Here is a 1,126,586-nt window from a genome sequence, read left to right as displayed (position 1 = left end):
TTATTGGGAATGTTACAATTTACTACGTTGGTCCAATCATTTACTAATTTATCAGCTTGATTACACGACGACTTGTCAAAACATCTTAGTAAATCATTTAAGACATTTGGATTGTTTACTCAAAAGTTTGTTGAAAGAGCAGGAAGACAAATTAATGATACAACAAATTAAACGGGACTTTTATTAACTAGATAATTGAGATGGCTTATAAAATTAGCGCTTGTGCTCTGTTTCCCTTTAATATGCAAAATTTTTAAGTTACAGTTTTGCAATGATAGTTGCTTTCGTTGAAGTGAAGCATTATTAAAGTGGCAAGTTTTTACAGAGGTTAATGCTTCATGATCCGTACGGATGTAATTCTTTTTAGCTCCTCACAGATACGTCTGTAATTTGTCGAACGACCAAACTAATGCTAATAACTCTTTTTCAGTCGAATACTAATTTATTTCGCTAACACGTAAAGTGCTACTGACGTATGATACAATTACTTATTTTTTTGCTTATTATTGCGAAAATATGGCAGCAATTGCATATTTACGTGCATCGTTTGTTAATATATATGGTTGGCTTATATCAGGAAATTTCATTATAAGATTGTCATTGAACGCATCTTTTATATCGTAAAAGGCTTGCTAATGCTTGATTGTCCATACAAAAGTTTTATTATTTTTCGAAAAATTAGTAAGAGAAACAGTATGATAAGAACAGTTTTTAATGAATTAAGAATAAAAATTGAAAAAACCTAGGAAAAATGTAACATTTGAACATTTTTGGGAATCGAAAAATTTTTTATGGAAACTATCTTTTCTGTCTGTGTTTTTATGCCCTCAGTGAATAACGTATGTCCAAGAAACTCGGTCTCCACCAGTGCAAAATTTGACTTTTTGAAATGCAAGCGAAGGTTGTGTCGTGACAAACGATCAAAAAGCAACGTCAAATGTGTTATGTGTGTTTTAAAATCCGGTGAAAAGACCACCAAATGATTAACGAATTTTAACAAAAATAATTCAAAATAGACTAATACTACATGTGAAGCTCGTATCAAAGTACAACTCAAAGTTTTGATTCCAAATGCTACAACATTGAATTCATATACGTGGTTATCTAATTTAAGCGCTGAATATTTTTCGGAATCTTTCGTCAACGGAACTTGCCAATACGAGCTAGTCAGATCTAAATTCGACATAAAATGTGCATTTTTACACCTTGCAGATAATTCTTTAAAGTTCGGGGGAGATTCTTAGTCATTGACCAGTTGGTCGTTTAATTTACGTGTATCTAAACACAGTATAATAGAATTGTGTTTTTTGATGACGATTCTTATTGGATTAAGGACCATACGATCTTCTAAATATATTTAACTTTAACATTTGAGAAATTCATTGTTGTACCTATGCGCGATAATTCAAGGGTATTTGATATTGACGCGTAAAGAAAAGAGCATCATTTTTGAGACTTAGACGATGCTGCTATGTATTTATGACACCGGGTCACTTCTGAAACTTATGCTTGAAATTATGAATCACAATTTTGAATCGAAGCTTTTGTGTATTTGAAAAATTCGTATATAAATCAATTTTTTAATTTATTTTGTTGAAAGGGAGCTGATAATTGTCATAATCAATAATAACAGCTTTGCTTCCTTTATGACTTTATGATTTAGGAATAATTTATTAAACTTATTTAAAATACGATTTGCTATTAAATCTTTGTTAGCAATTTGAAAAGATTGATCATTTTCACTTGGCTCAATTTTTTTAAACTTTTTTATATCTACCGCTCAATTTTCATACTTTATCGAGATAAATTCTTTGGTAGAATCAATAATTGAATCCAATTTCTTAAAAGCGTGAAATTCAATTACAACTTGTCGTATTTACTTTGGCACTACTAAAAACGGTCAAAAAATTTTTGGATCTGGAAAACTAGTGGAAAGCCAAGCTTGTTTTGTAACTTTAATCGTCTTTTGTCCCCTAAAACATAATATCGGGTATACAGCACAAGAGCGAATGTTGATAATAACTCCGTTTAAAAACCATGTCCCTTGGGGGTTCATTAAAATAAGTCATGCTTAACTAACGCAACGCGTCCTCCCAAGGATTTAACATAACCTTTAGCCGTTTTATGGTAGATCGGCTGGGATTAACATTTTTAGGCTTTCGTGGAATTCTTCGGGCAATAAATTAGTCAAATAAGGTTTAAATTTATTATTTCCCTTGACCACTGGATAACGCGTATCCCTGGAACTTTTTTATGGATTTTCATAATTACACCCTAAAGCGATCTGATTCCTCTAAAACGGACGTGAACCAGTTATTTTATAAGAGACAAAACCCCCGCTCTTCAATTCATGCGGGTTAGTAGGTGGATTTTTAGCAATTGTAAAATTTTTATTTTCGACTTCCGTACTTGAGTTTTGGCGTTGTGAGTTAGTTTTAACACATTTATCGTCTGCTTCGACGTCCTAAAAAACATTCAACAACGTTTCCACATTAGCTTCCCAACCATACATTATTGTTTGGCACGTAGCGCGATCAAAATGACGTCCTATGGACAACAGAAATTGCTTACCATCAGAAAACAGACCAATGTCTTTCGCGAAACCAAGAATCTGCGTAGCAGACTCAACGCGAGTTGATATTTAATTAGTATTATATTAACCAAATTTAATTTTACGTTTTGTAACCCCTTGTGTATTTTTGCGTCCCAATAACGATTTTCAAATTTTTCGAAAAATTGAGCTCTTTAATTCTGATTCGCGCAGATACTATCATTCTTTGGCAGCATCCTTAAAACATCCGTAAATGACACACTGTATACCGTTATCATCAGCATTGATGCAGTGGAGATAATTTTTAAGTTCAGACAGAAATTTTATAGGACACTTTTTATCAGAACCACGGAGCTTTGGCAACGGAAGCGTTATCTTTGGCATCGTGGTTACCACCGCAGAAGATCGTTCAATATTATTACTTTAATCAATTGCAATACTTTAAAACTGATTTATAAATCGGTAATATTCCTCATCTAACTTTTGATAAAGACTATCTCGCAATGTCCTTAAATCATCGCTCTTAATATTCCTTGCTGCAGACACCTAGTACAATTGAGAATGGAATTATAAAAATTTTGAAACCATTTTTTTATTTTTAAACAGAGTATTGAAGTAAAACTCACTAAAGTTTAGCAAAACTCACGTAGGGAACTTCCAGATTTCTGGAAGGATTCTCTTATTCCATCTTCCATGTAAGAATCGACAAAACAAGAATAGTTACGTGTATCAAAAACATCTATATCTTTGACAGGGGTATTGCGTACGTATTTATCATTTAAAATAGAAGATGCAACATTTGTAAATTGTTTTTTAATTTTGTGTTTTGCAGTATAAATTGTTTTGCTAGTCCTTTTAAATAATTTGTAAAGAGTGTTTTTTTGTAAGCAAGCATGTTGCAAGAGAAGCAAATATAATTTAATATCATTTTTGTTCATCAAATTGAGAATTTTTTCAGCTTTCTCATCTCCTTCCTCAGCTAAACTGTTAAAAAACTGCAGTTAAGCTGGCCACTTCTCCAAAACACAATTGATGCATTGTTCTACTGACAACCAACGGGTTATTAATTACTTGAGGAATTTATGCTCAGGAATTTCATCAGTTTGTAGAAGATAGAAGTTATGCAGCTTGTTAGAACTTTCTTTTATCTGGATGATAAATTGTATTTTAGATCATAACTTCCTTTGGTAATTCTTTCAAGGCACATTGTATGAACAAGTGCGTGATATGGGCAAGGCACGAAACGCAAAGGAGTGTAGAAATTTTTTCCAAGCAATTTTACTTTTAGGCCACTTTTTTTTTCTACCATGGTTAAACAGCCATTTGAACAAAATACAACAATATTACGTAACAGGACTCTTTCACTTTTCAAAGATTCAATAATACACTCTAACAGACATTCAGCACTACAAGATGCCTGCTGACCTTTTTCAAACACAGATTTTAAATTCCAAGTACTGCATTTCAAATCTCCATCGGCAACACCTCTTACATCGATTGACAAACATTTATCCTTGGTAATATCCATAGATTTGTCCACACATATGCGAAAATGATTATCTGTTAGATAATTCTTTAGACACTGCTTCGCGTAATCTGCTATTACACTAACTGTCATATTTCTTACTTTGTTTTTATTTATATGGCAGCATCTTTTTACCCCACACTCTTCAGATTGTAGTGTTTTCAGCATTTTAGGCATAATCCTAAATAAGTAATTATTTACAACACATGAACCAATAAATTTAATTCTTAATTTTGTCTTCTGCTGCCAGAAAGCATTCTCTTCCCTAGGTGGTTGTTGAAACTTCTCTTGAGTGTCAGGAGCTTCTCTTCCAGAAGCTCCTCAATGTTTTTCATTCAGGGTGTGATTAACAAGTACACTAAACCAAGCAGCCAGTGACTTCTCACAGGCATTGCACCAAGCCTTCTCCTTGCATTCTGCGTGCCTTTGTTGCCAAGCTTTAAAAGCAACAACTAGAAGCTTTTCATCTTGGAAATATCACTTAGGTTCCTTCATGATCTTCCACACAGCTTTCGTAACTACCATACTGTATAAGATTATTTAAATTAATTTTAATAATAAAAATTGATTTATTATGATAAAAGCACCAGTCACGGTAGCAATGGTAAGAAAAATATTATTTTCTAGGACTCATATAAAACAGTGCCATTTAGTTTAAGTCACACAGACTATGCTGCTCTAAACTAATCACTATAGAGTTGTATACTTGTAAAATTAAACGTCCATAAGACAATGTCTAATGCAATTAAGTAATCCCTGCGTTCTTTAAATTGCTTTCAAACAGTGTTATATTAAACACATTATTAATAACAGATAAGTCACCAGACTTTGCTCGTTATCGTTGTGGAAAAAAAATTATCTTTGTTATCATTGTATATTAAAAAAAAACTAGTTGAATTAAAAAATCTAAAATGTAAAAAGTATAGCCTACTTAATTATCTACATTTGAAAAAATCATTAAAAAAAAAAAAAATTATTATTCAGCACCTTTACATGGAAATGAACTGTGGGCTTAAAGAACGTTGAACTTCTTTAAATTTTATACATCTGTATATTAATACTTATAATAGAAATAAATTCTACGTCAAAAAATAAGTTCATATGTTAAAATTAAGGTTTTTCGAAAACATGTGGCTAAACCATTCACTTAGTAATTTAAAAGCCCAACGTACATGTTTATTAAAAGAACTAAAATTTTTATTAAATTATTTTATTAAATTCAAAAACCGTATCCGTCTCCAACATTGGCACTATTTATTGTTACAATTAAAACTGGAATGAAGCTCAAGCTAGTCAACGGACTAGCCCATAGTAAAAAAAATTTGTATTTATAACAGACGAACAAATCGCCATTTATGTATTTTTTAAGTACTCAATAACATATCTGTACATTTTGAGCAAGAGATAATTGTAAATGAATTGCATACCTCAAAAAACAAACTTTTTGTTTGTATTTTAAATAATGTTTAACTGTTAGTCTGTTTGCAAAAAAATTGAATTAAAAGCTTTAAAAAATCTACAAAATACAATATACACACCCAATTGGCACTAAACCTTACTAAAAAAAAGAAATTGTTGCACTCTAATTGTTTGTGTCAATAAAATCATTTTTGAATTTAACTTATCAAATACTTACAATTTGTACAAACAATGCAAGGCCCGTCTGTCATGTCGAAGTAATAAAGTACTTTACAATTTTTGATCAACAACAATTGTATTTAAGAAACCTTCGATTCTCGTTAAAATTTAATACTATATAAAAAATATTAAACTTCTCTCTATTGTATTACTAAACTTCAGATCGTTCCAGGAACGAAAGTTGATAATTTAAATAACTACCTTTGAAGCAGCCAAATACATGGCAAAAGGCCTAAGAGTAGTGTTGTTAAAAGATAATAATACAAATAAGCAAGAAAAATTGTTCAATATACAAGTCTGAGCCCTCACATAAAATTTTTATATTAACCCCCCCCCTCATACTATATAACACATTAATAATATTTTACCAATAACATTTTCCAAAAAAAAGAGGATGTTATCGACCAATTTTTTATCATATGCATAACTTGGAAGCATCCAAATTTTGACTTCTGGTAATTCTAACTTAAAATCAAGAATAAAGGTCATATTTAAAATGATAGACATTGTTTGTTGCCATAAAATTAAGAATAACGACCTTAGTACGAGATAAAAATAGTAAGGAGGCTGTTATTCCACCGCATTTTTATTACATGTGAAACTAGTTAGAGATAAACTTTACAAAGTTGAAAGCAATCCAGTCTTGTAGAAAGACTTACACCCCATTTTTCATCAGAATTCAGTAGATTTTTTTACCAAATGTATTTTTACTGAATTTGGTTAACTACAACTTTTCTGCCAACGTACAAGTCATTTGGTGTTGTACACCATACAAGAATAAAGTATAGTAAGTTTTAAAACAATTTTACTTTTGCACAGTAAGTTACAACAGATTATTACTTGACAAGTAAGACCTCACAATAGTTAGTTATGTTTATTTATATAACTTTTTTATACGTACAGTTTCATCCAGCTGGTAACTACTTATAGATATATTGGTCGCAACTTAAAAAACAAACGACATGGCAATCCAGTCATATTTTTTAATTGAAATACTGTTTTACTTTGTACGTCACTTAATGTAACATTTATGTCGGATACCTCTTGCTCCATTACTTACACTGCAGGAAACGTTCAGCTACTGGTCTTCATTCTTAGTCACAACCATAAACAAAGATACGGCGTTAACATTCGTAATCAATGATTTTATGTAGGTGTTCAGGTATTTCACACGTCCAATAACTAGTACTTCTTGAAGTAACTGAATCTTGAAGTAATTTTAATGGTTTTCTGTACTAACTCGAGAAAAAGAATGTTTTTGAATTCATTATTATTTATTTTTAATCGTTTGATTTTTTTATGTAGCTGTCCTTTCTTAGGCAGAGATTTTAAAATAGTTCTGGTACAAAGGAATTTTACCTCTAATAGATTTTAATTAAAATATATGATAAAAAATAATTTAATGATCTTACTAAATAATGCATTCGGGCTTATTGAATACCTAATATGGTTCGATGGCAGGTCCTACAGTTATCAATCATGGCCCATAGTGTTTTACTACAAAAGGTTTAAGTATAAATCTTATGTTTATCATACACAAATCTTGTAGCACAGAATGCATGACAGTCTATTATACATGATATTTATAGCAAGTTTGGTTATGCATTCTAGTCATGTCAACCTTAAATTTTGTATGTACGCAATTTTGTATAATACCTACTTTTTTTTAATACATGAAGAAATGTCTAATGATTATTTAATTTTTTCATTATGAATATGTAAAGAACTTAATTTTCGAAGCTCACCTCCCTTCATAGTTTGTGTTCGGGTACATATACTAAATGAAAAAAAATCATGAATACGTGATTTAATTCTTGGCATATTTTTTTTAAGTGCTTAAAATACAATAAAATTAAAAAAAAAAATGGTGTATACTTATGTTCTAGAATAATTAATATGAAAAGATCTGTCCACACAATATCAAATTTATTGTGTCCACCAATTTTAAAGCTGCTACCATCAAACTTTTTACAAAAAATAAGGTAAGATTGAAAAAATTTTAAAACTTTTTCTCGATTTTCTTTATTTCTCTAATGCTGTACATAATTTTCTAGTAGTAACATGTATGGCTACAATTTTTTGGACAGTTTTATGTAGCGAGTTAAGAGTTAGACATTTTGTTTTTAAGTAACATTTGTTAATAATGCAGGGCGTAGAATACATTCAAGAAATAAAAAAAAAAAATTAATTCGTATTTTTTTTTTTTATTTTGCTAAAATGTGGTAAGACCTTATGTCAGCAAAATTTTTATTACATGGTTTAATTTCAATGGACAAGTTATTTTACACATTTTTTGTACTAACATACTTGGGTCATTCTACCGAAAACGTCATATTTCATTTTTTCGTCAATGAGAACGTCGTTTAGGGAGATATCAATCTAGAAACTTTTCTCATTATTTACGAGATATTCTATGCAAGAAATATCTTAACACGTTTTAGCAAAGCAAAAATTATTGTACTGAAGACTTGGGTGTTGAAGTTGTGGGACAAAAATGTTATAAATTTAACATTTTAATGGAAAATAGTCTCACAAATGCACGCAATCAAATTTTGGCGTTGCAATTAGGATGCTTTGTATTCTGCAAAGGTTGACAATGTTGTAGAAATTTTTCTGATTCTTATATACCATTAAGCTAGTACTTAAGGCTTGCTTGTTTTAATACCCACAATTAAAACTAAGAGCCCGTAACGCTAAGGAATGTCATATATCTTAAAGAGATGTTAAATTGTTGACTCAGAAGACGGCGGGTTGAAATTTGGTTATTTTGTATATAAAATAAGTTCAGTACCGAAATTTAATTTGCATTTGATGCGTTACAATATGGATTTGTCGAACGATTAAAAACCCAGTATATTTTTGATTAATGTTGGATTATCGACTCGTATATTGACTTAAGCAAATGTAAACGGTAAGTAGATGTTATTGGTGTAAGAATAAAGTCAAACTTTCATCGAGAGCGCTATTATGTCGATTGTCATGTGATTTTATAAGAGTCTGTAACGCTCCTATTTTTGAAAAATAAAACAAAAAAGTCGTAAACATTTTTTTGGTGCAGATCCAACACGGCATTAAAAAATTTATATGATTATGTTCACAAGTAAAACGAAAAATATTTCAACAATTAAATATCAATTTTAAGTGATTGTCCATTCCAGCACTAAAAATATGCCAGTCTTAGTGGACTGACTCATTGATGTAAATTAATACAAAAAATAAAAATACCTCCAGTGTGAGTGAAAATAAATTTCATTTTACCTGGAATACTGAAAAAATGTTTGGAGATTTTAATTGCGTGTTCTTGTTCCTTTCCTATTATTGAGGATATTAATAATAATAATATTTCACAAGTCATCAGTTACATAAAAGAACGACCTGTGTCAAAAAAAAAACTGAAAAACGTTTTAACTTCAATGATTATTGAAAAACGTCCTGCCTTGGAATAATATTAAGCAACACATTATCTCACAATAAATTTCACATGACGTTCCATCTAAAGTATGCATTTAAAAAACGTCTTATCTCAGAATAGTATTCAAGAACGACCTTTCAAGATAATATCAAAGAACGTCCCATTTCATGATAAGGTCAAATTTTATACTGTATTATTAAAGGTTGTTAAGTGTTAGTATACATAAAAATTTAACTAACATTTTGAAGATGACCAGAACTACTATTTTTTAATTTAATATTATTTTCAAAACAAGGAAAACATTATATTTTTTGTGAATAATTGAAAAATGTACCCTTGAAAGAGCAAGCTTCAGCGAATATAACCCCAACTTTTTTTAGTATTTTTTGTAAGGTGGTTATTTTGTTTGTTTATTAACACTCGTTTGTTTTTGTATTAACTATCAATATTATTCAAACAGTGTAAAGGCGTGTCAACATAGCAGATATTCATGCAGTTATAAGATCGTGTTACGATAAGTCATATAATGGCTGATTAGGGGAACCTAGCTCTTCTCACACGATTACTACAGAATTCGATAAAGGTAGAAAAACCACGTAACAAGAAACTTTGAATCTCTTGCTGGTGATTGGTCAAGACGTACTCTTATTCTTTAAAACAACGATTGTTTTCTAGACAACTAACCTTCAGTTAAACAACAAGAGAGCGTTCATTTGTTGCATTGCTGTCGAAGCCATCATTGAGTCTACACGTAGAACGTTTCGAAAAAATAAATCAATTTTATAAAAAAAATATAAGATCTACGGTTTTTAATTTTTAAAATGAAGCGAATCGGTAATACCATTATTTATTTGAAAATGTGCCCTTAGAAAAGCAATCTGTGGTGGATAGTCATTCTACTTCTTTAAAGTATAGTTAATTAACAACATGTGTCCTCGATCGAGCAAGCATAGGTTATTAGTAACCCAACTATTAGTAAGTATTACTTTCTAATATAATGTGCCTTTAGGCTAGCAAGCATGAGCGATTAGCTAACCAATTTTTTTTTGTATAGTTAGTTAAAAAAATATTACCTCTGGCGAGCAATCATCAGTGATTAGCACCCCAACATTTTATTAGCATAGTTACCCAACAAATTATATCCTCTGGTGGGCAAGCATTGATTATAATCAAACCAACATGTTATTGTTTAAAAACAACAATACTGAGCAAGAGTTAAGTTGTTAATGGATTTCCTGAAAGTGAATTTCCATTCAAATAAACGCATATACTTAAGTTGCTATGTTACTATTTGCCAAAGCTTTCTCACCCGAGTGTACAGTCTGTTAACTTACTATACTAAAAATAGTCAGGTTGCTAATCGCTAATGCTTTTATTCTGAAGGGCATATTTTATTTATAAAGAATACTACAAAACAAATAAGTTGCTAATCACCGATGTGTGCTCACCCAAGGCTACAGTTATTTATTTATTTACACGAAATACAATATTTATTATTATTGGTACTATTGTTATGGTCAGTATCACATTTTTATTATTAATGTATGGTATGGCCAGGTACTTTTTTTTTCTATGACTCTTTTTGGCTTTTGCTATATAAAAGACCTTCTTGCTTTTGAATTTTAGCCCTAACCACGTGGCGTGTACGTCTTTCGTGCGGTCGCTGTATACTGTACCTGGAACTCGCTGATCTGACCTTTTTATAACTATCAGTAACTTTACCCAATGAGCCTGCCAGGTATAGGCTTTCCTTCGAAAATAAAGCCCCTGGAGGTCAAAATATCATCTGAAAATTGACTACCAATTTTTAAAACTAGATAAATGGTTTTTCTGGTATCCTGGATACTGATTTCATCGAAAAAGACTCACAAAAAATCTAGACAATTTTCGACGGGATTCAAACCCTTGACCCCTCAAGTATCTTTGGCTTGGAAGCTAGTACGATAACCACTAAGCCATCGAAGTTCTTGTGATATTTTAATAATAATTTGAGATAGGATGTTTTACACTGTTATTGTGAGACAGAACGTTTTTGTAATTTATCTATGAGAGAGGTATTTCTTTTACTCTGCTGGCAGGATATGCTTTGAAAACTAAGTTTTACACATTTTGTTGACCTCAAAATCAAAAAATATGGGGAGATTTGCTTTTATATGTATGAATTTACCAAGCTTCTAGATATCTTACTTTTGTTAGAAGTAACAGATTTCTTTGAATCCTGAACGTCACACTTTTTTTTTTGTTAGTACCTTCGCTACATTTTAGATTTGATATGGTATCTAAAAGATTAAATGCAAAAAAACAACATTTTGTTTAATCTATAAAAAAAGTTCTAACTCAGCTAGTTTCATAATTTAGGCTTAACTTGCTTGTATACAGACTTTTAGCATATATTTTCTCAACAACAGTTGGTGAATACTGTACAAAAACAATGTAGATTTTGATTGTTCAATACGATAAGTAACTAATACTAGGTTCTTAGAAGGGTAAATGGGGGTAATTTGGCGGTTTTTTTGAGTGGTCAGCTTCAAACGTTTATCTAAGAAATTAAATTTGTCAAATCGTTATAATTGTCTTGTATTAACGTTGGATTCAAAAACTACTGAATTCCGCTTTTACGAATGTATAAGCACATAAATATTATTGTAAAAAGAGGTTTTAAAGTTCAGTTGTCAATGCTGATATTATTGCAGGTCTGTATTCATTATTGTGCAAGTATTATTGTGGTAAATCTCAATGCTAAATCCACGGGGTATCCAAAATAAAACTATAATAGTGAAAAAATTTACGGGTGCATCAGATATTGCGGCCGTTAAACTTCATCATGCAAACGTAAAGTTTTCAACGATATTTTAGAACTAAAGATTGATGAATTACATACTCGATCACTTTATTTAATGATTGCAAGTGTTTACTCACTGTAACTTATTAGTTTTATTAAAATACATAAATTATTTAAAAGTTTCACAATAATTAAAGCAACTGCAATAATATCTCTATGCTGAATCTTTAGCAAAATAATAACGTTTAAAATTAAACAGGCATGGTTGTGTTAATTTCATTTTACGAAAATTTTATATAAAAATATGTAGGAATTCTTTGTAAAAATGATCTATAAAATATTTTGTTATAAATTTTTCGTATTGAATGCTTCTATTTTTTAGTAACATTATACACATTTGTTGTGTAACTTAATCGATATTCTATGAATTTCTGACTTATAATCTGTTTTAAAAGTAAACAATTTAAGTGTTGAAAGTATGCAAATCTTTTTTCAATAATAAAATAAGCTTGAAACATTTCTTTTTCTTGTATTTGTGCAAACTATTTCTTCATATTTAGAAATATTTTTTTTTGAAGTGAATAATTATTTTTTAATTATAAAAAGAGAATTCTTTACAATTAATTAAATATTTATTCATTTCACATCAATATTTTTGAAATATTTCATTATGTTTGTTTTTGAAAAAGAATTATCGCATAAGCGAAAAAATCAGCCATAGTATTGTTTGTTTAATCATTCGTGTAGAAAACAGCTACCTGAATTTTGTAAAGTGAAAGTAACGGAATAGTTGGGACGGTGCGACAGTCGCTATAATTGAAACAGCACCGTAAAATTTATATTTGTTGTCAGCAAAATTATTATTCAAATTTTTACAGTGTTTTAACGGTAACTTTTTCTCTTAATTGGCAGTAAAAAGAAAACGGAGAGGAAGACAAAATGAGCGTGTGAATTTTCAACCTAAAAACTGACGTATTTTATCCAATCGTGGTAAAAAATTAATTTAACTATCGTACGAAACTAAACAATAGTTATACAAGTCATTGTCATTGCCTGATTAACAGAGAAATAATTAATTTATAATACTAAAAACTAGTTGGGTCACTCATCGTCAGTGCTTGCTCACCTTGTAATCAAAATTACTATTATGCAAAACTAAAAAGCTGTTCGTTTCATTATTACTAGCGTTAATTTGCTGAACAATTAATTAACATATCATACGTAATTGAATATTAGTTTGGTTGTCTTCTATACGCACTCACTTACCATAAAATTTTTTTAACTATTATACAAAATAAGAAGCCAGTTGGCTTATGCATTGCTCGTGCCTTCTTTCTAACAACTATAATAAATAATGTTTTGCTATCTTTTCCAATAATCTAACGTTAAAATTGTCTTTGAGAAAGACAGTAGCAGCTATGACATGGTAACTTAGTGACTATTAAATTATCACATTTTTTGTACAATTGTCGTATTACTTAATTGAGCATTAGGCGTACTTTTATAGCAGTGGATAAATAATCAGTGAACTCAATGGTTATACTGCTAACTTCTGCTTATTATTGAACAACGTTTCGGCCCGAACAGAAACAAGTTTCAAGGCCCTCATCAGGTTCAAATAAAATCTATACAAGAATAACAATTAACTATTAGTAGTCATAAAATATACAATAAAATTTCACTTCGGCCCTAAATTAAAACTTTACAATTGACCGCTCAAACGGGTCGCGTCAGTATTACAAAGTATTATCAAGTATGACAAATATTTAATGGGTTTGATAAAGATTAAAAATTTACAGTTAAAATTAAAAAAGACAATGAAATTAATTTTCTCAATTTGAAACTAATAATTGAGAATAACTATTCAATTATTACGAATTGGTATAGAAAACCTACAAATTTTGGACGTTATTTGAATTATCACTCCCACCACCCCTTATCTCAAAAAATTGCAATAGTATACACATTACTTGATTATAGTATAAAACTGTCTGACTCTAGATTCCAGTAACAAAATCTTGAAATCTCAAAAAAGTTCCTCCTAATAAACAATTAACCTATCAATTTTATAATTAAATACTTTAATAAAAGATTGGCTAAAATAAAAAGCTCTACGAATAAAATAGCTTTAAATCGAGAAAATATTAATAACAACAAGTGAATAGCTCTTTCTTTTTACAATAAATTTTCTAAATTCATAAAATTGGGCAAGGACCAAGTTGATGTCAGCGAGAAAAGTAATATTGTATATAAAATAAATGCAAGTAATGGTAAGGCTTGTTATGTGGGGCAGTCTTCCAGACGTCTCAAATTAGGAGTTAATGAACATAGAAGTGATTGCAAATACCTAAGAGACAAATCGGCTTTGGTAGAATATATGAAAGAAACATCGCAATCCTTTGATTTTGATAATGTTAAAATTTTGGACGTTGAAAATAATAGATTCAAAAGATTATTCTCAGAAATGATACACATACAGATTAATAATAATTATGTTAATAGAATGTTCGATACTAATAATTTAGAAAATTGTTTTAAACTTTTCATTGATAATAATTTAAAATTATTGACTCATGCTTGTACTTCTCGCATTTAGTATTTCGATATCTTAGTAGCCACACTTATTGACTTATAGACAGGGACAGCATTTGTAATAATCATCACAATGTATATTTACATTCTAATACATAGACAATTTAAGCTATCTAAGCGCTTGCGAATTTCACATATTTGTATTTGCAATAATAACATCTAGCACATCGCCTGACGCGACCCGTTTGAGCGGTCAATTGTAAGTTTTAATTTAGCGCCTAAGTGAAATTTTATTGTATATTTTAATAATACTAATAGTTAATTGTAATTCTTGTGTAGATTTTATTTGAACCTAATGAGGGCCTTGAAACTTGTTTCTGTACGGGCCGAAATGTCGTTCAATAATAAACAGAAGTTAGCAGTATAACCATTTGAGTTCACTGATTATTTGTTATGTATTACTTAATTATTTATTCGTTTTTTTATTTTATAATGATGTTTCATTCAATGTTTTGCTAAAATAATTCAATCAATATTATTTTGAAGTATATTATGTGAATACATACAATCATCCCAATTTTATTGACTGCAAGCATTGAAGAGAAAATTTGTTTTCTAAATGAATTTTTTTATCTATGGTTAAAGAAATCTTGTTACTTACTTATTTATTATTAAGTTTGCTTTAAGTGTTTCTTACAAGGTTCAACAGTAACTATTTATGCTTCTTAGTTTTTCAATATTTAAATTTAGCGCTTCTAAACTTACATTAAGAAAAAAAGCCCTGGTTGAGAATAACAGATTTTTGTTTAAACTTGTAAGAAAAAATAAAATTTTTGTTATAATGATTACTCAAAAAATAGAGCCCTCATATTCATGTTTGCGAACGTTTAAGAATGGTGAGCTGTAACAAGTGTGGAAAATAAACAAATTTTTTATAAATTAGTTTTATTTTCCTACCTCATACGTTTTTAAGATACTGGTGAGCCCTCATTAGGAAAAATAGGACTCGCCACATAAGCGCCATCGCTTTACAGCTACCTTACGTCTCTCAGGCCCTGTTTCCCAGGTCCGTTTGTGCCGCAAAATAGCCCTGCAGACGACGGCACTTGTCTGATGAAAACTATTATTCCTTACCAAGAGCACAAAATGCAACTGCTGCTTTCCATCCTCTGGCCACACTTTGCACCCTTGTCATCTCTTTGTGCCAATGGGCAGAAAAGTACTTTGGGCCCAGAAGACGCAAAAAACTAGGGCCCAAAGTGATTTTCTGGCTGTAAAGTGAGCCTACCGGCGTTAACTTGCACTTTATGCCCTTGGCAAGGACATAACTATATGTGTCCAGGGTACCAACAGACAACAACTACGCACTTTGGGCGCTTATGTTGTACTTTGTGCCCTAGTGACGTAATGTAGTATACTTGAATTATAATATAAGCTCACTTATTTAAAAGTTCATCTTAGTATTTGTGTAAACAATATTATTTTTAATTATATGTACCAAATTAATTCATTTGTATAATACCTTCTAACAAAAGTGTAAATTTTTGCAAGCGACAATCAGTCAACACCGTAGCACAAAATTAATTCCTTATGAGCTCTTTGAAAAACCTTCTCGTGTACGTTTTGTATAACAACCTCTTATTATTATAATGGATAACAAATGTTAAACAATAATGCTTAATCATATTGAATTATAACATTTAAAAAATCTGTATAATAGTGAAGGAACTATAAATTGTTCGTAAGTATTATGCAAAATAAGATAAAACAAATTCAACTCTATATTAAATAGAACAGGATTGCTTGAATACTTGAAATACCATGTAGCGCAGTCATAGAAAATTATATGAACGAGGCTATGAATAGTAATAACAATGGTCTCATAAGTCACCCCTTTTACCTTAACGATCCATTCTGATAAAATGTAATGGAATCAGGCTTTGTTTCGCCAAGTTGATTTTTGTAGTTAGATACTCACGATTTTATAATAAATAAAAACTGTATACCTATATTGTATCATATAGGGGAGGAAAGGTTAAGCTTAGCATGGCTGCAGAGCGTGGCACCTTAATAAAATTTATATTCATACATTTTAAAAATAAGATTTTTATAGGAATTTAATGAAAAAGGCTCTCACTGTCATCCTCCGAGTTTTTAATGTCATGAAATAAACGTTTTCTATTTATTTTATAACTTTAAAATGTAGTGGACTGAAAATAGGTTTTCTTCATTTTTCAATAGCTTGAAGCAGGTCGAAAGTGCTATATTTTGTAAACGAAAATAGGTCAATTTGATAGCTCAGATCCTTAACTTTCTTGTCCAATGATTTTTTTTATTCTATAGTTTATATAAGTACCGTAATAAACAATATAAAATTGTATTAGAATGGAGCAGGCGTAGCATGGTGAACAGCCATTAATAGCTTGTAAGTCGGCTGCGTGGATCGTCTGCTGATTGTATACCTAACCTCTCCCGTATGTAAACAATACAAGATGCTTTGAGTGCTGACTTGAGATGCTTAATACCTGTTAGTTTATTAAGTGTTACTCATTAAGAAGAATTATTATTAGTCATGGTCCGAAATTATGTAAGAAAACGAGAAAAAGATGTATTGTGGACTGACGGGCAAATGAACTTCGCTGTTCAGAAGGTGCTTGACGGATACTCATGTAAAGGCACTGCAAAAAAATTTGGTGTGCCAAGGTCTACTCTTCAAAAAAAAGTGAATAAAAATAAACACACTCCAACCTCAGAGCTTAACAACGATTAAAGTTAAGGGATCACTCAAGTCTTATTCATCAGTTCTGTATACTTACTACAGAATAGATCATGCAACGGTTATTTTTTTCGTAGGATTCTCCCACAATTTTACTTACGAGCAAGAGGAGGCATTAGCTAGGTACATTTCAGAAATAGAAATAAAGTTGTTTGGATTAACTGGGGTTGAAATAAGAAAATTATCTTTCCAATTCACAGAAAAATTAAGCATTTCTCATACGTTTAATCAAACAAAAAAAGAGGCCGGTAAAGACTGGTTGCGTTGCTGTTTGAGTAGGCATGATTTTTCGTACAGAAAAACCGACCATACATCTTCTGCCATGCAACTGGATTCAATCAAGAAACTGTGCAGAAATTCTTCTCACTACTTGAAGAGATGTTTAATAAGCAAAAGTATACACCTGATAAGATCTACAATGTTGATGAGACAGGTATATCCATTGTGCCCAAATCATCACCAAAGATAATTGCAAAAAGGGGACGTAGACAAGTAGGAGGCCTCACTGCTGCTGAAAGAGATGAAAATGTAACTGCCACAGTTTGTATGTCAGCTGCAGGGACTTCTATTCCACCTCTCTTAATATTTTCTAGAGTAAAGAAAAACTTGGAATTTATCAAGGATGCACCAGCTGGGGCTTGGGCAGAATTGTATAAGACTGGTTATATGCAGACTGATATATTTACAAAATGGTTTGAAAAGTTTGTGAAATTCTCCCAAGTAACACCAGAGAATCTAGTTTTGCTCCTCTTTGATGGGCATGTCACTCATGTAAAGAATTGAATCGTCATAGATTTGGCAAAAGAAAATGGTGTAAAAATACTATGTTTCCCACCACATTGTACTTATAAAATGTAGCCACTAAGCGTGGGTTTTGATTGTCCACTAAATAAAAGTTTTGGTGCTAAAGGAGCTGCTTTTCAGCGTCAGGGCAATTGAGTTACCCTAAAAAATCTTTACTTAATTTTTGGAAAAGCTTATATCCAATCTGCAAAAATGTAAACTACCATTAACTCTTTCAGAAGATGTGAAATATATCCTTTTTATTCTACTGTATTTCCTTAATTTAATGTTTCTGCTTTAGAAGGTCAAGTTTCTTTGGATCCATGCAACTCCAATAAACCAGGTGAATGAACAAACCCATTGAATTACAAATCAGTTTAAAACTTTTTAATTTTTCGACACACTTATTTAACTGATAAAAAAAATTTAATTTTCTTCTTCAATTAAATAACCATCCTCAAAAATATATATGGCTTATTTTTCAGTTTCAGAATCGGAATCAAAGTCATGAGGCGAACAAGCAAAGTTTGTGTGAAGATAAGAATTTATTGTTAAGCATGAAATGTATTAGTCTTTGGCAAATGTAAATGAGTGACTCTTAAATCAGATAATGTAAAGGCATAGTCAACGAGACATGCAGTTAATCGTAAGTTACGGTACAACATAATAATTGTTCTAAGTGAAGTGCACGTGACAATGATACCTTATGTGTGAATACTTGTATTTTCAGATTTATTTCATCCATCTTATAAGTACAGATATTTTAACACCAACCAGGATCTTGTGAAATATTTGGCGGCTTGTGCTCTTTCTTTTTTTTCAATTGCTGTTCTATTGATATTTCAAGGTAATTATATTTTTTCTTTGTACAATATACATTGTATTTAATATAGGTAGTGTCATGCTCTTTAACTTCAAGTATACATTCTTTTTCTGTGACGGATGTCTAAAATGCAAGTATAACATAAGGACAGTAAAATTTGTTTACGATCAAACGACAACATTCTGATGGCCTGGTTACTTATGAGCAATAATTTAGAATAAACAGTACCATGCACTTATTTCTTAAATCTCAAAAGATCTAGGGTATACACGCAGTGTTCATAATATGTTTTTTAAATACTTGTTGCTATAAGAGTTATAATTTTTGTCACAGCAGGTTTGCTTAACCACCAAATTAGAATTTGAAGCAATCGTATGCCTTTGTTATTAACATAATCAAAAAAGTTAACTTACAATAATTAAGAAATTGTAGTGATTTTAATTATCGAGAAGCGCTTTGACTTATGTAAGCTGAAACGTGGAAAACCAACGTAAAGAAAACATTTTAATTATTGTAGGTGAATAAAAAAATGTCAAAAATCTTAAACGAAAATATTAATTCTTCTATTTCCTCCGGATGCTTTAAATTTAACGAAAGGTCTGATGTTGACATTACATGTTCTTAATGATCTTACGGAACTGTATCATAAAAATACAATATTTTAACAAAAAGTATGTACGTGGTGGGAGTATGGGTACATCACTCACATCTTAGTATTGTATCTTTTGGTGTTAATGCAAAGTTTTTCGGTTTTTGGAAGCTGCACCACACCTGAAAAAAAATTTAGACTTTATCGGTATAGTTTGTACTATTAAAATGTTTATAATAGTGTGTGAAATATTGATATTCCTCGCGGTTTTGTAAGAATTGAATTTTTCACATAGTCTGTTGTAAAGAGCTGGAAATGGTTTTACAGACTGGTTTTCCATACACTGCGCATTTACAATGGTAAAGTAATATACACTTGTCTTAAGCAACATCTTTTTAACATCTTTCTTTAAAACATCATTAAAATAAGACCTAACTATTATGAAATTCTATTCTGTATTTTCTATAAAATTTTTGACACAAACTTTAAATATTTTAATAAGGAAGTATCAAGGGCATCTGATCTAGCATCCAATTTTTAAAAATAGTGGCAAACGCTGAGTTTTAAAGAATGGGCTACCATGGGTCAGTATTGTATTAGCTTGCTTCTTTTACCTTCCATTTATAACTATATATATAATCTGTATACACTCAATCATACGTGTATAACGTAACAACTTTATATAGTTATACTTCATCACTAAAAAAGAAGAGAGCAATATTGCCCGCTGGTGGTCATTTTGATACTGATTAACTGATATCACTGATACTCTTATCCCGCTAATTTTTTTTTTTTTGAGTAACGATTGCAACATTCTTTTTTTTTCAAAGAATAACTATTTTTTTCGAAAGGGAAGGCTTTGCCCCCTCCCTAACCCCTATCAAGAGGCTGGCGTGCCTGGATCCCGCACAACCTTTAATGCGAACCTTTGTTTTATAATAACTAATTTTCATATGTATCCGAAAAATTCCGTACCTTTACCGACCCATTTTTTAAAAGTGTATTACTTTTCCAAAAAATCGCACTCAATTTACAATGTTAATTCCAAGCATTTAAATCCAGTGACCCGGGGGACAGTTAGTAAATAATATCAACAGACATTACGTAATTTATGTGCGTAATATATGCATTACGTCATTATGTGCTCGTAATCCAATTTTAGTCGGATTACCCGCACCTTTCTTGCAAACAAATATTTTGGATTTGCAACATCTTTCACATAACCGTATTATTATACATTATGAAATAATTATATTATGCACAATTACATCAAATGAGACGTGGAAGGGAAAACAAAAATTGCACCAATATTGGCCTTAAGAGTAGAGTTGCGACTTTTAAAGCTTAGCCACCGGGCGATTAGAGTTGGAAGCAATTTCATATAGTTCTGTCCTCTTTTGGTTCGATCAATTGTTCTAAAGTTTCTCGATAGGAGTGCAATTTCAGAATATCGCTCAAAACTTATAGTGTTACCTTTCTTATCTTCACTAAACATTTTTTTTTAAGCAATGAGTACATATCTACTATATTCTATCTATAAGCAAATCTAAATTTCGTATTACATATCCATGTGCATATATGTTTTAGACATCTTGATGGAGAAAACGCTAACAAGGTTTGGAAGCCACAGCAAAAGACATAGCTTCTGATTATCTCTGCATTACAGAAAATCCAACCATCTCACTTGTTTAAACCCTCAATTCCTACGTATAACAATTTCCTTTGTCGTATCAACCATGTCGTATTAATGTCAAAATTGCTCTTCAAATTTCACAAACATTTTTTTTTACATTAAACATCAGAAATTGCATAGTGAAGATAGTAACTTAAAAATCCATTGCTTATATGCCAAGTGCTCAATACAGTGTAGCACTTATTTATCATTTAAACAGCATTTATTGCGACACCATACGTTTTCTAAAGAGAGCGTGTTTGTTTACAAACATAAAAATTGCAACTACAGCTGTCACAGTACTTCTGCTTTGAAAGCACATGCTTCGAAATACGTGAAAAAAACTATTAATATTACTTGCAAATTTTTTGATGGTATAAAATTATTTACAACACAAACAGCTCGTTACGTGCACATTTCCAGATATCACAAAAACACATTCATTAGGCATAATGTATGCTGTGACTTGGGTTTGCGAACAGTATTACCAGAATTCCAAAATAAGACAGTACCAGAAAAGGAAATAAATCACGAAGAATCACAGTTGGAAGAATTATCGCAAGTCTCTATCATGTCACCCCAAACTGACATTGCTGTCTCTTACAGTAACTGTTCCACGGATGCTTCGTTCGATAAATCCTTGAAGCAATTTCTTAATACTGTCAGTAGTAATACTATTGATGAAAATTGTACTAATCAGACCAATATTTAACACCAGTTTGTTTAATTAGTAATAGCTTTGTATACGACGTTCTTTGCTACGGACAAGCCTGTGCAACACGTAACTAAAAGCATGCACGAAATCGTTCTTAAATTGTTTGAAAACTTTTAAGGTCTCTTAACTAACTCCCACTTGAGTGACAATGACAAAAATATTTTTAAATGTATGGTGGCCACTTGTTCTCAAGATGTTTCGTCATTGCTACACTCAACGTCTGGATTACTGCGCACTTCATACATAAGAAGAGAGTTTTTTATACGATCTCTTACGTTTGTAGAGCCACAGACAATTCTGTTTCAATATTTAAACCGTTGTAATAGTGAGTGCAATTTTGCATATGTTCTGCTGATGAAAACACTAGACATAATATTATGAGGCCTATACGAATTTAACCAAAAACAAACAAATAACAAGAATGCTTTAAACCTACTTCGTGATATAAACAATAAGACGATTATCAAAACAAATGATTTTTTTTTTCAATTAAATTCGGTTAAAATTGGATTGTACGCTGACGGATTCGAAGTTTGTAATCCTCTGGGATCATCACGCGGGAAATTTAAAGCTGTTGGTGTGTACTTGGTTTTGTTTAGTATGCAACTATATATTCGTTTGAAAGTCAATAATATCAAACTTGTCGCTCTTGGTAAAGAGAAAGACGTTAAAGAGTTTGGATGGCATCAGTTTTTAAGCCCGATCGTATCGGACATTAAACATCTCAAAGATAAAGGAGTTAATGTAAATATTTCTGGGGAGACTGTTACTTTTAAAAGTAGTATAGTTTGCGCCATGAGAGACAATTGAGGATCGCATCAGATTGGAGGGTTTGTCGAAAATTTTGGGAATGCTGAATTTTTTTGTCGTTACTGCGAGAATATGCGTAAAGAATTTAAATTGAATCCCCTCAATAGCAAACAGTTGCGGACAATGGATGCTTACAATGAATGCGTCATAAAATTTTTACGAGTTAATTAAAGTGTCAGAGGAATTAAGAAAAACTCCCCTCTAAATAGTCTGACGCACTACCACGTGTGCAAGCCAGGCTTTCCCCCGTGCATTGCCCACGACATCTTTGAAGGCATTGTGCAGTACGATATGTTTCTTGATATTTACATTGTGGGCAAAAAGTGGATAAAGATAAATTTACTAAATTATAGATTAAACAACATACAATTTGAAGGGAAGGTCTGGCAGTTTATACCAGAAATAAAAGTTTATCGTAAATTATCCAAATTAACTGGCTCAGCAAGTGAAATAAGGAGATTAATGAATATACTGCTAATTGCACTAGAAGATTGCAATAAGAATTTTTTTGATCCCGTGTGGAACATGGTTCTACTGTTATAGAAAATTTGCAGTCAAATTTGCGCTCCAGCAATGTATTACAGTCAAATTAAAGCATTTCGTGAGTCAATTAATAATTATGTCTCCCTCAGAGTCTCTTATTTTCCAGCCATTCCACTGCGATTAAAAGACGAATATTTGTCGCAATATCCTGAATTGATACAAATTTTTGGACCTCTCAAATACTTGTGGACTTTGCGGTTTAAGAGTAAACATAAGTTTTCTAAAGAAGTCATTAGACAATTGAAAAATATCAAACACATAACAAAAACTATGGCTGAAAATCACAAATTACATAAGTCTTCTTTAGACATACCTTACAATTTTTATGCAACCACCGATGAATATTACTTATTGGTACAAGAAGTTATGAACTCGACATGGTAGTCAACCATTGAAACGTCGGTGAAAACATTAGATATTAAATACTTATGCCAAACGGTTTCAATTCATTAAATCAAATACAGTGCTGGATGTTGCATTTGTATCGACTTAACAGAATATGGCAACTTATTAATTTGAAACATTGAACACATTCTTGTGAATTCAACCAAAACCGAAATTTATTTTTTGGAGACAACTTTTGAAATAATAGAAATAGTGGAATTAGGAGTTTACGAAAAATTAGAATACAAGAGGTTTGAATAAAGAGTTGTACGACAAAACCTGTTTCCATATTTCTCCCTTTTATCACCTGATCCACTGTTAGTGTTCAGCGTTATGTCTAAAAAAATATTCGTTACAAAGTACGATCTATACGTATAGTTGTAAGACTTTGTAACTATATAAATCGTTTTCAATTATTTCACGTATAATACTTACATTTAAGTTCCATGCTTGATCTTGTCGAAAGAATAATAAATCTTTATTATTCATTGTCACTCTAATGAGTTTTACAATCTCAGCTGAAATCCCCTCTAGTACACAAGTTAAGTTGAAACTCCACCCCGTCTCATGTACTACATCGTACGAAACAAGTAACTATTACTAACTGTGGCACTCTCTTAAAACTTGTAACATCTTTTGTGGGTGGTCATAAGAGATTCTGGAATACAAATACAATATTTGCACACATTTCCGTGAGCGTTTAACTAACAACAAGTTTGGGTTGAAAATGCTACCACTAGTTAGGTTCCACTTGTGTGAATCAATTGTTCGTAAATACATTCAAAACACTTCTCGGTATCCATAACTATTGAGAAAAAATAGTACCCATACATCTGGATGTATATGGGTCATTCTACTGAGAACAACACATATCGATGGCTGAAATGGACAAACACTTAAAACGAATTTTTAATTTTTCTGAAATTTTTTTTTTATTGTCCGTAACTAAAATAAGCTCAAATTTTTTGGGCCCAACTGGATCTGTACGAGAAAATTTTTTACGACTTTCTTATTGTATTTTTTGAAAAAAGTAGTGCTACGGGTTAAAAGAATTATCATAAGATCATGATTATACCACTCGCAGTGAAAATTCAACTGTATCCTTGCACTTGTACGTGTACTGTGTCCCTACTATTATATACTATACTATTCTATCTGATGAGCTGGCACTCAGTAAAGATACAATGCGTTTTATATCGTTACGGGCTCTTACATTAAATAGGAATCTTACGGGCTCTTATGGAATTGTGGAAAAATCGAGATTATAACGCACCAAACGCAAATTAAGCTTTGACATTGCACTTAAATTATATTCACAACAGCTCAATTGCAACCCGCTATCTTCCAAATCGATTACTGAATGCTATAAAAAGATACATAACATTTCTTAGCATTACGGGCTCTTAGTTTTTATTTTGGAGGGACAGAATCTTCAAATTTGCGAGCCTGTAAACTGGCTTATTGGAATGGAAAAATCGGACTTTGTAAAAAAACGACGTTGTAATCGACTGGGACATAAAATATGCCGTTCTCAGTAGTATGACCCGTATATAAGTACCACAGATTTAACAGTATACAATTTGTAGTAATTAAGTAGACAAAGGTACGTTCCCTACTTCTCCCCAAAGTTTCGTGCTCAGTGGAAAAAAGTGTGCTGATAAGTTATATACGTGAAGACTTCTGTTTAAGGTTGAAAAAAATTTGTAGATAATCTAAGGGTAGAAAGATGAACCGGTTTTTAGTTAGTTGCCAAATTTTTTTAACTCATGAATACACATTTCTAGCCATATTATCTTACAATCCACTAATTTCATAGGCTTTATACATATTTTTCAAAAACTATTTCCCACAATTGCACCGACATACAAGTTAATGCTTTACTTTCTCTTTACTTATTAATTCTGCTTTTATACCAGTACGAAAGAGATAATAAATATATTTCCAAAATATTTCAGCCGTAATTGGAGGTAATGGATTCTTATTACATACTCCTGAAACATAAAAAAAATACCATCTTTATTTTTTAAATTATTTTTCACAGATGTACTTGTTGAAGATTTAGTCAGCTTGCCGTACAAAAAAATGTATCGTTATGATTAATGACGATAAGGACGTTCTTCAACAAGCGATATCTAAAGCCTGCGAAAAACTACATATTGAGGGATCAGTTATCGTGTTGCACTCCGATGGAACAGTGATCAATGTAAATGAAATTTTAATTTATGTGCAGAAAGAAACACTTTTACTTTTACAAAGCAACAAATCATGTTTTTCAGAATGTTCTAGCAAGGCTATGGAATTTAGTGTTTCAGCTCCTCACCAATCTGAATCAAACGACAATATTAAAGGTTGCCAGACTGAAAGGATACGTGAAAACAGACAGATGGAGGTGAGCGACGAGTCTCGGACAAATCCAGTAGATGAGCAAACACGCACATTTTATAACTTTGTTATTCCTTGGCATGCTGTAAGCCCGGAAACAATTTGGCTTCTTGAGGAGAAAAAGCCTTTGCCAGAAAAAGTCGCTGCATCAGTTAGGACAAAGGTTGTTCAAAAAGTTGTCGCTAGGATGAGAGAGATTTCAAAGTACCCGGTCATTGCTAGTGTGCGCGCAATTGCCATCAGTATACGTGACAAGTATCCTGATATTTTTGAAGACAGATTCAGCAATGGATTGAGGAATGAAGATGGTGTGAATTTTTTTGAGAAAAAAATAAAATATCAAAATGACAATCTTAATAGGCCAAATCAGGTACCGTATCTCACAAGCCAAGTACAAACGGAGCCAGTATCATAACATAAGCGAAGGAAATGGAATGCCTTGAAAGGGGGTTGCCCACAGTTTCAGCCTCTATCTTATCCAATCGGAGAAAATGAACAGACGTGTGAAATGAATAAACAATTTTTGTTGACCAGTCCACAGTTTAACACGATGAGCAGTGATACACCAGAACTGATAAAAGCTTTCGAGTCAAGTTTCGTTGCCCAACGTATGATTTTAAATAAAACGACTAAACCACAAAGTATCTTTGAGATAAATGAGTTTTGGCCATGTCTTCTGCAGAAATACTTTCTTTATTCACATTTCCACTCACTAACTGGCATTACAGCAATAGATTTTCAATCTTACTTTATTGCAGACGTAGATGTTCCACTAGAGTACAGAGCAGAACAGCATTAAATCTCTGTAATGTCACAATCTGCAGAAAATTAAGTAAAGTACATGTCGTGCGTAGAAACAATATTTGCGCACTTCAGGAAATCACCTACGGATGTATTTCAGTTACTTAAAGTATTAAAACACTTTTTATATATATTAACGAAAATTAGTTTGAGAAAAGAAGCCTAGTGGAGTGTGCTCACGATTAAACACGTTTATTAATAATTATTAAACTTCTCTCTGCTTTTGCAGAAAAGGGCTGAAGCTTACTCCAAAGGTGTGATTCAACACAACTATCCGATGATTGCAGTCAAGGGTGAGTGATTATACATTTTTGTGAAATTTTGTTCCTATGTTTAGCAATAAGCTAAAACGATTACATATGTTTTCATTGCATATAATTAATATTGGAAGTATCCGTTACATATACGATTCACGTATTGAAATTGATATTAGATCTAATATGTATGTTATTCTTTTAATATAGGTAGTTTCTCTGACATCGACGCAGATATTTGGGATAATCTAAAAATTGATGTCAACAAGGTCCATTAGGTCGTAGTAGAGAAACAAGTCATAAAGAACGAGACGCATAATATCGTTGAAGCACTAACATTCCTTTTGTCTGTATACTTTGTATTCAATCATGTATATCCAATCACACTTGCCCACGTTTTACTGTTTATGCAATACAGACTTTTTCACATTGTGCCAGACAGCAATCACAGAGCACGAACACAAACGGTGAACGGTGTATGATAAAATCATGGCAATCGATAGAAAACTTGATAGAGCCTAAAAATTGCACAAGCCAAAGGGCCAAACGGTTGTAGAAACTATCAGAGTAGCTGAATGTATGGAAAATAAGGATACCAACGACCCTGATTTGGAAACAGAGTACTGAAAGTACATTAACTATATGAAAGGTGATAGTACGTACTGTCAAAAATCAAGCCCCTCTTTCCAATATTGTATTGAATACAATTTTATTGAAAAGGGAATATTAAGTCATATGAAAAATTACTGCTTAAAGTTTTATCACGTATCAACGACAAATATTACATACTTGTAAAAATTATTTATGCGTACCTATCCTAATGATAAAAAAAATAATATCACAGTAGAAACGACATCGACAGTATCTACCGTCATCTTATCGTCAAAAGTTTGGCAGATTTTGAGCGAAATTATCCACTTAATACGAAATGTTGTGTTCATATACTTAGGTATTATTATAAAATAATTGCGTACAAAGTACAAGTATTCTTATACAAATCGAAAAAAAAGTTAATTATAATGTATAATTTCTTATTGAGAATTTGTTACTTTTATGATTGGTAACAATTTTTAAGTATGAGTAAACTCTAGTATGTACATCGTAAACAAAACGTATGAACGTCGTATGAAGAGCTAAGGTAATCCTTAACATTTGTTTGATCGTAAAATAAATAAGAAGAATGATACTCATATGTATACGAGCTGATCGAACACAAAATAAATATTTTCTATTAAAACATCGTGATTGTGCTTATTTTACTTCAAGTGCTAGTATTTTTACTATTAAAATAGGACACCTATTGCAACGGTTGTAAGTCAAGCCATCTAGCTACATTGTACAAAATTACTATTGGCATAGTACATACAGTACCGCTGTAGTAAATGTACTGAAGACTTGGGCCATACGTATTGTTACAAACCGTGTAGTAGACTAACGATTGCTACAGTATTACTACAAATTAGTCGTTAATTTACCATATGCAGCATTGGTTGGATTTTTTTCAATGGCAAGTGTTGTAAATCTACGGTAATATTTTTTACAGTTTAGAGGGGTATGATCGTCTTTGGTCGAGCGGACTACGTCCTTCGCCCACGCATAGAATCTGATAAAAATGTCTTCGATTCTTGATTACTGGAATTTTTTCGACTGCTTTATATATCTAAAGGTCCTTTTTAATGATGATCATATTATTTATAAGCTAATTTTTTAAGAAGTATTACACTTGTTGTTAAAAAATTTTTTTTTATACTATAAATTGGATTTATCATGTAAATAATGTTATGGTCAACATAAAACAGTTTTTTGGTATAATAAGTTTATAATAATATTCTTTACTTGTCATTAAGCTCACTCTTTGAGTTAAAAAATTTTCTGATTGTGCATTTACGAGCTTGTGCAGCACATTATATGATACTATTTTCATACTACAGTGCGGTAAGTATCTCGGTGCGTTTCAAAAAAAAAGTAAATAAAAATTTTTAGAAAACTTTTAAGTAAAAAAAACTAGGTAATGTGACCAGAATTTGATAAAATTTAATAAAAATTGTACTTAACACTGCAATTATCTTTACTGATTTAATTTTTTTTTGGAGTAGTTGTCCATGTAGGCTTATTCCACTTGTAACATGCTGGAGTTAGTCTATATATAATATATATGTTTATAAATAAAAAAGAATAATTGAGAGTTTAATTGTTGAAAAAGTTATGAAAGTTAACTGTAAATAGTAAATACTAGTAAGTTAATAATTTCCAGATCGCCATTGATTCAGACATAATTTCTGTATCACCTTATTGCTAAATTAAAGTATTTAAAAAATTATCAACAAACAAGTGACTAGCTTATGGACATGGATGCAGTATTTGATCTTTATATATAAATATGTGCATAATACTAATTATTCATATGTAAAAAGCAAATAATATCTGCAATTATTTACAAAAACCGTGGCAGTCATGCAAATATTTACATTATTAAATACTCCAAGACTCTACTTTTTAAGTACTTCGGGACTTATGCTTATATATTTTTAAATTATCGAGCTGATTTTTAGATATCTTAAAATTTAAGGCTGTACTGTAACGAGCTAAAAAATAAGACCTCATAAAACAAGGTGCATTTATTTAATAACTCTCCATTTTGTCTCGTTTTTTAGACTTAACGTCTGTAACGTAAGAAAATATTATTTCAGGCTCAGAATTTAAATAAGGCAAAGTTATTACAACTATAACTTAAATCTTTAGATGCTTAAATTGCAAACCACTGGTTATAGTTTGCGTGCTTGTTATTTTATATTTTAATTTTTTGACTTTTAAGTTAAAAAGCTCTTTTATATTATTACTAATTATTACTAAAACGAGGAGGCAATGATTTAATCTTTTCTCTTAATGCATTGTAGTTTTTATTAAGAAGAAACTTTTTATTAAGATGTTGCAAATAAGTAGAATTTATGCTTTAAAATCTTGCACTTAAAGCATTTACAGATTCTAAAAAATCAAACAAATTTAAGATATCATTTAAAAAAAAAAGTTTTTTCTATTTTTTGACACGCTGTAACGTGAGATTCAAGCAATTTTTTCGAATTTCTATTTTACCTGCTTTCAGAAGACCTTGCAAAATGAAGCACATGCATCATCCACAACCACATTTTCTAAATTTTTTGAAATTTTTATTTTCAATTTTATAATTATAATTTTTCGCGATCTCTTTTATGGCATTTTCATTGAGAGATTAAGAGCTAATTTTATAAGAATTTGTTAACATAAGCTGCTGACTTTATGAATAATGTTTTTCTTTGTTTAAAAAGTAACATTAAATTTATCAAAATGATGAAGACTAAAGTGTTAAAAAATGTAAATACACTGTACGTGCACCCTTTTTTTCTTGGGCCTACTGACAACGATAACAGTGGGAGGGAGCGGAGAGATAAGCAAATAGGATGCTAAAGGGAGCTTGCTCTCTGGTTTAAACCAGCAAGGACGAAGGTCTTACACACGTGACGCGATCTTTCTCGTTTAAATAAATAAAGAAATTGATACGTGTTTGTTATTTACTTCGGGAGCACCTCAAGACAACAGAATGCTGCACAACAGTTTTGGTGTGAAAAGTTGGATGGTCGTTTTAATGAAATAAAATAAAAGTCAATTTTTTTTTGGTCTTTGTCTACGGTAAAGTATCGAGTCTCGCAATTTTTGGGAAACACACATAGTGTCGTGCCACAAAGTGAACAAGTAACTTCTACGAAAAGGATCAGCGAAACAAAGAGTTGCTTAAATACGAAGACAAGCAATTCTAAATCAAGGACTAAGGCGGAAGAATACCTAGTTCTACAACAGGAGATCGAGCAAACAAAGATTTTCAGGGTTGTGGTTGCTATTGTCCTAATTGGAAGAATATGGTAAGTATATAAGATTTTAAATGAACGATTGTATTTATACTGTCTCAAGGATTCTGTTAAAACTTTGAGTGTAATACAAATTTGTTTTTGTTGCTACATTTATTTCGCGTTCAATGTCCTCCTCATAATATCGGTGGTGCGTCACGAGAGTAATTTATCGTGTGTCAGAAAGATTTTGGATCGTGAAAAAGATTCATCATGTTGAAAGTGAGAAGACATTAAATTAATTAATAATAATACAATTACACACGCAATAACTAATTAAATAACATGGGTAGGAAATAAAAAATAACGAAAAAAAATAACACAGTACCTACGATGCAAAATTTCGACGAAGCGCTAAGTGACGTAATGAGCGTTTGGGAGGAAAAAATTGCCATGTATCTGGAAAACGGGTCAGAGTCAAAAATGCTGACCATATTTTTGGTACATAGTCTGGAATCTAAAAAAGATTGGAAGAACATCAACAAAGTCAGAGCCTTTTGATGCTTAAATTTCTGAAAAAATGGAACCAAGTATTGCGAAAGAAAAAATCACTCCAACGACTGTGCAAACAGTAGGGCCGAGTTCAGGCAACTTTAATATGGGCAGTACCCTGAGATGTGAGTCACATTCGGAGGACGCTGGATAAGGCGCTGGAAAGATAAAAAGCGTGTATACGAGATACGAGGCAGTACAAGCGGAAAATACACCTGAAAATTGCAATAATCAACGAAAAGCACAACAAACTTCACCGCAGATTCCCGAAGAGTTTTTACCACAAGAGTACGAGAGATTTGCACGTACTCAGCAGTTAGATATTCCGGGACTCATAGACAAACTGACGAAGATATGAAATCAAAGTGTAGGATACCAACAAAAGGAACCATTTTCCCTTGCACAGCAATAATATAAATAGGGAATCTTCTACATGAACAACATTCGGTTCAATCAGGTGTGGCACATACCAGCTTCATAGCACAATAACAAGCTGGATGTATGCATCCTGTAATTTTGACGGCGAGATAAATGAAAATAAAATTGTGAGAGTCAAAAAAAATAAAGCTCGTAGACGTGTCTAGCTTGAACAAAGAAAAAAAAATTACATGTCTGTAAGCTTATAGAACATAGTTGCTTCGTGTTTGGTCGCGATGAAGAGCCGTTAAAAGCCACTTATACGGTAAAGCATCGAATCAAGACTACAACTTATAATCCCGCGACAGCTAAGTGCTAAAGGTATCCACCGCACAGTGGGCAAAAACGGGTTTTTTCGTTCCAAGATGGTAGAACTTGCGAACGGAAATAGATAGATTGATAATTCTTTTTGAATGTTGTAGTTTACTTAATGCAGAATATAGGAAAATTATAGGGGAATATGAAATACATTTTTCTAACCTCAAAAAAAAGTCCGATTCTTGGTTATTTTCCAGAAAAATCAAGAAACAGGCTCAAAAAAAAGTAACAACTGAAAAACATGTAAAAGTAAATACATTGATGTTATTTTACCCGAATGTTAATTTTATTCTGATTTTATTTCTTATACTGACTCAACATAACCTCAATACACGCATGAAATGAAAAAATGCTACTTTGTTTAAAAAATCATTGTAAATTGTCCTAAAAAAATTTACATATGAATTATTTTTCCATATACAAACATAAATCCCAGAACAAACCACTGTAGAATCAAAATTTATATTATTTTTCTGTTTTATAACCTCAAAAATTATTAAAAAACAGATTTTTGATTATCTAATTATCCAGCGTTTTTATTATATACACATTTCATCATCACTCTCATCACACTCGTTAAATGATTCTAATTTATCGACGTCACTTTCACTATTGTTGTAGATATAGTTCTCTTCTTTGCTGCATAGATAGGTATTGTTAAACACAAATTTATTTACAGTAAGGCAATATTTTTAAATATAGAAGAAAATTTCCTTTTTTTCCTAACATAAAATTTAATAATTTTTGAGGTTATAAAACAGGAAAATAATATAAATTCCAATTCTACAGTGGTTTGTTCTGGGATTTATGTTTGTATCTGGAAAAATAATTCATATGTTAATTTTTTTAGGACGATTTGCAATGATTTTTTAAACAAAGTAGCATATTTTCTTTTTATGCGTGTATTGAGGTTATGTTGAGTCAGTATAAGAAATAAAATCAGTATGAAATTAATATTCGCGTATAATTACATCAATATATTTACTTTCACATTTTTTTCAGTTCCTTTTTTTTGAGCTTGTTTCTTGATTTTTCTGGAAAATAACCAAGAATCAGACTTTTTTTGAGGCTAGAACAATGTATGTTATACTTTCCTATAATTTTTCTATATTCTGCATTAAGTGAACTACAAAATCCAAAAAGAATTATTAATCTATCTATTTCTGTTTGCGAGTTCTACGATTTTAGAACGAAAAAACCCGTTTTTGCCCACTGTGCACCGGTACTGAGGGAGCAAATGAAGAAAGAAATAGAAAAATTGCTTAAATTCAAGTTATAGTCGAACCATTACAATTACTATACAATTCTTACATAAGGATTGTACCCAAGCATGCGAAGCCGGGTGGAGAGAAGCGTTGGTGCTTGGTAACTGATTTTGGACAACTCAACGAAATAACGGTAGGAAGCTGCTATCCCTTACCATTCTAGAGCGACATACTCGAGCATGTTGCGTTGGCTTGATATATAACAGTTATCTATCTTAAACAAGGGCTTCCTCAGATCAAAATTCATGAAGAGGATTTACATAAAATGGCAGTTTCTGGGCCAGACGGGAATTATCAGTATAAAAGTATGCTAATGGGATAGACGGACTCACCCAATACATTCCTGGGAACGATGTCACTGGCTTTGGCGGGTCTACAAGGGCACGAAATAGAAGTGTACCTCAAAGTCATAATGGTGTTTGCCAAGAACCTTGAGAAACACTAAAGACGCTTTATCAGACTTGTCAGCCAGTTTGAAGAGTCTAACTTGACCACTGAACCTAAGAAGTGCCAATTTCTAAAACAGTATGTGGGGGCATCTACACGAAAAGTGTTAGAGCAAATTGTTGGGGGTGGGCAAATAAAAACGGATGCAAAGAGGATTGAGGTAGCAAAAAAATACTTGAGACCTATAAATGCCGAAAATATTAAACATTTTCTCGGATTTGTCGACTGTTATAGACGATCTATCCAGAGTTATACAAAAATTTCTCTGCTGCTCTCCAAGCTCTCAAAAAAAGGGAGAGAGTTAAAATGGAAAGAGCAGTAGGAGCAAGCTCTTACGAGACTTGTAGAAGCATTATTTAGTAAGCCAGTACTTAAATCTGGACAAGCCCTTTATAGTTACAAGAGATGCGTCATATTACGCAATAGGGATAATATTAAGCCAAGGTGAATTGGGAAAAGATAGACCGTATGAATATGATTTACCAGGCCTCCGAGGGAGTGAGTTACGCTACCCGACGTATAACAAGGAACTGTTAGCTATAGTGTTTGTATTCACCATGCATTTAAACATAGTACCTGACGCATACTTTCGAAATTACCCAGTTATATGAACGGAAAAAATAAGCACTTAGTGGCCACGCCAAGAACTGTTTCAGCTGGTGGACGAACAGAAGAAAGGAGCACTAGCTGATAGCGATGGGGCTCCAGTGCGCATTTTTAAAATACGAGCAACCCATAAACAGTGTATTCAGAGAAGTTCTAAAAAAGGAAAAATCACTTACTCTTATTCAAAGGATTCAGATAAAAAGGTACAAAAAAATAAAATAAAATTTTGACAGATGAAAAGGAAATTAACGTTACACAAGAGTAGATGGTGAAGCTGATGGTGAAGAAGACTCTGAATTCAAGGAAAAAGTAGAAATAAATAAAAAAATTAAGCAAAAAAATAAGGAAAACAGTAAGAAAACGACGTCAACATGTCACAAACGTCAAAAAGTATAACACCAGAAAACGAAGAGGAGGAAAAACGTTGGTCAGCAAGGCCCTCAGAGAGTACAAAAACAAGCTTAACTCCAACAACAGAGGCGAACAAGAAACCATACATAAACCATTTGTGTGAGGCAAAATCAGATGAACTGTGGGCGTAAGTTATGATCAATGTTAGAAGGCGATATGTAGAGAAAAGGCAGGAAATGAAGATTGACGTGTGGGAGCCCAACGAAAGCATTTCTGGGAAAAAAACATCACAGAAGTAAAGGACAAAGACAGACCCAACGTTGCGTAAAATTGATAAGCGTTTTCAGTTTGAAGAACTGGGGGATCAAACAGTAAAGAAGCTTAACTTAGCATCAGACACAAATGTGCTAGCAGACAAGTAGCTGGTGTGTCTTAACAATAACGCACGAAGAGAAATGGATAAATACATTCAACCTCATAAAATACTTTTACGAGTGCCAGGGCTACCGCACAACCTACCGGAAAACTGTCTATTTTGTGGCATATTATTTTCATTTGGTTTTAAGACGTTGACTAATGTACTGAGAATTATATTAGGAAATTTAGAATACATACAAAAGTGTCAAGAGCTAGAGAAAACAAAAAATATACTAAAGACCGTGTACAGAATATGAAATATGGATAAAGTATATACATATCTTCGCAAGAATTTGACAAAAAATGTGTGTGTGCACCTCAAATCAAAGCGAATAAATTATATTTATACGCACCTTATTGCAACAGACAAAGAAAAAGTCAACCACCTACATCTAGAAGGTAACAACGAGAATGCCTATTACATACCCCTATTACAAAATTCTAACATCGAATTGAAAAGTGATTTACATCACGATGACGGTACATCACATTGATGAAGAGAAGAGCACAGGTATGCATAAAGAAAAAGGGAAAGAAAACAAACAGCCGACTAACAGCGATGACGAGAACTCTGAAATTACAATGGAGGGAGAAGTACAGAAGGTTAATGAGTTGAATAAGGCATTATATAAAACGGAGAGCGAGAATGGCGCTAACAGAGTCATACACTCTCCATCGATGGAAAAAAACACGGTGTGCAGAAGACACCGGTCAAATAAGAGACCACTATAGGCACTAAAAGAGGATGAAGACCCACTTCTGTGCCAAAAGCTAAACAAAATTAAAAACTATACCTTTTCGAGAACCTTGCGTTTGAGACAGTAACGAAAGGGGTACTACATACATAAGCGATAGATACTTTACATGAAAGACGATACATAAACATAACGCGCATTAACAACAAGAAAAAAGTCGTAAGTGAATCTAAAAGTATTAAAGAGAGAAAGGTAACGGTTATACACATGTATGTAAAGGACCATTTTTAAGAAACGGTTCTCAAATTAAAAATTAAGAAATATGTTAAAGCTCTTTAAGACGTAATAATTGCAAACAATATTAGAACAGTTAATTAGCTGCAGTGCTCTACCTTAATACACTAATGATTCCACCAACGAATAAGAGATTGAAGAAAATTTAAGAGTACTAGAAAGCAGCAATAGGTGGGCCCAGAGGCATGAACGACACATACAGTGGGATCGCAAAAAACTACTATTAGAGAAATATGCGCCTAGACATGAGGGAAATCATTTTGAAGTGCCCCTTATGTCAGACAAAGAAACTTGTAATAGCAAAAACAAAACAAGCCATGCTTATTACAGATACACCAAGCAGACTTTTTGAAATAATTTTAATGGACTACTACGGACCAGTCAGTAAGCCATCGATAAATAATTACACACATATTTTATCCATTCAGGACTGGCTAACAAAGCTGATTGTTCTTGCACCAGTAAAAAGACCAACAGCCGAGGAGACCATGATGATAATAACCAACAAATTTATAACATACTTTGGACCCCTGGAATATCTACTATCCGACCGAGAGACCTGTATCATAAATAAAAGCATGGGTGAATTAACAAAATTGTTTATAATAGACAAAATGGATAGTACAGCATTTTGCCCTCAGACAAATGGGGCCGAACAAACGAATAAATCACATGCTCACCAAATGCATAAAAGCCTATGTAGAGAAAGAGGACCAATGAGATGAACATTTACCATTATGCATGCACTCATATAATACACTGGATCATGAAAGTACAGGATACTCACTGCATGAAGTTGTTTTTGGACAGAGAGCAAGAAAAAAAACTAGCCTTAAAAAATCATCCATCAGCAAGACGTCGAACAAACATTTTAATGAACCGGTAATGACACTGACGAGGATAAAAACCATTGCCGCAATGAATTAAGTGCAAGCTAAATACTGCTCAAAGTATTATTACGATCAAAAACGAAATAAGAGATACTACCTCAAGAAAGAAATGGTTAAGGTTTTAAAAGAACCATCGGTAGAAAAATTCACCGCCTAATACGAGAGTCCGTACGAAATAACCAACATTCATTATGCAAAAAAGAATGTCAAGCTTCAAAGTAAGGACAAGGTGAGGATATCCCACATGGATAAAATAAAGAAACCTTGCGTCGTAAAAGCCCCGATAGAAAATTCGAATTTGGAAAGAAATACGAAAGTACAGAGCTAAGCCGTTAACTTTGCTTAAATTTTCGCAGACCCCAGACGCACTGCAAAAATACAATAGAAAATAAGGGAGCAAGAAAATGTCGACAATAGATGTAAATATAGTAAGACATGTAGAAGCATGTTCAGGGTATAATACAAGCAATGGCAGGAAGTTTTATTAAGAAAACAGTAAATAAAGTAAGGTATTAATTATTTTATTGCCTAAGCAAACAAAAGTGGGGCATGTGGCACTATCTCATGTAATAAAAAAAAAAAGAATGCTATCGATGGTTTTGTCTCTATAATACCATTGTTGTCAAAAGATTTATTTTAGGATAAGATAGTAACACTTGAGCGTACAAAAAAAATACAAACAATATTATAGAAAGACGTGGAGGCATGCGAAAAGGCCAAATAAAACTCGCAAGGTTTTGGTTTGTACAATAATTTTTTTTTATTTTGTGCACACTTTTTTTTTCTTTCTCTCTCTCTTTCTCTCTTCTTATCTCTTGTCTCTTGCCACCTCTCTATGTATGTCTCCCCCTGCATTCCCATTCTCGTCCCCGAGGAAGACATTCAGTGGTCAATTCCTGGAACCCATCCACTAGCGAGGATACACTTATGATGGGCTGTATGAACTGATCATTGGAACCATAATGACAGCTGTAGCAAGCCATGAGTTGTGGGTGCCAATGGTGAACAGTCCGTTATTCTCCTGCTATACTTACAAAAGAAAAGAAAAAATTAATTCAAACTATCACAATTTTTCTTACAAGTATACTAATGAATAAAAAAGGCCTCACACGTATAACAAGCTGCTCTTCCAGCGGAAAACCTCCTGGGTCGGAGGCAAATACTTTGATGGCCACAATGACGAACGTACTGTGGCACGTACAACCAACAGCTAGGATGTACGAGGCCCCCAACTCCCAAGACGTCACAGCGAGCTCACAGCACGAAACTTGACAGAAGAAAGGGAGCAGTCCAGCATCAGTCCTGGAATAGGACGTTGAATAATCGCCTGGAGGGGCAATATACGTCGCAGTATGCAACGCTGATATGGTATTTAAACCTTTGCACAAACAAAGGAAATATGCTGGTTGTCCAGTCCAGCTCGTTAAGAAAGAGTGTAAGAGAAAGAAACCCGTAAGGGTTTATGACCAATCTCATCCCCAGCTTAAAAAAAAAAAAAAAAAAATTCACACGAAGATTCAAAAGCAATGTACCAGATGCTTAAAAATTAATATAATATATACCATACCGTGGGATAGACAAATGATCAAGGCTAACACCATTGGGCCTTAAAGCACCAGAACTTAAGAGCTACGAGTACACCCAGGGCACTCTCCGGCAAATAAACAGTAAGACAAACTCTAAGAGACAGAAAGTAAAATAGATGAAATAAACAGAAAAACTAACGGATGTAGAAGAAAAAAAATTAATAACACTCACATGCAAGCCGCTGCAGCACCTCAGGATTTCTTCCATCACAGAGCCCTTAAAGATAGAGCAGACGCTACTGTCGACCGCTACAAACCTGGTAACACGAATATTGTTATATGGTAAGCTTGCAAAATGACGCAGCCAGCGCACACAATCAATCGGATTTAAAGAAGAAAAAGCCATTTTCGTGGGATAACTCAAAAATAATAATGTCACAGAAAAAAGAAGAGAAATAAATAATGAAACAACCAAGATTCACTGATTACACGGGAAAAAAGGCCAGAGTCACTAAAAATCGAGTAGAACAGTTAATACTACCGAGTCGAAGTAAGCACTGAAAAAAAAACAGCTAACCTATCCAATGGTCCTTACCATCTTCTTAATCTCCTCCTCTCAAGAAAATAGAAAAGGGAAAAATTAGCATGGGAATAATAAAACAGGGAAACGTACGGGGAAGCATATAAGAAAATCACCGATCCACAAAACCACACGCGTCGTCCTGTGGTAATTGACTCAAAGTGATGAACGTAATAACACACATAATGCAATAGAATGTATGTAAAACTCGGATTATAATTAACTTACAAGTATCTTAACATGTACAGGTAGAACCCACATTTTTGACTTGACTTGCAAAAAGCCAAACTTACTCTTTCGTAAAAATTGTTGTTTCGGAGACTGCCATTGCCAGTATAAAATATTGCGATTCAGAGAAAGTAACCAGGTGCCACACACGAATCATATTTTAGGAGATTTTTTTTTTTTTTTTCCTCTTTTCTCTTAATTAATCTAGGAATTAATTTTAAAAAAAGGAAATGTAGGTATCATAGAAAAAAATATATATTCTATGTTTTATGGGAAGATGTCACACCAATAAAATAACAACCAGGAGAAATAGAGCTATTTAAGAAGAATCTGGGGATATAAGTGGAAAGTCTGGAGCTGGATTAATCAGTAACGTCTACATGGAAAATCATATGGTATGTGAATTGGGATCAAACAATCCGGGAAACAGATGCATTTATGAAAACAAGCAGGCAGGTATAATGGAATTGTAGAGTGACAAAAAAAAAAGAAGATGACTGCATAAGGCAAACAAGAACGGCTACTCGCAAGATCATGATAGCGCTACAAGGTGTCGAAACAGCGTACAAAACAGTAGTTGAGCAGGAAGTTCACAGCCAAGTAAAAACACCACAAAAACTCCAGAGTTAGATATTGGAATCTAATAAGGACAAGGTACATGAGTTTGTGGAATTAGATTTAACAAGTACGGCCGATACAACGAAATACCTTAAAGAACAAATAAGGGTCACAGCATTCAGTGATCACAAACAAACTCTGAAAATAATAAAGAAATACGAGGTTCAAGTAGGAATAGTGAAAGAAGAAGGGCTTAAAATATTTTCAGAATCTGTTACTAAATATGATAAAATGTCAGGGATAATTAGGTAATTTGAGCCACTGGCCAATGGACGAGCAGCAAAATTAGAAACAGCAATTGATATTTTTTATAAAGCAAGTCAGAAAATAACGAGTCTACCAGAAGCAGACTTAAAAAAAATAAAAAAGGCAAAAGTATTAGTAAGTCACTTCAGATCAGATCTCAGGATCACAGAAGACGAAGGCACAACAACAGAGAAAAGAGTAGGAGAAATAGCAGAAAGAGCAACAGTAGCACTTAATAGAATAATAATATATGATATTGAAATACCGTTTGTAACAAAAGAAGAAGGAGACCTAGAACTGCTCACAATAACATCACTACCCATAGAACAAAAAGGGTTCAACATAACAAATATAAAGGCATACCTACTACCAACATAGTAAGCAAGAATAGAGAATGGTTTACTCCCATATCATGACAAGCAGTTGACCAATGTAAGAAATAAGACCAGATCAATATATGCACACAAATAGGACTAACGCAGAAAGGAGAAAAAGATCACATCTGCAAGATACGGCTCACTCTAGAAAAAGCTGTAGACAACTCAGAAGAGTGTCTAACAGTTCTCAACAAATTTACAGGTACGAAGTCGACTCACTTCCATGCAAAAACTTAGCATGCGCAAAGATTAATAGAGAGATTACTGACTGCAATGCTACGGCGCAAGTTCACTTTTGGCGTTTCGAGCGCCCCGTCACAGCCAAGCAGTTAAACCAGACGCACATATTTTTCTTTTATTTAAAAAGCGTTGAGGGGCTATACCGAGTGTGTGCCTACGGATTAACGCAGAAATGAGCATGTAGGCACACACTTTGGAGATGCGTGGAAGGGGTATACTGAATATGGGCCTACATGGAGAGAGGAGTGGTGCATGGAAATGCCGACTACAGCTATATAACCATATGATCACGTATATTATAGCGAAAGCAAGCAACGAGTCTTTCTTGCTATACTTACTTCTCAAGTAAGATTTAGAAATAAAAAGAAAACAAAGAAAAACTAAATTTTACATCTAATATTTATAAACTAAAAAATCTATTCTTTCATTTTACAATTCTCTGTAACATATAAATGCTTAAGAGCAGAGGATAGCCATATTGTTTTTTTTAAAATAAATGCTTACACATTTGTAAGCTCAAACTTTCAAGGCATTTATTTTTTCGTTGTTTCTGTACTCTGGATTTTTGTATAGTACTGCGTATTAAAGAAAGTACGTTGAAAAAATATTGAGCTTGAAATATTTTTTGAACCTTAAATATGGATTATTATGTCTACTTATCATGATCACTATAAACTGTAGGCCAAGCTCTGACCAAGGGTATCAATAAACACATGTGACTTTAGATAATATTATGTTCGAAGTTTAAATAGCTAAGATGGCTAGGGCTTATGCCTCCAGTGCCGTATTTTGGGAATTTGGGGCTCAATTTAAATTGCCATCAGATTTATTTTCTTTTTTATTCATAATTTAGTATTATGTTTCAATTTTTTATTGTAACTGTCGTTTTAATTTATTAATATTAACAACACTTTTTCTTCGGGCACGTCAAAAAAATTTTATTTTCAATACTGCCTCTATTAAATAATTTATTACGTTAAAAGTTATAGTTTGAGAGGCTATTTCATAATTTCAAAGGTAATAATTTGAGGTTATATAGGGTATATGGGGAGAATCACGTCAACTGTCCCAGCACCACGATGGACGGCCCGCGCGGTCGTCAAACACGACGTTTTTAACTCGTCGCTTCGGTGTCAAAACTTTGATAAAAAAATAATCTAAAAACATTTTCTTACGTATTTTTTCCTCAGCTTTCCAAAGGTGGCATCAGTTTTTCTAAAATTTGCTCCCATAACCTCGAAAAATGCACTTGTTTTGAAAACAAGTTTTATCTCCATGATCTTTAACTTTTGGAATTTTTTTTGATAGTCTAGATCGAAAGATGAAACATTTTTACGTAGATATCGACAATAAAAAAAGAGGGGTTTTTCGTTTTTATAACGTATTTAAACGACGAACGAGACGATGCGAGCCGCAGCGGCCGGGCCACCAGCGGCAGCAGCACGTCCGCCGTGTGTCGTCTGCTACGGTGAGTCTGTTTGGCTATATAATATATAATGTAGTAGTGGCGATGTAAACAACAATTAGTAAACCAGGGCTTACAGTGGATAAATAATAAATGTTTTGATAAAATTTATTCATACAAACAACAATTTTATAATAAAGAAATAAATAATGATTAATATTGATTAAAAATTAGATATTTGCATAAATAAAGCAAGAAATAAAAACAAATTTGTTCTACTTCGTTCTTTTTTTCTTTTTAGGCATGGTAATCAAAGTGACACTTGTTTTACGTTCTTTTAGTTTCGGAAAAATTTCATACTGGTTACTCAAAGAAGTTTTCTTCAACATTAATTTATTATCCTAAATGGGGATAAACGCATGATAATTCAGTGTCCCTGGAATCAGTTTTGCACTGGAAATTTCGTCTTTTAATCTCAAGGAAGTTTCTTCGTAGTCAGATTTGCTACTAAAAAAACCTTTGTTTCTTTGCAGTAAAACCTACGAAAACTTCAACTTACGATAGCACAACCTCAAGTCATAATAATAATAAATACTAATATTAAATTATTCAATCAAAATTTGTTGCGAAGTGCAAACCGTCACGGTAAGGTGTATTTGTTTCCATCCAGTCAAAGAGACGGTAGCAGACGGCGCGCTCCTGCCGCGCATGGCCCGGCCGCCGCGGCTCCTATCGTCTCGTTCGTCGTTTAAATATGTTATAAAAACGAAAAACCCCTCTTTTTTTATTGTCGATATCTACGTAAAAATGTCTCATCTTTTGATCTAGACTATCAAAAAAATTACAAAAGTTTAAGATCATGGAGATAGAACGTGTTTTTTAAACAAGTGCATTTTTTAAGATTATGGGAGCAAATTTTCAAAAAACTGATGCCACCACTGGAAAGCTGAGGAGAAAATACTTAAGAATATGTTTTTAGATTATTTTTTTATCAAAGTTTTGACACCGAAACGACGAGTTAAAAACGTCGTGTTTGACGACCGCGCGGGCCGTCCACCGCGGCGCTAGGACAGTTGACGTGATTCTCCCCATATACGGTTTACTACCATAAGTTATATGTAGTAGTGTATAGTTTTGTCTAATGATGATTTACCGAGTTTTTCTATAAAAATCGGATATTCTTTGAAATCAAGTTGATAGTTTTCACTATGCAAGCTTTTAAATTTTTGTTTTATTTCACTTACAGTGGCTTCAATAAATGCATGCAAACTTTATATATCATTTAAGTGATACAACAATGTCCTTATTCGTAATATCAATTGAATTTTTTAAATAATTTTGTTTCATACAGCACGAATTGCTTAATTTTTTTTTATCCCATAAAGTTCTTGGATTTTTTCTTTTTTTTTTGTTAAACAAGAATTTTATTTTAATTAGATAAACATTATGCTTTTCTTAACGGATCCAACTGGTCCAACGTTTTAATTTAAATGTATTTTAAAGCAATTATTTGAATATTTCTTCGATTTTTTTTACTGCTAAGAAAGCAGAAAAATGTTTCTCGGTAGTGATTTACAGTATAAGATAATTGTATAAATTATTTCAAAATTGTGCACTGTACATTTATTTATTGGTAACAATTCACCTTCGAATACAAGCAATTGTGTAAAAAAATAGGATTAGATTTTTTTTTTTTTTTAATATAGAAACTTTAAAAATTTCGATTAACATGTCAATAAAAGTTTTTTAAAAATAAAAAATTTTTTAAAACAGCGTTATATCCTATTATGGTAAAAAAAAGATCTCATAACCGTTTAGGATGACAATAATTAGAATATTTTCGTGTTCCAGGTCGTTATGAAAGTTCAACTATTCACATCGAATACCAGAAATGTAGTAGTACTTTGAAAAATAATTTTTAGGGTGAGTACAAGAAAATGTCTCTTTTCAAAATAAAAGGGAATAAGTATCCTTTTTAGATTTTTGGAGAAAATTAATTTTTTTAACCTTTGTAAAAAGAAGGAGTATTTTAGACTAATTTTTTTTTCCAATTATGATGTGGCAGTCTAAGCGCAGTTATAATTGTAAGATACTAAATCAATTATTAATAATTTAAACTATAATCACAAGGTAACACAAGGTGCTTACTTCATCATTATTAAACTATTAAAGCAGTAATTGATAACACCAGTGCTAATTAAAGTAACGCGGAATGCTTTCCGGTGCATAATAACATGAATAAAGCAATAATTTGTATTGATAAAGTAAATCGTGAGTACTCCGTATCATTTGGTTATAAGCTTTTCTATTATAAAAAAATGTTTTATGAGTTATTTAACAAAGTGGCCACTAATTGACCTTTATTACATAAAAATTGACCACAGGGCTTATTTAGTAATGCTTGATTAATTTACTAATGAACACACACATACGCATATAAATATATATATATATATATATACACTAGTACGGCTCCGCCCCCCTAAGCGCACCGCGCACCAACCCCCCCTTTTATTGTGTTATAAGTGAAATTTTTTCAAAATAAAGTTTGTATCAATATTTTTTAAAGCCTTAAAAAATAATAAAATTAATTGTTAGTATAAAAATAATATGTTAAAGTACATTTTACAGAATTCAAAAGACTATGGCATTTTCTGAAAATACTCGGGAATAAATTTTCTACGCAAGGTTATTATTACTGGTCTGTTTTTAAGAAAATATGATGAACAAGCTGCTAATTTTAAATAAAAGTGGTAAAGTTTATATGGACAGAGAGATGTGCACTTAAATTTTTGTTGGTGAGCTTTATTATTGCTTCTAGTGGCTTCCTTTTTTAAATGAGCTGTCTATCCTGTATGTGTCAATAGATATTTCTAAGCTCTTATAACTATATATGCCCCCTGCGCGCTTTGCGCACCAACCCCCGTAATTGCAAATAAGAAAAACGAAGTATGGAAAAACACCCGAGTTATATTAATTGTTACTTAAAATTTATATATGTAACAAATGTGTTTTGATCATAATTAATAACATTAATTTTTATCAATTACTTTTTATTTTCCCTGACTAATAACAGCTATTTCTATGGGATTAGTAGAACATGATTTCCGAAACAATATAATTTTTGAAGAAGCATGTAACGTTATGCTGCCTTTTCAACTACGAAAATTTTTCGTATGATTTATTATGTCCGAAAATTTTTTTGGTAATGTTATTTGGAACAAATACAAAAAATTTTTTATTGAAAATTGTAAATATGATCAATATAAAGCCCTTTTACATTCAAACGAAATTTTTAATTCTAAAAATATGTCTTGTAAAGATTTCAGTTTACCAGAACCAACAGAAATAATATTAAAAAATATTAATACTGACAACGATAAAAGAACTTTTGTAAACACAAATTTCATCAAATGTTTTTACAACTCAATTTTGTTCAACGACGAAATTTTCAAGAAATAATAGAATAAAATAAAAAAATTTTTTCCATCGATGGTCCTGGTGGATCTGGGAAAACTTTTTTATACAAAAGATTAATTTATTATTTCATAAAAATTGGAAAAAAAATTCTTACAATGGCTTGGACAGGTATTGCTTCCATTCTGCTTTCAAAGGGAATGACCACTTACAGAACATTTACACTTCCTTTGGAATTAAGCACTATAGAAAGTACATTCTTCCAGTTTAAGCCAGATAAAAAAAAATTACGTAATGTAAAATAATTATTTAAGATAAAGCTTCTACGGTACCGAACAAAGCGTTAGAAACCGTTAATAGGACTTTAAAGGATTTATCTAGTGGTAATAAACCTTTTGGAAAAAAAAGAATAATTTTAGTCGGAGACTTTCGTCGAATTCTCCCCGTAGTAAAAAACAAAAGCAAATTACTATTGTTGAAGAAACCATAGAATTTTCTAATTTTTGGCCTACACTTAATATTTCCTATTTAAAAAAATATACGTTCAATTGATAAAAAATTGTCTTCATTGCTACCGGATATAGAAGAAGGCAAAATTAAAACTTTTATTATTCCTCTGACATCAAAAACAAATAATATATGTTCTTAAATTTTTAATAATGATGATGATTCTTTTATAAGTAAAGCTATATTAACATCTTACAATAAATACACTCACTTTTTTAACAAAAAAATTTAAAATAATATGGCAGGAATATTAGTAACGTACTATAGTTTTGATAAAGCAACTTACAATGAAGTAGATAGATAAGACGATAATATTTATAATGATTCCTCTACTAAATATTTCAACAGTAGTAAAGAAGGTCTTTCTCCACATGAATTAAATTGGAAAATTAACGCTTTTGTTATGTTAATACGAAACTTAAATACATCTTAAGGACTTCGCAATGGTACAAGATTATAAATTACGAATTTATTTAAATACAACATTGAAGCTGGAATGATCTCAGGTAAAAAAAAGGAAATAAGGTCTTTAGTCTAAGTATAACACTTCATACAAACAATTCTTCTTCACTACCATTCATATTGTACAGAAAACGATTTCCATTCATCTTAACTCTTTCTATGGCTATTAATTAATTTAAAGTTTAAAGTTTTGATGCCTCAGGGTTGTACTTTAGAAAACCATTACTTTCTAATGGGCAATTATATGTTGCACTGTCTAGATGTTGAAACAAAAAAAAAAATTTTATCTCAATTGAATCAGAAAACAAATTTAAAATTAAAAATATTGTTTAGAATACAATTTTTGAGTAACAAAAGAACCATTATATAGTTCATTACTATTTATTTACTCTCTTGCAAATTTTATCTTTCATTAAAAAAGCAAATTTCAGTACCGTCTAGTACCCAGATTCATGTAATCATAAACAATCTGTTTTTTGTAATATGTTTTCAGATACACCATCATGGATGCAAAATTTTAGCAGTGTGATAAATGTAACTTAATTTTTAAATCAAAAGTGTCTATCATCGCACAAAAAATTAACAAAAAAAGAATTTTTTGTGTGTGATCTGTGTAGCATTAAAATATTAAACGAGAAAAACTAATTGTGTCACACAAAGGAATGCCAAAACATTGAAAAAATTTTTATGAGTATTAAATGCGAAAAAAGGTTAAAAAGAAATTATCACTTACAGAGACATTTGAAAACTCATGAAAAAAACGTTCAAAAAATTATTTGTCCAAATTGTGGAAAAGATAATGTAGGGGTAAGCGCACCATCTACCGTACACCAATATTTTCATTCTAAAATTATTTTAACAAGCTTTAACACCTCAAAAAAATTTTGGTGCTCCCTTGAGATCCTAAATAACAATTTAAAATTTAATGAGTTATTATTTTGTATTAAACTGTCTTACAATCATGGTAACAAAATGAAGTGAATTTACAGGTGTACGGTAGATGTTTCGTTTATTCCTAAAAGCAGAGCACCTAAAAAGACATTTTATAGTATGTAATCAAAATAAACATCGTCAGTAAGATAATAGTAACAAAATTTGTTGCTATGGTCAAATAAAATTATATGTGAGAATAAGACGACTTGTGACAGTTAATATACAAGGCTTTACTAATATATTTACATTATGTATGGGTAAAATAGGGAGAAAGCTGAGAGGGAGCTGGGATTGAGCTGAGGGGGAGTTGAGGGCAGGTGGGGGGAGCGGGGGGAAGCTATCAAAAAAGTAGGATTATTACAAAAATGCAAGAAAATGGAAGAATAACAACCTTATTTGATGGGTGCTGGAGGGAGCGTGGGGGGGGAAGTTGGAGGGAGCATAACCTTGCTCTTACTCTTACGACTATATAATATAAGGAGATATATACATATATGTACTAGTAGGGCTTCGCCCCCTGGCACACTTCGCGCGCCAACCCATCCTTGTATTTAGTAATAAGTGTAATTTTTTTTTAATAAGATTTGAATTATTATTTTTTAAAGCCTTAAAAAATGATAGAATTAAATGTTAGTATAGAAATAATATGATATAGTGTACTTTACAGAATTCGAAAGACTATGGCATTTTTTGTAAGAACTCTGAAATAAATTTTCTACGCTGGGAAATGATTACTGGTCTGCTTTTAAGAAAATATTAAGAACAAGCTGCTAATTTTAAATAAAATTAGTAAAGTTTATATAGACAGAGAGATGTTCCCTTAACTTTTTGTTAGTTAGCTTTATTATTTCTTGTAGTGACTTTCTTTTTTAAATAAGCTGTCTATCCTGTTTGTGCCAATAGATATTTCTAAGCTATATAACTATGTATGCCCTCTGCGTGCTCTGCACACCAAACCCCGTAGTTGCAAATAAGATTAACAAAGTATAAAAATAACCCGAATTATATTGATTGTTACTTAAAATTTATATATGTAACAAATGTGTATTGATCATAATTAATAATTTAAATTTTTAACAATAATTTTTAATTCTCCCTGACTTATGACAGCTATTTTTATCGAATTAGTAGAACACGATTTTAAAAACGATATAATTTTTAAAGAAGCATGTAACGTTGTGCTGCCCTTTTAACTACAAGAATTTTAAGCACGGTTTATTATGTCTGAAAATTTTTTTGGTAATATTATTTGGATTAAATCCCTGAAATTTCTTATTGCAGATTGTCAAGATGATTAAAGTAAAGCTCTTTAACATTAAAGCACAATTGTTAATTCTGAAAATATTTCTTGTAAAGATTTCAGTTAACTAGAAACAACAGAAACGATAAAAAAAATATTGATACTATCAATGATAAAAGAATATTTTGTAAACATAAATTCCATAGAATGTTTTTACAACTTATTCATGATTAACGTCAAATTTTTGATGAAATATTACAATTTAAAAAAAAAATTTTTTTCATTGATGGTCCTGGTGGATCTGGAAAAACTTTTCTAAACAAAACGTTAATTTATTATTTCATGTTAAATTAAAAAAAAGATTCTTACAATGGCTTGGACAAGTATTGCTCCTATACTGCTTTTAAAGGAAATGACCACTTACAGAACTTTCAGACTTCCTTTAGACTTAAGCACTATAGAAAGTGCAAACTTCCAGTTTGAGCAAGATAAACAAAAATTACGTAATGTAAAGATATTTATTTGGGATAAAGCTTCTGTGGTACCAAAAAAAGCGTTAGAAATCGTTGATAGGGCTTTAAGAAACTCATCTAGTAGATATAAGCCTTTTGAAAATAAAATAATAATTTTAGGTGGAGACTTTCGTCAAATTCTCCCAGTAGTAAAAAACGGAAGAAAAATTGCAAGTGTTTAAGAAACCATAAAATTTTTTAACTTTAAGCCATAATTTAATATTTTTTATTTAAAGAATAATATACGTTTAATTGATAAAGAGTTTTCTTCATTGCTACTGGATATAGAAGAAGGCAAAATTGAAACTTTTATTATTCTCTGACATCAAAAACAAATGATGTATGTTCTAAAATTTTTAATAATGATGATGATTCTTCTATAAATAAAGCTGTACTGAACATCTCACAATAAATACACTTATTTTTTAAACCAAAAAATTTTAAATAATATGGTAGGAACATTAGTAACGTACTATTGTATTGATAAAGCAACTCACAATGAAGTAGACAAATCAGACAATAATATTTATATTAATTTTCTTACAGAATATTTTAATAGAATTAAAGAAGGTCTTTCTCCACATGAATTAAATTGAAAAATTAACGCTCTTGTTATGTTTATACGAAGCTTGAACATATCTGAAGAACTTTGCAACGATACAAGATTACGAATTACAAAATTATTCAAATACAACATCGAAGCTCAAATAATCACAGGTGAAAAAAAAAGAATTAAAGTCTTTATTCCAAGAATAACACTACACACAAACAATTCTTCTTCGCTACCATTTATATCGTACAGAAAACAATTTCCATTTACCTTAGCTTTTTCTATGACTATCAATAAATCTCAAGGTCAAAATTCTGATGCCTTAGAATTATACCTTAGAAAACCATTAATTCGCATGGGCAATTATATGTTGTACTGTTAAGATTTTGAGACAAAACAAAAATTTTCATCCCAATTGAATCAGAAAGCAAATTTGAAAATAAAAATATTGTTTGGAATAAAATTTTAGAGTAACGAAAAAACTATTCTATAGTTTATTACTATTTTAATACTTTCTTGCAATTCTCTCTTTCATCGAAAAAGCAAATTTCAGTACTGTCTAGTACCCAGATTTATGTAATTATAAACAATTCGTTTTTTGTAATGTATTTTCAGATACACTATTATGGATGCAAAATTTTATCAGTGTTACAAATGTAACTCAAAATTTTTAAATCAAGAGTGTCTATCATCGCACGAAAAAATTCACAAAAAAAATTTTTTGTGTGTGATCCGTGTATCATTATTATATAAGTCAAAAAAAACGATTTGCATTACACGAAGAAATTTTAAAACATTAAAAAAAATGTTGAGTGTATTAAATGCGAAAAAAGTTTCAAAAGAAATTATCACTTACAGACACATTCGAAAAGTCATAAAAAAAACGTTCAAAAAAATATTTGTCAAAATTTTGGAAAAGGTTATGTAAGAGCAGAGCACCTAAGAAGACATTTAAGAGTATGTAATCAAAATAAAGATCATAAGTAAGATAATTGTAACAAAATTTTTTGGTATGGTCAAATAAAATAATATGTGAAAATTAGACTACTTGTAACAGTTAATATATAAGGCTTTATGAATATATTTAAATTATATATTGGAAAGATGGGAGGGGGCTGGGGGGGAGTAGGAAGGGGAGCTGGGGGAGTAGGGAGAGGTGGGGGGGAGCTAGCCAAAAAGTAGGATTACTCGAAAAATGCAATAAACTGAAAGAATGACTACCTTATTTGGGCGGAGCTGGGGGGGGTGGGGGGGAGCAAAACCTCGCTTTAACTCCTACGACTATATAATGTAGGAAGATATATATATAAATACACACATACATACTTCTACTGCCAACTTAAAGCTTATGAAAAAAAAATTTACCCAAAGGGACCCTTTTTTTTCCTCTTGATTTTAAAAAGCTCTTTTATGTCTTTTACTCTAAAAAGTCTCTTTTTTGCACTGATCTACCGATATTATTTAGCTATTAAAGAAATTGCTGGACCATAAAAAAAAAAAAAAAACCACATTTTAAATTATTAATCAAAAGCGGGCCTTACTTTAAATAAACAAATTTGTAATGCAAATTCTTTGAAAAATTCACTGAGTTTTCTGACACTCTAAAAAACTATCATTAAATGTTTTACTATTTTTTTCCGTAGTAAAATAATTACTAAACAATATCAAATTATGTTGAGTAACAAATTAAAAGTTTTATTAATTTATTGCAATCTAACGTTTTTTGTAATCAAACAATCGCAAAAGATATTTAAAAACAAACTTAACTACATCCATTTTTTTTAACAACAGTAAGTTTTAAAATGTACACATATAAATTACAACCTTGGATAAGTATAACCTGTCAATAAAATCATAATATTTATCACATAAAGTAAAAGTACTCTATAAGGAAATAACTTCCATAAAATAAGCGAGAATAGAAAATGTGGTTTTTTCTTACTGTATAAAGTGGGATCTTGTTAAGAATTCAATTAAAATCACAAATTAGAGAATTATTCTATTAATCTTATTGAAATACTAAACTTGAATTCATAAATCAAAAAAAAATTGTTTTATTGTAAAAAAATAAAACTTTATAACACATGGAGAGATTCAAGAAAATGTAATTGTTTGATTTTTTGCTAAGTAAAATTAATGTATGTATAATAATGTTTTTTTTTTGCTGAATAATAAGACAATCTGCTGAAAAAATTCTAGAAATTGTCAAAAGGTACAACAACTTTAAAAAGCTTTGACGATTGCTTCTCCTAAGCCATCGTAACAATATAAAAAGTAATCCTTCTGAGTCCTGAATCATTGATGTCGGTCGAAAAGTCTGAGATTACACATATGCGAGCATGTGAATACGCACATTAATATTTAAATGATGTACCAAGTATTTACTTTGTTATCAATGTTACAATCGTTCAAATTATTACTCTTAAAATTATGAAATAGCCTCGCAAACTATAAGAATTAACGTAATAAATTATTTAATAGAGGCAGTATTAAAAATAAAATTTTTTTTACGTGCCCGAAGAAAAAGTGTCGTCAATATTCATAAATTAAAACGAAAGTAACAATAAAAAATTGAAACATTATACTGAATTATGTATAAAAAAGAAAAAAAAATCTGACGGCAATTTGAATTGAGCCTCAAATTCCTAAAATACGTCACTGGAGGCATGAGCCCTAGCCATCTCAGCTATTCAAACTTCGAACATTATAGAATCCAAAGTCACATGTGTTCATTGATACCCTTGGTCAGAGCTTGGCCTACATTTTGTAGTGATTATGATAAGTAGAAATAACAATTTTTATTTAAGGTGCTTATAGTCATACTGTCAACCTCAAAAAATATTTTTAGCTAAATATTTTTTCAACGTACTTTCTTTAATACACAGTACTATACAAAAATCTAAAGAACAGAAGGAACTAAAAAATAAATGCCTTGAAAGTTGGAGCTAACTATTGTATGAGCATTTATTTGGATTATTTTATTTTAAAAAAATAATATTGCTAGCCTCTGCTATAGAGAATTGTAAAATGAAAGAATATGTCTTGTAGTTTATAAATATTAGATGTAAGATCTTGTTTTTTTTTATTTTCCCTTTATTTCTAAGACCTTATTTAAAAAGTAAGTATAGCAAGAAAGAATCGTTGCTTGTTTTCGCTATGATATATGTGGTCATATGGTCATATAGCTGTAGTCGGCTTTTCCATGCACCACTCCTCTCTCCGTATAGGCACATATTCCGTATACCCCTTCCACGCGTCTCCAAAGTATGTGCCTACATGCTCATTTCCACGTTAATCCGTAGGCACACACTCGGTATAGCCCCTCAACGCTTCTCAAATAAAAAAAATATGTGCACCTGGTTCGACCGCTGGTCCGTGACGGGGTGCTCGAAACAGTGACCAAAAGTAAGCCTGTGCTGTCGCATTGCAGTCAGTAATCTCTCTATTATTCTTTGGCACGCATTGAGCACTGGGAAATGAGAAAAAGTACATCTTTGATGCAAGCACACCGAGCATGGGACGATAAAACTTTTTTACGCTGGAGATATAGATTTAGCAAAAAACTGCACAGCCTAAGCATCGAAAACAAAATTTAAACCAGATCAGAAGGATGTTGGTGTCACGTCATTAACCTTGAAGGGCAAACCTCAAACTTAAAAAATATTCTACAAGAGGTGAATGAAGCAGAAAGAAATACGTTGCTGAACCTTACAAAAACGGTACTAGAAAAAGACGCACTATATAAGCTCGGTAGCCCAGAATACAGGCCCAAAGATAGGTTAACGATAGGTACTAAGCTAAGAGTCATAGTTCAAACAGTACGCAAATTAGATCGAACGGAAAAAAAATTTTCTAACGGGAAATATTACGCATGGATGACGGCAGAAATAGCGTTACGTATGACGGCCGGGTCGTTTAAATTTTTAAATAAAGGGGCACCTTAATACTTAATTCAGCCAGAATGCTTACAAGTAGAAGAAGCAGTACCGAAAGTGAAGCGCATACAAGAACCGGTCGCATCGCAAAACCAAGTGCGTGTCGCAATCGAAAACGCATCTTTCGTGGCTTTAAATTATAAAAATACTTACATATGTATAGTTACGTGAATCTAATGCTTGTCGGTAAATTAGAAATTAATTCGAGCAATAGTATACAATCAAATGTTAATACATCCAAACCCTTGTATCAAGACGTGAATATGCATTAATAGTGGCACGTTTAATACAAGCACTCTATATCTTCCATAAATGCCCTTTTTTTAATATCCAATGTACTTAAGACTCATAACACCAAATCACGTATCTTCTTTTTCAAGAAAATTTTTCTTAAGAAATAAATAAGAATGAGAAAAATATTCTCCCTGCGTGTAGATCAAACACACAACCTCCTGTTAACTTCACAGTTGCTCTACTTGAGCTACCGAGGAGCTGTATATTCACTTACCGTAAGTTTCGATAAGTTTCTCATTCCTAATTTTTAGAGCTTTCTCTCACCTGAGTTCGTTAAAATAGTTACAAGGCTCTAATGCTAGTTGATAAATGAGAAATTAATACGATCAGAGGTATACAAGCGAATGTTAAAACATCTAAATCATTGTATCAACAGGTGCATATGCATTGATGGCGGCACTTTCGATACAAGCACTCTATAATCTCCATATATGCCCTTTTCTAAATATCCAATGTACTTAAGACTATGATACACTTAATACTAAATATATACTTTATATTTTTTACCTTATACTAACTAGACAATATACTTAAGTCTAAAATATATTAGATATTAAAAAAAGGGCATGTATAAGGGATATAGAGTGCTTGCATTGAAAGTACCGCCATCTATGCATATGCACTTCTTGATACAATAATTAAAATTTATCAACAATTGCTTGTATGCTATTGGTCGTATTAATTTTTAATTTATCGTCAAGCATTAGAAACACGTAACAACTGTATCAAGCTTAGGTGAAAACAGCTCTATAAATTACGAATGAGAAACTTGTTTACACTTACGGTGCTAGTGAATATACAGCTCCTGGGTAGCTCAAATGGTAGAGCAACAGTCAAGTAAACAGGAGGTTGTGTGTTTAGTCAGCACCCAAGGAGGATATTTTCATCGTTTTTATTTATTTTTTCAGAAGAATTTTCTTGAAACAGAAACTATGTGGTTGGGTGTTATGAGTCTTAATTATATTGGATATTAAAAAAAGGACATGTACGGAGAATATAGAGTGCTTGTATTGAAAGTGCCGTCATCTATGCATATGCATGCTTTGATACACTGATTTAGATGTATCAACATTCGCTAACATACTATTGGTCGTATTAATTTCTTACATATGTATCGTCTGTACTATGGTTGCTTATCATAATTTAGTAACCGTATTAACGATAATCAATCACGATAAATTATAACACACTGTTATATCATATTATACAAAATTGACTGCTAATAATTTAAAGTAGAAGTAAATAGCTGCAATAAGCACTAAGACTTGGTAATAACCCTTAACTGTTAAATTTAAAGGATTTTGTTATATACAACAATATAGGGAGCGAGATCAAAAGAGTGGAATTGAAAATTTATTACGGCTATGCAATTATTATCATTATAATTAAATTATAATTAACAGAGCGTGAACAAAAACAATAAATGCTTACACACAGAAACAGAACAACTTAGAAAATTTTTGTAAAGGAAGAATAAGGACAAGATTTTTTCTCCCTCCACCCTTTTACTTCTATGTCAGAAATCTCATAGACAACACAACCAACATAAAATAATCGCCACACTCTAACACAAACATACTTAATAGTAAAAGGAGTGAAGCGCCATCGAGGACGATAGCAGCGCGGCCTCGGACGTATCACGTACGATCTCATAGCTACGCGTACGTACCCTCCCTTTTTCTTTGATCTACTCACGACGATTGGATTGGGAGAGCTGAGAGATAAGCAGATAGGATGCTGAAGGGAGCTCGCCTTCTCTGGTTGGAACTAGCAACGACAAAGGTCTTACATACGTGACGTGCTCTTCTCTTGGTTGAATAAATAAAGGAGTTGATACTAGTTCCTCAAGTTTTAACTTCGTCTACACTTTAAGACTATAGAACCCTACTTAACAAAACCCTAAATTTCAAATATTTACATTGTTATCTACATAGAAATGTACACAAGTGTAAAGCTTTATATTTTTGTGTGCAAGCTATTGGTTCTGCATACAGTACTAAACTGTAAAGAACAAAACAATCGATATCCCTCTACTTCCTGCGACTGTCTGACTACTAACCGAAGAATGTCACGAGACCTCAAAGTTGCACTATTAGTGGTTAGTCACCAGGGCATAAGATTTTATCGTCAATGGCTTCTAAAAGCTCCCCAACTAATGATAAGATCCCCAAACTGACATCACTGACAGATACTAGGAAGAATACATTGCTTATAAAATAGCGATACTCAAGACATAATTATCACAATGAGATATTATCAATGCTGTGCTCAAAGTAGTACAATGGAATAACTTTCCTCTTGTAACTTTTCTACCATTTTGGTTTCAGTTTGCTGCAGATGATTTAGTTATACCTTGGTTGATCAGCTTCTTTATCTTTACGTTTGTTAGCTCTCTTAAGGCTAGTTGATAACTGTATCTTTTTCTTGTTATGAGTTTTTTCATGATGGGTCTTATTCTATGCTTGAATAAATTTGTTACTTCAAGAAGCTCTACCTCAAGTTCAAGCATATATTAGTCAAATTTTTTAAGTTCTCGTACTTGTTTTTTGTCTTTCTCATTGTTACTCAATACATAAGTTATTTGCATTATCTTCTTTATCTTTGCGCTTATGTTGACCAACATTTCTTGGTTATCATTCTTCTGGTAAATTTGAATGTTTTTTCTGTCGTTTTTATCATTACTTTAGCATCTGTTGTCACTTCCATCTCTCGAATCACTCTTACTTTCACTTACATAATTAACGTTATTTTTATATTAATTAAGTGTCTCTAAATTTTTGTTAAGCTTCCGGCTTCTTCAAACATTTGCATAAGAACGTTACCTGATGTTTGTACATCATCCTCACCGACTTTATCTGTTTTAATAATGTAACAAGTCCCACCTAAAATTAATACTCCTAAAACCGTTATACTTATTGTTGTGTTTAATGTATTTAGATATTCCGCACATACTGTACCGATGTTTCTTAATGTAACTTAGTTGCTGAATAAAATGCCTGCTTTAAGCTTTAGCCATAGCACTAAGCGGTTGTATAATTTTTTTTTGGCTTCTTTAACGAACGCATTTATTACTTGCGTTATTCTTACAAACATCTCAAAGCTCTCTGGCTCTTGTGAAGGAATCTCGATTCCATTCAATGTAATAGTTTTTTTGTGGCATTAGTTTAACAGTCATACAATTTTATAGTGCCTTAACTAATTTAACCTTTTACTATTATCAGGAAGTAACGTGAGATCATGTATAAAGTACACAGAAAATTTTTAAGGGTTATCGTTGAAGATCCTTATCTGGTAAACTGTTCATACTTTTCATATTTACTTTTTCCTGCTATTAGATTTTACCCTGAAATTTAAAAATCTTTTTATATTGTTGAGATTCTTATGCCTGTGTATATCCTTTATTTTACAAATTTACTTTTACCATGCGAGGTACTTGCGGGTCATTCTTTTCTTAAGCATTATAATTTTTTTCACTTCTTATGAGTGTTGGTATTACTATTTTTATATTTGTCTCGAAATAAATGCGTATATCCTTTTTGCATAACGTGTGCACTGATTCATTCACAATTTCATGTACCATTTTTCTTGATTGGTTCTCAAGTAACTTATTAATGCTAGTCATGGTATATATACGCGTCGTAGCATAGATATTTAATATTTTATGCTGCTTATCACCCACTTTAACTTTAAATGTTTATCGTTTATTGCTAACTGTTGGTTTCTATTCAACTATTAAAGAGTGCGAATATCATGCCAGATTGGACACTTTATTTTTGAGTCACCCATTGTTGCATTTTTATGTCATTGTAGTTTTTTTTATAACCACATCTTTAGTTATGATAGTAGAAGTATTGCCTTTTTTACCTGTCACTGTTATATTTTTGTAGTCACATTTATTACATTTAAAACCCCCTTTTATGTTGTTATTATTTTTACTGCTGTAATAGCAATTATCATTTTTGTAATTATAATTCCTTGATTTGTTACAATTATTTTGATTATAAGGTGTTGTGCCACTTTTTTCTTGTTGTCTACCAGAGTTGCAACTACTTTTATACCGATAGTGATGATACTTATATGTGGCTTAACTATTATAACACTCTTTCTTTCTTATTATTCATTTAAGCTGCTCACTAAAACTTAGATTTTGTATTACCTCTTCTTCCTATCCTGCTATAACTTTTGTGCACCTGATAGTAGAATGTGGGCCATGCTATTGGAAATAAGAAATTGATTTTATATTACAAACCACGCTATTCCAATTGTCCGTTACTTACTTTTCGATAGCGCATTGCTGCTGACAACATCCACCAGAAAGTCATGCTATCTTTCAGCATCATTTATTATTTTATGTTATAATTGATTGGCCTTAACTTCATTGAATATTCATTCATTATTTATTCACAGTAATTAAAATCATATGGTTATAGCTGCTACAACAGCCTCTTTCAATCTCTTAAGCTAAAAACATGCTACGTTACAACAATACAAAGCTCTCAATCCATATATGAACTTTGCCACTGCTTTGTCCACTGATGTCTTTCAGCGAAGCTTTTTGAACCAAAATTTTTAATGGAACGTTTGGGATCTCGGCTTGCGGAGTAACTTTTGAGAAACTAACATAATTTTGCGACATGGTCACGAGATCTCTCTCTCCTGAGTCCAACGGCTGTGAATTGTACGTATACATATACAGTGCACTGCTGCTACTGCTGGCTGGTGAGCAGTTCGTTGAGGTGGGCCCTATACTATAAATATGGATACACTTCTAGTCAGAATTCAGCTGACACATGCATACATATATACGTAAGAATTCACCAATAGCTACTGTAGCTATTAATTATTCTTACTGATAACAAGTCTATACTTGCACTGAGAGAAAAGCGTAGCATAAATACTAAAATGTAATATCCTGGTACGTCATCAATACAGTACATACACAATGCGGTACATGTGCATCAGTGCTTCTGAAAGTGGCATTCAAAGGACTAAAAAATTTAAACTTCCTATATGAAACAAAACGCAAAAACCCACATAACGCAACAAAATTTCTGAAACAGTCAATAAATAAACCCTAAGCTATTAAACCCAATAACATAATGCTATTTAATCCAGCAACACAGAACGCCTACTGGCCACTTTACAATTTAATGCTTGAAATAATAACAAAAGCACCAATCACCACACAACCCGATGCGCTTACAAGTTGCTTTGTTAATTAATATAATAAATAAAATAGCACCAGCGCCAATCACCACACAACCTGGAGCGCTTACTGGTCGCTTTGTTATTAAATATAATAAATGAAATAACACAAGCACCAATCACCACACAACCCAGGGCACTTACTGGTTGCTTTGTTAATTAATGTAATAAATAAGCTAACACAAGCGTCCATTACCACACAACCCAGTGCGCTTACTGGTCGCTTTGTTAATTAATATAATAAATAAAATAACACAAGCGCCAATCACCACACAACCCAGGACGCTTACTAGTTGCTTTGTTAATAATTATAATAAATAAAAAACACAAGCTTTAATCACCACACAACCCGGGGCGCTTACTGGGAGCTTTGTTAATTAATATAATAAATGAAATAACATAAGTGCCATTCACCACTAAACCCGGGGCGCATACTAGTCGCTTTGTTCATAATTATAATAAATAAAAAAACACAAGCTCTAATCACCACACAACCTGGGGTGCTTATGGGGCGCTTTGTTAATTAATATGATAAATGAAATAACATAAGCGCCATTCACCACTTAACCCGGGGTGCTTACTGGTCGCTTTGTTAATTAGTACATTGAATGCCAAGTTATTAATCAACAAAGCGACTAGTTAGGGCCCCAGGTTGTCTGGTAATTGGCCTTTGTGTTATTTAATTTATTTTATTAATAAACAAAGCAGCCAGTAAGCGTCCCGGGTTGTGTGGTGATCAGCGCTTGTGTTATTTTATATATCTTATTAATAAGCAAAGCAGCCAGTAAGCAACCTGGGTTGATTGGTGATAAGTGCTTATACTATTTTATTTATTATATTAACTAATAAAGCGACCAATAAGTGCACCAGGTTGTGTGCATTATTTAGAGCATTAAATTTTCAAGTGGCCAGTAGGCGTTTCATGTTACTGGGTTAAATAGCATTGGGTTATTGGGTTTAATAGCTTGGGGTGTATTTAATTATTATGTTAAAAAGTCTGTTGAGTTATGTGGGTTTTTGCCTTTTGCTTTATATATCTAATTTTAATTTCGCGCTACTTTGGATGCCACTTTCGGGATCACTGGTGTGCATGCGTAGATAATCCAATGTAAATGTACCCATAGTACCTGTACAATAGTATTTGTTTATGTACCACATCTGCTTGAGTGCTCGACCACGCGGAAGAAGACAGAGCTTGGCTTGGCTATACTACTATGTATGATATAGCGGTTGCTCTCCACTGCACATATGTAAAAAGAATTTGTACCGTGACAGTTCAGGGATCCAGCTTAAGAGAGTACAAACACACATTAAACGCATGCAGTACAGATGTCTGCTTGCAGCTACTGTACTTTTGTCTCATACAGTTCAAAGCAAAGCTGTACTGTAGAGGTCTAGAAAGGGGGCTGTCTGAGCCAGCGCTTGAAACGTATACGTACCAACCTCTGAGCTTGAGCTGTAACTACCGATGTTAAAGTTATGGTGTATATATAGATATGTATAGTGATTACAGACGTGCCGTCTGGCAGATATATGTATGAGCTATCGTTGAAAAGCTGCTAGTAATGATAAGTAAGTACTGATGATAATAATTTATTAACAAATGACATGAATGGACGATCTTCAGTCAACCGCTATTTGCTTTAAACATCAGTGTATTATGAACGTAGAAATGAGGTTTCAAAAAAAAGATAGGTATAATTTGCAACTATTAACATGCAATAATCCTACAACATTTTATTATTCATTTGGGCTAATCTTGTGAACAAAAAAAAAAATTTGACTGTCAGAATGTGCAAATACCTTTCCGTTAACATTGAAAAGGTTTTAAGGTTTTGTTGAGAGCAATATAACCTCACACGTAACTTATAAATTATTATAGAACCTTAAAACATATCTTTCTATTAACTTTAAGGTCTTTTGTGCACAACTGCAGTTCTTTTTTACGTTAATAATATACTGATCTCTTAAGAAAATAGTGGTTGATTTAGGATAGTCCATTTGTGTATTTTATTAATAAATTATTAATATCATTACTTACTTATAATTACTGGGAGCTTTTTATCGATGGCTTATACAAATTCCTAGTCAGCTCCCACTACATGTACATATGTCTGCCAGACAGCACGTCTGTCATCACTATTTATGTATGCATCGTAACTATAACATTGGTTGTTACAGCTCAAGCTCGGAAGGTTGTACGTATACGTTCCAAGCGCTGGCTCAGACAGCCACCTCTCTAGATCTTTACAGTATAGCGTTGTTTTGAACTGTACGAGTCCAAAGTTAGGATAGCTGCGAGCAGACAGCTGTACTTTATGTGTTTAATGCGTATTTGTACTTTCTTAAGCTGGACCCCTCTACTCTTACGGTACAAATTTTTTTTGCGTACATCAGGTAAGTGTTTCTATTCATGAAATGGGTCCGTATTCATGGAATATGAAAATTTATTTTTTTTTAATGCAACTTACTTGTTAAAAAAAAAAGTGGTAGCAGTGTATTCCATGTATATGAATGAACTTACTAAAAAGTTTCAATATGCTCAATGAATAAACAATTTGAAGGATATTTTCATAAATGGGGACAGGGATCTGTAGATATAAGAATATAGAAATTACGAAAGTAATAAAACTAAAAGAAATTTTGGTCATACATGCCTTTTTTTCTTACAGAAATAAAAAACTTCTAAGCTTCGTTAGCATCGAGCACTTTATTTTTTAAATTTTGTTTATATGTTAAATGGATTTAATTGTTAAATAGCGTTTTGACACGTTAAACTGAAATGAGTTATTGTTTATTAGTATACTTAACTAAAATTTATTGAACTATTTATTTTAATACCTTAAAATTTTTGATTATATTTAAGTCTTATAAAAAAACTAAATAGAATTTGCTGTACACAAAGAAAGTTGTTAATAATTTCAGGAGATGAGAAACTTTTTGTACAGGTATTTTGGTTTTAATGTAAGGTTTCTGCAGTATACTTAATAACATTATTCTACGCATAGATACTTAAGTTAGTTTTTATATATTGTTGATTAAAAGTTATCAGGTTAGAAAGAGATTATCTTATTGCTATAAAAAAAGACTTATAACGTTCTTTCAAAAAGACAAAATCAAGCGTATACGTACCATTGGGAGCTGGCTGTTTGATTGGGGTTTGTTCCTAAAATACAAAAAAATATTGTTACTTTTTACAAAGGATTAAGTTTTAAAGCAACGAAGGATATATTGTGAGATTATTATGTTTTAAGAAGTTGTAGAAACATATGTAATCAATATTATGGAGAATGCTGCTGTCTTTGAATGTTCTTTATTTTAAAACTACTATTTGCTTTAATATGCTCTCCTTGTTGGTGTTTACTTTCATATGAAGTCTGTATATAAAATACGTTACATTTAAAATTTATGAAGCAAAACACTTGAAAGTCATTGGTTAAAACGTTTTGAAATAATGCATGCATGCAGTTGTTACTTTTTAAAATATAGCGTACAGTTTTTTTTAATTTTAATTTTCTAAAAACATATAACCGATTCTGTTTATTTTCGTCTTCTGACAAAAAATTATTTTTTCTTAACTTATTAAAAGAATACTTATGACTCTTAGTTTCTGGGTCTAAAATTAATAGCCCTGTAAAAATGTATTGTAGTCCTAATAAAACGTGTCCTTCGTTTCAAGAAATTCAGAATTAATATAAATATTTGTTAATTCCTCATAACTTTGAAACAATTACAAAAATTTTAATTACGGCATTCGGTTTCTTATTTCATTTCAAATAAATGAAAAAAAAATTTGAGGACTGGCATTATATAACGAAAAACGTTTATTTTTTAACACTTCTCTTTGACTTGAAGAAGTACAATTTTCACGTTACACGTGTTAACGTGCAAGAGCTTTTCCTTTAAGTTAATATTTGTGCTTTGATTGATTTTATTGATAACCAAAAATGCTTTGCCAGTATCTGGCTAATTTGTGTTAAAAAATTATTCAATGAGTAATTTTCTTTTTTTAACATAATTTTCTCCTAGTTTGATTTTCGGACGCTTCTTCAACTTTTCGGGCCTTTAGAATTATATGATTGTGGTAATTTTCTACAGTAAGAATACTCATAATCTGTAATTTTCTCATAATTCGTACATCATCGTCCACTAAGCCATTTTTTAAACTTAAACGTCAGTTAGAGTAAGACATAATGCTCTCTTGCATTATTCTAGAAAAACATTTTTTTTTCTTTAAATAAGTGTAACTTTTTTAAATACATGTGAGGCGTCTTCAACGATTCTGGTTTTCTGTTGGTATGTTGTCTCACTTATCTCCATTACTAAATTATGCTTGCACAGTGATGGATGTGCTATAAGATGAATCCAACTCAGACTATTTGTTTACTTTAATTTGCTGTTAAGCTTCTTAAAGAAAAAATTTATTCACTAACTTTAAGTCTTCCTTTTTAAATTTTTTAACCAAGCAAAAATTATTTCCTCCATCTAGTGTTAAAAAATACACCACCCAAGAAATATGGCTTTAATTGTAATAGATACCTACTAAAGAATGATGCTTACTACAAGAAAAACAGTAATGAAAGCCATCTGTAAGATTTTCTAAGGACTTATGAAACCATTTGAATACCTACTCATTTAGTTAAAGTCAGTATAACAATGAATTATATAGATTATTCGTGTTACCCTTTATGCATCTAATATCACGCCCAAAATTAAGAATAAAAAAATTACTAGAACAGTAAACTTTAGAAAATTGCTATGAACGCAATCAATAACTTACAGTTTTATTAAAAAATTATCTAAGATTATGGAAGTCTGAAGTTTTCTTAAAAAGAGATTGAATTTGATAAATACCTTAAGTAACTCGTTATGTAAATTTCTATTAATAAAAAACATTTAGTTACAAGAAAAAAGTAATAATCCTAATTTCAGGACATCCTTGCACTACAAAAAACATTGTGATGTTAAAGTTGAAAGAATATTTTTAATCAAGTGATTTTAGTCGACAACAGTTTGTTGTTATCTCTTGCAAACGAATATGAACAAATAATTCATCTGTTATGACTCAGTCTCTTACATTACGCTTATTGTTAAGACAATCTAGAAACTCTGTAATAATACTTTAACGCATGTTTTTTACATTACTAAATTCCTAATAAGCTTTCTTACTGCTGCTTTTTCACCCTCTTTAAAAGCAATATACAGGAAGCATGCAGTTTGTTTAAACCATTTTCATAGTCGGTATCTGTATTTTTTTATACGTGTTTATGATTTATGATAACAGGATCTTAATATTCAGACCTTTTTTTACAAGCTTGTACACAATCAAGGCTGCCAAACATGTCTGATGGGAATGCTAGAGGTTTTTTAAATTTGTTTTTGATCCCAACCATAAAAAGTGTTTAAGTACAGGTTCTTGTTAAATCAAAATCTAATAGTGCTAGAAATACTTTGTTTAACATTCATCATTATGTAGCAATACTAATTTATCTTTTTTAAGAAATTATCAAAAAAGCTTTAAATTCCATGTTTTTTCTTTTTATTTTGTTAAGTTTGCTTAAGTACTTTTCTTCCTTCGAAATATTTAATTTCAGATATTTCAAACTACTGGGATAGTATACAAGTAGGATCCCTTTACTTGGGCACTTTACGCGCTTATCTTGATGACTACTTAATTTTTAAAATAAGCATCCAAACAATTTTTATTTTTTGAGTATCTACAAGAATGTTACTTACAATACCTGAAGAGAAGTACTGTAAGCCTACTTAAAGAAAAAATGATAAATACATTGCCCACAAATGAAGCATTACGCGTGCGTCAATAGTAGGATGTCCATTATTGACCAAGTAATATTTTTTCATCAAATATCTTATTTAATATCTGTGTTGTATCCCAAAATACCAATACATTTGAAAAAAATCAAAAAAATTTGAGTAAATACGTGCCCCAGACGCAAAGTAATCTCAGAAATTAAATAACAAAGGTTTTTCTTTTATTTATTTCGTTTAATTTTTTTTTAAATTTTAGTATGTTTTTCTAGATTCTTAAATAATATTATTTTATTTAATGTGACTTGGACCTTATAAATCAGTTTCTCACAGTTCAGAATAAACAAGTTTGAAAAGTATTATTTTCTAGAGTTTTTGGCTTACCAAGGCTTTAAAGGCCAGAATAAAATTCTTTTAACTTGCTTATTTGGAGCTGGTAAAAATGATTTATAAATCCAAAATCATCAAAATTAGGTATTTTTGTTTTAAAATCATTCAAAAAAATTAAGGTTGAAAAAAAATTTAAACAAAGTTTTAACTACAAAATCCTGTATCGTTTAAATGAGAAATCATAATGTGTCTGGGGGCACCTGTTATCTTAAACTTTTTTCATTTTTCAACTATTCGCTGGGTGCACAGCACGCAGCGCTTCCAGTAAAGCATCAAAAAAGTTAAAATTGGGTGCTTCAATGTGCAGATGACAGATCACAGCTGAGGGATGACTCTCAAGTCAGAGCAGTCTTGAGGTTACTTGACAAATATATGTATACACACGTTAATGGCGTCATCTGCATGCTTTGGCACCCAAGTTACACTAAATTTTTACCATGAGCACTTAGATTATTGCAGCTACTCCTTTTAATTACCTGCACCCAGTAACTACAATTTTGTTTACGGGTAAAAAAAAAGTTGTCAAAGGATAGATCATCAAAAAGTTGAATTTGATAAATAAGGAACTATCTAATGTATAACTGTATTAATGAATTGATCAGAGATAAGGATGATCTCTAGAGTAAATTACTTTCAGAATGTACAGTATTTTTTTAATGCATTTTACTACCACATGGTGCAAAGCTAACAAAATCCACAAAATTAAAAATTAAGAATCAGATTCAAAGACCTACAAAATACATGTGTTATTATTGAGGATACAGTGTCAAGAGTACAAAAAAAAGCCTTAAAAAACTTAACTTGCATTAATAAGACACTTCACAACGAATTAATAATGTATAGTGTTAATTTTTGCATGATTTAACTAATCGTAGAACAAAGATAGAAATATAATTGTTTCAGAATCTCTTTGATGTTCAGATATCTTGCCTTTTCTTAAAATTTAGAATAAAGAACCAATGTACCTAATTATAAAAAAAAACTTTTTCATCATTATTATTTAAATAAGGGAAAGGTTAACTAGAATCATAAAACAATTTATGTTTGTTCAAAAATCGTTAAAAATGTTGACAATTTTGTAACAAGTTACATTATTTCAACGTCTCAAAAGAAGTTTGCCTATTTTTTGTTATTAAATTTTAAGGGCCATAACCGGATACAGTAAGACTTATTACAGCCATGGTTATACAGCTTATACAGCAGTAGACAACACTGTTGGCAACATTTGTACGAATGTTTCTATCAAGAATTGAACTTTAATCAGAGAAAGTCTACCACGTTACGAATCAAATCTAGTAATTATTGCCGTCGTTATGTTTATAAGAAATTGATAAAGTTAACAGAAGTCCTGTCATAACACAAGACAAAAAATAACAGAATTACTAAAGTAGAAATGTGGAGTCGAAATTGTTACCACAAATAACTTACTTATAGAATAACATTGAACGCAGGATGTTAATTATTTTGACCTTCTATATTATATAAAAAATAATGTTCATTACAGTTGCCCTTTAATATTACTTAAGGGTGAAATGAGGCTTAAAGGTTGCTAAATTAGATTTATATAGGAAAAAAATTATATTCTCTCCTGGATAATTATACGTTGGTTTATTTAGATGTTGGAATTCTGAGAGCATTTAGATTTAGTAAAAACTAAAAAATTTTTTCGAATTATAAAATTTAGTATGGAATAAAATGTTTGATTACTTAAAAGTAGTGAGCTTAGTATACCCCTCAATTTGTTTTAATTTATGATAGCACTACACTGCAAAATTAAATAAAGTATTATAATTGCCTAATATTTCTGTAATAAGTGCATTAGTTAGATAAACATCTTTTATCTTTTTACTAAGTTTTGTCCCAAACAAAAATTACGTCGATTTTTTATAGAACCACCTTAAACAACTCAGACTCTATGGAATACGTAGCAAATCTACTCCTACGTTCTGCATTCTAAGTAAGCTAAACAACTTGGACTATAACTTAAAAATTATTTGTATCATGTTATTTAGTGCCTTTAAAAATATTTTACGTTTTGGAGTATCTATATTAAAAGTATTTATGTTAATTAATTAAGGGCCTCTAAGATGTTATATTCTAGAAAACGCGCATGGAAGAGCATGTATTGGTCATTTAACGGCCGAAAATAGTCACAACAACATCAATTGTTCTTAAAATGTATAAAATAAGAATGAAGGAAATATAACTAAGGTGGAGTATTAAACAATAAGTCAACCAGTAGGAAGAAGCTTCTGCTTTGTCTCACTCGATTGTCGATATGATACAGAAAAATATTTGAGAAACCTAATGTTTTTTTAAAGTGACACAAAACACACCAATGTTATAAACTTAAATACTATAAGAAAGTATTTTTACTAATGTTTTTAAGGTTGCCTATTTAAGATGTTAAGTTAGTTTTACTTGGAAAGATAAAATCCAGTATTACTCTAATAGGTATACAAGCAATATTAATACTTTTATTATTGTATCAGTTGGCGCATATGTAGATAAGGACACTTGTATGTAAGCACTCTTAAAACCATCCATGCCCTTTTTTGATGGTAAATGCACTTAAGATGGATAACTTAAATTCACAAATTTTTTAAAGAAATTAATGAGAATGAGAAAAAATATTCTCTCCTGGTGTGAATCGAATATACAACCTCCTGGGGGAGGTGGATCCGTGCATTTACTCACACTGTAGGTTTAGATAAGTTCCCACTCTTGTTCATTTTAAGCTGTTTTTTATCTCAAGCTCGATTTTAATAGGATGTGACGTTAAAAATTGTAAATGCATCCCAACATGTTACAGCGTCCTTGTCACTGTCAATAAGTGGCAAGAGTCTCGTAGGTAGCTCTCTCTCTCTCTCCTGCAAGTGGCCTGCTTAAGAGTACAAAATCTCGGTATCAGGCCCAAAAGCCATAGCAGTAAGAGTAACTGTAGAGCTCGGTCTGACTGTCTTTCCATCCATCCTACACCCGTACCTAAGAGATGTGCGTGTGCGATGTTAAGGGAATGGATCTGTGAATGGCAGCTATCGGTGTGTTGGTGTCCCAAGAGCAAAAATGAAGGAATGATGGCCGATCTGTAGTGCTGTGTTGGCTAATGGTGTGGGCTGGGCCGCGTTGTAAACGGTGCACCTGCGTAGCAAGGTAAAAATAGACACTTAAGCTTACTGCAAGGCTGGCACCGAAGCATCAAGGCACAACCTCAGCAGACTTTTGCCTGCATAGTTACTGTGACGTCATGAAGCTGTGACCTCACTGCCATACATACACACACACACACACACACAGACGCGAGCGTGCGAGCCAGCCCTCACAGGGTCACCCAGGTTCTCCGGTGCCATCGACGCTCGCAGCATCACCCAGAGCATCACCAAGCACTACACTGAAGCAGTATCCTGGTATATGAATATATATAGAGTTGGTGCTGTGTATCACGTGCGTGAAGGTGGTCGTCCCTAATTTCCCTTTCTGGATGCCGTATAGAGTTAGCCCGAGCCCCCAACCGCTAGTTACCAGGTAAACGACATTACTAGATATAAATTAGTGGCAACAGCAAGCTACAACTCAGAAGTCATCACCTTTTTGGTGGGCTACGCCGTAAGTGTCACTTCCATAACAGTTATCGATATGAATAAATAAGTAGTTCATAGTCAAGGAAGTCGTGTTGTCGTATCTTGTCTTGAGCGGCGCCGAGAGCAGTTGAGACAAAGTTGTGCCTCTGTTTACGATTAATAAGTACTTCTAAATGAAATAACATGAAAGGTTATCTAAATTGTGATCGCTGTACGGCACTATCTGTTGCTGCAATCAGCACTACACAATACTGGCTGTACTTGGTTCTTTTCCAATCCACGTTAACAAAAAGTTGTATGGCATAGCATAAATGAAAGTATTAAAGGTAAAATTTTAATCACCACACACATTAGTCGCAATCACCGACTAACGTATTACAAATAGTGCTGGATACGGTTCTCTCCGCGTAAAGAGATTTAGCAGAGAGAAGCGGGACGACTACTTCCATTGCACTCTTGCGGCCAGTGTTGGAAAACGCTGCTAGTGAAACACACGTATTTACACATATTTTACATATACACAATATCATCTAAGAAGACAGTAGAGATCTCTACTGCCTTAGGTGCACAACATGAAAGTTGACCATTGGTTATAACTCTATCACCCGTCTTTCTTGTACATATTGTAAATAATGTAGTTTATGGGGTTAATGCAAAATGTCTTGGTCCCATACTTGTAATGGTAGCGTTAGGGAATTTATTTCTACGTACATCGTTGAGTTATGAGACAGGCATAGTTGTATTTTCCAGGACATCTTACATGATAGGAAACGCATGGAAAGGTGGGCTTGCTCGAGCTAAGTAAGCACGCTACTATGTAATAAGCTCAGAGAGGACTGTTAGCAAATGGGTAAAGGAAGTGCACTCGACAGGCCTAGTAATGTGCAGGGTCAGAATATCCTCCATATTTCGAAGCAGGTCTAGGAAAACCAAATGCAAAGAATTTAGACTTACTAGGCAAACGTTAAAGAACGAGTCTTTGGTGGAACAGGGGTTCGCACGGAAGAGCGCTAACAGTATTCCTAACTGTTTTGATTTAGTTAAAGGCATAATAGAGGGAACAATAACATAAAAATAAGCACTAAACTATGTTCAGTGGGTTGCGGAGTATTATTAGTTCTTTACGACCACCATATCGTCTGGACCACGAAATGGTGTTGATCGCTCTGTACTTCGCTATCATGACTGTACGCTAAGATGTAATATTTTGTAAACATCGTAAAAAATTAAAAGTCATCACTATTTCGAGCTTACGTTATGACACACTCAAACAATATTAAAATAAAAATAGAATGAGGACAGCTTCTAGTTATCAAACAACAATTCACTACCAGCCCTACCACCTCCAAAGAAATACTTTTTCTTTTCTGTTTTTTTTCCTCTCTATCATAATCATTACTTTTCTTTTCAAGTTTTTTCCTTTTCTCTACTTTATTATTCACCTTATACACGTTAAGTGTCTAATAAAATTAAATCGAAATTTTTATAGCTAAAACTAGTGTAGCTAAATAAAATAAATCAAACGTTTTTTTACTGAAACTGATGATAGTTACTGGTCACGTTTTTTCACTAACATACAGTCAATACAAATACAACTCTTTTATTTAACAATGGCTGTCAACTGCATAGCGCCAAGCTCTGGCTATGGTCTGGTGAAGTGTGACCGTTTGCTGACATTTAACAGCCAAGGTATTGGCTAAGTTTGGGGACGTGGAGGCTGTATGGCCAGGTGAGGAAGAACAATGTTATACACTACTTCGCTAGGACTCGAGGTTAAAATAAAACGATGGTCACAATAAGATTTATAGAATAAATTTCTTGAATATAGCTTTTTACTCTCACTTTGCAAGTATAATTTTTTTTGTTATTGTTATAATAATTTTTATTACTATAAATATTACAATTTGTTGTTCTAATAATCATAGTAAACAGTTTTTTTTGTATTGCTGTAATGAGACATAAACCTATACAACATTTGTACTTTATGCATGCAGATCAGAAAAATCTTTGAATACAAAAGTTTGAAAATCTCCAAGCAATAAATAACCTATTATTTTTATTGATAAATGTAATTATTTTTTTCGTTAATATTTGATGCACACCACGAGCCAGTAGGGATATTAGTTGTAATAATACCCATAGTAAAGGACACTACAACAGTGTGATATATTTCACACATAAATAAAAGAAGGCTACATAGAGCCGACCGGTAATATCCTGCAAGATTCGTAAAAATAAGACGATACATGACACTACACGAAGAACGACGCGTTACACATTCACACCAGCATAAACTTTCATCTAGTTTTCGTAGTTTCCGGCATTAGGTCCTACCCCTGCAGATAAACTTTAACTATACGAAGGGAACGTAGGGCTTGTGATGGGAGATTCATGACGTGGTACATTGAAAATACATCCAAACACGTCACAGAGCACTAATCACCGGCAATAAGTGACAAAAGTCACGTGGGTAGCTCTCTCTCTCTCCTGCATAAAGCTTGCTGGAGAGTATGAAATCTCGGAATCAGGCCCAGAGGCCATAGCAGTAAGAGTAACTGTAGAGCTCGGTCTGACTCTCTTTCCGTTCATCCTACACCCGTACCTAAGGGACATGCGTGTGCGATGTTAAGGGAATGTATCTGTGAATGGCAGCTATCGGTGTGTCGGTGTCCCAGGAGCAAAAAATATAGGAATTATGGCTGATCTGTAGTGCTGTGTTGGCTAATGGTGTGGGCTGAACCACGTAGTATACGGTAGGCCTGCGCAGCGAGACAGGGACAGACACTTAAGCTCGCTGCGAGGCTGGCACCGGAGCATCATGTCACTGCCTTAGCACACGCTTTCTAGCAGAGTGACTGCGTTGTCATGAAGCTGGAACTCTCATTTCATACACACACACACGCGTGCGCGCGCGAGCCAGCCCTCACATGGTCATCACCAAGCACTCTACCAGAGCAATATGCTGGTATATAAATATATATAGAGTTGGTGCTGTGTATCGCATGCGTGAAAGTGGTCGTCCCTAATTACCCTTTCTAGATGCCATACAGAGTCAGCCTAAGTCTCCTACTGCTAGTTACCAGATAAACGACATTACGAGATATTAATTAGTGGCAACAGCAAGCCACAATTCAGAAATCGTCACCTTTTTGGTGTGCAACGCCATAAGTGTCATTTCCATAACAATTATCGATGTGAATAAATAAGTAGTTCATAGTCGAGTGAGTGTGTTGTGGTATCTTGTCTTGAGCGGTGCCAAGAGCAGCTGAAACAGAGTTGTTCCTCTGTTTATGATTAATAAGTACTTCTCAATGAAATATCATGAAAGGTTATCCAAATTTCGATCGCTGTACAGCACTACTTGTTGCAGCGATCGATGGTACACACTACTGGCTGTACCCGGTTCTTTCCCAATCTACGTTAATTAAAAGTTGCATGGCATATCATAAATAAAAGAATTGAAGGTTACTTTTGAATCACCACACACGTAAGTCACCATCCTCAGCTAACAAGTTACGAGGAATATTAGAAAATGAATTAAATAATTGTTGATAAGTCAGAAATTCAATATGATTCTAAGAAGATTTAAAGTAATATTGGTATATTTATTATTGTATTAGTAGGCGCATACGTAGATGGTGGCACTTCTATGTGAGCACTCTTAAAATTATCCATGTTTTTTTTATGGTAAATTTACTAAAGATCGGTGATAAGAATTCTTAAATTTTCGTAAGAAATGATTAAGAATGAGAAAAATATCCTCCCCGAAAGTGGATCAAATACACAATCTTCTGTTTACTCGACAGTTGCTTTACCACTTGAGCTACTGGACTCAAAATGAATAAGAGTGGAAACTCATCTAAACCTACAACGCAAATAAATGCATAGCTCCTTAGTATCTCAAGTAGTATAGCAACTGTCTAGTAAACAGGAGATTATGTGTTCGATCCCTACTCAGGAAAGATATTTTTTTTTATTCTTATTAATTTTTTAAGAAAACTTCTAAATTTTATTTATTAATTTTTAGTTTATTTACTATCAAAAAGGGCATGACTAGTTTTAAGGGTGCTTACATAGAAGTGCCACTATCTACATATGCGCAAACTAATACAATAATGTATGTAGTAATATTGCTTATATACTTCTTATAGTCATATTAGATTTCTGACTTGTCAAGAAGCGCTTAATTCATTTCTGAATGTACTAAATAAAATATAGCTTGAGGTGAAAAATAGCTCAAAACAAATAAAAGTGGGAACTTACCTAAGCCTACGCTGCGAGTGAAGGCACGGCTTCTCGGTTGCTCAAGTGGTGGAGCAACTGTCTAGTAAGCAGGAGGTTATGTGTTTAATCTGCACCCAGTAAGGATATTTTTCTAATTCTTATTTATTTTTTACGAAAATTCATGAGTTTTCATTATCGATCTTTAGTAGAATAACCATCAAAAAAAGGCATGGATGGTTTTGAGAATGCTTACATACACGGAGAAATATCTGCACTTAATGCGTCCAGTGTAGAATCATCGTTCACCTGTAGGTGGCGTGTCGTTACTTGATCTTTCGGGTGAACGAATTTCGTTCACTGAGAATCCCAGTGAACGCACTCGGCACGCTGTGTGAGTGTTACATGTTCATACAAGTAATCGGATGCATGAATTGCGTTCACTGAGAATCCCAGTGAACGCACTCAGCAGCACTGTGGCAGTTGGCAGCTCGCCTTAACCTGCACTGAATTCACCATTTATTTAATACACAAGCTGGGTACTATATATTTAAGTGTGAGTATTATGACTATTTTAAATATATTTTTCAAAGAGTATCTATGTATTAGTGTGTGTTATGTATATATTAATAATATGTGTGTGTACATGTGCGTATGTAATTATGCATGTAAGCATACATGTATGTCTGTATGTACGTGTGGAAGTATGCATTTATGTTCGTTAAGATTGTTGAGCAACCTGGTTGCGAATATGTTAGTGAGTTTTTTGAATAAATTCTGAAAAATTGTCTATGTATAATTGTATGCACATAACTGTCATTGTCCGTAAAGCTTGGTATTACACACCCTATGTGATAAACTGGTGCCTTAACCTTCTTGAGGTACAAATATGCTGTGTGTGAGAGAGATGGGCGATTATTTTGCTACACACACCGTTACCATGAAAACACATTTTTAAATATTGATTATACTTTGAATTCATTAAACTATGCAAAATAAATTATATTTAAAATTTTTATTACAATATTAATCAATTCACCAAGTTATAAATACTTGATTCATGTAAACTCTTAAGATTGTAATATTTTTTTGGCATTTGCCATGACATTATATTTATTTGGTATGACAGATATCTTTAATTATGTAATTTAAAAATGTTATTTATGCGATATCTGAAACAACTGTATTATGTACAAATTAAAAATAAATATTTGTATACGCGCAATATTTAATTAAATTTTTATTTCAACTACGCAATAAAAAGGTTCATGCATATATCTGTCAAGTCAAAAGCAAGATTGTTCATGTTTTTTTGATGAACCTCATTCTCAATTTAAAGAAAATTTATTGTATCTTCATAAGTTGATTTTTTAAAGTTTCGTTTCATTCTATTAATCTTGATTTTATGCATGAACTACAAGAAAACGTGTGATACACAGAATTTTTTTTTTATTACTTTATTTACGTAAAATTAATAAAAAATTAGTGTTTACGTAGTGTGCCGAGTGCGTCCACATGGGATTTTAAATAAAGTAAATTCGTTCATCCAAAAAATCGTATGAACAAGTAACGTTAACGCTGCGCGCCGAGTGCGTTTACTGGAATTTTCAGTGAACGAAATTCATGCATCCGATTACTCGTATGAACATGTAACACTCACACAGTGCGCCGAGTGCGTTCACTGGGATTCTTAGTGAACGAAATTCGTTCACCCGAAAGATCAAGTGACGACACGCCACCTACAGGTGAACGATGATTTTACACTCGACGCATTAAGTGCAGATATTTCTCCGTGTAGAAGTACCACCATTACATGTACATATGCGGCAACTGATACAATGATAAATGTATTAATATCGCTTGTATACCTCTTAGAGCGATATGAGATTTCTGATTGGTCAACAAGCGCTTAATTTATTTTCTAATATACCTATTGAAAATATAAAAATTGAACTGTTCAGAAGTCAAATCAAGAAAATAGTTAATAAAGAAAAAAAATTATTAAGAGTTTTAGTTTAAAGCTTTTGCTATTTATTATTAAAAAAATTAAGATTGGTTTGACTTGATCAAGTAAAGTTATGTATATCAAAGTAATAAATTGAAAGAAAAAAAAATGAAGACTTTGGAATGAAGCTATATTATCAATTACTCATAACATTTTTTGCTTTCCCTCACTAAACAAATATAACTATCATATGTCTAGTTTTAGTTTCTGCATGTTAAGCTCGCCCACTAGCACCAAAGGTACGGGAGCGCATTCCAGACAACTGAGTATTCATTTAATTATTTTATAGTAACACTATATTTAGATAACCTTGTGTTACACTACACTGTACTTTTCACTTATTTACTCTAGCTTTTTTATGAAGTTTCTTATCCTGCAGTTATTTGTACATTAATAAGGAAGAAAATTTGATAAAATGAACTAAATGAAATCAATCCACTTAGTCAACCCAGACGTGAGTGTATGTAGAAAAACTCCAAAACTTAAGTTTCTTCTGTCTTTGAACCCTATTAGAACTGTACATCAAGTTAAACATAGTCTAAATAAGCCTTTCTAAAAATTGCTTTCTGTGAATAGAATATAAATTATTTAACGCCATGTCTTGTAAGTCAAACATGAGTCTCATGGGGCAGAGGCTTTGACATAATACGAGTAACCTGGACCCAGGACTCAATCCATTTAATTTCAGTTAGATTTCTAGTATTACATTCTTTAACACAATATTCTTTTATGTCTGCTATATGACTCAACTTGTTTATCTTACAAACTTAACTATCAGCTTTAGCAGCTCTATCATTGCACCACAATATTCGGGGTAAAAGTGAGTTAGTCCAAGTAGTGACAGTAGGTTCTGAAAAAATACCATCTGTTGATATGCCTCTACTAATGACATGAGTACATTAACGATACTCAAAATACTTTAAAATTTTAATAATATCCTTCTCTACAGTATGTACTATAGTACAACTGCTTATTTATGGATTCATTTCAAGGAATGTTTTTGGCTTTTATATATCAGTTATAACAAACTTTAACTTAAACCTGTCTTTCATTTTTTTCATCTTTTACATCATTGCAAGCAATCCATATGTCATCCATATGTAATAGGAGAAATAAAAATCCTTTTTTTCCCTTAAGTAAACAGAACTTAAATTTCTGCAAAAACTTCTTACCCACTGGGTCTTCCCATGACAGCCTTCTAATCTATCTTTACATTCTAAAATGCCGGTTTTACATCCAGCTAAAATCCCTCTAAAACTGATGTATAATGGCTAGTGCAGATCTTATAATCTGCATGTGTGAGACTGGCAAGAGTGCTTCACTTAGTTTGTATTCATTTCTATCTTCAAAATCTCTTATGACTTCTCTGGCTTCATGTTTAACGTTTTTATTAATTAAATCTTTTTTTTAATATCCATTGAGAATAAATTATATTATGTCTTTTAGTTTTCCTAGCTCTAGGTACATTTACTATCTCTTACACATTATTCTTTTTTATACAACCTAGCTCAGCTTCCACTTTCTTTTCACATTCTTGTATTTTATCTGGCAGCGTAGTTTTTTTATACGTTTGGTGGTCTGCATGAATTTGTGTTGGAAAAACGATTTTATTTCTTAATTGCAGCAGAATTTCGTCTATTAGGCTTGAACTTTTACTTTTTTGTAAGTTGATATCTTGCTTCTTTGGTTGACCTGTTTTGCGTTTTTTCCCCTTTATTCCTTGAACTGGTTGGTCAGACTTTTTTTTTAACTTTACGATCCACGATTTCTTGTACAATTTATAAAATAAATTCGCTGAATCCTTTTTACTATCTATATTTTGTGTTTGTGTATGTATATATGTATACACACACAAGAAAGTACAATGCATATATATATGTAAGTTTGTTGTATTTAACACTTACAAACTTAGCCGCTGGTGCGACTCATGATTCTCATAAGTCATTATGAAAGCACACAGCTCAACCGTCATCACCACCCTTGCCTCTCGTTGTCCACGTACTCTAGTCAGTTAGCTACAAGCGCTCAATGTGTTCGCACCAAATATAAAACTGTATTGTATAATTGTTGTGTAATGTAAGGTTGTTAATGTAAGCTTGTAACACCTAAAACGACATAATTGTTAATTCAGGTAATCAACATTGTAACATTGTTTTAATTTTAATATTGTGTATTGTTATTTACAATTATTATTGTTATTAAAATTTCAGTTATATTGCTTTCTGCATCAACTTGTGTCTGATTTTGTGCCATTCAACACCACTCCTAACCGTCCGAAGTTTCACGTTTGAAGCAACTTGAAACTTACAAATCAACAATTATGGAAGGCAAAATCAAGGCAACATTTCTCCTATCTGCGGAAGCTCAGGATAGTAAAACCACGATTGTAAAAGTAAAGACTATCCAAATCCTGGGATAAGAAGAGAAATTTTTTTTCCCGCCCGAATTTGAGCCCATCTCTCAACATACAGAATTGATAAAATTGTCAACGATCCAGGGAGCTGTAAAGAGTCTGAATGTGAGAGGAAAATTCAGGAAAATTGGCATCACGTTAACAGAAAAATTAAAAGAAGCTTACACGGATGAGGAAGGTAATGTGGTGTTTGGCGGTTACTATTTAGAGGTAGTTGATAATTTCCCCCCACCCACGGACAGCACATTGCCCACTTCTGTTAATGATAATCCGATGAAATTTGTCACAAGCAACATGATTCTGCAAAAATTTTCGAGTAAGGATCAAAACGCAAAGTCGTGGTTAGATTTATTTATTCTTGAGTGCAAAAGATTGAATATCGCCGAATCCCAGTTTCCAGAGGTTTTAAAAAATTGTTTGGAGGGACCTGCTTTAGATTGGTTTTCGGTTCTTTTCAAGTCTGGTGCTTTGATAAAGCCTTGCAATTATTAGGCACAAACTTTTCTGGATACATTCGGGGAGATTTCTTGGTGAGAGATTGAAAAAGCTTATTTTTTCCGTTGGTTGGGTGGACCTTTCTTGGATTTTGCATTAAAAAAGAGAAATCTTTTAATAAACGTTGATCCTGATCTTAGTATGAATTCTCAAATCAATTTTATTGTGCTGGCTTTACCAAAATCCGTTAGAACACATTTAAATAAGAAAAACATAATAACAATTGAAAACTTAATGTCGGTACTGCGCACACTTAAGCAAACTGTAAACACACACACAAATACGAGGAGATCCGAGGTGGATACATATATACCGAAACAAAAGTACTTACCTTGTCGTATTTGCGAGAAAATTGGATACCCGAACAGATTCCACCCAGAAAATTTATGTAGAAACAAAACAAATTCGATTATAAAATCAGCAGAAACAAAAAACTAAATTCGATCCCGCTTATAAAATTAAGGATATTTGTTAATGATACTGAGGCCAGTGGGCTATATGATACTGGAGCCAATGTGTCACTAATGAACTACAATTTTTATAAGACACTACCATTAACAAGCGGAATAAGCGGGATCACATCGATGAAAACATTAAATGGTTTAATACAAGCTTATGGAACAGTAACGGTAGATTTTAAGATTTTTAATTTAACAAGAAAATTTTCTTTTACAATTGTTAAAAATGATTTATTCGAGGATCACTTATTGATAGGTTTGGATTGTATCAAGGAGTTTTCTCTGTGTCAGAATGAAAATTTGAAAATTTTTCAAAGTTCGAATTCTATTTCTAAAAATATAAATGCCAAAGAATGCCAAAATTTGATGCTTGAAGATAAAAATGATAATAATGATTTAAATAATCTCTTGAAAAAACATAAGGCAATATTTGCTAAGGGTAAATTCGATATTGGTACAGTAAAAAATTTCGAGGCAACGGTCAAGTTAACTGAATGTAAATATATTTCAAAAAAACCATATAAATGCTCAATTCCGGATAAAACAGAAATAGAAACGCAAATAAACAATTTGTTAAAACTGGGACTCGTGGAAAAGTCGTACAGTCCATATGCCGCGCCAGTCACTTTGACTTATATAAAAGATGAAGGGAAAAAATCGCGATTGTGTATTGACTATCGTGAATTAAATAAATTAATTATTCCTGAAGGCCAGCCGTTTCCTAGAATTGATGATCTAGTGGTACGTGTAGGAAAGTGTATTTACTTTTCAAAACAAAATATCAATTCGGCCTTCTGGTCTATTCCCTTGCGAGCTAAGGATAAATACAAAACGGCCTTCGTGACTCATCATGGTCATTGGCAATGGAGATGCTTACCTTTTGGGTTAAAGTCAGCTCCGGCTATATTTCAGCGGATTATTTCTAGTATACTAAGAAATAACGATTTGTATTCCTTTGCTATAAATTATATAGATGACATTCTGATTTTTTCTAAAAACTATTCTGATCATCTTAAACATATTCAAAGAACGTTGCAAGTTTTAGAAGAACACGGTTTTAAATTACATGAAAATAAATGCAGTTTTGCACAGAAAGAAGTAACATACTTAGGAAACATAATATCAAACAATAACATAAGGCCAATTAACGATAATGTAATAGCGATAAAAAATTTTCCCACTCCGAAAACCAGAAAACATATCAGACAATTTCTGGGCAAAGTAAATTTTTATTTAAAATATATCCCCAAATCAGCAATTGTACTGGAGCCTTTACACAATCTCCTGAGGAAAAATGTAAATTTTGTGTGGTCAAACAAATGTGAGGAAAATTTTACAAAAATAAAAAATTATCTGTGTACTTCACCGATATTAGCAATATTTGATCCTAATAAACCTATATACATTTACACAGATGCTAGTTTAGAAGGAGTTGGTGCAATTTTGAAACAATCCCAGGAAGACGGATCTATTAAACCAGTATTTTATTTTCACGAAAGCTCAACTCATCTCAAAAGACAAAAAGGGCAATTTATATCGAATGTTTAGCTATAAAAGAAGCCATTTTATATTGGCAGTATTATTTAATAGGCCTACATTTTAAAGTATTCACTGATCACAAGCCTTTACAAAATTTTAATATAAAAAATTGTACAGATACAGAACTCTTACACATTTTAAATTATATATCGCAATTCGAATTTGATATTCAGCACAATCCAGGAAAAGACAATTCGGAGGCTGATTGTCTTTCAAGAAATCTCGTTTTGTTTGATGACAACAATGTTGAGGAATCAAAAATAAAGATAGTAAATTTTTTAACATTGGAAAATATCTTGAATGATCAAAAAGAGTTAGTTCGTGATAAATATTGTAAAATAAAAGATAATATTATATATAAAAACCTAAATAGGACAGAAAAATTATATTTAACAGAAAAATTTGGTTTAACGGTTCTTAAGAAACTGCACGATTTACAAGGGCATATTGGTGTCAAACAAATGTTATTAACAATTACATTAGTCATATATTTTAAGAATATGCATAAACACATTAAACTTGTTTGCAGAAGTTGTGAAATATGTATAAAAAATAAAACGAGATTTGGCAATTTTAAAGCTCCGTTGTCGCAATTAGGTCCAGCGTCAAAACCGTTAGAAATACTATCATTAGATACAATTGGAGGTTTCAGTGGAAACAGATCCCCAAAAAAATACTTACACTTGATGGTGGACCCATTAACTCAATACGCATTTATTTTGACATCAAAAACACAAATAGCACGGGATTTCATTCATTTAGTAAAAACGGTTGAAAACAAAGGAAATATTGGGATGATTTTAACAGATCAATATCCGTGGATAAATTCCACAGAATTTAAAAATTACTTGAATCAGAAAAATATTCAATTAATTTTTACAGCAGTAGATTGTGCATTTTCAAACGGACAGAATGAGAGGACTAATCAAACTTTAATAAACAGAATCCGTTGTAGAATATATGAAAATAAACATAAACCATGGTCTGTTATTGCAGAACAATGTATTCGCGAATATAATAATACGATACATAGCTTGACGGGGTTTTCACCCAATTATTTATTAACAGGAGAGGATAACTCAAAAATTCCAAGAGAACTAAACACAAATATAAATAATAATTTAGACTTTAACAGATCTCTAGCACAAAAAAATGTCAACAGATCACATATTGTAAACAAACAGTATTATGATAAACATACTAAAAATATAGAATATCAAAAAAATGATTTAGTTTATATTCAGAGTGGTAATAAGATGAATAAGAAGAAGTTAGATCCAGTCCAGATAGGTCCATTTAGAATAACAAAAAAATTATCCGAATCCATTTACGAAATAGATACCGGTGAGAGAAAAAAAAAAAGCTTAAATATTTTTCATAAGAGTAAAATGATCCCTTACGATCCTGTTCCTGCCGAATCCTCTCGGGGACGGGGGATGTAAATTTGTTGTATTTAACACTTACAAACTTAGCCGCTGGTGCGACTCATGATTCTCATGAGTCATTATGAAAGCACACAGCTCAACCGTCATCACCACCCTTGCCTCTCGTTGTCCACGTACTCTAGTCAGTTAGCTACAAGCGCTCAATGTGTTCGCACCAAATATAAAACTGTATTGTATAATTGTTGTGTAATGTAAAGTTGTTAATGTAAGCTTGTAACACCTAAAACGACATAATTGTTAATTCAGGTAATCAACATTGTAACATTGTTTTAATTTTAATATTGTGTATTGTTATTTACAATTATTATTGTTATTAAAATTTGAGTTATATTTCTTTCTGCATCAACTTGTGTCTGATTTTGTGCCATTTAACACCACTCCTAACCGTCCGAAGTTTCACGTTTAAAGCAACTTGAAACTTACATATATATATATATATACATATATATATATATACAATGATCACATACATACACACATTGTATATATATACATACATATGTATATACACATTGTACTTTCTTGCTTTCATAAAATGTTACCTCCTCTTGTTTGTTTAACAGGTATCCAATCCATCTGTATAACACTTATATAACGCGTTTTTTGAAGGATTCAGCCTTAGGTTGGGTTCTCAACAAAATTCTATCAAAGGCTAGATATATTATATCTAATACTTTTTTTTCTAGTCATATACTTATGTCTACCATAAATCAAGTACGTGATATATTTATCCTATACCAAGTGTTTTACTTTTTTGTTTTCTAGTCCTGTTTTTTCTCACTCAACAGCCTAACATAAAGTTCTGCTAATTGGTGTTGATTAAATGCTCGATCAAAGATATCTATTTTTCTTTGGTCTGAGTGCATGTTTAAGCTTTTTTCTACAAAGTTTCACAGTGATCGTATATTTTCAGCGACTAACTAAATGTATAACGCTGTCGTACTATAGTATCTTCTAGTCTAGCATGTACTCTTTTTACCACCTGATTTATTATTTTGCTTTTCACAAGTTGGTTTTCTTTGATCATAATTCTAAGTGTTCTTACAGGAGACTGTGCCTCTACTTTTATCTTTGCCTCTGCCCCTACCGCATCCTAGCTGTAATTGTTAGGAACGAAAGAGCCCCAAGAACTTGAACTTGACTTTTCTATGACTCTCCTATAACTTGCTTTGATATTATTTCTAGACTAGTTAGTGTCAAAAATTTTTTGAATTTTCATTAATTCTAGCGCCAAATCCATATAAGCAGAGAAGACTGCCAGATAGTCCTTGAAGTATTCTTACCTTTTGTACAGAGCTTCTGTTTTAGTACAGTTTTTTCATTTGTTATCTGTGCTGCTATAATTCAAACACGACTAGATTGATCTCTTTATGGTGTGGCTCAAAAAAGTTGTAATATATTTTTTATTTCTTCTTAGTATAGCTTTGTATGTTATTTTGAAGTATGGTTATTTATAAACTAAACTTTGCTTACTCTTTTCTTGTCGTCTGATTAGGAATCTCTATTTTTAAGACATTGTTCAGCAATTTCTCTCAAGCTGGCATTTTATTATTATCAGGTTTATTCTTACTTATTTCATTTTTCATTTCTTTTCTCTTTTTTCTTTACCACAAGTAAATCTGCTGGTCAGTTCTAAGGAACTTAATCTGCATAAAGTTGGTGATTTCAACAAATTTAGTCACAGCTTCGTGTAACTTCTTCCACACTTTATTATCTTCTTTTTAAAATTTCTTGTTTTTATGCATTGTTCTAGCTTCTCTTCTTGCTAACTCAACCTGTTTTTCATCTCTGTAGAACCAGACTTTCAACCAAATAGATAAGGTAATAAGGGTCAGAAATTTTTTGCAGCTTACCACTTTCTGGGGCTTCTTCTGAAATTTGTTTATCTTCTAGCTGCTTTTATTCTGGATTGCTTCTAACTGCCATCTCTCTAAGATCTCAAGATGTTTCCTTACTGCGTGAGTCCAAGTCTCTAAAACATTATTTTATGAGTATTATGTCACCATGGTCTTAGATGAACGACAACCAAAGACGGCAGTGCCTCTAAATGACAAGTAGCTGCTCTGTTTAGCAAACGTCAACTGAGAGAGAAAACATGCTATTGTGTCCCCCTTTATCCCCTTGTCGTTCCTAAAAGTTATTAATTTTGTCTTAATCTTTCCCTCAAAATAAGAAAAAAGAACTAAAAATTAATGCCCTTAAGTAAAGCGAAAGATAAATATCCTACAAAAATAAGAATCTCCTTCGTACCCCTTACATTGTTATGCCCATCATAGTACTTGTTGAAATAAAATTATTTAACATATTTTGTGATTACATGATAAAAATACCAAACAATTTGCTCTTTGCAACCCTTTGAAACAGCACCACCAACGAGAAAAATTATTTACACCCACTTATTAAAGCACATATATTTCTTATGAAAATAGTTCTTTTTTAGCACGAAGCAATGAAAACTTACTGTTAGCTGGAAACTCGTTAACAACACTCAAAAAGCTTAACTTAGTTAAAAGATATACGGTAATATTCAAAAAAAAGTGTACGAGGCACCATGGCTCTTAAGGGGCTATGTTTTTCTTATGAGTAAGTACCACCGTTTTTACCCATGCAGGCAGCGCTGACTCAGATTGCTGCACAGACCGAATACACAGCCATATTATCATTTAGTTCATTATTTTATTACCTTGACACATTTCTGTAAATTCTAGAAATTCGCATCAATAATTATAATTTTTCTACTGTTTTCATAAATAGTCCATACAAAAGTATGATTTATCATGGACACTCTACTATGAACTTTCATGAATGAATTAAGTGACATTTTTACCAAAATATAGTTGTCAATATCTGTGGTAAATGATAATTCATTGTTAGGATGCAACGTCGCAATAATCTTAGCCTGGTAGGCCTCTTTCTTAAAATTTAAGTGTGTAAACGTACAAAATAACTTTTCCAAAAATGTTTTTCTTACTGATATCATCTAATATGGAATAAAGTTTTGTATGACATAATCTAAAAGTAGTGTTCGATATATCAATAAAAGTAATACCTTCAAGAAAATTTCTTAAAACTTTCTTCACTTTTTATATTTAAGGTTATACGTAACAGTAACAAATGAGCCAGGTTTTCTAAATTTTCACGTTATTGCTATTGCATCTCAAGAACGTTATTAAATAAACCTTTTGCTGCCAATGAGTATTAAAGGTAAAATTAAGCGGTTTCTTACTTTATTACTTAAAAAAATTTTTTAATATTCAATGCACTACGCAATGTATGATCGATCAGACGTTAGCAGCGCTTAAACATTAACTTTTTTTTAATTATTATAAGAAAAGTTTATCTTTTTACTTTCTATTATAATATATGGATGCAAAAAAATTGTTGCGTTAATCCCTTAGCATAACGTAAAGGACTAAGAATCTCACTGCTCAGTTAATAAGAACTTCTGTAAAAATAATATTATGACAACGTGAGATTTCTTGCTTCTGCGCGATTTTTCGATCTATAGTAAGTGTTTCATTCTATACCTCCTGAAGTAAAGAGTAAAAAATAAACCATTGGATCGATATCCTGTGATAATTTATTTGAATATGTGTGACTTACTACACTATTTCGTAAATCAATTGAATACACTGATGAGTGATTGTCTCCAATATTTTCTAATTTAAAAACGATTTTAAATCCACATTTTCCTGTTACAGGTTTATTGTACTAAAAATTTTTATTGTTATGTTTTCTAAAAAAGTTAATTTTATAGTCTTAAAAGTATTCTATAATTGAAATTTTATTTTAATGTTTTTATTTTCTTATGTACAGATAATTCATCTCTATTTGTGTAAGTAATTAAAAATACTGCCTCGATAATACTGGATTCGACTTTAAACGTTTTTCTACAGAAATGAAGTCATTATTACATTTATATTTGACTGTTAAAATGATTATCAGAATTATTAACAATAGATTTGGGTATGATGATGTCAACTTAAGTTTAGCTTTTTGAATCATTAATAGCTTTTTGTCACTCACGAGATTCAGACTAAATAATGCAAAAGAGAAGACATTATTGTATCATTAAATAAAATATGTAAAAGTATAATCGTTTAGCAATCACTACATTCATAAATTATTTATAATACATACTTAAAGTAGGTTAAAATGTTTATTCAAATTTACAACAATTAATTTTTTTTTTTTTACTTTAATAAAATTTTTTTAAATACAATAAGAATCTCACATTTATTTTGCCTGAATAGCTTGTATTTGTAAGTTTTAATTTTTTGTGTATAGCATTGTTATTCTTATCTGTATTATTTGTTGACACACTTTTTTCTTTAAGTGCTATTTTTCCATCTTCTTTTACTTTTTGTAAGACAACAAATTTTTGTTTGTTTATTAGAAATTGTAATGTTAACATCACCTTAACAGTTTTTTAACTTATAGAAACTTTTTTCATAATTTTCTTGATTTGAATAATCTTCTTGATTTACATTCTCAAAGTTCAAAAAGAAATTACCCACTTCAGTTGCTACGATACTTTTAATAAGAAAATCGACCATATTCTATTTTCATACCAAATGGTACTTTTAAATCAATAGATTCATTATAAAACTTATAATTATTTACTTTATCATCAGAGCAACCGCTGTCTTATAGCCATTAAATACTATTATCACAAATATCATTGATCTTAACATTAGAATTCTTCTCAAATCTTTTGTGACTTTAATACAGAAACTATTTTTCTGACCATAACCTATATTTTTATTCCGCTAATTCTGGTCTTGACACCACTGCTCCTGCTGCCAACTGCCACCTTGATGATAATCACCATATCCTCTTCTAACTCTTCAACTGCCACCACTGCCGCCAAGGTGCTGCCAATTCTGTTGCTGCTGATGCGTGAATCCTTGCTGATGCACATTGTCTCTTTGTTGTTGCTGTTGGCACTTACCAACCCGCTGCTGTGCAAGAATAGGAAAATTCTTTTCTTTAAAATACTGTAATTTTTACCATCAAAAACTTTTATATCAACCGTCATCTTGGCTTTTTTCCGATTCTCCTACTTTTTTCATAACAAAACCTTTCAATTTCTTTATATTAGTGATCACTCTTTTACACAATTTTCTTGAACTTTCTTCCATTGGGTAAACATTTTATTAAAATTTCTTGATTTTATCCATTCACGTGTCATCTTTAAAGTTCATGGCTTTTGAGGAGAACCATGAAAATCAAAATCAAAATCCAATGACACTGCAGCCATGGACTCTGCTACCATGTTAATCAAACAAATATTCAGTGAAGCAGCAAACACAATGAAAAGAATAGAATAACTAATAAATATGCTTGGTTGACAAAACAAATAAATAATATTGACGATTCTTACAGATACTCTCACGACACTGAGAAAGACACGGCGCAAGCCTGGCAACGGACTTTGTCAGTCTAATACCTCCTTACTATATTACACATACTGTTGCTTCGATCGTGTCCCGTACGAGTCAAATCTACACCGTATAGGAGATGTCACTAACAACAACCAATGTCAATTAACTTATACTCTAAAAACATTGCTAAGAAAAAGGACACTTTTAAATATGGAGATTTGAGCTTATTAATTATTATAAATACTGATAACAGTTAGAAAGCGTAAAGCATGAATTGTCAGTTAGGCTTAACTTAATACATATGTATACTATACAGTCTTTAAAATATTTTTAACTTTTTATTAAAAGTAAAATCTGCAGGTAACTTTTATGCTAGATCCTTTATATATTATCTCGTATAACTTGAATAAGTATACTTTTACCAATGCAATGCAAAATCACTATCCTTCCATGTTTATGTAAGTGATGTTAAACGCATATTTTCTATCGGAACATAAAGTTTCCAATGTCTAGTATTGTTATTAGTTAATTGTGTTTATCATGCAGCTGGTAACATAAGTATGCTGATCATAGGTCCTACTATTATCTATGCTCAGCATAGAAATTTTAATAGCAGACAGCAGTAAATACAGTTTACTGAGAACAATTTTGTCTGGCAGTGGCCGAAAAAGTTCCCAAAAATACTCATCATTGTAAACATCCATCAGCAGCAGCATTCAAACATCTAGGTACCTCACATAAAGTTTAATTTGCTTATGAGAACTAAAATCTCACGGTGTTTCAAGAATAGAGCGATTTTTTGTCTGTATTGCCGATATGAAACTAAATGTTATTCAAAGAATGGGCGTATATAGGATAAAACAGTCAATTCTGAGTAAATGCTTGTAATTTTGTAAAATTTATCCTCAAAAGTACCTTCTTCACTACTTTGTAAACTTACTTTGAATATACTCTAAGCATCCACATCCAGATAAAAAACTTACTTTAGCGAGGTGGTAATGTACGTGAGGGAGGTGCAACCCCACGCGAGCTACTCTTGCGAGACGGTGCAAAGGTACCCATGAGCTGATTAACTCGCTTGCTTCTTTGCACAAAGACGAATAGCCCGAGGGATTTGGGAAGGCTACTCGTTAGGATAGGTACACAGGAAGAAATTAAAAAAGATTCGTTTTGCTTTCTTTTTGACTTACTGTTTTTATTGTCTGCCAATACTAGAGGCAACCTGAATTGACCTCTATTTTGAATAAAGAAATCAAGACCAATTTGGAAAAGTGCTGCTGATTAAGAGCATCAGTATAGGGAACTTGACGAAGGCAAGTCAAACAGAGAACCTCGACTAAAAGAGAGTTGAGGATGGTAAGATCGATTGATCAAGAGTGGCTAGTGTAGAAGGCTTTGGGCCTTATATACAATTTTACATGAGATAATTTGGGGGTGCCATTTTTGTATATACGCAAAGTTAGAGTATTGGGAAGTCCTGCGTGTGAATCAGAAAAGTGATCATTGGATGGAAAAGCTTGATTTCTAGGTAGATGCCCTTGCATGATTTGGGGCTGCCACTCAGGTTCAAGAGCGTGATGATTTGCAAATTTTAGAAAATCCTCTTTCCACTGCAACACACTAGAAAGGGGGAGGATAATACGTCTGTTTTTTCCAGTCTTTATTTACAGCTGGCAATTCTAATAACTACTGTTATTCCTAAAGTGGTGCTGGTTATTAATATAAACTCGAGCACACCTAATTACTAAAGAAAAGAAATAGAAGTAAATTTACTATTAACGATGATAATAACAGTAGTAATGGAAGTAGTACAATTAGTGATGACAATAATACAGATAATAAAAAAAAAAAAAGCAAAAGCAAATATGAGAACTATAGTTCTAGTAGTGGTAGTAGTTGTAATAACAAAATAATAGCGAATATGATAATCATAGTAATGATAACAATAGTTCTAGTAGTGGTAGTAGTTATAATAAAAATAGTGGTAGTAGTAATCATACAAGTAACAACGATAATAACAATTATATAAGTAATAGTAAGAATGATAACAATAATAAAAATAATAACAATAATAATAATAATAATAACAATAATAAACATAACACTTACAGTGAAAATATAAGTATTGATGATAGTTATTTCGTGAGCCATGTTTATTAGCTTAAGTATAAATGTTATCAGTAATTATTCTTATGTTATTTATTCATGTTTATGAATAATCACATTTTTAAAGTACTGTTATAACTATTGAGAGTGAAAAGGAAAGAAGAAAAAAAGCTTTTTGGTTGCTCACGGTGATAGTGGCATTGGGTAGCTTATTTCTGTGCGGGAGTAAGGAGGGCAAAAGTGACTGATAAGGTGAGTGGCTTCGTTTTCTTTTAACTGAAAACAACCTTTGGTGTTTGTCTTATCTTGGAATTTTTCCATTAGTTGGCGTGTTTGCAGCGTCCGGGTTCTCACAGAAATTTTTATCCAGGAAAATAAAAGCGCACTGCATGTAGGTATGATTTCTTTGAAACAGTTTCTTCTCGAAGGCGATAAAAAACGTCGAATGCCTCTTCTTTTTGGTGATGTTCGTGCGGATGGATAGAAGTAGTAGAGAGTAAAGATAGTGCAAAAAAGTGGGTGTGTCAGTCAATTCAAAATTTTTGAACATCCGGATGTCAACGTTACACCACATTTTCCATCTCACAGTAATAATGTTAAAATAATGGTATGAAAAAAAATCATATAAAAATCAACGCGTATCAAGATACAACAAAATTCACGTTGTTAAATTCGATCACGAAAAGCAAAGTGCTACTTAATTTTGCAAATTCTTTGATTAAATGAAATGAATTTTAAATTTATTATAATGAATTTTAAACTTTTTAGTGAAACTAACAGTTTTCTTGAAGATAAGTAAAAGAGATAGCTTTTACCTTACGGTCGTCAATAAAGTACCAGAAGTAATAATTTCAGATTCTAATAAACTGTTTAAAAGCAAAAATGGCTTATCCTATAAATATTTATGTCAAGGGTAAAGAAGGTAAATGTAATAAAGAATTGCTTGGATCTTATACAGGCAGTAGTATGTTTGTTATTGGACCCAAAACTCTGCTTTCTACGCGCACGGAGGGAGCTCTTTAAACGATTATAAAATTAAGAAATTCGAGTTTGTAGCAGACTCAGGTGCTACAGAGCATTTTGCTAAACTAAAATTGTACTTTAAAAATTCCAAAAATTGTAAAAAAAATTAATTGAGTTTGTGAAAAAGAAATTTGTCCATGGACTTGAGAGCAGAGAAATATCGTAATAACAGAACTAAAATTGTCTTAGATAAAGTAATATGCACTAAAGGGCTTGCTAAAAACTTGCTGTCATTTCGTTGGCTTGCTTACAAAAGAATGTGTATCTATTTACACAACACTAAGATTGATATATTTGACCAACGCTTTAACAAAAAGTTAATTTCCAACGCTAATTAAGTCTTTATCAGATAGTGGAACTAGTGCAAGATGGTCAGAGAACGAGCAACGACAAAAAATGTAAGGAAAATATAAATTGCTTAATGATACAAAGTGTCTCTGCAGCAAGGACCAAGAAGGTTCCGCAAAGTCAGCACCAATTGTAGTAAGAGATGCCCTGTTATTCAAAACAATGGATCTGAAAGCGATTGTTTGGGTACTGCTCAGAAAAATGAGTTTGAAAAAACCATTAAAGATGTAAAAACTGATGATAGTAAAGAACGAATACTTAGAGAGATTTCAAAGGCTAACAGTCGCTTTACATAAAGGTATAAAATGTTTAAAAGAAATAACATAGTCATGCTGTGACATGCAGCATTCTGACATTCGTTGGAGGAATATCTTAAGGCATTGCAAAGAAAGTGTCTGGAAAATAAAGATTTGAATAAGTATGTGTTCGAAAGTTTCATTGCAACATGTTAGGTATTCCAAATTGCTAAAATTCAAAGATTGCCTTTTAACACTAGAAGAGAGGGGGCATCAAGACCTGTTAAGATAGGTCATACTGACACAATGGAATCGATTAGTCTGGCAACTCATCCTAAAGAATACAAATTTATAATAGTATCCACAGATGACTACTTAAGATTGACGATGTCATACTCTGTGAGAGGAAAAAGTGAAGCAAGATGTTATTTGGACAAATTTGGCACCAGCACACGAAATCTACTGGGCTTTGATATGCTATTAAAGAACTGATCAAGGTACAGAGGTGACAGGAGGTCAAACAGTGGAAGTTATACAGAGAGTGAAAGCTGAGTCTCAACTGGCCTGTCCAAGCACTTTTCAACACAACGGCGTTTTAGGACAAATCAATCGCACATTGCAGGACAAAGTGCAAATCTACACATATGACTCTGGGTTAAGGAAGACTATGTTGGATCGAATCTTTGGTGATGCAGTACATACATATAATCGTACACCACACCTGTCCAACAAAATAATAGCCCCCTTAGAAAATTTTTTATTTTACCCCTAATCTAAAGATAGATATAAATTAAATAACAAGATTTGCTCATAGGACATTTTATTAGGATATAAAAGAACACTTGAACTAATTTCAGCCTACAAGATATACGAGTAGTACTGGTTGGCTACACTACTGCCAGCTACATTTTTCTAATACCAGAGGATGAAAAATTTTATCAGAGTCAGGATGATAAGGTTTATGAAAGACTTGTATTTAAATATATTCGGGAAAAAGATAATATAACAAACTTAAACAATTTCAAGATAGATATTGAACAAGGTGAGTTATCTATTAAATTAAGTATGGGAAATTAAAGAGATGCCTATTATGAATATAAAAAGGAGCAAGCTAAACATAAGTTATTTCAGATGAGTTCCAGAAAAAAAGATAGACAAAGATGTAAAAAACACGAAGTTAAAGGTAAAATTGGTAATCCATAGATTTAAACATAGGAATTAGTACGACTTGCAAGAGACTTATGCACCTGTATCTAAGTAAGCTCTTCTGAGATCGGTAATATCAATTATTAATAAATTTAATTTGAAAACTTGTTAACTGGATGTCAAGACAGACTTCTTGAATAGTTCAATTAAGGAAGAAATATATATGGTGACTCCTGAAAGTCTTCTTGACGAAGATACACTTAAGAAAAATAAAGTATATAATTTAGAAAAACCCTTCATGGACTCAAGATCAGCTCAAAGAGATGTAACAAGTATTTTAGTGTAGCTGCATTGAAACTAGGACTACAATCACACATCAGTGAACCTTGCCTATAGGCATGGAGAAAAAAAAACTTTTTGATCTTGATTCTATATGTAAATGATATTATGATAGCAAGTAATCGTGTGAGTAAACTGAAGAAAATTAAGATTAGTCTGCATTTGAGTTTGAGATGTCAGATCTTAGTAAGGTTGGCGGTTTCTTGGGTAGAAAGAAATAGAAAGTGTGGAATAACTACACTTACACTTACATTAACACCATGCATCAACAAAATACTAGAAAAAATTTGATTTAACGAGTCAAAATCCCAGAGGACACCAACAGTAACTAATCAAATTTTAGATTGAAGGAAAAAAAATAGTTAACAGTCTGAAAATACTGGAGAGTTGAATATAACAAAAACAAAAAAAATGTGACATGCAGAGTGGCAGTTGGCAGCTTACTGTATTTGGCTAATACAATTGGACCAGACTTTTCATACCCTGTAAAAATGTTGAATAGGCATCAAATCTACCTAACTGAAGATGATTGGAAAATGGTCAAGCAGGTAATTCAATATCTGCAATCTACCAAAATACTAGAATTACCTTACAAAGGCTACAATGATAGATTGGAAGGCTATTCAGATGCAAGTTTGGCAGACTGTAGAGGCTCAATGATAATGTGTAGATATCTCTTAAGGTTCTATGGGGATACAGTAGTTTGGAAGACAAGAAAACAGAATCATTTAGCTACCTCAACCTGTGAAGCTGAATATGTGGCGATGTGAGATGCAAGTCAAGAATTATTCGGACTGGAGCAATCTATAAGTTGTCTCTATATGGTCACTGTATCAGTTATTGAAAATGTCTCTCACTTTGTTGCTTACAGATCTGTGGTGTAATAAAAAGGCCTCCTGAGTAAGTGCTAAGATAGATTGTGGTAAAAGATTTAGGCACATGACTCAAATAATGGCTCATTATGTTATAGTATGTGTAGCATGCGGTATAAATTTCGTGCAGAACTAACAAAAGAAATTTTGATTGTTAATAAGTAATGAATTGCATAATAGTTCAATTTAAGTCCAAGAAAGAAACAGAATTAAACAGAATGGATAGATAATGACAGGAGGCATATGAATAATTGTTTCTCTTTGTATGTTTTCAACCGTCGTAATCAAATAAATAAGTAATCCAGAAGCCGATATGATCTCCATCTTCAGCTATTTATTCACTTAAATTTATTTCAACAAACTAACTTTTTCTTTGTCATTTCATTTTGTATCATTTTATTCAATTTAAATACGAATGGAAGCAATGTGCATTGATATAGTGCGATAGTGGATGAGGTCACACTAATTGGTTGGCCTGACGTATCATTTTTGTATCAGCCCACGTGCAAATCAGAGCTTGGAAGTGTCTCGCATTTTTAAGCAAGGAGAAGAGTAATAGAAGGAGAAAGAGAAAGAAAGGGGGAGAAAGAGAAAAGTCACCCAGTGACCCAGTGACCCAGTGACCCAGTGCGAGCAAACGCTGCCATGCACATATGTTTCTGTACATATATTTATTTTTTATATTATAGTGTTTCACGTCTGGATCCTGCAAAGAGCGCTACTCATGGCACTTAGCACTTGGGAGAAGGAAGGAAAGAGGGATGGATTTCTAGGAGGGGGGTAGAGGAAAATTAAGCAATTTTGCCGTGAAAAGATCGCCCATATTCTTCCTCGAGGAGCATTGCGTGGTGAAAAAGCACATGTAAAAATTCACAGACGTACTTTCCCGAAAAAGTCACATTGGCTGGGAATCGAACCATGATCTCCCCCAGGCTGACCCCCGATCTAGCCGGCTGAGCCACTGCATGCTCTAGTAGGTATACCTACTGTTGCACGGTGGAAATTGCAACGTGGCTGTAATATGGGCTAACCTGGGCCTCAATTTGCAGCTGAGGTACAGTCAGGTAAAAAATGTCAAACACAAAATATCGCTTGTTCTCTTTGAAGTCTTCAGAAAACATAGTAAAAATGTTTTTTTTTCTATTTATCTTTTCGTATGTATATATATATGTAAGAAAACCAACGTAAAATATTATGTATGTAAGATATGTTAACTTAACTTTTGGAAACAAGAAAAAACGCTGTATCATCAGAAAGAAGGGAAACTGGCTGAAAATAATAATGTCTACGGGTTAGAACATGAACAAATATAACCCAAATTTTCTGATTTTTCGACTGTATCTCAAGAAGAGTAAGTCAAAAAAATTTTTCATTTAGTATGGTATGTTTGGAAAATCAATACGGACGGTCACATAATCTTCGAAAAATTTTTGTCACAACATAACTTCCCAATATTAGAAAAACAGTCGTTTCTTAAAAAGGAACCCTGATAGGCCAATAACAATTCCATGTATAGAAAACAATTATTGAGGTGGAAAAATATGTTACACGAATTCATACCAATAATCGTAATAATTCTGAAAATAATTAGTCATATCTTGAAGGTATAGCTACAAATTTTATATCCTACCTATGAATTAATATATTTTCTGTTCTCTACAATGTATTATAAAAAAAATGTCACGTGATCAAAATCTATTTTTTTTATTGATTTTAAGGTCCGTAGAAATTAGTTAACCTTGTGTGAATTTTATCATTTAATTATAAGTTATTAGAGAAAACGAATGAAATGAAAAATTATAATTTAACAATAGAAAAAAGCTACATGTCGATTGGTTGCCTTAATCTTCATAAGATAAAGTGAATAATTTTTCTTTTATGGTAGGCAAAATTAAAAAAAAATACTTTATCTGTGCGGTAAAAAGATTCTAACAAGAAATAATTCTATGCATATGATGTCATATCAAATGCACAAATATTAATTTTAAATAAAACAAGTGTTTGTCCCACGTTATAAAACGAAAGTACCTTCTTTCGGAGTAGTATGGTAAAAATTTTCGTTTTATTTTGCATTATATGGCCAACAATTCATACATGTATTACATATATTATAGCAAACATGGAACTACTTAAAATGCGTGAATCATAGCATAAGTAGCTTGTTGAGGCATATGTATTCTATGCACGCGCGTGCTTTAATATGTAATAGTATTAAAATTTTTATTGTTTTAATGTAGGATTCTTACAGGTCTATCTAAAGAAGGTGTACTCTAATGTTCTCAGTTCTTATGATACCCAGTTGAATAGCATTTGAGTAAGAAGCTTAGTTTCTGCCAGGAGGCCCAAAACCACACCTGGTTTTTTATGTAGATCTCATTGATACGAGTATATACAGTATCAATATTGTCTTTTATTGCCGTAGATGCAGCTTTGGAGCATCTTATAGTTGATTTTGATTGTTTCTTCTTTTTGAAAGGTTCTTTTATGCGTTGTATTTTCAGAGTCTTCGGAGAAGTCTAGTAAAACAAAAAATGAAGTTTTCAAATTTATAAAATTTGCTCCGTTCGTTTCTTGTTTGTGATTTTCTATTATTCCAGTTGTATTCGCTAGTTTTTTAAGGAAGTAATAATTCTAACATGAAAACGAGTCAGAAAAATTTGTATTTTAAAAACTATTAGTTACGAAGTATTCTGTGTTATCATTTTTTATCAGGACTACCTTTGAGTATTTTTTTTTGAGTGCGTTTTAATGCCAATAAACGCTACGCTTTCTTACACACTGATCTGCAGTGGATTAGGATTTTGGATTTAATTTCATTTGAGCAATTATTTTATTGTCTAACGTACTTTATCAATACCTGTTAAACTAAAATCTTACCAATTTTCAAGGTGCAGTTCCAATTTTCTTATTTGTATAAGTCCGGGCAGTTAGTGGTTGTGCTGAATGGTTAAATGTTGGTTCAATGTTTCTTTGAATTCACTGGCTCCAGTAATAGCTTCTTGTTTTTACTTATTATCTGATGTGGTAAAGATTGATGGTAAATCTGGTTTGGTATTCAAGAGGCTAGGAAGTAGAGAGGTTAATCTCTGGTGTATAAGTGCTTGCTGATTTTCTTAACCTTAAGAAGTATCCAAAGTTTCTGTGTCGTCAGAGTCTAAAGAAGCCATGGGTCTATCAGAAGTAGGTAAACTTCGTTTTTCTGGAACTTGGTGCTAAGTAACCTTTGGGCTATTGATGGCCCCACAAGATCTCCTTGTTCTCTTTTCGTTCTTGATGGTAAGATGAGAAAAAAATTTTTAAAGCCCTTTTTTCTTCCTTTCGTTACCGGCTTTGTTGTAGTAGAGAATTCGAACTTAGTAGTGGGTTTCAGCTTACTTGAGCTTTGAAAGTATATATTACTGGCTCTATTAGCACGTGGAATAAATGTTTTTGTGTGTTGGAGAATTTCTAAAATAGGCTTTGAAGGTAGCATACGAGACAGTAATATTTTATAATTACTAGACTCGCTATCAGAGCTTGTCATGTTGTCTAAGCCTGCAGACCATACTAAATTAGTATAGTCACATCCGATGCATTATACTTGTGAAATCTACAGTGTTGTTGGATGCATTCATGCATATTATGCATAATGTGTCTCACACTGTAACAGAGTCAACAGTGCTCATGCTATATTTGCTTAGATTTTTTTAAAGTATAAATTAATATATGGCAGAAAGGCGCATTTACTAACTCTATATGCACTCTAAAGTCAAATGCAATCTTGTGGTAATTATTTTACTTATTCGATCGGTTGTTGAACAGATATGCACAAAAAATTCACGTTATGCTAATAAAATGTGAGTATAAACGTAAACAAAACTATGGTAAACATGCTAGATGTAAGAATGTAGAAGAAAGTACAAAATCTCATGGAATAAAAAAACCTCGGACATAAAAATTAGATGAATATTACTACTAAGAATGTTATACATTTATACTGAAAACTGTGTGTGTATTTTATTACTGTACAAGAGAGAAGCTAGCAGCACTATCTCTAGATAACTGTTAGAATACAGCTTAGTGGATGACTGGCGCTCTGATAAAGCACGCAGGCTTCAGAAACATTGTCTGTCTATTCAAACATGCGGTCATGCCGTGTAGGCAGCCTTTTGTCGTCGGCTGTATTGTGTATTAATAAGTAAAACTATATTTTCTCTTAATTATATCATATTAACTAATACAAAGTGTGTTTATTTATTGTCAACAATGCACGAAGTAATTCTCGTATGCTATCATGGTAGGAGTTTAGCGGTTAAATGCAATAAAATTGTATATCCAACGCTGGAACATTAAGAAAAAGTTGTAGTAAAAGTGTACTGTTTATCAATTACATCCCTTACGTGTTTCGTTCAAGTTTTAAAATTTAAGAAATTATATCCTAGTTATCACAGATCTCAAAAAAGGCCATTCAAAATTCTGAAGCTTAGGAAACGTTTCTGAAAAGGTGGTAAAGATTAGCTGGTGTTCAAGAAGTTTATTAACGAAGGTTCAAGAAATGATACAAGTAATATCAAGATGGCAAAAAGTTTAATTGATGGCAAAGAATATGCGCACTGGAAGAAAAGGATAACAATTTTTTTAAAATTAAAGAAATGCGCAATAGTGATAGAAAGAGAAAGAATCCCGAATGACAGTAAAGCCAATTGAGCTAAAATGGATTTGGAAGCCATTAATTATATATACAGTGCTATTTTAAATAAGATGCTGGATCTTGTTAGTAACTTAGACATGGCGTTTAAGATTACAAAAAAGTTTGATGGAATGTACTTCAAGGAATCGACAACACTGCTGATCATATATCAAAACAAATGTGAAAACAAGTGAATTTGAAAAAGCAGTTATCAAGTTAAATGCTGCAAATTAAGATAATATTTTTGTTTAATCTACTTAACAAAAGAAATCAGGTATTAGTAACGTAGATGATTGTAGAAGTTCGAAAGCTTTAGAAGTAAAAACATTTTCAAGTTATTTCCAATTTTCAACCGATTTGTTAGAATTGATACGTTAAATGTACTTTATGTATTTTAAATCTTAATTTGATATTTTCAATAATGTATTAAATTAGTCTTGCAAAAGCTACGGATAGAAATAAAATTGTTGCGCAAATTAATGCGCTAAGGATTTATAAAAATTAAGGCGCGCTTTGAGATACACCGTATACAATAAATAAACTACGTAAAGTGCAAAGTAAAATTCTAAATTCAGTTAGGATTTAAGGATTACCATTACTTCTATTACTACCGAGAAAAATGATAAAATTAATCTGAAATAAAAATCGTATCATATCTTGGGACATGTCAGTTTTCAATACGTAAATATGTTGTGTGAAAATGAATTGGCTCAGGGATCACCTTAAAAAATCAAAAACAATTGTATTAAAAGTGTTGTGTGTATTCAAAATAAAAAGCATAATTTTTCATTTAGGAATAACAGACGAAGGTCAAAAAATATTTTAAAAATAGTTTACACTAATTTTATCTGCCCCCATAATACAATTAGATTAAATAGGAAAGTATTTTCTTAAATTTATTCATTATTATAGTTAAAATACCAAGGTATATCCAACTTAATCAGAAAATTAAGTTTACAATTGTTTTGTTTTATATATTAAAGCAGTTGAAAACGTAACGGGAAAGAAAATGAAGAAGTTTAGATGTGACAATACATGCTTATATGAAACAAATAGATTTTGATTTGGTGAAAAAAAAAAATAAGTCTAGATGCATGTCTACCATATGTACTGAAATTAATAGGGACTGATGAGAGATATAGTAAAAGTACAATGAAAACTGCTAGATGCTTATAAGTGAAGCTGTGAGAGATAAAAAGTTTTGGCTGAAAGTTAAATGTGTGAAAGCCCATTAAAAGAACAGAACACTTGCAAATTAATAACAGCTGAATTAAAATCATCTTCTAAAATTTACTTCGGTAGCACTTGTACGTGTACCAGAAAAAAAATAAAAGTATGAATGGGATAGGAGAGCAGATTAAGGGATTCTTATTGGTTATGAAAATGTTGGATAGAGAATTTTTATTAATAATAGAGATATTGTAGTAAGACATGTTGATATTAAAGAAAAAGCTGAATAGTGCATTAGTTTAACAGATAATGACGAAACAAAAAATAAGAATAAGATGTGATACATCTGAGTCTAGTAATAAACGTAGAAATGCAGAAAATAAGAATCGTGAGAAATTTATTGTTGAAAGAAAACTGTATTTAAATACTGGTGGATAATCCAAGAGATAAAAAAAATTAGTGTTAAGATAAGTCTGTTCAACAGTAAATTGCCATGAGGTAGGTTAGTTGTTAGAGGGTTTTAACAAAAAAAAAAAATTAAAGATATTTATCTTTTGGTAGCTAAGATGCAAACTTTCAAAAATCTGTTATCGTATTGTTGCCTAGGCAAATTAATTATTAATTAGATGGATGTTAAAGCTGAGTTTTCCACTGGGTAAATTAAATCAGACGTATATATCATACGACCGCAAGGTTATAACGATAGTTCTAATAAAGTATGTGAATTAACAAAAGTATTGCACAGTTGAAGATAAAGCCCTTGAGCTTGGTATGAATGTTTTTGGTATGAAAAAAATAAAGCTTTACTTATTTTATTTGTTAATGATATAATTATTTGTTGTAATAGACAAAGGACTATTTATGCGATTAAGAGTAAAGTATCAAAAAGAATTTGCGTAAAGAATTTAGAAAAAGTAAGCAATTACGTAGAAATAAATATTAATTTTAAAGTAAGAGAAAATGTTATGTTTTTGAGTCTGGAAAGTTATATTAAATCTTTGACAAATGAAGACAAACTAGAAAATGCTTTGTTACAGAATAATTTAATGGTAATACGATTTAAGTTAAAACAAGCAAAAGAAAATATGAACTATTAAAAGTATACAAATCTGATTAATAAACTTTAGTTTATTAGATTACGAACGAGACCTGATGTGAGGTATAGTGTAAATTATTTAAGCAGATATAAAAATTGTGGGTAAAAACACACTTCACATTTACAATGAAAGTTTAAAAGTATGTTTACCTTACTAAAAATCTGAAATTAATGTACAAAAAAAAAACATGGTGTAAATGTTTCGGACTCTTTTAAGGATATAGATTAGGCAGGATATAGCATGGATAGGAACTCTACATTTAGGTACATAATAAAATTTTTAACTAATGTAATTCATTGAAAAACACATACATAGAGAAGAGTAATGAAATCATTATCAGATTTGATAAAAATTTTATACTTTAAGTTAGGGAAACTGATTAAAATTTATGAAATCAGTTCTGGTGATTAAAGCATATCAAAGTTTGGTAATTTCAAGAAAAATTTAAACTATCTAGATGTATAGAATCACTTTTTCGAAGAGAGTTATTTAAATAAAAGAATTCGTCATGTTAAGGCTTATTAAAAAATAATATTGCAGAAATTGTTTCAAAATTTTTTCGAATATTAAAATTTGAAAAGTTCAGAAACAGGTTAATTTTGGAAAATTAAATGAAGAAGACTAATACAAATGTAAAAAGACAAAATAAAAATGTTTTACATTTATACTAAGAACTATGAACATATTTTATTTATAGAGGGAGAATAGACTAGCAGCACCATCTTTAGGTGACTGCAAGCATACAGCTGAGTGAAAGTTGTTTTATTATTCGTAAAATTAACTCTTTTCGGCTTTTCAAAATCATCAGATAAGACATAACTTGATTGTTGATGAAGTTCATTTTTTTTAATTTCAGTATTTTAAGATTCAAAAGCTCTTATTATTAGTAACACAATTGTAACTTTACTAAGTCAATTAGATACTAAGCAAAAACAAGCGGATAAAGTATGACAAAGACCTCTACAAGAACGCCAGATAAAAAGGGGTCTTAAATACCTTACTACTGCATGACATAAGATATAAATTCAAACAGTAAGGTAATGTCAGTATGGCGTATGATACATAAACACCACTTAGTACATACTGCTCAACTAACCTTGATATCACAACGCTGACTCAAACTTAAACAAAGAGTTAACTGTAAGAAAACGTAAACTAGGCCTTTGGGCCGACGGCAGATTTCTGACAAAAAAACCAGTAAACAGTGAGTGCTTGGGTACTTAAGTAGGAAGTTATACTTCTACAAAATTAAATGGCAAATAATATAATTATAAATATAAGTATACCTTGTACAAAAAGATAATATGTAGAAAGGTGGTGCAATTATCGTTGGAATAAGTATACCTACGTTAGTTGGGTGTAGTTTCAATAAATATTTTAATATCTAATAACAGAACAATTATAAACAATATTTTATGGCACAATACAATATAAGCAATATCGCAGCTGGCCAGTACAAGACTGTGCTCCTTTATCGAATCTTCCTATACTTTAAAAAAATCTTCTTAAGAAAATAAAAAATATTCTCATAAAATAGCAAATCGTTCAACTGTACCCTTTTTCACATGTTTCATTGAAAGAATTTCTACTTCAATATGTAACCTTATGAAAAAATCACTTTAAATTGGATTTATAAGATCTACATGAGGCTTTAATTTTTTGTTTATATGAAAGATTACTGTTAGATAGACATGTTTTATTTCCAAATATTTCTATAATTTTTTTTTTTTTCATTTACACAAAAAAAAGGTCAACTATCCGTATAAGCGTGTAAGTAAGTTCATACTTATGGGAAAAATAATTTTCAGCGTTGCAGCACATATTTGTGCTCCTCCCACCTCTCTGAATTTTGTTCTCAAGTAAAAAAAAAAAATGTGAAAGAAGAAAACGCAATTAAAGTTAATTATTGCATTCATACAGTACGAAAATGTTTTTTTTTTTTTTTCATTTATGAAAATTCTGAAAAAATATGGGAAAATTGTATGAACAATAATTTATCCATTTTAGAAGTAATAAATTAATAATGAATATATTAATGATCTAAATTAAAAAAAAAACATGTACCAAAATAATACACTTTGTTAAGTAACTTGTTTATTAACTGTAAAATAAAACGAGATCAATGAATCCACAGTAAATAAAAATTTACATTAAAAATACGTTACGAATTGTAAGACAAAATAAAGTAATCGATTTTTCTATGTCAAGCCTGCTCATAGTAGAGTGGCTTAACGGCTCACCCTGTATGCAAGAGGACGGAGGCCTCAATTTCTTTAAAAACTAGTTTTTTTTTTCTTTTTTTTTAATTAAAAAAAAAAATACGTAACATTAAAAAATGTGTGGTGTGGTGTGGTGGGATAATAATGTGTAGTGTGGTGATATGACGTTGTGTGGTGTAGATCAAATCTCGTACTGGAGATTGAAGAACGTCAACAGGGCCGGGGTAAAGGGAGATAATCGAAGCAAAATTCACTTTTGTTACACTTTTCCTCAAGGTCACCAATCTGAAATCGTTGATTTACTCTGTAGGGCAGAACGCGCCTATAGAAGTATAACTTCAAAATTAAATTGTTTGCTTGTGGAACAAACTGAGAGGAGTTTTGCGCTGTACTTAGGGGCTCAGAGGTAACAAACTTATTGACATACTTATTACGTATAAGCTCTTAACTAAATGGTGCAACTCGTCAGTTTATTTTACAAACAAATAAATATAAAATTTTTTCGTCAGGAACCAGCTATTACACGTCAGTCCAAAGGACTCTTTTTCTCTTACCTACAGTATACTTCACTTTTTAATTGTAAACTTGGTAGTGTAGTATTATATTTTACCAAGTGGTTTGTGAGAGTTATGTTAATTAAACATACACCCAGCTGACGTTGCTCTACTTTTTAAATTTCTTTCTTACATATTGCAGAAGTATAACATTCTAATCGTCTCTTCACCTTGTGTCCTTGTCAGGATTTTGCTGTAAGTTATCTATTGACTTTTGCTTGGTATTTGATTAAATAATGTTAGCTAAGACTATTTTCGTTTAATTAAAATTATAAAGTCTTGAAATATTTGAATAAGGAAAATAAATTTATTCAACAATCTTGTTACGTATTACATGATAATTGTATAAATTTCTTAAACGTGGGAGCATTAACTTTTTGAAATAAGATAAATTATTAGAATTCAAATTCACATTAACAGTGTTTTCGAAACTCATTGTTTTCCTTAACTTAATTTTCTTTTATGATCGTTGGTAAGCTGCTGCTTACGTGCACGCAGTAGCAAGATCTTACAAGGTTGATCTCAATGATAATTGTAATCGTACACGAGTGTACTCGGGGTGATAATAATTATTAGAATGCTGCTTCTAACGTTGAAAGCTAAGATGACGCCTCTTGCCTTCTTGTTCCTCTTTAATTCACTTTTCATGTGGGTCGACAGTCATCTAGTCTCCTTGAACTTATATCATACAGCGTAGTCACCTGTCTAAGTCTTACGTTTGCTTAAGTGATGCAACAGAACTCACTCTTTACATATTATTTTTGTATGTCACTTTAAAACAAATGATGAAAGAAAAAAGGCGAATATTGGTATGTGCAAGGAGTTTTTATACTCTTTAATTGCTGACCTGTCAGACCTTTCGAAGTACAAGCAAAATAACGTATAATAGTTTTCGTGTGTGTACACAGTAATAAATATTAAACTTGTTGGATGTTCATATTCTTAGATAAAGTAGTTCTTTTATCTTGTATAGTAGTAGTATTACAATATACTTCATCAATAAATGGATACTAAAACTCGGTTTGCATATAAATCAATACAATTCTTAATGTTAGAAAGTTTTTAAAAATGAGACTTCTTATGTTGGGTGGTGAACAGCCGCGTGAAAGGAAAGGTGTTGCAAAAAAACGTAGCCACCCACCCTGCCGTCCAAGTCCTTTTCTCAATCTTCTCTCTTACACGCTCTCCCTCTTGTTCCGTCTCTCTCTTTTGCAGCACGCACACTCTACTACTATCTACTGCTCCATCTCTCTTTCTCCCGCATATACTCCACTATTTCTTCCTCCCCCTTACGCGGCTGTTAGAGTTATGTTAGTAAGTTAGTATGTATGTTTCGACGCTACAACTCAGCCTCAACACAAAACCGATGCGTTTGCGTAATCTAAGGTATAGCTATCGAGAAAAGTTAATAGAAGAGAAAAACAACAGCTGTACCTACATACTGGAGGCGAAGAATGTACATTGTGTATGTATTAATGATGATCGATGGTTATATATATATATATAAAAGTTACACGTTTTGGTTATTATTATACACATATTTATATGTATTCATGTGTGTAAAAAAGCATGCATGGAGTAATAAATATGTATTATGTGACAATCTTACTTTTAAAAACAAGAAAAAACTGTATCTTGACAGGAAAGCAAAATTGGCTAAAAATAATAATTTAGACGGGTAAGCTACATGGTCGAGGTGCACAAATATAGAGAAGTTGGAGTGTGCACAAAACATAACCTTATTTATTAATTTTTGTGACTAAAACTTGAAAAAAACGAGTGAAATAAGTTTTATTTTCTATGCCATATTTGGAAAGTTAGTATGGACATTTATTAAATCTTCGAAAAATTTTTGTTACAACATAAGCTTTTAAAATTCGAAAAACAGTTTCATCTAAAAAGAAAATCCAGGTAGGCTAAAAATTAGTCTTCGTTAAGAAAATTATTATTGAGGTGCAAGAATATACGTTACACGGTTTCATACAAATTATCATAATAATTATAAGAATAGTAAGCCATGTCTCAAAGGCAATGCTACATCCTACATATACGTGCTATAAATTGATAAGTTTTTAATTATTTGTGATATACAACTTTACAATGAAAAATAGGTATATGTCTTTTTTTTCCTAATTGAAAAAGTAAATTATCTTACTTTTATGGTAGCCAAAATTAAAACAAACTTGTATTCGTCAGATACAATGATTCTAACAAAAGTTGATAGGACATATACTTATTATGTCATATTAATAGCACAAATTTTATATAAAACTAATTTTTGTCCCGCGTAACTTGACAAAAGTACCTTTTTCGGGGCACTATGGAGAAAATTTTTTGTTTTGTTCTGCATTACATGACCATAAATTCGTAAATATATTAATACGTACATCATAGCAAACATGGAAGTACTTATTATGTTTTAGCTACATGTTACATAAGTATGTGTATTTTATGCTTACACGGGTTCGAAAACGTAATAATAATAAAATTTTCACTATTTTAATTTTGAATTCTAAAGGATCTTTTAATTAGGTGTTATCTAATCTTTTCAGTTTGTGTTATACTAAGTTTAATGATATTTGAGTTGAAAGTCTCATTTCTGCTGAGGGTCCCGAGACCCACACGTGATTGTTCATTTAGATTTTGCTGTTGTAAATCTTTCGTGCTAAATTTATTGCAAATTATGTTGTACTACAGTAGTAATTGTTAAATAACTTCTAACGTGGAAATAACGATTAATGTTTATTTTGGTACGTATAGTATTCAGTCTTCAGTGTATTGTGATTTATGTAGTGAGTCGACTTGAAAATATTAGTTGGGTGGCTTTCCCTATCCTTTTTTTAAGACATTACATGAGAGGGTAATTGCGCCTGTACTGTAAGTGTAGATGATGATATGGTTGTTATATGTCTTTTATCTTAGCAAACTGGCAGCGGATTGGACTGCGCATACTCATTATCTCTAATTTATAGTTATTAGAAAGTTGCTGTTTTCTTTACTTCTTAACTGTAGTTTTAATTGGTAGTGTTATACAGTAGGACTGAATACCTCGCATTTGATGAAGTATCCTAATAGCGTTAAAGTTGTATGTGTCATTACTGTGAGATCCGTAACACTTCCTGCAAAAAATTGTGATTTGACACTAAAAGGGTTATTGTCATTGTGGTTTCATTAGTCTAAAATTTGGTTTGTAACATAAATCATGATAACTTAAGCGCCAACATCATTCCTACTGACTAAGCTTAAATCTGTGACCAATAAGTTACAACTTTCAACTAGTAAACCGTTCTACGCTTACTACTGTAGTACAACATCATTAACAATGAATTAAGCATAAAAAATTAACAGCAGAAAAACCATGAAAACTAAGACTCCATAATGTTATAAATTTTATTAATTGATATGTCAGCATAAGTTTTGTGTCCTAACTTTTACTTTTATTCATTTCATTACTATTCCTGAAATTAAAAAAAAAATAAGTTTCAGACATAGGTTAAACTGTCTTTGTTTTTATAACTGCCAAGTACGGCAATCAGTTCAGGGGGGGTGCGTGACATCCTTTGACATACACATAATATTTATTACTTCGAACGTCAGAGTGCCGTTCTAAAATTATAAAAAGCGAATGCTCAGTGACCTTATAACATCAAACTGTATATCGGCTTTTACAATCACATAACATATAACTTACTTCTTTTAAAACGAATTACAGTTGTCAAACTCGAACTACGCGTGGAACCTACAAAAAATCATATAAAGCACTTATCCCATAACATCGGTTTGCACTATTACATCTAGGAATGTGAAGAATCAACAATTTCGAGATTCGTTACCGGGTATATCGACAACAAATATCATGCACAACTTCGAAAGCAACTTGTACTTGATGTTTAATCTAAGAGATCAGCAGTGTTAACTACTCGTTACTGTATAATTATAATACCAGGATTATAATTTTATCAATTAAAAGTAACTCGGTTAAGCTTTGATTAGTTGTTTCGATTTCCCTCAACCTTTGTCTTCTTTGTTTACTTCTTAAATGCAAGAGTATAAGAACTCCTTGCGCATACAAATTTCTTTTTTTTCATGCAAGTGCTCGAAAGCAACTGTTATGGTTAAAAAATAAGTTCTGCTGTGTCTTTCAAGTGAATTTAAGACCTAATGTGGTGATAAGGCTGCATCAGTGATGCCAGACGGTACTGCGAAGTCGCACATGCGCAGAAGAGCTTAATGCTCATTCGCCAGTACAGCAGCGCGCTGCTTAAAGTAGGCCCCACCTGAGCTCTCTCTTTAGCTTCCCTACTCCAGCCTCCCCCCAGATGGTTAACCCAAGCCTTCCCTAACAACTTATATACTGCTTCAGTATCACGTAGGAGAAAGTTGTCGGTAGCTGAGTGGGCTAGCACACATGGTGATTTTGCTCACTTAATCTTCGAATCTCAGCAGCGCAATTTTTTTTTTTTTTTTTTTTTTTTTTAAACTACGCATTAAATTTAAATACGTACATGATATATAATAATTTTAAAAAATATAACTCTCCTGATTTATATGATAAAGTGATTATTAATCAGGTGAAATTTATATTTTCAGTTTATTCTACGGACTGAAAGTATAAATTTTTTTTTTTTCATTAATTAAGTACGAAATTAAGAAATAGTTATTTTTCATGTTTTATACGCAAGATGTACTTTTATACATTTATTTTAGAAAATACTAACAGCCCCCCGTCTCGGCTTCCCCGAGACTTACTAAATGAAACACCGTAGTGTGTTGACATAAAATGTGAAACGTTTTTCAGTTAAAAAATTTTACATTTATTCCTGACACTTCTCAGAACAAAAATCTTCTTATTAAAAAATATTTGTTTGCAATCCATACAGTTTATTTAGTCAAATAATAAGCTGTAAAAATTAAAAAATTATAATTATGCTGAAAAGTACCATGCGTTCCTTATGCCATAAAATAATCGTTGGCCATAAGAAATGGTTGATTTGCAGTTCCTCCTGTATAATTTACGAAAAGGGCTATTTTTTAAAGCTGTTAAGATTTTAAACTCCTAAAAAATATATATAAAAAAAATTTTTTTTCTCTTATCTCACAACTTTATTACCAGAGCAACAAAGTCCTGAAGCTTAATCTCTACATTTTTTATTGCCACAAAAATACAAATATATTTTCTACTTATTTAAAAATTTTAATTTAGATCTTTAAAGATTTAAGAGATTACTGTGAGGGTAAAATGAAAAGCTGATCCCTCACGTAATGGATTCTTTGTTTGGCGATTTTGGCTGTTCCAATCTTGATAAATTTTCTGCGTCAGTTTCTTGACGCCTCAAATTGTATTCATTAGATATATTTGAAGTTTTCATTACAATATACCCTGTTACGACTATTAGCACCTATATTACCCTCACGACTCTAAGCATTCAACCAGGAATCACCGATCCACTCCAAGGTCTGCGCTGGGTGAACCTAACAGCTATGAAGGAAAAAAGACTTGAGCCAACGGGAGTCTCTAACGGGCAAGCATTACGAACCAATTTCTACTAATCTCTCCATCTTAGATCATCAAAACAACTGAGTCTGCAAAAAAAAGGTGCTTTAGACACCAACGTTTTCGACGTTATATTAGGAGCTGTTAAAAAAGAGCACTACGACTAGCCCCAAAGTTTCGGACTTAGTAATTTTTCTCCCAATCAGTCTGGGGCTTCAACATCAGGCCAGAGAAGATCACCCTGAGGTATCCAGGCAGTCACAATTGTTGTTAACTTCAGTCAAGAAAGAGTTTACTTAAGAAGTTCACCGTTCTTTTTTGGGGCCACCGGACGCTAAACTACCTTGCCAACAAATATATTAGAACTTAACAGAGTTGACAGAAAACAGCCTTTAGGGGTCACAAAAGTCGTGAGTATGCTAATAGTCGCAACAGGGTATATTGTAAAGAAAACTTCAAATGTATCTAATGAATACAATTTGAGGCGTCAAGAAACTGACGCAGAAAATTTATCAAGATTAGAACAGCCAAAATTGCTAAACAAAGAATCCTTTACGTGAGGGATCAGCTTTTCATTTTACCCTCACAGTAATCACTTAAATTTTTAAAGATCTAAATTAAAATTTTTAAATAAGTAGAAAACATATTTGTATTTTTGTGGCAGTAAAAAATGTAGAGATTAAGCTTCAGGACTTTGTTGCTCTGATAATAAAGTTGTGAGATAAGAGAAAAAAAATTTTTTTTTAATATAAATTTTTTGGGGGTTTGAAACCTTAACAGCTTTAAAAAATAGCCTTTTTTGTAAATAATACGGGAGAAACTGCAAATCAACCGTTTCTTATGGCCAACGATTATTTTATGGCATAAGGAACGCATGGTACTTTTCAGCATAATTATAATTTTTTAATTTTTACAGCTTATTATTTGACTAAATAAACTGTATGGATTGCAAACAAATATTTTTTAATAAGAAGACTTTTGTTCAGAGAAGTGTCAGGAATAAATGTAAAATTTTTTAACTGAAAAACGTTTCACATTTTATGTCAACACACTACGGTGTTTCATTTAGTAAGTCTCGGGGAAGCCGAGACGGGGGGCTGTTAGTATTTTCTAAAATGAATATATAAAAGTACATCTTGCGTTTAAAATATGAAAAATAACTATTCCTTAATTTCGTACTTAATTAATGAAAAAAAAAAAATTAATGCTTTCAGTCCGTAGAATAAACTGAAAATATAAAATTCACCTGATTAATAATCACTTTATCCTATAAATCAGGAGAGTTATATTTTTTAAAATTATTATATATCATGTGCGTATTTAAATTTAATGCGTAGTTTAAAAAAAAAAAAAAAAAAAAAAAAAAATTGCGCTGCTGAGATTCGAAGATTAAGTGAGCAAAATCACCATGTGCGCTAGCCTACTCAGCTACCGACAACTTCCTCCTACGTGATACTGAAGCAGTATATAAGTTGTTAGGGAAGGCTTGAATTAACCATCTGGGGGAGGCTGGAGTGGGGAAGCTAAAGAGAGAGCTGAGGTGGGGCCTACTTTAAGCAGCGCGCTGCTGTACTGGCGAATGAGCATTAAGATCTTCTGCGCATGTGCAACTTCGCAGTACCGTCTGGCATCACTGGGCTGCATGTTAGAAGTGAATCAAATAGAAATAAGAAAAAAAAGACCGTTGACTTGGGTACTGACGTTAAACGCAGCATATTATTAATTACTATCTCCAGAAGTACACTTGCGTAAGATTATATCCATTGTTGTAATCAACTTTGTAAGATCAAGCAACTGCGTGCACGAACAACTTACAATCACAGAAGTAAGTAAGGCTAAGGAAAACTATAAATTGTTAAGACATTGTAAATGCTTATTTGAAACTTTTATAATGCGAGTATTTATAAAAATTAACAATTTCCATCTTCACCAAATTTGTTAAATTTTCAGATAAAACGGAACTTCGTTGTTAATTATTATTATTTAACTGATTTAAATATTAAAAAATTAAAAATATCCATGTAATATTTAAATTTGTCTTATCATGTAAAATTTTTCATGTAATACACTAATTTATGTTTTGTTCACTATTCCATGATCATTTTTATATTCACATACATAAGAATCTTAAGCTCTAAATCATACAATGTGAGTATACATATTATTTAATGTTGCAAAGCCTATTTGCAAAATTCAGTATAATAAGTAATACTTCTACCGTTGTAGAATCTCTAAGCTCTTTAAGTACAAATTCAGCAATCGCAGTTAGTTTTTTCATTCACGCAATACCTTCATGTATCTGATTTTCTCAGCAACGTTTGTATTACAGTATCAACGCTTAAGTCTTCAACTTTTGCAGATATTCAGTATTTAGCTAAATACTATTTGTTCTGATAACTTAATTTAACATTATGTATAGTACTATATGTATTAGAATCAGTAGACTGTTTCTACGAAACATTATCTACAACGGTCATCACTTCACAATTTTTGAATTCTTGCTTAAATTGAAGTGTATTATCTTTAGATTTTTAATTTTTTCAAGGATAAATTAAGTGTTGAAAGAAGAATTATTCAATATTTTTTAATTATTATAATTCGACATGTTTCAGAGAATTTTCTGGTGCATTAATAATTTAAAAAGCTGCTTGTAGAATATTACTTGTATTCAAATAAGACGTCAAACGACGATTGGAAAATTATTGAAAACAACGTCCAATGTTAATACTGTCATATTTTTGTATTCATTTAAGAACAAAAATCACGCTTCGACTGTATAGACAACGCTCTGGCCCTCATTAGGCTCCAACTCTCACGAATGGGATTAGGGATGGGACGTCGTCCAAACAGTCAAATCGTTGTTTTTGTTTTTTAAAAACTACAAAAATACGACAATACCACTATTAGACAGTGTTCCTTATAACTTATCCTCATTGGATTAATTGTCGTTCTTGTCAAATATTAGAATTCCTTAAATTTACCAAAATAAGACGTCTTATTTTGTCGTCTTACTCCATCAATCCTATTAGTAGATGTTATCACAGGAATAAAATCAATTAAAACAACAACTTTTTAAAGTATAAGAATACTAGATGCTTTCCGTAGATGTTTTTTACTATTTTAGAATATCTCTTTGCATTAATTGCATTAGTAACAAATATTGCAAAAACTCAACACACAGAAGTGAAAAACTTTTAAGGTATACAATTTATGTATTTCCCATATTTTGTTTCATCAAATGTGATTTTGTAATGAAAAAAGTTGATAACCACTATCAATTAACGTTTTAGGAAATTTACCATAATTTCTTGACTATAATCTTTTTTTTCTGACAAAAAACTATATTTTAACTTAATTTAAGTGACTTTAGGAATTCCATTTTTTTTTAATTTGTAACCAAAGAAACAAATTTTTTAGTTTCAAAAACGATAACTTTTGAAAGTTGGAAGCTTTTGAAAAAAGTGAAAATAACAGACACAAAATTTCTATTATACAGCAAACAATTTAGCGTTGAAACTTAATCCACAATCAGTTGCCTTAAAAAAACTTCTACAATTCTATTTTTAGAATGCTTTTAAAAAGTTGTCTTCACTCTCTAAAAATGCCTCTCCACTGACAAAAAAAAATACATCGCAGTTGTTTAATTTTTTCTACAACATACAACAGTCTTATAAAAATGAGAGGTAGACACACAGCAAGATTTTCTCACATTCTGTACATTCCAAGACTTTTGAATATTATATAGATAAATGAAAACAGTACATTCAATGATTATGAATATTATTAAGCCCTGCCCTTAATTTAACACTAAAGGTTGTGGACTGTACTCTCACACTCATCTACTGGCTGTGGGACCAGCAGAGAATCCAACTGTTCATTTGTTTATAGGAAAAAAAAGGAAGAAAATCCTATAATATTTTCGGGACTCAGTGTTTATCTTTTTTCTAGCAGCTTAAGTTTAATTGATTTAATAGTTTGAGCAGTCTTCATTTTATTTAACTTTTTTCAAAATTATTTTATTCTTAATTACTCGTACAAAAAAACAAAAGAAATGAACAAAAAATAAGTCACTACTAAGTAAGTTATTTGAGTAAATAAGTTCTGCACTTAACGAGTAGCAGTGGGCTACTAACTAAAATACCGAGCGAAGAAGTGCCCCTCTTGCGAGGTTTCAATCAAAACTTCTTTGCCTCACACACTATAAGACTAGCACTTGCTTACTTTATGTGCTTAAGCTTAGTAGCTTGCTTCGGTTGTCACTTGATACTTTCAAGATGCATGAAGTACACAGTCAGCTTTGTTGGGAAACATTTTTTTTAAGGATGGCTTTTTTGAAAGCTTTAATACTTGATCATTAAGGAAGAGAAGATTAATTTTAATCACTTTGATACGACTTTTGAACGAAGAGGGTCACGGTCTTTAATAGTTATATTGTCACTGGTGTTGCTTTTGTTCTCCGTGTTTGTATTGGTATTTAGGTTTTTTATTTTTTTTATCTTTAAATTTTGAGGCTGCTAAGTCATGCAGTAAACTATTGTACTTTTTATGTCTTCGACCCACTCAGCATTTCTATATGTTATATAAACAGGAATAACATCTTCCCGTCTTTGTTGTTTGGTTTAAAAATAGATATCCTTAATTCAATATTTGTATTTTAAGAATTCAACAATATAGTTAGAACTATAAGGTTATTTTACAGTCCTTGCACGATTTACTCTAACAAATCGTAACATCCGAAATGTTTCATCATCCTTGTTAGCTTCAGGTGTTGCTTGCATTACGTTAATTGCAGATCTTGTTAATGTTGCCTAATTACTCACATCTTCTGGTAGTTGAACTTGTAAGTCCATAAGCACTTGTAACGTTAGAACTCATTTCAAGCCACAATCTCTGCCTCCAGTGGTTAACTCATAACCACCTTATAACTAGAATCGTTTACAGTACAAGATTCTTGCTTTATAAAATAGACAACTCTAAAAAATTTTTAAATTTTCTATGGCATTTATCAGCTATAACTTTCCCATGATAATTTGCTCAATCAGCGTCCATTAGCAATTACGATTCTTCGGTCTTGATACTACTTTGGTCTACGATGTATATTATAAGAGGCGGTGAATACTCAATCACTGTTTACACTCACCTAGACTTCGCGAGAAAGAAAGGCTGGAGAGAAAGGGGCGGGAGTCATAATACATGTGAGAGAGAAAAAGAAGAAGGAGAGACAAGCGTTTTGATATGAGTATTAGCAAGAAACGCTCTTGGCCATCAAGTTAGAGGAGACAAGGTACATGTAGCGTACATACGTGCGTCTCTTGACTGCAAAGTATACCTAGTCACCAAGGGACAGCCTCACCATCGCCTTGTCAACTCCTGACACCTTACATTTGCGAACAAGTGACTTGCCAGCAAGATACCAGGCTGAGAATTCTTGTTGAGACACCATCTGCTCGTCCAACAAGATTAAAGACAAGGTTCTGAAAATCCAGGTAAACGCAGTGTGCATGTGAAAAAGTGTGTTAGCTTTGTTAACTTTCTCTATGCGTGACAGAACTATTGAATGCCATCGGCTCTGAGAGGAAAGCCTTCCACCGGCCATACGTGCCTTATAATCAGCATAATCGAGCAAAATACACCCATACACACACGCATACGCACACGCTTGCTTTTGTATCAGTGGAATAAATAGAGATTTAGTGCTTGAGATTATCCAATGATTGCGTTCTGCCTTGCGCAAGCCTTTTTTTACATGAAGCCCTTTTGGCTATTCTTTATTTACAGGCTTCATTTCAAGATCATGACGTAAAAAGAAGAGTTGTAAGCTGAGTACTAGCCTCATCCTGCCACCTCCACGGGGTATTTGTCTGTGAGATCCTCCTTTCTCCAAATTTGTAAAGTTTTAACATATAGTCTCAACAATATTTTTCTGAGTGACTTAAGAAAAAGCTTCCGTAAGACCTTTTTAATTTTTAAAACGACAGGTGTTTTACTTATCACGATGACATTTATAAAGACAGTATATTAAGTCTTTTAGGAGATGACAGTATAGCATGCCCTTCATAAAGTGTTACTAATATTTAGCTTACTTTTAGTTGCTTTAATTTCAAATAATTACAGTCTAGTTTACCAATCAATCTCAACAGTCTTAAGACACATGTGACTTAATGACAACCTTTGCAGATAAAATAAACTATACTCTTTCGTTTGTATGTAAGGCAATATTTCGTTATAATTAGATTGTTGATTAGCTTTACTCTATAAAAGTTCTCATAATTATAAGTTTTACTGCTACTGTTATTAAGACTAACGTACACTTTCCCTATCGATATTTTATCAATTGATTGATTTAAAAGGGTACAAAATCTCATAGTAGCAGAAAATAAAAAGCAGTATTTTAATTTATTAGTTTATTTTTATTGCAGTTTAAATATTTGTTGTTATTTTTATTTCAATTATTTCGGGGTTCTTCTGTTATTTTGCCAAAGTCGGGTGCTTTAGATTGTTGATTTTTTACAATCATGGTAGTACTTGTTTGCGTTAATGTACTGGAAGTTGAGGTTATATTCTTCTGAATACGTGGGGTAATTATAAATTTCTCACTCATTCAGTATTTTCTTAAAATTTTATCTTTATTAAACAGGGTTCCAAATTCGGTTGTATGTATTGATATACTTACAATGTTTATGAAATAATTAAAATTACCATGGTCATAAGTGTCTATTTCGGTTTATATATTTTGAATTCCAAAATCTGCCTTATCTGTATTAAAATTTATAGTTTTCATCAAAATTATGTATCAGCTTGTTCGAGATTAACGTTCTCCTCAGTCTTGATCAAATATTCTTAAAGACTTAAATTTATTTCTTTTGTAAGCTCTTTTTTTCAATAACCAACCATATTAATATTACTTGTAGTTTTAAGTTAGTCTCTAAAAACTTCATCATTTAAATCTTCATTAAGCATGACAGAAGCAACGGAGATCTCAGTATTTTTTGCTACGTACGAGTTAGTATCAGTATTTGAGTCTACATCCATTTTAGTCAGTCCTTGTCATCTTTCACTTCGTCTAGGGTTATACACTGGTGGTTGAGTATCTTCTTCTGGAAATTTTTCAGTATCACTATGGTTATTTCTAGGAAACATACATATATTAGATAATCTACTAAAATTATCTATATCTCTTAATAAAAATTGTGGCATTCCATCATTTTCAGCACAATTTATTTTGTTCCAGTAAATTCTGTATTTGGATCACTAGCGTGTCATGTTAAAGCGAATAATTTTGAAATATTTACCTTTAATTGTCTAGAATATTTGAATAAGTTTATATTGACATTCCTTTATATACTTAATCGAAATGCGAACGATATCTGTAGCTGTGGAATTTTGTTTGTGCAAGTCCTCGAAGTAATCACACTATAGTCTAATTTTTGCCGTTTTTTGTTTGTTTTTAAACTTAGGGATCGTGTCAGGCACTTGGTCAATTTAGGAACTTTTTCTTTTTCTGATTTGGTCAATCTCCTAGGTTTTGTTCTTTCTACTGTCTCCTTCAAGGTTGTTGACAAAATTTTAGGTTTGATGGTTTAATTAGACGTTGTTACTGTTTCTTCTTTTTGACTTTGTAAATCTATTTTTTTTTTCTTCACTATTTCTTTCGACCCTTCATCATCACTCTTAGTAAAGGTAGCCCATTATTTATATTGCTTTTTGCTTACAGAAATGGTCTCACTGAATTTCTAAATAATGCTTAAGCGTTTGTATTGAGTTTTCCTGACTGGTATTCATAGGTATATTCATAATCGATAAATTTAGGCACCTAGCACGTTGTAAGCTGTCCTGGATCTTATTAAAGGGCTCATGGTCACCTACAAAGACTAACATTTTTCCTAGTAAAAAAAAACAGAAATAATGCATTGCTTAAAGTGCAGCTGAGTATTCCTTTTAAATAGTAGAACAATCCATTTTGGTTTTATTCAAAGTTCTTGATATATATGTAACAGAGTGTTTAAATCCTTTTTTTTCTTGACTCAATGCTGCTCCAATAGCGTAGTCAGATAAATCTAATGTTAACTTGAATAATTTACTAAGGCCAGAAAATAGCAATACAAGTTCTTGACATTGATGATATTTTAGTATTGACAAACTTCTTTGTTGCACTCCAGCCAATTAAAATTTTTTCTTTTTTTTTAACAGATATGACAGTGGCTTTGCTATTTCCAAAACATCCTACATAAAATGTCTATAGTATTCTGCTTGTCATAAAAATTGTCTAATATTTCTTATAGATTTTGGTTAGAAAAATTTTCTAATGGCTTGTATCTTTTTAAGATCTGGCTTAATCCTTCAGTGACTAACACGTACAAGGAATACTATTTTTTTCACAAAAATTCAACTTCATCTATGTCAAGTATTATACTCGCAGATAGTAAGTAGTTAAAAAGTAACCTCCCTCCACGGTCCTGATAGATTAAATTTTTTGGGTAAATGATAATACTAATTAAATACACTAACATTTTTACGTTTGATAAACCTCTTCATATAAAATATATCAGTCGTTGGAACGTGGCATATGCGTTTTTCAAGCCTTTGGGAATTTGTCCATACTGATAATGTCCTTGGGGTATTAGAGATGAATTATATGGTAATGATAAAAGCTCAGTTATTCCATTCTCAAATTTTTTTGTTACGTGTTCTTCAAAAACTTTTTTTGTACCAGTGGGTACATAAAGGTAATTGTTGAATTAAATGTTGTACTCTAGTGGGATTTCATATGACATAAGATAAATACAGGGTAAAATAAATATGGCAATAGTTACAAATATTACAGTTACTACGGCATATTTTGGCTAACTCACTTTCTAATAATAATCGAAACATAATAGCAACAGACTGACTGTCTTAAATTTGCTGTATTGATTGCTTACGGACACCTGACAATATTCTCCTTCTAACGATTGGTATCAGTCTGCTAGAAGCAACGCCAAAAAAATGTCCATAACCGTGTACGCAAGTACGTTAGGATATAGTATATTACATAAATGGGCAAAAAAATTATACCAATTGATGCTTGATTGTATGGTTACTATGCAGGTAAGGCCACATGGGTAATAATAGCTTACTTTCTCACCAAGCTCAGAAAATCATTCTGTACTTTTTTCTGTACTAACTCCACACTGTGTGGATTACTGAACTCTATATTTTTCTTACAACTTCAAGGAATTTTGACAATACAGAGTTGTTATGTTGTATGCAATTTTACTTCTTTAAGCTTTAGTTGTACGTTGACTTAGTTGACAAATGTCTCTTCGTTTTTTCTTAAGGCAATTGTTTATTTTCGCGACAATGCCAACTATAAATTTTTAATTAAATAGCCAACGGCGTATCGCGATATCGACTTTTATGCCGCCGGATCAAAATATTGCCTTTACAGCGTCAAAAGCGTTTCTTCGAGGGTTTGACAAAATCTCGCAAGAAACTCGAGAATATAATTAAATCACGCACTCGTTTTGTTTAACTTTTAAAATCAGATTTATTAACAAACAGGTAACAATAAATATAAACTTAATAATATAACAAAAATATGTGTGCTTGCTTGCTTGTTTGAAAAACGGAATAAAGAAACAACTGAAAGTATTAACAAGATTAGATTAGAAGAAAAAGAACAATAAAACAGAACAATCTTTGAGCTAAGCGAGACTCGGTAAGTTCGACGTTAAAAGTCGCAAAAGGTCGTTAACGGCGCAACTATGCTTTGCTGAGCGATTGATCTGCTCGAGAGACAAAGCCTAACTACTCGTGCCTGCGAGCGAGAAAAGCCAGTATAGCCGAAATTTTACTTGCTGGTAAATTTACATGTAAGTGTAAAAGCTAGTTCATGGATGTGACGTTTAAGAATGTGTTTGAGTTCGGCCGTACTCTCTCGCAACCAGCAACAGCAGCTTCAGGGTCTTTGTTTACATTTTAAAAACGCGTTCTCGTGAACATACCGCCCACCTTGCTGTATCACAGCAAATTAATTATTAAAAAATATAAGTTCTTATATGTATGCAACTCAAAAAAAAGAAAAAATTAATATAAAATTCATGAAAAAGAAAAAAATGTAAAACTGAAATTTCTCTCATATGCTAGGGCAAGACAAGCGAATGAGGATCGCTCATCCTCTTAGAATATGTAAATAAGTTTTACAAAAGTAAAAAATACATAACGAATCTTCGATTAGAAAAAAATTGTTTGAAAAAAAAAAAATCGATACTAGTACATTCTTTTAAATTATTAAAATGTCAATTTTTTTTGTTGAATTTGCTGAAATCACTTCACATGGATTGTTAAGAAGTTGTATTTGTTAATTGTAGCTGCTGGTAGGTATCATTAACGTCCGTGTTGACTGGGAGCTTTATTAGCTTAACGATAGGGCGTACAAAGCTACTATCAGCCGTCTTGACAGTGACTGCTCTGACGAGTCCGTCCTTACCAGGATGGAGCGTCGTGACTCTTCCAAGTGGCCACTTCGTTGGCGGAGTAAGATCATCCCTTAACAGTACAATATCATCTATTTGTAGATTGGGTTGAGGATGTAACCACTTGTTACGTTGCTGAAGCTGTTGTAACACCTCGCCTCTCCAACGTTTCCAGAAAGAGTTGCGCATTTGGCATAGCAAATTCCAGCGATTACTAGTGCTTAACTGCAACGTTTTCTCGACTTCTTCTGGATGTGAGAGGCACGATGAACCAATGAGAAAGTGCCCTGGTTTTAAAGCTGTTAGTTCGGTGGGCTCTGTACTCAATGGGGATAGAGGGCGAGAGTTTAGACAAGCTTCGACTTTAGCTGCCAGCGTAGAAAGCTCTTCAAAAGTAAGCTTGGAGTCGCCAATTACTCTTTTGAAGTGATACTTGAAGCTGCGTACTGCAGCCTCCCATAGGCCGCCAAAGTGGGGCGCTCGTGGTGGAATAAACTTCCATGTTGTGCCTCTAGTTGCAAGTTGACCAGCTACCGTTTTGTTGAACTCAGAGGTCTCAGAAAACATGCGGCCGAGCTCCGCCGATGCCCTTTTAAATGTTGTTGCGTTGTCTGAGTAGATCGTGTCGCAGACTCCTCGTCGAGCTGTGAAGCGATCAGACGCAGCCATGAATGCGTCGGTCGTAAGATCAGACACGATCTCGATGTGGACAGCTCTGACTACAAAGCAAACAAAAATTACTAAATAACCTTTCGTGCTTTTTGCACCCCGACCTTTGGAGAAAAACACTGGGATTGGCCCTGCGTAGTCTATCCCAGTTATGGCGAATGGACGTAGTGGAGTAACTCTTTGAGCTGGTAGTGCAGCCATCTGCTGATGTCCACTTTTCTGGTTGTGTCTGATGCACTTGTAGCAATTCCGGTAGACTCGTGTGACGAGCTGATGGGCTCGTGTGATCCACACAGTTCGGTACAACTGTGAGAGCATGAGTTGTACTCCTCCATGCAGTGTCTTAATGTGTGTATCTTGGACAAGTCGCTTTACAATTGTGTCATTGCCAGGCAGGACGATAGGGTGTCGCTCACTGTATGGAAGTGGAGCATTTTCTAAACGGCCGCCAACTCTAATGAGGCCAATCTCGTCTAAGTAAGGTGCCAATCGTACCAAATTGCTTCGCTTAGAAAGTGGTTTGTTGGCCTGTAGCTGCTCCAATTCGATGGAAAAATGTCGACGTTGTAGTGCTCTAAAACAAGAGGCAGAAGCCCAAGAAAGCTCTTGAGCAGATAAGTAAGTGTATTGACGTTTGTCAGTTACCTGACGAGCGTTGAGTATCCATCGCGCGCAATAGGCGAGGATACGGCGTATCTTAGCAAAACTAGAGAAGCGTTGCAGATATATCAGACAGTCGTCGTCGACATGCTTTTGTAAAGCTGCCTCCTGCATTACCAATGCTTGAATGTTCTGTTGATCGGCGTAGTCATCATCTGTTGTTGAAGGCCATGTCGATTGTGGTGATGTCATCCATATGGGTCCTGACCACCACAGGCTATGTTCGGAGAGTTGCTGAGGTGTAAGTCCTCGAGTTGCGCAGTCGGCAGCATTGTACGAGGACATTACATGTCGCCACTAAGCTTGTGGATACAAAGATGTAATTTCGCTTACTCGATTGGCGATGAAGGTTTGCCATCTTGATGGATGACCTTTTAGCCAATTCAGCACGACTTTGGAGTCGGACCAGAAGTGAATGTACTGCGGTTGTCGATGCAGCTTAGGTAGCAGGTGCTTAGTTAGGCGTACAAGCAACAGTGCTCCACAGAGCTCCAACCGAGGAAGAGTCTCCATTTTTGTTGGAGCGACCTTTGTTTTGGCCATAAGAAGAACCGAAGATTGACCAGGAACTACAGCGTAGACTGCTGCAGCGTAGGCTTGCTTTGAAGCGTCAGCAAAACCGTGAAGCTGCCAAGAAAATGTTTCAGAACAACCTATCCATCTGGGCACTTTAATGACGTCTAATTTTGTCAGAGAGTTACGAAACTTCATCCACTGCTGCAAGAGATCTCCTCGAATCGGTACGTCCCAATCGAACTTATTGATCCATAGATCCTGCATCATGATTTTTGCAGTTACGATGACTGGTGCAAGCCAACCTAATGGATCAAATAATTTAGCAGTTTCTGAGAGAATAATTCTCTTTGTTATGATCGATGAAGAGGGTGCTATTGTAGGTTTGAAAATAAAATTATCGGCTTGAGGAAGCCACCTGAGACCTAGCGTTGATACCGCCTCGTCCACGTCAACGGGGACCTCATCAATGTTGCCAGCTACAATTCCATCAAGAAGACTTGGATTATTTGCTGACCATTTACCCAACTCTATCCCTGCTGATGCTATAAGCTGGATCAGCTGATCACGTCGTTCGATAGCTAAGTCGACTTCGTCCGCGCCTCCGAATATGTCGTCCACGTAGATTTGATGGTCCAGAAGCTTGGATGCCTCTGGATGCGTCGTACGGCCGTCCTGAGCCAGCTGTTTGAGTACTCGAAGAGCCAAATAAGGTGCTGGAGCCGTGCCGTAGGTGACGGTAAGCGCTCTATAATCCTGCAAAGGCTGTTCAACTGAGGGTCGCCACACAAGGCGCTGCCAGTCTGCATTATCAGGATGAATCAGAATCTGTCGAAACATTTTGATAATATCAGTAACAAAAACTAATTTTTGGAATCGCCATCGAGTTAAGACGATTGTGATGTCCGCTTGAAGTTTTGGACCTGGAGACAGTGCATCATTAAGCGAACATTTACTTACATCCTTTTGGGAAGCATTGAATACTACCCTGATTTTTTCAGGCTTATCTTGTCTAAAAACTGCATGATGAGGCATGTAGTAAGCTTCACGTGAAATTTGATTTAACGGGACTAATTCCATGTGCTTTAAATCCAAGTACTCCTGCATGAAAGCCTTGTACTTGTCGGCGAGGAGTAGATTTTTGTTTAGACGCTTTTCAGAGCGAAAGAGACAAGCTACGGCTATATCTCGCGAACCAGAAAACGAGACTTGCTTAAAAAATGGCAGTCAAACGACGAAACGACCTTGAGGGTTACGAGCATAAGTAAGAGAGAAGTAATCTTCACAAAATTGCTCTTCTGGGGTGAGGTGTCTTTCTTGAGGGACCTCCTCTATCTCCCAGAATTTCTCCATGAATTTATCGAGAGAGGGTTCAGTGTATGTGTGAAACACCTGAACTGAAGAATGATGACACGATTGACTATTCGCAGGAGCTCCTGTCAGAATCCATCCGAACACAGAGTTCTGAGCTATTGGGGTTCCCGCTGGACCTTTCACTAAGCCGTCAATGATGATTGATGAATAAACATCTGCACCGAGGATGCAATCGATTCGACTTGGCTTAAAGAATAAAGGATCGGCCAGTTTGAGACTTTTCGTATGTGACCATTGGTTTTGATCAACTTCGACTTTTGGCAAGAGATTAGTGAGTTTGTCCAACACCAAAGCCGAAAACTGAATGACAAAATTTTTATCGACGTTAGAGAGCAGTGAGATACTTACTTCCTTTCGAGCGATCGAAGTTACCTCAGCTCCCACGCCAGTTATCAAGCGAGAGATTTTCTGAGCTTTGAGTGAAAGCTGCGAAAGCACATGTTCCGCGACGAATGATCTCTCAGCTCCTGGATCGATGAGAGCACGCACAGTGACCTTGTTGCCATGTGCGTCTGCTAGCGCTACAGATGCAGTAGCCAAAAGAATTGATTTGCCTGCTGAAACACTCTTAACAATTCTCTGACTCGAAAAATGGACTGAAGAAGCGTCTCTAGAGTCAGACGATGACAAAGAGTCGTTTACAACTGCAGGTTTTGATGTCGATCCTTGAGAATCGTTATGTAACCTTGTGTGGTGTTTGCCCTGACAGACAAAGCATCGTTTAGGCGAAGGGCAATGCTTGGCAAAATGAGAAGTTTGAAGACAATTCAAACACAACTTTTTTTTTTGCAAAAATCATATCTTTGAGACAAGCTTAAATTTTTAAAGTTTTGACATGCGAAAAGATAGTGCGTTCCACGACAGCAGAGACACGATGCATTTTTCTTGTTTGAGGTAACTTCTGTTGTGTGCGCAGCTATCGATTTTGATTTGTTCGATGAATTTTGCGAGCTTGACTTCGACTGAGAGTTCGAGCTACTTGAGGTGGTAGGTAAAGCTGCTTCTAACACACGAACGAGCCTTTCGAGAAATTCGGTGAGCGAGTTATATGTCGGATATTCGTTACCCTTATCAGCCTCTCGTTCCCACTCTAAGCGCGTTGATGTATCGAGCTTACTTACTATATGATGCGTTAGCCACAACTCTCCCATTCTTTCAGCGGGAATACGCAAATTTTCAAGAGCTTGTTTGGTCTCGCGCACGACGTCCATAATGCGATTTATTTCAGCGAACGATTTCTTTTGCATAGACGGGCATGAAATAATTTGAGACATGTGTGTTGCGAGAAGAACTTTTTTGTTGTCGTAACGATCTTGAATTGACAACCAAGCACTTTCATAGTTTTCGGCAGTAATCTGAAGATTTTTGAATCGATTAGCCGCTTCACCTTCGAGCGAGAGAATTAGGTATTGCAACTTCAAGATTGGCGGAATGGTAGGAGCGTCATGTACAAGCGCGATAAACATTCCCTTGAATGTTTCCCATTCAAGTTGCTTACCCGAAAATTTTGGCAGCTCGATTTTTGGTAGAGGGGATCTATAGGAGGAGCTTTCCATAGTTATATCGACATAATTATTATCACCCTGTAACGATGACTGATTGCGTCCTGGATTTATTACTCCTAAAATCAAAGTCTTCGTATTTGTATATTGTGCAATCGCTGAGGAATAATAGTCTTCCTCGAAATATTTCTCGTCCTTAAATCTTTCGTTTGATGCTAGAAGTTTCTTGTGCGGCTTATAAAATTCGTTCCACTGTTTTTCTAAATTTTCGAGTTGCGTTTTAAACCAACCAATCGAACGCTTTTCTTTAGGAGTTTTTAACATTGTTTTTTGGAAATCCATAACGAGTTCGAAGTTAACTAATTGCTCTTCAAGTAATTCTTCCATATTATTGATGAAATGCCAAAGAAACGCTGAACTTGTGAAAACAAAATAATGCTCACGAACGAAAAAAAAGGTGCGATATAAACAAAAGGAAGCAAATATTCCGTTACGTACAAGGCTAGATGTATAAGCATTCAAAAATTCGAGACCCTTTGGAATCTAAATAAATAACCGACCTATTTGGCCTTGAAAACGACGAGTGCGAGATGTTTTAAAAACAAAGGAGCGAGATGAAGAGAGCGAAGAGGCACTGTACCTTAGCCGAAGCAACGTATGACAACACCGACCTCTCCCACCAACTCCAGCTCATCAAAATACCGCTGAAGATACGCTGGTCGAGCTGAGTTGTATGAGCCGATGAATAAGGAGGCCTTGAAATGATAAGCACTAATGCCCGAGTGTTGCCTGTTGACGACGATTCTCTCCTCTCAAGTCCAAGGGTATGATTTGTGCAGTCGATGCCGACGGTGTACAAAATCCTTGAAAATAGTTTAAGCTTTTTCCAAATGCTTGAATTCAAGTCACTGTTTGGCACTAGTAAAGGCAACCACGCTCTGCTACCATGTTTATTTTGGCGACAATGCCAACTATAAATTTTTAATTAAATAGCCAACGGCGTATCGCGATATCAACTTTTATGCCGCCGGATCAAAATATTGCCTTTACAGCGTCAAAAGCGTTTCTTCGAGGGTTTGACAAAATCTCGCAAGAAACTCGAGAATATAATTAAATCACGCACTCGTTTCGTTTAACTTTTAAAATCAGATTTATTAACAAACAGGTAACAATAAATATAAACTTAATAATATAACAAAAATATGTGTGCTTGCTTGCTTGTTTGAAAAACGGAATAAAGAAACAACTGAAAGTATAAACAAGATTAGATTAGAAGAAAAAGAACAATAAAACAGAACAATCTTTGAGCTAAGCGAGACTCGGTAAGTTCGACGTTAAAAGTCGCAAAAGGTCGTTAACGACGCAACTATGCTTTGCTGAGCGATTGATCTGCTCGAGAGACAAAGCCTAACTACTCGTGCCTGCGAGCGAGAGAAGCCAGTATAGCCGAAATTTTACTTGCTGGTAAATTTACATGTAAGTGTAAAAGCTAGTTCATGGATGTGACGTTTAAGAATGTGTTTGAGTTCGGCTGTACTCTCTCGCAACCAGCAACAGCAGCTTCAGGGTCTTTGTTTGCATTTTAAAAACGCGTTCTCGTGAACAGCAATGCTATTCCACACTGAAAGTAATTTTACTTTGTTTAATGTCATGGGGTTTGAGTGTATTTTGGTCATCTAATTAATTATGTTTGCAGTGTGTGCCACTTTATTTATTTCTATTATTAGTTAATTTGGACTTATATACATTGGACTTTTTATGTCAGCCTACGATAAGTTTTGTCATAAAATTTTTTATGGGTAATTTCATTTCTCACACACCCTGCTTCTTTGTTTGTATTAAGAATGGTTGGTAAAATTTAATTGTTTTGTGCTTATTTTGCAAGTTTTATTGGTATCTGTTCTTACTTATTTCTTTTCAATTGCTTGACTTTTTAAAGTTAAAGAAAACAAAGAGATTTGTTACGTTATCATTTTATACTATAAAATCATATTAACACAAAACGTGGTTTGTGGGTCTTTACGAGAGTTTTAACCTAAAAGTATACGTAAATATGAGTGCAACTGGTCTTATTTAATAAAGTTGTGGCAGTGCCATTATGGAGCATAAGTGTAATACAGCAATTTTGTCCTGCTGGGATAGACAACCTTATGCTTAGAGGCTCACAGTCTACGCCAAGTTTCTGACATGTACAATGCGTATGATCTCAAATTTATTGCGATGTTTATAACTTCAGCTCAATATCCAGTAAAAAAATTGTATTTGGATTTGGAGGCTCACCTCTGAACAACAATTAAAATGAGCCACTTGTGGGTTAAAATAATGGTGCAAATGGTAATTTCAAGGTTAAAACTGTATTTTAAAATTGTAATTTGTATATAAAGGTTTGAAACTTTATTAGTTATAATTATTATAGTTGTTTTTTTTGGGATATCTATCAAAAGTCTGACCTCTGCCCTGATATTCTCGATTATTTCTAGGATTACAATTATAATTTTTTTGAGTATAAAAGTCATTAGGATTTTTGACATCAAATCGTTCAAAATTATTCTAATAATTATCAGAGTTCCTCTATTAATTCTTAAAATTTTGATCCCTTGTTCTAATCTGATGATTATCACAGTGATTGTGTTCATTGCTAGATTGTTGATTTTGTCTGTTATTTCTATTCTAGTACTTATTTGACTGCTTATTAGCATTGTGTTTCTGGTTATTAACTTAATGTTCAGTAACTTGTCATATTTCATGCCATGAAAATGGCCAATCAGGGTAGCTGATCTGCTGTTGAGATGAATTATTGTAAATAATTTTTATAATCACTATCAGGCAGTTCTTGGTATGCTGGGTGAGCTGTTATACCCGTTCTCACTCACCTGTGATCACAGGGTCTGTGATGTATGGCTACCTTCCTTCAACATTACTGGTTGTTCTACTAACAATTTTTCGTACTTCATTTTTGTGCATTGATTTAAATTCTTTGTCAATTGTTCTAAAGTTTTCTTGAACCAGCTCTTAATTTTTTTTTTGGTTGCCCTTTTTTTATCTTGACTTCTTGTTCCCTCTCTATTTCTGATAATACTTCATAATTATTTTTACGGAACTTAATGAACCATTGATCTCGTTTAATATCTACCTTATGATTATTTCAGCTTAGTATTTTATCTTTTTCCCAGATATCTCTAAACACAAGTCTTACATGACATTTTATATCCCAAATCTCATAAGATTTTTCATTCTCTGATCTTAGAAAAATGTAGCTGGTAGTAGTGCAGTCAACCAGTAGTACTCGTTCATTTTCTTGGCTGAATTCAGTACTACTGTTTCTTTGTATCTTAATAAATGTCACACAATAAAATATTATTTAATTCAAATCTATTATTAGATTAAAAATAAACGTATTCAAGGTAGCTATCATTTTATTTGACCAATGTATTGAAAAGTGTCTGGACAGGCCAGCGGATGCTCAGCTCCCAATCTCTGAAGAACTTAAACTGCTTGCTCACCTAGGTGCAAATGTCTCTTTTTAGGACTACGTCATTTTTTTATTACCAACCAAAACTTACCTTTCTCCCTTCGCTCTCAAGTTTACGGAGGAATTTTTATTCGCGCATTCAATCTATTTTTTCTTTTTCAATTTAGAAAATTTTAAAAGTATAACTTTTATTATGCAAAATGCCTTGTAGCACCTTAGTCTGCTACAATCTTGATTTTATTATTTTTACAATCGTTTACTAAAGTTTCTAACGTGCTCCTAGAGAGCAGAGGTAACATACTACTGCATGCATAAGATCTAAGCAAGTACAAGCAAGTACTAAGCATGTAGCAATTACATATTACTTTTACCTTCTTTATCCTTGACGTTAATACTTAAAGGACGAGCCGTTTTTGCTTTTAAATAGTCTATTGAAATATGCAATTTTAACATGTGATACTTTATTGACAGTCGTATGGTAAAAGCTACCTCTATTCTCATCTTTAAAAAAACTATGAGTTTTACTAACAAGTTTAAGATCTCTTAGTACATCGAACAATTAGCAAAATTTAGTAGCATTTTGCTTTTCGGGATCAAATCTAATATTGTAAATTTTGTAGTGTTTTGATACGCGTTTGTTTAAATATCACTTTATTCATATCATTAGATTTAACCCCATTATCGTAGGATGGGTAATGTGGTGATCTCTATTTTAAAAGCTAGGTATAATCTACTTGGTATTTAAATACCAAGTCTGCTCTTTATCTTTCATCAACTTTTTAATCTCCTTAATATCTTTTTTGTATGCTCCCTTAGTCAATTCTATCTTACGATCGTAATTTAGGCCCACTATCTTCTTATGAGAATTATCGATCTGTTTTTTAAAACTATCTTTTCTATATTTTAGATCCTTTTATATGCTATTTTTAGTTTATGTATTAATCGAATTTCTTTTTTTTTTTTTTTAATCTTTAATTTGCTATATTTAGTTATCGTATCAACCATATCTACCTTTTTAATTTTTAAATCTTTGACTTACTATCTTTAGTTAAGATATAACTAAAACCAAATTTTTTTTTGAAATTTTTAATTTAATATTTTGTTTAAGTGTCAATTAAATCTATCTTTTTATTCTTCATACCTTTAATTTGCTATCTTGTTTAAATATTAATCAAATTTGTGTTTTAATATTTCAAATCTTTAATTTGCTATCTTTTTAAAGGATTATTCGAATTTTTTTTATTTTTCAAATCTTTTATTTACCATCTTGTTAAAGATTTCCGTTGTTTATGTTTATCATTAAACTTTTGTTGGCACGTGTGTTATTGTTTTTGAATCTTCTATCTTGCTATGATAAGAACCTGTAACTGGAATATGATGCTTATGTTTAGGAATGACGTAAAATATACCACCACATTTTTCTATCTACTTAAAGGTATCTCCTCTGTCGTAATTGTCATGTCACTCGTATCTTTGATAATGACTTAGATTAAGTTATGTATATTATTTTTAAGTAACCTGTCAAACGCAAGCTGTATCACCGAGAAGCATGAGCAAACACGCACAGATAAGCGCAATGTATGCACACCACCCATGGGACGAGATACAGCAAATGACTTAAGCATGCAAACGCAATACATCTAAAGTTATCTATAACAGCAGCACAATCCTAACGCAATCGAGCATAATCATATGTATAACAAACGCAGAATAATTATATTTCTTTGATATGGTACTTTAGCGTTAGATAAAAACAATTCTTCGTTTTCACGATGTGTCATTATCACTTCCTTAAATGTTTTTACGTTCTCCTCAATTTTTTTATATACTTCTGACAGCAAATCCAGTAAATTCATATCAAAGACACATTCCACCTGTTATTTTGATGGGCTCACGCGTAGTATACAAAAAATAAAAATTTTGAATTTCTGCATTTTGGTTTGAGTTGGTATCTACCTCTTGTCCAAGCTTGAAAACCTACGTGAGAGGATTGAAGCCTTACCTTATGGAGACTTGAAATGTTAAACAAAACTCTATCTAAGATGGTCGCTCTGTATGCACCATCAGCTACCAAGTCTGCTAAAAAGAATACACATCCTTGGCCTGACCAAACACAAGCCATGATTAAAACGAGAGTCCCTCTTCTCACTGTAAGGCGTCTTCCACGGTGGTAGCTATAGCCGCAGCAGCTAAATGAAATCCTCGTACCCCAAAGTGAACCTGCCTCACACAAGAAAAAATACGAGCTGGTTCTTGAACTTCGAAAATTACAGAGTACTGGTCTTGTATTATTATGAAAGACTTTATAAATTCTATCTTCTGTCATGTTGATAATATCTATAACATTCATCCCTACCACTCTTCCACCGTTTTGGTTTCGAAACAAGGAAAAACAAAATATATTTTAACGATTGATAAAACACTATGAATGTCATTGTCAGTTACTTACTGTCTTTTTTTATTATATCTTTCACAATCTTTTTCAGCCCATCAGTTGTCACCACCTTGATCTGCTCAGTCTCCCTGATGGCTGATGTCAATCTCAACGCCACCTCGTCAATGGCCTGTAAGAAAAAGGGGAAAAAAAACGTGGAGGGTGAACACAATGCGAGTAAACTCGAGATGGGCTCGATCACAGAGAAAAAAATGTCAGGCTAGGGAAGTCTTCAGTTCACAACTAGACTACACTTTTAAGGTTCATGACTTGCTAGCAGTGTGGATGTATGGGTATATAAATAAAATGTTCGACACTATTACTCTTATTGTTAAATACGAATACGTTTATTTTTACTATCATAACTATACCCTATTTTTAATCTTTATAATCAAAAACAGAATAGTAAGCTGAACTGAAATAAAGCAGAATTAAATTAAATAAGAAAATACGAAAGCAGGGAGTGCGTATCGACTGACTGACCACGCAGGAATGAATCAAGCTATACGTTTTCGATACTGCAGTGCAGCGTCACAGTATCTCGACTCCTTGCTACTACGCATGCATTGAAATTTAGTTACGAGCGCTAAATGAATACCTCACATTGACTTTCTCTTATTTCTTGAGGTATTTTTTAAGTAATGCCTTCATATTTTGCTAAATACAACTAAATTTTATCTCGTCCATTACTTTTGAATACGTTTTTTTTCTTCAGTTTTTCTTTACATTTTTAAAGCTAAATTGTTTGTTCTATACTTTTATAAGACACCACTATCTTGTTAAGTATTATTTTTTTACTTGCTTTTTACTTTCGTAAAAAAGAACAACTTCAAGACCTATTTTGCTGTAGAACCAGTGATACGTCCTTCTACATAATAGACATAACTTGTGAACAGCAAACAGTCTTATGTAAAATTATTAGTTTAATTACTCTGACTCTAAATTTCATCCAATGTATCGTAAGTTAACGTTACAACGGAAAGTTGGTTGGTGATGTGTTTTAGCTGTTTATTGTCAACCTTTTCACATTTACTTTCATTGCTACCGATGATATTACTTACATTCTAAGGAAATCTTAAACTGTAATGATAGACAATGTCTTATTAATGAAACTTTCGTTTATAAGTATAAAATGACCACACATTTACGTATGTTATGACATAACATCGCTAGTACAGCTCTCGTTGTTGACTATAATGCATTTTACGACAAATTATTCCTTATAGACATGAAAATTTTTTTTTTACATATAACATTTATGAATACTGATATTACCACGGTGAAACAGCTCAGAATATTGTAGTCTAGTGAATGCTCCGTATACTGCTACAGTATGAAAATTATTATAAGTGCCGACAGCAAGGCAACCAGAGGCTCGATCACGACATCCGATACGTTATAAAGTTAGTTTGCATAAAAAAAGACACTCTTTTTTGTCAAGCCAATATTGGTTAACTAATCACAGTATACATTTTTCTGAGCTAACTAAAATTTTGTATTACATTGAAAATTTTGATCAACATCCTACTAAGTCAACTCTAGTTAACTTATTAATGTATTTTTTACGAGAATCAACTTATTTCTTAAATATCTTAAGAATACAGCTTATTAAAAATACAATTTATTTACCAATTTTTAAATGGTTAAAAAATGCTAATAGGGAATTAATAAAGACATATTATGTCCTATTGACTTTTTTCATTTAAAGTGATTTGAAACAGACTGAAAAGTAATATAATGTATAAAAACTATTTGTGTATTTTTTCTCTTTACCGTAAGTTATTATTATTATATTTCCGTAACAAGTGCGGAAAAGACGATTTCCCGCACAAGTGGTGATTGACTCGCACGAGTTGCGTACAAGTTTTTTCGCAATAGTGTGCGGAAAACACCTATTTTCCGCACTTTTTTGCGAAAACTATGTTATAACCATAAATGTTTTTACTTGATTTGAAACGTTTTTAGTAGAACAAACTTTTGTATAGTAAATACACTGGGACTAAAATTTCTTGTGAAGGAAAATAGTCACGTTGTACTAAAATAGTCATCACATTTTCTAGCTTTTCTGTTAGCCATACTATAATCTTTAGACTACTAACGATCTGTGTATGGGTTGTGAAAGAGAAGCAACGAGTTTTATAGCCATGGGTGCACTCCGTTATTGTTATGCGACTTGTGAAACTAAAACAAAACGCTCCAAAACTCTCGCAAAACTGAAACGGAGCGTTCCAAAGCATATTATTTGCGGCATCACTGACAGTGCTGGCAGTTACCTACGTCATCTACTGAACATAATTTATACCTATATGTACGTGGTCAAAAGTCTGCCCGTCCGCAGCGTCACCACCACTGGTCTCGCACTCATATGTTTCGGAGCACTCTTTCAGTTTCACGAGAGTTTTAGAACGTTCCGTTTTATTTTTGTGAGTCACGTGACAATAACGGAATGCACCCTATGTATGGCTTATATACTTATCCGTTTTATGTGGAAGATGAGCTGCTAGTATTTGTATGCAGTATGTTAGGCACAGGCCGTATAATCAACAACTGCGAGCTACAAAGTGTTTTTTGTTAAGGTACATCTAACCTATTCTTACTATGGATAGAAAAAGAAAGAAAGTAATCTATTTCTTATTTTACTGCACCCTGAATAAAGTGGACATCATGTTTTTCATCATAAGAGAAAAATTAAAATATGTCTGAGATCAGATGCAGCTGGAAGTTATACCAATTATGCCTGCAATTACACGGTTTTATCTATCTTTTCGTGGGTTACATACATCTTTTTGCTATTGTGATAAAAGAAAACTTATTTGCTGAGCAAAGTAGGGGAAAATCAGTCACTATCTTGCTGAAGGTAAGAAACAAATTTTTGGAGTAATTGTGTCACTTTAAGAAAATATAAATGTTGTATTGTGTCAGGTACGTCTTTGCAATCCTAACGTACTTCTTGCACAAAATTTACATTGACAGCGAAATTGTGTAAGTCTGCATCTAGTCTGCTCCCAAGATCTAACGTAATTCTGATGCACCACAGGTGAGCAAGACTCTTACGTAAGAAGTGCACAAATCTAACAATCATTCAAGTGCATTATTTATCTTGATTTGACGCACTTCTGATTGCGGCAGATTTGCGCAAGATTTGGGTGCAGGCGAGTGCGCAAGACTCTTGCGTAAGAAGTGCGCAAATCTGATGGTCAGTCAAGTGCGTTGACATTCTGAATTGAGGCAGTTCCGCTTGCAGCAGATTTGCGCGAAATTAGCGTGCAGGCGAGTGCACAAAATCCTTGCGCAAGAAGTGCACAAATCTGACGATCAGTCAAGTGCGTTTTTTGTCTTGACTCGAAACACTCCTGATTGCCGCAGATTTGCGCAAAATTTTCATGCAGGTGACAACACAAGTAAGTAAGTAAGTAAGTAAGTAAGTAAGTAAGTAAGTAAGTAAGTAAGTAAGTAAGTAAGTAAGTAAGTAAGTAAGTAAGTAAGTAAGTAAGTAAGTAAGTAAGTAAGTAAGTAAGTAAGTAAGTAAGTAAGTAAGTAAGTAAGTAAGTAAGTAAGTAAGTAAGTAAGTAAGTAAGTAAGTAAGTAAGTAAGTAAGTAAGTAAGTAAGTAAGTAAGTAAGTAAGTAAGTAAGTAAGTAAGTAAGTAAGTAAGTAAGTAAGTAAGTAAGTAAGTAAGTAAGTAAGTAAGTAAGTAAGTAAGTAAGTAAGTAAGTAAGTAAGTAAGTAAGTAAGTAAGTAAGTAAGTAAGTAAGTAAGTAAGTAAGTAAGTAAGTAAGTAAGTAAGTAAGTAAGTAAGTAAGTAAGTAAGTAAGTAAGTAAGTAAGTAAGTAAGTAAGTAAGTAAGTAAGTAAGTAAGTAAGTAAGTAAGTAAGTAAGTAAGTAAGTAAGTAAGTAAGTAAGTAAGTAAGTAAGTAAGTAAGTAAGTAAGTAAGTAAGTAAGTAAGTAAGTAAGTAAGTAAGTAAGTAAGTAAGTAAGTAAGTAAGTAAGTAAGTAAGTAAGTAAGTAAGTAAGTAAGTAAGTAAGTAAGTAAGTAAGTAAGTAAGTAAGTAAGTAAGTAAGTAAGTAAGTAAGTAAGTAAGTAAGTAAGTAAGTAAGTAAGTAAGTAAGTAAGTAAGTAAGTAAGTAAGTAAGTAAGTAAATAAGTTAGTACGTAAGTAACGTTTATAAGACCATTTGGTATAACCGCGTTTGGTCTCAAATTTTAATTTTACAGAGTACAATATAAAATGCTCAGTCAAAAATTATTAGCTATTATTTTAACTATAAATTATAGCTGTATTTACAGCTATAATCAGCTACAATAATAGCTATAATTGATTACAAAGTAGCTATAATTATGTACAAATAACAACTACAAGAAGTAGCTGTTTACAGCTGTAAATTTCTAGCGAATTTTAATTAACATAATTTATCAAACAATTTTTTTTTTTTAAGCTATATTAGCCAAAGAAGACGATATTATCCGTACAATAACACTAAAAGTAGGGGGTTCAAGTATTTTTAGACAGTAAACGAAGAAACAAAAAAATGTTACTGTTAAAATTTTTTTCGTTTATTGTTCAAAAATACTTGAACCACCCACTTTTAGTGTTATTATACGGATAATATCACCTTATATGGTTGATATACCTTATAAAAAAAAAATTTTTGAATCAATTCTGTTAATTAAAATTTGCAAGAAATTTATAGCTGTAAACAGCTACTTTTTAAAGTTGTTATGTTTACATGATTATAGCTACTTTGTAGTCAACCATTGCTATTATTGTAGCTAATTATAGCTGTAAATACAGCTATAATTTATAGTAAAAATAATATCTAATAATTTCTGACTAAGTGCGCAAAAGTTACGAATTAGTTGTTGAAAATAGATTTACATTTGAAATTAAGAGAAAATTTCATTAATAAATAAAAATAATGTATAAAAAATAGAAGTTGAGTTAAAAATAAAGGTACAGAACTAAATACAAGTTATATAAAAACAAAAAAAAACAGAAAAACCAAAAGAAAATTAAAGAAAGTGATGGTCAAGTCACATGTAAAGTTTGAAATAATATGAATAAGTTTAAATTTATATGAATTAGTTTAAATTTATGTGAATCCAGTGTAGAGTTTATAGACTGGTGTAATGTGTGATTAGTTAATCAAGAAGAATAAAGAGCGTAAAAACAGTTACAGCCTGGAAGAAAACCTGCATTTAAAACTCCTGTTAAATAACGTTTAATGTCATTTAAGTTTGTTTTCAGCTTCAAATCAAAAACTAAAAACTGTGGACTACAGTCTCACGCTCCTTCACAGGCTGCGGGACAGCAGATAGTCCAACTATTTGTTTGTTTAAGAAAAGATTAAAAGGAAGGAAGAAGTAGAGTGTTGAATATAATATCCAGATTAACTTACCTTTCTATCCGCTAATTATCAGTTCTGACGACCTGCACTTTCTCTTTCCGTCGATTTATGATTATTTATTTTTATATTTATTTATTTGTTTTTTATTATTTTATAATAATTTAAATTCCTTTTCCAATTAGTTTTATATCACTTTATTTGATATTACTAGTATATATATAAAATAAAACAGAAAAGGAAAAAATAGACGGAACGTCTGGTTAATCTTATAAAATTAATTATTACGTCTGCTTTTGATGAGCGGCAGCGGGCTACTGACTAAAACGCCGCGCAAAGAAATGCACCTTGCACGAAGTTTTAGTTAAACTTCTTTGTCTTACTTGCTATGGGGCCGGTACTTGCTGACTTCATGTGTTTAGGCTTCATGGCTCGCTTCGGTTGTCACTTGACACTTCCAAGAGCCACGAAGTTCACAGTCAGCTTTGTTAGGCGACGACTCTCGTTGAGTATGACTCTGTAAAGAGTCTTAAAATTTTATCATTGGGAATGAAATATAACAGAATAAAATAGAATAAAGATAAAAATTTATTAATTTACGCAAGTCGTCACCTAACAGCCTCCCCTTCTTAAAACTATCACCGTCCTCGGTGAATATATTATATTATATTATTTTTTTTTTTTTTTTTTTTTTTTTTTTTAGTTTATATTTATCTTATAAGTAAACATTTATGAGTTACATAACATAAACATTTTACAATAATCCTTATAGTAATGTAATAAAGTATTAATTTACAGAATTATTATATTTGTTTATTCGGGACTGAGAGAAAGGGAAGGAATGGATTCGTGAATATTACATCTTCTACTTCTCCTTGGCCCCTGATTTTGTGTTGTTAATTACTAGTCTATTAAGTGAATCAAGATTTGCTGACACTCCCATCTCAAGGCATAGTTTATAGTGCCAGTCGTATTTTACAAAGTTGATATTTTCCTGGCATGATGGGCAGATCTTTTTTAATTTCATTTGTGTTTTGCACAAAAGACTGTGCACCTCAAGATGGCATTTGGATATTAAATTTCCACACGATGAATGTGTTATTATTTCACGGTTTTTTGGCGAGTCTTTTTGGGAGTAATTCGCCCCATACATTTTGAGTCCTTTGAGGGCCCTTTCCGTCGATTCTTCGTTACAGCATGTAGCGAAGCTTAGGTATAACTGTCTTCCATCGTCGCGTTTGACATCTAATGGGTAGTAGTTTAAATGGCTCAAAGGGCCAAAGGTCATTAACAACCGGGTGTATTCATCCGGATTCATAATGGCCGGTACCTTAGATACTACTTTTCGTGGAAGTGAGTCATTGTCTTTTGGATCGTTATTTATTTTGATCGTGTTTTCTGTTTTCGGGTTTTTTGTGAATACATTTTTTGGCTGCTGAATTATGCAATACACTACTATTTGGCGCATGTTTTCTGCCCACTCAGCGGATCCATACGTTATATGAACGGGAACAATATCTTCCCGTGTTTGTTTTTTGGTTGAAAAATGAATATCTTCTATTGGATATTTGTTTTCGAAAAATTCAATAATACAATTTATGTTAATAGGTTTTTTTTAAATGACGCTTATTTTAGTCCCGGTACGATTTACTCTTACAAATCGTAATATTGGACTAAGCTCTTCTTCATTAATTTTTTTTAAGGTTTTAACTTCCTTCGTTGATTCTACATTCTTAGCTGGTGCTTCGATGTTTCGTAAAGATGATTTGTCTTCTATTTCTATGGTCGTTGTATCATTTAAGGTTGCTGCAGCAACTGCTGCATCAGATAGTTGGTAATATTCGACCTCGTAGCTGGTGTATGGGACCGAACATGGCTGTTCTTCTAATGATAACATCGGACCAAATTTGTTAAGCGATGTTTCCAATTGGCGCTTGTCAATTGGTTCTTCGGTCATTATGTTTAACCAACGTCCATTTTCCGATATATTGTGGACCTTGACTTGTCTTTTATTTGGCAAGGGGACAGGTGCCGTTGACTTTGCCCAATTCCTCTCGTCCGATACATTCGACAATGAGTCGAATAGCTCCTGTAGCGTTGGCGCTGCATTTAGGTTATCAGCCGCTAACGCTGCCTCCCGTGGTGAAAGGAATGTCACTTCGTAACTTGAGTACCCCATAGCACAGGGTTCCTGTTCAATGGACCTCACTATCCCGAAGTTTTCCAGAATTTTTTTTAGCATTAGCCTACTATAATCCCCCTGCAGCAGTATGCTAAGCTGGGATCCATCAGCCATTGCTTCTATGATATTAGCGTTTTGTTTGTCCATTGTGTGTGTAATTCTGCAAACGTAAATATGATGGATGTTGTGAGGATCATCACTTGATACTGTACATGTATGAGTGTTCTTGTAGTGTACTTCGTGTTGTTATTGTTCGTAAGTGATGTATGGAATGCAGATATGAGAATAAAATAAGGTTTATGAAACTATTGGATAATGGGTAGGGAATACATGGATAGATACAATTATTACTTATCATGCTATGCCGAAATATTTGCGTATTTGTAATACAATTGAATTAGTAGTTTTAATACATGCTAAAGCTTAATATTACAAAAGAGGAGAAAAAAAAAAATTTGACAAAAGAGTAACATACAGCTAAAATAGAATACAACATGCGCTTTTAAATTTAAAGCTTAATTATTATTATTTTCATAATTATTATATTTATTTATTTATATTTATATTTATATATATATATTTTTTTTATTTTTTTTTATTTTTTTATTTTTTTTTTTTTTATAACTAATAATAAACGTACTTCATATAAATCCTAAAGATAAAATTAAAAAATAAAGTGAAGTTAAGAAGAAGGAATACGTGAAAGAAAAAAATTGATTTTACAAAGCTTAAAGTTAAAATCTTAGAACTAAGTGATGTGTATTCGACGTAGAAGGTGGCTAGTTGAATGGTAGGGTTCAATTATTGGGTTCATTTTCTGCTACTTTTGATCTTCTCTCGTAAATCAACGGTTTTGGTAAGGATTGACTTCGTTTCTGTAGTTTGTGTACAGCGTTGTCTTCTGCATGTAATCACATGTCTGTGGTAGGTCATTAACTCAACTTGTTGTTGACATAATTGGTGAGTCAATTTTCGGTTCATTTTGTATTTTGTACTCCTTTTAATTGGTTCAGCGTACTTTGTGCGATATTCGGGTTCATCGTTCTGCAATGCTAAAATAGCGCTTTTAGGATCCATGTATTTTACATATCCTTGGGATAATCTTCCCCGCCGATCTCTAACGGCATAACAATATTCTAGGGTGCCAAATTGAGAGAAATGATTAAAGAAATCTCTTTCTCTTTTCTTTTCTTCTATATCCCATGGCAGAAGACACATAAGTCTTTTTGGATCAATGTTTGGTGTATCATTGTCGTTTCTTGATGGTGTTGGTGAAGAGATCTTTTCTGCTTGACAAATAGTGGATTTCATCTTTAAAGGAGAAAGTGTTTGAACTTCTTCTCCTGTATTTAGTGTTTCATCAGTTACTTTAGTAAATGAATCACTATTGTATTTGGCGGTTATAGTTCGATGTTCATAACTATGTAAATCCGTAAGTTTGTGCATTTCCTTAATATTTCCTTTATTTTCTAATTGTTCGATAACTTCATGTAAAGGTTGGTTTATGTTGACTCTAGTCTTTATTGTTATTTAATATTCGGGGTTCATTGTTCTACCTGGAAGGAAAATAGTATCAAATTACTATTGATTTATGAGTCCATTTCCAGTTTTTGGGGTGTATGGCGTGGGAGTATCAAATTCCGTGTCTTCATTATAGGTCTAGCTTTAGATGATTTAGGTATTTTTTGTTTTTCTTCTATTTCAACATACAGTTCAGTTGCTTCGTGTTCATTTGGTTCTTGTTTTATGGTTACTCGGGGTTCTGCGTTCAGGGGGTTGATGGTACGTTTTAAAAATTTTTCCGAGACACTACGTTTCATAATCTTCTTGAAACAGCTTCTTGCTTTGCTGATGAGTATTGCTATTATAATCATAATAATAATAGCTTCAAAGACATTTCGTATTAAAGAAAAAAGAGAAGTTTGTTTTTCCTCCAACTTTCGGGTCCTTATGTTCTCCGTTTGATTTATTATATTTTGTACATTTAATTCTTTATCTGTCCACGCTTGTTCATTTAAGTTTGATTCTTGAATCGATTTAATAGCGTCATGGAAGTCATCAGTGTCTTTTAAGGGTTCATGTAGTACTGTTAAGTTTAAGTTCACTTCTACCTGATAGATATATTGTATTTGAGTGATAATCTTATGTTCACTGGTTAAGGTTAATCTGTGAGTTTTTCCCGTACATCCATCATTCATTCGTAGAAGACCTATACCTTTTACTCTTTCTTGTTGATCCATTTTATTAGGACAGATAATGTTCAATTGTTCTTCATTGGGTGTTGAGAATAACCATGAACTATCAGCTGGTAAATAAATCCATTGGCTTTCGGTTTTCGGCGTAAACATAATTTCACAGTATTTAAATACTTCTGGTCCAGGTCGTAATAACATAAGAATTTCACATTCGTTCATAGAATAAGGTTCCTTCAGCGGTTCCATAGCCGAGCATATATAACCATATACCGTCTTATCGCATTGGTTAAATGTAACTTCGTTTAGTCGTAAATACGAATTATGGTCTGCTGCTACTGCTAGGTAAGGGTACGACGGTTTTATGTAGGCAGATCCATTTTGTCCAGATTGGGGTATCATGACTGGATGTAGTCTATAAAGATTGTAAGGGGTTCGATCTACGAGTGGCAAATGTAATATTACCATGGTTCTATTTTCTTGATGTACAACATCTAATTTGCTTAGGGTACTTATTTCACCAGCATAAAAGTTTTCTATTGGTGCTACAAATTCTAGATTTCCCGCAAGGTTCTTTACATCCCGGGCTACTGTTCTAAATATATTTGGAGAAAATAGCTTTGGATGTGCTTGACCTCTTTGTATATCATGCAAGATGTCAATCAGATCTTCATGGGAACGAATAATGTGATCTAGGGTAGCCTCAGTTCTTCTAAGGTATGCTGACAAATGAATCAGATATCTGTCAAGAGTAAAATCCTGTCCTGAAGTCAATATATCAGCAACTTGTTTTAAAATATGCTCATGGCGTTTCGTGGTATTGTATAGTTCTTTGAATGCGGCTGCAAAAATATGGCTATTTTGTTCGTACAATTTAATATATTCTTTTTGATTGGTATCTAAATTGTTGATGTTAGTGTTTATAACGTTAATATCATCTTCTGTGACTAAGCCGTAAAGTCCTTTAGCAATACTCCCAATAATTCCAAAAGGTATCAGTCTTTTTGCTCGTATGCTGGGGGGTGGAATAATGTTATCTCCTGCATGGATTCCCACAGTATTTATTATGTTTAATAGTGTTGCTTTGAGGTTTGTCAATCGCTTTATTTTTAAATTCAAGAGGTCCATTTCCATATACCGAGTGCAATTAGAATAACCAAACTGTACAATACAATATCGAAAAGTTTCGTTTAATCCTTGAGTAGGTGTTTGTTCCAATATGAATTTATTAACATCCAGCCATATCACAATCTTCCAATCGGCTCTCTTAATTTTTGTTATACCAATTCGTTCGTAGTATATTCCAGGGTTTGTTTCAAGTGGTTCTATGCTATAGTTGCCATGATTAGCATAGTTTAAATCTGCGCGGCCTTCGAACGCTATTGTCATTAAGATGGCCAATATAATCTGCATCGTTGTGTTTTTTTCTCTGGAAGACATGTAGAATATGTTTTTTACAAGATATTATTATCGGGGAACTAGCTTTAATTTATCTGTATGTTTGCGTATGGTTTCACCATTGGTTTTTTCAAGTAACACATTATTTCCCTCTAAAACTGTTCTAACCTTTAGGGGTTCATTATAAAAGCGATCAAATTTATGGGAACGCACTTCTTTCTTTACCCAAACGTAATCTCCTGGTTTAACATTTAGAGGCTTTAATTTTTTATCATATCTTGTTTTTGCTTGTACTTTCATCTTTATTTGTTGATTTCCTGCCGCAATTTGCATTTCTTGAAGTCGCCTTATAAGATCTTGTAAATATAGTGGGTATGTTCGTAATCTTTCATCTTTAGGTATCTTCAAGGGCAACCTCGCTACTCTTCCGAATACTAGTTCATAAGGCGTAAAATTTGTAGCTGCATGTACACTCGTGTTATACGTGAAAGCTGCAAATTTTGCTAAGTTGTCCCAGTCATCATATGTTTCAGAGTAAGTTCGTATAAAGTCAGCTAGGGCAGCATGACTTCGCTCTAGTGATCCGTTTGTTTGAGGGTGGTATGCTGATGTAGTTAGATGATTGGTTTTGATGGTTTTCATGAGTTGTTCCAATAAATTAGACATAAATGTAGCATGTCTATCTGATAGAATTGCTCTAGGCGCACCATAAACTAAAATTAGATTTTGTACGAGTGCATCGGCAAGAGTGCTTGATCTTAGGTCTAGTACAGGGACTAATATGATATATTTAGTCAAATTACACTGTATGGTCAGCAAATGGCAATTACCATTGGGTGTTATTCTTAATTTACCAACGGTATCGATGGAAACCTTATCGAAAGCTTCAATAGGTGTATCTGTAAGTACCAAGGGCTCTCTTGTTTTTAGTCGTTCAATTTTTTTCTCTTGACACTTGCTGCATTTACGTACATAATTGAGAATATCATTTCTCATTCCGGGCCAATAAAACCGTTCTCTTATTTTCCGGTAAGTTTGGTTTGTTCCCTTATGTCCTCCAACAGGGCTGTCATGTAATGTTTGTATTATTTCATTACGTTCTTGGATTTTCAGAAAATCAACCTTACCGTAACAGACAGTAATTTGTATGGGTGTTTTATCAAAAATTGTTAATTACGTTTCTGTTATCAATCCAGGTTCTAATTTGTCTGTAAGATCTCCCCTTCTTGAAATTCGGAAGGTTTTAAGATTTCGTCTCAATAATATTTTTTTGAGCGATTTAAAAGCTTTTGTAAGACTTTCTGAAGATACTAAATCAGTCGACGTTTCATTAATAACGATTGATAGTATATTATGTCCTCCATAAGGTGTTATTAAAATTTGGCCAACTCTTGGTTTCTTCGATTTCAAATAGCTAAAGTCCAGTGCACCTATCGATCTCAACAGCCTTGAGACAGATGTGACTGGTTGACAATCCTTGCTAATAAAATGAACTATATTGTCTCTTTTGTATGTAAGGCAATATCTGGTGGTAATGACATTGTTTACTAGCTTAGCTCCATTTTCATTCTTATAATTATCAGTACTACTGCTACTATCACTAAGACTTACATACACTTTTCCGTGCTGTTGTTTGTATCGATTGATGGGTTGAAAAGAGTATAAGTCCGATAGTAACATGAAATCAGGTGCAATAGTTCGATTCATTGATTTATTTTCATTGCAGTTTATTTGTTTGTTGTTTTCATTTAAGTTATCCGGGGTTTCTTCTGTTATTTGTTGCAAGTCCGGCGCTTTAGATCGTCTGTTTTTTGTAGTAGCAAAAGTACTCGTTTGCGTCGGTGTGCTAGAACTTAAGGGTGTATTTTCCTGAATACGTGGGGTAATTGATAATTTTCCACTTGTCCTATATTTTCTTAAAATTTCTTCTTCATCGAATAAGGGTTCAAGACCTGTTGTACGTCTTGATATATCCGCAATTCTTTCATCTAATACAGAATCATCAAAATTATCAGGATCGTAGGTGTCCATTTCGGTTAATATGTCTTGAATTTCGGGGTCCGGTTTATCTCCATCAGAAAATCTAGTTACTGATAAAAAATCGGCCTGTTCGGGCTCATCATCGTTGTTAGACTTGTCCAAATATTCTTGAAGGCTTTGGTTAAATCTCTTTGTTAACTCTTCTATTTCTTTATAAGTAACTTCATCAGTATTATTTGTCATAGTTTTAGGTTGGTCTTCAAAAACGTCATCATTTGAACTTTCGCTAAGTGAAATTGGTGTAACGGAAATTTCAGTATTTGTCATATCTGAGTCTGAATCAGTATCCGTATTTGAGTCTATTTCTGTTTCAGTCAGTTCTTGCCGTAATCCACTTCGTCTAGGGTCATATACTGGTATTTGAGTATCTTCTCTTGACGATTCTTCAGTATCGCTTGGGTCATTTTCGGAGAACATACTTGTTCTTGACAATGCACCAAGGTCAACTATATCTCTAACTGGTAATTGTGTCATTTCCTCATTTTTTAAACTATTATGTTTTATTTCTGTAGTTTCTAAATTCGTATCGCTAGCGTGTGATGTTGAGGCTACTGATTCTGAAAAATTCACTTTTAATGAGCTAGAGTCTTTTGATGTATTTTTAGTGACATTTCTTAATATATTCGGTTGAGATGTAGATGATTTCTGTGGCTGTGGAAATGTTTTTGTTCGGGTTCTTTGAGCAATCACACTATGATCTAATTTCGGCCGTTCTTTATTTGTTTTTGAACCAAGGGGTCGTCCAGGACCCTTGATCAACTTAGGTTCATCTGGTTCTGATTTGGTCATGCTTCTTGGTTTTGTTACTCCTATTATTTCCTTCGAGGTTGTTGGCAATGCTTTAGGTTTGATCGTCGTTAATTTGGGTGCTCTTACTGTTCCTTTCTTCTGACTTTGTAATTCTGTTTTCTTCTTTTCCTCTATTTTCTTTCGACCCATCATCATAACTCTTAGTAATGGTAATCCATTGTTTATATTATTTTCTGCATAAAGAAATGGTCCTACTGGGTTTCTAGATAATGCATCAGCGTTGGTATTGAGTCTTCCTGGTTTGTATTTAAAAGTGTATTCATAGTCGGTGAATTTAAACATCCAGCGCATCAAACGCTGACCTGGGTCTTTTCTTGTATGCATCCAATTCAATGGCTTATGATCGGCTACGAGAACGAATTTATTACCTAATAAATACGAACGAAAGTGATGCATTGCATATAGTGCGGCTAGACATTCCTTTTCAGTCGTGGAATAATTTATTTCGGCTTTATTTAAAGTTCTTGAAAGGTAAGCGACAGGATGGTCAAACCCATCTTTTTCCTGACTCAATACCGCTCCAATTGCATAGTCAGATGCATCTGTTGTTAACTTGAATGATTTACTAAAGTCGGGGAATTGTAAAATAGGCTCTTGGCATAGGTGATCCTTTAGTACTTGAAAACTCTTTTCCTGCACTTCAGTCCATTCAAATTTTTCTCCCTTTTTTAATAAATCTGATAATGGTTTATCTATTTTTGAAAAATCTTTAATAAAGCGTCTATAGTATCCTGCTAGTCCTAAAAATTGTCTAATATTTTTCATAGTTTTTGGTTGAGGAAATTCTCTAACGGCTTGTATCTTTTTAGGGTCTGGTTCAATCCCTCGTTGACTCACTATATGCCCAAGAAATATTACTTCTTTTCGCAAAAATTCAACTTTATCTGGTTGGAGTACCATGTTCGCTGATCTTAACCGATCGAAAAGTAACCTAACTTTACGCTCGTGATCTACTAGATCTTCTGCGTAAATAATAATATCATCTAAATACACTAGCATTTCAACATTCAATAAGCCTCTCAATATGAGATCCATTAGTCGTTGGAACGTGGCAGGTGCGTTTTTCAGGCCTTCGGGCATTCGTCTATATTGGTAATGTCTATGGGGTGTCGTAAATGCTGTTTTGTACTTATCATGTTCATCCATTGGGATTTGTTGGAATCCACTTGCCAAATCGAAAACTGAAAAATATACGGCTCCTCCCAACTGGTCCATAATATCTGCGATATTAGGCAATGGATATGCATCACCAATGGTCTTTTTATTAAGTTCTCGGAAATCAATTACTACCCTCCATCTTGGGTTTCCCTGGCTATCAGGTTTTTTAGGGACAATCCAAAGAGGTGAATTATACGGTGATGACGAAGGTTCAATTATTCCATCGTTAAGTTTCTTTGCTACGTGTTCCTCTAAAACTTTTCTATGTACTGGTGGGTGACGATATTGTTTAGTGTTGATAGGGATGTTATTTTCCGTCGGGATTTCGTGTGCGACGAGGTTAGTACACGGTAAAATGTCTCCTGGTAACAAGAAGATTTCTGAGAATTCAGAAATCAATTGATATATTTGGTCTCGTTCTTCCAAGTTTAAATGACCGGTGCGCACGAGTCCTTTTAGGTCGTTTATTCTATCTCGTTTATTTTTAACAATTGGTCTTTTATGTTCGCTGCTAGTATCGGGATCAAATTCAGGTGCAATGTATTCGAAAGGTAGGATTTCTCTTGGGTCTATTTCAATCGTAATATCATCCTTATTAGTATTTATTGCCATAATATTACATTGACCGTTCTCATTTTTTACTATTCCTTCTCCTAAATAAATGTTATCACACCCTACATCTATTCGCGGTAAGTATCCTTCAGTTAAATTAGTATTAATTAAATTAATTCTTACTATTTGACGTGTTCGAGCCTTAATCGTATATTTAGTTGCTTTACTGGTATTTTTTTGTTCCTCATTAGGGCAATGTTCTTCACTAAGAGTATTTTTATTCTGATCAATGGCATGGGGTTGGTCGACTAATTCATTATTTTCACTGTATATCCCACTTTTATCGGTTTTATTATCAGTGGCCTTCATAAGATTTTCACCTCTTTCTGATAAGATCAATTTATCAAACTCATCTCGAAAATGAAAATCAGCTTTTATGTCTCCAAATTTCTCGTACTTAGGTATATTTGACCTTTCGGGTGGGCCTACAATGTATTCGTCATAAAATTTCTGTTGGTTAATTTTATCCTTAAGGCATTCCGTCTCTTTGTTAGTATCAAGGGTTGTAGCTAAAATTTGATTTTCCTGTGCTTGTTTTTTGAGTTTTATGGTTTTTTGTTCTTTTTCATCTCTTTCCAATTGCTCTATTTCCTCAAGAGTTTTTAAAAAAGGGATGGGGTTCATTACGTCATCATCTAGTACTATAGCATCATGATAATATGATAATGTGGCTCGTCGTTCCTTACAAAAGTTTCGACCCAATAAACCGCCATCTTTGATCGGAAAATCGTTAGGGATCACATGAAAAATTGTAGGTTTTCCTTGTATGGTCATATACGTTGTTCCTTTAGTTAAAACTGGGTGAGGTGTGATTCCAGTAAGGTTAATAATTTCACTAGTCTCTACTCGTAAATATGGGTGCAACTGATCTAATTTAATCAGATTTGTGGCAGCGCCATTATCGAGCATGAGTGTTATAAAGTGATTTTTCCCTTCTGGGATTGATAACCTTATACTTGTAGGCTCGTCGTCTACGCCAAGTCCCTGGCAGGTACCAATGTGGACGGTTTTAATTCTGTTGCTATTTTCATTACCTGCGCTGAAACATTCGGTGTAGGGGTTGAATTCTGTCTTTGGGGGCTCACCTCCGAACGACGATTGGGGTGAGCTGCCTGAGAGTTTAAATGATGCGGCAAACGATCGCCTCCTGGTTGGTATTGATTTTGAAAGTTCTGATTCTGATAGTTAGGATTAAAACTTTGTTGATTATAACTATTATAATTATTATTTCGGGAATACCTATTGTAATTCTGACCTCTGCCTCGGTATCCTTGATTATTACCAGGATTAAAATTAGCATTCCTTTGAGTGTAATAATTATTAGGATTTTCGTTATTATATCGTCCGAAATTATTCTGATAATAATTAGAATTTCTCGATTGATTTTGAAAATTCCAATTTCTTCCCTGATTCTGATAATTTTTACAGTAATTCTGTCCATTATTTTGTTGTTGATATTGTCTATTATAATTTTGATAATTATTATACTGCCTATCAGCGTGATTATTCTCATTGTCGATTTGTTGTTCATTAACTTGTGCCACTTGATGTGATGAGAATGGCTGATCGGGATACCTATTCTGCTGTTGATATGAGTTGGTTAAATTATTTCTAAAGTCACTACGAGGTAGTTCTTGATATCGCGTATCCGGAATTATACCCGCTCTCATTCGGCTCTCCAATCTCAACGCGTAATCGAAGGCGTCGGCTAGAGAAGCAGGTTCTTTCGCATCTACCTGCTGGCTTATCATAGGTGCTAGTCCTTTTATGAACATGTCTAACGCCATGTCTTTTATAGGGGTCATCATATGTGCGTTGTATGTATTGCCTTTATCTTCCATCAAGGCTTTTTCAGCACCGCTTAGCAGTAGGTTTACATAATCATAATATTCACCAACCGATTGGCCTTGTCGTTGGCGCCCTTTTTGTAGCTGAGTTTGATAGTAAGCAACGGTTTTTCCTGTTGCATATCTTTTTTTTAAATGGGTTATAAATGCTTCAAGATTTTCGAAATCTTGGCCACTTACGCTTATGCGTGCGGCACCTCGTAGATTTTGCAATACTGCTCTTCTATATAAATCTTTTTGATCATCTCTGACCCAGCTTTCTCCATTTCTAACATCTTGTATATAATCCTTCAGTGGAATATTTTTCCCATCGAATATAGGGATGGATTTAATCGCATGCTGAAATGAGAAGTTGGCATTGGGAGACTCCATCAGCGCTTCGGCTACTGTGATATCGGCATCATCGTTTCCATTGACCATTTTTTTAGTTGTATAATACCTTACAAGCGGTTTTTTTCTTCTCTTTTTTTTTTTCTTTATTGTTTGAACCTTTTTTATTTAAAATTTTTTTTTTTATTCTTTATGTGTGTAATACTAACAAAAAAAAAAAAAAAAAAATTATACTACTATTTTGTTTTGTTTCTTTGTTTTGGAAAAATATTCTATCAAATCCTTGACATTTATCGCAGAAGACATAAGAAATAAAGAAAGAATTGTTTATATATATATATATATATATATATATATATATATATATATATATATATATATATATATATATATATATATATATATATATATATATCTGTGTATTTATTCGTGTGTGGATGTGTATGTGTTTAATGTGAGCGTTTGCTTAACGCATGCAAGTGCAATAAGTTTGCTTCAATTTTTATAGGTATACGATAAGTGTACTATGTGTATGCCCAAAAACTAAAGTGAGAGAGTGTAATCAAGCACGCTGATATGATATCATCTGCTTTAAGCCAGGGAGTATACGGCGCAGGGATTTCTAATGTGGCATGTGTAGCTATACATACAAATTGCTACGCGAGCATCAGCTAGTGCGCGGTGTAATATTGAAGGGCTCTTTCTGTATGAGAGTATCTGACTTAACTTAACACTTTTTCCTCTTTAAGCAAGTATGGGCTCGACGGTCACGGTTTAAATACCGTATTAATAATTTTTTTTTTATATATTCGTATGTATATGAGTAATCTCCTGCCTATGCGTTTATATGTTCTTGAGTGCCTTTAAGAAACTCTTTTTTCGCGAAAGCAATTAATTCATCAAATTGTGTATTTAATCGAATTTTAAAATTATCGCATTTCCGCTGAACATTAATTTCTGAATTATAAAAATTATTTTTCTGAAACGTACTTACTACTTGTTTTTCGATTTTTTTGTTTTTTGATAAATTACTGTTTAATGTATCACAGTTATAGTAATTTTGTAACTGATTATTAATAAAATCTAATTTTTTTTCTAGAACGTTTTTTTCTCTTACAAGCTCCTGCATAAACAATTTTCTACCACTTCTCTTACCTTTTTTATTACTCGCAAAATTATTCGTTGGCGGTTTCATGAAATATTATTTTATAAACAATCGTGGGTATATAAGTGAAATCATTAATTATATTAAATCTTTACTCCGTTTTTTAAGAATTATTCTTCTACTAACACTATTACGTGCAAATATGTCTGTGTGTATGTATTTGTTATTTTGATAGACCGCTTTAAGTAGCAGATCTAGGGTAAAGAGTGTCCGCTATTTCAGCAGGATTAATGGGGATGAACCGCTCTGGTTAGCAGATTCAGGGTAGGAAGAGAAAGACCGCTCTGGTTAGCAGATCTTGGGTATAGAATGTCCGCTATTTCAGCAGGACAAGAGGGATGAACCGCTCTGGTTAGCAGATTCAGGGTAGGAACAGTGAATTTATTCTGTCTTGTAAGCGTGTAGTATAAGAGGTCACTATTTTCTTATTTTTCTATTATCATTTAAAACACATTATTATACTATTACTTATTTATTTTTTTGTTATTTTAACGACAGTTAACTCTTATTTATTTTTCCGTTTATTTATTAATGTAGTATTACATTTATTATTTTTTTTTTTTTTTTTTTTTTTTTTTTACTTTATTTATTTATTTATTTTATTTGTTTATCTATTTTTTTTTTTTAGTTATAACGAAATATCGCATATACCATGCTATCTGCAAAAGCACAGCATGTACGTGTCCGCGCACAGTGTACTATATGGGGTATTACGCGTCATTCATTAACATGCTTCATTGAATGGTGTTTGGTGTTTCTTAAGAAAAAATAGTAATAAGAGAATATATAATAAACAAACAAATAATTAGAGACCATAAACCACGCTCTGCTACCAATTTTGTTAAATAACGTTTAATGTCATTTAAGTTTGTTTTCAGCTTCAAATCAAAAACTAAAAACTGTGGACTACAGTCTCACGCTCCTTCACAGGCTGCGGGACAGCAGATAGTCCAACTATTTGTTTGTTTAAGAAAAGATTAAAAGGAAGGAAGAAGTAGAGTGTTGAATATAATATCCAGATTAACTTACCTTTCTATCCGCTAATTATCAGTTCTGACGACCTGCACTTTCTCTTTCCGTCGATTTATGATTATTTATTTTTATATTTATTTATTTGTTATTTATTATTTTATAATAATTTAAATTCCTTTTCCAATTAGTTTTATATCACTTTATTTGATATTACTAGTATACATATAAAATAAAACAGAAAAGGAAAAAATAGACGGAACGTCTGGTTAATCTTATAAAATTAATTATTACGTCTGCACTTGATGAGCGGCAGCGGGCTATTGACTAAAACGCCGCGCAAAGAAATGCACCTTGCACGAAGTTTTAGTTAAACTTCTTCGTCTTACTTGCTATGGGGCCGGTACTTGCTGACTTCATGTGTTTAGGCTTCATGGCTCGCTTCAGTTGTCATTTGACACTTCCAAGAGCCACGAAGTTCACAGTCAGCTTTGTTAGGCGACGACTCTCGTTGAGTATGACTCTGTAAAGAGTCTTAAAATTTTATCATTGGGAATGAAATATAACAGGATAAAATAGAATAAAGATAAAAATTTATTAATTTACGCAAGTCGTCACCTAACAACTCCAGTTATTTTTAGCAAGAATGAGGAGGATGTTAAATAATGACTGCTTGAAACTATAACCCAATTCTTTTTAACCCAAGATCCTTGCGTAAAAAGTGCATAAATCATGGGTTTGTACTTGTTTCCTATAAAAATATATATAACAGTATTTTTTGACTTCCTATTCTTTTTCTGCACTTTGTAGCTCAACACTTATTTGTAATATCATTATAAAAAATAAAATCCACAGGTATAATTTTTATTGATAATAATGATTCTTATGTAAATCAGAAGAAATCGTTAGCGAAAAACATACTGTTAGTGTGTAGTGAAAAATGTACTATTTGTATTAATAAATTAATAAAAATCCTAAGCTCTTAACTGTCACTGTATATACGCATATCTGTGACTCTATTTAATGATACAGTTTTCTTGGCTGGTTATTTCAACCCCCCTCCGACACGATATCTTGACCTTTCCAACCACACTGCCAAATAAGGAACAATTTGCTTGTTTTTTTCAATAAGTTTGTAGGGTGTATTCGTTATGAGAAGCACTTAAACCTCCACCCCAAATATCTATATTTGCACCTTACACACCTGCTATGATACCCGCTAAATATTTTATTTTGCAATAAATTTGAATCAATTTGTTAACTACTGATTTCATTATAGTTTACATATTATTTATGTTTACAATCTAATTTATCAATTTTTTTCGTGCCTTTATTATTTCAACCCTTTTGATCCAAATTTTATCAGAGAAAAGTGTAAATACGTTCATTTTGTTATTTATAGTTCTTTTTCTGACACATTAACAAATCTTGAAATTTAAGTATTTTGTACATTCGAAGTAAAAAAAAACCTTTTAAAAGGATTTAAAATATAAAAAAGTGTTGATTCTATACGCAATAGATAAAAATAATTTTAAAAGCAAAAACAAATGTTTTTAAAAACCGTGTCAATAATCAAAAATGAACAGCATCAACCTCGATACGGTGCAAAACTAAAATTTTTTTTTCGAGCTGGTAGAAGTATGCAAAAACAACAAGTTTGAACCCGAAATTATTAAAATTTGACCACATGGCTCTGAGACACGACCAATCACACACAAATACACATCCATACATAAGCACATATGTACATAAATTTTTGAATTATAAACTATTTTCATTCTTAACACTTTAAAAAACATTGGGAACTGAATTCCAGAAAAATTTTTTTTGCCGATACTATAAAATTTCCTTACTGAGTGAGCAAAACTAGTGTATTCATAGTATTTTCCTAATTTTTTCCTATATAAAGGTAATTTATGATCTTTTGGTGCCAATTGTACATAAAAAAAATGTCAGTGCACAAAAATAAATGTCTTACATAACCCTGTTAAAAAATCTCAAGAAATGTCTGATGTTGAAATCTCACTTCAGAAATTTCTTCACAATTTCTACACCAGCATAAACGTAAGAAATATGTTATTACAAGGAAAATAAGTCAAAACCATAGTTAAATTAGCTTGTGTCAATTATTGTCTCCCAAGAATTCTGCAAAATTTTGCAACAAGGAGGAGTGCATCGAATAAAAATAATAACGCACTCGATTGACCGTTAGATTTGTGCACTTCTTACGCAAGAGTCTTGCGCACTTGCCTGCACGCAAATCTTGCGCAAATTTGCCGTGAGTGGAAGTGCATCAAGTCAGAATGATAACGCACTCGACTATTCGTCAGATTTGTGCACTTTTTACGCAAGAGTTTTGCGCACTTACGTGCACACAAATCTTGCGCAAATCTGCCGCAATCAGGAGTGCGTCAAGTCAAGACAAATAACGCACTCGAATGATCGTCAGATTTGTGCACTTCTTACGCAAGAATCTTACGCACTTGCCTGCACGCAAGTCTTGCGAAAATCTGGTGTAAGTGGAAGTGCATCAAGTCAGAATGATAACGCACGTGACTGATCGTCAGATTTGTGCACTTCTTACGCAAGAGTCTTGCGCACTTACCTGCACGCAAATCTTGCGCAAATCTGCCGCAAAGCGTCTTATGCACTTGTCATGCATCAGAATCACACAAGATCCTGAAAGCAGACCAGGTGCAGACTTACGCACTGCCAGTGCGTAAGATTGTGCTACCAGAGGTATACTATTTTTATGACTATTCGGTTTGCCAGTGAAAAATATAAATCTTGTCCGAACCATTATTTATTCATAAAGTGAGTTTTTACGTACATACTAAATATCTTATCATTTAGTTGAAATAGTTTATATACAATGGCTTAGAAGGAAGAGGCTAAAAGTTTTTGTGGTATTTCTATTTACTACCGTGACTCTTTCATGCAATTGGATAATGAGATTACCAAAAATGTAATATTTATTATTAAAAATTATATTCAGCTTATCTTTCAAATGTTTCATCATAATATGAACCGAATGTCCTAAAAATTTTGCCCTGTACAGAATGAACTTACATTTCTTGAAATAGTAACTATAAAAAACTGTCAGTGTCTGAAAAATTGTTTATTGTTTATTATGCAGTACAGTAGTGTATTTCTTTCTTCTCATGAGCACGTTCGTTTTGAGACAAAAAGTTAAAAACTGTAAAATAAAGAAGTGTAATGTTTCAAACTTTCTTAACCAATACTTTTACAGCCTCGTTTTGGTTCCCTACCTAAGCAAAAGAATCGAAAATCCTCACAGATTAAAGTGACATACAGAATATAGTTCAAAAATACGGGAAATGCATGTATACGGTATACAGCTACCAATAGTTGCTGTTAACCTTCTTCTTTTTCTTCCACCCCACAGTTTTCTTTTTCAGCTCTCTTCTATGTCATCCAGTGCCATTTATTCTTCGTCTTTTCTTTCTTTTTGTCTCACACACGTACGCAAACGTAAGTGTATCAATGTATTTCATTTATTATAGTATTATACGATCAATTCTGTTCTACAATATATAAACATAAATCTATCTTCTATGAAGTTATATTCTGTATGAACGTGGTACAAATTTCATTTGATCAAAATGTGTATGTTTATATGGTTTGGTTTTTATAAATACTTTTACATTCAATAAATAAACAAGTTAATATAATTTAAAAAAAAATGTTACGTAGTCAAGAAGAGAACAAAGTATAGTTATGGCATGACGTGCTACCAGGCAGGGCTGACATCTCTAACATCGTGCTCGCATCTGCCACGTATGCTGACTCACTTATTTCTACCTTGTTTCCCAAAAACCTTTTAAGCCCTTTTTTTAATATAGACACCCACAACATTTATTTTAAAAAAGGCTCAAAAATATTTAAAAAACAATTTTTTTTGAAGAAATGCTTATTCAATTTAAAACTGTACGAAATAAATTATTGACACACTGTCAATGATATATGTTTAAGACGTGATGATAACTTAAACATAGTTATTAATTGATAATTTAATAAATGAGTAACAAGTAACTAAAAATTTGGACTCAAAATTAAAAAATAATGATTCATTATTAGACAAAAAACCTGCTGCTAAGAAATATTGTCTTGAAGCTTAAGAAAATTGTTTATTTATTAAAAAAAAAAAAAAGGGGACGCACCGCAGAAGTAAGAATTTCGAAAACACGTAAGAAGTTATGCTTAATTTATCTATCACTTTGTCCTCAATTTTGCTTTTTTAAAATAATTTATGAAGTTGTTGTTGGCCAAAAAAACGATAAATACTTCCTACATAGTTGTAATAATTTCGCAAATGTACTATAATTTTCCTGAAAATATTCTACCTTGATGTTACAGAGAAATCTTAAAAGTACAGCAATTTAAGGTTATGTCTTTTACATACCTTTACACCTCAGTTTTTGTGTGCCACGATGTTCATTTCCTCTTTTGGATACCCGTAAAACTTGTTATTTTCGCTCTATCTTGATTCCTTCTACAGATATAGCGTATTTTAGAATATTTAGAGGTTATGTACACACATGACCCATGAAAAATTGTTTCTGCAGTTTTGTTACCATGTATTTATCCTAATATCACTTTTCCCATGGTTTTCCCTCTTTATTCCATAAAAGTACATCAAAAACATAAAAACTTAGGTTATGTTTTTTCATAACTCAACGTCTCTCTTTATGTGCATCACAATATCCTTATTCCTTGCAGAAGATTCGTAAAATTTTTTAATTTTGATTCATCTTGCTTCGTTTTAAAGATACCAGTCTCAAAGGGCGTGCGACGCACGCCAAAGGGTAGTTTGACATTTAATCTTACAACTAACTTTAGCACATTTTATAAAATATCAGGTTTAATTAAATATAATTGAACCCACAATCCAATACTAATCGCTATCTTTTTCTTATAATAGGATGGCGTATTTTGTAATATTTGGAGGTTGTACCATATTATAAAAACCAGTTTAATCAATACTGGCTATCGGAACTGGTCTGCCATAGATGCAAAAATTGTTTGTTAATGTACTTTATTAAAATTATAATGTTAACTAGTGCATACAGTATTTTATTGAATACTATATTTTCATATAGATGCACGTGGGTGAACATGTACAATTACACACTTGCGCAGTAAAAGTAGCTTAGCCGGCGGTGGCACTAATGTAGAAGCGCTCTGAAGTTTGCGATTGCCAGCAAACGTTTGACCATCGTGGCCAACTCTAATGAGCACTTTATATCCTCCATACATGCTGTTTCTAAATATCCAATATACTAAAGATCTAAAATACAAAACCACACAATTTCTTCTTCAAGAAATTTTCTTAAGAAATTTATAAGAATGAGAAAAATATCCTTTCCAGGTGGGGATCAAACACTCAACCTTTTGTTAACTAGAGTTGATCTACCATTTTAGCCTTTAAGGAGCCGTACATTTTCGCACAGTAAGTTTAGATACGTTTTTCATTTTTACTCTACTGAAAAAAATCACGTGACTTCTTCATTTCTTGATGGTTCCACGTGATCTCTCACGTGAGATCTAACGTCAAATCCTTACATAATTTAGAGAAAAAATTTATTTTGAGTAATAATTGTCTTCAATATAATTCAACTAAAATTTATTAATCACAATTGATGTTACCATCCATATGACAACACCAAAACTGCAGGATACAGGATATATGTTTTACGTTTAATTTGATACATTGAAAAAAATATTTTTACTTTTTAAATTTCATATAAATCACTTGGGTCCCCCAGTTTCCGTATTGTTATATAAATGGTAACAACCATTGTAATAAAAAAATTCAGATTCAGTTAAGTTTCAGACAATAACTTTTCAAAATAAAATTTTTTCAGTAAATCATATGACAACTAGACGTGAGATCTAACGTGAAGAGTCACGTGATTTTTTCCAGTAGGGTAATTTTGAAAGCAATCTTTCACCTAAGCTTGATACAGCAGGTATGCAACTCTAATGCTTGTAGGTGAGTGATAAATTTAATACGACCAATAGGTAAACAAGCGAATATGGATACATCTTTATCATTGTATTAAAAGGCGCATATGAATAGATGGTAGCACTTTGTACATAAGCTCTCTTTATGCCTTATACATACCCTTTCTCAATATGCAATATACTGAAGATTCTTAATTCTAATACCATACATTTTTTTTTTCAAGAAATTTTTTCAAGACATAAACAAGAAAAATAAAAATATCCTCCCCGGATGCAGATCATTAACACAACCTTCTGTTTACTAGGCAATTGCTCAACCACTTAAGCTACCGAGAAGCCCTATATTCACTCACACTGTTAGTTTAGATAAGTTTCTCATTCTTAATTTTTAAAGCTGTCTTTCATCTAAGCTTGATATACAGGTACACGAGAGTATTAATGCGGTTGCTCCAATTATTGCGGTACTCTTAAATAATGCGTATATTTTAATTGAATTAATAACTTCTGATGAGTAACTACTTGAAATTAATAAACAAAATTATAGACTACCTAATACATTAGAATTTAGTTTTAGAATAGCCTTTGAAACTTTATATTTGCATAGCAAAAAATCACGTCCGCAACAACTGATGCATATATAACCTCCTTCACTATGATGCTATTATTGCGGATACCCAGATGACTTGGCATTGAAATGAACCACAATAATACACACAGGACCGCATTAATACCAGCATTAGCAACTAAACGATGAACCTCCTTTTAAATCGATATTCATAAGTTTATACATTTATAAAAGGGAAATGAAGTGGTTTGTGAATCCAACATTAAAAAAAAACATCATAACAATTTGACAAACCGAATTTCTTAGGCAAACGTTTAAACCTAACCACTAAAAAAAATACCGCAATAATATCTTCGATTACCCCTAGCAGGTGTATGACTCTTATGCTTGTAGGTAAACTAGAAATTTAATACGACCAATACGTATACATGGAATATTGATACATGTTTATCATTGTATCTAGAGGCACATACGTATAGATGGTGGCCCTTTCCATATAAACACTCTGTATCCTCTATATAGGTAAACGAGAAATTTCATACGACCCATCGGTAAATAAGCAAATATTGTAACATTTTTATCATCGTATCAAGAGACGCATATGTTTTAATGGCAGCACTTTTTATAGGAGCACTCTATACACTTCATACATGCCCTTTCTCAATATCCAATATAATAAAGATTTTTAATGCTTAACCACATGATTTCTTTTTCAAGTTATTTTCTTACAAAATAAATAAGAATGAAAAAAATGTTGTCCCCGGGTGTGGACTGAACACATAAGCTTCTGTTAACTACACTGAAAAAAGAAGTGTTAAAAAATGTATTATAACTGTACTAAAAATAACTACACTTTTAGGAAAGCTGAGCTATACTCACCTAATGGCACAAAGTTATTACGTTGAAAATAGTTTTTATTATATTTTAAACAATTTTTATTATGCAGTAGCCCTGCAAAAATTATTTTCCGGCATAATAAAAATTACTATGTCTAAATAGTAAAAATTGTGATAATACAACTTTTGCTTCACACCATAGTAAACTTTGTTGTAATCGTTTTAAAACGTCCTACATTCTAAAGTAGGATTTGCTATGTGACATAGTGAAATTTATCATTCCACTGCATTGCTATTCAGTAAAGTAAAAATTACTATGTTCAAAAGCAATTTCGTACGATGTCTAGTATATACGCCTATTAAGTTTCAAATTTGAGGTTATACGAATGTAAATATTGATAGAAATATATTGTTTGTTTTATCAGGGTTTAAAGTTAATACATGCCGACAATTAATTTTGAATCAACTAACTATCCGTTGTTAATACCGTGGTCCACAGAAAACCCTTTGGTTTTTTGACTTTATTGTGTGTATCATAAACAGTACACGTTTCCACATGTAATTTATCCCGTGATCATATCCCGTGGTCTAGTGGTTGTGGAGCCTGACCGGAAGATCAAGGAGGAAGGTTTAAATCTCAGTCACTGCAGATCATTTTATGTTTCAAATTCTTCAGAATCTGTATTCTATAAGATAAAAAATGAAAATCATTTTTTTGTTCAAAATATGTATTCTCTAGGTAATATATGTATTCTCTTTCTTACTAATATGAAAATTCTTTCTGAGCAAAGTAAAAATTACTATGTCGAATAGCAAATTTCACTATAATCTGGTCTTACAATGTAGCATAGTCATTTTTATAATATGCCGAGTATGTCTTAGTTTTCCTATGAAATAGAGTAATTTTTATTATAGTCGCAAAACTTTTTCTAACACTTTTTAAACGCAACACACAAACGTAACACACAAACTTTTTCTCAGTGTAGACAGTTGCTCTACAACTTGAGCGACCAAGAAGCCGTACATTCACTCGCACCGTAAGCTTAGGAAAGTTTCTCTTTCTTAGTTCTTAAAACTGTCTCACACCTAAGCTCGATATAGCAGGTATATAAAGAATGATAAAAATGTATCAGCATTTGCTTGAATACCTATTGGTCAAATTAAATTTCTAGTTTATCTACAAGCATTAGAGCTCGTATATCTGCTATATTGAGCTTAGGTGAAAGACAGCGTTAAAAATTGAGAAAGGGAAACTTATCTAGACTCACGGTGCGAGTAAATGTATGGCTCCTCAGACTTAAATGGTAGAGAAACTGTCGAGTAAAGAGAAAGTTGTGTATTCGGTTTACACTCGAAAAAAATATTTTTCTCATTTTTTTTTAACTTAAAACAATTTTTTCGAGAAAAAAGTTATGTGGCTTAGTTAGTATTATAAATCATTAGTATATTGAATATTTAAAAAATTCATGTGTACGGGATATAGAGTGCTTATATATAATTAATCCCGCCAGCTTTACATATGAGCCTCTTGATACAATGTTAAAGATATATCAATATTTGCTTGTTGATCTATTGGTCGTATTTAATTTCTAGTTTACCTACAAGCATTAGAGTAATTTACATGCTATATCAAGCTTAGGTGAAAGACAGCTTTCAAAATTAGGAACGAGAAACTCATTTAAATTTATGGTGCGGGTAAATGTACAGCTCTTCGGTAACATAAGTAGAACAGCAACTGTCTTGTAAATAGAAGGTTGTATATTTTATCTGCACCCAGGAAGGATATCTTTCTTATTCTTATTAGCTTCTGAAGAAAATTTCTTTAAAAAGAAGTTATGTAGTTTAGTATTATGAATCTTTAGTATCCTGAATATTGAGAAAAGGTGTGTACAAGTATTGAAATTACATACCTATTCAATTCATAATACTATTTAGAAGTGTTTTTACATTTGAATTCCAGTGTTTCACATGTAATGACAGTTTCCTTGTTTCAAACTTATTAAACATGATTAAATTTGTCAAATAGTGACCCCACGAACACAGGGTTAGAACACAATCGCATGTCAGAATATTGCGTTAAAGAAAGTTTCTCCGCTGCAACCACTTTGTTCGTATTTTACAATAGCGTTGATGGTATCGTTAACACGTAGATAAATAGAGGTGCTATGTAAATGAAACAGCTTAAGAAAGTGATGGAATTTGGTACTTAAAATTAGAGAATGGTTGGATTATTGACAATTTTCAAATAAAAATGGTGTTTTTTTCAAATGTATCTAGTAGCATAGCAAACAACCGATTTAATCATACAAAAAGACGCTGAATGCTTTGATTTGATGTTAAGATCTGTGTTTTAAGGTTAGAAAAACCTAGTAGACAGTGGGTACTTGGGTACCTAAGTAAAAAGTTATAGTTTTATCAAATCATATGGCAGATTATGTAATTATAAATTTAAATATACCTTCTATAAAACAATATTGTGCACAAAGTTGCTGTAATTATCGTTGAAATAAGTTTACTTACGTTAGTTGGGTGTGGTTCCAGAAAATATTTCAATATTTAATAACTGAAATATGATAAACAATTTATCATGGAAAAATGCAATACATACAATATGAAGATTGGCCAGTGAAAGACTGTGCACTTTCATTGAATCTTCCGATGGTCTCAAAACAACTTCCTACGCTGATTATATCTAGAGCGTCACGCTCACATTTATTACATACAATCACACACTTGTTCCTAGTTTATATTTAATATCAAAAACATTACTGTATCTTAAGAATTAAGACAAACTATCCTGTAGTGCCACTTTATTCGATTGTATAGTAGTACATGCTAGTGAATGTTCTTTCAGAAAGCTCATCACCCATACGTTTTTTTGATAGATATTATTCAAGCATCAAAAGTATACTAAAATTATTATAAAAAATACCCTTAAAAAATAGCAGATCGCTTAACTGTTTTCTTTTCCACATTTTTACTTTTAAAAATTTGCATTTTAGCATTTAATCTTATCAAAAAATCCCATAAATTTGCATGGATAAGATCTATGTAAGCCCCCCAATTTTCGTTTGTAAGAAGTATTACTTTTAGGTAAACCTGTTTTATTTTTAAACAGATCGATAACTTTTTTTTTTTAATATTATTTAAAAACACAAAAAAAAAGTTTTCCAGTATGCGTAAAAGCGTTTATGTAAGTTTATCCAAATGAAAAAAATAATTTCCAGCGTTGCTGCGAATCTGTGCGCTCCTCCCACTTCTCTGAGTTTTGTTCTTAATTACAAAAGAAAAATTGTGATAGTAGTAAACGCAATAAAAATTAATTGTTATATTCATATAGTACGGAAACTTCTTTTTTTATGATGAAAATTCTGAAAAAATGTAAAAATGTATAAACAATAATTTATTCATTTAAAAAGTAACAAGTTAATGATAAGTAAATGAATGTTTATTAATTCATATGAAAGCTACTTTACTAATACATATACTTATTTCTAAATTTTTGTAAAAAACATGTACCAAAAAAATGTATTTTATTAAATTACTTATTTATATAATGTAAAATGAATAAATACATAATAAATAAAAATTTACATTGAAAATGAAGTACGAACTGTAAGATACAATTAAGTAATCGGTTTTCCATTATAAGGTCCACTCATAGATGTGTAGGTAAGGGGCTGCCCAGTGTGCAAGAGATCAGGGGGCTCACATCCTTTTAGGAACTGTTTTTTTTTTTTTTTTTTTTTTTTTGAAACTGGTTAAAAGAAAAAAATGATTAAACTTTAAAATATATGGTGTGGTATAGTGCGATGATGTTGTGTGATGCAATGATATTGGATGGTGTAAAAGGACTGGAAGTACGCCAAGAAAGGTGGGATAAAGAAGAAGAATCAAGCAAAATCCACTTTCGTTACACTTTTTCTCAAGGCCACCAATCTGAAATCATTGATTTATTCGGTAGAACAGAACGCGTCTACGGAAGTGTAACTCTAAATAGTTGGCCCACTTTTTCTTAACCAAGTGCGTAATGAAGCCCCTATTTAGCTGCATGTCAACAGTGGATTCTCACTGCTCATGTGCAATACGCTTACTTTGTTTGACGCACTCTTACAAGTCCTATCTTCTTTGCCAGATCCCAGACTTTAGTATTTTTTTGTTCTAAGAAAAATTTTGATGTTATTTCATTTATTTTTTTTTACAAACTAGACCTTGAGACCCCTTTTATTACATCCAAGCAGTTGAATTCAGCATGGCCCAAAAAAAACTCTATAAAAATGATGTTTCATTGATAAACCTTGTAAAAGCCATATGATTTAATTTCCAGAATGGATATCCACATACATATGTAAGTAGGCATGAATTCGTAAAAAAAATAATAACTAAATTATTTACAACTGTTTACTTGGAACATTTTGCATTATTTTATTACAACCACATGTTTGGTTGTCTTTTATAAAACTTTACTTATATTACATTGCACTAAATACATTCAGCACGCTTGGTTCTATAACGGTTTATAAATGTAAGTTTCAACTTTTTCTGTAGGGGTTTTAGTGATTTTTTCTCACACGTTGTTTCAGTTTTATTAGAGCAATATATGGTATGTTAAAATTTCGAATTTAATAATAGTGATTGATAAATCCATTCATGTGTATATAAAAAATTCAAATAAAACTGCTTGAACTGTATAAATGTAAAAGTAACAATATGTGAGTATAAAATAACACTCTAAGTAAGCTTATGATAACGTTTCTCAGGAGGGTGAAGTCTAGATTAAAAAATTGTGTGATACTGAGTAAGAATTTTGAGTATAATGCAAGTCTCACAACTCATGAGAGCTTACGACCAATCAGAAAAAAATTAAGTTCTGCAGACAGATCATTTATACAACAGTATTCTTTGGACTGTTTAATTTAATGAGTATTTCACTTCATGTAAGATATCTCTAAATACGTCTTTGTTATTCAGCAACAGCTTCTACGGTCTTAATTTTTTCTAGTAATTTTGTTATTGTGATGCATTTGTATTATCGTTACCTCTTGCTGTAGAGATAATATTTTATGTAGTCTTCTAGTACAAAAATCCAATATTTGTGATGATACTACTTGTAAGACAAATTTTCAACTTTATTATGTATGGGGGTTGCTTGATCACAATATTTTTCTTTTTTTTTTTTTTTTGGCTCAATTATAAAAATTACTGTAGTAATATTTTAAAAAGATACATTCGTTATATTATGTCTATTAACAGTTAGATAGCTCTTCCGACATAATTGAATATAACAAAACTACTCTATTTGCCTTATTTGTTAAAAGAGGACAGCAAGTCAACAGCTTATCAAGCTGACATTTTTATATTAAAATTATTGCTCATCTATTTTAACTTGAAAAATTTTATTGGTTAACTAAGTTTGAACCGTTTAAAATTAAACTTTTAATAAGGATTATATAAGAAGTTATTCGCAGAGCCAGACAATATCTTTTGGCCTTAATTAACGTTATTAATTTTCTTAGTAGACGTTATTTCAGAGAATAAAAATATTTGTAATCTACGTATTTACAATACTTACAGTCAGTTCAACTAAGGCCCATATTATTTTCTGGTTCTTTAGACATGTGATCAGCTACTATTTAAAAAATAACTTTAAAGAATATTATCAACTGTTAAATTTTCGAATGCAATTTAATTTTCGCTTTGATGATTAGTAATGAGTCGTTTTATGACTAAATGTTTATTGTTAAAATAATGAATAAATAATTTTTGGAAAAGTTTAGCTGTTTAAATTTACTTACAAGTCGAATATCGTTAACTCCGTAAAGGACAGCTGTCAGATTATCTAGTGCCATTGATGATCACGAAAATGTAGTAGTCAATTATATTGATGTAGAAGGATCTTTGAAAAGACGAAGTAATATGCATAAAGTTATATAGGTGACTTCAGTGGGATGTCTTAGGCATGAATGATAAAATTTCTCTATCACCAGTTGCGTAACTTGCTGAGCAGCAACTTTATTAAAGTGTACAAATAAACTCATGCCTTTTGAGACCAATTACATTTTTCTTAATATTAAAAGAAGTTACAGATAATTTTTTTAAACAGTAATATGAAAATTGTAATTGATATTGTGTTCACTAACTGGTATACCATATACTTCTAATATATGTATGATTTCTCTATCTTTTAAGAAAATGCATGAAAAGGCTTAAAAATGGATTTTTGTAAGCTGTTTATATTAATTTGTTTTGTGATTACTTCCAAACTGCAACAAGTCAAATATTTTGCCCTAGAAGCTTTTTTTTCATCTTTACGTTATTATTACAATACAGAAATAAAAGTAACAATCAATTTATTTTAAGGCATAAAAATAACTAAAGCATTCTAAATACTGACTTGTACAATAAAAAAGCACGTAGTTCATACAAATCACAGTATTTTAAAATAATTCAATGTAGCAATCGAGATGTATGTATACTGCTTTAAATTTTGTATTACACCATGCTTTTCAAACCTTTTATACTTAAACTATCTTCTAATAATTAAAAATTCTCTGTCACAATAAAATGTATTACGTGTATAAGATATAAATTCTTATTCTTGACATTATTAATAAATTTAAAAAAAGCTTTTATGGCTGTAACAAAAAATTACAAGTGTTAGTGCTGTTTTTTTAAAACTTCCACAGTTAAAAAAAAGTACTTGTGCAAAATGTTTAAGAATTAAAAATAAGTACGTCACTAGATCTACACGCATGATTTAAGGCGTCTTTTTCTATTGAGAAAGATATCCGTGGTTATTATATTTTACGAAACCATGTAAACAAACTAAAACCAATCGAGAAGCAACCAGTATACATTCAATTACGTACATGAATTTTGACGCCACTAAACTCAAAAACTTCTAATTGATTAATGTAAGGACATTGTAATACTGCTGTAGACCACGCTTAAAATACTAATCACTAACCTTGTAAGCACGGTACTTATTCAAGCAAATAATGGTGATGTAAAATTAATTTTGTGAGCTATCTGTTTTCCTAATCTTCCATACTTATGTAAAAAGTAGACAAATGGCATGATTGGCACTTAAAAAATCATACTGACTTCTAAAATTCTGACAAATTTTTTTTTAATGTTAACTCTAGTTAAAAAGACCATTAACACCAATAGATAACTTTTATCATAACATCGTAGTTTTTTATAATGGTAATGTTAAAATATTTACTAAAAACAATGTCTAAAAAAGTCATACTTTTCAAAACTCTATTTTGTGTACATGAAGAAAATTTTGTTCTACCGACAACGTACTAGTCGAGTAAATAAGCCAGAATAAAACTATTAGTAATAAAAAAGCTGGGAAGTAGCATAATAAATTTTAATAATAATACTGTTTAAACGTATTGGTAGAGACTCGAGGATCATGTCAATAACCTCACCATAACGAGGCATATAGCTGAAGCTGGGGGCATATACATCCCAAAATCCGCCCTTATCTAGGGGGTGACTATCAAATTTTATTTGGTCCAAAACTGGACATATTATAAGTTTTATCTATATTTTTGTTGCTGATACGAATCAAATGTTTGGTTGCATGGATTGTTTTACTTATTCCTAAATCTTATACTAATAAACTTTATGATTGTTTTTGGATTGAGAACATAAACAAGCTTTTAATAAATATAGTTGTTTACAAAATGACTTCTTTTAATTTTTTAGTAAGCTTGTATTCATTAAAATAACCTGGCTCATACAGTTATGAGCTTTCTTTAATTCTGACTTTGGGCACTTAAACACATTATTTTCTCTAAAATATTGTAATTTTGTTACGAAACCATTTTAATTAAAAATAGAATTTTTTAAATCATCGAGTAAAAATCTTTAAATCGCACTGATACTTGAGAACCTTTATAAATGAAAAGTATGAACTAATATCTTTAAACAAAGAGAATTTATATTCATAGAACTGTTTAAAACTAATGTTAAAAGCTTATAGTTTTTTATTTATAAGCTGTATAAAGGTAAAAGAAGTTTGTAAATACTATGTTTAGAAAACAATATTTAACTTTCAGTTACTGGCAAATATGATACCGTTCAAGAATAGATCACGCCATTCGTGGAATCTAACGCTGGACTCGTAATCAGTGACCAAAATCTTTCCCTAGATGTTAGTTACAGTTTACAAGTAGAAAAACTAATTTCTCATTTTTGTGACATATAGTTGAATTATCGATTAATAACGGCATGACTACGTGAATTCATGATACAATCTGTACCACGTGATGTCGGTTTCATTGTCAGGGATCAAATATTTTGCTAGAACACTGTGTCAACGTCAACTGTTCAGATTTTCTGTTTTTGTGCCAAACAAGTGAACTCTTGGCCAGAAATGGTACGATTTTTGGAAGACATGACGTAATTTAGGTTATGTGACATTAAATCTCTCATCAGAACCAAAACCAAGTTCTAAATAACAATTTGGTGCCCGAATAGGCATTTTAACTAAAAAGTTATATAGTTACCTCTTGTGTGGTGGCAGTTTTTAGGGTATGTGTATACCTTTAACTGGGGCTCTATATCGCACCAACAGTTCAGTTATGTTACTGTTATTTTAAGTTCTACGAGAACGTCACATACATTTTTTGTAAACTGCTGCTGTTTTTAATTTTATCCGCATATCCTTGCGTATTAACAGGACTTTATCCGTTACTTATACAACAAAATTTCTGCATAATATCGTGCATAATATGCTACATTAATTCTTATAGAACATCGTACAAGATTTCTTGCTCGATTGCCTACATGACATTATACACGATACCAAGCAAGATTTTCAGCCACTAAGAAATTATGACGTTTTATTTGAGAATGATTGCTGCATAAAAGGTGTACGAATAGCTAATAACGAAAGAACAAAAGTTGAAACAGTAAAAGCATCCTTATTAAGACATGTAATTCTTCAAAAAGCAAAACATATTTTTGGTAAAAAACAATATTCAGTTTGTTTACATGATTCGATTTCAAATCAAAATTGTTTTGTAACAAATCTGTTGGATTTCAAAAAGAAAAAATTTTTTAGTGTTAAATTTTGGAACTAAAGAGAACTTATAGTTTGATAAAAGAGGATTCTCTCTATCAATAAAAGCTTTACCAAAAACTAACAGAGACATTTATAAATTAGTTTGAATATCTTACAAGCTTGTATCCAATGATTAACGAGTAACAGTCGAAAACTTTAAAAGTATAAAAATAGGTATGAAAAATACATGCAGTTAGAAAAACATCACAAAACCCACGTAATCCAACGTGATATTAGTAGTTATGCACAAAAAATATTTCTTGGAGCAAGGTTTTGAAGTTAACTACTGACTTTTTTATTTTTTTGAACTAGTGCTATCCAAGTTTCTGCCAGTGCTATGCTATTGGAAGCTGTTAACAAAAAATTTTACCATGTTTAATACAGTAATAAACTGACAATTTGTACAAAATGGTAGTTTTCATACCTGGTAGAGCATGTCACTAGGACAAGCACCAGGTGTGACGGACCTATAGGTCGTATACGAAGGACTTTTTGTGCTTGCCCTGGTTGGATGCACACCAGGTGCAAGCCCTATTTTTCTGACCAAGGGACACCCAACACTCAGAAACGTTTGAAGTAGGAAAAAGTTATTTCTGATCCTTTAAAATGATAAGTACAAAATTTTATTTCTCTTTATACATTAGTGTAAAGATTTAACCAATACTTAACTTAAAGTATACTAAACAAAGCATTTCTTGACAGAATGTATTTTCTTTTGTATTCAATAGATTAATGATACAATAAGCATGATCTATCTTCCAATTCAAAAATTTGATGCACGTGCAGTTTTCCTTACATACCACAAAATATTAAGTACTCTTTTTTTCTTTCGTATTTAAAGGCCACTTATGTATTCTGAAATCAAAAACCATGTTGCAACAAAGAATTTTTTCAATCAGAAAAAGATCAAAACTTTCTAATTTTTCGAAAATTTTAGTGAATTTAGTATAGTGATTGTATAAACCCGTATCCATCGCGATATTTTTTAATAGATTAACGTGATTCATGGTTTTAGCTTTTGTGTTTTTCAATCAGTTAGTTTTAAATTTTTTTCGTTTTATGTTAACTAAAAAAAATGGCTTTTGTTATTAAAAATCTATTTTTTTTAATTTGCGATGTACTATCTCCGACATTTTTTTATTTTCCTTGAATCTTGAGGGTAATATTAGAAATATAGTTGGCAAAAATGTTTAAAAACTTTAATAGTTGTGCAAAATCAGTGATTTTATTGTAACCCACTTCAATAACGGCCACGGAATTACAATAGCTTAGGCTACATTACATCTAGTTTTGGGTTATGCTTATAAGTTGGAGACTCAGCCTTCACTAACTTGACCCTCATACTTAGAAAAATGGCATTTTATGTTTGTATTGTTAACCATGGCATGATTGTTTGGCAGCCAATGTAGACGAGATGTCCCTTTTGCTGTGTAAGTAACAAGCTCACAATTAATTTACCGTGATTTTTTAAAATGCTGATTACAATGTAACATAACATGCAAAAAAACACAGCCCTGCATAACTGCTGTACGCAGAGTTTACTAAAATGTCCTGAAAGTATAGGAAAAAGAAAAAAAAATTATATTAATGTATTCGCTGGGTCTGCCTTTTTTTAAATTATCCTTCTGCAAGTACATTTATTTTACGATGATTTAATAATAATTTCCTTTTTATGTTTAGCAAACATATCTCTGAAATTGTCAAACGAAAAATTTTTTTTCAGTCTTTTTTCTTTCTTAAATGTTGTTGTTAACATTAAAGGAATAGTTTGCAGAATCATTCACATACTATAATGGATGTAAGGGCTTGTGGACTCGTAACACATGCTTGCGAGTTTAAGATACAGCTTTTACTAAATAAACTCGCATCCACAACAAATCTATTTTTCATGTGTACATATGCAACCGTGATTGTGAACATATTTACTTAATCCTGAAGTAAGTGTTTACCTATTCTTACGACTTACTAAAATATGGAGATCAACTATCAATATTTCATTTACATTATTCCTAACAATAAGTACTTATTAAAATATGGGCATCACACTCACTTCTTTTATAGTACTCACAAAATTCATAATAATAATCAACCATCCTGTCAATAGCTTTGTAGTATTGCCTCGACAACATGATTTTTTTAACTTTTCTTATAGTATAAGACTGTTTTAAAAAACTTGTATCGAAAACTTTTAAAAAAATTTTGATTATACATATCTTTCTTATAGTTAAGCACATAGATAACTAAAAAATGGTATTTAATATAACCTTTTTGATTAGCTACTTTAATAGCCCATATGAATAACTTCATATTTTAGAAAAAAATGATAACGTCTTTGTTTTTTATATTATTTATTAATTACAATGTAGGAATTTAAGGCATGTCTAAAATGTTAATTTTTGATTAAATCTGTTACTTTCAGCAAATATCATATGAATTAATAGTCAATTATACACAACATTTGTTAACAAAAACTTGTTCCAAAAAAAGTAAATTATATTACAGTTTTTTTTCTTTCTTCATTCACTTTCATACAACTTTACAAATTTGTAATTTATCTTTTAACAAACAAGTGTTATTATATTTTAATTAGAAAAGACACTACAAGTTATGTGTAAGGTTTCGTACTTCAATATTTTTCATACTTTTAAGGAGTACATCTTTTATTTACAAGATAACAATGTTCATTGAGTTATAGCTGACTTTATTATAGACTACAAACAATCCTTCTTGTAAAGTTGTATTATTAGTAAGTTGATAACTTTTTAAAACACCCATAAGAATGAAGCAATTCACTCTCTGATAGTAGTTTAATTCATGTCTTAGACCATTATCTTTAATTGGTTAAACATATTTTCATAATCCTTAAATTTCCAGACAACTTGAAGTTAATTAGGCACTTCGAAAGAATAAGAGAAATAATATAATCTGAATTATCAAATCAGTGAAAGTTGTAAAAAGAGAGTTGATTATGTTTGCGTCTTCTAAACAAGCACAAATAAGTACTCAAAAACAATAAAATAAAAAACACGTTAAAAAATCAAAAGACGCTTATTAGAGTATGGCTCATTTGTTTATGGCTTTTTTTTGGACATGTTTCACAACCATTCCAATGAACTGTCCGTATGAGTATGCTACATTTCTGTGTTACCTTGTATAAAACTGCTATGGTCATTATTATTTTAAAAAATCGATTGAGATGAAACATGAATTCATCACTTTCACACAAATGCAAATATTTTATTTTATATGGCTTGTTAGCCATCAGACTATAGTTGGACTAATAAACGTCAGAGATTAGTTACAAGCTAAGTAAGTAGAAGCTTGGTCTTAAACTCATGAGCACGTGTTACCAAGTACTAAAGCTACAAGAACAGCAGCAAGAAACACTGTGCCACTGTGGTCACAAGCTTGTGCTCTTAAACAAAATGAATGATTTGGAAAAACTATTGAACTATGTTGAAGTTCCTAAAAACTCCATTCTTACAAATAGTCTTAACATTTAAGGAAAAATAAAAAAAATTAACATAAAAGAAATTAAACTAACTATCTTTAACATTTAACTAGCTTGTCAAATGAGATAACACTATTAAATAAAAATATTAGTGTGCTAGTAGTTTGTTGTACGTTTGTACGAACAATAACATGTTTTCAACGACGTTGTGTGGCAACTAATTGCTAAGAACGATCGCGCTTTCGTTCACTTGGCTCAATCTGTGCTCCGACGTTTTCGTCAGTCCACACTGTCCGCTCGAGCAAATAAGCTGATCCACAGCACAAGCATATTCTCTAATACATATTCTTGTGACCTTTTAAGTCTCGCATGACTACATTATCTGAGTAAGTGCTTTTCCTTCGTTTAATCTGAAGATCACTGTAGATCATTATTACATCAAGCTTTTTTTTCGTGCATAAGATCTAAGAAGATAAGCAATTGCATTGCTTAAACCAAGCACTGTTAATTTTTATAGTTGTGTATTTTAGTGTGCTAATTGAATATTGTCGCTGAGAAAATAGTCATAGCTCAATAAAGCATAGTCCTTCGAGCCAGATGCTAGAAGAGGAGAGCAGTCTCAGTGGAGGGCTTCATGTCTGAGTTGGCCCTCTGATTTTTTTTTCGTTCTTTTTAAGCGATCTTGGCCTCTTGAGCGACGATGTAGACGCGGTCGATGCGCCAGCGCGTTGTCTGACTCTCTTCCTCATTTTCTTTCTTACATACACACATACTCACACACTCACTCAAACACCCGCACAGAGACACACAAGCACTCACACACACACACACACACAAATAACATAGCGCTCAGCGAGATATAGAGACTTGTGAAGTTGGCGCCCGTAAATATTAAATATTAATATTTTGCACCCATTCAGGGCTTAAACGATTCCTCTTTACTGGCAGATTTATCCTCCACTTGAATTTTAATTTGCAGATCAATAGTTTGCGAGATATTTGCAAAATAAAAAGTCGAAAATGGGTGCGGCACTGAAGTATAAAAAACTTAGTTTCAAGTGCTAAATTGGGTTAAAATCCAATTCTACCTGTACGATTCGATTCCTCCTCATTTGCGGATAACGGAGGTAAATAAATTAATGTAATTAAATGTCACAAAGTTTGTAAATAACGAATTTAATTATTAAGTGAGAGAATCTAGTTACTTTTGTCTCGTGACTTTTGATCCAGTGCTCCGTTCCTGTTGTTCGGTACATGTCGTTTACTCCGTACAGCGGGTTCTACAAAATATTTATCAGAATATAAGACTTTAGTAGGTATTAATCTATTAATTATTAGTTATAAGTTATTCAGCTTTTGGGTCAATACACACACACACATACATTACATACTTAAAACTCAAGGAAAAATTTATTTGTCAATAGGTACAGATTTTTCATCTTAAGAATCTCATATCTGGAATCTATTGTGTCAAACACTGTGGACTGATATTTATTCATTACGCGCGAAATTTTAATATTTGTTGTTATTCAAGAAACAAATAACAACACAACTAAAAAGTATCAGTACAGCTATAATTATTACAAGACAAGCCACAGCTTAGCACACAAGTAATAATTTTGTTTGAACAAGTTTTAGAAAACAGCTCAAGCATTCAAATTTCGCGCGTAAATGATCAATCAGGCAAATTAAAGATCAAGTTACCGAATAGTGGAAACAGATAAAAGTGACACAGTCTGTGTTTGCCTAAGGCTCTGTTTGTTATTAAGTATGTTAAGGTTACGTGATCATTTATCATAAGTGCGAGGGAGACAGCATGATGTCACCGTCTCACTCACACTTATTATAAATTATCACGTGACCTTAACAGACTATAAACGGAGCCTATGCAAACACAGCCCCAGTAATGAATTTACAAGTAATTAATTTTAAGAAATGTTTATTAGATGGGCTTACACTAGATTGCATAGTCATAAAAAAAATGTGTGTGTATGTGTGTGTGCGTGCGTGTGTGTGTATTGACCCAAAGGCTGAATAATTTATAACTAATAATTAATAGATTAATACCTACTAAAGCTTTTTATTCTGATAAATATCTTGTAGAACCCGTTGTACGGAGGAAACGACATGTTTACGGCCTTCCAGTTAAACTTATTCGACAATTCATCGAAATTTAAAATAGAATCTTGTTCCATTTGCTCTACCGTGTACTTTTTTGAAATTTCACACTCATCTATAAGGCGAGCTCATTCGTTTTGCGTAAAAATTGCTGTCTTCTTTTCACAGTGTGTTGCGTCGTTGCACTATTTTTAATTGAAACACAAAGTAAAACTGTGGCATGTACTTTTTAAAACTTGTATTTTATCGTTTTGCGGCACGACCAATGTATTGGAATGAGAGGATAAGAGAATAAATATATTCACTTGTTAGTCGTTTACTTTCGGGGTACCAAAAGTTACGCGAATTTTTCCGTCGATCCCTCCATCCTGAAGCAATCAAATGAGCTCCGACTAAACTCATTCTTTTAGTCTTTATCTTGAATACCCGAATAGATCCATGACACCCAAAAATTCTCACCCTGGGAAAAGCTACAAAAGTTAGAACGCAAGATCACAAAAATCGAATGTTTTTTTAAAATCATGTTTCTACTCTTTTAACTATAACTCGCTTCTAGATAAAGTAACAGTATTTGCTTTAAAAGCAATCAAAAGTGCGTGGAAATTCTTTGAATTTAAACCCCAAGTAAAGCTAAACATGTTGAATACAGGGATAGCTACGGTCGGTTAAAGTAAAAGCTAAAAAGTAGTAGGAGACCGTAGTGACAATTAATTTAAACATTAAAATTTAAATCGCCCATTACTGCTGCCCAGTTTATCATTTTTTACTCAACCATGGCTTGAATTAAAGGTATTTTCAAGCGCATTCGATTGATTATAGAGTTAACACTGTAATTTTTCCCAGATACAAGATACAGTTGGAAGAGTGAAATAACTCAATTTTAAAGCTGTTGCGTTCTTACGGCTGTCGCTCTTAATAGGGTGAGAGTTCAGGGGTGCTGCAGGTTCATTTGGGTGTTCAAGATAAAAACCAGGAAAATAAGCCTAGTTGAAGCTCAAATATTGCTTTTGGACGGTGGACTTGACAAAAATATTGGCGTCACTTTTGGTACCCTGAAAAGTGAAGAATAAAAGGAAAATTCCTCATGTATAAACACTTATACTTTTTACTAATGTACTTATAAAAATAGCCTCACCTATGTACGATCTCCACTTGGAATTCGTTGGCTGCTTTAATGTACATGGAAAACATGTTTTTATTACGATTTTGGCCACCGCAATTATCTGTCTAAAATTTTACGTCCTTTGTTCCCCTTTCTGCCTTTAATTTTATGAATTAATAAGCGAACGATGCAATTTCGTTTGATCGCCTATTGCCAATCGTTTCATTCCAGAGGTGGCTGTGACCAATATTATTACTCAGCTCAAAAATGGTAAAATTCCATACGCTTAGCTTCAACATATAATACATAATGAAGATTTACATCCATCACACTTTTAAAAAGATTCATTATGATTATATTTTTCATACAGAAATTTTTAGATCGTTTCAAGCCCCTAGACAAAGAACATGATGCAAAATATGTGAAACAAAAAATATTACATTCTTAAAATCTGAAACAACATAATCATTTCAATCAGGCAACGAAGAATATTAACTTCTAAGAATTTTTGACTAAAAAAATGCTCGTTGTGGTTCAGAACAAGAATTATTAATGAAGTAAGAAATTATGTAAGAAGCGACGTTTATAATTTTTTAAAGATGAACAATAATTGTTTGAGGTTGATTTATCCCAATATATATGCTTGAGGAAAGTTACATTCTTTATTCAAATAGCATCTTATAATTTTTATATTAATATGTGGTACTGTCAACTATACGAGAAACACGGTTGATTAAAAAAAAAAACTATTTCCTGATAAATGTATAATTTTCTCGTGTGAATAAGAAACAAACATTATTTTCTATGCTAAATTTTTAATTATTGTACGATGACAACAAACAAGAGCTAGATTTCTTTTTTAACATAATACCTAAGAATTCACCCTACTCAATTTGTATAAGAAATCGTATTTGTTGTTGAAAATTAATTTGTTTATAGAATTTGCAAAAAACGTTAGTAGTTAAATAGCTTCGAACAATAAATACAATTTTTTTTTAGCAAATTCGAGATAGTAAATTTGTAGGTATTTAGTTAAAAAAGTAATCTAGCTCTTTTTTATTGTAATCGGATGATAATTGAGAATTTGGTATGGAAAATGGCGTTTGCTTTTTATTTACACGATAAACTAACAAATAAACTAGGGGCTCCACCCCTGCGGGCTTCTTGTGCCAACTCCCTCAACATTGCCTTAATCATTTATTTTTATAACTTAAAAAAAAAAGTCTAATTATCTTAACACATTTGAAATAAATATTTAATTTACAAATCCCAATCATTCTTTAATCATTTTTTCAAAATTTTATTTAAAAATTTTTCTGCTCTCGATAAGTCGTAATACTTTTCACCAATCACAGAACGAAAAAGTCGATAACAATCAAAATTCATTTATGGATCAGAAAAAATTTTGAAAGTTCCTACAGTGTACCTCGCATAGTTCACAATACCACATATAAATATCAGAATGATGGGATGCTGTTTGACTTAAGGATTTAACTTTCTTCAAATATATCTATATATTGAGAGCGCGCGGTGGCTCAGCCGGCTAGGTCGTGGATTGGCATGCGGGAGACCGTGGTTCGATTCCCGGCTAGTGCGACTTTCGGGCAAGTACCTCTGTGATTGTTCACATGTGCTTTTTCACCACGCAATGCTCCTCGAGGAGGGTTCAGGCGACCTCCTCGCAGCATAATTTCCTAATTTCTCCCTACCCCCCTCCCAGTAATGGGAGGCCTCCCATCCCTCTTCCCTTCCTTCTCCAAAGTGCTAAGTGCCCATAGTAGTGCCCTTATTAAGGGGGCTCCTTCACGAAAGTCCCCAAACAGAGAAATATTATTTCTTGTAAATAAAAGTCTACTGAATTTAATGCTGGTCTAAATTATATTTCGAATGGGTCAAAATTTTTAAAAATCTGAACTCAAAGTTGTAACTATTAGCACGTGTTCCTATGGAGCAGCGTGAATAACAATTTGTTTTTGTTTATAATAAACCTAAATTAAATGTCCTAGCAGACTGAATATATACGTTTTGTAGATGAAGTCTTCCTCTGTAATAAGCTGTATTAAAAATTGTGGATAAAGGACCATTTTAGCGAGATGTTTGTGATGGAAATAAATAAATAGTGTCCGGGAGGTCAGGAGGTCACGTGGGTAGCAGACGTACTTGTTCATCTAATCGCGCGAGTTTTCAAAAAGTTGAGATTTGTATAGCCTGAAGTTTGTATGTACCTAGCATTATTTTTATCAAATAAGGAGTATGGAATTAAATAAATATAAACTTTTTGTATATTTTAACGCTTCTAAATATTTTTATGTATTATTTTAACAATCCTGAAAAAAATATATTTGCAATGACTACCTGGTATTACCTCTTGAGTGCCTTTTTTTCTCATATTTTGTTACATACTTTTTTTTCATGAACTTGTCTTTCCTCCATCTTCTTGAGACTCTATGTGCGTGGTATTCTTTTTTTTTAGGTGGATTAGAAGGACCGTCATCCATTGTTTATCTATTAAATGATGTTAATGACATACAGATACTAAACACTATAGAGATAGAGAGTAATAGCAGAAAGGCATGCAAACACGACTTAACATACCATATACCTATATATTACATCGCTATACTACACCAACACAGGTGGTCTGGTCTGGTGGTGTACCCTCGTATGCACAAGACTGGTCAAAACAATAAATAATTTTTTGGACAAAGTTAAACTACACACATAAATATCATTTTTCCCACTTCATACGTTATTAAAAATATCATAATGATTTTTAGACACATTTGTTTATTGAAAAACAAAACTTTATTTTTTGTTTGTCTTTGACCTCAGCAGTAGTCGTAGGAGCCCCCTTAAAGAAGCCGGACGTAAAGCACTATAATATAAAAAAAAAAATCTATATATTGGGATGAAACTACATTAACGATGATAAAAAAAAAAATATTACTAAAGTGGTATAAAGTCTAGGATTTCTTATTTATAAAAATTTATGTATAATACTCTAACATGTTATTATTATTATTATCATTATTATAATTATTATTATTATTATTATTATTTAACGTTAATATCATTTCAAACTATAAATTACTATAGTAATTTATATACTATATATAGAGTATACTCTGCAAATAATTGATTGACGACATATAACCAAATCAACGGTAAAAACTACTGTTTGGTACTCAAAATTTACAAAAACGTTTTTTTACATTACAAGTTAAAAATTACTTTTTTTTTACTCCATTTATTCTACTAAATTAAGAAAATAATCCAAACAAGCAACTGAGATGATGTAACATACTTTTTTCTTTTTAATTTGAACATTGGATTTCAAAAATAATTTTTCCAATTTCTCCATTATTTTCATCATAACTTTGCTTCGAGAGCTCGTGCGGATGTTAAACTTCTCAAAAATACCACTGATCAAACATCCAAACTATTTATTCTCATTCCCTCTCAGTAAAATTTTTCACTGGGATGTCGCAAACATCATAAATATCTGATTTATTCTCTTAAACATTGTTAAAACCAGAATAACTCGTACCTTAAAAAATTACACTACCCTACAAACCAAGAAAGATACCTTAAGCAAGTGACTCCATTGTTGGCACATACTTTTTTCGCATTTTTTAGTACTTGTAAGCACTTAATGGCGAGTTGAATTTCATGGCTGTTTTCACTCATTTTTTAGTTTCTATACTTGAGAAGGCCGTGCGGCGTTTCTTAAAAAAAAAAATGAAGCTTTTGTCCTAAGCTTTGATTTTTTTTTTGAATCATCAAAGAATTTGTTAGCGTTAAAGTTATAAGTAAAAAATTATCTAAAATTAAAAAAATCAAATAAAATTTGAGAAATGTTTACTTCTATCCTAATCTTCGAATGCATATAACTTATTACGACAGCAAAAATTTTTCCCATTCAAAAAAGAGATTGAAGCGTATGTCCAAAGCTGTATTCTCCGTTCTAAAAGTTCTCCATGTACGACTAAGAAAGGGTGAAAAATTCAACGAAATCGGAGAGTAATGCGTCGAAAGTATATCCATTATTACTTAGGCGGTCGTACGTAAGAGTTTTAAAAATACGAATAAAACCGTTGGCAAAAGTTTTCATTCGATTCTTGGGTATTTGAAATATTTTGTAAATAACAGAAGTTATGCACCGAGTAAGCTTAAGCCTTTTTATTTTATTTATGAAATTATGTCTTCATTTTTGAGATTTTAGTGCTCAGAACTTATTATGCTAACAATAATTTCTAAACACATCTGTTTAATTTTTCGAAGCAAAGTTATGATGAAAATAGTTTAAAAATTGGAAAAATTCATTTTGATATTTAATGTTCAAATTAAAAAAAAAGTGAAAAAGTATGCCACCTTATCTCAATTGCTTGCTAGTTGAATTTTTATGACCTTGTAGTTATAGTATTAAGTACAAAAAAACTTTTCATTTTGTAACTGAGAAGGTCATGGTTTGTAGTTCATACTTTAAAAAGATTCTGTTTGTGTTGTAAATAAACTAGTTGCATGTTTTTTACAAGCCAAAAGGACACGTTTTTTATATGGGGCGTCAATATTTTATACTACGACAGAAACTTACAAGCTCTTTTTCGGATGAAAAAATCCATAAAAGAGTTCGTGATTAAATATTTCGTGATACTTGTGAATGTTCACGAGTGTTGGATTGTCACAAGCTTTTTCACTTTTTTCGAAGTACATTCTATGCATTTTAGCAAGTGACAAGCCTTGCTCCAAGTAATTTCTTTTACTACTTTCTCTGCAATAACGGGAATGCATTACAGGAAACCGTTGGATGTGTCCTTTTACTTCATCTACTAATTCTTGCTGATACTTAAAAGGGCAGTTCTGATGCTGTCCTTTCTTATCATCGCTGGTTACACTAGATATAGAAGCAGATGATTTCATTTTTAATTAAGGTAAAACAAGGGACTCTGTACTTTCATTGCTAGGGATAACTTGTCAGATGACAATTGTGAATTCCGATGAAACTTTGGGATACCATTTTGTAGAATCTGTTTAGAGCGTGCTTGTATAGTTTAGAATTTTTTATTGTACATTTATGATGACATATAAAAATGTGTACAAATTTTTTCAAAAATTCATAACTACTTGTATTTCAGCCACTTGAGAAATTTTATTGATTTTTTATCCCACTTATATTATTCAGGGATTAATAATGTTTGAAAGGGTTAATAATAGTAAAAGTTAGAATTTTACTATAACCATCCTGCATGCTTAGTTAAAAATTATATCTGATGAAAATAATTAAAATTACGTTAATTCGATGAATTTATGTACTTCATGGAGCTTAAACTAATCTCATACCACCAAATTTTATTCCCTTTTTATTATAACGTTTCATATACCACAGGCCAAGCGGTATTTTGCAGCTTGGAAAATCCATGGGAATTGTGTTCAGAAATAATAGAAACGTTCATTATTTATTTTCTATATGGCACAAAAACTGGAAAAAAGTTATATATTCTTTTACATTTTTTTCTGGATACGCGTACGTATACGTCAGGTAAAAGTACCCCCTTGGAAGGCTATTCAGCATATACTTTAGATATCATTACATACGAAAAGTATTTTGATTTTTTGCTTTGTAGAAAAAACATCTTATATGTAAATGGGTCCCTAACGTCCGTCTTACGCCCAATAAATACATAAATTTTATCACTAAAAAAAAATGTTGATGAAAAAAAAATTTTTTTAATATGTCCCCCCAGTGGAACACCTTATTTGCGTTTGTCCCCTCAATGAAACACTCGTTGTCCCTGTTTTTGAATACATTAGTATTTATACACTTACATCCAAAAAAATGACTTTCTGGACCAAAAATTGGTAGAAAAGTGTGTTCAAAATAATTGTCAATAATAACACTATTGTCAAATAAAGAAAAACGTAAAATTTAATGATTTACAGTATTTTATTTAACTTTTTAACAAAATTAAATACTATACTTTGAACTATCGACGTGATGAATTTATAAGTGAAAAAAACTATAATGATCATGTACTAACTAAGTAAATGTAAGTGCTCTTCTTTAATTTTTTTTTGAACATTACTAACTTGTTCTTGTTTGATTTTTTTTTTAATTGTATTAATTTGATCTTGTAATTCTTTCCTTTTCTGCGCCAAAACTTTCTTTTCCTCTTGCAATTTTTTTTCGCTGCAAGTTTTTCCTCTTTTTCTTTTTTTATTTTATTTACAGTTAATTGATTTTTATACCATGTATGAAGAGGGCCTGCAGACAATTTTGGGGCTTCTTAATTGCTTGTAATTGGTCCCTTTTCTTTTGGCAAGTACTTAACTGGCATCATAAATGATTCGTTCAAATTATTTTTTTCTTTTAATTCATGGACTTTCTTTATAATATTTTCCTGTTGGCTTGTACATGGCTCGTCGCTCTCAATATTAGTTTGAGTTAATACAGTGTTCGGGTCATCAGTTGATTGCGATGTTAAATTAATATTATTATCAAAATTGCAATCAACGGGATTTGTAACCAATTCAGAAACACTAACAGATTGTCTATTTTAATTAATACATGTTGGTGCATTTTGGTCACAAACATTATCCGAATTGTTATTAACTAGAACAGGAGTTGCAGAATTGTTATGAGAAAGAGCTATTTGATTTTGTGGAAGAGTACTTCTTAACCCCTCATATAAGTCTTGACTTATGTCGACTATCATTTCAGAATTCAAATTACTACAACCAACTTCAAGAAGTTCGTCGACTTCAGGATTCACGTCATTAATTATAAATTCATTTGTAGTAGTCAAACCATTAATCTTATTTGCTATTCCGTCGTTCGTTGATTCGTCGATTGCAAATTCATTATTATTAATCTTATTTACTATTCCGTCGTTCGTCGATTTGTCGATTGCAAGTTTATTATCATTAATCTTATTTTTAGTGCTGTTACCTGTTGATTTCATAATATATGTAAAAAACAATGTATTTGACAATGATAGTAAAAAATAATAATAACGTATAAAATAAAATAAAAAGTAAAAATAAAACTAATTAAAAATAAAAATCACACATAAAATAAAATTAAAATTTAAAGTATAAATAAAATTAAGTAAAAATAAAAAAAAATTAAAGTACAAATCAGTTAAAAAAATCTAGATAATGATAATTGTATTTTCGAGTACAAATAATTTTTAGAATTAAAAAAAATGATTACTTTCTTCTACCAACTTTCTTCTTACTTGGTCTTTTTCTACTTTTCTTTTCATTGGCCGTTAACTTTTCACTTTTCTTTTCGTTCTTTTTTGCCATTTTTCTTTCAACTGTGGACCTATATATAAATAAATAAATCCTTCACTGTTTTTTATAATATGACTTGCATGCATAAAATGTATGTATAGGTTAAGTTTTGTTTTTACACGAAAAACAAACTGATCAACGGATACTTACACTTACTTATTTGTGATAAATAGATGACAAATAATTTACTTGATCCAGTACGTCCTTAGTTATTTGTAAGACTACACATAGGTTGTTAATGCAGTATAATTATTTACGTCTCAATGCATGTGTGGACAGGTGTGTACATAAGAGGGACAAACACTTAATATAGGGCCCTCGGTTTGGAACGATTCATCAGCAGCGTTCAAAGAGGGGGACACTTACAAAATCTTGTGTACCCCTACTTAAACAGCTGTTTAAATAATAAAATTAGCAAATTATCAAATTTAAATGGTACAAACCATTAGTATGACTTATAAACTTAAATTTATATACATGTTTTTACTAGAAAACTAAAAAAAATGTATATACGACAGAAATATCGATTGTGAAAATAGACTTCCCTTTCGTGAAATAATGGTATATTTCAGAATGTTTGCATAGCGATGTATTAAAATCTTTTTTTTTTCAATCGATTAAGTTGTTGAAACAATGATAAAATAAGTTTTTCATCCAACTATGTCTGACAATTGAGTGTGATTTTTTTTTATTTGTCTACGTCAGCAGGATAGTTTGAGAATCTTAATATTTTATAACTGTTCAATATCAGGAACACATTTTGCGTAAGCGTTCCAAGGGGGTACTTTTACCTCATTTACGAAGAAATTCTGCATTCTCCAAGTCTTGCGACATCTGTATCAAAAACGAATATAAATATTTGGGATGTTGAAAATTCAATCACTGATTTACATCGTTTTGAAGCTGGAATAAGCCAAAATACAAAATTTTAAGCCCTGTAGCCCTTGAGGCCTGATTCGTCCCTGATTAAGCTACATTGACGTTGGGCTAGTTTCAGTTTCATTATGAGTCTGTGAGTGTGTATGTGCGTGCGTGTATTTTAATCATTATCGAAAGAAATTTTTCTTTCAAATATGAGAACGATCATTTAACATCCCAAAGTTTCACAATATGTATAGTGTGTATGATCTACCTAATGGGTCATATCTCAGTGATTATACTTTGTTTAATATGATTTAAAAAAGGCTTGTTTTTTTTTGAAGTACGATTATCATCGTTGATGAGAAAAGATTCATGATTACATTGATTTGGTTATATAAACTTAGTTTTAGAATTAACTTAAAATATGTTACATGGTAAAAAGGGTCACATAACTATATTTACATTTACCGAGAGTTCCTACAAACATTGTGTGACATACAGCTATGGAGCCATTAACTGCAGAAAGTGTAAACTCGTACCATTTCTTTTCTGTATTTAGCGAAACATTTTTCTCGTTATCACTTAATCTTGAAGATTTTTTTAGACCAACCCAGTTGTTAATACATTTCTATTGCTTTCTTTTATCAGATAAATTCCAAAACTCTTTAAAAGCGTTTTGCCTATCGAAATTACTAATTTTTTTTAAACATTTAAAATGACATAGTTCTAAGCAACCAGCCTTCATAGATTTTGCAACAATTTCACCAGTTCCTCCAAAACCTGTCGTTTCCTGTGCACGACACTTCTTTGCTACTTTGTCAATTAAATCATTGTCATTCCTCTTACGTTTTCTAGAGACAACCATAGCAATATCTTTTCTGTTCACCTTCCTTTTCAGAAATGTATAAGTATCAAAAGTAACTCGGATGATACCAGAGTCACTGGAAGACTCAGCATCATGTGACAGGCCTTGTAATAAAATAGAAATGAGTAGTGTAATATAAAAAAAGTGTACCTAAAATCATGTTCGTTAAACAAGCTGTAGGCCCATTATCACCATACTATACAGAACAATAATTAACGATGTCAAAATCTTTGATAATAACGACTATGATAAAAACAAATAGCTAAATCTACATAAAATATAATTTTTTGCATTTAGGAGACAACTGGTCTATTGTTTATAAGAATAAAATATATTATTACAACAGATTAGTTAATTTTTGATAAATTAGAAAAATGTATTGTATATGACAATCAAAAATTTATATAAACTGCTTCTAAGTATGTAATAAAAGAAAAAAGAAAAAAAAAACCCAAAAAAGTAGCTCTGTAATATAAAAAAAAACAGTGAACAAAGTGAGTTTTGTTAATCTGTAGAAATTTCTTATCCTATCTCAAAAATACGGGTGATGTAAAACAGGAAATGAAATATTGTATTTGCTGCAAATGGTCACGTGACCATTATTTACATGAAACAAGAAATATACAGTTGATTATTTATTACTTTAATTTAAAACATGCATGGTTCTATATTTTTTCTTAAAAAAATAAAAATGTAATAACAATATAATGAACTTTTGTAGAGCAGTCGTTGCTGATAATTAATTATTAAAATAACTACGAATCTAAGCGAAAAATAAAATATTGAATCATCGATGTTCTGTATAATCTAAAGAAGTTAGCTATAATTCAATTAAATCATGGATGGAATTGGACCACAATGGTACTTAATGTTTAACCAAATAAATTTCAATTGTCAATTAAGACTTAATTTTTAATTGTTAATTAGCCACTACTAAACCAAGCCACTTAAGTTTCCGATCCTTACTTTTAAAATTCTTGATTAGTGCATCTGTACTTCAATAATCTTCAGTAAATTTATTGTTTACAATAAACTCTGAATCAGAAAACGTAGACACGTGATCGTCAGTTGCAGTATCGTTACATATAGTTGACCCATTACCACCGTTATATGCAGCATTTTTATAAGCAGTATTATTAGTATTTTGGTTGAAGTCTAAAATAAAATTTTTTGACCAAAAAGATACGATATTGAAATATAATGAAGCCTATAACCAAAAATCATATTTGTGTAAAATAATTATCACATCTTATTTTTACCTTCAAAATCACAGTTTTGTGTATCCGTATATTGATTTTGTAGAGTCGCTAAACTGTTTTCAACGAACTTTTCTCCAGACAGTTGAAATACTTGACTATCAGTCTCAGTATGGGTTAATAAAGCTAGTGATTCATTATAATTATAATTTACGGGATACTGATAAGAATTATCGAAAGGGTTTGGATTGAAGTCAAATACAAAAGTTAATTATGAATAATGTACAATTGGACAATCATTCTAGGCCCATGACATTAAATATATTTTTATGGAAATGTTTCATTTGATCTGTTTTTTACCATTGGAGTTCCAGTTTTGTATATTGTAGTATTGATTTGCTTCAGTATCACTACTACTTTTGGCAAGCTCTGCTTCAGGTGACTGAGAAACCCAAGTATTGGTATGAGTACCGTCCATTATATTGTTTAATCCATTATTACTATAATTAGCTGGGCGGTAATTGACACTGTAAGTAGTATTAAAGTGAAAGCCTAACAGAAAAGATTTTTTACGAATACCATGCAATTCGAAAATAAAATTAAAAGACTTTATTAATGTATAAATTGATGTTTGAAGTGACATTTTTACCTTCAGGATTCCAGTATTATGCATTCGTAAATTTATTTTTTGTAGTATAGGTACGTCTTTTGACAAGCTCAGATTCAGTTTATTAGAGAACGTAAATATTAGTTCCAGCATCGTAAGCTTCAGCTTGTAACACACTGTTATTAGCAGGAGTGTGATTGACACTGTCAATATTATTCAAGTTGAAGGCTGATGAACAAAATTTTTGATTATTAACATACTATGACAAAATATCGCTAATTCTATATTTATTATTGTATCATAAAAACTAAATATTTTATTTTTCTATCTCAAGACCTTTGGACATTAGGAAAAATCGGATTCGTCACACAAGCGCCATCCAACGAAGGCTACAGTACGAACCCTTGGGCTCTGCATCGCGGCTTTCTCGGGAACGAAATAGTTCCTGCAGTTATGGCGCTTTTATGACGACAACAACTATTTCTTACCATGGTTCCACAGTGCAACTGTGCACTTTACGCCCTTGTTAACAGTTTGCATTCACAAGTTCAATAAATTTTTTCCTACTTTGGGCTTTTTTGAGCTGATGCTGCGCCCTGAGTAGGACAAATAGGTTTCGCCGCATAACGTCAGCCATTCAGGGCTACCCTACGACCCCTTGGGTCTTGCTTCACAAGTTCTTCGGGCCACAAAATATCCGTGGTGGCATAGCACTCATCCAATGCATTCTACTATTTACCCTCAAAGCACGAAGTCATTTACGGGGCGCAAAGTTTGCTCACGGTTGCTAAATTTAACTTTGTGCCCTTGATAAGAAGAACAATTTACGTGACTTAGGCACAAACGTATAAGAACCTCACCCTTTGGGTGCTCATGCGTGTATTTACTACCCTAGTGACGTAAAGTATTATTGATCTGATTTTTACCCTCAGAGTTCCAGTTTCGTGTATCAGTATACTGATTTGTTGTGGTATCTGTACTGAGTCCTGAAAAGTTAACTGCAGATGACTGATAATCATAACTATAAGTTTCATTGTAATTGGAGGAAGTTCTTGATCCGCTAATACCATGAAATGCGGGATTGAAATTAGCACTATTATTTGCGTTGAAATTGATGTCTAAGGAATTATTAGGAAGTTATGTACAAATTATTAATCTTTAAAATTTAGTAAGGAAATACTTTTAGCAAATATCAATAAACATATTCAAGTAAATTTGAATAAAAATATTATTGAATAAGATTCACTGAAGTTAATGAGGTACATTTGCTTTGTTGCACTAGTTGCCTTCGGTAAATTTAACTAATATTCAATTTAAGTAAACTAGGGGCGACGCTCCTGCGCGCTTCGCACTCCAACCCCCCAAACTTTGATCATATCTTAATTTCTCTTTCTTACAACATATCTTTTGTTTCAATGTTTATAACTTAAATATTGTCTTTATTTTGTTTGCACAAAATTTAGAAACTAAGTTGAAAAATAGCACTCTTTAAAATAATGACCAATCACACCTAAACCACATAGACTCAACCAATTCTATTAGAAGCTTCACTTTAAGGCCATCAAAATTTTTCATAGGAATATACTTAACAGGTTGCATGACTTACACTTTAATGTAGTAATATAACTATTTGCTTATCTGAGCCCTGTTGCTCTTGTCCTGAGCATATTACAAACATTTTACATATTCGTATTTCTCAATAATAAAAAATTATCTCTAAGTGTAAGGTAATTGAAAAGAGACAGAGCCGTAATTTCACAAAGTTTAAGTATTCGTATTATACGTAATCATGAAATATTATGACATGTATATTCTTGATTCGAGTGCTGTGACTCAAATTTGTAAATGACGTGTTATGATTTAATTATATATTACTATTTTTAGTCAACGAAACTGATTTAATTTAAAACAAATAGCTTCCTTAATTATTATTTTTCTCCTTTCAATTTTAAGAAAATGTTAAATTTTTTTTATCATTTGATATAAGCAAATATAAGATATAATTGAACATACTATTGCATAATATATGTACAGTATTCATAAGTTACTTATTTTAAAATGTATTTTATTTTACTATTTTTCTAAAAAGGTTTTAGTCTTATACGATGAATCAAACAATTTTTTCTATTAAAAAATTTTAATTGTACTACATGAAAATAATGAATTTAATTATTTTGTCTCGATTGACACCCAAATTACTTTAGTAAAAACTTTACAAAAAAAACTAGTCAAAAATCTGTGGGGTGGAAAACAATGATTTTTTTAATACCCTGTTAAACTATACTTTTTTATAGTTTCATGAAAAATTTTTTATCCTTAAAAAAGCGTTAATCTTATTTTTGAGCATAAAATATCGTTATAACAATCATAATAAGGTATATAAAACGATTTTTTTCTCAACCGCTAAATGGATAAAAAAAAAATCTTAAGCCAATAATTTACAAATATTGTAGATTCGTTGTAAAGTAATACCCATATTTTCGGAAAAACTTTGATAATACTTGTATAAAAACTGAACAAAAACCCCTATGAAGAATCTACCACATAGTAAATAAAGCTATTTATATACCCTATCACCTTATACTACTGCAAAAATTTCATACTAAATTTTTTACCCTTTATAAGACGAAAAACCGAATTTTTATCCTATAAAATTGTTATAACAACCTTAATAAGGTAAAATACTAAAATTATTTTTTTGAGTCCCTATCGAAATTTAAAAAGAAATATTTTAAGCCCCAAATCAGTAAGATCAGTTGTTATTGGGTTCCAGAGAAATGATTGATTACATACATATACACACACACAAACAGACGGACTTTTTCTCAGAATAATGTTTTTTTTTCCTCTAAACACGATATGGAACATTTGTAACATTTTTTCACGAAAACGTAATTTTTTACCGATGCAAAGCTTCTTCTACGATGAAGCAAAATTAAAAATGAAGTGGTTAAACTTCGATTAGTTGTTTTAAAACTTTAAAAATACTGAAGCGATGGCGTTTTAATATGAGGAAGTGATGCAAGACATTTATATTGGCTAAATAGCAGTTAATTTTTCTATTAAATAAAAATTTTTGACACAATTTTAGTTAAAGCCACAGTTTTCATGTTTTTATTATTTGTACAAAAAATAGCACGAAAGTCTTGAGAACTCTTTGTCGATGGAGAAAAAATTTTATCAAGAAATGTAATAAACGTTGTCGTGGATTAAATACGAATAACACTGTTACTATTTGCAAAAAGCTTATGCGTGCGGGCTGAAATTTAATTTACAACTTACTGTTTGCATAACTATTCTTCACTGAACTTAAAAGTATAAAAATATTTTAAACTTTTTAAAGTGCTTCGGAGATATAATTTTCACAGGAAAAAAGTAACCAGTACAGTTCTATTTTTTTTGCAAAAATCTTTACGTAAATAGTCATGTATTTGCTTCACAACTACTAAAAACTTTTTTTTAAGGTCCCTGAGGGATAAATGCTGTAGATTTTGACGGTAAGTAATTTATAAATGTCTGACAACACGTGGTTGTTAAAAATTCTTCCTATCTATATTGAATTAATTAGTCAGATTTTTCTTAATGTTATATGCTATTATATTTGAAGACGTGAATGTAGCATAAATTATATTTTTACGCAATTCTGAAAAGTTTAAATATTCATAACATTTTATAATTAATATAACAAATATTTCAATATTTTTGACTTATTTTACTGAAAAATTAACATTTAGCAGAATAATTATCATCCCTTTTAATAAATTGAACAACAAATTTTTTTTTTACTATAAATGTCATAGAGTACACGTGTCAACGTTTACAAAATAGTTGAAAACTACAAGGCAGCTTTGTTTCTTCTGCGGGTCCCAAGACCCATACGCTGGTTTTTACTGTGTACAGCTCTTTTGCTCAACAGCAAAACTGAGATAGCTTTTACCGATAGAGTCAATCTGCCTTCTTAAGGTTGCAATTATGTGGGTTACCACACTTTCGTGGCCATGCCTTGTCTACCGAAGAACATCTTAACCAAACAAATATTCCTTGATGGTTGTTAACTAACTATTGACTTGGTGCAAGACTGGTGCTACCCTCATTTTGGACTGATTTATCTGATATAATAATATACCATATTAATTTTATGTAATAGAACTTATAGAATTTTTGGTAAAATAGTTTTACAAGAATCTTTAATCATTTTCAGGAGCCCCATTTTTTAAATTTCTTACAAAAGATTTGAGAATGCTGGTACAAGTAAAGTAAAAGTTTGCAGTTGAATAAAAAAAAGAAACGCAGTATAACAGTTACTATGGAACGGTCACACATCTAAGTACTAAGCGCATCAAACGCATGCTTAAGCTTCGGTGATCGACCGAACTGCGACTTTCTACTGCTGCGCCATCGCGTCAGTCGTTATTTACTTGGTTTGTTAAGCGATGATACTTCATTACATGGCTAAACACGAAACGTTTGACATTGTTTCTAATGGAAGAATATTGACTAATTGTATAGTATTGTGCGTATTTCTTACTCCGTCCCTTTTGGATTTTGAAGGATTTACCATAAACCTTGCTTTCAAACTTTTGAGCGTGCAAATCTTTCGTGTGAAGCCCCTAGCGCAAAGTTCTCCTTAGACGACTCAGCCACCGTCCATCCTACTGTACACTATTTGCAGGGTGCAGCGATCGTCTCAAGAACACCCCGGCCGGTATTAGGTTAATGTGGAAAAATTCACTTTTATTAACCATCTAAAATACCGTACTAATAATTTAATTAACACTAATAGTGACTTTACCGTTGAGCTGGCCAGGTGTTGGCTTTCCTCGAAAATAAGCCCATGTATAGGTCCAGATATTGTTATTAAAAATCGTCTAATTGTTTTAGAAAATCGAATATGTAGTTTTTTGACATCTTGGGTACTCCTCATATCGAAAAAGCTCGAGAAAAAAATCTTGATATTTTTTGACGGGATTAGAACCTTAACCTCTCAGATTCTATCAGACTATGTAGTTAGCTGCACGCTAGCTACTGAGCCATCAAAGCTTTTTGACAAAACGTAGTGTTAATAGTCCATAAACACTATCAATCAATAACTATAATAAACATTTCGTGTGCACTGTTACTCAGTCACTGGAAGTCTAGTAACATTAAATTATTAAACAAGGAATTTAAAAAAAATATTCTAGATCCGACCAAATAATGTGTACATATATTTTATCATACCTTAAAAGTTAGTTTGATAATATAAATATACTAACAATTTTCATCGCCTTCGTCCATGGTATATGCAATGATTACGATGCAACTATATTAAAAACTACACTTACGCTGAATAAAATAATCACGATTGTACTATTTTCACATTTCTTACAAAGTTATTATTAAATTAAAGATGTTACTGTAAACAAGCTTATTAATCTTCTGCTGCCCATAAAGATAAAGAAGCCCTTATTATAGTGCAAGGGGGCACTTCCATCAATTAGAATTTATAATATACGCTTTACATTCATATTTGTATTCTTTTATTGATTTTATTTTCTTGTAATAAGAAGTCCGTCCAATAGAAAATTCAACGGTACACATCTTTTTTTATACATACATATATTTCGTTTTGTAAGAAATTCCTATTTGAATCACGAAAATTCAAATTTGAACTCCGCGCGCAGAAAATGTGCGTCTAGTACGTTAAGAAAACGATAGAGCACGTTTACTTAAAGAAGAAAAAACCTGCTAATAAAAAGAAGACAATGCAGGCATAAAAGGCGCTGGCACGCAATGTAATGGAGTCCCTCTTCCAGCGAACCTGGGACGCGGAGATCCCCGGTCACCCAAACCCAGAACTCTCTCGTGCACCGGTACATTACCGCGACGAGTACAAGGTAAGAGAAGAAGATCAGGTACGAAGGCCGATAGCTAAAAAGTAAGCTTGCACACCACCTATAGGTAACCCTTCTACTAACCAGTTCCTACTTGGACTTTCGGTGCTCGACCGCTTTAAGCGTGGAGACGTCGCATCCCCAAGTAGTCAAGGCACTAGGGTTAGCAAACAGGTTCTTAGGTGAAGTTTCTGGGTCAACGACTTGAGCAGTGCTCAAGACACCCAAGGCTCCGGAGTTGACCTAACCCTACGTGACTTGGTAGAATAGGTAGTTACCTAGAATAAATCTTTCGTGGTTGTACTCAAAATTCGTTCTAGTCTAACTCAATGCTTTCAAGTGGAGATATAATAGAGGGAATATTCAAATTTGAATTGTCGCTTATGTAAAAATTTTTGTTTAATGAATGCGGATAAATTTTAAGTAAGTACTAAATTCTTGAGTATATTATATATTGTCTTTTTGCATTATTAACTTAAAGAATCGCGATTACTTAATACATGTAGAAATTGAAGATACAACTTCCTTTGGATTATATGAATAAATGAATATAAGATAATTTAAAATAAATAGAAATTGATTGTACTTATTAAAATAAACCTTTACCTCCACATATGATTGTGAGTTTCCCTTTTAGAGTTTAAGAATATAAACTAGAATAGTAGCTGTTAAGATGTTCATGAAATTGTTTTAAATAAACTGAGGATATTGTCTGTACCCAAAAAAGAGCAGAAATGAATTAAAAAAGATAAAGACATTATCTTAAGGGACTATTCAGGGAACGATAAAAATCAATAATGTAATAATCAAAAACAATTGCTGTATATTGTGCAGGAGTTAATTAATTATTCAACAGATAAATTTTGAAACTTGATAATAATTATTTCAAATATTTTATATAATCGGCAATCTGAGCTACCTCGCTCTTTTACACAGGGCAACGATCGCGGCCTCCGACATATAAACACTAACATTATTTGTGTGTTGGTTCCTAATCTCAGAGCTTGCTCGATACAGATAATATTCTTAGCTGATTGTTACCACCACCAATTAACCGGGGTTATACTCAAAGACAGGAAAGTCTTAAATGTTACCCCTGGTGGGACTCACAATCGTAAGAGGGAGTATTTAAATGGGTGCAAAAAATTTATACCCCTTTATATGTTGTGAATGCAAAAGTCCAAGGCAAATAATAAGCTAACTGGGGTTCATTATCAGGCCATAGTGCGACGGATTGAGGAGCTCGAAAAAGAAAATGCAACACAAAAACAACAACTCCTAGAACTCGAAGCACAAATCACACACATATATTCTCTAGATCCAGTCATAGATGATATTAACAAAAAAATAAATAAATTAAAATCGATCCAAAAAAAAACCTTACCGAAATTACAAATGAACCTAACAAATTTTATTTAACTGTTTGTAATTTTAACAGATACTTTACCTTTCTAAATTCGGAGATTTCACATATCTATGAAAAACTCCTAAATTATCGAGCACTACGAGATTTTCCAAACGAATTTGAATCAGTAGAGAAGTTGAAAAGTAATTATAAATTTAAAGAAAAATTCAGCATTACTTCAGCTTGTATTATATTATAAATAAGCACATCATCAAATTTTATTAAACGTTTCATATTGTTTGTTCCCCTTAAAAACGGTTAAAACATATCGAGGGGGCAATAATGAAGAAACACAACAAGTAACGGCTCAGATTCACGGGGAAAACGAATATAATTTAAGTGGAATTTTTCTATTAGAAGAGTTATCTCAGTCATACACAGTGGGTGAAAATGATGGAAATATTTTCGATGTCATAGGGGTCGAAAAGCAGCTAATGTTTGAAATCCTACCTCTTAACTTCGAGAATAATCCGGAACAAATTTTCGACAGAGTAAATAAAGTCATTACACAAACAAACACACTGAAAGAACAATCGATGCGACTTACACATACGTACGATGCACTGAAGACCCATATAGAACGACTCACACAAACACAAAATCAAATACGTACTAAAAACGCACAACGTCAGGCAGAACTTACTAAACAATCAGAAATACTCAATAACTTAAATAAACAATTCGATCAACTTGCACTAAACATAGGGAAAACAACACAAACATTTTAAAAACTTAATCAGTCACGGCACAAACACAAGCCATAGTAAATTTAGAACAGGAAGATGATCGCACATACGAGGCTATCGCTCAACACAAAAAAGACGTGGAATCGATCATCACCCGAAAATTAAATAACGTACAAGGCAGAGGAGTTTCCCAATTGAAAGTAAATTTACCTACTTTTAGCGCAGCTGCAAGTGATCGACCAATTAAATTCCTTAAAGCCTTAAAAACTTACATTGAAATAACTTCCATAGAAACTGACACGATTAAATTAGTATTATCTGAAGAATTAAAAGGCCCAGCACTTGATTGGTTTGAGTACACCGAAGAAAGAATAAATTCCATTAATGATTTTGAAACTTTGTTTTTGAATAAATATTGGAACACAACGGTACAAGCTAAAGTTCAGCGAGCGCTCAAATGGTATGCATACGAAGCCACAAATATTATGAGCCGTAGCGAATACGTGTTAAATTTGTATAGTTACGTGAAAATGTTTCCAGCACCACCCACTGAAGTGGAGGCCGTTGAGAAATTTGCAAATCATTTTGATAAAGTCATACAACAGTCTATAATTCTTTGGGGAATTATCAAAATTGACGATCTCATAAAACTTTTAGATTCTATGAATGCAGTAGGCGCGTTAAATAGCTCGATTACGATTCGAAAAAATTCATACATAGATTCCGGAAGACAAATAAACTCAAACCCTACGCGGAATTATAGCAACTTCCGAACCTCAAAACCAAACCCACCAAATAGCAATTGATGTGATCGTGGTAACAATACAAGTAACAACACTATAAACCGGAATACCAGCTCAGGCTAACAAACCAACAATAACAATAAAATTTTAAATCGACCATACGTAGAAAGACCACAAAGTAACTCATACAATCGAGGAACTCAGGAAGCTCAGATAAATTTAATTGAAGAAATCACCAATCAGGAAAACGAATAGACGTTGTATCCAAAACCCCAAAAGATTCTGAAGCAGATATCTTACGAGATACAACGACAGGAGGGGGCATTATAAGGACCAATGAATCAAAACATTATCCAACTAAACTAAAAAAAACCACTGTATAAATATCGAAGGGGAATTCCCAGTAAAGGCACTTGAATATATGAGACCAATGGCATTTCCAGTAATATTTACATTTGATACCCCGTTTGAAGGGAAAAGGACAGATGATAAGAAATTGGATACCATTAAAAATGTACACACAAATCAAAGCAAAAATTTTTCTCTAGTAAATCTGAAAATAAATACAGCGTTTGAAGATTTGAAACAAACATTACAAGAGGAACCGCGAAACGGGAATCTTTCAACCAGTAAAACTTTTGTATGCCCGGAAATAAATTTTGAAATTAAAAGGGTTCAGCTGAACGGATTAATAGATACGAGGAGTGAATTACCAAGTACATCTGAATACATTTATGAGAAATATAACGACGCAAAAAAAATTTTCTCTACTCTTTAAGTAATTAAATTCCAAACATGTAGATTTATTGATAAAATTTATCTAGAAGCTAAAAAACAATCCAAGGCTGAAGTAAGAATAAATAATAGTAAAATCGGACTCAGAGCTATCTCAAACGATCTGAATGAAACAGGAATATAAGTTGCAAATAGATCAATATAGGTGGCAAGGAAAAATAATTCTACCACAGAGACCAAGGTATTAGCCATCGTTTCGATATGACACCAATTTCCTTCGTCCATATTGGATTACAGTTTTAAAACATCATCAATCAAGAGGAGCAAGACCAAGGTAGCCATTTTATTAAGCCGATACATCAATAAAAAGGAACGAAAAAGTACCGAGGATTTCAATACATTACAAATATTAGCAAAAAAACCAAACGATAGTATACCTGAACAATCAAAATTGACATCCAACGTACGATGAAACGATGAAAAATGGCACATGACCAAACAAAACATAATAAATGGACAGGAATATAATTGGTTTAAACTAGAAGGGACAATCCTGAATAAATTATGTAACCATAGAAAAAAAATTCATTTGCGAAGATGCCTCGCAAAGAAGCTCATTACCTCTGAAGAAATATTCCTGCTAGTTAAAAAGATGAGACATCTAAAAGAAAATGATGTTAATAATAACTAACAAAACTTATTTCTCAACCTCATTTGTTCGAAGAAAAACATTTTTTTTTATTTTCACAAATTAGAGGGGGCAGATTCTGAAGAAAAAATTCCTGCTGGTTAAAAAGATGGGACATCTAAAAAGAAATGATGTTAATAATAACTAACAAAACTTATTCCTCAACCTTATTTGTTCAAAAAAAAACATTTTTTTTATTTTCACAAATTAGAGATGCAAGGGGGCACTTCTATCACCTAGAAATGATAATATACACTTTACATTCATATTTATATTCTTCTATTTATTATATTTTCTTGTAAGAAAAAATCCATTTAATAGACAATTTAAGGGTAAACATTTAATTTCATATATACATATATTTTATTTTATAAAAAATTCCTATTTAAAAGACGAAAATTCAAACTTGAACGCCACGCGCGAGGAATGTGCATCTAGTACGTTAAGAAAACGATAGAGCGCGTTTACCTAAAGAAGAAAAAACCTGCTACTAAAAAGAAAACAACGCAGGCGTAAAAGGCGCTGACGCGCAATGTAATGGAGTCCCTCTTCCAGCGAACCTGGGACGCGGAGATCCCCGGTCACCCAAACCCAGAACTCTCTCGTGCACTGGTACATTACCGCGACGAGTACAAGAAAAAGAGAAGAAGACCAGGTACGAAGGCCAATAGCTGAAAAGTAAGTTTGCACACCACCTATAGGTAACCCTTCCACTAACCAGTTCCTACTTGGACTTTCGGTGCTCGACCGCTTTAAGCGTGGAGACGTCGCATCCCCAAGAAGTCAAGGCACTAGGGTTAGCAAACAGGTTCTTAGGTGAAGTTTCTGGGTCAACGACTTGAGCAGTGCTCAAGACACCCAAGGCTCCGGAGTCGATCTAACCCTACGTGACTTGGTAGAATAGGTAGTTACCTAGAATTGATCTTCCGTGGTTGTACTCAAAATTCGTTCTAGTCTAACTCAATGTTTTCAAGTGGAGATATTATGGAGGGAATATTCAAATTTGAAATTTTGTTTATGTTGTATATTTTGTTTAATTAATGCGGATTAATTTTAAGTTAATTAAGTTAAATCTAAATTCTCGAGTATATAATATATTATCTTTTTGCATTATTAACTTAAAGAATCGCGATTACTTAATACATGTAGAAATTGAAGATACAATTTTCTTAGAATTATATGATTAAGTAAATATTAAATAATTAAAAATGAAAAGAAATTGATTGTGCTTATTTAAATAAACCTTTCCCTCCACACAAGATTGCGAAATTCCTTTTCAGAGTTTAAGAATAAATACCATAATAGTAGCTGTTGAGATATTTATTAAATTGTTTTTAATAAACTTAGAATATTTTCTGTACCTAAAAAAGAGCAGAAATGAATTAAAACAGATAAAGGCATTAACTTAAGGGAATATTCAGGGAACGATAAAAATCAATAAAGTAATAATCAAAACCAATTGCTGTATATTATGCAGGAATTAAATAATTATTAAACAGATAAATTTTAAGACTTGATAGTAATTATTTTAAATATTCCATATAATCGGCAATCGGAGCAAGCAATGTTCCGCTCTTCACACAGGGCAACGAACCCGCCCTCACTCATATAAACACTAACATTGTTTGCCGATTGTTACCTTATTCTCTTAGCCGATTGTTACCACCACTAATCAACCAGTATTATACTCAAAGAAAGGAAAGTCGTAATGGATAGCTTAGTATAAGTACTTTCACTTTGATTGAAGAGGTATTTTCGCCGTAATGGGGCGCTTGCCACCACATGCGGGTCACCACATGAGGATGTTACTGTTAACAAGCTTATTAATTTTCTGCTGCCTATAAAGATAAAGAAACCTCTATTGTAGATAGGTTAGTATAAGTACTTTCACTGTGACTGAAGAGATATTTTCGCCGTAATGGGGCGCTCACCACCACATGTGGGTTAATAGCGCTAGTTTTTGAACGCCAAAAAGTTTAAAAATTGAAATTTAAATAGCATTATTCAGTTTTTGAAATCGCTTATCAATTCAGAAAAGTTATTATCAATTTAAAGAAACGTTTTGTTTAGTATATTATGCAAAAGTGTAATGTTTACAAAAATTTTATAAAATTAAAAATTATTTTTTAAATATTAAATACATTAAAGATAGTTCAGAAATTTTTTACAGCAATGGATTAGATCATGTAATTCATATCCATGATTTTTTTTTAATAATCACGAATAAATTAATTACAGAGTTCATCGTCTGCATTCATCAAAAAATGATTTAAATATTTTTTCTAATACTCCTACATACTTATCACATTTCATCGCTAAAGGAAATAGTACCAGTCATTCCTACACTTACTCCATTGACCTTCTTTGATTTGTTGTTCGGACAGTTTTTTGTAGAACAAATTTAATTTTGAAAAGCGATAAAATTTTAAAATTATCAAAAAAATTGTATCCTACACGTCGGAGCTCTGTATAAAAAAGTTTTATGATACATCATATTTGAGTATTAAGAAACTATAATTATTTTTATACTGTATGTAAAGTATGTATTAACTTAATAAACTTATTTACAGCATTATTTATTTTATTTACTACTCCGATATTTTTTTACTAAAGAACAAATATGTCGGAGCTCTGTATGAAAAAGTTTTATAGTACATTATATTTGAGTATTTGAAAAGTATGATTATTTTTATACGGTATGTAAAGTATATTTTAATTTAATAAATTTATTTACAGCATTAATTTTTTCATTTACTACTCTGATCTTTTTTTACTAAAGAACAAATATGATTAATTAAATTTATTTTCTGTAAAACCACTTTATAGATATGTTGAATTATAATTAATAAAATAATTTAATAATAAGCATGTATAAAACTTTTTTATTAGAATTAATATTTACAACTAAATAAAAAAACGAATTGAGCTAGTTTGTTGTGATACTCTTCGCCCAAGTGTTGCGAGCAGTGCTGCTTTTCGCCTAAGTTTTGCGAGCTGTGCTAGTCTTCCCTTTAGCAATATAAGGTGTGCTAGTATTAATCTAAAAGTTTTGAGGTGTGCTTATATTCACCCAAACAAAGCGAGTTGTGCGGATTTTCAGACAAAATTGTGAACTGTGCTGGTTTTCAACACAGTTTTTTAGCTGTGCTGGTCTTCCTAGAAGGCGTGGAAAAGAAGTACTTTATTGACAATAAAACAATCTGTCTCAATTGCTTTGGCAATCACAACTAAACTAAGTGGATTTCCAAGTTTACTTAGTCGAAGTGTCACAAGAAGCATCATGCTTTGATGCATAGAAATAAGTTTCGTTCCACTACTAAGGTTGTTAGGAGTAAAGAAAAAAATTTTTATAATCAAAACATGCCTGATCTCAAAAATAGTGCATGTCTCACTGCACTCACGATTGATAACTGTTTCAGCTTTCCTAGAGTAACTGGAGTTCTTCTCACCACTGCCATAGTCAAGATTGTGAATTCCTGTGTTACGAGATCAAAGTGAGAGCAATGGTTGATGAAGATTTACAGTTCTCATTAATTTTGAAATTCCTATGTGACTTATAAAATTTAAAACGACTCCAAGCTAACGCTTTTTGACTGCAATCGATGACCAGGTGGTAAACATCAAGGCATTGGTTCGGTTTACGGTCCAGCTGCCCTTTACATTCAATTTTGACTTGAAGAATAAGCCTGTGAAAATACTTTAGATAACGTCATTCAAACCACCAGTATGCAAAAGTTCAGTTAGTAATTGAAATTTTTCAAGAGGCCTTAAATTGGCTCTCGGTGCATGCAGCGATCATAGCTAATTCCATTAAAGGGGATGAAATTAGTTAGCCGATAGCTTCGTGTTCTAAGCTAGGCTGGCTTTTGTCCAAACTGGTCTTGGTATTCTACTTGTAACTACTAGAAGCTTAGTAAATTTTCATACTATAAGAATTTTTGAATTTGTAAAAAAGTTCTTAGCAGTTGAGGAGCCCTTTTTCGTTACTTACGAGCCAACGGACTAACTAAACATTTTTCCAAAAAATTTTTCTTCGTCGTCGATATCTTTCCATTTTCAAAAGAGTTTATATCTCTTATAAATACTGTTTTAGTTATCAGTTTATAGACACGTTATGCACAGAACTAAATTAACAAATTTAGAATATTTTTTTTCTCCTGAAATATGTGATGGACAAGAATTTTTGCTCCCACCTAGGATCTCGAGACTAAGAGAAAAGTAAAACAATTGAATTTAATTTTAAAATCTAATTTTTTTATAAGGTTCTTTAAAAACGGAAGAAAAAAAACACTCAGTTTTGGCTTTCTAACATTTAATATTAAGAGTAGTTCTCTAGTAAGAGCCTTCCCCTTGATTGAAGTTCATCAGGAAGAATCATTTCATAGATTTAGGCAATAGTGTGAGAGACCTTCCTGGTAGGCAAGTGACTATACATCATATTTCACACCTTTGCTGTCAGGTGGCAGCAGCATACATCAATCAGTGCTCAGCACACAGTAACGGCGTGTGTCGTGACCTAAGATAACTTTCTCTTGCTATCTTGCTCACTCCCACGCAAATACATGGTATCTGACAACAAGAAATTTGAACCACTTAACTGACAGCAGGCTATTTAATCCATTGCCTTTCACTCTTAACTGTCACACCATAGTCTGCCAGCTTTTTCATTGTGAGCACCCAAGCATCCAGGCTGGTCAGTGACAAAGACAAAGAAAACAACTCTCTCAACAATAGCTCTTACAGATTAACTACCCAGATCAAACGCTCTCCCTTATGGTCAATGCCGTATTTGGACGTCTAACCCGTCTGCCTGGTAGTTACTCGTAGAATCCCTATTGAACATGTACAACATCTTAGGTGACAGAGAAACATATGACTTTGTCCTCTCCTCTCTCGATGTCACCACTATCTCCAACTTGATAGACATATTGTTCACCCAGACAAGCTTGTCAAGTTTCACTCCAGCGTATTTTGCCTCACTCAAATAACCAGCCCAATGCTAAGGTCTTTGACCCCAGTGGATTTCAGCTTTGCACCACTGGTAGCTGACACCACCCTGGTACATGAGATCGCTGCTCTATCTCTTTAGGTCAGCCAGTTAAGCTAGGTAGTTTCCAAGAACCGTAATAGCAACAATGGTCAGTAGCCTTGGCAATGTCAATACTCTAGGTCCAGGTCGAAATCCAAGGCCAAAAAATTGCAAGCCACCAGCGGTGCAAGGCTTTGCTGGTACCATTAAAAATTTAGTGCCAAAGCCAGAATATATGAGCAAATCTGCACCTTTATCGCGGTCCAAGGAAAATAAGTAGCCCATCTCTAAAACACATGAAAGGGGTGGTGAAATTTCCCAGCACATTCTTCACAACCCGTCGAGGACACATTTTTCCATCAATCGGGCTCCAAGGCATTTATCATCCCGAAGGGCTTCAAACAGCCCAAAATGCGGCATTAGCTGACGTTGCATGCAGCATACCTATCACATATCGCAACCTATGGCATACAATCAAAGATGGTCCGTCTCAGCATTTACTGGGCCGTCAGCTGTCTTTTCATCGTGGCTGATGTCTTCGCGGCAATCATAGAAGAATACTTTCTTAAAAAGACTAGCCTGCTCGTTAACGTTGAGAGTAAGAAACTCCTTAATCTTCTTACAGGTTTTTCTGCACCATGTCACAAGTGCAACGCCAATCTCCACCGGGTCTCAGCCATAAGAAACGCAGCAGCTCCTGGCCTTCTTAGCAAGGCCTACGACGCGCTCCTGCATAAGTTCAAGGACGTAATGGTGTGTGAAAGCATTACCGTCCTCCTGCCTGAACTATCAGTGGGACGCTGCATCGCCACAATATGCTCACCAGTTTATAAATGACCAAGGTGGCTCGTTGGCCCCCACCACGAGGTAGTAAAATGGAAACTTTGCCCACTTATTGACCAAAGGATAGTAAGAGCTTCCATTAGTTAGTGGGCTAACCCGCTACACGTTGTGGCGAGGCCCAAGGGAGGCTGGTGCATCCCTGGTAACTACCACAAGCTAAACGCCATCATCTTGTCCGTTATTATCTGTCAATTGTATAAGAACTTATTCAAGAAGCCTCCAGACAGGTATTCTCGGTGCTATACCTCAGGAAGGTATTCTACATAATCCTGATCCCAGAGGATGACATCTCAAAAATATCCGTTGTGGCATTCTTTAGTCTGTTTAAATTTACCAGGTCGTCACTGGACCAGCACAACACTGCCCAGTTGTAGCAGTGCATGGTAGATCTTATGCTACGGGACCTTTGGACCCTTCGTCAAAGCCTACTTAGACGACTTCATTGTCCATTTCTTGGACATGATCTTCTTCCTTCTCTGAATAAAGTTTAATCAGTCTAGGATTTCCTGGAGCCTGACCACCTACTGCAGCTATGTCACTTTTTAGGGATGTTTAATTATTCTTGGAAGTACCTCCCTGGTGCTACTAACATTCTCATCTCACTGAATGATCTGCTTAAAAACTTTTTGAAGCAGCAGAAAGAGATTATCTTTCAGTGAAAACCTGTAATCTAAAGCTGCCTTTACTATGGCCATGCTTGCCAATGCAGCAACTACTTGCAGCACAACACAAGATTTATGTACGTGGAAGATGAAAAAAATGTCATCTTGGTACTTTCTTAGCGTTACAAGGGCTTGATCTCCGGTACTTTTGTAGCTTTATTGACTGTCTTCAACAACGTACTTCTCCCTTACTATCACTACGGATCAATGCACTCAACTTGAGTTAGCCATTTTTGAATCCCTCTTGAACTACCCGGACACGTGTTGCATACGCAACAAGCTAGAATATGCCCAAGGGAGTGGCCTGATCGAATGCTTTCACAGGATACTCAACAGGACCTCACTGATGTACTGGACTTAGACATTCTAGCCGTTAGCACTGCCACTGATCCTGCTAAGCCTACAAATGGAATTCAAAGAGGATCCGCAGGCATTTTCGGCCATAATGCTCTATAGCACCATCCTGTGTGTGCCTGATGAGTTTCTTGCCACAACTAGCAACCTCGAAGCACACCCTGTCTTTTTCGTTTTTTACCTTGAAGATCTAACCAAAGCAGTCAATGCCATATCTACGTTCAGATACTTGGCGAACATCAAACCCCCTTTCCACAAGCAGCTGAAGACGTGAAAGCACAGATGCGTTTACACAATGCTTCGCTCCCTGGACCCTCCATATTTAGGCCCTCAACGAGTCATCTCTCACCATGACAATCGCACATACGTCATTGGCATCAGAGGCAGGCAAGTAACCATCTCTATCAAGGATTTCAAGTCAGTAAACATGGATAAACCACTGATAGACCTTCTACAAGGTCCTCACAGCTTCCTCTAGCTAACCCTGCTCCCTTGATCAGCCCAGACACTTCATTTTCCAAGCAACTCTTACTACTTCAACAAGCCTAGGATCACTCTTCCCCACAAAAAAATCTAGTTGACCCAGCTAATTATAAAAGACCTTTAAAGATAGTCTTCTTACATATTTCTAGAACAAATAACACTAGAAGGGGGTAACTGCAGTGACCAGACTCTTGTCATGGCACTTACGCATCCATTGTCTGAAGCAATAGCTAGCCCCACGAGCCAACATTTTCTCTCTCATACATTTCAGCTCTAGCACCTAGCACTTACAGACATTAATTTAATCTTAGCGTTATGCTTTTATAAAAACCGTTCTACAGTTTATACCTTAAAGTGTCGTGTGCATACATCCTTCTGCGACTGCTCGTTTCAATCTCCAAGCTTCTACAGAAATATACTTTATCTTACCAAGTCAGAAGTATCTTTGATGTTAACTGTTTCTCCAAGAGCAAGATAATGTTAGTAAAGCTATGATTTACCGGTGTTTCCTCAACTCCTGAAGCACTTTAAGAAATTTTTTTCGAACCGTTTTTCAACTTTATTTTCTTTTACTAATGGGTTATTCGTACAAGGTTTTTATTGCTACAATTACTTATTTTTATTGAGTTTTACTTTTTCGTTATTATTTTTTTTCGTGACTTAAGTATTTTTTCAGTAAAAGACGTTTGTCACAGTTAGCGAGATTACAGTTTGGAGAGATAAGAAGAGCACAAATTTACAACAACTGGATTATTTGTTTTATTCTTTTATTCTTATGATTGTACCTGCATATACGCTTTCATATATATTCGACCTGTTTTTTTCCATTTTATTGATCGTTTAGTTGTACATTAAAAATAAAACATGTTTATCTAGTCGTTATCCACTGTACAAAAATTTAGAAAGTTTCTACAGATCATTCCCTTGTAAAAGTGATTTTATGTGACGTTTTCGTAAAACTACTTATTCAATTACGATTGGTTTAGAAAGAAACATGTCAAAAACAGGACCATCAATTAATTTTTCTGTTGTTCATCATACCCAAACTGTTATTATATTTGCAACATATTATACCGATAATATGTTTGTTATCCATTTTATATAATTTAACAACCATAAGTCATTAAAAATAGTTTTTGATTAATTTCTGTAACTTCTCTTAAGTCTTTACAGTATTGTTGATATTATTCATGTAACTAAGACTAAGTGTACAAACTAGTGTGAAAGGTAACTAGTGTGAAAAGTACACCATTAAAAATGTTATTAGCCTAGATAGTTGTCTTAAATATGTTGTTTTGTATTATTTTTAAAAGAGAAACTTTTTTTGTAGGGCCCTTACTTAATAAAAAAAAAGTAAAGCGTAACATTTTTGTAGCTCCCTTTCCTGTTTATCTTCTATAACCGCATGCTCTCTCAAAAGCCATAGTATATATATATATATATATATATATATATATATATATATATATATATATTCGATGGTAGCAGGCAAGTGCGCGCTCTCTCTCTCACTCTTTCTCTCGGCATCAGCAAATTGCATGAAAATTTAAAAGTGAAATCAGACAAGAACTTCAAAAACAAAACAGGTAAGGTCGTATAAGATAATATACAAGCCAGTAAGATATCAAGGAATCCCGATTAGAACCTTTCCACGTTATTACCTTAGGTAGCATGCGTTGGTCCTCATGTGGAAAGTGCGTTGAGTGAGATGGTGGCGTAGTTTTTTAGGGAAAGACCTCAGCCTTAACTAGACAAAGTAGTTTGTCTATGCGTGTATATATACTAAAAGGGCTTCACCCTCCACATGATCCAAGCACTAACCCCTCAGTTTTTATATCAGTTAAATCCTACTTTTTTTTAGCTTAGTTTTTAAAGTTAACAAAATCAAAAGATTTTCGTCAAGTAAATGAACAGTCAAAACAGAAGCATTGTAAATTTCATGACGACCTTTTAATTAATTGATAAGACAATTTTTTGCCATCGCTTTTAATCGCAAAAAAAATTAAAGAAGATTACAAGCAAAGAAGTAACATTTAGAAAAATTATAGTTACAAAATAAAGTATCAAAAAAAATTTCAGTTGACAATTCAATGGTTGTGCCATATAACTAATTTTTGTTTATGAAATAAAAATGCAATATTAATGTTAAATATTGTACAGCTATACAAATTATTATGTAGATTAATAACTTGGAGGCTGCCTGAAAATAACAACAATTCCTGATGTGTTTATAAGAACAAAATAAATGATTTCACAAAATCAATAAAATATGTTAACACTTTAAGGAATTGTATTATAAATTACTAAATTAAAATTTAAGTAAAACAAAGAAAAAAACAAAATTTAAAAATTTAATACTACAATAGGGAGATGAAACATAGTATCTTCTAAAGATCATGAAAAATTTTTTTTAACTTGATACGAAATAAATTAAACAAAGCTACATCCTTGAAGGATATAAATAAATTTAATAAAATAATACATCTAACATTTAAAGTTACTCGAATAGTAATTAGTTCAATAGAACACGATAGCCAAATAAATAAAATTATTAAGGAAGCCACTATTGTTATGTTACCATATCAGTTACGACAATTTTATGCCTGTTTGCTAATTTCAGAAAACATCCAAAGAGATTAAGTTTTGAAAACGTACAAAGATTATTTTCTGAAAGATTTTATAGACAATAATTGAAATCGTGCACTTAAACATATAAATGAAGTATTACAATAAAAAGACGAATAATCTGAAAACTTCAACTTACCTACACTTACAAAAGCTGATACAAAAAAAAGCAGTACCACAATAGTAATTTTTTTTGTACTTAATTGTTATATCAATGAATTAAAAAATGAAACAATTACGACATTAAAAATTATATGTAAACAAATAGATGAAATTTCATATATTGATGGCCTAGAAGTTTCAAGAAACTCATTTCTATGTAAGACGTTACTTTATTATTTAATTTCTCGTAGAAAAAAAAACTCTATGGCATGGACTGTTATGGCATTAATATTACTTCCGAAAGGAGGTGACTAGTCATAGAACATTTCGTTTACCATTAGACTTAAATGATGTAGAAAGTTTGCTCCTGAAATTTGAATCTGAAAAAAAAGTTGACAGAAATAAATTTTATTAAATGGGACAAGGCTTCTATGATCTCCAAGAAAGCCATAGAAATAGTTGAAAGAACATTACATAGCTTACAAGATACAGTTATCCATTTTGGTAGTAGATTAATTGTCTATAGAGACGATTTCAGACAGATTCTGCCAGTTCTTAAAAGTAGAAGTAGAATCATAATTATACAAAAAATAATTAGATAATTGAATTTTTCGTCACTGTTTCATATTCTTAGACTTAATATCAACATTTGCTTAACAAACAAAACATTTTTAACAGTATTATTAGATATTTTAAAAGAAAGAATTGAATCGTTTACAGTTTCAAATAAATGAAAAACAACTGATGTTTGTTTAAGTGTTTTTAGCGAAGATATTCACTTTTCAATAAAAAACTTTTTACTTACTGCTTGTAACAAATATACTTACTTTTTGAATAATAAAATTCAAAATCATGTAAACAAAGAAATGAGAACATAATACAGCACAGATCATGCTTCTTACAATTGTGTTAATGAGTCTAATAATAATATTTATATAAATTTTTCAATCGAGTTTCTAAAGAGTATTCGTGGAGGCTTACCACCGTATGACCTCAACTTCAAAATAAGAACAATTGTTATGTTTACACGAAATTTAAGTATAGTTAATGGCTCATTTAATGGTACAAGATTAAAAATTATTAAATTACGTAAATACAACGTTGAAGCCAAAAATTATAACTGGAGAAAAAATTAAAAGAGTTTGTATACCAAAAATAACGTTGAATACAGGAACCTCGTCATTATTAACTTTTATTTTGTACTGAAAACAATTTTCTTTAGTTTTTATGTTCTTAATGACCATAAATAAATCTCAAAGTCCAAAATTTAATAATATTGGATTATTTTTTAAAAAATCACTGTTTTTACATGGTCAATTGTACGTCGCTTTGTCAAGATACAAAAATAAAAATGAAGTTAACTTTAAAATAGTACTCAATAATAATTAAAAAATAAAGAGTATTCTTATGGAAGCAACTTTTGACGTTAACTAATCTAAAGTAAGTAAAAAAAAATTAAAATTTTTACACTAGCAAAAGTATGAAATCATACAAAATTTTTTTGCACAGCTTGTTTTAATTATAAATATGTGTATTAAATTAATGAAAGTATTAGTTTAGTGTTGTTTTATGATGATGCACATTATTTGACATATTCCAATAAATTTGATTTTTATCTTTTTGTGGTGAATAGGGTTACAAGCAAGGTCAACGGTGTCAATTTTTTATATGCTCATTCGTTGTAATCGATTTGGTATGAAAATACAATGTCATGTTTTTGAACATACCTAATAATGCAGTTAATAAGATTTTAGAAAATTCGAGAGAGAAAAACTGCATGCACCATAGTACTACTTTAACGGTGGTGTGGAAGTTTGCTAGTATGCTAACATAATTATTAGAAGAACGGTGGAAAGTGGATAAAAAAGTTAGAATATACACCTGAACGTTGCTGAAATAATGTGCTTAGATATCAGGGGCTTATATAAAACTGTAAAGGAAGCTCAGACAGAAGGTCTAAATAGTCGTATAACTAGAAGTTTTAAAAAACCGATATATGTTTACCTCACTTAGAAATGCAGCTAAAGGGTGACTGAAGGACGTTTTTAAAATTGTGTTAGATTATCTAGTTATTGGGTTATAAGGTTATAAGGAAGGGGTGAAGGGAGGGCTGAGGGACTTTTTTTAAAAGTGCAAGGAGAGCTAAGAGCGGGGATGTAAGAAATCTCTAAACTATAAATGATATAATAACTAACATTAACTTACTTTATTCAATGATGCTGCTGATAAAAGTCTAAAGAGAGTTCTTTCAAACTGTAAGGTAAGCTTTTCGGGTTATCCAGTTATTGTGTTATTAAATTGTGAGAAAAGTTTGGAGAGTGGTTGAGGAGGTTTAACAAAAATTTAACTTAATAAAAATATAGTTTAAACTAGTAAAATTACTTATTATTATTATATTACTCACCTTATTGAAAGGGGTACTAAGAAGGAGCTTAGAAGGACTGAGGAAAGCAAATGAGAATTGAACAGGGGTGCTTAAAAAGAAGTAGTCTTAGGTGCAGTAGTTAGTACGGAGTAGTGCAGAGAGAGGCTATTTTATGTATGTAGATATAGTATGAACTGTGCCACACTATTGTGCTCATGCGAGAGGGAGGGAGAGAAAGAAAGAGAGACAGACAAACAGATCCTCTCCGTGGCAGTTAGTGCTGGCTAGTACATATAGATAATATATATAGATATGTGCACAGCAGCGTTTGTACGCTTGCTCATTCGTTTCACGGGCTTACTCCCCATACAAGGATGGCCTAAAAAAGTTTTACTTCAAAAATTTTTAATCAAATATATGTTGCCCACTAAGTTTTAAATTACTTTTTTTACCCACCTTGCACATTTTTTAAAACTATGTATTAATCAGATATTTTGTTAGCTACACTTTAGGAAAGTTAAAATACATGACAAAGTCACAAGTTTAATATGCATATCCTTATGTCAGTGCTAGACACGATAGAAAGGGATTGAGAAAACGACAAAAATAATGTGAGAACCAATTAATAATCTTTTATTCATACGTAAGGATTGTCAAAAATTGCTTCTTACGGAACAGAGGCCATCTAAAATTTTTTCAGTATTTTAAAAGTCCATGAAAATCACAGAATTGGATAATGACCCGGAATCATTAGGTGACTTAAAGTTGTCACCGTCTTAAATAATGTACTTCTAATGAAAGCTAGGATTTAAAAGCCAGCGAGTCCTGCGGTAAAAACTAAGTTCTCATATATTTGTAGAAATGACATGTATACTGTAAAACACAAGGTTCGGAAACACATGTGCGTTCAACATGTACTTTTTTCGTGGGTGAGGGTGGTGTATTTATATTTTTCCTGTACATTTGTCATGTATGAAAGGCTCGGGAACTTTTAAAAGTAATGTTTCAAGTTATTTGTAGACAAAAAATGAAAGATATATATGTGGCGGATCAAGCCACCAAGCAGCAAGCCGACCCGAATAGACGAAAGCAGCGGATAATCCCGCGCGTCGTCTTCGACTTGCGCCAGACGGCGCCACGTCCCGGCGAAGCAACAGCGACACGTACGCCAGCTTAACTGGCAACTCTGCACTGAGCGTTAGTTACGCCTCAGCACGCACGTTAGCAACACAATGGCCTTATCGTATTTTATTTTAATAAAAGTCTTTTTATACGGACGTTTCACCGCCTCGTCTTCGTCATTTCCTGGCGCTGGCTCCCTCTCCACGAGCAGGCGTGATACCGCAGCATCGATTCCCGAATTGGTGACCCCAACGTGATCTGTTTTATTTGCAAAGGGGGATCTCAGGACAACATCGAGGTGAATTCCGTGAAACAGTGCGTGCCGCAAGAGAAGAGCTGAACGACGCTACACACGTTCACGTCTTCCTTTACGCGTTGTGCAACCTTTTCCTCGAGGCAACAACGTGCGCACGGTGGCTTTCCTCTTGCACCGAGCGTACAGGAGCAAGTTTTCTCCGTTGTGATTTTCCTCTTGGAGGAAAGCAAAAAGCCCTTTCTCGTCGCGAGCCCGCGAAAAATTTTTGGCCGCCATCTTGGTCACGGTTAGCGAGTGCGCGCGAGTGACAAAGACAGTGACATAAAAACAAGACACAAGTGCTTTTTGCCGTGCATTATCGCCGGCGTACCGTTTTTTCTTTTTTTTCGCCCTGGCTCTCAGCGACGAAGAGTACGAGGAGGCGCAGAGTAACCCTGTCACTGAGCAACAGAGCGGCCGGTCCGTCCGCGCACATAGGCGAGACGAGCTGCAGGAGCAACAGCGCCTGCAACGGGAACTGGAACGAGCCCAACAACTGTCTCCAGAAGAGGCACATAACCTCACCGGCCCAGCGAACGACACCGGGCCAGCGAACATGGTCGACCAAGCACAGCAGCAATTAAGCAGGGCACACTACACCCTGCCTCGTTTCTGGGTAAGCAACCCCACAGCATGGTTCGTGACGGTAGAGACCGGACTCAAAGCACATGGTATCACAGATGACAAAGCCAAGTACAGCCTCCTGCTCTCCGCCTTGGAGCCGTCTACAGTCGCAGACCTGATGGCCGTGTTGTCTGATCCACCAAACGTAGATCGGTTTAAAAGCCTTAAGCAAGTGGTCATTGCTCGCTTTACCGACTCTCAAGAGAAGCAGCTCGACCAACTATTTCACAGGCTGGAGCTCGGAGACAAACGTCCTTCGCAGCTGCTACGGTTGATGAAGACCTTGGCAGGCAACAAAATCACAGAGGACGCTTTGAAAGTTAAGTGGCTACACCTACTTCCTCCCCAGGTCTCCCGCACTCTCAAAGTGCTCAAAGCAGCTACGTTGGACGAGCTGAGTCAGTCAGCAGACGACCTGATCGAGACCCCTCCACGGGTTTTCTCCCTCAGTTCTTCAACGACACCTACGTCGTCTTCTCCCAGCCTCGTCGGCTCGGCTTGCTCGTCGGTTTCTACCACCGACAACAGGCTGTCACAACAAGTGGCTGCGCTCACCGCACAAGTGAGCCAGTTGGCAGTCCTGATGGGCAGCAAGCTCAACAACAGCAGCAACAGTGACAACAACAAGGGCAACAAGAGGCGAGGGCGCTCCAGGTCCAGAGGGAGACTAATAGACAACTCAGAGTCCTCAAACAACACCAACAACGACGCCGTGGGCATTTGCTGGTACCATCACAGGTTTGGGGCGAAGGCCAAACGCTGCATTTCACCTTGTAGCTACACACCGCCCCAGGGAAACTAGACGCTCCTCCTCTGAAGCAGACGTCAGAGGTAGGACATCCCGGCAACCAGTCCAAACGTTTGCACATACTCGACGAAGCCTCCAAGATAGAATTCCTAATCGACTCTGGCTCCGAAGTCTCCATACTGCCCAAGTGAAACTCCAAGCTGCCCAGGCAGCTGCAGAAGCTGACATTACATGCCGCAAACCACTCATCGATAGCCACCTACGGCCTGCACACTCAGATAGTGGAGCTAGGTCTCAGGAGAAGGTTCAAGTGGCCTTTCATCGTTGCCGACATCTCCTCTGCTATTATCGGTGCTGATTTTTTGGCACACTCCAGACTCTTGGTCGACGTCAAGGGACAAAGGCTCATCGACCCACTCACGAACCTGGCCAAGGCTGGCTCTCTACGCACACCAGGTGTGCACAGCATCTCGGCAGTCTTAAGCCTGGCTGCGCCTGGACCTTTCTGCAAAACCTACGATACCCTGCTCTCCAGCTTCAAGGACATAACCTCACAGCGGTTAACAGTGGCCTCTCTTCCCAGCCTCCCAGTGCAACACTGCATCCAAACCACCGGACCTTCGGTGCATGAACGTCCACGCAGGCTAGTGGGCCCACGTCTGGAGGCTGCCAAAAAGGAAATTGGGCTCCTTCTGGAACAAGGTATTGTGCGACCCTCCGCCAGCCAGTGGGCCAGTCCCATTCACGTGGTGCCCAAGCCAAACGGAAGCTGGCGCGTCACCGGCGACTACCGCCGCCTCAACGCTGCTACGATTCCAGATCGTTATCCTCTTCCTATAATAGAGGACCTTCTCCAGGAGGCACGCGGCAAAGTCTTCTCAGTGGTAGACCTGCACAAGGCCTTCTACCAAATCGCCATTACAGAGGAAGACATCCCGAAGACAGCTATCACTACACCCTTCGGGTTGTTCGAATTTACAAGGACGTCACTGGGTCAACGCAACTCCGCCCAATCACTCCAACGTACTGTAGACCACCTGCTGCGTGATCTACCATTTGTACGAGCCTACCTCGACGACTTCCTCGTGTTCTCGCTTGACCATGTGACACATCTTCAACACCTGCAGAAGCTGTTCGAGGTTCTGCGAAAAGCCAACCTCCACGTCAACCCAGAGAAGTGCACCCTAGGCCAAGACCAGGTCACATTTCTGGGCTACTCAATCAGCGCAGCCGGTTTCACTCCTCCTCCTGCCAAGGTGAAAGCAGTGCAGGACTTTCCCAAGCCGGAGTTCCCTCCCCAGCTGCGTCGCTACCTGGGGATGGTGAACTATTATCGAAGGTGCATACCCAGGGCAGCTTCTGTCCTGGCTCCACTCAACGACCTGCTCCAGAACCTACCAGTGAATGCTAAGAAGGTCCAGCTTAAGTGGACTCCGGAAGCAGACACAGCCTTCACCCAGTCCAAGGCAGCCATAGCAGCAGCAGCCACATCAACGTTCCTGCGTCCGGAGGCAGCTCTGGCTCTAAGAGCCGACGCATCCGGTATGGCCATCGGAGCATCTCTGGAGTAACGTCTGCTAGCAGGAGAGTGGATGCCTCTTGAGTTTTTCTCTAGGAAGCTGTCCCCGATGGAGCAGCGCTACAGCACTTACGATCGGGCGCTGCTGGCCGTCTACTGTGCAATCAAGCACTTCCAAAGGTTTCTCGAGGGAAGGTCATTCACCACCTACACCGACCAGCGCCCTCTCACCTTCGCAGCTTTGCAGCCATCGGACAAGGCCTCTCCCAGACAGGCTCGCCAGTTGGATTTCATTCTTCAGCACTGCACTCATCTCCAACACATCAAAGGTGAGGAGAACGTTGTGGCTGACGCTCTCTCCAGGGTAGATACGATCACGATGCCTACTCGTCTGGATGCGAGTGTGATCTCCGCAGCACAAGCAGGGGACGAGGAACTACAGAACCTGCTCTCCAATCCGCACTTCACCTTGCAACAAATCACCATCGATGGTCATCAGCTCTACGTGGACGCCTCCCTGGAACACATCAGGCCCTACGTGCCAGTATCTCTCCGTCGTACGGCCTTCGAGGTCATCCATAACCTCTCTCACCCAAGTGTCAGAGCCACGATGAAGGCAGCTGCCTACAAGTTCTACTGGCCCAGCATGAGAAAGGAAGTCTCCCAGTAGGCACGGCAATGCACAGCTTGTCAAAAAGCGAAAGTGCACTTACATAATAGAGCAGCCCGGACTCCTTCGACGCACCCACAGCCCGCTTCGACCATGTCCACCTGGACCTTGTCAAGCTACCAAGCTCACAAGGGTTCCAGTACTGCCTGACCCTCATCGACAGATTCACTAGATGGCCCGTGGCCATCCCTATCGTCGATCAGCAAGCATCTACAGTGGCCAGAGCTTTCATCGAAGGCTGGATCGCGCATTATGGCACTCCCCTGACCATCACCACCGATCAGGGGGCCCAGTTTGAGTCAGCGCTCTTTGCTGCTCTCTCGAAGTATCTCGGGACACACCGGACAAGGACAGCTCCATACCATTCTCAGTCTAACAGCCTCATCGAGCGCTTCCACAGAGCTCTAAAGGCAGCACTCATGTGTTCGCCTGAAACACCTTGGCCGACGATGCTACCTCTGGTACTCCTAGGCCTACGTACAGCATTCAAAGAAGACCTCCAAGCCTCCCCAGCAGAAATGCTTTATGGGACGACACTCAGGATTCCTGGAGAGTTTTCCGTCACCACCAGCCACCCAGGAGCATGCCCGACGACTTTCAACGAGCAGCTCCGAAGCCACACACAGGCCATAAAACCCGTGCCAACTGCTCGACACACAGCTGATCTGAAGCCTTTCTTCCATAAGGACCTCAGAACCAGCTCTCACGTATTCAGGCGCATCGAAACTGTCAGACGCACCCTGGACCTACCGTACTCTGGACGACAAGAATTATGTCATAGACATAAATGGCAAACCAACCACAGTTTCGACAGACGCTCTCAAGCCTGCATACCTGGAATCGGTACCGTCGTCAACAACTCAACAGCAGCAGCAGCAGCAAAAGACCATCCCTGCAAAAACATCTTCACCGCCGCATCAGGGAGCATTACCCTCCACCAACCCTCCAGCGACAGCTCACCAGCCCAGCTCATCAAAGGATCCATCGTTCCACTTGCCTGGAACAAGTGGCACTAGAGGGGGGGGGGTGAATGTGGCGGATCAAGCCACCAAGCAGCAAGCCGACCCTAATAGACGAAAGCAGCGGATAATCCCGCGCGTCGTCTTCGACTTGCGCCAGACGGCGCCACGTCCCGGCGAAGCAACAGCGACACGTACGCCAGCGTAACTGGCAACTCTGCACTGAGCGTCAGTTACGCCTCAGCACGCACGTTAGCAACACAATTGCCTTATTGTATTTTATTTTAATAAAAGTCTTTTTATGCGGACGTTTCACCGCCTCGTCTCCGTCATTTCCTGGCGCCGGCTCCTTCTCCACGAGCAGGCGTGATACCGCAGCATCGATTTCCAAATATATATATTTGTAATAATTTTGCAAACATGCTATAAGTTTCTTCAAAATCTTCTACCTTAATTTCACAGAAAAATGTTAAAAATACTAAAATTTGAGGTTATTGGTTTTTTATGTCTTTACATAGCCTTACACTCCTCTTTTTGTGTGCCACAATATTTCTTTTATCTTGAGGAAACTCGTCAAACTTGTTATTTTTGCTCTATCTTGCTTACTTTTGAAGTTACGACGTATTTTGTACCATTTGGATGGTATACAATATAACAAAAACCCGTTTAACCGATACTGGCTATCTACATCAATCTGCCATACATGCAAAAATTGTTTATTCATGTACTTTATTGAAATAATAACATTAACAAGTGTACATAGTATTTATATTAACTACCATATTTTATACAGCAGCAAGTAGTCAAATATGTACAGAATTGCACAGTAAAACTGTAACAGGAAAAAGTTCAAATACACACTTAAACTACATGCACACTTTGATGGTTGCACCCAAATTTCATATATCTGTAAACAAGTCACACTCATATACATACATGCATGAATACATTGTATACGTGGACACTGTACAAAGTAACACACTAAGACATGGCAATAGGAATATGCATAACACTTAACTTGGCATGCATGTACACGCTTGCTCTTTTAATTTTTAAAATCTCTTTATTTATTTTATTACTAGTTTTAATATGCAAATTCACCACTAAGTTTCTACTGATTATCTCATTCTGGTACCTAAGCTTACAAGGGTGTGGACGTCGTGTGTGTACGTGTAAGCCAAAAAAATGCTCCCATTTACTTAAACAACATTCGTTTGCCAAAATTCTTTTTGTATTTGGTTCGTAATCGAATTTTATTCAATTTAATTTTTTTCTTTTTTGTTTTAAGCCAACGAAAATGGGAGTGTATGCTTTAATTTAAGCTTCCTGGCTGATGGATCCCTGTTCTCGACCATCTTAATACACAGAAAATTCACGGAGAGTATACATCACATCGTAACTCACGATAAAGAACTTCGATCTAAAAATTATAAAGAATATTGTAGATGAAATTCCGTTAGCCTTTCTTCCAAGGATCTGTGTTATGTAGGTATTCTTAAGATGTCTCGTGATTGTGATTCATTCGTAAGACAGCTGAGAGTTTGAAACTTCTATGTTGATGTCAAAAAAGCAAGAAAATGAAAAATAAAAGAAGGTGTCCTAGCTCTGCAAGTATATATAGAGTAGGTAAGCTTCTACCTAATCCTGCAGTAAGTAAAATTTCAGATTTTCATCAAAGTTAAGTAGATAGTAGGATAATGGCTTAAAAGAAAGCTGTTATTTCAGTTGACAGAGATAGTATGAAATAAAAAGATTTTTGCTATCAAAAATGTGTTTTAGCACGAGGCGAGAAGGAGGCATACGTGTCTAAATTTTTTACAAAAGTTCCGAGACCATGATTTAAGCTTCTGATTTAACAAAGCTTACAAGAAACTTGGATGCATACATTGAAAATTACAAGGACTCTATTTTACGCTATAATAAAATTTATAACTGCTTCGTTATTTTATTAAATATGAGTTATGTTTTAATTAAAAAGATTTTAAATAAAAATAATTTCTAATTATTTATGAAAAAGAGATTTTTTAGAAATAATCTTAAGCATTTGTCAGGTAACAGAGATACGTAAATTAAGAAAGGAATGTTGTTTAACAGTAGCTTTTATGAGTTTGTTACCCTACTATTAGAAGCAATGAATGCCATAATTTGATTTTTTAAGTATCGTCTGATAATTTTTCAGAAGCTGTAAGGAAATTAAATAAAAGACTAGGTCTTTCTCAACACAGATTTTTCTAGAACACTACTTTAGTTTTCCTTACAGTGATATGCAAGTGTTTCATTATGATAAGTATCAGTGCACTGTGCAGTACTTTTTACTATAAATCAAGTGAAAAGACAAAGCACAAAAATTTGCTTTCTTTATCAGACTGTACAATAAGTGATACTTCTACTGTTTATGGAATGCAATAGATAATTACAACACCTATTAGACCAATTATCACTAGTAAGAAGAGTTATATACGCAACTATTAGTGCAAAACAGCATTACAAAAATTCATTTTGAATGTGTAACTAAATAAATTTTTATATGAACTTTAGCCCTTAGGCTTAGCACCACTTTCATGTTATTACTAATAAAAAAGTTTCCTGCAATGTAGTAGGAGCTGTTTTTAAAAACAAAAGCAACAAGAGCAAGCTTGCAAACAAAACCAAATAAATCATGACTAGTTGCAGCTGGTCTTTTTACTCGGAGAATAAGAAAAAATAACACAATGAGAATACTATTTAAAAGCAAGTATAAATATGCATAAAATGTTAAATCTTTGACTAAATGTTGTACCAGTACTCTGCATGTCCAAGTTTTCTTGTACATACATTAGCACTGATTAATGCAATTGTCATTAAAATATAAAAAAACTTTTTTGTAGTGAAACGTTAAATATTTTGCAATATGAATCATTCCTTTATCATTTTTTGTAAGAAAGTTTTGACTAGTAAGCACTACACAATCAACTTCTAATGTACATAATAATTTTAATAACCGTACCTTACAGCTTGACAATGTTTGTGATATTAACAACTTCTTGTACCACCCAAAAATGAAACTATGTACACTTGCGTTATATTCTGATTACGTAGCTTAATTTTCAAACAAACGCATGAAATTAAAAAAAATGCAATAAACTACAGATACAATAACTTCGAATCATTGATACCACTCTGCTTAAGAACTAAGAACAATAATTAAATTATATAAATAAGTTCTCAAAAAAAGTAAAAAAATCTTTTTATTTTGCCAAGAAATAAGCAGTATGAGGAGTCCAACATGTTTGAGTTCTTGAAAGTTATAAATATCTCTGAAAATTTAATCATTGAGGTTAACTTTAAAAAGAATATATTTTTTAGTAGTGTTAAAATTAAATATGTTTAATTCATGGTAAAGTCAATATTTGATTTATATACTAAGTCTAAGAAACCAGCTCATGAATTACAGGTTACCATCATCCAAGCACATGAACTGTCATGGTAAAAGTGTATACATCTAGCTGGCTTGTTTTTCTAGGCCAAGATTTGTAATGGGTACTGTTTTGCCTTATGAAATCCCTTGTTTTCTACTAATAAGATATATATCCTTACATCATTTTTAAATGTACCAGAGATTGAGTGTCACACTAGTCTTGTTCCTGGCATTTTTAATGCATGAGCCTCTGATCAACTCTTATGAACTTGTTTACTCAAGCACTTTTGTCTATAACACTGTCAAATAACTTTGCTCAAACAACTACAGATTTTATAGTCCTCCTTCTGGTCTTACCTATTAAATACAAGTTCAGTGTTACGTTTTCATATTTCTGGCTTTTAAATAAATATTCATAAATAAAGTGTTGTGGACACGTTATAGCTTAAAACTGTATAATTAGCTCTTTAATTTGTTTTCTACAGGAATTCTTAGTCTGACTTTGAATGTAGTTGAGAGTTATAAAACGACTTGAATTAAAAAGAACTCATGATTATAGTTTATGTTTTAGTTTAAATGTCCTTGCAAGAATTGAGTTAAGAACATCATTAAAAGTTACTACTTACCTCTTTAATATTTATTATATAAGTTAAAGTGTGTCCAACTCATTGTTTAATGATACTATAATCATACAAGTTTATAAGAAATGAGCATTCATTATTAAATAAGCTGTGGCTATAAAACCACCACTCATTAGAAAACAAAAAAAGTTCTAATAAAAACCTCAATTAACAAAAAATTTTGTAACCGTTAATACTATAAAAATATCTTGAACATCAAACAAGCATAACAATTTAAGCATATTGGTATTTTGTAACCATATTTGGTTTTTGTATTTGCATAAAAAATTTTTTTCAACTACGCTTCTATTTAATTGGAGTCTCTCTATGGTAAGTGAAATTTGTTTAAATAACTTTCAGTATCAATTAAAATACTTTCAAATTTATGTACATTATAAGAAGATGTATGTTGATGGTCTTGACGATAAGCAGCACCATTAAGAGTTCTCAATTTTATTTTAAACTGTAAAAACGTATGGTGTGCTTCTTTTCATTGGGACCGTTAGTATATACAGAATGTAATTGACACATTATGACAGTACATAGTAACTCAACATAATTTATTGTTGAAAATAATTACTTTTAACTAACTCTTTATGAATAATAACATTAAAAAAAATTATGTATCCATTTCATGAATAGCATCATCGTTGCAATACTATTGCACAAAAATTTATTTCAGAGGTAACACAACCATTTTTAATGCAATTTTTTAACAAAAATTGTGAACGTTCTTTACTACTTATAAATGATTGGTCAATGTTTCATAAGCACATTCGTCAATTTTACTGACAAAAAACTTTGCTTAAATTATTAGAGTTTTCTTAGTGTTTCCTTTTGTGTATCAAATTCAAGTTCAGTGTCTATATTTTATGTTTTTGGCCACTGAATACATATTCATAAATACAATATTGAAGAAATTTAAAGTTGAGAATTTTGTAACAAGGTGTTTGTTGATTTGAATGTGCGTTATAATTATTTTTTTTATATTCTTAGTCAACAAATATATTTTCTAGGAATTCTAAAAAACCATGGGTAGACCTATCGATTCTAAAAAGTGGTCTGGTTACAGTCCTATGAGAGATGACTATGACAGAATTACAGCAGCTAGATGTAACGACTGTTCGAAGACATTAGAGAGACGTGATAATAGTGCTTTGATAGCCCATAAGTAAGTTTCTTGTCACTAACTTTTGTATTGTATTATTGCACTATCAAATTTTTTAATGTTATACTTCTACAGGCACAGTCTGTGCTAGAGTAAATCATTGTAAAAATATGTGACGGAAATTAATTTTTCATTCTTCTCCTCCCCTTTCTTTCACCCTGACTCTTTTGTCCCCTCCCCCCACTGTTCAATCCACTCTGTCCCACTCCGTCTCATCAGGTTACGTCAGTCCCCTTCATTTTCACACCACATTACCACAGTAGGAATGGCAAGAAAGAATATTTTAAATATTTTTCATATTTTTTAACTAATTTTCCTAAGAAAAAAAAAAAGGATAATTCACTTGAGTGTTCAACCCGCGATCTTCTGTACATACGCCGAGTACCTTACCTACTTTGCTAGTAGCGTACCCCACGAATGAAAACTTGCTACTTCTTCTCATAATGTGATTGGAAACTTATTTTTTATATATTTAAACACTAGTCATTACATAATTTGCTTTATTTATAAATTTTAACTATCATAAAACTATTTATAATATTGTCTTTTTTTTATATAAACAATTTTTTTTTTTAACTTACTAAAGAATTTTTTTGTAGCAACTTTTTTGATTTTAAAATACATAAATAAATATTCTTTTATACAATTTTTCTCAATTTTATGAAAATCTTTCAAGCAGTTTACTGAACACTTTCTTTATCTTGTTTTCATTAACGGTTTATTCTCACGACATTCTATAAATACATAGTTGATTATCATCGCGTTATATTTGTTAACATTTTTTTCATTCAATCTGAGGTGATTGTTTGAATTAAGGACGTTCATCATACTTAGTAGGGGGAAGCTCGGAGAGGTGAGAAGAGCGCAAATATGCAGCAACGCTGGGAATATTTTAACTCGTATGGATATACTTTACACGTATGCTTTTATGCATACCCGACGTCTCATTTCTTATTTTAGTAAAAAAAAAATCTAAAAAAAAAACAGCTTGTGGATCCATTTCAAAATTAAATAGGTTTATTTAACAGTAATCTACCACTCCAAAAAAGTATGAGTTATTCACAGATCATTTTCTTGTGTATTTCAACGTGATTCTATTATTTTAAGGTAACATCTTACATTAAGATTTTTTACGGTTACACATATTAAAAAAGATACAGTTAAACGGTCTGTCATTTTTTGTGGGTATTTTTATTACTATAACGAATATATGTTGAATTATTTCATAATGTCTATCGAAAAAACCAATCCGTGATGAACGTCCTGAAGCAACATTTACTGGCATGTAATACTGCCCCATTGAAGATCAAACAGTTTTTTACAAAACGTATTTTCTCAGCCTTTTACATACATATTTATTGTGGGTATGAAATACGGGACTACCATTCAATGTGTAAGCGTATTAGACTGATGCAAGCGTGACGTTAAATTTGTAATTAGGATTGGTGGTAGGAAAATGTTTCAAAATCATAGGAAGATTTAATGAAAGCGCACAGTTTTAGACTGGCCAGTCGAGCAGCACGTTATGACATGGCTTTACTTTAAACTTTTCTTATCGAGATTTCACATGGTTTTTTAGAATAACGTTTCATAAAAGGTATTTCCATGTATATATCGTTTGTCATGGAAGTATAACTTCAAACTTAGTTACGCAAGCACCCACTGACCTTTAGTTATGATTAATTTTTCGTTTTTACAGACGAGTATGTAAAGGTGCTTCTAATTATGAAGAGACCACTACAACACCTGCGGCACCATCAATCGTGTGGCAACCTGATTTGCAACAATCTGTTTCACAAACCTCTCCTACGAACGTAGTTCATCAACAATCTGCTCTGAATAGTACAAGTTGTTATAATGAAGTTTTCGTTAGTCATATTAATAAACTGTCACTATAACTCTTTTACTCATCAACATTAATTTCTACAACATAGTTCTTTAAAATTAAGGTAAGTGCCCCTATAACCGAACAGTACCTTTAACTGAACACTCAAAAAATATTAGCCGATTACACTTGAAATAACATTTGATCACAAGACTTGTTATATTAGATGCATTCATGAGAATTCTTTCTAAGAGAAAAAAAGATTTTTGAACTGATAAAATCATAGTTGAAACAATTATTTGCACTTACAATTACTTAAGGCTGTTATGAATTTTTATAATAGTTTCATACAAAATAAGTACTAGTGATAACTAAGTTCATGTTATAAAATCAATGAAGAAGACTAATGTTTAAGTATTATCAACTTTATGATCAATATTGAAGGTGTATATTTATAGATACATATATGATAGAGAGTGCACCTATAGTTAAAAAGGCTGTGTTCAGTTATAAGGCGATTACGTTCAGTTTTGAACTACAACGCTTACTCTTAACATACAACTCCAAACTTTTTTATTTGTTTGTCTGCAATATTTCATGCACATAAGCAACCAATAACAATTATTGAAGTGTTTTCGTTTTCTTTACAAGGAAAAAATGTTTATAGCCGGCCGAAACAAAACAAAAATTATGATTGCATATCAAGTGTCCTGACCAAATGTAACACCAATGTATTGTACATAACAAAATTGTGAATTTATTACACTGATGAAAATTTATTTTTAATAATAAACATTTCCAACTTGTGCCAGCAAGATCTAAGTAACCCAACCTTTTACATACATGCTTTAAGTATAATTTACAATGATCACAATTCATTGCGAATATGAATAAAAAGTTATAAAAAAATTTATGAATAAATTCTACTCGTATTATCTCAATTTTCCGTTAAACACGCTTACAAGCTCAGCTCAGCTCAGTTCGAGGTACGCAGAATAAAACACAAAAAATTTTTAAATATGTGATTATAAAGAAATATTATTGATATTATGAGTTAAAAGTTATCAAAAAATTTCAAACAAAATATGTGAAAAATCTCAATTTTAGTAATAAATCGTTTATAACTTGTCTTAGCATGTACTTAGTATAATTCATATACTCAGAATTTGTGACTGATTTCGTAACAATAATTTTTTAAAGCTTGTTACAAATATATAAAGTTCGTGTGCATGCAACGTTATTTTTTAAAGATGTTTGTATGCCAAATTACGAGCAGTTCATAACTACAATGAAAACCGATTGTACAACGCACACCCAACTATTTTAATAATGTATTAACATATTTAATTTATAAAAAAAAGCGGGCTGTGCATGGTTACTTGGGTCAGTGTAGCATAAACATTTTTAGAAAAATACGACTGCCATGGTGAAACTTTATTTCTAATAATTCTCTGATGGACCAACTATTTTGTTTTCACAAATTTTAGCATATACACGGATGTTTAAAACATGTTATTTAAAAATAGGTAAAGAAAAATTACCAAATAAGATTTGTAGTAGCTGGTCGTACAAAAAGTGGATATATTTCATTAATTCAAAAAAATTGATTTCAGAGTTTTATTCTTTGGCTTCAACTTTCAAGGTGTTAAGCTTTTCATTAGATGTTGTTAATTATGTTAAACTCTCTTACAAGCATATAAAGAAAAAATATGATTGAAGTAACCAAAATCTCTGCAAAGCGTAAATTTTTGCCCCCTGGGGTGGAGCTCACCGTAGTACGAACCGTGTGGCAACGCTATTGATCATACAAAACAAATATAAGTAACAAAAAAGATATATAAAAAATTTTTTAACCTAGGAACAATGGTATTGTTATCATTAAGAACGAAAAGAAATGGTGAATATCTACGCTTAAAACATTTAATGTTTTAAGGACGAAGTCTTCTATCGCGCGTTACATGCACAAAAAAAATTTTAACAAGAGTTTTTCTAAAATTTTTTTGCAGTAGTAATAGAAATGTACGAGTCATATACATTGCCACACGCGTGTGTAGTGGGTAGCTCTCCCACGGGCAAAAAGAATCCACGGCTCTTTTCGTCGGCTCTCTTCAGTCATTATCGGCTACACGGAAGATTGTTGTTACCAGGAAAACAGGTTCTATATGTTAGTACAAGTATTTTCGATACTCTGTACAAGAAAAATGTGTACTGGTACAGGTATATTTAGTACGGTAGTATACTTTAAAGTACCTTAGTGAGTATAGATAAACCTTATTCTTAGTACGTCAAAATCCGATACGTGGTACGGGTTTTTCCTGTACCAGTGCAGAAAGTTAGTTGGCCAGTGGGAGCATTCAGAATGTCAGTATATATATATATATATATATATATATATATATATAGAAATATACATACGTAGCTGTAAAAGTTCAAGAGGTTAGGATTTCAGTATATCCACCACAACACAATATAAAGTTCAATACATTGATACGAATCCAACAAGGTGTAATGATAAGTGCAGTAGGCACTTGTAGTCACTTTCCTGTTGCGTATAATAATTTATTTTCACTCGCAAAGAACAATTTACATATTGAGCCAAAATAACAATGACAATCCCATACATGTATGCAAGTATGCATATATATATATATATATATATATATATATATATATATATATATACACATATATACGTACATATTTCCACTGTATATTATAAGCGCAAGAAATATGCGCGGTAGACGGTACAGTAGAAAGCTATGAGCAGTATACAAATTCAATAGACTATCCATAGAACAGAAAAATCCTCTACCCAAGCTATTGAAAAACTTGTACTAGTATAGTTATAAAACCGACTAGTCACAGGTTTTTCGGTGATCCAGATAAGTATGTCAAAATGTGAGACTGGTTGCAGAAATCTCAAGACCTGTACGTTGTTTTTCTATGCTCATCACTTTTGGTATAGCTTATTCTGGTAACAACAATCTTCCGTGTAGTAGCTACACCTCGCGCCACACACTGTCTACACAATACTCAAGGTCTCTTTCGATAGATGCTAGTTTTTAGCATTTGTCGTAGAGTGTCTTAGTTACATGACATAAGCATCAACAACTATTTTTTACCAATAGAACTTTTTTTTAAACCAGAAAGTACCCCAGAAAGTACTGAAAGTTACTTCTAGCATCTCATTTGAAAAGCTGAACAAGTTCAGTTTCCTCTAAAAAAGGCGAAAATATCTTTCTGAAAACTGTTTTTTGTGACTGATACATGATTTTTACGCTAGGCAATGGAAGCTGCAAAGTAGCATTCATAAAAATAGACCCTTGGAGTGACAACTGTAAGTTATATGTATAGTTTTATTTGACTATGTAAGCTCTCTTCGTATCGTACGACATTTCGTATTTTTATAGTGAATAATTAAATCTTATTTTCAAGATTGAAAAAATGTTATTAACAAATTGAATTTTATAGTTCCTGAATATTTAGTTTCTAGTTTATAATTCTTAAAAAAGTTTAATTAGATTATTTTATCGTTAGTTATTCAATTCATCTCTGTTATATTTTCACTTTACTATAGATATAAACCAGTCCACTGTAGTCAATGAAATGATATAATCCAAATTATAGTGCCTGCATAGCAAACTTATTCTAAAAAGAAAAAGGGACATCCTTTTAATTAGAGGTCCTTAGTATTATTTCGTAGTTGTTCTGACATTATTGTATTGAATAAAACTCATTACAAACAAGAATCTAGTTGGTGTGTCAGTCACATAAGATTGTTTACCATTGAATCAAAATCAGAATAATAGTAATGATTTTGCATGAAAAATCATATTTCGTCCGTCTTGCATAATTTTGAAAAATAATAATCGACACGGATTTTTTCTTCTTTCTTCAAAATAAAAATTGAAAAAGAAATGGAACTTAAAGATTATGGTACTTTAAGAATTACAGAAAATACCATAGATATGTAACATTATAAGGTATACATTACTGTTAGATGTATATTTGGCGCTCGTAACTAAATTCTAACGCATGCGCAATAGCAAGAAGACGAGACGCCGTGACGCTGCACTTCAGCGTCTAATACCTATAGTTTACCTACTCTCGCGCGGTCAGTCAGTCTGTCAATACGCACTCCCTGCTTTTCGTATTTTCCTTTTGATTTTATCTTGCTTTATTTTAGTTCAGCTAACTGTTGTATCCTTGATTGTAAAGCCTAAAGATAGCATACACTAAAGATAAAGAAAAAAAACGTGTCCGTGTTTTATAATAAAATCGACAGTGTTGTACATTTAATTGCCCGATCACATACCCACACATCCATACTGCTAACAGATTATGGGCCTTAAAAAGTGTAGTGTGTTTGTGTATTCAAGACCTCCGCTAGCCACTATTTTTTTCTCTATGATCGAGCCCATCTTGCGTTTACTCGCATTCCTTTTGCCCTCCACGTTTTCTTGCACCCCTTTTCTTACAGGCCATCGACGAGGCAGCGTAGAGATTGACATCAGCAACTAGTAAGACGGAGCAGATAGGAGAGGTGACAGCTGGCGGGGTGAGAAAGATTGTGAAAAATTTACAGAAGAAAGAAAGTAAGTAACTGATAATGATACTTATGATGTCTTTATCGGTCGTTATGTTGACATAATGTGTTTTATTTTTCGAAAAAATTGAAGCCGAAATTGCATAAGAGTGGTAATATTTGTTATAGATATGATAAATACGACAGTAGATAGGATTTGTGAAGTGTTTTATAAAGCTAGTACTCTGTAATTCTTTAAGGTCAAGAGTCGGCACGTATTTTTTCCTCGCGTGAGGCAGGCTTGCATTAGGGTACGAGGATTTTCATTTAGCTGCTACAACTGTAGCTACCGCTGAGGGGGACGCCTCAAAGCGGGGAGAGGGACTTTCGTTTCAGCCATGACTTGCGTTCGGTCAGACCGGGCGTATGTATTCCTTTCAGTAGGCTTGGTAGCTGGCAGCCATCTTAGATAGACTTGTTTACTTTTCCAAGTCCCCATACAGTGCGGCCGATCCTCTCCGTGAATTTTCACGCTCAGACTAGAGGTAAATGTCGACTCAAACCAAAATGCAGAAATTTAAAATTTCCAATTTTAGTGTTCGATAAACTTGTTTACTTTTCCAAGTCCCCGTACAGTGTGGCCTCGATCCTCTTCGTGGATTTTCACGCTCATACTAGAGGTAAATGCCGACTCAAACCAAAATGCAGAAATTCAAAATTTCTAATTTTGGTGTAATGTGCGTCAGCACATCGTAATAACAGGCATACAATTGTGCTCGATCACATTGGAATTGTGCTTCTATTGTGTATGACTATAGACATGTTACGTTTGCATGTTTAAGTCATCTGATGTATCTTGTCCCATGAGTAGTGGGCATGCATTGAGCTCGTGTGTGCGTGCTTACTTATGTTTCCCGGTGATACAAATGGGGTTAAAATGGTCACTAAAAAGTAATATATATAACTTGATCTGATTAACTATAGGATATATAAGTGACGATTACGATACAGGAGATCAGTTTAACTTAATGGAAAAACGTGGAGGTATAATTTACACTATTCCTTAACACAAGCAGCACGTTCCAGTTGAAGGTTCTTTAGATAGATTAAAGATAGAAGATTTGAATACAATACGTCACGTGCAAACAAAATTTAAGATAGACATAAAGAAAGGGAACCTTTAACAAGATAGCAAACTAAAGATTTGAGAGACAGAAAAACAAATTTGATTGATGCCTCATCTAAACACAAGAATAAAGATTTGAGAGACAGAAAAATAAATTTGATTGATGCCTCATCTAAAGACAAGAATAAAGATTTAAGAGATAGAAAAATAAATTTGATTGATACTTTATTTAAAGATAAGAATAACGATTTAAGAGATAGAAAAATAAATTTAATTAATACGTCATCTAAAGATAAGAATAAAGATTTGAGAGATAGAAAAATAATTTTGATTAACACCTCATCTAAAGATAAGAATAAAGATTTGAGAGATAAAAAAATAAATTTGACTGATGCCTCATCTAAAGACAAGAATAAAGATTTGAGTGATAGAAAAATAAATTTGATTGATACGTCATCTAAAGACAAGAATAAAGATTTAAGAGATAGAAAAATAAGTTTTATTCATACCTTATCAAGATAGCAAATTAATAATATGAGAATGGAAAGATAGTTTTGATAATACCTCAACTAAAAATAGCAAAGATTTAAAAATAGAAAGATAGACTTGATTAATACAAGATTATTTTAACGAGAAAGAAACTTAAGGCTTTGAAAAATAGAAAGATAGACTTGATTGATACAAGATTATTTTATCAAAAAAGCAAATCAAAGCTTTAAAAAAAAAAAAAAAAAAATTGAAAGATAGATTAAATTAATACAAAATTATTCTAACAAGATAGCAATGAAATATTTGAAAAAAAAAAAAAAAAAAATTCGATTAATACTTAAATTATAGATAGCATGTTAAAGGATCTAAACGATGAAAAAGATAATTTAAAGAAACAGATAGATAATTTGCATAAGAAAATGGCAGGCAGAAATAATGATCTTAAGATAGAATTGACTAAAGGAGCTAGGAGCTCACAAGAAAGATATTTAAGGGATTCAAAAGTTGATTGAAGACAAAGAGCAGACCTTAAATTTACTACTAGATAGATTATCCTTAGATTATTAAAACAGAGTATTTTTTTTTACTTATCCTGCGGTTATAGTGCAAAAATTAATGATTTTAAAAAAAGTGATACACAGATGAAGGCGTATCAAATATACAACAAAATTCACACTGCTAGATTTGATCCCGCAAAGCAAAGTGATACCAAATTTTGCGAATTCCTTGATGGACTAAGATGGATTTTGAATGGATTTTGATAGATTTCGAACTTGTCAGTAAAACTCAGAGTTTTCTTGAAGATGAGAAAAGAGATGGCTTTTACCATAAGTTTGTCAATAACTACCAGATGTGAAAATTGCAGATTCTAATAGACTGTTTAAAAGCGAGAATGGCTTGTCCTATAAATATTCAAGTCAAGTATAAAGAAGGTTAAAGTACTATAGAATTTCTTAGATCTAATGCATTGAGTAGTGTGTTTGTTGTTGGACCTAAAACTTTGCTCTCTACGCACACGGAGGGAACCAAAAATTTATGGAAAAAAACAAAAACAAAAAAAAAGAAAAAATTGGTTCAATGCGCGAATAAAAGTTCCTCCGTGAACTTGAGAGTGGAGGAAGAAAGGTAAGTTTTTGGTCGTAATAACAAAAACAAAATGGTCCTAGATAGAGTGATATGCGCCAATATGCTCGCTGGAAACTTTATGTTGCTTCGTCAGCTTGTTAATAGATGCATATGTATATATTTAAATAACCTTAAGATAGATATATTTGACCCACGCTCTAACGAGACGTTAATTTCCGATGCTTACAGAGTCTTCATTGGATAGTGGAACTAGTTTAAGATGGTCAGAGTACAAGCAACAACAAGAAGCGTGAAGAAATTATAGATTGCCTAATGATAGAATATGCCTCTGTGGCAATGGCTGAAAAGGTTCAGGAAGTCAGTACCAATTATAGTAAGAGCTGACCTATAATCCCAAACAATGGATCTGAAAACGACTGTTTAGATACCGCTCAACAAAATGAGTTTGAGAAAACCATTAAAGATACGAAAATTAATGATAGTAAAGAACTAATGATCGGTGAAATTTGAGAGGCTTAAAGTCCCTTAATATAAAGGTATAAAATGCTTAAAAGAAATAGCAGAGCCATGCTCTGAAACGCAAGATTCGGGCATTTATCGTTAGAATATTTTAAGGATTGCAAAGAAAATTTTTGGACAATAAAGATTTGAATAAGTCGACAGCACGACAGGGGACAAGTAAGTCAACCAAACTTACGAATTTTCGCGTACCTGCGCCTGATAAGGCTGACGCATATTGTCAGCGAAACGTTGCGCATCAATAAATCAACGCAAGAAAATTTAAATACACTTTACTTGTATTTATTTATTTTCTTACATTTCGCCCCCAACGGATCACTGATCACTTTGAATTTCCAAATTCACCGGAGGGCACTGATATATACTAACAAATTACTCTCTAGTTAATGTTCGGCGTTTGGAGACCACGCCGAACATTCTACGAGCTTAAGGCCGCCGATTCGTCTCTCCTATTATCAGAACCGTATTTGCCGCCTCTTTGCTGCAGTGGGCCCCTACCTTATAGTCTTGTATAAGCCCCAGATCTTATAAAGTTTCTATTATAGCTGTTCCTAGTGTCCTGATTTTTACACTTATTTCCATAACGGTTGGATGTGTCCCTGCTGTAGTTATTGTATGATCTCCCGTTGCCCTGATTGCCGTTATGATTGTCCTTTTTAGGGATTGTAATCATTGTTCTGATTATAGACCTCTATTGCACCATTGTTATAACCCCTGTAATAATTATTGTAATTATTATCATAAAAGTTATTATTTCTGTCATTGTAGTTGTTATTTCTATTATTATAATCATTATTTCTGTTATAATAATCATTATTTCTGATGTAGTTATTATTATTTCTGTTATAAGACTCTATTGGGCCATTGTTGTAGCCCTTGTTATAGTTATTGTAATTATTATTGTGAGAATTATCACTTACGTTTCCGTAGTTATGGGCGTTTTTGTTTGTATTGGTGTTGTCTATGGGTTGGTTATGCCCCCCGTTTTGCTGTCTCTTCTCTTCGTCCCTGTCTTGCTTGCGTGAGTGGCAGTCTCTCACATAATGTCCCGGTCTCTGACAGTAATTGCAATTTCCCTTTGGTTCCCTCCCGTTCACTCTTGAAGTTTTTCTCTCGTTTATCACCACTAGCAGTTTTCAGCATTTCTCAACTGAATGCCCGGTTCGGCCGTTGCAATATATACAGCGTTTCTCGTTTGCCACTGCGGCGCCTTGTGCTCCATTAGTGGTTTCTGCCGTGTTTTCTTCTTTTCTTGCCAGATTTACTAGTGGCCTCTACTGAGTTGTTGTCTTATTGTATATGGGCAGTGCACATACTGGTACTGCGTGCCGTAAACTAAGGTCGCTCTCAATTTTTAGTGCCTCTATGATTGCTCTGTGCCTCTGTCCTTGGGCTTAAACTAGTAATTTTACACCTGAATGTTGGGTGTGGACCATAAGTAAAGTGTTTTACTGTCTCTGCTGCCACGCTTTCTTTTAGCACTTGTTTTTGTATAGGCAATAGGTTTGGGTTCGAATCGTGTAGCATAATCAGTCTATTGTACAAATGTTACACCCTCCTACCATAGTCTTCTATTGACTCATTGTTTTTCTGCTTGATTATTTTTAGCCTTGTATTAAGGGTATCCAAGTTGTTTATGCTTTGGTACCTGTTTGAAAGTTCCTGGAAAAATTCTTGCACCGTGTCAAACAGGGCCAGTCTTGGCATGAAATGCTTGGATGCTTTACCTTTTAGTCTATTGGCGAGGGTGCAAAAAAAAAATTCGTTCCCTGGCCCTATTTGCCGTGCAACCATTTGCACCATTCTCCCGAATAGCGATGGGTTAATTGGATCTTCGTCGAAGAACGGGATGTTATTCGTAATATGGCAGAGTGTCGGCAAAATATTCTGTAGTGGCCTTCGTGTGCCATTTTCGTCACGCCCCATATAGGCTCTCTCCTTACCTGGTTGTGAGTGTAGAAAAATATCATATCCCTGCCTTTGTTTAAGTAATTGCGGGACAGTCTAAGTGGGTTGGTCTGTATACGTGGGGCGAGCCGCCGATTCAAAAGCCGCTTTTTTCATTCATTCTAGTTCTTCGCTGATCTCTCTGACTCTGCTTTCCAGGTGACGTCTTTCATCATTTTCTATTAATGTGCTCTTCATACCCCTCCAGTAATCATGTATGGCCAGCAAGGTAGGCCACCCAAAAATATCTGTACCCCTTGGTGTTCTTCGTGGACCCATTTCTTTTGCCTGGGTCGCAATAATTTGTGTAGCTCCCCAATGTCGATTTGTCCTATCCGTTTCATACTACTTTATTTCTCTGTCTCTATCTGGTCTATCCCCCCTCGTATCATTTAATTCATCCCCTTTGTTTTTGTTTACCATTGACCCGGTTTCATTCATTGTTGTAGTTGCTTTGCCTGTTAAGTAGACTATTTCTTTTCTCTGGTTTTTCTTTACTTTCACCTTCATTGAAGCAAAGATCCTTTTACGATTGCTCTAGTTTCCTCGTCCAACACATCTAATTTCTTGTACCCACTTGGTTCTAACTCTGATTCTAGCATTTGCTGTTCTGTATCTTCTCTTTCTTCTTTTCTATTAAATGTATCACGTATCTCCATCCTATCGTTTTGTACTTCGTCTCTGTTATTTGCAACGTCATAGTTCGTACCCCCTGAAAGAGACATGTTTGCTGTGTCTGTGATTTCGGTTTTCTTAAGTGTATCTGTTTTGCTCATACAACACACCCTGTTTTTATTTGAAAAATTTGGCTCACTTTGAGTCAGTGTAGTAGTCTCCGAGTGAGTGTAGACGCGTGTGATTTCTGTATCTTTGGATATAACGCTTTGGGGCCATTTTATTAGAGTTCGCTGCGCTAGATATTAATTTTCGGGTTTTCGATATATGGTCTTTTCCACCTAGATGCAGCCGCTAAGAGATAACAGAGGGTAGAAGGTTTACCTGTTTCAGGTGACTACCCTGATTTATGATATTTTCTTTATTGAAACCCTGTTCGTTTTTTTCTTGGGTCTCTGCTGCTTCCTGTTTTCGACCAAACCATTCAATGTTTGCGTTATGACTCACTTATTTTTCCCTCAGCTTCAGAGTTCTTTTATCACGTGGATCATTTCTTCAAGAAGAATTCTCCCTAGGCTAACGCTTTTTTGAGTCTACTCTGCCCACGCGATTTTTGTTTGTTGGTAATTGGGGAGAAATATTCTTTTGGCAATATCTGTCGTCTGTTTTTGTTGATAAAAATGATAATAATGAAAATAGTGATATACTTTTTAGCCACCATGGGTGCGAGATATTATTTGCGGAAGTTTTCTGTGTCTAAATAAAACCTATACTAGTAAAATCTCTCTGTTTTACGTCTGTTATGCTAAGTTTTATATAATTTTGTCTTAGGGTTAGAGAAAATGGAAAAAAAAAATAAGAATTGGTACAACTCACTTACCAAGTTAACAGTACCCCCAAGGCTAAAATAATTGTGTTAAATATCATCCTTTCCCGATGATGCTCCCCTTTTCAGTGTTGATAGGCAGGGGTATGGCTCCAACTCTAATGAATTACTACTTTCTTGCTGGTCCTTCTCGAAATTGCTCTGACCTTCTGCTTTGAAGACTTCCCAATCATTGTTGTTGAGACTTGCTCGAGTGAACAGCCACTGGATTATCCTCTCCTCTGTTTAGGTCCATCCTGGCACTCGAGTTCGATTTTCGCAGCACTGAAATGTGTGAACTTCTCTGCGGAATTATATTTTCCCGAGACGAGAAACGAGAAAAAAAAATTCCGACTTTTAGCGTACTCTACACTTAGCACCAAAACTGTTACGTAGGGAAGATATTAGTAAGGAGGTTATTCACAAGAATGATCAACACTTATTATTTGAAGGAGCTTTATTCAAGATACCGTAATCATAGGCAAGGTAGCACGTGTGTTTCCCTAAAAAGCTCGTCGTGTACTCCCCCAATAGACTCTTTTCTTGTTCGCGCTTCCCTTCCCTTGGCCCTAGGGCCTCCCGTTACGAGATTTGAGGAGAGGTAGCGTAGAGTCTCACTTATACTATTGTACGTTACACATGTAAGCACATATGAAAAATAAAAATCTCTTTTCATACTATAAGTTCTAGATAAATAAATTAGTAGGCGAGTAAGTGCCACAGGCAAGAAGTTCAAATCTGTTCAAGTCTCCAATAACTAAATTTTTTATACATCAGAGAGAGAGTTGAGCTTCTAATTTAAGGTGTTTGCTAACCTTAGCAAAAATTATAATTAACGTTGTTTAAATTTTTTACTAAAAGAGAGTAAGGCCTCTTATCTCAGTTAAGTAACTACTTACATCTGAAACCTCATAAAAGGCATGCTTGCTAACTAGAGCATTAATTTGTTGTTAGTTATAAGTAAAAAAAATAGCCTCCTTTTAGTAAAATAAATTAAACTTTTATTTAAAACTAAAAAACATGTAAGTTTCTCATAGCCTGTACTTGTTTTCGAGCAATACATTTTGTATTTACTTATAACTGAAAGAGGGCTCAGGTCCTCATCTACAGTGCCTGCTCAACTCAGCATAAATTGAAATAAACTCTAGTATTGATCATAACTGCAAAACAATAAGACTTTGAGACAACCGCAATCATTTTAGAAAAAAAAGGATTCTGCCATTTTTCATAACTCAGAAAAAATTAAACTTTTTTTATCTACGCCAGTCAAAACACAATTTTTTTAGTTGTTTGTGATAAAACATGTAAAATATTTAAGTTTCCACTTTTAAAAAAATTCATTCAGTATAGTAAATAAAAGAAAAACAGCTTAAGTTTTATAAGCTGACGATAGTTTTTTTTAAAAAAAATCAAGTTCTTATTTATATCCAAGAAATAATTAGCTTAGTTCATTATGGGTCAACATCACAATAACAAGTAACTCAAACTCAGATAAGTTTTGCCAAGCCTGCATTTGTTCACTTTAAGTAAATTTAGTATTTATTCATAACTTGAATTTTTACAAGTTCCAAACAAATGATTGTCTGTAACAAAAACACAATTAAGCTTTTCTTAACCTGTACTGATGTATGAACAAAAAAAAAGTTTATTCTTTACACTAAAAGAGGAGTTGAGATTCTTGTCTATGGCACTTGTTTGCCTAAGCACTGATTTATTTAATAGAGGCAATTTCTAAAAATATTAACTCATTAATGACCAGCTTCTACTTGCCTGAAATTTACGATGGTTATTACTTAAAACATTAAAATAATGGTTGTTTTAATGACAGAAAGTCATATAATCTTTTTGCCTATGAAACTTGCAGACCCAAGTATTCATTTATTTGCGATTAACAAAAAAAAAAGTTTATTCTGTCATTTAAATACTTACTTTCCTAAAAATCAAAATAATTTTTTGTTCTAACTAACAAATAGTTTAACTTGTCCTCTCCTACGCTTTTTCCCTGAAAATGTAATTTAGGTTAATGTTTATAACTTCATAAGAGTAGGGCTCTTAAGCCCTGGTGCTTGCCCGACCAAGTTATTGTTCATGGCAAAATATGCAACAACATTCACGTGCATTGATTTCAGAAAAATTGAATTAGGCCTATCTCACAACGTTGATGCATTGATTTAAAATAATAGTAGATCACAGGCTCCTAATTGTTAATATAGCAAAAATCTTGTGTTAGGTGGTATCTTGCGTTTCGAGGTATTATGCAATCTCTCTCTCGTTCCAATAGAACTGATACGTTGGATTAACCAAATCCAGAAAATTTCTTGTAATTGTAAGGTTATTATTAAAATTGTTTTATTAAACTAATAGAAAAAATAGTAACTCACTAGATTGTATAATAGAGATTATTTAGTCCACAGCTGAGAACAGCTCATCTTTAAGAAAAGGCTCGAAAAGACCTTCGTATGTCTACATCATTCTTATTTTTCCAACTTAAATCTAAAATTCATCAATCTACCTGAACTTTAAATCTATAAACAGTGCATTAAAAAGCTAACATTTCATTGCACATTTTATTAAAAAAAAAAAAAAAAAAAAAAAAAAAACTGTATTTTTCTTGTAGAATTAAAAAAAAAGTTGTAATTTTTTGCATAATTTTTCATGAGATACTTTGCATAGCCAGGAAGTAAGTGATCAGTTCCTGTCAGTCTGATAATGTCAATCATCTGAACAATCGTAATAAACGCTTTTTGTATTTTATGCAACGCTTTATTAAGAAAATATTAAAAGATTTTCCTTGTCTGCCACAATGTCTCAGAAAACTATTACCTAAATGCAAGAATTTAAGATTTTGCTCCTATATATAACGTTCATAAATGATTCCCTTTCAAAAATAAAATACCAAACAATACCTAAAAAGTGCAAGTTACTTTGCTAATTCACTCTGTGAGAGCCGCAACCACTGGCTGGGGTAACTTTCTTTCTAGCTCTTCGTGCACTTTGCCAGCAGACATTTCACTCGTCAGAAGCACTAATCAGTGATTCACGGTTCCAAAACTCAGTAACCTCTTCTTTTTATACACATTTTACAAATATTTTACTACCTGGCAGCGTTGTACATTATAGCGTAACATTAGTCACAAAATTCAATAATGAAAAAAATGAAGATCGTTGTATTGAAAAAAAAAATTAATAAAGGTATTTAAAAATCCTGATAAGCTTAACAAAACATTATTGAAGTAACTTAATAATTCTCAAGCAATTAAACAAACAATATCTGTCAGTTGTTTTTTTTTTAAATAGACATACAGACTTACTCTTTAATATCTACAAGGGCTGTAAAAAAAAAAAATTGGAGAATAATGCGTTGCTACTTTGGACGAGCTAAGCAATAAAAAAAAAAACTCCTGCACATACGCTCAAAAATGGCGAAACATTCATGTTTGAAACAGTAATTTGATCACTGCGTGTTGCCCCCCTTATTTCTCTGAGAAGACATGGAAAAAAAACGGCTTTAAACACAGCACTGTCAACTACCCCAATGCTTTGTACCTGTGACCCAAAAACTCTATGTGTTCCCTAGTTGATGAGAACACATATGCAAAAATAATCATAAAAATAAAAGGGTTAAGTTATACAAACTAGTGTCAGCTTTTAATAATAAAAGTAAAAATAATGAAGGTAGCATACAGTTACTTTTTTTCTCCTTTATAAGCAAATAATTATTATAAATATTCTTTTCTTCCTATTAATGCAGTTTAAAATTTGCAGAGCCAGGAATTTCCAGTATAAGTTTTAGTAAAAATACGCTTCCTCAAATGGTCTCTACGTAATATTGATTATTGATCAATAGAAGCAAAGCACCTACTTTTAAACTACAATCAGCATTCACCTTTTTTTAACGACGTAATAATACTGCTCAGTGTTCTCATAACCAATGATGCCTAACAGCTTCTGCAAAATAGCGGACTATTTTCCACTGATACTTGAACACTTATACTTAAAATAATAATAAGTAAACTGTAAAAAACTAGATGAACAATCAAAAGGAAAGTGATTTGTGGTCAGAACTTCTTCATAGCCAATGAAACATAAAAAAAGATCGTCCTTGCGAACATGCAACAAGGTGATTAGGAGGGAGTCTACTATCTCACATACGATTAAAAGCTGCTGGCGATAGTGTTTGAAAAAAAAATTTTTACCACATTTGTTTGGACAAAACTTTACTGTTAATACAGATAGATTTTGAGCCTCTAAAATATTATTCTACATCAAAAAAACCTGACGAATGATTCAACATGTTAAAAGCGGATCCACAAGGTTACGACTTTAATACGATATATTGACCTGGAATTTTAAATAATGCGCCAGACGTGCTGTCTCAGAATCCAATACTTAAAAAAAGAAAAGCGAACCCTAAATAATCACGCTAAGAGTTGTATCAGCTGGTAAACCAAAAAGAGAAAAGTTGGCTTATCACGATAGACCACTGGCACGTTCATCCAAAATGCGTGCAACTCTTAGACAGGGAATTCAAGGTTAGCCAAAGAAAAAAAACCCTAGTTACTCAGATTTTGAAGACTCAAGTAATAAAGTATAAAAATAAAAAAAATGATACAACAACAAAATTAACATATAAAGACTTAGTATCAGTATAGACATACAATTTGACGGGGAAACTAATTACAAATATAAAATAAGTTTAAGACCACAAAAAAAGGTCACTTAATCATTAAATATAACAAGGGAAAGAGACCGGTCATAAAAAAACACAATAAATGTGTATCCAACGATAATTTTTAAAGTAGACTGTAATGTGGAAGAAAATAATGTTGTATTAGAAGAACCAGCAGATAAAAAATGAGAGTACATGGGCAAAAAAAAAACATCGAAATGAAGGTAAAAAGATTAGTGCACTGTTTATTAACGAGCGTACAGTAAAAAAAAATTTAACAAAAAATCGTTAACGTTTGCTGGATACTCTACGTAAAAAAATTTCAGATTTATTGTAACACCTTCGAGCGATTAAATAATCAAAAGAAAGTTATTCTTTGCACTGCGTAATACTGGCCTGAATGCAGAAGAAAGCCAAATCAGCAATTCATTAGGGACTTAAACTAGCCGAAGCAAGCGTTGCAAAGAAAACAAACAGAAAGGAGATACTAAAAAAAAGTCAAGGTCTACAGATGCACTATAATTAAAACAATTTACCCAATAATTATGATAATTTTATTTACAACAATTATTATTTTAATATGGATAAAATCAAAAGTATTGTATAGGAAGACAGGATACACGTAAATAAGTTAATAAGAAAAAGTTTTATTTTTCTTTTATTCGCTGCCCTGAGACAAGCCAAGAGGGATCATTGAATTATACAGAGTTATGATATAACTAATAACAAGATAATTAACAAACATGTAGGCAATTGACCCTCACCCCTTATGAAAAAAACAATATTTATAAAGTACCAAGAAAAAAATATTTATTGACACTAGCAGGTAAACAAACAATTACGTTTGGACTAAAAAAACATTGGAAGAACATATAGGGGCACTGGTTAAGGTGACAAAATGTAACAATAACTTACGGATGTTATGAGAACAAGACAATAAGGCATACGAGATGCGGGCGTTGCATTTTTTATCACAATATGTAAAGAAAAAAGTTAAAATAATAGAAATAGTTTAAACAATATGGATGATAATAGGAACAATAATAATCGCAATATTTATAAGGTCATAAACAGGTCATAATACCAAATTAAAATTTTGCATTTGGGATCATGTCATATTCGAGTAAACTACCTTCCACGTACATTTATGTGCAAAAACGTAAATATAGGAAAAAAATTATAGATAGAACGTCAACCAAGACGACGCATAGCCATACGACCAACTACTTCCTTTTTTCACCCTTCACTCACTCTACTACTGTTCCCAAACAATTTTAAAAAACTAAAAAATGCCTACAAGAACAGAGTAGGATATACAAAATAAAAAAACATCACGAAGGCTCGTATCACCAAACATACAAATACAATATAGCGCACATAAAAGAACAGCTGAAAGACTTGAAGGATGACGCATAGATAGTAGCAAAAATACTATATACGAACAGCTGCAGAATCGTTCAGGTTTTAAAAAATAGGGGGCCCGGACATTGCTTAAATCATCGAGAATGATTACACGAACACAAAGCAGATACAACTCTACACAGAGCTAGTTAATGACACCTTAACCGATAGTTACTTAAGTGTAAAGCAGTTATCCATAGAAAGGGCATCCGGGTATCAGGAGCAAATAGAAGAATGAAAAAAAAAAATTTTGATTTCTTGCACAACAAGAATAACAACGAAAATAGCTATTGTAATAATCATAATATCAAGGATTAAATTAGCAAAAAGACATAATACTAAGAACATTACTTAAAATAAGTAAATGAAGTACAGCTTTGATCTCAACATCCTTGAATGTACAAAAAAAATCTACAATTATACTTATATGACCACACGACAACAATATTATTTAATCAAAAAAAACGAATTGTCCTTATAACTCATTATACAACGCACGTGCGTGCAAACATATACACACACACGTGCAAGCGCATACATGCACGCTCATACGTGAGTTTTAAGAAACAACAAGAAAATACATTATAAGTAATTGTATTATGCAACGTCACTCAGAGAATTTTAGAAAATTGTATAAGGGAAGTGCGTAAACATAAAAAATTGTGTACATGTGTATATTTATACAGTGTATATATACAGTAAAAACAAATCAATCGGAGGAGCGAGACACAGTGCTTAAAACCATCCTTTTGTGTCTTACTAGAGACACTATATAACACAAACAACATAACACAAACATAACCCCATCACTAAAATACAAGTCAAGAAAATAATCGCTACCAAGGATGTTGGCGTCATGGCCTTGAAAGTGTTATGTATTATAGCATATACGTATATGCACTCCTTCTAGCATGGGCCCTAAAAGGTAGAGGAATAGAAAAGAAAAGTTATAGAAGAAGAGAATTCAAGCAAGGAATAGTGACATAGGATTCACTAGAGATACACGAGCAAGAGGATCATGACTACAGACCAAGAGACACACGCAACTTCCTTCACATATAAAGGGTGTTAGTAAAAAAACCTTACAACAAGCTGCGCCTTTATATACTCACGCATCGAGAAACAGACGTAACACATTCAACTTAAGTTTTTTAACAACACAATTGATATTCTTAAAAGAAATAAGAATCTACTGTGACAGTGCCATTAACTACAATCGCGGCTTGTCATAGGGCTGCGAAGAAAGAAAAACAACACTTTTCCTTATAAACTTATTTACGTGTTTTTCCGTGTGTCCTCTCTTCCTATACGACACTATACTGGTGAGCAATACTATGTACTAACATCATCATTCTTATATTCTATATCACAATTATTTAAATTTTTTTCATTATTCTTAAAATAATTTTTATTATTATTATTAGTATAATTATTCTCAAGATTATTATTATAAGTATTTTAATTTTTATAATTATTACTTTTAGTAACGATATTTTGAATAATGCTATTTTTACTATTATAGTTCTGAACACTTTTTTGGTATCCATATTGAAATAGTTATTGTTATTAGGAAAATGATTTTAATTATTAGGTAAATTATTATTATTATGATGATTATTATTACTATAAGTATTGTCGTTAAATTGTAGTCAGTCAGTGGCTTGGAGTCGTTTTCAGGGTCTGGTGGTGGTAATAATGGTGATTGAGGTGGGGGTGTCATGCGGTGTTCGTTAGCCTTATTTTTTTCTTGCTCTTTCTTAATCTTTTTTTAGCTTTCTATGTCCTAAATAAATTTTTGTATAAATTTTTTCACATTTAATTTAAGTTTAAGTCTGTTGTAAGGTTATTTTTATCCTTTAAGTTGATTTTTTCTTTATAAGTCACTAAACTATCTCTTATACTTTCCAGTAAATCACTCAGTACTCAATCTGTGGTAGTATTGGATTCCCATGTATGTTTTCTAATGCCTGACTTTTCTTCAAAATTTCATCACTTGACGTCTTTACTGACTATTTCTCGGAAATGACCTATTGAATCGTCAAGTATCGTCCCAACTCACTTGTTTATTCCAGCACCGTTTGCTATGCCCTATTTTACTTGCATAGATTGTAGCAAGTCATTTATATACCCAGCATCGTTGACTTCTTTACTTCTGGGTCAGCTCTGTATTTTCTTTTACGATGTTGGTCGGCTTGACTTGACCTTATTCGATATATTTTGCTGTTATTTGTTATTAATGTGGATCAAATGTTACACGTAAGCCTTTTGGTCTTTCTCCTTCTGTTTTTTATCAATTTCACCTAGTATACCTGTACTCTCACTTTTTATCTCTGATATATTTATTGAGTCAGGGATAATTTATTTTTGGCCGCGTATGCTGCTAAGCTTGCCTGTGCTAGTTTGCGTCCCTAGTGCATCTGTAGACCTTGACTTATTTTTAGTATCTCCTTACTGTTTGTTTTCTTTGCAATGCTTGCTTCGGCTAGTTTAAGTCCCTAATGTTTTGCTGACTTGAATTTTTTCTGCGCTTACGCCAGTATTACGCAGTGCGCAATAATAACTTTCATTTAATTATTCAATTGCTCAAAGGTATTACAAAAAATCTGGGATTTCTTTACGTAGAGTATCCAGCAGACGTTAACGGTTTCTTGGATAAATTTTTTTTTACTGTACGCTCGTTAATAAACAGTGCACTATTTTTTTTACCTTTATTTCGATTTTTTTTGTTCTTCCCGGGAACTCTCGTCTGTCATCTGCTCGTCCTTGAAACATCACATTATTTTCTTTTACATTACAGTCTACTGTAAGAATTATCATCAAATACACATCTTTTGTGTTTTTCTATGACTGGTCTCTTTTTCTTGTTATATTTAATGATTGAGTGACCTTCTTTTGTGGCCTTGAACTTATTTTATATTTGTGGTTAGTTTCCCCGTTGAATTGACCGTCTGTACTAATATTGAGGTTTTATATGTTAATTTTGTTGTTGTGTAAATTTTTTTATTTTTATACTTAATTACTTAAGTCTTTCAAATCTGGGTAAATAAAGTTTTTTTTTCCTTGGCTAACCTCGGATTCCCTGTCTAAGAGTTGCACGCATTTCAGATAAACGTGCCAGTGGTCCATCGTGATCGGCCAACCTTTTACTCTCTTGTTGGTTTACCAGCTGATACAGCTCTTAGCGTGATTATTTAGGGTTCGCTTTTTTTTTTTAAGTATTGGATTCTGAGACAGCACGTCTGGCGCATTATTTAAAATTCCAGGTCGATATATCGTATTAAAGTCGTAACCTTGTGGATCCACTTTTAACATGTTGAATCATTTGTCAGGTTTTTTTAATGTCAAATAATATTTTAGAGGCTCAAAATCTATCTGTATTAACAGTAAAGTTTTGTCCAAACAAATGTGGTAAGAATTTTTTTTTCAAACACTATCGCCAGCAGCTTTTAATCGTATGTGAGATAGTAGACTCTCTCCTAATCACCTTGTTGCATGTTCGCAAGGACGATCTTTTCTTATGTCTCGCTGGCTATGAAGAAGTTCTTACCACAAATCACTTTTCTTTTGATTGTTCATTTAGTTCTGTACATTTTACTCCTTAATATTTTAAGTCTAAGTGTCTAAGTATCAGTGGAAAATAGTCCGCTATTTTGCAGAAGCTCTTAGGCATCATTGGTTACGAGAACACTTACCAGTATTATTACGTCGTTAAAAAAAGGTAAATGCTGATTAAAGTTTAAAAGTAGGTGCTTTGCTTTTATTGATTAATTATTAATATGACGTAGAGACCATTTGAGGAAGGGTATTTTTACTTAAACTTATTCTGGAAATGACGACTCTGCAAATTTTAAACTGCATAAATAAGAAGAAAAGAATAATTACAATAGCTACTTGCTTATAAAAGAGAAAAAGTAACTGTATGCTACCCTTATTCTTTTTTTTTTTATTATCAGCTGATAGTAATTTGTATAACTTAATCCTTTTATTTTTATTATTATTTTCGCATATGTGTTCTTATCAACCAAGAAACACATAGGGTCTCTGGGTCACACGTACAAGGCATTGCAAACTCATGGTTCTCATACAATTTTATCGATCTCCTACGACCCTGACCTCTCTCTACATTGAGTTAACCAAATATAAACCTAACCGGTCTCTACGAACTATGATGTTTGTTCATAGTCGTGCATGTCATTATGTATGTTGTGACGGTGCGGCGTCGTTAAATCATTATAGGTAGACTAGGGCAGGTAGGAAAAAAGGAAAAAGAAAGGTAATCTAAAGTGGGAAAGAGCTAGAGAGAAAAAGTAAAGAAAAGCAGATTATCTTAGGATTTTGAGCGCGCAAGAAGAGGTTTTCGTTGTTTACGTGAGAAGCATATTTTTTAGCACACAAAATTTACCTACAGCATACAAAATTTCATAAAACTTTTAGACATTTTAAAAAATCAACAACTACCCGAAAATTTGACTCTGATTTTATTTGATGTAAAAAATCTCTTTCCAAGCGTACTAGAATTAGAAATAAGAAACATTGTTAAAAATCTACTTAATAGATCCACTACTAGCCAATTATTTTCAGAAGAAATTTTACACATTCTCGACGTCTGCTTGAAACAAAACTATTTTTGATTTTAAAACTTAATATTTTTAGCTAGAGATAGCCTTACAATGAGTGATCCCATAAGTCCACTCTTAGCAGAGATTTTTATGAATGACTTAGAAAATAAAATTATGGAACATGGTCTTAGTAAAAATTTGCTCTTTTGGTATCAGTACGTGGATGACGTAATTTGTTGTTGGACTGGTATGAAAAGGCAACTAAATTTATTTTTCAAACATATTAATACATTACATAAAAATATTAGATTCACTATGGAACAAGAAAGCAACAATAAAATTAATTTTTTGGATTAAACAATATATGAAATTCACGATCAATTAGAGTATAGTATTTTTCATAAACCTACCCACACAGATTTCACAGTCCATAAAAATTCTATTTATCCGTTCTCGCATAAAATGTCTGCATTCAATAGTTATATTTGCAGACTCCTTTCCATACCTTTAAACTCTGAGAACTATACTAAGGAATTACAAAAAATTAAACAAATAGCTTACAATAATGGTTATGATTTCAACATTATCGACAAGTTAATTAAAAAATATACAGTATAAAAAAGCTATAAGCAAAGTTTTTCCTAAGTCCGCAAGAGAAACTGCACCGTATCATGTAATTACTTACGTAGGCTATTTGTCAGAAAAGATTAAACAGCACTCAAAAAAGTACAATATGAACATAGTTTTTAAATCAAATAAAAATTTACAAACTATTATCAAAAATAATAAAGATCAGACCGAAAAAGAAAACAAATCAGGCATTTATGAACTTAGTTGTGGTTCTTGTGAAAAGAAATATAGAGGACAGACAGGGAGTGCTTTTAAGTTCAGACTCAAGGAACACGAAAATGCCTACAAAAAACAACTTGATACTTCTAGTTATGCAAATCACATTCTTAAATGTAATCATATTTACAATAACAATTTTAAGATTTTACACACATGTAACAAAGGATTAAAATTAGATGCATTAGAAGCACTAGAAATTAATAAGTTAAAATATTCTAATATCTTATTAAATGATATGTTAAATTTGAATAATTTGCCTCTACTTAATTTAGCTTTGAAATGACCAGTATTATTGACTATATACAAAATGTATGCATTTGTGTGTGTACGTATACATGTATGAATGTATGTATGTATATAGCCCCTGTTATCTGATTGTCGACCACGGTGCAGCGTGTATGTTCTTGATAGAACGCTGTATAATATTATTAAGTCTTGATGTACATTTGTCTGACGAAAGTACTGTGATACCAAAACAGCTGTAACACGTTTTTAACGAATAAAGTGAAGATCGACAGTACGTGATAAGTCTACTTTTTCATTTAATCGTATACATAAAAGATTACAGCTACATCCTTAAAATTTTGATGTAGATACCATTGTTATGTTGATAAGAAACTTTAGTATATGTAATAAATTGTGCAATAGCACTAGACAACGTATGACAAAATTATTAAAATATAATCTTGAAGCAGAAATAAAAACTGATGATAAATCAGGCGATAAAGGTTTCATTTCAAGAATAACAGTAAATACTGATAATAATTTATCTTGAGCGTTCATTACGTACAGAAAACAATGTCCAATAGTTCTAGCTTTTTCCATGACAATCAATTAATTGCAAGGTCAGAATTTTGATGAATTAGGATTTTACTACGAATGACCTTTGTTTTCTCATGGTTCACTATACGTGTTGGTATCATGATGTTAAAGTCCTAAGAATATATTTATACAAAATATTTCGGAGAACCAAGCAAACGTTTGAAAATTACGTATGGCAAGAAGCTTTAGATTGTTAACAATTCGAATATTTATTTGTCAAATTTTATCCCTTATAATAATTTTATTTTTCTTTAAGAAATGAAGTGTTTATATGTATTAAATGCATCTTGAAAATTAGAGTTTTATTGAGCAAAATCTTTTTCAAAAACTGATACAGTAAGTTGTTGTATTTTTGAATTCTTACATTAAAAAAAAAAAAAAAAGACATTACTAAAAATTTTTTTATGCATGTTATAACATTGACGTTTATCTTAAAAACTTAAAATCTTAGTTAAAAATTACTCCTATGAAATTGAAGGATAGAACAGCCTTTAATTTCGTACTAGAATGACAAGAATCATCGTTTATTTTCAATCGCTGATTTTATAGTTATAAAAACTTTATACTTTTCTTTTTTGTGCCAAATAACATGCTGCTGCTATGTTATAATAATAATAAAGATCAGTTAAGAAATATTTTGATGTATATGATGATACAAAATGTATATTTCTCTTTTACAAAAAAGCTTTTCTACTAAAATTTTTAGTTTTAAATACTTTAACTTTAAATATGACTGGTATTTATTATACAATAAAATATTGTGATACCAAACTATATGTTGTTTAAATATTTTAAGTATATGAAAATATAAGAAACATGTCTTAGAAAGGTGAGTAGACTAAATAACAATTAACTATTTATATAACAAGTCGGTTATTTTTGTAGATACTGAATTCAAATTGTATGTTGCTATAAAATTTTTCAGTTTTAAATATTCTTAGAGGGTCTTCACCCGAAGCGTGCAGGAATCAGAGCCCCACCAATTTATATATGTTTCTGCACAAGTGACTTGTAAGGATACTCACATGTATGTAAGGGTAATTATAAGGACAAAAGCGGAATTATGTAGACGTTCGCATAATTCCACCATGTTATACATTTACATTTTAGAAGCACGTAAAGGCTGCATGAGTCACTTTCTATGAACACATTTCGAAGTACACACGTGTATATAGGCGTATGTATTATTTTAACATGTATACTTTTTTTATTTTTATTTCCACGTGTGTGTGTGTTAATTAAAAATAAGAAAAATGCATGCATGTAGAAATTATGTATATTTATATATACTCATACACGTACAAATATACATACATTTATGACAAACCCACGTATAAATACATTCAGGGTCACCACAGATTAACAGAGTCTCCGTCAAGTCCTTTAGGAATAATATGGGGCTATAGGAGCAGTGGGGGGTTGGAACAAAAATCAGGTTTTGTTAATTATAACATAATGTTGACTTAGCTTACTTGTATGTATTACTAGAACGGTATTTAAATTTAATTAATCTAATTATGTCTACAGATAAAAAAATTCGTTGTCTAATTACAGTAAGGTACTAAAGTGGATTGGAAATAAAAAAATCTTTACGTTTATAAAATGTTTACACTGTTGCGGGGTGCGTGTGATGTGGATTTGCGAGGCAGAGTATTTGATCTCGTTTGGGCCTGAGTTGCCCGTATACCCTCGGTTGCACTCCCTGTAAACGTTGAATGCAGGTCTCATTCTCTAAGACTTCACTGGGGTTAAATATCACAGTGAACTTGATTGTCGTCACCTCTCGTGACTATCATAAACGCAGTACAAGGACGAAATGGGCTATTGCTTGAAACATACTTTTTTCTTGAAAAACTTTTTTTCGTTTGTTTTTAATATGTACTGGTAAATTAAATACAGAATGACTACCTACACACAGAGGGAACTCTGGCAGTTGCCATACTGTTACCATGGGGCTAAATCAGTGGCCATCTACATACTCTGATACTTTATCCAAAATTTCTACATCGTTTTTTTTATCACTGGTATTTGTTTTCTTCATTTTACGTAATGCTTTATCTCCTTCTTCATGAACATAATCAAAAATATACTTTATACTTAAAATAGATGCACAGTACAAAACATTCATGTGGCAATTATATTTCATAAATAAAAATGAATGGTATGGTACTACCATTAAATTATCAACTAAAATTTTTAAATTACTATGTTTGATTCTATGTATGTGATTATCACATCTCTTGTATTTTTTTTGTAATTTGAGTATCTATATCTTGTAAAAAAAGTATGATTAGTAAACTTTTTCGAAATTTTTTTTTACAAACTTTTTGATGACTGGTAAGACATGGACTATCTTTATTATGAGGTCCATGAAGCATGTGTTCAATAATTAATTTTTTTATTTGAGAATCGAGAAGAGTTTTCACTGAAATATAATTAGCTATGTCTGTAGTAGTGTATAATTTATTGTTTCGATTTAATGTTACAATAATACGAAAATGTGGTTATTTTTTTTTTTTTAATTTAATAGTAAACGTTAGTAATGACTTTTCCAAAAGTATTGTGTTTGGTTATATCGTCTACAATTAATTTCAATTTTGTATGAAATAATCTAACAGTTACATTCGGTCTATTATTCGGAGTAGTACCATAAGAAGAGTTTTCTTTTAAATTTGCTTTATTTGTTTTTATTTAGAATTAAGTGTTACGGTAACAAAAATATCAGGTCGTCCCAACTTCTGCATTATTGCAATTGCATCTTAATAATGATTTTGCGTTTACCTAGTACCACCAATTTATGTTGCGGATAAAATAAACATGTTTCCAACTCAATGTTTTTAAAAATTTTAGAAAAATTTGAGGCACTACGAATTATTTGATCTATTAAATCATGATAACATTGAATTCTAAGAATTTTTTAGTTATTGCGAGAGAAATGTATCCTATTGCTTTCTATTATACTATATACATGCAAAAGGCATTGTTGCGTTTATCTTCCAGCATAGAGTACGAGACTGAAAATTATACTTTTTGGTTGATAAGCAGTTTGATATAAGTAGTATTAAAGCAACGTAAGCATTTTGGCTCTTATTAAAAATATTTATCTATCGTATGTACTCCATCCTATATCTCCAACTAGAAATAAGAATGGAAATACCATTAAATTGATATGATACATTCGGTAAACAGCATCGATAATGCAACCTATAAAGGTGTTACTAAATAAGATTATATTATTTTTATAAATTTTCCCGTAAAAATGTTAAACAATATTCGTAAAGGCTTGCCATCTCATGAACTTAAATTTAAAGTAGGTGTAATAGTAATGGTTATTCGAAATCTTTGTACATCAGACGATTTATGTAACAGTACACGATTGCAAATTATTAAATTGTTAAAGCATAACGTAGAAAGTAAAATAGTTACGGAAGAAGAAATTGGTAATAAACTTTTAATTTTTAAAATAATATTAAATACCAGAAATACTTTATCATTACCTTTCATTTTATACAGAAAACAATTCCTGTTAGTTGTAGCATTTGCTATGACTATAAACAATTTCTGAGGTCAAAGTTCTAATTTTGTGGGATTATTCTTGAAAAAATCTTTATTTTCTTATGGTTAATTGTACGTGCCTTTATTGAGATGCAAGAATGAAGATGGAATCTTTGTTTAAATCAATAGAGAAAACACTTTAGATATTGTAAATATGTTTGGGAAAAAATTTTTGATTAAAAGTTATAATGTTTCTAATAAAAAGGAGATAATTCAAATATTCTCAATATATGGACAAAATTTAGTTCCGACTAATTCATCCTATGAATGTATATTATGTTGATCTATTGTACTAATTTTAACATTAACTTAAAACAGAAAAGGAATAGACCTACGTCTTTGTGATTTAATAGGGCTTAATAAGTTGACTGACAAAATAAGGTATCTTATTGCGAAACATCCACTATTTGCTTTAATAATAAAATAAATGTTTTTTAAATTTATGTATGTATTGTTGCCATTAATACGTATACAAAATGATATAATACACATACTAAAAAAATAACATTTCACTTATAGTTTATCATAAATGCTAACAAAAAAAACTTAGCGTACCAAGAACTTAATACTTACAAATAAAAAAAATACAATTGATATGAATTGGTTTCTTAGTGTGCTCTTAGTTGTATGAATGAAATGGTAAATAGTTATTTGTATACGTAAGGTTTATCTGTTTGTCTTCTAAGCGATGTGGAAAAATAGATTTAAAAAAAATATATTTAGAAAAAACATATTATAAGTTATCATTCTTTACTAATAAACATTGTAAGAGTACAGAATTATGTATGACATACGATTTTTATAATGTATTAAATTATATTTTTATTAAAAGAAATTGAGTAAGACATAAATAAATAAATAAATAATCTTTTAACTACCAATGTAAATGATTTTATATGGTGTAAAATGGTTTAGAATGCCCCACGCAGTTAAATCTTTAATACAACAGTTAACTTTATAATTGAATATGTTATTATTGTAACGTTTTGTGTAACGACCTCCTATAAATTAATTATAACTTTAAATTTCGTCTTGACGATGAGATAAATCATGTTAATAAGGCAGTTTTGTTTTAAAGTAATTTGATAATGAAGCAGATTCAGAATAATAAAATTATCTATATACGTTACGTACACGTTTGTATACACATCAAGGTCGAAAAAAGACTGTATGATACCTGTTAGGTTCACCAAAAGTAGTGTGGGGGTAGATGGGCGGTGGGTGGTCACGAAAAATGCGTAAGGGATCTGTGGTGGGCCTACGGGAGATGTAAGGGGGAGGGGGGGTTGGAGAAAACTGCGATGTGTTAAAATAAGGGAGAAAATGACGGGTTGTCACCTCATTTTGTGGGGGGCTGTTGAGATGGTAGAGGGTTAATAGGGGTCTATGGAGGTTTTGTGTGGAGTGTCCCAACAAGATAACGGAAGATATATCTTCCTATATTATATAGTCGTAAAAGTAAGAGCAAGATATTCCACCCCTTGCTTTCCCCACCTCCCCTCCGCTCCCCCCCCAATAAGGTAGTTATTCTTTCATTTTCTTGCATTTTTCGAGTAATCCTACTTTTTTGCTAGCTCCCCCCTAAAATGACCAAACTCTCCACCTAAAATTATTATTCTATTTTGAAAAGGTTTATTACTACTAGATAAATCTTTGAAAGTCCTATCAACAATTTCTAACGATTTTTGGTATCATAAAAGCTCCATCTCAAATAATTACTTCTACATTACGAAATTTTTGTTTATCTGGCTCAAACTGGTAATAATACTCTCATGATAATTCGTAAGTGTACGTATGTTTTACATGTAATAAGAGTTTTTGAAACAAGAGCAATTATAATCGTCATATACATAAATGCAATGCGAATGAAAAACTGCAATAAAATGTAATATTATTACAAAATAAATATTATTTACTTTCTAAATTGTTTTTTCGATGTTTTTGAGTTTGGATAAGAATATAAATATTTTTTATGAACTAATAACAGTAGTAGTAAAAAAAAATAAAATTAAAGAAAAAATTAATAATAAAAGCAGGATAGAAGTAGTAGTAGTAATAGTAGTAGTAATAGTCATAGTTATAATGGTAATATCAGTAGCAAGTAGTAGTAGTAGTAATTTATAATTTTCTTATATAGATCTATCTCCAACTTTAAATTCAGACTTCAAGTTCTTGGTAGATGTAAAAGAAAGAATTTTTTTTTCGTTGCAATTGGAGAATCTAATTCACTGTCAAATTTTTGTTCAGACATTTTGTTTCTTCTTAAAACGAACTTACGAAGTAAAAGTAAACGAAAAAAAAAAATACCAATGGGCCAAAATTTCGGTTGTAAGAATTTATCAATGGGCCAAAATTTTGGTTATAAAAAATTAAAAGAAAAAAAAGAATCAACTAACGATACTGTCAAAACAAAATTAATTTGTGATTCTGAAAATATCGTAATTTTGTTATTTTTGACGATATTTGAAATCTCTCAATACGTCATCGTTTTAAATATATAAAAATTATGCATTAGTCAGGGAAAATAAAAAGTTATTGTTAAAAATTCATGTTATCAATAATGATTAACATACATTTATTACATATATAAATTTTAAGTAACAATAATATAATTCGGGTTTTTTCCATACTTCGTAAATCTAATTTGCAATTACGAGGGTTGGTGAGCAGAGCGCGCAGGGGGCATATATAGTCATAAGAGCTTAAAAATATCTATTGTTACATACAAGATGGACAGCTCATTTAAAAAAAGGAGCCACTAGAAGAAATAATAAAGCTCACCAACAAAAAGACAAGGGCACATCTCTCTGTCTATATAAACTTTACTATTTTTATTTGAAATAAGCAGCTTGTTCTTTATATTTTCTTCAAAGCAGACCAGTAATTATCACCCAGCGTAAAAAATTTATTTCCGAGTGTTTTAGAAAAATGCCATAGTCCTCCGAATTCTGTAAAATATACTTTAACATATTATTTTTATACTAACAATTAATTTTATCATTTTTTAAAGCCTTAAAAAAATAATAATACGAACCTTATTTTAAAAAAATTACACTTATTACCCAATAAAAGGGGGGTTTTGCGTGCAGAGCACTTAGAGAGATGGAGCCCCACTAGAATATATATATATAGGTGGTTAGGTGATGGACTCGTGATTTTTTAAGTCTCGCTGTTTTAGCTGTGCTAATTGCTTTGTGGATGGATTAATTGTTTCTCTTTATCTTTGCCATCGTGAGAGAGAGGTGTGCCAATTTTTCTTCTATCGTTTAAGCCTACAGCTTGGGCACCAGGTCAGAAATAAAGCAGATACACTGGGCTGTCCTGGATCAGGTTCTTCCTACTTCTCGGGGTTTTCCTGATCCACATGACAATTGTCATGGGCAAATGCGAGGTAGTTGTTAGGGCCCTTGCCCCTTCTAATCCCATTCCAATTCCTTACCAATTCCAAGTGCAAAGTGCCCTCAGTAGTATCTCTACGAGAGAGCTAAACGTAAAGCACTATCATAGAAAGACTATAAATATAAATTCTTATGTCATGTAGTTGTTTGTGTAAGTTATTCTACACGAACCATCGAGATTAACACAGGTTTATTACGAGATACGTTATGTAGATTAATTTCTGAAAAACTGTAATCTCATGAAAAAGTATATTAAAACTTTGACGAAGATTAAAAAGAAAAACCAAATATCTATAAACTAAAAACATTTACATTAAACTATATACAGTGACAACACTACTTATAGAAAATGTTTTTTCTTACAAAAATTGTCACAATAGTAAGTCCAAGCTTACATTTGTGAAAAGCAGAACTTATAGATTCGTTTCATAAACGAATCAATGGAATTTTCGTTTATCAGGAGCCAGCCATCGGCTCGATGTCCTTCTTTAATCTTCCTTAAAGAATTTTTTTTTAAATCGTTAATTTCGTTAAGGTGTTACGTTTCACCAAATGATATGTAAGCAGTAGTGGTAATTTGTCTTATGTGAGCTAGCGTTGATCTACTGTTTAAATTTATATCTTATGTAATGCAGTAGAAGCGTATCTTTTTCGTCTTTACATCTTACGTCTGTGTAAGAATCCTTGATGAACGTTGTACATTTTAATTTTTCTTTATATTTTATTTATTCGTCAAAGTAAAAATTTTGTTTTAATCAATGAAAATTTTAAATCCTTTAACACTTTATATAATTCAGTGATTAAAAAACTGTATCAAAAAAAACGAATGTAATCCAGAACCAAATTGTGTCTTATAAGATTTTTTAATGCATTTGGTGAAGCCAAAAACAATTAATTTTCAAAATTTTATAAATATTATGGTTTTAGATTTGCATTAACAATAAGTTAGCAATTTATAGTTTTTCTTAACTCAACTTACTTCTATGATCGTTGGTTAGCCATTGCTGTTTACACGTATGCAGTCACAAGATATAACAAGGTTAACTACATTGATGATTCAAGTCCTACACGAAATTAGTCGTTGCAATGATAATAATTAGACTGTTTGATTTTAATCTTAAAACCAAGGTCGATGGTCCTTCCTTTTTTGTTTTGACTTGATTAACTTTTTAGGTGAGTCCAGAGTGTCCTGGTTTGCTCAAACTTTTTTTACACTTCTTAAGCACCGAACTCGGTCTTGCATTTCTCTAAAAGCCACAACAGAGCTCGATTTTTAACCTCTATGATAACTTTAGAATACCTGATCAAAGAGATATTGGTATGTGCAAGGAGCTCTTATCCTCTTGCATTTATGTAGGATACATGAGGTAAGGAATTTAAATGAATAATCAATGCTTAATAATTTTTCAACGAATTTTAGTCCATAATGATATAGGGGAAGGTTGACTGAAATCTTTTCCATAAATTTTTATATCGTAATTAAATACATTTATTTTCATTATTTCAGGTATAGTTTAAGAAGTTTAAAAACTAGACTTTTTCAAAAATTATTTAATGCAATAACTAATAGCATTTTATACTATCAAAAATTTAAACCAAAATAAACAAATGAGAAGTCTTTTTACACTGTTAACAAAATTAATCTGAAGTCCAAATTAGCAGAAGCACTACAAGAATGCAATAGCTATAGTGACAAAATATGGTAAGCCAGAATTATTTATAATAGTAATATGTTATCATTAACAGTGAAGAATAATTTTAAGTTTTATTATAATTCCTAAAAACAGAACGTAAAATAATGTTTCAAACATCATAGTTGAATTATTTTTATTTGTTATAAAAAATTTACAAGTTAGAAAAAAAGAGAGAATGTTATTAAAGTATTTACAATAGGTAGTTTCAACAAAATATTTCTTAAGAATCATCAATAGTTTTCTTAAAATTTATTTCAAGTTAAATAAATAGTATAACAGTCTGTAAAGACATTCAAATAAACAAAAAAATCAAACAATAGACGTTTTAAGATACTGCAACCACAATGGGTTTGATTAATCACGATTCTCACATTGATAATCCTTCCAAAGAAATTACTACTTTTCGGTTTACGTCTTTTTAATCGCTTTGCGTGGCTTATAATTTCAAAAAATATTTAAGGTGGCACAATATAGCGTCAGTATGAAAAAAAAAAAATACTACAGAAGGTTTGTTGATCGTTAAGATGATTAGGCTTTTTTATACATAATTACTAAGTTTAAGAACTAGAAGTCAGGTCACAAAAATGTTTTAATTCAGCTATACTAAAACAAATCCAAGATACACAAACTATTTTCGATAACAAAATATTTTTTAGTCAAGAAATGTTCGACACATGTAACAAAAAATTACGACAAAATATTTTGATTACGAAAAAAAGAGGTTTAACGATTCCAAGAGAGCCTTAGAAACAGTTGACACAAATGTAAAAGACATACATAGTACAAAAATATAATTTAAAAAATAGTTAATGATTTTAATACTCATTTTTGGTTAAACTTTTTTACCTATAAGAAACAGTAATATAATTATTATTTTAAAGTGTATTAAATTATTATTTTTATAGATATTTAAAATTAAAAATTTCCAAACTTTTTTTTTGTTTCTTAAAAATCAATTTAAAATAATGGACGATGTGAAATATTTGTTGATGTAAATAGTTGTTTAAATGATAGTGTTATACTTATATTATGGAATAAGTAGATCAGCTTACTAAATATAAGAATTCTTGAAAATTAAACTGGAAAAACTTAAACCTAGAATAGTGAAGTCAATGCATTGTATGAAGAGGTTAGTAAATGGTAATGACCTGAAGTTTTTATCTCAAAATTAACTTAAAACACTATTATTACATTTTAACTACCTTCTAATTTTTATCATAAATAATTCCTATAGTTGCGGCATTTACTATGACTATATATAAATCTTAAGGTCAAGATTAACAGTGTCTGTTTATCCCTCAGAAAAACTAGTAATGTCAAACGGCCAACTATACATAGCTTTATGAAGTTGCAAAAAAAATAATAATATTCAAAGTAAAAAGATAAATTGTTAGTTGAAAAAGATGTTTTAAAAAAGAAATTCTAAAAAATCATTAACTTAAACTAAGAATTCTTATACATACAAATAGGCATAACTTTTAACATTGGTTTTAGAGTTTACCACTTCATTATTTATTTCATGTTCATTAATGACAAGTTATACGATGTATTCTTGTTTTATAATAAGCCTTTATTTGACAAGAAAAGTTTGTTTTAAGCTATTATATAAAATCTATAACTTCTTCAATGGTTCCAACAATATTCAGTGTTTATATCATAAAATTATAGGGATTTTAGAGAAAAATTATTCATACAAAATTTTTACGCCCCAATCTCATTATGGTATTTTATTGTTTTAAAATTCATAGTACTACCATCAAACAGTAAGGGACTGAACTAAGTTTCACTGTCAATGGTTCGTACATAATTAATTTGAAACATTTGTGCATCGATGGATCAAGTAAGATGTTACACAATCATTTCCGAGTCATAAAAAGAACTATTTCCGTATACGAAAAAAAGTTAATTAAATGAAAATAAATAATACAATAACTTATGTGCTGTAAAATTTACCTATAAATTAATGAACAGTAAATGAATATCATAATTAAAGAAAAGTTATAAACTACCGTAACACAAGGACCAAAAAAATAATCTACAACAGGGATCACTCGTAGCAAAGTAAGTAGGGTACTTAGCTTGTGTGCTAAAAATCACTAGCTTATTCTTAAAAAAATGGTTTCTCTTTTGAAAACCAGGAGTAGAATAAAAAGAAATTAAAAAAAATTGTATTTCTTCACCTATGATCTTCGGTAATAAGGCGTAGCGCTGTAGAGTTGAGGAGATAAAATGAAGATTTTCACTTTGGTAACACATTTTCTTAAGGTCATTATTAAAAAAAATAAATAAATAATTCAATCAATCTTTAATTTTATTTCTGTAAATGTATCTATTTTATGTATTGAAAGGAAATACTTTTCATTCGAGTGAAAGAAGTGGAAAATTAACGTACGCAAGTGGGTGAAACCATATTATATATATATATATATATATATATATATATATATATATTCCTATATTACATAGTCGTAAGAGTTAGAGCGAGGTTTTTCTCCCCCCCCCGCCCCCCCCCCCCAGCTCCCCCCCCAAATAAGGTAGTTATTCTTTTATTTTCTTGCATTTTTCGAGTAAACCTACTTTTTTAATAGCTCCCCCCACCTCCCCCCACTTTCACTCAGCTCCCCCCCAGCTCCTTCCCATTTTCCCCATATATAATGAAAATATATTATTAAGCCTTGTATATTAACCGTTACAAGTGGTCAAATTTTCACATATAATTTTATTTGACCATAACAACAAATTTTGTTACAATTATCTTATTTACGATGTTTATTTGGATTACATACTCTAAAATGTCTTTTTAGGTGCTCTGCTTTTAGGGGTAAACGCACCATCAACCGTACACCCGTAAATTCTCTTTATTTTGTTACTATGATTGTAAGACAGTTTGATACTAAATATTGACTCAGTAAATTCTAAATTGTTGTTTAGGGTCTCAAGAGAGCACCAAAATTTTTTTGAGGTGTTAGAGCTTGTCAAAATTATTTTATAATAGAAATAAAAAATTAAGTTAACCCTACATAACCTTTTTCACAATTTTGACAAATATTTTTTTGAACGTTTTTTTCAAGACTTTTCAAATGTCTCTCTAAGTGATAATTTCTTTTGAAACATATCCTACATTTAATACACTTCAAATTTTTCTCAATGTTTTGGCATTCCGTTGTGTAACGTTAATAGTTTTTCTTCTCTAATGTTATAATGCTACATATGTCACATACAAAAAATTTTTTTTTGTGAATTTTTTCGTGCAATAATAGACACTCTTGATTTGAAAATTTTGAGTGACATTTATCACACTGATAAAATTTTGCATCCATGATGGTGTATCTGAAAACATGAAACAAAAAACGGATTGTTTATGATTATATAAATCTGGGTACTAGACGGTACTGAAATTTGCTTTTTTAATGAAAGATAAAATTTGCAAGAGAGTATAAAAATAGTAATGAACTATAAATAAGTTTTTTTAGTACTCTAAATTTTCATTCCAAACAATATTTTTAATTTTAAATTTGTTTTCTGATTCAATTGGAATAAAAATTCTTTTTTGGTTCCAACATTAAATAGTGCAACATATAATTGCCCACTAGAAAATAATGGTTCTCTAAAGTACAACCCTAAGGGATCAAAACTTTGACCTTAAGATTTATTGATAGCCATACGAAGAGTTAAGATAAATGGAAATCGTTTTCTGTACAATGTAAATGGTAGTAAAGAAGAATTGTTTGTATTGAGTGTTATACTTAGACTGAAGACTTTATTTCCTTTTTTTTTTACCTGAGATTGTTCCAGCTTCGATGTTGTATGTAAATAATTTTGTAATTCATAATCTTGTACCATTGCAAAGTCCTTTAGATATGTTTAAGTTTCATATTAACATAACAATAGCGTTGATTTTTAAATTCAATTCGCGTAAAAAAAGACTTTCTTTACTACTATTTAAATATTTTGTAGAGAAATAAGTATAAATATTATCGTCTACTTTATTTACTCCTTTGTGATTTGCTTTATCAATACTATAGTACGTTACTAATATTCCTACCATATTATTTTAAATATTTTTTGTTTAAAAAGTAAGTGTATTTATCGTGAGATGTTAATATAGTTTTACTTATAAAAGAATCATCAGTATTATTAAAAATTTAAAAACATATATCATTTGTTTCCAATATCTGAGGAATTATACAAGTTTTAATTTTGCCTTCTCCTATATCCAGTAGCAATGAAGATAATTTTTTATCAATTAAACGTATATTATTTTTAAAATTGAAAATATTAAATAAAGGCCAAAAATTGAAAAATTTTATGGTTTCTTAAACAATAGTAATTTTGCTTCGGTTTTTTACTACTGGAAGAATTTGACAAAAGCCTCCACCTAAAATTATTATATTATTTTTAAAAGGTTTATTACCACTAGATAAATCTTTTTAAGTCCTATCAGCAATTTCTAACGATTTTTTCGGTACCATAGAAGCTTTATCCCAATTAATTACTTTTACATTACGTAATTTTTGTTAATCTGGCTCAAACTAAAAGAATGCACTTTCTATAGTGCTTTATTCCAAAGGAAGTCTGAAAGTTCTGTAAGTGGTGATTTCCTTTGGAAGCAGAATAGAAGCAATACCTGTCCCAGCCATTGTAAGAATTTTTTTTCAATAAATATGAAATAATAAATTAATTTTTTGTGTAGAAAAGTTTTTCCAGATCCACCAGGACCATCAATGAAAAAAAATTTTTTTTTAAATTTTATTAATTCTTGAAAAATTCGACATTGATCATGATTAAGTTGTAAAAAGATTTCATGGAATTTATGTTTACAAAAAATTCTTTTATCATTGTCAGTATCAATTTTTTTTTTATCGTTTTTGTTGGTTCTGGTAAACTGAAATCTTTACAAGACATTTTCAGAATTAAAAAATTTCGTTTCAATGGTAAAAAGCTTTATTTTAATCATCTTTTCAATTTTCAATGAAAAATTTTTTGTATTTGTTCCAAATAATATTACCAAAAAAATTTTCAGACATAATAAACCATGCGAAAAATTTTCGTAGTTGAAAAGGCATCATAACGTTACCTGCTTCTTCAAAAACTATATTGTTTTGAAAATCGTGTTCTACTAATCCCATAGAAATAGCTGTTATTAGTGAGGAAAAATAAAAAGTGATGGTAAAAAATTCATGTAATTGATTATGATCAATACACATTTAGTACATTTATAAATTTTAAGTAACAATTAATATAATTCGGATACTTTTCCATACTTTGTGAATCTTATTTGCAATTATGGGGGTTGGTGCGCAGAGCGCTTAGAGGGCATATATAGTTATAAGAGCTTAGAAATATCTATTGGCACATACAGGATAGACAGCTCATCTAAAAAAGAGAGCCACTAGAAGAAATAATAAAGCTGACCAACAAAAATTTAAGGGCACATCTCTCTGTCTACGTAAACTTTACCACTTGTATTCGAAATTAGCAGCTTGTTCTTTATATTTCTTCAAAAACAGACCAGTAATCATACACCAGCGTAGAAAATTTATTCCTGAGTATTTTCGAAAAATGCCATAGTCTTCCGAATTCTGTAAAATATACTTCAACATATTATTTTTATACTAACAATTGATTTTATTATTATTTAAGGTTTAAAAAAATATTAACACAAACCTTATTTCGAAAAAATTTTACTTATAATACAATAAAAAGAAAGGTTAGCGAACGGAGCGCGCAGGGGGGCGGAGCCCCACTTATATATATATATATATAATTCTACTATGTTATTTTTATTTATTCTAAAACATAACGTCCACATAAGTTTCTTTCTATAAGTATACACATACACGTGTACGCGCGCGCGCGTGTGTGTGTGTGTGTGTTTAAAAAAGGTGAATTATGCAGACTTTACATGCTTCAAAGACATATGTTAAGGACACGGTATAATTAAGCAGACGTCCATATAATTCGTGATTTGTCCGCATTCTTACCCCTTTTTTCTGTAATGCATCATTTTTTTATACAAAACATACAGACATATGGTGGAACTAGGTTCTGTTGAATTCTGCCATACATAGGTATGTTTATTAAAAAAATTACAGTTTTTTTGCGTTTTTCTGAAAACTAAATGCCTGGAGGTCTAGACCTTATGAGTAAAGATTTACGCATAGTTATTAACGCATTAGATGTATGTTTTTTAAGTATTCTGCATAGTTCTATGATAAGAGTCCAGGAATGAATGTTAATATTTTTTCAATAGGATAAGAACTTTCTACTTCTAAAGTTTTTCTGACTAGGAAGTTATTGTAATAGCTCCTCAGCTACCCAATGTGAAAAATTAGTAATAATTTGATTTGTTTTTTTGAGGTTGCAAGAACTTAGACATAAGTCTTGTGTATTATAAACAAGCATTACCACGAGTTATGCGTATTTAGTATCAAAAGCATCTGACTGATTTCACGTTTTAAATAAACGTACAAGTAACTTCGTAAGCTTAGTTTGATTTTTTACTTATATTTTACATTTAATGGACAAGTGCCAGTTTAACGTATATAGAAGGTAAACATTGTTAGCGTTATTATGATGTGTATCAGTGCAAGTTTAGATTATTTTCGTCTATGGCTAGAAAAGTAATACGTTACATTAGTAAGTTATATCTAGCAATTAAAAATAATGTGGTTACTATTATTTTTCTTCAACTCTTAAATTTTTTTTTTCATATACTTTGCTCTCTTAAAAAAAACGTTTTAAGTATGAAGTTTGACAGGCATTAAATTCTCTTGGTGTCAAAGAAGTATGAATATATCTATGGATACCCTGTAGTGGCACTCTTAGTCGCATACACACATAATACTGCTTTATTCAGCTTTATGGTTGCAATTAAGTAAATTCAATGTTCTCAACAGGCCACAAAGTTATTAAAAAAGTTGAGATTCATTCATTAGTTGTTTTTAGTGTATGATTTAAAATAGAATCTCGTCTTACGAAATAATATATTTATCTTTCTAGCCTTGTAATAATGCATATCAGTGCAAGAATAAGTCATATTTATTTGTGGCTAAATCGTTAGCACATCACACTGATGGTTCTAGTTATAATTCTAGTGATCGAGGTGGAAATTATTTTCTTCATTTTCTACTTAAATACAATTGGTTTGGCCTAATGTTACGCATTGAAGTTATAATCTGTTATCAGAGCTTATTATCCCAAGCATGATGAAAAAAGTACAAGACCTCGAGATATCTTTTCTTATTTAACTGGTGATCTCTTAAATAAGTGAGAAAAATATAATTATGTATAAAAATAATTGTATAGGATACGATATCTGTTTCATAGTATGTCTCTTAATAAACTTAAATATGTAAAATTTTAGACAAAAGTACTGCAATACAGACATTGACCTTTAGTTTTTCAACATTAAAATCTAGCATTTGAAAAACAATTTCTGCTTTATAGAGCAGACAATGCATTTTCTTTATTTCTTTTTTGAATTAATACTTACAAACTTAAGAAATGAGACCATTTCTTGAATAAAAACAGTAAAGTGTCTATTCGCATGTTTACACAAAATTATGACATTCTGTCTTAGCTGTTCCAGTTCAAGCGTATTTAAACAGATAACTGTAACTTGCATGTATATGAAATATATATAATTTTGAGTATCTATTGTTTTTCTACAAAATTAAAATAATGTCTTACGTTAAAATAAATCCAACGGTTTTTACGTTTTTTTTAAGTGATAAATTTGATTTAATACTTGTTTTCTAAGCTATTACTTCGGTAGTAACAGGAATTTACTTGCTATGTAACGTAAAAAGTTGATTATTAGTTGTATAATGTTATACCCATAACCATCTTATTATTTTTTTTAACTTAACAAATAATATTAAACCTCTTCGAGTAAACTTATAGCTCATCACAGAAAACCCTTTGACATTAAAATATGTAACAAAGTAAGAAAGTACTTTTTGACGACAAAACCTTCTTTACTACGTACAATCTATAATAGTTGGCTTTTGTGTTACAAAACATCATGATTTTTTACGTTTTTCTAGTATAACAGATTAAATTACGGTATCCTACAATTTTATGGTAGAAGCTATGGTATTAAGCATTATTGAGCAGTTAAATAGTAAAAAAGCAAGAAAATAAGTTGTTCCGACTAATGAAGTAAGTTTAGTTAGAGAAGGTGTTACAGTAGTAATTAATAACAGAAAAAAAAAAATAAACTAATATGAATTAAAAAAGAAAAAAATTCTGAGAAATGAATAGACAGATAAAGAAAGAGGAAGAAGAATAATAAACGAGCCAGAGAGAGAGAGAGAGAGAGAGAGAGAGAAAAGATGGCTCTCTTTTAATATGTTATGATCTGCTCTAATTGATTCGTCCCTTATGCGTCATGTAGCTTATACTGTCAGAAAGAAGCTTCTCTCGCGTAACTCGCCGCATTCTGGAACACATTGCTAAAATTGTACCAATCATAATACAGAAAGTTCCACATCCTAAGCCAATTGTAATGCTGACAAAATTTGGTCGTAGACAAATGCGGTCTCCATTCGGGCCCTCTTTTTTACCTTGAAACATAAACAAAATTTAGATTAGTTTTTAATCACTTTAGTCTGTTGCTTGATTAATCATAAAACTGACGTACATCCTAAGTTTTTACATCTTAAATGTCACCTAATAAATCATATAACTTGTACTTTTTCATATTCTCTATAATTACTAAAACTTTTATGCCATTAATAAAAAGGTAATCAAATGTACCGAGCTAATTTGATTTTTAGAGTAGGTAATGAAATTACAAAATGTCGTTAATTATTGATTTATAGTTATATCCAGAAGTAAGCTCATTTTATAGTGAAAAATACTTTAATTTTTCTTATACTATCTTACGTTCTCACGCATTTTCATTAAGACCAACTTTGCAAATTTTAAAAAAAAATTTGAGATTGCAACGATTCGACTTTTTTTGTAAGAATACGTGAAATTTATCTTCTTAAATGAGTAACAAATTTTTACAGTAATTTAACAGTGTATTTTAAGTACATTAGGTACCGATCGTATGGAGTTTCAATAAGATCTCTTTTATAAATTAAGTACTTGGGTACCTCCTCAAGTTATCTTGATTATAACAAAAAGGTTTTTTCTTTCTGAATAAATCTTACTCAGTGAATTTATTCATATAAAAAAAATGTTTTTTAGTTGAACTGTAAACTTAGGATTATTTAAATAACGATAAGCAGTTTACTTACTTGTTCGTAGAAGTGATGTAGTATTCTGGAAGAATTCAGAATCTGCTTCACCTTCTTGTAGAACTCTGAGAGACTGAAAAAGGTTGACGTTTTCTGATAAACTTGCAGCTGGTGTTGATTCGCCTTTCAGAATATCTACTACAGCTCGCTTTACGACGGACTTAGCATTCCTCCAATGACATGGCTGACTCTGTATTAAAAAAAATGTTATTATTAAAACAAATTAAACAAGGTTATAAAAAAGCTACAACTAATTTATTTATCAATTTGATTTTTTACTTTGAGAGTGTGGATCTTTGTTATGCATTTTGCTAGGGAGTAAGCCGGAAAAATTTAGATGCATAACGTAAGTCAAGAGTTTTTCTATATAATTAAATAGAAAGAAAATATTGGTTACATAGTGCATGTAGTTTCTTAAGAAGAGCACGCACATCATAAGAAGACACATGCACGTTTTTATGAATACAGTGCAGACGAGCAATTTTGAAGGCAGTAACGAATCCTGTGCTATAGCAGAATATACAAGTATACTTCAGCACACAGCTGCTCACCGCATTTGAGACTCTTGGTGCAGATCCTGTAGTAGTAATTTGCGTAAAGTAATATTATTAAATATATATGCAAAGGACATACATGCACGGCTGCAAAACTTTTCAAAAGTCAAATCGATTCCATCAACCGTAACGATCGTCTTTGCGAATTACAAGACCTTAGCTATGTGAAATAATATGAAATAACCTTTTTTTTTTCTTTGTAGACAAAATGAGAATAAAACATTAAATCAATCATTTATATCACTTAGTCCATTAAAACAGTAGATTAATGGTACAAATTACGTAGCATTTTTATCTGGTACGAACTTTAATTTTTTTAGACTTCAATACCAACATACACGCAGGCTCAACTGAAACTTTTTTTTTATTGTTAAACATCTAAGACATAAATCCTTCTCCCAAATATTCTGCATTGTCTTTGTAAAGAAAGTCTATTATTTATCATTATTTACAAAGTTATGTTACAAAACATCTCCTTTTTGCAAGTAAATACAGAATAAGATGTCAGAGCTTATTGTTTTGTAGTTTTTATTAAATATAAAAAAATGCTGGAAAACATCTAATATGTTCTTATTCTACATTAGTATCACTTTCATCACGTTATTTTCTATTCTTGCGGCAAAAAATATGGCTTTGTACTGTATTATGACTTGTAGTAAAAATAACAATTTTGTAGTATTAATACATTACCATTCAAAAAAGATGTATTATAAAAAAATATAAGTCCACACAACGTCTGCAGAAAAAAAGGACATGTCTAATTTAAGTATGATTGTGCCATTTGTAAGAAATTAAGTGTGGACCCTAGACTATGAAATACAAGCACTACACAGTGCTTACATGTTTGTGAATCGTGTGGAATAGTAGTGTGTATTAAATTTTATTGTAAAAGACGAGTTACTGATGTACAAGTATGTACATAAATATACTGATGTTATTTACATACATGTAAGTAACTTATTTTTAAATAAGAAGTTTGCTGTATCAGTTGTTTCTGCAAAAGGAATTTTCGATGCTTAAAGCATACGGTGTGCACGTCTTTCAAGTCTTTCAAAAACAAAGTCACTTTAAATATTAGTCAAGTTGGATACATCATATTATGAGATCAACACATAAATACTCAGAATTTATAGTTTCAAAATTTCGTTAATCAAATTTGCATTAATGCTCACAATGTAATTTGATTCAATTTTTCAGGGATTAAAATTGTTGTAAGCTGTATTGACAAGATAATAAGTGGGATTTTTGGTTAAGCAGATGGTTGGTCTTAATTGCATGAATATGGATGCTGTGTCACAAATTAATGACTTCGTGTTGTGTGAAAGCTTTTTTCTGTTTTACTTGCATGTGGACAGTTCTCACTACGTTAAATGATTTCTTTAATAGTTGTCTTAAAGACTATCTGCTTACATATTTTTTTATGTATATTTTTTTAGTTTTTTCATTGATTTGTTAATTAAATTAATAACAAAGCCTGAAGAGGTTAACGCTTGAGTTTACAAAGCGTTGTTTCATTAATCACAAGGCTTGAGATCTGAATCGTGTGTACAACGACTAGTCTAAGTTTCTGGGAATCCCTGTTTACTATTTGCGCTTTACCTAAAAATTGATTAATCGATTTGCCTTGAGTGCTTCTTGGATTATAAAATTAAGTTACTTAAGTGCTCCTTTATGGAAATTCAAAGACTTGTCTTTCGTTAACTTATTTTATACTCTTCAAAAACATACTACAATTCTCCTACTGTTTAAAACAAACAATGCTTGCTATCTTCGGGCTCAAACTCGTTAAAAAGCTTACTACACTGTGGAGTATAAAACTTATTCTTAAGTCTCTGGAGAAGTTGAGACTCAATCCGATCCCTTAAGATCGAATAGTTCTTTAATTAAAGAATGATATGTCTTCATGGATGGACAACTTAGAGTAGATGATGAGCTTGTCAATGTTACAGTCAGAAAGGTGCTAAATTTCCTCTCATTTTGCCACCCAAAAGTCTTCCCATTGATTTAGCAGTCCCTCATTATTATCTCTTGACCTTTCATGGCAGAGTGCAGGCAACACTGTTCTTAATTTGTCAGATGTACTAAATACTACGGTATCGTCAGATCACTAGTGCCCTGCTGCGTAAATGCATTTAATGCAGAAAATAAACTAGTCAGGCTCAGAAGCAGCTTATGAGTGACTGACCCAAATCTCTAAGACTGGTATTAACTAAAACAAACAATGTATTTTTTGATTTGTAAGGGTCAACATTTTATACTTACAAACAACTTTAAATTGACTGGCTTTTTAGGGTCAACACTGTATCCTGCAGGTAATCCCTTAATCTTACACTTTATTATATGAAACACAAATAGTACACGCTCCTACATCTATTTTATCGATGATAATGCAGACATGGCAAACCATGATCTACGGGGTACGAAGCCAGATTTGAAAATTACAGGATAAAGGTTGGATTCCCCGTCACAGCTGATCCTTTTTGAAATAAAAGTGTTTGTAAACAGACCTATATCGATAATTTTTAGAAAAAAAAATTTCTATATCCTAATTTTCTGTGAATAACAGATTCTTTGAGCATGAACAATTTAAATGAAGATTTTATTTTTTCTTTAATGTGAAAGTTTTTTTGAACAAAGTAAGAACTACTATGTTAATTAGAAAAATTCAATATAATATGGTTATACTGAGTAGCATAGTCATTTTTTTATATTGCGAGTATATCTCAATTTTACTAAAATATGTGGTTATTTTTATCATAGAAACAAGTATTTTTTTAATTATTATGTTAATTTTAACTATTAACTTTCTACAGTATTCAATTTTAAATACGATCAACCTAAAAATTTGATAATCTTAACGTGTATTATTGCTAATAAACCTCCAACTTTGAAGATTTTATCTTTAAAAAACCTTTTTATTAGAAAATTTTAATTTTTGTTCTACGTAAGGCAAAATAAGGTAAAAAAGCCCCAACTCAGGGTACAAAATTTGAAATCCATCGTAAGATCTCCGTAAAGATTAAAAATTAAACATGAGTTTCCACCTATTTTTGTTAGCAATATGCTGTAAAATTTTACTCTTTTATTCGTTGAGTCTTACTTTACTATGAATTATAACATGACTGCAATTTTCCACACCTCTAAAATAATAAAACGTCTTAATAGACTAGACAATAAACAATAACAAAATAAGACAAGTACAATTTTCAGTACGTATTTTTTGTGGTCTGCAATATTTCTTTATTGTTTTTTAAACTTGATCAATTGTTTTTATCAGAGCAAGATTGTCAAGTAAAAAAAGTTATAAATTGTAGAACTGAATACTACAAATAAATTTTTTGATTTGTATCACATAATACGTTTCTTTTCTCTGTATATGAAAAATATTCTTCCTATTTTATTGTTTCGTAAACAAAAATTGTATTAGAATACAAGGTGTTATACTAAAGAATTATTTACTGTTAGTATCTAATTGCTTATATATTTTTTGGATATAGTTATAAATCCACTGATAACAATGAATTCTCATTGGTCTAACATAGTTCTCCTTAAGTACAACATTTTTCTATCTTTTTTATTATATAAATAACGTATCACAATGACAAAGAACATTAAAATGGATGAATAGTCACAAAAAAGAGGAGAAAACCTCATTCAATTTCGTTTCAGAAACATTAAAGCTAATGTAAAGACTTATTTTATCGTCACCTGTAGGTTAGCACACGAAGGACCACTAGTGCATATGTATGCCAAATCATATTTACTTGCGCCATCTTATTTTCAGTTTGTTAATGCATATTTCTTGGCAAACTAATGTAAACTGTATTTATGAATCGTTTTTTTTAAGAATTCTTAAGTAGTATTGCAGCAGAGTATCTATCTTCTTTAAGACTAATTGTAAGAAAACATAAAAATAAGTCCTAAAACAGGTACAACGTTAAGGGAATTTTTTTATTTTGTTTGTTAAACATGTCGTTCTGCTCTCAGTTTTTTCGATGATTACTCGAGGGTCAGTGCCTAAGCACACGATCAGTAAGTGCTAGTTTGGGAGTACGAATAAAAACTCCAAAAAAACAGGTGTTAGTTTAAATAGCGCTTCGTTGGTCTTAACGTCAACCTCATCAGGCTCACTTTATTAACAAAGGAAACAAAAACCAGAAACACAACAATTCTCGTAAATAACATCGTAGGGCCACAGTTTATAAATATTAATAATAAATACTTGCGTCTATATTGTTAACACGATCGTTACAGACTCTTGGTCACCTTAAACCAATAACGTAACTGTCGAACATATATGTACTTTTATTTATAAATACAAACAATAAATGTAAGTTTCTTAGCGTATATAAATAAGGTGTATACGTATTTAGAAGAAATGACTAATAAAAACTTTATGTTTGTTATTGAGAAATAAGGTATCCTCTTTTTTATTCATTGTGAATTCCTGTATTAATCTTTCATGTCCATCTAATGAATGGTCTAGAACTTTCATTTAAGAAAAATTAAAGTAATGGTTGAATTCTTTTATGTGTAAGGCGACAACAAACTCATCTTTCTTTGTACTTTTGTGTTCGTTCAGGCTTTTTTTTAATGTTCTCTTTGTCTCCCCTACATATGATGCAGAGCAAAAATCGCAAAAGAAATAATACACAACATTAGTTTGATCAAGCTCATCAATTTTATGCTCTCTAAGAAAAATAACACTATCTAATTTGTTTTAAATAGTAAGGTCAAATTGTAGATTTAATTTTTTTTAGAGTTTTTTAACAAAATTTGACAAGTAACGGGTTGTAAAGGATAAAAAGTTTTATTTAAGCACTAAGATTCTTATTTAGTAAAAAGTTACCATCATTATTAGTATTCTTTATTTTGTAATGTCTTTTCTTGATGTATTTTTGTATTAAAAGTTCAATATAGAGGTTATCGCGTAGAATACTTTTAGCCATAAAAATGTTTTTCCTGTGGAAGGATTTATCACATAAAAGAATAACTTGATCCACTAAACTGTATACAGAATTGAGCTTTAACGGTCGGGGATGCCTGGAATTAAAATCAATTATTCTAGTGGATGAAATTGGCTTAACGTACAAATTCGCGGTTATTTTTAAGTTTTTGTGTGTAATTGTAATGTCTATGAAATTTATAGAGAAGTTTTTCTCTACTTCGTGAGTAAATTTTAAGTGATTGTCTTGTTTATTGAAAATCTGTAAAAATAGTTGTACCTAATCTTTGTGTACACATATGAGAGTGTTATCGATGTATTTTTTATGTATAAGACAAATGAAATTATGACTTTCTTATAAAAAACGTAGGGCTTCCATCTCACGATCTTCTAAAACTAAATCAGCTAGTAATGGAGAAACAGGAGAACCCATCGGGCTGCCAAAAATCTGTTTATACAATTTTTTATTAAAGGTGAAGTAAACATTGTTAAATAAAAATTTTTCACATTTTATCATTCCATGATAGAGAATTTTTTATAATCTGTGGATTTGCATATATCTGGTTTCCAAACTATTTACGACTGATTCTAACAAAATGTTGGTACAGAGAGAAATAACATCCAAAGAAATAAGAAAATAACTTTTCAGTTCTCTAATATTTTTAATTTGTTTTATAAGTTCAACGCTATTATTTGAATGTGAAAAAGGTTTTTCAAATACTATAGAAAGAGAATTAAAGAGGATTTAGGCGAGTGTGTGTGTAGAAGAATAAACTGATGAAATAGTAGGTCTGAATGAAAGAGAAGGTTTTTGTATTTTTTTCAAGCCATAACATCTAGATAAATATTTTTGTTGTCAACCAATACTCGATAACTGCATTTCTTAAGATATATTGTATGTTTTTCCACGCTCACCAACAGAAGTTCACCATCGATAAGTCTCTCTAAGTCTTGGACCTAACCAAGTATTTGATATTTTTTCAAGCGGATGAGAGAAACAGTACGTCTGTGTATGTAATAGTTTGTCAGCTGATTGTACACAACATAATTATGCAAAATTTAATTATTCATTTCTCTACTTAAAAGTTGTGTAATTTATGTATTTATTACAACATAACTGTGATTAATACTTGTCAGTTTAATAAACATCAATTCAAATATACAAATGTAAACAATCTTGTAATTTATAATTAGTTTCATAATAATAGTAATTATTTACCTTATGTGACTCGTTATTATTGGAAAAAAATTCTTGCGCAAGTATTCTGCATACCTCTGTGCGTAATTCAATTTGAATGTGGTGCAGAAAATACATGTTGCCAACTGCGTTTCACCAAATAATTCCGTGACAAAAGTAACCTCTAATTTTTGTTGCTTGCTACTTTAAAACTCAAATTACTAATAGAAGTAAACTTACAAGGTTTCTATTCAATTGACTAAAACATTTCTGGAACCTACAACTATGTGGTGATGGTTTTAAATTAAAGACAAATAATTTATTTTCCGAGTAATCTACAAAACAGAGCAGTGAGGCAACAGCCGTTGCCATAAGACACCGTGTGTTAGACAAAGAGATGCATACAAATTTGTTGAACTTTGAAATGGTTTTACGCAATAACTAAACGTACAATTTTGCTCAAATTTTCAGAAAATGTGTATTAATACGTCATCTAGCAATAAAAAAAGTTTCAAGCAAAAATATAATAGTTCATTTTTCGGGAGAAGCGCTTTAATACTTGTTTCCAATACCTAGTCATTTCTTTTAGATGCTCTTTTTTTAAGTTAATGCATTACTCTTACTAGCAAAAATTGATTAGATACTTCGCTCCAAGTATTGATAGTATCATTTTTCTTTGTCAAGAATTAAGTGAACTTGTTTGAAAAACTACCTTAAAAAAAAAAAAGCAAGCTCCCATACTTAATTTTTTTAAACGCATTTCCAACTTTTTCTTATGTGACTGTATCATCAAACAAAATTTTTTTCTATCCTAGCTACAAGCTTATTTCGAGACGAAAATCTAGGAAGCATAGAAAAAAGGGCTATGAAACATTAGCACTGACAGTTCATCAAGTACCTTGACAAATTATAATTTGTTGTTCGGAGACAGATGGTCAGAATTCACAGCAAAAGTAGTCCAATATCCAAAAAGTAGCAGATCTAACGATATTAAAATTCAATAAATACGTTCTAAAAATTAGTTGAAAACGATCGTAAATAAAATGTTATTAAGATTGCTATATTAAGTGAATTCGTTTCAATTGCCCACGTCTAATATTATTTGGGGTCCAGAGTATTCTGAGAACGAGACAAATTGACCATTTTCTGAAAGAAATAATTCATCTACATTGTATCAAAACGTGACTTTTTATAATATCTACTATTTTACAGGTATGTTCTTGCTTTAAGGCTTTTAAGAATACTCTGAAGCTCAGTTTAGCAAAGTACTGCAAGTAATTTAAATTAAAAATACTGTTTTTCTCCGTTTAAAAGTTTTCGAAGTCTTTAATTTCGATTACAATGTCCACGCTTATGCTGTAAAAAATATAAAAAAGCAGATACTGTTAAAAGTAAATGATTTGCCAGTATGCCCTCCACTTTTGTCAATTAAAAAAAAAAAAAATTTTTCTGTGCTGTACGGATTGTAATAATAATTATATAGGTTCATTAACATACACACGCACACATCCGATTGTGTATACTATATAACATACGATTTTTTATTTTGCTTATTATATATAACATACTGTTCTTATTTTCAAACACTAATAAATTCTATTTGCAACCATCCTCAATACCTAGTTAAATTTTTTACAATTATTCTTATTCCTACGATTCCCACTTACCCCTCCTCATCAGTTTACCCATATCCATCAATGCCCAAGCACCTATTGTCCACAGGTTAAAACTAGTGACTCCATGCACATTTTCATGAAAATGTTCTTCTCTTCACCTTCTCTAATAGAAAAAAAAAAAAAAAAAAAAAAAAATTATATCCTGACTCGTAAACTAAGTAAATTATACACTCACTATTTGTTATAAAAAAAGTGGAGATGCTTGAGTCACTTACCTAGGGCACTTAATAAACAGCAATGAGTGAGTTTACCTCGAAGCATGCCCATCAGCATACAAAATACAAATCTTCAATATTTCAAGCAGTATATCAAATTATGAGAGGAACGTTGACAAAAAATGTCGATGAACTTCACATTTAAAATAAACAGTACATTTGATACTATCACGCTGTTTTTAAAAACGTGTGTATAGAATAGTGGCAATCCAAATTTTTACAATTGCAATCTTCTTAACTAGACTTTTACATTCAATAAAAAATATAAAATTCTTGGTTAGGTCCAAGACTTAGAGTGACTTATCGATGGTCAACTTCTGTTGGTGAGCGTGGAAAAACATACAATTTATCTAAAAAAATGCAGTTTTTGTAGTATTGGTTGACAACAAAAATATTTATCTAGATGTTATGGGTTGCAAAAAATACAAAAACCTTCTCTTTCATTCAGACCTACTATTTCATCGGTTTATTCTTCTACACACACACTCGCCTCAATCCTTTCTAATTCTCTTTCTATAGTATTTGAAAAACCTTTTTCACATTTAAATAATAGCGTTGAACTTATAAAACAAATTAAAAATCTTAGAGAGCCGAAAAGTTATTTTCTTATTTCTTTGGATGTTATTTCTCTATGTACCAACATTTTGTTAGAATCAGTCGTAAATAGTTTGGAAACTAGATATATGCGAATCCACAGATTATGAAAAATTCCCTATCATGGAATGATAAAATGTGAAAAATTTTTATTCAACAATGTTTACTTCACCTTTAATAAAAAATTTTATAAACAGATTTTCGGCAGCATAATGGGTTCTCTTTATTCAGAGAATAATCTAATTAATTATTTAGTTCATACCAATAATTATTAAAAAAAACAACTAAACATTTGTTTGGTTTAAGTAAGTTAAATTCAAATAAATGCATTTATTTTAATTGACAAAACTTTTTTTTTAGTATACTTCCGGTTTTCTCTACACAACATTTCATCACATGACATCACCATGCTACACATTTTAAATTTCATGAATTCAGTTTCTCTTATTTTCTTTTACTTTTGAACAACTTCTAAGGAAAAAAAATAATAATAAATAAATATATATACATAAATGAATTAATTAAAGAAAACAAAGCGAAACAAAACAGTTTCCAGAGAGCTTTATATCCCGAATCTTCTGCACACTAGACGAGGCCCTTATCCACTCTGCTACAAACCGTTCCAATTTAGAGAACTTGGTTCCCACATATCATGGTTTAGTTCGTTTCTTTTTATTTTTGTAAATTTTTGTATAATATATATTTATTCATTTGGTTTCGTTATGAATTAAATTAATAAATAGTTTACTTAATAGAATACTCTTATAAAATTGTATTTTCAGACAACTTGAAAATTAGTAAATTATTTTAACAGAGCACCTTCCTTACGTTTTGAAATATTTATTTCTATGTATTAAATTTGTTTTTTTTATAGTAAACAAAAAATTGTTACAGTGATTTTTAATACTTTTTTAAATTTTTGAAAAATGAAAAAAAAGCTTATTCGTACTGTGCAAATACAATCATGAATTTTTATTGTGTTTTATTCTTTTACAACTTTTTTTTTGTAGTTATAGTAATCTTATGTCTTCAAGGACGTTCTTTACATAGTTAGTGGGGGAAAAGTTCAGAGGAGTAAGTGGAACGCTAATGTGTGCAGTAAAGCTAGCAATTGTTTTTCTCATGTGGATAAACTCACATGCATGATCTTACGCACACTTTATCCCCGTTTTCTAAATTTATTCAAAAAATAACTAGTAAGTCTAGTCGAAAATTTAATGGGTTTATCTAAATGTTATCTAGTGTACCCAAGAAATTGGGAGATTCCTACAAAACATATAAACGCTATTAAACGTGATTTTTTCGTAACGTTACATATTTAATATCGGTTTTCTAAAATTTAACATACATATAATATTGGTAAAGTCGAACGAGCTGCAATTTTTATCGGTATTTTTAATGATATTTCAATATAAATTTGACGTTTGAATAATACCTGTCAAAAAAATCTGTGTGTGATGAACGTCCTGAAGGGACATTTACTGGCATGTAATACTACCCTATTAAAGAAAGCTATACTTCAGGATGGTTTTTCTCAATTTTCCATGTACAATTATAGTTTGGGTATTAAACATGGACTATAAATTAGTGTGGGATCGTATGTGATAGATGTGAGCGTGACGTTACAGACGTAATTAGCGTACAGGTGGTAGGAAGTTGTTTTGAAAAAGCGCAGTCTTGTGTCAGCCAGCCTATAAATCATTTTTATGGTACTGTGCTGTAATAAATTTTTTATAACCATCAGCTCAGTAAATAATAATTAAAATCATACCCAATTGACGTAGGTATTCTTATTTCCACGAAAATTGCACCACTTCCGTACACAATATTGTTTCATACAAGATATTTTTATACTCAAAATTATATTATTTGCTATACAATTTTATGGAAGTATAACTTCGTACTTCATTGAAAGAAGGTCGCGACATCCGTTACCACTATGTGTATCTACTCTATACAAAATGTAGCAACGACAAGAGCCATGTTCCTAGTGGCAGTAGCTGCCGCAACTTTTGATCACGCATTCTGCACATGCTGTGCATGCGTTGCCTGCATAGTAGTTAGCAGCCGTTACCGCACAAAATTATTACACGTAATCCTTACACGTATGTGTTTATGGTATATATAATGATGACGTACGTGATTGTGCATTAGAAAGTGCAACGTATGTCTACGTTATTTCAGAGTTCATGTAATTATGTTTATTGTTGTATAAAAAAATCAGTACATTTATTATTCACGAGCTTATTAACGAGCTTATTATTACATTTATTGAATATATGATATTATCTTCTTTATTCAGCTAATTATACACTTAAACTATTATAATATTTATTCAAATAAAACCAACTAATTATTTGTTTGATTTGAGCAACCTATTTTTAAGAATACAAACAAACAAATTACTAACTTTGATCAAATAAGCGCAAATGGTTAGAGTATTTACATGTATAGTTAATCAAAATAAATACTTTTTTTCTTATCACAAATAAGACAACTTATTTATTGTTTTAAATAAAATTTTTTATAAAGACATTCATATGATGGGCGATATTCTGGACACGCACAACTTGTCATTCAACTAAGTGTTTATTCAAACTAATAAAATATATTATGTAATTAATCTAAATAAACGTTTGTTTTATTTATCAAAATTGTTTATAAGAATACAAACAAATAAATCATAAACTTCGATCGAATAAGCACTGATATTAAAAGTTTATGCATTAAGTAAATCAAAATAAATATTTTTTTCCTCGTTACAAATGTGAGACAACTTATTTGTTATTTCAAATTTTTATTTTTTTAGAAGCAATTCACATGATTGTCGATATTCTAGACATGCAAAATTTGTTATTTAACTAAGTGTTTATTCAAACTAATAATATATATTGTTATTGATTTAAATAAATATTTATTTAATTTATTCTCGGCAATAATTATTTATAAGAGTATGTTCGAAAAAATTTACTTTACTTGCATCTGATAAGTTGTTTGGGTAAGGGCGAACTACTATTTGTTTAAATTAAGTAAATATTCAGGAATTCAAAGATTACCTTAGTTCATAAGACACACTTTAGCAGATTATGATGATCATGTATATTTATTTTATAAGGTGATCTTTGAATTCCTAAATATTTACTTAATTTAAACAAAAGTTAGTTCGCTTTTACCCAAACAACTTATCGGATGCAAGTAAAGTAAGTTTTTTCGAACATACTCTTATAATTAATTAACTGCCAAGAATAAATCAAATAAATATTTATTTTAATTAATTTATTTTTTACATTTGACATCCAGTGGCTTAGAAAAAACTACATCACAAAAGTATTAACCAATATTCACTTATTTTTAGTTGTTTATTTTGTTACAAGTATTATAAGATTACTGTTTAGCTATGTCAGGCATTGAACAAATATCTTCTTTTTGTTTACTTGCAATTTATCTTTTAAAATTTTAATTTTTTTAAAATCATTAGAAATATGACGTAATTGTTAGTTTATTCACAATAATATTTATGGAATTCAAATAATGTCTTACGAATCATTATTGCTCGTTATACGTATAAATTAATGTACTTAGTTATTTGAATTATATACAAATTTATACATATGTATATAAATACGTATATATAAGCTGTTTTGTGATTGAATAATTAATTAAGGAAAACTTATAGTTTTTCTTTTTAAATAAATCGTTCACTGGTCAGTATTGATTTATTTAAATTAAATTCATACTTATCTTGGATACTTTAAAGCTATGGTATCAGTTTTTTTTTTCTTCGGCATAACAGGCTTAAGGTTAGTGGTCTACGAGTCAGCGTATCACCTGGAAGATTTGGGCTTGATCCCATGGAGTGGCAAATGTTTTCATCATTGTTTAAGCTATTTATAAGTTTTACAATTTACTCAAAATAGGCACGTATTACTAATAATAGTTATTATAAAAACATTACAAAATATGACTTACTGTACCACATAAAATAAATATATAATATATACCACTAATTAATGTGCAAATATCAAATATTTTAATAATGTTCAACCAAATTATCTAGATAATCCTGTAAAAAAAATATGTATATGTATGTATAACGTGCCAATAATATTCAAATATTAATAAACCCTAATCAAGTTGCAAAACAATCCTCCTAAACAAGAGTAATTATACAGGTAATTATTCAACAAATCTTCTCATTTTAAGATGTATATAACCATATCTAAAAAATGCTCAATCCAAAATTTTTTTTTCGGTTTTAATTTAAGAAAGAGGCCTTTTTAAGTTAAAGAAATATTTATTATACAATATTAAATATTTATTAATTTACTTACGATATCATGTGGGTTTTAAGTACATATTCATTTGAAACAAAATTTTATTATATCAAACTAAAAATAAAGTTTCTTACTTTAATTAAAACCTTATGCGAAATAAATAAATATTTATTGGAATTCGTTTCAGAATATTCAGAGCTAATTATCATTAATTCAGTCAAATTATTTTTGTTTTTAGAACAAACAAATTATTACTTAATCTTTGAGAAATATTTTATAAATATACTCATTATTAATTCAAACGTTTCTGATTTTAACACACATTTGTTAGTAACAAATGACTTTTTTTTTCATCTCAAAAAATTTACTCGTTAATTTGATAAATATAATTGCGAAGTACATAAGTATTTATAAATTGTTAATAAATCTTTTTTTACAGTAAATAAATATTTATTTTTTATTATTTTACTTAGTTTCGAAAAAAATAAATGTTTTTTTAACCTGAAAGAGCAGTTATTAAAAGATTAATATTAGATAATTAATATTCTTTAATTTTAATAACAAGTATTTCAAATTTCAATGTACATTTATTGCACACAACTAAAGTTTGATTTAAAAAAAACATTTTTTCTTTCAAAATACAAATTATAAGTCCACACATTTTAACCTAGTAAACATCTGTACAAATAAAAGATACAATTTTTTGTTTTTTAACAAATGTAGTTCATCAATAAATATGTTCACTAAATTTTCAAATATATATTGATACTAATAGTAAATAAATATTAAGTTTTTTTAAAAATGCGTGATATTTTCTTAACATAAATATTTATTAGATCCAAATATAATTTTATGAGTTGAAAACAAATTTGTTTATTGTACTGAAATAAGACATTCACTTGTTTGTATTCTTATAAATAATTTATTAGATTTGAATGAAGTTTATTTCTCAGAAGGAATTCTTTTTTCAGTAATAATGCCATGGGGGTCGAGGTGAAGGGGGAGAATCAAGCAAAATCCACTTCCATCACACTTTTTCTCAAGGTCAAAATCTAAAATCGTTGATTCACTCTCATGCACAACGTGTCTACAGAAGTACAACTTTAAAATGCCTAAAAAGGTTGTACTTATTGTATGCTTATACTATAGAGAGGAGTAGAAAAGTTGACCAGAGAGTTAGCTAAGTATATGTAGTGAAAAAAGATATTAGTTACTCTCTGCGACGAATGATTTTTAGCATTTCTTTGTACTGTATGACTACATTTAATATTTTGTTAAACTGACTTACTTTATTTCTGTTTGATTTATCACTTTAAAAATAAAGTGGGTTACTCATAGTGAAAAAATGTTTTAGCGGATGTTTTAAAAGTAACTCTTTATCTTTTAAAATATTGTACATTTGTGTATATATGATTAAAGAAGGCTGACTACACCACTTTTGGCACGTTTTTTATTTACAGTGACGACGCTTACAACTCTTCGGGTATAGTAACCCATGTAAACAGCTGTACTCGATAAGCTGCCGTACGTTCTATCTGTCACACGAGTGAGCCATCCCGTATCAAAAAAAGCTGCAATTTGTTCTACCATCTTATCATCAAAACTTTTTTCCAAAAAACTTGATATGCTTGCATCAGGAAAAAATCAAACGAAAATTGAAGTGATTTGGCCTGAAAGAAGGACGATGACGACCAACGTTGTAATTTGAAATCAATTACAATGATAAGAACTTTTTTATACATTTTTGTATAAAGCATTGGGCCACCTCTCTTTTTCTTGTTTTATACTAATACCATAAAAAAAAATAATAACTTCAGCTCACCCATAATGAATGCATGCATTATCAATCTACTAAGCTTGTTTTAACATTAAGCTTATTAAATTTAATAATACAACAGAAAAAGGTCACTCATGTTATATTAAAATAACCATTGTTTCTTTTTAAATAGTAACTGTAACGTCATTTAATTATTCAATAAAACCTTTGTGGATATTATCTTATTTTATGTTGAAAAATAGACTATGTTGTCATGTTTCTGTTGACACTTGAATGAAAGTAGTAGAAGAAAGTCAGTGCTTTTACTTCAAACTTTGTTTACAACAATTATAATTACAAAGTGTGGAGTTCCGTTGTGCATGCGAGAGAGTGCGGATGTGTCGAGAGAGCACTCCATAGAAAAGAATAATAAAAAGTAATTAAAGTAAAAATAGAAGAAACGAAAAGTACGAAGAAGAGTAAAAAGTGAGGAAGCAGCAGATAAAAAAGTGTAAAAGTGTATAGAGAGTGCTTGTATGAAGAGTACCGCCATCTATACATACGCGCCTATTGAAACAATGATTAAAGTGTATCGCCGTTCGCTTGTATACCTATTGGACGTATTAAATTCTAATTTACCAACAAGCATTAGAGTCACATGCCTACAATATCGAGCTTAGGTGAAAGACAGTTTAAGAATTGAAAACGAGAATTTGTCTAAACTTACGGTGCGAGTGAATGCACAGCTCCTCGGAAGCTTAAGTGTTAGAGCAACTGTCTGGTAAACAGGAGGTTGTGTGTTCGATCTGCACCCAGGGAGGATTTTTTCTCGTTCTTAATTATTTCTCCAAAGGAAAATTTTTTGAAAAAGAAATTTTGTGGATTTGTATTGTCAAGCATTTTCTAAATCTTATTTATTGAGAAAGGGCAAGTATGGATGGTAATAGAGAGTGCTTGTATAAAGAGTACCACTATCCATACATATGCGCCTATTGATACAATGATTAAAGTGTATCGACATTTTCTTGTATACCTATTGGACGTATTGAATTCTAAAAAAGTATAAAGTGAATAATTATAAAAGTTTGAAAGGATGAAGTAAGATTAGTGTGGTAGTGTCAGGGTATAGAGAACAGAACACGTGTAAGGCAAGTAAGAAGTGGGTAGTAGTAATAGGGGATATTAAAGAAAGGTATTAGTGAGAGGAAAAACGAGACACAAGAGGACAGGAAAACAATGTTTAAGTGGTGATAGTAAAAGAAAAAGTGCAGTGAAGTTTGAAAGAAAGTGAGGTTAGAAAAGATATTGTAGGGAGAAAGAAGCGGCAATTGGAGAAAGAGGTCGATAAAAGAGGTAATCTGAGAGGTAGATCAGGAAAGACCCTGATAAAAAGAGCAATATTAAGGTTGGTAAGGAAGATCCCTTCTTTGTCGAGTAAGGCTGGTAAAGAGGATTTCTGGCCAATAGCGGTGGAGAAGTCGGTAAAGTAAAAAACTGAATCATCAGCAAAATTTAAAAATGGCCAAAAAGCCGCCTGCAACAAGCATAAATACAAGAAATAATACAAATGCAAAACTAAAGAAACAGACTCCATTGAATTTTACAAAAGAAAGTCAAGAGAACGAAGAATTAAACGATAAGATAAGCAGGTTAGAAAGGAAGTTGGACAGCATGATTAGTAGTCTAGAAAGAAAAGAAGATGATTGAAAAAAGAAAAAACAGATGTGGATAAAAGAAAGGAAACAGTGGACAGAAGAAAAGAAGGCGTTAAAAGAAAGAATAAGCAAGTTGGAATGGGAAACAGAAAAAGCTGAGAGAGAAAAAAGGAGACAGAACATTGTGATAAAAGGAGCAAATATTAAAAGAGAAAATTTGGAGAAAAAGATCAAAGAATATATTGAACAAAAGATAAAAGTAAAAGTCAAGATAGAAAAGGCTAAAAAGATAAGTGTAAACGCTGGGCAAAATGTGAGGAAGTTGGTGGTAGCAAGGCTGGAAAGTAAAAAAATGAAGAAAGAAGTAATGAGAAATAAAAAACATCTGGAATGAGGAGTTTACATGAAAAGCGATCGAACAGAGAGAAAAAGGGAGATCTAAAGATTTATTTTAAACAAGTTAAAAGAGCAGAGGAACAAAGAAAAAAATACAAAAGTAGGATATATGAAGATTTTGATCGATGGTAAATGGCTTAGATTTGATAAAAGGAAAGGAGATTTCATAGAGGAAACAAGAAGGAGCCAAGAATGAGGAGAACAAGAAGATGTAGAGGAGGAGGGAGTAAGAAGAAGAAATCTTAGTGTTTGTGCGTGGAACATTGCGGGAGTGCTAAATAAGGACAGTGAAGTGTGGAAGTATTTAAGTGAATTTGATGTGATAATATTAGTAGAGACATGGTTGGAACAGGACAAGTGGGCTAATGTAGAAAGTGCGTTGTCAAAAAGTTATAAGTGGAAAAGTATAGCAGTCACTAGAGAGCATAAAAAAAGTAGAGCGAAAGGAGGAGTAATATAAGGAATAAGCGAAAATTGTAAAGTAGAAATCATGAAGTATGGAGCGATAATATACTATTGCAGGTGATTAAACACGGAAATCAGAAGTGAAAAATCATAGGAGTACATTGTCAAAATGTAGCAGAGACCATGGAAATCATAAAGGAAAAAGTAAAAACGAAGGAAAGTGGATGTGTACTTATACTAGGAGATTCGAATGCAAGAACTAGGAGAGAAGGAGGTTAGATTAATGAAAGTGATAGTGAGAGTAATAGTGATGACGAGGATGTAAGGTTAAGAAAGTCAAAAGACGAAAAGATCAACGAGGAACGTAGAAGACTAATAAAATAAATGACAGAAGAAGGATGGTGTATAGTAAATGGGTAAACAGGGAAAAAGGAGAATTCACAGGAGTCGGTAATAGATTACGCAATAGGATGTCAAGAAGCGTAAGACTAGATTAAGGAAATGAAGAATAATGAAAAGGTAGAGAAAAAATAAAATAGAAAGAAGTTATTACATGGATATAAAAGAGAGTATAGGAGCTGGTGTGAGAAAAAAAGGAGAAGGTTTGAAAGATTAGAAAAAGAAAAGATAAAAAATTTAATATTGGAAGGCGAAGTGTGGAAATATATAAACAAGTACAGGAAAAAACGAAGGAGAAAAATATCTAAAAAGTTTACAGTAGAAGAGTGGAGAAGGTGTTTTATGAAAAAATTAGATGAGAAGAATAAAGAAAGAATTGTGAGAGAAGAGACAAGAAAGGAAGAGGCAAGAACAAATGCAGAGGATCAGAAAGAAATGAGCAAGAAAGAGTTCGAGAGGCGGATAGCCAGATTAAAAGTAGTAAAAGCACTAAGAGAAGACAAGCTGGAAAATGAAGTAAGGAAGTACATGCCAGGAGAAGTGGATGCAGCCCTTTGGGAATTGCTGAAAAAAGTACGGGGAAAAGGAGGATTACCAGATCAGTGGAGGCAAGGTACAATTCGTTTGATTTACAAAAAAGGTTATAAAGATATGTTAGAAAATTATAGAGGAGTGACATGTACAGCATATAAGATTCATGCGAGTATGTTAAATGAGATGTTAATAAAGAAAATCGAAGGTTAATTATTAAAAAGCCAGTTTGGTTTTAGAGAAAAGAGAGGAGTCATAGAAGCTATATACACATTAAAACACATTGTTGACGAAAAATTTAGCAAAGAAAGAGAAAAATTATTTACATGTTTTATTGATTTAAAGAAAGCATTTGGATATTTATAAAGAAACGAGAAATCTAGTTAAAATTGCAGGAGAGGAATCCAAGGAATTTTGGACAGAGAAAGGTGTGAGGCAAGGCTGCCCACTGAGCCCGACGCTGTTTAATGTGTACTTAGTAGATCTGGAGCAGGAATTAAAGAAAGGGCAGGTGGGAGGATGCAGAGTTGGTAATGAAAAAGTATGGAGTCTATCTTACGCGGATGGTATAGTATTATTAGCAGATAGAGAAGAAGAATTAAAAGAGATGTTAAAAAGATTCAAAAAGTACCTAGATAAAACCATGATGATTTTATGTGAGAAAAACGAAAATTTAAGTGTTCAAAAAAAGAAAGAGGAATGATAGAAGGTGGAAGTGGGGGAGTAAGGAAGTAGAAGTAGTAAAAGAAATAAGATATTAAGGATATATACTACAGAAAAATGGGAGAAACGATAGGCATATAGAAGAAAGGAAAAGGAAATTAGTGATAGCTATGAAAAATGCATGGAGCATAGGAAGCAGAATATTTCAGAATAGCTATAAAAGAAGAAGAAAATTATTTACAGCCCTAGTAGAAAGTATAGCGCTATTTGGTGATGAAGTAAGGGGCTGGGAAGAAGAAGAAAGACTAGAAAGTGTACAGAGAAAATATAAAAAATGAATGTTAGGATTAGACAGCAATACACCAAATTATATAGTGGAGGAGGAGTGTAGATTAGAAAGGATGAGTATGAAAGCATTGAGGAGAGCGTCAAAGTTTGAAGAGAAAATTAATGAGTCAGACATAAAATTAGTAAAAGAATGCATAAAAAAAGGACAAGGACAAGGAAAGAAAGAAAATAGGAAAGGATTAAAAAAAAAACTGAATTACTACGGAAAGAGGAAGTAAAAGAAACAAGATTTATGAAAGAAGTAGAATTTAGGGAGGAAGTAAGAGAAAAAACATTAATGAACAAGGAAAGAAAAGAAAAAGAGAGGAGAATGGAAAAGATAGAGAATTCACGGTACAACAAAATATATAAAATTATAAGAACAGAAGCTGAACTAGAATACTTGAAAAAGGATATGCCATTAAAGGATAGAAAGTTAGTAGCAAGGTTTAGATGCGAAAATAATTGTAGAAGTAGAGAATACTGGAAAGGTGAGGAGGATAAAAAGTGTAGATTATGCAAGAAGGAAGAAAAAGATCATAAACACTTACTAAAGATTTGCGGAGATACGAGAAATAAAGAAGAAATGGAAAAAATACTAAGCCATGATGCAAAAGAGGTAGAAGTGCTAAGAAAAGTAATCAGAAAAAGGAAGGAGTCAGAAAAGATCTAAAAGATATCAGAAAGTATGCAGAAAATTAAGGTAGTTAAGAGAGAAGAAGGATTAGTCGGACAAGACAGAAGAGAGAAAAAGAAATGCAAGAAAGAATGAAGAATACAAGAAAACATATGGGCAATTTTAAGAAAAGAGTTGTAAATTTTTGAAATTTTGATAGTTTAGTAGTATTAGAAAAGTTGTTTATTGAGTTAAATATGGGAAATTTTGATAATTTTGATAATTAGGTTGGAAATTTTTGAATTTTTGATAGACATGTGTTAAATTCTAAATTTTGAGAATTGAGTTTTGTATGTTTGGAATTGTAGTAATATTAACTTCGTTTTATTTCTATATTATGTTAACAAGAGACAAAAGTAGAATATTAAGAATAGTTGAATTAAAAATAAATATATTATTTAACGTAGTTTGAGTATGTATTAAATGTGCAAAAATATTACGGAACCTCTCCAAACCAGTAAGGAACGGAGTCTGAAATAAATAAATATTAAAAATAAAAATACGAAGTTTGATCCCTCAGTAGAAATTTTTTGTAAGTTTTTTTGTATATGTTACAAAATATACATTAAGTTATAATGTTTCTGTAATATTTTAATATAATCATTTGATATAATTATCTTTCTTTTGATGCAGCCGCTTAACATGTTTTCCATTCCTCAAATCTATCACCTTGCCAACAGCTTTCTCGCACGTTTAGTATGTGTGCCAGTTTATTTCAAAAATATTTAAGGAAGCAAGCGATTTGTTTAGAAAAGTACGATCTAATCTTTGATTTAAGTAAGGAAAAACATGTACTTAAGGCTTTTATGCATGCTCAAAGTAAGAGTTAATAATAGCATCTATGGAAAATTACAAACCAGTAGTAACCTTTGTATTTAAGTCATACTATTATTCTTAGCCTGAAACGTAGTGTACTTTATCTGTGTAGACCCTTTCAACAGCTTATAAGTTATCGTATTTGACGATTTAAATAGATGCTTAGCTAACTTTTTTTTGACGTAAACGTTTGCCAATGATAATGTAGACTTGTATCTAAAATAAACCAGCTGCTTCCTAACAGTTTTCGTACAAACAAGTCATCTTTCCTCAACGTTACAGAAATCATTGTTGGTTTTTTTTTCTTCTATAGTGATAATAACGTTAATTTTGGGGTTAGACGACTTAAACTGACCTTTGTCTCCTTGGATTTTTTTAGCTTGTTCAAATTCTCCAAAGCAAGCATTGTATACCTTTCAATTCACTTGTTATCCTTTCCAATCAAGTTTTTTGCTTCTGCACTCTTTTACTTGCCGTTAACTTGTTGTTTTTACAACAAAAGTAGACAGTGAGATCTTTTTGGAGCCTGAAAGACACAATCTCTCTGTAAGTATAAATATATTTGTCCATAGAGACAATGAAAGGTAATACCAAGTCTAGGTACTACGTAATTAATATGAAATAAGGTGCTCATTTGACTTCGGCAGCATTGAAAGTACTACTTTAATGATTGACTGTAAGACTTATACTAATATTTTGTAAATCCCGACCAAATTATTACGCATAAGCTTAATTTAAGGCATTTATTTATTATCTCTCCCGTTTTTTAGTTTGTTTTAAAATACATTGTAATATTTTTATCACGATGATTTGCATGATTATATTTTACAGAAGTAGTAAGTTAATACTATTTGGAAGTTTAATGCCCTCAAAAAGATCTTTGAGGGCATTAACATCGCCCAGCACCTTTAAGTTTTTGTAATAATGGAAGGTATGATTTATAGAAGCAGAATACATCTTCCTTCGTGTTGACATTACTTTTATTCAACTTTATAAACAGCAGTTCAGAAAAAATTCGTTTATTCAGTTGACTTCTTTATAGATGCTATAGTAAATTTTTTCGGCTTTGTCTGAAAAACTATTTGTTGATACTTTAGTACCAGAAAGTTCAGGAAAAACTGATTGCAGAAGATATACAAAAGTTCTGTTTGTAGGTATTGTAACTTTGACGAAGCCATCCTTAGTAACGTCAAAATCAGTGTTCAATATTTAGATAGGTCAATTTTCTAGAGTATATGTCGGGTCAGTAAAGTTATCATGGCTTGCATTTCTATTCGTACCTTAATCTAGATTGTCAAGGGGGGCTGAGCTGAAAATCTAATAATTAACAAATATGATAAGTCTGGTTACCGAAGTTAGTTACCTGACTTAGAGCTTAAACACTTTCTTAAAATAATTTAATTGCCATTACATTTAATAAACATAATGAATTTATAACGTAATAGATAGCTTCTTTTAATATTTTTAAGCAAATAGTTCTAAAAAAAATTTTTAGTGAATACAATTGCTTAAAAAATAGAATAAAAGGTATCAACCAACAGAGTTTCTTTATCCTCTGCTATCTGTTGATTACGGCATTTTTTCCATAAATAGAAAAAATTTTTGTAGCAAGCATTCCCGTTTTAATCTTTGTCTTGCTCCTCAGGTATTTTCAATTCTTGGAGCAATTTAGCATCCAAAATCTCTTCTAAAAAATCCATGGTTTTTTGACATGTGATAATAGAAAAATCAAGATCTTTGTCAGGTAGTATAGAAGAATTAACTTTCTTTAAATATCCTATCAAAAACTCAAAATCATTAGTATTTGCATCTAATAAAGACAAGCCACAGAATTTAAATCCGTTTGTCATTAACTTACGTATGTCAATTGACAGTAAAGGATCTTTAAGGTCTGGTGCAAACTGATGCTTTTCCATAAATTTTTCTCCATTTTTAATCCCTAATTTGGTAACACATTTTTTGTAAGAACCTTCCAAAAATTAAAATATTAATAAGTCCATGAGTTGTATTATATGGGTTGCGTTTGTTGGTAGTAATATCTGTGGTATCGTGGGCAAGAGGGGCACGTGCTGCCGCCAAGCAGCGGCTGCGAGCGGCATTGTCGTGCGAGCGTCAGAGTGCTCTCTCTATGTTGAGATGTGCGACGAGCACGAGCTGCTTGCTCAGCTACCGTTTATTGTAATTGAATTGGTGCTTAAAAATAATAACACATATTATTAAATACATTTGCTTGTTCAAGGTGTTTTTATTGTTCATTCCACATCCTATGTCAAGACATTACAATACCAACTGAATGTCTTTTTCAACACAAAAATGACGTAATGGCATCGTCGTGTGCAAAGAATGTTCATCAACATATAAAATAATAGTAATAAACTAGACAATAATAATAAACTATGACTGCTGTTACGCACCAAAGGTGAAAAACGTTACTAACTTATTAAAAAAAATCCTCCGCCATCATCAAACCAGAGTCAGATCGATCAATACCCCAATCTCTCAGTTTCAAATCAATAATGTTCATTGGTCATCTTTTGTACAAATAAATAATAAGTTGTGGCAGTAAATCTGTAGCTCCATTATCTAAAATTCAAAAAATATGTAACTTGACAAATAAATATTATTCAAAACAACGTCCAATTATGGTACTCTCATATTTTGTAATTATTAAAAAACAAAACCACGTTTTGGCCGTTTGAACAATGCCCTGGCCCTCATCAGGTACGAAAATCTATGAGTAAAAAAAAAATTCTTTACAATACAAATTTTGATAAATACAATAAACGCAAACTATTAAAGTGTATAATATACCTCTGACTCTTACGAAGGGAATGTAAAATCGTAATGTAGTCAGAGTTTCAAGTTTCGTTCTTATATACCATACACATACACAAATGACACAATATATGCACATAAAACAATCAAATAAGAATCTTAAGCAGTTCCTTGGGATACATACGTAAATAAATCATGTTTTCCTAATACCATAAATGAAAGGGGCCCTCAAATCATATACATCAAGTTAGCCTCCTTTCATAATTGACTTAACGAGAGTCTTATAACAACTTTCTTATTTCTGTGTATGCTGTTGTCTATTGATATTATTAATGAAGCAATATATATTAAATGGATTAAAAAAAACGCTATTTGTTATTTTGTTCTAGGTGAAAGATTTTTAATTTATTAAAACTGAAGTTATGGTATGTGGTTAGCAATATTATTGTTGTCGAGTTTCTCAGTTATATCTTTTTTAAGTGAACAGATCGAATTCAATTTATTGTTTAAATTGTATACAAGACCAATGCGAAGCTTCTTACAATAATATTTAATTGAACTGTGTGAGCAGGGAATATACGGTAATGATGAATCAAATAAATAACTATTATCGTTCCTATTGTGATTGTCAATCATATTTTGTTTTGTAAGATATTTTTTCTTGTATTTAAAAATTCATCAATAAATATTTGAGGATAGTTGTTAGCTAGTAAAAATTTTTTGATTAATTTTAAATTATTATTATAGAATAAAGTATCTGCTTATTTAATTATAAAGTCTACAAGTATGTAAATTATATATATTTTATGTTGTATTGGATAATGGGAGAGGAAATTTAAGTATGAGCCTACGTGCATAAGTTTTTGGTACAAAGTAGTTAGTACTGTGTTACTTTGTTGGATGATAATTTTTTAATCTAAAAATCTAATGCTGTTGTTATTGCATGTCTCAACAATAAATTGTACTTTAGAACAATAGCTGTTAAAAATACTTTTAGTATAATTGATATATATTTAGTAGGCATCCATATAAGAATATCATCTACATACCGTACATACAAACTCCATCAAACAAAAAAAAAAATAAATAAATAAAGCACATACGGTGGAACATCAAAGCATAACTTCTTCAAGCATTAAATTTTAAGCAAACGAATTACGAGATCACACGGCACCAGACTACAGGGACTACCCATTGGATAGCCAAGAATTTGCTTATAAAATTTGTTGTTGAAATGAAAAAATATTGAATTCAAAATTAAAGTTACATCCGTACAAAAGTCATTCAGAAAAACATTAATTTCACCATTCAAGAATTTCCAGAAATGTTTTACTGCATTTATGATTGAGTTTTCAATTGTAATAATAAATAAACTTAGTACATCTAGACTAATAAAAGTGTAATCAGGTAAAATAATAACATTTTTTAATTTATGTTTCAATTCATTACTATTTTATATGTGTGATTAAGACAGTGGAATATTAGTAATCAAAAAATTTATTGACAAATCCTTAAACAAAGAATAAACACTTTAAAAAAGATGAGTATGATTGACAATCGCAATTGAAACAATAATAATTATTAACTAATCTTTTCATTAACGTATATTTACCACTTGCACGGTCCCATTAAAAATTATTGTAAGAAGCTTCACATTTATCTTGTAAACAGTTCAAACAATAAATTCAATTCGATCTTATCACTTGAAAAAGATATAACCGAGCCACTTGATAGAAATAATGTTGTTTACCACATACCATGTGCGAATTACAACTGCCGTTATGTTGGTCAAACATCGAGAACTGTAAAATTAGGAATGGTAGAACACAAGAGACGTAGAGAAAGAAAAGAAGATATTTGCACTATTACAACGTAACGTTGAATGAACTTATAACTTCAGTTTTGATAAAATAAAAATTTTAGACATAGAAAAAAATAACAAAAAGCGTTTTTTCCGACATTTTAAATATACATAACTTCAATAATAATATTTATACACAACAAGATACACAGAAATAAAAAAGATGTTATAAGACTCTCGTTATTTCAATTAAGAAAGGGGACTTACTTGATATACATGATTTGAGGATCCCTTTAATTTATAGTAGTAAGAAAACATATCGTGTTTATGTGGGTCTCGCAAGGAACTGCTTGCGATTCTTATTTGATTGTATTACATGCGTGTACTATGTCATTTGTGTATGTGCAGGGTATAAAACAACTGTACTTTAAACTCTAATCACAGTACGATTTTTAATTTCTTTCATAAAAGTTAAAGGTATGTTATACACCTAAGTTAATTCGCATTTATTGAATTTTACTAAAGTTTGTATTGTAAAGAATTTTTATTACTTATAGATTGTTGTACCTGATGGGACCCAGGGCATTATCGAAACGGCCGAAACGTTACTTTGTTTTTTTAATAAATACAAAATATCTAACTACTGGCATTGGACGTTGTTTTAAATTATCCACCAACTGTATTGGACGTTATAGATAAACAAATTTCATGATCAAACGAATAAAAAATCTTATAAATGACCTAGAATGAATGCAGTCAAGCACTTTTCTCGTTTGATACAGTCATGAGATAAGAGTTTTTATTTTGTTTTGGCCCTAAAAGCTTTTGTTTTGTTGGATTCAGCTTGAATGCTTGTTAATCGTGATCAAAAATCATATTTGCATGCACGTCGAGCAATTTTTTTCCTTTTTAGTATACTGTTATTTCGATAAACCATCTACGAATATATTCTTCAGTAACGTTTGCTTTACGTCAGCTCAAATTTCTAGCTTTTTTTATTGATAAGTGAGGGTGTCGTTTTTTAGAACTTTTAAAATAATTTTACCCAGGTTGACTGTTGATGAAGAGGTTTTTTCTTTTTAACTTTCTTAAAAGAAGATAGACACTATCAAGTAGCATGCTTTCTGTAACTGCATATCCTTTTTCACTTAAAAATGTGATCCAGCCAACAAGACTTTTTTCTTTATCCTGTGACCAAATACTAGAAGGACCTGTCTTAGTTTTAAATTATTACTTTTCTTAAAGTTGTCTCTCATGGTAAAAACCGATGCATTGTATTTAGTGCTAGCTTGCCTAGTTATAGACTGATTTAATCTATCAGCATGAAGTGAATGGCACGAATTTTCTTTTTTGTGCAGCAGCCTCTTCGTCGTTACCACTTTCTTTTCATATTTTAAAGTCTTGGTATTTTGTTTTTGTATTGTGGTATCCTATAGAAATTTATCCATTGAAATGAAATTAATAAGCAAAAAGTTGTTTAAAATAAGTCAATAGTAACCTATGGTCTTACGTACTGATCACAGAAAAATTGATTGCGTGATAAGTAGGACACTAAGGTTACGACTTTACTGACGTTTTTGATCACCGTTGGTTTTTGTGAAATTTCCTTAACTTCGTATTTCAGTACCTGTGCAAATGATAAATATAATATTGATCTATTACGTAGGTTCTAAACAGAAAATATTTAATTTCAACAGAATGATAGAGTTTTGGAAGAACCTAATGTGCGTACTGATGTCACTAAATTCGAGATTCATCAGTTTTATACAGAAGTAAAATACTTGTTGGCTAAAATCCACTCGTTTCAATTTACACGGCAACTTAATTTTTATACACTTGTCATAAAAGTGTTTAATGTGATGGGAAAATAGATTTTTTTATTATTGATGTTAGTAACAGATAATTGTACTCCCTATGTATCCAGTAAAAACAGTTTTTTTTATTGTCTGTAAGACCCTTTTATTTTGACTATAATGTATTTTACATAAAAACTAAAGCAGCTTTTAAGCAAATTGTAATAATCAGTTTGAGGATCGTACTTATTATAATTTCATACTTAAGGCCCTGTCAACGAAGATCTTCTATTTTAATAAAGAATTGCATAAGCTTTGTATCCAGTGCTCTTAAAAATCTATTCAAGTGTTCTTTAAATGTTGCATGTTCTGCAGATAACAATAGTAGTCCTTAGGAGAAATAACCATTTGAAATGCATAACTTATACAGTTTTTTCAAGATGGTACAATTTTTCTGACATAAAATGCTGTGTGGTTAGTGCATCAAATTTAATAATTAATTTTATTATTTATTTCATAAAAATGTATCTGAAAACGTGATATGCTTAGACTCTGTAAGAAATTCGTGAGCTTCGTTCGTATATTGAGTGTGTAAGACTTTTTTCAAGTTTGAAAAAGTATGAATTATTTTTACTTTCTACAAAATGGCTGAGTAAGTTATGTAGAACTGCGGAGTAATATAAAAAAAAATATTTAAGGCTCAAATTAGTCAACAAAATAAGTACTAAAAAAAGTTATGTCACTTATTTTAATCTAAAGCCTTTAAAACGCGTAAGTTTGAGCCATGAATAAAAAAAAAAAGATCAAGTCCAATTATAAATTGTGTTGAAAATAAAAACTTCCTGTCATGAAAAATTGATGTGCTAATATTCAGGTACAGTAAACGGATCAACTATTCTCCGTAGTAAGAGCATTAATCCCGTATACTTCTCTTACGCACTTCTAGAGTGTGAGACATAAGCACACTTTTACTTAAATCCGCTTTTCTTCTTCATCTTCAATAATACAAAAAAAACGTGTGCCTGGTTTGGCCACTTGGCCAGAATATAGGTTTTAAGTCAATGGTAGTAAACAGGCCTAAGGTAAAATGGGGTATAGTGGGACACTTTTTCAAGCAAAAAATATTTATTTCTTATTTTGAAAGTTCCACCAATGATAGTTCACCTAAATTTTTTTTCCAAATTGAAAATATAGGTTTTTACTTAAGAAAACAATATTTATTGACTGTGCGTATTATAATCCGTTTAATTCAACAATTTTTCAAAGAAGTCGTGAAATCTGCAGTAGTGGGATACACTCTTTGAGGAGGCAGAAGTAGGACACTGCATCTGGTAGTAGTGGGACAGTATATGACAACGTTATTTACTTATGTAAGAACACAATTTTTTATTTATGAGAGGTGAATTATTACTTTTGAGAGTATATAAATGATAAAAATAATAGATTAGTAGGAACTTTTCTTTTATATATATTTTTTTCAACGATATCACAAAATCCCCTACTTACTATGTCTGTTAACAATAAAGGAAAAAATATTATCTTATACAACACAAACTAAATAATATAATTATTGAAAATACAAACTACGAAAATAATAATAGTGAACACAAGTTTTAAATAAACATAAGTTTCTAAGGTCTTGAGTTTTTTTTTCTTCTTATTTTGCTCTGCAATAAATGAACTTCACACGCTCTTAATGCTTTTTCATTGTCTTCTAGTTCAGATATACATTATTTATTTCCTAAACTATTGAGTCATTATTCGCATTCCGGTTTTCTTATTTAAATAATTTTTTAAATTTTGAATTTTCAAGTTAATTTTTTTTTGTTTCTAACAGTTTTTTAACTCTCCTAAAACTTCTTGTTAAAATTTTTTTCGTACTCTTTAACGTTATTATTTCTTTTTTTTTCTTGTTTATTAACTCAAACCCACTGCTTTTTTAATGCTATCTCTTTTTTTTCTTTTTTTTTTTTAGTGGTGTATCAAATTAGTAACCAACGCCACGGGTCGGTTTTTCTTAGCTGCTTTCTTCTTGATCTTGAAATTAAAATTGGTTACAGAAAATATATTTTTTAAAGAAGAATTATTTAATTTTTCTGCTGAGATAAAAAGCAAGTTTTAAAGGCTGAAATACCAAATGAAAATATAATGCAAGTAAATTAATACCTGTATTTTTTTGTTGGCAATTTTCAGAGGTGTTGATTTTGTTCAATATTTTTTTCAGTATTAGTATGATAAAAATTAACTATTGAAATTATACATCATTTTCTGCAAAGTTAATTTTTTACATTCAGTAGGATGGATTAATACAGATTGCATTGAGGTTAGGTTTCAGATTATGTCTATTCACCGAGTAACAATACTCTCATTCACTCAACTACTAATCCTACAAATATATTTAAGTTTAATTTTACTATTAATGATAAGACTGATGACACTTGCACGATTACTATAGTAAAAAGCACGAAATCACAGTCGTTAAAAATATAATTTGGTCTTGTCAAGTACTTGTCCCACTACTACTTAGTTTTAAAAAAAAGGATGCAGTAGTGAAACAGCAATGATAAGCCTCGTCCCACTTCTACATAGTGTTTTGCAGAAAATAAGGGTATACTAGGACAGGCTATATTTTATGACGAAGTAATTATTTTTAAGTTCTAATTAATAAAACTTGTTCTTTAGTATCATATTATTACTTATAAATAGTTGGAACGTACGAAAAAAACTTTATTTTCATTATATCATCTTGATAGTCAACTTAAGTGTCACATCTCAAATGGGCAAAATGCCTCGTTTAAGACGTATTTATCAAACTACTGCTTGGACAGCTTGATAAAATGTTTTTTTCATTTTCCTTTGAATGTTAATTACAATTAATTTTGAGAGTTTTATCTAGCTAAGAGATAGAGGAGTATTAGAAAATTTTTTTAAGGATATTTTTTGACAAATGAATTAACCAGTTGTGATTTTCTCCTCCTGTCCCACTATACCCTGCAATTTCTGCGACAACTCAGCTTACCGTCTTCCAGAGACGGGCTTAGACGCTTGCTTTTCTGAGACGTGGGCTCAGCCGCTCGCTTTTCAGAGATGGGTGCCTCAGCTGCCGCTGTTCGAGAGCGCCTCTCAGAGATGGAGAAGCACGACCCACCGCTTTTTGAAGATGCCTTTTAATGAGGGCCTCACAGAGACAAAAAACACGACCCGCTGCTCCTAAAAGACGCCTTTTTATGAGTGCCTCTCAGAAACGAGGAACACGACCCACCGCTTTTTGACGATGCCTTACTAGAGACAGCTCTCAAAGACAGAGAAGCATGACCCATCGCTTTTCAGAGTCAAGATGCCAGTCAACGATAAATTTACAACAGACAATTGGAGGACTGCAACTGGCATAAAAGGAGTAGGTCCAGCTAAATGCAATCAATCTATCCAAGTCTAGTCTGAAGTTCACATTTAGAGCTAGAGCTTGCGACGTTCAATTTAAGCAATCTCCTATTAAATCTAGAGCTAGCTCAATTCTGTACTCCCTTCTGAAATTAGCTAGAGTAGTCTAAAATTTATAACCGTGATCTTAGCTTAGGTTTAAGGACAAAGACATCATCTTAGAAGGATTTTTAAGGAAAGGTCTGAGCCAGGAGGCCGTTTCGTCTTAAGATTACCAGAGACTTAAGGCACCACGCGGAAAAGTCTCTCCAAGACACCAGAGGACTTTCTGATCAAAGCCTGGCCCTTTAGTGCCTCACTTGGTAATCACGTATTTTTTTTTTTTTTCTTTATTACTATAAATACATAGTGTTAGTAAAAACATCTTGGTATAAATGACAATATGTAAGCTTTACCTCTATGTGTGCTTTGCAAACCTACTGCCATAGTTCTAAATGAACGAGAAAGTGATAATTTTCATTCCGAAGAAGCGTCCTAGGAGCATTAAATTACTATAATCATAACGTTTTAGGAGTAAGTTTTTATTGTATGCTTTTTTCAATAAAATAGTTACTTGAAAAGTGTTTTGCAATGTAAATTTGAAGACAACCACTAAAGTTTTATTTAAATGGACCTGGAAAATTACACAGACTTTTTTTGTATAAATCCTGAGATATTGAATTATTTTTTAAAAATTAAAAGGATAGAGTGCAAATCTTAGCTATGAGTTTCATTTTTAACTAAAAAATAATTTAATATCTTAGGATTTATACAAAAAAGGTCTGTGGAATTTTCCAGGTCTATTGAAATAAAACTTAAGTGGTTGTCTTCAAATTTAAATTTCAAAACACTTTTCAAGTAACTATTTTATTGGAAAAAGCATACAATAAAAAATAACTCGTAAAACGTTATGATTTTTGTAATTTAATGCTCCTTAGACGTTTCTTCCGAATAAAAATTATCAGTTTCTTCTTCATTTAGAACTATGGCAGTAGGTTTGCAAAGCACACAGAGAGATGAAGCTTACATATTGATGTTTATATCAAGATGTTTGTACTAACACTATGTATTTATAGTAATAAAGAAAAAATAAATACGTGATTTAGTTGAATTTTAATAACAAATCATACCCAGTTACACCTCTGTATCTTGAGCTTTTTCATGCATATTCCTAGATGAATCAATAGATTAACATGGTTAAATAACTGGCTATTTGATTTTTATGAAATAAATGGAGTTATCGTTATTTACTACGTTTTGGAAAAAAATGTTGTAATTAGCAGAATCGATTTTTGAATGTGTTTGCTAGTATACAAAATTCTTAATAACTGTTTTTGTCATTATATAAAAAACAAATTAATCATCTAAGTTCTTATTAACAGCTGTTGTTTATACTATCAGTTTTCAACACATACATATTAGCATAGAATTGTGTTTCTTAACGCCTCTGTTTGAGGATTCTAAAATACAATTGCAAAATAGTATTAAACTTCTCTAAGACTAATCGTAAGAATGTATAAAAATAGGTTTTAAAAATAGTAAAACCCCAGAAACTTTTTCTAACTTGCACGATGATAACGTAGAAAATTTTCTCCAAGACCTTTTCTTGGTTGTTAAATACTGCAAGAACTGCACTTCTTCGTATACATTGTATGGTATTCTATTCTTATCAATCTCAGTTAGTTAACACCAATAAATTACTCATAGTTTGTCAGTTTATTTACTGTCTGGTATTTTTGACTAAGCTTAAAAGTTTTATAATGGAGATTGCAGTTCTTAAACTAAAGTTGCCACTATTTTAATAATAATTTCAAAAAAATAGCGTAATATAATTAAACGGAACCGAAAATTAAATGTGCAATGAGAATTGATATTGTCACAACAATTTTTTTTTGTAAGAGCTCGTTTAAGGGCCCTATTTAGTTTTTTTTTCTTTTCTTAAACTTTTTTACATTAAAATACTTTGTTGGCCTTGCAAGCAGCAATTTGTATGAACATTACTGACAAGTGTAATGTAACGTGTTATGACCTGGCCACTGACTGTCGATCACCGACTTCAGATGGCTCTGAGATGACACAAGTAATTGACATAAAGATGATTTTTGAAGTAAAGCTTTGTATGGGGCGTTCTGTTGCTATGAGTGAGCTGGCAAAAAGTGACATATTTAAAACGACTGACATGTTTTCTCCATTTTAATATTACCACAACAGCGGGACGTGTGTATACATATATATAGCTGCTGCGACTGCTTCTGCTAATACTGTAATATTCGTAGTTGGTCGGAAGCGGTAGAGTTTTGCCGTCTCGAAGGACTTCTCTGATCTTTCCCTGACTTTGTATTTATATATTACAACGTTGTATTATATACTTTCGGGGCTGCATGTTCCATGTACATTGTTTACATGTGGGTGGGTGTGTACAGTGCAGCTTGCCAGTTTTGGTTAAGTTGTTATACTTAACTAATACTTTACAAGATTCGCAGATTTTCACAACACGATTAAGGATAACTATTGATGCAAGTTGCAAGTTTTTGCAAGACTTCTAGATAACATTACATCAATTGTGTACGCATCATATTTCTGTTATCATCAGCCTATTTTCCAATTTTTTAAACAAGATGATGATACAAATACACGTGAGTGTTTAACTATAGTTAGAATCAGTTAAATTGCGGATTAAGAAAGAGCCAAAGTACTTTAAACATTGCTAAACGTACTCTGCAGTTATTTCTAGAATACTAATAAAAAAATTCTCTTATTTATTAGTTTACGTTAAAATGTATATTCATATAAATTGTGTCCATACTTTGTATGTACTGCTATACTCTGCCCGAATAAATACTATTTTTGTGTCTATTTTTATTGTTTTTATTTTTTTTAACTTAATGAATTTTTTATTTCATTGTTTTTTCTTTCAGCAAACAATGTATAACTATATATTCAACACTTAATTGTTAGATACTTGTACCAGAAATATATGGTCGTAGTAGTTTGTGAGTGGGTATCAAGTTTTATTAACCATCCGTTGCAATTATCTTAAGAATGCCCTGACAAGATTGCATAGTAATTATTTCTTTAAACCTTTACGGTAGATGGTTTGAAATCAACGTTTGCATTAACATTAAAATAAATTTTTATACTTTAATGTTTGATAAAACGTATTTCAAGAAATTTCATATCAGCACAATCTTTAACTTTGAAAAACAAAGATGTCTCAATGGTAGTTACATGAGTAAGAATAGTTACAAAACTTTTAGCGAAATTTATTCAGGTGGCAATCCTAGCTGTAAGTTTGAGCAGCGGTGGTGGCGGTGATACTGGCAAAAAGAGCTCAATTGGCAGTCAAACCCTACAAAACGAGCTGATTCCATCATTATACCGTACAAAATGCCTTACAATAAATTGATTAAGTCATTATAATGCAAAAAGCATCTGTAGACTTACTGCTCCCTTTCATATACCACACCACATGAGAGAAGAGAAAGAAGGAGTAGTAGGCTCAGTCGTGTGCTTGTAACCGTATGGGTAACGTGTGAGTCTATGACCGTTTTGGGGTGTGCTAGTGTACAGAAAAGCGGATCGTGTGGTCGAGAAATTCGTTTTGGTGATACACGCACCACTTACGTAATCGCAAGCACTTTCAAAAATAGCTCGCGCAACGGTATGGTAGCAGGTCGTGAGACCAATAAATATATTTTGGCAATTCATGTTTTTCTCACTTATCCATAAGAGTCTTCAAAGATCTAGGGTAAAGAAAATCTGTGCGAGAGATAAGGTAAATTTGCTTCTAAAGTAAAGAACTGTGGGGCCCAGTTATAGCCATGACTGTCGTATGTATTGAGTCAAGAGGCAAAGATCTTACATGTGGTAGGTGTTACGGGGCCATGGTTTTGTTGGTGCGCTACCACATCATCGCAGCTACAAAGCAATTGCAACACTTTTAGCAATGTGCTGACGTAAGGTAATCTAATATTATACCTGAACCTCCATGGTAGAGTCTCCACACACTGCTCGTTATATCATAATTGTTTAGGCACAGCTAAGCTGTATACAGAGAAGGGGCTTGTCTACTTGATCAATTCGTTTTGACAATCCAAGCACAACTCGCGTAACTGTGAGTGGTTTGAAAATTTACTAGCCCAACAGCGTAATGACGAGTCATACGATTAATCAGTACACTTTGGCACTCCCTGCATAAATTAAAAATTCGTCATTGGCTTCGGAGAGTCAGCACTAAGATGATCCATGCGAAAAGTAAAGTAGATTAGCCACTGCAGCAAAAAACTGTAGCCCATACCAGCAGCCATGACTCTGCTATCTGTGTATGTTAAAAGGTAGTGCTCTGGTTCCTTCAATAATTAAAGTGGTTTTAAGAAAAGTGTTTCTAAAGTGTTCAAAAGTCACTGAATGGCTTCACAGTTTTTGGGGACTTATTGGGAAAATTACAATCCAAGCACTAATGTGTAAATCTGTGTTTTTTTTTCTACCGCTTTCATCAACCATGCAGTCCCTGAAAATAACATTTTTGGTCACACTTCCCTTGTACACATTCTACAATCATCTTACAGTAGCTCTGCTGACGTCTCACACTTTAACTCTTCTGAGTATTAGGTTGTTTACTATAATCTATGTCTTTCCTTTTCTTTCTTAGTATGTCAAATAGTTACTCCTAACAACTTTTCCACTCGTCACACCATCTCTCGTACAACAACATATTTTACTTTCGGTCTTGTCCAAGCAACACACTTTATATCTAATAGGATACCTATGATATAACACCACGTTGCTCTGTCGACTGCATCAATGATAAGGTTTTTCATACTCCCCCTAAGTACCTCACAAATACTTAGATGCAACACTTTGGCTCTGACAAAGCAGGCCACTACCCTAGTGGTAGGGGTTTGTTTTGATGAAACTAAGTGTTGCAACAACCACTGTCGTGCAAACTTAAAGTAAGAAAGATGTTACATCCAAACTTTCATAAGTAAAGGGTGGAGCTCGTAAACTTGTTCTGCAAACAAACAAATTTAATTTTTGATCGTCACGAGCCACCCATTGGCCTAGAAGCCTTATTTGCTTTTACTTATAGTATACTTTTCGTTTAAATCGTTGACTTGGCGTTGTTGTGTTAGGTTTCACCGAGTAATATGTATAGAGTGAAGTACGCTGAGCTGGTGTTGACTTACTGTTACAGTTTATGTCTTATATTATATGGTGTAGCATACTTTATACGTATTTTTATCTCACGTCTTTGTAAAGGTCTTTGTTTTCTATTCTAAATTTTCTCGATGTTTAATTATTATTCATTCATCAACGTAAAAATTATGGGTCAATGAGGAAGAACTATTAAATCTTTAAATGCTAAATATAATTCAGTAGTTGTAATTTTTTTGGAATAAGAAAAATTAATTTGATTCGTAAAAAGTTATATATTATCTGATGATTTAATAAATTTAGTAAAAGTAAAAAATAGTTAATTTTACAAATAGTATGAATAATAAAGTTTTAGATGCGCATTCACAATGTTACACAACTTATAGTTTTCTTAATGTAACTGACTTCTATGATCGTTGGTAAGCCACTGCTTGCGCGCACGCAGTCACAAGATCTTACAAGGTTGACCGCACCGATGTTCCTAATCTTATACAAGAGCACTAATGGCGATGACATCAATTAGGCTTCTGCTTTTAACGTTGAAACCCAAGTTGATGATCCTTCTTTTCTTATTCCTCCTTGATTTACTTTGTGACGAGCTTACAGTGGCCTGGTTCGCTCGAGCTTTTCTCACATACCTTAGTCACTGAACTAAGTCTTACATTCTTTCGAAATTCACGCTTTTAACACGTAGCTTAGTAACCAAACTTAGTTTTACATCTGCTTAGAAGACGTAACAGAACTTTCTCTTCAACCTTTATACTAACTTTGTAGTACTTTATGAAAAAGAAAAGGCGAATACTTTTACGTGCAAGGAGTTTTCATACCCTTGCATTCATAAAGGACACGTCAATGTAGGGATCTGAACGACCAATCAGCTTAACCTAATTACCCTTGACTGACACGAGCACAGTTGTAGTGCAATGATTTCACAGTAATTAATACTTAAAACTGTTGACATGTCAAATTTTACGTTATGTATAATTTGCAGTCAAAATTGTGTATGAAAGTTCTTGTATACATCTACAGTAAAGAATGGTAAAATTAATGATTAATCATATTATTTAATGTACTTGTGTGGATTGATTTTGTTAGATGAGCGTTTTCTAAGATTAACTAGGGATGCACGTGTGGTTCAAGTTTTGTGTTAGTAGCTTGTTTCAAAAAAAGTAAGTTATATGTCATAGGATTGCAGAAGCAGCTCTATCACTCGATGGTTCATAATCGCTGAGTTTTTACTTTTAATATTTTTAAAATGAAATTTTTTGTTTTAATGTAATAAATAATAAGTATATGACATGGGATGTCATACGCCCCCCTCCTCCTAGCTGATGGCTGCCCACATTAATCATAAGAGCGAAAATAGTCGAGCCAATGTTAAGTTCTTAAAATACCAACACAATTATAAAATATATGCATATCTCCAGTAGTATGAAGTATAATATTAAAAGAATAATACAAAAATTATGTTCAACATCTAAATAAATGCAATTTAAAAGATAAATAATGATTTCTTAAGATTTCGTCGTTGCAAGTCTTTTAAGTAAAACTCATTCAAGGTAATGTTATACCACAGTTATGATAATAGAATGGCTTTACTTTTAAAACTGGTAGCCTAATAGTCATAATTTTGGCTGAGTTTGGTACAAATGATCTTCGCACATAGCAAGATTCACCTTTTCTCTTTCATCAAGTGCTCTAAAGTAACTATAAAGGTTAGAGAGTGAGTCCTCTTGCGTCTTTTAAGCGAATGTTGGACTTAGTTTGGGATAAAGCTACGTGTTGAAAGCGTGCATTTCAAGCGATTGTAAGACTAAGTTTGGTGACTAAGCTGTGTAAGAAAAGTTCAAGCAAACCAGGTCACTGTAAGCTTGCCACAAGTAAATTAAGGAGGAACAAAAAAGAAAGGATCGTTGACTTGTGTTCAGAGATTAAAAGCAGAAGCCTAATTATTGTCATCGCCACGAGTACTCTCGTCTAGAATTAGGAACATCGTTGCAGTCAACCTTGTAGGATCTTGCTACTGCGTTCGGGCAAGCAGTGGCCAACCAACGATTATAGAAGTAAGTTGAGTTAAGGAAACTACGAATTCAATAAACATTGTCAATGCGAATCTTAAACTTAATTATTTATACTATTTGTAAAATCAACTATTTCCGGCTTTTTTAAATTAATTTAATAATCGGATAATTCATAACTAGACTGTTTATCAAATTTATTTACTCGATTCCAATAACATTCCAATTACTTAATTATATAAAATATTCAAAGATCTAATAGTTCTTATTGATTGGCACATAATTCTCACGCTCATAATTAAATTAAATATCGAGAAAATTTAGAATAGAAAACAAAGACCTTCACAAGGACGTGAGCTAAAAATACGTATAAAGTATGCTACACTATATAATATAAGACAAAAACTGTAACAGTAAGTCAGCGCCAGTTCAGCGTACACCACTCCATACATTTTGCTCGGTGAAACCTAACACCACAACGCCAAGATAACGATTTAAGAGAAAAGTATACTGTAAGTCAAAGCAAGTAAGGCCTTTAGGCTAACGGCAGGTTTCTGACGAACGAGAATTAAATTTACTTGTTTCTAGAACGAATCTACAAGTTTCACCCTTCACTAAAAGAAGTTCAGAGCTCACACATATCAAATTGGCATCCCGTAGTATTTAAAGCCTTTTTTCCTCCCTGTTGTTAATTGCTTTGGTGTAGTAGTGAGTTCGAGCTCACTTGAGCTTTGATTTTGTATATCATTGGCTCTTTCAGCACATACAATACATATTTTTGTGTGTCAAGGAATTTTCTGATAAGGTTTTAATGGTAACATATCGGACTGTAATGTTTTATAATAAGTAGACTCGCTGTTAGAGCTAGAATTGTCAGAGCGACTTCTACTTATGTTACTGATGGATGTTAAATTTTTTTTAACTCTTTTACACCAGCCAGACGTGTCTAGCCAGAGCACGACCTGATCCAACACTTTGGAGTGTTAAAGTGTTTGGAGTATAAGGAGAAAACTTGAGCCAATGAGACAGTCTCCAACGGGCAAGCATCAAGAACAAATATCCCCATCTTTGATCACCAAAACAACTGAGTCTGAAAAAAAAGTGCTTTGGACACCAACGTCATTGATGTTTTATCAGAAGACGTTGGAAGAGATGTTCACAACTTGCTTCAAAGCTTCGGACTTCGTAATTTTTCTCCTGATCAGTGTGGTGCTACAATAATAGGCCAGAGAACATCACTCTAAGGTATAATGGCAATCACATTTGCTGTAAACTTCAGTCAAGAAAGATTTCACTAAAAAAGCTTACTAAATTTTTTAGGGCCAACGGTTGTTGAACTACCTTGCCAACAAATATATTAGAACTTAACAAAGTTGACATAAAACAGCCTTTAGTGGTCACAAAAGTCTTAAGCATGCAAAAAGTCGCAAGAGGGTAAATTAGATGGAATACTTTCAATGTATCTAATGAATACAATTTTAGGCGTCAAGAAACTGATACAGAGAATGAATCAAGATTGGAACAGCATCGTCTAAATCAACAAATAAAGAATCTAATCCGAGAGAGATCAGCTTTTTATTGCACCCTTACAGTAACCTCTTAAATCTTTTAGATTTTCAAACAAGTAGAAAATATATTTGTATGTTAGTGGTGATAAAAAATGTAGAGATTAAGCTCCATGACTGTCTTGCTCTGGTAATAATGTTGTGAGATAAGGAAAAAACTTTTTTTAAATGCTTATTTTTTAGGAGTTTTAAATCTTAACAGCCTAAAAAAATAGCCCTTTTTGTAAATTATACGGGAGAAACTTCAAATCAACGGCCAAGGGGCTAACAATTATTTCATGGCATAAGGAATGCCCAGTACTTTTCAGCATAAAAATTTATTTTTTTACTTTTACAGCTTATTGTTTGACCAAATAAACTGTATGAATTCCGAATAAATATGTTTTTAATAAGAAGATTCTTGTTCTGAGAAGTGTCAGAAATAGATGTAAGATTTCTAACTAGAAACGTGTTACATTACATATCAACACACTACGGTGTTCCACACTACTCAACCGATTTTGCTGAAATTTTGCATACCGGTTCTCAACACTTCCTAGATGGTTTTAGTATAGTTTTTATCTTGAAAAATTAATTAACAGTAGAAATAAATAAGCTCAAAGTTTTAAAAAAACACCTCAGCTTTCCACTTTAGTTCAGTAGGATCTGCTAGGTGGCGTTGACATAAAATCGAAGCTACCTGCAACATAATTAAATGAGTGTGAATATAATAGGCCGGATCGTCGCGGATATTACTGCAATCGTCTACTGGCAGTTCATCGAGCTGCATCGAAAATGAAGCGAATATCGTGCAGCTGGGTATCTCGATTACCGATCACGCTCTTCTTCAATGGGCAAGTGATGTAGGTCTACTTTCACCCGGAACCTCCAGGATTGATGAGTGCCAACAATAAAAATTTATTCTAACCGATGACGTCTCCGGCGGAATACCAGGAGACGTGTCTAGCCAGAGCACATCCTGCTCCAACACTTCAGAGTTATGTGGCCGTACTAAAATCTGGCCTAATCCCGTCAGAGAATTTTTTTACTACAAATGTAAGCCAGGGAAGACAGCCCTGAAGAGTATGGGCAGCCACAACTGCCAACTTCTTAGTGGTGGTTCTAACGGCATACCTACAGAGAAGGTATTCTCCAGGCCCACTTTCCCGACTAACGATAACGACCACTACTAAACAAAGTCAGTCATTCACTGGCAGACGTCAGGAGTAGAGCTGTTCATCGCAAGGCTGGGAACCCTGGTGACCGACGACCCTATATTACCCTCTCGACTCTTAGCATTCGACCAGGAATCACCGATCCTCTCCAAGGTATGCGCTGGGCGAACCTAACAGCTATGAAGGAAAAAAAATCCTTGAGCCAACGGAAATCTCCAACGGACAAGCATCACGAACCAATCTCTACTAATCTCTCCACCTTAGATCCTCAAAAAAACTGAGTCTGCAAAAAAATGTGCTTTATACATGAACGTCTTCGACGTCATACCAGGAGACGTTGGAAAAGAGCACTACAACTAGCCCCAAAGCTTTGAACTTTGTAATTTTTCTTCTGATCAGTCTGGGTCATCAACAGCAGACCAGAGAAAATCACCCTGAGGTATCCAGACAGCCACAATTGCTGTAATTTTTAGTCAAGAAAGAGTTTACTTAAGAAGCTCACCAGTCTTTTTTAGGGCAATCGGACGTCAAACTACCCTGCCAACAAATATATCTAAGAACTTAACAAAGTTGACAGAAAATAGTCTTTAGAGGTCAAAAAAGTTGCAAGAGGGTGAATTGGAAGGAAAACTTTAAATGTATCTAATAAGTACAATTTTAGGCGTCGAGAAACTGACGCAGAAAATTTATCGAGATTGGAACAGCAGCCTCAAAATTGACAAATTAAGAATTGATTACTTGAGAGATCAGCTTTTTATTTTAGCCTTACAGTAATCTCTTAAATTTTTAAAGATCTAAATTCAGATTTTTCAACAAGTAGAAAATATATTTGTATTTTTTTGGCAATAAAAAATATAGAGATTAGGTTTTTGTTGCTCTGGTAATAAAGTTGTAAGATAAAAGAAAAAATTTTTTTTTTTAATGTATATTTTTGGGAGTTTAAAATCTTAACATCTTTAAAAAACAGCCCCTTTCGTAAATTACACGGGAGAAACTGCAAATCAACCGCTCCTTATGGCCAACGATTATTTAATGGCATGAGAAACGCACGGTACTTTTCAGCATAATTATATTTTTTTTAACTTTTACAACTTAATATTTGACCTAATAAACTGTATGAATTGCTAACAAATATGTTTTTAGTAAGAAAATTTTTGTTCTGAGAGGTGTCAGGAATAAATGTAAAATTTCTAACTGAAAACGTTTCACATTACATGTCAACAGACTACGGTATTTTATTTAGTAAGCCGAGACGGGGGGCCGCTAGTATAAATATAAAGTAGAGTATTGATATTGTGATTTCTAAACAATGTCATTATTTGTACCTATAAATATCAAGCAATGAGGTAAAACAAAACTAGTTTTAAGTACATTACGATGGTACACATCGTTAGATGAATATGGATGATTAACAGGGCTATTTTTTCCGATGAGAATCACATCTCTTACATTTTTTCTGATAAGATATACATAATAAATTCGTCTATTTTTCCTAAATTTGCTTCATCGTATGATTTTGTGTTACTTGCACCTTTTGTTAACAGACTTTATATTAATCAGTAGACGTTAAGGCATTTTCTTAGGAATTTTCTTTTATAGCCTCAGTTTTTCTATCCTCCTGGCGCTCATAGAAAACCAGCTCGAGCATGCATATGTGACTCTTGGTTTTACAAGTTTTTTATATGTGATGACCTGTGCACTAGAATCCAGGAATGATGACTGAAATAATTAAAGAAGGCGTGGAATACAAATCCTGTTTTCTCTAATTGACTATTTATGGGTGATGTAAAAATATTGTAGTCTTATAGTGTTTAAATTATCTGGTTTTCTGTTTATTATAGTAATTGTTGAGGTTCTCTTTTAATTTAATCCCAAAAAGTATAGTTTTGCATTTTAAGATTTTTGTGTCTAGAAACGAGTCATTTTAATCACTTTTTGTTTTTTTGTACATATACTCTAGTTTTGTTTTTATTTTTTTTTCAAATTCTTATTAGCATTGTAGATTTTATGTTATTTACGAGGCTGTGGCATAGTTGATTTCATAATGTCGTATAACAATGAGCCGTTGTGTATCGTTGTTGACAATATTGAATAATATGGGTGAATTAATGGCACATTTTAAAGGTCCCTTGTACATTTTAAAAATTTTAGATAAGCTCGTTTTGTTGACGTTTACTTCGAATTTTCTGTTTTTCATATACTGTAAATTACGTTGTATTGTAAATGAGCTTGGTGATGTGCGATAAAAAATTATGATTTTTGTGAAATTTCGTTGATTAAACCTTCTAGCCACACCGAGTTGAATGCTTTCTTTTGGTCTATCAGGTATGCTACAAACATTTATATTTTTAAGATAAATTGCGTACTTGAAATTTCTTCTATAAGTTATCTTTTGTAGTAAATGGTTCATTGTTTTTATTTATATTTTTCTGATGGTTGGTAGTATACTCATAGGGCTAATGTTGTCAATTGTGAAAATTCAAAAATTTACTTACTTTGCTCTCATAGTGCAAAAGGAAGGATAGAGTTACATTAGGTTATTTCTTCTGCAATTTTTTTTTGAAGTTTGACTTTATAAGCGCTTATTTTTGAAGTATATACGTCCAGTTATATAAAAAACTGTTTAAAAAGTAATTTTAAAATTAAAAATATACACGTGACCATGCATAGCAACTTATTATTTAAGTCAGTTGTATCAAAGTTAATCAAGAAAGTATTAAAAAATTACTGCTGTAGGGCCAGTGTGTACTTAGTGTGCCTTTTGTGGTTATAAACTAAAATATGTAAAATTTATTCTTTATTTTCTTTTGGTATTGTCTTGAGTTTTAATAATACTTGACATACTACAAATCAAAACGCTTAGGTATGGTTTAAAACAGACGCAGTAATATTTAAGAAAGTGAATGATAAGCCGAGGCTTGGATACTAATGTAAAATGTTTTACTTTTACGACAGACAATTTACAAAGAGGATTACATGCTACAATGTTTTAAACATTCCACTGCGATGTACCGAAGGTATTGCAGTTATGTCGGAAAGAGGATATTTGCTAAGTGGGCGTAGTTTTAATAGATATTTTGACATAGTAAGAATAAAAAAAAGTTTACAATAAAGCTGTGGTATGAAATATGGCATGATGTGCTGGCAAGCTGTATAGTATAAGAATTAGTGCTGTTGTAAAGTCTTTCGATCATTTTTATACAGCTTTGTACCTTCTTCGCTGATTACATTCCAAACGTCACGCCTGCATCTGTCAAATGCGTACACAGACTCATTCTTAGTAATATCCACAAGATATGATTATCAAGAAAGCTAAGAAAAAATGCTGTTGTACTACTTTATCTTTACTGAGGTAGTATGACATAATAGTAAATGTCACTTCAGACACTTAATTCGAAATATACTTTTTCAAGCAATTAAATTTAAACAATAAACCATTTTCATAACAGCATTAACAGTATCTACAAAATATTCTAGATTGTTCTAATGTTTTGTATTTCATTTGTGTAATTTGAAATTAATTTAAATTTCATACGTAACCTCATTGAGAAACAACCTGAAATTCTATTTCCAAGGAAATAATTCGTAAAAATTTCCTGATTCTTTTCTTATAATAAATTGCTATTGGATAAACTTTGTAAATTTCTAGATTAATCTACGAGTTTATTAAATAAACTAAGCAAAAAAAGGTCAACTATGGGTAAAAGCATTTGCATAGGTATATCCGTGTAAGCAAAATAATTGCCACCGTTCCTGCATGTTTAAGCTTATTTTAAATCTCTGAACTTCGACCAAACAGTTATAAATGCCCTGAAGCTAAGAAATTCCATTTTTTAGTCACGAATGAAAGAACTATAAGAGAATGAAAAGCAAATGAAAATTAATAAATAACGTTTAATGTCATTTAAGTTTGTTTTCAGCTTCAAATTAAAAACTGAAAACTGTGGACTACAGTCTCACGCTCCTTCACAGGCTGTGGGACAGCAGATAGTCCAACTATTTGTTTGTTTAAGAAAAATTAAAAGGAAGGAAGAAGTAGAGTGTTGAATATAATATGCTGATTAACTTACCTTTCTTTCCGCTAATTATTGATTCTGATGGCCTGCACTTCCTCTTTCCGTCGATTTATAACTATTTATTTTTTTATTTATTTATTTGTTATTTATTATTTTATAATAATTTAAATTCCTTCTATAATAAGTTTTATATCACTTTATTTTATATTACTAGTATACATATAAAATAAAACAGAATAGGAAAAATTAGACGGAACGTCTGGTTAATCTTATAAAATTAATTATTACGTCTGCACTTAATGAGCGGCAGCGGGCTACTAACTAAAACGCCGTGCGAAGAAATGCACGTTGCACGAAGTTTTAGTTTAACTTCTTTGTCTTACTTGCTATGGGGCTGGTACTTGCTGACTTCATGTGTTTAGGCTTCATGGCTCGCTTCGGTTGTCACTTGACACTTCCAAGAGCCACGAAGTTCTCAGTCAGCTTTGTTAGGCGACGACTCTCGTTGAGTATGACTCTGTAAAGAGTCTTAAAATTTTATCATGGGGAATGAAATATAAGAGGATGAAATAGAATAAAAATAAAAAATTTATTAATTTACGCAAGTTGTCACCTAACAGTCTCCCCTTCTTAAAACTAACACCGTCCTCGGTGAATATATTATATTATATTATTTTATTGGTTTTTTTTTTTTTTTTTTTTTTTTTTTTTTTTTTTTTTTATATTTTCATCTTATAAGTAAACATTTATGAGTTACATAACATTGACATTTTACAATAATTTTCATAGTAATGTAATAAAGTATTAATTTACAGAATTAATACATTTAGGCATGTGACTCTAATGCTTGTTGGTAAATTAGAATTCAATACGTCCAATAGGTATACAAGCGAACGTCGATACACTTTAATCATTGCATCAATAGGCGCATATGTATAGATGGCGGTACTCTTCATACAAGCACTCTCTATTACCATCCATACATGCCCTTTCTCAATATATAAGATATAGAAATAACTTGACAATACAAATCCACATAATTTCTTTTTCAAGAAATTTTCCTTTGGAGAAAATAATTCAGAACGAGAAAAAATCCTGGATGGTAATAGAGAGTGCTTGTATGAAGAGTACCGCCATCTATACATATGCGCCTATTGATGCAATGATTAAAGTGTATCGACGTTTGCTTGTATACCTATTGGACGTATTGAATTCTAATTTACCAACAAGCATTAGAGTCACATGCCTACATTATCGAGCTTAGGTGAAAGACAGCTTAAGAATTGAAAACGACAACTCATCTAAACTTACGGTGCGAGTGAATGCACAGCTCCTCGGTAGCTCAAGTGGTAGAGCAACTGTCTAGTAAACAGGAGGTTGTGTGTTCGATCCGCACCCGGGGAGGATTTTTTCTCGTTCTGAATTATTTTCTCCAAAGGAAAATTTCTTGAAAAAGAAATTATGTGGATTTGTATTGTCAAGTTATTTCTATATCTTATATATTGAGAAAGGGCATGTATGGATGGTAATAGAGAGTGCTTGTATGAAGAGTACCGCCATCTATACATATGCGCCTATTGATGCAATGATTAAAGTGTATCGACGTTCGCTTGTATACCTATTGGACGTATTGAATTCTAATTTACCAACAAGCATTAGAGTCACATGCATACATTATCGAGCTTAGGTGAAAGACAGCTTAAGAATTGAAAACGAGAACTTATCTAAACTTACGGTGCGAGTGAATGCACAGCTCCTCGGTAGCTCAAGTGGTAGAGCAACTGTCTAGTAAACAGGAGGTTGTGTGTTCGATCCGCACCCGGGGAGTATTTTTTCTCGTTCTGAATTATTTTCTCCAAAGGAAAATTTCTTGAAAAAGAAATTATGTGGATTTGTATTGTCAAGTTATTTCTATATCTTATATATTGAGAAAGGGCATGTATGGATGGTAATAGAGAGTGCTTGTATGAAGAGTACCGCCATCTATACATATGCGCCTTTTGATGCAATGATTAAAGTGTATCGACGTTCGCTTGTATACCTATTGGACGTATTGAATTCTGATTTACCAACAAGCATTAGAGTCACATGCCTACATTATCGAGCTTAGGTGAAAGACAGCTTAAGAATTGAAAACGAGAACTTATCTAAACTTACGGTGCGAGTGAATGCACAGCTCCTCGGTAGCTCAAGTGGTAGAGCAACTGTCTAGTAAACAGGAGGTTGTGTGTTCGATCCGCACCCGGGGAGGATTTTTTCTTGTTCTGAATTATTTTCTCCAAAGGAAAATTTCTTGAAAAAGAAATTATGTGGATTTGTATTGTCAAGTTATTTCTATATCTTATATATTGAGAAAGGGCATGTATGGATGGTAATAGAGAGTGCTTGTATGAAGAGTACCGCCATCTATACATATGCGCCTATTGATGCAATGATTAAAGTGTATCGACGTTCGCTTGTATACCTATTGGACGTATTGAATTCTAATTAATACATTTGTTTATTCGGGACTGAGAGTAAGGGAAGAAATGGACTCGTGAATATTACGTCTCCTTCTTCTCCTTGGCCCTTGATTTTGTGTTGTTAATTACTAGTCTATTGAGTGCATTAAAATTTGCTGACACTCCCATCTCAAGGCATAGTTTATCGTGCCAGTCGTATTTTATCAAGTTAATATTTTCCTGGCATGATGGGCAGATCTTTTTTAATTTCATATGTGTTTTGCGCAGAAGACTGTGCACCTTAAGATGGCATTTGGATATTATATTTCCACACGATGAATGTGTTATCATTTCACGGTTTTTTGGCGAGTCTTTTTGGACGTAATTCGTCCCATACATTTTGAGTCCTTTGAGAGCCCTTTCTGTCGATTCTTCGTTACAGTATGTAGCGAAGCTTAGGTATAACTGTCTTCCATCGTCGCGTTTGACATCTAATGGGTTGTAGTTTAAATGGCTCAAGGGGCTAAAGGTCATTAACAACCGGGTGTATTGATCCGGATTCATAATGGCCGGTATCTTACATACTACTTTTCGTGGAGGTGAGTCATCGTCTTTTGGATCGTTATTTATTTTGATCGTGTTTTCTGTTTTTAGGTTTTTTATGATTACATTTTTTAACTGCTGAGTTATGCAATACACTACTATCTGGCGCATGTTTTCTGCCCACTCAGCGGATCCATACGTTATATGAACGGGAGCAATATCTTCCCGTGTTTGTTAAGCGATGTTTCCAATTGGCGCTTGTCAATTGGTTCTTCGGTCATTATGTTTAACCAACGTCCATTTTCTGATACATTGTGGACCTTGACTTGTCTTTTATTTGGCAAGGGGACAGGTGCCGTTGACTTTGCCCAATTCCTTTCGTCCGATACATTCGACAATGAGTCGAATAGCTACTGTAGCGTTGGCGCTGCATTTAGGTTATCCGCTGCTAACGCTGCCTCCCGTGGTGAAAGGAAAGCCACTTCGTAGCTTGAGTACCACCTAGCACAGGGTTCCCGTTCGATGGACCTCACTATCCCGAAGTTTTCCAGAATTTTTTTTTAGCATTAGCCTACTATAATCCCCCTGCAGCAGTATGCTAAGCTGGGATCCATCAGCCATTGCCTTTATGATATTAGCGTTTTGTTTGTCCGTTGTGTATGTAATTCTTCAAGCGTAAATATGATGGATGTTGTGAGGATCATCACTTGATACTGTACATGTATGAGTGTTCTTGTAGTGTATTTCGTGTTGTTATTGTTCGTAAGTGATGTATGGAATGCAGATAGGAGAATACAACTAGGTTTATGAAACTATTGGATAATGGGTAGGGAATATATGGATAGATACAATTATTACTTATCATGCTATGCCAAAATATTTGCGTATTTGTAATACAATTGAATAAGTAGTTTTAATACATGCTAAAGCTTAATATCACAAAAGAAGAGAGAAAAAAATTTTGACAATAGAGTAACATGCAGCTCAAACAGGATACAACATGCGCTTTTAAATTTAAAGCCTAATTATGATTATTTTTATAATTATTATATTTATACATTTATGTTTATATATATATGTACATTTTTTTTTTTTTTTTTTTTTTTTAGTTTTACTAATAATAAACGTACTTCATATAAATCCTACAGATAAAATTAAGAAATTAAGGGAAGTTAAGAAGAAAGAATACGTGAAAGAAAAAAATTGATTTTACAAAGCTTAAAGTTAAAATCTTAGAACTAAGTGATGTGTGTTCGACGTAGAAGGTGGCTAGTAAAATGGTAGGGTTCAAGTATTGACTTTATTTTCTGCTACTTGTGATCTTTTCTCGTAGATCAACGGTTTTGGTAAGGATTGACTTCGTTTCTGTAGTTTGTGTACAGCGTTGTCTTTTGCATGTAATCACATGTCTGTGGTAGGTCATTAACTCAACTTGTTGTTGACATAATTGGTGAGTCAATTTTTGGTTCATTTTGTTTTTTGTACTCCTTTTAATTGGTTCAGCATAATTCGTGTGATATTCGGGTTCATCATTCTGCGATGCTGAAATAGCGCTTTTAGGATCCATGTATTTTACATATCCTTGGGATAATCTTCCCCGCCGATTTCTAACGGCATTACAATATTCTAGGGTACCAAATTGAGAGAAATAATTGAAGAAATCTTTCTCCCGTTTCTTTTCTTCTATATCCAATGGCAGAAGACACATAAGTCTTTTTGGATCAATGTTTGGTGTATCATTGTCGTTTCTTGATGGTGTTGGTGAAGAGATCTTTTCTGCTTGACAAATAGTGGATTTCATCTTAAAAGGAGAAAGTGTTTGAACTTCTTCTCCTGTATTTAGTGTTTCATCAGTTACTTTAGTAAATGAATCACTATTGTATTTGGCGGTTATAGTTCGATGTTCATAACTATGTAAATCCGTAAGTTTGTGCATTTCCTTAATATTTTCTTTATTTTCTAATTGTTCGATAACTTCATGTAAAGGTTGGTTTATGTTGACTCTAGTCTTTATTGTTATTTAATATTCGGGGTTCATTGTTCTACCTGGAAGGAAAATAGTATCAAATTACTATTGATTTATGAGTCCATTTCCAGTTTTTGGGGTGTATGGCGTGGGAGTATCAAATTCCGTGTCTTCATTATAGGTCTAGCTTTAGATGATTTAGGTATTTTTTGTTTTTCTTCTATTTCAACATACAGTTCAGTTGCTTCGTGTTCATTTGGTTCTTGTTTTATGGTTACTCGGGGTTCTGCGTTCAGGGGGTTGATGGTACGTTTTAAAAATTTTTCCGAGACACTACGTTTCATAATCTTCTTGAAACAGCTTCTTGCTTTGCTGATGAGTATTGCTATTATAATCATAATAATAATAGCTTCAAAGACATTTCGTATTAAAGAAAAAAGAGAAGTTTGTTTTTCCTCCAACTTTCGGGTCCTTATGTTCTCCGTTTGATTTATTATATTTTGTACATTTAATTCTTTATCTGTCCACGCTTGTTCATTTAAGTTTGATTCTTGAATCGATTTAATAGCGTCATGGAAGTCATCAGTGTCTTTTAAGGGTTCATGTAGTACTGTTAAGTTTAAGTTCACTTCTACCTGATAGATATATTGTATTTGAGTGATAATCTTATGTTCACTGGTTAAGGTTAATCTGTGAGTTTTTCCCGTACATCCATCATTCATTCGTAGAAGACCTATACCTTTTACTCTTTCTTGTTGATCCATTTTATTAGGACAGATAATGTTCAATTGTTTTTCATTGGGTGTTGAAAATAACCATGAACTATCAGCTGGTAAATAAATCCATTGGCTTTCGGTTTTCGGCGTAAACATAATTTCACAGTATTTAAATACTTCTGGTCCAGGTCGTAATAACATAAGAATTTCACATTTGTTCATAGAATAAGGTTCCTTCAGCGGTTCCATAGCCAAGCATATATAACCATACACCGTCTTATCGCATTGGTTAAATGTAACTTCGTTTAGTCGTAAATACGAATTATGGTCTGCTGCTACTGCTAGGTAAGGGTACGACGGTTTTATGTAGGCAGATCCATTTTGTCCAGATTGGGGTATCATGACTGGATGTAGTCTATAAAAATTGTAAGGGGTTCGATCTACGAGTGGCAAATGTAATAGTACCATGGTTTTATTTTCTTGATGTACAACATCTTATTTGCTTAGGGTACTTATTTTGCCAGCATGAAGATTTTCTATTGGTGCTACAAATTCTAGATTTCCTGCAAGGTTCTTTACATCCTAGGCTACTGTTCTTAATATATTTGGAAAAAATAGCTTTGGATGTGCTTGACCACTTTGGTAATCATGCAAGATGTCAATCAGATCTTCATGGGAACGAATAATGTGATCTAGGGTAGCCTCAGTTCTTCTAAGGTATGCTGACAAATGAATCAGATATGTGTCAAGAGTAAAATCCTGTCCTGAAGTCAATATATCAGCAACTTGTTTTAAAATATGCTCATGGCGTTTCGTGGTATTGTATAGTTCTTTGAATGCGGCTGCAAAAATATGGCTATTTTGTTCGTACAATTTAATATATACTTTTTGATTGGTATCCAAATTGTTGATGTTAGTGTTTATAACGTTAATATCATCTTCTGTGACTAAGCCGTAAAGTCCTTTAGCAATACTCCCATTAATTCCAAAAGGTATCAGTCTTTTTGCTCGTATGCTGGGGGGTGGAATAATGTTATCTCCTGCATGGATTCCCACAGTATTTATTATGTTCAATAGTGTTGCTTTGAGGTTTGTCAATCGCTTTATTTTTAAATTCAAGAGGTCCATTTCCATATACCGAGTGCAATTAGAATAACCAAACTGTACAATACAATATCGAAAAGTTTCGTTTAATCCTTGAGTAGGTGTTTGTTCCAATATGAATTTATTAACATCCAGCCATATCACAATCTTCCAATCGGCTCTCTTAATTTTTGTTATACCGATTCGTTCGTAGTATATTCCAGGGTTTGTTTCAAGTGGTTCTATGCTATAGTTGCCATGATTAGCATAGTTTAAATCTGCGTGGCCTTCGAACGCTATTGTCATTAAGATGGCCAATATAATCTGCATCGTTGTGTTTTTTCTCTGTAGAATATATAAGACATATAGAATATGTTTCTTACAAGATATTATTATCGGGGAACTAGCTTTAATTTATCTGTATGTTTGCATATGGTTTCACCATTGGTTTTTTCAAGTAACACATTATTTCCCTCTAAAACTGTTCTAACCTTTAGGGGTTCATTATAAAAGCGATCAAATTTATTGGAACGCACTTCTTTCTTTACCCAAACGTAATCTCCTGGTTTAACATTTAGAGGCTTTAATTTTTTATCATATCTTGTTTTTGCTTGTACTTTCATCTTTATTTGTTGATTTCCTGCCGCAATTTGCATTTCTTGAAGTCGCCTTATAAGATCTTGTAAATATAGTGGGTATGTTCGTAATCTTTCATCTTTAGATATCTTCAAGGGCAACCTCGCTACTCTCCTAAATACTAGTTCATAAGGCGTAAAATTTGTAGCTGCATGTACACTCGTGTTATACGTGAAATCTGCAAATTTTGCTAAGTTGTCCCAGTCATCATATGTTTCAGAGTAAGTTTGTATAAAGTCAGCTAGGGCAGCATGACTTCGCTCTAGTGATCCGTTTGTTTGAGGGTGGTATGCTGATGTAGTTAGATGATTGATTTTGAGGGTTCTCATGAGTTGTTCCAATAAATTAGACATAAATGTAGCATGTCTATCTGATAGAATTGCTCTAGGCGCACCATTAACTAATATTAGATTTTGTACGAGTGCCTTGGCAAGACTGCTTGATCGTAGGTCTGGTACAGGAACTAATATGATATATTGAGTCAAATTACACTGTATAGTCAGCAAATGGCAATTACCATTTGGTGTTATTCTTAATTTACCAACGGTATCGATGGAAACCTTATCGAAAGCTTCAATAGGTGTATCTGTAAGTACCAATGGTTCTCTTGTTTTTAGTCGTTCAATTTTTTTCTCTTTTTACTTGCTGCATTTACGTACATAATTGAGAATATCATTTATCATTCTGGGCCAATAAAACCGTTTTCTTATTTTCCGGTGAGTTTGGTTTATTCCCTTTTGTCCTCCAACAGGGCTGTCATGTAATGTTTGTATTATTTTATTACGTTCTTGAATTTTCAGAAAATCAACTTTACCGTAACAGACAGTAATTTGTATGAGTGTTTTATCAAAAATTGTTAATAACGTTTCTGTTATCAATCCAGGTTCTAATTTGTCTGTAAGACCTCCCCTTCTTGAAATTCGAAAGGTTTTAAGATTCCGGCTCAATAATATTTTTTTAGGCGATTTAAGAGCTTTTATAAGACTTTCTGAAGATACTAAATCAGTCGACGTTTCATTAATAACGATTAATAGTATATTATGTCCTCCATAAGGTGCTATTCAAATTTGGCCAACTCTTGGTTTCTTCGATTTCAAATAGCTAAAGTCCAGTGCACCTATCGATCTCAACAGCCTTGAGACAGATGTGACTGGTTAACAATCCTTGGTAATAAAATAAACTATATTGTATCTTTTGTATGTAAGGCAATATCTGGTGGTAATGACATTGTTTACTAGCTTAGCTCCATTTTCGTTCTTATAATTATCAGTACTACTGCTACTATCACTAAGACTTACATACACTTTTCCATGCTGTTGTTTGTATCGATTGATGGGTTGAAAAGAGTATAAGTCCGATAGTAACATGAAATCAGGTGCAATAGTTCGATTCCTTGATTTATTTTCATTGCAGTTTATTTGTTTGTTGTTTTCATTTAAGTTATCCGGGGTTTCTTCTATTATTTGTTGCAAGTCCAGTGCTTTAGATCGTCTGTTTTTTGCAGTAGCAAAAGTACTCGTTTGTGTCGGTGTGCTAGAACTCAAGGGTATATTTTCCTGAATACGTGGGGTAATTGATAATTTTTCACTTAACCTATATTTTCTTAAAATTTCTTCTTCATCGAATAGAAGTTCAAGACCTGTTGTACGTTTTGATATATCCGCAATTCTTTCATCTAATACAGAATCATCGAAATTATTAGGATCGTAGGTGTCCATTTCGGTTATTATGTCTTGAATTTCAGGATCCGGATTATCTCCATCAGAAAATCTAGTTACTGATAAAAAATCGGCCTGTTCGGGCTCGTCATCGTTGTTAGACTTTTTCAAATATTTTTGTCGGCTTTGGTTAAATCTCTTTATTAACTCTTCTATTTCTTGCTAAATAACTTTATCAGTATTATTTGTCGTAGTTTTAGGTTGGTCTTTAAAAACGTCATCATTTGAACTTTCGCTAAGAGAAATTGGTGTAACGGAAATTTCAGTATTTGTCATGTCTGAGTCTGAATCAGTATCCGTATTTGAGTCTATTTCTGTTTCAGTCAGTTCTTGCCGTAATCCACTTCGTCTAGGGTAATATACTGGTATTTGAGTATCTTCTCTTGACGATTCTTCAGTATCGCTTGGGTCATTTTCGGAGAACATACTTGTTCTTGACGATGCACCAAGGTCAACTATATCTCTAACTGGTAATTGTGTCATTTCCTCATTTTTGAAACTATTATGTTTTATTTCTGTAGTTTCTAAATTCGTATCGCTAGCGTGTGATGTTGAGGCGACTGATTCTGAAAAATTCACTTTTAATGAGCTAGAGTCTTTTGATGTATTTTTAGTGACATTTCTTAATATATTCGGTTGAGATGTAGATGATTTCTGTGGCTGTGGAAATGTTTTTGTTCGGGTTCTTTGAGCAATCACACTATGATCTAATTTCGGCCGTTCTTTATTTGTTTTTGAACCAAAGGGTCGTCCAGGACCCTTGATCAACTTAGGTTCATCTGGTTCTGATTTGGTCATGCTTCTTGGTTTTGTTACTCCTATTATTTCCTTTGTTGGCAATGCTTTAGGTTTGATCGTCGTTAATTTGGGTGCTCTTACTATTCCTTTCTTCTGACTTTGTAATTTTTTTTTTTTTTTTTTCCTCTATTTTCTTTCAAACCATCATCATTACTCTTAGTAATGGTATCCATTGTTTATATTATTTTCTGCATAAAGGAATGGTCCTACTGGCTTTCTAGATAAGGCATTAGCGATGGTATTAAGTCTTCTTGGTTTGTATTTAAAAGTGTATTCATAGTCGGTGAATTTAAACATCCAGCGCATCAAACGCTGACCTGGGTCTTTTCTTGTATGCATCCAAATCAATGGCTCATGATCGGCTACGAGAACGAATTTATTTCCTAATAAATATTAACGAAAGTGATGCATTGCATATAGTGCGGCTAGACATTCCTTTTCAGTCGTGGAATAATTAATTTCGGCTTTATTTAAAGTTCTTGAAAAGTAAGCGACAGGATGGTCAAACCCATTTTTTTCCTTACTCAAAACCGCTCCAATTGCATAGTCAGATGCATCTGTTGTTAACTTGAATGATTTACTAAAGTCGGGAAATTGTAAAATAGGCTCTTGGCATAGGTGATCCTTAAGTATTTGAAAACTCTTTTCTTGCACTTCAGTCTATTCAAATTTTTCTTTCTTTCTTAATAAATCTGATAATGGTTTAGCTATTTTAAAAAAATCTATAATAAAGCGTCTATAGTATCCTGCTAGTCCTAAAAATTGTCTAATATTTTTCATAGTTTTTGGTTGGGGAAATTCTCTAACGGCTTGTATCTTTTTAGGGTCTGGTTCAATCCCTCATTGACTCACTATATGCCCAAGAAATATTACTTCTTTTCGCAAAAATTCAACTTTATCTGGTTGGAGTACCATGTTCGCTGATCTTAACCGATCGAAAAGTAACCTAACTTTACGCTCGTGATCTACTAGATCTTTTGCGTAAATAATAACATCATCTAAAAACACTAGCATTTAAACATTCAATAAGCCTCTTAATATGAGATCCATTAGTCGTTGGAACGTGGCAGGTGCGTTTTTCAGGCCTCCAGGCATTCGTCTATATTGGTAACGGTCATGAGGTGTCGTAAAAGCTGTTTTATACTTATCATGTTTATCCATGGGAATTTGTTGGAATCCACTTGCCAAATCAAAAACTGAAAAATATACGGCTCCTCCCAACTGGTCCATAATATCTGCGATATTAGGCAATGAATATGCATCACCAATGGTCTTTTTGTTAAGTTCTCGGAAATCAATTACTACCCTCCATCTTGGATTTCCCTGGCTATCAGGTTTTTTAGGGACAATCCAAAGAGGTGAATTATACGGCGATGACGAAGGTTCAATTATTCCATCGTTAAGTTTCTTTGCTACGTGTTTCTCTAAAACTTTTCTATGTACTGGTGGGTGACAATATTGTTTAGTGTTGATAGGGATGTTATTTTCCGTCGGGATTTCGTGTGCGACGAGGTGAGTACACGGTAAAATGTCTCCTGGTAACAAGAAAATTTCTGACAATTCAGAAATCAATTGTTGTTTTTTTGTTCCTTATTAGGGCAATGTTCTACGCTAGGAGAATGTTTATTACGTTCAATGGCATGGGGTTGGTTGACTAATTCATTATTTTCACTGTATATCCCCTTTTTATCAGTTTTATTATCAGTGGCCTCCATAAAATTTTACCCCATTTTGATAAGATTGGATTATCAAACTCATCTCAAAAATGAAAATCAGCTTTTATGTCTCCAAATTTTTCGTACTTAGGTAGATTTAACTTTTTGGGTAGGCCTTCAATGTATTTGTCATAAAATTTCTGTTGGTTAATTTTAACCTTAAGGCATTCCGTCTCTTTGTTAGTATCAAGGGTTGTAGCTAAAATTTGATTTTCCTGTGCTTGTTTTTTGAGCTGTATGGTTTTTTGTTCTTTTTCATCTCTTTCCAATTGCTCTATTTCCTCAAGAGTTTTTAAAAAAGGGATGGGGTTCATTACGTCATTATCTAGTACTATAGCATCATAATAATATGATAATGTGGCTCGTCGTTCCTTACAAAAGTTTCGACCCAATAAACCGCCATCTTTGATCAAAAAATCGTTAGGGATCACATAAAAAATTGTAGGTTTTCCTTGTATGGTCATATACGTTATTCCTTTAGTTAAAACTGGGTGAGGTGTGATTCCAGTAAGGTTAATAATTTTACTAGTCTCTACTCGTGAATATGGGTGCAACTGATCTAATTTAATCAGATTTGTGGCGGCGCCATTATCGAGCATGAGTGTTATAAAGTGATTTTTCCCTTCTGGGATTGATAACCGTATGCTTGTAGGCTCGTCGTATACGCCAAGTCCCTGGCAGGTACCAATGTGGACGGTTTCAATTCTGTTGCTCTTTTCATTACCTGCGCTAAAACATTCGGTGTTGGGGTTGAATTCTGTCTTTGGAGGCTCACCTCTGAACGACGATTGGGGTGAGCCGCCTGAGAGTTTAAATGATGCGGCAAACGGTCGCCTCCTGGTTGGTATTGATTTTGAAAGTTCTGATTCTGATAGTTAGGATTAAAACTTTGTTGATTATAACTATTATAATTATTATTTTGGGAATACCTATTGTATTGCTGACCTCTGCCTCAGTATCCTTAATTATTACCAGGATGAAAATTAGCATTCCTTTGAGTGTAATAATCATTAGGATTTTCGTTATTATATCGTCCGAAATTATTCTGATAATAATTAGAGTTTCTCGATTGATTTTAAAAATTCTTATTTCTTCCCTGATTCTGATAATTTTGACAGTAATTCTGTCCATTATTTTGTTGTTTATATTGTCTATTATAATTTTGATAATCATTATACTGCCTATCAGCGTGATTATTCTCATTGTCAAGCTGTTGTTCATTAACTTGTGCCACTTGATGTGATGAGAATGGCTGATCGGAATACCTATTCTGCTGTTGATATGAGTTGTTTAAATTATTTCTAAAGTCACTATGAGGTGGTCCTTGATATCGCGTATCCGGAATTATACCCGCTCTCATTCGGCTCTCCAATCTCAACGCGTAATCGAAGGTGTTGGCTAGAGAAGCAGGTTCTTTCGCATCTACCTGCTGGCTTATTATAGGTGCTAGTCCTTTTATGAACTTGTCTAACGCCATGTCTTTTATAGGGGTCATCATATGTGCGTTGTATGTATTGCCTTTATCTTCCATCAAGGCTTTTTCAGCACCGCTTAGCAGTAGGTTTACATAATCATAATATTCACCAACCGATTGGCCTTGTCGTTGGCGCCCTTTCTGTAGCTGAGTTTGATAGTAAGCAACGGTCTTCCTTGCTGCATATCTTTTATTTAAATGGGTTATAAATGCTTCAAGGTTTCCGAAATCTTGGCCACTTACGCTAATGCGTGCGGCACCTCGTACATTTTGCTATACTACTCTATTATATAAATCTTTTTAATCATCTCTGACCAAGCTTTCTCCATTTCTAACATCTTGTATATATTCCTTCAGTGGAATATTTTTCCCATCGAATATAGGGATGGAATTATTCGCATGCTAAAATGAGAAGTTTGCATTGAGAGACTCCATCAGCGCTTCAACTACTGTGATATCGGCATCATCGTTTTCATTGACCATTTTTTTAGTTGTATAATACCTTACGTGCGGTTTTTTTCTTCTCCTTTTTTTTTTTTTTTTTTTAACCTTTTTTATTTTAATTTTTTTTTTTTACATTCTTTATGTGTGTAATACTAACAAAAAAAAATTATACTACTATTTTGTTTTGTTTCTTTGTTTTGGAAAAATATTCTATCAAATCCTTGACATTTATCGCAGAAGACATAAGAAATAAAGAAATTTTTGTATATATATATATATATATGTATTTATTCGTGTGTGGATGTGTATGTGTTTAATGTGAGCGTTTGCTTAACGCATTCAAGTGCAATAAGTTTGCTTTAATTTTTATAGGTATACGATAAGTGTACTATGAGTATGCCCAAAAACTAAAGTGAGAGAGTGTAATCGAGCACGCTTATATGATATCATCTGCTTTAAGCAAGGGAGTATACGGCGCAGGGATTTCTAATGTGGCATGTGTAGCTATACATACAAATTGCTACGCGAGCATCAGCTAGTACGCGGTGTAATATTGAAGGGCTCTTTCTGTACGAAATTATCTGACTTAACTTAACACTTTTTCCTCTTTAAGCAAGAATGGGCTCAACGGTCACGGTTTAAATACCGTATGAATAATTTTTTTATATATTCGTATGTATATGAATAATCTCCTGCCTATGCGTTTATATGTTCTTTAGTGCCTTTAAGAAACTCTTTTTGTGCGAAAGCAATTAATTCATCAAATTGTGTATATAATCGAATTTTAAAATTATTACATTTCCGCTGAACATTAATTTCTGAATTATAAAAATTATTCGTTGGAGGTTTCATGAAATATTATTTCATAAACAATCGTGGGTATATAAGTGAAATCAATAATTATAATAAATCTTTACTTCGTTTTTTTTCTAAGAATTCTTCTTCTACTAACACTATTACGTGCAAATATGTCTGTGTGTATGTAATTGTTATTTTGATAGACCACTTAAAGTAGCAGATCTAGGGTAAAGAGTGTCCGCTATTTCAGCAGGACTAATGGGGATGAACCGCTCTGGTTAGCAGATTCAGGGTAGGAAGAGAAAGACCGCTCTGGTTAGCAGATCTTAGGTATAGAATGTCCGCTATTTCAGTTGGATGAGAGGGATGAACCGCTCTGGTTAGCAGATTCAGGGTAGGAACAGTGTATTTGTTCTGTCTTGTAAACGTGTAGTATAAGAGGTCACTATTTTCTTATTTTTCTATTATCATTTAAAACACATTATTATATTATTACTTACTTGTTTTTTTGTTATTTTAACGACAGTTAAATCTTATTTATTGTTCGTTTTATTCATTAATGTAGTATTATATTTATTATTTTCTTTTTTTTACTTTATTTATTTTTTTTTTTTTTTTAAGTTATAACAAAATATCGCATATACCATGCTATCTGCAAAAGCACAGCATATACGCGTCCATGCACAGTGTACTATATGGGGTATTACGCATCATTCATTAACATGCTTCATTGAATGGTGTTTGGTGTTTCTTAAGTGAAAGATAGTAATAAGAGAATATATAATAAACAAAAAAATAGCTGGAGACCATAAACCACGCTCTGCTACCAATTTTGTTAAATAACGTTTAATGTCATTCAAGTTTGTTTTCAGCTTCAAATCAAAAACTGAAAACTGTGGACTACAGTCTCACGCTCCTCCACAGGCTGCAGGACAGCAGATAGTCTAACTATTTGTTTGTTTAAGAAAAATTAAGAGGAAGGAAGAAGTAGAGTGTTAAATATTATATCCAGATTAACTAACCTTTATTTCCGCTAATTATTGATTCTGATGGCCTGCACTTTCTCTTTCCGTTGATTTATAACTAATTATTTTTTTATTTTTGTATTTGTTATTTATTATTTTATAATAATTTAAATTCCTTTATCAAATAGTCTTATATCACTTTATTTTATATAACTAGTATACATATAAAATAAAACAGAAAAGGAAAAAATAGACGGAACGTCTGGTTAATCTTATAAAATTAATTATTACGTCTGCACTTGATGAGCGGCAGCGGGCAACTAACTAAAACGCCGCTCAAAAAAATGCACCTTGCACGAAGTTTTAGTTGAACTTCTTTGTCTTACTCGCTATGAGGCCGGTACTTGCTGACTTCATGTGTTTAGGCTTCATGGCTCGCTTCGGTTGTCACTTGACACTTCCAAGAGCCACGAAGTTCACAGTTAGCTTTGTTAGGCGACGACTCTCGTTGAGTATGACTCTGTAAACAGTCTTAAATTTTTATCATGGGGAATGAAATATAACAGGATGAAATAGAATAAAAATGCAAATTTATTAATTTACGCAAGTCGTCACCTAACAAAAATCATTATATCCAGTTATAGAATCTAGAAAAAACTAAACAATAAGTGAAAATTAAAAAAACATCTAATAATACATAAAAAAGTAGCTACTAAAAAATGTTTGTATTTAATTTTGGAATAAATTATTTTTCTGCATAAAAAATTTGTAAATCAATAAATAAATTATCATTTATTATAGTAAATTGAAACCTAATTATTAAACGAACAATAAATACATTTTTAAATTAAAAAAGAAGTTACAAGCCAAACTGTAAAAAAAAGAAATTGATTTGTTTATGTCAAAACTGCTCATACCAAAGTGGATAAGGGGTGTGGATCATGTGTAGATGATCACTCGTGCAAATTTCAAGAAAAGGGATTTTTTTTTTTTTAATAGAAATTAGTCAATAAGTAAGAAACAAAATTAAGAATATAACTTTTCTCACATGATTGCTTTGGTGGTGTAGAGTAGCATGGAGGGGCCCGGTGTGGTGTTTCGTGGCATTGTAGGTGCCCTGAGAAAAGTAGTGTTAGAAACACTGTTGCAACTATAATAAAAATTTTTCTATTTGCTAGGAAAGATTAGATATATTCGCTATATTATAAAACTTACTATGCTACATAGTTAAACTATTCGGCATAGTAATTTTGATTTTGCTTGGAAAGAATTTTTGAATTAATAAGAAAAGAAAAAAATAGATAGGTATACATACATATTACCCAGACAATGTATATATATATATATATATATATATATATACATTAAGCAGAAGATAAATACACATGTATAGTGATTAAAGTAAACATATAGTTTTTTTTTTCTTATGGTGTATGGATACTGATGAATTTGAAACATATTTTGATTTTAATAAAGATCTGTAGCGACTGCGATTTAAGCCTCAATCCTTGAGCTTCTGAGTTCCGCAACCACTAGACTACGAGAGATAATGTTTGCGCGAGTATAGATAAAGGACATGTGGGAACGTGGACTGTTTATCATAGATACAATATAGCTAAAAAATCGAACGGTTTTCTGTAGACCACGGTATTAACAACGGATAATTAGTCAGTTCAAAATTTATTGTCGGCATCTATCAATTCCTAACCCTGATAAATCAAATAGTACGTTTTTCTTAATACTTACATTCTTATAGCATCAAATTTGAAACTCAATAGGCGTATATACCGATATACATCGTACGAAATTACTTTCAAACATAGTAATTTTTACTATACTAAATAGCAATGCAGTGGAATGAGAAACTTTACTATGTTACGTAGCAAATTCTACTTAAAATATGGTACGTTTCAAAATAATTACATTAAAATTCACTATATTGTGTAGCAAAAGTTGTACTATCACAATTTTAATTATATTAGACATAGTAATTTTTATTATGCCGTTAAATAATTTTTGTAGGGCTACTGCATAATATTAATTACTTAAAATGTAAAAAAAAAAATTTTAAATGTAGTAATTTTGCGTCATCAGGTAAGTATAGCTCAGGTTTCCTAAAAATATAGTAATTTTTAGTACAGTTATAATACTTTTTTGAACACTACTTTTCTCAGTGTCATAAGCAATGAGAGCAGGGAAAGATTAAGGGAAATAAAATAAGAAATTTAGTTCTGTTACACATTCTTTATTCTTGATTATAAATATAATGTCGTTGTCATAATAAATAAAATTAATGTATTTAAATCAAAAGTCTGTGCATATATTTATTAGGATAAGGTTTCAGGATTCAATTGAATAAAATTTAATTTAATAACAGTGAAGTAAGAGCAAGAGCAAGTCAGATAAAGAAATTTAAAACATATACTCGGTTTCAGTCAAAAGAGAAAAACTCATGTCATCGCATTCTTTGGCTAAGCCCTCAGATATACAGCTATATAGCCGACATTTTCACTTTTCTCCTTGTAGGTGTACATTCGGTGTACCCCTTCAACTTGTACAAAAAGTATGCACCTACAAGAACATTTCTACGTGAATCAACTCATCTTCTCGTTAACGTACGGCCCTACCATGCTTCTCGAATTAAAGAAAAAAATGTGCACATGGTTCAGCAATTGGCCACAACGAGGCAGTTAAATCATAAAAAAAATTAAGCACACTCCATAGCATTAAAGTCAGCAGTCTTCCTACTAATCTCTGATGGCATTACACATAGTATCACCAATCTTAAAATGCTTAAGTAAAGATATGTAACGTCGAAAGCACACAATATCAATTTTAGCAGTGCACAATATCAATTTTCAAAATAACTAGTTTATTAAATATTAAAGGCAGTCGACACGGGCAAACATCATTAAACATTTACAGCACACGCGCACCGCAGCATTCAAGTACAGCTACAGAAATAACAACTGAACAAAGCAGCAACATATTGTGCAATCCAGTAACCTTACGTTAAAACGGTACACGCTGCTCAATAATACATCATACCCTGGTAACGATGCGCCCAATACATTGACACTAAGGTTTAGCAATAAAATCTTGGATTAAAGCCCGAGCCGTTAAATCCCCTCCGGGAATCTTTCACTAGAAAGGCCGATTTTCACCATTCAAATTGGCACTAGCTTTATTTGCCAAGATAATCATAAGGGCAGTGATAATAAACCAATTGATTAAGCAAAATAGGATAATTAGCCAGCATAACAATTTTTTACCTGTGTAAAGAAAGACGAAAAGAGATAAGTAATACCAAAACTTTTTTCCCTCTTTCTGACACGATAAGAGCTGGACGCGGGAAAGGCAGTCTACGTGTACCGTACAATTGGCTCATAAACACTGAGCCCAATTCTATTTGACTATAAGTCATTAGGAACCTCAAATCTTCTCACGCCGAACTCTCCTTAGCACGTAGAAATTATGTATAAAAGCGGCCCGCACAGGCATGAAGTTTAGTTCCTTATCAGGTTCCTACCTCTAGTGTTTATCCTAGAGAACAAGAGCCCTGCTCCCAGTGCACAAGTTGCACCTAAGTAAAATAAATAAGAAATAAGTCGTCAAATTATATATTTTATTTTTCTTTTACTCTGAATTGTTGCGCATAAGGTTTTAGTGTGTGATTCTGACTCTCGCACGCAGCTGGACAAATCGCCACCGGTCCAGGCGATATCGCTAACATTACGTTAGCTGGCGTGAACGAAATTTTTACGTCTCTTCCAGACGCTCAGAGATCGCGGCCATCGGGACTACAATGAACTTCGTAGCCCCCGTAAGCCACTGACGCGAAGCTAGAGTAACTGCGCATTATTGGACGATCGCATACAATTAAAATTGGGTAGATGAAATCCCCAGATCTCCGTGTGCTGATAGATAAGTCTCAGTTAGGACCGAATGCGAGCCAACGGATTTGGCCTCAGTCGTAAGTGCTTCCCTGTCCCTGCGCTATCGATCCTAGGCTATAAGGCGAAAGCCTTGGCCTAAAACTACGTGTCGTTACGTAACATATATATATAAAATTACACGAACTTTTTTGAAGTCATTACACATGAAACTCTGTCATCCATTTTTCCGGTGGATAGCCTTGTTGAAATTTCTGATCGGAAATATGGGTGAAGGAGACGTTTTTAAACGCCGCAAAAATCTAAAAGTATAAACCTGGTCACTCCAGCTCTGAGTGCCAGCAAAATCAACCTAAATGCCAACTTTGTGATCATCAAGGATATGTTGCTAGCAGCTGCCGACAGAAGCAAACCCAAGGAGACAATCAACCAAACTGCAGTACATGCCGTAAACCTAGGCATACATCGGCTGATTGCAGAACGTGTGCATAGTGCAAAAATCATGGTCATACCATACAAGAGTGCAGGAAGCGCCAGTATAATCAAGGAATGAGACAGGGAAACGGACCAGACCCCATAGCGACGAGCGCGACCTTGGGAGCACGAGAAATCCAAACGTGCTCTACCAATCTCATTGAAATGTTACCTGAATTATTTCAATAGACATCGAGACTCGAATCAGCCATGTGCCCTATTTAGATTCAAATTCAGTAAAAAAAAATCCACAAACTTAATAATCGATTCTGTATCATACAAGAACCTGCTTAAATACGCCAGTGCCCCAGACGCGGCAATGATTAATAAATATGACACTATGAATTTTCAAGGAATCACCGGTAATACTATTTCGTCAATAGGCACAATCACACTTCAGATTTTTGAATTTCCTGTTACATTCAACGTGATTAAAGAACCCATGATGCTATACTAAGATGAAATTTTCGGACTTCAATTTTTAAAAGAAGCGAAGTGCGAAATTAATTATGCATACAATTTATTAAGATTCCCAGGGTGAGTAACTTGATTGAAACAGGGTTTCCTTTTGAATAACAGTGATCCATGTAAAATAAACAATAATAGAACCCAAGGAGACCTATTATATTTTAACATCCAAAAACCTATAAGACAGTTATTGATAGATACTGGCTCAGAAGTGAGCATAATTCAAGATAGAGCAGTTTCAGAAGAAACTATAGAAGATGCCAACACTACACTAATAGGAGGAATTGGTTCTAGCAATGAGCGGACGCTGGGCCGTGTGACTATATATCGTGGCAGTCTAAAAACAGATTTCCAGGTGATCCAAAACAGCACAGAGCTGCCATTCAAAGGAGTTCTTGGCTCAGACTTCCTGACCCAGAATAAAGTTAAAATAATCTTTCATAGCCAAGTATCAACACTCAATGGAGAGTGCATTCCCTTAAAGCAAAGAGACACTAGAGCAACCAAAGTATTTATCAAGAAACAGATAACCAGTGTCATCAAAAAACCTACCGTCACCCTAGATGAAGAGAGTAGTTACAAACCCGACGCAGAGCAAGAAGCTAACAATGTCAATCGCATCACCAGTGATTCGGTAATAACCGACATATTCGCCAGTGCTGGTAAGCAACAAACGTACCTAGGCTCGATCGATGATACGTTTGAGAAATTAGACATACCCCATGCAACCTGCGAGGCAGCAGACGTTCACTTCTTGCTAGGAATCTACGCCATTCATAAATACGACAACTCTCTCGGCGAAGATCGCGCTTTAAGACATCACCACCTACGATATTTAAAAGACTTAAGTAACTTAGCAGAAGATGAATGGCAGCAAGCTGAAAGATTGCTTAGCCACCACCACGAACGATTCTTCCTCAGTAGCGATGAACTCACGTCCACCAATATAGCTATTCATCGTATACCTACAATCGATGATATCCCAGTAGCCACTAAGCAATACAGGCTACCACACGCGTTAAGACTTGAAGTCGAACGGCAAGTACAAGAGTTGCTTGACAATGGCATCATCAAAAGATTAATCTCTGGGTATAATACCGCGTTGTGGATTGTGCCAAAAAAGAGCCCAGACGGTAAGCCCAAATAGAGAGTGGTACTAGACTTTCGATCATTGAACAGAAAAACTATCCTAATGAGTTTTCCACTCCCTAATATAATTAACATCCTGGATCAAGTTGGAAATGCAAAATATTACACAGTCATAGATTGTAAATCGGGATTTCACCAAATCTTAGTGCACCCAGATGATTTCCACAAAACAGTGTTCTCAACGCCTAATGGGTCTTACGAATTTGTAAGAATACCATTTGGGTTGAAAAATGCCGCTGTAGAATACCAGTCAGCCATGTCTCGCACATAAGATGAACTGATCGGCTAAGGTGCGTTCTTATACATGGATGACATTATCATCCACGCAAAAACGCTCGAGGAGCATGAAAAGATTTTTGATCAAGTCATGCAGAAACTAAGAGAAGCCAATTGGAAACTAGAACCCAGCAAGTGTAAGCTGATGCAACGCAAGGTAGTTTACTTGGGTCACGTAATCAGCGAAAAACGATTGCAACCAAACCCAGAGAAAATTGAAGCAGTCAAATTTAACCCCACGCCCAGGAATATTTAAAATGTGCGCCAGTTTCTAGGATTTGAAGGATACTACAGGCGTTTCATCAAGGATTTTTCAAAAAACGCCAAACCACTATGCAAACTTTTGCAAAGCAATGAGTCTTTCAAATGGACGGAACACCAGAAAAAAGCCTTTCAAACCCTGAAAGAGGCACTGCATACTGCCCCTATACTACAATTTCCTGATATGAACCAACTTTTTATTATAATTACAGACGCATCGGGTTTATGCTATCGGTGGAATCCTAATCCAAAAAAAGATTGGTACTGATCCACCCATAGCATACACCTCACGCCTGCTGGAAGGACGAGAACTTCGATACAACACATATAAAAAGGAAGCACTCGCCGTACTGCATCCAATGCTAACTTTCCGTCCCTACGTACACTGTCGCAAATTAACAATTGTAACCGATCCTTAATCACTCGTCTGGATTGAAACAGCAGACTTAAATACCAGAGTTCAAAAATGGCGATTCAAATTATCTGAATATCACTATGACGCCATTCATAGGCGTGGTCGCTTAAACTCGCCTGTGGACGCACTGTCGAGGAATTCTATAACAACAGAGCTAATAAACGTGGTAACAAGGTTTTAAACGGCTAGAGATTTAAAGGACAAAGAAGGGACTATCACCAAACTAACTTGCGACTCCACTGCCACTTTACAGCAGCAAACCTCCCAAAGAACGCACATACAACTACAGGAGACAAAGCGGGGATGTTTCAATAAGATAGCAAGTGAAACAGCACCAACCCAAAAATAACTCCCATAGCAAACTCAAATGCTACAGATCAGAGAAGATTAGAAAGGGGCACGGTCAAAAAGAAAAGAGGGCGCCCTCCTAAAATCAACACCACTGAGACACGGCAATTGATTAGTGGCTCCCCGACCTTGAACCCGATAAACGAAGTTGTGAGGCAAATCAGTGAGACGGACGTAAGCAGTTTGGGAGATGACGCTACTCCAGAAACCTCTGAACAAAATTCATCCTAAGTTAACATCGTTGAAACAAAGGAAATATTCGAACACCGACTAGATAATGTAATATACTTCGTAGATACGACAGGCAACCCTTGTGACGAAGGTGCACGTCAACTATTGAAAGCTAATAAAATACCGAGGACTCAAGAAATTGGTTCAAAAGAGATAACAATTAGGAAGCTAATCAATAAAAAAAATCAATTTGCTCTTTGTATACAAGACGAAAACAATGTATCACAATTAGTCATAAGGGATAGACTACGTGAGTTATTGAATAATCTTAAAGAAATAATAGAAAATAGATAAATACAAGCAATATGCTTAGCCCAGATCACGACGATTTGCAATTTAGATTGGCCTTGTATTTTTGGTACCATTAAGACTACGTTTAGAAACTGTAGAGCCAAGATTGTATGTAAAAGCACACTCAAGTACGTTGAAAAGTAAAGATAGAGACCAAATATTTTATGAAGCACACAATTCTTCTATCGGAGGACACCGTGGTGTTTCCAAAACTTTCAATCGTATTCGACAAGAGTATTATTGGGAAGGACTGAAGGACGATATACAGCGTCGCATACAATAGTGCTTACATTGCCAGTTGAAAAAATTAGTCAGGATGAAAACCAAACAACCTATGCTGATTACAGATACACCCGGAAATGTATTTGACAACGTAGCGCTTGACATCGTAGGACGCCTACCAAAGACCCTAGAAGAAAACGAATACATTTTGCCGATGCAGGATCAACTTTCCAAGTTCTGCGTCGCTGTACCGTTAAAAGACGCAACGTCTGCAACAATAGCAAACGCTTTTATCAAATATTTCGTCTGCCTCTTCAGAGCACCTAAGGTCATACTAACAGACCAGGGGCAAAATTTTCTGAGCAATCTCACCCAGAAAGTTGCTAAGCGCTTTAAAATAAGAAGAGTGAGGACGAACGCGTTTCACCCTCAAGCAAACGGGTTTTTAGAGAGATCGCATCATGCTCTGAGAGAATACCTGAAGCAGTATGCTGACAGCGATGGAGACTGGGACCATTAGATGAAGCTGGCTACGCTCAACTACAACACCAGCGTACAAGAAAGTACCAAGCACACGTCATATGAAGTGGTGTTTGGGAAACTAGTAAGATTACCTTCGTCAGCACCACTGACGGAAAAAGACTAACTACTTACGTATTAAGATTTCCTTAAGAAATTAGTAACTAAGTTAAATAGCATTAGGAAACTAACTTTTAACAATTTAATAAATTCTAAAGAAAAATCTTAACAATATTACCATAATTACTTAAATGAAAAAACTGGGATATATGGCCAAAATTACTGGGGAAGCTATCCGTGTAATCAAATGCATCCCACTAGAGGTAACACTAGCAAAAGAAGAAAACTGTTACGCAGAACTCCCTGTAACAAACAACGAAACAATAATGTCCCCTACATCCAAGACCAGAATCCTAAAAAATGAGGACACGCATCACGTGCGACCCTATTTTTCCCAAACTGTTTAAACTAGAGAGCAGATGGTACCAGATACGAGGAGTGCCAACAGAAGTCAAACAACCAAGAGCCCTAAAACCCATGACAAAGAAAACATGAAATTACACCGAGCCAGCAAATCTAGCAACCAGCGGAATCTACACAGAAAAGGATCTAGAAAAGTTAAGGGATTGAATTATGTTTTCCGTGGAGCAACCATCACTTCTCAACGATACAGCGAGAGGCATGCATGGACAACCCGCCGTAGGTAGAGCAAACTCAATACTTAGGCTCTTCTACGACAAATCCATTGAAGAACTAGCCAATACTACTTGGAATCACATCTGAAACAAACTGACATCATTCGGTACAGCCAGCGCTGGTTTTGTCACAATATACATTATACATTATAGTTAGTGAAATTAAAGTACTGGCTGAAGCTCTAATTAATAGTTACCTTTTTCACCAGACCCATGGCTTGTCAGTGCGTATGCTTGCCGCAGTCTGGACTGCTCTTACCAAACTACTTCTTTTCATCGGAAACCGACCAAACAATCAACACAAAGATAACCCACTACCAAACGACATCGAAATTTAACCACTTCAGAACAGACACGCACCAACACCAATAGAAGCACTGAAAACTACAGGCTACATGCAAAATTACAACGCAAAAAACCCAACTACTCACACCAACGGCAACCCTAATAAAACAGACAACCACTTACACACAATTTTCTAAACAACTTATCTTAAGTGCATGAGCGTGCAACCCGTAAACAATCAAGCTGCCGATCTGCAACACATAACTAATGTAACTACTTTTTCCTTAAGTAAATACTAAGTGAAACTCTTCCTAAAACTTTCATAGAAGCCCTAGTATGAGTTTGAGGAGAAGGGTGGAGCGTCATGACGCATCCCAACAAACAAAAAAATGGAATTTTTTTATTGTTCACCTCGGCTTGCTTGAATTATAAAATACCAATTATATTTAGTTAAAATATAAGTCTTTAATTAACAATAAAGATAGACACATAGATAAATTTTTATACGTTTAAGTAAACCGATGCTTTAACCATAGTTGTAGTTTAGACCCGGTAAAGGTTCTTGGAAGTATTTCCCTTTATCGCAAGGTCCCTAGTGGGATCTTATTATCACCACGAGTCACCAGGGCAAATGCAGGCCACCTAACAACAAAATATGTACATAATTGTAAGAAATTTTTTCTTATTAATAAATCTAGCAAATATCGAATAAGTCAAATACAAATAACAATAATTCAAGCAACTATTTATTTACTCAGCGTATTGTTTCCAGGTGTCCATTGGGACCCCTAGTACCAATTTAAAGAGAGGGGTGTAACGTCAAGTAGCATTGCACGATATCAGTTTTTAAAACAACTAGTTCATTAAATATTAAAGGCAGTCGACCGGGCAAACATCATTCACAGCACACGCGCACCACAGCATTCAAGTACAGCCACAGAAATAACAACTGAACAAAGCAGCAACATATTGTGCAATCCAGTAACCTTACGCAAAAACAGTGCACGCTGCTCAATGATACATCATACCCTAGAAACAATGCGCCCAATACATTGACAATTAGGTTTAGCAATGAAATCTCGGATTAAAGCCCGAGCCGTTAAATCCCCTCCGGGAATCTTTCACTAAAAAGGCCCATTTTCACCATTCAAATTGGCACTAGCTTTATTTGCCAAGATAATTATAAAAGCAGTGATATTCCACCAATTGATTAAGCAAAATAGGATAATTAGCGAGCATAACAATTTTTTACCTGTGTAAAGAAAGACGAAAAGAGATAAATAATACCAAAACTTTTTTTCCTCTTTCTGACACGATAAGAGCTGGCCGCGGGAGAGGCAGTCAACGTGTTCTGTACATGGCTCATAAACACTGAGCCCAATCCTATTTGACCATAAGTCATTAGAAATCTCCAATCTTCTCACGCCAAACCCTCTTTAGCACGTAGAAATTATGTATAAAAGCGGCCCGTACAGGCACGAAGTTCAGTTACCCATCGGGTTCCTACTTCTAGTGTTTATCCTAGAGAACAAGAGCCCTGCTCCTAGTGCACAAATTTCATTGAAGTCAAATAAGTAAGAAATAAGTCGTCAAATTATATATTTTACTCTTCTTTTACCCTGAATTGTTGCACATAAGATTTCAGTGTGTGATCCTGACTCTCGCACGCAGCTGGACAAATCGCCACCGTTCTAAGCGATAGCGCTAACATTACGTTAACTGGCGCGAACGCAATTTTAACGTCTCTTCCAGACGCTCAGAGATTGCGGCCATCGGGACTACGATGAACTCCGTAGCCCCCGTAAGCCACTGACTTGAAGCTAGAGTAACTGCGCATTATCAGACGATCGCACACAGCTTATATCGAGTAGATGAAATCCCCAGATCCCCGTGTGCTGATGGATAAGTCCCAGTTAGAACCAAACGTTAGCCGATGGATTTGGCCTAAGTCATAAGTGCGCCCCTGCCCCTGCGCTATCGATCCTAGGCTATAAGGCGAAAGCATTGGCCTAAAACTACGTGTCTTTACGTAACAGATATATATATATCAAATTACACAAAATTTTTTGAAGTCATTACACATGAAACTCTGTCATCCATTTTTCCGGCGGATAGCCTTGTTGAAATTTCTGATCGGAAATATGTGTAAAGGAGACGTTTTTAAACGGCGCAAAAATCTGAAAGTATAAAACTGAAAGTATAAGAAACAAGATGACTAAAGTACGTACGATTAATTTTTATAAATATAAAAGAATAAATAAGCATTTATAAATTTTGTATTTCTTAAACAAAGTTATGTTAAGTGATCAAACAACCTTATACTTTAATAGAATAGATTCTTCATAAAAATCTTTTGCAAGCTTCGCTTTTTTAATGGGTGACGTCACCTATTGTTTGTATATTTGTTTTCTCGAGATCCATTAATTAAAAAAATTTTTTAATGTGGTAAAAATAAGAAGAGTGTAATAAGCAAAAAAGTTGGTAAATGACTGCTCACTGAGCAGACGACATCTAATAAACTACTTTTAACAACTTTTGACTGTTTCATTATTATTATTTAATACATGCGTTATAGTTGTGACATAGTAAGAAGTCAGTTGAGCTTGGTCAATTGATCAGAGATTGCCAAGAAATTTGTTGCAAGGTTCCAGTAAATTGACTATACATTTTGACAACGAAGTTCTTTATGTTGCGTGCTTGGGGGGCTGGAGTTTTAAAAACGACAAATGTTTATAAAGCTACGAGCGCTCCCAACATGAGAATTTTGGTTTCTTTTACTTATACTGTAGTTCGTAACTGCATTTTGATTTAAATATTTATTTACTTATCATCAATTGATTTAGTTTGATAATAAATTATGATAATTATCAAATTGCTTATTTGATTAACTATTTCTTTTTTTAATTAAATAATTATTTTCTGAAGTTTGTTACAATACTTTCTTTTAGCAGCAGCTTTTTCATTTATTACTAAATATTTATTTAATTTTGAACAATTTTTTAATTCTCAAATAAATCAATTGATAATAATTGTTGCAATTTTTTTTTTTCTTCTAAATTTTCTAACTTTTTTTTAACAGTCTCACATTTTTTTTGTGGTCTTTTCCTGAATAGGTCATTCATACTAGGTTCTATAAATACAGTTATTAATTTTCATTGCGTTTTTCTCTTTTGTGATTTTTATATTTAAGACTAAGGTGATTTTCTTAAGTTAAAAACTTTTATAAACATATTTATGAAAACGTTAGCTGGAGGAAAGTTTAAGGAGACAGGAGCAGCGCAAATATGTAGCAATGCTGGCAATTACTTTTTTTAATATGTGTATACCTATATATGCACTTTTATCAATACTTGACCGTTTTTTTCTAATTTTGTTGAAAATGCAAGTTGTGGATTAACTTCAAAATTTTATAGGGTTATATAATGGTAATCCATCCTACAAAATATTGGGAGCTTTTAACAGATTATTTTGTTATAAATGTAATTTTACATGATTCTTCCATACGGTTAAGTAATAAATTAAGGTTTTTTTCAAAACAAACATATAAAAACGTTACAGTAAAATGATCTGCAATTTTTTGTGGGTATTTTTAATGCTGTAACAAATGCACTTTTCAAAAATATCTATCAAAAAACCAGTATGAAGTGATGAATGAACGTCCTGCAGTAACGTTCACCGCCATGTAATGATGTAATACTACCCTATGAAAGATGAAAGCACACAGTCTTGTACTGGCTACCCTGTCAGCACGTCATGCCATGGCTTTAATCGAAACTATTTTTATTTACATATTATATTGTAAATAATTGTTTATTTATACGATGATACAATATTTATTAAAACCACACCCAATTACCGTATATCATAGCTCAAATATTAACTGTCTCACCTGCGATACATTGTAAAGTTATTTAAAATATCGTTTCATACCAGGTTTTTTTGTCGATATTTAAATTCATATATTGTTTGCCACAGAATACTATAAAAGTAAAATTCCACTCTTGGGTGTCCAAGCACCCACTATCCTCTTATTTAGTTTATCCATTACTTACGGTGATACGGAGGATTAGAGTTTTGGCTGTTTTTTACACCAAAAATTTCGAATTGGCATGCCTTTGTAGTGATCTGTACAGTTATATATGTAGTGGATAGACTAAATGTTTGTTTTAATTGTTAAAACAATTTTATAAAAGTAATTTTTTCAGTTTTCGCTTACTACGCCCCAACTAAGCTTAATAATTTTTTTTTACTAGTAAAATTACTTTAAAAGCAGTCCACTGTATCACTACTGACGACTTTGAGGCCAAAGCATTAATTAAAATTTAAAATATTTAGCAAAAAAAGGAGGCAAAACTTAAAAGTAGAAGTATTAACTAAAAAAAAAAAATTGCAACTAGAGGTTGCCACTAGAAGAAAGAAAAGTTACAACTAAGTTGCAACTTTTCTTTCAGTTCCAATTTTTAGTTTTAAGTTTTAGCTTTTTTTTAGCTAAAAAATTTGAAATTAAATTAATGCTATGGCTTCATAGTCGTTGGTAGTGTTATAGTGGACTATTTATAAGGTTATTTTAGTTGTAAATAAATTTAGTTAAAATGCGTTCAAGTCCTTCGAAATCAAAATCGAAAAAGTCAAAGGAATTAACGAATCAATTAACATGCATCGATTAACAATTAAAAATCGAAATCAAAATAAGAAGAAAGTTATTAGATCAAGTTAAAAAAATTAAATAAAAAAAGCAATAGATCTATCTAAAATGACAAATAAAATGAAATGGCAAATTATATAAAAAAAAATTAAAAAATGAAATCATAAAAAGGGAATAAAATTAAAAAATAAATGAAAAACGAAATAAAATGAAAAAAATGAAAAGAAAATAAAATAGAAATAAATAAAATAAAATTAAAAAAAATAAATTTTAAAAAAAAGATGAAATAAGAAAAAAATAAAAATAAAAAAATTAAAAGAATAAAGAAGTACTTAAACAAAAAAATTCGTAACAAAATTAAAATAAAATCGAAAAAGACATAAAAAATACAACTAAATGAAAAAATAGGATAACTGTGGATATTACTGGTACTGCTATATTTACTGGCAGTCAATAGCAATGAATACATGAAAAATTGTTTTATAATGATAAATATGCAAAAAAAAAATTTTCTCGTACAGTAGATAACTGCAAAAATATTGCTAAATCGCGTGTTAGTATCAAACATAAATTTGATTTTATTAACAATAACATGGACGGGTAAGTTATTTTCTAAAAAAAAATTAAATTTTACAGCAAAAAGCAACTTGCTTTCAATAGTATTTTTATTAATAAATACGGCAAAATCGAACAAAAAATAATTTATTGAATTAGGAAAAACTCTATTATTTGATAAATGCAATAAATTCTTATTTTAAATGTTTTTTTTTTTTAATTTTGATGCCAGTATTTGGTACAATATTTGTTGCTACTGTCGTGTTACTGGCAGTGATTCGGTAAGGTACAGCCATTTAACCTAACAAAGTCATTAACCACTAAAGTCTTTTGCTCAGTATTCTTCTAAGCCTTCTGAAGATATTTTTCACCAAAAAAATAAGCATAACTAAAACTCTATCACAAATATTAGGTTTTCTGTGGTAAAAAAAAGTGGAGAAAAACAGTATAATTGTTGAATTAGAAACAACAGCAGAAGAAAAAATATCACAGAAAAGAAGAATGTTACAAATAAAAAGAGTCAACAACAAATTAATCTAGGAACAAAATTTTATAAAACAGCAAATTAAAATTGAAAAAGAAAAGGCAAAACTTGTTGCACCCAGAATAAATTGATGAAATTAAAAAAAATAAAATATCTCAAGAAAAAATTTGAGTAAAAATAAAGTTAGAAAAAGATTTGAAGAACAAAATAAGTGAATTGCAAACAAAAGAGAAACACGTTGAGAGCTGGATCTTATATTTTTTTCTAATCATCAAAGATTTTATTAGATTAGAAAGATTTTATTGTAATTTTATGTGATAGGCGTCAAAAAATTATATTTGCCAGTATTACATGGCCAGTAGTTTAAATTTAGACAGTATTGAAAGGCTAATAATATGTGCATGGTGTCAGTAATAAAAGCATGTGGCCTATTTGCAAAATTAATTATTATTGATGATATGATCTTATTTATGTCTATTTAAAAAGTTGTTTATTGTTTCATATTCAATGAAATTAATAATAATAAAAAATGTACAATAGTTATAAATTTTTTTTTTTCATACCATACAGTAAAGTAGCCTTAGTTAAAACAGTGTCAGTAATACCAACAGTTACCCTGATTAAATAAAATAAAAAATAAAAAAAGGGATTAAATAGAAAAAAAAAAAAAAAGCAACAAAAAAAAATTAAAAAAGTATAGAACAATGCAATAATATGAAAAATAAAATAAAAAATCAAATGAAATAAAAAAAAGTTACAATGTACCATAAAAATTTAAAAAAAAAAAAAAAAAATAAAATACAACGAAATACAAAAAAAAATTATGATAATAATTATATAATAGAAAATGAAATAAAAAAAAAAATTTTATCAAAACATAAAAATAAGGAGTAAAATAAAGGGAATTTTAAAAAGTTTTAAAAAATTAAAAAAACAAACCAGAACGTATAAATAGATCATAAAACCAATGGTGCAAATAAAAATTATTTAAAATAAGATAAGTGCCAAAAAATAACAAAACACGAAGTGTGTGTTAAAAAACATTATCAAATGAAGAAACATAATTTCTCAGGTAACAAGGGGGTTGAGAGAGAACGAAGCTGAGTAAGAATATTCACTGCAATAACATAGTTAAGAAGAACAAAAAAAAAAACACAAAAAAAGAAAATTAGTTTAGCACTCACGATGGCTTAACTTTCTGAGTACTGAAATAATTTTTTTTTTTTTTTTAATTCGTTCTACAAGTTTTTGTTTCACTGAACTTTACAAATGCAGTACTTGTTCTTATAGAACTTCGTTTTTCTGTAGATCTCGCGAACTTCTTGTCACCTGAGAAACTGTGTTCCTTTAATTTATAATGTTTTTGACACACATTTAATGTTTCATTATTTTTCGGCAATCAACTCATATTTAAAGAACTTCTTTTTTACCGTTGGTCCAACGACCCATTAATACTTCCTGGTTTGTTTCTTTTAGTTTTTTTTGTTTTTTTTCATTCTCTTTCTTTCATTTTTTTCTTATTTGTATGATATATTTTTTTTTAATTCTTCTTTATTTGATATTTCATTTTATGACCGTCTTTATAAATTTTTTTTATTTCGTTTTATTTTTTGACGTTTTTATTGATTTTATTTACTTTTTTTTTGTATTTATTACTTGTTTTTTATTGTATTTGCTTTTACAGATTTAATTTTTTTTTTTCACTTAATTTTACATTTTATTGCGTCGTTTTATCTTTTTTTGTTTATTTTATTGTACTTTTCCATACTTTTTTTTATTATTAGTTTTTTTTTTTTTTTTTCGAATTTATTTATCTTGATTGAATTATTTTTTTTTGCTTCTATTTTAAATTGTTTATCATTGCATGTTGTTTAATTTGTCAATTTCTTTGACTTTTCTGATTTTGATTTTGAAAGACTCAAACCCACTTCAACTTAATACATTTACAACTAAGATTACCTTATAGGCAGTTCATTGTATCACTAAGAATGACTTTAAAGCCATAGCGTTATTCTAATTTTGAAATATAGAGCTAAAAAAGGCCAAAATTCAAAACTGGACATAGAGACTAAAAGAAAAACTGCAACTTGATTTTCTTTCTTTCAGTGGCAATTTTCGAGTTGCAACTCTTCTTTTAGTTGCAACCTTTAGTTTTAAGTTGTGGCTTTTTTCTAAATATTTTGAAATTAAATTAATGCTATGGCTTAACAGTCATTGGTAGTGATACAGTGGACTGCCTATAGGGTCATTTAAGTAGTGAATAAATTCAGTTTGAAATGGCTCTGAGTCCTTCGAAATCAAAACCGGAAAAGTCATAGGAATTGACAATTCAAACAACATGCGATGATAAAAAATAAAAAATAAAAATAAGAAAAAAGTTATAAAATCAAGATAAAAAAATGAAACAAAAAAAAGCAATAGATGTATTAGGAATGATAAGAAATATAAAATGAAAAATAATATAAAAAAATAATTGAAAAATGGAGTTAATAAAAGTAAATAAAAGTTAAAAAGACATTTAATAATAGAATAAAATAAATGATAATAATAAAAAAACAAAACAATAATTAATGAAACATCATGAAGAGAAAAATCTTTAAAAAAGATAAAATAAAAACTCATAATAAAAATTAAGGAATAAGAATAATTCAAATAGAAAATAAATTGAAATTTAAATAAAATTAAAAAAGATATAAATTACTACGATAGAATATGAAAAGATAATTGAACAAATAAAAAATGTAAAATATGAGATAAAATTTACTAAAGTAGAGAAAATGATTAAATAGAAATAAAAATAAAAATAAAATTGAAAAAAATTTATATAACAGTAAAATAAAATTTGAAAAAAATATAATTAAACATAAGATGAAATAAAATAAAAAGTAAAATGTGAAAAAAAAAAAAACAAAAAAATTATTGCAATAAAAAAAAAGTAATAATGTGAAAAAAAAAATAAATAGATCTTAAAAAGACAAAAAAACACAGCAAAATAAATAAAAAAAAATTAATAATATGGGAAATAATCTTGGTTCTTTGTCATGCCCGCTCCTTGGCATCTTTTGTGAATAAAGTCTGTCAATACTGTACATAAACTGTCTAATACTAATTCTCGTGTCATAACTCTGCCCTGTGATTGTTGGGGCGATCGGATCTTGTGCCCTTTGTTGTAGATCTGCATCTTGTTTAAACTGCTCCAATCCTAACCTATTTCGCCTGTTGCCTATAGGCATATTTTGTATTGTACAGTGTTTTCTTCTGTGGCTATGGGCAGTAACAAATGTTCCCATTCTGTCTGTGAGCGAGCGGACGACGTTGACGCCGATGTCAATGTCCTTGACTGTATTAAATGCGGTTTGTGTCTTCATGTTGAGTGTGCTCGCAGCTCCGGTGCTAGTCTTACGGAGAGAAATGGGGAGATCATGTTTGTCGTGTGCTCGGCCTGTAGCTTGGTGGTGGATCTGTCTCTGGAACACTCTGCTTCACTCGTTGGTCTTACACAGTGCCAACAAAGAGCTCATCCGTTTCTGCATGGTGTCATCGAGGCCACGGTGTCGCAGGTAGACAGTTGGTTGTCTGCCTCTTGGGAAGTTAAAACGCAGCAGGCCATTGAGGGGGCCATTGCCCGTTACAGTGCCCAAACGGACGAGGTGGTGGCTGGGTGTGTCCAGAGAGTGATTGAGCCGGTTGAGAGCAAGCTGGCATCCCATGATGAGATTATATCTGATATACGGTCATCACTGCAGGGCCTGAGAGATAATGTTGACGCTCTCTCTTAGGGTAGTGCCGTTTGTTCTGGTCCCGAGCCCGGCCTATCCGCAGACAGCATCTCTGCTGAACTCAATAACAGAATCGTTAGATCTTGTAACTTTCTGTTGTTCAACTTGGTAGAGCCCGACCACAGTCCGGGTCTCCCAGGGCAGGGCGCTGACAGGGACTCTTCTGCTGCCTTGATTGGTAAGGTTCACGATATGGATATGAGGGCTCTCAGAGTCAGACGCATTGGTAGACGTGACCCGGTCGATCCCTCTAGATCTAGGCCCCTGTTGGTAACTTTTCCTTCACAGGCTGATGCCCCGTTAGTTATTCGTAAGAGGAAGCATATACCCAAGCCCTACTATATCAGGGCGGACCTGACCAGTTGGCAGAGAAGAGAGCTTGAGACATTGAGTAGACGGCTAGATGCACTTAATGCCGATGGTGTCGTCAAGACTATTAGATATATTAATAACACTCCAACAATTGTTGACTCTGAACAGTCAATGGGTGGCCGGAGGAACTCTATTGAGTCTGGTTCTTTTGCTTCCTCAACAATGGCTGGGGTTGAGTTGAGGCACTGTGATGCACCGCACTTAGGCAAAAAACGTAAAGCTCAGGCTGTCTTGCCTGGGTGCAGCTCTGAGCCACTACACAAGAAAGGACGGGGACGACCCAGGGGTTCAAAAAACGATCCTTCTTCACAATCTACTACCAAAATGTGAGGAGCATTGGGGGTGCTAGGAAGCTGAGTTTGTTTCGGAGTGGTGTGAGTAGTGTCAGTCCTCCATATGACATCATTGTTCTGACTGAGACTTGGCTCAGACCCTGCATCCTGGATACGGAGCTTGGCCTGCTTGACTATACTGTGTATCGCTCGGATCGTAATGCGCAACATACTGGCCTATCCCGGCGTGGAGGAGTACTGATCACCGTTCACTCGCATCTTCGTTCGACGTTGTGTCACTGTGACGACGTGATTGACCAGATAATACTGAAAATAATTTGTTCGTCTGCTGCAGTGATACTCGGGGCTTCCTACATCCCCCCCGATGCGTCGTGTGTGGTTTAAAGTGATGCTCTCATAAATCTTGATAGAGTAATGGCGTCGAACATGCATGATGAGTTAATCTACGTTGGTGGTTTTAACTTGAGGAACCTGGACTGGGCGTCTGACCCCCTTGGTTTTACTGCTTTGGATTATGTGCCGCCAAGTTAATTGAGTGCTGCATCTGTAATAACTAAAGTATTTTCTTTCCACGGCCTGACCCAGTTTTTTCCTGCGCACCCTCATAAAAACTATACCTTGGACCTTCTCTTCGGCAATTGCGATATTGTCTGCTTGATCGACGACTTCGACGTGCTGTTGTCCAGTGATGCTCATCATGTTGCCGCTGTGTTTGCAGTGAAGCTCGAACTGCCAGTGTCCGGGGGGGCTGGCCCAGCTGTGAAGAACTTCGGTAGAGCGGACTATGCGGCTATATCATCTTATTTGTCAGGGATCGATTGGAAGGCCCGACTTGTGCATGGTGATGTGAACGTTAATGCAAGTGTATTTTATAATGTTTTAAATGAGTGTGTTGATCTTTTTGTGCCCTTCGGTGTCCCACATTCTGGCGTATTTCCGAGGTGGTACAGCTCTGAGCTTAAACAGCTTATATTGGATAAGAAGCTAGCACACACTAGGTATAAGGCCTTGGGTCAATTGAATGACTATATTGAATTTAAAAGACTACATGCAGTGTGTTTGCGCCACTCGAAATCGTGTTATAAAAATTATATTATTAGTGTCAAAAAATCTGCGTTACGTAATGTTAAAGCTTCTTGGTCTTATGTTAATGGACTGCGTAAAGATAGAACTGATTCGGGCACTATGATATTTAATGGTAGCTCTCTCAGTGATCCCCTTTCATTGCTAATGCTTTTGCACAGTATTTTGGTTCGGTGTACAGTGATTCTAGTTGTCTTTGTCATTATAGTTTTGATAATATCGACCGCATGAATGTCATTCATATGGAGGTCGGGGATGTTGAGAGAGCTATCTCTCGTTTGAAGAGCACTGTGCGTCTGGGCCCCGACGGGATCCCCTCAGCCTTTCTAAAAAATTGCCACATGTTTCTATAAGATCCACTTGTTCTGTTATATAATCAATCTGTTAGCACGGGTGTCTTCCCTGACTGTTGGAAGGATTTGTTTGTTCAGCCTATTCACAAGGGAGGCAGCAAGAGAGATATTTTGAATTATCGACCCATATCTGTTATAAGTGCGATCCCTAAGGTCCTTGATGCCATAGTTGCAAGTAAGATCTCTGACTGCTTTAGTACTGTAATCATAGAGCAGCAGCACGGCTTCGTGAGGGCTAGATCGACCACTACGAATCTTTTGTCTTTTGTCGATTATGTCTCCGGGTCACTTAATGATTCTTATCAAATTGACGCTGTGTTTACGGATTTTTCTAAGGACTTTGATAAGATTAACCATCAGCTTTTGCTCTGCAAGCTGTGGAATCTCGGGATCAGGGGCAGGATGCATGCGTGGCTCTCGTCGTACCTTACGGGTCAGGTTCAGTTTGTTCGTTACCGCGATGCTTTGTCCAGACCCATTGAGGCGCTGTCTGGCTTCCCACAGGGCTCATATATTGGCCCAATACTGTTTGTTTTATTCATTAATGACTTACCCCGCTACTTGAGCTTTGCACGGTTTCTGATTTACGCAGACGACGTTAAGATATTTACTACAATTAAGATACCATTTGACTTTTTCAGACTTCAATATGATCAAAACTCTTTCAATACATGGGCTTTAATTAATAATTTGCCGTTGAATATACGCAAGTGCCATATTGTTAGATTTTGTAAACATAGAGACCCATTTATTTACGATTACAACTTCAATGGTAGTGTTATAAATACAGTTAAATCTATCAGCGATCTGAGTGTAACCCTGAATGACAAGCTCTCTTTTGACGAGCACTTGGTTAAGGTCACGTCTAGGGCTCACAATAGTTTGGGTTTCTTGATTAGAAATACGTCCGACTTCAGGGACCCCAGGACGCTGATTTACTTATACAAAACGTTGGTTCTGCCTATTGTAAATTATTGTTCGGTCATATGGACCGCCCATTACCAAAATCGTGTAAAAGTTTTGGGAAGAGTCAATCATCGTTTTTTAAGATTCATGTCTTATAAGTTACGGTGTCCGATGTCATACCTGAGTCATGACTACACTGCTATTGCGTCTATGTTGAATGTGTATTCTGTAAAGTCTGGTCATGATCTCATTGACTGTTGTTTTATTTATAAAATTGCACGCGACCTCGTTAATTGCCCCAATCTGACATGTCTCTTCGCCGCAAGAACAATCCCATATAATTTGAGACACTATGCGCCAGTCGTTGAGCGTACCTATGCTAACGATTTTTCATTTTTCACATCTACTGCAAGACTAAGAAAAGTATGGAGCTATATCGCGTCATAAGGCTGTGACCTCAGTGTGTTCGATAATGTTTACCGGTTCAAACCATTTTTTGCCCCACTTATGCTCAATTTTATGTAGCGGCCCATAGCTGTGATTACTGCGCTGTACTAATTTATAATTTACAATGTATAGTTTTTTTTTTTTTTTTTTTTTAATTTTTTTTTTTTTTATTTATAATTTTTATTTGTCATTTTTCATTTTCTCTATTAAAATTGCATTTTATGTTGCCTGATAACAGTGTGTATAATATGTTGACTGTTTTGTACTATTTCATACTGCGATACCCGAGCACTGTCCATCATAGCACTTATTTTAATATTGATCTCTCGCCTTACATTACTTTATTGTTTAAGTTATGCAATTACATGTAATGGAACTTGGTTCCGTTAATTATAAATAAATAAATAAATAAATAAATAAATAAAATAAAATTTAAAGTAAAAAAGTAAGATGGATGGGAAAAAAATTAATGAAATGAAAGAAAAATAAATAAGTCAATAGATTTTTAAAGACATGGAAAAATTAAGCAAATAAAAAAAAAAAATAATAATATAAAAAATCAAATAAAAAGAAGTTTGATTTTAAAGTATTTATTAAAAATAAAAAATAAAAATAAAACATCAAACAAAAAATCAAATAAAAAAAAATTTGTTCTAAAAATATTAATTAAAAATAAAAATAAAAATAAGATAATGAAGTAACAAAAAATGAGAAAACTACAAGAAATAAAGCAGGAGATATAGTGGGTCGTGGGACCAATGGTAAGAACGAAGTTCATCAAACATAAGATGAGTGCTGAACAATAATTAAACATGAAATATGTGTTAAAAAACTTCATAAAATAAAGAAACACGATTTCTCAGGTAACAAGAAGGTTGCAAAACCCATAGGGAGAATGAAGCTCTATTAGAATCAGTAGTTCATTTGTGTAGTTCAAATAAATAAAAACTTGGAGAACGATTAAAAAAAACAAAAAATTAGTTTAGTACTCTCAAAGTTAAACCATCGTTAGTACTGAGCTTATTTTTTCTTATTTTTTTTATTTGTTCTTTAGGTTTTTGTTTTACTAAACTACATAAATGCCGTACTTATTTTTATAGAGCTTTGTTCTTCCTATGCGTCCAGCGACCCACTTGTTACCTGAGAAATTATGTTTCTTTATTTTATGATGTTTTTTGACACACATTTCATGTTTAATCATTCTTTGGCACTCATCTTAAGTTTAACAAATTTGGTTCTTATCATGGATCTTATGATCTATTTGTACCCTTGATTTTTTTTGTTTAGTTTTTTTTTTATTTTCTTAAAGTTTTCTTTACTGCACTTTTTTTGCTTAATTTTTTTGTCAAAATAAAGATTGTACACTTACTTTTTTTATTTCCTAAACATTTTTACTGTTTATAACTTATTCTTTTATCTGGATTTTATGTACAGCTATTATTTAGTTTTTCTCATATGAAGTTAATACATTCTTAGAATTAAAAAGCTCACTTAAGCTAAAAACATTATTTAAACTACATTTCTTTTATTATTTATGCATTGAAAACTTATAGCTACATGGAAAATAAACAATTAGGATTCTTGTTCCACTTTAAATACCATTTTTTTAACTACAGAATTAAAAAGCCTGTGGTTAGAATCTTTACATTAGAAATTAATTATTTATATTTTTAAGAAGAAGTAAGTATATTATTCACACACACAAACAGTTGTTATCAAATTTTGTTTAACTTTTTAGTGTCCTTTTATTCTTCTCGATTAAATAAATAATAAAGAATGGTTTTACCAAGCTATAAAATATTGAAAGCTTGAATTTTTGTGCAAAAAACTTACCGGGCAGCGTCCATGGCACATGCGGACATCACACTCAATGTAAAGAGCAGGCGAACCAGTGAATCTAAACGTCTTCATATAAGCAAAAACTTGGGTCTCAAAAAGGCCACTTTCTGACCAGGAGCCACGAAATCGGCTAATCAACTTATCGTCTACTGGGCAGCCATACTGATCAATTAGTTGGATACGCTTATTTCCACCATTGTGTGCATAACAATCGTTTACCACAATGTCGAAGCCATCTGCTAAATAAAAAATTCTATCAATACATTCTCCACAACAGCACTTTAACGATACAATTAAATATAGCTCACTGCACTAGAACTGTAAAATTAATTTAATCCGTTCTGTAAGAAAGTTGTTATAAGCATCATTTTATACTCCACTTACTCAACCCAACGGTATATTAATTCAGTTTAGCGAAAACAAGACTGCCTGTTTTGAGCACGTACAATTGTTGGTGTACTTGTGTATGTGTTAGTATGCTTTGTGTAAAACATGTTCCTATAACAATACTATTTCTATTTTGTATTATAAGTATACATGTTTTCTTAGTAATGCAGTAAACAAAGAGTTATATGTGTAAATAAATAAATTCAAAGATTTTTGAATTTATATATTCTGCTTTTAAAGTACGATGTTGTTATTAAAAATGCGTAGTTTTTTGTTTACATTGTTTATCAAAGACTTGACACTAATATAATATTCAAAATTTTAAATAAAAATTACTGGATAGGAACATGAATTTTATTTAACTTTCTCTATAGTTATAAGCTACTCAGCCTTTTTCGTGTACTATTAATTATTTCTTGCTAGGGGTACATATAGTAATTATTACATAATATAGGGATGAAATAAAAATTACAATCTTGTATACGGGACGACATAAGTACAAATTAATTTCAGACTAACATTGCAATTCGGTAGCCCCCTCAAACTTCAAAATAAGTCTCCTAGTTTTCGTACTGTCTCAACTCAGATACGTAATCCACATATTATGTATGTCTCCAGACCTTTAAACTGCGTCGCTGATCGTTGATCACCACACAATGCTAGATCTAGCGTAACACCAGGAAATATCTAGCCACAGAACAATTTACTATAACTATTTTGGATTTCGTGGACATACTTTGAACCAACCTAGTGCTATCAAAGCAGGTTAAGTGACAACACAAAACCAGGAAAAACATTTGTGAGAAGTTCAGGCAGCCACATAGGATAAAGATTTTATTAGCTTTTTCCTCAGCGGTTATAACGGCATACCCACAGAAGAAGTATTCTCTTAGATCCACTTCGCCGACCAATGGTAAACGGTTGGTTATCTGGGGAATGGCCTAAAGACAAAATAGTCTTGAACCAATGGCGTACTTCTCTTTAGCATGATCTCCATACGCAGAGACTCCGAGGGTAAGGGTCAAGCTACCCATAGCCGGCTGTCCATCTTCAAGAATAATATGGAATGGCAGGAAGTATTACCACTGCCCCTTTTCAGTATCATCAATAATATTTACGTTTCCTAACTAACCATTAACTTTGCCAGTTTTTTTTGGTAACAAGTAACGTTAACAAGTCACCTTGCCAACAAATAAATTGTGAAACTGTTTTCAGACACTGTTAAACCAAATCAGTTATTAACTGACAGATGTAACAAGTGGAGTGCGTTACTGCAAGGCTGGATACTCCAACTACCGACAAACCTAAGTTACCTTTTTCACTCTTAGAATTTTACTAGGAATCACCAATCCTCTTTAAAGTCTGCGCAAAACGAGCCATATACTAAAGTTTTTAATAATTTTTCTGTCTGATGCTACAACAACTGGTCAAAGAAGATCACTCTGAGATATCTAGGCAGTCAAGTTTGTTCAAAACTTCAGTCAAGAAAAAGTTTGGCTCATCGGTCCCATTTTAGTCCGTCTAACGTTGAATTACCTTTCCAACATATATTTTACAACTAGACAAAGTTGACAAAAAACAGCTCTTAGGGCTTACAAAAACTTTAACAATATCTCTAGTCACTAGAAGGCGAATTGAAAGGAAAACCTTCAATGCTTAAAATTCATACAATTTTAGGCTACAAAAAACTGATGCAAAACATACATCGAGACTAAAACAGCAGCGACAAAATCAACGAATAAAGAATCTATTAAGTGAGGGATTAGCTTTCCATTCTCACTCTGGCAGTTATCACTTGAAGCTTCTAGATTCTTATACGGGCAAAAAATTTGTATTTTTATTCGTTGTGGCAATGAAAAAAAGAGAATTTAAGCTTTAGGACTCTTTTGCTTGGGTAGGGAAGTCTAGTAATTGAAAAGAACTAGTGGACAGTGGGTGCTTAGAAACCCACGTATAAGGTTTTACTTCTATACAATTAAATGGCCAGCAATAACTCTGACAGTAGTCACTTAAAGCACTTAACTTTTATAAAAGGCAAAATAATGTGTATTTTCATTGATTATGGCGATAAACACAAAGAAATTAGGCTCCAGGATTTTTTTACTTGGGTAGTAAAGTTTTGTGATTGAAAAAAACTATTGGACAGTCGGTGCTTGGGTGTCCTAGTATAAAGTTAAACTTTAATACAATTATATGGCAAACAATACAATTATGAGTAAAAAAATACCTTAAAGGAAACAATAATTTATACGAAAATGGTACAATTGTGGTGGGAATGGGTGTATCTACAATGGTTCAGTATGGTTTCAATCATTGTTTAATACGAAAATGATTATTGACGATCCAGTACGTCACAATACAATTAAAATAATATAGAGACTGGCCACAACAAGACTGTGTGCTTTTATCAAGTCTTGCGATAATTCTTAAAAAATTTTTCTGCTGCCTACACTCATGAAATCTGTAAACTTACGCTGACATCCATCACACAAGCTAACACACTTATTTATAGTCTATACTGAATACCCAAAATGTAGTTGTACATAAAAAATTAGGAAAAACCATCCTATAGTATCGCTTTCCCGAATAGAGTAGTATATTGTTATATATAGTAGTGAATATAACATTTCAGGGAATAACCCTTTAAGACTTTCATCAAACATTGGTTTTCTTTGACAAATAGGATTCAAACGCCAGACATCTGTTTCCAATAGTATGAAAAATGTACACAAAAACTACAGCTCGATTGACTGTACCATTATTTAATATATGTGTGGTTAAAAAAATTGTAATTCTACATGTAACCTTATAAAAAAGTCACGTAAAATGGCATTGATATGATCTGTAGAAAGCTGTCAATTTTTTTGGTATACAAAAATTACTCTGAGATGAACCTACGAAATTTGTAAAAAAATCTCGAAGTTGGTTTTTAAACAAATCAAAAAAAAAAGTAATAATGTACGCCTGAAAGCATGAACGTAAGTCCATCCACATGAGAAAAATAATTGCTAGCTTTACTGCACACATTAGCGTTCCTCTTACTCCTCTGAACTATTCCCCCAGTAACTATGTAAAGAACGTCCTCTAGTCATAAAATTACTTTAATCACAAATGTTAAAGTTGTAAAAGAATAAAATTCATAAAAATCAACTATGGTATTTGTCCAGTACAGAAATTTTTTTTCTAATTCTCGAAAATTTTGAAAAAGTTATAAAAACAGTTGCTTATTTATTGTTAAAGTAACAAATCAACTGTATCAAAAGAAGTATTTATCATAACATATGAAATATATGAGGCTCAAATATACTAATTTGTGAGTTTTTGTAAAGAATCATTAAACTAATAAAGTTAGTTTTATATCTTACTTATATATCAAGCAAAGTCGCTAAAACCATTGTAATCGCTAACCACAATAAATACTGAACCAACTTTCCTGAAATTTTGCATACTGATTCTTGATAATTCCAAGACGGTTTTCGCATGGTTTTTTCTTGAAAAATTTAATAATAATAGCGATGAATAAGCTGAAAGTTTTGCTAAAATACGCTAGCTTTGTGCCTCAGTTTAGTAGAATCCAGTAGGTGGCGTCAAGGTGAAATTGGATTTACTTATAATCAAAGATAGTAAAGAGTAGTTATAAAATGCCTCATCAAGTTGTCCATTATCGTAGTCGTTCCACGGAAGTTCACCAAAAACAGAGTTGTTAATCATGCAGCTTAGCATCCTGGCTACTAAAGGCACACTTCTTCCATGGACAAGCGAAATAAATCCATTTTACCCTGGATTGCTAAGATAACCAAGTCCCATGAAAAAAAAGGGATGGTCAGATTATCAACGTCTCCAGTGCAATACCAGGAGACGTGTCTAGCCTGAGCATAATCTGCTCCAAAATTTCAGAGTTTTGGGGCCGTTCAACTATGTAGCCTGGTGCTGTCAGAGAATTTTCTACTTTAAATACAAGCAAGGGAAGACAGCCCTAAAAGGTACGGGCAGCCACAACGGCTTTCTTAGGGGTCATCCCAACGGCATACCTACACAGAAGGTATTCTCTAGTCCCACTTTCCTGACTAACGATGAGCGGTTGGTTATGCGGAAAATGACCTAAAATTAAGAGTACTAATAAGGAATAACTGGAAATATTATTACTACCCCTTTTCAGGGGCATTATAAGTATTAACGTTCTCTACTTAACCATTAATCTCATCGTTTTTTTTAAGGGCCACTAAAGTTTAAACTACCTTGCCAGCAACACTAACAATACATTCTTACAACCATTTCCGGAAATGATTCATCGACCAAAGGCCTATGTATAGCCAGCCACTATTAAATCAAATCAATCATTCACTGGCAGACGTCACGAGTAGAGTTGTTCGTCCCAAGGCTTGGTGAACGACGACGCTATATTATTCTTTCAACTCTAAGCATTTAACCAAGACTCACTGATTCTCTCCAAGGTTTGCGATAGAAGAACCTAAAAGCTATGACGGAAGTCTCCAAGGGGCAAGCATCACGAACCAATACGTTTATCTAACATTACTAAAACAATTAGGTCTAAGAAAAAAATGCTTAAGATACCAACGTCTTTGGCGTAACACCAAGAAATATTGAAAAGAGCTCTACGACTACCTTCAAAGCTTTAAACGTTGTAGTTTTCTCCCAATCAGTGTGGTGCTACAATAACAGGCTAGAAAAGATCATCCTAAGGGATAAAGGCAATCACATTTGCTGGAAATTTCAGTCAAGAAAGAGTTAACTTAAGAAGCTTACTGATCATTTTTAGGGCCATCGGGCGTCAAACTACCTTGACAAAAAATATATATTAGAACTTAACAAAGTTGACAAAACACAGCCTCCAGGACTCACAGAAGTTTCAACCATGCCAAATGTCACAAGAGGGCAAATTCGAAGGAAAACTTTAAATGCATTAAATAAATACAATTTTTGGCGTTAAAAAACTGACGCAGAATATTTATTAAGATTGAGACAGCAGCATCGAAATCAAAAAATAAAGAATCTATTTCGTAAGAGATCAAATTTTTGTTCCGAAATGGGTCTGGAATACATGTTAAATTTTCAACTTCAAACGTTTCACATTCCATGTTAACACACTAGGGTGTTCCATTTAGTGATTTTCGGGCAAAGCCAAGACCGAAGAGCCACTAGTACTAGTTCATACGTACAAAACTTCCTTGTACTCTAAGCACCAACTTGCTAATATTAGAAAATAACAAAATGTACTAAGAAACTACTGGAATATAATAAAATATATCAAATAACGTTTATAAATATCCTACCCAGCCAGCATCCATGATTCCTGAAGAATTCCTAATAAACTCACTAACGAACTTGTTTTTGTGGTCAGGAAGTATTTCTGAAGTGTTTACAAAGTGTTTTCATAACATTTTACTTATTTCCCCTCTTTTGAGTTTTCTAATAGTTCGCTAAGAGTTTTTTCTTAGTCTTGATCTATAAAGACTTCTAAAAGTGTTAATTACAATTTCGCAGTACTTTAAAATAAATTTCAAATAAAAAACTAATTCGTTAAAAAGTAGATTTTCTTTATAAATACTAATTTCACTTTTTGATACACACATACATCAGAAAAAAATTCTGGAGCTAACTGGAATCGAACTCAAACTAGCTAGAGCCCACATGCGACACAAACATGCTTTACCACTCAACTATTATTGAAACAGTATGTATACGCGTAAAAGAACCTATACATTAGATGCCTGCCTGTAATAGTAATGCGAGTCGGCAATCAGGGAGAGCGTTGGTGGCGCTGTAGTCACGGTATGATCTATGGGGTGGTTGCAAAAAGCGACTAAGAAGTAGTAGGTCTGACTCTCTGGTGACGACCGCATGCGATCTCCTTTTTCGATTTGTTTTATCGACTTATTCTTTGTATACTTGTTATTCCGTCAATTGTATTTGACAATTATCACTAATAAAGAGTTTAACATCATTCACCCGGCATCTGCATATTCTTTTCCTTACCGAATAAGAATAATGCTCTATTGATATTTTTAATAGGTTATGGAACTAGACCACGTGTCACGAGTGTTGTTGTAGAAATTCTTTTGTGTTTAGTGTTGTGTGAATGGCAAGTCACGTCGAGATGGAATCAAATTCCAAAATCGAAAAATTAAGAGATCAGGACAATTGGAATCGGTGGTTCTTTGTGGTACGTACGTATCTCGAAGATGACGACGACCGATTGGCGGTTTGTGGAGGGAGCTTGGTTATGCCTGCAGCTCTTACCGCTGAGGCCACTGCTATACAGCAAACAACATATGAGGCTGCTGTAGCAAGATTCAAGAAAGCCGACAAAGCCGCTCGAAAGTTGATCGTTTCAACCGTTGAAAAGAAGCCGATGGATCTTCTCATGAACTGTACAACTGCTCGTAAAATGTGGGCCAAGCTTACTGCAGTATACGAGATGAAGTTGTATGAGAATTTGTCCTTAGTACAAAAGCAATTTTCTGAGTTTCAATGGGATCAAAGTGAAGGCGTCGTGGCGAATTTGTTGAAATTAGAAAATTTTGTGGTTAAGATTAAAAATTTAGGCAGTGAAATCTCTGAATCAATGGTGCTATCCCAGATTTTGTGTAGTCTTCCAAAAGTATATGATCACTTTCATAGTGCGTGGGACTCCGAAAAGTTAGTGAGAAAAAGACTCTTGAAAATTTAACTGCACGTTTAATGAAAGAAGAGTCGAGGATACGCCGCCATAAGAGTGATTCAGAGAGTCGTGCGATTGCCTTCGTTACCAAGAAATTTGAAAATTTGAATTCAACAAATGAGAATAAGAAAAAGGGAAACGAGAAGTAAAACAAAACTCAGAATTCAAGAAGAGGTAAATGTTATAAATGCCATTCTCCAGATCACTATATACGTGACTGTCCAAAGCGAGTTCTTTGAAGTAACGTAGAGACGACATTGACAACAAACAACAGTGAGCAGAAAGTGGCGCTCGCTGGAATCAAGCTCGTGCAGAAAATGGCGCTTGCTGGTTTCACGTTGGAGCAGAAACAGACGGACGTGTGGATACTTGACTCTAGCTGCACGGACCACATGACTTGGCGTCGAGAGTATTTTCTGGACTACACTGAGTTTGAAGAGCCGGTGTCTGTGATTTTTGGAGATGGGAGCATGAAGCCCGCGTATGGATTCGGTAACTTAGATGTAGAAACTATCGTTGCGAATAAGCGTATTAGTTGCATGCTTTACGATGTTTTGTTTGTGCCCGGACTTCCTGTAAATTTGTTTTTTCTTAAAGCTAGTGTGAAAAAAGGTATCGATATTAGAGTCAAGGATAAAGGAAAATCTTGCACTTTGCTGAAAAATAACATTGTTATTGCGAACTGTTCTGAGGTAGGGAATTTGTATAAAGTAGATTTAGATATTATTGTACCTGGTAAAGCGAGTCTTTCGGCGAATAAAGTAAATAGCATAGAGCTTTGGCATGAGAGAATGTGTCATCAAAACAAACAGCATGTACGTAATGTTTTGAAGTCTGTAGGTACGAATATCAGTTTTGACGACCAGTTTTGCGATGGTTGCGCACTTGGCAAGCAACATAGAAACTCTTTTCATAGTAGAATTGATCGTGTTGAAGAGCTGAGAGAAATTGTACACGCTGATTTATGCAGGCCAATGGAAGAGAAATTAACTTGGTAAAAATCGATACTTTGTCCTTCTAAAAGATGATTTTTCTAGTTTTTGAATAATTTGTTTGTTGCGTCAAAAATCAGAAACCTCAGAATGTTTACAAAAATTTTGTAATGAAGTTGAAAATCAATTTGATAGCAATTTGAAAGAGATTGTAAGTGACGGCGGTGGAGAGTTCGTCAATGAGAAAAACAAGAAGTTTTTCGAAAGTAAAGGTATAAAACATATAACGACGATCCCGTATACACCGCAACAGAACGGTATTGTAGAACGCGAAATTCGAACGATTGTAGAAGCTATTCGATCTATGCTGTATTCGAATACAGAGGTGCCGCGTTTTCTGTGGGCAGAGACCGCTAATACTACCGTTTACGTTTTGAATAAAACGGGTCCGACTTAAGTACAGGGTAGAACTCCGTTTAAGTTGTGGATGGGTGAATCGGCAGATATTAATCATTTAAAAATTTTTGGCACGGAATGCTTTATTTACATTACCAAGGAAAAAAGGAAAAAATTAGATAGTAAATCTTTGAAAGGTATTCTTGTAGGATATGTTGAGAAATACAGGGATTACCACGTGTATGTACCAGAGCTACGCGATGTTATCGTTAGCCGTGATGTTTTATTTAAACCAGAAAAATTAGCTAGTACGAACGTGGAACTCGAAAACGCTAAAGCTCGAGACGACGAACAAGTATCTTCCGAAGCAGACGAAAGTAGCTCCGAGGATCGCGATGATCGGCGTGTTGATACGGATAAAGTCGATTTAGCTGAAGAAGCCGAAGCTCCGCCAGAGAGTAACGTAAACAAAGATATTGTTGATGTTTCGAGTAACGTGCGGGAGAAACGCGTACGGCGACAAACAGATTTTTACGGGTGCGTGTTATCTCACTTTTTCAAAACTGTTCCTAAAAATTACCACGAGGCAGTAAATTCGATCGATAGCGACAAATGGAAACTCGCGATGAAAGACGAAATGCAGTCTGTTCTCGAGCATGGTACTTGGGTTTTAGTAAAAAAACCCGCTAACGCAAAGGTTGTAGGATGTAAATGGGTCTATTTACATAAACAGAACGACAACGGAAGCGTGCGTTTTAAAGCTTGTCTCGTCGGTCAAGGTTATTCGCAGATAGCCGGGGTAGACTATAACGAGATTTTTAGTCCTGTAGCCTGTTTTGACTCGTTTCGAATTTTTATCGCCAATGCTGCCTATGAGAATCTATGACTCGGTCAATTCGATGTGAAAACTACTCACTTACACGGCGAATTAAAAGAAAATATCTATATGAAGCAGCCAGACAGCTTCAGTGATGGTACTAACCATGTGTGTAAGCTGATAAAAAGTATATACGGGTTAAAACAAGCAGCTCGGTGCTGGTCTGATCTTTCCGATCAATTTCTCTTAGATTACAGTTTTAAGAAAAGCGTAGTTGACCCTTGTTTTTATACGTATATTCAAGGAGAGGAAAGGTTATTCTTGTTGTTACATGTTGACGATGGACTCCTCGCTGTTTTACACGAGTAGTCAATACATATATTCTTTGTAAAATTAAACAAAAAATTTAAAGTAAAATTCACTAAAGATCTAAAGAAATTCTCTGGAGTGGATATTTTTAGATTTAATGACGGCTCATTGTTCATAAGCTAGGAGAGTTATGTAAAAAGTATTATAAGCGAATTCAATATGTCGAACGCGAATACTGTAAGTACGCCAATCGAGACTAGTTGGCAGTCGAATGATTTTAGTAAAAAAACTTCGAACATACCATATCGCGAAGCTGTTAGTAAGCTCATATTCTTAAAGGTTAGCAGACCAGATATCTCGTTTGCTACGAGTATTGTATCGCGTTATTTAGAAGACCCTAGCGAAGGTCACTGGCTACTGGTAAAGAGAATAAAACGCTATTTAAAAGGAACAGCTGACTATGGTTTGTATTACAGAAAAGAAGGTAGCTTTATAGCTAACAGTGATGCAGATTTCAGTAGCGACAAAGAAACGCAAAAATCAATTTTGGGTACTGTCTGTTTATATGCCAGAGCTGCTATAGTATGGAAAATCGAACGTCAGTCGTGCGTTTCTCTGTCGACTACATAATCTGAGTATATCAGTGCGGCTAGCGCAGCAAAAAATATCGTATGGATCAGGAGATTCTTGCGTGTGTGTAATGCTACTGTTTTATCAAATGTAACTAATGAAAACGACTCTGAATGTAAAAATTGCAAAACTACATTATTGGTAGATAATCAGAGCGCGATAAGATTGATAAAAAATCCAGAGTTCCACGAGAGAACGAAATACATAGACATTAAGTATCACTTTGTACGGAATCTGTATAGAGATAACATAATCGATGTAAAATATGTAACTACAGATGAACAAATTGCCGATGTTCTTACAAAGGCCTTGGCAAAATCGAAATTCATGTATTTAATTTCTAAGCTTGGTCTTGCATCAAAAGATGTTTTGATAAAACAAAATATAGATTCAACAAAAAGATATATAGTTTCTTTAGGGAGAGTATTGAAACAGTATGTTTACGTGTAAAAGGAACTATACATTAGATGTCTGCCTGTAAAAACTATTAAGGGTTCAGTAGTTTATAAGCATCAAACGCCTACTTTTACTGTGTATAAATACTATGATCTTTGTTTTTTTCATTAGCTGATATGATTAAAAAATTGTATGAAGAATCTCTTGGCTTTTCTCGCTTCTCGACGGTATCATAACTTTTTGTTACATGCTCTCTTATCTGTACATATTTAAGTATCATCATACGATTTGGATGACGTATAACTGCAAATACAAAATCAAACATCGCACATTATGAATTCAAGTCTTGGAAAGTGTACAATGTAGAATTATTATCAACATAAATAAAAACCGAATTAAGATCGAAAAAAAAATGTAATAGTTAAAGCGAGCCTTGATATTTAAGAGAAGCTTTGAAGCTTCACTATAAATATGATTAACTTTTGACCATGAGATACAAAGAGCTTTCATAGCGGAGATGATTTGCACGCATATTCATCACTTCGTTTTGGCATTCTGGGGCTTAAATCTCAGTATGGACAATGACCCTTTTTTGTATTAGTGGTCTTACTTGTAATTCATTATTTTGTTTCCTTCGAACTCCTCTATAATCAATACTTTTTTTAACATTTATAATTAAATAAAATAACAAGCTCCAGCTTCTGTTCTTAAATCTTATATAGATTTCTTTATTGTAACTCTTTTTCAAATGCATTGAAAGAAGTTTTTGCTATTTCGAGAAAATAATAACCAATAAAATGTCGTATGAGAATTTTTCTAATTATTAAATAATACATCTTTAGTACTCATCTACCAATAGCTTATTACGTACCAGTTTAGTTGTAAGAAACTGAAGCACTAGTAAAAAATAAAAAGAAATTCACGCACAAACGTAATAGTTTCGAATTAATTAATCCTAAAGTCTTAGTTATTCTTATTTTGTGTAGCAACGTGCAAAATTCTATTAAAGGTTCCACCATAATAAACGTTTACTACCGTACTTAATAATAGTTTTAAGTTACAAGTTTACCTAATTATTAAAAAGAGAAGGATTTAAGGACCAAAAAGGTATTACGTAACTAATAAGGCCGTCAAATCAATAATAAAAGTACGATTACATCGGTAGAGATTTAAGGCTTGCTTGAATGATTATATGTAATTCACAACTTTTAAGTGGTATGAGCTTATGGTAATGATGATTTTAATAACATGTCCAAAAACTTTATTTAGTAATTCGTATCGTGACAATGATACTATGAAAAATTATATCTCCGTAAATGCAACCTCCATTCAGTATACATTTTAAATCTTTTTTTATTTCAACAAAAATTAAACGACATTATAAGGAAGTACGTACTTCACTATAAGAGAGGATAAGAGAGATTTGATAATTTTACTTGTCATAATCACTTGTAACTATACACCAAGCTCTGAAAGTTATCAATAAACATATGTGACTTTCAAACAATAACACTACATTCATTGCTAGCTAAGATGGTTAAGGCTTGTGTTTAATAAAAAAAGATGCAGCTCATTAGCACTTTTCATCTATGTGGGTGGTAGCACGTATCTTTTAGTCTAGCATGGCTAGTTATCTCTTTCTCGAGGCTCTAGCTAATCTCCTCTGAAATAACTGTTTTTTGCTTCATTTGTCATAGCTTATCTTCTTAATTTTCCTTTTTTTAAAGATTCAGGTCACTGGAAGCGCACGGACGCAAAGTATTACGTCCAAGGCCACGATGCTGACGTGCTTAATGGAAATTGCATTCTTAAGTCGTATGCTTGTGACAAGGTAGTGTTTGTGTTATGTTGTTTATGTTGTGTATTATTTCAAATGGATGAAAGAGGGTGGTCTTACGTGCCACGTCCCTGTTTCTCTACTAATGTATTTTTGCTGTATTGTATGTGTATACTGATTTTTTCATAATCGCACGCTTCCTTCAAGCTTAAGAATTTTCTTTGCCAGTTACAGCATATTTTTCTTGTTATCTTTTTAATTCATACACAAATATGCATGTATATGCATTGTACACTGGATTCTGAAAGTAAGTTTTTTTTTTTTCCTTCCTTTGTTTATATCAAGTACTATTAGTACAGTACGTAGATAGGGGGCCAGGTCCGTCCCATAATATCGAGTATTTCCACGATTTTTGTAAGGCTATTTTGAGGAATTTTTACTCCTGAATCTAGAGTCTAACAAATGGCCCGTTTTTTTTTTTACAAGCATTTTACATTAACAATAACAAAATAAGTTGATTATTGACAAAAAAAATCAAACCCAATTTTTTGGCACATTTTGAACAAAAACTTATTTGGTAAGTGTATACCTAAATCCCATAGATTTTGCGTAAATAATTTCTCAATTTTGAAAGAATGTGATTTTTCACGATTTTCGATCGCGTCTTACTCAACCGCTACTGCATGTAACTTATTTTTAGAGAAATTTACCTATTTCAGTTTCAATGTAGTTTTGTCTCCTGAATCTACAATAGTTGGTACAAAGTTCAAAAATATACAAATTAGTTGTCATTGTTACGTGGGATTCTTAGTGCAAAAATAAATAGAAGCGTGACTTGTTGTTACTTATGCTTTATTAGAATTATTGTATTGGAGGGAAGTTGTGCGTGTCTTCTCATCTCGTGGACTCCGTCCTCACCTTCTCGCGTCTCGAGCTGATCTCCTTGTCCCTTTTCTCTACCTTTACTATTACCTCTCTCCTCTATTTCTCTACCTTTCAGGCCCAAGCCAGCAGAGGCGCACGCACGCATAGCTATATGCTATCGTACGTAACACGTCCGAGGCTGCGATGCCGACGTCCTCGGTGGCGATTTTTTTATTGATGTGTATACTTGTGTTATGTTGTTTGTGTTGTATAGCATTTTCTGGTTAGAGGAAAGAGGGTGGTTAAAAGCGCTTTATCCCTATTTTCTCTACTGGTTTCATTCGCAGTATTTTATGTGTGTACATTATTTGCTTATTGTTTGCACGCTTCCCTTGTTTAAGAAATTAATTTTAGAATTTGCTTAACTACTTATATTATATAATTCCCAATTACCCTTAATTACAGTTTTCTTAATTATTATTCATGTACATATGCACTATACGGGGTTATTAAACAGTTTTTTCTAGCATTGGATAAGAATTAACATAATTGTCAGTTTAATATTTTGTTTGTTTGTTTGTGTCAAGGAGGTCAAGGATTAAGGTCTTACTGCGCTCGTTAATTTTATTATTATTCAATTTTTTTTTTGTTTTGGTTGCTTGGACAATTATTGCCTTTATCTTAGTACGCCACTTAGATTTGTCTTGATACCTTCCTGTTAAATTATTGCTGGTTTCAACGCCAAACTTTTGTCCAGTGACTTTTCGTTGGCTCTCTGACTGGTGTTTTTTCGTTTGCTACCTGAAATTATTCTGTAACAAGTCAGTAGCGGGGCCTCCCGTGAAAATGGCACTTAAATTCGACTATTCCTGTAAGAAAGACAAGGCAAGTTAAGTCAATATGCTGAATCTTTGCACACACAGTAACAGGGTAAAAATGATCTGTTTACTATTTATTATATGCTAATAGATTTTGACATTAGATACTAAATTGTTTTGCACCTGTTTCACACATTATATTTTTCTGGCCTCATGTTAAATTTTTATTTTTCTGTAACAACTCTTTTTTCGTGTACAAAATGCTTATACTTATTTTCTTATTAAATACAACATTTTTTTTTTTTTTTTTTTTTTTTCTTTGCTTACATTAGTGAGCTCTAAAGGATGTGTTGATTGCATATGCGATTCAATCATATATAAAATGTGTTTTTTTTTCTTCTCGTCCAATGTCAATTTAAAATGTTTCTTAGCTATAATACATGTTTGTTTCTTTCTCTGATTGGTGACCATGTACGTTGTTGAAAGGAAAATTTATAAGAAATTCGTTGGTATTTTGGCGGTAATTTGTTGGTTTTTTTTTTCATTTCCATATGATTTGCAAATGTTTGATTTTTTTTCTGGATACATATATCTGGGTCAGGAAATACGAGGATTTCTGACTTCCATTTACGTTGTCATGATCAAGTTGTTTTTTTCTCTGGTGTGTATCTCTTCTGCCCTGGTAGTATTTTATGTTTACTGTGGATTTTGAGGAATTTTCATCACAGGTGTCCACTTAAAATGTTCTAGCTTCGTTCATGAGACTGATGACTCGTTTTATAGGGTTTTTTCCATGTAACACGTATGTATGTACATATAATGTATGTATATGTTTTTTTTTTGTTTTGTTAAAAACTATCCTCTGTAGGCTCTGCTGTATTGTATGACTATGCATGTAGATGCTACTGTTATTGTCATAGTGAAATGCTGTTTCAGATTTAATTGTGATTTTGATCCCTTATACAATGGAGGAAACCTTATCTTATACGGCTTCCAAACTTAATGTTTGTGACTATTTCCCTTGTTCAGTTTTATTTTAGTCTTGTTATGTAACCGAATCTTTAGAATTTTCAGTAGTTGTTGTCATCCTCTGATAACCGTTGATTTTGATAGTAGGTAAGGAATATCAGGATTGGCTATGTACTTGAGTACTTGACCTGAGTACTTGACGGATTATATTTGAGTGCGCAATTAGTAAAAATTTTTAAATTGCAGCTGTATTTCTTGATAATTTAAACCAAAATATTTCGAAAATAAGATTTTTTTTTTTTTTTGTTAAAACTTTGCATGTCTTACATCCTTTCAAATCTACTAATAACACTGTTCTGGAATGCGTCACATTAAATCGTAATTGTACTTGTAATTAATTTGTTATTAAATCCTTTTTTTTTGTATTGTTAACAACGTTTTTCTTTTCATTGTTTTTTTTGTTATGGAAAATAATAATTATTATTATTATTTACCTATTCATTATTATTCTTATTATATTTTCCTCTATGATTTCGAGGACAAACATATAATATTTTTATTATAAACAATTTTTCCTAATGGTTTTTTTTTTTTTTTTTTTTTGACAATGCCTTTGTTGACAATGTTTTTTTTAAGGGTTGCAAAATACAATTACTCTATCTTTCATTCTATTACTCATTTTTCTGTAAGTTGGATGCTGTACAGACAAAAAAAGTTTTACGTTAGTATGCTCTTCTCTTTCTTAATTTTTTTCTCTTCGCCTTTATTTTGAGCGTGCGTCCGAAGGTTATAACGAGAAAAAGTTTTTTTTTTTTTTTTTTTTTTTTGTATTTTATCAATATTGTTCCTTTAGAAAAGGGGGGTGTTAATTGTCTGAATGTCCATCGGTTACGTAGTTATTAGTTATTTTATATTTTCTCTTTGTATAATTTGTTGCTTTCTCTCGCGACTCGTCCGAGGGCCACGAATAAATAAAAAATAATATTTTTCCTATAACTTCTACTCGTTTTTTCCTGCGTATCCCGTCTTCCTACACTATACTATATGTATATGCTCGATTTACTGTTATTAAATTCTACATTACTTTTGTCTTATTTTCATTTTTATTCTTATCACTATCATCATTACTATATCATTGTTAACGTTGTTATTTTTTATGCTTATTCCTACTGTTGTAAGTATGATTTTATTCTTATAGCCTTATCAGACTTTTTTTTTGTAGTGTCTTAAGTTAACCTATTAGTTGTCAGATGATGTCGTTTCCTGTTTGTTGTCTCATTTACCGGCCGTTATCTGTTGCGCTGTGGCTGGAACCTTGGTATAACCCCAAGTGATTTGTATGTTTCGCAAGTTCTGTCACGAGTCTGTACTTATTGTTAATAATATATATATATATATATATATATATATGTATGATTTTTGTATAATTCGTTTTTTTCTTTGCTCTTGTTCTCCCTGATGATCAGTTTTATTTTGATATATTTTTTGTGTGTCACCGTTGTCTGTATTTTGTTGTTATGTCTTAATTCTTAATGAAGAAGTGTTAGTGATTTCTTTATTGGTCTCTATTACTCTGTTGGCTCTTTCGTGTTTGGTTGCCCTGTGTATGTATTGTTATTCGTCTCGCTGCTTCCAAGTTTGTTGTCGTTCTATTCTCTGTAGTGTTGTTCTTGTTTTTTTCATCCATAAGCATTTTTGCCACCTTCAGTGCTACTGGGCCTCCCCACTTCAGAACTTCGAATGATCCTGCGGCCGTTCCCAGCAATATTTTCGCTATCATCCATGCGTACTCTTTCCATTCTGTCAGTTCTCCTTTGACGTGTGTCAGTTGGCGTATGCCTTGTATTAGATCTGTCAATTTCGTGCCCATCTTTATTATGTCCTCGGGTCCGTGTTCCTGACCCCCTAGTTCTCGTAGCCCGTCTCTTTTTATTACTCTCCTCATCAGCTCCGTTATTTTCTCTTTTCCCTCCTCTTTGATTCAATGTAATATTTCTTTTAAATTTAGATTTGAATTTTTAATTTGCATTATTTGATTTTCTCCGTCCTCTTGTCCTGGTTCTAATCTAGTTTCGTACGTTTGGCCCATACAGTCTCTTGCTAGATTTATTACCCCCGTGTCGATTATTTTTATTGTCTTGTGTTCCGTGTGTTCGCATTGTATATGTGCTTTCTCCTTCCTTGTTATGCTGAACGTATGCTGATTTTGCGCATGTAGGCGTGTCCAGTACGTTTCTTTTAGCTTAGCTAGTATAATTGGGCAATCGTCTGGTTTTTTTATGGTTTCCTCAAGTATCAATCGTACCTCGCAGGGGTGATCCTCCTCTACCTCCTGTATTGATCCTACATTCATACATTTGTTTATTTTTCTCAGCTTTTTGCATCGTTTGCCTGTCTTCTTTGGTACTGGTGTAAACCTTTTTTTACTCGTGCTGGCTGCTATATATTGATAGGTTGGTTGCAGGTATGCGACTACATCTGTTATATTTATTCCCTCTTATGCCGCTGGTAGTGGTAATATTCTGAAAAATTCTAATTCCTCCATGGTCACTAGCGGTAATTCAATGTAGTATATATTTTTTTTGTTCAATGCTATTGTCACTATTTTCGAAATTTCTGCTACTTCCTCTGTTGTATTAGTTTCCCCTAAGAACCTGAGATATGGTCTAAATTGTTTTGTTAGTATTTTTACTTTCGATAATGCCTTTGAGGCTGTCTCTGGTAGGTGTGAAGTGCCTTGGCTTGCTAGGTATACTATATCCGTCGCTGTTTCGAATCTCACCACTAGTTCGTTGGACAGTTTCTCGAATTTTTTTATCATTTTTAATGTTTTATAGTACCTATTTATAAGGTCTGTGAACATTTTTAGTCCTTTCTTCGTTATTTTTTTCGCTTTATTCTCTAGTTTTTCTATCACTTGTAGAACTTTGACGTGACTGCCGAATGTTGCGACTCTTATCTGTTCCTTCAGATACTTTGTTGTGTCTATCGTTGGTGTCCGGTTTGACTCCATTAGTTCTCGTATTTTCTTCTTTTTTTTGTCCGTTATTTACCCCTGGAGCATTTGTATTCCAGTTTGGTTATTTCCAACCTTTTGTCCTACCACTGCCGTGTATGCTATTTCCATTTTTTGTAATGCTACCGATACCTTGTTTACTGTGTGTTTTATCCGCCCTTTGCACTCCTCCTGCTTCCTTATGGTAATCCTGCATTTCCATCTCATTTGCCTGCTTGCTTTAAGAAATGTATGTGTCTCTGCCGTTAATTGGGCCCAGTCTACGTACCATATTACCCTCCATGTCGTTGCAACTGGTTTGATTGAGCCTAAGTCTTCTACCAGAATTCCGGGGTTTCTTTGAATTTGTTCCATTTCTCCTGGTCAATCTTTTGCTGGAGCGGCTGTAAAACACAAACGGCCGTTTTTCTTATGTGCGGGGGTATCTTTTTTTTTTTGTTAGTGTTGTTTTCAGTTTAATGCCCTTCGTCCTTACCAACAACAACGGCGCTTGCTTTGGCCAGATTGATTGCTCAGTTATGTTAAATATAAAAGTAAAGTTGTTATTTTATTTGTTTCTATCGATTTTTGCTTCGTCTTTTTTCCTTGGTACTTACTCCTTATTTTTACTCTACTGGTTCGGTTTAGGTAGCCCTTCGTACGCCTGTTTGCTTTATTTTTGTTAATTTTAGATCCTCGTTTTTTCGTGTAATTGTATACGTGTGTGTGCGTCGGCCTTTAGTGTGCTTTCCTTCGTGGTGCGTCCGGGGGCCATGAAAGAGAGAAGGAAAAAAGGGATTATTTTTAGTGACTACTGCCTGTGCCTGTTGATTTTGATTTTGTCGGGGGGTGTGCGATTTTTTGTATGTAATTGTGTTATTTCTCTATGTGTGTGTTTTTTTTCTTTTGCCCATCTAAGGGTTGCCAGCAAGAAAACGCGTGGTTATTCTGTATTATCTTGCTTCTTTTTCCTTCTTGTTTTGCGGTGTATTTGGGGATTTTAATATGCATGATTTTTTAATTTTTTCCACATGTGCTACGCATATTTCGTTGTCCCTTTGTAAATTTACGTTGATGTTTTTGTAATCTTTACCTGTTATCTCATATGGCCCCTCGAATTGGCTGTCATACTTCCTTTTGGACGGTTTTTTAAATACATATACCATTTCCCCTTCCATGAAGAACTTTGTATTGAGTTTCTTGTCGTAGTAGTATTTTGATTTGTACTTTTTTTGTTTCTGTGTCATTGCTGCTAGCGTTCGTGGTTGTATGAGGTTCTTTGTTATTTGTTCTAGCAGTGCCGTATAAGTATGTCCTTTTTCTGGCTATTTAAAGCTTGAGGGAAGTTTTGCACGTTGGCCGTATACTAGTTCGTATGGGGAGTATCCTGTGCTTTCATGCTCTGATGTGTTGTATCCCAGTGCGCACAGTGGTAATATTTCGTCCCATTTTTTAGTCTGACTGACGTATGCTTTCAAATATTTCGTCAAGACGTGGTGCATCTGTTCGATTGCACCATTGTTTTGGGGGTGGTAAGCTGTGCTCCCAATTTTGTTGACTTTAAGTAGTTTCGCGAATTCCTCCATGGTTTTGTTCATGAAGTGTGTCCCCCTATCCAATAATAATTTTTCTGGGGCTCCGAAGTACGCTATGAATTTGTCCGTTAGGGCTCTTACTGTGTACTCTGCTGTTGCTTTCTGTACGGGGGCTAACACTATGTATTTGGTTAGCCAGTCCTGTATTGATAAGATGTGTATTGTTGTGTGCTAATTGTTTGTTTATCGGTCCGTAAAAATCTATCGATATCTTTTTAAATGGTCTACTCGGAGTGTCCATAATTATCATGGCTTGTTTTGTTTTTATTCGCACTAACTTTTTTATTTGGCATGACGGGCAGCCGAGTATGTACTGTCTTACGTCTCGTCTCATATTTCGCCAATAGAAGTCCATTGCTATTTTGGTAGATGATTTGTTAATACCACGATGCCCACCTACAGCCGATTCACCATATTCTTTTGTTAGCTTATACCTTTGATCTACTGGCAGTACCACTAGTGTGCTTGTATATAGAGTAGCGCTCATTCTTATGTCTAAGGATTTCTTCAAATTGTTCGACCATGTATGTCTATTGGTTAAGATTAAGTATCGCTAGATCTCTTACCAGCCCAATTGTTTCTAGTTTGTTTACCATGACTAGCGATCCAAGGGCCATTACACATTTCTTTATGTCGGATTTCAGTGCTATATCTTTAAAGTGAGTTTTTGCGTACATCCGAATAACGCATACTTTTCTTATTTGGGATAGCATAACGTCACCTACTGCTTTTGTCTCGTTATTTATGACTGCTGGGTTTATATAGCCCCACTCGTACAATGCGCCGATGGTCTCTGTGCCCGGGACGTCGTCCGTTATTGTAACGAATGCGAGGTTGTCGATATACCTGAATGAGTGATCTTAGATCTTTTTCATTTTTTGAAACGGGGTGGGTTCTGAGCCGTCGTGCGGGACCCATGGAGGTGTGTTGCGTTGTAATTGTGTTCTACATACCCTATATTTTTCCAATATGCCCATCTTTTCCACGATCTTCTTTTTCTCGCTGCAGCTTTCATCACTTTCCTCTATCAGCGATTTTTTTAGGCCCTGGTCGCTATCTAGCGAGAGAGAGTCTCGTTTAGTATTACTGTTTAGTGGTGGTGAAGGTTTAGGCAAGGGCATGCTGCGTTCTTCATCTGCGTGTGTTTTGTGTTTGTGTTTTTACCCCATTTTCCATGTTTTTTTCTTTGCACATGTAAGCCAGTTTATAGTCCGCTGGTCCTTTTGACAGCATTTTTTCTTTATCGTTTATCGCTGTAAGGGTGTTTTTATCTGCCTTATCTTTTTGTTTTTTCGTCATTTCCCGTTCTGATCCTGTGTCTGTACTACTGCAGTTGTGGGTACTTGAAACCTGTTCGCTTTCTCTAAGTTTTCTGGGCTTCTTTTTAATTGCCTTCTCGTCTGGTTCATCTGAGTCAGATGTTTCAATTTTTACTTTCGTGTTCTTTCGTATTAGATTCCTTTGTCTCCTTGTACGCATTTTATATATTCGTGCTGGTGGTGCATTTGTGTCTTCGTGATTGTTCCTTTTCTGTTTTTCCGCAAGCTCGTATAACTTCCTACGTGGTAGTTCTGGGTTTTCTTCCCCTTCTTTAAGTACTGGATTGCGAGAAAGAGCATCCAGTGCTTTATTTTTCTGTCCTAGTCTATGAACATAATCGAACTCATATCCACGGAGTTCTGCCTTCAATCTTGTGAATTTTAAGTCCAGTTTCATTGATATGTGGAAATGTTTGAGTGGTTCATGGTCAGTTATGACAGTAAATTTACGACCGAACAAATATGGCCTGAACTACTTCGTGGCGTACACTATCGCCATTAATCTCTTGTCGTATGTCGGATATCGTCATTCACTGCTCTTCAAGCATCTGGATGCATATTCACAAGGGTGATCTTTGCCTATCTCTCCCTGGCTTAAAATTGCTCCGTTAGCGTAGTCGGATGCGTTATTTGTTACAATAAAGAGTTCGTTTATATCTGGAGCTCTCAGCACTGGCTCACTGCACAAAGCGTTTTTAAGAGCCTTTTGAATGTTATCTCGTGTTGTTCTAAGTTTTCTGCAAATACCATGATGTCATCCATATATACCTCTATCTCACGTCATTGTAAGCCTGCTAGTGCCAGTGTTATCACTCGCATGAATGTACTTGGCGAGTCTATGCATCCCATCGGCATTTGTTTATAATGGTTATGTCCGTTTGGTCCTGAAAACGCAGTTTTATGAGCGTCCTCCTTGTGAATCTCTACTTGAAAAAACCCGCTCTTCAGATCTACCACGGTTACATATTTTGCAGCTGCTGAATTTTCCTAAATTTCATTCTGGAATGGCAGTGGGTAGCACGTACCAACTGTTATTTTGTTCAATAGCCGAAAATCTGTTACGACCCTCCAGCGTTTTTTCTTGTTTGGTCCCACGTTTTTCGGGACAATCTACATATTTGAGTTATATGGGGATGTCGGTGGCTCAATTATTTGTTGCTGCAGTAGTTTATCTATTTCTACTTGCATCTGTTTCTATAGTTTTATTGGATAGCATACCCTTTTGGCAACTATTGGCTTCTCTGTTGCTGGTATTATTCGATGCTTAAGTAAGTTTTTAGCCTTTAGTGGCTCGCCATCGAGGCCAAACACGAACGGATTGTACTCTATAAGATCCCAAATGTGGTTTAATTCCTCCATGTTGCAGCCAGATGTATTGACGATTTCCATTATTTTGCTTACTCGAGCCACTATATCCTAGTTCCTAATATCTTTGAAATTTTTAATGTTGTTCTTTATATCATCATTATTTTTACTGCTTGCAGCATTTCTTTCTTTTATGATTTCATTATTTTTTACCTTTTGCGTTTGGATTTTTAGTGTTAAAAAGCCTAATAATGGTTTTGTTTAATCCTTCAGCGTCGTCCCCAGCGATGCTAAATGGTTCCACCCCTTGTCTTGTTTCACATTCGAAAACATTTACTTCTGGTACTGGCACGTCAATTTTTTTGTCTGTTATGTTCATAATTTCTGCATATATTTTTGAGTTTTTATTTTCTCCTATGAAATTTCCAAATAAGATTCCCTTCTTTATATTTTGTAGAGGGACCCAACCGACTTGTACGTGGCTGCTCTCATCTTTTATACGCGCAAATATTATTTTCCCCAATTTTGTGGCGATTTTAAAATATTCTGGTTTTAGTAATGGGATTCTAATGCCTTTTAAATCTAAATAATTATCTTTGGCACTTATAAGGCCATTATACAACTTGAAAGCGTCCCAGCCAATAATGCCTTCCATTTATATTGGAAAGGTATCGGGGACTCTGTGCAGATTCATTATTATACCGTTAAGAGGTATTTTAGTCGTCCCTAACGTGCAGCGTGCTTCGTGTGTGACGCCAGTCATTAGGACTTTTTCTCTGCTCTCTATATAGGTGTCTGTAGTGAGACAGCATTCTTTTATGATTGATACTTTGGCACCAAAATCCGCGTAAAATTTTGCGCTATAAGATTGCAGCTGATTGCTGTTTAATATTGCTGATGGTGGTGTGCTTCCAGTACTCGATACATTTACCTTGCAGAGAGGTAGGTTCAAGCTTTCATGGATTTTTTCTTTACCAGTTAAAGAGCTACTGGTAATTAATTATGTTTCAATTTTTTTTTTTTTTGTTAGCATTCTGAGCCGTTTGAGGAGCCTGTTTGGAGTCTGTTTCTACCGACACTTTAATTGTTTCATTTCTCGTATACTTTCCTTTGCGTGATGTCTCACTATCTTTACCTCCGATGCGTATTTTGTTTCACTCTGCTTGTTTGTCTCCTTCAGATAAGTCCGTTTCGTTCTTATGCTCTATCTCCTTCTCTATTCTCGGGGCCCGCTCGGCGCTTGGGGAGCACGATGAGCGTCCTGCGAGTTTAAGTGTTCCGTGCTACGCATAGATATTTTTTTATTAGGTGCATCATTTGTTCCATTCGGAGATCCTCTGTCGTTATAATTTTCATCCCTATTGTAATTTCTGTTATAATTATAATTTCCTCTATAATTATTGTAGTTACCGTACTGGTTGTTGTAGTTGTTATTATTATTTCTTGAGAAATCAGCGTTTTTGCTGTAGTTATTATATCTGTTGTATCCTGTATTGTCATAGAGGCTCCTTCTATAATAGTTGTTATAGTTTTGGCTATACGTGTCAGGGGGGTAATTATAAATTTTCCGGTAATTAAAATTTCCTTCCGTATTTTCCCTGTTATCATTGTTGAGTTGTTCGCGTCTGTCGCTCCGATTTATTCTCTTATTCTCTGCGTCTCTTACTAGTGTGCGGCATTCGCTTGTATAGTGTTCCCTGCGTTTGCATTAAGCGCAATTTTTATCCCTTACGTTTTGTTTATCTTGTGATACCTGGACTGGTGGATCATTTGCTTTTATGTCTGGGTTTTAAACTCTCTTATTCGCTGCGTCTGCTTCTAATTTGATAGATATTTTTGTAGCATGCTCCTCGCATTCATTGCAATATGAGCAAAATTGATAGTCCCCTGTTATTTTATTCTCATCTGTTGTGTCGCGTACTTCTGCCTGCTCATGGCTGCTCGCACGATCGTCCGTATCTCTTGTTTCTGCTCTCGCTCGGTATATTTGGGCCTTGATTCGTGCTGGCATTATTTCTCGTAGGCTTAAGTCGCTTTCCATTTTCAGCGAGGCTACTATAGCTTCGCCTAACGTTGCTTCGGGTTGCTTCGGGTTAAAGCATGTTACCCTCTAGTTGTAAGGTGATTGTATCCCGTACGTATATTGCTTTATAGCTTCTTTTTCAGCGCTCTCCTTTAATGCGTGTCATTGCCCGGGTGATAGTGTCGTGTCCAAATCGTATAGGGTTATTATTTTATCGTATAATTTTCAAACGCGCTTGCTGTATTCCTCTACTAATTCCCCTCTGTATTATTTTACTACTTTTAATTTTGCCAACAACGTGTCAACGCTTCTGATGCTGCTATATCTATTTTTCAATGCTACCAAGAATTCATCTACAGATGAGAACTGCGCCAGGCGCGGTATAAATTCGGCGGCTGCTTCTTTCAGCTTATTTGCTAGTGAGCCTTTAAAAAAATTTTCGTATACGGGGCTTACCATCCACGATACTACTCTTACCATTTGTTCGAAAAGGGGTAGTTTAACGGAATCGCCGTCAAATATTGGTATGTTTGCTGCTAGGTGACTTAGTGATGACAGCGTGTTCTAAGCTGGGCGTTCGTAATTAAAATTGCCTATGTAATGTGGGGGTGCTGTAAATTGGTTTTGGGCGTTTAAGTAATTTCTATTTGCCGAACCTAACTCGTCTTCTCCTGCAGAATAAAGTGGTGCCACTGTGTTCTGTTTATAATAATTATTGTCGTGGTTTGCATTGTGGGTGATGCCGTCGTTCCCGATTTCTTGCTCGCTTTGAGCTACTGGCGTTCGCATTTCTGTTTGACGCCGTGTAACGTCTCCGTACGTCTGTTGTGATGATTGATGTTTTGGTTGTGTAGTAGTAGGTATTCGATTTGTATATTGTTGCACCACTTGTGCCGCTGCTTCTCTTATTAAATAGTGTAGATTAGTGTCGTGTTTGGCTTGTGTTTAATCGCTATATGGATTAGTGACTCGTCAATTCATGTCAGTTGTCGCATTTTCACGTTCGGTACATGGAGTTGATTTTTCAAATACAGGGAGTCTATGTTCTCTGTGTGCGATGGCGCATGAGTTTTATTATCGCTTATGTCTTGTCTATAAGATAACTGTCCACGTTTTATGCTTAGCGTTAATTTTCTTAACATTTTCATCGTAAAAAACTTCCGTTTTTTGCTGGCCTTCTGCCACTCTGTCTATGTTTTCGGATCATCTTCTTGATTAATTTGTATTACTTCGTCATCTGTGTCAATTGGTCCTGTTTCGTGTATATCTGTGCACCTCACGGCTTTCTGTACTCCCCTTCCCAGTGTATCATTTGTCTCTACGTCACTCATAGTGTTGCTCTTTAGTCTCTTTTTTTCTGTAGTTTGTCTTGTGCTTTTCTAGTTCGTATGTATTTCTTTCTAATCGTAAAACGCCGTCGTTTCTGTGTATTTTGTGCTAACCTGATAGATACCCACGCTCTATCAAGTGTTAGTCGATAGTCTTTTTTTTTTCGTTTATGTTTTTGGTTGGCTACTCCTTGTAATTATTAACTAATTTAAAAAATTGTGTATGGGGTGTTTGTCATTTGTATCGGTTACATTCTTGTGCATGCAATGATGGGTTGCCGCTAAGGTCTTAGGATATTGCAATTTTGAAATAATATCGATACACAAGTTTTTCCTTTTAGGTGCGTATTTTCCTCGGGGGTTATGAGCATAGTATATACGAGTAATGAAAATTCACTTACCAAATTGCTGTGACGATGGTCAGTATGACGATACTCCCGTCCATACTTGTGGGTCCCTTTTTTGATCCTCCCTGGAGTTGCTCAGCTCCTGCTTCCGCTCGTTGTTCCCTTTCCCTGTGCCGTGTATCCCGTGTTCCCTCTGTGGCTGTAGTCCAAGCTTGGCGTACTATGCATTTTTCTGTATTTCCCTGGGTTCAGTGAACGGCAGCTGCCTCTAATGTCCTGGTATATTGGTCCAATGGCTTGATATGCAGTTTTTCCTTGTCTGGTATCTTTGCGGTATCGAAGATTTTTCCAATTATATCTTCCTGTTCTCCTCTACTTTTTCAATTTCCCTTATGTTGTGGCATTTGACACGCTGAATTTGGCGTCTGGCACTTATGACACTTTTTTTCTTTGTGACAAGAAATATATTTTTTTTATTCCTTTTATTTATTATGTCAGTTAAGTCGAGAAAAAATAATTTAAAAAAAATTTTTTTTGTTCCGCAAGACTAAGTGATTTCCGGGCACGCAACCGACCGTGAAACATTGTATCTGTACTCCACTTCTGACACCAGCTGTTACGTGGGATTCTCGGTGTGGAAATAAATAGAAGCGTGACTTGTTGTTACTTATGCTTTATTAGAATTACTTATATTTAAGGAAAGTTGTGCGTGTCTTCTCGTCTCGTGGACTCCGTCCTTACCCTCTCGCGTATCTAGCTGATCTCCTCGTCCCTTCTCTTTTCCTTTTCTAACACCTCTCTTCTATATTCCCCTACCTTTCAGGCCCAAGCCAGTAGAGGCACACGCACGCATAGCTATATGATATAGTACATAACATTATGGATGAGTGTGTGTAAGTATGCGTGCAACTTCTTTGAACTTTGCGAATTCTTTTCACTTCACCGTACATTTTTAAAAAAATTACTGGAGAACTTTTTGGCATAAAATAAGCCAAACAATCCTAAAAAAATTCTGGTTTGTCAGAAAATCAATTTTTCTGATATTGCTTATAAGAATTAATGTAACTATTTTCAAACATTGGTCCAACAAATGTAGATTAAGGAGACAAAATTCCATTAAAACTGGAGTGGGAAAATTTCTGTACGAAAAAGTTACGTGCAATAGCGGTTACGCAAAACGCGATCGAAAATCGTGAAAAAACACATTCTTTCAAACTTGAGAAATTTTTTACGCAAAATTTATGGGGCTTGGGTATGCACTGCCTAAATAAATTTTGTTTAAAATGTGCCAAAAAATCGGGTTTGATTTTTTTTTGTCAATAATCAACTTATTTTGTTATTGTTAATGTAAATTGCTTGTCAAGAAAAAAACGGACCATTCGTCGGACTCTAGATTCAGGAGTAGAAATTCCTCAAAATAGCCTTACAAAAGTCATGGACATACTTGGGATTACAGGACAGACTGACCCCCTATCTACGTAAAGTAGTAATAGTACTTGATATAAACAAAGGAAGAAAAAAAAAAGAACTTACTTTCAGAATCCAGTGTACAATGCATATACATGCATATTTGTGTATTAATTAAAAAGATAACAAGAAAAATATGCTGTAACTGGCAAAGAAAATTCTTAAGTTTAAAGGAAGCGTGCCATTATGAAAAAATCAGTATACACATAAAATACAGCAAAAATACATTAGTAGAGAAACAGGGACGTGGCGCGTAAGACCACCCTCTTTCATCCATTTGAAATAATAGACAACATAACACAAACACTACCTTGTCACAAGCATACGACTTAAGAATGCAATTTCCATTAAGCACGTCAGCATCGTGGCCTTGGACGTATTACTTTGCGTCCATGCGCTTCCAGTGACCTGGATCCTTAAAAGAAGAGAAATTAAGAAGATGAGCTATGAGAAATGAAGCAAGAAACAGTTATTTCGAAGGAGATAAGCTAGAGCCTCGAGAAAGAGATAACCAGCCTTGCTAGACTGAAAGATACGTGCTACCACCCACAAAGATGAAAAGTGCTAATGAGCTGCATCTTTTTTTATTAAACATAAGCCTTAATCATCTGAGCTAGCAATGAATGTAGTGTTATTGTTTGAAAGTCACATATGTTCATTGATGACTTTCAGAGCTTGGTGTATAGTTACAAGCAATTATGACAAGTAAAATTATTAAATTTCTCTTATCCTCTCTTATAGTGAAGTACGTACTTCCTTATAAAGTCGTTTAATTCTTGTTGAAATAAAAAAAGATTTAAAATGTGTACTGAATGGAGGTTGCATTTACGGAGATATGAATTTTCATAGTTTCTTTGTCACGATACAAATTACTAAATAAATTTTTTGGACATGTTATTAAAATTATCATTACCATAAGCTCATACCAATTAAAAGTTGTGAATTACATATAATCATTTAAGCAAGCCTATAATCTTCACCGATGTAATCGTACTTTTTTTATCGATTTGACGGCCTAACTAGTTATGTATTACCTTTTTGGTCCTTAAATTTCTCTCTTTCTAATAATTAGGTAAACGTGTAACTAGAAAATTATTATTAAGTACGGTAGCTAACGTTTATTACAGTGGAACCTTTAATAGAATTTTGCACGTTGCTACACAAAATAAAAATAACTAAGACTTTAGGATTAATTAATTCGAAACTATTACGTTTGTGCGTGAATTTCTTTTTATTTTTTACTAGTGCTTCAGTTTCTTACAACTAAACTGGTACGTAATAAGCTATTGGTAGATGAGTACTAAAAATGTTTTATTAGGTAATAAGAAAAATTCTCCAGCGACATTTTATTGGTTATTATTTTCTCGAAATAGCAAAAACTTCTTTCAATGCATTTGAAAAAGAGTTACAATGAAGAAGTCTATATAAGATTAAATAACATAAGCTGGAGTTTGTTTTTTCATTTAATTGTAAATGTTAAGAAAAGTATAAATAATAGGGGAGTTTGAAGAAAAAAAAATAATGAATCACAAGTAAGACCACCAAAACAAAAAAAAAGTCATTGTCCATACTAAAATTTAAGCACCAGAATGCTAAAAAGAAGTGATTTATATGCGTGAAAATTATCTGTGCTACGAAAGCTCTTTGTATCTTATGGTCAAAAGTAAGTCGTAGACATAATCAGGGTTACAAAATGGACCTTGCCCGCCAACTAACGGTCATATTATTATAATTGTTGATTTAAAGTTTTTTTTTTCCCAAGGTTATTTAGGTCATTGACTCACTACTATAACTAATTTATAGTATTGTTATACGTTTTTTTTAAATGGCTAGCCTTGTTACAAATATTATCATTACATTTTAAGCTTTTATTGTCATTCTTCTAAAGATATCTAAATAGGAGACGAATGCTTATGAGCAAAGGAAATTGAGTTTCAACGCCTCGAAGCGGCTGTCGTGCTGTATTGTGATGCACTTACTTACAACGTGCCTAGGGCTGTCAATCCTGCCTAGAGCAGCGTACCGAAAGTGTCCCGTTTTTTGATCTAGATGCTACCAATATCGTCACGAGTAGTGGTAATTGTTTGAGAGCTTACGTCAGCTGCAAATTGTGATTTAGTTTGCGACCGGCTTAGAAGCCACTAATGCTGGCATGAGTAGAGGTTATTGTCCTAGATTTTGTGTATGAACAACTGATTATTAATTTTCGTGGTCTAAAGGGTATTGATGCCGCAACGAGTGACGGTATATGCTCTAGAAATTGCGTCCATGTCGGAACGACGGACGAAAAAGAAGGTTTAAGCAGCTTAATAATTTTTAACTACTTACTTTTATTTAATTTCATTTTTCCTTATGAAAAAAATTGTACACGTGGTGAACCAGTGCGAGATATTTGACACGAAGGTTAAATCGCACTCGTGGAAGATTGTATGATATCAGAGGCAGACAATAGCTATCCAGTCGACCATTCGAAAGTAAAAACAAAACTGTGACCTCACTTCATTAAAGACTGTTAGGTGGCAGAGGGAGGCTCTAACTACATTGTCTACTGTTTGAGAGGTAACTTTAAAGTGTTTGTTCTCAAAACCTCCGAAGATCCTTCTTTTTATGTAGTGGACCTCGACCACGATCTGGCTCCAAAATGATGCAGAAAAGTGGAGAAAATCTTGGAAAGTTACTAGTAGCCAGAAATCGAGTGAGATAGAGCTGCTCTAGTTAAACCACTTAGAAATAAGCACTTCCCACATCTTGCTTGCTCTCCTACATGGGTCAAGAAAAAGAAAGGTGATTTAGTTAGTTCTATCTTTCCATTCTCTTTCACATAAAATCTTACAGAAATTTATTGTTATTAATATTAATATGAAAATAAAATATTATTTATATTTTCTCATGCTAAAACAAAACACTGTTGGTTCATCCGATTGAATTTGTTGCCAGGAAAGCGGTAAAGATTGCTTAACATTTCAGTTAAATGCTCAAGTAAATAAACAGTCGTTATGTGACGGTGTAAGAGTAATTACTTATACTTAAAACGTCGTAATGGTGGAAGTGGCTTTAATCAATTATTATTATAATATAAGTAGCAATAATAACAATAATAATAAAAATAAAAATAAAAGTAATAAAAATAACAGTTGTAATAGTAAGGATCATAACGAAAATAATATTACTGCGTCTTTCAGGAGTTAATATAACTAGGTTAACGGGTAGTTTAAACTGATTATAATGTTGCAAACATCCTTAAGAATTTTTGGTAAAATTTTGGTCAGCATGTTTTTCACTGCTAGCCATTGGAGGAAAAATCAGCAGGCGACCCTCGAGGAATGATGAATTCCATTACCTGTGCTGGAAGCAGGTATGTGGACTTTTTCAGATATATCTGAGTCAGAAAAAGGGAAAAGGGTCAATACTCTGTTTTTCATTACATTTGAAAAAGTAAAAAAATTCAACCACTTTATAAATTGGGCTATGGAAGTTGGCTTATGAGATCATTAGTATGAAAAAAGGGACTACTTAGCAAATCGTCTGTCTTCGACCACAAACAGTAAAATAAGGCTAATTCCTTACTAAATAATAAAGTTGCTCTGCTAGGTTGACCGTAGTTAGCAGTTCTGTACATTATCGAGGGCTATGTAGGATGGTGTGGCATGTATGGGTTGTTTTGTGTCTTAACTATATGTAATACTTCTACAATTGAATACAATTTTTGTTTGATCTTGATCTATATGTATTAACTGTGAGTTGTTATAGCAATATATCTGAGTGCAGAGGTAATTAGTAAACTTTGCGTTTATTGGTTTTGTCAATGAAATAATATTGGTTTCTAATATATGGTAAGTATAGGCCAGCATGCATGTGCATGAACCATAGTTGGCCATCGTGCTGATGATACAAGCAAACTTCCAGGTGATTCCACTCTTTTCAGATGCATGTTGGTCCTTGCTTAACATACGTTTGAATTTACATGAGAAGTTCTGAAGAAATGGAATGGAACAGAATTATAAGTAAATGTATGAAAGATAGCTTACCAACATTCAAATTATTTTGCTTTTTATAAACTGTGTGTAACTTACAATACTTAGGGATTTCAAAATATTTTGGTGATGAGAATGCATGAACTACCATATTTAAGTCATTGTACATTTGTTATTTTTCTGGATTTTCACATATTTATTTGGCTTTGGTAATAATTGTTTTTGTCATTATAACCAATTTGTATTGTATGATTGTTGTCAAGGGTGCACTGATTTAGGTGTAACTGTGTTCAGTTAAACGTTATTATTACTACCACCACTACCACAATAATTGATGTTCTGCTACCTGTCACTTGAAATCATTTTATAACAAATTAGTAGTAGCCCCATTCTTTATTGGAAAAGGTACTTGGATGCAGAATGTTGTAACGAAGAAAGAAAAGGTGCGTAGAGAATATATTTTGAATTATTTTATCCATTGTACAAAGCTAATAATGAACTGGTGATGAATTTCTTATTATTTTAATGGATTTGTTTCATTTAGTTATAAAATTTTGCAACCCCTCACCACATGCTTTGACTTGACAAATATTAAATTCTTATTCATCTATAGCCAACTATTATTTCTATAAAATGGTTGTACTGGTTTTCTTATCACACATAACATTGCTTCTTTTTCTTCATCACTTACGTTAGAGAACTATAAAAGATGTGTAGGTTGCATACGTTATTTAATAATATTTAGGAACTTTTTTTTTGACTGATGTTAGTTAAGATTTTTCTCATAGCTATTATAAATATAAGCTTGTTTTCTGATTTGGGTCTGTGTGTACTCTAAGATGGAAGTTTTATAGACAATTCATTGGTATTTTTAGCTTAAAATTTGTTGGTTTATTTTCTGGTTTCTGGATAAAACACAAATACTTGACTCTTTTTATACCGGACACATACTTTTGTTTAACAATACAAGAGTTCTTAATCTTCCTTTGCATTTCTGTTCATCGAGTTGTGCTTTTTTTTACACTCGTGTGAATCTTTTTTTCCATGGCAGTGCTGACATTTACTGTTAATAACTTGTGGTGCTTTAGTAGCAGGATTGCTAAGTTATTGGGCTAACTTATGTCTTATAACTGTTTGTCGATCATTAGAAAGTGTACCATTAGTGTATCGGCTTAGAATGTTCTGACTTTATTTATGAGACTGATATTTCGTCTTATTCTCGTCAGTAAATTTTTTTTTTCACGAATATATATTCATGTGCTTGTATGTAATTTTATATGTAAGTATTCTTGTTTTTCAGTTTTACTTTAGTCTTACTTTATAAAACAAATTTTTAAAATTTCCAGTACTTATCATTATTCTTTGATCATGGTTCAATCTAATTCTTACGATTAGCAACGCAAATCATAGCTTTCTCTATGATTCCACGGTAGATGATTCCTTTAATTAAACGATCCTCCATTTTTTTGGCTAATGGTTTTTTGGTTGGTGAGGAATAGTAAAGTAATTGTGGGACTACATCTAAGTGTTTAATTGATGGAGATTTTGAATTGCAACTATATTACTTTTTATCTACATCCAAGCTACTTGATAGTATTTTTGTTTTCTTTAAATTTACTAGTTATACTAATCTAAAGTGAACCGCATACGCTTGTTAGTATATTTGTAAATATGTTGTTGTAAATTTTATTTTGTATTGCGATTGCGTTACTTTTTTTTGTTGTTATTTTTCGAATCAGACCTTTTCTTGTTCAAATAAAAACGCAACGGCTTATTTTGTCCAAGTTTCTGAGAATAACCGTGGAATCTTAGTATCATGGATAATATTGCTTATTAATTTTGCCAAATCTTTCTCAAGAGTCACAAAATGTTACCAATTATTTGTACAATGTTCTGTCTCTTTTAACGTTAGGTATACAGTTGTTTGCTATATAAATATTTTTGACTTAAGTATTCTTCTCTTTCTTCATTTTTTTGGACTTGAAAGTGGATCACTACAATAATGGAGTAATAAATGTAAATCATTGTTGTGGGTGTAAAAAAAAAATCTTACTTACATGTCATTCTAGGATTGTTTTTTTTAATTATTAAGGGCATTATATAGTGGAAAATAGATTACATGCATGTTTCGTTAATAAAACAATTTGATTTTATTTACTTGTATTCCAATTATTTATCATCATTTTTGCGCTTTTGCATCCAGGAGTTACAAACCAAAGAGAAATAACATTTTTTTGTACTCATACACGTATGTGATTATGTGTATCCCATCATTTTATATAGTACTATATTGATAAATAGGTTATAATTATCATCTGTAGCATAATTTTTAGTATAACTGTTATTGTTGTCATTGTTATTCTTATTACTGTTATGATTATCATAATTATTATTTTTATTATTATTATTATCACTATTGTTATTTTAATTATAATAAGTATTGTTGTTTGGACTTCCGTAATTTTTCATTAGTTAGCGGCTTGGAGTTGCTTTAGGGATCTAGGTAAAGGTGATTCAGTTGGGAGTCTAATGCGCTTGTTGTTAAAATTACAATTTTCCCTCTATCTCTTTTTTTTACGCCTTCTATGTCCTGTATGCGTTATGGTATGAAACTTTTCTCGTTGAATTTAACTTTTTTGTCCCTCAAAAGGTTCTCTTTATTCTTTAACTGATTTTTTCTGTAAAATGCTGTTTGTACATGACGAAATTATCCCTTACACTTTCTAGCAGATTGTTTAGTACTTAATTCATGGTATTATCAGAGTTCCATAAATCTATTCTGATGCCTGACTTTCCTCTCAAGTCCCGACATTTGACGTCTGGTCTAACTTTTTCTCAGAAGTTGTCTATAAAATCGTCAAGTATAGCCCCAATTTTTTTTTTTGTTCCAGCACCTCTTTTCATGCCCTCTTTTACTTGTTTTACCGTACATACGGTGGTAAGTCATTTATTCGCTTGCCACAGCTTTTTTTTATAACTCCACTGTGAGCCTTTTTCGTCATCATCAGTTGGCTTAACTCGGCTTTACCTAATTTATCTTGCTACTGCTTATTATTTTTGTGGATCACACCTTGCGCGTAAGCCTCTTGTCACCCTCAGTATTATTTTTCTCAGTTCTGCTTTGTATAGCGGCACTTGAGTTTGTCATCTTTAAAGTATTTATCAGATCAAATATTCTCTGTCTCTTTTCATCAGCTTTTTCTACTGAGCTTGCCTGTGCTAGTTGGTATCCCTAGTGTGTTTCTATATTGAGTTCTTTTTCTGTGGTGTCCCTTACTGTTGATGGTGTAACGCAGCGCGCTATGACTAGCTTTTTTGGATTTTCCTGTTTCTCCAATGTATTTGAAAATTTCAGTGGTTTCCCATGCAGTGCATTCAGCTGCTACTTGCAAGTTTTCTGATGTCCTTCTCGCATTTTTTTGGTCTGTACATTGCATGTTTGCAAATATGATGTATTAATGTATATTTTTGCTCTTTCTTATATATAACTGGTTAGCCCTTGTTAGTCTAATGTCTGACTTGGAGGTCGAAATAATTTTGAAATGTCATTTGTAAACGAAAAACATTTATTTTGACAGGTAAAAGCCACATATACAAGTAACTCACTTCAGCAATGTGTTAATATCGGGATTATTGAACTTATATTAGAATTCCTAGTACCTTAACAGCTAGTTATGAAACTTTGCATCAGAACTTGTCACCTTAGCATGTATGAGATAATTTTAATTCATAAAATTATGACAGAGACATAGTGACTTAAAAATAGTATAAGTATAATTAACTTATTTTTACCTGAAAATAAGGTGTTTGGCCTTATACATTAAAAATTCAGCTAATCTATGGTCTGTATAAACATTAAACAAAAAGGTTGTCTAACAAATACAAGAAAATTTTTGAAATGAGGAGAGATAAATAATTTTGCTTTTAATTTAAAAGAGGGGATAATTCACCTTTTAACAGCTAAAGTATGACATAACTAGTTGGTTTTTGTAGAACACCGTTATATTATTGGAATTTGTACTGCAAAAAAAAATTTTAAGCCAAAAATGTTGTCAATTATTTTTTTTCTTTCTATGTGCGCAGCTGTTTTTCTACATACGACAAACCAAGTTGTCTTGTATTTTTTTTAAATTAATAATTTTGGAGTTTTTAAGAGGGGCCAGTTTGCTTTCAACTTTAGTACCAGTAAAACGATTTAATAGGTTCAGAAATATGTTAATAAGCAATAATCAAACACAGTTTTAATGAAAAACGTTTAGGAATAAATTTAGTTGAAACTTTACATTTTACTTACTAAATTTTATACGTCTTCCTACAAAAATATTTTCTTTATTTATTGTACAGAAAAATAAGATTCATCGTCACACTGTATGAAAAATGATGCGACACACACAAAAACCTTAAGTAAAGACGTGCAAGCTCTGGAACAATAAGTATAAAATGAGTTGTTATTTGTAATGCATTAACACTTTTAAAAAAAAGTATGTCCAATACCTTATTAGTGGGCTCTGCATTTCTACTATAATAATTGCTATACGTAATTATTTCTTATGTTAATTGTACTGCTAAGTATTTTTGACAATGGCTAAAAATTTGATAATATTATAAGTATAATCAACGCAACTCAACACACATAGCTTTACATTAACACTTATGATGCTTATGATCTTATTGACTAATAGTTTTAATATACCTTGGACAGTTATTTATTGATAGTTAATTTTTTTTTCAATTATTTCAATTAAGATTTTTTTCTCTAGTTTACTTGCGCTTGTATCTATATTAACATCAGTTTTATCTTAATACTTTTTTTTTAAATATAAATTCATTTTTTTGTTAGTATTTGATTAGTTACTAGTTTTATGAAGCTACATTATGTATTGAAATACATGTTGTAAGAATATAGCATGTATTAGAATCATGTACAGAATAGGCATATGGTAATACATGAAAAACAGTAAGTAATAGCTTATACATTCAAAATCTTCTAATATAAAATTGATAAATATTAGTATTTAATACTTATAAGCCAAGAAAGTTTTTATTTCAAGCTATAATTAATAAGTGATACGTCAAAACAGGCCAGTTTGACTTTAAGTACAAATCCATACTAAATTATTAGCTAGTTTCTAATTTTTACTTGAGAAGTTGCAATATATAACTTCATATACAAAATGTTAATCGTATTTATAAGGATTTTAACAATAACATGGCAAACCAAGGATATTACAAGTATATAACAAGAAATAAAACATGTGCAGCCTAATATAATAAGTAGTTTAACATAGGGATCGCATTAATTTGTAAGTGCAGCGTAGTTAGATTGATTCAAAATTAAATTTTCTCAATTTTCTGTCTATTAAGCTCTTTTAGCCAACTCCTAAATTTTAGATCTTTTACAACTTACTATTTTAAATTTTTATATTTGCATGTAAGAACTACCAGCAATGGAACCGAAAAAGAGTTAACATCTTACAAAACGGTTACAGTTGACTTCTTGGCTTCATAGTCCTTAAATGACTGTTAACTATCAGAAGTATTTAATTTTTATAAGTAAGCGCGGTATACACACATAACAAGTTTGAGCACTAGGCTGGAATCAGACGTGTGTACCTAATATGAAATTGCGTAAGAACAATGCAAAAGTTTGCTATTTCACGGTTTCACAAATTAGGTATTAGAATAATTTATAAAAAGAACGATGATCCAATGGAAAAATAACAATAATAAAACAAATTTAACTTGACCCACTTATATCTACTCTTACTATGTATCTTAAAAAAATGTTATTTTCAACGTCATAAGGAAAGTCTGACAAGCTGGATGTGTTTTCAATTAAAGTTTTTCTTATATTATCTTTACAGCCGAATTTCTTTAAGTAACAAAACTATTCGTTCTTGTTTCAATTTTTTAAATAAAAAATTTTTTTTTCACAATAGTGTGCAGAAAATAGGTGTTTTCCTCACACTTACTGCGAAAAAACTTGTATGCAACTCGTGCGGGACGATTTCCCGCTTTCGTGTGATAGACTAGCACTCGTGGCTGGTGACGGTAACTCGTGCCGTGCGATCACACTCGTGCTATGCGCTCGTGTGCTCAACTGGCACTCGTTCCCATTAACTCCAGCCACTCGTGCGAGTCAATCACGACTCGTGCGGGGAATCGTCTTTTCCGCACTTGTTACATAAATAACTATTTCTTATCTTTCTCTAAAAAAGATTTGAAGGTTTATGGCACAAGCAGATGAAACTTATTGTTAAACTGCATCAAAGAAAAAGAGGTGTACAGAAACATAAGAAAAAGTTAATAACAGGTGCAAAGCTCATAAGTATAAGATGAATTATTTTAAATGATAAAGTAGTATCATTCATGAAATTACTTAAAAATAGCGTTCGTTGAGGCCGTGCCAAAAATTAATATATATTACTCTTATTTATAAATCTTTAAAATCTTGCTGGCTGGTTTTGCAAAATTTGCTTACAGAGTTTTAAAAGCTTAGTATTTTCCATGTTACTCACGTTGATGAGAATTTTCATTATGACGCAGCAATTGTAAAATACCATAAGTATAATTTACAAATGTTATCACACAAACCCTTGGATACTCGCTTGGATAAAAATGTTTGTGATATTTTTGATCCTCTTTAATTTCAGTGCCACTGTACCAAGAGTGTTTGGAAATAGAACTTCAATAACGTATTGTGTTTTTTTCCAGTTTTGTAAGTATCAGTTATGTTAATGAATTTTCTTTTTTTTTTTTTGAACCAACTACTGCTAAAGTACTCTGAAAATTGATATTTTTTCCAAGCAGCTCCAAACACAATAACTTTAAGAAATGAGATTCTGTTATAAAGCAATGCACTCGATTAAAAAGAAAGATTTTAAATTTTATTAAATACACACTTTACGTTGTTTTTACTTATTATTACATATCTTTTTCCAAGTATGTGTTTCTAACTAGTAGCTTCAAAAAGTCACTCTATTTACGAAGGTTGCTAGGAAGAGAAGTGACAAATAAAAAAAAATAGTAAAAGATGGTTTACGTGTTTTAAAGAGATAAGAATATAGATAATAAATAATAACTATCCGTACTTATAAGTCAAAAAAATATATAGACAGCTGGGTTAAGTGACGTCTAAACACTAAACAGTTTCATCTTAAGTATAATCTATAAGATTTATAATTTTAATTATAATGTTAAACAGCTGATTTCTAATTTATTCTGTAAAACTCACAATGACGAATCATTTTTATATAAGTCATATGAATAAATATTTCAACTCTGACATGGCAACTGTAGAATATTTTAAGTATAGTAAATTAAATAGATCTATAAAGTTAAACATTGTTTATATTATGTTTTTGATCTTAATAATTAACAGATGCAGTGTACCTAGCTCGTTTTCAAATGAAACTTCTATTCCTTTGCGGTCTGCAGAGATCACTTTTAGCGAAATGAAACTTAATATTAATGTATTTAATTTTTTTTAAACTTCTCACTCATTATTTCCCAAGGACTTTTATTTTTAACATTTTTTCCCAAGTAGCATCATATAATAGACATTACGCAGTACATCATTCAGAAACATGTAAGTAAGAAAGAGATAATTATAGTTAATTTGATAACAAAAGCTTAAAAATTTATTTAAGAATAGCTTTACTAAAAGAACGCTTCAAATCTTGTTTATAGATGCTTATTAAGGACAATGCCTACTTTTTGTTTTTTTGTTTTTTTAGCAGCTGACTACATTATGAACGTCGAGTCAAAGACTGGCAACCTTGCATATTATTTGCCATATATATATAATCTACATTTAAAGCTGTCCACTTCTGCTGTCAGCTGCGTGTCTCTTGTAGGAGAGACCGGGGCGAGATGGGTATCCGGGGAATATGGGTATTTGCAATATATCAAAAATAATGATATGTGAATTGCTATACTTTTGTTTATTGCATATTAAAAGATAAAGTAGTTTTTATTAATAAAAAATAGTGATCCAATAAATTAAAAAACTAAGATATTTTACGATCAAAATTTAGGCCGTAAAAAAAATAATTTTAAGGATTTTTAACGAACAAAAAAATTATAAAAAATAATATACTAAAGGCTAAAAACTGTTCTTTCTAAATGTTTAATTATCTAACTTCAAATTGATGACCTATTTTAATATTACCCTTTAAGAATAAAATTATTGTAACTGTTTTAAATAAAAATTACCTTTGGGGCGGAATGGGTGTATTTTCATGAGGTAATATGGGTATATCGGCTCGGTTACGGTAGCCAATATGCAGGCGCATATAAATAAAATAAAATAGGATGTATCAAATGCTATAGGTACCTACCTACGTACCTTCTTATAGTTAAGTAATTTAGTTAATTTTAAGTGTAAGTGATAGCAAATATTAATGGTGCGTAACTATAAAAAGGTAACGAGCAGGCAGTCATGGTCTGCTGAAGATTTAAAAAGTGCATTAGACACTTTAGCGAAAGGGAAAACACTAGGATCCATATCCAAAAAATTCAAGATTCCTCGAGAAAAATTGCGAAGAAAATTTATTAAGATATCAAAAACACAAGTTTTAGACGATTTTGTTATAAACCAGGTGAGTACGCTATAAAAACGTCAATCAATATTTTGAGGTTAAATGTATTTTTATATAATAATTTTAGCTTTAGGGTACAAGTCTGTTTTTACTGCAGAGCAGGAAAAGTATATGTGTGACAAAATTTTAGAGAATGAGGCAAGATTGCATGGTTTCACCTAATTGGAAGTTCGAAGGCTAGCGTACACCTTTGCTCAAAATTTAAATCTACCAAATCGTTTGAACAATGATACTCAGTTAGCTGACTGGTTTAAAGGTTTTCTCAAACAAAATCCTTAACTCTCACTCAGAAAACCAGAGCCAACATCTGCAGCTAGAGCAAGTGGCTTTAACAAACGTAGCATTGATGAATTTTATAAAATACTGAAAAGTGCATATGATCAGTATGATTTTTATGCTCAAAATATCTACAATGTAGATAAGACAGGTGTTTCTTGCAACCCTAAGGGCCAAGCAAAAGTGTTAGCATTAAAAGACAAGAGACAGGTTGGTTCAAAAGTTTCTGCAGAAAGAGGCACAACTGTGACTGCCTGTATATGTTTTTCGGCCTCAGGGAAATATATGCCACCGATGCTAATATTTCCTCGCAAGAATGAAAATCCAAGATACTTGGAAGGCAAGCAGCAATATGCATGGGCTGAGTTTAATGGAAGTGGCTGGATGGAAGAGAAAGTATTTACAAAGTGGCTAGAACGGTTTATTCATTTCTCAAATGCAAGTACGAGTAATCCAGTATTGTTGCTATTAGATGGCCATGCAACGCATGTTAAGAACCTTGATGCAATTTAACTGGTTCAATATAATGGTGTTGTGATGATTTGCTTTCCCCCATACTGTACCCACAAAATTCAGCCACTTGATATATCTTACATGAAGCCATTAAGCAATTTTTATACTGCTGAGGTAAATAAATGGATGAGAGATCATCCTCAGTGTACCATAGGATTGAAAGATATTTTTTCAATTTTTACTCCAGCATTTTTAAAAGCTTCTTGTATGGCTACTGCTGTCAATGCATTCAGAAAGACTGGTATTCTTCCTTTTAATCCAGAAGTATTCACTGAAGATGACTTTGTAGCATCAAAATCCATTGGTAGTGTTGCTACCACAAGCTCAGGTGAAAGTAAGTGAGCCTCTTTATTTTGCTTGGTATTTTTATTAATATATGATTTTCAATCTATATTTTTTACTCAGATGCAGTAACAAATACCATTTCTCAAACGTATAATCACACAGCAACTAAACAATCACAATCAAAAGTAGAATGTTTACCTCCAGAAACAAATACAGGTACATTGTTCAGTAATATTGATTCACATTATTCAAGTAAGTTTTTTCATGGTACATAAAATTTACAATCTGTATTTTTTACTTAGATGATGCAGTAATGAACACTATTACTGAAACCTTTAATCATACACTATTGGATCAACCAAACTCTAGAGTAGAGTGTTTAACTTCAGTGAAAAGTTCAAGCACGTTGTCAGCCAAGGATCATGTAACTAGTCAAGCTGTTCGATCTAGTATTATTGAGCACCAAGAAGAACTTCTTTCACTGGACTTATCTGATATTCCCATTGTTATATCTGGTGATACAAGTATCATGACAGCAATGTCATTTCAATCTTCTAATCTAATCACAAGTGAACCATCGATTATTCACTCAGATTGTGACACAACTAATGTATTATTGGACGTATCAACTACTACAGAAAAAGTCAACATAAGTTTATATCTAGAGGCTGTAAGACTTACAAAAGCAATTGTAAAAAGTATTGAGAAATGCATTGATGCAGAAATTTTTAAGTACTTTCAAAGTAAAGTTAATAATGTGCAGCAGAAACCAAAGGTAAATTTTATATTAAATAATACGTTTAAAAATATAATATGCTGATATAATGATAATTAAACGATTCATTTAGGTGCCTCGAAAAAATTATACTAGAGGTAAAGCCGCCATTATAACATCTGTAGAATATGAGAATGAACTGAAGGAAAAGAAGAATAAACGAAAAGCATCTAACATTAAGTCTGAGCCAAAGAAACAGAAAGTTGGTCAAAATATTATGAATACAGTTCCATTGATTCAGACTATGCCAAATTCTGAAATGCGTATTTTAAACTTTCCAAAGCAGTAAGAGGCAATTTTAAAAAATTATTCCATGCCAAGCGAATCCTATAATTCAGACACTCGAGCTTTAGGAAGAGACGGGCAGTATTATTGTGTGCCTTAATTATTGTAGTTAAAAAAAAAATTATAATTTTTTGTTGCTTGTTTACAAGATTTCAAAGCAACTGTGATTGTGTTTTGCCTTATTAATAAGTAAATTATTTTAATACTTAAAAATTAAAATGCACATACAGTAAAACCAAAGAATTATGTGTTACTTACGATCAGAATATATAAGAGTGTAATATATTACTATTTTTCTGAATAAATATTAAAAAAATATATCATTATAACTTTTACTAACTTTATTCTATTATTTTTCGTAAATTAAAGGTCATACTGTGGACATTGAATAACTTATTTGAGAAAAATCTAGCCTCCATTTGAAGTGTATGGACTCATACCGCCTCGATGCTACACCCATACCGCCCCAAGATTGAGGCGGAATGGGTATACTGAGTAACCGTTACGTTTCGTAACTTTAAAAAAAAATAATTTTTAAATTTAAAAAAATGTTTTTTAGATTTCAGTGTCAGTAAACGCAATTTTCAAGACTCCGTAGAATGAATTGTCAGTTAAAGTGTATAATAATTTTTTCAAATTACACAAGTTCTAATAGTTTAAAAAATTTGTTACCCATCTCGCCCCGGTCTCCCCTACCTATACATACATGTGATGTGTTTGTGTTATTACGATGTCTAAATAAAAATATCACTGGAAAGGTAGATATATTTCGAAAAGTAGATGAAACATTTAACAAACTTGATGTTACAGTCTTACTTTGACCAAAGTGATATGTAATGTTCATATAATGCATGTTATAATTTAATTATTTTTTTGCACAACATGTAAAATAAAATTTAATATTAAGTAAATACTATATTTGCCATACATTATGAATCTTGTTCTACAATCTTAATAGTTTTTACTACTATTTATTTAAAATTTGTTAGTCATGTGTGAAATCTGTTTTCCGAATGGAGTGTTATGGCTTTAAGGAATCAGATACACCCTTTAAATTCTTAAAAATACCGCCAAGTGACACTACAGTTTCAAGTTGTAGCTTCTGCTGGCTGTAGATGCAACGTTGCCACATGTTTTTGATTTATATTATTTTTATTATTTTGTCACAAATATTTCCGTATTATCAATCATAGCAGCAGTTGAAAATTAGCACAATTTTTTCTCACGCTTTATTCTTTCTACACCTCAAATTTTGTTGTCCTGTGTGATTTCCATCACACTTTTTGATCAAAACTTTACAGCTGTTCCATAAGAGTACGAGGTAATCCTTGCATTTTTATTACAATATTTCTTAATAATTAGTAGTGTAATGTGTGTTAAGAGAAAACGTGTGTACTCTAGACGCTCTTAATAGTCACATACTTGATTTTTATTGACTCCTGTGATTATTTTTAATAAGTAGGCAACGTCCTTTAATTTCAACACTAAATTGAGACTAATTATCAACCTTTTTCGGAAAAAATAGCATACATAAGAATCAGCAATAAATAGCAATAGACTTAGCATATCATTCATTATTGAAAGAAAATGGTTTTTATAAGTGGGAGCAATTTATACAAATAGATGAATGGAGCGATGTGTCAGAACACCTATCCACCTTACACGTAAATCTATGATAGCCATTTTTGGTCTTTTTTTTGGGAAGTTGCCCTCATTCACTAAAATCCAAGCTATAACATAATGACAATCAGATCTTGACAGTATAGTCGATTTGACTTACTAAATATAGCGTCATATTTTAATCATGACAATATTTTATACTCCATCAGTTGCTTAGTACCCAGAAAAATTTTTTCAATTTTAAATTTTATCAAATACTGAAAGAATCATAAAATCTGGCGAACACAGACATTTTTTTTTAATTATCTTCTAAAAAAAATCGCTTGTATAAGTAATTGCACTAAAATATATAACTTACAGTTAATTTCTACCAGTTCTATTGTAGCAAATGCTGAACTTAGCAGTTATCAGCTTATTGAACGCAAAAATCCTAGTATAACATCGATTATCAAGAACAATTGTTTTCCTTTACATAAAATAGACATATAAGAAGCTATTTTTAGGAATGCGACAAAACTTGGCTCATATTCCTTATGTGAAAATAAATAATAACTATAAGTCCAGCTATCAATTTTGACATCAAAAGTGACCAGCTAACTTTCTATTAGATTAATTATAAAAATGTACTAAAAAAAATGACATTGCGACTTGAGAATAGTATAAGTAAAATCAACGTAGCTAAGCATAATAATGTCTTATCTTATCATACATCTTCCGAATTATGTTTTTGTTCAATCTCATGAACTTATACACTACCTAGAAGTGAGCCATTTACTTACAATAACAAGAACATTATGACAAAAGTGAATATTGATAATTTAGATTAAAACTTAAGAAAAAAAAAAAAAATCACTTCTTAAATGCTCAAAAAAAGTACGTTAAAAAAACATTTAGCTCAAAACATTTTTTGAGGTTCACAGTATTATTATAAAAACCTTAAATATAAGTTATTATTTTTACTTATTATAATCGCTATAAGCTGTAGGGCAAGCTCCAGAGGACAACAATGAACATATGTTTCTTTGAATTGTACTAGGTCCAAAGTTTGAAAAACTGGGATAGCTAGGACTGACGCCTATGATGATATATTTTGGCAAATTAGGGTTCAATTCCAACTGCAGTCAGATTTTCTTGTTTTTTTAATATAATTCATTATTCTGTTTTTATTTCGTACTATAACTTTTGTTTTAATTTATCAATATTGTTAACACTTTCTTTTCGGGCACGTCGAAAAAGTGGTGTTTTTAATACTGACTCTAATAAATAATTTATTACGTTCACAGTTCTAGTTTCCGAGGGTAATTCATATTTTCATAATACTAAACATAAGACTTTAAGATTATGAATGTAATTTAAACGTGTTTAAACTTTAAAGAAATACTAAACATCCAGTTTACGAGAGAAAATAGCCAAAGTCAAAAAAATTAACTTTTGTTTTAATAATATCATTGACAACTATTACCAGTAGTTGTTTACAATAGTATTTTTTTAAATTTAAAAAAATGGGTGCCTTATTTTTTCATGTTGTCAGCACAGAGATATTAAAATTATATCAAACCCTGCAATTTAAAATTCACTTTTAGTTTAAGCAACCTTTTGATTATTAATACTGTAGTAGTTGCATTGTAGTATTACATAAATAGTAGTAAATAAATTTGTTTTGTGATAAATTACCAAATTTTTTTAAAAAAATTGGTTATACTTTTATATTTAACTGATAGATTTAAATACGCAAGTTTTTAAGTTTTTGTTTGATTTCACTTAGAGTGACCTTATGAAATGCAACTTTTGTTTTAATTTATTAATATTAGCAACACTTTCTTTTTGGGCACGTTTTAAAACCGTTATTTTTAATACTGACTCTATTAAACAATTTATTACGTTTATAGTTTTAGTTTTTGAGGGTATTTAATAATTTTAAGGGTTTTGATTAAAATGATAGAAACATTGACAACTAAGATAAGAACTTAGTAGATAGTAGAAATCCTTGTGTGCGTATTTGTACGCTCGCATATGTGTGATCTGAGACTTTTCGACCGATGTCAATGATTTAGGACTCAGAAGGATCACTTTTTCATACTGTTACGATGGCTAAAAAAAAAACAACTGTCATGCCATTTTAGGGTTGTCGAACCTCTTGACGATTTCTTAATTTTTCAAGCAGATTGTTGATTAACTCATGTGAAAAAAATTTTCCTGTACATACAATAATTGTACTTAGTAAAATCTTAAATAATTACAATTTTTGAAATCCCTCCATAAGTTGTATAGTTTCATTTTCAACAATAAAACAATTTTCACTTACGATTCATGGATTCAAGCTTAGTAATTCATTAAGATTAACGAAACAATTTCTTAACTTTAATTTTAATTTAAATTCTAAGCAAAATCTTATTCTATATAGTACGAAAAAAACAAATTCTCTATTTTTTCACATTTCATAAGATTTTTTTTTTTAATAGAATAATTTTACTTCAATGTGATAAATATGATGATGTCATTAAGAGGTTTTACTTATGTGAGGTTGTAATTTATATATGTATATTTTACTACAAACTGCAGCTTTAAACAAGAAATATAGCTTGTTTTGTTCTCAAACAACTAATACGATTGTTTGATTACAAAAAACGTTAGATTGCAATAAATTACTTGAACTTCTAATTTGCTACTGAACATAACCTAATATTGTTAAATGATTCTTTTACTGCAGAGAAAATACTAAAACATTTAACGATAGCTTTTTAAAGTGTCAGAAAACTGAGTGGATTTCTTGAAGATTTTGCACTTCAAACTAATTTCTTTAAAGGAAGGTCCACTTTTAATGAATAATTTAGGATGTAGTTCAATTTTTTTTAAAGTCTTACAATTTCTTGAATCGCTGAATAATATCGGTGGGTCAGTTCAAGAAAGAGTTCTTCAGAGTAGAAGACATAAAAGAGTCTTTTTTAAACCAAGAGGAAAAAAACAGTCTCTGTAAGTAAATTTTTTTTCCTTTAACTTCTAGTTGGTAATAAAAGTATGTATGTATGTATGCGTAAATTAATTAAACGTCACTTAATAGCACTGTAGTCAATCTTTATGTTACATAGTCCCTTTACTGGCCACGTTGTTGAATAATCAATAAAACACTTATTAATAATAGAAAAGCTTATTACTAAATCATGCGGAATATTCAAGATCTACTCTATTAGTAAAAATTATTGCTTTAACTATGTTAGTATGAGCCAAAAGGCACTTTGCGTTACTTTAATTAGTGCTGGTGTTATCAACTACGGCTTTATTAGTTTAATAATAATATAGTAAACGCATTTTTTGACCTGGTGATTAAAGTTTAAATTGTTAATTAATGGCTTAGTATTTCATATTTATAACTACACATAGACTACATCATAATCGGAGAAAAAAAAGTTAGTCAAAAATACTCTTTCTTGTTACGTAGGTTCGAAAAGCTTCATTTTCTCCAAACATCTAAAAAAGCTCTTTGTTTCCTGTTACTCTGAAAAGAGACTTTTTCTTGTACTCACTAAAAAAATTATTTTTAAAAGTACAACTACATTTCTGACATTTAATGTAAATGGTTAAACTTTCATTATAATCTAAAACATCAAAATAGCTTAACTATTACCATTCTAAAAGGTTGTAAGATTTTTTTTTTTAATAAGAAAATATAACGCTATATTAAAAAATTTTTTTTTCCTCAAAAACTTTTAATGACTTGTTAATCAAATTTTCTTTATTTTTCATATAAATTTCTATACGAGGAAAAAAAGTCTGAGCTTATTTTCTTGCATTATTGCTTGTATTAGAAGATAGAATGTTCCTAATAAACAAATTTACAGTGCCAAATTTTTAAAAAATTTACAAAATTATTTAATACTTTTATTAGCTACGTAAAATATTTTACTGCTTGCTCAGTAGTACAAGAAATCATTGAACATCATTAAATTCTGTTAAAATGCAAATAAGAAATTTTAGACACTAATTGGAATCTAACGTTTATCATTAAACAATCGTAAAAGTTCTTTCAAAATAAACCAAACAACATTCATTTATTTTGCTCAGGTAAGCGTTTTGAAGTACATATAAGTTAAAACGTTGGATTAGCTAAATCTGCTAGAAAAAGAATAATACGTTTCTTATTAAAATAAAGTTATTATTTGACAAAAAAATACATCTAAGAACCTTACGGAATTAGGAGAAATAAAAATTAAGCATTTCGTGCTGTATAAAATTATGTTATTTTTTAAATTAGGTAAATATTACAAATTAGGGAATTATTGTATCAATTATACTAATATACAAAATTTGCAAGCATTTCATAAAGTCACTCTGAGTGAAATCAAACAAAAAATTAAAAACTTGCATAACTAAATCTATCAGTTAAATATCAAAGTATAACCAATTTTTATAAAAAAATTTGGTAATTTATCACAAAACAAATTTATATACCACTATTTATGTAATACTACAATGCAACTACTACGGTATTAATAATCAAAAAGTTGCTTAAACTAAAAGTGCATTTTAAATTGCAGGGTTTAATATATCTTTAATATCTATGTGCTGACAGCATAGAAACATAAGGCACCCATTTTTTTAAATTGAAAAAAATACCATGGGAAACAATTACTGGTGATAATTGTCAATGATATTATTGAAATGAAAGTTAATCTTTTTTGGCTTTGGCTATTTTCTTTCGTGACTGGATGTTACTTCTTCGAAGCTTAAAAACGTTTACATTCCATCCATAACTTAAAAATCATTTGTTTAGTATTGTAAAAATATGAGGTACCCTCGGAAACTAGAACTGTGAACGTAATAAATTATTTATAAGAGTCAGTATTAAAAATACCATTTTTTCGACGTCCCCGAAAAGAAAGTGTTAATAATATTAATAAATTAAAACATAAGTTATAGTAAGAAATAGAAACAGAGCGATGAATTATATCGAAAAAACAAAAAAATCTGGAGGCAATTGGAATTGAACCCCAAATTGCCTAAATATATGATCACAGGCAGAAGTCCTAGCTATCTCAGCTATTTAAACATTGGACCTAGTACAATCCAAAGGCACAAATGTTCATTAATATCCTCCAGAGATTTCCCTACAGCTTATAGCGATTATGATAAGTAAAAATTGTAACTCATATTTAAGGTGCTTATAGCCATACTATCAACCTCAAAAAATATTTTAAGCTAAATATTTTTTCAACGTCCTTTTTTTGATACACAGTACTATTAAAAAAATCTAAAGTACAGGAAGAATTAAAATATAAATGCCTTGAAAGTCTGAGCTTACAATTGTTTAAGCATTCATTGATATAATCTTATTTTCGAAAAATACTACAGCTTGCCTCTCTTAAACTTTTATATGTTATTGAGAATAGTAAAATGAAAGAACAGGTATTTTATTATATACATATTAGATGTAAAATCTTTTTTTTCTTTAGTTTCCCTTAATTTGTAAGACCTTATTTTAGAAGTAAGTATTGCGAGAAAGACTAGTTGCTTGCTTTCGCTCTGATATTCGCGGTCATATAGCTATGTAGCTGTTGTCAGCATTTCCATACAGCACTCCCTTGTTCATAGGCCCATCATCAGTATACCACTTCCATGCGTCTTCAAAGTATGTGCATACATGCCTATTTGTGCGCAAATCCGTAGACACACACTCGGTATATCCCCTTAACGCTTCTCAAATAAAAAAAAAAGTATGTGCACCTGGTTCGACCGCTTGATCGGGACGGGTCGCTCAAAACAGTGGCCAACAGCGAAGTCATGCCGTAGCATTGCAGTTAGCAATTTCTCTACTAATCTCTGGGAGTGAGCACCAATTTGAAATATGGCCTGCCTTTTGCAACATAATAGTACAGTAGTCAAAGGTAGCACTATCTCTGCCCAACGTTGCTTACCACTAAGCAGCAGCATACATCGTCATGTTAATCTGTACCTATACATATTGCCAGCAGACGAGGATCGTGTGCACATACTGCAGCTTTTATCCATACACTTTGTATGACTCACTCTTAGAGCATCGGAAAAAAACAACTCTATTGATTTTTATCTCGAAATTTTGTGTTGGTCGAAAGAAAATTATTAGACCCAATTGATTAAAAATTTCCTGTTCTACACGCAAGTGTTTTTATTCTTATTGTATCTTAAACAGTTCGGAAGATATTTACAAAAAAATCTTTGTGGACAACTCTAAGGGTGTACAACAGGACTTTGATATATTTGACAAATTTTTCTATAATCCACGAGTTTAATTAAGTATAATAATAAAATAGTTTCAATGGCTTAGTGATTAGCATGCTAGGCTCCTAGCCACAGATACTTGAGGGGTCGTGGGCTCACATCCTGTCGAAAATCGTTAAGATATTTTTCTCAGGCTTTTCGATGTAATGAGTACCCAGAATGCCGAAAAACCGCTTATCTAATTTTTAAAATAAAAAGTCGATTTTTCTGGTAAAGTCTAGATTTTCAGGTGCTTCCTTTTCAAAGAAAAGCCTACATCTGGCCAGCTAATTAGGTAAAGTCACTGTTAGTTATCAAAAGGTTGATACAGCGGATCATTTGTTTGGTATGTTGTAAATTGTTTTTCCATTAAACTTGATAATAGCTGGAATGTGCTTGAGACAATCGCTGCATCCTGTAAATAGTACCCAGTAAGATGGATGACCAAGTCATCTGAGAGGAACTTTGCGAAGGGCCCACACGAAAGACTTGCACACCGTGTGGTTGGAGAAAAAAGTTGAAACCAAAAATGGTCTTTGATATGGCAAAAGAAAAGAAGGGTCCTAGAAATTTATATACCAAATAACTAAGTATCATACTGAGAAAGTCCCTTTGAAAATAAATTTTCAATTTCAGAGAATTTTCTATCGGTCTAGTATGTTTTCATCCACTATTATTTAGCACACGGCATTTTGGGCAGTGTTCAGGCTAACTTCAGCTGCCAAATTTTTGGTTGCTAATTGTTGGGCCACATTTTATATTTGTACACTAGCAAAATCAGAACTGCATTGGCTACCACACTTGACCCGCAGATTGGTGTGTGGCAACTGAATGCTTGTCAGCCAACTTACTTCTTATCAGGCTGTAAAGCCATTACAAAGACAAAGGCACATACCAAAAAATGGCTGCAACATGTGCAAACATTGAGGACTTGAGTCAGTTTCTTCTCCATGTCACTGTGGGATCACCACACGTTTCTAGACTAAATAAAACCGAGTATTTGCTGATCGATCAAGGTTTTAATATCGATTGTCGTATTTTTTTAGTGACTGTTTACCAGCACCTACGTCGTTACCAATTTTTTTATTTCACTTTAACAGTCCACTGCGCATTTCTTAGTCGTCCTCATAGCTGATGATTTAAACTCTGATCTTCTTGCACAGGACTACTACTTGAAGCATCACTGTAATTTAGTTCTGGGAAATTCTTTGTATTTATGCCTTTAGGGACTACGCATTTTCGTAATACCTCGTACACTTAGCTTCATGAAGTCTTGGCGAACTCTAACGAACTGGTTTGCTGGAGTGATGGGGTAGATCAGGAGATGGGGTCACTGATGCTTTCATTCACAAGTCTAAGAAAGTTTTTTTGTGGAGGGGAGATTCATGAGTCTCCCTTGCATGACCCCTCTGCTGACACTATTTGGGAGTACTTTTCTATCATAGCATATGTTCATCCTCCTTGCAGCGACTTTGCATTTGGAGATATTCTTCATTGGTTGTCGCAGGTTGGTGTGAGTTTTACATTTGTGCCCATGACATGTGATAAAGCCAGCTTGGCAATTACGCACTGTACTGGCAAAACTGATAGTCATAGCTTTGATGGGCTGCTGTTCGCTTACGTTGGTGAGTCTTTTTTATCCGTCTCTGGTGTACTAATTCAAGTTATCATTTCAAACTTTTATCCAACGTCCTAGAAAGAATATGTAATCGTGCCACTTTCTAAAGTGCCAGTTAGAAATAAATATTTTAGATAAATATATACTTAGGAACAGTTAACTTTCTGTTTCCTTATCCCTTACGGGCCTACGTTGCAGACTAATCGAATCAGTAATGTATTATATATCTTTATTTAAGAAAATAGCTCAAAGCTTTTGATACAGTCAGACTTACAGTCTGATGTACGTACGTTTGAAATAAGACTTATTAAAGATATCAATGTATAAGATTTCGTGCTCCTCGTTACCTAGAAGATTAGGGCTATAGTTATGAGTGGAGTCTGTTTAGACCTCCATGCATATTTGAAATAAATCTCGATTTTCTTGGTTTTTAAAATGGCTTTGTAAAGTTAACTTTAGTGCCTTCCATCGTTATTAAAAAAGTTTGATACGTATACAGAAGCCTATATTATAAAATATAGTAATGAAATCAAACAACATTGATTTTTTCTTGAAGATTTCTATGTATAGTAAGATACCAAGAAGTAGGACGAAGCTTACATGGGAATAAATTAAGACTTATCTATAATTAAAACAGATGAATATTTGTGAAAAATTTTGAAAGCAACAAGTGGGCGATGAATCAAAAAAGCTAAAAAAATTTAAAAAATAAATAAATGTTGACCAACAAAAAATTTTAGAAATTTTGTTAACAAAAAGAAATATCTACACAAACAAAAAAAAGTGTACTGAGAAAGTTGAAGAAATTAAATGAACCAATTTATGAAAAAGCACATAAAAGCACATTAACGTTAGTTGTCACAGAATATATTTTATATATTTTAAAATGCAATATCAGTATAAACTATTTACTAAAATATGTTAACGTTTTCAATCATTAAGAGCTTCTTAAGCATAGATATGTGTACACATTATATTCTACAATCGACTTTTTACTATTGACTCATTAAAAAAAGAAGAAAGTCAAGCCAACAAGTTTTGATTCTGTGTATTTTTAAGTAATATCTGAATATAACAATTAGAAAAAGTAACTTATCGTTTGCTTATGAGATATTTTTATTATATTTAGTTTTGAATTGTAAGTCTTTTTTTTGAGAACTCATAACAGCTTATTCATTTTCTTACATTAATTATTTATCTAAGTTTTTTTTCGTCTAATACTGAACTTTTTACATTTTTATGTGCTTTTTCATAAATTGGTTCATTTAATTTCTTTGACTTTCTCAGTACATTTTTTTTTGTTTGTGTGGATATTTCTTTTTGTTAACAAAATTTCACACAACCAAATTCCTGCATCTTTAACTAATATTCTTTGCTCTCTTGTCTTGCTTCTGTAGCTCTTTTTTTTTTTAATGATCGAGCATGTCTTCCACACAAGCTCCAGACATAAGTTTTTTTTCTGTTTCTTACTTTTATAGTAAGAGACGTGAAAACTTAATTAAATCAAGATCTTCTCTCAGAAGTATTAGTAAGGGCAGTAGTTATCGATGTATGAGTATTAAGCATAAGTCTGCATTCTTTTTTTTTGCAAGAAATTAACACTTACCCTTAAGAGCACTAAAAATATTATTTTTATAGTTGTTCAAGCTCTCACTTTGAAAATCATCAGAATTTACAGTAGAAAGTTTTTTTTTTAACTTTTAACTGTTAGGCTTTGGATACCATTACATACAATGTATAAGTATGTATATTAAGACCTATACTGAGAAAAATTTGGTGCTGCTGTTGTCCCTTCCCTTACAGCAGATATACCAAATTACGATTAGTCTGCTGTCTCTGACTACTGGGATAGAAGGTATCCCAATCGGAACAGCGGACGTACGAGTCCAAGCATAGTAGCGCTACCTATAGTGTGGTTTGACGTATGTACCATAAGTAAGGTGGACTACATATACAGGTCTTGTGCAGCTCTCGTCTCAACTAGTATTGCTGACGCACTAAGCTTCCGAACTAGCACTGTTCTACCGGTGGTATTCTGACAGCGTCTAGTCTTTCACAGTGTAGATGAGAAAATTGTTGATCATCTTCTTATAGTATAGAATATGCTTTTCTAGATAAATCTAATGCAAATGTGTTCGCACTTTTATTTTAAACAGTCTAGTGTGTAAGTATAAGTATGTTAAAAAATTCTTACAATAAAGTGTAGATAATACCTTGCTTCGTTAGCATTGAGCTACACACTGTTCTACAAATAACTGGTCTACTTTTTATTTCAACCAATACTGAATGGGAACTCCTAATAAAAGGGCTCTGTTGAACTTTTATAATGTATATTAAATAGTTCAAAATTTACTTCAATTTCTCTAATGAAATTATAAATCTTACAATAGACAATTTTTACGGATACGTTACAGTCATCATATTGACGTTTTATGTAATAATAAACTAGGATAGCATAGCTTGGTATACAAATGAGATACTTAGTTTTTTTCGTATAGATAGTTCTTATAAATTACTTCTGAGCTAAAAAAACATTCTCACATATCGTTATTTTTTTGTTTCACTCGAATTGGTCTTTAAATCGCAGTTGATGTTGAATAGGGTTTTTTAGTTTTAACGTAGTTTTCTTATGACTTCCGAGTCGAAAGTGTGACGGTGAAGTTGATATTTTTTGATACTGTTAAATTTTATGCAATTATTTGTTAATATTGTTTATTGAGTCAAATTAGGTACCAATACAAAATTTTAGATATTACACCGAATTTTTGTTTTTACAAGTATCAAAAGTATTATTGTGAACTAAACTTACCGTATTTGCTGCGCATATAGATTATTAGCGTCAATGGATCACCAACGCGAACTGGTCCAGCTACTCTATTACCCGTTGTTCCGTAACCATACCTAATTTCCATATAGCACTCAGGTGGCTGCAAGGTGAATACAACAGGGTTACCTGTTGCGACTCTAAAAACAGTTTATATTGTTATTTAGTTATGCTCAATTATTTAGCTTTTAATTTTTCAACCACAAAATCATGTGAAGTAAGATCTTGTAAGAAAATTTTAAAAATTTTAGTGCAGGATTTCAATAAAACAAGCATCTGTATTATGACGCTTCTTATTGAAATTATTAATATGTGTTAAATGTATCAATGTATTTTTTCAGAAAGTAGTGCTACGAAAGTAAAGTAGGCAATAAGAATAGCAGCAACATAACTAATGAGCGAACTAAAATAAACAAACAGAGTTTTATTCAAAAAACTATTTTGAGACATAAATGCTGAGCCTGTATGACAACCTTATAATACTAAAAAAAATACCTTGGCCTTTAAACACCTTATACTGATGGTTGAAGCTGACAGTCTGAGAAATTTCATTGCCACTTGTTATAGCATTCTAAATGTGTCACATTATTTATAATAATTTCTTATGATAGTTAAAACAACAATCTGTCATTGTTAAACTAATTATTACATTGATTGTTAAATAGTTAAAAGTATTCTTATCTTGGTTCTATACAGTAACTCTAATTGAAGGCAAATCATGTTGATTCAAAACGTAAACATACTGGTTATGTCAGATGGTATTGTAAAAGGCTTATATAAACAGGGAAGCGTCATACTTAAGGAGGCTTGGGAGATTTTAAATAAAATGCTGGCTAGCTCTGAAATTCTGAGATCACGTAAATAAAGTACGCCAGATTTTTTTGTGAAAAAGAAATAAAAATTTCAACCCATTTATTTTTGAAAAAACCGCTTGTACAAATTCGTCATTTTAACACGTAACCTTATGGAATCTTAAATTTAATTGACTATTGTACTGCAATAAAAAGCTGTGAGCCCATAAGTCAAATTGGTACATATACTTTTAATTATAAAAAATCTATAAAAAAAAAAAAAAAAAATAGGGTCAACACGTTAAATTAAAAAAAAACAGTGAGTTAAACATCAAATGTAAGAGTTATTTTGTTCAGATATTGTAAGTGCGCATACGCTGTACAAACATAAACATACAAGCATGAAGATTTAAGTCCAACACAAGTATAGGTATATAATAGCAGATGATAGCAAGAGAGTACGGTGTTGTCAGTTTTGGTCAGTCGTGGCAGGGCCATCATCTCTACAAAAGGTACTCTGGCAAAACTAATAATTTTTTAAATATCTATTTTCCGGTGACTTTTCTGCGTATTATTGATATTTTGTTGACACACTTATATGATACATATAATTGTAAAAGAGAAAATACAAACAGTCATTTACATGATAAGTACCCCACAGAGGCCCTTCAGTAGATACAACACGAAAAGCCCAAGCCTCCTTAAAGACGCTCCCCACATGTAGCGTTTTCTGCATGATCTTGCTAAAATTTTAACAGGATGCTTGTAATGATATTAGAAAGTCCCATACAAGATTTAAGACTGTAAACTACATCTTGCAAACTGCAAACTGGCACCTACATATCTTATTGCTATAACACAATAAACACTGTCTGAGAATACAGTGAAACTAAGGCCAACACTTCATTTTTCGTTTTTGTGTTATCATCAACAATAAGGTTACATAAGGAATTACGTTTCATCTCATATTATCTGATATCTAATCAGATAACTATTCTTTACATAAAACACAACTACATGAAATTTCCAAAGACCTTTTCTTATGTAAAGATGATATTTGATACAAAGCATGTATATTTTAACTATGAATGTTGTCTCACTTCTATATACGTATATTTTAGTAAAATTATTATTTACCAACTAAAATCCACACCACTAACCAACAACTACTCAAAACAGATGAATTATTTCATTTCAATATTGTTTTAAAGGGCTCCCATATGTGAGGAGGGGGGGGGGCAACCCACATTAAAATAGACAAAAAACTGAAGTAGTTGGTAAGGATACCAACATAAATACATTTTTTATATTTATTCTTGAATGTAACAATTTGTGCAATTACATAAAGCTGACCTTGTTAACTTAAGTATTGTATTTTATTTTTTTAAGCATTAAATATCTTACAAGTGTTTTCATAATATAGCAATATATGGGTGTTAATAAAGTTGAAAATGTAAGCCATCATTTAACTTCCTTTAGTACTAAAATTAGAGTTGTGCCGGCTCCAGCCTCCTTAAAGCACAAATGAAATTGTTACCCCTCTCGTACTTAACTTTTTACTTTTTGAACAAATCAATTTTTTTTCCTTCATTTTAACAAATTCTTACACATATACCTGAAATCGTAGAATCTATTTATTTTTCATTATAATGAAAGAAAATATAAAATTTGAACCTATCCTGTAAATACTTTCAATTCTTACTTTATGCCTTTAATGAAATATTTATGTATAATCGTACAAATAATGCTCCACCCACTGGCAAATTCAACGTACCATCCCTTACAATTAATATTTGTTGATAAAACATAAATGTCATATAAAACCCAAATATATATATATATATATATATATATATATATATATATATTTTGTTTGGTGGAGCGGGGAGAGGAAAATCTTAACAGACACCCCAGCTAATCCAGTGGTAGTGTTGGATTCACCCGGTGTGTCTACTGACTAAAAACTAATCTCCCCGCGTGGGACAGGTCCACGAGGACCACTTTCCTAGAAGACAAAAGGGCATTAGAGGAGAGAGAAAAGAAAAATAATGAAGAATTTTGGAGGCTGACTCGCTCTCGAGGAGATGAAAGGAGGGGCACTTACGCATCTGGGCGAAGCTCGAGTATTGGCATTGCACCAGAATAGAGTTAGAGAAGCTTAAATTTGGTGTCCTTATATGTGTGTGAGTACTCTGTGTATTGTGTAATTAAAAGCGTACTTGTGGTTTGTGTATGTGTTGTATAGGGTTGAGGCCGTAAAGGATATGGCAGACAGTTTGGGTGCTCCTGAAGGGAGCGTACGAATTGAAGTCACGTTAGTTTCAGCGAGATCATGAAGATGCATCCGATGGGAGTAGGGGAGATTAAAGACCTAGAGTATGTTGAAGGTCCTTGGAGTTCTGTGCTAGAGCGCATGGACATCGTATAAGGTCGAAGCGCCTGGGTTAGCGGCTTGCAAGTGCGGCAATCGTAGGGTTTGGGTGGTCCATAATGGAGGTGCGGATTCTAGATGCAAGGACAGAGGCTGCTTGGATTGGAGGGATCATGTTGGACTCCTTGATCATCTGGGCATTCCTGATGTACCAGAGAATATCCAGGACCAACCTTAGTATCTTCATGAAAGGGCCTTGGAGGCCCTTTAGTTGGTTTTCCTTAGTAGCGCCCCACGTAGGTATCGCGTAGGTGCTAATGCTCTTGATCATGGCGTTAACGGTGGGAAGCTTGGTCTTCTGGGAGACTGCTTTGTTGTTGAAGAAGGGCTTAGCTGCCTAAAGGCTCCATATGTCTTGCCACGGGTGCAGTTGATGTGACGAACGTACGTAAGTCGACGGTCTAGCGTGACGCCAATGTATTTGGCAGAGCAGCTCCAGTCGATTTCTACTCCGCTTACCTTTATCTTCTGCAGTTTTTTCCTTGGATTTTTCCAGGAGACGAGCATAACTATAGTCTTTGCCTCATTTACGACCAGTTTCCAAAGACTATACCAGTTATGTAGAGTGATGGTATGCTCGTTGAGAAGAGTGGTGCACCTAGAGTTTTTCTTTGACGTACAGCTGACCACGACGTCACCTGCATAGACGTACATATTGACATCTTTGCGCTGGGGCAGGTCGTGGCAAAATATGTTGAAAATGATGGGTGAGAGTTTGAAACCTTGGGGGACTCCAGATTACTGGTCGAGAGTCAGAGAGAGAGAGAGAGTCACCTACTTTAACGCGGATGAATCTGTCCGAGAGGTAAAATTTGATGACGCCGATGAGGTAATGCGGAAAACCTAACCAAGGATGTTGTTTTCCGTGGTTTACTTGTTTAGGCAGGCGAGGATGACGCTTTCGGTAATTTTACTGGGCGAGGAGAGCAAACTAATGGGTCTGTGAGTCGAGGGGTTGCTGAGGGGTTTTTCCGGCTTCGGGAGGGAGATGACCGTAGCCACCTTCCACGCACTTGGGAAATAACGAAGGCACATCACGGCGTTTGTGATGTTGCAGATCGCCGTGATGAATTTTTGGGGGAGGATTTTAGAGACACTGTTGGAGATGCTGTCACTGCTAGGAGCTTTTCGAGTTTATAAGAAGCAGATGGTACATCTGATTTTGAAGGGTGAGCAGTGTTCAAAATCCGGGTTGTCGAGGAACTGTTGCTGTACCATGTCGGTGATCATCGCGTGTTCCTGCGCTAATTCTTCAGGGCTGAGGTTAGGGGAGCATTAATTTTGCTGTAAATCTGCAAAGATCTCAGCTTTGTCCTAGTCTAACCAGTAGAGTTTGTTACCTTGTTGAAGGGGGGGGGGAAGAAGGCCGTTTGCTACGGAGTTTTTAACGACCTTTCAAGCATTTCTTGTGTGGGAATCTATGAATTTGTTAAATTCCTTGTTTCGGAATTTGAAGACTTGGGATTTGACTTCCCTTTCTAGGGATTTAAGGTGAACTCTTAGTTCAGGGGTTCTCCGTTTTTGCCAGAGTTTCTGAACTCTTTTTTTCCCCTTGATGAGACGCAGGAGATCATGGGGGAGTTTAAGAGTGTGTTGGGGAGCTGTGGTTGTTGTGGTGGCATCTGGTGTGGACCTGTTGAGTTCGTCTATGAATTCGTCAACTGCTTTGTCGAGTTCCATTTTGGACCTGATGGAATGACATTTAAATGGAGAGGATTCAAGGTTATACGCAAGGTGGACCCAGCCTATGCAGCTGGTGGTAACAGGTATGGTAAGGAGGGACCTAGGAATCTCTAGGTAGACTGGATTATAGTTGCAAGAGAGGTCTGGGGAGGTAGGTAGTGTCCGTAGGGATGGTCAAGTTTTTCGTCGGAAGTATGACTAAGATGTCTGGATCTTGGTCTGGTAAGCTGGGATAGTGAGTCAGTTCACTCGGAATCTCATTGTTAATGTGAGGTTACGCAAGTGTTTGAGAAGGGAGTAGCCATTAGGATTTTTGTGTTTGCATCCCCACGATTCGTGCTTGACCTTTAAGTCGCCTGCAACGATCGTAGGGATGTTGGAGTCAAACAGCGGGATTATGCATCGGAGGTTAGAATCGTCCTTTGGAGATGAGTAAAGTGAGATGGTTCTAATGGATGAGGATGAGGTGGTGTGTACTTCGACTCCAATCGCTTCGCAGTTGACAGCGTCTGTAATTATGACTCGATGGCAGATGCCCTCACCAAGAAGGATAGCCACTTTTCCATGGGATTGATTGCGTCTGTCGCATCTGTGTACCGTGTAGTTTTGTATGTGGAGTAATTTTGTGTTGTCCAGGTGCGTTTCAGTGACGCATGCAATGTCGATGTTTTTGGTCTAAAGTATGTGTGTGAGCTTGGTCGTCTTGTGTGTAATGCTGTTCGAGTTTCAGTTGAGTAAAGTGAAGTCTCTATCTAGCGTCCTGCTGTTTTGTTGCCCTCGAGGCCGGATAGCCTTTGGTCGAGGCGTGTCAGCAGAGTCATTATGGAGGGGAGGATGGTCTCTGTTATGGGAGGTGTGTTGATCAGAGGAGTCTTGGGTTGAGCTCGCGTCTGGTGTTGAGAAGATGCCACGTTTGCGTATGATATCCCCGGGTGAATGGTGTTGGAGCCTTGGGCTGTTGTACGGTAGGTGGCATTCACAAAAGGAGAAGCAGGGGCCGTTTCTTTTTTAGAGGTTGCATGTTCCTTTCTGGGGAATTTTTGGGCATCTTTGATAAAAGGGGCGGTGCTTGCCGTTGCAGCTCGCGCAGTGAGGAGTGGCTTGGTTTGTGCCTTTTTTTGAGCAGGTTGCGGTAGCGTGGTTTAAACTGCAGAAACCACAGACGAAGGTGGCATGGAAGTAGGCTGCCGTGTGATTGAGCTTTTGGCATTGGGGAATAGCACTCTATTTGCGCTTCTGTTCCACTTTGACAGAAGTACCCCTGAGTGACCTGAGGTTATAGATGTCGCTGGAGTTGGCATCCAACGCATCCAGGTACACGATAACCAGGGACCAGGTTCGTTGACCCTTGGTTATGCAATAGACCCGATGGGTGGATGATATTTTTTTCTTGATCATCTCCAGGATTTCTGGTTCCGTATACCCGATGTTGACTCCACGGATGACAACTATTATTTTACGATCCTCGTGAAGCTGATGGGTGGTAAACTCGACCTTTTCCTCATCAAGGTCGTGGACGATTCGTCGAAAGCTGTCAATGTTCTCGTGGTACACGCAAGTGCCTTTAGAGGTCGTAATGGCACGGCGGACAGGGATATTCTCCACTATGAGGGCTGTATTAATCCTGGGCCATAATTTTTGGTCCAAGATTGTGATCGGTGGAGGTGCCTTCTTTTTGGGGATGCTGTTTGTTTTCTCCAAGTCATGTTGAGCTTGGTCCTCAAGATGACCGTCGAAAGCGTTTTTCTCTGCCTGGGAAGAGCTGAGTGGTAAAACTCGGGTTGGGGATGTTTCTATCTCCATGTCAGATAAAGTGTCTGCGGAATCATCTGCGTTGAGATCGCGCGTGTGCCATTTTTTTAAGGTTGGCTTCGCATTTGGGGAGTTGGCCAAGGTGTTGGTTACCTTATTTGGTAGCGGGGGGAATTTCTGGGCTTCCAGAGAGGAAGAGTTAAGGAGATTCAAGGGGTCGCGATTTAGAGGTAACGGTACTACAAGACCCAGGCTTTTTGGTAGCAGAGTTTTCGCTGTGCGGGGTGACTTTGCAGAGAGTGCTGCAATGATCGCGTTTTTCTCCTCGTTGAAGAGTTTTAAAGAATTCATCAGCTGAATGGAATTTTCCAGCTGAACTAAGTACTCACTCACTATTTTTTCCAGGTACTCTATCCGTTGTTTTTGCACTTGCACTAGCACTTGCACAATCACTTGCACTATTAAGCGCTAATATCTCGGAAGATGAGTCCAATTCTTGCAACAGCGTATCGAAAGAGTTAGTCACACTGACATTTAATTGTGGATTATCTACAGTGTTCATGGTTTAGTAGTGCCCTAGTGAAGGGCTAGCTAATTGGGCCACCCCTAAGGGTGGCGTGTAAGCGGATGTAAGATTTAGCGGAAACACAGTCGCGTGGCGCGACTAAGTCGCTGTTACGAGAAGAGAAACAGAGGTAGCCCTAAAAACGGCCGTTCAGAGAGAACTCAAGTCTGAGTAAGAGTGATGCGTAACGGGCGTGCGCAGAAAGCGTGCGTTTAATACGAGCGCTCGAGCGAGACTGATATTTATAACTAGAGACATAAAGGTTGTGACAGGGCATTCATGGAAATTCAAAAACTAAAAAGTCAACACATCAAGGGCGAACAAAAGAAATTTAGAAATTGCATTTCATGTACATAATGCTTTATTATACCTAAACCAAAAAAATAGAGAGTAAGAAAATATTCATTATCAAGAAATACGTTTTGGTAGAAAAATGTTTAAATCAATATAGGTGATTCTGCCGTAGGTGGTCAAATTTGTGTCCAGAGCTCATGCTACTACAAAAGACTATAATTGAATGTTTAGGTTGTGTAAAGTTGTAGTAAAAGTTGTCAACTTTCTTAGGAAAAGTTTTCAAGCTTATGCATTGACTCCTTAAAGAGGTAAACAAGAAAATATAGTCAAAATGTCACATCCGTACCCTGTCCCAATCTCGATTTTGCAATCAAATGCTGCTACTAGAAAAAAATAACTTTTCTACCATGTCCTTGTGCATATATTGTCAAGTAACGTCCATGCCATAACGACATTTTTAAGTCACATATTATGACAAGATAAGCGCACAAGCCGAAGCTGTAAAAACTTCTTATCTACTTAAGGTAGCTCCTTTGCAAAAACCTACTAAATGAAATATGTTCTATTTGATATATTTTGATCTACTCAATGTAATGGTCACCTTGTTTATACCTCAAGTGAAGCCAAATCTCGTGATATTTTAGCTCTAAGTTGTACCTTTGACACAAGCTCATATGGCAGAGCATTAAAATGTCAGCTTTATAGGCATTTCCCAACTTACAGTAAAAAATCTGATCAGACAAATGATGATGTACTTGTAGAAAAATCTCTGTTTTTTTTAATCCTGTCATAAAAAATGCTGGTAATGGGGCATTATCTAAAGATATTTGCCAAGAAAGACGTAACAATCAGCTTCATTATTATGAATGACAGATGGTAGCAGAATACCAACACTGATATACGTCTATATGTATACTTGCACAAGTGAAACTCTCCTACTTGACTAGAGCAGTAGACAAGGGAGCTACCTTAATTGACACTCATTTAAATTTTAACATTCTCGTGTACAACAATTTAGGTCCCTTCCGTCCTCCCCTACCTTCAACACTCTGTAACTCATACAGGTGAGGAAAAAAATTTTTCTTGTACTATTTGTTGGGGACAGATGTTTTGAAACTGGAAGACAATTTTCAATTTTGAAATACATCTCTGAATATCGATTTTACTTACGACACTAGAAGTATAGGAGTCTACCATTTTAGGGCATTCAAAATAGGCTCTAATAACGATTTAAACAAAGCTCTATTAATAAAAGAGGTTGTTTAATAAAGGATCAGCAATCATAAATTGTAAGGATTCTTTTCAAATTAAAAATTTCTAGTAAAAACCTACGAAGTCTCATTTTTTTCAATTTTTTTCGCTACTCGTTAAGTAGCTATAACTTGTAAACAAAGCTACTAAAAGCAACAAACTATTTTCAATCGATATGGTTTGATTCTTGCTTTAATTTTACTAAGGTTAAAACATTTTAACTATGTGAATATCTTAGCTTCACGCATCGTATGAGGTAGAACTTTTATGAAAATAAAATGTTTTACTTAATTTTTTTTTAACAATTTTTTAGAACACAAATGCAAATATATTAAAATGATATGTTCATTAAGTTTTTTCATAATATGAAGTTTTTATTGCACATAAATTTTTCTATTGTACGGTGCACATTTTTAAGGTTAAAGATAAAAGGGCGGACTTCACTAAAATATTTGCCATATTTTTATTTAGAGAAGAAAATGATTTATATATTTTCGTGTTAAATAGGGCTACGAGTGGGGTCAACGGTTAAAATATTTTATAAAACTATTCAATTTTTTAAAAATTAAGTATAAAAATATTATTTTATATTCTTATTCATGTTTAATATTGAAATTCCTAAACTAATTAGGAATTTAAGAAAAAAAAGACAGCGCACCATAACACTACATCAAGGTTTGTGTAAAAATGAGCCAACAAAGCGTATAGAAAATATAGCTATTAATAAAGTGGTAGAAAGTAGCTGTAAAAGGCTGGATCAAATAGTGGAGAAAGTTGCTACGATAATATGTTTAAAAATTGTTACAAGGCTGAAAGGCACTTTGAGCAACTTACGGCAGATTCACTTATGCAAGTTTAAGTCATACTAAAATTATTAATATTTTCCATAAATTTGCTACTCAATTTGATAAGAAAAGAAAATTAACGTAAATAGAAATGTGATACTGACAAAGCTTTGTTTTATATGGTAATACAAAACCTACTACGATTTTTTTTTTTACAAGATTATCAGTAAACACACACACTGTGCAGCCTACGGTCCACGTATAATTCAGCTCGTGATCAAGAACGGAACAAATTCGTTTTTACTCCTTTTTCTCTACGATTTCTCCTCTTTTTTGACCTTTTTTTATTGGAGTCAAGTACAAATTTAACGTTTGTATCAAGATTATACTTGTGCCACAGTATAGACAGTGAGCGTGTTTAGTGATAATCACGTAAGAAAAAAAATCTTAGTAAGTTTTGAATCACCACGTAAAACAGAACCTAGTAAATATTACATTTTAATGTATGATTTATGTAGTAAATTATTATCAAGAAATAAACCCAAAAAGTATTATATCGTTCGTCGAACATGTCGTTCTGCTCTCAGTTGTTTTTATGATGACTTGAGGGTCAGTGCCTAAGCACACAATCAGTAAGAGCTAATTTTGGGAGTACAAATGTAAACTCCAAGAAACCAAATGTTAGTTTGAGCAACGCTTCGTTGGTCTTAACGCCAACCTCATTAGGCTCACTTAATTAACAAAGAGACCAAAAACAAAAAACACAACAATTTTTGTAAATTACATTGTAGGGCCACTGTTTATAAATATTTACAAAAGTTTTATATCGTTGAGACGATCGTTACAGACTGTTTGTCACCTTAAACGAATAACGTAAGTGTCGAACATGTATGCATTTCTATACAAACATATAAACAATAAATGTACGTTTCTTGCAAATATAGATAACGTGTATTCATATTTAAAAAAGATTACTTATAAGAACTATATATAAGTTATTGAAAAATAAGGTATCCTCTTTTTTATTCATTATTTGCTTAGTCGAGTGTACATGTAGCATTTCTGATATTTATCATTTTTGTCTATTTGGTTCATGATCTAGTATTTCGTTAAAAACACAAATTTATCAAAGAATAAATTTTTTTAAACAATTAAGAATGTAGAATATAGTTTGCAAAAAATTAGCGATCTTAATAGTGAAATAAAAAATAATATAAGAACAAGAATCACTGTTGGAAATGAGAGCGACCGACAGTAGGCCCGGCTCTTGTGTACACTGTGTACACTTGTAGTCTCTGTCGGCTCAACGGTCTGTGCGTGTGCGCTTAGTCGACTTGGCACGCTACAGGTGTGTGTGTGCTTATTCACGCGGCAAGCTTTGTATACTGTAAGCGCCAGATTATACTCAGCTCTCGTCGAAGAAAGACTCTCTTAAGTTACGTTGCCAAACTCTAGCATTCAAAGGTGCATACATCACCTTAAATGCTGGTGTAAATCTTCTGATTAACTCTCGCTACACAGTGGACAAAACTCAGTTGTGCAGTGCAGTGCACTTAGTTCTTTGTTTAAGTTGCTCACTGCATAATTTGCAGACCAACTCAAATAGTTAATCTCATCGAACTACCAGTGATTATCAACAGCAAGACTCAGTGAAACTCTTGTGTATTTTCACAGACAGTAATTGTGCACTTTTTACAGACAGTGGTTTATAGTTATTCAATATTTCAATCAGTTATACTCTATCAGTGCTTTCAGTTTCACATTTATTCCGAGTAACTTTCAAAATCTCTTGCGAGCTCAAGGCCAGTGCGTGTTTACATATCGTGTTATTCAACTTGACTCTTTTCTTTCTACATTCTTCACCTTTATATATTTCAATAGTTCGTTGCTTTAAGAATATAGACAGTATTTATTTTCTCTGGTATAAATTTGACCTTTACAATTTTTGTGTGCATTAACTGTGTTTTCTTGGCCTGTGAGTGACATTAAAAGTTGTGATTTTTATGCTGTTAATTTTTATTGTGTTTTATTGTGTTTTCCCAATCACTCTTTCCGAGCCAAGTGTGTGCTAACGCATACGACTTGTACATTTTTGGTCCTTCAAGCCGAATCGGGGTGATTGGGGAGTGATCTGGTGGCAGTGCGTGATGGAAGAGACAAGATAACTTATCCACATCTAGTAAGACTTAATCGAAACCGAGCAAAGCTCAGCACGCTCATACAGATCAAACTCAACCGCTCAGCAACACTCAACCGGGCAGCAACGCTCAGCAGAATCGGGTTGGGAGTTCGGCTCGGTCGCAAGATGATAGACCGGCTTCTCCAGTGTTTTCGTGCACGTACTGCAACCAGCAACACTTTATTGCTCGCTGTCCGGCATTCGCGGCTCTCTCCATTGACCAACGATACCGGTTCGTGGATGACAAGCCTTTGTGCTTTAACTGTTTTGGCCGCCATGCTGCTGCTGAGTGTATGAACACGAAGAGGTGCCAAACCTGTGGTAAGGCTCACCATACCATGATTCACGGCGCTTGGTTGTTGCAACTGATCAGCAGGTTGGCGTCTCAGCCGACTTAACATCAAGAATAGGAAATCAGCGCAGTCATCAGACACACTCATCGTCGAAACTCCACATCTAGTAATACTCATCCCAGAGTCAACATGAGTCAACATCAAGTCAAACTCAACAATGATCACATCGTCCAACCAAACATCTAGTCACTCATCTATCTTGTTCCCAACAGCAGTAGCCCAGGTACGTGCTCCAGCTGCACATCATCATCTCAGGCTTCTTATTGACCAAGGTTCAGAACTATCATATATTTCGGAAGATGCTGTGAAGCGTCTGCAGCTGACGTGCACGAAGTTCAACATCTGTATCCTGGGCATTGAAGGCAACGTAGTCAGTAAAGCACTTCGTAAAGTAGAACTCAGATTGTTTTCATTATATTCTGATTCCAGCGTGGATGTGGTGCTCCACGTCTTACCTAGAGTAACAGCTTCACTACCATCTTTTCAATGTAAGAGAAGATCGTGGCTGCATACGGAGTTTCTGGAGTTAGCTGACCCCCATTTCTATCTTCCACGAGACTTAGACGTGCTACTTGGCACTGACTACTATTCAGCTATAATCACCTTAGATCTGCTCAGAGGTTCTTTATCAGAACCTATCGCTTAACGTACACTGTTTGGTTGGATTTTATCGGGTTGCGTTAACCAGCCAGTTACAAAGATTATTCGTCACTTTCACCATATCGTTTAAAAAATTGAAGATAAACTTCAGGAATTAATCATCAATTTCTGGATTCAAGAAGAGGTCCCTTCAAAGTCAAGCTCGCAGCTTACACCAGAGGAACAAGAGTGTGAGGAACACTTCGTGCAAACTCACTCTCGTGATAGCACCGGAAGATACGTGTAGAAGCTTCCTCTGAAGCAATCTCCATCTCTGCTGGGCAACTCAGTCAACCGTGCTCGTAAATGCTTCGATCGCATGGTGGCCAGGCTCAAAACAGACGACAAGTATGACAAGCTCTACACAGATTTTATGAATGAATATTTGAGCCTTGGCCATATGCGACTGGTGCCTGCAGATGAGCTCAACATCAAGCCTCATTTTTATCTGCCTCATCACGGCGTATTGAAGGAAGATGGAGACAACGCCAAAATCAGGGTGGTTTTCAATGGATCAGCCCTTACTTTCTCTGGACATTCACTCAACAGCATAACTCACACGGGACCTAATCTACTGCCCAACATAACAGATATACTCTTCTGGTTACGCACATTCAAATGGACTTTCTCTGCGGACATCTCCAAGAAGTATCGTCAGATCAAGGTTCATCCAGACGATTGGGATTTTCAGCGAATCATCTGGCATAGCCAAACTCACGAAAAAGCTCACTTCCAGCTCACCACAGTGACCAACGGGACGAGGCCTGCTCCATTTCTGGCCACACGCTCACTGCTGCAGCTGGTGAAGGATGAAGGGCACCGTTACCCCTAGGCGGCCCGGATTCTCACTAGCGGCAGATATAAGGACGATATTTTTGGTGGAGCGGAGACTCCAGATGAGTTGAACGAGCAGGCTCTCCAACTTAAGGAGCTGTGCATGGCAGGCGGATTGCCCCTGGCTAAGTGGCACTCAAACTCGCCAGGATTTAGTTACTCAAACTCTAGTGAAAAATCACCACTCTCTCTCGATGACTGTGATGCTAAAGTACTCGGAATGGTTTGGAAACCACTTTCAGACAATCTCACCTTTCAGTGCACACTCAAACCTCTCAGTCAAATTCCAACGAAGAAAACAATTCTTTCAGAAATATCTCAAATCTTCGATCCTCTTGGAATAGTTGCTCCAGTGATTGTTGCAGCCAAACTCATCATTCAGGAATTGTGGCTACTCAAAATTACATGGGATACACCCATACCAGATGCTCTCGTTCAGAGGTGGCTACAAATACGAGATGATCTAGCCAAACTCTCTGGAGTGACGGTTCCTAGATGGCTTGGAGCACATTCTTCTTCTGCAGTGGAACTCCATGGCTTTGCTAATGCGTCTTAGGATGCTATGGGTGCTGTGATTTACCTGGTGATAAAGTCAGACTCAGCCACGTCAAGCTCATTCGTTTGCTCCAAGACGAAAGTATCACCACTGAAGAGGATGGCAATACCAAGGTTGGAGTTGACAGCAGCTCTCATCCTGGCTAAACTCACTAAGTATGTCACCGACCAACTCACACTCAATATCAGCAACATTCACTTATGGACAGATTCGTCAGTCACACTCTATTGGATTTCTTCTCATCCAAATAAGTGGAAGGATTTCGTCAGGAATCGAGTTGCAGCAATTCAGGATATGGTCCCTGCAGCACATTGGAAATATGTCCCTGAAAAGGAGAATCCTGCTGACTGTACCTCTAGAGGGATTCTCACTTCACAATTGATTGAGCATAGGCTCTGGTGGCATGGATCAGAGTGGATGATACAACCCCAGGATGGTTGGCCTTTGCAGCCGAGTGACGTCGAGGTGGAGAATGAGACAGAGGCGCTTCAGGTGTCAGCATTAGTGTCATCAGTCTCAGACTCGGAGTTCCTACTCAGGCTCACTCAGTCCAGCTCCACATTGCACAAACTCTATCGTATCTCAGTCACCCTCTTACTTGCTTGTGCCAAGTTAAAAGCCTTATTCACACACCAGGAATCATCCGTAGCTGTCACTGCAGAACTCATCACTTAAGTTAAGCTCTTACTCATCAGATTAACCCAACAGGAATGTTTCAAGGAGGAAATCAAGATGCTCAAATCAGGTTCTCTCCCAAAGGGCCATGTTTTTCACCGGTTGATGGCATATACTGATGATGCTGGCATACTGCGTGTGGGAGGCAGATTCATGAATGCCAAGCTCAGACCTGATGCAATACATCTTGCCCTACTTTCTCGTCAAGCTCAATTCACCAGTTTGGTTATCGATCTGGCTCATCGGCAAACTCTACACGGAGGAACTCAGCTCACTCTTAGCAAAACTCGTCAAGAGTTTTGGATAATCGGTGGAAGGGCCCCCATCCGATCCAGAATCCTCTACTGTGTCAAATGTGCCAGGTACTAGGCACAAAGAGCACAACAACTCATGGGACAGTTACCCGAGGCCAGGGTGACTCCCTCCAGACCGTTTGCTCACACAGGTATCGACTACGCAGGTCCGATACATCTCAAATCTTGGCGCGGCAGAGGGTCGAAGATATACAAGGGTTGGATACGTGTGTTCGTGTGTTTTTTGACCCCTGCTGTGCATCTCGAAGCAGTGACAGATTACTCTACCGAAGGATTCTTGTCAGCGTGTTGGCGATTTGTCTCACGTCAGGGACGTCCATTTGAGTTGTATTCTGATTGTGGGACGAACTTTGTTGGTGCAGACAGGGCTCTTTAACAGTTATACTCAGAAGCAATCAGTCAAAATTCTCATCTATCAGCCATGCTCGCCAAAGATGAAACGTCATGGCACTTCAACCCTCCAGCTGCTCCTCACATGGGAGAAAAATGGAAGGCAGTAGTGAAGTTGATGAAACACCAACTCCATCGGACTATGGGAGAGACTCTTCACACGCTTGAAGAGATCACGACGTTGCTCACTTAAATCGAAGCAATACTTAACTCTAGACCACTAGAACCACTTACCAATAATCCAGAGGATTTAGACACGCTCACTCCAGAACACTTCTTAGTAGGATCGGCGCTAAACTCACCACCAGAACCGTGCTTGTTGGATTTACCTTCAGCAAGGCTCACTCGCTGGCAGCTTATCCAAGCTCAAAAACTAAGGTTTTGGAAGCAGTGGTCTACACAGCACTTGCTTAGATTAAACTCGATCTCCAAGTGGCACACTCCAGCTCATGACATCAAGATAGGCTCATTGGTGCTTATAACTAGTGAGACTCTACCACCAGGAAAGTGGCCGCTGGCCAGAGTCGTCGACGTCCACCCAGGCAAGGATGGCCTGGTTAAAGTAGTGACTCTCAAGACCTCAGTGGGCGCTCTCAAGAGACCAATTCACTAGTTGGTGCCACTGCTGGTCTACGGCTGTTGTCAGCCGTTGACTGACAGCGGGCGGAATGTTGGAAATGAGAGCGACCGACAGTAGGCCCGGCTTTCGTGTACACTGTGTACACTTGTAGTCTCTGTTGGCTCAACGCTCTGTGCGTGTGCGCTTAGTCGACTTAGCGCGCTGCAGGTGTGTGTGTGCGTATTCACGTGGCAAGCTTTGTATACTGTAAGCGCCAGATTATACTCAGCTCTCGTCGAAGAAAGACTCTCTTAAGTTACGTTGCCAAACTCTAGCATTCATGGGTGCATACATCACCTTAAATGCTAGTGTAAATCTTCTGATTTACTTTCGCTATACAGTGGACAAAACGTTGCAGTTGTGCAGTGCAGTGCACTTAGTGCTTTGTTTAAATTGCTCATTGCATAATTTGCAGACCAGCTCAAATAGTTAATCTCATCGTACTACCAGTCATTATCATCAGCAAGACTCAGTGAAACTTTTGTGTATTTTCACAGACAGTAATTGTGCATTTTTTACAGACAGTGGTTTATAGTTATTCAATATTTCAATCAGTTATACTCTATCAGTGCTTTCAGTTTCACATTAGTTTCGAGTAACTTTCAAAATCTCTTGCGAGCTCAAGGCCAGTGCGTGTTTACATATCGTGTTATTTAACTTGACTTTTTTCTTTCTACATTTTTCACCTTTATATATTCCAATAGTTCGTTGCTTTAAGAAAATAGACAGTATTTATTTTCTCTGGTATAAATTTGACCTTTACAATTTTAGTGTGCATTAACTGTGTTTTCTTGGCCTGTGAGTGACATTTAAAGTTGTGATTTTTATGCTGTTAATTTTTATTGTGTTTTATTGTGTTTTCCCAATCACCCTTTTCGAGCCTAGTGTGTGCTAACGCATACACCTCGTACAATCACGCAAGCCATAAAAATGTGTAATAACTAAAAATGAAGACGAGATAACACTGAACAAACAAATACTCATAATTTAAAATGTACAAGAGCATTTTTCAGAGAGAACTACGATATTATGTTTACTCGTTTAGATAAAGGAAATGTAACGGTTTGCCTTGACAAGAACGAATACGTACAGAACATGGAGGCGATGTTAGACGTTAAAACCACATAGCTAATGGTAAATAAATATCCGATGAATAGTTTACAATCAGAAGTTCATAAAATTTCAACGAATCTGAACGATAGCGAATTTTTAAAATATAAGTAACATAACAATCAACTAACACAAACTTATACAAATTTATCTAGATAATATGGATTGCCAAAAATAAGTAAACCTTCTTTTTCATTTAGACCTATTATTTCATTAATTAATTCTACTACACACAAACTCGCCAGAACCCTCTATAATTCTTTGCCAAAGGTTTTTGAAAAACCTTCTTCACATTTAAATAATAGCGTTAAACTTATAAAACAAATTAGAAATCTTAAAATACCAGAAAAGTATAATTCTATTTCTTTCGACGTTATTTCTCTATTTACCAACATTTCGTTAAAATCAGTCATTAAGAGTTTGGAAAAAAGATATATGCAAATCCACAGATTATCACAAATTCCTTATCAAGAAGTTATAGGATGTACAAACTTTTTATTCAACAATGTTTACTTCACTTTTGATAAAAAATTTTATAAACAGATTTTTGGCAGCCTAATGGGTTCTCCTGTCTCTCCACCATTAACTGATTATGTTTTAGAAGATCTACAAATAAAAGCACTGCGCTTGTTAAAAGAAATTTATAATTGCGTTCCTTTTATATGTAAAAGATACGTCAATGACACTCTCATATGTGTACACAAAGATCAGGCAGAACTATTTTTACAGATTTTTAATAAACTAGACAATCACTTAAAATTTACTTGCGATGTAGAGAAAAACAATTGTATACATTTCTTAGACATTACGATTTCAGATAAAAACTTGAAAATAATTACTAATTGGTATGTTAAGCCAATTTCATCCAACAGAATAATTAATTTCAATTCTAACCATTCCTGATCGTTAAAAGTCAGTGCTGTATAGGAATTGGTTGATCGAGCCATTCTTTTATCTGAAAAATCCTTCCACACAAGGAATATTCTCATGGCTAAATGGATTTTACGCGATAATGACTAGACTGATCTTTTTATAAAAAAAAAACATTAAGAAAAGACTTTACCAATTAATAAATACTAATGATGATAATAACTTTTTACTGAATGACAATCTAAGTGCTAAAATAAAAATTTCTATCCCTTACAACCCGTTATTTTTCGAATTTTGTTCAAAAACTTTGAAAAAATTAAATATGCAATTTTACCCTTATATTTAAAACAAATAAGACAGTGTTATCATTCTTGGAAAGGACGAAATTGATAAGCTCGATCAAACCAATGTCGTGTATCATTTCTCTTGCGATTCTTGCCCTGCATCATACGTAGGTGAGACAGAGAGAGCATTGAAAAAACGGCTAAACGAACAAAAAAGTACGAAGAAAGATGAACTTGTTGTCGCCTCACACATAAAAGAATTCGACCATAACTTTAATTTTTCTCAAACCAAAATACTAGATCATGAACCAAATAGACAAAAAAGATTAATATCAGAAATTCTACATGTACACTCGACTAAGCAAACAATAAATAAAAAAGAGGATACCTTATTTCTCAATAACTTATATCAAGTTCTTATAAGTAATCTCTTTTAAATATGTACACACGTTATCTATATTCGCAAGAAACGTACATTTATTGTTTATATGTATATATAGAAATACATACATGTTCGACACTTACGTTAATCGTTTAAGGTGACCAACAGTCTGTAACGATCGTCTTAACGACATAGATGTGAGTATCCATTGTTAATATTTATAAACAGTGGCCCTACAATGTAATTTAAAAAAATTGTTGTGTTTTTTGTTTTTGTTTTCTTTGTTAATGAAGTGAGCCTGATGAGGTTGGCGTTAAGACCAACGAAACTTTGCTCAAACTAACACCCAGTTTCTTGGAGTTTTCATTCGTACTCCCAAAATTAGCTCTTACTGATCGTGTGCTTAGGCACTGACCCTCAAGTCAACCAAAAAAATAAAAGTTAAAAAAAAAAAATTTTATAAATGTCATAGACTAGAATAACATCAATTCTGCTTTTTAAAGAGATGAATAGTCATAGAAATCTTAGACTTTGTATGGATCGTAATAGTATAAGGATCATTCTTTAACATTTCGAGTAAAAAATAAATTTAAGGAATTTAATTCATTTGTTTTAATTATTCTTTATAAGGACGTCGAGTAAATACAAGATTGGCAGATCAGCGGTAACAGATATTTTAGAGTAGGCAGATCGACGTGGAGGTCCAGTTCGAGAGTCCCCAGCGAAGCAGGAGGTCGAGGCGTGCACACACGTTGGTTCCACTCGTAAGCTCAGTTCGCTTGCGCCGGCAGAGACCAAGTGAGCAGCAGCTCCCTCTTCTTTGAGCAGAAAGAGGGTGAGGGGAGGGCATGGGCGCGCAAGACAAATCTTGCACAACCCGCCCGCCTCATTCCGTGAACGATCTCAGTCTCCGCCCGTCGTACCTGGGTCAGATTCGGCCACAGGGTCTTTGGAGGCGGCGTCGCCGGCACTAGGCGATCGGGCGGGCAGTAGAGAGAGCTTGCTGATGGGACGGGTGTATTTACCAGTCGTGGTCTGGATGGTGGCGGCGCGAACGAGCCCGTCGGGTCCGGGATGAACCGAGATGATGCGACCGAGCGGCCACGTGCCGCTAGACTGAAGGAGCGTGGCGTCCACCATGGCGACGACGTCATCAACCTGGAAATTACGACGTGGGACCTTCCACTTGGGTCGTTGTTGGAGCGTGTTCAAGTACTCGCGGCTCCAGCGGCTCCAGAACTGGTCTCGGATTCCCCGGACCAGCTTCCAGTGACTTAGGCGATCGAGCTTCTCGGGCGGGGTACTGGCCTCAAGCACAGAATTCAGCGGGCCACCGACGAGAAAGTGTCCAGGGGTGAGGATGTCCAGGTCATCTAAGCCTCCGGTGAGTGGTGTGAGAGGGCGGCTATTGAGGACCGCCTCGATGCTGGCCAAAACGGTGGGTGAGGTTGCGCGGTCCAAGGGCATGACGGAGATGATGTTTAATTGCTTTGATACCGGCCTCCCATAGTCCGCCAAAGTGGGGCGCCCGTGGAGGAATGAAGTGCCACGTGACGCCTTGTTCAGCCAGTGAGCCAGCAACACGCTCCTACTTTATTTCGGCATCCTGGAGAGCCTCGCGCATTTCACGGTCTGCGGCATGGAAGCAGGTGGCGTTATCACTCCAGATCTCTAAGAGCCAACCGCGCCTGGCGCAGAATCTTGTGAGCGCTCCAATGAATGACTCGGTGGAGAGATCACCAACGAGCTCAAGGTGTGACGCCTTGGTGGTCATGCAGACGAAGATCGCGACGTAGCCCTTACTTGTGCGGATGCCTCGGCCCTTAGCAGACAAAATGTTGAATGGACCAGCGTAGTCAACTCCAGTGCGAGAGAAAGCTCGAGCAGGAGTAACCCGTGCGGCCGGTAGAGGTGCCATGTGTTGAGTGGTGGGTCGCGACTGCAGTCGGGCGCAGACCATGCATCCCTGAAGAATACTTTTGATTCGCCGCCGCCCGCCAACAATCTAGGCCTTGCAAGCCACATAGGCGCTGGTGACTCTGACTCCTCCGTGAAGAGCACGAGCATGAGCCCACTGGATAATGAGCCGAGCGAGGATTGGCGGATGCTGCTCATCGAAGGTGAGCGCAGAATGTTGGAGACGACTGCCAACTCAAAGGACGTCATCGGAGAAGATCGGGTCTAGAGACAGCAGTGGATTTTTCACAGGGACACGGCCGCCCTTTTGCAAGCTCGCAATCTCTAGCGCGAAGAATTGTCGCTGGCTGAGGCGGACGCAGGTGAGGTAGGCATCGCGCAGCTCAATCGTCGTCAGAAGGGCGAAAGGCGAGGGAGCGGGATCTCGACGTAACCGACGACGGATCCAGTGACGCAGTCGAGCGAGGAAGCGTAGGAGACGGCCAAGGTCTGAGAACTTCTCTAGCAGATTTTGCGTAGTGCATTAAACAGCACAACAATATTGGAGGGCGCCGTCGGTAAATGGGTTGCAGGAGCTAGGCAACTTTGCGTTTTCGGCTGGCCACAAGTCAAGAGGGCCCGCGAGCCAAGAAGGGCCTTTCCACCAAGCACGCATTTACTGAAGCGTGAACAGATCCGTGCCCCAGGACGCCACATCTGCTGGATTAGAGTCCGTTGGAACATATCTCCATACGTGGGAGGGCAGAAGCTCCTGGATGTGAGCCACGTAATTGTCGATCAATGAGTTGTTTGTTGGCTCCGATGATCGGAGCCAGTGAAGCACGATCTAAGAGTCGCTCCAGGCGTGACAGTGCTCAACGCTTACAGCATATTCCTCGGCAACCATGCGTAGCAGCGCATAAAGACAGCGCCTCCGACGCCAGAGATGCTCGTGACGGCTGGCTCGGGACTGGCGCCAAGCTTTCGAGCACATGCAGTGGACGTGATTGAAATCTCCAAACAAGCGTCGACGAGTGCTCTTTCTGTGACTGTCCGCCCCCCGGGGCTCATGAGCTGAAACTTGAGCGTGGGCAAGACGGCTAGTCACAACGGTGAAGCAGCTGCCGCGTCGATCCCGTCCTTGGAGTCTGAGGTGAAGAGACACTGCTTTGCCTCAGCTGGTGCTGGGTCGGGCGCGGCCCTGCGCTTGCAACCGCCATCATGGATGAGGCTGTGATGCCGCGCCTTGCAATATTGGCATACGCCTTGGGAAGGGCAGACAGTTGCCATGTGGCCCGGCTTCAGGCAGTTAAAGCACAGCTTGTGCTGAGCGACGAAGCCCCTTCGCCTAAGCGCGTCCGGTTCCAGGAAACGGCTGCAGTGACCTACGTAGTGCGGCGCGTGGCAAGCAGGGCAGTCATCGTTGACTGCGTGGGGGCTAAAGATCGGTGGTTGCGGCTGAGTGGCGTCGGCATGGGAGGGCGACTGCCGGTCAAGCGTACAGAATCGTTCGTCGATCGGGGAGGGCGCGAGGCATCCATTGAAGTCAGTGAGCGGCCGCGCTTCCGCAGAAAGCTGGACAAAGTGGCGAAGGAGACCGCTTCCCCTTGTGCAGAGCTGGCTGCCTCCAACTTCTCGAGCTCGTCTTCCCAGGCTCTGCGAGTCGAGGGGTCCATGGTGGTCGAGGCAAAAGAGACCATCCACACATCCCAATGTTCCACCGTCTGATTGAGCGCTCGCAGTTGATCACTGAGTGCTTTTCTAAAGCATTGAGCAAGCCCTGCAGACCAGGAGCGAACTCCTCGCACAGAGGCTTGAGCGTTCGAAGTGCCATGACGTGGTCCTGCACAAGGAGGCGGCGATGCTCGAACCACGAGACAAGAAGACTCCAGGCCGTGGAATAATTGAAGCCAACGAGCTGCAAGGTGTCCAGAACTGCTTTTGCCTCACCCTGCATGTTTGCCTTTAGGTAGTAAAGCCTCTCGACGTCGGTGAGCCGAGCATCTTGGTAAATGAGCGCCTGGAACAGGTTGCGGATAGACTGCCAATCCTCGCGACGGCCAGAGAAGAGCGGGATATTAATGCTCGGCAGGCGAGGACCCAAGTGCGGTCCAGGGAGCGGTCCGGGGAGTGGTAACTAGCCACCACCTCCTGGCATGGTCGGAAACAGCCGACTCCTAGCGTCATACAGGCACGCCTTAGCGTCGAGGTAGTATCCCTCTGCGGCCTCGACAGCCTCACTGACTGAGTAATCGCGGTTGCACGCGAGGTCCACGACGCGGACTGCACGGCAGTCACGGTGGAGCGTCTCTTGCCTGTCACATCTTGTTGAGGCTATCATAACCTCAAATCGCTCTACCACGTGGCGCGGCTCTGCACGATTGCATCACTTGCAACAGAGGCCCAATGTCTCGATACGTTCTCGGACGTAGAGAATGTATTTTCGCATGATCGCATCTCACATCGTCCTACTTACATTGCTTCGCGTAGCACAGTGGTTCTGGCTGTCCTGGGCTCGATGAGGTTCTGGCGATTGTCTGTCCCACTCACGCTGTCCGGCTCGAAGGACCAATGTTTGAATTATTCTTTATTAGGACGTCGAGTAAATACAAGATCGGCAGATCAGCGGTAACAGATATTTTAGAGTAGGCAGATCGACGTGGAGGTCCGGTTCGAGAGTCCTCAGCGAAGTAGGAGGTCGAGGCGTGCACACACGTTGGTTCCACTCGTAAGCTCAGTTCGCTCGCACCGGCAGAGACCAAGCGAGCAGCAGCTCCCTCTCCTTTGAGCAGAAAGAGGGTGAGGGGAGGGCATGGGCACGCAAGACAAATCTTGCACATTATTTATTTGGGATAAGGCATAAGTGGTTTGTAACAAATCATTCCAAATAGTAGACAGAGTTACAAAAGATTGATATGATACTAAAAAATATTTAAGAAATAAATATGTTATTTTATTATGTTATTTCGTAACATTTTTAATATTATAAGAATCAGTTAGATGAAAATTTTAATCAAGGAAACTGTGACATGTTCCTTTTTCTATAACTCATTTTAAATTTGAAGTTGGATATCAACATTTGTTTAAACGATTAAGGACTCTTGAAATTATTGTTGGCAATAAGGAAAATATAATTAAAACGTCTAATGTTTTTAAACACTAGACATTCAGAAAAGAGTATTTCCGAATATTTTTTGATATAAGTTATTGTTTAGAGAATAGTGTTCAACTGTTATCAAGTAACTCAGACACCTATTATTTTAACGAAAAAAATTGTCAAAAGTTAACTGGAAAAACTAAAACCTATTATTGTACAGATCCGTAGATAGTAAAATTTACTACCTGTTAAACTCAACTTAAAAATTATACAATAGTTAAACAAAATTAATACAATAGCCCTTTTTAACCTTAAAATTGATTCAATAGTGATGTAACTTGAAAATTAAAGTATACAGATGGACTGTGCAACAAATAACGGTTAGCAATTATACAACTATTAATGTACGATACATAAGAAATTGTAACTGAAAAAAAATAAGAAAGAAAGTCTCTATTACAAGAATAACTTTAAATGTAGAAAACACCTAAACATAACCTTTTATTTTGTATGGTAAGCAGTTTGCTGTCGTTGTGGCATTTGCTATGACAACAAACACATCTTAAGGTCAATGGTGCTATAGTGTAGGTTTATATTCAAAAACACTCTTATCTTTTTATGTTTAGTTTTACGTGGTTTTATTAGAATGTAGATATAAGAAATGCTTATTTATTTAATTAGACTGATAAAAAATGTTAAAACGAAAGATATTGCTTAAAAAAAAACTTTAACATAAAAAGTGACTTTACTGAATAATTCCTATTAATGAGATAGTAAAATTTAAGGCAATACAGTAAAAGTGATTATAATTATAAAAGTTTGATTATCAAGCAATAATTTATAACGTGGTGTATTTTTTCTTTATCAAAATACTTTTTGTTAAAAAAATTTAATCTTAAATTTCTTAATATAAAAAATCTGTCATTTTTTAAACAAAATTTATTGTTATATGATAGCTTGGTGTATGTGTGAGAAGAAAAGAATGTAATTTTTAAGCTTATTTTTATATAAAAGCTTATAAAAAACAAGATAATTGTTATTTCCTTCTATTTTTAAAGAAAAAAAGTCCCTCGCTTCTGTTTGTGTACTATCAAGAATATCTGAGTGACCTTCCGATGGAACCATTTATTTTAATTACAAACTAAGAGAGAAACTAATTGTTGCTCCAAGAAAACTATAAGAAGCTTATAAATCCAATTCAAATTATTCAAATGGCTACTCACGGTATTGTGTGAATTGGTAGTTAAGAATTAATAGTACATATAAGAAGTTTATACATTTTTACTTTATTGTAATTATACACCAATTTAAAATATAGGCACATTTTTCACACGTATTTTTTTTTGTAGATATTTAATCTAAAAGTACCTAGAACGCTGTTTATTTTCACCAATTAGAAATATCTTGAAATTCAATCGCTATAAAAGCACCTTTTCATTTTATATACGATCACTCCCAAGTATGCATACGGGAAGTGGCTGTGGCTTCCAGTGGCATCAATAATTCCAAGGGACGAAGTGGAAAAAAGCCATTTGTTGTAATTGTTTTTTGAGATACTCCAAACTGATAAAAATGAGAAGAATTTTATATAATTCTAGAGTAAATATAGACAAAAAGAAGAATGTTAAAAAAGTAAGCCTATGTTGGCCAACAGCTTTTTCATGGCCATTATTGAAGAGGGCCTTTTAGCTGATGAAGCTGAAATTCTGTGTTAATACTACGGGGTTTAATATTTACCTTGTGTTTAAGTTTCATCTCCTACTATTGTGTAGAACGCAAGTTATAGAGAAAAAATGGCCTGAAGAAGTTGTCTTTTGCAATTTGCAAGAAAATATCCTAATCTATACGAGCCTAACATGGCTCATTTTTTTTGCTTCAAAATTTCACATTTTTTCAAACTGAGACTTGTTCTTATACGATTATTAGTGTTTTTTCTAGGGTCAAAAAACTGGTGTTAACCGTTATTGTTATTTTTTTTTTCGGCTCTAGCTAACATTTTTTTGTCCATTACTAGTAAAAATAAGGGTTATAGGTGAAAACTAGCAATCAAACTTTTTTGGAGCTAATAATAAGTTCCCATGAATTGATAGGATTTTCATCTTATTCCGCCCTACTACCTAGCACTTACGAGTTTGTGTCTACATTTAAAATACCACTTGTCCATGTGAGCACTAAAAAATAACCTAATGCCAACTGTCAGTCCTTAGATAATATGTGCCTGTTACAATTTCTTATTAAAACTCTCCAAAAGATAAAAAATTTAGCTCTGACTTATGAAAGTATTACTTCTAAAAAGTCTTATGATGATAAACCTATAACTAGCTACGGTAAAATACTACAAAAACATATGTTAATGACATTGTCATTTATATAGCAGACTTTTCAAGATCATTTTTATTTCAAAAAATACAAGATGCTACGAGTGTCCACTTTTATGAATTAAAGAAAGCACGGTTTTGATATTCATAGAGCAAAAAATTGAGTTAGACTTATCAAGACATCTGCAAACAATAAAAAAAGTTATATATGTTCGTATATGTATGTATACATACATCAGACTTCGTTGTATGAGTTTCACTTTAAAAAATAAGATGTTACCAGTGTTTACTTTTATGGATATAAAAAAGCACGTTTTCATTATTCTTAAAGCGAAAAAATTAAGTAAGACTTATGTAACCGACTACAGACAACGAAAAAACACATGAAATAGTATAAAAAATTTCAAATGTATCTTGTACATCCCAACAAATAAAATTTTTCAATGTTGGTGTCAATTTTTATAATACTTATTCTAAAAACTTTAAATACATCTTATAATTTAATATTTTTAACAAATTATAACATACTTTGGTGTTCTACTTTTTTCAAGATTTATTATTTACCTTTTAATATTCACGCTTTACATAAGACTGACTGTATCAAAAATACTTTTTCACTGTAATTTTAAGACGGAATATATTAAATAAATTAAATAAAACAAACTATAGTTATCATTAGCCAAATCACGTAAGTATAATTATAATTATATAAAATTTACTTGGAACATTAACTGGTTAATATGTATAGCTCATTTAATGTTGTTATTATAAAAATTAGTTATGTAATAACAATAGTAATAATAATATTAACTTTTGTTTAGCATTTTTTTGTTATTTGATCGATTTATTTTTATAGAATGAGTTTTTTATAATATTTGCAAAAATATATAGGTGATTAAGTTATTGTGAAGAAAAATTGAAAAATTCACCCTTTCTCTCCTAAACGAAACATTACTATGTTAGCAATATCATTACTTATTACTTTAGTATTATAGTACCAGAGAAAAACTTTAAAGCAAGCTTTATAACGTTACCGATGACACTTAACAAGTTCTCATTTTTTCTCATAAAATAGCTATTAAGAAATTACTTACATTTTTTTCAAAGTTATAAATAAGTAAGCAGATATATTTCCATTCATTCTACAATTCAATGTATGTGTTGGTATATTAAAGTGGTTTTCACTTGATGTTTACTGTGGTGTGCGAGTGTGGGTGCAAGTAAGAAAGTTAGTCTGTATGAAGACCTCGACTCACTCTGTGATACTGTGTTCGATTACGCTCTGCACTGTTTATATTAGCTAGCCAGTCAAAATATATACCTGCTTTAATATTTCTGTTACTTAATCGAATCAACACTTTTTCTATAAGTTCTTATCTACTTAATTTGGCTTTCATTACCACAACAATAAAAGTATACTTCGACATCCAACGTGATTAGCAGCCAATCGCAAGAGGGTTAGAAGTATAGGTAAAGAGAGTGGGATACTCCAAAAGTATTGCTTTTATTCTTTTTCCTTGGCTACGCATTCTTTCGTTGTGCGCTTGTTTTATGTGTTTATACTCTAAGCTAAAAATTAATTTGTATTCGAAAAATAAAAGGTAGTAGACCATTATAAGCAGATCTTAATTGAAATAAGGAAAGACGATTTATGGGCCTTTACCGACTTTTTTCAAAATAAAGAAAATCAATTGTTATTTAACTATGCTAATTCTGTACAATACAACAAATTTCATGCAATTAACTATGAAAGTTTTCTACGTTGTATGTGAATATAAAATATTGCAAGATTAATTTTAATATATTATCAAAATAATCAAATAGTTTCAATTTATTTTTCTAAAACTAGACTAGAGTTTTTCGTAAATTTAAATTAATTCAAGGTGTGTATTTTAAAAAACAAAAAACAAGTTTTACAGCTCATCTTACTAATTTCTATAAAAGAGTTTTAAAAAACGTTATAATAACTAACCCCCAAAACTACTTAATTGGCTATTGCTAAAATTTTGAGTACTAATTCTTGACACTTCTTCGATAGTTTTAGTATAATTTTTTTCTCGAAAAAATTAAAAAAAGTAGCGATAAATAATCTTAAAGTTTCACTAAAAAATACTTTGTGGCTCAGTTTACTAGAATTTCCTAGTTGGCGTTAATATAAAATTGATACCACCTGTAGTTGAAGTCAGTAAGTCACAATGTTGGTTACCATAGTCGCTCACGGGCAGTAGTGGCAGTACGTCAAGAACGAAGCTGTTAGTGGTGCAGCTAGGTCTCCCAGCTACCTATGACACTCTGATTATCTGAAATGGACAAGTAAGCTTTAGAAATTTTTACTTAAGATTGTAAAGGTAAGGTAACAGAATGCCATGAAGCAAGTGTGTTCTGAAGGCTAACATTACTAACACACAACCAGGAGATGGCTGGTTAGAGCATAACTAGCTCCAACATTTTAGGATACCAAGACCAATTTTTTAACCAACCTGATGCTACCAACGCATCTCTTGCTACAAAAGTAACCCAGAGAGAGCAGCCTTGAGAAGTTTGGGTAACAACGTCTGCTGAAAATATTATTAGTTTCTGGATGGAAGTATCACCACTGGTATTATCGTGAATTCTTACGTTGAGTAAGCCACCATCAATCTCATGGATTTTTTGTGGGCCATGTGAGGTTTAACTACCTTACTAAAAAATATTTTTTTACAGTTTTTTTGGTAAATGCTTCGAAGCAAATTCCAACGGTAATTAACCGTAAAAGCTGGTTATTTTCAGTCTAAGTCAATCATTCACTCGTGGAAGTCACGAGTGGAACTATTTCTTTAAAAACCGAGAACCCTGACCACCAATGACTCTACATTACGTTTTTGACTCCAAGCATTCAACCATGAATCACTGATTTTCTCTAAAGTTTACACTAGATCAGCCTAGTAGTAAGGCTACAAAGGAGAAACAAGCTTAAGTTAATTGCACAGTTATTAATATTAAAATAACATTAATTAATATCTACTTTGGGTCAACAAAATGACTGAGTTGAGATGTTTGGGTCGAGCACTACCGCAAGCTTTAATGTTTTAGAGCATTATAGTTTTTATTCCAACTAGTCTTTTACTATAACACCAGATTAGAGAAGATCATCCTGAGGTATCTTGATAGTCATGGTGGTTGAAAACTGCAGACAAGAAAGAGTTGAGCTAATTAATCCTAGGGCTATGTAACGTTGATCTATCTTGCTAACAAATGTATCAAGTCAAAAAGTTTTCTAAAAACAGCCCTTACCTTACGAAGTTATTTAACAATTTCTAGAGTTGCGAGAGGGTAAATTAGCTGTAAATGTTTTTAATAAATACAATTTTAGGTTTCAAAAAACTAATGCAGAATATTTATTAAGTGAGGAACTACAGTGTCAAAGTTGACCAACAAATGATCCATTAAATGATGGATCAGCTTTTTATTATGACTGTAATATAAATGACTCAAATCTCCTAGCTCCTTAGAGGTAGAATCAAATGTATGTATTCGTATTTCTTGTGGCACTAAAAAATAAATAGTTAAGACTTTAGGACTTAATTACGATCGCGGTAAAGTTTTGTGATTAAAAAAAAAAATTTTTTATTCATGTTTTCATGAGGTTTGAAACCCTACAGCTTCAACAAATATTTTCTTAAAATATCTTATAAGACAAAACAGAGAAAATAAACGGTCATTTTTAGGGTCAGTAACTATTATATGGCATAAAGAACTCATGCTACTTAAAAGTATCATAAGATAAAGTTTTCAAACTGTTTTTCAGCTTAATAATCAGCAAAAACTACTTTGATTCTAAACTTAAATTTTTCTAATCAGGATTGTTTTTTAAAGTGTCTCGAGTAAATAAAATTTTTTTAGTATTAATAAACTGAGAATATGTTACATGACGTGTGAATACACTAAAAAGCTCCACTCAGTAAATCTCGGGCGAAGCCGAAACGAAGCTCCTAGTCAATTATGTGCAGAAGAAAATGTATCGGGAAGCATGTGACACAATAAAAATTGGTTTATTCACAGTTATAAAACAAAACATAAAAAAGTTACGTTCTATCGATGGTTGAGATCCTAAAACTTTTTAATTACCATTAAATTTGAGAAAACAGGCAGTTTTTACCTTCCAATAAGATAATGTCACGTTACAAGAATACGTTAAGCTTCAGCAACAAGAAACTATGCAATTATTGAGAGACTAGACCTTTTTTCTTAGCACACACGTAATATTAGTACTTTTGCCCATTTTTTTAATAGCTCTTAAAAAAACACCCATGATCGACGCAGATCACGTGATAGCATTATGTATTTATGTTACATGCAATACTACCATGTGTTAAAATTATTTTCGGCTACTGCATAAATGGATATTTTTCTTCATTTCTACGAGGCTTACACTTTTTCTCAGTTTGCAGTAGACCTTGTATGTGTGAATTTCTTGTTTTCGTTTATTTTTTTTTGTAACTCACGTATTGTTTTTTTTGCTCTACATTTCAGTTGTTTGTTATGGTAATTTGTGTTAGGTCTAAATAAATCAATAAATAGCATGTGTCTTATACGGGTTATTATGTCCACTAGTTAGTACTTCATGTGCTAATGCTTTGTTTTTCTACTTCTTAAACCTGCACACAGCATGCATCCAATTGACTAATACACTTATCGCATCACTTGTATAGATAATTTTATCATCGTCAAATTATTTAGTTGTCCATTTTCTTTATAGAATTCTATTGTTAGATTTAGTGTTTGATATTACGTTATTTAATTTTTTTTTCTTTCAAATGTTGTACAAAATAGGCTGTAAACAATAAAGTGATGAGGATGGACATATTTTTGTAGAGAAAAGTCGACACCACGGTGGCCAGATAGTCCTGCGATCTAGAATTAAATAATTCTATTTAAAAACACTTAATATTACCTTAAACTTAACAATGAGTTGCAAACAGAAACTTGCCTCATGATAAATGCAAATGAACTGTTGGGGTAAAAATAAATTACATCCCGACAGGGTAAGTGCAGAAAACTTACATTTTTTATATATAATTAAAATTTAAAAACTTTTTGTACATAAACCAAATTGTGTCAGTAAAGAATAAAATTAAAAATTAATTAAGAAACTTACTGAGTAATAAGAAAACGTAATATAAGTATTAAAAAATAACAATAAATTATAATTAAATTACGATTTCATATTTGCTATATATTTCCTAAGAATATTTGTGAAATGATTTAGTTATTGTTTTAATTTGGTAAATCATGTAAAAATACCAAATAAATACAATTATCGTTTCGATTTTTACTAATTTCTTTGTAAAAAAGGAATATATTAAGATTTTTATACAGTTTAAAAAATGAGTTTTTCATGACTGAGTCAAAACCAAATATTATTTATCAATTCATAGCTTATATTTTTAAATTTTTATTACAGTCTATTATCTGATCTGTACCTTTGCATCTTGATAAAGCTTAATATATTCGATCACGTAACAACAGTTTTTGTTGAATTCAAGCCAACCTTGTCAAAACTTTGACCTTAAGATTTTTTAGCAGTCATAGAGAAGGCTAAGATTCGAGAAAGTCACTTTCTGTAAAAAATGAAAGCGAAAATTTCGTATCAATGAACACTTAGTTGGTATTAGCGATTGATCTGATGCAGGCACAGTGTACTGAAAAAACTATAACAAAGTAAAGAAACAGAATGATATAAAAATCTTATAAAACTTACAGTTATATTATAATGACGTAAAGTTTATTATGAATTTTTATCAAATAAACACCAAAACAGTTGAACATTAAAAATAAAATATGATGAAGATAGTCTCCTTAAATTTAAAATCATTTTTATTACAAAATTTGTCCTCTTATTTGATATTTCGTTATAATTGAAGCCTGTATACTATCTTTTAATCATCTAATAAATTTCAATCTTGTAATCTCACATAAACCCCAAGCAATATATGAATCTTGTATTAGCATAACTTTTGTTCCAAGTTTTAAATTTAACTTACTAGACAATAAGCCTTTCATTTTACTTCTACTTAAATGTTAATGCAGTTACCTAAAATAATTGTAAAAATTTCTTTAAATACAGTTTTAGTGTTATTTGAACTAACAAAGAGGTGTCTTATCTTATTTGTTGTTAAGAAACAAAAATCATAAGAGTTATTTAATGACACGTTTAAATTAATGGTTTGCTTGCGGAATGGACAGGCTTTTAGTATTTAAAAAAAATCGTTTTGTATCAGATAAATAATAAAACGTATAAATCATAAGGGTCTTATGCGGACGTTCTCATGTAAAAGGGTCATAATATAGACAAAATAGTACTTATGGGGATAAACCGTATAACTTTGTAATGTTAGTCGTATACATCATTAAATCACTTAGGGTCATCATAATTCACCTTATAAAAAAATTTATAGATATATGGATAAATTTATTGCGCTGATAACGGTATCAATTATGATAACTTCAAACATCAAACAAAAAAGAAGAGTAAGGCCTCTTTGTAGTTTGATAGAGCTTTGAACAATGACTTTCAAAAATAAGTGAGGAAGAGTCCGATATTGCAATGGTTTTTGTTATTAAATGACTAAGTATTATATACATTTATGCTTACATTTGCATTATTTTATGGAAATACATTCAAAGAAGTAAAGTCATACACAGTTATTACAACTAGTATAGTATGACAATTACATTTATGTAATAATATCTTACTAATATATAAAGCAAAGTCGCTAAAACCGTTGTAATCGCTAACCGCGAAGACTACTGAACCGATTTTGCTAAAATTTTGCACACTGATTCATGATACTTTCTAGACGATCTTAGTATAGTTTTTATCTTGAAAAATTGAATAACAATAGCAATAAATGAGCTCAAAGTGTTGCAAAAATACGCCAGGTTTTTATTTTAGTTCAGTTAAATCTGCTAGGTGGCGACGACATAAGATCGAGGCTACCTGCAACAGAATTAGATAAGTGTGGTTATGATAAGCCGGAGCGTTTCGATGACTAATGCAATCGTGTTTCAGCAGCTCAATAAGCTGCATGGAGAATGTTGTTGATATTCTTGCAGCAGGACATCCCGGTTACGGGCGACACTCTTCCGTAAAAGGGAAGGGACCTAGGTTTCCATTTACCCTGAATCTTGACGAGTACGATCAAAAAAAAATTTATTCCAACCGATGACGTCTCTGGCATAATACCAGGAGAAATATCTAGCCAGAGCACAATCTGCACCAACTCTTCAGAGTTGTGTGGCAGTCCTACCATCCCGCCTGGTGCAGTCAGAGAATTATTAGCTACAAATATAAGCCTGGAAAAACAGCTCTGAGGGGCACGGGCAGCCACAACGGCTACCTTCTTAGTCGTCGCGTCCCCAACGCGCTTACCCACATGTTTCCATCTGACGATGAGCGGTTGGTTATCCGGAAAACGACCTAAAGATCGAAAACGAGATATTCTTTGACCACCGGCATTTCTCCCTCCATCACAGTCTCCATACATCGAGACTCCCAGGGTAAGAATCAAGCTACCCGTAGCCAGCTCTTCATCATCAGGAATAATAATAAAGAATAGCCTGGAAGTTTCACCCCTGGCACTTTTTAAAGCCATTATGAGTATAAACGTTCCCTACTTAACCAACAATTTCATCGGTTCTTTTAAGAGGCCACCTAAGTGTAAACTACCTTGCCAACAAATACATTTTTACTACCATTTCAGGAAGCAATATGTCGACTAAAAGACTATATTGACTTAAGACGGGCACTATTAAACCAAGTCAGCCATTCACTGCCAGACGTCACCTGCGGAGTTGTTTTTCGCAAGGCTGAAAAACCCAGTCCCCGACGACCCTGTATTACCCTCTTGTCTCTCAGCATTCAACCAGGAATCACTGTTCCCCTCAAAGGTCTGCGCTGGGCAAACCTATAACAGCTGTGAAGGAAAAAAAACTTGAGCCAACGGGACAGCCTCCACTGGACAAGAATCACTAACCAATCTCCCCATCTAAGATCACCAAAACAACTGAATCTGCAAATAAAAAAGGTGCTTTAAAAACCAATGTCTTCGACGTTATACCAGGAGACGTTGCAAAAGAGCATTACAACTAGCCCCAAAGCTTCGGACTTCGTAATTTTTCTCCTGATCAGTCTGGGTTTTTAACAGCAGGCCAGAGAAGATTACCCTGAGGTATCTAGGCAATTACAATTGCTGTTAACTACAGTCAAGAAAGAGTTAACTTAAGAAGCTTACCAGTCTTTTTTAGGGCCATCAGACGTCGAACTACCTTGCCAACAAATATATTAGAACTTAACAAAGTTGACAGAAAACAGCTTTTAGGGGTCACAAAAATTTTGAGCATGCCAACAGTCGCAAGGGGGTGAATTGGAAGAAAAACTTTAAATGTATCTAATAAAAACAATTTTATTTAGGCGTCAAGAAACTGACGCAAAAAATTTATCGAGATTGGAACAGCTGTGTCAAAATCGACAAATAAAGAATCCATTACGTGAGAGATCAGCTTTTCATTGTACCCTCACAGCAATCTCTGAAATCTTTAAAGATCCTACTTCAGATTTTTAAACAAGTAGAAAATGTATTTGTGTTTTTGTGGCAATTAAAAATGTGGGATTTATGGTCCAGGACTTTGTTGCTCTGGTAATGAAGTTGTGAGATTTGAGAAAAAAAATTTTTTTTTAATACAAATTTTTTGGGGGTTTAAAACCTTAACAGCTTTAAAAAATAGCCCTTCTTGTAAATTACACAGAAGAAACTGTGAATCAACGGCTTCTTATGGCCACCGATTATTTTATGGCATAAAAAACGCACGGTACTTTTCAGCATAATTATTTTTTTGAATTCTTACACCTCTTTATTTGACTAAATAACCTACATGGATTCCAAAAAAATATGTTTTTAATGAGAATATTTATGTTCTATGTCAGGAATATGTGTAAAATTTCTAATTGAAAATGTTTTACATTACATGTCAACACACTACGGTGTTTTATTGAGTAAGTCTCGGGCGAAGCCAAGACGGGGGGCTGCTCGTCGTGTACATATAACATACATTAATTGATGATTATATTTTGTTAAGTATAGAATACTGTTAGTAGTTCTTTATTCTGAATATGCGTAAAGTTGATTTTTTTTCCTCGATTAGTGTAAAAATTCAATAGAAGTATGTATTTTTTAAGTATGTACGAGATTTTGAGTGGTGTAGAAAAGTGTTAGGGGTTCAAAGAGAGTTAACTGGATGGCGATAAAGTTGAAAACAAAAATATAACAGATCAAAATAATAAAGATGATAACTAAATTTTTAAGATTCCGTAGAACAATAGTAAAGATAATTGAGGGCTGTTGAGGTTCTTGGTCTGCATGACTTATAAAAACAACTGTATAACATAAAGATATATGTATTAAAGAGTTAGAGAAACAATAGTGTAGAATATGTAGCTGTGAGTGAATTTACAAGTTGTGTTCTTAAAAATTTTTTACTTTAAAACAAAAATAAGTCCCTAAGAGTTTCATGGTTTTTATTATTAATCCATTATAATACACACTGGTGATTTGATGAAAGAATATTATTGCACCTTATGTATCTCGTTTTTAACTTTGAACACTGTACATTGTGACTACTGTTGTAGTTAAACTATTTGGTAAAGTTTCTAGGCATCTCAGTATATTTTCATTATTCACTGTCTTCTTGGATAAGAACGAGTAGCTGTTTTAGTTAGAGTGTTACTGTTTACACTTTTTCTGCAAAACAATAAAAAAATAATTTTTTGCGTCATTGATTCAAAAAGTTAACAGCTAGCAGTGGCTATCTACATGTGTGCCTACGTATATTCAGAAATTAATCATTGGCTTATTACATTCCCCAATCAAAAGGGCAATGAAAATTGAGACAATACCTATGCAGAACACTGACAATGAAAGAAGTTACATCATTTTAATCTTGAAAATATTACATACTAGCTTAAAACTACTAAGATTAATAAAATCTAACAGTTTATGAGATATGTTTTTGTTACGTCTGTCAATAAAAAATAATAATATTTAGTAGATAATGAATGAATTATTATAAAACATAGACTTTTTTTTCCGAAATACACGTTAAGTTTAGGTCTTACTAAAAATACTATTTACGTCTCTACACACTTGACATAGTGAATCTTTTGAATTCATGAGACTTATTTGGTTGCAAGTTTAATATTCAATTAACATTTTAATACTGTTATTAGAAGTATCTTATCAAGTACGACTTTTGAGACCTTATCTTTTACTGATTAAAGTGAAATAACAATTCATGTCAAATTCAGATTTTTTCCTTTAACATTCCGTAACGGTATGTTACACATATTAAAGAAACTAAGAAAGTAATCGTTCTTTTACATCAAAAAGGAGTTGAAATTTTTTTCTGTTATTGAAAAGTATAGTGATTCTATTTTCACATTTAAAATAAGTGTATAATACTTTACTTAGGTTTTTTTTGTTGTTAGTTATAAAGAAGACATTAACTACTAGTAGCAGTTTGGTATACAAGTCCACATTACAACATTAAGTCTGCAAACAGAACAGTTGTCGTATCATGATTCCTTTTATAAAATGCTGCCAAAAAATTAATTAAGGCTTTAACGATTATTGTTTTTGCTCATATCGTCGTCGTTAGTTTTTTGCTACAAGGATTTCACCTGGCTAGTTGCAACAACCAGTACTTATAAATATTTATGGTAATTGTTTAATATCTGTGTGATCAATACAACTGGTATGACTTCCTAATGCCCACTGACTTCTTATGGCACGTTGTGAACTTTTTTGAGTGACACGAAATTTCTGAGCCCCCCCACCACTCTAGCTTCTCTCTCTCTCCGCGTCCCCCTTGCCACCACATGCTATACAAGCAGTGCATCCCTACCACTCTAGCCGCTCTCTCTCTCTCTGCCGCGTCCCCCTTGCCACCACATGCTATACTAACAGGCATTCCTACTACTCTAACTCCAGCCGCTGTGCGTGTGTGTGAGTGTAATGAGGTATTATTTGTTTTTAAATTATCTCAAATTCGTATTTTAGTTGTACTTTTTTGACGTATGAGTTATAAATTGCGAAAAAATTATAGTATACCTTGAAAATTAATAAAGATGTCCACAAATTTATTTAAAGTGTTACACATGTAAACACATATAATTGCTTCTCATATAAATTTCTGTATAAAATGAGTTTAATATTTGATACTTAAAGTTTCACTTCTATCGTGGGTCTCACGACCAATTTTTTTTCTTTAATTTTGTTAATTTTTGCCTTTTAAAAAACATCTTAAATCAAATGATGACAAAGCATACAAGATACCTAACACAAATGTATTCTTTTTCTTCAATTATAGCTTAAAATAACCTGCGTGCTACCTAATGTATCAAGGCATAAGATCATTATACATGTCTTTGTAGTTCTTTCTATAAAATTTTCTTGTCTTATTTTGCAAATAACAAAATATTCATCCATATCTAATTGAGATATTAATAAAAATACACATTCCTAATTTCTAGATGCATCTAAGAATCTTCAACAATCATAAGAGAAACAAAAAATGCAGGGTACTAAGTATATTTACTGGACATAGAAATTCCGTTATTTAGCAGGTAAGTATGATCCAGCAACATATAATAATGGTAACCAATTCCCATTTGGCTCTTGTTTAGCCTATACTTAATGCACCCTTAGTGACAAACTCCAATTGAGATAAATAAATATAATTGACACAGTAATACATGTCTACATTTTTCAAGTAATTAGGAACCTTGAAATATAATATTGTGAATATATATAAAATACTGCTTGAAGTTTTCATGCAACTTGGCATAATATCTATTGAAAACTCAGAAAAAATGCATAGTATTATTATCTAGGACCTTACAATATTGTATTTATTTAGAGATTTTTTTTTATAGGTAAAGTGTATGGTAAAAATACCATAGCAATAATAGTTATACATTTCTATAAAATTGGTTCTCAGACTTGAGTTTTATATGTCAAATTATTATACATTGACCTCTTTCCATCTGAATTGCACTATGTATATTTTTTATAAAAACGTCAAGCTTATTTTTAGAGTGAAAATCGCTGGATTGCGAAAAACTTTGTCAATTAAAATTACAAAGCAGTGACAAAAGTTATCCGCTTCTGCCAGGACTCAAACCTGGGCCACCTTCTTGCCGGAAAAATGCGTAAACCAACTTTGCCACCGAAGCCTCGGTGGACACCCTTTTCCACTGCTCTGCTTAGGCGTGTCTTTAGGTCGAATGCCAATATTATAGATATTGATGTTATTAATCCATGGGTAAGTATTATGTCAAATTATTATACATTGACCTCTTTCCATCTCAATTGCGCTATGTATATTTTTTATTGAAACGTCACACTTATTTTTAGAGTGGAAATCGCTGGAGTGCCCACCTCAATGTATAATAATTTGACATAATACTTACCCATCGATTAATAACATCAATTTCTATAATATTGGCGTTCGACCTCAAGACACGCCTCAGCAGAGCAGTGAAGAAGGGTGTCCGCTGAGGCTTCGGTGGTGAAGTTGGTTAACGCACTTTTCTGGCAAGAAGGAGGCCCAGGTTCGACTTCTGGCCAAAGTGGATAAGCTTTTTCACTGCTTTGTAATTTTTAATTGACAAAGTTTTTCGCACTTCAGCGATTTTTACTCTTAAAATAAGCACGATGTTTCTATAAAAAATATACATAGCGCAATTCAGATAAAAAGAGGTCAATGTATAACAATTTGACATAATACTTACCTATCCAGTAATAATATCAATATCTAAAGTTTTGTAGTTTTTATCGATCTTGTATGCATTTTTTACTAATGCTTTGTATAAGTACTGCCTTGTTATTATGATAAGTAGAGTTCTGGGACATCAAGTACTCAAAAAACTTAGCCAAACTTGTACTTATCTTCGTATACTACACAGTTGAATAAGTAAGGCACTCTACGAAATTTAGGCTGCCCTTAAAGTATCCTTCCTGCACCCTGCAGCAAACGTAACTTTTCACAACCATGACTAGACGACGTATGATTTTTTTTTTGGACAATACTCCCACAAATCCTTAAAGAAGAACATTTGGGCTTGTCCACTAAGAGGGGGCCACCATGCACGTGTGGGACTTTTTTTTTTCGTAAAGAAAAATGAGTCAGAAAATCAAGAATCTTCTATAAAATTTGCCATGGTTAAAACAAAATTAATTCTTAGGTATCGAGAGAGCAATGCTGACATATTAACTTCACAAATTTCTTAAATGAAAGAACAAAAATGAGTGATTTACAAGCAAATAAAGACAACGACATGAGCAAGCCACAAGGTAGCGAAACGTGCAGTTGTTGCCTGTGCAACACCGCCATGCGGCGAAAAACCGTAACAAAAAAATTTGTTGTATATTGCTGCCTCACTGCTGTGCCACTTGCTCATACCATCTCCGTCATTTGTAAGTAATTCATGCATTCTGTGCTCTCCCTTCCTAAAAATTTGTGGAGTTAAAGTTTTAACATTGCTCTTTTGACTCCTGCATTTTTTTTTAACCATTGCGAATTTCAGAGAAATGTCCTGAACTTCTGACTCATTCTTCTCCACGAAAAGAGGTTCTGAAAAAAATAGCACTACCGAAAAGAGCATATTAAAATGCGTCAACTTGTACTTTTTTATTATTTTTTAGCAATCTTCCAGCCATTTTTAGTGAGTTGAGCATATCGCGTTTGGGCAAAAAAAGTCCTACGCACGCAAGGTTGCCCACTCTTAGTGGATAAGCAGAAATACACAAATTTAAAAAAATTAAAATATTTAATATTGAACTTTCTTGTTATCGTAATATATATATATATATATATATATATATATATATATATATATATATACACATGGGACATTTCACGTCAACGTAAATGCTACGTAAATAGATTTCAATTAAACAGAGTAGAATTGATGGCACTTCTTTAGAAAAACAATTTATAATTTCTGCAGATTTTTTTAGTGACACCGTGTCCGTCAGTGACGCTAACAAAATCAGAATATTTCCTTCTACACTAAAAATCATCATTTTTGCGATAAAAAATAATAAATACGCGTATAAAACAACGGTAGTTCCGTGAGCATTTAAGTACGTGAGTTAGAAAAAAATATTTTACGAAATTTTAGAGGTAATTTTCAGCCTTAAATAATAATTTTTCTAATTAAAATTGATTTTTTCAAAAAGTATGGAATAGATTTTTTTTAACTGTTTTTCTTAGCAATCTAATTTTATCGTCCACTTTTCAGAGGTAAGAGTCTCGTGATAGGCGTCATCACGTAGCTGGCTTACACTTAAAATTAAGGTAAAAATTTTTAAAAAAATCTGCATATCTAAGAGCAGAAGCCAAAAAAAATTACACTTAAGATAAATTAATACGGTTTTAAGGTCGCTAGTAAAGAATCTGGAATGAAAGTTTAATAATGATCATGATAGTAACAATGAGAATAATAATAATGAATAAAATATAATAAATAATATAATGAGAATTAAAATGAAGATACTTATCGTGATGATGATAATAACTATATTCATGATTATAAGTATGATAATAACAGTGATGGTAATGTTGACTATAATGATGATGATAGTAATTTTCAATTTGATTATAACAATGATGACAATTATAATGCCAATAATATTTAAAGTAATAATAGAAATAATAACGGTGTTACTACTTGTAATATTATTAATGGTATAATGATATTTACGATAATAACCGTGATAATAATAGTACTGATAATAATTTTAGTAATAAGGATGATTCTAATAATAATGCTGGTAACAAAAATTATGATGATGGCGTGAGTTACATAAAAAATAACAAATACAATAATAAAAATAGTACAAAATGATACTGATCATAATAGATAATAAACATGAAATTCATAATAATGGTTATAACTATATGGTTGTGATAGTAAAAATCAGGACAGTTATAATAAGAATGATAGTGATGTATTAATAATAACAAAAATCATAATGATGGTTTTAATAATAAAATAAATAGTAATACTAAAGTTGTTGACCCTAATAATAACAATAATAACAACAATAAGTGTGATACAATGATAATAAAGATAATAATAATAATGATAGTAATGATAATAATATTAAAAATGATGATAATAATAATTCTAATGATGATAATAAGCAACGCAATGCTAATGATACTTAAAATAATAATAACAGTAACGATAATGATAATAAACGTAACAAAGCTAATGATATCAACGCTGCTTATTATAATCATAATAGTCATGATATGAAAGAATGTCAATGACGATGATAACAACCATAATAATAATGATAAAAAAATTGAAATAATGATTATGATGATGCTTATGATGACAATAATTATAGAAATAGTAATGACACTGACAATAATGACAATACCGATATTAAAGGTGAAACTTACAACAATGAGACTAACATTAATAGTGAGATTGATAATAATAATAATATTATTAATAATACAAGAAATTATTATGAAAATAATTATGATAATATATTAAAAATAATGTTAAATTTAATACTTATGATCACAGTACTGATAAAATAATAATAATAATAAATAAAATAAAGATAATAATGATAATGATAGTAATGATGGTAATATTAAAAATAATTATGATAGTAATTCTTATAATGATAATGAACACCGTACTGCTAATGATACTTAAAATAATAATAACAAAAACGATAATAACAATTATCGTAAAAAATCTAATGATAACAATGCTGCTTATAATAATCATAATAGTTATGGTATAAAAGAATGTTAACGACGATAATAACGACAGTAATAATAATAATAAAAAAATCGAAATAATAATCATGATAATACTTATAATAATAATAATTATGGATAATCGTATTCTAGTAATAATGAATATAGAAATAGTAATGACAGTGACAATAATGGCAACAAAGATACTTAAGGTGAAACTCATAACAATGAGACTAATACTAATAATAAGAATAATGATAATAACATATTAATTAATACTAGAAATAACGATTATAATAACGATGATGATATATTAAAAATAGTATTACATTTAATACTGATAATAATAGTTCTAATACAATAATACTAACAATAATAATCACAATAATGATAATAAAAATAATATAACTTCCGATAGTAATAACATTGATGATAGTAAAAATAGTGATATAAGAGAAACCATAGTGCTTATCATTATAATAATAAAAATTAGCAATGATAATAGTGACAATAATAATAACGATAATTACAAATGATAATGATAATAATAATAATGATGATGATATATCAATAATAATAAAAATCATAATGATGGTTTTGATAATAAAATAAATGGTAATAATGAAATTGTTGACCCTCATAATAACAATAATACCAACAATAATTGTTATAACAATGATAATAAAAATAATAATGATAATGATAATAATGATAGTAATATTAAAAATGATGATGATAATAATTCTAATGATAATAATAAACAACGCAATGCTAATGATACTTAAAATAATGATGAAAATAACGATAATGATAATAAACGTAACTAAGTTAATAATATCAACGCTGCTTATAACAATCATAAAAATCATAATAAGAAAAAATATCAACAATGATAATAACGAAAATAATAGTAATGATTAGAAAATCGAAATAATAACCGTGAAGATGCTTATGACGATGGTAATTATAGATAATCGGATTATAATTATAACAATAAATATAAAAATAGTAATAACAGTTATAATAATCACAATAAAGATACAAAAGGTGAAACTTATAACAATGAGACTAATACAAATAATAAGACCAACAATAATTATATTACTAATACTAGAAATAATCATCATAATAATAACGATAATATATAAAAAAATCATGATGAATTTAATACTAATGACAACAGTACTAATACAATAATAATAATAACAATTATAATAATGATGATGAAAATGATATGAATTCCGATAATAAAAACAATGATGATAATTAAAAAAGTGATATAAGAGAAACCATAGTGCTTATCATTATAATAATTAAAGTAACTATGATAATAGTGATAATACTTATAATATCGATTATCGCAAATAATAATAATGATAATGATAATGATGATAATAATAATAATATTAATAGTAATGATAATGATAATGATAGTGATAATGATGATGATGATGATAATGATGTTAATGATAATGATGATGTTAATGACGATGATGATAATAATGATAATGATGATAATGATGATAATAAAAATGATAAGGATAATGATAATGATAATGAAAGTGATGGTCATAATGATATAACAATAATAATAAAAATTAAAATGATGGTTTTAATAATAAAATAAATGGTAATAATAAAATTGTTGACCCTCATTATAACAATAATACCAACAATAATTGTGATAACAATGATAATAAAGATAATAATGATAATGATAGTAATGATAATAATATTGAAATGATAATAATAATAATTCTAATGATGATAATAAGCAACGCAATGCTAATGATACTTGAAATAATAATAACAATAACGATAATGATAATAAACGTAACAAAGCTAATGATATCAACGCTGCTTATAATAATCATAATAGTCATGATATGAAAGAATGTCAATGACGATGATAACGACCATAATAATAATGATAAAAAAATTGAAATAATGATTATGATGATGCTTATGATGACAATAATTATAGAAATAGTAATGACACTGACAATAATGACAATACCGATACTAAAGGTGAATCTTACAACAATGAGACTAACATTAATAGTGAGATTGATAATAATAATAATATTATTAATAATACAAGAAATAATTATGAAAATAATTATGATAATATATTAAAAATAATGTTAAATTTAATACTAATGATCACAGTACTGATAAAATAATAATAATAATAACAATCATAATAATAATGAGGAAAATGATATGAATTCCGAAAATAATAACAATGATGATAATAAAAATAGTGATATAAGAAAGACCAAGGTGCCCATCACCATAATAATAAAAGTATTTACGACAATAGTAATAATAATAATAAGAATAATAATAATAACGATTATTGCAAATGAAATAATGATAATGATAATGATGATGATGATGATAATGATGATGATGATGATAATAATGATAATGATGATGATGATGATAATAATGATAATGATGATAATGATGGTAGTGATGATAATGAGGATAATAATATAAATAATAACGATGATTTTAATAACGATAAACGTCAATATAATGATTAAAATTATGCTAATAAGTATAATAAGTATGATGGTGACGACAGTAATGATACTTATGATAATAATAATAATAACAATGGCTGTAATGTGCTTACCAGTATTATAATGATAATGGCAATGGTGATGATATAAGTAATAATAATTATCATGACAATGCTATAAATCTTAGTTAAAATGTTAATACAGATGAAAATAATGGTGATAATGATAATTGGAATAACAGTAATAATATTAATGATGACGACATAAATTACAATAGTAATGTTAAAATAATAACAGCAGTATTAGAAGTACTAGTAAAAATAAATAATGAGAGTAGCAATGATGGCAAAAATAATAGTGATTATTATATTGATTACAATAATGATAATAATAATAATTATTATAACGATAATAGTAAGAACGATGCTAACAACAAATATCTTTCAAATTACAGTTAAATTGATTATATTTATAATAATTTGATTACAATGTTAATGATAATGATAAAGATAACGACAATAACGATGGTATCAATGACAACAATAACAATGATAATGATAATGATAAGGATGGTGATAATGAGGATGATGACGATGATAGTGATGATAATAATCACTATGACTATTATTATTCATGAAATTATAATAATAATTATAATTATCATCATAAGAATAATGATGACTGCCGAATAACAATAATAATCATTAATATAATGAAAAAGAGTTTAATCGTGAAATTATTTTAATTAAAACGATTATACGGATACTAATAATTATGTAGATAACGGTAAAAATAACAATTATATTTATAATTATAATAAAAAAAGTTACAACAATAATTAAAATATTGGTTATAATGTTTAAAATAAGAATGACATTTTAATCAGTAAATAAATGAAAAAGTTAATCATTTTGGTGAAGAAAAACATGATAACATAACAAGACTACTGTTATGATTATTAAATAAGAATAATAATGATGATAATAATTTAAGTGAAAACATACATAAGTTTGTTAGTACTGACGATGATAATTGGAACAGTTATAAGAATATTGGAATTTATGAATGGAAATTTTTTTCATGATAATAGTATAAATAATGATAATACTACTAATAATAATTATAAGCTGTCATAATAAAAATAATAATAATAATGATAATAGTAATAATAATGATGATGAAAACAATATTGATATTTATAATAACAATTATTATAACGGTGATAAGTATGCATACTAATTAATAATAACAGAAATGATTGTAGTAATATTAATAATTATATCATTGATATTAAACATGATGGTAATGATGATAAGGATAATAATAATTTGAATAATAATTTTCATAATTATAATCATCATAATGATGCTTATGACGACGCATATTGTGATCATAAAGTGATAATTTCAATTATTATGGTAAATAAAGATCATGTTAAAACAATTTATAATGATGTTAATTATAATAAATGTAATGATGATAAGAGTCATAGTAATAATGCAGATAATGATCCTTGGGCAAAGCCAGTCAGCCTATAGCAAGTGCTCTCTGGTTGGCAGATGGAGGCCAGGTTTCCACGGGTGTATGGCTCCGAGATTCTGTGGCAGTTGGAGCTTGTACCTGCGGGTGGTTGGAGCGAAATTAAATAGTTTTCATGGACCAAAATGCCAGGGAGAAAACCTTATAAAAAAATCTAGGGTTGGTTTTCCAATGAAACCAAACATAGGTGACACTAATGAAAACAACGTAGCCCAGCCTGTAACCTCTCAGAGGAAATACGCCGCCAGTTCCGACCTGGTGAAAGCTCGGATGACTGATGTTGGCCTCACGGATTCTGGGAGAGGTCACAAAGGCATCTAGCACGAAAGTGCTATGCTGCTTAACATTCATAAGCAAATGACAACTGGAAGTTGGTTGAACGGTCGGACTAACAAACCATAGGATATAGACCAAAATGTCCAACGTAAGCATCACCTGGCACTGGCTGAATCAACAGGAGTCGCTCACTGACAGAAAACCTTGAGTCACACAAAAGAAGGGGGGAAAAGCACTAGGTAGGATGACAGACGTCCTACAAAGTATGAAAAAAGCAATTAACAGGCAATCAAACGTCAGCAAGACCATCAAGAAATCCAGAGTTAACCTGAAAGAAATCTGTGAAAAATAGAGGTAGAGACGATGGCGCTACCAAGGATCGAAGCGTATCAAAAAAAAGTAAGAATGACGATGACGACGAACTGTAGAGGAAAGTCGTGAACGAAAGATAGTTGGCTCTTGCGAACCACAAGAAAAAAGTGGATGCTAGAAAAAAGCTCGTAGGTAGCACACTGACTCCAAACAAAAGTTAGCCAGAAAAGGAGATGAAGAAGCGGAGAAAGGTAAAGGAAAAAAATGAGGCCATCCTCAATAAATCAGCAGAAGGAAAGTCATACGCAGAAGTACTGAAAGCAGTTTGTAACGCGGTTGACCCAAGAGACCGCAGCGCGGAAGTTACTAGAATACATAGCACAAACGCTGGTTGTACTCTGGTGGAGCTCGCCAAAAGCACTAAAGACGAGGAAAAGTTTACGCAGGCCATCCCACTGGCTATCGGTACCGCAAAAAAGGTACAATCAAGAAAACCTAAAGTAACTTTGGAGGTACTAGACTTAGAAGCAGTTGCCGATAAAGAGGCAGCTATGCAAAAGGCTGCTAAAACCAAAAAAGACCCAGGCAAAATTAAAGTGGCTATACTGCAGCCAAATTGATGGCAGAAAGGAATGGCGATGGCTAAAATGGACAAGGCTGGCGCTTTATCCCTTTTTAAGAAAGGGACGATAGCAGTTGTATAAATCTGGTGCTGACTAAGGCGCAGGATTATCATTCTGCGATGCTTCTGGAGCCTGGTATATGGGGACACAAAATATGACTGTAGAGGCCCAGACCGATCAGTTCTCTGTTAAAAATGCGGGAAAGATAAACACAGAGCCAAGAACTTCAAGGCCAAACCATGATGTGTTCTAAGCAGTCAATTCGCGCATAATGGAGAGAGCATAAATCATGTGCCTGGATTTCAAGACAGTCCTCAATCTCAAGAGCAAGCAGTACAGAAACTTTAAGCCACCTAAGTGGCTTAGCAACGTTACAAATATTTCATCTATTTTAGTTCCTAGACCAGACAAAATCCGCCAAGAAGCAAGTGGATCGGAAACACATTTTTTCTGACTAAAAACTGGTAGCACAACATATGTCAGCTGCGACTTTTTACCAAACACTAGTGTTAAGGAATACAGGAGGAGAATGAATTACCTTAAAGATACCATCAGGGATGGTATGGAAGGCAACCTTATATTTGCTGAAGACTTTAATGCAAGAGCAGAAGAATAAGGAATGCCTACAACAAATTCTAAGGGCAAGGCAGTCCTAGATATCGCGGCAAAGCTAGGACTGATCGTTGTAAATAAAGGAAGGACCACGACTTTCCAAAGGCTGAGATCTGGCAAATCCATACCAAACATTACACTGGCTTCAGAAAGCCTTGCGCCAAGAGTTAAGAAACGGTCGGTAATTGAGGACAAAAATGGAAGCAATCACTAATATGTCGTCTTCGAAATCATCGACACAATAGACAGAAGAGGCATAGCACGCCAAACATTATGGAATATTAAGAAGCTGGGCATAAAACTCCTAGCGAAAGAAGTTCAGAATGGCATCGCTGCTATTCAAAGTGATGAACGAAACCTTAACACAGTAAAAAAAAGACAAAAGCTCACCAAAGCAACCATGCAACTTCTGAAAACCGCATGCGAGGCCTTCATGCCTAGGAATAAAAGATGGAACGGTAAACGCTAAACTTCCTGGTGGAACAAGGAAATATCGGAAATGAGGCACCAATATCTCAAACATAGACGCCTCTAAACAGACAAGAGGCTGGATAAAGGTACTCCGAGTACGAGCTTACAAGAAGGACGATGCGACCTGCTATTAAGAACAGCAAAAATCAGTGCTGGCAGGCTCTGTGCCGGAAAGTAAATAACGACCCCTGGGGCAGAACATACCAGATAATAATGGAAATACTGGGAAGACTGGCACCAACTGCAAAAAAAGACGCGGATACCATGAGGCATATCGTGAATACGCTACTCCCGACGCATCCAGAACTCGAGGATCGAGCAGACTTGGAGCTTATAGAAGATGTACCTCAATTTACCCAAAAGTAACTGGAGTAAGCAGCCGGATTACTTAAAAACGAAAAAGCTACTCTACTAGACGGTATACCAGCAGAAGTTATTAAGACAGTCGTAGCAAAACACTTACAGCTGCTCTTAAACCTAAACAATGCACGTTAGCGGAAGGGGTTCTTCCCAACCCCCTGGAAAAACGCACGGCTGGTACGGATTTATAAAGGCAAGGGGGAGCCTAACTCTCCGTCGTCGTTTCAAGGATTGCTTCTTGCCATTTACGACAAAAAAAGGTCAAACAAAAAAGAAAATAACTGCAGGGGCCTTTCAGGAATCCATACTTGGACCCAATCTTTGGAGTGTGTTATACGACAGACTACTCTGCCAGGAAATGCCAGAGAAAAACAAAACTAAAAATGATAAAAATGATATTAAAGGCAATCAAAATGATAGTTATGATAATGGTTATTATAATACAGATGGTGTATCATAATAAAAATTATAATAAGAATAACAATAATAATGGTGATATTTAAAATAATAATGTTAATGATAATGATGCTAATGATGATGACAATAATGATGATAATCATGATTGTTGGCATAAGCGTGTATATTTATTTTGACTTATTTGCATGTGTGTTATGCTGTGGGAAGAGTCAAAGATATGTTGATTGTATGGCCTTTACTTAATGACTAAATTGTCTGGTTTCTCGGCTACTCGAAATATTTCTAGGGATAGGAAGAATAAGAGATATATCAGGGGACAGTGTTGTGCGATGAAACAGTGACAGTCTGTTTTGGTGTGGGCCAGTAAAGTAAGTAGATGTGCATCTAGGCTACCTTTGAATCTTTGCCCCTACAATACTCATTAGAGCATTTTTTTTGTTTTTGCGAGACAAGCCAACTCTTTACGGTTGGATTGCATTATGTTGAGCTAGACACCAGCCAGGGAACTTCGTTGTTGAGTTACTGCATCTTATCATTGTACGTCATAGATAATTTTTTCAAGAGAAGCTGTCAGTCACATTGAGAAGTACAAGAGCTGCGCATCAACACAAAAGAAAAAATTGACACTCTTGTATGTATGTAGCTCAGAATCAAGAAAGAGAACAAAAAAAATCTAATTTAAAAAAGGTACTTTAAGTTTCTTTATTAGAATAGCAAATTAAAAAAACGAACGACCAAGCACATTGTTTTGTTATTTTTGATCGTTTTATTCTGAAAAAAGTATTTATTGTTTCAGTCAGTGGAAATAAATTGTTACAGCCCGTTTATTATACTTTATGGTAAATTGTTTTATTTATCCTTCCACGCAATCAAATTTGTCCGTTCTTGCTTTTCTTGCTCACTTATAATTCTATTGGTAGAGACGTTAACATAAGTTGGTAGCAGAGTGTGGTTGAGTTGAGGAAAGAGAAAGCTATCGTATTAAGGCTGCGTTAGGTTCTTGTTACTAAAGCCGATTGCAAACGGGTATTTTGATCGCTGGTTGACATTGCATGCTTTTTCTTTCATTTTCTGGTTTGTTGGGAGAGGTCGTCTTGTCAACCCTTGTTTCACACGACATGAACGTCGAGTGCCTTTTTACAACATAGATAAAAGGCAAGACCAAGCCACTATATTAGACATTGCCGTCATCTTTACAGCCTGTTTACATTTCGATGCTGAAGAACTTATAGATGTATGGCTTTCACTTTCCTTAGGGCAACATTTATTGTAAACTTATGGACGTTTGTACACTATATTAAGTACTTGAATATATCTACGTGCTAAACAGAAGTTTATGTGTTTGCTTTCGTTTCTATCATATTTGCGTTATACGTATCATATTCTATTGCGTTCGTTATCACAGCATACGTAAAATTCGAAATGATTGTGTTTCGCAGGTTTTATTTGACGATATATTTTCTGGTGCTGATAACGTAACAGAAGCTGTGAGTCATCGTGATAAGTTTATTAAGTTTTTAGATGATGCAGAAATAAAATAAGGTAAGTGGGCCTTCTTATGCAAAGGAGTTACTTGATGGTTTAGACAGGGTCTATGAAAATGATGTTCCAGGTGAGAGAGATAACGGCCTCAACCCTGGGATTTAAAGGAATTTTTCGTGCAGCTGAATTTTTTTGTGTTAGAGCTTTCCGTATCATCGATACTATTGACTGAGAGGATCGTTTTGTCGGAGATGGCTCGATTATATGATTCTTGTTATTTTTTGCCCCTGTAATTACCGTTCCTAAAATTTTTATGCAGGGCTCATAGTTATACAAGCTAGATTAAGATGATTAGCTCACGGGTGAGGTTAGGTCTTGTTGGTTAAGTTTTCGCTCTTTATTAATGTTCTTGAGGGGGATGAGGACTGCTTGTCCACTGGGTATTGTATTGTCTGAGGACGGGAGTCTCCATGAATTTTTCGATGCGTTGCAAAGAGCATAATGTGCTGTAATCTACTGTGTGTAATCTATTGTGTAAACTCTAACGGTCAATCAAATTTAACGATGGTAAACTTTAGGGTTAATCCAGTCTGGACACAGTCTCTTCCTTGACTTTAGCTTTGTGAAGCTGTTCTTTTCGTTTGATTTATTCAGCGTATGAAAGATAAGCCTTCAGGAGTGATTTTTTAATCTGATTCTCGAGTTGTTCTGGACTGGCTCAAGAAATATACCTAACGTTGTGTGGTTGTTGTAGCAAATGAAGTGAGTAAGATCTTGACTTCTTTTCTATTAGTTGCTTGGAGTTATGCGTCCTCTGCAGAAAATCCTGCTGACCTTGATACGTGGGATAGGAATTCTTCTAAGTTGGCTTCTTCTGAGCTTTGGTCGCATAGTCCTTCATGGCTGCGGATGATTGCTCTTCCTTCTGAAGATTCTGAGTCGTTAGGTGATTTGTTAGATGCTGATGCTGTGACAGTCATGGAGTTGGTTCCTCATACGGTTGAGGGTAAGAAAAATTATTTATAAGATGTTTTAAGACGTCATCTTAAATATTCAAGATGGTGAGAATTGTTGCCTCATTATTTTGTTGGCATAGAAGGATTCGTTTCTGTAGAAAAAATGGTGATTCTGCAAGGACGGCGTTGTCTTGGCAATCAGCTTGAACGGCAATTTTTTGTGTGGCTTAGCGCCATTATTGTGCTCAGAAAGCAGGCTTTCTTTTAAAGAACCGTGCCCTTCCATCTAACTTGTTCTTAATACGTTTATCACCATTTTTAAATACGGATACATTAATAAAAGTAAATCATCGTCTATATGATGCTCCATTGACACATGAGGTAAGACGTCCTGTTATTTTGCTAGGTAGAGAGAATCTTATTCATAAACTGGTTAAAGATTGTCATCTTATTATCATGCACTCTGTTGTTTCTCTTGACAGAAGATATCTCAATTTATTGTGTTTGATAGTTTATAGAACGTTATTATCATCGTAGCGATTTTTGTACTAGTCGTGCAGCTCGTCATGTAGAACAGACAATGGCCCCCTGCCTGCTTTTCAACTGTAGTTGGCTAGACCTTTTGCTTTCACGGGAATTAGGATTGTGGGTTTGTCTCCAGTAAGGTTTTGAAAGAGTAGAGGAGCTAAGTCTGTGAAGGAATATGTTAAAGATTTTCTTTGTTAAGCTTATAAGGCTATGCACATCAAGGTCAGGGATTAGTACAGACATTGCTGACTGCAATGCTATGGCGCGAGTTCACTTTCAGCCACTGTTTCGAGCGCCCTGTCGTGGCCAAGCGGCTAAACCAGGCGCACATATGTTTTATTTTTTATTTGAGAAGCGTGAAGGGGATTAACCGAGTGTGTGCCTGCAGATTCGTGCGGAAATGGGCATGTAGGCACATACTTTGGAGACTCCTGGAAGGGGTATACTGAATATATGCCTATACAGAGAGAGAAGTGGTGTTTAGAAATGCTGACTGCAGCTATATGACTATATGACCGCGTACGTCATAGAGAAAGAAAGTGACGAGTCTTATTCGCTATACTTACTTCTTAAATAAGGTCTTGGAACTTAAGGGGAAATAGAGAATAAAAAAAAAATTTACACCTAATATTTGTAAAATAAAAGACCTATTTTTATTTACAATTCACTATAGCATATAAAAGTTTAAGAGAGTCTAGCCATATTATTTTTAAAAAATTAAATCATACAAATAAATGCTTACACAATTGGAAGCTCAGACTTTTAAGGCATTTATTTTCTAGTTCTTCTTGTACTTTGGATTTTTGTATAGTACTGCGTGTCAATGTACGTTGAAAAAATGTTTAGCTTAAAATATTTTTTGAGGTTGATGGTATGGCTATCAACACCTGAAATATAAATTATTATATTTAGTTATCATAATTGCTATAAACTGTAGGCCAAGCTCTGGAGGGTATCAATAAACATATGTGACTTCGGCTTGTATAAGATCCGAAGTTTAAATAGCTGAGATGGCTAGGGCTTATCTCTTTGGTGACATATTTTGGCAATTTAGGGTTTAATTCTGATTGCCGTCCGATTTTTTTTTTTTTTTCTCAATATAATTCAGTATTTTGTTTCACTTTTTCATTGCAATTTTCGTTTTAATTTATAAATATTGTCAACACTTTTTTTTTCGGCACGTTAAAAAATTTTATTTTCAATACTGTATCACGTACATGGAATCCTACGCAACAACTGACTATTAAATAATTTATTACGTTAATGGTTCTAGCTGGCAAGGCAAATTCATAATTTTAAAGGTAATAATTTGAATGATAGTAACATTGATAACTAAGTTAATACTTGATAGATCATATAAATCCTAATGTGCATATTTTTATGCTTACATGTGTGTGATCTTAGACTTTTAGACTGATGTCAATGATTCAGGACTCAGACAGACTTCTTTTTTATATTGTTACGATAGTTCGGAAAAATCAATCGTCATAGCTTTTTAAGGTTGTCATACCTCTTGACGATTTCTTCATTTTTTTTAGCAGATTGTTGTATTATTCAGGATAACAGAAAATTTTCTTATACATACATTAGTTATTTAAATAATATTGATTTTATTAAAACAAAATTATTATTTGACTAAAAAAAAAAGTATCTGAGAACCTTATAGAGAGAAGAAAAATACGAATTAAGCAATTCGTACTCTATAAAATACAATCATATCGAAAATTAAATTGATATTACAAATAAGAGAATGGTTGTATTAATTTTAATAACTTATAAAGTTTGCATGCATTTTTTAAAAACTCTAATGAAATGTGCGGCAATAGAAAATGAATTTTTTAGTACTGTATAAAATAAGATTTTGTTAAGAATTTAATTTAAATAGGATAATTTTACTTTAATGTGATAAATATTATTATTTTTTAGACGGGTTTTACACATCTGAGCTTGTAATTTATATATGTACACTTAAATACTTACTATAGCTAAGAAATTAGTAAAGTTTGGTTTGTTCGTTAATATCTTACACTATTGTTTATTTACAAAAAACTTTAGATTGCAATAAATGACTAAAACTTCTTATTTGCTATTTAAAATAATTTAATATTGATAAATGAATTTCTACCTGCAGAGACAATACTAAAACATTTGACGATAGCAAGGCTAATTGATAATTTTTTAATACCAAACAAATAATTATTAATGTTGTGAATAAAATTTAAATGTTTTGAAGCTTTCAAACAATTATAAACATCCAGCATACAAAAAAAAATATCCAAAGGCCCAAAAAATTTACTTTTGTTTTAATAATATCATTAACAATTTTTACCAGTAAATTTTGACAATAGTACATTTTTTAATAAAAAAAAATGGGTGCTAAATATTTTTATGCTGGCAGCACACAGATATCAATTTTATATCAAATTCTACAATCTAAATGGCACCAGTGGCTTTGATAAATGCATGCAAACTTCATGTGTTATTAAAATTGATACAACAATTTTCTTATTTGTAATATAAATTTAATTTTTAATATGATTATATCTTATACAGCACGAATTGCTTAATTTTTACTTTTCTTTCCTCCATAAGGTTCTTAGACCTTTTTTTTTTTCGTTAAATAATAATTGTATTTTGATAAAATAAGTATGAAACAAAAAATTACTGTATGTATTAGAATATTTTTTTTACCTGAATAATACAACAATCCGCTTAAAAAAATCAAGAAATCGTCAAGAGGTATGACAACCTTAAAAAGCTATGACGATTCATTTTTCCAAGCCATAGTAACAATATAAAAAAGTAATCTTTCTAAGTCCTGAATCATTGACATTGGTCGAAAAGTCTGAGATCACACACATGTAAGCATAAGAATACGCACATAAAGATTTATATGATCTGCCAAGTATTAACTTAGTTAGCAATGTTACTATCATTCAAATTATTACCTTTTGAATTATAAATTAGCCTTGCCAGCTATAACTATTAACGTAATCAATTATTTAATAGTCAGTTGTTGCGTAGGATTCTATGTACGTGACACAGTATTAAAAATAGTATTTTTTTAACGTATCCAAAAAAAAAAACGTTGACAATATTTATAAATTAAAACGAAAGTAACAATCAGAAATTGAAACAAAATACTGAATTATCTTTAGAAAAAGAAAAAAATCAGACGGCACATATGTTCATTAATACCCTCCGGAGCTTGGCCTACAGTTTATAGCGATAATGATAAGTAAATATAATAATTTTTATTTCAGGTGTTTATAGCCATACTATAAACCTCAAAAAATATTTTAAGCTAAATATTTTTTCAACGTACATTGACACGCAGTACTATACAAAAATCCAAAGTACAAGAAGAACTAAGAAATGAATGCCTTATAAGTCTGAACTTCCAGTTGCGTAAGCATTTATTTGTATGATTTAATTTTTGAAAAATAATATGGCTAGCCTCTCTTAATCTTTCATATGTTATAAAAAATTGTAAATTAAAATAGGTCTTATATTTTACAAATATTAGGTGTAAATTTTTTTTTTTTCTTTATTTTCCCTTAAGTTCTAACAGCTTAACTAAGAAGTAAGTATAGCGAGAAAGACTCCTTACTTTTTCTCTCTATGATTTAGGTGGTCATATAGTCATATAGCTGTAGTCAGCACTTCTATGCACCACTTCTCTCTCTGTATAGGCATATATTCAGTATACTCCTTCCACGCGTCTCCAAAGTATATGACTACATGCTCATTTCCGTGCAAACCGTAGGCATACACTCGGTATATCCCCTTCACGCTTCTCAAATAAAAAAAAAAAATATGTGCGCCCAGTTCAACCGCTTGGCCGTGACAGGGCGCTTGAAACTGTGGCCAAAAGTGAACTCGTGCCGTAGCATTGCAGTCAGCGATTTCTCTACTAATCTCTGTCAACGTTGTATCTGACCTTTGCATTCCTGCCTTTATGGCGGCATTCCATAGATTTTCTTTTCGGAGAGGTGTTTGTTAAAAAGTGTATCCTGATAATGGCACTATCTTTTAGGGTGCTGCCTGGTTGATTGTTGCTCGTTTTTGACAAAGTTGCGATGAAATAAGGAAAATCATATTGCTGTTGTTGGAGCAGAGTAATAAGCAAGAATTTATCCCCCCCAAACACTACACTTTGGAGGGACGGGAGAAGTGGCCGTAAAGAACTTTAAGCTTGATTTTTGGTGTGTCCTTGAGAAGAGTACGTTAACATTAGAGAAATTGTCTATTTTGTCTGCACAGATTAAGGCTTGCCTTTACTCTCGTTTCCTCTGCCCCATGAGTTCCGTTGGTGACGATTGTGTGGCTCTCACACCTGATTATTTTTTAATAGGTTTTGCTCCTCTCCTAATAAAAGAGACTAGTTCAGAGGTTGCCAATAATTTAAATCTGAATTACCGATAGAATGTGATCACTTAGACGCGTAGATCATTTTGCGTACGTTGACGTAAGCAGATACTTTATCACTTTTAGCAGCGTAATAAGTGGCTTAAAGAGATCGACAAGTTAAAGGTGGGTGATGGTCCTCTTCTACTGGTCGAGACGATTTGGTAAGAGTTGTCATAGAGAGAACAGCAACTTCAGAATTCAAGCGTCTATTCGTAAAGCGAGTAAAGCCGCCTATTGAAAATAAAGTCGCCGTTTATTTTGCTAAAATAAGTGTCTAATTGGCTAAGGTGACTTGTACTTTCTCTTTACATTGACTTCTAGCTGGTCGTGTAAGTGACTCAATCTGGGAAAGTAGTCGCTTGCGTTTTAATTGTATTATATAGAGTTGTAAAAGGTAAGCAATAAGTGCATTGCAATGTATAGTTGTAAAAATGAAAATTTTGAATAAACATTGTCATTAAGAATTACGTGTGGTAAACTATTTATAACAGACTTTAATTTTGAACAGTAATCTTCTATAGATACATTTATTTTTTTACTAATTATTTTACATTTATCACAAATAAGAATTTATAGTAGTTGTTGTAATTAAATTCATTTTAAGATCGGCTTATAATCATAAATTTAGTAATTATGAGTTTATCTTAACAGTATAAAATTTTGTTAACTCAGATATATTTTTATAAATTTTATAACTGGCATATTCATTTTGAGTTCGTGAATAATAAATAATGCAAAGCCTTTTATCCAAAACAGAAGATTAAATTTAACTACATAAATGAATTGTTGCCGTGTCGCATTTAGGTGAGCTGTATGTTGAAATATCTGTGTGTGTTTATCTTCATTTGTTTGCGTCCGTGTTGCATTGCGGCAAAAGGTGAGGATGTATGAGTGCGTATGGCTGTCTCTCGAAGTCTCGAGTGTATGATTTCTCGGCTTGCCAAAATACCGTCAGTGGTAAAAAGAATGAGAGAGTTATGAGGAAAAAGCATTGAGTGGCGGTGAGGTCACTGTCTAGTTAGGAATAGGCCAGTGAAGCAAGTAGATGTGCAGTCTGGCTGCTCTTGGTGCTTTGCGTTTACAATGCTCATCTCAGCATCATCTTTGTCTTGGCGTAACAGGCTATTCTTCCAAGGTTGGACTGCATCCCGACAAGCTTAAAACCGGCCAGCAAACTCTTCGTTGTTGAGTTGCTGCATCTTATCATTTCACGCCACTCTGAGTCATTCGAGTCGAGCCGTCGGCCATATCAAAAAGCATGAGAGCCCTGCACCAGAAAATCAAAGCAAATTGATTCTGTCGTATGATCACAGTTTATAGGCAAAAAAAAAAAAACAAGTAAAAAGCCAATTCACAACAGGTATTGTAGGTTGTCTTGTTGTGAGTGCAAATTATAGTAGTAAATGGCCAAGCACATAGTTGGAATATTTCTCGACCAAATCCATTTAAAAAAAGAATCAATTGTTTTAGTTAAAAGTGAATTGTTATATTCAGTTCATGATACCTTTTCATCAATTGTTTTATCCATCCCTCCATGCAAATAAATTTATTAGCTGTTGCTCTGTCTTACTCACTGATAAATCAATGTGTGAAGACTTCAACATAAAAAAAATAACACAAGTAATAATAATAATGAATAAAAGATAGTGATAATGGTAATAGTAGTGATAATAATAATAATGAAAATGATGATAAAATAAGAATGATAATGATAATAACAGTAATATTAATAATAGTGATAATAGTTATAAAAATAATAATAAAATAAAAATAATAATGGTGATAGTAGTAATAATAATAATAATCATAATAATAATAATAATAATAATAATAATAATAATAATAATAGTTATAACGATAATATTAGCGATAATTATGATGAGATGAAAGAAGAGGATAAAGATGATAATAATAACGATGATAATAGTGACAATGGTAATTCTAAACATAATGCTTATCGATATAAATATAATATTTATGACAGTGATAATAATTATTATAATAATGACAAAATTGATTATGAGGATGATAATAACAATAACAATAATAATAATAATCGTGATGATAAATAATAATAATAATAGTAATAATAGTGATAATAATAATAATAATAATAATAATAATAATAATAATGATGATTTTAGTGATAAAAATGATAGCAATAGTAACAATAGTAATAATTATTATAGTACTAATAGTATATAAAGTCAAATGACAGTTGGTTAAGAAATAATAAAAATAACGTTGAATGGTGGTACTGCCAAATTTTGTATTTATTAAAAAACAAAACGACAATGTGGCCGTTTAGACAATGCCCTGGCCCTCATCAGGTGAAAAAATCTATAAGTAATGAAAAAAATTATTTACAATACGAACTTTAATCAATATCATACACGCAAATTAAGTAAAGTATTTAATATATCTCTGACTCTGACGAAGGGGATGTAAAATCGTAATGTAGCCAAAGTTTTATGTTTCGTTGCTTTAATAACCTGCATATATACAAATGATACGATACACGCACACAATACAATCAAACAAATTTCTTGTAAGACGAACGTAAACAGATTATGTTTTCCTAGTACCATAAATGAAAGGGGCCCTTAAATCATTTACATAAAAATAACTTTTTCTTTTAATTGACTTAAAAAGAGACTAATAACAATTTTTTAATTTTTCTGTATCTTGTTGTCTAATAACATTATCTTTGAAATAACGTATAGGGTGATCTTCTCTGGCTTTCTGTTGAAGACACAGACTGATTGGGAGAAAAATTACAAAGTCCGAAGCTTTGGGGCTAGTTGTAGTGCTCTTTCCCAACGTCTCCCAGTATAACGTCAAAGACGTTGGTGTCTAAAGCACCTTTTTTGTTTGCAGATTCAGTTGTTTTGGTGATCTTAGATAGGGAGATTGGTTAGTGATACTTGTCCAGTGGAGGCTGTCCCGTTGGCTCAAGTATTTTTTTCCTTGATAGCTGTTATAGGTTTGCCCAACGCAGACCTTGGAGAGGATCAGTGATTCCTGGTTGAATGCTGAGAGTCAAGAGGGTAGTATAGGGTCGTCGGTCACCGGATTTTCCAGCCTTGCGAAGAACAACTCGGCAGGTGACGTCTGCTAGTGAATGGCTTACTTGGTTTAATAGTGCCCGTCTTTAGTTAATATAGTCTTTTTGTCGACGAATCGCTTCCGGAAATAAAAATAAAAATGTTTTTGTTGGCAAGGTAGTTTACACTTAGGTGGATCCTAAAAAGAACTGATGAAGTTGATGGTTAAGTAGGGAACGTAAATACTTATAATGGCCCTAAAAAGCGCCAGTCGTGAAACTTCCAGGCTATTCTTATTCCTGATGATGAAAAGCTGGCTACGGTTGCTTGATTCTTACCCTGTGAGTCTTGATATACGAAGACTGTGACGGAGGGAGGTACGCTGCTGACCAAAGAATATCTCGTCTTCGATCTTCAGGTCGTCCTCCGGATAACCAACCGCTCATCGTTAGACGGGAACATGTGGGTTAAGCGCATTGAGGACGCGATGACCAAGAAGATAGCCGTTGTGGCTGTCCATGCCCCTCAGAGTTCAGAGCTGTTTTTTTCCCTTGCTTATATTTGTAGCCACAAATTCTCTAACTGTACCAGGTGGAATGGTGGAACTCCGTTACAACTCTGATGAGTTGGAGCAGATTGTGCTCTCGCTAGATATGTCTCCTGGTATAGTGGCAGAGACGGCATAAGTTGGAATTCATTTTTTTATTGGGACTATCATCAGCATTCTTAATACAGCTTGTTGAGCTGCCGCAGCTTGACTATACCTCTATTGATACGCTCTGGCCTATTATAACCACATTTATCTAATTATATTGCAGGTAGCTTTGATTTTATGTCAACGCCACCTAGGGGATTTTACTGAACTAAAGTGGAAAGCTGGCGTATTTTTGCAAAATTTTGAGCTCATTTATTGCTAGTGTTATTAAATTTTATAAGATAAAAACTATACTACAACCATCTAGGGAGTATCATGAACCAGTGTGCAAAATTTTAACAAAATCGGTTCAGTAGTTTTCACTGTTAGCGATTACAACGGTTTTAGCGCTTCGGCTTTGTATATTAGTGAGATATATCAGTGGTAATAACAAAAATATCGTTGTCGATAATGTTTATGGTGATTGGAACAATTTTTAGAGTAATTATAATAATAATCCTGATATTTATGCTTATAAAGAAACTTACGATACAAATGACAAATATGGTCATTATAAAGATGCTGATGATAATAATGACAATGATGGAAATAACAACGACGATTCTGATAATATTAATGATAATTATGATTAAAATAATGACAAAGGTTACAATGATATTTAAAAATGATTGTAATTATTATAATGATAATAATGATAATATTATTAATGATAAAAGGGACAATTATATTAACAATAAAAATATTAATATGAATAAAGATAGGACTATAACAATAACAATTATACTAATAAAATAAGTAATAATAGAAATGACACAGATGATCATAATAAAAATGATAATAACGATAATGGTTATAGTATTATAAATAAAAATGATGCTAATGATAGTGATTATAATAATAATAATACTAATTATAGTAATAATTATAATAAAAATTATAAGAGTAATAAAAAATCTCATCTAAAAATGTTGTAAGAAATAATGATTATAATCATTATGATACCAATCATAATATTAATAATAACCATAATAATAAAAAAAAATTTATAGTAATAGCTGTCATAAAAAGAATAGTAAAAATTATTTTATAAATGTTGATTACTATTATGACAATAATAATAGAATCTTCTAAATTAACTGAATGCAAATAACACCTAAAGATTGGTTAAATAATTTGGCCAACGAATCACAAGATACAAACCAGAGTAGCCAGAATGAACATCAGCTGGCACTGGCTGAATCAACAGTAGTCGCACACTGACAGAAAACCTTGAGTGACACAGAAAAAAAGGAGGAAGAAGCACTAGGTAGGATGACAGACATCCTATTAAGTATTTGTCATAAGACATCCTCTCGTTCTTTTAGTGACCTTAGATATAAAGAATGCTTTCAACTCAGCAAAATGGAAGGACATGCTTCACGCTCTAATATGCGCATTCAGAACACCAGACGATCTTTTCAGAGGAATAAGAGATAATCTCAAGGGATCGCTCCTCGCCCTATACGACGACAAAATGCAAAACAAAGAAGAAAATAGCTGCAGGGGCCTTCAAGGGATCCATACTTAAACTTGATCTCTGGAACGTGTCATTTGATGGACAACTTTGCTAGAAAATTCCAGAGGGGACGTTTTTGGTAGGATACGCGGACAACGCTGCTGTAGTAGTTGTAGAACGCACGATGGAACTTGTCCAGATATGACTTAGACAGGTTGTGCAGAGAGTGGCTTCATGGATGAAGAACCATGGACTCGAAGTTGCAGCAGGAAAAACGGAGATGGTACTATTAACGAAAAAAGAGATAGATGACATCATCCACCTTAAAGTACAAGAAAAAAAGCACTGACAAAGAATGTCGTGAAAAACTTAGGCTTGACGCTGAATTGAAAGCTCACGTTTCAGAGCCACTTTTGGCAAGCAGCAGACAAGGCTATAGCAAGAGTTGCGGCATTAATCTGAATCATGCTGATTATTAGAGGTCTAAAACCTGCAAAATGCAGGCTTCTTATGTCTTCGGTCCAGTCAATTATTTTTTACAAAGCTGAGATATGGGGAGATGAGATAAACATCGAAAAAAGAAGAGTAAATATCAGCTAAGTTCAAAGAATTGGAGCCTTAAAGATAGCCTTCGCCTATTACACAGTCTTAGAGTCTGCGATGATAATGATAGCAGGCGTAATCTCTATCAAGGTCCTTGCGAGGAAAAGAATATCAAAGCACCTTATGAAGCAGGATCTTAATAGAATGGAGGCCAAGAAAAATGCCTGGAAAATCACGTAGGAACGCAAGCTACATAGATGGCAAGAGCAAACTAGAGGTAGATGGACGAAACGACGGAAAGAAGATATCAAGAAATGGACTGAGCGGTACCACGGAGAAGTAGATAACTACCTCACCCAATTTCTCTGAAATCACAAGTATTTCCGGTCGTACCTCAACAAAATGCGGAAAACACAGACGGCTGCTTGCAAGTACTGCCGCTGTAACAAAGATGACGCAGAACATTCGTTCTTTGACTGCATCAAGTGGCAAGTTGAACGAACCGTGAGTAGAGGATCAGAACTTTCAATCCCGACAACTTTATAGATAAATACTACTCAACGAAGAAAGGAAGACAGCAGTAGCCCAACACATACATACAGTTCTCTGGGCCAAAAAGGAGATCAGTTTTCTAGACGACTGAGCACAGGTGGTGCGAGCGTGGATTTAGTGCCATCGTAGGGGTTTGGAGTAGTTTTTGTGCTGCGGTGCTCGGGGGGTTAGGGGGGTTTGTGGCAGATCCATGGTGGTAGGGCCGCCAGGGCGTGGCCGCACTGCAGTCGGTGCGTAAGATGGGGGCCTGCGTTGGTGCTTAAGCGGGTGCAGACTTTTTTAAACCACTTTAATCTATTACCTTCCTATCAATGAGCGGCTGCAGCTTGGTGGCCAATGCTCTTAGGTGCTTTGCTTTCGCTTTTTGTTTTTTTTTGCTGGGCTTCTGGGGTGTGGTTGGGGGGCGATCAGTGTATGGTATGGGGGCTTGCGTAGGAGCTTAAATGCGGGCAAACTTCTGAGAACCACTTTGCTATATCACCGTCCTACCGATGAGTGGCTGTACCTCGGTGGCCCAGGTCTCTGCCTCTCAGACTCTGCGGTGGTAGCGCTCCTTGTGCCTTTGTTTGGGGTAGCTGGGTTTGGCCCCACCCTGGGGAGTATCTGCCTATTATTTTGCTCCTTTTTTCTAAGTTAACAGAGAAGAGCAGTTCCAAAGCATGATGGAAACTAGAAAATACCTTAGAGGACGTAAAAGTTACAAGACGTTTTGGTAAAAAAACGGAAGCCAGAACCAGAGACTTAGCCTCCGTGGCCCTGGCTTTAAGTGTTAGTGCGAGAGCAGATTTTGAGTTAGGTGTCCTAGGAGAAAGGTCTTGCCAGTTGAGTGGGTATGTTTATAACGAGTCCCACTTAAGGGAGCGTCTGCACACCTTTCTATCGTGGATAAAGGCATTCTGGACGACCTTAGGAAAAAAATCAATTTTAATTAAAATAATTGTTATTATGTCAATGATTATAATTATAATTTTCAAAATGATTATTATAATTATAATGATAATGATAACAACAAAGTTCATAAGAATGACCATATTAAAGATGGAAACAATGATAATCAATGTAATAATTATCATAATGGTGATAATTATAATAATAATAAAAATAATGTTAATAGTTATATCGACATGGATAATGTTTATAATAATGACCATGGAAATAATACTCTATGTTCATAATAATGTTGATAATAGTTATGATCGTAAGGATGATGATGGTAATGATAAAGATGATAGTTATAACATTTACAATAATAATAAAATTTATAATAGTGTTAATAATAATTAAAATGTTTATAATCATAAGGATGATGATATTGGTAAAAATGATGATGATGATAATAATAATAATAATAGTAATAATAATGATAATGATGATAACGTTATTAAAAATTTTACTATTACAAATGAGGATTATAATAATAGTATTGTTTATAGAAAAGATGATGATAACAATAATAATGATTATCGTAAGCATGTATCCATTGATAAGCATAGTAATAACTATGTCAATTGTAATAAAAAAATTTTAATAATAATAATAACATAAATGAGAATAATAATAATTATGGAGACGATTACAATGGTAACGACGGTGATGATAGTGATCATAAAAGTGATGATGATATCAATATTGATAATGATAACAAAAATTATAATAAGAATGATGATGATAATGTTAATGACAATTATGATGTTAATAATAATGATGATGACGTTAACGCTAATAATAATAATGTTTTTGATAAGGATAATGATATTTTGTAAATAGTAATTATGACAATGATAACAATGACCATAGTGATTATAATTGCTAAAATAATTAAAAAACTTATGATAATCGATATTATAATGATATCTCAAATAACAATGATTTAAATGATAATTTTTATGAAAAAAGTAGTTATAACGATAATAACTCCACTGATATCGATAGAAAATTTGGTTACGATAATAATAAAAATGATAATGATAAAGACGATAATGGTTATTCAAATAATAATAACAATAACAATGATGGCAGTAACAATAATGATGATAGTAATAATAAAAATTACAGTTGTAATGATGATAATAATATTGATAACAAAAACGATAACGATAATTATGTCAAAGTTAAAAATAGAGAGGTTATTATAATTATGAGAACGATAATGAGGACAGCGAATTAAAAAAGGATTACAGAAATGATGATGACAATGATGATAATAACGATAATAACAATGATATCAATTTTGATGTTTATGGTAATAATAACAACTATAATGATAATAATTCAAACCATAATGTTCTTGATAATACTGATAACAACATCAATACTTATTTATTATGTTACAATATTAACAATAACAATATTAACAACAAGAGAAGTCATAAAAATATTGACAATAATAATAATAACGAAATAACAATGATAATAATAAGGGCCACACTTATTAAATTGTTAATTATTATCATAACAACAATGACGATAATAATGACAGCAATAGTTATATGAATCAAAGAAAGATAATAACAGTTATGATAATGATACTAATACTAAAGATAATAATAAAAATTTTGATAACGACAGCGAAAATAGCAATAATAACAATAATATTAATGTTGATAATTATAAATTCATTGATAATAATAATGATAATGTGGATATTTATAATAGTATTTAAGTAGATGCAGACAATTACAATAACCCTACAGACAATAATTATAACAATGATTATAATACTTACAATGATGATAATAATTATAACGGCAGCACTTATTATAACTATGATTATAAAAATAATGATAAAAATAATGATGGTGATAATGAGAATGATAATAATACTGATCTTAACAATAAACAATTATGGTGATGATGATAATGTTGATAATGTTGATAATCTTGATTATAATAGTAGGAATGGTAATGATGAAGAAGGTGACAACAATGAAAAAAGAGATTATAACAGTTATGATGATATTTATAGTAATAATAAAACGAAGATAATAATAATTATTATGATATTAATAATAATGATAGTGATGATAAAAATATTTGTAACAATCAAAATGATCATAAAGATTATGATAGTAGTGGTACTAATAATGATGTCAATAATAATAACAAAAATAAAGACTAGAATATTGACAATGGTAATAAGAATAATAATGTCCACGATGGTGACAATTACGACGATGGTAGAAGAGATAATAATGATATTTATGATGATGGGGATAATAATGGTGATGATTAAGATAATAATAAGAATTATGATAAGAATGACAGTAACAATAATTATAATACAAATAATAAAAACCAAATAATGCTAACGATATTGATAGTGAAGATACTCATAATAGTCATTACGATATTAACAAATATAATGATAAAACGGACGCTGATCATGTTAATAGTTATAACCATAGAAATTTTAATAATAATAAACATGGTAACTATATTTATAACTATAAAAGGAGAAGTAGTAATTTAAATGATATTTATGATTTTCATGATTAGAATTATATTAATGTTAAGTATATCGGATGATGATCAGTACGTCAATGATAATAACGATAATTCTTAGGTGTATGATAATAATCATGATAATAATAATAATGAAGACGATGATGCTATTGGGGACGATGATTTTAAAAATAATAATAATGATAATGATGATTTTTATGACAATAGATATAATACTAATAATTATAATAATAATAATGTTAAATATATCGAATAATGATTAGTACGTCAATGATAATAACGATAATTCTTAAATTTATGATAATAATCATGGTAATGATAATAATGAAGACGATGATACTATTGGGAACAATAATTTTAACAATAATATTAATGGTAATAATAATATTTATGACAATAAATATAATACCAATGATGGTCATTGTAACGGTAACGTTAGTGAAAATAATTACAACCATATTATGTTAATCACTAGAATGATAATTATACTGTTATTATTATAAGAATGATGATAATGTCAATAATAATGATAATTCTAATGGAAATAATTAAAAGAGTTATTATTCACTAAACACTAGTATCAAGGAATACAGGAAAAAAATAAATTAAATCGAAGATACTATTAGGGATGGCATGGTAAGTGACCTATGGATCGCTGGAGACTTTAATACATGAGCAGTAGAATGGAGAATGCCTGCAACAAACTTTAAAGGCCAGGCAGTCCTAGATATGGTGGCAAGGCTGAGACTGTCGTTGTTAGCAAAGCAAGGACCACGACTTTCTGAAGGTCGGGATGTGGCGAATCAGTACCAGACATTACACTGGCTTTGGAGAGCCTTGTGCCAAGAGTAAAAGAATAGCAGGTAATCAAGGATAAAACTGGCAGCAATCACCAATATGTCGTCTTCAAAATCACTGACACAAAAGACAGAAAAGGCACAGCAAGCAAAACAGCATAGAATATTAAGAAGCTAGACACAGAACGACTAGCAAAAAAAGTTGGGAATGGCATTGCTGCTATCCAAAACGATAAACAAAACCTAAACACAGCGGAAGGAGTACGAAAGCTCACCAAGGCAACCTTGCAATTTCTGAACTTGAAGTTGCAGCAGAAACGACGAAAATGCTACTATTGACGAGATAAAAGATAGATAACATCATACACCTTAAGGTCCAAGATAAAAAAGTACTGACGAAGAATACTGTAAAATACCTCGGGTTGACACTTCATAGAAAGCTCATGTTTTAGAGCCACCTTAGGCAAGCAGCAGACGAGGTGGTTGCAAGAGTAGTGGCATTAGGCCAAATTATGCTAAACATTCAAATGCAAAATACTGGCTTCTTATGTCTACGGCCCAGTCTATTATTTCTTACAGGACTAAAATATGGGGAGATGAGATGACCATTGAAAAAAGAAAGTGAATATCGGCCTAGCTCAAACAATAGGATTCTTGAAGATAACCTGCGCGTATCACATAGTCTTATAGTCTGCGATAATAATGATAGCGGGCGTAATCTCCATCAAGGTCTTTGCAAGGAAGAGACGATCAAAGCACCTTACAAAGCAGGATTCAAATAGAATAAAGGCCAAGAAAAACCCCTGGAAAATCACGTGGAAACACAAGCTACATAGATGGCAAGAGCAAACTAGAGATAGATGGACGAAACGACGGAAAGAAGATATTAAGAAATGGACTGATCGGAACCACGAAGAAGTAGATTACTACCTCACACAATTCCTCTGGAATTACAAGTATTTCCGCTCGTACCTCAACAAAATGCGGAAAACACAGACGGCATCTTGCAAGTACTGCAGCTACGACAAAGATGACGCAGAACATTCGTTCTTCGACTGCATCAAGCCGAACGAACCATGCTGCAGGAGAGGATCGGAACTTTCAATCCCAACAATGTCATAGATAAAATACTACTCAACGAAGAAAGGTGGACTGCAGTAGCCCAACACATACATACAATTCTCTGGGCCAAAAAGAAGGTCAGTTTTCTGGACGACTGAGCAGAGGTGATGCAAGCTTAAATGCGGGCAAACTCCTGTTTGCTTTATCACCGTCCTACCGATGAGCGGCTGTACCTCGGTGGCCCGGGTCTCGACCCCTCAGGATCTGCAGTGGGTGCGCTCCTTGCGCCTTTGTTTATGGTAGCTGGGGAGCATCTGCTTATTATTTTGCTCCTCTTTTCCAAGTTAACAGAGAAGAGCAGCTCGAATGCATGATGGAAACTAGAAAATACCTTAGAGGACGCAAAAGTTACAAGACGCGTTGGTTACCAAACACTTAAGGAAGCCAGAAGCAGGGGCCAAGCCTCTGTGGCCCTGGCTTAAAGTGTAAGTGCGAGAGAAGATTCTGAGCCGCATGTTTCAGGCGAAGGATTTTTCCAGTTTAGTGGTTATGTTTATAACGAGTCAAGCTCAGAGGAGGGTTCTTACACCTTCTAATCGTGCATAAAGACAATCTGGACTACATCGGAAAAAAAAATTAATATAGTAATAAAACGATAAAATTTATAATGATAGTGAGTTCAATGATGTTAATGATGATTATAAGTATGATGATGTTTATAGTATTATTGATGATAGTTATGATGATGGGGATAATGACCATGTCAATAATAGTAATAGCAATAATAATAATAATAATAATAGTAATAATAGTTGTTATATATATGATAATAAAACTGATGATCATGCTAACATTAATGGTAAAAATTGTGTTTAAAATAATTATAAAGACAGTATTGATAATAAAAATGGTTATGATAAATATCTTCGTATTAATGTTAAAAAAAAGGAGATAGTTATGATGATAATCAGATTGTCAATAATGTTAACTATGATAATATAAATTATGATAATGATCATGATGACAAGATAATAAGGGTGATAATGATAATGTTCGTAAAAATAATGTTGATCATGAAGATAAAAATGAAAGTAATAATAATTATGATGATGATAGTTTCCATAATAATTACAATGATAATGATAATGATGATTTTGACTGCGAGAATTATAATAGTAATCATAATAATAATGATAGCGATAGTTTTAATGATAATGATGACAATTATGATTACGATTATATTTACTATTTTGTTTTTTAATAAAATGGTAATTTAAACTGATACGTTAATCGTGATAATGGTTAAAATGATGATGTTCATAGTAATAATAAATATAATAAATACTCTTTCGATATTTAAATTATTGCAGTATGGATGTTAAATACAGTTACAGCAAAACAATAATAATAATTAAAATATAAATAATAATTATTCTAACAATTATTATAAAAATTGTAATAATAATGACTTTGTTTATTACGAAGACAATGTTTAGAAAATAGACATAATGCTACTGATGACAATAGTAGTATTGACGTCAATTATGATAATGTTTATGATAATGATAATGATGATAATCATGTTGGGATATTATTGATGATAATAACAAAAATTATTGTAATAATAATGATTACGTTAGAGATGTTGACAATGATTTTAATATTGATTGAAATAGAAATAATAATAAAGATAAAATTTTTGATAATAATGATAGTTAAAATGATGATAAGGTTAATAAGACTGATAGTGATTTAATCAATAAAAATGAATAATAATTATGCTAAGAACAGTATAAGTTATAATTATGATTATAATAATGCTAATAAAAGTCATGATGATATTGATAACAATGACAATAATTTTAATGATAATGCAAATGTTGTAAATGACGCTAGTGATTGTAATGACGATAATGGTAGTAATTATAAAACAATGCAAATAGTACTGATATTAGTAAAAGTAACAGTTGTAATAATTATCGTAATAATGATGATAGATATAATAATAATTGTTCACGAGATTGCGTTTTTAAAATGTAAGCAAAGACCCTGAAGCTGCTGCTGCTGGTTGCGAGAGAGTACGGCCGAACTCAAACACATTCTTAGACGTCACATCCATGAACAAGCTTTCACACTTACATGGTTATTTACCAGCAAGTATAATTTCGGCTATATTGGCTTTTCTTGCTCACAGGCACGAGCAGTAAGGCTTTGTCTCTTGAGCAGATCAATCGCTCAGCAAAGCATAGTTGCGTCGTTAACGACCTTTTGCGACTTCTAACGTCGAACTTACTGAGTCTCGCTTAGATCACAGATTGTTCTGTTTTATTTTTTTTTTTCTTCTCATTAATTTATATTGTTAATACTTTCAGTTGTTTCTTTTATTGGGTTTTCAAACAAGCAAGCAAGCACACATTTTTTTGTTATATTATTAGGTTTATGTTTATTGTTACCTGTTTCTTAATAAATCTGGTTTTAAAAGTTAAACGAAACAAGTGCGTGATTTATTTATATTTTCAAGTTTCTTGTAAGATTTTGTCAAGCCCTCGAAGAAACGCTTTTGACGCTGTAAAGGCAATACTTTGATCTGGTGGCATAAAAGTCGATATCGTGAAACGCCGTTGGCTATTTAATTAAAAATTTATATTTGGCATTGTCGCGAAAATGAACAGTAATAATAATGATAATGATGAGGATTATGATAATAATTATGATAACGACGTTAATGCTTGGTAAGATAATGATTACAATTACGTTACTTAAAATGAGAATAATAATGACTCTAATGCTGATGATAATAATGTTGACGATGATGATGACGCTGATGATGATGATAATGTCAATGATTATGATAATAATAATGATGATAATGACTATAGTACCCGTAATTATGTTAACAATAATTGTACAAACAAAAATATAAGAAATTGTCGTAATGACAATAAGAACGACTACCATAATGTCGCTTTCCATAATATTGCTGATGACAATAATAATGAAAATAATGATAATGATAATAGTAATGATGCTACTGATGATAATGACGATAACAATATCGACAAGGATAAAGATAATGGTCATTTTAATATCATCAATGATAATGACAACGATCCCAATAATGATGTTTCAGATTATAATACCAAAGCTGATGACATTGATGAGGATAATAATAAGGATAACGATTATAAAGATCGTTATAATAGCCATATTAATGCCTTTAATCACAATAATAATGATCAGAACGACTATTCCAAAAATAATAATGGTAATAATGCTGGTTCTGGCGGTGATAATGATGATAATGCTTATAATAGTTAAAATGATGATGATAATAGTAATGCTAACAATAGTTATAGTAATGATAATAACGATGATAATGACGATTGCAATTTTAATATTCATAGCAATGATAGGTATGAAGCTCTTAAGGATAATTTTAATTAAAATCATAATGATAAAGATAGTAATAATAACAAAGATACAACTGATAACAGAAATTATAATTAAAATGATGATGGGAATAGTGATAATGACAACAATTGAATGAACGATTAGAATAATGATGACGATAGTCATACTTAAAATAATAAAAATGATAAGTATTATCATAGTAACAATAACGATAATGAAGCTAATTAGAGTAATATTTAATAATATCGTAGTGGTTATAGTGTTGATAGTGACAGTGATAATATTAATAAATCAAATAATGATAAAAAAGGTACCAATAATGATAGTAACATCAAGAATAGTAACTATGGAAGCAATTATAATAAATCATAACGATAATAGTAATTACACTTTTAATGGTTATGGAGACAATGATCATGATAACAATTCTAAAGATGATAATAAAAATAATAATGATAATGACGATGATAATAAGAATATTAATTAGAATAAAGATGCTGATAATAATTACACTAACCATGAGTAAAGTAATGATGGTAATGACAATAATGATGACCAGGTTACAAAAAGTTACAATAATGGTGTTAATGATGATAATGATAACTATAATGATTATAACAATATTAAAGATGGCAAAAGTGATATTGAAAATGATATTGATGACGAGAATAATAATTAAAATCATTATGATGATAAAATTGACTGTATTTATGATAAAAATAATAAGGATGATAATGATTATGAAGATGATATTAATTATTATAATAATAGAAATTACCATAATTTTTAATAATGGTAATGTTTTTGATAATTATAAAGATGATAATGATAATAATAATAAGGATGGCAATCATGGTAACGATGATAAGAATAATAACGATAGTAATAATCATAATGGAGATGGTAATAATAATCATAATGCTGATGAAAACCGGGATGAGGATTATTATTACGATAAAGATAATGATCTTGATGGTGATAGTGACAATGACAACGATTATCATGATGTGGATGATAACGCTATCTCTTATAGTGATTAAAATGATGGCGTCAATGCTGATGATGATAATGATTATAAAAATAATTATGATAATGACAATGATTATGTTAATGAAGATCATAATAACAATTAAGATGCTGATAGTTTTATTGTAAATGAGGATAATACGTATACTAGTGATGATTACAAAAATGATGTTAATAAGTAAATTAATGTTTGTGATTATCATTTACATGACAAATACGACGGTAAAAACGATGCTTATAATATCAATTATTATGATAAAGTTAATAATGTTGCTGATATTAAGGATAATAATAATGTTTATAATAATAATGCACAAAATCATAATGTCAATGATAGCAATGTTACTTATGATTAGAATACTAATTATAGTAATGACTAGAAAAATAATAACGATGGTAATAATTTTGAAGGTACAAATAGTGATAATACGAATAAAAACAATAAAAATGATAATGATAATGATAATTATCTGAAAATAATAAATATTATTCTGAAAATAAGATTAATAATCCATATCATGATAATGATAACGGCAGTAACATATGGTGATAATGATGATGATGATATTGATAAAAATGTCAATGATAATGACAAAGATAATAATGCTAATAACAATGTTGACAATGCTGATAATGTTGATATTTATAATTAGAAAATTGATGATGATGATGATAGTGACATTGTTAATAGTATTAGTAATAATGTTGATGATAACTGAGTTATGATTAATGGTTTTAATATCATCAGTGCCAATAATGAAAATAAACATTTATACAAAAAGTATATTAACTATAGTTATAACAAATGTTAAATACTTAATTATAACAATTTAACTTCATTATTCAGCGACAGCTGGATGTTTGTGCACTTTAGTCTCACGCTCCCTGACGGGCCGCAGGACCAGCAGTACGTGCAACTATTCCGTTGTCTTCTTTCCTTAGTGTAATGTGATTCTTGATTTGTTTATGTTGATGTGTGTGTATTAGAATAATAAAAAGTCAAAAACCTGAACTTATTCTTCTTGGTTCTATAAGACTTAGTTGCTATCAGTCCGTTGTCCGGTGTTTTCTTTTCCTCTTATATGTATAGTTACTTCAGGTATGTTGGCTTATTAATTTTAAGTGCTTTAACTTTATTCGATTTGTTGTTAATTAGTTTATTTTTATTTAATTCAGGTACAAACTGACTATGCAAAGTAATTAGGAAAAAAAAAACAGTCAGTTACTGTTGAGCAAGCTACCTGTTTAATGAAGTACTGCACTCTATGATTGGCAGTGGGCTGCTAACTAAAAACGCCGCACAAGAAAATGCACCTTGCACGAAGTTTTAGTTAAAATTTTTTGTCTTACATGCTATGGGGCTGATACTTAATGACTGCATGTGTTTATGCTTTGTGGCTCGCTTCGGTTGTCACTTGACACTTCCAAGAGCCACGAAGTACAGAGTTAGCCTTGTCAGGTGACGACTTTCATCAAGTATGACTTTTTCAAGAGTCTTAAAATTTACCATTTGGGAATGAAATAGAATAAGAATAAAAATTTATTCATGTACGCAAGTCGTCACTCAACAGCCTTCCTTTATTAAAGTTATTGCCAGCCTCCATAGACATGCGTATATTAACATACTCTGATTTGAGGTAAGAAGTGGATCATGATAAACTGAATACTTTGAAGATAAATTTTTGCTTTTCACCTGTTTCCTAAAATTTACTTTAACCTTTAAATAAAAATTTTTTAGCAATAGTTTTAGCATCTTTGTTTGAAAAAAAATAATTTTTTTTTTTTTGAACTTTTATATCGTACTATACTCAAAGGGTTATATATTCTATTATTTTACGGAATTATTGCAGCTTCTGGGAAGCGTGCAATTTGGAAGGATAATAGAATTTAGTATTATAAAACATTAACTGCTCATTAATGGTATTGAATCAAAAGGAAATAGGGTTTAAGGGTGGTAGTAAGTCTCGCACTCAAATTTCATAGTCCGCATCAAGCAATAAATCTGTTTTTGTTTCATCATTAATTTTTATCCTTGAACTATGGTTATTATTAGTTTCTGTTTAAATGCACCTTTGTTAGTGTTTTTCATATTTTGTAATTGGAATGTGATTGCTGTATTCTTTACAAGTGATCAAGGTTTCACTTTGTATGTTACAAAGTGTAATGTGTTTTTGTAAATCACTTTTGTGAATTTTATCGCCGCATTTATCATGTATTACTATATTGCTTTTTATTTGTGTTTGAGTGGCAGATTTATGGGCGTATCTTACACCATATTGTTGTAATCCTTTTAAAGCTCTTTGTGTTGACGGCTCATTATAGTAAGTGTGAAACTTCATTTACATGGTTTTATTATCTGCCCGTTGCATTGGTAAACTCATGTATGTTATGTAATTTAAAGGGGCAAAGTTTATTAGACATTCGTTCCATTTATTTATTGTTATTTTCACTGGCATTTTTGACATCAATCGTGGTTGTTAAGTACGACCGTCATTGTCTTTCGTCGTTACAAGCTTGGATTTAGTACTTTAGATTTTATTATACTGTACTATTATTTGTTACATGTCTTTGGCTTCCTATTCATTTTCATAGTATGTATGTATTGGTGTTATGTTACTATTTTGTTTCTTGTTTGAAAAGTTGATGTCTTTAATTCCGAATCTGCTTTCGAAGAATCTAGTCGCATTAACTGTGTTAAAAGGTTTTTTTAACAACACATATTTTGCCTTACCATTACGGTTTACTCTGACAAACTGTTGTAAAGAGGTGTCTAATTTATTCTCAGCCGTTTTGTTCCTGGGATGGCTGGATTTTTTAGATTTTGGCATTCCTATAATTTCATGCATCGAAATCGACTGGTCTTTCGAAGGTGTATATTCACTTTTAAGTGTTATTTTCACTGATTTGAGGGCCGTCGTCGCTGCTCGGGTTATTGGTATCAGATCGGGGTCCTCAATTATTTTGTTTAGGTTTCTTACATAGATGGTCATGTCGATTTCTAGCCTTGGTAATAATGGTTGGTTACCTTCTCCTGGTTCGATGATTGGGGTTTCATTTAGAGTTGCTGCAGCAACTGCACCATGACACAGTTGGTAATACACGGCCTTGTATCCAGTGTAGGGTGAGATAGCTGGCTGTTCTTTCAATAATTCTAATGGGCCAAACTTATTTAGGATCATCTCTAATTGATGTGTATTTATTGGTCCTCAAATCACTATATCTATTCGTCTTTCATTTTCCGAGATATTATGTACTCGGATTATTTCTATGTTTGTCAGGTAAGCTGTTGCCGTGGCAGCCTCTGAAGATTGATATTACATGGCTTCATAGTTTGTGTATGGAGCAACACAAGGCTGCTCTTGTAAGGCTGGAACCATGCCGCATCATTGTAGCAACTGTTTTAGTTCTAGTTTGTTTATGGGGCCCTTTATCATAAGGTTTAAGCATCGTCCACTGGCGATTATATCTATTACCTTTGCCATTCTACGTAATCTGTAAGTGTAAGTATGATGGGTGTTATAATGATTGTTGATTGATACTGTATATGTATGAATACTGTTATAGTGTATTTCGTGCTGTTATTAATTGTAAGGATTCATAGGTTATGTGTGAAATGTAAAAATAAAAATAAAAATAGTTTTATGGAACTATTGGATAATAGGTAGGGAGTACATGGATTGATACAATCATTACTTATCATGCTATGCCGGAATGTTTGCAGATTTACAATACAATGAAATAAATAGTTTTAATACATGCTAAAGCTTAATATTGAAAAATAGAAGGGGAAGAGAGAAAGATGAAAAAAAAATTTTCAACAGAGTAACATGCAACTGTCATAAGACCAACGTGTGCCTTTCTTTAATTTAAAGCTGAATAATAATTATTCTTATTAGTTATGATTGTTTTTATTTATGTACATTATACACATAGATATATTTTTTTTTTTTGATTATGCAAAATCTTAAACCAAACGTACTTCATATGAATCTTAAAGATAAAATCGAACAATAAAGTGCAATTAAGAAAAAGAAGAAAATGGATTATGTGATATATGTGCTTATTTATGTAGTTTGTATATGAGATGGTAATAATTAACTAAAAATAAATTGCTTGTTGATTTTACAAAGCTTAAAATTAAAATCTTTAAACTAAGTGATGTGTTTTTTGACAAATAACTTGACTAGTTCAATGGTAGAGTTTAAATATTGGGTTCATTTTCTGCTATTTTTGATTTTTTTCTTGTAGATCGATGATTTAGCAAGGGTTGACTTTGTTTCTCAAGTTTGTCTACAGCATTGTCTTCTGCATATCATTCCATGTCTTTGATGAGTCATCAACTTAACTTAATGTTGTCATAATAGGTGAGTCAATTTTTTGATTATTTTGTATTTTGCACTCCCTTTATTTAGTTCAGCGTATTTCACGCGATACTTGGGTTCATATTACTGCAATTCTAAAATAGCGCTTTCAAGAACCATGTCTTTTACATATCTTTGGAATAATCTTCCTCACCGATCTCTGATGGCACAACAATACTCTAGGTTACCAAACTGAGAGAAATAATTCAAGAAATATTTTTACCTTTTCATTTTTTCTGTATCCAATGGTAAAAGACACATAAGTCTTTTTAATAGTGAATTTAATCTTAAAAGTAGAAAATATTTGGGATTTCCCATCTATTTTTAGTGTTTCATCGAGTTTTTTATAAAAAGAATCACTACTGTGAAAGGCGGTTATAGCTCGATGGGTATAACTGTATGAATCCGGAAGTATGAGCATTTCCTTGATCTTTTCTTTATTTTCTAATTGTTAAATGACTTTATGTAAAGAAAGGCTCATGTTAGCTCTAGTCTTTATTGTCATTTCATTATCGGGGTTCTTCGCGCAGCCTAAAAGGAAAACAGTATTACATTACTATCGAATTATAAGTCCATTTTTAACTTTTGGGGTGTATGGCGTGGGAGCATCAAACTCCGTGTTTTTATTATAGGTCTCGTCTAAGATAATTCAGGTGTTCTTTGTTTTCCTTTAATTTTGATATAAAGTTCAGTTGTTCCATGTTCTTTTGGGCCTTATTTTATTGTTACTCGAGGTTCTGTGTTTAGTGAGTTGATGGTGCGCTCTATAAATTTTTTGGAGATACTATGTTTCATAGTCTTCTTAAAACAGCTTCTTGTTTTGCTGATGAGTATTGCTATAATAGTTATAATAATAATAGCTTAAATGATGTAACGTATTAAAATTAAAAAAAAAGTTTGTTTCTCCTCTAACTTTTGGGCTCGTATTTTGGTCATTTGATTAATTAGAATTTGTACGTTTCATTCTTCATCTATCTATGCTTGTTTATTAAGGTTAAGTCCTTGAATCAATTCCATAGCATTATGTAAGTCATTAGTGTTTTTTAAGGTTTCATGTAGCACATTGGAGTTCAAGTTCACTTCTACTCGATAGGTCTATTGAATCTGAGTGATAATCTTATGTTCACTGGTGAAGGTTAGTTTGTGTGTTTTTTCCGTACATCCATCACTTATTCGTAAAAGACCTATTCCTTTTACTCTTTCTTGTCAATCCATTTTATCAGGACAAATAATGGTTAATTATTCCTCTTCAGGTGTCTAAAACGACTATGAACTATCAGCTGGTAAGTAAATCCATGGGCTTTTGATTTTTGGTGTAAACATAACTTCACAGTATTTAAATACTTCTGATCCAGGTCGTAATAAGATACAAATTTTACATTCGTTCATAGAATTGGGTTCTTTCAACGGTTCCATAGCCTAGCATATATAACCGTATACTGTTTTATTAAATCGATTGAATGTTTTATATACGCAGATTCATTATGTCCAGGTTGAGGTATTATGACTGGATGTAATCTAAAAATATTGTAAGGAGTTTGATCTACAAGGGGCAAACGCAGTATTACCATGGTTCTATTTTCTTAATGTACAACATCTAATTTGTTTAGAGTGCTTATTTCACCAGCATAACGATTCTGTATTGGTGCTTTAAATTCTAGATTTTCTGTTAGGTTCTTTTTATCCTGGGCTACAGTTCTAAAAATATTTGGAGAAAATAGCTGTGGATGTGCTTGACGTCTTTGTAGATTATGCAAGATGTCGATCAGATCCTCATGACAACGAATGATGTGATCTCAGGTAGCCTCAGTTCTTCTAAGGTAAGCTGATAAATGTATCTGACATCTGTTGATGGTAAAATCTTATCCTGAAGTCAATATATCAGCAACTTCTTCTAGAATATGCTCATGGCATTTCGTAGTATTATACAGTTCTTTGAACGCAGCCACGGAAAATATGGCTATTTTGTTCATACAATTTAATATATTTTTTTTTGATTGGTATGCAAATTGTTGATGTTAGTGTTCACAACGTTAATGTCGTCTTCTGTGACTAAGCCGAAAAGTCCCTTAGCAATGCTCCCAATAATTTCAAAAGGTATCAGTCTTTTTGTTCGAATGCTGGGTGAAAAAATAATTTTATCTTCCACATAAATTTTCCCGGTGTTAATTACGTTCAATAATGTTATTTTAAGATTTGTCGATCACCTTATTTTTATATTTAAGAGATTCATTTCAATGTTATGAGTGCAATTAGGATAACCAAGCTGTACAATACAATATCTGAAGGTTTTATTTTATCCATAAGACGGTGTGGGTTCGAATAAAAATTTAAGAATATGAAGCCCTATCACTATCTTCTAATCAGTTCTTTTAATTTTTGTAACAACCAATTCGTTCATAGTATATTTCAGAGTTCGTTTTTAGTGGTTCTATGCTATAGAATATAAGATATATAATAAAGCTATATATATAATATAGATTATAATAAATATAGTTGCCATGACTAGCATAGTTTAAATCGGCGCAACCTCCAAGCACTATTGTCCTCAAGGTGGCCAATATAATCCGCATCGTTGTGTTCTTTCCTTTCTGGAAGACGTATATAATATGATTTTTAGAGGGACACTATTATTAGGAAACTAGTTTTAATTTATCTTTATGTTTTGTATGATTTCTCTATTGGTTTTTTTAAGGAACACATTATTTTCCTCTGAAACCGTTTTAACCCTTAGGAGTTCATTATAATAGCGATAAAATTTATGGTAACGTACTTCTTTCTTGACCCAAACGTAATCTCCTGGTTCAACATTTAGAGGCTTTTATTTTTTATTGTATCTTGTCTTTGCTCGTATTTTTATTTTTATTTGTCGGTTTCCTGCCACAATTTGCATTTTCTAAGTCACTTAATAAGATTTTGTAAATACAATGGATAGATTCATGATTTTTAATCTTTAGGTATCTTCAAAGGCAACCTGGCTAGTCTTCCAATGACTTTCATAGAAAGTAAAATTTGTTGCTGCATGGACACTCTTGCTGTACGTAAAAGCTGCAAATTTGGCTAAGTTGTCCCAGTCGTCCTAAGTTTCAGAGTGAGTTCTTATAAAGTCAGCCAAGGCTGCATGACTTTGCTCTAGTGATCCGTTTGTTTCAGGATGATATGCTAATGAAGTAAGATAATTGGTTTTTAGAGTTCTCATGAGATGTCCTAATAAATTAGAAATAAATCTAGCATGTCTATCTGATAGAATTGCTCTAGGCACGCCGTAAACTAATATTAGATTTTGTACAAGTGCATCCGCAAGCGTGCTTGATTTGAGGTCTGGTACAGGGACTAATATGGGGTACTAAGTCAAATTATACCATTTGGTATTATTTTTAATTTACCAAGGGTGTCAATGGAAACTTTATCGAAAGCTTTAACAGGTGTATCTGTAAGCACCAAGGGTTCTCTTATTATTATTCACTCAATTTTTTGCTCTTGACATTTGCTGCATTTGCGAACATAATTGAGAATATCATTTCTCGTTCCAGGCCAATAAAATCGTTCTCTTATATTTCGGTAAATTTGGTTGATTCCCTTATGTTCTCAAACAGGGATGTAATGTAGAGTTTGTATTGTTTTATTACGCTCTTGAATTTTTGGAAAGTCGACCTTATCATAACAAACAGCAATTTGTATAGGTGTCTTATCAAAAATTGTTTATAACATTTCTTTTATCAATCTGGGTTCTTATATGTCTGTAAGATCCTCCCTTCTTTAAAGTTGGAAAGTCTTAAGATTTCATCTCAACAGTATTTTACTGTTTATTTTAACACTATTGATTTCGAAAAATTTACTTTTAATAAGCTATAATCTTCTCCAGTCTTTTTAGTGAAATTTCTTAATATACTTGGTCAAGATGCAAATGATGTCTGTGGTTGTGGAAATGTTTTCGTTTGAGTCCTTTGACCAATCACACTATGATCTAACTCCTAGGTTTTGTTATTTCCACCGTCTCTTTTAAGGTTGTTGGCAGTCTTGTAGGTTTGATCGTCGTTAAAGTTGATGTTCTTACTGTTCCTTTTTTCTGATTTTGTAACTCTGTTTTATACTTTTCTTCTATTTTTTTGCGACCATTCATCATAACTCTTAGTAATAGTAATCCGTTTTTAATGTTGTTTTCTAAATGAAGAAACGGTCCTACTGGATTTTTAGATAATGCATTAGCATTGGTATTAAGTCTTTCTGGCTTGTATTTGCAAGTATATTCATAATCAATGAGTTTAAATATACAGCGCATTCAACGTTGTATTCTTTTATATGCATCCAATTCAATGGCTAATGATCAGCTACAAGAACGAATCTATTTCGTGATTATTATGAACGAAAATGGTGCATATTGTATAGTGCAGCTAAGCATTCCTTTTCACTTGTAGAATAATTTATTTTAGCTTCATTTAGGGTTTTGGAAGATGGGCGACAGGATGGTCAAACCCTTCTTTTTATTGATTCAATACCGCTCCAATAACGTAGTTGGATGCATCTGTTGTTAACTTGAACAATTTACTAAAGTCAGAAAATTGTAAAATAGGCTCTTGACATAGATAGACTTTCAGTAATTGGAAACTCTTTTCTTGCACTTCTGTCTATTCTAATTTTTCTTACTTTTTTAATAAATCTGATAATGGCTTAGCTATTTTAAAAAAATCTTTCATAAAGTGTCTATAGTATCCTGCTAGTCCTAAGAATTGTCTAATATTTTTTATAGTTTTTGGTTGGAAAAATTCTCTATCGGCCTGTATTTTTTTGGGGTCTGGTTCAATTTCTCGTTGACTTACTACATGCCCGAGAAATATAACTTGTTTCTGCAAAAATTCAACCTTATCTGGCTGGAGTACCATATTCACTGATCTCAACTGGTAAAAAAAAAACCTAACTTTTCGGTCATGATCTACTAGATCTTTTGCGTAAATAATAATATTATCTAAATACACTAACATCTCAACATTTAATAAACCTTTCAATATGAGATCCATGAGTCGTTAAAACGTGGCAAATGCATTTTTTAAACCTTCGGGAATCCGTCTGTATTGGTAATGTCCATGGGGTGTCGTGAATGCTGTTTTATACTTATAATGCTTAGCCATGGGAATTTGTTGAAATCCACTTGCTAAATCAAAAACTGAAAAATATACGGATCCTCCTAACTGATCCATAATATCTGTGATGTTAGGCAATGAACATGCATCACCAATGGTCTTTTTATTAGATTCTCGGAAATCGATCACTACCCTCCATCTTGGATTTCCATGGTTTTCAGGTTTTTTAGAAACAATCCAGAGGAGTAAATAATACGGTGATAACAAGGGCTCAATTACTCCATCATTTAATTTTTTTGCTACGTGCTCGTCTAAAACTTTTTTATGTACCGGTGGGTGACGATATTGCTTAGTGTTAATAGGAATGTTATTTTCCGTCAGGATTTCATGCGCAACAAGATAAGTACAGTGTAAGAGGTCTCCTGGTAACAAGAATAAGTCTGGAAATTCGGATATCAGTCGATAAATTCGGTCTTGTTCTTCCAGGTTTAGATGACTGGTACGCAAAAGTTCTTCTAGGTTTCTTATTCTATCTTGTTTGTTTTTAATAAGCGGTCTTTTATATTCGCTTCTAGTTCCAGGATTAAATTTAGGTGCAACATTTTTGAAGGGTGGAATTTCTCTTGGATCCATTTCAATTGTAATATCATTTTTATTAGTATTCATACCCATAATGTAACATGGACTATTTTAATTTTTTTACTATTCCTTTGCCTTAATATACGTCATCAAGCCCTACGCTGACTCGTGGTCAGTATCCCTCAGTCAAATTGGTATTAATTCAATCAATTTTTACTATTTGACGTGTTCGAGCCTTGATCGTATATTTAGTCGGCTTATTAATGTTTTGTTGTTCCTCATTAAGGCGAAGTTTTTCCATACTAGGAGTATTTTTACTAAATTCAATGGGGTATGAGTGTATCTGGGTAGTTTAATTTATTATTTTTACTGTGCGTCTCACTGAAATCAGTATTATCATTAGTGGACTTCATAAAATTATCACCTCTTTCTGATAAAATCAATTTGTCAAATTCATCTCAAAAATGAGAATCAGCTTTGATGTCTCCAAATTCTTCGTATTTAGGTATATGTGATGTCTCGGGCTAGCCTATGATGTATTTATTATAAAATATTAGTTGGTCAGTTTTATTCCTAAGGCACGCTTTCTTTTTGTTCGTTAAGGGTGGTAGCTAAAATTTAACTTTCTTGTGCTTGTTTCTTAAGTTTTAATGTTTTTGTCTTTTTTTATCTCTTTTCAATTGCTCTATTCCTTTAAGAGTTTTTAAAAAAGAAATGTGGTTCATTACATAATCATCTAATACTATGGCATTGTGATAAAACAATAGTGTGGCTCATCGTTTTTTACAAGAGTTTTGATCCAATAAGCCACCATCTTTGATCGAAAAATCGTCGGATCACATGCAAAATTGTAGGTTTTCCTTGTATAGTCATATACGTTGTTCTTTTAGTTGAAACTGGGTGGGTCGTAATTTAAGTAAGATAAATAATTTCACTAGTCTCTACACGTAAATATGGGTGCAACTGATCTAATTTAATCAGATTTGTGGTGGCACCTTTATCAAGCATGAGTATGATAAAAAAATTTTTTCCTCCTAGGATTGACAATCTTATGCTTGTAGGCTCGTCGTCTATGCCAATTCCCTGGCACGTACCGACGTGGATAGTTTCGATTTTGCTGCTATGTTCATTACTTGCGCTGAAACATTTAGTGTAGGAGTTGAATTCTGTCTTTGGGGGCTTACCTCCAAACGATGATGGGGTGAGCTGTGTAAGAGTTTAAATGATGTGGCAAACGGTCATCTCCTGGTTGGTAATGATTTTGAATATTTTAATTCTTATAATAAGGTTTGAAACTTCGTGGGTTATAACCATTATAATTATTGTCTTGAGGGTATCTCTTATAATTCCGACCTCTGCCTCGGTATCGTTGATTATTTCTCGGATTAAAATTAGCATTCCTTTGGGTGTAATAACTGTTAGGACTTTCGTTGCTATACTGTCTTAAATTATTTTAATAATAATAATAGTTTCTCTTCTAATTCTGATAATTTTTACGGTAATTTTGTCCATTTTTTTATTGTTCATAGTGTCTATTATCACTTTGATGATTATTATACTGTCTATTAGCGTGATGGTTCTAATTTTCAATCTGCTGTTCATTAACTTGTCCTATTTGATGTGATAAGAACGGCTGATCAGGGTACCTATTCTGCTGTTGATATGGGTTATTTAAATGATTTCTAAGATCTCTATGAGGTAGTCCTTGGTATCAGATGTTTGGGATTATACCCGCTCTTATTCGGCTCTCTAATCGAAGGTTTCGATAAGGGAAGCAGGTTCTTTCGCTATTACCTGCTGGCTTATCATAGGCGCTAGTCCTTGTACAAACATGTCTAACGCCATGTCTTTTATAGGGGTCATCATATGCACGTTGTAGGTGTTGCCTTTAAATTCCATCAAGGCCTTTTCAGCACCGTTCAACAGTAGATTTACAAAATCATAATATTCACCAACTGATAAACCTTGTGGTTGGCGCACTATCTGAAGCTGAGTTTGATAATAAGCATTAGTTTTTCCTGTTGCATATCTTTTTTTTAAATGTGTTATAAATGCCTCAAGATTTTTTAATTCTTGTCCACTTACGCTTATGTGTGCGGCCCCTTGCAAATTTTGTAATACCACCCTTTTATAAAAATCTTTTTGATTTTCTCTGACCCAGCTTCCTTTGTTTCTAATATCTTGTATATAATATTTTAGTGAAATATTTTGTCCATCAAATATAAAAAGTTATTATACTGTTATTTTATTAAGTTTATTTGTTTCCAAAAAATATTCATTTGAAACCTTGACATTTATCGCAGAGGGCATAAGTAATAAAGAGATAATTTACTATGTATATATACATGTGTGTATGTATATGTCTCTATTATGGAAGTTTGTTTGACACATGCGTGTTCAATGAGTTTGCTTTAATTTTTATAGGTATACGCCTGACGACAAAACGATAAGTGTACTATGTGTATGCCCAGAAACTAAAGTGAGAGAGTGTAATCAAGCGCGCTTGTATGATATCTTTTGCTTCAAGCAAGGAAGTGTACGGCACAGGGACTTTTTATATGGCCTGGACAGCTGTATATTCTAATTACTACGCCACCGTAATGTAGGGCTTGATTTAAAACTCTCTCTTGCTTTGAATGAAAGTATTAAATATGCTATCACGGTATTCATTCTCGGCTACTGACTAGCATATGTATTAGTGACAGTGTTTGAATCTGTGTTTGTATTTCTACGTATTTATGCGAGTATGTGATAATGCAAGTGCTGATGTCATAATGCCAACTATACTGTATGTATTAACACAGTACCTATATGCTTGCTCATATAAGGTGTTGGGTCACTTTTTTTATTTATTTATTATGGCTTTACACTACTAAAATACATGCACTGCGACCTAATACACGATAATATTGAATGTTCTGTATGTGCAACGCGCAATTTATGTACCTATGAATCTTGAATAAGGCAAGGGAAAATTATAACAAGTCTCAAACTATTAGTGAACTTACAGACTTTTTATAATTTTCCCTTTTTTTTATTTTGATAGCTCCCTTTCCATGAAGATTATTAAACTATCAAATTGTTTGTTAATTTCTTCTTCTAAATTATGAATTTTTCTTTCTGATAAGTCAGTATTTATTTCGTGTAAATTATCAAAATTTTGTATTTGATCATTTATTCATTTTAATCTTTTTTCTAAAACACTTTCTCTCACATAAGCTCTTGCAAAAACAATTTTTCACCACTTGTTTTACTTTTCTTATTACTCACTAAATAATGTGGTGGGGATTACATCAAATAGTATTTTATAAATAATTGTGTGTATATAAGTAAAATCACTAGTTTATATCAAATCCTTTCTTCATTTTGGAGAATTTTTCTCCTTCGACTAATAGTATTGAGTGCGAATATGTTTGTGTATATGTATTTGTTATTTTGATAGATCGCTTTAAGTAGCAGATCCAGGGTAAAGAGTGTCCGCTATTTAAGCAAAATTATTGGGGATAAACCGCTCTGGTTAGCAGATTCAGGGGAGGAATAAAAAGACCGCTATGGTTAGCAGATCTTAGGTAAATAATATCCGCTACTCAAGCAAGACAAATGGAATGAACCGCTCTGGTTAGCAGGCTCAGGATAAGGATAGTGTATTTGTTCTGTTTTGTAAGTGTTTAGTATAATAGATCACCTTTTTTTTCTTTTGTTTTTCTACTGCTTCTAAAACACAATATCTTTTTATTTCTTACTTTACCTATTTCTTGTTTATTTGACCATTAATTTAATAATGTATTATTATTATTTCTAATTTTTTTTTTCACTTTGGTTTTTTTTTTTTTTTAATTACAACCAAGTACTGCATATACCGAGCACTCCACACAGGCAAAGCATATACGTGTCCATGCACGCTACACTGTAGGGGGTGTTACGTATCATTTATGAACATGCTTCTTCAAATGGTGTTTATTGTTTCGTTAAAAATATTACTAAGAGAACGTGTAGTTAGCAAAAAAATACCTAGAGACCTGAACTATGCTCTGCTACCTATTTTCGTTAAATACTTAATTGTAATTATTTAACTTTATCATGCAGTGACAGCTGCATGTTTGTTAACTTAAGTCTCACGCTTTCTGACGGGCCACGGGACCAGCAGTACGTCAAACTATTCGGTTGTCTACTTTTCTTAGTGTAATGTGATTTCAGATTTGTTTATGGAGATGTGTGAGTATTAGAATAATAGAAAGTTAAATACTTGGATTTATTCTCTATGTAGATGATAATAGTAGTAGTGATATTTATAAAGATGATGATGATGATCGTGATAATAATAATAATAATAATTAATAATATTGACTATGAAGAGAGATATATTAATAGCTTTCAAGATGATAATCATAAGACTGATAATTTCTATGATTGTAAGGATAATATTGTATAAGATGGCGATAATGTTAATAATAATCATAATGATAATGATAATGATACTTTTGACGACAATAATGATAATGATAACAATAACTATAACACAAAAGATTTGGCTTATGAGAAAATTAGTGGCTTATGGTTAAAATAATTATAACAATCCGAAAAGTAAATATTGGTTACGACTATAATAATGATGATGATAATGATAATAATGATGATGATGATGATGATAATGATAATGATGATGATGATGATAATGATGATGATGATCATGATGATGATGATGATGATGATGATGATGATGATGATGATGATAATGATGATGATGATGATGATCATGATGATGGTGATGATGATGATGATGATGATGATGATGATGATGATGATGATGATGATGATGATGATGATGATGATGATGATGATGATTATGATGATGGTGATAATGATAATGATGATGATAAAAATAACAATGATAACTTTTACAAAAACAATGATAATCGTTGTAATAATGATAATCATGTTAATGATAATAATAGTGATGATTATTCTTATGATAATAGTTATGATTTCGAGTATAGTGATAATAATAATAATTATGTTCTTTATCATCACGATAATGACGATGGTAATGATGATAATGTCAAATTTTATGATGATTCTAATGCTGATATTATTGAGGATGATGAAAATGGTAATAGTGATGATCATAATCATTATTATGGTGTTTATAATAGTGATTATAATAAAAATGATTATAATAGTGACAAATATGCTGATAATAATGATTTTGATAATGTTAGCTTTGTTAATGATCATGGTGATCGTGATGACTATGATGATGATAAATATTATGATAATTGTAAGTTTTAACGTCAGCGATCATTAGCTGATTGCGTTAGTTCAAAATAAAATTTGAATTACTCTTAGTATAAGATCAAAGACCCTCATTAATCTAAGTTTTTTATCATTTAACTTATAATTATCAAAGCAGTATATTTTTTTTTAATTATCTCTTAACTAATTTTGGTTTTTTCTTTTCTTAAAATATTAGATAAAATATTTGTTTTGTATTAAAATTTGATTTTTCCTACTTTTACTTCATTATTTTAGATAATGGTCGTGAATGTCATATTTAATTCCTGGAAATACATACTGTTTCCTGTTAAATAACTTTGCAAGTTAAATTCAATTGCTTAGAATTATTTGAAGTGGGGGCCATTTGCGTTCTATAGGACTTTTTGGTAGGAGTGCGCATTTAAAGAACAAGTGGAGCCAATTATTACTTTTAATGATTGGCACATATCCAAATGTGTGATTAATTATGGCATTAAGTGCGGCAACATATGCTGGCCAATCTAGTACCACGCCGTCTTGTGGCTATCGCCTGTACTTTTGTTATCTACCTTGTATTTTCTTTGTTATGATTCACTTATTAAATATAAAAATATTGATAAATAGCACACCGCATTAACGTAGATATACTAAGTTTTCTTAATAAGTGAACGAATTTTGTATTGGTCCTTGCTTAAAACAAGGTATATTTATGTTGTTTCATTGTTATTTATGAAATATTTTGTCGTATCCTTTTGCCTCTACGTCGTTTGGCCGTTGATCTACTACGGAACAATATAAATATGACTTCAGGGTGAAATCACTGGAAAGGTCATCGTATCTAACAGCAATAGCGATTAAATTTGTTATCAATCGATTAAGTTGTCACTTTTTAAGAGCTTTTAAAAGAGACTCGGGGTCTCTGAGAACTGGCACTTATTATCAAGCGCCTTTTAATAACCTGCATTTTTGCAAGTGCCACAGTATGCTTGATGATTTTATAAGCTGCTATGAAAACGTGCTTAGTGCAGCTCGGGTCTGCTGTTCACTTCACCTTGCCTTAAAACCTTGTTCCCTTAGGAGGCCTACTTGGTTACCCCTGCTAGCGGCATTGTTCTTTAAATTTTAACTAGTAACAAAGTCGTTTTAGTCATATGAAACTTTTTATCCCCATACACTGTATAAAAAATCTCAGAGAGCATGTTTTGGTATAGGTGCCATGTCAAACATGTCAAATAACTACTCACGCTTACGGTGCTATCTCTCGCAACAAAAAAAGGGTTTTCAATAGTAGTAACTGATGCTCGGCAGGAAACACATTTAAAAATTGCTATCAACACCATACGTTGGTACTAGCAATTAAACAGACCATGTTTGAGACTTGGCCTCCGCAAGATTAAGGAGGTGTATTGCTGTATTGGCTTCCTCTTGAAATTATTAAACTTGAATAGCAGATGAAAAAAAATAAGGCAGGAACAGAGAGATTTTCTCTTAAAAAGAGTTTAATCAAAATAATAAAAAAAGCTACAATTGGTTACAAAGTGTATGCTCGCGTGCGAAGCACAACCTGTTCACTCGGAGGTAGTGGCGCAAGAAAGCGAGCTCGAGCCGACGACGCAACGCAGCGCGTTTGAAGCTGCTGGGCTGAAATAGTCTCCCTACTCCTACCTACTCGAAGCGGTCGTTGCCGAGTCCGCACGAGCTACCTGAGTCTCGTCGCTGAGACCATTTTCACTTAGTATAGCAAAAACCTATACAGACCATGCCCAAAGAAGAACTAAGTGAGATAATAATGGAACTCTCTACGTTCTCTTTACACCGATGGTTGCAGTCACATTCACGAATGCTATATTGAGTTGGGCCACCTTAACGTTGCTAAACTTTCGAAGCTCATGATTATGAGGTTTAGCCCACTGCCATCTTAATTAATACCACTCACCCCTTTGGGTTGGTTTTCAGCTTTCTACAAGGAATGACTTTAGATTTGATGTCTCTGGTCAGGACTACATCACTATTATTTCCCAACCCGCAAACATCATCCTCTAGTTTTTCTACCTGCTTTCTCAAGATGCCAATGACAATGTTTATAGATAGATAGCAACCTACGTTAATCTTACGTTTACACCTGTTTCATACGAACACATCTCCACTTTTGGTGTAGAATACGGCAAACTTATTACTACGGACCAGTATGGCTGCAATTTCAGTTATTTCAGTGTACTAACCTCGGTCTGGTAACGTTTATGATGGTTTATTCATAAAGAACAAGTTCACACCACCCTCCCGTACAAGTAACAGTTAATTTTTTTTAAAGTAGTTTTGTCCTGCCTGGCCCTTTGCATTACACCTCTACCACACCCTGGATCTATCAGATATGCCGTACTGCTTTACAATGTGGCTGATTTGTGGATACCTAAAGCAGCGCTTGGCTCTGAATTTAGGCCACATCCTATAGTTTCTCTAGTCAGCCTTCTATCTCCTTTTGTCAGGGATTGTAGCCACCGTCATAAAAGCCAGTATGTCCTGCTTTGTCACTGTAGAATCAGCATCCTTTATTTCTCAGGTCAGGTGCCAAGCGAGAGTCGTAACACCGTTAGCGTCTGCTACCACGTTCTTAAATACCATGGTGAAAGCATCCTGATGCTCAAATCATGTATTTCTCAGCTCAACAAGAACTCTTCTTGTTTTGATCTCTTCAATCGATTCCACATCAATGGTCTTTATCAAGGCCAAGATCGTGGCATTCATTTTACTTTTTGATGGTCAGAACGTAATCGCCTCACACTGGGCCTTTTGCTACCTCTCCTTGGTGACACTTGGAGGCTGCTTTTTTGCTGATAGGCTTATTGTTCTCATCCTTTTCTCTTTTCTCCATTTTCTGGACGTCATCCATTTTTTTTTTTTTAAATTAACGATCCTCTGTATAATTCTCTGTGTGTGGCTGAGGGCTTGGTCTTCTCACCTTTATAGGGCTTTTTCTGAAAAGGCCTTTGGACTAAGGGTCCCCCAACCCCTATCTTTATTTTAGTTAAAGTACATGTACTGAACGTGTTACATACACATTTTGGTTCTCAGAGAATAATGTGACTATTATTTTATAAAATGATCCATCTAACTCATCATCTATCATTCCCTGTTGATCTTTATATTTTTCTTTGGCATTTAAGAACTCATAGAACTTTTCTAAGTAGCGTAGTATGGGAGATATTTGCCACTTATTATGCTTTGAAACATCTGGAGGTTGTAAAAACTGATTGAAGTAAGTAATTTTATAAGGCTGCAATATCCTAAAATCGAACATACACAGAAAAAGAAAACATTGTTTAAGGATAAAGTGCAGTTAAAACTTTTATAGTAGAAATTATCGACAAATATACAATGAGTACAGAGTACTATCTCTTTCGATGTCAACAACAGAGAGTAACATTTTTTTTTATCAATGATGGAATAAAAGCTGTCGATCATAGTAGCATTCCTAAAAGCATTAATAACGAATATTCATAAAAAAGAGACCATAAGTAGAAACGATATTGTAGCAGCAGAAATTACTATCACAAACTACCTTCTGACAGCATTAAAACAGCAGTGATCTCGAGAACACCCATGGCTGCAGTACCTATCTGCTGTTTGCAGTTACTATGCAGTAATGTGCGCAATAAAGTGTGGACGTAGTGGATCTCTGAGTGAAAAGTAGTAGGGGCCAATGAAATCATGTAGGACTTTTAACTTAGTGGGTTTTTTGACTCAGTGAAATAGTATTCCAACCAAGATAAAAGTTCCGTATTTTACCTACTGGGACTAAATTTTTTTTATTTTTTTATTTTTTTGTCAATTTTGAAGAAACAAAAAAATGAATTTAAATTGAGGCACGAATAGCACTTTTTCAATACATTTCTTTATGTTCTTTCTATTGGTTAAGGATAGACTGATATAATGATGAAACCCACATCCTGGCATTAATATCATAGAGAAGAGTGAAATTAAAAGCTTCACAATCTCAGCTGGTGCTTATATTGTACGTATAATATAAAATTACTAATAATGATAAGCATTACAAGGACTTAAGTACAATATTCTAAGAAACAAGCATTTGGAAAAGATGCTTAAATCATATGTTACGGCAAAAGAATATCAGATTTTATATAAATGATTTGACTCCCGTAAAAAAAATTATGGCTAGAGGGTGCTAAGAATGTTAACATTATGAAATCAAATTAAAGAGAAATAAGATATTTCAGATGAACATATAAAAGGAAAAAGTTATGCTATAAAAATTTGTTATACCCTTATGAAAACCACCTTTGACAACAGTAAAAGGTTAGGCAAGTTTGAAACATCACACTTAGTTACATAAGCTATTTTAATTGTAAGTAACTAATAATAAATTCGTTGAGATAATATCATTCAAGTGAAAAAAGAGAGGACTCTCATAAGGTGCAATCTACTGGAATACTTATAAAGTAGTAGGTAAGCAGGAGTAGAGCAAACGATTAAGGAAAATAATGTTTGATGGTAAAGGAAAGTAGAAACTGTAGCTTATCACTTTCGCTGCGAGCTAAGTTCCCTCTCTACTCATTTTCTTCTTCTCATTTTTTTCCAAAACTCTTAACTTTTGTCTTACACTTCCAATTTTCTTTGATCCTCCTAATTACTACTTAATATTCTTCCTTCATTTTTTCCATCACCTCAAATAAGCTATTCCTAGGTTAATTTAAAGTGTTAAATGCATATAATATTTTTCAGAATTTCTTATTACATTATACAAATCACTTGAAATAAAATTTTGCCTTAAAATAGTAATTTTCCTAATGAGTTGAAAAATTGTAAGGACAACTCAATTAATTAGGCAACTGTATCATTTGTACCAAAAAAAAATTTAACTGCTTACATTATGCATTTTCTAGTTATCAAATCATTAATCATAATACAGATAAAATTCCCATACAATTTAAGTTTTTTTTGTGTATAACGCATTGCGTGCGGTGGTGCGCGTATATCTGTGTCTATAACTAGTAATATCATATAAATTATTTGTCTGATTTAAATAATTTAATGACTAAACAGATTTTTTTTTTTTTCTCTTAAAACAGTCCTAGAAGAAATAAAAGGATTATATATTATAAAGGCTGTTATTACTTTTTTTTGTTATACAAACTGATTGTCGTGTAGTATTTTTGAGAAAATATTGTAGGTCCATTTAAAAACTTTTTCTTTGTTTTAAAATTTTAAACCGGACGAGAAACTTTTTGTATTTTGTTTCGTCCTTTTTTATAAAATCAATTTATATCTTAAAATTCTTACAATGGATTTCGATTTTTAATAGCTTTATGACAGCTTTGAAAAAAACAATAATGTTACATGCCTTATTCAGGTGATCATGGTTTTTTTTTTTTTTTTTTTTTTTTTAACATTTTCTTTGAATAATTTCTAAAAAAATTTTGTTCGATTTAAAAAATCACTATGCATCATAAATTATAAAAAACACCTTTTTCTTCTACTTTGGTCAATTTTAAGGGCTAACTGTAGCCTCAGTAAAAAAAGCAGTAATAGGTACACAAGTAGCATGCATCCAGGGCCATCTTGCAGTTCCTGATGCCTACTTTGCAGGATCCTTGGGCCGCATAATAGCCCCACAGGTGGTAGCATTTTTGTGACGAAAACGCTAGTTGGTATTTTATCTTATTCTGATACACTATTGTATAGTTTTTCGATGTGAAACATCTAGAGGCGCGCGTGAGCAGGGTGAGTAAGCGCGAGTGATGCGTGGTAACCGTAACGGAAAAGCGTTACATAAGATATATAAATATACATTGCATACATAGTATGCTGTACAGGAAAAGTGTGTGAGTGAAAAAGTAAAAGGAATCGAATCACATGGCCGGGAGATTCCTCATCCTCTCTTTTACTGTTCGTGCATGCAGCAGGTATAGCTATAGATTATAAAAGTATAATGCCTATACATACACACGTACATGCGTAGTCAGACACACACATAGTCAGAGAAAACAAAGTGCATGTAGCGTGTGTCAAGTGGCTTAAGATATTTTATTATTGCTCCCAAATCTTTGTACCTAAAACAATATTAGTACATCTAAAACGTATTTAGCATTGCTAGTGCAGTGTGTGCGTGTTTTTTTGTATAGTGTATTACCCGTGTGTACATCTTTTTTTTATATTATAGTACTCTACATCCGGCTCTTTTAACAAGGGCACTACCATGGGCACTTAGCACTTGGAAAAGGGATAAGGAAAGTGATGGGAAGCCTTTCACTAAATGAGATTGTAGGGGGAAATTAAGCAATTATTGCTGCGATAAGATTGCCTAAGCCCTCCTTAAGGAGTATTGCATGGTGAAAAAGCACATGTAAAATCTCACAGAGGTACTTGCCCGAAAAGTCGCACTGGCTGGTAGTTGAACCACGGTCTCCCACGTACCGATCCATGACCTAGCTGACTGAGCCACCACGAGCTCAACGTATACATAGCTATACAATGTGTACGTGTACATATGTGATTAAATATCATATATGTATTGTTAATTAAATGTCATATATTTATTGTATGTATAGCATTGTATACATACATGCACACATATTTTATATTATATTTGTGCATATACTATGTATAATATTTGTAAATATATTATATGTAATATATGAGCATGCATTATATACAATGTACGGGTAAATAAGATTTCCGAATGTTACTAACTCTGAGAATCGAACTCACATTCTTCGGATTCGTAGTCAGCAACCTTATCGATTGTGCTACGCAGCACGCCAATCTGTTCTCTGTTCATAGTACTTACAGATACCATCTGAAGAACTTCTGACTCACAAAATTGAATAAGTAGGTGTTTTTTATATAGTAAGTAATTTAGCCCGCTGATTAAAAATAAAATAGTTATAATTATTTTTAAGTCGTCTCATAATAATGAATCGTATTTTAAAGCTTGTTTTGCTTAGATCTTGTAACGGTTTGATATACAGAAAAAAGTAACATACCAGCAAGTAAGGTGAGAAATTTTCTATCAACAAGCACTTTTAATTTTGTTTCAACAAGCGAAAAATGTTAAGAAAAAAAAATAAAAAGGCATGTTGGCAGTATCTGTTAGAGTCAGTAAGAGAGAGAGAGTGCCACTGATAATCTACTGTTACGCTTGCAATCTTTTTATTGTACTCATTCAGGTAAGAACTTTTAATCACTTTTCTTAATACTTTGCGCTTGTAGAAAATAATAAATTAATAATAGAGTTATTATTATTTTCTCATTATTTCTTAGGAATTTCTTCTTTGTGAACATAAATATCTTAAAATATCAATATTTAACCATAATGCAAAGTTTTTCCGGCGTCTTTTAATTGTGTTTGTTCAAACTCCATTTCAACCCATCTTTAATAAAGAGCTAACCCAACAAAATTCATGCACATGCACAACTACGCAGAGGTATCCAAAAAGTGACAGAGAGAAACAGAAAGTAATACACACAAACGTATCGTTAAACATGTGTGTACTTATGTGTAAGTAGGTAGTAAAGATACTGTTCCCCATATATTCAATAACATATTCTCTCATATCTCACATCCGTCGGGGGTCCCAAGATCCACACCTGGTTTTTTTTATTGATGTAACAATGAATATTTTCTATATTTATCTATAAGGTGATGAACCCAATACTCAACAAGGTACCAACACTCGACGAGTCTTAGTTTTGTCATCTGTACATGCGCAGAAATTAAAAATGTACCTAGATAGAACCCGTTTTTTTTGCTGAAAGAAGTACATTTGTGAATTTTTTAAGGTCATTAAATTTTAAAAGACAGTCTTTTTTTACTTTTACTATCATAAAGTTAAGTAGTTTGTTTATGCTGTCTAACAGTTGCAGTATTAAATTTAAATAATTGTTTTATTTCCTTGGTTAAAACAACCTTTAAATTGTATAGAGTGATCGAGTATTGGGTCCTCTACCTTATCGATAAAGTAAATCAATTACTTAGCTCAAACTGTTTAGTAGTTGTATAACAGCTGTAACGTTAAATTGAAGTATATTTTTTAAGTAATCTTACAAGTGCATGTACACCAGTAAGTTGAGACCTAACGTATCAGCAAAATTAGCAACACACTTTGCGTAGGGCTCAGAAAGTCGTAAGAGAATAATTTACATTGCTTACATACACGTTAAAACTACGTCAATTTGTTACCTCTACTTGTCTTTATTTCTAATGGGAAGCTTATTATTTGCGGCATAAATTTAATGAATTATTTTATTTTTGGTCAAGGCAATCACGTTCTCTGCACCCTCATTTGATGCCGCTCAGTTTGCGTTCATTTATATTGTTTTTATCAATGACTTAAGAGGTACATTCTACTAAAAAATCTCTTGAATCCTAGAGAGATGGTTACATCAAACTTTGTCAACAACAAAGAAAAAGACAACAGTCATTTTGTTTCTAATAATCTATAAAACTATTGTTGCCAGTAAAAATTAGGATGACCATGATGTATAGATTATTCTTAAAAAAGGTTTAATAGCATGTACCATTTTATTTAAAAAACAACAAATATTTTCAAAATCGCTTTATATAATCACATATAAACGGACATGAATGTAAAAAAACACACAATGCTCCTTATTTCTTCTACTTTTAATCCAATAAAATACAGTATTTAATTTTGTCGTACACATACCAATGAATTAATTAACAAAAGCTCTTCTTATATGACACAAACGCCTAAATCAAAATAATAATAAACTAACGTCTCAGGGAAAAATTAATTTAGTTTACGTTCTCATGAAAATGGTGTTAGTCTAAAGTTGAGGATGAAAAAAAAGTTGGTTTATAGTTACAGACAGAAACCAGCTCAGTTTACCACTGGATTTAGACAGAATATTCTAGAGCTGTTACCCTACATATTTCCTATACAAGATAGTAATGTACGATTTAAACAATATATTGTTCATTACATTTGTAAATTTTTGAAGGTCATTAATTTTAAAAGATAGTCTTTTTTTACTTTTACTATTATAAAGTTAAGTAATTTGTTGTTAAGTAGTTTTGTTTACAAAACAGCATGAAGTACAATTATTATTATGACTTAATACAATAAGATCCTGCTGACTAATTAAAAGAAATTTACATCTAAAATTTTTCAAATCTTTTCTCACTCTGTAGCTACAAGTAAGTGTATAAGAATTTAGTTTCAAGCTTTGTATCCAAATTTTCTTGTTGTTTAAATAAATTTAAAAAACTTTTAAAGCAGTAAGTCCTTTTTGACATTTGTTATTGCTGACATTAAATTAGAGAAAAGAATTGTGATAAGTAATGAAATTTGATTAAAAATTTGATTTTTAACTAATAATTACATGCAAACACGCATTTCTTCACACACACACAGAGAGACACACACACGCACGCATCTCGCTTACTTTATGCTCATATACTTTCTTGTTTAAATGTTCCTTTCCTTTAAAACTACTTAATAATAGTAAAATTTGTCAGTGCTACAGATAAGTATTTTTACAATAGTATGCCATATATGAAAGTCCAATAATTGCAAGAGTATTTATTTTGTGGTAAAAGTTATTGAGTACTATAAAAAGTGGTTTATTTTAAAAGTTAGCACAAAATTATGTTTGAAGAAAAAAACTGTTAATACAGTTTAGAAACATAAAACACAAATAAAACCTTAGCTGTAACTCAGTAAAATGGATGATTTCAAAACTTGATGAAATTTGGCGATATTCTAGAATATTTATTAGAATTAATTAAAAATTTTAACTGCACAGAAATTAAAAATAAAAGTTTTTAAATAACAGTTTATAGTTCACTCATACCCCAATTATTTATTACATACTTTACCCAACTATTTAATGGTATTGTAAATAAACAGTACATATCTTCAGATGAGCAAGCATCAGCGATTGGTAATTCTAATGTTACTGAGTACAGTAAGTTAAGGATGCTCATGCAACTTAACAATACCTATTCTAAGAATATAAGTCTAATAAATTGCAGTCATCCACGATAACCTACATTTCACTCGAGAATATTTGAAAGATAAGAAATTTTTTGTTAACAATGTTTATTTCAGTTTTATTTAATGTTCTTCTTTTTCTTAAGAGAACATGCTATTATACTTTGATTACAGCCAATATGTAACATCTTGAATCACAGCTTTGTAAGAATAATGTTACGTTGAGCAAACTGAAACATTAAATATCCTGAAGTCACTCATGATAATGAAAAAAAATTTGAACGCTGTTAGATTCATTACACTACATTTACAAATATCACTTTTAAGCTGTGAAAGCCCCATGTAAGAGCCTCCTTAAGAAACTGTCTCTTTAATGTTCAAGCATTAGAAATTAAGAACTCTACAATTTTTTATTATTATAAATATAGTAGTTTTCCTACGAGCTTGAAAAGTCTCTGTTTGTGAGCCGAGAGGTTTGCAGCCCAAGCCGAAGGCGAGGTCCGTAACGAGGTTCGTAATGGAGACTTTTCGAACGAGTTTTGGAAAACTGCTTTTTCACCCGAGGAAGTACCAGCCATCCAAAACCACCCGAGGGCGGAAAAGTATTTTTTGGAAGTCATTTGTTGATAGAAAATTCCCTTAGGTGAGCAAGTATCGATAACTATCAATTGAACTGTTTCTTAGTGTTTTTATGTAAAAAGCTACTATTACGAAAGCCAATATCAATGGTTAGAAGCCCAATTGTTTTTTAGTATTATTTACTGATAAAACTTGCCCTTAGGTAGGCAAGTGATTTACAATTAGAATGCTTAGGAGTACAGTAAATTAAAAGAACATGTTATTGTTTCAACAAACATCGGTGATTAGCAACCCAACTATTTTTCAGTACTATTTGTCAATAGAATATTACCTTACAGGAAAAAAAAAATTTAATAGAAAAAAATGTACCCTCTAGTGAGCAAACATCGGTGATAAGAAACTCAACTGTTTACTGAAAAGGCTGTCAACGTAATGTAAACTGCCGAGGATTTAATGTTACATAATAACATAAAGAATTTTACATATAATAAAAAATCAGTTTTATTTATCAACTAACAAGTTACATTTTCTTACAGTTATAAGAAATTAGTCTCCAACTGATCTTAACTAATAATGTGTGTCTATCTCTTTTGGTGTGTGTGTGTGTGTGTGTGTATGTGTGTAGTGGTCTTTGCTAAAAGGAAGAGTTAGCCGTTCATTTGTCAAGGTCTCCTATCTATGCAGCTGGATATTAAGAGCCTTCTCATAGATCGTTCTTGTACTTACAGACTTACTTGAAATAATTTTAATTACGAATAACTTTAATGTGTAACTTTTATTCATGAGTGTATTCCGCTTGTAGTCTTTTGTCAGGACTTTGTACTCAGGAGCCATGTCAGGGTCATGGGTTTGCTTGAGTACTGTAAACTTAATTTATCTTATTTCTGGCTCCTAACAGCTCCTCACTCTACTAAGGATTTCAAATTCTCTGGAAATCCTTTCTGGAAAGGGGTTTCTTACGGGTTTCCATCATGATGTTATTTAGCGTGAATGCGTAAGCCTTGATTTTTTTCATAACCATCCAAGTTTTGGTCATCGAGTTTTTCGGCATAAAGTCATTAAAGTTCAATATGAAACATCTACCACGCTATGTTTGCTAGATCAAATCTTGCTTTAGCTGACGAAAAATTGTCAATTAATATTAGAGCATTGTCTGTATCAGATCTTAATTTAAGTCGATTAGTTCTTCATGTATTCTGTATGTGCTGTTTCGTGACCCTGTGAATAATTTCGAGACATTACAACGTAATGTCAACCTATGGTTTCCAAATTTCTGATTATAAGGTAATTAGATTACTGGGTTAAAGTAGGTGGTCTGGTATTCAAGTTGTGGATCACAAACTCATGGCTTGTCACGAATCTTTTAAAAGCCTTGCTATACACATTTTTGTTCCTGAGATTTTAAAGCGATGACTCAGCATTGATATCTGTTTCTTTTATCTTATGCTTTTTCTTTAGCTTTCAAAGAATGTTACTATGCTGGACTAAGTATGGCTTGCCATTATTGCTGAACTTAAAGTTACAACTTATAACGTATAATAAGTGTCTGAGAGTTGGAATTCTCGATACTGTACAGTATTTACTGCTTGGCTGGGAAATGCATACGGTATCCACGTTTGCATTTGTACCTTCTGAGGCCTAAGGTTTTTTCAAGCGTGCAGCCATGATTGTGTTGGCTCTGAAGCCGATACATTTCCAAGTGTTGCCTATCTTGCTCTTGGATGGTTCTTAGAGACAAAGTGCGTCAAATCTCTTTTGAAAGATCAGGTTGTAGACTTCTCCTGTGACTTTTCTTTATTGCGATTCGTTAAGTTGGAGAACTGTTATTTTTAGAAAGTAATTGGTTTTGAAACTCTTAATACTTTGCTGCATTCAACACACTGAGTGGATGTGTGGGTCAGATTTGTGGCATCATATCTATTCAGATGTATGCGAATTTTTTAAAAGAACTATGTCTTTACAATTTTTTTGCGTTCAATATCGGTAAGCCACTTGTTGCTTTTTCTTTGATAAGTAGTTAGCTTTTAAGTGTCGTTTGGAGACACAATAGAAATGCTTGAAAGCCCTACTGCGTTTTTAATTTTGCGCCGCTTAGAGTGAACTATATTCCCTTTTAGCATCATATTTTACATACTCCTTTTTTTGCTTCATTAGTACATTTTAACTTTTTAGAATCAATTAACTGTTTTTCATGCCATTGTTTATTTTTTTTAGTTCATAGAGAAAAATTTAACACGAACTTGGGACCCAGGTTTCTAGTGAACCACTCATTATATTGCTTAGCATTCTGCAGAGTTTATAGAGACTTTTCCTCATCTCCAGGCAGTGACGCTAAACCCTGGTTACCATATACCAGCAACATTCCCGTTATGTGTCTTGACAGGTCGTGACTAGTGCTGAAAGGAATGCCAAAACATTGAAAAAAATTTTAAGTGTATTAAATGTGAAAAAACTTTCAAAAGAAATTATCACTTACAGGGACATTTAAAAATTCATAAAAAAAACGTTCAAAAAAATATTTGTCAAAATTGTGGAAAAGGTTATGTAAGAGCAGAGCACCTGAAAAAAGATTTTATAGTATGTAATTAAAATAAATATCGTAAGTAAGATAATTGTAACAAAATTTTTTGTTATGGTCAGATAAAATTATATGTGAAAATTGTAACTTGTAACAGTTAATATATAAGGCTTTACGAATATATTTACATTATATATGGGGCAACTGGGGGGGGTGGGGAGGTAAGCGGGTGAGGGTGGGGCGGGGGGCTGGGGGGGATCGGGGAAGAGCTAGCAAAAAAGTAGGATTAATCGAAAAATGCAAGAAATTGAAAGAATAACTACCTTATTTGGAGGGAGCTGGGGGGAGCGGGGGGGAATAAAACCTGGCTCTAACTTTTATGACTATATAATGAAGTAAGATATATAAATATATATATTTAATTTACGTATGCATACTTTGCCTCTAGTATAGGTACAGCTGTTTTTCTCTTCTATTCCTTTTTTCTCGATAGCTATACCTCAGCTTCAGCAAGCGCATCGGTTTAGTGATTAGTCGTAAAACTCATAATGTAGAAACATACACACAAAGACACCTATAATATATGTACAAATATATAGGTATAATAGTAGCATGAGAGGAAGGGAGCAAGTGATGTACATGCGAGAGAAAGAGAGACAGATCAGTAGACGTAGAGTGGCGCCCGCTGCGAAACAGAGAAACAGAGTGGAATAAAGTGTATGAGAGAGAAGATTAAGGAGAGGGCTTGGGCCTCAGGATAGGTAGCTACATTTTTTCGTAACACATTTCCCTTTACACGGCTGTTTACGGCCCAACATGAGAAGTTTAACTTCAAAAAATAGTTATGGCAAAAAATTTTTTTTGTAAGTGACACGTAATAAACTTAGATAATAATAATAGTTTTTTGTGAATTTATATTGTGTAAAATAATTGTATTATTTTTTAGGCATGTTAGTGCTGGCGATGATAAGCCTAATTTTTATAAGCTTTGTTTATTAGTCAACTAGTCCCCCCCCCCGTCTTGGTTTCACCCAAAGTACTGTAGTGTATTGACATGTCATGTGAAACATTTATAGTTAAAAACTTGACATCTTTTTCTGACACTTTTCAGAACAAAAATCTTTTTATTAAAACCATATTTGTTTGGAATCCATACAGTTTATTTGGTCAAGTGAGAAGCTGTGAAAAGTGAGAAAAATACAAGTATGCTGAAAAGTACCATGCAGTTCTTATGCCATAAAATAATTGTTGGCCCTAGAAAGCCATTGATTGGCAATTTCTCTCATATAATCTATGAACGGGGCTTATTTTAGCTGTAAAGATTTAAAACTCACAAAAAATATGTAATTATAAAGAAATTTTCTTTTTTTTATCTCACAACTTTGTTACCATAGCAACAAAGTCCTCAAACTTAATGTCTACATTTTTTACGGCCTCAAAAATACAAAAAGTGAACTTAAAATACATATTCTACCTATTTAAAAATCTAGAAGATTCAAGAGATTACTATAAGGGTTATGGTGAAAAGCTTATCTCTCATTTAATAAATTCTTGATTCATCGATTTTGATGCTGCTTTAATTTTGATAAATGTTTAGCGTCATTTTCTTGATGCCTAAAATTGTATTCTTTAGATGCGTTTGAAGTCTTCCTCCGAATTTGCCCTCTTGCGACTTTTGGCATGGTTGAAACTTCTGCGAGTCCTGAAGGCTGTGTTTTGTCAACTTTGTTAAGTTCTAATATATTTTTTGGCAATGTAGTTTGACGCCTGATGACCCTAAAAATGATTAGTGACCTTCTTAAGTGAATTTTTTCTTGACTGAAGTTTCCAGCAAACGTGATTGCTTCTATACCTCAGGGTAATCGTCTCTGGCCTGTTATTGTTGCACCACACTGATCGGGAGGAGAACTATAACGTTCGAAGCTTTGGAGCTAGTTGTAGAGCTCTTTTCGGACGTCTTCTGGTGTAATGTCAAAAACATTTGTGTCGAAAGCACTTTCTTTTTTAGCAGACTCAAAGAGATTGATTCGTGACGCTTGCCCATTAGAGACTGTCCCGTTGGCTTAAGATTATTTTCTCTTCATAGCTGTTAGGTTCTCTCAGAACAGACCTTGGAACGGATCGGTAATTTTTGGTTGAATGCTTAGTAGAGAAGGTTATATAGGGTCGTCGGTCACCGGGGTTTTCAGCTTTGCGACGAATAACTCCATTCAGGACGTCTGCCAGATTGACTTGGTTTAATAGTAGCTGGCTCTAAGTAGTGTTTTAGTGGACGAATCGTAGTGGCCACATAACTCTAAAGTTTTGGAAAAAGTTACGCTCTCTTGGTATTCCTTCTGTTCGGGTTTTCTTACCGACCAAGCAGGGACCCGCGCCCTGCCATGCAACGTCGGTCGCTGCGCTCTCTCCCAGCCTCCCACCTCGTGCGTCACCGCGCTCGGCAGGTGGCACTCACTCGAGTACGAGGGCTCAGCAAGGTCAGTCGCACGCCACGCTAGAAAAGGAGAGAAGAAGAAGACGACGATAACACGCCGAAGCAACTATCCTTTGTGCCTTTCTTTTATTTAAAGCGTTGAAAGCATTTTGTAATTCCCTGCGAAATAAATGAAGCAGTGAAAACATTCATTTGGTCCTTCGAGCCGGATTCCGAGGAGAAGAGCAGCCAATGCCGCAGCTAGGGTGGTCACAGTCTGCAATTCGACTTACACAGCGTAATTTAAGTACAGTTTAAAGAAATGTTGTGTAAGGGAGGTCGTTGTGGTCGACACAGTACCCACGATTCGACACAGGTGTTGGCCGCGACGAAGTCGTGCCGCCATTAACGCTTGCCTTGCTGGCACTCGCGTTATCAACAGCATGTACACGGTGGCTGCCACGGTCACCACAGAGCCCGCGGTCCAGCAGCTGTGCTTAGCCACGGCCGAGATAAGGCCGTACGGTTGTCGATGCGACGCTTTCTTCGACGCCATTCGAACGTCGGAAAGCGAGGCTTTCGCGGCCGCCATTGTTAGCCGCGATCAAGCGCTCGCGGTGTCCTCATCGGCCGAGGCTGCCATGTTGGCCTCGTGTCGCGCGCGTCCGCCTCGTGCGGCGGAGCTGTTGCGCTTCGCTGGCGCGGGGGGTCGACGCCGAGGGACAGGCTTCGAAGATTGTGTAGCTTGCGTGCGCGTTGGCACGCGCGTGGTCTACGCACGTCCCTTCTGGCATCCTCGCCCTTTCGTGTTCTCTCTCACACTCTTTCTCTTTCACTCTCCTTCTATCTGTTTTGTCTGCCGTCGATGTGCCGCGCGTCGAGAGCTGTGTCGAGTCTGGCAATGACATGGCCCCACCGCTCGTGGCCCGGAGGCAAGACATGCTTCGTGCAAACGTCAAGCTAGTGATCGTTTTTAGGTCGAAAGACGACTAGACGAGCTTGCTCGGCTCCCAAAGCGCCCTCGCCGGCGTCACCAGCCGGTTCGCACGGGACGTCGAGAAGATCGACCCCCCGAACTGGAGCCTAGGTCTCGTGGAAGTAAGGCTCGAGCTGCTGGACGGCTACTGGAACACTTTCCAGGCCAATCACCTAAGTTTCCTGGAGTCACCGCCGCCCGAGAAACTGGAGTCTCTTGACCAGATGTACTCGACGGCAGAGTCGGACTATATCGCCTCTCGATCACGCCTTTACAACGCAAGAAACACCCTCACGCCTCTCTCTGGCCCGGGCGGCGCCGACCTGGACCGTCATAACTCGAGACACGGAGCCCGCTTGCCCAAGATCAGCATCCCTTCCTTCTCGGGGAAGCGAGAGGATTGAGAAAGTTTCTGGGACCTCTTCCGCGCGCTCGTCCACGACGATAAACAGCTTACCGACGTGGAGAGGCTGTTTTATTTGAAATCTTTGGTGGACGGAGACGCCAAGGCTGCTCTCGACACCGTTCAGACCATCGGTGCCAATTACCCAACGGCTTGGGCCTTACTCGAAGCGCGTTTTGAGCACCGCCGTCTTCTCATCCATGATCATATCACGACGCTCCGTAACATCGAGTCTCTGAAGGAAGAGTCAGCTCGAGGGCTTCAGGGTCTCCTCGACACCCTGGGAAAACATCGAGATCAGCTGGAAGCTCTGGGTCGTCCTGTGTCTCAGTGGGATGACTGGATTGTCTCCTGCGCGATGACTGGCATGGATCCAACGACCCGGCGCGCGTGGGAGGACGAGATCGAGCGACTGGAGAGCGCTGGCACGGACACCACGGCGGAAGTTGCCACTTTTGCTGCCTTGACGACTTTCCTTCGTAGACAGTGCCGCGCGCTCAGCTCCATCGAGTCCTCTCGCCCTGCTCGTTCAGCCAACACGGCTAGCATGCGCTCTCCGGCCCCCCCGTTTCCTGGACGAAACTTTAGAGCCCTTGCCACCAGTAGCTCGCTGCCGCCATGCCCGTCGTGCAGAAAGTCGCACTACCTAGGTCACTGCGCGCAATTTCAAGGCCTTGACGCGCAGGCCCGGCAACGCATGGTCTATCAAGGGCAGTTATGTTTTAACTGCCTGAGACCAGGTCACGCAGTAAAGTTCTGCCCTTCACGGTCCGTCTGCCAGCAGTGCAGGAAGCCCCACCACAGTCTGCTGCACGAGAGCCACCATCGGCGCAAGCCTGAATCGGATCAGCGTCCCTCTTCGCCCAAGAAGCCAAAAGTCGACCCCGCGGGCCCGTCCGCCACCGACTCACACCATCAGGGGCCTCCATCGTCCTGACTAGCCGTTCTTTCGACCGCTCTTGTCCAGCTAACCGGTCCCACCGGCCGACGAGTCGCTGGTCGAGCTCTCCTTGATGCGTGCTCTGAGGTTACACTCATCTCCATCCGGTTGGCCCAGCAGCTCGGCGCAGCGCTAGAAGTCAACGAGGCAAGCATTCATGGGGTTGGGGGAGGGTTGACCATCCCTTCGAGAACCCGAGCGCATCTACGCCTTGAAACTGGAAAGCGTGCACCGCCAATCCACCTGACAGCGCTCTGCTTGCCGCGGCTCGGGCTCACCTTTCCGTCTGCCCCCTTGCACCCAGCCGTGATGAGACAGTGGCTCGATCTTGAGCCTCTGGCCGATCCAGCGTTTGGCACACCTCGCCGTGTAGACATTCTGCTCGGAGTCGACGTTTACCACCGTCTCATCGAACAAGGTTACGTTCAGCGTGACGAGCTCGTCGGACAGCGCACGGCTCTTGGCTGGACTCTCGTCGGCCGGGCCCCTGGCCTGGGTTGGAACGCCCTCATCGCAGGCACAACTCTGCACACGAACATTTAGTCGCGCTGGGATCAAGAGCTGGCTGCGCAGCTCCAGCGATTCTGGGAGATCTAGGAAGTGCTACATGTCAGCCGCCGAGCGCCTGAGGATGTGGAATGCGAGCGAATCTTCGCCGATTATCATCGCACTGACGACGGGCGTTACATTGTGCGACTTCCGCTAAAACATGACGCTGTGCGCTTCCTTGGTGACAGTCTGCAGGGTGCCACCGCGGGCTTGCGCTCGTTGCATCGTCGGCTGCAGCGGACTTCTGAGATGGCTTCTGAGTACGCCCGGTTCATGGCAGAGTACATTGCCCTCGGTCATGTGAACCCTCTTACTGATGACCAACTCGCTGCATCGCACCGTCCAGTGCACTATATCCAACATCACGGCATTTGTCAGCACGGTGACCAAGGTCGCAAACTGCGCGTTGTTTTCAACGCGTCGAGCCCGACTTCCAGTGGCTACAGCCTAAACGACGTGCTCCATGCTGGTCCTCGGCTCCAGACGGCTCTTTCCAGTGTGCTCCTGCGTTGGCGTCGTCACCGGATTGCGTTCTGAACTGACGTTCGCATGATGTTCCGCCAGATCCTGATTGATAAACGCGATGTCGACCTGCAGCGCATTCTGTGAAGCTTCGACCCAAAGCAGCCACCTACGCACTACCAACTGCTCACCGTTACCTACGGTGCCTCGTGCTCTCCGTACCTGTCACTACGGGTCGTACAGCAGCTGTGTGAGGATGACGGCCGCCGCTGACCCGAGGCCGTCCCAGTGGTGATGAACGATCGCTACGTTGATGACATCCTCTCCGGCGCTGATGACATCGGCTCGGCCAAGCGTCTGCGCGACCAGCTGATCGGACTTCTTCAAGCGGGCGGTTTCCCTCAGCGAAAGTGGGTTGCCAGCACGCCCGAGCTTCTTGAAGACCTTCCCGAAGACGTCCGCCTCCGTCCTACTTGGAATCAGCTCAGTGTTGAAGGCCTCGTCAGCGAACTGGGCGTAGGCTGGGACCCGCCCTCGGATTTCTTCCATTTGACGCCGCCCGTTGTCGAATCTCAAACCACAAAGAGATCCATGCTCGCCGCGCTCGCAGGCTTGTTCGATCCGTGCGGCTGGCTTGCCTCGATCGTGTTGAACGCCAAACTTTCACTGCAAGATCTGTGGCGCGCGCGCTTGGACTGGGACGAGAACGTACCGTCCTCCATGACTCGCCACTGGACCGCTTTCACCGCCGAGCTGCAGGCCATTTCCAGGTCTTCTCTGCCTCGTTGGATTGGTATGTCTCCGTCGTCGAATGTCCAGCTGCACGTGTTTTCTGACGCCAGTCACCGTGCTATGGCCGCTGTTGTATATTCGCGGCTGCAGTCCTCAGATGGGCCCGCTCTTTGCTACATACTTCTCGCTCGTACTAAGCTTGCGCCCATCCGCGCGCTCAAGCCGATGACCGAGCCCGCCGCTTGCATGACCATCCCACGTCTAGAATTGCGAGCGGCCCTCATCGCCGCCAAGCTTCTCCGCTCAGCAGCCAGCGAGTTGGGAGTCGTGATCGAGCACTGCTACGCTTTGTTCGACTCTCAAATTGTGCTCCACTGGATACGCTCCAATCAGCCGGCCAACAACGTGCTCGTCGACAACTACGTCGCTCAGATTTAGGAGGTCCTGCCACCCAGTGCCTGGCGATACGTGCCGTTGCAATCGAATCCGGCCGACCTAGTCACCAGAAGTGCCGACATGAGTGGCCTCCGACAGCAGCCCCTGTGGTGGAGAGGCCCCACGTGGCTGGCCCAGGACGACAAGTCTTGGCCCATGGAGACACTGCCTCCACCCACGCCCACGCTCTTACTCTGCTGCGCCTTCCGCGCGCCTGAATCGGACCTGTTGCAGCTCTTCTTGAGCTTGCGCGCTGTATTGGGCCTTCTCGTGCACGTTCGTCGATGGGTGCGACACCACTTGCAGCGCATGCCCACCCGTTCTGTGCTTTCGCCGTTGACGCCGTCTGAGATTCAGGACGTTTTTCTGGCCTGCGTTCGGTTGAGTCAATCGATGACGTTTGGGGATGAGTTGGCACTCTTGCGGAAGCGTGAACGTCTTCCGAAACGGAGCCCTTTGACCTCTCTTGCCGCCTTCCTCAATGCCGATGGAGTTCTGCGTGTTGGCGGGCGGCTCGATCACTCATCGCTGTCTTACGAAGAGAAGCACCCTCCCTTCCTCAGCGGAACATCGCCGCTCGCTCGACTCGTGGTCTCTTGGGCTCACGCACGCGCCCTCCACGGTGGATATCGCGTTACCAGCGCATACGTCTCCAGGCGTGCCTGGATTCTCGGCGGGCCACGCAGAATCAAGGCTCACATTAGAGGGTGCGTCATCTGTGCCCGGTTACAGGCGTGCTCTTCAAGCCAGTTAATGGCTCCGCTGCCCACGTCTCGCGTCACGCCGTCTCGCGCTTTCGGTCGCACCGGAGTCGATTACGCTGGGCCCTTTTCCGTGCTTACATCGAAGGGACGGAGGATCCGGACCACAAAGGGCTATATCGCTGTCTTCGTGTGCATGACCACCAAAGCTGTGCATCTGCAGCTTGTTGGCGACCTTTCCGCGGCCACCTTCTTGGGTGCTCTCACCCGTTTCACCGGTCGTCGAGGCCGACCATCCGAGCTTTGGAGCGACAACGCCACCTGCTTCCGTCGAGCTGATTTGGAGCTCCGCGAGGCGTTGCAGGGTGCAGAATTTAACTGGGACCTAGTCGCCGGGACTCTTGCCTCCCAGGGGGTTTCCTGGCAGTTCATTCCTCCTGGTGCGCCACATTTTGGAGGATTCTGGGAGGCCGCGGTCAAGTCGACCAAGAGCCATCTACGCCGTGTGCTCGGCTCTCGTCATCTAACGTATGAAGAGTTCTCTACGGTTTTCGTTGGAATTGAGGCCGTGTTGAATAGCCGCCCGTTGACGCCCTTGTCTGGCGATCCCTCTGACCTCGAAGTGCTCACGCCTGGACATTTCCTCATCGGGGCTCCCATCGATTCCATCATCGAAGCTACCCCCGCTGCAGAGAATTTGGACCCGCTCACGCACTGGGAGCTCGTCAAGGCCGTTCGCGCCCAATTCTGGACGCGCTGGGGCCGTGAGTATCTAAATACTCTCCAACAGAGGCCGAAATGGAGCGCTGTCCGTTGGAACTTCGCGGTGGGGGACCTGGTGGTTCTTCTTGACCCTACGCTGCTACAGTCCAGCGGACGCTGGCCTCTGGGCCGTATCACCCGCATACACCCTGGATCCGATGGACTTGTCCGTGATGCTGCCGTCAAGACGGACACCGGCGAATACGTGCGGCCCATTGTCAAGCTTGCGCGTCTCCCTGTGGCACCTGCGGACTCTAGCCTCCCTGCGACGGACGATCAAGGGACTCCCCCCACTTCGGCGGGCGGTGACTAGGGTTTCGCTCTTGGATCGAGACGGGCGGGATGTTCGGGTTTTCTTACTGACCAAGCGGGGACCCGCGCCCTGCCATGCAACGTCGGTCGCTGCACTCTCTCCCAGCCTCCCACCTCGTGCGTCACCGCACTCAGCAGGTGGCACTCACTCGTGTACGAGGGCTCAGTGAGGACAGTCGCACGCCACGCTAGAGAAGGAGAGAAGAAGAAGACGACGATTACATGCCGAAGCAACTATCCTTTGTGCCTTTCTTTTATTTAAAGCGTTTAAAGCATTTTGTAATCCCCTGCGAAATAAATAAAGCAGTAAAAACATTCACCTTCGAAAACGTTGACATTCTGAACACCACTTTTTTCGTGTCACCTGGTTATCTTGCCTATCTGGGATGAAAACCGATTTATTTCACTTGCCTAATTAAAAAGAGTGTCATGGGTAGCCAGGATGCCCAGCTGTACGACCTACAACTTTGTTATTGACGGACTGCCGATGAACGACTACGATAATCGACAACCTGATAGGGCATCTTATAACCACTTTTCACTATCTTCGATTGCGGGTGGCTTAAACTTTCCCTCGACGCCACCTAGTGTATCATAATAAGCTAAAGCGCAAAGCTAGCTTATTTTTGCAAAACTTTGAGCTTATTTATCGCTATTATTACTAACTTTTTTAAAAAAAAGACCATGCGAAAACCATCTTGGAATCATAAAGAATCAGCATGCAAAATCTTAGCAAAATCGGTTCAGTAGTTTTTGTGGTTAGCGATAACATCGGTTTTAGCGACTTTTCTTCATATACATTAGTAAGATAATTTCTTAAGCAAGTTAGTGCTATGAATAACTCCAACCATCTATAGAGACTGAATATCATAAAAAGGTTTGGTAATTTCTCAAGAGATTCATTTACTTATTGAAAAAAATATATGTTGCACTTTAACATGCTAAAAGTGCGTACACATTTTTTAAAAATTTCTCATCAGCTCAATTTTTGAAAAAAAATTTCCAAAATTGCATGATTTAACATTGCTCTCATGGACAAAAGCGATTATCCAGCCTTTGTTTCACAAATTTTGAGGTTACAGAGATTCATTTATGATGAGAAAAAAGTTTAAATGGATAGCTTAACTTCTAAGAATGACTTTATCAGGAATCTGGAAGAAATATATGTGCAAACGTAAGCGAAGTCACGAGCAGGTCTTATGCTTAGTGTATAGGAGAAAACCATCGTCTGCTGTCAGCTGGCCTTTTCATGCAAAGCAAGATGACTTACAAATCTGCTTCTAGAATTTGTAACACTGGTAATCATGATCTGAAACTAACTTTTCCCAGCCGTTCTGAACTGACTTTTAACTCTAATGCTGTGAAAAAAATGTTTGTTTTTCAAAAATTTATTACATACTTTTGTTGACAAAAGTTAAGTCTTTTTTTCTTTTTCTTAGGTTATTTTTTATCATGCAAATAACATGTTTTTAAGTTTTTTCATATATGTGCCAGAATTTGCTTATAACATTGAATGGTTTAACTTTCGAACAGTGACAAGTTGAACACAGTTAAACTAACCATGATGCAGTAGGTGAACAGTTTTTTAGATAACTATATCTTTGGTTTGTATAATAATTCATTTATATCGTGGGAATGCAAGTGCCAGTAATAAGTAACCAATTCTTATTAAAAATAGTTTTGCCTAATAAATTAGCTACTTTTTAGGTAGGTTAGTGTAAGATATAAGTAGCCCAAGTTATTTAAAGTTTTGTATAAACGTATGGTACTAGTTTCTATTATATTTTGTATAAACGTTAAAACCATTGCTCACCGAAAAAATGGTGGTGAAAAATAGATAAAATACTTTTTAAGAGTGCATTTAATTAATTTTGTTTTCTGTTCGGAGAAACCATTGTTAAGGTCTTATTTAAGAGCTTTCCTTATAGACTTTTGCCATTACACAATGAAAAACAAAATAGTTTTAAATGATAAAACATCTTTTTTGCAAAGTCATTATTTTGATTCTTGGAATTTGAAATTTTTATTCCATTAAAAGAATTAATGTACAACTTTGGAAAAATTTTTTAAGACTCCAACATACTAATTACGCCTTAAGTATACTGATCCTACTAAAAATTGTTTTCACAATGCGTAATAATTGATGTTACCACAAAAACCTGCTTATGTATTATAAAGTTAATAAGATTAAATCAATTTGATGAGTGAAAATAAGTAAATTAGTAATTCTATTATCAATAATATAGTTACCGCTCTATAAATATTGTCCAAATTTACATATAACCACTGCATTCTTAGTATTTTGAGTCGAAATATAAAAGATAGATGTTTAATGAAGCTGCTTAGTGGATTGTTGTACGACTACTGCCTTGAAATATGACGTATGGTGAGTTAAAGAATAAAAGGTTTCTTTTGTATTTGTAAATTGATGCTACAACTTGCTAGAATTAAATTACTTGTTTTTCGTATGACAAGTTACGAGTACACAAAATTTAATGTATAAAGAGCTATGAAAATCGTTCATCCCTCAAAGCTACGTCGAATAAGCAGTATCGAGGTTATTATTAAAATAATCTCCAGAAAAGTTCTACCAGGCTTATCGTGTATTTATTAAGAAAATGACTTTTACTGTTCATAATTTTAGATCCTTCATTTATATGAATTATCATCCATATATTTTGTATTAGCCAGCTTTCAAATGACTACAAGATGAAAGACTGCATGAAATGTAAAGGGGAAAATTAGATATTTATAATCATTCATATCACTTATCCTGCAAGATTTAAAGATATTATTAAATTCATGTAGCGTTTTCTAACAGGTATTCTTATGGTCAAGCTCACACACGCAATGGAAACAACTTAAAAACTTGAATAAATCAACAGTTCCCGAAATTAGAGCGCACACATTTTGGAGAAAAACATCCTCTTTCAAATGACGCCGAGCAAAGTAAGTATTACCCTGGAAAATTTCGAGATATTTTATTAAAAACTTATCAAGTCATTGTATTTTCATAGGTTAGTCAGTATTCTCTTGCACCAGTGATGCCAACTATACCTGAGTTTGCGAGAATATTCGAGACTTACGACGAAGGATGACATTTCTGCACGAGGAAGCCTCCTTAATAGCTGGGAACTAATTTTAGTATACAACTTAGGGCCATGGAAACTAATTTAACTATGTCTATCTACGACATCTTTATCTGGGAACTTGTAGTACCATAAAAAATTGTTCTTGTATTATAGAGTTCATAATGTTAAACCAATCTGACAAGTGAAAATAAGTTGCTTAATAATTCCATCAATATTATTATTATAGCACATTTTCTGTACACATTGTTGAAATTTTCATACAGCTTCTGCATTATAAGCATCTTGAGTCGAATTATGAAAGACGGATGTCCAATACAGCTGCCTACTGGATTGTTGTATGTACGACGACGGCCAAGAAACATTACAAATGGTGAATTGAAGGATTTAAGGTAACTTTAGTATACATATACAGATGCGACAACTTTCAAGGATTTGATAATTAGTTTTTTGTATTACGAGTTACTAGTACACTGAATTTTGTGTATTAAGTGCTATGAAAATCGTTTATTTCTCAAAGCTACATTAAATAAGCAGTACCGATGTTATTGTACATTTGATTCAGTACTACTCTCGTTTTCAAATCTTTACCTTTTTAATGTTTATCTTAGAAACTATGTAACAGTAAGTAGGAGTCGTAAGTAGAGTAATAGTTTCGTATTTTTAAGGAGTCAGTCATGTTAGCTCAGAATCAAATAAAACCTTTGGCAGTCTTTTTCACATCACATTTATTAATAGTTATAAATGTTATATTAAATTATGAAAATTGGAAAAAGAGTACAGGCAGTGTTATACAAACAGTATTATTTCCTAAAATAACAGTTAAATTAGGACAATTTTACTAAATTAATGGCAAACTTCAATTGAATACAAAAGAACTATCTAGATTCACCAAAAATTCTTCAACGTATGTGGTAGTTGTTCACTGGAATGTCAATATAGTAAAAGTATCATTGACAACTTCTGTGTATGTAAGAGTTATCATATAGTTTTATACAAAATTCAGGAAAAAAATCTGAAAAGTTGTGACATCAGTATATAGTATATAACTAGTGATCCCTTTTCTTGGCTTAACCCCAAGATTTAGTAAATGGAGCTTCTTAGTCCGTTGATATATAATGTAAAACCATTCAAAACTAAAATTTTGAATCTGTTTTTGACACTTTTTAGAATGAAAAACTTCTATTTAAAAAAAGTTTTTGGGTGGAATTCATGCAGTTCTGGTTTAATAATGCTTTCTAGAAAAGTTTAAAAAAATAATTAGTGAAAAGGGCTGTTTCTTAAAGCCACGAGGACTCAAAACTGGTAATAAACGTATAATTTGATTTTTTGGTTGCAGTCAGAAAATTTTACTATTACAGCAACAGTGTTCCAGGCCCTTATCTCTTAGTTTTTAGTTCCACAATGAGTACGAGTATGTATTATATTACCTATTTAAGTGGCTGGGAGGATGACGCAATCAATGTCAGGGTTATAATGTAAAGCTGATGTATTATTTATTGATTTATTTATTAACTAAGTTTAAAGTTGCTGTTCCAATCTTAATGAATGTTCTGAGTAATTCTTTTGACGCTCAAAAGTGTATGCATGCAGAGTATTAAAAGTTCTTCTTTCCATTTGCCCTTACGGAACACTAGACACTATTGAAAGCTCTTGTGACCCTAAGATCTCATTTTTTCCATTTTTGTACATTATGATATATGTTTTGGCAAGGTATTTCTACTTTAAATAAAATTTAAAAAAAAAAACTAATGATCTGAACTCTTTTTTGACTCACGTTTTTAGCAAATCTGCCTGTAACGATACCTCAGGGATATCTTATCTGACCTGCCGTTAAAGCACCAGACTAGTTGCGAGGAAAACCACAACATTCTGAAGTATTGGGCCTAGTTGTAGTGCTCTTTTTCAATGTCTATCAGTGTTATACTAAAGATGTTCGCATCCAAAGCAACTTTTTTTTTGTCGTGCAGCTCAGTCATTTTGGTGATCTTAAGAAAAGATTCGCTTGTGTCACTTGACTGTTCAAGACTATTTCCTTCCCTCAAGTTGGTTTCTCTTTCACAACCCCACTATAAGATTTCTCGAACGCATACCTCCAAAAATAAATGGTGACACCTGTTTAAATGTTTAGAGTTCAGAGAGTAATGCAGAGATGTTGATGGCCAGGGTACCCATCCTTATGGCGAAATACTCTACTTAGTATTCTTTCTGCTGGTGGATACAGCTGATTTCCTCACCATTATACATACGTTGAAAATTTTCCGCACTAAGAATCCACGAGTAAGCAATCTGGCGTGGTACTCATTGCAGAGAGTAGGAAAGTGCAAAATAAAGCGTGTGGCAGCGAAACAAGACCTTGCTCTCTACTTCTCAGGCTCACTTGAAGGAGACATGGCACTCCCATCGAGTGACCAAGCATCGCTGTGGTCGAGAGCCCGAAACGTAGCCCAAAAGATAAGTGATACACTGTTAATCGAATAGAACTGGTCTGTGGAGCACAAACAAATGGCTCTAGAATGCTGTCGTTCACGAGGTAGAATCATGATCGTAGCTCCTCAAGCCAGATCCCATAAAGTGCACTGTCTCAGGGCTGCCCTAGTTGAACACTACAAAATAAAGCTTACTGACAAGAAAGACAAAGGAAAAGTCTTAGCAAACACATCCCGTTTCAGCATCACCAATCACTTCCTTAGAAACGGGAGCTTTATTAGATTCGCTGACTGGCACTTTATTCATAGAGCACGTCTTAACATGCTTCCACTCAACATCTCGAGGAGATGGTTGGTGTGGGCTGACAAACGGTTTCGGAAATGCGGAGCAAGCCATGAAACTCTTCTCAACGTGCTGCAGCACTGTCACCCTAACCTTGTAGCAGTGACCAAGAAGCACAACACGATACTTGACAGGCTGGTTAAGGCGTTAGACAGGGGGCGATTTTAATTTTTTTTTCTTAAAACCTAATATCTTGCGAACATCGATAGATACATAAGAAGTTCTTTTTTTTATCCTCTTTCTTTAATGATAAGAAATGAAGAAAAACTATAAAGAGGTCAGTAAAATTGAAATCTAACCTACAAATTTATGGTAAAAAGCAATTTTTCATGATTTTCCGTCTGTTTTTTTATTTTTAACTCTAATTTGAATGAATTTTCGCTGATTCATGACCTACTTTGATGATTTTATTTTCTATTTAATATTTACTTTATACTGACGTTAAAATTTGTTCGTTTGTATATATATTTGTTTACATATATATATATAGTAGGTATATATATGTATTAATGTATTTATGTATGTTAACTTAGTAAAAATTATCAATGTATACAATTATTATTATACTCACAACGATAAAATGACAATCTTTCTTGTTCCGTACAAGAAATCATCCGGAGCAGAGATAGATAAAAGTATTTTGTTATACTTGTATGTATGTGTATTTAAATATATATATATATATTTATATACACATATATACATATATACTAATAAGGCTTCACTCTCCTGCGCTTTCCGCGCGCCAACCCCCCCTTTTGTTGTGTTATAAATCAACATCAAATTTTTTAAGAAATAATAAAATTTGAAAAAAAAATTTTTTTCATCGATGGTCCTCGTAGATCTAAAAAAAACTTTTCTATACAAAACATTAATTCATAATTTCATATCAATTAAAAAAAAAATTCTTACAATGGCTTGGACAGGTATTGCTTCTATTCTGCTTCCAAAGGGAATGACCACTCACAGAACTTTCAAAATTCCTTTAGACTTAAGCACTATAGAAAGGGCATTTTTCTAGTTTGAGCCAGATCAACAAATATTACGTAATGTAGAAGTAATTATTTGGGATGAAGCTTCTATGATACCGAAAAAAGCGTTAGAAATCGTTGATAGGACATTGAAAGATTTATCTAGTAGTAATAAACCTTTTGAAAATAAAATAATAATTTTAGGTGGAGACTTTCGTCAAATTCTCTTAGTAGTAAAAAACGGAAGCATGATTACGATTGTTCAAGGAACCATAAAATTTTTAAATTTTTGGCCTTTATTTATTATTTTTTATTTAAAAAATTTTATACGTTCAATTAAAAAAAATTTTTTTCATTGCTACTGGATATAGGAGAAGGCAAAATCAAAATTTTTAGAACTCCTCAGACATGTAAAATAAATGATATGTGTTCGAAAATTTTAAATAAAGATGATGATTCTTTTATAAGTAAGGCTATATTAACATCTCACAATGAATACTGTAGGATGACTTCAGAAAAGAACGGTAGGATAATGAGAAAATAATTATTTAATCGTGAACTTCATTACAATATTTTTTTCACAATTCTTACACACTTGTACCGAGCAGCGTCTTGTACGCGACTGCCCATCGGCTCGCCTTTTCGGTAGACGCAACCAAGTGTCGCGCTATCGCTTTACAGTAGTGGGAGAAGAGGTAACCCGTTAAAGGTACTCACAACTCTCTCTCCCCGCTGTAATGATATATATAGATACCGATGTGTACATCAGGACAAAATTTCCGTCCTTTTGTTTCACGCTTACAGTTCGGCCATACCTGGCGTTAGGCCGTCCCGGCCGCAATATGTGGGTAAGAACGTAAATATTTCATATAAGATAACTCAAACTGTAATTTTGTCTAAATTAACATGTTATTAGAATTAACAAATTGGTAAAGCAAGATTATGTTTAATTATTCTCGATCGGCGTAGAATATATATAAGGTGCCATGTGATCTGACGAGAGTACGCTAGTATATGGTATTCGCGTCGCTTGAAAACCCTCAATGTCCCCGATTACGTAACGATCATGATCTAACACTTTCTTTACTTCATACGGCCCTTTACGCTTCGGAATTAATTTTTTCGGCCCTGGGGTCGTGTCTACGTTCTTGATCATTACATAATCGCCGACACTGTACAGGTGGGATTTCTTTCTCCGTAAATTATAACGTTGCTCATTATGGTGTTGATTAATTTCTATTTTCTCTGACGCTTTTTCACGTAGTTCTTCCAGATTACGCTTTGGTTCATATAGCGTTTCTAGGGCTAATCGCATGCAATCATTAGGTTCGCCGCGTTGGTCTACGCCAAACAGTAAGCGACATGGTGTTTCGTTCGTGGAACGGCATATGGTATTATTGATAGCAAATTCTACTTGATTCAAGATAGTGTCCCATTTTCCCGGATTTTCAGTGAGTTTTGCGAGGGCTGGTGTAATAAATCGATTCATGCGTTCAGCTTGGCCATTGGCTCTCGGTGTTCCGACCGCTGTAAGCACGTGTTCAATTTTTTCCCTCGCAAGAAAATCTTTAAATTCATTAGACGTAAAAGCGGTTCCACGATCGCTCACCAGTCGCGTAGGTCTACTGTAATTAACAAAATAATCTTTTAATTTTTTAATAGTTTCTACGGATTTCGTAGTCTTGCATGCGTAGAGTTTCGTGAATTTTGTAAAACCATCGATTACAATCAAAATGTAGACATGCCCTTGGGTTGATTTCCCAAGTGGACCAAGGTGATCGATATGTATCGTACAAAAGGGAATTTTGCCTTTTGGAATACTCATTAAAAATCCTTCTCGTTTCCCGCTCGCAGGTGAAAATTCGATACATTTTAAACAATTCGTGATATGATCTTTTATTCGTTCGCGCATGCGAGGAAACCAATAAAGTTTGCTTAAGTGTCCTAACGCTTTATCGGGGCCTACGTGACCAAGGTCGTCGTGGCAAGTCCGTATTACATTAGTTACCATTGTGCTTGGCACATAAAACAAAAGTTTCTTACTGCGATCTTTTCTATATACAAGGCCATTATACAATTCGAAAAACGGTAGATCGCCCTTTTCAAGTTCACAACGAATTTTTTGTATTTCCGCGTCTCGTTGTTGACAGAGTGCGAGTGTTTGCTCAAGCGTGTTTGCTTCTACTGTTAATACACTGTGGCAACGACTTAGCGCGTCGACGTGGCTCATACGTTTCCCCGGACGATGCTGAATTTCGAAATCAAAATTTTGTAAATACATGGCCCACCTTGAAATTCGCGGATTTATCTCTTGCTTGCTTAATGTTAGTCGAAAATTATCACAGTCGGTAAATATTGTAAATTTTATACCAAGTAAGTATGTCTTATATCGTTTTAACGCGTATACAACCGCCAGGCACTCGAGTTCAAAGCTATGATATCTAGTTTCTGCTTGAGTAGTTCGTTGACTAAAGTAAGAAATCGGCTTGAGTGCTCCGCTTGTTTGTCTTTGTAAAAGTATAGCACCAAACCCTGAGGCGCTCGCGTCACAATGTAGTTCGGTTTCTGCTAGAGGTGAATAAATTGCTAATATTGGGCCGGTTGCCAATCGTTCTTTTAGAGTTTCGAATGCACAAAGTTCCTTTTCCCCGAAATAAAATTTAGAATTTTTTTTTATCAGATCGTACAAAGGCTTCGCTATAATAGAAAAGTTTTGAATGAATTTTCGAAAATAACTCGCGAGCGAAACGAATCGTAAAACGCTCTTTGCGTCGCGCGGTAATGGGTAGTTCAAGACAGCTTGTATATTTTCGTCGCTGGGCCGGATACCGTCCGCACTTACTTGATATCCTAAATAATTGATTTTCTGCATAACAAAATGGCATTTATCGAGACGGAACTCTAGGACGGAAGACGAGCTAATTGACTACTTAATAGACGGCATCCCGGATGAGCCTCTCCGTAATCAAGCAAGGATCATGAATTACGGCGGAAAAGAGAATCTACTCGAAGCTTTTAAGAAAATAACATTAGAAACAAAGAAAGCGGGAGACCGTGCACGTACAAGTACAGTTGGGAATCCCCCGGAGGAAAAGAAAAGCTATCCGAAGCAAGTGAAGTGCTATAATTGCTCAGGACTCGGGCATGTTGCGAATAAGTGTCCAAAGGAGAAGCGGCAAGAAGGGGCGTGCTTCGAATGTTTTGCTACAGACCATCAAGTGAAGAACTGCCCCAAACGAACGAACGGCCGCACAAATACAAAGTCCTCTAACTCGGTAACTCGAGCCTCGACTAATTTCTTGCAGGGAGGGGCGGTACCACACGAACCGTATATGCTTACGCTCGTGTATTCGGCCGCGGGCGACGACGGTCAGGTAAACACTCACAAAATTGACGCTATATTGGATTCCGGTTCGCCTATAAGTCTGATCAAAAGCAGTGTTGTGCCGATTTCTTTACGCCAGCCGAAGCCGAGTGATAACTGCGAGTACACTGGTATTAACAATTCGCGCCTCGAGATACTCGGAGTGATGGACAGGATCGTGAAGGTCGAAGGACACTCGATTAAAATGAAGTTATACATAGTCCCCGATCGAGCTATCGTTTACACGGCTCTACTAGGACGGGATTTCACACGCACACCTAGTATAAGGATCACGCTTGATGAACGCGTTGTTGTGGTTAGTCGCCAGGAGCCACACTCCAAGACCCCGTATCGGGAAGAAGAAAAACAAATCTTAGCTATAGAGTGTGCGAGCGAGACTACCAAGCAACGTGAGACTCTAAACATAGATTCGAATGTTACACACGCGACCCGAGTACACATTAAAAATTTATTTAAAAATTGCTATGAAACGAAGTTAAAAGAGGAAAAGGAGGAGCCAGATTACGAGATGAATATTTCTCTAAAGCACGAGCAACCGATCAGCTTCCGGCCCAGACGTCTTTCATATGCAGAAAAGGAGCAACTACGCGTTCTCCTAGATGACTTGCTAACCAGAGGCGTGATCCGACCCAGTGATTCATCGTATTCCAGTCCGATTTTAATGCGACGGAAGAAAACAGGTGAAATAAGAATGTGCGTTGATTATAGGGAAATTAATAAAATTACTGTTCGCGATAACTTCCCAGTCGACAGGATAGATGACAACATCGACCGTCTAAAAGATAGAATTTATTTCTCAACCTTAGATTTAAAAGATGGGTTTTTACATGTTAAGATTGCAGAGAACTCAATTAAATATACGGGCTTTGTTACCCCCTTGGGACAGTTCGAATATATGCGGTGTCCTTTCGGACTTACTAATGCCCCCCGAGCTTTTAGTCGTTTTCTAAGAAAAGTGTTTGCCAATTTGCTACGACAAGGAAAAATATTATTGTTTTACGATGATATACTTATCGCAACAACCACAATAGAAGAACATTTAGACATTCTGACAGAAGTTTTCGAAACTGCTGGATGGTTCCATCTAGAGTTCCGTCTCGATAAATGCCATTTTGTTATGCAGAAAATCAATTATTTAGGATATCAAGTAAGTGCGGACGGTATCCGGCCCAGCGACGAAAATATACAAGCTGTCTTGAACTACCCATTACCGCGCGACGCAAAGAGCGTTTTACGATTCGTTTCGCTCGCGAGTTATTTTCGAAAATTCATTCAAAACTTTTCTATTATAGCGAAGCCTTTGTACGATCTGATAAAAAAAAATTCTAAATTTTATTTCGGGGAAAAGGAACTTTGTGCATTCGAAACTCTAAAAGAACGATTGGCAACCGGCCCAATATTAGCAATTTATTCACCTCTAGCAGAAACCGAACTACATTGTGACGCGAGCGCCTCAGGGTTTGGTGCTATACTTTTACAAAGACAAACAAGCGGAGCACTCAAGCCGATTTCTTACTTTAGTCAACGAACTACTCAAGCAGAAACTAGATATCATAGCTTTGAACTCGAGTGCCTGGCGGTTGTATACGCGTTAAAACGATATAAGACATACTTACTTGGTATAAAATTTACAATATTTACCGACTGTGATAATTTTCGACTAACATTAAGCAAGCAAGAGATAAATCCGCGAATTTCAAGGTGGGCCATGTATTTACAAAATTTTGATTTCGAAATTCAGCATCGTCCGGGGAAACGTATGAGCCACGTCGACGCGCTAAGTCGTTGCCACAGTGTATTAACAGTAGAAGCAAACACGCTTGAGCAAACACTCGCACTCTGTCAACAACGAGACGCGGAAATACAAAAAATTCGTTGTGAACTTGAAAAGGGCGATCTACCGTTTTTCGAATTGTATAATGGCCTTGTATATAGAAAAGATCGCAGTAAGAAACTTTTGTTTTATGTGCCAAGCACAATGGTAACTAATGTAATACGGACTTGCCACGACGACCTTGGTCACGTAGGCCCCGATAAAGCGTTAGGACACTTAAGCAAACTTTATTGGTTTCCTCGCATGCGCGAACGAATAAAAGATCATATCACGAATTGTTTAAAATGTATCGAATTTTCACCTGCGAGCGGGAAACGAGAAGGATTTTTAATGAGTATTCCAAAAGGCAAAATTCCCTTTTGTACGATACATATCGATCACCTTGGTCCACTTGGGAAATCAACCCAAGGGCATGTCTACATTTTGATTGTAATCGATGGTTTTACAAAATTCACGAAACTCTACGCATGCAAGACTACGAAATCCGTAGAAACTATTAAAAAATTAAAAGATTATTTTGTTAATTACAGTAGACCTACGCGACTGGTGAGCGATCGTGGAACCGCTTTTACGTCTAATGAATTTAAAGATTTTCTTGCGAGGGAAAAAATTGAACACGTGCTTACAGCGGTCGGAACACCGAGAGCCAATGGCCAAGCTGAACGCATGAATCGATTTATTACACCAGCCCTCGCAAAACTCACTGAAAATCCGGGAAAATGGGACACTATCTTGAATCAAGTAGAATTTGCTATCAATAATACCATATGCCGTTCCACGAACGAAACACCATGTCGCTTACTGTTTGGCGTAGACCAACGCGGCGAACCTAATGATTGCATGCGATTAGCCCTAGAAACGCTATATGAACCAAAGCGTAATCTGGAAGAACTACGTGAAAAAGCGTCAGAGAAAATAGAAATTAATCAACACCATAATGAGCAACGTTATAATTTACGGAGAAAGAAATCCCACCTGTACAGTGTCGGCGATTATGTAATGATCAAGAACGAGAAACCTCATAAAATAAGAAAAATCGTCATATCTTGACAGAAAAGCAAATTAGGCCAAAAATACTAATTTTTTACGGGCATCCTAAAGGGAAAATGAAATATCGAGACGCACAAATAGAGGTGTCAATTGTTGTAATAACATAACCTTAAATTCGTATTTTCGCTCTATCTTTATGAAATTGGAGTTATGAATTGCGAATAAATTACAGTATACTTTAAACATTAATGATACAGATGTGCGCAAAGAAATTCAAAGTGTTTTTATGACAATATTACCTCATAAAATAAGAAAAATCGTCATGTTTCCAAGGAGAAGGGAAATGGGGCAAAAATACCGATTTATTACGAGTATTTTAAAGGGGAAATAAAATATTAAGACGCACAAATTAAAGTGTCATTTTATATGATTACATAACCTCAAATTCGTATTTGCGGTCTATCTTTATGAAATTGTAGGTCCATCTTAACTCGTAACAATAACACATATGATTGCTTCTCATATAATTTTCTGTATAAAATGAGTTCAATATTTGATACTTAAACTTTCACTTCTATCGTGGGTCCCACGACCCATTATTTTTTAATCATATTTTTAGTGATTTAACATACTCAAAATGTACATACAACATATAGTTTTGTATTACAATGTTTTATTATATAATAAATATAACTTATACTTGGAATTGAAGTATTCAGAGATAGAAATTTTATTTTCAAGGCTTTGTTATAGAAAAGTAATGTACATATCTGTATAATAGTATGAATAAAAAATTTTTAATAATCAATATTTGATGTTACTATTACACATCAGCGATATGGTATTTATTTCAATAAATTATTAAAAAATTAGATCCTCTAGAGCAAATCATTGCAGAAAGAAGTACGAATTTCTCACTAGCATGCAGTGTGAAAGATTGTAAGACGGAAAGGGATCTCTGAAAACGCTATAGTAAAAGATTTGATACATTTTGATTTACTTTTTTTGCTCGTAGTATAAGTTCTTTAATATTAACTTCATTAAACAGTGTTTTACTTTTTTATTACTTTTTTCAAATGATAAAGTACTATTTAACTTTGTTTAACTTAAAGTAAATATATTATTGAGTACCGAAGTGTATGATTAATAAAAATAAATAAAGTAAACGAGTACAAAAGTACACTGTAAATCTCAAAACTGCAGTTTTACAAATTTTTTTATTATCCTTGCTTTTATCCTCTAACAGTTTAACACTACTTATGTGTTGTACAACGTATGCATGGCTTATACCTATTAAATAAAAGTTTTAAACGAACAAGAGAAATATGACACACTATTTTTACTCGTGGTATAGTAATATGAATTCCAATAAAATCCTGTTTTCTACTTAGTATTTAAAATTACGGAAACGCATGATTCACTAAGATAAATGAAACAATATAAATAAAATAGGTGAGTAAGAGCTTGCAATAAAAGCCTACGAATTTTGAAGCATCGTAGATTTACTGTCAACTTTCTTATTTTATGAGGTTATATTGTCGTAAAAACACTTGAAATTAATTTGTGGACATCTCTATTAATTTTCAAAGTATACTATAATTTTTTTGCAATTTATAACTCATACGTCAGAAAAGTACAACTAAAATACGTGAGGTAATTTAATAACAAATAATACTTCATTACACACACACATACAGCAGCTGGAGTTGGAGTAGTAGGGATGCCTGTTAGTAAAGCATGTGGTGTCAAGGGAGACGCGGCAGAGAGAGAGAGTAGCTGGAGTGGTAGGGATGCACTGCTAGTATAGCATGTGGCGGCAAGAGGGACGCGGAGAGAGAGAAAGCGGCTAGAGTGGTGGGGGGCTTAGAAGTTTCGTGTCACTCGAAAAAATTTACAACGTGCCATCAAAAGTTTTACTTCAAAAAGTTAAACAAACTAAGTAACAATTATTTATCTGACAAGTAAATCATTTTGTAGATACGTAAATATTATATTTCAATGATTTTAATAGTTCTTAGGGGGTTGGCATGCAAAGAGTTTATCGATTTTCACAATAGATTATTTACTCTCATTCCTAATGCACCAATCCCCATATTAATCCATCAATACATTAACGCAGTTTTCTGAATTAATGTTAACACACATACACACACACACCCACACACACATATATATATCTTCCATGTTATATAGTCGTAAGAGTTAGAGCGAGGTTTTGCTCCCCCCGATCCCACAACCACCCCCGCTCCCCCCAGCTCCCCCCTAAATAAGGTAGTTATTCGTTCATACTCTTGCATTTTTCGCGTACATCTACTTTTTTGCTAGCTCCCACCCGCTCCCCCCCTACCAACCACCCCCCGCTCTCCTCTCTACTTCCCCTGAGCTTCCCCATGTATAATGTAAATATATTGGTAAAGCCTTATATATTAACTGTTACAAGTGGTCTCATTTTCACATATAATTTCATTTGACCATAACAAAAAATTTTGTTACAATTATCTTACTTACAATGTTTATTTTGATTACATACTCTAAAATGTCTTTTTAGGTGCTCTGCTCTTACATAACCTTTTCCACAATTTTGAATAATATTTTCCTAAACGTTTTTTTCATGACGTTTCAAATGTCTCTGTAAGTGATAATTTCTTTTGAAACTTTTTTCGCATTTAATACACTTAAAATTTTTTTCAATATTTTTGCATTTCTTTGTGTGACGCAAATAGTTCTTTTTGTTTAATATTATAATGCTACACAGATCACATAAAAAAATTTTTTTTTTGTGAATTTTTTCGTGTGAAGATAGACACTCTACATTTAAAAATTTTGAGATACATTTGTCACACTGATAAAATTTTGCATCAATGATGGTGTATCTGAAAACATATTACAAAAAACGAATTGTTTGTGATTACATAAATCTAGGTACTAGATGGTCCTGAAATTTTCTTTTTTAATGAAAGAAAAAATTTGCAAGAAAGTATAAGAATAGTAATGAACTATGGAATAGTTTTTTTGTTACTCTAAAATTTCATTCCAAACAATATTTTTAATTTTAAATTTGTTTTCTGATTCAATTTGGATAAAAATATTTTTTGGATTTCTACATCTAGACAATGCAACATCTCATCGCCCATGAGAAAATAATGGTTTTCTAAGGTATAATCCTAAGGCATTAAAACTTTGACTTTGAGATGTATTGATAGTCATAGAAAAAGCTGAGGTAAATGGAAATTGTTATTTGTACAATATAAATGGTACCAAAGAAGCATGTGTAGTGTTATTCTTAGAATAAAGACTTTATTTCTTTCTTTTTCACCTGTGATTATTTCAGCTTCGATGTTGTATTTAAATAATTTTGTAATTCGTAATCTTGTACCATTGCAGAGTTCTTAAGATATGTTGAAGTTTCGTATTAACATAACAATAGCGTTAATTCTTAAATTTAGCTCATGTGGAGGAAGACCTTCTTTAATACTATTTAAATATTCTGTAGGAAAATTATCATAAAAATTATTGTCTGATTTATCTTATTCTTTGTGACTTGCTTTATCAATACTATAGTACGTTACTAATGTTTCTACCATATTATTAAAAATTTTTTTAAATAAAAAATGAGTGTATTCATTGTGAGATGTTAATATAGCCTTACTTATAAAAGAATCATCATCTTTATTTAAAATTTTCGAACACATATCATTTATTTTACATGTCTGAGGAGTTCTAAAAATTTTGATTTTGCCTTCTCCTATATCCAGTAGCAATGAAAAAAATTTTTTTTAATTGAACGTATAAAATTTTTTAAATAAAAAATAATAAATAAAGGCCAAAAATTTAAAAATTTCATGGTTCCTTGAACAATCGTAATCATGCTTCCGTTTTTTACTACTAAGAGAATTTGACGAAAGTCTCCACCTAAAATTATTATTTTATTTTCAAAAGGTTTATTACTACTAGATAAATCTTTCAATGTCCTATCAACGATTTCTAACGCTTTTTTCGGTATCATAGAAGCTTCATCCCAAATAATTACTTCTACATTACGTAATATTTGTTGATCTGGCTCAAACTAGAAAAATGCCCTTTCTATAGTGCTTAAGTCTAAAGGAATTTTGAAAGTTCTGTGAGTGGTCATTCCCTGTAAATTCGTATTTTCGCTCTATCTTTATGAAATTGGAGTTATGAATTGCGAATAAATTACAGTATACTTTAAACATTAATGATACAGATGTGCGCAAAGAAATTCAAAGTGTTTTTATGACAATATTACCTCATAAAATAAGAAAAATCGTCATGTTTCCAAGGAGAAGGGAAATGGGGCAAAAATACCGATTTATTACGAGTATTTTAAAGGGGAAATAAAATATTAAGACGCACAAATTAAAGTGTCATTTTATATGACTACATAACCTCAAATTCGTATTTGCGGTCTATCTTTATGAAATTGTAGGTCCATCTTAACTCGTAACAATAACACATATGATTGCTTCTCATATAATTTTCTGTATAAAATGAGTTCAATATTTGATACTTAAACTTTCACTTCTATCGTGGGTCCCACGACCCATTATTTTTTAATCATATTTTTAGTGATTTAATATACTCAAAATGTACATACAACATATAGTTTTGTATTACAATGTTTTATTATATAATAAATATAACTTATACTTGGAATTGAAGTATTCAGAGATAGAAATTTTATTTTCAAGGCTTTGTTATAGAAAAGTAATGTACATATCTGTATAATAGTATGAATAAAAAATTTTTAATAATCAATATTTGATGTTACTATTACATATCAGCGATATGGTATTTATTTCAATAAATTATTAAAAAATTAGATCCTCTAGAGCAAATCATTGCAGAAAGAAGTACGAATTTCTCACTAGCATGCAGTGTGAAAGATTGTAAGACGGAAAGGGATCTCTGAAAACGCTATAGTAAAAGATTTGATACATTTTGATTTACTTTTTTTGCTCGTAGTATAAGTTCTTTAATATTAACTTCATTAAACAGTGTTTTACTTTTTTATTACTTTTTTCAAATGATAAAGTACTATTTAACTTTGTTTAACTTAAAGTAAATATATTATTGAGTACCGAAGTGTATGATTAATAAAAATAAATAAAGTAAACGAGTACAAAAGTACACTGTAAATCTCAAAACTGCAGTTTTACAAATTTTTTTATTATCCTTGCTTTTATCCTCTAACAGTTTAACACTACTTATGTGTTGTACAACGTATGCATGGCTTATACCTATTAAATAAAAGTTTTAAACGAACAAGAGAAATATGACACACTATTTTTACTCGTGGTATAGTAATATGAATTCCAATAAAATCCTGTTTTCTACTTAGTATTTAAAATTACGGAAACGCATGATTCACTAAGATAAATGAAACAATATAAATAAAATAGGTGAGTAAGAGCTTGCAATAAAAGCCTACGAATTTTGAAGCATCGTAGATTTACTGTCAACTTCACTTTTGTCTGGAAACAATGAAATACTACTTACATGTAAAACTACAAAAAACTTGTACTTATTTAGTATATGTTGAGAAAAAAAAAATTACGAATATTTGATGCCACTGCAGCAAGAGTAAAGGAGACCCCAATGCTCGAGACGAAACACCTTACACCCTTCGACAGAATGTAACAGCCGACTTTCGCACACTAAGTTTGACTTACCATTGATAGAACTAAACCGTATTCTCTGCATAATAGGAGTAAATTATGTGTTGTCGTTCTCGCAGACCACGAACATATTCATTGTTGATTACGGGATCGTATATCACTGGTCTCCGATCTTGATTCTCTTGAATTGGCATATCCACTTTAGAAAGCATTACATTTATTGTTACGAAAAGTGTGTTTATCCATGAGAATTTCTCAATACAATTTTTTATACTAATAACCCGTCATACTTTAAAAATATTTTATAAAACAGCAGCTGCTATTATTATTTTGTTAGCAAAGTCTAAATGGTAGTGTAAAATACGCTTTGCGTTCATTCGCCTGCATATCTGCTTCCAGACGCCCACAGTGTTTCCAATGGGTGCTGCATCGACCATAGCAGTGAGTAGAACAGCAGAGGGGGTATAATCATCATCTGCTGCAAATAATACACGTTATACTACTGTAATTTTAACTATTCCAAGAGGCATGTTATAACTTCAAAATTTTTCTCTCACTGATCCCATTGCATTCTATATTACAAACAAATATTTGCACATTAACCTTATAGGGTACACAAAGTGATACAAATCATTGAAAAAATATTTTTCTTTCTCTTGAGTAATACTAAGATTATTTTGGAAACCATACATATGCGTTCGCATATCTGAATACTGCGACACGAACGGATCATTTGTTGAGCCATTGGTCATTTTTATGTTCATAATTTTGTAGTTCATATCTGAGACCTACAATGCAAAAGTATTGAATTAATATCATGAATGATATCACACATTCAAAACCAAAAATGTAAAATTAAATAACTGCATTGGAGTTGCTTACAATTTGCACATTAATAGAATGGTTTTGTTGATGAAGAACGAAAGCCTCCTCGTGATCTGAGGGACTGGATATTTGAGCCAAAGTTTTATCTAATGCCCCGATGATATCTGGGATGTTACTGAGTTGGTAAAAACTAAAAGAGTATTGCATCGTGAATAAACACAATTTTTTTTAGTAAATCTTTGCCGTAGTACCTTGCTTCGATAATTTGTCTTTCCTCTCTGTTTCGTAGGAAAGCCATAAAGTTATCTGCTAGGGTACATATAGCAGGAATAACTATGTGCACGTACATACTAAAAGTACTTTGCAACATTGAATAAAAATATTCTTGAGCAATAGATGGTTGGTGCGAACCACAGGCCAGAGACTTTAACACTGCGAGCACTTGTAAATGAGGTGGAATACCATCTGGGTAAATGTGGCAACAACAAGTTGACAAGATTCATAGCTGCATGCGTTGCCATACGGTATAGTTTACTGAACAGATGATCTCCACAGCTAAGCGGATTACAGACGTCTCGAAGCAAACGATGAGTTATAGAATTTCTTTCTCTTGGATTAATATTATTCTCTACATCTTCCATGTCCTCATAGTTTAACAGACCAATATAACGTAACTCATCCGTAACTTATAGAAAATTTTTGTGATACTTACATTTGTAAGGTGCTTGTCACGATGTTTTACTTGGACTGAGTCAAAAAACACTACCATACCTTGAACGCTGTATATATTAGAAATAGGACCAAATAACCCATCGTAACTCTGCAACAGCACACAAGATATCCTACTGTTCGCCTAGGTTATTTACAGGGCAAAAACTGTGAAGAAAAAATAAAAGAAAGGTTATGTGAGTTTTTTGTTTGCACGGACACTAGTATAACCAGATTTTGCAATAAAATATTGATTATGTGCCCAGATAACTAGTAGTTCTTTATATTTATAACGTTTAAAAATACCTTTAGTACTGGCAGAGCCCAAAGCTAAAAAAGCATGCAATTTAATCACCTGAAATTATTTTCATGCAATCACCGGCTTACAAAAAATTACAATTCATAGTAGGTTTCTTCAATCCCTTCTTGGTTCACGTTTCGGTTTGCTCTAGTTATGTTATATAAATATACTCTTCTGAACAAAAGTATAACATTATAAAACAGAACTGGAGTAATCCAGGGTGCGTTCCGAAAGTCAGATTCACTGTGTAGATGGCAGCGCTGCTGTTACAGATAGTTATATAAAGTAAAGTGACTACTGGAGCTGAGGTCCAAAATGCCAAAACAAATTGCTTTTTTTCCATAACCCCGTCACTAAAAATCACGATTTGTTTTAGCATTTAAGACCTAAGCTCCAATAGTCGCTTTACCTTATACGACGATATGTGACAGTAGCGTTACCATTTACACGGTGAATCTGACTTTTGCAACGCACCCTTGATCCAAAACAAAAATCGGGGGGCTTGAACAAACCCATTGTCTTGACCAGACGCCATCTTGATATAAATGAGGCCACGTGTCACCATACAATTGTTTGGTTGTATAGAACACGTCATCAACTCATTACGTTTTTCATCAATCTTTCATAAACAAAATCTTGTAACATCGCATGCATGTGCTCTTGAAACGCCAAAATAGTTTGAAAAATTGCTGCTAATCCGTTGAATACGATATCAGCTACATAGTAGTTCATCGCCATGGAGAATGTGTGAGTATAATTTCAGTAATCACAATTATCTAATATTTACAATTCGACTGTGATACACCATAGTATGTATCAGTTGTTTATCGCCATGTATATCGTATGCCTTTGCAAATTTTAACTGTCGTCATTATTCTGTACCTCTGCAAATTGTGTGTAATTTGTTGCAAAACGTATTTAAAATTAGTATTTTACGTGTTTTGATTTGAACATAACTTGTTTCTTTGCATTTAGTTACAGTGTGGCCACACGCCACTTTCATATGCAATGACTATTCCAAATATTATTTGAGACTGACTACTTTACAAACATATGATTTACAGCGAAACAAAAAAACTAGGTTTTCGCTGGAATACAGATCAAACAAACGTGTTACTCAGTGCCTTGACAAAGACACCCATGATTGTTTCGGGAAAGTTAGTTGGTCCTAATGGCAAAGTCAATAAAGTATTGGGTTAGGATGACGTACCTAAGGAAGTGTAAAGCAGTAAAGAAGTGTCAGACTGTTAGTATTTTACAGTACAGCTTAATAGGACATAGTTGTGTGGATAATAAGGTATTACTATTATTTTAGCATTGGAAATATCTCAAAGAAAAGGATAAAAAATTACAAGTGGCTTTTAAGAAATCTGTAAAAAGCGAAACTGGTAACATTGAAAAAAGTATTATTGTACCTTCGAATAGCACTTCACAAATGATACAAAACCTTGTCAGTGAGTTACACAAAAATGGCCAAGAAACTCTGCCGGAAATAGGACTAAACAGCGTACAATCAGGTTAAACATATATACATACATAAGATATATGTACATACAACAATTTATTTAAATAACATTTTATACTTCATACATCACTCTTACGTAGCCTAAACACATCATTCAGCCTAAAAAACTCTTCAACCACTCTGGTGATTTGACTGAATCAACACTCCAAATTTAGAGCTGTAGCTAGCAATGGTGAGTATTAACGTACATTGTCTTCAAGATGATATTAAATAATTCGTTATTTAATGAATATAAAATGCTAGCAGCAAACATCCATGAAGCATTGAAGTGCCAATCACTGAATTTTAAGACAAATGATCTTCAGTTTTAAGATGCTTAAAACAAGCCAAGCATTCCTTCTTCAGAACTGTGCGCTATAAAGAATCGATGCTCACCAGTACCAACACTACTAGCAGGTAAGCTCCATGTTATGTGGAAGTGTAGAAATAACGCAGAATATATACGTTGCTTAACGCATTTACTAAAATACATTACAGGCTCTTTCGTGTTCGTACCAAATGCAACAGCTACAATTGAAAGGCAGAACAGTGCTACACCTGCACCTTGAAATTCTTTTTAAACTGCTAGGAATAAAATAAAATAAAAAAATAACAGACAGATGCTTGAGCACAATTCTGTTACTGCGACTCCAAAGAGTAGTCATTACGAAGAGTACACTGAATACAAAAAAAAGTGGAGTAACAAAAGTGGTTGTTAAATCACTATAATAATAAGCATTTTAACTAAAGTTGACATTGTATTTGTGTACTTAAAATTTTTTAGGTTCAACTGCTTGTAAAAAGCCCCGAAAAGCTGCACAGAATTCAACACTTTAACAAATATCGTCCTGCGTGCAAGAAGATTCCAGTTAAAAAAAAATTGTTTACTTGACATAAATTAAGTTATTAGATTTAGTAATAAAAAAATATAAAAAGCAAGACAAGTAATAAACAGTACGCACGTCAAACTTAGTGTGCAAAAGTCAGCTCTTAAATTCCGTTAAAGAGTGTGGAGGTGTTTTGTCTCGAGCACTAGGGGCTTCTTTACTCTTGCTGCAGTGGCATCAAATATTCGTACTTTTTTTTCTTTTTCTCAACATACACTAAATAAGTTTAACTTTTTTGTTGTTTTACATGTAAGTAGTGTTACATTGTTTCCAGACAAAAGCGAAGTTGACAGTAAATCTACGATGCTTCGAAGTTCGTAGGCTTTCATTGCAAGCTCTTACTCACCTACTTTATTTATGCGTTTCCGTAGTTTTTAATACTTACTCTAAACTAAGTTTTTAATGAAATTCATGTAACTATACTACAAGTAAAAATAATGTGTCACATTTTTTTTGTTCGTTTCAAACTTTTATTTAATAAGTATAAGCCATGCATGCGTTGTACAACGCATGCGTAGTGTTAAACTGTTAGAGGATAAAAGCGAGGATAATAAAAAAATTTGTAAAACTGCGATTTTGAGATTTACAGTGTACTTTTGTACTTGTTCACTTTATTTATTTCTATTCATCATGTGCTTGTGTACTCAATAATATATTTACTTCAAGTTAAACAAAGTTAAATAGTACTTTATATTTTGACAAAAGTAATAAAAAGTAAAAGACTATTCATTTAAGTTAATATTAAAGAACTTATACTACGAGCAGAAAAAGTAAATCGAAATGTATCGAATCTTTAACTGTAGCATTTTCAGAGATCTCTTTTCGTCTTGCAATTTTTTACACTGCATGCTTGTAAGAAATTTGTACTTCGTTCGGCAATGATTTGCTCTAGAGGATTCAATTTTTAAATAAATGATTGAGATAAATAAATTAATTTTTTTTTGTCGTACTCACTTTCTTTAATTTCTTTAATGCAGGCATACATGACTCTTCAATTGCCCTATACACAACAATTTTTCCACTTTAGAATAAACAAATCATAGTATGTATTAATTTTTTAACGTATGCAACGCACTTGGCCTAGGACAACTAGATAATCAGCTGTGGGAATGAGATACCCAGGAGAGGGTATGTCCGAGGTTGCAGCCCACAGCTGCCAGGTATGTGGATGGAGGTGAGAGAGGGATACAGCTTGATCTTGAAGCTAGAAGTCTATTTTAGTACCAAGTTAGATGTACAGTTACGTGTGCTCAGTTTGAGCAGCCAGGTTGGACTGACTCATGCACGCAAGCCACGGTACAGGGGCTGAGCCATGATCGTTTGGGCAGAGAGGAGAGTTGCTGACTCTCGCCGTAAGAGAGCTGTTCACCCCCATATACTTTCCTACGAAAAAAAGCATTTGAAGAATTCAGTGTACAATAAAGTGGGTGCCTAACTTATAAGCCGACTGACAAACACAATCTTAAATTGCGGAACTAACTATTTTTCAAAAAAACATAAAAAAAATTACAGCTAAAAACAAGTTGAGAACAGGTATACGTAAGGTACGGTAAGGCACAAGAACAATACAGTATTAAATTAGTGCTCCGAAAAGCTTTAATAGGAAGGATTCAGTCTTAAACGTTTCTAGTTTAATGAGAAAAAGGTTGACAAGCTTCCCACATGCTTCGAGGGTAGCTGTCAAGATTACAATCCTTAATTAGGCAACGTAATGCAAATGTACTTAAAACTAACGCAAGAGCTTAATGCTACTTAGAACTAGGGTCGAAACGAGCTTGGCGAGGAATCTGAAGCTGATCTAAGTGCAAGTAAGTTCTTAATATGAGAACATGAGAACAGGCCTTTTGGGGTCGTCGCACGCAGCAGAGAGATCCAAAATCGGAGTGCCAAGACTTTCTGGAACAAAATAAGTGGGTTTCAGTAACTCCGTCGACACGACCTTAAGCACCCCCTTCAAATTGATCTTGAAGTCGCGATCTGAAACGCGCTTGAGAGTCTTAAAGGGCCCGGATTAGGGCCTCTTGAGACATTTGACTGCTGGAGAGCGCTGAAAAACATGCGTGCACGAAGCGAGGTCCTTAAAGACGAAGGGACGCGTGCCGTGGTGATAGTTTACTGGCACTGGCTTGAGCTGGCGCATGTGCTTATGGTAATCCTCAATAAATATTTAAGGATTAGCCATAAAGTTGTTGGATATGAAAAATTCACCTGGAATGCGGAGGCTGGTTCCATAGAGAAGTTTAGTGGGGGACGCACCCGTGTCGAGACGCACGGCAGTGCGCAAGCCGAGAAGCATGGTCAGAAAAACGATTCGCCAATCAGGATTGTTGTGGCACATGAGGGCTATTTTAAAGCTGCAGTGCGAACGCTTAATAAGGCCGTTGGCAGCATTATAATTCGTGGTGGTCTGCTTGCATTGACAGCCAAGGAAGGCGAGATACGCGTTGAAGATCTTTGCTTCGAATTGTGTACCCTGATCGGTGGTTAGGAAACGAGGAGCACCGAAACGTGCAACCCAATGCTTCTGGAATGCAGGAAGAACGGTAGAAGCTTCAATATTTTTAAGAGGCACCGCCTCAGTCCAACGCGAAAAATGTTTAATCATGGTCAAAAGGTTAATATAGCAATTGCAAGCTTTGAGAGGCCCAACAATATCTATATGGACGTAATGAAAACGGTCTTCAGGAGCAAATTTGAGGGGCTCAGTCTTGACGTTGTATGAGATCTTCGCTAGTTGGCAATCAGGGCAAGCTAGACACCAGGCTATAATGTGTTGATACATTGCAGGCCACACGTACCTCTGCCTTAGCAATTGGATCGAAACTTTGGAGCCAGGATGCGATGGCGAGTGAAAATGGTCAAAAACCCTTTTACGAAGTGTTTTCGGAACGTAGGGTCGAATTATGCTGCTCGTTAAGTCACAAAAGAGAAGATTGTGGTTATGACCAAACTCAATGCTCCTGAGATTGAGCGAATGGTTGGACGATTTGAGGAGCTCTTTCAACTCTGTGTCATGCTGCTGGTGATACATCAGCTCGGGCATTTCAAAGTCAAGGGAAAGACGAATGATCTCTACGAGCGACAAAGCGTCCGCGACTACGTTGGCTGTGCCAGGAAGGTGCTTAAAATGCGTGGTGAACTGCAAGATGAAACAAAGCTGGCGGCGCTGACGTGGAAGGCCTTGTCAAGCTTTTGAGAGAAAGCAAAGGTTAGTGGGTTGTAATCCGTTACAATCTTGAACCCACGGCCCTCGAGAAAGTACTCAACGAGTGCAGCGGAGCTTAAACAGTGCCTGCATGAGGCAGGCTCCTACGATAGAAATTGATGAGACCAAGAAATTTACGAAGCTCGACGATAGTCTTGGGTTGAGAGTAATCGATCATTGCCTGAACTTTTTCACTTGAGGGCTTGGAACCGTGCTGGTCTATGAGTTGGCCAAGAAAGACAACCTCCAACCTACTAAACTCACACTTGGCAAGATCAAGTCACATGCCAAATTTCCTGAGACGCTCGAAGACAATACAAAGGTGCTTCTCGTGCTCTTCAGGCAAAGAAGAAAACACAAGAATATCGTCGAGATAGACGAACACGAAATTAAGGTCCCCCAACGCTCTGTTGATGTAGCGTTGAAAAAATTGCGAAGCGTTACGGAGGCCAAAGGGCATAAAAACGTACTCGAAGAAGCCGAAGGGTGTCATGACCGCCGTCTTCAATACGTCAGTGGAAGCTATTCGAATTTGGTAATAGGCTCTGAAGAGGTCGAGCTAAGTAAACACTCATTTGCCTGCAACAGGATACAGTAGTCGTGCAAGAAGGGCATTGGAAATTTATCCAGCACCGTACAAGCGTTGAGGCGCCTGTAGTCGCCACAAATGCGCCAGGAACCATCCTTTTTCATGACCATGTAAATAGGGCTGGCCCTGGCCCAGGGGCTTTTGGAAAAGCGGCAAATGCCCTGTTTGACGAGATTTTCAAACTTGTTACGAGCTGCCTATTACTTTACTGGGTCTAAACGCCTAGCGCGCTCAGTAACAGGAGGATCAGAATCAAATTTGATGTTGTGGAGAATTTTTTTCGTGGTGAGGGGATTGAAGGGTTCCTCTCCCGTCACCTCGGAAAACTCTGCCAAAAATTTGGAAAAACTAGAGTTGGCATCGAGGACGCTGATTTTGGTTGCTTGAGCTAGCCTGAAGCAACCGATTGACAAGGTCTTAGAGTATGGATCGACGACCCTACGCTGTTGAAGGTCAATCACAAGACCGAAAAAGTGTAAAAAATCAGGTTCAAAAATAGGACTGGTGACATCTGCGCGATAAAATTTCCAAGGGAAGTTGCGCTTTAGTCGAAGATCAAGAACGAGGCTCTGTTTTCTGTTAGTATTGATAATTAAGTTGTTCGCAGAAAATAGCTTAAATCGAGTGAGCGTGTTATCATTAGCCCTTTTCGGAAACAGCCAAATTTCAGCTCCTGTATTGACGAGGAAACTGAGTCCTACGGCTACGCCGTGAATGTGGAAACACTTGTAAGAATGACCAGCTCCACTCAAAGCTTCCGATCGAGGAAGAGGGCTTAGTTTTCCGAAGGGGTGGGGCACCATGAGCAATTGCCTCGGCAACGGTAGGCCTTGCTGCCAAATTTGGCTTGCAAATAGCATAACCCGTTGCCCCCAGCCGCTTGGTCTAAGGACTTTTTATTACGCGATTTAGAGCGGCCATGGTAAAAATTCCTAGCGAGAACGGCATTGGTTTTTCTCGAAGGATTCGAGGCGGTCGGAAATGCGGCTGATTTCTTGTTACAGATCTGAGAGGGATGAGATAATGGGGTCCATGTTCACCGCGTTGACACGAGAAACTTTCGTGCCAATAGAAGCCATAAACTTGTCGGCTGCTTCAGCAAGTTTTGTCAAGTTGACAATTTCCAAAATGGAGAACACAGCACGACAGTCAGAGGGCAGTTGTTCGAGGAAAATTGTTTTGAGCACGTCCTCCCCGCAGCCAGAACCAAGGGAACGCATGCGGCTTAGCACAAGAGAAGGCTTCCCTTTGAGAAAACGTTGAGTGGGCAACAGTTGACACAACCGATCTGCCACTGAGCCACTGAAGATAGCTAGCAAGCAATTTTTGTCTTGTTCGTATAGATCATCGGGGCACGAAACGCGGTCTAACAGATCGATAACTAGGTTCATCGCGTCGGCATCGAGCTTTTCCGCTATGAAATCAGCCTTAGTGTCAGACGCAATTATCCCCTTTATTCCGGAGAGTAATCTCGCACTGTAAAAATAAAACTCTGGGGTCGTTACGGAGAAAACTGGAAGTTTTCGAAGTTTCGTGGGTAGCTACCTGAGGTACAGGATGAGCTGCAGCAATGGCAGTGGTGAGCTACTGGTTCTGTTCAACAGGTTGGTGGAGGGCAGCCTGAAGCTCGTCCACCTGTTGCTGAGTGGCCATGATAAGGCTGGGAGAACGCTATCAGTATTGTCGAAAGACGAGCTAACTAGCACTCGCAGGTACAGTACAACAGAAAAATAAATAAGTCAACACTGATAGGAACGCAGCAACAGGTTACGCACGTATCAGTGTTAACAAAGAACTAATGTTTACACACAGGTACAGCACAAAAAAATGACACGTGACACTGACACAACCTAAAAATTATTAAAAATTCACGCACTGACAAGAATGTGAGTGACACGAAAAAGTAAGGTTATAAGCTCAAAAAAGTTGTGGGCAAAAAAAATCTCGAACTCCAGTCGCGGAAAATATTAGTCAATTCCGACGCACGTGTAAGAGAACAAAACGCACAATAATTTCACGTAACGCTCGCTTGCCCGATGCTACGCACGTGCGAAAACTAACGCACTGATTCCTACGTAGACGCTACAAAGGAAAACGTGATTTTAAGAATTAAGGCAAAAGCCTGAAATACGCACACACGCTAAACAAAACGAACACTTGTGGAGTGTCACTGTTTGTGACCTCTGCACGATCACTCACTAACTTACCTGAAGGTCCAGTGAAGAAGTGACGATTCAGGGGTGCTGATAAAATTCGCTCGAGTGCAGCAGGTATGGGCCCCAGGGTGCCACGACGCTAAGAAGTACGTGTAGATAAGGCACGTGGGCGATGCAGGAAAAGCGTGCTGAGGCACGTGGATTGGACGGCAAGGCGTGCTGGGAAACACAGGTGAAAGCAGAGAGGCGCTCTAGTAAGGGGCGCTGATGGAGCTCTCTGCACAACGACCGCCCTTTTCCCCACGTCGAGGAGTCACCAATATGGGAATGAGGTACCCAGGAGAGGGTATGTCCGAGGATGGCAGCTCACAGCTGCCAGGTATGTGGATGGAGGTGAGAGAGGGATACAACTTGATCTGGAAACAAGAAGTTCGTTTTCGTACCAAGTTAGATGTACAGTTACGTGTGCTCAGTTTCAGAAGCCAGTTTGGACTGACTTGTGTGCACAAGCCATGGCGCAGTCACCGAGCCATGATCAGTCAGGCAGAGAGAAGAGTTGCCGACGCTTGCTGTGAGAGAGCTGTGCACCCCCACACAGCAAATTGTCACGTGACATCTATAGGGAGACATGAAAAACTTAAACTTTAAGCTTTTTCCTTTGTCCACAGTTAATGCTAAGTTTCGTAACTTTTAACAGTCACAATTTTCAACCGTTGTGATGTATCGAGCCGTATTGGACTATCAAAATTGAACCCTAGGATGTCCTGCAATAGCCACAGGATCGCGCCATACAGTGATTGCTGTGGCCAACGCTGCCGTTTCGGCAGTGTTGTACTGACGATACGGCTGTACAAGTTTTTCAGCGCACATACTAAGATAGGTGGTGACTGTTTGTAGAGTCAAAGGTTTTTTACAGATAAATAAAATATTTAATTCTATTATTAATATTTTTTCGTATGATGAAAAACCAATATTAAATAATATCTGTGTTTAAAATATTTGTTAATTGATGCAGTTATTAGGTTGAAACTATTAAGCTTCAAGAACATTATAAGTAAACTTGTTTTTTAAATAAAAATATTGGTTAAAGATTAACTAAAGAAACTAAAACCTGGTACAGAAAAGATCACGCAACATATAAATTAGTTATTGGGTCAGATAATAATATTTCTATTAATTTTTAAACAAAAATGTTAAATAATATGGGAAAAATTTTGCATTCCATGAAATCAGTTGAAAAATACATCAAATTTATATCAATTTATATTTTAATTAAATATGTCAATATTAAAAATATAATTTATCAATATAAACACTATTTTTATCAATTTTAGGTGAGTGTGCATAAAACTTTTTTTTCCAAACATTATTTTCTGTTACCAAATATTGATCACGTTTCATTTAAATACAAACTCCATTTTTATTTTTGCATCTTTATAACTTGACGTATAATTGACTGTGCAAAGTTAATGGTGTCTTCAAACTAAATACAACATCATTAAAACTTCACACTTGAAATTCATTCATAATCATGGAAATTGCTGGGACTAGAGAAAGTTGTTTTTTTAAAATAATAAAAAGTAACGATGATAAATTTTTGGTATTCAGAGTAATTTTTGGTATAAAAACTCTTATTTAAATTTTTTTTCTAGTAATAACTTTTGCTGAATTGTTGTATTTATCTAATTTTATATTTTGTAGTGTTGTACCGTTACATAGGCCATTAACTATACTAAAATTGTGTATCAGCATAACGATCATTCCAGTTTTTGAATCAGGCTTATGTGGAGGTAATCCTTAACAAACTTTTTTTACAAATTTGATTGGAAAATTTAAACGAACATCACTTACAAATTTAATAATATCTTGGTTAGAAGCATTATGTAAGGCATAATACGTTTTTTTTTTTATCACATGATTTAGAACTTTTTTTTTTTTTCAAGTAAGTACATGATGCATAAGAGGTAAAATCCACGTTTTTTTTAAATCAAAAGTTGCTACTTTTACAAAAATTACTGGCAGATACATGAGTTATCTTCTGTTAATTTGACACTTGAATGGTTTTAATTTTTTTTTTTTTTATATCTAATACTGATTTTGAAAATGTTTCGACAATCAAATGAATACTAATATTAGGTCTCATTGTAAAAGACAATGTCAAAAGAAGTGATGATTCATTATTTTATCGTATAACTATGCTTATACAACCATTCCTTATAATGAAAAGTTACTGTCTCAGACCTTCTTCTAAGACATCATGATGGTGCTCTTCTTCAGGACACATGCTGGAAATCAACACCATCTAAGCTCGCCCACACAGAAGAAACTGAACGCCGTCCACGCTTGAACACCCGCTTCGACTCACCGGCATTAGTGCTTCGCACCACGTCGATGCTCCTTTTCAGGACTTTCGCAGCAACTCCACGCATATGACGCACCACCCAAGCTCGCCCGAACAGGGAAGATGGATCGTCGTCCATGCTCGAACACCCGACTCGTCACACCAGCAGCAGTGCTTCGCATCACGCCGATGCTTCTCTTCAAAACTCATGTTTCAACTACACGCCAGACGTCATGTCACTTAAGCTTGCCCACTCGGAGGAGACTGATCGTCGTCCGTGCTCGAACACCCGCTTCGACTCACCGGCATCAATGTCTCGCATCACCCCAATGCTCCTCTTCGGGATTTACGCTCCCATTTCACGTTAGATTATAGTACACTAAAAAAAAAAAAAAAAAAAAAAAAAAATTAGACTAGATAAAACGATTAAGTCCACCATTACGCAATTATCAGAACGCTGCTACCAGGGTATCTCCAGCTCAACTGCTGTTGGGTCACAATACCTCTCAACCTAGGGAATGGAGAAACCATAGCCGGCAACTCAACTCCTACCAAAGGAATACATTCAGGTTCTGGATCATCAAGCACGATGCCAGGAACAAGACCACTCGACTGGTCAACCCAGCCCTACCTACCTACCAACCTCCACGGGCCGAGCTACTACGAAAACTCTACGTTTCTAAACTCGCCCACACGGAGGCCATCGATCGCCGCTGACGTCCAAATGCACACTTCAACCTGCCAGCATCGACAACTCCACAGCACACTGCAGGCCCAGAGCTCTCTACAAGGTCTGATCAGAAGATCGTGACAACAAATGCTAGCGAAATAAGCAGAGCGGATAAGTCCACTAGACCGTTCCAAAACAATTCAGAAGAATCAGGTGACGTCTCAGTACCACCACCCAGAGGTCCTGATGGGCCAAACCAACGTTACAATTTGCATCCACGAAATAATAAGGGAAGTGTAGTGAAAATAGATGTACATAATGAAAAGACACTGAATAAAGTAGTATGAGTGTGAGTGTGCATGAAACTGCGGACCTTTGTCAATCGAGAATAGATGAATGTATGACCGTGAACATTTATATCGAGAGTGATAACTTCTCTGACTCCTGTAGCTCTGCCACTGCTTTCTCAAATTTATTATAAACTCTTTAAAACGGGGGGGTTTGTTGCCGTCTGGGGTGTTATTTTAATAAATATTAAATATTAAAATAACCATTTTTGTTTAAATTCGATCATTTTACATAAATTTGAATTTTGAAATATCACGCGCAGCTCCGACTTCAAACTTTGCACTTAATAGTACCGTCTACCGCTCGCCAGGTGGCAACTACTGGTCTTTAGTGAATATCGCAAGTAAAAAGGCAACGTAAAGTATATATAAAGGACTGCGTGACGACCATCGAGATCGCCTCAGATCATGCATAAACGTGCAATGCATGAATCACTTACTTGGTATAATTAAAATATACGAAGCACTGGTAGTTGAAAAGTACATATTCAATAAAAATTACTGTACACTAAACCACTCTATAACTTTTTTTAAACCTCACCATACGCCCCTCCTATCTCTCTCTCACGCCTCATAAGTTTAGACATATTGCCTTTGGTCCTAGACCCAGAGATCTCTTAACATCGGGACGATCTTCAAGGTAACATCAAAAACTTCAGCAAGGTCAACTAGGTCGTAAAAGATAACGGCTCTGACATTATCCTACTTCAACGCTCTACACTTCGACGAAGCCAGCGTACCCACTGCACCTACAACGTCAGGGCGATACCACCTTCATCGTTCGTCCACGAAGGGAGGACTTGGCTCTCCCGAAGTGACAGCGGTTTTGTTCAACTACACCCCCCTTATTCAAATTCGCTAATCCCTAAAGGCCACTTTTAACAAGACAATTAATTTATTTCAAAAATAGATATTTGTATCTCATGAATGATGTAATGTTTTTTTAATTGTTTTTAAGACTGTTTCAGAAATCATAGAAGCCTTATTTGATGTAATCAAATCTACTTTTCTTAATTTTTTCCCCAGATTCAGATTTCAAGAAAGAGCTTATCGTATCGTTTAAGTCTAATGATAAACGGAATGTTATATGCCTAGTCATCCTTTTTAAAAGTAAAATGAATTCTATAGCAGTCCATTACATGCAATTGCTGTTGTATGAAGGTACAATTTCTTAGATGTCAGTTTTCAAGTTCAAGGTTAATTTTACTATTGGTGCCAATTGCACTTTCTGTTACATTTTTTTATTCTCTTTTTAGTAGGTAGAGTTGCAATTGATATCTTAAATTGATCACACTGCACTATTTGTATACCTTTATATCTATACCAAAGTCAAATAAGTTATGTTAACTCTGGTGGGATTTGCGGCTGGTCTTATTTTTAGACCACAATCATGCATCTGCGATTGGTCTAACAGCAATGATAGATCATGGTGATGCCACACAATCGGGTAGTGCTACTGTCAACGTGTACTAAGTATTACACGTATTTGACAGCAAAAAAAAAAGAATCAAGAAACTTTAACTTTTCCGTAACTTATTTTGAAATTCTCATCTTTACCTCATCTCAGGGCTAATGGAAATCCTACACTAGGAAAATACAACACAGTAGAAAAAAAATTTCAGACTACATTTTAGGGTATACTGTAAGATCGATAAATCGGTTAAAAATGTTTTTTAATTATTATTAGATTCTTACGATTGCTTCAATAATCTCTGAGGTTAGAATCAAGATAACAAATTGTTTTATAAATTTATTCAGAAGTATTTAATAAATTTACAGTACGTGTGCTTAGACTTTTGAACTTTTTTTCAAAGATTTTTGTATTTTATTAATTTTGTAAGGCATACTAAAATAACAAAGTATTTTGACTAATCTATAAAAACTAGGGGGTAAGCGTACGGAGTGCGTAGGGGGAAAAGCCTTGTTACCGTCCAAAGTATCATTGTATTAATTATTTATTATTAAAATAATAATTATTCTTTTAATTCAATTGTTTTGCATTAATTTGATTTTGAAACGTCACGCGCAGCTCTAATTTCAAAACTTTGCGCTTGATAGTACCACCTCATGCCTGCTAGGTGGCAACTACTAGTTTCTAGGAAATATCGCAGGAAAGACAGTTGTTTATAGTACATAAGAAGGGCTGTGCGACTTCTCGAAATAATTCTTTTGGTTCAAACGATCTAAGCCAAAGCTAGGTTCTCGCTCACTTGACGAGACCTACGGTACGGCAGTGGCTAGAGCACCAATTAATTTAAATAAAATACCTATGTTTAATGTCACATTAAACTCGATGTATACACTGTCACTCAACCCACTTTTGCCATCATTATCCACACTACGCAGTACTGTTGTCCAACTACTGAAAGAATCGAACAAACAATCGAGACTCTTTTACACTAGTAATCGCAACTCATGGCTACGGATTCGTCTCAACCACTGTAAGTCACTGCCCAACCATTCACGAGCGACACTAACTTCAGTGGTGGCATCAATATCCAGCAGAAGCACTACCTCTCGACACCTGTAGTCTCCAGCATGGGGTATTTACTGCTACTCGATACTGACGGCCAAACTACCCATCAGCAACACCAACTTTAACGGTGGTATTGGAATCCAACAGAAGCCCTACTTCACTACGCCTAGAGTCTCCAGTCCAGGGTTTTCTCCATGGATTCATCTCTACGGCCAACTTGATTCCCTGGGAGAAGATTCTCGTTCACCCTGACTCCCTTTCATTATTCTAAGCCACCCACCCCAATAGGCCACTTATAATATCCCTACTAGTTTGTATTCATTCTAATATTATATGTTTATTCGTGTAGAAAGCACTACACTAAACTCTCACAGTCCCTACGACCTCCACAAGCACATTTTATAAAGATTTCTTGTAGATGTATTGTTAACTTCTAATTTCCATCTTAAAGACATTTTTGGAAAGGTTTAGAAGTGAAACTCCCTTAAGATATTTGTCAAATGGACAGTATAAGTCTACAAGACATCTAAAAGAAATTTTGAGGAAATGTGTTTGTTAGGTATAGTATTTTTTATCAAAACATCCTATCACCCTTCACTGACCTACTGCATGCTTAAATATTCACTTTTTCATGTTTATTCTTATACATACTTCCACACTTCTTAAAATGCAAAAAAATGCACTTTCTTTATACGAATAATTCATAATAAAGTACTTTTTATATTTAAGAGTAAGAATATAAATACACTTATATTAATTTTTTTTTAAGTTATGTTAGCATAAAGTTTCTGTTGCACTTAGCGGTTTTTAGTAATATTGGTGATGAACTATAAGAAAAATTTTAATTCTTGATTTTTGTATGTATGGCATCGTACTGATACATATATAAATTTGACCATCACTTATTATAAAATAAGACAAGCCATGAAAGTATTGCCTAGTTCAAAAGAGATTTTTTTAAATTAAAAAGTCACTACTTAATATTTTTTTCGATTTCATGACAAATTCGTTAGTTGACTCTATTACTCAACCTTAAGAGCATTCAGTATATCATCTAAAATTTCTACCTTACTGACTTACCTGTAATAAGAACTGATTGTTAATAACTAATTATGTAACTATTTAAACCCAAAATGATGAGAAGAGAGCCCCCAAGCTGGTACTTTGAAGAATCAATCAATCCTAAATTCAGTATAATTTGTTGCGAATTGAGAAAAAAAAGTTACATTTCAAATTGTGTACACTGGCACACTCTTTTATGATCACGAAATGTAACTTTTCTTTCTCAATTTACAACAAATTATATTGAATTTAGGCTTGATTGATTCTTCAAAGTACCAGCTTGGGGGCTCTCTTCTCATCATTTAGGGTTTAAATAGTGACATAATTAGTTATTAAAAAAAATTTCTTGTTATAGGAAAATCGGTAAAGTAGAAATTTCAAACGATGTACTAAATGCCCTTAAAACCGTCAATGTATTAAATATTGAGTTTTTATTGTCAAGCAAGTTAAGCTAAATATTTTCTCACTTAAACAGTATATTTATAAAGTTGTATGCATATTTAGAAAATCGATACGTTTTATTAAAAAAAAATTAATACATATATTGGCTCATTACATCAAAATTAAATCAAAACAATAATTCATTAGAGAAGGGAATCAACTCTTATTCCTAGTTAAAGGCAACAATTTATGGAGAATAATGGAGGTAGTGCACCAGTTATGGACTTAGTGTGATAATAAAAAATTAGGAAAAAAATAAATTTGATTTAAAACCGGCTATCACGTGGTTAAAAGTATTACTATTTTGCCGTTACATTTATGCAATATATATGATTAAGGCAAGAAATTTCTTTTACGATGGTAAAATATATATTTCCTTATGATTTTTAATAAGAGATCACACAAACACTGTTGTTTTAAGATAAAATCCCTCATTTTATGTGTTGATTACATCAAAGTGTCAGCTGTTGAAACTTTAAAAGTCTTGTAGGCTACATGATGTTATAAATTCATTTTAAAAAAACATACATTGCATGAACAGTAACCTCTAATGAATATTTTTGTAGTTATAGCTCAGACCTTTAATAGTTACGACAGGCCAAATAACAGGGTTGTGTACCTTACTCTGAGTGAGAACTGTATCATATCGCACAAATACACTTTCTGTGTTAACACTATACATTCATTATTACCTTTGAGAGCATAAAATAACAGATTATTTTAGAAGTTATATATATATATACATATGTAAGTTTGTTGTATTTAACACTTACAAACTTAGCCACTGGTGCGACTCATGATTCTCATGAGTCAATATGAAAGCACACAGCTCAACCGTCATCACCACCCTCGCCTCTCGTTGTCCACGTACTCTAGTCAGTTAGCTACAAGCGCTCAATGTGTTCGCACCAAATATAAAACTGTATTGTATAATTGTTGTGTAATGTAAAGTTGTTAATGTAAGCTTGTAACACCTAAAGCGACATAATTGTTGATTCAGGTAATCAACATTGTAACATTGTTTTAATTTTATTATTGTGTATTGTTATTTACAATTATTATTGTTATTAAAATTACAGTTATATTTCTTTCTGCATCAACTTGTGTCTGATTTTGTGCCATTCAACACCACTCCAAACCGTCCGAAGTTTCACGTTTAAAGCAACTTGAAACTTACAAATCAACAATTATGGAAGGCAAAATCAAGGCAACATTTCTCCTATCTGCGGAAGCTCAGGATAGTAAAACCACGATTGTAAAAGTAAAGACTATCCAAATCCTGGGACAAGAAGAGAAATTTTTTTTCCCGCCCGAATTTGAGCCCATCTCTCAACATACAGAATTGATAAAATTGTCAACGATCCAGGGAGCTGTAAAGAGTCTGAATGCGAGAGGAAAATTCAGGAAAATTGGCATCACGTTAACAGAAAAATTAAAAGAAGCTTACACGGATGAGGAAGGTAATGTGGTGTTTGGCGGTTACTATTTAGAGGTAGTTGATAATTTCCCCCCACCCACGGACAGCACATTGCCCACTTCTGTTAATGATAATCCGATGAAATTTGTCGCAAGCAACATGATTCTGCAAAAATTTTCGAGTAAGGATCAAAACGCAAAGTCGTGGTTAGATTTATTTATTCTTGAGTGCAAAAGATTGAATATCGCCAAATCCCAGTTTCCAGAGGTTTTAAAAACATGTTTGGAGGGACCTGCTTTAGATTGGTTTTCGGTTCTATTTAAGTCTGGTGCTTTGATAAAGCCTTGGAATTATTGGGCACAGTCTTTTCTGGATACATTCGGGGAGATTTCTTGGTGTGAGATTGAAAAAGCTTATTCTTTCCGTTGGTTGGGTAGACCTTTCTTGGATTTTGCATTAAAAAAGAGAAATCTTTTAATTAACGTTGATCCTGATCTTAGTATAAATTTTTCAAATCAATTTTATTGTGCTGGCTTTACCAAAATCCGTTAGAACACATTTAAATAAGAAAAACATAATAACAATTGAAAACTTAATATCGGTACTGCGCACACTTGAGCAAACTGTAAACACACACACAAATACGAGGAGATCCGAGGTGGATACATATAAACAGAAACAAAAGTACTTACCTTGTCGTATTTGCGAGAAAATTGGATACCCGAACAGATTCTACCCAGAAAATTTATGAAGAAACAAAACAAATTCGATTATAAAATCAGCAGAAACAAAAAACTAAATTCAATCCCGCTTATAAAATTAAGGATATTTGTTAATGAAACTAAGGCCAGTGGGCTATATGATACTGGAGCCAATGTGTCACTGATGAACTACAATTTTTATAAGACACTACCATTAACAAGCGGAATAAGCGGGATCACATCGATAAAAACATTAAATGGTTCAATACAAGCTTATGGAACAGTAACGGTAGATTTAAAGATTTTTAATTTAACAAGGAAATTTTCTTATACAATTGTTACAAATTATTTATTCGAGGATCACTTATTGATAGGTTTGGATTGTATCAAGGAGTTTTCTCTGTGTCAGAATGAAAATTTAAAAATTTTTCAAAGTTCGAATTCTACTTCTAAAAACATAAATGCCAAAGAATGCCAAAATTTGATGCTTGAAGATAAAAATGATAATAATGATTTAAATAATCTCTTGAAAAAACATAAGGCAATATTTGCTAAGGGTAAATTCGATATTGTTACAGTAAAAAATTTCGAGGCAACGGTCAAGTTAACTGAATGTAAATATATTTAAAAAAACCATATAAATGCTCAATTCCAGATAAAACAGAAATAGAAACGCAAATAAACAATTTGTTAAAAGTGGGACTCGTGGAAGAGTCGTACAGTCCATATGCCATGCCAGTCACTTTGACTTATAAAAAAGATGAAGGGAAAAAATCGCGATTGTGTATTGACTATCGTGAATTAAATAAATTAATTATTCCTGAAGGCCAGCCATTTCCTAGAATTGATGATCTAGTGGTACGTGTAGAAAAGTGTATTTACTTTTCAAAACTAGATATCAATTCGGCCTTCTGGTCTATTCCCTTGCGAGCTAAGGATAAATACAAAACGGCCTTCGTGACTCATCATGGTCATTGGCAATGGAGATGCTTACCTTTTGGGTTGAAGTCAGCTCTGGCTATATTTCAGTGGATTCTTTCTAGTATACTAAGAAATAACGATTTGGATTCCTTTGCTATAAATTATATAGATGACATTCTGATTTTTTCTAAGAACTATTCTGATCATCTTAAACATATTCAAAGAACGTTGCAAGTTTTAGAAGAACACGGTTTTAAATTACATGAAAATAAATGCAGTTTTGCACAGAAAGAAGTAACATACTTAGGAAACATAATATCAAACAATAACATAAGGCCAATTAACGATAATGTAATAGCGATGAAAAATTTTCCCACTCCAAAAACCAGAAAACATATCAGACAATTTCTGGGCAAAGTAAATTTTTATTTAAAATATATCCCCAAATCAGCAATTGTACTGGAGCCTTTACACAACCTTCTGAGGAAAAATGTAAATTTTGTGTGGTCAAACAAATGTGAGGAAAATTTTACAAAATTAAAAAATTATCTGTGTACTTCACCGATATTAGCAATATTTGATCCTAATAAACCTATATACATTTACACAGATGCTAGTTTAGAAGGAGTTGGTGCAATTTTGAAACAACCCCAGGAAGACGGATCTATTAAACCAGTATTTCATTTTTCACGAAAGCTCAACTCATCTCAAAAGACAAAAAGGGCAATTTATATCGAATGTTTAGCGATAAAAGAAGCCATTTTATATTGGCAGTATTATTTAATAGGCCTACATTTTAAAGTATTCACTGATCACAAGCCTTTACAAAATTTTAATATAAAAAATTGTAAAGATACAGAACTCTTACATATTTTAAATTATATATCGCAATTCGAATTTGATATTCAGTACAATCCAGGAAAAGACAATTCGGAGGCTGATTGTCTTTCAAGAAATCCCGTTTTGTCTGATGACAACAATGTTGAGGAATCAAAAATAAAGATAGTGAATTTTTTAACATTGGAAAATATCTTGAATGATCAAAAAGAGTTAGTTCGTGATAAATATTGTAAAATAAAAGATAATATAATACATAAAAACCTAAATAGAACAGAAAAAATATATTTAACAGAAAAATTTGGTTTAACGGTTCTTAAGAAACTGCACGATTCACAAGGGCATATTGGTGTCAAACAAATGTTATTAACAATTACACCAGTCATATATTTAAAGAATATGCATAAACATATTAAACTTGTTCGCAGAAGTTGTGAAATATGTATAAAAAATAAAACGAGATTTGGCAATTTTAAAGCTCCGTTGTGGCAATTAGGTCCAGCGTCAAAACCGTTAGAAATACTATCATTAGATACAATTGGAGGTTTCAGTGGAAACAGATCCCCCCAAAAAAATACTTACACTTGATGGTGGACCAATTAACTCGATACGCATTTATTTTGACATCAAAAACACAAATAGCACAGGATTTTATTCATTTAGTAAAAACGGTTGAAAACAAAGGAAATATTGGGATGATTTTAACAGATCAATATCCGGGGATAAATTCCACAGAATTTAAAAATTACTTAAATCAGAAAAATATTCAATTAATTTTCACAGCAGTAGATTGTGCATTTTCAAACGGACAGAATAAGAGGACTAATCAAACTTTGATAAACGGAATCCGTTGTAGAATATACGAAAATAAACATAAACCATGGTCTGTTATTGCAGAACAATGTATTCGCGAATATAATAATACGATACATAGCTCGACGGGGTTTTCACCCAATTATTTATTAACAGGAGAGGATAACTCAATAATTCCAAGAGAACTAAACACAAATATAAATAATAATTTAGACTTTAACAGATCTCTAGCACAAAAAAATGCCAACAGATCACATATTGTAAGCAAACAGTATTATGATAAACATACTAAAAATATAGAATATCAAAAAAATGATTTAGTTTATATTCAGAGTGGTAATAAGATGAATAAGAAGAAGTTAGATCCAGTCCGGATAGGTCCATTTAGAATAACAAAAAAATTATCCGAATCCATTTACGAAATAGATACCGGTGAGAGAAAAAAAAAAAGCTTAAATATTTTTCATAAGAGTAAAATGATCCCTTACGATCCTGTTCCTGCCGAATCCTCTCGGAGACGGGGGATGTAAGTTTGTTGTATTTAATACTTACAAACTTAGCCGCTGGTGCGACTCATGATTCTCATGAGTCATTATGAAAGCACACAGCTCAACCGTCATCACCACCCTCGCCTCTCGTTGTCCACGTACTCTAGTCAGTTAGCTACAAGCGCTCAATGTGTTCGCACCAAATATAAAACTGTATTGTATGATTGTTGTGTAATGTAAAGTTGTTAATGTAAGCTTGTAACACCTAAAGCGACATAATTGTTGATTCAGGTAATCAACATTGTAACATTGTTTTAATTTTAATATTGTGTATTGTTATTTACAATTATTATTGTTATTAAAATTACAGTTATATTTCTTTCTGCATCAACTTGTGTCTGATTTTGTGCCATTCAACACCACTCCAAACCGTCCGAAGTTTCACGTTTAAGGCAACTTGAAACTTACACATTTATATACTAGTAGGATTTTATCTCTCTGGGCACTTTACATGCCAACTTCTAAAATTACTTGCTATTTAATGCTTTTAAAGGTAATAATTCATGTATAGTATTGACACAGAAGTGGTATATTGCTCACCTAAGGAGGAAAAGTAAGGAATGGCTCAAATTGCAGGCAATTGACGCCTGAAGCACAGCCAAAGGCGATAAGCATGTGATCTGAGAGATTCTTTGCTTTCTCCGGTGGGTTGTGTATGATTTTTCATCAATCCTGCGCCAAGAGAAGAGATTTCCGTATCGCGAAGCGGGACAAAAGCTCCTACTTTTAGCGCAGTATGATGAAAACGTATGTGTGTGGCATGATATACATTCATATATATGTTTATAAAAAGGTAATTTATGTGGACAATCACATGTACATAAGGGTAATTATAAGGACAAAAGTGGAATCATGCGGACGTCCGGATAATCCTGCCATGTTATTGACACACATACATATATATATATATATATATATATATATATATATATATATATATATATATATATATATATAAGAAGCACGTATAGTCCACATAAGTCACTACATATAAACATTTATGTGTATATATATATATATATATATATATATATATATCCTATTTTGTCCTTGTAATGATCCTCTTATATGCGCAAGATAGTATACATACTGAAATCCGATATCGACAGTGGTGAAATCGAGAATCTCGAAGTATACACTGCATACATCGAGAATCTTGATGTAGCACCACTGTACTTCTTGATTCTAGATGTAAGAAAATTTTTCATCCCAAATCCTAAATCGTACAGCGCAAATGCGGTCAATTGCGCACCCGATCAGTGCATATCCCAAAAATTTACTTCAGGATTTGGTATGTAAAATTTTCTTACATCTAGAATCAAGAATTACAGTGGTGTTACATCAAGATTCTCGGTATATACTTCGAGATTCTTGATGTCGCCACTGTCGATATTGAATTTCAGTGTGTATACTATCTTGCATGTACATGTAAGTGTCTGCATAAGTAACCTTTCCGTAAACATACATACATATGTATTAAATAAAATTTTGTAACTTCGTTTTATAGAAGTAGAAAAAAAAACATCTTCGTGTACTCGTAAATTTTTTTTATGTTGGTGTGCCATGCCAAAAAAAGGCTCTAAAATCAGTGATATGTCCCGTGAAATATTGTTTTTAATTTTTTTCCTAATTATGGGTATCAAAAAATCTCAAAAAACTCCTATGTATAGTCAGCATCACTATTATGTTTTATAATTTTCTTTGAAATAATAAAAGGTCATATAAACCCTTCAATACATTATTTCAACTTTAATTGACGATTTTTACTATGTACCAAAGCTGTTATATCAAATTTTATTTTATTTTTTTCAAGCGCAGAAAAATAAAACTTTTGTGCATTTTTAAAAACTTTTTTTAATACGTGCATAGCAAGATATATCAAAAAACCATTATTTTAACTTTAAAAAGTACCAAATATGTAAATGTAAGTTTTTATTCTTTTTCAATTGAAAAACACACGATTCGTAGATTTATACCTAAGCAGATTGTAAGGTTCTTACAATTTGTTATTTTACACAGCTTGTTCACTTAAAAATATTCGTGCTGCAGGAGATAAGCCCTAACCAGGCCACAGTAGTTGATTTACCACAATATGCACCGTCGTAAAACATTGATTAAAAAGTTTCTTATACTTTGTTTAAAATTTTGATAGACCAAAAAAAAATAAAAACATAAACCCGACCATTAAATGAATTATCTTAAGTCTCACAAGACTCAAACCCAAATTCAACTTAATCAAACCAAAAAGCTAGTGAGTTTTCAAGCTGTCATCTAACAGACTTATCTAAAAAGGAAGAAATTGAACATATGATTATGCCATTTAAAAGAATGATAAATTTAAAAATATATTGCTTATTATGTGTACAAAAACAAAATACTCACAGTATTATTGATGTAGCCCTTCAAGCTTGTTGTCAAATTTTCACAAATAATGCTTGCACATACCTTATAAAAACCAATGCAGTCCTCAATATGTAAAAAAAATTTAGTTTACGAGAACCTTATAACAATAACGTCTGCTTATTCAGCAGAAACTATAACTGAAGTATCAAAAAGTGAAAAATTCATTCAAGTACTCTCTGACAAAGTTCATGTAAGACTATGTGACATGCCATGTCATATCCTTGGTATTTATTACTCTAAGACAGTATTTATAAGTCTAAAACAGAGTTTTATTATTAAATTATAAAAAGCAAAAGCTTAGTGTTTAGTCGCACGCGACTAAATCGAGTACCGCCACGTGAGCGGAGGAACATCGAAGCTTACAGCACGTCCGTCCTCGTCAATACATTGAACTACACTTAAATCATTTTACTTTTATACATTCATTGCGCGCGTTTATTATTATGCTCTAGTTTCTCGTTCGCTCTCTCCCTTCAAAACCAACTTATTAGCATACATCGTTTATCTTCGGCATTGTTCGCGTCCTGGCTCCCGAATTGACACTCGAGAAGAATAACACCTTCGCTAATTGGCGCGCATCATTAGTAAGGGGAGGGGGGTCGAGGAAGAGAGAAAGGGCGTCTCTTCTGAGAAAATTCGGTAGGCCTCAGCCAGTCCGATACTTGCTTCTGTACAGAGCGGTCTTCAGTTTTTTCTGAGAAATCGTGTACGTAGATTGTCTAGGATAAATTTTGCTCGTTTCAGTTTTTTCGTGAAGTTTTTCGTTGCACCGCGACGCATTAACGTGTTTCTTGCATTACTTCTTCTTGTTCGTCTGAATTTAACTTACATCCGCGTGCTGCGTTAACTTTCACCACGTGCTGTGAGCACCCACGGCGAACATCCGCACTCGCGGAACCGTGGTACGAAGACGAGGAGGAGAACAGTGCGGACGCGCACTTACCTTCACACTCTCACACATTTACACCTACACATCTACACATCAATTCAAACCAGGTTGTAATTCTTGTTGTATTCAATTTTGTATCGGTCGTTTTTTTCCTCTTAGGGGGTTTTCTTGCAAGAGTTTCCTCGTTTGAGCCACAAATTACATCTTCACCAGTGGCTCATAAGTAGTGTTTTTTATTTAGTTAATTCCCACATATCCTATCCTACGTTATTAACGTAAGTGCTTCATAATTAATTCTTTTCATGTATGGTAAAATTAATTTGATAACTTAGCTGTTAAATTGTTGCCCTTAAATTTAGAAACTTGTTCGCATCATAGAGTTGCTTGTCTCGCGTTTTCTTATTTTGTATTTTGTATTTGCTTCGCGGTCTCCCTCTTTTTCAGTTAATTAATAAATTTGATGGCTTCGTCACTTAGACGCAGTCATTAGGGTAGCATAAGACCCCTGTGCTACAATCACTTAGCAATCTCCAAACATCAAGCCGTACATTCGCTTCTGCAATCGCATGACGTGTTACTTCTTTTGAAACGAGCTACCATCGCAAAACTCGAACTACCCATTAAGCCTCCAACAATCTTATAAAACGCTCGCCTTACACCATTAATTTGCAGTGGTACTGTGACGTACAGTATCTAGAACCTTTGTAAGTTCGCGCCCAAGACTCACCTCATACGGCGCATGAGCAGCGGATACAGAGTATGATGATCACCTTTCGGCGGCGGGCCAGAGCGTTATCAGCTCTCCCACTCCCTCTCTCTCCGATCAGCCTCCGAACCTAACGCCACGCACGCGACTGCTCTCGCCTTGAGACTATAATAAACGAACATATACCTTTTTCCACGTGTATTCAATCCCCTTACACCCCAAAACTCCACAATTCCCACGTAACAGGAGGTTGTAGATAACCCGACCCCCAATTTTTGGCGCTCGACGTGTGGCGAGTTGTGTGCGACAAAGTAATAGAAAATTTTTTTTGGTTTTCTTTCATCGTCGGGAAGCACCCACAGTGCAGTGTAAGTGGAAATAAAAAGAATTATCGTGAAAAAAAAGTGATTTAAAAAAAAAAAAAAGAATTAAAAGAAGAAACAGTGAATAATAACAAGAAAAGAAAAAAAATACAGTGTTGAGAAGACACACGCGGCGAGACAAGTGAGAAACGAGCAGGTGTCAAGTACCAGCGTGGGCGCTTAGCAGCTATCCAGGAGGCCGGCACCGTCAGGAAATAAAACAAGGGAGAGCCAAAACACGAAACTACATCACACCACGCACCCTCTGGTAGCAATATTTTTCTTTGGACACTTTGTTTACGGACACGGAAATGCTTTGGATCATACTGCTTACAATACTGTCCAGGTAGATGAAATTTATATAAACGGTAAATAATATTACTGCTGGGCGATAAGTTTTATTAAATTGGCCCATAACAAACAAATACAACCAAACAAACAAAAAAAAAAAAAAAAAAACACAAAAAAAAATAACCAAGCGAATAAAAAAAAATGCAGTCGGGAAAAATTGATAACGTTGTAGGTGGGGCGGTGGACCGCTTAGCAGACGCGGAGGTCGTAACAGACGACAGTTTATGGTTACAATTTTTCCACGATCCCGAGGCGGTCAAAGAGTTAGAAAAGTCGAACAAAAAAACAAAAGACTTAATTGGAAAAATTTTTAAGGGCATGAAGACGGTCGTACTAAAAGATAAAAAAAAAGAGGGCCCTAAGCAAATAATTAGAGGAAACGAAGCCTCAGAATCATATATAGAGCCCCTGCGTAGTGATGATAGTGGAAAGGAAGGGGATGAGTCAGATAGGGGGCCCGCTAGGAATCAGTTTGGCAATTGGAGAAGAAAGACAGAGTTGCCCCAGAGATGGCCAGAAAGGGAGGGGGGAGAAAATGAAAGAGAATTCTACAATAGAGATTGAAGGAAAGCTAGACCGATGCGGGAATTCGAAAATTTTAAAAATAACCAGGAGAGGTGGGAGCAAACAACAGGTGGATCTACACACAGATCGCCGCATCACCAGGAGTATGAAAGGAATATAAATTACTCAATTAAAGAATTGAGCACAATAATCCCAACAATACCAATATTTACAGGGGACCCAATAAATTTGTCGGCGTTCACAAGGGTAGTAAGGGCAATAGGCCGACAGGTGGACGAAAATGACGTCCTATATTTTTTGGCAACGCTATCCAGCAGGCTAAAAGGTCGAGTGGCAGCACATTTAAATGATAGAATCACACAGTTAGAGTCTATTGAAGAATTTCTCGAGGAGGTTACGGAAAGGTACGGGGCTATCAGTAGCACAGAGACAGTTATGGCAAAAATTAGGTCGGAACGACAAAGGGATAGGGAATCTGTAGAAGAATACTCAGATCGCATGCAAAAATTGTTTAACAGGGCTATGGGGCTTTAAGAAGCAAACCTTGAAGTTTCTGAAATGTTAAGGCAGGAATTTAAGAAAAATATTCAAAAAGAAGTAGTGACACAATATATATTAGGCCTTAATCCTCCGTACAACCACGAAGTTTCTATGCATAGGCCCATAACGCTAACAAAGGCCATTACATTGGCATTGAAAGTCAAGGCCATGATGGCTATGAAATCACCTCGAGTAGACAGCAATAAATATGAGAGATGGGAAAAAGAATTTAACAAAAAGGAAGATGAGGTAAACAAGTGTAACTATTGTGGCCGAATTGGGCACAAAGCAGAAGAGTGTCGTTCATTGTGGTAAGACATAGAAAAGGGGCTGCTGGTGAAGAAAGGTCGCGGTGAGGAGACCAGAACACCGTACTATACAAGATACCAGGATAGGGGTAAAGAAAGAAGAGGTAGAAGATCATATAAAGATAGTGGAAGAAGACCCGGAGACTACAGACATAATAATATGGCTCAGGCAGAGAATAAATACAACTACGGCAGATATGGGAGAGATTTTAAAAGAGGGTATGCTTATCGCGAAAACAATAACAACAATAATAATAGTAACAATAGATATTATGAGCCGAATGGCAGAAATTACGGCCAAAGAGAAAGTGGCAGGGATGATAGCCAAAATAATTATGATTGGTAAAGTAACGAGCGTTATGAGCCTAGACACACAAACGGGACACAAGACGCAAGGGAGGCTGAACCTAGACGGGGTGATATCTCTAGTACACAGAAGCCGAATTTTTAGAACGATGCTCGAAGTACTCCCCCAACATCGAGCATCGGGAATAAGTGGCTACGTATTTTAAAGGACCAGAAGTAAACGATGTAAAAATTGGAGAGAAAGAAGAAAAACCCATACAGTCGGAGGTGTGGGGAAAGGAGGTAAACAAAAACAAAATTAATACTCGTCAACAAATCCAACCAAATTTTAAAAAAAATCTAAAAGATGAAAATATATCGATGGGAAAAGAAGACAAGAAAGAAGTCACGACGGTACTAATTAACTATGCAGCAGTAGGACGTAGACGGCTAACAGTAACGCTGGAGAGTGAAGATTTCCGAAATAAAAGATCAGATTTCTATGCTGACACGGGTGCTGAGATCTCGATACTAAAAGAAGATTATATAAAAGAAAATTCGCCATTGGATGAGAATGTAAAAGTAAAAATAATTGGAGCAACTCATGGAGAACGTGAAACAAAAGGCACGGTGGACACAATGATCCATGGTATGAAGTGCACTTTCCATGTAGTCCCGCAGGATTTTCCGATCGAAGTAGACAGAATCCTTGGATGGGATATGTTTAAAAAATACAATGGCGAGGTGAGCGCAAAAACAAATACACTTAGCCTAGGTGGTGTAGAAACCCCACTGAAGACGGCAGAATATTTCGAGATAGCAGCGAGATCCAGGCAGGTTATATATGCAAGAGTCAAAAAAGAATTCGGAAAGATTCAAGTTGGATTTGTGCCACTTTAAGATGTGGGAGAACATGTGCATTTTGGAGACTTTTACGGCACTAATAATAAAGGTAAAATATATGCGGAATGCGTGAATTTTTCAAACAAAAAAAGGAGAATTACAGTACCAGAAGTAGATCTGATAGAGTGCGAAGAAGTGAAGAAAATGGAAATAACTGGCAACGTGGGGGACGGCGCCAGAGAAGAAGAGACTGCATTTGTAGGCTTGCTCGAGGAAGTCAAATTGGAAGAAAAAGAAATAGAAAAAAAATACAGATTGAGATATAAAAGCGTAGATGGAGATAAAGAAATCGACACGTACGCGGAAAAAGACCGTGATATAAAAAGTGTCGAAGAAAGAATTGAAAAAATTATGACACTGATCGACACTGAGGGCTGTAACGAAGAAGAGTTACAGCACGTAAGAAAATTAATATCGATGAACCCGTTTGTGTTTGGGTTGGACGGAGAACCGTTAAAAACAACTCATTAAACTAAACACAAAATAGAGACTACAACAAATAAGCCAGTAGTGGTCAGAAGATATAGATACCCACCCGCGGTGAAGGAAAACATTAGGAGAGACATTAAAAAATTGATGGATTTGGATATAATAGAACCGTCAACGTCTCCATATAACTCAAATATATGGATAGTGCCTAAACCACCAGGACAAAACAGCGAGAAAAGGTGGCGACTGGTCACAGATTTCAAACAGCTGAACGAAATAACTGTTGGAAGCTGTTACCCACTACCTTTTCAAAGCGACATATTGGAGCACTTAGCGGCCGCTAAGTACATCACAGTAGTTGATTTGAAGAGTGGATTCCACCAGATTAAAATTCAAGAAGAGGACGCGCATAAAACTGCATTCTCGGGACCCGACGGACACTATCAATATAAACGTATGCCAATGGGGTGCTCAGAGTCACCAAATACATTCCTGAGGGCGATAACGTTAGCTCTAGCCAATCTACAAGGGCGAGAAATTGAAGTATACATGGATGACATCATGGTGTCCGCAGCAACTCTCGAAGAACATGAAAAACGCTTCAAAAAATTGATAGAAAGACTGGCAAAAGCAAACATGACCATAGAGCCAAAAAAATGTCAATTTTTGAAGAAGAAAGCAAAAGTCTTTGGTCACGTGGTTGGAAATGGTAAGATAAAGATGGACCCGAAGAAGATCGAAGCCGCAAAAGAATATCCAAGACCGTCAAATACAAGGAAAATTAAGCAGTTTCTTGGATTTGCGGGATATTACAGGAAATTCATAAAAGATTATGCAAAGATAGCGCGACCACTCTCTACAATGACAAAGAAGAATACGGAGTTTAAATGGAGCGAAAATGAGGAGGAGGCCTTTAAAAAACTAGTGGATGCGCTATGTTCGGAACCTGTATTAACAGCACCGGACTTAAGTAAACCGTTCATTGTTACAACAGATGGGTCGGATTATGCCATTGGAGCAATCCTTAGTCAGGGAGAGATAGGTAAGGATAGACCATGTGAATATGCGTCACGGTGCCTCAAGGGTAGTGAACTTAGATATCCAACGTATGATAAGAAGTTGCTAGCAGTAGTTTTTGCAAAGGAACAGTTTAGACCTTATCTGTATGGCAGGAAGTTCACGGTAGTTACGGATCACGAGCCGTTGAAACATTTAAACACGTCCAAAAAATCCGACATTCGGTTCGACAGATTAAAGGCAGAGTTGCATGGTTACGATTTCGATATACTTTATCACCCAGGTATCTCAAACAACGCACCAGATGCTCTTTCAAGAAATCCAGTCGTAAAAGAGGGTGAAAAGAACCCAGAACTACCACGAATAGAACTGTATGAAATGGCAGATGAACAAGAGAAGGAAGAGGGTGTAGTAAGTGATGGCCCACCAGCGCGTATGTTCAAAATTAGGGCAAAATCAAAAATACGGATCGACGGTAAGTTCAAGAAGGTAGTAGTGGAATTAGACTCAGATTCATCACATAAAAAACCCAGGAAGAAAAAGACTGAAGTGGAATTGTGTTCGGAAGAAGTTGAGGAAAAACAACAAACTGAAGAGAAAATCTTATCGCAGGGGCCACTAAAGAATAAATTAGAGCACATGAAGAAAGAGAAGGGCTGGATAAAAGGGGTACAAAAAACGAGCACACCTTATGTCGTCATAGACCACCAAACAAGGCAAAAGCAAAGGAAGAAAAGACAAAGGCAGCTCGACACTCTGAACAGAATTAGACAGAATTTTTTTGTCACTCCTGTAAAAAACACACAGACTGAAGAAAATATAATAGTGAATTGGGAAAAAAGACCAGAAATTAAACACAATAATTTGGAGGAAATTAAAATAGGCTTGAACGGATCAGAGCATGGGAAAGAGAGAGACGACAGTAGGGAGAGAAGCTCAAAAAGTCGTAGCACTTCGGAGGATCGAACGTCCGGGGAAGAAAAAAAATCAGAAAATCCACGACGATAAAGGCAAAAAGAGTCTTACTATTTTGCAAAAAAGGATCCAAAAAAACTTAACGACCTTACCAGCATGTTACAAAAAAAGACAGATAGACTCAAAAAAAAAGTTTTTGTCGACATCAGAGAAAGAGAGGTACAGGGAAAACCAGGAGTCAGAATAGATGTATGGGAGGTAGAAGATAGCAGCAGGGATTCAAGTAAAAAAGGTGATCGAAACAAAGAAAAAGAGGGAACCGTAAGTACGGAAGATAAAAGTGAGGAAGAGAAAAGTGAAGGCAAGACCAGCAGCGAAGGAGCAAATCTTTCGTGGGATAATCAGGGAGAAAGGCTATCCTTAAATTATGGTGAGACGTCTGGGGCATTCGATAATTTGAATGATGAAGAATCAAGCAAAAACAACCAATTGATTTCAAACGATGCACTTAATGAGCAAAAACGTGGATCAGACGGAAATTGTGCAGAGCCATGGAAAGAGTGGGATTTATTAGATGTAAAGGGCGATGGTAATTGCTTGTTTTATAGTCTCATTGTACTGTTCGATCTGAACTTAACAGCAAAGCAGCTAAGAAAAATCTTACTGCATTCTGAACATATTAAAAACTGCGTCGACCCGGAAAACACTAAGAGAATTTTGAGGAAGGATTACAAGTTTGGGGATGGAGAGTGCATTTTTGTCTTTTCTTAGGAGTTTAAAAAGAACATATGTGTGCACTACGTAAATGGAGATGGACCTCCAATGTGTCATCACTACACAGGAATAAAAGGAGATGAATATGAGCACATGCGGTATGAGCTGGAGCACTATCAGGCGCTCTGCGAAAAAGGACAAAAACGCTATAAATCAATGGATGAATTATACAAAAATTCAAGTGATGAAGACAGTAAGATAGTACGAGGGGCGAGACGAGCAACATTAAGGAAAAGAAATGAAAACAAGTTCCCATATACGAGACAGAAAATCAAGGGTAGAGTTAATAAGAAAACAAAGGAAGACAACAAAACAGATCACGAGACGAGTGATAAGTCAGATTCTGGATCAAAAGAAAAACGAATACCAAAGAAGCGCGATCCGCCACCACCTCCACCGGAACCACCAGATGAGCGTAGCCCCATAGCGGAACAAGAAACACCAAAAATATCAGATGACGACGTAAACAATGGAAGTCACGAAAAAGAAGTTAGCGATAATAAAAATGGAAAGGAGTTACTTAATGTGAACATGGTGGCAGGTGATAATGCCGAAAGCACAGATGATGGCGAAATCAATATAAGTATACCAGGTTTAGATAGGTACAGAGCTTGCCGGACACGACTACTAGTACAAAAACCACCCTGGAAGCCAGAGGAAGATAAGGATATACCACCATTCCAAAGGCTTAAGAAAATAAATGAACACCCATTTAGATACATTGACAACTTAGCCTTCTGTACAATAACAGAAAATATACCGGACACAGAAGCCATAGACGCGCTTCACGAGAGCGGTTATATAAATCCAACAGCCATGAATAAAGAAAATAGGAGGGTTGGAGAGGTCTTCCAATCTAGAGCAAGAAAAGTATCAGTAATGCAGTTATACGTAAAAGAGCACTTTGACAGTGCGGGATTAAAATCGGATATTAAGAAATACATATCGTCTCTAAAACAGCTCATGTTGTTTAACAAGTTGACGTCAGTAGGTATTATACGAGATCTAGCAATACTAAGCGTATCACAGTGAGACTATTTCGCAGAGCAATTTGAAAACACCTTCGAAAACACAAAAATATCGGCAGTGTTGTACTTGAATAATTTGGTAGTACCACCTGTGGAGCAACGATTTTATGTACTCAAAGAATACCACGAGTCATCGGTAGGAGGCCACAGAGGTATGAACCAGACTTACAACAAAATTGCGAAAGACTATTACTGGCGAAATATGCGACCAGACATACGTCAGTTCGTGTTAGGTTGTAAATCATGCCAATCTAAAAAACTTGTTAGAGTAAGAACAAAACAGGCTCTAGTCGTAACAGATACACCAGCTAGGCCATTTGAAAAAATATCAATTGATTTTTATGGCCCGATAAACAAACCATCGGCTCATGGCAATAGTCACATATTGTCAATTCGGGACTGGCTCACGAAATATATAATTCTTGTACCAGTAAAGAGAGCGACGGCGTTAGAAACAGCAAAAGCACTTTTAAACAGAGTAATTGCATACTTTGGCGCCCCAGAGAAAATGCTGTCAGTCAGAGGGGCACATTTCCAAAAAAAACTGTTGGAAGAGTTCGCAAGGGTATTTAAAATAGACAAAATGGGAACAACAGCCTTCCATCCACAGAGTAACGGCGCAATAGAACGAATGCATCATACATTAACGGAATATTTAAAGGCGTACGTAAATGAAGATGACTTTTGGAACGATCATTTGGGCATGTGCATGTGCGCTTACAATTCGACAAAACACTCAGCAACGGGGATAGCGCCTCAAGAAGTATTGCTGGGCTACCCAGCCAGAATTCCATCTAGCTTCAAGAAAACAATGAATGAACAAACGTATGATGAATATGTAGAAGACATAATAAAAATAATGACGCGGCTATGGACAATAGCAGCCATGAATCAAGTTCAAGCGAAGTACAGGTCCAAATATTATTATGACAAAAAATTGAACACAAGATTTTTCATGGAAGGGGAAATGGTCTATGTTCTTAAAGAGCCGAGAAAGAAATATGAGGATCACTACGAAGGACCATACGAAATCGTAGGAATAAATTACAAAAACCACAATATAAAACTGAAACGTGGCAATGAAACAAGAATTACACACGTGGACAAAATCAAGAAAGCATGCGTTATAAAAACCCAATTATTAGATAATAGGGAAATCGGAAAATAAAGCAGGATAACAAAAACAAATCGCATAAGAGTATGAAGCAAAAAAAAAAAAAAAAAAAAACACGAGATATCAGAAACAACAAGACCAAAATAGTATACTTCTCTCGTAAGCGTGGCCTTCGGACGACTTACGAGATCAGCAATCAAAACGGTATGGACAAAAAAAATACAAATCTTATGTTTCAGGGCTGGAACCATGCCAGTGACACAGCAACCTAGAGAGATAGAGGAAATTGAAAGAAACCCTGGAATTTTGGTGGAGAGCTTGGGCCCAGTCCAAGCAGTCGCATCAACTTGGAAAATGATATGGTATGTAGATTGGAATGACGTTGTCGAGGAAGTAAATTCGTTTTTAGACGCGAAAAAGCAAGCAAAATGGAAATGCAGGGTGACGATAAAAAAGGAACACGAATGTATAAAACAAGTAAAGTACACGGCAGGAAAAGTCCTAACGGCCTTGGATAGGGTAAAAGAGGCATATAGAACAGTAGTAGGCCAAAACATCGATGATCAAAGCAAGACGGTGCAGGCGCTGCAGGGGAGTCTAACTGACGCGGAAAAAGAGAAAATACAAAAGCTAGTAGAGGCGATCCCGACTAACACAATGGAAACAACTTAGTATTTAACGGAACAAATTAGAGTCATAACATATGGAAACCATGAAAGATACCTTCAAGATATAAAATCGTTTAAAGATAAAGCTGGAAGAATAACGAAGGAAGGTTTAAAAATTTTTGCAGAATACTTCGGCAATTATGACAGGGTTACAGAAATGGTGGGCGAATTTGAACACTTAGCTGAGAAACTCTTAACAAAATTTGGAACAACGGTGGACATAATATACTTGGCGAGTCGGGGAACGACACATATACCAGATGCGGCATTGAGAGCGATTTTGGAAGCAAAAATTTTGGCAGAGCAGCTGAGACCAGATCTACAGTTTCCAGTAAGCAAAAATATAACTACAGAAGAAGAAATTGGAGAAATCTCAGAAATAACGACCATGGCATTTAACGGCAGAATAATATATTACATACGGATACCACTGGTTACAAAAGAAAAATTGGACCTTCTTAGGATATCATCATTGCCAGTTGAACAAAAAGGCTTAAATACTACGGATTTAGTGGCATATTTGCAGCCAACATACGAATACATAGCGAGCAGTGTTAGTGAGAAAAGATTTACGCCAATCCTGCAAGAGGTGATAAGACTATGTAAAAGACTAGGAAAAACACGAATATGCACACAAATGGAGCCAACACAAGAAGTCGAAGAGGACCACCCCTGTGAGATACGTATCATATTGGGGATCGCAGTGAAGAAACCAGAAGAATGTCCGATAATATTAGCCAAGTTAAAGGGCACAATTTGGACACGTCTCCATGCTAAAAACCAACATACCTTTACCACCACGAGAAAGGACAAAGTCCACATACAGTGTGAACACACCGAACACAAGACACTGAAGGTGGTGGATTCTGGGGTAGTCAGCTTAGCAAGGGACTGTATAGCTCAAGCATCGGATACAAGATTAGATCCAGGACAAGAGGAAGGTGAAAATCGCATAATGAAGCTTGAAAGTGCAAGTCTTAACTTGAAGGATATACTACAAAAGGTGACAGGGACTAAAGGAGGTTTGTTATTGGAATTAATGAAAGCAGTGATAAAAAGAGACGGACTACAGGAACTCGATAACCAGAAGCACGGACTTGACGATAGGATAAAAACAGATACTAAGCTAGCGGATATACTCCAACGGGCACACGAGTTAGAACAAACAAAGGAGGAATTCTCAAATTGGAAGGAATACGCATTGTTGGCAACGGAAATAGCACTAGGAGTGGCAGCCGGATCTTTTGGATTTTTAAAATGGGGGGGTCCAATAATACTTAAAGGTTTGAGAATGATTACAGGCGGACGGGAGAGGAGCCGCGGAAACACCAACTCAGTACTACAAGACTTGTCAACCCAGAGGGCCATGGTTAATGCACGAGAGGTACAAGTGCTACTGGGCGAGCGGGTAGGATCAGAAGGCAGAAGACTACCAGCTCAGTTAACAACCAATCCGCGATGATCATTGAGACTGACGATGTAATAAAAAAGGTTATACATAAGATGTGTACAGAAAAAAAAAAATAAATAAATAAATAAATAAAAAAATACTAAGGATAATTAAATAAATAATAATGATGCAAAGAATATAATTATACAAAAATTATGTAAAGAGAGCAGCGCAAACAAGAAAAATTATGTATACACAAATAATTCACAGACAACATAACACAAATATTCTCGCACACACAAACCAGTATGGCCATCGAGGACGATGACCGCGTGGCCTCGGACGTGTGATGTACAGTATCTAGAACCTTTGTAAGTTCGCGCCCAAGACTCACCTCTCACGGCGCATGAGCAGCGGATACAGAGTATGATGATCACCTTTCGGCGGCGGGCCAGAGCGTTATCAGCTCTCCCGCTCCCTCTCTCTCCGATCAGCCTCCGAACCTAACGCCACGCACGCGACTGCTCTCGCCTTGAGACTCTAATAAACAAACATATACCTTCTTCCACGTGTATTCAATCCCCTTACACCCCGAAACTCCACAATTCCCACGTAACAGTACATCGAAGAATATAAATAATTAGCAATTTCAACATTATTTACAGCGTATGTCTACAAAAAAAATTGTACACAATTTTGACAGCAACTTGTAGTTAATGTATAGTCTGAGAGATCAGCAGTTTTAACCATCAATTACTGTATAATAATGGCTCTATGACTGTGCTTATGTCATTCAAGAGTAACTAGATTAGGCTCTGATTGGTCGTTCGGATCCTTAACCTGATGTATCATCCTTGAATGCAACAGTATAAACACTCCTTGCACTTAACGATATTCACCTTTTTTCTTTCATCAAGTACTCCAAAGTAACTATAAAAGTTGGAAAGTGAGTTCTGTGGCATCTTCTAAGTGGATGTGAGACTAAGTTCGGTGATCAATCTGTGTATTAGAATAATGCATTTGAGGTAACGTAAGGCTTAGTTCGGTGATTAAGATGTGTGCAAAAGATTGAAGAAACCAAGCCACTGGAAGCTCACCTAAACAGTAAATTAAGAAGAGACAAGACAGAAAGGACTATCGAATTAAGTTCTAAAGTTAAAAGCAGCAGCTTTACTATTGTCATCGCTACGAGTACTCTCGTGTAGGATGAGAACCATCGTTGCAGTCAAATTTGTAAGATCTTGTAACTGAACATATTATAGAAGTAAGTTAAGTTAAAAAAAACTATAAATTGTAAAAATATTGCTAATGTAAATCTGAAACTTTATAATTGATATTATTTGTAAGATCAACTATTTTCGGCTTTTTAAAATTTATTAAATCATCAGATAAGAACTTGGTTGTTAATGAAAATTAATTTTTTAACTAAAAAATATTTAAGTTACTAAATTATATACAATATTCCAAGATTCAAAATTACTATGTGAGACGTAATTCTTACTTTGATAAATAAACTGAATATTAGGAAAAAATTAAATACACAAAACATTAATTATTAATTTAAATAGTAGGTCAAAGACAACTTGCGTATAAAACCCTAACACTACTGCACACACATCATTCAGTGAAACCTAACACCACAACGCCAAGTTAACAATTTAATAAAAAAGTGTATTGTAAGTAAAAGCAAATAAGGCCTTTGGACTGACAGCTGGTTCCTGATGAACAAAAATTAAATTCATTTATTTGTAGCACGAATCTACGAGTTAGACTTTTCACTTAAAGAAGTTCAGACGTAACAACTACATGATAAAATTTGCTTTTGTTTCTTGTCAGAAGAACGCGTAAAAGCATTAACTAGTCATTTATGGGATCAAATTCTAAAACTCGAAGATGTGTTAACCTCAACGAGATATTCTCGTTACAAAAATTTAAGCGTTGGTGATATTCTTATTCAAACTTAAATTAGGAAATTTAAATGCACTGATCGCAGCTATTTTAGAAATATCTGAGAACACCGTCAGAGATTTATTAAGTTCTGTCTTAATGTGCTTTAAAGGAGAAATGCTTCCAAAATGTTTTGGGCTTGCAGCTCATAGCAGAGAGTTTGTCCTTTAAGAATAAGCAGAAGGTGCAGCAGTGTTGTACAATAATTATGATGCTTTGGTCATTATTTGCAGTCATTTAGGACATGAGAAAAGTTCCAACAATTTTAATCTATAAAAACCACGTTTTCGCCAAAAAAAGTTTCCTTAAGTAAGCCATTTACTACCTGCATGACAAATGGTTAAATAGTTGATCTTACAAGACCATTTACAGAAACAGTCAATGATGCGAAGGTACTTGAACTCTTACTTTGATATCCAAATGGACTAATGATTTTAAAAAAAGAGATATTTTTTATTTTTCAATGTCGATTTAGAGATGCTGTAAGTTTTTTTTACAAAAATGAAAGTTTTTAATATTTAATGCCTGTTTTGAAAGAAAAAGGAACCAACTTAGCACTAAAGAATCAAACGAGTCAAGATAAGTTGCAAATCTGCGTTGGGTCCTCTAAGCCATGGTACTATCAGGCAAAAATATAGGCTGTTACACCACTTATTTTAAAATCAATCCCTTTTAAGAACTGGAACGTATTGTAGAGTTGTTTGATTGATTCAAATATAACTGAAAAAATCAATAAGAAATAAAATTGTGAGTAGTAGATTGGAATTTATTTACCCAGAAAATATGTATCCATTCAAACAATATCTTCTCCCGATGTACTTGAGTTCTCAGAGTTAACTTTAGATGAACTGAAAATTTTTTTACGGGATCTTATCAATTCAAACAGGCTATTTTGTAAGTAGAAAAAATACTAGATGATGTCAATAGTTTGAGTGTGAGTTTTCCAAAAGCAAATTCTGGCATAGTGAGATTTCAAGTAAAATCAAAATCCATCAACTTAAAAACCTGTAAATGATTGATTCATTACCATGCTAGCAGTGAAGGTGTACATGCTATTAGAGAACACTACTGTAACTGTGCAAATGGATTAGGAATAGTTGGATGTTGCTGCACTTCTACATCATTAATTACATGGCAGATATTTATCAGACGTTATTCAATCCACTGTAATATTGACAAGTCTTTTTAGCAATAGTAACAAGTGCCCTATTATTAACAAAAACAGAGGCGAAGATAAGGAGTTAACATTAATTACAATATTTGTTATCTTTATCTATTTTGAGCAAAAATAATATTCTAAAACATGACTATACAAGGTTTTTATTTATTTCAGCTTACGTTAAAGGTACTACTTTGATTAGAATACCTACTTCAAAACTAGATGTTATGGCTTTCGCTGGCTTTTTTAAGGTAACTTTTTATTAATTTACAAAAATCTCACAACCTATTAAAAAAAAAATTTTATCAAACATAAATAAATAAACCATAAAATGATAATTGATTATTCTTTAACATCAACAGTGTTATACATCTTAAAGAAAATAGTTACTTTATTTCATCTATCTTGCTCCAGAAATGTAATAGTTAAGGTAACCACTGTGAGCTCGTAGAAGATGTACACATATCTGCTAAACTATAATGATGTATTCATGCAGAATTTGCATTTTTTACGTTTTTGCTTCATTGTATGAAATCATGATTTAATAAAAAGAATAAAGAAAATAAACAAAAGTTGTATTTTTTCTGCTGTAAGAGTTAATATGACAAAATTTTTTGTAACGACTAAGGGAGATTGTCAGAATCTCCACATAGAGTTGAAATAATGTATTTAAAGAGTGCAATAATCTTTATTTGTCTTAAAAAAAAATTTTGAGTCCTAGTGGATACATTAAATAAAGTAAGTTTTTCAAATTTTTTTTTATACTCTCAAGTCAACCTACCCAAGTGTAACCAACCAATTGTGATGAAATTTTTTGCAATGTGGCAGAGAATTAGGAAATAAATAACTCAAGTTTTCTTCATCAGCAGAGAATAGTTCTTCGAGGGTAAAGATTACCTTTAAGTATTTACCCTTAAAACACCCATAGTGTAATTTTTTTTTTTCAACTCACGATTTTTCGAAACAATTATATACAAATTGTTCATATCAAAAATTACTTATAATTTAATAAAAATTTTACAGTCTAGGTTGCATCCTTTATATCTTAGGTTTAAAACTTTGTTTTTTATAGTAGTTTTTTTTCTGAAAATTCTAAAATTTGTTCGAAACTAACTAAAAAAATATCTTTGCATGTAACATAACATATGCAGTTAACCAATGTTTGTTTTTATCTTGAAACAATCCCTTTTAAGAGTCCACTACTCATTTTTAAAGTAAATACTTCAACCGCTTAAGACAAGTTAAAAATAAAAATCGATGTACGGGGATTTTTATGTCACTGATGTCGTATTTGTTGTTACATTTTGGAAATCAAAAATGATAAATCCATTAAAGCAGAACATAGATAAGGATTCAATACATTAAGGACAGCCAGGGATTATAAATAACAACATCTAAATTTTCATTAAGTTACTAGTAAATTTTCATGGTGAATACAAAATGCTTACAAATTGTTTTTTATTAGGAGTGAGCACCTATAGTAAAAAAGATAAATCTAGAGATACACTATTAATAGTACCTTGGAGTATGGGAGGTGGACAGGGTAAATTAAATACACCTACAGTAGCGAAAAGATTAAAAGCGAGATGAAGAAAACAAACACCAAGAGCTCAAATACAAGACTCGTCATCCAAACCTGACACCGCGTCTTCTTCACAAATTAGTGACCAACTATCCGACACGCCAATACTATAACAAGAACGATTATTAATGCCAAGCCTAATAAATACGTTTGGAGAAGAGACCCCTCAGAATACAATGGAAAACTCAAGTGACGAAAATTCGGAAATCAGTAAAATTGAAAAAATAATCGAAAATAATTAACGTTTTTCACCAAGACGAACTAATATTCCAATCAAACCCAGTACATCCTGAGCCAATAACGTTAATCAGAAATCAGTAACATTTTCACAAGATGAAGACTCTACTTCTTCCGATGAAGAAACTTTAAATTTAACTACAATAAAACCAAAATTTTAATCTACTTTTTGACGCTCCGTACAAGACCAAGTAAACAAAACAAATAAAAATAAAGAGCAGTTATCCGATTTTATAAATAACACTTACATTCATAAAAATTGCGATACAGAAAGATTTATTGAAAAATGGAATCAAAACTATTTATGATGGGATGGTTACGATAAGAAAAATAAAATACTAAGTAACAGCATTCTTGGAGAAATTCAATCTTTACCTACATCCCCTATCCAACGTCATGATGGCAGTTACTTAAATCAAGAACAAATGAATTCACTCCCATCGTCACCTCAAAATTCAGATTCTCCTACAATAGTAAATAAATGGATCTATGAAACAATAAACAAATTTTTTTCGAACAGAAATCCCATAAGAGCAAAATCTTCAATTAAATTACCCAGAAATAGAACTACCAAAAATTAATTACAAAACTGTAATGATAAACTAAACAAAAAAAGTTTACTACCTATGGAGCAAAATAGTAACTAAGAAAGACACGACAACCCTTTTTAATCGGCAAACATAGAAAATAAAATTGATTACGATAGCAAGGAAACTTTCAATCAAAATATTTTACTACAAACAAGCCATACAGCAGCATTATAACCTATACAGCAAAATTAGAACTTAGCTCGTAGCGAAAAAGTAACAAGAAATATAAGTCTCGTTGGAAATCCCTCTAATATAACTTATGAAACAAATAAACTAACATTTTTAAGTATTTGAGAAAATTTAACTTACACAAAGGTTAACAACATCCGTTTTATTTCTAAAACTGTAAATTTAAAATCAATAAACAGTAGACTACTATTATATCTAGAAGCTATATCAAAAGAAGAATTATTAGATGCTCAACCAAAATTGGGATACGTTAATACTACGAAAAACTGAAATCGCTACATATTTTCATTAGTTGTGAACAAAAACTTTACTGATGAAATAAAAACTAGCATTTAACGAGCCTACTTTAAGAATCTCATCGATAATCTCCCTAGAGGAGAAATGCCATCAATTTTATACAAAGAGTTACGTCACCTTCCCCTTTTAATAAGAATTTGTTTTGGTGCATGTTCTTATCCAACCCTAAAAGATGGAAAGTAAAAATTATTTAAGTGTCATACTAATTTATTCAGAGGTTAAAGAGGAGTAGTAAAAACTTATAGATGAATGAGAGATAAATATAGTTGGAAAGGAATTCGCAACGACATTGCTGAATACATACAAAAATTTAAAATTTGACAGGAACAAAAATTAGTTGACACAAAAAATTGAGAACCTATGGTCATTACAGACTTACCATCAGAAAAATTTTACAAGGTCACAATAGATACAGTAGGCCCTTCTCCACAAAGAACATCAGGAGATAAGCACATTTTTACAATGCAAAGCTCACTTACAAAATTTCTTATTGCAGTTCCTCTTCCTAATACACAAGTAATAACTATAGTCGATGTGTTATCAAGATATTTTATTTCAACTTTCGACATTCCTACAATTATTCTTAGTGACAGATCAAATATTTTCATTCATTAAGTATTGACAAATGAATCAAAAATGTATGGATTATATTTAGCTCTCACTAGTGCATATCACCCACAATCAAATGGTTTATTAGAGAGAAGCCACGCTATGTTACGCGATTACTTGAGAACTAACGCTAAAACAAAAATGATTAGGATACAATGGTTCCTTTTGCAAAGCATGAGTATAATACTTCAGTTCATTCAGCAACAGGATTTACAACTTTCTAACTTGTCTTTGGTAGAGAGGCACGTTCCCCAAATCCACTTCCAGACGAATTCAAATTAGAAACATACAGCTCATATGCTAATGACCTTGCCCGCTGTTCACATAAAATACAAGAAATAGTTCGTGACAGACTTAAAATATTAAAACAAAGTACAAAAATACATTATAATAATAAGTCAAAGCCACAGAACTTGGAAGTTGGAATGATAGTCTATGTACTCAAACAACCCCGAAAAGAAAAATTAGATAGATTTTATAACAGAATTTTTAAAATTAAAGAAATACATAGTAAAGGCGTCTCTTTTTTTTAAACAGGTTATTACGAGTAGCCAACAACGTACAGAGAATCAACACAAAAGAGAAGGTAATTTTCTAGGTTCTCTAATCCCTACTGCAGTCACAGCTTTTTTCACCAAACAGCTGCCTATAGAAATAACTTCAACGATAGGTAAGTAATGTACTATCCATATTTGCAGAGGCCTAAATGTATCGTATCAGCAGTAAAACAAAATGGCATGATTGGGGATTAATTTGTAAAGTTGTATCTAATGTAGTTTCTGTTATTTATGAAATTATATTTCTGTCTCATGTTTTCCTTCAAAATTTTTTGTTGTATTCCATAAAAAAATGTATGCCCCGAAAAAGATTAAAACGAACACTTATAACCAGGCACTTTGTAATTTTCCATATAAATATTATGGTGTTTACCCGTTCCAATATATATATATATATATATATATATATATATATATATATATATATATATATATATATATCGGACATTCCACGTCAACCGTGACACCTGAATAGCCCAAATTCAACGCAATCTTGAAAATTCGTTAAGGGCCTAAATTGTACGTATTATCATAGGCTTTTAAAAGTTATCTGCTCTTTAAAAAATAAACATTTCGAAATGGCAGATCGAATATGGCGGCCTGATTCCAAAAAATTAGAGGATCTTATTTTTAAAAAATACTATTATATACTAATTATAATTCTTAGTAAGAATTGTCTCTTGCAAATTTCTATTAAATATGCCATTTTCGAGAAAAAAAATTATGAATATTTACAAATATGTCCAACTTGATAAAAACGCATGTTTTGGTTCTATATACAGAAAGAGATAGCCTTACTGGAGAAGCTTACAAAATACGTTGGAGTTTAAAGTCGCCAACTATAAATCCAAGGTCATGTGTACATAAATTTAAAATGGTAGATCCCAAATGGCATTGAAAAGGGTAGGAAACTCCTAATAATTAACTTAGGTTATTAGTTAACATGTTTATTATTTATTGCTCAATAAACTTTAACATTATTAATTACAACGATAACAATGTAACTCAAAGTTTCTGTGACTTTGACTTAAATAGCAGTTTTTTTATTATAAAGAGTTTTTTATTTAAAATCTTATTTAAAATATTATATTGTTTTAACGACTTCTAATATTGCGAAATCCTTATTGGATGCTGAGCTGTTGAAAATCTCATAATTTTTAATTTTCTATTAAGAATCACAATAAATGCATAAGCTGTAGATATTTCAGATACAGCAGGAGCCTTGGAAAATCTTCTAGTTAGATGTTTTAATGTCTTTTCATGATGCTGTGGGCTGAAGTAAAATAACTGTGTGTTCTTAAACTTTTTTGTTGCCCAATCGAGTAGGCTTTTTGGTGTCAACATTACTTCAGCTTAATCAGCTTGGAGACTAGCGTGGGACGCTTCTTGTTTAAAGACAGCTCCTACGCCGTCACACGTGGCCTTACCGTGTGCAGTAGCGTAACAATGCCATTCAGCTATTACATCCAAATCCTCCTCATGGCTGATGAGGTTGCTCATTTGATATTATTTTATTCATTTGTGGGCAAAATTCTTTAATTTTTGAAATTACCAGTTGCTGCATTATGTACACTGCATGAGTACGTGTCATGAGTTAAGCAGTCAGATAATAAAATAAAACTTTTATGCTGGACCACTCCTTTTTCTTTATAATATACAACAGCGGGATGTACAGTGCATTGTGCATTATTGTAATGAAATCCCTGTGCTACATCTTTGACAACATATGCATAATTTTCTGAGAAGTCCATGTGTACTAAGATTTTCTCCTCTTTCAAATTATTTTTTGAGTCTGATATAAATTGAGACTGCACTTTGGAAATAAAATTATGGGGTAAAAGAGTTTTTAGTCTTTTAGATACATCATTAACGAAATCATTGACTGAAAGATATTCTTTCTTGAGAGTACAATGGTCAGTTGTTTGCCAAGTTGAAAAAATAGCCTCCAAGATGCCATTTTTCCTCAAAATATCATAAATAAAATCTGCAAACTTTTAAGTATCTGAGCAGATCTTACAATAACCCAAATAACAAGATGCCGATGTATTGTCACACAGAACAATCTTGAACGAGTCTGTAAAAGATATTATTTTATTCTCATAATTTAGAGTTAATTTAGGTAAATTTGAAGCATCGATCATTGATTTAAGGTTTTGGTGTAGTACACAAACACATACACTATGTGTACTGCTGGCACCAGTCAATACACACCATATCGGTCGGAAATATGCAAATTTACTTAAGCCTATGGAAAATGTAGGGTTTTCTTATTTGAATTGACCATGTAGGCCCTTTATATTACAAAACAATAATCTTTTCTGCATTTTAATCTTATCATTATTGTCTGTTACAGAAACGTAGTCTTTTTCATTGGGCATTATTCGACTGTTCAAATCATTTTCATAAAACTCTACAACTTTTTTTACAGTATTATCAGGTAAAGATTTTCCAGTTTTTATCTGAGGAAGTGCTAGCATACCATCAAGTTTTCTCAGCTCTCGTGCTTTAACAACACTTCTCCAAGAGGTACAAAACTCTTCCGCAGTGTCACGTACACTCCAGCAACTTGGTGCTATAGTCAAAATTGTTATTCACAGAAGACCGTTTGCAGATAAACTTGAAAACTTGTCTTTAAGATTTTGTAACATTTTTTCTAGAGCAGCCTCTCTTGATCCGTATTTTTTTTTTTTTTTTTTTTTGTGAAAGCGTCTTATCCTCTGAATCTTCCAATACTAAACACGGAGAATCGGATACTGGATCAGTTGAACTGACAAGCTCATCAGTCTCATTCATTAAATGTTGACTTACCGAGAACAACTGTCTACAATTTTTACATACTCTAGCTATGGTAGGGATACTTGGGAAAGCTGCTTACATACTTTTGAAAATACATCTTGGCTCTTTGCCTACGTGACCTGGGTTATTATAAGGATTATCACATCTATCATTATACATCTTTTTCTGAAATGTAACATACTGAAAACAATATGTTACATGCTATGAGCACTACGGTAATGAGAATAGAAAAAATATTATTAACTTGACAAGCAGCTCTTGAAAACAGCACAAAAAAATTTTCTACTAGATTTTCACAAAGCTGGAACAAAAGATATTGTCTTATCAATATATAAAATAACATATTACTGTATTTTGCTCTTGAGCTACTTTCAATTTCAATTTACTTATCAATAAATTAATTTAAGTTTATTTCTCGAAATTCATTGTATCTCAATTATGAACAAAACATATTCTTACTGACGTATTCTCTAATGAAATTAAATTTCGTATTCTTCAGTGTATGACTATTTTTTTACGATAGATATTGCATGCATCATAATTAGTGCAGTTTCAATCTAATCGGTCAGCGCGAGATTTTGAGTTACATGATTATACCTATTAGCATGGTGTCAGCTTAGGTATATGGTTGTTTTTTAAAAAAAAATTATTTTATTAAATATTAAAAAGAGTAACTCATGTGAAAAAAAGTTTCTGGTTCCGGTAATCAATTTGAAATAGAAATGTTCTCTTAATACTTTTTTGTAAAATGCCTGGTATTACAATAGACTTACCAGACTTATCATATCCAAGTCTTATAAGTCTATCTGACCTCTGGTACTTTTAAAATCCACGGGACGCACGCGTCAGCACGCTCTTATATGGGAGTGGCCTACTAAAGGAGACTTAGCAAGGTTGTTCAACATATCTTAATAGATTGAATTGGATCGTCTTAAACGTCTTATCTTGCTAAGATATGTTTGCCCTATAGCTTGTGATGTTAAATGACCTGGCCTTTTTATCTGACCTTAAAATTCAACCAACCTTTACGATTAGATATTTTTTTTCGTTGATAAATCTAACTTCTGTACCAGATATGATACAGAGGTTGGACTCTTAAACAGAAAAATACTTCTGACCGTAAAGAAAGGTTAAATATCACGATCAGATACAAAGGTCAGGTCATTTAGAAGAGCTTACAATATTTTTAAAGGGAATAACGTTGAGGGCTTTATCTTTATCGTACGTTGATCCCAGCTATGGGTATATGATAAGAGCAAGGGTATGTTTGTAAATAAAATCATATATCTTACACTACTTCAAATGTAAACCTCGTTAAAAAATCTAACATAAAATAACACAAGTAAAATCTTTGTCGATTTCCTGTATATTCCACTTAGAATCTGAATAGTACATTCACAGTGTGGATATAATGGTACCTATACATGCACTACAATGTAGAATAATGTCAAATTCTGTTACATGATGCTGAAATTTATCACATACGTCCATTGAGGGAAAAAATGGCAGTTTATTGATAACCTTCTTTGAATATTAGCAGTTTCCTATCCTTTTTAACGCCATTTAGGATCTACCATTTTAAATTCATGTACATATGACCTTGGATTCGTAGTTGGTGACCTTAAAAACCAACATATTTTTCAAGCTTCTCCAGTTAGGCTATCTCTTTGTGTATAGGACCAATTTTTATCAAGTTGGACATATTTGTAAATATTCATTATTTTTTATCTCGAAAGTGGTGAATTTAAATAAAAATTTGCAAGAGACAATTCTTACTAAGAATTATAATTAGTATATGATAGTATTTTTTAAAAATAAGATCCTCTTATTTTTCGGAATTAGGCCACCATATTAAATCCACCATTTCAAGTTTCTTAAAAGACCAGATAGCTTTTGAAAGCCTATGATAATACGAACAATTTGAACCCTAAACAAATTGTCAAGATTGCGTTGAATTTGGGCCATTTAGCTGTCCTGGTAGACGTGAAATTTCCGATGTATATATATGTATATTACAACTTAAAGTATTAATTCTAGTTTTAAAACAGAATTAAAAATTATGTTTTGTATACTTTATAAATTTTTTTTACCTGGATCCAAAGGAACAGGTTAAAAATATTTGATTTTTTTGAATTTTTAGTTCTTCATAGGCTTCGAAGGTAAAGTCAAATTTTTTTAATTTATTAGGTCCTAGTGATATTATTCGAAAATATAATCTAAGACTTTAACAAAATATAAAATGTAGTCTTAAAAGTTAGACAAGAATTGTTGCTGTCCAAAAATCATCACAATTTTTTTAGCTTTAAATCAACGCAATGTGGCTTCTGCTGAAGTTTCTTCGACTTATCATCTGCTCATAGGCGCTCAACCAAGTGAGATAGTTGTTTATTGTCATTTGTCATCTCCAGATGAGAGAAACGCTGTCCTAGCCTCCACTGACACGGTTAGTCAATTGCATAGAGATAGTAGACATAACGAGGAATTCCGTTTTATTCAAAGTCTGCTAAATGACCATCCAGCTACTTTCACTATTCTAAATCATTTGCACATTGAACGTTAACGTAATGTCAATAAAGGTACTTATTTTTCAAATTAATATTGACATGTAGCAAAACAATACAAAAACCATAGATTTGCATATGAAAAGTTATTACCAATGCTATCCATTTTTAACTGCAAGGCATATACGTACATATTAAAGTTTTTTAGCTCAAAATCAGCATAGTCAAGCTACTACCGCAGCTTTACCGGACACAGGTCCAAGTCTTGAAACCCTTCAGAATGTGGTTAAAGAATGTATTGAATTTTCTAAACAAAATCGTATTTATTTCGTTGATGCTTCAGCTTCTTCGTGCAATCTTCCCAGTGTTGAAAAATATCCTCGTCTTTTTAGTCGAAATCAAATTGATCTCATTCAAACTGTGGCTTCGTTGGCTAAGCAACTGCGCTCGGATACTCAGAAAAATGCGATTGGACACCATCTTCGCGCGTCTTCTGCAAATAAGAAGAATATTGTTCCAGCCACCACAGATTCGGCTAATCAATTGCGTGCAGATGAGGAAAATGACGGGTTCAGTTAGCATCAAAATCATCCTGATATCTATCTTGATGCTTCTGCTCTTGTCAATCATCGACACGTTGATTGTCAACAGACTTTTATAGAAGGTACTTGTTTTCATGTGAACGTTCTGATTGAGCAGTAATGAAGCAAAATAAATGAACAGCAGTTTTTGAAATCATTATGAGTGTTAAGAATGTTAACTAATTTGCATACTTAACGATCGATATAATGCAGCTGGACACCATCGCAATAAGACTTCTGCCACTGTATTTTTAGCTAGTCGATCACAGGTGCATCGGCAAGACTTTAGAACCTTGAATCATGGTCCACACACAGTCATTACAAGAACTAGAAATCTGACAGAATTTAAAAATAAATTTCGAGATAACCAACATCTTCAGAACTCGAGGCCAGCAATGTTCTTCAATAAGATGCTGCAAGCACGGGAACTCAGAACATAGTCAAACGCAATATCGATGAAAGCAACAATCCACGTTCTCGCAGAAACGTGTTTAATGATAACTTAGTACAGCAGAAAAAAATTAGAACGAAGCATATAAAGACAAAAAATTAAACAACTAAAAAGAGTCTTGTCACATATAGTTTTTTTATAGTTTTATTTATTGTAGTATTGTGCATACAAAACGTCATTATAATGATTGAGACAAACTTGGCTGATATAAAATAAGATCATATTTGAGGAAAATAAGTAATTATAACTCGTACATATTGATATTTTTTTGAGAATGTACCCTTTTTTTCAAGTGTCAAATTATTCAACAGAAAATATATATTCTTAAAAAATAAATAATAAACGAGTTTTTTCTAGTGGCTAAAAATATGTCAATACAATTTGGATCAGCATAAGAAACTTTGTTTCAAGAAAGAGACAGCGATTAAAATACTCAAAGAGCAGTTAAAAGTCGAGGATGACATGGTAAAGTAGACCAAGTATAATAAGAAACGGATTTTGCAAATGAAGAAAATCAATAGTTTAGTAATATCAAGAAATATTCTAGTTATAGGCTCTTTATTACGTCCAAAAGGGTGCTTCAAGTACAAAAGCTTAAAAATATCGTCAAAACAATTACTATGACTGATTCTTATAAAAGTTATTGCAAACTTTATTGAAATATATGGTAACTTATACCGATTACTATCTGTACTCATCTTTTATTTATTTCTAATGTAAAACATTATTAAACCTAATATTGTTGTAGTTGTACACTAAATAAAATTTACGTATTCATTTCGTACACTACAAAAATACAAGTAATGATAAAAAATAATTTTTTTTTTTAAATCTTTTGAATGATTCATAGAGTCAATACAGTACCAATAGATTCTTTAGAATTTTTTATGATTAAAACTTTCATAACCTTTAGATGTAAAAATGTATTATATCTCCATTTTACTATGTGAATAGAAGGACTTAAAAGTGTTATTGATGGTTGTCTAGTTATCCGAAGGTCTTAAAAATACCGAAATCTTTAAAATATCTAATTTGTATAGATAAATCATGATAATAATATATTTCTCAGATGAAAAACGTAGGGTTTGATAATAGTAATAAGAATTTTTTTTTACATTGCAAAAAATACATGTAATCGATAGCCAATGCAGAGTTGTTACTTGCTATCATTATGCGTTGTCATGAATTAATTAAATCACATTCATAATTTACTACTTTTTTATATTATTCTTGTCAATATCTATTGCATGGATAAATATAGATTATGAAATTTCGCAAGATTTTTTACGTATATTAGTGTTAAACGTTAATCATAGGTAAAAGAAAATGTGTTGAGGAAATACATATTTTATTTTAACAAAGAGTAAATAGCTCACAGTTTTTAAGTTATCAAGATCATAGGAAACTTGGTTGTGGCAAGATTAATCGCAATTTAAGGGAGGAAAATAAAAAATCAGATATCGAACACATGAGGTATGATCTGATTTTTTTGGTTTTCTTTTACAAAATGCAACCAATCTTTTTAACATCAGGCTCTGTTTACTCTACTATCAGTTTGAAGCGGGTGACAATATTTGTTACGACGTAGATAGGCCATATCAATGACAATTGCTATAAAAGGTATGTAAGAGATCGTTGTTGGTAATAAAGGTTACAAATTTAAATATGACTGTGTATATGTATATATATATATTTATGTTTTTATATATATATATATATATATATATATATATACATACATAAATAACAGCAGATAATTTTATCATGCTACTGATATGAGGCAATATTAATATCATAGATTTTTTTTAACACTTCTTTTTGGAAAAAAAGTAGAAGACACTTAATTTTGACATTCCAAAGAATACAGAAAACCTAATTTCAGGAAGATTGATCGCAATTTGAGCGAGAAAAACGAAAAATTATATGATATTTTACTACGGAGACATCTCATTTTTTGTTTTTGGCTTTCAATTCTGGATCAATGCAGCCTAACCTGAACTTAATGTATTCGTTAAAGTATCAAGAATGTGCGTCTTCTCTTCTTTTACAATAAAACAGCAAATTCCTTAATAAATAATGTTATAAACCTGAAAAATTATATTGACTCCATCGATAAGGTAGGAAATATCAATTTCATCCAGACTGCTTATCAGGTGCAATATTTTTTTAAGCTTCATTTTTTAGAAAAAAGAAAAAATACATTTCGATATATTTTTAAACTGAACAATACGGAAAATAGAATTTTCCATGCAAAGGCTAATTATTTTAACATAAATATCAGTCAGCTCTCAAAACATTAAGTCACCATTATTTCATGTGCAGCTAAAATTCTCAAAAAAAAATTTTTTTTTAACTTGGCCAATTGTGGACGGGAAACCAATGGATTAAAAAAAAAAGTTGAATAAGATCTTTTGAACTTAAAATAACCCGAGTAATTGGAAAACATTTATATTTTGTTGAAAAAAAAAAAAAAACGTTTTTTATTGTTTACAAAATACGTTAATAACGGTTTTTTTAACACAATACAAATATAAACCCTTATCATCTATTTTTAAGTGGGGATTATACATAGTAACACTTTTAATTTTGGGGAGCTCCTTTGTTTACTAGATTGACTTCGGCTCATCAATTAAAATTCATGTTATTAGCGTGGTATCAGTTTTGGTACATGGTTCGTACAAAAATCAATTTTGTTTCTGAGATTCCACTTATATACTTTTGTTTGATGCCATTAACAGATTAAATAATGGCATCAAATTGAGCCCTGTCAAAACTTACTATATGAGAAAATTTTTTAGTGTTTTAAAAAATTAAATTTTTCCACAACCATGTACCTAAACTGACACCACGATAATAGCATGAATATTTATCGATTTGCCAACGCTATGAGGATGAATTATGAGCAAGCTCAACCGCCAGAGGGCAGCAGGACAAGATTCCTATCGATACAGTTAAATTATTTAAACATGGTTCATCGGTTTTTCTATATTGGCGTCTCACCAATACACTTCCATTGTTACTTGTATGTAAGAGAGTGGGAGATTTTTAGTTTAAAGAATGAATGAGAAAATTTCCAAGGAGAGCTATTATAATGCTTTAAATTTAAGTCAGTTTAAGAAACTGCGAAAAGCAACAATGTTAATAATTTTTATGAATTTTCTTATGAAGCAATGTAAATAAACTGTGTGCAAATAATATGTCTATATATCTCTTGGTAGTATCTTGTTCTGCTGCCCTCTGGCGGTTGAGTTTGCTTATGATTTATCTTAATACTACGAGCTGTCTGTTATGGGAAGTATCGTTAATAAATTATTATATTACCATTCCGTACCTGTTTATTTTGAAGTTAGCAAGACATACTTTTATTCTTTAAAGTACTTGTGAATAAATACGAATTCTTTAGATACTCTGCTTCATATTTCATATTAAGTGTTTTTTTGTCTTAATTCGACTAACCTTTCCTAAAGTTATGTGTGTTCAAAAAAATCAAGAGTAATTTTGATGTCCTTTTACTTTTTTGTGGTTCAATTGATTAAACAATATCAAACTTAATTGAAAATTTTAAGTTCATAGTAACACTTATAATTTTCATGATTGGGAGAAATATTTTAAAAGTACTAAATCAAGAAGATCCTATTTTTAATGTAAAATTCATTTAAACAACAGAAGGAATATCATTTGCTTTCTACCTGGAAGATTTGATAATTGATGTAGTCAATTTTCAAGCATTTGTTGATACATATACTTACGATAGTTTATGCAACAATGACTGTAAAGCAGTACATGAACCTGTTACAGTTAGAGATGGTGAAGACAGTTACTCTGAAGATAATTGTATGACCTACAACGATAAATCTGATAATCTGATTAATCTTGAGTATTAAAAAAAGTAATGCAACTTTAGCGCTCAGCAAAAAAAAGACAAGCAGTTTTGAGTCAGTACAAAAAAAATTTAAGAAAATTTAAATTTAGAGAGCTCTGTATACATAAGAAAAACAATTTAATGAGGGTCATGAAAGAATTGATAAATTGTATCAGAGTACGTTTTGAAAAAGTTCGTACGAAATCGGACAAAATTGTAATCATGAAATGCTGGTGGTGGACTGTATCATTGTGCATATAGCACTTCTTTGTAGTAGAAGTAAATGAAAATCTATTTTATTATTTTTATCAGAATGAGAAATAAAAAAAAATCATTATTGGTAACCAAAGAAATCAAATTTTTCTATTGTTATAAAATACGTACATTTTGTCTTGGCAACCCCTCACTTATCGTTGGTTAAAGTTGAAATTATCACTTGAAAATTCTAATTTCGAGTCCCCCTCTGTCCTTGATGTGTTGAATTCTTATCTTTGCTTTACCATATTGGATTTATCATATTAATTTCCAAAATCTGACAACGAATACGCAATCAGTGACCTTAAAAACCCCCGTCCATACATTTTTATGCTAAACTTGTTGTTTTAAGCGGCTTAAGTAATTTATTTTAAATAGGGATAGTTTACTTCTAAAAAGAATTGTTTCAAGAAAAATACAATTGTTGGTTAACAACACATGTTACGTAACATGTAACAACATATTTTTAGTTAATTTCTGAACAAATGTCAGAGCTTTCAGAAATAAAATTTAATGTTAAAAACATAGTTTTAACTCCTGAAAAATAATGGATGCAACTCGGACTAAAATTTTTCCTAAATTATAATTACTTTTTGATAGGAACTATTTTTATACGTTTTTTTTAAATGTTGAGTTTAAAAGAAAATACTACAGAGTGTGTTTTAAGGGAAAAAACTCAAGGGGAGATTTCACCTTCTAGGAACCATTCTCCACTAATAAAAAAAAATCCGTGTCTTTTATTATTCGATTCCCTGCCACCATGCAGTTTTATCAAAATCGGTGAGTGACACTTGAATAGATTTACTCTCACTCACCTTTAGAAGCTTCCTCTGCTGTAACCGCAAGATCCATTTTGTACTAATCTATTTATCTCTTTACATAAAAATACTTTATTTATTATAGTATCAGGATGTCTTATTATAAGCTGGTTCGCAAGCTTACACCTACCAAGAGTACCAAGCTCTGCATGTGCTGCCGTCCCATAGAATCGGACGGTGGATCTCCCAAGTGCTTGGTGCCACTATTTTTCTACTTTGGGGAGCCTGGCCACCTAAAATAAGAGAGCAACGACACTAACGCATTGGGAGCACTGCACGTGTCAGTTTTAAGAAGCTAGCACTTCCAACTTTTTTCCAGTGTGCTTGTCACGAGGAACTGCTTGCCATTCTGATTTGATTGCATTGCTTGCGTGTACTATGTCATTTGTGTATGTGTAGAGTATACAAGCCACTAAACTTAAGACTCTGATGACATTACGATTTAACATCCTTACAGTAAGAGTCAGAGGTATGTTACACACTGAATTAAATGTGCGTTCATTGTAATTTATTGAAATATCTGTTGTAAAGAGTCTTTATTACTTATAGATTCTTGTACTTGATGAGTGCCGGGACGTTGTCTAAACGGCCGAATTGTTGCTTCTTTCAAACAAACATAAATTATGATAGTACAACCATCGGACGTTGTTCTCAATCACTCAAAATAATTGTATAAGAAAATACAGTAGAATAAGGTATTTAAAATCTCAGAGTCATTACATATGTAAATTATTGGTTAGCATTACAATCATTTTTTATTGTATCAAATACACTTTAACTTGAAATAAAACACAACTCTGCGCAACCACCTGCTCTCTATGGTCAAACAACTGTGCAGTAAACAGGAGGTCACGTGTGCTGTTCTCAATCGTGAAATTTGTTTCCATTTTCACATATATTTTAAAATATCTTCACGAAAAAAATCAAAGAATTTCTATTATTTTTCTTTAGAAAATTTTTCTCTTGTAATACTCAAATATTTTATTTACTTTATGCAAAGCAGCTTCTACATTTAGAAACTATTGGATACAAAATTCTACAACTTCATATAAGAGCTAAGTTGCAATACGTTATCATTATTTATGTTTTTTTAATTTACGGAAACTTGTATAGTTAACATAACATAGTCTGTCACGTACATACTTTATAAAAGCACAGGACTTTAATGTTGGCAGAAAAATGATTGACGTTAAAAAAAATTAATTTGTGTTTCGACACGAAAACAGACATTTTTATATCTCTTTCTAATATTTCAATTAAAATGTATTTAAATAACTGTTCGGGCAACCCAACATAAAGCTATAACGTATCGTTGCTAGCATATTTAGTGCTTTTAAGATTTCTTATCTGACTACAAGTTTTAAACGGGATCTGGAGTAATAACGAATGAATTTAAAAAGATTTTAAATAGCCAGCTTGTAATAAAATAAGCTGAGCTTAGAGATGCTAAAATATCTTAAATATACCAATCGCCAAACTTGTATATCTTTAAGTTTATAAGTTCACGCAGTAAAATTTTTCTGCTAACTCTTTAAGTCAGAAGCTTTATTTTCTGTACAGTGTGCACGTTATTATTATAAAGTCACCAAAGCTTAAACTAAAGAACCTTAGAATTATGAACCTGTAGAGTGTTTGGCCTTTTCAGCTGTGCCTCAGTTGTTATTAATAATTAAAACGAACAACATTGTTAAAAAGTGGGAAACTAAGTCAAACTATTATATTACATTATCAATCAATAGGTCAGTTTTTTTCAAACTTACCATGAGAAAAAAAGTTATTCCATATTTAGAGAAAAAATCTAGCTTCCGTGCCGATCATGTTTTTGATTTTCATCATAACTTTACTTTAAACAAATATTTAAAGTTGCAAAACACCTCCTTTCAAAAATTATGATATAATATAGAGTAATAAGAAATAAAAAGTGATTTAATTACACTTACTTTGTTACTAAATGTCCTCAAATACCAAAAAACTTGCCAAATAAACAAGCAGTAACTCATTTATGAGCTGACACTGCTCTCGTGTATAAGGTAATGAATACTGAAACAATTCTTTTGAATTATCATCATGGCAATTGTCACTAATTAATGTTTTTGTAAGACAAAAAATTTAATTCATAATAAAACTTAATTTAGATATATGCCAGCAACGTTCCACATAACAGAAAATAATTGAAAAAACTTATAAGATATTTTATTCAAAGGGTTTAAAAAAATATTTATTATAATTTATTGCATCATCTTTTACTGCTTGTCAAAAAAGTTGGAATCATTAAGGTGAGTTTCGTAATTAGCCATAATTCTAAAACGTTTTTTGATTTCAAGGAAAAATCTATTTGTAACGTTATTGATCATAGTCTTTATAAAAATATTAGTTAAAAGCCAAGTAAAGATGCGAATAACGAGTACATTTTACAAGGCACGGCGCGCACCTACAGCTATATGCTACATCCTCTGGTTATTTTTGCAATAACTTTTTTTTAAATCTATTATTTTTCATTCTACAAGAACTAAAATATTTTGTAAAGAAAATAGCATAGTATAGGACAATTTCAGTATTTATTATCTTGTAGAAAAAAATGTGTGACATATTTAAAAAAAAAACTAATCGTGTATTTACAAGAACTTTTGGTATGTAAGCGCATTTCAAAACAAAATAAGTATGAACATCATATGACTTTTGACAGGCGAGTATACCGTACTTATTAAAAAAAAAGGTCTTACTACTTAAAATATTCACTTCAAGTGGAAGTATGATGAAAATAAGAAGCACAATTGGCCAAAAATAAAGATTTTGCCTCTAAATTTATAATAACTTTGATTTCAATAAAAATTCCTTAATTTTTTGAAAACTAATGTACTAGTTAAGGATCATAGAATCATTAAGCTTTATTTCTATCCTTCTCACAGGAGTTGTTTATCTTTTGTAATATTTTAAAATATTCCGTTGGCCTATAACAATCAAATAGCATCCGATACAGGTAAATACCTTTCTGATAAAAGTAAAAGAGGTCAAAATATGTCTACAAAACTGTGGTGTTCTAGGAGCCCTTGATCGGTGGCAAAGTTTCTCTGGGCTCTAGACTATTACGAAATCTTTTATTTTTAAACAATTGTAGAAGAAATAGGGTAAATACTTTTAAAAAACTTTTGTATTTAAGTTGCAACAAAATTGTAAAAACATCTGCAAAGGATGAAAAAATGCAACAGTCGATGGAGTAACTATACAAAGAATTTTTTTTTCCGTTCGGTTATGACTAGCATAAAAAAATTAAACAAGTTATTTTAATTACTTACTCAACATCTAAAAAGGGAAAAGTCACTGTTTTCCAGAAGTCATAGCCGTATTCGCAAGTGACTTTAAAGTGTTCATCAAATTCTTCTTCAATCAGGGGGTTGTATTGCACTGTAACGGTATTCCACATAAGATTTTTCTGTGAACATTTAATTAAAGGTGATCAAATCCAATACACCCAGTATAAAAATGCTATTAACTGCAAGTTAACCTATCTTTATTTTTTTTAATATTGTCACATACCGTTGGATTCTTTCGGCTGTCTTGGTGATGTGTGTTTTCACCGAGGGTACCACATCTATTTAGCTGAATAAAAAATTCGTAGTAGTCTCGACCAGTACCATTTACGTACATGCAGTCTGGATCATACGAATAACCTGTAATTGATGTTAAACCGTTATTTAACAAATTACTTGCTTCATAATTTAAAGATACATTGTGCAAGAACTTAACCATTAAATTAATTCTATACATATACCTAAACAGAATCTTATAGACCAAAAACTATATTTATGCGTACAGTGTGGTTCTATGAGCCAGTGTGCTACATGAGAATGTATATAATATGGTCTTTTGCACATCAGTTTCCTCTTGTATACTACAATGAAAATAAATATTGATTAAACACAGGTGCATTATTACTTTTCAGATACTTCTTCATTACTCATGGGCACTTATTATGATATTGTTAATAGTAATCCCAATTTATTGAATAAATGGATTGAAGAGTCCGAAATATTGTAGTTAAATTCTCCACCAAAAAGTCGGAGCAGGGGCTTGAACCCGCCAACTAAGGATGCGTGAAACTTTACGCTGACTGCTCAGCCACGACTGCCGTCAAGCGCCACTGTATCAATTACCCTCTTAGAAGCACTATTGTATCGTCAGTTGTACACCAGTGTGCCAATACACGGACACTGATTTGACTGAACTAAGCCACTTCTGTGACACCTCCCCAGTTTATGGATGATCCTTCCCGATGAAACTCATGCTACGTCACCAGCTGGGTATTGTTTCTCTAAATTCGACAACTGTTAATATGTATTTTCTCTCGTATATCTTGTTGTCCCTTAACAGGCTACATCATATCCTCGTAGCATCGTCGTACTGTTTTTTCACCTCAATATTGCTTCATGATAAAATAGCTGCATTAGTGTACTGACCGACCTGAAGACGTAGTTTTTATCGGCCTCTGGAGGTAATACAGATTTCTTCCGAGTTGGTGATGGATGTATCTAGCGCACATCCAACTTAATTTTGCACGAATTACCAACTTGATCACCTTAAGTGATATCCCGACCCTACATAGCAACCACTTTTCAATTTTTAATGAATTATAATGAACTTTTACTCAATCATTTTTTCCATGGTTTAGCTTTGCAACTTGGAAAACTAGTACCTTAATTTCTCAGTTTTTTAACTTGGATTGTATATAATTGTAGAAAAATGTGAAAAATTTACAAAAATTAACGAATTAAGAAATAAGTCAATATGTTCTTGCTAAAGTTCATTGTATTTTCACTTTAATATAGCTAGCAGCTACCTTAACAGTTGCACCATTGTTAAATACTACTTTTATACTGAACACAAATTAAGCAATACAGAACAAACAAAAAAATTTTAGTTTACAAATATACAGTGATTAATACAGTAGACAGCAAGCAATGAAGCAGAAATATTAAGCAACAAGGATTTATTTAGTGTCAATATTACGAGTAGTGTTATTCAAATCAGTGTCGATATGACTAGGATAGTATTCATTCTAATTGATAACGGATGTTGAATGATCGCAGCTGTTAACATCGAGCTTAGAAGTTTAATCTTCCCTACATGCTGTGCAGTGCCATATTTAAAATGTATTTTTTCGATTTTATACTTACTTTAGCAGTGCCCCCGTCTCTCGAGATTCACTGAATAAAACACGTTAGATTCTTGGTATGTCATTTCAAACGTTTTAAATTAAAAATTTTACGTTAATTTTTGAAATTATTGAGAACAAAAAACATCTCATTAAAAATAGATACGTTCAGAATCCTTACAGTTCATTTGCCATTACCATTATCAATTACCAAAGCAAGTAAGCCCTGGAGCTTAACCTATTTTTTTTTCTTAGCTACAGAATAAGAATACATACTATCCTACCTACTTGAAAATCTAGAAAATGTAAGTAATTACTGTCATCAAGATTATAATGAAAATCTAAACTTTCATACAATCTGTTACTCCTATTTCAGGTAGCTTATTTTGAAAAAACTTTAAGCGTATTTATAGCTATTGTTATTAATTTTTCTGAGACATTACTATACTAAAACTGTTATTAAAATGAATGGATGGTAAAAGCACAATATAATAAAGAGAACGGATGAATTAATAAATATGTTTATTTTACATATTGCATGAAGATTAATAACTTACAGTTACTCTCATGGCACTGGAAAATAACGACGTGAGCGTGCGTATCTAGTAACGGCTATAATCAGTCTAATACCTCCTTTCTATACTATACATACTTTTGCTCTTATCGTGTCCCTTACGAGTTGTATCTATGCTGTACAGTAGATGTCACTAACTAAAACCAATTAAAATTTACTTATATTCTAACGCGCCTCCTTAGATTTACATTATATTTAACATTTCTCTGAATTATTAGACTTGTTTTAGCCTAATGGCTTTGTCAGAATATCTGCAACATTTTTATTTCAATCAACTTTTACTATATTGATTAAATTATGTAAATAACTCTTATTTGCTAATTGTTACAATGTATTTAGAATTTTTGTAAAATTACCGTGCTTCACAAAGCGTATTGCCCTACTATTGTCTTAATGAGTTTCAATAAGTTCTTTAAACCCAATTTTATAATCCTAACTCTTTATTATATGTATTAAAACATGTAGACCATGTTTTTGAACTTTTTCTTAAACCAAACAAAGCCTTATTTAGATTTTAAACTTTCTCGGCTTTTTCTTGATAGTCTCTAGATTGTTTAACATAAATCTCAGATCTTACATTAACATTAAAAAAGGCTGTTTCTACACTTATCTGGTTAATAATTAATGTATTTTGATAACAGTATTTCAATAGTATTTTGAAAGTCTGCATTTTAGCAACTGGTAAGTATACTTATATCTTAAACAATTTTATTCTGTTGAAATCCCCTTACAAGTAACCTTGCTTTATAAACATCATCATCTTTTATTTGTACAAACCTAATTTTAGTCTAAAAGTCACTTAATAATCAATTTTTCAACCAACCTCCTAGTATGTTTTTATTGAAAAAAAACAGTTCTCTGTCCATTGAATTTTTCCAATTTTTAAAATCACACGAATTTATTGCATCATCAAAACTCAATAGACTTTCCGCATTTACGTTATACCCATATATAATACCATTATACACAAAGTTTTAATCTTCATACCTCGCAGTTTTTTTATACTCTTTTTTGAACGTCTGAACTGAACACTTTCATAATTATTTTATTAAATATGTTTATTTTTATATTATTGTTTATTTTTATCGTCATCAATTAGGTTTTGATTTTCAAATCCATCCACGCTTCTAATTTTATCGTCGTTTATTTTAATTGAAACCATATTAATGTCTTTCTCAACTATGTCAACATGTTTAGCCACTATCACCCTACAATTTAATGAAACTCTTTATCCTTCTTTCTTATAACCTATTAAAATTTTCATTTCGGCTTTATTATCCAATTTAGAGTGTCTCTTTTGTTCTAGTATTCTTACAAAAACTTTACTTCTATACATACGTAGATTTTCAATGCAAGGTCTCTCACTAAACGTTGTCTCATAAAGAGTTTGGTTTATTTCTACTGAGTTTGAAGTTATCCTATTTCCCAATGCACAGCCGTTTTAACTATTTCTGGCCAATACGTTCTTGGTTCATTTGCATCAATTAGTAGACATCTTGACATGTTCATATTATCTCTGTTGTATATTTCTGCTATCCTATTTAACTGAAGAACACACGAAGGGTATGGTTCGATTAAGATTCCTTTTTCTCTCGCAAAATTATAAACACTTTTTTTTAAATATCCTTTGAAATCATCGAATCTTAATATTTTAACTCTTTTTCCAGTCATATTTTTGGTTTTATTAATATAACCAATAAAACAATTATAAACATCACTCTTTGACTTAATTTAAAACATTGCAATTATCTTGCTATAGTCGTCAACAAAAGTCAAAAAATATTTTGCTTTATTGTAACTCGTTGTACTATGTGGCACATTTAACTCAGTATGAAGTACTTCCAAAGTTTCTTTTGCCCTTTTTCTATTATACTTAAAAGGCAAATTTTGCATTTCGTTTTCAATACAAATTTTACATTTCAAGTAGTCAGACTCAAATTTTCTGGTCATCCATCTAGTAATGTTTTATGACGCATTTCTCTTAAATAAACGAAACTGTTATGGCCTAATTTTCTATGAAGCTGTCCTTCTTTGGTTATCGATTTTTTAAACACATTTGTCATATTTGATGCTTCTATTTTAACGGAACTATCTTAAAAAAATAAATCTCATTTTTTTAATATGCAACTGCAATGAGATCTTCAAGTGTATTATAAATTTAAGAAGTGTCATCTTTTAAAACAATTTTGTTTTTATTTAAAATCTTACCTTATATTATCAAATTTATACCCATTTGTTTAACGCATGAAACATTATTTGATGTTACTCCTTGATTTACATCATTCAAAGTTACAAAAATATTTCCTACTTTTGTTGCTTTTAAAAACGATTATCTCCTAATTTTACACTAACTGGTACTTATCATTATTTGCTATATGACGAAAGCAACCGCTGTCTAATAGCCATTCAATACACTTATCGCAAATATTTTTGACCTCGACGTTCAAATTTTGTTTCAAATCTTTTATAACTTTAATACAAAAACTATTTTTCTAACCATATCCTGTATTCTTATTAGGCTGATCCCGGCCTGGACACATCTGTTGCTGCTGCTAACTACTACTCTGACGATAATCGCCATATCTTCTTTCAGCTCCTCGACTACCGCCACCACAGTGCTGCTAATACTGTTGATGCTGACGGGCGTATCATTGCTGCTGCATGCTGCCTCTATGTTGTTACTGTTTGTACCCACCTCCTTGCTGCTGTGCACTGCCACGAAGTTTTCTTGAACTTTCACCTTCCCTTATGTTCGTGCTAGTACACTGAGCCTGAAAGTGTCCCATTTCACCGCACTTGAAACATGCTTTGTCCTTTTTTCTCTTTGACTTGAATACACTTGTATGCTTATTACTTCTCTCTAGTCTCTTTCTTTAATTTCAATCATCTTAATTTTACTTTTAACAAATTCTACGGTCTGGTCTGATTCTTTTAAAACGATAAAAAAATCACTAATATAACTTAACGAACCAGGCAAAGTTTTCAACATAGAACTTAATTCTTCTTTTCCGCTGACTTATTTAAAATTAATTATTTAAGATCACACAGTGTATATAATTCATTGCTTTCAAATTTTTATCTAACCATCCTTCTTCAAGCGTTGTCTGTTTTGCTCTATTAACTTCCTTATCACATTTTCTTAACTTCAAAAATATTAAAATTTTTTTTTCCAAAAACCATAGTATTTACCATTAAAGAGTGGTTCTCTTATATCACTTATCATCTTGGTTTACTCTTTTTTTTTAGATTCTCCTATTGCTTTAAAAACAAAAGTTTTACTATCAATATTTCAGTGATCATTTACCATCACTCTTTTACACAACTTTTTTTCGTTGGCTAAGCACATCTTTTAAACTTTTCACTTTTATCCATGCACGTGTTTCTTTAAAGTTCATGGCCTCCGAAGAGAATTATGAACTTCAAAATTAAAATCAAACGACACTGCAACGTTGGATGTGGCTACCTCGTTAATAAAATAAATATATGGTTAGGGAGTAGACACAATAAAAAGAACAAATAAACTAATAAATATTTTTAGTTACCATATCTAATTAAAATTAATAATGATACTTACGGTAATTCTCTTGACACTGGGAGGGACACGACACGAGCCTGTGTACATGGCAACGGCTAAAGTCAGTCCAACACTTCCTTACTATGCTATATACTCTCTCGCTCTATGCCATTCAGAACATGTCACTAACTGCAACCAATATAAATTTAACTATATTCGAAGAAAAATGATCTAGGAAGTATCAAGAATCAGTATGCAAGGTTTCAGCCAAATCGATTGTGTAGTTTTCGTGGTTAACTATTACAATGGTTTTAGTGACTTCTCGCTCTATATATTAGTAAAATCAAAGGTTTTTTTAACGTCATGTAGGCACAGGAACAATCGAAATCTTATGATATAAAATTTTATGAGATGTGTTATTGCTCCACATCGACTATGGGTTGATGTGCGTGTAAATAACCACTTATCCTCTATTGGCCAAAAGTTAAAACTTCCTTTTAAAGCTGTGATACAGTTAGTCTTTTTAAGTGGCGTAAAAAAATTTCTATGGAAGTTATCGTTAATTTTAGTAGCCTATGATACATAAGAAGTTGTAGTTAAACTTTTTATGTGTTAAAGGCTACTAAAAATGTCTGTCAATATGGAATTAATTGGAAAAAGATATACTCGTTATGTTTTATATTAATAACTAGCAGCCCCCCGTCTCGGCTTCGCCCGAGACTTACTAAATAAAACACCGTAGTGTGTTGACATGTAATGTAAAAAATTTTCAGTTAGAAATTTTATACATATTCCTGATACATTTCAGAACAAAAATCTTCTTATTAAAAACATATTTTTTCGGAATCCATATAGTTTATTTGGTTAAATAATGAGGTGTAAAAATTCAAAAAAATTATTATGCTTAAAAGTACCGTGCGTTCTTTATGCCATAAAATAATCGGTGGCCATAAGAAGCCGTTGATTTACAGTTTCTCCCATGTAATTCACGAAAACGGCTTTTTTTTAAAGCTGTTAAGATTTTAAACCCCCAAAAAATTTATATTAAAAAAAAATTTTTTTTCTCATATCTCACAACTTTATTACCAGGGCAACAAAGTCCTGGACCTTGAACCCTACATTTTTATTGCCATAAAAACACAAATACATTTTCTACTCTTTAAAAAATCTGAAGTAGGATCTTTAAAGATTTCAGAGATTGCTGTGAGGGTACAATGAAAAGCTGATCTCTCACGTAATGGACTCTTTAGTTGTCAATTTTGACGCTGCTGTTTCAATCTCGATAAATTTTCTGCGTCAGTGTCTTGACGATTAAGTAAAATTGTATTCATTAGATACACTTGAAATTTTTCTTCCCATTCACCCTCTTGCGACTTTTGGCATGCTTAAAATTTTTGTGACCCCTAAAAGCTGTTTTCTGTCAACTTTGTTAAGTTCTAACATATTTTTTTGCAAGGTAGTTTGACGTCCGATGGCCCTAAAAACGACCGGTGAGCTTCTTAAGTTAACTTTTTCTTCGGGAGAAAAATTACAAAGTCCAAAGCTTTGGGGCTTGTTGTAGTGCTCTTTCCCATCGTCTCCCGGTATAACATCGAAGACGTTGGTGTCTAAAGCACCTTTTTTATTTCCAGATTTAGTTGTTTTAATGATCTTAGATGGGAAGAGTGGTTAGTATTACTTGTCCAGTGGAGGCTGTCCCGTTGGCTCAAGTTTTTTTTCCTACATAGCTGTTGTAGGTTTGCCCAACGCAGACTTTGGAGAGGATCAGTGATTTCTGGTTGAATTCTTAGAGTCGAGAGGGTAATATAGGGTCGTCGGTCACCGGGTTTTCCAGCCTTGCGAAGAACAACTCCGCAGGTGACGTCTGCTAGTGAATGGCTGACTTGGTTTAATAGTGCCCGTCTTAAGGTAATATAGTCTTTTAGTCGACGAATCGCTTCTGGAAATGGTAATAAAAATGTATTTGTTGGAAAGATAGTTTACACTTAGTTGGATGCTAAAAAGAACCGATGAAATTGATGGTTAAGTAGGGAACGTAAATACTCATAATGGCCCTAAAAAGCGCCAGTGGTGAAACTTCCAGGCTATTCTTATTCCTGATGATGAAGAGCTGGCTATACGGTTGCTTGAGTCTTACCGTGGGAGTCTTGATATACGGAGACTGTGATGGAGGGAGGTACGCCACTGACCAAAGAATATCTCGTCTCGGGTCGTTCCCCGGATAACCAACTGCTCATCTTCAGACGGGAACATGTGGGTAAGCGCATTGGGGACGCGACGACCAAGAAGGTAGCCATTGTGGCTGCCCATGCCTCTTAGAGCTCAGAGCTGTTTTCTTCCCTTGCTTATTAGTAGCCACAAATTCTCTAACTGCACCAGGTGGGATGGTGGAACTCCCTCACAACTCAGATGAGTTGGAGCAGATTGTGCCCTGGCTAGATATGTCTCCTGATATTGTGGCAGAGACGGCATCGGTTGGAATTAATTTTTTGTTTTGGTTGCACTCGTCGAGATTCAGGGTGAATGGACACCCAGGTCCCTTCCCCCTTAGAGAAGAGTGTCGTCCGTAACCGGGATACCCAGCTGCAAGACTATTATCAGCTTTCTCTGTACAGCTCGTTGAATTGCCGTAGCTTGACTACAACACTATGGAGACGCTCCAGTGTTTTATAACCACACTTATTTAATTATGTTGCAGGTAGCTTCGATTTTATGTCGACGCCACCTAGCGGATTTTACTGAACTAAAGTGAAAAGCTGGCATATTTTTGCAAAACTTTGAGCTCATTTATTGCTATTGTTATTAAATTTTTTAAGATAAAAACTATACTAAAACCATCTAGGAAGTATCATGAATCAGTGTGCAAAATTTCAACAAAATCGGTTCAGTAGTTTGTTAGCGATTACAACGGTTTTAGCGCTTTTGCTTTATATATTAGTAAGATAGTAATATATAAAATACTCTCATTGTTTACGTTATTAAAAAAAGTACATATTTATTCAGACGTTGAAAAAATTTCATTAACTCAAATAATAATAATAATAATAACTACCACATGCATAAAGGTACGGTTACATGTTAGAGAAAAAATTTTAATCTTGCCGAGTCAAAATGGACATGCTGTCAGTGTTCAAAAATTATCTAGTTGTAAGACACAATGAGCATAAATAATTAAATAATGTAGGTTTTTATATTTTCTGTCAATAATATAAATCTATGTCCAAAATATTTTTTTTCGATTGTGGTAAAATTAGGTCAGAAATTAAAAATATTTACTTTGCACAAAAATTAGGTTGCATCACATGTGATATGCCACGAAACCAGCGTGTGGGACTCTGAGTCCCCCGGTAAGAATAAAGTTCACGCATTTATGTAGGAATCACATGTATACTGTATAATACAAGGTTCGTAAATACATGTGACTTCAATATGTGCTTTTTTTCTGGGTTACGGTAGTACAATTATGTCTTCCCTGTACATTTGTCATGTACAACAGGCTTGGAAGCTTTTAAAAATAATTTTTAAGGTTATTGTTGGTCAAAAAACGAGAAATATATTTTGCATATTTGAAATGATTTTGCAAACATACTATAATTTTTTCAAAAATTTTACAGCTTTTTTTTGTAGAGAAATATTAAAAATACTGAAATTTAAGGTTGTGTCTTAACATAACTCAACATCTTTTTTTTTTGTGCCATAATATTTTTTTAAACCTTAGGAAATCCGTAAAACTTATCATTGTTGCTCTATCTTGCTTCTTTTTAAGAATATGGCGTATTTTGTAATATTTCAAGGTTATACAATATTCTAAGCACCTGTTAAATCAAAACTTGCTATCTGCATTGATCTGCCATGCATGCAAAAATTATTTGTTAACGTTCTTTATTAAAACAAAAATATTAACTAATATACTGTCTGGACGAAAACTACGCCCCTTTGTTTGTTCCAGACGAAAACTATGCCCTTTTAGGATCCCTGGCGAAGACTATGCCCTTTTTCAGAGTTCGGACGAAGACTATGCCCTTTTTTCTAGTTTGCGTTGAGACTATTACATTTTTTCCGAGTCTGGACGAAGATATTGACTTTTTCTAGAGCTCGGATTAAGTACAATTCATTTGAGCTCACCTTACATTTGTGTTTGTCATTAGATATATAGTCAAATATACTTATATAGTGGTTATTGTTTACATTTATATAAATAATTGTAAAATATAATACACCATTATAAAATAATAATACAAACTCAGAAATGTTTTTATGAGCATGGTAATTTGAAATTAATGAATATAAAAGACTCGTTTATGTTTTATTTTAAAATTTATTATTTTTCCTACATTTTTGTTGATTATAATTAATTATAATCTGTAATATAATTAATTATAATATTCGTAAAAAAATTAAGAAAAAAGTAAAATTTTTTTTAATAATTAATGTTTGTAAGACATGCATATTTAGATAACAAAGTATTTTTTAACACATAAATAAATTAGTAAGTTTAAATTAATTACAGTTATTGTTATATACAATTTACGGAATCTTTTTTAAAAAAGCTCACAAACCCCTTTTTTCTAACACTTATCAAAACTCCAAATACTGAAGCCGTTAGACCTGCCAAGAATAATGATTACATGTTAATTTTTTACAAAGTTGTCTGTAAATTTACGTACATGCGAATCTCGATGTGAAGATAAAACTTATATCAATATTAATACACACACAAGTATCGAGAAATCTGAAAATGTTAAATTGTTTTGAGAAGCTTCGTATTCGTGAGCTTCTTGCAGCGTACTAGTAACTAGTAGAGAAGTAAGTATACAATTTTGGGGTGTTTTTTAATTTAGTTTTTGTCTGGACGCGAGAAAAAGACATATTTTTAACCTTAAACTCAGAAAAAATGGCATAGTTCTCGTCCGGACTAGAAAAAAGGGCATAGTCTTCGTCCGGGCACGAAAAAAGGACATAGTTTTCGTCCGGGCTTAAAAAAAAGGCATAGTCTTCGCCCGGGCTCGAAAAAAATGGGCATAGTCTTCGTCGGGGACCAAAAAGGGGCATAGTTTTCGTCTGGACTAGAAAAAAGGGCATAGTTTTCGTTCGGGCTTGAGAAAAGGGCATAGTCTTCGCCCGGACTCGAAAAAACCGGGCATAGTCTTTGTTGGGGATTCAAAAAGGGCATAGTTTTCGTCCGGACTAGAAAAAAAGGCATAGTCTTTGCCCGGGACGTGAAAAGGGCATAGTTTTTGTCCAGGGCCAATTAGGGCATAGTCTTCGCCTGGGGCGTTGATATCCCATTGTAACCCGCGATAAAATACTTCGTTCTCAAAATAATCTTTATATGTATAAATGGATAGAGAGTAGAGTAGAGTAGAGTAGAGTGGATTTATTAGGCTAAGGACCAAAGGTCCATAGTAGCCTTAGCATTAAGTACGTAAGATGAGTTTAGAGGACACGCAGGTCCAAGATACAAGATAGTCGCAGATAATAGTATTGAAAGACATATATGAGAGAGAGAGAGAGTAGAGTAGAGTAGAGTAGAGTAGAGTTTATTAGGCTAAGGACCAACGGTCCAAAGTAGCCTTGCAATGTATGCATAGCTGTTTCAGACAGCTTACAGAGGTTGAATAAGGAGTGAGTCCTATTACATTGTGTACGCAAGTAATGTCACATACAGATGAGTAAATTGTTAGTTAGACAATAAATGATAATAATAATAATAATAATAGTACTTAATAATAAGATAAATATAATGCAAACTATACGTCGTAGATGCTAAATTAATACTGAGTTTTAAAATTTGAGCTAGGCTTATAAATAATTAATGTGGATAAATTAAAACTAAAAGAAAGACAGTTAAGAATTCAAGCGGCTGTCATGTTCTTTAATGACTTTTAAGAGTCAGCTTTTGGTCCAGGTGAGCGGTGGGTGGCGTAGAGAAGGAGGCAGAGCGTTCCATTCTCTAGCAGCTCCAATGGTAAAAGAGTAGTTGTAGATGTCTTAATTGACTGGTGACACTTGCAGCTCCAGTGAATCGGTGTTGCGAAGGGCAATGGCGTCGGATGATCTAGTCTTGAATTCGAAGAGTTTGGCAAGATATGAAGGGGACCCAGTTTTGAGTACATTTTCAAGGAGGCCAAGCATAATATATAGCCTTCTGCTAGAGAAGGAGACGATGCCATATTTTTTATAGACAGGAGTAATGTGTTCAGACTTGCGTAGGTTGTCCACAAAACGGAGTGCTGCATTTATACATCTGGTCATTTTTGTTTCCATCTCGGCAGAGAGCCCATATAGTACAGATGCACAAAAATTCAAGTGTGGGAATATCAGCGAGCGAACGAGAAGTAGCTTAGTGTCATTGGGTAGACTACAGCTTAAACGCTTAAGTCTAGCTAACGTCTCTCTAAGAGAGAGAGAGAGAGAGAGAAAGCAACAGTTTCTTAATGAAATAGTGAGAAAGCAATAGTTATGGATGTTAACAAACAAGCTCATTCATGTGTGTTATAAAAATGAAATAATAATTATGCTGTTATCATCAAAATTTTTATTTTTTTTGTCAATCTATCTACTGTTTCGTTAATGATTCTGAATTTTTTATAATGACTTTTAAGGTTTTCTTAGGGCGCAAAAAAAATATTTTACACATTTATTATCATTTTTAATATATAAGGTATCTTCTCCTAATACTTTTCACTTATATTTTATACAGAAACATCTGAAATATAAAAATTTAATGGTTTGTTGTATATGACTTAACATCTCTCAATTAGTACGTGATGATATTTTTCTCCTCAGGACTTCTAAGAATTCATTACTTTTTGTCTATTTTTACTTTCGGCAAAAGTTTGGCAAATTTTAACAGTCAGTACAATACTTTAGGCCCAAAATGCTTGTAGGGTGCAAAACAGTTCGCAGAAGTGAAGCAAACCTGCACTTGTAAGGCAGCACCACACACCCCTGACAGAAAAAAGTTATATACGACTTGGGCACAGTTGTACATTAACCATGTAGAATATGCACTCTAAAAATACTCAAACGTACAAATACAAATTACTTGATCGCTTTCTAAAAAAGCAATAGTTACAAAATCTTATTATTTGTTATAATATATGTTAAACACTATGTGCAAATAAATTGTATTAGCAGTTAAAAAAAACGATTAAGTACTTTTACATAGAAAAGTATTTAAAAATTATTATAATTTCAGTTGCATTTTTTATAATTCAAAATTTATATGTATATCTAGTCTTTAATGTTAATTTTTTTTAAGTAATGAAAAAGGATGTTCATTAGAAACATTCTTTTCGACACGCCACGTGGAAACTCGATTATGAACTATCTGTTGTGGCTCTAAGTACCTTGATTAACACACGTAACTTACAGCCCATGCTGCATACTCGTGCAAGTGCGTGTGTACGTCAAGGTCCTTGCAAAGCCACATCAGATGGCTCTAAGTCTCGTTCCCTGCACACATTGTGTTAAAAAATTAAGTACAATATACGTGCAAGAGGTTATGTGACTAATTTGCGTGCGTCAATCACGTTTTCCGCCCTCAAGTATCATTGTGTAATATTGCAGTATTTAAGAGCACTAAAGTATTTTATTTGTGTACTAGCAGCCCCCCGTCTCAGCTTCGCCCGAGACTTACTAAATAAAACACCGTAGTGTGTTGACATGTAATGTGAAACGTTTTCAGTTAAAAATTTTAAACATATTCCTGACACATCTCAGAACAAAAATCTTCTTATTAAAAACATATTTTTTTAGAATCCATATAGTTTATTTGGTCAAATAATAAGGTGTGAAAATTCAAAAATTATAATTATGCTAAAAAGTACCGTGCATTTTTTATGCCATAAGATAATCGGTGGCCATAAAAAGCCGTTGATTTACAGTTTTTCCCTTATAATTCACAAAAAGGGCTATTTTTAAAAGCTGTTAAGATTTTAAACCCCTAAAAAATTTATATTAAAAAAAAATTTTTTTTTTCATATCTCACAACTTTATTACCAGAGCAACAAAGTCCTGGACCTTAAACCCTACATTTTTATTGCCACAAAAACACAAAACATTTTCTAATTATTTAAAAATCTGAAGTAGGATCTTTAAAGATTTCAGAGATTGCTGTGAGGGTACAATGAAAAGCTTATCTCTCACGTAATGGACTCTTTATTTGTCGATTTTGACGCTGCTGTTTCAATCTCAATGAATTTTCTGCGTCAGTTTCTTGACGCCTAAGCAAAATTGCATTTATAAGATACATTTAAAGTTTTTCTTCCAATTCACCCTCTTGCGACTTTTGGCATGCTTAAAATTTTTGTGACCCCTAAAAGCTGTTTTCTGTCAACTTTGTTAAGTTCTAACATATTTTTTTGCAAGGTAGTTTAACGTCCAATGGCCCTAAAAAAGACCGGTAAGCTTATTAAGTAAACTCTTTCAGTCTTTAGTTAACAGCAATTGTGACTGCCTGGATACCTCAAGGTGATCTTCTCTGGCCTGATGTTGAAAACTTAGACTACTCGGGAGAAAAATGACAAAGTCCGAAGCTTTGGGGCTAGTTGTAGTGCTCTTTTTCAACGTCTTCCGGTATAAAGTCGAAAACGTTGGTGTCTAAAGCACCTTTTTCATTTTGCAGATTCAGTTTTTTGGTGATCTTAGATGGGGAGATTGGTTAGTGATACTTGTGAACCTTTTTTATTTTGCAGTTTCAGTTGTTTTGGTGATCTTAGATGGGGAGATTGGTTACTGATACTTGTCCAGTGGAGGCTGTCCTGTTGGCTCAAGTTTTTTTTTCTTCATAGCTGTTATAGGTTTGCCCAGCGCAAACCTTGGAGAGGATCAGTGATTTCTGGTTCGATGCTTAGAGTCAAGAGGGTAATATAGGGTCGTCGGTCATCGGGTTTTCCAGCCTTGCGAAAAACAACTCCGCAGGTGACGTCTACCAGTGAATATCTGACTTGGTTTAATAGTGCCCGCCTTTAGTTAATATAGTCTTTTAGTCGACGAATCGCTTCCGGAAATATTAATAAAAATGTATTTGTTGGCAAGGTAGTTTACACTTAGGTGGATCCTAAAAAGATCCGACGAAATTGATGGTTAAGTAGGGAACGCTAATACTTATAATGGCCCTAAAAAGCGCCAGTGGTAAAGCTTCTAGGCTATTATTTATTATTATTCCTGATGATGAAGAGCTGGCTACGGGTTGCTTGATTCTTACCCTGGGAGTCTCGATTTACGGAGACTGTGATGGAAGGAGGTACGCCACTGACCAAAGAATATCTCGTCATTCTCGTCTCGGGTCGTCCCCCGGATAACCAACCGCTCATCGTTAGATGTGAGTAAGCGCGTTGGGGACGCGACGACTAAGAAGGTAGCAGTTGTGGCTGCCCGTGCTCCTCAGAGCTGTTTTTCCTGGCTTACATTTGTAGCCAAAAATTCTCTGTCTGTACCAGGCGGGATGGTGGGACTGCCACACATCTCTGAAAAGTCGGTGCAGATTGTGCTCCCGCTAGATATGTCTCCTGGTATTGTGGCAGAGACGGCATCGGTTGGAATAATTTTTTTTTTTTGATCGCACTCACCGAGATTAAGGGTAAATAGACACCTAGGTCCCTTCCCTCTTGGATAAGAGTGTCGTCCGTAACTGGGATGCCCAGCTGCAAGACTGTCATCACCATTCTATGTACAGCTCGTTGAACTTCCAAAGCTCAACTACATTTTTCTCGAGACGCTCCGGCCTATTACAACCACACTTATTTAATTCTGTTGCAGGTAGCATCGATTTTATGTCGACGCCACCTAGCGGATTTTACTAAACTAAAGTAAAGCTGGCGTATTTTTGCAAAACTTTGAGCTCATTTATTGCTATTGTTATTAATTTTTTTACGACAAAAACTATACTTAAACCATCTAGGAAGTATCATGAATGAGTGTGCAAAATTTTAACAAAATCGGTTCAGTAGTTATCGTGGTAAGCGATCACAACGGTTTTAGCGTTCTTGCTTTATATATTAGTAAGATATATATCTATGTATATATATATTACCATAACAATACATGTATGTATTGTTATGGTAATACAACTGTAGCGTTTTTAATTTAGTTACCAACAAAATTTGAATTTTGCATTTTACAAGTTGTACTAATTTTACAAAAACAAGGACTGCTATCTCTAATTTTCCTAACGGTAATGGCTCTTACTTTAAAGTTTAAGGTATTACCTGTGAGAAATTAAAGCAAGGAATCAGTACCTAACGAGTATAGAAGTTGTAACATAAGGTCTAACGTAAGAAAAGAGCTAATGATACACGAGTTTAACTTGTTAATGTCATAATCATCAGTTTGTATTATGGTTGAAAGTACTGACGTTATGTTTATATGTGCACAAATTAACATATTTATTTACCTGTTTTACATTAGTAATTGATAAGACAGCCAATAACATGCAATGTGTGTTATGAGCAGAGTGCATATAATATGACAGTTTTCCACATAATTCAATATGGGTAGCATTTTTTTAATTTTTATGAAATGTTTCTCATTACATAATCTAGCTACACAAATTTACGTACTGAGATGACAAGAGATATCCCATGATTTATCAAAAAAGTTTATACAATGAAGATTTTTAATTTGCATGTAGTGTTAGATTATCAATTAAGAGTCGTAGATACTTTGTCAGACGAATCATCTTAGAAGCTCTATGTTTAAACCTTATTTTCTTCTAAAATGTATTTGAGGCCAAATCTTATACAAGGTTATAATTTTCTGCTTAAAAAGAAGTTTTTTTTAAGAATTGTACTTTTTTATCTCACTATATAAACGCTCAAACCTTTACGGTGCCTGGCACCTTGAAGGCGTGGAAATACCCGTACACTCAGACGACCTTATCATATTTGGGAGTCAGATTGCTGCTGTTGAAACAAAACAGGATCTTCATTACGGGACAACCAGACATACTTAAGAGATGGACAAATTGATGAGGACATTCAAGGTACGTAAACTTATGTATCTTGCAATTGAGCGTCTTTCTTAATGAGACGTTGGAACACAGCTGTATGTGAGTAATGTGAGCATCAATCAGGCGTTAACAGGTTTTAGCTGCAGAATGTTAGAAAAATAACTCTTTCCCGCTAGATTGGTGAGAGCTCCCATATCAGCTTTATGCCTATACAAAATGGTAACAGTAATGTATTTGTGACTAGTAGACCCAGGCTTACGTTGTCTAAAAGTGACTTTTTATCGCCCAGACCAAGTTGACTAAAAGGACAACAGCGTGGCATCAAGCATTCAACACAGATGGTGATACCTTAACTGGAGCTGCAAATTTGCAAATTGTACTTCATTGGCTACGATTATCTGAGCCTACTAACAACTCACTGATCAATAATTATGTAACTTATATCCAAGAGCTACTTTCCTCCTATTCATGAAGACAATCTCTAATGGACTTGAATTCGACAAATGTAGCGTCATGGGGTACTGATCTGCCCGCACTAGAGCATATCTGAAGCTGGTGGAAGGGTCTACGGTGGCTCGCAGGTCTTCCAGATTTATGGACAGCTGAGGTTACCAAGCCTTTCAGTCCTGTCAATTCGAACTTTAAGGACTACGCGTACTAGCTACTTCATTCAGTGTGACATCCCACGCGTTCCAAAGAATTTCATAGATCTTGACCTTCTTCTGCATATTATGGCTTAGCTATAGCGATGGATCCATGGTCGGTTGCAACAGCATAAGGCTCCCACACCCTATTCCCCCTAACTACTATTGAGCTGCATGACACACACGTTACATGTGTATGCCTCACCTAGCAGCAATTTTTCTCTCCAGAGCTCGAAATTTTTCGAAAGGAAGAGCACCTGTCTGCGAAGCATCTATTACTGTCGCTGGATTTGCTTTTCTCGGACAATATCCTCTAAGTTGGTGGGTGGTTTCAGCGCAACAAGGTGGTGGTTTGGAACGACACTCACTGATCCTCAACGGACAATGTTGTCTGTCTCGATTGTTAATTTACTGAGCCTATGTCAGAGCACTACATGAGGACGCCCGTGTCACCAATATCTACACCATTCGTAAAGCATGGATTTCATTATCAGTGGCTAATCGAGAGAATCTTGAATGGGTGCGCTATTTGCAAACGGCCTTAACATGATACGCATCTTAACATATGGCTCCTCTGCCAACCATATAAATCACCTGCACACGGAATCCGCACTAGCAAACGATACGTTAATGTGGTCGTGTGCGTATATACAAGGACTGTACATATCGATTTGGCTTGTAATTTATCAACCAAGGTGTTTCTAGGAGCAATCACAAGATTCTGTACCAAACGTGGTTAACTGGCAGAAGTTTTGGAGCAACAATGCCACCTGCTTCCACACGCCACTAATTCAGAGCTTTACGAGGCTTCTTGTGAGGCTGAGCTGCCATGGGAGCGTGATGCTGGCTCTCTCACTAACCAAGGGTTTGCATGGCAGCTTATTTCATTACAGACGCCACACTTTGGAGGACCATGGAAGGCTAAGGTAAATTTCGTGAAGCACCATTTGCCCTTGATCATTGGTCCGAGAAAATTCACCTATAAAAAACTTTCTTCAACTCTTGCCAGCACTTGAATAGTCCTTAGTAGTAGCTCTCTTACCCCACTGATCAAAGGCCTAAATTACATTGACATTTTTACTCCTAAATACTTCCTCGTCAGTGGTCTGCTGAGTTTTATCATCGCATTGACCTCTCCACCTGAAGAACTCGACTGGCTCACTCAGTAGGATCTTTTTTCCGGCATCCAAGAGAAAGTCCTGACATGTAACTTTAGAGAACGTAGTGGATGCTGTCAATAGCATCAAGATAAAATTTCCCTAACCTGGAGGTGCATACCATGTTTTGTATCAGTGCTGCTTTATATATTTGACTTTACAATTAGAAGCATCGCTTTTTCACTATGGACTTAAAAATTTGCTTAGGGATTATCTTTTTCTCTGACCTCCACTATCAGTAAATCTTAGCAGGAGCTCGAGTAGGCCATACATACTGCTCAACTGATGTTCCTTGTGTGTTGGTGCTTAGTCTGCTACTTTTTTCCAACAGCATTGGCTACATAACCTGCAAGTTACTATATTATATGGTGCTGCTTGTGGACTCTAGCAACTACTTGGACATTTTGTACTGTGTGCCCTCTGGATGTCTGATGGCCCTGAGTTGCTGTCAACCAGCTAACCCACATATGCTGAGTTTGCTGATAATCTATGCATGGATGTATTGTTTCGGTGTCCACTTGATTTAGAGCCTTATCGATTGTTAACTGGTGGTGTCGTCTGCTGCAGTGTTTTGACAGTACGTTGTACGTTATGATGACAATAATGTGAGTGATAATAGTCCTAACTAAAATTTTACTTCACCTACTTTTGCAGTCTCAGATACTGTCCTGCTAACGACTGGAGACATAGCTCAGCTTGAGCGAAAAATAAATTATTATCACGCAAAGCATCTTTGTACTCATGGTAATAAATAGGTGTCTGCTGACCAGCGAGTGGTTTATAACAATGTGGGCGTATTCTGAAATGCTATTATGCAAAAGTCAGCTGCGTATATGGCACGACTTCCAGTAAACGACGCTTTGATGACATGTAAATCCGCGTTAGAGCACATTTGCCATACGATATTGCAGACAGCCACTCAAGATGCAAAATCTAAATTTAAAAGCATTAAGGATGTGAAAGACTCTATAACAAGGGTAATAAATTTAGTAATGCTTAACCTTAATGCTTCTATGGTTTGACTATTTTATCATTATCATTATCAGTATTGTCATCTTTATAACCACTATAATCCTCATTATTATTTTTATAACCCTTTTTTTATTACCATAATCATCATCTTTACTATCATTCTTAATATTATCAGCATTGTTGCCATTATTAATATCATTGTCATTATCTTTCTCAATATCATTTTCACCCTGTCTTATAGTTATCATCATTATTTGATTTATTTTCACTGTCATCATCACAATTATAACCTTCAGAATTGTTATTACCATAGTTAAGTCATCTACATTATTGTTTGTTCTACCTTTGTTACAATTTGTATTGCAGCATAAGCATCATTAGCATTGACATTATAATTATCATTATTATTACTATTATGATCATTAACATTTTCTTTATTCTCTCTTTTAATGAAGTCACTATCGTTATTACTACAATTATTGATATAATTATCTATAAGACTATCATAGTTGTTATTTTGTATAGTATCATCAGTAATGTCATTATTTTCGTCTTTCTGGCAAGCGCTATATGCTCTAGGATATGCTTTTTGCACACTTATTATTTTTGGTCTATGAACAAAAATAAATACTTTACCCTTGCTCGGCTTCCAGTTTATTAAACCTGAAACAAGTCCAAAATACATTGATACAAGTACAAAATACAATGATAGAGTCGCTTAAGTGCCGAAGAAGGATTTATTACGTACGGTGTACTTATATATTAACACAAAAAGGCAGTACAGAATATTATCTTACACCGTATGTTCATGAGGAGCAGCGATACCCAGTACTTTAATACAAGCACTCAATGTCTTTAAAAAGTTCTGTCAAATTTGTCATGACAATATTATACGCATAAACGAGCGTTGTTATCCATCATGTGTAAAAGCAATTGATTGCGCACATGGCCACTCGTCTCTCTATGTAGTGCATACTAGAATTTGCATGTAGTTGTCAAGTGTAGAAATATTTTTGACAAAGCAGTCCAAAATGCTTTCTAGCCTTGAGTAAATAAGATTCTCTAATGGGCATCACCTGGACGTTTATTGGAGACTTTTTGCGAACTGTCGCATCTTTATACTAATAGGCAAAATTAGTGGGTATCCAAACTGGACGTTTTTTTTTTAAATGCTAGATACCTTATTAAGATAAACAACATTTATAAGAGAACGAGTATATGTATAACGCATGGTCACAAAAATTAGTAAAAACAAGCAAATCTTCGGGGCACGGGAAAACAAAGATATGCTTAATAACGGTGTATACATAAGAGGTGTGGTTTCTTTTACTTTTTAACCTGGGCGCAATTACGCTGTACAAATGTTTCCAGCACGTATCACAACCAGAGAGTGAAATAAATTTCTTTTTATTGATTAGCTTGTAGATAATTTGCTTGTTTTTTTGTTGTCACCGTTACATTGCAGGAAAAAAAGAGAATCTTTATTGGCACCAGACAATCAGCGTTAGAACTGCTGAATCGTGCGTAAAAGTTTGCACACATAAACACGTGACTTCAGTATTGGTCCTTGGTATACCTTGCAAGAAGAGCATTTGCACACACCGGTTTCACAAATCTTTCTCTAGAAGATGAAGGGGCTGAGAAAAAGTTTCTGTCATATAGAGGAAAATGTGCCCCAGAGAGAGTGTGTATGTGTGCATACAAAACTCGTTCCATGGAATATAGATACCCATGTCTGGTACATTAGGTGGTACACCTCACTTCTTCACATACCGCGTTACTATTTATCAATGTAAACACATAGACATCGATTGCTCTCTTCCTTTCTTTGCTTCCCTGTAAGATAAATCCATGTCCTTAGCAAGGGACCAGGCCACTTTTTTTGGTAATATGTGAATGTAATATTTCACATGGTATGAGAACTAACATTTTATTCTTGCCTCGCCTACAAACACACAAGACTATTGACAAACATCCAATTTCTCTAATAGTTCTGGCATCAGTCTTTCCAGCGTTTACTGAGGCTACGGCTAAATTCTTCTTATTGGCTCTTAGCAGCGTCACTTTTTTTATCTGCGGTGAGAAATCAGGGATGTAACTCAATGTAATTTTGTCATTAGCCTTCTTGGTAATCGGATCCAGACTCCTGATTTCAAGCATTACCTTTTTCTCATCATCTTCAACAGATTCTTACCCTTTCACTGTTTTAGTTATACTACTAACAATGACATCTTTGTTGTTAACTTTTCTATCTTTGAGGAAAAGATCTTCTTTTTCAATCGTCATAACTCCTGGACTATGGTCTCAACCTTTTTTGGCTTAGAATCTATCCTCATCTTTTTTAGGACTTTGGCAAAGCTCTGCCCTTTCGCAACCCTAACGAGAATCTTCTCCTTTCCTTACCCGGCATAATTTTGTACAATGCTGCTACTTTTGTTGATTGTTATCTTAGGCTTAAGGTCCTAGTTCTTCCAGGTTTTTTTTTTTTTTTTTTTAAGAAGAAGAATTTTAGGCTCCTTTCAGAGCTTTTGGACTCCTATTCGTCTTGCTTACCAGCGTGCTTTTCATAAATAAAGATTGAATAGAGCGTGTGATTCTTTTTTCTTTTTTTTTAAATGGTACACCTTTCTCGTGAGGTTATTATCAGCTTGTTATAAGAGAGTTTGCATTTTCTTTCATGTCCCTGCACGGTTATATATGAACTTATACAGTAAACTTGACACTTTTTTATGCCTTTTTTTACGAGCATCGCTGTGCTTATGTAGCTTGTCGTTGCTGTTTTTACCGTGTTTTAAATAATTTTTTTAAGTTATATTAACGCAAAGTCTATTATAATGTTAATGCTAAATAAGCTGAGAGTGCTTACGTCTTTCACTGTACTTTCAGTTATTAGTAGCATGTTTCTTTCATCGCAGAGCAAGGATGTGGAGCCCTCCTGTAAGTGTTTTTTTTCATTCAAGGTTCTATCCTCCCTTCTATATTGGATGCCAGTTGTACTTTTTTCTAAAATTTTTGAGGCAAACACCAGTCATACTGTCTTTGACCAGGTCTAAATTGGTGGCAAATTTCCTGTGAGAGTTTACCACCGAGGGTGCTATATTTACATTAGCGTCACTATTTTTGTTTTCATTTAGCCACCATTATTAAAACTTTTAGTATTACTATTAATATACTAATTATTACTCATATTATTGTAAACGTTACTATCTTTTGTATAACTGGCATAATTATCTTTATCATTATCATTATTATTTTTATCGTTATTATTATCATCATCATATAAATTACAATTTTTTTTTTTATTATGACTATTATAATCATGCATATTATTAAGCTTCCACTAATTCTAACCAAGTAGAGGATCTCTTCTAAAAAGTAAGATCTGGGATATTATACTTTGTTTAGCGTCACGTATTTTTGGTTTCATTAGAAAATCCTACCCTCGATTATTAAAGGAGAAGTTTTTCATGAAATTTTAGTCCCCGAAAACTATTCTATTTTATTAAAACTACCCATGGGGACAAGTTCGAACGACCACAGTGTTTTGGAACCATATACCTGCAGATAACTCTTATGAATCTCCCACTCAGAGAGACATGTCCTATAAGCGGACTTTCGCAGCCCAGGGATGTTAATTATTATAAACATTACTATTTTTATTATATTGTATCTGTAATTATTACAATGATTACCATTTTTGTTATAATCCTACAAGTTTTCACTATTACTGTCACGATAATTATGTTTTTCGTCATTATTATTAGTATTGTCAATACTAACATTAATATTATTATATTTGTTAGTATTATCAGTATTACTTTCTTATTACTGCTATGATTATTTTAGATATTATTACTACTGTGTTATTATTTTTGTTATTGTTATTGTCATTATTTTATTAAAACTACTACTATCAACATTACAATCATCATGTGTAAAATCAACATTGTTAACTACATTATTATTTTTATTGTTATTATAATTGTTACCTTTTTAGGATATTCATTAATAGTATTTCTATTATTACCAATATAATAAACATTATTTCTTACATTTCATAATTATTTTGTTAAATTTCAGTACTCTTTTAAGTAATATCAATATTATTATAATTATGTCAACTGTAAACCTAACTATAAATAATAGAATAGATACTTTAGTTTTCCTAACAGTAACCTTTTTTTTTGTTCTTTATCTTTACTTTTGTTTTAAGGAACAGTTATCATCATTATGAATGTTATAATTGTTTCATAATAATTTTTTACAACGATCATCTTTATTAATTTTTTTACACATTATTATTGTTATTAGTATTATCTTTTTTTATCCTTATTATTACCATTCTTATCACTGTCGTAACTTTTAAAATGACTATATCTTTCATCATTTTGTAATTAACGTTATTATTTTCTGCAGCGTAAGAATTATACTCATCATTTCTACAACCATAAGGATTTCCCTTTTTTGTATTATTTTCATCATCATTATTAATATTCTAGTTATTATAATTATTTTTTAACAGTTACAGTCTTGTCATAGCTTTTTTCTTTTTCTTTCTCTTTCTTACATTTATTTATTTTTTTATGTTCATCATCAATATCATCATGTTTATGTCTCGTATTATTGACCTTAACATTTACATAAATAACATCGGTCTCACTATTACTAGAATAATCAACATATTTCTTGTTTTAATTATCACTATTACTATAAGTTTAACCGTAAGTACTCCTATTCGAATAACTCATATCATACAAATAATGATTATAATTGTTATCGACAATATTAAACTCATCATTATAATTCTTATTACCATTCTCATTACCTCTATTAATTTTACTCTCATTAGTCTCATTGCTAATGTCATCTTCAATGATAGTATTATCATTACCATGTTTATTGTTATTTCCATTGTTATCATAGCCACATAAAGTGGGGGCAATGGAGACTTTTTCCTTGGTACAGGCTTCTACTAGGGTATTTTCTGGTTGTTATCATTTATTTGAACAACAATCTTTTATTTTATTGAAGAGAAGAACTAGATCCTTTCCTTCATTTGAAGCAAAAAAAGTGAAATTACTGCAGAGCCCGTTGAGAGAGAGAAAAGGCTACCAAAGCATAGCTCCTGATTGACAAGGAGGCAAGAGAATAAAGCAATATGCAGGAGTCTGGCCAAGCTTAAGCGCTAATGCAGGCCCCCTTCATAGACAATAAGGACCCCAACGTCACGCCCCAGAAGCTCTACCTCACATCTCACCGAATACCATGAGCACCACAGTAGAGATATCTTTATGCACCCCTGATAAAGTCACTAAGGCCCCATGCAGGCACCGTAGAGCATTAACATTTGCTGATTCATCGAAAGAACCGTCTCCTTTCTTAGCTTAAAAAACTATGTGTACATGTGAATCTACTGCAATAAATCTTTTCTTGTTTAGTGGCATTTTGTCTATTTAATTTTAAGGATTGAATATCCTAATCTTTCTTTGCAACGTATTTCGTTCGGCTTGCCACTTAGAATAGGCAACGAACAAATAATCCACGTCATCTATATTGTGTCTGCAATACTTGCACGCAGCCATCTGTGCTTTCTGCATTCTGTTAAGGTACGACTGAAAATACCTGTGATTTGAATTGGTGAAATAGAAACCTACCTCCCCACGATTTTATTCAGTCTATATCTTGAAATATTTTGTCAGGCATGCCATTCACCTACCCATGTTGCCATCTCTGTTGCCAAAGTTCCTAGGTATCAATGTTGCCAAAGTTCTTAGTCCTTTCCTATGCGTTTTTTCTTGACGTCATTATTTTCTAGATCTAAATTCCTGGAATCCGTCTATTGCTGTTTCTTTATAAAACTATTGAAGGGGATCACACCTGCTATTACCATTATCGGAGCCTCTAAGACTACGCAACTTCAGCAGGTGCAGTCTATTTTTAAGGCTCCTGTTCCTTGAACTTAGGTTATTATTGTTTTCTTGTTTTCAAAGTTTATTGTATCTTCTTATATCTCAGCTTTATATAAAATAATAGACTGGGCAGTAGAAATAACAAGCCTACGTTTTGAAGCTCTTGGATCTCTAATGATGGGTATGATTTAGCTTTTGGGTTATAGTTTTGCCACCATTTTATCCACTACTTGCCTCAGATGATTTAAGAACATGAGCTTTCTATTTAGTGTCATCCTTAAACAGTTGACAGCATCCTTCGTCATTATTTTCTCTCTTCATACGTGAAGGGAAACGATGGTATCTATATCTTTTCTCGTCATTAGTACATCTCTGCTTTGCTTGTTATGACTTTTAGCCCGTGGTTCTTTATCTATTGGACAACTCTCTGCATTAACTGCTTGAGTCGTATCCAAACAGATTTTTTTGTACGTTTGACAATTACTACAGCAGCATCGTCCTTATATCTAACCAGAACCGTCCCCTCTGGCATTTCCTGGAAAGGCAGTTTATCGTTTGCCACATTCTGGGGATCGGATCCAAGGATAGATCCCTAGAATGCCCTGCAGTCATTTTCATCTTTGTTTAGCCATTTGTTGTTGTATAAGTCACAAAGAGTTGGAAGAATTCTTTTCATCCAGAGTCACTAAACGTAGTATTAAAAGCCTCTGGTATCGTACAATTCTTCTGTTATTAACTCTATCGCTTTTATAGTAGACCTATTTTTTTAAACTGAGCTACTTTTTGAATAAATCTTTCCCGTTTCATGTGACCTGTAGAAGACAAGCATTAAGCAGCTTTTCGTATAACTTTCCGGGCACATCGTGTATGCATAATGGCCTGAGGAATAACGGGGACTTATTTTTCTCACTGTCTTTGTCTGCTGCTAGCTTTAGTTCTTTTCAAGAGGGACATCTTTTTTGAGCTTAAAACCTTCTAGATCATTAAGTTCTAAATATTTATTTTTAATAGGTGACAGTCCTCTCAGTCTCCCCATTACTATCTGGTATCCTTTTTACCAGGAGTCATTATTTACTTTCTTGCACAGAATCTGCCAGCACTACTTTTTCTGTTTCTACTAGCAGCATGCATTGTCTTTTTTGTAAGCTGGTACTCTGTGTAACTTTGTCTGGCGTCTAATCTATTTCTGGCCTTTTGATGGAGACGTCTATGAGTAACATTTGGACCGCAATCTCTTTAGTTTCCCGCGATCTTAAATACTCTCAGTATTTCCACGTACGTTTTTTCTTCTGCTACTTTTACCAGCATAGTCTTGTTTCTCTTCTTTTTCTTTTTTTGTTTTTTTTGTCGCTTCCTGACTTTTTTTTCTTGCAGTTGGGGTGCTACTTACCAGCTCTACTTTTTTTAATGTCACTTTTTTTTACTGTATTCAAATAGCTAATTTCTTTCGTTTACGACTTTTTTTTATAGTTCATCCTCGTTGTCATCATTGTCATTCTTAGTTTTCTTTATTGCGCTCTGATCTTTAAAAGCACTATTGTTCTAACTTTTTTTTTTAGGAGTCTAACTAGTAAAACAGGCTGACAAAGATGTTTGTATGGCTAAAATATCCTCTGTAGTCTTCTAGCAGGGACATTTCAGGTATTTTTAAAGTCCACTGATTTTTTGGAGGTGAAATCTGCCGTCCTTAATGTCCTAACAAACATGGGGCTGTCTTTATACTGCTTTTTTGAATGCACGATGAAAATAGGTACAAGTCTCTTTCCTGCGTGGGACTCGCAGTAAGACTATAAATGCTTATTTCTCGCAAAGGTGTTCTTCACAATGATGATTAAATACCCACTAAGCAAGCAAGACCTATCTTCTGGGATACTTGCGTGTGTGGCGTTGGCATGTGTATCTGTAGTGGTGTGGACGGGAGACTAGTGCCCCTTGTCTCCACCGATGTGAATGCATGGGCTGGCTCTGCTTATGCTCCTTGTTCTTCGCTTTCTGCTGCCGCCGTAGGTAGCACTCCATTGCTTGATGCGGGCCAACAAAAACTAGCACCCGTCATGAATAGGAGTAAGCAGCGGTTAAAACCTTCTTCTCAGATACATGCACCACACTCTCACTAAACAAACTAAGGGATACTTACGAATTGTTTCAAGTTGCGCATGGTGGGTCCTTTCCTAAACTTGCGTTGGAGGCCTGGCGGTGGGTAAAGCCGGACGATGAGGCCCAGGTAAGTCTGGATAACCACATCTGATAAGGCTGTACGCCCCATAAACAAAAAAGTACTAATCTAGGCTTACTACCACTGAGGAGGCTATATGGCGGCACCTTAGTGCCTTACGCCAGCCCGTTATTGTTGGGTTGTCTGCGCGGTCGTGGGACTGTACACCTGCCGCTTGTCTCGCTGGGATAACCGTTGTGTACCAACATATACATACATTACACACGAACACGATTCTTAGACTTATTACTCAACGCCAGGGCAGTCTCCGTGGGTAAGACTGAGGGAGAGTGGCAACTCCTGGCCAGCTTGAGCAAGTAGCGGTCCTCTCTGGTAACAGATAGGGCCACTGCCCTGGTTTTAACCCTTTCAAAATACTTACGTCTAGAAAAAAGGGTTGTGCTGGCTGTTGCGGGTCAGTACGGCACTCAAAAAGATGCAAAAATAAAAAACGTCAATGCAAAATAGGGACTGCTTAATGTTCCATGGCCCTTTCTAACAGACAAAGGACGAAGAGGAAGCACGTCGAGCATAGGCACTAACGACACCGAGGACAGCAACGTATTAATATTTAGCCACCAGACCCAGGAGAAGCTTGCCTCTTCATAAGAAAGTGGTGCTTAGCACAGAGTAAAGAGACAGCAAGTGGCTGATAAAGTCTAATCAGCAACGAAAGATATTACAGAGACGCTGCAATTAATCAACGATAAGTACGGCAATACAGCAAACGCTGTTAGGTATGGGCTCAAAGCCGCGCTTGAACACCATCAAGAGATATAGGTGCTGAGAAAGGCATTTTTCATGAAGAAAAAATGTACGTAAACAGTTAGAAGTTGTCATTCGAATCCCTGCAGTCGAGGAAACAAAGGTAAGATGATTTCTGACGGCATGTACAGAAAAGAACCCTGAAAACTCTCTTAACATATACATGCATGTATATGTATGTGTATATTATTAATTATAGTTAACTTATTATTATTTAATTAAATAATTAAAGTATAAAAAATATATATGTATAAAATTCAAGAGTCCTATATATTATAAATATTTAATATTTAATATTTTTTTTTTTACGAATAGAAATAACATCATTATTAAGTTTAATTCTTAAAATATCTATGTATAATAATAAATTTGTTTTTAGTAAATAAATATTTTCTTATCAATAGATTTATATTTATAGATATACAGGGTGACCCGTTTTAATCTATGGACCCGAAGTTCTTCTAAACTACGAGGTCTACAAAAAAATAGTTTAGATAAAAGTTGGGCAGAACAGAGGGAACCATTTGATGGTACCATTTGTTTTGACCTTAAAGTCAGTTTTGAAGGTCATTTCAAGGTCAAGATGGTTTTTTCGAATGGTAACCCCTATTTTTTAGTGCGGATTTAAAAAGAGCGGGAAATTCATCATCAACTTTGTCTTAAGTGAAAATTGACCTTGAAAAGTTAAAAATGAAGGTCAAATGTCTAAAAAAACGATTCGACGTAATTTTTCAAAAATGACGTGGTTTTCTGGGTAACACTACAGTTCATAATGCTTGAGAAAGATCAATAAATTGTAAAAGTACAAGTAACTTTAATTATCTTGACCTTGAGATAAATTGTGAAGGTTATTTTAAGGTCGTAAGGCATTTTTGTATTTATAAATCCTGCTTTTGACTGCAATCCTTGTTTTTTGAGATTAGGTCCTAAAGAATGTTATTACTCTTACATGTTCATGATAAACCTAACCTTTAAAAGGTCACATTAAGGTCAATTTACGAAGTCAATCAGCAAGTTTTCAATTGCTGATTCTTAATAATAGGCGGTAGCATTTTTTAATGGGGAAATAGCGAAACAAAAGTACTTTTATCTTACTTTTAGCGTTACCCGGAAACAACGACATGGACGTAGTAAGTTCTGTATCCTTTGAGGTGCTAAATTATCGTGAGTCCCCTTGCCTCTCACGTCGGGGTGCTTAATTATCGTGAGTCCCCTAGCCTCTCACGTGGGGGTACTTGATTATCGTGAGTCCCCTAGCCTCTCACGTCAGGATGCTTGATTATCGTGAGTCCCCTAGCCTCGCACGTCAGGGTGCTTGATTATCGTGAGTCCCCTTGCCACTCACAATAGCTGCATTTAGCCACGGATAAATTGTTCGAAATTTTGTTCGTTGGCTTGAAGACACATGCGCACACGTCTTCCAAAACTGTCCACAGTCCTGAGCAATGTTTCTCGAGGAATGGCTTCGCAAGCTGTATGGATCTGGTCCATCATATCCTCTCGCGTTGTTGGCCGTTGTAAAAGAACAACATTTTTCACGTACTCCAACAAAAAAAAGTCGGGTGACGTGACATCTGGTGAACAAGCAGGCCATTCAATTGAGCCTCCTCGTCCTATCCACCTGCCTTGATAACGGTTGTTTAAAAACTCTCGTACAATCAGTGCAAAATGAGGTGGAGCACCATCTTGTTGAAGCCACATTCTTTGCCGTGTTGCCAAGTCAAAATTTTCCAACAGACCAGGTAAGTGCTCCCTTACCAATGCTTAGTAGCTAAACCTGTTAACATTTTGATCAAAAAAGTAGGGTCCAATCAAATACCCATTTACAATTTCACACCAGAGCATGAGGCTCCACCGATTTTGGTGGTCTACAGCTCTGTACCAGTAAGGATCTTTGTACGACCAATAGTGACAGTTATGTCTGTTCAGTTGCCCGTCGCTGTAAAAATTAGCTTCATCCGAGAAAAGAACATAGCGAAAGAAATGGGGATCATTTTGAATGACTCGCAAAGCCCATTGGCAGAAATTAATTCGAGCTACAACATGACGAGGTTGTGAGGCTTGCGTTAGAGTAATATGGTAAGCATGATAATTTAAAAATCGCAAGATTCTTGAAACGGTACTTTGCGGTATACCCGTTTCTCTTTCAATCTGTCGAGTACTAATGTGCGGATCTAAATGGACAGCTGCAAGAATTGTTAACGTTCGCACATCATTATCTTCATAATCATGATGTCGGTGTTGGCGAACAAGATGCCCTTCGCGAGCTCTTTCTGTTAGGGTTCTTATTGTCATATCAGTAGGGTGTATTCTATCTGGAAATCGTACAGCATAAAGTCTTGATGCAGTGGCGTAATTGTTGCGTCATTCCCCTAAAACTAATATCATATCAACAATTTCTGTTGGTGGATAATCAGCCATATTGAAAAATTTGTTTCGGGTACACGAAATGTGAATAGTAATTTAGATTTACATAAGAAGTCAAATAATACAAAAAAAATCAATGTCTAACATAAAAGCTCGATAGTTTTCATTTATAAAAGCAAAAGTAGTCTAAAGCAATGTAGTCAAGAAATGATAGTACCGATAAATTGCCCAAACAAATTTTTAGGAAGATAATCACAAAGTAAACTGAAATAAGTTCCTCAAGCTCATGCTAAGGAAAATTACATTATCCGTAAAAAACAATTGTATTGATAAGCTACGATTTTGTCTTTGATTGTTTATTTAATGTTACATTAATAATCAACAGCATAAATCTAACTGTGGTGAACTTAGAACGAGCGGCGAACTAGAAATTCAAGCAATTTTCGACTGTATGCGATTTAAAGAAAGTTAAAACAAAAATTAACTAAACCAGCTAATGTTGGCGAAAAATGTTTAAATTATCTATGTAGTTTTTAATGTAATTGTAAGAATATGGGATTACCAATACATAAAAAAAATTAATAATAATTTACTAGTTTTTTTCAATCAGACTATTTCAAACAAAACAAAATTCTAGCAATGAAAACATAATAAAATATGTTTTTAGAAAAAAGACTTCTGACTTTTTAAGATGAAGGTAATAACGACTTGGAGGGTCTGACTCAGGCATTTAAACGTACTTACAATTGTGTTTCAATGTGTCGCTGAGATATAAAATTTCAAGTACGACCAATTTTCATAGGAAGATAAAAATAAATGCAGGCATCAAACTAATTGTTAGTTTAATTGTAAAAATTATTCCATTAATAAATACAAAATCTAATATTAGGACAAAATCGTAGCTTATCGATACAATTGTTTTTTACGGATAATGTAATTTTCCTTAGCATGAGCTTGAGGAACTTATTTCAGTTTACTTTGTGATTATCTTCCTAAAAATTTGTTTGGGCAATTTATCGGTACTATTATTTCTCGACTACTTTGCTTTGGACTATTCTTGCTTTTATAAATGAAAACTATCGAGCTTTTATGTTAGACATTAATTTTTTTTGTATTATTTTACTTCTTATGTAAATCTAAATTACTATTCACATTTCGTGTACCCAAAACAAATTTTTTAATATGGCTGATTATCCACCAACAGAAATTATTGATATGATATTAGTTTTAGGGGAATGTCGCAACAATTACGCCGCTGCATCAAGACTTTATGCTGTACGATTTCCAGATAGAAGAAACCCTACTGATATGACAATAAGAACCCTAACAGAAAGAGCTCGCGAAGGGCATCTTGTTCGCCAACACCGACATCATGATTATAAAGATAATGTGGTGCGAACATTAACAATTCTTGCAGCTGTCCATTTAGATCCGCACATTAGTACTCGACAGATTGAAAGAGAAACGGGTATACCGCAAAGTACCGTTTCAAGAATCTTGCGATTTTTAAATTATCATGCTTACCATATTACTCTAACGCAAGCCTTACAACCTCGTCATGTTGTAGCTCGAATTAATTTCTGCCAATGGGCTTTGCGAGTCATTCAAAATGATCCCCATTTCTTTCGCTATGTTCTTTTCTCGGATGAAGCTAATTTTTACAGCGACGGGCAACTGGACAGACATAACTGTCACTATTGGTCGTACAAAGATCCTTACTGGTACAGAGCTGTAGACCACCAAAATCGGTGGAGCCTCATGCTCTGGTGCGGAATTGTAAATGGGTATTTGATTGAACCCTTCTTTTTTGATCAAAATGTTAACAGGTTTAGCTACTTAGCATTGGTACGAGAGCACTTACCTGGTCTGTTGGAAAATTTTACTTGGCAACACGGCAAAGAATGTGGCTTCAACAAGATGGTGCTCCAGCTCATTTTGCACTGATTGTACGGGAGTTTTTAAACAACCGTTATCAGGGCAGGTGGATAGGATAAGGAGGCCCAATTGAATGGCCTGCTTGTTCACCAGATGTCACGTCACCCGACTTTTTTTTGTTGGAGTACGTGAAAAATGTTGTTTTTTTACAACGGCCAACAACGCGAGAGGATATGATGGACCAGATCCATACAGCTTGCGAAGCCATTCCTCGAGAAACATTGCTCAGGACTGTGGACAGTTTTGGAAGACGTGTGCGCATGTGTCTTCAAGCCAACAAACAAAATTTCGAACAATTTATCCGTGGCTAAATGCAGCTATTGTGAGTGGCAAGGGGACTCACGATAATCAAGCACCCCGACGTGAGAGGCTAGGAAACTCACGATAATCAAGCATCCTGACGTGAGAGGCTAGGGGACTCACGATAATCTAGCACCTCAAAGGATACAGAACTTACTACGTGCATGTCGTTGTTTCCGGGTAACGCTAAAAATAAGATAAAAGTACTTTTATTTTGCTATTTCCGCATTAAAAAATGCCACCGCCTATTATTAAGAATCAGCAATTGAATACTTGCTGATTGACTTCTTAAATTGACCTTAATGTGACATTTTAAAGGTTAGGTTTATCATAAACATGTAAGAGTAATATCATTCTTTAGGACCTAATCTCAAAAAACAAGGATTGCAGTCAAAACCAGGATTTATGAATACAAAAATGCTTTACGACCTTGAAATAACCTTCACAATTTATCTCAAGGTCAAGATAAGTAATATAATTTGTACTTTTACAATTTATTGATCTTTCTCAAGCATTATGAACTGTAGTGTAACCCAGAAAACCACGTCATTTTTTGAAAAATTACGTCGAATCGTTTTTTTAGACATTTGACCTTCATTTTCAACTTTTCAAGGTCAATTTTCACTTAAGACAAAGTTAATGTTAAATTTCCTGCTCTCTCCAAATCCGCACTCAAAAATAGGGGTTATCATTTGAAAAAACCATCTTGACCTAGAAATGACCTTCAAAACTGACTTTAAGGTCAAAACTAATGGTACCATCAAATGGCCCCCTCTGTCCTGCCCAACCTTCATCTGAACTATTTTTTTGTAGACCTCGTAGTTTAGAAGAAATTTGGGTCCATAGATTAAAACGTGGTATCCTGTATATATATATATATATATATATATATATTTATACTATTGAACGTAGAAACATAAAATCAAATTTAAACAACAAATATTTTAATAGTAAATCTATTTAAATTTGTTAAAACAACTTAAATTTACTTTCTAAAATTGAATTTTATTCAATAAATTAATTTTATATCATTATCATAGAAAAAATAATATTTAATGTAATTTATTAATATATAAAATTTATATAAAAAATTTTATTATTTTAATTTACAAATATAATTAAAAATTTATATTATCAACTATTAAATAAACTTAATCAATAAATTATTAATTTAAGTTACAAAGTATGTCGTCAATGTATCCGTATAAAATATTCCCAGGTAGCCAACGCAGGGGCAGGGTCTTATTAGTAAATATTTATTAAACAAAGAAATTGTTGAATGTATACTGAAAAAAATTAATTATCCCTCTTACAAGTTATGTCGTCAATGTATCTGTATAAAATGTTCCCAGGTAGTCAACGCCAGGGCAGGATCTTATCTGGAAATATTTATTTGACGAAGAAGTTGTAAAATTTATACTGCAAAAAATTAATTATTCCTATCACAAGGTATGTCGTCAATGTATACATATAAAATTTTCCCATGTAGTCAACGTCGGGGCAGGGTCTTATCTGAAAATTTCTATTTAACAAAGAAATTGAAAAATGTATATCGCAAAAAATTTATTATTCCTTTTACAAGGTATCTCGTCAAAGTATCTTAATAAAATACTCCCAGGTAGCCAACGTCGGTGCAGGATCTTATTTAGAAATATTTATTTAACGAAAAAACTGTAAAATGTATACTGCAAGAAATTAATTATTCCTCTTACAAGGTATGTCGTCAACGTATCCGTATGAAATATTCCCAGGTAGTCAACATCGGGGCAGGGTTTAATCGGTAAAGATTTATCAAACAAAGAAATTGTATAATGTATACTGCAAAAAATTGATTATTACTCTTACAAGGTATGTCGTCAATGTATCCGTATAAAATATTCCCAGGTCGTCAACGCCGGGACAGGATCTTATTTGAAAATATTTATCTAACGAAGAAATTTCAAAATTTATACTGCAAAAAATCGATGATTTCTCTTACAAAGTATGTTGTCAATAAAAACAAAATTTATTATTTTATAATTATAATGAAAAATATATTTAATTATTTTACTAATATAATTTATAATCTTATTCATAGAATTTACATTTAGAAAATATTTATAAACTGTGGAGGTTTTAAGTCTAGTTGAACTTAAAATTTTTAATAATTTTATAAATAAAAATTTATATTGATATGGATAAAAATGTGAAATTTAAGTTTATAATATTAACAATTTTTAAAATAATTTGTTCAAAGTTTAAATTTATTAAGTACGAATATATTAAGAAAATTAATAGATAATTTGTCTATAAAATAATAAATTAAGTAAAGATGTAATTGTTTTAAATAATAATAAATAAATTAATCGTTCATCAAAATGACTCTTTATAAATAACAATTTCTGTATAAATTTTAAAAAAGGAAAAAAGATTGCTAATAACAAAATTATCAATAATAAAAAAATTAATATGAAATTGGAAAATTTTGTTTTTTCTCATAAAAGTAATGTTTAGATTAAAAACATAGAAATACATGTTTATTCTTTAAGTAACAAAATTAAAATATAAACGAAATTATATAAATTTTGTCGTCTACAAATATTAATATTAAAATTTTAAATACTTGATTTATTGAAGAAAAAAATATAGTAATTTTAGGAAAATATCTTTTAATGCTTATTAGAGGAATTAAAATTGAAGTAATTATAATTTTCGAATAATAATATTTTTAAATATTAATAAATCAAATTATTAAAGGAATTAATTTTTTAAAATAAAGAATTTAAATTAAAAAGAATTTCATTTAAATATTTGTTTATCATAATATATCATATGTCAATAGAAGGAAAGCCCATTTCAATTACTATCCTTATTTTGAAAAGTAACAATACTTCTTTATTATAAAAATTTTAGTTAATTATAAATAATTATAAAAATAGAAAAACAAATAATAAAATAATTAAATTAAAGAATAATTCGTTTAAATTTTAATATTTATTTGTTTAAATATATAAATGTATAAAATGAAACATGATAAATTTAATTCCATTACTATACACGTAAAAAAAAATAATTAAAAATAAAAATTAAAAAATTAGAAAAAAAAAATTATAGAAATGAAAAAATAATCATTTCTAAAAATTTTTGTAAAAAGCCTTAATAAAGAATAATTATGATAGAATAACATATTTAATTATCAAATGATTAATTTTATCCTTGATTAAAACCAAAACAGGGGTGAATTATTGTTAATAATTTTATTGAAATTTAATTATTGAAATTTAACTTCCAATTAATAATCTAGCTATTAAAAGCATATGAATTGTAAATCATAAGAAAAATTTTGTTTCACTATTATTGTATATAAAGTTGTTAACAGATTAGAATTTCAGAAATTTAAGAAAATAATTTGTTTTATTTTATATATTGATAAAGATGTTAAGAAATTTAAATTGATTATATGAATATTCAATTAGATGTATCTTCGAACCTGAATTATTAAAAAAAAAATTCATTTACATTTGCGATTAAATATTTTAAATAAATTATCAGATAATTTTATAATGTATAAGATTTATTAAAATTTTAAGTCGAAATTAAAATCTTATTTATTAGATTAATTTATTCATTAAAATCAAAATAAAGCTTCTTTTATTTATTCTATGTACAATCCTAAAATTAAAATAAAAAAAATAAAATTAACTTTTAAAATTAAATAGTAATAGTTTAAAAAATTTGTAAATAAAAATGGTAAAACAATTGCAATTATAATATTAAAAATTAAAATTAAACAATAGAAATTAGATAAATTTGTAAAGAAAAAAGTAGTCAATTATTAAAAATTAAGTCAAATCCGCACTTAAATTTTGATATGTTTTTACGTTCTTTAAGTATTTTTCTGATGAAACAAAATTTAATCTTATTATTTATATACTTATGAAAATGTTTTAAAGTAAGAATAGAATCATTTATATTATTATATCTATTAATCATTTAAATTTTTTATTGGAAATTAAATATCCCTAATTATACCGTGTTATTTAGTTTGGTGAGATCAAAAATAAACTAAAATATTCAGAAACAATCAAACTACATCAACAAAATGTCAATATCATGCAGCAGCTTTGAATCCAAAGTGACTAATTCTTGAAAAATTTTTTACATTTACCCGAAAAAAATTAATTCATAAAAAAATTTGCCTAACTTATACATAAAATTAATGAAATTCTGTGTATAAAAAAAAATTGATCTATCAACTGAATCATTAACAGTAAAATAAGCAGATATGAATTCTTTTAATTGAAATGAAGAAAAATTATTTCTAATGAAATAGTAAATATTCTTTATATTCTTTGTTTAAAATTTATACTAATTAATGAATGATGACATTATGTAATAGAAATTCTTGAATATAAAGAAATTATTGTATTTAATAAAGAATTTTCGTAAGGACTAAATATTAAAATATATTTAGGGGGTCAATTTTCTTTAATTTCAATTCTTGGAGATAAAAATATATGAAAATAACATCGAAAAATTCTCATAAAAAAGAAAATTTCAAAAAGAATACAGAAAATTATTCCGTATTTTAATCCTCTTAATACTTTAAATGCGTGATACCCTTGATATATTCTTTCTCGAATTACATCTCGTATAATAAATGAAATAATAATAGATAAAATTAAGCTTAAAAAAATTAATTTATATTCTATAAAATAAAATCAATAAACATACCCAATTGATGAATTAAAAATTAAAAATAATATTTAAATAGGTCAAGGCCTTAAGGTCACTAAATAGAAAGGTTAAAATAATATTTTTTTTATAATTTGACTCTCTTTTATACAGAACTCTTAACACTAAAAATACATAAGCTTGAATTATTGAAACACTTACTTCTAGAACAATTAATAATGTTTTTCTTATTAATATAATAATTAATAATATTATTCCTAATGGAGAACCAGTCAAAGAAATCGAAGTTAGTTATATGTGGCCAGCAATTATATTGGCTGATAATGGAACTTTTAATGTTCCAAATCGAATAATATTTCTTAAAGATTCTACAATTACTATAAAAGGTATTAAAATGTTTGGAGTTCCTTGAGGAACTAGGTAAATTAATGTTTGATGAGTATTTTTAATTCATCCAAATAATATGAAAGATAATAATAGTCCTAATAATAATGATATTCTTATCACTATATGTCTTGATCTAGTAAAAAAATAAGAAAATATCGCTAAAAAATCAGTAAATGAAATTGTTATAAATAATTTAATTAAAATTAATAAATTTATAAAATTAAATTCATTTTTCAATAGTATTTTAAATTTAATATTTAAAATTTTTAAAATGTTATTAAAAATTCAATTTATTCGAGACGGAATAAGCCAATAAATTATTAGAATAAGTAAAAGAACATAAATTATGTTTATTTAATTTATCAAATAAATTACAGATAAAAAGGGGTCAAAAATTTAAAATAAATTATCTATCATTTGTTAAGGAAAAAAAAGTTTAAGGTCATCTTTATTATTATGATTAATAGCATTAAAATTACTAATTTAAAAAATAATAATTGTTATAATTATAAATGAAATTGAATAATATAAATTTAATGATAGTCTTATTATTGGTATTATTCAAGGAATTAAAAATTATGTAATTAATTAATTATTTAAATTTGACAAATTTTGACGTTGTAAATAAACCAAATTTTTGTTGATTTGGTATCATAATTTGAAAGAAATGATTTTTTTAATTATAAATGGTAAATATTACTTTAAATAAAATATTAATTCTAATTTATTTAATTTATGGAATTTTAAAATGTATTTAATTTTAACACAATAGGTTCAAACCTATGATTAACACCACTAATTTTTAAACATTGCCTAAAAATAATCCTAGATGATTTAAATCTATTCTAATTTGATTTAATCGTCCTGGAATTGTATCATTTTTTATTCCTTATTTTAGAACAGTAAATTAATAGATAACATCTATTGATTTAATTGTAAATCGTAAATTTAAGTTAATTGGAACACCTCATAATCGAAAATTAAAATTTTTAATGTCAAAAATTATAAAAAAATCAAACATTAAATCTTTAAAATCTGAGTATTTATATGATCAATATCATTGATGTCCCAAAATTTTAATTTATATATATGGATTAAAAATTTGATTTCTTAAGTAAAAAATTTTCTAAGATAGAATGGCCAAAAAAATTAAAAAAAAATTGTAACAACAGTTTGAATAATTTCATTTAAATGACCTTAAAATATATACTTATTCAAAAATTTATTTATCATTATAAAAATTAATATAAACATAAAAAAAATTATAATTATTATAATAATAATTATCTCATGATCATGAAATGTAAATCAATTTTCTATAATTTAAAAATTAGCATCTTGAAATATTATATTTGCTTATGAAGAAATTAATGAAAAAATTAGTAATAATTTTTTTTACTTCTAAAAATAAAATAATATATATTGATGAATCTTAAATTTATTGCACTTTTTTGCCATATTATAAGTTTAGGTTAATAAAATAGAAATTTTCAGATTTCATAAAAAAAGAGATCCAGAAGGATGAGAAAATATTCAATCAATCAACTTATTAGAAATTTTTATAAATAAAACTTAACGTTTTCTTATAAATCTTTCTAAGATACTATAAAAAAATATTAATGTTCGTAGTATTAAAATTATTGATCCAATTGAAGAAATTATATTTCAACATACATAAGAATGTTGGTAATCCCTATTTCGCCGTGGCACCCCTTTTAGCCATAAAAAATGTTGAGGAAAGAAAGTTATATTTACTCCTACAAATATTTAAAAAAACTAAATTGTTAATATTATTTTATTTATTGAAATTCCAAATATTAATGGATATCAATAAAAAAATCTTCCAAAAAAGCAAATACAGCTCCTATTGATAATACATAATGAAAATGAGCCACTACATAATAGGTATCACGTAAAACAATATCAATAGAAGAATTGAAAAGAATAATTTCTGTTTAACCCCCTAAAGTAAATAAAAAAACAGTTTCTAATAATCATAAATTTGTAATATTTAATTAAAGTTTTATTCCATTCAGTGATGCTAATCATCTAAAAAATTTCAATTCCAGTAGGAATAGCAATAATTATCGTAGCAGAAGTAAAGTATGCTTGTGTATCTACATTCATTTCAATTGTGAACATATGGTGGGCTTAAACAATAAATCCTAATAATCCAATGAAAATTATAGCATAAATTATTCCTATAATTCTCAAAACTTTTTTTTTTATTCTTTCATTACAAATTATGTGAGAAATTAAACAAACCCCTGGGAGAATGATTATATAAACTTTTGGGAGGCCAAAAAATCAAAATAAATGTTGATATTATATGGGGTACTCACCTCTTACTGGGTCAAAAAATAAAGTATTGAAATTACGATCAAATAATAATACAGTAATTGCTCCTGCTAAGACAGGAAGAGATTATAAAAGTAAAATTGCTGTTGATAGTATTGCTCAAGCAATTAACGGTAATATCTGTGATTTAAAAATTTTTATACTTAAAATTGTTGTAATAAAGTTAATAGACCCTTTAATTAAAGAAGCCCTTGCAATATGTAGAGAAAAAATTAATAAATCTACTAATGGGCTTATATGAGATAAGTTAGAAAATAAAGAAGGGTAAACAGTCCAAGCTGTTCCTGTTCCAGATCCAATAAATAACCTAGAAATAAGAAAAATAATGATAGGAGGTAATAATCAAAATCTTATGTTATTTATCTAAGACAAAGCCATATTAGGAATTCCTAAAATTATAGAAATTATATAATTTCCAAGCCACCTATTATTACAGGTATAACGAAAAAAAAAAAAAAAATTATATTAAAAGCATGAGCTGTAACTAAATAATTATAAATTTGATTATTCTTGATCAAAGACCCAAGATTTCCTGAATCTTATTAAACAAAAATTCTTAGTCTTAATCCTACAATCCCAGATCATATTATAAATATAAACGATAACATTCCAATTTTTCTATAAGTAGAAAATTATTGTTCTTATTGATACATATAGTTTGAAGTTTTGAAACATTGTATTAAATTTCAAAATTTAATTTATTTTTATAAATATTTTAATGTATAAATATTTTTTTAATATTCTTATTATTATATTTTAAGATAAACTGTTTTAATAAAAATCATCATTGTTAATAAAATAAATAATTTAATTATAATAACATTTATTATTTAACTATTTAAATAAATGTAAAGATTTATTAATTTAAAAATTTTGATAGTTAAATTTTAAAAAATAAAATTAATTATACCTTTATTAATTGAAAAAATAAAATTTTTTATATTATTTTAATAAAAAAAAAAATAAAAACAAATTCAAATAATATATAAAATAAAATTCTCTCAAAAATTTTATAATAAAATTATTTAAAACGTGTCTTTATTAAAATAAATAAAATCTTAAAATGATTTAAATTTAACAAAAATAAAATTCTAATTTTTTCAAATTTTAATGAAAAAATTCTTTTAATATGTAGGAAAGTTATTATGAAAAAATATTTCTCCGAAGTAATTGAATTGATTATTAAAATTACTATCTAAAAATTGACAACTTTTCTATCATTACAATAACAGTAATTTAAGAAATTTATTTTCTTATTTATTAGATAATAAGCTAATTAAATAGAATACATCACTGTCATCATAGTTCTAACAATTAATATGACATATAAAAATGATAATAAATATTCATAAAAACTTTTTCTAAAATTTAATTTTTAGAATAAAACCTAGAAAAGGAATATATCCTACATAAAGATAAATAATAAATTATTAATAGTATTATAGTTATAGGTATCAAATTGATCAAATTTGCCATAAAACGAGTATCCTAATAATAATTTATTAAATGAATAATAATTCACGATCATGAATTTTTATCCCATAAACTACATTAATCCTAATTAAGATAACACGGAATAAGCAATAATTGTTTTCTTATTATACCTATCATTTTCTGATAACTTAGCTATTAGTACAGTTATTATTCCAGTAATAATAATATAAAATAATATTTTATTTTTATATAATAAATTATAAAATCAAATTAAAATATGAATTCCTGCTGTCACTAAAGGTGATAAATAAACTAAAGATGATACCGGAGTAAGGGCTGCTATTGCAGCTGGAAGTCAAGACGAAAAAGGAAAGTGAGCTTTTTTAGTAAAGGCCCTGGTTATTCCTAAAATAAATAATATTTTATTATTAAAATTTAAATTTATGGAATTTCAAGACCTGTAAATTACCATTATTCTAATAGACAACATCACTATAATGTCACCAATTCAATTTATTTAAATTGTTGACATTCCAGAATTATAAAAATAAAAATTTTAATAATAAATCACTAAACAATAAAAAACCAATCCCAATCTATCTCACCCTAAAATTGAAAAAATTAGTTGGTTTAATAATTATACAAAGTATGGAAATAAAAAAAAAATGCTAAATACAAAAATCAAATATTATACAAGTCATGATTTATATATTCACAACAATAAAAGATAATTATTTAAGGAGTTAAAAATACAGTAAGCAAAAAAATAAAGCAATTCACTTCATATTAAAAAATATAATTATTAATAAAGAAATTATAATTATTAAATTTTATTTAATTAACAAATTAAATTTTATGGATTTAAATACATGACCAACAAGAAATATTATTAATCTTATTATTAAAAAATAAATTTTATTTAAATAATGTAAAATAATATATTTAAAACGAATTTTCCAAGTTTAATTCCACAAATCAATATTTTTAAATAAATTATTTAAATAAAAAAAAAAAATAAGTTATTAAAATCAATTTATTTAAAGGTAAAAAAGAAAAATTAATCCTAAATATTTAATTACATTGTTAGAATTAAATTTTATTAATTTATTATTTCATATTCCGTGGAAACAATATGAAAATAAATAAATATTATAACATGCACTTAAAAATATACTTATAATTAAAATTAACGGAATCATTTTTCTTTATCTTAAAATAATTATAACAATTATAATTTCTCTGAATAAATTCAAAGAGATTAGGAAAGCTATATTATTTATACATAGTAAAAACAAAATATAAATTAATTGCTATAAAATAAATTATTTCTTTATTTGATATTATATTTTGTCTTTTAAATCGTAGATAAAAATAATTGACTAAAACAAATATTCTTGATAAACGTAATTCATCAGCAGTTATTATTAGTAGCCCTCCATAGTACTCTTAAATTTTTAAAGAAAACAATCCAAATAATATTATTCTCATGTGCACAACAGATGAGTGAGCAACAATTATTTTTATACCATAATGTCGAAGACATAAGAATCTTAAAAATATTTTTCTCAAAAAACTTACATAAAATTATAATTAAATGATTAAAAATTTAAAAATTTTTATTAATTATTATAATTATTTAATACAACCCACAACTTCCTAATTCAAATATATTTCCTGCTAAAGTTATTGAACCCATTACAGAAGCTTCTTCATAAGCTTTAGGTAATCAATTATAAAATAAAAATATAGGTAGTTAAACTTAAAATGCTTTAAGTACTAAACAACAAAAAATAACTATTTAAGATTAATTTAGTAAAATGATTTCTGAAAATATAAAAATCTCATTAAATTAAATATCAAAAAAAAAAAAAAAATAATGAAATTAATAAGGAGTAAAAAATATTGTACAAAATGATATATATATAGATGCCTTGAATCATTCAGGTTGGTATCCTCATCCTTTAATCAATAAAAAAGTAGAAATAAGACTTACTTTAAATATAAAATGAAATATAAATAAATCAATTATAATAAATTTTATCAATAAAACTGATATTGCAATAATTAATAAAAATAAATGACCTAATAGATAAAATTTTTTTTCTTACTATGATTAGGAATATAAATTAAAATAAAGTTAGTATAATTGTTATAAATCTTATTTTATTAATTATAAAATGAAGATAAATTATTATTAAATAATCACTATAGTCAAATAATAAAATATTAATAAAAAAAGACTTCAGAATTGGAAATCTTAAAAATAAATGTACACCAATATAAAAAAATTATAAGTTAAAATTAACGTAATTAAATAAGTTAAAAATTTTATCATTAATTTATTATTTATAATTTTAATCTATCGTTTCCCTTATTTTAAATTGATAATATTAGTAAAAATAACCCTTAGACTCTTTTGCAAACATCAAAAATTACATGAAATACTATTAAATTTTACAAATTTTTTTGTATAAACCATTGATATTTCAAACATTTATACTTCGTATATTAAAAATTCTTATCTTATTAAATTGAATATAAAATTTTTGTATACACAAGAATATAAAAATAATAAAATAACAAACATAAGAATATATTTATAATAATTCGAAAAAATATTTAAAAAGAAATTCAATTAATCATTAATCTTAAAAATTAAGATTTGAAGATTTAACTATGTTCAAATAATTAATAATTTAAATGAAATATTAATTTTTTAAATCAAATTTATAGATTTCAACTTCATTAAAAAAAATAGTAATAAAATTTTCAATAATTATATTTCTAATAAACTTGTTTTTATTACCTTCAATTACATAAATTATTTATTCTCTGCCTTCTTAATAAAAAATATTCCATCCTATAATATAAGGAACAATTTTTCTATTTAATAACACGAAATGTTTAATAAATTTATCCATCTTTAATGGAAATAATTGATAATTGTATATAAGATTTTTAATTATTGTTGGAGAATTATCAATTTTTCTTTACAATGCACAAGATTTAATTAAAATATTATTACTTCAGTGAAAAAAATTTTCTAACAAAATTTAATTTTTAAATTATTGATTATATTTTAATTGTTTATTTTTATATCAATAATTATCTATGAATTTTCAATTTGACATTATAATTTTAATAAATTTTTCAGGATATTTATATTAAATTAATTAAATTTAATTGATATAAATTCAATACTATATATATATACAATATAAATTGAAACTTATTTATTTCTATTTTTTATATTTTGATTGTTTTAAGAATAATTGTAAAATTAATATTTTTAATAAACTTAGTTTACGAAAAATAAATTAATAAAAAAATTGATTTCAAAATCAAATAAATTACTAAGAGTTATTTATTCAATAATTGCAGTTTTACTTACTCCCTTAAATATTTTTATTATATGAAATTTGAGTTCATCAATAGAAATTTGTTTAGTTATTAAAATAATTACAGGATTATTTTTTTATATTACTGTCCAAACATTGATTTAGCTTTTAATAGAATTATTTAAATAATACAAGATATAAATTATTGGTGATTTTTTTGACGATGCCATATAAATGGGGCCTAAATATTTTTTTTTTGTTCATTTATTTATATTAGACGTAGGATTTTTTCTGATTTATTTTCTTTTTATTGAACTTGAAATTCAGGAATTTTAATTTTTTTAAATACTATAATAACTACTTTTTTAGGTTCTGTTTCACCTTAAGGTCAAACATCTTTTTGAGGGGCAAAAGTAATTACAAACTTACTTTCAGCTGTCCCTTATATTGGTAATTCTTGAGTCTTATGATTATGGGGTGGGTTTTCAACTAATAATGCTACATCAAATTAATCGAATTCACCTATTTCACTTTATTATACCATTTGTAGTTCTAGCTTAAGTAATCTTTTATTTATTATTTTTGCATGAAATTGGTTCTTTTAATCCTTTAGGGTTGAATAGAAATTTTTTTTTAAATTCCTTCTAACCCTTATTTTTCAGTTAAAGATTTTATTTAAGTTAAATACATTAAATTATTATATCGGAATCGAGAAAATGTCCCTCGAATTCAAATTACTCAAAATAAAATTATTAAATATATTAAATAAAACTTTATTCTAAATGAATTTTCTTCTATAAATGAAAATATAAATAAAATTATTACAAATATAATCATCTCATATGCTGCAATAAAAATTAATGCAAATCTTCCTCTTATATATTTAATATTAAATTCTGATACAAATTCTGATTCTCCTTAAGAAAGATCAAAAAGTGTTAGATTTATCTCTGCTTATAATCTAACAAAAAAAATTATTATTAATGGAAAGTTAAAAAAAAAATTAAAAGTATTTTTGTCAATTTATTAAATTTAATACCAAAATTATTTCCCTGAATATTAAAATTAATTAAATTATTGAAATTATTCTTACTTTCTAAAAAACAATTTGAGTAATTCTTCGTAATTCCCGTAAAAACATTATTATTTATTTAATTTAATTAGTCCTTTAATAAGTATGTATTTATCTTATTTAAAGTCTGGTCATGATCTCATTGACTGTTGTTTTATTTATAAAATTGCACGCGACCTCGTTAACTGCCCCAATCTTACAAGTTTCTTTGTTGCAAGATCAATTCCATATAATTTGAGACACTATGCGCTGGTCGTTGAGCGTACCTATGTTAACAATTTTTTGTTTTTCACACCTACTGCAAGACTGAGAAGAGTATGGAACTATATCGCGTCATTAGATTGTGACCTCAATGTGTTTGATAATGTTTACCGGCTTAAGTCTGTGATGTGTCGTGCCTTGCTTGCCTAGCCATCAGCAGCAAGACACGGTACATCTAATATTTATTAACAATTATTCTTAAGGGCCATTAGGAGAGGTGGATAGCTGGCATTCAAACACATACAATTAAGGAAAACACATCTATTTATATATGAAGATAATGTGTTTATTCTGACAATGACTATGCATGACGTACAAAAGAATGTCAACGTCCAGCCATCCGATAAGACCTATCAACTAAAAACTCGGCCCTGTGGATCCAGCAGTTGCTGTTTGGCACAGTGCTTTCGCGGCAGGGACAGGATGAAGGGACACAGGCCTACCGTTAACACTTCTATGGCGAGGTACACCGCAACTTGACCACGGGTACTGGGAGATCCGTCTGGCAGGCGTCAGCACTCGGATGGCACGAGTCCCAGCAGAAGCCGCGTGTATACGCCTGCAATCGGTTGGGTCAGCAACAGGTAGCCATGGCTGCGTCTCCTGTTGTCGCCTGATACGGAGCTAGCCTCACTTGCTTATTCAAAACGCAACCGACGTATATAAAAGTACGACTCTACGGCGAGCAGACAAGAGTGAGAAAGTCTCTCCTCCCGGCCTGCTAATCCGTGCTGCCTTGGCACCTCAGCCACTTACACAGGTGTGTGTTTTTTTGTTACACACACACACATACACCAGGTGTTACCCACAGTCGGGAATCGGTTATGTTGCCCATAGTAGGGATGGATACCTATGTATGGGTTTGGGATAAGGTAGGGGTAGTGCGCACTTTATTGCCTCTCCTCCTGTCTGCTATCACAAAACCGGTATTCTGACTGTGACAGTGACTCGTCACGTCAAAAGTCATGTATTGCCCCACTTTTTCTCAAATTCATGTAGCGGCCCATAGCTGTGATTATTGCGTTGTATTGATTTTTAATTTTTTAATTTTTCATTTTCTCTATTTGAAATTGCGTTTTATGGTGCCTTGTTGACAGTGTGTATATGTTGACTGTTTTGTGCGACCTATTCGTTTGCGATACCTGAGCACTGTCCATCAGTGCACTTATTATAATATTGATCTCTTGCCTTAACTTGACTTTATTATTTAAGATATACAATCACATGTAATGAGACTTTGATTCTGTAAATTTTTAAATAAATGCATAAATACATTTTTATTTTTAAAACGAATTAATTATCAAAAAAATAAAGTCCTTTCGTACAAATATTTTTCAAATTTATAAAGATAAAATCCAATCTGCCTCACACCAATTTAAACTTAAATCATGTAAGATTTTAAAAGTTGAACAGACTTTGTTTCATAATTTCTTCATTATTAATTTATCCTAATTCAACATCAAGGTCGCAATATTTTCTGATAATATAAACTTATAAAAAAAATAACGCTCTTATCCCTAAGGTAATTGATTTTAATTATTATAAATAAATTTTTTAATATAATTTATTTACAATAAATGAATGAAAAATTTATTTCAATTTTTTTGTATCCTTAATATAATATATTCAATTCATAAAAATTTTCAAATAATTACTCATAGATTAATAATATTAATTTTTATGAGGTTTTTTTGTCTTTTATAAATATTTCAAGATTTTTTACTTAAATACAAAATTTAATTGTTTAATTTTATAAAGGTTTTATTTCATTTGATCTTTCATTCCAGACCTCATTGGAAAGACAAACAATTACGCTTCCTTTAAACAAAAATTAAGTTATTTAGAAAATTTTCATAAAGCAGAAATTATTTACTCTTATTAATTTGATAAACCATGGTTTTATTGAACAGATAACTAATAATTATTTCTGAATTCATTAAATTAATTTTTAAAATTTTTAAATTTTACTATTTAATTTTCACTAATTTAATTATTATCAATTTAATTTAATTGTTAAATTAAATAATTTTATGAATAATGAAATATTATTTAAATAGTTTCAATTTTATAGATTGATTATTAAAAATTATGAAAAAATCAGAATTTTTTATGTTTATTAAATAATTAATCTATTTTTTTAATTATTAAAATAATTTCTAAGCTTATCTCTATAATTTTTTTTTAAAAATATATTTAAATTTTTTAATGAATTCAAATATCAATGTCAAACTCAATAAACTTTAACTACAGAATAACAAGATATCAATAATTGTAGATAATATTTAATTTCAGAAAAAATATTTAAAATATTAATTTTCAATAATTTTTATATTTATCTTATTCAATTATTTTTAGTCAAATAAGATTAATTGATTAATGTTATTCAACCCTGAGAGAAAACCTAAAAAATAACAAAGTCACAATTTGTTAAAATAAATATATTTTCTTTCTCAGTACCTAAATTATAAGATTATTTATGAAAAAAAAAATTATTCATATACTTATTATTTGAAAAAAAGTAAATATTATTATCTGACAAATTTATTAAATGTATTATTTTATAACAATATATTATAATGATTTTCATTAGCCAAATAAAACTTATAAATTAAGTTATATTTTTATTCCTAAATTTATATTCTGGTATATTTACATTGATATGACGTATTCTAAATAATTTTTAAAAGTGACCGGCAATTTGTACATATTTTAAACTAAATTTAAAAAAAAAATTTTTTTACTTTAAAATCCAATTTCAAAATAATAATTTCATAAATTTGGATATATTTAATTTATTGTATTTTATTTATACTCTTATATATAATTACATATTGATTTTTAATTTTATCTCATGAATATTTTTATAATGATTTAAAAAAAAAAATTTTTATTACAAACATACATTAATTTAATGATGGAAGTTTGTTAAAATTGTAGAGTATTTAATTTAATAAGAAAATCTTTAAATAATTTAAACTACCGTCATAATTTAAAATTTTTATTGTTTTAAAATTAATGACTTATTAAATTGCTTAAAAAAAATTGTAAAGTATCCAATCCTACTTTTTTAAATATTTTTATGATTATTTTTAATTGATTTTATGAAAATAATTTTTATTTAAAATTTAAAATTTGACTTTAAATTTTTTATTTGAATTATTTATGTTAATCAATGTTCATATATTTATTTATTCAAATTTATTTACTTATATGCTTTGTTTAACAGCAAATGCTGGCACAAAGTTATGTCATATTAATTTGATATCTAATAATTAATTTATTTATGGTTATTAATTTTATATATTGAATTTATAACAACGACTTAAATTATTATATATTATTGAAATTTATATATTTAAATTATATAAACAAATGTTTAACAAAATTAAAATTAAAAAAAATTAATTTTCATAATTTTTTTTTTAAGTAAAAAAAATTTTTAAATCAACTGAAATTTTTTAAGAAAAAAAAATATATTTATCTGTTGAGGTCCTGTCCCAACGTTGACTACCTAGAAAAATTTTATACTGATACATTACGACATACCTTGTAAGAGGAATTATCAATTTTTTGCAGTATACATTTTACAATTTCTTCGTTAAATAACTATTTCCAGATAAGATCCTGCCCCGACGTTGACCACCTGGGAATATTTTATACGGATACATTGACGACATACCTTGTGAGAGAAATAATCAATTTTTTGCAATATACATTTCACAATTTCTTCGTTAAATAAATACTTTCAAATAAGACCCTGCCCCGACGTTAACTACCTGGAAGTATTGTATACGGATTCATTGACAACATACCTTGTAAGAGGTATAATCAATTTTTTGCGGTATACATTTTTCAATTTTTTCGTTAAATAAATATTTCCAGATAAGATCCTGCCCCGACGTGGACTGTCTAGGAATATTTTATACAGATACATTGACGACATACCATGTAACTAAAAAAAATAATTTATTAATTTAGTGAATTTAGTAATTTATATTATTTATTAATAATTCTATTTGTTAATAAAAATACTTAAATTTCTTATTAAAATTTTACATATTAATAAATTAAATTAAATATTATTAATTTTATTATTATTATATAATATTAATTTATTAATTTATAATTAAATTTTGAAAATAAAATTGTAGTATATATATATATATATATATATAGGAAATAGAACGAAGTAAAAAAAACAGGAGACCATTGGACAGCTCTGAGAAACATCAGAAAATCTTGCCTTTAAAGAAAAAGAAAACAGGCAGTGGCAACCAAGAGGAAATTCTTCTGAATAAAAAACGAAGCCAGAAGAAAAAACTGGATGTGACAACAACAGTTGTAGTAAAGATGGCCGAAGGGCAGACCTTCGCAAAGGTGCTGAGGACGATGAAGGCGAATTTTGATCCTGATAAGGCTAATGTGGCATTTCAAAGTGTTTTCACTACAAAAAAAGGAGATATACTTATTAAGGCCAAAGGTGTAGAGAATGCTACTGCATTCTCACAGAAAATTGAAAAGTCGGTAGCCGGACAGGGTACTGTCAAAAGGAGCAACAAAAAAGTGACATTAGAGGTCCCATACCTAAATGCTATTGTAGAGGAAGATGAGGTCAAAGAGGTTTTTGCTAAGACTTTTTGACTTAAGAGCCAGGAGCCAGAAGTAGCTCTCTTAAATCCAAAAAAGCGCTAGAAGAGGCCAGGGGTAAGGCCCAAGTAGGATGAAAATAAGGCAAAAAGGCCTTGAGTTGAAAGGCAGGCTCGTGTGGACCCACGCTGCACTGGGTACTTTTTACCTATCAGCAAGGGAAAGCATCAAGCTTATAGTAGTGCTTGCTAGGCTAGTGGCCTACTTTGAAGCGCTGGGAAGGAGCTGGTCCTCAGGGACCCCGAGTCTTTTTAAGGACTCGAGAGCATCAGCACCTCTAGCAATTAGTGGTGAGTTAGCTCGTTAATTCTGTGAGATATGATGGTCTCCCTGGTGGCTCCACCCTGAAGTAATGCTGGGAGGGTTTTAGTGGGTATGGGTGGTCTAATAAAAAAAATGCACCGAGTCCTATACTACCGCATTCCCTGCGGTGTGCCTCAATGCATTTCCCCTCCCTCCATAAAAAAAAAAAAAAAAATCTTCTTGGATACCTGGCTCAGAAGCACCTTTCGCATTAATACTTTGAGCCAGGGTCATGAAGTATTGAACATTATTATAGCCTTTCATTAGAGTGTTGTTACTATCGTGATGTTGCCTTCTGTTTATTTCGTCCGGTCGTCTGCTGTTTTGTGGACACGTCGATTTTCGGTACTTCTTCTTGCTGATGGCTCGGGTAAGTCAGTGCAGCTTGGGTATGCAATGGTCATTTAGCTTATTCCATGCTCTTAAGCTCTTTTCGAATCTTGTAGGCACCTTAATTTTGGCTCTTATTAGTGCCTTTCTAAATTCTGGGCAGCTACCACTACCTGCTTCGTGTTTGGCATCTTCTGTTCTGCAAGTGAAACATTGAGCCTTCTGCTTGCAATCTCTGTTTCGGTGATTGCAGCTACCACATTAACAGCATAGCTTTGATTAGTTCTCCTTGTAGCAGTTTTGGGCTATGTGTCCATACCCTAAATATGGGTAGCATCTGAGGGCTTCAACCTGTCACCTTACTTAGCAGCTTGTGAAGCCTATTGACATCCTCTTCGTTTCTTCTATACATCTGGCATTAGTCACTTCAGTACTCACCAAATCTTACTTCTACTCTCTTTCATTTATTCCTAGCAATGTTACTGTTTTTATCTGTGGTGAGCAGCCAGGGATTCTACTCCATGTGAGTTCAACGTTAGCTTTCTCGGTAATCGAATCCAGATTCCAGATTTCAAGCGTTCCTCTTTTCTCGTCTGTTTAAACAGATTCTAGCTCTTTTATGGTCTCAGCTTTACTGTTAACCAGAGTTTGTCTGTCCTTTGCTCCTTTAACTTAAAGCAGAAGGTCTTCTTTTTTAGTCATAGCGACTTCTTTGACTGTGATCTCGTCCTCTGTTGAATTAAAATCACTCCTTATATTCTTTCTAATTTCGGCAAATTACTGCCCTTCTGAGATCCGAACAAGAATTCTCTCCTTCTTTTTTCTGGCATTATCGCGATTACCACTGTTACTACTTTACTTATTTGGGGATAACTTCTTAATTTTCCTGGGTCTTTCTCTCTTTTTTAGAAAGGAGGTTATGGGTCGCCTTCGGGGCATCTAAGTTTCAGTTCCGCTGGCCTATAAGCACGCTTTTTACAAATCTTGATTGGATAAAGAGTCTGACTTCCTCTGTTTTTCCTGATTCGTACGTATTTTGCATCAGATTATCATCAGCTTGTTCTAGGTGTTTTTCCATTTTTTTTCTAGTCCCTTCATAGCTATCCTTACACTTATGCAGAAGGTTTAACGCCACTATCGTACCTTCTTATATAATTATTGCTGTTTTTATTTTCGTTGTTATTGCTGCTTTCACCACATTTATAATCATTTTATGAACGTCGTTATTGCTGCTTCCACCATATCTATGATTATTTCCTCAAGCTCTATAAATATGTCGTCCTCCTTTGTCTGCTCCATAGTAAGTTCTGATCACGAGTTCTTGGTGTATTTCAGGTCCATCTTGGTCTTATTGCTAAAAAAGGTGGTAGCACTGTCGTTACTTTCACTGCTTTCAGTGCTAAGCAGCCCGTCTTGTCCATGGCTAGGCTAGAATGTAAAGCTCTTTTGTAAGTGTTTATTATTAGAGGGTGTCTCCTTGCTTTCATTCTAGATGCTATTGTGAACTTTCTCAGAGTCCTTGGGGCCAACACCAGTCATCCGGGCTTTTACCAGATTAGAACTGGTGGTGGATTTTCTCGTAATGGTTACCACCTGGGGTATTGAGTTTTCATTAGCGTGATCCATTGTAGTATTTATTTGGGAGTCTAGCCTTAATTTTTTTATTAGGTGCTCTCCTCGGAGTTTTAGTCCACGAGAACTTTGTTTCTTCGTTCGATCCACCCATGGGTACAAGCTCTGACCACTGCAGTGCCTCAAAACCATACACTTACAGAAAGCTTGCCTCCATTCACCACCTGGAGGGCACGCGCCCCAAGGCTGACTGCCTCAGCCTGGGGATTATTGTTATTATTAGTATAAGTATTATTATAACTCTTATTATATTTATTATAAATATTATCATTATAATTATATTTTTTTTATTATTATTATAGTTCTTATTATTACTATTATTCTAATTATTATTATTATTATTTTTAATATTATTATTCTTATAATTAATATTATTCTTATAGTTATAATAATAATTATTATTATCATGATTTCTATCACGAATTACAATGTAATCGTTACCAATATTGTATTGGGCTTTATTGCCGTTACAGTCAAATGATGTGGTTGAGCCTCGGAACTTGCAAAAGTCTGTCGTGGTTTTTTGTTACATTATTCACGTTTAAGTGAAAATCTTTGATTCAAACCAGTCAGCAGTGTGGTTGGCGACTCTTAGAAAATATGAAAATATACTTAAAGCACTATAGATATTTTATGCATAATCATTAGCTTATATTTTAAACTTGAAGTAAGAGTTGTAGCAATATTAGTAGTACCAGCTTCACAGAGAATCGCTTATAATTATATCAATTATAATTAGATGTTTTAGAGCAAATAATTTTTGACTGTAGTATTGTGATACATTTGTAATCGCTGCTATAGCTGTTATTTTACTCAGTGAATTATCACAATTGTTGTCATTCATACTTAACACAATATTAATAATGTAGCAAATGTAACAAGCACGTGCGCAAATTGAAAGGTTGTACCTATTTGCCTTGGTAGTATCAGCGCTAAAGCCACCTTAGGCTAAAAGGCTGAACATAAGTGCCAGGATAAACGTAATCAAGTATAAGGGAGACATAGTAAAATAATGTTTGTTAGTTAAATTTAATTATGTAATAGAATTAATCGAAACAAATATCTGACTGTATGAATAAGGTAAGTGTTTGTACAAAGTGGAGAACATACTTAAGTGTGGTATTGTGAAACGGAGTTAAGAAGCAACTTAATTCTCTACTCTGTACTTGCAGCCCTCAGCCTTAACCATAGTAAGCCACACGAAGTAAGAGTAGTGATTATAAGGAATAAAAAGTCGTGTGATGTAAAGTGTCGTTGTTCTTTCGTTGCAAGTACTCTTGAAAAATGCAAGCGTTTGCTATTTTTTTTAAGTGTAAGTATTTTAATGAAAATAACTTTATCATTTCTGTTATTTGAATTTTGAACCCCATCTATTGACATGGAAGAAGCATCTTGCACTGATGACAAACAGCAGTGGAGACACTAAAAAAAAAAGTTAACAAAATGTTTAAATTTGTGCCCATTTCTCAATTTTGTCACTTTTAAAAGAAAATTGAAGGTGTGGAGTACTTAAATCTCAACCAAAAACTAGATTTTTAACTGTATTTATGGTACATGTACTAAATACAATTATTGTTACGAAAATAATAACCAGCCTGTTATTTTTCTTTTGAAACACAAATTCACATTTTTTATCAACTGTACTTTTTTTATTGTAATGACTGCTGTTTGACATCAGTACAAGATGCTTCTTAAACATCAATTAATAAGGTTCTTAATTCAAATAAAAGGAATGAGAGAGTTAATAGCATAAAAATATTTATACCAAAAATAACTGCAAATGGTGTGTTATCTTAACCTTGTTCTGTACAATAATATCGCAAAGCAATGAATACACTTTTCAAGAGTACTCGCAATGACAGAGCAGCAGCGCTTCATATCACACGGCTTTTTATTCGTTACAATCACTTCTCTTACTTTGTGTGGCATACTATGACTCAGACTGAGAACTGAAAGTACAGAGCAAAGAATTCAGTTGTTTTTAAACTCTGTCTCACGATACCACACATAAGTATGTGCTTTGCTTTGTACACACACTCGTCTTCTTTATCTAAAACGTTTGTTCTGATTAATTATAATACATTGTTAAATTTTATAAGGAACATTATTTCACTATATTAACCTCATACTTGCTTACGTCACCAAATGCCGTTTTATGTATTTACAGTTTTGTATAGGCTTGTACTAATTCTCCCAGTAATAAAAAGACAATTCGCGGACTATTAGGACTATATATAAATATGTACAGTAGTTTCAGAACTATTTGACACAGTTAGACAAAGTTAACGAAATTTTTTATTGAATTATGATAATGTAACAAGTAGTAACATAAGTTTTTAAAAGCTGCTAGTACACTTTTTTGAACCATCCACAACCTCGCAAGCCCTTGTATATGCAAGCTCTGGCAATCTGTAGGTTCGTACTATGTATGATCCAGAAAAAATACAGCAACTGCTAACTTAGATTATCACTTAAAAAGATGCATTTTTTTGTGTACGCATCAACTCAGCATAAAATATTGAAATGCAAGGAAAAATAAATGCGTTTACTTTTTTGCCATACAAAGTTTCAGATAATTATTTTCATGTAGATGGCCAAAACTGGCCAATACATTAATTTTAGAAGTTTTGGAGGGTGCAAAAAAACGTATAATTAGCTTTCAAAATCGATTATAAATTATTATCCAGATATCTTTATTTGATAAAGCACTTCAATTTACTTTGTCGACTTGTCTGTAAAATAGTACATCCACACTGACTGAAGCTACTGTGATTACTCTAAGTGGTGACCTGAGCTCACTCATTGTAATAGTATACAGGAATTTAAGAAAAGTAATAATATGACAACTAGAATATTAGGCCAGTTTTACAAGTAAAAAGTATCGTACACTGTGCAAATAACTCTTATAATTTGCAAATTGTCCTTCCGTAACTAGGTAAAATAGTGCACATCTATATTTTACTCGAACAATTTTAACAGTAATTAGTGACAATCTAAGATAATGTCATCTTTATCTTGCGCTTATGCGAATATTTAGTAAGTTTTACACTTTCAGACCAAATCAAAATAATAATCATAAAGTTTTACCATTAAATAAGTATTGAAAGAAAAAAAATTAATAATCACTCAGTAAAGTGTAAAAATTTAGAATCTTTTTTTTGACGACGTTAAAATTAAAAGACAACTTTATAAGTATACGCATTGGAAAGTTTTCCAAAAAATATACAACTTCTTACAAGGATACACACGACTTTCTTGTAATTGGTGTTATTAAATTTCTGGAATTTTTTCGATGTTGTGAAAATCTGTTAGAAGTTGTTACCAAAGAGATGTCAGATAAAAGATCTGACTAGTAAGATGGTGTATTACTCTTAAAGTCCTTAAGTATACTTGATAGGGTTGTGAGCTTATATGCAGCTATACATTCGTTGTTTTGAACATTTTAAGTAAGTATTTTCGACTTTCTGATTTGCCACGTATTTGACACTGTTTTTTTGTCAAAATAAACTTACAAAACTGATTTTTTACTATTCAAACACGGGCTGCTGAGTCTGCATGTGAAAATTTTTATGACAACGTCCTCTTTTTATTAAAAAAAATTAGAGCTTTATGGGCGTTTATACAATCTTATTATTATCGAAATACTGCACTTACCATAAAAATTTGACTTTACTTTTATATTTATATTACTTTCTTACCATTAACATTTCTTAACGGCACAATCAGAGTCAACAATCCACTATTAAATAAAGATACAGGACATAATGATATAGCGATACAGTCTCGTAACAAAAAAAAACCAGTCATAGTGTCGCATTCAACCCTAGTAAGATGTGAAAACATGGATATGGAGACATGCTACTATTTTTTATTGCATTCTGAAACGTGCATCACAAAAAAATTTTATTTCTTCAAATTTTGAAAAAGTCTATCTAACAAATTGTAGTTGTGTCCTTCGTAAATAAAAAATGCGAAATTGCACATCATTTTTTTTATTAACAAAAAAATTTTTATTAATGTAGAAAAAGTACAAAAAAAATCAAACTAAAAAATATTTACATGATAATTGAAAGCAAAGTGTGTTGTTTATCGCTCAGTACAATAGTAACAACTGGTTTGGATCAGCTGTAGTAAGAAATAAGTGTTGTAGATGTAATTTTATTTTAAAATTCCGAAAAAATTCCGTCTATAGTTACTACTTATGCAGTAGATTGATGTTGATTATTATTGATATGTAGATGTAAGAAATCGTAAAAAAAGTCTATTAAAGGCTGTAAACTTTTATTATTGAAGTTAACATTAAAATTTTCAGAAACAATTATAGGCAAAAGTTGTAATTTTCTTGCAATGCAGTAGAACCGATATCTGAGGATGGTGGCAAATTAAACTGCAAAAAGTGAGTGATTCCATCAATGTTAGTATTTGATGAAATATAAACAGCAGCGTGCTTAAAAAGTAAGGTTATACTTATACCCGTCAATTGTAACCGACAGATGAAAACTAATACACACGCACGGATAGATGGCTACTGTCATCTCTCTCAGTCTCTCCCTGTGGCTTGTAGACCACTCGCCCTACCTCTGAATTGGACAGACCAACATTCTTGCAGGCTGCAGCGTAAACACGCAGCACTGGCTACTTATTGGCCATCAGCAGTGCACAGCATTAGTGTGTGTGTGCACGTGCGCATGCATACTTAACTGCTTGTAGACGAATATAATATGGAATATCTATATATTTTGGCTGGCAGCAGCGTCATCTCAGCGCTTTTCAGTAAAGAGAGAGAGAGAGAGAGAGAGAGAACGGTATAAGTGAATCTATATAGGCATGACACAAAGAGCGTTACGCTTTGAAAATTTTCACCACCCAAGCGGAAATCCAAACCTCGTATAAAATGTTTTCACATTAAAAAAGCCATAAAAGCTCTTACAAAATTGTTAAGAAACTGACATAGTGAAGCATTAAATAAATAGTTAGCTATTCTGCTACACTTGTATGACATACAAAATGTCTTTATTTTTACTTATCATCTTCTTAGTTAATAGTCCAATATCTTTTAAAGATACATGAGATTTTTTTGGATTACGGGCTCTTAGCTTTTATTTTAGGGGGACTGAATTCACAAACTCAGCAGCCTGAATCACTGGCTTGTCATGATGAAGAAACTGGACATTTTTGCAATTTTTTTGACCTCCTTAGATTACAAAACTCCTAAATTAAAATTCCTACATTCAATTGCATTCGTTTGATAATGCATTTTCCAAAAGAAAATATTAAACTTGTTATATATCGTTTCCGCAACTTAAACGCCATTTTAATCCTAAATACAATTTTTTCAGTTCTTTAAAATGCATGGAAAGTAATAACTTTTAGATAAAATACCATAAAAGAACTTAAAAATTTATATTTTACTTCTTGTCGTCATGAAAACTGTAAATTTTCATGTAAGACACGAGCCCATCATGTGCATGTAGCCCCTGTTTTGTAGCTTAAACTCAAACAATACTTTTTAATAATCTTAATTTTTGTATCCCTTTACCAGAGAATATTCTTTCGATATTTAAATAAGTGGTTAGATTAATATCTCCTATTACGAAGTTGCAACTAATTGGGTCATAAAACAGACCGATTGTGGTAGAATGATTCATATGCCGAAGTATGTATACATATAAATTTACAAAATATACAAAATAAAGTTTTAAGTACAATTAAATGCTAAGACTTTTTTCCATTATTCATCATCGCTGTTAGGCTTTGACATGACTTTTTTCAAACAAGCATAATGTCTTTGAGGCATTGGTGCAAATCTGACTTAGAACAGTATAAGCATATACAAACACTCTAACTTATTTTATCACACTTACGATTACATTGCAAAACGTAAAAGGAACAGTAAATTCACCTTCAAAAATTGATAGCATAAACAAAATGGCAAGACTCAAACGGTCATCCTTGCAAGGTCTAATTAGATCAAATGCAGCTAAACTTCAGAGATCAATGGAGCTTCAACTTAACCACTGAGCCATCGATGGGCCGTTGTGCTCGTTAAGAAAAAAAATTGATGGCATGGCTCAGATGATTGTAAATGTTGTGTATATCACATAGGTTTCTGCAAAAAAATACATCGTATACTCGCACATAATGTTGACCAATTCACATACAGGTTATATTTATATTGTACAGCGACTCATGCAAAAAAAAATCAAAAAATAGGTTTTACAAGCACTTTTTTTAGGTATTAATAAGTTTAAGTTGTTGCATTAGATAAGAAAATCTCTTCGCTAAAGTGACACAAGTGTGCACTAATTGAAATTGATACTTATTTTCCTGTTTTTAAATCATTGCTTCTTGTAAGGTGAGCAGCAGCTTGCTCGGTGTAAGCTTTAAGATGAATTGTCAGTCTACTTCTAGTCATCAAATAGACACAATACATGCTTTATCGTGCTACAACTTAGACCCATGCTAATAAAACCATGTTGTTACAGAGTCAAACTCGTTTGATTTAAAAATTTATGACATTTATTATAGTAATATTTGGTATTAGAAGTTTATTTTAATCTTCAAGCTTATTACTTTATTAAGAGTCTTTGTCACCAATTGAATAAAACTAGTTTTGAGAAATTAAAAAAAATGACAGTTGGATATCCTTGTTACAATTAACACCATTCTTATGATACAGTAAGGATATTATAAAATTGCTTAACTTTTGAATACATGCCAAATAGTAATTTAAGGTAAACAAAAGATGTCAAAAGGATCAGGTTCTGATTAAAGTATTAAATTTCGGTAGTATGTCAAAGCATTATTATACAATTATATTATGTTTACAAAACCAGTGATTTTACGTCGATGATAAAAATTTTTCAAAAAACAACGCTTACATTGTGCTCAAGATTTCTATATTTTACTTTAAGAGTGAATTTTAAGTTGTTTAAAGAGTTTATTAAAAAAAAAAATTTAAATAGAAAGTCTATGTTAGCAAGACGCTTCTTTAAAAAAAACCATTAATTGCGAATTTTCGAAGCCATTTTAATAAATTTTAATTGTAACAGTTTAACTTAATAATTCTCTCAAGAAAAAGTTTAATCTCAACAGAAACATTTGATTAAGTTCAAATGACAGTTTTATGTAAGTTTAATGTACTTTTGATTTATAACAAAATAAGAATCATAACGATAAAACTATTACCCTTAAGTAGTTGTACCTTTAACTGTTAATACTTTAATAGAACAGACTACAATAACTTAATTATTTTTTCTAAACATGTTTTAGTTATATAGAGATTCTGCTAAATATATAGCTTTCTTTTTACTAATATCCTCAATCTCTACTATCCTTGCTAATTTTTTTATACTTATCAGACTTAGTACCCCAAGTATGTGAGTCTTTTGTGTAGACCCCTGGCAAAAAACTGCTCTATTAGATAATGAATAACCAACATTAAATTTACCAACTGAGCTAGACAGGTACTGGCTAGCCCTTAGAGAGGAAGCCCGTGGAGATTTATACATAAACAAAAAAATTGACTTCTCATTTTAAGAATCAAACAAGTAGTTTTTTGAAATTTTGGGTTCTTATTTCATCAAAAACGGTCGAGAACAAGATCTTGGTAATTTTCTGTGAAAATTAAACTAACAAATAGTTGTGTACATATAAATATTAGTAGGGCTCCACCCCCCTGGGCGCTCCGCGCGCCAACCCCCCCTTTTATTGAGTTATAAGTGTAACTTCTTCAAATTAAGATTTGTATTAATGTTTTTTAAAGCCTTAAAAAATGATGGAATTAATTGCAAGTATGAAAAAAATATGTTGAAGTATATTTTATAGAGTTCGGAAGACTCTTGCATTATTTAAAAATACTCGGGAATAAATTTTCTACGCTGGAGAGTGATTACTGGTCTGCTTTTAAGAAAATATGAAGAACAAGCTGCTTATTTCATACAAAAGTGGTAAAGTTTATAGAGACAGAGAGATGTGCCCTTGACTTTTTGTTGGTGAGCTTTATTTTTTCTTCTAGTAGCTCCCTTTTTTAAATGACCTGTCTATCCTGCATGTGTCAATAGATATTTCTAAGCTCTTATATTTATATATGCCCCCTGTGCGCTCTGCGCACCAAACCCCATAATTGCAAATTAGATTCACGAAGTATAGAAAAAAATCCGAATTAAATTACTTGTTACTTAAAATTTATAAATGTAATGAATGTATATTGATCATGATTAATTACATGAATTTTTAACAATCACTTTTTATTTTCCCTCACTTCTGCCTAATTTTTATACATTTAAAATGACAACGTATTAAAAGATTTCAAATACCGTCAACAATTACAAAATTACGATATTGTTAAAATCACAAATTGATTTCATTTTAATAGTATCGTTAGTTAATTGTTTTTTTTTCTTTTAATTTTTTATAACCAAAATTTTAGCCCATTGGTAAATTTTTACAAACAAAATTTTGGCACATTGGTATTTTTTTCTTCGTTTACGTTTACTTCGTAAATTCGTTTTAAAAAGTTACAAAATGTCTAAACAAAAATTTGACAGTGAATTAGACTCTCAGATTGCAACAAAAAAAAATTCTTCCTTTTACCTCTACAAAGAACTTAAAGTAAAAATTTAAAGTTGGAGATAGATCTGTGTAAGGAGATTATAAATTACTACTACTACTACTTTCTACTATTATTACTATTATAACTACTGTAAATACTATGACTACTACTACTACTCCCGGGTGGGGTTTCCGCTAGTTTCTCCATACCAGGCGCTTCCCCAAGTGGCAGATAGGGGCATCCTCTTAAAATAAGAGGTGACAATGGGTAGCTGGGGTGGCTCTCTCTAGTGGTGGTCGGGCGTGTGGATCGGGGGGCGTGTGTGGCGTTAGCGTGTGTATCTGCGGCGATGTGGACGGGGGACTAGTGCCCCATGCCTCCTGCGGTGTGGATGCATGGGCCGGCTCTGCTTGTGCTCCTTGGTCTTCGCTTTTTGCTGCTTCCGTGGGTGGCACTCCATTGCTAGATGCGGGCCAACAAAAACTAGCACCTGTCGTGTATAGAAGTAAGCGGTGGTTAAAACATTTTTCTCAGATACATGCATCACACACTCTTACTAAACAAACACAGGGACACTTACTAATTGTTCTGGGTTGCGTGTGGCGGGTCCTTTTCCGGGCTTGCGTTGGGGGCCCGGCGTTAGGTGAAGCCGGATAATGAGGCCCAGGTAAGTTTGGGTAACCACATCTGATATGCCTCGCAAATACTTTTTTTTCAAAAAAAGGGTAGTACTGGCCTTTGCGAGACAGTACGACACTAAAAAGATGCAACACTAAAAAACGTCGATGCAAAACAAGTACCCCAGGTGGTAACCTCTCTGAGGGAATCCGCCAGCAGTTCCGATCTGGTGAAAGCCCGGGTGACTGACGCAGGCCCTACGGATTCTGGGGGGAGCCATAAAGACGTGTCTCATGGCCAACAAGGACTGCTAAATGTTCCATGGCCTTTTCTTACAGACAAAGAAAGACGAGAAAGCCTGTCCAGTATAGGCACTAACGACACCGATGTTAGCAACGTGTCGGTATTCAGCCACCAGACCCAGAAAAGGCTTGCTTTCTTAAAAGAAAGTGCCACTAGGCTCGGAGTAAAGTGACAGCAAGTTGCTAATAAAGTCTAATCAGCAACGAATGACATTACAGAGACTCTACAACTGATTAATGATAAGTACTGCAACACAGTGAACGCTGTTGAAAATGGGCTCAAAGCAGCGCTAAAGCATCTTCAAAAGGCAGAGGTGCTAAGAAAAGGCTATCTTATTGAAGAAGATTCGTATACCAACGCTTTGAAGTCGTCATTTGAATCCCTGCAGTGGAGGGATAAAAGGCGAGATTATTCCTGACGGCATGTACAGAAACGAACCCTGAAGACTGCCTTAAAGGAAATAGAACGAAGTAAGAGAAACAGGAGCCCATTGGACAGCCCTGAAGAACGCCAGCAGGCTATGTCTTCAAAGAAAAAGAAAACAGGCAGTGGCAAACAAGAAGAAATTCCACTGAATGACAAAAGAAGCCGGAAGAAAAGAGTCGACGCCACAACAACGGTAGTAGTGAAGATGGCTGAAGGACAGACCTTTGCAACGGTGCTGAAGACTATGAAGGCAAACTTTGACCCTGATAAGGCTTAAGTGGCAGTCCAAAGTGTTGTCACTACAAAAAAAATAGACATTCTTATTAAAGCCAAAGGTGTAGAGAATGCTACTGCATTTTTACAGCAAATTGAAAAGTCAGTAGCCGGACAGGGTACTGTCTAAATGAGCGACAGAAAAGTGACATTAGAGGTCCGAGACCTGGATACCATTGTAAAGGAAGATAAGGTCAAAGAGGCCTTCGCTAGGACTTTTGGACATCAGGGCCAGGAGCCAGAAGTTGCTCTCTTAAAGCCAAATGCCAGAGGACAGAGGCTGGCTTTAATGAAGGTGGACGAAGCATCTGCCAGACAAGTAGAAAAGGAAGGCAGGTTATGAGTTGGTTCCGTAAGCTGCCGAATTCAAAGAAAACTCAAAGTAACAAAATGTTGCAAATGCCTGGGATATAGACACGTCTCGGGCAACTGTGAGAACAAAAACAGATCCAAGCTGTACTTCCGGTGTAGAAGCTCAAACCACCGGAAGAAAAAGCGTCCAGGCCCAGCACGGTGCTTTCTCGGCCCAAAAACAGACAACAAGCACAAAGCAGGCAGTGGGAGCTGCCTTTCATTCAGGAGAGCCCTGAAAGAGGCCAGGAATAAGGCAAAAACGCCTTGAGTTGAAAGACAGGCTCATGTAGACCCACGCTGCGCTGGGTACTTTTTACCTATCAGCAAGGGAAAGCATTCAGCTTATAGTGGTGCTGGCTAAGTAGGCAACCTACTATGAAGCGCTAGACAAGGTGGTGGTCCTCAGGGATCCCGAGTCCTTTTTAGGACTCAAGAGAATCAGCACCTCTAGCAAATGGTGGTGAGCTAGCTCGTTAATGCTGTGAGACGCGATGGTCCCCCTGTTGGTTTCACCCTGAAGTAATGCTTACGCGGTTCCGGGGTGGATCAAAAGCCATGAGGCATGGGGGAGGGTTTTAGTAGGTATGTGTGGTCTAATAAAAAAAATTCACCGAGTCCTGCACTACCGCTGTCCCTGCAATGTGCCTTAATGGATTTCTCCTCCCTCCACAAAAAAAAAAAGAAAAAACTACTACTATTACTACTAAGGTAAAAGTACGTTTTATGGATACAAATTTTAATTGTTACGTTTCATCGACCAATATTAAATAAAAAAATAGTCATATGTCCATAATTTTTGGTTTTAATAGAAGCGCTATGCTCTTCTGAACAAATTGACATTTTTGAAATGAAATTTAGGTGTAAAAAAATAATTTTATAAGCAAATATTGACACGATCAAAATGTCCATAACTATGGAATAGCTAAAAAGTTGTGTCCATATTTACAAGACACAAGTCCCAATTATGAAATTTACATGTTAATTAAATGGGCTCGTGCGTTTCATAAATAGGAACATCACATATTGCAGGTTATGTTTCAAACTGTCCGTGTTATGAAAAACGGATTTGTAATAATATATTTTTCAATATAATAATGTTTGGAATTGTCAACTATTTTTGTTAATTTAATATGGTAGTATTATAGAGATTTTTTAGTATATTTTATTTTTATTATTAGAATTTTCATGATTATTCAATCTTGAGTTTTCATAATATGAGCACGTTTTATATTACGTACTTTTACCTTACTACTATCCTGCTTTTATTATTAATATATATTTAAAAAATGTTATTTTTTTTACTGCTTCTGTTATTAGTTCATAAAATATATTTATATTTTTATTTAAATTAAAAAACATCGAAAAAACAACTTAGAAAGTGTATAATATTTATTTTGTAATAATATTACTTTTTATCACAGATTTTTATTCGCATTGCATTTATGTATATGACGATTATAATTGCTCTTGTTTGTAAAACTCTTATGACATGTAAAACATACATACATTTTCGAATTGTCATGAGAGTAGGAATGATTTTTTAATTGATTTTTTTTTTAAAATGATTTTTGACATATATTCCATACAAATTTGAATTCATTAAAAAAAGTTAATTTATGATTGTCTAAATGACTTTCTCTAGTGAAGACTTTGTCACATATTTCACAAACACTGTGCCTCTCCTCTGTATGCACCTTTAAATGAGATTTAAGTTGAGAGTTTGTAATGAATCCTTCCTGACAAACAGTGCAAATATATTCTTTCTCATTTTTATGGATCTTTATATGAACATTAAAGTTACTTCTTTGATTAAATCTTTGGGCACTAAGTTTATACTTAAAATTTTTCACTTTATTGTAAACAAAATAATGTTTGATTAAAAGACTTTTTTTAGAAAAAGTCTTGTCACATGATGCACATTCGTAAACTTTGACTAATTTATCACGGTTTTGATCCATCTTCTTAGATCGAAATGTAAAAAATATACAATATTACGTATTAAGTAGTAGGTTAATTTTCATAATTATCATCATCATAATCATCATCATTATTGTCATCGTCATCATTATCTTTATCACTATCGTATTAGCATCAACCTTATATATTAATTTCTTTTTTAATGGAACAAAAAATTTTACTTACAACAGTCTTGTATATTCAAAGCTTTTAGAAACTCCACCAAATTACGGTGATTTGATATTATTTCCACTCGCACTGTTACTATTGAAATTCTAATATTATTTAAGGATATCAGTTTAACACATTAACTTTAAATAACAAATAAACTATTTTAAAGACTTAAATTAACACATGAGACGTTAATGTTTCATGAGCTTGTATATTATCAAAGAAACTTATACGCTATAGCTAATCAAAAAAATGAGCGATGACCGGGGGAGTTAATCACCTGCCCAAATAAAATGCCCTGTGACAGTAAAAAAATTTTTTCTGGCTAGTTTAAAGTTTTTGTGTATGAATAATGTTTATTAAATATTTTACATCATGTTAACGTTTTTAAATTATTGATTAACGTTTTTTCTTGCAAGATTCCTAATTACTATTGTTATAAATTTGATAAATTCTCTTTTTTAATGGTTTTTTTTTCACGTCATTTAGCAACAATTAATAGTTTTATAATAAATACTTCCTCAACAGACATTGAGCAACAACAAATATAGGGTAAAACAATATATATTTAATATAGTACAAAAATGATAGTATAATTTTAGGAGATAAAAAAAAAATTTCATTTATCAGATTATTTACAGTATGAGAAGAAATTTTTAAAGTGTTTGATAAGTCTCGAGACAAAAGATGTAGAAGTAGATTAAATCACAAAAAATTTGCGTACACTTAGTTTAAATCTAAAACTATTTGGAAAAAAACTGAATTAAGAACAAAAGATTCCATAAAAAAAGTAATTGAAATTTCTGTAAATCAGAATCAAAATTTCAAGTGCAAGGCCAGTTTATTGAATTAATTCATCCAAATATTTAGTAGCTACTACTACTACTACTCCTACTACTACTACTAATACTACTACTACTACTACACCCGGGTGGGGTTTTCGCTAGCTTCTCCATACCGGGCGCTTCCCCAGGTGGCGAATAGGGGCATCCTCTTGAAATAAGAGGTGACGATGGGCAGCTGGGGTGGCTCTCTATGGTGGTGGTCGGGGGCGTGGATCGGGGGGCGTGTGTGGCGCTGGCGTGTGTATCTGCGGCGGTGTGGACGGGGGACTAGTGCCCCATGCCTCCATCGGTGTGGATGTATAGGCCGGCTCTGCTTGTGCTCCTTGTTCTTCGCTTTTTGCTGCTTCCGTGAGTGGCACTCCATTGCTTGATGCGGGCCAACAAAAACTAGCACCTGTCGTGTATAGAAGTAAGCGGCGGTTAAAACATTCTTCTCGGATACATGCATAACACATTCTTACTAAACAAACACAGGGACACTTACGGATTGTTCTGGGTTGCGTGTGGCGGGTCCTTTTCCGGGCTTGCGTTGGGGGCCCGGCCACGGGTGAAGCCGGATGATGAGGCCCGGGTAAGTCTGGGTAACCACATCTGATATGGCTGTATGCCTCATAAACAAAAAAGACGTGGTGGGCCGACTAATCTAGGCTTACTACCACTGAGGAGGCTATTTGGCGGCACCTTAGTGCCTTACGCCAGCCCGTTTTGTCGGGTTGTCTGCGTGGTCTCGGGACTGTACGCCTGCCGCTCGTCTCGCTGGGATGACCGTTGTGTACCAACAAATACATACATTACACACGAACACCCTTCTTACACTTGTTACTCAACGCCAGGGCAGTCTCCGCGGGTGGGACTGAGGGAGAGTGGCGACTCCCGGCCGGCCCGAGCAAGTAGCATCTCTCTCTGGTAACAGAGAGGGCTGCTGCCCTGGTTTTAACCCTTTCCAAATGCTTATTTCTAGAAAAAAAAGGGTAGTGCTGGCCTTCGCGGGTCAGTACGAAACTAAAAAGATGCCAAAATGAAAAACGTCGATGTAAAACAGGTACCCCAGGCGGTAACCTCTCTGAGGGAATCCGCCGTCAGTTCCGATCCGGTGAAAGCCCGGGTGACTGACGCAGGCCCCACGGATTCTGGGGGGGGCCACAAAGACGTGTCTCATGGCCAACAGGGACTGCTAAATGTTCCATGGCCTTTCTTTTCAGACAAAGGACGACGAGGAAGCCTGTCGAGTATAGGCACTAACGACACCGAGGTTAGCAAGGTGTCGGTATTTAGCAACCAGACCCAGGAAGAGCTTGCCTCTTTAGAAGAAAGTGCCACTAGGCTTGGAGTAAAGCGACAGCAAGTTGCTGATAAAGTCCAATCAGCAACAAATGACATTACAGAGACGCTAAAACTAATTAATGATAAGTACGGCAACACAGCGAACGCTGTTAAAAATGGGCTTAAAGCGGCGCTTAAGCATCTTCAAGAGGCAGAGGTGCTAAGAGAACGCTGTCTTACTGAAGAAGATTTGTACATGAACGCTTGGAAGTCGTCATTTGAATCCCTGCAGTGGAGGGAAAAAAGGCGAGATAATTTCCGTCGGCATGTACAGAAACAAACCCTGAACACTGCCTTAAAGGAAATAGAACGAAGTAAGAGAAACAGGAGCCCATCGGACAGCCCTGAAAAACGCCAGCATACTATGTCTTTAAAGAAAAAGAAGACAGGTAGTGGCAAACAAGAGGAAATTACCCTGAATGACAAAACAAGCCAGAAGAAAAAAGTGGACCCCACAACAACAGTAGTAGTAAAAATGGCTGAAGGGCAGACCTTTGCAACGGTGCTGAAGACTATGAAGGCGAACTTTGACCCCGATAAGGCTAAAGTGGCAGTCCAAAGTGTTGTCACTACAAAAAAAGGAGACATACTTATTAAAGCCGAAGGTGTAGAGAATGCTACTGCATTCTCACAGCAAATGGAAAAGTCGGTAGCCGGACAGGGTACCGTGAAAATGAGCGACAGAAAAGTGACATTAGAGGTCTGAGACCTGGATGCCGTTGTAGAGAAAGATGAGGTGAAAGAGGCTTTCACTAGAACTTTTGGACATCAGAGCCAGGAGCCAGAAGTTGCTCTCCTAAAGCCAAATGCCAGAGGACAGAGGCTGGCCTTAATCAAGGTGGACGAAGCATCTGCCAGACAAGTAGAAAAGGAAGGCAGGTTACGAGTTGGCTTTGTAAGCTGCCGAATTCGGAGAAGAATCGAAGTAACAAGATGTTACAAATGCCTGGGATATGGACACGTCTCGGGCAACTGTGAGAATAAAAACAGATCCAAGCTGTGCTTCCGGTGTGGAAGCTCAAACCACCGAAAGAAAGAGTGCCTAGATCCAGCACGGTGCTTCCTTTGCCCAACAACGGACAACAATCACGAAGCAGGCAGCGGAAGCTGCCATTTAGAAGAGCCCTAAAAGAGGCCAGGGATAAGGCCTAAGCAGGATTAAAATAAGGCAGAAAGGCCTTAAGTTGGAAGACAGGCTTATGTGGACCCACGCTGCACTGGGTACTTCTTACCTATCAGCAAGGGAAAGCATTAGGCTTATAGTGGTGCTGGCTGAGTAGGCGGCCTACTATGAAGCGCTAGACAAGGTGCTGGTACTCAGGGACCCCGAGTCCTTTTTAGGACTCGAGAGCATTAGCACCTTTAGCAAGTGGTGGCGAGCTAGCTTGTTAATGCTGTGAGACGCGATGGTCTTCCTGGTGGCTCCACCCTGAAGTAATGCTAACGCGGTTCCGGGGTGGATTAAAAGCCACGCGGCAAGGGGGGAGTTTAGTGGGTATGGGTGGTCTAATAAAAAAAATCTCCCGAGTCCCACACTACCGCTGTCCCTTTCGGTGTGCCTCAATGCATTTCCCCTCCCTCCACAAAAAAAAAAAAAAAAAAAAATAAAAACTACTACTACTACTACTACTTTTTCTACTTCTACAACTACTACTGATTTATTTACAACTTTTTGTGTATTTACAGCATTTAAGTTTTTTTTGTAGAAGGAATGTTTGAGGCTCAAACATTGGTCAATAGAGAAAAGACTAAAGATTTAAGAATTAAAAAAATAATTCTTAACAATAACGAAGGATGCAGAATGCAGTGCAACATGTATAATAAAAATATTGAAGTATTCACAAAAACAATAATACTAAATGGAGTAAGTATGATTATCTCTAGTTGTAAAATGATTTTTATTTCAATTTCAAATAAATGTAAAATATATTATTACTTTCTGACAGAAAGTTCTTATTCACGATGCAACAGTTGTTCAGGCCAAAAAATACACTAAGGGTAATATGCCTTTTGAAATTTATTTACAGGCATATTTGAGAATTTTGAGCCTTGGAGAATTTGATTTGAAAAAAACAAAAATTTCTAGAATTGATTTCGATGAAATTCCAAGTAAGAAAGGACCTATTAGTAAGTTGTTATTAAGAGTTATTATTGCTAAAATGTTATTCTCTACTTAATTTATGTACAAAGAAAAAACTTTTTTTTAGAAATTATTGGATATGTACACAGCGAATTTATTATACGCAACTTGACGAACACCATCAAATATTTCGGATCGATAACTGATACAAAACACAAATTAGAAGTATCATTATCAATAACAATTGATGAAAATGTCAATGTCGGATTTGGATGGAAAGTAGAAATTATAGGCGATTTACAAGTTAATGGTAAGAAAATCTACACATTTTTTTAATTATATGTAGGTACATATTTCATGTGCAAAATGTTAAGATAAAATCAAAATGATGCCTACGATTTTCAGGAAATAGTTATTTATCAAAAGTACGAGGTGTTTATCAAATCAAAGTTTTGGACAAAACTCCTTTAAATATCGATGAAATTTTGTGTGGCTCTGAAATTTTTCTATTACATGTAAAAAACTTTAATTAGGTTATTTATAATTTTTTTTTTTTTAATTTTTAGGAACAAAATTATGACAATAATATTTTATGAGCAAATGCGCTACAATTCTGTACCTATATAAGTTGAATATCGATCTGAGATCGATTTACTGATCCAACATGAATGGTTCTTTGTAACTCAAAAAAAAAAAATAAAAAAAAAACTATACTTATAAATTAATATGATTATTGACAATTTCTCTGAAAGAGATTGCAAGTACTGTTGTGTCACAACTGTTTTTCAAGGCTACTATCTGCGTGTGCATAGCTATAACCAGTATATCGTGAAAAAAATCGTTTAATGGCGATTGGTGTGGTACACGCAAGCAAGATCAGGTACACAACGTTGGCAAACATCAGCCTGAAACAAATTTAAATTTCATTTGTGCCAACAATTATCGTAGTTTTACACTTTACAAATGGAGAGGTTCTGAATTTTTCTATTTTTAAAAAGTAAATAAATCATACATGTCAGTTAGAACTGATTTTTTAGGTTACCCTATGATCAGGGGAATCAATTTTCTGTGTGAATAACATACAACTCTCGATCTCATTTAATTTTTTTTTTTCATGAATTTTGTTAGATAGTTTCAAGTTATTAGACGAATATATAATATTTTTTATTCATGGATTGAGTCACCTACATTTTTTTCAGATCTTTTGATGAGATTTAGGTGTTCAAGCAATTTTAAGTACTCGAGTATGGCACTTGCGTCTACATTTTTTCGATCTATCGTTGATGGTATACAAGGTAAATTTCCAAGGTATGTTAATGTATTGATATTTTAAAATACACATGTACATGCAATACACAAACACAATTTTAATCCGTTTCCATAAATTATTATCTTTCAAATATTATTTTGAGATAAATTAAGCAAATTAACTGATCTCTCAGCAAAAATATTTGTAAGTGAAGCTCTTTATCTAAAAATTATCGTTATTTATGATTTTTAAAATATCTATTTATAATTCGTAAAATACAAACAAATAGATGAAACATCTTAGAAAAAAATATTAAGTCTTTCATTATTTCAAATAATTTTCTTTCATAATTTTTTTTTTTTTATAATTTTCATATAATATACGTTTTAATTATACGCAGAGTTTTCTCATTCGTTGTGGTTCTTCATTGAGGGGATTGTCTGTTGATGAAAACCAAAACATCAAGATAAAATTACTTATTTTTGAAACGTGAATTTACAAGACAAGGAGTTTTATCTCTAAATGTTTAATTCAATTATTCAAATAGAAGGTGATGGAAATTGCTTATTTAGATGTTTCTCTTTTTTTTTACATGGTTCACAAAATTTTCACATGCAACTACGCGATGTTATAGTAAATAATGTAATGGACAAATGGAATACCTATAAATATTTTATAAAGGGAAATGATTATTACCCTAACATTGAAAGTAAAGAAAATTAAGCTAAACATATGTCAAAGTCCAGTGTTTACAGAAGTGACATTGAAATTATGAGTTTTGTTGATTATTGCAAGGTATTTGTTGAAGTCAGGATTGAAAATTCTAATAGAGCTTATTCTTTTGGAGACCCTCTAAATGACTTACGACTAATTTTGATTTTCAATGGGAATTATGATTCTGGACATTTCATGATCTATGAATTCGTTAATAACGGAAACTTTAATAAAAAAGATGAAAACAATGATTCAACTTCAAATAAAAATCAAACAATAATTGAAAATTTAAACACTCAAAATGTATCAGAAAAAAGATTAACAAAAAAATTTAAAATAACAAGAGATGGCAATGGGTTATTTCGATGTTTCTCGTTTTTCTTATATCATTCTAATACTTTTCATCTCAAAGTTTGACATATGATTGTCAAAAACATTATTGATAGATGGGAATATTATAAAAATTTTATTATTGGTCATCAATATTTTTTTTAAATTAAAACCAAAACAGTTCACGAAAAGTACATGAGTCAATTTGGTGTTAAAGGTAGTGAAGTAGAAATACAAAGTTTTGTTCAAATTTATAATATTCGCATCAAAATCTTGTTTAAAAACTCTTATTATTCTTATTTATCGTCATCTGATAATTCAAGTACATTTTATTTAACTTTTTTTTTCAAAAGTAATTTAGACGACGGATTGTTTAATTTTTTTGATTTTAATAATGATAAAATAAGAAAATATGTTAAAAATTTGTATTATCACAATGCACGATCTAAAAAAAGAAAACTTGTTGATAATAATTTAGAAGGCATTTCTCGCAAAAAATCAAAATTACTACCAGTTTTTGACAACAATTTTAACGAATCATCTTCAATAATTGATTTATCTGATTTTTAAAAAACGAAATTCAAGTGTCCTTATTGTTTAGCTGTATTTTGGAAAGAAGAACGAAAAAAATTAAGTTGTTGTAAGAACGGAAAAATTAGTTTATCTCCATTAAGTCATTACGACAAAAAATCAAAAAATCTTCTGGTTAACGAAGACAATTTCAGACACTTGATTCAATATTATAATAATTTGTTTTGTTTTGCTACCTTTAACGCAAACTTTGTTTATGGAAACAAGAAAGCAATTTATAATTTGAAAATCCAGGGTCAAGTTTATAATATTTCTCCCAATTCTCTATTTCCAGCTAAAAAAAAAAAGCTATCGTGTAGTCAATTTTATATTTACGACGATTCGACAGCTATCGAAAAAAGATTAAATACAAATACAAATTTGGTTGAAGAACATGTAAAAAGTTTTACTAATATTATGAATAAAAATCCGTTTTCCAAAAATTACAAACATTTACACCAAATTGCAAACATTCAAAATTTACCAAATTACAAAATGTATCTTATTCGAAAAAATATTAACCAAAAACATCAATATAATGAGCCATTGGTATTAGAATGTTGTGCCATTATTGTTTCTAATTCATGTACAATCGATAAATTTGATTTATGTGTATATCCAAAGTGTTCACCAGAAAACTGTCCGTCATACACATATTTAAACAAACTTTCTCATTTCATAGACCCTATGGTATTTCCCCTTATGTTTCCTTCAGGAGACTTAGGCTGGAGTACTAATTATAGTAAAAATCCAAGAAACGAATCTAAAACGCTTTCAATTTTACAATATTATTTGTATAGATTGTCGTATAGACCAAAATCACAAGACTTCAATCCCTTGTTATATGGCGGATGACTAACACAACAATTCTTTTTACATGCATATGCAATGGTTGAAAGTAAAGAAATGAACTGTTTTAGAAATAATCAAAAGTCCTTAAAAATATCAAGGTTTATTAGATTACGTAATAAATAGTGCTAGCAATATCTCAAACAATTTTGAAAATGGTAAAGTTGGTAATCTTTATATTTTACCATCAACATATATAGGGGGTCCAAGATATATGCAACAACACTATCAAGATGCTATGTCAATTATGAGAAAGCATGGAAAACCAGATTTATTTATAACAGTTACACGCAATCCACAATGGAAAGAATTGAATCAAGTTTTGAAAGAACTCCCAAATAATACAATGCCAAATGATATTCCAAACATTACAGTAAGGCTATTTCAAACAAAATTACAGTCTACATAAGATGATATTACAAAAAAGGATATCTTTCGTAATGTTGTTGCATATGTTTATACCATTGAATTTCAAAAACGAGGATTACCTGATGCACATATTCTTATAACATTACTTTTAAACGATAAATTGATAACGCCTGAACAAAAAGATAAACATAATTCTGCTGAAATTCCAAACGATAATAGCCAACTTCAAAAATTAGTTATAAAACATATGCTTCATGAGCCACACAGTAAACATACTCCTTGTTATGATAAAAACAAAAAAATTTGCAAAAGAATTTTCCAAAACCTTTTATATTAGTTACAAAATTTAAAGAAAATGAATATCCTGAATACAAGAGGAGAAATAATCGTAATGAAAATCATATTTATATATAAAAACACAGTTATGAAAAAATTCTAGTCAATAATTCAATGGTGGTCCCTTACAACAAATACTTGTTGATAAAATATAATTGTCATATAAATGTTAAATGTTGTGCATCTATACAAAGCATTAGATATATTTTCGACTACATACTTAAAGGAAGTGATAGAGCTTTTTGTAAAATCCAAAAAGAAAATCAAAATGAAAGTGAAAAAAATAATAACAAAATAGTCGATAAAATATCACAATTTGTTGATGGTCGTTGTTTAAGCCCGATGAAAGCAGCATGGAGACTTCAAGAATTCTCTCTCTGTGGGAGAAGTCGTTCAGTATTCCATTTACCTATTCACGTCAAAAATAAACAAAACGTTATCTTCAAAGAAGGCAAAATTGAGGAATCACTAAAGAATCGGAAAATCCCTCTAAAAGCATGGTTTAAATTGAATAAAATTGATGAAAGTGCAAAATCAATAAAATACGTAAATATTCATGAATATTGTACATTTAACAATGAAGCAAAACAATGGAATCGACGGAAACGTATTAAAAAAATATTACAATCAGCAGATAAAATGTAGTTTCTCCAAAAGATCAGGAAACATTTTATTTAAAATTGATATTGAATAAAGTAGCAGGAAAAACTTCTGTTATAGATTTAAGAACTGTTAATGATATCACTTACAGTACGTATGAGAAAACAGCTATTTCTATGGAATTAGTAAAACACGATTTGCAAAACAATATGATTTTTGAAGAAGCGTGTTACGTTATGCTGCCTTTTCAACTACGAAAATTTTTCGCATGGTTTATTATGTCTGAAAATTTTTTTGGTAATACTATTTGGAACAAATACAACAAATTTTTCATTGAAGATTGCAAAGATGATCAAAACAGAGCTCTTTTACATTGAAACAAAATTTTTAATTCTGAAAATATGTCTTGTAAAGATTTCAGTTTACCAGAGCCAACAGAAACGATTAAAAAAAAATATCGATACTGACAACGATGAAAGAATATTTTGTAAACATAAATTCGAGAAAATGTTTTTACAACTCAGTCATGATCAATGTCGAATTTTTCAAGAAATAATAAAATTTAAAAAAAAAATTTTTTTCATCGATGGTCCTGGTGAATCTGCAAAAACTCTTCTATACAAAATATTAATTTGTTATTTCACATCAATTGAAAAAAAAATTCTTACAATGGCTTGGACAAGTATTGCTTCTATTCTGATCCCAAAGGGAATCACCACTCACAGAACTTTCAGACTTCCTTTAGACTTAAGCACTATATAGAAAGTGAATTTTTCCAGTTTGAGCCAGATAAACAAAAATTACGTAATGTAGAAGTAAATATTTGGGATGAAGCTTCTATGATACCGAAAAAAGCGTTAGAAATCGTTGATAGGACTTTCAAAGATTTATCTAGTAGTAATAAATCTTTTGGAAATAAAATAATAATTTTAGGTGGAGACTTTCGTCAAATTCTCCCAGTGGTAAAAAACAGAAGCTTAATTACTATTGTTCAAGAAACCATTAAATTTTCTAATTTTTGGCCTTTATTTTATATATTTTATTTAAAAAATAATATACATTCAATTGATGAAAAATTTTCTTCATTGCTACTGGATATAGGAGAAGGCAAAATTAAAACTTTTATAATTCCTCAGACATGGAAAACAAATGATGTATGTTCTAAAATTCTTAATAATAATGATGATTCTTTTATAAGTGAAGCCATATTAACATCTCACAATAAATACACTCATTTTTTGAACAAAAAAATTTTAAATAATATGGTAGGAACATTAGTAACGTACTATATTATGGATAAAGCAACTCACAAAGGAGTAGATAAATCAGACGATAATTTTTGTATCAATTTCCCTACAGAATATTTAAATAGTATTAAAGAAGGTCTTCCTCCACATGAATTGAATTTAAAAATAAATGCTATTGTTATGTTGATACGAAACTTAAACATATCTGAAGGACTTTGCAATGGTGCAAGATTACGAATTACAAAATTATTTAAATACAACATCGAAGCTGAAATAATCACAGGTGAAAAAAAAGGAAATAAAGTCTTTATTTCAAGAATAACACTACAAACAAACAATTCTTCTTCGCTACCATTTATATTGTACAGAAAACAATTTCCATTCACCTTAGCTTTTTCTATAACTATCAATAAATCTCAAGGTAAAAGTTTTGATGCCTCACGATTATACCTTAGAAAACCATTATTTTCTCATGGGCAATTATATTTTGCATTGTCTAGATGTAGACACCCAAAAAAAATTTTTATCTGAATTGAATCAGAAAACAAATTTGAAATTTAAAATATTGTTTGGAATGAAATTTTAGAGTAACAAAAAAACTATTTTATAGTTCATTACTATTTTTATACTTTCTTGAAAATTTTCTCTTTCATCAAAAAAGAAAATTTTAGTACCATCTAGTACCCAGATGTATATAATCATAAACAATCCGTTTTTTGTAATATGTTTTTAGATACACCATCATGGATGCAAAATTTTATCAGTGTGACAAATGTAACTCAAAATTTTCAAATCAAGAGTTTTTATCTTCGCACGAAAAAATTTACCAAAAAAAATTTTTTGTATGTGATCTGTGTAGCATTATTATATTAGACAAGAAAAACTATTTGCGTCATACAAAGGAATGCCAAAATATTCAGAAAAGTTTTAAGTGTATTCAATGCGAAAAAAGTTTCAAAAGAAATTATCACTTACAGAGACATTTGAAAAGTCATGAAAAAAACGTTCAGGAAAATATTTGTCAAAATTGTGAAAAAGGTTATGTAAGAGCAGAGCACCTAAAAAGACAGTTTAGAGTATGTAATTAAAATAAAAATTGTAAGTACGATAATTGTAACAAAATTTTTTGTTATGGTCAAATGAAATTATATGTGAAAATGAGACCACTTGTAACAGTTAATATATAAGGCTTTACCAATATATTTACATTATAGATAGGGAAGCTCGGTGGGAGTAGAGAGGGGAGTGGGGGGAGGTTGGCGGTAGGTGGGGGAAGTGGGGGAAGCTAGCAAAAAAGTAGATGTACGCGAAAAATGCAAGAGTATGAACAAATAGTTACCTTATTTAGGGGGGAGCTGGGGGGAGCGTGGGGGTGGTTGTGGAAGCGGGGGGAGCAAAACCTCGCTCTAACTCTTATGACTATATTATATGGAAGATATGTATGTATGTATGTATACACTTGATCACAGAACAAAACATGGCAAAATTTACCAAAAATATTGTATTTGTTATATGTAACTTAATGGGCTGGCTTTTGATGGTTTGTTGACGAACATATGACATTAGATCTACAAAAAAATGTTTATTTCAACTGCTCACGTTAATTGAACTATTTATAAACTTTTCCTTAGAGCAATTACGAGTTAAAGCATTTTGTAATTCACATCAGAAACAGTAAAGATTCATACTAGGTAGTATAAATCAACAGACTTAAGACTTTTGCTAAATATTAAAATGATTCGCTTTGTAGTAAGTTAATAAGCTTATTGAAGTGTTGTTAATATTGTTTTTAAAACTGATAATAACTACTTAAAACTTGAATAATTATCTCTAATTTCGTAGAAAAAAATTTTTTTTTACTTAAATATAATAAAGATATTTATTTTATTATTTAGTTATTTTCTGACAGTCACAATTCTTTGATATAGTAAAAAACTATATCCTAATTCTATTCTTACTACTACTAAAATCTTTTATTGAGTCTTATAACTTGAATTTAGATAAAAATATTAATAATGTATAAAACAAAATAAATTCAAGCTATTGTAGTTCTTGCAGTTAAAATCACTACTGCCATACAAACTACTGTAGAAGGATATTTATTTTGTTGTCATGATTTTTTTTTATCATTGCTTACGTAATAGTCATAGTGAATACCATTATTATAGTCATTGTCCGTTTTATCGTCCTTGAAACCTTGGGCGACATTGTCGTCAACATCACTATTATCATCTAAATTGTTGTCCTAATTATTACTTTCTTATTATTATTATTATCGTTATTTTTAATACCATTATAACCATTTAAATAATCAACATTATCTATGATATCATTTTTATCATTCTTATGATTAACATAATTATTATAGTTCTAAGAAGTATTATCAGGGTCTTTATAGATATTGTTACCATCGTCGATGGTATCGTTACATTAAACTCTACTGTCATTGTAATGGTTATCATAAGCTATGTCATCACCATTGCATTTGTCGTTTTTATTGTTATTGATATTACTACTTATAATATCTTTGGTTATTGCTATGATTGTCGTCATTGTTATTATCATCATTATCAGTATTGCCATTATCACAAGTAGTATTATGGTCTTCATTCAAATTGTTGGATCATAAGGATGAGAATAGTAATAAAAATGACTACAATTTTTAAAAATGTTGTCATTATTATTTTATCATTATTTTTATCGTTGCTTGTATTTCTGATATCAAAATTATCATCTTAAAAGTCATTTCACTGTCATTGACATTACAATGGTCACAATAATTTTCGCTTGGATCTATCGTTCTCTACCTTACTCTTATCGTCCTTGTAATACTTATAGTTTTTGTCTTCATAGTGATCTCCATCACCGTCGTCATTGTTGTTATCATTATCGTTATTAATTTTACTGTCATAATGATCGTTCTCACTACCATTGTATTTGTTATGAATATTATTATTAATACTTACATCGTAAACATCATTATAATTGTAATCGTCATTGTTATCGTTGGTATTATTATTATTTATTTATCATTATTATTACTACTTTCGTTATTGTTATCATCATTATAACATGCATTAGCATTACTATCATTATAGTTAATACTTTAATAGTTATTGTTGTTGTTTTCAGTAATACAAGAGATATAATTATAGCGATAAGATGCATGATTATAAAAACTCATTTTATTTTAATTAGTGTTATCCTCCTAAATACAACTTTTTCAATTATTGTATTGATAATCATAAAACTTATATTCATTCAAATTTTTCTTGATATTGTCATCGAGATTAATATTGTCATTTGCACTATTAATATAATTGTAATCGTTTTTATAATTATTATTGTCATTGTTACTATTATCAATGTTGTCATTATAACCCTTATGATTATTATCATTGTTGTTATCATTACTAAGAACTATATCGTCTTCAGTGTTACCATTATCATCCTCATTATTATTGTTATTATCATTGCTTTTGTGATTACTATTACTACAACCATCATCATCATCATTACCATCACGTGTATGGAAGCTTAATTGGCTAGGTCTGCTGGGTTCTGGGTTGACATGCAGAAACTCCGATTCAATTCTGATCTTACGCAACTTTTTTGAGCAAGTTTATTTGTAAAATTTCAAATATAATTCTTCACTTAGCAATACTTCTTTGGAACTAAGGCAGTTTTCTTGTAGCATTATTTCCTGCTTTTTTTTTCCTCGTCCTTTGAAGAGGGCCTCTCTTTTTTATACTTTTGAAATATCTCAAGTGCTTCAAGTTCTGGATCTTGTGTACCTAAACGTATGATACCGAAATATCGAAATATATATGTGTGTGTACACAGACGCGCTTGCACACACATACACACAGAGGAGTGTGTGTGTGTATATGCGTGTGTATTCTTTTATCAACATTATTACAATAGATGTCCTTCTAATTGTTATTAGTATTCTTCTTTTTTATTATTACTATGATGATAGATGTAATAAATATTACTATGATTCTTAATACTATAACTACTATTATTATTATTACTATTATCACCATGAGCATCACTGTTGTCGTAGTTGTTATGGTTGTTACAGTTATTGTAAGCGACAGTCTCATTGTCAGTGCACATTCCTGGAAATTCATATTGTGATTATCATCTACATCGATACTAATACTTTTATTGTTATTGTTATTGACATTGTTATTCTTATTGTCATCGTCGTTATCTTTAATGCTATAATTATTGTAATCATTATTATAAGTATAATAATCGTCATTGTCATGTTCTCGTTATCTTTGTCATAGTCATCATAGTCATTGTTATTGTCATTATTATTTCTATCTTTTCCATTATTATCATTACTGCTATCTTTATTATCTTTGTCATCATCATTGTTTTATTGTTTTTGTGATCACAATCGTTAATACCGTCTTCATCGTCATCGTTGTTATTAGTATGACCATCATTATTATTAATATTATTATTATTATTATCATTATTGTTACTTTTGTTATAGTCATTTATATAATAATTACTTATATCTTTGTTATCGTCGTCATTGTCATCATGTTTATCATCATAAATATTTTTATAATGTCATTATCATCTTTAATATCATTGTATTTGTCATTGTCAATACCATCGTCATCGCCGTTGTTCTCGTCATTCTCATATTGATCGCTGTTGTCATTATTATAATCTTTTCAAATATCGTTACTCGTGTAAGTGTCATTATCTTCATATTTGTTACTACTTTTTCACTTATTATAATTTTTAATATCAGCATTAGTTTAATTATTACTTTACTTCTTATAATTGTTACAATTTGAATTGTTCAGATATTAATAATCATTACTTTTATCCTCATTATTTTTTTTAAAGTATTATTATTATTAGCGTTATTTATACCCGTACTAATCGTTCTATGGTCACCATCTTAACTATTACTACAACTATCATATCAATTATCGTCATTACTATCACTATTATCATAATCGTGGTCTCAGTCGTTGTCACTGTTTTCTGTGATCTTGCTGTCGGTATGATTGTCATCATTGTCATTGCTATCTTTCTTTTGATTGTTGTCATCAGAAATATAAAAGTAAAAGAAACAGGAACATTGCTCATTCAGACACACTTTTTTTTCTTCGCAAAATAATTTAATATAGTGCAATCTACCTTATACGCACACTGTTTTGTCATAAACATATTAGTCAATATTAAAAACTGCTCGGAAATTTGATATTTTAACTTCGGAAGTGTACATAAAGCAACCTATAGCTATATGATTTCTTTTCTCTTAACGCCTAGACTCTTCAAGGTAGGGGAACAAAGAAAAGGTTGGGAGGAGATTAGCTGGAGCCATGATAGCAAGAAAACGAGGTTTTCAAAACTAAATAATACGTGCTATTTTTTTGATAGATAAACGTTTGTAAATAATCTACTCCAGCCACATTTTTGGTTTTCATTTATTTAATAGTCTATCAAAATACGTAGCATAGTAATTAGAAGACGTTTTTTCTTAACTGCAGTAGTCATTCTCATAAAAATAAAGACTGTTATATCTTAACTACTTGACTTTATGTAAGCTTTTCCGAACAGAAAAAATTATATGTCATAGTACAAGAAACTTATTGAAACGCTGCATTATGTCATTTTTATTTATGATAACAACTTCTGTTATTTACTTGTATTATAAAATTTTTTTAAGCTTTATATCTTTAATGATCGTAAGATTGTATAATAAAAAATAGTAGCTTAACATTTACCTAATCTTATTACATATGGAACGTAATCTTTTTAATTTGAAAAATACATTTAAGTTTTGCTTAACTTAAACTTACCAGCCGAGTACAGTAGGCCACTAAAAGATCCATTAAATCCAACTCGGATTTTCATGTAGTCATCCTGACACTCTGCTTCAATGTCTGCAATAAAAGAAAAGTTGTTTGAATAATCGTAACAATTGCTACAGTAATACTTTGTAAGTATAACTTTAAAATTGACTTTATAACAAGGCTTAATTCCACATTGTAACTTAATATGAAGTATCAAGGAGTTTAATTTACTTGTTTAATAATTTTTTAAACATGACAACATCTTTATGTTTCAATTCATTTAATAAAAATAAAACAACGATTGTGAAAAACAAAACAAGCTTTAGTTTTTGTATAAAAAAAAGTTTACAGTAGACAGTAATAAAAGATAATCTTGACTTATTTTCTACTTTATCCAAAAATAAAAATTTTATTAGTCTTATGCAGTGTTTTTTCAGTCACAGTAATAATTTTTAATCAATTATCAACCTGTGCAAAAATATTTGGGGACAAGATGCTTCCAAATTTTTTTGAATGATTATACTTTAGCTACTAAAATCTCTATGTAACTAATTATTAAACATGCTAATGTTTACTTAGGGGCTCAATTGCTTGAAGAAAAACAGAAATATTTTATGAATAAGACAGAACAAGCTCGAAACAAAAGTGCAGAAGTTTAAAATCAAAGAAGCATTAACGCTAAAAAAACGTATTGCTTCACTGCCATATTTTATGTTTAATCTGAGACAGCTAGCGGTAAAAAGCTAAAACATAATTTCCTTATCTGTATTTCAATAACAATGTAGAGCTAATATATTTCTGGTGTACACAGTATCTCGGATAAAAAAATTGCTATACATGGACCTGTTCCATATTCAAAGTTAGTTGAATACTCATATATGTTGACTAACAAAGACTTAAGCCGACAATTATACTATACGAGGTACATTATTATACCAGGTATAATTATATTTATAATCGTATTATTTGCCATATAATTTTAAAAAAGTATAACTTCTTACTAAGAAACCGGAGCACTCACTGTCCACTGGTTTTTATCAGCAGCAAGTCTTTCAGCTTTACGCATCTACTAAGACATTTTCCATTTGGCATCACGTTCTTGAAAGCTTTTTCTCTGTTTATGATAAAGAGCAGTGCAATCATAGAGACCACGTCGTAACTGACTCCAATGAGGAGCATTTAAACAAGGAAAAAAATGAAAACAGAGGAAGAGGCCATACATGCACCATCACTACCCAGCAGACGTATGAAACAGTAAAGCGATCTTCAGGAGCCCACCTATGCTGAAACAACTGCACAGGCCTCTATCCTACGTTTTTACGCCCACTTTTTTAAAAATTCTACCATAGTAGTACTATACTGCTTAAAAATACGTTACGTTGGCATAAGTAACTCTTACTATGTTAACTCCTGTTTATTTCTAGAAAGGGAATTATGCAGAAAAGTAAGACGTTATGTAAACGTTCATATAATTCTTCAATGTTATTAAAATGTACATTTATAGCACGTTTAGTCTGCATAAGTCCCTTTACCTCAATATAAATATATATATATATACATTCCTATGCTACATACTTATTATACATACATTAACTATACATTATATATGTGATGCATTTCACATCATCCCCCACTGCTTTTTTGCTGCCACTCACCACCCCCCAAATGACATCCCGCCATCCCTCCCCTACCCCCCCGCCCTCATAATCTAAGGAAAAACTTATCTCACTTCTACGTCATTTTAACCCAGTTAATATTAAATCAAGCGCCTCTACTGCCCCCTCCTCGTAGCCCCACCTCTATCCCACCTGACAATTCTTCTTGCCTTCCACAGCACTTCACCATTCCCACATATTTTTTCATGTGTTTCAGTGCTCTTCCAACGTCTGCGTAGAGTTATTTTCATAATTTAACTACTTAATATAAATTTGAGCCCAACCTCTTTATTCAGGAAACACTTGTGTAAAAGTTTTTTAAAAAATTTTTCATTATTGTAGGGAAAGTTCTTTAAAATTTATAATTTGTTCATCTGTTTTCTCACGATGCCTAAGAGGCAAGAAGATGAACTCCATGCATACTAATGATACATAAAAATACATGAGAATTGATCTCTAACATTTGTAACTACAGTGAAAATATTTAAAATTTTTTGTTAGTAAGGATATAGTTCTTGGTCCGTTGATTTTTTTGTTTTTAATAACATGACATTACTAAATTTCTAACAGTTCTGAAATGATAAAAACCGTAAGAACTTTGCCCTGTAAAATTTATTTTATTTTGCTAAAAAATACCTCTAAATAATTAAAAATTCCCCCCCCCCCTTCTTTAACCTTTTTAACTCCTCTCAACCTCCTATAAAGCGTTTGTCTTGCTCCACCCTTCTCAAAATGTATCAATATTTATAACCTAACAAAAATTTTGTTTGGAACCCCTCATCTTCTCATAGTCTTTCCGTGTAGCCCTGAACCAACCTTAAAAAGTACATCATTCTGTTTGTATGTTTTCCTCTCCCTTATTCACCAACTTTTCTGTGCCCTCTCAAAAAGTTCAAATTCTGTATACTTATTTTTTCACTTTTACTTTCCCTTCGATAGTCTTAGCCTCTTCCTTAAATAAGTGCAGATTTTTTTCACTTCTTTGTAAAATCAACCTTATTAGGTTTTATTTAGTAAGTCACTTAAATTTAGGTTTAGCGTTCTATCACCTCTATCTACAACTCTAACAATTTTTTTTAAACAAGAAACAGTTTGTGTTTTGTGAGATTTGAAAAGAATTTTATGTTATGAGCTGCTACGACCAAAGTAAACCGTTACAGCTAAACATTTTTGTTCGTATTTTAATTATTTGATTTAAATGATATACGAAAAAATTTCATTTACTGGCTACGAGTTACGTTCAATGAAATTGTTGCATGATAACGCCAAATTACATATTTTGAAGCCTGTCCCTCAAACTTTGCTGTCCCTTGGCTGAAAAGTTTTGTGGCATCTGGCAACTTTACAGACCTAGTGCCAAGTAATTATTACTTTTCTAGATTTATTTGAAACACGCTTTGATGTGTACACATTCAAACTTTTGGAAAAGTGTAAAAGTGGACGTTTTCGCGTTAAAGAGTCAAAAACTGTTTCGTAAGGGGATCTATGAACTATTGATTTGGTGGCAGAAAATGTCAAACAATAACGAAGATTACATTGGTAATTGAATCTGTGAAGTTTTCTTTGTATGAATCAAGTTGAAAAATCATGAAAAGTTACACTTTTTTTGCACACTTTCACTACTTGTTCAATCTAAAGCTAAGTAAAAAGTTTTATTTTTGCCTACACTGAGTAAAAAATAGAAGGATGCCATGCCAGTTCAATCCATAGATAAACTTTCTATCCCAAAAAATCAAATAAAAACTTCAGGTTTCCTATCAAAATATTTTTTGCTGCATGTATGTACGAGTATTTTACAAATTTGTTCAATTAGTAATAAAATTTACCTTTTATTTAAACAATTCTATTTTTACAAAAAGTATAGTGACTTTTACTATTTGTATTAAAATCTCACTATAGACAACTATTAGTATTTATCTAACTTTTAACTAAACAAAAATTGTTTTAACTAAATCAAAAAATAATGACTAGCCACTCTAAATGTATTAGTTCACGAAAAAATAATTTTTCCAAAACATGGTCTTACAGCATACCCTTTGAGATTGTACGTTATACTGTTATACTGTTATACGTTCTCCAACTTTTAAATGACGTTGCTTTTAATACGCTACTTAATACAAATTTTAAAAGAAGTTCGATCGTTTTGAAGGAGTTTTTTTTTAAATTTTTGTTCTAAATAAGAAACCAAGCTCATTATTTGTTAGTAAAAACATCTTTAATTTTTTTTGAAAAACGACTTACAAGAATAATAGTGCTCATTTATAAATTCTCAATGTTAAAGTTAAGTTGGTTTAGTCTTTTTTCATTATATTTTAAAATTTAACAGTACTATTATTTAAATACTGACATACGGATAGTACTATTTATTAATATTTAACAATTGGTTCGAAGTCAACTTTTCTATTTCACTAACATCTTATAGTGACAGGTTAGGGCGAGGAGCTAACAGGAAAATCAAGCTAATTTACGCGTGCACGCACACACATACACATGCACGAGCACACACACACACACACACACACACAGATTTATGGTCTTTCGGAATGTTGAAAAATAAATCAGGTATTCTAAGTAACATACTCTATTACCTCCAAAGTTACTCCACTTTTTACCTCAGCTCTTCCTAACCTTATGTCTGAAATCTTTTTTAAAAATTGACCATATAGTTCGACCCTAAGCCCTATTCTTTTTGTAAAGAATCATTTTACGTAGTTTTTAGAAAAAATTTAGCTTTTTTAAATGATTTATTCGTCTTATGTTTAGAAAAGTTATTTGTAGAATCGAAAATTGGTTCATGTATGTTTCAAAAATCCTTAGAAGATAAATGAATCATTTCTGTACATACTAGTTACAATATAAAAAAACATAGTAGTTGATTTCTTATATTTATTAAAGTATTGTCAGACTTATAAAATTATGATGGAATTTTTTTTTAAGTGGTCATAAAATTTTTTGGGGGTCAATCATTTCTATAGTACCTACATTATATAAATATGCTTCAGAATTTCTTATAAATATGAGGTAACAGAAGCCGTCAAAATTTTTTTTTGCTTAAATAACGTTGATTTATGAACCATTGTATGGAGCATTGATAAATTTCAAGGAATAATTTTCTGACTACCCCTCGTTTTGGGTGCACATGTTTCTGCCTTGTACCCTAATGACGCAATGTAGCGTTTCTAATTGAGGGCGCAATATGTGGTAAATCCTTTTTTTTGTACCAAGGACCCATCAGCCTCTCAAAACCGCCGGAGGTAGAAAAGTGATAAAATGTTTTCTGATTTACTTTGAACAACATAATAGTAAATTGGTATTTTCTCTGACTAAACTTTTGTCTCACCTCAGGCGTTTTTAAGAGGCTGGTGTGCCCTTAGTAGAAAAAATAAGATTTGTCACATAAGCGACAGCGTCAGCAGTTAATTTTGGTAACTATTAACACGTGTTTTAATCACTTTTTCTGTGAGTAGACTTGGTTAAACACATTTTGAGTTATACTTTGAACCAAGTCTCTAGTCATGTCTAGTGCTGACATTAAAATGTCTTCGTTTTCTACCTCACTTTTAAAAGCTTTCCAGAGCTGCATAAAGAAAAAACTCTAATTTTTGTTATACTCTCACTTGCTTTAAGTCACTATACTGGCTTACTTTATTGGTTTACCACATTAGATTATTTACGATTGCGGTACAAGTCATTCTTTCATTAGGTAACAGTTTTATAATCTTACAAAAAGACTCCTTAGCAACTTTGTCTCTAGTAGTTATTATTCTACCATACTATAAAATATTATTACATATATACATATCAAGTCTCAGATATCAGTAAACTCTATTAAAACGAGTGAATGTACGGCTCCTTGGTAGCTCAAGTGGTAGAGCAACTGTCTAGTAAATAGAAGGTTGTGTGTTCGATCCGCAACTAGGGAGGATATTTTTCTCATTCTTATTTATTTTTTAAGAAAACTTTCTTGAAAAAGAAAATATGTGGCTTAGTATTATGAGTCTTAAGTGTATTGGATATGAAAAAAGGGCATGCATGGAGGATATAAAATGCTTGTATTAAATGTGCTGCTATTTATGCATATGCACCGCCTGATACAGTGATTTAGATGTATCAAAATTCACTTGTATACTATTAGTCGTATGAATTTCTAATTTACCGAAAAGCATTAGAGTCACATAACTACTTTATTGAGCTTAGGTGAAAGACAGCTCTAAAAATTAGGAATGAGAAACTTGTCTAAACTTATGGTGCAAGTAAGTGTACAGCTCTTCGGTAGCTCAAGTGGTAGAGCAATTGTCTAGTAAACAGAAGATTGTGTGTTCGATCCACACCCAGGGAGGATATTTTTCTCATTCTTATTTATTTCTTAAGAAAATTTTCTTGAAAAAAAAAACTATGTGGCTTAGTATTATGAGTCTTGAGTATATTGGATATTAAAAAAAGGGCATGTATGGAGAATATAGAGTGCTTATATTAAAAGTGCCACCATCTATGCACATGCATCTCTTTATACAATGATTTAGATGTATCAACATTTGGTTGTATACTATTGGTCGAATGAATTTCTAAATTCTATTAACTTTGAAGAATGATCTACATACTTAAAAAAAGACTTACGTACCTGTCTATATGTCTCATAAGTTGTAAAGAAAAAAAGATTTAATCATACACAATCTTTGTTCATTCAATTTTACATGAAAATGAGAAAAGTTTTTTTTTCTCTTGTAAAAACAAGCAATGAATTTTTTAGCAAAAAAAAAAATTGCAAAAGTTGTAGATAAAGGCGATGGAAGGCTAAACCTTAACGTAAGTGACTGACTAAATAAAACTTGATTAGGTTGAATTTAGAAAAGAGTGAAAAAAATCTGCACTAATTCAAGGAAGAGGCTAGGACTATCTAAAGGGAGGTAGAAGTAGAAGAAAAAGTATACAGAATTTTAACTTTTTGAAAGGGCACACAGAAGTTGGCGTAATAAGGGAGAGGAAAACATACAAACAGAATGATGTAGGTTTTAAGGTAGATTCAGAGATACATGGAATGAGTAAGAGAGGATGAGGAGGTTCAAACAAAATTTTTACTACGTTATAATTATTAATACATTTTGAGGAGGGTAGGGCAACAAAAAAGCGTTATAGGGGGTTTAGAGGAGTTAGAAAGGTTAAAGGAGGGGGGTAATTTTTAATTATTCAGAGGTATTTTTTAGGGAAATAAAATAAATTTTACCATATTTTTATAGGGTTCTGAAGGGAAAATAGATATGGGTAGAGGGTCAAAAGAGAGGAATGGGGACAACTTTCTCTAATAACTACATATTATGGAAACTTATGTACTCGTGAGACTTTGCCTTCCTGTACACTTCGTGTCAACTTTCTGTTAATAAATTATTATCCCGTGTACAAGCATAGATCTTAAGGTAAACGGTACTTTTGAACGTTAAGTTGGTCGCTGAATGTAACAAAGGGATGATTATTTGTATTAAAATAAACAACAAAAATTATACGAGCTATAATAAGTTCATCAAAAGATAAGGTTAATACCTTTCTTAATAAGTTAAATATGGTTATTATAACAAAAACTAACTTTGGATAATCTGTGGTAAACACCAAAACGGTGGAGAAAAAATAGAGTATGTTAAAAAAAATGCTGAAACTAATTTTAACAATGACACCACTTTCACCTTGCCTTAAATTGACAAAACTGATGATAACTTTCAATTGCATAACGATGTAGATGTTCAAGATACTAAATTTACAATAATTTATTTGAAGCTTGGAAAAAAAAGATCCTGTAAAAATACTGCATTTGGTAAACCAAACATCGTGTACTTAAAAATTGTCAGTATTTCTTTTTCAACTTCTTTTAAATAAATAATGTGGCACAACAAAGTTGTAAAGAACAGATAATATAGTGTTATGAAAACAAATCATTCATGTATTCACTATTATGTGTTCTGATCAACTAAGACAATTTTTAACTTTTTCAAATGTTTGAATGTGTATACATCAAAGCGTTTTTAAAACAAATCTAGAAACGTAATAATTAGTTGGCACCAGGTCTGGAAAGTTGCCAGATGCCACAAAACTTTTCAGTCAAGGTACATCAAAGTTTGATGGACAGGCTTCATAATATATGATTTGGCGTTATGATGCAACAATTTCATTGGATGTAATTCGTAGTCAGTCAATGAACTTTTTTTGTATATCATTTAACTTAAATGATTTAAATACGAACAAAAATGTTTAGCTGTAATGGCTTACTTTGGTCGTAGCAGCTCATAACATAAAATTCTTTTTAAATGTCACGAAACACAAACTGTTTCTTTATCTGTGAGAATTTCGCATTTTAAAATTAACGTAGAGGACTGTCATGTATTTTTTTTTAATTTTCATAATAATTGTAATGTATTGATGTATACACATTGACATTTTATCTGCCGTTTAAAATAGTGTTATCTGTATTCTGAAAAAAGTAAGAAAACCACATTTCAAACAGTACTAAAATGGTAAATAACTATCCACATGCTGTTCGAGTTATTTATTTTTTTTTGTATAGACTCTATTGTAATGCCTTCTCAATGCATCTTTTCTTGAAAATTAACTCCCATGCTATAAGAACCATAACCTACGCCACCGTGCAACCATGGATACTGTTAACATCGTCTATTTTTGATAGTTAATTGAAATAAGCTCATGTATTAGTAGTATTTGAAATATCATTTCGTGTCGTGTTTTTGGAAGTTCAGATAAAACTTACTTCAAATTATTTTCGTTTACAATAACATGTTACTATTACAAATAAATTTAGTCCACCAAATTTTCTGGTTATAGCTATTGCATCATGATAGCGCTTCTGCATTAGATAGTTGTATCAAGAGATTTCCAATCCTTTCCCTTTGTTTTAAAATATTTAGAAATATTACATGCTCTATTATTAATTGCATCTAACGAGCCTTGACGGAATAAGGTTTTAAAACTTTTTTGATTATATCTCAAACCGTTAATACAGATGTTCTTGACAACGATATAAGGTTATATAAAATAATCAGAAAGCCAATCTTTCTCCATTTCACGGTAGAATTTTATCCTAGTAATCAGATCTGTTCCAGATCTGCTATAAGTTTTCCGTTTTTTTCAAGTAATAAAATAAAAGAATTGACTTGAAAAGATACTCTTAGAATAGTCATCTAGTAATTTCTTAGGATATACACATAAATCGAAATTTTTCGAATGTCTTGAGTTTAAAACTATAATAGTAAAACATCCTGCTGTTTATGATTTGTTATATGTATGTTTGACTCACACGTACAACTATATGATATAGGTAAATATGCGTATGTGTGCAAAGTTGTTTAGTAAATACAGTTAAAGTTGTCCTACATATATCTATATATGTTAATGCAAAATATAAAATTTATAAATATGTGAATAAAATGCACACACATGAATATTATATGTACTTGTACATATCAGTATCCGTGAAGATCAGTAGGCTCTTCATCAGATTGTCTAAAAATAATGTGGAGAACTGTAAGAGTGGTGGGGTGTCTGGACAAAGATTAGAATTCATCAATTATAAAGATTTTATTTACTTAGCATGGTTATTTTTTGAATTTGTAAATAAATTAAATGCAAAAATCTTATTCAATTTAATGATAAGAAAATTTTTTGCCTCATAAAAGTATTATACCAAAGTAGATTAATAATGGAAAAAACTGTATTTATGTGTAGGTAAATAAAATATACGCAAGCATGTGTATACATACATATATGACACGCACTAGTATGTATACATATAGCGGTCCATGAAGATCAGTCGGGTGTCCATTAGGTTAGCTAAAAATGGGCAGTGGCAGTGAGGGCAACGTAAGCAGTGGCACTTGGTTAGTACATAAGTGGTACCTTCGTGACACTTAGGCGGCGTTACAGCAGCGGTAATTGGGCAGTACTTGAGTGGTACTTCGGTAGCACTTGGGCAGTACTTGGGTGGCATTTAGGCAGCATCTGGGCAGTTCTTTGCAGTACTTAGGTGGCACTTTGGTGTCGCATAAGTAGTACTTGGGCAGCACTTAATTAGTAGCACTTGATCGGTTTTTTAACGACACTTGGATGGTACTCGCATGGCATTTTAAGAGCAGCACTTTCACAGTATTTGAGCGATACTTTGGCAGAACTTTGGCGGTACTTGGGTAGAATTCAGGTAGCGGTAGTTTGGCAGCATCCAGGCGGTACTTGGGCAGTACTGAAGCAGTACTTTGGTGGCACTTGAGTTGTTTTTTTTTTTTTTTTTTTTTTTTTTGGGGGGGGAGGAAAATGCATCAAGGCACACTGCAGGGACAGTGATAGTGTGGGACCCATGCCGCGTGGCTTTTGATCCACCCTGGAACCACGTTAGCATTACTTAAGAACTTACTTAGAGCCACCAGGGAGACCATCGCATCTCACACCATTAACAAGCTAACTCGTCACCATTTTCTAGAGGTGCTGATGCTCTCAAGTCCTGAATAGGACTTAGAGTCCCTAAGGACCAGCACCTTGTCTATCGCTTCATAGTAGGCCGCCTACTTAGCCAGCACCACTATAAGCTTAATGCTTTCCCTTGCTGATAGGTAAAAAGTACCCAGCGCAGCGTGGGTCCACATAAATCTATCTTCCAACTCAAGGCTTTTTTGCCTTATTTTGATCCTGCTTGGGCCTTATCCCTGGCCTCTTTTAGGGCTCTTCTAAATGGCAGCTTCCGCTGCCTGCTTCGTGCTTGTTGTCCATTTTTGGGCAAAGGAAGCACCGTGCTGGATCTAGGCACTCTTTCTTCTGGTGGTTTGAGCTTCCACACCGCAAGCAAAGCTTGGATCTGTTTTCGTTCTTACAGTTACCTGAGACGTATCCATATCCCAGGCATTTATAACATCTTGTTAATTTAATTCGTATTCGGCAGCTTACGAAGCCAACTCGTAACCTGCCTTCCTCTTCTACTTGTCTGGCAGTTGCTTTGTCCACCTTTATCAACGCCAGCCTCTGTCCTCTGGCGTTTAGCTTTAAGAGAGCAACTTCTGGCTCCCGGCTCTGATGTCCAAAAGTTCTAGCAAAAGCCTCTTTGATCTCATCTTCCTCTACAATGGCATCCAGGTCTCGGACCACTAATGCCACTTTTCTGTTGCTCATTTTGAGAGTACCCTGTCCGGCTACTGACTTTTCGATTTGCTGTGAAAGTGCAGTAGCATTCTCTACACTTTTGGCCTTAATACGTATGTCTCCTTTTTTTGTAGTGACAACACTTTGGACCTCCACTTTGGCCTTATCGGGGTCAAAGTTCTCCTTTATAGTCTTCAGCACCGTTGCAAAGGTCTGTCCTTTAGCCATCTCCACTTCTACTGTTGTTGTGGCGTCCACTTTTTTCTTCTGGCTTGTTTTGTCATTCAGGGGAATTTCTTCTTGTCTCCCACTACCTGTCTTCTTTTACTTTGAAGACATAGCCTGCTGGCGTTCTTCAGGGCTGTCCAATGAGCTCCTGTTTCTTTTACTTCGTTCTATTTCCTTTAGGGCAGTGTTCAGGGTTCTTTTTTGTATCTGCCGTCAGAACTTATCTCACCTTTGTTCCCTACACTGCAGGGATTTGAATGACAACTTTCAAGCGTTTGCATACACTTCTTCTTCATGAAGAAAGCCTTTTCTTAGCACCTCTGCCTCTTGAAGGTGTTCAAGCAAGGCTTTTAGCCCATTCTTAACTGCGTTCGCTGTGTTGACGTACTTATTGTTGATTAATTCTAGCGTCTCTGTTATATCTTTCGTTGCTGATTGGATTTTATCAGCCAATTGCTGTCGCTTTACTCTGAGCTTAGCACCATCTTCTTCTAGAAAGGCAAGCTCTTTCTGGGTCTGGTGGCTAAATACCGACACGTTGCCGTCCTCGGTGTCGTTAGTGCCTATGCGCGACAAGCTTTTTCTTTGTCGTTTATCCGTTAGAAAGGGTCATGGAACATTTAGGAGTCCCTGACGGCCATGAGACACATCTTTGTGACTCCTCACCAGAATCTGTGGGGCCTGCGACAGTCACCCGGGCTTTCACCGGATCAGAACTGCCAGCGGATTCCCTCAGAGAGGTTACCACCTGGGGTACAAGTTTTGCATTAACGTTTTTTATATTGGCAGCTTTTTTAATATCGTACTGACCCGCGAGGGCTAGCACTACCCTTTTTTCTAGAAATGAGTATTTAGAAAGGGTTAAAACCAGGGCAGCAGCCCTCTCTGTTATCAGCGAGAGCCACTACTTGCTCGAGCCGGCTGGGAGTCGCCACTCTCCCTCAGTCCCACCCACCGAGACTGCCCTGGCTTTAAGTAACAAGTGTAAGAATGGTGTTCGTGTGTAATGTACGTATAAGTTGGTAGACAACGGTCATCCCAGCGAGACAAGCGGCAGGTGTACAGTCCCACGACCGTGCAGACAACCCAACAAAAACGGGCTGGCGTAAGGCACTAAGGTGCCGCCATATAGCCTCCATAGTGATAGTAAGCCTAGATAAGTCGGCCCACCACGTCTTTTTTGTTAAAGAGGCGTACAGCCATATCAGATATGGTTACCCAGACTTACCTGGGCCTCATCATTCGGCTTCACCCACCACCAGGCCTCTAACGCAAGCCCGGAAAAGGACCCACCACACGCAACCCAGAACAATCCGTAAGTGTCCCGGTGTTTGTTTAGTGAGAGTGTGTGATGCATGTATCTGAGAAGAATGTTTCAACTGCCGCTTACTTCTATACACGATGAGTGCTAGTTTTTGTTGGCCCGCATCAAGCAATGAAGTTGCTATCCACGGCAGCAGCAAAAAGCGAAGAAAAAGGAGCACAAGCAGAGCTGGCCCATGCATCCACACCAATCGAGACATGGGGCACTAGTTCCCCGTCCACATCGCCGCAGATACACACGCAAACGCCACACACGCCTTCTGATCCACGCCCCCGACCACTACCACAGAGATCCACCTAAGTTGCCCATCGTCACCTTATATTTTAAGAGGATGCCTCTATCCGCCACCCGGGGAAGCGCCTGGTATGGAGATACTAGCCAAAACCCTACCCGGGGGCACTTGGGTGGTACTTGATTAGCATTTAGTAGTGGCGCTTGGGCGGTACTTTCACACCACAAGTGTTACCAAAGTTTTACCAAAATACTGCCTAAGTGCTGCTAAAGTACTGCCGAAGATTCGCTGAAGCACTGCTGCTTAAGTGCTGCCCAAAAATCATCTAAGTGCCACCAAAGAACTGCTGTTGAAGTACCACCCAAGTGCTGCCCAAGTATCACCAAAGTACCGTTAACAACCGCTCACGTGCCGCTGCATAAGTGGCACCAAAGTACTACCCAATTTCTACTAAAGTGCCGTCCCCGAAGCACTGGTCAAATTGCGCCCAAGTACCGCTGTTCAAATTCAACGTAAGTACCGCCCAAGTGTCATCAAAGTACCATTCAAGTACCACTGCGCAATTCCTACCCTAGTACTGCACACAAGCTGCCACTGAATTGGCGTGAAGTATTGTTCAAATGCCATAAAAGTTACACCAGTTCCGCCTTAGTACCACTGCTCGAACGCCTCCTTAGTATCGCCCAAATACCCCCCAAATGTCGCAGAAGGACCGCTCAAGTACCGTACAAGTACCGCTCTTTTATTAATGTCAAGTACTGCTAAAGTGCCACTAAAACACTTTCTAAGAGCCATTGACTAAGTGCTGCCCAATTATTGCTTATGTGGCACCAAAGTACCTGTAAAGTACTCCCCAAGTACTACCTAGGTGCTGCCAAAATACCGCTGCCTAAATTCCACCCAAGTACCACCAAAGTGTCACTCAAGTGCTGGCCAAGTACTGCTTATGTATCAACGAAGTACCACTAAAGTAATGACCAAGTATTGCTCAGGTACTGCTAAAGTACTGCTGCCTAAATGCTGCTTAAATACCGACCAAGTGCCACTGTTTAAATATTTTGTGCGATACTTATAATAAGAATGATTTGAAAAAAATGTCTTAGGTAAACTTAATAACCTTTTTACCTCCTCCTAATAACTTCATAGCTACTAGTTTCTACTCACTTATTCACATATGAGTGGCATTTTTCGCATGCTAGGGTATATCTTCAGACTTTGTTTACCGACCTACAGGTATATTGCTATGTTGTTACGATCGATGACTACGCTTTTCATAGCAGCCCACGCTAAGGAAATTAACGTTCTCAACCCGTTGACATTGAGCACTTTTGTTAATTCATTTACTTAAAGAATAATTGTCAAAAAGTTATTCTGTAAACGGATTTTAACTCAAAAAAAGCTGCTTTACACGATGGTTTCCGCACCTTAAATACTTTTGAAAATCCCTGATATGTACTTATACGTTTTAGTATCCGGGAAGATCAGTAGATTCTCCGTCAGATTCATTAAAAATAGTGTGGGGAACTGTAGGAGTGGTGGGGTGTTTGGACAAAGATCAGAATTAATCAATTATAAAGATTTTATTTACTTAGCATGGTTATTTTTTGAATTCGTAAAGAAATTAAAAGCAAAAATCTTATTCAATTTAATGATAAGAAAATTTTTTGCCTCATTAAAGTATGATACCAAAGTAGAGTAAAGTGGAATAAATGTATTTATGTACATGTGAATAATGTGTACACACACTTATATACACAGATATATACGACACGCACACGTGTGTATACCTATTGTAGTCCATGAAGATCAGTAGGTTTTCCATCAGGGTTGCTAAAAATGGGCAGTGGTGGTGGGGGCCAGCGGGGTTCAAGAAGAAATGCGAGGTGCAGTGGATGATCCTTTGGTGGCCTGTTTGGGATAGTGAGGAGCTTTGAACAATAGTAAAATGTGTCAAAATAAGGAAAAAAGTAACAGAATTTTATCTTATTTTGTTGGGGCGGGGGGATACAGAAAAACGCCTTACCTAGTTAATTATAGAATGCAGTAATATACATACATAATTTCTCTTACTAAAAAAAGGGTGATATTTTATACAAAACAAGACAATTTTCCTAATCATATGTATTTATACAAATAGGATTTTTTATTTTATATATTATTTGATTCCAAGAACAGCTAATAATACAATAAATAATGACAAGTACTAAGGGCTATGCTGTTCAAATTGACTTTATTTAAAAAATGACGTTTCGACTACTCCAAGGTAGTCCTTATCAAGTCAAATATTAAACAATAATCGCAGAGTGTCGTCAATGTAAGATGTTTATTCTACTCAACTGCGATATAGTACTGAGTATTATTGTTTAATATTCGACTTGATAAGGAATACCTTGGAGTAGTCGAAACGTCGTTTTTCAAATAAAGTCAATTTGAACAGCATAGCCCTTAGTACTTGTCATTATTTATTGTTTTTATTTTATTTTCAGTTGTCCAACGTTCGCATACATCTACCAAATTATTAGTACGAATGTCACAAACAAGTTACGTTTATTTATATACAAAAATGTGTGTGTTAACTACTACTTTTTAATGTATTAATAAATTGGATGTAAAAAAACTTATTTGAATTGTAATGGGAAAGTAACGTTACGTTATCGTTTAATAATAAAATTCAATAAAAAGGAATTTTTGTGTAAGCTTAAATTTGTATGTGTAACAATATTAATGAAAATTCTTAGAGTGTCCGTAAATCTCCACAAAAATGAAATGGGGGACTGTAGGAATTTAAGAACAATTGTGCAGTGGCCAGTATGTGGTTTTGCGGCGGACTATTCTCCACCTATGGTGGTGGAGAATATAGTCAAAAAATATGCTACACCGAAGAAAGTCAGAACAGGACCGAATTTATCCTCTTACTGTTAGGGGTGGCAGGAGTTACAGAGGGACTTAGGAAGTCTGTAGAAATTTGTGTTGAATACCCCACTCAAATAACTATTTAACTTAGGACGAAATATACTAGTATGGCTTTGCCCCCAGTGCTCTCTTCTGTCCGAATCATAGGAACTACTACACTTAGAGTTAGTAAAATAGCATATGAAATGTATGAAGTAAAATGTTTTTTTAATGTTGTAAGAGCAATTAATTTCACGCTTCAAATTTCTTAATGATTTGATATGTCACTATAATATGAAGCGTATGCTTAGACTTTATTTTGCATAATTGCGTATTACGAAAATTCTTTCATACTGTACTGTAATAAATTTTCTTTGTCAACTTCATAGCACATTCATCGACTTCCTTAATCTTCTTAAATGTTTATAATAATTAAAACTTTCGACATACACGTAAAAAAGGCATAGCTCTAAAAATCTTTATCGTTTTCCTCAACGTTAGGTTTGGCAGAGTGCATTAAAAAAGTACTTTGAAAATTTTCGCACGAAAATTGGTTTTGCAAATTGTACAAAAGATATTTAATAACTAAATTTTGTTTGTGTTAATTAAATGAAAATTTTCATTTCTACCACACATAGTTGATCAAAAGCTTCTCTCTATTTTCAATTTATATATAATTTGGTAGTTTTTACATGTATGAAAATGTTTTAAAGGTTTTTACAACTAAAAAATCAAACACGTTATTGTCTATGAGAAAAACAGAGTTTTTTAAGATACAAAATTATTTGCTTAAAACTTTGTCTATGTAACTTACTAATAGTCGATGGAAAGGTCAATACTAAAGAAAATCTTTTTTTTTGTGGAATACAAATGGTAAAGACAACAAATTTCCGGTACATAAAGTTATATGTGGAAAAAGTTAATTTTTTCAATTGTACCTCTTTCAACATTTCATAACTATCAGTCTCGTTCTGGTATGTAAGCCATTCGATATTCACTCATGTAATGAAAGAACTTTCTCCACATCGTTTAAGACTTCCAGTAAAAACTTGATATAAATATTATCATCTTATTTCACGAAATATTGAGTTTTTTGTTGAAAAAATTTCATATTTGATCATGATATTGTTTTTTATTATTTAAATTATGTAAAAAATAACAAAACGTTGTTGCGGTTGTACCGTTTTGTGTGAAATTAATTTTTTTCCTGAAAAGCTTTGCAATTACATCTGTTATTATCCAGTGAGTTATCATAGAACAATTAATATTTAAATACTTTCATCGTTTATTTATCAGTTGGTCAAAAGTTAGTATGTAATTATAAATGAGTAAGTAATAAATTGAGATGAAAAAACTAAATCGTTGCTGATATGATGCTTTTTTTATTTATTTTTTAAACCAAATAAAATCATAGAAGCTTTATCCTAAATCATAAAACTTACTCTTTATAATTTGTTGTAACCTTATTCTAAAAAGGCATTTTCAATATAATCTTATTCTAAAGGTAATCTGAAAGTTTTATGACTTTTAAGTCTTTTGAAAGTAGTATTAAGTGAATTTCAATCGATGCCATTTATAATATAATTTATTTTATTACTTTTTTTTTTTTTAATTAGTATATTAATGTTGTGTATGAAAAGGTATTCTTAGTCTACTAGACTATGAATAAAATTCAATTTCCTTTTATCTTTCCAAATAAAATAAGAGAAATTTTTTTAGTCTATGTCTTACGAAGAACACCAATAATTGAACGTTTTTTTACAAAATTCATCAAAATCTTACTAAAGTGAATGAGTGCACTATTTCTCTTACTGGTTATTCAGAAGTTTTTATAATTATTTGAAATAAAATCACTAAAAATATTTTTTAATAGAAAGTAGCATTTTTATTTAGCATTAATTTTATATAAAACCTTCATATTGCAATGTTTTTTTAAAAAGTTGCCTTTTATCTAAGTTTTTATTATATTGTATATAGTATTTTCTTTATTTATTTTAACGTTCTACGTATTTCTTGCAAATCCATCTTTTAATTTAAGTTTAATGGTGTAGATAAAGGAGTATCCTTAATTTGAACGGATTTTTTTAATTCTTGTTTTTCTTATACCACTTTTTATAAATTTTCTAGATGCACTGATGAACTTTCAACTCTATGACTTTTACCATGAGTTAAAAGTTTTTGTATTCCTTATACTGTTTCTATAGACTACAAATATTTGCCATCAATATATTGTGTAGTTTTTTTACATATTTCTTTGTCTCCTTTGCTTTTTTAAAATTTGCATATAGCCCTACCAGATCTTTTAAAAATATAACTAAATATATACTTGCAACCTTAAATTAAAGCACAATACTTTTCGTTAGTATAAAATTTAGTTTTTACGAATAACATTTTATTATTACGCACAAATTCTGAATGAACAAATAAAATTGTTTTATGACTAGTTTTCGTTCAATACATATAAGTGTCTAAATTATGAATATTTTACTAAAATTAAAAAAAATTATTTAGCTCTACAGTTGTCTTACTTACAAAAGATTTCGGAAACTATTCTTTGCATATTTTATTATTGTCTTTCAAAGATGGACTATTGTTATCATCCAGACCATGTAACATACATTTTATTGCTGATTTTCCAAATATTTTATCAGTTTAGGGTATTTCTGTTAATGTAATTTCATATATATTTGATAGAATAATTAACTAACTTTTAAGATGTTATTAAGATGTCAGCTTGTTATCCAAGCCTAGGCGTGTGCTTAATCCTTCTCTTAAAATTCAATCGCCTGAGCAAAAGATAAAATTTTTTTAAGTATAATATTCTTGGTGATATTGTATAAAATGATTGAATATTGTTTTATAAAAAAATTTGACAGCTACAGTAAGTATATCAAGCGAAGAAGTATTTTCAAGAAAATTGAAAGTACTTGTTCTAGTTTTTTCCTAGCATAGATGGAAATTATCAAGTAAGTATTACTTAATACATAATTAAATTGTTTCTTAATAAATCTGTAAGATAATCTGTGCAAATAAAAGTGTAGTGAAATTTAATTTTTATTTTTAAATGTTATTTTTGTACGTATTAGTACACCAACGGCAATCTTTTGATAAAAACGGGAAAGAAAACACCTTAAAAACAGATTAACTATATTAACTTAACAAAATATAAATGTTTCGGACCATCGTACGGTCAATTAAGAAAAATAATACATTATCAAAGATACCAAGGCACATCATAATACGATACTATTATAGCACAACATTCAAATGTGAATGGTTTTTATCATTAAGACGTATAAAATACATTTCAAAATTTTATTATTATTTAATATAAGAGACTTTTTGCAAGTTTTTGTGGTTTTTAGCTACATGAATTTTGTTTTAGTTTTTGTAAAAAATTGTGCATGCCTCTTCAAGCTAGTCTTAAAGACCCTGATCACATCTATTTAAATATAGAGATATGTTTATGTATGTTAATAAAGGTGATTAATCCATACATTACTGGAAAAAAATGAATTACAGTGGTTCTGATGAGAATAAAAACGACATTCTATGAACGGTTCACACACACACACACACATATATATATATATATATATATATATATATATATATATATATATATATATATCTACATGTATATATTATTAATATTTTGTAGTTAGTTTGAATGGGTTGTGTAAGATAGACTTTTTATGCTCCTCTTTTTGCTGCTACAGACTGTTTTCAAATAAGTAATAACCATAAATATGGGTTGAAATGCACTCAGTTTTACTACTTGTACTTCCTCACCACCTTAGTTTTCTATATAGGCTCTATCATAGTTCGTTGCCTTTTTTCCATAACCCGTTATAGCTTCTTCACAATTCTATCATGATCAAAAGAAAAAGATACAAATGTGTTATCCTAAATTTTAGTCGTTACAATCCTGTGCCACCTTTGTCCCCTCACCTTCCTGAAAAATGTATAAGCAATATCAAATATCTTGCATGTGCTATGTGCTTACTATCTCTGTTACATGTCTTTCAACCTCTCTTGATCTTGATACAATACGTAACTTTTTATAGTGCACATTGCACTATACTAATATTTAAAACTTTATACTAATGTCTGTGTATCCTTCGCGTTATTTTTAATTATTGAATTATTAAATATTTAAATTAACTCTTGACTCTTACGTCTTGTGAGTAGATTATACACCTAAAGCATAATGTGTAGGCTCAGGCAACTTAGGTGTATTCCAATTATAATTAATTTAATTAAAGTAAATTAATAGTCTTAGACTTTGGTAAGAAGTGAGGTACAGCAAAGAAAGCCCATTAAACTTATTTTAGTAATAGCAGAGAAAAAATACTGCATATTTCTTTTTTTTTATAAATTAATACATACAGTTAAGAGAACCACTAAGAGATACTGCATAAAGCTCTAAAAAACTCCGAAGCAGTAAAATAAACTATCAGTGGTAAATGTAAGCTCATGTCAGTGGTAAATGTAAAATCAGTAGTAAATTTCATAATAAATTTTCTTATAGTGACCAAGTATATTGTATTTGAATAAACAAATAATTCAAGATCACTTTAAAGAAAAATATTAGTATGAATTTTATTTATGTTATTTAAATTGATACTTCTTATTCAAACTAAAAAGAACAAATAAAGATCTTGAGCTGAATACTAGACGACCCACAAATGACTCTTACATAAAATAGTTAAAACCATAGTCTAACAAGGTTCTGTCATAATAATCGAGCATCTTTTGTATGTTCTTGGAATGCTAGTTTTGGGTAAAATAAAAATTATTGGGTTATTTATTTATTTGTTTTTTTTTATTAATAATGTATAAATAATTTAAAATATATAAGAAAAATAAAATAAAGAAGGCTTGTCAGTAGACACTTTCATTTTACAACAGTTCTTTAATGTTTCTTATACATTTAATTTCACTAATTCATTAATTTGCAAAAATCCAGCATTACATTACATACTTTTATAAAAGAAACTTAACTCTATGAAAAGACTTTTTACAAGACGTTGAAAATGGACAAACTCTGACAACAGCTGCTTAAGAACCTATATATCTTTGCTAAGTTATTTTGAGACTAAAGGACCAAGCCCAGAAAAGTTGGTTAGGTTCTACTTTTTACTCAATTTATCAGTTGAAAAAACTTCTAAAACGAAAATTTATCCCAACCAAGTCATATAATAAAGATATAGCAGAACTTTTGAATACTCCAATGAGGGGTATTGGAACAATTTTTATCGTAGAATTGTTGCTCTCAAAGAAACCTTTTTAACAGCTCTATTTACTGAATTGAATAATAACAAACTCAAGACGACACTCAAAGCACAAATTTAAATATTAAAGTTACAGACGCTTGTTAACGATTTATCTACTTTGTGAAAATTGAGAGTCGTTCTTCGAGAACCTAAAGATATTTAAAAAGCATAAGAACCTGAATTACTTACAAGATGCAGAGATAAGTAGTAAGATTGCCAGTGCCTATGTTAAAGGCTGTGCCAATGTTTCGGTGCTGATTTGAGCACAAATCCATCGTGGTCAGCAGAGAAACTATGCACACGTTTTCTATTGGCTGGCGGCTTGTAGGCTCGGCTCGTGGTGAGAGCTGAGGGAAGATGAGTGAGAGAGATATGAGAATCCAAATTAGTGTATTGGTGATAAAGAAAGGAGAAGCTAAACATATATGTATATGCATACAGTGGGCTATATATCTATAGCTATAATTGTACACTCATACGAAAAAGAGCTGCGCGTATTACTTTTCTCGCTTTTCCTCCCTAAAGAAAAAATGAGCTTTTTAAATGCATTTGATTATTTGTTCTGTAAAAACGAAAGCATAATTGTCAGGTTAATAACAATCTTTTTTTTTCATTTTTCAAAAAATGAGAAGTTCAACACAATTGACAAATTATTTTGCTTTATTATTAAACAAGCGCCTTCATCCCCATAATCCAGTGCACTCAATTGTTCTTCACTTTTATGATAAGTGAAATTTTTAAATAATTAATTAAGGCATTCACCACAACGACAAAGTACGCTCAAATATTTTTTTGTACTAAGTAATATTATTTACTAACATACTTAACGCCTTTACCCAGACGCCCCATTGCGCTGATATCTTTATTAGTTTATTAATTTATTTTTTTCATCATTAATACAAAGCTTAACGGCAATAATACAATGAACCTTAAAATAAATCTGCAGCTTTGAAACTTTACGATGAACATATGTAACTTTTAGTCTCCTCTTACCCTATGCCTTGATAGCTCAGGTGGCATGAGCATGGGCGTAAATTTTAGTTTTGTGATTCCAGGTTCTAATCTCACTGGGAGCAAATTCTTTTTTTGTATTATTACAACATTGCTCTAAATAATTCACACTTTTTTTTTATAATAACTTACGTATTTTGTTTTACCAGTAACCAAAAACCTTTTTCTGTTATTTTTAATACTGGTATACGATCCAAGAAAATTTTTTTTCTATTTATGGCTGAAATGGCGTGTACTTGGCGGACATTTGGTCGGCACTTTTTATGCACTTGGTAGATTATTAGTTTGTCGTGGTATACCATTTTTTTTTGCCTGTTCTATTTCATTATCAGGGCACGGTATTACTAGCTGCTTAAATATGAATAAATAATTAATTTAATATTCTCTTATCTGTTAAAATCATGCAATTCTAATATAAACATAGACTCATATAAAATTCGTTAAACCTCACACATGACATATAAAGGGTCGTTCTTAATGCTTCAATTGCTACATGCAATACAACTCGTAGATTACAAGAAAAACAGTTGAAAAATTGAAATCCATCAACACCGTTCAAAGAGCGTATAAAAATGATTTCGATAATATCTTGTAAATGTTGAGAGATAGGATGAAAATAAAAATACTATCGTGTAGAGCAAGAAATTCCCTACTGATTTGGTCTTCAAATAGATTTCAAGGTAGCACTTATTATAAGTCTAAATGTATCAAAAAGATGTTTATGAGTAGGACAGAAAATGCGTGGACAAACAAACATCAATATGTATAAATACACATGTACATGACGATGTGTGTTTACTTTTCCTAATTATCTTAAAATTTATGTTAGTCTTGACTTGATCAGCTCATAAAACTTCTGTTTGTGATAAAATGTGTAAGATATGAGTTGTTTTATCTGAAAAGGGATAGTAAAACTCAATTGAAATCATCACGTTTCAAATATTATCGTTATAACATTTGCAATGTAATTTTAATAACTGTTATGATTATTAGTAGGTTATACGTTTATCCCATTAAACTCTTGTTGTTACATGATTTGACATGTTATCCTCAAAATGTTCATGCAGTTACATCTAATGCATAGCTTCAAAACATGACAGCACAAAGAGCAGACAATATTTATCTTATAGTAACATCCAACCTCTTAATTACCAAAAGTACAGTATAGTAGACGCTTGTGCGTGCGCACATGGATATACCCATGTATACAGTTCTCACTGCTGACCAAATAAGCTTAATGACAATATGGCAACGTCGTGAGTTCACGCGGGCGTGCCATACTCTTCCAACCCCAGTTAAAGGTAGTTTGGAACGTGTTTTTAATCGTCTCTCATTCAAAACCTATTAGCCCTAAAAAATTACGGGGTTCACTTTAGAAAAATTGCTATACACGCTGTTCCCGGAAAATGCCAACGATACATATCATTCTGTATAGTTTAAATTTCTCGAAAATTAATTAGCATTATCAGTTATTGCAATATTAAAGTGTGACTCCAACGGCATTGTGTCCAATGGTCTTTATTTATTTATTAAAGCAACGTTCCGGCCACTTTAGAATGAGGCCCTTTTCAAGCAAATTATATCACAGTATACAGGCTTTACGTGATCGCTTACATTTGTCGAGATCTTAGTTAATTGACTGTAGCCTGTAAGCGATTCGAACATACTAACGAAAATTAATTTCTGTATCGAGGACAGGTATATTACTATATTCAAAATCTATATTGTGTCCTGAATCTTTCAGATGGTAATACAACGCAGATCTGTCATCTTTTTTCTTCACATCTTTCATGTGTTCACCAACTCGTGTTTGCAGAGTTCTACTTGATTGACCTATATAATACCGATGAAAATGAAGACATGCGTTCATAACATCGTCTTTGTTTTGATGAGTAGGTCCCGTCTCCTATCCATTAGGTCTTTGTCTTCGAATGTCGAGTTTTGTAATACCATGATGTAACGATTGTATTCTTTAAAAACGAACTTATTGCAGCTAATTCGTGAAAATTATTTGTAATACTATGAATCTGACGACAGCAGGATATTGCAATATTAAAGTATGACTCCAACGGCAATGCTATCCAATGGTCTTTATTTATTTATTAAAGCAACGTTTCGGCCACTTTAGAATGAGGCCCTTTTCAAGCAAATTATATCACAGTATACAGGCTTTACATGATCGCTTACATTTGTCAAGATCTTAGTTAATTGACTGTAGCCTGTAAGCGACTCGAACATACTAACGAAAATTAATTTGCAATAAATTCGTTTTTCAAGAATACAATCGTTACATCATGGTATTACAAAACTCGACATTCGAGGACAAAGACCTTATGGAGAGAAGACGGGACCTACTCATCAAAACAAAGACGATGTTATTAACGCATGTCTTCATTGTCATCGGTATTATATAGGTCAATTAAGTTGAACTCTGCAAACACGAGTTGGTGAACACATGAGAGATGTTAAGAAAAAAGATGACAGATCTGCATTGTTTTACCATGTGAAAGATTCAGGACACAATATAGATTTTGAATATAGTAATACACCTGTCCTCGGTATAGAAATTAATTTTCGTTAGTTTGTTCGAGTCGCTTACAGGCTACAGTCAATTAACTAAGATCTCGACAAATGTAAGCGATCACGTAAAGCCTGTATACTGTGATATAATTTGCTTGAAAAGGGCCTCATTTTAAAGTGGCCAAAACGTTGCTTTGATAAATAAATAAAGACCGTTGGACAGCATTCCCGTTGGAGTCATACTTTAATATTGCAATATCCTGCTGTCGTCAGATTCATGGTATTACAAATTATCAGTTATTCCTTGTCAATTTCTAAAACAGCATTCAAGACATTACATATTTGCTTGGTGCGCACCATGATGCATGCATGATCATACAGTACACCCATCCGTAGGTATATATATAACTATATTAGCACGTTACTACCCACAGCGCTGTTATTTTGTTTTCAACCACGTCTGTTTTGTTTTTGTCATACGGATTGAGGGTGCTGTCGATGGCGCGAATCAGTCTTGCTTAGAGAGTTTTCTAGCATTAATCATTTATTACTGTGACACTTATTCTTAGTAATAAGTATTCAGTGTAGTGCAGTTCTCGGCAACGATCACCTCACGATATTTATACATCATGATAGGAGATTTATCCTAAGGGGGGGAGTAATAATTACAATTACTTCCTGACATTCATTTTTTTTTCCACAATGCATGCGTTCAGTATACCTTTAATTTTTTTGCTGTGTTTTTTGACTATGTAGCAGTTTTATGCCATTGTATGTACTTGTTGTTATAGTTAAAGTGAGTACAACAGAAAAATGGACAACAACAGCAGTTATGCAAGGTGCCAAAAACGTCACTACCACAATGGCCCTTACAATGGACATATGTTTCGTCGATTCTCTGCAGACAAGAAGCAACAGTCTGTTTGGATTACGAATTCCTGTTTTTACACAGTTATAGATGTAAATGTGTGCTTATATAAATAAATATCTAGTAGTTTGGTAATAAGGCCTGTTGGCAAATGTATATGTGTATTTTCGTGTGTATTTCTGTGCGTTATTAGTTGTTATGTAGATGGATCATTTTACAAAAACTTGCGTACTTTAAAGGCGGAATATTCAAATTCTTTTAATTGATTCGTAACTTTTCAAATACATTTTCCATGTTATCCATAATCAGAATAACTTACAAGTATTTGGGCCATACTTGATCTGAACGATACAATTTTTTTTCTACTTTCTTATTTTAGACTACGTACTCTTCAATAAAATAAGAGCGTTTCTATCACCTTAGAAGCTAAATGTAGCACCAGACAAAAAAACGAATTAGACTCAATTGACTTTTTCTACTAATCCACAGACAATCTTCATTTTCTGCATGACTAATGAGCTAAGATAGATTCCAATCCTTTTTTTTTCTTAAAAAAAAGGAGCCATAATTTTTCTTTGAGCGAAAAAATGCTGTTATTAATTTTAAAACAATTTTTCAGTAAAAAGTGAATGGCAACGATAACAATTAGGGGTTTAATTTATAAAAATTGAAAAAGGTAGACCAATGAACCACGATCAACAGAGTGCCTATACGGTTATCCATTAGTTTAAGATAAAATATTAAATTTCACAGATTTTGGTTTCGCAACTTACACATCATCTAAGTCTTGAAATTAATCTTCTTAGTTACTGAAAAATGTTGTTTACATCAATAACATTGAGGTTTTGTGCTGCTGAAAGAATAAATTCGTAGCTTGATGTGTGCTGGTGAAGATAACATTTTAAAATACCATCTTAGCTTTCATAATTTGTAGTAAAACTTTTTCTTTTTTTTTTTAATTTGCACGTAGCAAATGTGAATAAAGCATGCCAATGCGTTCATTTTTTATAAAATTATCAGCAAAAATTGCTACTTCACTAAGTAACAATGTTGTTAATTCCAATAATTATTTATATGCTTTTAACAAATTTGTTTATACATGTCTTGACTACAAAAATGAGCCCCATTGCAGTATTTTCAATAACTTTTACAGTTTAATTTTTCATTAAGGATCATAGACCTTTTTTTAATAAAACCAGTGGACAGTGGGTGCTTGGTTACCCAAGTATGAAGTTTTACTTCTATGAAATTACATGGCAAATAATATAATTATGAAAATAAAAATAATTTCTATGAAACAATATTGTGTACAAAGGTAGTACAATTATTGTGGGAATAAGTATAGCTTCGTTGATTGAGTATTGTTCCAATTAATATTTTAATGTGTAATAAATCAACGATTTCCAACAATATATTACGGCACAGTACAATATAAACAATGTAAAGGCTGGCCAGTAAGAAACTGAGCGCTTCCATCAAATCTTCCAATGATTTTCTACTGCCTACGCTGATTACATCTCTAATGTCATGCTCACATCTATCATATACATACATACACACTTATTTCCATTCCATATTTATTACCCAAAATATAATTGTACACAAAAAATTAAGAAACACCATGCTGTAGTATCACTTTCTTCAATATGGTAGTATTACATGCCAGTTAGGACGTTCATCACAAAGGTTATTTTGACATATACTATTCAAACATCAAATATAATTTAAAAGAGTCAAAAAATACCTACACAAAATTGCAGCTCGTTTAACTGTGTCTTTTTTTTAGTGTTTTTTTTTTTTTAATCTTAATATCACATGCAACCTTATTGAAAAGTTACTTAAAATTGCATTTATAATTATGATCTGTAGAAATCTCTCAATTTTTTTTGTATGCAAGATTACTTTTAGATGAACAAATAGATCTACAAGTTGTTACTTTTTTATTAACACAAGAAACAAAGAGTTAAGTATGCATTAAAGAGTGTATGTTAGTGTATGTTAGTCCATCCATATGAGAAAAACAACTGCCAGTGTTGCTGCATATATCTGCGCTCCTCTCATCTCTCAGAACTTTTTTCCCGCTCACTATGTGATGTACGTTTTTAAGTCACAAAATCACCTCAATCTCATAGTAAAAATTGTGAAAGAATAAAACAAAATGAAACTTAATTATTGTATTCATACTCTACAAAATTTTCTTTTAATTCTTAAAAACAGTGAAAAAATATGAAAAATCGTACAAACACTTAAATATGTATTGCAAAAGTCATAAATAATTAATAAATGAAAAAAATTTTTTTTACATAAGAAAGCAACTCTGCTCAAATATACTAATTTTTAAGTTTCCGAAAACATTTTACAAAAAAATTTTCGTTTATTAAATAAATTATTCATTTATTAAAAAAATTTTTAAAAAATCAAAATTAATTATTAAACAGTAATTAAAACTTAAAGATACTCAACAATACAATAAAAATAACTTATAAGGTACAAGTAATTAAAACTATTTGCTGAGGTGTTGTATGGTGCGAATGGAACCGGAAGTACGTCAAAGGGGGTGGGGTGAAGGGGGAGTAACATGCAAAATCCACTTTCGTTACACATTTTATAAAGGTACCAATCTAAGATCGTTGATTTACTCTCATGCATAAAGCGCCTATAGAAGTATAACTTCAAAAACAGAATTTCTTAAAACTAATAAATATCTTTCCTAGAAAAATTTGAATGTTAGTTCAATGTAACAATCCTAATAGTACATCATAAGTTTTCAAAATCAGACTTGTGCTTAAATACAGCATGGATGGGGTGGATATATAATTCACAATAATTTCAAGTGTTGGATTTTTCCGTTTATAATAAGAAATACTTGAAATATTCAGATAATACTTTTACATTTTTAGCGATCATTTAAGTAAATGATAGACGCCATTTAATCAACAAAGAATAATTTTTAATATCGAAACTGATTGTACCAGCCAGAAATATTTTTTATAATAGGTAATACTACAACAAAATTCTGGGCACCATCTTCCAAGCAATCTGCGGGTGACGGACATTTTAATGATGCTGATTTAGTGAAAGACAACACCGTCAAAATAAAGGGCTTAAAACTGAGCAGTTCTCCTATTCATTGGCAGACTCCTGAAGCAAAAGTTGTTTGTAAAAATTATATGCAAAAATATCACATAGTACACACACAGCAGCGATCTAAAGTAAGAAATACGGTACTTACAGAAACAACGGCTTCAGTTGACAATGCGTCTTCAGCATCATTTAGTGATGATGATGTCTCGTCAGTAAATGCTAATGGGGCATCAGAATCGCTAAATGAATGTCAAGGCGTTCAAATTAATCCCATCGAAGAAGCATCAGTTGATTTCCGTATCAAACAAAGTTTTGCTGTAAATAGTGAACAAACTTTGGGCGTGAGTGACGTAGTAGAAGAAATTCCGGTTCTCAGAAAAAGACTAAGCAATGTAAAGTATCCATCTGGTAAAAGATTACTTTTTGATTTTAAAGATGTTAAGAGTAATGAAAAATACTTAAGTTATGAGAGAAACAGTCAAAAGAATAAGACTGAAAAATTTGATAGTTGCATCAACAATGTTTCTAACGTTTGTTATGTTCCAACAATAGATTTTAAAGTGTCTGATATAACTAATTCTTTTTTAAATACAACTGATACAACTTTTTCAAAGATCAAATTAAAATCTACTTTACTCAAAGCTCGACAGATAATTCTAAGACTCCCAAAAAGATTTTTAGATTTAGAAGACGACAAAGCCAAGTATCAGAGATTAGTTAAAAATTTAAAACAACAAGTTAAACGTAAGGAACACTCCATCCAAAATTTAATGAACACAGAAATTCGTACCATCGACGACATCTTAGAAGGCAAAGGTCTTTCTAAAGCTGCAACTACTTTAATTAAAATGCAATCTAAACGAGACAAAACCGAATATAATGAAGAAGAAAGAAACCCTTGTAAAATTATTTATTATCATTCAGCAACGTGTTACAGTCAGTTGCGGGACCTTAAAGTGCGGTTGGCCGGAGAATCAACGGTTAGAGGGTGGGTCGCTGAAAACGATGTTTTACCGGGATTAAACAATGTAGTATTGCAAATGCTTAATAAAATGCTCACGTCGTTACCTCCTGAAGAACGCGTGTGCGCTTTGAAATTCGATGAAATGTCTATAAAATCCGGTGGAGAGTATTCTAAAGCTCAAGATTTAATTGAAGGGTTTGTTGATATGGGTGAGAATCGAAGGGGATCAAAATTAGCAAATCACGCGTTATTATTCTGTTTGGATAGTATAAATGCAAAAAATCCTTGGCGCCGATTATTGTCTTATGGATTTAATGAACATGGTGCATCGTGCGAAGAATTCTACGATATTTTGTTAGAAACGTGAAGGGCTTTATTTAAGATAGGAGCGAATGTTAAGGCCATTGTTTGCGATCAGGGTTCTAATAATCAAAAACTTGCTTGGAAATTGCTAAATTTATCCGTTAAAGAACCTTTTTTTCATCTTGATGATCGTAAAATTTATGTCATTTTTGATTGGCCTCACCTTATTAAAAGATTGCTTGTTCAATTGAGATCTCATAGGTATATATATGTAAATGATGACATTGTCATGAACTTCAAAGATATACGTGAGACGTGGAAGTTTGACTCAAATAATTGTATATGAAACATATTAGGATATTTAAATCAAAGCCATTTCACACCAAAAAATTTTGAAGTTATGAATGTTAAATCAGGTATGCAACTGTTGAGCCGTCGAATGGCTGCTGCTATTAATACACCTTCTCAGGATCCTCATGGGTTGGCATCTGATACTAAGGCACAATTTGTACAATTTATCGAGACGTTAGATGCTGTAATAGATACACGTAATAGTTATTCTTTGCGCACAGTTAACAAACAGAAACGCCCTTTATCCAATGACAATCCAGAGATCCTAGAACGCTTAAATTCATTTATTGATTGGTCTGAAAAATGGTATACTGTGGTAGTAACTAAAAGTTCTACGGGTAAAACTTGTATTAGACGCTCGAGACCATTTTGTTTTACTGGCTTACCACAAACAGTAGGAGCTTAAACTTTACATTACCAGGATTTAAATTCAGATTTTTCTAATTTTCCGCTCGCGACAGGTCTTTGCAACCAAGATAGCGTTGAACATGCTCATTCTAAATTTTGATAAAGATGCGGTTTTAATTTTAATCCTACCTGCAGAATGTATCGTTTAAGTCTTAGACACATCTTATCAACTGATGATATTGGTACCAGTAAGCGGGGTAATGTTATTTTAAATGAAACTCACTCATCGGTTTCATTGAGTGCAAAGCCTGTAAATACTTACGAAACAACATCGTTGGGTACAACTGAAAACAGTAAACAATTAAATTTTTGTCAAAATTTTAATCCACATGTAGAAGAAAGGGCTATGTTATCCGAATGTAACTCTGCTGAAATTGACAAAATTAATGAACTTTTAAATGTTGCTGAAATACTGCAATCATTTGTACCTATCAATTCTAGTACAGCGCCAGATTTAGAAGATAAATAGTTGTTCAAACAAAATTTAATTACATTCCTCAGTGCCTATGTATGTAAGGCGTTGCTCATAAAAAAAGGTGTTCTAAATGTAAAAATTGTGTGTAAGCCTTTGACAGAGCAATTAAGTGACAGCGAGATATATTTAGAAAAAATGGAATATTCTTATTCAGATCTAAATTTGCCCAGCATCATTTATTTGACTAGAGCAAGTGATTACTTTGTTGAAATACTAAGTTGCCAGTTGCATGCTGTTAACGATCACCACGTGAGTGTTTGGTATCAAAGAAAATTGCTTTTAACTTTGAAAAAATTGTCAAAAAATACACGAATGAGAAATTTCCTGAACGAATTTGATAGAACCAATAAATGTTACAACCACAGATTGCTTGCATTATAAAAGCTGTTATTAGTTAAAATTTATCAAAAGACAAGTGATCATAATCACAGTAAAAGGCATAATTTAGATCATGAGTTTGTCACTAAAAATAAGAAATTTCGAATCGTAAAACATCGATAACATGTTGTGTATACATGTTAATACTTATTTTCTAGTCTTAAGATAATTGAATGTTATAGAAACATGTCAATATTTAATCATACTGGCATCTGATTTTTCAAATAATTAATAACAAAATATCCCAGGTTTGATGTCGGTTTTAAGTTTGAAAACATTAATAATTTGGTTATTCGTTATTCAATGCTGCAAGGTAACCTTTGGGTGACGTCTTAAGAAGATATGGTTATAACATTAAATAATTTTGTTAAGTTACATATGTTAAATTCTATTACTAGTGCTAATAAAATAAACGTACTGTATTTTATCGTAGAAGAATAGTACAGCAAAATTTCATATTTTAGTTTGCATTACAATTGATGACATTAAAAAATTCTTGAATTGCTCGAAAAAATTCTAAAAATTAGTTTTAAACTTTTTTAGAAAATTATAAACAAAATACTTTTTTTTTCTTTTTAACATTGAAAATTATTGATTAGTATGTCTTAGAAAGTCATATAAAAAAAATTTCTTGTTTCAGTGCCACAAAATGTAGACTGTTTTTGTGTTGTTTATCAAATTTAGTAGACATTATTATCATCATTATTATTATTATCATTATTATTATTATTATTATTATTATTATTATGATTATTAATATTATTATAATAATTATAAGATGTAATAAATTAAAATAATTTTTTACTTCAAATAGGATACAAACAAGATAGGATGCGCTGCTGTGTGTAATAGAAGTCATGAATTTAAATTTCTGTAAAAATTTTGTTCACTATACGACATTTATTATTTTTATAATTATGTACATTCTGTATGCGTCACTAAAAATTGTAATGTATTTTTCAATTCGAGTCGTGAAATAATCGCTTGATAAAATAATTATAGTGCTTTTAAAAAACAATTCAACTTACAAATAAGTACTTATAATTGTAAGAGTAACAAAAACTCGCAGTTTTTATGAATTCGTTGTATTACTGAATCAGTAGCTTTCATTGTTTAATTTGTCTTAGAGTAGTATTTTTAATAAATTCGCTGAGCACTCAACAAACATTAAAAAAAAAAAAAAAGACGCGCGCGTAATGTGGCTACATTTAGTGTGCCGATCTCAAGCCCGGAAAAACTACAGAGAGAGCGTGCATTTTTTCATAATAATCTATTGCAGGTATCGCCACAAACAAAGCTGAATGACCTTCTTTTTTTATAACGACTTTTTCATAAAAAGTAATGGAAATAAATGTTTTTGGTCACTGGCAAAACAAAATACGTAAGTAATTATAAAAAGAAAGTGTGAAACATTGAAAGTAATAATGTACTAATGAAAAAGAAAAAATTTGCTCCAAACGAGATTATAACCTAGAACCTTAAAACTAAAGTACACGCGATTGCTTTAGCCACCTTAGTTATCAAAGCATAGGATAGGAGAAGACTAAAAGTTACATATGTTTATCGTAAGGTTTCGAAGCTTAAGATTTCATTTAAGCTTTATCATATTATTGCCGTTAAGCTATGTATTAATAGTACAAAAATATAAATGAACTAATAAAGATATCAGCACAAAGTAACGTTTGGGTAGAGGCGTTTAGTATACGAGTAAATAATATTTCTTAAAACAAAAAATATATGAGCGTACTGTGTCGTTGTTGTGAATGCCTTCATTTATTATTCAATAGTTTCGCTTATCATAAAAGTGAAGAACAATCGAGCGCACTGGATTATTGGGATAGAGGCGCTCGTTTATTAATAAAGCAAAATAATGTATTGATCGCGTTAAGCTTGTCATTTTTTGAAAAGTAAAAGAAAAAATTTTGATAACTTGACAATTATGTTTTTGCTTCTACAGTTAAATGAATAATTTACTGCACTTGAAAAGCTTTCACAAAATACGTCAAATGATTTTTTTAGTCATGAATGAAAAAAAGATTTTCTTAGAACGTATACCAATATTGAAAAAAATTAAAAAATTTTTTTGGTCACTGGTAAAACAAAATACCTAAGTAACTGTCAAAAAAGGGTGAATCATCTAAACTAATGCTTTAATAATGAAAAAAAAAATTTGCTTCTAGTGAGATTAGAACCCAGAGCCTCAAAACCAAAGTCCACGCCCTTGCTCTAGCCACCTGAGCTGTCAAAGCATAGGGTAAGAGGAGACTAAAAGTTACATATGTTCATCGTAAAGTTCCAAAGCTGGAGATTTATTTTAAGGTTCATTGTATTATTGCCGTTAAGCTTTGTATTAATGATGAAAAAAATAAATTAATAAACTAATATAGATATCAGCGCAATGGGGCATTTGGGTGAGGGCGTTAAGTATGTTAGTAAATAATATTACTCAGTACAAAAAAATATTTGAGTGTACTGTAACATTGTGGTAAATGCCTTTATTTATGATTCAATAATTTTACTTATCCTCAAAGTGAAGAACAATTGAGTGCACTAGATTATGGGGATAAAGGCGCTTGTTTAATAATAAAGCAAAATAATTTGTCAATCGTGTTGAGCTTGTCATTTTTTGAAAAATGAAAAAAAAAAATGGTAATAACCTGACAATTATGCTTTTATTTTTATACTTAAACGAATAATCAATTGCATTTAAAAAGCTCATCTTTCTTTTAGGGAGGAAAAGCGAGAAAAGTAATACGCGCAGCTCTTCTTCGTATGAGTGTACAACTATAGCTATAGATATATAGCCCGTTGTATGCATATACAATAGATTTGGCTTCTCCTTTTGTCATCACCAATACACACATTTGGATTCTCATATCTCCCTCACTTATCTTCCCTCAGCTCTCACCACGAGCCGAGCCTACAAGCCGCCAGCCAATTGAAAACGTGTGCATAGTTCCTCTGCTGACCACGATGGATTTGTGCTCATATTAGCACTAAAACATTGGCACAGTCTTTAACATAGACACTGGCAATCTCTTTTCTTATCTCTGCTTAACGCACTTGCCTACCATTGACCATCAGGCCACGTAAGTTTACAAGGGCGTACCCACGACCGCTACTTCTATGACTCTTGAATCTTTGGTACCATATCAAAATCATGTTATCAAATTCCTGTATCTGTTCCTACTTAGCCTGATATTTACGAAAAATGCATTAGTTGTAACGACTTATTGATCTACAATGAAAATTCTTTCCCACACATTTACGATAAAAATGATGTAAACATGACTGAACTAAAATTTCTCAGAATGTTTTTATTTTCTACCACAAAAATTTTTTCTACTTCACTTTCCATAAACAAATGATTTTTGTTTGCTCTATCTTACTTTAGGCTATCTGTATTATTGAAAAGCCTCATTTTAGTACCAGAAGCAGCTTTAAGCAGCTAAAATACGCTGCGAAACATTTCGGAAAAATTTAGCAATATTTATATGAAATTTGTGTGTTGAAGTAAAAATCATCAGTTACTATGCATATAAAGACAGTGCAAATAAAAAGTGTATTAACACCATTGAATAAGAAAGAAAATTTTTCCAACTAAAATGCATTTTAAGTACTATAACGATAAATTTATTTAATGCAGATCACAAATCTTACATTGTAGGTCCTGAATCCCCAACAAATAGTGTATGTATTTCAGAAGGCCCATCTTTTATGCAAAATAACACTTAAATCAATTATGGTTTCAATACGTTTATAGTTATAAGTAGACCAGTTGAATTAATACCTTTTTAATACCAATCAAATGAAATTGACTGTATGAAATTAATTAAAAAACAAGAAAAACGATAAAGTGTGAGAACTGAACAAATTCTAAATCGTCCCACGAACATTTTTTTTTTTATTTATAAATGAAGATTATACATCCAGACCCCCACATGATACTTTGTATCCGTTTCGTGCAGCAATTGAAAACAACGCCATCTGCTGGGGAAAAACTGTCTACGCTCACTAACAATAAATACACAGAATCTTCTGGACTATGATTTGTTACAAGGGTTTATTTTATTAGTAATGTATATTTAACAAGTGACGTAATTTTTTTAGGTGTTTAGTATATTTTTAAGCTGAAAAATATATTTTGAATAGTAGCTTTATAAAAAAACTTTGTTTTTATATCCATACATTATATCTATTTCATACTAAAAATTTACTTTTTTTCACGAAATTAAAAAAAAAGTATTATTTGCTACAAAAATGCTACTTAAGACAAAAAAAACTTTTTTTGGTTGTTAATTGCTTATTATTCTGAAAATAAACACTTGTGGTTTGTCTGATACTGTGTATTACTTGTTAGTTAGCGTTGACATATTTTCTCTTGCAGGGGGCATTATTTCACATTTCCGCACAGAGCGAATTATCATCTTCAAGAAATAAAAAAACAGAAGTTTTATTTTATCAGCTAGAACAAGAGCAGCCTTCGAGTTACCGATAAAATACAATATAACTGGCCACGCTCATCTGTGAAGAATAAGTACTGTATGCGAAGTGTATACAGGTAAGGACGTAGTAGATTGTAAAGAAAATCACTGTCTCATAATATCTATGAACATAAGAAATCAGCCTAAAAAATGGAAATACCTCTGCGAGAACTTAAGCATTTTGATGTTATGGATTCTAGAAAAGTTTTAACACTGACTCCAAAGAAAACGATATCAATACCATAAAATATCGTATTGAGTTTTGTAATGCTAAGCTGAAAAAATCTCATCATTTTAAAGCTAGGTCATTGAAGGTTAAAAAAATTAAAGAAAATTACAACTACTTATTTCCCATTCCTAGTGACATAGCTCTTCGTACTTCCTAATGACACATAGAATGTCTATGACAGACAATTTTTTTGTACATGTCAAGCAATACCACTACGCTTTATTGTTACAAAGAAGTATAGAAACTCAAGTAGACAAATTATAAGCAATTATTAGCGTATAGTACAATCATAAAGCCAAACAGCCGTTACAGTAGTCCTGTCTGAATCCTTAAATTCTCAATAAAATAATACCTAAAAGAACAAAAAAATACAGATTAGTAATAAATTACCATAAACTAAACGAAAATACTATTCCTGATACTAATTTGCTACCTAAAACCACCAAAATATTACAGAAAATGGGAGGCTCAAATTATTCTTCCATTTTTGATCCAATCAGTGGATTCCATCAAATCAAAAATCATCCTACAAAAAAATAAGAAACTGCTTTAAGCACACTGGATGGTCATGATAAATATGTAGGAATAACATTTTGGCTATATTATGCACCAGCAATATTTTAGTTATTAAAGCACATAGTGTATGTCAGGATTGTAAGACATTAAGTTGTTTACATTTCTTTATGATACAATTTTATGGTAAAAAACTTTAAAGACCACGTAAAAAAAACTAGCAATATGTTCAAAAAACTTTTATAATGAAATTGAGAACTGTAACTTGGCGAATGAAAATTTTGAATGCCTGACGTCAGTTATTTAGAACACAAAATGGGCAGTTATAGAGTCTCTTGTGATAGAAGAAAATTAAAAGCTTATAAAAAATTTTCAAAACCAAAGAATGAAACAGATATTAAGCAATATTAAGACAATTTTTGGGGCAAGCGAGCTAATATCGTCATTTTGCGAAAAATAATACAGAAATTGTATAGCCTTTAACGTCTTTGTTGAGTAGAGAAGAGAAATTCGAATGAACAGATAATGAGTTAAAAAGTATCTTACAGTTAAGGACAATATTATGCAGAGCACCTCCGTAAGCTTGCATTAGTCATTAATATAAACACTAAACGTATCTAATATAGCTATTGGGGCTATGTTGAGCCAAAAGGGAACAGGAAAAGACTGTTCTATTTCATACGTGTAAAAGACTTCAAACAGAGCAGAAAATATTATTTTACAAACGACAAAGATTGTTAAGTGGTAGTTAAGGCTAATTAATATTTACGGCATTACTTACGCAGCAAGAAATGCATGGCTTACAGAAATCATAAACTAATATCTTGAATTCAATATTTCAAATGTTCTAAGGGTTGAGTAGACGAAAAGTAAGCACTTTAAAGTTACATTCATAAGTATAAATACAAATCTAGTGGATTATATAGCAACGCAGAAGCTTTATCGCAAAATTCAGTTAAATAATTAAAGATAAAAGTACAACGAATAGTTTTTTGGACAAATAAAAATCATTTGAAGCTCATTAGTTACCTATAATACACAAAGAAAAAAATACTATATTAGCTTGCTGTAATATATTAGTAAATGATTAATCTTATTTAAATACAACTAAATGTATACAATCAGTACCTTAACTACGAGAAAATTAACCTAGAGATACACCCTGTAAAAGTACCTTGGGGGACAAAAGGAGAACAAGATGAATTAAATATACCTATGATTGCAAAAAAATTAAAAACAAGAAGAAAAAACGAAATGCCAAGAGCTCAAACGAAAGAGCCGTCATCAGAATTCAGCACGTGTCTACTCCTTAGTAATGTGACCTCAAATCCAACGCTTCAACATACTATTAAAAAAGCAGTCTAGTGACATTATTATGCCAAGCCTAATAAATTAACCTAGAGACGAGACTACTCAAAATATAATAATAGATTCAAGTGACAATAATTCGGAAATAAGTAAAATTAATAAAATAATCAGAAAAATTAAATTGCTTTACTAATACAAACTAACATTCTGATTAAACCCAGTACATCTTGAGCCTGTCATGTTCAAAGAAGCTGTGATTTTTTAACTAAATAGAGATTTTTTTTTCCTGACAAAGAAACTTTTAAATAAACTATAATATAAAGAAAAATTCAATTTACTTTTTTAAATAATCCTAATCTATTTAATTGACTTCCATTATCATTTTAAAATTTAGTATTTTTTTACTACAGTAAATAAATGGGTCGATGAAACGATGAATGACTTTATAGACACCAGGAATAATATAAAAGCAGAATCAAACAAAATTTGTCGTATCAGCAATAAATTACAAAACTCTAACAATGAACAGTACAAGAAAATTTATTACCTATTGATCAACACATTGTTAAGATAGAGACAACAACCAATCTTATTCAGAAAGCATGGAAAAGAGAACTAATCAAAATATTTTACTGCAAATAAACCATACAGCCACATTGAAACCCATACAGCAAAATTTAAACTTAGCTAGTAGCTAAGAAGTAACAAGGAAAAATGGCCGGTCTGGAGACCCATCAAATGTTAATTATAAGCCAAATAAATTAACATTTAAGGTGCCCGTAAAAATGTATCTCTCACCAAGTATAATTACATCGAATTTATTTAAGAAACTGTAGATTTAAAAGCAGTAACTAATAAATCATCATCAGATGTATGAGTCATTTAAAAAAAAAATTATGAGATGTATATATATATCCAATAACCAAAATAAGGAAATGTGTGCACTACGAACTATCGTAAGTACTACATATTTTTACTTGCTGTTAATAGACACTTTAATAATAATGAAAAAAAAACTTGCATTTCACCAACATACTTTGATAATCTTACAGATGTTATCTCAGTAAAGGAGATTAACCCTGACGTTTTTTCATGGAAAGTGAACTTACTTATCATTTCCTTGAAGGAGAAATGCCATCAATTTTTTACGAAAAATGACGTCACCTTTTTCTTATAATGAAAATTTTTTCGGTGCATGTTCTTATTTTGCCCGAGATGACAGTAAAGAAATACTAACTAGATGTAATACTTTCTAACTTGGAGGTCATAAAGGGATAGTAAGAATTCATAAGCAAATAAGACAAAAATATTAAATGAAAAGAAAACGCAGCAACATTGCTGAATACACCAAAGAATGTAAAACTTGCTAAGAATAAAATATATTTGACACATGGATAGGACAACCTGTGGTTATAAAAAATGGACCTTCAGAGATATTTTGCCAAATTACCATAGATACAGTAAACCTTTTTTTAAAAGTATACATCAAAGTTATCACATTTTCATAATTCAATGTTAACTTACAAAATTTTTTATTGCAGTTCCTGTTTTTAATGTACAAGCAATAACTACTACCGATGTTTTGTTAAGATATTTTAAAGATATTTTATTGCAACTTTTGACAATCCTAAAATTTTTCTCAGTGCAGATCGCAAAGTATTATTAACCAAGTTTTCAAAAAAAATATAAGAAATTTTCGAATCCTGCTAAACTTCCACTAGCTCTTCTTATCCACAATCAAATGTTTCATTAGAGAGAACTTACGCTATGTTGAACGAATTTTTAAGAAATAACACTAAAAAAAAAAAATTGGGATACACTGGTTCCCTTTGTAATGCATGAGTACAATATTTTATTTCATATAGCAATACGCTTTACTCCTTTTAAACTTCTCTTTGATACACAGGCACGTTCTCTTAATCCACTTTCAGAGCAATTTCAACAAACTTACAGCTTATTTGCTTGTTACTTTGCCTTTTATTTATTCACAATACAAGAAGTAACTTGTAGTAGACTTTAAATATCAAAAAAAAATACAAGACCGCCTGAGAACAATTCGTCAAAATCACAAAACTCTGAAGTCCCTTTACTGAAAGCGCCCAGAAAAAAAAAATCAGATATAGTTTATGACGGAATTTTTTAAATAAACAAACATATTGTAATAATAATGTTACATTAAAATTGAAAAACAGAAGAATAATTCTCTAACATATTGACAACGTAAAACGCTGCTGTCTATTGAAAAATATCAAAATTCTTCTTGTTTATTGCAGATTAATTTGATCAATATGCAGACTATAAGGGTTGTCTTTTTGCTTCTGCTAATACTAGAGCTAATACGAAGGCCTAGTATTGTAAAAAGCAAAAGGATACACCTGCAAAATCTTACGTTGGTATGGTTTTGGTTAGTAATTTAAGAATGTTTTAAGATTACCATGCATAAATCATTTTCATCATCTCTTGTAGCTTGCAGTTTTATATAATTCATTTCGTTAAGTGGGCCAAAAGTCATCAGATATTCGGTCTACTTGTTGGTCATAATTACAACGGGTGCTTTAGTCATCAGCCGTTGGGATAATTTCCCGTTATACTGCTTGAAAAGTCTACAACTAGTGAAATATTCGTTGTAGTTAAGGTTGTTGTGTTAGTGATGAATTTTTCTATTTGCAAGTTTTACTCATACGAAGTAAGGAATAGGTTTTTCTCCATCTTCATCACATGCTTTGATCAAAGTACTTTCATCTAATCTATACTGTTATGGTCCAGATAAATGAGGCTGTCACTTAATTGACGTTTGTTCTGTCATAAGTACATTTAACGATATTTTATTCGCAAACGCTTTTGGAGATACCAATATTAGCGTCTTTTTTCTTATTGTATCAATCAGTATCAATTAGGGACCTATCATCAATGATGTAACTGTATCAGCAGCATCTGATGTTGCGTAGCATATGGCCTTGTAGCTTGTGTATAGAGCAATACAGGGCTACTTTTGCAAGACTTAAACCATGCTGTATCGTTGTAGCAACTATTTTAGTTCCAGTTTGTTTGGAGGGCCTTTTATCATAAGGCTTAGGGATCGTCTACAGGCGATGGGGTCTACTTTCTTGGCCACTTTATGTAATCTATAAGCAAAAGTATGATGATTTTGTGCTGTAAATAATTGTAATGATTCATAGGGTGAATGCGGAATGTGAATATGAAAATCAAATTATGTTTACAGAACGGTTAAATGGTAGGCAGAGAATACATAAATAGATACAATTATCACTTTTTTTATTTTTCTATTTTATTATATTTGTTATAATTTTTTTCACTGGGTTACCACCATAGTCTACTGGCCTAGACGACAGGATCACCTACTCACTACGTATGTGTGGGGGTGCATGGCCGCACTCATTCCCGAACTCTTTACTGATGTCATACGTAGTTTATGGGTACAGTGTGAAAATCTCCAGTGAAATGCCTTACCAGTTAAGCTGACACTCTCTTCACTAATGTTGCATCGGGTCCACCTGCCACTGTGACGCCTTTTCACCAGAGATGATTTCATATTTCAGAGAGTCCACACCTCATCAGCCAAGCCGGTGCTCTATGCCGAAGCATCGGATTCAGGCTAATTAGCATCCCCGGAGAAGCCCTACATTTCAGGGACCACTCCTCGCTGGTGAGGCTGGTTTTTAAGATTTGTGCACATCGTTGTCTTCTGCATGTTGTGACATGTCTTTAATATGTCATTAACTCAACTTGGTGTTGACATAAAAGATGAGCCAATTCCTTTTTCATTTTGTGCTTTCTTCTCCTTTCAGTGAGTTTGACGTATATCGTGTGATACTTGAATTCATCCTCCTGCAAAATTAGAATAGCACTTTTAGAATCGATGTATTTTACATATTCTTGGGATAAATTTCGCCACCAATCTTTAACAACATGACAATGTTTCAAAGTTTCCAATTGAGAAAAATAGTTGAAAAAATCTCTTTCTCTTTTTGTTTCTTCTATATCCCACAGTAGAAAACATATTAGGCTTTTTGGATCGATGTTTAATATATCATTGTCACTTTTTAGAGATATTGGTAAAGAAATATTTTTTGCTTGAAAAATAGTGGATTTCACCTCAAAAGTAGAAAATGTCTGAGCTTCCTCTCTTATATTTAGTTTCATATCAGAATTTTTATTAAATGAATCACTATTGTAAACGGTGATTATAGTTTCATGTGTATAACTATAATAATCCAGAAGTATGTACGTTTGCTTGAGGTATCCTAATTGTTTAATAACGTCACGTGAAGAATGATTGACATTAGATTTTAAACTTTTAACGTTAACCTTAGTCTTTATTTTTATTTAAGAGTTGGAGTTCATCGTGCTGCCTGAAAGGAAAATAGTATTAAAGTTCATGACTTTACAATAGATTTACTTTTGAATAATGTAGGTATATTTTTATCCTCTTTAGTTTCGACATGAAGCTCAGTTTATTCGTACTTCTTTAGTTCTTGTTTTATGATTACTCGGGGTTCTGCATTTAGTGGATTGACGATGTGTTTTATAAATTTTTCCGAGACACCACATTTCATAGTTTTTTGAAACAGCTTTTTGCTTTGCTGGTTAGTATTGCTTTAAAATTAATGTAATCATAGCTTTGATAATGTGACGTATTAAAATAAAATGAGAAGTTTGTTTCTTGTCCAACTTTCTGATTCTTATTTTTTCCATTTAATTAATGATATTTTGTATATTTAATGCTTTATCTGTCTATGCTTGTCCATGAAAGTTTAGTTCTCGAATCAATTTAAAAGTGTCATGAAAGGCATTAGTGTCCTTTAAAGGTTTATGTAATACAGTTTAGTTCAAGTATACTACTACTTGATAGGTATATTGTATCTGAGTCAACGTATAATGTTCACTTGTTAAAGTTAGTTTGTGTATTTCTTCCGTACACCAATCATTTATTCGTAAAAGACTTATGCCTTTAACTTTTTCTAGTCAATCTATTCTATTACAGCAGATAATGCTAAATTCTTCTTCATAAGGTGTCAAAAACAACTATAAATTATCAGCTCGTAAGTAAATCCATTGAATTTCTGTTTTCGGTACAAATATAATTTTGCAGTATTTAAATACTTCTGTCTTGGGTCATGATAGCTAACAATTTTATATTCGTTTATAGATTGGGGTTCTTTTAACGTTTTAATAACAGAGCATATATAACCGTACACCACTTTATCACATTGATTAAATGTAACTGTATTCAATCGTAAATACAAATTAAAGTCTGCTGCTACTGCTAGGTAAGGGTACGATGGTTTTATATAGGCAGATCCATTGTGTTCAGATTATGGTTTCATGACTGTATGTAGTCTATAAAAATTGTAAGGGGTTCAATCTTCAAGTGGCATATGTAATATTATCATGGTTTTATTTTCTTGATGCAGAACACCTACTTTGCTTAGAGTATTTATGTCATCAGCATAAAGATTCTCGATTGGTGCTACAAATTCTAGATTCCGTGCTAGCGTCTGTATATACTAGGCTACGGTTCTAAATATATTCGGAGAATATAGCTGTGAATATGTCTGACCTCTTTGTAAATTATGCAAGATTTAAATCAGATCTCCATGGAAACATATAATATGATCTAGGGTAGCCTTAGTTCTTCAAAGGTTAGTTGATAAATGTATAAGATATTTATCGAGAGTTAACTCTTGTCATTAAGTCAATATATCAGCATCTTGTTTTAGAATGTGCCCATGGCTTTTTGTAGTGTCATATAATTTTTTCAATGCAGCCGTAACAATATGAGTATTTTTTTTACATAATTTATCACATTACTTTTAATCAGTATGCAAGTTGTTGATGTAAGTGTTCATGACGTTGATATCTTCTTCTGTAACTATGCCGAAAAGTCATTTACCAATGCTTCTAATAATTACAAAAGGTGTTAGTTTTTTGCTTATATGCTAACAGATTAAAAAATTTCTTCCGCATAGGCTCCCCTAGTGTTTATTATGTTCGATTGTAGTGCTTTAAGATTTTTCAATTGCATTGTCTTTTAATTCAAAAGGTCCATTTAATTATAGTAAGTACCTTTGGGAAAACCAAACTGTTTAATACAATATTGAAAGATTTCATTCAATCTTCTAATAGGTGTGTGTTTTAATATAAATCTATTTATATTAAGCCATATTGCTATCTTCTAGTCAGCTTTTTTTAATTTTTATAAAACCAATTTGTTCATAGTACATACTGGGGTTCATTTTCAGTGGTTCTATATTAAAGCTGCCATGATTATAATAGTTTAAATTTTCGCAACCTTCAAGCTCTATTGTCTTTAAGATGGCCAATATCATCTGCATCGTTATTTTTTTTCTGAAATACATGTAGAATATAATTCTTACGAGGATATTATTATTGGAAAACTAGTTTTCATTCATCTGTGTGTTTTCGTATAATGTCACGATCATATTTTTTAAGTAATATATTATTTTTCTCTCCAACTGTCTTGACTTTTAGGGGTTTATTATAGTAGCGATTACATTTATGAGAACGTACATCTTTTTTTACCGAAACGAAATTTTCTGGTTTAACTATTAGAGGCTTTAACTTTTTATCGTATCTTGTTTTTTCTAGCTTTGTCATTTTTATTCGCTAATTTTCTGCCGCAAATTACATTTTTTTAAGTTGCTTTATAAGATCTTGTAAGTATAATAGATAGTTTCGTAACCTTAGGTCTTGAGATCTCTTTAAAGCCAACTTGCTACTCTCCGCAATACTAGTTCATAGGCAGTAAAACTTGATGCTGCATGTACACTTGTGTTATACGTAAAAACTGCAAATTTGGCCTAATTGTACCAGTCATCATAAGTTTCAGAGTTAATTCTGCTGAGCCAGCAAGACTTTATTTTTGTGATCCGTTTGTTGAAGGATGATATGCTCATGTAGTAAAATGATTGGTTATTAGGTTTCTCATAAGTTGTACCAATGAATTGGACGTAAATATAACATATCTGTGTAATAAAATTGCTGTAGGTGCACCGTAAAGTAATATTAGAGTTTGTACGACTGCATCGGCAAGCGTGCTTGATCTTAGATTTGGTACAGGGACACGTATATGATGTATTTTGTCAAACTACGCTGAATAATTTACAAATAGCAATTCCCATTTGAAGTCATCCCTTACTTAATGACGGTAATAATAGAAACTGTATAAAAAAGTTTAATGGGTGTATCTGTAATACAAAGGGCTCTCTCGTTCTTATCCGTTCAATCTTTTTTCTTGGCACTTACTGCATTGTCAGACCTAATTAAGAATGCGATTTCTCATGCCTGGCCAATAAAATCATTCTCTTATTTTTCGATAAGTTTGGATTTTTTTCTAATGTGCTCCAACAAAGCTGTTATGTAGTGTCTTGTATTATTCAAAAATGTTCCTCAATTTTTGGAAAATCAACCTCATTGTAACAGATAGTTATTTGTATAGGTGTTTTATAAAATGTCGGAACATTTCTGTTATCAATCCAGGATCTAATTTGTCTGTAAGATCTTCCCTTTTTCAAATTTGGAAAACCTTAAGATTTCGTCTCAATAATATTTCCCTGAGTCATGTGAAAGCTTTTGTAAGACTTTATCAAGTTATTAAATCGCTAGATGTTTCACTAACAACGATTAACAGTATATATGTATATTAGTATATTATGTTCTTCATAAGCTGCTATTAATTTTTAGCCAACTTTTGGTTTCTTTCATTTTAAATAATTAAAGTCCAGTGCATCTGTCAATCTGAACAGTCTTGAGACAGATGTCACTGGTTAGTCCTAAACGAGATAATACTGTCACTCAATGCATACTCGAAGGCATTGGCTAAGGAAACAGGTTGTTTTACATCTACCTGATAGCTTATCGAGGGTGCTAGTCGTTTCATAAACATGTGAGTGATATGTCTCTTATTGGCGTCATAATCTGCACGTTGTACGCATTGCCCTTATCTTCTATCAAAGCCTTCTCAGCACTGCTCAGCAATAGGTTCACACAATCGTAATACTCGCTCACTGATTGGTCTTGTCATTGGTGCACCTTCTGCAGCTGAGTTTTATAATAAGTAACGGTTTTTCCTATTGCATATCTTTTTTTTTCAAATGTTTTATATGTGCCTCGAGGTAATTGAAGACTTGGAGGCGTACGCTTATACATTTGGCACCTCGCAAATTTTTTAATACTGCTTTCTTTTATAAATTTTTTGGATCATCTCTGACCCAACTCTCTCTGTTCCTAATATTTTAAATATAGTCCGTGAGCGGAATGTTTTTCTCATCAAATATAGAAATGGATTTCATTGGATGTCATAGCAAAAAATTGGCGTTAAGAGACTTTATCATCGCTCCAGGGACTATTATATCTGCATCAGCTGGATGATCGTCTTCGTTGACCATTCTCATCGTTTAATTATTATCTTTGTGCGTGTTTTTTTTAATTTTTTAATTTTTATACTATATTCTATTTTTTTTTCTTTGGTTGGATTAAATCACGTTCAAGAAAAGAATTTATTATTATACTCTCATTTCATTTTGCTTATTCATATCAGAAAAATATATTATTAGGTCCTTACCATGCATCATAAGAGATACAAGGAATCAAGAAATAATTAAATGCATAAACATATAAGTAATATTGATTACCATGCATTTAACGTGCTACACATAATTAATTATGGATGATAGAGAAAAATCATATCTTTTTTTTTTCTTGATGCGTGTGTACAAAAATACATATATTGAAAGAGCTTTCAAACATATACCTTGCAATAGAATTTATACCTTAAGTGGCTTGCAATATAAAAGCAACGTCATCCATAATTTTTATAGATGTGGATGACTGGACGAGTTAATAAACATATAAGAAAATTATCAAACGAAAAGCATAAATTAAATACATCGCTATCCCCACTTTTAATATCTAGTGGCACTTATCGATATTTATTCTAGTGTGACGCACCAGGCTCTTTAAGATTAAACCAAATTTGCTCGATAGAGGTGGCCAAATACTCCTGAATCTAGACTTCAGAGAAACGTCACCCTATTAATATCAGTATCTTAAACAAAAACAAAAAAAAGAAAGGAACAAGAAAACTAATATCAATAAGAGGACTTCAAGAACAGTGAAAATAATACGAAGAATTAATAAACTCCAAGGGCTTACTGTTCAGTCTTTTATTCAGTTGACAACGTTTCGACTGCACTTAAGGCAGTCTTTTTAAGTCTAAATTATGTAGAGCAACGCCCACTTAATATTATCTATATCTGCTCTAATATAACTGACTAGCTTTTAAGCTGTCTGAATATAATCTATATTCAGACAGCTTAAAAGTCAGTCGTTTGTATGAGAGCAGATATAGATATTATTTAATATTAAGTGGACGTTGCTCTACATAATTAAAACTTGAAAAGGACTGCCTTAAGTGCAGTCGAAACGTTGTCAACTGAATAAAAGACTAAACAGTAAGCCCTTGAAGAAGACTAATAATACAAAAATTATGTAAACATCAGAAAAACAAACACCCACTTACCCAAAGTCTATCAATTTTCTTAGGGTTAAATCAAATGGAAGTCGCTTTAAAATTAATTAGTGCATCTGTAGCTACTAAAAAGCTATTGGATAAGTGACTTAAACGCCTTACCAACACTCCACAAAACCAATCTAAAAAAAAAATAACACCAAAACAAAATTTTTTCTTTCTAAAGCATTAATACCACAAAACTTATGTTAAGTAACACAGATCTTTGGACCATAGTACTGAATGAATCAAACAAGACACTTCAATGGACAATACAAACAGAGGTAAAAGAGATACTCTAAACCGAACATCGATACATATAGGGCAAGGTGGCCTGAAGTTAGTTAGTTAAAGTTGAAAGCTTAGAAAATTTAGTATTTTTAAAATGATAATGATGAATTCAATTTTTTTTAATAGAGGACACATATAACTGTTAGATAAATGAGTTAAATTGGGTCATTTTGTATTTTATTCTGATCTACTATTAAAAATGAAGAAGCCCTTTAAAAAGAGGGTGAAGGCAATACTTTCTGGCTAAGCAAGAAGCCACTACAATAAAAGGAATTATGCTTTGATTAAGTTTGTATATGATAATTTTCGTCTTATTCAATAACTCTGCAAAAGCTTAGGAGGTTGACTTATAAAAATATAGCTGTACGTGGATCTAAATGAATACTAAATCCGAAACTCGAAACCTTCACAGTAGTAAGAGACATTTTAAAAATTTCTGAAGCGAATCTCTTATTTAAGACACAAATCTCTCTGTTCTCTACTCAAACTTACTCACCATGTCAGAAAAGTTTAAGAAAATGAGTAAGTCACGCTTATCTTAAAAATTTAAAAACAAAACGCTTGTATTTTTTAGCTTAGCTTGAACTTTAATGAGCTCCAACTAATATAAAATTTTGAACTACACAATAAGTGTATTCGTTTTTGACTTATTACAAAATACATACATCAAATTTATTTTGTCAAATTATTGATTTTTCAAAACTTGCGTGTAATTATGCTCTTCGCTACGCACCTATGGCAGGTGGCACCGTTGGGTAAGAGTAATTGTCCCTCGCTAAGATCACCAGAATGCATGCAGCCTTATAGGAAAATTTCTTAATAAATTAAAGTAAAGGTTATTAAGAGTGGATTGACCAATAAAATCAGTAATTTAACTGTGTATTATGTTATAATACAGTAATAAATTTTGTTTGGTGTTGTAATGTGTATTAAAAGATTGAAAAAAATAAACACATGGATTGTGGCTGTGATAACGCAGCATATTTGAGTGAATATACATGCTTACATTTATGTAAAGCATGAAGGACACAAGTTATCCACGGAAACGTAATATAAATGTAAAAAAGTTAACCTAACTCGTCATTAGTATTTACGTTTATTGAACACTGTGTTATGAGAAATAGACAAATGTAAGCAGTACTTGTGTTTTTGAAGCTGCACACAAGTGCAAGTACGTGTATAAACTTATTAACGTTGTGTTAGTGCAGCCGCAATTTGTGTTTTTATCTTGTAATACACATGACAACACCAAACAAACTTTATTACTGTACACTAACATAATACACGCTTAAATCACTAATTCATCAATCCAATTAATAAGCTTTCTTTAATTTATTATAAGGCTGCAAACATTCTGGCAATCTTAGCGAGGGACAGTTTCTCTCACTTGACGGCGCCACCTGACATAGATGCATAGCGAATGCTACTGTGTAACGGCTTGTTTAAGACTGAGAAAAACTTGGAGGTACTCGGGTTACTTTGACATACCCACACCCTTTCGTTTCATGCGCCAGCACATGAGCACCTATCCGTTTCAGCTTTAGGCCACCTTGCTTTAAAAGATAACCTGACAAAATATTATATTTTAGCAACCAGCCTACAAAAATACTGACATAATGAAAACTGACGTTACGTTCTATCCAAATTGAGGAAATAACGTAGCAGGAGAACCTTTTGATACTGCTGCTAAAAATCACCTATCAATTCAGCTTACATACATTATTAATATTACATTTAATCTCCAGGACTGCTTCAAATGTTTGATCCTAACCCAGGAATATCCACAAGAAAATCAACAATAGTCTTTAAAGTATCTTTTTTTTCTTCCTCTTTACGTTCATAATAAGCTAACCAAATGGTTCCTATTCTCTTTCTTTACCTTGTTTTTAGTAGTACATGAACAACCATATGGCAGTATCAGCAAAAATTACGGCCACTTTATTTACTGCAAGCAACTGAAACAAGATTTTAACAATACTATGAGTTTAACACTTCAAATACCAAACGAACAGAAAAAAAATAGAGTAAGGAAACATGTACCATAATTAATACCTAACGCACACACTTTTACATACCAGATTAATGTATATGTTATTTCTGGGATGCACTACGTAATAATAAAAGTAAGAGTGTAAAATTATTGTTTAATCATTTTCCCTGAATTGAAAAAAAAACCAGTCGTGAAAGGGCTTATAGATCCCTGGTCAGAACGAAGTTCTATTTGCTTTTTTACAGATAATTGATATACAGCCATAATATACGGGATTTTGTATCAAATCAATAAAGATAAATAAAAAAATTCGTGATAAATATTGTCATTATGCATAAAATAAATAATGACGTCTTATAGGATGTTTTTTAATAAATAAAAAAAACAACTATCGAGAGTAAATTGACCAGATGAATCAGTGATTAAATGATTTAAGTATATTAGGTTAATGTATAGTAATAAATTTTGTTTGGTGTTGGTGTTTGGTTTTGTTTTATGATTACTTCAACAAATGATATCAGATGATTAGGTTAGTAATAAGTAAACATGTAGAAACTGTAAGAATTTCATTTTATTTGTAATACTTTTTCAATTTGAAAAAATAAACTGTAATAATTCACTATAAAAATATAGATAAAAGTAAATGAAAAATGGTTAAATTCTTATTGTTTTTTACTATAAGAATTTGTGAGTAATAAAGAAAATATGTCACATATTCTTGCGTTTTCGTCGAATGCATTTTATTGTTCTGAAATTTTTAGTCCAATTCTTCGTCTAAAAATTTTGCTCGTTGCCCGAAATAAAAGTTTGTTGGAGAAATCCACATTAAAATCTCTAGCCAAAATAAGTAAAAATTTATAAAAAATTTTTACTGTATCTATTAAGTATCCAAGGACCACCTTTAGAATACTGTAACAGTGCTGTGTAAATAAGCTCTTTAATGTTCAATACTTTCTGATTTGGTAAGACATAAATGACTGCCATTATAGAAGAAACACCATTTTTCAATTAATACTCTGCTGTACATATACTTGCAAAACTTGTTTTTTTTTTTTACGAGAAAACTCCGAATAAAGTTCATGATTATAACCATATTTAGTATCATTATTTTATTTGTATTTTTTTTTATTTTAATATACTGCAGCTCCACTTGCATGAACTGAACTATGTTGAACATAAGTAATAGAATTAAAATTAGGTGCATCACATTCATCGTTTTGGTCCGGCCTTGTTTGGGATAGTAATAAAATATTGCTTTTTTTAGTAACAAAGTCGTTTACATCAACGCAATGTTTTTAATTACTTTGAACATTTAAAGTAAATATAGATACTCCTTTTGAATAATTTAAAATATCGGTGAAAGCTTAGGCTTAAGTTTGTTGTTTATTTAACAATCATTTTTAAACTCTTTTATTAACGATACAGTTGCTGTAGCTAGAGCTTAATTATGATTTCTCTCAAAACCTAACTTACATCAGTCTAAAACTCATTACGTGAGAAAAGAATCTTCGTTCAAACAATAAATTATATCAATGATAATGGTTTGGCGCAGATTACAATGTAGTATTGTAGTACTAAATACCATACTTTAAGCAATAGCTGTGTATAGGTGAAATGTAAATTAACAGTCATGTCAGTAAAACGGAGTTGACATGTCAAAACTTTTTCTTTACCAAGATGCAATATGCGATCAAACATTATGAATTCGAGAAATCACATCCAAAATCATCTCATGTTTATAAATCTCATTAATTTGCATTTATCTTCATTTGATTTAAAGTAACCAAAGGCTGTAGCAGTCTCAAAGAAAGGGGTGTTTGTTTCCGAGTTGACGCGGATGAATCTACTAAGAGCACACATGAAATTCATCCATCAAAGTCATACAAAATGTAAAGTATGTACACATAAGCTTATATGGCAAGTAGAGCTTATAAGTTGCGTAAAATATGTATAAATACATAAACATCAAGGTGTATCCTTTGATAATATACTTGCATATAACACCGCCAGCCACGTCAAAATAAATATATGTATTGAAACTATATGTATGCATAAATGTTGGTGTATGTGTGAATGAAGAGATTTGTTGCGCGTAGTCAAATTATAATAACGAATACTGTTTTTAACAATTGTAATTAACAAATTGTTTCATTATATTAAAAATCTGTTGTAAATTTCCTAAATAAAATAATTGTTAATTTGTAAGCTGCAAGCTTGTATCATCACTGATACAAAAATTTTAATTGCACTTGCCAAGAAAATGTGACTGGAACTGTTCTATTGTTAACTCATAATGCATAAGATCGAAACAATGAAACAATACTTTAACCTACTGTTTTGTTGGCAACACAAATTTGTAAGAAGATTGCACATTAATGTAAACTTTAATAAACAAGTGTTCTCTTTTACTTGTTCTGATGCTATAAAAATGTTTTATTGGAAGAAAACATAGCTTTTTTTTTACATTCATCACCTGAGCCGTAAAATTTTAGTCAACTCTCAACTCCCACATTCTGTGCGTACATTTTACATGTGAGTATGCATACCGGTTCAGAAATTTCTCTCAAAATATATACTTAATACATCGAACTCACCCAATATTTAAGTTTTGTTAAAAACTATTTTTAAGGGGGATACTATAACTTTTAAGGAAAATACCATTTTCAAATGTTTAATTAAAAAAACTTAATAACATTAGATACCGCTCATAATAGAAAGTACTGGATAGGAACGAAGTATATACAATTAAATCTCGTAATGAAGGACCCTATGGCCAAAAAAAAAAGCGCGAGTAAAGAGAGAGTCTATCGGGGAAGTACACGACAAGTCGAAGGAAGCACACGCGCTACTTTGCCTATGATTGTGGTATCTTAAATATCAGTCTTTGAAATAACAAGTGTTGGTCGTTCTCACGACGCATCTCCTTACCAATATTTTTTCCTACGTAACAGTTTTGGTGCTAAGTGTGGGGTTCGGTCAGAGTCGGAATTTTATTTGTTTTATTGCACTTGTTTGAAAAAAAAAATTTCGCCGAGAAGCACACATTGTGCAGTCCCACAGGAATACAACGATTAAAAGTCGGAAAGCTAAGGAGCCAATCAAAGACGACAGTTCCGGTTACGTTCGACAAGCAGCGGTGATAAGATTCTAGAAGCCAACAGAACCAGAATAACAATTGCAGATAATCCCAGGATCAAGGAAGCAAGCTGCGAGCGGTGAAGGGAAATGGTGGCCAAAATTTTATCCTTATTGGCGTGAATATCTACGAGCACGTTAGTACATTTATAATAAAATCAATTGTATCCCTTACTCCCATGGCAAAATAGGAGAGGCACTTATTAGGTGAATATAAGGTTTTGGGAAACTTTTTTTTTTATTTATTTAGTTTTGATATACATTTACATGTTTATATACAGATATGTCTATGTCTGTTATTCCGTTCGCTCCCCCTTCTAGTGTATTTTATTTTTCTAAAACGCAAATAAGCCACCAGATTCAGACGCATAGGACTAGTAAAATTTTCTACTGGCAAAACGATTCACGTGGTAAAAAGTTCGAAAACCAGGGGAAATACAGGTAAGTTATAACGCAATTATTCAACGAGTGAGTTAAAAACAGGAAACAGCAAAGACAGGAGGGGGGACAGAAAAGTGTCTTAAGAGACAGGATAAGTGTCATAAATCGGATCAAGTACTGAAAGCAGGGAAACTCTCTCGCCCGCTTGTTTTCTCTCAAACTCCACAGCTAGGTGAAAGTGAAAGGGACCAAATATTAGGACCTGGGCATAACATGTAACGTAGCAAGAGGTGGTAAGAGGTATCCTCAGCATTATCTTTTCCGATACAAAAAACCCACGCGCTCACACTATAATATATATATATATACTGACTCAGGGTGAGCTGAATTTTTCAAATAGAGCCCGACTGTGTCATGTGAGTAAAGAGAGACATTTAGAAAAACCCAAGCTACAGATACAGCAATCATGCCACTCTGTGGGAGTATTAACTACAACGTTGTAAATAACGGGGAAGAAATAAACGATGACAGAAATGAGAAAGGAAATATAGTTACCAGAAGAAAATAAACAAATTTAAGACAGAAAATGCTAAAACAAGAAATAGAAGCAGAAGGGTGTAAGGTACTTGACGCCCTAGACAAAAATACTAAACTGAAAGTAATGGGCCTGTTCTCGACGATGAAATCTAGGCTGAGCCATGCAGAGAGAGTGGACACATCACGAAACGTTGCTACAGGAATTATTTAAGATTCGCTGCCAATAAACACAGAGCCCAGGGTCAAATTTTGTGACACTTGGGGGAATATTGACCTAACAAACAGAGAAGTGGGCAGTTTCAGCGAATAAGTAATCGGGGAAAGTACTGTAGGAGCTGCAGAAATATGTGGGGCCCAAATGGATACGACGACTATTATGACTTCCCTTTTTTTGAGTATAACCCCGGTTAATTGGTTGTGGTAACAATCGGCTAAAAATATTATCTGTACCGAGGAATCTCTAAGATTAGGAACCGACACACAAACAATGTTAGTGTTGATACGTCAGAGGGCGGGTTCGTTGCCCTGTGTAAAAGAGCGAAATTGCTCAGATTGACGATTATATAAAATATTTGAAATATTTATTACCAAGTTTCAAAAATTATATAATCAATTAGTTCCTGCACAATATACAGCAATTGTTTATTGATTATTACTTTATTGAATTCTTCTGAATATTTCCTTAATTTAATAAATTTACTTATTTAATTTTTTTCTTAACTTATTTAATATTCTTCTAATCTAATATCTTTTTTAATTTATTCACGCCCCTTTTTGGGGTAAAGACAATATTATTAGTTTATAAAAGCGATTTCAAATTTTAACAGCTACTTTTCTAGTTTTTATCTTAAACTATAAAAGGAACTCGCAATCATACGTGGATGGTAAGGTTTGCTTCAATAAGTACAATTCATTTATTTTGAATTATCTTAAATTTATTCAATCATATGATTCTAAAGAAATTGTATCTTTAACTTTTATATGTATTAATTATATTTGAGTAATCGCAATTATTTATGTTAATAATGAAAAAAAAAATATATAATATACTCCTTTCTTACTCATTCCGCTTAAACACATTAGGTTAGACTAGCACGAATTTTTATTACAACCACGGAAGGTTAATGTTCGGTAACTACCTATCCTACCAAGTCACGTAAGGTTAGGTCGTTCTCAGGGCCCTTGGGTGTCTTGAGCACTGCTCAAGTCGTCGACCCAGGAACTTTGCCTAAGAACGTGGTCGCTAACCCTAGTACCTTGACTACTTGGGGATGCCGTCTCCACGCTTAAAGCGGTCGAGCACCGAAATTCCAAGTAGGAACCGGTTAGTGGAAGTGTTAACTGTATGTGGTGTACAAACTTACTTTTCAGCTCTTGGCCTTCGTACTTGATCTCTTTCTGTCTCCTTGTGTCGTCGTGGTTATATACCAGTGCACGGGAAAGTTCCAGGTCTGGGTGAGCAACAAATGTTCCGCGTCCCAGGCTCGCTGGAGGAAAACTACCTTTACATTGCGCGCGGGTGCCTTTCATGCTAACGTTGTTTCCTTTTGAGTAGCAGGTTTTCTTTTCCTTGGGTGAACGCGCTCTAGCGTTTTCTTAACGTACTAGACGCACATTCCCCGCACGTGGCGTTCAAATTTGAATTTTCGTGTTTCAAATAGAAATTTTTCATAAATGAAATATATATGCATTATTTTCATTTTTCATAAATATATGTATACATTAAAAAAAATATGTACCCTTGAATTGTCTATTGGACGGTTTTTTTATGACAAGAAAATAAATATAAATGTAAAGCGTATACTATAAATTTAAGGTGTTAGAAGTGCCCCGTTGCATCTGCCCCACTTAATTTGTGAGAATAAAAAAAATGTTATTCTTTGAACAAATTAAGTTTAAGAAATAAGTTATGTTAGTTATTATTAACATCATTTCCCTTTAGATGTCTTATTTTTTAACAAGCAGGAATTTTTTCTTCAGAGGTAATGAGCTCCTTTGCGAGGCATGTTTGCAAAAGAATTTTCTTTCTATGGTTACATAATTTATACAGGATTGTCCCTTCTAGTTTATACTGGTTATATTCCTGTCCATTTATTATGTTTTGTTTGGTCATATGCCATTTTTCATTGTTTGACCGTATGTTAGCTGTCAATTTTGATTGTTTAGGTATATTATCGTTTGGTTTTCTTGCCAATATTTTTAATGTTTTAAAATCCTCGGTACTTTTTCGGTCCTTTTTATTGATGTATTGGCTTAACAAAATGGCTGCCAGAGTTTTACTCCTCTCAATTAATTTTGTTTTAAAACTGTGATCCAATATGCACGAAGGAAATTGGCGTAATATCGAAACGATTGCTAATACTTTGGTCTCTGTGGTAGAATAATTTTTCTTTGCCCCCTGTATTAATCTATTTGCAACGTATTTTCCTCTCTCATTCCCATCGCATGAGATGGCTCTGAGAGCGATTTTACTAGTATTTATTTTTACTTCAGCCTTAGATTGTTTCTTAGCTTTAAGAAAAATTTTACCAATAAATCTACATGTTGGAAATTTAATTACCGGAAGAGTAGGGAAAATTTTTTGTGCGTCGTTATATTTCTCATAAATGTATACAGATGAACTTGGTTATTTACTCCCCGTATCTAGTAATGCCTCTAGTCCAACGCCTTTTATCTCAATATTGATTTCCGGGCATAAAAAAGCTTTATTGGTTAACTGATTCTCACTGTGTGGTTCTTCTAGCAGTGTCTGTCTTAAATCTTCGAATACTGTATGTATTTCCGGTTTGACTACTGAACAACTTTTTATTTGATTTTTATGGCAAATTGACTAGGAATGGTATGCATTTGTAACAATATTAGACTTATTCTCCTCAGTCACAATTTTTTCAAGCTGGTTATCAAATGGAACCAAAACTGTACATGTACGGGGTATTAAACATTCTTGAGCCTTGATAAGTAGATTCCCTTGATTATTGTTAATTTTTGACATTATTTTTAAATTTTTATTTCCATGTGGTAGCATAGTAGTGTGTAAGGTGTTTGTGTTATTTTTTTGTTCGGGCTTCGATTCATAACTTTTTAATATACTTGTCTCTGTAATGCCCCCTCTGATCGTTGTATCTCATGAAGTATAGGTTTGATAATCTTTAGGGATTTGGGATATAACGTCTATTCGTTTTCCTGATTTGGGATCTCTTCAATTATATTTATTTGAGCTCCCTGGGTCCCTCGATTGTATGAGCTACTTTGTGGTCTTTCTACGTATGGTCGATTGGAACTATTATTGTTGTTGTTGGTTTGTTGACCTGAGTTCGCATTTCGGTTTATGGTGGTGTTACTTGTATTGTTACCGTGGTCACGCCAATTGCTATTTGGTGGGTTTGGTGTTGAGGCTCAGAAAATGCTACAATTCTACGTAGAGCTTGAGTTTATTTGTCTCCCGGAATCTATGTATGAATTTTCTCGAATCGTAATTGAGCTATTTAACGCGCCTACTGCATCCATAGAATCTAAGAGTTTTATGAGATCGTCAATTTTGTTAATTTCCCGAATAATTATAGACTGTTGTATGACTTCGTCAAAATAATTTACGAACTTCACAACGGCCTCCGCTTCCATGGGAGGTGCTGATAACATTTTCACGCAACTATACAAATTTAATACGTATTTACTACGGCTCAAATCATTTGTGGCTTCGTATGCATTCCATTCGAGCGCTCGCCGAACTTTAGCTTGTACCGTTGTGTTCCATATTTATTCCAAAATAAAGTTTTAAAATCATTCATGGAATTGATTCTTTCTTTGGTGTGCTCAAACCAATCAAGTGCCGGGCCTTTTAATGCTTGAGATAATACTAATTTAATCGTGTCGGTTTCTATGGAAGTGATTTCAATGTAAGTTTTCAAGGCTTTGAGGAATTTGATTGGTCGATCACTTGCAGCTGCGCTTAAAGTGGGTAAAACTACTTTCAATTGGGGAACTCCTCTGCCTTGTACGTTTTTTAAGTTTCGGGTGATGATCGATTCCACGTCTTTTTTGTGTTGGGCGATAGCCTCGTATATGCGATCATCTTTCTGTTCTAAATTTACTATGGCTTGTGTTTGTGCCGTGACTGTTTGATTAAGTTTTTGAAATGTTTGTGTTGTTTTCCCTATGTTAAGTGCAAGTTAATCGAATTGTTTATTTAAATTATCGAGTATTTCTGATTATCTAATGAGTTCTGCCTGACGTTGTGCGTTTTTAGTACGTATTTGATTTTGTGTTTGTGTGAGTCGTTCTATATGGGTCTCCAGTGCATCGTACGTATGTGTAAGTCACATCGATTGTTCTTTCAGTGTGTTCGTTTCTGTAATGACTTTATTTACTCTGTCGATAATTTGTTCCGAATTATTCTCGTGGTTGAGAGGTAGAATTTCAGCCATTAGCTGCTTTTGGACCCCTATGACCTTGAAAATATTTCCATCATTTCCACCCACTGTATTTGACTGAGGTGACTCCTCTAATGGGAAAATTCCACTTAAATTATCTTTGTTTTCCCCATGAATCTGAGCCGTTACTTGCTGTGTTTCATTATTATTGCCCCCTCGTCGTGTTTCAACCATTTTTAAGAGGAACAAATAATACAAAACGTGCAATGAAATTTAATAATGTGCTTATTTATAATGTAATATAATATATATTATAAGCTAAAGTGGTACTAAACTTTTCTATGACTTTATGATCATTTTTCAAATTCTCTACCGATTCAAATTCGTTTTGAAAATCCCTTAGTGCTCAATAATTCGGGAGTTTTTTATAAATATGTGTAATTTCCGAATCAAGAAAGGTAAGATATCTGTTAAAATTACAATCAGTTAAAAGAAATTTGTTGAGTTCATTGGTTATATGAGTAAAATCTTTTTGTCGGACTAAGTTTATTTTATTTATTTTCTTGTTAATATTATCTATGACTGGCTCTAGGGAATATAAGTGTGTGATTTGTGCTTCGAGTTCTAGTAGTTGTTGTTTTTGTGTAGCGTTTTCTCTTTCGAGCTCCTTAATTCGTCGCACTATTGCCTAATAATGGAGCTAAGGGTACGCAGTTGGCTTATCATTCGCCTTGGATTTTGGCATCTACAACATATTGCGGGGTAAACTGATATAAATTTTTTGCACCCATTCAAACACTCCCTCTTACGATTGCGAGTCCCACCAGGGGTACCATTTACGACTTCCCTTTCTTTGAGTATAACCCCGGTTAATTGGTGGTGGTATCAATCGGCTAATAATATAACCTGTACCAAGGAAACTCTAAGATAAGGAACCGACCCGCAAACAATGTTAGTGTTTGTATGTTGGAGGGCAGGTTCGTTGCCCTGTGTAAAAGAGCGAAATTGCTCAGATTGCCGATTATATAAAATATTTGAAACATTTATTACCAAGTTTCAAAAATTATATAATCAATTAGTTCCTGCACAATATACAGCAATTGTTTATTGATTATTACTTTATTGAATTCTTCTGAATATTTCCTTAATTTAATAAATTTACTTATTTAATTTTTTTCTTAACTTATTTAATATTTTTCTAATCTATTATCTTTTTTAATTTATTCACGCCCCTTTTTGGGGTACAGACAATATTATTAGTTTATAAAAGCGATTTCAAATTTTAACAGCTACTTTTCTAGTTTTTATCTTAAACTATAAAAAGAACTCGCAATCTTACGTGGAGGGTAAAGTTTGCTTCAATAAGTACAATTAATTTATTCTTAATTATCTTATATTGATTCAATCATATGATTCTAAGAAAATTGTATTTTCAATTTTAACATGTATTAATTATATTTGAGTAATCGGAATTATTTACGTAAATAATAAAAAAAAAATATATAAAATATACTCGATGGTTTAAAATTTACCGGCGGATAAATTTACTTAAAATTTATCCGCTGTTGTTTAATAAAAAATTTTATATTAATGACAATTTAAATTTTTCCTCCTTAACGTCTCCGCTTAAGCACGATAGGTTAGTTGAGCACGAATTTTTATTACAACCACGGAAGGTTAATGTTCGGTAACTACCTATCCTACCAAGTCACGTAAGGTTAGGTTGTTCTCAGGGCCCTTGGGTGTCTTGAGCACTGCTCAAGTCGTCGACCCAGGAACTTCGCCTAAGATCGTGGTCGCTAACTCGAGTACCTTGACTACTTGGAGATGCGTTGTCTCCACGCTTAAAGCGGTCGAGCACCGAAAGTCCAAGTAGGAACCGGTTAGTGGAAGTGTTACCTGTAGGTGGTGTACAAACTTACTTTTCAGCTCCGGCCCTTGTACTTGGTCTCTTTCTCTCCCTTTGTGCTCGTCGCGGTAATGTACTGGTGCACGGGAAAGTTCCAGGTCTGGGTGAGCAACGGATTCTTCGCGTCCCAGGCTCGCTGGAAGAGGACTACCTTAACATTGCGCGCTGGTGCCTTTTATGCTAACGTTGTTTTCTTTTGAGTAGCAGGTCTTTTCTTCTTTGGGTGAACGCGCTCTAGCGTTTTCTTAACGTACTAGACGCACATTTCCCGCGCGCAGCGTTCAAATTTGAATTTTCGTGTTTCAAATAGAAATTTTTCATAAATAAAATATATGTATGTATTAAAAAAAATGTTTACCCTTGAATTGTCTATTGGACGGATTTTTTATTACAAGAAAATAAATATAAATGTTAAGCGTATATTATAAATTCCAGGGGATAGAAGTGCCCCCTTGCAATATTAAAAGCTAGGAGACCCTGGGATAAGAGACTTGCATAATCAACAACTACTGGACAAAATGAAAGATATGAGTGATTAACTTGAAAAAATTAAGGAAGCTATGTTAATAGCAAGAATACCACTGCCAAATAATAATCACACAAATTGAGTCAATCCTGAGGCGAATAGGGATAGAACATGGATGATACAGCACCTACTAGAGCCCAACACATAGAGTACACACAGGCTACTAACAACCATAACTGACCACGCAGACCACAGAATGATCAACTAAATATTTTGCCCTTGGTCAGTCATATGGTAAGCAACATCTCATTCTTTGATGGGGACCCTATCAATCTTCCGCTATTCGAAAGGATGGTAGGGATGACTACGTAAAGGGTGGGTCCAGAAAATAAATTTTTTTTTCTCGGCACACTTGCAAGCAGACTGAAGGAAAAAGTGGCTGAACATTTCGTGCCAAGACTGGCTCAATTTGGGACAGTTCAGGAATTTCTCTGGGAATTTTTGAAGAGATCTGGTACTATAAATAATTTGGACATGCTGATGGCACAGCTGAAGATTAGACAGCAAAACTAGAAATCATTGGAGGACTGCGATAGAAGAGTACAAGGATTGTATAACAGGCTGACGATGCTGCATGATTCGAATCCAAGCCTACTCCCTATTCAGAAGCAGATTCTGAAAGAAATCGCAGAGGCAGAGGCGGTAAAGTAATTTACATATGGCTTGCACCCAACATACAGATGTAAAATTTTATGCTTCAACCCAAGGACCCTCTGCGAAGCAATTATAGAAGCGCTAAAAATAGAGAGCGACCTTAGCTTACGGCATGCAATAACAGTAACTGCACTGCCCGGACACAATAAAGCAACAATCAAGTAGGGGCAACTAGTAAACCTGGCAAATATAGGAGAAAGAACAACAGAAATTATCAATGGGGCACAAGGAGCAGCAGCAGCAAACGTAAAACGTTGTATATATTGCGACGGCCGAACCAGGCATTTAGTCGAGGAATGTTGAAAACTGCTAGTGGTGATAAACGACAGAAAAGTGCCAAGAGATAATGGGAGGGAATCAAAGGAAAATTGCAATTTTTGTCAGAGACCGGGACATCATGCGAGAGACTGCCGCTCACGTAAGCAAGACAGGGAGAAAGAGGAGAGACAGCAAAACAAGGGGCATTACCAAACCATAGATAACACCAATACCAACAGAAACGCCGATAGTTACGAAAATGTTAATCCTCTCAACTATAATGAAAATAATCATAACAGAGGCTATAACAATGGTCCAACGGAGCCTTATAACTACAACAACAGAAAAAACAACTACAATAATAGAAATGACAATAACAATAATAAAAAAAAACAGTTTCAATAATAGAAATAACAATTACTATAGTGAAAGTAACAATTAAAGTAGTGGAAATAATAATAACAATAATAGAAATAACAAGTACCATAATAGAAATAATAATGACAACAATAGAAATGACAATTACAATGACAGGAATGATAACAATAATAGGAATAATAACTACAAACGCACTGGCAGTAATTATTACACCAATCGTGCCTACGGTGACTCGTATTATAACAACAACGGTGAAACATTTAACCGTTATAGACACAATTATAAAAATCAACACAGCAGTACAGGAGACGGCTATAATAGAGATCCAGTTAGAAATGGGCTACCACAGGATAGGGGCCCACATCAGTGAGAAAATGGTGCATACGGCCCTGACAACAGGAGAGACGCATTTGCAGCTTTAAACTCACAAAATGTTTGGCGTTGTCCCCAAACGTTGAACATGAACTAGAGAAAGAGACAAAGAATATCATGTCTAGCAAAGGAGAATATGCGAAATAAAAGATGGAGAAGATGGAGCTAGAAAAAGTAGGGACGGAAACGCACAATAACAGCCCGAGTATTTACTTATTCGAAGAGAAGAACTCAATAAAGCAGAGTGTGAAGATACTTCTACACATCAGAGATGCAAACGCACAAGAATAGGTAGAAAGGTTTGCAAAAAGAGTAATCGAATCAAAGCGCCAGACACACATATAAAGAGTGACAAACACAAGCTTTCAGAAAGTGACGAAGAAATAGATCAGATCTCCAAAATAACTATAAAACTCGCGAGAAAAGGGCACACGCCACCATCAGTCCAATTTCGGGAACCACAGTAAAAGAACGGAAAGGCAACTTCTTATGCTGATACAGGTGCAGAGATTTTGATCATAAAGGAAAATTTTCTTCGTACAGACATGCTAATAGACAGTAGGTATCAAGTAGCTATAGTCAGCGTGACTCACGGAGCACGCAAAACATTGAGTATAGTACAGGGATTGGGCCCAGTCTCACGGGTTGGAGTGCACATTACATGTAGTCCTCTATGACTTCCCACTCGACGCGAAAGGAATTATATGGTGGGATACTCATTAACAGTACCCGGGCTGAATAAGCGCTGTCGAGAATATGATTAAATTAAATAACGTAGACATATCTCTGTTGAAGCCAAAGTGTTTCCGAGTACCTGTAAGATTGAAACAAATTATTTATGCGCGAGTAAAAAAGAGTTGAAATAATGGAAAAAATGACTGAATACCTTTTTAAGGGATGAAAGAAGAAATTTTATTAGGAAACTTCATAGCAAGAAATATTAACAGAAAAATAGTTGCAGAATACATCAATAAAAGTAATAAGATAAAATGCATGCCTGTTCCAGAAGTAGAGCTGCTAGATTCCAAAAAAATTTATCGGAAGAACTCAGAAAACGTTAAAGGAAACAATATTGAAAACTTGGGGGAAGCGTTACTAAGATTATTTAATGAAGAAATTGGTAATGATGGAGAAAAAACAGAAAGTTTTACAAAAGACGAAGAAGAGTTAGAAAAACACAAACAGGTAGATAACATAATGCAATTCTTAGACACAGCCGGTTGCAACCATGAAGAAAAAGAACATATGAGAGGACTGATCGAGTCAAACCCTTATTAACTTTGCCTCGACGGTGAGCCTCTCAAGGCAACACACCTGTTTAAACATCGGATAATAACGACATTGGATAAACCCATTGCACCAAAAAGATTCTTAACTCAACATATAGCTTAAATACCGGGGTAGTGGTTAAGCAACTTGGGCTAACTAATGAAAAAAGAGTGAAAGTAGTCACAGATTTTTGACTACTAAACGAGATAACAGTGGGTTTATGTTACCCACTACTATTTCAGAGAGACATACTAGAGAATCTAGCGTCAGCAGTGTACATCACAGTAGTGGACCTCAAATCAGAATTCTTTCAGGTAGAAATACACGAAAATAATGCACAGACTCACCCAACATATTTCTAAGGGCTACTGCACTAACACTCGTGGGATTATAAGGCCATGAAATAGAAGTGTATCTCAACGACATAATGGTCTTTTCTCCTAACCTTGAGGAGCATGGGAGACGATCCACAAAACTGTAAAATGACTGTGGCAAATATCACGATCGAACCTAAGAAATGCCAATTTCTAAAAAAAGGAGCAAAAGTGCTGTCACATTATGAGCAACGGACAAAATGACTGACCCAAAAAAACTCGAAGTGGCCAGAAATTACCCTTGACAAACGAACGCGAGAAAAGTGAAACAGTTTTTAAGATTCGTTGGTTACTGTAGGCAATTCATCAAAAATTATGCACGATTGCCCAGGCTATATCGAGTCTCCTAAAAGTGGACACTGCATTTCAATAGGGCAACCAAGAGGAGCAGGTGTTTGAAACTCTCGTGGACACACTGTGCAGTGGGCCTGTACTGATCGCCCCAGACTTGGAAAGACTTTTTACCGTCACGACAGACAAATCAGACTACGCGATTGGAGCGATTCTCAGTCAGAGAGAAATCGATAAAGTTAGACCGTGTGAGTACGCGTCTTGCTGTCTAAAAGGAAGCGAGCTCTGCTGCCCGACATACGACAAGTAACTGTTGGCAATTGTATTTGCAGTAGAGCAATTAAGACCATATTTATACGGACACAAGTTTACAGTTGTTACAGACCATGAGCCACTCAAGCACTTTCACTCATTAAAAAAACCAGACATACATTTTAACAGACTTAAAGTAGAGCTAAGTGGGTATGAGTTCAAAGTCCTATACCACCCGAGTGTAAACAACAGACCACCCAACGCGTTATCATGAAACCCAGTACTGCAAGAGGAGTAAGTATATCTCAAACGGCCACGCTAAGCACTATATCAGCTTGCGGATGAACAACAGAATAAAGAACTTGTCGATAGCGACGGACCACCGCACACTGGGGCCAAACGAAAAAAAATGTTCAAAACCACCTACAGCCCTCTATTATAAACCGATTTTGGAATTTTTTTTTTAATTATAATCTTCAGATGGTTTGCAACGATCACTCTTTGCCCAATTTTCTTTTTTTAATCTTACAAAATGGTTCAAAACCACCTACAGCCCTCTATCATAAACCAATTTTAAATTTTTTTTTTATTGTAATCTTCAGATGATTTGCAACGATCGCTCTTTGCTCGATTTTCTTTTCTCAATTTTACAAATTAGTAACCTAACCTCTAAAGTAGAAAAATTCCATTCTATGCCACAATTATGTAATATGTAACAGAAAGTCCAAACAACTTGTTTTTATTAAGACTGTATTGTCAAGTTAAAATTTAGAAAAAATTTATTAATCATGGTGAATGCGTTTATAAGCAATGTAAGTAGAAATCTAAAATGAAACATTTTTTTTCAGTAATTTAAGAGTATTTTAAATGGAATTACTGGTAGTTTAATTTGTGCATGCTATGTGATGTAAACATAAAAATTCTAAAAAAAATTATTGTTTTACATGTCTCACTAGAATAGCTCTTTGCCCGATTCCTTACAATGTTTATTTTTAAAAGGTTACCTTACTTTCAAAGTTGATAAATCGTTTTGTGTGTTAATAGTTACACGATTTTTTATAGAATTGTTTTATTGAAAAATTACAATAACAATGTACTGGTCGTGCACACTTCTTTGAATGAACAACAATTTTTTCGTTAAACTTACAAGTACTTTACATAAACAGCATTAATCTTCTTTTAATAATAAAACTTTTGCCTCTTTATCTATGCTTAACCTTATATTTTTCATCTTATAACGTAAGTTTGAGATATAGGGATCAGAGCTTAGTAACATTTTATGTATCAAATCAGTGTTTGTGGTGATTCTACTACACTTTCGAGTATGAAATTTTCTGTAATACTTAAGATCTATATTTTAAGCTTCTTGAGACTCTTCTGACAGTTGGCCTATGGGGGATCAGAGAAAAATTAACAGTTATTTGGGCCCTGTGAAAGATGAGTTTATGTACAGAAGACGGCATGTAATACCAGCTGTATAGTTTAATATACAAAGTAGCTGTCTCAGTAGTATACTAAAAAAATTTTCTTCATTAATTGGGGCACCACTAGCTATTACTTGCAAGATTACAGCAAATCGTTGTATTAGTTCTTTGTTAACGCCAATTATTGGTAAAGCTAACGAAGGATCACGAAAAAATCGTCTGGCTGTATTGCCATCATTCGATGATACAGAACCTTGTTTCGGAAAATCTATTAGCAGACCAGTCTTCTATTTAAATTCTTGTTGAATCCTTTGCTTGGCTTTGGCCATATACTTTTTATCTTTCTCTGATGTTGCACTCCACTTGCAAAAATCAAGACGATACGCTATATGGCATACACTTTCCATACATCGTATCCATGCATGTAAACTTGATACGCCATATTTATAATACTCTTTATTGATCACACATTTGCAAAGTTTTTCTACGTCATTCATACTTGATGGTTTTGCTTTGTAAATATTGCAAAATGCGCAAGATGGTGTATTTGTAAGAGTTTTCATCACTTTGCCATCTACCATTGTGAGATGCAAAACATGTGTGATTGTAAATTTTGTACCTGTCTTTTTAACTATTGTAGGTGAAAGAGATTTAATATGATTTTCAACAATGCCAACCTCTGCATTAATTTTTTGTTCAGTCTCTTTTGCGTATTCAAAACTGATAACTCGACAATATCTTGTTAACCCGCACTCAGGATTTTTCCATATTATGTTACGATTTTCAATGTTTTGTATTCTTAGAGTTAATAGTACTATCGATACCATAAAAATGCTCTTATCTGATAATGTGCTGTTACTAAAAACTTGTTTATAAGTACTCTGATCAGATGCACCATCACATCCCCATTTGTAGTTCACAAGAAGACTAATGTTTCGCATATCATTTGTGAATTGAGATAAGATAGCCGGAGTTTCCAGTAATCGGGTGCATGTGTGATCTAATAAAGATTGGAGTTGAATTCTGGCCCCCTTTCCATTGATGGTAATACTTGATGGATAGAATTTTTCTCTTGCTTGTGAAAATTTTTTGGAAGGCTTGAGTATATCAGCATTCTCATTTCTTACTTGTTTTTGGACAGTATCGTACTGCCACTTTGATAATTTGGCATCTTCAATTAAGGCTAAACACTCGTCGTCGGAAAATGGCTGAACGTTTTTCTCTTCCATACTTTTACTGACATCATCAATCAACATTTCTTTTATAGACTTAACTAAATAGTTTTTCCCCAAATCTTTCCAGCATTTAAAAAAAGTCTTTTTTATTTCTTCGAATTAGTGTTCTCCTGTTAAAGGCTGTACCTTTTGGCGCTTTGTAGATACTGAATTGTTTTCGAATTTATCTACCGAAGGCCGTCCTCCAGTTAAAACTTTTTTTTGTTCAATTCTATCACGACATCTCCTTCCAACCATTTTGCATATTTTTTATTAAAATTAGCAACATTATTAGCAACCGCGTTCACTTTCGTCTGAAAAATTCGAAGAAAGTGATGATGGAGATATTGCTTTACACTGCTCAGTTGTTCTTCATCTAATCGTTTAGTAACTTTCACATAAGTCACTAATAAGTCGAGATTTCTTTCCTTTACGCTTGATTTAAATAGCACATCACAAAATTCGTGGCCAGTGAATGTTACTTTATTCATAATGAGTCATTAAATCTTGAAATAAACTATTAATTAGATGGGTGGTCTCACATAACCTACTGTTGATATAATCAAAACCTGAAACTAATAATTTTAATAAACAAGTTTTATGGAATAGTTTTTTTGTAAATAAGCACGTATACAACTGCTAATGCAACATATTACATGAATAGATTATTAAATTGAAACGGACTCGAATTATATCACCAACAAGTACCAGCGCAAAAACAGGAATTTCAATAGCTTAATACATCACCAATTTTCTTAAGACTATGCTTTATATATTTACAATTTGCAGTGAAACCCAAAAAATTTTCAGAGTGTTCATTTAAATTATGAATATCATAATAAAATAGTAGTACAAATGTATATAATAAATGACATCAATAAAATCATATTCTGGAAAGAAACGAGAAAGTCTTACATCACTGATTAAATAAGTTAAATATAAATAATTTTATTTGTACTTAAATAATTTTTTTATGTTTACGTTATTTTTACTAAAATTGGAATTTTTCAATAAACTTATAAAACAAACCGTTTCTTTTGAATAATGCAAGGCTCGCATTTAGTATCACACATTGTATAAATAATATGTGAAAAACTTACCGTTTCAAAATTTTTTCAACGGAGTATGCTTAGACACACATCTGAGCCCGTAATGTATAAATCTCTTGTTCCCCATGCGGTATGACGATAAAAACTTGGAAATAACATTATTATTTTCTACACACTTGAATTAATTTATCTTTCTTTTCATACTGCTAAAATAACAAAAAAAAAAAGCTAAATTGTTTGCAACAGCTGTATACAAAACAGCGATAAGCATCAAAACTAGGAGGCTTTTCCATTACTACAAGCTTCGGACATACCCAAGTTACTATTCATAACAGTATATAAATTTCAAATGTAGCTCATGGCTGAAAAGTTGCATACACTCTTAATTGTTAGATAGTTATACTATACACTGCAATTTAAACTACTAGATAGCTGATCATGAAGATACTTGATAAAATTTTCACAAAGTGGTAAAAAAATTTAGTCTTAACAATAATTACGACTTCAACTCTTGCTTCTTTGATGATAAAAGGTTGCAAACATGTTTGTTTATCGGCGGAGAACGGTTTCTAGGGGGTGAAATCTACACTTAAGTTTGTTAATAACAATTGTTTGAACACATACAGAAAACACTATCAATTTTCGGGATTTCCTTTGTCCACCAGATCGACTTGACTCATGGATCGAAATTCATGCTATTAGCGTGGTGCCAGTTAAGGTACACAGTTGTAGAAAAATCAGTTTTTTTTAACACTGAAATTTTTTCTCTTCTGGTAAGTTGTGATAGTGCTGCATTTAACGTCATTATTTCATTGTTGATGGCATCAAACAAATGAATGAAAGCGGAAATTGAGAGACAAAATTGATTTTTGTACGAACCATATACCAAAACTGACACCACGCTGCAAATATGTGTCCATATGCCAAAGTTTTACTACATGTCTATTAGGTAGTATCGTTAATAAAATTACTATATTACAATTCCGTACTTATTTATTTTAAAGGCAGGATTACGTACCTTTATATGAACTAAAGTAATTGTACATAAATACAAGTTGTTTAGACTTTCTGTTCCATATTACATAATTGTGGCATAGAATGGAGTTTTTCTACTTTAGAGGTTAGGTTACTAATTTGTGAAATTGAAAAAAGAAAATCAAGCAAAGAGAGATCGTTGCAAATTATCTGAAGATGACAATAAAAAAAAAATTTTAAATTGGCTTATAATAGAGGGCTGCAGGTGGTTTTAAACATTTTTTTACGGTTTTTTATTCGATATAACCTCAAAATACTGAAAAAAATTTTTCAAACTTTAATTTACACTGACATTGCTTATTAACACATTCACCATGGTTAATTAATTTTTTCTAAATTTTTACTTGACAATACAGTCATAATTATGGCATAGAATGAGATTTTTTTACTTTAGAGGTAAGGTTACCAATTTGTAAAATTGAAAAAAGAAAATTGGTCAAAGAGTGATCGTTGCAAACCATCTGAAGATTACAATAAAAAAAAAAATTCAAATTCAGTTTATAATAGAGGGCTGTAGGTGGTTTTGAACATTTTTTTTTGTTTGGCCCCAGTGAGCACTGGGGCGCACAGTGGGGTATTTTTTCTTTTTTTTTTTTAAATTAAATATCTGAAGAACGGATTAAGATTGAATGATAATTATTGTTGGAGCATACTGGTGAGTTGATGTGAAATACGAAAAAAACATTTATAAGAGAAGTTTTTCTTTCTAACCTTCAAATTTTACAAAAAAACACGATTTTTTTCAGAAAAACGTATAAAACTGTTTCAAATTTAACCAATTTCTCACTTTAGTCTGCATAAAGCTGTTTAAAATGAGACCATAGGATGTAAGTGGCTATATTATCTAAAAATGACTACTTTTAAATGTTTAACATAACCTTAAAACAGCAAAGAGCGATGTATTTGGGTTTTTTTTTTTTTAAATCAAATATTCGAAGAACGGATTAAGATAGAATGATAATTTTTGTTGAAGTATACTCGTAAGTTGATGTGGAATACGAAAAAAACATTTATGAAAAATTTTTTTTTCCAACCTCTAAATTTTACAAAAAAAACACGATCATAAAAAGTTTTATTTTGTATGACAGAGCAATAAAAACTAAATGTATTTAAAATCTTACATAATAACTAATTGCTATGAATAGATATTATTTATTAATTATTTAATAAAAAACCTTTTTTCTTAAGTCTATAAAATACTAATATTATATAATATTACATTTTTTTAAGTGCTTTAATAAAACGTTTGTATAAAAATATAAGTTAGAAAAAGTTTTGAATCATGTACCTAAACTGACACCACGCTAATAGCGTTTTATTTAATTTCAAACCCATATGATTTTACTTGTATACATAGTTACATCAGTTGATAAAGATTGTAACTTCGTAAGAATTTAAGAAACTGAGGACAAAAGTTATTGTAAATTAATCAACCGAGTAATGTTCAAACTCACTAATTAATTAAGGTTTGTTTGTCTCACTGAAATAGTTTCTTATTGCATTTATAATATATTTTAAAATTTTATTATAAAACTCTACTAAAAATTATATCAATTAAATTATGTAGTATCACTTTTATAAAGGTTTATAATTAACTGTTATAATTAACATTCGTTTTATTCATTTAATTGGCAATCGGACTAACGTACACTGAAAAGTCTTATTTTTATTTTAAAATAACGTAAACTTTTGGGATTTCTTATATTCATACGTGTTTGTATTTTGATAGATTTTTCAAGTTATTCTAAAATGCCAAATAGAAATAAACGTAAGAAAAGACTACAAAGCCGTCCAAAAAAGGTAGCGAGAGGTCTTCATAATTCTGGGAGAAAAAGTATTGATGTTGATAAAGCGTCCTATAGTACAAAATATTGTCGTGCTTTAGAGATTTTAAATGATGCAAGTAATGATGCAGAAGTAATAGAAATTACTGCTCGATTGGCAAAAAAAAAAGAATCTCAACAAGGGAGATAATCCAAGTGAAATGAAAACTGACGATCAGTCCGAAATACGTCACACAAAAGAATCAGCCTTAGCTTTCTATTAGGATGGAGACTATTCCAAAGATTCTTATAGTAAACTCGTTTCCGACAGTCACGCACGAAATTGTCATATATATCCCAACTACAAGGAGATTTTAACCGCAAAAATGGATTGTAAGCCTATGAATTACATAATATCCGAAATTAACGTAAAAGTCTGTCTTTAGGATCTTCTTAGTAAAACAGCTGAGTGCTTGTGCGAAACCGTAACATTGAATTGGGAAGATATGCACCTTGTCGATTAAGGTATTATTTTCATTTTCAATATGCATCAAAAATATATTCGTTTAGCTTAGTCGTATTCTACGCGGGTACACATTTACGAGACAAATATTGTTATTAGGTGTGTAGGGACATATTTTTGTTGCGTAATTAGTCCTGATGCTGAAGAGGTCTTTGTAGCCATTGGGCACTCAAAAAGGAAACTTAACCGTATTTTATGTAATGTTGCGTGTATGATCTGAAATATTTGGGTTCCAAGCCGAATTATTTGTTTCATGTAATTACTTAAACGAAATAACTAAGAATTATAAATCTAGTGAGAATTTTATAAACGTTTTAATAGAAGCTGTACAGAATTCTTTTTGTTTTGAAAAACCTACATTTCTTCTGTTATATATTCACGAAATTTGAAATACTGCCTTTTAAAGAAAATTCAATCGCTTGTTAAACAATTGTAGTACAATTTTTTTTCATCCTGTAATTGCCTAATATTTTTCTTAAATTTTTTACTTTTGAGAGACATTACCATATATCTGATAAACATATAACATATTAATCAAGTTAGAGTCATATATTGATTAAGTAAAGCTTACACATATATCAAAGACCCCCCTTTAGCGTCACGGCTACATTACAGTAGTCTAAGTATTAAATTTCTTAAACATTTTTATTAAAGTTAGTTTATAAACGTCCACGTATTCTATAAACAGGTGAGAATGCTCTCAGAGCATTAATTTGACGCTTCTCCGAACTGTTTGTTTTTCGGGAGCTGTATACACGCTGAGAGGAGGGGATAAGGACGCCAATGGACAAACAGTTAAGATGCAGAGACACAGCAGTGCCAGCAGAAAAGGACAAGGAAAGTGCAAACGCGACTACCGAGACACAGCAGCTGCTAAGTATGAGAGTGACTGTGGGAGGCGATACGTGGTGGCAGCAGTGGCGGCGGCCATTGCTTAAGCAAGAGATCGTGAGTTAGTTGGAAGTAGAGCCTCGAGCTGCGCGCTTAAGTGCGAGCAGCGAGAGCTTCGGTGATTTGACGGGTTTTCGTGGCGAGAGTTGAGAGAGAGAGAGAGAGAGAGAAAGTTTTCGAGAAGGTGCGTTGGGTGTTGAGAGAAGAGAGAGGAGTGGGCGTGCGAGAAGAGAAGCTGCTGTGTTCTCCCAGGACAACGAGGTCTCCAGGTCAAGGACTACGGCCACTGAGAGAAGAAGAAGAAAGAGAAGTGAGAGAGGGAGAGAAGAGTTTGGGTGAAGTCGCAGGACGAACGACCCGCTCGAGGACGCCTGACGAAATCACGCCAGGTTGGACTCGCAGACGTTTGACCAGGAGGTGAGGCTAGAGAAAGAGAGAGAAATGTTTAGAGAGAGAAGTAGTGTGTAGCGTAGACAGTGCAAGAGAGAGAGAGAGAGAGAGATTGTAGTGTAGACAGTGCGAGAGAAAGAGAGAGTTTGGGTTGACGAGACGAGGTGTACGAGAGACCGTGAGGTGCATGGGAGGGCCGCCATTTTTCGTGCGTGTTGTCGTGTATTAGGGTAGATAGTAAAGTAGAGAGAGAGAGAGTGTATAGTTGAGCAGAGAGAGATAGGGAGAGAGTGTATAGCAGTGTGAGAAATTGGGGACGGAGTGTGAGTGTGTGCGTAGTAGTGTGGGTCTAGGACGTGCAGGAGCCCCTCCTGGTCCCGGACCAGCAGGACATGGTGGACGAGCACTCGCGGCTCGCGGGGTGTGAGGCGGAGTCGCTGTATCTCCGTCCAGAAGACGAGATGGAGCATTGTGTCGTGTTTTGTGAAGAGAGGGAGACCGTGTATTAGTGTTAAGTGTTTAATAAAGTAATAGTGAAAGGTATTTGTTGTGTGTAAATTAATAGTTCTTCCCGTAGAACGGGAGAACTCCCGTGCCAATCCCCCTTTTTCAGGTGCAGAAACCCAAGAGGTGAGAGGGACAATGGTGACGAACGCGATCGAGATTTGCTAACGCTGCGTCGGCGCCTCTTTTCGTTTCAGGTTAAGAAACAGTGTTACATATTATTTTAAAAAATTTTAAGGTGTGGTCCTGAAGTCATGAAACTATAATGACGTACATTTATTATTATTAATTTATAAAAACATATTTATGGACTTACTTGAAATGTTTATATTTGTTATAAGCTACATGATTGAATAAGTTCCAGCCATTTCCGAAATGTAAATTTAAAGAGTTTTTCAGACATTATTATAATTTGGATGGTAATTAAAAATTTTTTTTTACAACAGAATTATTAGTAACTATTAGTTTTGATAGTTTCTCCAGGCACGTTAATCCACAGCAACATTATGAGAACAAACACAATATTAGCTATGATCCACATCAATCGTTATTTGTTTCTCATTCTATAGTTATGAAGTTGGAAAGTTCAGTTGACAGCAGAGAATATTGGATTAATCTAACTCCTGCAAAGCATACGCTTTTGTAGACCTATAAGAATATTGTTAGAGAAAGAAGATTCTACGTCTATCAATCAAGAGATTAAGAGCCTTCGGGATTAGATACAAAATCTTACAAAACATAAATTCAGAATGTCTAATGATAAGATGGTTAATGTGAAATTCAATTTTAAACAGACAATGTTTGACGAGAAAGCCCTTAATTTTATAGTTAATAATAACTCTAGTCAACGTTGTTCAATGTGTTATATGACAACTCGCGAATTTAGTAACATGAAGAATAATTTCACTCTAAAGGAGGAAAACCTTTTATATGGAATGGGTTTGCTTTACTGTGCAATAAAATGTTTTGAATATTGCACAAAACTTGCTCACAGAATTCTAGTTAAAAAATGGGATGTAACAGCTAATGTTAAAGGTATTTGATGTGAATTGCTATATAGTCTAAGGTAGTAGTGGGGCAATTTTTATACTCTCTAAATTGAATCAATAAAATTTTACTGATTTACCAATGAACAAAGTCACTGGTGATTAAGTAAAACTACTGACAAGACTTTAATTGGAAGTTGATGCCTGATCAGTAAGATAAATTCAAAAATTTAAAAACCAGTTATCATTTTTGTAAGCTATAAAACTGAATGACGAGAAAACTGAAGCTCAAGAATCTTATAACCCAATAGACTAAGATACAATACCCCTTAACATGGCAAGTTTGTAGTCGTTTTTCTAATTAACAAATCTAGCGAAATATCAATTCAAAATTTTTTTAACCCTACTTCTACCTTAAAAATTAAACACAATTAAGCATGTAGTAATAAAAGTATTATAATTTATTTTAAATGTTAAAAATAAAAGCTGTTGAAAAGCAAAAGAAGATAGTGCAAAAAAAATCATATGAAGCTTTGCATATACGAACTGATCAAATAATCCAAGGCCATGGAACAACGAATATAGGTAATGTAGCTCGTACGTGTTTTAAAGATTCAAGAATTTTTGCTGAAGCTATAGGGATAGATAGTACCCTGGCATGCAATATCGCTACCATAATTACTGCTTTTAAATGCAAGAAACCTTTAGATCTTAATAAATTAGAAGAGTTTTGCTTGAATACGTATAAATTGAACTACAAATTGTATAAATGGTCAAGACTAAGCCCTTCAGTACACAAATTACTTATGCATGGGTGCGCAATAGCAAGAAAATTCCCAATGCCTATGGTCTACTTCTCAGAAGATGCATGTTAATCATGGCACAAATATTATAGGTAATGTATTACTAAAGTATGCAAAATTTAAGCTGTAATATTATGCAGATGACAATTATTATGAGATTTAATATCAAAACTATTTTAGATATTTTTTCTCAAATCGTGCCAGACAAGACAGCAGAAGTCATTGTGTCGAAGACATGTTTAATAGGGCCATGTATCTATCCGATCCTCTTATCTCAATGATAAATATTGACAAAAGGAGAAATAAATGCAGTGTGAAACCTCTTTCAAAAAAGTTCGAAAAATTTGTAGTGTAATAAAATGGAACACAAAAAAAACTACACCCTTTATATGTTATTGTTATGGTTGATATAAATTCACGTTTTTAACTTTTATTGGTGAGAAAGATATAGAAATTTTTATCAAAATATATCGCTCTTTGCTGTTTTGAGGTTATGTTGAACATTTAAAGGTAGTCATATTTAGATAATATAGCCACTTACATCCTATGGTCACATATCAAACAGCTTTATGCAGACTAAAGTGAGAAGTTGGTTAAATTTAAAACAGTTTTATACGTTTTTATGAAAAAAATCGTGTTTTTTTGTAGAATTTGGAGGTTAGAAAAAAAAATTTCTCTTAGAAATCTTTTTTTCGTATTCCACATCAACTTACGAGTATGCTCCAACAAAAGTTATCATTCTATCTTAATCCGTTCTTCAGATATTTGAGTTAAAAAAAAAAAAATACCCAACTGTGAGGCGCCTATTTAAAGTACAAACAACCCGTAAGAAGAGAATTTAAGGTAATTCGAAAAAAATGAAATCCATAACATTGATTCAGAAAATCTGGGGTTCGGGATAATCCGGAAAAAAATACGGTATCATGGTAAGAATACTGAAAAAAAAACAGAAACCATGTTTTTCAGCTACACAACTGACGACAAATCCGTCAAAGAAGGTAATAATAGCTTATTGTGACACACCATTACATAACATTACAAGTAAAAATTAAGAATTACTTACAGAAGAACAGTAAACTGATATAGAAGAGAAGTATGGAATCATAAACCAAGTGAAGGAATTTTTAACAGATAAACAAGAAGAGCAAAACATAGATGATTTATTAGAGGGAAGGTCCGATGAATTACGGGCTCTAGTAATGATTGCCATTAATAAGCGAGATGTAGAAGGTAGATCAAGAATGGGAATAGATTTTTGGGAGTCTTGCAAGATAAAAACGACAGGTAAAACAGCATTACACACGTCAGCAGACGTAAAGAAAAACACCTATGACGAGGGGAATATGGTAAAGTTGGGGGAAAATAAGAATGCGGTACGAAACAAACGCAATGGGCACTCAAAAGTTGCATTCCCAGATAAATGGCTAGATTATTTAAAGGACAAAACGTGAAGGGAAACTTGCAAACGCGCACAACCTGGTAGCACCCTCAAAAAAATATCGGAAATACCATCTGATCCACCTGGAAACTGTTTCTTCCACAGCCTCATATGGTTATACAACCTCGACATCTCAACTGCTGAGTTACAAACAATTTTGCACAACTCTTATTTGTTATAAAAATGTAGAGAACTAGAAGAAACAAAAGAGATTTTAGAGTCACTAAAAATGTACGGGAACAGCGATTGTACTTATATGTTCTCTCAAGAATTCAAGAGAAACATTTGTGTGCATCTCGCATTAAAAAACGAAACTTATATTTACACTTATTATGTTGCTACGTCAGACGGTGAACTAGGCCATTTACACCTAGAAGATGTAAGTGAAACTGCACATCATCCGCCTCTTATACAGGCCTCCAATGCGATAAATATGGAACATGAGTCAGGGACAGAGCCACCGAAAGACCATAGCAGTAGTGAGGAAAGTGAGGAGCATAAACGTTAGTCCAATGAAGACAACAGAGTAGATAGAAGCAAGTGAGGGAAAGAGGACGAGAGTCGTTCAGAAAAAGAGCAAGACTCTTCCAAAACAGCAGCGGATACAAGTAAACATACGGAGGAACGATTTTTTTAGATGAATAGCATTCGGATAAATGAATTTTTTAGATAAAATACTTAGTAATTATTAATGTTGACATCTCTGCTTCATTTTAAGAACACGCCTATCACGAATATATACAGGAAAAATTTGGCTAGCAGCTAACTTTCCGATAAGACCATTTCTCGGAGACTGAGCTTGAAAAAATTTTGTTTTGAGCATTTTGAGATACACATATCTCGTTTTCGTTGTTCTAACGGCTTTTTGACCTATATTTTTCAGTAAAATTGTAAAGTAGGATCAAAGAGACTCAATTAAGCCAAAATACTTCAGGCATACTGATGAAAGTACTTTTTTTTCGGTGTTTGAAAATTTAAGTGTAAAAATCTGAAGTGAAGTAAGTAATAGCGCGGTCGCCGAGGATTCGTCTGCTTTCTCAAACTCACGCTTTTGCGTTACTTGATTATGTGTGCACTTTTTAGTTTTTAGATGCTAGATTCAGCAGAAGAAAAATGGCTAGAAGATGATAAGCTAGGATTTAACGTGTTCACATGCAGTCTGATTTCTGCTGATACTTTGCCTAGAAAGAAAAGAGATCGATTTAAATGCAAAACATGTTTATAAATAAGCAGAACGGTCTGTATTATGCAAGAAAGTAAAAAGATTGCAAGAGTTATACGGCACTTACCTAAAATAATAGATTTGGTAATGATATTTATACTAAAGAAATATAATCCGTAAGCACTATATCGGGCATAAATTAAAGAGCAGCATTCTTGCTACATAAAAGCTTAGTGCACAGAAAACCAGAAATATCAAGTGCAACTATTAAACAATATTCAAAGACAATATGTAAGGTCAGAAAGAACTAACGACTTTACTAAGGGCAGTCTTTATGATCATAGAAGAAGATCACGCCACCTCTGAAGAAGAACTAATGGCGCGAACTAAGAAAACAAGTTGTGTTTTATTGTTATAAGGTCTGCATGCAAAATGAAGTAAAATAAAAAAATATCGCAAATTTTTGACTTGCTTCTTATCTTATCATTCCAAGTACTTGAAATTTTTTTATTAATAACTTTTGCTTTGGTTAGTAATATATTTAGAAGTTTAAAATTGCATTTGATTTTTAAGGGCTGAAGAGTTTTGAAGAGTATGTTGTAATGTTGTTAAACTATTGTTGATACAAACGTTTTTTTCTTTTCTTTGAAACTTTATACTATGATTTGAAAAACACTTGAAGCAGAAATTATGGTGCTTTTAAAAAAAGGTTAATTATCTGTAAGCTCACTCATAGCTGTTGTACTACTTGCATGCTGCCCTATGCTGACCAGAAGTAGAGAATGAATTATATTTTTTTTTATAAGAACATAAAGTGAACTTCTTATTGATGCAAAAACTAAACTGAAAACAGCTAAACTAATAAATAACATTTAACTCAAAAGTCATTTACAATTGGACATGTAGACTAAGATAAAATGTGAAGTTTAGTAACAGTAAATAGGAGAAACAATTTCCTACATACTAAGTTCGCGTTAACCTTACAGAAAACAATAGCCACATCATAAAAGTATTAACTACAACAAATCAAGGCAAAAAATATTATGATACTATATAAGAATTATCTAACTAACTCATTTTGCAATTTTGTTCAATTTTGCTACTTTTTTAATGTGTAAGGGAACACGGGAATGTCGAGCCCATGGATCTCCTAATTCCCAGGACATATAAAACTGACTTCTACTTAAATGACTAGCAGTGTGAGCAAGTTGATCGAAATTCTACTCATATTTTGAATTTTATTTCATTATATAAACTGCTTTTTTCACAATTTATTGAAAGAATAAAAAATTAAAGAAATAAATTAAAAAATAGATGCTGTAGTGGCGTGATATCGTATGTAAGGTATGGATGGCACCGTGACGGAGCAATTAGGAACTAGATATCTTTCTATATTAAATTGATGCAGAGCTGAGGTGCTTATCACCAGTGCTAGCTTGCCCATGAAAAAGTGTATTTATTATAAAAGACAAAAAATGTTTAAGATACTTAGAACCGCCACTTACTTGCCAAAAAATTATTTATTTAATAATAAGTAAAGCTACTATTAGCTTTTAATAAATCTCCTTATTCACGAATAAGGTACTTATAAAAGAAAAAACACAATAAAAGTTAATCGTGGCATACATAGAATACAAATAAAATGTATAAGATTTGACAAATAATTTATTAACTGTGCCTGCAATTCATTGGCAATAACTAAATTTATATTAATTAACACATGGAAAAAGTTACTCTGCTGAAATGTAGTAGTTACTAAGCCTTTGAAAAAATATTTTTTTTTCAAATCAGTTTATTTGACTTACAGTTTATTTATTCACTTTAATTAAAATTAATTTTTATTCTCTCATTAAGTTGTGTTTTATCTGATGACTTTGATGACTTAATAAATTTAGAAGAACCGAAAAAAGTTAACTTTACAAATAGTAAAAATAATAAAGTTTCAGAGTCGCTTTTACAATGTTATACAATTCATAGTTTCCTTAACTTAACTTACATCTACGATCGTTGGTTATAGCCACTGCTTGCGCACACGAAGTCGCAAGATCTTACAAGGTTGACCGCAACGATGTTCCTAATCCTACATGAGAGCCTTCGTGGCGATAACAATAATTAGGCTTCTGCTTTTGACGTTGGAACCTGAGTCGACGGTCCTTTTTTTCTTGTTCCACCTTGATTCACTTTTGAGGCAAGTTTACAGAGGCCTGGTTTGCTCAAGTTTTTTTTACATAGCTTAGTCACTGAACTAAGTCTTACATTTTCTTAAAATGCACGCTTTTAACAGGTAGCTTGATCATGGAACTAAGTCTTACATCTGCTTAAAAGACGCAACAGAATTTGCTCTCTAACCTTTGGAGTTACTTTAGAGCACTTGATGAAAAAGAAAAGGCGAATATTGTTAAGTGCGAGGAGTTTTTATACTCTTGCGTTTAAGGAGGACTTGAAAAGTTTGGGATTTGAAAGAACAATCAGAGCTTAACCTAATTATCCTTGACGGACACGAGCACAGTCGTGGTGCAATAATTTTACAGTAATTAATCATAAAAATTGCTGATCTCTCGGATTTTACATTAAGTATAAGTTGCTGTCGAAGTTGTGTATGATGTTTTTTATGTATATCCGCAGTTAAGAATGTTGAAACTGTTGATTAATCACATTATTTGGTGTACTTGTGCAAATTGATTTTGTTAAATTAGCGTTTTACAAGATTGTTTGAGGCTGCACGCGTATTTTGAGTTTTGCGACGGTAGCTCATTTCAAAAGAAGTCAGTTACATGTCACATGATTGCAGAAGCGGGTGTACTGCTCGATGGTTTGAGATCGCGGTTCTTTTGCTTTGTATAATTTAAAAATGAACTCTGTGTTGCAAAGTAATTAATATAAAGTATGTGACATGGGATTCCACATTATTTGAAAGTCGGAGACAAAACGAGATTAATTTCTTAGACTTTCTATACAGATTTATGTTAAGATATACTTCAGGTTTATTTATAGTTATGTATACGTGTTTATGCAAAACATATATTACAAAATTATTTTGCAGGTGTAGCATTGATGAGGCAGTAAACGTACTCAAGGATACATAAAAGTAGTGTATGACTCTGACTGTAATACGTGTTGATTTGTTTTTATGTTTTATGATAAATAAATAAATCAGGCAGGTAGTCAGAGACACTAAGCATGCACTGATACTTACAATTGTTAAGTAATTGATTGTTGTTTTCTAACTCATACTATCAATGAATATAAGAGGGTTTTAGATAGGTATAATGCTCCTTCAGAGACTACGAGACCAAAATGTATGTCCATTTTATTTAGATCACCTAGTTATGAAGTTAATAAAATTTAAACTAAGTGAAAATTAATTCATCTAAATACATACAAATTACAATACTACAGAAAAAGAGTGGTAATTTGATATAGAGATAAATAATGTGTAGTAACTATGATAAATTATGATAAAAGATTCAACACCTGCTGACCAAGTGTATTCGACTTTGTAGCTTAGTTTAGTTCTACTTCGAAACTTGTAGAAGTGCTTACAATGCTGCCTCTACAAGTAGAATACATATTTAAAATGGCTTTATCAAAATGTAGGATTTTTTGTCTCGAAAAAATGACAGGATAGCAGTAGGATAAATTTTTTAATAACTTTATTGAATGACAAAAAAAAAGATAAACATACAGAAGAGTTAGTATGACAGTGCTCGAGTTTGATTTTCGGTTTGATGGTCACAGTAAGAAAGAGCCAGCAGCAGCCTCCTTATGAGAGCATGCACCGAACTTGGGAATAAAAAATGTCTACTCCTGTACCTACCTAAGAGGGCTGCTGCTGAGGAGATACTACCTTAAGCACATGTAGATAAAGCTTACACATACCACCAAGTTTGTCAAAAAAGTAAGATAAGTTCATATACATTTTTGTATGTTGATTTGTATACGTATAAACGTATTTCAATATTAAATTAAGACATTTTTAATGAACTAATAAGAAAACAATTTCTTATATCAAAGTTAAAGCGTTTTGGAGTCTTATTTAGCAATACAACGTCTACTTTTTCAGTAAGTTTAATTTAAAAAATTAAATTAGACTTGTAACTTCCCTACATTTTGATCGGGTGTTTTTTTTTAAATTATTAAGGAAAAGTTTGAGGTGACTAATGCTTGAAAGCAATTAAAGATGTTATTCTGGAAGAAAAATAAAACGTTGGTTACTACTGCCAATAATAAGGAAATAATACATTAAGAATGCATAATAATTTTTCAATGCCAATAAAGAAGAAATTTAACTTAAAAAAACAGTTTTAATTTTACATTGTTCGCCACATTCAAAACAAATAAACGAACAATACTACTTAAGTTTTTGGTTTATAAAATAATTGAACAAATTTGAAGCACTTCTTCATAAAAAAAATCACCAATAGAACAAAGCGATTACTGTACTTGGTTTTTACTCCTTCTTTGAATAGAAAGCCCATTTTGCTCTACCCTCACACATTTCTAAATAGACAACGTGATTGCAATCTTCACTGCCCGAAGGATGTCGTCTTTGCCTTTTATAATTTAGACAAAACTTTAACAATTGGACATTATTAGTGTTATGTTCAAACTTCTAATTAAATGCTGGAACTTGTTGATTTGTCTATAAGCAAATAAATATAATTTTTGTTTCTCAGAAATCAGGTGCTGCGCAGCTCCAAAGGCCCTGTTTGCTTTTTCTTACAGAATATATTCCTTTTAATTCTTTGACTCAGTGTTATAGTGTAAGGTTTCACCAAGTTATATGTATAGGAAAGTAGAAGCTAATCTCTCTGCATTTTCTCTACATAAAAACGAATACATACATCAGAAAGCAGGAGCGTGTATATGAATGTGTGCATGCATATAGAATCTATTTCCATAGAATGGTTGGTTGTATTTAATTGTAGGGGTTATGCATGAACTCTGCTACTCCACATGATCTTTCTGCAGTAAAAGCACATTAACTGCGCATTAAGATTGCTAATAACTCGTAACATTTGTAAAAAAACGGTATTATATACTTACGTTTCTAACTTTATTGTCTTTTTTTTATCGATAAGAAAGCAGTGGCCTTACAGTTAGGGCCTTGACACGGAGCTCTTTGATTGAATTTTTGGGAATAAAAATACAAGCGTAAGAACACTTAAGTCTAGAAGTTCGTGGTATTTGCATACCTCTTGTTCTTAAAAATTCAATCGTATAGGTACAAAAAAAGAAAAATAAATTGAATACGAACCTATTATAAGAAATTGTGCTAAAAATATCGATATTCAAGAAGTACGTAAAGTGCACTTCAAATAAATTATAACTTGCAGTTGATACCTAATTGATGGTAAGATATGCACTCTTGACTTTATTCGTAATATTAAATACACAAGAAATAATATTAACTGATTGGCGACAGCGTGCTTACATTTTGCATTTCAATTTCACATCACACAGTGGGCAAAGTGAGTGAAAATTATTGGAATTCTCGCTTCAACTGAGTTTTTGCCTGATTTCAACGATTGAGGGCTTAAAATTTTCGTAATGAAATTGTTCACAATATGTAATACTGACTTTTTTGATACTTCATATTTGAGATCAGGTTTAGGGTGGTCTAACGCAGAGGTTTTCACAAAAAAATGATAACTTTATAATTATTTGGAAGTAATAAACAAAATATGTAATGATTAGTATAATTTTTGTGGTTTTTTGGGTAGCTGATTACAAATCTGACGTCAGATTTGCTATATTTGACAGCAGCACCTCTGTGAGACAACGCTGACAGATAATGTTTACCTCGTGATAAAAAATTTCTATGTTGGGTGTCATTTCCATGCTTTTTTTAATGCTGATTACGAATTTAACGTTACATTCACGAGATACAGCAATCCTACTTCTTTAAGGCCACTATTGGGAAGCTCTTCATTTTAGGTAATTTTTTTTTAATGTAGTTAAAGATTTAATAGTGATGAAGTTGTTTTCCTAAACATTAATGTATTTGAAAAAAATTTTTTTTTGAATACTTTCTCGTTTTTATTAAAATTGTTTCTAAATTTGCGTTTCATTCAGCGTCTGTATTATAATCTTTTTTTGTAACCTATTAAGCGTAATGATTCTATGTTAAAAAATTATTTAATCATCGTACAATTCTTATTCATAATAAACATATAATATTATTATTTCTATAGAACTACATTATTAATCAGATGGGTATACTATGTGAAGTATCACAACTTATTTCTTGTTTATAGAAATATTTCAGAAAGTATCTAATTCAAGACAATTTGAAATAAAAGTTAAATACATCAAAGAGTTTTATTTCTGGGTTTTTAATTTATGCATATAAAATTTGCTCTACATTCTATGATTTAGAGTGTTTTTGTTTCAAAAACTTTTTCAAGAGACTGCTTTAACAAAAATGAGATTTTTTGAAAACTCCTAACAGGCTCCATCTCCCGCTATATTTTAGTATCAAATCCCTAACATAAAAGAATCGTGTTTATATCTGTGGATTCCAAGACAAGCGCAAAGTTGCTTTGTTAGATGATAAAATAAGTTGTAACATAAGACGTCCAATAATAATTCAAGACATCCAATAACAGTTTGTTAGTAATTGAAATAACGTTCAATGGTGATACTGTCAAATTTTGCATTTATTAAAAAACAAAACGACGTTTCAATTATGGCAATACAAATTTTGGTAAATACAATTAATGCAAATTAAGTAAAGTGTATAATATACCTCTGACTCTTACGAAGGGGATGTAGAATCGTAACGTAATTAGAGTTTAAAGTTTCGTTGCTTTTATACCCTGCACTTACACAAATGACATAGTATAAGTACATACTACAGTTAAATAAGAATTGCAAGCAGTTCCTTGTGAGACACACTTGAACAGATCATGTTTTTCTAAGACCACAAATGAAAGGGGTCCTCAAATCATGTACATCTAGTTAGCCTCCTTTCTTAATTGACTTAACGAGAGACTTGTAACAATTTCTTAATTTTTCTGTATCTTGTCTATTAATATTATTATTGAAATAATGTACCTTTAACATTTCGGAAAACAGGCGCTTTTTATAATTTTGTTCTGTGTCTAAAATTTTTATTTTGTCAAAACTGAGGTTGTGAGTAAATTCAGTGGTATTTTGTGATACTACAGATGTATTTCTTTTTTCTCTATGTCTCTTTTATGTTCTGCGATTCTTAATTTTTTACCTGTCAATGTTTGACCGACATAACAGCAGTTGCTGTTTGCACATGGTATGTAGTAAACGATATTATTTTTATCGAGTGGCTTGGTGACATCTTTTCCAAGTGAAAAAATTGAATTGAATTCATTGTTTAAGTTGTGTACAAGACTAATGTGAAACTTCTTACAAAAGTATTTAATAGGACCCTGCAAGTTAAAAATAACATTAGCTTATGATTATTATTGTTTTTATTGCGATTGTCAATCATACTCATGTTCTTAAGGTATTCATTCTTTGTTTGAAAATTTACCAATAAACTTTTAAGGATAGTTGTTAGTTAGTAAAAATTTATTGATTAGTTTTGAATTATCGTTATGGAATTAAGTGTCTGCTATTTTATTAAAAAAGTCTACTAATGTGTTAATAATACCTATTTTTTGTTAAATTGGATGATGGGAGGGAAAATTTAAGTATCGGCCTGAATCTGTGGGTTTTAAGTACTAATTAGTTAGTACTGTGTTATTTTTTTTAATTATAATTTTTAAATCTAACAAACTAATGCTATTGTTGCATTTTTCAACAGTGAATTGTGATTCTGGACAATAGCTATTTAAAATATTTTTGGTATAGTTAATATATTTAGTATGCAAACAAATGAGAATATTATCCACGTACCGCACGTACAGTGGAACATCAAAACATAACTTCTCTAAGCATAAAATTTTAAGCAAACGCATTACAAGATCACACAGCACTGGACTACAGGGACTGTTCGTTAGAGAGCCAAAAACTTGTTTATAAAATGCGTTGTTGAAATGGAAAAAAGTTGAATTTAAAATTAAAGATACGCCTGTGTGAAATTCATTGAGAGAAGCATTGATTTTACCATCCAAGAACTTTCAAAAATGTCTTACTGCATTTATGATTAAGGTTTCACTAGTATTAGTAAATAAACTAACAACATCTAGACTAATAAGAGTGTAACCAGGTAAAATGATAATATCTTCTGATTTATTTTTCAACTCATAACTATTTTTTACGTGTGATTTCGCCAACAAAATATTCTTAATTAAAAAATCAGAAGGAAATTTTGAAAAAATATAAGTAGGTGAATTCAGTAACGAGACAATGATACGGATAGGAAAGCTTTTTTTGTGTAATTTCATTAGTCTGTAACCTTAAGATAAGTTTTTTTATGAATATCTTTACCAAACTTATTTAATTCCTTAAAAATACTGTATTGATCCCACTTGCTTAAAAAATTTTTTGTATCTTTAATTAATTGCTTTAAAGGATTACTTTTCAGCAGTGAATAAAATTTATTATTACTTAATAATTTTTCTACCTTATTAATGTAAGCTTCTTTGTCAATGACAACAGTGATATTATCTTTGTCTGCTGAAGTAATTAAAGTATATTTGTTTTTTTTTTAAGAAAGACTTGTGTTTGCTTTAAATTGTATTGGAGAATTCCATCGTTCAAAGGAAGATGAGTAGATGTATTATGTCTACTGTAACCAAAAATAAAATAAGCTTCTTTATTTGACTTTTAAATTCTAATTTGGTTTATCATTTTTGCAGATTTCACTTTTAAATTTTTGTAATTCGAATAAATAATGTTATTCGTCTTTACTAACTTATTAACGTCTTAAAAGGCTATAGTCACGTGCCGATCACAGTCATTCATCACAGAATACATCTTATAACATTTTTAACGTACATACTTAAAATTCAAATGCATTATATAATTATTGACTCAAGGTGGCTCCAGTGGCCTCAATGTTAAAATTATAAATAACCCAAACAAAGTTAATAAAATTAAATTATATGCTTTGAATTCCCATCTTTCTATTCGTATAAAAAAAAATTAAGGTTGACGATGAAAATTGTAAGAAATCATGCTTAAAAAATCGTAGTTTTAAGACGGGTTAGATAGAAAATGCAATCTTATGTGATATACAATCTACTGCTGCACTTATATAAATAACCCGTAAGGGGTAAAAAATATACTATCTTGTATATTTTATTACGCAGTTTTCGATGACATGAGAAAAGTGTCTTGTTATCGAACAAAATCTTTAAATAATCGGAGACTAAGTATACAGTTGCGAGTGCAAGTCAGCTCTCAGCAGTCTGCATTCTGCAGAGTACATATATATAGGTATAACTACTCTTGAACTTAGGAGCGTACCGTAACAGTTCATCAATTAGGGCACCATAAAACTTTTTTGTTTTATTATATTGACTCACTAAAGTAACAGATGAAATGTAGAAAATGGCTTACAACATTCTCTACAATAATTTTGTACCATATTTTAAAGAAAATAATGATTAATTTTTAGTCTCGCCATTTTGATACGGCACTAGGCGCTGGAGCCACCTTAAAGGCACTTACATTCTTGTTCGGTGGAAAAAAAACTTTATATCTGTATATTATATAAGGTCTGAGTTAATATTGCTTATAAATAAGCTGTATGTTATATCACTTGTGTCTGAAATGTTTAAATAAGGTATCTGAAATTTGAAAAAATTTTAATAAGGGACCTATACCGCTTCATATAATTCAGTGTTCCATCTAATAAATAGTTACTGGAAATTTAACCGTGCTTTAATTTTAAAGAAGTCCAAAAATTTTATATGATGTCCAATCAGTTCAATGTTTTTTTCATAATACTAAGGCTCACGTAAATATAATAATGAATATTGAGCTCTATTTTAACGTTTTTGAAAAAGAATAAAAGATTTAGTGATTGACTAAATAATGATGTTACATTGAAAATTGATACTTCAAAGGAACAAAAAATCTCTTTACCACGCAAGTAGCCAATGTACTCAAGGGAAATTTAAATTTATTTTTTGTTGCATACACAGTGTACATATATAAATGTGCGTGTATGTGTCGTATAAATCTTTTTTTTCTAGTACAATACTTTACATGATTCACTTAACTACTTATTTTTTGACTAATGACTATTTTAAAATAACTAGAATAAAACGTTACATTCATCTTTAAAGTATTAGGAAGTAAAGTGCTCTATGCTATTTGTTGATTATTAGTTGTAACCACATTTTTAATCATATTTTAAAATCATGCTGAATAAAATTTCGTTTTAATGTTGTCTTTTTGATTCTATATGTATGTGCCAGGACTCGGCTGGGAGCTGATCGACTAGTTCTGATGAATGCAAGTACGTTGTACACTTCTTTAGGTGGACCAGCCCTCATCTGAGTCTTGGCACATATGCACATAAATAACAAAAATAAAACGAATGCAGATTTCTTAAGTCACTCGTAGTTTAGCTCTGGCCTCAGAGTATTGTCACTTGTTATTGCTCAAAAATTTGAAATATCTCCTACCCATAAGGAATCATACGATTTAAAAACTTATTTACATTATTAATCTTCACCAGTCTAGAGCTCGCATATATGATAAAAATAAGCACTTAAATTGTATGTATTGATTAATAGGTGCAATTGTATGTTTAATAATGTCTCAAATGTACAATTTTAAAAGTTAAAGATCGTCCTTATATACCAATATAATTTATGTCAACCTGTAAGGCTGAATCTTGGCAATATAAAAATGATTCATTGACTCTAGTCCTTTGATTTTTAGAGTAGTCAACTAAGAGATCGAATATTCTATTGTAGTATTTCATGTTCTTGTTTTAACAGAGGCTAAACGGAGAAGGCATGGCGTTTCATACAGTGATGCTTCACAATCATCTTAATATAGGAAGATAGCTTTTTTAAGGCAAAACAATGATCTTGTATTAATAAATAACGCCTATAAACTGAATCTTCGTAATGAAGAAGGTAATTCACAAGCAAAGGTGCTAACTTTCGTGTTAAAAATACAAGTGTGGTGTAATTTTCAGAAGTTGCGAGCTTCCTAAAAGTACGAAAGTGAGTCTGGAAGAAGCATTAATGCTCTTGCAAACTGAAAATATGAGCAAAACTTGCTACATACATCTGAAGCAAAATACTATAAAAAATAACTATCATTTGTATCCTGGATATAATAAAGTGGGTAATTTGAAAAATTTTAAATTATTAACACTTACAAACATAAATGAAGAGTACACTAGAGGCTATTTTTATTACTTTTGTCCATGAGTTCTTACTTTATGTACCTTACTATTATATGTAAAAAGCTAATTTTTAGACAAAGTACATAAGAAATTAACTATAAGTTTAACTAGCTGTGCACATTGTTTAAGTAAAAATATCTCTGTTTACCAAGAATCCCGCAGTCTATTTACGAATTGAACGAATATTTTATTACGTTGAATAAAATCTCTAATTTTGAGCTACTGCTATACAGTAAATTTTATTTTCTAGTTCTTCGAAAGGAAAAGTTTTAGTAAAACTAGAACTTTGGTAAAATATTACATTGTGTGTTTAGTTGATCTTACTCCATGTTTTCGTAAACGAATAATAATTTTGATTAAAAAAATATCAAATCAATTAGGCCTTTTTCAAAGAACGCATGTTTTTGTTTTTTATGTTATTGAATTTTTTTTCTTACATCTGACTATTCCTCAGATAAGAGCACGAATCATTATACTCGGTTCTCGTTTGAACACTATTCATTAAAGTTATTTTGAATAGTAAGCTTATGCAACTACTTGATTAATAATTATCTTAAAATACTCAAGTATTATTTTTCAAGTAAATGGAGAAAAAAAAATTTTATCTGCTGGAATCAATATTGACGAACTCAAATGTTAAGTATCAATACAAAGTTTATTAGACAATACAGTAAAACGTTTACTCATGTTCTTGAGCAATGTTTCGGAATATTGTCATTTAACTCTGAGAGTGAAATAGGGGTTCAATGGTACTTCTGCAACAAACTACAAGCATTAGTAGATTGATAGTACCAACAAGAGCGAAAACTATATTTATTGTTCTTATCCTGTTCCACTACAATTAGAGAAAAATGATAACAATGAAATTTTATAGACGATTTGTGCAAGGAGTTTTCATTCTCTTGCATTTTAGAGGGACATGTCAGGTTGTAGAACCAAACGACCAATCAGACCTTTATTTTATTACTCTTGATTGCTGCAAGCACAATCGTGGTGCAATAGTTATGTAGGGATTTTTGGTTAATAACGTTAGTTACTCAGATTTGCATTTTGGTACACGTTAATGTCAAAATAACGTAAGTTATTTATTCTGGATTATACCAAATAATTAGGGTTGTAATATAAGGTAGGTGTTTATGTAATGCTAGGTGTTTCATAGTTTAAAAGTTAAGTATGTGGCATATAATGTAACATATCTTTCTCAGCTGATTGCTGCCCTCGGCAGTCATGCAATAATAATAGTTGAACCTATGTCAAGTATTTAGAAAAAAATTTTAAGTTGTACCTTTAATGGAACTGTTAAACATAAGTTAGCCTGGAAAAATAAATACTTTAGACATATCTTCAATTCAAGTTAGTATAACCTGGACAGAGGCGCAAGATACATGCAGCTCAGCAAATGGATACAACAAGTCAGAGGGGCTTGGAGAGGGCTCACACAGGCGCACAATACCGCATCTGTAAATTTAATAATGTTGAGAATGTTTGAGATCCAGTTTAGTGTGTGTGTGTTAGCCCTACTGTTGGCTCTCTCACTCTCTCTCTCTCTCTCTCTTTAACCAAGACGGCTTGAGCTCCTTCCGAGCGAGCGTCTCGGGCTATTCCCTGGTTAGAAGCCAACGAGTACGTAACTTCTCGCTTTTCCGAGTTCACCAGAGGAAGCATAGCAATATTATTCTTTCTTTGCCTTTGTCGGCTTGAGTGCTCAACGAAGCCACTCTCTCGCTTGGCCCTAGTTCATCAGCTTCAGTCCAGGCATCAGTATTCCTGCATAAGTAGTTTTTTTAATTATAATTAAATCGGCAAGGTTGCGTTTCATATCGACTCGTTGTCTTGAAGTCTTGGTTCATATTGAATCGTCGTCTTGAATCAAACGAACGAGGTCGTGGCTCCTATCGACTCGTCGTCTTGATTTAAGCGAGCCTCGAATAGCTCAAGTTTAGGTGGTTTAGATTCAGTTTTTAAGCTTTGCTCACTTCGAGTGAGAATTGTACTCGCATCATGGTTCTTTCCTCGCACACAGCGACATTTTTCTTGTGCGATTGTATATATATACATATATATTGATGAATAAATCACGATTCATCATTGATTATAATTGTGACGTAAGTCATTTTTATTTTTATTTTGCTTTTTTTTGCTACTAATAGTCTATTCCCAACTTGACTAACAAATTATTATAAAAGATTTGCACAAGTTATTTGAGGCTTGCTAAAGGCATCAACTTTTAGAAGTGCGAATTATAGAAAAATTTACATCTTCTGTAATATACTCTAATTTATTATAATTACCATTTCATGTCCAACATAAGGCATCTTGCCTCAACAACGGTTATCTATACACTAAGTATACGTATCGTCATCAAACATGTATCAATCACGCGAATTAAGAGCTCCTTAGCATGCTCAATGCCTAGCATCCCAGCGTCGTGCGCGTGATTTAAAATTTACTTATATTCTAACAGAAACAAATTAAGTATAGTTTAAAAAAACTACGTTCATATGTAAACTAGTAAAATTTATACTCTGTGGCATCTTATTATGAATATTATGTTCTAAATTCCTTGTAGGTGCTGTTGTGCTACAGTTGTAAGTGTAAGATGATAGCCAAGTTGATCGAGGGACGACTTAATAGTTATAATTTTTGCTCAATTCAATAGGATTACGGTGCTTACGCTTTACAATGTCGTGATTGACGTAGTAACGTAATTTAAAGTCGTTGGTCCACTTTTTTTTCAGTTTTTTTAAAGGCATTATAAGATATGGCAATTACGCTAATACTGTAATGGATTAGTCGAGGTCTAGTCACTGGAATGTGCAGCCCTAATAGAGTTATTGTTGACTTAACTTCTTAGTTGCAGTGATAATTAAGAATATTGTGCCATAAGCACAGATGCTTTGCATTTCACGAAGTATCCTAACGGCGTTAACGTTTTCTGTGATTTTACTGCAAGTTCCGTTACGCTTCATCAAAATCAAATGTGAGAAGGGCCTGAAGTATAAGACTTTGATTGTATCGCTGCCATTGCTGTACAAAATTGTGATCTAAGAATGTAACGCTATAAAAGTCTTTAACACTTTTGTTTTACAGGTCCATGAAAATGCATTTTGTGAGTTCTGATACATTGTTCTCATTGTTCATACACAAAAATTTCCACCAGTTAGTTTTACACTAGAGTTATAAGCTTCTATAGTTTTATACTAGCAGACTGACCATTGTTGAAAATAAATGCGTAGAAATAATACATTTTCCAACTGTGAAATTTTTTGTTGACAGTCTTAAAGATACATGCATGCTTGTATGTTGTATTAAAAACAGATAAAAAGTATGGGAAGAAAAAAAATGCTTCTTAGAATAATAAGATGACTTAATTTATAGAATAGAATAACAATAACGGGTTTTTCTGTTGAGATCTTATTTCTAAGACAACGTTCCAACTACACATAGAATCAAGTTTAAATTTTGAAATGAGCAATGTCAGTTGCTACTATAATTTGCTTTGAGCACATAATGTTTTTAGTATTCATATTCATTTTCACTAACGTACGTTGCTCATTAAAAGATTAAGACTTTATAACTACTGCCTATATATAGTCAAAACGTCGTTATCAAAATAAAAGTTGAAGGGCATAGCCCTTTAGTATTGTTTTGTTTTATTAAGAAATTTAGCGTAAGCAAATCGTGTACACAAACTTGCATAAAAAACTTTTATCAAGTTTTATTTAATTGTAAAAATGATTTTTATGAACAATTAATTGATATTCGGATGTCTCATTAGTAATACAGAACAAGTTCAAAGCCCCCGTCAGGTTCAATAATTGATCGCACAATAAGGGACGTTAGTACTGCTCCAGATATTCAATAAGTGACCACCATCTTTTCGTAATCTGCACTAACGTCGCTTGTTGTGCAACTTAATATTGAATAAAGAATTTGTACTTATCTTGTATGAGCCAAAATGTTGTTCAACAATAAAAAAGTTTTACAGTATAATCATCTGCATCAACGATTACTTCATTAATTTAATCTGCTGTCATTAGAGCTATTCAAAACACAATCAATTCTCAACATTATATACAATTGATTGCTGTAGAAAGAATTTTAGTTTTCAACATCAATGAATTCATATTCATTCATTTACATTCTAGCTACTATAGTTATTCTCTTACAAGTCAATGAAGTTAGTTTTTTGGCACTAATTTAATTTATAATCGTTTATATATATTGGTTACATAACGAACATGAATTGGTAATGAAGATCACACGTTACAAAATAGCGTGAGCTAATTGTATTAACAACTTAGCTATTGATTAAAGAAAAATAAAAATAAAAATTATTTCTGTCAGATGTTGTATAAGTGCAAGACTGAGAGAAAAAAAAGTTTTTTTTAATTGCTCAAGCATTATGTTATTATACAAAAAAGTTATGCATGAAAAAAAAGTTCAATAATTTGATGTCAGCAAAGAAAAGAAAAAAAAATTTGGTGAGCATGTGAGAATGATGAAAGAAGAAGAGAGAGAGAAAAAAAATGAATAAAGTGAAAAAAGAAAAAATGATACAAGTTGGTGTTGAACCACATTTATGTATGGGCTAACACATTCCTAGTGTACGTAACTTGTGTGTCTTTTTGAAGGTAATGCTATACTTCCCATATAAAGTATACATAGAATTAATTTTACGGTTTAAGATTTTCCGTGAGCAATGAAGGAAAAGTTAATAAATTATTAGATAGATGACCATAAAGTTTAAGTTTTCTCCAAAACTCTAGCAAAATAGATTATTGCCAGAGATTTTTTCCATTAATGGGTTGAGATTTTACTCAGTTTTTCTTTAATATTTTATAACGATACTGCGTTATTTTATTCACCCTATTTGTTGGCATGTACGACTTTTCAATAGGCTGTATATACAGTGTGTGAGACAGCGCCACAGGCAAGGTGATACTTGCGGGCCCTGTAGTTAGTACAGTGTAAGCCACCGTGCCTTCCACACCTCTCGTCGTTTCTAGCTTCATTGTCTTTGTCTGATAAGTCGGTTGTAAGTCTGTAAAGTCTGTGAATTGTATCTGTTGTGTTCTAAGTCGGTCGGCAGTTTTTATTAAATAAACTTTTTGTTTAACTTGTAATACTCGTTTTTATTATTTCGCGCACCCCCTTTACTCACACCTCTTCAGGTTACGGGCCCCAGACTCGCTTCCACCGCGTGTGATCTTTGTTTGTGTGGGCGAGAGTGATAAAAGGGAGGATGGCGGAAAGGGCTGAAACAGCAAGGGATGAACGGGAGAGTCTGATCGAGGAAGTGGCCGAGAGCGTGACCCCTGGTGACCAGGCCGAGTCCGTTGTCGACCAGGCGTTGTCAACGCCGGTCGAGGAAAGGGGAGCAAATCTGGACGCCGAAACCGAGATCAGCGGTAGGTCAACACTTTGTCTTTTTATTGAGTGATGCCTAGGTTGGACGCTGCGACGTCAGGTAAAAAGGGGATTTCTTGTGCATTCTGAGAAATGCGCGGGATTCCAAGAAACACGTGGCGTCGGTAGCGCGAAACGCACATGCAAGAGCGGGGCGGATCGAGAGGGGGACAACATATTGCGGCTGAGGAGAGAGTTCGGTCTCTCTCTCTCCCTCTCGTGATGACGCGAGGCTTTTTTACTGAAAACATATTACGAGGCCGTTTGTGTTTTGTTTTCGTGCTTTTTCGCGTCTCTTGTTCTTGTCGCCTCGACTGTTGTGTGCGCGTTACAATATAAATGTCTGAACTGGAAAAGTTTGAACATGTGTCGGCAGAAAATTATGTATGTCCTTTCCCGGTGCTTTTAATTAATTGAACTCTAGGCAATAAATATTCAAGGCGGTTTTCAGATTTCGTCAGAAAAGGCTAATATTTAAAAAGTTTACATTTTCTTTTAGACGAGCAAACTATCGATGCTCTGTCGAGGATATGTCGGAGACTTTCATCCCAAGTTAAGTCAGAGGGGCGACAACAAGCTGCTATCTTGTTGGTGGATAAAAGGGGAATAATGGCATGTGTCGGGCAAAGGGATATTCCCGCCAAAGGTGTGTAAACGGAATTATTTTCCGTGTGACTCGCACAGTCACGTTAGACTTGTGTTCGGTCGCACGCGGCTGTGTGAGTGCCCAGCGTGCAATCGTGCTTTGTGTTCGAGCACGAGAACACGCTTCGGGCCACGTTGACTAGATTCGGCTTGCGTTCGGTCGATTTCTAGTTGACTCCCTGAAAACAATGTCCGTCTTTTGTTTTAGATTACCTGATCGGTGACGATTACAAATACATTGTTGAATTCCTTTGTAAAAAGGGAGGCAAAGTGACGTTGCCAGAAAATCTATTCAGGGAAGACGGGGAATGCGAGAAACCTGCTCGTGATAAGCCCGGGTTATTTGAAAAGTCGGTCGATGTGTTTAAAATATCAGATGAGAAAAAGTCCGAAATGTCAGAAGTCCGAAACCTTGATGAGATAAATGTAGACAGTGAAAATCTTTGGCAGAAATTAGGCGAATATGAGTCTGTACACGAAGCACCCCCTCTTCACCGTCGCGCACACCGGAAAATACCAAACTTAAAATAAAGAAAGTGCAAACCATTGAAAACAAATATAAATGGACAAACGTCAGCAAAACGAAGTTGCATATGGCAGATAAACAGAAAAATGAAAATTTTTCAGAAAACACCATGCTGGCCAGTTTCGACTCAATGTTGGCCGCGGTTAGTCAGATGATCGAAAGGCAGGAGAAAGCAAACGAGGAGGCAAGGAAGGCAGAGAAAGAACGGGCAAGGAAGGCAGAGGAAGAAAGGCAGGAGGCTGAGAGAACAAGGGAGGAGATATTTATGGTCATGCGCAAATTTGAACAGAGGTTGTCCCAGTTGGGCGAGCGGGTGAACAGGGTTGAGTCATCCGAGGCCCAATCGTCAACCGGGGCACCCCTGCAGTCATCAACTCCTCGCAACGACAGAAGACGGGTGAGTCTGCAAGACAAATTGAAAATGTTCTTGAATGACACAAAAAATGAGAATTTGTCAAAAGGCAGCGCGGAACTTCTCGCGACAACCATCAGTCAAATACATAAATTCGGCCGTGATACTCAACACATATACAATTACCATCTGTCGAAAGATATGAAGTTCGAAGTTTTTCTCGATAAATTTAAGTCTGAACTCCGGTCTAAAGGATTATAATATGTCATTGATTCTTCGATTAAAAATACGAAATTTGCTAACGAAGACATGATCAAAGAAGACAAATTAAAAGTCAGAGATATTTTATTAAGTAGAATAACAGAAAAATATCATTTAAGAAATTTTCATCTGCAAGATCCGGTTGTAATATTAGAAAGTCTGAAAGAACTTAAAAAGGGGGAGACGCCCCTTACAACGGCCGCGATTCGTAAAAAATTGCATGAAATTAAATTTTACAAAGGGAAAGAATCGGTTGCTAAATTTATAGAAAAATTTTAGGAACTGGTCAGAAATTACGAGACTATAAGTACGTCTGGTCCCTTTTCTGAAGAAGAAAAGCGAGATGCCTTTTATACTGCCGTAATCGGAGCGGTACCTAGCGTGCAGGTGACAGACTTCACGCTTAAAATGCAAAGCAGAGATGGAAAGGGTATGACATATGAAAACCTCATGTCGTACATGTTAAAGGTCGAGTCAGAAGGCCTAGCAAAAGCCACTGGAGGTCGCCCCACAAGGGCAGCTTTGACTGTCTCTTGGCCCCAGGACCGTCTCCGTTGCTTCAACTGTGATGACTGGGACCACATGGCTGACAAGTATCCGAAGGCAGGTACCGGACTCAAGAAGTGTTACGGGTGTGGCACGTTCGTGTATGACATCCCAGCTCACAAGAGAAGCAGCCCGAGATGTGGTGAGCAAAATAAGTCTGATTCATGGGATTTTAAAAGGCAGGGCCGTAGAAGTCGAGGGAATCAAGGTGGCCGCGGCGGTGGCCATGGCAGTGGCCGAGGCCGCTCCAATTCCCGAAACTTTGGGCAGAAAAGGGACTCTAGCAACGTCAGGGACAAAAAAGATCCCAAAAGGCAGAAAGTTTCTGACCAGGGCCGGGAGACGAAGGGAAAACGAGATGCTTCAGGATCAAATAAAGGTGAGTCTCTGACGTTGATCGAGCCCCCCAATACTCTGTTTTCAAACTCTGCAGGTTGGGTAAATAATTCAGTATCGGATGGAAAAAATAAAATTAAATTTATCGCTGATTCGGAAGCTACTGATCATTTTGCGAAGTCAGAAGAATTATTTTCAAATATTGACAGAAACAAAATTGGTAAAATAAAATGTGCAAACTCAGACTCATCCGCAGACTTGAAAACGGAGGGAGTGGAAAATTTTCTGCTTAAAAATTGCAATAACGTCGTTGAGTTGCAGGGAGTGGTGTGTGCTCGCGACTTGATCGGGAATTTATTGTCGCTTCGGAAATTTGCTGATATGGGCTTGTCAATCTATTTAGATGACAAGGAGATTAGTATTTTCGATCCTAATACTGAAAATGTCTGACTATCGGGAATATATGAAAAACCCTATTGGATGGTTGAATTTGTTAAGTCGGACAACAAAAGAATGAAAGTGTTGACGGCTGAGTCAAAAGCATACACTATTCCTGAAAATTTAACTGCAGATATAAAATTAAATAATAAGTCGAAAAATTCAGAGAGCTCGGTCGGTAAGTTAAATAATGACAGTATTAAAGATGTATTTTTAATAAATGACAGAAAATTTCATAAAGTCGGAAAAGTCCTGAACGAAGAAATAAAAGACATTCAAAGTCCGTTTAGTGAAAATTATAAAAAATTCAAAGATAACAACGGGGCCATGCTGTGGCATGTCAGACTGGGCCATGCTTCGTTAGGGTATCTAAGGGAACTGCAGAAAAACTATCCGGAAGTAAAAAGTCTGAAAGAAGCCGTATTTGATGATGTAATTAAGACTTGTAATGTGTGTTTAAGAACAAAATCCCAAAAACTGCCTTTCCCTTCGGTACGCGAACGAGCATCCCAACCTCTACAAATAATTCATTCAGATACAATGGGAATTATTAGTCCACCCTCTTACCCAAAAAGATACAGATTTATTTCGGTATTTATTAATGGTTATTCCAAATTTGCAATTGCTTACCCGATGAAAAACAAAAGTGATGCGGGTGAATGTTTAGATAATTTTGTTAAAGGCTGTAGAAATCTTTTTGGGTTTGAAGCTAAAGTGTTTTATCTGAGGTCTGATCAGGGTACCGAGTACAAGGGAGGCTCCGTGCGAAAAATATTAAATGACCTTGGAGCTGAACTCCAACTGAGTTGTCCGGATACCCCTGAACATAATGGCACGTCAGAAAGGCTGAACAAAACAATTCAAATGAAAGTCCGAGCTCTGATATGTGATTTGGGACTCCGAGAAAACATGTGGGACTTGGCACTAAACGCAGCTGTATTTGCGTACAATTGTACTCCACATCGCTCAAATAACATGGAAATCCCTTTAATAAAGCTGGCTCCGAATAAAAGGACAGACCTAAGTTAGATGAAAAGATTCAGCTGCATCGCGTATTTGAGAGTTCAGAGAAACACTGAAACTAAATTCCATCCAAAGAAAAACGAGCCATTATGGTAGAATACACGCCGACAGGGTATCGTCTGCTTTGTCCGGACGAAGGAAAGTTTTATGAAAGTCGGGACGTCAGATTTAACGAGCGTTTTGTGTATGGAGACGTTTTTGGTAAAAATTTAATTAAAAACTGGGAAAATGTGACTGTAGATATTAAATTAGACGAGTGGTTTTTAAAATTCGAAAAGGAAAGAGAAGAGACAGTGTCATCGGAGGAAGCGCCCCTGGTAGTACAACGGAAAAGAGGAAGGCCGAAAAGGCTGATAGAAACAATGGAGGCCAACTTGGTCCAAGAAAGTCGTGTAAAGGACGTCAGCTTTGCGGGCTTAGCTCTCGGGGAAGAATTAACAAAAGACTTAATCTTTAAGACCGGTGATACTGAAACGTCAGGAAATAATGCCATTTATGCGGAAGATCTAGTTTACCACTCTTTGCTGGCAGAAATAAAAAAAGATCCAGCTTCATATAAAGAAGCAATGAAGGCTGTGGATAAAGAAGGCTGGAATCAAGCCATCTAAGAAGAACTTGACTCAATGGCAAATAATCAAGTCTGGAAGTTGGTAAATAGACCTGCAGGACTGGTAAATGGTAAACGTCCGAATATCATCGATTCTCGATGGGTTCTTAAGAAAAAAATAGATGCTCAAGGATGTGAGAAACACAAAGCACGGCTGGTAATACGGGGTTTTAGAGATAAAAATAAGTATGATCTTACGGAGACTTACGCCCCGGTGTCAAGACTGACTCTAATAAGGACTGCTTTGGCTGTAATCAATAAATTAAATTTAGATACATGTCAGCTTGACGTTAAAACGGCATTTTTAAATGGTACTCTTGACGACGAGATATATATGGAGTTACCAGAAGGTTTGGTCTGTTCCGAACTGGAAAAACAAAGCAAGGTATGCAAGCTTCAGAGAGCCCTCAACGGCCTTAAAGTCAGTCCGAAAAAATGGCATGAAAGATTCTCTGAGGCAGCAACAAAAATAGGTCTGAGATCTCATATCTTGGAACCTTGCCTGTTTACTTGGCATAAGGCAGATAAAATCCTGATATTGGTTCTCTAGGTTGATGACATGCTTATAGCAAGTAATGATTCTGGCAAATTGAAGTCTGTAAAGGAAAGACTGCAAAGTGAGTTTGAAATGACTGACCTAGGAGAAGTTAAATTGTTTTTAGGCATTGAAGTCAGAAGAGACAGAGAAAACCAAGTTCTTACTTTAACCCAGACCAATTACATAAATAAGATACTTAAAAAGTTTGGGTTTGATGATTCTAAGCCAGTGAAAACTCCTATGGTCACAGGTCACGTGTTAAATCAACAAAGAAAACAAAAAGAGCAATCAGAAAGGCAGATTGACTTGAATGAGTCCAGATCGACTAAAAGCGTTCCCTACTGGGAGGCTGTTGGGAGCTTATTATATGCTGCCAATACTGTACGTCCGGATATAAGCTATGCAGTGAATGTGCTGAGTAGGCATCAAATAAGTCCGACTAACGAAGACTGGAATATGGTTAAAAGAGTGTTTCGGTATCTGGCAGGGACCAAATCTTATGGTCTAAGATATTGTGGAAGGCAGCAAGGGCTGGAAGCATTCTTTGATGCCAGTTTTGGCGACTGCAAAGGGTCTCTAACCACAAGTGGTTACGTAATTAAAATCTTTGGAGACTTAGTGGCATGGAGAACTCACTAACAAACGTACGTGTCTTTGTCAACATGTCAGGCAGAGTATGTGTCACTGAGTAAAGCATGTAGAGAACTGATGGCAGTTGATAATTCGATTAAAATCATACTGAATAATACTTTGTGTCCGGCAGATGTATGGTGCGACAATAAGGCAGCTGAGCAAAATACTAAAATTATAGGCAGTGGTAAATTAAGACATATGACAGAAATTCATGAGCATTATGTTAAAGAATGTGTAAATTATGGTAGAGTAAACGTCAGATGGCTGAATACTAAAGAACAGATGGCCGATATATTCACAAAACCTCTACCGATCGAGCTCCATGAAAAATTTGCTAGCAGAATCGCGAACAGCTTTTGCGACTCTGACTGGTAACTAATAAGTTGTCTCTGTTTTAGATAGGCGATAAAGGAGCCATGAACTACTTAGGTGCATTCCCAGAGCCGTGGAGCCGAGTCAATAATACACATTTATTTATCTATTTATCCATTTTAAATTTTAAATTTTGTCTAATATACTTAGCTATCTTAAGTCAGGAGGAAGTGTTGGCATGTACGACTTTTCAATAGGCTGTATATATAGTGTGTGAGACAGCGCCACAGGCAAGGTGATACTTGCGGGCCCTGCAGTTAGTACAATGTAAGCCACCGTGTTTTCCACACCTCTCGTCGTTTCTAGCTTCATTGTCTTTGTCTGATAAGTCGGTTGTAAGTCTGTAAAGTCTGTGAATTGTATCTGTTGTGTTCTACGTCGGTTGGCAGTTTTTATTAAATAAACTTTTTGTTTAACTTGTAATACTCGTTTTTATTATTTCGCGCCCCCCCTTTACCCACACCTCTTCACTATTGTATAACGATTGTTTGCTTTTCATTTTCTAACTTAAGTTCATTGTTTGTAGGATGAGGATACACATCTTAAGATAATATTGTTTATAAGTTCAAGATAATTTTGTTTTGTATATGTAGGTGCAGCTCAGATTAATCATGTTTACATTGTTTAGGGTGACATTGGGATACTGTGATATGCACTGCCCTTAGAATATGAGAGGTTCAATACCCTGAAGTAACAAGTCTCTATGACAGTCATACTCACAAGCTAGGTAAAGTGCAAGAGAGTCTCTACTATAGTATGGCTATTCCTGAATGTGATCTTATGTAATCGAATAATCCATTTAGAAGTTCTTGGAAATTTCTTGATTTATGTAAGAACTTTTTGAAGAGAAGTGTTGCAACGATAACGCTAAAAGCTCATTTGATTTAATAGATCTAATTATATGCAACTATAGAATTATTTTGTCTGATTGTGGAGATTTCTGTAATAAAAGGAAAGACTCACTGGAAAATGTTGTTACTATGCATATTTATTTTTGCAATTTTAAATACTACATTGTTATATTAATTTTATTTCTCTTTTTAAGGCTCTTTCATAGCATTTATTATTAATTTTTTAATTTTGCAATCTAGCATATTTATAATAGCTTAGTTTACTTTAATGTTTAATTTTTAACAGCTTAATATGAACTTTTTTATGTATATCTCTTAGGCAACCGATTCAATCAACAAGATAGCTATTACAAGATTGCATTTAATTTTCACTTAGATATGAATTTGGTTTACGTGCTTGTCTGCCGTATACTAATTTATATAATGTGAATCAAACAACTTCATGAAATGATGTATTATATTCATTCATAGAAGAAGGTAGAAGTTTATCTTAATCTTGTTTGGTTTTGGCTTTTCTTCCTAAAAAGCTTGCAAGTATGGGATGGCTACGTTCTAGTGAATCGTTAGATTGGGTATGGTGAGGGATCGTGACCTTAAGATTGTGACCGAAAATTGTACCAAATTTGTTAAAATCAAGAAACTATGTTCTTTCTCACTAAGTACTATTCAAGGCACTTCATACAGAGCTTTGTCTTATCAAAGTATCTATGGCTGTGACAGCTTGGATATCTGGTATAACTACTGCTATGCAGTATTATAAAAACAAGCATGGTACAGTAAACTTTTATTTACTTGAAGGTGTTATTGTTGCTGGCAGTTATATGATATCAATAGATATTTTAGAGAAATTTTTAGCTTGAGTATCAGTTATTTTAAAAAATTCTTCTATTTTTATTCGTAATAACTTTTGTTTTCGGCATATTGTGCATTCTTGTACGAAACTTTTTAAAGATCTTTTCTCATACCCTCTAAGTCATACGATTCTCGTATTCTTCTACAGGTTCTGTTTATGCCCCTTTACCCACCGCAGAGAAGTTTTCGTTGTTGTAATTATTTTTCTGTCCCACTTTGATTATTAACTAAGCATATTTAATAAACTACATGGTTTTTTATATTCACATGACTGTTTTCTTAATAGTGAAAACATAATAGGACGGGATTAGTTTTTTTTCTTAATAAAAAACACTAAAACTCAACGCTATACAAATTTTGACGTGTGAGGCTACTGTTTAATGCCCACGTACGAGTGATAGTTTTTTTGTCATGTCTTATGCGGAAGAGATAGAAAGAAAGACAGAGAAATATAGCCAGTGAGACGAAAAAAAAGAGCCAGTGTGAAAAGCTATTGTATAAAGAACAAATTTGTGTTAAAGGACTCCTAATAATGACAATATTATAACTGTAACGTGAGTACATGTGTATATTTTAGTGCGATTAAGTAGAAAAGCAGGAGTACATATGTGTTGTTGATTTCTCGTACTTTTGAAATCATTCATTGTTCTCTTTAACAGTTTTTTTTGTAACTCGTATTATGCCAGGATTAAGTATATAAGTATGTATTGATGTACTGTTTAAAAGAGACGTGTTATATGTGCGAGCTAAGTTGTATAAGAGAAATAGGAGAAAGAAGGTAATAAAGAAGTTTTTGGAGAGTGTAGGCTATAAGCAGAGAGATTAAAAGGACTCCTTGATGAGCCCTTGGGAGAAAAGGATGTAGATGGTGTTCGCCATTCAGATGTTACCCAATCTCCATCCATTTATCAGCTCATGTTGACCTACGAGAGGTATCATCTGCAGCATGAGGACACTAAAAGCTACCACGAGGACATGACGCGAGGATTTACCCTGGGGATGGCTTGCCTAAAGATGTAGTAGCATGTTGGGAAATAAGGTTGGCGACTAATAGAAAAGTGCGGGAGAGGAACTTCGTAGGAAGTGCTGGAGTAAAAGCTTCTTTGTAGAATTTGTGTACACAGTAAAAGTAAAAAGCAAGCGTCTGGATAAGCGTGTGTAATTGGAGCATGTGTGACTTTCCTTGTTGTTGAGGATAAGAGTAATGAGTGTCAATGGGGAGAATTAAGATTACTAGAGAGTGAAAAATGGAGAAAGAGAGAGAGAGAGTAAAGTCGAAAAAACTGAGAGCCGTATGCGTGAGGGCACGGATCAGCTTGTCCGAGAGAATAACGTTTGGATGAGAAAAGCGAGCTTAGCGGGCGTGACGACTCAAATCATGGGCGAACTGATGCATCTAGAACTATTGGAAGAGATAGTACTGCGCATTGTACATGTGTATCATAGTGCCATGGAAATTCAAGATAGTGTTGTCTGAGTCTCGGCAGTCCACGAGAGGTTGGCTTTTCTCTGCGTTAGGACTTAATGTGTGTGTACATTCGCAGTGTCTTCCCAGTCTCGGCAGTTTGTGAGAAGATGGCTATCCGTTGCAGTAGGACATCACAGAGTATGTATGTGTGTGTGTGTTTCTGTGCGTACGAGTTTGCAGCGTCGTCCGCGAATCCTTATGTAAGCTAGTGATGTTGATGATTGGACTCCTTGAAAATAAATGAGAGCATGGGCTGTGTGTGCTCCCGTTGTCCAGTTGATGCGTAAGATAGCTCGTAATCACAAGTGTTGTGTAGTGGCCAGGTATTCTTGAGATCGAGTTTGGTTGTTGTATTCTCAGAGCTGACCATTCTCTGGTTTACGCGTGTAGAGTGCCATGTTACGGATGCGTGTATGTAGGTTTACGGGTGAAAATGTATGGGTTCAGGTGTGCGAGTATAAATTTGTGAGTATTTTAAGTAAGCACCAGAGGGGGCGTCAATTACCTTGGAGGTCTTAATGTTTTGTAAATGAATAAAGAAGTCAGTCAGAAGGTAAGCTCTGTATTATGCATATTTATTTGTACGTGTCTAATGCGTGTAACCTAGTCATTTTTCTCAGGAACTATACACATTTTAACGGACAGTTGACAGTGGGGCCTTCTCTAGGTAAAGAGTTTTTATCATCAGAGAAGTATCAAAACAATGAACACAATCATAACACAGGCCCAAAAACGAAATTCTTTTTATTCTTTTAGAAATAAGACCATCATATTTTAGTTTATTTTTTTTTACTGAATATTAACCCGTAGTCTATTTAACCCTAGCACGTCAGGATCAAGATTATTTTAAGGTAAAATCTGCGCATTAGCGATTTAAAATACTAAGCATAAGTAGCCTCATGTAGTTTTTCTTACAACATACGAATCCGTAGTCTATTTGACCGTAGCACGTTAGGATTAAGATCATGCTAAGGTCAAGTTGGCACATCAGCAATTTAAAATACTAAATATATGTATTCCACTGTATTTTTATCAGCATTATACAAATCCGTTGTCTGTGCACCTGTTGCGCATCAGGATCAAGGTTGATTCCCAGAAGAAACATTTCCGTACTTTATTTTGTGAAAATGTGACAAGTTAAAACCATGGGTTTTGGCATACAAAAATAAAAATCTTCTTCATTCTGTCTCACTTCAACTCATGAAATCATCTACCTCTAGCATTCACTGGTGCTGCAGGTATTTTATACGCATGCATGTTGATACAGAGGCCCACAAGCATTTACATACGAATATATCTGCGTACTTATGTAAATGTACATGTACAGGCGAGTGTATGCAAATACATTCACGCAACTACTTTTATACATACACGCATGTTATAGCACAGTTGTTTTGATATCAAAGTTTGTGAACTACCTTATTCAATTAATTACTTAGATTTCTTAGTAAAATAATTGCTATGTAGTTGGATGATACGCACTTAAAAGTTTGTAAGTACCGGTATTAACTTATCTGCCGTACGTAAATACAAAAATTCAGATATCTTTTACCTTTAGAAGTAATAGTCATATGTTTATTATACCTTTTGCTACATTCTCTTAATACAGCTTAAGGTATGAGATAAAAATAAAATGATCTACGATATTATAACGTGGGTTTTAAATTACCAATTTAGCAATCATTAATACATAAAAATGGTATTTTTACTTATTATTCAGTTTTTTTGTAATTTGATCCTAATACGCTCCATTAGGTAACTTGGTATGGTAAAACTTTTATAAGGTTCAAGTTCAACGGCTGCAAAAATAAGAGAATACATATATTGAGCTCTTTTAACAGTTTTTAAGGGGATTCGATGATAAAATGGTCTTGAATTTTACTTGCTACGGTCAAACGGACTTTGGATTCATATTCAGCGAGAAAAAATGCGTAGGATAACATATGTTTTGTATTTGAAATCGCTAATGCACCTATCGAGACATTAAATGACCTAGAAACTGACGTGCTACGGTGAAATGGACTATCAATTAGTATTTAGCAAGAAAAATGCATGGAAGTATGATGTTCTTATGTCTTAATGAAGGAAAAATTTTTTTTGTAAGCCTGTGTAATTTAAGTGTCTTGAGTTGCTGAAACTATATTAGAAAACTTATGAAGAACAGCATGATTATTTACTTGCTTCCGAAGAGCAACTACAAAATTATCCTAATTCAAACAACTTTTTTGTATACTACCACTGATATTAAGTACTTAGGCATGATCTAGACTTCTCAGAAAGTTAATGAAGCTGAATCCACGTTTTTCGCAGCAAGATCCACCATCTCCACAGCCTATCATGCAAATTTTTAACTTGAATGCTTCTCACTTACCGCTTCCAAGCTTTTCTCTTCCATTTCTCTCAGGTAAGCCAAGACAATAAGTAAGTTTTAATCAGCAGTCAAGTTTATTGATAAATGAGGCTAAATTCCTTACTACTAAAAATTTCTTAATTTGCTTAATGTTATCCAACGTCAAGCTGCACAACGCTCAAAGGGCCTTGACGTGATCAAAACAAATTTCGATGTAGCATGGAAGAAGCTCATACGGCTATACAATAATCTGTGAATCCGACTGACAGCAAGCTTGAACATCTCATGCAATTACTAATGGTCAAACCCATTAGCTACATTGAATATCAAAAAAATTCTAATCCACTTATTTCTTCTAATGTTTGAATAATATTGGTAGTAAGCATCAGAGATGGTCTTAGCCCCTTATTTTTCTATAATTTTTTATGTCACAATTTTTTTTTTGTGGGTGGTCCTGGCTCTTTAGGGACGCACCAAATTATAATATTGTACTTTCTAAAAGAGAAGCTATTGCTACACTCTTGTTATAATTTGTCGATCTAACATTCTAGTGTGAAGCCAGAGGGTACCTTTATTGTTCAGTAAAAACAGGCTTTTTGTAAGTTGTTCGTATTTTATGTTATCTTTACAACGTACATACAGCAGTGTCGTCTTTAATACAAAATATATATATGGGGGATGAAGCGTGGGTGAGGCTTTGGATAAGAACGAGGTGCCTCCGTGTCCAGGAATAAGAGGAGGAGCACTAGGTCGAGAAAGGAGTCTCTTGACAAAGGGTTAACAAACTTTAATTGAGTACATGAGATTAAAGGAGTAACGACCGTCTCAGGCAACGGTGCAGCATAAAAGAAAGATTTGACTCAAGTGCATGAACTAGGTGTCGCTGCTGCTTGATCTGTCTCTTTTTCTCTCCTGCAGCTGATGCGACGACTGGTAGGGTTGGTTCGGCTGATGCTGCTTTGCAGTTAGAAGAGGCCACGAGGAGTCAGCTGCTGCTTGCACCTCGAGTGTACAGCTTTGCTAGCATTGCTAAGTTGCCACATATATACATTTTCTTTTACTTTTTGGCAAGGCTAGTAGAAACTTGTTCTATCGTGATGAGTGATGATGCTGGTAAAGCTCTTCTGTAATGCATTTAATTAATTTTTTCGTCCTTATGTTGAAAACACTATCACTTCAATTGAAATCTCGAAAATGTTACGATTCAACTAAGTCAAAAGGTACAACAATTTAAGGACGAAAATACATTCTTACTGACTTTTCTTTAGTGTTGATGGCTATATTAAGGAAGTAACCTTTGTTGTATACTATCACTGCTTTGCCTATGAATACACTAGAAGTAATTTCTATAAAGCACAAGTATGCTTGACTACAGCATTCAGTTTACGTGACAGTTATTTACATTATAACTCTTATTCTGGCTGATATTGTGTATACACGGTTCACCCGGAAGGTTATTTGAATAGGCTCAAAATATTAGGAAATAAGCAGTGATTCCAAGTTTACTTCACTTATGCCAGTATAATCCATATTGTTCATAAATTTGTAGAAGTTTTGTTGTCCACTTTTATACTTTGTTATTGTTTTAAACAATGACATCCTTGTAGTTGGAATTCTAATTTCTTGTAGTTGCATTTTTTTTCTATTATTAGAATAGGACTAAGTGATCTTCGTTTTAGTATTAAAGCTGTTGCGTTATAACAAATATTGGCTTATTTTTAAGCTTGAAATAAATTACTTAATATTCTTGTCTGACTAAAGGGGATTCCTAACGATGAGACATTAAAAACGTAAGTTTTATCAATAATATTTAACATCACACTTCCTAACGTAATAATATTTTAAGGGGTTACTGCAGTAAGCGTAAATTTTGTATTTGTAATCACAATAAAATTCAGGAGTATTGAATATTTTTTCACGGCATTAATGTTAGCAATTGTACCTAAAACAATTGTGTTCTTGCTTTTATTAAGTTGTGAGATTTTAAGCCTTGCTGTCAGCGCATTGCCGATGTTTCTTGAGGTAAACACTCGTACAGTGGCACAAACTGGTTTTTTAGTTGACGCTTATTTAGATTTTTGCTTACAACTGTGTTTGAGTGACAATCACAACTCCAACTTACAGGATGGTTCGGTTTCATAGAACTTTGTCTGAAAATTCGTTGATCATTGAAAGAATTTGACCTTCAGCAAAGACTAGTGTTGCTTCAGAATTCTCGTAGATATGTTTGAACGTTTTTTTGAGTGCAGGGGTAGTATTTCAATGTAGAAAAAAATGAGTCATCAAATATACACTGCAGCAAATTTTTGCAAAAGGAGCATTTTAAAAAGGCTTATAATTGATTTTCATTTTGTATTGGATGAGTTTGATCAAAATTTTAGTTATTTTTTCACGAACCGTTCAAAGGCTTGCTATATTGCGTTTCATTTGATTTTTTGTAATAATTTTACAGACAATTTCTTGAATGGAATCGTTATTTTTATATTAAAAAGCTGGTTGTAAAACTATTTTTTACTCTGAACTAAGCGTCGTAGAGACAATTATTGTGTTATCATGATTGTAATAGTAAGATATGTTTTTGCTATTATACACATAAACAGTCATACTTTACTAGTCACGCATTGGTTTATTTAGGTTGAAGTTGCAAAAAACGTTATTGTCTACGAAGCGGAGGTGTAAGAATTAAATATTTCTTCACTCCTTTGGCTTCAAAAGCTACTTGTAAAGCGATAGTAAAAATTTCTTAGACGTTTGAAATTATGTTGGCCTTGAACTGATTAGGTAGGACTTGTCCAACTGCTTAAGGACCAACTATTTTTTATTACTATTTAAACTTAAACTGTTAATGTAAAGAACTATTTTTCAAAGTGACTGCTGTTTTTGCTGTGAACATTATCTACCTCTTTCATTTGAAAACGATTTGTGTCAGTTGTAATGTAATCGTATATTTTAAAGGCATCAAGGTGTACTTAAGTAATGTCTGGGGTCTATTTTAGCCACTTTATACAGGTATGTATCGTGCAGCTAATTTAAACGTAAGGCTGAGTTATTGAGGGCAACAGTAGGTAATAATTAAGAAACTCTGTTGATATCTGGGCTTTCCATACCCTACAGTATTGTTCCAGTAGTTATACTCTTGAAGATATGACAGCTGTCTTATGAACATCACTAAGCGTACGATCCGTCATCAAAGTATTTTGGGAACGGAAAAGAAAAAATAGCAGATAAAATAAAATAATGAATAAGAAAATATAAAATAAAAATTTTAATTTAGGTAAAAGACACTTCAAGTAGAACAAAAAGCATAGCTTTCCCACAAAGGATGCCAATTTTTTACGTTGAAGCTTTTTAGTACAGGGTAGAGCTGCGAGTTTCTACTCTTATGGTGAAAGTATGGGTATGGGATCCACAATTAACCTTCAAACAAGCAAGCACTGTACATGACTTACAATTAATCTGAATTTCTGGGATAATTAAGATTGTATTGGAAGGACAGTCTAAGAGACAGTTACAATACACATTATTCAGAAAAATAAGCCATGTATGACTGTAATCAGAAAAGTAAAAAACTATTAATAATACGTGATGTTACAAAACTAGACTTGGAAACAAAAATGGATACCTTCGTAATTTAATACCTACGTTTTTTTTCAAATCATTTTTTTACACGAAATATTCTATTTTGGCTGTACAAACAATAAAGTTATGTGAAAGTGTTACACATTAGTAAAAGGAAAATAACACGTTGAGGCATCACAAATCAATAAAAATCCGCACAAAAGCTTACATTTCATTACAAATTTTAAAAAGCTAATAACTTATTTGTCTTTACAAAATTAAATCTAGCATGCCTATGTGAATAGAATGAATTAGGCAATTTTGTACTTTGCCCTACAATAGCAAGGTAACGTTTTTCAAATCTGTTTTAATAACTAGAACGAGACATGTAAGCAAAGCTCCCTTGAGAGTACTGGATAAAAAAAAAATCTGTATATACCAAAACTTACGTACTCTTGCAGTTAAGGAGAATACGTTAGCTTACAGAGCTACATAACCTATTAGGTGAGATTGACAAGAAATAAGCTGGTAACAAAAATTACTAGTACAAGCACCTGTCAGAACGTTTTTTCCACATTTGCATAACAGGGTATTAACAATAACGCCATCTTAATGTTATGAAAAAAATGCCTTTGGTAATACGAAAAGAGCTATTGAAGGTTTTCCGCTTGGTTATCAAGCTCAATCCCTTATAAATTCTGTGATGTGGGAGGTACCAGCAAGCTAAAGGTTGGCTAACAGCAACGATATATCCTCACTCTTCGTATTTTCATATAAAACTAACAGAAGCTTTTTCAATCTTTGAATAGCAAGCCAACAACGTAACGGCTGTCATACTATCTACTTACAGTGTTTGCAATATAACAGTGTAAAACTTTCGACTTCAGCCGTGAGCACAGATTAAGGACAAGTTACTTTCTCTTTTTCTTAAAATTTTCGTTACAACTAGTGAATCTTAGCATCAGAGGTACAATTTTGAGAGCTTACTACTAAATTTGGCAAATTCTTATTGACTGATGCTGATAAAAGTTATCCCACAGCCGTGGCAATAGCTATGAGCTTGTGAAATAAGCCTTTGTGCAAACCGCTTCTAATGATAAGCAAGTAAATGTCAGCATCCAGCAGCAAATCAATTTGGCTGAATCTAGTGAAGTGTTAGTCAGTTTAATCCAAGCCAATTCAGTGGAATTCTATTAAGGACTAGAGCATCAACTTAAGACATAAGTGCTGCATTAGGACAAGATTATATTTTGAATTAGACCTTTCTCTTAGGGTTGTCAACTAAGACTATACCTGTACCCTTGAGTTTAAAACTATATTTCTATTTTTTAAGTCTCAGTAAACTGCATAAGGAATAAGTTATCACGAAAACTTGATATACTTGATTAATTAGAGCTCTAGCTTTTAGTCTCATGCCAGTAGGGTCAATGACATAGATTCTCATGGTAGAAAGTAGAAAACCGAGGGTTTTAAAGCAGTAACAGTAGGTCTTGTGAATGGTTTCATTACCTTTATTGACTGACTTCAAGGCATTGTGTAACCTCTGAGTAATTACATCAGGTATCCGACAGGAAGGATCTAACTTTAAGAGGGTATTGTGCAACAATAAATAATGTCACTTGTTACAAACAGAGTAGTAATGCTTAGATCTATGGTATTTTATTAAGTGTGTGTAACCATATCCTTTTTGTGATGCCATCGTTTGTACTTAAAGAAAAAGTATTGATAAAAAAAAATTGCCCTTTTTACAATCAAAGAAAAGAGGTGAAGATTTAGCCTGAGTCTGATGAGATAAACCTCTAATATTCTTAGTACTTGGTATTTAAGCTTTTACTTTAAAAGATTCTTCAGTAATTACTTTAGCCTTGTCAAAGTCACTCACTTGTTGTAAGAGAGGCACAGTTCTGGTGTTGCTTAAGCAATGCTGCCAATTGTGCCTCATATTATTATCTAATACATTACTCAAGCAGTAAAAAAGTCAGCACTACCTAGATCTCTATAACAGGTAGTCAAAGAGTTAATCAGGCTTATCAGTTTCCTTTGAATACGCTTCAGTTCAGCAGAAAAATGAAGTTTCATAGATTTGCAAAAAGTTATCTGTGAAGTATAAGACTAAGCAAGATAATTATTAATTATAGTATCCCAGGTATTTTCATACTGCTCCTCAGTAATAACAATGCCATGTATTTAGCTCAGGGCTTTATCTGACAAAGGTATCGTTAAGTGATAGAAATAAATAATAGCTGGAATATCATCTGTCCAATAAATAGAAACTGTTAACAAAACTCAAAAATGTTTCCACTCCACATTACTTCTAAAAATGTTGGTAAATCAATCTGAGAAAGCAAAAAAGCTATGTTATAAGATGTGTCATTTAACATTTTGTAAGCATCAATACAAAGTAATGTTGGGTCTACCTAATTTCTTAAATTTCTCAAATGAATTAGTAACCCTATTATGGTACTGAAACTGCTTATTGTAAAAGGCTCCCATGTTTCTAAATAATTTGAGTTTAAAGATTTAACAGTAAACTGTCAACATTGTCTTATTCTTAAAGCTCGTGAACAAAAGTACGACTTGCGTCTATAGTGACACTAGATAACAATAGTAGAAAGCCAAGTAGGACTAGAGCTATAGAGTATATGACAAATCAAACGCAACACTATAAAAATTAAAGTAAAACTATACAAAATATATCAGAAGTGCCCAAACGTAATAAGCATGTAAACAACTTACATTGTAATTAAACCGAACTAACTATTAGAGATACTAAAAGTTCTAATCAAGATTATCACTAATTATTAATTTAAAGTGGTTCATGTCTGCAAAAATTTTTTTTGTATAACCATAGTTGCACTAGTTGTAATCACAACTCATTAATTAATAATTTAGTGATATAACCAGAGTCTAATGCCAGGATATTATTTCACGTAGAAGACAATTTACTAGCGTCTGAAATGACGTCAGAGATCGAACATCCATTAACAGATTGGGCTGCTTGAAGTGGTCAGTCGATGGTGCAGCTTCAAAATACCTTACCGCTAGAATTGCTAGAAATAAGGTTAAATGCGAAAGTAGCAAGTACTAGGATAAGATTAGAACGCTCTGCCAACATGCTTTGGACCATGAGCCGTTGGAGCCAGAGATGATTTGCAAACTGAAATTACAAGCCAAGAAAATATTAGTTAGAAATATTTTGTCCTAAGGTCAAGTGAGGGATTGCCTCTGCACGAGGATCTTCTGCACTCAGCAACCTATAGGTCTTATCTATAACTTAACATGAGTCTCCATCTGTCATCGCATGTCCACACTATATAACAGAAACCTGAAGGGAATCGTAATTGGCAACATTATACGATACAACACACTACGCACTGACGCTATCCAAGCATACTGCAGGAGTAAGTGAGATGCCACGAGTACTTAAAAAAATGAGTGCTATGAGCATTGACTAAAGAAAAGAGAATAACTTCTTGCGCAAGAGTGCAAAGTATGAGTATACTAACACAAACTTAGGGTGGGTACACAATTAGGGAGAGAGACTACGCTATTTAGAACTATTTACGTGAGAGGCACTACATCCCTAAGCCACTAGTAGAAAGAGAGAGACAATGATTTACTACGTGGTCTTAAGGGGCCAGTGTACGTGCCTCAGATCTACCCAAAACGGCCACTGCATAATGCATGCTACAATTAAAACGTTGGAAAGGGTCTCTAACAAAGATCACCAGCCCCTCTCCAACAACTAGTATTTATCTCGAAAAATGGAATAATAAATAATCAAGCTGATTGATAAGCTTTTGGTGGAGGCTGGTCTGTATAATTTTATTGTAGTAGCCATATACCTAGCAGAGAAAAACAAGAAGAGGAATAAGAAGTCAGCTGCAGGTGTGCAGCTCATTGTTGAGACTTCTTAATCATCAAAACATTCGACACTATACTTTTATTTAACAGTGCTTTATTATTGGTAAAGAATAATTTGAGATTTTACTAATAAAATTAACAACATTTTAAAATGGCTAAGCTCCATCACCCAAGGATTTAACAAATATAGGCTTACTATAAGTGGTTATACAAAGCAATAAGACTTAAGAAGTAGACAGACCTGGACTAGTGGCTTGGTACCACGCATTAGCCCAAAATATTTAATCTCACATGCACACACATATTTGCACGTTCATACGTATGATCGCTCTTTTTTTCACTTACGCAGAAGTCAGCGGACTTTTCTACAACACCGGGTTTAGAAATACTTTATAAAAAAATTTTCTTTAATCATTTATCAATCAGGAGGGGATTTCATAGATAACCATTTACAAATTAAAGTAAGCTAGAGTATTTGACCGACTGTTGTGCCATATAATTTGTTTGCACTTGTGATCTTTGAGTTAGAGCATGATCTGTCAAAGCATTTTGACTATGTTCTTAGTCAATAAATACTTGTATATGTTCCAGTAGAACAAAACTACGCAAATATCCATTTAAATTATAAGATTAGCGTGTAAATATTCTTTCAAAGAGTGTCCCAATGGTAATGGAGACAAACTATTTAAGACAATGTCAACTTTTTTGTGCATCTGACGTATCAACAAATTCAAGATATGACAGAAAGTATCCATTTTTGGGCATTGACGAACTGAACTTGGGCTTAATATGCGGTAATTAGCTTAACTACTTTTATTAAAAAATTAAGTATCAAGTTATAGACAATTTTCCAGCCTGAAAAACAATCGTATAGTAATCTTGAAGTTTGATTAAAAGTATTTACAAGGGTAAAGCTTTTACTATAGTAAAAACAGGTACCAGCCTTTAGAAGTACGTTGGAAAGAGTCATTAAAATACGTTTACACTTTCTCTTTGTCTTAAGAGTATAAGATGCTTCTAAGGGTCTTGTATCATAAGAAATTTTTTTAATTACAATTAAGACACTCTTCAAATTAGTCATTTCATAGGAGAATAACTATCCTGGCATTCTTTCCATGAAAGTTCATGCAGATGATGTGGACCTTTAAAAGAGTTCTGGATGAAGTATAAATTACGATGAGGATTTCTAAGTATTCTGAGTGAATTTACTATGCTGGCCAGTCTGAGGTTGACAAGTTTTGGCAAATAAAATTCATCCCAAAATAGTGAGCTTGGCCACTCATTCTTAAAATGAACAATAACAAGAGTCTTTTTTAAAAAGAATGTGGAACATGAGATTCTAAGATAATATTATTGAGATCTTATGTTACAAAAGATGACTCTGCTTCATTAAACTTAATGATGTAAAATTCATTAAAATGTCGCAAATAACACTAGGAGTGATTTAAGTTAAACGTTTAAAAACTAGAACAGAGGATGTTAAAAGTGGTTGATTACCATTTTTTTAAGATAGTTATAAATAAACTTTTTTCCTCAGCTCAGAAGCTTCGCAAGAAATTATTTCAAATATGATAATTCCATACAAGGTATGGAAGGACTACTTAAGCAATTATTTACCTTATCACTAAAAACTTTTGAATTATTAAAACCGTACTGTAAAAGTATGATGCGTACTCTTGCAACTATTAAAGCTTTCAGACACAAGAAATGTACTTTAGCTTGCAGGATACGCTCTTTCCTCTAAAACAGGCTCCGTTTTTTAAAACCAGTACAGTTAGCTATGAAATAATCAGCTGTTTAATCATTAACTATTGAATAATAACAAATGTCCAGAGGTTTTTAGATTTATTCTAAATAAAAGCATATAAATTCATTTTAATATTGGTTTGTGGTTTATCAATAGACCTAAGATTTGTACCATTGTAAGAAAGTTTTACTGGTTCTAGATTAATAAGTTTGCTTCAACATATTCTGGATAGTACCTCAGTATTACAACAACGAGTTTTTAAATCATTAAGAGTAAGAATTAAAAAAATATTCTGAGGGAGTCCAAGTTTTCTACCTCACTAGCTAAGGTTTTAGATTAATCCTTAAAGCTAATGCACACAAAAAAGTCATTATTAATACTGAGAAAGTTAGTTTTGGAAAGTAATATCTACATTATCTGTGCCATCGTATTTAGATCGTCTACTAGCTTAGTACTAGATCTTAAGGTCCTGCTATATTCAGAATGGCATAATTGATATAAATGAAGGAATTAAGGTAGATTTTTCTGATGAACTACATAACGTTATTTTTGACGTACGCAACATTGTCAATTTACTTGATACGCATAAGCATACGAGAATTTTCAAAGAAAGCATTTCAGTATTGTATGGATTGACTTTTTAAGGCGTTTTTTTAGTCAAGTCTGTAGCCAAGCCATCTTTCTCTGCTAGCACCACCATTAAAATAACAATAATACAAGTAGGTAACCAACGTGCTTAAACTAAGAAAATACTGCATAAAATCCCAACGATAACTAAACGAAGCAGTGGCCTAATATATATATAAGGAAATGAAGAAGAAACAAAACAATACTAGCAGTAGCTTGGCTAAATATCAGCCAACTTCGCAAAAAGATAAGTAGGGAAAATTTTATGCTAAACCATATCAGAAAAAAGACACTCATGGGTGTACTAACACAGATATCACAGGAACATGACTATGCACTATAAACATGCATATGCAGGGCTGACAAAAATGGCTCCGCTAAATACATGCAAAGAAAATTCATGAAAAGCACACTCTTTGCTTTGCCAAAGTGGCAGTGAAACGTCTCAGGGTACGTACATACTGATTGTTAAGTATTTTTTGCTCACAAGAGCAACGGATTCAAAAATATGCTGACACAAGAAGAAAGTAAACAAATACATTTTTTTCTGCGTAAGGATGATTTTTTTCATGGTTTTAGGTTTGTGGTAAAGAATGTGCCAACGTCACCTTTCTTGAAATATATATCGTATTTCATAAAACGTCCGACGCAACACCGGCACGAGTCTCAGGTAATCGATTACATTTTAAACTAGTATAAATAAGTAATGTGCTGGTCCTGAAAAGGACCAATTTGAGCAATCGGATTACCTATTTGTTATAACTTTGTACTCATTTCTTTTTTGGATTTAGAAAAGTATCTTGGAAAACGTATGTTAAAATTTTTTTTTCATATGATTTTTTTATAAGTGGTTTTCAACAATTATGATCATCATGGTTTATAGATCTAGTCCATATAACGTTTGATTTGCCATGATTCGAACCCATTTTGCCGTTTACTTGTTGATGTATCGGCTGTGAAAAGGGAAATGAACCAACCAACAGCTTTGTCGTACCTCTACCGAGTGAGTATTTTCCCCTACTCTGATGTATTATATCCCTTCTCCTGTGACATCAAGTTGGTAACCATACGGACAACTCGTGGTTATGCTGTCAAAATGTTGTCTACTATAGACTAGTTGACATGTTTTTATTTCTGGTAGAGTCACTACATCGTGAAAAATTGTTCGAAAAATGGAAAAATTCGACAATTTTATTTCCGTAATATTAACAAGCTCACAAATCTGATCAAAATTTATCTTTTGACTATCACTGTAATTTAATTTGATACCTTTCACTTTGCAAACATAATATTCACTACCGTTGGGTTTTTTAATCTTGTATGCGTAAATTTTGGTCCGCCCGATAAAAACGAAGAAATGTATGCGCCAACTCCTTTATCAGCCAATTCGTCAGTGAGACTGCCTAGTGTCGTGCCAATGGGTAAATCGTCCAGTCCTTCTCGGGAAACATAAAAAACGGAATTTGTGTTATAATAGAGAGCACGTTCTCCTAGAAAAGGCAGATACTCCAAAAGCTCTAAGCGTGCTTGTGCTGTCACAAAAGCGGCAACTATAACGTTACTTGATGGTAATGATGTCAAGGCCTCAGTCTTATAATTCCAGTTAACGTACAATGTATCATCGTTGACGGGTAGAACAACACTTATATCGATTTCTGAACTTATAAGTAATTTCATTATTTTTTATGGGACCGTCACCACCTCAGTCTTTGTCAAACTTTCATGTTGACTAAATTCACCCCATAAAGGATTAAGTAATAATTTTGTGACCAATCTTAAGCTAACATTAGGGTTTACTTTATTGTTTTCAAGATTTATTCCTTCAGTTCTACGAATTTTGTCAACAGAGGAATTATTTTGTTCATTAGGTATACAGGTAGATGGGTAACCCAAAGCTAGTGTTTTTTGTTTTAACAATTTGTTTATAACATGCAAATAATTCATCTCTGTTTATTTCTTGATTGTACTGTAATCTAATATTTACATATTTTATAAACATTTTTAACGAAATAACCTACTTGAACAGCCACATTGACTTCTTCCAATACCCACGTTTCTCTTAAAATGCAGTGTTTTTCATCGTTGTAAATACACTACTCTTGAACTATATTTTCGGAACACATGCGGGACAAAGCAAAAATAAGCGTATCGTGCATTTTCACTGGTAATACAGGATGATACTAATTTCTAGGTGGTAGCACATCACACACAATCAAACCGTTCACTTAGAAAATTTCATTGTTGTCACCTACTATTTTTTATACTCTACTTCATTAGAGAATAACTTTGGATGACCAACAGGGAATATACCTCGTTTGCAAATATATAGACATAAAGAGCATACGTCAATATATTCAACTTTTTCTCCAACCCAACAGTCATGTATTTTTACAGTGTTTAAAACAGGACCATCCAAAAATGCATCATGGGGACTCAATTATTTTCTACTCCAATTATTCTCATTTTCTCGAATGAATTTTAAAAATTGTTCATTTTCACGTATTTTTCAGTTAAAGTTACATCCTCATTTTTCTATCAACTCATAATTTGACATCCTTATTTTTCGTTATTCGTGCAAGTTCTCTCATATCTATCATCCATTGTATCTCCAGTCGTCAAAATGGTATCTCGGTTTATTTAGTAACACCGTGGGTACCAGGGCCAAAAATAACCTTGGAATTATAATACAATTCTGCGATAATCATGCGCACCATCTAGAGAAGTACAGTATCTATCAACGAGGATACCTTATGGTAAGCGTCTCTCTTGGTAGTGTACAATATGTTCGATAAATTGCTGAAAAACGTGTTTTCCATTCAATAAAGCCATTTTTCAGCTGTTTTCGATTAATTTTTAGCTATTCTGTAATTTTTTTTTAGTGGTATCAATTAAATTTTTTTCAAAAATTTCTTTCTGTACACACGCATGCAGATCAAAGTGATAATTGTGCACAAAAAGGGTCCACCACGAATTTTTTAAAAATTTTTCGGAAAGCTAAGGAAAAAATTCTTAAAATTTTTACGTCTTGTTTACAGTATATTATAATTTTGTTTTTAAAGTCAAATATATAATTATTTCTTACTTGTTCATAGTACCATTTTAAAAACTGATCTCGATCTTTTTTATGCATACTATCGGGTAAACATACGTTGACACCTTTTTCAATTTCCGACAGACCATATGACTTGGGTAAGCCACTGAAAGTTATAAAAAGTAATTAATACTATCGATAAATTTTATTTTCATAAATTCCATCAATATTATTTTTGATCTGTTTATAATAACGGATTGTACTATGCGTTCACCGTGTTTTTCCACTATATACTTAAAAATAAATCGAGCATCGAATCGTTGCACGTTGTGAGCTGTGCAAATGACTTTGTCAAAATATTTTTGATAATCCAAAGCAAGATCTATTGACTGTTTTATTTGATTAGTTTGAAAAATATATTCTCAAATGCCTTGATGATCGCAGCTTTTTGAAGTATCTCGTACATCGCTAAAAGCGTTACGAACTTGTTAAACAACACGCAGATTCACTTCATAAATTTTTTTTCCCCATCACCCACAATAGGTGTTGTCTGTTGAGTTTTAAAATCGTAGAACAATATTAAAAAATTAGGTTTTTTGTTGTTTAATTTTAACGGTTGCATATAACATCAATAATTTACGGGTAAATACTCTTTACAGTTGCAACAAAAATATCTACCGCATTGATGTTTACCTTTCTTGTTTAACATTCGCACAGTTCTGCAACGAACCACACAAATTTCTATTTTTTTCGCAAACGGTAAAAGATTTATAATACGTACCTTTTTTTAATTGATTTTCATAAATAATCTGTGGGACGAATCACGCTCTTTTGATGGACCCGTCACATTGCAAAGAGGAGATTGCTTACACTTGTACCTTTTATTAGAGCATCTGTGATCGTCAATACGCTAATAACTCTTTCTGCATGGTATACAGTACCCACAACTACCGGTTGCACCGATCAAATTCAGTATAAGCTCATAATACTCAGCGTTTTTTTAGTACATTAGTTGTAATGTATAAAGGATTTGTCCTTGAGTCTTTCAAACTAAACGAGTACCATCGTACAGGGGCCTATGACCACTCCCGAAACTTCGAAATGAATAAACGACAATTGCTGTCTTCTAAGTAGAAGATAATTTTTTAAACTCGTGAACTTCTATGAGGCCAAACCACGTATTGGGCACAAAAACTTTTGTTAATTGCAAAAGCTCTTTTGCAGCTCTCTTTTAAGTGGGTCCATAATGGCGTCTCATAAGGTTCCAATAATGATGTAACATATCTGTGCGTATTTATCCCTAGACGACGTAAGCGTAAGCTGCTGCTAGAGCTCGTGGTTAACAGAAATAATAAATGTTATTGATGATTAATATTGATTTTTTCCGTACGTTGTTCTCAGTTAAGACTACACGTCCTCTTTTACTGATACCACTTATAATGGCTAAATTAATTGACAATCTATCATCGATTTCAAAGTTATTTGAGATCTGCATTGCACTGAACAAAACATTTCATAAATCTTTAACAGTAAAATTGCGAGTAGATCTAAGCGATACCCACAATGGGGTGTGATGAAACATTTAGGAATTGATAGTAACACTTATAAAGTCTTTAGGATTACTGGATTCAACTAAATGATTATGTAAATAATTCATACAGTCCTCAAGCCCTGCGTACATACAAACATTTGGAGGTGGTTTTGCCAATTTACCTTGAATTTTATAATCAAATCAACAATAACGTCGAGTTGTTATGTTTTTGATGATAAAACGTGGACGTTGCCCTTCGTCATTCTGCAACAGTAATTCATAAAAAACATTGTGAATATTTTAAAGCAACTAGAGAAAAGAATGTATCTTTTAATGCTAACCATCATCCTCGCTACTGTCACTACCACTACTGCTACTGTTGCTACTACAGCTACTACTACTAATACTGTATTTTACGTCATCACAATCTTCTTTTCCGCTTGCTTCTTCCGTATCTTAATGTTTTTCATCATCAACACTAATATCTTCGTTCATCAGTCAATTGAAGCCACTAGTCAATAATTGTGGATTTTGCTCTGCAAGTAAAAATGTGAAAATTATACCTGATAAATAAATATAGTAATACAGTCTGCTTACAACTCATAGCGGTCAGTCTACATTCCATGGTTGTATCTTTAAGTTTCTATGTTGATCTCTCTTAGAGGTGAGGAGAATAACGGATGCCTCGGTGACGAGAAATCAGGAGGCGGAACACAAGCTGTTGAGATGACACTCACGAGAGAATGGACAAGATGCTTAGCCTAATTTTTTTAGTACAATAAGAAGTGAAATTCACATTCAGAGTAACTTATAGTATAGCTTCTCAAGCTTCTGAGCACGATGTGAGCCAGATGAATTTCCGTGCGTCTCGATGGGCTGCACAAAGGTGAGAGAGATCCAACGACGCCATTGCTGACGCCTCAGCTGCGGCGGCTCAGGCCTAGAGTAGAAAAGGGAGCGGGAGTTTTAAACTGCTTAGTTAAAAGAGCTCTCTTGGCTCGAGCTTCTGCTTGTGGCGAGGACGTGTTGTTGGCGCGCTAGCCTGGGGCGCCACATATCAGCATTGGAAAGTCATTTTTCCCCAAGCGTATCATCATGCATTGGCCTTAACACTAGGTGCGAGAAAATTTTTGATGGTTGTAAGTTAACAAAAATAATCATCACCAAGTTATACTTACGGTAACAGCACATTAAATTTTTTGCTAATGGATGATTATGATTGACAAATTTTTAAACAGCTTTGACAACAGTTTCGTGAATGACTGTATTAATAAAAAGGTTTCATTAAAACAACTAACTCACGGTCTTCATTTGACAATGTAAAACAAGAAAAAACCATTTTTGGAGTAATATATCGATCGATAATGACTTATGACTACTACTCCAGGCGCTACCACACATAGTACGAATATGTGGTTCACGAACGGGTGTAACGCGTATCAAACATTTAAGCAGACTTATTAAATGAGCTTTCGTAATAGGTTCAATTGTTAGCGTTAAAATGATACTTACAGCTGGATGCCTTCCTTGTGCTATTAATATGATGTTTTTGCTAGAAATGTGATGGGTCAATTTTTTCCTCGTGAGTCGGAAGACGCCTTATTTTATTAATTATCAAAGTCTATAAAAATCGTTGCCTAACTTTAGGGAATGTGCTGACTCTTGTGTATAATAAATCAAACGCTTCGTTTTTAATATTATTAAGCAAACTTTATCCTATTTCACACAATAATCTGCTGTCTCCTTATTTTTTAAAAATGTGCTGATTATTTTGTGTAGAGTATCCATCACCTTAATCTCCTAAAAGTTTGAGAAAAACAGTTATAAAACAATTGTAACCTTATATTATATAGTGGGTATTCGGTGTCTTACTTTCAGGAATGTGCTGACTTTTGTTCATAGAGTGTAAATGTGTCATGTAGACACGTGGCTTGCTAAATCAATTTGATTGGTTGCATGATCTACCTCTGGTCTTATACATATAGCGTACTATATGGCTATATGTGATTATTTTTATACATAGCGTTTTTATCATCACAACTAAAAGTTGATCGTTACACTTCCAAGAATTTTGCGGACTTAAGGTAATTCAATAACTCAACTGAATGTCCGTAGTCAAGTCTCAACAAGTCTCAACACACCGCTCGTGAGATCACGATCGTTTTGGGCAACCTAAGTAGTATCCAGAGAAGCGGCTCGTATGCTTGATTAGTTTTTTTCAGCGATCCATGCGCAAATCACGTGACTGTGAGTGTTTTGGAGAAGGACTGTTGCAATGGCATGTTGGCAAGTCATACGACTAATGAGTATACTTTAGGACTCCGTGCATTGGTTAAAAATTGGTGAGTGGCGTTGGAGAGTCAGTGCCAAGATAATCTGTTCAAAAAACAAAGTCGATTAGCCACTGCAGCGAAAAACTATGGCCCAGCCATGACTCTGCTATCTGTGTCAGTTGAGAGGTAGTCCTCTGGTTGCTTCAATTAATAAAGTTTTTATGAGAAAAGTGTGGGTAAAGTGTCCAAAAATCACTGATTGGCTCCACTGTTTTTGGGGATAAATTAAAAAAATTAAAATCCAAGCAGTGATGTGTAAATCTGTGTTTTCTTCTCTACCACTACCATGAATCATGCAGTCTCTGAAAACAGCGTCTTCGGTCACACTTCCCTTATACACACTATACAATCATCTTCCAGTAGCGCTGCTCATGTCTCTGTCTTTCACTCTCCTAAGTTGTAGGTTGTTTATCATAATCTATGTCTCTCGCTCTCTTTCTTAGTATGTCAAATATAGTTACTCCTTACACCCTCCCCACTCATCATACCATCTCACATACAGTAATATGCAACGCTTTTGGTCCCATTGAAGCAACAAATTTGATACATAATAGGACACCTATAATATTACACCACGCTGCGTCGCTCTCTCTTTCTCTCTTACCGTGACGTTGACTTTGCATGTTCTCCCCTCCACTCGACAAGGTTTTTCGTACTCCCCCAACCCACCTCACAAATACTTATATGCAACACTTTGGCTTCGTTGAAACAGACCCCCGCCCGATTGGTGGGGGTTTGTTTTGAGGGGTCAAAGTGTTGCAACAACTACTGAAGGTTCCTCTGCACGTAGAATGTATTATTTAAATACAAATGTTGGAGTAGAGGTTGTTGATTCAGAAGATAACCCAAACAAACAAAGCAACTACTTATTAAATAACATTAGTTTATGTAAGAGATAGGTAAATGTAGAGAGAGGTTTCCATACCAGTGCTAAAACATAACTAGTTTTTTTTGTAGTCACAGCAAAAGAGAGTAAGTGAAAGCCTTTTTTTAAAGGTATGCATGGAACAGAGCTACTATACTTGTAACGTTCGCTTCAACTCTCACACGCCATGGCTCACTTGTGGCACCACGGATGGTGTATAGCAAACATCACACAGTCAGTTGTATAAAAGTTGAACCACTGTGATCCTAACTCTTGACCATAAGTGATTGACTCATCTTTCCAGTAAAACGTAGTTCAATAGCAGTGCCGAAGTGAGCGGTTTACCGAGCCATGTACCTGTGAAGTGTTGCTTATATTATAGAGTGCTATTAAATGTTAATAAATATAATATTTACCAGTTTGTGTACTTACAGTTTTGTTATCTTTGTCCTATTATTTTACATAAAACCAAGCAATACAGAAGGGATAAAGCGTGTTTAATGCAAATGCATATGCTTACGTTTAGTAGAGTTAATTTTAAAAATTATTTTAAATTAAGTTATTATCTGAGAAAAAATATTTAAAATAACATTATTTTACTGTAGTTAATAATTTTGATTTAATATTAAATAATGTAGAACAATATAATCTTAAACCATCATAATTGCTTTTTTGATAACTTAACAATATTAAATACCCTTTAAATCCACGCTGTTACTTTTTCTCGAAAGCTGAAAAACATAGTTAAAGTACAATACTCTTTTATATTTATCACTATTTATACAAAATGAACACATCAAAAATATTAAAAGCCTTCTACAAAGAAGTGTGATTCATTTAAAAATCAAAACGACTAGATATATGTAAGGACTAGAAAAATTTTTTTTGGTATGTATATGTAACAAAACTGGTAAAATTTTTATTAATTTATTTTCCCAAGTATTTATCGACACTTTTTACCAGAACTAACCTTAAATTAATCACTCACCACATAAAAGTATAGTTGTCGATACACTGTTTTTAAAAAGACTATTGTTTTTTTAAACTTCACATGATACATGGTGAAGGTATAAGTACTATTGTTAAGATGTCGTAGAGCTTAAAAAATTCGAAGCCTGTTGGAAAATACAACAGGTAATATAACATGTAAAAGTTTTCCAAGAAACATGTTTTATTTAAGAACTTTTGCACATGGCACTATCGATTTTTGTTCGGTGAATGGACTTAAAATAATCACGTGTACATATTATAGATTTATATATGTAATTTGTGTAGGTAAAAGTAGATGATGGTTTGCACCATCCAATGTAGTCTGGGTCCAGCTGTATGTTCAGGTGGCCGATCAAGGTCCACAGATTTACCCATATTTATTCCATGCATTTTGACCCCTTGAGCACGATGAGCAAGAGTGGATCACTTGAATTATTGCCATCTAATTTTTATTGACAAATTTTAGTAGCATATTAAGAAACTCAGTTTTTTGCTTAAAAAAAAATTTTGTAACATTCTTTGGCACATTTCGAATAAAAAACCAACCAGGATTTATGCATCTAAATTTGTTAGATTTTGAGTAAAACATTCCACAAGATCAAATAAATGCATTTCTTACGATTTTGGACCACGTGCTACTCAGCTGCTATTGAATTTTTTAAAATTCACCTAGACTAAAATTTGACCTCAATGCATGTAACTTTAGAGAAAGAAATATTCGCAGTTCTGTTTGTTATAGCATCTGTGACATAAAAAAAAACAGACACGTGTTCCTAATACTACCACAAAACACGTTGCTTGGCATTAATTTTAAGACTTGGAGTTTTCTACATCAAATAAGAATTCAGTGTTGCAGTTAATGAACTAGTTATGAACTGTTTCAGGATAAGCCTCCATAACTAAACCTAAAAGTTAATACAATAGTGATGATACTTAGAAGTAAAAGTGTGTAAGAGAGAGTATAGTTACCAAGACCAGCAGTCAGTCCAACCATCTATTTGTGTATCGAAAAAAAAAGAAAAGTGTCAGGCTTCGTAAATAATGTGTGTCAACGTACCTTTTTCTTAGCAGTTTCAATTTTATACGATCCTTCAGCACTGTGTTTTTCTTACTTTCAATTTTTTCAGCTGTTCATTAATAATATATTCTGCACTATTTGTTATACTTATTTTTTATTAAGTATTGCAATAAATAACAACAGCTTTATTTGTAATATACGGATTTGTCAGTTGTATTTCGAAATTAGATGAATGATTTAGGACAACTGTTGATGAGCGGTAGTAGGCTATGAGCAAAAATGCTGCTTGAAAAAATGCACGTTGCGCAAAGCTTTACTTAAAACTTCTTATACTTACATGCTGTGGGGCTGGTACTTGCTGACTGCATGTGTTCAGGCTTAGTGGCTCGCTTTGATTGTCATTTGACACTTTCAATGGCCACGAAGCACACAATCAGCTTTGTTGGGTAACGACTTTTATTAAGTATGACTCTTTCAACAGTCTTAAAATGTAATCATTAGGATAGGGGATACATATGATGAAAAATAAAATAAAATAAAAAATCAATGTATTAACGCAAGTCATGACTTAACAGCCTCCCCTTTTTAAAACTTTTACTGTCCTGGGTGAATATATAAGTATAGTTATTAAACACAATTTTGTAGTTTAACAAAATTTTATGTCTAAGTGCTGTATGAAATAAGGTTATGAACTTAGTTACAAATATACATATTCAGTGCTAAAAACTCAGTTCTAAAAAAAAAGTATGATTTGTGTTGAGGTGATGATTTAGGTATTAGATAGTAAATTAATTCTATTAGACTTAATTATAGGTATATGAGTAAAGGTATCTTTATACTTCCGTACTGAAAGGGTTTAATTCTTTCTTTTATCTTTTACCTTTGTCGTTAATTTTTTTTTCGTTAATGTGTTATTATTGGTATAACATCTTAACGTTACTTTTCGTGAATGTTTAAGATTAGTATTGTGCCTGCTTCTACAATACAGGTCGTGGTACCAGTCACATTTGACAAGAATGCCGTTTTTATTGCAAGTATTGCAACTCATTACTACGTAAATGTGGATTGTACACAATATACTATACAGTTGTAAATCGCGTTTATATACGTGATTTTTACGTGGCGTATATCCTTTGATTGTTAGCATACCAAACTCCATGATTTTAAAGTTTGTTAAATGACCTAATATGTGCTCCTTTAGTGCAACGTAATAAATGCCATGTACGAATTTTTTCCATCATCTCTCTTGGCTTAAAGTTTCATGTAACTAATATTTTTGAGTGGGCCAAAAGTCATTAGATACTTGGTCCACTCGTCGATCGTGATTACGACCAGTACCTCCAACATTAATCTTGGTGGTAATTTTCCAGTCATGCCACTTGAGGTATCTATGGCTAGTAAATAGTGGTTGTAGTTCTGATAGTAGTTGTATTGGCGATGGCATTAGGATTTTTTTGTTAGGCTGTCACGCAATGCATAACTATCTCCAACATTGCCTCAGCCTCATTTTTGTACCATATTCAATATGAACAGGTACAATATTTTTTCCATTTGAGGCTTGTGGAAAACATAAATAGCTTATTCATTCAACGAATATTTAAAGAATTTCGTTAAGTATTTAGTATCATAAGATTCTTCTTATTAGGACATGAGTTTTCTTATTTATGTGTTTTACTCGTACAAAGTAAAAAATTATTATTTCTTTCTCTTCATCGCATTTTTTGTACATGGTAGTTTTTTTATCTAATCTAATCTGTAATGGTCTAGACATAGGCAACTGTTGCTTAATTGACGTTTATTTTGTCATAGGCTCATTGCAGGGTGTTTCACTTGCCAACACTTTTGGAGATACTAATATTGATATCTCCTTTTTATGATATTAATCGGTATTAATAAGGGTCCCATCATTAATGATGTAGCTGCATCAGTGGCCTCTGGTGGTACGTAGTATATGGCCTCGTAGCTTGTGTCTGGAGCAAGACAGGGCTGCTGTTGTAAGGCTTGAGCCATGCCATATCGTTGTTAAAACTGTCTTAATTCAAGTTTGTTTATAGGGCTCTTGATCATAAAGCTTTGGCAAAGTCCACTGACAATGGTATGTATTGTCTTTGTCATTTTATGTAATCTGTACGCGTAAATATGATTAGTGTTATGATGATGATTGATTGATATATGAATATAAATTTTTAATGTTGCAGTGTATTTCGTGCTGTTAATAACTGTAATAATTTGCAGGTATGTGTAAAATGTACATAAGAAAATAAAATTGTATTTCTGACACTATTAGATAATGGGTAGGGAACGCATAAATAGAAACAATCATTACTTATCATCGTATGTCAAAATATTTGGAAATTCATAAGACAACGGAATAAGTAACATTAATACATGCTAACACTTCAAAAAAAATTTTTTACAATTAAGTAATATGCAGCTGTAATGAAACACAAGACATGTTTTGATCTTAGAGCCACGGTTTATCGTTCTGCAATGCTAGAATAGCGCTTTTAGATTTCATGTATTTCATATATTTTTGGGATAATCTTCCTCGCTGTTCTCTAACGGCATAAAAATAGTTTACAGTACCAAATGAAGAGAAATGGTTGAAAAAATCGCTTTTTCCTATCTTGGGCTATTTTGAGAGTTGGATGTGTTCTTGGTAAAAAAAATAGGGCTCACATCTAGTGCGCATCCAACCAGGGCAAGCAGAAAACCCTTGGGCCCTGCTTCGCAGGTCCCTCAGACCTGGTGCTTGTCGTGGAAACATGCGCTACTGCGTACGAAAACTACTATTACCTTTTGTTCCTTTTATATGCCACGGTAAAAGACACATAAATCTTTTTGGATCAATATCATATTATCGTCACTTTTTGGCGATGTTGGTAAGAAATCTCTCATGCTTGACAAATAGTAGATTTTACATTAATATTAGAAAGTGTGCAAGCTTCTTTTTCCATATTTAGTATTATATCAGGTTTTTTAATAAATGAGATACTATTGTAGATGGTGGTTATAATATAATTATTATAACTATGTAAGACCAGAAGTTTGTGCATTTCCTTGATATTTTCTTTATATTCTGATTGTTAAATAACTTTATGTAAGAAATAATGAGTGTTGATTTTAGTCTTTATTGTTTTTTTCATAGTTGGGGCTCATCGTTAAGCATAGAAAAAAAATACCAAATAACTATTGATTTATAAGTATATTTCCAAATAGTGGAGTGTATAGCGAAAGAGTATCAAATTTTGTATATTAATTATAAGCCCAGTTAGAGATGATTTAGGCTTTCTTTGTCTGTCTTCAATTTCGACATAAAGTTCAGTTGATTTGTGTTAGTTTGTGTTAGTATCATAAATTTCTCCGAGATACTACGTTTCATAGTCTGCTTGAAATAATTTTTTGCTTTGCTGATGAGTATTGCTATGTCAATTATAGTAATAATAGATTTAATAACATTATACATCAGAATTTAAAAAGAATTTTGTCTCTCCCTTAACATTTAGGTTCGTAATTTCTTCATTTGGTTTGTTATATTTCGTACATTTCGTTCGTTACCTGTTCATGCTTCATTAAAGTTTGGTTCTCAAATCAATTTTATGGAGGTATGAAAGGAATTTGTGTCTTTTAAGGGCTTATGTGGAACAGTTGAGTTAAAATTCTTTTTTCCTTGAGAGGTATATTTTATCTGAGTAATCATCTTAGGTTCACTAGTTAAAGTAAGTTTGTGTGCTTTCCTGTACACCCATAATTAAATTGTAAAAGACCTATATATTTTACTCTTTCTTGATAATCCATTTTTTAGGGCAGATAATGCAAAAATGTTCTTTTTCATGTGTCAAGAATAACGATGACTTATCAGCTGGAAAGTAAATCCACTAACTTTCCGTCTTCAATGTAAGTATAATTTCACAGTATTCAAATACTTTCGTTCCAGGTCATAATATCATAATAATTTAACATTTGTTCATAAGAAAGGGTCTTTTTAAAGGTTTGACAGCTAAGCATATATAACCATAAACAGTTATGTTACATTGTTTCAATGTAACTATGTTTAACTGTAAGTACGAATTATGATCTGCTGCTATTGCTGAGTAAAGGGTACGATAATTTTATGTAGGCAGATTTAATTTTTCCAGGTAAAAATATAACGACTGGATTTACTCTATAAACATCATAAGGAATTCAACCTACAAATGGCAAATGTAATACCTTTCCATGGTTCTACCTTTTTGATGCACATTGAATTTGCTAAGAGTGCTTGTTTTGACAGCATTAAGATTTTTTTTCTTAGCAATTTAAGGTTCATACGATCATTTAGTACAACTTTTTTTTGGAAATTAAATTTTCGTTCAGTATTAATTAACTAGATATTTTTTAACACTTGTTATACTAATTTTTTCATTTCGTATCACAATACATTATAACAGCTTGGTTTAAGATATTAGGATTTGTCTGTTAAATTTAAGAAATAAATTAATAATATAGGACCACACTCAATGAGCGGGCTACTAACTAAAACGATATGCAAAAAATGTACCTTGCGTTAAGCTTTAATTAAAACATCTCTGTCTAACATGCTGTGAGGTGGTACTTGCTGAGTTAATGTGCTTAGGCTTAGCGGCTCGCTCCAGTTTCACTTGCCATTTACGAAAGCCACGAAATACGCAGTCAACTTTGTTTGGTGATGACTTTCGGTAAGCATCACTTGTTTACCATTCTTTAAATTTCATCATTAAAAAAGAAAACTAAATATGTTTTTAATAAACTAAAATAAAGATTTTTTTTGGTTACGCAAGTCACCACTTAACAGGTGATACTTTTACACTTTTCAGTGTTTTATCTTTATGTGAAGTTCTTATTAGTATGTTTTATTGTCCTATTAATACATGTATTGAATAACAAATACTTAATTCTATAATAATAATAGTTACACAAGAAAAGTTGAATACACTGGGAACTCTATGCTTATTTATAAATTTTAATAGCTTAAAAACCATTGAAATATGATTTTAAATATGTTTGATTGATAACATTATGGTTCATTAGTAAATTTTCATTTTAAATTACATAAATACGTATTAAGTCTATTTATTTGCATCCTAAAGGTGTAGCAAAATAGATGAAAAAAATTATCCTGAGAATTAGGCTTAGAATAATATATTGAAAATAGAAGTTATTGATAATAAATATGTAGAGTGCTGTGTAAGTTATGGGGGGACAAGAAAAGTAGTTCAGCTGACTGTATTTGCCAAATTATTTGTAATGGTAATGAAGCCGACCATTAGAAGTCACTAAAACTGCCTAAAACCAAGCGAATCTTTAACGAATTGCCCAAAACCACGTGCTTCAAAATTAACCTTTATTTTATCTTTTAAGTGAAAAAAACTAGTAAAGCATAGATTATTTCATATAAAACAAAAGCTTATAATCTTTTATATATGCTAATGCATATTTTATTTAGAAAGACATTTTTATTGCATATTGACCTTAATTACAAATATTTTTCAACACTATGTGTATTATATTCCTCATTTATGTCATGTCATGTTGATAATCTAAAAAATTTTTTTAATTCTTTCATTTTAACGAAACTGATTAGTTATATGTTAACTGAGCCATAGAAAGGTAATTTAGATATTAATAAATAAATAATGTTTGATATTCTTCTTACCCATATCATGAGTAGAGAACATTTTAAAATGATGTTTCTTTATTCATCATTATTAACGTCTTTCAGAAAATCAACATATGTACATTTGTTAATCAAGCATGTAAACGGCAATACAAGTACTAACATTTGAAAAAATAATTACTGCTCTACTTTTTTGTCACTTAAACAGTCTTTTAAATCTTTAACTTTATAAGCTTTGTTTATTCTGCCTGTAGCGTTTCCAATTGTCTTCACTAGCAGCGTTAAGGGTACATAGCAAATTTTTTTTGCTCTTAATGTAATGTAAAATAATTTTCTTAAGTGAAAATCAAACAAGAGCTGTACCATATGATTATGGTCTTACCAAGTGACAACCAAGTCCCACCAAGTGCCGGGGAGGTAACAGCCAAATACCCCTACAGTTTTAGCCTGGTACCTGACATGTAGCAATCAAGTGCGTTGAAAGTTCCCACTAAGTTTCTACTTATCAGAAGCCTACTAAGGATCTACCATGTAATGATTCTGTAGGATTATGTGGCTGTTTTATGAGGGTTCAAATAAAACTTAAATGGAGTTTTGGTTAAGTACTGACATAGCTTATTACTCCTACAAGTCTCTGTTATCTACGATCCCAATTGTAAGTATATATTTTACTAAAGTTGTGCTCAATTGTCTCAATAGTTGGTAACCATGGAAATCTTTAGATGCTTCGATTGCATAACTCTTAAAGCTTACCGTTTTTGTAGCGTGTTGACTAGTATTAATCGTGAGTTATTTAACACAAAGTAAATATTAAAAAGTTAGTTGGCCGATAGTGTGTTTGAATCGTTAATATAATTAAGATTTCTTAATTTTCAGCTTTGAATTTAACGACAATGAAGGTGTACAATAAACAAATAAATTTAAGCACATTGTAATAAATTGCATATTGTAAATAAATATTGTAGCATATTGTGAAAAATTTTTAAATTGTCAAAGTATTTTATACTGTGATTGTCGTTAATCGGTGACGTCACTTTCTGCAATAGCATTATCGACTTTTTGGTTACGAAAGCCACACCGCTGCACTACTAACAAATATCTCGTTGCTACGCAGTTGATTATTCACCTCAAATTACACTTTGTGGCATCCCACATAACAATAAACTCGTGTCAATTGGGCCAAAATCAAAAAATCTTGTAACGGATTTTATTTCAAAACAGATTGTTAAAAAAAACTTTTTTGACGAATTTGAATTAGAGATACGTTGCTGTACACGCCAGTTATCAATGTTCATGTAATAACCAGCGATGTTATATGCTACTATCACCATAAATCAGGTAAAAATGTAATTTTTATATCATGTTCATCCTCACCATTACCAACGTCATCGACTCTCTCCCTTACAGAGGAATTGGAGATCCAGTCTACTTTAAGGTGACTCTGAACGCCAATATTTAAAGTTAACCTTACTACATCGGCCAGGAATAGAAGGCCAAATTTTCTACATTATAGTGTGATACCGTTGGTACATTTAACTCAGTCACCTTTACAAATATCAAAAATCGTGAAGGAATTCCGATACGGAAAAAAAACTCTTTAAAGATTGCTGTTTATTGTTTCTTAAGCATAAATCAGTGTGAATTTATACATATGTATACATCTACCATTATTTTTTTTTTTAAACTAGCATTCTAATATAAATTATCAGCATGCGTCTATGCAATTAACTGCTTAAGACCTCAAGAGTGTACCAGATAGCTCGAGTGTATGATCAAGAGTTTGAGCATATTTGTATTCACGTACGTGCGTACGTAGGTATGTATATTCTTGCATATAAGATTTACCATCGTCCTACAGCATGAGTTGTAGCAGTACTATACTCTGTCCATCACTTTTCCAAAACATGGACATGGACAACAGACCCATGACGACCATGTCATTTTTGCACTCTCCACGTGAAGAGAAAAAGAGAGCTCTATAAGTCTTATCTTATAGCGCCAGGAAGGCACAAAGAGACTACTCCGAAAGCCAGAGGGAGCTTATTTTAGTTTGTTGAATTTCATAATAGACTTGAGGTCCTACAATGCCAAGGCATATTATGGATTGGCAATAAGTGACAGGGCTATCATGTAAGCACTAGCCTCACAATGTTCGTATAGCACGTGTTACAAAAAATGTTATGTATAGAGTTTAAAACTGATTGTTGAGTAAAAAAAAATGTAAAAATTAATATAAAATTTTAGTAATACAACAAAAGTATTAGGAAAACAAAAAATATAATAAAAAAATTGAATGATATAAGAAAAAGTAACGTGTCATGAGCAGATAAGTACAGGAGCTATGCAGAATCAACTACCTTTTTAATTACATATCTATACAGGTGCACCGTAAAGTAAGACTAACTAAAAAATTACTTCAGATCATGGGTAGGGTGATTCCGTACTTATAAAACTGCTATGTAGAAGACGTTTTGGTAAAATAAAGTACTAGCATAGGTAATGATCAAATAAAACTAGGAACAGCCAAGAGAGCTGCTAACCCTGAAAGGCCTGAACTGAAGCGGCTTGGCAAGAGATACCGGCTGACCCTGCCACAGAATAAGGAGAGGTATAGCTGCTACTTGGTAAAAGGTTAAATACCTGATTTTCTGTATACATTAAATATGTAGTTAGATAAGGGCCTGCATAAATTGAAGATGTAGGGTCAAAATGAAAGACGAGTCTTAAAAAGGCATTTCTGCAGCATGACGACTTGTTAACTAGTTTTTCAGGTAAGTTTTACGCTATTTACCAACAGTCTTGGTGTAGCACTCGTAAAGAAGGCACGCTTTCTGTACAAGCCCATTATGTATCGCTTACTACTCTGCCATAAGTTATTTCCAAATGGACCTTTCAGAGCTCCCTCTCTCTTTGCTAGTAGCGATTACATCACGTTACGTGAAAGCTTTTGACAAGAACAACACCCACGTACACGCCACCCTCAGGGGTGGCCCGCATGGCTGGCACTTGACAAAGTTGCAGCCAAACAATAAATACAGTGAAGTACAATTTAAGGTCATTATGACCAATTCATTTGAAAAGGTGTTTTCTTAAACAGACTCATCATCTTCCAAGATTCCAGCGATAAACAGTGCCAGTATGAGTGACAGTACCAGTGTGAGTGTTCAAAGTATCACCTAGTTTCCTTTGTTGTCCAACTTCGTAGGCAAGATTATAGCCTAACTTGCTGAACTCTGGCAGCAGAACCAGTATCTAGAAAAAATTGTAAGTGAGTACTATGTTCAGCTGGAACAATCTAACCAGCAAATTGCTAAACTCATCCACTTGAACAAACAAAAAAAACATTTTAGTGATATTACTTGTGAAATGTCCCTATGCTGCAAAAAATACTCCGTTACAAGGTCCGAATCTAACAACTCCGTCACCAATCAGTCACCTCCCCTACTCCTGCTCATTTCTTCCACTTTGAAAAAAAAGCAGCTTCCTTCTCTGTACAGCCCAAGGCTGGTAGAGAACGCATCTACGGGTTCGCCCGTCATGAAACCCATAGCAAAAAGAAGGTGTATAAAGACGAAGACTGAATCGACACTCTTTTGTTCTGAACTCTTTGACATAGAACTTGAACAGTCTTCAGAAAGAAAAGACGCTTTTGACGGTTATCTTGAGGACCCAGCTAAACTTGATACGGAGAAAACTAATAGCATGTACAAAAAGAGGGCACCTCCACTATTCACAATCTTAGATCAGAAAATAAATATACTCCAAAATCAACAAATTCCTCGTCGTGTAAGACATCACTGACCACCATGTCATGACCACCTCTTGTAGTACTAGCGTATACCCCAATAACGTTGACAGCTTTCAACAAGTCATCCAAGACTTTGATGAGAAAAAGGTTGAGTTGACCACCCTAAAGCTTTACGAGGACCGTAAGACAGTAGTCGCTATCTGTAGAGACAATATTGGCTACACGGAAACAGAATTCCTAGACATGATCTAGAAAAAAGTACCCTTCGTCCTTTGTGTCTATTGCATGACCAACGATGCGAAGACCACAACCTGTCTAAAAAATACTAACAAAGCTTTCTTACATTGCGTAAATTGCGACGTCGAGCACCATGCCTGTTCCCCACAATCGTTCAAAAAAGAGCTTATGATCTCAAAAAAGTTACTGCCACTCCTCCCCCTTTTGTTAATTTTACCTCCCGTCCAACAGCCAGAGGTTCAAACACCATTTCCCTGGAGATATCGTGCGCAAACGTGGCATCCTTTCAACAATATTATACAAAAGCTTAACCTCGAACTCCTCTGCCTAACACATCCTTCACAACTGAAACTATTCTCCAGTCCATCATGGGGCATGAGCCATCATCGACCAAAGAGTGTCAAGTCTCGAAGGCAACACAACATTAGCACGCAAGACAGAGACTTCAGACTTTTTAACTGGAATCAGAACAGCATCACGCACAAAACGACTAAGCTAGCACTTCAACATTTGCGTAATCTTAACATCAATATTATATTCCAACTAAACCAACTCATTATACCATTTTCTTAGATTAGGACCTAGATATCTTAGATATATTCCTGACAAAAAACTTGACCATCCCTACAGAACCATGAATTTCCCCAGACCTTCCTTGCAACCACAATCCTGTCTACATGTATATCCCTAGATTTCTCTTTACTATACACGTTACCACCAGTCACATAGACTGGGTCCAACTTGCCTGAAACCTAGAATCCTCTCCTTTTAAATGTCAGTCCATAAGATCCCAAACGAAACTTGATATAGCAGTTGACAAATTTACGGTCAAACTTAATAGGTCCACTAAAGACGTCCATATAACAACCACAGCTTTTCAACACGTATCTAAACTCCCACGTTACCTTAGGCATCTCATTGAAAGGAAGAAAAGAGTCCAGAAACTTTGGCAGAAGTGAAGAACTCGCGAACAAAAGGTCTAGAAAGAGCCATTAAATACCAAGTATTCGAATTCCAAAACAAGGTAGTTAACAAATTTATAGTCTTGGCAGAGTCTCACCTCAAAATTGCTTAAAACTTTGCAACAAAGTTCCTTCCCCCCACCCTTTAAAAAGGGTATAAACTCTACTTACTAAATTCAGACAAAGTAAAGATTTTTGCAGATTCATCTTTGTGAACACCGTGATGTGCTTTCGTTTTTCTTTAGCACGTAGAAGGAAGCTACGGTCATCTTCCTTCCAAGGTGAGAAAGCTCCTCAGCAACCCCTTAAGTGCATTACATTACTCTCCTTGCCTAGTAAAATCACTAAAAGCGTGATCCTCACCCACCAAAGCCAGTGTGCCATGGAAGACAACATCCTTTCAGACGTTCAGTACGGTTTTAGAACCAGACATTCAGCAGTACACCATCTTCTGAGAGTAGCCGAAGATCTTTTTAATAGCCTCATTAACAAAAACTTCACCACGATAACTTTTCTAGATGTAGGAGTGTTCAAATAGGTGACCTCCTTACCAATCGCTGCCCAATAACCTATGGAGTCACCCAAAGCTCTAAACTTTCATCCACCTTTTCTAACATCTTTTGTCACGACCTACCCCATTGCAAAGACATCACTGACATCTACGCAGATGATGTCATAGCAAACTGCACGTTAAAACATCACTCTTTGCGCGTCATTCTTTTAAACAAGCATATTGTCACTCTCCATAACTGGTGTAATATTTGAAAACTGGTCGTTAATTAGGCAAAGACTACAGCCATACTCGTCTCCTCAAAAAATCCAAGGAAAAAGCTGCAGAAGATGAGGGTTAACAAAGTAGAAATCAACTGGAGCTACTCTGCCAAGTACTACCTCCTCCACGGTATGCGTAACCTTGTCGTAGACCGTGCTGCTTGCAGCTTTGGTAGGGTGAGGGAGCTTTTAACTGACAGCGTACCATTCTTTCTTACACTTTCTTACCATTTTTCTTGAATCCCCCATCCTATTACATAATTCCTAAAGAACTTCGAAGCATTAATACTGACATACTTCTATGCCATGGTTAGGTTCTATCGTTGGACGGGGGGGGGGGGTGCGGCCGCTTGCGACCCTGCGCCAGGGTAGGGGAGGAGGTGAGACTCGATGCGGTGACTGGGAAAGCCCAGGTATCTCTACTGCTAATAAAATCGTACGTCCGGTAACAAAAGAGATGCGGCAAACCTTTTAACTAAGGAGTCTGGCTATTGAGGGTATATATGAAGGGCACATATAGTGCATACCAGCTGGTACTCTCCTGCACGGCTGGGGCTCGTGAGGTGGTGGCTGTTTTTTTTCCGGCTCGTGATGTGGGGTGGATACGACATGAAGGAACATCACACCAACTCCTCAACAATACCCTATCACCCAGCTTACTACTTCTGGGAACTCCTAATAAGTGGTCCCAAACTGAGGGCAGAAGGCTCACCGTGTTTTCCGTGCGGTGCGACCCGTGAGCGGCCAAAGGGAGATCCTGGGCAGTAAGGCGATACTTAGGTTGTATGTCGAGGTGACCCAAGCTATTTTTGGCTCCTGCTGACTGCAAGATGGAAGGCTAGGCTCCAAACCAGGTCTAGCCCATCGGCTAGCACTGGGAAGGGCATGTGGTTGGTGGGAGCTGTCTTCGCTGCGGCTTTGGCCTAGTTGGCTCCGGTGTGGGCCTATTGATCTGGGCTGGCGTAGGAACTGGGCATTTATTGCTCTGCTCTTGCATGGGCTTGGTCTTCTAGTGCCTTGCTGGGGCTGACGGGGTTGCGGGCGTTGCCTGGCTGGCTCTCTCTGGCTGCAGGCCCTTTCTAGTGTGATGAGTGCGTTTTGTTGTGTGATGTTTGCCGTAAACTCTCCAGAGAGTGGATTGATTTATGGTTGGGGCGTGAAGCTCAAGGGTGTAATAGTGAACTAGCGTGGCAGGGCGTGCTATATCCCAGGGTTACGCACCCAGTCCAGCGCCGCCTCTTACAGTCATGTGTTGGGAAGGCCGCGCCAGCTGCCTCCATAGACGAGGGGATCCAGATGGGTCGGTGGGGATCTCGGGATAAAGCTTATTTGTTGCAGGAATGGACACCAAAAATAGAACCACAGGAAAGGAAAAGACTGGAGACTGGATGGACCAGACTGACTTTAAGAGGGAGTTTCCTGTTCTTGACTCAAATGGTGTGGCTAAGCCTGACCAGGAGGTTGAGTCGGATAAAATTGCTGACGCAGAGTTGGACAGCCTTATTAGGGCAATAGCGGAGCTGGAGGCGCTTATGGCAAAGCACTTCATCACGACAAAGACCATAGAAGAGAATATCTGGTTTGCGGTGAAAGGCAAAGAGGAAGCGAGAGGAAGCCAACAACGACGCCTGAAAAGGCCTCAAAAAAGGCAAAAAGGGCTGGATCTCAGCCACATACAGGAGGTGATGCGCCTGACGATTTGGCAAAAGAGGCTGAATAGACAAAGGTCCAAAAAAGGAGAAAAAAGCTGAGGGGACCAAATCCCTAGGGGAAAAGGTGAAAATCCCAAAACTCAACAAGGAGAGACGTTGCAGGGCCAGGCCCAAGGCAACATTGGTAAAGCCAGCAGAAGGAAAAAATTGGGGTACCGCATCGCGCAAAAAAGACTGCGTGGCTTGGAGAGGGTGGTCTCCTGCTTCTTTCCAGAGCATCCCGAGAGAAGGCATGAGGACATAAGTGTAGGCAAGGTGCCTCTTTTTACCTTCGATAAATTTAGGTTTGTTGTCTTGGAGATGCCAGGCCGCAAGGCCCCTAGTCCGAAGGGGGTGCCGTCCGAAGTCCTTAAGGTCATAGCCGTGGAAAAACTCAACGCGTTGCTGCAGATGCTCAATGCGTTGGACTGTTCAGCGAGTGATGGAAGATCCAAAGGCTCGTCCTTTTGGACAAGGGCAAACTATCCACCTTGGTTCCGTAGTTGCTCCGTCCTTTGTGCATGCTGGACAATTCTGGGAAGATGCTCGAGAGGCTGGTACGAACTCGTTTAAGAGGGGAAATTAGTGTCTCGGACAATCAGTACCGGTTTTGAATGGGACGTTTAATGATCATGGCTGTGGCTGAGGTTCTTGAGTCGGTAAGGGAGACATGAAAACCCTTACATAAGACGAGGAGTGCCTGTGTCCTGGTGACTCTTGATGTTAGGAACGCTTTCAACTCAGCCAAATGGTCCGACACAATGAAGGCTTTAAGGTGCCAGAATGTACCAGACTTGATTAGAAAGATACTGGATAGCTATCTCCAGGACCGAGTACTCTGGTACGACACGAAGGATGGACCAAGAGAGAGGTGCCTGTCGTCGGGAGTTGCACAGGTCTCTGCCTTTGCCCGTGACTTATGAAACCTAGTCTATGATGAACTCCTGTGCCTTAAAATGCCTTCGGGAGTCAAGCTAACGGGCTTTGCTGATAACATAGCACTGCACGTCACAGCGAGATTTCGAGACGAAACCGAGCGTGAAATTCAGTGGGTGGTCGTGATAGTGTTGGAGTGGCTGCAAGATCACGGTTTTAAACTGGTGATTGACAAGACGGAGATGGTCGTCCTCATCAGGCAATGGTAATTCGGGGAAGACCTTCGCCTGAGCATTGTGGGTGAGGCAATCTGCGCAAGTCTAGTGGTGCGCTACCTGAGAGTGTGGGTCGACTCACGGCTCACCTTCTGGGAGCACATCAAGAGAGCAGCCGACAAAGCCGCCAAGGTTGCAGGAGCGCTTTCACGGTTAATGCCGAATGTTGAGGGCCCGTGAGAGGCCAAAAGACGGCTCCTGACATCGGTCTTCAACTCGATACTACTGTACGGTGTGGAGGTCTGGGCAGATGCGGTTGCGAAACAGGACGTTCGAGAGCGCCTCACTTCGGTGCAACTCATCAGATCTCTAAGGATCACTTCCACCTACCACAAGATCTCCTCCGCTATTGTCATGGTGATAGCACGAACAATCCCATGTGTTGCTTGCACTGGAGTAGCGAAGGAAATTCTTGGGCTCTGGCGACGAAAGTGATGACATCAGAAGGGAGAAAACGTTGACGACGTGGCAACAGGACTGGGATCATGCTGGTGTGGGTAGATGGATGCACCGGCTGATCCTAGGCCTGAGACCATGGATGGAGAGAGGGCACGGAGAGGTCAATTATTACCTCACTCAGTTTCTCTCTAGGCATGGTCAGTTCGATGACTATCTCCATTGCGTGGTAGTGTAAGTATCTCCCAGATGTGTTTACTGCCCACGTTGGATGATATTGCCAAACATACGTTTTTCGTGTATGAGAGATGGCACCATGAGTGCCAGCAGCTAGTGGACAGGCTTGGCGTGACCGCCACTTCCGAAAACATCCTTTCTGAGATGCTCCGCACCGAAGAGAGATGGAGGGTGGTGGACGGTTACGTCAGGTCAGTGATCTGTCAAAAAAAAAAAAAAAAAAGGAATGAGCTGCCATGCAGAGTGCTGAGGCTGCTGGCTAAGCAGCGTTTTTTTTCTTTTTTTTAGTGCATGTATGATTGCATGTATGAATAAAAGTATGAAGAGGAATGTGGACCCTCACTGCACTCAGTGTATTCACTTACCAGCAAGGAAAAGCATCAAACGCTTAAACGATAGAGAACGGGTACTGGTTTTTAGGGATCCTGAGTCCTTTTTAGGACTCAAGAGGATTGGCACCTCTAGCAATTGATGGTGAGCTTACTCGCTCATGCTGTGAAATACGATGTTGTCCCTGGTGGCTCCACCCTGAAGTTATGCTAACGCGGTACCGGAGTGGAACAAAAGCCACGTAGCATGGGGGTGGGGTTTAGTGGGTATGAGTGGTCTAATAAAAAATAACCACTGAGTCCCACACTACCGCTATTCCTGCGGTGTGCGTCAATGCATTTCCTCTCTCTCTACAAAAAAAAAAAAACTCCGCCAAGTACCTTGGCATCACACTAAATGAGCGACTCACGTACGTTTGATACGTTTAGTCTACTCATGGCAAGGCATATAGAGCCTTCATATAGCTAAAGCACTTCTTTAACAACAAAAAAGCTCCCAAAAAAACAATCTGCGCACCCTCAACGTTATCATTAAGAGCACCAGTATCTATCCGATCTCAACATTGGGTACTGCAAATATAAACCGACTAAAGGAAATTCAAGGCCGTTTCATAAGGATATTGAGGTCAAGCCTAGCTTTTCCATGGCATATTAAGAATACTCAAACCATTTACGGGTTCAACGTCGTTTTTCCAATTCTCTAGGTCTCCCAAATACTTTAGGTCTTTTATCTCTCATGTATTCTTTGGATGCATCTCCATGATTTGATGAAAATCCGTGACTTCAAATTTGCATGCTACCCCTACAAGCACCCTTCTTCGCACTGTAACTTCTACAGCCTCAACCCTATACAATACTTACATCAAACATTAATGCGCCTCAAAATACAAAGTGGACTTATACATCTTACGTACATATAATTCCACCAAAACTTGAGCTTCTTTACTTCTATTCTGCTGCAAACCACTATTCCAGTTTCACCCAAATGCGTAAGTTCCCCTCCTCTTATCCCTTGAAGAGTAAACCTGCCTCTGAAATTCTCTATTACTTTTCATTTCCCTTCTTCTCTATGGTCATGTTTGTCTTCTAGAAGAGTCCTAACAGATCTTTCCCATGCACGGAAGTTAGTTCTTAGTCGGTAGGCACTATAGGCACTATAGGCCCTGGATAAATCTGACCTGAAGACTTTCCCTTCCTTGCTCCATTAAACAAAAAAGAAACTATTTATCAACATACATAAAAGTAAGAGAAAATTGGTGGGCTGATAACATCAAGTTAAGTAGAACGAGAAAAAGCATCACGGTATTTCTAAAGTTTTGCAAGGGTAGCATAACGTCTACAAAAAGTCTTAGTAGAAAATAGGCCCCAACGGAGAGTGAAGTCTAGAATCACTTAAAGCAGTTTCAGGATGTCACATTTCTCAATAAATTTATGATTAAGAGTTAGGGTAAGATTGGCTTCAATAGATTTAGTGGCCATGTTTTTCCGAAAAACTCATGTAAGTTATGTATGTAATAGTTATTTTTTGTCTAACACATGTTGTAACACAAATATGCATCATCAGCGTTCAAATAATGAGTACATGACATACCTACAACGGACAGACTATTTACATACAATGAGAACAAAAGTGGTCCAAATAAGGTACCCTAAGAAGCCCTCACAGAATGAGTGAGCTAATTCAAAGTTAAATCACCCGGGTGCACCCCTAAGCCTAAGCTACCTGTGATCGCCTGAAAAATAATTTAGTTGTAAGCAAAACGAGAAAGAATAAAGCTTAGTAAGCTAATGATCGACAGTTCTTAATAAAGCTCATATACTATGATAACATCTCTCTATATTTACTTGATACCTTCAAGACAAGAGTGTTTCTCTATTACAAGCACCAAGAGCATTCTGGGACATAACCTAGATCTTGTTACGCAAACGCCAAAAAGCCACTCCACGAATATCATGCCAGATCCTATGATGAGATCTCCACTATTTGTTGTAAGCTTGAATAGAAAACCAGATTTCATCCATCTTCTACGGGCAAGAACAATGTCAAAATGTCAAGGAGTGAACATGTGAAGTGGTACAAATATGTTTAAAAGTTTCTTAAGGGGAGACGTAAAAAACTGAATTTTTTCTTACACGTAATATAAGTAAGTAAACAAATGATAGCCAATTCATCAAAGCAAGATCAAACTTAAAACTAACGAAAACGAAACACCTTAATAAACGGAAAATATTAAGTCGAGTATCAAACACCAGAAGTGGATGGCAAATTTTCAACAAAATAACGTCATGCCTAGAAGTACCAGGAGCACTGAACTACAGGGGCTTCTTTACCATGTTAAGATCACTGTTGCAGATAAAACTAATAGTGCTATCAGACGTGTCTATATAAAATGTCTGGCCGAAAGCGGTAACTGAAAGGCCTCAAGTTGCAAATGAGTTGCGAAGTTTACTGTACGGTGTAGGATTGTCAATTTAATCAATGTTAATTATGTTCAGTTTATGTTGATATTAATAATAGTTAACAAAGCAGTTCCAATAGTATCTAACCGAAAACCACACTGACGTCCGCTATATGCAATAGTGCAAAAAACTTATAATATGAAACAAACAGCTCAAGCAGTATGAACTACAGTCTTAAGGAGTTGGTCCCACCAAGAACTAAGTGAACAATATCATGTAATTAGATAAAATTATAAATGTAAGCAGTGACGCCACCACTGCACTATTAAATCTATCATAATAAATCAGATCAGATTAAATCAGATCAGTTTGTTGCTGTATCTAAGAACTCAAAATCAATATCAGCTAAGAAAACACGTAAGTTTACAATTATACAGTCACAACTCAAATGAGGTATAAGAAAATAACATCTTATAACAAAATTTAATTTAATAAAATTTCCTAAAACGATTCAAATATTAGTGGAAGATAAAAAAACATTGCAAGAAATATCTTTAGAAACAATTAAGTCATTATATAAATAATACAAGTGACCCACTAAATATGCAAACTATTTTTAAGAGTGATCTGATTTATTGATCCTCTCTCCTGAAAGTGTGGCTCAATAGATTGTGCATTATAATGCATCACTTTTAATAAGTCGGTATCACAATGCGTAGTTTGTTGAGGAAACCTTACGATCACTTATCCTTAACAGCAGGTGGGCTTCCCTGTTTAAAGCGGTATAAGAAACATATTTCAACTTTAAATGTACACAGCTCAAGTAGTGATGTTTCTGTCCATTGGATATCGTGCACTTGCACTAAGAATGCTGTCCAGCATACTGCTTGCAAGACAACTGATTAGTGCAATTAACAGTGATGTGCCCAAGCCCCAACACTTAAAACATTGAAAAAGTAACACACAATCCTGGACACGGCAGGGACTTTACCCAATTGTCACACGGCTTCACTCAAACAGGCGTACATGACTAGTTAAACAAATTTTTACAACACATTACTTATGCTTCCTACTATCCCTAGGATATTTTTATTAGAATATATTAAATATTGAGGTACATTAAAGCCTTAACAGTCAAATCAGATTTTGTTCATTAACATATTATATAACTTTATCTTTTTTGAGATCCACTAGCTCATCATATACAGTCAAGTGAGTGGCGAGCTGGACATGGCTTTCATGTAAGACCCACTTTAATGGGCCAGGACAAAAGCAAAACGATGTAAGATAATAAATATGATGTATTACGAATGGTACCACGCGATGCCACGCCTTCACATCTATAAGCCATTGATGCAGCAGTAACGGCATCCGTTGGCCCCATCGTTGCTCTAGCATCACAAAAAACGGACTGGATGGAGAGAAAAAGTGTGAGAGATATTGCTTGTAAACGAATTTTTTCATACCAAAAGTAAAAAACCCAAATGGCAACAAATTAAATAATGTATAATTACAGTTTAAATAAGCGAAAGTATCATAAAAAAAATCATACAACAGTAAAACGCAAAGAGACAAAAATCAGTGACATAAAAAAAGTAGTAAAGTGCGATAAAATATCCATACTAAAACGGTGCGTGCTTACATTAATTATTAAAGTACTCTTGAAACTAGAAAACTATCAAATCATTATCACAACAAAATCAAATTTTATACAATACTAATCAGCTTGGATAAATAAGTGCTCATACAAGAAGCTCTCAAATGCATCAAGGGTCTTAGCCAAACTTATATGCGCTGAAATAGTGTCCCATAGCCACATGCCAGAGAAACTCGAGGGATCGTGAGTTCAAATCTCATCGAAAATTATTGAGATCTTCTTGGAATTTCTCAATGAAATAAGTACCCATGAGGCCCAAATACCACTTATACGGCTTTTAAAAACTCATAGTACATTTTTTCTAGAGATGTCTAGACAAATAGAGGCTTCCTTTTCGAGGGAAGACCAATACCTGATCAGCTCGTCAAGTTCAGTCACTACTGATTTTTAAAAGTTTGGTACAGCCAACTAGATAGTTGATTGGAACATGTCCTTCCATTAAACATAATTATAGGTGGGGGTGTGCTTAAGACAATCTAATTACCCTGTTAATAAAGATTCGATTACAGAAACAGTAATTTTTCTCTATCACTATATAAGCTAGGGCCGCTTGAAATGATCATGCAGAAGAAACTTTGCCAGGCTCCGTTCGAAGCACAGTCTTTCATAAGGTTAACGCACTTTGCCTGCCAGGCGATACCACAACCAGGCAGCACTAATCCGGAAAAACTCCTTAAAAATGTCAATTCTCACCCATGGAACGGTTAGCTCTAAAGGGTCCTCTTTTTCAGACTTTACAGCATCACAAGGTACAAAGGTAAACTTTTCAGCCAAATACAAAGCCTCACCAGGTACAATAAGAAGATTGAGCAGGTGGATACGTCATATACACTTGAAAGTCGGATCAAAGAATAAAATATGTTGCCTTTATTACCCATGATAACCTGCTGGTAATGCAGAAAATACAATCGAATGTAGGCACACGACGAGTCAAAGAATCTCTGCCTTTCCATATTTTTAGCAACAAGGCTGGCTTTATTCAGTTAAACACCTGTGTAAAATAAACAAGAACCAGCAATATCATCGTTCAAGCTTCTGCAGCCTTATGAATATCATCAACCATCTGCGCCACTTAATTGTTCCTATGTTTTTCTGACTACTTGTATCACCGTTATCAAGCTAAAAATTTTAAACACAAAAAAAAAAGTATAATTAAACTCATACACACAAGAATAAAATTTGAGATACGTATTATTACCATAGGTACGCAAGAATTTGTAAGTAATTTGAGTCAGTCATCATAGATTGAAAGATAGACTGACAATAAACTACACAACACAACGGCACTTGTAGAGGCAAAGCAATAAACGTAGATGATCGAGGGTGTTGAGTTTGATCAGGACATTTAAACATTCGTGGTAAAGGAAAGTACATATTGTTTCTAATAGATGTTGTTTTTATCCTGTTTTATATAAAGCATTTCAGAAATAATTTTTGTTTTTGTAAGTAGATTTTTTGTCAAGAATTTTGGTACTGTCCCAATTGAATTCATGGTTTAAAGTATTCTGATGTGCTCAAACAACGAAATCAAAATTTTTGATCCTTCTATGTTTATTGATGCAGACCTCTGCAGCTCCTTTTGTCTCACTAACATATGATGACGGACAGTTTTTACAATAAAATAAGCACACAACATTTGTTTCTATAAGTTTATTCGTATTATCTTTTCCTAAACAGATGACGTGACTAAGCTTATTGTTGAGAAGAAGGTAAGTGTGAATGTTGTCAGATTTTAACATGGTTGATATTTCTTTTAAATTATCGCACGTATATGGTACACCAATTTTGTAAACGGGATGAGTATTTATGGTAGTTTTGTAGTGATTGATATGTTCGTGTCTTTTTACTCTCGCTTTTATATTTTTTTAAATAAAGCTTTAAGGCTCAGTATTATTTAACAAAAGGTTCTTTAGTCAAGCAGCATTCACCCTGTGAAACCGTGTACTGAAAAGTAAGATTGTTCCATCAACTAAATTAAAAACAATTTTTTTTCGTAAAGAACTGGATGACCAGATGATAAATGTAAGATACCTCCAGAAATATGATAATAAATGCAGTCGTTATAATTCTTTCTAAGAAAAAGAAATTTATGGACTGATAAAATCATATTCAAAATAATTATTTGTGCTTTGAATATGATTGCCTAATACTAAAATGATTTGTACGGGCTGACTTAAGCCATCTGCTAAGAAATATTCATAAGTCCTGGAAGCTGTTATGAGTTTTTATTCTGTTTTGATAAGCAAAAAAGAGTACTAGCAAAAGTCTGGTATATTTATTACAAAATCATTAAAAAAAAGTAATATTGATTAATTATTAACTTTTGTATTAATATGCTTGCGTACAGTTATACAGCTATTATGTTTAGTTTTAAACTAGAATGCACTCCTAATCTATAACTTATAGTCTCTTATAGCAGATGTACATTATTAAGCAATGTTTTTAACGCTTGGTTATTTATTTCCCTGAAATTTTTAATGCACATTTTTAATATATAAGGATTATTAGGTTGTTTTACTGACATAATTAAAATCTTCTTGATCCCAAAAAAATGTATTTAACTTTAGGTACATCAGAATGTAAGCACAGTGGAACCTCCATTCTTTTACGATTATTTATAAGGACAAAAAAAACGTATGAGTCATCACTTATACATCTTTAAACTAGTAAGCTAGTCCGTAATTGCAAAACAATCACTTCACTACATCCTACATCATCATAAAAACCATTCTTAAAAAACGCATAAAACATCATTATATTTTAATTTATTAGGCTTCAATGTTCTCAAGATGTATAAGTGTTTGATTATAGTGGAGTTACATTACTAAGGAACTAAATATGTTGGCAACCAATTAATTTCGAAACTGTATTAGCATATAATTTCATAGATAAAATATTTTTAATATTGATTCAACAACTTTCTACTTTGTAAATAATCAATAAATGCATCGGTAATTGGTAGCACCTGAAAAGTGCTTACTGTGAACTTTTGTTAAGAGTTTATTTTATGGTAATAGGTTTTAATTTAGCATGAAAAACTAAAACATAATAACTGGTAAATTTAAAGTAGTTTCAGCCAGATTAGATCAGTACGTTCCGCCCTAACTGAAAAAAGGCTTTCTTTTCTTACTAAGCTAGTATTGGGCAGTATTCAAAAATTAGTTGCCTTAGTTTTGTTTCATCTAACAGCCACTACAGTTTTCCAACACTGCTTATTTGACATTCAGCCATGACGTTCGTTTTACTTTGTTTGCAAATAACTATGATTCCAGAGCTTACTTTTACTACAATTAGAATAGTGCTTTTTAAACGTCTTACTACTAGGAAGATAATGAAACAAACTAAATAATTTAGTAGTTACTTAGAATTATTGTTGTATAAACGTTATAATTATTTTATTAATAATAACCTTACGTTATTCTGTTATTAAATGCAAGTTCCTTTTTTTGTGAATTTTTAATATCGTAATAAAAGGTTTTAGTTGTATAAATATAGCACAGATATAATAAGTATTTTTATTGAAACTGACTAAAAGTATGTAAGAATAATATTAATCAAATAGACATGAATTTTATGTGTTTTTATTAGTAAGAATCGAAACTAGATAAAGATTATCATCTAAAAATGCCATAAAAAATTTCACTAAGAATTTAAGAACAATATATAATGAAATATGCTTAAGCCTAATATTAGCACTACAATTTTATGGTTTAAAAAAAAGTTTTGATTAAAAAAAATGTTAGATTACGTGATTTTCTGAAATTCCTTTTATTTAAAATTAATATTTGTGCATTTGATATGACATTATGTGTGTCCTGTTAGTTCTTGTTGGAATCTTCGTCTCCGACAAACAAAAATTGTTTTAAATTTTAACTTCCAAAAAAGTAAAATAATCCACTACATCTTATTTAGATTAAGAAAAAAAAAAGACATATAGCTATTTACCATTGTAAAATAGTAATTTTTCATCTCGTTCGCTTTCTATAATAACTCATAATTTAGTATTAAAATTCACCTATGCTTAACTTATTTCTACTGACCTTACAATTGATGAAAAACGTATTGGTTTTAGGTCAAGTGACAAATTTTCTTATAATACATTATAGAGAACAAAAAATAAATCAATTGATATGAAGCATGTGAAGATTGTAGCTGAGGTTGTAGTTTTGTTTTTAAGATGTGATCTATTATTTTGAGGATTTCTATGATTATTCATATGAATCCATGTTATATATTTTAGAACATTATCAATTATTTCTATTTTCAACCTATCTGGCTTTCTTTTTCAGATACGACTGTTTTTCTGATTTTGAAAGATTATGTTGTTAAAAAATTTATTAGAAGATTTTGTCAATGTCCGTGATTATTTTCCAAACATGCCCTACTGAATAAATGAATTTTTTTGACTTGTTCTTTTCAAGACACAGTCAAAAAACCAAAAAATTAGAGTTATGTTTGTGCATAGTCTAAGCCCTTTCTGTTTGTGCCTTTCAATCATGTAGTGACCCCTTAGAAAGCCCGTGAATAAAGTTATTTTGGGTTTATCTAGCTTCCTTATTAAGATATTACTATTTTATGAATTTTAAGAGTAAAGATTAATTTGAAGAATTTTCATGTGAAGATTAAGTCCATATTAATTTTTCAAACGTGGTATACAACAGACAAATTTTTTTTACTCGTTCTCATTTACCTTAAGATACAGTTAAAAAAAGACATTATTGAGATTATTGTCATGCGTAGCCAAACCCTTTTATATTTGTGCACCTTGATCAGATAGATCTGTTTTAGGAAACCCATAGAAATTGTCATTTTCAGCCAATTTTGCTTCCCTTTCAAGATACAGCGTTTTTTCTTGTTTTTAAAAGTAAAGCTGTCGTATTATAAATATTTATTGTTTTACGTACGTTTTTTACATTCATTTATACAAGTAACAAGATAAATTAAGAAAAAAAAAAAACGATTTTAACAATGTTTTTCGAAGACTTTAAAAAGATCAAGAGATGTTATGTGTCAGACATTATTGATCTGACAGTATCTAAGCTGTAACAGAGGCCCAGTTTAGCCCGTATTACAGCCACGTTGGGATTTCCACCATGCAGTAAAAGGTATACCTACTACCAACACGGTAGTGCAGCAGCAGAGTTGCAGTATCATCGATCTGGAAGGTTAAGCAGAGTCAGCTGTAGTTAGTAGTCAGATAGGTGACCGCTTGACTATTCTTCCATTCCTTACCAGCTTGCGCTGGTAATTTTTTAGATCGTTTGACTTTTTTTTTACTGTTACGACAATGTACGCAGGAGGTGTGAAGAAAATCAGGCCTAATATCTATAAACTGTATATACATTGTTCGGAACTTAGGTAATACACTGGCGGTTCCGGGATAGATTTTTCCCAAGTGGTTTCCCCACCCACAGGACTGGTTATCTACGCGAATGCGGAATGGATTTCCCATACACCCTTACTATCCACATTAATCCACAGTCCCTAAAGTGCCGAGTACCCAGAGAAGGACGTAGTGCACCATAAAAAATAAAAAAAAATAAAAAGAATCGTATACCTACTCTATACATGGAGATAGAGAGAAGCTATATTATATTTATAGATGGAGTACTGCGTCGCACTATTAAGCGCATGCGAGAGGAAAGAAGAAAAAGGAAAAGAGACAGACAAACAGATTCCCTGCCTGTGGCGCAGTCAGCGCTGGTATACGTTCATATAATATGTAAATAGATACTTATGTGCATGGCAGCATTTTGCTCACTCGCTCATTCGCTCTTCTCGTGGATCACCTCCTTATGTATAAGGTGTGCCTACAGAAGTTTTGCTTAAAAAAATTAAAATGAAATGAAATTTACATACTAATAAACTGCCAGCAAATACATAAAACAAATACAAGAATTCCAAACAAGGATAGCATGCAGTAAAAATAGAAGTATTTCATAGTTTAAAGCCTCTTTTATTACCAAGGGTGCAAAATATAACTGCCACTTGTCTTGTTCGGGATAGACTTTTGACCCTTGTTATTACTTTACACCCAAAGGCCAAAATTTTCTGTTCTTCCCTAGGGCACAAAGTGATTTACCGAGTGCAAGGTGTGCCCATTAATTCGATATTGTACTTTTCACCCTTTATAATAAAAACAATGTACATAACTTGGGTACAAACGTGAAACACGGAACCCTTTGAATGCTCTTGTTTGTAGTTTGCACCCTAGGGACGTAAAGTACGATTTAAATTCAATCCACTGTGACCTTAGACTAATATATGATATGTTTAATATAAGTTAGAAAGATTTTTTTTGTACTGTGTAATGTTATATTATGAATATTTTGAGCTATAAGCCTACAGTCAGTTGAAATTTTTTGAAATGTTTGGTAGCAGCACGTAAAAACCAAGAAACTTGAAAAATCTTTAGTGATAACAGTGTGTCTTTATTTAGAGTATTATACGTATTATGAGCAGTGATTAAGTTTGCTATCCTTTAATAATGTAAGCCTTATGCAATTGAAGGGTTAGTTAGTTTTGATTATTTATTATATAGTAGGTAAGAGTATTGATTTATTATGTTGTTACTTGATATCAAGTAAGAAATTTAAAAAAAGTTCCAACAAGGACATGCAAATATGTATACTTGAATGCAGGGTAGCCCGAATGTTAACTTACGGTGAACTCTTGTTGTATTTGGACGATAACGACGGTGTTCACGATCCCAAGACTCAGGGTGCTTTCTCCAATCTTCCTCAGTGCCAATGCTGGTACCTGTTGTTGAAATACTGCTGCTAGAACTTGTACCCAAGCTTGCAAGTACTTGTAGTCCTTGTAAAGTTTGTAGATTATTCGGATGTAGGGGACGATTTTTTAGGGATGGCATTGGAATGTATGAGTGGCCATCCTCTGTACCCACATAAACTACCTATAAAGTATAATTCATAAAATAGTGATTTATATGTCATGAGCTTCAAATAAGAGGCTTTTTCTGCTCAGAACTATAGCTAATCAATCCAACATGGTATTGCTGAGTAAAAATAAAAATCAGTAATTTTGTTTGGTTTGAAAATCATACACATTTACTGATAGTAGTTTATCTAGCAACACTCACAACAGTGTACCAAAAACTACTAATTACTTACTTGAATGTAGTAAAAAATTATATTTAAATAATTATATGGTCTAGTTGTTGTATTATTCTCTAGTACAGGCTTAAAACAACTGAAAGACAAAAAAAAAAGTAACTTTATTATTAATATTCTCGTCAACATGAGGATTGAATTTTTGTTTTGAGACTCTTTAAGAGATAAAGATGGGAACACTACACTCTAAAAGTTCACATACTTTATCCAAGTAAGTTCTAGATAAATCTCTTTAAAAACAAATGGTCAGTAAATCTAAGGGTTTTGCATTCAGTTGGTAGATTGCTACTTTACTATACATACATCTCTTTATAGTACATAGTCATTTGAGTATAACATCTTATATAACCCCCATATCCCCCCTGCATATTTCTCAATGAACTCTTTCAACATCTCACAAGATAACAAATAGTGTAGACATTTTGTCTACTTTTTCTACTTCATTGTTCTGAGATTCTTTCATAATCCAAAGAGTCTGTACAGTAATAACAACAATATAATAAAATCATCATGACAATACTGCGATATATTTTCTCACTTTATTTCGACGAAGCATTTTAGATCCTGCAGTAATGTCACATAAAAACATTGACGCCATTAGAATACTTTGTAAGGTTTAAAGTATATACACTTCCTATACAACACTTCTAATCGAAACTACAATCAAGCAAATCATTAAGTGACAACTATTTTATGACCACATATAACAGTTAGTCAATCCTCCTAGAAATCATTCCGTCACCATTTCACTTTAATAAATAGACATTTACCAATTTCATTATCTACTCCAGTTAAAATACAGGCACAACCACCATACCTTGTAATGCCTTAAGAAAGAATCAGAAGAAAAAGCCGACCAGCAGCTTCAAGTCAACTCACTAGATCGATAACAATACAGTAAAGAGTAAACATTGAATTTCTACCAAATGAAGGAATATACTCATGCCTTCATGAATCCCTTTACCGCACAGCCAAACTCCACAGACCTCGATACTCTTTTATGTAAGTACATGCTAGTGGACCTCTACCCCTGTGCACGCTTTTAGTGTCGCTCCCCACATACCAATTAAAATCAATTGACCTCAGCTTTGATAGGAATGGAATAAGTAAGTATGATAAAACATATTTGATAGCTTTGTTACTGTCCACCCACTTGACATGCTCTTCCTTATTGTTCCATTTTACATGGTAACAAAATATTTAGAGATATTTTTTACTCAAGAAGGAGCTATTACATAGCATATGAATTAGATATCAATATTTAATAGTGCTAAGAATAATGCCTAAAATTAAGGAAAGAAATTGTTTTTACGACAGTATAAGTAGGAAAGAAAAATGTCTTGCACATACACACAAAAATATTTACGCGCATATTAATACAAAAAGTAAAAGTTTCTTCTTTGTTTGATTTTTTACTACGTTTACAAAGTAACAATCTTGTCTGGATCTAAAAAATCAATTAATTTAGAAAATAAGTAGAGATATATAACAAAAGAATGAAAAAGACACAAACACTATATGTGTACTTAAACAACTTTGTTATTTTTTGTAATCTGGTCTGTTAAGCTGTTGCATGATCATGTGGATAGCTTAGCCATCGCAATCAGGTAAAAATTAATTATGAAATTAGAATTTGCTAATGTACAGTTAAAATATCAAGGAATGTTGCTTACAGTGTTGCCAGACGATACTGCAATGTTGCACATTTATTTTGATACAGGAACAGAGAAGTTCTCTCTACTCGTAGTATGATACGGCCCATTAGGTAACTCATGAAAACAAGACACTGTTATAAAGTAACTTTAGCACGGTTGCTATCATTACATAAGTGAAAATAAAAAAAATTCATTTTAATGTTTACGATTGCACCATGCAGACGAGTTTTCAAAGTCCGCTACGGCACTCATGCACCCTTTTAACGTTTAAGTTGCAATTTAAAATTTTCTAACAATAGAAAGAAAAATTGGATATAGTATGTTAATCAGAATTTTTAAAGTTATACTTCTATAGGCCCGTTCGTCTTTACAGAGGAAATCAACGATTATAGACTGGTGACCTTAAGAAACAGTGTAACTGAAGTGGATTTTGCTTGATTCTCCCCCCTCTACCCCACTCCCCTTAACATACTATCAGTCCTCTGTACACCACACAACGCCATCTCATTACACAACGTTACGGTACCGTACTACAGCATACATGTTGAATTTTATTTATTTATTTTCTTAACAAATTTAAGAAAGAGAAAAAAAAACAAACAAAAATACATTTTCACAATCAACCTCTTGCATACTATCCAAGGTACTTACCCACTTTGCTATGAGTGGTCCCGGTATAAATCATTTGATTACTTCATCTTACAGTTTATATCTAATTTTAAATATAAATCTTTCTACACTGCAAATAACTTTATTAAGTTCAATTATAAACTAAAAGAATAATTGATTTAATGAAATATATTTCTTAAGTACATGTTTTTTTCAAAAATTTGAAGATTAGTGTAAACAAGCAGAGCAGCTTTCATGTGTATTGTTAAATATTTATTCACTTATCATGAATTTGTTACTTTTAATACAAGTAAATAATTATGCATGCAGCGTTTTAATTTTTTTTGAAATTTCCATAGTCAAAAAGAAAATTTTTGTACTGTATAAAACAGTAATGCATTGTTATTCCGTATAAGTTTTTTATAATTTCTCCATTGTAATGAAAGTGATTCTTTAACTTGAGATCATTTATCACATAGTTAGTAAGGAAAAAGTTCAGCCCAAAATTCAGAGGTAAAAGGAGCACAAATGTATGCAGCAACGGTAAAAATTATTTCTCTTAAATGGATTTACTTACATACATACGCATACTACTCCCCTTCTTTTCTGTATTATTAAAAACAAAAAAAAAATTTAAGATCAATTTGAAAGTTAAACATGTGTATTTAAAAGTAATCTTTTATACAAACAAAAATTGAGAGGCTTGTATAGATCTTATAAATGCAATTTTAAGTGATTTTTCCGCAAGGTTACATGTTAAATTGTGAATTTTTAAAATTAAGCATGTGAAAAAAGGTACAGTTGAACAATATGTAATTTTTTTGAGGTATCTTCCATGCTATTTTTAGCATACTTTTGATTCTTGAATAATATCTGTCAAACAAGCCTATATGTAATAAACGTCCTATAGGGACATTTAATTGCATAAACTACTATGATGTTAAAGAAAGTGGTACTACGAAATAGCATGTCTTAAATTTTAAGATACAATCATATTTTAATTATTAAATATAAACTAGGAATAAGTATGTTAGCGTACGTGATAAATGTGAGCGTGACGTTACAGATGTAATTAGCGTAGTCACTAGGAACTTGTTTTAAAACCATTAGAAGATTTGATGAAAGGGGCAAGTCTGAAACTGGCCAGCTGTCATACTGTTTAAATGTTTATTTCGTATTGGGCCATAAAATATAGTTTATGATTGTTCTGTCATAAGATAATAAAATATTTACTAAAACCACACCCAACTAACGTAAGTATACTCATTCCAACGATAATTGCACCACTTTTGTACACAGTCTTACTTCCTGGAACGTATATTTATATTTATAATTATGTTATCTGCCATATAATATAAAAGAAGTATAACCTTTTACTTGGGTATCCAAGCACACACTCTCTACTAATTTAAATGTAATGATAAGTTCTATGTGTACTAATAATTTTTAGCAACAACTTTGTGGCGAAATACTTAAAATATAATGAATAAGATGTTTATTCCACGAAAGAGTTCATACAACTTTTTCAGTCGTTTCCGTCAGCAATAATAGCTAAGCTGTAAATATAGACATACACGAGTTGGCAGTAAATATGTGTATACATATACTAGTGGGGCTACTGGGGCTCGTAGAGCTCCGTGCTCAGACCCCCCACTAACAGATTAAGTAGACAAAACAACAACATTACTCGTGTAATCATCAATGCAGGCTGAGTATGAGTTCACAACAGCAGAATACGCGACTCGCAAAGAAGTTGATGAACGATATAGAAAACAGTTTCCCTTTGTATTAGCATTTTCTATGACTATGACTATTAACAGATCACTATAACAGATTTTTAATTCCTTAAAATTGTATATAAAAAAACCTTTATTCTCTCACGGACAATGATACGTTGCTTTATAAAGATGTAAGAATCCAAAAAAAATTTTTATTTAAATTGAATCTGAGAATAAATCAGAAATTGAAAATATTTTTTAGCAAGCAACTTTTTAGTAATTCAAAAATATGTTACTTCAAAGATCGTCACATTTAAACAAATATAAGTTAATTCATAAAACCATGAAAAAAAGATATATGAAAAATGTGGACAGGGTTTTAAGAAAACAGATGGGTTCAAATGACACATGAAAAGTCACAACATTAAAGCAACAAAAAGAATTATTGCTTCAAAAACTTAGGTGTGTTTGTCTATTTAATTATACCTGCTCCTAAATTCTGTTTTTTCGTAAATAAAGTCCTCCATTAATGAAGAATTTTATAGAGTAACAGGAAGAGAATAGACAGAGGGGGACCTATGATAAGGGACTTGAAAAACCCTAAAAATAAGGTATGACTTTGGTACTAAATTACATATATTTTTTAACATTTTAGATGGTAAAATATTCTATAAATAAGTATTTTTTTGGGGGGAGGGTAAGGAAGAGGTGGAAGAGAAGCAAGGGGAAGCTGAAGAGGAGAAGTGGGAGCTGGGGGAGCGTGGAAGGTTACTCAAATACTCAAGCATTTTTTGAGGGGGGTGAAGGGGGAGCTAGAGAAAGCTGAGGATGAGTAGTGGGGGCAGGGGGGGGGTTACTTACATATAATTTGATCAAAAATGATGTGAAAACAAGTAAATAACAATGTGAATCGAGGGGAAGCTAAGGGGAAGCTGAGGGAAGGTGGGGTGAAGAGGAAAGAGCAGGGGGGCTGAGACTTACTTTTGTAAATACAACTATATAGTACGGGGAGAAATATGTATACATATATACTAGTAGGGCTCCACCCCACTGCGTGCTCCGTGCACCAACCTCCCCTTTTATTGTATTATAAGTGTAATTTTTTTAAAATAAGGTTTGTATTAATATTTTTTTAAGCCTTAAAAAATGATATAATTAACTGTTAGTATAGAAGTAATATGTTTAAATATATTTTACAGAATTCGGAAGACTATGGCATTTTTTGAAAATACTCGGGAATAAATTTTCTACGCTGGGGAATGATTACTGGTCTGCTTTTAAAGAAGTATGAAGAACAACTTTCAGACTTCCTTTAGACTTAAGCCACATAGAAAGGGCGTTCTTCCAGTTTGAGCCAAATAAACAAAAATGACGTAATGTAGAAGTAATTACTTAGGACGAAGCTTCTATGATACCGAAAAAAGTGTTAGAAATCGTTAATAGGACTTTAAAAGATTTATCTAGTAGTAGTAAACCTTTTGGAAGTAGAATAGTAATTTTAGGTGGAGACTTTCATCAAATTTTTCGAGTAGTAAAAAAACGGAAGCAAAATTACTATTGTTCAAGAACCATAAGATTTTTTAATTTTCGGCCTTTATTTAATATTTTTTATTTAAAAAATTATGTACGTTCAATTGATAAAAAATTCTCTTTATTGCTACTGGATGTAAGAGAAGGCAAAATTAAAACTTTTAGAATATCTCAGACATAAAAAACAAATGATGTATGTTCTAAAATTGTTAATAATGATGATGATTCTTTTATAAGTATAGCTACGTATATCAACATCTCACGATGAATACACACATTTTTTGAACAAAGAAATTTTAAGTAATATGGTAGGAACATTAGTAACGTATTATGGTATTGATAAAGCAACTTTCAAAGGAGTAGATAATTTAGACGATAATATTCATATAAATTTTCCTACAGAATATTTAAAAAGTATTAAAGAAGGTCATTCTCCACATGAATTAAATTTAAAAATTAACGCTATTTTTATGTTTATACGAAACTTAAACATATCTAAAGAACTTTGCAATAGTACAAGATTACGAATTTCAAAATTACTTAAATACAACATTGAAGCTGAAATAATCAAAGGTAAAAAAAAGGAAATAAAGTCCTTATTCCAAGAATAAAACTAAATACTAACAATTCTTCTTTTCTATCTTTTACATTGTACAGAAAACAATTTTCATTTACCTCAGCTTTTTCTATAACTATCAATAAATCTCAAGGTGAAAGTTTCGATGCCTTAAGATTAAACCTTAGAAAACCATTATTTTCTTATGGGCAATTATATGTGACATTGTCTAGATGTAGAAACCCCAAAAAAAATTTTTATCTAAATTGAATCAGAAAACAAATTTGAAATTAAAAATATTGTTTGGAATAAAATTTTAGAGTAACAAAAAAACTATTATATAGTTCATAACTATTTTTATATTTTCTTTCAAAATTTCCTCTTTCATCAAAAATAAAAATTTCAGTACCATCTAGTACCCAGATTTATGTGATCATAAACAATCTGTTTTATGTAATATGTTTTTAGATACATCATCATAAATGCAAAATTTTATCAGTGTGACAAATGTAACTCAAAATTTTCAAATCAAGAGTGTCTATCATCGCACGAAAAAATTCACAAAAAAAAATTTTTTGTATGTGATCTGTGTAGCATTATAACATTAGACAAGAAAAACTATTTGCGACACACGAAGGAATGCCAAAACATTAAAAAAAATTTTAAGTGCATTAAATGCGAAAAAAGTTTTAAAAGAAATTATCACTTACAGAGACATTTGAAAAGTCATGAAAAAATCGTTCAAAAAAATATTTTTTAAAATTGTGGAAAAGGTTATGTAAGAGCAGAGCACCTAAAAAGACATTTTAGAGGATGTTATTAGAATAAACATTCTTAGTAAGATAATTGTAACAAAATTTTTTGTGATGGTCAAATAACATTATATGTGAAAATTAGACCACTTGTAACAGTTAATATATAAGGCTTTACGAATATATCTACATTATACATGGGGAAGCTCGGGGGGAGGAGAGAGGGAAGCGGGGGGAGGTTAGGGGTAGGTGGGGGGATCGGGGGGGAGCTAGCAAAAAAGTAGATGTACGCGAAAAATGCAAGAGTATGAACAAATAACTACCTTATTTAGGGGCGAGCTGGGGAGAGGGGGGGGTCGGTTGTGGGAGCAGGGGACCAAAACCTTGCTCTAACTCTTATGACTATATTATATAGAAAGATATATATATATATACATATATATATATATATGTGTGTGTGTGTGTGTGAGTGTGTGTGTGTATGTGTGTTAACATTTATTCAAAAAACTGCGTTAATGTATTGATGGATCAATACGGGGATCGGTGCATTAGGAACGAGAGTTAATAATCTATAGTGAAAATCGATAAACTTTTTACACGCCAACCCCCTAAGAACTTTTAAAATCATTGAAATGTAATAACTACGTATCTACAAAATGATATACTTGTCAGATAATTAATTAAGTGTTACTCAATTTGTTCATTTTTTTTAATTCTGTTCTTAGTGCACACTCAAAATATACATACAACATATAGTTTTGTATTACAATATTTTATTATATAATAAAAATAACTTACACTGGGAATTAAAGTATTCAGAGATAAAAATTTTATTTTTAAGGTTTTTTTGTAGAAAAAAAATGTACATTTCTGTATAGTAGTATGAATAAAAAATATTTAATAATCAATATGTGATGTTACTATTACATGGCAGTGATATGGTGTTTGGTACTGATAATGGAATTCTAAAATTTTGACGATTATGAAATGGGTGTTCGAAAATAAACGACGATTTTCGTGATCATGAAATTTCTAGTACAAAATTAAAGGCTGTCCTGTTTTTTAACCTTATAAAATTATTTCTTTTCTAAAATTTTAGAATTTTAAAATAAAAGATTAAGATGAAATATAAATAGGAACTTTTGTAATGTAAGTATATTTATTTTTTTAATATTATAATTTAAAATACAGCGTCTTTATAAATAAGACACTTTTTCTTGTGTTTTTACTTGTTAAAAGTATAATTTCCAAGATGCATTGTATGTGTCTCAAAAACTAAGCATTTTAGAGAAAAATAAAAAATTTCAAGGAGTAAACTTTGACGAACAAATAGTAAAATTGTTAACAATAAAAAATTTCCTGCTATAGAATATTTTGAATGTTTGCTTAGTTTTTCAAATCATTTCATGTAAATATATTATCAGAATTTTTACATCTTTATACCAAGACGTACAGTTGACCATGAGAAAACTAAGGTCTTTTGTAGTAAGATCCTAGTTTATCAAAACTTTGACCTTGTGATTTATTAGTTGTCATAAAAAAAGCTAGAACTGTTGGAAACTGTTTTCTGTATGTAATAAATGGTAAAGATAAATTATTACCGCTATTACAAAGTTATTCTCAGAATGAAAACCTTAGTAGCAGATTTTTCACCAGTTAGAATTACTGCTTCTAAATTCTTGTTGATCTACTTTGTATAGGCAGCTATTTATACCATCTCTATAAATTTTTTTTGGAAACATCATTAGTTTTTCATCCCTGTAGAATTTCCAAAGACCTTATTGTTTGATTTGCAATGTCCATTAACAATGATAAAAATCTTAATTTTGTGTACCGCATATTACTTTTTAATTTCATAATTTGACCGTGCTTCTATAGAAATAAATACCTTGAAGTTTAACTAATTATTAATCTTTCACACTCATGCTCTAGCACCGAAACAATTTGTCTAAAATCACCTCTTAAGATGAATAATTTGCCACCACATGAAATATCATTATCTCATAAATCTTTCCAAGTTTTATGTACTATTTCAAAAGCTTTTCGGGGCTTATGAGAGCTTTGTCACGAATGATGACATTGACTTCTTGTAATTTGTTTTTAATCAGCTTTTTATTGTAAGAAAGAAGTTTCAATGTTGTTGACATCTGATGGTAATCAAAATATTCCATGACTTGTCATATATTTAGAGAATAAAATTGAAACAAGTGCTGTTCAAGCTGTAGGTATAACATTTTTCTCTTTTAACGAAAAAAAAAAGAAATTGATGTTTTGTATAGAAATGTTTTTCTAGAACCTCCTGGACCATCAATAAAAACAAATTTTGTATCACTATTAATAATTTTATCATAAATTTTTTTTTGATTGCTATTCAGTTTGACCACTAAATCTTAAAATTTTCTTCTAAATTTATTTGAGATTCATTGTTCTTAATATCTTTATATTTTACTTTTTCATTTGGTTCTGGTAATTCATAATCTTTACACTATTTTTTCTCAAATTTAGAGTTCTTTTTTTTAACGTAATAAAGAATTTCTTTGCTTATCGTGTTTTCAAACTTCAATAAGAAAATTTTGAGAATGTTTCTCAAATAGTCTTACCGCAAACGTTTTCAGATTTTAAAAACCATATGAAAAATTTATTGAGTTGATATGGTAGCATACCGTTACAATCTTCATCAAATGTTTTATACATTTAAGAGTCGTGTTCAACTTAACCTTAGGCTACAGCAGTATCTCTAAACGTACTGTAATGATTGTTATTAACTGTTTTCAAATTTTCAAAAGATTTAACTTTACTTGCCTGATTTGAAATTAATTAAAAAAAAAAAAAAAACGCTGAGTGTCCTTAGGTAAAACTATAATGAGTCACCCTATTGTTCAATTATGTCCAACTCTTTTTCTGACAATCCAAGTTTTTACCATTGAACTAAAACAGTAATATTCTGGAATACTAATGTATTTAATTGTTTTTGCCAAACTATTTATTATATCTTATTTAAACCAAGTCGTTTATGCAATTTTATAGTTTTCTATAGCTTCAAGCATATTATTTTCTTGATAAACTGTTTTTTGTTTGTTTTTTAACAAGTACTGGGAAGTGAAGTACAGAATGACTACGTACGCATAGAGGAAGCTCTTGCAATCACCATGGGGCTTAAATGGCGAACTCTACATACTCTGATATTTCATCGAACATTTCTATATCATCGTTTTTATCACTCAAATCTGTTTTCATTATTTTATATGATGCTCTATACCCTCATTTATGGATGTAATAAAAAATTTACTTTATACTTGGAAAAGGTGCACAAAACTCAACATTGATGTGGCAATTATAATTTGGTTAACAAAAATTTTTTCTATTGTACTACCATAAAATTATCAACTTAAATTTTTTTATTACTATTTTTTATTCTATTCATCTGATTATCACATGATTTGTCACTTTTTTTATAATTTGAATACCTATTTTTTGTGAAAACAGTTGGCTTAGTAAACTTTTTTTCAAACTTTTTTGTACAAATTTTTTGATGGCTGGTAAGACATGGACTATCTTAACCATGAGATCCATGAAGCATATGTCTAATAACTAATTTTTGTATTCGTCAATCAAGTAGAATTTCCGCTTAAATATATATTTATGTATGTCTGTAGTAATAAACAGTTAATTTTTTTAATGCAATGTCAGAATAAAATGAGAATGAGTTAATTCTCTTTTTTGAAATTCAATGTTATAAACCGAAGCAATTACTTTTCCAAAGATATTGTTTTTAGTTATATCATCTAAAATTAATCTCAATTTTAAATGAAACAATATATGATTTATCTTTGGTATATTATTAAGGCTGGTACCTTCAGGAAAGTTTTTTAAGATTTTCTTTATTTCTTTTAATTTAGGGTTACAGGTAACAATCATTCAAAAAATCAGGTCGTCTAAGCTTTCGCATTATTGCCATTGCATCTTAATAGTATTTTTGCATATACCTAGAACCACCGATGTATGTAGAAGGTAAGATGAAAATATTTCATTCTTTATTGTTTTTAAAATTTTTAGAGTTATTGGAAGCACTACGCATTATGTGATCTATTAAACTTTGATAACATTTGATCCTTAGAATTCTTTGGTTATCGCGGAAAAATTTTTTTTTCCGCACTTGGGTGGTTTTGGGAGGCTGGTACTTCCTCGGGCGAAAAAGCAGTTTTCCGGAACTCGTTCAAAAAGTTTCCTTTACGAACCTCGTTACGTCCCTCGCCTTCTGCTCGGGCCGCAAACCTCTCGGTTCGCAAACAGAGACTTTTCAAACTCGTAGGAAGACTACTATTTCTCAATAGTGTGCGGAAAATAGGTGTTTTCTGCACTGATGTTAGTGTGGAAATCGATTTTTCCACACAGTATGCGGAAAAGGTGTGCGGAAAATATTTTCCACACACTATGTAGAAAAATCGATTTCGATACTAATGTCAGTGCGTAAAACACCTATTTTTCGAACACTTATTGCGAAAAACTTGTACGCAACTCGTGCGGGACGATTTCCCGCACTTGTAAGATAGACTCGCACTTGTAGCCGGTGACGTTAATTCGTGCCATGCAATCACACTCGTGCTACGCACTCCGGTGCTCAACTGGCACTCGTTCCTGTCAACTCCGGCCATTCGTGCGAGTCAATCACGACTCGTGCGGGAAATCGTCTTTTCCGCACTTGTTATGTAAATAACTATTGTTGCTTTCTATCATAGTATATGCATGCAAAAAAATTGTTGCGTTAATCTTCCAGCATAGAGTATAGGACTAAAAACTTTCCAATTTGGTTGATAAGAGGTTTGGTATAAGTAACACTGAAGCAACGTAAGATTTTCTGCTTTTGTTAAAAGTTTTCGTCCATCGCATGTATTCCATGCTACATCTTCTAATGGAAATAAAAAAAACCCATTGGATTGACATGCTGTGATAATTTGTTTAAATACGTATGAATTAGTGTGTTATCTCTTAATATACACGTAAGTCATAATCTCCAATATTTTCTGACTTTGAGACAACTATCGCTCCACATTCTGCTGTAAAAAATTTATTGTAACGACCATTTTTGTTCTCATTTTTTCGTAAAAAGTAGGTTTTATAGTTCTGAATACCTTTGATACTTGCAATTTGATTTCTATATTTATTTTTTTTTGCATATGAATTTCATTCACTATTTGAGTTATCATTTTGACGTGGTTTCTGAATAGAATTGGGTTCGATTTTAAACGTTTTTCTGTAGACGTAAAATCATTATAAATATAAATAATGGACTGTAAAAAGGATTATCAGAATTATTGATTATAGATTTAAGTGTTACATCACAAACTTAACACTAAATTTTTGAGTTATAAATAGCTTTTTTCTCTTTACCTACGATATTAGCACTAAACGATACAAAACAGAAAAGATCATTATCGTACATAATTAAATATTTAAAATCGTTGTCCTTAAGTAACGTGTGCTTTGATTTATGGTTATACTGAATTAAATAAAGACGTAATACTCTTCTACGTTAACAACAGTTAAACTTACTTCATTCTGCTTTCTAAAATTTTGCATGGCAAAACTCGCGTTTCCTACCAATTTCGTTAAAAAAGTATGTTTCTGTAATTTTTTTGTTTCTGATTTAATTTTTTTTATCTATATTCAAATTTTTTTTGTGGAAAAACTTTTTTTTAAAGTATTAATTTTTTATCTTATTTTATCAGCAGCAGCACAATTAATTGTTTTTTTTTTTTCCTAATAATACTATAATTTTGTATTTTTCTCTTTCGTAAGTCATATTAATTTCGAATTGTCAAATTATTAATTTTTGCCTTAATTTAAAAATTAGTAACTTGTTACATATCATAATAACTTGTCATTGCTACCAAAAAAAAAGTTGAACTTAAGTTACTTGATTGACAATACCACGAGTAAAACTTAGATTTTCGTATTTAATTGTTACAAAAAACTCTTAAAATTTTAAAATCACTCGTTTTAGCTTGATTCATGTAGGTCCATTTTTCAAAAATTCAATTAATAATATCAACAATGGATTTAAAGTATAAATAAATACGTGGAAGAACTGTTTTGTTATATTACTAAATGCGTTCTAAATATAAACAATATAAACGTAGATTAATCACTAATTTTGAAGCACGCATTCAAAAAGTATGTTAATTAAAATGAAACACCCTTTTTTTGCATTTTCACTCAAGTTTTTACTCTTCCTCTTAAACATTTTTCCGAATTGACTGTAAGAAAAAAAATAAGAACACTATAAAATTTTAGTATTGAGAAAGGTTATATAAACACATTTATAAACTGCTAGGTTTTTTACGTTGACAACGATTGTTTCGAATTTAAAAAAATGTACTTTCTTTTTCTAATCTTAATCTTGACCAGACTTAAGTTTGTAAGTATATTTTTAAGCTGAGTAAATGTTAAATAAGATTTGTTAAAAATAATTTATGTATTTAATTATTGAGTAAGGCCATAATGTTTCCATAAAAAAAGTACTTTATGGTTTCATCAATAAGATGACTCTTCGAAGGAAAGCCAACACCTGTCCAGCTCATCGAATAAAGTCACTTTCAGTTATAAAAAGATCAGTACCTCAAGTAGGATAGTTTATTGGAAAATATCTTTTTATAAAACTTGATCTTAGCTTGCGTGTGAAATACTAAATCGCTGAGCCCTGTAAATAGTATCCAGTAGGATGCACTATATGGTACTATCATTAATTTACGAACTAAAATTTTTTTTTTTACTATTTCTATTATATATACTTGTAGTTATTACATCTCTTGTAAATTATCATGTATGTGTGTGAATTAAATATGTGTTAAATTAAGTAAAGACAACTAAACACTAACATAAGACTTGTTGAATCATAGTGCGTAGCCTGAGAGAGGACTAGAGGGCGGACCGCAAAATTATGTGAGGGGTAGTGGGTGTCAAAAGGGGCAAGGGGGGTCTCAAAAAAATAGGATATTTTTTATTGGGTTGAAATAAGAGAGAAATATGAGGATTCTTACTTCATTTCGAGGGGAGGCTTGAAAGATATTCTAAAATTCTAAGGGTGAGCAAGAGGAGTTGGAGACTGAATTTAATCTTACAGCTATATAATATAAGATATTTATACATTTATTTTCCTGTATTATGAAGTTGCTTTTATTGCACTTTAAGATTTGCTTTCCTACCCTGACCCACCCTTTCACAGGATTCTTTATCCCTTCACTTTCTGCCCCACAATTAACTTTTTGTTTTCTTTTTTTAATCTGACTGTTATAAACTCTCCCAGGCTGACCCACCAATTTCCCCTTGCCAAATCCCTTTGCCAACCTTTTTTTTCTCGTACATTATACGCATATCTGGAATAACAAGATTTTTGTAACACCGTAGAAATTTATTTTATTTTTAAATAAAATTTTAAAATAACAGTATCAAACATATACCCAAACAAAATTGTCTAAAAATGAAACAGTATACCGACAGCCCAGACGAAGAAGAGCTTAGCTCAGATTTTGCTATTTAAAATAACATAAAGAAATCTGAGCTAAGCTTTTCTTCGTCCGTGCCGTACCAATGAGTTTTCAAGTGATACACGTGTATTAATATTTTAAAACAGTTTTCTGCATTGTTTCAAACTCATTGTTTAAATTGACAAAGTATATTGTATTAAAATAGTTTATTTAATTTTGTGTAAGTTTAATCTTTGTAGAGCACATGTTCTAAAATAGTAGTTTTTCTACGAGTTTAAAAAGTCTTTGTTTGCGAACCAAGAGGTTTGCGGCCCGAGCCGAAGGCGAGGTTCGTAAAGGAGACTTTTCGAACGAATATCGGAAAACTGCTTTTTTGCCCGAGGAAGTACCAGCCTCCCAAAACCACCCGAGGGTGGAAAAATTCTTTTCTACATTGTCAACAAACATTTTTAATCAAAACTTTTTCGTGCATTTAGCGGTGCCTTTTTAAGTGATAAGCTCTTTTGAAACTGTTATTGCAGATGTCACGTGTAAAGATTTTTTTAATTTTCTGCTCCTTCAAGTGTTTTGTTAAATATTTCTTACGTGTGATTATTCCTCCACATTAATAACATGTAAAACTTTCTTTTGTCTGAACTTATACTCCTTTGGTTACTTCAGGGAAATTGAAACTTTAAAATGCAGTTATTACATTCGAAATTCTTCTTTCTAAAAATAAAATAGCTTTCAATGTTATAAGGCTATAGTATTTCTTATTACAGATATTTTCATGCCGATAATACTTTTTTAATACATTGACGTTTCATAAAAAGATATAATGACGACTGACGCCAGAATTTATTACATATATTGTTAAATTTCAAAAATTTTTTGCCAGACAATAGTTTTTATTTTCTATTCATCTCTGAAATCATATTGAATGAAAATACTTCTTTTTTAGTTTGAGCCCTTGGATGGAGCTACATATAACTGACTATGAGGAAATAAAGGTTTTTTTTAAATTTAATCCTGCAGAATCAAGACATTGGCCCTGCGATCTCTTTATTATTATAGAAAAAGCCAAGATTATTAGAAATTGTTTTCCATGTAAAATAAACAGTAAACAAAAATAACATCTAGTATTTAAAGTGAATCTAGGTTCAAATACAATTCGTCTTTTGTTTTAACTTGTAATAACCTCAGCTTTAATATTATACTTGAGTAATTTTGTTATGCGTAAACAAGTTCTATTACATGATGCGTACAAGTTCTATTAAATGGGAGAGGCGTGTTCTTAATACTAAGCAGAGCTACCAACAGTGTGAAATCGACTACAGGTATTTCCTAGTGTCACAGTAGATAGCACTTAGCGTTGAGAAATCTCAGTGGCTAAGATGGTAGAATGCTGATGTTCCGCTTGGAGGGCTCGGCTTCAAGGCTCCGCTCTCTTACTTCCTCCCAGGTAACCCTGTGGTATTTTTATATGACGTAGTTACAAGGATACCATATGAGTCGGTAACTGGTATAACGACTTTTACCGTGTAATGGAGATTTGCAGATAATAGTAAAGAACAACAATGCCTCAGAAGAAAGGGGTGGGTGGATCATTTTCTTATCATGAAATTGTCACATAAATGATCAATTACATATTACAAATAATTAAATACATATGGTGAATCGAAGTCATATATGTATGTATAAATTATAATCCCACAGCAATACAAATAAAGATAGATAAAATGTGATGTTGCTAAGGTTAAATACTTACATGGTGAAAAAGTTTTAAATGATGTCTAAAAATTTTAGTATCTCGTAATCTCAAATACATTTATGTCCTTATAAGCTAACCCGAAACTTTAGGTTCCTTAAACGTGAACGCCTCAAGTTCAGTAATTAAGGTTAAATTTGTTAGATATAAACTGTCAGCAATAAATTACACAACTTCTTAGTAATAGTGTTCCATTACCACTCATGCCGTTCCTACTGTCTTCATAGTTGGTAAACACGTATTAACAATAGAAAGAGCTTAATTTTTATGCTCAATATAAAATTTAAATGAGAAATTACAGATCATTCAAAAAAAATTAAGATTTTCTACCTCATTTATAAGATGCTTTAAATTGGTTAGTTAACTAACTCAATTTATTTGAACATTAACTCTTACATTAGAGAAAAAAATATTGCCACTTAACTTCACCGTTTCTTAAAATTAACCAAGCTTACATTTAGCGACATAATTTAGAGCTTAAGGAAAATAATAACATAATAAACGATGAAAATATAACATTATTGTTCATTCTTTTCAACCGTCGGCCACGAGTCAAAGACGAAATCAAGAAATCAGCTGATTTACATATTGTTTAATACAAGAGCTGCTGACAACAAATCATATTTATACAGTTATTATAGGATCTATATTATCTGGTCAATAAAACAGAAAACTCCAATTATTTCCTATAGTACCCTGAATAGAAGCTACAATCATAAGCCTTATCTAACTCAGTGATTTGGGTAGTTAGTAACCATATATTATAAATCAATGTTCCTTGCAGTAGTACAATGAAAAATCACTGAATAAAACAGATTTTTCAGTGATTCGTACGTTACTTTCAAGATTTTCGTTTGTCTTTTCATAATTAATCACTTATTGTGAAAATTGTTTAGTTATTGAATAACTATTATTTAAAATATGTAGATTCTATCAATATATAAGAAAATATAAAAATAAAAGCTAGTTTGGAAAATGACACATTTAAGATTTTGTATGAATATAATCACTCAGTGTTTTATCGAAAAATTGTGTTTTTAGAGTAACTTAATTTGTATAATTTTTTCGAAGGAAAAATTCGGTTAAATCATACTATAAATAAGTTTAATAAAAAAAAGTAAGAATGGGAAAATCATAGATGAGAATCCTGAAACTGTATTTTTCAAGAAAAACTATTTCGGTTGATAAGTTTGTAAATAATTTGTACAAATTAACTTAACTTAACTTCTGCACATATTCATTTTATGCAAAGCATCTTTATATAAAAAACTTCAAGTAGGAATTCTGTCGGACTACTGAAGATCACCGTATGTATGTTGTACATACTTCGTATCTATCCAGTACCTTCTAGTACGAGCAAAATGAAACGTAATTAGGTTTTTAAAAATAGACATTTAAAAAAAGGTATTTTCCTGATCAGTTATGATATCCCCATAGAAAAAAGCTTTGAACAAAACGAAAAGGTTAGGTGAATTTGATGTGTTGAGTTAATATTTTGTTAGCAATTTCTACAGCCTTCATAAACTGACCATGAATAATGTTTTTTTTAAAGAATCCGTAGCCTTAAAACGTCCTAAAATCAAAACAAAAAACGGTGAAGTTTTTTTCTTGGTGCAACATACATTTTATATTACTCTTGGAGTGATACTGTTTAGTACTTGCACTTTAAAAAAATAAAACTAAGTTATACGAATTTTTTTCTTAAAGTTTTCTTATACTTTCAGTAAAGCAATGCATAAATGTACTTAATGTCAGTTTCGCATAAAGTAGCAGTGAAGAGTGAATATTAGGCAGTTGGATTTTTTAAAGGACGGGTACATAACAGTATCATACTACTAATGTCATACAAAATATAAGTTTTATAAAGAAAAAACTTAACCGTTTTTACATTTTGATGTCAAAACTTATTAAAGCCATGGATTTGTTAAAAAAAATACTATTTATCACCAGTGTAGAAAGGCTTAAAAAATTCCCTACAAAATATTGACTGAATACATCAAACTTACTTAACCTTTTTGATTTGTTGAAAGATATTGTTATTGGGATCAACAATCTTATGAATTTTTTTTTATAATTTTATCTCATGAGGTAATGAGATTTTGCAAATTTCATTTAAAACTTTAACCTTAAAATTAAAGTTTGTTGTTTCATCAGATTCGTCTGTTTCTTCTGCCTTTCCTTGATTAATACTGTAGTAAAATGAAGCAGTTCCTTCTATACTGTTTAGTAGTTTTATTGTTTAGTAATTAAGTGTAAGGGTGATGTGATGTTAAAATAAGTTTATATATGAAAAAATATTTGTACATTAGTAAATTTTACTGCAAATCTCTTTTGTTTTCTATTTGTATGGTATTGTATATAAATCAACTTTACATTTCTTTTAATCTAATAAAAATAAAGAAAATTTTTTATTCACTGACTTTTGATTTTTTTTAAATTTAAAAACATTATAGTGTTTTTGTACATAAGTAAATGTAATTTTTTTTTATACTAGCTGATCTAAAGCTTTTCTTTAAAACTGGTAAAATTTTTCTTTAATTTCCTCCGCATTTCTTCATTTTCAAACCTTCAAATTTTCTTAAGTCTTCATTTTTTTGAATCTTTTAATGCCCTACAAAAAAGGTATTATGTTTTGTAAAAAAACTCTAGTTTCTTCATTATCTAAATAAAATTCTTATGTACAGTGCACATAAATAAAATGTTTGGAAAATTTTCATACCACCTATAAGGTATTGCTAATAGGGTGCTGGCTACTTTTTACTACATTCTTCATAAGTTTATTCATTATATTATTGAGAAAGTATAATACTTCCAAAAGTCATGTCAATACCGTCGTCAAACTCATTAGCATCCTTATAAGTTGATTGATCTAGCTACATTAAGTTTTAATTTCTTTAGGTAAATTATCTAGAATCTTGTTGTCCGAACATAAAGTGTACTTACTATGGGAAGTGAAAGCGATATTATGTGTAAAACAGTTTTTTTGTTTTTAAAGAAAATTGTCAAGTGTACTTTATTAGTTTTCGTTGTTTTATAAATTTTGAACAATTTTTTTTTTCTTCTTTCGATTTCCCACAGTAATTAAGATCATCGTGAGTTATTACAGTGAACAATAATACCTTATTTAATTAAATGGAAATACGACTAAAAAATCAATGACTTAATACTTTTGGATGTAATCATACTTCTATTATTTTTTGTAAAACTGGCAAAATTTAACAGAAATCTCTACCTAAAATTATTAAATTATTTAGAAATTGTTCGTCTATATTACATAAATTACGCAAAGTTATGTAAAATGTTTCTAATGCTTTTTAAAGGATCATCAAAGCCTTCACTCAAGTTATTAAATCTACTTCCTTAATTTTTTTCTATTCTGATTTAAAGTCGTTAAATAAACTGTCAACATTATCTAAATCTTAAAGTAAATAAAAAATTTTGTGACTGGTAATTCCTTTAGATATAACTAATTTAAAAAGAAAAATAAAGTACCATAAGTAGGTTTTTTACTGGAATTTTTTTTTTAAACCTCCATGACTATAAATAAAAATCCTACATTTTTCACTTTACAAATTGTTTTTAAAACTTTTTTTAATGTTGATGAAATAGATCATAAATATATTTTCATATTTTTGTATAACATGCTATTATCTTTAGGATATTTCTTTCCTTTGATAGCATATTTACAGGAATCAGTAAACTAAACAATTTACAAAACTTATTTTTCATTTAAAAAATCCTATTCATGTGTTTAAGAGTATGATAAGTTTCATTCTTCATAAAATCTCTACTTAAATAATTCGTACATTTTTCTCCAATTTTGTTATCTTACAAATTCTCGGAAATAAAAAAACATGCAAAATACATTACTATTTAATATGATAATACGACAGTACTACCTTATTAAAGTATATCATTGATTTGTGAATTACGTGTAATTGATTCCACATCTTTAGAATTAAATTAAAGATTTTATTAATTGGTCTTTTTTTTCCGGAAGGTTAGCGTGTGAAGCTCACAGGGGGCGAAGCCCTACTACAGTATATGTAATATATAAAATCAGTCTGAAGTATCATGAGTGTATATTGCCGAGTGCGTAGTATGTTTTTTTACTCATAGAAGCGTACACGTATGTAAGAGTGTGTACCTTGTGCATAATTCACATGTAGATACATTTACATTATTATTTTTATTAAGTGAGTTATACAAAAATTTTGTATACATAGTAGATTTACATAAACAGCAGTATAAATGTGACGAATCTCCATAATATGATCTCTGAATCTTGAAACTTACACCTTATAATTGACTTATATATCGTAAAAAAGTGATTGTCGTGTTTCATGTTCTTGTTAGATGATAAATTTCACGTTTAACTTTTTTTTAGTTATAATTTGTGGTTCTATATTGCAGCTCCATAAATAAGTAAATTTTAGTCATGTATCATTATGTTAGCTGTCTGATATAGTTAAATTTCTTATTAATATTACTTAGGCAGTTGTTTTTGCATTGGGCTTACGTAATAATGAGCCTTGTCAAATCCCTTACATGTTGCGTTATCTACTCCAAAATAAGTTTTAATGTTTTTAATTAATTTTAAAGAATCTTACGATTTAAAAAAAACAGTATATTTATTGTGTGAAGTTATTATAGCATAATTAACTAAACAATTTTCAAAATAACTCAATATTTGAGAACAAACATCATTTGATACTCATTTCTTAAGAATATAAAAAGTTTTAATATCTCATTCTCTACTTGATTATTAATTAAAAATTTTTTTTATTTCCATAGCAAATACTAACTTCTTATTTTAAAGTTTAATAGTTAATTCATTAACATAATGGCTTAATAGTGTCTTTTATTACAATATTTTTATTGCTTTTTTCAATGATTCTAAAAATTTGATGATGTTCAATCTGATTCTAAAATTTGATTGATGTGCAAAAAAGAAGAATTATTTTTATCGTCAACAAGATCTTTAGCAAAATAAATTTTGTATTTATTCTAGATTAAATTACTTTAAATATCTTTCAATGTTAAAAACAATGAAAAAAATTAGAATCATGATCGATAAGACCCGTTATTGCAGTGTCTCTTAAAAGTTAAAAATTATTATTTTTCTTAAATATTTCAATGTCTTTAAAGGGTATTGCACTATAAAATCATTCAATATGAGTTTTACAAAAACTCTCGATACTTTTATGAAGATTCTATATTATATTTGGCTATTAAAGTATTTTCATCACATACTTTTTATATACCCAAATGTTTATTTTATCATGAGTAATATAGCTTAGTGGAATATTATCATACTTTATTGATTTTACAAAGTCATTGTGTTTATTCAATTGAAATCAAGCTATTATTTTTTTACCGTCCAGCGTACTATTTATTAGTTAATAATTATTTAAAAAAACTACTTTTCATGAAATTTAATAGTTTTACATCAATTTGATTTTTAAATATTGCATGCAGCTACAACTTTAAACTGTGCGCTTGATAGTACCATCTACCGCTCGCTAAGTGGCAACTACTAGTTTCTGGTAAACATTTCAAGTAAGAAACTTGCTTATAGTACATAAGAAATGGTGCCCGACTTCTCAAAATTATCCTTCTGGGTCATCCGATCTAAGCCTGAGCAAAGTACTTGGCGTACTCGATTGACGATACCTGCGCTACAGCAGTGGCTAGAGCGATAGTTGATTACAATAAATACTAATATATAAAAGTACGCTAAAGATCTGTTTAGCTATATCGACTCTCTACTCTTTTTACTCTAGCCATCATTGTCAGCATTATGTGGCACTGTTATCCAACCACTGTGAGAATCTGACAAATAACTGACAATGGGCTCTCTTTGACTGCTGCCAGTCACTGTCCAATCACCCACCAGCGATACCATTTCCAGTAGTGGCACCGAAATCTAGCAGAAGTACTGCCTCACCACACCTAGAGTTTCTGATCCAACGTTCTCACCGATGATTGATCTCTATAGCCAATTCAACTTTCTCAGAGAGAATTCTCGCCCAACCCAACTTCCTTTTGCTATTCAAAGCCGCCCACCCAAGCACGTTGATTTTAACAACTTGTATAAAGTAGCTTCTCATAATATATTTAACGTTATTTGCTTTAAATATAAGTAACGGTCTTTTTTTTTTTAAGGTGAACAGCTGAATTTACAACTGCATGACTCCTATCACAAGTTAAAAATTCTTGTCATCCCTAAGCTGCTTTTATTGCACCTACATATATACCATCAATAGAACTACAATTTATATCAAATATTCCGTTTTCTAGGTCATTTAATTTTTCATTTTACCAAAGGCTCTGTTACTACCTTTATAAATATAGTCTTTTATATATATATGTAAAAGAATGCTCTACGTCTGGCTCCTTTCATAAGGGCACTACTATGGGCACTTAGCACTTGGGAGAAAGAAGGAAAGAGGAATGGGTGGCCTCCCATTAAAGGAGGGGGGTAGGGAGAAATTACGTAATTTTGATGCAAGAAAGTCGCCTAATTTCTTCTTGAGGAGCATTGCGTGGTGAAAAAGCCCATGTAAAAAATCTCAGAGGTATTTGCCCGAAAAGTTGCACTGGCCGGGAATCGAACCACGGTCTCCCACATGCCAATCCACAACCTAGCCGACTGAGCCACCGCGCGTTCTACCATGAATGTAGTCAAAATTATATTTGACAGTTTAGATAAATACACGGTAGTTAACGTTGATATAACATTTATGTTTTAAAAATAAAAACTTATTATAAGAAGCAACCATTAAAATTTTTATTAAAATGTTTTTTTTCATGTTTTGAAAATATAAGTTTCAAGAATACTATTTTCGCTTTTGTATAACAAACATTCTTTAAAATGTTATTATACTTGTAAAAGGCTTTGAAAATTAGTCGTACATTTCTGATAAGAAATAAGTAATAAAAACTTTGTTCTGCATGAGGACCATGACGGGTACGCTTAATGACTAATTTTGTAATCTTTGTTGTACCTGAAGAAATTTTAGCAAGTGCAATGTCGTCAGTTTGTTCAGGGGTAACAATTTTATTATGACTATGCAAAGTTACTGAAACATGTTTACAAGCTCAACAATATTTTTAAAACTCAATGAACGTACGCTTCTACTTTTGCAGAAATATTATCTTTAATAATTTTATTCCAAATTGATAGAAATTTTCCGTAATATAAACCAGTTCTTATATTTAAAGTATTATTTTGTGTTGTATTTCCAGAAAATTAGAATAAAACTATTTATAATTGCTTCCACTGTAAAATAAATGGTACTGTTATAATAACATCTGGTCTACCACATCCTTTTATCGTTGCTATTGCATCCCAATAGTGCTTTTGCATATGTGTTAGACTTTCGATATAAGCACATTGCAGTAAGTGAGAATTTTCAATTTTCCCCTTTAACTCAACATTTTTACAATTATTAGATGAACTGTCAGCAATTACATCTTATAACCCTTTATTATAAAAAATGCTTCTATTTATTTACTGAATTCTTAAAAAATGGGAGTGGTTCTTTTCAACAATTATGTAGCAGAATATATAAATAAATGTTTGTTTAACCTTTTTCTGCAAAAAATGAGCTGAAGTTCTCATTATATGGTTTGCAATATATATTGATAAGTCTGTACGGATAATGTTGCAACATATTGACTCTTTTATTTTTAGTTACATAGTTTCTTATACAATCAGTACTCGAGCCTCAATCTCCTAAGCGAAAAAATACTGTAAAAACCATTAGATCAATGAAATTAGATATTTCGTTTCGAATGTTTTTTCAAGATTGTTATCAGGTAAAATCTTAGAGTACACGCATTAATTGAAATTTTTTAGAATTCTTCAGATTCTCTGAATATAAGATTTCTTACTTTAATAAATACGAAAATACTTATAGTTCAGTAAATAAAACTGACTATAAACTGCATTTTCTAAAAATCAAATATTTCATAGTTAATACTAATTAATTATTAGATTAAAGAATCTAATATTTAACTATTAACGGTTTTATTCTTGCGTTAGAACAAACACTGTTGCAAAATGAAATAGAAAATATTTTAAATAATCTAATTTAATTTTTTTTATAATAATGGTTATTAAGTAGGACTTTAAATTTCTTTATTAAAATACCATCAGTAAGCATTGAGGACTTGGCGCATAAAGTGCGCAGGGCGCGAGTTCCCACAAATATATACCTTCTTGTGTTATGTATTCATTTACAGGTTTATGCCTGCTAGCCACCCCATTCAGCCCCTCGCCACTGGACGTCTAACTAACCCATAACAAAAAATCACGTAAAATTCTGCTTGTTTCTACGTAACCTAAGAAAATTGAAAATAAAATAAAAGCCACCACAACTCACACCACGCTACCCCTTGCCACCCCGTAGTGATAAATACTAATAAAGAGAGATGTATGCCCTACAGTTGACATACATGTTACAAATGCCTATGATACTTAGATCTAATGAATCTTTTGATAGAATTTAATCGAGCGGTTGCATGCACTTTTTAAGGTCTCAGAAATTCTGTAGTATGGCTTTACTTTCAATAGAACAGTATTATATGCCAGTGAATATCACTTTAGGATGACTATCACACACACGTGTTTTTCATAAATATTATTAAAACATCCAACTTATTCTTATTATAGCTTTAAAAGGTTTCACAACAAATCTCGGAGCGTTTGACTGTATTATATTTTATACAATTAATTTTTAGAAATCTAAATTTAATATGTAACCTTATTAAAAGATTACACAAAGCGGGATTTATAAGAAAATGATCCATAAAAATTAAAAATAATTTTCGTTTGATAGATAACCATAAGATAATCTAATTAAGTTTTTAAATGGATCTACAAGTGATTATTTGACTAAAATAAAAAAGTAAGGGTTAAGTATGCATAAAAGCATATAAAGTATATAACAAAAGGAACCACCAGAGTAGCTGCATATTATCGCTCCTCTCATCTCTCTTGATAATTTACCCTGCTTACTGTAATAAATGTTCTATTAAAAAAAATCTCCTTAGTCCTGAATGAAAGATAGTTAAAAAAAAAAAAAGTCAGTTAGTATTATACTTAGTTTAACTGTAGCAAATTAATAAATGTTAGGTAAACACTTTTTAATGGATGAGAATGCAGCTACTCATATGTTATTTTATAAGCTAGTACATAGGTTTTATCGCGGGCTTTGAGCGTGGAGACCAAATCAAGAAATTCAATAACGAAAATAAAGCCTAATACCCCTTTTTCCACCTACCATGTAGCTTGGCCAAGTATTCACTTAACGTGTATGTGTATGGTATCACTTTACGAACCGTGCATAGATGGAGACAAGCTGCTCTGAAATTGGACAAATATGTAAGCAGCTGTTTGTGAGAAAGTATGTAGGTGTATAGTTAATCATCATATCTTTATAATGCCACACTCACTACATGTGTGCCTTGTAGGTACACATGTAGGTGTATATGTATGTATAAGTGTACATATGTACAACAGTGAATAGCAGTTGTTGGTGAATAGCAGTTGTTGGTGAATAGCTGTACGCGTAAAATTTCTGTATTCAGTGTTTTACATATGAATAAACAACATGCATTTATTAATGAAGAAAGTGATGAAAAAAAATTAAAAGAAAATGAGTGAGTACTATAAATACAGTACGTTTATACATACATTTTATTAGCATCACAAATGCAGTATTTTTTTCTAATTTTTAAATTTATATGTAACACTGCAATAAAAACCACCTAAATTTTTGATATCAAAATAAGTGATCTCAAAAGTAGCCCTCTTTTCTACACCCACACACAGTTTAAGTTCTTAAATTTAATTTTCAGTATATATATATATCCCTATATTATATAGTTGTATTAACGAAAATAAGTCTCAGCTCCCCCGCTACCCCCCTTCGCCTCTCCCCCTTAGCTCCCCCTCGATTCACATAGTTATTTGCTTGTTTTAACGTCATTTTTAATTAGATTGTATTTGAGTACCCCCCCGCTCCCTCTCAGCTCTCCCTCACTCCCTCTCAACCTCCCCCCAAAACTACTCATTTATTGAATGTTTTACCATCATAAATGTTAAAAAATATACGTAATTTAGTACTCAAGTCATACCTCGTTTTTACGGTTTTCCAAGTCACTGATCATAGGTCTCCCTCTGTCTATTCACTTCCTCTTTCTTACTATATGTCTCTGAAGTACCATAATATTTCTAAATTACTTAATATTTCTAAAACCTTATGGGGTCCTGAACAATGGTCTCTTAATTTACCCTTTTTGACCCCCTTTAACAAAAAGACGTAACTGTCTACCTTAAACGTTTTTTTCATTTATATTCCTATCGTAATACTCTTTAGATTTAAGTTTGGAGTTGACTAAATTTGCGTAAACTACTTTCTTTATATTGGTTAGCTTAGTTACTAAGTTTACAATATAGTCATTATATGTAGGTAGGCGGTCTTCCTTCCTCAGCGGCGTGGATGGTGGTAGTCTAGCTAATCTTCCAAATACAACTTTGTAAGGAGTGTGCTTGGTGCTTTCTTGTATACAAGTATTGTCATTAAGGACGGCCAATTCTAATTCTACCCATTGGTCCCAATTGTCATCGCTGTCGGCATATTGCTTGAGAAATTTGCCGAGCACGTGATGCGACCTTTCTAGCGGTCCATTGGACTGTGGGTGAACAGCTGTGGTTTTGACCTTTTTAATTTTGAAGCGTTTGGCGATCTTTTGCATCAGATTACTAAAGAAATTTTTTCCCTGATCTGTGAGAATAACCTTAGGCGCTCCAAAAGTGCAGATGAAGTGTTTCACAAATGCATCGGCAATTGTAGCCGAAGTGGCATTAATCAATGGCACTGCTAGGCAAAACTTCGAAAGTTGATCCTGCATCGTTAGTACATACTCATTTCCGTCTTTGATTTTTGGTAGACGGCCGACAATGTCTATGGCTACTTTATCAAACACGTTTCCAGGTGTGTCAGTTATGAGCATAGGTTGTTTTGTTTTTACCCGTAATAATTTCTTTAGTTGACACTCTAACACTGCTGGATGCGTCTTTGGATGTCGTTTTTTAATCCTTCCCAGCAATACTCCTACCGTATACGTCCGAATGTCTTGGACATACCTCGGTGGCCTCCGATAAGGGATTTGTGTGCTTCATAAGATATTCGATCCCTATCGTTGTTCTCTGCATATGCTAAAGTATTTTTACAAATCATAAATTTAACGTCGCTATCTGAGAACTTATCTTTTAATAAGTTGACCACTACTGACCAGTCCAAGTTGCGTAAGGTTTGGCTTTTGGCAATACTGACAGTGCTTATATGTTTTTCAGCCAATTTGGTCTTAAGTTCTTCGAACAGATTTTCTAGTCTATTTTTAACTATCAACTGAGATTTTTCTTTCCCTTTTATGAGGCAGAGCGCGATCTGGTATCTCTTGTTAGTCACTTTTTCATGGTGATTCTTCCTAACTCTGTGGGACGAAGTGTGGCTATTTTGTTGGCTTTGATGAGCCTGTGCGCGCCTTTATCAAGAGGTTGGCCGGATGTGTCCGAGAAGTACACTACATTATTATTTCTATACTCTAAAAGTTCTTCTACGAAACGGCCTTGTTGAGGGCTAACGTTCAGTTCCTGATCCAAATCGGGGCTCCCATTCTTCGAAGTTGTTTCGTCTCTAGGGCATGAGTGATCGATAGCTTCATCTTCTGACTGGACGTCGTCACTAGATGAAGGATCGCTCAAGTCAGGTTTCGGAAGGGTTGGGACCTTTTTGGGACGCTCTTGTTTTTTCTTTACCATTCCTTGCTCTAGTGTTTGTTGATCTAAGGCTTTTACTTGTTTAATATTGGGTTTTTCGGCGTTTGCGGTTTTTCTAAGAGCTTGGCTGCAGGTTTCATTCATATCGGGTGGTATTGCTGACTTAGAGTCTCGTTGAGCCGCTTGTCGTTTAGTCACAACGTTAACTTGGGCGAGTGGCGCTGGGTTCGTTGATAATGCGTCAGCGGGTGCATTTAGCGGACCAGGGTGGTGGATTATTTCGTAGTCATATTCCGAAAGTTTAAACCTCCATTTCTGAACTCGTGTATTGAGATCTGCGGTTTGGAATCACACTAAAAGTTGATGGTCTGTTATTATTGTGAATTTGCGGCAGTATACATAGGGGAAAAAGGTCTGTACTGAATGTAATACTGCCAGAGCTACTTTCTCATAGGTGTCGTACTGGAGCTCCGGGCCTCGTAAAACACGTGAGGTATAGGTGATTGGTCGGTCGATGCCAAGTTTTCCTTGAGAAAGGATACCGCCTATAGCGTAACTGGAGGCGTCGCATGTTATTATAAATGGCTGATCTAAGTCTGGAAATTGCAAAAGGGGGGCCGTGCGCAAAGCTTCCTTGAGTGCTTGGAAAGAGTTCTCTTCTAAGCGTTCTCTTCTTCACTATTCCAGTGAAAGCTTTCGTTGCCTTAAAGGAGCTTGCTCAGTGGAATCTTGAATAAAGCGTCTGTAGTATCCTGCAAAACCTAAAAATTGTCTTACATTTTTGAGATTTTTGGGTGTAGGGTATAATTTTACTGCTTCTTATTTCATGGGGTCCGGGTTTAATCCTTTTTCACTTAATATATGGCCTACGTATACTACTTTTTTTTGCATTAATTTGCATTTGCTGGGTTCTAATTTCCAGTTGGCTTTGCGTAGTTTTTCCATTTCTAGGTCGAAGAGCCGTTCGTGGTCTTGTGGAGGGTTTTTGCGTAAATGTCTATGTCGTCCATGTATACGAATACACCTTTGCCAATTAATCTGTCAAGGGTTCTTGTCATAGCGGCTTGGTATTCTACTGCTGCATTTCGTAGGCTGAACGGCATTCGGACGAACTCGTAATGCCCGTTGGGGGTCAAGAACGCGGTTTTGTGGGCATCTTCAGGGTGCAGCAGGATTTGATGAAAGCCTGACTTACAATCGATTACCGTATAATATTTGGAGTCCCCAACTTGGTCGAATATATCTGTTATATTGGGGACGGGAAAATTCATAGGTATAGTTTTCTTATTAAGTGGCCTAAAATCAAGAACTACTCTCCATTTAGGGGGGCTATCGGTTCTCTTTTTGGGTACGATCCATAGGGCTGTGCTATAACCCAATCGAGATTGTCTCACTATGCCGTTTTCTAGTAATTCTTGTACTTGACGCTCTACTTCTGTTTTTAATGCGTGAGGTAGCCTGTATTGCTTAGTAACTACCGGTATGTCGTCAACCGTAGGTATGTGGTGTGTTGCAATATTGGTAGCTGTTAGTGTATCTCCTTCAAGGTGAAAATTTCTGTAATGCCACTCTATTAATCTTCTAGCTTGGGCCATCTCATCAGCTTCGAGCGATTTTAAATCTGTTAGCATTTCTAGTTGTTCACCCTGGGAATGATAATTATTGACGTTACTGTTGGTATTTTGGTTATCACTGGCGTTAATGGTGGTTTCTTGAAAAAGGTATATATTTGTTTCGCTGTCGTTCATATTTGGGATATCTAATTCGTCAAATAGATTATTGGTTGACTTAAGGAATGCTTCTCTTTCCCCAAAGCTGCAAAATTCATCATCTAAGGTTTCGCAATCGAGAGAATCATCATTTTCCTCGTCGTCAGGGGTCGCATCATTTACGATTGTTTCTCTGCCAATGGGTAATTGCAATTTTTTGTATCTTATACTAAGAGGGACTCTATCACCCTGTAAGGTCAACATCTTATTAGTAAAATTAATCTTAACCACATTGCGGGTAAAGAATTTAGCTCCTAGGACTCCTTCGAAGGGTAGTTTTGAGTCGTTTGGTATAACCTAGAATGTAGTTTCTAAGGCTCCAAGACCGATGACGGTACTTCCGAGTGTTACCATTCCTTTAGTTCCAAGCCCACTAATCATTATCTTGTCGTTCACATTAATTTGATATGCTTTAAGGGCTTGAATGTCTTTAATTATACTTACTTCTGAACCAGTATCAATCAAAAGCTGTCTTGTTGGTTTGTGTACATTAAAATGTAAAAAACTCTCAAATGACTCATTAATGTTGAAGCAGTAAGTTTCACGTGGGCTTATATCTAAATTTTGTTTAAATTTTGTGACACGACCAGGGAATTTCAATAATTGGTGCTCGAAGCTCATTTCACACTTTGTGTCTAAAAAGAAGCGTATTCCTAGTATGCCATCGTAAGGTATATTAAACGGCTTCTCTACGACACGAAAGGAAACCGCGAAGTCGAGCACCTTCAGTGTTATTGTTCCAGTTGACGAGGTTGTGTCCCCACCTATTCCATGAAATTTCATCATTTCGTTTGTGTTGATGCAGACATTAGTGGGGATGCTATTCAGTTTTATTGAATTTTCGTGGGAGCCCGACTCAATCATTAGATTTATAGGCTGGGTGCCTGCCATAAAATCTAAATAGGGCACATACTTTGGTTTAGGGCTTAGCTTGAGAGCATTAATTCCTGCAGAATTTGGTTCGTATCTGCCGAGTGCGTTACTGCTTCGGGGGCGCTCAGAGCTGCACTCATTACTTGGGCGCTGGTGGGGTTTCCCTGTTTTATGCGTTCATTATATTCGCGCTTCCTACATTCTAGTATCGTATGTCCATGGTTAGAACAGTAAGCGCACGTTTGCAATCTGCAGCGACGTGTCCTTTGTTGCGGCATTGCGTGCAACGTGGTTGGGCGTTAGGTGGCGGCTGGCACCGTCTGCAGTTGAGAGCAATGTGTCCGGCTAAGTTGCATATTTGGCAGACTACTTTATTCATAGGGCAGTTATTCGTCGTATGGTCTTGTCCTTTACAAATAGAGCAAGCTATTGGACTTTCATTCATTATTGAGCATCTCAAGGCGACGTGACCTATGGTGTTACATAACTGGCACGTTACTGGTAGTGCACCAGCTCCTCCTATATTTATCTGCCCTAAGTATTTGTAACACTTTATGGCTATGTGGCCTCGTTTTCCGCATACCTGACAACTAAAAGGGGTTTCTTTTGGCCGTTGGTCAGAAGGGGTGGTATTACTATAGACTGTTGTGGCGGGTGGTTTGCATTTGTCGGTGGTGTGGCCTTTCTGCTTACATAACTGGCAAGTGGTTTGAGACTCACAGTCGGCATCCATGTGATTATTAGATAGGCAATATCGGCAGTGTAAGGCATAGCGCCATTTCTCCAGTTGTGTCGTTACCTTTACTTGGCCCCTAAGTGCTTGCCTTGTTTGTAGCGCTTTTTCTGCCTTAATGGCTCTTTTAATTATATCGTTCAAGCTTGCTGAATCTATAGTGCTTAATTTGACTTCAATTTCTGGGTTGAGTCCATTCTTAAAGCAATCTATTGCCCCCGACTGTAAGGACGTGATGTACGTGGCTGGGACTACTCCCTCGTCTTTTAACCTTTTTACTTCTAGTATTTGTTGCTGTAAACCGCATATTCTATTGGCGTAGTTAAGCACTGTTTCTTCTGATTTTTCAAATTCATTACCCATTTCACCGACGAGTTGATGTATCGTTTTGGTGGGGGCTTAGATAACCTTGATTTGATTTTTTGGTTCTTTAATGCTTTCACAGGTTACTCTACGTATGGCCATTCGGGCTTCTCCTATTGGTTTGCACCTAATTAGTTTAGTAAGATTGGCCTCATCAGCTGCGTTTACCACGTTTTTAGCTTCGTCACAGCATTCCAAAAACATACTTAAGGGTATATTGCTACCACTAAACTCTGGGATTACCTTTACGGCGTCTTTTAAAGCGATTGCTTGCGCTATGATTACAGGTCCGTTCCTAAACGGGTGGTGCTGCGATGGATTTTCCGTGTCGTCCTGATTTTGGTCATTAGCACCAGGAGTATCGGGTCTGGGTTGGGGTGGCTCGATTAGATTTTCTTGCTGACTTGTACCTTCTTAAGCAGTAGTAATGGGGTTTTTGGTGCCAGCTGCAGCCATACCTTCGTGTTCGTTGAGGTTATTTAGGGGAGCTTCGTTCTCCGAAGGACTCTCCGCTCAATGCTCTCCTGCGTTCTCAACACCGTCTTCTTGATTTTCCTCAGTTTTTACTGGCGTCCAGGTAAGATTCCGTCGTGACAAGAAAGGGTTGAGTCATTCTAATTGGGCGCGAGGAGTACTTAGGTTTTGCGAGGTGGCGTGCCTTTTGACTTCTTCTCGTAACTCGCTGCTACCTTGTGCCTGGTGGCGAGTAATGCGCCTATTGCTCATGAGATGGATACGTCGTATTATCTAATCGCGCACACTCAGGGTTGCAAACTGTGATGCTAATTTGTCTAAATTAATCCTATTCTTATTGCAGAGGTGCTCGATGAATGTGTGCAAGGTAGCAACGTAACTTCGAAGGCTATGGACTTAGTCACATAGTGACGTGACTGTCACCCAACGATCCTTGTCATACAGCTCTAAAGCGTTAAGTCTATCGTGGATCCTAGAAAACGTTACGGTGTGTTGACGTACGGTAGCTAAATTATGCCGCGTTTTGGTTTCAACTTGCACTATGTGTATTTCTACCTCGTGGATGTCATCCACTTTAAGCATGGTTACACTTGGCGCATTACTGCTTGTTTTTCCGATGCAGTTTCAGGGCTTTAACACGTTTTCTGACTACTAGGGTAGAAATCTGTTCTTCGACACCAAAAATATAGCATTTATCTAATTATTTCTCATATTCTTGCCAAGTCTGCGAAAAGGGTTTAAACGAAATGACTTCTGGTACGTCAAGTATATCTTCATCGATTTGTTCCAACTTAAGATGATACCCGTGGAATTTTACGAACGTAAGTGGGCTATGGAATAGTTGGTGTAACCCTAAACTATATGCTACTGCTCTCAACTTTCTTCCAGAAACTTTGGGAATGGCGTCAAAGGTTACCGGTGTAATGCAGCTACAAGCAAGTTAAAAGTATCGTATCACTTGGCCTTTATAATCAATTAATTTCACTGTGTTATTGAAGTCTCTGTGCCAGAAGTGTACTTTGGTATTGTTACCTTGTATTTCTAATGCTCTTGAAATTTGACCAGCAGACGCAAAGTGTAAATTTAGCACGGTTTTTTCAAATTTATTGAATTTTGGGGGGGCCCTTTTTGGCATGGCGTGGGTTGTGAAAAAAAATATAAATTCTTCAATTTTCAGTCAAGAATAAAGCAGTTTATTATTTGAAATGATGTTCTGGCTTATTTATTCATTATCACTATAGCTATCGTTCACTCTAATCTGACCTATAGGGGTGGCCGTGATCGCCAAGATCCTATAGGGCGTCTATACCGTTCTCGTTGAAATATTGCCTTTATTTCATTCCTCAAAGTTTTAAGGCGATTGAGAATTTCCACTCTTGATTCCCTAATTCACTGAACAGAGGCTGCCATGCTTGCCAACAGTTGTATGTGAATACTAAACTCCTGTGGGACTGCTCTCTGGTGGTGCAGCCGCTTGATCTGCTGCCACAGGTGGGGCCAGGTCTTCCGTCTGGTTTCCCTCTTCCTTTTGATTTTGGCGAACCCGCCGGAGTTCCTGTTGACCTCATTCTTTTGCGATTGGATGTTTCGAGTTTCGTGTTTTTACTACGAAAATAAAGGCATTGCGTGCTCAAATTTTTTTATTTTCTTTTATTTCAATGTATATACATCGGACGTTCCACGTCACCCGAGATTTAAGTTGTTTGTATGTTAGGATTTTTCTTCTGTGAGTTATAAAGCTAAAAAAAAAAACAAAATAGCGAATTCGAAATATAGAGATTAGATTTTATTATCATTTATTCATTTATTTTTATTTTAATTTTGATACTCGAATTTTAAACTTTATTGCAACCGTGGTTTAGGTAAAAATACTTGTACTCGGAGCCAGAAAAACTGTTGTGCGCTCAAAGTTAATTAGTTTTTTAAATTTATTTAACTTTTATTTTTCCGTAAGCTCATTATATTTGATTATTTTGGGTTGGCGGACGGGTGTGGAATCGAAGAGGGCCTTGATGTGCCCTGATTTCCGTGACTGACGTGCCTCAGGAAGTTGCCGGCCCGTATACCATTTTCCTGGAATGACGGGAAGTTCTAGTGCAGCTCGTGTCTGTGGGGGTGAGGGCTCTTGCTTAAGTTCCTTCCAAGTATCCAACAATGCAGCCCTTTGCTTTCCTAAGGCCCTTATCTCTCACCTGACGTTTGCTAATTTTCCAGTTATAGCGGGTTGCTCTGGTTTGTACAAAGCTGTAGTCGATGCAGTTAGAGCGATGTTCGTTGATTTTACTGCTACATGGGTAGGTAGTAGTATGTAACTAACGATCCGGGGCTTGTTTGGCGACTTCTCGGTCTCGTTTCGAGCTAGTTTGACTCTGCGGTAGGATGGAGGTAAGTGTTCTGGTGCCGTGTGCCAGTTAAAATTCCTTCCCCATAGTGGCAAGTGATCTTCTATCAACTTGCGAAGGTAGGGTCAGGTAATCCTGCCTCGCCCTGCGCTATTTATTTACCGCATATCGCCAAGCCTTACGGTAGTACTTTTCCAACTTCCTTCTACTGGTTTTAGATGTAGCTTGAGAAATCCGCTTGTGCACGATCTCTCTTAGACTACCGAAGTCCACTGGGGGCAAATAAGACAGGGGCTTAAGAGTTTATTTTTAGAAATTGGCAAAGAGGAGAGTTAAATCGTTGACTACTTCGTTTAACTCCTCAGAATAGAGGCCACGAGTTCCCTGAGGGCTGGGATCAGCCGTTCTACCAAGGCTCTTTGGCAGCTGGTGAGCTCGTTGACGAGGGTAACCGCTTCGTCTCGGATAACTATGACGGGGGGCTCTGGGTCACCCGTAAGGTCTATAATCGCAGGTTCCTTGGTAACTACCACTGGCCTTTTCGCAGGTCGGACTGCCTGGATGGGCCGTTTGAGGGTGCTTGAATGATTTAGCCTAATCTAAATAGCCCTTGCTTTTCGGCGCTTTTGCACTTTTCCCGCTTGGTGCCCTGCCACTGGGGAGAAAACAAGTGAGGTAAAAGGGTGTGTTTTCGGTTATTAGCCTGCTCAGGCAACTCCTAACAAAACAATGCGCTTCATGGGCACTGTAAAGCGCTCCGGCGCACGTATTTTGCCAGAGTAGCCTGAATACGATTTGCATGCTGAGAATAAGAAAAAAGGTTAAAGTTGCTTAGACCCAGCAGCTATCCGCTCCGTCAGCTCTTAACAAAATACTGCGCTTCAGGGGCACTGTAAAGCGCTCTGGCACACGTATTTTGCCAGAGTGGCCTGAATACGGTTTGCGTGCCAAGAATAAGAAAAAGAGAAAAGAAAGTAAAGTAAGAACGCGGAAAAAAAAGGTACTATCTCGATACCCGTGCAATACTTCAAGACCAGTGATATCCCTTCGGAGCCTCCAAAATTTCTATGTTACGTCGGCGCAACGTACTATTGGAGCCTAAGCTTTCGCTTAAAAGCTCGAGACTCACACTGGATTCGTAGGTGGGATGCGGGGTTAAAGGGGTGGTTCAACTTAACAACGCGATACTCGAAAGGGGCTACAACTTCTTTCACGTGACTAAGACCAACTGCTGTGCAATATTTCGATGCACTTGCTCACGGCTCGCTTTTACCAGGAGCGGTGTATATCTCGTTCGCCATCTAAGAACTGTTAGCACCGTCACAAGAAAGGGTATCGTACGTGGAAGAGACGTGTTAACTCGCGATCTGACTTTAACACACTAATATCGTGGTGAGTATTTGCTTTAATCTGATTGGTCCTTGTTATTCTGATGATATTACTACCGCGAAGAGCAATGGTGTATGCGTGGCTAATTTAATATCCCTGGTGATCCATGGGTACCAATACTATGGCAAGTAATGGCATTCGCGCAAAAACACTTGATTTTTCCCGATATCGATGGATACTAATATTACAGCGAGTAATGACATTCACGCAAAAAACACTTTATATTTGTACAAACAAACTCCATGATTGTAATTTGCACATGTTAACTGTTATGAATCCTACGGTGCTGGTACTATACAGCTTACCTAAAATACACAAGGAGGGCATACCAATGAGACCAATAGTATCTTATACTAATGCACCAACCTACTTACTCACAAAAGAACTTAATGAAATACTCCCTTCCTTACTCAACTTTAAGCCAAAACATAGTATTAAAAATACAAGTCAACTAATAGATAAACTTAGAGATCTCAAAATTCCATGTAATGCACGATTGCTTTCATTCGATGTTGTTAATCTATTTCCCTCCATCCCTACAGACCATCTAAAGACTATTATTAAATATCTTGTTGACAATAGCCCTTCCTTGTATGTTGATTCAAAACAAGAAATTTTAAAATTAATATCCATTTGTTTAGAACAAAGCTACTTCAAGTTCAATAATAAATATTATTTACAACTTAACGGTCTTCCAATGGGCTCTCCCCTCTCCCCCCTTCTCAGTGAGATATTCATGTCATACGTAGAGGACCTTATATTCGATTCGACCTCCCCCCTCACCAGTAATATTTTACACTGGTCGAGGTATGTCGATGATGTGTTTTGCATCTGGAAGGGTACAGAGAGGACAATGACCAATTTTCTCAGCTACATGAATGATTGAGTACCAGGTATAAAATTTACAGCAGAAGCTGAAAATGACAATAGTTTAAATTTTCTGGATCTAAAAATAACACGAAAAGACGGTGAGTTGTTGTATGAAATTTATAGAAAACCAACTTTCACAGATACGTTAGTACCGTACGATTCAAAGCAGTCCATCAACATAAAAATGAGCGCATTTTACTCTTTTGTACATAGATTATTAACAGTACCGTTAACGAAATCTAATTACGAAAAGGAAATCAATTTATCAAAATGTTTAGCAATTAATAATGGTCACAATGAAAACCTCATAGATAATCTAATTTTTAAAATAAACAATAGACTTATTTCAAAATATTTTTACGCAGTCACAAAACAAACCAAAAAATTTAATATGTTTAATTATGTTCCCATAGTATCCGATAAAATAAGTAATTTTTTAAAAAAACAAAATGTAAATACAATCATGGTCAATAAACGTAACTTGAAATCCATTTTATGTAATAATAAGGAAAAAGTTGGTATTTTACAGAAATGTGGTGTTTATCAGATTAATTGTTCCGAATGCGATGCCATATATATTGGACAGACAGGACGTGCCCTTTTCAAACGTATAAAGGAGCACAAAAAGTCTATTTATAATAATTGCAATACGACGGGTTTTAGTGAACATTGAAATTCTAATGCAAATTTTCTAGATAAAAATAATATAAAATTACTTCACAGTTTACCTAAAAGTTTTAAATTGAATCTGTTTGAGACAATAGAAATAGAATTAGCAAAAAAACATAATAAATCCATAACGAACGATCAAATTAATTTCACTCTATCTCCAATAATAGAAAATGTAATCCATAGTATCTCATAAGGTACTCATACACAGGCGCATATATATCATAACGTTGAGCGACAACTATATTTGTAATACTTGTACTTGACTTTAGCGAACTGATGTACCTAGACCATTCAGTGTATGTCGAGCATCTGACAATGGCGTAACTGCCGAAACAGCTGTCTGCGAATAATAAAACATTGTGAAACAAAGCCAACTTTTAAGTTTTTACTTATTAATATACATTTTGACTTTATATTTCCCGGTGATCCACAGGTACTAATATTATAGCGAGTAATGGCGTTCACGCAAAAAAAAAGCTTTATATTTCCCGGTGATCCACGGGTACCAATACTATGGCGAGTAATGGCATTCGCGCAAAAACACTTGATTTTTCCCGGTGATCCACGGGTACTAATATTATAGCGAGTAATGGCGTTCGCACAAAAAAAACACTTTGTATTTTTCGGTGATCCACGGGTACCAATACTATGGCGAGTAATGGCATTCGCGCAAAAACACTTGATTTTTCCTGGTGATCCACGGGTACTAATATTATAGCGAGTAATGGCGTTCGCATGAAAAAAAAACACCTTATATTTTCTGGTGATTCACGGGTACCAATACTATAGCGAGTAATGGCATTTGCGCAAAAAGAAACACTTGATAGGAAGAAAGAATCTTTAGAAATGTGATAACTTGCCACTTACTTTTATTTTAAAGGGGAAACTTGGTACATACATTGAACCAGCGTAGACAGAAACCGCACTCATAATTTTAACATTTGCTACTATTCTCGCTTAGCCTATGGGTCTTTACTCTAGGTTATTTTAGTTTTTAAACTCGATCTATGTATAATAATATCTAATATTAAACCTCAGCGTAGCTGTTCTCCATTAACCTTTTGCATTTGTTAGTTCCTTAAAGTTACTTTATTATTTTATGCTTTGAAAAGTATTTCGTTTAATTTCTTTTCCAGTCAGCATGGGCCAGCGTGCATGTATGTGAGTCATGCATGGTCGTAATACCTTAGCTACGAGCAATCTTGTAGGTGATTCACCTCTTTGCAGATGCACATTGGCCCCTGCGTTTAGTATTCTAAAATTGGCATGGAAAGTTTTGAAGCAAGGAAAAAAAATTAATGTGGATACACTGATGTTACACTTGGATCTAAGAGATTTTGTGTTTTCTTCTTGGGGTTAATTATTATTATCCATCATAACATGATAACACAAAAAACAGAAATCAAGTAACCTGGGGTACTTATTCATAACTTTTTTAGAACGAAGTTCTTTATGTCGCGTTACTCGGGGGGCTGGAATTTTAAAACCGACAGATTTTTTTTTTTTGAAACGAAAGTGGTTTACTTTTCCTCTCAAGTTTCTCCCCCTTATCCCCTCTCCACACTATATATGTATATCGGCCAACCGTGCCGTGTTACTCTTCCACACACCTTTGCCCACCATTCTCCCTCACACTCCCAATTTTATTTTCTCACAATAATTTTTCTTTCACTTTGAATTTTTTTTCTTTTACAATTCTTAGAAAAAAAAAAAAAAAAAAAAAAAAAAAAAAAAAAAAAAAACATTTTCCAACAAAGAGTTTTGAACCCTCGACCTCCTGCATGTGAGTCCAGTACCTTACCCACTCTGCTACGAGCGCTGCCGTCTATAGAAACTCGATTACTTGTACTTATGGTGTGGTTCGTAACTGTAACATTCCATTTTTACATGCATTCACTGATAATACATTCGATTCATGATAAATTATATTTGTATTTGTTTTCTAAATACTTGATTAAAAAAAAAAAAAAAAAAAAAAAAAAAAAAAAAAAAAAAAAAAAAAAATATGTGGAATAGAGTTAAAGAATGTATCAATGGTTTTTAGAGGCGCTTATTTCGAATTCGATAAACAAATTATGTTACATTATCACATAATTATATAAATAAAGTAATTCAAAGTAAATCAATTATAAATGAATTATGAAAGATCATTATATAAATATAATTCGAGTTTCATATCATTTTCATGGTTTTTAAGGGTACTTATTTTAAATTTGATCAACAAATAATGGCACAATGTCATTGAGTAATTATATGAAAATAAAATAAAAATTGCATTAATAACCTATAAAATCGCAAAAAAATAAGTGAAAAAAAAAATTTCAAAAAAAATTAATGAAATGAAATATGAAAATAAAATGAAATAAAATTACAAAAGACATGAATAAATACAACGGAATAAAAAAAAATAAAATAAAAAAGGGAATGAAAAAAAAAGATTAAATATGAAAATAAAAAAAGGAATTAAATGAAGAAAATACAAAAAAATGAAAAAAATGTATTAAAATGAAATATCAAAAAAAATTAAAACAAGAAATAAAAAAAAAAAATTAAAACAAGAAACAAAAACAAAATAAAACAAGAAATTAAAAACAAACCAGGGGGTATAAATGGGTCATGGGACCCACGGTAAGAACGAAGTTCTTTAAACATGACATGAGTATAAAAACACAATTTCTCAGGTAACAAGGGGGTCGCCAGACCCGTAGAAAGAACGAAGCTCTATAAACGTTAGTACTGCATTTATGTAGTTCACTAAACAAAAACTTGAAAAACGAATTAAAGAAAAAAATTTAAAAAATAGTTCAGTACTCACGATGGTTGAACTTCGTGAGAACGGCGTGCATAAATACAGTACTCACGAAGTTTAACCATCGTGAGTACTGAACTATTTTTTTAATTTTTTTCTTTAATTCGTTTTTCAAGTTTTTGTTTAGTGAACTACATAAATGCAGTACTAACGTTTATAGAGCTTCGTTCTTTCTACGGGTCTGGCGACCCCCTTGTTACCTGAGAAATTGTGTTTTTATACTCATGTCATGTTTAAAGAACTTCGTTCTTACCGTGGGTCCCATGACCCATTTATACCCCCTGGTTTGTTTTTAATTTCTTGTTTTATTTTTTTTTTGTTTCTTGTTTTAATTTTTTTTTTTTATTTCTTGTTTTAATTTTTTTTGATATTTCATTTTAATACATTTTTTCTAAATAAAACATTATGTAACAAAATAAGTTCCAGTTAACTGATAACCTAGGGCACTTATTGGCTACTGTGTTAATTAATCTGTTTCTAAGTCATGATGTAAGCACCAAAGACAAACTAACTCAGACCACTTGTTCATTACTTTTTTAAATTATTAATTATTCAATTATATCTTAAGCACTAATTACCTGAAGCACTTGTAAGCTTCTTTCTGGTTTGTGAGTTATTAAATAATAATTAAAGTTAAATTATTAAGTCACCTTGGAAGCTTCCTGGCCACTTTAGTATTCAACGAGCTCCAACAATTAATTACAAGTGTAAACTGCCAGGTAACCAGAGGTGGTTGCAGACCCCTTAAATAATTATTTATAATACTGAATATAGACCTTACGTCGTTTTTTTAACATTTCGTTCTGCTCTCTGTTGTTTCCATGATGACTTGAAGATCAGTGCCTAAGCACACGATCAGTAAGAGCTCATTTGGGAGTACGAATGAAAACTCTAAGAATCAAGTGTTAGTTTGAGAATGTCTCGTTGGTCTTAACGCCAACCTCATCAGGCTTAATCTATATCGTTAAGACGATCGTTACAGACTCTGCTTAGGCACTGAACCTCAAGTCATCATTGAATAATAACGGTTTTAGCAAATATAAGGCAACCTGGAAAGCTCATTGTCCTCTATAATTTTCAACAACTTTTTAAATAATAATCCAAGTGACAGTCTCAAGGCAGCCTAGAACACATAGTACGTCTTCTTATATTCGGTAAAGTAGTATATAATATCACAAGCATGAATTAGCGGATAACCTAGTGCACTTTATAACAACTTTATGATTTTAAAAAGTGATGAATAATAACTCAATCGTAAACTACCACATTTTTCGGAACATTTACTGGCCATTTCATTAGTAACTCACTCTATAAAATTAGTTTAGAAGCACTGATGATCAGAAATTAGGTATTTGTTGATTGCATGGATAAAGAAGCACCTAGTTAGCCCCAGGGGTTATATATTATGTCAAAGTGATCAGTAAAAGTCACGTTTTACCTGGTGATTAAAACTTAAATAATTAATTGCTCTTTTATCTATTTATTTAGTGGTGACAAAAATTTTAAGGTAACTAGATAATTAGCACTTGTGTTGATATTTATTGTAATGTTAATTTACAAAAGAAATTTGTGACCACTTTATAAAACTGTCTGTTTGGCCCTTATGTTAATTGTTAATCTTCAATTTATTTATAAAGTTGGCAGTGACTGCCTTTTGATATAAGATGATTAAAGCTTGTGTTATAAATACATGATTTATTTTCTTATGAGGTGGCCAGTGAGTGTCTTGTATTTTTTGGTGATTAGATCTTAAGATTTGTATTGTTTTTGGAGTTATACTTCTATAAACGCGTTTTGCGTTACAGAGTAAAATAACAATTTCAGATTGATGACCTGAAGAAAATCTGTAACAGAGTTAAATTTAATATTCTATCTACCTTTCTGCTTTGCTACGATCTGCCAAGCTTTACTTTCTTCATCCTGCCAAGCCAACCACGCCTCACTCAACCATACCACACTATTGAAGCGCATGCACAAAAAAAGTAAATTTTTATTTTTAATAAACTATAATTCTGTATTTAACATGTTTTTCATCTCAAAAACAAGAACCACTTTTTTTTGAAAACCAACCTAGCAATCTTCTCCGCACTCTGCTTCGAGCGACTCTGATAGTAAAGACCTCTTTCTTATTATTATGGTATGCTTCATAAATCATATCTTCTTTTTAATTTTTTTATTTTCTAAATCACACAACTTGGGACAACTACACTGATTGTATAAATTTAAAGATTCTACATTTAATTAAATAATTTTTTTGTTAATAATGTCATTTTTTTTCAAAACATAGTGAACAAGATTTTTAACAGCTGGTTTGGTACATTCATTAATAAATACTGAATTAATTATTAATGATAAGTTAAAAAAAAAGGTATATAACTATTCACACAATTGTTTTTTTTAAGGTTTTGAAAAATTTTTCAAGCAGCTTAACATTTTTGTTATCCTTTTTTTTTTAATGATTCATTTAAACGAAACTCTGTTAATAAATGAATGAACTTAAATTTTTTTTGGAAATTTTCTTTTACCAACCCAAGCAACAAATACCTTATTTCTGATGATCAGTGCTTCTCAACAAATTTAATAAAGTTAATTACTTATTAAATCATCAGTAACTGTCTTGAGTAATATGGTAGCTTACATTTGAGTTATTATTGGTTACTTTGTAAAATCGCAAAGTTGTTAAAATGTGCACTAGATTATTCGCTAATTGATGCTTGTGGTATTATATACTGCTTTTTTTAATAGTAAAACATGCAGTATGGGCCCTAGGATACCTTAGGACCGCCATCTAGGTTATTATTTAAAAAGTTGTTAAAAATAAAAAGAGGCCATTAAGCCGCTAATGAGTAATCAGGTAATTAGTGCTTAAGATAAAGTTGAATAATTAGTAATTTAAATAAGCAACTACAAAGTTCCGTGGGTACTTAATCTTTACTGCTCACACAGTAACTTGAAAATTGATTGTTTAGTTTACAAGTTATATTTATTGCCTTACATTTACATGAACATTATCCCTCTTACGATAGTAACGCTTTTCTTATCTCTACTATCTTTTTACGTGCAAAATCAAAACAAAGACTTTTACCTGAATGGAGCTTATGTCTTTATCTTATCTGAACTACTAGCTATTTTCACTGTATTATTTTAGTGTACAGACCAAAAATACTTGAGACATATTTAAATTAAACTATTCTGCACAACAGCCAGTCAAGTCACGGCTGCTGTTGAGAACGCTTCTTTCACAGCGAGCATTTACAGGTAATTTTTTGTTAGTAAATTTTTACATTAATTTCAAGGAATGAGATGGTTTATTGATTCGTTGATCCCGATTCCTAATTGCGACAATTGCCATTTGAGCATTACTTCCAAGCACAAACATTTTGGTAGCCGAGCATGGTTTTGGGGATTATTTCACCGTCAGTGTAGGGTTGGGACTTGCAACGTATATTACGTGTGTACATATGCAACACCAAACAGGTTACAGTTTGATTGATGTTGGGCCTGTTGTGTGTGTTTGCTTGTGAAAGACTTTACAAGTTCAAGTACAATGTGGGCGGCTTTCGTCACTGAATCTTCAAGGCAGGTGGTCGTTAACTTTGACGCACTTGGTCTTGTTTGTCACGCGCACTTCATGGCAGCATTGAGTTTGCCATGTCATCGGACTTGAAAAAGCTTTTAAAAAAACAAGGTGAGTTGTTCCAGAGGATCAACAACTCATACGTAAATCTGAAAAAGCTTGCCTAAGAAAAATTTACACACTATAACTCAAGGACGCTTAAAGCAGCTGAAAACCAATTGTGATACCTTCCAAATAACTCACGATAAAATTCTCGCACTCCAAGACAATGCTGAAGAAACAAGCTATTTAAAAGGTGACAATAATGGTTCTACAGAGAAGGCCTATCTCGATTTGGCTGCACTTATTTTTGAGGTGCTGCAGAAACTTCGTGAGCCACCAGAAAATGACAAAATTGTGCCCTTGGCTGCATCAAAAAGTCTACCACCAAAAGCTGTACCAGCCTTTTCAGACAAGTTTTCAGACTGGCTAGAACTCAAGGATCTGTTTGGAGCTATCTTCATACGTGATCCTTGGCTAAGCAATGTCAAAAAGTTGCAGCACCTGAAGACACATGCCCAGAAATGAAGCAGCGGAAATGCTGCGTACGGTGCAAACAATCGATGCGAACTTTGAAACCGCATGGAAGATGCTTTATGACCACTACACAAAGAAGCGGTGCTTGGTCTCGGCATTAACCAGGGATTTAATTTTCTTCCTAACTGCTTCAGATTCTGCAAAAGAGCTGAAGATATTACTCAGTGGCACTGTGAATGCCTTAGCTGTATTTAAACAGCTAGACCGTTCTACTGCTCATTGGGACGACCTAGTGGTAGCGCTTATGATCCAGAAGCTCAACGGACAGGCTCTGCGAGAATGGGAGTCCTCGCAGAGCTCTACCGCTGAACCTTCTACCTTTGCTGCGATGAAGCTCTTCATTAAGCAACGCATTTCAACGCTTGAAATTGTTGGCACCACGGCAGAGATATTGACTTACAAGAACGCTGGAAGCAGCTCTGCCTTCGCGCACAACAGCGTAAGCGAGAAATGTTGCCTGTGTGAAGGTAAGCATTTTATCATGCGTTGCGTTGAATTCAACGCCAAATGCCCGCAAGAAAGAAAGCAAGTCAAGCAAGCATTGTCAGACTTGCAACGGCGACCACCATTCCATGCTGCATGAGACTGCAATATCTGTGCACTTTTCAGCATCTGATTAGCCAGCAGCGCTCGCCAAAGGACACCACATCAATTACAACTGGCTTGCTTCATCAGTCAACTCTACATTGCTCTCTAGTATCTCATAGTCAAGATTCAAGGTCTTAACAGTCGTGGCACATGCTGTGCTGGACAGCGGCTCATAGCAGTCGTTTGTCGCAAAAAGCTTGCTAAAAAGCTCGAGCTCTCGAGCAAAGCTACAACTTGCGAGATCCCTGGCGTTGACAGTACCAAGGGTCCGTGAGTTTTCGGGAAAGCTAGCGTCACTTTCACTTCGACCAATAGCAGTGACACGAAGCTAATGCTCAATGCCTAAATCCTTTCGCTAATCAGCAAATACAGATCTGGTACCCTCAAGCTTTCCAGCAATTGGAACTATCTGCAAGGCCTAGAGTTGGCCGACAACTTTCGTGAGGACCCTGTGGACATTGAGTTGCTGCTCGAAGCCGATGTACTTTCCCAAGTGCTGCAAGAAGGCTTACGAATCAGATCAGTAGGAACACCTCTAGCCCAGAGCACTATCTTTGGCTGGACGCTCTCTGGTCCTGCATATGCATGAACATCACTAGTGCTTTTTTCTCATTCAGTGACTTAGATGAGAACCTTTTTGTTTCCTTTTGTTAACATAAATTACGCATAAATATTCTGTTTTATTCATTTACGTAATAGGCCAGGGGCATGTTCAGTTTACAAGTTCTATTCATCACACTACATTTACATCAACATTATCTCTCTTACAATAGTAACGCTTTTTTTATCTCGACTATCTTTTTACGTGCAAAATTAAAACAAAGACTTTCGCTTGTATTAAGTTTATGTTCATCTTTTTTTAATTACTCACTATTTTCACTGAATTATTTTAATGTACAGATCTTAAATACTAGAGACATTTAAATTCAAGTGTTCTGCGCAACAGTCAGTCAGCTTATGGCTGCTGTTAAAAATGCTTTTTTCACAGCGAGCATTTATAAGTAATTTTCTGTTAATAAACTTGTACATAGTTTTTAAGGACCGTGATGGTTTATCAACCCGTTGATCTCGATTTTCACTTGTGACAATTTCCATCTCAGCATTCCTCATGAGCGCCAACATTGATTAATTAATACAGTAGCCAGTAAGTGTCCTAGATTACCAGGTAATTAGCACTTATACTATTACATAATGTTTCATTTATTAATAAAGTAATGAATAAATACCCTAGGTAACTTGTTACCTGATTTTTGTATCGTTATATAATGATTGATCATTTAAAAAAGTGGTCAATAATAACCTTAGATTGGTAGGGATTGGCACTCGTGTTATTATTCAAGGACTTTTTAACTACAAAATTAGCAAGTTAGTAACCTGAGTAATGTGATAATTGACACTTGTATTATCATATAATGTTTTACAAATATATAAAATGACAGGAAGAGCCCTGAATCATGTTGTAATTGGTGTTCAAGTTATTATTTAATACCTTATTAATTAGAAAAGATAACAGTAAGTACCTTAGTTGCCTGGTCATTGGTGCTAGCGGTAAATTTAAAATAGCACTTATTCATTAAAAGCTGCCAGTAAACGTTCCAGGTTGCCTATCAATAATATCTAGTATTATTATTAAATAAATTATTCAGCAATAGTGGTTAGTAAATACCCCGTATTAAATAGTAATTAGCATTTGGGATATTGCTTAATGCTACATACATGATAAAATGGCCAGTGAGTGCATTGGGCGATTAGCTGATTGGCGCTTGGGTAATTGACTAATGCTTTTTTAATTAATACAATGACTTGTGAGAACCTTTTGTTACCTTGTAATAAGTGCTTTGAATTTATTCATTTACAAACCAAGCGGAGTAAAGAAATTGAGGTTGTGTAGTAATTATTGCTCAGATTATTAATTATTAATTTATTAATTAATATAGTAGTTGGTCAGTGCGCCACATTACCTGTTGATTGTACTTCCTGCGATTTTTTATTAATCAATCAATTATGAAAGCAGCCAGAAACTGTTTTAGGTTGCTTAGTGATTAGTGTTTGTATTATTTTTTAATGATGTATTAATAAATGCAGAGGGCAGTATGTGCTACAGGTTATCTGGTGTAGTTGGGTAACTAATTAAATTCTCACGTATTAGTAATTAATAAAGTGGCCCGTAACTGCACTAGGCTGTTTGCTGATTAGTGCTTATGTTATTATTCAAAGCCTAACTTATTAATAACGCAACCAATCAGTGTCTTAGGTTAACTAGTGATTGGCTCTTGTGTTATGATTCAATAATTTAATAATTTATGAAACAGACAGTTAGTACTCTGGGATGTCTGCTAATTGGTGAATGGGTTACCATTTTATTCCTTAACAACTAATAAAGTAGCTGATAAGTACCTTATTATTATTATTATTTAATGCTTTATTAACTGATAAGGCAGTTAGTAACTGCCTGGGCTCACTGGTAATTGACGATTACGTTATCATTTATTAAGTGGCTGAATCATACAAGAGCTGTAAGCACCCTAGTTTTTCTGTAATTTGGTGCTTGCATTATTATTTAACAGAATGTAAATAAATGAATCGGCCAGTAAATACTTTGTGTTATAAAGTGAATAGAGCTTTTACTATACGAGGTTTGTTTAGAAAGTATCGGGCCGACCTCTACAACTCCGCGCTGGCGTTATTCTCCATTACCTGGTGCATGGCAGCTCCTTTAAAGTAATCTCTAGTCGATTGAACAACACGGCTTCAGCGATTGATTCACTTCTCAAAACAGTTTCAAAAGTTTTTTTTAAGGGATGGCCTTGAGCTCTCTCGTCGTATTATTCTTAACCGTCGTTTTGTCATCAAATTAATGTCCATCAAGTGATTTCTTTAGTTTCGGATACAGCGAAAAGTCATAGGGGGCTATGTCGGGACTGAGCAAAGATTGTCTCAGTAATACGATACTGTGTTTAGTCAAAAACTGTTGCACATGATTTGATGAATGCACTGGTGCATTATTGTAATGAAGGAGCCAGTAACCACTTGACCAAAAGTTCAGACATTTTCTTCTTATGGCTTCACGCAAACGTTTTTAAACTTTAACGTTAAATTGTTTATTGATTGTTTGACCTGTTGATGCATATTCGTGGTCCACAGCAGCTTTCCAATAAGAATAAGTAATCATCGTTGACTTAACATTTCTTCGACTTTGACACGTTTTTTTGGTCTTGGCGATTCAGAGTGCTTACAATGAGACGACTGTTGATTTGTTTCAGAATCATAACCACAAACTTATAACTCATTACCAGTAATAACCTTTCTGAGCAAGGTATGATTATTTTTGACCATTTCTAAGTTGTTTTCTAATCTGTCGTGATTTCTAAGTGGAGCTGTTTTTGCTCTGTGCTGAGCAATTTTGTTATCAACTTCGCACACATGCGTGTCGTTCGTAAATTTGAGGTTAAAACTTCCCAAATTATAGTTTTGAGAATTTCAGGGTCTTCTTTCAGGGGGAATTTCAGGGGGAGCTGAAAGCAAAATTTAATACAAGTTCGTTGATTTTGCTTTTCAGTCATTTTTAACAATCACGAAATCTCCGAAATTCAAATATGACTTTATAAACAAAGACGCCCTACTCATGAACTATATGTCCGACAGGGATCAGCGAACGACTGCCTAGTTCATAAGGGTTTACTGTTTACGTTTATGTACCCCAGAGGTCACTTGGACTGTACGGCACGGAGTTGTAGAGGTAGGCCCGATACTTTCTGGACAGACCTCGCACTTATTGCTTTACTAATTGATCAAGTGACCAGTGATTAAGCTGTGTTATGTGTTGATTAGCACTTGTATTATTATTAAAAAGTTTCTCATATGTTAAGTGGCCAGTACACACCATAGGTAACCCAGTCATGGGCACTTTTAATACTTTCTCACAATTTATTTATGTTGAAGCAGCGGGTTATTGCTGGGGGTTGCTGTACAAATGAGACTCAGGTCATTATTTTATTATCTATTACCTAATAATGTGGCCAGTAAGTGAGCTGGCTTGTCTAGTAACAAGTGCTTGTGTTGTTATTATAAGCTTAATTTATTAACACAGTGACAAGTGACCACATCAGGTTGCCTAGTAATTGTATGTTACGATATTATTTAATGCTCTTTTAATTTGTGCTTGCAGTTGGTGCTTATATTATTTTAAATATTGTTTAATGCCTTAGTAATTATTAAAGTTTCCATTACCATCCCATGTTTGTCTCGTGAAAAGACTTTTATTTCTTATTCAATTATTAATTTAAATACAAGGGAGCAATTTAGTGCTGTAGGTTATGCAAAGATTGAGGCTTGAGCTGTAATTTTATACTTATATTATTTTATATAATATTTATAAATAAAGTTGCTAGTTAGCCTCCTGCGTTCTTTGGTGATTGTGATACTCTCAAATAATTTTATAATTAATTAAGCGGCCAGTTAATATCTTAGGTTTTCTGTTACTTGCCGCATGAGATATTTTGTTAATAACTTATTTTTTAAACAAAGTGGCCAGTAGGCGTTTTAGGTTGTCTCATAATTCGTGCATGTGCTACAAATTAATGACTTATGAGTAAATTAAGTAGTCAGTGAGTCCCAAAATTAATAAGGCAATAGGCAATTTAAGTATTGTTCAACTCGTTAGTGCTTAAAAAAAGGCAGTTAGTGTCCTGGGCACAATGGCAATTGACACTGGGCTGACCATTCGATGCTTGATTAATTAATAAACTGACAAATAAGCGTCATAAGTTGCCTTGTAGTTGCTTCTGTTATAATTTTTATTGTATTTTAATAAATACTGAGGCCAGTTAATCCCCTAAGGTATGTAATGATTCGCATCTAAGTTATTATTTAATATTTTATTAAATAATTAAGTTGCCAGTAAGTGTCCTTGATGATGATGTATATAGTGCTTGGGTTTTTATACAATATTCAACTAACGAAAAAAGATTATGCTAAAGTTATAAATAAAGAATTAAATTATTAAAAGCTAATGGTAAAAGTTTCAGGTTGCGTAGCGTCTCAGTGATTGTCACTGTTTTTAATTGGTGGGTATTAAATGATTAAATATCTTGTTAGTATTTTATGTTAAATGGTAACGTCTCTTGTCTTATTATTAAATATTAAACTTATTATTAAAGTGATGAGTAAGTGCACCAGGTCATCTGCTAATTGTCACTTCTATGATAGTAAAATGCATTTTACTTAATATATTGGCTATTGAGCACCCAGAGACGTCTGGTAATAAGCGCTTGTAATTTTATTCGCAAATTTATTATGAAATAAAGTGCTGAGATGGCGACCCAGGTTGTGTGGTAATTAGCATCAATTTAAATTCATTAATTTATAATGATGCCCGTAAGTGTGGCAGTAGGCCACTGAGGCAGTAGTCATGGGGGTTCCAGGCCACCTCGTGCTATTGGAAAAGTTGTATCTCGTACTATTATTCTGGCTTATCTTATGCTTTTTTAATAAAGTAAGGAGAATTGTTCCCTCCGATGTAGATATGAGACTACTCTAGCAGGGCTTATTTCATCACCTTAAATCAGATTTAAATGTACTCTAAAAAGCCTTATAATTTGGTGAAGATTATGAAAGGAAAAGTTTTCTTTTAACTTTATACATTGAAATTCATTTCAAGTAATGAAAATTTTTTGCCCTCTATGGGATTTAAACCTTGGTTTGCGGGATTATAGTAAGACACGTGGCCTACTGTGCTATTGGAGAACAGGTAAGTATCCATACAAGTACAGATACATTTACTGATCAGAGAACTGGTAAGTACCTGTACTAGTACAAACACATTTACTGCCTTATTGATAACTACTATTTATCTTATGCTTTTATTAGCAACGAAGAAAAAGGTTAAAAATACCAATCAAGTAAACAAGTCGTTAGTGGCTTAATTAATTTAATTTCTGGTAATAAACGCCATGGTCAAAGGCTAACATCAAATGAAATTGAGCTGTTACAACTGTCTTGACGAATTTTGTCAATGATGTTGTACACCTGCGAAAAAAATTCTGTTTAAATTTTATTTTGTGGCCCTAAAAACATGCTGATTTTACCTTTACTTTTCGAAGATTTACTTAGCAAGTTTTGTCCCTCTTATTACCGCATTCCACCTTCTCATGTCAACCCCTTGCTTACAGATTTGACCTCTCAGAGAAGGAACCAATTCAATGAGTGAGTGTTGACGAGCAAATCTACTACGGATGGTAGAGACCGCAAGTCACTGCTAGGATGGGTGAAATAGCTGGAGATGAAACCTCAATACTCTTAGATGCACTCATTGTATAGATTCCATGCCACCAATGATCCTTAGCCAGGAGGGATCCTTAGGAACTTTACACCTTTGATATTGTAGATAATACAAATGAAGTAGAGTCGAGACCCTCAACGTCAACGATCACCATCAACGCAACATCACAGCTCATGACTTCCTTAGAAGCCATCGAAAGTCGATATGCTAGAGTCCAAATAAGCAGGCAGTTCTCACTACTCTTACTCTAATTTTTTGCTTGCCTGTATGTAACACACCCCCTTATGAATAGTAGCGAAATTACCCTGAATTGAGCGTAGGATTCGAGTCACTATAATAACAGAATGTGTTAGTTTGTAATTCTGAATGTAGTTAAAATTTGTTAATTGATGGTTCCGAAATGCTGATTATATTTTATTAAAATATTATTCGCTAAAAATAATTATTATCTTATTATTATTACATGAAAGTAGCTTTTTTCATACGTTTTACATTATGCAGAGTACACAGGGACTTGTAGGCCCGATTGTAATGAGAACAAGTAGTAGCCTGCTTCGTAAGTTAATATAGTTAGTCTGTCATACCACTCACTTAGAAAGGAAATCTGTCAAGGCTTTTTTTTCATACCTCACCGATCCTAATAATTTAATTCCAGGCTACTTCATGATAGCAAAGTTCAAGATAAATGTATTTATGCTTATACTTTTGAGTGAATTTACACCAAAGAAGAATAGCTCATTTCTAAAGCACATTATTATTACTGGGCTTTTTGAAGCCATGCAGGTTAACTACATTATACTTCATTGTGAGGCTGTTGGAACGTTCCTATTACTAATTCGATTTTAGATGATTATAAGACTTGAGTATCAGTGGTATTAAATGTAGAGCAGAGACCTGTACGACGATCCTTAACTAACAAATCCTAACATGCATGTATATGTTGTAACATGCATCACTATTAACGAATGTGCAGTCATAAATTTAACTGTAATGATAATGTATTAAACGTTTTATGAAATATATTTTTCTTTTTCTTTCAGTTAAAAACTTACGTGAATTCTTAACTATTATGTGATACATTATACTTTAAACGAATTTTTTATTAATTTTTATTTAAAAACATTATAAAGTATTTTTTTAATGTATGTATTTCAAATATTATGCATACAACAGTCACTATTTCTTGCAAAAAGCCCTTTCTTTAATACCAGTGCGTTTTTACTTTCGCACCACATAAAATGGAAGTTCGCACTATGGTTTAAGCATGTTGTTCACAGAAAGGCTTGAATTGAAAACGAGAGCTAGGATTGATCAGAGGGTACATGTTAATAAATTGGTTACAATATTTTAATACTGAAATTGACATATTTATTGTTACAATTTAATATAAGGTAATGGACAGGCGTGGGCGCAACAACAATATATCAAGCTTATACTATGCCAAGAGAAGGCGCGTACGATAAAGTTGCCCGCGGGCTTGAAGCAAGGAGCATCTGTCGCGCAGGGGTTCAGTATAAAATCATGCTTGCGGACGCAAATTAATGTCCAGATGCTCTCTGCCAACAGAGAGCTTTGGGTGGACTGAAGACAGAAGGCCTCGTGACGGAGGGCGTGGTTAGCCTTAGCGCGCTTACCAATATGGCGTCGATTTCGCAGGGTTAGTATGACACTGATACAAATCACCTTGTTGGCGTCTATCGCAATGGCCTCCGGTGGTGTTCGGGGGGCAACTGGAGAGCAGTTCCTTCAGCCCCACCAAGTTTTCCCCGCAGCTCTCGGGGAGGACAGCTCCAGTCAGAGCCAGAGGTCAGCTCTTGGCTCTCAGCGAATGGATCTGCTTTCTGCGCACAATTATCAGGAAGGCAGCTCCTGGGTAGCAATGGAGGTAAGCTCTCACCTCACGCTTACCACTCTCACCAATTTCACAAATTTACAGTGGAACGAAGGCACCACAATGGCCGCACGAGAAAATGCAATCGCGATGAGTAGCTTTGCCTCCTAGTGCGGTCAAAACGAATCTGACTCTTTAGCCTCGTTCGCTCTCTCCACCTCAGTTGCCTCTCCCCTACCTAATCCCTTACCCCTACCACTCTTACTTCTCTCCTTTTCTTACGCCTGCAGAACTTCCAACACATATACAAAGATCTTTTGGAAGTGTATTTAATAATGGGTATCCTAAGTTCTTAATGTTTATGATAAAACTAGAAAAAAAACTTTTTTCAATCAAATGTAATCCAGAAGTATTCAATTAAATTACTTTTGTCTTTAATTTTACTTTAGGTATTAAGTACAGTAGTATGGCTAATAATAGTGCAGTAGCCGGTTTCTACATGTCGAGCTACCGAAATATGTAACTTTTCGTATAGCTGCGTTAGGTATTGGGTATGAGTAGATATTGTATAAGACCGTGTCTTTGAGCTTATAGCTAGTTTGTGTGCATATCTCTATAAAAAAATGTTATCTGCATAATGTTGCTCATTCTTTGTGTAAAGTTTATTCGCTTATGCTAAGTGATATTGCTGATTTAAGTAATATGCAGAGGCAGATAAACGTTAGTAGTGCAGCCATTGAGGGTGCTCTTAACTATAAGTGATTTGTGAATTTATCATCAGAACATAAACGGAAGGGACAAGCGTCTTTTAATCTTCTATAAACAATTTCACAAGTTTTGTATAATCAGTAATCAGCGAGTGCACACGAAAGTTATGAAATTTCTATTACTTCTGTATCATGATTAACAAGTATTTCTACACTTAATGAGAGTATCCGTTAACATGGTTTGTTTGAAGTGGACAGTGTATTTAATAATTGCATAAAAACCGCTATTTCTGTAAACTGCCAGTCAGTTAAAGGTCAACACTCTTCATTGAAAGTAAATACAGTACTTATAGTAAATTATATTAGTCTAAAAAATTATAAGAAGGTTGTTGAGATCAAATAATTTAACATCAAAACTGCCGCACTTCTCTTTACCACAGAACAGAAAAAGTGGTTTGATTGCGTGTGTCAACCTATCTCTAGAGACATGGAGGAGTTTGAGGAGCAATATTCTGGAAGATCAATATTAGATAGACTTTAGCTGTCTTAAATATTGTTGTAAACATGTACTAGTACAAACCGATGATAAGTTCTTTTGGGTCGATCTACCTAAATTCATCGAATACCAAAAAGCTTGCGTTAACGTTATCAAGACTAGCAGTGTTTCAATTGGGTTATTTTATCAGCACTCTATCCAGCTAGTGTGAGTCCTCAACGTGTTTGTATATATAAAAATTTGGAAAAAGTAACCTCTTTCAAGGGCCTAAAACTCTTTATACACCCAAACAAATAGACTTGATTCAACAAATATCTATAACTACGTCTAGATCAGGAATCTGTCTAAAATGGTGTGAAGTCAGCTAAGAAAATATTGTAATAAGATGTATATTTGTAATAAAAGCTAACATTACCTTGTAACAAAAGAGAAGTTACTCGTTCTCACAGTGGAATATCAAAGGGCTGATAATTGCAAAATCATTTTGCCAAAAAAAGCTGATAGTATACTTAGTTTTAAGAATCATATGAACAAAATCAAAGGACTGTATGTAATGCATACAGATTTTAAGGATCTTTTAAAACCCATACAATATGATGCACCTGCTATTGCATCCACTTACTACTGAGCATTAGAATGTTCAAAAAGTATAGCTTTGATGGTTCTTCGTCGAGAAACATTAGTTATCAATGGCAGAAGAAAAATTATGAAAATTCTACAGCTCTATTTGTCAATAAACTTTACAAACTTGCTATGGATTTGCAAGAGATGTAAGACAATCTGAAATCAATAATAGAATTGACAGATAAACAGGAGCATTATTATTACAAGGCTACTGTTACCATATTTGTAAAGAATTATTCATAAAAGATGATGATAAGTTTCAGGATCACTGTAACACCACAGTATTGTCAGTGTCATAAGTTGTTTAATTATTTGTATGCAAGGAGTAAACAAGTTTTTTTTTATAGATATCGAATACCTGCCCACAATGTATACAATATTAAATAAAAGAACTTAAGGACCATACCCATTATCTTTTACAGTCTTAGTAGATACTATGCTTATTTTTTTTATAAAAAAAATCTGTTTTGTGTTACTCTAGTTGTGTGCAGCTTACCCCACCGTCAAAAAAGAAGTACATATCTCTTACAAAGCACATTAAAGGCATATACATTAATTTTCGCTTCGGACGTTCTTTCAAGTTTATGCCATTACCACTTGATAAACTTTCCTCTCATCTGGACAGTCATAAGATTCCAGAGAATGTGCTACGATCCGTACTTAATAGATCAAATCAATGTGTTGAAAAAAAAATTTATCTTTCTCTACAACTACATGACATTGAATAAAAACCTTCATGAAGTGGTTTTAATAAAAAAAGATGACTTTAATAGCAAATTTTTGGATTCACACATTTCCAGTGCAGACACAGAAAGTATGGAATATTTTAATCATTTAAAAACTTAAACAGTTCTCTCATCTTTATTTTAAGACAGATGTGTTCCTATTGGCTAAGATCTTTAAAACTTTTAAGCGTCTTGAAAACATCGACCCGTTGCCACAATATTTTTATAACGTGTCAGATGATACTGAACTGGGCTACACTTTCAAAGTTAACTTAGAGGAATCACAGTTACTCAACAATCACAGTTACTCAACAATAAAAACTAGAACTTGCCGTTTCTCTCTGAGCATTTGACACCTCCTGATTTTAAGCAGTGAAAGCTGTTAACCACTCTTCATAACAGTGATAAGTATATCGTTCACTACAGAGCTTTGACACAAGCTTTTGAGAATAGTCTTAAGGTGAAGGGGAGTATGTGTACTTGCATAACACACCTTAGCAAGGTCTGCTGTACTAACCTAGCCTAAAAACGTTCGCTCTCTCGATTACGGAAAATGCATTACTATTAAACTCGCCAGGACTTAATAATGTATTAATAATATGCTTAAAAAAAATTTCAGAATTTTATTCAAGGTACCTAGTTTCTTATAGTATAAATCAAACAGCATAAATACTTTTTTAATGGAAGATGACAAATAAAGAGAAAATGGTATAGTCAATCTGATCTTCTTTTGATAAAATTGTGCTATCAATTTTTAAAATTAGAGATTTTAATGGTGTAGCATAAAAGAATAAGGTATCATTAAGGCCTATATTAAGTTTGAGATCATAATTTTAAGTAGAACGGCTTCTAGAAGTGATTTTGTGAAAAGCCATCATGCCACGTAAAAAGTCAAGCTGACAGCAGACAGTGTACTTAGTGCATCCTTGTCTGCCGTATGAATGTAACATACAAGCTGGAAACCAATTTAATTACGTTTGTGCAAATATCTCTAAAAACCTAAATGCGATTTTGTTGAAACTTTGCACGTATACGAATGAAATCGTTATAAATAACGTACTAGTTTTTCAAAAGACTCTCATTGCTGTGTCAAGAGTAACAGGTATTTTTTTACAACTTTTTTAATAACTTATATTTGAGCCCATGTTAAAGACGAGGAAAAATGGAAACTTCATGAACTTTTTTCTTGAAATTTGTAGGCGTAATTGTGTTCAAATTAAGTGACTACATCCATGCAATGTTTCTTTACAACAGGTATTTTTTTAAAAACATTTTCATCGTTAAGTGAATTGCAACCCAACTCCCTTAAGCTGAGCAAAATTCATTGGTAGTCCAATTGAGCCAGAAATCATAGCTCCAAAACAACACCGATTTGAGCAGTATAAGATGTCAAAGTGCTAAAAAAGAGGATAAAAATATGCTGTTCAAACTCTTTGATAACGCCATCTGTGCGGAAATAATGGAGAATGGAAGAAAAAACGTGAAAGATGAGATTAAAGGCTACTAGAATGATCGTTATGGTTCTGAAGCTCTCATTGATTGTCTAAGCTTCCATAGTAGTGATATTACTGATGAGTCAATCCTGGCTATTTTAATGATGAGGACTAAAGTTGTAATTAGAAAGCTGATATACGTTGACATACGTTGAGAAGATAACATCTTCTCCAGTTTTTCTCTTTACAGATACAGTTGTTAAATACCTTAATAATTTATCTATTACAGTTAGCCTGCACGTATGAACTTTTTTTCACAAGCATAAAGTATTCTTTCTAGAAAATTGGCCTGCCATGTTTTATTTGAACCTTGAATATAATATAATCCTTCATCGTAAATAGTTGCGATGAGTTGGTTTGTGGAGCTCTTGTACGACAATTTTCTTTTTACGATCCATCTTTATTGATGGCTGATAAGTAAATACTCACATGATTTAGCGTATATACCCAGTTTCATGCAACTTGTTAATCATTGATATCATATTATTGTCATGAGTGGAATATCCTGCTCTAAGTAATCAAGGGCGATTGACCAACTTATTTGGATCATCTTAAAATCTACTTGCTGCTGCATTGTTTTGTAGTTGTAGAAGTAATTCAACAATTATTCACTCGTTTTGCTAGTAATAAGATCAAAAATTAGCTGAATAACTACACTAAATTTATTACTATTGTGCGTACTGAAAGGTCTACTTTTTTTGTAGTCTCTTCTGCGGGAGCTTGAAGTATTCAAAAGCATGTAATATTTTTGCGAGTCATCTTTAATCATGTAATATTTATCAGGATGTTTTTTCACTAGTAACTTCATCAACGCAGGGCTCCTTGAAAACTTTCCCTCACCCATTTTAATTGAATTTTTTTTACAATGATCGATGAGTTACAAAGCTAATATGTTCGACTTTTTTTTGCAACCCGCAAACCAAATTAATCAAATCTTATTTATTTTCATTAATCATCTGTAAATACGTATTTTCATTACCATCAGGTTAAACAGTAGAGTTATATTTTTTTCTTTTATTAGTTAGATGAGAAGGGGTTTACCATAAATAATAGAATAATTTTTTTGTCCTTATTTGAGTGATAATTTTTTAAAGACGATTACAATAAGGTTCAAAAGTCTCATTGGAAACTTTTTTAACCTTAACTTTCGCAAATTTTAATAGCTTATACTTTTTTTGACAACTTTCCTATTCTTCACTAATGTATGAAGAATGTCTTTTTCTTCCATCTGGACATTGATGTTTTATTGTCTTAGAGTAAACCAAGAAATAAATTATGCTTAATCTAAATTTGTAGCAAAATTTTCAAAACCCTAACGATACCGACTACTATCGATTCCTCCAACTTTGTCGACGACAAAAAATTCATACTTATCATGATTCTAGCAGTTTGTGTCTAAGGGTCTTTTAAACTCATTTTTAGTAAAGAGCCAACAAATTCGTGCACGTGCGTAACCATGCAGTATGCACAGGTATCAAAAAATGGACAGAGAAACAGAGAAAGTAATACATATGAGCATATTGTTAAGCCTATGTATGTACCAACGTGTGAGTAGGTAGTACAGATACTCTTTGGAGTGGATTATTCTTCTTTCTCGTTCTTGTTATTTGTATGTTAATAAATAAAAAAAAACATAAACATTGCCTAATATTTGCTTTTTCCAAATCCATAATATCCACTAATAATAATACGTCTTTGAAAATAAACTTTCTGTTTAATACGAAAACTTTTTTTTATAAAATGCTGAAGCATTTTTAAGAGGATGGTGTGCCCTTAGCAGGAAAAACAGGATTTGGTACTAAGGGGCCATTGCTCCATGGCTACCTTATGTCCCTCGTGCTATAAAATGGCCCTGAAGACGATGACACTTATCCGACGAAAACTACTATTTTCATCATAGACAATCAAATACGACCAAGTTCAACTACATATTTTTTAATGTTTCACATCTGCTGTGGGCCCTGAGACCAACACCTGTTTTTTTTGTTCTACCTTTGTATAACTTTTCTCGACAAAACATTGTTTCAAGATTTAGTTGAGATTCTCCACTTTTAGGTTGACAACTGTTTCTTAAATCATGATTCTTGGTTGTCATAACTTCTATGAAGGCATTGCGCAACTCGCATATGAGTTACGTAACGTTACTTGTGTAAAGGTCTGTATACATGTCTGATTGTCGAATCAAGTGTATCTGATAAAGTTTAATGTTAAATTAAAATAACAACAACAAACAATAACAAAATACGAAATATAAATAGCAAAGTTAAAGAAATCTTAGCTTTTTGTGTTGGTGATATTTTTAATTTTATAATAAATTTTTAAATACTTCCAAAAATTGGACGCATTTCCACTAAATTTGATGGATTTGTTACTAACATTGCAAGTGCCTTTTTCTATCGTTGTAGTAAAGTATTTCCTTGCTTTTTTCGTAGTAGAAGGCATTTTAAAGTAGCAGAAACTGTGTTGAAATGATCCAAAACATTGAAATATATACAGTTTTGTAATAATGATAAGATTTTGGCAAAAAATGTTTTAGTAATAGCAAAACCTGAAGGCAGGATCCACGGGCCACGCAGTTGTTATCCACGGAAAGTTAAGTTTGACTACGTATTCATCATCCCGACTGTTTGCAGTAAGTTTTCTACGGAAAGTTATATAATGGTATATCTATAATTTCTTCCCTCATAACTTACTTTTGCAATACTCGAAAAAAATGGCCAGTTAATCAGTTGAAAAAAGTCCTGTCAATATCTGTTTTTAATGGGCCAGGCAGAGATTTCCACAAATCTTTGAGTCAGTAAGGTAGGATGGACGACTTGAGTATGTGACAATACAATAATATTTATACAAACAACATTTGATGTCTGCGATATCGTTAGTATCGCATCCGCAACATCCGTATAAAAATATAGATACCTTGATTATCTTATCACTACCTGACATCCCTATGGGCAAGCAAAGAATTAGAGTAAGAGTGTTCAGTGATTGTGTCATTTCTAAAAAATACAATTAATAACACAAAGTTTAGTTAGTTTAGCGATGTTATATTATAACTACTACTTTTATTATTATTGAATGATTAATTATTGACTAAAGTGGCTGGTAAGTGCCCTTAATCATCTAGTGATAAGCACTTCTGACAGTATTTCGTGATGTCTTATTTATTAAAGCTACCAGTTAGCACTGCAAGTTGCCTGGTGGTTGGTGCTAATGTTGCTATTTAATAACATATACATTAGTAAAGTTGCAAAAAAGTAAACCAAGTTACCTACTAATTGGCGCTAATGTTTTCATTTAATGATTTAGAAATAGATAAAGTGAGCAATAAGAATCACGTGTTGGTTAATTAATGGAACTTAGGATATTAATAAATGTGGACAGTAGGAACCCTGGATCATATGGTTATTGTCACTAGTAATACTATTTATGGGCGGCATTGGTTGCCTGGTAATTGTTGCTCGTACTATATTTAATTATTTATGGATTAATATAGTAGCCAGTTAGTGCTCTGGGTAATGTGATATTTTGTACTTAATTTTTTATTGAATGCTTTACAAAATGAAAATTAATGTAAGTGCCCAAGGTTACAATGTATTTCGAGCTTGGGTTATTATATAATAATTTAATAGTTAATAATTCTACCAGTAAGTGACTCTAGTTGCGTGCTAATTAGCACACATGTAATTATTTATTGCTTTTTCAATAAATAAAGTAGCCAGTAATTGTTGTAGGTTATGTTACGATTAGTGCTTGTGTTAATATTCAATGATTCATAAACTTTTAAAACAGCCAGTAAGTACTCCTAATTGTCTGGTGATTGATGGCTTACTTATCATTAAATAATTTTCTAAAATAACAAAGTGGCTAGCATGTACGTTAGATAGCCTGGTAAATGGTACTTTTGTTTTTATCTAATTATTTCCTAACAAAGAAAGTGGTTAGTAAATACCAATTCTCTTTTTTGTTGTAATTTAATGCTTTATTTTTTAATAGAGAGGCCAGTAAGCACCTTTAGTTGCCTACTAATTCACGATTAGTACATTTTTTCACGCTGTTTGAACAAATAAAGTGTCCTGTAAGTTCCTTCGATTACGTTATGATTCGTACTTGTGTTATTACTTACTGCTGTAGTAATTGAGGAAGCAGTGGTAAGCGCCTTTCGTTGCCTGGTGATTGGTGTCATTGTTAGTATTTAAAAATTTATTTTCTTTTTAAGTGACCATTGAAATGTAAAATGCGTATGCACGTTAGTGTAAAGGATTGCTTGGACTCACTTGTATGCACTGTAACGGTGTCCCACCGTTAGGCCACATTAGTAGGCTAGGGCAGGTAAAAAAGCAGGAAAAGGGGGGAAAAGAGTTAAAGGGCCTAGGTGGGAAAGCGGTAAGGGAAAGTAGGGGAACGGAAGAAAAGGCTGAAAGAGCGCTAAATTAGTTTGGCCCAGCGCACGCATAAGCAGCAATTCTAACCGTCTCTTTTCCCTATAGGTTTTTTTTTGTTTTACGCGAGAAGCGAGATTGTCGTGATTTTGAGTTGGAGTGATCGAGTGATCCACCGATAACGTGGATATCGGTGACCCTTGGCAGGGATATCGTTCGACGTCATGGTATAGTGTTGGTGCCGTGACTTAGCTCCTGAACCAGTTGACAAGGTCAAGCCTAGGCCAGCCCCGACGACCTTGACCCTCGAACGCAGCCAGTAGGGACGCCTACTGGCATCTGCTCACTCACTTAGTCGGCGTACAGAGTCTTGGCCTATTCAAGGCACCGATGAGGAGCGACCCCCGAGGCGCTGTAAGTACGTGGTCAATTGGCAGTTTATTGTAAAAGACAGTAGCTCTAGATTAGCCCGCATAGATCTGCCTGGTTGGGTTTTCGCTCCACGAGCACGTCGAGCACGATTGCTCGACGTGCAAAAACACACACACGTTCGCACACCTACACCGAGGAGTAATATTTGTATTTTTATATATTTAGTTTAAATATATTTTTTTATTTAACATTCCTTGTGAGTGATTATTTCAAAAAGTACCCGATCCCCTTTGTGCCATATTAAAGTCGTCGCAAAAAGCGGCAACCACTGAAGCCACGATACTTGGCCCCAGCGGTGTCTTGGAGAGCAAGACCCGCGTATAAGGTTTATTGGAGGTGTCACCGAGGGTACCCAGGCAACACAGGCTCGGTCGAGGTTGCAAATTCCGTCTCGTTATTCTGCATCGGCAGCACCCCGTAACATTGGCGCTCAACATAAGAACCCTCGGTTAGGCATCGCGTGACGTCGTCTACAAGGTAGACGACAAATACTATCGCTATATCTATAGCAATAGTAAAGTAGGTGCTGTAGCAGTAGCTACAGCAAAAACAAAACAGATCGCGTGTTTAACGCGTAGAATGCGTAAACATACGCAAGAGAGAGACTGGCAGACTTGTATAGGTCACGCGTGTAAACAAAGCAGCGGCTTTGTTAACGTGACAATTTTAAGTCGCTGCTGACTTCCAGCACTCAAATTTTTTGTGTACGAGTGCGAGCGAGAAAAAAAATAATATTTTCGAAAAGATGAAAGACGAAATATTATTTTCGACTGCTAACAAGATTAGCCTGTGAAATTGGATTTTCACAGGTGGCGAACGCTGATCTACAGCGCAAGTAGAGTACACAGCGCGTATACGCTGGTATACAGGTATACACGGCTGTTGGCTTCTCGTGACTCGTAGTGCAAAGAGCACAGTGGCAGTAGTGTACGTGAGCAAGGTACCCACCAGTTGACCCCACACGTCTAGCCTGGTTGGGGGTGAGTCTCCTACCCTCGGTGGAAAGACAGTCGGGGTCAGCAGGTCGTACCCTGACCCCGGATTTCATGACTTAGGACAAATTGTCCGACGATGGAACGTAAAGTTCATGGGGGAAAGTTACGACAACTTTGACTCCTTTCTCACGCGCATGACGGAGTTCCGCATAACTTTGGGGCTTACGGAAGCAGAGCTTTTCTAAGCTCTGCCAGAGCTTATAACTGGCATCGCAGTAACGTAGTTCCGAAACGAATATGATCAGTGAATCAGCTGGGCTGATTTTGTAGCCGCAGGACAGAAGTGGTATGGCTCAGGCGGAGAGGTGCAACACTGCCTAATCTCAGATGCGTAAATGCGTACCCAGTACGCTTGTGAGCCCACACGAAATTTCTTAACACAGATTAAGAATATCGTGCGGCGAATTTAACCTCGTTGGCCTGTCGAACGTCAGCTAGACCTATTCTACAGGAATATGCATCCTGAGTTACAGGATCAAATCCAACGAGACGAGGTACACAGCATGGCAGAGCTGCTGCAAAGGGCTATTGAAGCTGAGAGCCTCTTAGAGCTCAGAAGTGCGTTCCGTGAGCCACCTCCACCGAAACACTTTTACCTGCCAGAACCGGCACACAAACCCAAGGCTAAGGCTACGGAGGACAAGAAACAGCCCAGGGTTGCAGGTATAAGCGAAGCCCAACCTTTGAGCCCTAGTGTACAAGAGATAGCGGCTATCTGGAACGAGCAAGATGCCCTTCGAAAGGCAATGGAAGAGCTGCCAAAGAAATTGGCTAATTCACCTAAGGTTGCTAGGTTTGACGTGATGGATGAGTACTCGCCAGAAATGGTCGATGAGCTGACCAAGGAAAAGGTCAGAAAATCTATAATTGATGAAAACATGCTGAAGCTGCTGCTTGACCTTCTCTACGTCGAGAAGCGTTGAACAGGCCTGGCTACATATGATAATGAGCAAAAGCAGAGCTCCCGCTCCTCAAACAGATCCCGTCAACAGGGTCACAACGATCACCCACACCTCCTTCACCCAAGGCGAATGGACGTCTAGGTTCGGGCTCGTGCTCACTGAGGCGAAACCCGAACGAGGGGTCAGGCACGAAAAATTCTGGCACCAGGAGAGACAGGTCTCTTTGCAGGAGTCGCAGTCAAGCAGCTATCAGTGAAACCACCTTGGCCACTATGCGTGGGACTGCCCGAATAAAAGGCAAGGAAATGAGAGAAGGCAGACGTAAACGAGGGTATTACGCTGCCTTCCTCTACCCCACCCTCACAGGCTGCGGTTGCATTGGAGGACGCGTACTGGTGGTGGCTACAGCTTGAAGTAGCTGGGTACAAGCTGTGAGCGCTATACGACCCTGGCGCTACGCATACTGTCATGCAAGCAGTCGGGCTCCAGATAGCCAATTTCTGGCGTCAGCAACTACGCCCCACGCTAGGAAGCATGGCAATGGCCGATGGACGACCGTCACGCACCTTAGGCTTCGTCACCCTACCCTTCAAGTTGGAAGAGGTGAAACGGAACGTAAACGTCATAGTATTGCCCATGTTAGACGCTGACTGATACGTCGAGGCTAACTTTATCAACGCTTTCGGGACCGTCCATGATCCTGTTGATAGAGTCTTGGTGCTGAAAGGACAAGGTACCAAGGTCCCTCTAGAGGTAGCTGGCGTGACGGTGACTGGTGAGGTCCGACTCGCTGCTGTCGGGCTGGACAAAATCTCGTCCAGGCAACAAGAGGAATTCCAAACGCTCCTGGGCCGCTACGTGGAGCATCAAGCTTCCTTAGGATGTACTACATGGGTCAAGCACGAAATCGAGGTCATGACCTCGTGGCCCATCAAGCAGAAGTGCTACCTGGTATTGAATAAGATCTATAAGGTAATACACGCCCACGTAAGTGAGATGCTGGAAAGTGGCGTGATTGAGCCATCTAATAGTGGCCGGGCCAGTCCCGTGGTTATGATACGTAACAAGGATGGGAAGTATCGTTTTTGTGTCGATTACCAGAAGGTAAACGCGGTGACAACCCCCTACGCGTACCCATTGCCACGTATAGATACCTACCTTTACAAGCTGAGAAAAGCACGTTTCATCTTAACCCTTGATCTCAGCAGTGCGAACCACCAGATACCACTAGCCAAGAAAGCTAAGCCGGTAACAGCATTTACCGTGCCAGGCAAGGGTCTCTTTCAATTCCGACGGCTGCCGTTTGGCCTGAGTAATGTGCCAGCGACGTTTCAGTGGATAATTAACAGCGTCAGTAGGCCAGAGCTTGAGCCCTATGCCTATTCCTACCTCGATGACATAATAATTGTCACAGAGACATTTAAGGGGCACCTCAAGTGGCTAGAAGATGTGCTGAAAGGCGTGTGTGAAGCAGGACTCACTCTCAACTGAGGAAAGAGCGAGTTCTATCAACCTGAGGTGAGATATCTCGGTGCCCTCGTAAATCGAGATGGTTTACGACCGGATGCGGCTAAATTGGAACCGATTACGGCATTTCCGGCTCCAAAGAACCTGAAACAACTTCGGCGGTCCTAGGCATGGTTTCATGGTACCGAAAGTTCCTGCCAAACTACTTGACGGTAGTAGAACCGATCAACAGGCTATTGCGTAAGGATCAGTCGATAAACTGGAAAGACGAACAACAACGATCCTTCGAACAGACAAAGTCTTTGCTGACGTCCTCGATAGCTCTACAACGACTCGACCACAAGAGTCCATACGTAGTGCAAACGGACGCCAGTGACTTCAGACTAGGCGCCATACTATCGCAGATAGTCAACGGACAGAAAAGAGTGCTGGAGTTTGCGAGCCGTTCGATGACCCTGGCTAAACGAAATTACAGTGTGACGGAGCGGGAATGCCTCGCAGTCTTATGGGCGACACAAATGTGGGAACCTCTGGCTGGAGGTCCTTGGTACATGGAGATGATACAGAAGGTAGAGGATGACCCACGGGGTCAACCCAGATGGAAAATCATCGGGGGATACCTGCGTGCGCATCGCACCGATTCCACGGTCAATAAAACTCTCTGTATCGAAGCCTAAAAGCTGGTGGTACCTAAAAGCCAGCACGATCAAGCGCTTTAGGAGTGTCATGACACACCATCTTCCAGCCATCTTGGCCGCAAGAAGACATTTGCGCGTGTCTTTCGGTTGTACTACTGGCCGGGATACTACCAGGATGCTGCATGTTTTGTGCGGAGCTGCTTGGTTTGCCAACAAACCAAGGTAGACCAGAGACTACTCCCAGGACTTATGGGGCGTAGGATCATCACCACTCCATGGCAAGTAGTGGCTGCTGACATGATGGGCCCCCCACCGATTACAACACATGGCCACGAATACATTCTCATGATCGAGGATCTATTGACGAGGTGGGCCAAAGTTGCACTGCTATGGCAAGCCAATGGAATGGCTGTTGTAAGCACACTGAGAGAGCGCGTCATCTGTTGACATGGTACCACGGAAGCATTGTTGACAGATAATGGCACAGAATTCCGGAACAAAGATATCGATGGGTTTTTGGAGAGTCTAGAAATACGGCACATACTTACGCTGCCGTATTACCCGCAGGCGAATCCGGTTGAACGCCTGAACCGGACTATCAAGACCATGATTTGAGCTTTTGTCCAAGCCAATCATAGGTCATGGGACGAGAAGCTGCCCGAACGTGTGTTCGCTTACAACACAGAGAGGCACGCTTCCACAGGTTTTTTTCCCGTGATGCTTAACAGTGGTAGAGAACCGTACGCCACAGCTACGATGCGCTGACAGGTTGATTTGACAGCCCAGCAACGCCTAGAGGATAAGGCATTAGAGAGCTGGAAGCAGCGCATGGAGCGTTTACCGATGTTGCATGAGGAAGCAACCCAGCGAAGCGATAAGGCACAGGCCAATGCCACCTGGCATTTTAATGCCAAGCATCGCGACGTGGTCTACACTCCTGGCGACCAGGTATGGTGGGAGAACCACGTCTTGTTCTTGGCAACGCAAGTCGTGGCAGCGAGATTGGCCCCGAAGTACGTCGGCCCCTTTACCGTCCGGAGGGCATTGGGTTTCAATACGTACGAGTTGGAATCCGAGGAAGGCACGCAATCAGGCCCTATTCACGTGAGTCAGTTGAAGCCTTACGTGAGAAGAACCTTAGCAACGGTGGAAGAAGACCCTCCTTCTTACGACTCGGGATCCGAAGAAGAAGTGGTTAGCGCTCCCCAACCACCGTTGGAAAGCGGCGAACAGGCAAAGCGTGACCCGCCTACTGTGAGCTCACCTCACGTAAGCAAGGCTGCCAGACCAGGCAGGCCAAAGCAAATCCGCCCGCGAAAAGTGACCTAGGTGTCAAAGCCATTTGCTGCGGCTTAGTCGCCTGTGATTAAGGGAAGACCACGTGACGACGTCCGAACATGCGACTGTGCAACGGGTCAATTGTCGAGCGATGTGTGATGTTTGCGGCCCCAAAAATTAATCGAACGTTAAAACTGTGAGGGTCTCCATCCAATCTGATCATGTTATTTCTTTCTCTCTCCCCACTTTTGTTTTTTTTTTTGATTTCTTAGGGCAGAACTGTTTCAGATGGAGACAACAACCGTCAGCCTGGGCGGCCTTTTTAGATGCCTCAAGCACGTCACAAACGAGTGAGAGGTGACCGAGCTCGTTAAGGCCTTCAAACTTGGCCTCAACTCACAGGTGGAGGCAACCCCGCAATTGGCCATCAAGCCCCGCGGCAAGGACGAGGCCGATCCATCGCTGGCAGGCCTGCCCACTCCAAAGGCCACGGAGGCTCCACAGCCCTTGGCCATCGAAGCCGCTGCCGACCCAAATGCTGCTTGGGAAGGCATCCAGAAGCGGCTTAATGAAGCCTGGGAACACATCGTGGAGAGCCATGAGAAGGAGCTTGCTGTGTTCACGGAGATCAAGGCCTTTGTTCGGGAGCGCGGTTCTACGAACAGGACCTCCAACGCCGAGAAGATGGCCATGATCGGCCGTATATGTTTTGTGGCCTTCAACGACACCTGGGTGAGATGCGTCAACTTCTCCCTGATGAAGAGCGTCGCCGCGTCGAGAAGGTCCGACGCCTTGAGGACAAGAGAAACGCATATGCCGATGCTCGGGAACTCCGCCAGGAGCCCGAACGCCTCCCGACCAAGGCACGTGCGGTCCAAGCAAAGGTGACAAAAACCACCGACCGCCCCTTCTGCTGCTATATGTGCGGACTGCAAGGGGTGAAGCGGTCCAAGGAGTGCCTGAGGCTTTTCTCTTTTGTTTTCTTTAACTTCTCCATCGCAATAAATAGTGCCTTTTTCTTACTTTTGTAGCCGATGTTATATATTTTTTTTACCCTCCGTTTTCCTTTTCCCTCTAGTAGCCTAAACCCCAGTCTTTCTAAAAGGCGCCTAGGAGGTAGAGTTGGATACCCTGGTATCCAACGTCTAGTCGGGGGGTGTAATGGTGTCCCACCGTTAGGACACATTGGGAGGCTAGGGGAGGTAGGGAAGCAGGAAAAGGGGCGAAAAGAGTTAAAGGGCCTAGGTGGGAAAGCGGTAAAGGAAAGTAGGGGAATGGAAGAAAAGGCCAAGAGAGCACTAGATAAGCTTGGGCCAACGCATGCATGAACAGCAATTCTAACCATCTCTTTTTCCTATTGGTTTTTTTTTGTTTTACGCTAGAAGCGAGATTTTGGTGATTTTGAGTTGGACTTATCGAGTGATCCACCGATAACGTGGATATCGGTGACCCTTGGCAGGGATATCGTTCAACATCGTGGTATAGTGTTGGTGCCGTGACTCAGCTCCTGAACCAGCAGACAAGGTCGAGCCAAAGCCAGCCCCGACGACCGTGATCCTCGAATGCAGCCAGTAGGGACGCCTACTGGCCTCTGCTCACTCACTTCGTCAGCGTATGGAGTCTTGGCCTATTCAAGGCACTGACGAGGAGCAACCTCCGAGACGCCGTAAGTACCTGCCAATTGGCAGTTTATTGTAAAAGGCAGTAGCTCTAAATTAGCCCGCATAGATCTGCCTGGTTGGGTTTTCACTCTACGAGCATGTCAAGTGCGATTGCTCGACGAGCAAAAACACACACGTTCGCACACCTACTCCTGGGAGTAATATCTGTATTTTTATATATTTAGTTTGAATATATTTTCTTATTTAATATTTCTCGCGGGTTATTATTTTTAAGAGTACCCGATCCCCTTTGTGCCGTATTAAAGTCGTCGCAAAAAGTGGCGACCACTGAAGCCTGTGATAGTGCTGCTAATTTATTTCTCTTTTATAAGTGTTATATATACAGTATGTAGTATAAATGTATAACATTATTCATATGCAATCATTTTTACTGGTCTTCTTTATTTAGTTTTTTACTTAACATGTTTCTTAACTTTTCTAACTTAATCCTTCCAAGAGATTTTGAAAAAATGTACGCAATATTGTTTTCTGATTCATCCATTAACGTATCAACTATTTTGTTTAAATAACTTTTATTGGCAAATCATACTGTACTTCCATATATTTTGAATTTGCCATAAAATTACCAAACTTTGTTATGCTTACAGCGGGACGCTGATATCTCACCTCATTGTGAAACCACCTAATTCATGACATATTGCCTAATTATTGACATTTGGCCTAAAATTGATGTCACTTTGCCTAATATTCATGACGTTTCACATAATTTCAAAATTTTTTTCAGTTAATAGAACTTTTGTATGTGTCCACATGTCATAACGTCTAAAATGTATGTCACTTTGCCTAATAATGATGACATCTTGCCTCATTGTCATATCATTCTGACATTTCGCTTAGACTATATCTCACGTGGTTAAGGTGGCGCAGCGGTATAGTTGCAGTTCCATCGATCTCTAAGGTTACGCAGCACTTAGTGCTGTGAGTAATTAGATGGGTGTCCGTTTAAGTGTCGCCATTTCACCTTTGCTGATAATATTTAAGGTTCGATTAACTGTTTTTCTTACAAGTAGTCAACTTAATCATAGGTGACATTTGGTAAGTCCTGCTGTTTATATGTATAAACATCTGGTCATTACCTGCATTTTTACCAATGGCTAAAAAATACTACACTGAAAAAAATGGTGTGAGACAAAAGTATTATAACTAAAAAAAAAATTAACATATTTTTGAGGAAAGCTGAGACATACTCGCCATATTATAAAAATAACTATGCTGCATAGTAAAATCAGATTACATTAAAATTTGCTATTCAATCTAGTAATTTTTACTTAGTTAAGAAAGAATTTTTACATTCAAGTAAGAGGAGAAGAATATATATTTATGTTATATTACGCAAGCAAATGTATAACTAACATATGATTAAGACATATAGTTTGTATTTGTACATGGATATTTTTATTTCGTTAAGATATTCATGTCATTGTCTTTGTCTTTGTGGTTGGCCTTGCGTCACTGCTGTGACAACGGTATGCTATATTAAATCTTTTCGTTATGTGTATTTAACTGTATACTTAAGAATCAATAATTCGAGGCACCGTTGATTCTTACTGCTCCACGGCACAGCATGCATTACACCGCAAAGCCAGGCATCGTTTCCCTTACTCTTAGATGGCACGGTAGCATTACACCATACTGACAAGGAGCTCCACAGCGTTCAAAACGTATGGAAAAAACCACAGATATACCCGCAAAAAAGTGATGGAGTGGAGTCTTGAACCTGAGCCCAGACAGAAGGCAAGCGCTCTATCTCTTAAGCCACTGTGAACTCTAGATTTACATATATTTTAAAAATCAGTTTATTTAAAAAAAGGTCTGCATTGACCGGTCATTGAACCTCTATCCTTTGGCTTTCATTTCAGGCTCCGTAATCACTATACCACGGTATACTAAGTCTGCTCAAGCATGGATAAAGCACATGCTGTGGGAATGTGTACTGCTAATGATACACAATAAAGTTAAAAATCAAAGTGTTGTAGGTCACGGTGTTAACGGATAATTAGTCGATTCAGTATTATTTCTTTGTATGTATTAATTTTTAACCCTTATAAATCAAAAAATATGTTTTTCGTAATGATACTAGTGTAACCTTAAATTTAAAACTCAATAGGCGTGTACACCTATAGACATCGTATGAAATTAGTTTCGAACATAGCGATTTTTAATATACTGAATAGCAATGCAGTGGAATGAGTTAAATAGCAAGTTTAACTTTAGAATGTTGGACATTTCAAAACGATGACAAAAAAATTAACTATGTTGAACAGCAAAATTTATACTATCATAGTTCTTACTTTGTTAGACATAGTAACTTTTATAATGTCATGTCATTATTTTTGTAGGGCTGCTTCATAATAATAATTATTTAAAATATAATAACAATTACTATAAATGTAATAATTTGCGTCATTAGGTAAGTATATCTCTGCTTTTCTAAAGTTATAGTAATTTTCAGAACAGTAATAATACTTTTCTCTTAGTGTTTGTTTGTGTAAAAAAAGCTACGTCTGAGCCTAAGGGCAATGATGAATAATAGAAAAAAAAACAAAAAAAAATGTTTGTTACTTCACCTAATAATTGTGAGTAATTAAATGGGTGACTGTCTAAGTCTTGCCATTTTGCCTTTGCTGTTGATTTCCGAGGGTCGATTGACTGTTTTTCTTACGCTTCGTCAACGTAATCATAGGTGAGATTAGGTGAGTCCTGGTGTTCATATGTATAAACATCTGGTCATTACCTAGAATTGCACCAATGGCTAAAAAATACTACACTGCAAAAAATGGTGTAAGAGAAAGTATTATAACTATAAAAAGAAGTGAAATGTCAAAGTAAATTGTTAAAGTGACATAAATCACTATGTTCGACACTAATTTTATATGATGTCTATAGGTGTACATGCCTATTGAGTTTAAAATTTGAGGTTATACTAATGTCATCATTACGAGAAACAGATTCTTTGATTTATAAGGGTTAAACATTGATACGTACAGACAAATAATTCTGAATCGACTAATTATCCGTTAACACCGTGACCTACAACCCTTTGATTTTTAACTTTATTGTGTATCATTAGCAGTACACGTTCCCACAACATGTACTTTATTCATGCTTAAGCAGACTTAATATACCGTGGTATAGTGGTTACGGAGCCTGATTTGGAAGCCAAAGGATGGATGTACAATTACCGGTCAATGCAGACCTTTTTTTAAATAAACTGATTTTTGAAATATATGTAAATCTAGAGTTTACAGTGGCTTAAGTGATAGAGCGCTTGCCTTCTGTCTGGGCTCAGGTTCAAGACCCCACTCCATCACTTTTTTGCAGGTATATCTGTGGTTTTTTCCATACGTCTCAAACGCTGTGGAGCTCCTTGTCAGTATGGTGTAATGCTACTGTGCCATCTGAGAGTAAGGGAAACGATGCCTGGCTCTGCGGTGTAATGCATGCTGTGCCGTGGAGCAGTAAAAATCAATGGTGCCTCGAATTATTGATTCTCAAGTATACAGTTAAATACGCATAACGAAAAGATTTAATATGGCATACCGTTGTCACCTCGGTTGTCACAGCAGTGACGCAAGGCCAACCACAAAGACAAAGACAGTGACATGAATATTTTAACGAAATAAAAATATCCATGTACAAATACAAACTATATGTCCTAATCTTATGTTAGTTATACGTTTGCTTGCATAATATAACATAAATATATATTCTTTTTCTCTTACTTGAATGTAAAAATTATTTCTGAACTAAGTAAAAATTACTAGGTTGAAAAGAAAATTTTAATGTAGTCTGATTTTACTATGTAGCAAAGTCATTTTTATAATATGGCGAGTATGTCTCAGCTTTCCTCAAAAATATGTTAATTTTTTTTTTAGTTATAATACTTTTGTCTAACACCACTTTTCTCAGTGTAGTATTTTTCAGCCAGTGGTGAAAATCTAGGTAATGACCAGATGTTTATACATATAAACAGCAGGACTTACCTAATCTCACCTATGATTACGTTGACGACTCGTAAGAAAAATAGTTAATCGACCCTCAAAAATTAACAGCAAAGGTGAAATGGTGAGACTTAAACGGACACCCATCTAATTACTCACCACACTAAGTGCTGTGTAACTTTGGAGATTGATGGAGTTGCAACTATACCACTGCGCCACCTTGAGTACGTGACATATAGTCTAAGCAAAATGTCAGAATGGTATGACCATGAGGCAAAATGTCATGATTATTAGGTGAAGTGACATACACTTTGTACGTAATTACATGTGCACACATACAAAAGTTCTGTCAGCTGAAACAAATTCTGAAATTAGGCGAAACGTCATGAATATCAGGTGAAGTGACATAAATTTTAGGCGAAATGTCAAAAATTAGGCGATATGTCATGAATTAGGTGGTTTGACAATCAGGCGAAATATCAGCGTCCCCTGACAGCTCCTGAATTGTTTTTATAAGTTTTAATCGGTTTCACTTACTTAAAATAGAAAATGTCTATCAAATCTTTCACTAACATTTGTTCACTTATAGCCTCTGACAATGTAATATTTTTAGCTAACGTAAAGTATTTTGTCACACTACTCTCTCAAAATGTTTTCTAATAAATTATATTACCAACAAACCTTTTCTATGACTCAATCAGTTAAACATAGATCAAAGAAAAAAATGTTATTAAAAGTTTTAGTTTTTCTTTTAAAAGAACCTTAGTTAACTTTTGACTTATATATTTTTTAACTACAGATATTATAACAACAATTTTGTGCATTATCTTACAATAATACGGATATAGTAATACTTAGTGAGACTTCTTTTCCGCGAAATCGTTTATTACGTCATTATAAGAAATTTTTTTCAAAAGATTACATTGAATAATGATCAGGGGTAGATCGATGACTTAAATCCATTAAAACTGTTAATATTAGAATGAGTTTTAATTGCGAAAATGATCTTACAGTCGTACATACAGTTTCTCGTCATGAGCAGAAGATGAAATTTTAGTAAATTGTAGACATTAGAAAAGTATCGTTGAAATTTTCGTCCATTATTAATCAAATTATTATTAACTTTACACATATCTTTCCTTTTTAACTTTTGTGTTTTTGTTTCTCTATGAATTCTGTGTAAAAGTATTTGAACTGCTTAAGTTTGTTATTTAAACTTTCTTCTAAGTCATTGTTGTACAATTTTTTGATTTTTTAAGCAATATTTGGCATTTCCTCATTCGTAAGACTCTAAAAATTTTTAAAATGTCAAGATATTTTTCTAATTTTTCATAAGCAGATATTCTCTGACTTAGTGGCATGACAAGTTTAACTGTTACAGAACCATAACAATTAACTCACAAATTTTTTAAACCTGTTAATTAAGTAGGTGATGTGTAACTGCAATCCAAGAGATTAAATTTCACACTGAGCGTACTCGTTTTTTTGTGTTACCTGACTCAAAGGAATCGCATGCTTCTTCCTTTCATAACTTGTACTTTTTTAAAGTTGCTTTGCATTGATTTGATACCTAATTTTAGATACTTAGATCTGAATTATAGTTTTGAAATTTAAAAGCAGTTATATAAATTTTATGCAGTTCATTATTCCAAAAAAAATGCTAGTGTTAGCGTCCAAGAGGTTTTAAAATTATAAAATATTCTTCAGGCAATAAAAATTGTTATTTTTTTAAAATGTTTTAGAACGTTTTTATGAATTTTAATTCTTTTAGACAACGATTTAACTTTATCCACTCGAAAACTTTTCGGTAATGTATTGATTATTTTTAGTACCATTACAAATAAAGGTGTATTCAGTATATTTTCTACAAAAAAAATAAAAAAATAAATGTTTGATCAAATATTTGCAGCCCCCTTGTACATGTTACAATCTAAGTCCATTCTTATTCAAAGATTTGTTTACGATTCTTCTCAGCGATACTCAGTGTCAGTTAAAGAATGAATATATAGATACACTTTTCTCAACTGAATAATGTATCTTCATATACTATATAGTTGTAAGGGCAGGGCTTTCCACACTACCTCCCATGACATCCTGCACCCCTCGACGTCCCCCACAACCCCCCGTTTAATGTTTAATAAGAAAAAACTTTGTTTGTATGACCGTTATTTTTACGCTTTCAAAATCTTTGTTATTGTTTTATGAGCCATTTTACGATTCCTGCCGTCCCCCACACATTTTTGAGTGCCACCACGCCATGGAGCGACCCCTCCATCGCCCCCTGTAGCCCCTGCTATACGTGACAGTTTCAGCACCCCTCGCAATATCAGGAATAATTCTATAGATCTGTAGCAGTTTAGTCTATAGCACATTAGTAGGCTATTATATACGTACTATACAAGAGATTACGGCTAGCTACTAACTTCTTTCATAAGCTGCAAGAAGCCGTAGCCAGCTTCTGCAACTCGTGGTAAACGATCTTTTAGCTATATACAGTAATCTATTTTCAAGAAAATGATTTGGTTACTTAGTATGAATCTTTAATGATTTTTAAAAAAGGATTAGAAATAATTGACAGAAATTTAAGAGATTCCTGTAATATAAAACTGTATTTTGACAATAAATAGACTATTTACGAAAAAAATTTTGGTCAAATTCATCTGTTTATCAGAACTTAGATGAACCAATTTTTGTCTAGTAAACAATCAAAGTTAAATTCTTATATATTTTTTAAATTCGTATTCGTTAATATTGTGGAGCAGAAATAGTAAATAATGTATGAAATATTTTAAAATATTCATTGATTTACATAGTTATTGTATTAACAATGTTATATTATTATCACATGCTAAGGAAACTAGTTCCTCAAAAAAATTAGCAGACAGTGGGTGCTTGGGTCCCCAATTAAAAAGTTATACTTCTATAAAACTATAAGGTAAATAATATAATCATAAATAAAAGTATACCTCGTATGAAACGATATTACGAACAAAGGTGGTGCAGTTATCCTTAGAGCGAGTATACCTACGTTAGCTAGGTGTAGTTACAAGAAAAATTTTCATATGTAATAGCAAACCAATTGTTAAATATATTTTATAGCTCAATACAATATAAACAATATGGAGGCTGGCCAGTACAAGACCGTGCTCTTTCATCGAATCTTCCGATGGTTTTAAAACAACTTCTTAAGGAAATAAGAAATACCCTTAAAAAATAGCAGATCGTTCAATTGTACCGTATTTCACATATTTTATTTTAAAAACTTGCTGGTAAACATGTAACTTTATAGAAGAATTACTTAAAATTGGATTTATAAGATCTATATAGAGCTACCATTATTTGTTTGTATGAAAGATTACTATTAGATAAACTAGTTCCATTTTCAAATGAATCTACAATTTCTTTTTTTTTTTTAAATAACACAAAAAAAAAGGAGTCAAGTGGACCTAAAAGCATGTAGTATGTAAGGAAGGGTGAAGCACTATTGTCACCATAACTTCCATAATTTATTACAACATTGTATTTCATTTCTTTTTATTTGAAAAAAAGGCATTCCAAGGAAAACTTCTTTATGAACCCAATTCTATAATATGTAAGAATATAAGAATTGCTCATTTGGAGTAAACTTGCGTAAACAAAACCCATCAAAAAAAGACCATCATGCCTCACCGAGGGGCACTATCATCAGGGGCATGGGGCGGGATTGACCTGATGAAATCAACTGTAGGTATGACATTGTAGTAATCATGGCAAACAGTTGTGTACAAATAGTCATTTGTTTTAATGCACAAAACATTTATTTAACATTTTAATGACTTAGAACAATCAGTTCTTACAATTTGTTATGCAACGTACACATTAAATCAGAGTAATGTTGCTGTTCATTAAACATAACAATCAATAAAATTTTATGAACTTAGTTTAATGAATACTGTTCTTTTTCTTATAAAATATTGTTTGTCATCTTTGTTTATGATTATTCAGTATTCACAATATTTGTGCTTTGCAAAAAATATTATTAATAATACTTTCAAGTTATTTAAATTTATAAAGCAGTAGAATCTTGAAGCATTTAACGAACTAAAAAAGATACGCATGGATTAAATATTAAATATATTTTTTTCTTTGTGCATATTTAAGTTCTCACTACTATTGGAAAAAACACTTTTTGTATGAGAGGTAGGCGGTGAAAAATCTATCAAACTTTTGTTTGCAGTAAGAGAGTCACAGCTATCAATCCGTTTAGATTTTTTACTATTTGCAGATATTGATGGGTGCTTTCTTTTTAAATTTTTGCTTACATTAATATTTCCTTTGAAAATTTCAGATAATTTTATTTCTGTTTTAGCTGAGGTACTCATTTTTGGCTCCTTCTTAATAGTTTTAGCTTAATAATCAATTAGTCGCTGAATATATTTATCTTCGATCACAATAGTGGCTTATTTTTTACGTCTTTTAATTTTGATTTCCTTAGATGCAGTAGAGTGACTCTTATTGCTCTTAGGACTAGATTTAGATTTTGCAGTTTCACCTGTCATTTCGTTTTCAGTGCTCACTATTTTTTGTACTCTGGATAAACTGATACAAAACTTTTATTCTATGACAAGTATAAATAAATTAAAAGTAGAAAGTTAATTAGTTTTGAGGAATTATACATTGAACTGCCACGAAAAACAGAAATCTTTCAAAATAAAAAAAAATAAATAAAAAAAAGATGTCTCCCAATCTACCAACAAACTGATTAAATTTCCTATTTTAGTTATCCGGGACAGTGGTACTCTTACTTCGGATTCTTGATACTTTTGCAAGCTATCACTGTCCTTTCCATTAGAATCAAAGATCTCAGTGGCAACATTCACAGGCAATTCATGCAGTTTATTTTGTGACTCGGATGGATTTAAATTTCCTTTCCTTTAAGTCGAATCTGGATTTACTGGTTTATGAGTCACTGTGGCAAAGACAGTAGAATCTTTGGTAACTGCAAAAATTAATAAATGATACTTTAAAAATATGTATTATTTAAGGCATCGAAAAAGTTTAAATATTAGTTACTGAGATAATTTAATTATATATGTAATAATATATTAACTGTTTCTACCTAGGAATTTTTTGGCGAGGCTTTCAACTTTTTCAAATTCATCATTGAACTTGTTAATTTTCAAAGGAACTATTCCTGCTTTTTCAAAACCATTCACAGCAGTCTCAACTTTCCTAGCCCTGATCCATGCTTTTCCAAATTATGAAATACATGCTTTAACTCTACTCTTTGGCTATTTCCCTCTCTTTGAAAACGTGAAACTTCATCAGTGTAAAAGCTAGATAACGGCTTCATAAATGAAATATCCAACGGTTGTATCTTGTGCGAACAATGTGGTGGGAAGCATAAGATGTGAACTCCCTAAGATTTACCTAGTTCAACAATTTTTAAGTTCTTGACGTAAGATGAGTGACTGTCTAGTAACAATAGAACTGGATGTTCAGTGGAAGATTTTGAAAAACTTACAAATTCCTTAATCCACTTGGTAAAAGTCTCTGTTGTCATCCACCCAGATTTGTGAAACTCTACCCATTCGTTCGCTGGACAGCCTTCCAAAAATGATTCGTTGCGTTTAACTTGAGGAAGTACAAGCATTAGAGGCATAAAGACTTCTGTGGCAGGCATGCAAGCTGTTGCTGTTACAGTTTCACCTCTCTCAGCTGCTGTCAACCCACCAACTTGTCGTCGCCCTCTTTTTTCAACAATTCTACACGCACTGTTAGGCATCACAAGGATCCCAGTCTCGTCAACATTTCACACGTTTGCAGGATTGAAATTATATTTTGCCATTAGTGATGATAATAACGAAAAAAACTTGTCAATTTCCACTCTGTTAAAGCCATGGGCTCTTGCTGATGACGTTTGCTGAGCTTTTCTTTGGGCCAACTCATGTCTATCCATGAAACTCTTCATTCAATTTTTTCCTGCTAAGCCTGTTTTTTGCTGAAATAGTGCGAGATTCCCAACATTTCTGCATAATCAAACGCCAATTTTCTGACTTCTATTGCACTTAAGCCCATTAATCTTACTTCTATCTCAACAATGTGATCACAAAGAATTTTTTCCTGAACATCAAAAAAAACTTTTGCAAAACCTGGTTCTGAAAATGTAAGTACGTCTTATTTTACCATCACAAAGAAACAAAAACAATTTATATAACAAATTTATGTTTAAGTTATTTCTTTTCATTCAAATTAGCTAATCTGAATCAAAGAGTTATCTTTGGGACACCAAATGATGCTGCTGCACTTTTTATGGATTTTCCATCCTGAACATCTTTTTTGCCAGGTCGATTTGTTGTTCAGGATACTCCTAACGCCCTCCCTTTTTCTTGTACACCCGCACCATTGCACGACTTACTTATTATTATTGATTTCTATTAACTAGCTGTGAGAAAAACAATTTACGAATTGAAGTTTGTTTACATTATAAGTAAGGTTATGTCTGCTATGTATCAGCGTGCTGTAGCGTCACCCGTGCCAATAGTGCCTACCCCAAGTGACGATAGTGCCCCATAAGAAGTCTTTTTTAAAATAAATAAGACTTTTTTTCTACACATCTTAGACTAATTTTTCGAAAAGATGCTAAAAAAGAAAGACATAATTTATAAGATACAACTAACTGCTATCATTTTAAAAATTTTAGTTGCATCAAAGAGACTGAAAAAAAAATCGATAAAACTTTTTTTTTCAACTCCAAATTTCAGAAGCTTACTGTATAATTTAAAATTATTTATTTTGCATACTACCTAATGTTTAAAGTAGTATGAGCACTAAGCATTAAATGCTAATAATTTTTATATCTAAAATTTTTTTTGTAAAAAGAAAGTAGGGGACACGAATCTACATGCCATGACAATAGTGCCTCGCCCTCCCTTAAGCTCATTCTAATGAGAATAATAATTTCCAGCATTTCAGCATATATTTAAGCTCCTCCCATCCAGTGATGCCAGAGACCCAAGACTTTTCTTGGGTGCTTCCTGCTAGCCGAACAAGCGCAGAACAATTCTACTCTCTCTCCAAGCAGGCAGGGGTAGGGGAGACCCTCTCCCCATCCTTTCACTAGAGTCTCGCCCACTTCCTACAACTTAAAAACATTCTTCGATTCCCCTGTAACATAGCTAATAATGGTCAAGTGGACTATGTCTTTTGCTCGTGCTTCGAATCTGTTCAAAAACAATTCGATTCCATTCGATCGAGTTAAAAAAAAGCCAAAATGAAATTACTTCGAAGTTTTAAAAGAGAAGAAAAAACTTACGAAATTAAAGAATTAGAAAAGTATATAAATTATTCCTGCAATTTTTTCCTCTAGCGGTATTCCCAGTGGGCATGTTCCACAAATAAAATGATGGAATTAATTTTTTGAAAAGTAAATAAAGCGAACACAAGAATTTTTATTCGAAAGCAGTTTTATTGTACGTGTGTAGAAAATTTTTTTCAATTGATGTGTTTTAATTGATAAAGCGAGAATTATTGATTCAGTCATTTTATCCCATACATTCTCAGTGTTATTTTAAAAACCAAACATTTACATTTTGTGTGCTTAAAAATATAAACATAATTTTAATTTGTAAATTACAGTTAAATTATCTTATGGAAAAATATTTTATTTTTTAACTACAACTATCCAATCGATATTTTAACAAATACTATCCAGAGTTCAATGTAATAAAACAGTAATAAAACATTTAAATAAATAACGAAATATCTTTTTTTTAATACTCAATATAGTGAAACTATGATATTTAAATAAAAATTTTTATTAAAGCAACGTTAATTATTAATTCAAATATTTTGTACACACAGTTCAATTAGTCTTATTTGTACGTTAGAGTTATTATTAATAATATAAGCTTTTTTACTAATACACTTTATTATCAACTATTTAAATACAAATGTAAGCAGTCTTCTTGATATCACAAATATTATTTTGACTTTAATTTAATAAAAAAAATTATTTAAATCATAGTTTTACTTAAGCAATAAGAATTTAAAACAACTGTAATTTTGAATTATTTGCCTTAAATTTCCATTTTTGAACTTATGGCAGCATCAGATTTGTACATTTTAGAGTTAAATAGTTCAAGATGTTCGTCAAAAATTTTAAAATTTAACGCATTAATGTTGTGAACTGGAAAACAACTGCGAATAAATCAAATCGCGTTTAGCAAACCAATCTCCATTTTGTTCTACTTCTTTGGTTTTGTATCCATGACAATTGAAAAATCTCTTTCTGCGTCTTTATCAGAGTGTGGTTATAATAGTTCAGCTTCAATTAAAATTTTCAAATTTGGGAACTCTAAATCTCGGTTTTTGAAGCGCGAATCAATAATTTATTTTCAAAAAACATCTAGTTCTAAGTCAGAAATGTTGAAGTCGTTTAAATTAAAGCGAGAAGGCCACTGCAAAATTTTTTTTTTTAAGAAATCAAAATTAATATCCGAAAATGAAAAAAAAGTCTGAAGATCTTGAACCATGTAAGAATTTTCTTTCCGAAATTCGGTATTTAAAGCTTTCTTAGGCTCAAAAAATTAAGTGTTTCAAGCAATTTATTGTTTTTAAAATAATTTTTTTGAATCTCATTGAAAGCGGTTACGTAAAAATTCAAGCAGTTCTTTCGGAAGACCAAAGCATCTTGCTCTGAAAGAGACTTTAAAATAGAATTGCAAGCATCACCCACAGCAATATCGCTTTAAGACATAAAATCTTTATTCTTTACCTTGAAATTAATGTTTTTCTGTAATTGTCCTACTGCTTTGTCATTTACGTTACTTAAATGTTTTACAGACATACCGTGCTTTACCAAATCCTGCCTGTTGTAGCACGTGATATTAACGCAGCAAAAAGAACAACGAGCTGGTTTTTCATCGTTCAATGTATCGTGCAAAAGCCAATCTCGAAATAATGGTTCCAAGCCAAAACAAAAATACAAACTCTCCTTGCTTTTTTCAGTGGGCTGATATCATTGCTCATTTTTGATTTCCGTTCAGAAGTGGTATTAGACGACACAATTAGAGTTGTATGGCTATAGTATTAAAAAAAAAAACTCGAACATAAACAAAACTGATTCATATCAGCAGTTAAGCCAACTTCCGTACGAAAAAACGCAAGTGCTTATACTATGTTTTAAGTCAGCAGTCAATTACCTGCATCCTAAGTACGCAACAAAGTATAAGTACACTTGCAACATCAAAAGTAAACTTAAAACTGCACTTATTTAATTATTTAACTGTTATATCTATGATAAAAGAACGCTAACTTACTTTACACCGACCTGTCTCCCCCGAAGGCACGCGCAGAAAGACAGTTGACAGTTTGACACTGTCGTCTGCGTCTTCGCAAAAGTACAGAATAGGTATAGTTAATACCATAGCTAGCTGTAGAATTAAAATAAACACCAGCAACACGTGTCTTATTTTTAAGCTCGCAAGTTTGTTGCGTCTGCGCTGCCGTCGTTTCAGCATGTGCTCATTTTTTGAGCGTGAAAATAAAATTATTCTTATACCATACGTAAATTATTTTGCGAACCGTCTTCAACTTTTTGTTGTATGGTCTCAACCTCAATCGGATGATAAGCTTTTATAACTAGGCAGACCTATATTCCCACTAATTCAAAGTGAGCATTGATATATCTTCGTCAATTAAAACACATCAATTGAACAAAATCTCCTACATATGAACAATAAAACTTCTGTCTCATAAAAATACTTCTGTCCACTTTGTTTACCTTTTTAACAATTGATTCCATTATTTTATTAGTGAAATAGGCCTACTGGGAATACCACTAGAGGAAAAAATTGCAGGAATAATGTATATACTTTTTTAATTCTTTAATTTCGTAAGTTTTTTCTTCTCTTTTAAAACTTTGAAGTAATTTCATTCTGGTTTTTTTTGAACTAGTATAAAAATTACATTATTCCTTAATTTTTTCTTTAAAAAAAAAAAAACACCGAGATACTTATCGTTATGTGGTGTGGAAACAGTATTAATTAATTTTACAATTAAAAAAAAAAAACAAAAAAAAATGCATTGGCTTGGAATCGAATTGTCTTTGAAAGGATTCGAAGCGCAAGTTAAAGGATGGGGCAAGGGTCTCCCCTACCCCTGCCTACCAGCTTGGAGAGAGAGAAGAATTGTTCTGCGCTTGCACGGCTAGCTGATGGCAGCACCCAAGAAGAGTCTTGGGTCTCTGGCATCACTGCTCCCACCTCTCTAAATTTTATTCTCAATCACAAAAGAAGAATTGTGAAAGAAGAAAAGTAATAAGAATAATTGTTGTATGTATACAGTATGAAAACTTTTTTTTTATGCATGAAAAAAATTTGAAAAATTGTATAAACAATAATTTAATGATTTCGAAAGTATTAAATTAATGATCAATAAATAAATGTTCCAAATTTTTGAAAAAACCATGTACTAAAGTAGTATATTTTATTAAATAATTTATTTATTTAATGTGAAACGAAACAAAATTAATAAATACACAATCAATAAAAATGTACATGGGAAACAATTTACGTTGGAAATAAGTTACTAACTATAAACAAAATGAAGTAATCGGTATTCCATTGTCAGGACTACTTATAGCAGAGTGGGTAAGGGGCTTGCTCAGTGTGCAAAAGGACGGGGATTCAATTTTCTACAAGAACTGTTTTTTACTTTTTTTTGGAAAATGAGTAAAATTCAAAATGTGTGGTATGGTGGGATAATCTTTTGTGGGGTGGTGTCATGCTATGACGTACTATGATGTACTGGGAACCGTAAGTACGCCAAGAGGAGTGGGGCGAAGGAGAAAAATTAAGCAAAATCCACTTTGATTACACTTTTTCTCAAGGTCACCAATCTAAAATTATTGATTTGCTCCGTAGGGCAGAACGTGCCTATTGAAGTATAACTTTAAAAAATTTTGTTAAAAGTTGACTGAAAAAACTAAAACTCAGAACAGAAAAGATAACGCGTTGTAAAAAGAGATTAATGGCTAAAATAATAATATTTTATCAACAGAAATCTTGAATGGTATGCGTAATGATTTAAAGTAGCTCCCTTGTCTACTGCTCTTGTCAAGTAGGAGAGTCTTACTTGTGTATGTATACGTGTATACGTACATCAGTGTTGGTATTCTGCTACTGTTTGTCACTAATAATCATGAAGCTGATTTTTACATCTTTCTTGGCAAATATCTTTGAAAAATGCCCCATTACCAGCATTTGACATGACAGTACTGAGAAGAACAGAGATTTTTCTACAAGAACATCATAACTTGTCTGATCAGATTTTTACTGTGAACTGGAGGATGCTTGTAAGGCTGATATTTAAATGCTCTGCTATTTGAGCTCGTGTTTAACAATTCTTCTTTGAGCTGAAAAATCTCTAAATTTTGCTCCACTTGGGGTATGAATAAGGACACTGTTGGAAACAGTAAATTAAAACCTATTGAATTAAATATATTTTATTTTATTGGTTTCTGCAAGGGATCTACCCTAAAACCACATAAACTTTATTTAAAAGTGAGTACATCAGTTGTGGTTATTAAAAATTTAGGTAAATAAGACGGTTGATGTTATCGTTAGCCATGAGATATTACTCAAGTATTCAAATACAATTCAGAGAGAGAAAAAATAAACCGCGAACCTCGCTTGTAGCCCTATTTACCACAAAAACATAGAAATAATTTTTTGCTCTTTATCAAAGTTTTTCATATAAAATAAAAGTTAATGATGATGAATTTTCTATATCCAGAATTATTTTTGGTACAAAAGTTTTCATTCCGATTTTTTCTTTAGTCATTATTTTTACCTTTTTACCTTGTGCAGAGGTAAGCCGTTGCAAATATTTTTAAAATTCAACTGAGAAGTAGCATAATCTATGCTATAATGTATTTTTACTTTTTTTTTCTACAAGATTTACTGTTCAAAAATTAAGTCTATTTATTGTTAAATGTTAGATTGATGTTATTTTGTATAAAGTTAATATTTTTACCAAAAATGTTGGATTTGACTTCAGTTGCTTCTCATTTCATCGGCACTTACAGTAATTACATTTTTTTTCTCTATTGTCTAATAAAACTTTAAAAATTATTTGTCAATTGCGAATATTGATAACAAGTATAAGAATACGAAACAATGACTTTAGATATGATAATTTAACATTTATTTGTATAATCATGCTTCCGTTACTACTTTTTACAACTTAAATAATTCGTCGTTAACCTCCTGCTAAAATAGTTTGTTTATTTTTAAAATGAACTTTTAAGTCATATCAATCATGTGATGTTCTTTAAACTATTTCTAAGGTTTTTTTAGGATCGTAGAAGCCTAGCTTCATACAATCAAATTCACTTTTCTTAATTTTTTTTTTCAGACTCCAATTTCCAAAAAAGACTTTTTATATGGTTTAAGTTCAATGGTAAACAAAACGTTTATGACTAATTACTTCTTTCGAAAGTCATATTGATTCGATTTCAATCCAATGCACAGTATTGCTGTTGTGTAAGGGTATATTTTTTTAAAGTCAATTTTTGAGAAGAAGAACAATCTCACTCATGGCGGAAATATCACTTTTCTGTTACATCTTTCCCTTTTCTATCTGTTGCGTTAAACTGCGGCTAGTACATGAAAATGACCAATTCTCACTATTTATATACATACTTCCTTACAAAAATAAAATATAATAAACATATTTTAGATCTCCTTCAATCAAATGAGTTTTTAACTATGGCAAATATTATAGCCTGTCTTGTTTTTCGGCTACATTCATGGATCTGCTTTTGGTCTAACAGCAATGATAAATCATGGTTATGCCGCATGATTAGGTGTCGCTACTACTGCTATATACTAAATATTGCACGTACCTCACGGCCCGAGAAAACAACCAAAACTTAATTATTTTTATAACTTGTTTCAATATTCTTACCATAACTTAGTATGGTATCAGATTAGAATCTCATACTAGGTTGACAAAGTGCGATAAAAAGAATATTCTGGACTTTTTTTCGAAAAAAGAATAGAATTTAAGAATTAATTTAAGATGTTTTTAAATTTTGTAAGATTTTACGCACATCCTTAGATAATTCCTAAGGTTGAAAACCAGATGAAAACTGTCTTACAAATTTATAAATTAGCATTTATTAAATTAACACTACCTTTGTTCTGACTTTTGAAGTACTTACAAAGATTTTTGTATTGTTTAAATTTTACAAGGCAAACTGAAGGAATGGAATATTTAACTAATATTTAAAAATTGGGCGACTGATGCACAGTGCACAAAGAGAAACAAAGCCTTACTAGTATATATACCTACATTCACTGACATACTTCCAGAATGATTGTGAACAAAGCTTGAAAGTAATTTAAAGATCAAAAAATCGTGAGCCTGACATTATCAAAAAAGCAAGTTGCTATTAATTACAATAACTAATTTACTTACCGCAGACTATGGATCAGCATGTGTTTTTGTAGTAGAAGTGGTCAAGCAACGAATTCTCAAAAAAAAATTCGTCAATTTATGTGTTACGGATAAAAAAATCTTATCTCTTTGTTGTACTTCTTCTTTATCTTTAGTTTTAGCAAATCCAGATGTAAGGGTTTGTTTTTTTTCATGTTGGTCACTTGATCTGTCACTTATTTTTGTTGAACTATTCTATTAATAAATAGACACAATATCTGATCTTCAAACTTAAAAACCCTTATACATACAAAAATATATATATAAATAAAATACTTAATTAATAAGTTTGAAAAGCATTGAATTCACTTGCAGTAACTTATGAAAAGTGAACTCTGCCTTACACTTTAATTGGTTTTTCTTTACGTGATGAAAACGTACAAGTTATATCATAACTATAGATACGAGTACTCAAAGATTTAAAAATTTAACTAAAATATTCTAGTCAACAAAAATCCGTTATCTCTTATGCAATACTTGATACCAGAAAAAACAAATACTTACACTGCAAAGATCTTATTTTTATGCCATACTTAACACATTTACAGCTAACTTGGTCCATCTCTTATCAGACGACGGTAAAGTAGTAAATCTGCCTCAAAAAAAAAAATAACATTTAATTTTAGTATACAAAATCAAGACCAAATGAACGACGATTTAGTAGTTTCCATAATAATCATTTGTTACTATTCTGTACAACCGTTAAAATTTTGCAACAATCTCCTCCTAAAATTATTATTTTGTTTCCAAAATTAATTTTCATATCGCATGGATCTTTTGAAATTTGATCTATTAATTATAAAGCACTTTTACGAATCATGAAAGCCTTATCCCAAATAATTGATTCAAGTTTTCTTTATTTTTTTTTCCTGATTCAGATTCTCAAGAAATACTTTTGACATTCTTTGTATTTCCAATAAAATAAAACAATTTAAAAGCCATGTATGAAGTACATGTGTTTATTATAGTAAAATGTTGTCAACGTTTTGCTCCTCAAGGAAGCCCTTGATATATCTTAAAGAGGCTTCCTTAAGGGACTCGACAATCTGTTATTGAAATAAAGACATTGACTCCACAAATGACTTTTTAGTTGTTTTATGTATTAGAGATACATACATGGAGTGAGAGCAGAAAGAAAGGAGAACAAAAAAATTCTGTAAGTAAAATTCTGTTCAAAAAATCTTATTATAAGTAGGAAGTTTTTTAACTCGTCATTCCTTTTAAAAGTTAAATGAAGGCAATACTAGCCCAAGCCCTTGATAAAATTCTCTTATTCTAAGAAATGGAACAATGCATTAGTGTTTTATATAAATTTGGTACTCAACAGTATTAAAAATTTCAAACAAATTGAAAAGTTACTTTAGTACAAAAAAAGACTTAATTTTTTAAATTTTATTCTAACAAAAAGTTGGATTTGAATTGAGATCTAATAAATTTTTTCTTTTTACTTCAAATTTAAATATTGCTCACTTTTCTTGTATTTTTGAAATAACGATCCTCAGGAATAAAATTTTTGTATTAATCCTATTTAACTGTCATGTTCACAACTGTAATCAATCAGTATTATTACTTACTTTTCTTGTGTTTTCAAAATAACGATCCTCAGGAATAAGATTTTTGTATTAATCCTATTTAACTGTCATGTTCACAACTGTAATCAGTCTTACTTAACAGAAAAGTATTTTCATTAAATACATTAAAGAGAAACATATGTGAAATAAGTGTTTTAGATTTTTCAAACCGACGATTCCGGATAAGTGATCTTAAGAAAATATATCACGAAGGTAAATTTTTCATTCCAACTTGCCAATATCACTGCGTTACACTAAACCACCAAAAAGCATATTCAAACAAAAGTTATAAAAGTTTTAATCTTTATTCTACACCTCATTCTCATGAGAAAATAAAAAAAAATAAATAAACAGATTTCAAGAGATTCGGACATCGATCTTCTGCACACAAGCCCAGTCCCTTATACAGTCTGCTATAAAAAATCGTAATTATAAAATAATAAATTTCTTATTGTTAAAGTCTGGTTCAAAACTTATCTTTTATTTTAATATTCATTCAGAGTTTATCAAATTATTAGGCTCCATTATATATTAAATTCGTTTATAAATTATTTAAGTTATACTTTTATAGGCCCGTTCTTACCTTCGGAAAAAATCAGCAATGTCAAATTGGTGACCTTGAAAAAAAGTGTAACGAAAGTAGATTTTGCTTGATTTTCCCGCTTTCCCTCACCCCTCTTGATAAACTTCTGATCCCCTTACACTACCCAACATCCAACATCATAATTCCACCGCACCACACCACATTATGAATTTTACTATTAACAAAAAAGAAAAAAAAAGTTTTCAAAGAGATTTTAACTCTCACCCTCTAGCACACTAGGCAAGCTCTTTACCCACTCTGCTATGAGCAAGCCCGACCTAGGAGAGATGATTACTTGATTTTGTCTTACAGTTCGTAACTTATTTTCAATGTAAATTCACTTATTGTGGATTCCTTCATTGGTTTTATTTTACATTAAATAAACAAGTCATTTAATGAAATATATTTTATTGGTACACGTTTTTTTAAATTTGGAACATTCATTTATTTATCATTAATTTGTTACTTTTAAAGTAAATAAATTTCTGTTTATACAATTTTTTAAATATATTTTTAGAACTTTTATGAACGAAAAAAAAAAACATTTTCTTACTGTACAAATACAGAATAGATTTTTATTGCGTTTTCTTCTTTTACAATTTTTCTTTTTTTGTTGAGAACAAAATTTGGAGAGGTCCCTAGAAGAAGTGCAAATATATGCTGCAACGCTGAAACTTATTTTTCTCATAAGGATGAACTCACATACATGCTTTTACGCATACTTGGCCTCTTTTTTTGTGGTAATGAAAAAAAATAAAAAAATAAGTATAGATCTATTTGAAAATATAACAACTTTATCTAATAGTAATCTTTTGTACTTATTTTTATAATTATATTATTTGCCATACAATTTTATAGAAGTGTAACTTCTTACTTGGTTACCCAAGCACCCTCTGTCCACTGGTTTATTCAATTAACAATTTTCTTTTATACAGTTAAATGACTCATTCCAAAACTGAAAAAAACCACACATGTGGTACTCAAGGACTGTCATCTTAAGGTTATCGCATAGCATATTGCATAGCACTTTTTCTTAAACTTATGCAATTATAATTTTTTTTTTTTTTTTTATGCAGTATTTTTTTTTCTTTGATTTTAATTCCAGTTTTTTTTTTTATGTATTCATTCAAGTTACACCTTTTAAGCGTAGTGACCGATAAAAAAACAATGTTTCTTGTTTATGGAATAGATGAGAAGTTAATATTGTTCAAAATACTTTTATAATGTTACAATACATGTAGGTTATACCTATATAGGTTATACCTCGTCTAACTTTGGATTTGGAGAAATGTAAATTACTACCATGACTGTGTAGGCCATTTCTAAGTTTGCATAAGCACGCACAAATATCTTCAACAAAAGAATGCTTAATATCAATATCAATGTTGCGAACGTGCGCGATGTTTACGTTAATGTTCAGACTCATAATATTGGTAACATCATTATTATTTTGGTTGATAACCACCCCACCTTTTGGAACAGTAACACGTATGAATTAAACAATATAATTGAAATGAAGTATTTCGATCGATTTATAACGCGCCATGCAAGTTTTGGTACGTAGTAACACAATTGTTTGTCTCGTAACTGAATCTTGTAAATTGTATTAGTGACTATTTAGACTTTGGCAATTAAAAGTCATTATTGAAATATCATTTTAAGTAATAATAACATCTAAGCCACTTTGAGCTGTCGTCTAAACATAATTTATAATACTCAAACAGAATACTAATTAGCGATTAATTGATTAATTAATTATCAGCGTAAATATTGGTATTCCAAGTAATTGGATTATGGGATTACTGAATTAATTACGTATACGTTCTATTTATGAGGATTTTTATTTTTAAATCTCGCGCCATTCGATTTCAGTGCACTGCCTACTTAGCGATGCCTTGCGTTAATTTGATTGAAGGTAAGCTGACACGGTCACATTAAGTTTTCTTCCGCTGTCGAGAACACTGATATTTTCTCTGCTCAGCATTATTGTGTATTACCTACACAGAAAAAACATAGGTATACATAGTATACGTCCTTGGTTAAATGGTTTCTATTACATACATAATGAATATTATATATATATATATATATATATATATATATATATATATATATATATATATATATATACAGGGATATTCTTAAGTACTTGAGGAGCGGGGACCAGCGTGTGAATCAGCTTCCCCTGAGTCAAAATCCGTTTACAGAATAATTTTTTAACAATTATTCATTAAGTAAATGGATTTACAAAAGTGCTCAATTTCAGCGTGTTTAGAACGCAAATTTCAATGGCGCGGGCTGCCATGAAGTGCAGTGTCATGGATCGCAACAACATAGCAACAAACCTCTAGGTCGGTAAACAAAGTCTGAATAGATCCCCTAGCGGGCATGAGATGGCGCTCAAATGTGATTAAAATAGTAAAAACGTGTAGCTATAAAATTATTAGAAAGAGATGAAGGGCTGAGTATCAGAAATGTAAAAACAAATAAATAAGCGTACAAAAAGGTTATTTAGTTAACCAGAGATATTATTATGAGATCATTCTACATACGATGAAATTGACAGTGACGATGAAGATGATGATGATAATGATGAAGATAATAAGCATGATAATTAATGTAATAAAAAAAAGAAGATACAATTGTAAACAACATTAATAATAATAATAAAGAAAATGTTTAGCTTGAGGGGTTATCAGGTAAGACTTGGGCCGCACTTGGGTAGTACTTGAGCAGTGGCGCTTGGGCAGCACTTGGACGGCACTTTGGCGGCACTTGAGCAGAATGTGAAAAGCGGCACTTGGGTGGTACTTTGGCAGCACTTGGGCCGTACTTTGGCGGTACTTGAGCGGCACTTGGGCCGTACTTTGGCGGTACTTGGGCCGTACTTTGGCGGTACTTGGGCCGTACTTTGGCAGAATGTGAAAAGCGGCACTTAGGCGGTACTTGGGCAGAATTTGAGCAGCGGCACTTAGGCGGTACTTGGGCAGCACTTTGGCCGTACTTTGGCGGCACTTGGGCAGAATGTGAAAAGTGGCACTTGGGCGGTACTTGGGCAGTGTGTAAAAGCGGCACTTGGACGGTACTTGGGCAGAATTTAAGCAGCGGCACTTTGGCGGTACTTGGGCGGTACTTGGGCCGTACTTTGGCGGTACTTGGGCACAATGTGAAAAGCGGTACTTGGGCCGTACTTTGGCGGTACTTGAGAAGAATGTAAAAGCGGCACTTGGGCGGCACTTGAGCCGTACTTGGGTGGTACTTGGGCCGTACTTTGGCGGTACTTGGGCAGAATGTAAAAGCGGCACTTGTGCGGTACTTGGGTAACAACAAGTGCCACCCAAGTGCCGCTTTCACATTTTGCCCAAGTACCGCCAAAGTACGGCCCAAGTGCCGCCCAAGTACCGCACAAGTGCCGCTTTTACATTTTGCCCAAGTACCACCAAAGTACGGCCCAAGTGCCGCCCAAGTACCGCACAAGTGCCGCTTTTACATTCTGCCAAAGTACCGCCAAAGTACGGCCCAAGTGCCGCCAAAGTACGGCCCAAGTGCCGCTCAAGTACCGCCAAAGTACGGCCCAAGTGCTGCCAAAGTACCGCCCAAGTGCCGCTTTTCACATTCTGCTCAAGTGCCGCCAAAGTGCCGTCCAAGTGCTGCCCAAGTCTTACCTGATAACCGCTCAAGCTAAACATTTTCTTTATTATTATTATTAATGGTGTTTACAATTGTATCTTCTTTTTTTTATTACATTAATTATCATGTTTATTATCTTCATCATTATCATCATCATCTTCATCGTCACTGTCAATTTCATCGTATGTAGAATGATCTTATAATGATATCTCTGGTTAACTAAATAACCTTTTTGTACGCTTATTTATTTGTTTTTACGTTTCTGATACTCAGCCCTTCATCTCTTTCTAATAATTTTATAGCTACACGTTTTTACTGTTTTAATCACATTTGAGCGCCATCTCCTGCCCGCTAGGGGATCTATTCAGACTTTGTTTACCGACCTAGAGGTTTGTTGCTATGTTGTTGCGATCCATGACACTGCATTTCATGGCAGCCCGCGCCATTGAAATTTGCGTTCTAAACACGCTGAAATTGAGCACTTTTGTAAATCCATTTACTTAATGAATAATTGTTAAAAAATTATTCTGTAAACGGATTTTGACTCAGGGGAAGCTGATCCACACGCTGGTCCCCGCTCCTCAAGTACTTAAGAATATCTCTGTATATATATATATATATATATATATATATATATATATATATATATATATATATATATATATATATATATATATATATATATATATATATATATATATATATATATAAATATGTACACTAATGGGGCTAACGTCCCCCTGCGCGCTCCGCGCGCCAATCCCCCACTAACAGATTAAGTAGACAAAATAACGATATTACTCGTGTATTTATCAATGCAGGCTGATAATTAGTTAAAACAGCAGAATACGTGACTCACAAAGGAGTTGATAAAACATATGATAACATAAATATTAATTTTCCAATAAAATTTTTAAATAATATCAGAGACTGTCTTCCAATACACGAATAAAAATTAAAAATAAATGCTACAGTAATGTTAATAAGAACTTTAAGTATATCAGACGGTCTCTGTAGAGGCACAAGATTAAAAATAACAAAATTATTTAAGTATATTATAGAAGCAGAAATGATAACCAAAGAAAAAAAAAAAAGTTTATATTACTAGAATAACATCGAATACTGGCACCTCATCATCATTACCTTTTGTCTTTTGTAGAAAACAGTTTCTCTTTGTATTAGCATGTTCTATGTTTATCAAGCAATTACAAGGACAGAGTTTTAATTCCTTAGGATTTTATATTGAAAAACATTTATTTTCTTACGGACAAATAATACGTTGATTTATTAAGATGTTAGAGTCCAAAAATAATTTTTATTTGAATTGAATCCGAGAATAAATCAGAAGTTGAAAATATTGTTTAGCAAAAAATTTTTCAGTAATTCAAAAATATGTAAATTTGAAGATCGTCACATTTTCACAGACGTATGTAATCTTATATTTAGGTAAAGTACACATGGACCAGAAAGAGATTTGAACAGTAAAAGTGCAATCAAGTTAAAAAAATTATGGTAAACAAAATGTAAGAATCCTTATAGGTAATGAACATAGAATAGTGCATGCGAATAGATTACGGCAGTCAAAAATAAATTTTAAAAATAGTTAATACCATGAATCCGATAGCGAGAGCTCCGAATGAGTGGGTTAGTGAATATGGCAGGGTTTACCTTTTAATTTCCAGCCTATCTTATCCCCTTTCTCTCTTTCTCTTTTATTCAGCCTTACAAATCTTAATAATACGTAACCATGGTCTTCGTTGATTACAGCCCAAGAAGAAAGGTATGATGAAGATACTCTGCGTATTTACATCCTTCATGGCTTCAGTAGCCCTGGAATCGGTTGGGTACAACTGCAGCGCGCCAACCATGAATGTAACCACTCTACAACTGCTAGAGATAGACCCTTGCGATATCCCAACTGATACCGCCAAGTCAGCAAACCGCTACATTTAACTGCTACAAATGAACCATTATGTACAAACACACATCGTGCAGTGCAAGGTAGTAATTCAACGCCACATTCGCCATTGCGGCATGCACTCTCACAGTTCTATAGTACACAATGGAGACACAAACTTCATTGAAGAAATGGATCGAGAGAAGTGCATGAGAATATACAACCCAGGATTATACAGGAAAGATCTGTTAGTTGTGAAGGGAGTTGGGGTTAACAAAATTACCAGCACCGCAGCTACATTTGCCGGTTCGCTCACGTCTGACGGGGGTTGCAAAGGAGCCTATTATGCGGATCAATATGGCTCTTGAAGCGATGTGACAGCACAAGGTACACTCTAAGTAAAGGTCCAAGAGTATTATGCTAGAGTCCATCTGCTGGAAGACAAAATTATACTGAATTCTGGCATACGCTGCTCATTTCGTATGGGTCAATGTACAGGCTAAGATGGAAGCAGCACTTATTGGAATGTAGTCCCTCAAACTAACTGTAACTTTAAGATGTATGAAGTTCTCTTTTAAGGCTTAGCCGATCGTACCGAAGATCCTGCCAACCCGCAAGGAGAAATTATTTACTCTTTCGAATCAGAAGATACAACGTTCGCCTTGGCAAAGAAAACATTAGACCAAATATGCGGCTACAGAGTGATTCGGACTGAACACCCGAAGCTTTTTGTCTGTGAGACACAAAAAGGATAAACCTTTTTGACAAAGGGGTCCAGAAATCCCAAAAATATGGACCTTTTGACGTATATGAACTCAAAATTTGTCTACGCCGAAAGACATGTTAGAGCACAAGTAAAATCATTGTATCGCGACATCAGAGAACAGCACTGTAGAGTAGAGTACATGATATTAGAAAATGCACTCGCCATGGCTGACAGATCCCCTGACCAGTTCGCCTACACCATCATGAAAGGACCTGGCTACATGGCTACCGTCACTGGAGAGGCCATTCAAATTATCGAATGTATACCCGTTGAAGTGACCTTAGTGAAAGAAAAAAACTGTTATGCAGAATTACCAGTAAAAACCAACGGTACCATGTTTCTGACACCGAAAACAAGAGTACTCAATAAGTACGGAACAAGGATCCCATGCGACTACATATTTTCTCAATTAAACAGAATAAACAGCAGATGGTACCAAGTACTGGATACCTTAACAGAAGTGAAGACCCCAAAAGCATTAAGGCCGATGATGAAAACCACCTGGCAATACGCAGAACCGTCGAACCTGGCAACAAGCTGCATATACACCCCCAGTGATCTAAAGAGGCTCAGAGATCGAATCATGTTCCCTATTGAGCAGCCAGCATTTCTCAACGATATCGCCCGAGATATGCATGAACAACCAGCAATCGACCTTCAGAGTGCCATTTTCAGGCTCCTCAATGAAGCATCACTGGAGGAACTTGCTGATAATGCCTGAAAGCGTGTGTGGGGGGAGCTGACCGCTTTGGGCCACGCTAGTGCAGGGTTTGTGGCCATCTACCTGATTATTTACATAATCAAAACAATAGCAGAAGGTTTAATCAACAGCTATTTACTGCACCAAACCTACGGGTGGTCAGTACGCATGCTGGGCGCAATCTGGAACACCCTTACGAAGTTTCTACTTTTCATTGGACAAGACCACCCAAATCACCAAAGAAACAGAAACCCTGCACCACAAGGAGAAACTGAAGCACAATACCAAATCCATGTACCAGGATACATGCAAGTCAAAAACCCTACCGCTCCTAACATCCATGATACTATTAAAAAAAAACCCACTTTACGCCATTTCATAGTAACCCACGAAAACTGTAACACTTCTCCCTAAACAGGTACTCAGCGAACTGTTCCTAGAACTCTTTGTTAACACCGAAACTCCGAGTACCAGTCTTAAAATGGAGAAAGTAACATCAGTGTATCCACATTAATTTTTTTTCCTTGCTTTAAAACTTTCTATGCCAACTTTAGAATACTAAACGCAGGGGCCAATGTGCATCTGCAAAAAGGTGAATCACCTACAAGATTGCTCGTAGCTAAGGTATTACGACCATGCATGACTCACATACATGCACGCTGGCCCATGCTGACTGGAAAATAAATTAAACGAAATACTTTTCAAAGCGTAAAATAATAAAGTAACTTGAAGGAACTAACAGATTCAAAAGGTTAACGGGGAACAACTCTTGCCCCGTACTATTGCCCCAACATGGGTAACGAAATTTTCAATTCCCCAGAGCACCCCGAGCCGACTTTCTCTCCTACGACAAGCAGAAAAACTCATAGTTGACCAAATGCTACTAGCATTTTCAAATACATTTACAACTAACAATGAATGAAACCTATGGGTAAATCTAAGTAAGTTAACAATATAATAGTTCGCAATGAGCCCCCCACTACTGTTTCTATAGATGTACGTGTTTTAACCAAAGAAACTGCTGTTGTTAATTAATCATTTATAATAATTTATTAGTCTGATCAATGCTCACGTGTACAGCGGAAAATCTAGCAATTATTATTGTTATTAATATCTAAAATTAACTACTACTAAGATTATTATTAATACCATGAAGTACTGAACATTCATTCAATCAAACGTGAATATTGAGTGATTTTCACTGCTCTTTTTGCATTGAGTTTGACTAAATGGGTGAACAATGGTTACTATTTGTTAATACTTATTAACAACAGATCTTAACATTAATATTGAGTTATAACAAAATCTTGTAATTTTTGATGTAAAAGGAAAAGGAAGGGCATGAGTAAGTGAATCACCTTCCCTTTTTTTGACGCATAGAAGAGAACAAGCTGAATGTGGGATGTGCCAATTTCTGAGTGGCTAAACTAGAGCAGTTCTAGCCAATTAGATTTTTGGCTATTGTCTTTTCTTAAAAATTTTCCCTTGGTAAGTTTTCCTGCGTTTTTCGAGCCAGCGCATGGCCGAGGTCCGCTTCTCTCTATAAAAAGGCCTGGAAGCCTAGAGGAGGATTAGTTCAGTTCGGCACACGACATTTGAAGATACCCTTCCAAGTAGACTAAGTAGTGAGAGTCCGCCTCTGCTACAACCTAGTCTACTACGAAGCGAGGACACAGTCGATTTTCGTTTCTCACCCTCGAACGATCAACTGGTAAACAGAGTCCGCCTCTACTACCACATGATCTTCTTTGAGCGTGGTTTCCATTCTACGCTGGTTCACCGCCTGTACCGAGTTTTCCTTTTTAAATAAAAGTAAGTGGCAATTTATTACGTTTCCAAAGATTCTTTCTTCCCACAAGTGTTTCTTTTTGCGTGAATGCCATTACTCGCCATAGTATTTGTACCCGTGAATCACCGGAAAATATAAAGTGTTTTTTTTTGCGCGAACGCCATTACTCGCTGTAATATTAGTACCTGTGGATCACCGGAAAAAATCAAGTGATTTTGCGCGAATGCCATTACTCGCCATAGTATTGGTACCCGTGGATCACCGGGAAACATAAAGTGTTTCTTTTGCGTGAACGCCGTTACTCGCTATAATATTAGTACCCGTGGATTACCGGGAAATATAAAGTGTTTTTTGCGTAAACGTCATTACTCGCTGTAATTTTGGTACCCGTCGATACCAGGAAAAATCAAGTGTTTTGGCGCGAATGCCATTACTCGCCATAATATTGGTACCCGTAGATCACGAGGAAATACAAAGTGTTTTTCGCGAACGCCATTACTGGGCACCCATCGGTCACCGGGAATATTAAATTAGCCACGCATATACCATTGCTCTTCGCGGTAGTAATATCATCAGAATAACAAGGACCGATCAGATTAAAGCAAATACTCACCACGATATTAGTGTGTCAAAGTCAGATCGCGAGTTAACACGTCTCTTCCACGTACGATACCCTTTCTTGTGACGGCGCTAACAGTTCTTAGATTGCGAACGAGATATATACCGCTCCTGGTAAAAGTGAACCGTGAGCAAGTGCATCGAAATATTGCACAGCAGTCGGTCTTAGTCGCGTGAAAGCAGTCGTAGCCCCTTTCGAGTATTGCGTCGTTAAGTTGCACTACCCCTTTAACCCCGCGTCCCACCTACGCGCCCAGTGTGGGTCCCGAGCTATTAAGCGAAAGCTTAGGCTCGAATAGTACGTTGCGCCGACGTAACACAAGCCTTGGGTCTCAGTTGCCTAATCTGACACATTTTTTATTTTTTCTTCCTAAATAATAAATATATTATTATTGAGAACTGTGTGTACTTAAATCGGCTCTAGGAAATGAAGTGACTTGATAAATTAAAAAAAAAAGTAACGTCACACGTAACGCATTGCAGAAGTGAGTACTTCGAAAACATGTAAGTAGTTGTTTTAGGTCCATCTATATGTCCGAACGCGATTTTACATTTTTTCAATAATTGTAAATGTGATCCAATTTTCCTAAAAATCTTCCACCCTGATTTTATAGAGAAGTATTTTAAAAACTGAGTTTTAAAGTTATGTCTTAACATAACTCATTAATTTTTGTGTGCCACGATGTTTTTTTTTTCTTTTAGCAAACCTGTGAGAATCGTTATTTTTGCTCTATTTTGCGTTCTTGTCGAGAAATGACGTACTTCGTAATATCTTATGGTTATGTGCACACATGGCCAGCGAAAATCATTTCTCCATTATTATGTCTCTGTACTCAACATCATATAAGGTTTTCTATGATCTTCCATCGTCATTGTATAAGGGTACATCAAAAACTTTAAATAGAAGTTTTGTCTTCACATAACTCAACACTGCTCTTATTGTGCGTCACGATATTTTTATTCCTTCTAGAAAACCTGTAAAACTCATTACTTGAGCTCAACCTTGCTTCTTTTTGAAGATATAGTCTATTTCGTAATATTTGGAGGTTATACCTTATCATAAAAACCCGTTAAGTTATTAATTTCTATCTGCATTGATCTGCCATACATGCTAAATTTGTTTGATCCTGTACTTTATTGAAATAATAATGCTTAGTAGTGTACATAGTATTAATATTACCTACTGTATTCTGTACACATGCATGCAGGCGAATACATACACAGTTATCAACTTGCACAGTAAAAGTAGAAAGTACACACACGCAAACTTATCGTACATGCACATTTTCATGGTTCCATGGTTGCATCTATAATTTTGTTGTTGTTAACGATTTACACACTCATACATACGTGCATGTATACACTATGCATTGTATAGGTGTACACTGCATACAGTAACACACTACATGGTGTTATGACAATAGGCTACATAACACTACATGCTGACTATAAATATGTATCAAAATCAGAAGATGAACGATGAGACTCAAGGGCCACTGAGCTGCAGTAGATATATGTGCGTTTGTACGAATGTTTCTACCGTTTTGGTATCCAACTGAGGCACGCCTGAGAAAGTACTCTTTTTAAAAACTTTTTAAGGATAGTACTTAGCACTTATAGGGCTGACAAATACTTTTAATAAATTATATTTATAACTAGAAAGTCAGAATTAATCGTTTGCAGAGTAATGATAAGACTATGTAGTACGTTTAAAAAATTAAAAACGAAAAGAAAAGCTTTCATACTATATGGAAGGGCAGTCGCAAAGCGATTATTTACGTCATTTTTAAAATTCATTAAAAAAACAAAATATTACTACCAAGCCTTAAGAAACAACAAAATTTTAACTAGTAAATTTCACCGCTTCCAATAGGCAAAAGGCCTTTCAACTAATGTAGACGAGTTATGTAGTGGAACGAAACTAAATAGACATGAATAAATAAAGAATCGTATTTGAGCACAAATAACAATCAGTAGAGTAAAATAAAAAATTTAGTTAACGAAAATTAAAATCTTTCTCGTTATTTTTTTCAATGTTTTTCAACAAAAGCAAATTCATACATCTTTTTATAGATGTAAGAACCTTAGTAAGAACCATAGTAACTGATTCATACCGATAAAGTTATAAAAAGATTTATGAATAGTGAAGTGCAGTTAGACAACAACTGATAACAAATTGAAGTTACAAATAAAATTTCAAAAAACTTATTAGGCATATGATTTATTATTAAAAACAACACGAAGCGTGATCTATAAATGTAAATTGACACATATTCTAAGTTAGAGTGGTATGATAAGTCTTTCCTTCACTCTCTAATAATACCCTGTAACTTACTAGAAAATGTGTTTACCCTTCCCACCAAGGGATATATATCCCTTATAAAAATAAGAACTCTTATAATCTTTCTTACATTTTCATTTTTTTGAATTATTTTAGATCCCTGGTACCACGATCCAGTATCTTCCAACATTTCTTGAACGATTTTGAAATTTCATTCGAGCCCTCCTTCTCCCTTTAACTCACAAGAAAGTAGAAAGTGCGTTGATTAATTTCTCTCTTATTTTTGTTTAGTTCCAGCTTCTTAACTTTTATTATTAGCCCCCACCAACCCTCACATAATTTTCTAATTGCCCACAAGCTTTTCAGAGATCGTACAAGTGTATTAAATTGATATACATGTACTTCACTCCCAAGTACAAGCCAAAAAAAACTACTGTTTTATTAAGATTTATTTAACACTGAATAATTTCACTGAAGTTTTATAAGCAAAAATTATTTATTTTGATTCTCTTAGAAACTTTAGAGGATTTAATTTTTCCTCTTTTTATTTTCGAAAATAATTGTAAAACTGAAAATAAAAGCGAATATTTATATTTAATTTTAAAGATTTCAGAATTGTCTAAGAAATAAATAAACAGAGCTAGAAAAAAAAACCTGCTTTAACCAAGGTATCGAGAAAATAGGAAGATATGTAAGGGCGAACGCAAGCAAAGTGCTATTACTGTTAAGTGAGCAAAAAGCAAAAACTAGACAAGCAGAGAGAAAATGAGACGTTGTCCCTGAGCTGACGAGTTTTTACGCAAGTGCATTTTGTGTAAGATAACTTTCTGGAATTAGAAGCATACCTGTTTTTTTATACATAACTTAGGATTCTCCCTTGTTAATCTCTTATTCCGTAAGTCTGTTTACATAGTGATAATTGTGACAAAATCGGAAGGTCAAGCAACGTGTTAGTCTTAGTATATACAAGTACATAATATGTACTTGTAAGTAAAATAAGTTTAAGGAGTCACTTAAAAGATAGAGAATTATATTACGCACTAATTTAAGAGAGACCTACACTGGTTTTGCAAATACGCTGAAAGGCAAAAAAAAACAATAAAAAATCATAGTCTCTTAGCTGTAAGGGGCAAAGATGACTTAATTAAATGAGATATAAGGCAAGTATACAAAATTTTTTTTGAGAATGAAACAGAAGAGACCACAATCAAGACAGAAATAGAGTTGGAACGACGAATACAAAGTAGTAAATCTAACTGTGGAACTAAAAACCATTCACTTGATGATGCCTTCAATTCTCTGTAATAGCAGTGAAATAACATTATCTAGAAACAATAACAAGTAAATGCGTTACCCAAAGATTGAGGTAATGGAATCGAATAGCAGTGTTAAGAAGTTTCTTGACTGGTGGAGTCAATTTGATAAACTGTACAGTGACACTTAAAGAAGTAACAACAATAAATTTCAGTGACTCCTTCAAGAAACAACAAAAGGCTTGGGAGCTTGTGGTATTGATAATAACATTCCACCATCAGCTAGCAACTACGCTGGGGCTGTAACATTTGAAAAAAAAATTTTTTTTACTCCGTTACCACGCATGAGGAGGCCAGTTAACAAAAATAGTTTGAGCAAGATTATTCTAGCTATTTGTTTACAGATGCTCTGCATTAGGCTTTTATCAGACTCAAAATGGAAAATAGAACGTGCTGATGTAAATACAAGCTCTCCTGTCTCATACAAATGAAATTCAATAGCGAAAGACGTTACTTACGAACTGATTGACATACATACAACTTTGCACTTTTTTTCTGGTGGAATAAAACTAAAATCAGTGAGACACGATTTGTTCATAAAATGCTGTTCACTGCTACAAATTTCTGCTGTTAACGCTACAGATTAGCATTAGTATTTTATTATGCATCCTGACTAATAAACAACAATAAGTATCTATAAACATTGGCTGTAATTGCTAGCCAACAAGTTACGACGTATTTAAACGAAGGTAGGTTATATTTTATAAAACTGAGATCTCGAATCGTTCTAATAGTTCCACGTTTTTAAGTCTAATGGTGCTAGATGAAAATTATGACGTTATTTTTTTAATAATCCAAGAAGTGCAAAAAAAGTTAGGTCATGCAAAAACACCAATAGCCTGTAATTTTTATGATACTGTTATCTGATCTTTTCAAATCAATTAGTTACATGAGTGATCTGTGAATTGTTCGTAAGAGACTATTTGCGCTGTTGGCCCATTAATTATCCATTAATCTCATCTAATTATCTTATTGGCCCATATTATTAGAAAGTGGGATATGAATATGGTACATGCTATAGACCCCATGCTCAAGAGCCAGAGAGGCCTAGTCCAAAGAAGTGACCCCTATATTCGTGGGCGATAAAGATGGTCAGACAGTGGGATGGCAGAATTTTGCCTCACCCGAGGTCCGTTGTGGTACAACTTTGCGCAAATAAAAAGACAATAACCAGTGTGAGCTTTAGTTGTCTAGTTGATACGTAGGATGGTTTGTGGTCAAAAGTGTTGCATAGTGGTCAGGTTTCTTTGCGATCGAGCCACGTTATTGTCACGTTGGAGCTGACCGTTTAGTGGGTCGTGTGCATGAAGATCAGTACGTGTGTGTGTTAGCACTTGGATGAAGGGGTGCATGGGTGCATGAGTGTAGATGTGCATGTCAATTCTGCAAGTATTACGTTTAAAAGCTAAAGGTAGCGATGATTTTTGTAAGGTTTATCTTATTTAAATAAGTAAATGAGTAATTGCAAAGAGAATTTTGTGTTTATGTGTATTTTATTGTAAGAGTATAATGCGTGTGCTCTGTTGATTTCATATTGCAACTGTTCACTTCGCGATGGACAGTCCACAGTGGAACCTTTTCTAGGTAGAGAGTTTTTATTGTAAGAGTAGGGCTAAGTTAAGCAGAGATGTTGCAGAGTGTGTTAGAATGGAGTATTTTGGTTTTTTAGGCGGTGTATGTATTTAGAGGTGTCAAAACAAAAGAAAAAAAGCCTAAGTCTCAATCGTTATCTTGCTGTCAGACAGAAAAGTAAGATCTAGGTTAAAGAGTCAACTTCACAAATTTCATGCACACTTACAGCGCAGGATGAAATTATTTTAATACTAAAATCAGGACCGAGTGTCAAATTTAATTCTCACAGTTCCTTACGATTAATGAAAGAATTAATAATAAGACTAATTTTAGTCAAGGGAAAATCTTTATCTCTGCACGTTTGTTGGATTTTACTTCTCGTCCTTAACCATGCAAGGGACACATAAATTTATATAGATATGCACACATTTTATGAGTCTCAACTATAATCTTCACTTCATCCATCCTAATCATTTAATCATGCTTACAATCATCCTTATTATCATGTAAACTTTTGATGGGACTCACTACATAACTATCTTACCGTTTGTTACACATTAAATAACATGGTGAGTTTTAATTTCAGCCATAGGTCTTAATCTTATTCTTATACCACCATCTATAGTTATTTTTTTTCCAGCAACTTTATTAAAGCGGTTTTTAAACCTTTTCGGTAATTGCCAATTTTTTAAAATTATGTTTGATTGGTTATAATAAATTTTCTTTGTAAAATAATTGAATTAATTTAATTTAATTAATTAAGGTAGTCATTTTAAGACATTCGTTTTAGCTGATAAATGATAACTCAAGTTAAGAAGGTGCAAAGGCTCAATCATATTATCGTACACAAAAATTTTTCAACTAAGTAATAATATTAAATAATCATTGTATTTACTGTGGGGATCTTAAGATAATTAAACAATTAAAAAAAAAAAATAAACAAATCAACACAAATTTTTCGAATTTTTTCTTCAAAAGAAGTTTTTCATCTGACGTAAGTTTTGTGTAAATTGAGGTTTGACCAAAAAACGTCTAACAAAATTTTTGTCTGATTTTGCTATAGTTATATACTCCGTGCATAAAGTTATATACAATGTCGCACCCAGCTATATTTCTTTTCGCACGCATACCAAAGGATTCGGCAGCTCTCTTCTCTTCAAACATCTTTGGTTATACTTGCAAGTAGCTTCTCTCTACGCCCGCACTTATGTCATGAGCACTACGTTTACAGTAGCCGATGTAAGTGTGTATGTATAAAAGTTTGCCTGTGCCTTCACAGGCAGATCCTGTACAGGCCAGATACTGTCCTGTGCCAGGACTCGATTTTTTATGCTGGTCTTTTTCATACTTTATACTATGTATGCGACATACATTTATGTATTTGTATTTACCATATGGCTCATCCGTTCTGTAGCTGCAGCATTTTGTACTACAGTAAGCTCAAAGTTTTGCAAAAATACGCCAGCTTTACACTTTAATTCAGTAGGATCTGCTAGGTTCCATCGACATAAAATTGATGCTACCTGCAATATAATTAAATAAGTGTGGTTATAATAGACTGGGACGTCTCGAGAACATCTGCAGTCGTCTACCGGCAGTTCATCGAGCTACATCAAGAATGTAGTTGATAGTCGTGCAGCTGAGTATCTTGGTTACCTTTAACACTCTTCTCTAATGGGCAAGTGATCTAGGTCTAAATCCACCCTGAATCTCCAGGGTTGAAGAGTGCCACCAAAAAAAACTATTATAACCGATAATGTCTCTGGTGGAAAACCAGGAGACGTATCTAGCCAGAGCACAACCTACTCCAACACTTCACAGCTATGTGGCCGTTCTACCATCCCGCCTGGTACTGTCAAATAATTTTTGGCTACAAATGTAAGCCAGGGAAGACAGCCCTAAGGAGCACGGGCAGCCACAATGGCTTCCTTGTCAGTGGTCGTGTCCCCAACAGCATACCCTCATTTTCCCGACTAACGATGAGTGGTTGGTTATCCGGAGAACGATCCCAAGACTAAATATTCTTTGATCAGCGGCGTACCTCCCTTCATCACAGTCCCGTACATAGAGACTTCGAGGGTAAAAGTCAAGCTACCCGCAGCTAGCTCTTCATCATCAGGAATAATAATAAGGAATAGCTAGAAGTCTCACCACTGGCCCTTTTTAGGGCCATTGTACGTATTTACGTTTCCTACTTAACCATCAATCTCATCGGATCTTACAAGGGCCACCTAAGTTTCAATTACCTAGTCAATAAATAAATTTTTACTACCGTTTTCAGAAGCGATTTGTTGACTAAAAGACTATGTTAACTAAACTAAAGACGGCAACTATTAAACCAAGTCAGTCATTCACTGTCAGACGTCACGAGTGGAGTTGTTTGTCGCAAGGCTGGGAACTACGGTGACCCACGACCTTATACACTCTCAACTCTAAGCATTTATCCAGGAATCACCGATCCTCTGCAAGGTCTGTGCCAGTTAAACCTAATAGCTATAAAGGAAAAAAAAGCTAAGCACTCCGGGAGTGCAGGCAGAAGTGAAAACTTGAACTTATGGCGCGTTGGGCACTTTTTTGGGTGAGAATTCTTAGGTGCGCTCGCGACATGAGAAATCGTACATAAAAAATCAAGTTTATCAAAGCAATGTGGGCACTTTTTGAATGGACATAAAGTATAATAATATAGAAACTATATTCGAAGGAAATGGTTTTATTTAAATGAGTAAATATTAGTAAATAGTAAATACAAAATTCCTGTAACTGTTGGTAAAACAGGAAGTTGTCTCCGTAGCCGAAAAAAGAGACAGCTGATATATACCTCTGCGAATACTCATAGTATTGTACACTATTGTAAACATATATGTACCCCACGTGCTTCTCATTTTTTAAATAATTTTATTTAATATCGTGTTGCATTTGTTTATGTACGTATCATGTACGTAACAAAATTTACCAAATAAAATATTAATTTACTTACGTGACGACGAGCAGCAGTTGTAATAATGTATACAAAATATAGTAACACTATAGTATACGAAAGCACTACAGCAATGTTTTAATTAATTCTATTAACACTTTAGATTTGATTTTTTTAACACAATACCATAGCAGCAACACAAGTCAAATAAAATATTTAAATAAATGAATTTTCCGTTTAATATTCATTTATAAAATAAATATGAAAAACTATCAATCTCGTCTGTCGCGAGGGCACGAACGAATGATCATGCAAAGACTGCGTATCAGCGTTGGTCTAAGTATTATTCCACGCATACAGTTCATACTTGATCGCACATAGCGCTGCTGACTGGATCCTACCGAGAGTATCTTCGCGCAAGAATTTGAATTTAAAATCGTATGATTTTTTCAACAGACAGTAGGCGTGGAAATTCAAATTCAAAAGAATTCTTGGTATACTATTTATGTATGTAATCATACAACAATATCCAATATTTTTAGGCATTAATTAGCCAATACATACAAAGATTTCTTTCAAATTTGAATTTCTGTACCTACTGTCTGCTGAAAAAATCATACGATTTTGAATTTGAATTCTCACGCTAAGTAGTTCGCGGTGAGATCCAGGCAGCGACGCTATGTGCGATTAAGCATGAACTGTGAGCGAGGAATAATGCTCAGACCAACGCTGCTGCGTATAGCATGCAGCGCTCTCGCATACCTATACACTCTGAGTATACATATAGGTATGTAATCTCGTCTGTTGCGAGAGCACGAACGAATTCCCATGCAAAGAGCGCGTATAGTATACGTATATTATAAGAATACACGCGGAGTATATCTGTGTGAAATCTCATCTGTCACGAGAACGGCTGAAAATGCTCACCCACAAAAGTGCCCAACGTGCCATAAGAAATTTTCACTTAAAAAAAACTTGTGCCAGTCTCCAACGGGCAAGCATCACAAACCAATCTTACCATTTTAGATCACCAAAACAACTGATCTGCAAAAAAAAGGGGCTTTGGACACCAACGTTTTCGGCCTTAACGCAGGAGACGTTGGGAAAGATCTCTACAACTAGCTCCAAAGCTTCGGATTTTGTAATTTTTTTTCTGGTCAGTCTGAGGCTTCAACAGCAGGCCAGAGAAGATCACCCTGAGATAACTAGGCAGTCACAATTGCTATTAAATTCAGTCAAGAATGAGTTTACTTAAGAAGCTCACCTTTTTTCGGGGGCCATCAGACGTTGAACTATCTTGCCAACAAATATATTGGAACTTAACAAAGTTGACAGAAAACAGCCTTTAAGGGTCACAAAAGTCTTAAGCATGCCAAAAGTTGCAAGAGGGTAAATTAAAAGGAAAACTTTAAATGTATCTAATAAATACAATTCCAGGCGAAGAAACTGACTCAGAAAATTTATCAAGATTGGAACGGCAGCGTTAAAATTGGCAAATAGAGAATCCATTACGTGAGAGATCAGCTTATCGTTTTACCCTCGCAGCAATATTTCAAATCTTTTAGTTTTTCAAATAAGTAGAAAATGGATTTGTATTTTTGTGGCGATAAAAAATGTAGAGGTTGAGCTCCAGGACTTTGTTGCTTTGGTAATCAAGTTGTGAGATGAGAGAAAAAAAATTTTTTCAGTATATATTCTTTGGGGGTTTTGAATCTTAACGACTCCACAAAATATCCCTTTTCGTAAATTATACGGGAGAAACTGCAAATCAACGCCCCTTATGGCCAACGATCATTTAATGGCATCAGCAAAGCACGGTACTTTTCAGCATAATTCTATTTTTTACAGCTTATTATTTTACCACATAAATTGTATGAATTCCGAACAAATTTGTTTTTTATAAGAAGATCTTTATTCTAAGAAGTGTCAGGCATACATGGAAAATTTATAACAGAAACGTTTCATAACATGTCAACACAGATGGTGTTCTATTTAGTAAGTTTCGGGTGAAGTTGAGACGGGAGGCCGTTAGTTTAATATAAACCTATCTCAGATAATGCCATTTGTACAACATTACAACTTGTTGCTGCAAGTAATTAATAGTTTCAAAGAAAAAACGGCTCGTTTATAGTTACCTTTAATTTTTATTTTCATAGTAAATGATTTTTTTTTTTTTTTTTTTTTTGATGAAATATGTATTATAAATAAAATAAAAACGTATGATTCTAAGAATTATTACAAAATACAAGAATAAGATGATTGGCTCTCTGCACTCGAACCCATTGTTTCAAATTCATATGGACAAGTTATTAAATAAAATTTAACACATCAATTATCTTTATTGCATGATTCTACATATACTTGTTTCCAAACAACATTTTTAATTTGTTAACGACCATTTACTCTTAGTGTAAATTAGTTATGTTTGGATATGATAATAACTTGTCTTATCTTGTTTATTAGTATGTTATACAAATGTGTATTATATTTGTTATCTTGTCCTCTTTCCCTCCATCTCTTCGTCACTCTGCCATACTCTCTTTGTTTATTATGAATAACATAACTTGTCATTTGTCATTATAAACATGGTGTGTTGTTTCTTCTTTTTTTTTTTTTGGGGAAATCATTTATTTTATTCTGACATTTACTAATAAATAGTTTTAGCTTATTTCAATAATCGTAGCTTAACATGATTTTAAAAATAGAATAAACAATTAAACATTTAATTACTTTCTTAATAAAAACTATGAATTTTTATTTGTAAAAGAAGACTAATGTTTATACAACTTTTATTACACTAGTTCTATGGTCAATTAACTAAAAGATTAAGTGGCTACTGTATCCAAACATTTTTGCACAAGTCTTACACACGCACTGCTCACACATGTATGTGTCGTAGTTTTTTGCGTATAAAGTAATAGAAGGTACGGAACCATAGCAATTGGGAAGCATAACAAATAATAAATTGTAAAAATTGGAACCTGGGACAATGAGCCAAATCAGACAATAAGCTGAATCGGACGTTCAGCCAAAAACTCGGACATTGAGCCAAACCAACAAAAGTGTACCCAATATTGCCAACTAAAGCTGGCAAAACTTAAATCGTATTAAAAATAGGTAATTTTAACCTACCCGCACGAACTGCATATGGCGCGACTGCATCTGAAAAGTTTACCCAACAAAGTCAGCGTTTTTTTTACGTCTGGGCTATCAAGTGCGATGTCTAGGTATGTAGACACATCGCAGACGATGTCTAGGAGGTACTCCCCAGGAAGTAAAGCTTTTTTCACATCTGGGCTATCGAGTGCGATATCTAGGTATGTGGACACACCGCAGACGATGTCTAGAAGGTACTAACCAGAAAGTGAAGCTTTTTTTTACATTGGGCTATCGAGGGCGATGTCTAGGTATGGGGACACACCGCAGATGGTGTCTAAGAGGTACTCCCCAGGAAGTGAAGCTTTTTTCATATCGCACTCTATAGCCAAGACGTAAAAATTGCTTCACTTCCTGGGGAGCACTTCCCGGATTCCACCTTTGAATAGTACATGTACCTAGACATCGTACTCGATAGCCCAGATGTGTAAAAAGCTTAACTTCCTGGGGATCATCTCCCAGATGGCACCTTCGGTCGGTATATGTACCTTGACGTCGCTCTCGATAGCCCAGGTGTAAAAAAAGCTTCATTTCGTGGGAAGCTCCTCCTAGACACCGTCAGCAGCTGGTCTACATACCTAGACATCGCACGTGATAGCCCAGATGTGAAAAAAGCTTTACTTCCTGGGGAGTACCTCCTTCACGCCGTCTTCAGTGTGTCCTTATACGTCTATACTTAAATGTAACGTCTTACTAGCCGATTATTATCAAATATAACAGGTATCATTATGATTAAAGTACAATATTTCTAATATCATTTTTCTTTATAATTAACATAAAATATAATAAAATTAATATTGACATTAACGGTTTCTAAATGAGGCAGTACTTTTACTGTTTATTTTAAAAAATAATGAAAACACATTATTTACAATGATATACTATTAACTTTTCTCTTAAGAATTTCAGGTAAAATGAGAAACACATTAAAATTTCGCTTTCCAAATACTCATCAATTTCTTTTTTTATTCATATGGAAAAACTACGAGAAGCAACATCATTTAATTTAGAAAGTGCACAACAATATATCTCATGGAATCTCTAAAAAAGAGGCTATTACGATATATTTTGTAAAAGTATTTGCCTTATTAAAAAATGTTTTAAAGACGGCAAGTGTCATTATGCTATTTATTTCAGTAGAACTTACAATTAATTAGTTATGTTTATACGAGAGGAAAAAAGATAGGGACTAGGTATCAGATAACCTAAGTTACCAAGAAAACAGAAAAAAGATCATTGAAATATTAAGCACGGAGTCGAAGAGGCACGATGAATTGTAGTCTTTCAATCAATTTTTATAGACATAAATGTATTACATAACATTATATTTAGCGTGGAAGGTGTGGCGAATAAAGCTTATCATTGCTGATAGTAGCTTGGACTATTAACATTGTTGTATATTTAGTGTCCAAAGAAATGCACCGATGTAACAAGTGTTAAATGAGACAAAAATCTACGCAAGCCAGTGGGCCCACAGAGTGGCACTTCTTTGCCCACTTCTGAACAGTCAAGATGAGTACGTACGCGCTTTTGGTACACGCAACTTGCAGAGAGCCAGCAGATACCTTCTTCAAGTGAACATCTCTCCCGGGCTGTCAACCTACCATCTACCTCCCAGGAAGTCTTTCTAGGGCCCAAGACGAGAAAGAGAGAACTTAGCGATTAAAATAGTAAAAGAGGGATCCAAGATCCAAGAGAAAATGGCCCGTGTTGAGGTAAAGTCGTGAAGCATTTAGCACACAGTAAATGACGTCCTGGGTTGTGTGTGAGAGCAAGAGAGCGTCAACTGTGAGGCTGAGGTCTAGAGGGAGAATGTTCAAGTGATTTATGAGGAAGGCATCCAACAGTTTGTAAAGAGCCGTAGCAAGACAGTCACTGTGAACGAGAGAGAGAGAGTGAAAGAGAGAGAGAGAGTGTGTTGTGTACCTGTGTAAGGATTTTTTGGGACAGAAAAATTAAGAGAGCTGCGTAGTCAGGAAGAGTTTTCTAGGTTGACAAATCACCAGAGTAGAGATTTTTGCAAGCTTATCAGTGGGTAAATGGGCTGGGAACAAAGCATTACGTAGCGTCAGATGGCACTTAGTGACCCCCAGTGTATTTTTAAGTATTGTGTTGGTGAAATAAACAAGAACTTTTTGTTGAGATCTTTGTAAGTTGGAGTATTATCTCGCGAGTAGCTTATTTTTTCCAGGAGCAGCTGGTACTTGACCAGCCACCTGCAATGGAATCCCCTTTTGTACGTAAATTTCAGAGGTTGGGACAGCAGAGCCGAGTCAGGCAAGGTAGCACTGAAAGTATCAGAAAATTAAACGACGTCCCGGGGAGAAAATAACATAAATCAGAAAAAAAAAATTGAAAGAAAAGTAAAAAAAAAAAAATTAAATTAAATACTTTTAGATATTGTATTGTAAGAATTAGAAAATTTATTGTAATTATATCGAATTTTCTCATTTTTCATTTATAACGATCTAATATTATTTATTAGTGTGTACAACGCTTTACAATTTTTAATATCAATTTGTCCAATTCAAATATAGTGTATTAAGCATACGTGCATATTTGTAACAATTTGTGTGTATGAGATTAACAAAATACGAAATAATTTACAAAAAAATTATGTAAGTTATGAAGTTTGTCGTTTTCTGAAAAACACATGTCTAATCAGAGGCATTGTTATTTTACATACAAAACGTAACAATGCCATCTCTACGTTATGTATATAGTTAGATTGAAGCACTTAAGATCATCCCCATTAAAAAATCTTACCGTTAGATCAATCTTGAATATATGCTGACTCTAATGTTGAATCGACGCTGAATGGGTACAGAATGAGTACAGAATTATCAATGAGTCAACAAAGATTCCACAAATAAAGAAGTACTGGAATCAATTCTAACTTACATCGTTAATCCAGGATTTATTTAGTACTGATAAAGCGTTTATTCAGCGTTGATAATACAACTATTTGAATGATTGAACTATAAACCTTAATAACATGTGCGTATGTAAGTAATATAAAATAACTTAAATTCATTAGGTTTGACAACATCAATGGCCGTAATGGAATAAAAAAATTGTTTTTTTTTTTGAAGGCTTTTCCTTGATAGCTTATGTTTAAATGGGCAAAACTTATCGTAAGCAAATCTACGTAACATTTACTTGAAACGTGTCATTCTCATCAATTCTTAATTACAAAATTTGTGTGCATGTTAATTTGAAAAATGTATTATTCAAAATTGAATGAGAGATCTCAAATCCTTTTCAAAATTTCTGGTAAAAATATCAATGCTTTATCTACGCTGAAATCAGTCGTGAATTACATCGATGACTCCTAATGAATTTTATGGTAAATAAATGCCAATTTAGCGTTGAATTAGCAGTAATTTATTACGATATCGACAGTATTAAAGTTATAACCTTAAAATAACTTATTTAAATTGCAATTGTAATACTACTACGAAAAAAGCATAGTTTAAAGAAAACTGTTAATATCAACTTAAATCAATGCTGAATTAAAATAGATTCAACATGCCATTAACGCAGAATCAACGAAACAGTTTACGACTGTTTTCAGCTTTCAAATTTTTGGTAGGGAAATAATACAATAGTCCATAACAGATAATAAATAATGAATTGTATTTAATGTGACGCAAGATATGTAATAATTGTTTTGTTTAAAAATTTTTTGTTTTCTACATTTTAAATTATAAAATAAATAAACGATAGAGCTATGAACTAAAAAATTATTTAAATCCCCATAGTTTAATAATCATCAATTAAATCATTGTCATATATTATTAATGATTGTATTAAAGTCTTGCTTAGTAAATGGAAGTCATCGATTTCAATATTGAGAACATTCTTAGTACGGTGATTCTTTCACTGAATTTCACTTCAGACGTAAAACTAAGAAAAGTAATTGTTTCTGTAAAATACCTCTTCATGTTTTCTGCTCAGATAATTAGCTTTTTGCTTTACAGTCTCTCAAATCTTATTAAATATTGCTCTGACTTTTAACACTCTCCATCTTGTTTTTTCTTCCACCAACTACCAACTTCTTAAATTCTGTTAAAATAAAAATTATTTAAAATAATTCGAATAAACAATATCACATATGACACAAGTATAGATAAAAAAACTGCAAGTTTTCGTACAAAACTTTCAATATATTATGATACCTATATTAGGATTATAAATTTCAAAGAAGTTTTCTTTATTCTGGTTAGCAACATGACTTATTCATTCAATTACTAATCAATTAAGCCTCATTGTTCAATGTATTTTTAATGTTCTAATTTTTAGGTGCTTTGTATCATTTATGTGTGTTCTTAGGACTTTATTAGCTTTTCGTACCTTAACAAGATTGTTTCTCTGGACAAGCAGTATGTATAACATGAACCATCCTTTTAATACTCATATTAAATAAAGTTTATCCATTGTCTTCTTGCACGTAATGGTATTTTTTTCTTTTCGTTTTTTTTTTTACAAATTGTTGCCCCTTATCTCTTTAGCTAAATATACACGTTATTATTAAATAAAAACCCGTATAGCCTTTATAAGTAATAAAATGTGGGAAAGAGCGGGTCTCTTTAAAAATGTACTGTGTTAAAAGATCAAATAATAATATTGGCTGATTTGTAATGAAATTAGTTAATACAACACACATTATAATTTAAAGTTCATAAGACATTATTAATAGAAGAATTGCAATACATGTTTTCATAGAAGGTAGAAAAATGAACTTCTTAAAGGGTGTAAGAAATATTTAGGAATAACTTATTTAATAATATAAAATTATCGAAAGACATAACAAAAATTGACATCAAAAATAAATTTTTGCAAAGAATATACTGTTAAAATTGCTTATGACATTATATGCTGCAGCAGTTACATTTTTTTGGTGAGAGTGTACTCACCCATTGGATTAAATTGGTCAGAACAGACAGATTTTCATGCAATACTCTTTCTTATCCTATTTTTCAAAGGCTTGCTCCTTAACTATATGACTCGCACCTAGGATAAACTGGGTCTCTTAACTCGAAGCTTAAAAAAGAAGATATCAGCTCTACGTTTCATCGCAATAAATAGGCCTCATGGTTAAAGCAGAGCTTCAGTATTTTCCTAACGTTTTATTTTCGCGAAAGGTTTTATTGCAATATTAAAAACGCTGCCAGTGGTAAGTTTTTAAATTAGAGGTGCTGGTATCACATTTTACTATGGATTGGTTCCACTAATGTTACTACACAGAATACATTAATAATTTTATGAGTAATGTTACTTTTTGTTGTCTGCTAAATAATACCAGATGAACGTTCCTCCAATTATAAGTATTGACACCAGTCCCTCTAACTAAGAAGCTTACTGCTGGTACTATTCTCAAATGTAAAAATTTAATTGAAAATACAAGTAAGACTGCATAAAACCAAATAAAGTGAAATGAATCCACATCTGCGTTATTCTATTTTTTATCAATTTATATCATACAAAAACTTATTTGACATTTCTCCATAATAAAGTAGCATAGATACACAATTTATACATAACACAAGTAAAGAGTCATATCAAGAAAAATTTTTACAACACGTGTTTTTAGTCATTTTTACAATAATTATATGTATACTTAAAATTTTCTAACGAAACTTGGACGTTACAAAACAAGAATATAATATTAGATCTGTCTTAGATAGTTCATATTTTAACAAAATATTCACTTAAATTATATTGCTACATCAAAAAATTGTTACATAATAATTTAACATCTGTCGATAATAAAATTTCAGTTCAAAACTTATTTTCTTAGTCGTTATTTCACGGACGCACTTCTAATATTGTCTCACCCTTATGATAATTGAAATGTTGAATTTTTCGTTTATAATAAATTAAAGGAAAACTAAAACCATAAAAATACTAGCAAATATAGATTTTCTTACAGAGCTTCACCTAATATTTAAAAGACAAAACTTCCATGTCCCTTCTATCTACCAAAATCATACTTAAATATTTGCATCAGAAATGGTACAATAAGCTGAAAGATGCATTTTTAAACTATACATCTAATTTAAAAAGCCCACATCTTTGTAAATTAATTTTTTATCTATTAGTGTCATAGAATAATTGCTTCGAAATTTGTTTAACAATAAAGGAGCGTGGATACATAATGTAAGAGAAATAACAACAAAATCATATAAAAAAACATTTTAATGACACGTGTTTTTAGTCATTTTTACTATAATTATTTGAATACTTAAATATTTCTGACGAAACTTGGACGTTACAAAACAAAAATGTGCCATATTAAATCTGTATTAAGTTGTTCATATTTTGATAAAATTATTACTCAAATTATATTGCTGCATCCAAAAGTTATTACATAACAGTTAATTATCCATCGATGATAAAATTTTAGTTTAAAATTTATTTTCACAAAGTCACATGGCAAAACTGTATGGAGGTATTTAGGGGACAGAGATAGTACCAGATGGATAGTGGAAAAGCTACGGGTGGTGGTGCTTAATTTAACATTCATTGGCTCAAATTTATGGATGTATTAGTTTATCTAGTTGTCTCCTAGATAATGTGTAAAAATAGTTGAAAAAATTACTACTTTTAAAAAAGTTTATTCTACCTAATGTACGAAATGAGTTGTAAGTAAAAAATCATGGTTTAAAAATTCATGTAATATTTTTTTTTAGAGGGAGTAGGCTAGAGGTCGTAGGACTCAATTTTTTTTTAAAGAGTCTACGCAGATGATTGTTAAGTAGAAACGAGCAACATAAATCATGTGAGAGGCAGTGAAAACATGGCCGGGGGGCAGTAGGGGGGCTGGATCTCATTCTTATGAGGTTGAAATAACGGAAAATCAACAGAAATTTTTCCTTAGTTTGTAAGGAGCTGTACAGGCAGTAGGGAAAGACTTCAACTTTGGGTAGCAGGGGGAACCATGGAGGGATATGTGGAATTCCGAAAACATTAAAATGTACCATTAAAAAAGGTATAAGAGGACGATTGTGAGGCTTCGCTTTTTTTTGTGCCTAATTCAGTAACTGCTAAATGCCAAAATAAAAGTTTAAATATTAACTTTTATGAAGAACGTTGTACAGATAATTTATTTCTTTTATTTCTTAAATTATCATAATTTTTTTAACTGTTCTACTCAAAAACTTATAAGAAAAAACGTAAATATAATCCACTTGAAAAACAACTACGTACAGTTTATGAAATCGAATTGCGTTTAAGAATAATAATCCAAAATTTTGAAAAAAGATTGGTCCTACAAAAAAAAAAAAATAAAGAAGAAGAGAATACCGTTGCATGCAAGAAGACAGAATTATAATACGAGTTACGAGTCTATAAAATTTTTAAGAAGCAGTTAATGTCATAAGACCATTCAATAAAAAATAATTGTTTTTCACTGTAGCTTTTAAAAATATTTAAAGTAAAAGATCAAATATGATTGTTCATGACTAGAATTGCTTCAATTATAATCTTAACTGTTCTTTTTATTATTATTTGTATGTTTTCTCGAGTTGAACTTAAGAGCTGTATTTATCCTACTTATTAAAACAATAAGCTAATATCCAAACAACGTAGATTAAATAAGAACATTTGAATCGCAGTTTCTTCAATAGTATTTGTAATGAATGAATTTATAACCAGCTATAAATTCTATCATTCTCTTAGTACTTTAGCTATTCACAATAAATTATGCAACACAGCTCTAATAGTATAAACACATTTATATAGGTACGAAAAAAAAATTTTATTGTTTCTTAAAAAGCTATGAATAACAAACTGTAAGCCCAAACCTTATTTAATGTGGCACTTTGCGTAGTTTATAATCATACATATATAATCGATATTTTAGTCGTACTGAAATGAAAAATTATTTGATAAAAACAATTGTATGAGTAACTTGCACATTACTTTCACGATTTTTGTACGTATTGACATTATGGATAATTATTTGTTTTAAGAGTTACTTAGTCTTTGAACAACTAAATTTTAAAATGTTTCGATTTAATCAATGCATAAAAAAAATATGAAAATGAAAAATAGTCAAATTCATGACTAATTTTATATTTTAAATGCATATTTTTACTGAGTATTTAACTTAACAGTTTTTTTAGAAAGAGTAATTCGATGTACGTGATTAAGTTAAAAAAAATAACTTAAAAGTATACGATAAAGTAGTTTAATAAAAAATTACTAAAATAGTAAAAAATGCCCATATTGATGTACTTTTTCTAAAAACTTTTAATTTCCCGATATAAAAAATTACTAACAAAACTAAAATCTTAAGTAAGCTTAATTTGTTGAATTTAATTTTGTAAAAAATTCCTGACACCTTTGTACACTGGCTTCTTTGTCTGTAGCCTCGGAAATTTCTAAAATTAAAATATAAAAAAAAACACTTAAGTATCTTGGTTTTAGGTGACATAAATTTTGTATGACACTTGTATTATGAGAGTGTTAAGTTCTCGTACTCTAACAAAATTTAACTTAGTAATATTAAATCCTCACGCCTGTATCTAACCATATTATACACAGTTTAAAATGGGACTAACAACATTTCCTCTTTCAGCCCCCCAAATGCCATTCATAACCGCACGCCAAAACAGGACAAAATTTGCTTCTTTCATATCTTATATTAAAACAACTGGCTTTTTGTTGAACCACTACCCATAACCCCCAAATCCCTCTACAGACACCCCATCAATTTTTTATTCCCCTTACAGCTCTACTACTTTACTATAATTTCTTTAAGTAAAATTTTTTTTTGCACTTATCTGATTTAGAAGGACAATATTTATTGTAAAAAAAGATTTAAAAATATTAGATATGATGATTTTTTCACATAATTTCATAAGATTACTTACAGATACGTGTAGTGATGAAATAAATGCATAAAACCATTTTGTTCTGCAAAATCTCCTAACAGTACTTACATATAAAGTATATTTTTACTAAGAACCTAACTGGTATGTTATTTTTTGAGAAGTTATCAGCATTTGCGTAACAATACAAATACTTCAACAACAATCGTCTCATAACTTTAAAAAAAAAAATTGTGTACTGCAAGCATTTATCGATTAAAATTTAAATAATAATGAGAATACTTATTCAAAACTTTATGTAATTTGCTCAAAGATAATAAAAGCGTCTGATCATCATTATTTGTTCACCTGCTCTCATATGAAAAACATAGTAATAACTAGATAGCCAGGCAAATAATTATATTGCGGGCTTCTATTCTGATAGTAAAAGCATGAATACAAGGAATTGTTATTACAATTACTGCCTTTAATCAGTTAAAAGTACGATGACAAGTTTTTAATGGTGCTTAGCATTATGAAACCTGGCAACAAAATCAAATGCGATAAAAAAAAATTTAATTTTGTTTCTGAATGGTGAAGTTTGACTATTACCTTTTTTTTAGATCAATTGCTCCCGTTTATATCCTTGTGGACGTCTACACTAATCAATTTACTAGTGAGCGAGAAAGTGCAACGACAAATAACTTTAGTTGCATGCGGAACTAATTAAAACAAAGAGTCAGAAAGTATAACGAACTGACTGTAGCAATTTATTTATAACTCAAACAATTAATACTTTTTTTTTCTCTCAAATCGGTCGAAAATAACAAAATAACGTGCTTGGCCACTCGCTGTCTTAATTAGCTCTTACAGTAAATAAGGTTAAAATATCTATTTAAATTAGCTTTCTGTGTTCTTTCTTGCCTCTAAACTATGTACATACGACAGTGACGATTTGCTTTAATGTGCTGGTACACAGCTCTCGTGCTTCTCGATGTGCCCGACGACTTGACTCAGCGATGATCAATGACGTCAAACGATAAGATGCAGCGATCTTAGAACGAAAAGTTTCTTGACCAGTGTCAAGCTCATCAAGATGCTGTTCAACCTTGAAGGAAAAACCTGTCTCGCTAAGACGAAGATGATATTCCAATGAGCACTGTTCTATACATGGTCTACCAAGCACAAAGAGCAGCCAGGCTGCACATCTGCTTGCTTCACTGGCCGATTCCGAACTAGAGTGTTCTTGCCTCACGACGCAATACTATGCCCAGATATCTCTTTTATTTCTTCTACCACTGGTGATATTTCCTTAAGCCGATAAACCATACACCCAATGTACTGAGCAACACCTATACGCACACATTTATCATAAAATCTTCCCGCAACTCAACATGGACGCAAACTACTCGAGATAAACATCACACAGATCTCAACAACCCTCTTAAGACTTGTTAAATCCAATAGGATTCAATTATTAGCACTAAATTACACTGTTATGTGGCCGCTTATGGATCATAATTTATATGAGATAATGTTACTATTTTGTTTTTAATTAAATAATAAATGAATATAGCAATGTAGTAAATTAGATCTACAAAGAAGCTCACATACCTCAACAACCTGATCAAAATTAATCTCTAATACCTGGCTCATATTTTCAAATTCGTACAAGCTAAACTTAAAAGTCCATAAAGTTCTTTTCTCTTACTGGTCTGAGATTAAGAGGAACAAAGAAAAAATCAACGAAAATTAATTATCGCATACTTATTTTTGCACCACTCTCAACCCTATCCTATTCTCGTTATACGAACAAATAAAGTTATACGATACCTAACCTTATATTGAGAGAAAACAACACGTTGATATAGCAGAAATAACAAAAAACCAGTCAGGACACAGTCTCTCTCTTGACTTGAACTTTGTGCAGCTGTTCTTCTCGTTTAATTAGTTGGGTTCGTTATTTAGCATTTGGAAGGTCAGCCTTTAGGAATGAGCTTTTAGTCTGATTCTTGAGTGAATCTGGACTAACTGAGGAGACATCTTTCAGGTTGGCCGGTTTTTGTTGCAAATCAAGTAAGTGAAATCTTAATTGCTTTTATATTGGTTGCTTGGAGTCATAAGCCCTCTGCGAAAAATTCTGCTGACCTTGCCACGTGGGGAGTCACTCCTTTCTAGTTGGCTTCTTCTGAGTTTTGGTGGCATGGTCCTTCGTGGTTGCTAAGTGGCGATCTTTCTTCTGGAGATTCTGAGTCGTTGAGTGATTTTCTGGATACTGATGCGGTGACAGCCATGGCAATGGTTGCTGATACGGTAGAGTGTGAGGATAATGATTTATTGAATGTGTTGAGACGTTATTCTAATTACTTAAGGATGGTGAGAATTGTTTTCTTATTATTTCGTTGACGTAAAAGGATTAGTTTCCGTGGAAAAAATGGTGATTCTGCAAGAATGGGATTGTCTTGGCAATTGTCTTGAACGGAAATTTTTCGTATGGTTTAGCGTCATCATTTTGCTCAGGAAATAGATTGCCTTTTTAAGAATCACGCCCTTCCATCCAACTCATACTTGCTACGTTTATCACTATTTTTGGATAAGGATGGATGAATGAGAGTGGGTGGTCTGTAGAACAGAGAATAGCGCCCCTGTCTTTTTTTTTAGTTTTGAAAATAAGCTTTATTAATACCTTGAAAGCTTTTATAGCTAAAAAGCTTACAAATTTATAAATTTAAATATTTAGCTGACATTCCTCTAGGAATTAAAAAATTTGTCTAAAAGTTTTGAAGTTAGGAATCATACAGGAATTCGTCACAATGAAACGGGGGGAAGTAAGCTAACTTAGCCAAACTGTTGTACAAGGTAATTCTTGGAACATTGTATAGATGGCACTGTCATATGACATGATCCAAATCTTCATTGGCGTCTTTACATTTACATTTCGATTCATTAACAATACTAACTCTTACTAATGACGCCGCCAGATTGTAGTGATTTGCGCGACAGCGATTTATCGTGACGATAAGACTCCTTGTCAGGTTTATGCCTTTAAGCCAGGGAGTAGATCTATCGTTGTAAAATTTTTCAAAGAATAACTTTCCTTTTTCTTGACCGGCCTTCAACACCCATCTAAGTGTGCAGTCTTTGGCCTCTATCTTAAAACTAGCTTTGAGATCAGAAAATGGTACAGCCTTGTAATCACAATGGTTGAACATAGTGGCCAGCTTAGCAACCTTACTAGCCCTCTCGTTCTCCGGAATGCCAAGGTGGGCCGGAATCCACATAAACTTAATGGTACCTGAGGTATCAATAGACAAGAATTGATTAATTAGGATCTTGAGTTTGTCTAAGAATGGGTTGGAAAGCGTATGAAAGGTGGAAGATTTAAAAGCTTGCAACACACTAAGGGAGTCTGAGAGAACGAGAAAATCTGATGTAGGTTGAGTAAGTGCAATATTCACTGCTTCGCACATAACAATGCATTCCGCAGTGGATATGAAGGCCTCTTTAAAAACGCTTTTGGCAACTTCCACATCAAGTGCCGAACAGACAGTGGCCGCATCCACGTGATCATTTCCCAGAATTTTGCTGCCATACGTATAAATATAAACTTTTCCAAGGCTCTGCAACCAAAAGGAAAGTGCATCTTTAGCCTCCGGTTGGTCCTGGTAGATTTTACTCGTGTCAAGATCTATATCGTAAACCTTGTAATTCCAGGAGAATTTAAGTTTAGTAAAGTAAGTAGGGCAAATATGCCCTCTTAGAGACAAGACACCAGAGATACACTCCCCCAGGAAGTAAGACCCTTCACCAGAAAAAGTACTAAAAGAGTTCTAGAATTCAATGATCTTGTTAGACAGGTATACATTTGAGCCCACCAAAACCTTAGAAACATGAGTTTTAAGTAGGAACTTGATGCGTTCTTTAACAGTTAACATTTTGGATTCAGCAATCAACACATTATTTGGAGTAGAAATACGGTATTCATATGTAATACGGATGGCAGCATTATGGATTCTCTCAAGCTTTAGGGGAATGGAGTGGTTGTAGACATATTAGTATGCAATAGCACCGTATTCCAAAATTGACCAGACATAACTTTTGTACAAAGTAATAAGCAGTAGTGGATCACTGCCCCACCACGTACCGCAGAGAAACTTAATAATATGTAAAGTTTTATAAAATCGACATCTGACTGAGTCAGTTTGCTTCTTAAAGTTTAGTCTATAATCAAAATAAATACCTAAGAATTTAACGAATTCAGATAAAGAGACTTTTACGCCATTAGCATTCATAGCTACGCTTCCAGATACAATGTCTTTTTTTATTGAAGTGAACCAACACAGTTTTTCCAGGGGCAAGATCTAAGCCAAGGTCGGAGAGCCTGTCGCTGGCCTCCTCGACTCTACCCTCCAGGATAGGGCACCCATCCTCGGCACTTGCAGATTCAACAAACATTGCAATGTCATCAGCAAACTGAAGGATGGATACCCGATCGTCCAGATCGTGAAAGATCGAGGAAACATAAATAATATACAATAGGGGGCTCAATACTCCCCCTTGTGGTACCCCCTGATGAGAAAACCTAGGTTCTGTATCATTCAAGTATAAGTACCAGTATCTGGTATGAGTAATATGACTGATAAAGCACAAAATATTACTAGAACAGCCCAATGTGGCCATCTGATCAAGAAGAATATCCACGTTCACATTATCAAAGGCTGAACGTACATCTAAAAAGCAGCAAAAACCTGCCACCCTTCCATGAAAGCCTTCTCGATACTGAGTCTGATATTGAGAAGGCTGTCAGCACACGACTTGCCCCTTCTAAAACCGTGCTGGGTGGCAGGTAGGAATGACGTATATTCCACCCACCACTGTAACCTATTTTTAACTAAAGTTTCATAGAGTTTACAAACACATGAGGTCAGAGCAATGGGCCTGACACAAGTACTACTTGGTTTAGGAATAAAGTGGATTTATAATTTCTTCCAGTCTTCAGAAAAGGCACCCATTGAATTTATTTCATTGAAAATGTCCAAAAGAAGAAGTTTGAATTCAGGCGGTAATTTAACCAACATCTCATAGTCAATTCCATCCGGGCCAGGTGCTGACTTGATGTTTTTGCTATCTAGAGAGACGTTAAACTCTAAGAAGTTAAAAGGAGCCTGGAAAAACTCATTATCCATACATTGGGGCAAACGGGTTGGGTCCCATGGAGCCCAAGGAGGTGCAAGCCTAGTAGAAAGCTCCTCTGCCTGTGTCTTTTGTAATTGTTCAGACACAGGAGGAGGAGATACATTGACCCATCGGTTTTTAAGAACTCTACATTTATTCCAGATATAACTAGGACTGGTTCAGAAGTTGAGGCTTTCTGCAAACCTCCTAAAGCTTTCCCTCTTCTTAAATCTAAAAGTCTTAAGGGCAACAGCACATGCCCGCTTATATTTGCACCAGTCTTTTGGATTATGAGTAAACTCCCACCTCTTGAAGGCAGCCCTTCTAAGTCTTTTAACCTTGTGACATTCAGAGTCCCGCCAAAGATTGGGATTGTTTTGTTGCTTAGATCCTTTGGAGGGGCTGCCTTTTTTGGAGGGGGAAGCACTTATAATAGCCGTTTTTATTTTATCGAAGAAAAATTCATATTTATCACAGGCAGACCTGTTGTCATAAGAAACATCTAAAAAAGAGTCATAGCACGACTTTAGTTCTTTTACAAAAATTTTCCAGTCAGTACGCTTAGTAGTAATTCCAAAGGACTTTCTGTCATATATATGCTTTTTAATACCAATTTCGAAATATACTGGGTAATGATCTGATCCTCATGTCTGTTTAAAGACTTGAAGTTTAATTTTATCAGCCACAGTGGGGGTAGCTAAGACCAAATCTAGATTAGATTCAGTCCCAGTGCGAGAATAAATATGAGTAATCGTGTCATTATTTACAAAGAATAGATCTGACTTGTTTATAGAATTTTGAAATCTAGCACCGTTAGTATCCAACTTGATACAATTCCAAGCTGTATTATGTGCGTTGAAGTCGCCAAGTAACAAACAGTTTAGTCTGGACACTGTGTTACCAACTATCACCTCCCACTGAGACTGAGGTAATGTTATATTAGGAACTCGATAGCAGGCCAGGACATCCAAGGGGGGAGCCAAGTTCTCTATTTTGATGCCACTTATTTCCGATTGACATTAGGTGACTTAATATCTTGAAGGACGGGAAAGGAGAGATTGTCTCAAATTAAAAAGAGAATGCCTCCCCCCTTGGAGAGAGTCCTGTCGAACCTATACATATTAAACCCCGTAACTTTCTTATTGAACTTGGGCTTTAATCAAGATTCAACACAGACAAACACATGCAAACCGTTTATCACACTAAGCACATCAAACCACTTGTTTGCAACACTGCGGGCATTCCAGAACAGAATTCTGAGAGAAGCACTATCTAAGGGCTTAGCAGGTCTCATGACCTAATACTTCGAAGGAGAAGTTGCTATCCTCTTGTCCTCTGGCAGCAGATTCTGTGCTGGACACCGAGGGACTCCTCTTCCTCAGCTTCATTTTGAGTTTGGTTATGGTCGTTCTGGTACTCTTGGTAACGATCTGATAAAGTCTGTCCAATGTATCAAACAAGGATTCCGGGTTTCCTGTAATGTCATCTGCCAGCGTCACCTTATCTGGACTACTTCTCTTTGAAGCCACTATGAGCTCCTTAACACGTTCTATAGGAAGGATCTCATCTCCAGTGAACTTGGGTGCCAAGCTCAATTGGAGACAGGCGCGATTTAGGTCTCTTTCTAACACATCTTGTGTGCCACCAAAACCAAGAAATCAATTTTCTTGAGTTTTTTCAGTCTTGACCTTCTTGATGACTTTCTTTGCCTTGAAAGCTCCCTGGAGGTTTCCTTGGAGCTTGAGGGGTGTCCCCTCTTTCTTTTTAACATCAACAACAGGAACCTCTAGGGCATTAGCTATGTCACTACTGGAACCCCCTAAGGTTAGACACCTCTTTTTGGCAGCCATTCCACCAGGCACCTGCACTTGAGGCACAACAAACGGTGGTGTAGAGTTGCTTTAAGAGGAAGACTGTTGTTGATTTATAGGAGCAGTGAAGATCCCTTCAATTTCACTGACCTGATCCATAAAAATCTTGTCTGAGGTACCCGATGGGCACAACTTGGCTACGTGTCCTTTCTGCTTGCAGAGGAAGCACGTCGTGGAGTCAGTACTCAAAAAGATCAAGTAGGCTGTTTCTTCGTAGGAGATTTGCAAAGAGTCAGGTAGAGCTAGTTCATCTTTCTCTTTTATGTAAACTTGTCTTTTAAAAGAGAGAATATGGCTTCTACTAGGCTTTGCTAGGCCTGCTCTAATGTAGCTGAGTCCAGACACAGGAGTTATGCCACGAGCCTTAAGGGCTTGTACAATAAATTCATGCGGAATAACTGGGTTAACATTGGAGAGGACAACTCACTTATTTTTTCCAGCAGCGGACGAACTTTGAGAGACACTCTGTCTATATTAACGCTCTTGTTGACAATTGAAAGGACAGCCGATTCTCCACAAAGAAAGATACAAACTCTACCTCCTGATATTTTCGAAATAAACCTTATCGCCGTTGCATCAATAATAGCTTCAAGCCCATCAATATATTCGTCAATTGAATTACCTTCAACGGAATCCAGAATAATAGCTTGATTTTTGTTCGGAGAGAAAATGACACTCGAGAAACTTTTCTTGGCCTGTGATTGAGCAGGGGTATCACTTTGGGTTAGGTTAGAAGTAAGGCCATCCTGGGAGGAGGCCATAGTAGTCGACAGAGCGGACCACTGCAGGTGCCAACGGCACAGTGGCACTAGCCCTCAACACAAGGCAGTATTGCATCCAGGACCGAAGTCTCGGACCCCAAGAACAACAGCAAAACGTGCCAGAAAACGAGCGGTGCAAAACACGTGTGTCGTATTCCAGCTCAAGCGCAACACTCGGAGCCCCTGTCTGCTTTTTGATTGCAGACGGCTAGACCTTTTGCTGAGGTGAGCATTGATTTTGCGGGTCCGTTTCCAGTAGGATTTTCAAAAGGTAAAGAAGCTAAGTCTGTGAAGTCTTATGTTGCAATTTTTGTTCGTTTAGTTCATAAGGCTATGCACATCAAGGTTGTATCTGACCTTTTCACTCTGGCCTTCATGGTGGCGTTTCATAGACTTACTTCCCAAAGGGGTGTTTGTCAGAAGTTATATTCTGATAATGGCACTACCCTCCAGAGTGCTGCCCGGGAGATTGTTGCTTAGATTTGGCAGGGTTGCGATGAAATGAAGAAAGTCATATCGCTCTTGTCTGAGCAGGGTATTGAAATAGGGATTCAATACCCCCCCGAGCACCACACTTTGCAGATAAGTGCAAAAAAGTTTTTTACTTAAAGAAATCGTTGCGAAGTAGTAGAGCTGTAAGGGAAATAAAAAATTGATGGGGTGTCCGTAGAGGGTTTTGGGAGGCTATGGGTAGGGGTTAATCAAATTAGTGCAATCTTTTCAATGTAACGTCAAGTTAATAATAAAATTATTTAACAAATTATGCGCATCATAGTATTTTTTTTTTTTTTTTAGAAAGGAGGTTTGGCAGAAAAGTTCAAAATGTATAACCATGCAAAAAAATGTATGTTATATTTTAGCATATTACGGGTGCACATGAATTTTTTCAGATTATTTCCCTGAAAATTTTTGAGACAAATATTATTAAATTCTACGATTTTCACATGATTTTTTAAAAGATAACAAGGTTTGGTTGTCTTTCAATTAAAATTTAGGGTACATTATGAATGTGGTGCATTAAAGAAACGTTTTTATAAATACCTTATCACATAAGAGAGTACAAGATACTTAACAAAAAAAAATTACGACTTACCAGTCATTTTTTAAAAGTATAATTAATTACAGTCGTCCACATTTAGGTTTGTATAGTGCAAAAAGAGGTGCACGGTAAAGGGTGTACATCTGCGTTGGGCGAGGGAACCTCCCGTTCTTTAACTTTCTGAATGATACTCTCTAACTTCTTTAAAGTACGCACTTATACTTCATTAAATGAGGACAAATATTCATATTCCAAACTATCATGGCTCTGTTATCTACTGACATTATGAAACATTTGTCTAGAGTTTTTTTTATTATAGAAATACTCCCATCATTTTCAAAATTTGTGCTTGCTATGCAAAATTACTCACTACTTTTACCAGAATAAAGCATTCGTCAATGTAGATAAGTTCTATATTTGTTAGTTATGCTGCTATGTATATGATCGTTATAATTAATTACTGAGTCATGAGAACTTGGATACTTGATGGCAATGATAGCTTTGTCAGTAAAACCATCAGTTGACACTCCCAGAGTAAGAAAACTTTCTTTTTAAATAAGTCCTGATTTTTACATCACTCTTTCCCAATCTCACTTTCAATTCACATCCAAGAATTGACAAGACTGTATTTTTTAAATACTTTGCTCTTTGTATGGCTGAAGTGTTAAAATTAGTTAAACCAAGTATTTTTTTGACCAATACAATATCCACCGTCTTACTTTGCGCACCTTCATAAATAACTAAAGCAGTAATATGCCGAAACCTAAGTTCAAACCACGATGCACTGCTATCTTGTTACCAAGTTACTTGTAATGCGATTAAATAGTTGTGATCAGTCAAAAATTCAGAGCAGTACCCTTTAAAATTATTCATTTTACTTCCATTATCTTTGTAATAATCTGCGTGATACGGTAAAGACAACTAATGCATTGAATTTGTGTGAAAAAATAAAACAAGAAATTAAAAAAAAAAAAAAAATAAAAAGGAAAAAGTTAAAACGGAAATTAAAACAACAAACCAGGGGGTATAAATGGGTCATGGGACCCACGGTAAGAACGAAGTTCTTTAAACATGAGATAAGTATAGACACAATTTCTCAGGTAACAAGGGGGTTGCCAGACCCACAGGAAAAACGAAACTCTGTCAACGTTAGTACTGCATTCATGTTGTTTACTGAAACAAAAACTTAAAAAACGAATAAAAAAAAAAAAAATAGTTTACTACTCACGATGGTTAAACTTCGTGAGAACGTTGTGCATAGACACAGTACTCATGAAGTTCAACCATCGTGAGTAGTAAACTATTTTTTATTTTATTTTATTCGTTTTTCAAGTTTTTGTTTTAGTAAACAACATGAATGCAGTACTAACGATTACGGAGCGTCGTTCTTCCTGTGGGTCTGGCAACCCCCATGTTACCTGAGAAATTGTGTCTATACTCATCTCATGTTTAAAGAACCTCGTTCTTACCGTGGGTCCCATGACCCGTTAATACCCCCTGGTTTGTTGTTTTAATTTCCTTTAAAATACTTTCTTTTTTTTTTTTTTAATTTCTTGTTTTATTTTTTTCTTTGTTTCTTGTTTTATTTATTTATCTTTTTTTTCATTTCTTTTTTCATTTTTTTTCATATTTCATTTTATTACATTTTTCTAATTTTTTTGTATGTCCTTCAATTGATTTCTTTTTTATTTTCATATTTAATCTTTTTTTTTATTCCCCTTTTTATTTCATTTTTTTTTATAACATTGTATTTATTTATGTCTTTTGTAATTTTATTTCATTTTATTTTCATATTTCATTTCATTATTTAAAAAAAATTTTTTTTTTTCACTTATTTTTTTGCGATTTTATAGCTCATTAATGCAATTTTTGTTTTATTTTTAAATAATTACTCAATGAAATTGTGCCATTATTTGTTTATCAAATTCAAAATAAGTGCCCTTAAAAACCATTAAAATGATATGAAGCTCGAAATATATTTATGTAATGATCTTACATAATTCATTTATAATTGATTTGATGAGTTACTTTATTTATGTAATTATGTGATAACGTAACACAATTTATTTGTCGAATTCAAAAAAAGCGCCTTTAAGATCCATTGATACGTTCTTCAATTGATACATTCTTTAACTCTATTCTACATGTTTATTTTAATTTTTTTTTTTTTTTTTTTTTTAGATGTATTATTTAGAAAACAAATATACATAATTTATAAAACAAATACATAATTAAATGTATTATAAGTGAACATATTTAAAAATGGAATGTTATAGTTACGAACCTCACCATAAGTACAAAAAACCGAGTAACTATAGTCGGCAGCGCTCGTAGCAGAGTGGGTAAGGTACTAGACTCGTATGCAGGAGGTCGAGGGTTCAAATCTCTTCATTAGAAAATGATTTTTTTTTTTTTTTTTTTTAGAATTGTAAAAGAAAAAAATTCGAAGTCAAATAAAAATTATTGTGGAAAAATAAAATTAAAACTTGTTTAAAAATTAATTGCTTGGGAGTGTGAGGAGGAATGGTGGGTAAAGGTGTGCAGAAGAGTAACACAGCACGGTTGGCAGATATACATATATAGTGGGGAGAGGGGAAGTGTATAGAAAACAGTAGGCGAGGGGGACGGGGTAAGGGGGGAAACTGGAGAGGAAGAGACTCTGGGTAAACCACTTTCGTTTTAAAAAAAAAAAATCTGTCGGTTTTAAAATTCAAGCCCCCCGAGTAACGTGACATAAAGAACTTCGTTCTAAAAATTAAATGATATGACTATTAGTTCTTTAAGTACTTTGATGTTTTAAAATTGACTTCAAACTTTTTCAGAACTGTCACTTATATTATTATTTAAAACTTTTGGAAACATTTCTCCTATTTACTTATAATTAGTGGCTGTTTCAATGCCTGATAGTTTTGTTTTCCTCTAATAACACTCAGTACTAATTGTAGAGTGTTCATCTGATTTTTTATAGATTTAAGCCAGAACGGCTACATTATGTTTGCATGCCTCTGGTAATGCAGGATAGTCCTTACACCTTACCTTAATAACTCTTTTGAACTCCCCATTAATAACTACTTTAATCGAGAAGTTTTTGTTTTGGAACTTATGTTATGGACAGACTTTGGCTACAACAATACATTTTGTATCAAAACTCTATCCAAAACAAAAATACATCGCAATCTTTGATTTGTAACCTAACATGGTACTTATTAGAATAAATAGAATTAATTATCATTTTTAATCTACTTATTGTATATTTTCGTGTGTTCCTTTAAGAACTCTAGATTTATGGTGACATAAATACTAATATGTCAATTGTCCACAACTCTCTCAGTAAACAAAAACAGTCTTCTGTCTGCTTCGAATAAAGTGTATTCAAATGTTTAATAATGACGTCTCAAATCAAGACCTCCTGTGAGTAATTGTAAGTCAAGTAAACTTCAAAACTTCAGAAGATCTTACGCCACTGTTACGTGATTTCGATTTTAATAAGATCTTGAACAATGTTCTGTGAAAATATTTAATTTCTTGACCTTAACACTATTTTCTGGCGATTGAATAATTCATACATGTTTAATTAATACCACTGTAGCAATAAAAAGTATTGGTTAACTAAACCCTACTGCATGCAAGTTCTCTATTACTCTTTTATTTGCAGTTAAGTAATGACAATGTTCCTGTCATGTAAAGATAACCCACCTCAAGTCAAATATAACATAATGTACAGGGAGCAGGAAACTTATGTTACATTACTATTGTACGATTTCAATTATTTAAAAATGTAAGTTACTAATATCAATAACGAAGGTTAAGAGGTCAGAAAAACCGTGCGACAATGTGATGGGTGACATTTAATGGTAGTATACATATAGATATATGCAGCATTCCGTTATGTCTGCTTGAGAACAGGGATGTATTCGTCATTTGCATTACCTTGCACAAAAGAAAAAGATTTAACTTTTTAACACGATATAATCTTATATAAATAACACTTATTCTTATATACATAACATACTATTACTGTCAAGTGTATTTCAGAGACATTTTATATTATTAATGATAAGCTAATCAATAATCAAAGAACTAGAGGGACTCGTGACACATTGATACGCTACCAACGTAAAGATCTACTTATCATTTATAAAAAGATTCCTTTGTAGTAGGATTTTTTTATTTTAAAGTTTAAATGTTCTTTTGCCAAAACTAAAACAATGTCCTGTATTTATCATATACGTTTACAATACCCAAGTTTTTTTGGTTCTTACGATCACATTTATATTTAATAGTTCGAATCTTAAATGTACTAGACTATCTAACGTAGCAACCATGGCAATTATTATTTCTTGGAGTCAGTGCATAAGCACACGATCAGTAAAAGCTAATCTAGAATAGAAGTGAGAATATGAACTCCAAAAATGTCGGATGTTGGCTTGAGCAACATCTCGTTGGTCACAATCTCGGCTATATAGACTACCCATTGCTGACTCATTAGCAATAGGACTTGCTTATTGCAAGACGAAATATCATTATTATTAATTTTAAAGAATTTTACACTTTATCAATGTACTTTATTCTATCTATTACAACAAATAGTCTTTTTTTTCACATTGTAGTAATAAGAACATTTAGTTGCTCTTTAAAAAACATTTCTATTTGTCTCTTGTATTTTTATTACAAAAACTGTGTTTATTTTATTCCTTGAATCCAATTTTTTTACATAAATCTTAAATATAAATTTTAATTCCGTTGTTTTTTCTTAAAACAATATATAAAGGCTCATCCATGATTTAAGGACATTTACAAAGTATCTTACTTTTATATATTTCCACTAAAAGTTGACCATTACCGATCTTATGACTTGTGAAAATATTCTCATTTAAATTGTTTGTTACGCCAAATATTACTTGAAATGTTTTGTATGTTTATATTTATATTAATGTAGCCATGCAAAAGCTTTACTTTTGTCTTAAGGTTTGTAGGTTTTTATCTTACCATTCAAGAATAAGTAACAATAACTTAACATCTAAGTCTATACTTAGTGTATCTAATAATAAGAGGTTATAAATAATAGTGATTCTGACCAATTAATAGCTTATAAAAGTATTTTTAAGTAAGACAAACTATGATGATTAAAATGTAATATTTACAGTAAATAAAACTAATATTATTTTCGTGTTAGTACTACTATCTCAGCTATGATCACGTCAAGAACATGGTTTGAAAACAAATTTCATGGGTTCAGTTGCAATTAAAAGTTTCTAGTCAGTATGTGTAATGTGGTTGTTTATTCAAAACTTACTTACAGTCAACAACAAACTTTCTTATTTCTAAAACTTTTTAATACTAAATTGTGATCATAAAAGTTTGACTTCATTTAATAAATAAGTGAAACATGCCCGTCAAAACTGCATACAGGTAAAAGACGATGAACCTAGATTATTTATTAAAAATTCTAGATACCAAAAGTATTGTTCAATTACGACACTAAAAAATTTAAGATGAACAATAACAGCTGGTTCAGTTTTCTGTTTTATCAATGACGAAATAGACCGTTCTTAAAAGAATATCTGACAAAATCTTGATTTTAAGTATCAAACGAATCATTGAAAACAAAATAATGGTTTGCAAGATTAATATATAAATTTAATATTAGAATACGCTTAAAAATTGGCGTAACCAAATGTAATAAACTTACAACATATATAACTTTTAGATCTACGAACAGAAAAAAGTTCTATACTTCACATTCAATACTTCAAGTATCTTACGAAATGATCAAAACACCAGAGCTGCTAAATTATTAAAGAAAGCCGCTGAGTTCTTACAATCAACCTAGTTAAATAGTAAACATAAAAATATTATAATAAAAAAGTAACAACAATGAAAATATATGAATTCATTTAGTAACTGACAGAAGTAGTAAACTTATTAAAATACACATGATTCAAGTCAATTTTATCATGAAGTATGTTGAGTTGCAAATAGTTATATGACTGGTAAAATACTGATGCCTGTCCTTGTTTGCCTCACGTAATTTTATTTAATAATGAAAACCTCATCTAACTGCTTTCGAAACCAAGAACAAAAAATTATACCTTTTTATATTATTAATAACATATCAATAATGATAGTGATACTAACAATAGTAATAGAAGTTCTTTTTTCATTTTCTTGTTTATTAATTTATTTGAATGAAACGTACAAATTTATAAATGTATGAACTAATGAAAATAATTATTTGGTTGGTGTTAAAAAATTTACGAACTTACGGCTTCGTGGGCACTAGGCTCATGATTAAGAATCTCTCTTGTCTCATTATTGCTGATCTCCTCCTCAACCAGACCAGCACCACTTCCAATCCAATAGTCCTCTGTTATTTCTTCTACTAAAGAATTTTCAGTACCTGGTTTATGTTCTATATTGTCAGCGGTATAAGCTATCTGTTTAAATAATATAAGTTCAGTTTCTGTTCTAGATTTGTAAAAATACATAATCATTGTCAACTAGAAAATTAGGTATGGCTTCCTCCAGTCATATTTTTACTACTACGTACAATACATTCAAAAACTAGTTATTCAAATAGCTTTTAACGATATACTTCTTAAAGTTAAAAAAAATATTGTCTTTATCCCCATGTATACTTGCCCTCACATACATGCATTTTGCATTATAATTAGACAGTGTACATTATAACCAATATTTTAGCAATTTACTCGTATTTTGTTTTGAGTACAATTCTAAGAAAAGCTGAACACTATTACTTTGTTTTTGATGCACAAGAACAATGGAATTCTCACGACCTAAAATAAGACATTAAGAAGCTATTTTACTCACATCAGGAACTATAAAAGCTCCGTGACTAAATTTAGTGAGATACCCCTTGGGTTATAAGTTTAACTGCATGTTAAAATTACTTTTTGCCACTTTTTTTCTAATTTTAGTTTATATTTTATTTACAGTATTACTTTTTGCTTACTTAAAGCACTAAATGATATTATAAGTTTTACAAATTCAACAATTAAATCCGATATTTTGTCTAGCTAAACAAAAAATTTTAAAAGTTTGACTTTAACAGATTTTTATGGTAAATAGTAGAGAAAAAAGATTTTGGTAAGCCACAATTAAAAGCATTATCGTTAACAGAGAGATGTAGTAAGCTTTACAAAAATTTTTTGATTTTACTGTTTCTGTGGTTATTGTTACCAGTACGTTTACAACGATAGCCTTTTATTTTATAAGGTCATATCTTAATTTTTGCCTAAACAATGTTTAAATAATTAGAAGTGCAGTCTTATGACAAAAATCTCTGGTTTTCTTGTACCATGTAGTTTGTCTACACACCTTCTAACCTAAATCTCTGATGGTTGTTTAACTGGTTCTGATAAAAAATTGAGTGTAGACTAGCTTTTATCCCCAATGTTTCAAGTAAGCCTATGTTTTTTAACTGTCTTAGTATGTGCATCTAATTATTGTTGTCGACAAACTTTTAAGGTATATGATACAAGCTAGTAAGAAAATAGAAATAAAATAAAACATAACTACCTAAAACTACATGCAGCTAACTTGAAAGAGTTAAAAAAACATACAGAACGGTATACTTTAAAAATTTCCTTGGAAAAAGGGAAGACTTTTTTTCAAAAAGCAGAAACAGTAACATTACCACCCAGGATCAAGTTCAAATCTTCTTGTGCCAATGCACTGAATCAATTTTTTTATAATCCCACTTACATCACTATAAGTACTTTTACTTTTGCTAGTGTACTGCATATTTTAAAATTTTTTTTCGTTTAATTAATACCTATTACGTTAACCAAACAATAACTTAACACTCGGAAAGAAAATAATTTTTTTTTTTTTTTTTTCTTAAGTATTAAAATTTTTTTTTATTATTCCTACTATTCTTTGTATTATTGTAGTTTTATTCACCACTATTGATAGGATCAATCATAAAATACAAATCACTTTCTTTAGTGGTTTTTTTGGTAGCATACCATTATATTTGTTGTACATATCTACACAGTCAACTGTCCTAACTTTTACCTAATTTTTTTTAACATTTTGCGAAACTTAAGATTATCTACCTTTATTTGTAACGTAATATACATTCTGCACGTATACTTAATTTTATTATCTGAGTTATTATTCAAATATGTGTGAACACATATATGAGTAATACTTTTACAAACTTAACACCTGTCAGACTATCGCATTCTTTATTATGCTAAAAAAATTTTCATCAGGTCTATATAAAAAAAAAAAATACCTTTTCACAGAATATTTTTTTTTTTTTTGATAAAGGGAAAGCAAAATTTTAGAGTTTCGTGACTTTTGCCGAGGAGACTCATTTTTTATAACTCTCATTCTCTTAGGGCTACAGTAGAATCTTTTTTTTTCATTATAAAAATAATAAAGTAAATTTAGAGAAAAAAACCCAAGGTGTGTCTCTCGGGAACCCTGGCAGAAGTTAAACTTCGGACTTAGATGTTATTAAACTCAGTATAATAAAAACTAAGAAAATTAGAATTCACCTCATTTTAATAGATCTTTAAGAATTCCATATTAAAATAGTAAAAATTTTAATATTATTACGTATTTCAGCACGCAAGTGCATAAAATACATATACCTTAATTTACTACTTATGTAATGATTCGCGCTTTCTAAGAACTCTTATGTTTGCTATGGTATATGTAATACATAAATAAATTGTGGGTCATGTAATGCAGAATAAAACAAAAATTTTTACCATACCGCGCCGAAAGAAGGTACTGTTGCTCCATTACGCTAGACGAAAATTCCGTTTATTTAAAAATATTATTCGTGCATTCGATATGCCATCATATGTGTACACTAAATTCATGTTAGAATCTTTGCATCCGACAAATAAGAATTTTTTTAAATTTTGGCTACCATAAAAGTAAAAAAATCTACTACATCTTATAAGGATTGAGAAACATAATAGATATTTATATATACATATTTTCTATTGTAAAATTGTAATTTTTTATTTCATTCGTTTTTTACAATAACTCATAATTTAGTATTAATATTTACCCGTGCTTAACTAACTTTTACCGATCTAAGAATGAGAAATAAGAATATTGGTTTTGGTCAAGTGACAATTTTTTTTATAATACATGATAGACAGTAGAAAATAAATCAATTTATACATGGGACATGAAGGATATGTAGTTTTGCCATTGAGATATGACTTATTATTTTCAGAATTACTACGACTTTTTGTATGAATCAAGGTAACGTATGTGTGCACCTTAATATGTATTCTCTGTATATAAAATTATTTTTTAGCCTATCCGGCTTTCTTTTCCAGATACAACTGTTTTTTGTATTTTGGGAGATTACGTTGAAACAAAAGTTTGTCGAAAATTTTGTCAACGTCCGTATTAATTTTCTAAACATGCCATACTAAATAATAAAATTTGTTTAACTCGTTCTTTTCAAGATACAGTCGAAAAACCAAAAAAATTAAGGTCATGTTTGTGCATAGTCTATAGATAACCTGTTATAACCACTTTCGATTTGTGCGCGTCAATCATGTAGTACCGCTTTAGAAAATTTGTAAAAGTAGTTATTTTGGGTCTATACAGCTTTTTTTTAAGATGTCATTTTTTTTTGAATTTTAAAAGGTTATGTTGTGACAAAAATTTTTTGAAGATTTTATAAATGTTTACATTAATTTTTATATTCGGTATACAGTAGAAAAATTTTTTTTATTTGTTCTTTTCAATACTGTCAATACTGTCGATACTGTCAAAAAAAAAATTGAGGTTATGATTGTGCATAGTCCAATCCTTCAATATATGTGCACGTTAATTATGTAGATCCCCTGTAGGATACTTATATAAATTGTTATTTTTAGACAATTTTGCTTCCTTTTCGAGATACAGCGTTTTTTCTTATTTTTAAAAGTTTTGTTGTCATATTATACATATTTAATGTTTTATGTACGTTTTTGTAGATACATTTTTACATACATATGTGTATCGTAAAAATCGTTCTCGATTCCTATTAATCTTTACATATACGTATTTTTACTATGTTTTTTGAAGGCTTCAAAGAGATCAAGCGATGTTTTCTATCAGACATAATTGACCTGACAGTACCTTAGCTGTAACAAAGGCCCAGTTGAGCCCATATCACCACCACGTTATGATTTTCACTATGCAGTAGTAGGTATGCATATTACTGACACGGTGGATGGTGCAGTGGTAGAGTTGCAGTCCCGTCGATCTGGAAGGTTAAGCAGTGTCAGCTGTGGTTGGTAGTCAGATGGGTGACCTCATGACTATGATTCCGTTTGCTTGTGCTGGTAATTTTTTAGATAGATCAACTGTCTCTTTCTCATTTTGACAACGTGAGCGGAGGTTATGCAGAAGTTCAGGCCTTATGTCTAAACACGACATAGACATTTGTTCGAAATTTAGGCAAGAAACCGGCCGCTCTGGAATGGGTTTTTCCCAAGTGGTCTTCCCACCCACAGAACTGGTTATCCTGGCAAATGCAAAAGGGATTTCACTGACACCCCTCCCAACTACATTTATCTCCAGTCCATAAGGTGCCAAGTGCCCAGAGAAGGACGTAGTGTACTATAATATCAAGAAAAAAATCTATATTTACTCTTCATATAGAGATACAGAGAAGGTGTATTATATGTATAGATAGAGTAACTGCAGCGCACTATTGTGCACATGCGAGTGGGAGGGAGAGAGAGGAAGAGAAACAGATAAACATATCTCCTGCCTATGGGGCAATCAGCGCTGGTATATGTACAGATACTATATGTGGATACTTATGTGCATGGTAGCATTCGCTTTCTCACTCACTCACTCGTTTCATGGGTTAGCTCCCCATGCAAGGTACGTCTAAAGAAGTTTCACTTTAAAATTCACAGAAAAATTACCAATTAACTTCATATTGTTGATAATAGTTCAAAAGTTTAAACACTTTTTTAACTATGGTTCTTGAATTTTAACAATTACCTAATACAACCATCGTATTCTTCGTAAAATTTTTTTTAAAAACACGTGTTTTTTATTAATAGAGAAGTTAGAACACTGGAAGAGATACATGAGTTTATGCAGCTTGGCACGTCGTATAAGCGCCCGGGCACCTCTCCATGCCTCTCCTAACCCTACATCGTTTTTCTCGAAAACATTAATGGTTATTTAACTATTAGTCTATTTGGTTGTTTTATTATTAGATTCTAATTTTAAATTTGGCAGATTTTGGTCATAAATAAACTACAAACTTTAACACGTGCTCAAGATATACTGGCTGCCTTGGCTGGCCTGCTGCCCTGCAACTTCCAGTGTATGTAGTATGTTCTTAGCGTTGCAATATTTTTTCTCTCTAAAAGCATTGAAAGTTTTATTTAAAAGCTGTTACTTAAATTAGTAACTTAATATTTTTTTTTATTAATAGTGTTACAACTGGCATATTGCGGTGAGCAGCTTTGAACAGCGAGAAGGAGTCGGGGTAATCGACAATCCTTTCCAAGGATGTCGAATTTGCCGTAGAGATGAATCAATGGTGAGAACGCTAAATTGGAGGCTCTAGGCATAGTGAGGCAGTGCTTCTGCTAGATTTCAATGCCCCCCTGGAGCTGGTGCTGCTGATGGTTGGTTTAAAAGTGACTTAACTGCCGTGACAGGCAGTCGAGAAGAGCTCGTTGCCAGTGTATTTGTTTGCTTTTCTTAGCCATTAGATAATAGTGCCAAGGGGTGTAGACAACGGTTGGCGAAAGTAGGTTAAAAAAACATCGAGACACTGAGTTTTATTGACATCAATTAGTGCCCTAGCCACTGCCATAGCCTAGGTCTTGTTGAGCGATCACGAACCTAGCTTTAGCTTGGATTGGCTGATCTGGGAGGATCATTTTGAGAAGTCGTGCAGCCCTTTTTGAATGCTATAAGATATTTTCTTACTTGCGATGTTTACGAGAAACTAGTAGTTGCCACCTAGCAAGCGGTAGGTGGTACTATGAAGCGCAAAGTTTTGAAATTGGAGCTGCCCGTGACATTTACATAAAAACTTTTGTAAGAACTGCTTGGGATTTGTTGTCTCATCTGGATTTACGTGTCTGAATTTATTCGTTACAAAACTATCTTTGAAGTGCGTAGTTAAGATAAGCCATGATTCATCTCGATTGGTTTAGCTGGCACAATTGTGCACGCGCACACGCAGAAAAAGTTGAATACTAGCATGATGCCTGAAACAATAAACGTGAACTTTCGCACCGACAGATATCTCAACCCTTTGAATTTGAGAGGTCACACAAGGAAAGTCCCACAATTTAAAAAAATAACTACTGATCAACTACGTTAACTCAATGTACAAATAACTGCTGAGGCTTCGCAACAAAGAATTTGGGATTCATGTCTTTTACGCATGTCAAGAAGTGTGAAAAGAATGAAGATATAGCTGACGTTAAAATGATTTTAATCATACGACATAAGATCCATGGAAAACGTTTATTTTTTAATCAGTTTTCAATGGTTATAATCATATATTATTCTTGACAGCATGAAAATGAGCTACAGTCATTTAACAAGTATCTAATGTACAACTGGGTATTGATAAAGCACTACAACAGACCCACATTAAAAGGTAAAAATTTTCGCTATTTTTGGATACTTGTCTTATCAGAAAATCCAGGTAAAATTTTTCACAGCTACTCGTGATATGATAACTATTACAAAAAATATTGCTAAACATAAAAGAATATTAGGCAATCTAGGTCCCAAAATCCATCCATCTTTAAACGTAGATGTTATTAGAAGTATAACGAAATTCTATAATCTGATGTCTCCATGATAGTAGATGGTCGCAAATAATTTTTAAATAATTTAAAAGAGTTGTATAAACTATTTAAAAAAGAGTATCCAACAATAATGTATAGTTATTCAAAGTTTGCCAGCATACGACCAAAACATTGTGTACTGGCAGGAGCCAGTGGCACTCATTCGGTGCGTGTGTGTCTGATACATGAAAGTATTAAGCTCATAATAGATAAAGCACATTAAAAATGTATCACAGTTGACTCTTAAATACCAATAACTGATTATCATGATTGTTCAGATCGTATGACGTGTGACATTTTATCAAGTGATTAATTTGAAGGATTATAAGATAAATGCCTCAGTGTACATTATATTATTGAAAAATAACAACGAAATTTCGATTAAAAATTTATTAAAAATGTGCAATACAAGCAGTGGTTGACAATAGATAGAATGTCACTACAAATTTTGATATCTAGTGTAGATAAATTTTTACAACTTTTAAGCAATGACTTAAAAAAATTGCTAACTTATTTTTTTCTGGTCAAAAAACAAATGGGATTCGGGGACTTAGAAAAAAAAGGAAAAACTAATTTAAAATGAATGTTTTGTGACATGTTATTATTATGCATTTGTTTTACAAAATTCTATACAAGGTGTGCACTGGAATAATGATGAAGCAACTGTACATCCATTCTCAATTCATCAGTAAGACGAAGAAAATGTATTAAATGTCAAACGATTTGTTTTGCTTTTCTAAAAGCTTGCACCGTAACACAGTTACTGGTTATCTTTTTTAGAAACAACTTGTAGAATTTCTTAAGACGACTTTGAGAGGTGTTAATATATTAATGTAGTTTATTGTATAGGAGATGTTCGAATATCAGCCAGAATGCATTTTTTTCCTACGTCTTATGGCAAGGGGCCATGCGATCAAAGAGTTGAGACATTAAAACGACTTGCTGCCAGATGTAGTCTTCAAAGGATAAATGATCCCATTCAAACACCCAAAGAATTTTTCACTTGGGCAACAGGAGCTTTGCAAAGCCAAACATGTTGTTATTTAACTAATGATGCATATAAGGAAGAACAAGTGTTGTCAGAACGACTTAAAAAAGCTCTAACAATAAAAGACACTTTCCAATTCTATTACATGATAACGATTTTTCTTCAGAAACTAAAAGCAAAAATATAAGGGACCAAACGAACTTACCTGTAAGTGGAGTTTGATGTAAATTATACAAGTCCCTCGTTCGAAGAGATTCACTATGTAGTACAGTGGCTTGCCACACGATGACGCCAGTTAAGAATATATTCTTAATTATTTTTTGAGTATATCTTCTTTTTTTTGTGTGTGTATCCTTACGGAGCACCCCCGTACGTTGTTTGTTCACTTAGTTCAAAGTAATAGAAAATAAAAAAGTGGGTAGGTTTTTGCAAGCATGCAAAACAAGCAGGATTTAAATCTCTTCGAACGAAGGACTCGATAATTTGGATTGAACTTCACTTGTAGTTAAGTTCGTTTGATTCTTAATTATACTGTATTTCTCATTCTTGAGATTCACTATTTAGACGTTCAGAGAATGTTTGTTTTATTTTATAAATAAGATGCTTATTTTTCTTACATTTTTTCAATAAGACATACGTATGCTATTAAATTTTAAATATTTTTCATGTTAAGAATAAACCACTCTAGTAAAGTTATATTGGACCAACTTTACTTGTCTATTATAGAATTCAGCGATAGTAGAAAATATTTGTGACTAACCTGCTGCATTTTTAATGGCACAAATATTAAGACTCTTTTTACAAGCCTTAGAAGTTAACGCATGTCTAGTGCTGTTGGCGAAAAAATCTTTGTCAATTCCACATTGTTAAAGCGTAGCTTTTCAATATTTGCTGAGAGTATTTGTTAATGCTTGTGTCTATGGTTTCTTAATAGTAACAAACAGATATTCTGTATTAGACCTCAATCAATTCGTAAGGCTGATGTTATATTTTAAATACGTGGTGATGTAGGCACCAGGTCTTTCTGAGAAAAATGGCAAGACAGCAAATGGATATAAAGAGCCTGATTCTGGTGTCTTGGTAAGGGCATCAACCTTAGTCTTAATGCCGTCATTTTTAATAGAAATTTTGCCTAGTTTTATCAAGAAGAGTGATTACATTCTGAATCTGGTTCCTAAAGCCAACAACATTGACAATTTATACGTTATTCTCTCAAAAGTTTGCCAGCTTTTCAGAGTATTTAGCACTGCCTCTACGTCCTATGTCTTGTTATATTATGAAGTTGTGAGCTTAAGCATGTATACGCCTTTGAAGAAACGGTTAATTAGCTTGCTATCAGACAATAGAAGAACTGTTTTCAATCCCATTAACAGTACTAAATGCATACAATTATTTTTTTTACACTTAATCTTACTATAAACGTACGTATATAAATTACAAATAATGGAAATCAAAGGAAATTTGAAGGAGGATCTGCATCTGACTCAAGATGCAGACGTAACTGAAATGAAATATATTATATCGTACGTAGTGTCGTACACAAACGTTACAAGTTAGTGATTTATAAAATTTAAAACTGATCTTTTATAACGGAGGCTCATTGCTGACGGAACAAAGAGATGTGTGACTTGAAGAGGGCAGATATCTGAAATAAAATTTTACGTAATATTAATTTTTTCCGGTAAGTAATATATTATTGGCATATATGGTTGCAACTTATTTTTGACTATATCAGCTCGTTACCGATTCAAGAAAAATCTATATCCGATTTAGTTGAATACATGACTAAAAAACGTTACATTAGATTATATTCAAAATTGTGTTTAAAGGTATATATTAACGTAGTTATCAGAAACAAAAACCGTAGCTTTTGTAATAAAATGGATATTATTGAAAAATAGTTAGGTCATATGATATATGAAATAATGTAGTTTAATTTGGTAAAGCATGATTTTTTTTACAAGCAAAAATTTATGTATATTTGGCACATTATACAAATGTAGTTATCCTAAGAATCCTGCCAGTTTTCTAGCTGCTACCCTCATTTACCGTTCCAATTTCGATGAAGAAGCCCGTTCTAGACAGCTTGGACTATTTTAGTATCGTTAGTAGAAACAATGTATGCAAACTTCATCCATTTTATCAGCATTTTCGAACAAAAACTTTTGTAGTTCTACATGGTAGTAGTCTGCGTCAAAATTTACATCGAATTTGATATTATGCGCAGTACAAATTATGTAAAAAATGACGAAAATCCCGCAATTATGTGGATCATTTTGCAAATGACGAGGTACATCATACTGTAAGTGCTGCCAACCCTTACCCGTAGATTCCGATTTTCTTAAAAAACATTCAAACTTTACATTAAACTTATCGCTACCTCAGACTCCATAAGAGCCAATACAACATGCTTTCTTTAAGGCTGCGTTAATTACGTACAACCGCCAATGTAAGTTATAGAGAAAGGGTAGCATGTACATTTTATTTTTTTGTCTCAAAAGTATGTTGCGTCTATACCCCTTGCAGTTGTTCAGTTGACAAATGGCCAAAAGTGTAAAAACTGATTTTCGTGGATATAATAAAGACGTTTGTGGGTACATCTGGAGAAAATATGCTGAAAATTGCATCAACAATTACGTCATCTACCCATGCATTTGTTTTCACATCTCCTTGCAGTGCTTTGTACTTGCGCCAAAAGACTCCTTCAAAACTATCACTACTGACAAAGTTGTCGATTGTCAAGTATTTTCCTATGCTGTAAGGTTTCGAAGAATTCTCGTAATGGGCCATTTGTGACATTAGACTATTAGCCAACTTGTCTACATTCATCTCTTTCACAACATGGTTATCAGTTTCTTCTACAACTTTAGGTACACCCATCGGACATACGGGTTGGCTTGCAACGTTGTCCAGCTGTTGTGTCTTACATTTCATGCAACGGTTAAAATCAGAGACAGATATTTTACAAAATGGGTAAATGGCTAATAAATCTTCTATATACTTGGATTCCTGCAACACAAATTCATTGTATTTTCCTAAAATAAGAGACGTAGACAAGTTTTCGATTGCATGCGTTCTGCAACTCCCTTTCATTCCATTTCAATAATTAATTTTATTGTGCAAACCCTTGGCGTGGATGATTTAGTGCTTTTGATACATGCAGAACTCCTGCTTTTTCTAGAAAATGTTCTATTGCAACAAGACGCTTCAAAACTCAAGCATGAGCCTGGGACATCATTTGTATTGAAGAACAATTCATCAACGACCTCTTCAGTGTTTTGTATGGATTAAAAAATCTTCTCACTTGGACTGACTCTTACATCTACATAGCATTAAGATTATTTTACTATTATAACGTAATCATATTACAAAGTTTGTAATAAACAACTTTTTTATGTCTTTATTAACCTTGACGAATAGGGTGACTGGTTTTTTTGAAACATGGTGCATGTTGTGCTTCATAAGCTCTTCTGGCTATATCACCAAAATCTTTTGGCGATTGATATGAGTGCATATCAAAACCATGATTTTCCTCTCTTGTGTCAACACAAATTTCATTAGGAATTACGTATTTCTCTAGCCACTGTCTGACCATCCGTACAACCTTATCTCTTTCTGATTCAGCCTTTTCGACTCCATCTCCTTTGTCTTCATTCATTTCGGCTTCATTCCTTTCACTTCATACATTTCAACTGCATCAATTTCGTCTTTATTCATTTTGACTACTTCCATTTTGCCTATTGTCATAGAAAAAAATGAAGTCGAGAGTTCCAGTAACTTTTTACTTGCCGTTTTAATGTGTTTTAAAATGTGAAATTCATCAAAATAATATTAATCGTAGAATATTATGAGGGCTGAATCGAATCATCGGCTTTCCATATGGCTATATATTGCCAAATATTCCAAATATTGCATGAAAATTGAAGGTGCTCTCATAGATAGGCCAGAAATAAAATAATAACCACAAAAAAAGTCGTAAACATAAATGTCAAAAATTAGTATTTTTGCTAGCACGAATGACCTTAACAAAATCATGAAAAATATTGCTAATTACTAAGTTTAATGCAACAAATATACGGTCAGATCAATAAGTAAATGGATCCAACATATTAACAAAATTTAAACGTTTTGACACATCAAAGAGGATTCATTTAGAGAAAAAAATACCTTTAATTACACCCATATCTAAGCTTACTACTTTTTCTTACATTCACTCATTAATTTACCATAAATCAGTTGTCAATAAATTTTTTTTATTTTTTTTTATTTCTTTATTTTTTTTTTCTATTGATTGATTTCAATTCAAGTTAGCAATTTTTTTTCTCTACATTTTTTCAGTACATCTATCTCTGTTAATCATTGCACCACATAGTGCAAAAACAGATTGAAAAACAATAAGTAAACAAAAGATGACGTGAATATTGAATAAATATTATGTATACACCAGGTAAGATTTGCTTAAGGTTTACATGATAAAGTTTATACAAAATTAAGATGACATTTGCAACAATAATTGAATTGATTCCTGAAAGAGGAAGCGTGGGAAGTAAAAAGCCCTGCTGTTTTTGAGTTTTTAATAATAAATGGAATAAATTGAGCATTAGGCATACTTTAATAGCAGTGGATGGATTAATAAATAATTAGTGAACTCAAATGGTTATACTGCTAATTTTTGTTAATTATTGAACGATGTTCTGTACAGAAACAAGTTTCAAGGCCCTCATCAGGTTTAAATAAAATAATTAACCACTCAAACTGGTCGCGTCAGGGGTTTGGTTAGTTTTGCAAAGTTTATCAGCATACTAGCGTTGAAAAAAAAACTCTGAATTTTATTAGTTTTTCCAATAAACTGATAAAATCGTGAGTTAATCTTTGCTGTTGTTTGTTCATCATAGAAGAAACATTAATATTAAATAAACTGATAAATAGCAATGCTCCTCATTGCTTTAGCTTTCTCTCTAAAGAAATAGATTATTTAATAAATAAACTAATAAATAGCTGAGCTACTCGTTGCCACTACATGCTCATATACAAAAACATAATTCAATTACCAAACAGGTTAAAAAAAGCTAAGCTACTCATTGCCATTGCTTGCTTGCAAACAAATAACTTATTTATTGAAAAACTAATAAATAGGTGAGCTCTCATAACCACCACCTGATTGCCAAAGAAATGTTTCGTTTATCAAATAAACTTAAAAATATCAAGGGTACTACTTGCCGTTTTTAGTCATCAAAAAAATGTCTCACTTATCAAATAAACTAGTAATAAAAATGAGCTCCTCATTGCCGTCGCTTGCTTGCTAAAATTATAACTTGTGTATTAAATAAACTAAGAACTACTTAAGCAACTTATTGCAGTTGCTCGCTCGATAAAGTAAAAATCAATTTATTACATTAACTAATAAATAGCTACCAATAACCTAATAACCCTTTCTGAATTGCTTCCAAAAAAAATGATATTTATTAAATAAGTTATAAGTAGCTTATTTACTTTTTGCGTCAACTTGCTTGCTAAAGAAATAATTTATTTATTAAATAAACTATTAAATGACCGAGCAACTCTTTGCTGTCACTTGCTCGCCAACAAACTAATTAATTTATCGAAAAATTCAAAAAATAGCTGATTTGATGGATTGCTGTCACTTAATTTCCAAAAAGTAATTAATTTATTAAATAACTAATTAAAAGCCAAGCTACTCATTGTTATTCCTTGTTCACTACAAAACAACTTTAATTATTAAATAAAGTAATAAAAAGCTAAGCTCCTTACAGCTGTCATTTCCTTGCCGAAGAAGAAGTAAAATTATTAAAGAAGTTGATAAATAGATAGTTCACTTATTGCTACTACGTGCTCACCAGAGACGCGATTAATTCACTAAATAAGCTTTTAAATAGCTCAGCTATTCATAGCTACCAGTTACTTACAATAAAAATAATTTATTTTCTGGATGAACTAAATAATAGCTAAGCTACTCTTTGCCTTTAGATACTAACGAAAACAATAATTAATTTCTTAAATAAACTAATAAGCAGTTAAGGTACTTCTTGCGGGAGTCGCAGACATTTAGCTCAGCCGACGTTTGGCCCACCGTCTGTTCCCACGGCAACTATCATTGTTGGTCAATTGTCTTTGAGAACATTCGGGAGATTTTTCTCAAGAAAATTTTTCTTACTACCAAGAAAATCTTAACAAAATCTGCAGATAATCTGAAAATAATCCCAAGATTTTCTTGAAAACCTTTTTGAAAAATTCTTGAAAATTCTCAAGATAATCTTGAGGTGATTTCAAGATTTTCTTGAAAACTTCTAAAAAAATTAAGAAATTCTTAAGAAAATCTGTAGGATATCTTAAGATTATTTTAAGATTTTCTTGAAATTTTTTAGAGAATATCTTAAACTTAAGAAGAAAATTTCAAGAAAATTGTTATATCAAGTGAGCTTTAAATTTTAATATTTAAACTTGTTTATTTTCATTAAATATAAATTTTAAATAAGTTTAATAAGTATAGTTGAAATAAAGGCACATACACATTTCTTCCACCATAAAAATTAAAAAGCTTATGTCAGATTTTCGGTATTCCTCAGAAGTACTTGACTAGAAAAATAATTATGAAAAGGATCTGTTACAATAGTCTGGCGTTAATTAAAATAAGTTTATTAGAATTTAAAAAATGTCTGGTTGTGCAAAGATGCCGCCAATTTAGTTAACAAGTTCTCATTATTGACTTAATACTTTACAAAATCAAACTAAAGCATAAGCATGATTCCAATGATATCTAAGAACAGGTTAAGCATCCAGGGCAAAAAAAACACCATGGGCCAAAACACGATTAGCAACGACGGAGGCGAGCTTGACAAGAAGCTTGAGCTATCTGACCCAAACAGTAACATAACAACAAAGAAAAATAATCAATACTAGCCGCATAATAGAAAAATTGACGAAGCTTTATAGAATCATAAATAATAATAATCATTGTGAAAATGATTTTTTTTGACAAGTGTTTTTCTTTGTGCATCATGATCTTCTTCCAGTAAATCAGTTATCTTTCTTTTTTTTATTTTTACTATATCTTCTTCTTTGAATCGAGTTCTTTTTTTCTTGCTCAATATTAGTTCTTGCTTGTTCTCTTTTCTTTTCATCTACGTGATCTACAGTTTTACTTTTGTTTTTTCTTATCCATTTTTACATTTTTTACGTGCTCAATTGTATTATCGGTTATTTAAAACGAAAAACATTTTGTTAAAGTAAATTTAGACTATATAAGTTAACTGAGTTCAAGCTAGTACGAATTAAAAAAAAAATTTTTTTTCTTCCTCTTCTGTGGATACTTTGTTAAAATCGACTTAACAGTTTGAGACAAAATATTTTTTACATGTTTCTTATTACTGTGTATACATCTTCATACATATACGGAGAAAAATGCAATTTTTAGTTCAAAAAATAAGCCAAATTTTTTTTGAAGACACACCTCTGGAAATACTTTCTGTAGGTCCCACAGAATAAGAGGATTACTTTGAACATGGTACTGCGACCTCATCACATCCTTTTTTTTCGCCTTTTTTCATTTTCGTACTCCCAATATTAAATTAAATTTTTTAACTTTTTTCACTCTTTGCTTATGATTACTTGTTTTCAGCAGGTAGTACAGAGTTGTTTGAAAATGGAAAATAAAGCTTTTCACTGAAGCTTTATTATCTATTTCAAGTCGTTTAAAAATATTTCAAGCATCCAAACATTTGAGCCTTCAAATTTCATGAGTCAGATGCGAAATTCTTGAAATTTTTTATTCTTATAGCTTGTTCTATTCATATATTACGTTATTCTTTATATTCCTTAACCATTTGGAAAGAAAATTGCAGCTGATTATAAAACCTTCATTTTTTTTTTTTTTTTTTAAATACCTTACGATAATTTTAAATGGAGTTATGATAAAAACGTTAAAATACTTTTGCACATTTTTTCTGTATTTTTTCATCATTTTTCTTGTTACTTGGTCCCAAAAGGTCACACAGAGTCGTTTCAGAATGAAAAATGAAGCTCTTGACATCAACCTTAATTTTCTTCTTAAATTTTTGTATGAAATTCCAAGCAGCGAAAAATATAAGCATTTAAAGTTCAAGAAAAAAATAAAAGTTTCTTGAGTTTGTTAAACTATTGCACTATTTTCTTAGTAACTCTGAACGCTGGCCACATTTCTTAGTAAACTAAAACATAGTTTGAAGCAGAAGACAAAAACTTTATTTTGGATCATTTTGAGACGTATTACAACCTTTTGAGAGGCAGATGTAAAGAAAAGAGTAAAAATAGCCGTCAAAGTTGATTAGGCATTCGGTGTTTGTTGGGATATTTTCACTCTTTTCCTTATGTATGGGCTCCAGAAATTTGTATGGAGTCTTAAAACAATCCAAAATAAGGTTTTTGTCGTTAGTTTTGATTTTCATTTCTAATCGTTGAAAATGATTGCCATCATCAAAAATTACTAACAAAATAATCTACGAGTACTAAACTAAATTACGAGTAAAATGATAGAAAAGTATGGAGAAAAACGTGCCAAAAACACTTTTATTTTTTTGGTCATAACTCTTTCTAAAATAACCGTGAGGTGTTTTAAAAAAATGAAAAATGTAGGTTTTGTCATCAACTTTAATTTCTTTTTTGAATAGTTGGAAAATATTAAGAATAACGTAAGATACGAAAGAAGCAAGATACAAAAATGAAAATTCTCAAGAAATTCGCACCAGACTCTTGAACTTTAAAGGCTCATTTCTTTGGATGCTTGCAATATTGATAGGACTATTTATTGTAAAAACTTACGACAGTTCCACCGTCATATATTGTTGATTTCACACATGTCTCTAAAAAAGAAAGATCTTCAAAGTCAACTTCTTCGTCCTTATCATTAGAATCATCAATATCCATCAATGACTCAGGTACTTTCGTTTCAACTACAAAATTCTATAATTTTATTACAATAAAACTGTTTTTTACAAACAAAACACAAAAAGTAAAAACATACTTACTCAAGATAGTATAAAGTTCATGGGTACTATCATCATTATATCCACTCAATTCATTCATAAATATTTCCACTGTCTACGGTGGATCTGATCTCAATTCTTTCCATGCATCATTAATAATTTTGTTCTTTATTAGCTCAGTCTTAGTTTGACTGATAGTAGCTCGTGGCATAATTTTAGCTCTTTTGAGATCCGCAACAGCCCTTCCTTTATAATTAATAATGCCATCTAAGGTATAATTACTTAACATTATTATCATTATTATTATAATTATTATTATATTTTCTTTTTTTTCTATTTAAACGTTTACGACGATATTTTTTTTTTAAACTAAACTACAATAATTTATAACGTAAAATCAATGAATGAATAGTACCATTTCAACAAAAAATGACAGATTGTAAAGCTACTTCTTTTGGCACATAATGCTTAAAAAATTCATACATTCATTTTTTTTCAACTTAATTTATTGATTTCACACAATTTATTTAAAAAAAAAAAATCACATCATTGTTAATTAATTGTCAAAAAATCCTTACTTTTTTTGTGCAACATCTTTTTTTTTATAGTGTTAAAATCTGCGATCACATTTGCGGCTTCTATTGAAGAAACTGTGACATTGCACTCCATCTGAAGCCATTTTTACTTGTGTTTTTGTTTTTGTGGAGCTTTTCTTTCAAATCAGTGTCGAAAATAAAACGAATGTATAATTTAATATTTGTTTATTAAAGAGCACACTATTTTTAATATAGTTATAGTTTTCGTTGGAGATAGGTAAAAACAGTGTTGAAAGGCAAACAGCATTTTAGCTAAATCAGGCACTTCATGTTATATATCAATATTAAGGGTGATAACGGTCAATTTACAGCTCGTAGAATAAAGCAAGAGATTTTAACTTGCATAAGCTTTCAAGAAGTACAACTATTACATAATTTCGTACTAATTTTCATACACCATCAATTACCTTTGTTTTCCTCAGGAGGATGATCGATACTTTTCTCACCCGAATCACCCTCATTTCCAATATTTAAATCATTACCATAATCACCAATCGTACTTTTATCACTTGCATCGATTGAATGAGTATATTCTCACCAGTTTGAGGTACTATTGTAATCGTCATCATCGTTAACTTTGAAACAAAACGAACTAAATATTTTTAAAACTAGTTTTAAAATCAAATAAACAATATAAAGAAAATATTTTTGCAATAAAATGTATGCAACAGCTTAAAGCTTGACAACATAAAAATTAGAGATTGTTTGACTCAAAAAATTTAAGAGTTAATTACTAATAGTTAAAAAAAAAGCAGAAGCAAAACTAAAAGATTTATTTTTGTAAGTGGTTGTTATTACGTCACCTATTTGCGGTTGCGTTTTATTTAATTTGTATTTTGAAGTGTCATTTAAATCTAATAATAATTTATTGTTTATAGAATGAAGTGTTAAGTCGTCCAAAATAAACGTTGCAATGTTGTCTTTTGCGTATGTTAAACATTCTCGTGTGCTTAATATTTTGATGTAATCCATTTCTGTTCTTATCAAAGGTCTAATTATAGTGCTTTCTTCACGAGTGACTAGGTCATCGCGTTCAGCATTACATTGCAGTTCTAACATTTCGAATGCGGCAGTGGGTCGAGTAGATGGTGTCAAGTTACTCTGCTTCGGAGCGTAATGTTGTTTTATGAATGTGTATTGCTGGTTATCACTTGAACGAGAAGGTGTATTGGATATACAACCATTTGTTTTTTCTTCTTCTCTAGCTCTCTTACTATCTTCTTGTTCAATAGTAAAAACATTAGGCTCTTTCCATGCAGTATCGACATTGCCTTCTATTACCGTAGATGCAGCTTTGGAGCATCTTATAGGTGATTTTTATCTTATCGGGGAGCTTCTCTCTTTCATGAAACTTTCAGAGTTATCAGAATAGTCTAGTCAAATATAAGATAAAGTTTTTAAATTTTGAAAATTTGCTTCGCTTTACTCTAAATCGTGATTTTCTGTTTTTCCCATTGTGTTTATTAGTTCTGGTGGTATGTAAAAATCCCGATATAAAGATGGGTCAGCAAGATTTGTATTTTGAAAACTTTCAGTTAAAGGATATTATTTTTTATTGTATTCATCGAGGGTGTTTTTTAAAGCGTTTTCATGTGTTGATTTGCGAGCAGTGGATTGCAGTTTTGGATTTCATTTTATTTCAGCAATCATTTCATCTTCTGATGTACTTAATGAGTCACTATCAAACTTAAATCCTACTGACTTTTATAGTGCAAGTTCAATTGTTTTATTTGTAGAAGACCTGGAAGTTGATGGTAGTGCTGAAGGGCTAAATATTTCTTCTAAGTCACTGGCTCCAGTAATAGTTTCTTGTTGTGACTCATTATCTGTTGTAGTTAATATGAAGGATGAGTCTGGCCTAGTGTTTAACAGGCTAGAAAGTAGAGATTTATCTCTTTGAGATATCGGCGCTTGCTGATTTTCTTCATCGTCAGATGTCTCTAGAATTTCTGTATCGTCAGAGTCATAAATGGCTGTGGGTCTGTCTAGAGTAGGTGAACTTCGTTTTTCTTCAATTCGGCGCTTAAGTAACCTTTGAGCTATTGATGGTCCTGTGAGATCTCCTTGTCCTCCTTCCATTCCTGGCAGATACTGAGAGAATAATTTTTAGAGCCATTTTCCCTTCCTCTCGTTACCTGCTTCGCTGCAGTAGTGGATTTGAGCTTATTGGAGCTTTGATCGTATATATCGCTGGCTCTATTAGCACGTGCAATAAATGTTTTTGTTTGTCGGGGGATTTTAAAAATAGGTTTTAAAGGTAACATACGAGACTGTAATGTTTTATTATTACTAGACTCACTATCAGAGCTTGAGCTATTGGAGCAACTACTGCTTCTGTTGCTACTGGATGTTGAAAATTTCCTTACTCTTTTACGCCTTCCCTTAAAATTTATGTAATCTTTGTCGGTATTTTTTTTATGAAAATCTGCAGGGTTACTCAGTAAAGCATCAACATTTGAATTCAAACGTCCGGGTTTGTACTTATAAGTGTAGTTGTACCCACGGAGCTTCGCTCTCCATCGATTTAGGCGACTCATTGAATCTTTTATTGATTCAATCCATGTTAAAGGCTACTGGTCTCCGTAAACCGTAAATTTTTTTCCGTACAGATAGTCTCAAAAACGTTGTACAGCAACTATTACTGTTAAACACTCTTTCTCAGTAGTAGAATAATTTCTTTCGCATTTATTAAGAGTGCGAGGCATGTAGGCTACAGGGTGGTCTTTTCCTGGTTCTCCTTGACTTAAAACGGTACCAAGAGCTTAATTAGATGCCTTAGTAGTTAGAATAAATGGTTTGTTGGGATCGACACATGCAAATACCGGGGATTCACACACGGCTGATTTTAATTTCTCAAAGCTCTCTTCCTGAGTTTTAGTCCAATCGAATTTTGGACTTTTTCGTAATAATAGAGTTAAAGGTTCTGCGATTTCAGCATAATTTTGAATGAATCGTCTGTAATATCCTGTGAGTCCTAAAAATTCTTGAATTTTCGTGCAATTTGTTAATATTGGGAAATTTTTAACTGCTTCAAGTTTTTTGGGGTCGGGTTTTACTCCATAACCACCTATTTTATGTCCCAAGTATGTTACTTCAGGGGTTATAAAATTCACATTTATCTAGCTGTAATTTTAATCCAGCATCTGATAGTCTATTAAATAGTTTTTTCACTTTTATTTCGTGTTCTTCTTAAGTTTTGGCACATATTATAATATCATCTAAAAATATAAATAGTTCCGTGCCTTGTAATCCCAATAATACGGAAGCCATAAGTCTTTGAAATGTTGCTGGTGCGCTGCATAATCCAAATGGCATACCTGTATACTCATAATGTCCGTATGGGGTACTAAAAGCTGTTTTGTGGCGATCTTCTGAAGACACTTTATTTTAATGAAATCCGTTAGCTACATCGAATACTGAAAAAAATTTTGACCCACCAATTTGCTCTAATATCTCTGTAATATTAGGCAATGGGTAAGCATCAGGGATAAATTTTAGTGTTTAATTTCCTGTAATCTATTACAAGACGATGTCTCTTTTCTCCGTTGGGTTCTGGCTTTTTGGGGACAATCCACAGAGGGCTATAATATAGGCTAGAAGAGCAGCTAATGGTTTCTTCTTGTAATAATTTATCAATCTGATCTCTAACTTCCTTGTGTAGAGCAGGAGGGTATCTATATTGTTTAGTAAAGACAGGTCTATCGACATTTGTCGGTGTATTATGTTGTACATACAATGTACGTGGAGCAGCATCACCTTTGATATAAAAAAGATGTGAGTACTTTTTTACTACTTAAAAAAGTTGTTTATAACTTGTTTTATCATAATGATGCCGGCAAAGTTTTTCTGTAATATATTTAATTCTTTCCTCTGTTGTTATGTTTGGAACATTATCACTAAAATCTGAATCAAGAAAATTTTCTGAATCATCTAAATCAAAAGGCACAAGATCTTGAGGAGGAATCTCAATTTCCACTGGATCTTCTCTAGTGTTTACAGCCATCGTAAAACAGTGACCTTTATCGTATGTTACTGCTGCTTCGCCTATGAATATACCAGGAGTAGTTCTTATCAATCGTAAGTATGCTTGTCCGTGGCTGTTAATTTGCGTTACAGGAATTTCTATTGGAACTCTCATTCTTGCTAGTATTTTGTATTCACGGTTTTGACCCAAGGTTACTCCTGTAGGCTTAAAATGTTAAGAACTTGGCAGAGATTCCAAATTTTCATTATTAATGCCAATGTCATCTATAATTTCGTAAAAATTGTCTTGTTTACTTATATATTCTGTTTTTGTATCGATCAATTCAAGTCCACGTTTTTCGTCGCTTGTTGTTGCATTTCTTCCTTTAAATGAAATGGGACTTATAGGTCTTCCTTTTAATATCAAGGCTCTCATGTAATAACAAAGTCTGACTCGTTCTTCAGCTAGAAATAAATTTCCTAATATTCCTGTTTCACTAAATGGTGTTTCTTGTGACAAAACGTGAAAAACGTGATTCTTATCAAATATCTTTAACGTCACTGTTCCTAATGTTATATTATTCTGAGAAGTTAATCCAATGAGGGCAATTTTCGTATCTGTATTTATAATAACATTTAATAATAATGAAGATATTTTTATGACATTAACGTCAGCTCCTGTATCTATGATAAAAGTGTCATTGCTTTCATTTAGTTATGAAATTTTTAGTCTTATTGTCAGCGCAGTGCCGATGGTTCTTGCGACGGACACTTGGGCGATTGCACTAATTGGTTCGTCAGTGGACGCTGATTCAGGTGTTTGCTCACCATTGCATCGGGGTGACAAGCACCGTTCTTGTTTAAAGAATGGTACGGTTCAGGGTAATTGGGCCTGAAAACTTGTTGATTATTGAAGGAATTCGACCTCAATTGAAAGCTGGTGTCGTTTCGTGATTCTTGTGGGTATGTCTGAACATTTTTACAAAGTCAGGGGTAATTTCCCATTGAAAAAGTAAAAGAACTGCCAAATACACACTGCAGTAAACTTGTATAAAAGGGGCAATTTAAATAGGCTAATAATTGATTTTAATGTTGTATTGGATGCATGGGGCCGAAATTTCGATGATTCTTCCACGAATCGTTTAAAGGTTGATTAGATTGCGTTTTAGTCGATTTTTGTAACAATTTAACAGATTGATCAGTAGAGTCGTTATTGAGATATTGAAGAGCTGGGTGTGATACTATTTTTCCATCTGAATTAAACGTAATGAGAAAAATTTTTGTGTCACTAGGATTGTAATAATAAAATATATTATCACGATTGTACATGTTTGGATCATCATTCTCAATTTTTTGTATATTTTTCTGATTGGGCTGAAAATATGAAAACTGTTCTTGTCTATTTTGTTGGTGTACTGATATATTTTGTCTTGCTGTAGGGTGTAACTGCTGAGCAAGATACATAAATATGAATTTTAATGGTACATAGTAGCGTGAGTATTAGGGTATAATATTTTTTCAACTTCTTCGGCTTCTAAAGCTACCCGTAAAGCGCCAGTAAAGGTTTTTGGTATGATTGACATCATGTTGGCCTTGAATCCATCGGGTGAGCCTTGCATAAATGCTTCACGACCAAACATTTCTAGATATAATTTTGAATCAGGCTGTTGATTGTCAGGAATATTGTTGAAAGCGGCTTATATTTTTGCTGCTCTAGCGCCTTGATTAATGAGTTGGGAGATTCTTTCGTGAAAATCGTAAGCAGTTTTTCCGTGTTTCATCTGAGAATTATTAATGTCGGTGATGTATTGAGCGTAAATTTTAAAAGGAGCAAAATGTGCTTTTAAATGGTTTATAAGATCGTCTAATGTATTTATTGTAAATCCATCTAGACAACTTCTTGCTCTACCCTTAAGCCTAGAGATGACTATTCTTATAAACATTGGTTCTTTGGCATTTGAGATAAGGAACCTACCGTTTTCAATATCTTGTAAGTAATCTCTGAGTGGTGTATTTTGTCCACTATATATGGGAATATGCAGGGCAGCTTGATTGATGCGTAAAGCTAAATTATTTAGAGTCACGTTACATGATAATTTAAGGAATTCAAGTGATTTTTCGGCTTTCCGTGCCCTGTGATATTGTTCAAGTAACTGTACCCTTATAGTAACATCAGCTACCTTGTTTATATCCTCAAGTGTATGATCCATTGTGGAAAAATTTTAAAAATAGAAAAAAAAAGAAAAATATAATTAAAGAAAAAAAAAGAATATGATAAACAAATTTGAGTTAGGTTGAAGCATACTTCAAGTAAAACAAAAAGCTTAGTTCCCTACCAGGGGTGCCAATTTGTTACATCCGAACTTCAAAGTGTAGGGTGAAATTCGTAGATTCGTTCTACAAACAAAAAAATTTAATTTTTATTCGTTAGGAATCAGCCGTCGGCCCAAAGGCCTTATTTGCTCTTACTTACAGTGTGCTTTTCTTTTAAATCGGTGGTGTCAGGTTTCAATGAATGGTACGTGTAGAGAGGTGTTGGTATATCTTACGCCGAGCTGGCGTTGATCTACTGTTTGAATTTATCTGATGTAATATGGTCGTAGCGTATTTTATTCGTCTCTTTATTTTACGTCCTTGTAAGATCTTTATCATCCGTTACGTATTTTATTTTTCCTTGGTATATAATTTATTTATCAAGGTAAAATTTAAATTTCTATCAATTGAAATTTTGATTCTTTAAATACTTCATATAATTTAGTAATGGGAGTATTTTAATTGAGAAAAAAAATATAATCAACAACCAAGTTGTGTCTTATCTGATGATTTAATAATTCAGTGATGCCAAAAATAATTAATTTTACAAATAATATAATTTATGTAGGTTCAGATTCGCGTTTACAATGTTTTTAACAAGATTTTATTTTTTTTGACTTACCTTACTTCTATAATCGTTGATTAACTGCTGCTTGCACGCCCGCATTCGCAAGATCTTACAAAGTTGACCGCAACGATGATCTTAATCCTACACGAGAGTACTCGTGGTGATGGAAATAATTAGGCTGCTGCTGTTAACGTCGGAACCAAAGTCAACGGTCTTTTCTTTCTTGTTTCTCCTTGATTCACTTTTTAAGTGAGTTTACAGTGGCCGGGTTTGCTTGAGCTTTTCTCACACAGCTTAGTCACCGAACTAAGTCATGCATTTGCTTGAAATGCACTCTTTTAACACATAGCTTAATTACTGAACTAAGTCTTACATCTACTTAAAAGAAGCAACAGAACTTCCTCCCCAACCTTTATAGTTACTTTTGAGCACTTGATGAAAGAGAAAAGGCAGTTATTGGTATATGCTAGGAGTTTTTTTACACTTGCATTTAAAAGGACACGTCTAGTTAGGGATTCGAAGGACCCATCAAAGCTTAAACCAATTACAACAATTACATAAACGTGGTGCAACAACTATACCACGAACAATGGTAAAAGTATCTCGGGTATTGCATTTGGTACAGTTGATATTGAAACTGTTCACGACATTCGCTGTGGATCATTCTCAGTAATAAATGTTGAAACTGCTAATTGTTTTCATTCTTGCAGACATTTAGTGCAAATTGATTTTTGTAATATGAGTGCTGTATAAGATTATTTAGAAATTGCACGCGTACTTAAAGTTTAACGACGGCAGCTCTCTTCGAAGCAAGTAAGTTATATGTCACGAGATTGCAGAAGCAGCTATACAGCTCAATGTTTAACAATCGCTGAGCATTTGCTAATTATACGTTTGTAACGGAGCTGTGTATTTTGAAATAATGAATATTAAGTACATGACATGGGATGTCACACAAGTCCTTATGAAATATTTACAATGGGATTTTAAAAAACGTCTCTTATGCATTATCAATGACTCTCTATCAATTGCGTTGGGTCTTGAATCACATTTTTTAAAGTTATACTTCTATAGGCACGTTATGCCCGGGGGTAAATCAACGATTTCAGATTTTGACCTTGACAAAAAGTGTGATGAAAGTGGATTTTGCTTTAATTTCACCCTTTGCCACACCCCTCTTAACATACTTCCGGTTTCCTGTACACCACATAATGCCACATCACACCAATATGTCATACATTTTCAATATTATAAATTTTATTTCTTTTTATTTCAACCAATTTAAAGAGAAAAAAAAAAAAAAGTTTCCTAAGAAATTCGAACCCCGCGACCTGTTACTTACTGGTCACGGCCCTTACCTACTTTGCTATGAGCAAGCCTAGCAGTAGAAAATAAATTACTTCATTTTATCTTACAATTTGTAATTTATTTTGAATAGAAATTTTTATTTATTGTATTTCAATTTCTTTGGTTCAGTTATTAATTATATAAATAATCGACTTACTTAATGGAATAATTTTTTAAAAATGTTTTTTTTTTAACTTGGAAATTAGTATACTTTAGAAGAGCCATCGAACAGACAAACACATTGAATGAGAAATACTTTAATTCATACGAAAAAAAAAAAAATTATTGGTACCGATTGTGGTAAAACTTTTTCTAGAGGTGATGATTTAAAAAGACACAATAGAACTGTTTATACAGGAAAGAATAATGTGTATATGTTGTACAGATTATATATTACCACACATAAATAAACACCCACACCCACACACACGCACACACACACACATATATATGTATATATATATCAAAAAGTTTCAATCTTTGTGTATACCAGAAAGAATTAGCCGATAATTATCCTAAAGAAACATTTTTGAATTAACCGTCTAATTTTATCGATCCTATGGTATTTCCATTTTTTTTTCTAAGGAGATTAAGGATGAAGTACCTGTTATTTTAGAAATTATTTGAATAAGAGCAAAAAACTAGCTACGTTACAAAATTATTCCTACAGACTGTCTTACAGGCCAAATGAAATAAATTTTAATCCATTATCGTACGGGGGACGGTTGACACAACAATTTTTTATTTATTTTTACATTATAATTAAATGTAACCGTTTCAATGATTTAAGATATTATCAAAAAAATTTAAGAATAGAATGTTATTAAGGTTTATTAGACGTTAGGCTATTTTACTTGAAATTAATGTCAGTTTTGGATGACATGGTTGAAAACGATATATTCGGTAAAGTATTGGTATACATCTATACCATCAAATTTCAAAAACGTGGTCTACCTCATGCACATACCTTAATAACTTTGTATCCTGATAGAAAAATTGTTACACCTGAACAAATTGATGCAATTATTTTAGCTGAAATTTTTTCTGGTAATATGGAGCTCACAAAGTTAGTGACTAAACATATGCTTCATGGACCTCATACGGAACAAAGTCCTTGTACGATTGATAAAAAGTGTGCAAAAAATTTTCCCAAATCTTTTACAAACGTAACTTCATTTCAAACAAATAGTAACTCTCAATATATAAGAAGAAATATTACTACTGAACAACATACTTATAAAATTTGGAGAAAAGACAAAATTTTAGTAGATAATTCAATGGTCGTACCGTGTTATAAGTTTTTGTTCATAAAATTTAAAGTCATATTAACGTCAAATTATGTGCATCTATTCAAAGCATAATAGTTATTTACGTAACAAGTGCGGAAAAGACGATTTCCCGCATGAGTCGTGATTAACTCGCTCGAGTGGCCGGAGTTGACGGGAACGAGTGCCAGTTGAGCACACGAGTACGTAGCACGAGTGTGATCGCATGGCACGAGTTACCGTCACCGGCCACGAGTGCGAGTCTATCACACGAGTGTGGGAAATCGTCCAGCACGAGTTGCGTACAAGTTTTTTCGCGATAAGTGTGCGAAAAATAGGTGTTTTCCGCACTGATGTTAGTGTGGAAAATCGATTTTTCCACGTAGTGTGCGGAAAAGGTGTGGAAAAGGTTTTTGTCGCACACCTTTTCTGCATTTTGTGTGGAAAAACCTTTGCCACACACCTATTTTCCGTACACTTTTGCAGAATAGTAGTTTTCCTACGAGTTTGAAAAGTCTGTGTTTGCGAACCGAGAGGTTTGTGGCCCGAGCCGAAGGCGAGGTTCGTAACGAGGTTCGTAAAGGAGACTTTTCGAACGAGTATCGGAAAACTGTTTTTTTGCCCGAGGAAGTACCAGCCTCTCAAAACCACCCGAGGGTGAAAAAATATATTCATGACTACATACAAAAGATAGTAACAGAGCATACATTTAAATTTGAGAATTAAAAGACCGAGATGAAGAACTGTTTAATGAAATTAATAGTAACGTTGATGCTAGATGTATAGGTCCAATGGAAACAGCTTTCAGACAACAAGAATTCCCAATTTGCGGTAGAAGTCATACAGTAGCCAATTTAGCTGTTCACCTTAAAAACAAACTAAAACTGGTATTTAAAGAAAATAATATTAAAACCATTATAGAAAACTTCGAGTTAACAGCTTGGTTCAAATTAAATAAACATGATGACTTTGCAAAATCCATAAGGCATGTGAACATTCCAGAATACTACATTTTTAATAATAAATTAAAAATTTGGCGAAGAAAAAAAAATGAAATAAATAATATTGTAATAGGTAGATTAAACATTGTACCTCCAAAAAATCATAAAAGATTCTTTTTTAAACTTGTATTAAAGAAGGTAACTAATTAGACATTATTCAAAGATATTAGAACATATAAAAAAATAACTAACAAAACTTTCAAAGATACTGCAATTGCAATAGGTTTAATAGACAATAATGAAAAAACCGATGATATTTTTAAAGAAGCGTTTGCTGTTATGTTTCCATATTAATTAAGACAATTTTTGCCTGGTTTTTAATTTCAGAGAACGTTCAAAGTGATAAAATATGAAATACATTAAAAGAACTTTTTACGGAGGGTTTGCCTAATAATAAATATAATTTAGCTCTTTTACATGTTAACCAAATCTTAGAATCAGCAGATAAATCAAGTAAATGCTTTAATTTACCGACATCAAAAAAAATGGAAAGTAAAAAACAAGATATAGATGATGAAATACGTTTTAGTAAAGAAGTGTTTGAATGCTTATATGGCAGTTATAAAGTAAAATTTTAATGTATTGATTTACTAAATTAAGTGACAACAATAATTATCTTATAACACGTATACGTTAAAGCAATAGGTAAGAGACATTCAGGTTCGTTAAATTGAGATAATATATATAAATATATGTATAAAATATTGATACATTTAAAACATGTATAAATTTACAATATACATGAAATAAGTATGCATGTGTATCATTATAAATACTATCCAAATTTATGAATAGATGCGGGGAGTTATGTCTCTTCGTGGTTATGATACAGCTAAATTTAATAGATTATTTACTTAACTTTTTTTAATTAGGTAATACTTCCATGGTTATTATTATTTAATAATTTTGTAACGTTTAAGTTTGTATATGTGGTTGTATCATGTCATATATGTACGTACAAGGAATAATAAATGTTACATTGTCTTAAAATAATAGTAATACAAAAAAAGTTTAATGCACCGAAAACTTAGTACTTATCAATAAATTTAAACAATTTGATAATTATTACATGGTGACTTCTCATAAATAATTTATTATTAGTATTACATAATTAAACATAAATCTTATATTTCAACTGTATCGACGCCCCGGGCGAAGACTATTCCCTGCTTCGAAGCCTGGACGAAGACTATGCCCTTTTCTGGAGTCTGGACGAAAACTATGCCCTTTTGTCTGTTCCAGACAAAAACTATGCCCTTTTAGGATCTTGGACGAAGACTATGCCCTTTTCCGGAGCTCGGACGAAAACTATGCCATCTTCTCGCGCTCGAACGAAAACTATGCCCTTTTGGAGTCCCGCACGAAGACTATGCCCTTTTCCGAAGTTCGGACGAAGACTATGCCCTTTTCTCGCGCTCGGACGAAAACTATGCCCTTTTTTCGAGTCCGGATGAAAACTATACCCGTTTTTTCTAGTCCGTGTGAAGACTATTGCATTTTTTCCGAGTCTGGACGAAGATATTGACTTTTTCTGGAGCCGGGATGAAGTACAATTCATTTAAGCTCACCGTACATTTGTTTTCGTAATTAGATAAATAGTCCAATATACTTATATAGTGGTTGTTGTTTACATCTACATAAGTAATTGTAAATAATAATACAAACTCAGGAATCGTTTTATAAGCATGGTGATTTGCAATTAATGAATATGAAAGACTCTTTCATTTTTTATTTTTAAATTTAATTTCTTTTCTACATTTTTGTTGATTATAATAAGTAACTAATATAATTATTGTAACTTGAAGTTAAAAAATTATTAAAATTTCTACAATTCGTGATATAATAAAATAAAATATTCGTAAGAAAATTGAGAAAAAAGTAAACTTTTTTGTATTAATTAATGTTTGCAAGACATGAATATTTAGATTACAAAGTATTTTTTAACACAAGAATAAATTAGCAAGTTTAAATTAATTACAGTTATTGTTATGTACAATTCACGGAATCGTTTAAAGCAAGCTCAAAAACTCCTTTTTTTAAACACTTACCAAAACTCCAAATACTGGAGCCGTTAGACCTGCTAAGAATAATGATTACATGTTTTTTTTTACAAAGACGTCTGTAGATTCACGTGCATGTGAATCTCGATGTAAAAATAAAATTTATAACAAACGTTTTGACACAAGTATCGCGAAATCATAAAATGTTTATTCGTTTACAAAAACTTCGTATTCGTGAGCTTCTTCCAGCGTACTAGTAGCTATTACCCAACCACCAAAAGCATAAATCAGCAAATCTGGAGGGTTTTTTTTTTGTTTAGGAAAAGTAAAACACAAGAGGGGTTCGTAATTAACATTGGGGTGTTTTTTAACTTAGTTTCCGTCTGAACTCGAAAAAAAGGGTATAGTTTTCGTCCGGGACCAAAAAAAGGGCATAGTTTTCGTCCGAAGCCAAAAAAAGGGCATAGTTTTCGTCCGGGTTTGAGAAAAGTGCATAGTCTTCGCCCGAGCTCGAAAAAAAAGGTATAGTCTTCGTCCGGGACCAAAAAAGGGCATAGTTTTCGTCCGGAGCCAAAAAAAGGGCATATTTTTCGTCCGGGTTTGAGAAAAGTGCATAGTCTTCGCCCGGGCTCGAAAAAAAGGGTATAGTCTTCGTCCGGGACCAAAAAAAGGGCATAGTTTTCGTCTGGGACCAAAAAAAGGGCATAGTTTTCGTCCGGGTTTGAGAAAAGTGCATAGTCTTTGCCCGGGCTCGAAAAAAAGGGTATAGTCTTCGTCCGGGACCAAAAAAGGGAATAGTTTTTGTCCGGGCTAGAAAAAAGGGCATAGTCTTCGCCCGGGACGTCGAAAGGGCATAGTTTTCGTCCAGGGCCAATTAGGCAATAGTCTTCGCCCGGGGCGTCGGTATGTATAAAGTCTATCTGTTTGCCTTATTGGCGGTGTGGAAAAATAGATGAAAATAATTATTCTTAAAACTAGGTAAAATTAACATATATTGTGAATAGGGGTTATTAATAATTTATAGAAAAAGTTATAAGGGAACAAGAAAAATAGTGTTGAAAGGCTTTGGGAGACAAGAAAAATAATGGGGGGACAAGAAATATGGTGTGGGGGGCTGTGAAGAGGCTGTGAAGAGGCTGTAAAGGGGCTGTGAGGGGCTGTGGGGGGTTTCCAGAAAATATGAGAAATCTTGATTTTAAGGTTCAAACTATCGAATGTTGAGCTTATTAATAGGGGTCTGGGGGTTCTTTGGATGGGATGTGGAGGGGCTATGGGGTGGCTGTGGGGGATATTTGGAACGCCCTACACAAATAACTACATAATATAGGGTTGTATACATATGTGTGTGTGTGGGTGTGTGTACATTGTTGAAAGGTGCAACAATTAAATTGCCTTTTGGCAGGTTCTTACAGGCGCTATGCTAGAGCATTGGTACCTCCAGTCATCAAGGAGTTGAGGACGGACGACGAAGTCAAGTCAGCAGGCGTTCCTGCTGACAATAGCTGATGGTCACTCGGGGTCGTTCCTCAGCTCTTTGAGTGGTGCCGCTCGGTGCCTGGGTGTTTTCCGTGGCGTTTCGCCCGCCCTGATGAGATCCGCTCTCGCAGCGGTCACCAAACATCATGGGTTGTCGCAAGCACCACAACAACGAGAAAAAACTCTTCTTGCGTAACAACAAAAAAAACCGCTCTTCGTGAGCTCGCAGGCCCAAGCTAATCTGCCCTTTCCACTTCTCTTCTTTTTCCTCTTTCCTCAACTGTCCTCTTCGCATTTTCTCTTTTTTCTCTTTTCCTATCTGTCCTAGCCTACCGATGATGGCTCGAAGGTATCTCACTGTCACAATATATGCGTTTATGTGAGTGCAGGTGCATGTGAGAGAAAGAGTGTGTGTGTGTTCGTGTGTGTAAGTAGGGTTTGGCCCTAACCTTCGCAATCTTTATACTAACGCCCTCAAAAATCAAGATGATTTATTTTTTAGTTTTATCGTAACATTTCTTATTTTAAAGATACCTCATTTGCTTACACCAAGTTGACCTTTATAAATTTAAAAATACTTATTTATGTAGTAACTATGGTTTATACAGCAATTTTATTTTCATTAGCATACATTGAGTTTAATCAACCGAATTTTATATTATAATCTTTTGATATGTTTATATTTTTTAAAAGCAACAAGAATAAACCTTAACATGTAAGCTGTTCTTCATAAATCATTGTTGTAAATTATACTAGAGATGATTACTTTTTTATTGCTTTTATATTAAAGAGATCATAGGTTATTATTTAATTCAAAGTTTGTTACATTCTATGCCATGTTTCTTAATCATTGAAATAAAAACTCTTTTACCACACTAATCCTTCTGATTTTTCAAATCTTTTCCTTATTACCCTTTTTTTAACAGTTTATTGTGTTACTTTATTGGCAATTTCCAAAAAAAGAAGTGTAAATAGTAATTTGATTCTGAAAAATTAGAAAAAAAAGTCTTATTCACAACCACGCGTCAAATTGATAGGGATTAAAGTACTTAAAGAAAAATTCTACTATAAAAGAGGCTATTAAATATTTTAATATTTAATATGAATGTGGCCCGATACGTTCATCGATTGGTGAAAAATTTTTATCAGTGCAGTTAGGTGTTAGGGATAAAATTACTTAATCTTTCAGGATTCCAGAAAAAATTAAAAACATTATGTGAGTGAAAAAGTATCTAAAAACATCATTCATTCCTAGATAAATAATGTTATATTAACGTTTTACAGTATATGTATATTTATTTTTATATGTGTGTGTGTTCGAAAAAAAAATTTTAAATAACACAATAGAAGAAACAGTTATTTACGAATTGCAATAGGATTTTGAAATAATTTCTAGGAAATCCTCTCGCCACATAAACTACTTCCAAGATATTACTTCGTTACATGAATAAGAAGTTTCAGTACAAATGAAGATCTTTGTGACGGTTAGGTTAAAAACTCACTAAATAATTGAAGTAATATATCAAAGCAACAATAATTACCGGAGAAAAGCAAAAAAACAAAATTTTTGTTAAACACATAACATCAAATTAGGCAACTTATCATAGTTACCTTTTGTTTTGGTCAGAAAATTTATTATAAAATTCAGCTATATGTATAATAATAAAATAAGTTTTAAGGTCTAAGGCTTCATCCCGGTGGATTACACATTGCAAATCTTCTTCTTCTTATGGACTGTTGTATGTTATACTATGTGGTTATAAGAATCTAAAAAAAAATATTCGTTAAAACAGAATCTAATAATTATATAAAATATATTAAAAAATTAGAGAAACAAAGAATAAAAAATACTGTCCGTCAACCCTTAACTTGTACGATAGTAAAATTTAACAAAATTTTATTGTTTTTAAAAAATGAAAATTTCTTTTGTCTTGTTAATACGTTTAATTCCAAGTCAAAAATTAATTTGGATTGTACTTTAAGAACTGCTTACAATTATGTTGCAAACATAATTACAAGAAGAATTTTTGAAGTTCTTATTACATTTAAGAAGATTTATTAATTATTATTAAAATTTCTATACTTTTACTTTTTTTATTTAAATCAGAAGTTCCACAGTTTAAACTTTTATATTTTAATATTTATCATAAAACTTTGTTTGCCAACTAAAGGATTTAGAACATGTTACCAAGCACCTGAGGTACAAAAACTGCAACCTGAGCTGCTATAACCGCAACTTAGTTTGGTTCAAATAAAATCAATGATTTTACAAAATCATTAAACTATTTCGAACTTCCCGCTTACCTAGTTGCTAATTTAATCGCTTGTATTTTAGTAAGCAAACATGTTGGAACATACGTTATTTGACATCCCTTCCTCATCAAAAAAACAAGTACTAACTTGTAATTTTTATACTTCAAATATACATAAAAATAAAGATCTTGTAGCTTCTTTAATAATAACTCTTTTTGTTTATAACGTTTTATTCTGAACGAAAAAATTAAACAAAAATTTTCTCCTAAGTTAATTGATTTTTTTTTCAAATATATTTTTGTATTATATGTACCTCTTCAATTGCTGTTAACTGTTTGTAAGGCTTTTTTATTTTAAAGAAGCTGCATTAAAAGTTGTTTAATCATTATCTTGTTTTTTTTTTATTATGTCTTGATTCAAAGATTACGTTTTCTATATTTTCTTTTTTTTTTACCTCAAGAAATTCCTTCCTAAGTAATATTTCTGTATCCATATAATTTTGCGTGTCTTTAATTAGTTTTGGTATAGGTTGGTTAGAGCATTTACATAATTTATCTTTAAATTCTAAAATGTAGTAAGTACGTAATTGTAATACTTTGTTCACGCCAATAGTGAACTTTTAATTTTCTTTTTATTTTCTCATTTTCTTGAGCACAATACGTTGAATGCAATAGTTATATTTCCTGGAATTGTAATAGCTTTATCTTTGCTTTATCATCTAAAAGTAACACTTATCAATTTTATAACTTTCACTTTACATTTATACATACTTTAATTTCAGAACTTATATTTTCTTATCTTATCTCTTTTTCTACTCTGACTTATATAACGACTACAGTGTATATTTGTATAGTTAGTTTTAGTTATTCTCTCTGCTATTATTGTAATAAACCAGATACGTCTCAACAAGCAAAGAGCCAACATCAATTGCGCTCTGAGCTCTGCTAACCGCTATTGTTAATACATACGCTATTAAATAAACGCTATTTAAACTACTACCACTCAACAGTTTATTGATTCTCAGTAATTCCCGAACAATCGATATTTAGATCCCCGCGTTCGTCAAGAATTTTTTGCTTGAACGTAACATTTTGGTAGCAGAGCGTGGTTCGGGATTGCGAGAGTGACATTTGACTGTTAAAAAACTAACACAATATCATTAAGTGCAGTGACCATCGTGTTTGTGTGCCAGTCAGTGCCGTGAACATTTGATTTTGTGTAACGTTTTAGCACGGCAGGTGGCATGGCAAGTTCGGCTGATGCATTACTCGCACGCCAGGAAAACCTTCAAAACGCTATAAAAAATGCTTTGGTAAACCTTACTAAGTTGGGCACAGCAAGTTATTCTAACGCCATTATCACAGTTCGTATGAATAGCCTGGATACGAATTGGAAGGAATTCAAAAACAATTATCTTACTCTTCTTAGCCTACAAAAAAATCTAAGCGAGCAGGATTATATCAAAAACGATGTCTACGCAAAAATCGAGGAATTTTATCTGACTGCCCTTGCCACTATGCTGTCGCTTCTCGAGAGCTATCCTACGCCGATACTTCCGACTGCCACATCGTACTCTCAAGCTCCGTCAGCACCTACGTCATCTTCGCGCAAACTGCCCAAGATCAAGTTGCCGACCTTCACGGGTGACTACAAGTTGTGGCCAGAGTTTCGTGACTTGTTTATTTCTGGCGTTTCTTCCAGCTCGTTATTAAACAACGCTGAAAAGTTGTTGTATTTAAAATCGAGTCTAGCCGGAGACGCAGCTGAGCTTGTCCGCGGCATCTCTCTCGAGGGTGATAATTTTCAACGGACTTGGGACGCGCTGAAAGATGCATTTGAGGTGCCACGCGTGCAAGTTGATGCACTATTAAAAGGCTTCTTCTTGATGAAGTGTATCAGTGGTGAGGATGCGGCAGACCTCCATTGGATCCTTTCAACCGCCAAAAATCTTGTCAAAGGCCTCAAAAATCTTAAACGGCCAACCATTTCAGACGACGTCTTAGTTTATATTCTTGCAAATAGACTGGACGCCGTAACACGTCACCATTGGGAAAAATCGCTCGGAACTTTGAGAGAGCCGGCTGCATTCAGTCAGCTGACTGATTTTTTTGAGGGACGCATCCTGACGCTGTCAAGCGTAGCCTCGAGCAACGGGAAAGGGCAGCGGTCAATAGGCATGCATGTGCACCAGGCATCATACAGATCGAAGGTGCCGGTATGTTCTCTCTGCTTCTTGCGTCATCAGCTGTGGACTTGCGAAGCCTTCAAAGCCGGGAATCCAATGTAAAGGAGGGAATTCGTGCTTGAGAAGGAGTTATGTGAGAACTGCTTAGGCTCTCACGAAGTTTCAACCTGTCGCTCCTTGAGGACTTGTTTTGTTTGTGAGGCTAAGCATCACACGTCTATACACGTTGACGCCTCAACAAACACCCATGTAGCTGTAGTCTCTGCGAATTCTTCTGTGCTGATTCGATGCAACGAGCCTCTCAACGTTTTGGTAAGCGAAACAACATCTTTTGCGCCAACATTGCTACCCACAGCATGGGTCAGTCTGGTGGGAGCGGATGGCCAGGAAAATTGTGTTCGAGTGTTGATCGATCATGGATCACAGTGCTTGTTCCTGTCACAATGCTTGGCCAACTCACTGCAGCTTCCACGCAGCCCTGCTTGTGTATCGATCGATGGAGTAGGTGGTGTTCATCCTACAGCTGCCCTTGGCTGAAGCAGGATCACCGTCAAGTCTGGATGTGCTCCCTACTCTCTTGATGTGGATGTGCTTCTGCTCAAGGTGGTCACGTCATATCGACCTCGAGTGCATCGGCCTACCGACGGATGGCCTCATCTACGCGACCTACAGCTTGCCAACCGTTTGGATTCACCATCCAGTGAACCAATTGAACTGTTACTAGGCGCTGCAGTGTACGCCCAAATAATACGACCAGGTCTTCTTCAACCTCAGCGTCCCGATGCACCCATCGCTCAGCAAAGTGCATTGGGTTGGATTTTATCTGGGCCGATCGGGCCATCTAAGCTTCCATCAACTCTATCATCCAATTTCGCCAGAACATCGACGCATCATAATTTTATTTTTTCATAATAAAATGGCGGGCGGTATGTTCACGCCAATCGTGAACTTTTAATTCTCTTTTCATTTTCTAATTTTCTTCAGCACAATACGTTAAATGCAATAGTTATATTTCCTAAAATTGTAATAGCTTTATCTTTGCTTTATCATCTAAAAGTAACACTTATCAATTTTATAACTTTTACTTAACATTTATTCACACTTTAATTTCAGAACTTATATTTTCTTATCTTATCTCTTTTTCTACTCTGACTTGTATAACGACTACAGTGAATATTTGTATAGTTAGTTTTAGTTATTCTCTCCGCTATTATTGTAATGAACCAGATACATCTTAACAAGCAAAGAGCCAACATCAATTGCGCTCTGAGCTCCGCTAACCCCTATTGTTAATAAATACGCTGATAAATAAACGCTATTTAAACTACTACCATTCAACAGTTTATTGATCCTCAGTAATTCCCGAACAATCGATATTTAGATCCCCGCGTTCGTCAAGCATTTTTTGCTTGAACGTAACATACTTTATTTAATTTTTTTACACTCACTTTTTATTTTATTACCCTAAATATTTTCTGAAATAAAAAACCACTCAAGAAATTATTTTTTCTTATGTGCGTTTTTATAGCATGGTATTAAAACATGCATACATTCATTAAACACTGAGTTGTACTATAATACCAACAACGTGAGCATTACCCTTATTACAAGGCTCATTATTTTAAGTTAACTAACAGAATTAGTCAAATAATTTAATATACATACTTATTATACTGCTAGATGTATACATGTTCAGAGTGAAGTTTGGTGATCATTTGTATTATAAGTAGAGCATCATAAACTTTCCATTCTTTTCAAAAGTAGAAAAAGTTGTATGCATGTATAAAAAACTTAAGCAGTTGGTCAATTTTTTTTACTTTAGCGTATAATATGCATTGGAATATTTATAAAATCAGAGAGCTTTTTATACCAAGTTTATTATTTAATGTAGAAGAAGAATGAGATTAGAAAAAGCTTTTTAAACTATGGTGCAAAGAGTACTTGTATCTTAAACGAAATATAAAAATGGAAGATATACTTAAACAGCTTCTTATTTTGGTTCGCATTTTAAGGAAGAATTGTGTTATATTGCACGAATACATTTTGATTGCTTACTTATTTCTTATTACCTAAAAAGCATGTCAAAATAAGGAATTATTGGGATCTGCGTATGAAGCACACAGGGAGATAGAGCCTCAGTAGTAGGAATACATATATACATACATGAATTCAAATACATAGATTCAAACACATACATTGTCAGATAGTATTCTCTCTTATAATAATTAGATTTTCATATTTGATAACCTTTTAAATCCCTACACAATATGTAAAAACTGTCGTTAAAAAAAACAAAACTTTTAGCAAAAACTCCTATGAGGTATTTCTAATGAAACATTGATTTTTTTTATTGATTTTTAACATGTATGTTAATCACATTATTGAAAAAGTATTATTCTACTACATGATAAAATTATACTAAAGCCATATACAATTAATAAACCGTTTAAAAATCCTAATGATAGTTCTTGCCGTTAGCTCTACTTTCCACGAAAAAGCTATTCAAATAATTCAGTAAAACTAACTTAATCATCTTGCTTTCTTTATTTTGCACAAGCAGTTTATGTACTGGAACAAAAAGATTTGTCATATACCACCTCATTATAAGTCTAAAATGTTTACTTTAAAAAGGGAATTTTTGTTTTATGGTTTAATGTTAATAAGATTGTCAGAAAAACTTAGACATAAAATTATTTACTAAAAATTTTGTACGAAACATAATTCAATTAGGTAAAAAACGTTTCTTCCTATCCTGAATCTTCTATATCTAATTTATCATCACGATCAATTTAAATGGATAATGTATTTTTACTTTCGCATCTTAATATAGCATTAGATAATTGACCATGCGAGAGAAAATTTTTTTTTAAATATTGACCAACTTTGTCAAAACTTTGATCTTAAGATTTAATAATGGTCATTCAAAATGCTAATACTTAAGGAAATCGCTTCTGTTCAGAATAAATGATGATGAAGATGTATTTTGAGTATTCAAAGTTATATTTGAATTAAAAGTTTACAATTTCAGCTTTAATTATTTTGTAATTTGTAATCTTGTGCTATAACATAAACCATCAGCAATACATCTATTCTTGATCAGCATGACGATTGCTTGAATTTTTAAATTTAGCTTATGAGGTAGTAAAACTTTACGAATATTATTCAAAACTTCAATTGGAAAATTTACGTAAGCATTGTCGTTAGATTTTTTAACCTCTTTATGAGTTGCATGATCTGTCCTATAGTAAGTTTTTATTTCTCCTGGTGAATAATTTTGAGTTTTGTTATTTAAAAGTTAAGTGTACTTATTGTGAGGACTAAGAATAACATTATGTATTAAACAATTTTTGTTCTTAAAGAAAATTGTCAAGCATACATCATTCAGTATTTCATGTTTTACTAATTTTGAATAATTTTATTCCTTCTTTTCCAATTTTTTTAATACTAGTTTAAAAATTCTGAAGCATACAGCAATTAATAATACTTAATCTTATTGTATGAAAATACGACCGAAGAAACGATAGTGTTATACTTTCAGATATAATTATACTTCTATTACTGTTTTTTAAAAACAGTAGAGTTTGATGAAAACCTCCACGTGAAATTATTAATTTGTTTTTAAAATGTATGTCTCTATTACATTGAACATGCGAAAGTTCTATTGACTATTTCCGATGCTTTTTTTAAGGTCATTAAAGCCATATCCCAAATTATTAAAACTAGTTCTTTAAATTTGTTTCTTTCTGACTCTGATTCAAAAAAGACCTTTCAACATTACTCAAATCTAAAGGTAAATAACAATTTTTGTTATTAGTCATTTCTTTAGGTTGTAATATTGAGGAATAATCAATCCATGCCATCGATAAAATTTGTTCACCAAGAGAAATAAAGTAATATTTCTGAAGCTCCAGGACTATCTATGTAGATAATTCTGTTTTTTCTTTTACATGTTGTCTCAAAAGTTTAAGTTTGATTAAAATTTAATTTACTGTGCATTTATTTGAACATTTCTGTACAAAAAGCAGTTTCCTTGCGATTATCATTTTCCTTTTATTGAATATTCATAGATGTTGGTCAGCTAAACGATGAATCAGATTTATCTTGCAATGAAAAAATTTTATCTATGTGTTAAAAAGCACGATAATTCTTATCATCGATAAAATCTTTACTAAAATAATCTTTATATTTCTCTCCAATTTCATCACACTGTGTTTTCTTTGAAATTGAAAACCAAGTGCAATACTTTCTATTGCTGAGAAATTAAATTAAAGTTTAAATTATTTGGTCTTTTGTTTTATATAGTGCGTTGGCATGCAGAGTACGCAGGGGGCAAAGCCTAACTAGTAAGGCATTCTGTATGGACGTTAGACCCTCTCGACAAAAAAGGGTAAGCCATTTTGAGGTTTATATGGACTTAAAGTTATGCTCAAGATCTCTATTTTAAAATGCCGTGAGGTGATTGTAAGTAATTTCGTATGACGGACCAATATGATGGCTGGAAGCAAGTGAAAGTATCTTAAGAACTTAATTTTTACTATTATTCAGCTCTAGAAAGCTTTTTACATACCATTAAAAAGATCAGATTTATGCGGATATCATTATTAAAAATAACTGTCGTTCAAACTTCAGTTACAAATAAATATAATCACACCTTATCCCACTAAACTTATTAATAAGTTAATGAAATGTGTTATCAGCCACCAAGGTCATCCTAGAGATACAATGACGAATTAGTTTCTTGCACTTATGATGTATTACCTTTGTGACTTTTTCCTCTATAACGACAAATATGATAGAACAATAATTTACTCGAAAAAGTGACAAAAATGAGGTCTTACGTTGTTACAATGCTTTTAGCACAGTTCAGGGAGTAATTGAGTTTTTTTGCACTTTTTTTATTTTTTAGTGACATAAAAACTTAGGCTCGAATTGTAAACCGTAAAACAAGACAAACAAAACTTATTTTGTTTTTACAAAGCTTCCAGCATGTCTGAGAGGATGGAAAAAAAATTGTTGGTGCTACACTTGGAGTAACATTAAAATCAAGGCTTGTATTTAAAATCCAAGGTATTGTCTCATACATTAAAAGGTGACCAGTTAAGTTGTTTTACACTGTTAAGCAACTTTTTTCTTGTGTTAATCACTATGAATGGTACTATTTTTTTCAGTTGTAGTGGATTAACATTTCTATATTTAGCTGAGTATATAAACACAACAGTTGAGCTCTTAACTCAACTATGTGTACAGAATTATCCGTAGAATAATCTAAAAAGCATGCTTTATTGAAAGATGAGTACATGGAAAAGTAGGAACTAAAGAAGCATTAAGTTTTTAGATAGTATTAACATTTTGGAAATATAGTATTGCTTCATTTGCTTTTATTACTATCACTCCAGAAACCTTTGCCAATTAGCCATAACTTTTCTTTTCCTATTAAATTTATACATAAATCAAAATAAATATATACATTAAAATATAAATTACTTATTTTATATGATATTTTATCTTTAGACGTCAGAAACAATTGAATGTTAAAAAAAAAATTGTTTTATAAAAATTAGGGCTTACATAAAACTTGTAACGTTAATTTGCATAAAACCTATCGAGAAAACCCTTAAAATCCACTTCCTATATAATTTTTTACGATCAGATTCGAATAGTTTTTGGTGGTTAGGAACTATTCAATGTATCCACAGACTTCTTTTAAATGTATTATCGTCCACCTGCAAAAAAAAATAGAAGTAGCCTGCTCCGGTGCCTCAAAGATTATGAAGAAGATTATGATCAGAATAAACTTTCTTAAGCTCAGGGACGATGCATCAGGTTTAAAAGTTTAGCCTAAATCTCAATATTATTTAAAGAGAGGAAAAGCTTTCAGAAACTCCTCTTTTATTTTTCAGAACGTGTTAGCGGGCTTATAACAGCGTCACAACAGCTTCTCTGGTTTTTCTTTAAGCTTAAAAATGATGCATTGGGCGTTTTAGCTTAAGTTTCAGTTTTAATGTTACTCAGGAATAAAAAAAGTCCCAAAAAATCTTTTTTTTTGTTCCCTGAACCGTGCTAGAAGCATTATTAAAACGTAAAACAGCTTTTTTCGTTGCTTATTTAAGGTTGCAATTGTTTTATAAAACTGGCAGTCATACGAAGAGAAACAATACAAAGTATACATCAAATTGCATGAGAGTAATTTATTCGTCATTATATCTCTAAGGAGACCTTGGTAGCTGATCTTATGTTTTTTTTCTATTTAATAGCTGGTTTTTTGTAGTTAGGTACGTCAAAACTGGTTTCGGACTAAAGTTAAGATCATGGTTATAATAATTAATGATTTCTAATTGCATTTTATTTTTTTGCTTATTTTTCAAAAGCTTTCTAGAGCTAAATATTAAAAAAAATTTGGTTTTTAGGATATTCCTAGTTTCTTTGGGGCACCATATTCGTCTACCATATCAAGTTATTTGCACTGAAAAAACTATAGTGCGTAGAGGCACTTACATATTCAGCGAGGGCAAATATACTCACGTCTAGGGGGAACGTAGGCATTACAAGTGGCTGACCGTACAGATCACTAGATAAATGGTGACGCGTTTAGATATCCATGGAGCCAGATAAGCTCTATGCGTGTCCGATCGCTTGACCGCACTTACGTGGTCACCTTAGGAGTTCTACAATGCAGTGCATATAGTACTGTATGTAGCTGACTGCAAGCGCCAACTAATGTAGAGTCCTTCAACTGGCTACCGTGTGCCGTCTTTAAGGGTGGGCCTACGGGGCTTAGGCCCAGGGCCCCACCCTTTTGGAGGGCCCCCCAACAAACAAGAAAAAGTTTTTTGTAAGCAAAATAAAAAATTTGGTACTCGGAGTAATGAATTTTAAAAAATGATCCTACAAAAATTCAAATTTATTACTCTTACAAAACTTATAAATAACAATTAAAAAAACTTTTTTGCGACACGTTTTTAATGCAAAATCAGTGATTAAATCATCAAAATTAATAACATTTATAAGTGATAATTCAATATTCATTAAAGCTAAGCTATTTAATCTAGATTGACTCACTGTGCTTCGATGCTCATTTTTCATGAACTTGAGTTTTAAAAATGAGCGTTCCCCTTTACAATTTGTCATCATCATACATAAAAATGTACTGAGACTAATTTCTATGTTCATAAAATTAGATGCGAGGGATTTTTTTTTTATCATGAGATACAGATCTCGCAAACTAATTTCTGTATTCTCTGTTTCTTCGAGATAGTGTGTTAAATAAACACATTCCGAGTATAAATTATTGGTGGATAAATCTGAATCGGACATACACACTAAGTATGTACAACTTATTTGAATAGTTTTTGGATTTAATTTAGGTAACTGTTGCAAAAATAGAAAATTTGTATTGATTTTTTTCATAAACAAATGCTCTGACTTCTAAATTACTACTACATAAAGTATCTATTATAGATTGATAGAATTAGATTTCACACGGTTGAAAAAAAAGTTAATTCCTATAAGCAAACAAAAAAATTTGATTAGCGAGATAAAAATGGTAGAAATTGCTACAGCTGAAAATGAACCTCTGAATTGTCAGCAAAGTGCCCAAAAAAATGGTAAAAGTTCCAAAATCACCTAAATCGCGAATAAAACGAATACAGTATTAGATGGATAAAAAGTTAAATACAAAAAAGATGCACCTTTTTAAGCCGCATATAAGTAGCCTTGTTGAAATTATTTTCATTAAATATTTTTTCTGCAAATTGCAAAAAACCGCAAATTTGGCCGTTTTTTGAAAAATTCATAACTCCGTCCCATTTGGATACAAAGAGCTGAACAATGTTTCTTTCGTAGTCTTTAACATATGCTCCAAAATTCAAGATGATACAATTAATAGTTTTTGCAAACCGTCATGTTGAAGGAAAAATGGTCCCTTCGAAAAATGTCTCTAAAAAAGTTTTGAGACCACTTACGGCTATTTTTCAAACGCCATGCTCTTTGTCAAGAGTTAGTCTTCAACATGCTAAAATTTTATAATCCCATCTTGTTTAGAAATACAGTTAAAATTGCATCGAAAAACAGTGATTTTCGCAAGAGGCCGTTGGCAGCGCGTGGTGGGGCGAGCCGCCGAATTAGGCCACGCCCACTTACTCGCTGAGCGCTCGGCGCACTTTCGAGCGTGTAGGTTTAAAATGACTACGCGTTGTTAAACCAACGATATCTTCAGAGCTAAGCATCAGAAATTAATTTTTATGTATGTATGTCATAATTATTGTCGGCATTGCAATGAATAAAAATGATAATACAGATAATAATGATAATAATAATAAAAATAATTGTTATTTATTGCAATACCGACAATAATTATGACATACATACACTCAAGAAATAAAACCATGTAATATCTATTACAAAAGTACTAAAATTTGCAACAACTAGTAGAATTATTTTCAGAAGTACCGTTTTTCCATGACTATTATTATTTTCATTAATATGTCGATACGCGTAATCTCAATATTAATGAAAGCTACCCCAGATTTAAAAAAAAAAACATTTATTTCTGATGCTTAGCTCTGGAGATATCGATGGTTTTACAACGCGTAGTCATTTTAAACCTGCACGCTCGAAAGTGCGCCGAGCACTCAGCGAGGAAGTGGGCGTGGTCTAATTTGGCGGCTCGCCCCACCACACGCCGCCAACGGCCTCCTGCGAAAATCACTGTTTTTCGATGCACTTTTAACAGTACTTTTAAACAAGGTAAGATTATGAAATTTTAGCATGTTGAACACTAATTCTGGACGAAGAGCAGCGCATTTAAAAAATGGCCGTAAGTGGTCTCAAAACTTTTTTAGAGCCATTTTTCGAAGGGACCATTTTTCTTCAACACGACGGTTTGCAAAAACTATAAATTGTATCATCTAGAAATTTAGAACATATGTTAAGGACTACAAAAGGAACATTGTATAAGATTTTCAGCTCTTTAAATCCAAATGGGACTGAGTTATAAATTTTTAAAAAAACGGCAAAATTTGCGGTTTTTTGCAATTTGCAGAAGAAATATCTAATAAAATTAATTCTAACAATGCTACCCTTGTGCGGCTTGGAAAGGCGCATCTTTTTTGTACTTAACTTTTTTTTCCATCTATTAGTGTTTTCGATTTATTCGCGATTTACGTGATTTTGGCTCTTTCACCATTTTTTTTGGGCACTTTACTGACAAATTCAAAGGTTTGCTTTTAGTTGCAGCAATTTTTACCACTTTTATCTCGCTAATTCATTTTTTTATTCACTCATAGGAATTAATTTTTTGAAAAGTCTAATTCTATCAGTCTATTATAGAATAAAAAATTTCAATTTTTAATCTACCGTCATGACTAAAAGTTGTGTTTTCGCTTTGTCCCTCAAACTCACTCATTTTCCTCCTTTTTTTCTTTTTCTTTGTTCAGTATTTTTATTATTCATTGGTATTTTTGTGAAGCTGCTTTCTTTTTCCATAAAACAAGAAAATTGTTCCCTAAAAGTTTGTTAATACGTACATAACGACTTCAACAAATTAACAGCGACAGATAAGTCAATCTGTGGACTTTGTAAATTTTTATTTGTCTCATTGATTCTATTTAAAATATCATGCCACACAACTGTTGAAGAAACGTTGTAAAATTTCGATATTTGTTTGAGAATATATTTAGCTTCTAACTTTATGTCACTTACCCAGAGCCCCCTGTAAGCTTAAGACGGCATCAGAGGCGGACTTTGGCCTACGCTAACAACGCAATGGCGTAGGGGCCGCAAACTCGCAGGTGAGTGGCAGTTGCGTAAAATTTTATTTTTTTTTAATTACTTTAATATATGTTTTATGAAAGTAACTATGTATTTAAAACTACATTATTTGTAAATAAATGTTATATTTATTTTCATTACATTTTATTCATATATATATACATGTATATATAAGGTTATCTCGCAATAAAATTAAACATGAAAAATTTTACAAAACAAGTTTAGTATATTTTTTTCTAACCATAAAATTTTTTATAGCAAGACCTTTCTAGATTTTTTTACGGCGAAATCATCGATCAAGCTATCGGAATCTTGTTCCTTATTTAATTCGACTTTAATACATAGCAGATCATTCAGTCTTTTGTTATTTTGACTAGCTCTTAAATAGTTGTTTATTCTACGGAGTACTAAAAACGATCTTTCACCTGAACAATTCCTAATCATCATGCATAAATACGTACATAGTGCAATGTACACGTTAGGATGGATATCAATTAAATTATTATCATACATCATTTTACATAGCTCGAGAGAACAGAAATCCTTTTTTTTAAATGATTTCAAATATGATCCAAAATGAATATTTCACACTTAGTGATGATTCCAAGTTGTTGAGTATCGGAGCGGGAGTGTGTTTCTATGTTAAGTAAATTAGACTGATTTGTATTTAACACTCTTAAAAGTATTTATTGAATAGAAACACCAAAATAATAATATTGATACAAACACTTTACTATTCTGAGGTAAAGATTCGGAATAATCGAAACGAGAAGTAATAGAAGTAATCGAGTTATAAAGAATGGCAGTAAATTGATCGTTAAAGTGCGCGTGTAAGACTTTGAAAAAGAGGCGTATGTGTGTGCTCATGCAAAGGTGCGTGCACCTTGCTCAACGACCGAGTACGAACTGGCTATTACATCGCGCAGCTACATCTAAAGAGCAAGCCGCTGCTTAATTTACAAAGCTATTGACTAACTAAAGAGACGCGGCGCATTGCGATTGGTTGTCTGGAAACTCGGCGTACTAGTGTGGCTGATTGGTAGATTTAATCAAACGTGTTAACTTAAATCTTAGGACCTTAATATTGAACATCCCCCCCCCTTGCTTCGATGAGAGGAGAAGGAAGATTGATAATCTAACTACAAATCCTCATTCATCCGTAAAAGGACAAGTTTGGAAATTGGTCGGATAAAAGTAGAGGTAGCAGTGCGAGCTCGAACAGTACAAATTAATAAATCAGGACCTGGAAAAGTTTACTCAACTCGAGCTGACACCCAACGACTAGATAAAGTATTTTCACCTTTAATCAAAACCAAATCGCCTACCTCTAATGATCTCTGTGGATAATACCATATAGATCTACTTTGCAAATTTGTAAGATACTCCTGATGCCAACGACGCCAAAAATGCTGAGAAAGTTGAGTTATTAACTTCCAACGTTGCATACATGAAATTTCAACATCTGTATAATCTAGCTCCGGTAGCAGCGTCAATGGCTTTAGATTAAGCAGATAGGCAGGGGTCAAAACATCTAAATCACTAGGATTATCTCTTAAAGGAGATAGAGGTCGCGAATTCATACAAACTTCGACTTTTTAAAGCAGTGTGGAGTATTCGACAAAAGTTTAAATCTGATTACTAACTACTCGCCGAAGATGATGCTTCCTCAACTTTACAACTGATTCCCAGACTCCACCAAAATTCGAAGCGGCGGGAGGGTTAAAATGCCATTGAGTTTTTAAGGAACTCATTTGATACTGAAAAGATTTAGACTCCTTAAATTCGTACCACCTTCTACGCAATTCAATATCAGCACCCACAAAATTAGTACCACGATCACTGCACAGATCGGAGCAATGGCCTCGACGAGAAATGAAACGCTGGAAGGCAGCAATAAGGGCGTCAGAACTATAATCTTCTATTATTTCTAAATGGACAGCCTTGGTACCCATACAAGTGAAAACGGGTACGTAACCTTTGGTAGTACCTCTACCTCTAGACTGAGATAACTTAACTTAAAATGGACCGGCATAATCCACTTCAGTCTTTAAGAATGCGGGTACAGGTTGAACTCGAGCACTAGGTAAATTTGCCATTTGTTGAGTTAAGTTAGGGCCAGAGTACCGTCTACAAGTGATACAATTTACAAGAGCTGAACGAATCCTCTGTCGTCCCCTGATAATCCAAAACTCCCGATGAATAGTACTCAAAGTGAGTTGAGGACCGCCATGCAAGGTGATCTTATTAGCATAGTTTATGACCAATTCAGTAAAGTGATCGTAAGCCGCCAACACTAAAGGATGCTTAGTTTCAAATGGCAGCAACGAATTACTCAAACGACCCCCCACTCTAATATTTTTGACTAACGGTTTTAACGGGATCAACGAACTATTTGACGGAAGTTTGAGCTTAACTTTATCGACAGAATGAGTGACTGAATTAAGCAAATGAAATTTAGCTGTAAAATAAATCAATTAATGCAAACGAACCATCAGGAGTTTAGCATTATAAAGTTCAGGAACAGTAGGGCACGCACTTAAACTATTTATTATGACGCTTAAATTTAAAAAATCCAATTAAGACTTATTAAAGATGCGAACATACAGCTTCTAAATAAATCTAAGGCAATAGGCAGTAATTGTTAAAAGCTTTTCTAGAGTTGAATATCGATAATAAAGACCCCAAGTTTCAGGTTTAGCACTTTGATGATGAGAGACAGCATCAGAAATTTTGCTAGGAACTTCATAATTTTTATTTGAAATACAAACAGGATACTCTGTGGATAGCTGATGAATCTCAAGAGGTCCTTAGAACCACAACAAATGCTCTAGTAACTGAACGGGACAAACGCCTCTAGAGGCTATGTCAGCAGGATTGCTCTTACCTGAAACATGGTGCCACGTAGCTGTAGGAACTAACTGCATCATATTACTGCAACGATTAGCTACGACAGTAGGCCAACGAGACGGCTGAGAACTTAACCAATACAACACGTCCTTTGAATTAGACCACAGATGGACTGCATCTACTCTGTGGTCCTGACTTTGACTGTAATGGTGTACTAACTTTGATAACAATTGGGCAGCACAAAGTTCGAGCTTCGGAACGCTTAATGTTTTAAGAGGGGCTACTTTCGTTTTAGCCGATAAAAGTGAAACATAAGCTTCTTGATTAGCAACAACACGCATGCATAAAACAGCTGCATAGGCTAGTTTAGAAGCATCAGCGTAACCATGCAGCTCTATAACTTGAACAACTGGTGAAAATTGAGTCCAAAGAGGAATTCTAATTTGATTCGATAATTGGATTTCTTGACACCAACGAAGCCAGTCTGATAATAAGTTCTCTGGTATCAACGAATCTCATTCTAATTTAAGAAGCCACAGAGATTGCATGAAAATTTTAGCAAAAATAACGACAGGTCCTTACCAACTAAGTGGGTCGTATAATCTAGCTATATGGGAGAGTAAAGTTCTTTTGGTCCGTTAATGTAGGTACTAAAGGAAATTTAACTTGAAAACTAAAAACATCTTCTTTAGGATACCAGACGATGCCGAGCATTTCTACCAAAGAATTACCTTCGTTTAATGGAATAATGGGCAAAGATTTTAGAAGTGTACTGGGCAAACCAGCCAAAACGTCTGGATCATTCTAAGACCACTTCCTAAGGGAAAAACCACCCAATGACATAACCTTTAAGAGCTGATCTCGTTTCTCAACTGCGTCACTTAATCTATGAGCTCCTGACAAAACATCGTCCATATAAATTTTTTTTATCAAAATGGGATAAGTTAAAGGGAACTCAAATTCGTAATCACTAGCCAACTGCTTGATCACTCTACAAGCTAGGTACGGAGAACAAGCTAGGCCATAAGTCACGGTTTTCAATTGATAAGCTAAAACCAGTTCTAAACTAGAGAAGTGCCAAAAGATACACTGATGTTTCTGATTAATCTCATCGACACAAACCTGACGAAACATCTTTTCTATATCAGACGAAAAAACAAACTTGTGAGATCTCCAAGGAGTGATAAGATCAAAAAGATTACACAACAAATTGGGCCCAACATGGAGTAAATCATTTAGAGAGATGCCCGCTTTGAATTTAGCTGAACCATTAAACACGGTACGGAGTTTCGTAGTTGTACTTGCAAGTTTAATTACTCCATGGTGGGGTAAGAACCAACAATTATTGGTCTCATCGAGTTTTAACTTCACCATGTAATTAAGATCGATATACTCACGCATAAACAAACTATAAGCATCAAACAATACTGAGTTATTATGAAATCTACGCTCTAAATTTTTCTGCATAGTGATAGACAGAGTCTTAGTGGCATCACGTTCTTTAACTAAGGGTTTCGGATCAGTCTTCAATGGAAGTCTAACTACGTATCTACTAGTGCTATCTCTGTAATGGGTGTCAATAAAATGTTGTTCGCAAGCTTTTTCATCCCCTGTTCAAAGAAAATTTGGATCAACAGGGAGTTCCTCTATTTCCCAAAAACGCTTCAACAAGGGAATAAGTTGATCCTCTTCAGTGCAATGCAAAGAAACTGCACTACCACTAGTTGCTGTCTCGAAGCCCATAGAACCTGAGAGAATCCACCCTAATAAAGTACGAGTAGCAATAGGCTCATTAAGTTTGCCCTTCCGGACTGACCCTTCGACTATTTGAACATGCACATCAGCTCCAAGTATGATATCAATATTATCCATACTTGTGTAACAAGGATCAGCTAATTCTAAACCTTTCAAATGGCTAAAACTTGAAACACATCGATTAACAGGTGGCTGATATGAAGAAACTCGAGATAATACTTTAGCAGTGACGGACAGCTTAAACTCTGAAGGAAACCTAGGTGAAATAGTAAATTCAACTACACTCTTAGCTATACCAACTAAAGTACCACCAGAACCACTAATTGGGATATTTGAACATTGACGTTTAAGTTTTAACGATGTACATAGAGCATCAGCAACGATTGAACACTGGGAGCATTGATCCACCAAAGCCCTTACCATCAATCTAATACCTGTGGGGCCCAGGACATAGAGACGAACAGTGGCCAATAGTACAGCAAAACCTCTAGAGAGAGAATCTTTACTATGATAGACGGCTTGAGGTACTTCACAATGCTGAGATGAAAGTGCATGAGAATCAATGACTTGAGAAGCCTCAGAAGATTTAACCTGCTGGGGTTTGGAAATATGCAACAGGGTATGATGTTTCCTTTTACAGGTTAAGCAAGTGCCCTTGGATTTGCAATTTTTAATCTAATAATTACCCAGACAGTTAAAACACAACCGTTGTCAAATAACTAAATCTCTTCTAGAATCTAGTGAAAAGGTCTTGAATGACTCACTTTTACGAAGAGAATGATCTCCTTGACAAGCTACACACTTTTGAGGGCTTTGCGAAGTAACATTGCTAGCTACTAATTCACTATCGAGGTTTGACTGATAAGAAGCTACAATAGCTAATTTACTACTATTTTTGCTAAGTTGAGGTTTAATTGATAAATTCTCACAAGCCTCTAATGTTATGATTTGAGAATTTAGGAACTGCTTTAATTGAGTTAGAGTAGGAGGTCGGGACTCGCTACCGAGAAACTTTTGCCAATCTTCATTCGTTGAAGCATCAAACCTACTAACTACTGTAGCAATATAAAGATCGCTACTTTCTAAGTACGACCCATAGCTTGAAGTGAGTCCATAGGATTCAGCATTTCTTTATAAATCCATTTAAACTTGGTACCAGACTCAGATTTTATAGCCTTACAATTCATAATGCTAGACAAATAGCTATTAACTATACGACGATGACTATCATAATATTCGATGAGAGTTTGCCAAGCTGTAGGGTATTGATCTTCTGCTAAACGAATAGATTTGATTAAGTCTAAAGCCTCACCATCTAAATGAGAACGTAATTGATGGAATTTAATAATATTATCGATATGTGCCTTCCGATGCACTAAAGTCCTAAAGGTATCCCGAAAATTCTCCCAATCAGAATATTTACCAGTAAACTTAGGAAGTTCGATTCTTGAGAGGTAAGAATTACTAATGGGCGGAACAACCAAAGTGGGATTTGGGTTCGGAGCGGGCGGGGGGTTTTCAGAAGGGAGACATCTAATGTACTCGGCAAAATCTCCCTTTACTAAATAGTACGTGTCCTCAGTCATATCAAAAAGTTCACTAGTGAAATATAAATGCTTATAATCTAAATCAGTAAGTAAAAGAATGTCTTGATGATTTTTACGAAGTCTTTCTATATAATCTTCCAAAGCCTGTACCATAGCTTCTGCTCTACCACGAGACATCCTTTCACTACCTGATTTTTTAAAGTTTTCAAAAGAATTGCTAATCCTTTTGTGCAATTTAGTCTATGCGGCATAAAGATCTTCCATATTCGTAAACGGCTCACTAATTTTTGAATGAGAAACTTAAAACTAAAACTAAGATCTTAATCTAAAACTTAAAGTCTCTACTAGCACAAGAATTCTATACTGAAGATCCGGCAGCAGACATGAGTGGCCCGCAGAAAAACTGCAAGAGCGTGCGTCGAGAATGGCTTGCTGTACTAGCAGGCATCGATGTGGACAGCAGCTGGGGCAGGCATGGACAGCCTGCTACAGGTGTAGAGGGCCTGCAGCTCAAGCAGGCGACGTAGACTGGCTGGTGGAGCAGGCGTGGATGGCCTGCTACAGGTGTAGAGGGCCTGCAGCTTAAGCAGGTGACTTCAACTTGCGGGTGTGGCAGGCTTGGACAGCCGGCTACAGGTGTAGAGGGCCTGCGGCTCAAGCAGGCGACTTTAACTTGCGGGTGGGGCAGGCATGGACAGCCTGCTACAGGTGTAGAGGGCCTGCAGCTCAAGCAGGCAAAGTAGACTTGCGGATGGAGCAGGCATGGACAGCCTGCTACAGGTGTAGAGGGCCTGCAGATCAAGCAGGTGAAGTAGACTTGCGGATGGGGCAGGCTTGGATAGCCTGCTACAGGTGTAGAGGGCCTGCAGCTCAAGCAGGCTACGTAGACTGGATGGTAGTACAGATTAGCTGGTGGAACAGGCGTGACCTGCCTGCAGCAATTGTAGCAATAATGAGCTATTAGTTCACCAAGGGCGAAGAAATGACGTTCTAGAAAGAAAGAACTAAGTCATAAAATGGCTGATATACAGGCTGTGAGAGAGCTGCGCTCCATGTGTGTGTGTACATGTGAGTACAACACCAACGTAAACTAAGGAGAATCGTCGATCAAAAGATGGCGGATATAATGGCTATGAGAGAGCCACGATCTACGTGTGTGTATGTATGAGTACAGCAACTACGTAAACTAAAGTGAACCAGCGTATTAAACTTATAGCAAACACTAAAATTGGAGGTGTTGTCACAATGGCTAAAGGCTGTTGCGCGTGTCACGCGCTATTAATGGTGCGTAACGACACTATACACTTTACTTTCTAATGAGCACACACTTCAACAAGACGACCTTGATGTCGCCTTGCCGTTCGCATGGTCGTTGAGACTTCAAATATGGTGGACAGAGCGACTTGGCAATGATACTAAACGCACTCGACTGTTACACCACGTGGCACACTACTTACTTTACTACTCGATTGGTCCCTGTTCGAGTGCCAAAAATGTTGAGTATCGGAGCGGGAGTGTGTTTCTATGTCAAGTAAATAAGACTGATTTATATTTAACACTCTTAAAAGTATTTATTGAATAAAAACACCAAATTAATAATATTGATACAAACACTTTACTATTCTGAGGGAAAGATTCGGAATAATCGAAACGAGAAGTAATAGAAGTAATAGAGTTATAAAGAACGGCAGTAAATTGATCGTTAAAGTGCGCGTGTAAAACTTTGAAAAAGAGGCGTATGTGTGTGCTCATGCAAAGGTGCGTGCACCTTGCTCAACGACCGAGTACAAACTGGCTATTACATCGCGCAGCTACATCTAAAGAGCAAGCCGCTGCTTACTTTACAAAGCTATTGACTAACTAAAGAGACGCGGCGCATTGCGATTGGTTGACTGGAAACTCGGCGTACTTGTGTGGCTGATTGATAGATTTAATCAAACGCGTAAACTTAAATCTTAGGACCTTAATATTGAACACAAGTCTTGTGGATAAATATTTATAAGATTAGTGGCCCTTAGTTTTATTTCATTGGCATTTAAGACATGCAATTGAGTTAAAAAATCAAAGCACTCATTTATTTTTATGTACGCTGCAAGGCATTCTTCTAAATTAATTTTTAATGCGTCTAAAATCACGAAATATACACTAATGCGCATATTATCGCTTGCAGAAAAGAGAGTATCGCCTTCTTTTTTCTCGTCAAATAGAACTTTACGTTTTCGTGCTCTTTTTTTTTCAGATTTATACTGGTCCGTTCCGAATTTGTGTATAGCTTTATGTTCATATGTTTTAAAAACCTCGTTTGATCTCATTTTGACAACAAATTCAACCAACGATTGGTATAATAATACAGCTGATGATAATGATTTAGTCAGCGATTGTAATTGTTTACTCACAGCATTCAATCTATTTAAAATGTCACTCCAAACAAGAGATAAAAAACAATATTCTAAAGATTTGTGTGAAGTGTAGATTCGAGATGCTTCGCATTGCGTGTCGGCGTTTTCATTCTTGCTCACGGATAATTCAGATAGTACTTTTAAAAAATCTGTCCAAGAATTTGCAAGTTTTGCAAGCATCGTGTCTAGCCAACCATCTTGTTAAAGAAAGATTTTTCACTGTAATTTTCATTTATGACATTAAAACTTTCCATCTATGCGTGGAAGCGGAAAAAAATGTATATAGATGTTGCACAACAGAAAAAAATTGAGCTGCCATAGAGCAAGATTCGACGACACATGAACCAACTAAATTTAAAGAGTTCGCTGCACACGGAATATATTCAGCCAACGGGTTGACTTTTTTAATGCAAGCTTGTAACCCTGAATAAGCACCTGACATATTACCTGCGTTGTTGTACGATTGACTTCTACAATTTTTAATATCCAAATCAAGTTCTCGTATGGTATTTAAAACAGTTTCCGCCAAGTCCTTAGATTTATGCCCGCAGTCCGATATAAATTTTATAAATCTTTCTTTTGGTGTGCCTGTTCTATCAACGCATAGTAGAATGAATATACGTTGATCAGTATGTGAGATGTCAGGTATGGAATCAACACTTATTGAAAAATATTTTGCTTTTTTAACTTCATCAACTATTTTTTTTTAACAAATGTTCAGCCATCAAGTTTATTATTTCTTCACAAATAGTTGATGATGGATAAGAAATTTTTCCACTTTCTGGATTACCACGTGACTCTATATGATTCTTAAGAAAAGGATCAAACTCAGCTATAAGCTCTAAAAGCATCTTATAATTGCCGTTATCGAGAGATCCAAATAATTCATGTTTTCCTCTAAAAGCTAAGCCTCTCGATGCTAATGATTTCATCACGGCAATAACGTGCCGTAAAACATTACGCCAATAATTCATCTAGGTTTCAATTTGGATTTTCAAAAAATTATTAACTGTATTTGTTACTTTACTTCTATTTAAAAATGTAATTAGGGGTAAACGGTACAGTTATCGACACCTCAAGGTAGTGATTGATCCCTGTATAATTTGTATATCTATATATAAAGGCTCCATTTAAAAATGGATGTGGCGGTCAATCACTATCGGGGGGTCAACAACTGTACCGTTTACCCCTACGTTTGTTTTATGTGCACGAGGTTCTTTGTGCTCTTTAACACGTTAATGCACGTTACTCCAGTCAGAACAGTCTGTAGTTAAGGACTGTGATTCACCAAATAACTTGCATGGGCCACAAAAAATAGCATTGGCACTTAATGAATGAATTACCCACGAACGCTGTTGCACTTGACCGTTAATCATGGTTCTTGAACAAATTGAATTACTTAAATATCGATTACGATTGTAGGTAAGCCGCTTGGACACAGGAAAATCAATATTTTTATTTTGGTTAAAACCGTGACGACATATTTCAGTTATCGTTTCTTCGTTTATCGTCCAATAAGCCGGATCATCGTTGATAAGTTTATTAGGCTCTCGAGAAGTTATACTTGAAATAACACGCTATTTGAACTTTCAGTTGGTTTGTTGTCCTTATCTTTAACTGAATTCAATACTTTAAAATTTAATATTGGCGTGTTACTTTCTTGGCAAACTGCTTCACTATTATGTAATGTTAATTCATCAATAGTATTTAGATTTCTACTATCTTTTTCATTTGCAGTGAGATCATCTGGAACGACGTATTTTAGTTAATTATGATACATAAAACACTAACTCATTTTTTTTCAGATTTCTTACAGATTTAAAAATTATAAATTTTATTCAAAAAGTTTATAGATATGTTCGGGATCCCGAGATTGGGAAAACGTGGGCGACCCGTGGTGGCCTAAAACCGCCCAAGTAGGTGGTTTCGGGCGAGTTCGGGCCACCGTGGATCGCCCGCGTTTGTGTACAATCTTGGGACCCCAAAAAAATCTTATGCATCATTAAAATAAAAGTAAATATACATTGATCTCATTAAACTCGACAAAAAGATGTTTTATGTATGTATATATGTACGCGCAGGAGCGTTTAATTGGTGTCATTCGTTCATTGATTATTTTATCATTTGCATATTAGACCACTCTTAATCAAAAGTTAAAGTAAATTTGTGGTTAACGTTTACAGTGCATATTATAAGGTATGATCAGGACCAACGCGGACGAACGCGGGCAACCTGCGGTGGCTCGAATTCACCCTAACTTAACTGAGAATTTTTTTTTTTGGGGGCGAATTTGGACGACTTTGAGTCACCATGGATGATTTGCGTTTGCTTAATCTTTGACCCTGAATATATCTATATGTGTAATCAAACACAGGGAAGACCGAACGATTCGCGAATGATAAACAAACGAATGATGTTAATCGAATCATATCTACTCAGCGAATTTGGCTCATGTGCGAGTGTGCACAGGTCTAGGATTGTCATCTAAGATTTGTTTGTTATACTTACTATCATCAACAGTAGATCGAATTAAAGACTTATTTTTTTTAGGAAAAAATTGTCTAATTCAGAAGTCTTAGAAATGACTTTTTCTTCAAGGCTAAGCTTTTTTTTTGCAATTTTTTAACTGCATTTCGCAAGTGTTTTTAAGGTTGCGTTCGCGATTAAGGGAGCGTGTATATGGAGGTCCTACATGTCGAGTGGCGTGGAATTGCCTTAAAATACATGTGGAAATCACCCATGGGCAAACCGCAAGTTCGGTAAAACCTTCGTCTCTCTGGCGTGAGATTCATTTTAAACTGATAAGCCTAAAAACAGTTTGTATTCGTCATAAATAGCGATATAAGTCGTAACTTTGCAGAATTAGAAATTAATGTAATACAAGAACTCGAAAATTTTGGATTGATTTGTTGACAAAAAGGTTGTGAAGTTAAAAAAAAAAAGTCAACTATAAGAAAATTGTACAATAGTTTACTATAGGGCTGAATTGTGGAAAAGGAATTAATTCAGTCAAATTAAACAGATTTTTTGTATTCATTTTTTTAAACTTAAATTTTGCTCACAGACAAGGGGCGGCAAGCTTTATGGCGTTGGGGCGGCAAAAATTCAAGTTCGTCCCTGCACTGGTTATCGTGGGGCCAAATAAGCCCCACAAGTGGTTGGCACTAGTTTGCAGTCCCCAGCAGATGTATGTACATATGTGTATTGGCACGTAAAGACAATACACGATAAAGTTTTGGATGTGAGTATTTATTTATTTATTATAATACGTCCTTTTAAGAAACTAGAATATAAATAAGACAGTACGGACTAATTTACTACGCATTGTTTTTAGTTTTCAACAAAAGTGTAAAAAAATTTCTCGATAAAAATAATCCAGGATTTTGATGCACATATAACATGTGGTTTCAATTTCAAACGGTGTTTATTACATATATGTTATTACATGTATGATAATCAGTTAAATATTGCTGTACATAATTTAAAGATTAAAACATAAAAAATTCAAATACCTAATACAAAAAAAAGAATTTGTAACTTCAACTTTATAATTCAATAAAAAAAGTTATTGAAAAGTTGTTCGTTGAGTGCATCAATCACTTTTTGGCGTTTATTAAACGATACACCTTAGTAAACTTTTAATGGTACTATACGTTCGTTCAATTCCAAGAAACCAAAATACTTTGTTTAACATTTTTAATTTTTTGGTTATAATACAAAATTGTCTATTAATAAAACTTTAAAGGAAAAATAATAATCATAATTTACTGCACTATTTTGTAAGCTTAAAAAGTGTGTTACATTGCACTTTTTAAATCCTAAGTGTACTTTACATACTCATATTTACTAATCTTTACGGATCTGTTAATTTGCATACAATTGACTACTTGTACAAATAATATATTGAATAAACACAGAATCGTAAAATTTTACGTTGCTATTATCGAGATATTGCAATAACATGATTAATCCTAGGTTATGTTGTAATGTCAACCAAGACCTCTCTTTCAAAGTTATGTTCTTATATCATAATTTTAAAATAGATTTTCAACGTTTATAATTATTTTGTAAATGCAATTTTGTGCGATGGTTCAAGTAAAATATAGTAATGATTAAGTTGCATTAAATGTGTGTTGTACATGAAAAATGTTAAAGTAAATTAATGATGTTAGTCTATGTTTAGACTGTCAATGCGTGCATATGTGCGTGTGTTTGTATAGATTATATATTGCTTTATCAGGGTATTACTCATTGAATACTGACACTGACAGACACACGCACGCGCGTACATACACACACACACAAACCCAGATTCTCGTAGAAATAGATTTTGCTCTCGCAACCTACGACTCCAGAAGTCTGCAGTGCATCAGGCACACACCCACATGTAAATATGATACTTATAAACTACACGTAGCATTTGCTTTACATCACATTTAGTGACCATATGACCAGTCATGGCATGAACTGGATCAGACTCTATGGTAGTCACTAATACGTACCACCTCATATTGCAGGTACAATCCGATTACTTGTGGGGGTGATTTGACCTCATGGTAGTCAGTTGTACGACTCTACACTAGTTGGAAATTGTAATCAGCTACATTATGTGCTACGGGCCCTCCGTTGTAGAACTCTCAGGTGACTACAGTTATGTAGGGAGCGAGTGCTCCTGACTTGTGGTAGTTTTCACGCACCATGGTTTTTTTAGTGTAGGATCGCCACACAGCATTTAAGGAAAAAGGTATCAAGCTTACTTTTAAGCTGTTATACTTTTTCAAACCCTTTATACATTTTCAATGGAAGAGGCGGGGTCTTACGCCTGTACAGAATTTTTAATGAATAAAGAAACTAGTGAGGCTCTACGCCCTGCACGCTTTACGCGTCAACCCCTACAGTTATTTGTTACTCCATACTTTCTTCAGTGATGTGAAATATATTACCATCATCTCCTATTCGTAAAATTTTTGCACATCCTGTTATACTTCCATCACAGTGTACGGAGAATTTTTGAAACTTATTAGTCTTCCACATATTATCATGATACAAAAAAACAAGGTAGGTCCATGAGCCATATAAATTTCGTCATAGTTTACAAAGGAGCCAATATGATGTCATAAAACGGCGCTGAATTAAAATCGTTGATTTTTTCAAGTAAAATATCAGAAATTATCAAAAAGAACTGAGAAATTATTTTTTTCTGTAAATTAAAATACATAGTCGAAAAAAATACTTATAAGCTGGACACATTTACACTTTAAAGTAGCTGTTGATCTGACCAGTATTTTGTTTGCAACGTTTAAAATAATTATTGCCGACAGTCTGAGGCTTTATTTTAAAAACACGCCTAAGTGTGCTGTAAGGTTGTGTAAAGATAACACAAAAAGTAAAATTTTTCACACATACGATTTTTTAAGTTCCTAAGTGATAAAGTCAATAATACGCACTTATACTATACAGCAATAGTATTTTTTTCAAGAAATCGTCACCCTTATAGAAAGCATGACATATTAAAAGTGGTTCTTTTAAATGAGTATTTAGAAATTTTGATTGCGATTTGCCCAGAGTCTCATTTTTAATAAGACGCTATTGTGCTATTATTCAAAATTTTGCAATGTCATGTTATAACGGTTATATGATCCATAATATTTTTCAAGTCTAATCATTAAAAAAGTTGTTGCTATTATTATCTTTATAAATAATAATGACTTTTTTCATCGATTTACGAGTACTACCTAATGAATTGAACAATTCTAATTTTTTTCCAAAATTCAATTCAGTACTATATTATGATGTAATACAGGTAACATCTATGTTGAGTCGCCCCACGTAAACATGCTCGAGGACCTACTTTATTTTGTTGTACAATGCATATTATGATATTCTCAGTACGAAGAATTCACTTTTTCTTAGTAAAGTTACTTATGAAAAATAGCCAAAGTTTTTGAGTGAATCCATGCCACGTATAGTAATATAAATGTTTGCTATTGTAAAAAAAAAGTTAATTTTGTTGTTAAAAACACATAAATTTTTTTTTTATTTTATATATATTTTTTTCACAGTTACTTTTAAATTAACATGCTAGTTTTTTTTTCTACACTAATCAAAAATTTTTTGGTTGAAAAAATTTTTTCTGCGATTTGTTACTGTTAGTGTATTTTAGTAATGAATAATAAATTAACAAATATGTCTATTTAGTAGAAAACTTGATGACAAAAACATTGATGGTCGTAAAATCTAATCATAAATTTTTAAATAAATAAACGAAGATAAATTCAGATCCAGACGAAACTATTTTTCCTGAATTCCTGGGGAAATTTTTTTGGGGGAATAACGAGATCTTTTTTTACTAAAAAACATGAGATTAAATTGCATTTTTATTTATGGCATCAAACTTAACAGCCACTTTTATAGTCAGTAAAATCAGTGCAATAGCGCAGGGTTTGGAAAGCAGGACAAGACTAATATGTTATATGTTGAGTCAAACTATACGTACATACTTACAGCAGCCGCTGTGAATTTGCTTATTTGATCGGTTATTTCTGTACCGTAAGCATAAACCCACGTCTTGTCTTCTATAATTATGCATTTCATTTTGTCCTAATAGTCATAAGTCATTGTGTTACACACTTCAACACAACGACATTTCTCTAGAAAAATAAATGTTTTCGGCATCAATCGCAAAATTTACTTACAGCAACCTACAAAACAAAGTGTATCTAAACACTCATGGATATTTTGATGTAAATCTTGACACAAATATTAAAAACAGTTCTACCAACATAAAAATAAGAACTTGCCCTGAACCTATTAAAACGTGCATTTCAAACTGAAATATCGCCTTACTTTTTGGACACAGTTATGTATAATAAAAGAAGATGTGCACATGCTTGTGAGGCTCCACCTTCCTTCACACTTACTCCCTAATACAAGATAATGGTCATGTGTGTGCATGCCGTATTTGTATTGGTATTTTAGATTCGAGGACTTCTTTCAGCTTTTGCCATATCAGAGACTTTATTGCTTTCAAATTTTTACCCTAACCTCAAGGTATGCAAGTCTTTCGTATGGGCCCCTCGCAAAGTTCTCCTCAGATGACTTGGTCATCCATCCTACTGGGTACTATTTATAGGGTGTAGTAATTGCCTCAAGCACACCCCAGTTAATATCAAGCTTGATGAAAAAATATTTTTCAATCAACCATCTAAGTCGCTATAACCATTTTTTTATAACCAACAGAGACTTTACTTGGTAAGCTGACCAGGTGTTGGCTTTCCTTCAAAAAAGAAGGTTGTGGAGGTATGAACATCACCAAAAAAATTGACTGTCAGTTATAAAAATCGCACGAGTGGTTTCTCGGCATCCTGAGTACTTATTTCATCAAAAAAGCCCGAGAAAAATATCTCCAAAATTTTCGGCAAGATTTGAACCTACAACCCCTTGAAAGTCCAGCTACGAAACTAGCATGCTAACCATCAAGCCATCGAAGCTCTTTTCATGCATGTAGTAAATTTAATTTAATTTCATTAATTATTACTATTTGTATGAAACCGAACAACCTATGTGTAACTTTATGTGTAAAAGTAAACTTTTTAATTTTTAATGTTGTCTTACATGATAGCTAGCTTTACATTATTTTTTAGATATTATTTCTATTGTTTCTATTTCTTTCAGATGACAATCATCAATGTCAACTAAGAAGACTGTAGAAGGAAGACTAACATCTTCTCTTTTCTCTTTCTTGTTTTTCAAATACATCTGCGTCAATCTTTATACAATGAGTAGATAATATGTATTGCTATTATAACAATTTAAAGAAGAGTTTAAATTAGTACTAAGGCAATCAGCTAAAAATATTTAATGATAGCTTTTCTGTTAGACTCTAAGGATCACTAGAATTTGAATTTGCAAAAAGCACCACCAGTAGATAAGCTATGGCGATTCCAGCCCAGGTGGGCTAGAGTCGCCAGGCAATTTTAGCCCACTCCCTCTCCATGGCAAGCGGCCCCTCTTTTCGGGCAGAGTAGTCCCTGCGGCAGCTAATGGGTGAGCAGGAGCTGTGGCTTCCTCGCATTCCTTGTGCATACGCTGCTTGAGGTTGCGTGCGCCACTTGCAGTGCTGCTTGAGCTTGCGCGCGCTAATTGAGTTTATACGCAATGTGCATTAGCGCCTGTTACGCCACGTGTGCCAGCTGGTAACGTGCAACGCAGTTTGAGTTTGTGCGCGATGCAATGTGCATAAACCGTCTGCAGCGCTGATTTGTGCGCGCTGTTTGAATATGCAAAATCATGTGCAGCTTGTGCACGTGGTAGTTATGTGTACACAAAAACTTTTGTGTGTTAGCGAGCACATTGCATGATAATGTAGGATGTAGAGTAATAGGGAAATAATTGTTAAACATTTTTTGTTTCGTTTTTAGAATCAGTTTATAATAAACAAAAACTGTACATGATTTATGAGACATTTTTTTTAAACATGTTGTTCTTAAAATACATAACAATTTGGTGGAAAAGATTTCTTAGTATTATTTATATTGTTTGCTTCGCTTAACTAACCACGTCGTAGCCGGTCATCCATGTAGGCTGTTGCTTTTGTCGTTTAAGGCTTTCATATGCTGCATAATATGAATCACTGTCTTGCTTTGATGACTTAATTGATATGTTAGTCAGAAACCATTGTTTCAATAAATGGGCTTTACGTAGAGCATAAAATAGTTTTTTCTTTCTAAAATATTTTTGTCCATGTGTAAGGCATACTGGAAAAGAGATTTTGTCTTCAAAGGCTTTGAAAAAACGATGCATTTGGGACAAATTGTGAGCTTCACGCGTCAGGATTGAACTTATGAACTTAGCTTCATCACTTCCGTAAGTATAAATTCTTTTTGAGTTCTTGGCAATACTTATAAGATAATACTTTAGGTCATTTAAAGGAACATTACCTTCAAACCATTAGATTCCGTGGACTTCTACCGTCTGGTGATTATAATACTTTTTTATAATATCTGATGGTAAATCATTAAAATTGCAAGGTGGCTTGATTATCCAATGGCCAACAATGTCTTCTTACAAGGAAACCACTGAAAATTCTTTCGATATAAAGTATCTGTCAGAATTATAAAAACCGTGGATACTAACGGTGAAATCCATGATGTGTTTGATGAGTATTTTGAAATTGTGAATATTAAAGTTAAAAATTATTTTCTCTAATGTATTCTTTATTTGACATGGCTCTCTTTTTTACCGTTGCTGTTACTACTTGTGTCACATAGGTAAAACTGAGTCAATAATAAGAGACAATCTGCATTTATAACTTTTCTTTATCAGAGCTAGTGACATCTGCCTACCCAACAGCGCTGCGTAAGATTGGGCAATCTCTCTTTATGAGCAAGTATGAGGTGCAGCTTTTCTTCTCTCCGAGTGCCTGAGCCACTTTTGTGACTATGACTGGTCAGTTAGGTAGTTTAGAAGCACAACTTTGCTCTTAAAAATTATTTTTACACCTTTTTCATGAATTATAACTTACATATTCTAACAGTTCTTTATTACTATTGGCAAAAAATCTTTTTGTTAGGAAAAACTACTTTATACAACGAACAAAGCATTTTTATTTATTTAATTTAAAATACATCCGATCTCTTATTGCAGAAACATTTCTGATAGCACATGAAGAGTTAATGTTACAGGCATGGTATTTGCATAGCAAATAGTCTTCGTCAAGTTTTGCAAGCGCTGGGCATTCATACTCCTCAATATTTACAACTCTACAAGTGTAGAAAATATTAATGACTTGCACCTTAATTATATTTTATTATAGGTGTGCATATATACATACTTGCGGGTTAGTATTTCTTGCAGGTTTTTCTTTTTTTCGTGACCCTTGACGAAAACCATTTGTGTGTCAACTTGTTCAGTTTTAAATATATTAAGTTTTAAATATTTAAGTTTTAAATATTTAAGTTTTAAATATATTAAGTGCTCTTTTAAAGAAAGTATTTTCAACATTTCAGTTTATACCATGGAAATTGGTTATCAACCAACGATTTTGCTTTTTGTCCGCATGTGATGAATTTTTCCATTCGAAAGACGGCTTAAGCACTATTAAAACTGCCATGGAATTTCTTCTTTTCCCATTTTTGACGTATGAAATTAAAAAAAAAAAAAATTCATTATTTATAGTCTTAAGACCCTGGATATCTATTATATACTCCATCACTGAAAGAGAAATATACCTTCTTCGGTCGAGGGTATGAAAACAAATGAATACAGAATTTAAGTACATTACACTAAATACCCAATAAAGTATCCCAATCTTCTTACGTGAATTGAGCATAACTCTTTACCTCAATACGTCTAAAATAGATTTTCACTGTATACATTATATTGACGTGCGTGTTATACTTTGAAAACCTATGACTATATGCACTTGATCATAAAATGCAGGTAGCACGTTTGTTGGTCCTTGGTATGTAGTATAACAAATTTAAAGATTCTATAATCTTTAAAATGCTGCTATATTTATAAAATTTATTTTTTTAAATGTGATGTATTTTACAATTTATTTACAGTATATTTAGCAATTCATTTACAATACTAGAATTTAAGTCATTCTAATTTTAACATGCAACATACTCTTTTTTTTCATTTCATTTTGAACTTCTTCCTTAGCCCCTTTTTCTAAATCAATTTCTAACTTCAACTATTTCTGGAGATGATTCGATTTTCGGCTGCGGAGTAATGGATATGACGACAACTTTTGATGAGGAGGACAAATCGATAATTTGTGACTCCTGTGCTGACTGGGGTGATGTGCTTAAGTCCAGAGGTACTCTTTGCGGTGAAATACTCCCAATTTCTGTTTCGGAGAGAGTAAGAACTCTTAGTGTACGAAAGACTTGGAGAGAGACCAGTGATTCACCGCCTGAAAAACATGAATTCTCATAATTTGTTAATAAAAAGTAGAAAAAATAATGTTAAAAAAAGAAAGAAAAAAAAATAAGACGAAGAAACGTTTAAAAAGACTAGAGAAAACAATTCAAAGTAGTTAAACTCACCTTCAAATTTAACATTTTCTAAATTAGCAATGTTGGTTTCAATTTCGGCAGGTTGTAAAACTACCGACAGATCAAGTGGAGCTGTTTGCTCCGTCATATGTTATGCTGCCGTAGCTGCTCGAAGAGCATCAAAAGTCTCCGTGAACAAAAGAGTTGGGGAGATCAGTGATTCTCAAACTATATCGGTTTTATCGCCTGAGGAACATGAATCCTCATAATCCGTTTAACAAAAAGTAAAAAATAATGTAAAAAAGAATAAGAAGAAAAAAAATAAGAAGAAGAAACGCTTAAGAAAACTAGAGAAAATAATTAATAATAGTTAAACTCACCTTCAAATTTAACATTTTTTAAATTGGCAATAGTAGTTTTGGCTTCTGCCAGCTGTAAAACTACTAATAGATCAAGTGGAGCTGTTTGCTCCATAATATGTTCTGCTGCCGTAGCTGCTCAAAGAGCATCACAAGTCTCCGTGTACGAAAGGATTGGTGAGGAGATCGGTGACTCTCGAACTACTTTGATGTCACCGACTAAAGAACACGGTCTTCAAATATGATTTTTAAAATAATCTACATAGTGTGTCAAACAAATAAAAATTTTTTTTAAATAATGTTGGAAATAATGTTTAAAAGAAAAAATTAGAATAAGAAACATTTAAAGAAGAATGGAGAAAATAATTAAATGTAATGAAACTCACCTTAAAGTATAAAATTTCCAACGTTGTCAATATTGGTTGTGGTTTCTGCTAAATGTAATAAACCGACAGATCTAGAGGAGCTATTTGCCCTGCAACGCATTCTGCTCGAAGAGCGTCAAAATTCTCCGTGAAAAGAGACATCGGTGATTCCCAAACTTCAACGAATTTTAATAATATGAGTTTTGATAATAACAAAAATAAATAAATAAAAATAAAAAACGTTTGAAGAAAAAAAACTTACAACTTAAAATAAAACAAAAAAACACTGATAACTGCAGAGTTTTCGTCATAAGTTGATGAAAGTATTGAGTCCACCCAAAATCCCGTTATCTATCAGTTGTTTAGAAAACATTTAATCTAAGATATTGACAACACTAGGTGGCATTTCTTTTAAAAAATTTCAGAATTCCAAATCCTCTTCGAGTTTAATCTCTCTTGTCTGATAAACTGGTTGCGTTCTAGAAATTGCAACAATAATATCTAAGTGTATGGTTCAAAGAACTATTTCTGAATGATTGACATAAAAGTGCTACTTAGCTTTTCTTAATTTACGAGCAACTACTCCAGTCCAATAAGAAAACAGCTGCATTAGAAAAAGATGCAAATGCAATACCAAGACAGCAGTTAGAAAAAGATACAAGTGCAACACCCACCTCCACAGTCCCCTCCCTTCAAAAATGTGCAAGGCATGTGAAACAATGTTTTGTACCTATGGTATGCGCAAAAACCCTCTCCCTTGATTCTATGCATACAGATAATTTTTTGCATGTATGAATGTTTCTTTTACGATAGGTTCTTCAAATTTTCAAATAGCTAATCAGAAATAACTTACGCCCTCCTTCACCCTTCTACACACATTTTCATGCACTTTCCGGAGGATTTATGAACTGCTCTTGACCTTCATTTTAAATCATAGTTAGTGAATCACGCAAGCAGCCAGCAACTTAGGAAGTATTCACATGACTCGGAATCATTCTTCAACAAAATAAGGTACTTTTAGTATTTATTTAGGCTTACTCCTTTTCACCCTTATCAGTTTTTTTATTTCTTATATCTTATCAGTCACTTTAACCACAGAAATGATTGATTAAAGGTATATTTTAACTCTTTCCACAGCAATAATGTTAAGAGTTCTTTTAACTTTTAAAAATCTTTTTCATTAAAATAACACTTTTACCGCAGAAATGATGGTAAAGATCTGTTGTAACTCCCTCCGCAGAAATAATGTTTATAGTATTTAATTTTCTTTCTTTTATTTAAAATTAAAAAAATTTTTTATTAAAAATAACGTAGATTTTTGTGAACATAGTATTTTTTTACAGCACAAAAAAATGGTTAAGAAAACATCAGCTGGTGACATCCAAAGGTACAACGAACGACTTTATCGTCGTGCAATAGATACTTTTGCAAGGGAATATGAAGAAAAAGAGCTGGCGATTGCAGACCGTGTAGACCCTGCGAGTTATAAGATACCCACGTAGGATCCCTTAGCAGATGCTGTGGAAGCTGTTTATCATGATCAAGATGCTGCTGCTGCTGCTGCTATGAATCCTCTTGGAGACGTTGCCCAAAAGCAGTTCCCACAGATTTTTTTTTTTAAGAAGGAAAACGTAAAAAAAATAATTATTATTTAATATTGAATCCTTACATTTTTCAATATTTTCTTAATAAATATTGTTTTCTTTTTTCTTAGGAGAAAACACCCTTACAGCATATGAAGCTGCATGGGTAGAGGAAGTATTAGCTGTTACAACGCCATAAACAGCTTTATGATCATCAGTTTTGTGGTGGATGGAGCAGAATTGAAGTTTTGAAACGAAGCCACAACCAATATAAGAAGAAGAAGGAGAAGAAGAAAACATCCCGTATACACTAAATAAAACACTGCCAACAGCAGCAGCAGTAGCAGCCAATTGAAAAAAATCCCAACATATATATCAAGTATGAGGATGGATATGATAAAAGAACAGAAAAAAAATATGCTATAGTACGTTGAAAGTTAAATATTGTAACTATAAGAAAAAAAAAAAAAAAATTCATTTTATTTTTTAGTGAACAACCACCGCTTACACCACAGCATGAACGCTTCTCTGCTGGTTGCAGCACAGGTAGTACCGTCAGATAACGAGCTTCTAACAAACAATCTACAAGAATGGACCGACGAAGATTGAAATATTTTAACCTTGAGGGTGGAGACAGCTTTTCAAAATCAAAGGCTGAGGGTAATCCAACGAGAAATGAAAAAGATGATAAACGAACGAATGAAAAAACGTGAAAGAATTTCAAAATAGGAAACCAGGTTTAAAAAAAGAATTGAAAAAGCTGAAGAAAAAAAAAAAAGGCTATAGAAAAGCTCAACCATAGGAGCTTAGCTTTAGCTGCAAAAAATAGAACAAGTTAAAAGCAACCGACTAAAGAAAATTGTGTGGATGATTTTTGTAAGAAAAAAAAAATGTTAGATTACCAAATTCTTCAATTGGCGAAGAATCACGTCAAAAAAAAAGTATTATTAGTAGTAGTAGTAGTAGCAGCAGTAGATGCAGCAGTAGTAGTAGCAGTAGTTGTAGTAGTTGTAGTCATTATAGTAGTGACAGTAGTGATAGTATGAATCCTAAAAATTAAGTAAATTTAAATGTAAATTAAGAAAAAAATAAAATAAAATAAAATTAAATGAATTTACTCTAAAATATTATAAAAAGTTTAATAAAAACAACTGTGTATTCCAACCTCCCCCATTACCCCTCCACATGCCTACTATTTTCTAAAATTTGTTTTATAATGAGATTGGAGCTGCTTAAACAGCTCATTTTCATGTAATCTGTGAGCAAGTAAGCTTACAATTTCAAGTTAGCTATGGCAACAATACAACATTTTGAAGATGTGGCTCACTAGCTATGGAACACATATCAGCAAACTATAGATAGATATGATGCTACTCGTATGCAAATTCAATTAGATAGCAGTCTTACAGTTCTTAAGGATAGTGATTTTTTTTTTTGTAAAAAAAAATGACTTATTAACTTCTGAATTGCAGAAATTTCAATCAGCGATAGCTTTACTAAAAACTTTAATACAACTACTTAATAATCACATAGAAAAAGTGGAAACAGCAAAAATGTTTAATAATGAGTCTGAAGATTTTGTATCAGACAGTGATCGTAAAGTTGAGGCAGCAGTTACAGCATTTGAAAATGAACCTGAAGTGTTTGAACTAGAAAATAATATAGAAATCGCGTCAACTAACAAATTTGAAAATAACCTTACTAAATACGTTCAAAGTGAAGGTAAAGCTGCAGGGACATCTACATTAGCAGTAATACTATCAACAACAACACTTCCAGTTGCTGAGAATAATAAAACAGTAAGTCTCGAAGATGTTAGTAGTGCTTTCGAAAAACAAATCATAACAGCATTGATTGTTAACTTGGAACGTTTCGATTTGAGAAATTTTTTTAAAGATGCAAAGGAGCAGTTTTTTAACCGAATACAACAATCTTCTAGCAAACATGAAACTCTTAAAGATAACACAGTGTTGTCATCTGAATATGTTACAGTAAAAGATAACATTTAAAGTACTGATATAAAATTCTTTAACACAACGTCCCAATCCATTTATCAAACAACTGATTTAGACGATTGGTTTGATAGAAATGTGCAACAACCAATTGAGAAAAGTATGGATGACTTTGAAGATGCCGATTTTGGCTGGTTTTTACATTCAATATTAAATTTAGTCATCAACATCAATAAATTAAATCCTATGTGAGGTAGTTCATTTACAGATTTACCAGACTACATTAAAAAAAAATTTTTGTGTAAATATTGTGAACACGGACAATCAATGCTTTAAATGGGCAATTTTATCAGCATTGCATCCAGTAAATGAAATGCAAATCGTGTCTCAAATTATAGAAGATACGAAAACAAGTTGAGTTTGAATGATATTAAGTTCCTGGTTACCCCTAAGGAAATTTCTTTATTTAAAAAACAAAATAATGTTTTGGTTAATTTATATGTTTTAAAATAGAAAGCTAGTACTTATCAAGCTTGTCCTAGTCATTTATCACGAAACAAAAAAGAAAATCATGTTAAACTTGTTCTTGTTGAAATTTTTTATATTCATAATGAGAAGGATGTTGATATAATTAATATTGAGGACGATTCAAATACCGAGTATCGATCTCATTATGTTTGGATTAAAAATTTGTCACGTGTAATACGCAAACAGTTGTCTGAATATCAGCATGCTGCAAACATATGTAATCGATGCCTTCATCACTTTTAGTCTAAAAATAAATTGAAAGCCCATAAAGAAGATTGCAAAAATATGAATAGTTGCAAAACTATTCTACCTTAAAAAAGAGAAGAATGAGCACATATTTAAATTTAAAATCTTACCTACAAGAACCGAGTACTTTTTGTTGTTTATGCGGACTTTGAATGTTGATTGGAATCTGTTGAAAATAAACGTGCGTATCAACATCACGTAGCTTATAGTATTGGATGCCTTATCAAATGCAGTTATGATAGTAAATCAGAGTATAAAAGTTGTAGACAAAATCATATAAATAATGATGTGACACCTACTAAATGGTTTGTCAGTATTCCTTACCTTCTTGCTTTAAGACTGGAAGAATTGTATAAAAATCCTATCAAGATTATCGATTTGACAACAGCAGAGAAGGTCATGTATGATCAAGCTTCTTTATGTCATATATGTAACCATTCCTTTAGTTTAGTTGATAAAAAAGTACGAGATCATTGTTATCTGACTGGAAAATATGCATATTTTTTACTGTAATAATAATTATTATTATTTCATAAACTAAGCAAAAAAACATTTTTCCATTGCAGGTTTCGTGGTCCTGCACATAGTAAGTGTAATATTAATTATCATGATTCACGAATAATACCGACAATTTTCCATAACTTAAGCGGTTATGATTCTCATTTGTTTATAAAAGAACTTGCTATTAACATCCCAGGAAAAGTTCAACTTTTACCTCAGACAAAAAAAAAGTATATTTCCTTTACAAAATATGTTGAAGGAATTAATATTAATCTACAATTCATAGATACCTTCAAATTTATGCCTTCATCTCTTGAATCATATTTAGATAAAATAAAAATTATCGAAAATACATTCTCAAATGATGAAAACTACGATATAAATCAAATAAATTTATTAAAATGGAAGGGCATATTTCCGTATGATTATATATCCTCGTTTGAAAAACTAGAGGAAAAAAAGATACCAAGAAAACAAGATTTTTATAGTAGCTTATACAAAGCTCATTTTACTGATATAGAGTATGAGCATGCTAAAAGTATTTGGAATACTTTTAACATTCAAACACTTGGCAGTATTCAGATTTATACTTAAAGACTGATGTGCTACTATTTGCCTAAGTTTTCGAAAATTTTCGAAACAGTTGTCTCGAAGCCTATGAGTTAGACCCAGCTTATTATTATACAACATCTGGTTTAACTTTCTAGTTTCTATGTTATGTTGAAGTATGCAAAACTTTGAAAACATTTTTTAAAATTATAATTCATTATGAAATAATAATATTACAGATGTTAATTGATTTAAGGTAAAACTTGAATTGTTAACTGTTGTTGACATGCTTATATTTATTGAGCGTGGTATACGAAATAGCATCAGTCAATGTTGTAATCGTCATGCTAAAGCAAATAATGCATACATGGAAAGAGGCAAACGCGATGATATGGATGAAAAATATCTCATGTATTATGATGTCAATAATTTGTATGGTTATGTTGGGCCATGACCCAACCGTTGCCTTACGCTGATTTAAATGGATTGAAAATATGAACCCAACAGGTATTTTGAATGTAGAAAATGATGCTGAAATCGGGTATATACTCGAAGTAGATCTTGCTTATCCCAAAACTCTCCATAACTCACACAAGGATTTGCAATTCTGTGATGAGCACATGACACCTCCAGGATCCAAACAAAAGAAATTATTGACTACTGTGTACGACAAAAACAATATGTAATACACCATCGGGCACTCAATCAAGCTGTAAGTCATGGTCTCCACATAATAAAATCTATAAAGCCATACAGTTTAATCAAAACTCCTTGTTAAAAACATACATCGACTTAAACAGTCAAAAACTTCAAAATGCAAGAAATGACTTTGAGAAGATGTTGTACAAATTATTCAATAATGCAGTATATGGAAAAACAATGGAAAATGAGCGCAAGCGAATTGACGTTAAGCTCATTAACAAGTGGGCAGGAAGATTTGGGGCAGAAGCATACATTTCACGTCCTAATTTTCATAGTTGTGACATGTTTGACGAGTAGCTTGTTGCTATACAATTAATGCGCACTGATATTTTTATTAAAAAACCAATATACATAGGATTAAGTGTCTTAGACCGGTCCAAACCATTTGTGTATTAATTTCATTATGCTTTTATAAGAAACAAAATTGGGGATTAGTGCAAACTACTGTATACCAACACTAATAGTCTCATACATGAAATAACGAATAAAAATATCTATAATATGATGCATAAGAGTATCAGATAAATAAGTAAGCATAATTTACTGCATTTTGAGGCTGTTTCGGTGTTCCAACATTGCACAGTCTTTTGTTATTTAAGTCATACTGCCCATTTGTAGTAAGCTTATATCCAATACCAGAAGAACCTCAGCTACCACCTTCGGTTTTACCTAGTTTTCGACCAAATACATCGACACTCATTTTGATATTAAAGAAAAAATTGTGCACATCGATATATTTATCTTCCTTTACGAAGCCCTTCGATAATAGATAAAATTTCATTGTCAAGACTCGTATTTCCTGCTGACTTTTCAGCTGTTTATGAGCGTAAGCGATCCACTAACTCATTAGGATCATCCCAATGTATATAATATACTTGTTGCGTTATTTGAGCAGTTTTATAATGAGGTAGTGACGAGCCGCCTTTTTTGCCGACCATGATATCGAACATTGGAGCGATAATTTTATTAAACTTATTACTATTATGGTTTCGTATAGCTCCGTTTTTTTAAAACCTTTTCCTGTGAATATTAGAAGTTTGTAATATTATAAAGTATTTTTTAAACTTCTCCTGTGTCAACCAAAATTTATTAGGATGATGTTTGATAAATAGCTCCATTATTCCAGGAGTCATTGGAAATTTTAAATCATTTATTTTAATAAGATTGTATTCAAAGTCTGTTCGCAAATCACCAAGCTTGTACATCGCATTTTTTTTTCGTACTCCATACTTCAAATCTAATAAATCTTTCTGATTTTCATCAAGTATTTGTAAATAAAAATCATTTGATAAATTTTCCCTAGTTTGGACTGAATCAACTGATCAATTCTGAATAGTATTATTTAAATTAATATCATTATCACCTTCACTATTGGCAGACTCGAATGCTACATCACTTTCACTAAACTTTTCTCTGTTTTTTTGATGCTTTTCTCTATTATCTTTATTATTTTCTTTATCTTTTTTATTATGAAAATAATTATGAGTAAGAGAATTATTACTATCATTTTTTTGTTTTTGTCTTTTGGCAACAGTTTCCATTAGAGGGTCTGTAATTGGTCTAAAGTTTCACTAATCACCTTTTCAGTCTCATTTTTCCCAAACTTCAATAGTCTATACTTTTTTCTAACAGCCTCACGTGCCTTTACTAACTGGTGTAGAACGTCTTTCTCTTGTTTATATGTAAAGATTATGATGCTAATGATGATGATGTTGCTTCAAAGTCTTACGACTGACTGTAATGATTGCACTAGGTATGTCCTAAATTTACAGCAAAATGATCTAAGCCTTTTCGGTAGCGATAATTGTTCATTTGTTTGTCTTTATTTATAACAACAAATCCATGTTTATCATCATTCCAGCAATGAGAGCATGAATTTGAAATTGAATCCAGGGCATGTCGGAGTTTACATGATCATTATACACATGCTTCAAGTTAACTTCATCTTGATGGAATGAAACTAAGAAATTAACGTTATCCCTAACAAGATGCTTTGGTACTTGAGCATATGACTGACAAAGATAGAAGCAGTCAACATTTTTGTGTCTACCCATACAGAAAAAGGACTTTACATTGTCTTTTTTTTCACAAGCTACATAATCAAAAATCATTATACAACTTGGTAAGGCATCATCGGGCGAAGCTACAATCTCGTGTTTGCTGAAAGGTAAATATTTCACACTCTCTATAGCCTCCAACAAATCTTTTAAAAACTTGTATTTTGGTTGATGCAGCGATTTAAAAGAAACATACACATTTGTAAACTTAATTTCATTGGGATGTACGATTTAATCCAATAAGCTATTAGTTTTACCACAATTAGATGGGCCGAAAAATACAGCGCAAATACTATCTGGAAAGAGTTTTTTATGTCTATTCGAAGGCCTTACTTGTTTTACAATAGCGTTAAAATTGGGAGCTTGTAATTTTAATTTTGTTGAATTTCATGTCTACTTGGTATAAAGAATGAATGACAACTAATCTTTTAAATAAATAGTACAACGCTTTCAATGTTTGAGCTCTTTGTTCTTATGAATTTGTCTACTATAAATAAATTATCTTTTTTCTCGAACGCTTAGTCATGATTCAACCTCTGAAGACTAATCATCATGCATCATCATTATCATGCATCGTAAGAGAGGACGAGGTCTTGTAAATAAAATCATAAATTCTTTACGAGTAGAGCTTTATTTGCCTGAATATCGGTAGTGTGGTCCTAGTACTATGCTTGCTAAGCGTCTTCCTAGAAAAGTTCCAGGAGTTAATCTGCTGGACACCACGTGTAAAGAGCATGATATAACTTACTCGAAAAATCAACAAAATTTAAACGCCAGACACGAAGCAGATACAATTTTAGCTGATAAGGCTTTGCAAAGAGTTGAAGCTTAAGATTCAAGTATTGATGAAAAAGCAGCAGCTACCCTTGTGACTAGCTCTATAAAGCTTAAAAGTAATTTTGGTATGCGGCTAAAGAAGAAGAAGAAGAAAAAACAAGGTGTTGACAAAAGAAAAAAAATTGTAGCTTAAAAAAACAAGGTAGTACTTCAAGTGCAATTATTAAAGCTGCTTCACAAAACATGAAACACTTCGTCCTGATTAAAAATTTATGATAAATGCCGGTTGGCTTGGTGTTGGAGAAGAAGCTGATAATCTTACCAATGATAACGGCTACTTTGACATCATGCTTCCACTGAATATGATTTTCGATTTTGATGAAGACTATCGTAAGATAGTTGTTAATGTAAAACATAAGCTTATACTTTCAAGAGCAAGAAACGATATAAATGCTGGGTTAAAAACTCCAGTTAAAGCTAATGCTGCTGATTCCGCAGCCGTAGCAACTTGGGTAGACTTTAAAGTAGTAATATTGAAACTTGAGTGGCTTATGCTATATGTCGTTATGTCAGATTCTCATAAAATTCGTTTATTAAATTATCTGCAAAAAGAAAAGTTTATACCTATGAGTTTTCGAACTTGGGAATTATATGAGTATCCCCTGTCACCTAGCACATCTAAACATATATGGACAATTAAAACATAAAATCAGTTGGAAAAGCCACGTTACGTTATTTTAGCCCTCTAAACAAACCATAAAAATCAGAAAAGTGCTTGTACGTTTGATCTCTGCAACATAAGAAATGTTTAACTCTACTGAAATTGACAATATTATCCTTATGGTGTGTCATTGAAAATTGCTCCAGTAGATGTGAGGCTAAAATTTGAATCGCATACAAATTTTCCTGCCAATACGTCAGCTTATTGCTTAATGTTGCACGACCGTATAGTTCAATATAGTCCAATGAGTGGGGACGTTAAGAAATTTGTGCAGAGATACATAAAGTTGATTCAGGGCTTTGCTAGCATCAGTTTATTTTTAACAACAATAGATAAAGGTCGGAGCAACAGCTGGAGTAAAGAAGTAGCAGAAAACAAACGACGACAAAAAGAGTGGTAAAAATTTATGAGGAGAAACGAGAAGAAAGACATAAAGGTTGATTAAACAAAATCTGCGGAAAAATCGAATGATAAAGACTGTAAAATTGTTTGAAAATTAATATTTTTAGTAAGCTTTACTTTAATCAATATGTCGCATAAACTATGTTCGAGTTAACTTTACAACTAATGTTAAGCATCAAAAATCTCAACTAAGGATGATGATGATAGGAATTAGAAGTCTGGGCTGAAAAACTTCGTCGATGAATATTCAACCAACAAAGGATCTTGTCCTAAAAATCAAGGTTACGAAAAAATAAAAAAGCAAGAAAATTAAATATTATAATTGCGAAAGATGGAGTATTTTGTGGACATGCAAGGTTTCAAGAAACCAGGTAATGATTGTGTGCTCAAAGAATTGGCTATCCTCCCACTTAATACTAACGATGCAGAAGCCCTAGTATTTTTTTTTAAAGCACCCTTCAGCTGGCGAAAATTACCCCAAAGGTATAAACATGAAAACTTAAACCTTAAACTTTGCTATCATGGTCTAACCTGGGACTCGGAAAAAATTGAGTATACAGAGATAGGAAATATTTTATGGGAGAATCTTGAAAATGCTACAAAGATACATATCATAGGAGATTTAAAAAAATAGTGGCTTGAAAAATTTGGCTATAAGGTCACCGATATGACAGACTATCCACCGTTCAAACTCCCAAGATTGGTAACTACTTGCACACATCACAACAGAGCCTACAAATCCATGTGTGCTCTTCATAATGTGAAACAAATGGATTCAACTTAGACAATTTTCAAAATAATCTGAATAATACGTAAATGCAGGTTTATTTTGTAGGGAGCTTAGGCTACCGAGGTCTACTTTATTACGACGGCACTTGTCAAATTGCTTACTCCATCACTTTAAAATTCTGTAACATAGCACACATAACTAGTTTCAACCAACTGTTTACCTTTTTTTAAGGTTTTTAGAGTTAAAACAAATTGAGTGTGTGATATTCCTCAAGCCTGTTTTTATGATAACATTTATCATCAGATAAATAAATACACTAATTTTCTGCCAATTAATTCATTATTACTAAAAGTGTGTATTGGTGTATGCTGTTAACATATAATGTGGGTACCCACGATTGCATGATTTTGACACCAATAGTGGTGCTGCATGACATGCACCTGGCCAATATCTACTTACAGCGCCCCGTATGCTGCCAAATAACTAAAATTGGTTCTTCCTTGACATGTTACTTGATGTTCCTAAGACAGTGCACTTGTATCTACAGAGCTTCCATTTTACCCCACCATTATACTCAGCTACTCGTGGTCATGACAGTCAATACATTTCTAGTAGTGCACTTACATCAACTAACGGTGCTTTCTGTATTATCCAGACACTACACTCAGACACTTCTGAACATACCAATCGACATTACCAAGGCAGCACATTGTTATGTATCCATGGCACCCCCTGTGTTATTCACAAAATAATATTAGATACTATTAATTACCATAGTAAATGCCCAAAGGCAGTGTTTTAATATGCATCTACTGCTTTCCTTCTGTTGCTTAGCTATTACAAATACTCTTAAGTATGTTAGTCAATGTTTGCCAGGCAGTGCACTGGCTTATGAGACATATTCGACAGTTAAATAGTATTTATAAAAAAATTAGTTAGTATAAAATTTCTAAATACACAACGTAAATTTATATTAAAAATAAGTTTTTACCAAGAGTACATAGTGAAATTTTGCTTCCATCATTAAATGTTGCAGCTGTTCAATATTTTTCAGCGTGCTGATAAGATTATTTCTTAATCAGATTGAAATAGTCAGAACTAACATATTTTCATGCATCACGCTTACTATACTATCTTTAAAGAGTTTAAAAAACAGCTAAGTAATTTTTAATTTAAAGTATCTGGTTTTCCCTTCCTTCTGTTTTTGACCTCATCTAAAATATAAAGATTAATAATCATAAGAAAATCCCTATCACGTAAGCAATTATTTAAAAAATGTAAAATTTAAATTAATTTTTAATCATTTAATAATCCAAACTTTTTTTTATACGAATATTAATATGCTCTAGTTATTTAGATTAATAAGAATGTTTTACTATTTTAATTTAATAATTAATTTTTATTTTGTTTGAAATTAAGACTTTCTTAAAAAAACTACATCCTTAATTTCTGAGTCATTTAAACGTTTAGTTGAAAAAAAGTTCTATATTTGTTATTGTATCTAGAGAATGCTACATTTAGTTCAGTATGGTAAAATCTAGGTTTCATCAAGTAATACTTAACGTACGGTATCAAAATTTTAACCAAGTGTTGTAGTCATCTACACTATAGCAAGTTGTTACATCTTTTTTGAAATGAATTAAGATTTAATTATTCAAAAAGTAAGTGTATTAGTAATGAGCCGTAAATATTAGGCTTTTTGTAAAGCAATTGATATTTCTACTTCTAATTTAAGATAAAATAGTACTTCTATAGCTTTTTAAAAATTTTAAAAGCTCCATTCCAAATTGTTGAATGTACTTCAATAACTTTTTTTTCTAATGCCAGTAAAACAAGACGTATGTAATATTGTTTGTATCAGAAGCTCAGCGTAATGTTACAGGACGGGTAATTTTATTCTGGAGTAATAAAGGTGTGATACGAGTCAAAAAAATTAATATTGTTTTGTCACCGTGTAAAGTAAAGTAATAAATTTATGTTTTCCATAAGAAGGCCTTTCCAAAGCCACCAAACCAACAATTAAAAAAATTTTATAAGTGTGCTCACATATCATTATAAAAATATTTTTTTATTGTCCTTAACCTCAAAATACACCAAATTTAATGTAAATTTGTGGAGTGCAACTTTATTTCGGTAGAAATTTTAGTTAAGGATAAGTTTCTTCTTCTTGGAATAGTAAGTTAAACAATAATCATAATAAATCTTATTAAAGTTTCATTTCTATAGGCGCGTTCTGACCTACGGAGTAAATTAACTATTTCAGATTGGGGATTATGAACAAAAGTGTAATGGAAGTAGATTTTGCTTTGATTATTCCCCTTTGCCCCACCCCTCCTGAAATAATTCTGGTCACCAGTACTTCACCACACAACGCCGTACCACCACACCACACAACATTATTCCGCCACACCACACCACACATTTTTAATTTTAATTTTTTTTTTTTAACCAATTTCAAAAAAAAAAAATAAAACAGTTTTTCAATAGATTGAAACCCTTGATCCCTTGCACACCAGGCGAGCTCCTTACCTACTCTGCTGTGACCAGGCTCAACAATGGAAAACCGATTACTTCACTTTATGTCACAGTTCAAAACATATTTTAAATGTAAATTTTTATTCACTTTTGGTTTACTTATACTAAATAAATAAATAATTTATTTAACGAAATTTTTTTTTTTGGTACCCGTTTCTATAGGAATTTAAAAAGTAGTATATATTAGCAGGTGCTACCATACGTTATAATAAACATTATCCAAAACATTTATTAACTTATCATTAATTCATTTCTTTGAAAATGAGTACGTAATTGTTTATGAAATTTTTCACATTTTTTACACAATTTTTATATTAAAAAAAACCAGTGGACAGTGGGTGCTTGGGTACCCAAGTGAGAAATTGTAAAGGTACTTTTACAAAATTATATGGCAGATAATATAATTATAAGTGTAAATTTACCTTCTATGAGACGATGTTGTATACGAAGTAGGTGCAATTATTGTTGGAAAGAGTATACCTACTTTAGCTGGACGTGACTTCAATAAATATTGTAATATTTAATAACTAGACAATTACAAATATATACATATATATATATTATATAGTTATTTGTGTGGGGCATTCCACATATCCTCCCCCCACAGCCCTCTCACAGCCTCCTGACAGACCCTTCACAGCCCCCCCACAAATAAGCTGAAATTCGACTGTTTTCATCGCAAATTTGATATTTTCCAACTTTTTCCTTAGACCCCCCACAGCCCCCCACACAATTTTGCCCGTCCCTCCACAGACCCCCCACACCCCCCAGGCCCCTCACACCATTTTTCATACATCATGTCATGTATACTTGTTAAATGATGAAAAATTAATAAGTGACTTTTAATTTATTACCCTCAATATTGCCCATTTATCGATAAAAATCATCAAGTAAAGTCAATAAATTATGTAAAAATCTCTTTCCCAACAACATTTTCTATTTTTGTATTTTTTTGACTTTTTACTTGAATAAATAAATTATTTTTATTTTTGCATCTTGATAAAGCCACATATAGTTGACCATGAGAAAATAAGGGTTTTTTAAAGTACAAACCTACATTAACGAAACTTAGACCTTAGGATTTGTTTATTGTCATAGCAAATGCCACAACGATTGGAAATTGCCTACGATACAAAATAAACGGTAATATTGAGAAGTTTTCTGTGTCTAAAGTTATTCTTGGAATAAAGACTCTATATCAAATTTTTTCTCCAGTTATTATTCCTCCTTTTATATTGTACTGTAATAATTTTGTGATTAGTAAACGTGTTCCATTACAGAGTCCATCTGATATACTTAAATTTCTCAGTAACATCACAATTGTACCAATTTTAAGATTCAATTCATGAGGTGGTATTCCTTCACGAATATTGTTCAACATTTCCACGGGAAAATTTAAATGAATATTATCGTCTGATTTATGAACCTCATTATAGGTTGCGTTATCTATACTATAGTAAGTTTTAATTTTTCCAGTTAATTTTTTAAGAATTTTATTACTCAAATAAGAAATGTTCCCGTTATGTGATGTAAGTATAACACTAAATAGTGAATAATCTTAAATATTTCTCAATATCTACAATTGTTCGATAAATAGTGTCCAATTTTTAGAAATGTTTTCATTTCTCCTTCCCCAATTTTTAATAATAGTTTTTAAAATCCTTTATCTTTAGAACGAATAATGATTTCTAATTTTAAAATTTAGAATTAGTTGCATGAAAATGAAGATTGAATAGTTTGTTCAAGTATAATTTTTCTATTACCGTTTTTCATCCTTGCAAAAATCTGACAAAAATCACCTCTTGAAATAATTAGTTTATTTCCGAAATATTTTTTAGTATTAAATGAATCTCTTAATGTTCTGTCTACTATTTCCAATACTCCTTTTGGAATCATTAAAGCCTCATCCCAAATAATTAAATCAACTTTTCTTATTTTTTTTTCTGACTCGAATTCTAAAAATGCACCCTCTATATAATTAAGATCCAAAGGAAATCTAAAAGTTCTATGACTCGTCATCCTCTTTGAAAGCAAAATTAATGCTATGCTAGTCCATGCCATTGGCATAATTTTTTTACTTTAAGAAATAAAGAAATAAATGAACGTTTTACATGAATGAGTTTTTCCTGACCCTCCAGGACCATATATAAAAAAATATTATTTTTTCGTTCGCAAATAGTATGAAATATATTTTTCTGGTCATTAATCAACTTTTATACATCGAGTTGAACATTTCTTTGCTGAAACGTAATTCATTATCTATATCTTCTTTTTAACTCTTCATTTTTTTGGTTTAGGTAAATTAAAGCATCCACATGATTTATCTTCTGATTCTAAAATTTGGTTAGTATGTCAAAGAGCTAAATTATCTCTATCATTAGGCAAACCATTCGTAAACAATTCTTTGTATCTATATTTCATATTTTATAACCTTGAACCTTTTCTGAAACTAAAAACCAAGCAAAAAATTGTTTTAACTGATGTGTAAAATTAACAGGAACTGCTTCTTTAAAAATATCATCGATTTTTTCTTCATTGTCTATTAAATCCATTGCAATTGCAGTATCTTTAAAAGTTTCAGAAGTAATTTCTTTATATGTTCTAATGTCTTTGAACGGTGTCGAACAAGTTACTTTACTTAATACAAGTTAAAAAAAAAATCTTTCATGATCTTTTGGAGATACAATGTTAAATCGACCAATTTCAATATTTTTTTATTATGTTTTTCCTTTAAGATCAATTTTAAGTTTAAAATTGCTAATTATATTTTCATATGTTTAAATATATTTGTTTGAGAAATTAACTATAACGTGAACATGTAATGAATCTGAGATGCTTTTAATTTCAGTACTTGTACCATAAGTTCCATGTTTTGACATGATGTTAATATATTTATTACTTCTTTTACATTTTGATAATAATCGTTGCCTACTTTAAATTTATAATAATTTTGCCATTTATTTACAACATTATTGATTACTAAAGAACGAGCTCTCATGTAAAAATCTTCGTCACTTTACAGAAAATGAGAAAAAGTTATGAACAAACAATTTCCGTCTTATTTTACCCTAACTTCTATATTATTCATTTTAAAAAATTTTAAAAACATTTAGTTCAATTTTAAATCAAATTTTAATAGTACAAAGTACAAACGATTTTTTTAGTTTTCAGTGTGGAACACTGTGAACAAATTATTTTCATATTTGTCATTGAATCTGAAAATGAGAAATTAACCACTTATATTAATTCATAAAATATAGAATGCATAATATAAACAAAAATAATGTTAAGTGTGTGTTATATAGAATTTAAATCATTTATATGTGATAAAAGTGATTAAAACTTTTCTTTGTTTAGAATTTAATCATTTAAAAAATAATGTATACTTTTTTTTTCTAAACATAACGGAGAGTTCGAAAAAGAACTCTCAACATACCACAATAGTACCTTCTGGGTAGTGTGGAAATTTACTGGTAAAAACGTATATAACTAATGTTTAACGATGTGGATCAAAAACTCTTCTTCCTTACGAAATTCTGGGCACTAACCTCTCCCCACTAACAGATGAAAGTTAAAGACTCTCCTCTTAAGTTAGAACAGTAGGGGGTTGGCACGCGGAGAACGCAGGGGGGCAAAGCCCACTAGTGTATATATACGTACATAATGGCACAATACAATCCAAAGCAATAAAGAGGCTGGCCGGTATATGACTGCGCCTTTTCATCAAACCGTCCGAAGGTTTCAAAACAACTTCCTACTGACTACGCTAATTTTATCTGTAACGTCACACTAACATTTATCACATATGCTACCACACTTATTCTTAGTCCATATCAAATATCCAAAATATAATTGTATCTTAAAAATTAGGATAAACCATTCTGTCGCACCATTTTCTTCGATAGCATAGTAGTACCTGCCAGAAAATGTCCCTTCAAGACGTTCATCACAGATACGTTCTGTTGACAGATATTATTAAAGCATTAACAGTATACTAAAAATACTATAAAAAATACAAAAAACGCAGATCGTTGAACTGTACTCTCTTTTACACGTCAATTTTTTAAACTTTACAATTTAACATGTAACATTATGAAAAAATCACTTTAAATTACATTTATAAGATCTGTATAAGCCCCTAATTCTCGTTTTATGAAAGATTGTTTTTACATAAGTCTGTTTAGTTATCAAATAGATGTATAATTTATCTCTTTTCTGAATAACACGAGAAAGAAGGGATCGATTATGCGTAAAAGCGTGTATGTAAGCTTATCCATGTGAAAAAAATAATTTCCAGCGTCACTGCATATATTTGCGCTCCTCGCACCTCTCTGAATTTTTTTCTCAATCACAAAAAAAAGATTGTGAAAGAAAAAAATGCATTAAAAATTAATTATCGTATCTTTACAGTACGGAAATTTTTTTTGTTTCAATTATAAAAAGTCTGAAAAAATGTGGAAGTGTATAAGCAATAATTTATTTATTTTAAAAGTAACAAATTAACGGTAAATAAATGGTTTATTGTTATATATAAAAGTTGCTCTGCTAATAAAGATACTTATTTTTAAATTTTTTAAAGAAACATGTACCAAAAAATCTTATTTCATTAAATAACTTATTCATTTGACATAGAATGGAACTAAATGAATGAATGCACAATAAACAAAAATTTACATCAAAAATAAGTTACGATTTGTAACATAAAATGCAGCAATCGGTTTTCCATTATTAGGCTCGCTCATATCGGAGTGGGTAAGGAGCTCACCCGGCGTGCAAGAAGATGGAGGCTCAAATCTCTTTGGAAACTTTTTTTTCTTTCTTTTTTTTCAGAAATTGATTAAAAGAAAGGATAAGTAAAATTTATTATTTGTGGTGTGATATGCTGATGTTATGTAGTGTGGTGGGATGATGTTGGGTGGTGTAGGAGGACTGGAAGTACGCCAAGAGGGGTGGCGTGAAGGGGGAGAATGAGGCAAAATCCCCTTTTGTTTAACATTTCTTCCAGGTCACCAATCTGAAATCGTTGATTTACTCTGTAAAGCAGAACGCACCTATAAAAGTTTAACTTCAGAAATTTTTGGTACTCTATAAATACAATAATTAGTTTCCATTGCGTTTTCTTTTTTCACAAAATTCAGAGAGATGGGAGGAGTTTAAATATAGGCAGCAACACTAGAAATCATTTTTTTCGTATGGCTTACCTTACATACACGCTTTCACCCATACTTGGCCCCTTCTTTCTTGCATTATTAAATAAAAGAATAAGAAAATTATAAATCTATTTTAAAATGGAATAGGTTCATCTTCAAGTGATCTTTCATACGAATTAAAATTAGGGGGCTTATACAGATTTTATAAATGTAATTTTAAGTGATTTTCCCACTAAGTTACATGTTAAATTGCAAATTTTTAAAATTAAACATGTATAAGAATGTACAGTTGAATAATCTCCAATTTTTTTGGGTATTGCTTACAGTATTTTAAGTATACGCTTGATGCTGTAATAATATATGTCAAAAAAATTCACTGGCAGGTACTAATATGCCATCTAAGAAAGGGGTATTACAGGATGCTCCGTTTTAATTTTTGAGATACAACTATATTTTTAATATTATATATGGACTAAAAATAAATGTGTAAGTGGATCTGCTAATTGTGAGCCTGACATTGTAGACGTAATCAGCGTAGGCAGTAGAAAGATGTTTTAGAACCATCGGAAGATTCGATGAAAAAGCACAGTCCTGTACTGGCCAACTGCCACATTGTTTATCTTGTATTGGGCAATGAAATATTATTCATAACTGTTCTATTATTAGGTATTGAAACGTTTATTGAAACCACACCTAACAAACGTAGGTATACTTATTTCAGCGATAATTACACCACATTTGTACATAGTCTTTTTTCATAAAAGGTATATATCTCCCTATATTATATAGTTGCATTGACGAAAGTGAGTCTAAGCCCTCCCTCCGCTCCCCCCTGCTCCCCTCGCTCCCCCCTGCTCCCCCCGCTCCCCCTGCTCCTCCCGCTCCCCCTCACCTCCCCCTTGCTCCCTCTCCACCTCTCTCCCAATTTTTTATTGAACTTTTACATTTCAAATCTCTTTCTGGCCCACGTCTACTTTACCCAAATATAAAATTCTTAATTACTTGAGGACTTTATTAAGTAAGAGACAGAATTTAGAAGTAGGTAAAATTAAATAGACAAACACAATTAAGATTTCAAAACAATATTTCATTCTGTTAGCTCAATGTTGTGACATTTTATGTATCATTTTGACGCATCTGTTCTTTTAAAACCCTTTCCACATTTTTCACATACTTGTTTTTCATGGTTTTTATGAATTAACATACGTCTGTTTTAATGTGACGATCTTCAATGTTACATATTTTTGAATTACTGAAAAATTTCTAGCTAAACAATATTTCTTATTTCTGATTTATTCTTGGATGCAATTTGAATAAAAATTCTTTTTGGATTCTTAATTCTTAATAAAGCAACATATAATTGTCCGTAAGAGAATTGATGTTTTCTAACATACAATCCTAAAGAATCTAAACTCTGTTTTTATAATTTTTTAATGAATGTAGAACATGCTAATACAAAGAGAAACTGTTTTCTATAGCAGACAAAACGTAATGATAATAAGGTGCCAGTATTCAATGTTATTCTAGGAATATAAACTTTGTTTTTTTTTCTCCCATAATTATTTCTGCTTTTATATTATACTTTAATAATTTTAAAACAAAAAATAATGACAAGTACTAAGGGCTATGCTGTTCAAATTGACTTTATTTGAAAAACGACGTTTCGACTACTCCAAGGCAGTCCTTATTAAGTCACTAATAATTAATATACAGCAATGGTAATATAAGTATGTATATAAATACATATTTATATTACCAAAAATAAAGTCAATTTGAACAGCATAGCCCTTAGTACTTGTCATTATTTATTGTATTATTAGCTGTTCTTGGAATCAAACAATATCTTAAATAATTTTGTTATTTTTAATCTTGTGCCTCTACAGAGACCGTCTGATATACTTAAAGTTTTTATTAACACTACTATAGCATTTATATTTAATTTTAATTCGTGAAATGGAAGACCCTCTATAATATCATTTGAAAATACTTTTGGAAAATTAATATTTATGTTAATTTAATTATGTTAAGTTATTCAAATGTTTTATCAACTCCTTTGTGAGTCACGTATTCTGCTGTTGTAAACTAATTTTCAGCCTGCATTAATAAATACACGAGTCATGTCGCTAATTTGTCTACTTAATCTGTTAGTGGGGGGTTGGCCCGTGGAGCACGCAGGGGGCGTTAGTCCCTTTAGTATATATATACAAATGTATACATATATACGTATGTTTATAAAAAGAGAGTTATGTGGACTTTACGTGCTTTCAACATATAAATTAATAAATAAATAACATGGTAGAATTATGCGGACGTCCATATAATTCCACTTTTGTCCTCATAATACCCTTTACATACGGATGTTTGTCCGCAGAAGTCACTGTTCATAAACATTAATATATATACATATTTATAATTATATTATCTGCCACATAATTTTATAGAAGTATAACTTCTTATTAAGATACCTAAGCATCCACTATCCACTGGTTTTTAAATGTCATTTATCAGTAAGAAAACATGATTTCTCTAATATAAACAAAATACTGAGTAATATTACTTTTATATTTCTGGTCTATATCATTGTTTTAAACGTAGTCTGAAAATACAAGTTTTCTAACAGTTTTTTTATGTTCTTTCTCCTATGAGAGATTCAAGATTTGTTATTTAAGCCCTTAAGTTCTAAGAGATTTACATGTTTTAGTAATTTTATATGATAATCAACTTTATTAAACTATGACAAATAAGTTCTAGATACTTAGTAACTGTAGTTTGTAAGATTATCAAAAAGCTAAAAAAAAAGAAAAATAGAAAACAAAAATAACATTTAAATCTGTATTTAAAATGGAAATGAAAGTTGGCACGCAAACCAAAAATATCTTCGGATATTTCATATAGTTGAATGATTTCAGTACTGAACTAGCTTCCTTTTGTAGAGCAATTTTATTCCTTTCGTGAAATTTAACCCTATAAAAGTTGAATTGATTAACCTCTGCATAAGTAAGTAGCAACACTAGCACTTTAACTATGCCACTAACTATAAGTAGCATGGCTCAATGCAGTGTCTACCTCGCAAAGCTCTTAAGAGCTGAAGAGATCACCGGTGCATGAAGAAAAAAATAAGCAACTGTACACTGTGTGGTATGGAATAATATGAAAAGTGTTTATTAAGTGAATCTTCCGTACTAACATATACAAAAATTCACGGTCATAATTACAGTCTCAAATATCTTAAAATAAATGAAAATGTAGGAACATGCTAAGTTACCCTTTGCTGGTGCTGAACTCACTTGTAAACAATGAACAACATCTGGCATACACTTACAGATTAACTACATGTATATATATATGGTATAGGTATAGGCATTTTTAGGTGGTGCTTTTTGCAAATTCAAATTCTAGTGATCCTTTAAGTTTCACAGAAAAGCGATTATTGAATGTTCTTGGCTAATAGCCTTAGTACTAATTTAAACTTTTTTTTTTAATGTTGTAATAGCAATACATATTATCTTCACAGTTCTTAGATATTAATGTAGTTGTATTTAAAATAGAAGAATGCGAAAACAAAAAATGTGAGTCTTTCTTTCGCAGTCTTTTAAGTTTCCATTGACGATTACTACTTTAAACAAATTCGAACAATAAAAATAAGATTCAAATAATAAAAAATAGCAATCCATACTACTTCTATAAATCTGTATTAAGCCTACTCGTTTGTGTAATGTTCACGCCTTGATAACATATACCTAAGTTTATCTTCACCATAAGACTTTGCGCTTGTTTAAGCTGCTTCATTATCGCACGATACGGTCGTTACATAATATGTGATATTCAACATAACTATCAGAGTGCTTTTCAGAGCTGTATGTTCTTGACATGTCTCGCTCATAGTATTATATCCAGCTCAGCAAGTAAACAATGATACATATGTTTGTTTAAGCGTTTTCCAAGATACTAAATCACCAAACAGTTTTGTAATGTATCTAATAGTCATGTGTAAGTCTTCATAATGTACGAATCTTGCACCGGAAGAAGGAGTCATGTTTTTAGTTGTTCCTTTAAACATCAGTTCTTTTCTCCTATTATCTGCAAGATAGTAGAAATTTCTCTTAACAATTTATCTGTTCTCATTCTTAGGATTGTTCTGATGTCTACTTGATACATTTACTGCGTAATAGATGTCAAGTCAAATAGTAATTTCCATTTATAGCAGTCTTTCAATTCTGTATATAGCAGTCTTTTAATTTTATATATAGCAGTCTATTTCTACGCAGGTGCTTATATCTAGTAGGCTTCTCAACATGGAAAACTTTATGGTTTATCCATATTTATGTCTTGTTAAGAGATAGAAGAATTTCTTCTCCAAAGCTGTTTCGATTGTTTGTCTTATGTGACACCTATGGTTCTACAAAGCTAGACTTCCATCCTTCTGATATAAATATGAAACGTTTACTTATCACCAAGTACGTATCAAGATTTTATGTAGTGATATAGACTATTTTTTTGTGCCGGACAATACACACTACTTCCATTATCATTTCAGTAAACTAGAAATGTATTTTTCTGTTAAGTTGATGATCTTCGGTTGAGAAAATAATTTTCAAAACTTATTTTTAACCATATTTGCGACACCCGTATAATTTAGACTATTTATTTGTTACTTGACTTGTTTCATATTATAAAATGCTGAACATATTTTGTATAGTTTTTGTAGTACTCTGTCTTTGTCTAACGATAGCGTCAGTAAATATTTTCTCTCCGTATTAATGTATACACTCTTATTTAATGTCTTGTACCAATTACCTTAGAGCAAACTAACACGTATGTAAAAATACCATTTTTCTACCTTGGGCTATTTTGAGGGTCTTATGAGTCTTCGGTAGAAAAAATAGGGTTCGTACCTAGTACGCATCTAACCAGAGCAAGCATAAAAGCACTTTAGCTGACGCTCAAAATGAAACGTTCCTTGTTACGCTGTTAAAAATGTGCTGACATAAAAAAATTGATTATTAAAAGTGAACGTGTCTATTGAAGTCTCCATGGTTTTAGTCAATTTTGGCGATCCACAGTCCGCTTATGTGACTACGAGCGGTTTTGCCAAATGAGCGCAATGGCGTTGTAGTATAGTGGTAGCAAAGATCTTACGACTAATCAGTTAAGTTTGAAAATCTGTGTTTTTCTCATAAAGTGATTTGCCACTGCAGTACAAACACTGTAAACCATAGTAGCAGTACAACACAAAGTACGTTTTACTGGTCAAGCCATATGCCCAGTGTGGGAGAGGATTGCTCTTATGAAATCTGAGTGTGTGGAACGCATTGTCTGTACATTTAATAACCCGTGGTGATGTACATTCTCAAAAGTAAAATCTGCTATCAGTCCATAGTTTTTCAGTGCACTACTATTACGCACTGTCTCTACCGTTTCATCCATCACTATAACGTTTGCTTCCTGTTTTTCGTATTATTGTTCTATTTATCAAATTTTCCAAGCATTAACATAGATGTAATATTAACTTATACTGTAAAAAAATATTTATCGAATCATGATGCTGAATGTCTGTAGTGGAGTCTCCGTGTATTATTAGTAAAAAGATAATAGCTTTTCATAAGCTAGATCAAAGAGGCAAATGTGGCCAACAATGAGTTTGTATTGTCAATTTGCACGCCAGCTACGTGACCGCAAGCATTTTCGAAGATCTAGTGCAGTGGCATGGTGGTAGTTTGTATGGCTAATCAGTTTATTTTCGCAGTCTATGTTTTATTCCTGGATCTATAAACGCCTTTGGAGAATTAGCATAAAGACTATCCGTGGAAAAAATAGTTGATTTGCCACTATAGTGAGAAATAGTGGGCTATACCTGTTGCCATGCCTCTATCATCTGTGTCTTGTTTGGAGAGTAGTGCCACGCATGACTCATCGTACGTTCTACTGTTGGAGCTACTTTTTCAAAGTTTCTTAGAGTTGGGAACCAAATGAGTAAGGACTGGGCCTTAAACTCGTAGTATGTATCACTTAGTCCTTGAGGTACGAGAATTGTAATCCAAACTACTGTTATGCGACAGCGTAGCTTTTTTATATTATGAATATCATGGATTTTATTATATGTATATCAATGGTAGCAGATAGAGAGAGAGGTGTGGTATGATAGCCCGGGAGACCCCTCTCTCTTTCTCTCTGTACTACTCAAAGATTTTACATGTTTTTTTTCCGTCATACCACCTTTCTCTCTTTCTCTCTCTCTCTCTCTCTTTCTCTTTCTCTCTCTTTGTCTCTCTACGACTTTAAGATCTCACGAGCTCTTCCCTTTGCTTTACAAGATTTTTTATACTTGCTCTACCCATTGCATTACTTCCCAAATACTTATATGCTACACCTTAGACACATCGAAGCAGGCACTTACTCAGGTGGTAGAACTTTATTTTTACCAGCCAAATTGTTGAAATTACTATTAGTCTAAATATCTTGAGCGCTTTCATACCTCCACTAGTCAACTGTAATGCATTGATGGTGTACTGTATCACTAGCAAGCTGTCACCAGATATGTCACTTGACTGGTTCAAAGAGTGCGAATTGAAAGACATCACCTTTGTTACATACCAAGCTTCCCGGGTATTCCTTAAGACTAGGATCTGCACCCGTAGTTGGCCCGATAGCAACGTAAGGAAAACTTATGCCTTATCAACCAAGGACAGCAAAACTAAAGACAGGAGCAAATATCCTGTAAAGCAGTTTACATCTGCTTTTCTTTTGACATCACAGAAGTATGTTGAGGATACCGAGAGAAAGCGTTTTCATTGGATATTCTGATCTCACAAGAAGGGATCGTCTTATCTTGCAAACTAGCGCCTTTCCAAATACTGATGTTGCTTATATGAAGGCCAACACAACACTATTCTGCATATGGATCAAGCAGAGCAGCCAGCCTTCTTAGAATCAGAAATATCAAGATCAACAAATATTCAAAATAAGTATTGTACTTTGAAGATTCCACACAGGAAACTGCTGAGTTTGCTATCTTTACGAGCAACACTAAGCTTTTGTCTACAGCTATCGTATCACTGACGTTGAATACTGGTGTAACTAACTAAGCCAGAGCACTTTTACACTCACGCTTAGAAGAGTCTTACCCGTCTAATCATGTTGTTGATGCGCTTGGTCTAAGAGTCATCCATATCTGTATGGCAGTTAACAGTCTTGGTTGCCGTATCCAACTTAAATAGCCAAAGGTTAGATTACTCCCTCTGTTAAGTCTTCATCTGATGACAGTTTTGATTTCTATGTAAAAATTCTAATGATAGCCAACTCCACATAAAAGCTCTCTTTTGACAACTTTAACCACAGGAGCTGGAACCACCTTAAGGACTTAAATGAGGCTAATCCTCTTTTGTAGCATCAACTGCCTGCTGGGTTCTAACGTCTTTACTGCGTTTTTACACTCTGGTCTCACCTTAGGATCGTTTGACACCATTTTAGTAATTTACATAGTAATATGTTGAGTTCTTCGTTGAGGCTTTGAGCCATGCACTATTTCCAATTTAATCTTTACACAGTCTCTTACTCTAACGATCGACCAACAATTGTCTGTCTTACTACGAAAATTCTGTAAAGTCAAAGAGCCCTTCGACGTTAATTGTCGAACCCCAGACAATAAAAAATTCTATGCACGTTTCACAAGAAAATGCAGTGACATAGCTCTGGTCATTTTGTGTTCCGTCTTTCATTTTGCAATACACTATCTCTTTCAGGTACTTATGGGGCAGCTTTGGGTTTCTTAAAAATCATAGATCGACTGTTTTTACTTAGCTCTGCCCTTAGGCAGGCCTATAATGCGTTAATTAAAGACTGTAAGAATTTTTGCCATATATCATTCGTCCCCGTCTAACAATACGAACTAGAGCAGGTAGCCTACATTTCGCATTATCAAGTGGTTCGTGACGACTCCTGCAAAAAATACGCTTAATCTTTAATGCGTTTAGTAAGGATAGTCACGATCACTCAATTATTAGTTTCATGTTTTCAGGCCCTAACATTCTTGAAAAATTCGTGCCAATTAGTCCAAATAGTCATGCTATTCAAAGTCAAAGATTGTGATGGCAAGAAGCCAGTCACCAAGTGGCACGTGCTATCAAGTGTAGTTAGGCTTTATGATCTCCTTAGGTTTTACATTCGTTTATCATCAGAGCAAAGATTTTTCTACACACTAGATAACTCGGTGGTCTAGACTGGGATCAGCCACTATCACTGTTCGTCACACTGCTCTGGCAGGAGTTTAAGTCTGAATTTTCAAGCATCAGCCAGATACGCATCTTACGATAACTCCAAGCTGAGTTTTCATCTCACTGAAAGTAACATGGATTTTTTGATGCTTTTAAGAAGGGTTATGCAGCTGCAGCTTATGCCAATTCTCGCAAGCAGTCCTACTCTCACTCAAATCTTATAATCGCAAATTCACGAGTCACACCTATTGAGACACTGACATAGAAACATTAGAATAGAGCAAGCCAGGGGTTTATTAGCCTGTAAGTGGATCCGATATGCGTAGTAAGAGAGAAGGCTGCTAGTGAGTTATCCTGGTACAACACATGATACATTAAACAAGTCAAGAAATAAAAAGTAAAACGATAAGTAGAATATATATTTACTATGCCTCTCATCTTGCAGTACGAACTATTAATTTTATTGAATATCATGTTCATCAATCTCATTCATTCACGAAAATACTGAATAGGAAGATTATTAAAGGAAGAAAATTCAAGACTGGACGATGAACAAGTTACTTTATAAGAAATGCCTATCTGTCTATTGAGTCGTGGCCAAAATTTTTTTATTTGCATACAACAAAAACTTTAAATTGCATTAAATGAAAACAAAAATTTGCCGAAAACAAAAATTTGCCGAAAACAAAAGAGAATTATCAGTTAAGGCAGTATAATTCAAGATTTAAAAGTGAAATGAGAAGATTTTGTTGCTCCACACCTAAAGGTTAAATTTCATCTTTATCAATCTTATTCTATAACTACTATACGCTTTATTCTTCTTAAAAATTGGGCTTTCACTTTCTTCATACTTCTATTGAAACTATTAATACTGTATTTTTATTTGTGATGAAATGATTAACTTTATAATTTTTACACAAGTGATTGAAATTGTAAGGTAGTGCTGATTTAAAGTAATGAATTATTACCACAATATTTTAATTTTATTTATTGACAATTAAAAAATATTGACTATAATTTTGTAGACTTTAATATCTTGACCATAAAAAAAAAATTTACTTTCGTAAGCTCGTACGTTTGACAATCAACTAGCACTACCCTTGATAACATGTTATAAATTTTTAAAAATAAATAGGTCTAGTACAATGACAATTGTCATGGTCATATAAAGTTATAGAATCATGTAGAAGTACAAGTTATGCACAGATCCAGACTCCTAATAAATTCAAGTTAGTTAGTAAAAATGAAAACCTAAAAACCATGGTCACCATTTTTTACTGATTAAAAAACGTTTGCACGATTATTGCACTCTAATATACTCTTCCACTGCTTACAACATGGTGAGACAATCTTTTATGGAGTCCGTACCTTGTGTTTGCAGCGCTTTTAATAGAGATCTGTCACGAAATTCGTTCTAAGCTGTCAGAAATAGTTACTCAAAAAGCTTAAAAAGGTAGACAGCTAATTTTTGGTGCAACAGTAGACAAAATGGAAATAAAAAAGCACAAGGAGTGCGATAGCACAACACACTCTTTCAAAGGTCTTATGGACTTGGGAAGTCACTTATAAGGCACAAATAACTAACGAATTAGCCAAAGCGTTTTAAAAGCTTTTGTTTTTATACTATTCTGCTTGAATAGTGCTCAGAGCAGCTGTAGCACATTACTTGATACAGTCTTTGAATGGAACTGAAAAATCTATTTTAATCAAAGATTAATTGTTAAATTTACACATAATTACTGTTGTAAATTCGACCGTTGATAGGGACAGCACATATAAGACCGCCTGTGAGAATTTGGACGCTAATTTAAATTACGAAGACCTATTGAAATTTAAGCTATAGTTACAACACCTGGGTAGTTTTAAACCTATTCATATTATGTGTCATCCATGTTACTGGTTGAAACTTTGCAGAAATTACCTTGCTCTCAACGGTCTCATTATCAATGACAAAAAAGAATTAATTTACTGACGATTTATAAGGCTACTTAATAGGAGACAACAGAAAAAGTGACTGCATTCAGCTAATAAAATAAAAAACAGACATGTTTATTTTCAAAATGAGAAGATAAAAGTATTCCTAGCTGCTCAGGTACTAAGTCGTAGTACTTCCATTTCTCTGCATTTATTAAAAGACGATACCCAAGATGATGAACTTGTGGATGGGTTTGACATTTAGATTTAGAAAATACAGGGCCATTACAATGTTTTAGTCAATTCAACTAATAACTGCGAGAACTGTGTACATGATGTTTAAACTATGTTTTTTTATACATATGTGATTTTTAGACAACTTATGCTGTAAATATTACGTATCAGATACTTTTGATAAATAACTTTAAATTTGTACATTATTTTAACTTATTAAACACCAATATTTTATTGTTTATGAAAGGAAAACCTTTTTTAAATGATGCAGCAGTTAATATAAATAAGCCTATACCTATACGACAGCTTTATTACCTATTAATGTAGCCAATAATGTACATAGTTATGAGGTTTTAATTTTTAATTAGACAAGGACACAGAGAAACTTACTGGGAGCCTTCTTTTTTACTTGGCATATCGTGAGTTCCAGCCTCTCGCGTGCTCTATTTAAATATCTCTATAGACTCTGAGTATGACGAGTCTAGAGTTGTTGGCAGTTCACCTTTTTTTACATCTCATCAAATTTTTAAAAAAAAGCATTTAAAGAGCTTTCAACTACTTACTCCTGGTCCCATTGTAAGAACGTCTGCGTATGGCTTCGTAAGCGCCCATCTCGTTGAAAAGCCTGTGTTACCCACCGCACTAGCATCTTTTATGTATTTGTACCTATGGTGACCCTGCATTACGTTGCATCTAAGGATAAGCCAGCTGATTTTACCTTAAAAAGTGACTTTATTAAAAGTTCAGAGGCTTCAAAGAACAAAGAACAAATAAAACAGAACTACGACGATCTATTAGAAAGCTGGTGTGACTTACTACAACATTAAAGGCTTTATAACCAGAAGGCCAAAAGTATCTTTTCATAGCCAGTAGTGCGCCTCACGTCGTCCACGAAGATTAGGTAATATTCGCCAACGACCTTAAGCTCTTGCACGATTCTTATACGAATACTATTACCTTTAAAGAAGAAATGTAATTTTTAGCCTATCATAGGTTAGTTAAGACATTTTTTATCCTTTTTTACCAGAATTGTAAGCCAAGTTAGAATGTGATCTTTAAGGTTTAATTCAATTCTTGCAGCCTCAACTGGGACTTAGCTTTAGAAGAAAAACATGCTGTAAGCATCGTTTTATGGATGTTATGTTACGATCATTTCTTGTTCTAAGGCAAAGATCCCTTTATTACCTCGTTACGTTAGTGCGCTGTTAAATACACATAAAAGAAGAGCCAATAGACTGTCACTAGGTAACTTACAGCTGCTGCTTGATGGCTACGTGAGCTACTCTGCTGCTTTCTCTCTATTTTCTTAAATCAGGACCAAAAAACTAGCTTGTTTTTTATTTAAGAAGTAGAGTAGGGTCAAAAAAAGTTTGTCATGTCATTAAGCTTTTATTTACAAAATTACGAGGCTGCTGTTGAGATGTATCCATCTCCCATATCGCTTTGTCCCACTTGCTAGAATCCATCGTGCTCAGCCCTAACTAGCACTCCTTCATAATCCATGGTATAACAAAGTGCAAAAAAAGAGTTCACTTGTTTTAGTACATCATAACATTATATTAAATTATCTGTAATTGTAACGAATACATATATCTTTCATCTTCATGAAGAGTGTAATAACTTTGCGTGTACTTTAATACCTTTTTAGAGATTAAATGTAAATCAAACTTCTTTCTAACTTCTCCTTTTGTCAAAACTAAAAATTGTATGCTATTTTTATCAAAGTTCTGAACTTCATATTTCTTATGAGTTGTAAGAACCACTAAGACTAAAGAAAAACGTATTCGGTATAAAATTAGCAGTAATAAGAAAAGTATTTTACAAACAAAGTGTATTATGAAGAGGTAAAAAGTCATTATACACTTTTTAGTAAGATGTGTAGTTACCAAAAATTTTTAGTTAAAGTATACGTAAGGATGTTATGTTTTATTTTTGATACATGCAATCATTTAATTTAATTTTTTTTAAACTTATATTATAGTTCTAGTTTATTTCGAGGATAAAGGGTATGAATTGTTTTAGAAGTAGAGTAAATTAATAAAAACTTACATACTTTAAAATTATTATATAACTCTATTTACGGAACATGACTTATGGTGATATTTCCTGGATCACCAAATTTATATACTTAATTAACAGTTCTTCATCCCTTTATTCATTTACTCAAAAATTAACTGCAACTGAATAAAAATCTATTTTGAAACAGTTATAATAGAGAACAAAATATTGAATGTATAATGTAATAACTATACGTAGAGTACATCAAAACTTTGAAATTTTTTTTACATTATTTTTTTGAACGTTATAATACATTTATTTTAGGCATGTATTTAATAACAAATACAAACACAATTTCTGAACATCTACTAACCTGTTAAAATACGGATACTATAGTTGTGTTCCGTGATTTATCTACGAAAAGATTCATTTAAAATTTACGATGAAATTTTTAACAATAAGTATTAAGAATCATATAAGAGTAATAGAATCATAAAAAAATGACATCCAACACAAAAAGAGCAGAAAGATATGAAAATGAAGAAATGCATTAGTTGTCAATAATTATTTAAAAAAGAGAAACTTAATCAAATTGTTCTCTAATAAATCATGAAACGAATAAAAACTTTATATGTGACTATGGTAAAGTAGTTTTCCAGACGTCATGATTAAAAGAAAAGTAAACATAAAGTAGTTAATACTAAATAGTTAGTAGTTACCAGTTATATCTACATACAATCTCATTTTAGTAAGAAAATTGAGTAGAAAATAACATTTTTGAAATACATTTGTGTATGTATCTATGCGTACAGAAATTCCTAACGTCTTATAATATTCAAAGTATTTGAAAGTGAAATATTTATTAAGCTCGCGGTTTTTTATAACAAAAATATATATTTTGTACCTGACGATAAATTTGAAGAACAAATTTACGCACACATTTACATTGGTCAAATTATTTTAATAATTTATTATTCTCATACCTTTTATTTAGTTTAACTATACTCAAAAAATCTGGGAAAGATTGATCAGTGTCAAAAAAATAGTACCTTTGTTTTAGAACTCATGCCTACTAACACCTCTAAGATGGGCACTGCAGCTGTCTACTACCACTAAAAAATTATATAGTCGTATACGCTAATTTTTATTAACTATCTACTATGACAGATAATATTTGGTGAAAACAGGATGAGATAATAAGATAAAGTTTTATGTAAAGATCTTGTTTAAGCAATAAGATTTTTGATAAATTAAGTGAAAAATCTAACAATAATATCAGCATAAATAATGCAAGGCGCGCGCACACACACACACACACACACTACATATATGTAAGCCATTTCACGTCAACTGTACCAGTCAAAAAGTAGTTTAGATCAAAATCTAATGTCATCAATAGTCCTTCGTAAAAAATCATTACTCTAATTTGTTCAGTATTTTTAATCAGCTCCAAAGCCGTCAGTGACAGTCACAAGTTTGAAACACTTCCTTTGACCCATTTTTTTCAATTATATTGCTAAGACATTATGTGCTAACCCCCCATCAACAGAGTAATAGTATATAGTATAAGTAGTAAATCACTTAGTTATATGTGCTTGTGTCGCTGCCTATTTATTTAGAGGGTAATCAACCCATTTCAAATTGGTTAGAATACACTGGTTACAAAAGAAAAACTTACTTATAGTGAGCTTAGCAGATTTAGAATAATACAACTATATTTTTCTATCTTCCTGCGCACTTAGTGCGCTGACTCTCAGTTTTTAGATCGTAGTTAAAATCAAAAACATTGTATTAAATGCACTCACCTTTCATACGTTGAAATCTCTGAGCAATACGTGAATGTTAGTAGCTGAATATGGTTTCTTCTTTATTAAGATAGTTATTTGGGATTCAAAATAATTATTTTCTTTAGAAAAGTAATAACCTATGTTTATACTATAGAATTTTAAAAACGTGGTTCATCAGGTGCACATCTTTTCGTGAGAAATAATTGATGTATGAAAAAAAAAGGAAATTGAATAAAATTAAACTAAACAAGGAATGAAAACAAAAAATTGAATAAATGAATAAAATATAAAGGGAATTCAAACAACAAACCAGGGGGGATAAATGGGTCATGGGGCCCATGGTAAGAACGAAGTTCTTTAAACATGATATGAGTATAAAAACACAATTTCTCAGGTAACAAGGGGGTCGCCAGACCCGTAGGAAGAACGAAGCTCTATAAACGTTAATACTGCATTCATGTAGTTCACTAAACAAAAACTTGAAAAAAAAAAAAATAAAAAATAAAAAATAAAATAGTTTAGTACTCACGATGGTTGAACTTCGTGAGTACTGTATTTATGCACGATGTTCTCATGAAGTTCAACCATCGTGAGTACTGAACTATTTTTTTTTTTATTTTTGTTTTATTTGTTTTTCAAGTTTTTGTTTAGTAAACTACATGAATGCAGTATTAACGTTTAGAGAGCTTTGATCTTCCTACGGGTCTGGCGACCCCCTTGTTACCTGAGAAATTGTGTTTTTATACTCATGTCATGTTTAAAGAACTTCGTTCTTACCATGGGCCCCATGACCCATTTATCCCCCCTGGTTTGTTGTTTTAATTTCATTTATATTTTGTTCATTTATTTAATTTTTTTTTTCATTTCTTGTTTAATTTTATTTCATTTAATTCCCTTTTTTTTCATTTTTTTTTTTTTCATATATTATTTCTTTTTTTTTATATATCTTTTTTTTTTTCATATTTAATTTCATTACTTTTTTTTTATTTTTTATTTTTTTTTTTATTTCAGCTTCTTTTATTTTCTATTTATTTTCATTTTTTGTATATCCTTTATTTCATTTTTTTTTTTTTTTTTAGATGTATTATTTAGAAAACAAAACATAATTTATCATGAATTAAATGTTTTATCAGTGAATGCATATAAAAATGGAATGTTATAGTTACGAACCACACGGTAAGTACAAGAAACTAAGTATTTACAGTCAGCAGCGCTCGTAGCAGAGTGGGTAAGGTACTGAACTAAAATGCAGGAGGTTGAGGGCTTAAATCTCTTTATTGGAAAGTTTTTTTTTTTTTTTTAGAATTGTAAAAGAAAAAAATTCAAAGTCAAATAAAAATGATTGTGGGAAAATAAAATTAAAATTTCTTTAAAAATTAATGGCTTGGGAGTGTGAGGGGGAATGGTAGTGAAGGTGTGCAAAAGAGTACGGCACGGTTGGCAGATATACATATATAGTGGAGAGAGGGGAAGTGTGTCGAGAACAGTAGGTGAGGGGGACTGGGTAAGGGGGGAAACTTGAGAGGAAGAGACTTTGGGTAAACCACTTCCGTTTCAAAAAAAAATCCATCGGTTTTAAAATTCTAGCCCCCCGAGTACGCGACATAAAGAACTTCGTTCTAATAAAATTTGAAAGCTAATAAAAAAATGGCAAACGCATTTAACAGCTTGGCTTGATTTAAATTAAATTTATAATCTTACAGAATCTTTTAAGTATATAAATATTTTCGAAAACTATATTTCTAATAATTAACTAAAGGTTTGGGTCCAATGAAAAAGATAAATAAAAAATACTGCAACAGGTAGAATAAATATAGTATTATCAAAGTATCTTGAGCGATTCTTTTTTAAATTAATATTAAATAAAAAAATCATGCAGTTTTAATCAAATATTTAAAAACATAAAAAGATATAAAATACAAAACATTCAAAGATACTGCAATTGCCATTAGTTTTTTGTGAAGATTTCTTTCGCAATAGAAAAAATTATGCTCTTCTGTACATCAACAAAATTTTTTAACTTGGTTATATAAATTATCAAATTTACCTGTACTGTTCAAAATTGACCCACAGATCAATGATGACGTAGAGGAAGTTGCTATCTGTAAACATACAATCGATTTGATGTATGCTCAACTAAACAATGAGCAAAAAATTATTTTTTAAATTGTATATAAAAACGATAATAGGATTTAGTTCATTTATGGTCCTGGAAAATCAGGAAAAATCTTTTTAAATAAAACATAAATTTATTACTTCATATCACAAAGAAAAAAATGTTGTCAATGGCATGGTCTGGCATTGTGCCAGAACTACTACCAAAAAGGGTGACAAATAATAGAACTTTTTACTTACCTTTGGATTTAAATAATATTGAAACTGCATTTTTTGATATCGAGTCTGACGAAAAGAGATTACGTGAAATTAATTTGATAATTTGGGATGAGCCTTTTATGATTCCGAAAAAAGCTTTAGAAATTGTAGACAGAACTTTGCGTGATGTATGCAATACACACATTAATTTTGGTAGGAGATTTCTGTCAAACACTTCCTGTTTTAAGATTAGTAATAGAAGTATTGTTATATCAGAAACTGTTAAGTCATAATTTCTTTTGAATTCTTTTTATATTTTTAAATTAAGTACAAACATTCGTTTGGTTAATAACAATTTTTATAAATTACTTTTAGATATTAAAGAAAAATCATTAAAATCACTGATTATTCTTAAAAAATGGAAAGTCAATAATAACCGTATAAATATTTAGTAAGAACTACCAATTTTTGTTAATATAAAATAGTGTTATTCTGACGTCTCAAAATAAGTACACTATGTATTAAATAAAAAAAACTATAAATCTAATGAAAGGAAAACTGAAAACTTATTATAGCATGGATCATGCCACGTACAAAGATGTTGATAAATCGGATGATAAGATTTACATGAGTTTCCCTATTGAGATTTTAAACAATATTCCTGAAGGTTTGTCATCGCATGAACTAAATTTGAAATTTAAAGCAATACTTATGTTGATAAGAAATTTGTGAATAGCAGAAAGTTTATGCAATGGTACACGAATAAAGATTAGATAATTATTTAAGCATAGTCTTGAAGTTGGAATCATCACAGGAAAAAAATTTTAAAATGAAGTATTGATACCGGTAATCACTTGAAATATAGGTACCACCTCGTCGATACATTTCATACTTTACAGAAAGCAATTTACTTTAGTCTTGGCATTCGCTATAACAATTAACAAATATTATGAAAAAAGTTTCGATAAAGTCGGTATATACTCAAGAAAGCCTGTATTTTCTCATGGACAGCTATACGTATCGTTATCAAGATGCAAAACTAAAGAAAAAATATTTATGCAGATTTAACGTAAAAATAATTTAAAATCAGAAAATGTCATTGAGGAAGAAATTTTTAGTTAAAAATAAGTACACTTTTAGAAAAAAAAAGAAAATCAATGAATTAGAAGTAATCACATAAACTAAAACAATATTATTTAGTGGTAGCATATAACATGTATGATATGTTTATATTTTATTATATAACACTTTTGTTACCAATCATTAACGTTTACATTTTGACTCAGGATAACTATTTATAACATTTTCCCAAATAAGATCCTTCTTTTAATGTTCTTTAGCAATATAGTGTATTTTCTGATTACTTCGTGTACGTATTAAAAAAAAGTAATTCAAAAGAATCAAATTTTAAGATTCTGTACTAAAAATCTTATCTTATCAAAACCAGAGTTATCTATAAAATAATAATTTTCACGTATTATATAATTGTTGTTTGATTCGTATACAAAAATAAGTAGTAGGTTTAATATAGACAGATTTAAAAAAAAAAAAAAAAAAAAAAAAATTTAGCGAATGCATACTAGCATGAAGAAACTATTACTCAATTACTTTATCTATTAATGGTTATTTAATTTTTTTTTTTTCAAATTAACTCTTGGGGAGCTTTGTCTCTTCGTGGTTTTATAAGGCTACTGGCGACGACTACCACAGTTTCCATTAATTTTTACTACTTGAGTTCAAATACATATGTGTGATGATATTATGTCATACGACTAAACGTATTAATTCAAAACTCAACGTAAGAAAGAAATACTACGGACAAACAACGAGCGTCTGTTACACAAAAATCATTATTGAATAAAAAGTTTTTTTTACATTCATCTTATTTTCAATGAAATGTTGGGCCACAGGTTTTAAAAAAATTATATGAAAGTTAAGTACTTATACAGAAACTTATAATTTCTTTAATTTAAGTATTGTAATAAATGTTTATCCTCATAAAATCTAAAACTAACAGATTTGACACTTTTTGGGATAGGCTGAAAGGGAGCACGTTAGACTCAGAGCTAAGCCCAAAGTGTGTCAGAAAAAAATTACTGCTGCAAATCTTACAGAAGTTAGAAAACGTCATGATTCGTGGAGGTCCAAGTATTTTTCTTACTTTTTTTTTATCACGAGTTATCTGCCTATTTGCCGGGTACTTGCAGGGCACTTGGCGGCTACCTGCCAGATACTTGTCAGGCACTTGACAGGCAGTTGGTGGAAACTTGGCTGGTACTTGCTGGGCACTTGGCAGGTTCTTGCCGGGTACTTGTCAGGTACTCACCGCGCACTTGGTGGGTACTTAGTGGGCACTTGGCGTGCACTTGGTGGGTACTTGGCTGGTACTTGCTGGGCACTTATCGGGTACTTCCGGGCACTTAGCGGTTACTTGGCGGGCACTTGATAGTCACTTGGTGGAAGATTGGTGGGTACTTGGAGGGTTCTTAGCACTTTCCTGGTACTTGCAAGGTACTTTCTGGGCACTTGATGGTGTTAATTTATATTGATGGTTGTCAACTGAATATGAAGTTAAACATCAATAAACCGATCGATTACTATGACATTTTTTAAACATTACATTATTCACTGTTTAACAGATGAATATTTCAACGAAAATCGTACAATTTATGACTCAGTAATAAGATGCTTCTTATAATATATTTTTTATATATTATATTAAAGCATGTTAATTTGTCTAATGAATTAGTAAAATTTATTTGCTATTCTCTCTGATCTTATAGATTTCTGGGGTGGGTCGTTACAAGTAGAGCATTGACGTAGTGAAAACAATATCAGCAGGTGGTGTATTCAAAGCTGGAATTTCTAACTCTGAATCTGCTTTTTTTTTCCTAAGTTAGAATATATTGCACATGACCTTGACAATAATTATAATTTTTTGTTTATTTAAGAACTTTTGAAGCACAATCCTCTTAATAGTTTCTTAGGTGTTTAGAACAATGATTGTGCCTTGAAAACAAAACAATCACAGAAGTTATGAAAAAAAAAGTTGATTCTGTTACAGGAGAGGATACTTATATAGTGCAAATCAGTACTCTCTATCTACTTTTTTATCTGAGGATGATGCTAGTCACTGTGGAAGTTCTATTACATCTAGCGAAGAAAAACCCACAATATAAAGAGGGAACAACATAACATTAGTGTGTATTTGACCTGTTCATTGGTTTTCAAGATTTGAATAGATGTTCAGCGCTTACAATATTTTTAGTCCCCAGCTTATTGATGTTTTTGTTACTTTGATATTTCTTCACAGTTATGTATTTATTTTACGTGTAGGCTGTTATTACCTTGATGTATATATTTGTACCGTTATACAAGAGTAATCACAGTAAATTAAAATTGCTTTCAAAGTCGTGAACGTCACTAAAGTCAAGTTTATAAACAATAAGTAAGTATTTTAAATAATGCACAGAAAATTAAAGAAAAGGCAGGTTTTGCCATACATTAGGCATTCTCATAAAACTTGATAAAATTGATGAAAATGTATAAAAAATTGTAATTCTACTTATCTTAAGAGGAATAATACTTCCTCATTAAGTAGCACATTTGAAGAATTACTGTTATTATTATAACTGTTGCGGTGAGTGATAAGTTTTCTCATAACACTCTTGCTGTTGCATCATTTTTTACCTAACCGTTATAATATTCATGCAATTACATCGGAATCTAATGATTTGATAGTTAAATGGCTTTGAAATATGACAGCATAAGAAGCAGACAACATTGACTTCACAGCATTGATATCCAACCTTGGCACTACACACAGTAGTACAATAGCAGACGCTCTTGTGCACGCCTGGATATATCCATGTGTGCAGCTATACTGACGGTATCTCAATGCTTACCCACTGAGCACAATGGCAATGTGGCAACGCTGTGCGTTTATGCAGCCATGCCTTTACATTTTAACCCCTTTTAGAAGGTACTTTGAAACGTATTATTAATCGCATTCATTTAAAAGCTTAATCTTCAGAGCCACCTAGTGCCTGTTTATATTGTAAGCCCACTACAAAAAAAATCGTGGAAGTAGAGTCCGTTTTAAAGTTAAAAAAAAAATACAATTAAAAAAAAAGTTTATTTATACTTTGAGCAAAAAGTTATTCAATTCTAAGAATTTAAAAAAAAGAATACCATAGCCTTAAATCTTTCTGAAAACATTTTTCAATGATTTTATGTCAGAAAATCTACCAATCGTGGCCTCTACTAATCTTTTTTTTTTTTTTTTTTTTTTTTTTTTTTTCATTTTTTAGTAAAAAAATTGAAAAGCATTAGGCTAAAGAATATATTAAAAACTCGTGACCGTTACTGACGACTTTGTTGGCCGTAAAAAAAAGCTTACAAAATTAAAGTAATTTTTTTTTTACCGTTACAGTTAACATGGAACACCCCATAACTTACTAGTGAGGTCTTTTTCTTGCTTGCTCTGTTTGCCAACTCCCAGACTATAGTATATTATATGTTACCTTGTTAGAAGAAAAACGATTTATACAAGTATTGTCTCAATTGTACTATCTAGAGGCATGACTAGATTTCATACTTTTCAGCTGCCATTGGATTATATTATTATAGAAAACGCACTGTTAGACAAAGCTTTTGATTGAAAAATATAAGAACAATCAGATGTATCTAATAAGGATAAAGCTTGTATGACTTCTTTAAAAACTTTAAAAATAGTAAACAAAGCCTTGGAAGATTAGTGTAAAACAATTGTAAAAAACCATTTTTTGGAGAACTTACAATATAAGGTGGTGATTTCCATCAAATCTTATCAAATATCATAAACAGTTATAGATGATCTATAATAAAAGAAACAAGAAAATATTTTTATTTATGGCAACAATTGACTTTATTAAATTTAAAGAAAATTTTCGTTGTGTTAATAAGGATTTTTTATTGATGCTATAAGATGTAGGTGAAAGGAAAATAACAAATTTTTAATGGCTGTTCATTGATTAACAAACAATTAAACGTAGCTTCTTGCGAAGATCAGTAATAAAATGGTATTTACACTACTGTTTAAAAAAATAAAGACATTTTAGAAGTAGTTTTAAAAAGTCGTATGGTTAAAAATAAGCTTATATAAAAAGAATACGTGATTAAAAAAAAAATTTTAGAAACAACCTTCAAAAAAGTTATAATTTATAAAATTAAATTCTTGACCTCTATAAAAGCTTATGAAAAATTGTAGAATAAAATAACTTTTTTCTCTTAACTACGTGTGGTTAAAATATTAAAGAACTCGTACACATATGCAATGTTCTCAAAAATAACATAATCTTTGTTAAGTGCTACCTAACATTCTATTCTTTGCCAGAGCCTTCTTAAAGAGCGTATTATTATGTTTTAATAACTTAAAAAATGTTTGGTCATTTATTGAGTGTATCAAAGTAGCCATTTAGAAACCAAAAAAAGAATTGTATCAAATTATTACTCGTATTACAAGAGCTATCAAACCGTTCAAATAAGCACACCTACTTCCTCTAGCTTGAAATTCTTATGCGTTGTCCGCAAGGGTAAGTATTAACAGAATTCTAATCCCATGCAATAGTAATAGACTATTTACTATGTGCATGCTGTTGAAGAGGGTAAAAAAAAGATAACATAGCCCATGGTGAGAGAGAATCGTAGACTTGCTTGTTTTCAAGGACTTAATGCACTATTGATCATTTACTAGGAAGTTTTTCATGATTACGATAACTATTACAAACGTAAGCCTAACAGTACGATTAATGATCACGTATAACCACAAATACGCTTACAATATTTAATCAGTCAACGAGCTCTTCTACTAAACTCTTTATCATTTGTGTAAAGTGATTGCATTGATAACATTTTTTTTCGTTTCTACAAAAATGCACTATAAAGTACGAGGTGTGACACATGTAACACACCACAGCAATGAGAACTTTTAAAATAACTAAATTTGTATAAAATAACAGAGAAAACAAGGATTTTTGATTGAAAAACTAAGGGATTAGAAAGTAAGGAAGTGTATCAACATGTTCAGTTATATGTGTCCCAGAAAGTGCATTGTACTTATACTGTGGCTATAAAAGTTGAGTATTGTGCTGAGTTCACTGACACAATGTTTATTAAAAAAAATTACTTATTTAAATTGCTTAAACACGTGCATACATAAAAATTGGTATAGTTAGTCTATGTATCTATCGTTTTGTTAACGCTCTTATGTTTTATGAATAATTTTTAGTAATAACAACAATTTTCTTGAACGAAATATTTGATAAGATTACGAGGTACACGTGGTTATAAAATAATATCAAGGTGTTCAAATATTTTAGAGAGGAGCCATGTTAATAAGCCGAAGCTTTCACGTTACATATAACTCAATGACTATGTAAAACATAGATCAATACACACAATTTGATCATGTCATGTTAATACATGTTACAAATTAATATAGTTGTACAATTATAACAAGCAAGAAAAAAGTAAACGCATCAAAAAGTATAAGGTTTCATTGAAAACAACTCCAGTACTCAGTAGTCAAAAATAATAAGAAAGTATTACAAACTACTTATTAATTCTTTATAGTATTTAAATATGTTTTAAGTCTATCTAATTACCTCTTAGGCAGTCTGAAAAGATAGAAAAAAAATTTTTAATAATTACTTTTGTTATGTTTTATAAGTATTCTGAGGATATTTCTCATAAATCTTGGATGATTTCCATGTGTTTTAGCTACCCGTATTAAATGATATATTTCAATCAGTATATGTTTTGCAAGAATGTTAAGTGAATCCAAAGGCAAAACCTCTCCCTACCCTGATTAATAAAGTAAAGGATCGATAAAAGTATGCAGAGAGCCAGTGGAAGGCTTAAAGGGGAACAAAAAAAATCGTGTAATGTAAAGTGAAGGGGCTGATGAGATGACAGTGGTGCAATGGTGAAGAGTCAGTGAAGAAATTTTACTGTAGTTTTATTTGGTTTAAGTGACGAATAAATGTATCACATTTTTTCTTACTTATGGGGAAGCTGCATAATGTCTAAGGGTCAGTGAGGGACCAGTAAGGCTGAAGGGGGACGGCATTTGTGGAATTTCCAACCCAAATATATGGATAAGATTTAACGGGAAATTTTTCTACGTCGAATTAAAACCGAATATTTCCTACTCTATGGAAAAAGAAGGAAAATTATTCGATGTAGGAGAAAGCCAAGGTGATGAGCAAGCGAGGAAAAGTATAGTCAGTTCCAGCAGAGGATTGATAGCGTATTGTAGGCTCGAAATCTGTTTGTTTTTCTTCTGTGGTTTTGTTGAAACGAAGCGAATAGAATTATCACATAGTTCTGCTTATTTGAATAAGAAACAAATCTCTTCCATACAACCTTAAATCTAGTGAAATCTAATATAAATCAGACTTATATCTAATGTCAGAACACTTGTATTTCTTCTTTAGTTTTAGTTTTTTTATATTAATGTTGTAAGGATGAACTATGGGATTATACTAAAAATTCGTGCTTACAATCATTTAGTTAACACCTATTTCTCTTCAAAACAGAACAGAATACTACTTCATCACTAGAAGAATTATTGATGAGTTTAAGAAGACAACTAGAGTGGAGACTACTCGTAAGACGAATTTGCTGTTACGAATACCAGATAAGTATTACATATGGTGCGTATCTAACAACCTTCCCAAAATAGTTAACGTATAAGAATAACTATGTTTAAACAAAATAGTATTTTGTAAAAGGGATATCATTAATGTTCATTAGTGTTAGGTACTTACCCCAGAGTTTCTTGAAAAAGTTACTATCCAGAGAATGATAAATCTGTCAAAAAAAAATTTTTTTTTATAAACACAGTATCCCTAAAATAATCTAAAGTAAAATTTCTATAGTAAAGGAAATTTATTCCTGTCTAGTATACAAAAGTGATAAAAGCAAAATAGATTTCATTTATTAGAAACAACTGAGGTTGTTAAACCACAGAAAAATCTTACACACTAAGTAATAATCAACAAAAAACTACGTTCGAATAACATCAGAATGATATACGTTAGAAAAAAACTAAATTAAATATGCTACGAAAAAATTTTTAAGTGCCCATACAGCCATTAAAAGAATCAAAAATTATTACAAAATGAATTTTTTTTCATAATTCCAAACTGACAATAGTCTTAAAAGTGTTTTTATAAAACTAAAGTTATTCTTCCAGTTTCCTTGTCAGGGAATAATATTGTAAGAAAGTAAAAAAGTATCTTAAAAATAGTTATTGTAAGGCTTGTCAGTAAAACAGTAAAAAAGTTTAATGACGTCAGCAGATATGCAACAAATAAAAAAATATTATTTAAATCATAACGTCTGATTGTTAAGTGCTGATGTTAGTGCACGTCTGAGGTGCCAGATTAGGTGAGTATAAGCATGCAACAAAAATGGGACAGAAAATTAATATAATAATCATAAGCTTTAGTAACGACTGGTATATTAACAATATCAAAAAAATTCTTGATTTTCCAAACAACTTTTACACTCAGTTTTTTAACAAAGTAATAAAAATTTAGAATAGTCTTTGAACTTGTGTAAAATGATAATATTCAATAAACTTGAAGTGAAAAATAACAATAGAGTAGTAAGAAGTCAATTGTCACTGAGTATCACTATTGAGCTTATAAGCACTGAGTATAATATCTTTATACACTTGAGCAGATATAATAATGAAAGTGTCTGTGTACACTTAAGTGCGTGCGCGTGTGTGGGTGTTTGTGTGTGTGTGACTGTAAAGAATGTATCTGTGTGAGAGAGTTTGAACTAAGCACTGTTATGAAACGAGTTTTCACTGAATTTACAACTGTATTAACCATGCAACACTTGATTATACTGCTGTTGCAGTGAGCGCACAAATGAAATATAAACGGTTGCAGTGAGCCTTATCCACTGTATTATGAGTCCTTCTGTGATTGATAGGTTGTAGTAACCTCACAAAACGTATGTTATGTGAGCAGGTTTTATTGCGAAACTTACTCTATGAGCATATCAAACTTGAATAATGTGTTATAAATACTGATGTGATATGTGTGATTTTTAATTTAACATACTGAGTTTAACTAGAACTTACAGTGCATAATGATTAAACAGCTTAAAATACTATCTAAAGTGAATTGGAGCATTAACTATTCGAGAGCTAGGTGCCAACTGAAAATTATGAGTTAATATAACAGGATGTAATGGAAAAACACGCGAACAGCAAGAACAAACCAATCACGTACGCCAGCATGTCAGGAAGAGGCACACAACGCAAAAACATTAAAAATTTATCACGGCTGCAAATCGTAATGTAGGAACTCAGAGCTCTGCTGTACCGACTCCACCCTCCACGCTTGCTTGCGATTGCAGCACTTCTTAATTGTAGTGGTTTACCCGCTCACTATGTTTTCCTTCTTCTTTGTACGACTGCCAACTACAGCAGTCACCTCATTGGCATCGTGGAGGCTCTCTGTCTCCAACCATCGGCACAGCAGGCTAAGAAGAGACGGCGCATCTTTTACTGGAACTGTTTCATGTTGGTATATGCACTACATGCTTATTCTTCGGAGTGCTGCATGTTTAACACGCCTTTTCCATCGGTGTTGTTGCTGCGAGCTCTTGTATCCCTTGGCATCGCCGCCGCTACCGCTGCATGCTTTTGCACGCCTTTTCAACAGTGGAATAGTGTGTAGACAGTGCAAGCAAGTGTAATATTTTACATAAAAGTGAATAAGTTTTGAAACCAACAACTTTTGTAGTGACATTAAGTGACTCTAGGATTAAGTGCTTACTTAGGTTAGGTCATGGTGAAGGGACAGTTGCCCTTTTACCCCTCTCCTTTACTGCTGATTTTTGTAACCAATTACTTTAGTTAGATAGTAGTAATTTGTGCTGTTTAACCTGTATAAGCATAAGAATAATATTATCTACTGCCCATTATTTTTGTCACAGTAGCATTTTGTTTTTATTGTAATCCTTGAGTTTGCAGTAGCCTCTTTACAGCTCGCAAGCACACTACACTACTTACAATTCAAATCAGTGGCTCATTAATTTTGATATTGGTACCTGCAAGTACGTTTAATTCTCTCTTACATTAGCCCTGGTCCCAGCTAGGTCAAAAATCTGTGGCCAGCCTATTTACAGCGTACAGGTGTCCCTTATCTAGCTTTCACAGGTCAACATTTTTTTTATTAGCTTTTACAATTTTTGCTGTTCCTGCGTGGACAGACTTGGCGTTAAATTTATACATATTGAACTGTTGCGTAGTTTAGCCTTTGCTAATTTCTCAAACTCCCAGAGTAGAAATTAGATTCCTTCAGTGTGCATTTTTTTGCAGTGTTTTCTTCTCTCTGGCATTCTAAGGGCTGAACATTCCTCTGATTTTCATACCATGGCTTTATCGTTGGAGGAAATGAAGGTTGAGATGAAAGCTCTCAGGGCTCAGCTTTCTGAAATACAACAGCAGATGCCTATGACTTAGAATATTCCACAGATAGCTGCCTATAAGTCTCCCAAGCTTTCTACTTTTGATCGTGCCAATCCTCTGGCGTGGTTTTTCTTGGCAGAAATTGCCTTTTGCAATGCTAAAATCACAGTCTCCTCTACGAAGGCAGACTTTGTGGCAGAGAAATTTGACATGGACACTGTTGTTTGTGTCATGGACCTCCTTAATTAAGATCCTCGCCTGGCTGACCTTTATAAGGAGGTTAAGAGGAAAGTGATCAATAGGTGAAGGGGCTCATCTGAGCAACGTCTCAGACAGCTGCTTCGTGGCCAGGTCTCTCTCGATGGGAAACCTTCAACAGTTTTAGACAGGATGAGTTCCTTGCAGTTGGGTGCCTTGGAAGCAGTCCTTAAATCTGTATTTCTCGAGCAGCTTACCATGCCTTGTCAGTCGGCACTGTCAATCCACAATATTAATTCATTGTCGGAATTGGCCGTGGCTGTAGACAGAGACATGGAATCAGCTGGATCCTCTAATCAGATTTCAGCCCTTGGTGCTGAGGTTTTATATCCCAGCATCAATGCTGTTAGTTTTTCGCTTAGCAAAATTTAAGAAATGTTAGCTCAAATGAGTTCAAGACTTGATCAGCTGGAGAAAAACTTTAAACATAAATCTCGTGGTCGTTCGAACAGCAAAACAGCTGGGCAGGATGCCAAATCTTCTGGTGATTCTTCTGGACCTTCTAATGATTTGTGTATCCTTCACAATAAATATGGAGATAAGGCGCACTACTACAAGGGCAACTGCTCGTGGCCTAAGCCTTCTGACTCAGAAAACTAAATCACTCTCCTCAAGTGGTGCTGACGTTTTAGTATTTCCAAAAGCGGACTCAGGTTCCTCTGCTTTTAGACTCCATGCTGCAAACAAAACTTTTATCAACACCTACGGTGAAATCAAGCTGACTCTTAGCCTCAAACTTAAGCGTCCAATTTCTTGGAATCTTATAATTGCCAACGTACTCTATCCTATGTTAGGGGCTGATCTCTTACACTCCTATGGCTTGACTGTGGATGTTCGCTGGCGTAGAATTATAGATCTATTCTCTCACACTTTTGTTGTTGGGGAAATTACTAGTTGCTCTTACTCCAAAATGAGTCTTCTTGATCCATCTTCTTCCTGGTCGAAGATTCTCTCCGATTTTTCAGAGATCACGGGTAAAAAGCCTGCTGAACCTTTATTGGCAAAAGACATTTTTCACTACACTGAAACGACTGGTCCTCCAATTCGCGAGCGTCCACGACGCCTGAACCCAGTCAAGTTTAAAGCAGCTCAGGTTGAATTCGATACCCTGACCAAGCAAGGTGTTTGCAGAATTTTAAAGAGTCCCTGAGCTAGCCCTATACACATGGTCAGAAAAAAAGATGGGATTTGGCGAATTTGTGGTGATTATCGCCGTTTAAACGCCCAAACGGTCCCTGACAGATTTTCCATTCCTTACATGCTTGATTATTCGCTTTGTCTCTCTGAAAAAAGTTTCTTCTCTTATTTAGACTTATTTAAAACTTATTATCAAATACCAATTGCACCAACGGACGTGATTAAAATGGCTGTTACCACTCCGTTCAGACTTTATGAATATGTTTGTATGCCTTTTGGGCTCCGTAATGCGCCTCAGCCCTTTCTGAGATACATTTTCCAGGTGTTAGGTGATCTCCACTTTGTTTTTTTTTACCTTGACGATGTGCTCATCTTCTCTTCTTCCATCAAAGAGCACAAAGAGCAACTTTACACTGTCTTTGGAAGATTGAAACAGTTCAGCCTCGGACTGAATGTTCCTAAATGTGAGTTTGGTAAAGCAGACCTTGTTTTTCTAGGTCATCTTGTTTATTCCAAGGCTTCATAGCCCTGCTCAGAGAAGGTAGATGCCATCCTTCACTTCTCTTTGCCGATCACGATTGCAGATCTTCGCAGATTCTTAGGGCTGGTCAACTTTTATCGTCATCAATCTCCTGATGCAGAAACACGTCTCGTTACAGACGCTTCTGCTGTTGCCATGAGTGCTACCCTTGAGCAACTCTTCAAGGGAGACTGGAAGCCCCTGGCATTTTTTTTTAGAAAATTTAGCTGAGCTCAACGAAACTACAGTGTGTACGATCGTAAGCTTACGGGGATTTATGCAGCTATTAAATATTTTAAGCATTCCTTAGAGGGTCGTAATTTCAAGGTCGTTTCTGACCATAAGCCCTTGATCTACGCGTTTATTCAAAAGTCTTACAAGGCTTCTCCTTGCCAGCGTAGACAACTTTGCGTTATTTCGCAGTTCACTACTGTCATCAAATACTTGCCAGGTTTATCGAATGTTGTGGCTGATGCACTTTCTAGAGTAGAAGTCATTCGCCCTCGTCTCAAGTTAGATCTTCCTGAATTGGCCAAGGAGCAACAACAGGACTCTGAGCTCTCAGAGCTGCTAAAATCTCCTGCCATTCTCTCAATCTAAGACCTATTGAATTGGGTCACACTAGTCCTTATTGTGATCTCACTGGTAAAATGATTCGTCTTTTAATTCCTATATTTCTACGTAGAAGAATTTTTTATTTAACTCACTCCGCATCTCACCCGGGTACTAAAGTTACTGATCAGCTCATTAGACAAAAGTGCATGAAGGTTGTCTCGATTACCAGCAATCAGAAATCTCCAGACATGTCAAAAACGAGGTGGGTGGAGGCTGTTCCTCTTACAGGCATGTCTACTGCATCAGTTCTTCGAGCGTTTCAGGAATCCTGGGTTGATCGCTTTGGGGTATCCAGATTTTTTACCTTTGACCAGGGATCGCAATTCGAGTCACATCTCTTCCAAGCCTATCTTTCTTTTCTCAGTTGTCAGAATAAAAGAACGGTGGCTTATTATCCTGCTACTTATGGCATGATTGAGCGATGGCATCGTAGCTTTAAGGCGGCCGTGATGTGTCACAACGATGCAGATTAGGTCAAGCTTTTGCCCACAGTGCTTCTTAGTCTGCGTACGGCAGTAAGAAGTGATCCAGGTGCTTCCCTTGCGGATTTTCTTTATGGTACAAACATAAGGGTACCAGGTGAATTTTTTCTTCTCAGCGATTTCACTGCTGATCCTCAGATTTTCATTGAGGACTACAGAGAGCATATGAAAAAACTCAGACCTGTACCCGTCACACACAGATATTAACCTCGTGCTTTTTTTTTAAGGATTGACACACCTGTTTGCATGTTTTTCTGCGAACAACTGCTGTCAGGGAACCTCTGGAAAGACCATACATGGGTCTCTACAAGGTTTTGGAGAGGGTCTCAGATCAAGATTGAAAAATTGATTATAGGAGTACCCCTCGTATTGTGTCGACTGAGCTTTTAAAGCCAGCATATTTTGTCCCTCATGACTAGGCTACTTTGGTGCTTACTAAGAGCCCTCAAGGAGTTCAAGATTATACTCCTCCTATAGATTAAGCGCAAAGTTTCGCAATTAGTTTTAAGTCTCTTTTATACACCTTTGTACTTGTCATACGGTATCTAATTCAGTATGTATATATTGATTTCCATGTTCATTTTTGGCTGTGAATATCGTTTAAGAATTTTTTGTTTATTTAAATAGATAAATAAAATAACACCATAAATCTAGTCTTCCAATTATCAGTCTAATTACAGTCGTGATAATAATATCTAGCGAAAAATTGTATTTTTGTATCTTAATAAGCAAACATTTTTGTAAGACTAAAATTCTAGTCTGTCAACCACCAGTTTAATCTAATTATAATTGCGTAACCATTTTGTGTATAATAGCATTATTGCTTTTATTTATCTTGTTGTATAAGGGGAGTATGTAGGGACTCAGAGCTCTGCAGTATCGATCCCGCCCTCCACGCTTGCTTGCGATTGTAGCGCTTCTTCATTAAAGTGGTTAACCCACTCACTATGTCTTCCTTCTTGTTTGTACAAATGCCGACCAGAGCAGTCACCTTACAAGTCGCTCCGTCAATAAAATCTCTTTTGTTTTAGTTACGCACTGGCTCTTTGATTTCTCCTTCTCGACTAAACTCCTGGGCTTATGGGAGCCCTTTCTGATCCCAGAATCTACCTCAGCATCGTGGACCTTACCCCATAGTAAGCCGTGCAGTACTGCTATAACATCTACTGTAAAAAAGTGAGCGTAATTTGAATAAACACTACTTCTTCAAGATTTTGAACACATAATATTCAAAAAGGTTGAAAGAAGTTATTTTCGCCCGTAGTTAGTAACTTTGAAGGTTACTTATATCCATTAACTTAAAAAGAGGTTATCACTGAACTGCTAGAGCCTATATTAAAGCAAGTTTTAATCTCTTATCTATGTTATATATAAAGAAATCCATTTGAACGTTTCTGTTTTTGTTTCCCATTTTAATAAAAATATTTTTTCTTTGAGGCACAACTTCGAGGTAGGGTTCATTTTACTCTTAATTCCGTGTACTACGGGAAAAAAATTTTGAACACTCGTCTTACTAAGGGTAACACCCTTTTTTCACGATTGATATATTAAAATTACATCTAAATATTTGATAGTTATAGATAAAATTTTAACATATAAATCACGGAAAAAAGGAGTCACTCTCATTGAAACTCGCGTTCGAAATTTTTCTCTCGTAGTACACAGCATTACGAGTAAAACGAGCCCTACCTTGAAGGTGTGCTTCAAAAAAACTTTTTTTATTTAAATGCGAGACAAAAACGGAATATTTTTTGTGGATTTTCTCATTTTTAGAAGATAAAAACTATTCATTGTAACTATATAAATTTTACACCTTTTCTTTAGTCAATTTTCTTTAGATACATCTAAACATAAATGATGAGGCTATGTTCCATTAAGGATAGATTGTGATGTAAAAAATATTACGCAATAATGTGACGTTTAATGTATTCTTAAACAATACATGCCTGAAAATGAGTGAACATTATTTATAAATACAGAGAATCACCTTTTAAAAGTAGTTACGATGAAGCATTATGAAAAAATGTCTACTACTAATTACACTCGTATATAACATATCATTTTTGACGGTAAACTGTTTTTCTACTTCAATGATGATTGTTGCGTTTAATGTAAATCTATGCTAGAAGTGTGCCGTAAGATTTATTGTTCTTCTTGAAAATTTGCTAGGATATTTAAATATCTATTACTTATTCAAATTCACTCGCTTATTTTGCATACATTAAGTTACTTGAATCAAAACGATACTCTAGACACGGTGATACATTTATACATTCCAAAGAGATTTATCCTTTATAACGTACTCGTATATAAAGGTTGTTATCCACAGAGACTACATGTACTCTTATTTCATCTAAAACTCCTTAAAGCTCAATCTTCCCAAACATTCGCATACAAGTTTATGTATATACATTTACTGTGCTCTGTGGAGCACAGTCAGTTCAAGCAAGTGCTGCTGCTTAGCTGAACGCTTTACTCAGTTAACAAGTATACATATCCCAATGATTACAAATTAATGCCAATTTGAATTCAAACTTTAAAATATCTTGTTTATCCTTTGACAAAATCTGCTTTTACCTAAGCTTTGACCGTCGGGGCTTAGCTCGTAACAGAATCGGCCCTTGCACGAACAATAACAATCTACTGAACTATAAAATCAAACACCGTCCTTTGAACTACCCAGTTTTTTGTCATTTTTTTAATAAGATTCGAAATTACAAAATAACATACCATTAAAAAAGTTGAAAGAACTCAAGCTAGATAAAAAGGTGTAAAATATATTTGCTTCGATCACATCACAATCTTTGTTTCTCTAATCACAATATGAAAATTTGATTTTTATCAAATATTTGAATTTCCAATAAAAATAACAAAAGGCAAGATAATATTTTTTTTGTTGAAGAAATACTTTTGTCAGCACGTTTTGCACTAGAATAAACTCAAAATTTTGTAGTTTTTCTGACAAGAAAATTCGTTACGAAAGTGACTTTTTATTTAACTTTCCCCATCTTCTCCCTCTTTCTTACAATATACATTATGTGAAGAAAATAAATTTTAAGTTTCAAGTTTCTTAAAACAACTCATTTGAAATACAAAAAAAAATTAAAAAACTTTTCTTGCTTGCTAGCCTAGCATCTTATCCACATAGCCATAAACTAAGTATGGCAGGTACTCATATTTCACTGTTGTTACATTGTGGTTCATAAAATATGTTAATTCAAAATATCTATTAAATGATTATAAAATAATTTCTTTAAATATTAAACTCATCAAATGGATTATTAAGTTATTAATTTATTTTAATTTTTTCAAAACTTCTAGCAAATTGTTTTCCATTCGAGCGTCTCTAAATATTAAGAAAGACTTATATTTTTTAAATTAATTTTTAAAATTTTGATACATAACTGTTTATGAGGTTTTTGAATTTTTTATTAAAGGTATTTTAAGCAAAATTTTGTTTTTTTTTAAATTTTTTTCTTGTATGTTTATTTGTATAAGATTTTGTAAATTGATTATTTGATTTTCATTGTATTTTATCTTTTTAAAATGTATTTATTTACAAATAAACTAATTTTTTGAGTTAAACTTTATTGACTGTCATTTTATACCACTTTGCTAAAGATAGAGCTGTAGTAGAGAATGCTTTTTAGTGTGAAACATCTATTGGCACGCTTGGGGGTTTGACCGACACGATGAAGCAACCCGTGCAATGGCATGATCTCCGATTTAACTCAGCTCGGCTCAGCTCGGCTCAGCTCTCTATCACTTTCTCTACATGACTACTGCCACCCCTCTCTCGTTTGTAACGAATACTATCCGTATGTATAGCTATATAAAAGTGTATATAATAAGTAAATATCATATATGTTTTGTACATATACCATGTACATACGTATACGCATTCATTATATATCATATATGTAAGAAAAATTTCTCAAATTTTACGGACTCTGAGAATCGAACACAAATCGCATGGATTGGTAGTTGGGACCTTAGTGATTGCGCTACGCATCATGCCGATCTGATTTCTGTTCTTATTACTTATGGATATCAATCGAGAAACTTCTGGATTGGGAAATTAATCTATAATAAAGTTAAGAAAAAAATAAAAAAGGCATTTTGGCAGTACCTGTAAAATGAAGTGAGATAGAGAGAGCCATTGATCGTGTGCTGTCCGCTTACTCTCTCTCTCTCTCTCTCTTTCTTATTTACTCATACAGGTAGGCCTTTTTTTATGACTTTTTTAAATATTTTGCGCATGTAGTAAATGATAAATTATTATTAGAATTAGTATCATTTTTTTATCATTTTAAAAAAAATTTCTTCTATGAAAACAGGATTATTTTTAAATATCAATATTTAACCATAATGCAAAGTTTTCCCAGGGTCTTCAAATTGTGTTTCATCAAACTCCGTTGTAACCCATCTTTAGTAAAGAGCTAACAAAATTCGAGCACGTGCGCAACTACGCACAGTCAACAGGTATCCAAAAAGAGAAAAAGAGACAGAGAACGTAATACACCTGATCGTTTGTTAAACTAACGTATGTTCCTATGTGTAGGTAGGTAGTATAGATATACTCTTTGCCGTGTATTGTTGTTCTTTCTTGTTCTCATTGTTTGTATGTTGATAAACAAAAAAATTATAAACATAACTTGCTTCTTCGTAGTTTAGAGTATTTACTGATAAAAAAACATATTTACAAATAAACTGTTTTTTAAATATAAAAATATGGAATGAAAATTATTTGGAGTCAAAAAAATAAATACTTTTTCTTTCTAGCACGTTTTTGAGAGACTGGTGTGTGCTTGGTACAAAAAATAGGAATATATGAATTAAAAAAAATATGTATCACAGTAAACGTTCAATCCAGTTTTGTATTATTTCGGATGAATACCATCTTCTAATGCAATATCCTACATAATGTTAGTATTCTTTCAACTTTTTTGTAACTGTTACTTAGCTGCTTTAACTGCATTATTACTTTTTTGTATTCTGACAACCACATTTGCTAGAAAACGAACATCGATGCTTTTAATATTTATGCTGTATGAGTCAGCTTTGTCGATAGTTTTTAAAACAATGCAAGGCTATTTTTTCTTTATAATATTTTTATTTCTTTTATCATTACTAAGATCCAGACCCTAATTAACCATTAAGCTTTATAGCACCCAATGTTGCTAGAGCAGCGTTTTCCTCACCAATTTTCAAATCAAAAGCCTTGACTCTTTTCTAAGCTCTCCTAGCTAAAAGTTGATCTGCTAAATTTTAAGCTCTAACGTCTTTTTTAATGTGACACTAAGCCACATGCATGCTGAGTCTAACATATTTATAGCCAGATCACCTATGCTGTGAAAAAGAAAAAGCGTTTGAATTGACATTGTAAGTTATGTAATAATAGTCTTTAAGCTGTATTTTGTGAGCCATCTTATTGTGGTTTAATGAGCATTTCGTTGGCACTAGTTGTGGATCTGAATGGGTTGACATTTAAAAATGTGTATTTATACTATAAATCACTTAACTAAGCAAAACATCGGTATTTAAACACCGTTGAGTTAAAAGCCTATGAATGTTTGCAATACCTTTTTTTCAAAAAACATGAAGTAAAAGTGTCTTCAAAGAACACTCTACCTAATTCTTGTACAATTTTTTGATGACATGGCATGTAAAATCAAGATTATATAAGAGCTTTTTACTGTATGCGGAGACATAGAGCTACATAGTGTTATCTTTATAGCAAAATTGAGAATGTTTTTTGTACACCGACTGGTACTTATTTATTTATCTTTATTATTAACAATAAGCCCATGCTTACTTTAGTTTGTTATGGGGTGCTGCTGATGCGGAATAACGAGGCGGAATTTGCAACCTCGACCAGGCCTATGTTGCCCGGGTACCCTCGGTGACACCTCCGATAAACTTTATACGCGGGTCTCGCTCTCCGAGACACCACTGGGGCCCCGTATCGTGGCTTCAGTGGTCGTCGCTTCTCGCGACGACTTTAATACGGCACAAAGGGGATCGGGTACACTTCAAAATAATCACTTGCTAGGAATATTAAATAAGAAAATATATTTAAACTAAATATATAAAAATACAAATATTACTTGCGGGTGTAGGTGTGTGAACGTGTGTGTGTGCTCTTGCACGTCGAGCGCGATTGCTCGACGTGCTCGTGGCGCAAAAACGCAAACCAGGCAGACCTACACGGGCTAATCTAGGGCCTCTGCCCTTTACAATAAACTGCCAATTGGCAGGTGCTTACAGCGCCTCGGGGGTCGCTCCTCGTTGGTGCCTTGAATACGCCGAGACTCTATACGCTGACGAAGTGAGTGTGCAGAGGCCAGTAGGTGTCCCTTCTGGCTGCGTTCGAAGGTCAAGGTCGTTGGGGCTGGCCTTGGCTTGACCTTAACTGTTGGTTCAGGAGTCAGGTCACGGCGCCAACACTGTACCGCGACGTCAAACGATATCTCTGCCAAGGGTTCCCGATATCCACGTTATCGGTGGATCACTCGATCACTCCAATTCAAAATCACCACAATTTTGCTTCTCACGGAAAACAAAAAAAACCAACAGGGAAAAGAGACGGTCGAAATTGCTTCTCGCACGTTTGCTGGCCCAAGCTAATCTGGTTCTCTCTCAGCCTTTTCTTCCGTTCCCTGCCTTTCCCTTACCGCTTTTCCACCTAGTACACAAGAAATATTTCCAATTTTTGAGGTTAATCAGAGTTTTCCAAAGATAAAGTTGATTTCGTGATCACAGTCTACAAGAGTGGCTGTTAAATTGGTGAGTTTTTAGTAGCGATTTGCGGAAAAATTAAGTCGTTGATCCCAGTATTTTGTTATCGCAATGAATTAAGCGAACTTCATGAGCATAATTATAGAACTTCAGAGGTTTTGATCAAGCTGATGACTATTGCCTAATTCACTTAAAGCATGTTATTTGTTGTGTGCGGTTGAAAAAGGGAATACTCAAATGTTTAATAACATCTTTTTCTCGATTTAATTATCTAAAGCTATATTAAAGATTTAAGACATCTCTTTCATAGATATTCTTTTATTAGTTATCGATTCTTATAATAAACAAATTCTTCGAATGATAAGACGTGAAGCTCATTTTTTTTAGATTATCTGTAACAACTTTCTTTTCTTTATTAGGAGAAACAATATTAATAGCATCATTAGGCTCACTATCTGCTACAGTACTGCATATTTTTTTATTTCCTAAATTATATTGTTCGTCTACAGTGACTTTATACCAGTTATTGGGAGGACCTTCGATACTGCCTTCAGTCTTATCCAGCTTACGTCTGGATATATGAATGCTCATGATGATACTAACTCAAATGTGAACATGCTTAAGTATGCATACCCTGCTTCGTACCACTCTTTAATATTTGATAGGATCATTTGGATCATTCCAGAGCACACAATCAATTAGCTGACAAATATAATTTATTAGTCAACTGATTTCATAGCGAAATAACGATAATGTTCCTTTTTTTTAATTCCAATATTATTGAACAATGTAATAGGAACTTCGTTAAATCGATGACTGTTATACTGCCTTCAATAACTTCAATTTAGCTATAGCCCTTTCCATATAGATTTAAAGTATCTTAGAATATGAAATATTTTCTGAAACTATCAGGAGTAGCGTGAGATGAATCAGAATGTTTCTTACTAGTACACATTATTATGTATCCAGCAACATATACGAGGTTACACTACACAGTCACCAGTGGTGTACCTCTCCACTGCCTTACAGCATGTATAGCTACACGTTGTCTGGCCGTGTACTTGTACACGCCTCGCGTGTAAGCGAGACGCACCGTCCCAAATTGTGCGAAAGAGAGAACGATAGTCAACTATATACATTTTAGTATTTCTTGTCAACACTGCAGCATTTATTTTATTCATTGTGAGTGTTTTGGCACTCTCAAATGTTATTTTTGTTAGGTAAACATCATTTTAGTTAATTTCGCTACTAAGAAAATCACTATTGTGTAATAATCGCTACTTCATGTAAACTGTTGCAGTATTGGAGTATAATGTATTAAGATAGGAACAAAATACTGGGGTCAATGACTTAATTTTTCCGCAAATTGCTACTGAAAACTCACCAATTCAACAGCTACTCTTGTAGACTGTGATCACAAAATCGACTATATCTTTGGAAACCTTTGATTAACCTCAAAAATTTGAAATAGTTCCTGTGTACTTTTTTACAAAGAATTCATTAAATTCTTAAGAACATAGGTAGGTACCTACCCTAGGTACGGTACCAACCGCCTAAGCCACCTCAGAATCCCTTACTGTCTTCTTTAAGATCATCCATTCTCTAATTTGAAGTCAACGGATATTGGTTGTAAGAAGCAAATATTGATAAAAAAGCTTCTCAAACCAGCTCACCAGAACAATTTACATCAAAAGTTTGATATACACGAGGGCTGAAGGAAGCATGTCTGACTAGTTTTTATAAAACAATACCATATATTTAAGAAAACAAGAGTTATAGATACAAACTTACCATAATATATGTGTTTCAAAATATGCATGGGCTGTACCAGTGCAACGTAGAACGGGTAATGATGTGACTACTGCGATGAAGTATATCTTTTATCAATGTTGGGCATTCAAAAATTTACATGTTGACATAAGTAAAGAATTATATAATAAGCCGTTCAAAAATACTTGAACAGAAATCTCGTTGAGGCGAACGAGAGACCCTCTAGAGGATGATTAAATAGCCTATGGAGGACCTACTGTAGCAAAGTAACGCGGTGTTCAGTTAGTCCTCTTCAAGTATCTTAAGGAACTGTGTACCTAACCAAACTTGAAGAATCTCTAAAGTTAAATATATGTATTAATTCAATGTGAGAGAGTAAGATAGAATTATAATGAAATACACTACTTTACCTCCAGGTGTTTTATTGTAGAATTAAAAAAAGATTCGTGCAAAAAGTGTATACTTGTTTCAATCACTTTTACGTGCTTTGCAATAAATAAAGAAGTTACGACTACTTTAACGCCACAATTTTAATCATTATTTAACAGAAATGTGCAAAGTGATGAAAAATGTAAAGTTTTGGCATTATACTCAAGCCTATTTTGTATAGTTTTCAGATATTGTATTTTAAGGTAGTAGCCGATCAAAAACACTTTTCTTACGATTTTTCTAAAATTGTGTGTGTGCCTTAAGATTGCTATTATTTATCATGAGCCAAAATTTGAAGAGGCTTAGCGGTATAGTTTTGGAGATATTAAAGTCTTAATGTTGAACTTTTAACACAGGAGGTATAGGAAAGCGCCGGATTGGGGGTCGATTTGTTAACGAAATTGCTTATATCTCTAAAACGCTTCTTACAATGTTTCGTAAAAAATAGTATGATATAATTTATATGATAAAGCAACTGTGGTTCCAATTTAAAAGGGCTCAGTGGTATAGTTTTGTTGTTCGAGCTTTGCAAAATTGATAAATTCAGTGAAATTTCAGTAGAACAAGGAGCGTTATGAAAATTCAGCAACTTTGCTTTCGTCGATCTCTACATGTATTTATGAATCTGTATGTATATTCGTCTGCAACGCTCCTACAACGTTGTCATTTTTCGAGATAGTTGTCGAAGCGATATATATAGTATACGCATACGCTACAGCGCATTGTGGCACGCACTGTAGAGTGCTCGACTACTACCTTAAACGTACTGACATTGCTCATACTTTCAATACTCAATATATACTGATATGTTAAAAAACTACATTAAGTATTAAAAGTATAAGCAATTTAAGTACTTTTGAAACAAAAAATATCTTATTTAATCAATAATTTACATGTATGTAGATTAGATTGTTTTTCATATATTAAACAATTATCATCATAATTTGTTTACTAAATCTAGCAGCTCTCTTACTCTGAGAGATTAACTCTATTTCTGTCCCTCACTTTTTTGGAATTCTCACATTTACATTGACTGGAAAAATGCTCTAAGTTTGGTTATGTATAGACGGTTATTTAGGATGCCTAAAGAGGACCAACTGTACGCCGCATTACTTTGCCTCAGTAGGTCCGCTGTAGGATATCTATAGAGGTCCTCACGAACTAAGGAGGTATCTTTAATAGATAGCATATCTGTGTTGTCAGGTAGTTACTTAAATTCATCATCTTGTGGTCTAAGAGCTATTTTCCATTGATACTGTATACAAACGATGTGTATCCTGAAGTGCATATTGTTGTACTAATACATAACTATAGACTTATTAAGATAGGACTTCCGAGTACCGTACTAGTCAAATTACTGCGCAAGTTCGAGTTTGACTTTGGCAGCAGTGTCGATAATGCAGACGACGTGTGTACCCGCATCAGAGCGTAAACACGTACGTCTGCTAATGTGACAGAGTAGTTATTTTTTAGTAGTAATTTTACTGTTCGTTATTTTTGTCAGTAAAGTATTTTTGAAATAATGAATGAACATTAGAAAGATTCTGCAAACAAACTATCCAGGCACTCGTTACGTCAAATTCTCATCGAAGCTTATAATAAGGATATACAATGTGGAATCAAAATTTTACTATCAACAAGCATTAATCGTAAAGTACGAGTATCGTCTTACCTTGATGTTGTTAATATTATAAATAACACTATAAAAAATGTAATTACTACTTTGTAACATTTACTCATTCATTATAATTTAACAAACATTAATGTAATTAAAAGCTGTGTTTATGAGATTGTACAAAAAAGAATTTTATTAAATAAAATTTTATCATAGTATTAATTTGTTACTGATATTCATTATTTATTATTAATTTTGTACTAATATTTGTTCATATTTGTTATTCACTAACCGATATTTTATGTTTCACGCACAAAAAACAAAAAAAAATTGACACCGCAAGCATTTTCGTTACTTCTCGCTTTTAAAAAACCGCGTGCTAACATATACCAATATGGCGGCTTCCCCGACTTCCTCTCGTAATCACAAAACCAGTATTTATGTTCGTTTTTGTTAAATATCTCGATAAATTGGCCGTCAACCCATATTGTGCTCAACACAATCCGAAAGAAGAGAATTTTCTCTACAAGTTCCATTTACTCACTTTACTCTGATGTTTGTTTTATTCGTAATACGTGATTACGTCACTTTTTCCTCGTTTTTTTGTATGCGCCTATATAAAACATTCGAACTTTGAGCTTTACTATCTCGAGATTTTGTCCGTCATCGGGCATAACTAAAGGTACCATTGGATTCAGCGAGTCTTCATCTATTTAATTACATAAGTCTTGTACCCCAGATTTAGGCGGAGGTCCTACCTTAAGAAAGTAGTTTCAGTAGTCTTAAAAGACTTGCCACAGAACTCATCTTTCAATGATAAAGTCCAACGATATTTTTCTTTACTAAGGGTAGATTAGACTAATTATTATTCAATAGATAATCTAATGCACTAAATCTCTTATGGTCTTGATTAATAATATCGTAGATGAATTTACCCCAGATCTTATACATCAAGCTCTCAGTGCGGTATACAGCAAGTTACATTTGTCAAAACGCTGACTTGTACATAAATAGAGGAAGTTCAATGTGGGAGTCTTCAATATATCAAGTACCAATAAAAATGAGTACTTTCACACTAATTTTCATACGTGCTAGTTAAATAGCCCCAAAATTTCCTGCAAAGATGTGAAATTTTAGTTGGGCAATGAGTGTTTCTGTAATATAGCACCCTTCCCACTTGTTCACAAGCTTTACTCTGCCTTTTTTTTTTGTTTTGAGATCTCCGTACAGTTTAAACAATGCACTATCTCTAAAATGTAGATCTCTATAAACTTTCTTGATCAAGTCAATGTGTAATAGACTGCTTTGGTACCTTGTAATGTATGACCCAGCACTCTTTAACATACAAAGTCGTCATGGACATATCTGCTTAAAGTGAAGTGGTGTCCCACGTTAAGCCGAGTGTAGTGTAGTAATATGCAGAATCTAACTCAAATACTGCTATGCACGTTGGATCCTACAAACTATTGGGCCTCTAAAACGTAAGCTTACCTTTCCAGTGCACTTTTTACGAGTCTTAGAGCTACACGGATCATGTAATTATGATGAGATTTGAAGAAAGACATAGACATTTAAAATATGGAGCAATCCACTGTTTCGTCCGAAAAATTGTTAATAACTGCATACAAAAAATTCTAAAGCTCTGTTATAAGATAAATGCTAATAAGAGTAACAATAACTCTAATGCGATGATACGTATACTATTCAAATAAACAACGTTGAAATATGCGACATTTTACATAATTTTTGATATAATGAAAATGAATGTTGAATTAAATCAAATTAAAATAATTAAAACGGTTATGGAAAAAAAAAATTGTTATCTTGATGTATATAAAGAAATTTTGTTTGACAATCATAATAACGCTTAAATGTGTGATTGCAAGCCCCCTAAAAGTTTTTGGATAGAACACACTAAAAAAAAGGGCAACACTACGTGTGTCTTAGTAATTTTTTTAAATTCATACTTATCATAAGCTCTACTTACGTAATGTAAATGTCTGTTCATTTTAAAATAAAAGAAATGGTTTCGTTATGTAAAATTATTTACTATATTTTTTAACGTCACCAACAGTTGATTATTTATTTCTTTGTTAATAAGTTTGATACAATAACTTCCTAAAGTACTTAAGAGTATTCTAATAGCCTATTCAAACGAACTGTAACTTATACGTTCGTCGACTCATTTTCACATCTATGACTGTATATCAATCCATGAATCCACTCGTAAGCAACTGCACTAAGCTGTAAGCTGGACTGTATTCTCTCTTGGCAGCAAACTGCCTTGAAAATTTTTTTTTCTGGGTACAGTAGGCGTTAAAAGATGCAAGTTGGAAATGTGTAAAGGGTTAAGAAAAAAAAAATGGATAAAAACATCATGCTAGACGAAAGATACGGTAAAAATTATTGTATTGTCAGAAAAAAATTTACTTAACGACGAAGTTATTGTTTCTTAATAAGGTATTTTCACTTGTGACGTCATTCCAAGATGGCGCGATCACTGGGTTTTTTTTTCAAATTTGCACCAAATGTGCAAAACCAGCTGTGAAATTCACGAGGACGTCCCAACTAATGATAATGCGTTTAAAAACTTCGGGTTTTAATAAGCTATCGAATGAGCACTAAATTTTTTACATCTTCACTTGGTAAGCAATGCAAAAAAATGAATGAAATTATCGCGGGCATAAAGTTGATTAGAAAAACATTTTATTTTTTGTGCTTACCATAATCCAGTTATAACGAATTTTAAATATAGTTAATAGCGATTCCCGATGCATTAGAGGAAATTTTTCGTTTGTTTGCCAAAAGTGTAGTTTTAATGAAAATCAGTACAGAAAAAAAGTACTGCAATCAGGCGGATTATATCCGTCTACTATACATATATATATATGGTTGCAAGCTTCCTCGCCTCCGCGATCATAACAAAGTCCTATAACCTCTGACGAGCTGTTAAAATTGAAGCAGTGTGTGGCAAAAACATGAATAAAAGTTGTTGTATAAGTGGTTGTCACGATAAATCTGCGAAATAATGTTGTCTTTTCATAGATAAAGAAATAATTTCATTTTGTTCCTCTGCACTGATACTTTTGTATTTTTTATTGTCCGGAGAAATCACAGATGGAATACGAAAAAAAGATTTCACAGATTTATCGTGACAACCACTTATACAACAACTTTTATTAATGTTTTTGCCACACACTGCTTCAATTTTAACAGCTCGTCAGAGGTTATGGGACTTTGTTATGATCACGGAGGCGAGGAAGCTTGCAACCATATATATATGTATAGTAGATGGGTACAATCCGCCTGATTGCAGTACTTTTTTTTCTGTACTGATTTTCATTAAAACTACACTTTTGGCAAACAAACGAAAAATTTCCTCTAATGCATCGGAAATCGCTATTGACTATATTTCAAATTCGTTATAACTGGATTATGGTAAGCACAAAAAATAAAATGTTTTTCTAATCAACTTTATGCCCGCGATAATTTCATTCATTTTTTTGCATTGCTTACCAAGTGAAGATGTAAAAAATTTAGTGCTTATTCGATAGCTTATTAAAACCTGAAGTTTTTAAACGTATTATCATTAGTTGGGACGTCCTCGTGAATTTCACAGCTGGTTTTGCACATTTGGTGCAAATTTGAAAAAAAAACCCAGTGATCGCGCCATCTTGGAATGACGTCACAAGTGAAAATACCTTATAGCATTGTCAATATTAATGACCATGGTTACTCTTTTATCAAATAAGTTTCAAATTATGGTTCTGTGATGTGTTCAAATAACCTTTTGTACTTTAATGGTGCATGTGCTGTAAGCGTTGTGAAAAATGTACATGCAATGAAATTTTGGATAATTTAATGTGAAAAGCAGAAACAGGGAGAAGGAGATTAAAGGAAACATATTATTAATAATCATGATTTCCTTAAAAAGTGTACGTAAATATAAATAAATAAAAAATTTATTTAAAGAGAGATGATTTTGGAAAGAAAAATGTTATTTTTGTTTTTTATAGGTGGGGTGCAGATTAAAAATCTTACTTTCTTCCTTTTTTATATTCAGGTGAAGTTTTATTTTTTCAATACATCAGAACTTTTGAAGTTAAATTTAATACGAACTATTGCTATTAAGTATTTATTTATTTTGTTTTAAAGTCATTTCAATAATGCATTGAAAATGAATGTTATGATAAAATAGTTTATTTAAATTAATTCACATTATTTAAAGTATTAAAAATGAAAACGATTCATTGCAAATATTTCACAAAGCAAAAACTGATACAACTAGGAAAAGCCTGGTCTTATTGCTTTTCAGAATTCGTCTTCTTTGACAATCAAGAAAAATAGAGGGAAGCAACAGTCCAGCATCGTTATTCATATATTTATGTAAGTAAATCACCAAAGTAATTTCTTGGAATCTCATCTAGTAAACTATATCCACAACTCCATGCATCAAAGTATAACAACATTGGTTTACTCCATAGACATAAGTCTAGCGCATCCATTATTATCATAAATATTAAGCATTCTAGAACTACAGTGGCTCAGTGGTTAGCGTTCTAGCTTCCTACCCGAAAAAACTCGGGGGGTCGTGTATTTGAGTCCCATTGCAAATTATCAAGATTTTATGAACGTTTTCGATGAAATGTGATCCAGGATGCAGAATAATCACTTATTCAAATTTTGAAATTGAATGGTGGAGTTTTCTGGTGATGTCTATACTTCTAAAAACCTTTTTTTTTGGAAAAAAACTCCTGGCCCGCTTATCGGGTGAATTTACTATTGGTTATGATGTGATTCAGAGAAGGACATAGCCATTTAAAATTGGTTTTATAAACAGTTGGTAAAGCAAGTTACATGGTTTATTCAAAAAAGATAAATACATGTGTCTGTTCTTAAAATAAAGCCATGAGTTAACTGTAAAGGGAGTTTAATTTATATGATTAATGTAAAAGATGAATAATAAATAATGCATTATTTAAAGAAAGTTAAAACTTGCTACATCAACAAATAGATCCTTTTAACTATCAAGGGAACTAAACAAATTAAAAAAAAAAAACAATTTTATTAGATAAAAAAGTATTGCCGATTGCTCATTAGTCATAAGATTGGTCATTAGTCAAAGACGCAGCTAACAAATCAAATGGTTTACGTGTACGTATTGTTCCATAATATAGCGACTTACTAAAACGTATATCACAGCTTCAATAGTATTATTATAATACAATCGATAAAATAGGTAACTCAGTCTATCTCTTGGTAAACCCTGATTAGCAAGCTGTAAATCTATTTCTCATTTAACTAAGCGATTAGGGTAGTTCATATTAATATCTTAATTTTTGTTTTTTTTGAGTACCAATAAAATGAAGAATTATTTTACAAAAACAATTGTTTAAATAACTTGTGCATCGCTTTTACCGTTTTCGTACGTATTTTCGTAATGAAGAATTCTTTACTATCTGAATTACTTAGTTATTTATTAACTGTCATTTAAAATGTTTAGTGCTTATCGATATATAACAAAATTATAATGATGAAAGTTGATTAAATAAGCAACATATTTTAGTTTTCTAATGCATCTAGTTACAAGGAATTTTATTTAAAAATGTTGTTGAAAAGAGTAATTTCATTTGTGAAGTCAGCTTAAAAAAGTGTTAAGGTCGTTTTTTGTTTAAGGCCAATGGCCCCTCTATCTCCTAATTCCGTTGCTGCACTGTCGATTACGCAGTAGAGCTGAGTCAATACAATATCGCTGGGTCGCCCCCTGCTGCTAGTTGCTGGCTGCATAAGCTATTCTACTGCTCCCTCTCCTTCTTCTAAGTTCGGAAGCCGAACAGTGTGGACATCAAGATGTGCCTCCTGTTAGCGGGCTCTTTTTTTACATTAGAGTAGTATCAGAAAAAGTTGGTATTATAAAAAATTTAATATTATAAATAAGTTTGATAACAAGCTTTAGGTTACTTGTATTCATCTCACACGGACCTATGCCCCACTGTCTTATCCACCTGAGCTTAGCATACTTAGCCCTAGCTAACACCCCTTCACTACCCATAGTATAGCAAAGTACGAAAGAAACGCACATTATTTGGTCCTTTGAGCCAGATTCGAGTAGTATAAAAGACGACAGTTACTCTGGCTACGGGGCATCATACAAGGCAGCTATGAGATTCATTAGTATGGCTGCCATCTTAAGTAATACAAGGTTTGAGGGAGACAGTGAGGGAGACATTCGTACGCACATACATGTACTCGAAATTGCTGCTGCATGCCTTAATTCATACACATTCACATGCACTCATTTTTGGTGCTGTATATATAACTTGTACACTTACTCACACGTACTAGTTGCTGATGCTATGTGCCACCATTTATATGTGCACACATATACGTACTCGATGTTGTTGCTATGTGCCATCGTTTGTACGCATACATACATACGCACATATTTTTTCGCTGTTGTTATAGTACTACTGCTCCTTCTTATGCACACGTACATATGCACTAATACTCTCGCTAGGTCTTGGAGCATTACTAAACATACATGCCCATATCTGGCGTTGTTGTTGCGTCATCGGTACATAGTTTTTTACGGTCGTACAGTGTTAACATGCTGCAGTACCGAGGCTAAACCTCTCAATCGCACACACGTACATGTACTTATCAATGGCAATCGTAAAGGTATGCAGCTTGATACGTAAGGTACGCTCGGCACCAAAGCCACATATCATCACACGCATGTAGAGAAGTCACCTTGGACCCACCGCATAGAAGGACGTGCGAGTTCTTGTACTGCTACACAAAGAAACGGGCTCACGTGACAACCACCTTACCAATAGCTAGGAAAAATTGTCATAAGCCAACCGCCTTAAGCGGGTTGTTTCTCATGCATCATTATAACTGGCAATGGTGACAGCTCTGATGCAGAGGACGAAGCATGTCAGGCATTTGTCGCTAATTCAAAAACCCTGTCAACCTATATAAAGAATTTTATCGTCAACAGCAAAAAATCCAAGGCAATTAAACAACTCTTGGTTTTGATTTGAAAAACAAGATAGAGCTTCTTCAAGGTTATTGAGACAAGTTTGAAAGCAGCAACATGGAGCTCTGCTCATAGGCAGATGACATAAAATATTAACTTTACCTTAAGGACAGGGTGCTCAGTAAAACCTTTACTGTTTTTATGGAAGACCTGGCTCACCTTTAAGGGTGTTAAGTGCTTATCAACGGTCAGGTCTTTTGTTTATTCATAGGCATAGTTTCTGAGATTCTCAAAAGGTTATCCATGTGACTGTTGGAGTTCTCTTTTTTTATTTTCAGAGAACAGTATGTAAGTATCATGATTTATTAGATCTTACACATTTTTTATTTTCACTTCCACGTTCAATGCTAGGATTTATCTTCATTTTTTTTGTTTTTACCATCAATATTACTACTTTTTTTATTGCTTACTACTTTTTTTTGCATTTGATTCGCTTTCTGCATTTGCTGCGGATCATTCGTCCAAAATATTTACTTTGCTCTATTTAAGAGTTTGGACTAATAAAGTTAGTTTAAGAATTCTAAGCAGCAGACGGCATTTGATATAAGTAAGGGGACGTGTTCAGGCCTTGCGTAGGACCTTTTCACAATCCGAGCTTCAGTATTTAAAAACTTTTTATCTTTTCTGTATAGAGCCTGTGCAGGTGGTCTGGCTTATGAGGACAGATATCTTTTCAGGGAGTTGTTATCTCTCAAAATAATAAGCACGCCAAAAGTTGGGATTTTACTAAAGATATAGGATTCTAGTCCAGCTGTGTAGTTCATTGTAAAATTGCATTTCTTTTATCTAAAGAGCAAAGTGCAAGATGGATCAAAAAGTTACGTGAATCTCTTTAAGAAAAATAATATAGTTCGTGACACATCCCAACATTTTATTTTAGCATATGTGCCGTTAATTCGAAGTGTTAAGCGACTAGTAGCGCTGCCCTGAGGGTTCGATTTGGAACTATATGTTTCCCTAAAGTATGCGTTCAAATCGTCGCGGTAGCAATGACGTAGAAAATGAGTTTTTTTATTTCCTTAACCGATTTAATGGATTATGTGGGTAAAAGTTCACGCAAATACGTGGAAGGTGAAAATGTGGCCACCGCCAACCACATTTTTTACTGTGCTATTGAGGCACAATCGTCCAAAGAAGTAAAATTAGTATGTTTGTGTTTGAAGTAAACAATTTTACTTTTTAAATATACTTGGAATATGTTTTGGCTTCTTTTGTTGGAGATTCAGAGACGGAACAGCAGTTTTTTTAAAAAATCTTCCATGTTTTGTTATAGCTACAAATAAAAACGTACATGTGCTTTCAAGCAACTTTATTAAAAAAATAAAAACTCATCAGTACTACCACGACGATTTGAACGCATACTTTGGGGAAACATATTATTCCAAATCGAACCCTCAGGGCGGCGCTACTAGTCGCTTAACACTTCGAATTGAATCGTAATTAATGTATTTATAAGCACTTAAAATTCTTCAGTACATTTTTATAACTTTTTTAGAGCAGATATGGTTCATCATGAAGTCTTAGTCCACGAGACTGTGAATGTGATATTTATTTTGTGGGGAATCGGAAGTCTAATAATCCTTTCATTCTTAGTTACATTTAAACATATCTTGATCTTCTCATAGAGAAGAATACTTGATAAAGTAAGCAAAATTATCAGGTACAAGAACAAATTAAAAGGCAAGTTGTCATGGTCAGTTCAGAACTTAGTTATTATTTTATCTTGACCGAAAAAAAGAGTCAATGAGAGGAGTGTTTTGAAAACAAAATGCCAACCGAGATATTTTGACGAACCTAAGTTTGTCTTCATACGTATATATAATAAATCTAAAATCCAACAGCTGAACTATTGTAGGTTTTTTTTATTCGTTGGTAAAGATGCGAGAAGAGAGTTTTTCGCAACTGTAATTTTTTCTTGACTATTTAGAAAATAATGTTTTAAGAAGAATTTGTAGGTATTCAAAAAATCTAAAAAATGAAATCTGTTAAGTTCAAATTAGTTTTTTTGTTTTTTTCATAAAATGCAAAATACCGCAAAAAATTCACATTTTTTAAATAACGTTTTATATAAAAAATTTTTAACCAACAGGTCCCAAATTTTAAAAGACCGTAAGATTAAAAAAACACTTCTTTAAAACTTAGTTATTACTTTTTCAGAAGATCGTAGTGTGTTATATTAAGGCTTATCTTCTTCGTCAAGACTTTTACTTCTAATCATTTTTTATAGGTAATCAGTTCTTGCAACTAGGATGTTGAAAATCGGAGAGAAGAAAGCTGCTAAGTTGAGAAATTAAATAGTTTAATAATTATAAACAAAATTGGCCCGAAACCTTTGTTATTTAATTAGCAGAATTGTTCTCTAAATAGACAGAAAAAATTGATTGCCCTACGACTAATAGATGCAAAGATCATTTTTGAATTGAAGCTTGTAATGGGGCGTTCTGAGGCTGGGAGTGAGCTGGCAAAAAGTGACAGATTTAAAACGACCTGACATGCTTCCCTCACTCCTCTCAGTACCGCAATAAGGAGACGTGTGTATACATATATATATCTACTGCTACTACTGCTAATGTGCTGCAGCAGCTGCTGCTGTATAGTATTAGGAGTTGGTCGTATGAGCTCTAAAGCGGTCGAGTTTTGCCGTCTCGAAGGCCTTCTCTGATCTCTCACCAACTTGGTATTCGTATTACTACGTCGTACTGTATACTTACGCGGCTGCATATTCCATGTACATTGTTTACATGTGTGTGTGTGTATGTGTGTGTGTGTACAGTGCAGCTTGCCAGTGCTGATTAAGTTATTATACTAAACTAATACCTTATAGGTATATATTTCTTATCTTTTTTTACATAACTAGAATTTACGCATTATGACATTGATCAGTTGATGTTAAAATATATATTCGTACCAATTATGTCTATACTTTGTATATGGCTGGGTGCATGTCGAGCCCCGCGCCCTTTTAAGGCTTGAATCAAAAATATTGCGGTGAAAAAAATTCATAAAATACACTAACAAAGCTGATTGACCAGGATAAATAAGTATTATGTCGTTTGTTGAACATGTCGTTCTGCTCTCAGTTGTTTCCATGATGACTTGAGGGTCAGTGCCTAAGCAACCGATCAGTAAGAGCTAATTTGGAAGTACGAATGAAAACCCAAAAAAATTAGGTGTTAGTTTGAGCAACGTTTCGTTGGTCTCAACGCCAACCTCATCAGGCTCACTTTATTAACAAAGAGAACAAAATTTAAACACAACAATTTTCGTAAATTACATTGTAGGGCCACAGTTTATGAATATTAACAATAAATACTCACGTCTATATCGTTAAGACGATCGTTACAAACTGTTAGTCACCTTAAACGAATAACGTAAGTGTCGAACATGTATGTATTTCTATATATAAATATAAACAGTAAATGTACGTTTCTTGTGAATATAGATAACGTATGTAGGTATTTATCATGTAGACTTAAAAGAGATTACTTATAAGAACTTTATATATGTTATTAGGAAATAAGGTATCTTTTTATTTATTTATTGTATGTGTAGCATTTCTGATATTATTCTTTTCTGTTTATTTGATTCATGGTCTAGAATTTTGGTTTGAGAAAAACTGAAATTATGGTTAAATTCTTTTATGTATGAAGCGACAACAAGTTCATCTTTCGTTGTACATTTGTGTTCATTCAGGCGTTTTTTCAATGCTCTCTTTGTCTCATCTACGTATGATGCAGATCAAGAATCGCAAGAAAAATGATACACGAGATTAGTTTAACCGAGCTTATTAATTTTATCCTCTCCAAGAATAAAAGTACTGTCCAATTTGTGTTGAATAGTAGGATAAAATTGTAGATTTAATTTTTTCAAAGTTTTTGATCAAAATTTAAAAAATAACGGGTTGTAAGGGATAGAAATCTTTATTTTAGCTCTTAGATTGTCATTCAGTATTAAGTTTTTATCATTATTAGTATTTTTTATTTGGTGAAGTACTTTCTTAATGTATTTTTGTATAAAAAGTTCAGTACAGTCATTGTGGCGTTGCTCTAACTAACGCCTGTTTTTTTAGAGTTTTCATTCGTACTCCCAAATTAGCTCTTACTGATCGGGTGCTTAGGCACTGACCCTCAGTCATCATGATAAATAAGTTTTCTTGCGTTTTAAACGAAATCTTTAAGGTTTATAATGAGTCCGTGAATTTACCTTGGTACTATTTTTACGTAAATTTTTTTCAGCACAAGAGACTGCTTCTGTAAGCCCCAAAAAATTAGTTTTGACCTAAGTTGCAAGTTGGCAAGACCGTTTCTCATCTGACACTAGTCTTTTTCAACGATCTTAACGTCAATATGTCAGAATTGTTTGTTATATTGAGCTGAATATAAAAAAATTAATGGATTTACAACTTTTGGGTGTTTGTATATCACTGAAAATATATTACGTTTGAGCAATAAAAAGAAGGAGAAAACTTTGAGTGAGAGTAATCATGTACACGATGTAATAAAACAGAAAACAAGTTCCAAGCTACGTATAGATGCAAAATCCATTCCACAATTTAGAATCCATATTGTTCCTTACAAAGTTAGATTGGAAGTAATGATAAAAATGGTATGCTGTATTTTTCTTGTTAATAAACCTAACCTTAAATTGTATTTTAGTTGACACATGAGATTAAAATTTTTACGTATTACAGTTTAACAGTTATATTTTTATTAGAAAAATACTACATGTGATTTTAGTGCTATATATTGTTGCTAAACTAATGTGAGAATCAAAATTGATTTTGTCGGCAAAGTAGGAATAGCTGGCATCAGGTGCCACGAGAACTGAGCACGGACGCTTCAAATCAGGCATGTTTGAAAAAATATCAGTATCTTGGATTGTTTTTCTGTAACCATGGCAACTCAAAATATCGATATTTGATCAAGCACGCCCGATTTTGAACATCCGTGTTCACTTCTCGTAGCACCTGATGCCAGCTATTCCCAGTGTGCTGACAAAATTAATCTCGATTTTAACATCAGTTTAGTAACATGTAGTAGTGAAACGACATGTAGCATTTTTTTTCTTCCATCAGTCGTAGGGCATAACTTTTTTTCTGTGGATTTAAAGATTATTTCCGCCAATTAAATGGTTAAAGTTTCTAGCCAATTTCGCTTATAATTATCATAGTAATTAATTTGCAACTTAGCAGTTTTTTGCACTTCGGTTTTGAAGATCCTAGTTACAAAAATCAATTAGCTATAAAAAAAGGACTGGGACTACTACTCTTTAACGAGAAAATAAGCGCAAATACAACATATTATTACCTACCAAAGAGGTCACAGTAAGTAGCAAAAAGTGATTTTTTAATGAAAAAATTGAACTTTGCAACAAAATATGCAAAGAAAAAATTTGAAAAAATGTTTCTAATACAACAATATGCCTATAGTCTTTCAAAATTTACAACTTTTTGGTATAAAAGTACTTGTTTACGATGTTATTTAAAAAATCATTGATTTTTAGCGGTTTTTTGCATTTTGTAAGGAAACAGAAAAACTATGAAGAACTTAACTGATCTAGTTTTGTAGCTCCTTTTAATATTTACACCTTTTTTTACCCAGTTATTTTGAATAGTCAAGTAAAAATTAAAGTTGCGAAAAACCACGTTCTTGCATTTTTACCGGCGAATAAAAAAAACCTGTAGTAGTTTAGCTATTGGATCCTAGGTTCATTATTAATACGTATGGAAATAAACCCACAAATGGTCAAAGTACGTCGATTGGCATTTTTTCCAGCAGAATTTTTTTCTCACGCTCTAATCCTACATTTTGTATGTAGATATGCCCATTTTTTCTAAAAAAGAAAAAAAAAGTCGTGGGCTAGCGCTACAGGTAAGAGTAAACAGTTAAAGACAGTTGGCATAAGCCAAAATATCTGGTAGGCATTAGAGAGAACATTAATGATTCTCATACTTTAAATTAAGACTATAAGAAGACCTAACAGCTTTCAGGTAAACAATACCGGGCAAAAATAATCTTTGATTATTATTGACCCCACACACCCTGAATCATCAGCAAGTTATCTATTATTATTACTTTTTTATGTAATGTACGTTATTATTAACCTATGTATTACTATTTTACATGCAATGTAAAATAATTAACAAAACCCAATGTAAAACACCAGTTTATTTATTTCAATGTATGGATAACATTTTGCAGGTGTGATATATTTTTGTCAATTTACAGCCTCTCACAGTCAGAGACAAAAACAGTAAGAAAATAAAAAAACTACATAATTGTATGGTAAACGATATATTATTTAAAACATGTTAAAATTATACGTTATAAAAATTAAATTAATGATAAAGGTTTGAAGTATTTATTTCCATACAATATTACGCCGATTTAGTCGAGTAAATTTTGTTTTTGCTACTGCATTCCTTCCATGAACCACCTGCTCATGAGTTTATAACCTTTTTTTGTTTGTTGAACAAATATGTATGGTTTTGCTCAGGTTCCAGTAGGCAATGCCTTAGTTAAAAATCGTTACTTGTGATGACTTTCTCTAAAAAAAATTTTTATTATATCCTCTGCCAAAAAACGACTTTTTTTCTGATTTCAAGAAAAAAACTACAACGTTTCTTCCAGGTTAGAATTTGCATTCTTTTCTTATAAGAAAGTATTTTGCTTCAAGCTGTAGTTTAATTTCATGCTAAAAACTTATGTTACTATCATCTTTGTGTACTTGATTGTTTACACAATTATTGACATGATTATTGTTATCTTTCTATCTACTCTTACATAACGATAGTTATAATTACGTAGGTATTGTTACATAACTTACTACTACACTTGGCCTGAATAAAGTAGACTCTTGCATAGTTTATTTATATTCGTATAAAAATGATTAGTACCGTCATAACTATAAAAGACTTTCTAAGTAAAAATTCACCTAATTGTATAAAACACTATCACCAGGATATTATTACTTTCAGGACTATTAATGGATACTATTAGAAGTAAATGTATATTAACGTGCAACTTGTGTGAAGTTTAAAAGTAGACGTGAGAACGGAATCCGTGGTACCTTACTTTATTTTTAACAAATTATTTCAATAAACAATACAGTTTTAAATTATTCTGTTATTTATTTACAATATCATATCAATAAAGAGCATTTCTTGACTTTATAGCAGAATTTCTGTAATACTCATTAATCGTACCTGAAATGCTCCCATAATTTTATTTCAGAATAAGATAAATTTTTTTTTTTACCACTTACTTTTTTTTGGTACATCAAGTAGTTACTATTGAGATCATTTTGTTTAAGATATAGATTTAATGTTGAAAACCATACTACTGACGGAGCACATCATTACAAAATTGCAATATATATGTCTGGGTGGATTTAGTAGTTATATCTAGCGCTTTCAGTTTTTGTGAGAAATTTAATACTGGCAATATGATTTTATAAAATGCCAAAAGTTGGCCTACCATATTAATGGAAAAAAATACTTGCTCTTAGTTATAAGAAATTGGAGTCTGATCAGTTAGTAGTCTTCACGTTCAAAAGCGCTCTAAAATATTTGGAAACATATTTCCGTAAGCTTTTTGTATAAAGAATGACGCACAGGAATTAAGTAATCATTATTTTTTTAGAAAAATGTTATTAAGACCGTGCAGAATATAGCTCCTTATATAGTTACTAATAATTGGAAGCTTACATATTTCACGCATGAAAGTATCAAATATTGATATTGAAATAGGAGTTACATTCTTTACTCTAGCAACACTTAAATAATTAAATGAGTTGCAGTATATGCACTCATATTTAAAAATGTGGCACAGTGTTTAAAAATAAGAATTCACAACCCCACACTTTTCGCTTCTCTGTTGTCTGTCATCTTAAAAATAATAATTCACAATCCCACACTTTTCGCTTCTCTGTTGTCTGTCATCTTTATTCTTTTATACATACCTATGTGCATTCCAGCATGCCTGAAGCTAAAAAGTATTTTTATGACAGAAGAACTTTATCGATGACAGTGTAATTTTATTACTTACACGAAATATTCTTCATAATGAAAAACCCTTATAAAGAAAAATTAGCTTTAATTCTACAACTTCAATATGAATCTGTAACGTGTTTTAATTAATATTTGAACAACGATACAAATATTGTTCTTTCATCATAATATAGATATAATACTACTTTTATTTAAATAATTTTATTCTAGAATTCTACTGTATTCACGAGAATAAAGTTCACTACATTTAAGAAATAAGTTACTAGTGCCCATATTTATTATACCTTAGAAATTATATAAGTGTACATTAACGAACATGCAAGACTTCAGCTGTACAGGAAGGCCATTTTTTTTTTTTACATTCATTACAGATACGCAAATGTGAGAATATTCATACCTACGCAATAGTAAAATTTCTTAACATTGATTACTCATGCTTCTAAATCGTTAAATAGAGAAAAAAAACAACTTTAAGCCTTTGTTATATTTAAGCTTTGTTATAAACGTACGTTGATAAGTATTAAAGCATTATTAGCCGTTTTTCCCGTTGCAGTAAATATTATACGAATACTTAAATATTTTTAAGAAATGTACAACTCCCTTATCTGAAGAGAAACAAGTAAAAATCAAATGCTTGAGTTGTTTCATAAATTCCGCTAGTCGAAAGACGTTCAAGTGATTTTAATATAGTTCAGGCAGAGTCAGTACCTTACCTATTATTTTTATGCAATGATTTACAGGATGAACTAAATCAGTAAGTGTGAAAGTGTTGCAAACGTGATGGCTTAATCCTAATTGCACATGTGGCTATTTTACTTTGATACTATTTCACTTTCAACAAAATTTCAACAGCAGTGCACTTTCACTATGCAACTAGTTGCTATACTGATATCAGATGCATAAATAACCGTAGTCAAAATAAGATTTTTGATAACAGAAGTAAGCTGTTTTATTAGAATCTTTTCTATGATTTTAATTTCAAATGAACGAGTACAAGTGTACTTGTCTCCCAGACACTGCAAATAATAAGAATTTATGTAAGAGAAGTTAATAGTTAGTAACGGCTAGCATTGAAACCACAAGAAAGTTGTAACTTTCTCTTGAAAGTGTAAAATAAAATAAAAAATAGATTTTGGAGACAGAGAATATGCATTAATATTATGTAAATCAAACAAAATTTTTTAAATAGGTCAAAAGTGGCAGATAAACATTGCAGCATTTCTTACAGTTTTCTTGATTTAATAATATACTTTAATAATCTAATGTAAGAATAAATGTTTACTAGAAAAGTAACTAACAAAAATGATAACAATAGCAAATAGACTTACGATTTAGAGATTTCGTTCCGTTTTGCGGCTTCCATAGTCAAAGGAGTAGGTTTATTTCTTACTCTGAGAAATTTTCTGTCGGTAAAAACAAAAGATGTTTCAGGAACTAAACCTCATACTAGGAAATCTGATAGTCTTTTCTACAGTAATCACTGTTTATTGCTGCTCTGAGAGAAGATTTTAGCGCTCTCACTTTGCACAGAAGCAATAGTGGTGCATGTTATCACTTAGATGAATTGAGAAAGAAAAAATAGTAACATTTAATCTCTAGGTGAACATTCCCATCTACTCAGCCTTTTGTGGGGCGAGAAGATTGCCAAAGCTACAGAAAAAAGCTTAAACTGAAAACATTCTACAGAAACAACCAACGTAACACATAAATAGAGACAAATAAAACTACCTCCAAAAACAACAGACAGACGGGTGAAGCTATACACACTCGAGTAAGCTCGGAGTCTGAAAGTGCACAAGGTGACAGTAGCAGCGCAACGTAGATTGTTCCGTTCACCAAGCATACAGAGCTGTAGATGGAGAGACGAGCCGAGCGCGCAACGTACTTTGTACTACTACCACAACTACTGAAACGTATTCTGCTGATCACGCAAGCGAAGGAACATGGAAACACGAGCGAAGGAAACAGAAAGAAAATGAGAGCAAGTAAGAAAGAGAGAGAGAAAGAGGAAGATCTAGGAGAAGTAGGAAAAAAAAGCAACAAAGAAGATGCCAATGATGAGGAGAAGAACGAAGAAAAAAACGGGAAGGTTGCTGAGTACAAGAGCATAGTGTAGCAAGCTATAGCGCAGTAGAGTGGTGAGGGGATGATAGAGCAAGTAACAGAGTAATGGTATAGATGTTGCTCAGTTATGTAATAACCAGTGGTAAAAAGTAAATTGTCTTCAGCTGGAGAAATGTGCCTAAGGTTAATTCTACGGCAAGAGAGCTTCCACTGAAAATCATCCAATCATGTAACGCTGAGAAAAACTGGCATCTTCCTCTTTCTTTCTCTCTCACTTTCCTTATCTTTCTTGATATGGTCTCCCTCTTACGAAGTGGGAGAAGCCTATAGAGAATGATACTTAGTAAGGACAATGGTACTTATGACTAATGCTCATCCTTTTCTTGAAAGATCACTCAATCCAGAAGTATAAACTCGTATAAGTGAATTAAAAGTGAGCTACTTCAAGAATTTACAGCAGTGAAAGATCAAGGGAAGAGAATAGAAGACCATATTTAAACAGTCTTTAGAACTAAACATGACAAACAAACAGAGTAACCTAACGAGATATACATACTCAGAGCATAACGTTATTTCTCTTGCTTTTCAGAAATAAAAAGTAATGGTTCTACAAAAAAGTAAGTGCATTCTTTTATAGTAAAAATTGTTGTGTAGAAAGTATTATTATTTATTCACCACATATTTCCTTGATTTTTTTTACTTTTTTAAACTATGTAATGAATATAAATACAACTTCACTTTTACATATTACAATATGCAAAAAATAATTCATCAGATCATTTTTATTCATTACAACTCCTTAAAGTGAAATTCAGTCTAAGGCACTAAGGGTACTTCTAATATAATAAAGCTTAATTTTTTTGATGCAACAGTTTTTACTTGATATACTTTTCACGTTATTAATCTTACAAAAAAAAAGTTACTTTTTAAAAAAAAAATTATATGCATTCTTAATATACTAAAAAAAGATCAAGCATGCAGCGTACGTTTGAAGAAGGGCAATCGAAAATCATACCATGCTTTTATGCATAATAAGTTGTACATTCGTTTCCAACACTTAAAAATTTTGAAAAATAAAGTTAATATCAAATATTTTTTGACAAGTTATAATATGTGCTAAAGAGCTTGCTAATTGTACATAAAAAAAAAAAAGATATCGATTATTAAAGTAAAATTCTATTACATCCTGTGTAAACTATTCAACAATGACTACGTTACGCTTTTGATTGATGCAAACAATCTTTTTGATAAAGTGTTATGAAACAACAAAATGTGGCTCCCGCTCTTTACTTTACAAAGAATAAGAACATCCTGATAAGAATATGCTTAGTATTGATTTAATGAACTAACATTTTTTTTAAATTGGGTATTTCATTTACATCTAGGTTTTTTACTTCCATAAAACATTTATAAGCATCGCAAAGTGTAGGCTTCAAGTATTCTTTGGTAAGTTAAAATAAGATGACAACTTATTTTTCTTAAATAAACATTAAATATTGTATACACTATGTCATAAGAGTGCTTTAAGTTAAAGGAAATTAAATAAAGTTAACTTTAAACTGATTGGAAGTCATACAATATAAAAAAACTTTCACTATTTTGTGCTATAAACTACTCATTTATAAACGTAATAAAAATGAAGAAACTACAAATTAGTACGATCTCCCATAAATAATTATTAGATAAGCTTACATCTTCGTATCATGACTTTTTCATGAGCCCAACTTACGCACTGGCTCCTTTAATTTAAGATACCTTTCAATTTCATGTCACAATAATTTAAATCAGTCATTTGACCATGGTAAATTCGCTTAATACTTAACAAAAGTTTTGAAAATTTAGATTATAAAAAACAAGAAAAAATACATGAGACAAGCTTTTAAGAATTACTCATAATTTTTTATAACTTGCAATGATTAATTTGATGATTATAAATCATTGGACTCCATTCTATTTGAAAATTATCATTAAAATTTCATAGTAATGTTTAATTATGATCCAACCCAAGAAAGGTGAAAAAAAGTTTGGAGCGAGTTTATTTCGATTATACTTTAGTTTCAGATGTACTTTGTTAATATTCATAGTTTTTTCAACTAATTTTGGTACAGAGAATGATGATAATTATGATAGACAAAAACTTGCCTATTTTATAATAACACTTTATGGACAAAAAAAGCCTGTTATTCACTTCTATTTCTTTCGAAGTATGTATAACGTTTGTAAATCATGAGGTAAGTCCTATTAATTTTATAATCTATCCACTGAGGCCTTAGATAGAGAGGAATTTTCTGAAATATGAAAATTCTTTAGATTGGTATTGTAATAAAAAAATATAATTTCAATCTTATTTATAAGATAAAATTTCTAAGAAAAGGAGTACGCAAAATGAAATGTGATAAAAATATGTCATTTTAAAAGGAAATAACATATAATCAGAATTCGACGATAGAATCCAAAGGTTGTATTGATTGTTAAGATACACATCCTGTGACATAATCCCTTGAATGATTTTTTTTATTTGTACAAAAAAAGCCTCTTCGTATACAGTTTCTTTAATTTTCAACTGAATTCGAAACTTTGTAGAAAAATTTACTGTTTTTAAGGTGTGTGCATTAACATATGCCAAAACACAAAGAATTGCAAACAAATCATCCTTTTAAAAAAAATCCGTTGTCGAAGAATGAAAAAAATCAAGGAATTGACAATAATAAGACAAAAAAACGAAATTTTTTTTTTTTAAGTAATAAAAGACCTACAAACATCTGTAATGAATCAGAACCAACTGCATTTCAGGTGCACTCGTGGCTGATCTGTGTCCATGGATCCACCTTTTATTTATTGAAATATTAATCATCAGATCATTTGCAACTAACAAGTACTAAGAAATTTCATGAACAAATACTCCTTTTATTACCATGGATCCAAAGTGCAACTGCTGCTTTGTGCCCTCGGGTCATAATTTGCGCCCTTGGAATTACTTTGGGCCACCAGCAAAAAATTTTTTTGTGCCCTCCAGGCCCAAAGTACTTTTCTGCCCTAGAGCCCAAAGTGATTTATCGGGCGCAATGTGTGCTCACGGGCACAAAATCGCACTTGGCACCCATGGTAAGAAAAAAATTACACGTGACTCGGGCACCAACATACAACAATCAGGCCCTTCGGGCGCTCATGTTTGTACTTTGTGCCCTAGTGACGTAATGTACCATTTCCTACTTCGGGAGTTTTTGAGAGACTGGTGTGCCCTTGGTAGGAAAAATAAGATTCACCACATAAGTGCTATCGCTCCGCTCATATATGTCCGCACAAAACAAACGCACTATGAAGTGAAGTTTTTGCTGCAGTAGATTAAAAAATGCGTTGGGGCAACTGAGAAGATTGCTGTTCAAAAAGGTGTTCCCGAATTTGAATGGTTCTTACTCCTTAACAAAAGGGTTAAGGTGTATACATTCTAAGCAGTTTTTTGTTTGTAATGTATCAAGGAATGTTATAAAATTGACTTTCACTTAAACTATGAAAAATCAGCAACAAATGATGGTAATAAGAAGAGTCATTTTTAATGTATAATGACTAGAAAATCAAAAGAAATAAGACGAAGAAACAAAAACTATTTCTTTCGAAGGTAATAGGAACATTAAAATATAAATATAAGGCCTTGTTTAGCCAAAATCACTTGACAGAATTTAAAACAGTGGCTATTTATTCCTACAGATCAATAAATACTCACTTATACATGTTTTTATCTAAATACATTACTTTGTAAAAATTTTTAATGATGACATGTTAAAACGACGATATAATATATATCAGGAAAATATACATTAAAAAAATACTCGAATTAGTATACACTTAAAATTAATTTTTTTCATAGTAATAAATATTGTCAAACTTAAAGTTGCTTAATTACACAGAGACCCACTCACACATACCCACATAGGCATACGTTGTTACCAGAGTAGTAATTTCTATTTTAAACTGTGGAAAACGTATTGTTATGATGTTTTGTTCATAAGTGAATTTTTATCCGTCTTCAACCTTACACTGCAAGCAAAAAAAGACTTAAGTTTCAGATATAATGAAGATTATCAGAAAAAATCTACAGCCAAATAAGGGACCACATCTTCAAGCAATTTCAAAGATTACATTAAGGGAATCAAAGACTATTATACAATGATTCTCCTTCACTGAGTTCTGGACTTTGAGGTGATTTTAATCCGTCTCTCACTTTATCATCTGTAGAAACAAAGAAAATCTTTTTAAACTCTAACTCAAAAGTTTAAAATTGTTAGAGTTCTCAAAATTTTTAAAGTGATGTAAGAGTTTTGATATTAAATGGTTTCACTGTAACAGAATGTATAAATATGTAATTAATGTAAAACATTTTGTGGTGGGCAGTGAACATCCACATGTGGGGAGATGTGCAACAAAAATTCTGGTCTGCTCTTTCGTTGCTGTTTACCCCACCTCTTGGGCCTCATTTTCTCTTTCTCTCTCTTTCTCTCTCACTATGTGTGTGTATATATATATATATATATATACAGTGTGAAACTTCTACCTGTAAATGCGTATTTGCAGTTGCTATAACTATATTCTCTTGAATGTTATAGTACACGTATACGCGCGAGTACTATCCGTATATATAGCTACATAGAAGTGTGTATATATAATTAAAAATCCTATATGTATTGTATGTATAGAGAATACATACATATATATATATATATATACATTATATATTATATATAATATATATGTCAACAAGATTTTTTAAATTGTACTGATTCCGAGAATCGAGCCCCCATCCTTTGGATTGGTAGTCAGAAACTTTATCCAATAAATAATGACAAGTACTAAGGGCTATGCTGTTCAAATTTCAACAGCATTGCCCTTAGTACTTGTCATTATTTATTGTATTATTAGCTGTTCTTGGAATCAAATAATATATAGAAACTTTATCGATTATGCTACGCAGCGAACAGATCTGATCTATGTTCTCATTACTTATGGATATCAAAAAGAAACTACTAAATTAGAAAATTTCTTGATAGTTGGGCGTTTTTCATATTATGTGCAATAGCCCACTGATTCGAAATAAAATAGTTAAAATTATTTTTAAGTGATCTAATAATGTTAAAATCGTGTTTTAAAGTTTGTTTCGCTTCCTATCGTATTTATTCAGACTCCAACTTAACCCAATCTTATTAAAGAGCAAACAAAATTCGCGCACGTGCGCAACTACGCACAGGTATCAAAAAAGGGACAAAGAAAGTAATACACACAAACGTATTGTTAAAAACATGTATGTACCTATTTGTAGGTAGGTAGTATGGATACTCTTCGTCTTGTGTTATTATTTTTTTGTGTCCTCATTGTTTACATGTTAATGAATAAAAAAATATAAACATATCTTAATACTAACATTTTACAAATCTATATTATTCTTAATAAAAATACATATTCATAAAAAAACTGCTCTTTAATATAAAAATACAAAATGAAGATTACTTAGAGCCAATAACATAAATACTGTTCCTACCTCGGGGGTCTTTAAAACGCTGGTGTGCCCTCAATAGGAAAAATAGTTTTCGCCACATAAGTGCCATCACTCCATGGTTACCTTACATCCTCTGCAAAATAGCTCCGGAGACGATGGCACTAATCCGACGAAGACTACTATTTTTATATTAGATAACTCAGTGCCACTGAGTTTGATTACATATTCTTCAATGTTTTACATCTGTCAGAGATCCCGAGATCCGCAACTAATTTTTTTATGCATACAAGTATTTGTAAAAAAATTTTCATATCCAAAGAAATGCAGGAAACTATCCAAAATAAGACAAAAAATGTCTTTTTAGGGTTTTCCTTTTAAAATTAGATTCCTACAGGTTGACTTTTACGTACATTCACTTGTATATTATTATTTTTACTATGCTTGTAAAATTGTATCATTGTATGTTACAAGTAATACTCCAAAACATTTCATAACGCCAACGAAGCAAAATTTTCAACAAACAACCTAGTTTAGCGATTATATTCGGTGTTCAATTTTAAGTTTAATGGAAGAGAATGTATTAACCATAGATGTCATCAAAAAATTTAAATATTTTTGCATACTTATCAGATCTTTTAATCTCACGAAGTACATCATGAGTAATAGATATCCGCTGAGACCGATATTTCAACTGGATTTTGTCATTTCCGTCGTTTGAAAGGATTAAGCGGCATCGTGCAATATTGTCATTCTCTTAATACTGCCATTATACAGGGAAATAAGTTTATGTGGTAAGTGATGTTATTTTTATCCAGCCCATAGATTGTTTTACTTTTGTTGGAACTTATTTCATACTTTTATTGTAGAACGCTGGTGTGCATAATCCGTTTTGCTAAGTACATTCTTTCTTATTAGCTTACATTATGTAAATCTCAACCTTAATTTACAACGACGAGAGGGAAAAACACTTAGTATTTGGTAATAATACTTTCACTTAAACATTATTAAAAAAATAATCAAAGCTTGAGCCCTTTGAAACAGATGAGAGTGATATGAAAATAGTTGCTAACTACTATGAACAGGCTACTTAATTAAAATTTACTCTCTTTTACTTTACTTCGAATTAAACAACGAATATAATCGGTAGTTTTGAGTTTGTAAACTGCTGCAAATCATTATTTGTAAGATTCAGTTATTGAGTTTTGAAACCCTGATAAATTTCTTTTTTTTTATGCCTTTTCCCTTATTTTTTTTCTAGAAAAAATTTTTGGAAGCACTGTCATATGTTTCATTATACTTTTGTTTCTTAGAGTAATACTATTTTATTCAAAATTCCTACGGCAACTTGAAAGTTTGAAGAACTTTTACCGCTCACAATTTTAAGGTACGAGCTGCAAAAAAAATTTCTTTGTTTTCACTTAGCCAGATAAACTTTTGTAAATATTGTCAAATTTTAAACGACAAATAAAAATTGTCTCGAAGGTGAATATTTGGAAAAATATCATGCATTCAGAAAAAAACCCTTTAGTTCCGATTTAACCCCTTATTTGTCTAAGGCATTTATGTGAACTATCCTAACCAACAAAAAACTTACGTCAAAAGCTAAGAGTGAACTTACCTGTTCATACGGATTTATACTTGCTCTAAAGGCGTATGGTTATTTTTTATTAGTTTTACAAACTTCTTGCATTAAAATAGTTAACAGTTCATATGGTGCTACCACTTTGTTCTTATTAAACTATTTTTTATGTTAAGTTGATAGGTGGCTAACATCTGAAAAAAAATTGCATCTAAAATAATATTTGGCATTTTGTAGTGCAAAAGTTTTCCAAAGTTGTCCATCGTTTTATTTCTAATCTTTTTGTAATGATAGATAATGCTTATATTTATTAAGACTGTATGACATTTCCCGCAAATGTCACATTGTGGCTGAGTAACGTTCCCATTACTAAATGACATATAACGACATTTTTCCGTCACACTTTACCTAGGCTTCGGACTGGGAGTCCTAAAATTGGCATGTTTGAATTATTTTTGTGCAATGAACAGATGAGTGTGTCTGAGTCATCTCGGTCTTTTCAGCATACATACAATCACACAAGTAAAAATTTTTTCTAGACAGTTTTTATGAAACTAAATCGAGTGCTTACTCCTTGTCGATATCGTAACATTTCAAGTCTGAAGAAATTTTCTTTTTTTACGTCATCTTTAATTTTACCCTACTACTTCGCATTTTTACAAATACTTCTGATTGAACATTTTGGAATAACGATACAAACGTAAATAAGTTCGGGTATGCTGAAAGAAGCACTTGATTAGACAGTCGAGTCGAAATATCGTTCAATGCTTTGCGTTTCACACTATTGTTGATTATTTCTTCGATTTGCTACAGCCTCTTAGACAGGATTATGATTGTGTTTTTCTTCGTGTTCGATGAGGTCATGATGTTAGTTGAGCTTTAAAAAACTTTTGCAATTTTTTTGAGTACAAACCCAATGCTGTAGTTCGTTGCACAAAACTGTTTGAATCTATAAGTGTATTCATTAATATATACGAGATTTCGTCCTTTCTCACTTGTACGGAACTTCATTTTTCAAAAAACAATAGTTAAATTAAAAGCAAAAATGAATAGATGACTGGTAAATATTTTCGTCTTATTGCTGGCTCAGTAAACGCAAAACTGATTGGCAATACTATTTTTAAGGTAGTTTATACATACATCACTATTCAAAATTGACGTCGATGTAATATAATAAATAAAATAAATAAAATAAATAAATACATAAATAATAACAATAACCGCAATTTAATAGTAGATAAGAAAAGGCCAGCCGCAATTTGACATACATCAGAAAACGAAGCTTATCGCTCATCCGCAACTCGACACTGAATAAACGCTTACTTTCACTCGAGCCACAACTCGACATCAGCCATATTTCCAATATGACTAAGTTGAAATTTTTTTTAACGAACAATGAAAAATTACTGTTTGCCATTATAATCGACAACTTCAGCAGTAGAAAGCCATTTTCACTCCATAAAAGTTTGGCATACTTATTACATAAAATGAAATGAGGATAAAAAAATTTGTTAGTCAATGAGCCATAAATAAAAATGAAATTTGAAAGGAAATCCGGCCTCCATTCTTACTTAAAGTGATTTGTTACTGTACGATTACTTTCAGTTAAAAGTTTGTACTGCTACTCACACCTAAAAAATTTCATAACTGTACATGATTAAAAAAAAAAAAAGTACTAAAATAAAAAAATTAACAATTTTTTATATGAATTGTCACATAAAAAATATACATAGTAACGCATATTATTAAAAGAGATTAGTATTATGATTGGTTTTTGGTTAAATATTGTGAGAATTTAGATTGTGACGACTTTATTTTATAGGAAAACAAATCTTATAAATAAAAACTCTTATAAAAAATCCGTAACTGTAAATAACTAATATGACTGGTAACATGAACCTCAAATTAGTTAGGTATTTGTAATATACTGTACAAGATTTATATTTCGTTTGATTCTAGCAATTTTTTAAAATTTGAAAAGAGGAACTACACAACCTTTGTTGGAAAATAAAGAAACTATTTAACAACTTTGAACTAACTCTTCTCGTTATTTGTAATGTATTGTTGTAATAGACAGGGCCCTCCCCCCCCTGCTTTGCCCGAGACTCACTAAATGGAAAACCGTAGTATGTTGACACGCAATATAAAACTTTCCCGTTAAAAACCTTACGTCTATTCTTGACACTTCTCAGAACACGTCTTATTAACAATCTTTTTGTTTTAAATAAATAAAGTTTATTTTCCACTACCATGGGTCATTACGAGAGGAACAAAGTCCTAGAGCTTAAATTCCCCATTTTTTATCGCCACAATAAATGCAAGTACATACTATCCTACCTATTTGAAAATCTGAAAGATTAAAGTAATATTACTGTCATCAGGGTTTTTGTAAAAAGCTTATTTTTCAGGTAATCGATCATTTATTTGTCGATTTTGAAGCTGCTGTTTGAATCTTGATGAATATTCTGTATCAGTTTCCTGGTGCCTTAAATTATAAACATTTAAAGCATTCAAAGTTTTTCTCCCAATTCTATCTCTTGTGACTATAGGCATGGTTAAAACCTTCGTAAGCCCTAGAGGCTGTTTTTTGTCAACTTTGCTAAATTGTTATAAATTTGTTGGCAAGGTCATTCCACGTTTGATGGCCCTAAAAAACCAGTAAGTTTAGCTCTTTCTTGACTAAAGTTTTCAACAAACGTGATTGCCTGGATCATACCTTAGGGTGATTTTCTCTGCTCTGCTATTGTAACATCAGACTAATTGGAAGGAAAACTACAACGTCTCAAGCGTTAGAGCTAGTCATATAGCTCTTTCCTAATGTCTCCTGGTATGACGCCAGTGACATTGGTGTCTAAAGCACATTCTTTTTTTGCAGAGCTTAGTCGTTTTAATGATCTAAGGTGGGGAGATTCGTTCGGGACACATTGCCCACTGGAAACTGCCTGTTTTCTAAAGTTTACTTTTCCTTTGTAGCTGTTAGGTTTGCCCACCACAGACCTTTAAGAGGATCGATGATTCCTGGTTGATTGCTTAGAGTCGAAAGAATAATATAGAGTCGTTGGTCACTAGGGTTTCCAGCCTTGCCACGAACAACTCCGCTCGTGACGTCTGCCAGTGAATGATTGATGTTGTTTAACAGTGATTTGCTTCGTATAGTCTTTCAGTCAACGTATCTTTGCCAGAAATGGTAGTAAAAATTTTTTTTTTTGGCAACGTAGTTTAACCTGAGGTGGCCCTTAGAATAACCGATGAGATTGGTGGTTAAGAAGAGAACGCCAATATTTATAATTGCCCTAAAAGAGCCAGTGGTAAAATTTCCAACTACTTTTTATTATTATTCTTGATTATGAAGAGCTGGCTGCAGGTAGCTTGACTCTTACCCTCGGTTTCTTTGTATACGGAGACCGTACTGAACGGAGGTACATCTCTTACTAAAGAATATCTTGTCGTTGGTTCGTTCGAAAGATAACCAACCGTTTACCAGTTGTCGGGAAACTAAGCCTGGAGAATTACTCTTCTGTGGGTATGCAATTGCAACGAATTACTGAGAAGAAGGCTAATAAAAATTCCAGTCGATGTGGATGCCTGAGCATCTCCAGGTTGTTTCTTCTGGCTTGGTGTTGTAGCAAAATCTGTTCTGGTAGACCAGGGTTATTGGAAGAACGGCCACGAAAGCCTGAAGTGTTATAGCAATTTTTGCTCTTGCTAGACGTCTCCTCGCATTACGCTGGAGAAGTTAGCGTCCAGAACGCTTAACATTCGTGGCACTCATTTATCTTGGTGGTTTGAGATGGAATTTGACGTAAGTCGCTTGTCCAGTGGAGAAGAGTCTTGTCTGTAGCCGGGATATCCAGCTGCACGGCTCACAGCTCTTCTCTTGGGGCACTACCGATGAATAATTATGGTATTTGGAAATGAGCTCGGTGATATAGCAATTAATAGTGTAACTCTTAATAACACTTAAATTGGTATATTGAATAAGAGAAACGAAGATTCATCAAGATTATCTCCTCTCTTATTGTACTGAGAGACCCGAAGAGAGCGTGCGTGCTTACGTCAACGGCCACATTTATCTTTTTTAAGGGTATTACTGTACAAAGTACACATACATATCATCTTGCACTTATAGTGTTTATACCACATAATTGGTGTTACAAGTTATATGAATATGTACATGTATATATATATATGACGAAACAGATTCATAATATCGATCTAACAAGAAAAAATTTTTTACATTTTTAGCACCATACACTTGATTGAAAAATTAAAGTAGCTTAATGACAAACAAATGAACCAAATTTCTATGATACGTTAATTTTTCCAATACCAAAACACGATATATATGCTGCACTTTTTTCTCTTTATTAAAGTATATCCCAGTGGTGCGATTGTATGACAATTTTTACGCAGCTCAGGCAGTTTTCAGCAATATCAAAGCAAACAATAACTTTATCATAACAAACCGATTTCTTACTTTAATTAATATAAGCAGCTTGTGACTTTGCTATGCAATCGTGTTTCAAAAGGTTTGGACAACCTACTTCCAATAATTCCTGACAACTTGTTTGGTATGACATTTAAAACTAAAGCTGCATTGTAATAAACAAAAATTTTAAACACATTCATGAAATCAGGAGAATATAAAAAGTTCTACACTTGTCAGTATTGATACTCTGGGTAAAAAAAGTTTCCTTAATATGTTTATCGTCTAATTGTTTTATTATTTAGCCAATAATAATTGGTGTATCTGTGCAAATGCAACGAGTTGACAAACAGCGTGCAGATGTTTAAACAGTAGAGACAGTTCTATTAATCAGAAAAATCCGTCACACTCAGTTGTGGGAATAAATGACCTAACTACCGCGCTGGCACTAACTAATGCGCAATTGACGATAGCACAATATAAAACAAACAGACTTGAAAATTTGTGTGATTTAGACATTGTAGCACGTTCAGACATTAAAAATGTTCAATCCAGAATCATACTTTACATCATGACATTTATAGTTGTTTTACCAATTGTTTTTTAACGCATCTAACCCTTAAGACTAAAAAATTTCGCAACGTGTCAACAAGAAACACATGGCGAACGCAAGAACACTGTACAAAATATATTTAAATTCTTTAAAAAATTAAAATCTAGTCACCACGTACAGTTAAATCATAATCTTACTAATATATAAAGCAAAGTCACTAAAACCGTTGTAATCGCTAACAGCGAAAACTACTGAACCGATTTTGCTGAAATTTTGCACACTGATTCATGATACTTCCTAGATGGTTTTAGTATAGTTTTTATCTTAAAAAATTTAATAACAATAGCAATAAATGAGCTCAAAGTTTTGCAAAAATACGCCAGCTTTTCACTTTAGTTCAGTAAAATCCGCTAGGTGGCGTCGACATAAAATCGAAGCTACCTGCAACATAATTAAATAAGTGTGGTTATAATAGGCCGGAGCGTATCGTTAGATCTATAGTCGAGCTTCGGCAGCTCATCAAGCTGTTCAGAGAATGCTGGAGATAGTCCTGAAGCCGGGTATCCCGGTTACGGACGACACTCTTCTCTAAGGGGGAAGGGACCCAAGTGTCCCTCGACGAGTGCGATCAAAGAAAAATAAATTAATTCCAACCGATGCCGTCTCTGCCAGAATACCAGGAGACATATCTAGCCAGAGCACAATCTGCACCAACTCTTCAGAGTTGTGAGAAAGTCCCACCATCCCACCTGGTGTAGTTAAAGAATTTGTGGCTACAAATGTAAGCAAGGAAAAACAGCTCTGATGGGCACGGGAAGCCACAACGGCTACCTTCTTGGTAGTCGCGTCCCCAACGCGCTTACCTACATGTTCCCGTCTAAAGATGAGCAATTGAGCAGTTGGTTATCCGGGGAACGACCCGAGACGAGATATTCTTTGGTCAGCGGCGTACCTCCCTCCATCACAGTCTCCGTACATCGAGACTCCCAGGGTAAGAATCAAGCAACCCGTAGCCAGCTCTTTATCATCAGGAATAATAATAAAGAATAGCCTGGAAGTTTCACCACTGGCGCTTTTTAGGGCCATTATAAGTATTTACGTTCCCTACTTAACCATCAATTTCATCGGTTCTTTTTAGGGGCCACCTTAGTGTAAACTACCTTGCCAACAAATACATTTTTATTACCATTTCCAGAAGCGATTCGTCAACTAAAAGACTATATTAACTATAGACGGGCACTATTAAACCAAGTCAGCTATTCACTGGCAGACGTCACCTGTGGAGTTGTTCTTCGCAAGGCTGGAAAACCCGGTGACCGACGACCCTATACTACTCTCTCGACTCTAAGCATTCAACCGGGAATCACTGATCCTCTCCAAGGTCTGCGCTGGGCAAACCTATAACAGCTATAAAGGAAAAAAAAACTTGAGCCAACGGGACAGCCTCTACTGGACAAGTATCACTAACCAATCTCCCCATCGAAGATCACCAAAACAACTAAATCTGAAAAATAAAAAAGGTGCTTTAGACACCAACGTCTTTGACGTTATACCGGGAGACGTTGGGAAAGAGCACTACAACTAGCCCCAAAGCTTCGGACTTTGTAATTTTTCTCCCAATCAGTCTGGGTCTTCAACAGTAAGCCAGAGAAGATCACCCTGAGGTATCCAGGCAGTCACAATTGCTGTTAACTGCAGTCAAAAAAGAGTTAACTTAAGAAGCTCACCGGTCTTTTTTAGGGCCATCGGACGTCGAACTACCTTGCCAACAAATGTATTAAAATTAACAAAGTTGACTGAAAATAGCCTTTAGGGGTCATAAAAGTCGTAAGCGTACCAATAGTCGCAAAAGGGTATATTGGAAAGAAAACCTCAAATGTATCTAATGAATACAATTTGAGGCGTCAAGAAACTGACGCAGAAAATTTATCGAGATTGAAACAGCAGCGTCAAAATCGTCAACTTAAGAGTCCATTACGTGAGAGATCAGCTTTTTATTGTACCCTCACAGCAATCTCTGAAATCTTTAAAGATCCTACTTCAGATTTTTTAATGAGTAGAAAATGTATTTGTGTTTTTGTGGCAATAAAAATGTTGGGTTTAAGGTCCAGGACTTTGTTGCTCTGGTAATAAAATTGTGAGATATAAGAAAAAACAATTTTTTTTTAATATAAATATTTTGGGGGTTTTAAGTCTTAACAGCTTTAAAAAATAGCCCTTTTCGTGAATTACACAGAAGGAACCAAATCAACAACTTCTTATAGCCATCGATTATTTTATGGCATAAAGAACGCACAGTACTTTTCAGCATAATTATTTTTTTGAATTTGTACACCTTATTATTTGACCAAATAAACTATATGGATTCCAAAAAAATATGTTTTTAATAAGAAGATTTTTGTTCTGAGATGTATCGGGAATATGTGTTGAAAATTTTCTAACTAAACATGTTTCACATTACGTGTCAACACACTACGGTGTTTTATTTAGTAAGTCTCGGGCGAAGCCGAGACGGGGGGCTGCTCGTCCACATTAAAGTCAACTAGCCAGAAGTCTTGCAAATGCTAGGATTATCAAGAATATGGGGCAGTTTGACAATAGTATTACTATAAATTCAATTATTGCAGCTTTCAAAATATATTAAATAATAAAAAATTTGCAATCTTTATAAAATTTACGATCTTAGTAAAATTGCCTAGGCACTCAAGTTTAGAGAAGATGTAAATAGTCTCACTACTGTGCATTAAAATTTTTGACTAATGGGCTAAACTATTTCTATCTCTCTTTTTTAATGTAAAGTAAAATAATTTAATTCATCTTAAACTACAGCATATTCTGTTATTCAAACAAAAAATGTTTTTCTGTTGCGCTACTTACTTTTTAATAATTGTATTCATATTGATAGTATTAACTTTTATTACCATACACGATTAAAAAATTAGCAACACATACAGCGCACCCAATTACTTCGTGAGTATTACTCATAAGATTTTCATGTTAAAGCCTATAGACCTATTTGCTGTACACTAATTATTGCGGATGACTACAAAATTATGTAGCTTACTTTATTAAAAAATTGATGCTTAGTTACTGAGTGAATTGTGGAGTCAAACTTCATTGTGAATTCTTATAGCTGAGAAAACATTTTTCACCTAAAATCAGAAAAATCAATGCATGAGAAAACTACATCAAATCAATTGGCTTAGTTATTTAATTGTTTGAAATAAAAAAGATTATCAGACAATGTGAAAAATTTTCTTTGTTTTATTTGAATATATGAGTATATAGGTAATTTTCTTGAAATTTTCATAACATTTTGCTGATTAATTGTTATTAAAAGTACCTAAAAATTTACAACATCTGTATGAATATTAACATTAAAACTTTGAAAAATTCTTTTAAATGGGCTACTATGAAGGGTACTAATTTAAAAAAACTTTGAAATCATGTATCTTTATTTGAAGTACCAAATAACTGCTGCACAGCTTTTGAAGACGGTTGGAAAAAATGTTATCGATATGATGATAATATTAGATAAATGCTATGACGCTCATGTAAGTTTTTTATTTATACGAATACGGTCATGATCTTACTGGCCAACATATCTCAAGGGTATCAATAATAATCGGCAAAAGAATATAACCTTGCATTTGAATAATCTACATATTGCTGTAAGAAAACGATTTTGCTGAAGAAAAATTAAAAAAATATCATACCAAAACAGAAAATGATAAAGAAAATTATTTTTATGTATTGAAGTGCAAAAAGCAATGACTTAAGTGCTCAATACAGATAGGAAAAGTTTTGAAAATAGTAAAAACGCAATTGAACGCAAAAAATAGTCTTCATTGGACATATAAACTAAAAAAGTCAATAGTTCGGAAAATCATAATTTAGAAGATTAATTATGTGACTGACTAAAGATTGAAAATATTCGATTTGTCCGCATATTCATCACAAAAAAAGTAAAACTAAATTGGGTATTATGACTTCTAAAAGATTGTTTTGTAACACTCATATAAGCATTATCGTTAGGACGTATGAATTTTGATACAACATTTAGCAAAAGTTTTTTCACAAATTTTATTTGGAGCTATGTATCTCAAGTTGTGAGCCAAATAAGTTCCCAAAATATTTTTGAAAATACCTCCTACTAACACATGACGTTTCTTCTTTGATTTCAGACTAAAAGTGCAACAGTTCTTTCAGATAAGTAAGGACTTGCATTTTCTGCTTCTAGAAAAGTATTTTGCCCTAATCTTCGTATTTGTTACCCTCTTCTACAACTTTGGAAAAAGCTAAAATGGTAAGAAAATGTCATATTTCAACGGAAGAAGGTAAAGAATCTTATACGTGTACGATAGTGAATCCCGACATTTGGCACAATTACAAGCAATTATACACCCAGGAGGCGATGCAGGACATTCATCTCTTTTGGCGTAAGATGCTATTAGTTTTCAATTTACTTTTGGCTTTAGCTACATAAGTGTTTGCTTAATAGGTCTTAAAAAATCACCCGATTGAGCTGCTTAGAAGAGCCCTCGTCACCCCATTACCGAGCCAAGTACGCCAAGCATAAAGGACCGCTTTCTTATTTAAAGGACTTTGATACCTTCTGTGTGTCTAAAATTAAGCTCTAAATATTTATTGGAACGTGAGTTATTGAATTTTCAAAAAAGGCCGAAAATGACAGTTTTTTGTGATTTTTTTAGAAAATGGCTTAACTGATTGGAGCTCAGTGTAGCTTATTTTTTTTTGTCTTAAGATTGCAAAACTTTTTTGTACTTAACATTTTTTGTACGATTTTTAGTTCTTTTTTTCTAGGTGCAAGAAACCTGTTTTGGCCACTTTTACCTTTTTTTAGGGGAGCCTTTGGTAAACTTTTTAGGTGTTTGAAAGTAGTACAATTTGTTATAAACATAACAATCTAGTGATGATAATTTTTTGATGCTACTACTCATTTTCTGAAATTCCGATGGATTTGATTGTCTACATAACTTAACAAAATGCTTAATAGCTCAGCTGGTTAATCATTCCCTTGGCATAAATTTGTTTGATTCTTCTTAAACAATTGAAGACCTCCACTTTTTAAATTTATAAAGAGTATTTAGGAATATAATTTGATAAAGTTATTTAAAGAAAAATATAGTGTACGAATCATTTATTACTTTATTTATACTTTATTTAATACGGTTTAGCTTAAAAAGCGTATACTACATTTATAATTAAATCTCATCATTCACTGTACAATTGATATCTTGAACAGTATTTAATGTTAAAAGCGATAGTCTACGTTCAAGCCGTTAATACAAGCTATGACTTGCATCACTGTCCTGACTTAAAATTTTTACAGACAAGCTCTTGATTAATCATTCTTCCATTCAGTACGCTTTGTGTGATGCACAAAACAGCTGTTCGTTTCCAAAATGTCTTTGTGCATGTGCAAGATATACAGAAAAATAGTTATTATCCAAAGTTTGTTTAAGCAGGGACATATTTGCAACACATCATGAACCTTACGTGCTTGTGTAGAACTAACAAACTTTGCTCCAGTTTAGCCATACCCATTAATTCATTTGATTCTTTTAGCAAATCTTAAACAATGGTACTGTAACAAATATATCGTAATGTCACCCTCAGACCGCTCAATTACATGCACTTCCAGCATACTCTAACTTTTATAGCTTACTTTATTGTGGTAGCTAAATAATTATGAGTGCAAGGTGATTTGATGACCAAATTTTTAATAACATTGTTTTGCTCTGGTACTGATTCTTAATTCAATCCATGAAAGTTGAGCTCAAGCCATAAGTTAAATCACTTGTTCTTATGAACTAATTTATGGTTAAAAATGGTAACCTTAAAGGAACACACATGGTTTAACATTTTCATGCAGTGATAAAATTCCTAACTCTTACCGCATGATTGTTACCAGACTCTAAGAAGTCCTATACGTCTACTACATGCTCCATCACGATGAAGACTAACTTAAATGACTACTGCTGTAATATTATAATCCCTAGAAAAGTCTAGATATTTTTTTCCTCGTATCCACTGACATAATTATATTAAAGTATACGATCATGTAAAATAAGATAATAGATGCCTATTTTTTGCGGAAAATGAGGTTTTGACTCTAATTTCAAACACACATCGACTGTCGTAGTTTTTGTATTTTCATCTTATTTCAAGCAATTAATAACGATGAAGAACATGTATGTTATAAAATTTTTGGAGTTATACTTCTATAGAAGCATTATGAGCCAGAGTAAATCAACGATTACAGAATTCTAACATTAAGAAACTGTATGACGGAAGTCGATTTTCCATGTTCCTCTCCATTCTCCCCACCGTCCTTGCCATACCACCCCATGCCAGCCCCCTCCGTACCACACCACACAAAGCAACGCCACCACAGCTCACATTTTTAATTTTATTTAACTTTTTCTTTCTTTTAACCAATTTTAATAAAAAAAACAAGAAAAAAAAATTATTTTCATGAGACTTGGACCAGCGATCTTCTGCAGACAAACCAAGGCCCTTACGCACTCTTTTGTGTGTGATCCCAATATTTAAAATTTAATTACTTTTACTTATAGTACGGTTCGTATAATATTATTAATATCAATAATCATTTACTGTTCATTCATGAACTTAGTTTTATTCGAAATACATTACTTTTTTCATAAGCTAATTTTTTTTAGTGAAATCATTTTTTTTTAAACTAAGAAGATAGTGTGTTTTATCAGAACAGCTTTTCTATATACTGACAAATGTTTATTTATTTTTTATTCATTTGTTGCTTTTACAATAAATAAATCATTGCTTTATATTGTTTAACAACTATTCCGTTCGTAATTTAAGTCATTCTTTGACTTAAGAAAGTTTTTAACGTTAATCAGTTTTTTAGAACGAAGTTCTGTATGTCGCGTTACTCGGGGGGCTGTAATTTTTAAATCTGTAACCGAATTATTTTTTTTTTTTTTGAAACGAAAGTGGCTTACTCTTCCTCTCAAGTTTCCCCTCTTACCCCGTCCCCCTCGCCAACTGTTCTCCATACACCTCCCCTCTCCCCACTATATATCTATATCTGCCAACCATCTCGTACTCTTCTGCATACCTTTAATTTTATTTTCACACAATAATTTTTATTTCACTTTAAATTTTTTTCTTTCACAATTCTAAAAAAAAAAAAAAAAAAAAAAAAATTTTCCAATAAAGAGATTTGAACCCTCGACCTCCTGCATGTGAATCCATTACCTTACCCACTCTGCTACGAGCGCTGCCGTCTACAGAAATTCTGATTTCTTGTACTTATGGTGTGGTTCGTACCTGAAATATTCCATTTTTACATGCATTCACTGATAATACATTCCATTCATGATAAATTATATTTGTTTTTGTTTTCTAAATACTTAATACAAAAAAAAAAGAAAAAAAAAAAAACATGTGGAATAGAGTTGAAAAATGTATCAATGGTTTTTAAAGGCGCTTATTTCGAATTCGACAAACAAATTATGTTCCAATATCACATAATTTCATAAATAGAGTAATTCATTAAATCAATTATAATGAAATGCAATAAATACTAACTCCAATAGCTGTTGCTGTTAAAAACTAGTTTGGTGTTAGTATTTATTGCATTTCGTTCTACCCGCTGTTATTGGAGTCATTATCATCATTCAATCATAAATGAATTATGTAAGATCATTATATAAATATATTTCGAGTTTCATATCATTTCAATGGTTTTTAAGGGCACTTATTTTGAATTTGATAAACAAATAATGGCACAATGTGATTGAGTAATTATATAAAAATAAAACAAAAATTGTATTAATGGGCTATAAAATTGCAAAAAAATTAGTGAAAAAAAATTTTTTTTTTAAATTCGGAAATATACATACGGAATCGAACGCTCTTTCGAGATCGACAAGGCATGCGCCTACTACCTTACCAGCGTGAAGGTGCTTGTTGATTTTCACAGTGACTTTGTGGATTGCATGCGTGGTGGATAGCCGTTGCCTGAAGCCGAATTGATTGTCGTTAGTAATCTCCAGCTTAGTAGTGTAGTTCTTGATCGAGTGGTTTATAACCACCTTGAAAACTTTGCTTATGGCTGAGATAAGACTTATGGGTCGATGGATAGCCACGTTGTTACTTGGTTTATTTTTCTTAAGTAAAGGAAGAACTTTAGTCTTTTTCCACTAGAAAAATTAGAAGAGATGGAAGGGATTACTGTGGCTCTGTGGTGAGTGCCTTCTGATAGTTCCCATCGTTTCAGGAGTGAGCCTTTTAACTTGATCGTGGAGTCACCCAAGCAGGTGTTGCTCGCGCTTAGGTCCCCACCCTATTGAAAATGTCTAATAAGAACTAATAAAATTTCTTTTCGTCTGTTTTCATTCGGTTTTTGCACTAGAAAAACCACATAAAAAACAATAATGTTTGAAAGTTAATTTTTCTCATATCTGTTTTTTTACTAGCATGAGATTAAACATAAGTAAATTGTCAACTTCAGTAGTACCATCTGAATGGTAACACCAAAACAGGGGAGCTCAAGTATTTAACATAGAATCTTAAAAAAAGTAAGAAAAAAAAACTTTTTATTACAGTTCCACGTAAAACACATCAACCCCGCTGTTTTGGTGTTGCCATCCAGATGGTTGTACTTAATTTGTCAGCTTACTTATGTTCAATCTTGTGCTGGTAAAAAAATAGATATGAGAACAATTAACTTTTGAATGTTATTGTTTTTTATGTGGTTTTCCTAGTGCAAAAACAGACAAAAAAAGATTTATCAGTTTTTATTAGACGTTTTCAATTGGGCAGCCAAAATAAAAAATTTGAAACTTTTGAATATCTTGAGAGACGAGAAAATATGACAGATTTCAGTAAAAAATATCTTTTTATCCTGGTCATTAGCGTATAATGCTTAAACAAAGAGGTTTTTATCACGAGATAGTGGGATTTTGATAATGGTGTATTCTCAGATGGAATTATTTGCAGATGACGGGTAAAAAACCACTTTATACTTAATAGCGTTTTTAATTAAGATGGCTGGAATTGGATCGAATACGTATGGCTTAGTTTAGTTTCGCTTATGAGTGCTATATCGCAATCAGTATCCATGATATAATTGAGAAGGTCGAATCTTTTGTTATGAGAGACCAGCTAACTTATATTTATGGCTATTATTTTAAGCAACCGAGGATCACTTAAGAAACTATTAGTTGGGCAGTTATGCGGGTTAGTAGCCATTTTCGCAGTTAGTATCAAAGTTCAGCTTCTCGTAAAGCATGTTGGTCCATTTGGTGTTGTTTTCCATGACATTTTGTAAATGTGCGAATTTATTATTAATTGACCCATCGATTTGTTGTTCAATGTAGGTGAGAAGATTTTCGAAGCTGAAATTGTTGTCAGGATTGGGCTGTAAAGAGCCAAACAGGAGTTGGCTGACGTTCGTGTTACTGTGCAATGCAGTGCGAGAATCTGGATCATGTGTATTTTGTCTAAGGCAAAGGGATGGAAATTGTCTAGGATTATAGTTAAAGTTATTTATTTCAATGTTTCCTCTTGGGTTATCAAGCGTTGCGCTATTTACAAAAGAGTTTACTTTGCTAATTTGCGTGAATTTTTCAGCTTGGGCACTGCTGCACCAGGTGGTTCAAATACTTTTAGTGAACTTGAAAAAAGGGCATCCTCTGTAAAAAGTGGGATGGCTTGTGTTGATGCACTTAACACAGAATAATAGATTTTTATCTGCCGAGTCTTTAGAGATAGAACAATTATTAGCTTCGTGATTCTCACCACACTTAACGCAGCGGTACCCGAGTGCACAGTTAGCACTAGAATGACCTATACGTTGACACTTGGAGCACTGAAATAAGTCTTTTTTTTTTAAAGGTTCCCAACGGACGCTTTGATACATGAGATTTTTAACTCGAAACAAGTTTTGAACGACGCACAATTTCGACACTAGGAATATTCAGATCGGTTAGTTCCTCTTTTATTTCGATCTCAGTGAAGTTATCTGCGATGCCTTTGAGCACCAGGCATCTAGATTTCTCGGACTTTGGAGTCTACGTAAAGTATTCTATTTTGTTTTTTTTCGTGTGTCGAGTGTATCGCTATACGCACCAAGCGAGCTTGCGTAAACGATGCATTCGTTAATTTCTGATTGCTTTAGGGAGAAATTGCTTGTATTAAAGTTAACCTTAAGAATACCTACTAGCATTTCAATTTTTTGATCATGCACAAAGACCGGAGGTGGACGGCTTTTCTCTTGAGTTCTTTTTGTGCTGCCATTCGCTGCTGACTGGGCTACGTCGGTGTTGTTAACTCGGGCTGTAGTGACATCTTGTTATGAATCAACGTACTGCTAGCTGCTGAGGCTGTTGAGAAACAATTAGTGGCAACGCCGCCTTTGAGTGGTCGATCGACGCCACCGTGAGGTGTTATCGTTGGCGTGGGCGGAAGCTCGTCTTCTTCGGCGCTCTCGTCGATGAAGTTGGAATCAGCTGTATTTTTCGGAAGGTACTCCTCGTTCGTTGATGCTTCGTCTTGCAGCAGGGTGAAACGGTTACTGGAGAGCGAGATAGAACATTGGAGGGTGGCTCCTGCGCTGGTTGTCTTGGACACTCGCCTCGGTTCAGACCAGCTAGGGTCCTAAGTGCATTTATTGTTAAAGGCTGAAAATTTTGAGGGCGAACTGATGATGGCGGCGTTTGGTGAGATTTGTAGAGATTTCTACTTTGAATTCGTCAGGTTTGGTGTATATTTTGAGGTCAAAGATAGCTGAATACCCAAGTCTATTTTGCTTGCTTAAAAAGCTTTTCAGGTAAAGTAGAGTACTACCGGAGATCGAACCCGTGTTTCCTGCGTGATACGCTAATACGTACTCATAAAAATTTTTGTTTATCATCAGAAATTCTACATGTGTTAAAATAATGTAAAAAAATTAGTATATTTTATTCAAATTCACACTACTTATACCAGTCATTAATGTCCCTAGTTGGATAAGTGACCAAAAAATTTGTTATGTTTAACAAAATTTGAACAAAAGTTTTGGTTATGTCGAGTATACGAACATAACTTGTATAATTTGACTTACAACTTAATTTTAAACTTGCTAAGGGATCGCTTACAGTGAGTAGTCGGAGCTGCTACTAGCCGACGCTGGCTATAGCTAGTAGCAGCAAACATCAGACCGTCACAGGAGGCAGCAGCCTCATGTATGGTATGTGTATACAACTGGCCTATGGATGAACTATAAATTGAGCTGCTGCTAGCTGCCTCCAGCCACTGCCTTGTGTCTCCTGTGATTGGCTAACGCTAGGTGCAGCCGGTGGCGGCTATTGACAGATCCAACTATTCATTATAACGTGTTTTCATAGCCACTCGTGTTGAGCAACCTTCGTTTCCATCACTCGTTATCGAACGAGCAGTAGCAAGGGACGTGTCATGTTCTTCCAACAATCGACGCTGCTTTGTTTTCTCGTATGGCTTGTTTTTTTAAACTGGAGGCCCAAATTGTCTCTAACTGCTCGTGCATAGGAGCAAGTTTATGTCTGCGGATCTAGTGCTATCGTTGCTAAGCACCACTGAGAGAGCAAAGTTTGTAGGAGAACGTTAACGTCTACAATCAACATCAAAATGGCGGATGATATCAAAAAAATTTTAAGAGATCTGGGTTTGCATGGTCTCGTCAAAATTTTCGAAAGTAAGTTTTCATATCCATATGTCTTAAAATATTATTTCGTAAGAAACTCAGGTGTTCTCGTATAAGTGACGCACGAGTGAATAAGGTATACCTATGGGCTTTTTACCCGTGCTAGTAATTCGCTGTTATTGACTAAACTTTTACTATCTCGCTGCTGTGCGATAGTGTCAAGAGGCAGGAAAGTCAGCACGCACATGCGTGTTTTCCGATATTCTCCGCTTTTGCACGGAAATACGCACGATGTGATTTCTGCAAATGCTGCGTTTGCTGCTTATGTGCCGTTGCCTGCCTTGTTTGTTTTCTTCATGATTTGTATAGTAATGGCTCTATGATTTTTTCTTACAGTGGGCTGCAGTGGTCTGGATCGCATTTTCGTTTTTCGATACGAGATCGACTTGGTAGTGTATTTTACATCATCTCATAAAAAATATTTTCACAAAGCAACGTGCCCATACTATGACAATCATACGGTATGCACTAAGACACATGTGTACGTAGTTACTTGACAATTCACGAGAGTTAGTTTTTGTATTGTTGTTGTAAATACAAATGTTCATTATGGCTACCAACAAGCTTCGCGATTATCTGTTTCGAATACTGAGTAACAAGAGAGCAGTCGTTCTCCGTTTAGCTCTCTTCAAATTTTTTCTCCCATTTTACTCATAATATGTACAATGGCACTAAAAAAATTAAGGTATTGATAGCTGTTACATTTTAAAGTGAAACTTTTGTAGAGGCGCCATATGTATGTGTGTTAATCTGTGAAACAAGAGAGCAAGCGAGTGAAGGCGGTATGCACATAAACTCATACCGCTGCTCCATTTCTATAGATATAGACTAAAAATTTTTTGCACATGTCAACAAATAAATTTTATAACATGATTTAATATTTTGTGTCATTTTGTAGAACTTAGTTGATGAAGGCACTATGGAGCAGCCGTTGTCTGTAAATTCTAAGTCAAATACTGCAAATGCAGTTAGTACTACAACAATAAGCTCTCATGCTTTTAAAGTCACTTTGAGACCACTGGCAGAAGTACTCTATAGTGAGGAAGGTAAAACCATATAGTTGATTTACGAAAGAGAGAAAAAATTAAGTGATAAACTACGAAATGCAATTTGTACTCTTATATTGAGTGATCTTGAAAATAGAGAGCAGAGGTAAAAATTAAGTTCTGCATATTTTATTGACATAAATATCATTACAAAATTTATAAAAATATATATTCATAAAATAATACAAACGTTGTGAATAAGAAACTAAAACATTTATAAATATTTACAAAATTACAGTCTCAATAATCAATTCTTTGAGATGATTGCTACTATGATTGTGAAAATGTTTCCCACAGAAGTTACTACTACTTATCTCATACCAGCAATTTAAAAAAAAAATTCTCCCAAAAATGATTTTGAAATAGCTTGTGAAAAGTTATTATCCATGTTAAAAAAGATCACGCATAAAAAATTTTGGAAAGACAGTTGCTTTCAGAAAATAAAAAAAGTATTACTGCTGGTAAGTAATGCTAAGATTCACGAAATCAAATTACGATTTCGCTTACTTCTCAATCGACTAGTAATTGAATGAGTTAGTTATAAAAAATATTTTTTTAAAGAATTTGAAGTGGATGAAAAAATGTAATGTAGTATTGAGTGGCTTAAAAACAGTCAACAACCATGGAACCTAGTTACATAGCACTGGAGAATCACACCAGAAGCCAGAAAAATGTCAATCCATAATCTCGATGAAAGAACCATTTCTAAAATTTTTATCGAATGGCCACTTTTGCAACATCCAGAAGGGCATGAGTTGATTGATTTAGATTTTTCAAATTTAGAATTGCCTAAAGAAAACTGTAGATAGGTTGACAGAACTTATAAATGTCATATATGACAATATTGAAATAAACAGTGCCTATAGTACAGGAGTAGAGTTACTAAATAATGTGAAAGTATCCAATAATGATAGTAATTAAAAATTTTTTCCCTGCACTTTACATTAAAAAAATATTTGGCAAACTTGATTCTTATTATTTACTTCTTTATTTTTGTTTTTGTCTGTTATTTTTATTAGTTTTATAGAAAATAAGAGCTCAATTCACGAGAAATTCATAAAACAATTATTCTTTTGCAGACTAGTATGTTATCAATAGTATTATGTCACTGTTACATTTTTTTCCTTAAAAAAAGGTTCTGAAGTTATCAAAAAATGAGTCATATACACCATTTACCGTTTCTGGAAAATACAGTATGATTAAAGTTGTTACTGTCAGTTCAAAAATATATTTAGTCTATCATATTTTTTACCACTTGCTAGGCTAAAAAAGTCTTATTAAACAAAACAAATGTTTTGTCCTAAATATATTATTTCTTATGATACGTAATATTTTGTGTTGTGTAATTTGTTTTTGTGTTCAATGTGTATAGCAATTTCAAATAAATTTTAATTTATTACAAGATGAATACGTTTTGGGATTGGTTAAATTTTTTGTACAATATGAAGTTACTGTTTCTTTATCTAAATCATCACAATACATTTCTTTTTTTTTATTCTAAGTATCAACATAATATTATTAATTGTTACTTAAATTTTATTCTTAAAATTCTGGTAATATTCAACAACTCGAAATAGAAACTGCGGATGCAGCAAAGAAACATGGAAACTTAGTTTAACCACACGTAATCGTTGTCGAAGATGTACTGCTCTCTGACGAAATAAATTCATCGATTTCCGTACATGAGGTCAACCAAGCCAGTAAGAGGCCTAGGACCTTCACAGAATCCTACGTAGGCATTGATAACACACTGTACAAGACTAACAGTACTTTAAAAGCAATTGATATTTGTTTTAAAAATTTTTATGTATTTGAATTAGAATTTTCAGTTAATAGTGAACATGTTTGGTTACAGCTGCAAAAAGGTCTATATACAATAAGTACAAAGCATGACAAAGTTATTCCTTCTACGGCGAATATTATTAATACAGTAAAAAAAATTTTTTTTAGTGGAAAAGAAAATGAAAATCTAAATACTAGCAATAGAAATGATGAGTTATCTATGAGTTGTAGGTTAACGTTTTTTTTAAATATATTTAATAGCCAGCAAAACAAAAGTTACAAAGTTACGAAAGGTCTGGTTTTATTTGAATGTAAATAAGATTTAAATGTAATTTGAATCATACTTCTATGTTGAAACTAAGTTGCTTTAAAAAAATTTTATTGTTAAGAGTTTTAGAATAAAATGTTTACTATTCTGTGACAAGTTTTTTTGATCGCTGAATTCAATTTGGTTCCTTTATGTGACTATAGATTAATATGACTGACAAATACTATTGAATAAGTAAATTAATATTGTAAAAAGATTGAGTACGCGTTAAAAAATAATTCAATGCTTTTTTGTGTAATGATATTTCAATCATTGGAAGTATTGTGGCAACATATTAAATTAAAACACTTATCGGTAATCCAAAATAAAATCCACTGTAAAATTTTGAACTGTCGAAATGGATATAAAAGTGTGTATAGATGATTAACTTATATCAAGAGAAAACATAAGTTCAAAGAAAATATTAACGTGGTCAATACTAATGCAGCTAAAACTAATAGTAATAAAGTATTAGAAACAAGTGAAAAAATAGACGACAATGTATTCAATAACTATCTATATGTACAACCTGCACTAATGAACTTTCCACCTAACGAGACTAAAAATGAGTTAATAATTTCTGAAATTAAAGACTCTATTTTTCGGTATGCCTTAGGAGCTGTAACTAGTTTCTATGCAAAAAGTAAACTATGTAGAAAAATTGTGCACGAAATGTTAAGTATTTTAAACGAGCAGTACATTATAAAATGAATCGGATTATAAGAAAATCAATTCAAAAACATTACAGATTTTTCTAAAATAGTAGACATTATAAAACAAGGCCTCAGTGTTTTTAAATAAGAGTACAAAACATTTCAGTACTTACAAAAAATTCATTGTTTGTTTTTCCCAAAAATAATTACTATACACTCCGTATTGACATCAGGAAAGCGTAAGCGATATGTTAAGTATATAGTACATAAGAAAACAATAAAAATAGTTCCCATCAAACAAGTTTTACAGAAATTTTTAGAAATGCCTAGAGTATTTAATTCTATAATTGAAAACATACGAAACATTAAAATGTCAAAACACATTAATTTTTTCAATAGCCGTCACTGGAATTGAATTAAAAAACGTTATCCAAATAAGATTATTCTTCCAATAATTGTTTATTTTGATAGTTAAGAAATTAACAACCCCTTGGAATCTAGAAGAACAAAAAATAAAGTTGGTGCCACATATTTGTATATCTTAGGTTTAACAAATATTTTTGCAAGTATGTTGAAAAACATTTTTAATTTACAAATGCATAATTACGTTGACTAAAAAATTCTAGGAAATACAAAGATATTTTATCATGCCCTGAAATACAGCGATAAACATAGCGGAAAAAATTTCTATTCCATTTGTTTTGCCGTATGTAATTGGGGACAACTTAGGTATAAATACAATTTCGGAATACAATGTGAGTTTTAATTCTCATTATTGCTGTAGGATTTGCTTGATGTATAAAATAAATGTGCAAAAAAATATTAAAGAAAAATCAAATTTAAAAACTCTACACAATTACATTGAGCACTTCAAAAATAGAACACATGGAATCAAAGAGAACTACATATTTGATACAATTCCAGACTACCACGTTGTTGATATTATTTTTTGTGATCCGATACATGACCTTTTCGAAGGTACTTGTAGACGAGATATGTGGAAGTTTTTAAACCGTTTTGTCAAGGCAAAATACTTAACTATAGATATTTTGAATCAGTGACTAAAATCTTTCCATGCGTCATCCAAGCAAAATGTAGCGAAAATTCCTACAGATTTTTATAAAAATAATACACTAACAATATATCTTCCAATAAAATTTTATTCTTAGTTTTGAATCTTAATTTACTTGTTGGAGATCTGATTTCTAGTCAAGATAAATTTAGAAAATGTTTTTAAAAGTACGAAAAATGGTTATAATAGTTTTGGATTTATTCCATGTGTCTGAAAAAATTGATGTCTTCGAAAAATTGGTACAACAATACTTGGAATCTTATAAAACATATTTTAAAATACCTCTCTTTTTTAAGCATCATATTATGTTGTAACATTATGGTGGAATTATGAAAAAATTCGGATCATCAAGAAATATACTATGTCTGAGGCCTGAAGATAAGCACAAGAAGACAAAAGAGACTGCCAAAGTAACAACTTCTCGAAAGAATGTATCTTACACTATATGCTTAAGAAATCAATTGAAAATGTGCAATAGATTCATTATAAACGAAGGATTTCAATGTAGAATTGAACATGGGCCAACTTTATTCCAGTTACAATTTGCCTCTAATTTCACATAATTTAAAGATGTCATATTATCAGATTGCTTCGATTGCAAATGTACTCCGTGGGCATCCATAAACGGTACAGTGTATAGTACCAATAGTGTTATAAATAGCGGTGAATATAAATTAGTTACTTTAAAAATGATTGAATACATTTTTTTTAGCAAGTCGGGTGAAATACATTTTTGATGCAGAAACTTAATTCATACGTATCATAAATATTTCGATGCGTTTTTGATTGAAGAAAAAAAAAATTGGTGCATAATAAAACAAAAGAAAAAATTGATTCTGTATGAGTGTAACGACAAACACGTCTAACGTGATCGATCAATAAACATTTCTTGTAATATAATTACAAATCAAAAATTTATATAAATTGATTTTTATTGGAAAATTATGTCTCCGTAAATAAATACTTTTTTAGCCATTTCCAATACAATTTACTTTATGTAATTAGTTAATACTCGCAAAATTATTGCCTTTCATGTTATAACGCTTTCACGTTTGTTGAAGTTACAAAAATAGTTTTTATCAAGATTTTGTTATTTAGAATTTCAAAAAAAAATTTTTTGATGCGCGTAAATATTATTTCCTTTTCAATACCATTTAATTAAGATGAAATAAGTCATTTTTTTTAAGTGCATGTAAATGATTTTTTTATTTCAAACAAATCATGTATTTCTTTGGATTTCAATAAAAGGTTTATTTAAATGTACATAGCGTTTCAATGAAATAAACAAAATAACTTTAATCAATATCATTTATTTAGGAAAATAAACTAATATCATAAATACTTCTTTTCTCGCCAATACCTAATAGTCCTTCGATTCAAATGAGTCTTATTTCTTATCCAAAAACCTCACCGATGTAAAACCAATAAAGTATTTTTTTTTTAACTAATTCTTATGAATGATGAAGTCGTTGCGAATGAATCATGTTATCCTCTGAATGGAAATGAACCGTTGACTAGTCTTTAATGTGTCGTACTCAAATGAACGAAATTACCTTAATAAATTCTGTTTACTTGACCAAATAAAAATTTATAAATTTTAAATAAAGAACATGCTTTCCACAATTTATTGGATTCAAATAAATAATAATTTATCTCTAGAACGTTTTTGAAATTTTTGAAATTTGAAAAAACTTGAAAAAAGAAATCGTTTTTTTAAATGTATTTTTGTAAGCAATTCATATGTTTCGAATAAATTATATAATCCCTTGAATTAGAATAAATCGTTTACTTATTTCTAAAATGACCCACCAAAATTAACGCAATTATCTTAACAGGTATCGTTTACTTGATGAAATAAATATTTATTAATTTTTTATCAATATTTACTTTACCACAAATGTAAGGTTCCTGAAATACCAAACATTTATTGGATTCAAATAAATATTACTCTCTTTCTAGAACGTTTTTCACTTGAAACAAAAAAATTGTTTTTTTAAACGTATTCTCATAAACGATTTACATGTTTCGAATACATCATATCATCTTTTGAATTGAAATAAATCGTTTACGTGGCTTTTGAATGTTTTACTTAAATGAATGAAATTATCCTAATAATTGTCATTTACTTAAAATAAATATTTGTTAATTTTTGATCAATATTAATCCTCCCGAAAATATGTAATTCTTGAAATACTAAATGTTTATTGGATTTAAATAAATATCACTTTTATTTTAGAACGTCTCTTTCTCGAAAAAAGCCGTTTTTTTAACGTATTCTTATAAATGACTTATTTGTCACGAATAAACCGTGTATGTATTCTATATTAATAAAAATTTCTTATTTTTAATTGAATATTCTTTAAATTTGGATAAATCTGTGACTTAATAAATAATTTTACTGATGTAAATGAAAATTTAATTGAATCAGCGAACGATTTATTTAATCCAAATAAGTTTAATTTAAATAAATGCATTTATTTAAATTAAGGAAATTTTTTTTCAGTGGAGGAGGGGGTAGTGGGAGAAATAGTCAATTTTTCTGTGAGAAGATCGCCCACAATCATAATATAAATCCTCATAATTCACGAGAAGTATTGCGTGGTAAAAAAACACACAGTAAAAATTTACAGAGATACTTACCCAAAAAAGTAGCACTAGCCAGGAAGAGAGCCATGGTTTTTCACATGCCAATTTACAATCTAGCCTACTGGGCCAACATGCATTCCATCACATAGTTGGTGGGGGAAGAGTTCAGAGAGGTGAGAGGTGCATGCTTTTAAGCATACTCGAGCACTTCGTTGTTGTGTTACTAAAAAAGAAACTTTGAATCTATTTAAAAATTTAATAGGTTTATCTAAAAGTCATCTTTCATTCAAATAAT

The 1,126,586-nt window shown here is 33.2% G+C and overlaps 4 protein-coding genes, 1 long non-coding RNA gene and 1 pseudogene across 5 annotated transcripts; 1 reads left to right on the top strand and 5 right to left on the bottom strand.

Annotated features, from left to right (window-relative positions):
* Positions 1-118,615: 118,615 nt before the first annotated feature.
* Positions 118,616-120,361, bottom strand: LOC149375655 (uncharacterized). Its single transcript, XM_089598078.1, has one exon. The coding sequence runs from the start codon at positions 120,359-120,361 to the stop codon at positions 118,616-118,618; it is 1,746 nt and encodes a 581-aa protein (XP_089454204.1).
* A 12-nt stretch (positions 120,362-120,373) lies between these two features.
* Positions 120,374-123,852, bottom strand: LOC149375654 (uncharacterized). The gene is made up of 5 exons (XM_089598077.1): positions 122,943-123,852; positions 122,312-122,517; positions 121,834-122,263; positions 121,550-121,776; positions 120,374-121,417 (listed from the first exon to the last, which is right to left on the bottom strand). The coding sequence occupies exons 1-5, from the start codon at positions 123,850-123,852 to the stop codon at positions 120,374-120,376; spliced, it is 2,817 nt and encodes a 938-aa protein (XP_089454203.1).
* Positions 123,853-162,597: 38,745 nt separating this feature from the next.
* On the bottom strand, positions 162,598-163,771 carry LOC149375653 (uncharacterized). Its single transcript, XR_016293675.1, has 2 exons — positions 163,673-163,771; positions 162,598-162,813 (listed from the first exon to the last, which is right to left on the bottom strand). It is a non-coding gene; the product is annotated as an uncharacterized LOC149375653 (long non-coding RNA).
* Positions 163,772-206,992: 43,221 nt separating this feature from the next.
* Positions 206,993-210,325, top strand: LOC149375652 (uncharacterized). Its single transcript, XM_089598076.1, has 4 exons — positions 206,993-207,128; positions 207,374-207,629; positions 207,746-208,744; positions 208,963-210,325. Exons 1-4 carry the CDS (start codon positions 206,993-206,995, stop codon positions 210,323-210,325), a joined length of 2,754 nt encoding a protein of 917 aa, XP_089454202.1.
* Positions 210,326-259,397: 49,072 nt separating this feature from the next.
* On the bottom strand, positions 259,398-964,700 carry LOC149375650 (cuticlin-3). Its single transcript, XM_089598075.1, has 11 exons — positions 964,635-964,700; positions 963,680-964,051; positions 953,506-953,676; positions 820,092-820,341; positions 668,809-668,892; positions 586,451-586,584; positions 586,210-586,346; positions 398,960-399,114; positions 344,609-344,853; positions 260,280-260,469; positions 259,398-259,598 (listed from the first exon to the last, which is right to left on the bottom strand). Exons 1-11 carry the CDS (start codon positions 964,698-964,700, stop codon positions 259,399-259,401), a joined length of 2,004 nt encoding a protein of 667 aa, XP_089454201.1. The 3' UTR covers position 259,398.
* Positions 616,126-617,064, bottom strand: LOC149375651 (uncharacterized; annotated as a pseudogene).
* Positions 964,701-1,126,586: the final 161,886 nt, after the last annotated feature.

This window comes from Copidosoma floridanum, unplaced genomic scaffold, assembly GCF_036245765.1.
Source record: "Copidosoma floridanum isolate Cflo_tuat_1 unplaced genomic scaffold, Cflo_Japanese_pri ptg000005l, whole genome shotgun sequence".
In the NCBI taxonomy this organism is placed as follows: domain Eukaryota; kingdom Metazoa; phylum Arthropoda; class Insecta; order Hymenoptera; family Encyrtidae; genus Copidosoma; species Copidosoma floridanum.
Note: the sequence above shows the minus strand (reverse complement) of the source record. Positions and strands in the feature narration are given on the sequence as shown.

Bases quoted from the DNA above. Each gene is read 5' to 3' on its own strand.
- LOC149375655 (XM_089598078.1), bottom strand. From the start codon at position 120,361: ATGTCCTCGTACAATGCTGCCGACTGCGCAACTCGAGGACTTACACCT.
- LOC149375652 (XM_089598076.1), top strand. From the start codon at position 206,993: ATGAAAGATATATATGTGGCGGATCAAGCCACCAAGCAGCAAGCCGAC. The intron at 207,630-207,745 runs GTTAGCGAGTGC...CCTGGCTCTCAG, and splicing joins TGGCCGCCATCTTGGTCACG to CGACGAAGAGTACGAGGAGG. The intron at 208,745-208,962 runs GTTTGGGGCGAA...CAAGCTGCCCAG, and splicing joins ATTTGCTGGTACCATCACAG to GCAGCTGCAGAAGCTGACAT.
- LOC149375654 (XM_089598077.1), bottom strand. From the start codon at position 123,852: ATGGAAGAATTACTTGAAGAGCAATTAGTTAACTTCGAACTCGTTATG. The intron at 122,518-122,942 runs GTAGCTCGAACT...GTGTTTCAGCAG, and splicing joins AGCTTTACCTACCACCTCAA to GCAAATCAATTCTTTTGGCT. The intron at 122,264-122,311 runs GTAAGTATCTCA...TTTGTCATTCAG, and splicing joins CTTCGATCGCTCGAAAGGAA to TTTTCGGCTTTGGTGTTGGA.
- LOC149375650 (XM_089598075.1), bottom strand. From the start codon at position 964,700: ATGAATGAAGACAAAGGAGATGGAGTCGAAAAGGCTGAATCAGAAAGA. The intron at 953,677-963,679 runs GTAATTGTTGAT...TTATTTAAACAG, and splicing joins CAAATGCATGGGTAGATGAC to ATAGCTTATACCGCTGACAA. The intron at 586,585-668,808 runs GTAAGTTTAAGT...CATCAATTACAG, and splicing joins TGGCCTACTGTACTCGGCTG to GTTATTCGTATGATCCAGAC.